General features: G+C 41.0%; 7 protein-coding genes, 2 long non-coding RNA genes, 2 other non-coding genes and 4 pseudogenes across 24 annotated transcripts in view; 8 read left to right on the top strand and 7 right to left on the bottom strand.

Annotated features, from left to right (window-relative positions):
* Nucleotides 1-26,302, top strand: part of PDK1 (pyruvate dehydrogenase kinase 1) — an 84,019-nt gene extending 57,717 nt beyond the window's left edge. The window contains exons 12-13 of one of the 2 annotated variants that reach the window (XR_004441702.1): nt 10,171-10,276; nt 25,880-26,302. The gene's annotated coding sequence lies outside the window, so the exon portion shown is untranslated. Of the gene's footprint in view, nt 1-10,170; nt 10,319-25,879 lie in introns of those variants that run through there. The other variant, XR_004441701.1, reaches the window with a different exon arrangement.
* LOC117094854 lies at nt 3,066-14,122 on the bottom strand (annotated as a pseudogene). Its single transcript, XR_004441704.1, has 19 exons — nt 14,053-14,122; nt 12,220-12,339; nt 11,580-11,639; nt 11,318-11,398; nt 10,427-10,465; nt 10,117-10,164; nt 9,944-10,028; nt 9,742-9,848; nt 8,610-8,696; nt 8,397-8,504; nt 8,104-8,201; nt 7,438-7,714; nt 7,102-7,170; nt 5,384-5,459; nt 4,862-4,953; nt 4,189-4,289; nt 4,011-4,106; nt 3,769-3,921; nt 3,066-3,682 (listed from the first exon to the last, which is right to left on the bottom strand). The product of XR_004441704.1 is annotated as a golgin subfamily A member 8S-like (transcript).
* Nucleotides 26,303-117,968: 91,666 nt separating the features above from the next.
* Nucleotides 117,969-118,072, top strand: LOC117095530. Its single transcript, XR_004442059.1, has one exon. It is a non-coding gene; the product is annotated as a small nucleolar RNA U13 (small nucleolar RNA).
* Nucleotides 118,073-133,026: 14,954 nt separating this feature from the next.
* LOC117095385 lies at nt 133,027-137,125 on the bottom strand. The gene is made up of 2 exons (XR_004441948.1): nt 136,923-137,125; nt 133,027-133,268 (listed from the first exon to the last, which is right to left on the bottom strand). It is a non-coding gene; the product is annotated as an uncharacterized LOC117095385 (long non-coding RNA).
* A 23,049-nt stretch (nt 137,126-160,174) lies between these two features.
* On the top strand, nt 160,175-477,553 carry RAPGEF4 (Rap guanine nucleotide exchange factor 4). 6 transcript variants are annotated; one of them, XM_033231107.1, is made up of 31 exons: nt 160,182-160,500; nt 214,473-214,615; nt 217,978-218,066; nt 235,458-235,604; nt 341,286-341,358; nt 346,136-346,155; nt 384,911-384,964; nt 385,274-385,380; nt 389,679-389,800; nt 391,362-391,545; nt 408,014-408,098; nt 409,961-410,021; nt 412,979-413,055; nt 413,475-413,621; nt 415,622-415,737; nt 421,281-421,369; nt 426,137-426,215; nt 439,621-439,771; nt 441,498-441,586; nt 442,324-442,354; nt 442,576-442,654; nt 443,805-443,951; nt 445,776-445,873; nt 451,531-451,656; nt 452,041-452,219; nt 455,107-455,197; nt 458,824-458,874; nt 461,029-461,116; nt 461,533-461,597; nt 473,251-473,305; nt 476,298-477,549. In XM_033231107.1, the coding sequence occupies exons 1-31, from the start codon at nt 160,436-160,438 to the stop codon at nt 476,423-476,425; spliced, it is 3,036 nt and encodes a 1,011-aa protein (XP_033086998.1). In that variant the 5' UTR covers nt 160,182-160,435; the 3' UTR covers nt 476,426-477,549. The 6 variants fall into 6 exon arrangements, 5 of the variants coding, with proteins under 5 accessions (XP_033087003.1, XP_033086998.1, XP_033086999.1 ...); XM_033231108.1 differs by lacking the exon at nt 384,911-384,964 and having other exon boundaries at nt 160,303-160,500; nt 476,298-477,543; XM_033231110.1 differs by lacking the exons at nt 160,182-160,500; nt 214,473-214,615; nt 217,978-218,066; nt 235,458-235,604 and adding an exon at nt 242,711-243,107 and having other exon boundaries at nt 476,298-477,553.
* Nucleotides 477,554-482,424: 4,871 nt separating this feature from the next.
* Nucleotides 482,425-504,337, bottom strand: LOC117094850 (translation initiation factor IF-2-like). Of its 3 annotated transcripts, XR_004441699.1 has the most exons (4): nt 504,065-504,336; nt 503,712-503,798; nt 499,907-500,046; nt 482,425-482,668 (listed from the first exon to the last, which is right to left on the bottom strand). XR_004441699.1 is itself a non-coding variant. In XM_033231105.1 (3 exons), the coding sequence occupies exon 3, from the start codon at nt 503,423-503,425 to the stop codon at nt 502,319-502,321; it is 1,107 nt and encodes a 368-aa protein (XP_033086996.1). In that variant the 5' UTR covers nt 503,426-503,493; nt 503,712-503,798; nt 504,065-504,337; the 3' UTR covers nt 501,586-502,318. The 3 variants fall into 3 exon arrangements, 2 of the variants coding, with proteins under 2 accessions (XP_033086996.1, XP_033086997.1); XM_033231105.1 differs by lacking the exons at nt 482,425-482,668; nt 499,907-500,046 and adding an exon at nt 501,586-503,493 and having other exon boundaries at nt 504,065-504,337; XM_033231106.1 differs by lacking the exons at nt 482,425-482,668; nt 499,907-500,046 and adding an exon at nt 501,586-503,440 and having other exon boundaries at nt 504,065-504,337.
* Nucleotides 502,605-698,471, top strand: MAP3K20 (mitogen-activated protein kinase kinase kinase 20). 4 transcript variants are annotated; one of them, XM_033231103.1, is made up of 20 exons: nt 502,605-502,886; nt 518,673-518,865; nt 603,496-603,583; nt 612,760-612,861; nt 617,509-617,574; nt 620,637-620,665; nt 620,781-620,918; nt 628,083-628,169; nt 633,854-633,928; nt 639,884-639,990; nt 647,019-647,154; nt 659,711-659,755; nt 662,240-662,270; nt 662,368-662,507; nt 668,635-668,697; nt 669,664-669,756; nt 688,861-688,977; nt 691,274-691,348; nt 693,899-694,049; nt 696,486-698,471. In XM_033231103.1, the coding sequence occupies exons 2-20, from the start codon at nt 518,707-518,709 to the stop codon at nt 697,184-697,186; spliced, it is 2,403 nt and encodes an 800-aa protein (XP_033086994.1). In that variant the 5' UTR covers nt 502,605-502,886; nt 518,673-518,706; the 3' UTR covers nt 697,187-698,471. The 4 variants fall into 4 exon arrangements, with proteins under 4 accessions (XP_033086994.1, XP_033086995.1, XP_033086993.1 ...); XM_033231101.1 differs by lacking the exon at nt 502,605-502,886 and adding an exon at nt 518,196-518,500 and having other exon boundaries at nt 696,486-697,220; XM_033231102.1 differs by lacking the exons at nt 662,240-662,270; nt 662,368-662,507 and having other exon boundaries at nt 502,746-502,886.
* On the top strand, nt 589,769-589,875 carry LOC117095569. Its single transcript, XR_004442086.1, has one exon. It is a non-coding gene; the product is annotated as a U6 spliceosomal RNA (small nuclear RNA).
* Nucleotides 698,472-707,908: 9,437 nt separating the features above from the next.
* Nucleotides 707,909-721,217, top strand: LOC117095384. Its single transcript, XR_004441947.1, has 2 exons — nt 707,909-707,992; nt 721,162-721,217. It is a non-coding gene; the product is annotated as an uncharacterized LOC117095384 (long non-coding RNA).
* Nucleotides 721,218-726,812: 5,595 nt separating this feature from the next.
* LOC117094199 (40S ribosomal protein S2-like) lies at nt 726,813-727,693 on the top strand. Its single transcript, XM_033229406.1, has one exon. The coding sequence runs from the start codon at nt 726,845-726,847 to the stop codon at nt 727,691-727,693; it is 849 nt and encodes a 282-aa protein (XP_033085297.1). The 5' UTR covers nt 726,813-726,844.
* A 38,472-nt stretch (nt 727,694-766,165) lies between these two features.
* On the bottom strand, nt 766,166-766,489 carry LOC117095383 (annotated as a pseudogene).
* A 16,930-nt stretch (nt 766,490-783,419) lies between these two features.
* Nucleotides 783,420-797,481, top strand: CDCA7 (cell division cycle associated 7). 2 transcript variants are annotated; one of them, XM_033231098.1, is made up of 10 exons: nt 783,426-783,579; nt 787,307-787,432; nt 787,851-788,087; nt 791,784-792,020; nt 792,378-792,455; nt 793,392-793,586; nt 794,051-794,191; nt 794,886-795,035; nt 795,732-795,868; nt 796,215-797,481. In XM_033231098.1, the coding sequence occupies exons 1-10, from the start codon at nt 783,559-783,561 to the stop codon at nt 796,243-796,245; spliced, it is 1,353 nt and encodes a 450-aa protein (XP_033086989.1). In that variant the 5' UTR covers nt 783,426-783,558; the 3' UTR covers nt 796,246-797,481. The 2 variants fall into 2 exon arrangements, with proteins under 2 accessions (XP_033086990.1, XP_033086989.1); XM_033231099.1 differs by lacking the exon at nt 787,851-788,087 and having other exon boundaries at nt 783,420-783,579; nt 796,215-797,477.
* A 62,384-nt stretch (nt 797,482-859,865) lies between these two features.
* LOC117095382 lies at nt 859,866-860,328 on the bottom strand (annotated as a pseudogene).
* Nucleotides 860,329-915,844: 55,516 nt separating this feature from the next.
* Nucleotides 915,845-917,420, bottom strand: LOC117095381 (peptidyl-prolyl cis-trans isomerase A-like). Its single transcript, XM_033232120.1, has one exon. The coding sequence runs from the start codon at nt 917,418-917,420 to the stop codon at nt 916,926-916,928; it is 495 nt and encodes a 164-aa protein (XP_033088011.1). The 3' UTR covers nt 915,845-916,925.
* A 94,004-nt stretch (nt 917,421-1,011,424) lies between these two features.
* Nucleotides 1,011,425-1,012,447, bottom strand: LOC117094198 (annotated as a pseudogene).
* Between the last annotated feature and the right edge of the window lie 122,339 nt (nt 1,012,448-1,134,786).

The following is a 1,134,786-nucleotide window of genomic DNA, read 5'->3' as shown; positions in this document are numbered from 1 at the left end:
TTTCTTGATCCACCCTTAGGATCTGCCGGCCTGTCTCAGCCTCCCATTTCTGGGATTCAGGCTTGGCGCCACAGCGCCCAGGCCTCATTTTTAATTTTATCCCTTGACTTTTTAAAAATCCTGTAACTTCTTTTTCATAACTTTTTTTGGTAATTTTTCATAAAACTTTTTTCTACTTTTTTGCCAGAAGTCTTTTTGTCACAACATTTTTACATTTTTAATCCCATAACTTTCACCCCATAATTTATTTAATCCTGTAACTTTCTTATTTTGTTCTTTTAGTAAACACTTGCATAGTTATATTGCAATTTTGTAAAAATGAAACCGATTATCTCATGTCAAGCAGCCCAGCATTTGCACACTGTCAATCCTTCAATACTACAGTTTTCAAGACACACAAAAGAATTTTAGGCAAACACAGCACTTGGCAACAATTTAAGAATTTATTACATTACAGTAGCATCACCCAGCAGTCCATAATGCCACGTTAGGCAAAAGTCTTTCAGTATTTCCATTATACATTCTGTTTACAAGAATTCATAAATTGGTAAAATTCATTCTAAGAAAATTTGGCAAATAAAGCTTTGGACTGGAATTGGCATTTCTTTCTCTACTTTTCCATCCCACGTTTCTTTTAAGCTACAATATTCATATTTTAAAATGTTTTAACTTATTTCAGAACATTAAGATAGCAGTTGTATTTTTTAATAGTTATTTTTAAATGACTAAGATAAAGTTCTAGAGAAATTATATTATAGATAGGGCTGGTTTATGTTTTCAAATTTTCTAAAAATCAGCTTTGGTTTTAGAGCTGATTTTTTTTTCATTTCTGGAAAACCTATCAGGTTTAATCAAATACTTTAAAATGATTATATATTGCAATATTTAAATAGGTGTTTTGATTCTTCCTACAGAAATTCAGATTTTTCAGTTGAACTCACATTTTAAAACTCTATGTTTCTGATGAACTCTAACCTTCCAGTGTTGCCTTCTAAGCAAATTGAAAGCTGCCTTACACTGAATGAGGAAGAGCACAAATACTTGGCTGAATGAAGTATCGCAAAAGACTGTGTGCACTTTGAAGAAAGACTTAGGTTGTTATCATGGTGATTGCCATTCTTTTTACTTTTTCTCAATATATGACAAATACCTACACGAGGTGGAATTTCAGTTAATACAGTAAATTTATTTCCAGACGGACATTCAGCTGAATACGCCAGAGTTGTGATTTAAGCCATCGGCACCTGATGAACCAGTATTGTCAGATTGGTGACAGATGCTAAACACTGTCTGAAGGTCATTTCCAGTCACTGATGTTTATCAGACAAGGGAAGTGATTTCAACGACAAAAGTACCTTTGAAATAATTATCAATGTATAGGTAAACCCAGTTTCAGATGATAAAGAAAAAATTACACAAATAATGTGGCTAATTCACAGTGGTCCAATTTCTAGCCTGGGGTTTAGAATGGACTTAAAGTAACTGTCTTTAACTGAAACTCAAAGATGCCAAAAGCGGGAAGTTCAGAAAATAAAAGGCAAGAACAGGACTTTAAGTGCATTTTTTTTTCTTTATTATGCTGGAACTGGGCTTATCTAATACATTGATACATTCATACAATTCGGAAGAGTCAGTTGAAGTCACAAGGACCCCATATTTGCGCTCTTTCAATGAATGCAGGCAAATCTGTTATTTCATCGGTAAAATCGTATTTTGGTCTCCTGTTAATGTCATATTTATAAAAGTGTCATGACGATGCCAAATGCTGAAAATGGAGATGGTCTAGTAACTAGAAATCCCCACCCCAGGGAGCACACGTACATATCTCCCTATATCCTAATACTGTGATGTGTTTTGGAACACAGACATTAGAACCTCATGAGGTTTTAACTGTTGAGTCTTTCCCAAGCATCATCAAGTTATTTAGGCAATGTGTGACTGAAATGCTTCATTCATCGTGCATAGGCACAATCACATAAATATTGCACAAAATACGTCCCTAACTGAAACCAAGAGGTACAAAAACATATTTCACTCTTCGTAAAGAGGTTTGTGAGGAAATACAACTCTGTGATTGTACAGACATGTTTCCTGATAATACATTGACATTCACAAACAGTAGATTGCACTGCAGTTTCTAAACATTTTAAGTTTCATAAACTTCTCCTTGATTTTCAAAGATACTATAATACTGTCTACTAAAACCCCTTTTTGTTTCAACTAAGTACTCCCGCATATATTAGTTTATGATAATGTTTGTTATTATTTTTCAAAGTGTTTTCCATTCAACGAGAAGAAGTAAATTCCTATGTCAAGTAACTAAGGTGGGTTGAAGAATAGGTTAGCCAGCCAGAGGGTCTAGATGGTAAAATCAGTCTTCAAGCCTCAAAGAAGCTCCGTGAACAGAAAGGAAAGCCAGGTGTCACACAGCTTTCTTCACTCTATTCATTCTTGACTAGAGCCTGTATGCCTGTTCCAGGGACATTAAACTCTTAAGGATTTCTTATGATCTGTACTATACATTAAGAAATGCCAGCCAGCACCCTTTGTGTACTGGGCGCTATAGTCATGTGATTAAAACAGGTAACATGAACTCTAACTTTAAAATGTATTCCAGCCAGTGCTCTAAGCTAGGAAGGTTTTCACATCCACAGTCAACGTGCGAACCTTTCATTCCTCAGAAATAATCCCTTTTAGGTCATGGAAAAAGAGTACAACTGCTGTAGCTCGTGATGCAATAGCTTCATGAGCCAGCGTGCACACAATCCTGAGGGAACTACCATATCCAAGCTCATTCTTGGCAGCGGAACCAAGGAAACCCCTCTGTCCCGCACACAGCTGCCGGAGCAGGCCACTGTCCTCTTCTGCGAGATTTAAAAAGCTCCCCCAAAACGTGATTATTCCCATCACCAGTACACAGAAAATGGAGAAAGGCTGTTTCCAGTTCTACTCGGCCTTTAAACAACTCTAAATATCAGTACTCACAGTGGCTATATTACAAAGTAATCACAGTGCACACTTGAGGGCAGACCAGCATATTGAGCTAATGAAGAGCTCACGTGATTAAGATTGGATCAAACAGTAGCAGACATAAGCAATTTTATCTGAATTCTGTAATGAATATACATGCTGCAAGAACATTAGAAAGCAAGGCAGCCTATTCCAAACCAACGAGAATAGTTTTGTGCAAACAGTGGGTCTTTGTGTGTTTGAACTCCCACCACGTAACGGCAAACTCAATATACATGCTAATGACCTACAATTATGAAATTAAAAAAGAAAATGCTAAAGGATGCCAGAGTGAACCTCAGTGAAAGCCACAGAGACCCAATCTCTTTTAACTTTTAACAAATAAACTTAAACTACAAATTAGAAACACAAATAATCAAGAGTGGCTCTAACATTCAAATGAAGTAAATGGATTGTGTAGGAGATTAACCCCATAACTTTGTTTCTTTTTTAAAAATTTCTTGACCAGCTCTTTGATGATGGTGATGTTTATCTCCTTCTTCTCGGCAGCCAAGCCCAGCAAAGAATGGCGCACAGCGGTTGCTGCCCAAGCCTGGGTGCTCCTGGTGGTCCTGCGCGATGGGCTGTGCAGTAGGGTTGTCCTGGGGAGACCCCTCCCTGGCCTCTCCTTGCGCAGGCTGGGTGCTGTCGGTGAGACTCACTTCACAAAGATCTTTGGAGAGAGGGAGGCAGGGATCTGAGTGCAGTGCCAGCGCCCCCTGCTCCTGCCTGCCCGCCCCACCTGAGGGCTCTACTCACCACCATGCTGGTCGGCAGCCACAAGCTCCTTGGGGGCTGGGGCTCCTGGACCGGGCTCATTAGCAGGATTCTGGGCAGTGGCCAGGAATTTGCTGTGTTTGTTGTACTCCCTAAAAGCCGTAACAGCATCTCCTGCAGCGCCAGCAGATTCACCTGGAGGGAGGGGTGCTCAGCTGTCACGCTGCTGCCAGTGCCCAATCTCACGCCCACCCCCACCCCCGCAGAGATGTTGCACACCCTACCTTCATCTCCACCCTGTGCTGGACCAGCCTGATGATGTCTCCATTGCCGCATCTTTGGCACTGCCCCCTGCCTCTATTATAAGCTGACGAACATTCCTGCGGAAGGACAGGGCTCAGACCCTGGGGCCCCTCCGAAGGCCCTGCAGCTCCCCCTGCGGTGCCCTGGCCTCCCACTCACTGATGGCATCTCTCCCGCCCATACTGGATGAATCGCAGTTCCTGTTTCTTCACCAGCTCACTCAGGTCCGCCTTCTCCTCCAGGATATCCATAAGGCCACTCTGGAGCCAAAATAATGGGGTCACATCTCGGCAGCAACTTGCCCTCAGGTGGCATTTTCAAGTAAGTCATGGAGAAGCTGGAAGTGAGTCCTGGCATGGGCCAGCTTCTCCATGACTTCCTGCAGGGCCCGGTGGGTCTCCCCACTCACAGACTCGCCCCCAGTCCCTGGGGCTGGGACCGCTGCCTCTGGCTCCTTCTGGGCCGAGGCCACCAGGTGAGCCAGGCGCTGGCAGCACACCCTCTGCTTTTTCACCCGCTCTCGTAACCGTGCCTGCTCCTCCTGGGCACTGGCTCCAGCGGACTTGAAAAATGCCACCTGAGGGCAAGAGGTGAGCATTCTTGTAGGGACATACACAGAACAAATGGGGCAGAAAGGTGGAGCGCAGCCCCTTCCCTTGGGGCCTCAGAGAGTGCACCTGTTGGTCACAGGGGAGATGGTGTCTGACCACTGGCTCTCGGAAGGGGTGAGGGTGCAGAGAAATCAGAAGGCAGGGAAACTAAGAGCATAAAGGGGTCTTGGAGGGACCACAGAGCAAGGTGGCAAAATGGTTGTAGGGGGAGTCAGGCTCACCATGGCCTCCCAGCTCTCCAGGTCCTCTGGGACGCTCGGCAAGGGCTGAGGTGCCTCCTCCTCCTCACTGTCCAGATGTCCTCCTCCATCTCCTGTGGGGGGTGGCCAGAGGGGTCCTCATACAACCCAACAAGGGAGGTACTGTGGGCCCACCTCTGCCCCCACCCTCACTGGGTAACCCTGAGCCAGCCCTCCCCAGAGAGGAATGAGCTGCTGTTCTTTATTTTTCCTTTTAAGAACCAAGATCTGGCTATACCGCCCAGGCACAGTCCCACTACCGGTCGGTGCAGGAGTTCTGACCTGCTCCCTTTCTGACCTGGGCCAGTTCAGCCATCCTTAGGCAACTTGGTGGCCCCGCACTCCCAGGAAGTCACCATATTGATGCCGAACTTAGTGCAGGCACCCTGTCGGCATAATGACCAGCTGTTCTAAAGGTCTCTTCCAACTCCTCAATCCTGTGCTGCTCACAGTCCCCCCTTCCTCCTGGGGCTCTCTCCTCTTCCTCTGAGTGGTGTCCCGTACCTTCACCAGGGAGAGCCATGAGGCGCAGCTGGGCCGTTAGCTGCTGATTCTGCTGGCTGGCAGCCTCCAGGTGTTCCTAAGGGGCCAGGAAGGAGTGAAAAGGCACGGAGTTTGCCAGGTCGTCCCCCTCACGGCCCTGTCCTCAGCAGCTCCCTCCCCTGGGTCTCCTGCAACTTTTGGCGGGTCATCTCCGCCACTGCTTTGCCCCAAGTTTCCTGCTGCTGCAGCTGGTTCATTAGCTGGGTCTGCTGCAGTAACTCCCTGTGCAGCACCTCCTCAGAGGTCAGCTGCTGATAGGCGGCCACCTGCTGCTGATAGGTGGCCATGTACTGCTGCAGGTGACCCAGGTAACGAACGGCCTGGCTGCTGCTGCAGACTCTGAGCCTCTTGGCTCTTCAGCTCCACCTGTAGGAAGACCCTGGGTGTGAGGGCACATGGTGGCTGGCTTCCAGATTCTGGGCTCATTAATAGGGTAGCGAGGGCACTGTGGGGCTCTGTCGCCTGCCCAGGCCCCTGGCCCCTTACTCCAGGCCTAACTGACTGTCTCCCTTTCCTAGAACCCCATGCCTCCTTCCCCAGCCTCAAATCTCATACCCTCTTCTCACCATTTAAACTGTAGGCCACAGACTGCTGGAAAAGCAGTGGGAGCCAACCACTATGTGCTAAGTGTGCTACATGCCTAATGCTTTCCATGTATTATCTCATTTAATCCTCAGCACCTCTGTAAGGAAAATGCTAACTTCCTTTTGAAGTTAAAGAGACGGCCGGGCGCGGTGGCTCATGCCTGTAATCCCAGGACTTTGGGAGGCCGAGGCGGGCAGATCATGAGGTCAGGAGATCAAGACCATCCTGGCTAACACAGTGACACCCAGTCTCTACTAAAAAATACAAAAACTTAGCCGGGCATGGTGGCAGGTGCCTGTAGTCCCAGTTACTCAGGAGGCTGAGGCAGGAGAATGATGTGAACCAGGAGGTGGAGCTTGCAGTGAGCTGAGATTGCACCACTGCACTCCAGCCTGGACAACAGACTGAGACTCCATCTCAAAAAGAAACAGAGACTTAGAGATGCAAAGTACTTGAATGGTGACCAGTGGAACCGAGGTTTGGAATCCAGTTTTAATCTAAGGAGGCCTTTTTGTTTTGTTTTGAGACAGAGTGTCAGTCTGTGGCCCAGGCTGGAGTGCAGTGGTGCAATCTCAGCTCATTGCAACCTCCACCTCCTGGGCTCAGGCGATTCCCATGCCTCAGCCTCCTGAGTAGGTGGGATTACAGGCATGCTCCACCATGTCCAGCTATTTTTTTTTTTTTTTTGTAATTTTAGTAGAGATGAGATTTTACCATGTTGGCCAGGCTGATCTCAAACTCCCGACCTCAAGAGATTCTCCTGCCTCAGCCTCCCAAAGTGGTGGGATTATAGGCCTGAGCCACCGTGCCTGGCATAAGGAGACTCTTATACCACTGTGTCTTCCCCTATGATTGGGGGGCTCCATGCCTCTAGCTGGGATGATGATTTCCAGACCTCGGAGGAGCCCAGGGCTACCCACCTCTAAAAGTCAGAAGGCAGGAAGGAAGAAACAGTCACAAGACTGCCCTGGAGGGTGCTGGGGTCACCTGCCCCCAGGCTGCAGCTGCCTCTGGCCTGGCACCTCCCCTCCCCAGAGGCTGGTGCCCGCCTCCCAGCCCTTCTTGGATGGGGTGGGGGTTACAATCTACTTCACCTTGCCCAGCTTCTCCTGTAGCTCCTCCACTTGCTGCTCCAACTGCAGTGCACTCTTGTTCTCATTGTTCTAGACAGACAGAAGCAATCAGCAGCCACCCACTGCGGCTGGAGACCCCAGAACTTGGTGTTTGCCTCCCATGGCACCGGGAAGGGTGGAGGCAGGTTAGAAAAATCATCCCCTCTCTCCCACAGCCACCAGAGTAGGGCTCTGGCTCACAGGTGCCTTTAGAAGTAACATTTCACGTGAGGGCTACACTGCCCCATTTTACAAGTTGGGAAACAAAGGCCTGGAGGACTAGGGAGGAGGGCAGGCTGCCCAGGTGGGGCAACGCACCAGCTCCTCGACGCCACTCTGTGGCTTGGCCAGCTGCTGAAGTCTCTCCTCCTGCTCACGAAGTCTCTCCTCCTGCTTCCGAAGCTTCTCCTCCTGCTCCTGAAGCCTCTCCTCCTGCTCCTGAAGCCTCTCCTTTTGTGCCTGGTTCAGGAGACTTACGTGCTGATGGTTTTCCACCTGGGCCTGGAGCTCTGCTGACACTCTCTCTAGTTCCTTCCTCAGGTGCTGCAGCTCCTCCTCAGGGGGCACTGCTGGGGGCTCCCGGGGCAGGGTTCAGCTGAGAAAGGAAGCAGACAATAAGGGCCTCTGGATTCTCAAAAACAAAAACAAAACAAAACAAAAACAACAACAAAAAAACCCCTCCTCTTGGTGCACAGCTCCTCTCAGCCTCCCCAAACTTGGCCTCACTGCGAATGATTCCTCGCACCCGGATGGTAGCCAATCTTCCAAACCACTTTCAGATGGAGAGCACTGTGGGTGACTGACAATGGGCCCCATTTGCTGATGGGGACACTGAGGCTCACGGAGATGACAAGACTTGCTGTCTCCCGGCACAGACCTCTTTCCCTCTGCCTCAAAGCCCTTCCATCCACCCACCTCCCTGGGGCATTCTAAGCCCCCCCCCATAGCCCTCTGATGCCAGGCCTGCTCCCAGGTCATGCCAGCCCCATCTTACCTGTCTGGTTTTTGAGTTTGGACAAACTCCTCTCCAGCTTCTCTACCCAATGCGTAACATCCTTCTTCTCTTTCTTCAAGGTGCAAACCTGCCCAAAGCACAGGGGAAAAGGGCCCTGGAGAGAGGGGCTGGTGGCTGGACAGGCTGCCATCTCCCTCTCTGCCCCCACCTCCACAAAGCCCAGACCCATGACCACCTCTGGCTGTACTATTCCCATGTTACAGACACTTAGAAAGATCCAGTGACCTATCTAAGATGGGAGAGCTGAACGGTCAGACCTCACCTCCTGCAACATTTTTCTCATCCTCTCCTGCCACCGGGCCCTCTCTCCTTTTAGATGTTGAGCATATTCATCTCTCTCTAGCTGGACTTGTTTAAGTGAATACTTCATCTGCAAGAATGGGCACAGAAGTTAGGAAGGGCTGTCACTGGTCCTCACCTGCTCCTGGCCACCTGGGGTCATCTTCCTTCCCTCCCTCCCTCTGCAAAACCTCACCTGTGTCAGCTGTGCTTTCAGCAGTGCCTGCTCCCGTATGGACCACTCTAACTTCCACTCCATATGTGCTTTCCTGTGGCTCGAGGACTGGATGGTGAAGAGTGAGAAGTTTCTATATAGGGAACCTGGGCCATTCCATACAGTGCCCCTTAAACAAGCTAGGGCTAGGCTGAATATACAACTCGGTCAGTAAAGATTGAGGCATTTCCAAGTCTGTGGTCTGGTTTTTAAAAGAACTCAGTAAAGTTGGAAGGGACAGGGAAAGAGATTGAATTTACAGCTGGCTAACAGAGGCCCAGAGAGATCAGATAATATTGCTATTGTTACTACTGTTATTACTACCACTGTTTGAACCTTTATGGAGTGCTTCACCAGGTATCATGCTAGCAATCCCCTTTAATTCTCGCAACCACCATAGGAGACAGTTACTATGATTCCTTCTGTTGTGTAGATGAAAAATCATGGAGTATTTGAGGTTAAGCGCTTGCCTAACATCACTTAGGCAGAGCTGGGATTTGAACACCCAGGTCTATCCAATTCTCTAAGCCCATTTTTTCTTGCTGGGGATGGGGGCACAGATAGGAAGGGGAAAATTAATCTTTTGTTTACTTTCTGAAAGGATGATACATTCGCATAGTTCAAAACTCAGAAGGTACAGCAGGGAAGTATCTCCCAGCCACCCTGTTGCTCTCTCCTGAGTTTTCTATGAACCTTACAGACATGTTTTCTGTATATTATCATAGTATGTACACACACACACACACACACACACACAGAGGTTTCCTTTCTCTACAGAAATGGTAACATACTAAAGGTACTCTCCTGTACCTTCACAAGTAAAGTACCCAATATACCACCTAGGACTTGGCCAAGACCCCAGTCAGGTAAGGGCAGGGGAGGCACTTGGCCTCCAAGTTCTGTGTCCAGTGCTCGCTCCCCACCGCACCCCCCAACCCACCCAGAGCAGCTGACTCAGCCCCAGGCTGCCTCTAACAACCAGACACAAAAGCAGCGAGAAATGGTCATGCTGCCTTCTGGGCAGGACACTCCATCCTGTAGAAGGGACCTTTAGGCTCACTCCTCCATCTGCGAAGCTGGGCTCCCAGGGGATGGGGCAGGTGGTCAGACTCACTCTGTCGTCCTTCTTCTGTGTGGTGGTGATAGCAGAGAGAGCCCGCTTTAACTCTCCTTTATGCTGCAATGAATGTTGCAGGCGGCCGGCCAGATCCTTGGACTCCTCTGTAATGAGAGAGTTGAGATGGGGCCCAAAGGACTCCCCCTAAAGACCTATCAAAGTGCCAGGTTGAAGAATGACAGGGTGCCCAGATTCCCACCTTCTAAGTATCTGAGAGAGCGTTTCTGGTGGTACAGGTGCGTACTTAGTTTCCCCTTCTGTATATTCAATCTCTGGACTTGAACCTTTGGGAGAAAAGCCAAGCAAGTGCTGAAAGAGAAGGAAAGAAACATTCTCTGGAGGACAGGAGAAAACTTCACACCCTCCACTCACCTCTAGCTTCCTTTCAGCTTTCTGTTTCTCACTGTTTGCCTTCTTTTCCTATAGGAAGAGGAAGACAGAGCTCTTACCAGGGGGAGGCAGAGATGGCACAGCAAGAGACATGCCCCAGAATGTCATCAATGCCCCAGGACAGGCCCACCCATGGCATCAGGTTATCAGGGACCCTGTGGAGGTGGGGTGGAATGTGAGGGGTGAGCCTTTTTCCACAGGCTGGGAGTGGTGAGACGAGACTGGGGCCTCTACATCTGAGTGCCCCCAAACCCAGCGGTCATGTCGCGAGGAAACAAAGAAATCACGTTACTTCTTCCAGCTGATGTTCCACTTGTTTCTTCTCTTGTTTCTGTGGGGAGAGTCAAATGAAGGTGAGGGAGGGCGGCCCCCTCAACTCTATTCCCCAGGCCAGGAAGCAGTAGGCAGGGGCCAGGAATGGATTTTAAAGGCAAAGTTCTCAGACATAATGGGAACACGAATTGGTAAACTCTCCTCAAGCTCCCAAGGACAGAGGATTTGGGTCTTTGTTGGTTTTCACTCACAGCCACAGAACTCAAAGTCTGAATGTGGAATCTCTTGAGAGGACAGTAACATAAACCTCTAGAGATGGAGTTTGAGAAAGGCCCCCCCTTCTGCCCGCTTGTGATTTAGAAAAGTGCGTTCATTCAGTAAACATTTACTGAGCACGAATGGGCCAGGTACGGTTCTTCACAGCAGATATAGGACAGAAAATGACAGACAGGAGCCCTTGGCCCTGAGGTTTCCATTCTAGGGGCCCTTTAAATCTCGGACTCTAAGAGCTAACAGACACCTTTGATACTCACTACCTCCTCTGGAAATGCGAGCCCAAAAAGCAGAGGCGGCTTGTCCAGAATCAAAGAGCAAATTAGGGACTGAGTCACGGCAGAAATACGGGGCCCCTGACAACCAGTCAGGCTCGCATTCCCCCGAGAGGCAACAACCCCAGGGCGTGTGTAGCAGGACTAGAGCAGGGGTGTGTGGAGAGGAGAGAGTCGGCAAAGAGGGCAGCAAAAGAACAGCCATGCTGCATGCTCTGGGGTCCTTCCAGGTGAGGTCTGGGTGCCCCAGCTCCCTGTTTGCCCTTGGCACCAGGGGCCCCCAGTCCCTTTCTTCAGGGCCCCAAGGGGAAACTGGAGCCCAGGATTGTCAGTGGAATCAGGGGACCTCACTGGACTCTTACCAAAGATTTGATGGTGTTCTTCAGTAGACTGATTTTGACCGGCCTTGAGTCCAGGACTGCTGCTAGTTCTTGGGACCGGCTCTGAGGCGCATATAGAGAAGAGGAGGTGGAGGAGGAGTGGGGGAGAGGTAGAGAGAACAATCATTAGGGCTGGGGTGTGGTGGGCTGTCTCAGCTTACAGAGGGGCACCCAGTCCCCGCTGTCGGAGGAGGTTGGAGGGCTGGCCTGCGGGGTCACTGCACCTCCGCCCAGAGCCTCTTACCTCCAGATCCTTGAGGGGTGCAGATGACGTAGGGCCCTCTCTGTGGATACCTGTTGCTGACTACAAGAGATGAGAGTGCACATGGAGATGTTCTGTCCCTCTGTGTCTAAGCCCTCTGACTTCCTTTCTTCCCCATCAGCTGGCACAATTTTCTTTTCTGCCTATCTTGGACCCTTTGTCCCATAACTCCTTTGTGCCAACTTCTCTCATGGTTCTTATCTCCCCACCATCCCACCCTGGCGCCCTTTCAGTGACTCCTGATGGCAAATGGCTGTTCTCATTGTCCTGGCTTCCCCTTGAGACTGGGGATGAGGAAAATCAAACAGCAATGACCATATCCTGGTGTCCTGGGTGTTTACAGCAGGCCATGTACTAGGGATTAACATAAAACAATAACAAATCTCATTTAAACCTCACAAATGGAAGTCAAACAATAATACCACCTATATATACAGATGTGCAAAGAGAGGCCCCAAGAGCTCAAGCAACTTGACCTAAATTATATCCCTGGCAGATGGAGAGGCAGGATTCAAACCCAGAATTCTTAACCAGTACCCAACAGTCCATTCACAATCTTAACAATTACCCTCTACTGCCCCTTGGGCCCCCTGTCCCAGGAGCCTGGTCAGCCAAGACTCACATCACCAGTTGAGTGGCAACCACCAGAAGTGGCTGTCTCAGGGCTACTGCCATTTGTTTTCCTGTTCTTATTCACTCCTGCTGGAGCACCAGGGCTGTTTCTCTGCCAATGTTCTTTTAACTGTGGGAAAGAAGAGCAGTAATCCTCATGAGAACTATCAGCCCCTACAGCCACATGCTCCTTTACAGTTTCTACAAAATACTCTTGTATATCATCTGATTTAATGACACCAATATCTGTACAAGGTGTTGTCACAATCATTTAGTGACTGAGAGGGATTGATATAATGGCTAGAAGAAAAAAAAAAAAGAAAAAAGAAAAGGTGATACTGGAACTTTGAAACTCAGTCTTCTGACTCCAAGCTCTGGGGTTTTGCCAAAAGTCAGCAGATGCCAGGGACCAAAACCAGAGGCAGAGGTAGAAAAGTAAACATTAGGTAGGCAGGAACTGCATGGTTTAGAGTCATACATCCTCACACATCTGTTAGTATCAAGAAGTGCACCAGTACCTCTCAAACTTCTATATCAATGTGTCCTCCTGTCAGAAGGCAGCCTTTCTGTTAAATCTGGGAATTCATCAGAAAGAGGACAACCCAAGCCTCATTTCAGAGAGAAGTCCGGTAGTATATGTGACACTCTCAGAAGCCTATGTGACTGTCATCCTTAAGTACATTAATGTTTTTTCTCCTTATCTCAAGAGAATCAAGGGAAACTGATGCTTCAGAAAGATGTCCCACATTTATCCCGTGGCACTCAAAGTTCTGCAGGTCGAGATAATATGAGGAAGATTCAAGCTGTCAAGTTCAGTTTCCCAAGATCTGTTCCACAGAAGATGAGCAAATCTCACTTCAGAGACCACTGACTGAAGGGTAGTCTGGTCCCAGAACCATGGAGAAATAGAATATGAGGTGGAGAACTCAGAAAAAAAATGTTAAAATCTCTCTGGAAAGTAGAAGCCTTGGAGAAAACCAAACCAAACCCATTCTCTCATTGTCACCCAGAGATACTGTCAATGTTTTGAGCTCACAGGGGAAGTGTAGGCTTTTCCCCCATCAATGTCTATGTTAAAGGAGTGAGGCAGCCTGGAACCCCTTGCTCCTAGGTCCCATGGTCTCCATTCCCCTTCCAGCTGCAAATTTGCGCTATGACCAGAAGAACAAGAAATGGGGTGACAACACTTAGGGCACTGGGTCATAAGATCAAAGGCCGGTCTTCCAGTAATGACAGTTCCTAGGCAGATTGTGACATCACTACATTCCACTCCTCCTGGTTGGGCCGGGGGGGGGGGGGGGGGGCACATCAGCAAAATGTCCGAGTCCCACTCCACTATGGGGGAGGGAAACACAGGATTGGGACCCAGGTCCTTGGAGACACCAGCACAAAGAGCCCAGGGAGTTTGACTTTGAGGCAGCAGGAGGGGAGGACAGAGTCTGCAGTAGGGAGCCCCAGGAATCACCAGCCCAAAGTCACCCAGGGACAACTGGCGAGGGTGGGGCCTAGGGCTGGGGGACCCAGGTGCTTGGAAACGTGAGCCCAAAGAACCCAGGGAGGTCAAGTTTGGGTAGGCAGGAGGTGAGGGCCCAGTAATAGAGCGGGAAGTCCCAGGAGTCACACACCCAAAGTCACCCTGGGGTGACTGGTGAGGGTAGGGACTGGGCTGCTTACTGGAGGGGCAGGGCTGATTGACAAGACTTTGGTGGTGGGAGCCCAGAGGTGCCAGGGTTGGGGGTCCCAGTTTGGTGTGCCTCAGGAGTGATATTGACTCTGGCAGTGGTCTTGTCATCAAAGGGGATCTGTGGCTAGGTTGGGGGGCCATGACCTGGTGCATATTTACCTTTTTCTTGGCTAAGGCCAATTTACTCTGTCGAGTTTCTTCTGCCATCGCAGGGTGGGGAGGGAAGCGGGATTGGAGCCACGTCAGCAAAATCCCACCGAGCACTGATCAACGCCTCCAGTCACCTACCAGGCAGCTGAGCAACTGAACCAGAGGAGGCGTAACCAGGGCTCCAGTAGAATGCAGAAAAGGGGCGTGGCTTTAATGCTCCAAGCCCATTGGTCAATGAGAAAGATGAAAGGGAATTGGGGCGTGGCCAGGCAGCAGTGTGTCCAGAGGGACCTGTGGCTCACAAGGAAAGCTGTCCATGCAACCACTGTCCCAACCACTCTGAGAGAGGGAGGGGCTGCCCAATCTCATAGAGGGAAGGGGCCGGCTTTTGTTTTAAAGCTTTAAAACTTTTTTAAAAAGTGTGTATACTTTATATATGTGTGTGTCTGTGTGTGTATATGTGTTCCTCCAGAGCTGTCTTCATTATCCAGCTTCTATGCAAGGTCTTTGATTTTGATCTGTATTTTTCATCTTCAAATACAGTACAAAAATTACCAGTATGCCTTAACTGAGATACAGAGCCTATAAAAATGGAAAATCTATAGCATGCTGATGGTTAATGAAGCAGACTATATTATCCAACATTCCAATAAGATAAGATAATCACAATGATTTCTCTTTTTTGGAAAAACATTTATTCTCTTATGTTATTGTTATGATTTTTTTTGCTTAAACAAGAAACAAGTCTAATATCTGTAAAAACACAAAGCTTTTGTGCTGGGTGCGGTGCTTCACACCTGTAATCCCAGCACTTTGGGAGCCCGATGTGGGTGGATCACGAGGTCAGGAAATCGAGACCATTCTGGCTAACATGGTGAAATCCTGTCTCTATTAAAAATACAAAAAATTGGCCAGTCGTGGTGGTGGGCACCTGTAGTCCCAGCTACTTGGGAGGCAGAGGCAGGAGAATGGCGTGAACCCGGGAGGCGGAGCTTGCAGTGAGCCAAGATCGCACCACTGCACAGCAGCCTGGGCTACAGAGAGAGACTCTGTCTCAAAAAAACAAAAACAAAAGAAGAACTTCTATTTCTCTCACTTTCTAATATAATTTTAATATCGCCTCCTGGGATTCCACTAAGATTTATTTTAGACCTTATTCTGATCTCCCTCTCCCCCTCAACCCCACCAACTTCTGCTCTATCATCTATCCTCATGTCTCTCTGTGTAACATACTGACTTACTTTTGGAGAGAATTATCTAACCAATTAATTCTTTCTTCTGGTGTCTAATCCATCCACTGAATTTCTTATTTCAACAATTACATTTTTATTCCTTATTTCATTTTATTCTGGGACAGAGTCTCACTCTGTCACCCAGGCTGGACTGCAGTGGTACGAACCTGCAGCCACAGACTCCTGAACTCAAGTGATCCTCCCACCTCAGCCTCCTGAGTAGCTGGGACTATAGGCAGGTGCCCCACACCAGCTAATTTTTTTTTTTTTTTTTTTGGTGGTGGTGAGGTATTTTTTTGTAGAAACAAGTTCTCACCATGTTGCCCAGGCTTGTCTCCAACTCCTGGGCTCATGCCGTGCTCCCACCTCAGCCTCCCAAAAAGTGCTGGGATTACAGGTGTGAGCCACCCTACCCAACTATATATTTATTTCTGTAAGTTCTATTTCTTCCATTTTCCTTTCAGGTCTTCCTCATCATTCCTGGTGGTCTTACTGCTTCCTCAATTTTATGAGTGATTTTTTTTTACATATATTAGACTTCATGTGTAACTATTTTCTCATAATTCTAATATTTGAAATCTGTGTTTGAAAGAACACAAACACATCACAGCCTTGAGCACATCACATCCCCCCATATGCCTCCACTTCCTGAGCCCGACACAAACACATCACAGCCTTGAGCAATGCCTCCACTTCCTGAGCCCGACACAAACACATTCCTCCATATATTTCAAGGAAAAACAACACCTGGAGAACCTCCGATAAGGTTGCAACCTTTTGTAAAAGCGCAGGAACCAATAAGAAAGCTGCTAAAAGCATAATTTAAAATGTAAACCAATTGTAATGCCTTGTTCCTCTGTAACCTGACAAGTCCTGTTTACCTCAAGCTATAAAAAGCAAGCGTGGGCATTGTTCCGGGCCCTCTTGTATGTTGTAGAACGGAGGGACCAAGTTCGAACTTGCATTAAAGATCCTTGCCACTTGGCTTTGACTCTGGACTCTGGTGGTCTTCTTCGGGGAATAAACGGTCTGGGCATAACATTTGGGGGCTCGTCCGGGATTCCCCCAAGCCCACCAGACCCCCGGTCAACGGATCTACTAGGATCGATCTGCTGATAGGTGAGCCGACTTGTCTCTGTTTGTCTGTCTGTGTCCGTTCTGAATCTGCAACTCTCTGAGTCTGCGGCTTGTCTCTGTTGTCTGTCTGTGTCCGTTCTGAATCTGCAACTCTCTGAGTCTGCGGCTTGTCTCTGTTTGTCTGTCTGTGTCTGTTCTAAACCTGTATCTGTAACTCGCGAGGTCTGAAACTGAAGCTGACGCAGTCCTGACGGACACGCTATAGGACGGCAGCGGAGACGGTGGGAGACGTCCCCTGGCTCTCGTCTGATCTGACTCTGACCCAGGTTTCTGATGCGCGCTGGCGGCTGTGTGCGCTGGTGGCTCTCGTCTGATCTGACTCTGACCCAGGTTTCTGGTGCGCGCTGGCGGCTTCCCTCTGATCTGACTCTGACCCAGGTTTCTGGTGCGTGCTGGCGGCTGTGTGCGCTGGCGGCTCCCCTCTGATCTGACTCTGACCCAGGTTTCTGGTGCGCGCTGGCGGCTGTGTGCGCTGGCGGCTCCCCTCTGATCTGACTCTGACCCAGGTTCTGGTGCGCGCTGGCAGCTCCCCTCTGATCTGACTCTGACCCAGATTTCTGGTGCGCGCTGGCAGCTCCCCTCTGATCTGATTCTGACCCAGATTTCTGGTGCGCGCTGGCGGCTCCCCTCTGATCTGATTCTGACCCAGATTTCTGGTGCACGCCTGTGGCCGACATAATTTGTTCCCTTGCAGGACCTGTTCCAGACGCCTCTCCGGGCGCTACCGTTTAAAATGGGTAATACCCAGAGCACTCCCCTATCTCTCCTTACAAGTAATTTCAAGGATGTTAGAGCAAGGGGCCATGATCTTAGTATGGAAATCAGGAAGGGAAGGCTAATTACTCTATGCCGCTCCGAATGGCCTGCCTTTGATGTAGGGTGGCCACCCGGAGGGACATTCTGCCTTCCCGTCATCACTAGAGTCAAGTCCAAGGTTTTCCTATCAGGGCGTGCCGGCCACCCGGATCATATCCCATACATTCTTATATGGCAGGACCTAATTAAGAACCCGCCCCCTTGGCTGTCCCCCTTCCTATTAGCCCCGGAACCCTGCAAGGCACTGGTTGCTCGGCCGCTAAAATCCAAGCAACCGACGGCCCCCCCATCCTGTTTTACCTGAGAGCGAGGACCCACTGTCCACAGAACCCCCTCCGTACCCCTCCGGACCCCAGGCCCCAGCCCCCCGGGCTGAGCCACGGGAGGCGGCCGGAGCTTCCGGATCTGCTGAAAGTGAAAGTAACTCTGAAGGGCCGGCTGGGCGGATGCGGGGGCGCACTTTGCGAGCTGGCCCCCCCCAGCCGCCTGACTCCACAGTGGCTTTACCCCTCCGGGAAATAGGACCCCCAGATGACACGGGAATCTCCAGGCTTCAGTACTGGCCATTCTCCACTAGTGATCTGTATAACTGGAAGACTCAGAGTGCCCGGTTTTCAGACAACCCCAAAGATTTAATGGCTTTACTAGATAGTGTCATGTTCACCCACCAGCCCACTTGGGATGATTGTCAGCAGCTCCTCCGGATCTTGTTCACAACAGAGGAGCGAGAGAGAATACAGGTAGAAGCTAGAAAGCTGGTCCGGGGGACGACGGTCAACCAACTGCCAACCCTGACCTCATAAATGCGACTTTTCCTCTGACCAGACCGGCGTGGGATTACAACACAGCAGAAGGTAGGGGACGGCTACACCTTTATCGCCAGACTCTAATGGCGGGTCTCCGGGCGGCTGCTCGCAAGCCCACTAATTTGGCTAAAGTATACTCTGTTTTGCAAGGAAAGACAGAAAGCCCAGCCAGCTACTTAGAAAGATTAATGGAAGCCTTTAGACAGTATACCCCCATAGACCCAGAGGCCCCAGGAAGTCAGGCAGCTATTGTAATGTCTTTTGTAAATCAGGCAGCCCCAGATATTAAAAAGAAACTCCAGAAATTAGAAAACTTAGAGGGAAAACAGATACAGGACCTCCTCCAGATAGCCCAGCGAGTTTACAATAATAGAGATACTCCAGAAGAAAGGCAATTTAAGGCCACTGAAAAAATGACTAAGGTCCTGGCAGCAGTAGTACAGAAAGAGCATCTACAGCCAGAGAACACTCAACCTAGGCAGTGCCCCAGACATGATAATCTGAACAAAGACCAATGCGCCTACTGTAAGGAAGTTGGCCACTGGGTAAGAGACTGCCCTAAGAAGAAACAACGAGGACAGGGACCCCCTAGGCCTACACCCGTACTAGTCACTCAAGACGAAGACTAGGGAAGACGGGGTTTGGACCCCCTCCCCGAACCTAGGGTAACTTTGCAAGTGGAGGGGTCCCCAGTCCAATTCTTGGTCGATACAGGAGCACAGCATTCGGTCCTAGTTACAACTAATGGAAAATTATCCACCAAGTCCTCATGGGTACAAGGGGCCACAGGAATTAAGAAGTACCCCTGGACGACACAAAGGACAGTAAACCTCGGAGTCAGGAATGTAACCCATTCTTTCCTGGTCATCCCTGAGAGCCCCTGCCCCTTATTAGGGAGAGACCTGCTGACTAAAATGGGAGCACAGATCCATTTCCTCCCTAAGGGGCCCATCGTGACCAATTCCCAAAATCAGCCCGTGCCCATCCTGACTATAACCCTAGAAGATGAGTACCGGCTCCACCAAGAGCAAGTGACCCCTGACCAGGACATAGCAACCTGGCTCCAGCAATATCCAGGAGCTTGGGCAGAGACAGGGGGCTTAGGATTAGCGAAACACCGTCCTGCCTTGTTTGTCGAACTCAAGCCTGGGACAGATCCTGTTCGGGTACGGCAGTACCCAATGCCCCTAAAAGCCAAAGTAGGAATTACGCCCCACATCCATCGGCTCCTCGACCAAGGGGTCCTTCGGCCCTGTCACTCACCCTGGAACACTCCATTGCTGCCGGTACGTAAACCTAATAACGGAGAGTACAGACCTGTACAAGACTTAAGAGAAGTCAATAAGAGGGTTATGGACATACATCCAACTGTGCCCAACCCATACACCCTCCTGAGTACTCTAAACCCCAAACACCAATGGTATACTGTTTTAGATCTGAAAGATGCCTTCTTCAGTTTGCCTTTAGCCCCTCAGAGTCAAAAGCTCTTCGCCTTCGAGTGGACTGACCCTGAGAGGGGCATAAGTGGCCAACTGACATGGACCAGACTGCCGCAGGGATTCAAAAACTCTCCCACCCTGTTCGATGAGGCCCTCCATGAAGACCTGGGTGAGTACCGACGCAAACACCCTGAAATAACTTTACTACAGTATGTTGATGACCTCCTGATTGCAGCCGAGACCCAAGAAGCTTGCCTCCAAGGGACCAAGGGTCTCTTACAAGCTTTAGGAAATCTAGGATACCGGGCCTCGGCAAAGAAAGCACAAATTTGTAAACCAGAAGTAACATATCTGGGGTACCTGCTAAAAGGAGGGCGGCGCTGGTTAACAGACACCCGGAAGCAGACTGTTCTGCAGATCCCCAGGCCACAGTCCACCCGACAAGTAAGGGAATTCCTGGGGTCAGCAGGATTTTGTAGACTATGGATACCTGGGTTCGTGGAGCTGGCTAAACCCTTATATCAGGCAACCCGGGGACAGCAGCCATTTAGTTGGACAGAAGAAGCCGAGACGGCTTTCCAGCAGATCAAAACCGCCTTACTCTCTGCGCCTGCACTGGGACTACCTGACGTCACTAAGCCCTTCCACTTATACGTGGACGAGAGCAAGGGTGTCGCCAAGGCGGTGCTAACTCAGAACTTAGGCCCCTGGCGGAGGCCATTTGCTTACCTGTCAAAGAAATTAGACCCAGTGGCTACCGGGTGGCCCCCTTGCCTCCGAATGATTGCAGCCACGGCCCTGATGGTACAAGATGCTGATAAACTTGTCATGGGTCAAGAATTACGGGTCGGTACCCCACATGCCATCGAGGGTGTACTCAAACAGCCACCTAATTGGTGGATAAGTAATGCCCGCCTCACCCACTACCAAGGACTACTACTAAACCCTCTCAGGATAACTTTCCTGCCCCCAACAACCTTAAACCCTGCCTCGCTGCTGCCTAACCCGGACCTGGACGCCCCGCTCCATGATTGCACTAAGATACTAGCTCAGGTGCACGGAGTTCGAGAGGACCTACAGGACTGCCCACTTCCTGACGCAGACCTCGTCTGGTTCACTGATGGAAGCAGCTTCATTCACCAAGGCCAGAGGTACGCTGGAGCAGCAGTGAGTTCAGAGACTGAGGTAATCTGGGCGGAACCCTTGCCCCTGGGGACATCGGCCCAGAAGGCCGAACTGATAGCCCTCACCCAAGCTCTTACCCTAGGGGCAGGGAAGAAACTGACAGTATACACAGACAGCCGATATGCTTTTGCTACGACACACATACATGGGGCCATTTACAGGGAGCGAGGGTTACTAACGACTGAAGGAAAAGAGATAAAAAATAAGCAGGAGATCCTAGCCCTGTTAACAGCCCTATGGGAACCAGAAAAATTGGCTATTGTACATTGCCCAGGGCATCAGAAACCAACCACTCCAATTGCTCAAGGCAACTTTCTGGCAGACCAAACTGCAAGGAGTGTGGCAAAGGCTCCCAGTCAACTCCTTGCACTCCAGCTCCCTGATCCGGGCCCCCGGGACCTGCCATATCTCCCTGATTATTCAGAACAAGATCTCCAGTGGATCAACAAACTTCCCCTGAAACAGATCCAGAATGGGTGGTGGACTGATACTAATGACCAAACCATCCTACCAGAAAAATTAGGACAATAAGTGTTAGAACCTGGGGTGCCCGGCGGATGATAGATCTGATCAGACGCTCCAAGCTCAAAATCAGACATATAGTCGAGACGGCAAGCAGCATCGTGACCAATTGCAAAGTCTGCCAGCTTAACAACGCCTACCCTCAATCCCAGGCTGCAACGGGAACAAGGCTCAGGGGAACCAGGCCCGTTATCTACTGGGAGGTAGATTTTACTGAGATAAAGCCAGGGAACTACGGGTATCGGTACTTACTTGTCTTTGTAGATACTTTTTTCAGGGTGGATTGAAGCATTCCCAACCAAGAGGGAGACTGCTCAGGTTGTAGCAAAGAAAATTCTAGAAGATATCCTTCCCAGGTATGGCTTCCCCGTCCAGATAGGGTCAGATAATGGACCAGCCTTCGTTGCTAAGGTAAGTCAGGATTTGGCTTCCATCATTGGGGCAAATTGGAAACTACATTGCGCTTACAGGCCCCAGAGTTCAGGACAGGTAGAGAGGATGAATCGGACCTTAAAGGAGACCTTAACTAAATTGACTATGGAGACTGGCGCTAATTGGGTGGTCCTTCTCCCCTACGCCCTGTTCCAGGCCCGTAACACCCCTTACAGACTGGGCCTTACCCCTTATGAAATCATGTATGGCAGACCCCCACCCCTGGTTCCCAGCCTAAAAGATGATCTACTCAAATCTGAAACAGAAAATGTCTCTGAACTCTTATTTTCCCTACAAGCCTTGCAGAAAATCATCAGGAAGTCTGGCCCAAGCTGAAGGAACTATATGAGACCGGTCCCCCACCGACACCCCATCCGTACCAGCCGGGAGACTGGGTCCTGGTTAAGCGACACCGACAGGAGACCTTGGAACCCAGGTGGAAGGGACCACTCCAGGTACTCCTGACCACACCCACCGCCCTGAGAGTGGAGGGCATCGCGTCGTGGATCCACTACACCCACGTCAAACCGGTGGACCCAACCTCCGACCTTCTTGCACCACTCACGGCAGCGACTGAAGCACCAACCACGTGGACTGTGGACAGAGCTAAGAACAACCCCTTAAAACTCACCCTGCGCCGGCAGCATAGCTCACTGCAAACATGCAGCTAAGCAGTCTAACCCTAGCGTTAGCTGCCCTAGTGGCCACTGGGGCAAACACGAAACCAGTTTCTAATCCCTTTGTCTGGAGATTCTGGCTTTATGAAAACCAAACCCACCCTGGGCAACCTCATAAACCCGGGAAATTATTAGCCAGTGCTGATTGCCCCCCCTCAGGGTGCAGTGACCCAATTTTGCTAAATTTTACTGGTTTTCAAATAGCCGAACCAAAGGTGCCAATAATATGTTTTGAGTTTGATCAGACTAAATACAATTGTAAACACTATTGGTGGCACCAAAACGCAGGCTGCCCCTACAATTACTGTAAAATGCATTCAGTCAGAGGGTGGCGCGAGCGATCCGGGGGAAACTTCTACCGACAGGGTAGAGGTGGCATCTATACTTGGGTAGTTAAAGACCCTTGGAACTCCCACTGGACCAAGCCTCAACATGGAGCTGTATACTACTCCCCTTCCTCCACGTGGCCTAGCAGTCACCTCTATCTGTGGCAGGGCCTAGTTCAAGTACTGCCCCTGGTCCATGGGAATATCCAACGACAGGAAGACAGACTAACACAAGAGTTACGTCCTTTCTCCTGGTTAGAATTATTACGAGAAGGAGTAGAACTTGCTAACCTTACAGGACTTCATAGCTTGTCCAGTTGCTTTCTATGTGCCACCCTAGGACGCCCACCGCTAACTGCTGTCCCTCTGCCATGGGGATCCTCTACCCAAATTAACAACCTTCAGAATCTCACAAACGCCCCCATTCTTGATGTGCCACTGTACCTGAACCCCAGTCAGGAGAAGTTTCCCTACTGTTTTTCAGGCACCAACTCCAGCCTCTACAACATCACTGTAACGCCCCCCAACACCAACCTGAGGGCCCCGCCGGGCATAGTCTTTTGGTGTAATGGAACATTATCTAAGAACCTATCTGGTCCCTCTGTAACTAACCAACTGTGTCTTCCCGTTACATTAGTTCCCCGGTTAACTCTCCTAACTGCCGGCAAGTTCCTGGGGTACACCGGTAACTGGACTAGTACTACTATTCACCCAGTCCCTAGACCGAGACCTACACGAGCCATATTTCTCCCCCTCATTGCAGGAATCTCCCTCACATCATCCCTCATTGCGGCCGGACTGGCAGGGGGAGCCCTAGGTCACACCCTCATAGAAAATAACAAGTTGTACCAACAATTTGCTGTTGCTATGGAGGAGTGGCTGAGTCCCTTGCCTCCCTCCAACGACGGCTTATATCCCTAGCTCAAGTAGCCTTGCAGAACCGGAGGGCCTTAGACTTGCTCACTGCTGAGAAAGGTGGTACATGTATGTTTCTAAAGGAAGATTGTTGTTTTTATATCAATGAATCAGGGCTTGTAGAGAACCGGGTCCAGCAGTTATGCAGGTTAAGCATAGAAATGAAAAAACAGCAGTTTGCCTCAGCTGCAAACCAATGGTGGAATTCCTCTATGTTTTCTCTGTTAGCCCCCTTCCTTGGACCCCTGTTAAGTCTGCTGTTTCTGCTTACCGTAGGACCTTGTGTTATAAACAGAATTTTGCGGTTTGTCAAGGAAAGGTTTGACACCATACAGCTCATGGTCCTCAGAGCTCAATACCAAACTGTGGACACTGAAATGGAGTCAGACCTATAGGACCCAAGATTGGCTCCAGAAGTACCTGAGAGAGGGGGAAATGAAAGAACACAAACACATCACAGCCTTGAGCAATGCCTCCACTTCCTGAGCCCGACACAAACACATTCCTCTGTATATTTCAAAGAAAAACAACACCTGGAGAACCTCCGATAAGGTTGCAACCTTTTGTAAAAGCGCAGGAACCAATAAGAAAGCTGCTAAAAGCATAATTTAAAATGTAAACCAATTGTAATGCCTTGTTCCTCTGTAACCTGACAAGTCCTGTTTACCTCAAGCTATAAAAAGCAAGCGCGGGCATTGTTCCGGGCCCTCTTGTATGTTGTAGAACGGAGGGACCAAGTTCGAACTTGCATTAAAGATCCTTGCCACTTGGCTTTGACTCTGGACTCTGGTGGTCTTCTTCGGGGAATAAACGGTCTGGACATAACATGTTCTGTATCTGGTAATTCCGAAACCTATAGTCTTTGGGAAACATATTATTCATTGTTTCTGATAATTCTCAAGTATGTTGGGTTGACTACTTGAATGCTATGATTTCACTGAATTCATAGTTGCCTGCTTTTAATCTTTGGGAATCCTACAGGCTTAAGTTAGAAATAATTTCCTACAAAAAGTATCTGTGTCTGCTTTTGATGAGAGCTGTGGAGACAACTAACATAAGCCCACTTTACCACCAAGCGTAATCCTGACATTCTCTTTAATTCTCTTGGAGAATCTCAGGATTACACAAGGTTCACAAATTTGGCTCCCCAACCTTGCTCATTTATACACAGAAGACTAGACTGCTTAGTATTGTTGGTGACTCCCTTCCTCCTACCCTGGAAAAAACAAAACAGATCTCTCATCTGAATGTGATCACAGACTAGGAAATTCTGAAGGTGAATAACTGGAGGCTGTGGGCAGCAGGGAAAGACGTGTCTTTCCTGACCACAGAAATAGGTCAGAACCTGCCCTAAAGGCTGTGTGCTCCAGGATTTCACTATTTAGCTCAACTACCAGTCCCTCCATAAGCGTGAATGGAAGCTTGTTAGAGCACTATGTGGCCTTTAAACCTCAAACTCTTGCTAAAACTCATGCTCATGGTAAAAAACCTATGGCTTTGGGAGGCTTTCTCGGTAATGTCCTGGAATTAAGGTTACAGCCTGCGTTTCATGTTAACTGAACTGAAAACCAGCCTGAACAACATCCTTCTGCCCCGTGGCTTGCTCTCAGCTCCTCTTGGTTGGGCCTTGGGCAGCCAGACTGTCTGGTTTTAATCCTTGCTCTGCCACCTGTGATCTTGGATAAGTTACCGACCTTGAGTTACCTCATCCACAAGATGCAGATATTAGTAATACCCTCTTTTTAAGTTCTTAAGAGGATTGAAAGAGTAAATAAAAAGTAAAAATTGGGCCGGGCGCGGTGGCTCAAGCCTGTAATCCCAGCACTTTGGGAGGCCGAGACGGGCGGATCACGAGGTCAGGAGATCGAGACCATCCTGGCTAACATGGTGAAACCCCGTCTCTACTAAAAATACAAAAACTAGCTGGGCGAGGTGGCGGGCGCCTGTAGTCCCAGCTACTCGGGAGGCTGAGGCAGGAGAATGGCGTAAACCCGGCAGGCGGAGCTTGCAGTGAGCTGAGATCCGGCCACTGCACTCCAGTCCGGGCGACAGAGCGAGACTCTGCCTCAAAAAATAAATAAATAAATAAATAAATAAATAAATAAAAAGACTACTGCCTAGCACGTAAAAGTTCATCAGGAATTAATTCTACAATATGAACTCAACTTGCAAAACTTCAAGTACATATAACTTTTAACTTACTAGGGTATACATACCAATAATAAATGTACAACTGGAGATATGTTTGTCTACAGTAAATATAACAAAGACTAAACAAGCAGATACTAAATCATTAAGCGATCATCAGTTAGTATCTTTAATTTTTTTGTACTTCTATATTTTCTATAGATCATCTTTGTAACAAGAAGAAAACAAACCAAATGAAAATGAAATGAATTCTCTCAAAAAGAATTAAGATAAGAAGAAGGCGCACAAAGTAATATAAAATATATCTTATGGTTTATATAAAATTCTTAATAAAAGTACCTTCTTTGCTCCAAGCTGCACTCTGGCTTTGCCTTTGGGTCAGGTGGCATTTCTTTGCACGATGACCGGTTCTATTGAGTAGGCACTGCTTCAGCCCTATAGGAAGAACAAAACATCTCTGGAACACAGTAGCATTCCTGATTCCCACTTGAGAAGGCCTAACAAGATGGCATATACCTCAACAGCAGCAGATCAGTGTTAAAACATCTGGAGACAAGGGGAAAAAGTAAAATTGGACCGTTTCCAGAATCTCACAAAAACCAACAAACTGACGTTTTAAGTGCCCAACCATGAGCAAATTAGAACCTTAATAAAGGTCACTCTTAATGCCGATCCTAGCATAGATTCAGCACCAAGTACAATCTCATTTTACTGGTTGACCTCTTTCATTCTTGAAAGTAGGGGCTATGAAAAAAAAAAAAACACTAAAATTTGTTTAAGAGAATCTAGCTTACATAATCAAAACACTCTATTGAGGGTGAAAATTGAGTATCATAAGAAAATCACCTGTTTCATGAGAAGTTCCATACATAATGCTCTTCTACCCAATATATACCTTAAAGAGAAAAAAGGAAACATACAAAATTATCTCGAGAATTATTCCTGCTTAAAACAACTTCTACATGCCATTACTAAGAAAGCAAGCACACAGTAAAGATGAGAAGAGAACACGCAAGCATGAACATACTTGTTAGTATATAGGGCTATGAGTAATTTAAAAATTCTAATGGTATTACTCTCATGTAATTGCTCTGAAATTCTAGTCAATTGTTTGAAATGGCTCTTAGAACAGGATACTTTGACATTTTTGTGATGTCAAAAACTAAGAACTTAACCCTAAGTATTTCAAAGAATAGGGGCAGAAGAACCCGTTTCCTTAAATGGCATTTGAGTATTCTTTACAACTGAAACTTTCTCTCCCATCCTGTGATGGCCAAGGGTTTTTCCTCTGACAACAGCACTGATCTTACCATATCCAAAATATAAACATCTGCATCGTTTCATGGTTGGAATTGTTTTTATCCATTCTGTTGTGAGAATCAAAGGGTTCAGACCATGCAGCTCCTCTCTGGGACTCCTCAAGTCCTTTCTAGATCTGAAGACTATTCTCTGAACCAAAGTCAACTTCTGGGGGTGTACCAAATCTCCCATTAGAAAATTATTTATATCAAGACGTTTTAACCTTTTAACTCTTTCTCAAACAAAATAATTTCATTTCTCCTTTACTGTTACTTTAAATTTAAAAATACACAGATAGCATGCCTACAATAAAATCAAGGGAATGACAGTTTTAGAACACAAACTGTGGTAATTTTGAAAACACAAAAGCTAAGACCACTAATTAGGTCTATGTGGACACCAAGTCCACCACAACCTGTTCTGTCCTCTGGGGCTCTGTCCATGCCTTTCCCTTGCCTGAGATTTCTTCTGCTTCCCACCCTTCCAAATGCTGTATTTCCCCCCAGAAGACTTGCCAAGACCACCCTCGCCCGCACATCTTCCATTCCAGCTAACCAAAGGCATCCTTGTGTTGACTAAACCAAATTATTTTGCAGAGAAGGCATCTAAAAACTTCTACTGTAGACCATTCACCTTAATAATGAAATAATTCTAACGGATGGGGTATAGGCACCGCAATTTCCCTTCATTGTTGAAGCCAACAAGTTCCATAACAGAACTCCAGAGGTAAAGAGCTGGGAAAATTGTTAGTTTTAAGGTCACACTGTTGCCCTGTGAATGACTAATCAGAGGAAGCCAAAAAACAGCCAACCAATTTCAGTTTATGTCTTTAATTGTGATGTAAGTGTGAAGTTTCTACATATGGGTAATCATGGTTGAGTTAGGTAGTTTGCAAACATGACTTTTGCTGTAGGAACTTTTAATCTCATCTGATTAATTTTTGGCCCCAACAATTAATTTTCTTACAGTCAAACCCAGTGCACTTGAAAAATAATATAATTAATACTGTGTGAAGGATTTTTTCCATGTTAAAAAAAGCAAATCACTAGTTTGCTTAGTTCTGGCATTCATAAAGTACTGCGCCTTCTGTTCTATTGACATGTTTGGAAAAAAGAATTGAACATATGTACCACCCCCTCTTTCTAAAGTCTCCACAGTTCTTTAGCAATTGCTAACCGTAGGTTTTTAATAGCAAAAGACAAGATTGTCAGTTTTTGGTGCAAAACTCTACTCTTTTTGGTTGACTTGGAAAAGCTGTTGTTTATATTGAGAATTGTGATAGCTATCTTTTACTTTGTTAAATTAGAGATTATTTAGCAAAAATATAGTTTCACCCCAGTAAAATAAACTTCCACGTGAGAGTTGTGTTCATTCAGGGTATTTTTTGAGAGTGGAAGTACACTTCCTGCATTTGTCACAGATAATATCAGAAATTTTGTTGTTTTGATTAAAATGTTGCCATCTACTTATAAGTTAAAAATGCTGAGAAGGTTTTTTTTGGAAACAGTTTATGAAGCCAGGACACTTTTCTTCTTTTTTTTTTTTTTTTTTTTGAGATGGAGTCTTGCTCATCACCCAGGCTGGAGTGCAGTGGCGCGATCTCGGCTCACTGCAAGCTCCGCCTCCCGGGTTCACGCCATTCTCCTGTCTCAGCCTCCCGAGTAGCGCGGACTACGGGCGCCTGCCAATGCGCCCGGCTAATTTAAGTTTGACTCAAATATAAAAAGCCCAGTATTCTTGCCATGGTTTTGTACTTAGATGTCTCTCATTATGGGATTCAGAATGTAACAGTTATAGTACTGTATGAAAACACTTAATACACAGTTCTACAGTTACAGTATTGCATGAAAATACAGTATGGTGTGAAATTATTTGTCCAAAACTGTACTCGACTCTCAGTATCTCCATAATGCCCAGTATGTAGTAGGCACCTGTAATTGTGAAGCAGCCTCGTCTGGGGTAAATACCAAGGTTCTTGGTCTCACGGCCAAGGAGATGGAGGTCGTAGACGCACAGTTTGGAGCAGTTTAATAGGCAAAAGGAAAGAACAGCTCTCTGTTACAGAGGGGGGTCCCGAGCAGGTTGCCAAGTTGTAGTAAAAATGTCAGGGTTTTTATAAATGGGCTAGCGAGGAGGGAGCTCATGAGGAGGGGATGTCTTATCCTCCTAGGGCCCGAGGACGCTTTAGTTGGGACCAGGTGTGCTCTCCGTGCAGAACAGAGCTTTTTATCAGCTCTTATCCCAGTCGACCACGTAGGCTCTTAGACTCTTAGTCTGTGTTTGTTTGTCCTGCTTATCTGGAAGGGAGAGTTTCTGTGTCTGTTCCCATACATCTTGCAGCTGCAGGCATCCCCCCAGTCTGCTTTTAGCTTCCTTATCTTAGTGCCCCTAAAGGGAAAGGAATGTGCTTATTAAGGGCCGCTGTTTTACTGGGGTTAACTGCGTGAGGTTAAAAAGGGAGCTATTTTTGAGCTGCTGTTTGTTAAAAGGAAAGTTTTCTGCCGGGGACTCGCTTTACCCTGTTTACCTAAATTATTTTTGCCTTCTATAACAATTGTGTGCTCAGTAAATACATAAGGAATAATGAACTTAATAACATTTTTTTCTCCATTCTCAAAATGATACTTAAAAATGACTCAGTACAACAAAGAAACTGTGAGTAGTAACCAGTGCAAAACTAGCAAAAGGATGAAATACACAAGAAAATGAGAGAATTTAAGAGGAGTAGCAAAACAGCACTGCTAAATTTACGGGTTTATTTTAAAGTTTAAAATAGAAGTAAACAAGCAAACACGCTGATAGTGTTTAGGCTTTCTGTTCCCACCGCACAAATCTCATCTTGAATTATAATCTCCACATGTGAAGGGAGAGACCAGATGAAAGTAATTGGATAATGGGGGTGGTTTCCCCCATGCTGTTCTTCTCCTGATAGTGAATTCTCATGAGATCTAATGGTTTTATAAGTATTTGGTAGTTCCTCCTGCATTCATTCTTCCGGCTGCCCTGTGAAGAAGTGCCTTCCGCCATGATTGTGAGTTTCTGGAGGCTTCCCCAGCCATGCGGAACTGTGAGTCAATCCTCTTTTTATTATAAATTACCCCGTCTCAGGCAGTTCTTTATAGCAGTGTGGGGACAGACTAATATCCACTGGGTTAGCTGGGGTGGGTAAACAGCAGCCAGCTGGTGGGTGTCCCTTGATGGAGGCTTTGCAGGCTGCAGCAGAAGGGACCCTTCGGATAAACCTCCAGTCAGGAAAGGAAAAGGCCCAAATAAACAGTATTTAGATTTTTTTTTTTAAAGGACATAACTACCAATAGAGATTTAAAATAATGATAAGAATACCATTAACTTTATGATAAAAATTTTGTAAGTGGAGAAGAAATGGATATATTTCTAGGAAAACAGTATAAGATCCATCTAAGATTTTGACAATTTAAATCAACCACTAAGGAAATGAAATCAGTAATCACAAGTCCACCTCGCCAAAAGGCAATTTTTGAAAGATGAATGTTACCAAAACATCAAGAAACTGATAATTCCTATCTTATAGAAACTTTGAAATGAGAGAAAGCTACCCAACCCATTTCAAAAAGTTAGTAAAATCTCAAAGCTACACTTGAGCAAAGACTAGGAAATATTAATAGACCAATCTTGTTTATGAAAATAGATGGAAAAATTGCCAATGAAATATTGGCACATTGAATGTAGCAGTGCATAAAAATATTGTATTGAGCAAAAGGAGAATCCCAGGAACAGGAGGATGTTTTAATGTCTAAAAATCTATGTAATTTACCTCTCTACAGATTAAAGGAGGAAAAACATGAACACATCAACAGACAGGAAATTCAGTTTTTTGGGGGGGATGGTTGTAATTAAAAGTGCTTAACTCACTTATAAGCCATTATTGGATGTTACAATAAACCTTGTATAGTGGCAGATGTAAGACAGGTATACTGGAATTATCTATGGGGTTGGATCCATGGGCCTGCCATGGAAAATCTGTTGAGTTATATGTCCAAGGGTCACCATTTGCAAGGTGTTAACAAAAAGTTACCTGCCTATGGATTCCCCTTTCTAACTCTGGCCTATTGTTTTGGAACATGGAGGAAACAAACATCTGATGTTTCTGTGTTTGGGTAAACATTATTAGGCTTATAAAAGGGCCTAGGGTTTTTTTGTTTGGTAAACCATTGCCTTTCCTGCTTTGGTATGGCAAATCTTCCTTTGGAGAAGATCCCTTTCATCTTAAAACCAACTCTCAGTGACAAACAAAAGCAACAAATGGAAACAACCACCAATTAAGAACCATCAGGTGATGCCGCATTTGCTGTGGTGCACAGCTGAACTTGATTGTTGCTCTTGGATCAGGGCTGGCTTAATAAGGACTCGCTTAACCAATGGAAAGTAAGGTGAAATCTTTGTAAGCAATGCTTCTGATGCGAATCACCTGGACATCTTGAGCAAATGCAGATTCTGGTTCAGCAGGCCTGGAGTGGGGCCTGAGATTCTGCATTTCTAACAAGTTTCCTGGTGATATTAATGCTGCTGGTCTGTGAGCCACACTTTGAGTAGCAAAGGACTAAAGGTTGTGAGATAAACTGCTTTTAGCAGCCCAAAGGGCCAACTGGAAAGTTGAGACCAGTTGCAGAGCAAATGGAGAGACAGATCTGCTAATCTGGTTCTTAGAGTACTTAAGAAGGATCTATTCCTGATGTCCAGGGTACTTGGTGGATATGTCCATGACCTCGAAATTGAAAACCCATTAATCTTTGTGAAATCTGAATTTTAAGGATCTTACCCAGTGAGCATATAACTAGTGGAAATCCTGAAAATTGGCTAATGCAAGGAAGTGATATCCATGTGTAATACTTATCTTTGTATCCATTCATGGGGAAAGTCATGGAAGACGACAGTAAACTTCAGTGGTTAATGAGAGCTTCACTAACATTGTCTGTTCCAGGCAATAAGTGAAGTCTCTGGCAGTGGGAAGCATGGACCCAAGACCAAAAGCTCTGGCACTTTACAGCAGTGGTAGCGGATAGATAGGACTTAGTGTGGCCCCTTAGAGCAAGGCTCAAGTGATTTTCTCTGGTGAATATCGATGTGGATCTAATCTCTAGGGTTAGATCCAGGCAGGTAACATCAAAGTCAGTTGGTAAGATCTCTTATGCCTGTGAATGGAAGGCCTTGATAAAACTTCATTATTAATGTTTTGCATTAATTTAGCAGATGACTATAGTCATTTAACATAATCTAATACATGAATGTCCTGTATGGGTGACTGCTGAGGATTTAGCGAAGGAGACTTCGCTTACAATTTGGCTGGTAAGGTGGATGCTCCTGACACTACTGATGGGCAAGGATGTTAACATTAATATCTAAAAAAGTTCTGAGATTTGGATTATGATGTGTTAAATTTCTAGACCAATTTGAGGAGAATTTAACAATAGTGAGCTTTTCAACTTATGAACATGGTATATATCTTTTTTTGCGGGGCTGGGGACAGAGTCTTCTTCTGTCGCCCAGGCTGGAGTTCAGTAGCGTGATCTCGGCTTACTGCAACCTCCGCCTCTGAGTTCGAGCAATTCTCCTGCCTCAGCCTCCCTAGTAGCTGGGATTACAGGTGAGCGCCATCACGTCTAATTTTTGTATTTTTAGTAGAGACAAGGTGTCGCCACCTCAAGTGATCCACCTGCCTTGGCCTCCCAAAGCGCTGGGATTTACAGGCGTGAGTCACAGTACCCAGCCAAACATAGTGTATATCTTCATTTACATAGGTTGCCTTTGATTTCTTTCGTTGATGTTTTGTAGTTTTCAGCTTACAGATCCCGTGCATATTTTGTTAGACTTAAGCCTAAATATTTCCTTTTTTTTTCTGATAACTTACAATTTTTTTAAAAAACGTGTTTCCTTTCCAGTGTTCATTGCTAATACATTTCACCATTTGAATCTCCAGTTCAGAAAAATCATGGCCTTTGGAGTTTTACTAAATAACATAGTTCCACCTTATTTGCTTGGTCTTTGATGTGATGTCCATAACTGAGGAAATGGCAGTATGTCCAATGCAACATCAGGCTGCCATTAACTTGACTTTGCTCTGTTGTCTAGCCCTTTCCATTTAGACTATTTGGAAGGGTCAGCAGTAAAATTTCACTGGCCCAGTCCAGGGCTGCTTGCGTGTTACTGTTTTGTGCCACAATATGATGTGGCCAGACTACTTTTCTACTTTTGAGATTATTTTGGAGATTTATATTGGGTATGTTCTTATCCAAGTATCATTAGGGGTATTGATCTCTGCCCTTTTCTTTCTTATTTTCCAAATGGCAGGCAGTAAATGGCTTATTAAGCGATTAAAAGGTTCAAGATCTCAGCCCCAAAGATATGTTTGTAGATGACAGGCTTAACATTCCTGAGGCTCTCAGAGAAAACTTCTCCCTCTATAGACTCTCCATTTTAAGAAGGAGGCACAGGGCTTCGTTGGCCCATTTAGTTAGTGACACACCTGTATTACTCTCCTTGGCATCTTACCCCAGCCCATCCATTGGGTTGTGTCAGTCTTTTATTTCTAAGTGAGAATCCAGTCAACAGGAGGCACAAGAGATAGACCAAATACCATAATGCCTCCTTCTATTCCACTGAACAGTCAAGGACACTGGAGGCCTCTGGGTAGGACACATATGCGTTCAGGAGCCTCTGAGCTTAAAGATGTGTGAGTGGAACTAACTAGACTGCCCAGGTTTGGTCTACACTGTAAATCTTTTTTATTTATTTTTATTTATTTATTTATTTATTTATTTTTTGAGGCAGAGTCTTGCTCCTCTGCTCCACAGTGTAGAGGTGTGATCTCAGCTCACTGCAACCTCCGCTTCCTGGGTTCAAGCAATTCTCTTGCCCCAGCCTCCAAGTAGCTGGGATTACAGGTGCCCGCCACCACGCCTGGCTAATTTTTGTATTTTTAGTAGAGACAGGGTTTCACCATGTTGGCCAGGCTGGTCTCGAACTCCTGAGTTCAAGTGATCCTCACGCTTTGGGCTCCCAAAGTGTTGGGACTGCAGGCATGAACCACCACGCTCAGCCTCTCTGTAAATCTTGAGTCGGTACGGAGCTCATGAAAGCTGTGCTGAATGGGTTTCTTTAGATTTTCATTTTCATGTTTGCCCCATTTATGCTAATATTAATTATTGGAAAATACATTCACCTGTTTTGCTTCTCTCTGACCAGCATAGGGGCAGGATCTGTGGAAAGACATTCACCACCTGTTTGGAAAGGTCAGCATGCTGATATTCACTAACTGCCACCCCCACAACTCCCCCTCCCCAAAACCTGATAGATATATAATTTCTGCAGTCCAATCACTATTCTTCCCAAACTCCATGAGCCAGATTTTATACATACTTTGTGTGACCGTAAAACTGTACTATTATAGATCTAAAACCATTTAATTTTGTAGATACCTCCAACGGTGGCATCACGGGGTCTTCTCTTGGATAGCATAGTCCTATGGCTAAATGGGTCATTGGTTGATCATGCTTCATGAGAATATGATCCCTGGGAGAAATATCCAGCTAATTTAATAACAAATGAGTGTCCTAATTCTGGAGACCTGGGAAGTATTGATAAGAATATAATGATCATAAGCAGACATTGGGTGCTTTAGCAAAGCCAATTTGCCTGCATCCTCTGGAAGGTAAAGTATGCCAAGATCTCCTGTCTCTCAGAACTTAATCAAACTCTTGGCAACCACATCTGCACTCAGCAACATGAAGCACAAGTTCTGTTCAGTTGCCCATATGCCGTCATGAGTTTTGCCATATGTATCATCTGGCTTTCAGAGGACCTTTCATGGTTGCCAGGTCAAGTTCCTGATACAGAAGTGGCATCGGTGCTGGTGTTAATGGCTGCAGTAAAGTCAAATTCCTTGATTATAGTGCTCTATGGTAGCAGTGAGAATGGTGGTAGTTTCTTTTTTCTTTCCTTTTTTTAAAAACCTTTTTCGTGTTGAAGTTCACATGACCATTTTAAAGTGTAATTCAGTGGCGTTCAGTACATCCACAATGTGCAATCATCACTTCTATCTAGTTCCAAAACATTTTTACCACCTTAAAAGGAAACCCTGCACCCTTAAACAGTGGTAGTTTCTCTATCATGCCACTTTTGTAGCATGCTTTGGGGTCTTATTCCTGGGATCTTTCTCTACAGTGGTATAATTATATAAGGGTGGAAATATAAAAGAGTAAGCCTTTAGAAACAGTTTGTGTCTAAATTAGCCCTCAGGCATATTGTCTTCAAAGGAATGTTTTAAACCAGCCAAAGACTAACATCAACATGCTTATATTTTGAGTCCCAAATTAAAATCCAAAATAGTGAGCCAGGCATGGTGGCTCGCGCCTATAAGCCCAACTACTCCAGAGACTGAGGTGAGAGAATTTCTTGAACCTAGGAGTTCCAGGCTGCAGTGGGCTATGATGGTGCCGCTGCACTCCAGCCTGGGTTACAGAGTGAGACTGCTTCTAAAACAAAAATTTGAAATAGTAAATGCATGGATTTTTTTTTTAATATATATAGAATCAAACAATTGTGAAAATGTAATTGGCTAAGTTTCATATACGGTTCTTTATAAAACTCCCGGTGTTCTCTAAGATGTAGTTTGAGCTAGCCAAGGATGATGGCTTCAACATGCCTCCAGTTGTCTTGTCACTCCAGGGCCTGCCTCAAACCACAAGACTTGCTGTTACCCTGAGACAAGCCAACTGTCATTGCCTTGGCAGCCACTACAACTACAGGTTGTTGCATCATGCCAAGCTCTGTTCTTTGTAACTACTAGAATGGAGTGGGATAGTAACGTGATGGTGAATCCGAAACAATGGTACTAGGAAGGAGGTTGGCCAAATTCAGAGTGGAGGCTGACCCTGTATCTGGTTGTAGCAGAGCCGGTCCTAGGGGAACAGGCTCAGCAACAGCAAGGATGAGGACCAGAAGGGAGTGGGGGTAGGGGAACTCTAGGAGCAGCATAGTGTTGATAACTGGCATCTGAAACCTACAATTTCCAGTTCAGAGCAGTACACCATATCTAGTATATACTTACACTTGAAGACATTTCTTGGGCGGTGATCTAGAAATGATTTTTTTTTTCTTTTCTTTTTTTTTTTTGAGACGGAGTCTTGCTCTGCCACCCAGGCTGGAGTGCAGTGGCCGGATCTCAGCTCACTGCAAGCTCCGCCTCCCGGGTTTACGCCATTCTCCTGCCTCAGCCTCCCGAGTAGCTGGGACTACAGGCACCCGCCTCGTCGCCCGGCTAGTTTTTTGTATTTTTAAGTAGAGACAGGGTTTCACCGTATTAGCCAGGATGGTCTCGATCTCCTGACCTCGTGATCCGCCCGTCTCGGCCTCCCAAAGTGCTGGGATTACAGGCTTGAGCCACCGCGCCCGGCCGTTTTTCTTTTTTTTTTTTGAAACGAAGTCTCGCTGTCTCCCAGGCTGGAGTGCAGTGGCGCGATCTTGGCTCACTGCAAGCTCCGCCTCCCAGGTTCACGCCATTCTCCTGCCTCAGCTTCCTGAGTAGCTGGGACTACAGGCACCCGCGGGCATGCCCGGCTGATTTTTTGTATTTTTAGTAGAGACGGGGTTTCACTGTGTTAGCCAGGATGGTCTCGATCTCCTGACCTCGTGATCCACCCGCCTCGGCTTCCCAAAGTGCTGGGATTACAGGTGTGAGCCACCGCACCTGGCCTTAGAAATGATATTTTTTTTTTTTTTTTTTTTTTTTTGAGACGGAGTCTCGCTCTGTCGCCCAGGCTGGAGTGCAGTGGCCGGACCTCAGCTCACTGCAAGCTCCGCCTCCTGGGTTTACACCATTCTCCTGCCTCAGCCTCCCGAGTGGCTGGGACTACAGGCGCCTGCCACCTCGCCCGGCTAGTTTTTTTTTTTGTATTTTTTTTAGTAGAGACGGGGTTTCACCATGTTAGCCAGGATGGTCTCGATCTCCTGACTTCGTGATCCGCCCGTCTCGGCCTCCCAAAGTGCTGGGATTACAGGCTTGAGCCACCGCGCCCGGCCAGAAATGATATTTTTAAAAGGAGCTGTGTTTCAGTGTTAGACTGTAGTTATCCAAGCAATATCAGATAGTGTGCAGTTTTTGTAGTATAAGGTAAAAATCTGAATAATAAAGATTTTTTAATAACAGTTTTAGTTAATACTTGACTTAACTGACATTGAGACTCTTGATGCAAAAAGGTAAGTAGAAGAGAAAGCTGAAAACTCAAGACCATCATACCCCATGGGGAATTTACAATCTATAACAAACATATAGCCTGAGATAGGAGAAAAGAAACGGAATGGTAATGATATTGCTGGAACTAAAGTCTATTTAGGAAATGGAAATACATAGCAAGAGGAGTCAGCTACTTCTTGGGCATTGATCAAAGAAAAATACACAAACATACAGAAGGAAAGAAAGGTCGTTTTATTTTATAACATTTTCCTTCTGATTCTGGGTGATTATATAGCTAATCTACTCTTCCACCCGCAAGATTCTGGGGTATTTTGGCTAATGTTATTTGCAATGTCCATAAACTCAGAAGAAGTTAGTATTAATGGGAATATGAAAGAACCTCCAGTTATTGTGCAAGAAATTTTACATTTCCATCATGTTAAATTGTACAACTGTTTGTCATTCATTGTGCTGTAAGTCTATGTGAAACCAAATCTGTGGATTTACTGATGGCCATTTTACCACATCCAGACTATCTTTTATTTTTTTGAATTGTATCTCTTCTTACTCCATTTTCTTCTGATTAAAATCTTTCATGTTCTCCTGCATCATATGTCACTCATTTTTGTGTGAGCCACCTAGATCCTCTGAGAAAAAATTCAAAGCTACCCACTGTATGATTGTTCGTTCACTGAACATGTATTTTTTGAGTGCCTACTGCGTGCTAAGCATTATGAAAAGCACTGAAATGGAAGAGACTAAGACATCCACCATCCGCAGATGGGCTTTTGTAGGTCCTGGAATTGAATTTGTCTTGTCTTTCCCCTATCATTTAACAGCCACTCAGGATGTTGGTAATTGGATATTTTCATAAACCACATTAAATTGTATAATTCTGAATTTTTGTAATGGAAAATCATTATGAAGTCCCAAATCAGTGAAGATACCACTATGCAAAACTAAAAATATGCTTGACTTAGAAGCTTTATTTTCTAAGGAGATAGTTAATAATGGACACTTTTGAAATAGCACCCTAAATGTGCTTTTAGTTTCCAATCAGCAGATAGCAGCACTTGATTCCAATTCAAAGAGAAAGTTAGGATGGTGTTCTGTGTGAATGCTGTCTATGACAAGGACACTCAACTTCCAGAAAATGATTCTTAAGTGGAAATTGGGCACATTCTAATTGGAGATTGTCTGGTCTGTCTTTGCAAGGGGAGCACTGCTGTACATTGGTCAGGTATACTTAAGGTAAAAGACAGCTTTTCCTCCTCATCAGTGTAAACAACTGGACTTCTTTCTGTTAAGTATGATATTAAACACAATCTGAAATTTTACTTACTATAAAGAGAATAAGATTTTATGCTTTTTTGATTAACTTTTCTCAGGTGCATTCTAAGTGAAGTGAATTTGATTTATTTCAATTGGAGTATTACTGCTGTAGGCACAGAGGTATCCACTGCACTCAATAAAATAAAGACCACACAGAAGAAATTATATTAGAGTCCAAACAACCCAAAGAAATCGAAGGAAATGCTCTAAGGAAGGAAATGCAGACACTAAGTTTCTAAAACGGACATGCGTGTATCCTTAGGTGCACATCATCATTGGAACGCGTGATTATCCTGCTGTTTGTACTTGCAATAGTGTCCTAAAAGTAAACTGAATTATCCATCTGGCAGATGCAATAGATGGGCCCTATGCTGGAGTACAGTGGTGTGATCTCAGCTCACTGCAACCTCCGCCTCCTAGGTTCAAATGATTCTCATGCCTCAGCCTCCCAAGTTGCTGGGACTACAAGTGCCCACCACCACACCTGGCTAATTTTTGTATTTTTAGTAGAGACAGGGTTTCACCATGTTGGTCTGCTGGTCTCAAACTCCTGACCTCAAGTGATCTGCCTGCCTCAGCCTCCCAAGGTGCTGGGGTTACAGGTGTGAGCCACTGCACCCAGCCAGTATCACTTTTAGTCTGTAATATTCTAGCTTGTTCATCTAGTATATCCTTCGCTGTTAATTCTATAATACAGGATTTCAGGTTTATGTTCACTCAACAGTGGCTCTTCTTAGTTTATCTTCTCCAAAATGTATCTACTGCTTGAATCGTCCCTCTTGTTCTGCAGTCACTATTTGAAAAATAGGTATCCAGTATGTTTAGGCATTGCCTGCCCCTATGATGCCTCTCAGAGCTGTGAGCATGGGCTCTGAGCTTGCAGGGCCAGAACAAGCCAGCATGATGGGGGGCTCCTCCCTGCACCTAGGTTTTTGAAACACATCTTTTCTTTTGTTCTCCAGCTCTGGGTTGGACTGAAAAATTATTTTCCTGTGGTTATTCATCTTTGGGTTACCTCATAATCACCTTTTGGTTTCTCAGTTTTGTATTATCTGTATATTCAATTTCCTACATCAAATTATCTCTATTTCATTTTTGTCTTTTTTCTTTGAGATGGAGTCTCACTCTGTTGCCCAGGGTGGAGTGCAGTGGTGCAGTCTCGGCTCACTGCAACCTCTGCCTCTCGGGTTCAAGCGATTCTCCTGCCTCAGCTTCCCAAGTAGCTGGGATTACAGGCGCCCGTCACCACGCCTGGCTACTTTTTGTATTTTCAGTACAGATGGGGTTTCACCATGTTGGCCAGGCTGGTCTCAAACTCCTGACCTCAGGTAATCCGCCCTCCCTGGCCTCCCATAGTGCTGGGATTACAGGCATGAGCCACTGCACTCAGCCTCTAAAATTCTTAATTTCTGTTTTCCTTATTTGATTAATACAGCTGTAAAAATAGCAAACATGTATCTAAAGTTTTACTTCAGTGGCAAAGGAGGGTTTTTATTTTGTAGAATTTATGTGTGATTTTAAGTGAAATATTTGTTTGGATCTTGGGGTTTTGGTAGCATATAAAATCAATAAAATCAGAGACTTAGGGTTATAGAAGGGGAAAAAATCCTCAGCATCACATTCAGCAATGGTTTCGATTCATGAACAAGTTGATAGTCAAATCCTGAGTATAAAATACTTTGCATTCTATCAACTTCTTCTCAAATTACTAGTAAGAACTTCATATTTTATGTGATTCTCTCATTGACTATTTTCATCTTTTCCTTAAATAAACCAGGTGCAAAAACCTCAAAAGTACCAAAAATCAATCAGGATGAAATAATGTGCATAGTCCTTTAACCACTAAATATTATGAATTTGTAATTTTAAAACTTCAAAAAGGGAATCTCCAGACCCACATGGTTTCACTGAAGAATTCTATCAAACATTTAAAAAAAAAGTTATCAGTTTCATACATTCAGTATATAAAAAAAAATTGTTAGTTTTGTACAGTCTTTTCCAGGAAATAGAACAGGAGGGAAACACTTCGCAACTCATTTTTAAGACTAGTTTTACCATGATGCCAAAACCAAACACGATATAAAAAAGAAAACTACAGATTAATATTTCTCGTGAACTCAGAGGCAAAGCTCCCCCCAAAATATTAAATCCATTAATGTGTAACAAGAAGTACATGTCATGACCAAATGTGATTTATCCCTTCTAAGCAAGGATGGTTCAAGATTCAAAAATCAATTAGTGTAATCATAGAAACAGGCTGAAGAAGAGAAATCATATGATAACATCAACTGACATAGAAGCATTTGACAAAATTCACATACATTCAAAATAGCCAGTGGTCCCCATATTGGGATCTGATAGTGCTGACTCCCCTCAGGCACCTTCTCCCATCTTTGATACTCCCTGATGTAAGAATAATGCTTTTTCATATCTCATCTTGTAAATCAGTGAGTCAGAATTTGTAAGAAATACATGGCTAGAAATGGAATAAATCAAACACATATTTAGCATATCATAATTATCCAAGCCACAATTTTAAAAGGTGTTTTCTCACAGAGAAGGGCATTTCTCTAAATATGTAATGTAGTTGGAAAATTCATAATTATTCCTATGGTACACACTTTTTTGGCCTAAGCTAGTAAAGACCATTTCTCTTCCCAAGATCCACCATTATACATTAACATTTGAATATTTTCATTATACAGCCAAGATAGCAATTCCCAGATCCAACGCTAATGCACTTCCTGGCTAAAGCTGAAACTCTTACGAGCAATTAACTAATTCATGAGTTAATATTGTTTAGACATAAGCCTCTAGAACTAAGTGAGCCTAATGTATGTACAACACTTAGCACATTTCCTGTGTATAATACTCAATATATGATAGTAATTAGTATCACTGCCATAAACTAACAATGTCAAGAGGTTTTCTACATTGATTAGAAGGATTTTTGTTTTTTAAAAAAAAGCATTTTCAAGCTAAGCATAAATTTCTCAAACCCATGGACGTAGGTGATAGGAACACTGTGTTCTCCTAAGTCCAGTCACCACTCTATCCAAAATTCAATTTTAAAATGTGCTAATAGTTTTTCTGTGTATTTAGCCAAATACATGCTACACATGCATGTCAGTAAAAGAAAATGCTACTGATAGTGTTTTTTTTTTTTTTGGAGACAGTGTTTCACTCTTATTGTTCAGGCTGGAGTGCAATGGTGTGATCTCAGACCACTGCAACCTCTGCCTCCCGGGTTCGAGCAGTTCTCCTTCCTCAGCCCTCTAGTAGCTGGGATTACAGGGGTGTGCCACCACACCTGGCTAATTTTTCTATTTGTAGTAGAGACGGGGGTTTCACCATGTTGGCCAGGCTGGTCTTGAACTCATGACCTCAGGTGATCTGCCTGCCTCGGGCTCCCAAAATGCTGGGATTACAGGCATGAGCCACGGTGCCCGGCACAGCTAGTGTTTTAATTAAAGCCTTTGCTACAGAAAATTTGTGTCATTTGGGTACTCTGGGAAGCAGATGCTGAGACAGGAATGTAAAAGGTTTATTGGAGAGTAACGAAACAATTTAGAAGTGAATTGTGGAGGAAGCAATATTGGGCATAGAGAACTTCAGACCATGATGCAGAGCTGAGTCTTGACTAACATGAGGAGCTCAGGAGCAAAGATTGCCCGTGAGGACACCCACTCGGCAGAAATGGCGGAGGGTACTCTGACCCTGCTCAGTCTTTGGTAGGGACTTCCCTGGAGGGATGTGGCCTTGAGTTGAAAGCTGAAGCACAGCCTGAAGGAACTGACAGATGGAGCTTATCAGCTAATTTGCATTCTTTACAGCTAAACTGGACATTCATTCTTGAGGGGAAATCTGAGCAGTACACCTCCATGACTTCAGAAGAAATGCTGGAGAAGACAAATAGTAGTAAAATCCTTATCCTTATTTGACCTTTTTTGCTGCTAATTCCTTTTTTTTTAAGAGGTGGCGTCTCACTGTCACCCAGGCTGGAGTGCAGTGGCACAATGATGGCTCACTGCAGCCTCAAACACCAGAGCTCAAATAATCCTTCCACCTCGGCATCCTAAGTATCTGAGCTTACGGGTTTACCACTATGCCCACCTTGGACTTTTTTCCTTATTCCCTATCAGATAGTCTCCTATCTGGACTAGCTGAAGGATGGTTTTAAAAGTCATATTTCTGTGGAATACCTACCCACTTAAAAATGTGTAATAATGATGCCAATGGCTGCTGCCATCATGCTGGTTGCAGCAGGGAAGTGTGGCTGGGGCTGCGTCCGCCATGGAGCCAGGGGAACCCCTCCTCCTCCTGAGTTGGGACAGGAATTCCCGGTGCTGCTGTGGCCGCCCAAACCGCAGCTGTAGACCCAGGCCTCCTGCTCTACGGAGCAGGCAGGAGCCCTGCCCTCCTGGGCTTCCCAAACTACAGCCGTGGATCCAGGCCTCCCTGTGTTCTTGAGGGAGCTGGAAACAGGCAGGATCTGCCCTCCTGGGTGCAGCTGCAGCTGCCGCACCCACAGCTTCAGACCTGGGTCTCCTGCTCCAGGAAGCAGGCAGGAGCTGTGGATAAGCAGGAGCCCTGCCCCTTCCAAGTTGATGGGGTGGGAGCTCCCGGGTGCAGCTGTGACCGCCCTCCCAAGTGTAGAACCCGGGAATCTCTGCAGCCTGCACCCTCAGGGATCCCAGGAAGGCCCCCCCACCCCCACCAACCCCTAGCCCTGCAGGTTCAGGGGTGTCTGTTCAGAGTCCTGAATGGAAGGGGTGGGTCCCCAGTAAGTCCCCACCTTCTGGCCAGGGAGGGCCTGAAGACTGGGGGCCAGGCTGCCAGTGGCTGCCAGTCCCTCCAACAGGAGTGGGGACTCATGCTCTTCTGTGCTACTCATGGCCACCTATGGACCAATCAGCACCTACTTCCTCCCCTCTGAGGTCCATAAAAGCCCTGGGCTCAGCCAGAGCAGGGCAGAGGATGACGGGATGACCAGCTGCAGAGAGGAAGTACTCTACTCATAGCTGGAGATGATGGGCGACCAGCTGCAGAGGGAAACTGCTGGCAGGGAGGAGCTACCCTCTTCTGAAAGCTTGAGAGACCTGCAGACATCTGAATGACTTGCTTGCAGAGAGGAGCCACCCTTTCCAGGGCCACCTCTCGGCTGAGAGCTGAACACCCAATGGAATAATCTGTCTACAGAGAGGAGCCACCCACTCCTCTGAGCTATTCTAACACAATAAAACTCTTCTTCACTCTTCACTTGTCTGCATACCTCATTCTTCCTGGATGGAAGACAAGAATTCAGGCACCATGGCCATAGAGGTCTCTGGCCAGAAAAAATTGACACCCCGGAGATCCTGTAACAATAATCTATTTCTAATTCAGAAACACTTACAAAAAGATTTCATAAAAATTAAGGTAACATAACATTTTTCTGAATTTTAAGTTGTATTAATTTTTCATAAATTTGATGCCTCATGACGTATCTGTTAAGTATTAGTACATAAAAGTGATGAACATTCAGGAATAGCTGTTTACACTTTTTCTTGGACATAACTTTGCCTGGTCTGGCTACAGACCCTGCAGAGAGTTTGCTCCTGTGTGGGTGGAGTGGCCGCCTGGATCCCACACTTGCTCACTCATGTGCTCCCTCCCACAAGGGGCTGAGCACAGTAGGCCAAGCAGACGGGGTGCCCCTGCTAGGAGTCTGGCAAAAGGGCTGAGAGAAATCTTGCATCACTGCCAACTTTGGGTTCAATATTTCATGTTTTTCTGAAAAAAATGCTTAGTGTTCTGAAAACGGCACTGAGTTATTCAGTGACTAGAACAAAATTTAGAACTTCTCTACTGCCATTAAAATTAAATAACAGAGGCTGGGGGTAGTGGCTTGTGCCTGTAATCCCAGCACTCTGGGAGGCCAAGGCGGATGGATCACCTGAGGTCGGGAGTTCAAGACCAGCCTGACCAACATGGAGAAACCCAGTCCCTACTAAAAAATACAAAATTAACCGGGTGTGGTGGCACACACCTGTAATTCCAACTACTTGGGAGGTTGAGGCAGGAGAATTGTTTGAACCTGAGAGGCAGAGGTTGCAGTGAGCTGAGATCGCACCATTGCACTCCAGCCTGGGCAATAAGAGTGAAACTCCATCTCAAAAAAAAAAATAGAAGCAAAATACTGCTTCACCAAGGATAACTAATATCTTATGCAAAATCATCTTTACAATAACGTGAACACTTTTTGAAACCAATTATGCAAGAGAATCAGTTATCAGTTACACTAAATTGGCTATGTAATGAGACTTACTAAATTATAAGGTTAGGGAAGTAGAGCTTGTGGTACCTTGTAAAAAAGAACATCTTTACATCTTAAATTAGCAAGTCCATATCCTAAGTCTTACTTTGCTACATGAAAATTTACTCATTTAGTCAACAAACATTTACGGAGTGCCTACAATGGAAGAGGCACTGTGGGGATGCAGCTACGAATAGGCACTTTATAGAAGAAAACCAGAAAATGAAATCTCATATAAGTGCTGAACCTGCTTAGTAATCAAGGAATACAAATTAAGACCACATTGAGGTACTATTTTATATCCCTTAGAGTAAAGGTGTAAGAAAGCCTAATGTGAGAATATGAATCAATGTAAACTCTCATACATTATAATGCATGTGTAAATTTATAAAATAACTTTCAAAACCAATTTAGCAGTTTATTGTAAAATTACACATTGACAACTTGTGACCTAAAACTCTACTCCTAGACATACATTCTAGGAAAAGTTGCACATATTTGGAATGCTAATAACAAAAGCAACTGGGAATACTCTTAAAACCCAATGACATGGAATAAGTAAGTTTTGGTATATTTATCCAGCGAAATAATTTACAGCAGTTAAAGAACTATAGCTCCACACATGGATATGAATCTTAGGAACATAATTTCGATTAGAAAAGAACTCCTGAGAGACTGATACTGTATGATATCTCCATAAACTAAAAAAAACCAAACAAAACAATGCCCAGGCCTATGAAAACCTACATTTTTTTGAAAGGTGAGGGGATGATAAATGCAAAACTCAGGCTAATGGTTGCATGAATGGGATAGGGAAAAGCACATAGGTGAATGAATGGTATTGTTCAAGTTGAAGGTTTTGTGAGAAATAAGTTCAGAGGTTCATCATCTTATGCTACATAATTTACTTATATGTGATAGGTTATTTTTTAATTTAGGAATATTTTTAAATTAGGTTAATTTAAAAAGCAATAAAATAATGCTCCCTCTTCAATAGCATACTTCTGCATCTAAATTGGCTAGTGGTAGGACTGACAGTGGAATGCATGCTTTCTTTCAGGGTAGTGTCTTCGAAAGTCAACTTCAAAACAATAGAAAAACAGAACTTGGCATACAGTATGCTTTCCCAATAAGATGTTCTTTTTCTGTCTTTGTAATTTATAAAAATGATTGGTTTGTTTGTTTATTTAGGGACAGAGTCTCACTCTTGTCACCCAGGCTGGAGTGCAGTGGTGTGATCTCAGCTCACTGCAACCTCTGCCTCTTGGGTTCAAGCGATTGTCCTGCCTCAGCGTCGTGAGTGGCTAGGATTACAGGCATCTGCCACCACGCATGGCTAATTTTTTTGTATTTTTAGTGGGGATGGGTTTTCACCATGTTGACCAGGCTGGTTTCAAACTCCTGACCTCAAGTGATCTGCCCACCTTGGCCTCCCAAAGTGCTAAGATTACAGACATGAGCCACTGCGCCTGGCCAATTATTTTAAAATTCAATACTTAAGAAAACTGAATAGGCACGGTGGCTCAAGCCTGTAATCCCAGCACTTTGGGAGGCCGAGACAGGCGGATCACGAGGTCAGGAGATAGAGACCATCCTGGCTAACACTGTGAAACCCCGTCTCTACTAAAAAATACAAAAAAAAAAAACTAGCTGGGCGAGGTGGCCGGCACCTGTAGTCCCAGCTACTCGGGAGGCTGAGGCAGGAGAATGGTGTAAACCCGGGAGGCGGAGGTTGCAGTGAGCTGAGATCCGGCCACTGCACTCCAGCCCTGGGCAACAGAGCGAGACTCCGTCTCAAAAAAAAAAAGAAAGAAAATTGAATAGATAAAAATTATTAAATAATGTTTTATTAAAGATAAAAATACATTCTTATTAAATGAAATAATTTGTATTAAAAAGTATTCTTAGTCCATTTTGTGCTGCTATAACAGGATTTCACTGGGTAATCTATAAAGAATGAAAATTTATTCTCTCACAGTTCTGGAGGATGAGAAGTCCAAGAACAAGCCACTGGCAGGTTAGGACCTGGTCTCTCTGCTTCCAAGATTTCTTGGCACCTAGAATACTGTGTCATCTGGAGGGGAGGACCCATCATATCCTCACATGGCAGAAGACCAAGAGAGAGCAGATCAACTCCTGCAGGCCATTTTTCTAATGGCATTAACCTATTCATGAGGGCGATCCCTCATTACCTAAACACCTCCCATTAAGCCCTATGGCCCAGTGCTGTTGCATTGGGGATTAAGCTTTCAACACATGAGTTAAGAGGGGAACAAACATTCAAACCATAGCATCCTCTGAACCTCTCAACTTCTACAGTTCCATGCCCCAGATATAATGACTCTGAATATTTTTGTGCATTATTACTAACATTTTCTCTATATATGCAAACATGTATATTTATACACATTAAACACATAACTTTATTAAAAAACTTTGCTGAAAACTATTTGGCAATAACCTGTTCCTTTACTTACAAAGCATATTTCATGTTAGAACCGATAAATCACCCTCAACACTTTTAGGGGTTATGTAGTTTTCTGTTATAATAGATATGTCATGATTTAAACACTCATTTGATCACAGTTATTTAGGCTATTGCAATGTAACAGGACAGTAAATGAGACTCTGTCAATTTTAGTGGAGGCTTCCAAGTCAGTAAAAGCATCCAACTACCCTTACATTCTATAGTGAGATGATAGACTATGTAGGTAGGACTTATTATACAAAGGAGGCCTTTATAAACTGGCTTAGGACCCTGAAGTCATCATTCATCTTAGGATATACAACTATTGAAGTGTATAAGATTGAAAAAGAAAAATTAAAATTTTAGAAGGAGATATTTTGAAAAATGCTAAAGACAAAAACAAGGGGTCTTTTTTAGTTTACCCAAAAGTAGATGGCAAGGATACATTGGTCCAATGTTTGGACAGTGATGGCAACAAGCAATAAAGATTAAAACATTCCGTTCCTACTTTGCTTCACTTTCATAATCATCTGGTAGGAAAGAGTAGAAGTAAAATTGATGTGTGAGAACTGAAGCCAAAGATGAATGAAGAAGAAAAGAATAATAGTGCAAACCACGATTCTCTAAAATAATTTATCTCTGCACCTGGAAAAGTTTGGAGCAGAATTATGCAGTCTTCAAGCTATCGGCTCAAGTGAGCAGATACATTAGATGAATTCCCTGGCAACAAAATTAAGCAGAGAGCTGAGAAAATTTGTTTGGGAGAGTTCTTAGAAAATAATCTGGAAGAAGTTGGGGCAGGCAGGACTGACCAAGAAGCTTTCCTACAGTGTGGCTGCAACTGAGGTCCCAGCTGATCCTTCTGGGAGTTCCAGAGTTGGGATGGCTTTTCAGAGTTGTCCCACACTGAGGCTAGAGAAGTGGGCCGTTTTATTCCTGCATCAGTGAGCACTGGGAGGGGTGTGACTTTGGGTAAAGAAATTATGATCTGCAGCTAATATCCCCAGCAGCTTGGAGTTAGGTACATCGACCGTACAAAGCAACTCTGGATGAAGTGCTGCAGTATCCACTATAAGAAGTAATGCAGGTTTTTCTTCCTGGTACTCATACATTTCTGTTTTAAGCCTTTATCTTTGCATGACTTTCACCACTTGTATGCTACTCTCAGGCTTACTGGAAATCATTCTGCCACCCCCTGCCCCCAACTGCACTAGGGAGAGCAGGGCCTTGTGAGGTTTTCTTGGGCTGCTGGGATATATCATGTGGACATTTGCACTCATTCTGCTGCTGGGCAGGAGAAGACCCTCAAGCCTTGCCTTATTCACCAGGGGTGCCCACATTCTCTCCTGTTCTTGGATTTCCAACTGTCTTGATTTCTCTCTCTTCCCATAGTCTGAACAAATTTCCATAGCTCAGTGGACCAGGGGTGGAGCTGAAGAGAAGCAGAGGACCAGGAAAAGCAGACACTCTGCTGATAACTCATTTTCTCCCATTTAATTTTGATGACGTGAATTATCTCTAGGCCTAGCTTTTTTTTCTTTTTTCTTTTTTTTAAACATCTAAAAGCATAAGCTTCAGAAATTTTAGCAGCCTTTGGTTTTCTGCTGTAACAGCCTTTGTCTGAGGCAATGAATGCATTGACTAAATGAATAAAAGGCAAAGAGTAAAAAATTTAGAGAGGGATTTCTCAGGTAATACCTCAAAATATTATCCCGCCACAATTACACCCAAGGATATTGACAGGATCTGTGATGAGATCCATGAAAGCTTATAATAGCCTTTGATGGCTCATGAAAAAGGGGAAAGGATCAGATGATCAAAGTCAGGGAAAAGTCTCAATTTCATTTAAAGAAGGAAGAAAGAGAATGCTGCAAATTGTAGATAGGCAACCTTAATATTCTACATGAAGAACATTCCAGACAAAACTGATCTCAGGCCAGGCACGGTGGCTCACACCTGTAATCCCAGCACTTCAGGAGGCCCAGATGGGTGGATCATTTGAGGTCAGGAGTTCGAGACCAGTCTGGCCAACATGGCAAAACCCCGTCTTTACTAAAAATACAAAAATTAGCCGGGTGGTAGTGATGTGCACCTGTAATCCTAGCTACTCAGGAGGCTGAGGCAGGAGAATCACTTGAGCCTGGTAGGCAGAGGTTGTGGTGAGCCGAGATCACATCACTGCACTTCAGTCTGGATGACAGAGTGAGACCCTGTCTCAAACAAGCAAAACAAAACTCATTTTTTTTTTTTTTTGATAGTTTGTCTTGGTCAGACAAAGGCTGTTGAAATAGGTATCTGGACTTCAGCAAATAATTGGACAGTCTTTGAAATATCAAGAATAAGATGTAAGAATGGGAACCAGAAGACAGAAGGGCAGGTAGATTTATAATACAGTGAACAACTGTGCCCAAAGAGGACTGGAACATGGCCACAGTAAAATGGTCAAAATAGATGTGACTGTGGAAATGATGGCATTTGAGGAAAGTTGGACAGAACTGAGGATATGAAGTCTAGAGAAGAAAAGCCTCAGGGAACCTAGGGTAATCTGAAAATGAGACCTGTCATCCTATGCAGGCTCATTCTGTGGGACTCGGATATGGTTTAGCTCTGTCTCCCCACTCGAATCTCATGTTGAATTATAATCCCCAGTATTGGAAGTGGGACCTGGTGGGAGGTGACTGGATCAGGAGCTGGATTTATTATGAATAGTGTAACACCATCTCCTTGGTGCTGTCTTCATGACAGTGGGTGAGTTCTCACAAGATCTGGTCATTTAAAAGTGTGTGGCACTCCCCACCTCAAACTCTTGTTCTTGCTTTCACCATGTGAAGTGCCTGCGCTCCCTTTGCCTTCCACCATAAGTAAAAGTTTCCTGAGGCCTCCCCAGAAGCAGATGCCACAGTGCTTCCTGTACAGCCTGCAGAACCATGAGCCAATTACATCTCTTTTATTTATAAACTACCCAGTCTAGGTACTTCTTTGTGGTAATGCAAGAATGGCCTAATACAGGCTCAAAGGAAAAAAAACTAGAGCAAATTTCTGATGATTAGAACGTGTCGGCTGGGCACGGTGGCTCACTCCTATAATCCCAGCACTTTGGGAAGCCAAGGCAGGCAGATCACTTGAAACCAGGAGTTCAAGACCAGCCTGGCCAACATGGCAAAACCCCATCTCTACTAAAAATACAAAAATTCGCTGGGCATGTGTGATGCTTAATATTGAGTGTCAACTTGATTGGATTGAAGGATGCAAAGTATTGATCCTGGGTGTGTCTGTGAGGGTGTTGCCAAAGGAGATTCACATTTGAGTCAGTGGGCTGGGAAAGGCGGACCCACCCTTAATGTGGATGGGCACCATCTAATCAGCTGTCAGTGTGGCTAGAATATAAAGCAGGCAGAAAAATGTGAAAAGACTAGATTGGCTTAGCCTCTCAGCCCACATCTTTCTCCTGTGCTGGATGCTTCCTGCCCTCCAGCATTGGACTCCAAATTCTTCAGTTTTGGGACTCAGACTGGCTTTCCTTGCCCCTCAGCTTGCAGATGGCCTGTTGTGGGACCTTGTGATCATGTGAGTTAATACTTAATAAACTGCCCTTCATATAAATATATTTATATATATATATTATATAAATATATATTTATATAAATATATATTATATACAAACTATATAATTATTTATATATTATATATAATATATAATATGTTATATAATATATATTACATATAATATATATAATATATATTACATATAAACATAATAGGAGATACTTATATATATTACATATAAATATATATAATAGATATTTATTATGTATTATATATTATATATAAATATATATTTTTATATGAACATATATATATCCCCTATTAGTTCTGTCCCTCTAGAGAACCCTGGCTAGCACAGCATGATGGTACACGCCTGTAATCCCAGCTACTTGGGAGGCTGAGGCAGGAGAATTGCTTGAACCCAGGAGGTGGAGGTTGCAGTGAGCCGAAATCATGCCACTGCACTCCAGCCTGGGTGACAGAGTGAGACTGTTTAAAAAAAAAAAATTGTCTCAAAAACAAAATAAAACAATCACATGAAAACCTGGGCTGTTGTGAGGTAATAAGCTTAACAGCAGTGTGATGCCACAGTGGAGACATTCATTCCACTAAGTGTACAGAGTGCCTACCCTCCACTCACAGAGAAATAGAGAATGAGGTGAGATGACTTCTGAGAGCTCCCACAGTTCTGAGCAGCCATGATTCCACTCCTAGAAAATGCAAGTGCTAAGCCAAAACCAAGTGAATTGCCACTTTTTGTTTTTTACCAAGATGTTTTATGTTTTACAGAAAAACCAGTGATTCAGAAAGAGGTTTATAAAAGCTTGTGGATGCACTCAGAGTCAATTTTATGGCTCGTGACTGGCAAAGGAGTTAGCTTCTATTAATAGAAGCACTAACAAAAGGTATGATATATAGTAATAAAACACCTAAGCATGCACTCATAAATCATATTCCCACAGGATTTGCTTGATCAGGTGTTTTTCCCTTGTGATTGAAGACAGAACAAATTCTACACTAAACTTAGCTTTTCCCCAGGAGACCCATAAACCTCAATACAGGCTAAAGACTGAAGTAAAAACCATGTTGTTTCAAAGATAAAACACCAATGAACGTATAGATATGAAAAAAATGTGACATTCTAGACTTACACAATGGAAATGTTTAGTCATCATACTTCATAGCATAATAGCACAGCGGGTTGCTCATTGGGCACTCCTAAATTAAAATTGCATAGGTTGATTTTCTATCCTTCAGTTCTGCTAAGATCCTACACCAAAATTTGATGGGAAATTAAAGCTTATATATATAGCTTTGGTGATGGCTGTTGTTTTTGCAGCTACTTACCCCTGCCTTCTGGTATTAGAGTCTTTCTTTCTATGTTCCTCTCAGGAACTCCTCCTCCCACATCTGATGGAGCTACCAATCATCAGGTCTCCTCTGCCTCTGGGGTGTGACTCAGGCTGGCCAATCAAAGTTCTTCATCCACTTGGACTGTGACTGGCCCTGGGTGGTTATCTGACCCAAGGAAGTCCAGAATCCTTTTGCAGGGATTATTAGAGACGCTAAGAGAATGGTTGGGGAAAGCTTATCTCCTGAGATGACACACTACAGCAGGAGTTCCCCAGCCCCCGGGGCCACATACGGGTACCACTCTAGGGCCTGTAAGGAACCTGGCTGCACAGCAGGAGGTGAGCAGCAGGCAAGTGAGCATTACTGCCTAAGCTCTGCCTCCTGTCAGCTCAGTAGTGGCGTTAGCTTCTCATAGAAGGGTGAACCCCATTGTGAACTGTGCATGCGAGGGATCTAGGTTGTGTGTTCCTTATGAAAATCTAATGCCTAATGAACTGAGGTGGAACAGTTTCATCCCAAAACCATCCCCCAAACACCATCCATGGAAAAATTGTCTTCCATGAAACCAGTCCCTAGTGCCAAAAAGATTAGGAACTGCTGCACTAGAGATCATTTGAGTGGACATGCTGGGGTCCCATCCTTGCCACCATAAGGAGAGGGGTAAACCAATGGAGAGGAAGGCAGAGCTGAGAATTAAAAGGAAAGGGCAGGGCCAGGTGCGGTAGGTAGCTCATGCCCGTAATCCTAGCACTTTGGGAGGCCGAGATGGGCAGGTCACCTGAGGTCAGGAGTTCAAGGCCAGCCTGACCAACATGGAGAAATCTTGTCTCTACTAAAAATACAAAATTAGCTGGGCATGGTGTTGTGCACCTGTAATCCCAGCTACTCGGGAGGCTGAGGCAGGAGAATCGCTTGAACCCAGGAGGCAGAGGTTGCAGTGAGCCGAGATCGTGCCCTTGCACTCCAGCTTGGGCAACAAGAGTGAAACTCTGTCTCAAATAAATAAATAAATAAATAAATAATAAAAGGGGGGAGGGACAGAAGCCTGATAATGTCTTTTGAATGCTTGAATCCAGGGAAAAAACATGGAGATATGAATGACTGTGGAGCAGAACCCACCTTCTCCCGGCTCAGCTTTGGACTGTGAGGTGACAGAGAAATAAACATAAATGTTTGTTGTGCTAAGCCACTGAGATTTTGAGTCATAACAGCTGTTAGCATCAACGAATCTAACTAATACAGTAGCCCACCATGTAACTGCTCACTAGTGTGTCTGAAATTCAAGGGTTGTGATCAGCCACTCTCCCCCATCCCCACTCTGACAGTTAATTGACCTGTGAATTTGCCTTTTGTGTAAATTCTCTTTCTATCCTTACTGCATTATTGTATTTCAGCCTTTGTTTCGTTTCCTGACAGATGTAATTGTCCTGTGTGTCCTTTCTCCAGGCAGAGTGATGTTCCTGGAATGTTCATCTAATCATATCATGCTTCTGTTTGTAACTTTCTCCCTTCAACCTTATCTCCTGCTAGTCCCTGCTCTACCTCTCTACGATTGGAACATATTTTTCTTATGCCCTTGTTTTCCAAGGACTGAATCTGACTCATCTTTTGGGGCTCTGTGTAAATATTCCTTTATCCAGTAAGCCTGCCTTGAACATTTAGTCTGGTCTAATCCTAATCTGGTGCCTCTGCTATGAACTCCCATACTACTTTCTATTTGTCTTAGTGGAGCACTTATGACACCTTATTTACATTTCTTAATTGTCTGTTTCCCCTCTCTGGATTTAAGGTATAAAGGCTCTTAGGCGTTGTATTCCCAGAGCCTCGAACAGTGCCTGGCACATAGCAAAAAATATATAGATATATTTTATGTATATGTATCTATATATGTCATATATATCATATATACATATATGTGCTTAATGACATGAATCAGTGACAAAAAAAGAGAAAACCAATATAAACATCACAAAGATCCTCTTCCCATAAAAACATCACAAAGATCCTCCTCCCATGCAAGTGTAGTAACTGATATCTGAAGGTAGTGAGTCTGCAGCAGGTAAAAACATTTCCTAGAAATCTTTCAAAATCTTTGAAAACGCAGTCATGTATTGGATTCTTCCTAACATTGTTTTCTTTCCTTGGCTTGGGAGATTATAATATCTCTGGAAGATAAAAATATATTTGGCTTGGGTCAAAAAAATTTATAGTTAAGAAACTAAGTTTACTTATTTTTTTGGATTCTGAGTTTGATTAGTTGCTGAGGCTCATTTATTATCTGAAATGTAAGTAGTTAAAAGTTTTCAATAGCCTAAGTCGGATATGTGCTACTTTTCAATTTGATTTTTCTTTTGAAGGTAGAGGGACATTAGTAATAATGGAGGCAATAAATAAAAAGGAATTTATATACTTAAAATTTCTGTTGACATATTGGTATTGCCAGCATTCAACAGACATAGTTATTTTGGAGAAGAGGGAAGCTTTATAAGTAATGAAACGAAATAACTGTTCTTCTCTCTGTAGTTTGGCAATCCATATAGACACTAATATCCATTATTTTAAAGATATAGGTTTGAAATAGTGTTGCAGGGTGCAGTGGCTCACACCTGTAATCCCAACACTTTAGGAGGCCGAGGCAGGAGGATCACTTGAGCCCAGGAGTTTGAGGCCAGCCTGGGCAACATGGTGAGACCCTGTCTCTACTAAAAATAAAAAAATTAGCCCAGTGTGATTGTGCATTCCTGTAGTCCCAGCTTCTCAGTAGGCTGAGGTGGGAGGATTGCTTGAACCCTGGAGGTTGAGGCTGCAGGGAGCTATGATCATGCCACAGCACAAAAAAAAAAAAAAAAAAAAAAAAAGGAAATTACTGTCACACCTTCTTTTGGGGTAGGTCATTAATTTATTTAAGAAATAAATAAAAAACAAGGAGATAAACTAATTTAGAGATTGCTGAAATGTCTTATAGAAGGCACAGTAAAATACAACAGTATCCAAACCCTTTCTTTCTCAGCTCTGAACACTTATGAAAGACATACAACATGAATTTCTACAGAAAAGAAAACCCCACACAAATCCATTCTATTCCTGCAGAATTCTAAAAGAGAGAGAAAAAAAGAGGGGAGAGAATGAGAATCTGAAAAAGCAACACTGCCATAGGAATTTCGTCCCAGGCCCAGCAACATGGTTATGCAAATCATTTCAGATGTAGAGGATTGAGTGATGCACAGGGCTGAGAACATTGTCTGAAAGAATAGTATCTAAACCTGCACCCAGGGCCACCTGTGGATTGTCACAAGCTCTGATCTTGGCCCATTCACTCTTCAGTTCTCATGGTTTCAATTCAACATTCAGGCATTTTCTGCAATACAGGTTTCACAGAGCATTATATTCGTCAGGGAAATACTTCAGGGGAACATAAAGTACTCTGTTGTGCCAAAGCAACAGCAGCTGGTGGAGTTTATAGAAATGAGCAGAGCCCAATATGATGAATTATAAACATGCTTATGTTTAAAGCAAGCACTGACATAAAAGAGGCAACAGAACACAGAACATGCTTCTATTTAGCTCAAAAAATATGCACAGTATCAAGAAAGCCATACATAGTCATTAAAAGATTTAGGAAATTCACATACTAGACCATATTTTGTTCTCTCTTCCCTTGGACATCAGATGTGAGATGGAGTAAGGACCTCCTTAGAGGCCTATAGGCCCCCCCAAGCATGGGAATTAAGGAAAATCTTGAGTTCCTTCAAGTTCCAGGCACCTAGTAAGCCCTGAGAAGTAAATAAGCAACTTGATGAGCAAGAAAGTAATAGCCTAAAGCAAGAGCCAAGGAAACTAGAATCAAGGGACATTTGGTTCCCCTATACAAACCAAATATAACATTGTACCATATGTCTCTGAGTTGTTTTTCAGAAACCGAACCCTCACCAAACAGATCTGCCTGCACATCTACCTGCATGTAGGCCTCAGATAAGGGAGATCTGGGGCTTGAACTCTAACCACGATCTTTTGGTCTCAATTTCTTCCTCCAGGGGGTGAAGAAAGTCACACCTGTGAGCTGGACCTAACATTCTTTTCTGCTGACCCCAAATTCTTAAAGCTTCTCAAACCAATTGCAAATCAGAAAGTCTTTGAATCTATCTATGACCTGTAAGCCCCTGCTTCAAGATATCCTGCACTTTAAGGTCAAAACCAATGTGTAACCTTGATTTATAGTTTTGATTTATGGTTATGGCCATAAATCATTTATTTGTTATTTTGCCTATGGCTTCTGCTTTCCTGAAATTTACCCCTGCTTTACAAACTCTTGCCTGCTAGTCATAGGTCAAAGTTTAAGCATTAGCTTAGCTACCTGAGCCTCCTTGCTTGGCACCCTGCCAGTAAAATACCTTCCTTTCTCCTGCTGCAAACCTCCGTGTGGATATCTGGTCTCATGGTGCCAGGCTAGTAGAACCCATTTCAGTTGTATAACAGGTTTAAGGGTTAAGATAATTATTTCCTTTCCTTTATGGCATATTATCATCACTCCTGTTTGCAGTAGCCTTTTCTCTTCTTCCCCCTGATCCCTGCCCCTTACTTCGCTTTCACCCTCTACTTCGTGGTGCAAAATTGTCAGCAGGTACCAAGCAAGAGTAATGTGTTTGATATATGGCCTTGGTTATCCAAACATCTTTGAAGAATATATTACTATTTCTGGGTGAATTGATGTTGAAAACCCGTGTTGATAGGATCATACTCTCACATCTCACTCTGTTTCTTACCTTTCTCACCTAACTACATTTCCCAGCCCTCTTCATGTTGTTGTATGTAGCTCTGGTTCATTGTTTCTGACTGTAACAGAGTATTCCATAGTATGTACCTCCATCAGATTTAACGTCTCCATTCCCACCCACGATAAACTTACATCGCCTCTAAATCTCTGCTGTCTTAATGTTGTGGGCCATGGTGACTCATGCCTGTAATCCCAGCACTTTGGGAGGCTGATGTGGGAGGACTTCTTCAGCCCAGGACTTCAAGACCATCCTGGGCAACATAGGGAGACCCAATCCCTACAAAAAATAAATTAGCCAGGTGTGGTGGTACATGCCTCTGGTCCCAGCTACTCAGGAGTCTAAGGTGGAAATATTGCTGGAGACTTGAGGAGGTTGAGGCTGCAGTGAGCCTTCATCATGCCACTGCACTCTAGCCTGGGCAACAGAGCAAGACCCTGGCTCAAAAAAAAATATGTGATGGGCACCTTTCACCTTTGTACATATGATATGGACAGGAGGCAGGGAACTACTGGGTAGAAGAGGGTGGTCCCCAGTGAGGGCCACACCCTCAAGCCTGGACCCATGGCCCAAAGTGAGAATATGCATTCCTGTTTTCCTGCCTGAATGTTGCCTTTTCCAAAACCACCCTGGCCCTTCCCCTGCTCCCATCCTGTATCCATAAAAAACCCACAGGCCTCACTGGTGGAGTGGCAGAGCAGCAGAAAAAGGAAGAAGAGAAGAAGCAGGTAGACGTCAGAGAGAAGCAGCGTGACTTCAGAGGGATGGCTTGACAGTGAGATCTCAGAGAGGAGTTCAGCTGGGGATGGCCGAACTCCAGGGGAATACCATCTTCCCAATCCATCCCCTTTCCAGCTCCTTATCCTGCTGAAAACCACTGCCACCACTCAATAAAATCCTCCACATTCACCATCCTTCAATTTATTCTTGTGACCTGATTCTTCCTGGGCACCAAACAAGAGCTTGGGATACAGAGGGCTGTCACACTGAGCTATGAAACAGCCATCTGCAGATGGCAAAGCTAAGAGAACACACTGTAACACTCCCTCTGGGGCGTCAGGGGTCACAGGGAACCCCTAGATGCTGCTGCAGGCCTGCATGGAGTTCTGCTCCTGCTGGTTGGCCAGAAGTGCTCATCCCAGCCTCTGCACCCTTTTACCTGTGAGCTTCCCCTTCCATGAAGGTTTGAAAGCTGTGGGCTGAGTAAACAAGCCAACCCCTTGGCTGGTCCTGTGACGGGGTGAAGGGAAATATTCTGTTTCACATTCACCTCCTCAACAATCTGTGTGTGAGTTGTTCTAGGGAAGGTGAGAAGGATTGATTGGTTATCTGATATAAGCATACTTAATTCCAAAATGGCTGCACAAATCTACTCCCCAACCTTCATTAGTAAGTGAGGGTTGCTCTTCCCGACATCCTAACTAACACTTGGGATCATATGACTTTCCAATTTTAGCAGTACTATCTTATGGTTTTAATTTGTATTTTGCTATTTACTTGTGATTTTGGATCTTTTCCTAAAAACTATGTACTTGGGCTTCCCTTCTGTCAACCTATTTATATTCTTGACCTATTTTTATATTGGACAATCTTGTGTTTCTTCTTATTGATCTGCTAGAGTGCTTCAAATACCCTAGTTCTGCACTGCTCCATATGGTAACCACTAGCCACAGATGGCTATTTAAATTCAAATGAATTAAAACTAAAACTTCAGTTGTTCAGTTGCACTATCCCCATTTCAAGTGCTCAGTAACCCAGTGTGGATAGTGACTACCATATTGGAGAATACAGACAGAAAACATTTCATCATCACAGAAAGCTCTATCTTCTCCCAAATGGTCATCCAACTGTAAGGCTTATCTACCATGTCCTTCATTGAATAATGATCCTTGATATTCATATGGTCATATCCACCTATTTTTTACCCTCTCATGGAATTTTGTTTTTGTTTTTTTTTTTTTTTGAGGCAGGGCCTCAGTCTGTCTTTCAGCCTGGAGTACAGTGGCACGATCTCGGTTCACTGCAACCTCCACCTCCCAGGTTCAAGAAATTCTCGTGCCTCAGCCTCCTGAGTAGCTGGGAATACAGGTGCATGCCACCATACCTGGCTAATTTTTGTGTTTTTTGAGAGAGATGGGGTTTTGTCATGTTGGCTAGGCTGATTTTGAACTCCTGACCTCAAGTGATCCTCCCACCTTGGCTTTCCAAAGTGCTGGGATTGTAGGCATGGGCCACTGCGCTCAGCCACCCTCTCGTGGAACTTTAAGAAGTCCTTCTCCATCCCCAAGTACTCAAAAAATATTCTCTGACATATTCTGTATTCTGTATTCATATTCTGACATATTCTGTATTCACTTTACCTTTCACATTTAGGTCTTTGATCCATGTGGGAGTCATCTTTATATACAGGGTGACAAAATTTCAGCTTTATTTTTCTATATACAATAGGCCAATTTTCCAAATGCCATCTATTAATGTATCCCTTTCTTGCTGTTTTGTGGAGCTACCTCTATCCAATAACAAATTACCATATAAGCGTGTCTATTTAATTCCATTCCATCCCATCGTATGTCATTCTATTCCACAGTTAGTTTGTTTGGCTTGTGCCAGATGTGTACTGATTGTTGTATTGTTTACTAGAAGACACAGTCCTCTCTTATAGCCGACTCTCCTAATTATGATTCAGTGTTCATTCCCTTTCTTTTTCACTAACAGAACTTTCCTTCTCTGCTTGTGCATGTGCACTTGACATCCACCATTGTGGACTGGTCTCCCAGTTTTGTTTGGGACAGCAATATACTTAGCCAAAATATTCCTCTTCTCAGACTCTAGCAGCAGAAGTTAGCCATGTGGTAAGGTTATAAATAATGAGATGGAGACAAAATTCCCTAGGGGTTATTTTTGTTTCCTGAGTAAAAAGGCCCCAGAGAAAGTCATTCTCTCCTCCCTTTCCTTCTTTGCTTGCCTAGAATGTAGACAATATTCTAAAGTAACACACATGGGGACAAAGGTGTACATCCTAAAGATGTAAGGACAGGAAAACTCAAAGAACCTCTATGACTGGTAGCATTGTTTAGCTGTCAATATCAAGCCAGCTGTCTCTTGGCTTGTAGCATGAGTTAAATCATCCTTTGTCTATGTAACTCCTATGGTAGGACTTTCTGATATTTGTATATGAATACACTTCTGACACAGCCTACCTTTCCCCTTCTTTTCTGAAATTGCTTTATTTAGACTTTAATTTAATTTAATTTTAATAGATGGTTTTGGCTGGTCACAGTGGCTGATGCCTGTAATCCCAGCACTTTGGGAGGCTGAGGCGGGCAGATCACGAGGTTAGGAGATCGAGACCATCCTGGCCAACATGGTGAAACCCCGTCTATACTAATAATACAAAAATTAGCCGGGTGTGGTGGCATGCGCCTGTAGTCCCAGCTACTCAGCTACTCGGGACGCTGAGGCAGGAGAATTGCTTGAACCCGGGAGGAAGGAGATTGCAGTGAGCTGCGATTGCACCACTGCACTCCAGCCTGGGTGATGGAGCGAGACTCCATCTCAAAAAAAAAAAAAAAAAAAGATGGTTTGATTCAAAGAAATATAGTATACATTTTTATTTAATATTTTTTCTTTTTCTTTTTCTTTTTTTTTTAGAGACAAAGTCTCACCCTGTTGCCCAAGCTGGAGTGCAGTGGAGCAATCATAGCTCACTCCAGCCTCACACTCCTGGGCTCAAGCGATCCTCCTGTCTCAGCCTCCCGAGTAGCTGGGACTATAGGCATGCACCACCATGCTTGACTAATTAAAACAATTTTTTTTTTTAGAGATAGGGTCTCACTATGTTGCCCAGGCTGGTCTTAAACTCCTGGTCCCAAGTGATCCTTCCCCCATGGCCTTCCAAAGCACTGGGATTACAAGTGTAAACCAATGAGCCTGGCCCTATTTAATATTTGTATTTGTTGATTTTCTTTCTTTTGGTTTTTTTTTTTTTTTTTGGTCCATTTTCTTGACACTTCCAATTGATCAAAATCAAAACTGATCATTTTCTAGAAATGCTCATTAACTTTCCAAATTATTGTATGCACTGCTGATTCTGATAATTTATAATGCTAAGAGCATTTCTCCATTTTTTGTAGCTAAAGCCAATCTGTTTTTATGTTTTGCTTGTAGTTTTTTTAATTAAAATTTTTTGAAAAGCACAATATATTAACAAACTCCCATAAGCCAGCCTGGCAGATGAACAAATATTGACATTTTATATTTACTTCAATTCAATTTTCTCTTCTTTTTAATAATAAAATATAATAAAGTTTTCATTTTATGTATTAGCTTAATTTATTTAATAATAAAATTATTATGACAAATGAAATTTCCCTACTTGTCTTTCCTTTCTCATATTTCACCCTCCCAATATTGTTTTATGGATTTTAAAATTTTGCCTGTATGACATCTTTAGTCTATGATTTTTTTTTTTTTTTTTTTTTTAAGATGGAGCCTTGCTCTGTGGTCCAGGCTGGAGTGCAGTGGCACGATCTCAGCTCACTGCAACCTCTGCCTCCCGGGTTCAAGCAACTCTCCTGCTTCAGTCTCCCAAGTAGCTGGGATTATAGGCACACTTCAACAGCCCTGGCTAATTTTTGTATTTTTAGTAGAGATGGGGTTTCACTATGTTGGCCAGACTGGTCTCGAACTCCTGAGACCTCAGGTGATCTGCCCGCCTCAGCCTCCCAAAGTGCTGGGATTATAGACATGAGCCAACATGCCTGGCCAAGTCTATGATATTTCTGCACTTTCATTCAACATTATGTTTTTTAGTTCTTGCTATGTTAGAAGATACAGATGTAGTTCTATTTATTTTATTATTACTATTTTTTTTTGGAGGCTGAGTCTCGCTCTGTCGCCCAGGCTGGAGTGCAATGGCGCAATCTCGGCTCACTGCAAATTCTGCCTCCCGGGTTCAAGAGATTCCCCTGCCTCAGCCTACTGAGCAGCTGGGATTACAGGCGTGCACCATCATGCCCAGCTAATTTTTGTATTTTTAGTAAAGACAAGTTTTCACCATGTTGACTAGGCTGGTCTCAAACTCCTGACCTCAAGTGATCTGCCTGCCTTGGCCTCCCAGAGTGCTGGGATGACAGGCATGAGCCACCATGCCCAGCCGTAATCTATTTATTTTAACGTCTGGAGAGTATTTTACAAATTCCTTTACTGAGAGACTTTTGGATTGTTTCCACTCGTTTGTTAATACAATCATTGCTGGCCCGGCGCGGTGGCTCAAGCCTGTAATCCCAGCACTTTGGGAGGCCGAGACGGGCGGATCACGAGGTCAGGAGATCGAGACCATCCTGGCTAACACGGTGAAACCCCGTCTCTACTAAAAATACAAAAAAAAAACTAGCCGGGTGAGGTGGCGGGCGCCTGTAGTCCCAGCTACTCGGGAGGCTGAGGCAGGAGAATGGCGTAAACCGGGAGGCGGAGCTTGCAGTGAGCTGAGATCCGGCCACTGCACTCCAGTCCGGGCGACAGAGCGAGACTCCGCCTCAAAAAAAAAAAAAAAATACAATCATTGCTGCAGTGAACTTTGAACATGTTTCGTTTTTCATGTGCAGGTACAAAGAATTCCTCAATCCTACCTTCTAGTCTCTTGATTCAGGCAATCTATTCTTAAAATGAAAAAAAATAAATAAGTTTTTTTATTCTTTTCAAAAAGAAAATATATAGTTTATAAAAACGCTAAGGAAACTTTACACCCTTTGTATGAAGTAACTGCAGTGTATTGGTGCGTTGTAATGAATAGTCATTGTAATTGCATTTCATGAAGGAGCTCTTATCAGAATATCAACATTCTTTATTCCATTGGAATAAAATTTCTATTGAAAACTAATTTTTTAAAATACTCCTTGCTTTTCCCCCCAAATCAAGCACAACCTAAAACGTATACTTGCATAACTCTGGTCCATTAGAAATAGTGAAATCTCACTATATGTGTTTAAGTCTACAATATCACTGCATTGTTCAATATATACATCTAGTATTTATCTGAACACTTATACTATCTATATGTTTCTATATACTATAGAAACAGTGGGATTTACATAACTGCATATTTATTTCACAGTAAAATTTAATTATATAGAAATGCATTTCATTCCTATACTCTTATTCTTACCGTACTTTCTTAGAGTCTGTATTTGTCTATTTGGCATCTGTTTATCACATGGCCAATTGTATTAACTTTTTTGGCCGTGGGGTGGGGGTGAGACAGAGTCTTGCTCTGTTGCCCAGGCTGGAGCGCAGTGGCGTGATCTTGGCTCAGTGGAACCTCCCCTTCCCGGGTTCAAGTGATTCTCCTGCCTCCACCTCCTGAGTAGCTGGGATTACAGGTGCACACCACCACACCTGGCTAATTTCTGTAGAGATGAAGTTTTATCATGTTAGCCAGGCTAGTCTCGAACTCCTGGTCTCAAGTGATTTACCTGCCTTGGCCTCCCAAAGTGCCGGGATTACAGGTGTGAGCCACTGCACCTGGCCTATATTAACTATTTTTCTATTTTTGTATTCTTGATGCTCTGGCATTTGGTGGCCTTGCAGACCCTGGGAGAGACTGTCCCTCCCAGGGCTAATTCCTAAACATAGTGAACAAATGACTTGGGAGTATGCCTTTCATATGCAAGCCAACCGCTCTCTTTAACCTCACACACCAACCCAGTATTTCCTCTTCCCCACATCATTCCAGGGGCAGTCACTGGTCAACCTGGCACCACCCCAATAGCTCAAAGCCCACCAGAATTATTCACACTAGCCAATCCTAAACTGTTTCCCCTGCCTTGCCTTGGCTTTCCTGTGGAAACCCAGTAAAAGCTGTGACCTAGGCTCTCCCCTGGCTCCTTTCTGCCTCCTAACCAAAACTGATGTTTCCCTTGTGGCCCCACATGGCGTGGTTTGGCCTCTTCCCTTAGGAGATGTAAGGACTAAATTCTTCTTTCAGTGGCATTGGCCTCTCCATGTCAGCACACAGTCACTTCCACAAATTAGAATCCTGTGAACACAAATGAGACATATCTACAGAAGGTCTGTGTCATCATCTGTTTTGCTTTGCTATAAAGGAATGCCTGGGGCTGGGCAGTTTATAAAGAAAGGGGATTTATTTGGCTCATGGTTCTGCAGGCTATACAGGAAGCATGGCACTAGTATCTGCTTCTGGTGAGGCCTCAGCCTGCTTTCACTCCCGGAGGAAGGCAAAGGGAACCCACATTACATGACAAGAGAGGGCGGCAGAGAGAGGGGAGGAAGGTGCCAGGCTCTTTTAAACAGTCATATTCTCGAGGTGACTTAAAGAGCAAGAACTCAGCAGGGCGCGGTGGCTCATGACTGTAATTCCAGCACTTTGGGAGCCTGAGGTGGGTGGATCACCTGAGGTCAGGAGTTCAAGACTAGCCTGGTCAACATGGTGAAACCCCCATCTCTACTAAAAATACAAAAAGTAGCTGGGCCTGGTGGTGGGCACCTGCAATCCCAGCTACTCAGGAGGTTGAGACAGGAGAATCGCTTGAACCTGGGAGGCGGAGGTTGCAGTGAGCTGAGATCGTGCCACTGCACTCCAGCCTGGGTGACAGAGCAAGACTCCGTCTCAAAAAAAAAAAAAAAAAAAAAAAGCAAGAACTCATTCATTACCATAAGGATGGCACAAAGACATTAATGAGGGATCTACCCCATGGTCCATACATCTGCCACCAGGCCCTACCTCTGTCACTGGGGATCAAATTTTAACATGAGGTTTGGAAGGGACAAACATCCAGACGATGTCAATCTGTTACCCTCCACCCTCCAATGCAAACAAAATAGCACATAGAAAAAAACCCAAACTGTACCAACAGGTAAACAGTAAGTCTCCTTCCCACTCCAGACCTTAAGTTTCCCAGAATCCCTAGCTCAGTTTATAATACATAAGCTGTTTATATAACAGTTTATGTTATTGCAGGATTTCAATAACACTTATGAGAAAGAAGAGTCTAGAATGGGTTAATGAATCTGCATTAGAACTGACTCAAGTGATTTCTGTGTAAGGCAGCTTTGTAGATAACTTTTTAAAAATGGTTCATGTTTCCAAGTATTCCTTAGTTCCCACTTTGACCTGTTCCGGAGCAGATTCCTGATGCTAGCAGTTTGGTGCTGTGTTCTGGAACACACGATCTGATGGAGGACCCTTCAGTGCTCAGTTAGAACATTTCACATGCTCCCTGCTGAACATCCACAGAGGTCACTTATTCTCCCTATTTCCCTTCACTGAATATTTCTTTAATGCCTACCAAACAGCCTCAGTCGGCCCCGTACCTGATATACCTTATCCCATTTAAAATTATTCTTTTATCAAGAATCAATAAATGTTGGGACTCTTGGGTCTACAGGATTCTTTATCATCCTTAGGATATTTAGAAATAGTATAATCAATAATTAATAATTTTTTGTTTTCTCCCATTTTAATCCATTTTTCTGTAGATTTACATTTAAGTCAACACTGTTCAGTTGATTTGATTAAGTAAATACATAACTTAGGGCTTTCATTCTGATCTGCTCTCTTTTCTACTTCTACATCAATAGGCTGCATTTATTTTTTTATTTATTTATTTTTTATTGAGATGGAATCTCTCTCTGTTGTCCAGGCTAGAGTGCAGTGGCACGATGTTGGCTCACTGCAACCTCCACCACCCAGGTTCAAGCAATTCTCGTGCCTCAGCCTCCCAAGTAGCTGGGACTACAGGCACGCACCACCACGCCTGGCTAATTTTCTTGTATTTTTAGTAGAGATGGCGTTTCACCATGTTGGCCAGGCTGGTCTCAAACTCCTGACCTCAGGTGATCCACCCACCTCAGCCTCCCAAAGTTCTGGGATTACAGGCGTGAGCCACTGTGCCCCACCTGCATTTATTTTTTTTAAATGGAGTAGGGAGAAAGCTGATAAAAATAAATATTAAGCTAAAGAAATAAATTCCTTCATGTTTGGTTGATTTTCATAATTGCTACTTGAATAGAAACAGTCATGCAAGCAACTGGTGGTCAACCAGCCTTCCCAAGTATGGGCCCAAGAAAGAAATACCATGGACTGCTGCCGTGGTCAGAGATGGAACTTTTATTTAAAAAAGTAACTCATGAAGAAAATGGCATTTTATTATCATGAGTAAGTTGTCTTAGGTGATGCCACTCATTACTACGAAGCCAAAAACAAAATAAACAAGTGAAGAAAACAAATTAAAATGAAACTTTAACTGCCATTTTATCTTCTTGCTGACATACGTTTCCAAAGACAAAATCCTCCTTCCTATGAAGTCAGTGGGGGGAAAAAAACTGTTTTTGAAAATTATTAACTGAATTTCAGCTGAAATATTAACATGTAGAAAATATTATTCTTTGGTGGAATTAATCATACAGGTAAAATCTATAAAATGGTTTTATCCGTAAAAGAGCTCATATTCAGTATAATATGTAGCATAAAACTAGCAAATATCTATATTAAATCTTATTAATACAACTTCTTTAGCTATAATATGCCAAAAAAACTGTATTTTTATTACCATTGACGCTTTTAGTTAGTTTCTACAGTCATTCATTTGTAAACAAAAACCCGTTTTTTATGGATGGATGAAATCATTTAAAGTTCCTGAATTCTACTAATGTGCTTTTAATTCTCTCCTCTTCCTCTTCCCAACCCATTCTTGCCCCTCTCCCATCCCAGGGATGGCCTAGCATGAAAGTCTCCACACAGAGAAGGACCATCTGTGTCTCTGTCAGTAGGTTAGGTGGAAATGGGGAGAGACTTGGTCAGTCAGTATCAGAAGAAGTTAGCAGAAATACAGAGAAAAGGGCCATGAAAGATCATGAATGATTTGAAATTAGGACTATGTGAAAACACACACCAAATATGATCATTCCACAACATTACGAGTCCATTTAATATCACTGATATATACACTTAAAAATGGTTATGATTGTAAATTTTATGTAATATATATTTTACCACAATAAAAATTTGAAAAAAATACATACCAAATAGAGAGCAAGGAAGTCAGTGGTAGCAGTAAGATCAGTACAAGCAGAACATCCAGGCCACATTAATGATAAATATGAATCACCATGTTCTCCACTGAGGGGCCAGGACCAGCTTCCTGAACACCGGACCACAAACACAACCCAGCACTGGATTTAATCCTCTGCTGTCACTGTCTTGAAATGTTTATTAATTTAATCTCTAAGACAGGCACAATAGGCATGTCTGCTATGTCTTGCCACCCTTTTGCACACAAAATTCACAGTGCCCATGAGCACAGAATACCAGGGGACCCATGGAGGGGCAGTGAGACTCAGACTGAATGTAAGGTGAAGGAGTTATATCTACAGTGGAGTAAGTAGGGCATTCACTACCCCAAGAAGCCATACTTTGCATCGAAACCAGAACTTGCTGTGAAAGCAGAAAGAATACAGTGCATTTTAAGGAACACAAATGACCAAGGAATCTTTCTTATTCATGTCACTTCCCTGGATTAGTCAATCACTTACACTGAAAATGACATTGAAGGAAAGGGGAAAAGATGGGGCAACTCCTAGTCCTTTCCCTTTCAGTCCTTCCTTACTTAGCAGTAAGCCAAAGGTGGAGAGTCTTGGCGGAATACATGTACATATATCAAGAAGCGAAATACAGATAGTTGAGTTGGTTTTGTGCAGTATTTCTACTGTTCTGGTAAGAGTGAAATATATATGCAGAGAGGAATAGGGAAATGCAAATTGCATACTTTATTTATTTATTTATTTTTTGTTTTTGTTTTTGTTTTGAGACAGAGTCTCACTCTGTCACCCAGGCTGGAGTGCAGTGGTGCGATCGCGGCTCACTGCAAGCTCCGCCTCCCAGGTTCACGCCATTCTCCTGCCTCAGCCTCCCGAGTAGCTGGGACTACAAGCAACCGCCACCACGCCTGGCTAATTTTTTGTATTTTTAGTAGAGATGGGGTTTCACTGTGGTAGCCAGGATGGTCTCGATCTCCTGACCTCGTGATCCACCCACCTCAGCCTCCCAAAGTGCTGGGATTACAGGCGTGAGCCACCGCACCCGGCCACAAATTGCATAATTTAAATGATTCTACATATAAATTAAACGCTCTTATATTTGCATTTAAAACTGGCATCACATCATATAAAGATGAAGGTAAAAATGCTGATAATCTATCATTTTAAGTTGGAATGGCATCAAATAGCACATAAAAACTTCATGACAAGGTGAGAGAGAAACTACACAAGAAAAGAAAAAACATTATATTTTAATACCTTTTTTTAAAATTTTCATTTTTTAATTTTTTAAAAATAGGGACGGCGTCTCACTATGTTGCACAGACTGGTCTCAAACTCCTGAGCTCAAGTGATCCTCTCACTTCGGTCTCCCAAAATGTGAGGCCTTTTGCTCCAAAAGCAGGATTATAGGCATGAGCCACCATGCCTAGCCAAGTATATTTAATGGCAAATGTTTCCGCTTTTGGAGCAAAAGGCCTCACATTTTCATTTTGCACTGGCCTTAAACACTATGTAGGCAGCCATGGAGGGAGCTCCACAGTCACATGAATTCAGGAGCCACCTGTATCCTGAATGACCTGTGTGCTCACTCTCCAAAGTTTCTGGCGAATGAAGTCTCTGTTCTTCCTTGTGAAGTTTGGGCATTTGATTTTTCTAGGTCCCCATGTGTCTTAGCCACGTGTCTGAGATCCCCGTTTCCTTATTACTACAAGGTGATTTATAATAGACTTCCCTAATTGGAGACAACTGGAGTTCTCTAGTCTTTGCAATTAAAAGCACCTAACATAAAACCACAAAATATGCTATGATTTTTGTTCAGTAAATGATGTAGAATTATTTTCATTCCCAAAATAAGTGATGCTAACTTAAATATGCTATATGCTATGGTTTGAATATGGTTGCCCCCACCAAAACTCATTTTGAGGCTTGGTCTCCAGTGCAACAGTGTTGAGAGATGGTGATATTTTTAAGGGACATTAGGTCATGAGGGATCCACTTTCAGGAAGGGATTAACATCATCTTTTGGGCAAGAGTTCTTGCTCTCCAAAAAAAACCAAAACCAAACAAACAAAAACACCTCAGCAAAACGGATGAGGGATCTAATACTGTCATCACACTTTTGCCCTAAGGGACTCCAACCTTTATTTGGGCTTTAGGGGAGACGTGTCAGGAATGACCACAATCACTGTGGTTTTAGTCTACATAGACAGGACATAGCAATCAACACTGGCTGAGTCAGCAGTGACATTTGCCTCAGCAACAGATCACTAGGTGGCAGGTGAGACGAATGTGAGGACAAAGGAGGTAGGACTGGATTATGGAAATCGGTGGACAAACCAGAAAGCCGAAGTAATATTCCAAATGGACAATGTGATAGAGGCCATGGGCTACTGCCAGGAAATATTTTTTGTCTTTAAACTTCATCCTGTTTGATTTTCCCCTTGACAACGGATAGAAGGGTACTTACTGGAGAATGTAAACATTTTAGTATAGTTAAGTTATGGGCAGTATCTACCTAGTACACTGTGAACGGAAATTAAGACTCACTGGAAAAGATGTCTTATATTTATTCATAAGTATATATTTAGGTTTAATATGAGTTTAGACACTATGTCTAACTTTGGGCCCTCCTTCCTGGTCCTGAAAAGCGATACCCCAGCCAAAACTGCCTGAGAACTCAGCCTACTCATTGGCAGATGAGGTCAGTAAAGGCAAATGGCTACACAGAAGCCTCAGACAAAGACTGAGAGAAAAAAAAAATATATATATATTTATATATATAAATATGCATATATATATATATATGGTTTGATTGATTGATAGTATGTTTACAGACCCAAACAATTGGCCCTCTAAAGGTTTGCTGAAAATCACTGACATGAGGCTGATTGATTAATAGGAGAAAGGGCATGCAAATTTATTTCACATGGATACACAGGAGCCCTGAGAATGAAGATCCAAATATACAGGGGAAGCTCTCCCTCCCTTCTTTCCTTCCTTCCTTCCCTCCCTCCCTTATTTTCTTTCTCTCTCTCTCTTTCCTTCCTTCCTTCCTTCCTTCCTTCTTTCTTTCTTCTTTCTTTCTCTCTCTCTTTTCTTTTTCTTTTCTCCTTCCTTCCTTCCTTCTCTCTCTCCCTTCCTTCCTCTCCTCTCCTCTCCTCTCCTCTCCTCTCCTCTCTCTTTCTCCCTCTTTCTTTCTCTCTTTCTCTTTCTTCTTTCTTCATTTGAGACAGAGTCTTGCTCTGTTTCCCAGGCTAGAGTGTAGTGGCATCATAACTCACTGTAGCCTCAACTTCCTGGGCTCAAGCAATCCTCTCACCTTAGCCTCCCAAGTTGCTGGTACTATAGGCACGAATCGCCACCACACCTGGCTAATTATTTTTTCCTTTTCGTGGAGACAGGATTTTTCTATGTTGCCCAGGCTTAATCCCAAACTCCTGACCTCAAGTGTTCTTCCCACTTCGGCCTCCCAAAGTGCTGGGATTACAGGTGTAAGGTGCTGCATCTGGTAAATTGTCCTTTTTTTTTTTTTTTTTTTTGGAGATAGAGTCCTGCTCTGTCGCCCAGGCTGGAGTGCAGTGGCATGATCTTGGCTCACTGCAAGCTCCACCTCCCGGGTTCACGCCATTCTCCCGCCTCAGCCTCCCAAGTAGCTGGGACTACAGGTACCTGCCACCACGCCCAGCTAATGTTTTTGTATTTTTAGTAGAGACGGGGTTTCACCGTGTTAGCCAGGATGGTCTCCATCTCCCGACCTCGTGATCTGCACGCCTCGGCCTCCCAAAGTGCTGGGATTGCAGGCGTGAGCCACCACGCCTGGCCAACTTGTCCATTTTTATGTTTAAGTATGGACAGACAGCTGTGTAGAAATGTGATCTGATGAAAAGGGTATGATTTAATGTTTGTAGGCTGAGTGGGAAAACCCAGCAAGACATGTTGGCCTAGATTCTTCTTGATCTCTCTGAGCAGCACTCCTTCTTTCTGTGTGTGGGGCAGAACCCTCTCTGGAATGGGTGGTCTTATGACCTATATTCAGACAAGGTAGGTCAGATCATTTTTTCTTTTGAGATGGAGTTTCACTCTAGTCACCCAGGCTGGAGTATAATGGTGCAGTCTCGGCTCACTGCAACCTCTGCCTCCCAGGTTCAAGCAATTCTCTTGTCTCAGCCTCCCGAGTAGCTGGGATTACAGGTGCCCGACACTACACCTGACTAATTTTTGTATTTTTAGTAGAGACGGGGTTTCACCATGTTGGTCAGGCTGTTCTCAATCTCCTGACCTCAGGTGATCCGCCTGCCTCGGCCTTCCAAAGTGTTGGGATTACAGGCGTGAGCCACCTCGCCCTGTCCCAGATCATTTCTTTTTTTTTTTTTTTGAGACGGAGTCTTGCTCGGTTGCCCAGGCTGGGGTGCAGTGGCCGGATCTCAGCTCACTGCAAGCTCTGCCTCCCGGGTTCACGCCGTTCTCCTGCCTCAGCCTCCCGAGTAGCTGGGACTACAGGCGCCCGCCACCACACCCGGATAGATTTTTGTATTTTTTAGCAGAGACGGTGTTTCACCGTGTTAGCCAGGATGGTCTCGATCTCCTGACCTCATGATCCGCCCGTCTCGGCCTCCCAAAATGCTGGGATTACAGGCTTGAGCTGCCGCGCCCGGCCCAGATCATTTCTTTGTGGCCGGTTTTTATACAAAAAAGGCAGAGGAAAAATTAGAGTAATATTTTTAGGTTTTATGGCTGGCTTTTGGGAAAAGGTATTCTGGTTTCTACGACCTGCCTTGGGGAAGAAGAATTCTCGTTTCTATGGCTGGCCTTGGGAGAGAATGGGACTGAGAGATAGGCAGCGGGTCGGGCAGAAGATCAGAGAAAACCTTTGCTTCTGAGACTGCTGGTGAACCCTTCATTTGGGGTATTATTTTCTAAGCCCCAACAATAACATCATAAGTAACAAATCCAAAAGAAAGTTAGAGATGTTTGAGTGGTTTAGGCCAATTATGAAAGTCAGTAGTTTTGGAGATTAGATTTCCACAAAACATCTCTGTTTTGGTGTTTTGGTGTCTGCTATTGGGGAAGAAGACAGAGTTGAATGGAGTGTCTGTGGTGTTATTTGTCTGATTGTAGGGAAAAAAAGGATATGTTATTAATGTTAAGACTTTTGGAGTTTACCAATACCTTGGGAAACTGCATGTGCTTTTTCTTTTTTGTTGTGCAAATGGCTTACACTGTTGAGTTTAATCTCTTATGTGGGTACTTGGTGTGAAGATGGAATATCAATTATGTAATTAGGAAGGGGGTAGGGGGTGCAGTTACAGAGGAAGCTGAGCTGTGAGTATGGTGTAGGAGTGGCTGTGAAAACCCTAAGGCAGTGGTTCTCAAAGTGGTGTCCCTGGACTAGCAGCATCGGCATCTCCTGGGAACTTGCTAAACTGCAGGATCTCCGACCCCACCCCAGACCTACTGAATCAGAAACTCTTGGCACGGGACCCAATGCTCTGTTGCTTTTTAACAAGCCCTGGCCGGGCGCGGTGGCTCAAGCCTGTAATCCCAGCACTTTGGGAGGCCGAGACGGGCGGATCACGAGGTCAGGAGATCGAGACCATCCTGGCTAACACTGTGAAACCCCGTCTCTACTAAAAAAAATACAAAAAACTAGCCGGGCGAGGTGGCGGGCGCCTGTAGTCCCAGCTACTCGGGAGGCTGAGGCAGGAGAATGGCGTGAACCCGGGAGGCGGAGCTTGCAGTGAGCTGAGATCCGGCCACTGCACTCCAGCCCGGGCAACAGAGTGAGACTCCGTCTCAACAACAACAACAACAAAAAAACAAGCCCTCCAGGTGAGTCTGATGTGCTGGGAAGTTTGAGAGCTTCTGAGCCAGTGAGAGAATGAGCTGGGCCTAGTGTGTTCATAGAGACCTCCTGACAGGGTGGCCCGTCTCATCCTCAAGTGTGCCCCATGATCTTGGGCTCCCTCCCTCAGGCACTTTGTGCCAAGGTACTGGCTTTCTTCTTCTCCTCTTTCTCCTCCTCCTCTTCCTTCTCCTCCTCCCACTTCTCCCACTCCTCCCACTCCTCCTCTTTCTCCTCCTCCTCCCAGTCCTCCTCCTTCTCTTCCTTCTTTTTCTCCTCCTTCTTCTTCTCTGCTGAGATTTAGGAAATTTAAGTGTCAAATCTTTTCTCTTAGGACATCAACCATTTTCATACTCAGTGAACTAATATAAGATTATCCCCAAATCTGCCTATTCAAGAGGAGCTTTGGATGGAGGTAGCACTCAGTAACTCAGATTGTATATAAGAAAGTGCTGGGAGTCTTCCCTTCAATTAAACCGCAGTTCTTTTTGGAATGTCATGTTTGTTATAAGCCATTAGCCAAATGGTGATGTTGCATTAGCTCTCACATCGGTGTTATGGACATTGGGGCTGAAAAGGTGACTGTTAGCCATTGCCATGTAGCTGTCACCTCATAGTGGTGGCAGTTTTATAGATATTAGATTACTACTTCACCTCCTTTCATCCATTTGTCAAATACTTGAGTCATTCAAACCTAATGCCCACAGGTTCAAAGTTGTACTCCAGGAACAGCATACTCACCATCAGTCCCAAGCCTAGATCTATAGGAGTGGGGTGTGGACTTGAGCCTCGGCTGTGCTGAGTCCTCTTTCAGCCTCAGGGCATCCCTTCCAGCCCCCGGGCCCTGGAATCTCCTTCCCAAATACCCGGAGTGCACATCCAAGCCTAAGCAGACCTCCTCCTTAGCTCCATCTTCCTGGGGACAGGCCACATCTCCAGTGTTTGCACCCCTAGACTCAAGGGGTGGCCAAGGGGCAGCTGCTTGCTGGGGAGGGGGACCTAGCTTGGATGTATGGCTGGAATGTCCACATTCATGTGTGCAAGGACAGAGCTGAGGGTGGGGAGAAAATGGGACAGGCCTTTGGTTAAGGGCCAGTTCTCCCTGACCCACCATGAGAAACTGAGGAGTTCAGTAATTCTGAATTCCAGCCTGGCTCCCTGAAGCATTATGAAGAACAGAGTAGCTTTGGTTTAACAGTTTAATAGCTTGATTTATAATTCTAAATATTTAGACAAATGGTATGTGGGCCTCCATTAGCATTGTTGCCCCCAGGCCCCACAAATGTCAGGGGTGGGCTGGCCACCCACAGTGACTCATGTGTTGCCCCATTATATGAAACTTGAAGCTTCAGTTCCCATTACTGAGTTCTATGAGTGCCATCTTCCGAGAATGGTTAACATCAAAGGGCGTGACAGGTTTACAGCAAAGCAGACTTGGAGATGCTGCAAGGGCATGAGGAGGCATCCAGCTCTTCTGGTCACAGCAAACACCTGCTGTAGGTAAGAAAGGAGAGGTGACCAGGGACAGGACAGGAAGAGAGACTTTAAAAATATACCAGAAAAGAACTTCAAGGAATATAACAAGGAGTTGGGCTGCTGGGACATAAAATCAGCCAGCACCTCTGTCTGTAGTGTTTCAGGACTGACTGGGATAACATAATAGTTAAAGAGTTCAGGCTCTACAAACATATGCCTGGGGCTTAAATCCTGGCTCTGATGGTCATTAGTTGTGTGGCTTGGGCCTTTTTTCTTTTTTTTTTTTTAACCTCCTCTGTGCCTTAGTTTCCTGTGTGTAACATGGGAATGGTAATAGTGCCTACTTTACAGGGTGGTTGTGAGGATTAAACAAAATGAAACACACAGAGTATAGAGTGCCTAGCACATTTCAAGTACTCAGTAAATGAGAGTTGTGATTACTATTCGTCCTCATGGAGAATGTTTGCCTATATGGATAATAAGAACAGTTTAAAGTGAAAAGCAAACTCTTCAATGAATGGGTTAGTGCTGAGCCACAGGATAAATACAACTTGAACTTGAGAAGGAAAAGTTCTCACAGCCAAAGGAGCAATGGCTTCCTTTTCCAATGTGAAGGACTGCTTTTGAATCATCTGGAAAATGCAAATGAGAAGTTTAATAACTTTTCATCTTATTCCATACTTATTACACATAAGGAGTATAATGTCAGTCAGTATTACTAATACTAGCTTTAGCCTCACAGTGCCCAGGTTTACATCCTTACTTTACCGTTTGCTGTATGACCCTAAACAAATTACTTAACTTCTTTGTGCCCTTGGTTTTCTTATCTGTAAAACACAGATAACATTGCTATGACAGTAGTAATACTAACACCCAGTACATAGGCTTGTTGTGAGGATTACATTCGGTGGTGCGCTGGAGCTAGCTCATACCATGGGCAGACTCAATGGTTAAATTTTCAGGATTTTATAAGCCAGTTTGTAAACACTGGGTATCTTGAAATTAGCCGCGATGAGAGTATTTACCCTACAGAAATCAGCAAAAACTGTATATCAGGCCCTTTCCCCCAGAAATCCATTTACCAGCACTGCACTGATAACATTGGATAAACACTTAAAAGGCTTAGCAGGCCAGGCGCGATGGCTCAAGCCTGTAATCCCAGCACTTTGGGAGGCCGAGATGGGCGGATCACGAGGTCAGGAGATCGAGACCATCCTAGCTAACCTGGTGAAACCCCGTCTCTACTAAAAAATACAAAAAAACTAGCTGGGCGAGGTGGCGGGCGCCTGTAGTCCCAGCTACTGGGTGAGGCTGAGGCAGGAGAATGGCGTAAACCTGGGAGGCGGAGCTTGCAGTAAGCCAAGATCCGGCCACTGCACTCCAGCCTGGGCGATAGAGTGAGACTCTGTCTGAAAAAAAAAAAAAAAAAAGGCAGGTTAGCAAAGTACACAGCACAAAATAGGCAAATTTTTTTTTTTTTTTAGATGGAGTCTCATTCTGTTGCCCAGGCTAGAGTAGAGTGGCACAATCTCGGCTCACTGAAAACCTCTGCCTCCTGGTGTCAAGCAGTTCTCCTGGAGTAGTTGGAACTACAGGCGCCCACCACCACACCCGGCTAATTTCTGTATTTTTAGTAGAGATGGGGTTTCACCATGTTGGCCAGGCTGGTCTCGAACTCCTGACCTCAAGTGATCCACCTGCCTTGGCCTCCTAAAGTGCTGGGATTACAGGCATGAGCCACTGTGCCTGGCCTAAAACTATTGCTTTATTGAGCTCTTAATACATATTTACATCTATATGAGGCACTGTATAACTCCACTACTGAAAGAGAATGGTTGTGCCCATGGTGCTCCAAGAGAGAACAACTTAGACTGTGTCTAGAGGACAGGGCAAGTAACGTGTTGTCATCATAGCCATAGTGGTCACTGCAACCTTCTCCATCTCTGTTAGACTCTTTTATTCATCTTTATTTCCCCTAGATTCAGCACAGTACCTGGCAGAATGGGTGTTTGTTGGATACATGATTGAAAAAATCAGTTTGATCATGCAGTAATAAAATAATGTATATGATTGGTCACATATCACACGAAAAACCTGATTTTTAAAGCATTTCACTGACTGGTTGATTGAGTCAGGCTACTGTGGGTAAACTTAGCCAACATACTCATTTCTGTCTTTTCTTTTCTTTATAAACATGAACCTTTAAAAATGAAGCAAATAACACCTTTTACAATACTAAATAAGATAGCATAATTGCACAGTGTGCATTGCCCCAACTGGATTATTATAATTTACTGCAGGGTTTGCTGTGGATAGATAGTAGTATGCAAAATAGATAAAGACACAACAGAAAAAAAGACTTCTTATATATGTCTGTTGAAGAGTGATTCTCATACAAAAGGAGTTTAAATTAGATGACAACTTAATTAACATATTTGCTATTTTTGTTTTGTTTCAATTTTTTGGCATTGTTTCATCTGTGAGAAGGACACTAGAAATGAAAAGAAAAAGGAAATGGTGCTCTGTGGTGGAATATTTATATTACTCTTTGCAAACAAAAATCCACTTTTTTTCCTTGTAATTTGACATCCTTATAGAGGAACCAAGTAATCTGTTTGGAACTGTTTGGATGATACCCAAGAAAAGGAGAATGTTGAATTATGGGAATCTTTAGGTAAACACATCCAAGGCAAAAAAAAGCAGTCAACTTGATGTAGTTGCTTCAGGTAGAGTTTAGACTGGAGGGATGAATTTTGTTAGCCTGCCTGTGGTTTTTACTAATTACAATATAGCACGTTTCAGTGCTCCTCACACTAGCATACATAAGAATTCCCTAAAGAGCTCATAAAAATGTTGATTCTTAGGCTCTGTCCCCAGAGATTTTGCTTCAAGTCAGAGAGACCCAAACCTTGTGTTTCCTTTTTTTTTTTTGAGACGAAGTTTCACTCATGTTACCCAGGCTGGAGTGCAATGGCACAATCTCGGTTCACTGTAACCTCCACCTTCCAGGTTCAAGCAATTCTTCTGCCTCAGCCTCCCAAGTAGCTGGGATTACAGGCATGCGTCACCACATCTGGCTAATTTTGTATTTTTAGTAGAGGTGGGGTTTCACCATGTTGGTCAGGCTGGTCTCAAACTCCTGACCTCAGGTGACTTACCCGCCTCGACCTCCCAAAGTGTTGGGATTACAGGAGTGAGCCACTGTGCCCAGCCTAACGTGTTCCCAGGTGATGCTGATGCTGCTGGTCCATGGATCACACTTTGAGTAGCACGTTAGAGGCCAATAAGGTTCATACGCCCATAGCCCATGAAGGAGGACAGTGATTTCCAAACACGGATGAGCTTTAGAATCAGCACCTAATGAGTTTTTTGTGTGTTTGTTTACAGAATGTAGATATAAGCCCACATCAGACTCGCTAAATCAGAGTCTCAGGAGGTGGGCCCAGGGAATATGATGGATCTGATACACTGTGAAGTCGAGGGACCCTTTGTGGTGATCACTCTTGGTAAGCCAGCTTCTTGGTCAGGACAGATGGGACTTCGGGGCCACCACACTGAGGAGCATATGCTGAAAAGAGGCAAACTGTAAAATTCAAGCAAGAAACTGCTCAAAAAATAATGGAGGCATGTCAAAAGGACACAGGAGGCAACCAATGGCCAAAGCAGTGCTAATTCAAGGACTAAAATAAACGATGATAGTATTTCATTGTAGCCCTCAGAAAAAAGTTAAATATCCATGAGTCCATACTGACATAAATAAATAATTGAATGAGTAAAATATAAATAAAGGGAGACAATTCATCCTTAAGAAAGAATTCCAATTAATAAATGTACAAGGAACGCAGAAACTGGAAACTCACCATGAAGCGAGCTCTACCGTAATAATTGTTGCAGGCAAGATCCGTTGATGGATGCTAAAATTAGTGGGTGAAAATTTGATGAGAAACAGAATAGTTGCAGAGCTTCAAAGTCTTTACCACACGATATTTCTTAGTTTCTAAGGGAAATACCGTAACTTCACAACAAAGAAACGCAGCAGACACTACCTTTACCAAGAATCAAGGTGAATATCACCAATAAGAAGACATATTCTCACATACCCACTGATGTGATGCACCAAGAAGGAAGGTCACACCACTTTGTAATATTCGTGCCAGAAATGTTTTAGTTTGATCTAATCATGAGAAAATGCTAGGCAAACCTAAATTGAGGTACTGAACAGTAACCTTCAAAAGTGTCAAAGTCATGAATGACAAAGAAAAATTTAGAAACTGTCACGGATTGAAGACTAAGAAGAAATGAAAACCACATGCAGCATGGGATGCTGACTTGGATTCTGGACCAGAAAAAGGATATTAGTAGGAAACCCAATAAAATTTTAAAAAGGTCCACAGTATAGTTAACAGTATTGTAACAATGTTAATTTCCAGGTTTTGCTAATTGTCCTGTGGTTAGACGGTAAGACGTTAACCTTAAGGAAAGTCAGTGAAAGATATATATTGGTAACTGTTTCTTAATTTTGCATCTTTTCTGTAAGTTTAAGATTATCTCAAAACAGAAAAATTTTAAATGTCAATGCGCTCTGCCTTGTGGAAAACCCAGTTGCCTAAGCAACTCTACGGCCTCCCTACCTGGCTATGGATAAGCTGCAAGGACGGTTTCACCCGGGAGGTTACCCTAATAGCGGGCATAGAAGGCAATACAAGTGCCAAAGTCTGTGAGCTGCAGGGGATTGGGATTTTGTCAGCTATACTCAGTACTGCCTTGTCATCCCCTTTCCCCAAACCACTACCCCATAGATGGACAAAAACAAGCTTGGGAGTCCTCAAAGACTCCACAGTCAGAATATCCTGGATTTTGGATAATAAGGGGAACTTCTGTAGCTCCTGAGCCACCTTTTGGAGCTCCCCCGCTATCCGGCCTGCAGCCCTGCCCACCTGGTGGCTGGAGTCGGCAGGCTTCTGCAACCTGGCAAAGCCCCTCTCTCATTTTGTGGTCTGGATGAGGCCCATGGGCTCTGCTTTAAGGTGATCATCTGTCCCAAGGACCGACTTCAAAACTATTTCCTTAGAGAGCATTTTATTGAATACAAACTCCTTAGGCAGCAGTGTTCACATTTCCCAGTGTTGAACAAATGATTCACACATTCATCATTCCAGGTCTCACTGATTCACTTCCAGTGGCCCCTTTTAGGAACCTTTTACTAATCCCACTAATAGAAAGAGCTCATTCCACACATTTGGTTATTTCCCATTCACATGGTCAGGCTTACATTTTATTTAACTTTCTTTCCATGTAAGAAGGTGAAAAAGTGCTAATCCATATTTTCTAAGCTCTTGGATCATTTCTTGGTCATTCTGGAAGCAGCATGGTGGTGAAATAGGAGAGTTCCCCAAACCCCTTCGCCTGATGTTTGACAGGGGTGTGGCTCATGTGTTTGGTCACCATCACTGCTCAAACCCCTTACGGGATGGGGAGCAGGCAGCTGGACAAGTGCAGGAACCCAAGTGGGCGTGTGTTACAGTGTGTCCTTTTAGCCTTTCTGTCCACGGATAGCTTGAGTGTTAACCAGCTCAGTGGACCCTCTGCCTTTCTGTAAGGACAGAGGGCCAGTGTGACAGCTTTCTGTATCCCAAACTCTTGTCTAGTATCCTGGAAGAATCAGATCGCACATGGACTTGAAGGATGAATGCAGGGGTTTTATTGTGGTAAAGGTGGCTCTCAGCGGGATGGATGTGGAACCAGAAGTGGGGATGGAGTGGGAAGATAATCTTACCATGGAGTTTGGCCATCCAGGAGCCAAACTCCTCTCTGACCACCCCCAGCTGAACTCCTCTCAGCGTTCAGGTGCTCCTCTTCTCTCTTTCTGTGCCACGTTGTTCTGCTGTTTATCTGCTTGTCTTCTCATTTGCTTATCTGCTCCTGGAGCTTGGAGTTCGGGGTTTATATGCGTATAGGATGGGGGCTGTGGTGGCAGACCAAAAGGCCACTTTTTGGGCAGGAAAACAGAAATGCCTGTTCCCATTTAGGGCTGCAGGTCTCCAGGCTTAAGGGTGGGGCTTTTGCCAGAGAACCGCCCTCTTCTGCCCAGTGTTTCCCTGTCTTGTCCATATTAGTGGGAACTAGCAGAAACTGCAGAGAGAGGTTACGTTGCGTTTGGTTTCTGGTTGTGACGTTTATTAATAATCTGACCTTGCACAAGTCTTTTTACGCTTGTGAGTCTCGATGTCCCTGACTACAAAAAGACATGAATAATACATATAATCTTGGATTACATGAAATAATGTCTCTGTAGAATTAGAAAATAAATTTCCCATTTATCAGATATAATAAAAATGATCCAAAACTCGCCCAGCCTTAGTGAAGAAGGGAATGTACAAGTAAAAAGAGTCTTGTACAGAATGGAAGCTGCCTGTGGACCCACACATATTTTATTTGGCCAGGATTGGTCTTTCTTTGGACTGAAAAGGAAAGGAACTAAACCAAGAGCCAGGTCTCATTAAGATTAAATTTAATTATGTCCTGTTTAGATATCAAATGATAAACTTCCTTCTGTTGCTAACTTGTTTTTACTAAGATTGTCTTTACATTTCTGTTGGGTAACCTTTAACCTTAGCTGACTAGAAGTCATTAATGACATTTTTGGTAAGAAATGCAGTGGAGCACATAAAGTTTATGTTTGAATAGTTCTTAGTTGTAAATTATATCACCCATGTTGTAGGGGTGGTAGGTTTTTGTTTGCATATTTTTATTTATTTTTCCGTCCTCTTTATATACATTGAAAAGCTCCAGGTGAAGAAAAAAACATTGAATCCCTTTTCCTCCCAGCAGCTGTTGATTTTTAGTGTAAAGAAGTGACTTTGGCTTGTTTTTGACTCAAATCTAGCATGAAGCTTGGTTTCTTTGAAGACCCACTTTAAACTTGATAGATATTCAATAAAGATGAGTCATCTTTCCCTGGATCTTTATAGTTTGTCCTCCGTAAACATCACCTTATTTGTATTTGAAGCTTTATTATCTGCCCTAAATTCACTACAGATTGTTTCCATTTTTCTCTCTTTAAGACCTGACATTATCCTCGGGTGCAATTAGGTAGCTTTATTTTAGAACAGTGGTTTCAGAATCTCTAAGTATTTTTTACACTGAAATGATTTACTGGACCTCCATATGATAGTGGCAGAATCCCACATTATGAAAATACCTAGCAATAAGCTACTATACATTCAACATTGTTTTTAGCTCTTGATTATCTTATAGGAGCCTGATTGATGTGGTAGTGAGGTGTGGGGTGGGGCACACATTCTACAGTCCTTTGATTAAGTCTCAGCTTGTGGTGAGCCTGTGCCCCTGGGCTGTGACCTTTACAAGTGCTTCTCAGCTCTCCCCCATGCTCCTCCCTTAGAGGAGCCTAGAAGATTGGAGTTGAGTATTTTTCTTCCCCAGGTTGATTAGGCTCTGGTAAAACCCAATTAGGCTAGGCCCTGGTAAAATAGTTTCCCTTGAAGGCAAGCTTTTGTTAAAGAGAACAAAGCCTCTAGTATATTGCAAAATAGTTCCCCCATGCGGTTGTATGTGATGGCTCATGCCTGTAATCCCAGCACTTTGGGAGACTGAGGCAGGAGGATCCCTTCTTGAGGCCAGAGTTCAAGACCAGCCTTATTGGGCAACATGGCAAAATCCTGTCTTTACCAAAAATACAAAAATAGTCTCATAACCTGGCCTCAAAATAAATAAATAAATAAAAATTAAAAGATAACATTTTAAAAAAGTAGTTCCCCCACCCACACATGAGGGGAAGTTTTTCTCTGACCTTCACCTGAGAGTTTGATGAGACTCTTGGAGGTAAGACTCAAGAAAAGTGTGGGAACCCTCCTACGACTGGGTCCCCCAGAGTTTTTAACTCCCAAGCTCATTCACATTGAGGCTCCAGCAATTTGTCAATTACCATTTGTGTTCCTACTGGTATTGCCTCCAGTGCTGGCCTTTTATTCCTGGGCTTCTGTTCTTGGTAAGTTGTGATTCTCTACATCCTCCTGTCTTGCAAATTTTCTGGGAGATGATTTGCCCTGTGACCTCAATTCTCTGAGGGATCTAAGAAGAATTGTTTTGTTTTGTTATTTATTATTATTATTTATTTATTTATTTATTTATTTATTTTTGAGACGGAGTCTCGCTCTGTCACCCAAGCTGGAGTGCACTGGCCAGATCTCAGCTCACTGCAAGCTCTGCCTCCCGGGTTCACGCCATTCTCCTGCCTCAGCCTCCCGAGTAGCTGGGACTACAGGCGCCCGCCACCTCGCCCGGCTAGTTTTTTGTATTTTTTAGTAGAGACAGGGTTTCACGGTGTTAGCCAGGATGGTCTCGATCTCCCAACCTTGTGATCCGCCCGCCTCGGCCTCCCAAAGTGCTGGGATTACAGGCTTGAGCCACCGCGCCCGGCCTATTTTTATTATTTATTATTATTGTTAAATGGAGATGGGGGTCTCACTGTGTTGCCTAGGGTGATCTTAAACTCCTGGGCTTAAGTGACCTCCACACCTTAGCCTCCCAAAGTGTTGGAATTACAGGCATGAGCCACCGTGCCTGGTCAGAAGAATTGTTGATTTTTTGGTTTGTTCAGCTTGTTTCTTGTTGTGAGGATGAGAATGATGACTTCCAAGCTCTTTTCATATTGAACTAGAAACCAGAAGTGTCTCAATACTGCTTTTAAATGAATTTGGATGGTAGTACTTATAAGAGCATCTGCTTATATTTTCTAACTTGTGGTTTTATGTGCAGGTTGTATTATTTAATATTAATTTACAGATAAAATCCAATACACCTATGGACTCATAGATTTCTTACAATTACCAAAGAGTTAAAAGCATGACACCCCAAAATATCTTGCTCTGGCATATTGATTATTTTGAGTTAAAGGCACTTGAACAATAGCAGGTGCAAGAAGATCACTCTGACCTTTCTTCAGTTTCTTAAAAGCAGGAGACGAAATTCCCATGTGAAAGACGTCCTCCCTATGCCAGAAGGGAAGCATTATTCTTATCTTCAAGGATAAGAAGTTGAGGCTGAAGGAAATCTGTACAGTGTTAGCCCATTCTGAGCTGCTATAAAGGAATGCCTGAAGCTGGGTAATTTATAAAGAAAGAGGTTTATTTGGCCCTTGATTCTGCAGACTGTAGAAGAAACATGATGCCAGCATCTTCTTCTGGTGAGGCCCTCAGGCTGCTTCCACTCGTGCTGGAAGGTGAAGGGGAACTGGCATGTGCAGATATCACATGGTGAGAGAGGAAGCAAGAGAGAAGGGGAAAGTGCCTGGCTCCTTCTAACAGCCAGCTCTTGTGGATATTAATCGAGTGAGAACTAACTTGTACCCCCCTAACCACCTTTCAGGGAGGGCATCTATTTACAAGAGACCCACCCCTGTGACCAAAACACCTCCCATCAGGCTCCACCTCCAACACTGGGGACCAAATTTCAACATGAGATTTGGTGAAAACAAACCATATCCAAACTATAGCACAAATCTAATTTCACTAACCCTTATCTTCCTGGCCATTTCACCCAAGTAACTACCCTAGCCCAAGCCCCTTTGCTTTCTCGCATTTTCATAATTTACTACTCTTTGTTCCATTCAGTATGTAAGTGTTCAACCCTAACTGCATCTTTGGGCCTTCATTTTCTTATGAGGGCTCCTGTGCCACATAAAACATGGATTAAATAAATTTGTATGCTTTTCTCCTGTTGATCTGTCTTATGTCAATTTAATTCTCAGTACCCCACAACCGAAAAAATCTCTAAGAGGGTAGAGGTAAAATTTTGCCTAACTCCCCTAAGTTACCCCACACGCTAGGGGAACCACTGTTTTAAAGTACACTAAAAGCTCATAATTTTGAATCAATTGTGAGGAAAGCATCCAATCAGTAAATTCTGAAAAGAGATGACCTCAATGTGAATACAAGTCTATGTCTTTGGTCTCCAAAGACATCCATCCTTTTTGGCTCTAACTTACCACAACCCCACATGGCAATCTGCACAATTGTGTGGGCTAAATTACATCCCCTGAAAAATTCATATGTTCAAGTCCTGTCAAAATGTGACTGTATTTGGAAAAGGAATCTTCCAAGGGCAATTAAGTTAAAATGAAGAGGCCATTAGGATGGCCAGTATGATTGGCATCCTTATTAAGAAGAAGAGATAAGGACATAGACACAGAGGAACGACCATGTGAAGACAGAGGGAGAAACTGGTCATCTACAAGTCCAGGACAGAAGAAACCTGAAACCTGGAAGAAACCAGCCTATTGACACCTTGACTACAGCCTTTAGAACTGTGAGGAAATAAATTTCTGCTGTTGAAACCGCCTGGTCTGTGATACTGTGTTATGTTAGCCCTGGCAAACTAATATACCAACCCTCCCTCTTTCCTTCTTTTTTTTTTTTTTTTTTTTTTTTTGAGGCGGAGTCTCGCCCTGTCGCCCGGGCTGGAGTGCAGTAGCTGGATCTCAGCTCACTGCAAGCTCCGCCTCCCGGGTTTACGCCATTCTCCTGCCTCAGCCTCCCGAGTAGCTGGGACTACAGGCGCCCGCCACCTCGCCCGGCTAGTTTTTGTATTTTTAGTAGAGACGGGGTTTCACTGTGTTAGCCAGGATGGTCTCCATCTCCTGACCTCGTGATCCGCCCGTCTCGGCCTCCCAAAGTGCTGGGATTACAGGCTTGAGCCACCGCGCCCGGCCCCTCTTTCCTTCTTACATTCAGCAAATATGCATTAAATATGTCCCCACATCAGGCACTGGGCCACAGGTTGAAGCTAGAGGGATGAATTTGCAGACACAGTCCTTGCCCACATGGAGCTTCCAGTTTATCAGGGAAGGTCTTTTAAAGACTTAGTATAGGACTGGGATGGCATTCCCTAAAGAAAGAAAAGGAGAAAAGGGGGAAAAGGCCTAGTCATGTGTGTACCATTTTTCTGGAAATTTCTCCTAAGGAAAACAAAGGATGCATTATTTAGCTGCAAAGAAGTGCTTTGTAGGGTTGTCTTTTGTATTTGTCACTTGTTTGTTTCATTTATTTATTTTCCTAAGGTTGTAGTTTTAATTGCCACAAATTGGGAACGAACCAAATGTTCAATCACTGAGGACTGGTGAAATAAGTTATAATCAGTACAACAGCCTTCTATGGAATAATTACAAATGAGATTTTAGAAGAAAACTGAATAACATGGAAAGATGCTCTCCAAATGCTTTTACACACACGTGCACGCGCGCGAACGCACACACACACACACGATTTTAAAAAGTCTTCCCTTTATAGCTATAATTCGATATTTGTTTTAAAAAAGCATATGTGTCATGTTATCTCTTGGTAGAGAAATTACAGGGGCTTTTTACTTTATTTTTGCTTATCAATACATTTTTAAGATTTTGTACAATAAACAAAAGCTTCCTCCCTTCCACAGAGGGCAGTGCTGGCTAATCAGAACTGCATTTTGAGAGTGAATTGTGGCCTCCTGACAGCTGTATGCTGGTAAATATCTTGTAACTGTATCTTTGAGTGTAGTTCCACCATGAGCATTGGTTGATGTTTTCATTTACTTTAATGAGTAAGGCAAAATAAAGATAATGAAAACATGTGTTGGAGCTTCACTCATTCACCAGTGATGTGAGTGACTTCCTTGTACTAAATCAAATAATAGTTTTTGAAAACTAGAATATTCTCTTGGTGTTTGTATTATTCACACTGTAACAACTGTAGACACATGTTTAATCTGCATTAACATTTTTCTTCAACACCTTTGTAAAAAATAATTTCAACTTTTATTTTAGATTCAGAAGGTACACACGCAGGTTTGTTACATGGGCATGTTGCCTGATGCTTAGGTTTGGGATACGAATGATCCTGTTACACAGATGGTGAACATAATGCCCTATAGGTAGTTTTTCAGCCCTTGCCCCTCTCCCTCTCTCTCCCTTCTCATAGTCCCCATTGTTTATTGTTCCCATCTTTATGTCCATGTGTAACTCATGTCTAGCTCCCAATTACAAGTTACATGTAGTATTGGTTTTCTGTTCTTGCATTAATTTGCCTAGGATAATGGACGCCAGCTGCATCCATGTTGCTGCAAAGGACATAATTTCATTCTTTTTATGACTACATAGCATTACATGGTTCAACAATTTCTTAAGTCTACACAATAAAAAAAATAATAAATTAAGCCCTGACTTTCAATATTTGTAATTCCATGGTGTAAAAACTCCAATCACAGCTGATTTCATGGCTGACGTCACTGAATGTGGAGTTGGGAGAGACGTGCAGCAGTACATGATTATGTGATATTTCCCCCAGACAGGCACAAAATAACCTCAAGAACAGCAGCAAAGTGTAGTAAGACAATTAGGAATTGATGGCTTTTGAGTATTTATTACCTTTGTTTTCAATATATAATTTTTACATAATTTATACAATAATGGCATATAATTTAAGCTTGAATAATGGCTGTGTTTGACCACCAGATTGCAAAATTCCTGAACTGTAACAGTCAGCTCTCACAAGATAGTTCCTGCACCCCTCTACCTGGAGGTCTACTGGGAGAGGGTAGAGCCTACTGAAAGCACAGCTACATTAAACTGAAAACCATAAGCCCCAACCCTAGCTGCTGATCAGAATGCAGGAACATTCTTGATGAAATGTCAAACTTCACTTCCTTACCCTGTAGTTCCCTCATCTTGTAGGGTCACATCATCATCACACCCTTACCAACCCCCCGACGTCAGTATGAATCTCATTTTTGTCTTTTTTTTGTATACAATTATCAAGCTTATTTATATCACTACCATCTACAGAGCTCATAAAAGCAGAGAATATTTATTCTTATCTTTCCTCCCTTGCCAGACAGGTGAGTCCAGAGCTGGAACTCTGGCTTGGGCTTATTTAGAGCAACAGGGCAGAGACCTGCACCTGCAGGGAATGGAACAAAGGCGAACTGAAGAAAGTGCCTGGACAAGGAGAGGCTGGAGCAGGAATCCAGAGGAAACTCAAAGCATCTGCAGATTTGAAGCTGAGCACTTGCTTCAACCAGGGCTGCCCACAACAAGCAGAAGGGTCCTTGACACTATCACATATGAGCAGTGTAAATAAAATTTCAAGGGAGACATTAGCCTATTAAAAGAACAATATGATTAAGGAGGTCACAATTACCATTCAGAGACAAGCAATATAAGGGAAAGCAATTTGACGGGGTGTTACAGGAAGTCAGGGCCCCGAACAGAGGGACTGGCTGGAGCTGAGGAAGAAGAACATAAATTGTGAAGATTTCATGGACATTTATCACTTCCCTAATAATACTCTTATAATTTCTTATGCCTATCTTTACTTTAATCCCTTAATCCTTTTATCTTCATAAGCTGAAAATGTATGTCACCTCAGGACCACTATTGTATAAATTGATTGTAGAACATGTGTGTTTGAACAATATGAAATCTGATTGTAAAACATGTGTGTTTGAACAATATGAAATCAGTGCACCCTGATAAAGAACAGAATAACAGCAATTTTCAGGGAACAAGGGAAGATAACCATAAGGCCTGACTGCCTGTGTGGTCGGGCAGAATAGAGCCATATTTTTCTTCTTGCATAAAGCCTATAGATGGATGTGCAAGTAGGAGAAATATCACTGAATTCTTTTCCCAGCAAGGAGTAACCTTGGGGAAGGAATGTATTCCTGGGGGTAGGTCTATAGACAGCCGCTCTAGGAGTGTCTGTCTTATGTGGTTGACATAAGGACTGAAATGCACCTTGGTCTCCTGCAGTACCCTCAGGCTTACTAGGATTGGGAAATTCCAGCCTGGTAAATTCTACTCAGACCACTTCTCTGCTCTTGAAGCCTGTTTCCTGTTAAGATGTTTATCAAGGCAATGTGTGCACAGTGGGACATAGACCCTCATCAGTAATTCTAATTTTGCCTTGCCTTGTGATCTTTATTGCCCTTTGAAGCATGTGATCTTTGTGACTTACTCCCTGTTCGTACACCCCCTCCCCTTTTAAAAACCCTAATAAAAACTTGCTGGTTTTGCGGCTCAGGGTTGTCATCACAGTCCTACCAGCTACTCGGGAGGCTGAGGCAGGAGAATTGCTTGTACCCAGGAGGCAGAGGATGCAAAGAGCCGAGATCGTGCCATTGCACTCCAACCTGGGCAATGAGAGCAAAACTCTGTCTCAAAAAAAAAAAAAAAAAAAGCATTGCCTTGCTTTATATGTTGGTTTTGAAATGTCCGATGCTAGTCTAATTCTTACAACTTATATATATATTTGTTATAACTTATGACAAATAACTTTGTAAGTTATTTGATATTTTTTCCTGGAGGCTTGAGAGTTTCTTTCTTTCTTTCTTTCTTTCCTTCTTTTTTTTTTTTTTTCCTGAAATCTAATAGTTTTACTGGGCTTTGCCTTGGAGTATGGTCCTTCTGGGTAAATTTTTCCTGGTACTCAGTGATCTCTCAGAATGTGTAGACATAGGTCTTTTCCCACCGTATAAAGTTATCTTGAATTATAGTTTTAGATATTGGCTCTGTCTCATTATTCTGTTTTTTCTTCTTCAGGAACTCTGATAACACAAACATTATTATTATTATTATTATTTTATTATTATTATTATTGGCCTGTCTTCCATGTCTGTTACTCTTCTTCTGGCCCTTTTTTCTTCTTCACATATGCCTTTCTTATTCTCCTCATAGTTTGCCTATTTTTCTTCAATGCCTCTTATTAACTTTTAATTTGAGTCTATTCTATTGACTTTTAATTTGAGCCTATTCTCATTTTATCAGAGGAGAATTTTTCTCAGTTGATATAATCGAAATTCCATTTCCTGGCTTTTGTTATAGCTGCATATGGACTTCACTTTCCATTTGTTAATTTTTATGGTATGAAGATGTTTTCAAACTGGCATCATCTTACATTGGTATTGCTAAGGGAGGAGACCACCCCTCATATTGTCTTATGCCCAATTTCTGCCTCCAAAGAAAGAAGAAGTGAAAACTAAAAGGCAGAAATGAAATCCACAGGCAGATAGCACAGCACCATACCCTGGGCCTGGTAGTTAAAGATCAACCCCTGACCTAATCGGTTATGTTATCTATACATTACAGACATTGTATGGAAAAGCACTGTAAAGATCCCTGTCCTGTTCTGTTCCATTCTAATTACCAGTGCATGCAGCCCCCAGTCACATACCCACTGCTTGCTCAAATCGATCGTGACCCTCTCACACGGACCCCCTTAGAGTTGTGAACCCTTAAAAGGGACAGGAATTGCTCACTTGAGGAGCTCGGCTCTTGAGACAGGAGTCTTGCTGATGCTCCCGGCTGAATAAACCCCTTTCTTCTTTAACTCAGTGTCTGAGGGGTTTTGTCTGTGGCTCTTCCTGCTATATTGCAAAGTCTGGGTCTTTGGCAGGATATTTTGGTTTGATTTGCTGGGATAGAGAGAGTTGTGAATCCTCTGCTTTTATGTTTCCCTTTTATCTTGCAGGAACCTGAAATTTCCATCTTTTCTTTTTTAACTCTTCCCACCTAATGCCAAAGAGTGTGTGTGTGTGGTTTTTTTTTTTTTTTTTTTTTTGTTTCTTTTTTTTCTTTCTCAGAACTTTTGGGTTTCAATGATTGTCCCCTTTAAATTGCCCAGACTTCCAAGTTCCTTCCTGGAGTCCATGCTCTGATCTCAGACTAGGGTGGACCCAGACTTTCTGGTGTTAAATCAAACTCAGGACCCTTCACAAGCTTCCCTATTTTGCCTTCCCTGCAGTTCTCTTGGGTTGCTTTTGTTTGCCCCAAGGGCTAGGGTGTGGTGAGGGAATGAGAATTTGTGTTCTGAGATCTGATTGTTCTCTATTCATAATTATTTTGAAATTTGGACATTCTGTCTTTAGGTTATGCTGAAAGTGCAGCTTGCATATAAATTCACTTTTTGTCCTTTGTTTTGATCCATGAAGAGGCTGGTGGCTATGCTGCTGCTGTTGCCTGAGCCTACCCTGAAGCCCCTTAACCTCACTTTTGTTAAAAATTGTAGCAGAAGTGCAGTTTGCCTACCAGATTCCATTTTTCTCTTATTCTTCCTTGATAACAAAACCCCAGTTTGCACAGGAGGAATCAGATATGCAGCTTTGGTATTTTAAAATCTAATTTATAGGCTCCTGTGATCCAGTAGCACAGTTTGGTCAAACAGACATAAGCAGAAATCGATGGGGTGGGGTTTGTGGAAAAGTCTGAGTGTCTATGGAAATGGTCAGACTCAGCTAGCAAAGCCCTTTGCCCTTTTCCTTCCCTCGTTTTTCTTCCTGGATCACACAGACATAACACCTGGAGAGGCAGCAGTTATTTTGTGGCCATAAGGATGAAAGCCAAAAGCTAAGGATGATGGAACAGAAAAATAGTAGGAACCTGAATATTGAGGAGCTGGGTCAGCTCTGGACTTCCTCTTCCCAGATTTCTGGTAATGTAAGAAATGTAAACCTCTTTCTTAATTAAGGCCTGATGTTTTAGGTCTCTGTTCAGGACTGTATATACAATCAATACTTTGATTTACTGAGGCATTTTCTCCTTTGCATTGACAAGATTATTTCCACAGCTCGACTTGTCTAGGGCCCCACTAACCTACTACACATGCTATTCCTTATGTCTGTTATATGTTAAAAGGCTCAAGATTTACATCAATAGAAGGGTACAGAGAAGACATTCCTGTAGGTTTCTTTCTCCGGTAGTCTATACAGATGTTGGAAATAAATTTTCGGTGCCACACAAGAAATAGCACTCAAACATAAATTTAATTTTCTCAGCAAGGCAATTTTACTTCTATAGAAGGGTGTGTCTTGCGGATGGAGCAATGGTGAGAGCACACCTGAACAAGGGAAGAGAAGGGATTCTTATCCCCAACGCAGGTACCCCCTACTGCCACGTTGTTCCCCTATTGGCTAGGATTGGACCACATAGTCTAAGCTAATTCCGACCGGCTGTTTTAAAAAGAGCAGGGGCACAAGCCAGAGTGGCAGGGTGAGTAGTGTGGCGGGAAGGACAGTTACAGAACAGGTGACTCAGGGTGACTAAGAACAGCAGGTGACCAAGGATGACTAAGGTCAGAGCAGGTAACCAGGGTAACTAAGGTCACAGCAGGTGACAGAGGCTAGGAGGGAGTTGTTTACTGAAACCAGGGGCAAGCAGACATAAAGAACGAGGAAGTTAAACTTTAAAATGAAGAACAAAGAACAAGAGAGCTGAACATACTGATACATTAGTTCTTTGGAGAGGATCTCAGAACTCATTGTACTTAACAATTTACTGGCTATTCCTTTGAAGAGGAATTTATGATATCCTACACAGACACAGAAAGTTTTGTTGTGAAGAAAGAAATTTTAAGTTTAATTTTTCAGTTGTATAAATGTAAGGGGTGTAGTTTTGTTACATGGATATATTATGTAATAGTGAAGTCTGGGCTTTTCATGTAACCATCATTCAAATAATGTTCTCTCATCTCTCACCCACTCTCACCCTCTCACCTTTCCAAGGGAACTAGAAAAAGCAAGACATTTTTAATACTCACATATTCCTAGAAAACAGAAGCAAGGCCTCTAGGGAAGCAGCACCGGGGTGGTCAGAAAGCAGAGGGAATGAGAGGGAAATGTGGGAAAGGGCCTTTATTGTGGTTGTCTCCAGAAGGAACAGGCAAGACAGAGTGAGCAGGTTTAGAATTAACTATTTTGAATAATTTCAGCAAGGTCTGGGGCAATGCGGCTGTCCCTAGTTGCCTGGTACCTGGCCCAGGGGTGATTAGGAAAGGGATTCAGTGTCACAGAGTATAAGAACCAAAGAAAGAAGGTTGTTGGTAATGCAGGCTCTGAATTGGTTGGTTTGCATATGAAAGGTGCAAACATTTTCTATCTCTGGAAATTAGCGAACCCTGGGAAGGACAAATCCTCCAGGTCAGCAAGTCCCTGGATGTGAAAGTTTCACATTCAGAAACTAGAAAAACAGAGTTTTCACAAATATTACTGCAATGACCTCAGTTTCCTGTAAAGACCATCTGATAAAATATTCTTGTCAGATATAAACTAATTCATAACGTAATTCTGTATTCTGTAGTGCTCTCTACTAAGTACACATACTACAATTTACATCACCAACAGATACTAACACAGCTTCTGGTTTTGGGCTCTCTGCCATGTGGGTCCTCAATAAATAAAGCTTAATGAATGCTCTAGAGCCTTTCAGTAAGAAACTAAATGCCACCAATGGCAGCACAGTTAATCAGTGGCAAAACCGGGAATTGATCTTAGGCTTCTTGCTTCCAAATGCATTGTTATCCAGTAAGATTATGCTTTGCCAGAGCAAAAGTCTATGCAACTACTCTTGAGAAAGTGTCAATAATAAACGTCAGGTAATAATTGTCTCACTTCTGGTCTAAAATCAGGAGCCTATTTAAAGGACTGACTCTGGGAAATTTGAAAGAAGCTCCAGAAGAGTTTTCTCCACTTCTATTTTCTGGACTTGCAATGTCTTATTGAATTCCTTCCCAAAGATGAATCATAGCAAGCCTGATTGAATCTAGAAATTTGGTAGTCTTGGAGGCATCAGTAATAACTGCAAACCAATAACAATTAGGAAATTCCCAACACCCTGAGCTGATGGTTTCTCTCTCTCTCTCTCTCTCTCTCTCTCTCTCTCTATATATATATATATATTTTTTTTTTTTTTTTTTTTTTGGCAATGAAACAAAGTTTAAGACACCCAAAGAAACCTTCAAGGTCATATCTTTATTCGTTCCCAGATGAGCCACTTACATCTCTACTTCCTAGAATAAAGAAACCCCCAGTAATGATCTGTGAACCATAAATCTTGTGATTCAGTTCTATGATTATCATTTTTCTCCAACTAAACCATATATATACCCTTTATGATTTAATTTTGAACTCAAGTGGCCTACTCTTGCTGCTTAGCTACGGATAGGAGTTTGGGTATGTGTCTAAAATATTACTTTAATGATTGTTTGAATCTCTCATCTACTCTCACCTCATAGGAAATTACGGCCTCTTTGGATGGGTGCTCTGCAGCTGCCACCAGTTGTCAACCAGCCATGATGAAGACTGTTTTATTGCTTGGCCACCAGTCAGGCTAATGTCATTTGCATTTCCAGCAGAAGGAAGAAATGTCATTTTATTTTATATATGCATACATACATACATACATGTGTGTGTATATATATGTATGTACACATACATATATATTATATATATATATAGAGAGAGAGAGAGAGAGAGAGAGATGGACTAAGCTCATTCAATATTTGTCTCCCTGTGCCTGGCTTACTTCACTTAACATAATGTCCCCTAGCTTCATCCATGCTGCTTCAAATGACAGAATTTCCTGAGTTTTAAAAGCTGAGTAGTATTCCATCATGTATATACAACACATTTAGAAAATCTGTACGTTCATTGTTGGATGCTCAGGTTGTTTCTATGTCTTAGCTATTGTAAAACATGCTGCAAAAAACATGGGAGTGCAGACATCTCTTCAGCATACTGATTTCAATTCCTTTGAGTATATACCCACTAGTGGGCTTGCTGGATTATATGGTGGTTTTATTTTTAGTTTTTTGAGGAACCTGCATATTGTTGTCCAAAATGGCTATACTAATTTACAATACCAGCGTATCAGAGTTTCTTTCTCTCCACATCCTCACCAACACTTGTTTTGGTAATAGCAAATTTAACAGGTGTCAAATGATATCTCATTGTGTGTTAATTTGCATTTCTCTGATGATTAGAGATGTTAAGCATTTTTAAATTTATCTGTTGGCCATTTGCACGTCTTCTTTCGAGAGACATCTGTTTGAGTCTCTTGCCCATTTTAAAATCGGAGTCTGTTTTCTTGTTTTTGAGTAGTTTGAGTTCCTTGTATATTTTGGATATTAACACCTTATCTGATGTATAATTTGCAAATATTTTCTCCATCTGTGGGTTGCCTCTTTGCTCTATTGTTTCTTTTGTTGTGAAAAAGCTTTTTAGTTTTATGCAATCCCATTTGTTGAGTTGTTTGATTTCATTGCCAAGGCTTAGATTTAAAAAAAATTATTTAGAGACAGGTCTTGCTCTCACCCAGGCTAGAGTGCAGTGGCACAATCAGAGCTCACTGCAGCCTTCAACTTCTGGGCTCAAGTGATTCTCCCACATTAGCCTTCTGGGCAGCTGGAACTAAAGGCTCATGCCACTGTGCACAGCTAAAAATTGCTTAAATTTGTGTACACAGATTTTAAAGAAAAATAACCATGACCTAAAATTTTCATATTCTAGGATCTCCAGTGTTGCTCAAAAGGAACATTTCCATAATTTGAACTACCTGCAAAAATATTGACAATTATAATGTAATTTATGAAATCTAACATATTATACTTGAACTTTCAACTCAGTGAAAAAATGTTGTTTACTATCGATATTTACACATGGAAATTTAGTTTGCTAAATTTATGAAGTTTTAATTAATGTTATCTTAGTAATGTGTGAATATTTGGAGATGTAAATTGCCTGAAGGTTTATAAATTTGATTTTAGACAAAGTACAAATAGTGAACATTCTTTTCCTCACACAGAAGTTCCCTTGGGCATTAAATAAATATTCAAGTACAGAAATAGGCATTAAAAAAATTAAGGTTTTCTTAAATGTCTTAAACACTAAAAAATAAAGAAATGAAACCAATATTGCAATGATTGCAAAACTGATCGGTTCACTTGTTTATAAAAGTATTTGTATGGTGTATTTATTTTTAAATTTTATTTATTTATATTTCTATTCTTTTTCAGGCTAACCTCTCAAGCTCTTGAAGGTTATAAGAGGGGTTGACAGTCCATGATTCAGGGCTTGAGATAAAAGGCATGAACGTCTTTTATGAGTTATTTGAGTCTGTCATCCAATTGGATGAAGTTTGTTAATAGTTATACTTCTCACATTGCCTCAGGAGCTACAAAATGCTAACATTGTTGACTTTGATCCATAGAGATGTTTTGATTTTTTGTGATGTAGATGTTCCTGCAAAATGACTTATCTTCATAGGAAGGATGATAAAAAATCTAATTCCCTGCCATGTTTTGGGTGTCTTTTTTTTTTTTTTTTTTAAAGCACAGCTTAATAGCTTTTCTTTACAACTGTTGTTCTGAGTATCTTTTCTTTATCATATATTGTAGGATAAGTTTATTTTGCAACTACTTGTTTTGCATCATCCTAGTCTTTGTGAAATCTAAAGACCTTGAACAAATTTGGTTTTCTTTCTCATCAACCACTGAATCCCTTAAGATTTTGTCACCTTTATGTATCACTACTATAAATAATTATGATTATGAATAATTGATATCTGATAATTATATGAATAAATATATACATCATTCAAAGATAAAATTTTTATTCTTTAGGAATTTTCAAGCTAAAATAACCAAAATAGATTGGAATGTATCTATAAATTAATGCTTTTTTTTTTTTTTTTAGCTCTTAACATATTTAGACCTCAGTTGCTTCCTCAGAGGATTATAATACTTCTTCCATCTATTGGTTTTTTTTTTTTTTGGTTGTTTTAAAAATAACTTGAACTATAGGTTTTGAAGGTTATTTGTAAACTACTGTCTATATGATTGTTTTTGATGTAATGACTATTCTTGATATAGCACACACTGATAATGTAATAAACCAATAAATCTAAGCACGCGAGTCATAAGGGGTAATTACATCTCTTTTTATCTGTGTGTCTATGGTGAAACATGAATGCAGAAGAGAAAGAGAAGAGGCAATGTTTCTGTCTTAGAATAATAGTTTATCATTATCCTTAGGATATCCCTAGCAAGTTGCAATGAAAGTGAAGACAGGTAACACAGTAAAAACTTAAACACATTTCAGAGAAGGGAAAGCAAGATACAAATTTGGAGAAATATGAATTCTTAATAAATACTTATTTCATGAGTGAAGAAATTAATTGGATAGGAGAGTAGAAAGTCAGCCGCTGTTTTTCTCTTACTATTTATATGGGAAACCTCAGGAAAGATAAGCACTATGAGTCGGTAGAAGTGGGTGTCTTAGTAAGGAGAGCATACCTGACTTTGAAAGAGACAAAAAGTATTCTTGCAATGTTAGCAGGTGTGCAGAGAGGAAGACAAATGTAGATCCTTCTCAAAGCTATTGATTTTATATTCTTTATCTCTGAATCAGTTGAGCCTCTCATTTTAGTCATTCTCCTCCCTTTTCAAGCTGTTTAAAGTTTGAAATTAGCATCATACATCGGAACAAACTCCCTTGCTAAGTCATAGCTCTCCTTTATGTGTTCAATGATTGTATTTTTATCCATGAATCACCAGTTCTTTATATGACATACCTTCCTTCCTCCACTCCTTGCTAAGTAAATTTATTTATTTCACCATTTGTTCTCTTCAGTCTAAATGTCAAGCACATTCCCATAATTATTGAGGATTTGTGATTTTTAAATAATGACCCCAAAAGGCTGCTGAGATCTCCCTATCCAAGCACACCTCGTTTAATCATACTTTGCTTTATTACCCTTCACAGATATTGCATGTTTTACAAGTGGAAGATTTGTGGCAACCCTTCATTGAGCAAGTCCATCAGTACCATTTTTCTTTCCTTTTTTAAAAAAGAAGGTTCTTTTCTTTGTATTTTTGCAATATCATTCAATACAAAAGCAGTAGAAACATAACAATCTTAATAAGTTTACAGCGGAATATTTGAACAAAAAATCTGTACACATAATTTGCAGCAATTTTATGTAGTAAATCCACTGATTGTTAAAAAATGTTCTTTACAAATTGCTCTGCTGCATTAACTCTTGGAGTATTATAGATAAAGAATGCACCTAGCTCTATTTACAAATGTTAGCAGCAGAACATACCCAAGTCATACAGCATCAAAGCATGTTAGCAGCGGCAAATCCATATGGGTCTTCAGCTGCCTTAATTCTTGCTTCCTCAGAAGAAATAGTTCGACTGAGGGCCATGAGGCAGAAGGACAGACTGAGGCAAGTTTTAGAGTGGGAGTGAAATTTATTAAAAAGCTTTAGCACAGGAATAAAAGGAAGTAAAGTACACTTGGAAGAAGGCCAAGTGGGCAACTGGAGAGATCAAGTATGCTGTTAGAACTTTGACTTGGGATTTTCTATGTTGGCATACTTCCTGGGTCTTGCGTCTCTTCATCCTTGGGGTGTGCTGTCCACATGCACAGTGGCCTGCCAGCACTTGGGAGGTGAGCATGTGCATTGTGTTTATTGGAGCTGTACACATGTTCACTTGAGGCATTCTTCCCTTACTAGTTGAATGTCCTTTGGAGGTCATATGCCAGTTAAATTCCACCTTTTTTTTTTTTTTTTTTTTTTGAGACAGAGTCTTGCTCTGTCGCCCGGGCTAGAGTGCAGTGGCTGGATCTCAGCTCACTGCAAGCTCCGCCTCCCGGGTTTACGCCATTCTCCTGCCTCAGCCTCCCGAGTAGCTGGGACTACAGGCGCCCGCCACCTCGCCCGGCTAGTTTTTTGTATTTTTAGTAGAGACGGGGTTTCACTGTGTTAGCCAGGATGGTCTCTATCTCCTGACCTCGTGATCCGCCCGTTTCGGCCTCCCAAAGTGCTGGGATTACAGGCTTGAGCCACCGCACCCGGCCATTTTGTCTCTTAATAAACGTGCTCGAGCCCAATCGCCAACTCCTGAGATCTTATCAGGAAGCTGCTGATCACTAGGCTCAGGTTTTTCTATCTATTGGGAAACTGCCTTTCCCTGGCCCTGGCTGTGACTCATTATTATTTAGAGAGACAGTTAACAACCTCCTGAGCATCACGTGATGGTCGCCTGACATTCCTGGTGTGTGTGCCGGGGGAGGGCCCTCTCTTGTCCTGCTCATGCCTGACTAGCTACCTACTGTAACACAGGTACCAAATGAAGAAGGTAAACACTTTCATAAAACCCATCAGTTTAATAGCTCAACTTAACATGTTTGTTTAGAGCCCTGTCTGACATACTGATAAAAGGCCAAAAATTAAGTTTCCATAAAGATAGTAAAGGTGTCTGACTCTGACACTGCTTTGCCAGACACCGGTAAAGAAAGATTACTCTCAGTTGGTCCCATGAATGACATGGTTAAATCCAAAACAACCCATCTGACAAGTGGCAACTTAAAATACTTGTGGAAAATCCATTTCAGTATACTTGTCAGTTTGCCTTGGAGCATGGTAGGGGATTAAGCAGTTTGCCACAAGCCTGCTTTAAGTTTGAGCTTCCTTGGATTTAGCCCCATTTACAATTTAAAACATGCAAAATACACTCACTATACATAAAATTAATATTCCTTAAGAAAATAAGGCTAGACTAACAGTTTATTGTGAGATGATGAAAGAAGCCCCCAGGGGCAAGTGCGCACACGTGCTAGGCACCTGATCAGCCTTCCATCAGACCCGGGAGGAGCTGTTTCGCTTGGTGGCCACAGGTGGCGCAGTTAGCTCATGACCCAGAAGTCTCTCAAGGGTTCAGTGAAACTTCAAATCGAACTCGTCCTGCACTCTGCAGTCTACGCGTGTAACTTTGGTGGGTGCCAGGGCGCGTTTCAAAGGCGTCCTGCACGCTTGGCTGGGGCTTGGGGCTGCTCTCTGCGGATTCGAGGTCTGCAGGGTGGGTATCTTGACAAATCACATCCTCCTTCAGCTGGAGGATTCCAGAAATGCAAAGCCACTTCCAGAGTCTGATTTTCTGGTTCACGACTGTGCTTCTTAAATGTACTGGGGGTCTGGATTGAATGCCAGGTGGCCACATGTGTCTTGAGACCTCTTTAATGTGGCACCACAGGCAATCGTGTCCGCTTCCTCCTCGGGACGCTCCCCTCTGCAGAAGTCGTCGGCACTGTGGATCAGAACTTCCCGATGAAGATTTTCTCTCTTCCGAAGACCTGTGTGAGTTTTCTTTTATTTTGCCATTTCTTTGTCAAATTCTGGTTCTTATTATATCTTCCACCGCTCTCGTCCCGTCTGAACAACTAGAACGGGGCTCAGGGCCTTCGGGAGCCGCGAAGCCCTAGGGCTGCGGGCCGCCAGGCCGGGCCTCGCCTTCCTGGGCCCCGGGCTTCCTGCGCCTCTCGCGGGCTGTGCGCCGGCATCCAAGGCGCCACTTTGCGGGGACAGCGGGCAGGGACTTCGCGGGCCTGGTGCCATTTTTCCAACAGCATGTGCTCACTTTGTCACATTTTGGTAATTCTCGCAATATTTCACATTTCCCACCATTATTTTATCTGTGTGATGATGATCTATGAGCAGTGGTCTTTCACGTTACTATAGTAATTGGGGGAACCACGAACCACGCCCATAACAGATGGCAAACTTGATTGATAAATGTGTGTGTTCAGACAGCTCCACTCACGGGCTGCTTCTCCTCTCCTCTCGTCTCTTCTCTCTTCCCGTCTCTTCTGCTCTCTTATCTTCTCTTGTCTCTTCTCCCCTCCCCTCCCCTCCCCTCCCCTCCCCCCCCCCCCCCTCCCCCCCTCCCCCCCCTCCCCTCCCCTCCCCTCCCCCCCTCCCCTCCCCTCCCCTCCCCTCCCCTCCCCTGTCCTGCCCTCCCCTCCCCTCCACTGTCCTGCCCTCCCCTCTCCTCTCTCTTTCTTCTTGCCTCCCCATTCCCTGAGACAGAACAATATTGAAATTGGGCCAAGTAATAACCCTATAGTAGCCTCTAAGTGTTCAAGTGAAAGGAAGATCTCACCTCTCTCACTTTAATCAAAAGCTAGAAATGATTAAGCTTGGTGAGGAGGGCGTGTTGGAAGCCAAGTTAGGCCAAAAGCTAGGCCCATTTGCACCAAACAGCCAAGTTGTGAATGCAGAAGAAAAGTTCCTGAAGGAAACTAAAAATGCTACTCTAGTGAGTACCAGAATGATGAAAGTGAAGCAGCCTTATTGCTGATATGGAGAAGGTTTGAGTGTTCTAGGGAGACTATTAAACCAGCCGTAACATTCCCTTCAGCCAAAGTCTAATCCAGAGCAAGGCCCTAACTCTCTTCAATTCTATGAAGGCTGAGAGATGTGAGGAAGCTGCAGAAGAAAAGTTTGAAGCTACTAGAGGTGGGTCCATGAGAGTTAAGGAAAGAAGCCATCTCCATAACATAAAAGTGCAAGGTGAAGCAGCAGTGCTGAGGGAGAAGCTGCAACAAGCTATCCAGAAGATCTAGTTAAGATCATTGATGAAGGTGGCTACCCTAAACAACAAATTTTCAATTTAGAAAAAACAGCCTTCTGTTGGAAGAAGATGCCATATAAAACCTTCAGAGTTAGAGAGGAGAAGCCAATGGCTTCAAGGCTCCAAAGGACAGGCTGACTCTCTCGTGAAGAGCTAACACAGCTGGTTACTTTAAGTTGAAGCCAAGGCTCACATATTATTCTGAAAATCCTAGGGCCCTTAAAAATTACACTAAATCTACTCTGCTTGTGCTTTATAAATAGAACAGCAATGCTCGGATGATAGCACATCTGTTTATATCATGGTTAACTGAATATTTTAAGCCCACTATTGAGATCTACTGGTCAGAAAAAAATAGTTCTTTCAAAATATTACTGCTGATTGACAGTGCACCTAGTCTCTCAAGAGCTCTAAGGGAGATGTACAAGGAGATTAATGTGATTTTCATGCCTGCTAACACAACATCCATTCTGCAGTCCATGGATTCAGGAGTAACTTTGACTCTCCAGTCTTATTTGAGAAATACGTGTTATAAGGCTGTAGCTGCTATAGATAGTGATTCCTGTCATGTATCTGGGCAAAGTAAATAGAAAACCTTCTGGGAGGGATTCACTATTCTAGATGCTGTTAAGAACATTTGTGATTCATGGGAGGAGGTCAAAATATCAACTTGAACAGGAGTTTGGGTGTTGATTCCAACCTTCATGGATGACTTTGAGGGATTTAAGACTTCAATAAAGGAGATAACTGTAGATGTGATAGAAATAGAAAGGGAACTAGAATTAGAAATGAAGCCTGGAGATGTGACTGAATTGCTACAATCTCATGATAAAACTTGAACAGATGGGGAGTTACTTCTTAAGGATAAGCAAAGAAAGTGGTTTCTTGAGATGGACTTTACTCCTGATGAAGATGCTGTGAACACTGTAGAAATGATTTAAAAAAAAAAAAAAGATTTAGAATGTTACATAAACTTAGCTGATAAAGCAGCAGCAGGTTTTGAGAGGATTGGCTCCAATTTTGAAAGAAGTTATATTGTGGGCCAAATGTTATCAAACAGCATCTCATCATACAGAGAAATCTTTTGTGAAAGGAAGATTGAATCCATGTGGCAAACCTCATTGTTGTCTTGTTTTAAGAATTTGCCATAGCCACCCCATTCTTCAGCAACCACCATCCTGATCAGTCAGCAGCCACCGATATTGAGGAAGACCATCCACCAGCAAAAAGATTACAACTCACTGAAGGCTCAGACGGTTGTCAGCATTTTTAGCAATAAAGTATTTTAAAATTAAGATGTGTACATTGTTTTTTAAAGACAGTGCTATTGCACACTAATAGACTACAGTATAAATATAACTTTTATATGCATTGCAAAACAAAAAAATTGTGTGACTTTCTTTATTGCAATATTTGTTTTATTGAAGTAGTCTAGACTCAAACTCACATATCCCCAATGTATGCCTGTACATTGCTTTTGTTGCAGTGTGATAAATGGTGTCGTTTTTGCAGCAAGTAGAATTTTGCTTCCTCAGGCAGGACCAAAAGGTTCAGAGATTTTTTATTAGTTAAGGTAACAGTGTGCCACGCTTCTTTCTTTCTTCATATAATTCCTTTATTTGCTGAAGCCTATCTTCCAGTAGCTTTCTAGAGTATTTGCAAGATACATTTATTGAGGTTTTGAATGTGTCTCTTTTGCCCTTACACTTGATTATTTGATTGGGTTTAGAATTCTGAGAAAAAGTAAATTTTTCCTTAGAATTTGAAGAGAAGTCTCAGGACAACAGCTTTTCAGCAAATCCAGACAGCAACTTGCTCTGGATGGCAGCCAGAGGACAGAGGGCTCTAGGAACAGTGCTCTTAAGGGAAAATAACAATTGGAAGTGTTTGAGCATTTGGGAAAATTATTGTCTAGACATTTCACAGCTCTGTTAAAGCATTTTGGGAAAAATAAAGGTACACAAATAATTAAACATCTTAAAAAGAGGCAATTGTTAACTTCAGAGAAAACATAAGATTATACAAGAATGAAAACATCACAGTGAAGTATTTGGCTTAGCAGTGAATAATACTTAGTCAAAATAAGGTAAATATTGATTATGGATTTAACCCAAAACTATATAGTTACGTTGGGAGGATGAATTAAAGGGAAATTAGGCCAGGTGTGGTGGTTCACGCCTGTAATCCCAGCACTTTGGGAGGCCAAGGCAGGCGGGTCACCTGAGGTCAGGAGTTCAAGACCAGCCTGACCAACATCGTGAAATCCTGGCTCTACTAAAAATACAAAAATTAGCTGGGCATGGTGGTGGGCACCTGTAAATCCCAGCTACTTGAGAGGCTGAGTCAGGAGAATCACTTGAACCCGGGAGGCAGAGGTTGCAGTGAGGCAAGATTGCGCCACTGCACTCTAGCCTGGGTGACAAAGCAAGACGCCATCTCGAGACGCCGTCTTAAAGAAAAAAGGAAAGTAGAAGGAGTCAGAGGGCTCAGCCACAGAAGAGAAGTCTATAGGTCCTGTGTTACAGCAGCACATCAGGATGATTCCTTGGAAGTATGGAAGTCATGTCATAAATCACATAGAGATTATTCTGAGAGGGAAGGGACCACTGGCAATCATTATTCTGAGACAACAGGTACAAACTGGAATTGATGGACAAACTAGATGTATGGTCACCCAAATTATAGGCATATTATTTTAAACGCAGAGGTAAATGCCAGACGAGACGGGTAATTCAGTTGGAAGTGCCTGTCTCTAGGGAGTGGGATTGGTGTTAGGAGAGAGAGTAAGATAGGAGACTGTTGTTTTTTTAACATGAGTCTATTAGTACTATTTGATTTAAAATAATGCTTATGCATTATATTAAAATAAACTACAGATTAGATTAACATTGCCTAATGCTTTTTGATATAAACCAAAATGTTCCTCTTATGGCAAGAGGCCATATAGAAGGACTCCTGGAATACTTACTTCCTATATTATTTATTTGATTCTTTCCCTAATTTAGGAAAGGTGCCACTGGAGGGAGAATAAGTACTAGGTCCTCTTCATCTCTGAAATAGGGCCTTGGCACAAAGTAGATGCTTATTTGTTATTGTTAATGAATAAAAGCAACATTCAGTAGCATTTTCAAAGGCAGAAAAGCCTTTGAGAAACCAGGTTTATCAGATGATATTTCCAAGTACAGGTGTAGTGGCTTACCAGGCTTACCCTGAGTGGAGTTCATTAGAAGGGGGTCCTGCAGGCAAAGTGAAGCAGGGACACCTTTTTTTGTTTTTACAAAATATAGCTCTAGAGCTTACAGTGTACAATGTTGACTCTCTTGCAGAGATTTCTTTCTTTCTTTCTTTCTTTTTTGAGATGGAGTTTCGCTTTTGTTGCCCAGGCTGGAGTGCAATGGAGCGATCTTGGCTCACTGCAACCTCCACCTCCCGGAATTCAGACGATTCTCCTGCCTCAGCCTTCCTGAGTAGCTGGGATTATAGGCATGTGCCACCACACCTGGCTCATTTTGTATTTTTAGTAGAGATGGGGTTTCTCCATCTTGGTCAGGCTGGTCTTGAACTTTAGACCTCAGATGATCCTCCCGCCTCGGCCTCCCAAAGTGCTGGGATTACAGACATGAGCCACCACGCCCGGCCCGAGATTTCTTTAAGACAGTGGTACCTAAAGCAATAATAACTGAACATTCAGAAATCATAGCCTGTAATGTGTGCCTTTATGGATAATGGTATGTTTTTTACTGCTGACTTGATGCTCATTAGTTTGTAACTTCCCTAAATTTTTATTCTCAAAGAAAATTTTAAGCCAACCATGATGACTCATGCCTATAAATCCAATGACTTGGGAACTTGAGATGGGAGGATTGCTTGAAGCCAGGAGTTCAAGACTAGCCTGGGCAACATAGACCCTGTCTCTGAAATTTTTTTTGAAAGATTAGTCAAGTGTGGTGACATGCACTTGTAGTCCCAGCTGCTTGGGAAACTGTGGCAGGAGGAGCACTTGAGCCCAGGGGTTTGAGGCTACAGTGAGCTATGATGCCACTATTGTACTTCAGCCTGGGCAATAGGGCAAGACTCTGTTTCTTAACAAAAAAAAAATTTTGTTGTTATTTGAGCAACAAGATGAAGTCATGAAGTCTTGAAGAAAGAAAGAACTGGAAGCATTTTCTTTTGGAAAACATTTTTATAACCTAATGTCCTATCGTTTTGAGGAGGGCTTGGATCAGTGATGACCACCACAGGGTGAACAACTTGTTCAGAGTATTTGCAGTGAAATAGGACCAATAGACTGTGAAATTGCAGCTTATTGTATATTAACATGTGTCCTCTAAATTGAAGTTATAATGGAAAAAAATGGGGAGAGAAAGAAAAAAAAAGAATGGAAGCAAAACAGAAACAAGAAAGAAAAGAAGGCAATAACTCAGCAGATCTAGCTATTGGAAACCCAGTTGAACATAGGTTAAATCTCTAACCTTAGGGTTTTGGGGTTTTCTTAGCCTCTTCATTTAGAGCACCCCTAAACTTAGGTTTCTTTTTTTATTTTTTATTTAAGTAGAATTATCTGCCAAAACAGACACAAGAAATACCAAAACCAGTCTTCTTAATTTGAAACCATTTTCCCTTCAATGCTTAAGAGAAAACTTAAATCAACTTCATTTTTCTTAGTAGAGTTATTTTGCAAAACTTTTCTTGACCCCCAAGTTCAACCCCTAATATACCAAATTCCAGCCAGGTGCTTCTTCCATGCACCCTCTGTCACAGTCTTTATCACAATTACATATTAGCAATTGTTTACTTGCCAGAATTTTTCCTGAATAGCAAGCTCTGGGAAGGAGCCATTCTATTTTGTTCATCATTGAATGCCCTAGGCTCAGTATTTGGGCATAGTGATGCTCAATCAATATTTACTGAATAAATGAATTGTACTTTTCTTTCTTTTTATTTTATTTTATTTTTATTTATTTATTTATTTATTTTTTGAGGCTGAGTCTTGCTCTGTCGCCCAGGCTGGAGTGCAGTGGCCAGATCTCAGCTCACGGCAAGCTCCGCCTCCCGGGTTCCCGCCATTCTCCTGCCTCAGCCTCCCGAGTAGCTGGGACTACAGGTGCCCGCCACCTCGCCCGGCTAGTTTTTTGTATTTTTAGTAGAGACGGGGTTTCACTGTGTTCGCCAGGATGGTCTCGATCTCCTGACCTTGTGATCCGCCCGTCTCGGCCTCCCAAAGTGCTGGGATTACAGGCTTGAGCCACCGCGCCCGGCCTATTTTATTTTATTTTACTTTTTAAATAGAGACAAGGTCTCACTCTGCTGCCTAGGCTGGAGTACAGTAGCATGATCATAGCTCACTGCAGCCTTGACACTCCTGGGCTCAAGTGATGCTCCCACTTCAGCCTTTGGAATAGCGGTGAGTACAGGCATGCACCACCATGCCCACTAATTTGTTTGGTTTTTTTTGGTAGAGACAGGGTCTAGCTATGTTGACCAGGCTGGTCTTGAACTCCAGGCCTCAAGCACTTCTCTCCCTTAGCCTCCCAAAGTGCTGGGATTACAGATGTGTGCTACCATGCTTGGCCCTATTCTTTTTTACTTTATATCGACAGGAACCTGTCTGGAAACAATGTGCACTCATTGAAAACTTGACTCCAACAGTAAATTCTGAATTTAGAAACTGGTCAAAGCTCTCTAGCCCAAAGGGAATAAGACAACGGGCCTTGTGATAGCTTACAGGCAACAGAGACCTTACGGCAGGTCTCAAGAGCAGCTACAGAGGGCCTGGGGCCAATTAGACAAAGGAAAAACCTGGGATTCCCATCAGGCTTTGACACTTCTCTCTCTTTTTAGTGACTGTTAGCTCATTCCCTAGCCTGTGAAGCAACGCAGGGGAAGTATAAATTATGGCAAGAAACCATACTCCATCTTTCACCTGGCAACAGGCTTAGTACATCTGGCTTATTTCTGAGCTGTTTTGTGCTGCCTGCATATTGTGATCTCTCTTGTTTTGAACTGTAATAACTCTGAGAGCTTTTCTTTCTCTTTGGAAACAGTATGGTAGCATGTAAACTAGGCACCGTATTTAATTTACTGGGAATGAAAGTTGTGCCCACAGAGGAAAGGAGTGAAAAGAAGTTAAGCGATGCTCTGGACCAGGGACAAAGTCCTTATTATTCCATAATGCCACCCAGTCCCAGTGAAGCTGATAATTCTCACCACTAATAGTGGACATGAACATTATAGAGCTATATTTTATTATTTATTTTGAATTTTGTTTTTGCAGTGGGGATAGACTTGTACCAGTTAAATAGTGTTCTCTTTTCGAATTCCCTTGTGATACTTGGCATGCATCTGAGAGGCAGTCGTTCCCAACCATGGGATAGAAAATGAGTTATCAGCACCTACATGCATTGAGTACCCCTCTCAGCTTCTGTCATTCATTCATTCATTCAACAAATATTCATTGAGCACCTATTATGGGGCCAGGCATTATTCTAAGTGCTAGGGAAACAACAGTATGTAAAGTAGACATGATGTTCTGGTTGCAGAAGATAGACAAAACACATAATAAATAAGTAAATTATACATGTTCACAGGTGATTAGTGGTATACAAAAGGAAAATCAGGGTAATGGGCATGAAGAGTGTCAGTGGGCAAGGTGGGGAATTGCAGTTTTACTTATTAGTTATTATTTTTTGATGGTGTCTTGGTCTGTTGCCCAGGCTGGAGTGCAGTGGTACGATCTCTGCTCACTGCAACCTCCACCTCCCAGGTTCAAGCGATTCTCATGCCTCAAACTCCTGATAGCTGGGACTATAGGCGCTCGCCACCACACCCGGCTAATTTTTGTATTTTTAGTAGAGATCGGATTTCACCATGTTGGCCAGGCTGCTCTTGAACCCCTGACCTCCAGTGATCTGTTCGCTTCGGCCTTCCAAAGTGCTGAGGATTAAAGGCGTGAGCCACTACGCCCAGCCAGGAATTACAATTTTAAACGAGCAAGCCGATGTAGGCCTTACTGAAAGCTGACATTTGAGCAAAGGCTTGAAAGTGATAAGGAAGTCAATTCTGCCGGTATCTGGAAGAAGAGATTCCAGCCAGATAGTGACCCCAAGGTGGAACCAGGGCCAACATGTCTGAGGAACAACAAGGAGGCTGTGTGGCTCGAGTAGAGAGAGCAAGGGGAGAATAGGAGAGGACATCAGCAAAGTGATGAAGGCTCAGATGGTACTGAGGCATGGAAGCCCTTCTCAGGGCTTTTTCTGAAGGTGAAATGGAGAGCCCTGGAAGTCTGTGGGCAGAGGAGTGACCTGATCTGATGTATGTTTCAAAGTCTGGCCACTGCAGTGAGAATGATCCCTAAGGCGTATGGCAGAGATGTCCAGCAGACTGCCAAAATCCACCCCCCTTCCTCCACAGTGGGGAGTTGTCAGTGGAAGCAGCTGGCCAACCAGGAACCACATTTCCTGTCCTCTGCATGCAGGTGTGGTCATGTGACTAGAAGACAGTAGAGTGGCCATTGGCTGAGAAAGGAATGAGTATGTGGTGGAGATCTGGTTTGCAGACCTGAACCCAGCCCAGACTGTTACATAAGAAAGGAATAAACTTCTTGTTCCTGAAACTACTGAGATTTGGAGGTACTTTCGTTGTAGAAATCTAGCCTACCCTAACTAAGACAAAGGCCAAGAGTGAAATTTAGAAGATCAATGGGGAGGCTGTTGCAATAGCCTAGATAAGAAATGGTGGTGGCTAGAAAAAGGCATTAGCAGTGGAGTTAGCACAAAATAAAGAGGTTGGACCATGAATATAGTTTGAAGGTAGAGCCCACACACTTTCAAGACAAAAAAAGGAGAGCTGTTTGATTTCATGGTTTTTGTGCTGATACCTTATAAGGTTGAGGAAGTCAGGTGATGGAACAGGCTTGAAGGGGTCTACTTGGAGTAAGGTTTGGATTGTGTGCTTTTAAAAAATCTTATAAAGAGGCTGGGCACGGTGGCTCACACCTGTAATCCCAGCACTTTGGGAGGCCAAGGCAGGCAGATCACAAGGTCAGGAGATCGAGATCATCCTGGCTATTACGGTGAAACCTCGTCTCTACTAAAAATACAAAAAAATTAGCCAGGCACGGTGGCAGGCACCTGTAGTCCCAGCTACTCAGGAGGCTGAGGCAGGAGAATGACATCAACCCAGGAGGCGGAGCTTGCAGTGAGCCGAGATCACACCACTGCACTCCAGCCTGGGCAACAGAGCAAAACTCCATCTCAAAAAAACAAAACAAAACAAAAAACTTATAAAGAAATGAGTTTTAATTGGCTAACATTTCTGCAGGCTGTACAAGAAGCATGGCACTGGCATCTGCTCAGCTTCTGGGGAGGCCTCAGGAAGCTTCTAGTCATGGCAGAAGGTGAAGGGGGAGTGGGTGTCTCACATGAGCAGAACAGGAGCAAGAGTGGGATGTGTTAAATTTGAGATGTTAATTCATCTCCAAGTGAAGATGTTGAATAGATACATGGATATATACATTTGAACTTTAGGAAGATGTCTTCCCAGGGATGCTAATTTGGAGTCAGTAATGCAAGAATTATATTTAAAATCATGGAATTAGATTGGGACTACTGTAGGGATGAGTAAAGTTACAAAATAGGTCAAAAGATCGAGGCCTAGATGACTTCATCTGTAAGAGGTTGGGGGCCTGGCGCGGTGGCTCACACCTGTAATCCCAGCACTTTGGGGAGGCCGAGGTGGGCAGATCACAAGGTCAGGAGATCGAGACCATCCTGGCTAACACAGTGAAACCCTGTCTCTACTAAAAATACAAAAAACTAGCTGGGCGTGGTAGCAGGCACCTGTAGTCCCAGTTACTTGGGAGGCTGAGGCAGGAGAATTGTGTGAACCCGGGAGGTGGAGCTTGCAGTGAGCTGAGACCACACCACTGTACTCCAGCCTAGGCGACAGAGTGAGATTCCGTTTCAAAAAACAAAAAAAAAGAGGTTGGGAAAATAGGGAGAAACCAGAAAAAGAGACTGAATGGGAGCAACCAGTCAGAAAGAATGAAAACCAAGAGAGTAGTGTTCTGGGAAACACTGACCTGTTATACTTAGATCTTCAGACCTCCATGCTGCATACCAGGGCCGACAGCCCAGAGGAAGACTGGAATGGTTCTTTGCCTTTTAGAAGCAGGAGAAATACATATAAACTAGAGACATTATGATGAGAGCAACCCTGGATACATAGCAGAGGCCCAGGAAAGAGATTTTATAGCTGAGAATACCCTGGCAGCAGCAGTGGTAAGTTGGGAAATATTTGGATTCCATTTTTTGATAGGGAGGAGAGAGATATATTTTTTGAGCAATGGTGATAATCATTTCTATTTTAGAGAAGGAACTGGGCTGGGTGCAGTGGCTTATGCCTATAATCCCAGCACTTTGGGAGGCTCAGGCAGGCAGACTGCTTGAGCTCAGGAGTTTGAGACCAGCCTGAGTAACATGGCAAAACCCCGTCTCTACAAAAAAATTAGCCAGGTGTGGTGGTGCATGCCTATGGTCCCAACTACTTGGTGGACTGAGTTGGAAGGATTGCTTGAGCCTGGGAGGTGGAGATTGCAGTGAGCTGAGATTGTGCCACTGCACTCCAGCCTGGGTGACAGAGTAAGACCCCATCTCAAAATAAAATAAAGAATAGAGAAGGAACTGGTGACAGGAAGGGGGTTAGATTTGGGGGAGAACATAAAAACTTTGTAGGTATTTACAAGACCAGTAAACCAAGCTGGAGATGAGTCAGTCCTCTTAAGTGGCCTTGGGATCAGTGCCTCAGTGACTTTAATCAAGCTGGGCTCAAGGGGCTGACTCTGAGTACAAACTTTCCCTTCAAACCTGGTCCTTTACTTGTGTCTTCAGTCTCAGCAAGGACATCATTATCTACTCAGTTGCTCATGCCAGAATCTGCTAGTTGTTTTTAACACCTTCCTCCCCTTCACCCCATGTTCAGTCATTCACCAATTGCTGATGATTTTGGCCTCCTAAATATCTCTCAAATTTGTCTACTCCCCTCCACAGCTGATATGGTTTGGCTCCATGTCCCTACCCAAATCTCATCTTGAATTGTAATCCCCACATGTTGAGGGAGGGACTTGTAATCCCACACGTCAAGAGAGGGAGGTGATGGGGCAATTTCCCTCATGCTGTTCTTGTGATAGTGAATGAGTTCTCATGAGATCTGATGGTTTTATAAGTGTTTGGAAGTTCCTCCCTTACTTCTCTCTTTCCTGCCATATTGTAAAGAAGGTGCTTGCTTCCCCTTTGCTTTCTGCCATGATTGTAAGTTTCCCAAGGCCTCCCCTGCCATGTGGAACTATGAGTCATTTAAACCCCTTTCCTGCATAAATTACCCAATCTCAGGTATTTCTTTTTTTTTTTTTTTTTTTTTTTCTGAGACGGAGTCTTGCTCTGTCGCCCAGGCTGGAGTGCAGTGGCCAGATCTCAGCTCACTGCAAGCTCTGCCTCCCGGGTTCACGCCATTCTCCTGCCTCAGCCTCCCGAGTAGCTGGGACTACAGGCGCCCGCCACCTCGCCCAGCTAGTTTTTTTGTATTTTTTAGTAGAGACGGGGTTTCACTGTGTTAGCCAGGATGGTCTCGATCTCCTGACCTCGTGATCCACCCGTCTCGGCCTCCCAAAGTGCTGGGATTACAGGCTTGAGCCACCGCGCCCGGCCTCAGGTATTTCTTTATAGCACTGTGAAAACGGACGAATACAACTGCTCTACTCACCTAAGCCACTCCAATAGGTTCCTGACTGGCCTCTTCAAAATGGTCCCTGAAGGTCTCCTCTATTCATAGACCACAATGGAGGCAGGGGGAGCTTTTAAAATAGAAACCTTATCGCCTCATTTCCATATTTTCCCTTTCTCCTGGATTAAAATGCTGAGGCTGACCTTCAAGGCTCTGCACGTTCTGATTTCTACATACTTCCCCAAGCTGTGCACAAAGAAACATCATTTGCTGAATGAATGAATAAACCAGTAGACTAAGACACAGCCTCACTTTGGGTAAGTCACATAAATATTCTAAGCCTCATTTTCCTCATTTGTAAAATGAAAATTATTATTTTCCTCACTGAGATTTGCTAAGTTAAACAGTAAGCTACCACATTAATAAAATATGAGTGTTTAGCATTGCATACTATAATTGATCATTGCAAATATGCCAAATCAGCACTTAGCACGTAACCTGATAAATGCACCCAATACATGTTGTATTGTTCATGATAAATCAGCACTTTGGGGTTCTAATGATCTTAGGTGACTTTTTGTTTCTATCAAATTACCTCCAAAATTCCATACCACCTCATTCGATGCTGAACAGACAGCTGCACATGGTTATTTTCAGCATTGTATTGCTGTTCAAAAAATCTTTGTCTCCAATGCTTATGAAATCCAGTTTAAATTCCTGTTTTGCATTCACATTTCCAATTTTGTTCAACATACATCCTATGATCCTGAGAAAATCAATCTCAAACAAAATTTACAGGGTTTCTACAAAATTCCAGGAGCTGTGTTAACTGCTGGATATTTAAATTTAACCACTGAAGCCTTGTATGATGTAGTTTCACCACTGAAGTGCTATTTCATTTAAAGAAACAGAGTCTAAGTAGGCCAAAATATCATAAAAAAGGAATTTCACTCTTTACTAAAGTCTCTCAAAGGATATCAACAGGAATCGTGGCCCTAGAAACACAGCCCAGCACCTGTGGCAGCCATGGAGATGCACTGCTAAGATCTCCCTTTGAGAGGTGAAGTCGGCTGGACTTCCTGGGTCGAGTGGGGACTTGGAGAACTTTTCTTACAAGAGGTTTGTAAAATGCACCAATCGGCACTCTGTAACTAGCTAGAGTTTTGTAAAATGCACCAATCAGTGCTCTGTAAAAACACACCAATCAGCGCTCTGTAGCTAGCTAGAGGTTTGTAAAATGGACCAATCAGCACTCTGTAAAATGGACCAATTAGCAGGACATGGGCGGGGACAAATAAGGGAATAAAAGCTGGCTACCCTAGCCTGCAGCAGCAACCTGCTCAGGTCCCCTTCCATGCTGCGGAAGTTTGTTCTTTTGCTCTTCACAATAAATCTTGCTGCTGCTCACTCTAGGTCCGTGCCACCTTTAAGAGCTGTAACGCTCACTGTGAAGGTCCATGGCTTCATTCTTGAAGTCAGCAAAACCAGGAACCCACTGGAAGGAACCAACTCCAGACACATCTTGATCTAAATCCATCTATCCATCTATGTTTGTATGTATGTATGTATCTATCTATCTATCTATCTTGATCCAAATAAGATTGCTATTGTAAAACAACTAAAATGAACTTAATAACCACATACCATCTGTCTTTGATATCATCTTTAAAAATCACACTTAACTTTTTAGGAAGAGAATAATATATGCACTACTGTTTTATGTAACAATTTTTAGGAATATAAGCACTTTTTCTATGGTTGAACTCATTCATAAGAAGTATTTAAGCTTGTTTTGAAATAAGAATACCTGGCCAGGCGCGGTGGCTCAAGCCTGTAATCCCAGCACTTTGGGAGGCCGAGACGGGCGGATCACGAGGTCAGGAGATCGAGACCATCCTGGCTAACATGGTGAAACCTCGTCTTTACTGAAAAATACAAAAACTAGCCGGGCGAGGTGGCGGGCGCCTGTAGTCCCAGCTACTTGGGAGGCTGAGGCAGGAGAATGGCGTAAATCCGGGAGGCGGAGCTTGCAGTGAGCTGAGATCCGGCCACTGCACTCCAGTCCGGGCGACAGAGCGAGACTCCGCCTCAAAAAAAAAAAAAAAAAAGAAATAATAATACACATGTAAACTAACAATATATTATATAGTAATATAATATATAGAAGTTGTAAAGAGAAAAATACAAATTAATGAACTCTATTTCCTGCCTCCTTCCCAAATATATTTTAGTTGATTTTAGTTGGAATCAGCCCAATTACTAATGAGGTTGAACATCTTTTTATATGTTTATTGTCTATATTGTTTCTTCTCTATAAAATACTAATTCCTGTCTTTCCCTATTTTCCTATGAGGTTATCATTTCTTATTGACTTAAGTTTTTGTGTGTCTGTCTGTGTGTGTGTTTTAAACGTATTCTGGGTTATACTGCTTTGTTGTTAAATACATCACAAATACTTCTCTGATATGTGTCCTGTCTTTTTACATTTTTAGGGCATCCTCCAAGTTTTCCTGGGGATATTAGAAGAGGGAAGTTAGAAGGATGAACTATATAGCTCCTGTTCCTGTAGTTGGTCTCAGGGTCACACTTCATACTCATCCTCTTTTTCCCCATTATCCATTCTAAATCCCCACCCCTCAACTTCAGCTATCACCTCATCAAGGCATGGTGGATTACATGGTGGTGTTTCCCAAACCTTCATTGCAAAGGGTCTGAGCGCTTGGTTTATCGTATCTTTCTCAGGCTGGGGTTGCTATAAATGTCCACAGTTACAACTGGGCAAGGGAATAGCAGGAGGTGTCCAAGTGGATTATTTGTGTTCATCACATACTCCTCTCTGCCTGCATTGTGTAAAATCAGCCTGACCTTCTCTTGCTACTGGGAGTCAATTGACCCTGACTAGGTGGGGACTCCTTTTCTTGCCTGCTGCCCACTGAACACAAATACTTCCAAGTGAGCTGGCAGCAGCCATAGCTTGCATTTCAGTGGGAGCCTTACCAAGTCCCCCTGCACAGGGATCCCCTTTTGGGAGCAAGGACTTCCAACCCTGCAAAGCCCAGAATTGTGGGCACAGGAAGCACATAATCCCACAGTGGGTCAATTAAGATTGATGGTAATTGGGACTACTTTTGCTTTCACCCTTGGTTCCCAGACACATGTATTTTTCCTTGAGAGGACACACTGCCATGGAGTTCTCTATTTAAAACATGCAGGACAGGATAGCATCTATCCCTGCAGAGTATGACCTCTGAGCATTCCAGCTGATCCTTCTGTAGGCTGTTGCAGTCTTTCATGAAGCAGCTCCTTCTGGATTGTGCCAGAAGTATGTGATGTATATGGATGGATGTGTGTGATCCCACTCCCATACCTCCTGTACTGTGTAGTAAGAGCCCTGGTCAGATGCTCTTTGTGTGGGATCCCAGAGCACCAATGTTGAAATCCTTAGCAATTAGGTTAACCACCTTGTGCCAAGGATTATTGTGCCTGATGTTTCCCTCATGACTGGGTCCTCCTTGCCAGCTGGGTGGTGTATGAACCAGTCCCAAGCACCATCTTACCGACTGTTGTCTTGGACCATTCTCGGTACCACTTGTGTTAGTTTGCATCCTCTAAGGAGCAGACACCAAGGTGGGATTTGATATGCAACAGACATTCAAAATGCCTATGAAGGATAAAGGAGGAGAGAGCAGTAAGAGGCAGAAGAGCCTTCAGACCATTTGCAGGTCTAATATCTGGGAAAGGAGAGAAGGAAGGAAGATAGAGAGAGCCTTAGCCTCAGTGCACTCCTCTGGCACCCCTACTTAGGCCATTCACTGGCTGAGTGCAACCCAGAGTAAGCTTGGCCTCAGTGTGAACACTGTGTTGAATCCCACATGGCAGCCAGAGGCTGTCAGTCAACTCTGTTCCCCACAGCAGCTTCTGCTGAAGGTGTGTCCAGAGTTGGTTCCTTCCAGTGGGCTCGTGATCTCGCTGACTTCAAGAGTGAAGCCACAGACCTTCATAGGGAGTGTTACAGCTCTTAAAGGTGGCACGGACCCAAAGAGTGAGCAGCAGCAAGACTTACTATGAAGAGTGAAAGAACAAAGCTTCCACAAAGTGGAAAGGGACTCGAATGTGTTGCCACTGCTGGCTAGGGTGGCCAGTTTTTATTCCCTTGTTTGTCCCCGCCCATGTCTTGCTGATTGGTCCATTCTACAGAGTGCTGATTGGTCCATTTTACAGAGCACTGATTGGTCCATTTTACAGTGTGCTGATTGGTCCATTTTACAAACCTCTAGCTAGCTACAGAGCACTGATTGGTGCATTTACAGAGCACTGATTGGAGCATTTTACAAACCTCTTGTAAGAAAAATTCTCCAAGTCCCCTCTTCAAGGAGAACTAAAACCACTGCTCAAGGAAATAAAAGAGAACACAAACAAATGGAAGAATATTCCATGCTCACGAATAGGAAGAATCAATATCATGAAAATGGCCGTACTGACCAAAGTAATTTATAGATTCAATGCCATCCCCATCAAGCTACCAATGACGTTCTTCACAGAATTGGGAAAAACTACTTTAAAGTTCATATGGAACCAAAAAAGAGCCCACATTGCCAAGACAATCCTAAGCAAAAAGAACAAAGCTGGAGGCATCATGCTACCTGATTTCAAACTATACTACAAGGCTACAGTAACTAAAACAGCGTGGTACTGGTACCAAAACAGATATATAGACCAATGGAACAGAACAGAGGCCTCAGAAAAAAGACCACAACCTACAACTGTCTTATCTTTGACAAACCTGACAAAAACAAGAAATGGGGAAAGGATTCCCTATTTAATAAATGATGCTGAGAAAACTGGCTAGCCATATGTAGAAAGCTGAAACTGGATTCCTTCCTTACAACTTATACAAATATTAATTCAAGATGGATTAAAGACTTAAATGTTAGACCTAAAACCATAAAAACCCTAGAAGAAAACCTAGACAAAACCATTCAGGACATAGGCATGGGCAAGGACTTCATGACTAAAACACCAAAAGCAATGGCAACAAAAGCCAAAATAGACAAATGGGATCTAATTAAACTAAAGAGCTTCTGCACAGCAAAAGAAACTACCATCAGAGTGAACAGGCAACCTACAGAATGGGAGAAAATTTTTGCAATCTACCCATCTGACAAAGGGCTAATATCCAGAATCTACAAAGAACTCCAACAAATTTACAAGAAAAAAAAACCCCATCAAAAAGTGGACAAAGGATATGAACAGACACTTCTCAAAAGAAGACATCTATGCGGTCAACAGACACATGGAAAAATGCTCATCATCACTGGTCATCAGAGAAATGCAAATCAAAACCACAATGAGATATCATCTCACACCAGTTAGAATGGCAATCATCAAAAAGTCAGGAAACAACAGATGCAGGAGAGGATGTGGAGAAATAGGAACGCTTTTACACTGTTGGTGGGAGTGTAAATTAGTTCAACCATTGTGGAAGACAGTGTGGCAATTCCTCAAGGATCTAGAACTAGAATTACCATTTGACCCAGCAATCCCATTACTTGGTATATACCCAAAGGATTATAAATCATGCTACTATAAAGACACATGCACACGTATGTTTACTGTGGCACTATTCACAATAGCAAAGACTTGGAACCAACCCAAATGTCCATCAATGATAGACTGGATTAAGAAAACGTGGCACATATACACCATGGAATATTATGCAGCCATAAAAAAGGATGAGTTCATGTCCTTTGCAGGGACATGGATTAAGCTGGAAACCATCATTCTCAGCAAATTATCACAAGGACAGAAAACCAAACACCGCATGTTCTCACTTACAGGTGGGAATTAAACAATGAGATCACTTGGACACAGGGCGGGGAACATCACATACCAGGGCCTGTTGTGGGGAAGGGGGCTGGGGGAGGGATAGCATTAGGAGAAATACCTAATGTAAATGATGAGTCAATGGGTGCAGCAAACCAACATGGCACATGTATACCTATGCATCAAACCTGCACGTTGTGCACATGTACCCTAGAACTTAAAGTATAATAATAAAAATAAATAAATACATAAATAAGTCCCCACTCAACCCAGGAAGTCCAGCTGACTTCACCTCTCAAAAGGACACTGGTGAAGTTACCCTTGGTTTTCCTGTTTATTTTTATTTTTTTATTTTTATTTTTTTAAATTTTTTTTTTTGAGAGGGAGTCTTGCTCTGTTGCCCAGGCTGGAGTGCAGTGGCCGGATCTCAGCTCACTGCAAGCTCCGCCTCCCGGATTTACACCATTTTCCTGCCTCAGCCTCCCGAGTAGCTGGCACTACAGGCGCCGGCCACCTCGCCCGGCTAGTTTTTTGTATTTTTTTAGTAGAGATGGGGTTTCACCGTGTTAGCCAGGATGGTCTCGATCTCCTGACCTCGTGATCCGCCCTTCTCGTCCTCCCAAAGTGCTGGGATTACAGGCTTGAGCCACTGCGTCCACCCTTTCCTGTTTGTTTTTAAAAGCAGACTATTTTTTAGAGCATTTTTAGGCTCTCAGAAATATTGAGCAAGAGGTAAATAGACTTCCAATATGCATTCCTGCCCACATATATGCATAGCCTTCCCAACTGTCAACATCCCATAGCACAGGGGTACATTTATTACAATTGGTGAACCTACATTGACACATCAATATCGTCCTGAAGCCATCCTTTTGTAGTTAATAAGCATGATGATTCAGTGTTCACGTGCATGTGTGGGATGTGCCGCCCCCAAACCTTGTTAAGACATTGGCACATTACCCGTCTGACATGAAGAAATATACATAGCACTCAAAATCCATAATTAACATTAGAGTTCCCCTTGGTTTTGTACATTCTAAGGGCTTGGACAAATGTATAATGACATGTATTCACCGTTATAGAATCATTACAGAGTAGATTCACTACCCTAAAAATCCTCTGCTCTGCCTATTCATCCCTCCCTCTCTCCTAACCCCTGGCAACCACTGATCTTTTTGCTATCTTCATAGTTTTGCCTTTTCCAGAATGTCATATAGTTGGAATCATACAATATTTAGTCTTTTCAGACTGGTTTCTTTCACTTAGTGAGAGGCATTTGAAGTTCCTCCATGTCCTCTCATGGCTTGATGGCTCGTTTTTCTTTAGCACTGAATAATATTCCATTGTCCGGATGTACCACAGTTTATGTATTCATTCATCTACTGAAGGACATCTTGGTTATTTCTAAGTTTTGGCAATTATGAACAAAGCTGCTATAAACATCCATGTGTGGTTTTTGTGTGGACATAATTTTTCAACTCCTTTGGGTAAATACCAAAGAGTTGGATAGTATAGTCAGAGTATGTTTAGCCTTGTAAGAACCTTGGCATATTTTTTAAACAGACAGCTGGATTTCTCCCCTTTGGCCAAGAATCCTACATTGGAGCACTTGAAAAGGCATCAGTGACACTTCATAATCAGCCCGCCCATGCTTGATGGCAACCATTATAGGCATTCAGAATTATGTAACCTTTGGTGCAGTGAAGAGGGATGCATCCAAGGATAAGTACACAGACTTCCTGGCACTGGAAATATTCTGTATCTTTTTTTTTTTTTTTTTTTTTTTTGAGACGGAGTCTCGCTCTGTCGCCCAGGCTGGAGTGCAGTGGCCGGATCTCAGCTCACTGCAAGCTCCGCCTCCCGGGTTCCCGCCATTCTCCTGCCTCAGCCTCCAAGTAGCTGGGACTACAGGCGCCCGCCACCTCGCCCGGCTAGTTTTTTTGTATTTTTTTTAGTAGAGACGGGGTTTCACCGTGTTAGCCAGGATGGTCTCGATCTCCTGACCTCGTGATCCGCCCGTCTCGGCCTCCCAAAGTGCTGGGATTACAGGCTTGAGCCACCGCGCCTGGCCAATATTCTGTATCTTAACCTGCATGAAGGGAACATGAAAATTGGTTTTATTATTCTTTATACCATATATAAATTATGTATTTTGGTATCGATGAGGAAATATATCATAAAAATAAAAAATGTTAAAGGCTCAAATACCAGGTACTGGTGGCTCTGGGATTATACAATAGTAGTTTACAACCTTTGTATGTTTTACCCATATTTTCAAAGCTTAGAACTTTTTGCTGTTCACTTAAACAAGACACTAAATACATCTGCAAGAATCACACTCCTTAAGTGTAATAGGCTGTTACTGAACCAAACTGGGTCAATTTGCCCGTGTGCCATGGAAGGCCAAACACTGAAGCACCAGGCTTTTGTAGAGAGAAGAGTTTATTACAAGCTGCTGAGCAAGGAGACAGGAATCTGCCTCAAATCTGTCTCCCCACGTTGGGGGCTAGGGCAGGTCTTATAGGGAGAGGGTAATGAGGCATGTAGTGATTGGATCTTGCAATGAGGTGATGCTGGGAGCTGTGATCTGACTGGACCTTGCCATGATGTGATGCCAGGGCGTTATCTGATTGGATCCTGCCATGTGGTATCTGCATTTAATTTGGTCTGGGTGTGATCTGATTGGATCATGCCATGTGGTATCTGCATTTAATTTGGTCCCCATATTCCTTGGTCCGAGCGCTTAGTTTCCACCTGTGGTTGCACACGTGGTTCACCTGGGGATAATCAGGTTATATAACTTGCACCCATGGCAACTGAAAACCAACTCACCATTTTATTACACAAAGTTCAACCAGATTGGGTTGGTTCTGCCGTTACAGCTTCACAGAATCTGCAAAAGCATCCACAGTAATCACTCTGTTTTCCAAGTCACCCTTTAGCACCCACTGGGTAGTGTTTGACAGAGGTGTCTACCTGACCAGATTTATGCTTCGGTCAAATCTGGATCCTCCTGGAGGACCAGCTCACCCCGCAGTGAACCTCTTCCTCTGCACCAAGTTCTGCTCTCACCTCCTGTGCCCGTGGCTTCTCAGCCCCATCTGACACATCACTGTGGTGATAGGAAAAATACATTTTACACGTGAGTCAGAATGTCCATATGCCCTGGGAAGTGTTGATGGCACACTGGCTGGAAGCCACTGGCTCATAAACTCATGAGTCACTGCAACAGCTCTGTGCAGAAAAGTCCGCAGCGTGGGAATGGTGAGGAGAATCTGCTTGAGTGGTATTGCTTAAGCTGGAATTCTGGCTTTGCCATTTACTGAGTGGGTGACCTTGGGCAAGATACTTGACTATGCTTTCGTTTTCTTTTCTATAGAGTGGTAATAATGTTAGCATACCTACTTCATTGGGTTGTTATGAAAATTAAATGATTTGGTATATGTAAAATGCTTAGAAGGTACCTGGTACCTGATGCTATATGAGTGTTCAATTTTTTGTTTGTTTGTTTGTTTGTTTCTATGGCATTAGAGTAGCTCCATTTAAGTCCAAATGGCAAATGGGATGGGGTCAGAGTTGGGGAGAGGGCAAATCTGCTTTTTGCTTTTCTAAGCCTTGAAGCTGTAATAAAGAACCAGACTCTATTTTGACTGCTGACAGCTCTGGAGCTGCCCCTCTTCCTCTTCCCCTTTTGCTCCACATCTGAGCAAGCTGATAAGAAAGCCCACATTCCCCTCTCTTGGTTCCCATAGGAAGCTCAACCCACACAGGCCTCTTCTCTTATGCAGGAACCTCTAACCCAGCCCACTCCTTAACTACAATAAAGGCCAAGACTGCTCTCCCCTCCTGGCTTTCCCTCAAGATCCATTTTCAGACCTTCTTGGGAGCCAACTGTGCTCTCCCCAGCAAGCCTTATTATGTAAGAAGTAAACCTCCTCATACCCTTTTGCTTCCTGCATAGTCAGGATATCCAAAAAAATGTTTGGTGTGTGTGTGGGGTGTACCACCTCCGTGTGGTGACCACAGCAGAGAGGCATGGGGCCGGGAGACGGCGGGGGGAGGGGGGGGCGGGGGCGGGTACAGAAAGCTACTCTTTCTCTTTCCTCACTCCTCACCGTAGGAAATGAATTCCCAGTCTCCAGAGTAAAGATGTCACGATCCATAGCATTGAGGGAAGAGAACTGCATTTCATACTTCCTTTAAGTAAGGTTCTTGCACTGCCATAATGCAATGTCCATGTGGTTACACAAGAGACTACCCAAGAATTTAAGAGTGTAGCGTTTCTTTTGTTTTTATAGAAGCCATTAGGATCTTACTTCTTCATGGAGCTAAAAGGGAATGGAAAATAGAAAATAAAAGAAATATAGCAGATCCTCAAATAATATTCAACATCGTTTCATTATAACATTGATGAGAAAAAAGAAATCAATTCTTGCCAGAACCACTGTCTGTGTGGAGTTTGCACGGACTCTCCCTGTCTGTGTGGGTGTTCTCCAGGCATTACAGTTTCTTCCTACATCTCAAAGATGTGCTAGTTTGGTGAATTGGTGTGTCTAAGTCATCCCAGTCTGAGTGAGTGTGGCTATGAGTGCATCCTATGATGGAATGTCATCTTGTCCAGGGTTGGTTTCCACCTTGTACCATGAACTGCAGGGATAGACTCTGGCCACCCTTGGTCCTGAACTAGAATGATTGGGTAAATAATTATCTTACTTGTTTTTATTAATCTTCCTTAAATGTATACATAGCTCTCATTTATTTTAATGTTTAATATTAGAAGTGTTTTAGTCTTTATGTAAAAGTTTGGTAGGCTAGGCATGGTGGCTTACACCTGTAATTCCAGCACTTTGGGAGACCAAGGTGGGTGGATCACTTGAGGTCAGGAGTTTGAGACCAGCCTGGCTAACATGGTGAAACCCTATCCCTACTAAAAAATATAAAAATTAGCTGGGCATTGTGGTGTGCACCTGTAGTCCCAGCTCCTTGGGAGACTGAGGTGGCAGAATCACTTGAACTCCTTGAGACTGAGGTGGCAGAATCAGTCTCCTTGGGAGACTGAGGTGGCAGAATCACTTGCAGCTCAGGCAGCGGCTGCAATGAGCCTAGATCACGCCACTGCACTCCAGTCTGGGTGACAGAGTGAGACCCTGTCTCAAACAAAACAAAACAAAACAGTTTAGTGATGTTTTTGTGACCAGAAATATGCCGTAGGAACTTAACTCTTGTTTATATCAACTAGCCTATGGTGCAATTGGTTTTGTTATATGTTGTTTTGCTTAAAGTCACAGTTTCTAAGAACCTATGGATGCCATACTGTGCTCCAACACACTGTAAGGGAAAAGGAGGGAAGAGAGCGAGACAGAGGACTTAACTCATATATTGAGGACCTACTGCTTGCCTGGCTCTGTGTTCTGCCCTCTTGTCATGCAAACAACATAGACAACAGTCTATGGGGTAGAGATTACAATTCCCACTTAACAGATGGGGAAAATGAAACTCAGGCAGGCTAAATAAATTACCTGTGGTAGACAGACTCTAAACTCCCCTGCACCTCCCCTATCCTGCTTTCCAGTGTTCAAATCTTTATGTAAGCCCCTCTCCTTGAGCCTGGATGGGATCTGGGACTTGTTCCCAATCAATAATATATGGCAAAGGTGATAGATGCCACTTCTGGAATTATGTTGTATTATATAAAACTCCATCTTACTAGGAGACTGCTCTAGAGACTCTCCTTGCTGGCTTGATGAAGTGCTTATGTTGGGAAAAGCCAGGTGGCAAGGAACTGCAGGTGGCCTCTAGGAATGACAGGGGACTTATAGGAACTGCAGGCAGCCTGGTTGCTGAGGATGTCCTCCAGGCAGCAAAAAGCTAGGGTCCTCAGTCCTACAGCTACAAGGAAATGACTTCTGCCAATAACCTGAGTAAGCTTAGAAGAGGCCGGGCACAGTGGCTCATGCCTGTAATCCCAGCACTTTGGGAGGCTGAGACGGGCGGATCACCTGAGGTCAGGAATTTGAGACCAGGCTGGCCGACATGGTGAAACCCTGTCTCTACTAAAAATACAAAAATTAGCTGGGCATGGTGGCCACCTGTAATCCTCGCTACTCAGAGGGCTGAGGCAGGAGAATTGCTTGAATGCAGGAGGCGGAGGTTGCAGTGAGCTGAGATCTCACCACTGTACTCCAGCCTGGGCAACAAGAGCGAAACTCTGTCTCAAAAAAAAAAAAAAAACGCTTGGAAGAGCATTCTTCCCCAGTTGAGCCTCCAGATGAGAGCACAGCTTGGCTGCCACCTTGATTGCTGACTTGTGAGACCCTAAGCAGAGAACCCAGCTAAGCTGTGCCTGAACTCCTCACTCAAAAAAGCAATGAGGTAATAAATTATTTTGTTGTAGGCCAGTAACTCTGTGGCAATAGATAGCTAATGCATTACCCAACTCCTGTTTTTAGCATCTCCTAATTTTAATTTTTTAGTGATGTAGAATCCTATATAACAACCTATAAAGTGTTGATGAAAGGCTATAGAACATCTTTGACTGTGGGCCATTTTGGTTTAGCTGCTCTCATAATCTGTCATCTCACTGGAAAACTAGAAACCCTAGAAAATGATCCAAATGTCAGCATTTGTTTATTCTGAAGTACAGTCCAACAATGAGATGGCCACCCATCTTCCTGAAGGAAATTCCAGTCTACTGTGTAATTTTTATCGCAGAGATAAAAGTCATCAGCATCATCCTAGAGGGCAAGATGAAATACTTCCTAAAACCAATTTAGTTTTGTGTTCTGTTTTTGTGTATCTACATGGAGGTATGCATGAATCATCCCCCACTTTGTTCTACCAAATATTTAGAGTTTCTAATTTTCATGCTCACTAGACTTCTGAGCATTTTCCTGCCCCTTCCTTTCTCTCCACCAAGAATCTCCCTCTTCTCATGCAAGAAAATATAACATAAGTTTGGGCTGGTTTGTAAGTGTGACTCACTTCACCATGGTATGACTCATCCTGGGTAAGCTGATCATAAAAGAAAAGCACCTTCCTCAGCAACGTCTGGTCTTCCACCCAAACTACTACAGAGCCTCCTACCTCCCAGGAAGAAAGTCCACCTACCTACATTCCCTGTCATGTGTTAACTGCATTCTCCTGAAAATTCCTGTTATATTCTTTTAAGCCTAACGGTTGGAACTTGAGCGTGCACCAGAACTATCTGGAGGGATTGTTAAAATAGAGGTGACTGGGCTCTGCCCCCAGAACTTCTGATTCTGGAGGGCTGTGGGAAGCCTCAGCATTCGTATGGGTAACAAATTCCCAGGTGATGCTGAAGCTGCTGGTCTAGGAACCACACTGAGAACTACTGTTTTAGGCAATGGTCCTCAACTCTGACTGCACATTAGAACCACATGAGGAGATATTAAACAACATGCATGCCCAGGGCCTCCCAAGACCAAGTAAATGAGAATCTCTTGCAGGAGAGTCTCAGGTACTGGTCTTTTTTGTTTCTTAGAAGCTCCTGAGTTGATTTTTATGTGCTGCTAGGATGAGAACCATTACAATAAGAGGAGCTGATGCCAGAGATGCAAAGGAGGGTGAGATTTAAGGAGAGTGCCTTGACTCAAAATCTCCTCTATAAGTTTTGTATTTTATGTGAAGAATGCATATTTTAATATTTAAGCATCATTTAACATATTTCACAAGCACATTAATATATGTCTCATGTCCCCAGAATCTATTGTTAGTCAAATATTAATGAATTATGATAGCCATAATAATAGGAAACTTTCATTTCTAGTTATTTCAACTGGGTGGCTAGAAATTTAATTACACTATTTTTTATGGTAAGATGAATGTGCTATTTTCTATGAGAGAATAAAAATTTGCAGCATTTGAGCACAGCAAAAACGTAATAAATGGCATGGAAAACATATTCCTTATCAAGAGAATAATTATCAGGAAACCTCAGCTGAGTAAAACTAGAGTTTCTCAGCAAACCTGAGCTGTAAGTTTGTGCTTGGAAACAAACTCTTCAGTTCCTGCAAGTAGGAACTGAAGTAGGAACTGAATTACCCCAAGTAGGAATGATTCAACGGAATCGTCCATATTTTTCTTAAGACACCTGATTTTGAATACAGACTTTGTCTGATTTTATTTTATTTATTTTTATTTTTATTTTTTACTGTTCGGATTGTAAAAATTAAAAGTAGTGCACTGGGTTCTTATTCCGTGAGAACACTCAGTCTCTGTGGAACTCAAGTAATTGTGACCGATTTTCGGGCTAGACTTCAGTCTTTTCAGGTTTCTTTTCCTGCTGTCTAGCACAGCACTTGGCACAGAATAGATGCTCCACAAATATTTACCAATTTAACTGAAAATTGTTGCTCTATTTCAGAAGAACTGAATGTGCTTTTTTTCTTTTTCTTAATTTAATTTTTATTTGTACAAAGTAACAGATGCATATAGTATTAGAAGTCATGGCTTATGACAACAACAAAAAAATCGGCCACTTGTTCCATCTTCCTCACCCTCCAAATTCTGCTTCCCAGACACAAGCACTTTCTGCTGTGTTAGTGTTGTTTCTTCTGATATTTCTATCCACATTTGTGTGTCAAAGTCATCACAAAAGGTTGTCTTGATAAAAACAGATACTATGTTTTGATTAAAAACAACAATAAGCTGAGCTTAATGAAAACTTCTCAGACAATGGGCAACTGTCCAAATGAATCAGTCAAATGAATTCTCTGAGTTGCCTGAGTATTTGGGTTTTATGAAGTTTGTTGCAGTGGAGTTAGTCATGGGGTGGTTGATGCAGGAGTCAGAGTTAGAATCTGGGCAAGAACTGGTGAAGATTTGTAAGCCCAGGTACCCAGGATAACTTGTTTGGTACATAGGTAAGGCTACTTGTTGGAGCAGTCTGTGGTTTTCTCTTTCCAGAGTCTGTGAGTCCAAAAGAGCTGCTAACTAGTTTATCCTGTTTTATTTTTATTTTTTTGGAACATGAGGGTTCTATTTCTACTTCTAGTTCTGTTAATTTTGCTGTACATATTTTGAGTCTATCATTAGATACATGAACATTTAGAAAAGTTCTATGTTCTTGGTGAATTGAGCTCTTTATTATTATGAGATGTTCCTTTTTACCTCTAGAAATGCTTATTATTTTAAGAGACAGTTTATTTAGATGTACTTACATATGTCTGTTTTAGCTGAATACACTTTGCCTGAAGGATTCCCTTTAGTATTCTGTTTAGCATATATCTTCTGGTGACAATATTCTTAGTGTTGGTTTGTTGACAATGTTACTATTTCTTCTTAATTTTGAAAAGATTTTCACTGGGTATGTTATCTTCCTCCAAAAAGGATTACATGTACTTAGGGCCAAGGACTAGGTTAGGGGCGCTGGTAATACAAGTGAATTTGATTTAAGTGAAGGTCTGGGATGACTCAAAGATGACTGGCTTGTTTTAATTCACCTCTCTTCCTAGGGTGCATTGCAACCTAAAGACAGAGGGATGGCCGGGTGCAGTGGCTTATGCCTGTAAGCCCAGCACTTTGGGAAGTTGAGGCGGGCGGATTACCTGAGGTCAGGAATTCAAGACCAGCCTGGCCAACACGGTGAAAATCATTCTCTACAAAAATACAAAAAATTAGCAGTGCATGATGGCGGATGCCTGTAATCCCAGCTACTCAGGAGGCTGGGGCGGAAGAATTGCTTGAAACCGGGAGGTGGAGGTTGCAGTGAGCCGAGATCGTGCCATTGCACTCCAGCCTGGGCAACAGAGCAAGACTCCGTTAAAAAAAGAAAAAGACAGAAGGATTTGCCAGGGCCCCTTTCATTGTTAGACCCTGAACTACAATTGTTGTCTCGCTTACCCCATTAATCTACCAAAAGCTCTGCTCAGCTTCTCTGCCTCCTAACTGCCTTTTTTTTTTGAAATTGGCAGGTGCTTCCAAGAGAAAAGCAGCCAAAAATGCTGGGCTCATCTCTCTAGGTTTCTTCCTTCTTTTGGATTTTGGCCCTATAATCTTTCACTGATTTGAATGCAAGCAGATTTTTTAAAAAATTGTATTCAGCTTTCCTAGCTGCTCTCAGTAGGATGGATAGTTGGAATTATCTTGATCACCATGACTGAGGGCAAAACCGTTGGTACCCTACCCGTATTCTCTTGGCAATACTTTTTCTGTGTATGCTGATCTTATTATGGTTTATTCCATCTCATTGTAGACTGTAGTGAGATGAAAAGTGTGTCCACCCAAAATATCAGTTCCTAATCCCTGGAAACTTTAAATGTTACCTGATAAGGAAAAAAATATATATATATATATTTGCACATGTGATTAAATCAAGGAGCCTGAGATGGGGAAGACTATGCCAGATTACTTGGGTGTGACCTGAATGCCATCCCAAGCATCCTTACAAGAGAGAAACACAGGGAGATTTTGTATACACATGCAGAGGAGAAGGCAATGTGAAGACAGAGGCAAAGGTGAGAGTGATGCGGCCACAAGGCAAGGGAATCTGTCAACCACTGGGTGTTGAGTTGAAACAGTCAAGCAACAGACTCTCCTCTAAATCCTTTGAAGGAGTACAGTCCAGTTGACACCTTGATTTCAGCCCAGTGATACTCTGGCCCCCAGGACTGTGAAAGAAGATATTTTTGTGGTTTTAAGCCACCCAGTTTCTAGTAATTTGTTACTGCAGCCACAGAAAACATACCTAGATTGTTTCCATCAAAGCCATTTTTATATTGTTTTCTTATTTCATTTAATTAAATACCATAAATCACCTGGCAGGTTCAGAGCCTTGAGTCCCTGTCCTTCAGAAACTCACAATCTGCTATCATAAATAATTCTGACCCAACCCAACGATAATAAGCAGTTGCTAAAATTAAAATGAAAAATCAAAGACAATATGGGAGAGGGAGAAGTTAATTTTAACTGAGGGAACCCAGGAAGTCATCTTAGATAGGATGGTATTTAAAGATCTTTTACTGCCTTCTAACTCCTCATACTTCGTGTTTTTATGTAAATTTTCTTCACTCTTTCTCTTTTTCTTTTTTTCTTTTGAGATGGATCTGGCTCTGTCGCCCAGGCTGGCATGCAGTTGTGCGACCTCGGCTCACCACAACCTCTGCCTCGCAAGTTCAAGTGATTCTCCTGCCTCATCCTCCCAAGTAGCTGGGATTACAGGTGTGCGCCACCACACCTGGCTAATTTTATATTTTTAGTAGAGACGGGGTTTCACCATGTTAGCTAGGCTGGTCTGGAATTCCTGACCTCAAGTGATCCACCCACCTCGGCCTCCCAACGTGCTGGGATTACAGGTGTGAGCCATCGTGCCAGGCCTACTTTTTCTCTTGTAATTGTTCATTTAACAAAGGAATGTTGTAAAATAGGGTTTAAGAGCATGTTCTCACGGTTCCATTTCCCCTCCGTTTATTCTTACTATGCTTGACATGGCTTTAGAAAAGCGGACACTCCAAGGGCTCCTGGTAAGACAGCAATGGTGAGACTTCCCTCAGGGAAGTGGTGTCTCCTTCCCACAGGGCTCCCAGGGACTCTGTTGTCTAGCGAAAGAAGGGCAGCTGACAGTATGAAAGGGGCTCTTTTCAGTCGGGGTTTTGTGACAGTTGGGGTCCATGTGTCAGAATGACTGAATTGGGGTGAAAGGGATTACTTTCTCATTTCTTCTCAGAATGCCAAGGTTTACAATCTCTGTAAGGGGAAATAGTATTTTCAAGAGAGCCCACAAGAGGGCAGTATTAAGGAAGGATCAATTTCTATAGGTTCTGGAGAGTGTGAGAGCCAGGGTGTACTCTTGAGCCCATATCCAAAGCACCACAGTCTTCAAAAATGCCATGCTCAGCCTCACAAAAACCCAGATGCTTATGTGCTTTATTTTAGCACGTACCCACCTGATAAGGTAGGGGAAACAACCAAAAGCCATATATGTGTATAAAATTACAACCCTGTGTAGACAGACGCCCTCCCTCATCTGTCTCCCACTTTGGGAGGCTGAGTGAAGAAATGGTCACATAGAACTGCAGCCAGGATTGAACAGGGAGGTTCTAGAAACTTTTCCCTGTACTCTGAGGTAAAAAGTTATGGAGTCCCAATATCAACCAAATACAAAGAATTGGAAATCACATCAGTTCTATAAGCTCAAAGAAGAACACAAATGCCAGAATCTCCTTCTAACAAACAGAGAAAACAAAGGCCAGCAAAAAAGGTGGAAAATTTTATAGGACTCAGTAATCAGAAAAGAAAGATTAAAATGTGAAGATTTAAATAGGCAGTGGGGAAACTGACCATCTCATATATACTGTTGTGAGTTAATGGTTGATACACTTTGGGCCGATTTATCCATATCTATTAAATTTTGTATAAAATGTACAAAAATATGTACAAAATTTAATGCAAGTCTAATTGTAGGGATGTATCCTTCAAAAATACCCACAAAAGTATCCAAAGTCCAAGGATTTGCCTTGAAAATTTTGCTAAAAGATTTAAGGTCCAATAGTCCTTTTCTTCCTATAGAGTAATCTTCCTACAGAATGATTCCTACAGGAATTTCTGAATGTTCAGCCTTTTGCTTCATTAATTCTTGACATTTTAAGTCTGCACAAATCTCTGGTGTTTGCCCAACCCTGGGAATCCTTGAGTGAAACTCTCTCTATTCTGCCCTATCTTACTACTGTCACCTAAATACAGGTCTTGCCACTGTATGTTTTGCTTTATCATAATCCAGGCTTTCTGAAAGATCCATTACTCAGTTTGACTCAGGCTTGTACTCAGTCGTGATGTGGAGTAAAATTGTCGTAAGCCTCTAATACTTAGAGTTAATCTTCACTCAATTTAAATGATGGTTGTATCAGACTGTCAGTTTTAATCATGCTTAATAAGAAATATCGAATGAAAAAAACTATTTATATAAGTAACTTTGCAAAAGTTAAGGATGAGATTAACCATTACCCTCTGTTTGAAAAGGAAGAATAAAGAATATTTACAAAACAATTGCTCTATAGTTTAAGTTAAATATACTTATTCTGTATTTTGCCTTTGTAAAATTGAGTTTCTAAATCTGTTTACAGTAAAGGGCATAGAACTTACCTGTAGTATTGAGAATTGTGAGGTTTTCAAATAAATGTTTTACTTGGGGAGAAAGAAGGCTGTAGATTCTCGTGCAGTTGTAAGAAATAATACAGAGAGACCCCACTGGCCCTTTACACAGTTTCCCCCAGTGGTAAAATCTTGCAAAACTATAGTGTCAGTTATTACAACCAGGATATTAAGGTTGACATAGTCAAGATAAAGAACATTTCTGTCACCACAAAGATCTCTCACGTGGCTTGGTAATATCTACACCCATGTCCCTCCTTACTACTTAACCTTTTGCAACCGTCAATCTGTCCTCCATTTCTACAATTTTGTTATTTCAAGATGTCCTTTCAATGGAATTGATATAAGGCTACAGTGTAAAACCTTTTAGGATTGCCTTTTTTTTTTTCACTCAGAGGAATTATTTGGTGATTCATTTGTTTCTAGTGTGTTTGTAATTGCTTATTGTAACATTTTTATGATGGTTACTTAAAAATATTTGTCAGACAATTCCAACATCTCTGTCATCCTGATCTTGGTGTTGGTGTCTGTCAATTGTCTTTTTTTTTTCTTTGAGAGAGGGCCTAGCTCTGTTGCCCAGGCCGGAGTGCAGTGGCACAATCTTGGCTCACTGCAGTCTTGGCCTTGCCAGGCTCAGGTGATCCTCCCACTTCAGTATGCAGAGTAGCTGGGACTGTGGGCATGTGCCACCATGCCTGGCTAATTGGTGTTTGTGTTTTTATAAGGACAGGGTCTCACTATGTTGCCCCGGCTGGTCTCAAACTTCTGGGCTCAAGTGATCTGCCCGCCTCAGCCTCCCAAAGCGCTGGGATTACAGGTGTGAGCCCCAACTCCGGGCTTCAGTTGTCTTTTCTCATCCTTTTTGGGTATTCTGTTTGTGCCTCTGGCCCTTATTTGAGCTTTCTGTCTTAGCAGTCTTTTGGCACCTCTTTGACAGGGCATGTGGCGAGGGAAGCCCCTCCATTACTGGCCAGTGGGGATAAAACTCCAGGCTTCCCTCTCAGCTTTCATCCACATCCTCCAGGGGCAGGGGCTCCTTGTTGCTGCCGGGTGAGGTGGGAATTCCAGCTGCCCACTCTGCCTCCACTGACACCACCAGCTGGGAGGGAGTTACTGCTTCCTATGTGGCCTCCACTGACACCATGGGGGTGGGAGGTGGCCTTGTTTCCACTGGGCACGGGCAGAAGTTCTGACTGTCTGGTAGGCCTCCTCTGATACCTACCCCCAGCAGGGAAGGGTAGGGAGGCTTTGTTTTTCTGGATGTGAGTCCAAGTCTGGGTTCCCTACTGGTCTCCACTGCCACCACAGGGTGCAGGGACTTCCTTATCACCTGTCAGGGATGAAAGCCCTGATCCCTCTTTGGTCTCCTCAGATTCCACCCTGGGAGCGGGAGGAAGGCTGGGGGCACTTTGTCATTATAGCCTGGTGTGGTTGGAAGTCTAGGCTCCCCAGCAGACTTGTGCTGGCATGGGCGGGAGTAGGACCGCAGTTTGTCTAGGATGTTTGACTAGGCTAGAGTGGATATCGTCTGAAAGTTTTCTGATTTGCCAGGGTACCCCTTTCCTAGTCCTCTGGCTACAGAGCAGAGGTTTGTTGGGCATTTGTTGTCTACACAGGACTCCTTGGTGCTTCCAGGCTGCCAGCTTCGACAGCTCCAGACTAAAGCAAAACCCGGGAACTCACAGCTGTGTCATTCCCTGGGTCCTAAGGTCCCTGGCCGGTCTGGCTTCTTCACTCCACCTTTCAGAATCTTATGTTCGTTTTATATATAATGTTCAAGGTTTTGGGTTATACATAGCGGGAGGAATAGGGAAAAGTATGTCTACTCCATTCTCCCAGAAACAAAAGTCTTGAGAATTATGTGTTAATAGTTATTTTCTGAAAACCATTGTCTTACAACTATGGACCGCACATTTGTTGTGGGAATCTTTATTTGTTAGAAAATAGAAATCTGTTTGCTTAAAGTTCTAAAGTTTCCACAGAAAAATGGAATTTACTCATCCACATTATACTAACTATGATAATTCTCCAACCAGTATATAAGAACTGTGGAGGAGCAAAGCAGAGTGCATAGGGAGTGGGGAATACATGGAGGATAAAACCATTTAGAAAAATGGCCAGCCAGGTGTGGTGGCTCACACCTGTATCTCAGCACTTTTAGAGGTCAAAGTGAGCAGATTGCTTGAGTCCAGGAGTTCAAAACCAGCCTGGGAAACATGGTGAAACCCTGTGTCTACAAAAAATTAGCTGGGCATAGTGCACCTGTAGTCCCAGCTATTTGGGAGGCTCAGGTGAGAGGATCACCTGAGCCTGGGTGATAGAGGCTGCTATGAGAAATAATTGTGCCACTGCAGTCCAGCCTGGACCACAGAGTGAAAAAAAAAAAAAGAAAAATTGCCAACAGGATTTAGTGATGGATAATTAAATTAAAACTATGGTTGTTAGTAACTCTAAGGAAAACAAAAATTTGTTTTTGTTGATATTTAAATTGTTATAATAATATAATTGCTTTAAATGTAGGGGGAGGACAGTAGTAAGAGAAGTGAGTACATATGTGGCTTGGTTTAAGAGAGTTAAATCATCGACTATTTTAATAGTTTCTCACTAATGACAAAAAGATAAATTAAGAAATAGCAGTATACATATATCATTGGGAAATATGGAAATAAATCCTGGGAAAAACAGCCAAAATAATTGATACAGGTTGAGTATTCCTTATCTGAAAGGCTTGGGATCAGAAGTGTTTTGGACTTCAGATTTTTTTGATTTTGAAGTATTTGTACATATATATAATATGAAAAATCTTAGGGATGGGGCCCAAGTCTAAACACAAAATTTATTTGTGTTTCATATTCACCTCATACATATAGGCTGAAGGTAATTTCATTTTTCCCTTGGGAATGTTGAATATACTAGTGTTGTCCACCTGTGTTTTGACTGGGACCCATCGCACGAGGTCAGGTAGGAAACTTTCCATCTGTGGCGTCATGTTGGTGTTCAGCAAGTTTCAGATTCTGGAACATTTTGCACTTTGGATGTTCAGGCTAGTGATGCTCCACCTGTAATTGATATCTGCAGTCAGAGATGGGACAAAAAGACAGCTGAGAAAGAGATTTGTTGTTTCTCTCTCTTTGTTTTGTAGTCATTTAGCACTATGTTTTTAAACCTTTGCATGTATAATGATGTCATCAAATAAAAATTAATTGGAAAATAGTTAAGGATATTTACAAAACAGTGGATGGATAAAACAATACATCTACTACTGCCACCACCCTAAGTCATCTTTTCTCCTGGGGTCCCAGCCTCTCGTTGACTTCTGGGACCATCTCTCCTCACAACTTGCTTTCAGCTATTTCAGCTCCTCTCAGTTTCTCAGCCCCTCACTATTTCAGAAACTCAAACATCTGATTTTTCTTATTCAGAGAACTATAGATTCTTGTATTTCATCAAAGTCATCCCTGAGTGCTAAGTGAGTCCACCTACCAAATGACCCATCAACGTGTTTTGTTGAAAAAAGAAATACAGTTAGTTCTGTTAGGGACAAGGAAAGGCAACGCTCATCCCAAATAAATTTGCTGTCAGTTTTGAAGCTAATTCTTGCTTAATTTCAGCAAACTTTTCATACATTCTTTGTGAGGGTGGATGCGGAAAATACAGGTAGTCCTTGCTCACCTGGTTACATTGTGTACCAATTTCCGTTACCACTGTTCAGTTAAATAACAGCAGTTACCCAACAGCACAATTCAAATTTCAGTTACCATGGCATATTAACTGTGAGAAATTGCATAAAGTCCCAACTTTGCTGCTAGCTCTTAGTTCATAAGTCACTATGTAAATAACAGACATGCATCAACTATCAGCAACTGATCACATCACTTCTTCCAATCTGTTCCTGATGGGTACGGTGCATGTTACTCAATTCAGTGATGGACAGCAATGGTAGTATGGTCTTCTTATCGCTCAGTGATAAACCCACATGACATTTTACAAAAATGGATAACTGAAAAAGACAGTTTGCCAACAAAGACGAAATTGCAGCAAAGAAAAAAAAAGTGATAATACTGCAAATGAAATTTGAAGGGAAGATAATGAAGTTATAGAGGAAATCACTGACCCTGGGAATGTTGACCTGCTACCACTGGAGAGATTCTGGATATGCAGCCAGGGGAACTTAGTGCGGGTGAACTCATGACATAAGTGAGGAAAGTGGTTGTGAGGAAATGGATGAAGGTGTGCCAGAGGAAGCGATGCTGGAAAAAACTTCACGGTAAAGGCACTCTTGGAGATACTTCACCACATCCAAAATGCAAATGTTAGAAGCTGATCCAAATTCAGAAAGAAGTGTGACAATCAGCTGAGACATATGAAAGATGCTTGTTTCCTACCATGAGTTCTTCAACAAGAAGGCTGCAGGCATTACTCGAAGTACTCTTAATATATTTTTTACAAAGAAATAAAAGTTTCATTCTCAATGTTTCTTATATTTTAAATTACAATGTACTAAATAACATGCTAGTTTTAGTATTGTTTCATTTCCTCATACATGTATAATGGACAGAGCTTTAATGTTTTGACAACAATTATTAAAGGTCAGGAAAGTTATGAAGATTGCTTTGCATGGTTTAGGTATGCACGGTCCTTTTTATGGCCCTGCACTACTGGGCAAAACAAGGACCGACTCTAAAGGAAATTAAGACATTCATGTTTTCCTTCTTTTCTCTATACTGGCCTGCCCTCTGCTGGAGGTACCAGACATCAGTGAAATTGTCAGACTGTCAAGCTACAGATAGGTAGTTCTCAACCTTTTATTCTTTTCAGCTCTACCCCTTCGCTGCCACCCTAGAGGAAGCAAAGCATTCCCATGCAAAAGCAGGGATGCTCTAATTCTCAGTGGAGTGAGTCATTATATCCACATTGTGGAGAAGGCTGTCATGCCACTAAGCAATTACATCATGTGCACAGACACTTCTGGCCACAAGGAAAGTTATCATGCCCATTTTATATTTGGAGAAAAGATGACAGATGAAGTAATGGAAATAAATGCCTCATTTTACAGTAGATCTGGGAACAAAACACTGGTATCACTAATTTATTTCACGTCATTAGAGTAGTATTTTTTTTGTTAGCATACTCCTTAAAATAGTTTTGAAAAACAGTGTGCCTTCTCACACATTTTTATGTTAACATCTGAAATTTTTCTCATAAATTTAAATAGTAACAAAAGATATAAATGTTGACACTTTTTAACAAAAACCTACGACATCACTCTTTTCAATGTATACAATATAATCTAAATACCGGAACAGTTTTATACGCTCTATCTTAAATTTAAAAATATGTGAACAACTTCTCTTCCAACATGAGGAAAATTTACAGTGTTCCTGTTTCCCCTTGAGCTCGTATTTCCATTTTACTTTACCCATAAATTTTTTTCTTTATATTTGAAAGTTTTTTTAGAATTAATTATATTACTATACTTTTCTGTATCAAAAATATATCTATGTCGAAATTTAAAATGTATGTTTTCTTTATTGATAAAGCTGAGTGGTAAAATTTTCTTCTAGATTTTGTTATCACAGTTATTAATATACAATTAAATATAATAAAATAAATGTATTATTAAATTTGATAATAGAGATAACAAGTAAAATGTTACTGGAACTATATATCTTAATGAGACGAATGGAGCTTTTTTCCTTTTTAAATTAGGTTATGTGTCAATAGATATGTATTACTTATTGCTAGAATGTGACTGGATACTGTGGAAATTGACAGCGAAAAGAAATTATTTGCTATTTTTACATGTATGGCTTATAAAAGTTGTATCAATGACTATTTATAGTAGAATCCACAATTCAGTTTTGTTCAGCTACTATACCTCTAAATAAGTACACTGTAGGATAGAATAAACTGGTAAAAACTGACCAATAAGAGTAAACAGAAAATGCACCCAAATGAAAAATAAATATAAATTTTCTATAACTATCTTTATGGAATAGTTATTTACGAAATTTCCCTATGAGTCTGAATAAATATACAAGAAAATATACAACACTAACTCACTTCTAATATATGTTCTGGATACTGGAAAATGTAATGTTGACCAGGAGGAATAACTGGGGGAATTTGTATCCCTTTTTTCTTGAAATCACTCAGCTGAGACACAAACCAGTGATCAAGGCAGCTTCCCTGTAGGCACTGACACCCCAGGGCAAGACCCCATAGCAGGATTCCTGATGGGTGAGAGGTTTGCCTTTACTTTTTTTTTTTTTTTTGGAACGGAGTCTCGCTCTATCGCCCAGGCTGGAGTGCACTGGCCAGATCTCAGCTCACTGCAAGCTCCGCCTCCCGGGTTTACGCCATTCTCCTGCCTCAGCCTCCCGAGTAGCTGGGACTACAGACGCCCGCCACCTCGCACGGCTAGTTTTTTGTATTTTTTAGTAGAGACGGGGTTTCACGGTGTTAGCCAGGATGGTCTCGATCTCCTGACCTCGTGATCCACCCGTCTCGGCCTCCCAAAGTGCTGGGATTACAGGCTTGAGCCACCGCGCCCCGCCATACTTCAAGAAGTTGGGTCAAGGTGATTGGGAATGAGGAACTGGGAAGAGACAGAGCACTATGCCTTGCCCAAGTTCTCAGACAGCTCAGATTTAAGCCTGTGGAAGTTGAGGCTCTGCAAAGTGAGTCCCTTAAAACCATCCAAGATTACATACCCTTTAGAAGGCTCCTACACAAATCCCAGATTGAAGACCATGGTGGAGACTTCTGAGGCCCACCACTATATATTTCAAGTTTACTTAAATTTTTTAGAAAGCCCAGCAACACAAAGCCTGCCTAACAGGTTCATCAGGCTGTTCTGTGAGAGATCTTCACAGAAGCTTGAGTCATTATGTGACAGCTGCCCTCCTCATGGGAATGCAGCCTCACAGAATGGACAGTGAACAGCCGGGTAAGACACAGGCAAAGAACACATGATAGGAGACCAGTGCTTTTAATACCTTTCCACCTTTGAGTGAAAGTTTACGTCCACAAGGAAAAACATGAAAATTGTTACGTGTGAACTGCCTCCCCAGAAAGTAGTATAATAAGAATCAAAATGTAATGGAAACATTCAAACAAGGTCATAGTCATCTTAATGTTAAATTTTGTTTTAAGATACTTTGAAGGGCTAGAGTTCAAATAAGCATTCTTTTTAGTGATCTAGAAATGAAGTAAATAAAACTATCATGCTGTTTTCCTAAGGTATTTAATAAACAGGTCACAATCTGGAGTATCATAATTGTGATTAATAATTCTTAGGGAACCAGAGAACATTTCATTAGATTATAATGATTTTTATCCTCCTTTGAAAAATTGCCACAAATTTATAAAGATTTATATGTTTTTCAGAAACTTCAATCCATTAGCAAAAATGAGCAAAGTTGATATCCTGCCTTTGAGATTTTGAAAATGTTATCAAGATGGATATGTAGAAGGCATACTCATTAATAGTATGATGGCAAAACTATGTCAGAAATAGGGTTTTGATTTTTTTAAGTGTTTACTTGGACTACACATTCACCTTCATATTTCTCAGACTACACCATTTCTATATACTTGGCTAAAATACTTGTGACTAAAATACCTGAGTAATTTGGCCTAATTTTCTTTTTTTCTTTTTTTGAGACAGAGTCTTGCTCTGTTTCCCAGACTGGAGTGCAGTGGTATAATCTTGGCTCACTGCCTCCTGGGTTCAAGTGATTCTCCTGCCTCACCTCCCGAATAGCTGGGATTACAGGCACATGCCACCACGCCTGGCTAATTTTTGTATTTTTCGTAGAGATGGGGTTTCACCATGTTGGCCAGGTTGGTCTCAAACTCCTGACCTCAGGTGATCCGCCTGCCTCAGCCTCCCAAACTGCTGAGATTACAGGAGTGAGCCACTGCGCCAGGCCTAAGTTGGCCCAATTTTCTGGCTTAATAAATAATTTATTTTCTTATTGCTAGAATTAATATATGTGTATTTGTTCAAATATTGTTTTTCAGATTTACTTCTACCAGTGCTATTGCTAAATGGAATTTTATTCACATTCAGCAGTTAAATAAATCTAAAATACAGAGGTAAAAATAGACATTGAAAAACTGTGATTCTGAGCCTCAGATCACTAAAATGATATTTTCATGTTGCTAAGAAACAGTTTATATCTAATTGGAACAAAACTTCATCAATGTTTTCTGTTTCTCTCAGTTCTGTGAAATAATCCCTTACAATCCAATAAAATTAAAACCTGAATGTGGATTGGAGTACTTGTATTTATTTAAAAATGTAGAGATTCCTACTTGGGGTAAACAGCCTCCAAGATGGCACCCAGTGATCCCCACTTCCTGATATTAACAGCCTGTGGAGTCCCTCCTACATCGTACCAGGGTTGGCCAATGGAATATGGCAGAAATGATGGTATCTCACATCCAAGACTACATTATCAAAGAACTGCTTATGGCTTTTCACTTGTTGCTCACTCTAGGGGAAACCATGTTGTGAGAGGCCCATGTTATGGATGAACTAAACCTGTGCGCATGTGAGTGAAACAGAGCCTCAAGCTCCAGATGGATCTTGAGATGGCTGCAGCCTGGCTTGACTGCAACCTCATGGATGACCTTGAGCCCGGAACAACTGGGCTAAACTGCTCCCAGATTCCTGACCCTCAGAAACAGTGAAACAATAAATGCTTGTTGTTCTAAACTGCTAACTGTTGGGGTAATTGATTGTGTAGCAACAGATAACTGATAAACCACCTTTAGTTAGTATGCTTCCTATTAAACCTGTTACTTAAACTATATACTTGGCTAAAATACTTGTTACTAAAATACCTGATTAAGTTGGCCTAATTTTCTTTTTTTCTTCTTTTGAGACAGAGTCTTGCTCTGTTGCCCAGGCTGGAGTGCAGTGGTGTAATGTTGGCTCACTGCCTCCTGGGTTCAAGCGATTGTCCTGCCTCACCTCCCAAATAAATTTTTCTTTAGTCTAAGCATATTAGTATTTTGAAGTAGAACATTGCTTTGCCATTAAGGAAATATGCCCTAAATTGGTAGTTCTTGATGGTAGTGGTTCCACTCTCCTCCTACCCAAGGACAACCCAGAGCTCTGTGAGGGAATTTTTTTGGTTGTCACAATGATTGATGGAGCTCACTGGTCTCTAGTAGGTGGGGGCTAAGGGTGTTAGACATCCTGTAATGTGTAAGACACTTTATTTTAAGATAGCAAAGGAAAACATTACAAAACATTTGTTTTATAAAAAGGGTGTTATTCCAATAGAGCCGTAAGCTACCAGATTAAAGAGAGGAATGTCCTGCTTTTCCTGGGGAAGGGTAAATGAAATCTGCTGATCTTTTTCTGAGATGGTCCATAATGGAAAAGTAAAAGAAACCAGGAATTTGTCACATAGAATGTAATTTGATAAAAAATTTGAATATAAGAATGTAAAATTTGTAATCATAAAAATTCCATTTGAAATGGTATTTTCAAAAAAGAGAAATCAGCCTTTAGTTTTAGTTAACAGGTTAGTTTGAGACAGGTAGAATTCCAGACTCATGGAAGGAAATAATGAAGTGAGTGAAATGAAGAGATGTTCTCACTGCCCTTTAGCATCCTAAACTGGGCAAATCCAAAACTGTGAAAGGAAGGCAAAGTAAAAACTTCCATTAAAAAATGAAACCTTATTTCGGTACAATTTTCATTCTCATATGGATGTAAAAATATGCATGTTATTGAAATGATCAGAGATTGATTTGATGTGGCTCACAAAAATTGTGATCTGTAAGATAATATTTTAGAAAACATTAGGTCTTTTAATATAGCATTCAGAGTAATTTTTCTTTGATGTTATATACATTTTAAATCAAATGTAGTATATTCTAGGCTTATAGGATTTGTTTTAGCAAACAGAATACGTTGAGTGAGTTTGTGTTTTCTGGAGTGATTCCATTTAGGTTGATAAGGCAAGGACTCATGGGGAAGGCCCTAGGAAAGGATAGAGGATATTCTGGGCCAAAATACAAATAGATGATAAGCATCATCTTCTTGTAAGGCAATATAATAGAGGATTGAAAAAGTCAGGAAGCCAGAGTCTCTGTCTTTATTTATTATATCTTTTTGTGTGTTTGTTTATTATTTTTGTGAAGTATATGTTTATATATTTTAAAAATCACCTTTCTAAATGTACAGTTCTATGAGTTTGGACAAAAACATAAAGCTGTACAGCTACCACTACATTCAAGATATAGAACACTTCCATCAGCCCCAAAATTCATTTTTTTTAGTCAAAACCTCTCCCTCAGTTCTTAGCAAGCTCTGATCTATTTTCTATCTTTATAGTCTAGCCTTTTGGAGAAGGTCTTAAAAATTAGATCATTATATAGCTCTTCTAGTCTTTTTCCTCTCATTTAGCATAATACATTAGAGATTTATCCAAGTTGCTACATGTCCAGCAGTTCATGCTTTTACTGCTGAGTAGTACTCCATTGCATAGATGTACTACACTTTATCCATTCACCAGCTGAAAGACAATTGGGTTGTTTCTAGCATTTGGAGGTTATGAATAGTCACTATAAATAGTCACGTACAGGTTTTTGGTTGAAAACGGGTTCTTATTTCTCTTTGGTAAACGGTTAAGAGAGGATGGCTAGATCATATTGCATGTTTAGCTTTACGAAAAAAACTTACCAACTATATTCTAAAGTGGCTATATTATTTCATATTTTCATTTGCAATATATAATGGTTCCAGTGCTCCACATCCTGGTCATCATGTGGTTCAGCTGGTCTTTTTAAGTTTAAACATTCTGTTAGGTATGTAGTGATGTCTCAGTGGGTTTTTATTTGGTGTCATATGTAAGAAATCTTTGTTTATCTTTGTTCCCATCTTGCTTTATTTCCAGTGTTTCCAATATATGTTTTCTTACAGTTTTCATCTCTCTGCTGAAATTCCATATTGGTTTGTGCACATTGTCTGCCTTCTCCATTTAGAGCCTTTAACATATTACTAATGGTTATTTCAAATGGCTTGTCTGATAGTTCCAACATCTGAATTATCTCTGAGTTTGGTTCTCTTGATCGTTTTATCTCATGACAGTGGGTTGCTTTTCCTTATCTTATTGTCTTACGATTTTTGACCAAATACCAGACATTGTTTGTAGGACAACAGACGCTGAAATAAACAGTATATATGATTGGCAATGAGCATATCTCTTCTGCTAGGCTATTTGTATAGGGGTTGAGTTTATCTAGTTAGCAGTTGAGCAGGTTTTGTTGCTGCTTGAGTGTCAAAAAGCTTTTCTCTCTCTCTCTTTTTTTTTTTTTTTTGAGACAGAGTCTTGCTCTGTCGCCCAGGCTGGTGTGCAGTGGTACAATCTCAGCTCACTGCAACCTCTGCCTCCCGGGTTCAAGTGATTCTCATGCCTCAGCCTCCCAAATAGCTGGGATTACAGGCATGCGCCACCACCCTGGGCTAATTTTTGTAATTTTAATAGAGGTGAGGTTTCATCATGTTGGCCAGGCTAGTCTTGAATTCCCGACTTCAAGTAATCCGCCGCCTCAGCCTCCCAAAGTTCTGGGTTTACAGGCATGAGCCACTGCTCCTGGCTGAGATTTTCTCAATGTTGCTGCTCTTCCCCCAGCTTTCAGCCTTTCCTGTGTTGCAGCACCACAAAAGGGGATCTATCTTCCCAAGGAGTGGACTGCTATTGCTTGTTACCCTGTATTGCAAGCTTAGTCGTTTTGTTCCTACACGATCCTACTTCTCCATTTCATGGCAGCCAAACTGCCTTGCATCTTTGGCAAATCTTCTATGGGACTTCCCTGCACCTGCCCAGTGGGTAGGAGACTTCTAATAGTAATGATGTAGGATCCTGAGCCCAGGACTCTTCCTTGCTCCTCCAATAATGACAAGGTTTTGTTTTCCCTTTCTCTAGCTGTAATGAGTTTTCATCTAGTCTTGGAGATGTACAGAGTTTCTGCTTCTTCCCCCAAGGCTAGAGGCTTTTGTTCCTTGAGAGAGCATCTAAGGAGGGCTTTGTGATTTCCCTCAGCAACTGCACTCCCCTCCTCCAGGCCTGCACCACCAAGGAAGACTCCCTCTGGTTCCCCACCCTCCCCCAGTCTTTCTCATGAGCACCAAATGGAAATCTGTGAAGAAGATCTTGTAAGTGTGAACTGCTTTTCTGTCTGTGGCTCCCAGACAAACCTGTACTGTCACACTGGTTCACAGTCAGACTTCTGCAATTTGTTAGAAATTTTAGCAAGTCCTTCCTATTTTTTCGATGCCAACCAGCACCTCTTCTTCCTGTGTTCTGCCAAAGGTGAGCCAGAGCTCGCACCCTGTATTCTTAGAGAGACCTTGGATTTCAAGCTACCTAGTTGCCCTGTGGCCTTAACTATCTGATGGGTTCAAGAAAAATTATGAGTTTATATTTTATCTGTGTTTTTCTTATTTCTAGAGTGGAAAAGGTGTTCTTGTCTGCTTTCTACATCTTAGGTAGAAGTAGAACTCCCATTGTATCTTTTTGTTGTTGTTGTTTTGAGACACAGTCTCACTCTGTCAGCCAGGCTGGAGTGCAGTGGCATGATCTTGGCTCACTGCCACCTCCATCTCTCAGACGCAAGCAGTTCTGCCTCAGCCTCCCAAGTAGCTGGGATTACAGGCATGTGCCACCATGCCCAGCCAGTTTTTATATTTTTAGCAGAGACGGGGTTTCACCATGTTGGCCAGGCTGGTCTTGAACTCCTGACCTCAGGTAATCTGCCCGTCTCAGCCTCCCAAAGTACTAGGATTACAGGCGTGAGCCACCGTGCCCAGCCCCCATTGTATCTTTAAAGATATTCTAGAGATTAACATTTCACAGATTTTTCCCAGTAATGTACAGAAGAGTTAATAATTTTCACTATCCAAATTTTCATCTTCACATTTGGCTGAGTCATAGAACAGTTAGGAAAAGGCCAGGCAATATTGTGTCTGGCATATTGCTATGTGCACGCAAGTGCTATCATTATTTTCTTGTCCTACAAGAAGACTTGGAGTTTCCCAGAACAGCCCCTCTTTGTGGGCAGAGGTGGCTGGCTGGCCACCAAACATGCTCCCTTCTGTAGTACAGTGCCATTGGGAAGAGTTGGCCCTTCCATGAACTACACTTTACAGCTTGCCTTACCGTTAGCTACTGCCATATAGCTGTGTTCTAGCAAATATAAAATTGCAGAATTGATGTGAGCCACTTTCAGGCCTCCCCTGTAAAAGCCACTCATTTGGCACTCCTCCATGCTCCTTCCCTTACCAACAGGTGGATGCAAATGCCCACAGTGATGTGGGAAGTCAGGTGTTTAAGAAGGCAGAACCTCTATTGGTCTGAATACCTAATGACTGTGTAGAATGGAACTCGTATACTCCCATCCCCCAAGACTGGAGTCAACTTGGATTATTTCATGAGCAAGACATCAACTTTGTGTTCCAGCTCTTAGAGATATTGAGGTCAATTGTCTGGGCAAATGGCCAACCCTAACTAATCTTATCCTTTCCTTCCCTTGTCAAATCACCTGGTCAACCTGCTCTGATATGAGATTTTTACCAGGCTTGCCAGTTGTCTGTAGGTCATTCACAAGAAACAAACTCTTAGACCCTCAGCATTCGTGTGTAGATGAAGTCGAGAAGCTAAAAACTAGATGAGATTTAGAAAAATATATTTTCCAAGGGTGACAAAAGATTGCATCTGATGTATTGACTCCAAATTATTATTAGTGGCTGCTTGTAGTGCTGTGTTGGGAAATTGTCTGAGGCAGTGTCCAGGCTAATAGAAAAGAACACTGTGATTAATTGGCAATAACTATCATGGCAGGTGAGGTAGGAGTGATGGCATGGGTTCAAAGAACTTCGTCATCCCTGGGACTTAAGCCAAGCTCTTGGATGCATTCAGTAGGCTGTTCCTAGAAATAGTACCCATATTTGTAAATCTCAAGTAGGAGGCACTTACCATTAAGGCAATATCCTTACCATGGCTGTTACTTATATAAGTTGGTGTGATTTATTGGCAGCCTTAATCAGCTAAGTTATAAATGAAATTTACACATCCCTCTGCCTAGATTCTGCTTGTTTAGTTTAGAAATCAGGTATTTTCAGGACTCAAAATTTCTAGTAAAACAATTTTGAAGGCACATATACTGCTTCTATCGGAGCAGTGGCAAAGCAGATGATTTTAATCTTTGGGATTGTGATCTAGTGTCTTGAACTCTATTCTGATGAAACGATGAACTCCTTACTGGCTTATAGACTGATCTGGCAAATAGAAGGAAACAAAGAATAGGAAACAGTCCCTGTTGATATAGGCAACTGTTTGGTGGTTAAAAAGCGGATAGACCCCTTCTTTCTGCTGTGGGAATTAGAGTTTACTTACAGTGGCTCTCAAGTGCCTGGATTTCTTAAGCTACATGTTCTTAGTTATTATACTATTTTCTTTATGACAAAGGATGAAATTCAGATACACACACCTATGTCCAAAACACACTGCATCCAAACAAAATCTTAGTTTAATCTTTTTCACAAACACATTAGAGATTTTTTATTTTCACAGGACATGGGAAAGAGTAATATATTTTGAACACAAAATAAAATGGAGAATTTAGCCAAAAAGTTCATGTAATTTCTAATCTTGAGGAAACAGACACATCCAACTTGAAGGATATTCTGTAAAATAACTGCTCCAGAGTCTTTTAAAAATGTCAGTCATTAAAGAATTTTTTTAAATGGTTGAGGGATTGTTTTAGATCAAAGAAGACTAAAGAGGCACAACAACTAAATGCAGTGCTCAATTATCCATTGAGTCCTGGATAAAACAAGCCAAAAAGATAGTTTTAAATCTTTTGGAATAACTAAGATCAGAGCAGAACTGAAGGAGATAGAGTCACAAAAAACCCTCCAAAAAATCAATGAATCCAGGAGTTGGTTTTTTGAAAAGATCAACAAAATTGACAGACCGCTAGCAAGACTAATAAAGAAGAAAAGAGAGAGGAATCAAATAGACGCAATAAAAAATGATAAAGGGGATATCACCACCGACCCCACAGAAATACAAACAACCATCAGAGAATACTATAAATGCCTCTACGCAAATCGACTAGAAAATCTAGAAGAAATGGATAATTTCCTGGACACTTACACTCTCCCAAGACTGAACCAGGAAGAAGTTGAATCCCTGAATAGACCAATAACAGGCTCTGAAATTGAGGCAACAATTAATAGCCTACCCACGAAAAAAAGTCCAGGACCAGATGGATTCACAGCTGAATTCTACCAGAGGTACAAGGAGGAGCTGGTACCATTCCTTCTGAAACTATTCCAATCAATAGAAAAAGAGGGAATCCTCCCTAACTCATTTTATGAGGCCAACATCATCCTGATACCAAAGCCTGGCAGAGACACAACAAAAAAAGAGAATTTTAGACCAATATCCCTGATGAACATCGATGCAAAAATTCTCAATAAAATACTGGCAAACCGGATTCAGCAGCACATCAAAAAGCTTATCCACCATGATCAAGTGGGCTTCATCCTGGGATGCAAGGCTGGTTCAACATTCGCAAATCAATAAACATAATCCAGCATATAAACAGAACCAAAGACAAGAACCACATGATTATCTCAATAGATGCAGAAAAGGCTTTTGACAAAATTCAACAGCCCTTATGCTAAAAACGCTCAATAAATTCGGTATTGATGGAACGTACCTCAAAATAATAAGAGCTATTTACGACAAACCCACAGCTAATATCATACTGAATGGGCAAAAACTGGAAAAATTCCCTTTGAAAACTGGCACAAGACAGGGATGCCCTCTCTCACCACTCCTATTCAACATAGTGTTGGAAGTTCTGGCTAGGGCAATCAGGCAAGAGAAAGAAATCAAGGGTATCCAGTTAGGAAAAGAAGAAGTCAAATTGTCCCTGTTTGCAGATGACATGATTGTATATTTAGAAAAACCCATCGTCTCAGCCCAAAATCTCCTTAAGCTGATAAGCAACTTCAGCAAAGTCTCAGGATACAAAATTAATGTGCAAAAATCACAAGCATTCTTATACACCAGTAACAGACAAGCAGAGAGCCAAGTCAGGAATGAACTTCCATTCACAATTGCTTCAAAGAGAATAAAATACCTAGGAATCCAGCTTACAAGGGATGTAAAGGACCTCTTCAAGGAGAACTACAAACCACTGCTCAGTGAAATCAAAGAGGACACAAACAAATGGAAGAACATACCATGCTCATGGATAGGAAGAATCAATATCGTGAAAATGGCCATACTGCCCAAGGTTATTTATAGATTCAATGCCATCCCCATCAAGCTACCAATGAGTTTCTTCACAGAATTGGAAAAAACTGCTTTAAAGTTCATATGGAACCAAAAAAGAGCCCGCATTGCCAAGACAATCCTAGGTCAAAAGGACAAAGCTGGAGGCGTCACGCTACCTGACTTCAAACTATACTACAAGGCTACAGTAACCAAAACAGCATGGTACTGGTACCACAACAGAGAAATAGACCAGTGGAACAGAACAGAGTCCTCAGAAATAATACCACACATCTACAGCCATCTGATCTTTGACAAACCTGACAAAAACAAGAAATGGGGAAAGGATTCCCTATTTAATAAATGGTGCTGGGAAAATTGGCTAGCCACAAGTAGAAAGCTGAAACTGGATCCTTTCCTTACCCCTTATACGAAAATTAATTCAAGATGGATTAGAGACTTAAATGTTAGACCTAATACCATAAAAACCCTAGAAGAAAATCTAGGTAGTACCATTCAGGACATAGGCATGGGCAAGGACTTCATGTCTAAAACACCAAAAGCAACGGCAGCAAAAGCCAAAATTGACAAATGGGATCTCATTAAACTAAAGAGCTTTTGCACAGCAAAAGAAACTACCATCAGAGTGAACAGGCAACCTACAGAATGGGAGAAAATTTTTGCAACCTACTCATCTGACAAAGGGCTAATATCCAGAATCTACAAAGAACTCAAACAAATATACAAGAAAAAAACAAACAACCCCATCAAAAAGTGGGGAAGGATATGAACAGACATTTCTCAAAAGAAGACATCCATACAGCCAACAGACACATGAAAAAATGCTCGTCATCACTCGCCATCAGAGAAATGCAAATCAAAACCACAATGAGATACCATCTCACACCAGTTAGAATGGCAATCATTAAGAAGTCAGGAAACAATAGATGTTGGAGAGGATGTGGAGAAATAGGAACACTTTTACACTGTTGGTGGGATTGTAAACTAGTTCAACCATTATGGAAAACAGTATGGCGATTCCTCAAGGATCTAGAACTAGATGTACCATATGACCCAGCCATCCCACTACTGGGTATATACCCAAAGGATTATAAATTACTCTACTACAAAGACACATGCACACGTATGTTTATTGCGGCACTATTCACAATAGCAAAGACTTGGAATCAACCCAAATGTCCATCTGTGACAGACTGGATTAAGAAAATGTGGCACATATACACCATGGAATACTATGCAGCCATCAAAAAGGATGAGTTTGCGTCCTTTGTAGGGACATGGATGCAGCTGGAAACCATCATTCTTAGCAAACTATCACAAGAAGAGAAAACCAAACACCGCATGTTCTCACTCATAGGTGGGAACTGAACAATGAGATCACTTGGACTCGGGAAGGGGAACATCACACACTGGGGCCTATCATGGGGAGGGGGGAGGAGGGAGGGATTGCATTGGGGAGTTATACATGATATAAACGTTATGCACATGTACCCTAGAACTTAAAGTATAATAAAAAATAAAAAAAGAAAAAAAAAAAAAAAAGAAAAATTCTAAAATAAAAAACAATAAAACCAAAAAAAAAAAATCTTTTGGAGAAATTTGAATATAAACTTTATATCAAAGTTAAATGTCTTGAGGGTGAAAACTGTACAAGAGTTTCCTTTGATAATTTTAGATAAGTGTTGTAGTACTTAGACCATGGTGCCAAAATGTCTGCACTTACTCTCAAAGGGTGTCCATTACACTTAAAGAAATGTGGCAACTGTGGTCACTGTTGGAGAATCTAGATGAAGGCTATACAAGCATTTATTGTTCTGGTCTTACAACTTTTCTGTAAGTTTAAAAATTTTCACATTGAAAAGCTGGGAAGAAAAGTTTTTCTACTTAATGGTATATCCTAAGAATTTCCTGTAATATTATATCCTAACCACTCATAATGACTACTTTTAATAACACCATGGTATTCTTTTGAGGGAATATGTATTCTCTTTAATGATTCCACAATTTAGATTCATAATAAATAATACTTTAATGTGCATCTCTGTATGTGTCTTGTAGATTCTAATCTTGGCATAAATTTCCACAGGTAGGTTGCTGGATCAAATGGCCATTTATGGAGAATTTGAAACATTCTGCTATGATCTATTTTTTTTTAAGCTGCTAAGTGAGATGGCAGGATCTTAATAAAAGTGAGTCATTTCAAACAGTTATATTTCTGTGAGCCTGAATATTTTTAGATTGCTGACACCCCTTTTTCTTCACTCATCTGCCAACCTCCCTGATAGCTGTGGGACCTTGGTTCTGTCTTTGCTGCCATTTATTCCTATAGATGAGATTTTTCAGACTGAGATACTGGGCACCAAGAGGCCAATAAGAGTAGGAGGAAGTTGTTAAGCTTTTCAATATTTCGTCAAACAAAATTCATACATTTCTCACGCTGAAGCTCACATAAGTGAGTTCAGACATAGAGTCTGGCTCTGGTTCAGCTTTGATAGGTAGGGCTGCAACCTCAGACAGCAGCTCAAATGCAACCTGAGACCCTGAGCCAGAACCACCCCATGAAGCTGCACCCAGGTTCCTGACCCGCAGAGATTGTATGAGAGAATGAATGTTTGTTGTTTTTAGCTGTCAAGCTTTAGAGTACTTTTTTAATGCTGCGATAGATAACCAATACAGATTCTGGAAGTGAGATGTGGCCATAACAAAAACATAAAATGTGAACAAAACACTTGAACACGTATTTCATAAAAGGAGATATGTGAATAATAGGCATATAAAAAGGAGTGCATTGGTCAGCAGGAAAATGCATATTAAAAGCACAATTCAATACCACTACACACCTACCAGAAAGGCTCCAAGTGTAGGTGAGGATGCAGAATATCTGGAACTCATATATTGCTGGCAGGAGTATGAAATGGTATAAACGAACACAGTTAACCTAAACCTAAGTCAGTTGACCCAGAAAGTACACTGCTAGGTTTATACCAAGAGAAATGATTGCCTACAACCAAAATAAGAGGAAAACATAAATGTTCCTGGAAACTTCATTTATTACAGGCCTAAACTGCAAATAACTCAAATATTCATCAGCAGAAGAATGGATAAATAATTTGTGATATATCCAGGCAATGGAATACTACTCAGCAATAAAAATAATTGAAGTATACACACAGCAACCTGGATGAGCCTCACAAACACTATTTTGAGCAAAAGCATGCTATGTTGTTTCGTTTCTATGCCATTAAGGAACAGGTTAAAACAAATTTATGGTGATAAAAGAGAGAGTAGTGGTTGCCTCAGGATTGGTAAGTTGTACCAACTGGAAGGTAACAGGAGTGAACTCTCTGGGGTGATGGAAATGTTCAACATTTGATCTGGATGGTGATCACATGGTTTTATATATCTAAAAAAATCACAAAATAGTCACCCATTTTCTTCATTTTACTACTATATAAATTACATGTCAAGAAGATAATGTTGAAAAGATCCAAATGCCTTTCTGGCCCTAGAGAACCTATCTTTGGCCCCTTCTCTGACTTCTTCTCTGAACACTCTTCCCCTTATTCACTCCCCAAACACCCTGGCCGCCCTCCTGCTCCTCCAACACACCAAGCATACTGCCACCTCAGGGCCTTTGCACTAGCTCCTCCCTCGTCAGCACTCCCTGTCCTCAAATATCCCTGTAGATATCATCCTTTGCTTTATTCAGGTCTACCTATCATTGTCACAGTTCTCTGGAAACAGAGGCCTGGGCAAAGGTTAAGGCTTAGAGGGTTACTTGGGAGGTACAATCTCACACAGCTGGCTGCTCGATATGTTAGTTTCCAGAGCAGCTGTAGTAACGCACCACACATTGTTGTCACTCAGAACAACAGAAATGTATTGTGTCACAGTTCTGGATGCTAGAAGTCTGAAATTCAAGTATGGCGAGGCCATGCTCCCTCTGAAACCTGTAGGGGAGGCTCCTTCCCTGCCTCTTGTAGCCTTGGTGTTTGAGGCTCTCTGTGGTGTCGCCTAACATTTAGATACATTAATCCAATCTCTGCCTCCAATGTCACCTCACCATCTTCTCCTGATGTGTCTCTGTCTTTCTCCTTCTAAGGACAAGAGATTGGATTAGGCCCCCACTCCCTTAATGACTTCATCTTAACTTGATTCCATCAGCAAAGACCCTATTTCCAAATACTATAAAGCCACATTCACAGTTCCTGGGGGTTAGGACTTCGACATATCTCTTTGGGGAACATAGGTGAACCCATAACACTCAGTCGGTGCACAGGCTTGGCCACACAGCAGGCTGTGTGGAGAAATTGTGCACCAGACGGAGGGGGAAAGGGAGAGGCAGTTCAGCTGCCCACTATCCTCCAATATCCTGTTTCCTGTCTCCCACTGGTCAAAGTCCATTCAGGGGGAATTAAATCCTCTTCCTTTCCGTGTTGCATCATTCAGCCCCATTGGCAGTTGCTCAGGAAACAAGGCCCTGCAGTTTGGCATTTCTGCCGAGTTTGGACATGGGGAGAGAAGCCAGATATTCTAGGCCTGTGGCTGGTGAGCCTCAGGCAGGAAAACCACAGGGGCCTGTGGTGGCTGCAGGGAGCAAGTGGCTGAGGAAGGGACAGGTGGTGCTGAGACAGGCCCCAGGTTCTGCCCAAATGTCATCTGACCAGAGAGGCCTTCTCTGACTACTTCATATCAGATAGATGCTCCTTCCCTGTCTCTGCATTTCTTGGTTTTGCTTAATCATTCTTCACATCAATTATCACCATTGGACATATTATATATTTATGTGTTTATTTGCTATGTCTCATTTTACTCACTACCACAGCGTTCCCTGCAAGTGGGAAAGGTATCTGCTCGTCCTTTGCCCTTTTTTCAGTGCCTATCACAGTGACTGGCACATTGTAGGTGCTCAGTAAATATTTATTGAGTTTCAATGACTCGAGGAATCAATGGATATAAAGAAATGAAAAAGACTTTGTGTCTGTAGTCTGTTAGGGAGTAGCTGAGTGGGTGGCAGTGGGGTTCTCTTATGTCCAGACAGGCCTGTCTTAAGCAGGTCAGGACCTAGGTGCAGCTGAAAGCAGAGCTCCATTTCCAGGGCTTGAATTCTGCAGCTCCCTGAGGAGGCCAGGGGCTGCCAGGATCACAGCTACAAAACCTCTGGGTCATAAGGCAGAGGAAAGAGCAGACAGAGGGAACTCTTCTCATCTGGACTTGGAGGGTCGACCTTGCCCAGAGGGGAGGTTAGTGCTTCCTGCAGAGTCACAGTGGGGAGAAAGAATCCTGTCTTCCCAGGTTGACCTCTTCTAAGCTTCCTGAGTTATTTTCTATCTCTGGAACCAAACTAGTACTTTTAGTCCTAAAATGCCAATAAATATATCTTCTTTACTAGCTATGGCACTATCATATTTTTAAGGTGAAAATTAGTGTCACCTAAGCAAAAGAGCTCAGCTCCTTATTACTTATTGCCCAGTCAAGATTTAATGTGTCTCACTTTAAATGACAATTGTCCATTTTGCTTCCTTCAAGTCACACATGCTCTTGGTTCAATATAATCACTATGATTTTTAGTCACATTCTCTCTTTCCTGTGCTATTTTCTCTGTGCAATCCACTATATAAAGTCATCCATTTTTTGAAATATGTAGGAGACCATATTGGATTACTGATGAAAAGGAAATTGTAACAAACACTGGGTGACCATAGTTCATTCAAAATTAGTTTGTGGTAATTTTCTCGATTAGTGTGAAAAATGTGCATAACACAGGTAGAGATTTTGTGAGTTGAATAATGTACTCTGTGTCTTTTGTACAATAATAAAAAGCTATGGCAGCTTGTTATTTCACCAAAATAAATATACTCCACCACTAGAAAATAGGCCTAAGACTAAAGCTGTGACATGGTGACATTGTCCTCACTGCAGATTATGTACCAAAGTTCATTACTGCAACTTTACCGACTGAGCTTGAGAAAGTGGCATATGTAACCCTCTCCTTTTGTTTAGGTGAGGAAGTGCAGGCTTCGTTTTGGTGAGGGAGACTTTGGCATAGGTGGAGTGCTGAACCCAGTTTGGACCTGAGTGATTTGTGGATTGCTGACTTTCACCATTCGCGGTTTGTGAGGAATTGTTCCTTCTGGGAAGGGGGCAAGGCAGAGCATTCAAGCTCTTTCCTAGCCTATTGCCTCCCAGGATGCAGGGAGTTTGTATGTTACAGGAATTAACACTAATAACTACCATTTTCTTTATAGAGGTCAGTATGCTTCTCAAGCAGACACAGTTACTTCCAGGACAAAAGATTTTTCTTTTCTCTTAAGACTTGCTTCCATTAATAACTAAGTCACAAATTTTAACTCTGAATTTCTTTTTAATTAAGAGAGTTCATTTTAACTTTGCCTCCTGACTGTTTGATTTACCTTTCTGTAAAACTAGGAACTATAACTGCACTTACCTATGAAGTTACCTGAAGAGCACAGGGAGTAAAAAACAGAACTTTACCTTAGTCTTCTACGAAGCTGGAGATTGGAAGGCAGTCACTAGACAAATTCAAACCAATTTTTTTTTCTTGTGCTCATATTTAGTTGTCTGCCTTAATTCTAGTGCCCCGAAGTTGGATATATCTAAAGTACAGTTAAAACTAAATGGCTAATTCCTTTCTAATTTAATTTACTTTTACATGCCATAATGATAGAAATACAAAACCAAACCAAAACAAAAACTCTGCTTCTAAAAGACACAAAGAAATGTAATAATACTGTCGATCTAAAAGAAAGGAACTGAGGCAGAGTTAATATAAGTAGGAGTTTATTTGGGCCGAGTTTGAAGATTGCAACCCAGGAGCACAGATGCACGTTGCCCTGAATAGACACTCTGATTAGTGGCAGTTACAGGTGGACTTTTATTTATCCTTTTTTTTCTTTTCCTTTGTTCCCTTTTTAAACAGGGTCTTACTTTGTCACCCAGGCTGGAGTGCAGTGGTGCAATCTCAGCTTACTGCAGCCTCAACCTCCCAGGTTCAAGTGATCCTCCCACCTTAGCCCCCCAAGTAGCTGGGACTATAGGTGAGTGCCACCATGCCTGGCTGATTTTTGTATTTTTTGTAGAGACGGGGTTTCGCCATGTTGCCCAGGCTGGTCTTGAACTCCTGGCCTCAAGCGACCGACCTGCCTTGGTGTCCCAAAGTGCTGGGATTACACGAGTGAGCCACTGTGCAGGGCCTACAGGGTGAGTTTTAAAGGTAAGAAAGGAAGACAGCGAGTGGGCTGATACAAAGTTATTTGTCAGGAATTCTCATTGGTTTACAGAATTAACACTGATTAGTGATTGGCTATACATTGTTAAGCTATAGGGTGTGGGTTATAGTGTCTGGTGTGTTAATTAACCTAATAAATTAGGTTAATTTATAGCTACTGTGGCAATAGCTAACCAGTTTCAGGAGATAAATACATAGCTCAGAGTGGGGAATAAGGCACAACTGTGATCTCATTTTAATGCTTCTCTGGGCCTAACAATTCGAAAGGGCTCACAATCCTCAGATGAAAGTTCTTTTCTTTCCTCAATACCTAATTTAGTACTGAAAATATTGAGGTCCTAGATGTGGGTCATTTGTGACTTTTGCTTTAGCAGTAAAGTCTAAAAAATTTTGTTATCGTAAATAAAATTTTAGTCACTTTCCTGTCGCGCCTTATTATTGCTTTAAGATTTTAATCCAAATATATTCCCCTAAATGGACAAATCACAGTTTTAAAACAAACCACAACCATTTTATTATAACCCACAAATTGGGACTCTCCTGATCAGATATTTTTAATTACGCATTTCTTTTTTAGAAAGCTCAAGAGACTGTAAGAGCTGTACTTCCCTAATGAGTATGGTATTCCTCACAACTCCCAAGCGAATCACTTTGCGGAGAAAAGGCAATTGTCTTGGTTGAGTAGGAATTAATGTTGAAGGTGTGGAAGGAAGTTGACTTGATTCAGTTTTCACTAGCCTAAGTCACAGATGTTAAATTGCAAGTTTCACACGAGGCACCAAAGTAGAATAGATACATAATTCCAAACTGAGATGCCAAGATGCAAACTTTCAATCAAAATACTAAAGACCAGTTTCACGGGTCCAAAACTTCCCACCCCAAGGGGGAAATAACAGTACCTATGAAGGAGAAATTAAAGGAAGATTTTGTGAGGAGTTGTAATGGTTAATTTTATGTGTCACCCTGAGTAGACCAAGGGGTCCCCAGATTAAACATTGTTTCTTTGTATTTTTTATGAGGGTTTTTCTGGATGAGATCAGCGTTTCAATCAGTGGAGTCAGTAGATGGCCCTCCTCGAGGAGGCAGCATCCCATTAGTTGGGGACCTGAACAGAACAAAAAGAGAAATTTGCCCCTTTTTTCCTGCCTTACTGCTAGCACTGGGACATCTCATCTTCTGCTCTTGGATTGGGATTTTTAGCAGCTTCCTTCGTTTTCAGGCTTTTGGATTCAGACTGAATTACACTGCTTTCCTGGGTTTCCATCTTGCAGATGGCATATGGTAGGAATTCTCAGCTTCCATAATTGTGGGAGCCAATTCCTCATAATAAATCTCCTTTTATAGATACAGATATAGACATAGTTATAGATATATAACCCATTGGTTCTATTTCTCTGGAGAATCATGACTAAAACAGGAGTATTTTCTTGTTTTAGTCATGGAAAGTCTTGAAAAATAGTATTTCTCATATTATTTTTTCCTCTCCATGTGGGTCACTCAGAGAACCTATAAGTTGGGAGCATAGGGGATTGTTGTCTGACTCCAGCCCTGGAAACCTGCAGATCAATAGAGACGGACAGGTGAGCCTCTTTGGCGAGTGAAGAGGCTGTGCTGTTTGTAGGATTGGTCTGCACTGAGTTTATTAGAGCAAAATAGGCATTGAGTGTCCCTATGGACCAAATGTGGGACACACAGAAGAGAATGATCCTGGAGCCCCTTTAAATCCTGCTCAGGAGGACAGCTGGGGTGTGGGTGGAGGATAAATTGGGAGTCCTATAGAGGGAGGAAATTTGGAGGGGACTCAGGAAATCCAGTGGCACTTGCCTATGTGGGGGGCCCAGCAGGAGGGGCACCTAAGAAAACATGAAGGCACCCACAAGAGAAAGAGCAGGCTTGACATTTGCCAGGTTTGGAAAAGACAATGCCATCTTACAACTGTTCCAGTAAAGTAAGAACTTACCTGCCCCTTCTTTTCTCTCTTTCCTTCCCTACTCTGATCCTGGAAGGGTCAAAACCAGCAGCTTTCATAGTGGTCTGGGATAAGGAAGGAAAGGAGAAGCTGACCACGTCTTCTCTCCTAAAGGCTGAGACTTGCCTATGACCAGCTGTAGGTTGAGGAGGAGGAGAGAATTCTTTTCTTTGAAATAAAGATTGAAATATGTAGTGATATATTGGTTTGGGCACTCTAACAGAAAGAATCTGGTACTTTCTATTACCTATAAGTGACCAAAAAAGCTATATCCAGTGGCAGAGGTAGAATTGCCTTCACTGAGCAAGTTTAAAAGGACAGTGAGAGAAAATATTAAAATTGCTTTTATGATTTCACCCCAGGAGTACTGTGTCTTCATTGAATTGGTTATATCACCAGCAGGAGTGATAGATGTATTTTTATAGCCTACCTTCCAATCAGGTACCTAAAACATGGTGAATCAGATTTTTTTCCCCATATACAGATATGAGTGAATGCTTGATCTACAATAGAATTTCCTGGAGAATTTCTATAGGTTTCTCAGGAGACCCATCCCTTGTATCCTTCATAGCCAAAACTTGCAATTTATAGATGTCAAAGCCCTTTAGTATAAGTGATCTCGATGGCTTATCACCACCAGGTCCCTGCGAAATGCAGAGAGCACCTAGTATTATCTGTACTATATGGAGAATAGTAGCTAAGAGTTATTGAACACTCACTATGTGCTTGGCACTTGTGCTAAATATCCTCCAAATACCAAATTCATGTATAATACTATTAATTTGTCCACTCTACAGATGATGACACAGAGTCTTAGGCTAAGTAATTTAAGGCCAAACATTTAGTAGAGGATATGGCTGCAATTTGAACTTGGCTGCCTGCCTTCAGATTCCTAACTTTGAACCTCTGCTCAGATGAACAAAATGGAAATCAGACATTTAGCAACTCGTTCGAGGATCTACATAGCATTAACAGATATTGGTCTTGTCTCATCTTTGTCTCATGGAGATCTTCAGTAGAGATCTTAGTTCTCTAGTAGAGAAAGAGTTCACTAAACTACAGGAAGATCTGAGATTAAGCAGATAATACCTTTTCCCAGTGAAAAAACAAGTCTCAAAAGATAGTGTAAGTAAATTATAGCTATACACTAGAATATTTGGTGACCAGGAAAAAATGTTTAAGGATTTTTTAAGGAAAGTAAAGCATTTTTCCATTCCAATAGAAAAAGTAGCCTATAAACTATTAATGCTTTCAAGTCTGTTTGAATATATGTATCTATACACATACATGATAGGCACATATATACATATATATGTATATGTTTGTGGGTACATGTATGATCATATCACTTCTAATTTTTATTTTAAAAAATTTTTTGTAGAAATGGGGTCTCACTATGTTGCCCTGGCTGGTCTTGAACTCCTGATCTCAGGCAATTCTCCTGCCTTGGCCTCCCAAAGTGCTGGGACTACAGATGTGAGCCACTGTGCTTGGCCTTGATTGTATCTTTTCATAATAGAAAAGTTTAGAATTAAATGCACTAAAATATTAACAGTATTACCCCTAGGTGATGGAATTATGGGTAATTTTTACTTTTTCTCCTATACTTTTCTGTATTTCCCCCAAAAGATCAATCATATTTTTCCTCTCCATATGGGTTCATTAATATTTTATTTACTTAACATTTTTATTGAGATAATTTGCATACTATAAAATTCACTCATTTTAACTATACCATTTGATGATTGTTATTAAATTTATAGAGTTGTGTATCCATCACCACAGTCCAATTTTAGATCATTTCTAGAAGATTTTTCAGGTCCATCTGCAGTCATCCCTTATTCCCACCTCCCAGACTTAGGCAATTCCTAATCTACTTTCCATCTCTATAGATTCGCTTTTTCTGGAAGTTTCACATAAATAGGATCATACAACATGTGCTCTTTTGGGACTGACATACATTATGTTCTTTTAAAGAGAGGGAAATGAATAAATATTCTTTAGTTCTTTGCCTTTCCCATCCAATCCAAGCAAAAGCCTATTTTCTTCCTCTTAATACTATAATAACTAATTATCAACAGAGTTTCCTTTATTCCTGTAGTTCTTGACCAGCAATCAAATCCCTTTCAGATCACAAGATAATCTATAGGACAGTAAACTATTCCTGACGTTTTAAGGATCTCTATTTTTTAATTCCTCACACATTTCTCTATTTTTACATTAAAAAACTGATTTATAACTATTTTGTTCTTACCCTCTGGACAGTCATTGTAGACATGCCATTCTACTGGCAGAAACAGGGATACCATCACCGATGTGCAAGGGTTTGGAATCAGACAGACCCAAATTCAGCTCTGGGGCCCGATCTCCTGTAGCTGGGTTAGACCCTTCCTGAGTTCAATGTCTTAGTGAGTATCTTGGAGTTACTCGTACCTTCCTCTAGGGCTGGATGGAGACATGCGCATGCTCTGGATGAGCTAGTGATTTTTGGTGCTCCTTCGAAAGGATGTTCTTTAAATAAGTCTTCAACTTCTCTTTAGAGAAAAGGCAGGGCCCCCCCCCCGCCACAGCAAAACAAACGCCTTGCAATTCATCAGGGCTACACTCCTTAAAATGCACTGTAAACTCCTCAAGGGTCTCACTCTCACTCCCAGCAGCTCATCAGTGTCTTCCTTCCAATCCAATTAACACTATCCCTGAAAGTACTGATACATATCATTTTCAATATTTCATTACATTTTCAAGGATTTATTGCTCTTTGTGGAGTAGTGTCCTTCTGGCTCTGCCTCACAGAGTGTTCTGAAGATTAAACGGGATCACACATCTAAGGAGTGCTGCACAGGGTCTAACACTCAGTGGATGTTCAATAAATGGCAACTATTATTAGTATCATAACCAAAGCTATGGCAACTCCAAGCTTGTGTGATAATACATGATGTGCAGCTCCTTTCTCCTCTAGCTCCTTACTTGGAAACCTTCTTTGCAGAAAGCCATTTTCAGAAAGCTTTTGGTGACCTTGAAACATTCTTAGGTACTCTCTGATTAGTTTTAATAAATGAAACTTAATATATACAGGAGATACAGTTCCTCCTTCATACCTGGATAGTAAAAGAAGCTGCAACATAAATACCTTTGGTTAACCTTTATATAGTATATTATTTTAAATATTACCATAAACATGATAGAAATTAACAGAATGAAGGTTAACTGGGGGAAAAGCCCTGAGCAGGGAGGGAAGAGTTGCTGCGGGAACACTGTGGCAGGTCTGAAACCAGATCCTGGCTATCGAGCAGAGGGAAATGGCACATCTTTGGAGGCTTTTATATAATGATCATAATTGTTTTATTAGAATCAAAGCATCCCAGAGAGCACTTGCTCTTTCCTTTTCTCCAGTCCCCTTGACTCTCCCCTTAGCAGGGTTGGATGGGAGGTGGGCGGGGGTGGGGGGTGTGGGGGGAGGGGGGGAATGGAGAACAGTACAAGAAAGCAGTAAGCAATGCTATGTCCCTTTCTCCCATTGTCTGGCCCCCAAATGCAGTGCCATAAATATCAAAACAGTGCTTGGTAATAGTCCAAAAGATTTAACTTGTCCCCAAATTCCTAAACGACCATTGGCATGTAATTTGGTTCTTGGCAGAGTGTAACTGAACAACTTGTAGACATGACATTTGTATGAACATCTACAAGAGACAGGCCGTTATCACCACCCATTCAACACTCCAGCCAGAGGAAGAACAGCAAGTGGGGCCAGCCATCCAAGTTCACCTGAGCGCTCCGGGGTCTCGGCCCGCATCTTAAAACCTCAGTTCTGCTGTGGCCCGGATACTCCCCATTCTCATCTGTGTTTTCTTCACCATGCAGGTGATGGAAGCCCAGGCAGGCCCAGGGTTCAAGGCCAGTGACTTCAGCATGTCACCCCCTCAGTCCGCATTGGGCCCACCAGCCCCCTCCCTCCCTGCCCGCACTGCCCCCATTGCGCCCAGCCCTTCCTCACCCCGCAGGAGAAGCTGGCCTCTCATTCCTCACTGAGAGACTCGACGGGCGTCCCCACGCCAAGCCTTCCTCGCCCTCCCCTCCAGCCCTTTCTGAAGGGGAGACAGCAAAGGTGAGCAAGCAACCGCCACAAGTTTCGGCAGCTGCTGAGGAAGACTCATCGGTTTCTAAGGAAACAGAGAAGCAGCAGCCATTTTAGTGGCATTTGCTGTATGAAAAATATATAGACACTGGCATCCCCCTCCCCACTCGCGCCGCGGCGCCTGCCCTCCCGCCCCGCCTCAGAGGCCCCGGGATGAGGGTGGGCCCCCAGTCTCTGAGGGACGCAGCGGCCACCTGTCGCAGGTGGCCGGCCACCGAGGTCGCCATCCCCAGTGCCCCCCAGCGGGCGGGACTGCGGGGTCCCCACCCCGGGGCGGAATCCCCACCCCTGGGCGCCGCAGTGCAGCGGCGGGCGGGCGGCTTGGCCCTCCCCGCGCCCGCGTCCCGCCCCCCAGGTCCCCTCCCTCGCCCCCCCGCCCCAGGCCGCGGGAGCCCGCGGGGAGGGCGGGCCCGTCGCAGCCACGCTGGTCGCCAGGCGGCCGGGAGGAGTGGGGTCCGCGCGGCGGGCGAGGCGGGGGCGGAGGCGCAGGCAGCTCGAGCGCGGGAGGTCGCAGCAGCCGGGGACACCGCGGGCCGCCGCTCAACATGGTCGCTGCGCACGCTGCCCATTCTTCCTCCTCCGCCGAGTGGATCGCCTGCCTGGATAAAAGGTAGCTCGGCCGGGGGCCGCAGCCGGGGGCCGAGCTCTGCAGCGCTGCCCGGGCCCAGAGACCGCCGCAGCCCCACACCTGGGCGCAGCGCGGCCGGGCTGCGGGTGGCCGGGGTCCCCGAGCGGGGGAAGGGGTTGAGGTCCTCGTCCGGGAGACAGGAGGACAAGGACCCCCGCCTCTCGTGGGGTGCCAGCGGCATGAGATTATTACACGTGGTGGAGAAAATGCAGCGCAGTAAGGGGAGAGAGCACCCACCTTTCCAACCCACCGCCCCGCCGCGACTCCAGGCTCCGCTCCTGGGTGGGGGTTTATTTTCTCTTGGCATCACGGGACGGAAGAATCGATGCATACCCTCTCCGGCTATTCAGACCTTGCGGGGTATTAAGTTTTAAGGAGGGGTGGGGGCACCGGCAGGTACAGAGTAACATTCTTTTTTTTGTTCTCGAAAGCAAAGTGTGAGGGACCCAGTGGAGCTGTCTAGTCCCTTGCTGAAATTCACAGCTTTCTGCCCCCGCAGTCGCTCGCTCAAGGTCTGTGTTAGGGAAGGTCATTTGGGAGGCTGCTTTCGTCTTAATACCTGCTTCTCGGGAAAAGACTTTTACGCTAAAAAAAAAAAAAAAAAAAAAAAAAAAAATTAAAAGCATACATAAAGCATATAACTCCCGATGACAGCTCTCTCTAAGGAGGATGTGTGTGTTAACAGTGGAGTGCAGTTGTTTCCAGGCTCTGACAGCATAATATTCTGTTTGTCCAGATTGCAGGTTTAGCAGTAAACATTACACAGTATGTTAGCAATTATAGCTTATTACCCTGATTAAAAGGTGATGCATCTGAACTTTTAAGAACTGAGCAAGAAATCTTGCAGAGTGAACTGCCTCTGAATTTAGGAGTTTAATGCAGAAGGGCAATGATTCACGTCTTGCAGCTATCTGCATGACATCTCTATTTGCATTTGTGTGAAATATTTTGTGTTCTGCCATATTGAAAAATTTTCAATTAACAGATTCGTAACACGATCAAACTTGAAAATCTTAAGTGTGACATGCTTTGCATACTCTATTATAGGCCTTTGTTGAAAAATATTAAGTAATTTGAGAAAAGCTAAATGTAGCTCATTTGAATAACTTAATATATCTGAGAAATAGTCTTGACTTTCAATTACCACGCAGTAGCAAGATTTTTTGGCAGGCAGTGCCCTATTTATGTCTAAAATGATATGTACTAATATTAGAAATAGTTGCATGCAATAAATAGTAAGAGAATTAAAGTAATGGTTAAATCATACAGGATTATGTAGAACTAAGAGCATTTAAAGTATAGAGGTTGTTAATGTGTCAAGTATCTAAATTTAATAGTTCAGGAAAAAGGAATTATATGGGATTCAAGATCTTGCACTTAACCTATAAATAGTGGTGCTTCCTTATGAATGGAATGTTTAGATAATAGATAACATATTTCTATGTGTAGAAATGCATGGCATGGCATTTTTTGAACAGTCGTTAATTCACTGGAAACCCATTAGTCAATAAGAAGTACTTATGGCAAAATCATAGAGCAATACTAATACAAGTGGGACATAGTTGACTCTCTCTTTTCATAATGTGTATCTGCCCAAATGATTTTGCTTGAAATGGATTTTTTAGAGCATGGTGCCCTCACTTAATGCCACCATTCATAATGGGAAAAAAAATCTAGGAAAAAAAAAACCCCCTTCACAGATACTGAGTCTAGCATCAGAAGAGTCAGATGAGTGGACAGATCAATAAGTTAAGGGTTTTAGGCACAGAGCTGTTACCAGTTCTGATATTGGACATATCACTTTTACTTCCTTGAGTGTCTGAAAAATGAGGATAGGACTATCAGGGATAAGTGGACAAATGGAAGAAGAAAAAAAGGTGAAATACTTTGAAAACTGTGAGGTGCCATGTAGGCTTTTTATTTTGTGGTATTAAGAGAACTTTGCATGTTCTGCAGTGTTCATGCCAGAATTGATACCTGTGAGGAACAGTTTAGGGCAGCAATCTCATTGTATGAAGGCTGTGGGGGCCTTGTTTTGAAGGTGTGTTTTTCTCTTAGATTGTTTATTTATTTATTTATTTTTTAGGAAAGGAGAAAGATTGAGAGTGTTTATGGAAGCTGTCTAGGGAAGCCCCCTGAAAGCCCTGTTTAGTGGAGACAGTGCCCTCAACGTTTCTGAGAAATGCTATCTTGATACTCTTTTCCAGGCACTGTGCTGAGCACTGGGGATGCAACAAAATATGAGAGTTGCTTATAGGCTTGGAGGGTAGGGGAGATTGGTGGTGGGACGGCTATATAAACAGCTAACCACAATGCAGTGGTAAGTGCTTTAATGGAGATGTATAAAGTGCTTGGGGAATGCAGATGAGTGAGTTATCGAGATGCTTCCATAGGTGTCCTGCATAGACCTCAGAGGCTGAGAGAAATTTTACCAGGCAGAGAATAGGGAGGGCATGCCAGGCAGTGGTGTGGCATATGAATATGCTAATTTCTTCCCAACTACAAATTCCTGTTGTGACCAAATCTAGAATATAGGAATGTATGCTCTATATTTATAAAAACCTTTTTATTATGGACCTTGTCAACCCTGCACAAAAAAGAAAGAATAGTACAATGAACCCCTGTGGGTTCACTTGGGAATGTGATACTGGGACCTTTTAACTGGGAAAACGTAGCTCAAATATATGCCTCATTCAAGTGACAACTGTTGTGGATGGTGAAAAAAAGAGAAACCCTGGGACTGGAAATAAAAAGGAGAGTTAAAAGAGGAAGTCTGCAGGAGTAAAGAAGTATGCAATGAATGTTGAAGTGAAACAAACAAAACACAAGGAAAATCGAGCCTTAAAGTGTTTGTTAGGAATGCCTAGAAAGGTATCATAGATAGGACAATACTTGCCAGTGGGGAAGGGGATTACAAGTGTGTAGATATGTAGATTAGGTTAAAGAAAGAAAATCTAAAGCTTTTTATATATCAAGCATCCACTGTCTTGGACTATAGTGCGACTGAGGAGATGAGGGTCTACAAATACTAATCTTAAAGCCAGAAAGACAAGACATTGAACATTTGGATGGATAAATCAACACTGACAAAAATCTCACATGTTAGAGTAAAACAAGCTCACCACTATCTCAGGGATCTTATGATTTTTTTTTTCTGAGGGGATGGTAATTAGGAACAAATTACATAGTCCCACTATTTGGGACTTAAGATGGGTAAAATGTCTTTTTTTTTTTTTTTTTTTGAGATGGAGTCTCACTCTGTCACCCAGGCTGGAGTGCAATAGCGTGATCTTGACTCACTTCAACCTCCCCCTTCTGGTTTCAAGGGATTCTCATGCCTCAGCCTCCCAAGTAGCTGGGATTACAGGCACCCACCACCATGCCTGGCTAATTTTTGTATTTTTATAGAGACAGGGTTTCACCATGTTGGACAGACTGGTCTTGAACTCCTGACCTCAGCTGATCCACTTGCCGAGGCCTCCCAAAGTGCTGGGATTACAGGTGTGGGCCACCATACCTGGCCCATTGTTTAATTTTAATGAAAATATTTTTCCCGTAAGGTTTTAAATTTGCCAACTGTGAACTTAAGATCCACTTATGAATCCTAGATCTCAGGGTTGGTAAAGGAGTATTATGAAGGGACAGGGACCATACACATGCATGTAGTATAGTGACTCATTGCTGGCATTCATCATGATGGAGCAGGGATTGGCAAACTATGGCCTGTGGGCCAGATCTGACAGCTTGCCTGTTTGTCTTATGGGCTAAGAATGGTTTTCACAGGCCGGGTGTGGTGGCTCATGCTTGTAATCCCAGCACTTTGGGAGGCTAAGGCATGGGGGATCATGAGGTCAGGAGATCGAGACCATCCTGGCTATCATGGTGAAACCCCGTCTCTACTAAAAATACAAAAAAATTAGCCGGGCGTGGTGTCGGGTGCCTGTAGTCCCAGCTACTCGGGAGGCTGAGGCAGGAGAATGGCATGAACCTGGGAGGTGGAGCTTGCAGTAAGCTGAGATTGCACCACTGCACTCCAGCCTGGGTGACAGAGCAAGACTCCATCTCAAAAAAAAATAAATAAATAAAAAATAAAAAAGAATGGTTTTCACATTCCTGAATGGTTGGGAATAAAAGAAAAGTAGCATTTTGTGACCCATGAAATTTAGATGAAATTCAAATTTCAGTGTCTATAAACAAAGTTTCATTGGATCATAGCCGTGCTCATTTGGTTACATATTGTCTACAACTGCTTTCCCGCTGCAGTGGCAGAGCTGAGTAGCTGCAATGGAGACTGTGGACCCACAGAGCTTGAAATATTTACTATGTGGGCCTTACAGAAAAAGTTTGCCATCTTTTGTTGTAGATGAAAGAACCTATCTAAGTGATTGACAGTGAAACCACTGGAGATGAAAGAAATTGTCTTCATTTGGAAAGGAGTTCACAGTGTTTGGTTTCTTGTTTAATTAGAAGTATAAGTTGGAGAAAGGTCCTCTGTTGATTGGCTTATTTGAGGAACATTGGCTATCACAGCCAAAGCAGACGATGAAGTTAGCATGGTTATTCAAAAGGTTGTGATCTTTCAAAGTCAGCAGATGAATTTTTTTAAGTATTCATATTTCAGTTTAAAAATGCTCCATGGACAGTTTCCATCTGACTTGCCCCCAAATAGATATCATGTTAGTTATTTTGATTAGGTTGAGAGTGAAAGAAATCAAGGGACAAATTTGTTAAGAACCAAAATGCTTTGTAGCACACATGGTGAGAGAAGATGACTCAGATATCAAAGACGCATCAGACATGGGTCCACCCTTGAGAAATACTGAAGATCAAAGAAGCACACAGAGCAGAAGGGGGTCTCTGGAGGAGGCTGGTATCTACTAGCCAGGTCCCAAGGGATGACATTACCCCGGTACATCCTCCAGGGCTCAGGCTGGTCTTGCAATCTCAGAATCCTGACTTGTTAGCACATCAAAAATTAATACATCTTTCAGCGACAGATACACAGGTACCAGACTCTCAGAGACTGTAAAAGCCAGAAAGACGGTTTATTAATTTGACAATAAGATCTGTCACATCAGAGAAGTGGACACTCATGTCCTTTGGCTAATGTATTCTTCTTCTAAGTAAGCCATATGGGAAATCCAATTGTTCTCAGAAGTCCGTTTTCTGCATTTACAATGAGAAGCCAAGCTGCCAGGAGGTCAGGATGCTTACCTCTTCTGACCTGTACAAGAGTACATCCTCTTCCTGGAGCAACAGAGCCTGGAAACTGGATGATAATGAGAAGGTAGTTCTGGGAATCGTAGAGGACAGTGTGGCTGCCACCTTTTCCAGTCAGATCACCATTGCCTGTGCTCCCACAGTGCACTTTGGTCTCACTCTGTCATGACATAACACAAGTCCAACTCCATTGTAATGGCCTGCTTACTTCTCTTTTCACATCACTTGACTTTAGTCCCTATATTTTATTCATCATTTTATCTTCAGCTTCAGTGCAGTACCCTGACTAGAGAACGTGCTAATAGGCCCAGGGCGAGATGGCCACAGGGGTCCTTCTCCTCAGGGATGATGGCCTCTGCAACCCTGTAGGAAGGCCCTGGCACTGGACCCTGTGCTGGGGAAGGAACATCTGCCTCTGTTGCTTCTTCTATGTTTTTTGGCTAATGTGAATACTTTTTTTTTTTTTTTTTTTTTGAGACGGAGTCTTGCTCTGCCGCCCAGGCTGGAGTGCTGTGGCCAGATCTCAGCTCACTGCAAGCTCCGCCTCCCGGGTTCACGCCATTCTCCTGCCTCAGCCTCCCGAGTAGCTGGGACTACAGGCGCCTGCCACCTCGCCCGGCTAATTTTTTTGTATTTTTTTTTAGTAGAGACGGGGTTTCACCGTGTTAGCCAGGATGGTCTCGATCTCCTGACCTCGTGATCCGCCCGTCTCGGCCTCCCAAAGTATGTGAATACTTTTTTAAAGTGACTCTGCATAGCTCTAATCTAATCTGTTTTTCCTCCTGAAATCCTCCCGCCACTTTTTTTTTTTTTTTAAAAAGAACGTCTTTTTAGTATGGAAAAAAAATCAAAATATACAAAAAAAAAAAAAAAGAAAGAAATAGCAGTATGATTCTTAATTCTTTTTGTTTGTGTGTGCATGTGTTTTTAGACAGGGTCACTCTGTCACCCAGGCTGGAAGGCAGTGGTTTGATCATGGCTCATTGCACGCTTGACCTCCTGGGTTCAAGCGATCCTCCTGCCTCGGCTTCCTGAGTAGCTGGGAATGCAGACGTGTGTCTCCATGCCTGGCTAATTTAAAAAAATTTTTTATAGAGATGGAGTCTCCGTATGTTACCCAGGCTGGTCTCAAACTGCTGGGCTGAAGTGATCTTCCTGCCTTGGCCTCCCAAAGTGCTGGGACTATAGGCTTAAGCCACTGTGTCCAGCCAGTATGGTTTGTACCACCCCTTCCCCTACTCCAACATCATCAACTTTCAGCCAACCTTGTTTTGTTTATACCCCCATGCAGTCCCCACTCCCCACAGGATTATTTTCAAGCAAATTCCACATATTTCATCTGTAAACATCTTAGTATATGTCTCTAAAAGGTAGTGACTTTTTATTAAGAGAACAATATCACACACATTAAACAACTTGACATTAGTTCTCTAATATAATCAATTTTTCAGTCAGTGTTCAAATGTCCCCATTGACCTCATAACTTTCTTTTTTGCAGTGTGTTTGTATCAAGAGCTAAATAAGTTGCATTTAGTTGATATGTCTGTAGGTCTGGGTTCTCTCTTTCTCTCTTTTTCTTCCTTGTAATACATTTCTTAAAGAAACTGGGTTGTTGTTTTTTTCAGTCTGAATTCTCATTGTACCTCCATGCAGATTTTTCAAACATGTTCCTTTGTCCCCTGTATTTCCTGTAAATTGGTATTTGGGTCTAGAGTTTGACTTTTTGTTCAGAATGCATCACAGAAGTGTTATATATTTCCATAATGAGGTATATAATATCAAGTGTTCTCTTTTCATAATGTTAACAATATATTGTTTTTAAAGTTTAATGCTTGGCAACTATCTATTTGCAGTTTATCGGGGAACATTTCACTGTGGCCCCAAATACATGGGAGCACATGACGTATATATTTGGAGTAATTCGAGAACAATACAACCTCATATGTAATTAGGGTTAAATTCTTGGTGCTGATTTTACTTGCTTTAGTCTATTAGGAAAGGAAAGTTTAGCCAGACCTGGACTCCCTCAGACTGGGGATACATGTAGGATTGGTGTGCTCAGTCCACACCCTTGGCCTTGCTGCCTGGTCTCCTGCACACAGCCTGGGAGCTGGAAAGAGTCTTCAGAGGAAAAGTGGTGCTTAGCAAAGCAAATCCAGCCTCTTTGTCTTAATTGGAGCTCTCTCAAATGGATTTCTGGCCCCTCCTGTGAGGGTGGGACTGGCAGACACATTTTGTTGGAATTTCCCATGAGCTTAGAAGATTTTTATGGCCCTCTCATGGTAGCTGCTTATTGTCCTACACCACCTCCTCACCCCCCATGCAACTAGTTTTTCTTCAGTCAGAATAAAACCATCTTTGTGCATCCTCAACAGTGGTCAATGAGAGTGGGTTTTTCCTCCAGTACTTTCACGTCACAGATGAGGGAGAGACTGCCCTAGGAGTACTGAGAGACTGAGGGAAGAGAAAGACGATGGAAAGAACTGGGTGGGGAGGGAGACAGTGAGATCCAGCTGAACATCTGACAGAAAACAATCTGGCTGATGAGCAGAGGCGGACAGTCCTGGCGTGTTGACTCAGCTGCATCCGTGTGCACCCGCTTGCTTCCGTAGCCCCAAAAGAAAAACAAAGTGCTGCCACTATTCTCTTTTCTCTCCGTGCCAGCTCTTTCTTGGAGGGCTCATCTGTTTCCTTTGCTGTAACTGTGCAGATTTCTTAAACTCCGTATCTGTGGCTTATCTTCTAGACCAGATGTATTTTTGTCTGTCCGTTGGATATTCCCACATGAATATCCCATTAATCTTTTGTGGGTCAGACATTGTTTTCCTTCACCTACCTCTGCTATAGAGGCTGGAAAAACAACATACTTATTTTCCCAATCTCTCTTCAGGTGAGGTTTCCATGTGACACTGTCTGGCCAATAAGACATAGCAGAAGTCTACAGGAGGTTTCCAGGGAAGCTCTTGCTTTACCCATGTATTTGATTCCCCCTTCCTCTCTTCTTTCTGCCTGGAGTTACTACCCGAGGCCTGGGCCTGTGGCAGCCATCTTGTAATCCCAGGGGTAAGTGCCCAGAGAAACACAGAGCCCTCAGTTCTGACTTTGTCCACCTGTTGAAGCCAGATCAGTAGTTACCCACCTTCAGATTTTTGTTTTGTGAAGAAAAAAAGCCCCATTTCTCTAAAGCATTCTTTGGTGTTCTATCATTCACCATCAAAATGATCTCTAACCTAACAGATTGATACTTGTCTAAAGTTGACCTTATCTTTTTTAGCCCTGCTCCCCATTAGTTTCTCCTTCTTGCTTTACTATTTTATGTATGATGTCGTGACTTCCTCATTCTCAGAACTTTGAAGTTATCTGCATTTTCCCTTTCCTATGTCCTTTTCCACATCTAACCAGTCAATAATTGTCTTGTCTTTTATATTCCACTTTTATTTCAGGGCCTTAGCATCTGGATCTCCCCGTTTTCTGTTCCCAGTCTGGAAAACATGATATCGTCAAATCAACTTTGTCTTAGGATCAGCCAGACCTGGATTCAAATTCTGTCACCTCTACCCTCTAGCTATGTGATCTTGACCAAGTTATTAATCTTTCTGAATCTCTGTTTTCACATCTTCAAATGAGATTCCTAATGCCTACAGTAATGACTATGTCGAGGTGTGTGAGCTAATGCAAACGTTGCATGGTCATCTTGAGAGAGAAAATGTAGAAGTTAAAAATTTAGGAGTCAGATTATATAGGCTCAAACCCCAGTTTAAATTTTATTGATGGTGTAATTTTGGGCAAGTTATTTGGTTCTAGTGGCTACTTTATAGATTCATTGGGATTTTCCCTGTAGACAATCTTGAATGTGAACACTGGCAATTTTACTTATTTTTTCTGATTTTTATGTCTTCTACTATTTATTTTTCTTCCCTTATTGCATTTGCCAGGAATGCTAGGACAAAATTGAATAGAAGGGGTGAGAATGGATGCTCTTGTTTTGGTTATGATCTTATAAAAAATAGTTTGCTATTTTGCCACGTTAGTTGTCTTTCATGTAGTTGTTTTTTTTTAAGCAAATTCTCTTTTCTGAAATTATTGAGATGATTATATTATTTACATTGATTGTAATAATTATATTATTACATTATATAGAATTTACATTGACTGAATTTCAAATGTTAAGCCAACCTTGCCCTCCTAGAATATATACTACTTTGTCAACATGCGTTATATTTTTTATATATTACTTTATTCAACTTACTAATATTTTATTAATGTTACTTTCATGTCACTTCATGAGGGATATTAGCCTATAACTTTCTTTTCTTATTTTAGCATCAGGATTATTCTGGCCTCATCAAATGAATCAAGAAACATTTCCTTTTTTTTCCTATTTTTTCTCTCTATTTTTAAATGAACTTATTTTCTATGCTATTTATTTTACAATGCTATTATCAATGCTATTTATTTTACAAATGTCTTATAGATATCTGGGCCAGGAATTTTCTATATGAAAAACTTTTTAATGACAAATTCAAACTCTGTAATAGAGGTCTATTCATATTTTCTGTTTCTTTTCATGTCAGTTTTGATAAGTTATTTCAAGGAGTTTGTGCATTTCATTTAAGTTATCAAATTTATTGACATAGAGTTGTTCACAGTATTCCTTATAATCCTTTTAATGCCATTAGGATATGTAGTGTTGTTCTGTCCTTTGTATCCCATATTGGTAATTTGTGTCTCTTTTTTTTTTAATTCATTCTTACTAGGAGCTTCCCAATTTTGTTAATATTTTAAAAGGACAAACTTTTAGTTGATTTACTCTGTTCTTTGAGAAATGTATTGATTTTTGCTCATTTTTTTTTCCTTTTCCCTCCTTACTTTGGGTTTAATTTATTCTTTTTCTGGCTTCTTAAAGTGGAAACTTAGTTGGTTAATTTTAACTTTTCTTCTTTACTAATATAAGCATTTCAGCTGCAATTTCTCATTTTCAACACAAAGAAGGAAGCACAGGTATTCTTTTGTTCAGTATTTATAAACTTAAACTATTTCTGCTGGAGAAGAACAATTAATCAAGCTGATGCTGGGACCTCTTGACTCCCTTAGCCTCAAGAAGATACTTTGCAATGTGTTGAACAGTATCCTCAACAACATTCCAACAGTGATTCAGCAGTGAGTTTCATAGGCTCTTTCAATACAGCGTAATTCTAAAGAAACATTAAGAAAGGGTAATTCTGCAAGGGGGCCAATATATAGTTTTCTGGTGATCTGATTTAATCCAAGAAAATATTCTGGTATATTTTAGAAATAGATGGATTGTTTTTCTTACTGGAAATCGGCTATAAATATTGTTTTTTTCACATTTGAGCCATTAATAATGATTATGATTGGGTTGCAATGAATTTGAAGTAATATTTTTCGATAAATACCTGGAATCATTCTATTCTGTGTTGTTGGCTGTGAATAGTAATAAGACTTTGGTGTCAGCCAAACTGGGGGAAAATTACATTCCTGTTTGGCTATCATTTGACCTTTATATTCCATTGCTTTATTTCATTTCATGTATCATTTTGTAGCCAAACAAGAATGTATGCCTTAATGGTGGTCCATCTCCTCTGTGAGGATGTAGGGGCAAGGGTGTATTCTCAAGGAGGAATATTGGTGCCACTCTCACAAATAGACAAATAGTGGTCAAGAGCCCACAAGTAATGCTACAGAACATAGCCCCTCTAATTACAACTGTGGAAACCAAGGGACATATGTTAATTGCACTGGAGTAATCTTAAAATGCTTATCTGTGAGTGAAATAATTTTCTAAAAACACTTTTATGGAATAAAATTGCTTGTACCATGTAAGCATATCAAATAGGATGACTTGCTGTATAGAAATATTACTTTTTTTTTTTTTTGAGACAGAGTCTTACTCTGTTGCCCAGTCTAGAGTGCAGTGGCATGATCTTGGCTCACTGCAACCTCCGCCTCCTGCGTTCAAGCGATTCTTCTGCCCCAGCCTCCCTGGTAGCTGGGATTACAGGCGCCTGCCACCGCGCCTGGCTAATTTTTGTATTTTTAGTAGAGACAGGGTTTCACCATGTTGGCCAGGCTGGTCTTGAACTCCTGACCTCAGGTGATCCGCCCACCTCGGCCTCCCAAAGTGCTGGGATTACAGGCTTGAGCCACTGCACCTGGTCAGAAATATGACTTATAAATTGGTGAAAAGTTCAAGAACCGCCCCCTTAATTAAACGGAAAAATAATTTTTGTAGGCCCTTAGAAAAGACTTAATAATTGAGATATTGAAAACAAATAGAAAAGATCTTTGATGGGAAGGAGATATTACTCACAACTTAGTAATTTGATTCTTGCTATTATATGAAATTTCAATTCTGTTTAAACCCCAAACGAAGGTATTGTTTCCCCTTGTATTTGGGGCAGCCTTAGAACAGCCTTATTCTTCTAGTTATTAATTTTTCATCTTCATTGAGGCACAATTGATAAGTAAAAATTGTGTATCTTTAAGATGTATGACTTGTTGCTTTGATATATGTATACATCATGAAATTATTGCCACAATCAAGCTAATTAACATATTCATCACCTCATATAGTTACCTAGTATGTGTGTGTGGTGAGAACACTTAAGATCTACTGTCTTAGCAAATTTTAAGTTTGAAATACATTATTGTTAACTATGTTCACATTGTTGTACATTAGATCTCCTGACTGCATTCATCTTTTAATTTTATTTTTTGAGGTAGGGTCTCACTCTGTCACCCAGGCTGGAGTGCAGTGATACAATCATAGCTAACTGTAGCTTTGAATTCCTGTACTCAAGCGATCCTTCTGCCTTGGCTTCCTGAGTAGCTGGGACTACAGGCACCTACCACCATGCCGGCAAATTTTTTATTTTTAGTAGAGACGTGGTCTCATTGTGTTGCTCAGGCTGCTCAAACCCCTGGGCTTAAGCAATCCTCCCACCTTGGCCTCCCAAAGTGCTGGGATTATAGGCAGGAGCCACTGTGTCGAGCCCAGAATTTATTTATCTCCCATAACTGAAACTTTGTACCCCTTGACCAATATCTCCCCATTTCCTCCTCGCTTCAGCTCTTGGCAACCATCTTCTATTCTCTGCTTCTAGGAGTTTGAATATTTTAGACTCTATATGTAAATAAGATCATGCAGTATTAGTGTTTCTGTACCTGGCTTGTTTCACTTAGTGTACTGTCCTTTAGGTTCATCCATGTTGTTGCAAATACTAAGATTTCCCTTATTTTTAAGACTGAATGATATAATAATATTCATTGAGTATATATACACCACGTTTTCTTTTTCCATTAATCTGTCAACAAACATTTAGGTTGTTTCCTTATCTTTGTTATTGTGAATAATGCTGCAATAAACAGAGAAACCCAGATACCTCTTCAAGATACTCATTTCATTTCCTTTGGATATGTACCCAGACATGGGCTTGCTGCATCGTAAAGTAGTTCTAATCTTAATTTTGAGGAACCTCCATAAGGTTTTCAATAATGTACTAATTTGCATTCTATATTAATCTGTTTTCATGCTGCTGAGAAAGACATACCCGAGATGGGGTAATTTATGAGGAAAAAGAGATTTAATGGACTCATAGTTCCATGTATCTGGGGAGGCCTTATAATCATGGCAGAAGGTGAAAGGCATGTCTTACATTGGTGGCAGGCAAGGGACAGAATGAGAACCAAGTGAAAGAGGTTTCCCTTTATAATACCATCAGATCTCAGACTTATCCACTACCACAAGAACAGTATTGGGGAAGCGGCCCTCATGATTCGATTATCTCACACCTGGTCCCCTTGGACAACACAAGGGAATTATGGGAGCTGCAATTCAAGAAGATTTGGGTGGGGGCACAGCCAAACCATGTCATTCTGCCCTGTCCCCTCCCAAATCTCATGTCCTCATATTTCAAAATCAATCATGCCTTCCCAACAGTCCCCCAGTCTTTTTTTTTTTTTTTTTTTTTTGAGACGGAGTCTCGCTCTGTCGCCCAGGCTTGAGTGCAGTGGCCGGATCTCAGCTCACTGCAAGCTCCGCCTCCTGGGTTTACGCCATTCTCCTGCCTCAACCTCCCGAGTAGCTGGGACTACAGGCGCCCGCCACCTCGCCCGGCTAGTTTTTTGTATTTTTTAGTAGAGACGGGGTTTCACCGTGTTAGCCAGGATGGCCTCGATCTCCTGACCTCGTGATCTGCCCGTCTCGGCCTCCCAAAGTGCTGGGATTACAGGCTTGAGCCACCGTGCCCGGCCCAGTCCCCCAGTCTTAACTCATTTCAGCATTAACTGAAAGGTCCACAGTTCAAAGTCTCATCTGAGACAAGACAAGTCCCTTCTGCCTATGAGGCTGTGAAATCAAAAGCAGGTTAGTTACTTCCTAGATACAATGGGGTTATAGGCATTGGATAAATACAGCCATTCTGAATGGGAGAATTTGGCCAAAACAAAGGAGGCACAGACTGCATATAAGTCCAGAATCCAGTGGGGCAGTCAAATCTTAAGACTCCACAATGATCTCCTTTGACTCCACATCTCACATCCAGGTCACGCTGATGCAAGAGGTGGGTTCCCATGATCTTGGGCAGCCTGGCCCCTTTGGCTTTGCAGGGTACAGCCTCCCTCCCAGCTGCTTTCAGGGGCTGGTGTTGAGTGTCTGTGGCTTTTCCAGGCACATAGTGCAAGCTGTTGGTGGATCTACCGTTCTGGGGTTTGGAGGACAGTGGCCCTCTTCTCACAGCTCTGCTAGGCAATGACCCAATATTGACTCTGTGTGGGGGCTTCAATCCCACATTTCCCTTCTTCACTGCCCTAGCAGGAGTTCTCCATGAGAGCCCTGCCCCTGCAGCAAGCTTCTGCCTGGACATCCAGGCATTTCCATACATCCTGCAAAATCTAGGAGGAAGTTTCCAAACCTCAGTTCTTGACTTCTGCACACCTGCAGGCTCAACACCATGTGGAAGCTGCCAAGGCTGGGGGCTTGCACCCTCTGAAGATTTGGCCTAAGCCGTACCTTGACCCCTTTTAATCATGGATAGAGTGGTTGGTATGGCTGGGACGAAGGGCACCAAGTCTGTCGGCTGCACACAGCAGGGGGCTCTGGGCCCAGCCCAGGAAACAATTTTTTCCTCCTAGGCCTCTGGGCCTGTGATGGGAGAGGCTGCTGCAAAGTTCTCTGACATGCCCTGGAGACTTTTTCTCCATTGTCTTGCTAATTAATATTTGGTTCCTCATTACTTATGCAAATTTCTGCAGCCAGCTTGAATTTCTCCTCAGAAAATGGGCTTTTCTTTTCTATTGCAGGCTGCGAATTTCCCAAACTTTTATGCTCTGTTTCCTTTTTAAAACTGAATGCTTTTAACACCACCCGAGTCACCTCTTGAATGCTTTTCCACTTTGAAATTTCTTCTGCCAGATACCTTAAATCATCTCCCTCAAATTCAAAGTTCCACAAATCTCTAGGGCAGGGGCAAAATGCCACCAGTTCCTTTGCTAAAACATAGCAAGAGTCACCTTTACTCCAGTTCCCAACAAGTTCCTCATCTCCTTCTGAGACCACGTCAGCCTTAATTTCATTGTCCATATCATTATCAACATTTTGGTCAAAGCCATTCAACAAGTATCTAGGGAGTTCCAAACTTTCCACATTTTCCTCTCTTCTTCTGAGCCTTCCAATCTGTTGCAACTTCTGCCTGTTATCCAGTTCCAAAGTTGCTTCCACATTTTCGGGTATCTTTTCAGCAGCACCCCACTCTCCTGGTACCAATTTACTGTATCAGTCTGTTTTTATGCTGCTAATAAAGACATACCCAAGACTGGTTAATTTACAAAGAAGAAAAGGTTTAATGGACTCACAGTTCCATGTGGCTGGGAAGGCCTCCCGATCATGGCAGAAGGTGAAAGGCACATCTTATATTGGTGGCAGGCAAGAGAGAAAATTGGAACCAAGCAAAAGGGTTTTTTTTTCCCCTTATAAAACCATCAGATCTTGTGAGACTTATCCACTACCACGAGAACAGTATGGGGGAAACTGCTCCCATGATTCAGTTATCTCCCACCAGGTCCCCTCCCGCAACATATGGGGATTATGGGTGCTACAATTCAAGATGAGATTTGGGTGAGGACACAGTCAAACCATATCACATTCCCACCAACAGTACACAGGGGTTCCCTTTTCTCCACATCCTCAATGATACTTGTTATTTTATGTCTTTCTGGTAATAGCCATTCTAACAGGTGTGACATTGTTTTTCATTGCAGTTTCGATTTGCATTTCTCTGATGATTAGTAATGTTAAGCACCTTTTCATACACCTGTTGGTCATTTGTTTGTCTTCTTTGGAAAAATGTCTATTCAGGTGTTTTGCCCATTAAAAAAGTCAGACTACTTGTTTTTTTATTATCAAATTGTAGGAGTTCCTTGTGTATTTTGAATATTAACCCTTTATCAGATAATATCTTTTGCAAATATTTTCTCCCATTTTATAGGTTGACTTTTTTATTGTATTGACTGTTTGCTTTGCTGTGCAGTCATTAGTTGTTCATTGGCCTTGTCACAGCAAAAGATGGGTGCTTGAATTTTACATGTTTTCTTTACCAGCTCTTTAAAGAAACTTGGAATATAGAAAAGTTCCATATTCAGTGTCCCTTGCTTTCCTTTTGTCACTCTTCTACCTGCCTCATACTGTCTTCCACCTTCCCCCACCCAAATGTGTTGTAGAGAAAGGATCTAATTGTAGTAATTTACTTTCCTACTGTCATTCACTCATTCGTTTAGAGATTTTACTATCTGCTTACCATGTGCCAGTCACTCTTGCTGGGTATACTTTAGTTAGAAAAACTGTCAAAGGCCCTGACTTCACGAATTGAAATACTAGGTGGGAAGACATTCATTCATTCATTCAGTCTTCAAAAAACGATTTATTGAGTACCTAGTATGTGCTAGATGCTGTTCTAGCTGGTAAGGAATACAGTGGCGACAGAATAGGAGAAGTTAGATGGTAATAAATGCTGTGAAGCCAAAGGTAAGAGAATATGGAGATAAGGAACAGACAGTAAACAAATACAGACATAACTGTACTACTGTGTCAGGCAGTGATAAGAGCAGTGGAGGAAAATCAAGCAGAGAAAAGAGGAAGAGACTGGGGGGTAGTGTTATCTTAGAGAGGGTGGTCAGAGAGGTCTTTCTGTAGAAGCGACATTTGACCAAAGACCTTGAATGAACTGAGAGGTCACCTAGTTTGAATTTAGATCAGTGTAACCCAGACTTTACTAAATAGGTGGATGAGGTATTTTAGAGAACAGAGGCTAGTTAGTGCCTGTGCTGCAAACACAGGCTGAATCAATGCAGCACTGGCCTTTTGTTTGGTAACAAGGCCTTTTTTTTTGGGAAAGTACCCATAGACTACTACTAATTGCTTTTGTTGATGTAGACAAGTAACTTCACAAAACAATGAAAGGGATAAATGAAGTCCTTTTGGAATTTTGGTTTACCCTTTAAATGTTATTATGATTTAAAGGTGTGAAAATTACGTTTCACTTTAGTTTTTTCTGATAATAATTTTCAGGAAAAAGAAAGAAATGATGAGTACCATTCAGACCAGGAAAGGTACTATCATTTAAGTGGGATTGTAAAGATACTGTTTGCATGCTTTTGATCATGGTTGCTGATGATTACAGCATGGTGGTATCCTCATTCCCATCCTACCCATGGAATTTTGGTTTTTGTATTTAACCAGTTTAGTTTCACCAGTGATGAATGTGTCTGGTACCTCTGTTGGATCAGTGTCTTAGCCAGGCCTCCGAGGCAAATATGCTTGAGCAAGAAAGTGGTCCTGAATACCTAGAAATTCCAACAGTTTCTCATTTGAAGGATTTCTTTGCTGTTATTCTACCATCTGCCTTTTGATCATGCTTTTGTATTGAATTCTTATCATATTTTATTCATAGATGAATTCAGTGATATAGCAGTATGTTTTAAACCTTTTTCATGTCAAAAACTGAAGGTAACTTGAGAATAGTAAGTCTCTGTTGTGATGTTAGGGCACCATATGTGCATCAGACTTATAAATATTCCCTGATGATATTTGAAGGTCTAGGTTGTAGAGTTAGAACTATCTAGTTAGTAGCCAGGTTTTACATTCTATTTACCAAAAATAATTTAAAAACCTAGATTAGGCGTCCTTGTTTAATTATGTAAATCATCAGAGCATAAATAAGGGAGCCTTCTATTGACAAAAAGTGTGCAGCTACAGAACATACCAAGGGGACCATAAGGAGGCAGCTTCATCTATAAGGCATAGCCACATCTGGATGTCCAACTGGTTGAATGTGAGTAGAATATAATTTCATTATGCTCTTTTATCTCCTTGTGCTGTAGCTGTACATTATCAGCTTGTGAATGAACCTTATCTGTTCCTCAATTGAATTTTACATTATCTCTGCTGCTTTGCTTCTTACCTTTTCAGCACTTCACTGGATATTTATCTTAACTTTAGAGGTTCATTTTAGAATTCAACATTTAACAGGTCATGGATGTCAAAGCAATTCTAATTTTTAAGACCCCTTTGTGTTCAGATGATTAATATATTTTTGTCTCTGTGATTCGAAGTCATAGGAGACATAATCTACAGGAGAAATGAGCAATGAAACTGCTTCTCGGAGGAACTTACAGGAATCAAAAGTGGACATTACTTAACCCTAGTATTGTTTTATCTGAAATATAATCATAAAGCGATCAATTTGCAAAACTGAAATAATTTTAAAATGTATATATGATTAATCACCTTTAGGGAAATAATGTAGGTATTGGTGAGAAGGGAGAGTGAACAATAATAAAATAAAAACAACAAAATGGAATGCTGTTTTAAAAACTGGAAAATTATTTAAAAGAGAGCTGTTCTTCTTTTCATTTTAGTTGAACTAACCTTGATTTTCTTTTTTTTATTTACCTATAATTGATTTTTATCTGCCTATAAAGAGTTTTGTGATCAAATTCTGCCTCATAAGAATACCTCTACAAATAGAATATATTTGAATATATTTCTTTTGAATTGGGAAAAGCAACACAGGTATACAATTGATTTTATGTACTGAATTCTACTTATTTATATGATTATATAGGAAAGAAACCTCATTGATGGGGCTTTGATTTCATAGGATTGATATTGTAGTGATTGAAAAGATTTAGAAATAAAAATTAGTAATAAGGGAAATTGTAGGGGAAAAAGAAAACTTTTTTTTTTAAAGCTTACTAATCTTTAGATGCTAAACCAGGTATCTGAGACAGCACTGTGACTCTTTAAAATAAGTGACGTGTGACATAGTTGCTACCAGCACATCCCTTCCTCTTTCGGTTTATGAGGGTTGCTGCTAGATTGCATCTGAGACATGACAGTGTGTGTGTACACACACATACCTCCCCTGCATACACACCACACACATACACACACCGGCTTCTTTCTGAGAGTGTTACCAATTAACATGTGTTGACATATCTTTCTCCTTCCCAGGAGGAAAGTGGCAGGAGTTTGAGAAAAGTTACAGACTCTGATTTAAACTATGTTGTAATTGGACCAAATAAAATAATTTCTGGCTTATAATTATTAATTTATTTTTATAAACTCTATCACCAGGAATAACAGGTCTTAACATTTTTAGTGTATTTTCCTGCAGCATTTTTTTGTGTGAGTGTTTTTTAACATGTTTGAGCTTGAACTTTATGACTTTATACCTTTTAAAATTAACTTTATAGGATGATCATTTCCCAGGTTATTAACAGTTCTTTATAAATATGATTTGTGTTGGCTGAAATCATACAGATCATGTGGCTTAAGTTTTTCCTTATTATTGGACAACTAAGACATTTGAAAATGATTGTTGCTGTTATAAATAATGGAATAATCTTTTACATTAAAAATTTCTTGTGTTTTAGATACTTAGGATGAAGAGATATCTATGGAACTAAAATTAGTTAATGTGTGTGAAGAGATTTAAGGTTTTTGATACATATTTTAAAATTACTTTTCATAAAGCCAGTAAGAAGCTGCTATTATTGATATTTTAGAAATAAGGAATTTGAGATCTGGAAAAGTTAAATTACTCATCCAGGGTCACATAGCTACTAAGTACTAGGGACCACTGGGGAATTGGAACCCCAGTCCTTTTCCACTGTAAGTGTTTTAAGTGTGTTCCTTGGAATATTAGTAGATAGGGCAAGGAAAAAAGGGCTTAAATGAGAAAAAATTAGAAAATGTCAAGTTAAATCTTTTGAAAAAAAATCCTCAGATCTCTGGACATCACCATAAAGACAAGATGATATGTGGCTGTAGAACACTGAGGAATACTCTGGGATATGCTTGCTGACACTGGGCTACATTATGGTGATGAAAGCAGACTTTTGACAAGAAGTTGAGGTTCATATTCTACTGGCCCCATACAGAAACTCTTTAACTCAGGACCTATAAACATCTAACATTGGTCCCTTTAGGTAAGATTAAATGACCAAAGAGGAACGGTTTAGTGACATAATTAAAATCTTACTAAATTCAGCCCCTTGAGATTTTAGATAGAAAAGTAGCACAAATTGAGCTAATAACAATAATTTAAAAATTGTCTTTTAACAACGGTTTATTTATTTATTTATTTGAGACGAAGTTTCACTCTTGTCACCCAGGCTGGAGTGCAGTGGCACAATCTCGGCTCACTGTAACCTTCGCCTCTCAGTTCAAGCGATTTTCCTGCCTCAGCCTCCCAAGTAGCTGGGATTACTGGTGTGCACCACCATGCCCAGCTACTATTTTTTATTTTTAGTAAAGATGGGATTTCACCGTGTTGGCCAGGCTTGTCTTGAACTCCTGACCTCAGGTGATCTGCCCACCTCGGCCTCCCAAAGTGCTGGGATTACAGGTGTCAGCCATTGCACCTGGCCTAAAAACTATTTATTTTTAAATGCTTACGGATTCACAGGAAGTTGCAAAAACATGTACAGGGAGGTCCCATGTAATCTTCACCCCCAAGAGTAACTCTTACATAACCATTCTACAGTACAATGTCAAAACTAGGAAATCGGCGTCAGTAAAGTCCACAGAATTTATTCAGGCTTTACCAATTCTATGTGCATTCAGGTGCACACGTGTGTGTGTAGTTCTATGTAATTTAATCACTGGGTAGACTCATGTAACTACCACCATACCCAAGATGCAGAACTGCTCAATCTCTCTAAGACTCCCTCTTGCCAGCCTTTTGTAGCCATGCCTACCCCTCTCCTGTCAATAAAAACTAGTTTTTTCAAAAATGAGCAGTGTATATCTTAGGATATGATAGTTCCAACCCTACTTCATATCATTCACCTATTTCTACAGGACTCTGCTGATAACTAATTAAGGCTCAAATATTGTTTTGTAGATAGTATTTACTAGGACAGTAAAGTTAGCCAGTCCAGTTTAGAAAGAATTTTAACACCAAAGAAGGGTGGCCTTAATTCTGAGTTGAGGAGGGACCTCAAGCAAAATGTAAAGGTGCCCTGGGTGCTCTACTGCCCTTTCCCATGGCCCTCTGCTGCCTTTCTGCACTGCCTAGCCTTTGCACACCCGCTTTGGAGACCTCAAATGCCCTGGGGTTGATAGGATGACAGTCAGCTCCCACTCTTAGCTTTCACACGGCCCTCACTACGGTGGGTGAGCCTCCAGGAGCCATTGTCAACCCACTTAATCTTCCATACCTATTCTGCCATACCTGTCATATCCCTAGCTGATTGTGTCTAGTCTCCTTTTTGTGTCTAGACTCCTTGGACAGGAGTCCTCTTGACTTCTTCCTCAGTCCTGTCTTGTACTTCTCTTGTAGGCTAATGTCTTAAATAGAAGAAGTAGGACAGACACCTTGCTTCCCACACCTGGAGGTGGTCACAGGATGGTAGGGCACTGCACCTTGCATCTATTTGTTCAGGACCTTGCAGTCCCAAATTTTCTAACCTTTAATAAAGTAATCTGAGCTAATGTGTTAAATAATTTAATGTGCTATCCCTTGCAGAAATGACTGTAGTTCAAATAAAGAATTCCTAGTGAAGTAAAAGCCTTAACTCAAAGGAAATCAGAGTGAAACTCACAGAGTTGTGTATCTGCCTGGTGACTCTTTGAAGTCGTATTGTCCAGATGTGTGCCTTCTAACCTAACCCTAATCCTAACGCACTTACCTGGGATGGACCATTTCCCAAGCATTTTGGCCAATTGAGAATTTTCTATACATAGTTTTGAAATTATAAGAACCTCAATTTACCCAGAGTTCGGAAACCTGCTGAGATTTCAGAGTTGATTGGAATGTGCTCTGTTTTGGAACACAAGATTAGTTTGTGGATTTGCAGCAATAAACAAATGGCTGAAAGCCAAATAGTGTAGCTATTTTCAGTGAGTCTTCAGTAATCCAGCATCATAGAGAAATTAATTTCATACAAGTTTATCCCAATTAATCCTCTAAACTTGCCATTATTTAGTAATTCTGTCAGAATATTTAATATGACTGCTTTTCTAAAGCATACTGAGTATAATTTTTCTTTTATTTGATGATTAAGGCTCAGTATATTGAACATAAATTAGCATCCTGTACCTCTGTGATTTATGATTTTGAAGTATGTGGATTACCTGTTTTAATACCAGATGTCCCCAGTGCTGTTTTTAAAGTTCTGCCTGCTTTTGTTTTATTTATCTGTCTCTTCCGTACTACCGAGAAGCTGTCACTCCTTGCCTGCCCTTTAGGTTTCCATCCTATCTTCTTCCCTTGCACAAACATAATATATTGCTTCTAATCCTTTGAATTTCAAATCCAGGTAACTAAATTTATTGGAGCTGTATGTATAATACAAGTGCATGTATTTGCCCTCTGGGTAGTTCTCCTCTGAGTTATGTGTATGAATGTTAGAGTTTTTGGTATTTGGGGCCTTGATTTTGGTTTCACAAATCCTTTGTAAACTTACTTGCTACATGATCTCACTCCAGTGATTGTTTCAATAGCTGAGATTTCCAGACAAATATCCTCTGAATAGTTGAGGCATTACTGTAATGAGATTAATTCCTGCATTTAACAAATATTTATTGAGTGCCAAAGAAACACATTCTAGGTGCTTAGAATTTATAATTGAACAAACCAAAAGACTCTTGCTCTCATGGAGCTTACATTCTAACAAAGGAAATAGATAATAAATCATAAACATAATAAATAAATTGTATCTTATGTTTGAAGGCAATATATATTTTGGAAAAAGAAGAAACCCCAAAAATAAATAAAGTCCAGTAAAAAATCAGGAGTACCAGTGGGTAGAGACTGTAATATTAAATAGGGTAAGCAGAATAGGGTTCACTGGGAAAGTGATTTGAGCAAAGAGGCGGAGGAGTTTAACCAAGCATATGTTTAGGATAAGAATTCCTGGCAATGGGCACAACCAGTGCAAAGGCCCTGATGTGGGTGCGTTTGAGGGATGGTAAGGAGGCCACTGTGGCCAGGGTGAAGTGAACAAGGGAAAGGGTAGGAGAGGAAGTGAGACAGAGAATGAGGGCAGATCACGTAGGGACTTGACAGCTGTTGTAAAGATCTTGGGTTTTACTCTGAGTGAAATAGGCAGCCATGAAGGTTTTTGAACAGAGGAATGATATAATCTGGCTTACGTTTTCAAAAGATCACTATGACTGCAACGTTGAGAAGATGCTGGGGGAAGCGGGACAATGGTGGAAGAAGGGAGAGCTATGAGGAAGCTATTTCAATAATCTAGGTGAAAGCTGATGGTGGCTTGGATCAGGGGAACAGCAGTGAAGATAATGAGAAGCAGTAGGGTACTTTCTAGAGGTAGAACCTATAGGATGTGCTTATAAATTGAATGTGGAAGTGTATGGGAAAGAAGAGTCAAGGATAATTCTAAGGGTTTTGGGCTGGGTCGTTAGGAGGATTGTGGGTCATCTGTTATGATGGGGAAGGCTGTAGATAAGAGGGAGAGTTCAATTTTGGACATGTTGGGTTTGAGATACCTATTAGACATTCAATTGGAGATGTTAAGTATGAAATTGGATATATGCCTCTGGAGTTTGGGAGAGAGGTCTGAGCTAAAGATACACATTTCGGGATCATTAATAGATAGATGACATTTAAAGCCATGAGATGGGAGAATACCAAAAAAGTGAGCATTGAAAGAGAGGAGTTCAGAAGGAAAGGGAGTAACTAGCAAAAGAAGCTGCATGGGAATGACCAGTGAAGTAGGAAGAAGATAAAGGGAATGTCGACCGTGTTTTGAAAGGCAAGTGAAGATGTTTTCAAATATTGAAACAGATTGTGTCATGTTGACAAAACATCAGGAAGAAGAAAGACCACAATCTGGGGTTGCATTTGAAGTTTTATTTCTTACAGGTGATATGGCTAGTAGGTCTATTTTTCCAGTGTGCTTGGCAGTTGGGCTGATTGCAGACTCTGTGCCAGGTCTTCAAATGGTGTTGTGAAGAAGCTGGAAGTACTAAAAACAAAAATAAAAGATCTTGCATACAAGGTGCAGGGCAAATGCATAGCCTGTGACCTAGGTTAGAGTGAGATCATTTAATGGGAATGCAGCTAAGTGGGAAAGTCCAGGTAAGGGAAGATGAAAAATCAAGGTATGGAGATGCAGAGGGCATGGGGGTGGATGACATGGACGCAATTACGAAATTAGGATGTTATTCCTCCATAACAGATGGGAAAAGAACAGAGAGTCAACATCACTATGATAAATACTGAACAGCAAGGAAGCAAACGATCACAGCTGAGGCATGCGAGCTGCTGTGAAACTCAGAAGTGATATTATCAATAAAGCCAGAGTTGTCAAGTGATTACCAAATAAACAACATATGGCTCATTGGTTGCCATGTCCCTGGAAACATATCCTCTTAGGAGATAGTATGCCTCTGTAAATGAGTTTCTGGTTTGTGCATACTTGCTTTTGGTACATACGGCAGTTGTGACATTGTAAGTACCCAGTTTACCTAAGCAAAACTGCTGCCAAAAAGACAACTATAGATTTCTCATTCTGGACAAGATGGAGTGGACTCAGTTCTCCCTGTTCTTCCTACTAAGTACAGTTCTAAACCCTGGACGTTATATGTAAACAAACAAACAAACAAAAAAGACTCTAAAAGGCAGAGAGAAAAGGCAGACTGGCTTGGGGCCTCTCTATCTGAAGGACACAGTGGTGAGTTCCTTGAGTTTTCTTTTTGCCTCATATATCCCAGGCTGGGTGTTGACAGCTACCCAGAAACACCAATGGGCACAGGCAAAAAAAATGCCCCAAGAAAAGCCTATTCTTTGTAGCCATAAAACAAGGAAAATAGAAGCCTAGAGAAATAGAAAACTTTCAGATGACTGCTGTACTATGCAAACACGACAGAAGAAACCACAGGCTTACCTCCACCCCCATCAGCAAAGACCAAATGAGAAGCCTAATCATCCATCCTTGCTTGGTTGTGATGAAGCAGCTCTTTACTCCTAGATTTTAAAGGCATCATCATAAAAATACTCCACCGAGCAATTATGAACACACTTAGAGCGTATGAAAAAACAGAATGTTTAAGCAAAGAATAGAAAGCCTTAACAAAAAAATACAAGAAATAAAGACGAAAGAAATGGAAATTTTAGAACTGAAAAATACAGTAACTGAAATTTAAAAGTGAATGGAGGCCAGGCGCGGTGGCTCATGACTGTAATCCCAGCACTTTGGGAGGCCAAGGTGGGCGGATCACGAAGTCAGGAGATGGAGACCATCTTGGCTAACATGGTGAAATCCCGTCTCTACTAAAAATACAAAAAATTAGCTGGGCATGTTGGTGGACACCTGTAGTCCCAGCTACTCGGGAGGCTGAGGCAGGAGAATTACTTGAACCCAAGAGGCAGAGGTTGCAGTGAGCTGAGATCATGCGATGGCACTCCAGCCTGGGCAATAGAGTGAGACTCTGTTTCAAACAAACAACCAACCAAACAAAAAACAAACATGCTACTTTCTACTATGCACCGGAATTCCATCTTTTTAAAAGCCCCTCAATAATATTCTTAAATTACCTACTTGGTATACAAGAACGATGTTAGTTGGTGAGCAGGTACAGCTCCTTCTGCTTCCTGACTCCTATCCAGCAATCCTCCCTCTCCAGTAATCCAGCTACCCCACATGCAAGATCCCTTCCTGAGATATAGACTGCCCCACCCTGGCCTCCACTGTTTCTTTTGCCAGACTGAGAAGAGAATCACATATTTATCTCTGAGATCTATGCTTCTTATGGAGTCCCAAAAGTGGTTGGAAAAAAATTTCTTTGATCAAGGGCATCACTTCTACTCAGTCCTTATTCTCACTCTGCCTCTTCATCTGGTAATTATTAATTTTTTGGAACCCCAAAGGCTGAGCTTGTCTATACGAGGCCTTCTCTCTGGGATTGGGGCTGCATTTGTCCCCAGTTACAGACAGAACACAGAGGAAGAGGCCAACAGTGGACACACCTGGCTGTTGAGCAACAACTTTATCTCCCTGGCTTCAGCCTTCCTATATTCCAGCCTTGTATTTGGACCATGTCACTGCCTAACACAAGGTCACAGATAGGAATCACATGGTATAACCTGGGGAGTGAACATCTTTGCATTTACATGGACCTGCTATCTTAGCTGATATACACATAGGGAAGTGGGGAGTGGGGCCAATGGTAAAACACTGACTGTGGACCTGCAAGGCCTCTGCTCTGAGTGACTGTGGGATACACAATGAGATAATGATAAACCTGTGTGACCGTGAAGGCCAGTATGCTGTTATGAGAATTGAGTGGTGGATGTCAGTGATGCCTTCCAGTTATTAAAGAAGGAAAGGCTTATTTAACTTATTTTTTGAAACTAAGATCTCCAAGATGAGAGCCTGGTATGATTGTGTGGATGGCACAGTAAATCTTTTTCTGACTAGATGAGCTAGTCTGTTGAAGAAATTCGGCAGAACATGAAGCTCTCCAATCTCAGAACCTACTTTCCTCTGATGCCTTCCTCAATCTAAGTACACCCTCTTCCTCACCATCATTTTATCATATAGTCTCTTTCCTTGTCTTGACTCACACAGGAATAAGGAGATAACATTCAAAAGAATTTTTATAAAGCCTTTGTGTATTGCCTGTTAGTCATATATTGAACAATGTGCTACATATGACCCTGATGCTGGGGCTCAGTCCTTAGAAGGGAACAGTCCATGCCATTATAGAAATTACCTGGGACATGGACACTGAACAGAGGAGTATTTAATGTAATTTTCATATGTGCTATGAGAAGTCAGATGAGGCTATGAGAACATACACAGGGGAGATCAGACCAGATTTCCCCAGAGGAGGTGGCATGAAAACAATAAACAGGAATAGGTGAGAGAACATCAGAGGGTCTTATGTACAGAGTACCTTTTTATTATCATCTCATCCAGATGATTTATTTCCTAGTTTCAAGAAGCCCCCATGTAGCCAGGAACGTGTACATGAATTGTGAATTAATCATTTTGACTTAGTGATATATGGATTAGGAAAAAATGACCTGCAGATTTCTCTGGCTAGATACTACAGGCAAAATTTTGAAGGAATTTTTTATAAATAAATGTTGACTTTTCCAGTTTAATGCAATGAAAATATTATCTAGTTTGTCCATTTTTGAAATATTTGTATGTTGGTATATGTTACAAAATTGTAAATGTATACATATTCATATTTCCTTTTTTTGGTATTTTCTGATTATGCTAAGAAAGGGACTCTGTATACAAATGAAAGGAAATACTACTTAACCTATAAAAAGTAATACTATCAGTCAGACACCATGGCTCACACCTGTAATCACACCACTTTGGGAGACCGAGATGGGAGAATCACTTGAACCCAGGAGTTTGGAACCAACTTGGGCAAACACAGGGAGACCCTTGTCTCTACAAAAAATAAAAAAAAATTAGCCAGGTATGGTGGTGCATGCCTGTGGTCCCAGCTACTCGGGAGACTGAAGTGGCAGGATCGCTTGAGCTCAGGAGATTGAGGTTGCATTGAGCCATGATCACGCGCTGCACTCCAGCCTGGGTGACAAAACGAGACCCTGTCTCAAAAAAAAAAAAAAGAAAGTAGTACTATCATTTCATGATTCAAGTCTTTCTTGTTCACATTAAACATGCCATATCTCCTTACATGTTTCCTACACAAAGTATGTGCAAGTTAAAATTGCATTTGCTGTTGGAATTAACATGGAACTTGCAGAGGTACCATCCCTAAATCCTAGAGTCCTACCATAGGTGGGTGCATTTCCTGCTTTTATTTTGTTTGACTTTTCGATGGAAATGTAGTCTAAGGAGTGTAGGTGAGATGGGCTTGGCAGGATGTAGGTGGAAGATGTGATCTCACTTGTCCCAATAAAAGGGTAGCAGTGAGTCCAGATCCTCTGAGATACAGCTGGGACTCTTCAGTTTGGATGCCTGTGGAGAGGATCTTAATTAAAGAGCATCCATGCCTGACCTCTGGAAGGCAATGACTTGCCCCTTTTGTGGGAACTACTTTGATAGCCATACCCTTATGACGTGTCTACACAGTGTCTAAGGTACCTGCCTTCTTGGTGATGGAGACTGACAAAAGACTTTTTGTCTGTCCAGAGTGCTTTTCAGTTTTGTGGGAGAAGCACTGGGCAATTTGGTCAGCCTTATCAGAGCTGGAGCCAGCACTGAACATGGGTCTGAGAATTTTCCCTGGGAAGGTGAATTTCTATGGGACCGTGTATTAGTTTCCTACAGCTGCCAAAACAAGGTACCACAAACTGGGTGGCTTAAAGAACAGGAATGTATTGTGGAACAGTTCTGGAAGCTAGAAGTCTGAAATGAAGGTGTTGTGTGTGTGGACCGTGTTTCTTCTGGAGACTCTAGAGAAGAAGCCTTTCTTGCCTCTTCCTAGCCTCTGACAGTTGCTTGGCATTCCTTGGCTTGTAGATGCATCACTCCAATTGCTGCCTCCATCATAACATGGTTGTCTTGCCTCTGTGTCTGTTTCTGTATGTCCTCGCCTTTTCTCAGTAGGACACCGGTCATATCGGATTTAGGGACAATCCTAGTTCCATATGACCTCTTCTTAATGAATTACATCTGCAAAGACCCTCTTTCCAAATAAGGTTACATTCTGAGTTCCAGGTGGCATGACTTTGGAGGATGGGGGTGACACTGTTCAACCCAGTACAGACAGTAACAGGAAAACTCAGAAAAGAATCAACCTGTTTCATTTTCCTAAACTATTTTGAAGGACTCTGTCTAATATTCTATGAACCCAACTTCTGCTTCATCTATCCCAAGAGAGAAAGAGCTAGGGTAGACTTTTTACTTGTCCCTAGTGTCTTGCCATCTCTCAGGCACAGAGAATCCAGTTCAACATGGTCCTGGGGAGGCTGGTGTCTGAGATCATGACTATGCCTGTGCTGAGTGTGTACTGTGGGAGGCTGAAGATTTATGTGTATGTGAGCCTGGATCCAGCCATAGCCAATGATTTCCTCATATTTTCCTGTGACCTGAGGAGCATCAGATATGGGTACATCCAGCAAAACTAACCAGAGAACATGGAGATATTCATCCCTGCTGCTGGTGCTGGGTTCCCCTCTCATCCGTTCTGGTGGCCACTGTTGGAAGGTGGAAGTGGGAGGCCCAGCTGAATGGGCTCTGGGTGTGTGCAGAGAATCTGCATATTGCAAAGGAACTTTTCCTATGTCTTTAGACTTTAGGTTCTGGATTGTGGGCTCAGGGGAGGACATGAAGTAGCTATCACTTCTGAACCCTGGGCTGTTCTCTGTGTGAAGCCCGATTTGCAGAAGGTGGGGTTTTTCCTGGACTGTGGTGTTGAAAGCCATTTTGTGTTTCAGTGTCACATGTGAATTAGAGTTCTTGTCCCTTAATAATGGGCTTATCATACCTAATTAAACAAGATATCTTACAAATTTATGATATCCTATTATATTTTTTAAGTTCAGTTGAGGCACTGAATTCTTTTATTTATGTATTTATCGAAAATAGCTTTATTGAGGTAGACCATGATACAATAAAGTATACATATCTAGATTATACAATTTTACATTTTAAATTATACAATTTGGGGCTGGGCATGGTGGCTCACACCTGTAATGCCAGCATTTTGGGAGGCCAAGATGGGCAGATCCCTTGAGGCCGGGAGTTCGAGACCAGCCTAGCCAACGTTGCGAAACCCTATCTCTACTAAAAATACAAAAATTAGCCAGGCATGGTGGCACGTGCCCATAGTCCCAGCTACTCAGGAGGCTGAGGCATGAGAATTGCTTGAACTCGGGACGTGGAGGTTGCAGTGAGCCATTGTACTCCAGCCTGGGTGACGGAATGAGACTCTGTCTCAAAAAAAAAAAAAATATACAATTTGGCACATTTTGACTTATGTGTACATTTGTGAAGCCATCACCACAATCGAGATAGCACCCTTACCCATCACCCCTAAGTCCCCTGGGGCCTCGTTATGTTCCCTGCCTCCAGCCCCTCCCCATTGCCTTTCTTCATCAAAACCAACAGTGGATGTGCTTTTTTTGCTATAGATTAGCTTGCATTTTCTAGAGTTTAATATAAATGGAATCATTCAATAGATACTCTTCTGTAATTGTTTTGAGATCTATTGATGTTGTCGAATGTATCAGCAGCTCATACCTTTTCATTTCTAAGTAGTATTCCACTGCGTGGATATACACAATTCATTTATCCAAGACGATTCTGAAACTGTGTGCAAGGAGAGCTACAAGCAATTGCAGCATTTTCTTGTTTGGTTTTGTTTTTAATTGTCTCGCTTCTAGTCAAGTTGGCTGCCTTCAGCTCAACAAATTCTGAGAAGTTTCTTTTAAAATGTGCCTAATTGGCTTTTTGATGTGTTGTAAAAGTCATAGTTTTTTACATATGGTCATAGGTCATCCAAGATATAATAAGGTTTGGGTTGTGAAGATAAACTCTCTGTTTTAAATAAACATATAAACAAAGATAAAACACTCTATTTTTTTTTTTTTTTTTGAGACAGAGTTTTGCTCTTGTTGCCCAGGCTGGAGTGCAATGGCATGATCTCAGCTCATCACAACCTCTGCCTCCTGGGTTCAGGCGATTCTTCCGCCTCAGCCTCCCAAGTAGCTGCTATGACAGGCGTGCACCACCATGCCCAGCTAATTTTTGTAGTTTTAGTATAGACAGGACTTCTCCATATTGGTCAGACTGGTCTCAAACTCTCAACCTCAAATGATCCGCCTGCCTTGGCCTCCCAAAGTGCTGGGATTACAGGCGTGAGGCACCGCGCCTGACCTAAACACTCTGTTTTAAAGAAACATATAAACATATGCATGGACAGTTGAATCTATGAGGAAGATGAGATTGTGCTGAGATTGAACACAGCCCACTAAAGAAAAATAAGCTGAAGATGGAAGCCTAGGAAATACTTTTTTCTTTCTGCTTTCTTGGAAAACAAAGACACCAAGTGGTTATGTTTCTTTTTTTTTTTTAAACTTTAGAAATAAGGATCCATATGCTTTTTAGAGCTACCTTTGTGTGTACCTCCGAATAACTGTCTGGGAAATGGCCTTGCCAGCATCTTCTCTTGAGTTTATTGTGGAAAGCTTAAAAGATGACACTAGGTTCCAGAGTCTATAGTGATTCATGGTTTTTTTTGTTTGTTTGTTTCTGTTTTTTTGAGACACAGTCTCCCCATGTTGCCCAGGCTGGAGTGCAGTGGCACAATCTTGGCTCACTGCAACCTCAGCCTCCTGAGTAACTGGGATTATAGGCGCCTTGCCACCGTGCCCAGCTAATTTTTTTTATTTTCAGTAGAGATGGGGTTTTGCTATGTTGGCCAGGCTGGTCTCGAACTCCTGACCTCGAGTGATCTGCCTGCCTCAGCCTCCCAAAGTGCTGGGATTACAGGCATGAACCACTATGCCCTGTCTGATTCATGTTTTGATGCGTGACTTTTTATTGACTGGGACAAAATGTATGCACTGCTTGTGCAGACAGTTCCCCATCTCTACCAGTTGAAATCTTGAGAGTTATTAAAGTCAGGGTGGGAGCTCAAGGCCATTGAAAGGAGGTACGGACCAGCAGACAGTCATTCATGTGAGAAACGTATTGCTGTTTTAAAATGTGAAGAGGAAAAATATATCTACCATTAAAAAAACCCTTAATTTTGCTTGGTTTTATGTTATAGGGACATTCTGTAAAACAGAAAATGAAGCTATTTATAGTCCTGTGTTTGTAAACAAACATTTGATTTATCACGTTTTTGAACAATTCCAGTAGGAAGCTGCACTAGTTTATGGGAGCCAGTAGAATTTTTGCAGCCAAAAGTAACAAGAACAAGAACAACAACAACAACAAAAGAAAGAAAGAAAAGAAAGAAAGAAGAAAGAAAGAAAGAAAGAAAGAAAGAAAGAAAGAAAGAAAAGAAAAAAAAAAAAGCTGTGGATTCATCAAGAAATCACACTTCCTGGCGTGAATACTCAGGCGGAAGAGTGCCAGTTGTAGGTGCCAGTGACATCATTAGCATAATCAGTTCTGCCAAAGACATTGCTCACTGTTTCTGCACTGTGGTGCTGATTCTGGGGATTCCCATATAACTCCAAAGTACCAAAGATGACAGTCCCTTATTGCGCATTAAAATATCTGTGGCCTACTGGATTCCATGAAAAGCTCGACATTGGCCAAGATGGAAAACCAAAAGACTGCTGCATATTGACGTGACAAATTCTTTTAAAAACTCAAGAATGCAAAATTTTTCATCTCAAACTATTTCAGTAAAATTGTTGCTTCAGGTAGATGTTTCCTCTGCATTGCACAGCTCTCCTTGTACTTTCACAGAGAACTGAATACCATCATGAGATGACGAGCATGCCACCCACAGAAGCACCAACATGGTAGTGAGGAGCACGGGTGTGGGATCACCATTTCCCTTTCCTTATGTGTGAATGTGGAACAAATCATGATATGGTGGAACGGGGAGAACTAGGCCTAGGTAAACCTGTGACTTCAGGGCAGTTGTCTTGGGGCATCAGTCTTAAAGAGGTTCTAAATCATTGTCAGGGTAAAAGGAATTTTCCTTTCTTGAAGGTTTGATCTCTGGAATAAACTTGACAGTAGACAGCATAAAAGGCATGCACATTTATTACGTGTGTATGCATGGGAGTCACGAAAAGTATGAAACTCAAAGAAGGGCCAGATGGTTGAAGCTTAGACACCCTCTTTATAGGGGTGAGGCAAGTGGGGGATGTAGACAATTTTGGAGAAAGATTAAAAGATTCTTGGGGAAATGAATGGGCCTGAAGAACAGACAGTAGCCTGAGACAAAGCCTGCCTGAGCTCTGGGTGTGATATCCACCCCTGTCTTCCTTCCTGGGGTATGCATCATTTTCCCCTGGTTGACAAGATATCTGGGGAAGAGATTCACACAGTTGAATATCTTCTGGAGGATCTGGCCTTTAAGTAGATAGGGGGAGTTCAGGGAAAGCCCTTCCCTGCATTTGCTGCTCCCCAGGTGCTCTCAGTTTGAAGTTCAAAGCAGCACATTTTGGGGTATTGTTTTCTGAACCCCAACAACACCAACAGAAATAAGATATGGAGAAAATTGAGCTTATCTAGGTTCCTAGATAAAATATAAGATGTACAACTGAGTTTGAATTTTGGGTAAATGACAAGTAATTTTAAAATATAAGCATGTTCCAATTATTACAATGGGACATACTTATATTTTAAAAAACTACTCATCATTTTTCTGAAATTCAAATATAAGTGGGTGTCCAATATTTGTATTTGCAAAATCTGGCAACCCTAGGCTTACCAGAACTCTTCACACAAAAATACTGTTTCCGGATGGAGTATCCCTTGAAGGGATCCAAGGTTGGATAATAAGGTGATCATGATGAACCACATATAGTCTAATACCTTTCTAAAGAGGGTGAGACTAATTAAATGCAGGATTAGGTTTTGCTGATGTATTTGGTGCTGTATGCGTGCATACCCACTTTTGTTTGTTGCCAGAATATGCTAAACTGCTTGAGGAAGTACAAGAATACCTGAGAGCTGCCACTGGCTGGTCCTCCTCCTCTGCTCAGCTACTCAGCTAAATAAATATTGAGCCAACAGTCAGAGAATGTTTGAAGTAGACCCCGATTATCTGCCTGCCTGGGGCAGTCACACATCTGTGGGTGGCCCTGACCAACAATGTGGTTAAGAGGGCAGTCAAATGCTCTGAGTTCCAGGCTGGGCTGCCCCACTGCCTGTGAGATTTAGGGGAAGTTCCCAACACCCCATGCTCAGTTTCTCCATCAGCAGGGTGATAATATAATACCTACCTTTTAAGGCTATTGTGAGGATTAAATGAGTTCACATGTGTAAAGTGAGTACATTGATGAGCCCTAATGAAAACACAATACATGCCATCTGCTATTTTACTTTTATTTCCCAAAACATAGTGCTTGCTAGGTTGTGATCTAGTTGTTTAGCTAATATCTTTCTTATTCGAATGTACATACCTTGAGGAGAGGGAGTAAATCCTGTTCACATTGCACCCACAGCATGTATTATGGTGGCATGCAATAGTCACTAGATGAGTGTTTGTTAAATGAAAAGAATTGACATCTGTTGTCCCCATGGATTAGGAAATAATCTTCCCTGGTTGGTTCCTGAACAGACACACTTACAGAATTGGTTCTCTAGGCCAGAACTTCCTAACTAATATGCAGTATTGGTATACCTAAGGGACTGATTCTGCAGCCTTTAGATGGCCTGAGCTTCAAAAGGTGGCTTGGGGACATGGATCAGTTTACCCTGGTATGCCATGCAAATGTAATTTTCTGTGAATCCATCATGACTTAAAAAAAGGATGGGAGGCACTGTTCTAGGCTGTAATGTAATACTTTCAGGTGTTACAGAATATAGCTTGGTACCTGTCTTAGTCTGTTCAGGTTGTTATAACAAAGTACATAGGCTGGTCATTTATAAAGAAAATAAATTTATTGCCCACAGTTCTGGAGGCTGGGAAGTCCAAGCTCAAGGTGCCAGCAGAATTGGTCAGGGCCTGGTCTCTGATTCATAGGTAGTGTTCTCTTGCTGTGGAAGGGGAGAACAAGCCCCCTTGGGCTTCTTTTGTAAGAACAGTAGTCCCATTCATGAGGACTCCTCCCAAAGCCCCACCTCCTAATACCATCACCTTGGGGGTTAGGATTTCAACATATGAATTTGGGGGCAGGGATACAAACACTTGGACCAAAGCAGTACTGTTTTTTTTTTGTTTTAGATTTTTAGTTAGCTAGCTTGCTAGAAAAGGATTGAAAAAATATATAGCATATTGAAGTTATTTGAGAGATTGTAATTGTGATTTTCCCCTAATATTTTCCCCCAAATGCATTTCTGTAATTAGGAAAAGACAAACCCTCATAAGTGTGATTTTTAAAACATTAAAAACATTTAAAAATTCTTTTTATTTTTATTTTTTTGGTATGAGAAAAAGGTCTCACTATATTGCCCAGGCTTGTCACAAACTCCTGGGCGCAAGCAGTCCTAAGTAGCTGGTATTACAGATGTACACCACCGTGCCTGGCTTTAACATTATTTTAAATATTGTATTAGAAATGTTTATGTGCATCTACAAGTAAGTAAACTCTAAACAATGATATGAAGTGGTTATATTGTGAACAATAAACCAGCCTTCAATGGGGCTAAAAAAAAGCCCACATTTGCTCTATAAAGAAAAACGTCTGTTGCTCAAGGAAAAATAAAAAGTTTTCCATCCAGTAGAAAGTAATAACTGTTGGCTGGGCCCGGTGGCAACATGCCTGTAATCCCAACACTTTGGGAGGCTGAGGCAGGATGATCACTTGAGCCCAAATAATTTGTGACTAGCTTGGGAAACATGGTGAAACCCCATCTCTACAAAAAGTACGAAAATTAGCTGGGTGTGGTGGCATACGCCTGTAGTCTTAGCTACTCGGGAGGCTGAGGTGGGAGAATCACTTGAGCCCAGGAGGTGGACGCTGCAGTGAGCCATGATCTGGCCACTGTACTCCAGCCTAGCAACTAAGTAAGACTCTGTCTCAAAGATAATTTTTGAACTCAGAGAATAAAATGAATGTAGTTAAAACAGAATAAAATGTTATTTTATATTTTTTTATATTATTTTATTTTTGAGATGGAGTCTCGCTCTGTTATCCAGGCTGGAGTGCAGTGGCGCAATCTTGGCTCACTGCAGCCTCTGCCTCCCTGGTTCAAGCAATTCTCCTGGCTCAGCCTCCCGAATAGCTGGGATTACAGGCTCCTGCCATCATGCCTGGCTAATTTTTGTATTTTCAGTAGAAACGGGGCTTCATCATGTTGGCCAGGCTGGTCTCAAACTCCTGGCCTCAAGTGATCCTCTTGCCTCAGCCTCCCAAAGTGCTGGAATTATAGGCATGAGCCACTGTGCCTGGCTAAAACATTATTTTTAAATGAAATGAGTTTGTTTGAGGACCGATGATTCATTAAATACTCAGTATGTTTGTTGAACGAATATGTGAATAACAAAGCATGTGGTTTGGTGCCAGGTGCTGTGCGTCAGATGTGGTTGCTGTGCTAAGGCTGCTCACAGTTTGGGGGAAGACAGAAGTTTATTTCCTCATCAAACTTTTGTGCTCTTTATTTACTTGTACTAGTTATGTCCTAAACCCAGGTTACTAATAGTGAATCACAAGCATGTGCTTTCTGAATCTACTTAGCGCACAGGTCTTCCAGGAGATGTCAGTCATCACTCTTTGATCCCTTTCTTTGATTAAAACTCATTAGGTCGACTTCCATGTGAATGACTGGATTATTCTCTTTCATTAACTAATCTTGGCCCACCCAGAAATGCAGTGCCACTTTTTGTACATTGACATTGGCTTTTAAAGATTATTCCTGTTGACTGGGCATTTTCCTTCTTATATAAGTTCATAAGTATCTGAAAAATCCAGATCTTTTACTGGATAATATGATTTATTTATTAATAATAGAAGGAGTTAGTGTTGTAAACAAATAATCATGCCACATGAGTAACAAACTATAATTATGAACACATATAAAGAGTTTACTATTACAATCAAATATAGCCACAATAAAAATGATCTGGCATCTTTTATGATTTATATATTTGTTCTTGGACAGCATTGTAATTAGGGACAAATGGTTCATATGATGTTCAAATAAATGACTATAATTAGTGCTACTTTCAGTTAGTCAAGTCACATTTTTCATTTTGCTGCTAACACGTACCCTTTCATCATCATCTTCACACACCCACTGGTATTTGCAGATGGGAAAAGACAAAGGTCTGGAATCTTACTCATTCATGGCTGTCTGGAGAAACCTTGTCCTCCTCCCTCTTCTCAGACTTGAGAGCCTCTATCTCCTATTCCAGACTTCCATCCCTGCCCCTCACAGCACCCCCCACCACCATCCTACCCACAACCTAAACCTTTTCAATCAGAATTTCATCCTGCTCTGACCCACTGACTTGGAGCTAGAGAAAAAAGGCAACAGAAGCTCTAAAGCCTAAAAAAAAGTGATCACCTGATATCCTGGGGAGGGAGAGAAACTGATCACATAATCGTCATATAGTGAATGAGGGGAGGGGGCTGCAAATGGTGTGAACTGGCTCTGAATCCCTGATATCTAGGAGAGGATCCGCAGAGAAGTGGAAGGAGAAGGATTATTTCTTTTTTTTTTTTTTTTTTTTTGAGACGGAGTCTCGCTGTGTCGCCCAAACTGGAGTGCAGTGGCCGGATCTCAGCTCACTGCAAGCTCCGCCTTTCGGGTTCACGCCATTCTCCTGCCTCAGCCTCCCGAGTAGCTGGGACTATAGGTGCCCGCCACCTCGCCCGGCTAGTTTTTTGTATTTAGTACAGACGGGGTTTCACCGGGTTAGCCAGGATGGTCTCGATCTCCTGACCTCGTGATCCGCCCGCCTCGGCCTCCCAAAGTGCTGGGATTACAGGCTTGAGACACCGCGCCGGGCCAAGAAGGATTATTTCTAAGTAAGGTGCATACATAATTTATTATCCAAACCTGAATATTTTTGAGAGTGAATGGGGGCACTATTAATAATTTCACTGGGACTACAGGTTTAAATCATGACCATCTCCAGAAAAAAAGACTTACTTTTGCACTACTTCTAAGTAGACATTGGAGAGAGAAGAGAGTAATGATATTGTCACACCTAAATGAGCATGTGGATTCTCCATGTTATTGTGAAAAGCATGGCATATGGAGCCCTAAAAACTCTGTCCTAATTACCCTCCATACTTTCGCCCCTTTCTTCTCCAGTTCATTCCCTGCTAGAACACTAATTTTTGAAAATGATGGCTCTGATTTTTTCTGATTTTCTGATTTTTAAATATCTCTGCTGGCCTTCCCATGGTTAGCAGAATGAAGTCTGTGCCTGACTGGCTGGCATTCAAATGCTGCTGCAATTGGGTCCCAATCTTGTTTCTCAGAACCAATAGAACTCCAAATCATTGGAACTACTGGCTGTTCCTGGCCTGTCATTTCCTACCTCCATGCCTTTACTCAAGCTTTATTATTTTGCTGTCTGGAAACATTTTAACCTCTGTTTGTACTTTTGCAATTTCTGTCCATTCTCCATGACCTAGTTAAAATATCAGTTAAAATGCTGTGGAAAGCTGAGCATTGGAAGAAAGGGGCTCTCTGTGAACCTTCTCTACTCACTCTTATCTCATATAGCTCTGAACTTCTAGGAGTTTTTCTACAAACCTCTGTGTACCTTTTACAGACCCATATGACTGCTTTTATCCTTGCATTGCCGTCATTTAGATATATATCTTAGATCCCCTAATAGATCAGAAACTGTTTTAGGGCAGATTCAAGGTCTGGTTCTCCCTTGTAATTCTCAAATAACTTTTCATTGTGCTTGTACATGTAGACATGTACCAGTCTTGTTGAATGAAAGAAATTAGAGACTGCAATTCAAAATTCTGATGCTGTGAATGAAAGAAATTAGAGACTGCAATTCAAAATTCTGTTGCTGTTTATCTCTGCTTTGGTGAAGAAAAGCTGGGGGATGAAGATGCTTCCTGTTTTGCTTGCTCAGAGACTTGGGACTGGGATAAGTATGGGCATTCGATTCTTATTGGTTCTGAGGAATGGCTTCCTTTCCTTCATAGGAGGGATAGAAAAGATGGACCAGCTTTTGGTGTTTCGGAAGCCTGTTGTAATCTCCCAGGCCAGAACTATATCTTTGGCGTGGGTGGATAGTTATAGTATCCTATTGCTAAATGGACCATACATGACTATAACAAGACTCCTTTCTGCCATTTGCTGGCCCTTTGGGAGCCCTGTCTCCAGGTTTCTTATTGCCTAGGTAGTCACAATTACTGGCAGTTATAATTAAATGCGATCATTCAAACCTTTCCTGAAATTATATGTATGGATGGCTTTCTTTTTATTAAATCAGCATTCTATACACTAGCCTACCTGGACTGAACTGTTAATTCTGATCTCTGTGAAAACTGAAATGACTAACACTAAAAAGAAAGACTGTCAAATTGAATCTTCATCCCTAACTAATCATAATCCCTGCCATATGTCCTTGGCACAAATCATGCTGCCTGGGGCTTTCATTCTATGCAGTGAGGCATACGGGAAATTTGTGATGGTGAGGACTGCTCTTGCCATTTTACACACCGAAGGGTGTACCGGAAGCTGTTTCCAAAAAGAATGAAATTCAAGGCATCTTTTTTTTTTTTTTTTAATTGGCATTTGTAGTTTTAGAACTATGAAAATGAGGCATATTAGACTCAGTGGGTATGACAAAAGGTTTTTTTCTAACAAAAGTTTATAAGCAATTACAGATAATTTTTCTACTAGCTACCTCAGATTTATTTAAGTCTATTCACTCTTAAAGACTGAGGGTTGTTGAGGGGAAAGCCTAAGCACTGCGAAAGGAAAGGGATTTGACTATATCCTAATGTGCCTTAGATCATCTTTAGTTTACTAATACTCTTTAGCTATAGGACCCTATTACTACTGTATCGTCTTTAGTTTATAAGTCAGAGCCATAAAGAGTACATTATTCTAGCCAGAATCCTAAGTATATTTTGACTTAGCAATAGATCTAGAAGGTTCAAGTACATTTTGACTAAGATATTCATATTCTTAGCAGCCAAGTACTTACAGATTTACACTTTGACATGTCATCCTGATTTATTTTTATTTATTGGTTTGATATGTATCTCCTCTTAGAATATAGATTTTTCTAAATCTGGACAGAATGTCAGAAAATTTAGTCCCACATCACTCTATTGGATATGAGAAAGTCAAGACTCAGGAAAGTTAAGCAACTTGTTCAGGGTAGTAGGCTTGATAGTGATAGTGCTAAACACAAGACACATAGTATCACTTCCATCACTTTCTGTTGGTCACAGAGCCAGCCTAGATTAACAAGGAGGGGAAATAAATCCCACCTCTTAATGGAGATGATGACAAAGCATTTGTGGCCATCTTTAATCTGCCATACTTTTAAAGCTTAAATTTTACTTTATAATATTTTAGACTTTTGGGGGTGTTTACTAGCTTTTTAACTGGAAAATTTTCATCCATTATTTAAATTTTTTTCCCTCCATTTTGTCTCTCTTCTTCTTCTTGGACTTTCATCATATGTCGATTAAACTCTCAGTATTGTCTCTGAGGCTATTGAGTCTCTAATTATTATTACTATTTTTAATCCTTTTCTCTGTGCTTTAGTTCAGATGATTTCTATTACCTGCCTTGAGGTTCAGTTTTCCTTCTTTTCTGCAGTGCCCAATCTACTATAATCCATATATTTTGTATTTTTAAGTTTTAGAATTTCCATTTGCTTTTTAAAAATATGTTTATTTTGCTACTGATATTCCCTATCTGTTCATGCATTATGATAATCTTTTCAATCTTTAAACATATTTATTATAGTTGTTTTAAAGTTCTGGTTTGCTATTTCAGCATCTCTGTAATTTCTGAATCTGTTTTTACTGATTATTTTTCTGGTTATGTGTCACATCTTTCTATTTTTTTGCATCTATAGTAATTTATATTTGTATGCTAGATACTGTGGATGCTATGCTATTGAGAGTCTGGATTGTGTTTCTTTTTTTAGAAAAGATCAGCTTCCATTTTCCTAGGCAGTTAATGTCCTGGCCAATCAACTTGATTCTGTTTGGCTTGTTTTTAAGCTTTATTATAGTAGGTCTAGCTCTTGGTCTACAGTAGCATTTTTGGAGACTCAGCTGAATGTCCAGGGTGATCCAGGCAGCCTCCCTCTCTGCCTCCGTTCCAGAAAGTGTTTCCAGGCAAAACAACAAATAAAAAAGGTATAAAAAGTATATTTATTGTTTCAACAATGTTTATTGGGTATCTACTATAATCCAGACATTGTTCTCGGTACTGGAGATACAATAGTTATTAAAAAAAAATCCCTGCTTTTATGGAGCTTATGTTCTAGTGGAGACAATAAGCAATATAAATCAGCCTGTGTACTCTGACTGGTCAGAAGTGCTGTATCTCTCAGCACTGTGTAACCTCTGGAATGTCCACTCAGCTCACACTGTCTAGGACCTATTGTCTGCCACATCTCTCCATGAGTATTGATCTACACATGTGCAGCTAATGACTTAAGAAGACCCCCTATGCTAAACTTTGTATCTCTTTCTATGGACAACTTCTTTCTCTCTGGCTCACTTCACTGCACATTCCAGCTACTTCAGCATCCCTGAATTCTGATTGCTGCCTCCCCAACCCTGTGAGTCTGCTGTGCTCTGTTTGAGTTCTCCGTTTCTGTCTGTGTTCCAGAATGTGTTTCCAGGCAAAATATCAAGGCTATTGTGTAGATAGATCTTTTTTGTGTGTTTCCCTTCTTCCTGGGATCAAACTACTGTGTATTTGTTGTCCAGTGTCTGAAAGCAGTCACTTCCTCTATTTTGTTCAAGTTTATAATTGTTTAACATGGAACTTGCAGAGGTACCATCCCTAAATCCTAGAGTCCTACCATAGGTGGGTGCATTTCCTGCTTTTATTTTGTTTGACTTTTCGATGGAAATGTAGTCTAAGGAGTGTAGGTGAGATGGGCTTGGCAGGATGTGGGTGGAAGATGTGATCTCACTTGTCCCAATAAAAGGGTAGCAGTGAGTCCAGATCCTCTGAGATACAGCTGGGACTCTTCAGTTTGGATGCCTGTGGAGAGGATCTTAATTAAAGAGCATCCATGCCTGACCTCTGGAAGGCAATGACTTGCCCCTTTTGTGGGAACTACTTTGGGAGCCATACCCTTATGACGTGTCTACACAGTGTCTAAGGTGCCTGCCTTCTTGGTGATGGAGACTGACAAAAGACTTTTTGTCTGTCCAGAGTGCTTTTCAGTTTTATGGGAGAAGCACTGGGCAATTTGGTCAGCCTTATCAGAGCTGGAGCCAGCGCTGAACATGGGCCTGAGAATTTTACCTGGGAAGGTGAATTTCTATGGGACCATGTATTATTAGTTTCCTACAGCTGCCAAAACAAGGTGCCACAAACTGGGTGGCTTAAAGAACAGGAATGTATTGTGGAACAGTTCTGGAGGCTAGAAGTCTGAAATGAAGGTGTTGTGTGTGTGGACCGTGTTTCTTCTGGAGACTCTAGAGAAAAAGCCTTTCTTGCCTCTTCCTAGCCTCTGATGGTTGCTTGGCATTCCTTGACTTGTAGATGCATCACTCCAATTGCTGCCTCCATCATAACGTGGTTGTGTTGCCTCTGTGTCTGTTTCTGTGTGTCCTCTCCTTTTCTCAGAAGGACACCGGTCATATTGGATTGAGGGACAACCCTAGTTCCATATGACCTCTTCTGAACGAATTACATTTGCAAAGACCCTCTTTCCAAATAAGGTTACATTCTGAGTTCTTTGTCTCCTCCTCTCCCCCCATGCTCAGTATGCTTCGTTTTTTCCATGTTCTTTCTCTTCCAAGGGTCTCCCTCTAGTTACCCAGGAATAGAGAGAGCTAAGAGAAGGCTGTCAGAAGGACCTGACTCAAGAGAGTCCCCTTCTCTACCTCTTTCAACCCAAGGCCCTCCGTGGGCTCTCCTACTTACTATTTAGGGGCAACAGTGGCAATTTTTTTAACAGAGTCATCTCAAATTTGAGTGTAGCACTAAGTACTGTGAAATGATTTTTGAGAGCCTTTGCTTACTATGGTGAAAATTACATAAAGAAAAGCCATCAGTTGAAACCCATCCGGAAAGCATTTTAAAGAAGACTTGGTTATCTGAGTCATCCCAGAAGTTGTTCTAAATTTTAAGGAGCCACACAAAATTATTTTTTAACTTAATGCTAGTACAGCAAGTGTATTTCAGAGGGACAATTATGGTAGAGTCCTATTTTAAGTGCTGTTTGGGATTCAATAAGCATCTCTGTTTGGCTGGGGTCTGGTGACCTAAGGCTGAGGGTGTGTGGTGGAGAGCCTTTGCCAAGCCTGATGATCCTCTACTGAGGTTAGATGTTCAGCAACAGTCAGAGGTTTTTGAAAAGGGTCTGTTAAAATTGAACAAGGCTGTACTTTGATTTCACATTGCATTTTAATTGTAACAAGACAATTTGCAGCACTCTAGACCTGTTCCAAAAGTTTTCCTCTCTCTCTTCACTTACAAATGCAGGGCTAAACATTCTTTAGACATTAGCAGGCCTGGTCCGGCCCTCTGCCTAATGATGGGGTTTTTCAACTCTCAGAATAGCCCTGAGCCTCAGATCTAGCATCTTATTCATCCATGGGTGGAGGACAGAGTGGTCGAGGACAGAGTGGTGGGGGAGGTGGAGGTATTTGGACCTTTTTATTGCTTTGCTTAAGGGCAAAATTGTGGTCTGCAGTGAGTGTCAATCACAGCTCTCTTATCTCATTTGGGATCTTGAGAGAGCAGTTTCCTCTTCATTCTTTCATGGAGACATAAAAGCAAGAGGGTATGACTGCTAAGCAAGGAGGTATGCCAGGAATTCACTGACTTCACGTGCTCTGCTCCCTAGTGGTGGCTGTGCAGGCCATGTTTCCGAAGGGTCACAGGAGTCTTGGTGTGCCCTGTCTGACTGATGATCAATCTCAGCTGTGAGTGAAAAACTGCAGGGGCCCCTGGGATCTCAGACTCCTTCAAAGGGATTTTTTTCTGAGAGTCACCCTGAATACTGGCAGAGTCAAGAGCCTCAGCCGAGAGAGAACTTGGGCGGTTGATTGCCTTGAGGAGGTGCTTGCTTTTGTGTCTGTATATATCTCTGTAGGAGTGTTTATGTGGGTATGTATATGGGTATCTGTGTGTGTGTGTGTGTGTGTGTGTGGTCGGAGTGGCTGTGTGGATAGGAAACTCACAGGGAGAGGAGTTAGGAGAGCAGATCTCTAGGGAGAGTTGCCACAGTGATGCACCAAAGTTTTCGGATGAAATGACCAAACAATGTTGGTGCTGTAGTCATAAAAAAAGAAATGAGAAGAAACAGTTTAAGGAGATTTTACAGTAATGCCTTCATGAAGTCTTTTTAGATATTTCATCCATAATTGAAGTCTCTTTCTCTCCTGGATTCCCATTCTCTTCTTTCCCATTTCCATTGTGCTACTTACTACATTTCACCTTGATACTTGCTGTAGATGTACGTATCTCCCTTACCCATTTTTAACTTTCCGTGTGCAGGAACCATGATCTTTGTATCACCTGAGTACTTTATTCACCTGTCATACAGATGATACTCAGTAACGAACTATAGAAATGATCCCTGAGCCAGGCGTGGTGGCTCACGCCTGTAGTCCCAACACTTTGGGAGGCTGAGGTGGGCAGATCACGAGGTCAGGAGATCGAGACCATCTTGGCTAATGTGGTGAAACCCCGTCTCTACTAAAAATACAAAAAAATCAGCTGGGTGTGGTGGCGAACGCCTGTAGTCCCAGCTACTCGGGAGGCTGAGGCAGGAGAATGGCGTGAACTGGGGAGGCAGAGCTTGCAGTGAGCTGAGATTGTGCCACTGCATTCCAGCCTGGGTGACAGAGCGAGACTCTGTCTCAAAAAAAAAAAAAAAAAAAAGATTCCTGAAAGTATAGTCTTCATACTCATTAAATACTTGCAGATTGAGTGTATTTTCAACACCTTTCTGAATTTTGTTGACATTGTTGGAAAAACTTGTAATTAGGAAAGAGTAAACATTTCAGTATTCTAAGTGGTTAATAAACATATAATTAAAATAATAACATAAGTGGTAAACATCTTGAGTTTCAAAGACTTTTGCTGTATCCATGTCATCACTGACATTATAAATACACACAATTTTAGCATACTAATAGTCATCTAACTTCTGTGTCTAAATGTGTGTAAAATGGTATTTTTTTGTGTGTGTGTGATGGAGTTTTGCTCTTGCTGCCCAGACTGGAGGAAAATGGCGCAACCTCAGCTCACCACAACCTCCACCTCCTGGGTTCAAGCGATTCTCCTACCTCAGCCTCCCGAGTAGCTGGGATTACAGGCATGTGCCACCATGCCTAATTTTGTATTTTTAGTAGAGCTGGGGTTTTGCCATGTTGATCAGGCTGGTCTTGAACTCTTGACCTCAGATGATCTGCCCGCCTTGGCCTCCCAAAGTGCTGGGATTACAGGCGTGAGCCACCGTGCCCGGCCAAAATGGAATTCTTAATACCTGTTTTATCTAACAGGGCTATGATAATCAAATTTTTCAGTAAGTGTCAAGGCCCTTTGAAAAGCTAATAGTGTTATAAAAAGATTGAAATTGTAGAGTACATAGTATTTTTTTTTTTTTTTTTTTTTTTTTTTTGAGACGGAGTCTCACTCTGTCGCCAGGCTGGAGTGCAGTGGCCAGATCTCAGCTCACTGCAAGCTCCGCCTCCTGGGTTCATGCCATTCTCCTGCCTCAGCCTCCCGAGTAGCTGGGACTACAGGCGCCCGCCACCTCGCCCGGCTAGTTTTTTGTATTTTTTAGTAGAGACGGGGTTTCACCGTGTTAGCCAGGATGGTCTCGATCTCCTGATCTCGTGATCCGCCCGTCTCGGCCTCCCAAAGTGCTGGGATTACAGGCTTGAGCCACCGCGCCCGGCCGAGTACATAGTATTTAAGATCTTAACTATTGTTATAGAAAAAAAGCACAGTGCACACCTATCCATTAAATCTCTAAAAGGCATGGAAGAATTCTAGTATATGTTTTTAAGCACTTTATTTATTGCTTTCCTGAGATACTTTTAAAAAAAGGTCTTGGTGGCTAATAATGATGATGATGATGGTGGTACTAGAAATAGCTTCTGTAGCCTTTTATAATTGATAAAGCTCACATGCATTATCTCAGATTTGACAGTTCTTCACTGGAGAAGATGAGTAGCTCTTTACAATGCTAAATTACTGTTAAAAAGAGTCAAACTGAACTGCAAAGTCATTCTAATGCCTATATATTAAGTGAACATTACACTCAATGTTTTGAAATACATTTACTGATTTTCTAAAGACATCTGAAAATTAAAAAACATATCGAGGTAGTTGAGCATTATATATATTCCCATAAGAGGACAGTGTCACCATAGTCTGCTAATGTGCTCCGTTTCTTGGCCAAGCTTTTTGTTTATGATCATGGGAAGGCACTGGGCAGACAGCAGTTCTGCCTCCCTCACCCTTTCTCTTCACTTCTTCTTCCTGCACCCCTCAGGTCTGACTGTTGGGTGTTGGAATCTACCGTCCCAAGAGGTCCCCAGGAGCTGTGGCAGGAGTCGCCACTAAGGGGTCTACTCAGCTGATCGATGAGGGGAGTGGACACTCTCCACGGTAAAGGGTTTGCAAATATTGACTGTCAGCCAAGCAACGGAAGTCATCGAGGGGACAATGTTTCTTACTGATTTATGGTTATTGTGTGTTCTTTCCCACAAATGCCTTTGTGTTTTTATTTTGTGCTGCAGCGAACTTAGGAACTGGCTAATTAGTCCCTAGATAATCCAGAGTTGACTGAATTAAAATTTAAGAGCACAGTAGATTTCCACATTGCATCATGCATGTGGGCAGCACCCAGCATCCAGAACCTTTGCTTTCCCTCGAATGCCTGACTTTGATAGTTTCCATATTCAACTACCTTCTGTAGTAAAACAAGATCCGGCCCTGAACATTGTTGGTACTCGTAATACAGTCCTTATTATACTATGTTCTAATTTTGGTTGACTCCGTTTGCCACTAGATTGTGAGCTCCTCGTGTAGAGTGTTGGCATTTTGCTCATCTTTGTACTTCAGATTAAGGTGCCTAATGTACAGTAGTAAAGCAGTATAGTTTACTGAGTGAATAAATAAAATGAATGAGCATTCATGAAAGGATGTGTTTGGTGAATGGAGTCATTTAAAATTTCTAGATTTCATAAATTTCTCTCGTGTCTATGTCTCCTGAAAGAAAAAAAGAATGGTTTTAACACTTAATTATAGTCCAGGTGGTAATTCAGAATTGACTCATCATGCCTGTAATACCTGAGGTTTGGGAGGCCAAGGTGGGAAGACTGCTTGAGGCCAGAAGTTCCAGACCAGTCTGGGACATATAGAGAGACCTTATCTCTACAAAAAATTTTCAAAATTAGCTGGATGTGGTAGCATGTACATGTAGTTTCAGCTTCGTGAGAGTCTGATGCAGGAGGATTGCTTGAGGTCAGGAGTTTGAGGCTTTGGTTCACTATAATCATGCCTGTGTATGGCCACTGTCCTGTAGCTCGGACAACATAGCATCTCTAAAAAAATAAAATAAACTTAACTTTAAACCCCTATTCCTGGCTGGGCACAGTGGCCCATGTCTGTAATCCCAGCACTTTGGGAGACCAAGGCGGGTGGATCACCGGTGAGGTCAGGAGTTCAAGACCAGCCTGGCCAACATGGTGAAACCCCATCTCTACTAAAAATACAAAAAATTAGCCAGGTGTGGTGGCGGGCGCCTGTAATCCCAGCTACTTGGGAGGCTGAGGCAGGAGAATTGCTTGAACCTGGGAGGTAGAGGTTGCAGTGAGCCAAGATTGTGTTATTGCGCTGCAGCCTGGGGGACAGAGTGAGACTCCGTCTCAAAAAATTAAAAAAAAAACAAAACCCTATTTCTTTTAAGATTATCAAAGCATTCTAATAAAATGGTCTTTTTTTGATACTGCTAATAGGCATTATTACCATTATGATTTATATAGAACTTAAAATAATTTTATGTCATCAGATATTTTTAGTTTTAGCCTTTCGCTAATTTAGATGGATTGTCCTCTGTCTAACTTGCTGTCAGAAAGTTTTTTATGACTGTGAAATTCATCTTGGAAGAGCTGAGGAACCATGAGAAGAAGAAAACAAAACAAAACAAAACAGGAATGCATAGTGATTTCAGGGTTAATAAGAAATAAGACCCAACTAGCATTTATTGGATGAATGAATAGATAAATGAAGGTGACTGTTTGGGCTGCTAAAACAAAGTACTTTATTTATTTATTTATTTATTTATTGAGACACGGCTTCACTCTATCACCCAGGTTGGAGTGCAGTGGCGTGATCATGCTCATTGCAGCCTCAACCTCCTGGACTCAAGGAATTCTCCTGTCTCAGCCTCCTGAGTAGCTGAGACCACAGGCGTGCACCAATATGCTTGGCTCATTTTTACATTTTTTGTAGAAATATAGTTTTGTCTTATTGCCCAGGGTGGTCTTGAACTCTTGGACTCAAGCAATCCTCCCACCTTGGTCTCCCAAAATGCTAGAATTACAGGTGTGAGCCACCATGCCCTGCCTGACAAAGTACTTTAGATTAGGTGGCTTATAGCAACAGGAATTTATTTCTCATAGTTCTAGAGGCTAGGAAGTCCAAGATCAAGGTGCTGGTAGATTTGGTGTCTGGTGAGGGCTGCTCTCTGACTCACAAACAGCACCTTTTTCTGTGTCTTCACATGACAGAATGGAGAGCTAGTCTTATAGTGACACTAATCCCATTCATGAGGGCTCTGCCATTACAATCGAATCACCTCCCAAAGGCTCCACCCCCTAATACCATCACTTTAAGGGTTAGGATTTTAACATATAAATTTGGGAGACGTAGGACACAAACATTTAGACCATAGCAGAAGGTCTCTCCAAGAAAAAATTTATATGCATGAAACATGAAATAATAAATAATGGGGTTAGATGTCAAAAAGAAATGTTATCAATTGGATTTCAGAGAGGAGAAAACGTTGTAAGGAAAATATCCAAGAAGGGAGTGAAATCTAAGCTGGGACATAAGGAAATTAGTCAGTGTGAGAAAATAACTTTGTGTTAGTTTTCTGTTGCTGTGTAACAAATTATGATAAACTTAGCTGCTTAAAAAAATATACATGTATTGTCTGTCTGTTTTCACGTGGCAGGAGTCTAGGCACAGCTTGTCTGGATCCTCTATTCAGAGTCTTAAAGGCTGAAATCAAGGTGCTCCTGGCCAAGTGTGGTGGCTCACCTGTAATTGCAGCACTTCGGGAGACCGAGGCAGGAGGATTGGTTGAGCCTAGGAGTTCAAGACTACCCTGGACAACATGGCGAGACCCTGTCTCTACAAAAAAAAAAAAAAAAAAAAAAAAATTAGAATAGTGTGGCGATGCACACTTGTAGTCCCAGCTACTTGGGATGCTGAGGTGGAACGATCACTTGAACCCAGGGGGTTGAGGCTTCAGTGAGCCATAATCACGCCGCTGCAACCCAGCCTGGGTGACAGAGTGAGACCCTGTCTAAAAAAGAAAATAAATAAACAAACAAACAAACCAATAAATAAATAAATAAGAGGTGCTTCTTTCTGGAGCTCAGTTGACCTCTTTGCAGCTCACATCATTTTTGGCAGAATTTAGTTCTCGCAGTGGTAAGCCTGAGGTCCTTGTTTTCTTGCTGGCTGTCAGTCAGTAACTGCCCACATTTCTTGCCACGTGGCCCTCTCGGGCAACCAGGGCAGCTATCTTCTTCAGTGCCAGCAAAAGAGCCTCTCACTCCTTCCATCCTAGTTTAAAGGTCTCACTTGATCAGGTCAGGCCCAACCAGGAAAACCGCACTTTCGATTAACAAAGTCAACTAATTCTGGGCCCTAATTACATCTGCAAAATCTCTTCACCTTTGCCATACAGCATAACATAATCATGGGAGTGATCTCTCTTCACTTTGCTGTATTCTATTGGCTAAAAGCAAATTGCAGCTCCCACCCAGCCTCAAAAGGATTATACAAGGCGTGGGTCGTAGGAGGCCACTTTATAATCCTACCTTCTACAGTGTCTTTGTTTACAAATAATTCTTTTTAAAATTTTTATTTTAGTGTGTTAAGAACACTTACTATGAGATCTACCCTCTGAACCAATTTTTAAGTGTATGATATATTTTGTTGGGTGTAAGCACAGTGTTGTACAGCAGATCTCTAGAGCTTATTCATCTTTCTTGACTGAAACTCTAGGTCAGCTGATTAATAACTCATTTCCCTTTCACTCTAGTCCCTGGTAGCCACCATTCCTCTCTTTTATTCTATGAATTTGACAATTTTAGAAACCTCATATAAGTGGAAATATGCAGTATTCGTCTAAGACTGGTTTATTGCGCTTAGCAGAATGTCTTCAAGGTTCATGCATGTTGTCACAGATTGCAGAATGTCCTTCATTTTCAAGGGTAAATAATACTCCATTGTGTGTATATATGTATTATTTTCTTTATCCGTTTATCTCTTGATAGGCATTTAGGTTGTTTCCATATCTTGGCTACTGTGAATAATGCTGAAATGAACATGGAAGTGTGAATATCTCTTCAAGATCCTGATTTCAGTTCTTTCAGATAAACACCCAGAAGTGGGATATCTGGATGAATGGTAGTTCTATTTTTAATTTTTTGAGGAACCTCTAAACTGTTTTTCATAGCAGCCACACCATTTTAGATACTGACCAACAGTGTGCAAAGGTTCCAGTTTCCTCACATCCTCACCAACATTTTTTTTTTTTTTGATAATAGCCATCTTGACAGATGTAAGGTAATATCTCATTATGGCTTTGATTTGCATTTCCCTGATTATTAGTGACAATGAGCACCTTTTCATACCTGTTGACCATTTGTGTGTCTTCTTTGGAGAAATGTCTGTTCAAGTCTTTAGCCTATTTCTTAATTAGGATGTTAATTTTTTAAAATACCAAGTTGTAGGGGCTGTAAATGATTCTTTTGTTGTTTGAACATGTTTTAAAAGTGAAAGTTTTTAAAAAGTCATTTTTTAAAAAGGCCCTAGATATTAGATGCCAGGCTAAGGAAAATCAATTCTCTGTACTTGGAGCTTTTGCTTAGGGACCAGCTGTTCATCGTTATGAAGGGAGAAGAAAGGAGCCTAGAGTGAGCTATAATTAGAGAAACCACATCATCATTTTGATATACTGCAAGAACTTCCTAATTTCCTCTTGGCTGTTGATCTTGACTGTCTCCCATCTGCCTGTAGTCACAGTCAAGGTGATCTTTCCAAAATGGTTATCCAATCATGCCACTACCCTGCTTAAAATGCTTCTGCTGATTATTAGACAGAACCCTCCTAGGATAGGACTGCCATGCTGTTCAGATTCATGTCTCAACATGTGCTTTGTGCTTCACATGTTCTTTATCCACACTCAATGAGAGAGTGGCATAAGGATTAATGGAGGGATGAATTTGAGAGACATTCGCAGGTAAAATTACTGGGATGCGGTGAGGGAGAGTGTCTTGGTCTGTTTTGTGCTGCTATCACAGAATACTGGTGACTGGGTAATTCAAAAAGAACAGAAATTTATTTCTCACAGTTCTGGAGGCTGGGAAGTCCAGTATCAAGGTGCCAGCATCTGGTCATAGTCTTCTTGCTGTGTCCTTACATGGTGGAAGGTAGAAAGGGCTGAGCCCACTCCTGCAAGCCTTTTTTATAGCAGCATTAATCCACTCATTAATCCACAAATACTGCATGAAAGCAGAGCACTCATGACCTAAGCACTTTTCATTAAACTCCACCTCCCGACGTTGTTGCACTGGTGATTAAATTTCCGACCCACGAATTTTGAGGGACCAAATAGCAGAGGAGTAGGCTCACCTCTATGCTATTTAGACCATAGCAGAGGGTGAGTCTACTCCATGCATGGAAGTAAGGAGGGCAGGTGCAGTAGCAGATGTAGGAGAGAAGAGAAGTTCAGTTTAAGGTCGCTGTAGGACATTACACTCAAGGGGTTTTGTATGGTTGGCCCTGTTTCGGGCACTGTAGGATCTATAAAGGAGGTCCCAGACATGACCCTTAGAGAGGTGAGAATATGCATTGCATTAGGAAATTAGAGATTCAGGCCGGGCGCGGTGGCTCACACCTGTAATCCCAGCACTTTGGGAGGCCGAGGCGGGCAGATCACGAGGTCAGGAGATCAAGACCATCCTGGCTAACACGGTGAAACCCCGTCTTTACTAAAAATACAAAAAAAAAAACTAGCCGGGCGAGGTGGCGGGCGCCTGTAGTCCCAGCTACTCGGGAAGCTGAGGCGGGAGAATGGCGTAAACCCGGGAGGCGGAGCTTGCAGTGAGCCGAGATCGCGTCACTGCACTCCAGCCTGGGCCACAGAGCGAGACTCCGTCTCAAAAAAAAAAAAAAAAAGGAAATTAGAGATTCACAAAAGGATTATCACTGGTGGTAGATTCCAGCTGAAGGCTGGAAGTCCAGAATCAAGGTGTGGGAGGCCCGTGTCTTCTCTGAAGGCTCTAGGGAACAATCCTTCTTGTCCCTTTCTAGCTTTTGAAAGTTGCCAGCAATCTTTAGCGTTCCTTGCTGGTAGATGCATCACTCCAATCTCTGTCACCACCTCCACGTGGCTATTTTCCCTGTGTCTGTCTGTCCAATTTCCCTTCTTTTTCTAATGGTGCTAGTTATTAGATTAGGGCCAACCATAATCCAGTGTGACCTCATCTTAATTTGATTGCATCTACAAGACCCTATTTCCAAAGAAGATTACATGCACAGGTGCTCAGTACCAGGTCCCTGATGTATCTTTTGAGGAGACACAGTTCAACCCATAACACCCTTCAAAGTTGTTCCTGAAGAAGAGAGGCAGAAGAGAGGCCCCCAGCTCTTACCAGTTTCACCTCAGAAGAGATATATGCTAGTTTTGTTCACAGTCCAGCCCCAACGTAACTACAAGGGAGGCTAGTACATTCAGGGGAGCACATGGCTATTTGGTGAACATTACCTGTCTCTGTCACATCCTCATCCAGTTTGTTTCCTCTGATCCCAGAATGCTCTGGGGGCACACATGATAGTTTCTATGTAATGTGAAATATCTATCAAGAATAGCAGTGGGTTCCTGCAAAGCACATGGAAGGAACAGACTTGGAAAATTGCTCAAAGAAAAGAAAAAAATAGTTTCTATAGTTTGTAAAACTATCTTATTTTTGTTTGGTTCTTTGATTTATCTTAATCCAGAGGTTATGAAATGGCAGTCAACAGGTTGGATCTATTCCATAGATTTTTTTTTGTGTGTGTGGCCCACACAGTGTTCAAGAAATATGAACAGACTGGGCGTGGTGGCTCATGCCTGTAATCCTAGCACTTTGGGAGGCTGAGGTGGGAGGATTGCTTGAGCCCAGGAGTTTGAGACCAGCCTGGGCAATATGACGAAACCCTGCCAGTACAAAAATATAGCTGAACGTGGTGGAGTGCACCTGTAATCCCAGCTACTTGGGAGGCTGAAGTGGCAGGATCACTTAAGCCCTGGAGGTCGAGACTGCAGTGAGCCAAGATTGTGTCATTGCACTCAGCCTGGGCAACAAAGTGAGCCTATAATCCCAGTACTTTGGGAGGCCGAGGTGGGTGGATCGCCTGAGGTCAGGAGTTCAAGAGCAGCCTGGCCAGCATAGTGAAACCCCATCTCTACTAAAAATACAAAAAATTAGTTGGGTGTGGTAGCGGGTGCCTGTATTCGCTTGAACTCAGGAGGCGGAGGTTGCGGTGAGCCAAGATCGTGCCATTGCACTCTAGCCTGGGCAACAAAAGCGAAACTCTGTCTCAAAAAAAAAAAAAAAGCAAACATGTCTACACAACTAGATTTACCTTGAACAATGGGAAGATTTGACAACATCTGAGCTCACATTTACACAGAAAACTAAGAAGAAGGAATACAGCCAAATAAGAGCTGCTCTCTGTGGACAGTCCCATGTTTGCAGTTCACCCTCATGCCCACCATTCCCTGGAGAATCACCAGCACTGAGGCTGTCACTTCTTATTTGTCTTTGTGATTTCACTGTTGTTTTCTTAGAGGAGATTTTTTCCCCTTATATCTTGCTCTTTCTACTCAATTCCTTTACCTCATTGGCCCCTGCAGGCATTTGTGTTTGAGACTTCAATTTTTAGTAAAATCTGCATTTTCATGTATCTTGCGCTTCTAAGGGATTAAGCATTATACCATAGTATCACCTTGAACTTAGCACTCTGAGGTTGACTCCTGCTGTAGCATCTGCAATAGTAATGATTTAAGGTGAATAGTTGGTAAAGCTCCAGAAATGTCTATATCAGCCTAGAAATACCTGTAAGGGGGTGGATAAATGTTTGCAATGAAATATTCACAATTGGGATATTTGGGTAAATTTGAATATAATAAAAATGAGGCCTATTGACTCACTTTGAGGTAAATCTTTACTGATATAGCTTTTGTGCCTTTTCTCCCTATACAGACCATTGGAGCGATCCAGCGAAGATGTGGATATAATCTTCACTCGACTGAAAGAAGTTAAAGCTTTTGAGAAATTTCACCCAAATCTCCTTCATCAGATTTGCTTATGTGGTTATTATGAGAATCTGGAAAAGGGAATAACATGTAAGAAATGCAACTCGAGTAGTATATTTCCATGTATGGTTTATGCTCATTTGTGGTTATTTTGTGGAGATAAATAGCAAATGGAGTATTTATGTGCTAAATATTTGAGCTTCAACCAAAGGTATTAAGTTGACATTTCCCTCTAGTCTGTTCATTCAGTTCCATGTAGAAGTGTTTCCCTAACTCCTTTGTTCACAGAACGTAAATGGTTCTTTCCAGGGCAACTGACTTTCTAGATGGAGCTGGAGGGATGCAATGATTCACACATTTAGCTATATCTTTAGAAATTCAAATAATTGTTTTCTCTAATCAAGAAATGTGTGGCCAATAGTATATTAAGGTAAAAATTCTCTTAACTAGTGCTGATAGTAATGTTTTGAATGAATGCCAGTTATATCATCTATTCCAGGTGTGAATAAGGGGCAGGGAGATAGAGTAACAGTTGGATTTTTTTTAAAAGTATTTTTTCATTAAAGAAGTAATAGTTCTTCTGTTGGAATACTTTATGCTGCACTCACAGAAAACTCCCTTTCAACTGATTTGAATATTCAATGACTTACACAACAAGAAAAAAAATCAATTACTCATATAGAAGAAATCTTGAGGTAGAATGACTTCAGGGTTGGTTAGTGAAGTGACTCAGTGAAATTATTCAGGCTTCAGGTCCTTCCTGTATTTTTTGTTTTTGTATGCATTCTGAGGTGTTGGGTTTTGTCCTCAGACTTGTCCCAAATTATTCTGACAGCTACAGCTGTTGGATGCATTATGTATTGATACAAAAATGTCCTGCTGAAGGACTATTTCTTTTTGGGTCTCTGTTTTAGAAGTCCCCCAGCAGACTTCTTCTATTGACTCATTGGCCGGAAATGCATCACATGCCTAAGTCTAAACCAATCACTTGCAAAAATAATGGGATCACCAGGACTGATTTATACCAATCATGATTGCCCTAGTGGAGCTAACACCTCGCCCTATAGATGAGGGTGGAAACTTGTCTAAAACTTGGGTTCAGTTAGACAACAGGGCATGAGTGGTTCTGGGTGGGAAAGCAACAGGGTGAGTCACAACATTATTGTAGAAAATTTAGAAAGTCAACAAAATAAAAATCACCTACAATTTCTACCATTAACATTTTGTGGGCCAGGCGCAGTGTGGCTCACGCTTGTAATCCTGGCATTCTGGGAGGCCAAGTTGAGCAGATCATGAGGTCAGGAGATTGAGACCATCCTGGCTAACACGGTGAAACCCCATCTCTACTAAAAATACAAACAATTAGCCGGCCGTGGTGGCGGGCACCTGTAATCCCAGCTAGTCAGGAGTCTGAGGCAGGAGAACTGCTTGAACCCAGGAGGTGGAGGTTGCAGTGAGCTGAGGTTGTGCCATTGCATTCTGCACTCCAGCCTGGGTGACAGAACAAGACTCCATCTCAAAAAAAAAAAAAAAAAAAAAAAATTGGGGTATATTCTTCAAAATGTTCTCCTATGTGTACACATAGAAGCATAGTTACATTTCTTTTTCTTTTCTTTTTCTTTTTTTTTTTTTTTGAGATGAGTTCTTGCTCTGTCATCTAGGCTGGAGTGCAGTAGTGCAATCATGGCTCACTACAACCTTGAACTCCTAGGCTCAAGCCATCTGCCCACCTCAGCCTCCTGAGTAGCTAGGACTACAGGCATATGCCACCATGCCCAGCTACTTTCTTTTATTTTGGTAAAGACCAGGTCAGCTATGTTGCCCAGGCTGGTCTTGAACTCCTGGTCTCAAGCAATCCTCCTGCCATGGCTTCCCAAAGTGTTGGGATTATAGGCGTGAGCCCCCGCACCCAACTCATAGTTACATTTCTGTTAAGAAAAAAATCATCCATACATATCATTCTCTTTTTTTTTTTTTTTTTTTTTGAGATGGAGTCTTGCGCTGTCACCCAGGTTGGAGTGCTGTGGCCAGATCTCAGCTCACTGCAAGCTCCGCCTCCCGGGTTCACGCCATTCTCCTTCCTCAGCCTCCCGAGTAGCTGGGACTACAGGCGCCACCACCTCGCCCGGCTAGTTTTTTGTAGTTTTTAGTAGAGACGGGGTTTCACAGTGTTAGCCAGGATGGTCTCGATCTCCTGACCTCGTGATCCGCCCATCTCGGCCTCCCAAAGTGCTAGGATTACAGGCTTGAGCCACCGCGCCCGGCCATACATATCATTTTCAACCAGCCTTTTAAAACTGATATCAGAAACTTTATTCTTTTGGCAATAAAACTATTTTATGTTTCTAAAAGCCATTTTCAAAATGAATCTCCTAACATGTGTAACATGAATTTGATTGACAAATAATAACGTCTTTTGGGGCCAAGAATTTCATAAAAGACAAAACCCTAACTCTAAAATGAGTCGCAAAGATTTGGAATAACAGAGTTACTGGAGAGACCAGCTATAAACTCATCAACCCCATCTTAAGCTTGTCATTGCACTTGGTAGGATGTCATTGTTGTTCTTTGCCTTTCCACAGCATGTCCTAGTCAGGAAGTGCAGAGCAGCTTGTCATCATTAATTGTGGTTCCCAGAAGCTTGCTCGTCTCCAGTGAGCACTAGCCTTGCCAGGACTCAGTTGTCCCACAAGCTGTCATGTGATTTTTCATTGAGTTACTTGACCTCTGACTTTAACTGTGAAGAGGATTTTAAAATATCAGATCACTCCATCTAGTTATTTAGTTAGGATATTTAAAAGAACAGTTGGTTTGCATGAAATTTTTGAACCAGTGTTTTGGAATTACTTTCCCACACCTAGTCTTAATATGATATGGGAACTATGGTTCTATCTAAATACCTAAATATTTTCTCTGTGAGAGGACAAACTTGGAGCAAGATCAGGTTCAAAAATTTCTGATGAGGGTCATTCAAATGCTTAAAAGCAGTGAATTTATAAAAAGAATAAGAAAACGGACAATGATAATATAGTAGTTAAAATTTTTAAACAAAGCAGATTTTGGTTTTTTAAATCAATCATTGGTCACCTTAAAAGGAGAGGTGCTAGTCTAGAAAACACATTGCTTTTAATATAGTCTTGGGAAATAGCCAATTCTTCTTAAATTCAAAGGATCTTATAACATTTAAAGCTATCATCTTTATTACAGCTCTGTAAGTATGATAGAGTTCTCTTTAACAAGGTTCCACTTCACAGAATATTAAATAAATAGAATATAGCTTTGTTGACAGATGAGGTAAAGAAAAACATGTCATGTTCCTGTGGGTAAGAGTTAGGGGAAGGGTGGTAAGCTCAGTTAGGTCCAAGACATGCTTGGACCAGTGAAAAACTATCAGATCCTACAGTAAAATCAAGTTGTATCTGTTATATTTATATCACTGTTTTTTTCCCCAGTATTTCGCCAGGGTGATATTGGAACAAACTGGTATGCTGTCTTGGCAGGGTCTTTGGATGTTAAAGTGTCTGAGACCAGCAGTCACCAGGTAATATGCTCTATTTTTTTGAAAGTAGGATTTATTTTTTTAAAAGACATATTATCCCTATGTCTTTTATGCCATTACAATTACATTTTCAAGTCCATTTCTTCTTTCCTACAATAAGGGGTTTGGCCGTGTTTGTTTGATTCCTTTATTAAGTTACTCAACAAACACCTATTGAATGTCTTCTCTGATTGGAGTGTGATGCCAGGTGTCAAAACATGAAATGCAAGAACACATTGGATGCTTTCTAGGAGCTTGTAGTCTATTTGGAAATGCAAGGAATTGCAATGTGACACAAATTGCTATATAGGGTGAAATATGAGTGAAGAGGAAGGAGAAGAAGTCTTCCTATGTTTCCTCTTGGATCCTTTCTCCATCATTGTATCTTGAATTTTCTTTAGCCTAGAAATAATCCCCTCATCGGCCTTGTAGGAGCTCTGGTGATGCAAGGGAAATATGGTTGATGCAGTCCCCCTAAAATCTCTATTTCTCTGCCTTGTCTTTGCAAATGTGGAAGGCTAATAATATTATTTTCCTTCTAAAGTACAGCACTGGCTTTATTTTCATTAGTCACCTCTGAGGAGTTTGGCATCCTAGTAGATGAAGCTCATTCTTTTTTCTGTTCATAAAATGTATGAATATTAAAAAAACAAAAACAAAATTATAAAAGAAAGAAAAATATTAAAAAAAGAAAAAATATATGAATATTTAAAGTCAAACCCAGGGCCTTCTTTCACATTTGCAGTGACTCTTGCTCTGTCATTAAGACATGTGGCCAAAATGTACACAACCTCACTGTTTAGAGCCAAGAATCTCGAGTCTGAAAAGTATGACCCATAAAAGGCCACCATCAGGTGTCACTATGAAAATGTTCCAAGTGTTATTTCCACATATTCAGGATTCAGAAAAAACTGAAGTAAAAGAATTAGTTCATTGTAAAATCTGAAAGAATTACTGAAAAAAATTAAAGAATTAGTTAAAGGGACAAGTAACTTTCTGCCAAGTATCATATTTAAGGCAGTGTTTTGGAGCCTTTTTCATAGGTAGCACACTTCAAATGTGAGAAAAATTCATGACACACCAAATTTGAGGTTTACATTTTTTAGGAACTTGTATGCGTATTGAAGTTGTGAGTAGTCACCATCTTAAAAATGGAGTGGTGTCCCAAAAGATTGCTGGTAAGGTGGGCATTTGGAATTTGCAGTGTAGTTTCCTGGGTGATACCCATTGTAATGGATGGTTACATTCTCAGGCCAGTGTCCAAATCCTGTGTAATCCATAGTATACTCTTTCTGTGCATCAGTGCATGAAAATTCCATTAGACACAGCGTGGAACCTGTGCTGCCCAACTTTGATGGTACTTTTCCTCTTCCTGTCTCTCACGGGGTTGGCTTTCTCTTGGATTTCAGAGACAGTCAAGGTGAGAGGTGGGTTTTGATTCTTGTAAGCTGCCTTGGTTTCAAATGGGAAGGAGAACAGCTAGCATTTCTTGGATATTTGCCATATCCAGTATAACCAAGATATTTATCCATATATAATTTATCCAATCCTTCTTGGATGTTTACTTGGCAGTGTTCCAAGCACTTAACAGGTATTTATTTACTTCTTTAATCCTCAAGTCAACCATGAGGTAGGTTGTACTACTGTTCTCATTTTGCAGATGAGAAAATGAAGTCTCCGAGTGGTTAAATAACTTACCTCAAGTATTATATCTAGAAATTAGAGAAACCAAGATTAAAACCCAGGCAGTCAGGTACCTGAGCAGATGCTCTTCGCCACTGCTCTCCGCCATTTGACTCTTAAGAAGCATGATGCAACATGCAACTTCCCTCTCTCCCTGCCTTTTGTCATCCTTTCAGATTGCCCCATGTCCTTCCTCTCTGCATATCTCCTACCTTGTGGATGCTGTTCTGGTGGGGACTCTCTGGGCCTTTTTGCTCAGAGCCGCTCCTGGTACTTCCCTTCCCCAGGTTTCACCTGCATAGATGTGCCCTGGGGACAGGGCCTGCAGCAGGATCTTTCTGCTCAGTTCCTCCTGCAGCTAGAGTGGGTCCTGAATGAGTGATAATGGAGAGAGTGAAGCTAAAAAGAGAAATGTGACAAAACAGAAGAAAGAGAAGTAAGATGAGAATTAAGGAGGAGAAAAGAAAGAATAGGAAATCTCAGGAAGGAGAGAGAAGGCAAATCAGAAAAGGAAGAGCAGATGTGCCTAAGGGGATGATAAATAACACCAGCTCTTATGTGCTGACACACCAGATGTGAAAGCTGGCTGAGATTTTGATGGTATTAAAATAGTATCTGGCCGGGGGTTTCAGGAATTTTGCCTTTGACCAGTTATCTCTCACCATGGCATCCTAGCAGGGTTATTAGCTACAGATTTAACAATTTTAACAAAACTTTTAATTTTAGATTTACCTGTAATTTTGACCTCAAAACCAATGCAGAGAACTTCCTAAGCTGGGCTCGGTCTTCTTTTAGTTGTTAGGAATTATTAATTTAATACCAAAGCCAGCTTACTACTTCCTTTATGTATTTCATCCCACAATGTTCAACCAGAGTTTTCTGGATGGATTTGTATCACTAAAATAAAAGGAAGAGAAAGCTTATTGACCCCTACACCCTCTAGCCCTCTAGAGTACATCCTGAGATAAACAGGGCCCAGCCTTGCAGCCAGTTCTGAGGGCCAGACATGGTCTAGCCACATGGGAGAAAGGAGCTAAGGAGAATGACCAAGATGGCAGAGCCCCCTTCCATGCCAAGATGCTTGCAAGGGAGAAACAAAACTGCCATATCTACCCATGCTGGCCTTGTGATGGCTCTGGGTGTCTGCCCACTAGCAATGTGGTAAATCTGGGGGATTATTTAACATGGCCGAGTAGTGCCCCATACAAGTCAGGGTTCTTTGAAGAAACAGAAGCACTAAGAGATAGAGATGGAGAGAGAGAGACAGGTTTATTTTTAGGAACTGGCTCACGTGATTTCGGGGGCTGGCAGGTCTGAAGTCTAGAGCTGGCAGGCTGGAGATTCAGGTAAGAGTTATTGGCAGAAGCAGAATTCCTTCTTTGGGAAACCTCAGGGAAAACCTGTTTGCTCTTAGGCCTTCAGGTGAGTAGATGAGGCACACGCACATCATGGAGGGTGATCTACTTTAAGGTCTACTGATTGTAAACGTTAATCACATCTAAATAATATCTTTACAGCAACATCTAGGTTAGTATTTAACCAAACTACTGGCCATTATTGTCTAGCTAAGTTGACACATACAATTAACCATAATAGACCCCAATGAGGGGGGAAATGGGGTTGGGTGAAGGCCATGGGTGAGGAGCAAGGAGAGACCTGGAATTCCTACCCCTAGAGACCAGAAACAATCATTGCTGAGTGCCTTCCTTGTGTGGCTCGTGCGAGGGGTTCCATGGACATTAACTGAACTAATCTTTAGGCATTTGTGTCCTGTTTTACCAAAGGCTTGAAAACAAGGCTCAGTGACTTAGGTGCAGCTTTCCCAGGGCCACACACGTGTACGTGGGCAAACTGAGATTTGAATTCAGGTCTGACGTCCTCCAAATTGCATGTTCTTCTGCTGGGCGCACATGTGAACAGAGGTGTGAGGAGGATGATAAAAGTGAAGGAAGAAAAGTTACGAGAGTCTAAGAGAAAACTGAGGAAAGAGAAAAGAAGTGATGGCACAGAGTCAAGTCTTTCAGGGAGGACAGGGCAGAGTTTCTTGCCAGCCTGCCCCTTGCTGCCCTGTACGTTTGCCTTCTCACCTGAGAGCCAGAGGGATGTAGTGACAAATTCCCAAACTTCGCACTGGGTTTTAGCCCCTCAGTGGGATGTGAGCCAGGAGGGTGGAAGAAGAGCGGGAGTGGCTGCTGGCAATGGGGCACCTACGACAGGAAGCTCTGTACCCAGTGTGTCACAAGCGTTATCCCACCGGCACTCACCACACTGCCCTCTCCTTAGTGCTGTGGTTTGTCTCATTTCAGAGGCCAGATATTCAACAGCCTGCCCAAGGTCACAAAGCTGCTGGATGTCTGGGCCAGTTCTTTGTGATTCTGGGGCTCAATGCTTGCCCATCATGGTTGTATAGGTGCCACCCAGAAGGATCAGAAGAGGAAGGAAGAGAGGTGGGGGCCGAGCCAGCCATTAAGGAATAAGGAATGCAGGGAGGAGCTTTTGCCTTGCAGCTTCTCCAACTCGCACCTGGGTGTCTGATGCAGCTCTCAGCCCCACAGCCCTTCCCTCTAAGCCCACCACCCAGATGCTGTTGGGGGCATTCCTCCTCCCACCCTCTCTTTGATCTGGTGATGCACATTGAAAGGGGTGAGGCCCTCCCTCCAAAGGGCATCCGGATTAGAGGGTAGGGTAGATAAGTGTAGGTGATAGGGAGGGAAAATGAGGTACATGGTGCACAAGATGGAGGCAAAATGTTAGAACTGACGGTGATGGAATGTGGAGGTGTAGAGAGAAAGGGAGGCTCCTGACTTGGGTGAAGAGGTGGACAGTGATGCTACTAATGGAAATGGGAATACATGAGGGAGACCATCTTTCCCAGATTCTGCAATAGTATTTTGTGCTATACGTTTATTAGGTATGTATATTAGTCCGTTTTCATGCTGCTGAGAAAGACATACCTGAGACTGTATATTTACAAAAGAAATAAGTTTATTAGACTTATAGTTCCACATGGCTGGAGAGACCTCACAATCATGGCAGAAGGCAAGGATGAGCAAGTCACATCTTACATGGATGGCAGCAGGCAAAGAGAGCTTGTGCAGGGAAACTCCCATTTTTAAAACCATCGGATCTTGTGAGATTCATGCACTGTCAGAGAACAGCGCAGGAAAGACCCACACCCATAATTCAATTACCTTCCACCTGGTTCCTCCCGCAACACATGGGAACTGTGGGAGTTATAATTCAAGATGAGATTTAGGTGAGGACACAGCCAAACCATATCATTCCATCCCTGACCACTGCCAAATCTCTTGTCCTCACATTTCAAAACCAATCATGACTTCTCAACAGTCCCCCAAAGTCTTAATTCATTTCAGCATCAACTCAGAAGTCCACAGTCCAATGTCTTATCTGAGACAAGGCAAGTCCTTTCCGCCTATGAGCGTGTAAAATTAAAAGCAACTTAGTTACTTCCTAAATACAATGGGGATACAGGCATTGGTTAAATACAGCCATTCCAAATGGGAGAAATTGGCCAAAACAAAGGCTACAGGCCCCAGTCCGAAATCCAGCAGGGCAGTCAAATCTTAAAGCTCCAAAATGATGTCGTTGGACTCCATGTCTCACATTCAGGTCATGCTGATGCAAGAGGTGGGAGGCAGGTTCCCATCGTCTTGGGCAGCTCGGTCCCTGTGACTTTGCAGAGTGTAGCCTCCCTTCTGGTTGCTTTCATGGGCTGGCATTGAGTGTATGTGGCTTTTCCAGGTGCACGGTGCAAGCTCTTAGTGGATCTACCATTCTGGGGTCTGGAGGATGATGGCCCTTTTTTCACAGCTCCACTAGGTGATGCCCCAGTAGGGACTCTGTGTGGGGGCTCCAACCCCACATTTCCCTTCTGCACTGCCCTAGCAGAGGTTCTCCATGAAAGCCTCGCCCCTGCAGCAAACTTCTGCCTGGACTTCCAGGTATTTCCATACATTCTCTGAAATCTAGGCAGAGGTTCCCAAACCTCAACTCGTGACTTCTGTACACCTGCAGGTTCAACACCACATGGAAGCTGCCAAGGCCTGGGGCTTGCACCCTCTGAAGCCATGGCCCGAACTGTACCTTGGCCCCTTTTAGTCATAGCTGGAGTGGCTAGGCTGCAGGGCACCAAGTTCCTAGGCTGCACATAGCACCAGTACCCTGGGCTTGGCCCATGAAACTATTTTTTCCTCCTAGGCCTCTGAGCCTGTGATGGGAGGAGCTGCCATGAAGACCTCTGACATGCCCTAGAGACATTTTCCCCATTGTCTTGGGGAGTAACATTTGGCTCCTTGTTGCTTATGCAAATTTCTGTACCTGGCTTGAATTTCTTCTCAGAAAGTGGGATTTTATTTTCTATCACATTGTCAGACTGCAAATTTTCCAAACTTTTATGCTCTGCTTCCCTTATAAAACTGAATGCCTTTAACAGCACCCAAGTCAACTCTTGAATGCTTTGCTGTGTATAAATTTCTTCTGCCAGAGCTTAAGCCTGTAATCCCAGCACTTTGGGAGGCTGAGACGGGCGGATCACGAGGTCAGGAGATCGAGACCATCCTGGCTAACACGGTGAAACCCCGTCTCTACTAAAAAATACAAAAAAACTAGCCAGGTGAGGTGGCGGGCACCTGTAGTCCCAGCTACTCGGGAGGCTAAGGCAGGAGAATGGTGTTAACCCGGGAGGCGGAGCTTGCAGTGAGCTGAGATCCAGCCACTGCACTCCAGCCTGGGCAACAGAGCGAGACTCCATCTCAAAAAAAAAAAAAAAAAAAGAAATTTCTTCTGCCCGATACTCTAAATCATCTCTCTCACATTCAAAGTTCCACAAATCTCTAGTGTAGGGGCAAGATGCCACCAATGTCTTTGCTAAAACATAATAAGAGCCACCTTTGCTCTAGTTCCCAACAAGTTCCTCATCTCCATGTGAGACCACCTCAGCCTGGATTTGTCCATATCGTTAATCAGCATTTTGGTCAAAGCCATTCAACAAGTCTCTAGGGAGTTCCAAACTTTCCCACATTTTCCTGTCTTTTTCTGAGCCCTCCAAACTGTTCCATCCTCTGCCTGTTACCTAGTTCCAAAGTCACTTCCACGTTTTCAGGTATCTTTTCAGCAGCACCCCACTGCAGTGGTACCAATGTACTCTATTAGTTCATTTTCATGTTGCTGATAAAGACATACCTGAGACTGGGCAATTTACAAAAGGAAGAGGTTTACTGGACTTACAGTTCCATGTGGCTGGGGAGACCTCACAATCATGGTGGAAGGCAAGGAGGAGCAAGTCACATCTTATGTGGATGGCAGCAGACAAAGAGCTTGTGCAGGGAAACTCCCATTTTTAAAACCATCACATCTCATGAGACTCCTTCACTATCATGAGAACAATGCAGAAAAGACCCACCCCCATAATTCAATTTCTTCCACTGGTTCCTCCCATGACATGTGGGAATTGTGGGAGTTACAATTCAAAGTGAGATTTGGGTGGGGACTCAGCCAAACTGTATCAGTATGAATGATTTGATGGAATTTTTTCTGAAAAAAAAAATCAACCTCTTTGTTTTATATGGTGGTAGAAAGATATATCTGTATATAAATTTCAAGAATACATAGGGTGTAACTATTCTATTTGACTCAAATTCATATTGCCTTCCTGTTTCAAGTTAATATTACTTATTCTCCCTTCTTGTCATTCCCTTATATTTTTTGCTGACTAGGTTAAAAAACACACAGCTTCTTCTATGTGATTGGTTTAGCAGATTCTTCCTGAATTTTTTGAATGCTGGGTTGAGGGTCCTACTTATTTTTCATCAGCGATATCCCCAGAGCATGTAGTAGAAACTGTTCATTTACAGAGCATTTCAGGAACTTTCTTTGGTTTGAGCCCACCCTGTTTAGGAAATAGCTGTGCTGTTTCTTGCTCAGTTCCTGATGCCCAAGTGTCTGCTCAGGACACTGCAGCGGTGAGCCTGGGAACGGGGAGTACCTGTGGCCTCCTGAACCCATCCAGCATTCCACCTCTGCTCTCCTGTGCTTTAGGCAGTGTGTGCAGTCATTTCCTGGGGAATCTGCAAAGCCTGCAAGGCATCTGCTCCCAAGGGCACCTGCTCTCAAGCTCCTCCAGTGTCTGTGGCGGGGTGGAGAGGGATAACGGGGATCCTCTTCTGCCCCCAGATTGCTGAAGCCTAAAATTATTTTTTAAAAAGTCATGATTCTATATATGAGAGAAGTATAACTACAGACTTTTCGATGAGTGCTGATGTACACTTCAGGCCCTCTCTTATGAAGGGAGGATGGAGAAAAAAGCTATCCGGCTGTAGGACTGAAATGACTCACCTTCCAGTGTCACCCCTGGTCAGCCCACCCACCAGAATGGCCAGAAGTTGGCCATTGCAGGAGGCGTGAGCTGCAGGCTGACTGGGCCTTACCCTGTGGGTCTTCTCTGGGCTCAGGAAGCATCAGATAGTGGCATGGATTCCTACTGAGCAGGGGAACCCACTCCTTTCCCCTCTCATAGTCAGCCCTTTCCAGGCAGGCCAGAGCCACATGCTGCTTCTCCTTTCTGTTTTCCTCTCAGCCAAGTTTCCCTAATTTAAGGTTTCAAGAGACTGGAGGGGAGACAATAGTGCCTGGACGGGAGGATTTAAGGTTTCAAGAGACTGGAGGGGAGACAATAGTGCCTGGACGGGAGGAACGGTGGGCTCTGCCTTCTGGGGACCTGGGGCTGCGTTGCTTTCATTTCTTTTGTTACTGCCTTGAAAACATATTTGTCCTAAGAATTCTAGGAAATGCATAGATTATTCTGTCCCTATTACTTTCAGAAACTTTTAGAGGCTGACAAATCCTTGTAAGTATCTTTCTATAAATTATATTTATTCCACTACTCTATATCAAATGAAACCTACTGCAACATTCTTACCACTGTGTGTAATTGTCAGAGGCATCTCTCCCAGCTGCTCAGACACCCTTCCTGCCTTGGCCATTCTTCATCTTAACCCAAGAAAAAGAGCACCCAGAAGGGGACTGCCCACAGACCACTTCATCCTTCTAAGGTGTCCCAACCTGGCTGACACGTTCACATAGATTTCCACTGGGAGCATCCACTTGGCTTCCATCAGGGATTAATCCTTCCATTTCGCCAATAATATCTGTCCGCACCTACAATCTCTGACTGGAGCCTAACCAGGACCCATCCACCTCCAGATCCCCACTGCTGCACTCACCTGCACAAGATCCTCTCCTGTCTTGGTGCCTATGTAACTTGAAAGTTACATAGGGCTAAAAGTCAGATATTTTACATTCCCACTAGAATGAATAATACTATGGGTGTATTTTTTCTCAGTAATATTTTAATCGATTTAGGGTTAGAGATGAACATTGGGACAAGTTATAAGCAATAAATAAGCTTAAAAACAATAAATAGGGTTATAAATCTCACTGTATCAGATATTATCCAGCTCTGTGTGTGTGTGTGTGTGTGTGTGTGTACTTTAGAGACAGAAAGAAAGGGAGAGAGAAGGTCCTGTTTTTCTCTGCAGATTTTGTAAGTGAGGAGCTTTTTTGGCATAGTAAGTATCAAAATCCTAGATATATATATAAGATTTTAAATTAATCTTTACATCCCAAAAAGTAAAAAGCCTTTTCCAGTCATAGGAAAGAAGAATTTCTGATGACTGCTGACAGAATAAAGTTTATATTGCAAGATAGAAAATGGATGGTTTATTAATTCTTTAAAACTTTTACATTTCTATCACAGATGCTTATTTAAAGCTTTAGTATTTACCTAATGCAACCCACGGTGGTTAAATTCAGAACTCCTTTGAAATTCTATTGCCACTTAATTGGCTGTGGGTATTCACAGTTAGATTACCTGTAAATTGGGGATAATAGCTGTTATCTGAAATGAGCCGATGTATGCAAAGCACTTAGTACAAAGCCTGGGATAGAGCCAGAGAGTCTGTGCTTTTTGAAATTACCATTTCAGGAAAAGTTGGTTACAATGACTGCAATGCTGTTGTTTTATCACAAGAGGGCAGTGCCAGAATAGAAAACGCAGGAAATGTACTTGGGATTTGAAACAGTAGAAGTTTAACAATATTGTTCAGCCATTTCATGGATCAGAGAATCCGGGCTGCACTTGGCCTTGGTCATCACTTAATTTCATCCCTTCATCTGTCACTGTGAAATTATCTGGCACATTTTAGGTCAATTTCAGAAAAAAATCTCATACTAGTTTTCTCCCTAAAGTAAAATAATATGCTTTTATTTGCCTTCTCTTTTTTTCCTTCTACAGTAACAAATATGTTTTTAAGCATTGCATTTTTGTTTACAAAATTTGAAGAACACGTGTGTTTCACTGTAATGTGGATCTCTCTACCTTTGTCTGTCTTTCTCTCTTTGCCTCTCTGATTCTTCTATTCGCTCATTTCACTCCATTATTTTCAAACAGAGAACACTGCCATCATTGGAAACATTTTTTCTGAGCACATTTATTGAGCCCATAAAACATGAAAGGTGCCAAGTCCACAGCAGTTGTTTGTAATCTCTTCCTACTTGTCTATGCTCAGGTCAGGCTATTTGTTAGGAGCTGATTGGGAGTTTATTGAGCATCCTGCATCCTGTATTTAGTTTTGTTGCCATGTAATTCTTTGTTTGGGTGGTTGGATGCAAAACTGCGTCACAATGCTGGACAGACTGGCTCTCCACTGAAATGAGGCTGGCCTCCCTGATTCAGTTACCAGAATGCTAATGCTAGTCCATTCTCATCAAACCTTCCTGCGGCGGGCTTGCCTGATCTTGTTAAGCTTTGTTGAACGTACTAATTCCAGGGAAGTGTTCTAAAAGCAACAACTCTTGTCTTTGCTGTTTGTTAGAAAACACATTTGCCTGAGAAGTATTTTGCCCTCTTGCTTTGGCAGGAAATGCTTCTGACAGCACATACAATCTAACATCTTGAAAAATTAAGAGATTGGGTTCCATTTAATTTTATTACTTAAGATGACTTGGAGCACTCAGTAAATTCCAGCACTAAATTCAAGTTCGTGAAATAATCCCAGGTGCTGTGAAACTTAATGGCAAGTGTTGCCTATAGGCCTAAAATAAAACTTATAAAAACATTTGCCTTGTAAGAATTTATGTTCACACCTGTGAATAACCACTGCAGTCCAGTCTGGGCAACACAAGACCTCGTCTCTAAGAAAGAAAAAAATATGTTTCTGTCTCCACACATTTAAAGGACCAATTATTTTTCCCTTGGTGTTAACTCAATATATGTCCAAAACAATAAATTTGCCATGAGACAATGAACTCTTCTTGATCCATGAATATGGAAGTGAGTTAAATGTGCATAATAAGATGATCTGATAGCCCTTGAAGTTACAGTACAATTTTTAGAAAATCTTGATGTACTTACCACAGAGAATTCTATGTCTGTTTAATTGATTGATAGCTATTTTAAATTCCATCAGAATACCTATAACTTGTGTAAGTTGGATTTAAGCTGATGCTTATAGACATTATTTACTTGCAAGGCACAAGTGCCTTAGTTTGGATACCAGTCTTAGTTATCAGTAACACATAACCATTGGCTTTCTTAACACCATTCCCATTTCCATACTGTTTACTATATTTCATAATGAAACAAGTAAAATGCCTCATATGAGAATGCCTGCTTTAAGAAAACCCAGTGTACCATAACTCAGACGCACAAAGCAGATAAATTAAGGAGTGATTAGTTGCAGTACAAAAGGATTCTTTGATTTACAGCAGGGTTTGTCAGAAGGGCTCCTTTGAATACGAGCTCCCCCAGAGAGCTGAAGTGTTTTGCAGATCATTCAATCCACTTGACATCCAGACTAGGGGACAGAGAAACTTGGCATTTAAGTGTTGAAAGCCATCATTAGTTGAAGATTAACGAAATGAATATAGAGATTCTCTATTATTTAAATGATAGAAAAAAACTGCTTTGCTTTTTAGAAATATGGAAAACCCATACATGTATGTGACTAAGTTAGAAATAATAATTTCCGTTGTTTATGGAGCACCTATTATGTGCCAGAAACTAAACAGCACTATATGGATTCTGTGTACTACTTTATTTCTATTTAATACTGCTAATGATCTTACAAGAAAACTTGTGCCCATTTTACAAATGAGGATACTGAGGCTCTGGGGAACATTTTCCAAAGTCCACAGGTCGGTCATTGGCAGAGATAAGTTTTGAATTAAGTCTACCAAGGCCCCTGGCTGTTCTACTGTGCTGCTTCTGGGGGATTTTCCCTGCTGAGCATTGTGTGTTCTGACCTTGGTTAGCCTCCACGTGGGAGTCCTTTGCCTGATGCCCTGCCTTCCAGCACGGGTGGCTTCATCGCCATCTTTATTAACTTACCTAATGCCAGCTTTTATGAGTGAAGTTAACTGGACCCTGCATATCCCACTGAAAACATTGTGCCAAGACAGTGCTTATGACTTACTTCAGCTGGTACCCAGCTGGGTAAAGGAGGAGAACCTGAAATCTGGGGGGCATCCATGAAGGAGGTGAGAAATGTCTCCAAGGCATATTCAGGCAGTGCTGGGCAGGAGGGGCAGAGGAAGCAGGAAGGTGGTGTAACACAGCCCCCAGGTTAGTGTGGGGAGGGCTGAGGCTGGTCTAACCAGGGGTAGCATGATAAGGCTTGGCCTGCTGATAGGCGGCAGTCAAAAGCAGGCCCAGCGGTGGAGATGGGCAGCGGGCAGGCTGCCTAAGAGGTCTGGCCACAGAAGGACTGCCAGAGAGGAACTGGGACCCAGGAAGGGCTGTCAGGACAGGATACTGTGACTTTGAGAAGAATTAGGGTACCTGGCAGGTTAGCAAGGCAGAGACTCTGAAAGACAGAAACTCAGTTTCTCCAACCAGGGTCAGAACTCAGTTATTAGAACTGGGACACAGGATCAGAGTGGGAAAAGCAGAAATGCTGATTTTATTTTATTTTTTTAGAGACAGAGTCTTGCTGTGACTCCCAGGCTGGAATGCAATGGTGGGATCATAGCCCATTGTAACTTTGAGCTCCTGGAATTAAGGGATCCTCCTGCCTCACCCTCATGAGTAGCTGGGACCATAGGCAAACACCACCAGGCCTGGCTAATTGTTTATTTTTTTTAGAGATGGGGGTCTCACTATGTTGCCCAGGCTGGTCTTAAATTCCTGGCTTCAAGCAAGTCTCTCACCTCCCCTCCAGCAAGTGCTGGGATAACAGGCATGAGTGATTCAATTCAATTCTTAATTACCCGTTTGTGATTGTTTAAATTTCCCCTAATGAATAAGAGGATTGCCTGGGATCAAGTGGACCTCAATATTGGAATTGGAGGATTAGAGGAGGAGCAATGCCAAATGTTATATATTTTCCTAATGATTCGGACTTATTTGGTATTCAATAAATATACAGATTGGCTGACTGAAGTAAGAATCAGTATGAATTAAATTGGTACCTTAACTGATTTTCCAACTGAACCTTGGCCAAGAGGTACTTATACTTCCTGGGACCATCTAAGAAGAATTTGGGTAGATCATTAGACTGACTAATTTCTAGTCTCAGCTCTTCTACTTACTAGCCATCGTCTTGGGCAAGTCACTGAATATCCTTGAGCCTGATTTGCTTAACTTATAAAATAGCAATAGTACTACTGATATTGTTGGATTGTGTTAGTATGAGTGTCCACAATTTATTAAGCATGTGTTTTGAGTCAGGCACTACGCAAAGCAGTTTAAATACATTATCTCATTCACCTGTTGTGAGGAACAAATGAGGCATCGTCATTGAGACACTTGGCCAGTGTGTGGCCCAGTCCTCGCTCACACACATACAGATCAGTATGCACGCTGCTGCACAGTGGGTCTAAGGGTGGGTGGATGATTAAGTAAGGATGTCTGTGTTTTAGAAAGAGGAAAAGGAGTGATCCAGTGGACTGAGAGATGAGATAGCTGGATCAGATTGGAGGAAAAAGCCAGATGGCATGTCAGTGATATACCAGAGGCAATTTTGTGTGTGTGTTCCCATCAGCCCTTGTTATCTAGTAGAATTGATCTCAGGTAACCCAGTATGTTTTCGTAACAGAATGAAGTCTTCCCATATGTCACCCAAAATGTACTGCACTTAACGATGTGTCTGATGCAAGTGGTAAGTGACGCTTTGGCCTCTGTCCTTATTACAGAAGTCTCTTTGGGAATGCTGGTTTGGTCCGGTACCTCCCCAGAGGTCTCAGTGCAATTTAGGACCCACAGCCATCTTGGCTTACCCACCCCCGTGTTTTGGGTTTCCCCAGAAGCAGACCTGGAGAAAAGGATTTGGCTACAAGTGGTTTTTTGGAGATGATCTTGGGAAGTATCATAACAGAGTGGGAAAGTGAGACAAAGAAGAAAGGAAAGCCAATCAAAGTGTTCTAATAAGAGCGTTTCCACTCTAGGCAACTGGGCTCAGTCCTTCAGGAGGCCTGCTAAGAAACCGTGAAGGGCAAGGAAGCTGGGGTGTTTATCTTCCCACTCTCATGTCCTACCACTCTCATGGCAATGATTGCCCCTTAAAGGCATTAACTGCCTAGCACTCTGCCCTCAGGCAGAGCGAGGGTGCAGATGCTTGAAGTGGCACACTGCACAGAGCCATCCAGAAAGCTACAGATGACCTCAGGGGTGAGTGGGGAATCTGGCAGGGCTCCAGCAGCATCTGCTAAACCACCATCGCATATTGAAGTCAGGTTTTTAAATCTTCACTTCCCCTTTGAAAGTTCTCAAAACAAATTGCCATCTTACCACAAAATAGGACATTCCTTCACTGTTATCATTTCATGTTCCCTGCATAGGTGCTGATTGCTTTCTTCAGTCTCTGTGTTACTGTAAACATCTTCTTTCAGATGGCATCACTGAATATTAATCTGCAAATGAGCAGAAAATTAATAAAAGTGTTCTTTTGAATAGTCCCTATTAAATAAGTATTGAGACATGAGCAGTATGTGTAAGCATAAAAGAAATGGTTATGTTACATCCAGAAATAGACACTTTCAGCAGCAGGCAAAGGCAGGCATTAAGCCCATCTATAGGGTTTCAGACTTGGAATCCTGACCCATGGAGATCTGATCACATGTTAGTGTGGACATCTAAGAGTGCTGCTTCTTCTACACCCACTCACATTCATTCTGTCCACTTTTACCCTGCCTTTCACCATACATGCTGAGCAACATATATTGGTTCTGCTAAGTGAGAGAACATTTGGATGTCAATTTCTTTATTTGAAAATTACTGTCTCAGCACATTGCAAGGCCCTGCCCGTGATTTAAATGTAAATAAGGGCTAGCACCCATAGACTGTAAAGATAGTGAATAGTCTTTAGGGTGAAAATGTTCTTCTTGGCACCTTCTATTTTTCTGTGCCCAATTATCCCAGTGCCCAACCATATCTCCCAAATTCATTCAGATTTCTAAGTAAATTTGTCCTAAAAAATACTCCAAATCTGCTGAAAGTAAAGTTTGAACTTGTAAACTATACTCCTTTCAGGTGAGGTTTTCCAGTCCTAATTTTAAGATCATATCTTATAATTTGTGACTCCTTGTCCTTAAATTTGAGTGCACCCAGTGTGAAAGAGAAGATCTAGAAAGGACTGATCCCACACTTAATTCTGGTAGAAGAATTGATTCCTGAAACCAGCCCAGAGTGCTTGAGCCAATGACTACAGCTGGGTACTCACTGGCATGGTTTTCCGCTTACAGAGGCGGTCCTGACACAGAAATACACTGAGGAGCACAGTTGGCAGCACTGCCGTGATGAAATTTTGTTGTATGTGATAAGGCATGAGTCAGGTCGAAATCTCCTGGGAAAATCCAAGAACAATTGCAATCTTATGTCTTTATTACAAGAGTTGATTATTGGCAAAAGACAGGCTCACGTGTGTCTCCCAGCCTCAGTATTTCTTTGTGTACTGTTTGGTGACAAACTACTTGTGTTGGGGATGGGAGGTGAGAAAGAAGACTGATTAATCCATAAACTATACAACTAGCTCAGGAATAACTGAGAGATTCCTAGTTCTTTTGCATTATACTTCGCAAATAACCATATATATGTAAAATATGTGAATGATGTGAGTGGTATTACTTAGGGTCCATTTCAGGTTTTTAAGACATGCTGGAAAGTACAAACTAGGCAAAAGAATTCTTTCCGAAGGGTTCAGGTGATAGAAAAATGAAATAGACTAGTGGGAACTTCAGGGAACCTGCTATTCCAGAGAATTGTGAAAGTCTGTGATTTATCATAATCTATCTTGTGTTTTTACTAGCATTTAAAAATTGCTCAGAAAAACCTAACTCATTGACTACTGATATTTCATTTCTGGGGATATTTTCCTGAGTGAATTTGTTTGCAGTTGCCTTTCTGGAAAATGTATTAGCAGGCTTTTCTTAACTTCTTCCCTGATCTTTTGTTCTTTTCTGAGATATTATTGATTTTATTTTCCCAAACGTAATTTTATATGGTAATATCTGTTCAGAAGCAGTTTGCTATGGTTGAAGGAACTGAATTCTTATGGGCATTTGTCTTAGTAATGTGGTTACAGAGTTACTAACTTGATCTTAATAACATTTGCCTATTATCGTATATTAGATGCATGAAAGGAAAGCTGGGCTTTCTAACTCAGAGGATTACCCTTGTGTGTCTCCCTTAGTTTACAATGCCTTACAAAATTAATGTCCAGGTGATTTTAGTGGCTATTTGCATTATTTGAAACTAGATAGGATTAAATCCAAACATTATCACCAGTGTTGCATGCAGAGAGGAAATTACTTTTTTTGGTACACCTTAAAAAACTTTTTAATCATCGATTCATGACATTTTATAAACTAGTCACACTGTACTTCATCGGATGCTGTTTTTACTCTGCTGTGGCTGCAGGAGGCAGCATGATACAAAAATCTTGTAATCTTATCGTCAGATTTGGTTAGAATCCGGCCACTGCTTATCAACTGTGTGAACTGGGGCTGTGTAGATCCAGCACTGTGACCCTCAGCTTCCTCATCTTGTCAAGACAGACAGTGCCAGTTTCATATTGAAATATTGTAACTGCACTCTCTAACTTAAAAAAAAAACAACAACCGAGCTCAGCTTCAATAGATTTCTCCTCTTTTCTGAAAACAGATAGTAGTTGTATAAAAGGGTAAGATTCCTGCTGGCAGTTTTATTCGTAATATCCTCAACGTAGAAACAACCCAAATGTCCACCAGTAGGAGGATGATAAGCAAATTGAAGCACACCTACGTTATGGGAAACTACTCATGAATAAAAGGAAGAACTTATGGATCCATGCACCAACATGGATGAATCTTACAGACATTATGTTGAGCGAAAAGGAAACCAGGCACAAACAGGAGAATATCGTCTGACTTCTTTTCCATGAAGTTCTAAAACAGGAAAAATTTTTTCATGGCAGAAATCAGAACAAGTGGTCTGAGGGTCTTGCCTGGAAAGGGGCACGAGGGGACTTTTGGGGTTGATAGAAATATTCTGTCTCGATCTGTGTGGTAATTACACCGGTATATATATTTGTCAAGACTTGTTGGACCGTACAATTAAATTGGATGTTTTACTTTGTACAAATTATACTTCAGTTAAAGGAAAGAAAACACCTATCCATTACATGTTTAATTTTCTAATGACTAGTTTTTTGGGATCCTTAGGATGCCGTGACCATCTGTACCCTGGGAATTGGGACGGCCTTTGGAGAGTCCATTCTGGACAACACACCCCGCCATGCAACCATCGTTACCAGGGAAAGCAGTGAACTGCTCCGCATCGAGCAGAAGGACTTCAAGGCACTATGGGAGGTGAGCCCTAAGGCTTCTTTGTCAATTAATGCAGTTTCAGAAAAGAAAGGGAGCTGCCACATGGATAATGGCATTACAGTCAAGCCTTAATGTGTTCTGTTCTGAGCTGGTAGATGGAATTTAATTTTCAAAACTTGTTTTTGAAATGAGTGAGTGAAAAAGCCATTTTGACACAAGACATCCTTTTTTTTTGTTTAATTTAGTGCTTGCTCAATTTTCTGTAGTTTGACATACCTTATAATTATTTCTTGAATGACCATAGAGTGTTTTATGTATTTTCTCCCTCCTTTTCCGCAGATGTATTCTTAACCAGGGAACAAAATACTTTGACATTTTCTTTTGCATTTTAAAAATCATCATTGACATGTTCCCTGGGAAAGTGGAATGAATGGGGTTAACATCTGCTTCATTTAAATGCTTTTAAAAATGATGTGCCCTATAATAAGATATGAAAAATGGAGGTACATAAAGATGTCTGGTTACTTGCCAACTTCAAAATGCATAGGTGGCACAGCAGTGGATGGATGCAACTGGTCCTAGTAGCTTTTGCATTTACCGTTGCTTACCAGAGCCCCTTAAAGTATTGCACTCATTTACAAGAAGTATGAGGAATAAATCATCTTATATGCAGTCATGGCAAATAGAGCACTTATAAAGGCCCAGCTAAGCCTTGCATCTTTTAGACTCGTTCTTTTCAGTTCTTTAAGCTTCTGATTTTAACCTGCTCCTTGTCTTTGTCCTTAGCTCAGTATGTCCAAGTGTTAACCCATCAAGCTGCAGGCTTCACCACTGGTCCCAGTATGGCTAAGACTTTAAACCTGATCTAAAAAGAATTTTGTGTAATCAAATAGTTTCCTCCAGAGCCAAACAAATGGCAGATGCATTAAGGGAGCCAACCTGCAGGTGAATGAGTGATGCTTTGCCTTAAAAGTCATGCAAAGCCTTGGAAGGCCTTGGTGGTGAAACCTGTTACTTTTATTCTTGGCAGTAGTGAATAAATTGTGAGGTTACTTGTTTGAAATATTTCTCTTAGAAAATATTAAAGAGCTCCAACCGTTCTGTAAAGTTCAGAGACAAAAGCTAGTTTTAGGAAGGAAAATCGAAAGTAGGTTTGCATGAGGTGTATGTGGAGAGATTTTCTGTCAATTAAAAGAGAACAAGCTTAAGGCAAATAAGCCACTTTTTGGATCTTTCATTTTAAAAGGTAAACTGAAAAGTCTTTTTCAAAAGGGGAGTTTGGAAAACTGGTTTTCAGAACAAAAATGATTTCTAACTGTGATGTGTGTCATTATAACCACTTTTGTCTGTGATGACTTACTCAAATTGCTGAGAGAGGATGTTTTGCGGAAATATTTTAAAAATTTATTTTAATTAGGAGCCCTTAGTGCTGAGAAGGAAGCTTCTAAGAGGTTGCTACCCATGAACATTAAAACAAACTTATTATTAAAAAAAATTTCAAACAGACAGAAAATCAAAAAGAATAGTACAATGAACACCCATTCACCCCCACCGAATTCAGCAGTTGTTAATGCAGAGCCATATTGGCTTCGGCTTTGCTTGTTGCTGTTGTTGTTGTTGTTTTTTTGGTAAATTACTTTATTGTAAATGATAGACATATAATATTTCTCCCTAAATATTCAGCATATATCTCAAAAAACTTAGAATATCCTGTTACATACCCTAAGGCCATTATCTCACCTATAAAACTAATAATATCCTAATATTATCTAATACCCAGTCTGTATTTCAAATGTCCTTAATTGTCTCATAAATATCTTTTATAGCTTTGTTTCAAACCAGTCTCCGATAAAGAGCCATGTCTTACATTTGATTGTTATATCTAAGTCTCTCTCTCTCTCTCCCCCCACCCCCACCTCTCCTTTTCTCTCTTACTTTCCCCCTGCCCCATCATGGCATTGACTTGTTAAAAAGGCCAGGTCAGTTTCTCCCAAATTCAAGATTTGTCTGATTGTTTTTCTCATGGTATCTTTTTTTGCACTTCTATCCCAGGGTTTCCTATAAATGGAAATTAGGCTAAAGGTTTGATTAGATCAAGTCAAACGTTTTTGGCAAGAAAATGTGAAAAGTGGGCCGGGCATGGTGGCTCAAGCCTGTAATCCCAGCACTTCGGGAGGCCGAGACGGGCGGATCACGAGGTCAGGAGATCGAGACCATCCTGGCTAACACGGTGAAACCCCGTCTCTACTAAAAATACAAAAAATTAGCCGGGCGAGGTGGCGGGTGCCTGTAGTCCCAGCTACTCGGGAGGCTGAGGCAGGAGAATGGTGCGAACCTGGGAGGCGGAGCTTGCAGTGAGCTGAGATCCGGCCACTGCACTCCAGCCTGGGCGACAGAGCGAGACTCCGTCTCAGAAAAAAAAAAAAAAAAGAAAATGTGAAAAGTGATGCTAAGGACACCAACAGGATTGTAATGTCTGGTTGCTCTGTTGATGCTAAGTTTGATCCCTTGGTTAGGTTGTATCAGAGTACATTTTAGGACTGTTTTCCACAGATCTTTCCCTTAGAGGAAAAATATTTAATAGGGACATTGATATGGAGGGCTGTCCTTGCTATCTAAAACCTTGCCACCTGTTTTGCAGTTCAGTGGGTCCACCTCTTCACCTGTAACCTCAGAGCATGATTTGTGATCTCCCTTGCCATTGGCTTAAGTGTACTGGGAACGACATTCAGAGAGCTATTTGGAGTTGATAAGAGTGGATAGTTTTTAGTCTAACCTCTTTTACAGGGTAGGGACTGAAATCGCATAGTGAGTAAGAGATTAGTCAGATGTTTCATTTTATTTGCCTGTTCATGCAACTAAGTGTAGAGTGTGAATTAGATGCTCAATCAACGTTTTAATTGTCTAAACTGAAAATGCAATAAACCCCATTATCTAGCAATCTGTTCATCAGGACTTCATTAACGGGCACACTTGTGCACATACAGTACATGATAATCCTAAAAAATTATACAACTCTAAAGTACCTTCTGAATAAAAAAGATTGAATTCTGTTTATTGTCTATTCATTTATTCATAATATACAGAGTATCTCCCATGTGTTAGGTATATGTATATGTATGTATGTGGGTGTACTCAGATGTTTGTGTGTTTATACATATATACAAATCTGTATGCTTCTGCTCTCAGGGTAGGGGCTTCTGTTCCACTCAGAGGAGACAGAAAATAAAAATCATAGAATCTCAGAGCATAATATATCATTAAATAACTTTAGGTGTGTGATTGGAATATTGGTGATCTATACATGGCATATATAGCACTAATCTGCTTGCAAAATATTTGATAACCACAATGCCTGTTCTTTGATATGTCAGATAATAGGGTTAGTAAAATTATTCCGTCCTTGTTCTGGTAAAATCCATCCTGTGCTGGTATCTGTTAGCAAAATTTGAACCCAAGCTCATGCTGTCAGCAGAAGCCTAAGTCATGTAGATCACCCAAATATCAAAAGGGAAGAACCATACAGGGAAGAATTACATATTCAGGATTCAGGCCGACTCCTGAGTCATCACTGAAATGTAAGAGCACAGACAGAAGGCATCAGATGGTGGGAAGTAAACTAGTACAACCACTATGGAAAACAGTGTGGAGATTCCTTAACGAACAAAAATAGAACTACCATTTGATCCAGCAATCCCAACTCTGGGTATCTACCCAGAGAAAAAGAAGTCATTATACAGAAAAGATACTTGCACATGCATGTTTGTAGCAGCATAATTCACAATTGCAAAAATATGGAACCAGCTCAAATGCCCATCAGTCAATGAGTGGATAAAGAAATTGTGAGATATATATATATATAATGGAATGCTACTCAGCCATAAAAAGGAACAAAATCATAGCATTCATAGCAATCTGGGTGGAAATGGAGACCATTATTCTAAGTGAAGTAACTCAGGAATAGGATACCAAACATCGTACGTTCTCACTCATACATGGGAGCTAAGCTATGAGGTTGCAAAGGCATAAGAATGACACAGTGGACTTTGGGGACTTGGGGGAAAGGGGAGAGAGGGGTGAGGGATAAAAGACTACCACTGGATACAGAGTACACTGCTCAGGTGATGGATGCACGAAAATCTCAGAAGTCACCACTAAAAAACTTATTCGTGTAACCAAATGCCACTCATTCCCCAAAAGCCTATTGAAATTTTTTTAAAAAGAGAGAGAGAGAAAAAAAAAACCACTACAATGTATATCATGCAAACATAAAAAGAAAGCAGCGGCAAGGTCAACTGGATAAGGCCTCCACAATCAGGGAGGTAAGGTGCTCAGAGTTCACTGTTCGGTGACAGGTTCCAAATAGTAAAAATTAGAGAACCTGAATCAGAGACCCTGTGTCTAAATTTGCATGTTCATCTCAGTTGAGTGTTTACTTTTGAGGAATGTCCTGGTGGGCTTATTTCATGGCAGGCACTCTTATGTTGGGCTTTGTTTCCTTGTAGGTACTCTTACTGTCACTTATAGAGGCTGCAGGCTAGAACACTTCCATCAGGATTCTGAGTTGCTTCTAACTGAAAATTATGGTCCCTAATCACTAACAGGTAGCACAGTCAAAAAGTAGTCCTTTAATAGACTGAGCAAATACTGTACTTTATATCTTGCACTTGGGACTTTAATGGTAGCACAAAGCTAGGGAATTCCTTTTCTTTTCCAGGTCAAGGGCAAGTTTCCTAGGCTTCCTCAGGTATGCCCTCAGAGAACCACACGTAAGGTTTTGAAGTCCTGTTTAATTCCATCCCCAATACCTCTTGCTTTATATTGTCTATTCTGCTGTAAGTCAAATAGGCAACACTCAGAGTATTTTTAAAAAATCATCATCATAAATGTGATCAGAAGCATTTCCTCAATGGTCTCTATAAATCTATCAAATAAAATAAATATTCCCTAAGATATAACTGAGGTAGCAGCTTGGCACTTTTTTTTCTTTTGTACCCTACATCTTTCCTAATGAAAATGACCTGGTTTCCTTCTCCCTTTCCCTGTTTCAATTGCCAGTTTTGGTCAGATCTGAGGGTGCTGGGTTGTTCTATCTTAAAGTCAGGTCATATTTTCTTAGCTTGAATGAATTATGTTAAGTTTATTCAGATTTGGTAAATAATGCCTCTCTCCATTTACGCCCCTTTAATATTAGAACTTAATGAAAAATATTAACCAGGGTATAAAACATCTCATTTTCCAGTAACATTTCAGGAAGGAGGCAGAGATGGGGAGAGATAAATATTGGAGACAGTATGTTTCTGAATTACATACAGAAGAAAATGGATTTAAAAGTCTTAGAATACCATTTTTAGTTCTTAAGACAATTATAATTTACATTTAAACTCTGACACTAGTGGCATTTTCTACCCTCAGTAAGGAAGTTAAATGACAAAGCAGTTAACTGTAAGTTTGGGAGTTTAAAGCAGTTATTATATTGATAGTTGATCTAAGATTATAGGTATTTTATGATTGATAGTAGCTCTTGGAATAAATACAAAACCGATCTATTTTCCAAGTCCATGAATTTCTGTTCAGCACAGAGAGTATAAGAGGGTTTCCAATGGCTAGAACAAAACAGTGAGGGTTTTGTTGGGTTTTCTTCTTGGCTTTCTGTCTGATGTTGTGTTTGTATGAGGATGATTTCAGGTTTGTGGCATGTTTTGATATTTTTACATGGAATATTTCAAATACATGAAATTGAATGAGGTGATGAGTCCACTGTGTTCAGGAAAGTAGATTAGAGAGGTGCTCTTGGTTAAATCCATAAAGAATGCTTCTGAGAGGCCCTTGAACTTGTGTTTACCACCTGTTTACCTGTAGTTCAATTGCATGAACACCATTCTGGAAAAACTTCCCTGTTACTGTGAGCCATGTTTGAGCATATTCAAAATAATAACACATATTTCTGAGTACGTTCTTAAAAATTAAAGACAATAATAAAATTACAGAGCCATTAAAAATAAAAGCAATGTTTTAAATTTGTAGTCTGACCTGTGTCGCAATAAAAGTGATTTCTTAGCTGTGATTGTTGTCTGGAAGCCTCTTGACCTACTATTGTGATTTTATTCCAACCAGGGCAAAATGTGTCATGGAGAGCTATTGCTTGGATATAATGATTGGCACATTAAATTTACGCCTCAAATGTGTCTGTGGCCTCAGTAAACGTTGTTAACTGACTGAAAATGTATTTCATGCTTTATGAGATACAAAACTGAGTGGTAAAAATAAGAAAGTTAACGTTTCTGTCTTAAGAAAAGCCATTAGTAAATAGGGATATTAATCAGAATAATGAATGTTGTTGAAGAAATATGTTTATGACTGTCTCTATTCCCTAATTTTCAGAATGTTTATTTTTCTGTAAGATTCTATCAGATATGTTGACAGTTGTGGAACCAAAAAGCTTTTTAGTTACTTCTATTTACTGACTTTTTTTAGAGTAAATTGGGGAAAATCCCTTTTCCATTAATAATCTTTCAAGCCACAGTGAGAATAAGGATTGTTTGAAGCAACAGCAGCTTAGTCTTTGCTAAGGTGCTTTAAAAACGCTGTTAGAATAATGTACCTTCCAGAGGCACCTGCTCTTGTTCCAGTAGGCTTGATGTTTCTATCTGTCTGTAGCTGTCAGAAAAATGAAAGCCAAATACTTAAAAATTAATATCTCAGAACACAGATATCCCAGAAGTTCTCAGGTAAATTGTATGGCTTTATCCACCATACTAACAATTTCAGGTTGTTTCACTTTTGCATTAATGGTAGGCTTTCCAGATTTATATTTAATGGACTTGGGTATTGAGTTAGGACTGCCTGGCCCACCTGCAGACAAGGCAGCCCCTTGCCTGCCTGATAATGCACAGGGACCGAGACCCACACCCTCATCGGGAGTAACCAGAGCCTCAAAGCCAAGGGGCCTGTATTCTCCCAAGTCAGGAGCCCGAGCTTACTTTTGGCAACTTTGGAGCTTGTACTGTAGGGTTACTTCTCAGGCCAGAAATTTGCATCAAAGGACTAAGAAAAATATATCCAAAAATAAACATGAAAGCCAAGACTTCATGCCAGGAACTCCAGCCACACACATCCTGTTGGCTGGTTCTCTAGTCTTTCTCCTCACAGTTCTGATTCTTTTAAACCAAGCGGAAGCCTGCTCCGATGACTTGGACTTATGTCTGCACCAGGGTCTTATTCCTGTATCTTCAAGCTTTTCCATGGAGTGGCAAAATGATTCAAATCCAGAAAGGAAGGGAGTGAAGTTATTAGGAGCTAACTAAAGTTAAAAAAAAAAAAAAAAAAAGGAAGTGTTTTCTTATCGCCTTAGACTGCCTGAGCTTTCCTGGAGAACCATCAGCACCGGTTTCCTCTCTGTGGACTGAGATCCACTCAGTGGTAGACACGAACAGGGAATGATCGGCAATGAAGGTACATTTTGCTGATCAAATAAAGGATAGATATTCCCTGGATGTCTGAGAACTTTGAGACACGGAAAAAGAAGGACGTATGCTCTACAAGGTCAGAATGGATCTTTTTATTTTTTTAGTGAAGGGTGGGAGAGTGGGGAAATACTACATGTTACTGTTTGCATTTTGGAATTGTGCTCAAAAACATCTCTGGCTTTTCTAATTATGTTCCACCAGACCCAAATATGTACCATGGCAGGGACATAATTTGATTTCATCTTTGTTTGTGGTGTGTGTGGGGCCAGGGGGTGAGTGGTGGCTCATCTTTCTGTTAGTGAAGCATGTTTATTTAGCCTGATGATCTTAAATATGTTTCTAGAAGATAAATAAAGGTAGTTGTTCATAACTAGGCAGAGTAACATTTATCACAGCAAAATTACATACATGTATTTGTCTAGTGACATATTTGAATGGCACATATTAAAAATGAATTTTGTTCAAGGAAACAGATTGTGGGTGATGGTGTTTCACCTTCCAGGCCCCTGGAAGGTGTTTTGCCTGTAGCTCTTAGACTCAATGAAGTCCTTGGTGTTTATGAGCATTCTGTTACATTATTGATAACTGAGAGTTCTACCTGCTCCCCAAGCAATGATTTCACTATTTCTCAGAAGATGATCGGGGGGTCTGAGTAGATCGAGGCTTGGCTGGCAAATGCTAGGAATGCCCATATGCTGTACAGTGGGCCTGCCGGCAAAGTGCTATAACCAGTAGCTGCTTTCTCTGAGCTGGCGCTACTTTGGGTGTTCATTTCAGGAGTGTAGAGTGAATATTCACATCTTTGAGGAGCTGCTGTTAAAACAGTTTCGGAAATGCTTCCCTTGGCCGTGCACTAGCCAGGACTCTGTTGACACCTCACCCCCACTCTCTCCCCTGCACTGTTCTCTTACACTGGGCCCCCTCACTCACTCAGCTAAGCTACTGAGCAGCCTGCCCTTCTCAATAGCCGCTCACCTCAACAGTAATTGATGCCACATTAAACATTTAATCTCTAAGAAGCTTCTGTCATATTCAGCAAACATACTTGTTTCCACCAGGTGGAGGTGCAAAATGCACTATGTTTGCCTTTCTGTGGTTTACAATCTAGTGGAGAAGACAATCATAGACACAAATATGAGACAAACTGAAAAATGCTCTAAGAAAGATCCAGCGTGCTAAAGGACAGGGGCAGAGCAAGACGAGATCCATTTCCACCAAGGGCCTCATTTCATCCAAGGACAAAGAGATCTGCTTCTGAATTCTTATGTGGGTAGCAAGGCTGTTTTTCAGCATCCCTAAAGGATTGGGGACAGTTAACCAAATGGTAGCATTTGAGGCAGGCTTGTCCCGAGGGACTGAGCCCACAGAAAAGGGGCTGGGCTTCTTCACTCTGTGGTTATGTTGTGTGGCACTCTGGGTTCTTCTCCTTTGCTAGGCCCCTGGGCAGGCGTGGTGAGAACTCAGCCTGTCATGTGTTGTGTTTCCAAATGTCTGGGTTTGTTTTTTGTTGTTCAGCCATCATCTGGAGAAATCCGCTCTGGGGTTTAACGGGTTCCCCCAGGCAAAGGCAGTTCTAGCTGGGAAAGCTTTAAGAACTTGAGACTTTCAGAAGGAACTCGTGGTGTGGACTGGGAGATACTGTTAAGCTCTTTATGTGTAGAAAACCCTGTGGTCATGGGACTTTCCTGCTCTCATGGGGCCAAATTCCACTCCTGAGTCGTTTCTGGGCTGCTGTGAGAGGTTAGGGCACAGTCACTGGGGCAGAGGGTCTGACACAGAGGATGAAGCAGCAGGAAATCCTGTCACTAAGTTGGCTTCTCCGAATTCCTACAGTCTTGCCCCTGTTTGATCTCACTGACCTCAATGTTTTGAGCTGTCTAGCCCAAACCAATAAATGCAAGACAAACCATCCAAAGGTTGTTGATGTGGTTGAATGGTCTGGCCTGAGATTCTGGTCTATTCTTGGTTTAACCCAACTTTGCTGGATGACATTTTGCAAAGCTCTCCAGCTTCCTAGGCCACTTATTGTAAAATAGAGATACCTTTACCTAAATCCTGCCTTGCTGACAGAAGTGGTCAAAGTTCATGTTGATTGATTCTTACGTGCCTTATGAGTTAAAAAATCTAGTGTCCCCCTCCTCCCTTTTTGGTTTGCAAATTAAAGAAGGGTGAGCCACAAATTCTGTGAATGGAAAGAATAAAATATAGGGCAGTAGTTCATATTGTATCAAAATATATTATTTGGAAGGGGAGAAGAACTTTTTGGTATCTTTCATAATTTATAGTTGTAGTTCTTAAAACTGGTTTCACATTAGAAGTATCTGGGAAGCTTTTTAAAAGATTTCCATGCCAGGGCTTTTGATAGACTGTTGAAGCCAAAATCTCTAGAAGAGAGAGCCTCATCAGTAGCTTCTGAAAGCTCCTCAGATGAGTCTCTGGACAGCTAGAGCTGAGAACCCCTTCAGCAGTGGGTTTTGATAATTCACCATTCCCCTTTGTGCTTACTTCTGCATACACCTGGCTGGCGTCCTTGCCCTGTGCTGAGACGCTATGATTGAATAATATGTTTGTTCCTTACAAGTCTGTGTTGAATTTCCTAGTGTAATTTGTCCTTCTCTCCTACAGACATTCTACTTCCAAATTAGAGTTTCTGGTAGATTTATGTAATAATGGAAGTCAATACTTTAGAGTCAGAAGCTGTGGGGTTTGTTCAAGGCTTTATTAATTAGAGGCTGCCTATGTGGAATGGTTATTGAAAGAGTGAGAATAAGGTGCAAGATCATCCCCAAATTCCATATTCTCTTGACAGTCTGAGCAATGGTGTCTTTCACAATTGGTAGCTCCTGGGAAATTTCACTGTATGCCTATGAGAGAATGAGAGTAAAGAAGACAGGTAATAATTTTACTGTTACTATGAATGAAGTTCTGAATTCATGGATCCCCTAGGAATCGTGGGAGTTCTCAACTATCCCCAGACTATACTGTAAGAACTACTTACCTACAATAAATTCCTGGGAGAAGAATCACTAGTTTGAAGAACATAAAAGCTTTTATGACTCTTGATAAATATGATCACATTATTTTCAGTAGCTTTTATTCTGCCCCCAACAGTATTTGAGCATGCTTATTGCTTCTGGCCTTGGCCAGTGTGACCATTATATATACAGATGCTCCTCAACTTATAATGGGGATGCATTGAGATAAACCCATTGTAAGTTGAAAATATCATGTCAGTAATGCATTTAATACACGTAACCTACTGAATACCATAATTTAGCTTATCCCATCTTGAATGTGCTTAGAACACTTACATGAGCCTACACTTGGCCAAATTGTCTAACACAAAGCTTATTTTATAATAAAGTGTTGAACATCTCATATAATTCATTGAATATTGTAGTAACTGTGAAAACCAGAATGGTTGTATGGCTACTTGAAGTATAGTTTCTACTGAATACTTACTGCTTTCACACCATTGTCAATTTGAGCAATTCTAAGTTGACCCATCATAGGTTAGTGACTGGCTCTGTGTGTGTCCAGTGTAATAATAGGCATTGCTACTGTAAGTGTGCTTCTTTGATGACCGGGATGCTTGAGGTTTTCTTATCTATTTTTTTTTTTACCGATTATAAATACCCAGTGTAACATGTCCTCTTTTGGGACATGTTATTCATATGAATTAAATACATTGGCATTTATTGACCAATTTACATGAATGCTTTATATGATTGAGACATTAGCCCTCTGTTAGAATTTCTGCACATATTTAATCTTGGTCTGTTTACTTTTCATGTTTCATAATATTTAATGTACATACATTTTAAATTCATTAAATCCACCATCAACCTGGCTATTTCATGATTTAAAAAATTAAAATTCGTTTTATAAAGGTATTACCTTCATTTATAGTGGATTTGGGAAATAACATGATGTAAGTAATAATGTGTTTTACCCAATGGTGTTGGGTGCATGAATTGATGGGCGTTTTAAAAATTTTTTGTTGCTTCTCTCATTTGCTTCAGAAATTTATTAAATATTCTTACAGATCCATATCTTGCCTCTAATTGTTTCCTATAACCTCTATGTAAACCTTATTTTATGATCTATAACAAAATTTTGTGAAGATTTCTTTTGTGGATATTTGCACCATGATCTATGGTCAATCTTCCACTCCTCTAGCTGTTGGGTGTCTGTGAAGATCCCAGCGATTTGATTGTGGAAGGCTCTGGTCCTTTGCTTTCCTTTGCCTCTATGCCATGCCCTCCCGCAAACATGCTTTAAGCTTTGGTCTGAGTGAAACCATCCAGTAGAATTGTGATCTTTTCTGAAGTTAGAGAAGCGAGTTCTCTTTTTTGTGTATGCATCCATAACTGCCTTCTCTTTTCCACTGTCCAATACTGTGTCTACCTCTTTAATAGTTGTGGAGAAAGTACTGAAGCTCTTACCACTAAGTTTTAATGAAACGGGTTTTCATTTTTAGGCCTTCGCTATTTGTTGTGGGTTTTAGTTTATCTGTTTGGAAGGTGTTTTTGCCTATGCTTAGCTTTGTTTAAAGTTTATAGAATTGCCAAATGCAAATATTCTAAAAAAGGAAGAAAAGCTCTATAATAACTTTCACTATATACAATTCCCATTAAAAGCACACAGAACTTAAAAATGGGATAATGTAGTAAAATGATCAGATATTGGATTTAGTAAGAGATACACCTGTTCTCAGGGACATACACTACTTTGTGAACAACACCTTGAAAGGCGTTCGCTTATTTAAAAAGGTATAAAGCCGGGCTTGGTGACTCATTCCTGTAATCCCAGCACCTTGGGAGGGCAATGCGAGCAGATTTCTTGAGCCTAGGAGTTTGAGATCAGCCTGGACAACATGGTGAAACCCCGTCTCTACAAGAAACACACACAAAAGTTTAGCCCAGCATGGTAGCATGTGCCTGTAGCCGTGGGAGGCTGAGGTGGGAGGATCACGTAAGCCCTGGGAGGTCGAGGCTGCAGTGAGCCATGATCATGCCACTGCACTCCAGCCTGGGTGACAGAGCAAAACCCTTTCTCAAAAAAAAAAAAAAAAGTATAAAGTTTTAAGATAGTGTTTTAAAGTTAGTGTTTTCTCTGAAAACTGTACTGCTAGTCACACTCTCTCCCTCAACATTTTCTTTCCTTCCTTACCAAAAAGTTTCATAATACATAACAAATTGTACCTTATTAATAAAGTGATAATTACTAAATGGAAATTAATAAATTAAAAGCCTTCGGTGAATTCCTGATAATAACAGTTGCAAGCATGTGTAGAATCCTCTAAACAGCTGAGTCCTGGCTCTGTTAATCAAGACATTAATATATTTTAGCACAGTTGGGAATCCATCTCCCCTGAATTCTCTTTCTTGTTTTCTGCTTGCTACTTTGTATTTCCTTCTCCCTTATCCAAGCCCCTCCTCCAGACCTCACCTAGATCTGAAACATCAGACTTTACCCTTCAGCATTTCAGCCTGGCTTTCTCTCTGCCTCTCCTTGTCCTAGTTGGCCTCCCGTTATAATCAGTCGTATATTTACATTTACCTCTTCCTTTTCAATTCCATCCCACCATTCGCAGTGACCTCCTTTCTCTGTCCTCAAGCCTCACCAGCGTAAGTGAGACAGTGCAGAGCTTAAAGACCATGGACTGGAATTGACCAGGACATAGTGACAGTCCTGGTCTTGCTTCTTGCCAGCTCTGCGTCCTCAGGCAAGGTACATAATATCCCTAAATCTCTTCCCTCATTTGTCAAACGGGGGTCAAAATAACCCTACCATAATTAATCCCCTCGTTCCAAGAACACACCCAGTAGATGTGGGTGGTGGTGATGGATGGATGCAGACAGAGCAGGGGTTCAAATCCCTCACTCCAGGTGTCAGACATCTAACTCAGCTCTTGCTACTGCTCAAGGGGTAAAGTTCAAACTAGCTGCCCTGGCATGCTCAGCTTTCTAAATCTGCCCTACATCCTTTTCTAGTTGTAGTGCCTCTATTAATTGACACATACATTTTTTTTTTTAAATCAACCTCAGTCATATCTGCAGGAATTAGTCAAGCATTCACTAAATGCCAGTTACAATGCTAGGCACTGGGGATGCAGAAATGAACAACTTGTGGCCCTCAAGGATCTTGCAATTTAATGAAGATAAATATAATAAAATAAATATTAAAGTGAGACAAAAGGTACAACAGAGGTGCATACAGGAGCTAGAGGTGGAAGGAATAGAGAAAGTAATCGCCAAGGAGAGTGAGAAGTCCCTCACTCCATGGGTGTTGCATTTGTAGGGTCGACAGAAATGTGACAGACAGGAAGATACCACCAGACCCAGGCAAAGGATACAAGTCTTTCTGATGTGACATATCTTCACACAGAGGAGAGGTCATAGCAGCCCCCCAGCGTGAGGGAAAATCTTCTCTTATCCTCAGGCTCTCCTTGTGGAAGAAGAAGCCCTTTGGAGCCTCCTGGCCTTTCTTGAGGACAGAACAGGGTTTTGACATCCTTCGGCTCCTCCCTGACCCATCCCACAGCTCCTAGCTATGTGCTTGCTTGCTCTCTTGGTGCAGAAACACATAAAACACCCAGACATGTTCACCACGAGAACTGAAGGTCAAACTCGGTGAAACATCCCTAGCAGACTCCAACTTCAGGCCCACTAACTACTGCTGCTCCCTGGCTCTTCCTGGTCTCTTTGCTGTAGCGGCCCTTTGCCTACAGTCACCTTCCTTCTCTACCTACCCCAAGACCCAGCTCAAATGCTGTCTCCTCCCGCATCTTCAAGACGACGCCTCCCAGTTCAGGCAAATCACATCAAGAGGGAATCATGGCAGCCTGTTCACACATGTGTTACCTCTCAGCAGTTTATTTTTAAAATCAGATCTTTCTGTGAGGGAAAGGCTGCAAGGAGGCTGAGTTTCCTCCTGAGGAGATGACGATCCAGATGATCAAAGAGAAAGTGACTCTAGGAAAGACAGGCTGGTATTGAACCTGAGACCAGCTCAGGGAACAGGGATCAGGAGCACAACATCTCCGATTGCTGATTCAGGGAAAGTGGAGGCCAGAGTGCTGCGGCCCCTCCAAGAGACTGGGCTGAGAGGCCCAGGAGCAAGAGGCCGTGTGTTGCTTCAAAATGGATCTGGAGGGAACTATACACACTCAGGAGATCCATTTAGTTTCTCCTGGACTAGAGGCCTGCAGATCTTTCTCAGTCAGTGCCTCCCACTTTCAGCAGGAGTTCTGCTGATACTGGCGTGGCAAGAGCTCACCTAGGCTGTCAGGCCCGGGTCCTTGAGTGGCAGAAAGCATAAACACTCCACATCACTCTTTTTCATGTATGTGTTACCCTGGCACTTGGGGAAGTCTTCTCTGACCTCATGTAGAAGGAAGGTGAGCCCCTGAGCTCATCCATGTGAGGCATCCCAGTATGTACTGGCTGAAGGCCAAATCTGATTCGAAAACATTGTGGTCATTTGGATTTTACATTTGCAAGGTGGGTCTCTGTATGTGAATAATACGTAAGTAATGATAATAGGTGAATTTTAGTGACCACCAACAAAGTGCCAGAAACTATTCTTATCTTTTTATGTAGATTGACTCTTTAGTGGTAAATTATTACCAGCTTAGTCTGAAGAAGATAATGTAAGTATCAAGAATTCAGTGATGGGCACTTTTGGAATGAAAAGAGCTCTTTGTTTAGGAAAAATGTAGGATTAGGCTGAATGTGAGCCTTTTGCCTGTTAGTAATGTAATAACTCATTTAGTCCGCTGGCAGGTAGGTCTGCGTGTGGAGCCTCAGCAAAGAGGGATGATTCACAACAGGTGCTTTTCACCTGGGATTCTTGAGCCCTGAGGAGTTCAAGGACCAGCTTTGACATTTTTGAAATTTTTATATGTGTGTGCACTTTTATATTCCATATATTATCCATATATATTCCATATATAATCCATGTATTAATGGATGCATACATATAAATTATGATTAATATATTGTTAGCCTTCATTCTAATTGGATAGGGGTCTGTTATCTACCAAAAGATGAAGAATCATTTTCTGTGGAATTAAAAGAATATAGACCAGATTATGTAGCTTATTTCTTCTTTATGTGGGAGAACATTTATTCCCAGTGTAACATATCTTTGTAGAATTTGTGCTGGTGAGAGTGGAAATAGAAAAGTACTGGTCATCAAGCTTTAAGGCTTTAACTCTTTTTGTAGTGAAGAAGAAATTATTAGGGAAAAATGCTAAGTTCCAGAGATGAAAACAGAAATGCTTTGCCGAAAGAGGTTCTACCAAAGCCCATTTCAAAATAAATGTTTCTAATTTGTTGATTCATTGCCCTTTTAAATAGCTGACATCATTTGGACATTTTGTACCTAGTTCCAAACTGAGTGAGCTACTGCAGGAGTTTTTCACAGATGTGTGGTTTTGTATCCTCAGTTGCATTTCTCCCCAAAACTGTCCACATTTAAAAAGGCCTATAAAGCTAACTGGACAACTTCAGACAGTGATACTTTTTTTTTTTTTGAGATGGAGTCTCACTCTGTCGCCGGGGCTGGAGTGCAGTGGCCGGATCTCAGCTCACTGCAAGCTCCGCCTTCCGGGTTCACGCCATTCTCCTGCCTCAGCCTCCCGAGTAGCTGGGACTACAGGCGCCCGCCACCTCACCTGGCTAGTTTTTTTTTTTTTTGTATTTTTTAGTAGAGACGGGGTTTCACCGTGTTAGCCAGATGGTCTCGATCTCCTGACCTCGTGATCCGCCCGTCTCGGCCTCCCAAAGTGCTGGAATTACAGGCTTGAGCCACCGCGCCCGGCCGTGACAGTGATACTTTTAAAAATTAGTCATAGTGCAACCCTATCACGCAAAACAAGAATTCTGTTTGCTTGTTTATTTATTTATTTATTTGAGACAGAGTCTCTCTCTGTCACCCAGGCTGGAGTGCAGTGGTGCAATCATGCCTCGCTGTAGCCTGGACCTCCTGGGTTCAAAACATCCTCCCACCTTAGCCTCCTATGTAGCCAGGACTATAGGCATGTGCCACCACACCTGGCTAATTTGTTGTTGTTATTATTTTTATTTTAAAGAAATTATTTAATTTATTGAAACTAGGTAATACATACATGTGGTACAAAATTCCAAAAGTACAACAGGGTATATATCGAAAAGCATGCTTCTCACCCTCCTCTGCCCCAACCACCAGATCTCTTCTCCAGAAGCAGCCACCGTTATGGGCTTCTCTGTAGAATGCTTTATGCAGAATATTCTCTTTAACAGGTTGTTGGGCAAGACTTCCAAAATGTACATTTGACTGTTCTTCTCAACCCCTTATAAAAGAAAAATCAATTTTTAAAATTACTGAAACTGTCAAGGCATTTTGAGTCAAAATTTTCATACAAATTGACTCTAACATACCTACCAGAGTTTTCATTTACTTGTTCCATTTACTTGATTATTTCACTAAACTCCAACACCTTGAACCCTTATTAGCACCGTCCAGTGTTTTAAATCTGAGAATATTTTCACAAAATGTGACTCTGTTTCAGATAGAAAACTTTTTTTTTTTTCAAGATGGAGTTTCGCTCTTGTCGTCCAGTCTGAAGTGCAGTGGTACGATCTTGGCTCACTGCAACCTTCGCCTCCCAGGTTCAAGCAATTCTCCCGCCTCAGCCTCGTGAGTAGCTGGGATTACAGGTGCCTGCCACCATGCCTGGCTAATTTTTGTATTTTTAGTAGACATGGGGTTTCACCATGTTGGCCAGGCTGGTCTCGAACCCCTGATCTCAGGTGATCCACCCACCTCAGCCTCAAAAAGTGTTGGAATTACAGGTGTGAGCCACTGCGCCCAGCCCAATAGAAAACTTTAAGTATGTAAGAGTCATTGCAGTATAATCATATTGAATTTTTAGTTACTAAGAACTAATACATTTGTTGGAAATTCAAAGTAATACATATGGTTAGTAATATTAAAAGCAAATAAGTAAATATAAAATGTTACCTCCTTCAGTTTTAATAGAGATGTTAGTCTCTATTAAGACTATGGGATATCAAATTGGTACCATGGTAGTGAATGCCACAAGAGAAATTCTTTTTCTACTAACTTATGAAGACGTTATCCCTGTAAATAACCTCTACGGATCCACATTTCCTGAGTTGATGTGTATGCACTCATCAAGGCAAGCATCCCTTATGGGGTAGATGACCTTGCATCTATGGCCTTTGAGAGAATAAATATCTATGTTGACAGTGCAGCTGCCACATATCGAGTTCATAAAATTGGGTTTGGGTTTTTTAATCTGGCATATTATTCTTGCTTAATTTCATTTTGCTGACTGTGGTTCCAGAGCTATAAATCAGGGACAGTGTTTACCCACAGAAGGAAAGGAGAGCAGGAATAATAGCATGAAATACTGCCTTTGTTTATTAAAATTGTTTCTTCATTTGGGCACCTGTTGTCTTTTGGTTGCCAGTTCCCTCTGGATCTTACCAGTTTTTGAATTGTTTTTTGAAATTAATAAATGGACCTGTGATCATTTGAAGTAAGAGGTAGCATAAAGTTCATAAAGTAAAGGAGTGAGTGGGGCAGGCAAAAAGAAACCTATTTTTTAATATACAAAAATAGGGCATATATATACAAAGTTTGAACAGTACAGACAAGGCTAACTACATAATTTATGGGACCCACTGCAAAATAAAAATATGATATCTCTTGTTCTCCTCAGAGGAAAAAATATTAACTTTTTCTGTTTTCTCTATCTCAACTCCACATTTTGTTCTTTGCCATTTAATGTTCTAAGTAAAGAAACACTCAAATTTTTAAATTATTAGCATAAAATTGTTTATCTGTGGTGTAATACCAATTTGAAATGCAAATATAACACCATTTAACTTACATGCAGAATCACCCAAATTACATAATTTGAACTTCCTAGCTCAGACATATGTATATATTTCATTCTTACTAGGGCAATGGGAACTTTGCACAAAAGTGATTCAACTGTTTTTATTTTGCTTCTTGATGCACACACATTCTAACCAACACTCACTATTTTCAGCTTACTGACAGTAAGGAAGGACTAAAAGGAAAAAGAACTATAGGTTGCCCTATCTTTACTTTTATGTCATTATTTTCAGACTAAATGGTTGACTAATAGAATTGGCTCTTGGTATCCATGGGTTACACATCCATGGATTCAACTAACCCCAGATTTCAAAAAAATATGCCAGTTGGGCACAGTGGCTCATGCCTGTGATCCCAGCCAAGGTGGGCAGATCACCTGAGGTCAGGAGTTCGAGACCAGCCTGGCCAATGTGGTGAAACCCTGTCTCTACTAAAAACATAAAAATTAGCTTGGCGTGGTGGCACATGCCTGTAATCCCAGCTACTCAGAAGGCTGAGGCAGGAGAATCACTTGAACCTGAGAGGCAGAGGTTGCAGTGAGCTGAGATCACGCCACTGCACTTCAGCCTGGGAGACTGAGTGACACTCCGTTTCAAAAAAAAAAAAAAAAAAAAAAAAAAAAAAAAAAAAATCCAAAAAAGGTATGGCACTGAACATGTACAGAGGTTTGGGTTTTTTTTTTTTTTTTTTCCTGTCATTATTCCCTAAACAGTACGATATGGTAACTATTTACATAGTATCTGTTTGGGGAAGCCAAGGAGAAGAATACATTATATGGATGTTGTGCAAAATTTAAAATTTGATAAATATTTTCTAGTTGCACTCTAGAAAGTCTGAAGCAATTTTCACTCTCCACAACAGTGTAGGAGTATACTTGTTTTTTCAGTTCTTTAACCTGAGTAATTTCAAACTTTGAAAATTTTTATTATTTTGCTTTGTATTTCCCTAATCATGAGTGAGGTTAAGCATCTTTTAAAATATTTCTTGGCAGTTGTGCTGTTTTTGGTCTGTGAATGGCTGGTTCGTATCTTTTGTTCAGTACTCTATTGGGTTGCATCTACAGTTTATAAGATTATAAGAACACTTTGTAAATTAAAGAAACATGCCCCTTTTGCCATATGCATTAAAGTATCTTTTCCAGGGTTTTGTTCAAGATATATTTTGTGACCAGGAACTTAGGACCAGAGAAATATTTCCTTTATGAGTTTTTTCCTCAAGACATTTCATTCATTAATTTTTTTCCCTGTAATCTCTTCCTGTGAACTATGTCCCAGTTACACATCCCTAAGGACATACGGTACTGCTATTGAAGTAAAACTTTTAAAAAATCATTTTATTGTCTACTGCTTCTCCTGGAAATTGTTTTAATTTATCTATTTAATGTTTTTATCCTTTTTCTACTGGAGAGATGCTACTTCAGGAAGCTAATTCCAAATTAGTTAGTTCTTGGATCTGTTGGCTCCAAGACACAATTCCCAGCAATTATTCATTCTTATCTATTTGGAGGAAACTCAGAGGAAGAAGGCATTTTGAAATTCTATCACATGCTGTTTTTCTTGGCTAGATCAATGGCTTGGCTGTTGGGTGTGTGGTCTCTCTTTCTCTTTACAGATCAGATACTTTTAATGGGAGTTACTAGTAGAGTTGAAGCTAAGGAACCTGAATGCAAAGATGAAGTAATTCCACTTTTGTGCCTCAATCTTATCATCCCAGGTGCTCAATGTATTGTCCTTCAGTGGCTCTAGTAAAATGGGATATAATCATGTGTGGAAAATAGCAGAGGCAGCTTCAAAAAACTCAGGGAAGAGAGATTGAAAGGAGTGTCCAAGATGGGGAGCACATTGTAAAGGCAGAGGAAGAGAATGACTCTTCATAAAACTTGATTTGGAGATAACGCTACAATGGTGGTGACTGGTGCTGGTAAACAGGAAAATAAAGCTACTTTTCTGCATGCTCTGAAACCTCTCACAACAAGAAATAATCCCATTGAAAATAATTTATTTGTTTAAAAAATCCCGAGCAACTGCTTTTTTTTTTTTTTTTCTAATTGGAACATTTGGGATTTCAGGTTTTCAGATTAGGGGTAAACATTCTGCAAATATTCCAAAGTCTGAAAAAATCAGAAATCTGAACCAAACAAATGACTTTTAACCACTTTGAAAAATGAGAACCTCTACAAAAGATTGGTTTTCAATAAAGGGAAATCTCTTCTCTACACATATTCTTTCTCCTTTAAACATTGAAATAGTCTCAAAAGAATTTTTTAATAAATTCTGTTCTCTTTCTTTGATTTTTTTCTTAGGTGAAATATTACATTTTGTTTTCCTGTGGCATAATGGCGATGCCATCCTTAGCAGCTTATGCTCCTATTCCATGCTTCAGTTGACTGGCACCCTCTGAGGCTTCTGAGCTATGTAGGAGTTTTTGCCCCCCACTAGCTGACACCAGTATGTTACAGAATTGCTCTAAGTTGCCAGCCCTCCCTTCTCACTGAGATCAAACTACTCTCTTTCCTCTACTCCTGGTGCCTTTTGTCTGCTAAAGGTTGGGAAATGACATGCCTCTAAGCAAGAGTAAATAGACCATGAAGAGGTGAGCCGTGCATGCTTATAGCGGTGTCCCCTACCAGCTTTGATATGCGAAACAGATGCCACATTCATTTTGGTGTCTTGGAGGGCTTATATGCAGGTACTAATTGTGTTCAGATCAATTAGAGGATGTGTATAAGTGGCCATTGGATTACTCATGTACTGCTAGTGATTTAAATCTTTATAAAGCCTTATTTCTAAACTGTTGACCAAGCTGCAAACATATTCAACAATATGCATGCTCATTAATAAATAGAAGAGACAGTTTCTACAGTGGAAAGCACGTGGGCCTGGTGTCAAAATGAGATGTTACTGCTTTTTGGCAGTGTGATACTGGACCAGAAGTTTGTACCTCAGTTTTCTCACCTGTAAAGTGAGATAATAAAATATAGCTTGTGTGGTGGTGGCATGCCTAGCACATGAATAAATGCTGAGTGAAAGAATTTCATTAAATGATAACAATTTTAGAAATATATAACCTAATATTAACTTAAGTATGTTTTATGAATATAAATCATTAGAACACATTCTCGATATTTATGATAATAAAATTATCCTTATTGATACATACCTTAAATATATAATTATGACTTGCTAAAAATTACACAATTTTCAAATAACAACAATCTCTTAACCACTGTACCTTTCCAGTTCAGAAGTCAAATTCTCAGCGGCAAGGGAAGATTGAGATCCAGAAAGAACTAAGGCTAGCAAGTATTCCATTCCTCTAAGGCTTCTAAATTAGAATGTGGGTCTAGGGCTGGAAAGAGGGTGCGATTGAGTGTCATTCTTCCAATCTCTTTCTGGCTTTTTGTTCCTAACTTTGAGTGAGGGTGATAGTTGTGATTACTCCAGACTTTCTAAATAGAAGTGAAAAGTAAGGTAACTCTAACTTGTTGAAATGGAAATATACCTTCCACTCCATAAAAAAATGTCACATCTTGGTATAATCTCAGGCTTATTTTTTTAGATGCAAATTAGTGAAAAAACAATAGTTAACAATTTTGGCAGCCAAAATCTTCAGAGTAGCTTCCCTTGAATACCAAAAATCTCTCATGTATGGACACATATGCCTACATAAGTACATGCAGAACACACCCTCTTCTGCCTCCACATGTCTATGGCAATTTTCCAGGAGAAATGCCAGAAGAAGCAAATGCCTCAAAGACTCTGTGCTTTGAGGTTAAAGGTGTGATGCCTTTGGCACCACCCGAACTCAATTGGGTGTAGGGGTTGGTGGAACAGGCTCTTGGTTGTAGCTCTGTGGTGTGTGACATCTCAGTTGTGATATCCTAGAGCAACCTCATAGCCCTGATCTTCCATTCTGTCCGTGTGATTAAACACGCTGTTTGGGTGTTGCCTGGCAGAATAATAACACTGCTTAGGTAAGAAGGGTATTGTCCTGAGGCGTGGCGTCCTTTTGACTTCCTCCCCCAAATGGAGCACTTCCTGCTTTCCAGCTGAATGATGAGTCATGAGAAGAGACTTGAGGATGTGACACAGGAGACCAGTCAGGCCATAATTATTTGTATGGCATGTGTAACAAATCTGCTTTCAGCACACATCCCATCCAGGTAAAGCCAGGAAATACAACGAGCGCTGGAAATAGCTCGTGGCTAGCGTGCTCAACACTAGTCATTTAGTGCTTTCAACAACCCAAAGTGCCATATCAAAGTAGTCTTGTTTACCAGAATTTTCATTGCAGATCTGAATTCTGATGATTATTTCTATTTTTTTGATTTCTGGCAATTGAGAAACATTGTTAGAGTGTATTCAGAGTGAGGAATTTGTGAAGTGTTTGATGTATGCCTGAGATAGACCTAGGTATGTGCTATAATCGTACATAGAAATGTGGCCAGGAGTACAGTCATGTGAGAAAGCTCCCTGGGGAATGTAAGGAGAATGGCTCATATTGCGTATTAAATTGTGTTCTTAGAGAACATGAGCATTACCATTTATTACTGTATATGTCACGAACCATGTTGGGTGTGTGTGTGTATAAATTTTGCTGAATCCTAACTATGGCCTTATGAGGCAATTATAAACATAAAAATAGCTATATGACTAATGCTTGCTATGGGCTTGTCATTATGCTAAGTAGCCATCTTATATACATTGTCTTATTTAATCCTCCTAACAACATTGGCCAGTGGGGGTGATTGTTCCATTTTATAAGTAAGAAAAATGGAGACTTGGAGAGATTAAGGAGCTTGCCCAGGGTTGTATGGCTAGTAAAGTAGAGGAGTTAGGATTTAAACTCGCCCTGTCTGACTTCAAAACTTGTGATTTGTACTATATCCTTTTTCTGTCTTACCATTCTATGATCAAGCATTATCAGTGATGAACCAGCCAACCAACAAACCAAACAAACAAATAAACAAGTGAATAAACAAACAAAAAAACCCAGTTTCAGCCTTCTTTAATGGAGTATATGTTATAATAGAAAAATACTTTTTTTCTATTATCTCACTCTGTTGCCCAGGCTGGAGTGCAGTGGTGCAATCATAGCTCACTGTGGTCTTGAACTCCTGGGTTCAATCCCACCTCAGTCTCCTGATTAGCTGGGACTACAGGTGTGCACCACCTTGCCTGGCTAAATTTATTTTAGTAGTAATGGGGTCTTACTATGTTGCTCAGGCTGGTCTCAAACTCCTATCCTCAAGTGATCCTTCCACCTCAGCCTCCCAAAGTGCTGAGATCACAGGTGTGAGCCACTCAGCCCAGGCAAGAAAAATGCTTATATTCACTTGGAGAACAATAGCTCAAATATGGTGTAGTATTCCGTTCTCACCAACACTTAGGAAAAAATGGAAATCTATAACATTAAGTTAAATCCAACAAATATGAAGTGCCTACTGTGTTGGTCATGCTTCTTATGAGACCCTGAGGTGAACAATCAAGAGATACTTTAGAAAAGAACACCCTCTTAGAATACCAGAAGAATACTAGAAGGCTAAGGCAAAAGAGTACCAGAAGGCTAAGGCTACTGTTCTCATTTTAGTCTCTCACATTGTTACATATCATTTCCTACAAGAAGTGACCTGTTGGGGGGTCTTCCCTTTGATATCCTCAGAAATGAAACATGTTTATTTCTCTGTGGATATCATGATATAAGAGAATATCCTCCTCAAAAATATCTTCCCCAGTTCAACTTCAGCACACGTCATAGAAAGATGAAAGTCATGGTAATGGACCATTATACCACAATGATCACACAAACCAGAACACACTGGGAAACCCCCCTTTGTTATCCCTGCAATTTGTTTTAGTTCTAAAGTGATTAACTTAGAGAAAATGAAGTAAGATAATATTATATAAGCCAGCTTTTGGATATTTGATTTATGACCAAAAGGAAATAATCCAGAAGCAGCTTTGAGGAAATCTCATGCATGGTAGAAAGTGAGTATCTCAAATAAATTTAAAGGCTTTCTAAGCATGCAGGTGATTAGTTCAATTTTGATCTCTTCTACCACTTAGACATGGGTTGTAAAAACTATTGTAGGATCTCTTGGTATGGAGGAGAAAATTTTGTATATACGTTTTTGGTAAAATTTAAAGATATTATGTACCCCAAATATTTTCTCTTCTCTAGGAATTTAGTTGACACATATGCAAATTTATCTAAAGCATGATCTTACATATACATGGTATACCAAACATGGTCATAGGGAAGGATGGGAGGAAAACTTGCATGAAACATGTATTAGAGAAAACCAAAACCTATTTATTTGAACCATATGTTGTTTTTTACTGCACTTATGTTTTTCTTAAGAAGCACAAATTAATTTAGCTACAGTTTCTAAGTGTGGGCAATAAGTAAGATCTTCTTCCCACGCGTCCCTTGATCCCCATCACCAAACAGGGAACAGCTTTCTTCGGTGTAGATCTCCATGCCCCCTCCCCTAAAAGATCAGCAACACACTGAGGACCTCCATTTACATTTTTACTTTTAATAAAATCGATACATAGTGGATATTAATTATGGTGAGTTAGAAGAAAATATTCAGCTTCCTTATAAAGACAAGTCATTGGCTTTGTTACAGGAAAGGGGTCCTGTAGGAAAGGGGGTCCAAGAACCCCAAGAGAGTGTTCTTGGATCTTACACAAGAAAGAATTCAGGACGAGTCTGCAGTGCAAAGTGAAAACAAGGTTATTAAGAAAGTAAAGGAATAAAAGAATGGCTACTCCATAGACAGCCCCCTGAGGGCTGCTGTTTACCCATTTTTATGGTTATTTCTTGATGATATGCTAAACAAGGGGTTGATTATTCATGTCTTCCCTTTTTAGGCCATATAGGGTAACTTCCTGACGTTGCTATGGCGTTTGTAAACTGTCATGGCTCTGGTGGGAGTGTAACAGTGAGGACGCCCAGAGGTCACTCTCGTCACTATTTTGGTTTTGGTGGGTTTGGCCAGCTCCTTAACTGCAACCTGTTTTATCAACAAGGTCTTTATGACCTGTATTTTGTGCTGACCTCCTATCTCATCCTATGAGTTAGAATGCCTTAACCGTCTGGGAATGCAGCCCAGTAGGTTTCAGCCTCCTTTTACCCAGCTCCTATTCTAGATGGAGTTGCTCTGGTTTATCAGCTTTATCGTCATCTTAAGTTTTAGGAAGAAGCTACCTTTATTCATTCATAGTATATTTGCTGAGTATTTAGTAGTGGCACATCATTACACAAAGGAGATACAAAAAAAAATACTGGGCATTGGGTGTACGGAGATGACTAATTCAAGAGGTAAGTCATATGCATATGGCTTATACTATAGTATACTCCACATAGGCGGAGTATCAATATAAAAGTTACTAACTTTAATGCTAACATTAAGAGGAACATGTATGGATCAAGAAATGAAATGATCAATATCATATTTTCTGTTCTCTTAAGTGCTAAAAGCCTCTTTTCTCTTTAGTACTTTGTCTTGTGTTTCATCTCTAATTCAAAGCTTTTATAAAATCTTACTTCCTCCATTGAAACCTTTGAGCATGTGAAGAATTATGCTTAGAGCATCCCCGGGTCCAAATTATTCATTATATGGCTTCTCTTCCATTAAGGATCTGTGTTCGCTTGCTTTTTATTTGTTTATGGCTCTCTATTCCTGTCAGAGCTGGTTTAGAGGTTCTGAGCCAGAGTGCAGCTACTTCCAAATCTTTAAAGAAACATTTTCCTCTAGGAAGGAAAACTATTCTCTTAACTGATCACACAATTCTGGAAGGCAAAGGAGAAGTGGGCCTTGACCCAACAGGACAGATTAGCCAGATGAAACTGGTTATCATAGCAGAGTACTATGTTTCCACTTCAACATCTGTACAATGCCTATTCTACTCATTTGGTGATCAACCACTTGTTCTTCGGTCCTCTGTGCCATTCTCTTAGTCGTTGATACTTTTACTGTCTACTTTACCTGCTAGAGTTATGTGCAGTGTGGGGGTGAGCTACTCAGTAAAGGTCAAGTCTTAGAGGACCACATGAAAAGTTAATCATTGCTGACTGTCACATTGTGAGCACCCAGTTAATATTTATTAAAGTAGTAATTGTTAGCAGTTAGATATAGATTTATTTAAGATGAATATTATACTTCTTTTATAGGAAAGGATCCAGTGGGAAAGCATCAAGTGAAGCTGCCCTCTTCTTCCTCAGCAGGTCCTTTTTCAGGGAAATTGTCTTGGGATGTCTTGTTAGCTCTAGGGAGTCTCAGAGATCACTCATTGCCTATGAACTGAAGAGCAGAAACAGGTCCAGAGAGCTTTCAGCTGTTTCACCAAGGCCACCATCCTGGGCATTGGCAGAGCCAGGACCAGCCTTGGTTTTCCTCTTACTGGCCCAGGGCTAATGCCATAGCACTATGTCTGAATAGGGCTTAAAAACTAATGTGATAAGGGAAAGCCTTGAATTTGCAGTGTCCAAAACTATTTTAAGATCCTGATGAAAGTGATAGACCCTCTCCCCAGAAAAATGCATGCTATGGTTTGGATATAGTTTGTTGGGGTCCACAGAATCTCATGTTGAAATTTGATCTCACTGTTCGAGGTGGGGCCTGTGGAAGGTGTTTGGCTGGTGGGGGCAGATCCCTCATGAATGACTTTGTGCCACTCCAGTAAGTGAGTGAGTTTTCACTCTTTCTTCCCTCAAGAACTGGTTCTTGAAAAGAGCCTAGCACCTCCTCTTTCCCCCTTTCTTCCTTTCTTGCCGAGTAATCTCTACACATTTTGGCTCCCCTTTATCTTCTGCCATGAGTGAAGGCAGCCCCCTCGCTGGAAGCACATGTTGGTACCATGCTTCTTGTACAGCCAACATATCCATGAGCCAAACAAACCTCTTTCTTTGTAAACTACCCAGCCTCAGGTATTCCTTTATGGCAATGCAAACAGATTGAGACAATGCACACGCACACTTACAATTTTGTATATAATTTGGGGCGTGAACTTCATGAAGTTTATCCAGTGACAGCTGTCTAGGGTACATGACCCCCATTTTATGAAGTACTGATACAGACGGAATTTACAAGAAACACACTGCCTATTTCTAAATACTCCTGTATTCTAATTACACTTGAGTAATTACAAGATTATAGAATGTGGATGGTTACTGCCACTTCTCAAAATGGCCATTTAGGATTCAATTATTAGTGAGGGAACAATTCCCCGAACAGACATCTAAATCTGCATGTTGGCTGAATAACACACACACACACACACACACACACACACACACACACGAACATAAACTTAATTTTAAACGCAGTTAAAAGGCAGTTAAAAGACTTGAAAAGTGTGAACTTCCCACAACTACCTTATTTTGCATTGAAAAATTATTTTTATTGTCCCTTATTCTCCTATTATATTTTCTTTTCTAGTAAACACCTGCCATAGTGTGTATCCTTTATTTGGGACCTACTGTGCATTTTACTCTGGAGGCTAGAAAATTAGTCATCCAGCAAGTATATATAGACCATCTGTTATGCGTAAGATATTCTGAGAGATGTGGGAAAAGGGTTCTCAAAAAGACACAGCATGGTCTTTTTTCTCAAGGAGATTTTGGTTCAATTTGGAGGACACAATGATATTAATATGCATTCAATGGCTGGTCTTTATTGAGCGCTATTCAAGCTTCAAGCTAGAGAGAGAGACAAAAATTACTTTGAGGTGAGCTTCATGAAGAAGGTGAAGTCTATACAGACTGGACAAGGTGGATTGGATTGGAGAAGGCCAAAAAGAAGGGGAAGGTATTTTAGTCTATTCCAGTTATCTATTGTTATATAACAGACAATCCCAAATGTAGTGCCTTGAAACAACAATACGCTTTAATTTTCTCCTGAATCTGCCATTTGGATCGGGTTGGGGGATGAGAGGGAGAACAGCTTGCTTATGTTCCACTGGGCATCACCTGGGGCAACACACAGGAGGCTGGCATCACCCAAAGGCTTGCTTCTGTCAGTATTGGTTGATGCTGACAGAAGCTGTGGCTGTTGACCAGAGCACCTACATGTGGCTGTTCCATGTGACTGCCTGGCTTCCTCCCAGTAAGAGGCTTGGTGACAAGAGCCAGTGTCCCAAGACAACCAGGCAGAAGCTTCTTCAATTTTGTGACCCGCCTTGGAAGTCATTCACAGCCACTTTCGTCGTAGTCACAAGTGCACCCAGATGCAAGGGGAGGGAACATAGATGAAGATGAATAGGCTTTGCTTTTAACATCTTCAAGTCACACTGTAGGATGAGTATGTGGGATAGGAGATATTGTTGTGGCCATTGGGGAAAACACAGTCTGCCCCACAGCCCGTGGAATGATAGGAATGAGATTGCAGAGATGGTGCAGTTACAGGTGTCTGGAGAATTATGTTGGGTGGAGCTGGGAAAATGGGAGGGAGTCTAAGCTAAGGAATCTGGATTTAGTCCTGCTGACACTGGTGATGCTTTCAAGTTTTTGATGTAATCACAGCGATCATGAACTAGAATGATCTAGTTGGAGTGTGCAGGATCATTGGAGATGGTGTCATTAACTGGAAGTTTATTGCAGTAGTCTAGATATGCCAAGATAAGGCCTTGCATAGAGTACAAATAGAGACTGGAAAAAAGTGACAGGAGAGAGACACATTACCAGGAATAATACGATGTTCAAAATACTTGGATAAGAGGAATAAGGGGAAAAATAAGACAGTGATAATGTCACTGTTGTGAGCTAAGTAAAAACATAGGCTCTATCCTTAAAGAGACGGGCAGTAGTTTTCCAACAGAATTTGCCAGGGGCAAGTCAAAGCATGCACACTTGGATAATTAGTGTTTCCTGAGCTCCCACAGTGAGTTCTGAACAGATAAAGGACATAATTGATTTAAGTGCATTTACAAAATTAAGATTTTCTTCAAAGTGTGATTATATAGTTGTTTTATTTTACCTTTAGAGTAGTCCTTTGGGATATTGCCACAAGCCTCACAGTCCCTTAACTACCACTTTGAAACCTAAACTGTTTCGAAAGACGAAAAGTTCTTGTGAGCTCTTTTGTCAGCAAAACCTGACCTGAACAGGTATTGAATAGACATAAGGCTGTTTATAGTCTCTATTCATCCCACTTAGTGTGAATATTCATGTATTTCACTGCATACATATTATGTATTTGATTTTGAGATTCTAGACCTGAATCATAATTTTGTGGATGATAATAGTGTTACTCGGAAAATTAAGGAGTTTACCCAAGGCATAAACTAGGATCTGTTATCTGTAAAGACCAATCTGTAAAGGCCTTCTCTGTGAGCACCAACTCCATCTGGAAAGCTGTACGTATGAATTGTTCACAGAGGTAGATCTTTTTCTGACACCAGATCTTTTTCTGGTTGGCTATCTTATCTCTGACAGGTGCTGGTATTTTTGCCGTTAAATTGCAAATTCTTTGCAGGCAGAGACAGTGTTATTTGCTTTACATAGAAGCACTTTACATAAAGAAGAAGCTGAATCTTTATTCAGCATTTGCAATTGACATGTAAGTACTCCACATTAGGCTGTAATTTACGGGTTGATCAGTATACACTGCCAGGTAAGTCTGTGTGCTCTGTCCATGTCCAGACTTGGGGACTCGGAACAGGCACAATCTCCCAAGGGCAGAATGGCCATGGCCTCACCCTGCCCTCTCTTGGAAAGCTCATCTCGATGTGCTGAACTGGACCTGTGAGACTTGGGGCAGAGGCAGAGTTAAGCCTCTTCAGCCTCTGGTGGCTTTCAGGTGCCACTTGGGAGAATGGGCCCTGGAAGGTGAGGCACTCGGGAAATAAAGATGCACTTCCATCTTGGGCTTTTCTCCTGTGCAGGCAGGCTCTGCTTTTCAGGAAAGAAAATGACTTCTGGACCTCTCACATCCTCTCATTTGCCTCCTTCCTCTCCTTGCAGTGAATGGGCTGTATACTCTCAAGCATGAGATTCAATTACTTTTATTGTTAGACTTGGCTGTGATTGTCTTTAATGGTCAGAAAATTATCCAGCAACTAAAAAAATGTAATTAAAAAAGTCAGTCACAGTGTGTCCCTGTGATTTTTGGCTGGCAGTAAAGAAGAATTTCCTCAGAGGCGTTCTTTGAGATATTTGACACTTCGTACTTGTCCTCCAAATTTTATTTCACAAATGGAAACCTAAGGGTTGTGTTTTTGTTTTTGTTTTTAGTTCATTCAATAGCAGATGTATTGTAAGCCACTCAAAAGTGATAGTTTCAGTTTAATGTCATCTATGAGGTAGAAAATATTTTATAGCGGATAATCCTTACTTTCTACATACAACATCAAGCAAATATGTATATGAATGCAAAGCATGTTCCAGCTGGAATGCAAAGCATGTTCCAACCAGACCCTGGTTCCAGCCCCTAAATAAATTGGCATCCTTGGGCAGCTTACTATATTCTAATGGATCTATCTTCTTATTGGAACGAAGGAAAGAGAATTTTAGCCCACATTACAGATTTTCTGATGGGAATAGTAATACAGATGGTATTGATGAAAAGAAGTACTCCAGGAAGTGTCACTGACTATAGTGACCTAGGGCATCTGCAATAGGGATCATGTGGAAGTGATTTCAGGCCAAGCTGGAGCTTCTTTGAGTTATGTGGGGACAGGGTGTCCTTGGTCTTCATGGACCTATATAGTATTTCTGCCTGAGCAGCAAGTGTTTCATAATATGCCATGGCTAACCACATTACAGGAGAAGTCATCGCCTCTTATGCTTTCAGGGAGCCAGGAGGCAACGCCTAATGAGATGCCTGACAGTTCAGGGAACGGCCCTGCATGTGTTGTTTTGAATGATGCCAGCCAGTTTCAAGTGGGCAGGATTAAAATGCAAACCAAACCCAGATTTTTTTTTTTTGTATTTAATTAATGTCTGATGTTTGCCAACCAAGGGGAAGGTGATAGAGGGCAGCAAACAAATTGCTTAAAGCTGTGCTGTCACCTGGACTGAGACATCCTGACATGATATAGCTGGGACAGCAGCTGGCCCCTCTGTGGTACTGGGGAATGGAATTGGCAGATGGAAAGGAAATGTGAAAATGTTCCTGAAGCATGGCCTATTTACAAGTAGACTTTTAATAAAAAATTGTGGTTGAGGTACACCTAACATGACATTTACCATTTTAACCATTTTAGATATACAATTCAGTGGCCTTAAGTACATTCACTGTGTGGTGCAACCATCACTGCTGTCTAGTTTCAGAACTTTTTCCTCACCCCGTTAAGGAAACCTTACATTCATTAGCAGTTACGCCCTTTTTCTCACTTCTCCAGCCCCTGCCAGCCATTCATCTGGTTCCTGTCTATAAGCAGGCTTTTCAGGATGGCACAGTAGCTCAGGGGAATGGAAGACACTGGGATTGGGAATTAGGAGATGGAGGGTCTTTTCAAATCTAGGTTCCTGTCTTCGGTTTTTTCAACAACATAGCAGACCCTCCTCACTGCAGCAGGAGGGCAAACCTGTAACTTATGACTCCCTTTGCAAATCTTTTTAAACTACCTTATTGAGGTATACTTTATATACCATAAACTTCATGCATTTCAAATGTAATTCAGTGATTTTTAGTATCTTTACCAGATGGTGCAACCACTGTCATAATCTAGTTTTAGAGCAGTTTCATCCTTCCAATCAGATCTTTCATGCCTATTTATAGTTAATCCTGTTCTACCCTTAGTCCCAAGCAAACAGTGGCCTACTTTCAGTCTCTATCAATTAGCCTTTTCTGGACATTTCATAGAAATGAAATCATATGACATGTGGCCTCTGCATCTGGCTCCTTTCCCTGAGCATAAGGTTTTGGGGATTCATTCATGATGAAGCATGTGCCAGGAGTTCTTTTTAAAAATTGCTGAATAGTATTTCATTGACTGGATATACCACGTTTTATCTATTCACCTGCAAACATTTTTAAAGAAGTTTCTAGTCTGTGAAGTCTAGAGGGTTGAGTTAATTAAATGACTTCTAAGATCCTCCCTCTCCCAGATTCTGGCCAAAAAAAAAAGTCCCAGTGGCAGATCTGAGTTCTTAGATCATACATTTACTCAACAGATGTTTGTTGAATAGCCCTCATGGTGAACCACGCTCTGTGCTAGACACTGGGAATATGGTCCTGCATTCTTGAGATTTCTGCTCTACTGTAGGAGACAGGACCCTTCTCACACCAGGCCTAGCCTAGCCCCTGTGCTGGTGGGTCACAGGAGCAGACACATTCTGATGGGACTGATGTTTGGTCACAGGCAGCTTTTTCAGTCTGCTCCCCTGACTATGCCACTCCACAGATGCTCTGTGCTCCTCCCAGACACTGCCATGCCATCATGAGTTTCCAGCACATGTTTTTGCAATTGTCTGTTTGCATGTCTCCTTCCTGTGGAATGTGAGCAACTTGAGGATGGACTGGAGCTTAGTACAGTGCCTGGCATGTAGAAGCTGCCCAGTGGTTGTTTGATGAATTAATGGATGATTGAATCCCATTCTGGCAAGAATCAGGAGCAAATATAAGAATGGGGACATATGGGCCTCTTCTGGTCTCTTAGTTTCTAGAGGCAGTGTTCTTCCTTCTCTAGTTCCGGAGTTAGCGGTTGCAGGGTTGCCTCTTTAGACTGCAGGCACAGGTACAGAAGAGAAAATACAGCAATCTGAAGTTCTCACTGCTTCCTGGAACACAAGCTTGACACAGACTTCTTAACACCGTCACAAATATCTTAATAGTGCTCCTAGGGTCACCCTGAGAGCATACTATTTAGGGAAACAATATGAAAATGGTCTCGCATGGCAGGGTGACTATATCCAGATGCCAGAGGTGGTGACTTAGCATGGCTTCCCCAGCCTGTGCTCAGGCCCCTCCCGTTCCACCCTGCCACCGCCTGGCTCATGCTCTTAGCCTCCTCCTTGGCTCCTGCCCTGGGCCATCTCGCCTGACCAGAAAGCCAGGACTGAAGGAGCAGGACACATCGTGTGTGTTCCTGTGGGACGCTGGGCTGAAGGTGGAAGTGGGAAGACCCTGGAGGCTGAAGCAGGCAAGGTGCTTCATGTGGAGAAGAAAGCAGGTGGTTCTTTGAGGGCTTTATTGGTGGCCAGTACTGGTGGCTGGGGTCTAATCAGAGTCCCATTACCTTACTGGGACAAAACATTTAAAAGCACAGGGACATGGTGTAGTTTCAGAGATTGTGTGAAACTTTTAAGAGACTATAATTATTTTTAAAATTCTGTTATTCTGGAGGTGTAATCTACTTTAATAGGACCATGTGTAGCCTTGTCCATCTTGGGACGACTCTGGTGGTCTTTCTCATTCTGTGGCATGTTTATTTTCATGGTTATTGATTGGCGCCCATTGATGTGGTCCATCATACACAATTATCTCATGAGTGGTGGTCATCATACTCTGTTGACATTCTACTAGGGATCTCCACATCCCCCAACCCCTTACAGAAGGACTCTTAATCTCTGGGGTGGGCAGTAGCTTGCTGGGTTCCTTTGCATAATGGAAGACAAAGATTGAGAGTCTAGTTGGAAAGAAACGACCTTGGGTTTTAGTTGATTGTGTTATTGATTAGCATTTTTACCATTTAAAATATCCTCATGCTTGAGACACCCCAAATGTGTTCTATAAATTCTAAACTCATGCACAGGGCACTTCTCCCTGAGCCAGTGTCCAGTGACAGTGCAGTGACACCTAGTTCTAATGTTGTGAATCAAAAGTCAGGGTATACATTCTTCCCCTGCCAGCCCCTTCTTGATGCTTTGCCTGTTAATTCACACTAGATCCTTTCTGTTGAGCTGGTAGTTTCATTTTTAGTACAGAAATCAAGTTTAATTAAAACTTACTTGCCATTTAAAATGATAATTTGTTTGGTTTAGCATTCTTAATTACCTTGAGTAAATTGCCTATAGAGGCTCACATAATTCGTTTGTTTGTTCAAAGTACTACTGTGTCATCTGCATATTTTGAAAGATACCACTTTAATGAAACACTGGGGTGGAGCCAAGGTAAATGCTAAGGGGATGGTCTTTGCTAAGGGGATGGTCTTTCCGCCCTAGTCTGTTTGTTCAGCTGGAGGATTTTTATCATCTTACAGAGTTTTCACAAAAGATCAAAGTTTTGCAAAGCTTTAGTGCTGGAAAATCATTAGCAAGGAAGTGTCTCGGGGAGGGGTGGGAATATAGCATGTGTGAGCAGCCTTCGAGTCTAGCAAGGGGCCTGCCTCCTCAGCACCCGCTTCAGCTTCTTATAAGGAATGCAGGTATCAAGATATCTTTCTGCAAACTCAAGGGTGTATGTAATTGAATCATATTTCTAATGCATCAGAGGAGCTTACAATAAGTTAGAAGGCTGAATTAGTGAAAAAAGGTGATGTTGACTAAAGGTGACCATTTTATAATTCTGAGTACATTATAACCACTAATCAGTGTTAATAAATAGCCATCTATAGCAGAGGGCTTTAGAAAACTTATATTGATAAATAGGTAAGAATAATGGCTGGTCTCTGGGAGCTTTTCTTTTTTTTTAGCAGAGAGGTATGAGGGATTTCTTTATGGTCTGGGCAAGTTTGCCGAACAACTTGATTCAGTCAGTCTCTGATTTATTGATTTTATGTAATTGCAGAGCCTAATCATTGGTTTACCGCCTAAACCTTAGAAACTGATTTATAGTTCTCACTCTAAAAAACAGTATGACAGAACATAATAGAACACATTGCATTAGTTTAAATATCTCCAGCTTTCCTATTGCCTATAAACAAAATGCGGAAAACATTCTAATAAGAGCCCTTTATTAGCGTTAGTCACATACTAAAAACATCTCTGAATGATGTGGCCAGAAGGCATATCTCAAATAGGGAAAATTCTCTCTTTTATACTCAGGGATTGTTTGTAGAGAAAGTGTATATCATATGGAATATCGGTAATGAAAGTAAAAGAATCACAGAGCCAGTTTTTGATGTTTGCACTGCAATTTGGGGCAGTGTGATAAAGTCAGGAAGATTGCTCTCTTCAGTGCCTCGTTGAGCCTGCATCCTAATGTACTATCTTTGTACATGAAAGCACAACCACTGGTCCAACATTAATAGGACATGCCCTTTTCTGTCCTTTCTTGGTCATAATGGAAAAGATACTATCTTGATGCTCAGGAGACCTGCTTAGACCACTAAGATCTCTTAGTGACTATGTGCCCTTGGGCAAGTTGCTTCATTTTTCTGGACCCCAGTTTCCTTACCTGAAAATTGCTTGTCTGTAGATGAATTAGACATTATCTAAGGTTATTCTTACTAAAACGCTGTGCTTTCAGTGGTGATGGATTGTCCTTGGTCCATGTGCCTCTGTACTGGTCTCCATGGATCCAGAGATAGGAGTTGGGGAAACCAGTTCCTGGAGTCATGGTGCAGTCAGAAGGCAAGAATTAGAGGTAAGCAGACAGGCTCACAGGGGAATCAAGACCTTTGCCCTCTTCGTGCTCTCAGTTTTGATGAGCCTGTGTAGCTAAGGATAGACTGACCCTTTTGTTTTACCTGACCCGTGTTTTATTCTATTTCCTACTTGGAGAGGAGGGCGTTGGGGATGCTGAGAAGAATCTTAAAGGTAAAAGCATCTGGAATATGATCTTGATGTCTAAAATAAAAATTTACCTTTGTTTAAAGGAAACAAAGGAAGAGTTCTTTTCATCTTATTTGACTTAGAAAAAAATCGTGACTTTTAAATGTCCATTTTTTTTTGCTTTAGTTAGGTTTTTAAAATTTTTAAATTAAAAAGTAAAAATATTAACAAATATTATTTAAAATTCGAACAATATGCAAAAGATACAAAGTAAAGAAAAATTTTCTTCATTGCCACTAGCCAGAATTATCTACTATTAACACTTTTATTTGTGTACTTCCAGACATTTTTCTATGGACACATCAATGTAATTATTATATATGTACCTCTTTTTTTGTTTTAAAAATTGAATTATTTGGATCTTCTCTCTTTTTTCCTTATTAGTCTAACTAGCAGTCTATCTATCTTATTAATTCTTTCAAAGAACCAAGTTCTGGTTTCAATGATCTTTTGTATGGTTTTTTTGCATCTCATGTTCATTCAGTTCAGCTCTGATTTTGGTTATTTCTTGTCTTCTGCTAGCTTTGGGGTTGGTTCACTCTTGCTTTTCTAGTTCTTTAAGGTGTGGTGTTAGGTTGTTAATTTGAGATCTTTCTAACATTTTGTTATGAGTATTTAGCACTATAAACTTTCCTCTTAACACAGCTTTAGCTGTGTCTTAGAGATTCTGGTATGTTGTATCTTTGTTTTCGATAGTGTCAAAGAATTTCTTGATTTCTGCTTTAATTTCATTGTTTACTCAAAACTCATTCAGAAGCAGGTTCATTTCCATGTAATTGTATGGTTCTGAGTGATCTTCTTGGTATTGATTTCTGTTGTTATTGCACTGTGGTCTAAGAGTGTGGTTGGTATGATTTGTTTTTTTGAGTTTGCTGAGAATTGTTTTATGACCGATTGTGTGGTCTATTTAGACTATATGCCATGTGCAGATGAGAAGAATGTGTGTTCTGTTGTTTTGGGGTGGAGAGTTCTGTAGCTGTCTGTTAGGCCTATTTGGTCAAGTATCGAGTGACTATAAAGACACGTGGACATATATGTTCATCACAGCACTATTCACAATAGCAAAGACATGGAATCAACTTAAATGCCCATCAATGATAGACTGGAAAAAGAAAATGTGGTACATATACACCATGGAATACTACACAGCCATAAAAAAGAATGAGAAAGTGTTCTTTGCAGCAACATGGTTGGAACTGGAGGTCATTATCCTAAGTGAACTAACACAGGAACAGAAAACTAAACACTGCCATGTTCTCATTTATAAGTGGGAGCTAAACCATGAGAACACATGGACACAAAGAAGGGAACAGTAGACACCAGGGCCTACTTAAAGGTGGAGGGTAGAGAGTGGCAAGAGGGTGAAGATTAAAAAAGTACCTGTCGGGTACCATGTTTATTACCTGAGTGATGAAATAATATATACATCAAACTCCCGAGACTTGCAATTTGTCTATAGAACAAACTTGTACATGTACCCCTGAAACTAAAAAGTTTTTAAAAATTGAATTATGCTGTAAATATGATTATGCAAACTGATTTTTTACTTCAGTGTCTTTCATGGATATTTTTCCATGAATATTTATAGATCACAGCAAAGTAAATGTTCATTAAAAATAATGCCTGGCACTATTCACAATAGCAAAGACTTGGAATCAACCCAAATGTCCATCTGTGACAGACTGGATTAAGAAAATGTGGCACATATACACCATGGAATACTATGCAGCCATAAAAAAGGATGAGTTTGCGTCCTTTGTAGGGACATGGATGCAGCTGGAATCCATCATTCTTAGCAAACTATCACAAGAAGAGAAAACCAAACACCGCATGTTCTCACTCATAGGTGGGAACTGACCAATGAGATCACTTGGACTCGGGAAGGGGAACATCACACACTGGGGCCTATCATGGGGAGGGGGGAGGAGGGAGGGATTGCATTGGGGAGTTATACATGATATAAACGTCATGCACATGTACCCTAGAACTTAAAGTATAATAAATATAAATAAATAAATAAATAAATAAATAAATAATAATAATGCCTGGATTTGTTTGTATAACTGTATAGACATATTAGATCATATATGAAAGCAGTAACTCTGTAGACAGTGTCACCACATTGTAGCACATTTCATCTTTCTATTTTAGGAATGTCAGTGAGGACTAGTCATATTCTAGGCATCCCAGTGTTACTTTCCCTGAACATTTTCATAACATGAGCCCCAGAATGAAGATAAGCTTCCTTATTCTTTAAGGTTTTCTTCCTTAAGGCTTCTTTTAGCTATTTTGATGAATTGTCAATAAGTTGATACGATATGTAACCCTTCTCAGATTTTATATTTGGATTTGTTTAACTTTACTTAACACTTATATAGTGCTTAGTTGTATCAGGTCGAGTTTTAAACATACCAAATTTAAACTCATTTAATCCTTCTAACAACTATATGAGATAGGTATTACTAGTGTTATCCTGTTTCAACTTCCTTGTGATTCTTCTATATAAACAATCATGTTATCTGCAAATAATGGGAATCTTACTTCTTTCTTTTAATCTTTAAGCCTTTTACTTATTTTTCCTGCCTTATCGCACAGGCAAGGACCACCAGCACAGGGGTGAATAGAAGTGGTGGTAATGGACATCCTTTCCCTGTCATTGTTCTTAGGGGAAAATCATTCAATATTTCATCATTAAATGTTATTTTTAACTGTATATTAAAGAAATATCTTTTTAGTTTTAATTTGATGAGAGTTTTAAAAAAAATCACAAATTGATATTAAATGTTGTCAAATGCTGTTTCTGAACATATTAGTAAGAGCTACATATTTGTTCTCTTTTATTCTAGTGATATGATGCATTACATGGGTTGATTTTTAAATATTAAAACAGTGTTACATTCCTGAAATAAACTCTATTATGTAAAAAGAATGATTGTCCTTTTTATTGATATATATTGCTAGCTTTGATTTGCTGATATTTGCTGATAATTGTTAAGGATGTTTGTGTCTATGTTCATAGAAATTTTTTTCTTATAGTGTTTTCATCAGATTTTGGTATCAGGATTATGCTGGCTTCATAAAATGAGTTGGGGATTGTCCCATCTTCCTTCATTTTCTGAAGAAGTCATGTAGGATTGATATTATTTTTTCCATAAATATTTGATAGAATACCATGAAACCATTTGTACTGGAGTTTTCTTTATGAGGATTTTGATAACACATTCAATTGCTTTAATAGATATGGCACTATTAAAGATTTTTAATTTCATCTTGTGTCAATTTTGGTAAATTGTATTCTTGAAGGAACTTCTCTGTTTAATCCAAGTGTTCAAATGTATTGACATAGAGTTGTTTATTATAGTTATTATCTTTTCAGTGTATCAGAATTTGCAGAGATATCTCCTTCTCAAAGAACCAACTTTTTTTTTTTTTTTTAATTTTTCTGTTGGCTTTCTGTGTTCTATTTCATTGATTCCTGACTTAAAATATTCCTTCCTTCCTTCTCTTTACTTTGGGTTTAATTTGTTCTTTTTTTCTAGCTTCTAAAGATGGAAACTTGGGTCATTGCTTTTATACCTTTCTTCTTTTCTGTTATAAACATTTAAAGCTATAAATTTCCTCTAAACGTTGCTTTGTTTTCTACAGATTTTGATATGTTGCATTTTCATTATCATTCCGTTCAAAATACTGTGTATTTCCCCTATGATTTCTTCGTTGGCCCATGGGTTCTTTAGAACTCTGTTGTCAGTTTCCAGATATTTTTGAGTTTCCTACATATCTTGTTGGTATTGATTTTTGGTTTTATTAAATTGTCAGAAAACATATTTTTTAGGATTTCAGTCTTTTGAAATTTGTTTAGACTTATTTATAGCACACTAGGATTTTCACTCAGTACCTTTTAAAAACTTATATTTCTCTGTTGAGATTTCTTTATATTTACCAAGGTATTCCTATCTTGGTAAATCTATCATGCACACTTGAAAAGAATGTGCATTCTGCAGCTGTTGGGTGTAGTATTTTTTAAATGTCAATTAGGTCAATGTAGTTAGTTGGTAGTGATGTTCAGGTTTTATATGTCCCCACTGATTTTTTTGTCTTATTCTAACAATTATTGAGAGAACAGTATTAGAATCTCCAAGTATGATTGTAGATTTGTCTTTTTCTTCAATAACTTTTTAATTTTTTGCTTTATAACATTTTGTTATTAGGCATGTATGCATTTTTTATTTTTGTTTCTTTTAGATGAATTACTCTTTATCATTATAAAATTCACCTTTTTTGTCTGGTGATACTCTATTGCCTTCAAATCTAATTCATAGGATATTAATATAGCTACTGTGGCTTTCTTATGCTTTCTCTTTTCATGGTATATATTTTTCCAAGCTTTTATTTTCTATCTGTTTCTTTGTATATAAAAGGTATAGAGAACATATAGATGAATTTTGCTTTTTTTTATCCATTCTGACAATTTCTGTTTTTAATTGGACTGTTTAGTCCATTTATATTTAATGCAATTATTTATATGATTGGATTTAGGTTTACCGTTTTGCTATTTTTGATATTGTTGTTCCATCTGCTTTTTTATTCCTCTCTCTTCCTTTCTTGCCTTATTTTGGATTAATTAGATTTTTAAAATAGAATTCTACTTTAGTTTGATTCCCTAGGAAGCAGATACCAAGACTGAGTTATAAGTACAAGAGCTTTATTTGGTGCAATGCCAACAAGAATAAAGAGGAGAAAGAGAGAGAGTTTGTTACCCATGAAAGGGGCAGAAGGAAGGAGGATGAAAGAGAAAGAGCCTCAGACTGCAGCACAGTTTTGAGAATGTCTCTGCAAGCCCAATGGAGAGTATTGATGCAAAAATTGCTTGTAAACAAGTTTTGCGTTGGGCAGAAATGATGGGCCTCCCAAGCATGCTTATCATTGACTAACTTTAAAGAACATAGCTTTGATTCACTCACAATAGATCTAAAAATCACCGCAGTTGGATGCTGTCAGCTAGCTGCACTCTTCACAGCTGATTGGCAAGTTTCTTCTAGAAGGGAGAACCTTCTAGAAGTAGATCTTTTACTTCTAAAAGTAGGCACCTTCGTGGCTGCCACAAATTCCACTTTAATTTTTCCATTGCCTTTTCAATTGTATCTCTTTGCATTTTTAATGGTTGCTCTGGGGATTACCACATCTATTAACTTTTCACATTTCACTTAGAATTCATATTATACTGCTTCATGTCAAATACTGAACTTGGAAATGGTATAATTCCATTTATTGCCCCCCCATCCTTTATGTTATTGTTGATGATATTACATCTTAGTCTATGTTATAAACTCCAAAATACAGTGTTAGAATTTTTATGTCAATGGTTGCCTGTAATACAAGTAATATTTTTGAAGTGTGTGTGTCTGTTTTTCATATTTCCCCACATATTGACATTTCCAGTGATCTTCTTTCCTTCCTATAGAGCTGGCTAACCATCTGGTGTCTTTTACCTTCGTCCTGGAGAGCTTTCTTCAATGTTTCAAGTAATGCAGGTCTGCTGCAGATTAAGTGTTTTAGGTTTTGTTTTTCTGAAAATGTCTTCATTGGCCTCCAGTGTTGAAGATTATTTTTGTTGGATATAGAATTCTATCTCGACAAATAGAATTCTAGCTTGATAAGTGTTGTTTTCCTATTGGTATTTTAACGATGTCATTCCATTATCTTCTATTCTTTGTGAATTTTGATGGAAAGTTACTACTAATATAGTTTTCTCCTATATGTAGTATGCCATTTTCCCCCTGGTTGCTTTTAAGTTTCTCACTTTATCTTTGAATTTTAATAGTTTGAATATGATATGCCTTGGCATGGGTTTTTGTTTTGTTTTTTATTTATCTGGTTTGGGGTTTGCTGAGAATCTTGATTTTTTAAGTTTATGTCTGCTTTTTAAGCAAATTTTGGAAAATTTGAGTTATTTCTTTAAATATTTTTTTCTGTCTATTCTCTCTCTTCTTGTCCTTCTGGAATTCCAGTTATACATATGCTGTTATATCCCATTGATCCTTAAGGCCTTCTTCATTAAAAAGAATTTTCTCTGTTCTTCATATTGGTTAATTTCTATTGTTCTATCCTTAAGTTCACTGACACGTTTTATTATTATTTTTCCAATCTGTTGTTGGGTCGATTCAGTGAATTTTTTTCAGATACTGTGTTTTTTAGTTCTAGAATTTTCACTTGGTACTTTTTAATAACTTGTACTTCTCTGCTGAGATTTCTTTTAGGCCCTTGAGCACTTAGTTATAATAGCTGCTTTAAAGCCCTTGTCTGTTAATTCTAATATCTGAATTATCTCAGAGTTGGTCTCTTTTGGTTGGTTTCTTTTGAGGATGGGTTATATATTTTTGTGTCTTTGCATGTGTAGTAATTTTGGAATGTACTCTGGACATTGTGAGTGATACATTACAGAGATTCTGAATACTGTCATATATACCTTTAAAGAGTATTGATTTTCTGTTTTTGCAGGCAGTTAACTTGGCCAAACTCAAATTCCAATTTTGTTTTCCCTGAGATAGCAGCAGACATCTCTGTTCAGTTCTTTCTCCTTAACTGAGTGACTTGGAGTCTGCTTCACATATATATAGTATTGGAATCAGTCAGAGATTTGGTCAGATCTCATATAGTGAATCTGGGGCTTTCCCTCTGTGGCCGTCTTCTCCTGGGATTTCCTCCTTTATTTTCCAGCTGCTGTAATCTCCCTGAACTCTGTCCTCTGGTTCCTCAACCAGGACAACTACAGACTTCTATCTGACTCTGGCCATGCTGTGGACTGACTGGGCCTTGGCCTTAGATGAACAGTTATAAAAATTGGGTAATTTATCAAGTGCCGTTCTTCTAAGTGTCAGCCCCCCACCACCTTTATATCTGCCTGTTCTCAGTCATTCTCCACTGCCTTCAGATAATTTTGTTATTGTTTTTAAATATTTTCTCCAGGACTTATAATTGTTATCTGTGGGAGGACTGGCCTGGTATAAATTACTTTCATGACTAGAAGCAGAACTCTATTATCCTACTTTACAGGTGAATTTAAAATACACACGCACACACCCACACACCCACATACACAGAGTGAGTCTTAGTACTTTACCCAAGGTTATACAGCTGGTAAGTGGCAGAGCCATGATTTGAAGACAGGCAAATCCAAGTCTTAGGATTTCTTCCAATGGGAGCTTTTAATGGTGTGAATTTTCAGGGCAATGGAAGGAAGTCTATGAAATGTTCTGGAACTTATGGGGCCTTATGGTGTCAATTCCATATGCACCGGACTCATCCCAAGATCTCATTACTCAGTGGAAGCTTCATGTGTCTTTGGGTGTATACATTATTTGAGACACAAGTTTATATACAAGTTGCATTCAAGGATCATGAGCTCTTGGTTAACTACAAAGTAGATCTTTAGTTATGAAAATCCCTTATTTTCTGAGGCTTGGGCCATCTTACATAGAAACTGGTGAAATAGGCCAGGCGCCTTGGTTCATGCTCATAATCCCAGCCCTTTGGGAGGCTGAGGTGGGAGGATCACTTGAGCCCAGGAGTTTGAGACCAGCCTGGGAAATATGGCAAAGCCCCATGTGTACAAAAAGTACAAAAATTAGCCGGGTGTGGTGACATGCCTGCAGTCCCAGATACCTGGGAGGCTGAGGTGGGAGATCACTTGAACCCTGGAGAGTCTGAGGCTGCAGCGAGCCATGACCTACATGAACTACGGCTGTGCTCCAGCCTGGGTGACAGAGCACGACCCTGTCTCAAAAAAAAAAAAAAGAAGGAAACTGCTGAAGTTTATTATGTGATTCTTTTAGTGACTAAAATAAAAAGAACTTTTAGAGGAAGATAATATGTACCGTCATGTAATGAACATATATGAGTTATTTGTTGAAAACACTCAGAACCACAGTTATGGATAAATGGTAAACTTTTAAAAATGTAATTTAGCTGATGTGAGTCATGACTTTCACAGCCTAATAACAGGATCAGGCTTGAGCAATTCTTGTTTTTGAGTTTATGCTCCTTCTTGACTGTTTCCCTTTTACCCCTTTAGCCTAAGTCAGTTTGAATTAACATTCATCAAATGATTAATTTCATCTTATTCCTCTTACCCCTTGATTTTATCTTTATGATGTATTTTCAAAGTCTGGCTTGCTCTTATTGATTTTGTCATAGTTCATAAGCTGATTTGTAGAGTAGTGAAATCTTGTTCATGTATGTTACTTTCAAATTGAAGGAGAAGCCCTGTGTATGTGCTCCTGGAATTCTCTAGGCATCCCAAACCAGTGCTCGGATACCATACTCCAGTGACCGGCCCATAAAGAGCAGGGGCTCAATACTTGATTGATTGATGGTTCTGAATGCCAGCCAGTCAGCTCTGGGAAGGTGGGCTTATCTTCCTAGTGAAATAAAACTGAGTCATTGAAGGCCATGATAAAGATTTTGGCTTTCATCCTAAGAGTAATGGGAAGCTATGCAGAGTTTTAAGCAGCCAAGTGACAAGCCCAGATTTAAATTTTTAAAATAATTTCTCTAGATGTTTGTGGAGCAGTTCAGTATAACCAAGTTTTAGAGCGTAGAACTCAATATATGTTTTTAAAGTTTACCCAAGGGATATAATCTAAGAACTAATACCCTACATGGTCTCTAACCAGCCTCTTAAGTTATTTCTCCTGACTGAAATTTTGAAAAACGCTGAGAAGCATAAAGTTTGAGATTACCTTTTTCTATTTTTGGGGGGTGGGTTTGGGAAAAACCTGAAATGTGAGTATTTTGCATTTCTGATGAGACATTTTATTTTATAATGAAAAATTGAAGAAATGCAAATGTCAAGGATTAGGGAAATGAATATATAAAGCTATTAAAAATGACAAGTCTGTATATTATGCCTACATGAAAATGGGTATGTTAAATTTGTTAATTTTAAAAAGCAAAATTTAAAATGCAATAACATGTTTAAAATTATGAAAACGATCATGTATTCCCTTAACAGAATACACAAAAATAGAGATGAAACTTGGTATGCTTTATTATCCACCAAATTCTGTTGCTTAACAGTTGTTTAAAAGTCTTGCTGAATAAAATGAGAAAATAAACCTAATATTACTTCAGTAATCATCATAAATCTGAGTTTAAAAAGCATTGAGATGCTGTTAAGGCAGCAACATTTTCAAGAGATTAAAAACTTTCATATGAAAATGTACTCTGATATATTTCTTCTTCTCAAACATTTGTGGAAGTTGAGAAAATTTTAAACATATTTTAAAGAAAGGAATTGACAGCTCATGAATTAAATACAGCCTTTAGCTCCTGCTTCAAGCTGCTGTTTGTTGATAGCAGGTTGCAACAAGGTTAATAATGATTTGTTTGATGGATTTCCCCAAATTTTTACAGCATTTTATGCTTCTTGTATGCAACTTGCTAAGTCATAGCACTCATAAACCTCATTAAAATAAACATTTAATCATGTGTATATAAAACAAATATTGGTGGAAAAAGGAAGAGATTTCTCAGAAAGAGTCCCCTGAAGGTAAAGTGCACCCTGGGCAATAAGTGAAGTATCAAGTTGCTCTGTTTTTATAAATAGTGTCGATTCTGAATTCTGGGCTGAAAAACTGGTAAATGACAGCTCTCTCTATATTTCCTGAGGCCATCTACTGTTTTCGAGCATAAATCATAAATGTACCTTTGAACTAAGACAGTCTCGCTGGACCTATCCTTTTGCGACTCTGACTTCCAGTCTCAATGGAATATTGAAGAGGAGGCTCGGTAGAATAAACAGTGGAATCCTTGTCCGGGAGTGACTGCCTGGCAATTGTTTCATGGAAAACAGGGAGGGGTGGGGGACAACAACCCTGCTCTGTTCACTGGCTCTTTAATTTAGATTACCAATGATAAAGCTGGGGCTACGGCTAAAGAAAGGTAGGATGCATACGCAGAAACATTAGTGCTAATATGCTGCAGAAAAGCCAAGATAAATCAGTCCAGCTCTCATACATCACTAAGGGAGAAGCTGATTGCAACTTGACCATGTGCCTGAGTAGTCCCATCAGTGAGAAGAGGAGAACATGGATTTAAAAAAACTAGAATGTACCCCTAGGGCTCCTGCCGTGGTGGACCTGGGAGAAGTGTCTGGTGTAAGTTTCAGCTTGTTTTATCCATGTATTTAGCAGTGTGTTCACATATACAGGGAGCTTGTTTCTCTTCGCTGTGTTTTCATGGAAGCCTCAAGCATGTTTATTTACAGTAGTAGACTTCATTTTGTATAAATGTAGTATCAACCTAATAAAGTTCTTAACAGAGAACAGTTTAACCCAGTGTTTATCCAGAAGAGAAATGTAAAAAAAGTAATGGTTGTCATAACTGTCTGCAGGAAGCCTGTGGGTGAGTTTTGTTTATTTGGGTTTTTTTTTTTTTTTTTTTTTTTGGTTTTGTTTTACGCGGAAGTGAAGGGTTAGAAGAGTAGATCTGAAATGAAAAACTCAGTTATTTGGCAATGTTTTGTTTTTTAAATGTATTTGTCACCCAGCATTTCACTCCTCCTGTGGTCTTTTGTTTTGAAAAACTATGTTTAAATATGTAAAGCCAGCCTGCTAGAAATGGATTATATTTTATGACTGGGATGTTTGTATTGTTTCATATCTGTTATTAGACAAAATAATCATAAAGGGTGTTTTCTATGGACCTTTTTATGTTCCAAAATTAAGTACAGATGGTAATTTTCAGCAGTTTTAAAAATTTGTCAATTATTTAATTTAGCATCACTTAAGCATCTGCACAAGGAGAAAGCTGAGATGGTACAGAAACTGAATGAGCATTGATTGCTAGTCTGAATTGCATCTTTAAAGTTTTTGCCTCAAATCTCTGATTTCACAGTTTATTTTTACCAAATTAGATTATCATATTTCATTATCGAGACTATGAATGGGTGGAACTCTCTGAGATATCCTACATTTCCCGTTAGAACAGGGCTTAAAGCGCCTGCTGATTGTTGCTCTGAGGGAAATTCTCATGCCGGCTCACCGAGAAGATTGCTTAAATAATGCATGGGCAAGAGTGAGGCAAGATGGAATTTATGGCCCAGACAGTGTGATCAGGCTTTTGTTCAGAGGAGACACTACTTAAGTGTGAGCATACAGCATACACTGAGGCTCAGGGGAAGGGTGTAACTGAATGAAATTAGTGACCACATGATGCTGTCCACATGCTATTTCAAAACGAGCCTTAAAACAGTCCATTGATCCTATAGTGTGGTTGCAGGGAGGGAAAAGGGGGGATCTTGAAGTGCCAGTCACAAATAGAATCCCCTGACCGAAAATTCCATGGGGCAGGCACAGGAAGTGAATGCTATACCAGGAAGATGGTGTCCCTGGAGAGCCTCAGTGTTTGACTGATGAAATGTGGTATGGCAGTCTTGTTAGGAAAGAATAAACCTTGACCAAACTACAGCGTTCTATATGCTATGTCTTCCATCTTGTCCTAATTAGAGGAATATGTCTGCTGAATCTTAATCTGTTTAATTGTTGATAGAGCAGGCATGTGATTTGCTATAAATACACATGAGCATTCATTTCTGAAATAATGGCTGTTGCCAAATATATTAGACCGACAGGAGTGCTGGACTGGGGAAGCTGTGCTGAATAGTTGAGTTTTGGAGGTAATGGACCAGTTGAGAATCACTGCACAGCTGGGCCAGCAGCTGCACCCAGTGCTCTGTCAAGTTTGGCCTCTAATTTCCTTGAACTTGTCCTTGTTTGCCAAAATGATGCACGTAGCAAGAACTTGCTTTAAATGAGCCCACTGCCAGCAAAAAAGACCCTTTTCAAAGAGTCTTTGTCGAAGTGTGTTGTCAGTAGCAGCAATGGCCAAATGAGGTATTGATTAGGCAATGGGAAGTTTGAATAATCACAAAAATAAAAACCAAAGACAAAGTGATAGAATGAGGTAAGCTGGCAGGAGATCAGAGTACATTAAAAGGCAGCATTGGGTCATCACTGTCCTAACTAAAGGACATATGGAAAAATCCCATAATAATATCCAGCAATAATTATCTTGTAGTTAGGAAAAAATAAATCGGCCCCTGCAGCTTGGAAGGCAGCCCAGTAATCTCAATGTCTTTTTTCTTAACAGTGTATTGTTCTGATATTCTTTGGGACTGGGTCAGAAGGAAGTGTCAGAGAGAGCATTTTATATTAAGAAGCATCCTATGACTAAACAGTATAATTAGTGGCAAACCAAGCAGAGATAGCAGCAAGGGCTCACCTTCCATTCTCTGGTCCCAACTTCAGCAAGTGTTTATTTAGCATTTGCTGTGTATCTAGCATGTTCTAGTTACATGCTCTAACCAACTAGATTAAAAACTCTTTGAGAGCAGACACTTGAATTTATACGTTTCTCTTATAAATCCCATCTCTTGAAAACTATTGCCCTTGATATGATAAGGGCAAGTCTGTCTAGTTCCTTAACTTTAAAGGTATTAAATATTAAACCCTTGTTATGCAGATGCTAATTTTTCTGTTGCAACACAGATCACCCTCCCTTTTCAGATTTGAGGGCTAGTGACTTGAACACTTGCAAGTTAGGTGGTTTGGGACAAAATACCTAACCTCTTGGGAGAGGCAGTTTCCTCCTTTGTGAAATGAAGAAAGTAACATTCATCATACAAGAATTAAGAGAAGAGACGTACCTGGGTGTTAGGAGGTGCTCTCCTGCCCTCACATGAATTAGCAGTATCATCTGCCCCATGGACTGAGTGTGCAGTGGAGCACAGGGGAGGTGGGGGACTGAGTAGGATGGCAGTAAAGCTGGCTAGAAGGGTGGAACAGTACCTTTGTTAAGAATATGACCTGAGACAAGATGGTGCCCGTGGGAATGAGGGGGAAAGGATGAATCTGAAATATGTTTCAAAGGGGAACATGATAGAATATGGCAGCGGATTGTATTAAAATGGGGTGACAAAGAAGAAAGAATCATAGTGAGGAGTGAAAAAATGATGGGTTTATGATTATGGCAAAGTCTGATGTGTGTGTGTGTTCTGTAAAAATCAAAAAGCTAAAACAATACAATCTTTCAGGGACTTATAAACTAAGAAAAGTAAGAGAGAAGAGGAAATTGGAGTGCTCTAGTTAACTTATGTAAAGGGAAAGGGAAAAATCAATAATAAACCAATAATACAGGGCTATTGCTGACAATAGAATGAGAATTCAAAGGAATTGCTTAAAATGGCAAATCTATGTTTGGAGTTCTTCCCAGACAAGACTCACAGTCATCAAATAATAAGGCTCTTCTGCAATCTTGGAACTTATTTAAGTTTTCCTGAGTTAAAAAATGCCACTGAGGGGATACAAATAGTGTCAGGGTTGGGAAGCAAAAAGAGCATGAGGAATGGAAATTCTCAAAATAGCTCGGTTTTAAAGAGGAAATGGGAGCCAAAAGATGGCTAGTCAACCTTTCAGAACGTAACCATTCATTATGATTTGTCAGAAAGTTTGGCAACTGTTATTCCCTAAATAACTTATTGTGATTTTTAAGGAAATTCAAGCAAGAATCAAAATTATACCAAACTCCCAACTGGCAAAAAGGTTGTCTTCCACAAGTTCACTTACAGGCCCTTTATAGAAGCGATGTTATAAACATATTTAGGCTACTTTTCTTTTTTTTTTTTTGAGACGGAGTCTCGCTCTGTCACCCAAGCTGGAGTGCAGTGGCCAGATCTCAGCTCACTGCAAGCTCCGCCTCCCGGGTTCACGCCATTCTTCTGCCTCAGCCTCCCGAGTAGCTGGGAGTACAGGCGCCCGCCACCTCGCCCGGCTAGTTTTTTGTATTTTTTAGTAGAGACGGGGTTTCACTGTGTTAGCCAGGATGGTCTCGATCTCCTGACCTTGTGATCCGCCCGCCTCGGCCTCCCAAAGTGCTGGGATTACAGGCTTGAGCCACCGCGCCCGGCCTGGGCTACTTTTCAGTCGTCTGCCCAACCCACCCTAGGGTCAAAGTCACATACAATTGCAATAAAAAATTAATAGCAAAACCACTTTTCTTAATAATTAAAGCATATATAAGCAATACTAAGCAATAACTATATAAGCAGTAAGCAATAATTAAAACATACTAGAAGCTATAATTGCCAGGATAGAAAATATTTTGAATGCTAGTGCTCAGGCTTAACTACAAGATGATATGGGCTGTGACTATTTTAAAATTTGTGTCCACCTTCACTGACTTTGAGACATTGACTTCTTTAATTATGAAAAGTAGGATTTCCTTGTCCTTATTTCAGGCGTATCATGGGTTCTACCTTTACCCATATCTGCCATGATTTGGGTTGTTTTCACAAACTGAAAAAGGAAAGAGAACGAGGATAACATAAAAAGGCGGGTAGTGAGAGAGATACCTGAGGTAGCTAGGGCAAAAGTTAAAAGAGAGGAGAAACAGCAGGTTTAAAGTATGAGTGAGAAGGAGGTCGAAGGGCAATGAAGAGAGCGCTGGACATTGAACGAGGAACACAAAAAGGTGTGCGTGTTGCTCTTGAGGGGAAAGAACACTGGGCTTCATGGCTCCCTGGATCAGCCACCAGGGGGTGCTTCAGCCTCAGAGAAGTTATCTCTTGAGTCTGGGATCCAGCACTTGACTGGGTAGACCTGAGGAACCTCCAGTGTACGTCCCCCGATTTAGGTCCCCCTTGTCTTCACTTCCTTCCCTGTTCAGTTTGGATTCCCTGGCCTATCATTTCAATCACCCTCTTGTCCATATTATCGGTTCTCCCAATCATTCATTCAACAAAGAGTTATTGGCCCGGCACATCGGCTCACGCCTGTAATCCCTGCACTTTGGGAGGCCGAGGTGGGTGGATCACTTGAGGCTATTAGGAGTTCGAGATTAGCCTGGCCAGCATGGCAAAACCCCATCTCTACAAAAAAATGCCAAAAATTAGCCAGGCATGGTGGCACGTGACTGTAGTCCCAGCTACTCAGGAAGCTGAGGCAGGAGAATTGCTTGAACCTGGGAGGCAGAGGTTTCAGTGAGCCGAGATCGTGCCACTGTACGCCAGACTGGGCAATGGAGCAGGACTCTGTCTCAAAAACAAACAAAACAAAAACAAAATCCGAAAGATTTATGGAGTGACTCCTGTGCATCGGACATTGTCGTATTGGATTCTTGGAAATGAATGAAGCAGATCTGTGCCTGCCCTTGTCACCTACCAGGTCCAATACCAACCCTTCCTCAGTCCAGTTGTAGGCTTTCTCTTGCCTCCAGCCAGGCTGCTGAGCACTGCCAGAGAAAACCACACCACTGTCCAGATGGCTTCTGTGGCACATCCATCACCGCCAACCTCACTGGACCCCTCGACACAACTGTGCCATCCTTACATATTCTCCTAATGCATTTCTACCATTCTCCCCAACATGTATTTGAAGATTTCTACTCTCCTCAAATCCTTGACCAAACCACCTCCTTGGTCACTTTTTGCAAACAGCCTCACCTCTCACCATGCAAGATTTCAGCTTCCTGCCAACAAATCTGCATAACCCGAATAAAACCAACTGCCCTGTGGACAGTTCAACACAGTGAAATCAAGTCCAACTCCAGGAAGCCTTGGAAGGCGAAGGAGGTTTTTACTGAAAGTTTCTTGAGGAGTCAGCCAAGACCAAAAAGGGCACTAATCTTAAAATGTATAGCTAGATTTCCTAAAAATTGTTTTTACATGTCTTTCTCCCCAAAGTCTGGCTCCTCCTCATGTCCGTTCGTTTCTTCTTGCCCTCTGCCCTTTTCCTCTGTTTCTTCACCAGCTGCCACACTCATCCACCTTGCCTTCTTACTCTGGCCTGCCTTCTCTTATTCCTGCATAGGTAGAGCGCACTAGTGTGTCTTGGTGTTGGCCATTCCCCCCACCATCCATTCCTCTTACCTCCATCAGGACAAGTCATAGATGGTTGACTAAGCAGATTATTCTCCTTTTGAGTGAAGGAGGGAGGCATTGCAAATACTGGCAATTATATATACATATATATATATATATGTAATATATATAATATATGTCAATTTGTACGAATCCATTTCTAGTCCCTCAGGTTAAGATAGAAGACGTTTTTCCTCCCGTGACCCTTTCACCTGTGTCCTGGACCCCATTCACTCTCATCCTCTTAGGATGCTTACTTTATGCATAATTTCCTCCATTTCTTGTATCTTTCACCTTTTCATCCCTAGTGGATCCTTCTCATCTGAATGTACATGGGCTCCAAGCATTCCAATTTAAAAGAGAACAAGGCAAAACAAAACCTTCATCTTCCCCTTGTACCCCTTTATCTACTCTATCTCCCCTTTTATAGCCAACCTTCGTAATGGAATTGTCTGTTTGTTGTATCCATTTCTTCCCTTCCCAGACACTCCTCAATCCACTGTGATTAAAATTCTACCCCAGCCACTCCACAGAAACATCGCTAGCTGAAGTCATCCCCTGCCTGCTTGTTCTGAATGTGAAAGAGAGCCTCAGTCCTTAATTTTTCTATAGCATTCGACATTGTAAATTCCTGTCCCTTCTTGAAATATCATTTTCTTGCACCTTTTTAGTGCTTTCCTATTCCTTAGTCTCTGTAGGCTTATCTTTCTTTATACACTATTAAAATATAAGTGGTATTCAGGGGCACTCTTCTGACTTTGGGAGAAATGGGGAGATGCCATTCATTGCTGTGGCTTCTATTAATACATACATACTATTGACTCCCATACTTAGATCACCCCGGGCCTCACTTTGGGAGGCAGGATACAGATCCCTTCTGTGTGGAGAGCAGAACTCCAAACTCAATTTGGATTTTAACCCCAGAATGGTGCAGTCTGAGGGTGGGCCTGTTTTTCTGGTCCACACCAATAATTTGCTGAATTACCCTTCTGTTACAAAAAACCTCTCTCAAAACATGTTCCATCACTACCACCACCAATTTTGTTGTATTGATCTCCTTTGGGGCTGAAATACAGACTTTCTTCTTACATTCTTCCATAGTCTACTGTTTATAGTGTAAACTTCATAGAATTTGTCCCTCTAATTAAGCCAAAATTTTGGAATGCAAAAGTCTTTTCTATTCTATCTCAAAACTGCTTTTTTTTTTAGACAGAGTGTTGCTTTGTCACCCAGGCTTCCAGGTTGCCAGGCTGGAGTGCAGTGGCACGATCTTGGCTCACTGCAACCTCTGCTTTGCTTCCTGGGTTCGAGTGATTCTTGTGTCTCAGTCTCCCTAGTAGCTGGGATTACAGGCACCCGCCACCACACCCAGCCAATCCTTTTTATTTTTAGTGGAGATGGGGTTTTACCATGTTGGCCAGGCTGATCTTGAACTCCTGACCTCAGGTGATCCACCCACCTTGGCCTCCCAAAGTGCTGGGATTACAGGTGTGAGCCATCGTGCCCAGCTGAAAACTGCTTATTAAAAATAAAAAAACCTTTGACTGTCTATATTTTGGATAAATAAATCTATTTAGACATGCAATTGGCTTCTTTGTTTCCTTCAGTTCTTTTACTGTCCTTGGGGTAACTGAATGATCTCAATTCATCAGGGGCAATGAGATATAAACTTTTAAATATTTTAACCTACAAAGGAATGGAAAAGGGAATTGAGTTGGTGAGAGGAATCATTCAAGAGAAGAGGCTCTTGACCCTTGAACATGAAGGTCCAAGAGAATACCCCTTTGCTTGTCTGAGCAGATTCCTTATCATCTGAAGTGTACCTATCTCACTTTGAAACTGGAAATGATTGGAAGATTCCATCTCATTTTTCAACACTTCATGAGTAAATGGATTTATGATTGGGGATATGTCTGTTTGTTGGACATTCATAATTAAAATGTGGTGAAAGAAAGAACTAAATCCATTGGCCTTGTCCAATTTCATCCTGATTAAATAGGCACAAACTAATGTCCATCCAGGTCAACCTATATAGGTAAAGGAAGTAATGTTTAAGAAACTATTTTGAACCTTTGAGCCCTAACTACATTTTGGAAAAGTTTCATGTGACAGGGAAGTCTGATGATTTGGGTCAGGAAAATAAGTTTTTATATTACCTATTTAACTTCTTTAAAGCCACTTTTTGTAGAAGAACATGGAATATATTTGCATTTCCCAGAGAGGAAGAAAGTAAAACATTTCATAAATTCAAATCATGTCATAGTTAAATTAATCCAAAATTTAACTGTTAATCAATGACAGAGAAATGGAAGAAGATGTGACATGCTTCAGTTGCTGGACTCTTACCATCCAGGCATGCAATTGCATTTTGAACAGATTGGAATCACATGAAGAGATTATTGGACCACCTAACAAAACAGGCACCCCAGTAATCAATCTCAGAAATAATAAAAGCATGAATTAAATGTTTTTGATCAATATTCACCCAACTCATATCCTTAATGATAATACTTAACTGAAAGAAAGACCTTTGCTTCAAGGTTCATTTGAAATTCACAGAGAACTCTAAATTTGTTTTGACATCCTAATGCTTCTGCAAAGTATAAGTCCTGTATTTCATTTTGTAGAATTAGAGCAGACTGCATAACATGCTCTTACATAGCACAGACAGTCTCTACTTTTTCATTCCATGTTTTAATAAGAGAAAATGTAATGGGGAAGGGAGACAGAGGGGAAGGAATCTTTGGATTGGGGAGTGGGAGGAAAGAGCCATGTGTACAGTTCTCTCCTGTGAATTGTGCCTGTGCCCTCTTTAAAGGTATGCCTCTTGCAGGTAAATTCAAACAATGGAAGTAGCTATCTGTCTGAACCTGACAGTGCTTGTTAATTCAGAGGACAGAATCATAGTTCTAGCTTCATCTTAATTAAGTGGGTTTCTACGGTTTTTATTCTTCTAAAAGGGGAACATATGTGTTAGTCCATTTGCATTGCTGTGAAAGAATACCTGAGACTGGGTAATTTGTAAAGTTATGAGGTTTATTTGGGCTCACAGTTCTACAGCCTGCACAGGAAGCATGGTGCTGGCATCTGCTCCTGGTGAGGGCCTCAGGAAGCTTCCAATCATGGTGGAAGATGAAGGGGGAGCAGGCATGTCACATGATGAGAGTTGCAGCAAGTGGGAGAAGGCTGGTCTCAAATTCCTGGGCTCAAGTCATCCTCCCGCCTTGGCCTCCCAAAGTGGGCCTGGCTTCTGGTAGGTTCTCAATAAGTGTTTGTAGTTTTCATATCTGGAGCCAATTAGAATTTGATCTGAAAACAAAGTTCATATTAAAGTACAAAACTGAATTTTTCCCCATTCTAAGTGAATCTCTAGAATGATTCATTTCCATATCTGTAAATGTGAAGACTAACCCTTACTTTATGGAGTTATTAGGGGACCTCAATGAGATAACACAGGAAAATCCTTCATAAACAATCCAGCTCTATTAAATAGAAAGTTTATCATGAAAAAAACCAAACCAGAGCCCTTGATAAATTCTTAGTTATTGTGTTATTATTTAATAGCAGACATTTGAGTTTTTTAAAAAAATTAATATGTGCTTTTTAAGGAATAATTTTGAACATCTGAAGTTAAAATATTGAAAAATCTCTTTGCTGAAAGTCCTTTCCCTGTGGGTAATTTTATGCCTCATTATATTAGAAAGCACAGGAAGTCCAACATCTTGCATAGAGTTGATGGTAAATTTTGTGTCTTGGGAACCGTAGATAGAAAATTGGTTTCTGATATTTAGATGTTTCACCCATGTAGCTGTGTATGGGATATGGGCTGGGGGTGTTTGTCAGCTCAGCCTCTGAGCCATCCACCCCCTCACTGCATTTTGATGATTTTTATTATGCACAACTGTACAGAATTGCTGATATTTCACCCTACTTTTGACCTACAAAAATGGTAATTTCATATGTTCAGCCTTAATATATTTCTGTTATTGAATGTGTGTTTGTTTATCTGCTCTGTCTGATATAGACATTTGGAGGTCAGGGAATTGTATATAATATCTAAAAGGAAGTCCAGAAATCTGAGCTCAGACAATGTAAAATATAAAATGTAGAAGTAAAGTGTCTTTTCATGTGGGCTGCAGACACTATTATTGACATCCTTCATGGAGACAAATGCACTGGAAATCATAGGTGCTTAATAGCTGGTAACATCCTCTGGGTGAACTCCACTCCCGGGAAGTGTGCAGTTCAAACTAGGAGCAATCTGGTAACCTGGGTGTGCGGCAGCACCCCTGAGTCATCTCCTTATTCCTGAGTCCTGCTGCCTTCCTATTAACTCACTTTCCTCTGCTGTTACCACTCTGTGAGTACTGCTGCTTTCACCTGCAGCTTACCCAATTAGGGGGATATAGGGTGTCCCTGTTGCACTACTTTTTAAGCCTCTTTTATTGTAACCCATAGTAGGAATACATTTCACATCATGACCCAGTACACTATACTGTATTACATATATATGCATATGATCAATCAATTACTCAATCAATCTAATTCTGTTCTGTTCTCTTCCATTCTATCTATGATATATATCTTGGTAGGCCACTTCCCAGTTCTGAGAAGCTGTCCATCATGTCTTTTTTGAATAAGGACCCAACTAAACTTGTGGAGACCTTTATGCTTCATGAGAGAGGGGAAAAATGCCAGCTCAATCTTTAAGCTTTTTATCCCTCTTAAGTAGCTGTGGCCTGTGTCAATTTATATCAGGATTTGTTTTCCTATTCCTGGTTTTGAGAAGCCGCAGCCTTGCAGATAAGCCCCAGACTGGGGCTATGGCTTCAGTAACAAAGTTCTGGAACCCATGGAATTAATTATAGATGGTCATGGCTTCAGTCACGGTGGGATGTTTCAGTTTGACCATGACTATCACCAGAAATACGCTGCTGTGTGCATGGATATAGCCAGGTGAGATTATTTATCTTTATGCTGTTTCCTGCTTCAAATATGACTTTATAATTTTTCCTACCTATAAATTGAGATTTAAATTTATTAAAATTCCTATGCAGAGCCATATAACTAAATACAGACTATGGATTTTGCTAGGAGAAGCAGTAGCTTGGGAATACTTTGGTTTTGATTACAACTTTTGAAATGTTGTGAAAAGAGGTATAGCACCTTTAATTCAATTCTAAATTTTTGTATAAAACTTGTATATTTATTTCTATTACAATTAAGAAAAATAAACACCACTTGCCTCCCTTAAGTCTCAGATAGTCTGTTTAAATGTGGCTTTTCCAATGACCCACTGCTTTTAATTCAGAGACCTATATTTTCTAAGGGAGAAAAAAGGGCAGTTTCTTCTCCCCATAGGATTGTTCCATCATTATCAAAGTAGACTGTGTCATATCTGAAATCCTGCTAATCAGACAGGAACTAGAAGCACGACGCTTTCTTGTTCGGGTGAATTCAGAATGGATTTAGTGTGTTGCTCAAAGGGAAAACTTTTGAATTAACTTGCCTTAGACTTGCACTGATTTTTGAGGTGTGGAGGCCCTCGGCAGTGTTTTGGTTGGTATCGGCATGCTTTCTGCAGTGAGAAAACTGACTCAAGGGATATGTGGCAATCATCGGAGATTTCCTTTCAAGAACTCACAGAAATGCCTCACAGAGCCCAGGGTTAGAGGGAAGGTAGTGGAGGGCAAGGCACAAAATCTGGATGATTTATCTCAGCCTCTGACACATTTTATGTCCTTGAGTAAATCACTTAACCTCTCTTTGACAGGGCCTTCAGTTGTACAATGGAAATAAGGTTCCCATTTCATAGACCTCACTAAAAGGGATATTATCTATTTTGACCAAAAAAAGCAGACTTTTTTTTTTTGCACTGAAAGTAATTCTAAAAGAGTTACAACAGTATTTTGAGATGACAGCATTATCAAAATAAACAAATGACTAGCCAAAGGAAGCATACATTAAATTAGGGTCAATCCTTCAGATTAAAAAAAAATGCATTGGAAGCTGCTATTTTCAAGACACTTTCCAATTCACTTTTAATCCTCCCAGTAGTTCTGGGTGGCAGTTAGTTATTTTCCTATTTCTAACTTTATGAATAAGAAAACTGAGGCTCAGAGAAGTTAACCAACTTGCTTGGAGTCACACAGCAAGGAAGTAGCTGTGCCCAGCTTCTAGTCTGATGCTAGTTCCAGCATCCTTTCCATGATGCATCATCTGCCTTTGATGTGGGATTAAGAGATAATAGTATATCTCAAAACAAACCCACTTTCTGAGAAAACTGAATAATTGAAATACCTATATTTAGTTTCTAAATCATACTTCAGTTTCCAAATTTGCTTTATTCTCTGGAGCTATTTTTCTTTAAGGTGTATATTGTATTGTTTCAACATTGTTGTTTCTATCAAATGCATTTGTTAGTTGTTAATGGTTCTTTACTAGTTCTTTTAGCACTGGTTAGCAAAACTCTTCAGAGGCTTATCTGTGACATACTATTATTCCTTTTTAAAATATATGACTGACTCTTGGTGAATAATCTTTGCAGCATTGTTATGCCTATTTTCATAATTTACAACTTTTAGGATAAGGCATTCCTCAGTCCAACTGGGTAGTCTGCTAGTTGCCAAGCCCAGGCTAGTTAGATGTTGTGTTTTTGAAATCTCATCTGAGAGGTTGAAAAGTTAAATAGTGACATGGTTTGGCCCTGTGTCCCCACCCAAATCTCATGTTGAATTGTAATCCCTACTTGTTGGGGAAGGGCCTGGTGGGAGGTGATTGGATCATGGGGGCGGATTTCTCCCTTGCTGTTCTTATGATGACAAGTGAGTTCTCATGAGATCTGATGGTTTAAAAGTGTGTGGCACTTCCCCCCTCGCTCCCTCTCTCTCTTTCCTGCTCCACCATGGGAAGACGTGCCTGCTTCCCCTTCACCTTTCTCCTTGATTGTAAGTTTCCCAAGGCCTCCTAGGCATGTTTCCTGTACAGCCTATGGAACTGTAAGTCGATTAAACTTATTTTCTTCATAAATTACCCAGTCTCAGATAGTTCTTTGTAGCAGTGAGAGAATGGACTAATACCAACAGATTCCTGGTTTTCCTTCCAGCTTCACAAGCAGTAGTGGTGTTACAAATCCCCTCTCACTTCAGGCTTTCTATGTCTATGAACAGTTCAGACTGACTGGAACTATTTATTGACTACCTGTTACTTGGGTGCATTAGTCAAATGTGATTGATTGCTATAACATACCACCAGCTTAGGAGAAGGAATCAGACTCCTTAATTGAAGATGCAACTTTGGAGGACAGAGTGTAAATCATTGAATACAAAGTCCAATAATGTTCTCACAGTGAATACAATGTGTCTATGATTGCATTCTCAATACAGCCAGACAAAGCAGAGATGGCTGATATTCAAGACTAGGCATTGGGAGACTCCTAAGAACCTTTCTCAAGATTCATCCAGTTTTACATCTTGTCTGGAAATGTTCTCGTGTTTTTCAGGGAACCTTGTTCAAAGGGATGCTACTATGTATATGTATACATGTACAATTAAGATTACAATAAAATGAAAGTTAATTTATTACAGAATGTTTTGAAAGCCAACACATTTTAACTGTTATCCATATTACAACATTGGCATAGTCTTTAGACTGTGTATCTTACAAAGGATACAAGAGCAACTCCAGGTCTTTCCTCCTTGGTCCTTCAGCTGCTACTCTCTTTCCTAGTTCAACAATAGCTCATAATCATTTAGCACAAACTACAGATATGTGCAAATGCAATGATTGAGATAAAGAGTTCCTTGTTATTGCCGTTGACTTTAAAGAAATGAGTTTATCAGGATATAGGCATGGACAAAAACTTCATGACTAAAACACCAAAAGCAATGGCAACAAAAGCCAGAACTGACAAATGGGATCTAATTAAACTAAAGAGCTTCTGCACAGCAAAAGAAACATCATCAGAGTGAACAGCCAACCTACAGAACAGGAGAACATTTTTGCAGTCTATCCATCTGATAAAGGGCTAATATCAAGAATCTACAAAGACCTTAAACAAATTTACAAGAAGAAAACAAACAACCTCATCAAAAAGTGGGCAAAGGATATGAACAGACTCTTCTCAAAAGAAGACACTTATGTGGCCAACAAACATATGAAAAAAAGCTCATCACCACTGGTCATTAGAGAAATGCAAATCAAAACCACAATGAGATACCATCTCACGCCACTTAGAATGGTGATCCTTAAAAAGTCAGGAAACAACAGGTGCTGGAGAGGTTGTGGAGAAATAGGAACACTTTTACACTGTTGGTGGGAGTGTAAATTAGTTCAACCATTGTGGAAGACAGTGTGGTGATTCCTCAAGGATTTAGAATGAGAAATACCATTTGACCTAGCAATCCCATTACTGGGTATATACCCAAAGGATTATAAATCATTCTACTATAAAGACATCTGCACATGTATGTTTATTGCAGCACTGTTCACAATAGCAAAGACTTGGAACCAACCCAAATGCCCATCAATGATAGACTGGATAAAGAAAAGGTGGCATATATACACCATGGAATACTATGCAGCCATAAAAAAGGATGAGTTCGTGTCCTTTGCAGGGACATGGTTGAAGCTGGAAACCATCATTCTTAGCAAACTAACACAGGAACAGAAAACCAAACACCACATGTTCTCACTCATAAGTGGGAGTTGAACAGTGAGAACACATGGACACAGGGATGGGAACGTCACACACTAGGGCCTGTCAGAGGGTGAGGAGCTAGGGGAGGGATGGCATTAGGAGAAATAGCTAATGTAGATGATGGGTTGATGGGTGCAGCAAACCACGATGCATACAAACCACCAAGGCACATGTATACTTGTGTAGCAAACTATAAGTTCTGCACATGTATCTCAGAACTTAAAGTAGATAAAAAGAAAAGAAAAGAAAAGAAATGAGTTTAAAGTCCATTTCAAAACCTGAATGATGAGCTGTTCCCTGCTGGAACTAAACCTTGCTTTTCTCACCTTGCTGGGCTGCGGCACCAGCCGGAACCCAAATCCTTCACACACCCTAGACCAGCCTCTCAGATGAAAGACCTCTTCCTTCTGCCCTTGCTGCCTGTATTCTGGAAAGCACCCAGCCAAGTGCTGGCCTGAAGGTCTTTCTTCATTGCTACCCTAAGGCCCCTGGAGAGCATTATGGATGAGGGACCTTCTGTCTTCTCCATGGCTTCAGAAAGCAGTGAATCTCCTAACTATTGGAAAGATGCTGCTGTATAATTTCAAACATACTGGAGGTCTACAATATGAATAGATGCTCAGTATGTTTTGTTCTTTCACCCTAAGATGATTGCTAAGAATAGAGGCAAATAAACTCTAAGAAACTTTGTCTGTGACCCCTCCGTGACTCAGCCAGCATTACTAATTTGCTGTGGGAGTCAGGCTTTGAATCTGTTAGAACAAATTACTTAAGTTGTGCTCTTTGCATTAGAATCTGCACTTCAAGTGAATTAATTCTACACCCACCTGGTGTGAAAAACAGCGTAAGGTTAGAGAGGTGGTAAAGCGGAACTAGGGATGGGGGAAGTGATGCTGTGGTTATGCTTCCTCCATCATTTCTGTCTAGGTCCTTCTGACCACGTTTTCTATTGAGAAGATTACCTCCCCTAATCATTCTCTTCTCTCTTTTTCCCACTCACCCAATTGTTGATGGACCCATTCACATTCTAACCTTGCACCTTACCTCAAAATATTCTGATGTCCATGTGAGGTTGTATCCAGAAGGATTCTCTGTGAGAGTCTTATTTCTAGGAGTCTGTTCATTTCTAGGAAGGACTATAACTACAGCTTGGGGCAGATGGCAGCTGTCCAGATTGCAGTGTGTGATTATTTCTGTAGTTATTCCTGTTAAAAAAAAAAATCCAAGTTTGTTAATTGTGGGGAAGAAAGCTAAGGAAAGTGACAGCATGTTTCACCGAGAGCCATCAGAACATTATTCTTCTAGAGAATGAAGGCAGGTAAAGTAGACAGATGGATTTAGAAACAACACCTGGATGAGAAGTCTTATATATTACATTCCCTGCTAAAGTAAAGAACTCAAAATATTTTATCAATCGACAAGGAAAGTCCACTAGCTAGAAAAAAATGGGCAACAATATGTATAGGCGATTCACAAAGAAAGAAATATATTTCTTCTTTTGGTCAATAATTATGTAAATATCACTAGTAGTCATAAAGACGTAAATGGAGACAACAATTAGATGTGCCTTTTCACTCACCAGATTGGCAGTGATGGAAGTAATAAATAAATATGCAGTAGTGGGAAAGCTGTGGGGAAACAAGTACTCTCATACTCTGCAGGTGGGGCTGCAAATATTAATTCCATTTTGCCATTGACAAACAGTATTTATCAAAATTTTAAATGCGTACACCATTTGGCCAAATACTGCCAAGTCTGGATAGCTTTCCTTTGGAAATGCTTGCACATGTTCCTAAAGATGTTATATAAGGGCCTGTTTTTTGTAGTATTGTTTGCTATAGCAAACTACTGGAAAAACTCTGAATGTCCATCACTAAAGGACTAGTTAAGTAAATCATAATTCATGCTTAACTTGAAATACTATAAGCTGTTTAAAAAACCGAGAGAGATCTGTATATACTGTTATGGCAATATCTCCAAGGCATACTGCTAACGCCCAAGCAGGAAGCTGCAGGGACAATATATATGACTATGGTTCCACTTATTTTAAAAATAAACCTAAAGCCATAGCTTTGTATATATACTTAGATATGTACATAAATGCACAGAGAAAGTCATGTAATACTATATACCGAACTGTTTACAGTGGAGCAAAGAGAGGAACTGGGGTGAAGTGACGAAGTGGTACTTTTAATTTTTTACTTTACATACTTCTGACCTTTGATATTTTATTACATTTCTATTACAATAAGAATGAATTACTTTGCGAGGCCGAGACAAGTGGATCACTTGAGTCCAGTAGTTTGATATCAGCTTGGGCAACGTGGCAAAACCCCATCTCTACAAAAAAAAACACAAAAAATTAGCCAGGTATGGTGGTATGCACCTGTAGTCCAAGCTACTCAGAGGCTGAGGTGGGAGAATCACTTGAACCTGGAAGGTCAAGGCTGCAGTGAGCCGTGATCATACCACTGTACTCCAGCCTGGGTGACAGAGTGTGACCCTGTCTCCAAAAAATGGTTTACTTGTATAATTTGTTAAGCATATATAAAAATAGGAAAGTTGCAACTTAGCTTTCTGGGAAAAGTACTCTGAATTGCCTCCCAAAGAGACTGTTCAGGAAACCAAAGGTAGGTGGTACAACAAAAGCTTTTCTTTTTTATTTTGATAGTGGTTGGTCCATTTATTTATTTATTTATTTATTTATTTATTTATTTATTTATTTTTTTTGAGACGGAGTCTCGCTCTGCCGCCCAGGCTGGAGTGCAGTGGCCGGATCTCAGCTCACGGCAAGCTCCGCCTCCCGGGTTTACACCATTCTCCTGCCTCAGCCTCCCAAGTAGCTGGGACTACAGGCGCCAGCCACCTCGCCCGGCTAGCTTTTTTTTGTATTTTTTAGTAGAGACGGGGTTTCACCGTGTTAGCCAGGATGGTCTCGAACTCCTGACCTCGTGATCCGCCCGTCTCGGCCTCCCAAAGTGCTGGGATTACAGGCTTGAGCCACCGCGCCCGGCCTATGGTCCATTTATATAATGGAGCATGACAGGCTTTTTTCCGTACACTTTTCGGGAAGCATACCTGCCTAGCCTGCAAATGAGGTGGCCAGCGCACACAGCTGGCTGAGACAGTGACTTACCTGCAGACTGAAGGGATGGGGGGAATCACATGCCCACTTGCTGACTGGAACCAAAAAGCCCATCATTAAACATAAAATGTTGCTGAGGTCCCACTGTCTACCTCGCTTCCCTGATGCCCCAGAGCTTTGGTGGACTCAGAGCTCAGCGCTCAGGGGAGTTCAGGAGGCCTAGGGCTCAGAGGTATCATTAGATTCAATAGAGCTCGCTCTCTATAAAACGTGCTTCTCTAGGCTTCTAACCAGCAGACATAGCATTGCATCTCCCTGACACCTTCCTGAACTTCTGTAGGTGCACGTTGCATAGTAATTCGTTGTTTACATGTCAGTCTTCCTCTTTATTCTGTCTTTGTTCATTTCTGTATTCCCAGCATTCAATACAGTGCCTGACATACAGGCAATGCTCAAGAAATGACTGTCGAATAAAGGATAAAAAGTCTAGATTTCAAAGAACTGTCTTGTAAGTGAACTTTTGAAAACCTGGGCTTTCCTGTGGTCGGATATAAGGGAAATGTATAGAAGCACAATGATTAAAAACTGACACAATTAAAACTTAGCTATATGGCTAGTTGGTTCAATGTTTAGGCTTTGGAGTTAACAGCTTATGTTTAAATCCTGGCATTTCCACTTACTAGCCAGCGACTCAGCAAGTTCTTTAACCTCCTTGTGCCTCAGTTTCCTCCTCTGTAAAATGGAGATACCAAAATGAATCTACCTCACAGACTGGTTGCTAGGATTCAAGAGATAGTGAATGCAAAGCTTTAACAGCGGGAATGGCACATAGATAAATTCATTTGTTGTTCACTCTTAGTGATTGTTGTCTAGAACCTTCAAGACATGTCATTCTAGTTGGTCAAGTTTTTTGAATACCCCTTTAAACACTGAGTTTTTCTTATTTAACCAACTTTGTGTATTATCTTTTAAAAATGGATTCTATTTCCTGAAACAATATAATGAGCATCTCCATTTTAACTCAGGAACATTGTCATAGGCAGTAATTATTGTCCTGTGTGCAACAGAGAAACACTGCCCACGCCTGTGGAGGCGTGTGCTGGTGTCACACTTCCCAACTACTCTGATTTTTGAGTTCTTCTGTCTTACATTTATTAATGGTCAACTTTCAATTCTTACTAAGCTCCATGGCCAGCTTTTAGTACTTTCTTTTTCTTTTTTCTAATATGCTGTGCTCTTGGGAATCAAACAACCAAGTATGTTATAAGTTGTGTAGAAATAAGAGTGGCTTGATGAGGCTGTTACTGAGCTCTCTAATGAATAAGGCGAATGCTTTTTGCGATTTCCACATTGGTTGAACTCTTTCCTATTTAATGCCAATATTTGATGTATTTAAGACAGACAAGGTTTTAGCATATGCAAAAAAGTTTTAGTCTCTTTTCTATTCTGCAGTTTTAATTTGAATTCAACATAATGCCATGGATTGGGCTAGAAGTTTTAGCACTTCCTAGGATAGAAGGAAGCAGCCTGCGCTGTGGGGAAGGACATTAGGTTCAGGTCTTAGATCTGCTAGTTAGTTGCGGTGTGAGCTCAGTTTCTTCTTCTCTAACAAGGAAAATAAGATGGGCACTCAGTTGTCAGCAGGGCTTAAATAAGATAGTCTGTTAATATCAGTGAAAGTGCTAACATTTTGTTATTAGAAATGGTATTACTCCAACATGTTTGTAGTTTTTTAAATTGTACTTCTAAGGATCTGTATTGAGAGACTACTTGATATGCCTTATCAGAGAATTCGTCAGTGGCCTTTAAATGAGTCTTTTCATTTTAAACATTTTCTAAAACTGTTATGAAGCTACTGTCTGAGGGATGATGGAGTAAGGTAGGGGGACGGGCTCTTAAAAATGCCACCCTATGGGGTTTAGTGAACTGGGAGTTGGAATATCTTTTTCCAATAGATTTAACAATAAGCTCTTTTAGACATACAGACGGGAAAGCATTAAAATATATATGTGGCGTGTTCATGTTAACAGGTGACTGTTGATAGTTAAGTCCAATATTTTTCTTCTAAACTTGTATTAAATTTTTCAAATTAAATTATTTTTGTACTAACCATCTGTCCTTGTGTTCCCAGTATGAAATGCCTTGTGATTAGTTAGTAAACTTTTACTCAATTTGAAATGTATCTGATACCTTTTTCCCCCTTCCATATTTACTTCCTCCTCTCTTTAGACCTCAGTGGGTATCTGCCTGAAATGAATTCCTCTTTGCAGTCCTGTGTCCTCTGGGGCCAGCTGACCATGTGGAGACCTTGAGTTTGGATCCAATTTTGTCTTCATTATACACTTAATGGGCCCCACTCAGGGCCTGTTTAACTCTGTTGTTTAATGGAGTACAGGAACGTTAGAGCCACCCAGGACTAAAATGCAAGAATCTAAAAGACATGGAAGCTGAATTTAAACCACAGAGAAGTTCAAAATGCGCTATGAGAAGTTATCATAGGAGGAAGAGGAGGCTGTGTGTTATGAGGGAAGCATATGGAATTCAGAAACTCAGGGTCTGTTTATATCTGGACTTTTACCCGTGTGCGTCGCTTAGCATTGTCACTTCATCATTAGCAGGTCATTTCATCTCTGAGACTCAGTGTCTTCCTTGGTGAAAGTGAGGATAGTATCATTCTAGCTGTAGTGTAAAGTTGAATAAAGCTCAAATGAGGTAACATGTGAAAGTGCTTTACAGATCATAAGGTGCTAGCAAACATTATCATCATCATCAGCACCATTATCACCATCCTAACTGCTGTTAGGAAGACATGCTAGATCTGAGAATTCCGAAGTCCTGGCTACTTGAAACATCAGACTGTTTTCCTGCTTTCAGTTGCTTCAAGTCCAATTGTTGCGTTTACTCATGTTTTGTCATTAAATTTTAAATTTGTTGATTTCCAATTATCGACTGATTTGGAAGCATGGAGTCAGAGTAGGGGAGCAGATGAGCAGGAATGTGGTCAGAAGACAGGACTAGGCCAGTTTAAAGCAACATGTTTAATATGTGTTAAAAAAAAAAAAAAAGGAGCGAATTTAACCTTGGGGATAGACCTTGTCTTAGTCTGTTTTGTGCTGCTATAACAGAATATATGAGACTGGGTAATTTATAAAGAACAGAGATTTCTCTCTTACAGTTCTAGAGGCTGAGAAGTCCAAGGTAGAAGGGCTTATAGCTATCAAGGGCCTTCTTGCTGTATCATCTCATGGCAAAAGGCAGAAGAGCAATAGAACATGCTTGCAAAAGAGGGCAAGAGATCCAACTCACAGCCTCAAGCTCGTTTTACAATCAGGATTAATCCATTCATGAAGTGGAGCCCTCATGACCTAAACACCTCCCGTTAGGCCCCACCTCCCAACACTGTTCAATTGGGGATTAAGCCTCCAACTCCAATTGAACTTTGGACATTCAAACCATAGCATATTTCTGACAAGTGGTCAAAAGCATTCATATTGGAGTTTGATGAAGACTCTTGAAGAAAAGACCAATTCATGGTCAAACGTTAATAGAGGAAGGAAAATAGGACCTGATATTTAAAAAAAATTCTGCTCGGTAAATACCTGGTGAAGTTTTACCCAGAAGATGTTTTACTCTCCTAGAAGATGTTTTCTGGAAAGGTGGGTTCGGTTGGAAGCCCGCTTCAGTTGGCAGTGTCTGGGAGAGGACTTAAGCCACAGAATCAACTTGTGTGGTCCTTGGGACCACAGAAAGCCCAACCCAAATCTGACTTAAAGCAGTGTGAAGATAAGATGCAAAATATGGTTTGGAAGAAGTCAAGGGCATTGAGTCCTTCCTTATCTTGCATTTAGGTTAGTGAAAAGAACAAATCATATATAAAAGTTATTTTGGAGGACGGAAGGGGAGAAATGATATCTATGGTCAGTGAAATAATTGGCCTCATGGAGGTGGGACAGCAGCTATGGTATCAGACCAATTTTTGTCTTCATTGATTAGGCTTCCAGTAACTACACTGTTGCCACAGCAATTTTGCTACAACAGTGACCTCTGATGACAGTGTTTAAATTCTACTATCCCCCTGTACCTCCACCCCAGGACCAGGGAGCCAACAGTGAGCTGTTAAAATGTATGAGGTAGTTCCTCTCTGGGAGGCTACTCCTACAGCAGTGTTTTCAAGTTGGAAGCCATGAAAATGGTCTGAAGTATTTTACCTTCAGATACAAGTCCTTAATCTCACGTTGACCTTCGAATGTAATTTGGATAACCAGCACTTTTATTCCCCATTTACAGCAGGGAGGTAGATTGGTTAGGAAACCTGCGTTTGCAGTCAGTAGTGTTCCTACACTGGAGCCTATCCCTGTTTGAAATAACGTTTGCAACATCAGTGCTGAATTTGCCAGAAGATTCAGTTTTGCTTGAAGAAACTTATCTGAGATCACCTCGAGGCTTCTCATACTACTTCTCAGCATAGTGTGTGCTTGAACCAGCTGGAGACTCCAAAGCATTCTCTCATATATGGGAATTCTGTGCTTGTATTAATGCCACACCTGTTCCATCCCTACCATACCCTCTGAGCATTTTGAGAAGAATGATAGGGCCGTTATTCAGCTGGTCCACACTTATGTGCCCCAAAAGAGTTTTTAAGTTCTGTTCTGAATGATGTGTGCCCATGCTGTTTAAATTGTGAGATATTTTGAACATGGTCCCTGTGATATGGTATTATTTTTTCTGAAAAAATACATATGCAACATACTTCAGTTTAGCAGACTTTTGTCATTGATCATAAAGGGGAGAAATTTAGGAAGTTCTGACAGTGCTTGAAAATCATTTGCATTTGCCACTCCACTGTCAACATTAGACAGATCAACGAGACAGAAAGTTAACAAGGATATCCAGGAATTGAACTCATCTCTGCACCAAGCGGACCTAATAGACATCTATAGAACTCTCCACCCCAAATCAACAGAATATACATTCTTCTCAGCACCACATCGCACTTATTCCAAAATTGACCACATAATTGGAAGTAAAGCACTCCTCAGCAAATGTCAAAGAACAGAAATTATAACAAACTGTCTCTCAGACCACAGTGCAATCAAACTAGAACTCAGGACTAAGAAACTCAATCAAAACCGCTCAACTACATGGAAACTGAATAACCTGCTCCTAAATGACTACTGGGTACATAATGAAATGAAGGCAGAAATAAAGATGTTCTTTGAAACCAACGAGAACAAAGATACAACATACCAGAATCTCTGGGACACATTTAAAGCAGTGTGTAGAGGGAAATTTATAGCACTAAATGCCCACAAGAGAAAGCAGGAAAGATCTAAAATTGACACTCTAATATCACAATTAAAAGAACTAGAGAGGCAAGAGCAAACACATTCAAAAGCTAGCAGAAGGCAAGAAATAACTAAGATCAGAGCAGAACTGAAGGAGATAGAGACACAAAAAACCCTCCAAAAAATCAGTGAATCCAGGAGTTGGTTTTTTGAAAAGATCAACAAAATTGACAGACTGCTAGCAAGACTAATAAAGAAGAAAAGAGAGAGGAATCAAATAGATGCAATAAAAAATGATAAAGGGGATATCACCACCAACCCCACAGAAATACAAACTACCATCAGAGAATACTATAAACACCTCTATGCAAATCAACTAGAAAATCTAGAAGAAATGGATAATTTCCTGGACACTTACACTCTCCCAAGACTAAACCGGGAAGAAGTTGAATCCCTGAATAGACCAATAGCAGGCTCTGAAATTGAGGCAACAATTAATAGCCTACCCACCAAAAAAAGTCCAGGACCAGATGGATTCACAGCTGAATTCTACCAGAGGTACAAGGAGGAGCTGGTACCATTCCTTCTGAAACTATTCCAATCAATAGAAAAAGAGGGAATCCTCCCTAACTCATTTTATGAGGCCAACATCATCCTGATACCAAAGCCTGGCAGAGACACAACAAAAAAAGAGAATTTTAGACCAATATCCCTGATGAACATCGATGCAAAAATCCTCAATAAAATACTGGCAAACCGGATTCAGCAGCACATCAAAAAGCTTATCCACCATGATCAAGTGGGCTTCATCCCTGGGATGCAAGGCTGGTTCAACATTCGCAAATCAATAAACATAATCCAGCATATAAACAGAACCAAAGTCAAGAACCACATGATTATCTCAATAGATGCAGAAAAGGCTTTTGACAAAATTCAACAGCCCTTCATGCTAAAAACGCTCAATAAATTCGGTATTGATGGAACGTACCTCAAAATAATAAGAGCTATTTATGACAAACCCACAGCTAATATCATACTGAATGGGCAAAAACTGGAAAAATTCCCTTTGAAAACTGGCACAAGACAGGGATGCCCTCTCTCACCACTCTTATTCAACATAGTGTTGGAAGTTCTGGCTAGGGCAATCAGGCAAGAGAAAGAAATCAAGGGTATCCAGTTAGGAAAAGAAGAAGTCAAATTGTCCCTGTTTGCAGATGACATGATTGTATATTTAGAAAACCCCATTGTCTCAGCCCAAAAGCTCCTTAAGCTGATTAGCAACTTCAGCAAAGTCTCAGGATACAAAATTAATGTGCAAAAATCACAAGCATTCTTATACACCAGTAACAGACAAGCAGAGAGCCAAATCAGGAATGAACTTCCATTCACAATTGCTTCAAAGAGAATAAAATACCTAGGAATCCAACTTACAAGGGATGTAAAGGACCTCTTCAAGGAGAACTACAAACCACTGCTCAGTGAAATCAAAGAGGACACAAACAAATGGAAGAACATACCATGCTCATGGATAGGAAGAATCAATATCGTGAAAATGGCCATACTGCCCAAGGTTATTTATAGATTCAATGCCATCCCCATCAAGCTACCAATGAGTTTCTTCACAGAATTGGAAAAAACTGCTTTAAACTTCATATGGAACCAAAAAAGAGCCCGCATTGCCAAGACAATCCTAAGTCAAAAGGACAAAGCTGGAGGCGTCACGCTACCTGACTTCAAACTATACTACAAGGCTACAGTAACCAAAACAGCATGGTACTGGTACCAAAACAGAGCTATAGACCAATGGAACAGAACAGAGTCCTCAGAAATAATATCACACATCTACAGCCATCTGATCTTTGACAAACCTGAGAGAAACAAGAAATGGGGAAAGGATTCCCTATTTAATAAATGGTGCTGGGAAAATTGGCTAGCCATAAGTAGAAAGCTGAAACTGGATCCTTTCCTTACTCCTTATACGAAGATTAATTCAAGATGGATTAGAGACTTAAATGTTAGACCTAATACCATAAAAACCCTAGAAGAAAATCTAGGTAGTACCATTCAGGACATAGGCATGGGCAAGGACTTCATGTCTAAAACACCAAAAGCAATGGCAGCAAAAGGCAAAATTAACAAATGGGATCTAATTAAACTAAAGAGCTTCTGCACAGCAAAAGAAACTACCATCAGAGTGAACAGGCAACCTACAGAATGGGAGAAAAGTTTTGCAATCTACTCATCTGACAAAGGGCTAATATCCAGAATCTACAAAGAACTCAAACAAATATACAAGAAAAAAACAAACAACCCCATCAAAAAGTGGGGAAAGGATATGAACAGACATTTCTCAAAAGAAGACATTCATACAGCCAACAGACACATGAAAAAATGCTCATCATCACTGGCCATCAGAGAAATGCAAATCAAAACCACAATGAGATACCATCTCACACCAGTTAGAATGGCAATCATTAAAAAATCAGGAAACAACACAGTTGTTGGAGAGGATGTGGAGAAATAGGAACACTTTTACACTGTTGGTGGGATTGTAAACTAGTTCAACCATTATGGAAAACAGTATGGCAATTCCTCAAGGATCTAGAACTAGATATACCATATGACCCAGCCATCCCAATACTGGGCATATACCCAAAGGATTATAAATTATTCTACTACAAAGACACATGCACACGTATGTTTATTGCAGCACTATTCACAATAGCAAAGACTTGGAATCAACCCAAATGTCCATCAGTGACAGACTGGATTAAGAAAATGTGGCACATATACACCATGGAATACTATGCAGCCATCAAAAAGGATGAGTTTGCGTCCTTTGTAGGGACATGGATGCAGCTGGAAACCATCATTCTTAGCAAACTATCACAGGAAGAGAAAACCAAACACCGCATGTTCTCACTCATAGGTGGGAACTGAACAATGAGATCACTTGGACTCGGGAAGGGGAACATCACACACTGGAGCCTATCATGGGGAGGGGGGAGGGGGGAGAGGTTGCAGTGGGGAGTTATACATGATATAAATGACGAATTGATGGGTGCTGACGAGTTGATGGGTGCAGCACACCAACATGGCACAAATATACATATGTAACAAACCTGCACGTTATGCACATGTACCCTAGAACTTAAAGTATAATAAAAAAGAAAAAAAAAAAAGAAAATCATTTGCATTTGCCTTGATTTGTTTACTTTCTGATGAAACAGAAAGATTGCTTGTAGCAAACACTATTGTTGCCCCTCTCCGTATACCCGTGGCCCATGCCTGGGTTTGTCAGCAGCTACAGTGGACTGCCCCCTGTCCCCTGGAGGCCTCCCATTTCAAGCATCAGTATCTCTCCACTTCGTCTGAGGGTTTTCTTCAATGCTGGGGGATCGTCACAGCCCAACAAGCCAACACAGACACTTCAGGGATTTGATGCTTCCCAGTGCGTTTGACTGTGAGGGCTAAATGCCCCTGCCTCTGCATCCCTCTATGGGTCAGTGTTGCAGTGTGTTCCACGTAGTTCCTCAGTGTGTCCCCAGCAGGACAAAGCCCCAGTTACCCATGGTGGTATTGGTTTTTCTTTCTACCTGCCTCACTTTCCTCCTCCCTTACCTATGCCTCCTGAGATTGCCTCCCAAGACCTGGTCTCTGGGTCTGTCAGGGGAACTTAAGCTAAGACAGAATTGTTTCCTGAACTACTGGTTTAGGTTCCCAGCTGCTCACCCTGTATATTAGTCCATTTCATCCTGCCGATAAAGACATACCTGAGACTGGGCAATTTACAAAAGAAGTGGTTTAGTGGACTTAAAGTTCCACGTGGCTGGGAAGGCCTCATAATCATGGCAGAAGGCTAAAGGCACTTCTTACATGGTGGTGGCAAAAGAGAAAATGAGAGCCAAGTGAAAGGGGTTCCCTTTACAAAAGTATCAGCTCTTGTGAGACTTATTCACTACCAAGAGAACAGTATGGGAGAAACCGCCCCCATGATTCAATTATCTCTCACTGGGTCCCTTCCACAACACATGGGAATTATGGGAGTACAATTCAAGATGAGATCTAGGTGGGGACACACAGTGAAACCATATCACCCTGCATGGCATCTTGCCACCAACACCCCTGAATCTGTTAGAAATGCAAATTGACCAAGTCCTAGAACCTTTCATGGTTTCCTCTTGCCTAGGAATGGAGTCCCAGATCCCTAATGCATCTCGGTGCCCTGAGTGCCATGGCTGCTGCTGCACTTCAGTATATCTGAGACCAATGCAGCCATCGGGCCTTCTCTCCCTTCCTTTCCCTGCAAAGCCGCCTTCACGCCTGGCTCCTCTGCACCGCCTTTCCTCTGTGGGACTTGTTTTTTCCCACTCTTTTATTTACCAGCTCCCAAGATCTTTCAGGCTTAGTCCAGCCCATTAATCTGGAGTCGCCTGTGCTTTTCCTTCCTAGAGCTTGGCATATTTGCAATGATGTAACTCATTTTCCATTACATGTTTAACATCTCTTTCTCTAGACCAGGGATCTGCCAACAACTACAGTTTTATTAGAACACAGGCACATCCATTTATTTATATATTACGTATGGCTGCTTTCATGATATAACCACAGAGTTTAGTATCTACAAGAGACCACATGGCTCACGAAGTCTGAAATATTTACCATGTAGACCTTTACAAAAAAGCTTGCAGACTCCTGCCCTAGACTATGAACTCTGAAAGAAGAGTCTCCTGTTCACTGTTGGAACCTAGCACTCAGCACAGTCCCTGACACAATGTAAACATAATATTAATATGTCTGACTTGAAGCAAAGTTTCCATGAATGCCTTTCTTCCCTCCTGATTTGTCCCTTGTCTTGAGAATTGTATGGGTGCTTGGGGCAGTACTGTTCACAGTAAGGAAACGTTTCCAGACCTAGAGTGTGTGTTACCCCCTTCTTTTAGTTCTTTATCACACAGAAATGAGATTCCCACCCCTACTGTCATGTTCAGTAGGCAATGCCTTTTTTTTTTAATAGGTGATGCTTTTTCTAGAGAGAGAGAGATTTTACGATTCTTTTTTTTTCTTTTTCTTGCCCATTTGTTTCAGACCAAGTGGGACATGATGCCCTATGCAAAGTGTTTTCCAGATTCTTGCTTGGATGAAAAGAATCTCACTTCCACTTTTACATGGGAAAGCAAAGCATGCCCTAGCTAGATTTAATTTGAAAAATTGGTTGGGCGCGGTGGCTCATGCCTGTAATCCCAGCACTTTGGGAGGCTGAGGTGGGTGGATCACCTGAAGTCAGGAGTTCAACAGCAGCCTGGCCAACATGGTGAAACCTTGTCTCTGCTAAAAATACAAAATTAGCCAGGCGTGGTGGCACACGGCTGTAATTCCAGCTACTCGGGAGGCTGGGGCAGGAGAACCACTTGAACCTGGGAGGCAGAGGTTGCAGTGAGCCAAGATCACGCCACTACACTCCAGCCTGGGCAACAAAGTAAGACTCAATCTCAAAAAGGAAAAGAAAAAGAAAAAAGAATAAGAAGAATCAGGGTATAGTGAAGTAAAGAAAGATAATAACTTTAAATTAATGGAACAGGATATGAAAATGTCCATATTCTATGCTGCTGTTACCATTTTTAGCATACACTTTTATCATCTCACTCATTTACTTAAAAAAAATTTAACAGTTTTCCAAGCATCTCTGTAATGCTTATAGGAACTTCTCCAATCTGATTTCCAAGGTGTCCTTATAATCTTATCTCCTGTTATGCTCTAGGGCAGGGGTTGTGAAACTATGGCCTGTGGGCCAAATCCAGACTACTGCCTGGGTTTGTAAATAAACTTTTATTGGAACACAGCCACACTCATTTATTCATATATCATTTATGCTTGCTTTAGTGTTATAATGGCAGAGGTGAGTAGCTGCAACCGATACCATATGGGCTACAAAGCCCAAGAGTTACTCACTGGTCCTTTACGAAAAGCTTTGCTGATCGCTGCTGCAGGGAGCCTTTTATGTCTGACCACTCCTGTCTCTTCTCACAGTTCCTCCGCTTGCTAAACCTTTTCATGCATCTGAGCCTTTGCCTATACTGTTCCCTCCGCCTAAAGGCCACTCTCCCCTTTCCTACTTAGAAACTTCTGCTACAAGCTAGTGAGGCCCTGGTTGGTTTTTTTCATCTTCTTTGTGAGACTTCTGAATTCCTCAAAATGTATTTTTTCCTCTTCTAGGCTCCCACAGCACTTTGTCCAGATATATATTAAAACCCGTATCATTTTTATTAGTATCATAATTCACATTCTTGTGTTTATCTCTTACTACAGTGTGAGCTGTAGAGGATGAGTTCCATATCTTTATTTAATTCTGCATCTTCTGTGCATCCATCCAGGAGCCTGGAACCAAGTAGATGCTCAAGAAGTCACTGATTAATAACTGGTGGGGCGGGGGAGGGGGTAGTTGAATATTATTAACCAGTGCACAGAAAAGAGTGTGGGGGTAATGAGAAACACACGCAGCAGTTGGAGGAATTATAGAAGTTTAACTGTAAAGTATCTAGGAATTATTTTTGTTCTACATTTTCCCTGTTCTGTCACCTCCCAGATGGGGAAAAAAGCCAAGGCTGAACGGGAGGCTTGACCAAGAAGACGGGGGAACATAATGCCCAGCTCTCCTGTGTCTCAGTCTGTTGCTCTTTCCATGTGCAGCACCATCAACAGAGGCTTTTCAGTGGGGATGGACTAGACACAGCGTGTTAATTGGAGAGTTATTAGTAAAATTGTTAATACTTCTTTCCACAGTGGAAGAAATGGAGTATTTGTTGGTGGACCAACTTCTAATAGTAAGTAGGAAGCAGATTAGAAAAGTTTAGCATTAGCTCTGTCTTTCATTTGTGGACCAGTAAGTTGATTTTCTCTCTCCCTCAAGTTTTCCCTTTGAAAAGTAAGGATCATTCTCAGCCCCAAATACTGTCTTTACCTTCTCTGAAAATATGAATCCTTTTAAAAAGCTGCTTTGAATCCATTATGGCCTTTGCAATATCAGCTTGGTGATGTGGCTTGTTATGATCGAATTAATATTTGTCTCCTTTTTCATGAAAGATTGAATTCAATAGGGAAAGCAGCCTTTTTCAAGAGTGTCTCATATTTATCTGAGGGATGGTGGTTTCATGTTGCTAGAGCCAGTTAACTGCTGGATGCTTCATGCTCTCCAGTTGCCTAGTGGGGAGAATTTGACCTGGCAAAGAGCCCAGTTGTCCGTCTTCCTGGGGCTGGTAACCACTTATGGGGTAACAAAGGTGAACTTTAATTGACTTCCTAGACACCTCTTCACCGAGGTAAACATGCAGAGAAGAGGAAAGACAACCGTGAGTGCTGACGAGCAACTTCTGAGATTGATAGGCAGTTTAGATCTAATTTTAAATACTAGGAGAATCGTATTTATCATCTCAAAGATCATATTTGAATGAGAACTTATAAACTAGAACCTCTCTTTTAATACTTATGAAGTTACGTTTTAAGAGTGTGGCACTCATTTTTTTTTTCCTTACTAAAGAGCTGGAAGAGATCCCATGACACTGTCTCCTTTCAAGTTAATGGACTTTTAACATCCTTTTGGCATGTTTTATAAAAAAAGAAAACCACTTTTACTGGATTTTCATTTTTCAAGATTTGACAATAATACTTATACATAGTAGTAATGTCAACGAAGAGTCTTATTTGCTTACAAACAGATTTCAATTGTTGAGAGACCAATTTACGTATGGTTGCTAGAAACATGGGCAGCATTTGGTATCCATTCATAGAACTACTTTGCAATTAGGATGGCGTCCAAATAACAAATGCCTCTTCTCCCGCAGAGGTCATTTCTTCTAGTAATTCCCACTCATAGAACGAGGTTTTACAAGGGAACATATTTATATGCAAGGACAGGCTTTAATCATGTGTGTATGTATATATATATATACACACACACACACACACACACACACACATATATGCACCATTCATTCTTTCTCATTCCCTGTGAGAATACACATACACAGACACACACCCACACCCACACACACACACACACACACGCAGGCTACCCACTGCATCACTCATCTGATTTGTTACTTTCAAATGTCAATTAGCAAGGAAAATTTTAAAAATATAGATAGACATTTTGTAAGATTTGAGTCAATGTCAGTATTTAAACTCCTGGACCATATGTGGCTTCCCTTAGCAGATTTTGCACAGGAAACTTACTCCAGTATGCAAGACTGTGAGTTGCTCTCTATTCCTGGGGTTTTATCTACCAGTGTCTGGGAATGTTTCGTGGTGTGCTGGGTTTATTTCTGTAGCTGTAGAAGACAGAAAGATGCATGCTTCAATATTTTACAGTTGTCAAGCTCAAACTCCACTTGGGCTGATGCCTGCAGACTGAAGGCAAGACTTGACCAGGCATCTTAATAGTAAACAGTGCATTTAGAACATGTGAGGATGGAAGGTCCAATGTGAACTGAAAATAATTTAGAGGGTTTTTATTTTGGCAGCTGAGGTTCTGACGCCAGATGCCTGATTTTGTCTGAGGAAGACTGATGGTAACATTTGTAGTGGCTCTATTTAAGGAGAGGAAGTTGATGACTGATAAGAGCTGGGGCTTAGAGTCAGGACTTTGATGACTGGCGACAGCCATTTCCACAGTTGTCCTTGGGGACTATTGGGTGACCTTTTGTTGCCTCTTCTGCCCTTTTTTTCAAGAGAGTAGATTTCTAATTGGGCTACATTACAGGAGACTCTTAAAGAGTTTTCTTCGCAAGGAAGTTAGGCTTTCTATAAGTGAACCTTCTTTTGAAGAGTCATCATTGGTTATTTTGGGGGGTATTATTTCTCCACTTCTGCAAATAAATAAGCCAGTGAATGGGGGCTTAGAATCTCATCCATTTAGAACTTCATCCATTAAAACTTCCTCCTCTTGGTGCTAAACAGCCAGGTTACGTTTCTCTCCTCTGTCCAATGTGTCTGTAGGCTGTAGTTCCTAGTATCTTCAAACCCAGACAGACAGCTTCACATGAATCTGCACGAAGCAGGGAGGGAAACATTGAGAATACCCCTGCAAACCATTTCTTGCTATTTTCTAGACTGTGAGGAAAAGATCTTGTCAAATCATTTCTATTCTTTCAGTGGATACATAATATGTGGGAATTCAGTGCAAAATGAAAACATGGGGCCTTTCGTTAAAAAATTATTAAGAGACCAGTTGTGGTGGCTCACACCTGTAATCCTAGCACTTTGGGAGGCCTAAGTGGGCAGATCACTTGAGGCCAGGAGTTCGAGACCAGCCTGGCCAACATAGTGAAACCCCGTCTCTACTAAAAATACAAAAAATTAGCCAGGTGTGGTGGCATGCACCTATAGTCCCAACTACGCTGGAGGCTGAGGCATGAGAATCGCTTGAACCTGGGGGGTGGAGGTTGCAGTGAGCTGAGATCATGCCACTCCACTCCAGCTCCAGTCTGGGCGAGAGAGTGAGACTTTGTCTTTTTTTTTTTTTTTTTTTTTTTTGAGATGGAGTCTTGCTCTGTCGCCCGGGCTGGAGTGCAGTGGCCGGATCTCAGCTCACTGCAAGCTCCGCCTCCCGAGCTTCTCCGCCATTCTCCTGCCTCAGCCTCCCGAGTAGCTGGGACTACAGGCGCCCGCCACCTCGCCCGGCTAGTTTTTTGTATTTTTTAGTAGAGACGGGGTTTCACCGTGTTCGCCAGGATGGTCTCGATCTCCTGACCTCGTGATTCGCCCGTCTCGGCCTCCCACAGTGCTGGGATTACAGGCTTGAGCCACCGCGCCCGGCCTTTTTTTTTTTTTTTAAAAAAGAGTTTCAAAATGGTAACAGCACAGTATTAAACCAGGCACTGACCCTTCTGAACATGCGGTTCTATGTGACTACACAAATCTCACACCCATGAAGCCAGCCCTGATTTTATCTTTCTTCCCTTCATGAGTTTCATGGGTGATTCTTACGTGATCTTAACAAACATTACTCTGTGATATCTGTCAGATATTAAGTTTCAGGTATGTGTCCCTGATGTCTCCTGGTTTAACTCAATCTCTCAATGTATATTTTGTCTCCTTTTCCTTCTCCTTTTAAAAAGACATTTTCTATAGAAGCCAGCTTTAATTTCTGCTTTTATGGCCCTTTCCCTCTGTCATGACATCTGTTTATCTCAAAATTCTGGGCTGGTATTAAGTTAAAAGGTTCATGTTGGAAAAGTGTGACTGATTCCAAGAAACAAAGAGTCAAATTCATTGACAATGGTTCTGCGTGGTGGGATCAGAGGCAGATGGAAGGGGACGTGGATGGGTGCACGTGCAGCATGGAAGGATGGGCGGGTGCCTGACGTCCTTTTCAAATAAACAGTGGAGTACAGAGGGTCAGGTGTAAAAACAGTGACAGAATGGGACTTGATCTGCCTTTTTTTCAATTGACAAAGAAAATTCTGATGACATAAATACAAGAAGTTTTCGAGTATAAATACAAATATACTTGAAAGCTGCACGTTTGCTGTCATTGGTAGTAAGTTCCTCCAACATGGTAGATGGGAATTCTTTTCCATTATCAGAGCCCAAGAGAGGGGAAGAAGAGCTGTCTTCGAATGATTGAACATGCTCAGGTCAGCAAGTCCCCCTCCTTTTCTCTTTACTGCTTCCTTCACCCATTTTTTATAAAATGACCATGAATACCAACGGTGGAAGGAAGTCACAGTGAATGAAAATGGATGAAGAGCAGTTCCCAGCCCTTTGCCCTGTGAATGGTGGGGTGGCAGTAAGGGGAGAGGGTGGGAGCAGGGCGGATGTGAGGGGTGGAGCAGTCTTGGATATTCCTGAGCATCCATTGGCAGATGCTTGCCCATTCCCCTGAGAGCTCTGTCCCTGAGGTCTGGCTAGGACATCCTCATGCTCCCCATCAGTCACTTTCTTTTCATCGATTAATGGATTGTGTTTTGGAATCAGGTTTTTACCTAGCTGCATAAATATGATGCAAAACCTTACCTATTGACTCTGCTGCCCTTTCCTTATCAATAGTTGAATATGTGCCCTGGTCAACCTTTCATTTCAGCTGCTGCTAAGACGGACAGTCCCTGAGCACATCAATGCCCCTCCCTAGTTATTCCCAGTCTCTCAGCCTTTCTGACTCAGAACTGTTTCCTAACCCACAAGAGCTTGCACAGCCTAAACTCCAGATCATTGAGAAGTTTTGTGGGGGACAGAGGGAGTTAGTGCTTCTGAAGGTTCACCGCAGATAGCAGGGGATTGCAGTCTACAGATATGTGCCCCAGGTTCCTGTCCTTTGGAGGCACAATTCTGAAATGCATTCATCAAGAGTCCTCAATGGGACAACTGGCTCCTTAACACAGCCTGCTTTCTTTCTTTCCTTCCTTGTCTCACTTGTCCTGACTTTCACTCCTGCTTCCTCGGATGGATCATCTCCCAAATGAGCTGCATCTAGGCTCTGCTTTCATGTTCTGCTTTCAGAAAAGTTCAGACTAAGAGATGCCCCTAAAGTGAATAGGATTCAGTTTTGGCCAGGCTAGCATGCGTATATGGCAGACTTCTGCATGCCTTGGCCCAACTGTGGCATCCTTGGGGCAAAGGTCTTTAAACTGGTAAGTAAAAGAGAAAATAAAAAAATTAGAGATATCATTTACATGGAAAAGTTTCCCTTCTATTTATGGCATCTCATTATGTATTGATCTATGCAGTAAACATTTCCAAAAGCCCCCTTCTGTCAGGCACCATGCTACAGGCTGGTGCTAGAATGAAAGCAGATAGTCTATTAAAGAGAGACGATGCTAGAAATCTCCCCAGAGTACGACGAAGATCCCGTGGAAATGGTCAGCTGTGGGTCCACAGCGAGGAGTTGTACAAGATGAATGGATAAGAGCCAGTGGGACAGAGAGAGGAAGCACATTAGATGGGAGGATGCCCGGGCAAAGGCAGGGAGGCATAGACAGCCCCGTCCTGGGAGAGAACTGCAAGCAGCTGGGGCCCAGATGGAGGTTAACTTAGAATCAGGAGATGAAGGTGTCGACCACATGTCCCGTGTGAAAGTCAGTGAGGGGAAGAGGAGCATTTCTGAAACATCAGGGGCACAGTAACAACCCCATTCCGTAAAGTTTACACTTTATAAAGCAGACCCCCAGATGGCTACCCTGAATCACGGGAGTTGAGCACAAGACTTTTGATTCAGGATTCATTCTAGGCTTTCAAAAACTCTACTATACTAACTTATTTCCATGTTTTACGAATTCAATTTTTTGTTTTAGTTAGAGCCTCAGGTGTTTAAGGTATTAGTCACTATCAAATTTTATATGAAGCATTTATTCAGAGCAAATCTTAACTTTGTCTTCTTTAGAAGAAAGGGCTCCAGGAATGCCTGCAAGTCTTGAAGTAATATCAATCGAAAGCACCTTCCCTGAAGCTCAGTTCATTGAGCCAGAGAAAGGTCCAGACTGCAGTTGATCTCCCGTCCTGCCTTGGGCATCACTGTCTGATCTCTTGCCACTACCAGTGTGCATCTGTTTCCAAATGCACTTCCAGTCTTGGCCACTTTCATTGCATTGTCGATGTTTACAATGCCACAGTCTGATCGGTTAGGTCCAAGCTAGCAGAAAATTCTGCCCAAATCTTTGCTAAAGATGCTACTGGAAAGGCCCTGTTTTAATTCATTGTTCTATAACAAGACTTCTTCATTCTTGAATTTAAAGATGTAAAGAATCAGAGCAGATGTCTCTGTGTGTGCAGTGCACACATCATGGGCAAGACTGGTCACAGTGTTGAGTTCTGCATAATCCACAGCCTTGTCCCTACAGACCACTGCACCACCTTCTTCTTTTGCTCCAAGGAGCATGCTCACTGCCTGTTTGGCATGGAGTGGCCGGTAGAGAACCTTAGAGTCTAGTGGTTTCCCTATTCAGATCTGTGCTTAGGACTTTTTCAGTTCATTTACACCTTCATCATGGACGCTCTCCTGTAGAAACAGTTGTGTACCCTCAATAGTATACCACTGGCCGGAGATTCCCTTTGTGCTGTGCAAGATTGCTTTCCTGTGATGGCTTCCAAATTTTAAACTCCCTTTCATTTCTCAAATCAGGACTAAGCTTTATAAAAATTCTAACTCTCACTGTTACACTTTTCTTTCTGATTTCCTTCTCTTTTTATTAGTAGGAAAAGGATTTAGTGGGAGAGAGTAGAATTATTTTGTGAAAAATGAAGATTTATTTTGGAAATGAGCATAAGTGACTCTGACCAGAGAAGTAGGAAAAGAATGGAACATTCGTTTCAGTCTGAATAGGAAATTTAGACTGACTGCATGAATGAGGACTTAATGAGAATAGAAAGCTGATCTGTGACTTGGTGAAAAGTGGGTGCCAAAGTCTGGCTTTGCTCTGAGGGTGCATTTCAGAGAAACTCAAAGGAATGGTATCAGTGTCTTGCCATCTGTTTTCTTGTTCCAGTTTGTACCAAGCTTCTAAAACCACTCATATTTACACATGCACATGCATACTCTATTTTGGCCTTTAACTTGGGTAGTGAACATTGCATAGTCATTATTGCAGAACTGGACTTGAACTGTCTTGAACTTTCTGCATGTTTGTTGCCCAATTGATGTTATGTGCATCAAGCCTTTTCAAAGAATGCCAAGCAGAAGAACTGATTTTTGAATTTTCTTCAGAGAGCTCTCCATAGCTTCTGGTGTGTGAGTGAAGGTGGGGAGCGATTTGTTGTTACTTTTTGGGTCTGTTTTAAATGCTCCCTTGGCAGCAGCCCAGCAACCACTTCGCTTTCATGTTTTTCATTTATCTTTGTTTTTAATCTTTTAGAGACAGCAGCTGGATTCTGCTTTTAGTACTTATCCTTGATTCCCTGTCCTGTTCTGAGCCATTTGGGTGGGTTTGGATTTTTTGAAAGGCATGTGGCATCTTACTTGTCCATAGCATTTAATTAAAAGTTTGGCTTTTTGGCACTTGTCATTGGTCACTGCTGGAAAATGGAGCCAGTGAGTATCTCCAAAGAGTCGTAGACCTTTTTCTACCCTTGCAGCCTTCTCACCTGAGGGCTGAATGCTTTTCCCTCAACTCTCTGCTTTGGGGAAAGATCACAGACACACACTTTCCCTGAGATAAACTGCATTTGTTGATTTGTCGTTTACATGAACATGCCCCCAAAAGGCTTATTTCCTGAGTTATTGGTCAAGATTTTCTTTGAATTTAGTTATTGCCAAAATGATTTAATTTTATATACAATATTTTACATAGAAGTAATCTACTTCTAACGTGGTTCTCTGAGAATGCCAAACCCAAATTTTATGCTGATATAATTTGCCCCAAAAGTATGTGCTCAGGTCACCAAGGGCACTCAGAGATGAATATCTCATTTTTGTATATGGCGAAAAGGGAGTTGGGAGAGGAGGGGTAAAAAGAAGACTTTCTCTTATCTTTTTTTTTTTTTTTTTTTTTTTTTTTTTTTGAGGCGGAGTCTCGCTCTGTCACCCAGGTTGGAGTGCAGTGGCCGGATCTCAGCTCACTGCAAGCTCCGCCTCCCCGGTTTACGCCATTCTCCTGCCTCAGCCTCCCGAGTAGCTGGGACTACAGGCGCCAGCCACCTCGCCCGGCTAGCTTTTTGTATTTTTTAGTAGAGACGGGGTTTCACCGTGTTAGCCACGATGATCTCGAACTCCTGACCTCGTGATCCGCCCGTCTCGGCCTCCCAAAGTGCTGGGATTACAGGCTTGAGCCACCGCGCCCGGCCGAAAAGAAGACTTTCTCAAAACAAACAAACAAACAAACACACAAACCAGAATTTGCCCCCAAACCATGCAGAATGATTGGCTTACCTAGATTATGAATTGATAGGATGAGCCATATTATTATAACGATTTAGAAATTAACCCACTTTTGATCTGATTCTTTACATTCCCGTTGCCCTGGCATCCTCTTCCATAACAGCTTTATTTAGGAAAATCATAGTGAAAAATGGAGGCTTTTCTGTGAAATAAACGAGCAGTGAGAAAGAGAGATCATAAAGACGTTCATTGAGAAGTCAACATTTTAAACATTTCTTTACAATCTTCCATTCTTATGCCAGATTACATGAACTGCCGAACTTCACACACATTGGAGGAATTTAACATAGAATAGGAAAATGGAGGCTACTGAAACCGTCAGGATTTATTAACCTTCCTTTTCGGGTCTTTGATTTGAAATGTCCTTACTGAGATAGGACAGAATAAAATTACCCAGTGAATGAAGCATTTTAGAATTTACAAGAAGATTTATTTTAATCGACTTTTTATCCTTTGTTGAGGTAAGATAATTTTCAGGAGACATCATTATGGCACACTGATTTATAATCTACAGGTTAGAATATAACTGCAAGTTGTGTTTAATTCTCTTGCTCATGTTTTGTATTAAGCATATTCCTTTGTATACAGAGTTTTTTATAAATAGCTACTTAAAGCTATTTATATAATCAAAATAATATTTATAGATATTTAGAAAATGATTAATCTTAGGACTGTGACAAAGCAGAAAACCTTACTGTGTGGGTTTGCCACCAACACTCTCCCACCCCCCCCCCCCAAAAAAATCTGGTTTTGGTTAAGTTCCCTGAATGAGTATCGTGAAAATTAGTTTCCTTTGGAATGATCATACAATTGAAAGACTGATTTAAATTAGAAGGGCACATTGGGCTTGGCAGAGGGCATTGTGAAAAAGCAAAGCATAATTTTCCTCCAAACAAAGACAAGCTTGTTGGAGAGCATGCTTTATTGCCTGGAAATTCTATATATATGCAAAGTTGTTCATCAATTCACTGTTGGGTTTTGTGTGCTTGGTTTCTCTTTTTGTTTGGAAAAATCAAATGCTGAGAAAAGTAAGCATAACTCTGCATGCTATAGGTACTGAGAAATCGACACATGCCAGTTCTCTTGGCATGCAGTGTTCCTGTGTGGTGCCTAGGGAGGGATGGTCAGATTTGGGCTCCGTGTGGGTAAAATCAGCGTATGTGCTTCACCAGAACCTGCCCAGAATTTCTGGAAAATGACTTTCCTGCATCTTTTTCTGATCCCTCCCTCTGACAACCAGGAGAATATATGGGGCAAGTTAGGCCCACATCCTGAAGTCCACTCAGTGTTTTCTCTTTTTTTAACAGCTTCATTGAGGTGTAATTCACATTGCATACAATTCACCCACTTATACTGTGTAATTCTGCAGCTTTTTCAGTATGTGCACAGCCACCACCACAACCAGTTTTAGACCATTTTTATTATTCCAAAAAGACACCCCGCAGACTCAGGTTCAGGTGAATTAATTCAGTGAAATGAAGGTGATCATTCTCTAGGATGCTGGGTTTCTTTGGTTTGTTTGTTTGTTTGTTTTTATATGTCTAGAGAGACAGGGTCTTGCTCTGTCGCCTGGACCGGAGTGCAGTGATGTGATCATGGCTTACGGCAGCCTTGACCTCCCAGACTGAAGCAGTCATCCTGCCTCATCCTCCCAAGTAGCTAGGACTACAGGCACATGACACCATACCTAACTAATTAAAAAAATTTTTTTGTAGAGACAGAGTCTTGCTTTGTTGCCCAGGCTATTCTGGAACTCCTGGCCTCAAAGGATCCCCTCGCCTCAGCCTCCCACAGTGCTGGGATTACAGGCATGAGCCACCACGCCCAGACTCTAGGATGCTTTTGAATGGGAGTTGTCATCTATTTTATTTTATTTTATTTTTGTTTTATTTTATTTTATAGAGCAAACATCAGCCAGAGAGTTCTCATCTTTGGAATTGCCTTTTTCACTTCATGTCTTAGCTTCACGGCACAGCAACTATGTTTAATACTGATCACATGTACTGTACTTTATAGTTTGCAAAGCACTTTTGCACAAGCTCCAGATGAGAGGCCTGGCTGGCAGTGGAACAAGGTTGGGGGTAAGAAGTTCCCTGGTGACTGGGCTGGAGGAGGAGGGACTGTATTATTTGGCAACATCACTGGGGTTGGCTGCAGGCTGCAGGCTGCAGGCTGCAGGCTGAGCACAGCTGTGTAGGGACTCCAGGGTGGCAACAGCAGGAGAGCCAGTAACCAAAGTGGATCCAAGTTAAAAAGAGGGATGTGGAACCAGGTGGATTTCTGTACGGAGGCTGGGGGATTTAGAAGTCAAACATCCAGATGGAAGATCCTCAAAGCAGAAGCTAAAGATCTGAAAGGGAGGTGGAGATCATGGTAGACATCCACACTATATGAGCTGCAGGCTGGAGGAAGGAGAGACTGGAGTGGGGACAGAAGAGTCGAGAAGGTGGCTGCTGAATCCTGTACCCTGTGAAAGAATCCCGCCTGCTCGCAGGGCACCCCACCTCCCACTCAGCATTGCCAGATTGTCTTCTGTTTACTCTGAGTAGCTCAGGTGCTTGCTTTTTTGTCCCCCACCATTTTTCCCTAATACCTTTCCTCTGACCCACCTCACTCTGTGGACCCACTGGGACAAGCTCCTCTGGGCAGCATCCTCCCTCAGATGCAAATCCCTGACACCCATGGACAAGGTGAAGAGGCATTGGGCAGGCGTCCAGCTCCTTGGGATGTGGGCTGGCCGGACCTGCTCACTTGCACCTGTAGGAGGGTATAGAGGACAAACAAGAATGCCCTGGAGAGACAGGTGGGTAGGGAGGTTCAGGAGAGATTCCCCTGGGTCCTGGGTCCAGGTTCAGAGTCCCTCACCTGATTGCCCTCCCTATGGGCCACCACACATCTGTCCTGAAAGATGTCATTTTCAGCTTCTGACACTGTCGTGGAAGGGAGGAGAGTCCTTTTTTGTCCAGATTAGCTGTGTGCCATGTGTTTAGGTGAGAAAGTGGCTGGCAATGATGTCTGTCCCTGCAGAACTTCTAAGGAAGTTTTAGTGAGGCACTCCTCCACTCCCTCAGGTTTTCTTTCCTACAGATTATCTTTGTTTTTTCCCCCAATTTAAATATACCTCACTGTATTCAATATACGCTGCTTAAAAGCTGTGTATATATTGATGTGGGCAAAATGCAGTATCATTTTTAAAACACCAAGCATTTTATTTAAATCTGCAATAAAATCAAGAATATCTGTATGTTACAAATGCTGAAAAACACACATTCATGTTTTATACTTTGGGTTTTCATAAGCATGGCACACCTGTATCATATTGTTTAGATTTTGTGTTGGCTGGTAAAAAGGTAGGTTGGTAGAAAGATCGTTTTTCTTCTTCTAGTACTATATAAATAATTTATAGGAAAGCCCAATGTAGCTATTTTCTGATGGGGAAATTGGCGTTTGAAGTTGGGTTTCTAGATTGCAGCAGAAATCTGTTTTAGTGCATGAACAAAGATTAATCCACACAGGAAAGTGTTTGCAGCAGAAATCTGTTTTAGTGTGTGATCAAAGATTAATCTGCATAGGAAAGTGAGACTCTTGGCTTGTGTTAACATTAGAGGTTGGATATATGGTGTCCTTAGGCCTCAGGGAAGTCCAGTGTGGAGAATACAAGGAAGCCAGAATATGCTTCCCAGAAAACCTAGTTATAGAAGCTGTACGGCTGACCCCTGAGGGCAGTGGCCAATGATCAAAATAACAGTGCCAAAGGAGGCCAGGAAATTCAGACTTGACTCATGGTGGCATTGAGGCCGGGAGGGTCTGTTTTTCTGCAGAAGAGATTTAGCGACAGCGAAAGAACAAAAAATCAGACAGCTGATAGCATCAAGGCTCTGGGTCAGCTGTGATGGGTGGGTGGTATTTCAGGCTAGAACTAGAGGTATGCAGGAGAAGAGACATCCTGTATGTAGACATGGCAAGGAGGAGGCAGGCTGTGGACTGCATGTAGGGCCGAACTCCATCCCAGCAAGGGAACACAGACATGCTCATCAAGGAAAAAAGCCAAGCACGTGAGGTGGATTAGGGAACGCTGTGACTTTGTTGCCCTGAGGTACAGCCCTTCCTTCTACCCTTGGACTCCTCCCCTCATGCCGGATAACTGGACACATGGGCACCCAGGGGAAGCTCTACGCCTTCCCTGATGGTGGGGGCGGAGTTCCCTACTCTTTAAAGGTCTCACTCGAGAGGCAGAGGCAGAATGGGGGACAGCAGAGCCTGGAATTGAGTTGAGGAAGACAGGTGGACAGAATAAATGCAGTAAGAGCAATCATTTAAAGCTGCAACTCTGACTCCTTTCCATTTTTGGATAATTTTTAGGTTTCCGTCGCTGTTACTGTTGTTTAGAGACAAGCTCTTGCTCTGTCACCCAGTGTGGAGTACAGTGGCATGATCATAGCTTACCCTAACTTCCACCTCCTGGGTTCAAGGGATGTTCCCACCTCAGCTGCTCGAGTAGCCAGGACTATAGGCATGTGCTACCATACCTGGCTAATTTTTTAATTTTTTGTAGAGGTGGGTCTTGCCATGTTGTCGAGGTGGGTCTCGAACTCCTGGCCTCAAGCAATCCCCCCCACGTCAGCCTCCTGAAGTGTTGAGATTACAGGCATGAGCCACTGTGCCTGGCCAATTTTTAGTTTTGATATAATTTTAAATATATCTAGCACAGTTGCAGGAATAACACAAAGGACTTACCTAGAATTTTTCCCAAATTCTGCCAATTGTTTACATTTTGCCCCATTAGCACCAACCTCCCTTTCTCTCCTATATTTTTCTGAATGATTTGAGACATTGTACTCTTTTGCCCCTAAATACTTGAGGGCATGTTTCCTTAGAGCAAGGGCATTTTCTTATATAACCATAAGACTGTTGTCAAAATCAGCAAAGCTGGTTCCTTTTATCACTAATAATAATACTTAAACACCATCCATAATGTTTTATGATTTCTGTTCTATTATTTTTAAACTGTCAATGTTTGAAGTTTTCATTTAAAATGTAATTAAGGTTCTTTTTTTCTTCCCACAGTGTTGAAAGAGAAAACACATACATTATTTTTTTTTTCAAATATATTACATGGGAGCTTTTGCCAAGTTTACAGAAATACAATTGAACGTGGAGTTACAACATAATGACACCAATTAGATAAAGTCATCAGAGAGATGAAAGGAATTTTCTGAGTGACATGCTTTATATCTGTTTACCTTGGAATTAAGTATTTACAGTGCTATCTCATTTTTGAGAATAAAACTGAAATCATAAATGGGCCACACATGGGTTTCTTAAAACTGAATTTTCACCAATGAGTATATTTTGGCATTAATTCCGAGAGCACAGACTAGGCACCCTATTCCTCTGTACTTCCTTTTAAAATACAAAATTGATTAGTATCCCTAGATTCTGATGAATTAAATTTAGGTTTTGTTTTTATTGGCATCAAGTGATCGTCATGCTTCTCCTGTCCCTTCTCTTAAAGCAAGAAGCTTATTCATAAAGAACATCACAGAGAGATTTGACCATGTACATCCTATGATTTAAAATGGCTTCTTTCATCCTATCTCCAAATCACTAACATTATGTTTGTAGGTCTTCATGCATTAGGCTAATTTTTCTTTCAAGCATTAGTTTTTTGAATGAAAATGTGCCCTTTGGCAGAATCAATCTGAGAAGCAGTGATGAAGTAGAGGAAATGAGAACTAATATTTATTGCATGCCTGGGTTGTGAGGAGCTTTACTTGAGTTATCTCATTCAGTCCTTCCATCAACCATGAGGGGTGCCATGGTAATATTTCTGCTTTATTACTGAGGAATCAGAACCTCAGAGTGGTTGAAACATTCAATCAGTGGTTCTTTCACTCAACAACTATTCCCTGAGAGCTTCTTCCTATGTCCCAGGCAAGTGTTCTAGGGGCTGGGTATGCACTGAGAGAAAGGTTAACAGAGGAGAAAAGCACTGAGTCACTCCACACTCAGATGCAGAGCATAATGACACGTTACCTGGGCATGCCAACGACAGAGACGTGATGATGAGGGAGAGAATAACTGGGGGACTCATGTGGACTGGGGGTTGGGGAAGGCCACACTGAGGAGGTTATATGTAAGCTCGGGTGGGGAGAAAATGGCAAGGGCAAGTGGCAGAAGTACATTCTAGGCAGCAGGAGGCTTCAGGAGGAAAGCTTCGTGTGTTGAAGGATCTGAAAGAGGGCAGAGTGGCCGGAAAGGAATGAATAGGGGAGGTGAGTCAGGGCTGAGGCTGGAGGGAAGGCAGAGGCCAGTTTGTGTAAGGGCTCACAAGTCTTGTTAACACCAGTGGAGATTTGTAGAGCTGGGATTGGAGCCCATGTCTGCCTGGATCTTCATTTTATTTTTTATTTATTTCTTTGAGACAGGGTCTCACTCTCTTGCCCAGGCTGGAGTGCAGCAGCATGACCTCAGCTCACTGCAGCCTCGACCTCTTGGGCTCAAGTGATCCTCCCACCTCAGCCTCCCGAGTAGCTGGGACTATAGGCATGCACCACCACAGTCACTTAACTTTTGTATTTTTTGTAGAGATAGGCTTGCACCATGTTGCCGAGGCTGGTCTCGATGCCTGGATCTTTAAGCTTATATTTTCCCAACTCTCTCGGCCCTGCCCTCTCTCATGCCCCACCCCCTCAAACATGTGGCACCCTAATATTCTCTTCCACACAATTTTGCAGAATAGCTAAAGCACCACTTTCATTATTGACACCTCCTAGCCTTCATGCTGGGAGAAGTAGGGCCTACTCTGTTATTTGATGATACGAGAAAGTATGGGCCTGGGTGAGACCCGTAAGAACATACCCTGCAGAGAAAACAGAGTTGAGAATATCTGGAGTGGAGAGATGTCAGAAACCAGGATCGACTCAAGTGACTCAAGGGGTGCAAAATTCCACCATAAACAGAGGCTTCCAAAACCACACAGAGCTGTATTACGGTGATTCCTGCTACATATATGCAGTAAGTATATATTGGCTTAGATTGACAAGGATGTTTTCAGATTGTTCATGGGAACTTGGAGTAGCAATAATAGAAAAAATGATAATGGAGGGGAATGAAGAAAGTCATTGCAAACGTGTGGGCAGAAAAGCTGGTGGAGTTTAGAAGGAATTGAAGTAGAAAGTCTCGGCCGGGTGCAGCGGCTCAAGCCTGTAATCCCAGCACTTTGGAGGCCGAGGTGAGTGGATCACCTGAGGTCAGGAAATCGAGATCAGCCTGACCAACATGGTGAAACCCCATCTCTACTGAAAATACAAAAATTAGCCGGGCGTGGTGGCAGGCACCTGTAGTCACAGCTACTCGGGAGGCTAAGGCAGGAGAACGGTGTGAACCTGGGGGGCAGAGGCTGCAGTGAGTGGACATTGCGCCACTGCACTCCAGCCCCTGGGGCACAGAGCAAGACTCTGTCTCAAAAAAAAAAAAAAGGCTGGGCGTGGTAGTAGCAGGCACCTGTAGTCCCAGCTACTCAGGAGGCTGAGGCAGGATAATTGCTTGAACCTGGGGGGTGGAGGGTGCAGTGAGCTGAGATTGTGCCACTGCATTCCAGCTTGGGTGACAAGAGTGAAACTCCATCTCAAAAAAAAGAAAGAAGAAAAAAGAAAATCTCTGAAGATGAATGCCTGAAGCTAAGAAGTAGCATGCTGTGGGCCAGTAAGTGTAGAAAACAGACAGAAAAGTCACTGTTCTTCTGTAGTTTACATTTTAGTGACCAATGTGCATGGATATGGCAAAGCGAAGAGACCCTGTGGATAGTGTATGCCCCTGGGGGTTACTGGGTAGGATCAGACTGAAGACAGGTGAGTTATATATGAATGCTTCCTGAGAAAATTGGTCAGAAAATAAACTGAGAAATGCATAGTGCCTCTGCCCCAGTGACTTCACATGTTGAGGGACAAAGCCAGAAGGGATGCCTCTGCCGTGGGACGCCTAGGTGTCTCTCTGAGCCGGCAGTCTTCCTGGCCCCTAAACCTCCACTCAGTCCCCTCTACCCGGCCTGCCACACTTGGAGCAGTGCACTGCAGAGCGAGAAAGCAAAAACAGGATTATGGCAGTTTGCTCAAAAGGGTCGACAGTCATGGGCTATTATTTGCTGTGAAATGATCCTTTATTTTAGGTTTTTAAATGATCAGTGCATCCTAATTCTGTCTGACTAATATGTAGGCAATTTTTTCTAATTTCCATGTTTCCATGATTTCTGTTACTGACATTATTGTTAATTTTATAAGAGCTGGGCTTCATGTGAGTTTTAATTCAGAATAATTATACCTAATATTCATCACCCTTTGAAGACTAATATGGTTGAATAAAATGTTGTCAGTCAACTGTTTCTCTGTGAACAAGGAGGCAATGGCTACGTTTTTCACTGTTCTTAGTCCCATTTATATGTTCCCTGGACTGTAGTAGATTCAGCCTTAGTGTGATGAGAGGTAAGGATTTACTATGCAATAACATTGCTAGAGCAAATTGTTTTATGACTTTCAATTAAGTAGCATTGACCTACTGTGTGTGTCTTGCTCTCAACTTGAGCTTCCGTAAGAGAAGCTTAAGGTTGATTAATTACTCAAATATACTTAGTTAGTGTGCACTAACTAAAATTACACTCATGCCAGTGAGCCCCTGAAATCTTTCAACCTTTTAGTCATATGAAAGGCACAGATGGGTTCAGTGTGCTTCAACGAGAAATCAGGGGCTTAATATTGTTAGCAATAAATAGTTGCAGATCCATTTCAGATTCTGCTTTTAGGAATGAAGTGTCTTTAATTTTCTCTACCTGATACACCACTTCCCTCCCTCTTTCCTCCCTGTTTTCCCCATTTCCAGCCCCCTTGAGGCGCCACATCTAAGCCTGCCCTCCCCTTCAGCACCTAATACCTTTCTTGTTTTCCCATCAAAACCATCCTCCAAGCAGCAGGCAGGGCAATCTTTAAAAACACCCATCAGTTCCTGCCACTTCTCTACTTAGAATGCTTCCTGTAACATGAGGACGATGGTTAAAATTCTTACCATCAAGGCCTGCAAGGCCTTCCCTGTCCTGGCCTCTGTGTGCTGAGGCCTCACTACTCTCCTGTCTTCCCCAATTCCCCTTGCCCTTATTCTCCACCCTACTGGCCTTCTTTGTCCCTTAACACTCGATCTGCTCCCTTTCTCCTTCCTCGCTGCCCCTATCCCCCAAGCCTCCTCAGCCTCGGATTCAGTATCATTTCCCTGACTCCCAAATCTGAACTTGCCCTCCCCTCCCCACCTGACCACATTTTCAATGCACCCTATACTTTTTTTCCTTTCCAGCACTTAGCGTCATTGTGGGAATCCAGGTATTTGTACTGTCATGTGTGGGTAGCTGTCCTCACGAGCCTGCAAGGCCTGGGAGGGGTCCACCATGCCTCCTCTGTCACCCTCCATCAGGCATGCAGTCAATATTTGTTGACTGACTAAATGAGTGTGGATTTATTCTGCTGTTGCTGCAGGATTAATCTGACTGCCCTCTGTGACTGAGACTTGGCTAAACTATTATTCTTCACAGGTGGTAATTCTGCTTTCACTTGAGAGTACTTGAGGCTCCCTACACATAGGGGTCAGAATCTTAAATCGTCACAGGCCAGGAGGAGAGAGCATCTCTAACAGGTGGCTTTGTCCGCAACTTTATCTGCTTGCTTGTAGCGTCATCCCAGTTGGGCTTTAGTCAGGGGCTCTTAAGTGATTCAGGTTTGGAAAGCATCTTCTATTAGAGCTAAACTTGTGATTCTTGCACTCCAGACCACTGCTCTCAGCAGGTGGGCCATGAATTAAAAATGGTCATAAATTGACAAGCAGAATTTTGCTTCCACTTAGAAATGTCTATAATAGGGCCAAAGATGTAATTAGGTATCACTGAAAGGGCTTCGAAGTTCTTCGTGCCTTATTATGCGGATGCTCTAGAAATCCAGCAACAAGGAAACAGAATAACTTGCCTTAAGAAGTCAACTCAGTCCAGCCGGTGATCTCTTGTGGGAAAGGCAGTGCATGTGGCTTTAAACAGGTAAACAGAAAGCTTCTGCTTGCAGGCTTCCATTTGTAACTGCTTTGCTTTTTGCCTTCTTATCTACCATTCATGGGTTTAAGAATTCTGTAGTACTCTGGGATTTTGGAGCCAAGTGTTATGTCCATTTTCATGTCATCTAGAGGTTGTGAAAGAACTCTGGGCAAGAAATAGAAAACAAGAGTCTAAACATTATGTCACTCTTCTAAGCTATTTTACTGTCTAATCATGAGGCTTTCAGAGAAAGTACAGATGACCTGTCCTTTGTCATGACATTTTATGATCTCAGCTTTAGTATGTTGGGAGAACCTAGTGCAACATAATGAATGGGACCTTATGATGAGACACATCCCCACATCCCCAGAACAGTCCTGTGTTATTCTTTCCCAATCCTGGACATTGCCTCTCCTTATTCTGTCCCTATTCTGAGCACTCCCCACCCCAGGTGTTTGCAGCAACGCCTGTCAATTATCCCTGTGGCTTCCTGTTTTTAATGCTTTTCTGGTGCTGATTATCCCAGCCAAGGGGTTTCAGACATATCCCCAGGGAGCTTCTGATGCTTTCGCTATAGCCTGATGATTGCCCAGGAGGAGGGGGAAAGCAAGGGGACAGTTGTGGGAAGGGGTGTGCCCAAAGCTCAGGCAGCATCCGGTTGGGAATGTGGTAGCTGCTGGGTGCTAGTAGTCGTGTGCCACTCTGGCCTCCCTGATGGAGGCTCCTCCTTGGTAGTGGGCAGCAGCTTGGAGAACACCCAGAAAAGGCCTCACGGAGTGCCAGGAAGGCCCTGACCTCCACGGTAGGGAGTCCTGCCTGCCAGGACCCTGTCTTCTCTTGTCAGATGGCTCAGCTTGGTTCAAGCTGCCAGCCTTCCTTTCTTCTCTGCGTCTTGCTTTGTAAACTGAGTCTCAGAAAGTGACATGTCTCTATGATGTCTCCTCCTTCAGGAGATGCCACCCAACTTTTGTATGCCAGCTCCTGGGCTACCTCTAGGCCATATGGAGACTTTGTGCACATTATAAAAAGGGGTCCCCTGCCCCAGGCAGGAGCAGCCCCAGGCCAGGGCTCAAGGCGTGTGCAGCAGAGCTGGGTTTACCCCCACCACCCTTTCCCCAGTCTGGTGGTTGCTCTGCCAGCCTTCCAGCCAGAATTCCTCAGTGGCCTTGATGGAGACAATTAATTGGCTGTGAGATGGACCAGGTTTCAACCTTTCTAAGACTGTCATCTTTTGTTTCATTTTAGAAAATATTAATATAGTCTGTATACTAATACTGTATTAGTCAGTATTCTAATATATTTGCAACTCAATCTGGGGACAGGCATCTGGCCTCACTGGCCTGAGGACTTCTCTCCCTTCCCATCCCTTCTTACTGCCTTCCCTCTTCCTTCTATTCTGAGCCACAGGCACTTACTTTGCTCTAAAAACTGGCCAATTGTAATTGGCAGGTTAATTTTTTTAAAGGATTCTCTTAGTAACAAACAGCTCAGAGGGCAGAAAGGCTTTGCTTATGTTTGTTAGGTTATTTCTGGGCTTTCTCTCTTGTGCTTTTCCTTTCTCCATCACTTTGGAGCTCGTTGCTTTCTCCTTGGACTATTTTACCATGTGGGTGAAAAATAGGTGGTACATTATAAAATTATTTAAGAAAGTCAATTGTTTAAATTCTTGTTTTCCCACAGCTCCATTTAGCAGACGATCAGTAGGTGTGTTGTGGGTCATTGTGTGCATATCAACAGCCTCAGTGATGTGAAGCTGTAATGTAGAAAATGTTCTTTCTCGAAGCTGGAGACTATCTTGTTGGAAAATTTCATCAAATATGCTGGGGTTCACTTAACCCTTGGTTTATTGTTACAACTGCCATTATTATTATTACTATCCAGAACCATTTACTAAGTGTCTGGTATGTGCGGGGAACTGTTACAGATTTTATTTCTTATCCTCACAATGGTCGTGAAAGATGGTGCTGTTATCCCAGTTTCCTTACCCAGGAGACTGAGGTATGTAACTGACCCATGTTCACACAGGTAGCATGTGGTGGAATCAGAATTAAGACCCTAGTCTTGTGTGATTTAAATGTCTACACACTTTCCGTAACATCAGAGGTTCTTGGCTTTTTCACTGAAGCTCCCAAATGCAGAGGAAATCAATACCTAATGCCTGGGGTCTATACCCTTTGTAGCTAGAAGTAGCCAGCAGCCAGATCAGAATTTCTTTGAAGTCTCATGCTTTAATCTTTAAAATTTATGCAAATTTAGCTTTCTACTCCATAATATAAAAGTATAAAAATAATCCTTTAAACTACTTGACATAGAATAAAATTTGAGCTCCCGGAAGAGCTCCTGTTTATTCTTCTCACATCCCTTTCTGCTCTGCTGGGTCCCACACCGGGTGTCGGCACACCTCGGTTGCGAAGGTCAGCACTGCACTCTGATGCATCACAGTTAAATTCTTAGTACCAGTTTTGTTGATAAACCTTTCTGTTAAGGTGCAAACTGTCACTTGGCCAACCCTCAACCATAGAAGTCATCATAACAGAGGGGAGAGTCCCTAACACTTCATAGACAAATCCTAAATTGGTCTTTGTTGATTCTTCATGGAGATCTTTGAGTGACATCTGTCTGGCTGGAAGTTTAGAGATGATTTAATCTTGTGGTTTGTAAACTTTTATTTTTTAGGAGCCAAAGTTATTTTTCAAATGAAACTATTCTTGGAATTTTAATTTATGAAACAAAAAGTAAAGACACTCTAGTGGCCACTGAGGCTGAAGGCCATGTTTGTGTGGTGTGCCCTGGGCTGAGGGTACTCCAGGGACCCCAGATTCTGCAGAATGGATCTAATTCAAAGCACTCATTTTACTGATGGGGATACTGAAGCCAGAGAGCTTGAGGGACTTGTCTGTAATGACCCAACTGATTAGCAGTAAGGAGCCAAGCCAGCCAAGTGCTTCTAAGATCCTTGAAAGTCCTTGAGGTTTTCTTGTCATTTGAAGAACTAATTTCCTAACTGCCCTCAGAGGTCCTGGAGGGGTCCTGGAGGGTTGGGAAAGAGAGTGTGCATGAGTCTGTCTGATAGGGGCCTCCCACATGTATTAGCACCATGGCAGGTGGCCTTAGTGTCAGGAGTGAGACTGGTGCCCTGGGCCTCAGAGACAGAACTCAATCCAGACTGGTGAGCTGCTGCACAAGCTGCCCCGTTTCTCAAAAGGGCCTTGTAGAAGCTTCTCTGGACATGAGCAGGATGCTCTGTAACAAAAGCCTGAGCCCTCCCAAGTGTTGCTTGAGGCATGCATTCTCAAGGTCACCGTGCAAGAGTTTCGGAGTAACACGAGAGCTCACCATTCCCTTCTCCACCTCAAAGCACTGATTCAGTGTTCTACTCTGTTCTTCTCCTGATTATTGATTTATCTCTGCTAACTCTCTATCATTGTAGGACTTGAGCCAAAGACATAGCTCTTTCCCAAGTGCGTATGGCAATTTGAAAAATGACTGAGTGAGGTCATTGATGTTGTTAAGGTGTTAGAGTGTGTTGGGATCCAGGGAAAGGGTTTACAGGGGGAAGTGCACCAGGGCCCCAGAGAGGACATTGTTCAAGAGCTCAGCCAGGCCACCACACACCTCCACAGCCAGAGTGTGGAGGGCATGTGGGGGCCACAAAGACCTGCTGGGTCACCTCTGAACCACTGCTGGCCCCAGGTTTAAGCTGACCTGTGCTGACTTATATGTGCAGGCCTTATTAAGCACAGCCTTGGCAATCCCCTTAAGTTTCATTTTGATTTTCAGAGAACTTGAAGTGACTATTAAACTTCTATAAAGATATGAACTGCTCCACAATCTAGTGTTACTGATATGGTCATCTCGCTTTTATTTTTTTTCAATTCATCAGCTAAACACCAATAAAGCCTACTAGAAGACTGCCCAGTATCCAACTCCCCAAATCCCTCTACCTCAGGAGGATTTTACAGCAGAAGGGAATTACCCCACCTCTGCATGGGGTAATCTAAGAGAGAGGACTGTCTGCTCATGCCACTGTGGGATGACCTTTGCTGCCAGGTGCCAGGCATGCTCTGTGATTTGGCTGCAGACCAGCCCCATCAGTCCGTCCCCTGGCCAGACAGACACAGTGGGTGATCCCACGGCCTCAGTGTTTGCTCAGCCAAGAGTGCTTCAGGCTAGGGCTCCCAAAATTGTACCATTGGCCCTCATCTATTTCAGGCCACATAGACATGGTGCCATCTGGTTTAGCAGTTGTCACCTTGAAAACCTAGAATCCTTATGCCCCAATCCTCAAATAGTGTCTGCACACCACTTAGAGGGCCATAAACTCTACAGCTTCCCTGTTGAATGTGCCTCACTAATTTCCAAGGTGACCTTCCAGCCCTGATTATTCATTGTAGAAGCCAGATCTTCCAATTGCCTATGTTTAATCTCTACTATTCCTTTTACCTATTGTTGTCTAACCAAACACACCAAATGTAGTGTCATGAAGTAACCACCATTCTATTACATGTATGGATTCCCTGAGGAATCTGAAAAGGGCATAAAGGGATGGCTTGTCCCTGCCCCACACTGTCTTGGCCTCAGCTGGAAAGACATGAATGGCTGGAGTTGATCTGAGCACCTGGAAGCTGGAATCATTTGGAGGCTTCAGAGGCTGGCCTCAGTGGGACTGTGGAACAGAGCACTTCTGTGTGGTCTCTTCATGCAGCTTAGCTTCTCACAGCATGGCAGATGGCTTCTAAGAGGCAGCACCCCGGTAGAGAATTTCTAGACCAAGTGTTCCTGGAGACCAAGGAGAAGCTGCAAGGTTTCTTCTGACCTAGCCTGGGAAGTCACACAGCATCACATCCGCTGCATCCTATTGGTTACAACAGAATCACACAGGTCAGCCCAAGTTCAAAAGGAGGGAAACTAGATGGTCCCTACTGATGCAGGAAAGAGAGCATCACCTTTCAGGAAAGCGTGTGGGATGAGAGATCGTGTTATATTCATCTTTAGAAAAGGTAGACTGCCTCAGTCCACTGTCTGGCCATGACAGTTCACAACCCCTGCCACATCCAAAATGCACTCTGTCCTTTCTTGAGACTCCCAGAGTTTTTCCTGTTATGGCATCAACTCAAAGTCCAGGATCCCGTCAGCTAAATTAGATCTAGATGTGGATGAGGCACCTTGAATGCCGTTTCTTAGGTACAGTTCCCTGATGATACTTCTTCTCGATCTGAGACCTATGAATGAAAGGGACAAGTTATGTGTCCCCCACACCCAGCAAACAATGGGTATAGGAGATAGGGAAACTGCAGCAGACGTTCTCACTTAACAAGGGGGGAAGGTTGGAATGTGTGGCGTGTAAGTCACCAGTCCGTAGCAATTCTGAAGTCCAGCGGGGCAAATGACGGGTCCTTGATTAAGGTCCAATTCACTTTCTAGGAGTTGTTTTCTGTGGCTCCTGGCTTTTCTGCCTTTTTTGGTTTTTTTTGGAGATAGAGTCTCACTCTGTCACCTAGTCTGGAGTACAGTGGTGCAATCTCAGCTCACTGCAACCTCCACCTCCCGGGTTCAAGGGATTCTCCTGCCTCAGCCTCCTGAGTAGCTGGAATTATAGGCGTGCACCACCATACCCGGCTAATTTCCGTATTTTTAGTAGAGACAAAGTTTCACCATGTTGGCCAGGCGGGTCTCAAACTCCTGACCTCAAGTGATCTGCCTGCCTTGGCCTCCAAAATGTTGGGATTACAGACATGAACCACTGTGCTCAGCCTATTTTTTTTTTTTTTTTTTTTTTAAGAGACAGCATTTTGCTCTGTCACTCAAGCTGGAGTGCAGTGATCACTGCTCATTGTAGCCTGGAACTCCTGGACCCATGTGATCCTCCCACCTCAGCCTCCCCAGTAGCCAGGATTACAGGTACACGCCACCAGGCCTGGCTAATATTTTAATTTGTTGTAGAGATAAGGTCTGATTATGTTGCCCAGGCTGGTCTCGAACTCCTGGCCTCAAGCAGTCCTCCCACCTCTGCCTCCCAAAGTGCTAGGAATACAGGTGTGGGCCACCACACTCAGTCTGGTTCTGCCTTCCGGGTTTTTAGTTCTACCTTCTGAGTCATGTTCTCTTTTCATAAAATGTAATCTGTGTTGTAGCTGAGTATTTCTCAGTCTGCTTCCTGCTCATAGAACTTGAAGGGTCCAAAGGATTCTTTTTATTAGTTACTGTCTCTGTTTATTACAGTCCAGGATAGTGTAATTTGTTGAAAATCTTAATGGGTTTCTTATGTATCAATTTATCATCCATTTCATTAGACAAAACCATACCCATGTGCATCTTTGCATAAGCATTTTTCTACTTTGAACCTTTTCGTGGTTACTGTGATATAGCATCCTTAAGATTCTTTTAAAAGTCTTTTGCATATCTAAAACAATCTGTGAAGCACCACCTTAAATCTTTCTGAAGTCTTAAAGCAGGGTTTTACAGTTGCACCGTTGGCCTCCTTACTCTGAGGCTTTATTTTCCTACCAATGCCCTATATTTGATCTTTGTCATGAGGCCCTTTCTAACTTTGAAAATCTTTTATTGAGAGAGGTTAGACATAGCTTTATTTTTGAACTCTACAAGTCCTAGACCCTAATTTATATTTACTCTAAATTCTGATTGCAAACTAAGTGACTCCTTTGTTAGCTCATCTGTGTATGCACCTTAAAATATACAGCCAAGAGAAAGCAGCTGCCATGGGTGTTTTGCCTAGAAGCCTCTTTGGCTAGATCCATCAGTTCCTCCGGGACACTTTTCATTTTCTACATTACTGTAGGCATCAGTTTTGCTGAACTTTCCACCACTGCAAAACAAGGGTGAGTGTCTTCTATCTTCCATTAATATCTCCCTCACTCTATTTTTTTTTTTTTTTGAGACGGAGTTTCTGTCTGTTGCCCAGGATGGAGTGCAGTGGCACTATCTCGGCTCACTTCTACCTCCGCCTCCCAGGTTCAAGCAACTCTCCTGCCTCAGCCTCTCAAGTAGCTGGAATTACAGGCGCTCACCACCACGCCTTGCTCTTTTTTGTATTGTTAATAGAGATGGGGTTTCACCATGTTGGCCAGGCTGGTCTCGAACTCCTGACCTCAGGTGATCCACCTGCCTCAGCCTCCCAAAGTGCTGGGATTACAGGCATGAGCCACTGCGCCTGGCCCTCACTCTTCTTTCAACTGTCATCAAATCTCCACCAACCCCATCAGGCTTCCTTAAAAAATTCATGCCACACATCTTAGGTTTTGTTGTACCACCACCTCACTTTCAGGTATCAAATTCTGCTGCATTTATCTATTGCTGTGTAACAAACCATGCCAAACTTAACAGTATGTGCCAACCATCACCTTATTATGCTCACAGATTTCTATGGGTCAGGAATTTGAACAGATGCTGTGGGGAATAACTTGTCTTTGCTCCATTATACCTGGAGCCTCGTATGGGAATACTTGAAAGACAAAAGTGACTTGAGTGGCTGGAGGTGACTTGGCTGGCTGGGAGCTAGAATTATCTGGATGCTTCTTCAGTCATATGTTGGCTCCTGGGTTGGAATGACTCCAAGGCTGGAGTCAGCTGGGAGAGTTGACAAGAGCACTCATATGTAAGTTCTTATTTTCTCTAACTCCTTCCTTAAATTTTTTTTTTTTGTTTTGATTGTTTGTATGGTTTTTGTTTGTTTGCTTGATGTCTTACTGGTAGAATCATTTCTTCCATTTCTTTTGAAATTTATTTGAGAGTTTAATAATACATGTAAAATAGAGAAGAACATTAACCATTGTGGAGTCCCATGGAATAAAAGTCAATAGTTCTAGAGAATGAATAGTGAAAACTAAGTCTCTCTCCTTCTTGACCCTCAGCCACCCAGATCTCTTTTCCAGAGACAATCCTTGCTACTACTTTCTTGTAGATAGTCTACACATTTACAGATCTTTATGTATATTCACACACAAACATCTTTTATTCCCACAAAATGGTATATACACCATGCTGTAGTTTGCTTTTTAAATTTAAAAGCAGTAGATCATTCCATATCTGTATATAAGTAGTACTGCTTCATTCTTTGTCATGGCTGCATACTATTCCAACAGCATCTGTTTATCAAGAAATAACCCATCATCATCTCAGAAAGTAACCCAGTGTCCTCTACCAATGGACATTTGGGCAATTTCCTGTTTTGTTGTTGTTTGGTTTACTATTACATACAAGCACATGTGGTTGCGCATGTAATACTTGAGGTATTTCAGGAGACTCTACATCTGCCCTCTGAGGGAGGTTCCTAGCTCAGTCAAAGGAAATATGCATTTTTTGGGTGGGGGGACAGTTTCACTCAGTTGCCCAGGCTGGCGTGCAGTGGCACGATCTCGGCTCACTGCAACTTCCGCCTCCTGGGTTCAAGTGATTCTCCCACCTCAGCCTCCCAAGTCACTGGGATTACAGGCCTAAGCCACCATGCCCTGCCAGAAATATGCATTTTAAAATTTGATAGATACAGTCACTGGCCACTGAAAATGGAAGAAGAGAGGAAAGGAGAGAGAAAGAAAAGAGAAGGAAAGAGAGAGAGAAAGAAGAAAGAAAAAGGAAAGAAAGAAAAGAAAAGAAAAAGAATTACATAGATATTTCCAAATTGCCTGCCACTGAGGTTGTATCATTTTACACTCCCATAAGCAATATATGAGGTAAGCTGTTTGCTTCATTCTCATCAATAGTGTATTAGCAAACTTTTTGGAACTTTGCCAGTTCTGACAGGTAAAAAATTATATTGCACTGTAGTTTTTATGTGTCATTCTGTTATGAGTGAGGTTCTGCATCTTTTCATATGGTATTTTCTCTTATGAACTGCTTTTTAAATTTGTGCTTGGAAGATGAAATGGTGCCCAAAGATCAAGCAATATGCAAATTATTTAGAAATCACCTTTCTGATACAGGTTTTATTCTAGTTAGCTGTTTTTATCCTAATTACTATAGGGCATTCTGCAGGCTACTACGTAAGAGTCAATCTCCCAACTTTAGTGAATGTTTATTAAAGAGTGCCCCATCAATTTTAAGGAATGACTTTTAATTTACAAGTATAGATATTTCCACCCTGATTTGATAATCTTCACTCTACCAAAAGCTGTTATGCTGGAACGCATGTTGTCTTATTGAATGAATTTTTAAAAATTAAATTCAGCAGTGACATGAATGAAACAATTAGAGTCTGGCCATCAGCTGGATATTATGGATATATTACATTTTTTTAGCCGTGATAATGGTATTGTGGTCTTATTTGGGGGAAAAAGGAGTCTTTATCTTTTAGAAATTCCTGCTGAAATAATTATGAATTAAATGATATGATATCTGGCTGGGCATGGTGGCTCAAGCCTGTAATCCCAGCACTTTGGGAGGCTGAGGCGGGTGGATCGCTTTGAACTCGGAAGTTCGACACCAGCCTAGACAACATGATGAAACCCTGTTTATCAAAAAAAAAAAAAAAAATTAGCCAGGTGTGGTGGTATGTGCCTGTGGTCCAGTCCCAGCTACTCTGGAGGCTGAGGCTGGAGAACTGCTTGAACCAGGGAGGCAGAGGTTGCAGTGAGCCGAGATTGCTCAACTGCACTCCAGCCTGGGCAACAGAGTGAGACCCTGTCTCAAAAAAAAAAAAAAAAAAGATATCTGAGATTTGCTTCAAAATAATTCTAGAAGGGGTAAGTGGATAAATGTGTAGATGAAATAGTATTGGTCATGAGTTAATAATTATTGAAGTTGAATGTGGAACATATGGTATTCTATTTCTGTATCTGTTGAAATTTTCTAGAAAAATGTAGAGATTTAACAGATAAGTACTAAGTTTGTATTATGTGCAAGATATAGTTCCCTGTGTTGAAGAAAATAGACATTTCACAAGTACACAAGACCTTGTTTACTTGTTCTGTGCTGTAAGCCCATCCTGAGACTTGTTCTGTGCTGTAAGCCCATCCTGAGACACTGTACACAATAGACGCTCAATATGCACAAGTCCTGAAATCCAGCCCACACGCTCCTGCCCACAGGGCTGCTCTAGTTTCTGTTCCCACTAGCAGTGACCCTGATGATGTGCTCCACAAGACAGCAACAGACCAGGTGCTATGGGGCTTGAAGGAAGGTGAAGTCTCATTCATTCAGGAATTAGGAAGGTGCTTCCAGGGAGCTCATGGAGACTGACATTAAGGTGCCTGAGACAAAGAACCCCCATCACATCCAAGACAATGCTTCTAAGCAAAGTGAAATGGCCCCTTCAATTTAACAGGAAGTATTCCTTTTAGGAGCCTGTTAGGGAGTTACTAATGGTAATCAGGGGTCACAAAACCTTACAACATAACCAGTCCTTATCTGCTTTCTCTGGGCCTGTTTTATTTACAGTCCAGAATAATATGATGCCCAGAAATGTGCTGCTTAATGAATGCTCTCTCATGAAGAAGAAGAGTAGATGGTGTCATAAGAAAGAAGAGAATGAGAATTAGGAAATTATCAAAGGAAGTATCAGGAGTGCAGGGTGATATGTTGGTCCTGTGGGTATGTCTGAGTGATCACTTAGCTCAGAGGCTGAGGAAATCACAGTTTTAATGGTTGCATGCAGGTGTTGGTATAGTTGCCTCAGAATGAGAAGAAAAAAAGAATTTTTAAAAAGCTAGTTACATCTTGACTAGAAGAAGGCTCTTTTGAGAAAGCATCAATGTCACATTACAAACGCCATTCAAATCTACCAAATGGGCCAGATGGTTGCCCCAATACTGCGTGCTGCCAGCTGCCCATTGCTACAGATGAAGTCTTTTCTGCTGACGTTCATGCAACCCACAAGCACACTATGGAGTGTTGATTCTTTTGATGCTCTTTAACATGTATGTGTCATCGCAATTATAAACCATAAATATACATGACACCATGCAATAAATAAAATTGCCCAGCTTCCATCCTGAAAGGGGAGGAGACTGTATTTATGACCTGAGAAGAGAGGGCGGCTAATATTCATTTTCCATTCTTTATAAATGTCCCACTTCTCTCTAGTTGGATGCTCTAGATGGCTTTATTCTCAGCAAGCCTTATTCCTCCCAAACAGCACAGACTCCTGGGGCTAATACCTTATGCTAAGTGCCAGGTTTTAGAGCAAGCCTGGACCAAAAGTCAGGTAGATACAATTCAGGGGAATCCAAATAGTTCTAAATTAAGCTAAACTATTTTATTTGACACATACCAAAAGTTCTTTGCAGGTCACATAAACAGGCAGGTGTACGATGTAAAAGGAAGTAGGTAAATGGAAGCGCATCAGCTTCTTTCAAAAAAGACATTTTCCTCAAGATGCATTTCTTTTTGCTTTGAAAGAAGCTGATTCAGTGCCATTCACCTATTAAGTAGGCAGCACATTTATTTGTATATGCATCTATAAAGCTCAAGTGCCTTTTCCCTCTACAAAAAGCTGAGCTTGTGTTTATGGGGCTGGGGAGGGGTGCAGGGGGTGCTAAATATCCCACACAATTCAGGCAGCCACGAATATATAAATGAACTGGCGGAGATAGAACCCCTGCCCCCAGGCACATTCAGTCTTATTCAGGAAGACCTGTTTAGAACACAACATCTTTATTTCAGACCAGAGACCCCGGAGAACACGTTTCATGGCTCTATAAATACAAGGCTCAGATGCTTCCTGACACCCAGCATTTCTGCTTTTTAACATGTAAATAAATGAATGCTCAAAGCAAGTAAATATCTATGTGTTGAGTTTACAATCTTGTCTTTCAGAAATATCGACAGTATATGGCAGGACTTCTGGCTCCTCCTTATGGTGTTATGGAAACGGGCTCTAACAATGACAGTAAGTGGAAAATGTGAACATTTTGTATCTAAAAATTTGTCGTGTGGTGTGTGTTTTCATGTGACAAAAATATGTCCTACACCAGCTTGTCAGAGTAAGTCTCCAGACTCTTTTGTGGATAAACAAACCTGCCAGCTCACACTGGAGATATTTTTAAAGAATGGTTAATATAGTATTATTCTGTGGTCTTAGCTGATAGAGAGCGGTATGCTCTGGTGCCAGCTGGAACTTCAGCATGCATAGAATACTTTCATCTTATAGTGAATCTTCATCTTATAGTGAAATCCAGTGTTGTTTCTGTGCCCTTTTAAAGAAGGGATGCACGAACTGTATTTGTCTCAGTCCCTTCTGGATACCTGAGAGCCTCACCTCTTGCTTTTTTTTTTTTTTTTCACTCTATTGATGAAGAGAAGTGGGGTGAGTCATTTATTTAATCTTCTAAGTCATAGCCACTTCCAATCCCAGGACTTTGTGAACTTTAGATGCCCTTACCACATACACACACACACACACACACACACACACACACACAAAGTCACTATGGAAGGTGACAGGTTAATTTGCCTAACTGTAGTAATCATTTCACTATGTATATGTATATCAAAACAGTGTGTTGTACATATTAAATATTTTTAATTTAAAATATCCAGACCTTTTATTAGAGACCAGTCTCTGGCTGGTCAGCAAAAAAAAAGAAGTTTTTCTCTGTGGTTTTCTTCTCTTGTGGGTCCCCACTAGACTCACAGAAACCCGTATGTCCCTGGAGTCTTTTGATCTGTTCATGCGTGTCGGAAACGTGGTTAGCGTTTGTTACCATTGCATCTATGAGTCTCCTTATGAAGCTCTTGTGTGTATACATATAACAAGATTCCAGGTCCTGGAGTCTTTGGAGCTATAGTGCTTCAGCCAGCAGACCCAGTGATGTAGCAGGTAGGCCCTGCATCTTCAGAGCCACAGCCAGTCACCTTTCGGTTCCTCTTCCTGTATCCTAGAATTCCCACCCTCCCTCACTGACTCGTCACTCACTGCAAGAGATCTTTCTCTGTGCTTGACCATGATCCTGAGTGAGCATCTTCCTTCTCCTCCCCTCATTTCACTATTTCTATGCAGCCTCTGCTCTGTCTCCCCGTTTGCCTTCTGCTTTCCTGCAGAGGAGGAGGGTGGGAAGGAAAGGCTTGTCCTTCCTTTCCTCTCTTGTTCGTGCTTTCTTTCTCTCCTGACTGAGCCAGGGATGGCTGGCTAATTAAAGGACCTGAGTTGCAATCCTAGCAGTGCTGTCTCCTAGCTGATGTCTGGCAAGGCACTCAGTCTCTCTGTGCCTCAGTTTCCTCAGAGGATTGTTGTGAAGATCAAGTGAATCAAAATATGTTAAGTGTTTCAAAGGGTGCCAGGCATGTAAAAAGCTCCCAAATGGCATTGGCTATTATTTCCTCACCTCCAGTCACTCTTCAACCCCTCAAAGTCTGGCTTTTGCCCCATACTTCTTGAATAAACCACTCTAAAGTTACCAGTGACCAACCAATAACCAGACCCGATGGTTCCTGTTGCCCACGTCCAGACTCCATTCCGCCTTGGCTCCCAGGGCGCCGCTGTGTTATCCTGGCTTCCTCCTCCCTCTCTGGCCACTCACATTTTGGTCTCCTCCGTAGGTACTTCTTCCCTTCCCCTTACTGAAGAGTTGAGCCATGGCTTCCTTTCTCTTTCCTTCTGCATACTCTATTTCCCGTCTTCCATGGCATCCTTTCCTGCAACTGATACAAACACTTCCCAAACCAACACCTCGGTTTGATCCTTCCAGGGGCAGCCTAACTTTCCAGGTGACCTCAGGTTCTCTTTCTACCTGGATGTCCTGCTGGCCCCTCAAGCTCAAAGTGTTGATAAGGGAACAGATTCTGATTCCCAAAAAACCAGTCCCTCCTCTGGAGAGGCCGGTTTCTGACAACTCCATTGTTCCCCTCTTGTGCTGGGCTCCAAACTTCAGCCATTTTGGACTCCTCTTTTCTCTCGCCATCACCCTCTGAGGCCAGAGGCTTGCCCGGGCCTGGCCCCTTCCTTTGTGTGTTCACAGTCTTCCTTTCAGTTCCCTCTGCAGCCACTTGGCTCGGGCCTCATCTCTTTGGATTTTAGGGCAGAGGTGACTCAACTGGCTCTGAACCTTCACTGTCTTACCCTTGGTCTAGCCTAGGCCTGATTTCCCCAAGCCATTTTTTACTTTTTATTATGAAGAATTTCAAACATACAGAAAGTGGAGAGAATGGTACAGTTAGCACCCTTATTTTCATCACTTCGTTTAACTGATGTCAATATTTTAGTACTTCAATGTATTTCTTTTGTTTGTTTGTTTGTTTGTTTTTTGAGATGGAGTCTTGCTCTGTCGCCGGGGCTGGAGTGCAGTGGCGGGATCTCAGCTCACTGCAAGCTCCGCCTCCCGGATTTACGCCCTTCTCCTGCCTCAGCCTCCCGAGTAGCTGGGACTACAGGCGCCCGCTACCTCGCCTGGCTAGTTTTTTGTATTTTTAGTAGAGACGGGGTTTCACCATGTTAGCCAGGATGGTCTCGATCTCCTGACCTCGTGATCCGCCCGTCTCGGCCTCCCAAAGTGCTGGGATTACAGGCTTGAGCCACCGCGCCTGGCCCAATGTATTTCTTAGTAGTAAATTAATATGCATTTTAATATTATTTTTGCCATATTCTCCTAATCACAATCACATATACATGTCACTCCAAATTCATCACCAGGCATTTTTGAAAATAAGGACTTTTTCATGTATAACCAGAGCACCACAATTACACCTAAGAACTGGCATGATTTTCCACCACCCAATCCATATTCAAATGTTCCCAGCCGAATGTCTTTATTGCTGATTGCTCAAACTGGACTTCAGTCAAGGACCATGCCATCTGGTGTTTATGTCTTAAACGTCTTTTAATGTTGGACAGTCTCCTTCCCTCCTTTCTCCTGATCATATCACTCTGCTGCTTGAAACCTTTCAGTGATCGTCCATTGCCTGCCATGGAAGATGAAATTCCAAGACTATTAATGTCTTAACCCAACTGTCAAGTTCCTGCATGGCCTCAAATCACCTTTTCAGTGTCATTTCTCTACAGATACTCTAATTTCCAGTTATTCATATATGGTGATTTGTGCAACTGTGTATTTATCTTATTGAACCTGCTAGAAAGTAAGCTTCTGTTATATCCCATAACCTCATACAATCAACCCTAGTTCTTTCAGATGGATGATGGACGGGTGGATGGATGAATGGACGATTCGGGATGAGTTTCAGAGTGCCGACCTGAGGCCATCCTTCCTCTTTCTGACAGAGTTGGGAAGTGATAGCGAGCCTATTAATACTCTCTATTTCAGAGAATAGTTCTTCTTTGCCTCTTTCCTGACTGCATTTTTATGTCTTGTGCAGTCCCAGGTGTGGATCAAAGTTTCAATTAGAGAATGTTTCCAAAGTCTCTTTCATCCTCACCCCTCCTGCATTGCATTCTGTACTACTGCCTACTAGGATGAGCGCTCAGGTTTTTTTGTTTTATCGTTTTTGTCTTTGTTTTGTTTTTTTGAGTCAGGGTCTCACTCTGTCACCCAGGCTGGAGTTCAGTGGCATGATCTTTGCTCACTATAGCCTTAATCTCCCTTGTTCAGGCGGTCCTCCCACCTTAGAACTCCCAAGTAGCTACAGGCATGCACCACCATGCCTAGCTCATTTTTTGTAGAGACGGGTTTCACCATGTTGGTCAGGCTGCTCTCGAGCTTCTGGGCTCAAGAGATCCACCTGCTTCAGCCTCCCAAAGTGCTGGGACTACAGGTGTGAGCCACTGCATCCAGCTGGCACTCAGTTCTTTTAGTGCTGACACTGTAAATCCTGTGTAGCCCCTTGTGTAAAAACAAAATGTCCTGTTTACTCAGAATTTGGATTTACTGTATTTTTTTTGTTGCAAACCACCTCATACTGCTCTACTAGTTTGAAGATAGGTGCAAGCCACATGTAAAAATGACCTATGCTTCTGTCTCCTCTATATAAGGTCACTTGTGCCTGCTGTACTAAAGGCATTAAGCTCTGCTACGGCAGTGAACCTCTCAGTGTGGCCACCCCTACCATGTCAGTCAGGGGAGAAGCCTGAAGGAGGTGAAAAGGAATAGACTGCCTGTAGTAGATACTCATGAAATGTTTGTAAATCAATGACAAATAAGCAAATGGATGAGTCATTAGCCTTCTAGCTAAGACCACTGAGATACCCCTGGAAACAGCCTCTGCCGTGCTCAGACTTGGAGATGGCAGGAGTTTGCTTTGCTCACAATGGAAGTTGTTTTCCAATGTCTTTCTTGTGCTACTTGCCCCAGCTTCAAATCACTAGAGCTGAGTAGGGTGGTTTGCAAAGTAAAATCACAGCATGTGAAACTTAGGAGTTGATGTGCCTATCCAAAATTCCAAGTGTTCTGGTGCCGAAATCAGTGGAATTTGCTGCTTTCATGGTGAGAATGAATCTGTGATGGGTGTTTACCTCTGTGAAAGTAAAGCATATGGTAGAAGCAAAATAAGCCTGGGTTTTGGTGTCTGGGCACATGGCCCTGCTCCTGATTCACTGATTTATTTAAGCAGCATTATGTAAGTTTTTATATTTCTAAGCAGCATTATATAAGTTTTCATGGAAATGAAAATTGAAAACACTGAAATTTTACTTGGTTTGGTTCAGCAAAATTTCAATTCCACTTTACTGGTTGATTATACAATTCATGGCCTCTCTCTGTCTCTTTTTCCTCCTTTAGGGATTCCTGACAAGGAGAACGTGAGTAGCTACTCTCTGTGCCTATCTTCTAAAAATTGTTAAAAGGTAAAAAATAATCATGGTAACCCTACCAGCAAAGAGAGCTCTTGACCCACATTCAACAGAGCAATAAATATTTTTCTAATCTCATTCTGGCATCTTTGGCAAGTCACTTTGAAATAGAAAGGGCAGAAGGTTGATTGCTCTGACATGGTCGTCACATGTCCCTGATTTTAACCAGTCTGAAGAAAGGTTATTCTAGGGGGCAAATGCTACAGTTACTAAGTGTTTTCTTTTTCCCATGATGCATACATGGCAGTCAAACAAATCATTAGCCTAATAGCTTATAGAAAACTAGTTGTTTTTCCTTAGCAGGAATACAAACGATGAAATTCAGGGTCAGTTGATGAATTTGTCTAATTATATCCAAGTGCACTAGTGTTAACATTTCTTTTTGGAAACTGAAAATAATTAATTGCTATAATTGTTTCTGTAAAACTGTATTCTTTCTGTAAAAGAGTAGAAAGTTTAGGACAAAGATTTCACCAAGAAATAGCAGGCATTCCAAGAGTGGTCATGGTTTAGTGGCATACCTTTGCATGCAAATAATAATAATATTCATTCTATTAACTAACATCTAAATTTAGACAACAACATGGAAGGGTTAATGATAGGAGTATGCAGTGATTGATTGGAAGCAGTGCTTGGTTGGCTTTCAGATGTATCACCTTATAATTGTATCCTTTGCTGTACCCAAGTGGCAATGTTACAGGATTGTCACCCTTGCCTTTCTCTGCGTTCAGTCCTGTGTCTGTGGGAAGATACACTCTCTGAATTCAATTTAGATTATTTCCATATCCCTTCTCAGATATCAGGCTCTGGCTTTCTTTAGCTCTTCCTCCTTTTCATAGTGTTGGTTTTAAAAGGACTGGTTGGGAATTCTAGCCCACTGCTATAGCACTACAAACTTGGGGGGCGGGGGTTGTTTTTTGCTTTTTGTTTTTTTGTGATGGAGTCTCGCTCTGCCGCCCAGGCTGGAGTGAGGTGGTGCAATCTCAGTTCACCGCAACATCTGCCTCCCGGATTCAAGTGATTCTCCCGCTTCAACCTCCCGAATAGCTGGGATTACAGGCATGCGCCACCACACCCAGCCAATTTTGTATTTTTAGTAGAGATGGGGTTTCACCATGTTGGCCAGGCTGGTCTTGAACTCCCGACCTCAAGTGATCCATCAGCCTGGGCCTCCCAAAGTGCTGGGATTACAGGCATGAGCCACCACACCTGGCCAAACTTGGGTTTAAGACCTAGCAGTGTCACTTCAAATGTCACACCAAAATTTACTTCGTTTGGTCCAGCGAAGGATTTCAGCTCCTAGCTGTGTGGTCTTGCCCAAGCTACTTGGTTTGTCTCAACATCCTCATCTCCTCTTTAAAATGTGGATGTTACCTTAAAAGGAAATTGTGAATATTGATTGAGATAATCTGTGGAGAAGGCACAGACAAGTAGAGTAGGTAGGCTCAGTAAACGTTGGGACTATTTATTGTGGTTAGTATTTTCTCAAGTCTTGTATCATTTTCTAGCTACTCTTCACCTCTGAAAAATGTCCTACCCTTTAATAAAGTAACTGTCCTTTTGCCTTTTATGGCTGCCCCTTCTTCAGTGAACCTTGCCATTGATATTTAGTCATAAAAAATATTTTTGTATGTTGAGTCAAGCTCTAGATAATCAGGCTCATAAAGGTTCTAAAGCAACAAACTGATCTTGCCAGCATTTTGGACATGGATGTCCCAAATTATCCATCCTACAACAAATAATACACAAATCATTTGCCAAATAAAGAAGGCAGAAAGGCCTTGTACTTCCTCCTCAAGAGAGTATCAGTGATGTGGGGCGCTCACACAGAACGTCCCAGCCCTGGGAGGGCTGAAATGTTCTAGGCTTCAAAAGGAAGCGCCGTTGCTCTTGGGCACCCAGTGACCTTTAGGCAGGCTCTCCCTGCAGTGGGACAACAGGTGCAGGGCTCTAAGCAGAGGGCCTAACAGCTGTCATCATGTAGCTCACTTTGTGACAAAATAGGAATTTTTTTTTTTTTTTTTGAGACGGAGTCTCGCTCTGCCGCCCAGGCTGGAGTGCAATGGCCGGATCTCAGCTCACTGCAAGCCCCGCCTCCTGGGTTCACGCCATTCTCCTGCCTCAGCCTCCCAAGTAGCTGGGACTACAGGCGCCCGCCACGTCGCCTGGCTAGTTTTTTTGTATTTTTTAGTAAAGACGGGGTTTCCCCGTGTTAGCCAGGATGGTGTCCATCTCCTGACCTCGTGATCCGCCCGTCTCGGCCTCCCAAAGTGCTGGGATTACAGGCTTGAGCCACCGCGCCCGGCCCAAAATAGGAATTTAAAGTTTGCAGAACAATGAGCTTGTCAGACACAATGAACGGTTAGCATGTTACTCTGAAAGATTTGGGGAACTGGCCAGGCCATCTCCCTAATACTAGTGTAGTATACGCTTATTTGTATTTGCCTAGGCTATTGTAGGTCACATTCTCTAGCAAGCAGAGAAGCACACTTTAATTCTCTATTAGCAAGTAGAGTAGATGGATCATCACCATGTGTTATTAGGAAAGCTCTCCAATGCCATCAGTCAAAGTACAGCAAATGAAATGAAAGACATTCAGGAGCAGAGCTGAAGCGCTAGAAAGATAAAAGAAGCCTGAGAGTCTTAAAGTGGTGTTAATTGAAAATGTTTCTTTTGGAGGAGACAAGTTGTGTTATGATGATTTATTTTATCCTTTAGCTTCTTTAACTACATTTTGGGCAATATTATATTCCCCTTATATTTCAAAACAACAATAATATGCCTGTGGACAGAAATAAAAGCATTTAGACTATTGTTTCAGTGTCCAAACAGATTATTTGTAGAAAAATATTTCTCCTTTCCAGCTTCTCCTCATCATTTTGTTAATCACCATGTTTAACTGTTTTTTGTTTTGTTTTGTTTTGAGACAGAGTCTCTCTCTGTTGCCCAGGCTGGAGTACAGTGGCACGATCTCGGCTCACTGCAAGCTCTGCCTCTCGGGTTCACGCCATTCTCCTGTCTCAGCCTCCCGACTAGCTGGAACCACAGGCGCCCGCCACCATGCCCGGCTAATTTTTTGTATTTTTAGTAGAGACGGAGTTTCACCATGTTAGCCAGGATGGTCTTGATCTCCTGACCTCGTGATCCGCCCACCTTGGCCTCCCAAAGTACTGGGATTACAGGCGTGAGCCACCGCGCCCAGCCACTGTGTTTAACTTTTAATCAAATATGCACACATCAACAAGTGCTGTTTGTGGCTGCCTTGCCAGCTACATTTTCTTCTCAGACTCAGGCTTACCTTGCACAAAAATAAATCCTTTTCATATATTGCACCTTTGTAGAAACAAATGGATGGGCAGCTACTTGCTGGATTGTTTTGTCTACTATTCATTATAATTGATAGGGACATTTAATGTTAGATGACACAGGACCCTGGAACCTATACAATATCAAGAAAAATGTTAGAAAAACAACTACGCAGCCAGGACACATAGTGAGACTCTATCTGCACACACACACACACACGCTGAATGTGGTGGTGCACACCTGTAGTCCTAGGAGGATCAGTTGAGCCTGGGAAGTTGAGGCTACACTGAGCCATAAATGTATCACTACACTCCATCCTGGGCAACAGAGTGAGAAGAAAGAAACAGAGAGAAAGAGGGAAGGAAGGAAGGAAGGAAGGAAGGAAGGAAGGAAGGAAGGAGGAAGGGGAAGGGAGAGAAAGGAGGGAGGGAGGGAAAGAAGGAAGGAGGGGGAGGGGTGGGGAGACGGAGGGAAGGGAGGAAGGAAGGAAGGGAAAGAAAGGAGGGAGGGAGGGAGGGAAGGAGGGAAAGCAGGCAGGCAGGAAAGAAGGAAGGAGGAAAGAAGGAAGGAAGGAAAACCATGGAGCCAAAAAAACCAGTTGATTATTTTGATAGGGTTGTGATTGTTAAAGGAATTCTCTTTGATCTACTAAAGTTGTATTTGTTTCTCTCTTTTATATGTGCTATACTTGACTGATCATGTTTAACACTGAAGTTAAAAATCACAATTATAAGAAAGCTTGAATGCTGAATGCTGAATATTACGGTTGCCCTTTGAAATAATGACCCTGTCTTTAATTTTTGTCTACTTATGCAGATTTTGTTGCTTATTGTGCTCCATACTTCTGAAAGGGCAACCGCTATGGGGTTTCCTAGTTTTAGAAGGTAATACTTTACTTCAGTGTGGAAGGAGCCAGAGAAGTAGACTCACGGAGATATTACAACATAATCTCATTTCCTGATTGATAAACATCTTGTTTCCCAGAGGATCATCTGGGGTCCTCATTTTGTATGTGTGTGTATGTGTGTTTTTGTTTTGTTTTGTTTTTTGAGACAGTCTCAATCTATCGCCAGGCTGGAGTGCAATGGTGTGATCTTGGCTCACTGCAACCTCTGCCTCCTGGGTTCAAGTGACTCTCTTGCCTCAGCCTCCTGAGTAGCTGGGACTACAGGTGCATGCCACCATACCCAGCTAATTTTTGTATTTTTAGTAGAGACAGGGTTTCACCATGTTGGCCAGGATGGTCATCATCTCTTGACCTTGTGATCTGCCGACTCAGACTCTCAAAGTGCTGGGATTACAGGTGTGAGCTACCGCGCCAAGCCCGAGGTCCTCATTTTTTAGGCAGTTATAGTATTGGTAGTATGGTTAATAAACTTTTTGCTAAATACTGAGGAATGCTTTCTCACTATAAATCACTATCAACGTGGAGCTCAAAGTTGTTCCCCAAATGCTAGAAGAATTCATGCTAGTAATTAGTAATGACCCAGTCTGGAGATCATCTCAAACCACTTGGCAAGTCTCATCTTAAGAAGATTACTTAAAGCAGGAGTTTCTCAAACTTTAAAAACTATGGGTCATTTATATGAAGAGTAAGTTTTAGAAATTATTATAAAGATGTAAGGTTTCAAATGGCAACTAGTAAGGAAATAACTTTCAGAGTTTGTGGAAATTCTCATTAAGGGAAGAGCAGTAGAATAATAAGAACCTTTTGACTGCGAGAGTCAAAAGGTTAGGAATTTGAGGAATTTTTAGGGAATATAATAACATTTATTTCTCTTTATTGTTGCTCTTTTTTAAGGTTAGAGAGAACAAATTAGAATATTTTCCATCTATTATATGACAACATTTTATCACTACAGACTGACTATGACAATGAAATTCTGGGCCAGATAAAGAAATAAGAAATTGTGTATCCTCATACAAACTTAAAATATTAAAAATTCAGATAATTGATGGCTCACACCAGTAATCCTAGCTTGAGAGGCTGAGGCAAAAGGATAACTTAAGCCCAGGAGTTGAGGCTGCAGTGAGCTAGAATTGCACCACTGCACTCCAGCCTGGGTGACAGAGTGAGACCTTGTCTCTAAAAACAAAAAGAAAAGAAAAGAAAAAAACCCAACAATCAGAGATAATCCCATAAGGCTGTATAAACCCTTTCAACTCCACCTTTCAAAGACCAATGGAATTCAAACTGTTTTCCATGGAACACAGTTTTTAAAACCCTGCTTTACAACATGATTGATCCAGGCCGAGCCTATGAAGACACCTTGGCCAGGGTCACCGGTGTACCCCTGGCAGCTGTGTCCCTCTGCTCTAGGGTACCGGTGGCCTCACTAGTGCCATTACCATTCTGAAACTCATGTGTAACTGGCCAGGGTACAACACTCTAATAGGAGAGCGAAACCACAAAATGCTGAAGCTTTGAAAATCTTGAGCCAGCTTGTCCTGATTTTGAAGGACACATTGCTTATCACACAAATGAAGATTAGATTAGCAGTGCTGCTGGCCCAATCCTGTGAGCTGTGTAGTGTGTAAATACTCCTTTCGGTAGCTGGCCTATTAGAAAGCATAGCCCCCGAGAGGACTTATTTTGCCCCACCTCCTAGAAAACACCGTGACTTCATGTCGAAAGTGCCAAGGACAACTTCAGTTCTCCAGTCTCTGAGGAAATGTTTGTTTTTGTACTTGTGAGTTATGCATTTTATGGGGCAGACTGTCCTTGCTGAATTTCTTTCTGCTTTTTATTCCATCTGTTCCTCAACTCTTACAAAAGCTAGCCATACCATCTCTCTCTCTAGCTTCTGCAGTGGTAAGCCGATTGCATTTTTAGGATGACATGTAGTTGTCATCCATCTAAATGGTAAATAGGAAATGTAGGTAATACTCTAGAACGCTGATCCTTTTATTATCAGTTAGGCTGTGTGTTAATTGCATTTGAATGCCCTCGACATTGTTCCTAGGACCTGCTTGCTGTGAGTTTGTTGGTGAAAGGAGATGTATTGGGGTGTATTGGGGTCATGGTTCATTGCTATATTTTATAATTATTTTTGTAATACTATGAATTACATTTGGTGATTGTTTTAATATTCTATGTTTGGTTTCTTTGCAATTTTTAAAATCTCTCTTATGAAATAGAACCTTTTAATGCTGCTGTCATGCTGACGATTTTCTAGAGTTGCAACTGAGATATACTGCACGGCCCTGTTTTGAATATGTTCCCTCCATCTTTTCAGTCATCAGAATTTGATTTGGCACGCTATCCCAGATAACCTGTGTAATGTTTGATAGTTTAATAATAGTAATAATATTAAAAGAAATGAGTTTCTCTTTGGCCAACAGCTGCTTCTTGCTCTCACTTAAAACATTGCATGGCCTTGAGATGCAGCTCGGAATTGTTCCACTGTCGGCGGGGAGGGAGGAGTGTGATGTCATGTTATTAGTAATGTACACAGCTGCTGCTTCCAAGCTGTGGGAGAGTATATTGCTGTCTTCAGTAATATTTTCTCCTATACTGAAGGCAGTTATCATCATCACCAGTTACTTTGGGTTGCTAGCATGTTATCTCAATTAACCGTGAGAATAAAATAGATAGTATCACTTATGTTTGATGTGTTTGAATTTTTATTGTTCTCGTTTTGAGAAACTGAGAACAAATTATTTGCAAAATATGTCTTATTGTTAGGAGAGAAAATTGAGTGTTCTCAGATTGGATAAACTAATCTAGTGTTGACATGTCATTTAGGGTTTAGATTCTGTTCTATCAACAATTCTGTGTCAGGCAGCCTCCCTGAGTCCACAGATATTAAATATTCTGTAGTCACCGTCTTTACCTTTAGATGACAATACATTGAAGATAGATGACAGATAAATGCACATATATATACACATCCACATAATATATATAGATACATACATATGTATTTGTACGTGTATAAATGTGGATATAACAATTTCAGTTCTTTAAAATTTTCAGAAAAGAAAATGATCAAATCACCTTTACTAATATGGTCCAGAATTGTTCAGAATTCCTATTACCCGTTTTTATAAATGTCTAAATCCTTTTTAGTTTAATTTAGTTTTCTATTTCCCTTCAGCCAAAGAATGACATAGAAACGCCCATGGAATATACCACTGCTTGCTTGAAAACCTTTAATTTAATGAACACTTATTGATCAATCTCCGGCCTTCATATAGGACTATGAAAATATGGCGCTGCAGCCTAGATAGAAGCGCATGTGAACAAATAAGAACAGTGAAGTATTGTGGGTGCACATGTCGTCAGGGTAGCGTGGCCTCAGGACGGGGATTTAGGAGCTCCTAGGGTTTCAGTTAAACTCCCAGCTCTGCCAATTTCTAACATGTGAACATGAACAAGTTACTTAACTGCCTTACTCATTTGTTTCCTCATCTACAGAAGGAGAATAATAGTAGTGTCTTGCCCAAGGAGGTGTTCAAGAGTATTAATGAGATAGGTAACGTATGCCAAGGACTTAGCCAGTGCTGGCCTCTAGTATCTGCTTTGCGGAGACACATAGTGGGACTGTGAAGTTCTTGTTAAGAAGAAGGGAAGGGGTTCAAAGTACCCCACGGAGGAGGCAGTGTCTGGGTGGTTGCTACCCAGGGAGAAGGAAAACGATATGCCAGGCTGAGAGCACTGCATGAACAAAGGAAGAGTACCCGAATCTTCTCTTTTGAATTATTTTAGGCACTCTTCTTTCTAAGGATCCCTTTCAAAGTTATAAAAACCTGGCTTCCAAGCCACGGGCATTCCAGTGTCCCAACAAAACACCTTCCTCACCCCTCCTCAAAGAGCTTGATCTATTTTGAGTCTGGAGGGGGAATTAGCTTGAATTTCCCCCATTTGTACTTCTCCAAATCATGCCTTCTTTTTTAAAATGACAGAACTAGATTGATTTTGGAGGCTATTGTTCACTCTGACCTCCAGCTCCTTTTCCGTTATAATTACCCAGTCAATACTCCTTCATTTCTGTTGTTCTCTTTGTTTGCCCCCTCTTTTGAATGAATTACTTTGCAAAGCTTTCTATTGAATTTTGCCCTCTTTTTCCTTTTCTGTTTGTCAAGGTCATTTTAAATTTCAAACTAGCTCTCCTAACTGCCAGCCACCCCCACTCAATTGGGTATCATTGTTAAATTTGATAAGAATGTTTTTGATTTGATTCCATATTCAAGGCATTAATAAGCATGTTAAATTTAGCAGCATTCAGCCCAGTACCTAAGCCTGTGGAATTCAATTTGTTTGTGCTAATTTATTTGCATACATGATTTATGATCACCCCATCCAGACATAAAAGAAACTTGGGAAAGCATACCATGAAAATTCTGGGTAAAACAAGGGCTAAGTCATTGAATTCACTTCTGTCATGCTTTTCACTCAGTTGTAGTTTGAGGGAAAAGGAAGACAATAATTTTCTTTCTGTCTCCAAAGACATTAGTATGACGGGGTTCAATACTCATTCACTGTTACAATCCATGTCCCCAGAAGCGCACGTTTGTGAGTTTCCATCCCTGACACTTAATAGCCAGTGACACGGAACAAGTCACTCATTTCCAGGAGCTTCAGTTCCCTCACTGGTATAATGGTGATCTGACTTACCACAATAAAAGGATTAGTAAGATCAAGCCAGGCTGGGGCGGGGATGGACAGGTGGGAGGGGATTCCAAAACTTGACACTGATCTCAAATAGAAAACGGAGTTTACATGTAGCGTAATTCTAGACAAGATCACATGCTGTTTCTATAGCCTCAGTCCCAGGATATTTTTCTAGTTTGGAGGACTCTCTGAGGCAGGCCTGTAGGTTCTGGTGTAAGTGGAGATTGGGCCTGGAAAGCCTTAGAGAGGTCCTCTTGCATCCTGTTAGCACTTGGTTCATTTCTCAGTTCTGGGAAGACTTCAGGACAACAAATGGAAAGTCATTCATCTTATCGTCCTTATAACTTGGCTCAGACAGGAGAATCAGAAATTCCCAAGTCACACCAAGTGCTCCTCTGGTGTTGTAATTTGATAGCCCAATCCCAAACAAAGTGAGGAAGCCACACCCAAACCTTCCTCCAAAGTTAACCACAAAGATGAACCGGAATAGAGAGTGAGAGCAGGAACACAAAGATAAGCTGGAGAAGGCAGCTGGCTTGTTTGGGGCACAGCGGAGAGTCATGGATGTTATCACAGCAGCCCACCCAGGACCTGCTAGTTTTAGGGTATGTGAGATTTTTTAAATCTTACATTTAACCAGTTCTCCTTTTATAAGTGTCAAAGCATTGCGGTGTACAGCTGCCTAGTAAAAGGATTTGTAACATAGATGCATAAATGGTTCTGTCATTCAATAATATAGTCTCTTAAATAACAGGTAATGCTTCCCTGTCCCCTTCCCACCCCTCCTCACCTCCCCCGGCCCCCACTCCCCACCTCCACCCCCATGCGCCCACCCCCAGCTTTCTATTTTGTGTGTGTTTTCTTCCTTTTTCTCAATTTGGTGTCTGGCATATTCAGAAAAACACGTGGGCTCCCTCTGGTGGTCATTCCAGTGTTTATGCATGTCTAACCTTCAAGTTACATGGCACAAGATGTTTGGATGAAAAGTGGAAATATTAGTAGTAAATGTTATTTTTGTTTGTAAGATTCCTAGTACTTGGAAACCACCAAAGTAACCAGCTCATTCACTCATTCATCTATTCAAATGTGCACATATATAGTGTTCCATTCTCACATATTGTAGATATTTGACTTTGCTAAATGCAGCATAGTCTGGTCTGCAAGTCAGTACAGAATAATTGAGTTCCAGTCCTGTAAGTTAAACAAATTGTCCCAAGGAATGGGTCTATTAATCAGCAAGTTTTTATGGAATGCTAACGGTATATTAGACCAGGCGTTGTGAAAAATAATGTGTTGCTCACCATTTAAAAAAATATATGAACAAGCTTTTGAATAGTTACAATGTTATATTACTTCCTTTTGTTGTTTAAATCATATTCCCATTTTATTTCCTCCACAGAATTTTATTCTCTGGTAACATATTGTTTTCCAGGCCAGATGACTTTATCATCTGGGTTCAGCTACGATAACAAAGACTCAAACACAACAACATCTTAAATAGATTATTTTTCACTCATGTTAACTGTCCAAATATGAGCTGCCCAGGGTTAATATGGCAGCTTCATGTTGTAACGTATGTTTGTGTTTGAAAGTCTCTTATGGATCACCCTCATACTGAACATTTATCAAAAATATGTACTTACATTTAAATATTTGTGTTTTGAAATCTCTCGTGACCATGGGTCTTTGTTACAGTTTTTCTTCTAGATTGAGTTATGACAATAAGTAATTATATATGATCATCAAAACAAAATAAATATTTTATAAATTTCTGTACAAAATTATTAAACATTAAAGTAAATTACTATCAGAAATGCATCACTGGGTGACTTGGCAAGTGTTTTAACAAATGAATTATTTTAAAAAGTCAATTTATGTACCTTTAGGAAATAGCAGTTTCATTCTTCTTCTCGGTTTTTATGTATGTAAGCACTGGGAAAACTCATTCACAAAAATAGGAAGCTGGGGATGGAAGTAGTTTTAAATAACAGTGTTGCTAAATTCTTTGAGTCCTAGGAAACGCCTGTGTACTTCATGGAAAGCTAGAGATGATGGTGAAGTTGCAGTGGAGGGGTGGAAAGTGTTGCATTCTAGATGGATTTTTGGAAATAGAGTCCATAGGATTTTCTGATGAATTAAATACGAGGTAAGAGAGAAGGGACTCAAGGGTGACTTCAAGGTTTTTGGCCTGAACACGTGGAAGGATGCAATTACCATCAACTGAGGAAGGGAAGGATGAGGGTAGAGTCAGTTTGGAAACCTGGTTTGAAGGTCCCTGTACTGGGCAGTATCCAAGAATGAAGTGTAATTAGACTTTTGCACTGTACCTGGGTCCAGTCAATAGCTAATAATGATAAACATTAGATTAGAGAGTGATAATGAGATAGATGGTAGGGATTTGCACTGAGTAGGACATGCCTGGGGCATGAATGAAATTAAAATGTGTCTGAAAAAAATGAAATAATGAGACATAAATCAGCAAGAATTTTATCAGGTTTGTTTTGGCCCTCTATTATATGTTACAGATTTAAGATCATTTATGTTTATAAGTTAACTCTGTATATGATTTCAGGTGTCACCTTTTACATTAATAAAAAGTTGATTTATGTAATATTTCAAGTAAAAACAGCTAAGTGAACCAGGCTAACAAAGCATTATTTAATAGACATCCTCAGGGACCTAATTTAATGAATAGGTAGAGGGATGTTATTTGTAACTTAGCTCACAAATTATTTCTATATGAATAGGTGACTTTGAATGGCTATGGTCTGCTTGAAACAATTTATTCTCTTAATTAGTTTAATCATTCTTTTTACAGTTTCTTACACTACTAGATGGGTTAATAATCCCCTTTTTCCTTGAGTAAATTAATTTTTCTAGCCTAGTCACAAATTTCTAATTAATAAAGTTTGAAGGAGTAAGGTAATTTTGTAATAGTAGAAAGAATAACTATATTTTATTTAATCCTTTTTGTTTTGTTTTGCCTTGTTTCGCTTTTTTGAGACAGAGTCTTGTTCTGTTGCCCAGGCTGGAGTGCAATGGTGCAATCTCGGCTCACTGCAACCTCCACCTCCTGGATTCAAGCAATTCCCCTGCCTCAACCTCCCGAGTCGCTTGGATTATAGACACCCACCACCATGCCCAGCTAATTTTTGTATTTTTTAGTAGAGGCTGGGTTTCACCACGTTGGTCAGACTGGTCTCGAACTCCTGACCTCAGGCGATCCATCTGCCTCGGCCTCCCAAAGTGCTGGGATTACAGGTGTGAGCCACCGTGCCCAGCCCTATTTAATCCTTTTTATATTAACTAACATTTTTTAAGTTTCTACTATGTGCCATGTAGACTCTGGATATACAAAGTCCAGAAAGTCCAATGCAATGAATTATTGACTTCAAAGAGCAAACCACCTAATGGGGGAGAGAGATAGGTAAACAGATCATTATTTCAGAATGTGGTACTGAGAGAGATTGGAGTTAAGTACCAAAACACCAAAATACACACTCTAAGAGCCTTGTCACCCGAACCGGAAGGATTTCTGAGACAACAGTGTTTCATTTCATCTGTTATGGCTGCAGTAAAAAAAAAAGAAAAAAAAAAAGTTTCATTATTCACTCCCCACCCCAACATTCTCCCTCTTCACTAGGCTACAGAATTATTAGGTTACTATATAACTCCAGACTTCTAAGTTACAGGTGGCAGAAACCTGGATCAAGCCACCTTGAAAGCAAACAAGAGACCAGGGGCGGTAGCTCACACCTGTAATCCTAGCACTTTGGGAGGCTGAGGTGGGAGGGTCACTTGAGCCCGGGAGCTCGAGACCATCCTGGGCAACATGGTGAGACCCTGTCACTACAAAAAATACAAAAATTAACCAGGCGTGGTGGCATGCACCTGTAGTCCAAGCTACTCAGGAGACTGTGGTGGTAGGATGTCAAGCTTGAGCTTGAGGGGCAAAGGCTGCAGTGAGCCAAGTTGGTACCATCACGCTCCAGCCTGGGTGACAGAGCCAGACCCTGTCTCAAAAAAACCAAACAAGAGAGGAAACTGGGGGCTCACAGTGGAGCCGGGCTTGGGCTGATGGGAGCTGAGGGCTCTACCTCTTATTGCTTCTTCCCTAGCCTAGAAACATGGCAACCAACAGCTCCTGGTTCCTCCCCAGCAGCCACAATGAGAGAGCATAGGGGAAGGACTCTGGCTGGCCTATGGTGGGCCACGTGACCCCTCCATCCCCACTCTGAGCCAGTGTAGGTGGGATACATAGCTCTGTTGATGGGAGGGTCTGTGTCCAGAAGGAGGAGGAACGATGGGAAGTGGGAACTGTTCATTGCTCCTCCCCAGTGATGTGCATTCCGCTGACTGCCAAAAAAGCCCCGCCCCCTTCGATTGATGTACTCAAATAACATCATAATACAATCAATATCTCATTTTGGGCTAGTCTTCATGCCTTGTTTATGAACAAGTTGGACAGATGCACTTATGAGAATAGTGTTAACATCACATTTTGCAGTAGCTGTGATTGCAATGAGCATTGTGCTTTAGAATGTCCATGCATTCCATTCAATCAGAATCAAATTTTCTTTTGCACCGTCTTCTTAACATATATGATGTGGAGATTAACAAGGTTTGATCTTAAGTCTTTTGAGCTACTTAGATGTGGGTGCTCCAACAGTACACGACTTAAGCAATCTCATTTTTCCTAGAATATTACAGGAATTGTTCCTTTTTAATCTACATTTTAAGTCTTTAAAGTCTGTGAGCCAAATTTGCATTCAGATAAGTCACTGATGTTTATATTTTGTGCCTGAAAGGAAGTGTTTCTGCCGAGAGTCTAAAATGAAGTCTAGCATGACAGTGGATTTTTAAAAATAATGGTTATCTCTTTCTGATCATAAATATAATACTTATATTGAATATTCGGAAAAATCAGTGTTTTTAAAAATCTTCCTCATGCCTGTAATCCTAGCACTTTGGGAGGCCGAGGTGGGCGGGTTGCCTGAGCTCAGGAGTTCAAGATCAGCCTGGACAACATGGTGAAACCTGTCTCTACTAAAGTACAAAAAATTAGCCGGGCATGGCGGTGTGTGCCTGTAGTCCCAGCTACTCGGGAGGCTGAGGCAGAAGTATAACTTGAACCCGGGAGGCAGAGGTTGTAGTGAGCTGAGATTGCGCCACTGCACTCCAGCCTGGGCAACAAGTGAGACTCCATCACCCCCAGAAAAAACTTCTGAAAATGCTGCCTCCCAGAGCTCTGTGTGTTTGTATAGTTAACATACAGAAAAATGTATACAAATAGAAACAAAATTTAGTTTGCACTATATATATAGTTTCATATTCTTCCTTTTTCAATTAAATTTTTAAAGGATTTTTAAAATTAGTTAACATTGTCTCAACCATAATATAGAACGAATTTCCTCTGCAATAATTTATTTTTTATTTTTGGCAATAATTTTTTTTTTTTTTTTTTTTGGAGACGGAGTTTCGCTGTGTCGCCCAGGCTGGAGTGCAGTGGCCGGATCTCGGCTCACTGCAAGCTCCGCCTCCCGGGTTCCCGCCATTCTCCCGCCTCAGCCTCCGAGTAGCTGGGACTACAGGCGCCCGCCACCTCGCCCGGCTAGTTTTTTTTTGTATTTTTTTAGTAGAGACGGGGTTTCACCGTCTTAGCCAGGATGGTCTCGATCTCCTGACCTCGTGATCCACCCGTCTCGGCCTCCCAAAGTGCTGGGATTACAGGCTTGAGCCACCGCGCCCGGCCGGCAATAATTTTTTAAATAGCTGTATGTATCATGTCAAAGTTACTTTTCACACCATCCCAGTCCCATTTCTGGAATTATTTTTGTTGCAATGCTGTTGCTCTTCCTTCATTCTTGACGTTCTTAGTTCTCTCCTCTGGTATCATTTCTCTTCTCTCTGAAGAACTTTTAAAGAAATTCTTTTAAGGCAGTTGTGACAGCTATGAATTCTAAATTTTTTCTCATCTGAGAGAATCTTTAATTTGTCTTTATTTATAAGGATATTTTCTTAATGAACAAATATTGATTCATTATCACCAACTAAAGTCCATAGTTTAAGGCTGGATGTGGTAGCTCACACCTGTAATCCCAGCACTTTGGGAGGCCAAGGTAGGAGGATCACTTGAGACCAAGGGTTCAAGACCAGACTGGACAACACAGTGAGACTCCTCTCTCTGCAAAAAAAAAAAAAAAACTTTTTAAATCAGCCAGGCATGGTGGTACCTGCTTGTAGTCCTACCTACTTGGGAGACTAAGGTAGGAGGATCACTCGAGCCCAGGAATTTGAGGCTGCTGTGAATTGTGATTATGCCACGGTACTCCGGCCTGGGCAGCAGAGCAAGACCCTGTCACTTAAAGAAAAAAAGTCCATAGTCTATTTAGATTTCCCTCATTTTTACCTAATATCCTTTTTCTATTCTAAAATGCTATCCAGGACGCCACTTCACATTCAGTTGCCAGGTCTCCTTAGGCTCCTTTTGGCTATCTGTTTCTCAGTCTTTCCTTGTTTTGGATGACTGACAGTTTTAAGGGATATAGGTCGGGTATTTGGTAGAATGTCCCTCTACTGGGATTTGTCTAATGTTTTTCTCAATATTAGACTGGGTCTAGGGGTTTGGGGAAGACCATATTTTCATCACACCATATCAAGAATATATACTATTAGTATGACATATCACTGTTGATGTTGATCTTGATCATCTGGCTGAGGTAGTGTCTGCAAGTTTCTCCACTGTAAAGTCACTCTCCCACAACTCCTGCCCTGCTTTCCATACTGAACTCTTTGGAAGGAAGTCATTGTGCACACAGCCCACACTTAAGGAGCAAGGAGCTAGGCTCCAGCTTCTTGATAGCAGAATAGCTACATTGTTTGGAATTCCTCTGTGTGGGGGATTTGTCTCCTTTCCCATGTTGATTGGTTTATGCTGTCATTTTGTATATCACTGTGCACTCATGGATATTTATTTTATAGTTTGGGTTATAATCCAATACTACCATATTAATTGTATTGCTCAAATTGTTCCAGCTTTGGCCACTGGGAGCTCTTTCCTCTAGCTCCTGTATTCCTTTGACATACTCCCATCACTCTGCTTTGTTTTATTTTGTTTTGTCGAGCACTGCCTTACCTGTGGCACAACGAGTTGCATGTATATTCTCTGCTCTAGTCTGAGGCAGCCATTTTGCCAAGGATTCTTGGTTCCTTTGATGAAAGAATGGTGTTAACAAGAGCTTGGTGCTAGGCATGCTGTTGCTACTAGGATATCTTAAGCCATGTCATCTGACATAGCAAGGAAATATATGTGTGCAGCCTAACCTGTGTATGTACACATATCTGTAAGTACACACACACACACACACACACACACCACACAGACAACCATCTGTATCTATGTTTGGCTAAGCATGACTTCATACTGATTTCTCCAACTCTAATCCATTACCACATGGATCATTCTATTCCTTTCTCCTTGCCTCTTTGTAACCTCCCACTCTCAACGGTGAGAAATTTGGCTTGTACCATCTGCCATCTATTTATTTAACTGTCTAACTCCCATATACATTTACAGTGGTTTAAACTGTTTGCCTGGGCCCCCATGGGAAACAAATGTTATCAAGTAGAATAGAGCACTGTGTGCAGTGTCCTTGCCTTCTGTCTGTCACGCTCTACTCATTTCTTAAGTCAGCACCTTCCCCACCTGCCTCTGCTCTGCGACTCCCTTCATTGAAGTTATTTCATACATTTATTATAAAATTATTTTGTCACAGTATGCATTCCATCCTGGGATATCCTAACCTTCTAAATGATTTTTAAAATTTGCACATATTAGGTTTTACTCCTTGTGCTGTAAAGTTATATGAGTTTTGACAGATGTGTAGTGTCATGTATCTACCATTACAGTATCATACAGAATAGTTTTACTGCCCTAAACAATTCCCTGTGCTTTACCTATTTAATCCTCCGTGTCTGAAGCCATAGAAACCACAATTTGTTTGCTCTTGATAAAGTTTTGCCTTTTCCAACCTGTCATATAAATGACATCATGCGGCATGTAGCCTTTCACTTAGCAATATGCACTTAAGATTCAATGTCCTTGCATTGCTTGATAGTTTATTTCCTTTAACACTGAATAGTGTTGCATTATATAAATGTACTACAGTTTATTTATGTATTCTTCTGTTGAAGGACGTCTTGGCTGCTTTCATTTTTTGGCAATTATGAGTAAAACTGCTATGAATATTTGTGGGCAGATTTTGTGTGGACATAAGTTTTCGAATCAGTTGGGTAATTCTTACAAGCACAATTGCTAGATTGTGTGGTAACACTATATTTAGCTTTGTAAGAAACTGCCAAACTGTCTTCCAAAGTGGTTGTACCATTTTGTTTTCCCACTAGCAGTGAATGAGAGTTACTTTGTTCTGTGTCCTTGCCAGCTTGGTATTGTCAGTTTTTTAAAGCCGTTCTAATAGATGTGTAGTGGTATCTCAGTCTTGCTTTAATTTCCATTTCCCTAATGACAGATGATATTGAGTATCTTTTCGTATGCTGTTTGCCATCTGTCTTCTTTGTCGAGGTATCTTTTGCCCATTTAAAAAATTTGCTTCTTTTCTTATTGTTTGAAGAATTCTTTGTATATTTTGGATACAAGTCCTTTATCAGATATGAGTTTTGCAGTCCAGTCTGTGGTTTCACTTTTCGTCTTAACAGTGTCCTTAGCAGAGAAGAAGTTTTTAATTTCAGTCAAGTCCAACATCCATTTTTTTTTCTTTCGTGGATTATGCTTTTGTTGTTGTATCTAACTTATCACCAAACTAAATGTCATTTAGATTTTCCCCTATATTTTCTTCTAGAAATTTTATAGTTTTGTGTTTTACATTTAGGCTTATAATCATTTCTGAGGTACAGATGTGCATATAAGGCATAAGGTCTGTGTGTAGATTCACTTTTTTAGCATATGGGCATCCAGTTTTTCCAGCTCCATTCATTGAAAAGACTGTCTTCTCTCCATTGAATTGTCTTTGTTCGTTTTTAAAAGATCAGTTGACTGTGTCTATTTTTGGACTCATATTCTGTTCCATTCATCTACATGTCTGTTCATTCTCCAATATTTCACTGTCTTAATTGCTAGCTTTATTATAATTCTCAGACTTTCCTTGTTTTTGATAACCATGACAGTTTTAAGAGATACTGGTCAGGCATTTTGTAGAATGTCCCTCACTTGGAATTTGTCTAATGTTTTTCTCAAGATTAGACTAGGATTATGGATTTTGGGGAGAAGACCATCAAGTTCTACTGTTTTCATTACATCATATCAAGAATTCCTACTATGAGAATATATATTATTATTGAAATTAGGTAGCATGAGTCCTCCACCTTTTTCTTCTGTGTTGTGTTGACTATTTGATACAGTTTGGATGTTTGTCCTTGCCCATATCTCATGTTGAATTGTAATCCCCAATGCTGGAGGTGAGGTCTGGTAGGAGGTGATTGGATCATGGGGGCAGATTCTTCATGGCTTGGTGCTGTCTTGGTCATAGTGAGTTCTCATGAGATCAGGTTGTTTAAAGGTGTGGCACCTCCCCGCAACTCTCTGTCCCTTGTTCCTACTTTTTCCATGTGAAGTGCCTGCTCCCACTTCACCTTCCACCATGAGTAAAAGCTCCCTGAGGACTCCGCATAAGCAGATGCTGCTGTGTTTCCTGTGCAGCCTACAGAACCATGAGCCAGTTCAACCTCTTTTCTCGTAAATTACCCAGTATCAGGTATTTCTTTATAGCAATGCCAGAACAGCATAATGCAGTATTCTGTCTAGGGCCTCTACCTTTCCAGTAATTGCAGATATTCATATATCTATGAAATAGATTCCTGGGATTTCAGTTGGGATTCATTGGGTCTATAGACCAAGCTGAGAAGAACTGACATCTTAACAGTATTGAGTCTGGTAATTTATGAACATGGCATATGTCTCCATTTAGATGTTCATTGATTTTCTTCGTCAGTGTTTCATAGTTACCTGTATATATGCCTTGTACATGTTTTGTTAGATTAATACAAAGTACTTTATTTTGGAGGGATGATGTTCTAAGAGGTATTTTATTATTTCAAATTCCAATTGTTCATTGCTGATATAGGGAAAAACAATTGGTATTTTGTATATGACCTTGTATCCTCTGACCTTATACTTGCTTATTAGTTCCGGGAGTTCTTCGGAATTTTCTACATAGACAATCATGACATCTGCAAGTAAAGACAGATTGATTTCTTCCTGCTCAATCTGTGTGCTTTTTCTTTATTTCTCTCATCTTGTTGCACAAGGTGGGACTTTCCAGTATGATATTCAATAGGAATGGGGAGAAAGAATACTCTTGCTATTAGGTTTTTAATGTAATAATTTTTATCATATTTCTTAAATCTTCCATGAAGCATTATTTGTAATGGTGGCAAAATATTCCTTAATTCTGGTGCAGTATCATTTATTTTAACCATTTGTATACTGTTGTATACTTTGGTTGTTTCTAATTTCACTATTCTTTAGTTTTATTATTTTCTCAATAAAGATGAAAAATATTCACTTCATGAAGTTACTGTGAAAAATAAATAACATAATCCATGGAAAGTTCTTATTGCCATGTCTGACAAAAAGTAAGCACTTGATAAAATGCTTTTTTGATTATCATTTTTAAGGCTTTTGAAAAATCAATGATTAGGAGAGTTAGGGTAGAACCTGTGTTTATGGGCAGAGATTTCTCTTTACACTTTCTGAGGAAGCCGTATTATGGCAGTACATTCATAGCAGTAAACCAGCAAGGAGACTACAAGCTGACTGCTTGAGCTCAATGCTGGCCCTGCCACTTCTGAGCTATGTGGCCTTGAGCAAGTTACTTAAACTAAGACTCAGATTCATCATCTGAAAAATGGGTTGGTAATAATAGAATCTACTTCCTCACTTCGTCCTGAGGATTAAATAAGAACACACATATAAAGTTCACACAGCACAGTACGTGAGACTTCGTATGCTCTCAACAAGTATTTTTTTTATTATAAACAAGATAAAATTGATTCATCTCATTTATATATCTGGTCATATATTCTTTTAATGGTGCTTTGCAGTTTTCAGAGAGTTTAATTGACAAATAATAATTACAGATATTTATGGAGTATGATGTGATATTTTGATATATGTATACAATGTGGAATGATTAAATCAAGCTAATTAACATATCTCTTTTTTTGATGAGACATTTGAAATTTACTCTCTTAGCAATCTTAAAATACACAATAGGTTGGTGCAAAAGTAATTGCAGTTTTTGTCATTAAAAGTAATAACAAAAACTGTAATTACTTTTGCACCACAATTACCTAATATTAACTGGAGTCACCATGTTCTGCTGTCTCAAAAACTTCTGGTAATATATTTTTAAATTATCTTAGCTCAAATTGAGAACCACCATCTGCTTTCTTCCTCTCTAAGATGAAAGGGCCACGTTAATATTTTGCTAAAGGAGACAGCATTTTGCTGCTCTCCTTTTCCTAACGGATGTCTGCCTTTAATGAGCCTTTATTGTTTCAACAACTCCATTTAGCCATGCTATACGCCAAGTGCCTCAACACTGGAGTACCAGTGGAATAAGACAAACATGGTCCTCCTGCTTAGATCTTAGAGTCTGGTAAAAAAAAAAAAAAAAAAAGTCAGTAACCAAGTAATTACAACTGTAATGTGTGTTACCAAAGGGAAGTGCAGAATGCTCTGTCACAGCATGGTCCAGCAAAAATAGGATGCAAGATACATGTGTAATTTAAAATTTTCTAATTGCTACATTTTAAAAAAGTAAGCAGAGGTAAAATTAATTTTAATAATGTATTTTTATTTAACCTAACACATCCAAAATATTCTCATTTCAACATATAACCAATATATGAATAAAACATGTTACTGATATATTTTGCATGCTTCTTCTTGTTCTCCATTGTCATACTTGGGCACGTGTTTGCATGCTTACATCTCACTTCAGACTCGCTGTGTTTCAAGGGAGCAGAGGTCACATCTGGCTGGTGGCCACTGCACTGGACACTGCAGCTTCAGAAGTGTGTATTAGAGGGCTTGGGAAGAACTGTCTGAGGAAGGTACACTTTGGTGTGGCTTGAAGGATGAAGAAGTCAGAAAAAGGGAGGGGAACACACGTTTTAGGCAGGGGGAACAGATTGGGCAAAACCTCCAAAACAAAAGCATTTGGCATATTTGAGAAGCTAAAAACCATTCTGGACAATAGGAACAAGGGAGCCACTGAGGCTGGAGAGGCAGGCAGAGGTGACGTTCTGAAGAGACTTTAAAGCAGTGGTAAGGAGTTTGGATTTGTTCCGAGAAGAATGGGGAGGCACTGTGTTTAACTAGAAAAATGACATGATCAGATTGGCTCTTTTTAGAGAATCACCTTTACTTTAGGGGAAGGTAAGCAAGGACACTTTCCTCAGAGGGCAGCAGACAGTAGTGCACGTGGTTAACCAGAGAGTTCCTATCCCAGAGCTGCCAGTTTCCTCATCTGTGAAATGGGAATAATGAGAGCTCATCAAAGGGTTGTTATTAGTATTCAATAGATAACTGATGTGATGCACTCAGCACACAGCATTTGATAAATATTTGTTCTTATCCTTGCCTGGGCCTGGAATAGTCTCTAATAGGAGAAATCCACAAACCTTCCTTTGTCCTCAGAACATACTTCAAATCTTTGGCTTCCCTGCCTCTGGATTCCTGTGCTGAAGCACGCTAAACAAATGAGATGAGAATGGAATGGTTTCCCCTACCTCACAACCCAAAATCAGACAAGAAAACCCTTTCACTGTCTTGCCTCTCACCCGCTGTTTTTGCTTGCATATGCGTTTGCTTCCGTAACCTGAGAACGGTTGTTGCATGAACCATATCCTCTCAGAGTTCTCTCTGTTCTATATCTTCATAAAGGTTCCCAACTTATTCTTTAAAAATATAGTAAGATCACAAGGTTAACCTCCTAATGATAATTAGAGAGAAATAGTTCTCCAAATGGCTACTGGAGTAAGAAAATGCAATGATATTACCAGCTAATAATAGATCAATTATTTATGGTATTTGCAATCACCTGAGGCATTTTACTTATGAAATTTTAAAATAAAAACACTTAATACATAGATTAAATTGCATGGAACAGGTTTTCCTCATTTCTAGCCACAAACATGGGAACATCTCAGGCTGCCCGCTGCTCCTTCCTTCCGTCTGTTCTTGGTAAATGCACCCTTGGTAAATGCAGGCTGCCAGTCTGCATCCTGGGAGGAGCTGCGCTGTAGAAAAAAAGAAGGAAATTGACAGGTCTCAATAATCCTTTTAGGTTTATGTGATAAGACAGTAATGTATTGAAAGTTCTGCCTTTGTTTGGAAGAGATTTGCTTGAAAATACAGCCCACCATTTTTAAAGTTCTGAGGGGCACAAAGCAGAGATTTGTAGTGTTTCCATGCTAGGTAGAGAGAGAGGCAAGAAAACAGGTAAGCAGTGGAGTCCTCTTGTTATCTTGGGCAAGTGCGCAGGGTGGGCCTGTGTCCCAGCACAGCGAGTCATGACTGACTACCTTCCCACACTTCAGCTGTTTCTGTTTCATGGCTGCAAAACCCAACCCTTCCAGAATCTGGAGTCTCATGTAAGGGAAGCAGACAGGATCGAGATACTTGGAGCTTTCTCTCAAAACAGGCTACTCTTACAGTGATTAACCCCAGTCTGCCTGAAAGCTTTAGTCAAGGGGCTGTTGTAGCTGTGTCATCTGCAGCCAAACATTTCCCCTTTCTCGAAGAGATACTGTGAAACTCTGTCCTGAGGGTGAGCTACAATCCTCGTCGCACTTCCAAAAAAAATTATGTCCACAGTTTAAGTTCCTAGTCAATAAAAGAACACAATAACATTTGATTCCTTCTCATTGTACTTGCAGTTAAATATGTCTAAAGCCTTTCAAATTACTTTGAATAAAAAAACTGTGACCTCCAGGTAGAAATGCCAGGTTTCGAAAGCATGCGCGAGCCTCCATCAGCTCTTTATTGTGGGGTTTTTGGTTTTTTTTCTTCTTATACACGTTCTTGAAAATTAGAAAAATAAAGGGGAAGGGAGGAAAATATGAGTGAAATCAAATTTTAGAGCTTAATATATCATGCTACTTATTTCTTTGGCCTTTTAGAATACTGTTGGCATATCTAATTGAAACCATCATCTGTACTAGGGCAACTTGGTGATAAAAGAAGACAAAACTATGTTTAGGGAACCTGGTTTATGAACCTGATCTGAAATGAACTTCATGTTTTATGTAGTATGCTACTTTTCTGATTTGCTTCCATATTTTATATGGTATGCTTTTAGGACTTTGATCATATTTGTTTTGATGAGCTTTGCAAAGGCTTAAAAGGTTTCTTGAAAACATCAATAGGTTTTTGTTATTCCAGGAATTTTGCCGAACCTAGATCAAATATACTACTGCTCTCAGGTTTCTGAGTCCTTAAAGGTTATCAGAATTATTTGTTTGTGTATTCTTGTCCTGTATTTGTACTAAAGTTATGTTTATTGTAGCTTTTGCCTACTAGATTGCTTGAGGTAGAAAAAAATCTTTAAAAATTTTCAATCAATACGGATAAATACACTTACATGCAGAGGACTATACAAAAGTCAATTGAGTGCATTATTTTTAATTCAAAGTGTAGGACAAAGACCTCTTTTTTTCACAGTAATTATTTTACCTTTCCCAACTGGGAGTTACTATGCTATTAAAATAATGGCCTAAGGCAGTTTACATAGCATGCATTTAAATATTAAGAGAATGTATTTGTGTTTTTCTGTTGGACATTTTTGTCTTAATTGATCTATTACTTCCACATTAATATGTATTAGTCTTAATAAAGACACTGGCTATGTTCAAGCGGCCAAAGATAGACCACTTTTCTAAGAGTTTATTCAGAAGAAATATCTCATCCAAAGTTACCTTCAATGCAAGATTCACAATTTGTCAATATGCATTTGGAACCATAATCCATGGCCTGGATTTTCTACTTCAGGGAATTGATTCTGAGAAGATAAGTCCAAATATGAGTGGGTAAGGGGAATTTTGGCCTAAGTTCATAGCATATTAATACTACTAGCAAATCATTAAAGACTTAAAGGCACATTGACAAAAAAAATTGTTAAATTATGCTGTATACATTTAAAGGAATTTTGATGGTTACAAAGAGTTTATAGCAACATGTAAAATTGCTTATGGTTTAGCATTATGTAAAAAGGAAAGATACAAAATTTTATGTGGAGTATGATTACACTTCAGTTAAAAATAAAACAAAACCCACACTTAGAAACAGAGGCTGAATATTAATATTCCAAAATATTAACACAATTATCTTTGAGTGGTTGGTTTTGGAAGATTAAACTTTTTTATAATTTCCAGTGAGCATGCATTATTTTGTAATGGAAAAATAGGAAAAGGTAAAAACCTATACCTGAGTATATGCCTTGACTACAATTGATAATCTGATTCTCTGTATCTATTCTTAACAATGGTGAATTTTTATCATCACATATACTGTCTTCCTACACTATCTCTCACCTCTTCCCAACTCCAGCTGTAAGCTACAACCAGATTAGGGGACTTGGAATACCTAAACTCCTGCCTGTGTGACTTTGGCTCCAGCCTGCAATTCCACTCTGCTCCCTCACTATCAAACCCTGTTCATCCTAAAGACCCTGTTCAAATCCCGCCTCCTCTGGGAAGATTACTTGAACCACCCTGAACAACTGTTGCCCCTCCCTTCATCTTCCCCCAACACAGACCTTCTGGCTCTATAAAATACTTGTGTATATGTAAAAGGGTTCTACTGGATGTGTCTTTCATCAGTCTGGGCCAGCCAACAGAGGAGACATGAGCATCCCTCTGACCTTGGGAAGCCCCACCTGCCGATTTATCAGTGCTGACACTGACAGGTGACAAGTGGGTAATGACTGCCTATAAAACTGTATGCACTTTCTGACTGTTCATTAACTTAAGAAGTTAACTGTAGAGATTCTGCAACATATGTCATTAAATGTGCTTCACTTATTTCGAATTGAATGCTTTGCCTAAAAGTGTTTGTGAGAATTTCTGAGACTTGACAATTCAGCTTGTACCTCCAGAAGCCTATGGTTGGCTGTTGACAACTGTCTGTTGTTAAGACTCAAATCATTGGGCTTCCTAAGTGTTAAGTCTAGGAAGAATGTGATTGTGTTATATTTACAATGAAATATGTGAATAAATAGGATGCATTAATATTTTATTCCATGATCTGCTAGGAAAGTATATGCTTTGGCAGGTATAGCTAGTATTTAAATAAAATAGCTATAAAACATTTAATAACATATGAACTTCAATACTTTTCTTGTTTTGATTTTTCTTGTATTTACATACTTTTGAGGGTGTTGGTGGTATTTTAAGTAGTAGATAGTTGACATTTGCAATCAGTTTTCTTAGACATTTCCAGAATCGCTGAAGGAATGAATATTACTAAAAATGCTGCGTGCTCTGCTAGGCTCACTGTTTAGCCAGGTGACCTCCTCCTGAAGACTCCCCTCTGTGGAGGTTGGTGGTGGTAACATTTTTTTTCTGGGTGTCTTTCATGCATACAAGCATATACACATTCTCTTTTCTCCTTAGAGTCATTCCCAAAGGAAGGTTGCTGCGTGTTGGGCTGTAGATCAGGATTACATATGAGGAAGTGCTACTCCAGTGTTTTTATAAACTTCAAAATTCCAAGGTTTCCTTTACTTTTTTGTATGCCTCAACTGTATAATGGAGGGTTGGTAAGTACTTTCTTAAATTTTTTTAATGAGAAGTTCTAAATCAGACTTTTTCTTCTGAGTTTTCATTAAAGCATAGAATATACATGTAAAAAAGTGCACATATCATTTAGGTCAGTACATTTTCACAAATTCAGTCATATAAACAGCATTTAGATCAAGAAACAGAATGTCACCGCCACCCCAGAAGCCTACCTCATGTTTCCTTCTAGCCATTCTCCACTATCCTGCCTTCTAAGAGTATAGTAATCTGATTTTTTGCTTTATATCAGTGAAATCATCTGGTGTATACCTTTTGTATCCAGCTTCTCTCATTCAGCATTCGGTTTATGAGATGTGCCCACATTGTTGCATGCAGGTGTGAATTGTTTTCTCTCATTCCATTATGGGACTACACGATGTATTGTTCATTCTGTTGGTGGTGGGCTATGGTGAATAGCACTACTCTGAACATTTTATTATATGTCTTTTAGTGAATGTATGTACAACATTTTTGTTGGGCTTTTATGTGGCAGTAGATTTCTGAGGTGTTAGGAATGAACTTGTTCAGATTTAGGTTCTATATATGGACTTCCAGAAGTCCATTAACCTCTGAAATTATAAGCACAATTTTAGATATATGTATGTGCATACCATAACTTTTAGGTAATTCTTAGAACTGCCCTAAAAATAGTCAGAAATACTTATCAAAACAACGAAGACTCAAAACTGGTTTTGTGTCTATCAAGGTAAAAATAACAGGAAGTCAAGATGGTGGAAAAGAATGTTTTCAGGCTCCAGGACAATCTGTTTTCTAGAACTTCGTTGATCTAAAGGAAATATAAAGGTGTCCACTTGAAATTAATGTGTTTTCCCAAGGAATACTATGCAGCCATAAAAAAGAATGAGATCCTGTCCTTTGCAGGAACATGGATGGAGCTGGAGGCCATCATCCTTAGCAAACTAATGCAGAGCCAGAAAACCAAATACCGCATGCTCTCACTTGTAAGTGGAAGCTAAACGATGAGAACACATGTACCCATAGAGAGGAATAACACACACTGGGGCCTATTGTAGGGTAGAGGGTAGGAGGACGGAGAGGATCAGGAACAGTAACTCATGGGTACTAGACTTAATACCTGGGTGATGAAATACTCTGTACAACAAAGTCCCATGACACAAGTTTACCTATATAACAAACCTGCACATGTACCCCTGCACTTAAAATAAAGGTTTTTAAAAAGAAAGAAATTAATATATCTTCTGTCCAACCTAAAATACCTTAGTACAGATTTGAACTGAAGGGAAATGTTATTCCTAGGAAGGAAAAAAGCAAAAGTAAAATAGTTCACAAATTAATTTCCAACATCCAATAAACTTAGCCTTTTCATATCTAACCATGAAGAGCAAAACTGGAATTTCAGAAATGAAAAGAGGAAAAATTCTTTTCATGCCACTTCTAGCTAAAAACTCCTCAGAGATTTCTCTACATATTAATCAAGTAAATATTTAATGAACAATCTGTATGCACAAAGCACCACAGGGATTCTGAGGTAACAAAGACACAATTATTTATTTTAAGGACTTCATGTAGTACTTGGAGAAACAAATATGTCAATAACTGTGGTGTAAGCAGTGAAATATGTACTGTAACAGAGATTCAGGAAATGCAGAGAGGTCCTGAGGGTGCACTCAGGATATGACTGGTGTCTGGCGGAAATATATCCCATAGATCCCTCAAAATCGAGAAAATCAAGAATACCCTAAGCCGATCACTAATCTCCCTTTCAGTTGTTTCATCAGATGCATTGATTATGAATCTTCAAAGCACCATGGATGAGAAAAGTCACCTGTAGTGTGCTATATTTTTTAAAGCAGTTTCTATAGCTTCTCAGATTGTTTCAGTAGGTGTGTCTCTAATTGAGCCAATCTCATTTTTAAACATCTTGTAACCCAAACCTAGGATTATAATTAACTTAGCATCATTTACCAAAATAGTATCCTTTGAACTCTAATAAATTAGCTGAGCACAACAGATGATATTCTAAAATGTCCATGAAATAAACTAACGTTTGCACATGTATTTTTATTCAAACTAGAATTACATAACATGGTAAATCATTATATGTTATTATTTATAGGATGTTATTGTAAGTTTGTTACTGTGACATACTTTAAAGGATGTATCTACTGTATGCCCAATGGTCTTGAGAAAATACTTTCAAAGTTTTAAGAAACAGAAACTTGCCTTTCCATCAGGGTATCTAAGATAGCTGTAATCTTGTTAGATGTTATCAATTGTAAATATGCATGCTTGTAATATTTATAATTTTGTTCTCTATACTTAGGTTTTAACATCCCAGGTTAGTAGCCATCTCTTCTGGTAGGGAGAGAATGCTAACTTTGATTGGAATTTTTCAAACTTTAGAAATCTGGCTTTGCTGAACACAATTAAAACCCAAGCTTGTGACCCATGCTCTGCCATCCTTTACAGGATCCAATTCCTTGATGAGGGCAGTAGGGGAGGGGCTGGGTTTCTGGGGTCCAATGTGTGCACTTTGGGAGTCTCAGTGGTACCAAGTGGCAGGGGCCGTGGCTTGGCCAAGGTGACCCTCTTCTGCCTCAACTAGTTAGAATAAGGATAAAGATTGATCCATTCAGCAAATACTGAAATCATGCTATTGAGATTTAAATTCACATGTAAACATTTTCCTTCATTTTCAAATACTAATTTCATAAATTATTATTAAAGTTCATAAATATGGAGTGTGATTTTTTTTCCTGATTCTCTTAGGAGGGTAATGTAAGGATTATGTTGTGTTTTTATGTATTCTTGGAAACCTTATGAAATATTTATATAATGAATTTGGTTGAGATAGTTTATTTGTAATTTAGAAAGTTTGAAGTGTGTTATTTGTGAATATTAAGTATATTATTCAAATACTCCTAAAGGCCAAATGCATTTTCTTTAATAAATTGTAAGTATTTGACTTTCCTGTAAGGTACTTGAGTATTCCAAAAATAAAGACAAATGTGATTGCACAATAATTCCTTTAACTGGAAAACATGTTGACTTATTTAGATAACATAAATGTTGTTAGAGTGATGACCTTATGATTATAATGACTAGATCCAATCTTTAGAAATGCTCACGTTAGTAAGGATTATGAAGTTATGGATCCATAGGGTTCTACTGATACCCATCCAATTCTTTGATGCTCAAAGTGTGGTTCCCACACCAGCAGCATCAACATCACTTGGCAGAAATGAAGAATCTTAGGTAACATCTCAGACCAACATAACCAAAATCTGCATTTTAATGAGATCCCCATGGGCTTTATGCAGTCATTAAAATTTGCAAAGCACTGATTTTGTGCATCATTTTATCAGACACAAAACCCAGTCCATTTTAAAAAACAAAGGACTGGGAAGAGGGGAATTACTTAGTATTCCTCTCTGTCAGTACATTTTTACTCAATTGCAATTCATTGAACCCGATTCTTCACACCACAGTGCAGTGGAAACACCCAGTCAGTTTGTTCCCAACATCCCTTCATATACCTAAACACATAATTACTCTCAGTTTTCTCTTTGGTCACCTACCATGAAGTCAGCTAGAATGAATGAATCAATGAAGAAATTCTTCCATTCATTCAATAAATCCTTGAGTAGTTCTGTATGCCAAGAACTGGGGTAGAACAGTGAGGAAAACAAGGTTCTTGTCATGCATGAATGCAGCTAACGTTTCCGTACAGAAAACAGGTAAGAAACGAGCATAGAATGTCAAGTATGATAAATCCTATAGCAAGAGGGGTAAAGAGTGCCAGATTTGGGGCAGGGATACGATATCCTATAGAATGGACAGAGCAGGCCTCTCCAAGAAGGTGTGTTTGAACAGAGACCTGAAAGAAGTGAGGGTGTGAGCCATGGGGCTGTCTGGGAAGAGAGCATCCAGGCAAAAGGAAGAGAGGGTGTGGCCTAAGCAGAGGGCTAGAGAGCAGAAGTAAGATCAGAGATTGCAAGGAGCCAGACAGTTACACTGTAGACTATAGAGTTTGGCTTTCACTGGGAGTGGGAAGAGAAGCCATTGGAGGGTTTGGGGCAACATGATCTGATCTATGTTTTTATAGGATCATCTGGCTATGGGGTTGATGATGTGGGGCAGGGATGGCAGGGGATGGAAGCATACGCACCTCCTAGGACGGGATCATGATCTCTAGACAAGGGATAACCAAGGCTTGGATATAAGGCACAAGTGGCTATGGAGCACTTGAAATGTAGCTAATGAAATTTAGGAACAGAATTTAAAAATTTTAATTTAAATGAAAATTCCAGCCAGGCATGGTAGTTTACACAATCATGGCTCCCTGCAACCTCAAACTTCTGGGCTCAGGTGATCCTCCTGCTTCAGTCTCTCGAGTAGCTAGGACTGCAGGCATGTGCCACCACACCAGACTATTTTTTTTTAATTTGAGATTATAAAGGGAAATGTCATAGTGTTCCAGTCCTTTTGCTAATAAGTGCCAATCCATGAAAGTTGCAAGAATTGAACCATGTCTTCAAAATCTTAACATTCATCTTATTGCCAAAAAGCGTTCAACACATTATTCCCAGATTTGGACTTTGTTGTCAGAACTTCTCGTATTGGAAACAAGGGTGAATGATGAGGCCAAGGCTTAGATTTGCAAAAGGAGGAGGAAACAGGGGTTGGGGACTCCTTTTCAGAGTTTATGTTTCCATCGAAATCACACTTGTAAGGGGAGACACACCATAATGGGCAGTGGCCTCTGTGGAGTATTATGGTTGGCTTGTGTACATCTGTTAGCTTCTACTATTCAAATGCAGTTTTCATAGTAATATGCTGGTATTGCCATTATAAGAAAATTGAGGCTCGATCAAGCCAATTTGTAAGGAAAAAATGAACTACTTTGTAAGATGTCAAAGGGAACCATTCTTACTGGTAAGAACAGAGACCTCTTTAAAGTTACCATTTTATTTTTTGCCTCTAAATATCTGGCTTATGAGTGTCTAACAGATATAGTATACCTCCTAGAAAGCAAACACTCAGAAGATCCTGTATGTTAAAAGAAAGATTACCATCTAATTGAAGCTGCCTCTCTCCACTAGAAGAAATCAGAAATAATCTTACACTATAAGTTAGGGTTTGACAGTTTCTAAAAACATGCCATCTTGCAGCACTGTGTTAGGGTATGTTGCAGAGAAACTTGAACCATTTGCTAGCACCTGCTAAGAACAGTGCTCCCAGACCAGTTGACAGGGGCATCCAGGCAGCCTTTTTCCTGGAAGTGCTTCCTTCGTCCAGTTTTACAGACTCACCATGCAGTCTTCTGTATTCTTCTGTCACTTCTTATAGTCAGACTGCAGCCTGAGACACACTGTAGGCTTCAGCACCCCTGATTTATGAGCCACTTAAAAAATATATATAATAGCTATCTATTGTAGATATTTTACATTTATATAGTATACAATCTATTTTATATCTATTATATATTATATATAATATCTATTATTTTATATGTAATAATTCTCTGTATAATTCTATATATATCATGATCTCTGTATATAGAGAAATATATATGTTATATAATACATGTAACAAATGACTGTTAAATATTTGTATATGTAATATATAATCTCAGTTGTTATAATATATTTAAAACCAACCAAATAACTCTCTAGAGAGAGACAGAGAGAGAGTATATTTCAACTCAGTGAAATATACACATGAAATAATCCCCTTCCCCCACTGACCACTATTAACTGTGTTGAGTCTAATGCTTTCTTTCTCTCTGGTACTTAGCAACCATAAAAACACCTCAGCCTTAATCCATGAATGTTTTGTCACTTTGGGTCCTTAAAATGTTATTTCAGCTATTAAAGATTAGTATATGTTTTAAATGTTCAACTCTTGTTGGAGTTGAATCCCTGAGGATGGACTGGTGGTCCCAGCATTTGGTGGGGTGGGGGTGTGAGGGTGAGATCTGCGTCTCCCATCCCACCTGTCTCTACTTGCGCTTCTCTGCTTCTAGTGTATGAAGGAGAGAGAAAGAAGATGTTTATTCTTTTGACCGGTCAAGACAAATTTTTCCCTTGAGGAGACGGCTGGTGGGCTAGAGTGGCTACAGTCAGAGAACCTTGTCCCATGAGATAAGACACTCCTAAAGTCGTTTCCCTGGAGAGTCTGCCTTTATTATGGTGAATGCTCTGGGTGTATTTCACAATGATGATGCTTTCCCTCTCCTTGCCAGAGCCACAAGGAGACCCTTTTTGTGGCTCTTCATGAGGAGCTGAAGTAAGTAAAACTGGTAGGGTTGAAGTAGGTAAAATTCACGTAGTGTGGGGGCGCAGCTAAAAATGCCCATCCCCAGGAGTTTCTCACTCTCAAGCTAATCCACATGCAGCCTCCAGCAATTCATCAGGACTACCATTTAAGTATTCTTACCAGTTTGTGGTTTCCAGGTGAGCGAATCTCTCAATCGGGACTCCGGATTCTCCTGTCTCTCCAGATTTCTGAGTGGCAGTTTGCTTTGCAAACTCAATTCTTTGAGGAGCCCAAGAGCAATCATTATTTTCACGGCCATTAAGTGACAACTTTCAAGGTCTTTACAAGAGAAAGCTGAAACTGGAAATCTCTAAGCCAATTTTGAACTTAGGGGAAAAGACTTGGGGAGGAAAAAGAAGCCGTCAAGTGGAAGGCAAAGAAGTCTCTAGATGATTTTTCCATTATTTCACAAATGGAAAAACTTACAGAGTTAATTCAGAGTAGTGAAATCTGCCTATGAGTCTGACTTAGTCCTTATTTTAATTTCATCTGGGCGGCCCCAAAGAGTGATGACATTGATGATAATTATTACAAGAATGAGACATACATTTCAAAGATCTTAGTTATATTATTCAAAAATGCCAAAACAAGGGAATATAGCTCCTAAAAGTATATCAGTTTCACTAAAACACTAAATACTGCTCTCTACCTCCTAGATGTTCTCAGCTGAAATAAGAAAAGGGGGATTTGAAATCCAAAATGTTGCAGCATTTATTAGACTCATATTGTCTTGTAATTGTTTAACCTATAGAAGTTTGGCTTTTTCAACAAGACCAAGAGCCCATTTCGGCCAGTTACCTTATCAGAGTCTCCTTCTTTAGCTTCACGCACTGCTCTGCACACAACAGACCTTCATTAAATCCTTGAATCAGATTCGATACGGACTTGCTTGACGTTTTACCGCACTGGGTTGGCAGGAGTGGTGTCCCAATCTTGCTTGTCATTCTTGTCTCTTGGTTTAAAATGCTGTGCCTTGCGAAAGGCTTCTGTGAGCAAGTACTTAAGGAAAAAGAATTACCCCCTTTCAAAAGGGTCTGAATATGGTCTTTCGTGAGGCCTATTACAGTGCCTTATACCTCATTATAATCTACCGGGGAGTTATTGTGCATCTTGTAATGGAGGCTAAATTCATATGTTTCATTCACCTGATTAGTATTTCTGTATTGGCTGTGGTGCCAAAAGGAGTATTTTCCCTTTCCGTTTCTCTTTTTCAGTAGTAATATAAACACAATACAAGGCAGTAGAAAGAGCATCCCCTTTCCAGAAACAAACAAAAACCAATTACAGTCAGTCCTGAGGGAAGTCTTTCATGGAGAAAGCCAAGAAAAGCAGAAAGAAAGCTGAATGCCTCTGCCTTTATCTGTCCTCCCTGCCTCGCTGTTTTAGGATCACATTGTCACAGCCCCATTTGGATTCTTTCATGCTCGGGTAGGGAGGAAGAATTTTTATCAACGCATGATTGATGTGTCAAAGTCTAGAAAATTTCACTGGAGAGGGGTCCATGCCTTTCGGGGCTCATTTGTTATACGTATGTTGGCTATAGGGCCAAACAGGGGGCCCTAGGAAGCAAACTCAGCAGGCCAAATGCAGCCCCTACCCTGTGCCGTCCCGCTGTCCTCCTGCCTTGCCTAGAGCTCAGCAGGAAGAGTGCCCGGGAGGATATGGTGTGGGGAGCAAGTGAGAGGGCTGGGTGGCAGCTGTGGCAGTCCTGCCCAGCCCTGAGGCCACTGCAACTACTCTTCTGTACTGGTCCTGGGGCCGCTGCTCTCAGATCAACTCTTTGCCCTTTGATTCTGCCATTGGGCTGGTTTTCTTTCTTTGACTCTCACGGATACTGCAGTGCTGCTTCTTTCCTTCTTCCATTTAACCTAATCATTTATAAAATGAAATTCTTTTCCATATTTATCCGACTTCTGGCTGGAGGGAGATCGGATGCGAGGGAGGCTCTTGCCTCCGTCTCAGCAGTGGTCCCGCGGCATCTCTGGCAGTGGCAGTACCTCTAGGGTTCTGGGACACCCTCCAGGGTTCCAGCTCCCACCAGGACACCTGGCTCAGGCCCTGGCCATGCTTCCTTCTCCCTCTGTCCCTTTGCTCAAGGACCTCCTGCTTTGCCAATATTGGCACTACCTTTCACAGTGGTCTATTTGGCTTCTGAAATTTTCCTCCCCTGGTGCAACACTTCCCTCATTATATTCCCTCTGTGGAAAATACACTGAGTGGTTTCCATCTCCTGATTGCACTGGACTGCTACTCCTCTCCCTGGTATATTTGTCTTAGCCCTGATGGGACAGTCCCTCTATGCTAAATGTTGTTTTATTGTTACAAAGTTGCTTTTCTTTTTTGAGACGGAATCTCTCTCTGTCGCCCAGGCTGCAGTGCAGTAGCACATTCTCGGCTCACTGCAAGCTCTGCCTCCCAGGCTCACACCATTCTCCTGCCTCAGCCTCCCGAGTAGCTGGGACTACAGGCGCCCCCACCACGCCCGGCTAATTTTTTTGTATTTTTAGTAGAGACAGGGTTTCACCGTGTTAGCCAGGATGGTCTTGATCTTCTGACCTCGTAATCTGCTCGTCTCGGCCTCCCAAAGTGCTGGGATTACAGGTGTGAGCTACTGCGGCCAGCCCACAAGGTTGCTTTTTAAAAAGTTAATTGAAACCAAGCATGATGCAGGTGCTAATATGTAATCTCAGTAGGTCACCGTGAATATTTATTGCTGGAAATTCATCAGATCACGTCTGATACCTGATGACCTAGAACAACTTAGATGCAATTTTCTCAATAACTTGCATCAAACAGAACACAGACTCTTCCAAACGGTGGGCCAAGATGTCTCTAGCAGAAAACCGCAGGTGGATGGGGTCATTGTATCTGCAGTGGAGACACTGGAGTGAAATAGACCTGGAGTCTACTCTCAGCAATTCCAGTTATTGGCTGTGTGAGCACAGGCAAGTCCCTCGGTGTCTCTGGCCTTAGCTGTCTCCCTAAACAATGGGAGTCAGAATATAGCAAGGAGGTACATGAAAAGGAGCATGTGTGCACAGCTTGTGTAAACCTGCCTCTAGGGCTGGCTTGCTTTCTTTGTTTCTCACAAATATCACCATGTTTTTGTCTTTCCTTCTCCTGTTTAACCTAAGAATTCATAAAATGACATTCTTTCCCTTATTTTTCTACAGTGCAGCTAAGGTGGAATTCTCAAAAGAAACTTTACTTGAAAACCAAGGGAAACCAAAAAGGAAGTAAATAATCTGACACAAAGGCAATAAAGTTACACTTGTAATGCAGGGGTCCCTGAACAGGCATTGGCCAGTGACTATTTCCAGGGACGTAGCCTGCCTGTCAGGCTTGCCCTTTGTCTCAAAGCATTTGACTTCTATGTGCCAACATAGTTCTGAGGATGTGGTATATTGCCTAACTGAATACAGTGTCCCTTTCAAAGACAAATTCCTATTCCCTCAAAATAAAACCTTCCCTGCTTGCCCCTGCATGTGTTCCTTGGAGGTTTTATTTAAATAAAGGGACCATCCCCTCCTCAAGGCATCCTCCATTCATCATGTTGCCCCTAAACCTAAAATCTTTGAGCCAGAGAAGGATCTGAGAATTCTGCGTTTCAACAGATGAAATACCCTCTTGGTCCTGGAACTGGTACTATGATTATCTAGCTAAAAGACAACCTTGTGTACATTTACCTCTTTAGAAGTTGCAAATCAAAGAAAAAGTTCTGGTTGAAGCTTGATACTTCCTTTAGTATCAAGCTTTAGTAACCCTTTCTTTTCAGGGTTCCAAGGAACCAGAAAGGGAGCTGTCCAACAAAATAAAGTAGCCTAGGTACCACTTGTTAGCATTTTGTTAAAATATAGCCATTTCTTTAGAAACAAATTAAAACATGCAATCTTCAAATAATGTTTCATTGCACCTACCAAAGAATAAACACTTATCACCAGTCCGGAAGCATGGGCATCGTCTTGACTTTGGTTCTGGCAGCCTCTCAAAGATCACTGCAAAGGAAAGTAGGTTTTTCATCGGAAAGAAAAGGTGAACTCAGAAACGCATCCCATACCCATCTACTCTAGACCACACCTATCTGCACCTCTTTCCTCTAAGACAGGAAGAAACAGATTTCTACTATTATTTTCAAGAAACCAGAGGTCTTGACAATTTGATACAGTGAGGCTCAGTCCTAGACTGTAAACCAACCTGTGTAATGAAAAGAGGTGAGAGACTTAAGAACCTGGGAACTCACAACTTAGAAATATGTAGCGTGTTTTAACTGCATGTTTTCAAGGTCCTGGTGTATGATGGTCTGGCGTGTTTGAACGCTTCTCTGGGTGATATGCCATCAAAGATTTCTTGCTCTTTGAGGTATTAGGTGCAAGTACAGGGACTCTGTGAGCTCATAGTCTCTCTCCATCAGTAGGTCTGCCGTAATGGAGCATGGACTATTTCAGGGCAACATCAGTCCGTGTTTAAAGCAACTGTTGAATTGGACTAGAGTGATACTTCTTGATCTATGCTGGTTGTAAACAGTATGCTGCTAAAATACCATAATGTTGCTTGACATCTGTGCTACAGTGATTTCAAGAGGGGAAAAAAGTCTGCTAGATGCCAGCGAGGTGATGAAAATGTTTAAATAAGTTGGCTCAGTGAGATTTCAGCCATTCTAAATACATCTGTATCTTATCTATGCTGTTATTTTAAAGTTTAGTATTCTTTTCTCTTTTTCCTTAATTCTATTATAAATCAAAAGCATCAACCCACTTGAAACTTATTGTTGATAAAAAGGTATATATTTATGCATGTATATTTGTATTTAGCTATGTACAGTATTATATATTGGCCTTTATTTACCCCATTAATTTTTTATTAGGACTAGAGGGAAAACTTATCAATTTATTTTCACTGTAATGGCTTCTATTTGCAAACAGTAGGGTTTTTAGTACAAAGCATAATAATCTCTACATCAGTTTTCCATGACTGCTGTAACAAATTACCACAAATGTAGTGGTTTAAAAAACACCTTAATAACCGAACAGTGCTATTGTTTAGAAGTCTGAAATGGGGATCACTGGGCTCACAATAAGGCGTCAGCAGGGCTGCGTTCATCTGGAAGTTCTAGGGGAAATCTCTTTTGTTTGTTTTTCTCCTTTTCCATCTTCTGGAGGCTGCTCTCATTCTTTGGCCCTTGGCATCTTTCATCTTCAAAGCCGGTTCTGACTTCTCTGCTTCCCTCTACCATCTTTTAAGCCCCCTTATGTTTACCTTCGGCCCAGCTAGAAACACCAGGATGATCTCCTTGGTTTGATGCTTAACTTAATCTAAATACCCATGGAGTCCCTTTTGCCGTGTAGCCTGACATGTTTGAAGGTTCTAGGGATGAGGACATAAACTTTTGTTGTTGTTGGGGGGAGAATTATTCTGCCTACCACAATCTCATAAGAAATAAATCTGCCATCTTTTCTTACCTTCTGGAAGTGGCATAAATGGCCTTGTATTGGTGGTTCTGTCACTCCCCTTGACTGGATAAATTTTTCTCCACCATTTGGTATACCTTTACCAGATTATTTCAGAGCAAGAAAATGAAGGGGTCTCCGTAAGACTAGAGGGCTTAATGTGTAGCTGTGTGAAAGTAATTTTTCTGGGATTATATTCAATACCTCCATTTGAAGAATGTGGTTAATAGGCCAGGTGCTGTGGCTCCTGTCTATAATCCCAGCACTTTGGGAGGCCAAGGCAGGAGGGTCCCTTGAGGCCAGGAGTTCGAGACCAGCCTGGACAACATATCGAGACCCCCATCTCTACAGAAAAAAATTAACTGGGCATGGTGATGCAAGCCTGTAGTCCTAGGTACTGGGGAAGCTGAGGTGGGAGAATCTCTTGAGCCTGGGAGTTCAAGGCTTTGAAGCTGCAGTGAGCTAGGATCACACCACTATACTCCAGCCTGGGCAACAGAGCAAGACCCCATCTATCTAAAAAATAGAATGTAGATAATCATATATATTTTCTCTGGAGCCTAGAGCTGATCTGACAGTCACAGAATCCTGAACTCTGTACACTTTCTTCTACTTAGTAGAAGAAAGAGAAGAGTACTAACTGCCTCAGTGGGCTCTAGGAGCTTGAGTGCATAGAACCGCCAAGAAGTCACATTTAAAAATTAAAACTTTATTTCTAAAAATTCAGATTGCAGAAGAAGAATCTTAACTACACAAGAGAGAGATGAAATAGCTCATTTCCATCCCATATCAATACTTTCTTCCCACCCCCGGAGACAGGTCATTTTAATCTCCATTTATGTTTATCTTCTTTTGCTTTTTCCTCTGCTCTGATGTTTGTTAGGCTCTGAATAGATATTTATTTCCTCTTCTCATTAAGCCTACAAACATCTAATCATTCCTATCTATTTGGTTTTTCATTTTTAATAATTTATATTTAAATGTTGGCAAATTGAATGGTCTAATTTTGCCCTTTGAATGCCTATGCATTCAAATTCTTTAGGCAGAATTTATCTCTTGTTTTTTAAATTCTATTTTGAGTTTTATAAAAAATTGATGTTTCTTATTATCCCCCAACCCATAATTTTCTTCAGTGAACTTTTTGTTTAATTTTCTTTTGCTTTAACATTTTATTTTTCAGACACCTCTCATTGAACCTCACGTTCCTCTTCGTCCTGCTAACACCATTACCAAGGTAATGGGATGTAGGTGGGTTGATGAGCTATTAAGCTAGCTTCTTAAGTACCTCTGGAGGTGATCCATATGTCAGGGCATCACATCAGGAAGCCTCTGATACATTTTCTAGAGACAGGAAATATTCAGTGTCTCAGTTCTCAACATAAACCAGTGACATATCACACAAGTGAACAAAGTAAACATACTGAGTGAGTTACGTTTTCCAAGCCAGAGTCAGATTGGAAAGTGGTTTCAGGATTTGTTTGGTTTGTTTTCCTTCTATAAACACTTCTTTCTCCTCCCCTCCTTCCACCTGACTACAATCCAGGTCCCTTCAGAGAAGATCCTCAGGGCTGGAAAAATTTTACGAAATGCCATTCTCTCTCGAGCACCTCACATGATAAGAGATAGAAAATACCACCTGAAGACATACAGGTATGTGTGCTAATTCTAAAGGCTGTGGCCCGCTCACATTCATATTTAGTGAAAATCGAACAAAAATGCCTCTCCCTGTTTTCCATGTGGGTGCAGCCCATTTTGTAATGCCTTCAGGTTCTGGAAGGTTAGGCTTGTCTTAGATCTCAGATTAACTGCAGTTATTTAAGTATCCTTAATATTCCCAGCACCTCCTAAACTAAGTTGTTTGGATATTGGTTTAGTTGTGATGAACAAAGAGAAGAAAATTTTTGTAATTTCTGTTTGCTAGTGACTTTTAGGAAGCCTACTAGATTTAGATCACATTCAACAAACATTGACTGCACACTTATTTATACTCAAAGACCTGTACCAGGTCCCTTTTGGTATATTAGCTCATTTCATCCACATAACACTGCTAGACATGTATGACCATTTTTCAGATAACAAAACTGAGGCTTGGAGAAATTAGTTTTGCATGTCCAAATCACAAGTCTAGTGAGTGGCAGGGCCAGGATTTAAACCAAGGTTGGTTGATTTCTGGATTCAGTGATCATCTCATTCATTCAGTCATTCATTTATTCCACAAGTTTAGCACTTACTGGGTGCCAGGCACTATTGTGTTTAAAGCCCTAAGGATACAGCAGTGAACAAAACATGCTTTACAGAGCTTATTTTCTAAAGTAGGATTGCATCCTAGCATGCATATAGTAAGATATACAACTCTGTATCACATATATATTCATATAGAATATGGATTCCTAATTGTAGTTGTCACTGGAGTTAAGAAATGACAGAGATGAAGACTGAGGTTTCATGGTTAGCTGAACCTTCTGGGATGACTGTACCATGGTGGGCCAGTTAAGAACTCGAGTCTAATCCCTAACTTTTGATTTTATTAATTCAGCAAGTGTTGGGGGACTAGAATTGCCAATATGTGGCACACAAGCCTTCACTCTCTCTTCCCAGTCCCAGGGTTCAGACATGACAGCCCTGTTTCAGCAATCAGTGAGACTCTCTTTCCCATTTAGCCTAGACATGACCTCAGAACCCATCAGCACTGGCATGAGCCAAAACCCATTTGACTCACAGGAACCAAATTCATAAGACACACTGAAAAGCTAGAATACAAATTTCAAAGTTACCATGAAGGATGTATATCTTCTACCAACTATGATAGAACCTATAAAAGTTCTGGTACAGGAATTTGAGCATAAATAACTGCTCAGTAAATGTTAGTTGAATGTGATCTAGATCTAGTATCTACAGGGTTCACCTTAAAGCAAACCTACCAAGTATACGTGCCTCAAGATCCAGTTTCCCTCTCAAGGACAGAGATAGAAAAAATATATTGCACATTCTTCCTCTTCTGATTATTTTTTCTATACTCCATGCAAACTAATACTCTTCTGCTTGCATTTGGCATGAATATGTTACAAGACCAAAATTGACAGTGTGTTACATTTAGATTGCCCTCTTGTTGACAGAATTTTGGAAATGAGGTGGGACTTGAGAACGTGCCTTAGTCTTATCAGTAGCATATTCTACTTAAGACACATTCCGTCTCTTAGGACAGATTGATTACCTAGCCCTTTTTATGTTGATATTAACTAACTACCATTTTGGATGTTTACATTTGTAAGTCGTGTTCTCCAACACCGCAAGTTGATTCTTTTTCTAGTCTGTGGACCTGTATTAGTCTGTTTTCACACTGCTGTAAATAACTATCTGAGACTGGGTAATTTATGAAGAAAAATGGTTTAACTGACTCACAGTTCCACAGGCTTAACAGGAAACATGACTAGGGAGCCTCAGGAAACTTACAATCACGGCAGAAGGCAAAGGAGAAGCAGGCACGTCTTACCATGGCAGAGCAGGAGAGAGAGAGAAGGGGGAGGTGCCACATACTTTTAAATGATCAGATCTCATGAGAACTCATTCACTATCAAAAGAAAAGCAAGGGGAAAATTTGCCCCCATGATCCAATCACCTCCCACCAGGCCCTTCCCCTGAAGCATGGAAATTATAATTTGAGATGAGATTTGCAGGGCACACAAAGCCAAACCATATCAGGCCATATCAAACCATATCAAACCATGTGGCCAAAGTCACATAGCTACACACTGCTATAATTTTAAGAAAAGTAAAGGTTAAAATAAATAAATCAATGTGTCACATGTCTTCAGAGAGAGTTCAACCTTTTAAATTCATTCAGGGGATCTCAAAGACCTCATATGATTAAAGGAACTTTTTCTTTTCAAAATTATATTACTTTTTCCTTTAATTTAATATGTGATTGCGCTTTGCCAAGTATTGACTTGCATTAGGGAAAATTCATTAAAATATGTCAGGTTTGATGATAGATCATGGAAACTAGAAGTCAGAAACCATCATCTCTTTCATGCTCCATCGTATTAAGATTTTAAACCCCTGAAATATAGGTGTTATGTCTGTTCCATGCCCTGTGACACAAATTAATGATCTATTGGGAATAACCGTAGGACTCAACTGGAAGCCAGAAGCATGATTTCTTTTTTCTGCAGGACAGTCTGAGTTCCTTGTCCCAGATCTTATACTTTCCAGTTCCATTCTCTCTCTCCCTCCTGCTTCTCACTCCATTATATTATTGCTGCAGTATTAGGGGGCTGTAGTCTCTCCAGATGCAGCATAACCCCCCAAAATCACTATACTAGAGGTCTGCTGTCAATTCTAAATCATCTAGGGATCATTAATGGAAAGGATACCTGTGATTCCATCAGCTACAAGTGGCACAACTGTGTGTCGTTGTTCAGTATTTTGACTGCAAGATTCTTATACCCTTTGTAAGGACTCATCAGATGCTCTGGGATCATCTCAAGTCCATGTGCTCTTTTTAGTAAAGGTAATCATTGAATTAAAAGCCAAATGAAATTGATTTTATGTATTTTTACATGATTTTTACCACTAACCAATTCTCAAATTAGGAAAGAAATATTCTGGAAGGTCTTATGTTTGGTTCAGAATGATTTATAAGTAGGTGACTGTGCCCATTGAAGCTCTAATGTACGGTTATAGACTGTAATAAGGGCAGTCCTGGAAATATAATGACTTTCTCGGTATACCCTCCCTGTGAAATACTGTGAAGTCAGGGTCAACCCCAAATCAAGGAATCCCACGATTCCTCTGATAGATTTCAGAGGTCTAAGATTAAAATTATTAGAGCTGGAAAAGGCTTTAGAGGCCATCATTTGCTCCTCCTTTTTTTTTTTTTTTTTTTACAGGCAAGGAAAGTGAGAACCAGAGAGTTGAAACCATGTGGCCAAAGTCACATAGCTAAGTAGCAGATCTAGTTCTGTATCTCATGTCTCCCGCCACTTCAAGACTGTTCCTAAAGTGGCACAGAACCATAATAAGTCTCCTCCAGTTTCAACTAGAGAGGAGCTCCCTAGCCCGTGCCCCAGAGGTGGTGCTGTCGTTAGCATGAGAGGGGAGGCCACTAGTGATTCAGTCCCAGCTGCAGACAGCCAGCTGCTCTGTGACTCCCTGCCTTGTTCCATCATTCCTTGGGATTGAGCCATCACTAGGACTTCAAGATTCCATTTCCTCTCTTGAACCATGCATTTCCTAACTAATGTATACAGTTTGCTTATCCAGACCAACTCACCACAGAAGGGCATCTTGGGGATTGATGTGTGAATATACAGGAAGCTAGCAAGCATTTGGAGCTCTTCAGATGACAGGCTCTGGAGAAGTGCTAATGCTCATTACACAGAACTTTTTCAAGGAGATTTGCATCCCTAATTGCTTGTTTCTCCCAACACCCTTCTGAGGAAGATCAGTAGTATTACTTGAAAATATAAAGTGCTATATAATTTTGCACTTATACGGCACCTTTCATAGCACCTCTGAGTGCCTCATAAACATTAACTCATTTGGCACAAGACTCAGGTGGAGACAGTCAGTATGTATTTTGCTTTGCCTCCATCTTGCACTGAGATTTTCTGGGACTGGCTCACTAGGACAGAGTTTCTGTTCCTCTGATTAGCTTGCCAGACAATCTCCCCCTCTGGCAGCCTCCGGTCTCCCCTGGTGCTGCAAGTTGTAATGCTTTCATTTAATCAGACTTGCTTTAAAGGTCTGTCATGAGCTGAGTGGCTTTTTTGGCTTGTATTAGCATTTGAGAACCTGAAGCTACCGCGTGTGGTGCTTTGTTTGCCGTGAGACCTCTTCTAGTAGGAGACCGTTAAGCCCTTTGATAGGTTCTCCTCTCAGAAGCCATCTCCCATCCTCTATCCGAAAAGGGGTGACTTCCCCACCCTTTATGTCTCACCTCTCCTTAGACAATGCTGTGTGGGAACTGAGCTGGTGGACTGGATGATGCAGCAGACACCATGTGTTCACTCCCGTACTCAAGCTGTTGGCATGTGGCAAGTCCTGTTAGAAGACGGTGTTCTCAACCATGGTAAGATGAGCCCCTCTCAAGAAATGCTAAGTGCATTTCCCTGGGTAAGTAGTTGCTGAACTCCCAAATGGGCAAGAAAGAATTACAATCCCTTTAGGGACCTGCAGAGCTAGCATCTTCATTTAGCGATACAAATGCAGCAAGTAGATGCTATTGATTGCTATGTTCCACCATTGTACCTTCCTAACTTGGGAGAATGTATGAAAGGAAAATGAAATTGCAGCCCGAGTGCATCAGTTCCAATTATGTTTATTAGTTTGCATTCACGGTTCATTGATAGTGTGATTATACTCTGAGCAGTGCATAGCAATCCTGATACAGGGGCAGAATGAAGAGCAGTGAAGTGTGTGGCTGGGCTGATGACATGAAAGTAAGTAATGAATTCGGAAGCTGCCTTTTAACTGTGCCACTGTCTGGGAGAGCCAATTTGTATACCCACAGGATGACCATATTTAAAATCAAGAATGTGCTCTGCAATTGTGACTCTTGATAACTGCAGGGGCTATAATTGAACAGAGTAGCTCTTCAGGACTGGCATGTAACTGGCCAAACTCTCATGCCATTTGTTTAAGACACTTCCAAACAGACAAAATATTAAAACCATTTATTTCATTTTCCAACACCTGGGAATCTAGTAATGGTTTTGCCAGCATTTCTCGTACTTTAATGTGCATACATGTCACCTGGGACTCTTGTTAAAGTGCAGATTCTGATGTAGCTCATCTGGAATGGACTCAGAGTCTGTATTTCCAACAAGTTCCCAGATGCTGCTGCTGCTGCTCCTCCAGGAATCACCCTTTGAGCAGTAAGGGATCTACTGCTTGTCTTTACCTTTTGAGAGTATTGATGCTCCATCCTGAAAAGGGGCTCAAGGCTCGAAGACATGTACATGAGGGATTCTGAGCCACATTCATTGTCTTTGTTCTACCAAGATTTAAATCCTGTTTAAAGGAATAAGAGGAAAAAACTTTAAAAAATCACATTGGGAAGAAAATTACTACAAAATCCTTCTAGCAGTGTGTGATCTAGAAACCTGGTCTGGTCAGCTTTGTTCAAACAACTAATTTTATACTAACATTTTTTTCCAGAGTGCAGACAGTACAGTTGATAGACAGTACATATAGAAAGAATAACATAAATTCTGATCCTGATAAAGCAGATTGTTTTTAAAGCCTGTACTTTCAAAAGCCGTGACAGAACATGACCTGGCAGTTGGTTCCTTTCCTGTTGGGGACACAGGTCCCACATCCTAGAAAATATCAGGAAGGCGATTTCTGCAGGTCAAATTGTTCATCTCAGAAACGCTGGCAGGTCCTCAAAGGGAGTCCCACGGAGGCCCAGGAGATGGGTGGGTCTGAGAGGGCTGTGGTGTGCATGACTGCAGCCCCGAGGTCATGTCTTCCAGCTGCACAGCCTGGGCAGGGCAGAGTGAGAAGGGCGAGGAGGCTCCCGGCTTTGCTGCCATTTGGCCATCCTGCCCGACACCCTGCATTTGTTTCCAGTGGACAGAGCTGTGAGGCTGAGGTGCCGCAGCTGACACGTGCTTCCATGTTTCCCGTAGTGGACCAGGAGCACCATTTCCAAGACAAATATTTATTCTATCGATTTCTGGATGACGAGCACGAGGATGCCCCTTTGCCTACTGAGGAAGAGAAGAAGGAGTGTGATGAGGAGCTCCAGGACACCATGCTTCTGCTGTCACAGATGGGCCCTGACGCCCACATGAGGATGATCCTCCGCAAACCGTGAGTGAGAGCTCGTGGCTCACCCCTCCAGTTCCTGAGGCTGCCTAGTATGTAGACATACCACAGGGACAGACACAAGGCTGCTCTCAAAAGCCCTGGCTGTCCCCCATGGAACAAAAGGGAGCAGCTGAAGGGTGCCACAGCAGTGCTTGTCTCTGTTATTTTAATTTTTGTGTTTGATCCGGATGGCTCTATTTTCCATTTGCATGAGTTAAAGCTGTAGAGGTTGTCATTAGTTGGCTCGGGCTGTCAAAACTGAGTCCCCATATTAAATGACCTTTGGTCAATGACAAACAGAAACTGCTCTGTTTCTATGCCAGTCTGCAGTAGCACCTTTCTCTCTACTGCAACAGGACAGAGGTCATCAGGGCCATAGCCTTCACACCCAGGCCTACGTTCATTTGTTCCTTCACTCATTCAGCACATGCTCCTACCCTCCTCTGAGGCTTCTTAAATCTCATTCTTCTGAGCACACCACAACTACATTACCCCGTCAAGTCCCCCATTGAGCCACTGAGGCAGTCTCTCCCTTCTTTCTCAGCTGAACCCACCTTCAGGAGCAGGCCACCACCTGCAATTGAGGACTCTGAAATGTTTAATCACATCCACTCAGGAAGAATGTGTTATTAAGCCCCCATTTGATGCAGGGCACTCCACTAATTGCTATGGGGCATATAAAGCATACGCTGTGGTCCTGATCCTCAGGGAAACCTTTTCAGTAAGCGGTGACTTGGCACTTGCTTCCGAAACCACCACACAGGCTTGTATTTTTCGGCTGGAAATGAAGACGCCCTCTGCCCTGCAGCCAGCGTTGGCCAGCTGTGGATGTCAGCTCTGAGTCATGTTTGGCTGACCTTGGTGTATTAATCTCGAGAAGGGCATTACATGTTACATGTCCTGGGTGTCTGCTGGGTGCTTTCCAAGAGTGAGGTGTCGCTCAGGCCAGCCTTCCCAGAGGCTGCCCCTCAGACCAACTGGCAGTAGCCTCTCTGAAGGCACTTTAATTTCGTTTCCCCAGGATTCTTTCACTTGCCCTTACTCAGGGCTGTCCCCTTTGTCAAAACTCTCTCATGGGGTCTGACTCTGCCACACCATGTGTTTCAAAGGCCTCCCTCATCCCAGCAGATACCGTCATCCTTAACTCTAGAACCATGCTCTTCAGGTCTGTAAGCCTCAAAACCCTTTCTTCACACAAAAAGATGAACAGGAAAATCCAAAACATCAAACAAAGCTAGAGCTTCACCGACATAAGCAGGAGTGGGGTCCAAGAAACCTGCCCAGCCAGTGTATGGTTTCTCTGCCCTGAAGGACCGTAGGACAGCATGGCTGAGGGGGCCCGAGAGAATCCCTGGGGCCTGGGAAACTCAGATGAACACCACCATTTTAAGCCATGTTTTCTTTCTTGTCCCCTCTTGTCCCACTGTCCCTCCTGCATATTTCCCCATCATTTCCTGGGTCCATCCCCTTTTTGCTGTCCTCCTTGCTGCCACCTGCATCCAAACCAGCATATGCAGTGGTTCTGAATCGAGGTGGGACAGCCCCCTAAGGGCTGTTGTCAAGGCGCAGGAGAGGGCCAACTGCTAGCACTCACTGGGCAGTGGCTAGGACCAAGGGCTGCCAAACACACCGCAGTACCTAGGAACCCAGCACAATAAGGAGCTGTCCTGAGAACAGTGCCCCTGTGGAGAAATATTGCAGCCAACTATGAGTTTCTCAAAGGCAAAGACAGATCTCATTTTACTGCATTTGTTCATTTATTGAGCACCTACATTCTTCTAGACACTATATTAGGTGCTAAGGCATTAAGGTAAGCATTGAACAAGAAGCCTTCTCCTCCTTGGAGTTTTCTGTCTAGTGCAGAGGATACACCTTAAACAACTACTTATGCAAGCAATCATTTAATCACAGCTGCATCACATGCTACAGAGGAAGATGTAGTATGTGTTAGCACAGCCTAATGTAGAGGAGGGTTTAACCTGGTGTGGAAGTTAGTAAGGCCATATCCCTACCTCTGTGCATTACACCACGTAAGCCATCAGTAAACCTTTGCTGAGTGAGTGAATGAATGAATGGAAGTGTGAATACACAGTCCCAGCTAATGTTCCCTCAGCTCTTACTTGCTCCGAGGGAGGGCAGAAATGCCATCTGATTCACAAATGTTTTTGAGCATCTACCAAAGAGATCAAAAGAAAAAAGTAATAAAATGGCTCTTGCCTTTGGGGAGTTTATAATTCCATGGGAGAGGAATTCCCAAATTAGATTAAGATCCAACAATCATCAATTGAGTGCCTGCTGTATGCTAGGAACATTCATGCTAATTGTTTGATTTACCCTTCTTCACAAGAGGCTTGAGAGCTTGTTTTCATGAGTCACCTTGGGAGAAATGGGAGTCACTGCTTGTGCTTCCTTTTATTTTCCATACACCATTGAATTGCATGATCCCTGGCAGCCCAGATTCTTCATAGAATATTACATTCCAAAGCTGACACTCTTCCATTCTATTGCTAGTTGTTGAAGTACAGGTTTTACAAATATTCTGAGATACATGATTTTGGGTGGCCCTGGGATTTTCCCATCTTCTTAGGTTTGTCTAAACTTTGCAAACATTGGAATTGGGCTGGCACTTCAGGAACTCTTCAGTTTTCTTTCTGCCAGAATAACAGCTCCCGAGAGATGGGAAAGTGAAAAATAAGGAATCTAATTTTAGGAGACAGATATTCCAACTCTATGTGTACATACACACACACACTTTTTTTTTTTTTTTGATCTGCTAATAATCTTTGGAGCTACTACTTTATTTAAGTGGAAAGAAAACAAGCGTAGTTGATCAAGAATTGCCAGTATCACTACTGTCCTTGAAGGGACCAAACGAGCACTTCACTCCTGGAAACTGAGGGCATGTTCAGAGCTCCTGGAAACTAAGGGCATGTTCAGAGGTCCTGGAAATGTTGACTTTTTACTGCCGAAAATGCTAAGTCATTAAGAAATGTGGAGGCATGAGATGCATTGGCTTCATACTGACCAAGGCAGGACCTCCCGACTTTTAAACTTAGCACAGCTGCATTTTATAATAGTCACCACTGCCAGAGAGGTTGCAGAACTCTGATAATTACTGGGAAAGAAATAACACAATATTCTTTGATGAGAAGATTACTTTGAGAATTTGATTGTATAATGAAGATGTTGCTTTGAAAGGTACTTCCTATTGTTCTGAATCGGAGACTTGCTAGCAAAAAAAAAAGTGTCACTTGTTTTGACAGGCTACTTAGAAAAATTCTCTGTTTATTACATTAACTGCAGCATTTTAACTGTCAAACTATGAAAGAATGTTCTGTAGTTTAAAAAACAGAATAGAGCTTCAGGGGAAATTTTTTGGCACACTCTTGTTGCTATTGGTATTGAAAAAAAAAAAAACACATACATTCTGCATGTGAAATTAGCTTTTTATGTGGTGGCAGACAGAGTGACTCACAATGCCCGTCCTGGTTTCACAGGTGCAGACCTGGATGGCATTTGGGGGCAAGCACTACAGAAGATGACAGTTTGACGGTGCTGTTGTTGTAGTTCCCAGACAGGGCCATCAAACACAGAATGAGCTCTCAGAGCTTACTGTTTTGATTTTGCTTTGTTTATAAATCTAAAAACAAGAGGTTGCCCTATAGCAAGTAGATACAATGGGGACTCTTACCAGTAGAAATGTGCATTTTGGCTTTCCTTGAGCAGGTACTTTGGTTAGAGAAACATGCGTAAAAGGATCTGGAGTGACTAGGTAAGCAGAGTATTGTAAACTTGAGGCCGGCTGTAGGTAAAAAAGAGGCTTCAAGGAGACAGGATGCTCTGCTGTAGAAGTCTTCAAACCACTCCTTCCAACTAAAGTGAGATATAGGCTTGATGTTCAGGATGGTCTATCAGAGACCAGCCTAAAGATGGGAGGGCGATTAAGTAGATACTATTTCCCAAATCAAAATTTAGATCTGCAGTTCTGAAAAAGCATAACAGCCTAGAAGCCTAAGTAAGTTGAGAAACAGATAAGTCATTTGGGCCCGAGCAGAGAGAAATATATGTGTGTGTGTGTGCATATATATATATATTATATATATATATATATATATATATAACATTAAGAGAATTGTTGGAAGTTGGGGAATCTTCCAACTGGGTCAGAAACACAGAAACTCGAGTTTGTTTATTTTATGTGATAAATTAATATTTCAGGTGCCCTTGGGATTTTTCCCATCTCCCCAGGTTTTTTGAAACTTTGTAAACATTGGAATTGGGCTGGCAGTTTCTTCTTTTGACTCTTTCTGCTGGAATAAGAGCTCCCAGAGATGGGAAAGTAAAAAGCAAGGAATCTAATTTTAGGAGACAGACATTCCAGCTCTACATGCATGTACACACATACCCCCGCTTCTTCTTTTTTTTTTTTTTTGATCTGCTAATAATCTTTGGAGCTACTACTTAATTTTACTTTAACAGAGAGAAAACAGGCTTAGTTAGTCAAGAACTGCCAGTATCGTTGTTGTCCTGAAGAGACCATCTGAGCACCTTGCTCCTGAAAACTGAGAGCATGTTCGAAGGTCCTGGAAATGGATTTTTTTTGTTTGTTTGTTTGTTTACTGCCCATACTCTGCTAAGGCGTTAAGAAATATGGAAACGTGAGATACATTGGCTTCATATCAAACATATGCTATAGGGCGTAAAGTTGAAAGGCAACAATTTAAGGTGGATTAAATGACATAAAGGCAAAACACTGTAGGGGAGAGGAGAGGATATTGTCTATCCCTTAATTGGCTGCCTGCCCTAATGCAAGGCTGTCCTGCAGAGGCTGGGTGGAGACTACCCCGCTGCTATTCCATTCCACACACTTGCTCTAGAGGGCGCGTGAGAGCCTGTGTATTGTGTCTTAATTAGCAGTGCCTGTTTAGTAGGATCTTTATTTGTCTAAACTCTTTTCCAGGGTGTGGAATTTAAAATCCTGGTAATTATAGAAGGATTTGTTTCTTCAGGGGATTCCAGATTGGCAAGCCTAAAATTGGTGGTGGTTAGGGTTTTGATTTCTGCTCGGATGTGTCAAGAGAATGTCCACAGTTACGAAGTACATCTCAAATGCTAATCAGATGAGAAGAAAAGCACGACCGAAAGAACCTAGGCTTCTGAAGTAAGACAGTCACTGTGAATCCTTCCTTCACTGCATGGCGACTTTCGCCTTGGTCATTGCTTGAAAGATTTCAGCGTCACCAGTGAAAGCTTGTAGAATTTACCTGAATAAATGATTGCATTAAGTGGGTCATTTCTCTGCCTCTCCCCGTAAAAGCCATTTATTCTTATTCCTCATATCCACACGGCCAGAAACCAACCATTGGATTGCTACCTTTCTGATTCAGATTCAGGAGAGGGGAGGATGAACTCAGTGGCTCATCTACAGTTTAGGGTTTATTATAAGATTGCCTCAAGGTTTTAATGACTTTTTATTGTTAAAGTCGATCTCTTTATTGGAGAAAATTTGGAAACCACTGACAAGAGTTAAAAAAGAAGAAATAACACCAGCAATCACGTCTCAGTTCATTACTGGTAACATTTCAGTGCCTATCCCACTGGTTATTTTTTAATTCCTAACTTTTTACACTTAATAACATATCATAGCATTCTCTCTTAAAGTTAAATATCCTTTAAGGATGGAGCTTTTAAATAGTATATTCTGTGAATGGTTCTTTAGTGCATTCAGTTTGTGATTGTTGGATGTTTAGGTTGTTTCTCAAGCCTTTTCTATTTTTCTTTTTCTTTTTCTTTTTTTTTTGAGACAGGTCTCACTCTGTCACCCAGGCTGGAGTGCAGTGGGGTGATCTCAGTTCACTGCAGTCTCCACCTCCTGAGCTCAAGTGGTCCTCCCATCTCAGCCTCCTAAGTAGCTGGGACTATAGGCGCATGCCACAATGCCTGGCTAATTTTTTAGTTTTTTGTAGAGACAAGGTTTCACTATATTGCCTAGGCTGGTCTTGAACTCCCAGATTCAAGCAATCCTCCCACCTTAGCCTCCCAAAGTGCTGGGATTATAGGCATGAGCCACTGGTCTCAGCACCTTTCTTCTTAAGAGCAGCAAAAAAATAATATTTTAATACTGTTCTTCCCAGAACAAAGGAAGAGCTCCTAGCCGGACAGGGGCACAGGCAGAAAGATGCTGGGAAAGTTTGTGCAGGGGACTGTAAATTGTTTCACACTGAGGGAGTGACCGGACAGGAGCACTAGGAGATACGGCTGGAGAGTTAGGCTGAGGTCAGTGGGGGCATCTGCCATGCCCTCTGTGTATGTTGGATATTTTATAGTCATTTGGGGCACCACTGAAGAGTTTTAGAGGGAGTTGTGGTGTGATCAGATTTGTAGTAGGTTGATTTCTCTGCTATCTCCAGAGAGTAGACTGGAGGGGCCAACTAAAGACAGAAAGCCAGATACTGAGTTTTATGAGATTATATTTGTTGTAGTTTGAAATGATAGCCTTTGAGATACATGCATTTGACCCAACAGTCTTGTAAATAAAGTGAAAATGCTACTGAGCACAAGAGCTCTGGGTTCTATTCTTACCAGTTTACCATTATATCATCTAACATCTTCAGATTACAAGTCTCTTAAGGTATAAAAGGAGTTCAATAATACCTGCTTGCCCTCTCCCTACTTCACAGTAGATTGGAAATGAAAACAAAAGTGCCAACTGAATTTAATTATAGCCACCATTTATTGGGCGTATGTGTGCTAGACACTGTGCTAAACAATTACTTAATTCCTTCAATAAAACTCTGAGGTAGTTACTTAATATTACTCCCATTTTATGGACAAGGAAACAGAGGCTTAGGCTGAGTCACTTGCCTTTGGTTATCCACAAAGCACTAGACTCAGGCTTCGACTCAGGTCTGCCTGACTCTTGAGCCTGTGCTCTTTACTGTGCCCTACCACCTGCCATGGTTCAAAGGGGCTTCGGAATGGACTCATGGGTTTATGCTTTGAGCATTGGAAAGGAAAGGTGTCATGGAAATTCAATTTAAAATAATTCTTACAAGGCTGGGTGTGACTTGTAAGAATTGTGACTCACACCTATAATACTAACACTTTGGGAGGCTGAGGCACCCAGATCGCTTGAACCCAGGAGTTCAAGACCAGCCTGGGCAACATGGTGAAACCCCATCTCTACAAAAAATACAAAAATCAGCCAGGCGTAATGGTGCATTCCTGTAATCACAGCTCTCAGGAGGCTGAGGTAGGAGAATCACCTGAGCCTGGAAAGTGGAGGCTACAGTGAGCCGTGATCATGTCACTGCTCTCCAGCCTCGGAAACAGAGCGAGACTCTGTCTCAAAAAAAAATAATGATTACAGACTAATCTAATTTCATTAAATTATTACCATATAGACCAGAATGGAGTGCACCATCTACTGTTGAAAAAAGCCCTCTAGCATGGCAGATTCCCAGGCGTGCTATTAATCCATAATGGGTTAAGATGATGATGAAGATTATTCTTTCCTGAGAGAGTTACATGCTGCTAGAACCTATAATTCTTTTATTTTTATCTTATGTCCTGAGTTTTATTGTGTATTGTCAGGAGCAGAATCCAATGGGCCATATGGGTCTAAAGTTTTAAAATCCATTGTCAAACTGATTGCACAGAAATGAAGTGCTTTATAGCTTTAATTGCCATATGATTAGGGTTGCCAGGTTAAATACAGGATGCCCGGTTAAATTGGAATTTCAGTGAATAACAATGTTCTGATATAAGTATATTTCATGCAATGTTTTTATTTGCCAAATCCGGCACCCAACTTATAATTAATCTGCCTCTCTTCACAGCTCCTTTGAAGAGTTGCTGGAAAATTTAGTCTAAAGATCACATAAAAAACACTGAAAACCCACAGCTCTGGAAAGAGTCAACTCACTCCACAGTAACCCTTTAGCCAGAACCACAAACAAAACTTAATCACTAATATTTGAATACTACTATATAGTTTATATAGTGATCTCACATCCCTCCCCTCTTTGAATCACTAAAAAGCTCCGTGAATTAAGTATGGCTCATGATAATCCACTATGTCCTGACAAAGAAATTGAGCTTAGTCAATACCAAGTGCCTTTCTTAACATCATGCAGCAGTATATGTGGCTGAACTAGGAACTGATCCAAATCTTACTCCAAGTCCAATTTTATTTCTTCCTTTTTTCTTTCATTAACAATATTATTTCCTCTCTACTAGGTTGCCTCAAGTGTGTCCTCACTAGTGAATTTACTGAACAAGCAGTGAAATAGCTACAAAATGTGGATAATCTATGTCCCTGATTAGTTAAGAATCGACATTTTGCAAGGAAAAAGTAACAATGCATTCATATAACAGCTTCTCAAAAAACATTTGCATTTTCCATCTCACATGTATATTTCATCCTCAAAGGCAAGCGATTATACTATCTGACTCCATCCAAATTTATTTGTTCTTCTCAACTTGCTGCTTAGGTGTTTTAAATGAAAATATTTGTACTTGTACCTTTTAAAAGGTTTAATGTTAAACTCCTTGAGTGTCCTTGTGGTAAACACTTTTGCTGGAAGAATGTTGGGCATATTCAGTTTCTAAACATGATCAAACCACATTGTCCTAAAAACACTTAGCCCTCAGAAGCCATGAATTATGGAACCCTTACCCCATGCCCTGACAGTGATGACTTCATTTCTCACAAATATTCATGAAGCTTTTGCTCGTTATTGTAGTTGTAGACTGTATTCATTTCTAACTTCACAAAGCAGGAAAGGATCCCTGTGTACACAAGCTCTGCTATTAGGACTAGAAAAGGAACTTAAAATGTCCTTTTTGGGGTTAAAGATAAGGTGTGAGGGTGGTGGCATGGCAGGGAGCTGAGCAATCGGAGCTGGGTAGGACACTTTAAATGTGCAGTCACCAGGTTCCTGGAATGTCTCATTGACACTTAAGAAGCAGGGGTGCTGAGAGGTGAGGCAAAGAAAAAACATGCTTTGCTGGTTTTGCTAGACAAAGGAAGTGCAAAACTGCACTAAACTTTCCTTTAAGGGAGGTGGAAGAAGTCAGACCTTAAGAAGATCTTAGCAGTGTTGGAAAATGGTCCAAGCTTGAGAAAGGACTTAAAAGTCAGAGAATCAGGTGGATTGAGATGAAGCGTTGCATCAAAAATAAAGCACCCCGGCCGGGTGCGGTGGCTCAAGCCTGTAATCCCAGCACTTTGGGAGGCCGAAACGGGCGGATCACGAGGTCAGGAGATCGAGACCATCCTGGCTAACATGGTGAAACCCCGTCTCTACTAAAAAATACAAAAAACTAGCCGGGCGAGGTGGCGGCGCCTGTAGTCCCAGCTACTCCGGAGGCTGAGGCAGGAGAATGGCGTAAACCTGGGAGGCGGAGCTTGCAGTGAGCAGAGATCCGGCCACTGCACTCCAGCCTGGGTGACAGAGCGAGACTCCGTCTCAAAAAAAATAAAAAAATAAAAAAATAAAGCACCCCCACCCCACACACACACAAAAGAGCATTTTTTAAAAAACCTTGAGGCTTGACCATGGTTTATGTAGATACTTATAACATTGATTTCTCCAGGTGTTTTTCCCCTTGTACCAAGGTCTGCTAGGCAACAGGTCTAGAGGACTGGGTTATTTGCTTTCTTACCTGCATGTTTTACCAGGGGCCATGCCAATGTGCTGCTTGGTGGCTGGATGAATCCCTCATTTTATCCACGTTCCAATAACTGAGGAGCTCTGTCTCTGACCTTGATAAATTCCTTGATAAGACTGTATTTACCAGCAGCTTCCAATATCACCTGAGCCCTCCCATCCTTTAATGTATAAACTGCTTCCCTATCCATCCCCATTTATTATCTTGTCTGTAACTAGACATTGCTGCCAGAATGCATCCCCTGCAGAAACTAGGCCTTTCCACAGCGGGATCCGACAAATCCACATCAATGTGGCACCACGCAGATTTGTAAAGAAGCAGGGATGCCTAATATCTCTCCCTGTGACATCTGGAGAAGGACAAGTAAAGACCAGGTACATTCACCGGCTGCCACTCAGAGCAGCCAGAGAGTCAATTCACTTCCCCAGCCTTGTAGGTTACTCTTATGAAGGTGCATGGGAGTTCTCTCCTCCTGCTCGGGCAGTGTTCCCTTTACTCTTGAAAGCCAAATTGCCTTCAGTCCTTGGGACCCTTTCATTACTGTTTGAACAGTCTGGGGGCTGATTTGCAGGATCTCTTCTCCATTTTTTTCCCCTGTCACCCCCGTAAAGACCAAAGCAGGAAAGGTGCTTAATGCCAGTTTGCCAAGAGAAACCCGCTTTTAAAATGCGACTTTGTTCCGTGATTGTGGTGGGGAGTGCTCAGTTTTAGATGTGATCGGGTGCTCTTTGAGGGGTAGGGTGGATCGGGGGAGAACCTTTGTCTGATGTGAGAGTAGAGAGGTGAGCCTTTTCTGAGACACTAGATGGCACAGCAGCTCCGAGCTGGCGGCCTCCGAGAGGCTGGGCTGGTTTCTGTTACTGCCGCCAGGAATACTGAGACTCCCCTAGGGTGGGAGGGGGCTCCATTTTGATGCACTTTGGTGGGCACAGGTTGACCAGACTGACTTTTGCTCCACCTGGCCTCCTCCCTGGGACTCACCTCAACTTTCAATCTTAATGACATGTTGAGGCCCCTGAGGGACAGTGTTCTGGCTCACAGCAAATCTCTCATGAGTGCTTTTGTTGCTTTGCTAGCTGTGAATGTACTCATTTTTTAAAGTAAGTCTCTTCACACCTGGCAGTCCTGACTCCTCTCACCTCATTAAAACATTGGTTGTAAACAGGACCAAAAAGTTCTTCGCTGCCTGGGTGGATTGCCAAATGATAGTCGCTTGCCCTGTGATTATTGTGACCACCTCAGACCACAGGGTTGGGGTTTTGTTCTTGTCGTGTTTCTCTTTTTTTCTTTGCAGCTTGAATGTTGTTTAGGATTCAAAAACTAAACTGTTTTTAGGCTTAGTTCCCGCTAGTCTCGAACAGCTGCCGTGGACCTCTCTGAGGCATCCAGGGAGTCCCCATGGAAGCCTCTCTTTCTCTGCGTGGGTTATTGATGAATGAAAGACCAGGAGGTAAAGCAGGCTGCCCATGTGGGCTTCTGTGCAGATGAGGTGGTCACACCCCCACAGAGCTTCCCCTGGAAGTGCTAGAGGCTGACCTTGCAAGGAGGCAGGTTTCCTGGCAGGCTTCACTTTGGGAGAGGTACCTGGGGAGCAGGCAGGCTCACACCATCCCCTTCCCTCTCACTAGCTGCCAAAATAGCAAGGATTTCCTGGGAACAGAGCCCTTCCCTGCTCTTCCTGGGAGAGCTGCCTCCTTTTCCTACTGTGTTACCTGGAAGAGCCTGGGGTTTTCACACCCTCTCTTCTGCTTCTTCCAGGCTCCAGTGCTCACCCTCAGTCCTCCTGGGTCATTTGTTTTATAGAGCAGGTCTCAAGGTCTTGCCTGGCAGTAAATCTGCTCCTGTCCACTACTGAGTGTGATGGGCGTGGGAAGGTAGGGGCCTGACCAAGCTGTGGGGCCCTTTGATCAACTCCTGTGACACCACCCTCTCCTGCCCTCTGGGCTGATTGACGCACAGCTGTCTCATCAGTGATGCTGTGTTACTCCTGTGATGGTTTTCTTCCATGAGGGTTGAGCTGCGGCTGCTTCCAGTCTTGTTTCTCAGACATTCTTTTCTCATTTGCTCTCTATTATCCAGGGATTCCTCAAACTTTCTGGTCTGCTGATAGTTCATCCTTTGTGGTGGTAGTGTTGCTCATGTGTTTTCCAATGTCATTTGGCATGTTAAAATATCTTTTCTGCCAAACCTTTAGCACAGCAGACAAAAATCTGGCTAAAATGAAGAGATTAGCAAGGTGCTGCTTTTTGGTCTTGAGTGGTACTTCCGTTTAAAGCCCCGCGGATCTCAACGTAGGTACTGAGTACCTTTAGCTGGTCTAAGATGGGAATTTGTTTTTCACAAACAGATGAGTAAATCTATAATCCTAAGAAAAAATAGACCTTTTTTATTATTTCACAGAATTTGGAGTAAGAGGTGAGGTCCATCATTTTCACATCTCCTCCCTCTATTAATAATTATAGTTAATTAATAATTAACTATTTGCCATGAAATAAATGTGCCCTGTATCAAAAGCGAGTTGTGCCATGGATGCCTTGCCTTACTTAACCTCAGCGGGAAGGACAACAAAGCATAAGGACACATCTCCCTCAGGCCACAAAAGAACTGCTCCATAGCACCACTGCCATCTCCCTTGAGCAGACCCTAAATTCAGCATGAATCGTGAGAACTCATGTATTCACTCATCCGATGAGCCATATTAAACACCCACCCTGATAACAAGACCACCCTACATTTGTACTATATTTTCAGTATATACAAAGCTTCATGTCTATTATTACCTCATTTGACCTTTATGACAATCCCGTGTATTAGTCCTATTTTACAGATGCAGAAACAAGTCATCAGATCAGTTGGGCAACTAGGAAGTTCATGATTTAGATCTCAAATTCAGTTTCTGCTTCCAATCTAGTGCCTTTGCACTACCAGATACTGCTTCTCTTGAGAACAGTCTAGAGTATGGATATTTAAGCAAATAACATTCATGACAGTATGTTGTAATTACCATAGCAGTAAGACCATGTGCCACGGAGGAATAAATGTTAGAGAGTGGCCTAGCATGGTGGCTGATGCCTGTAATCCCAGCACTTTGGGAAGCTAAGGTGGGTGGATCACCTGAGGTCAGAAGTTGAGAGACCAGCCTGGCCAACATGGTGAAACCCCGTCTCTACCAAAAAATACAAAAATTAGCCAGATGTGGTGGCATGTGCCTGTACTCCCAGCTACTCAGGAGGCTGAGGCAGGAGAATCCTTAAACCCGGGAGGCAGAGCTTGCAGTGAGCCAAGATCATGCCACTGCACTCCAGCCTGGGCAACAAAGGTTAGGGAGCCAGTTTCACTTAGGAAAGATGACACTGAGCTGGGCTTGAGGCAGAACAAAAGTATTTTAAGCAAAGAGAGGAGCATGCAAATAGTCCTGCAGGCATGAGTAAGTTTAGTGTGTTCGAGAAATGGAGAGATGCCTGGGATAGCTGGAGAGAGAGTGTAGCTATCAGGGAAGATTTGAAGAGAGGGGAGATAGATGAGTCTGGAGAAGGAAGTTAAGATCTGATTTCCAGGAGCCTTGTGTGATGAAGAGGGAGCACTTCTAGATAGATTAAGCTGGTGGTCTTTGTGAGTTATCTAGGAAGAGATGGCCAGGAAGCCCTCGGAACTCAGGAAAGAGGGCTGTTTGGAGACCAAGATTTAGGTCTTGTCGTTATCTAGATGGAAATTGAGGGTTTTTCCTAGGGAGAGAAGGTAGAACAAAGCCTTGGGGGCTGAACACAATACATGGGATATACAAAAGAACAACAAACCAAAAAGACATTGAGAAGAAATGTTCAGTAAAGCACGAAGGGATCCAAGCGGGAGGAGTGTGGGGAGAGGAGAGAGCTTCAGGCATGCTCAGTGGTGGAGGGCAGCGGTTAAAGTGAGCATGGTTCATCTTTACCTTTCTTTTTCTACAGTTTGTGCAGGTCCTAAGACTAGCTATCATGGCTAAAAGGTCAGCCTTGAACCATGATGTAAAATTTTTATTGAGAGTCTGACAGTTCTTCATCCTGTTTCAAATCTCAGATGCAGTATTATTAATATGTTGAGATTTGTAGATCCAACAGGCATCATTATGTATGTGTGTGTAGGGGTGGGGTCTCACTCTGTTGCCCAGGCTGGTCTCAAACTGACCTAAAGTGATCCTCCTGCCTCGGTCCCCCAAAGTGCTGGGACTACAGGTGTGTTCCAGCACACCTAGGCAGGACAGCATTTTTAAAAAAGAAATCCATAAAAGTTAAGTAATACAGATCTCATGTTTATATTATATAAACACTTTTCCTAACCTCATAGAGATCTGCTCCCAAAATTACAACTTTGAGTATGTCCAGATTTTAGGGCAGAATTCTAAGCCTTTCTTTTCCCAGCTGATCTTTTCTCCTCTCACCGTAACAGCCCACCCCATGGAGGTGCGAATGAGACTTGGTGACTGCTTTCTCTTTTAGCCAAGCTTCTAGGAGGGTTCCATGTTATTTGCCACTGATGTCAAGTAGCAAGAACAGCAGGGCTGCTCCTTGTGCTGAAGATCCATAATCCTATTATGCCTACCTTGAGACTTTCGCATTAGCTGCCTCTATAGTAGTAGATGGATGAAGGTGACTCGATTGACTTTTAAATCCCCAAGGTTCCCAGTTTCAAAATCCCCATGTCCAACTCAAGTAGTAGATGAGGCCTCTGGCAGAGAAGGCCTGGCTCCTTTGGAGCCCCTGTGGCCACAGCTTTTCTTCAGTGTCTTTATGAGTCCCATACTTTCTGGTTTCCACCACGAGCACGAGATTGATGTGCAGTTGTGTCCCTCAGTGGTGACCCTTAGCAGGAGGTGAACCTGGCTAGCATCTCCCAGGTCATGGATTTAGTATCTGTCTTTATACAGTCAGGATTAGGAAGATAGTCCCTGTTGATTCTGGAAGAGAACGTGACAATATTATTTTGTTCATGTTAAGGCTGTCCTTGGGAAGGTATCATGCAAAGTATGCAGAATTTTCTTCCTCCAATTAGACTCCACTAAATCTGTTATCTTCCCTATGTTAGAATATGGTTGCAAAATTATTTAATCCAATTACCTATTTTAGAATATTCATAATTCAGTTTTGATTACTAAGAGTACTTATCTAATAATCGACTAAGTTTCAGATGTACTCTAGTAGACGAAATGTCATACTTTATTTGTAAGTTTGTTTAACTGCTTCTACAAAGGTCTGAGTTTTGAATATCACTTTGCTGGGTTTTTTTTCACTTACACAAATAAATATGTAGACACTTTTATGGTTGCTGCTTCTGTTAGCTCTCACATCTCTCTCAGAAAGATATTGTCCCCAGTTTTCATATGAGGCTAAGACTTTGATGTCACATGGCTCGTGAGTGGTTGCACTGATTTTATACTTGATTTTCAGACCCTAGATCCAGTGCTGTGTTCAGTACACCAATACTCCTCAAATTTATTTGACCACCTTACAAATGATAATGTCATGATGGTACATCATCAGTAGCTCATCAAGGGTTTAATGTTTAATTAGTAGTAATTACAGTAATATTGAGTAATATCATAAATTGTTAAAATGTTAGGATAAAATGCACAAAATAGACTGATGATTATGTACTAGATAACATTCATAACTGCAGCAATTAGCTGAGAGTAAACACTGCCTATCCATCAATATATAGATTGTCTCTCAGTTGACTCCCTAGAACTCTCAGAATTAATAACCCGTTAGTTTGTTTTCAAGTTTCAGAAACATATTAGTTAGGATTCTTTATTTTGCAGAAAGCAACAAAGAATTCAAGTTACTGACCAGTTGTATCTCCTACCCATTAATATAACTAAACGCTATGAATGATTTCAAAACAATTATAGATACAAAAAATGACTAGGAATCTATTCCTAATCTTCCAGTGCTAGTCTTCCAATGCCAAAAATGTCTACAACACCCCCATACCCCACACATGTCCTACATTCTAATAATTCAAGAAGAAGGAAGTGGTTTCAACTTTCACAGATTATATACTGAGGTCCTTAAATGCATGTTATTGGATACTAGTTTTATAATAAATTTTAGAATAAAAATGCTTTACATAACTGATTAATGTCTCATGGACAGTGGTGGTTTTGTAACAGAGTTTGGGAATGTGGACATATACCTCCCTTCTTGCCTTCTCTTACTAATCCCAGATGCTACCATTTGCCTTCTCTTCATCTCATGCCCTTATCTCCTCAGGGCTAGAAAAGAAAACATTGAGTCTGCATACATCCTATGTTTGAGTCCTTCGGAAAAAACACATTATATAACCCCAAATAATAGTGACAGCAGCATTAATATTCTGCTAAGCTCAGATAGCACACAGGATCTCAAGGAATTTAGATCAGTTGTCAAGTTGATTACACCAATTGTTTCTAGTGGTGGTAAAAGACAAGTTTTGCCATTACTGATTAAGGTGGTATGTAAAGCAGTTTTTTAGCTCAATCATCTACAAAGTGAGAGGTGAGTTAGCTGACTACCATGTGAGTGGAGGTGCTCTTTCCTCTGAGATCAGAAGAGAAGGGATCCTGTGGACTTTGGCTTTCTCCCATATCCTTTCATCAAGGAACACATTTATTTCAAAAATCCCTTTAGGGGTTATACTGGTGCAGCCTCTCCCTCCGCCAATATCTTTTATGCAGAAGAAATCCCTGAGCATGTTACTGATGCCTGAATCCGTTTCCATATTTGAAGCCCTAGTGATGCCCTTTTTCCGTATTTCCTTTTTTTTTTTTTTTTTTTAATCTTTGTAGACCTGGCCAGAGGACTGTGGATGACCTGGAGATTATCTATGAGGAGCTTCTTCATATTAAAGCCTTATCCCATCTTTCTACCACAGTAAGTTGTCTCTTAGTTTAGCATGGTTGGAGCATTTTGCAATAAATGCACTGTTAGGACAGAGGAGAGTATTACGGTGTTGTAGGGGGAAAGAATGTCTGATTTTCACCTCATAAATCACCTCTACTCTCTTATGAGATTCTGAGGAAGTTACACCCAAGAACAATCACTGAAAAGGAATCAAGTGTTGTCTCACTATTGGTAGTTGCCCATATGCCCTAAACCCCAGAGCAGCCTGGTGTGAGTAGGGTTGGAACATGTGCTTCCTCCCTGTGAATGTGAATTTTGGAACCTGCACACTCAGATAAAAGAGCCAGGCCTGGGAGGGACTCTGCATCCTGCCATGATATGCAGCCAGAGGGCGGAAAGAGGGAAATCTAGATGACCTGTCTTGGCTTATGGGGCCAACTCCACCAGGGTTTGCTGCCTTCTTGAGAATGGAAGCAGAAAGTTCAAGAGAGCATCAGCTCAGATATATTAGTCAAAATAACACTACCCACTAATAAAAAATGACCCCGTGGCTGTATCTGATTCTGAACTTTTACCTGATTAGAGTATTTAGGAGACAGAAATTTTTGCCACTGAATAGGGATAGAAACACCTCCTCCCATAAGAATATGATTTGTAGGAAACATACATGTCCTACACGCTAGTAAGTCAAGAAGAATGAAGTGGTTTCAACTTTCACAGAGTATGTACTGAGGTCCCTAAGAGATATCTAGATGCCTAGTTTATTTTCATTCCTAGCTCACTAAAAGTGATGTTCTGCTACCTCACAGTAGCAGTACCTGCTGGTCCCTGCTGTTGGGGATAAGTTCAGATCTCTGTTGAGAGCAGTGAGGCATTTGCCATAGCTCTAAGCAAGAGGGCTTCAAGTCCCCTCTCCCCTTCAACTAGACAAACCTCCTTCACATGCCTCCCACCCCCAGCACCACTGAGGGTCTGGAGACTTGCTCACCTATGTGGACTACCCAGGGGAGTGGTCTGGCCCAGCCCTCCTCCTACCTACCACTGCCCTTGCCATCCTTACTCTCTCCACAGGGCATAGATGTAGTGCCTGGGAGCCTCACCTGGGAAGCCCTCAAATACACAGTGCAGACAGCTGAGGCTCCATGAGCTCGTGATGTAGAGGGAAGTAAGGAAGGACCCCTTTCCCTACCTGTGCTCCAGGGACCCAGCATGCCCCTCATCCAACTTCCCTGGTCTCAGTGGAATTGAGAGAATTGTGGGTAGTCTTGTCTTCTACCTCAAACCCCAGATACCCAGGCATAGAAAAATCTCAAGTTACTGGGTTCTTAGAAAGATAGAGCCATGATTTGGGAATGTAATTTGGATTTTTTTTTTTAATGTGAATTTTAGCTAGCTAGGAATAATTTGGAATTTTAACTAAGAATATAAATGTGTTCATTCATTTAGGCTTCATTATTCAACTTCAAGACAGAATTTTCCAACATGTTTGACATGATGCATTATATGTAATGCAAACAAGAGTCACTAGTAGCAACAGAATCATATGATGTTGTACATGGTCTCCCCTTCTCCCCCACAGCCAAAGACAGGCAGGCAAGTCGGCTAGTTAATGCAGGTGGGACCATGTTTGAAACAGTCTCTAAGGAGGTTGCCTGGTATGAACTAGCTATAAGCTATTCTATAAAAAGAGCTACAAGCTTTAAAAACCTACCTAGCAGCAAATTGAATGGAAGTGATTTTTGATGAGAGCAGCAGCAGCAGCAAGTGAGGTGAGAGATGACTGCATGGGAAGCCCTGGGACAGTTTGCATTGTGCCCCTAGAAAGAGCACAACCCTTTTCCACCCAGACCTGGAAATGTGGCCTTTGCATGTTTCTTCTCTTTTTCTTCTAGGTGAAACGAGAGTTAGCAGGTGTTCTCATTTTTGAGTCTCATGCCAAAGGAGGGACCGTGTGTAAGTGAAAACTGTACTGGAACCTTGCGTCTGGCCAGCACCCTTCGAGTACATGCCACGGGAAGCCAGGCTGCTAACGCTTCACTTCTTGACCCCGGGTCTGACTTGGTGACTTGGCAGGGTGTCCTGTGGCACTTTTGTTTTTCTGGACCTGTGATTATTTCCAGCACATGCCGATTATTCTGAAGTATTGTGGTTTTCTAGTACCAGCAAGTGTTGTGGGTGCCAGCCTGAGTCTCACTGGCTCACTACCCTCCTGACTCACCAGTGTTTAGAGGGTGGGATGAAGTCACTGCCCTTCAGGAAGGGCCTGAGGCAGTACCTTTCCCAGTGACCTCATTCCATTCATAGCTTTAGAAGAACTAATAGATCTCTTGAGGTTGCTAGTTAGAATGATGTTTAAACCCATCCTACTTTCTTTTTCTTCTCTCACTTCTACTTTAGGCTCCAAGCTGGAGAGAATTTCTTTGCTTCAAATATGTATACAGTGTTAATATATAGTATCTCACCAAAATCCAAGTTATAGTTTAGTTCTGTGATCATATTTGGAAGCAAGAAAAGGAAATTTGATGTGAATAGATGTGAACAATATTATATAAGCTGGCATTCCTTACTATTCCTACAGAAATCTGGCTCAAAAAATAAGGGGGTTAGTGATCTACTAAGGTCAGGAAATACCTCTCCAATCTCTCTTGCAGAGTCACAGGATACAGTAGCATGCTAATGTGTTCTCAGAAGTTCTGCAATAAGGAGATATTATCACCATGTTTAAACCGATACTTCCTGAGCCTAATGACATGTAGAACACTTTTTGCATGGACACCTGTTAACTCATTAGAGACATAGTTTGGAAAATCTTGCTCTTTCTTCAGGCTACGTTATATGAGTCAAATAAGCAGGAAACATGAATTGTAAATGTGTTTTTTTTTACTTTCAGTCATCAAAAGTGGTATTTCTGACATTGATATCTATTTCAGTAAGAATGTAACTTCTTCAAATGTTAAAGGCTTACTTTAATATTTTTATCTTAATGGTTGCTATTGACTTACTATTCTTTTTTATTTTCTTTTATTCATTTCATTCAAACTTGCTAATTGCTTTCATTTTATTATGAAATAGTTATTTTAAACAAAAAATAGAGAATATTACAAATACCTTCTTAATCTTTGTCAGATACTAACATTATGCCATTTTTTTTTTCATATTTTCTTTTCTTTTCTTTTTTTTTGAGAGGGAGTCTTGCTCTGTCACCCAGGCTGGAGTGCAGTGGCGCAACCTTGGCTCACTGCAACCTCCACCTCCCCTCACTGCAACCTCCACCTCCCAGGTTCAAGCAATTCTCCTGCCTCAGCCTCCCAAGTAGCTGGGATTACAGGCGTGTGCCACCATGCCCAGCTAATTTTTTTTTTTTTTTTTTGTATTTTTAGTAGAGGTGGGGTTTTACCTCGTTGGCCAGGCTGGTCTCAAGTGATCCGCCCGCTGTGGCCTCCCAAAGTGCTGGATTACAGGCATAAGCCACTGCACCCGGCCTTTTTTCATATTTTCTAAAGAATTAAACATACACGCTGGGTGCAGTGGCTCATGCCTGTAATCCCAACACTTTGGGAGGCCGAGGCAGGTGGATTGCTTGAGCCCAGGAGTTCAAGACCAGCCTGGGCAACATGGCAAAACCCTATCTGTAAAAATTAGCCAGGTGGATTGGTGCACCCCTACAGTCCCAGCTACTCAGGAGGCTGAGGTGGAAGGATCTTGTAAGCCCAGGAGGTCAAGGCTGCAGTGAGCCATGATCACGCCACTGCACTCCAGCCTGGGTGACAAAGCAAGACCCTGTCTCAAAAAATAAAAAATAAAAAATAATTGTACAACAGGTCAGGAGATCGAGACCATCCTGGCTAACCCGGTGAAACCCTGTCTCTACTAAAAAATATAAAAAACTAGCCGGGCGAGGTGGCGGGCGCTTGTAGTCCCAGGTACTCGGGAGGCTGAGGCAGGAGAATGGCGTGAACCCAGTGAGCTGAGATCCGACCATTGCACTCCAGCCTGGGCGACAGAGCGAGACTCCGTCTCAAAAAAAAAAATAATAATAATAATTGTACAACTACACTTGAAGACCCTTTGTACGCTCATTTATCCCATTCTCATCTTTCCTGCCCGAAGGTAACTCCTACCCTGAATGTAGTGATGATCATTCCAACCATTTTTTAAAAAATACAGGCAGTCCTTTACATCTGTGTGTTCCACATTTATGAATTCAACCCACTGAAGATCAAAAATATTCCAAAAAAAGAAAGTGGATGGTTGTGTCTCTACTGAACATGTACAGACATTTTTCTTGTTTTCATTCCCTAAATAATACAGTATAACAACTATTTACATAGCATTTACATAGTATTAAGTATTATAAGTAATCTAGAAATGACTTAAAGTATACAAGAGGCTGTGTGTAGATTATATGCAAATGCACCACTTTATATCAGGGACTTGAGCATCTGTGGATTTTGATATCCTTGGGAGGTCCTGGCACCAATTCCCCATGGATACCAAGGGACAAGTGTGTGTAGGTATGTATCTGTAACCAATATGTAGTGCTGATTTGCACGTTTTTAAGTGTCACATTACTTGTCAGATTACTTTTTAGAGCCATTTTTCTATGGGGTAAGTTTTAATGAATTGTGGGAGAAGTATGTATGGCTTTAAGCAACGGATTGCTGATAAATTGGTATCTACTAAAAACCTATCTTTTGGAGCATAGCAAGGAATGCAGTGTTTCTCTTTCTTTTATATTCTGTAGAAAAGGAGATAATACGCCACCTGAACAAGTTAGTATTTGCCAGTGATGTTTCTTGTTTTTTACGTATGCGTTATTCTGGGGACTTAAAGTGATGATTTGATAAGCTGTAATTTATATTGATGTGCTTCTATTCTTATCATAAGTCTTTTCATCTTTTTGTGTCTAGTGTTTAACCAGGGGGAAGAAGGTACCTCCTGGTACATTATTCTAAAAGGATCAGTGAATGTAGTCATTTATGGCAAGGTATATATATCTTTTTCTTTTTGAAACTTTATTACGCTCCATTTACTAGTGTGGCTCTAAGTATTAGCAATGTAGTGCCACAATTAAATTTGCAACAACATTGTTCCTAGATGTAGAAAAGACATTATTGCATCTTTAATCATAAATTATCTCAGTTATTATACTTAAAGTAGTATTGTACTTTCTAGGGTTTGTCTCCTAATGGATTATAGTGTGTACATTTAAGCCACAGACCATATTACTCAGTGAAAGAAAAGTGAACATCATAATTTAATTATGTAATCCCCTTTGGCATTCCTAGGTACAGCCCATTTATCTACAGTGTTTTAGGGGCCGGGGTCTTGTGGCAGGAGGCGGTGGGTGTTTGTGTTTGCTCTGTTTCAGGGATCCTCTTCATCTGTGTGCTCTACTCTCTCCAGGGTGTGGTCTGCACCCTGCATGAAGGAGATGACTTCGGCAAGTTAGCACTAGTGAATGATGCCCCACGAGCTGCCTCTATCGTCTTACGAGAAGATAATTGCCATTTCTTGAGAGTAGACAAGGAGGATTTCAACCGGATCCTGAGGGTGAGTCCAAAGCAAAGTGTGGCTGAGAGACATCCCATTTTTTCTTTAACTAAATAAGCAAAGCTTTGAGCATAGTCTTAATTGAGTAGTCCTGTGATGAATGAGTGCTCTAGGCACAAAAGGCCTTTGTTACAAACCTAGTTATATTTAATGTGTTGGTATGCATTCTGGGATCCAGAGGTTATATTCCAGTAAAACTGCAAATGCAGGATGCTATGCTGGACCCAGTCCCTCTATGCATCCCTGCACTGGTCCATGAGAATTGACAATAAATAGGAATTGCCTTGGCAAAATGTCAGTCTGAGAAGTTTCTCTCTGACATCTTGGGCATCCTTCTTTGCATCCTTCCCATCCCACTCTCCAACACAGTGGCAGCTCCCTCTGCTCCTTGTTTTTCTCTTTCCTAGACCTTCCTAGTTTCCACCTCTTTCTTCTCCCAAATCTGAGCCTGTCTCATATCATCATACGTTCTCTTGATTTACTGAGTGATTCCATTTTACTGGGAATTAACATCCATCACGGTTACTCCAACCGAGCATTTTCATTTTCAGGGGCTCTATCTTGGTTGTTACAAACTAAAGGAATTACTAACATTGGCAGGCAGGTGAATAACAGGGGTGGTACAGGGAACTGTGCAATTGCACTTAAAAGTTGACTCTGCAGATGAGCCCACTCTAAGCTTATGAAGGAATTTGTGAATGTGGATGATGTTTAGAAGAATAGTCTCTGGTCTCTCCCCAGCATGAGGTCCCTTGCCCATGAGAGGGATGACCCAGCTTCGGCTGGTAGAGGCCTGATCATGGAATTTTAGGGATGGTGACGATGTCCCACTACCCCTGGCTTCTCAGGTGGCCTGTGATCCTTCCCACCGTAGCTTGAGTTCACTTGGGAGGCTGTTCTTTCTCGGGTCACACTGCCCTCTTTCTTTCACTGCTGAACCACAGAGCAGAGTCCCTTCTATCCCTCTTGCAGCCTTAGCATCTCTAGCCCCTCCTCAAGTCCTAAATGTAGCTTTTGTGCTTTGGGGTGTATTCCCATTACTTAATGATGATTTATAATGTCATGCTCCTGTCCTTGTGTCTGGACGTCGATCCCTACATGGTCTTAAGCATTTGCCTTTGGTGGCAAAATTTCTAACAACTAAGTTTCTTTTAGGAATGCACAGTCTTAATGCAAAAACAAACAAACAAACAAACAAACAAAAAAAGGCTAAAATGTATACCCTTGAATGATATATTAAAAATATACCAGATGGAATTTGAGTTGGTTCTTATCTGATCTCTTTTTAAATGGGGGCCAAATGTTGAGGAAAAGCATGTTAAAATTTTTAAACTAACTATTTACAATGATATTGAAATTTAAAGGTAAGCTGTACTAACTCCTTCAAGTTTACACACAAGGAGTTTACATTCAGCCAAAACATTCTTCGAAAGAATCAGATTAGGACCATTATCATTGATGTAATTTAATCAATGGTAAATCACTTAAAATAACCAAAAAGAGTTTTTTAACACATTTCAAATGGATTTTTCTTAAAAAAAAAAAAAAAAGAAAGAAAGAAAAAGAAAAGAAAACAAAATAGTCTTTTGATTAGAGAGAAGAGGTGCCCCACTCCCAAGGAAACTAAACACGCTTAGAAGAAAAAGAACTTTGCTGAAGCTGCTTGCTATTTACCACATATTTTTATAACTAATAAATGCCTTTGCTCCCCACCTGCCTGCTCTACTTCCTTCTCCCAAAGGGTTCTCAGAGCATAACCACACTATGCTTTATTCTGCTGTTTTTCTGAAGCTGGGGTAAAAGCAGTCTTAAACACACATGCCTCAAATCTCATCTGGTCCTCTCTCTGACCGTTCCAGCCCTTGACTTTGAAAATGACTTAATTTGTAGACGCAACAATTAGCATGACAAGCACCAAATGAGTTTCTGAAGCATTTGAAATTTTTTTCATTGTCTGAATAAGCGGCAGCATCTGTATGTGGTGTAATTTGTATTTGCAGGACGTGGAGGCGAATACAGTCAGACTTAAAGAACATGACCAAGATGTCTTGGTGCTGGAGAAGGTCCCAGCAGGGAACAGAGCTTCTAATCAAGGAAACTCACAGCCTCAGCAAAAGTATGTTTGCATCCAACACTGTAATTGCCAGACTATGATTAACCTTTTCACATGGTATCATCATTTCTACAATAGCATGTTCTCCTTTTTTGTGGAAGATGGCAGTGTATGTGACTTTTTTCCTCTCTATTGACTAATCACACATCTTGTGGAGTATAATGTATCCATTTCTGGCACAGCATTGAGCCGGGTGCTGCCTACAGTAATTCGGGAGAGAATATTCCTTTACTCTAAAAACCACTCTTTGTATATAGTGTTCAACTGTAATAGCTGTGGAACAGAAGGCGTGTGAGAGAACAATGGAAATAGCAATGCCAGGCAGCTCAAAGGATACGAAGGCCCCTGGGTGATGAGAACTTTTGGTATTTGAATTTCGTATGCAGGAATGCAGGATTTCGCATGAAGTGTTTTCCTCTTGTTATCAGAATGAGCGTCTTTGATGGAAACCCAGACTTCAAAGATAAAACAGTCTATTGATTGCAGCCCAGAAGCATCCATTTGGCCTCATTCATACTTATTCCTGCTAATGTCAAAAGGCCATTAGCTTCACATTTCTCAGATGTCCTGTTTAACTTGAGTCTTTTTCAGTATATCGATGTTCAGTTCCAGCTTTTGCTGCAACTTACTACATAAGACTGCATCAAATGTACCAACATTTGAGTGGTAAGACAGAGAATAGAAAATGTGGCTCTAAGAAATTACAGAATCTAGTTTTTAAAATGGAGATTAATTTTCAATCTTAGTGTAATAAAAACACCAATTCTGTAGCTAAAGAAATGTTACCCAATAATATGTTGAAGGAGAATGCATCTCAAGTAATTTTCCTTTGTTTGCCAAATAAGTGAGGTGTTTCCCTTATCAAGACATTCACCATAAATGATTAATTTTTATTGTTTAGACTAAAAGTCTAAGGCCCAGACATTTTCATATGATTGAATCAACATATTTGCAAAGAGGGCAGGAAAAAAGATAATATTATTAAATAGCCATAGTATATTTTGCAGATTTTATAGAATTCTTATATTACAACACCTTTTAAAAGATGGAGAAATTTAGGCTCAGAGCCACAAGTTACTTGCCCAAGGTTTCAAAGCTTATAATGGCAGAGCTTGAATTCAAGTCCAGCTTGACCAGTTTTCACACGCCTATCCCCCTTCCACCTGCCAGCTTACTATAGCAAAATATAGTAGATAAGACTACATACTCAACACTGCTTAGTAAATATTGCAAACCACTCCATATCGAAATCGAAGGAACTGACCTCAAAAGGACTATGTAAAAAACTTACCTTTCACTTACAAAACTAAAAATTACCATAGAAATTTCGTTATTACTTATTGTTTACTACTATCTGTTCTTGAAATTGTTCTTGCCCAAATGTTTTTAACAGTTGTCTTTCCAGTCCACTAAGGAGGATGAGAATGAAAACATTTTTTTTTTATGTGAAGGTTGGGACTGCTTCTAGTGATTTCCTTTGGTCCCCTTAAATAACTAGTGTTTTATCTGCATTTTAAACTAATGCTTCAGATGTCCCAGGAAAATTATGCTGACTGAAAAGGCAAGCCTTGAGAATTCTTCTTAACCTAGAAACATCTGATCAAGAGGTTCCCTGGGGGTCCCCTTGCTTCACTTCTTCACGTCATTGGGGAATGATCAAAAGCATTTGCTTGTTACAATGTCTTTCATTCAGGGTGTTCTCCAAATATAGGTTTCTTATGAAACCAAACTAAAAGGGATGGAAAAGGAGAGACCATGTGTTTTATTATTTTAGGCCTGATCTGATTTTCTGTTATACCTCCTTATTTGTGTCCTGTATTCCAATCCAAATTTCTTCCACAATTCAAAAACTTATGCATGTTCGCAATGAGCCATTTAAGAAATATCAATGAGTACAAATTAATGCACCACACAAAACTTCCCTGAAGAATGAAAAGCTGCTCTCTCAAGGGGTCATTTTCCATGTCGAGTTTTCCCAAATGAGACCAGAATTGAAGGGGAAAGGGCATGTACATAAATTTGGGGCTGATATTCTGGACTTCAAAAATGTGGCATCAACAATGTCTATGGATGGACTTAAAATTTAGGAAGCTGTAGGGCCTCTCTTCAGAAGTTATCCTTTTTGAGCTCAAAAAGGGTCACCGTGTTAGTGCTGCTAATAATGTTATTTTTCTGGTTCATTTTTCCCTGAGAAATCCAGAATAGTTTATGTGTACATTTTTAACTTTCAAAACCTCCTGATTCTACCTGAGCATCTCAACTCTGAGTGTGATATTTAAAATGTCAACAATAAGACAGTGTTTCCCATGAAGGATAAATTCCACGGAGCCCTCAGTCGTTTACTGTTTCGGATGTCTTTCTGCTCTGTGGTTATGCAGGTTTAGTAAAAAAGAATTTGAAATGCATATTCCTGTTTTAGTTACTGTGTTGCTTTTATCTTAGACTGTTTTCTCATTGCGCAGCTCCATCCTGTGTGCAGGAAGACAGTCTCTTTCAGGTCCCCTTCTCCACACCCTTCTCTATTCTAGGAACAGATTGTAGTGTCCTCATTTGCAGAAAAATATTTTATGTCAGAGGTTTAAAACCTCATAGCTTATATAATGTAACCAATTGGAGTTTGCTTTTAACTTGAACTAGAGTCGCTCTTTCATGAAATAAACTGAAAAGAGTCATGCTGTGTGGTCTTTAAGTGGTCCTGACCTCATTTTAAACAGAGGCCAAGCAGTAGGTGCCTGGCAGTGGACAGTGGGAAACAAAGCCGTCACGTGATGTTTCAGCCAAACCCAGAACCCCAAGAGCCCAGAGGGCTGTGTCTGGCCAGAAGCTCCTGGCCCCTCCGTCTTGGAGTCCCCCATCCTAAGGGAATGTCAGCATCTAATAGCCTTCTGTGGAGCTCTGAAGAGAAGCTGGGGTAAGGTGGCCATGGCAACTGTACCACGAGAGGAAGTCTCTGGTAGCAAAAGAAAGATCCTGGGGGTCTGCGATTGGCCAGGTGGGCAGAGCTTAGAGAGGCCACTTTCTCTAGAGAGGGGTGATCAGGCATCTGACTTGCCTCTCAGATCTCTATTACTTTTGACCAGCCATAATGCCCTAGCTAAAGGATGTCCAAACAAAGAATACCAGAATGTGAAGCCAACTTTCTAGTGAATTAGTTTTGACAAGGGGACACATTTTACAAACTGATGTATGAGTCACACAGCTAGCTATAGAGCTTGCAACTTTCCAGCAGCCGCTGCCTGGTGCCACGCGAAGTAACAGACTGGTTTTCCCCTCATTTGGTTTTCACGTTTTGGAATGTATATATACTCCTATTGGAATACAACTTGTTTTCAGAAACAAACTGAACAAGCCCTCTTTAGAGGAAGGTTGTTAATTACATGGAGAATTTTCCGTTCTGAAAAAGCTCCAGGTAGCTAGACCTGGTCTCCATCTGGAGCATCTTGATGTAGAAGCAGAAAAGTGCCACGAAGCTCGTGCTTGTTCTCTGAAGCCAGACACACCTGGCTCATGTCAGAGGTCTCCCATTTACTAACTCTGTGACCTGAGGCTTCATGCCTCTCCCTCCTGAGCCGTCTCTCTATCTGCAGAATGAAGATAATATTTAACTAGCAGGAGTAAACAGGACGCCCTTATTCCGTGCACACCTAGCTGTCTAGGGTATAGTAAACATTCGACAGCTGTTGCTCTCTCCAACCCAGTTTCCTGATTAATGTGTCCACTGCTACTCTTTTTCCAGCTCATGTGGTGAGTGCTATCAAAGAATCATATATTTCAGGAATTAGTGGGTGAATTGAGCAATATTCTCTATTTCAATATTGAAAGTCATTTATAAATATGCCCTCTTCTTTCCTCAAATATTCATTGCCCACAAGAGGAAAAGCCATTGTCTTCTACCTTATCTATTTTGAGAAAGGGGTCAGACTTTTGAGATGAAAGTAGACTATCTTTTTTTCTCTCTATTCCCCTTCTCTCCTCCTCTAGGCTCCAAAGCCAAGTTTCCTCAAAGATTTAATTGTTGAGCTTCCTTTTGGTCTTGTGCACGCACTCACAACAGTTTTAGCTAACAGCTGCCTTCCAGATAGACTGCACTGGCCACCTCATTCAATACCAGGGGTGCTTCCCTCACCGTTTTCACATGCACATATGTTAAAATGTCTGCTCATCACTCCCTCAGGCCGTGGGTTAAGATCCTGAGATTTAATAATATGTTAGAGTTACTCCTGGGATCTCAACATACCTCAAAGGTCTCAAACAGGCAAGGAAACCAGAGCTGAATTCTGTCACTGCTTTCTGAACAGTAGACAATTTTATTTTCATTGTTGTTTTTACTTGCCTGTTTTGTGTGTGTGTGTGTGTGTGTGTGTGTGTGTGTGTGTTTTGAGACGGAGTCTCACTCTGTCGCCCAGGCTGGAGTGCAGTGGCGCGATCTCCGCTCACTGCAACCTCCACCGCCCTGGTTCAAGCAGTTCTCCTGCCTCAGCCTCCGAACTAGCTGGGACTATGGGTGCGTGCCACCATGCCTGGCTAATTTACTGTATTTTAGTAGAGACAGGGTTTCACCGTGTTGCCCAGGCTGGTCGCGAACTTCTGAGCTCAGGCAATCCACCTGCTTTGGCCTCCCAAAGTGCTGGGATGACAGGCGTGAGCCACTGCGCCCAGCCCCTACTTGCCTGTTATTTTTAAGTGAAATTCCAAGCAGAAAAGCAAAGCCTGAGTTTTGGAAGACAAGCACCCAGATCATCTGAATGTATTTTGTCTACAGCTCCCACTTAGTAGTGTTTTGTCACTGTCTTGAGTATGATTTTGAAACAGTTCACATGCAACTTAAAAAATAAATCCTCCTGTGTTAATTGAAGAACACCATGGAAAGATCTTCTGAAATAATGTCTTATAACCCCCAGTAATTTATATCTGGCATTGAAATAAATTATAAGGATTTTCTACTGCTGATTTATTTCCCATTCATGATGCTACTGGGGTTTGTTTGTTTGCTCATCGGTGTTATGGAGTTTTGTTTGCTTTCTCTCATTTTATTATTAGCTGAATTTCCAAAGCACATACCAGTGTACAGTTGGGAAAGACAGAGCATTCCAGAAATAGGCAGGGGAATCCAGTGTGGGACAGAAGTTTTGCTACGAGTAACCCATATATGGATAACCTAGCTTACTCTCACTTCCCCTCACCAGCTCCCCCTGCCTGACCTGAACTGCCCTGGGTTTTACATGTTCCTTTTTATTCTCCTTTGGAAAAAGACTGAAGTTTCTCAGTTCCCAGCCTACTAAAGCTGCTCTTCAAGAAGTTTACCTTATTTCCATGTAGGGAAAAAACAACACTGTTTGTAGTAACGACTTCACTTTGTGGATTTGTTTGTTTGTTTGTTTTGTCTTCTTGTATGACTTTGACAAGGTGCATGGTCTCTCTTACCATGAAAAGTATATGGTTCCCTGGGATCTCAAATTAAAAAAAAAAAAATTAGATAAGTAAAAAGTTTTTTTAATGATTTGCTCACTTATGAAAAACTAATGGCATTTTTGTTTCTTATCCAGGTATACTGTGATGTCAGGAACACCTGAAAAAATTTTAGAGCATTTTCTAGAAACGATACGCCTTGAGGCAACTTTAAATGAAGCAACAGGTATACACATAGAACAGTTTGCATGTCCATTTTATCCATGCATAGCATTGTTTAAAAGTCCTGAATTCATTTGCAGTGTGTATAGCAAAAGCAGTTTTGGAAGGGGATTCTGTGTATTGATATTTGAAAAGCACCTCTGTGTGACCTGACAGGGAACAGTCCTTCTGACTGTCCTCTTCCCTCCCCAATCCTGACTGTTTTCTAGAAATGACTCAGCCTCATTTCTACATACCATGCCTCGTCTTCTCTAGGCTTCTCTCTCTTAAGTTATTCAAATCCAACCTTTATAGGCATCTATTGGGTTTATCATTTATATCCTACCTATTCCCATGAAGGATTTGAAGCTGCCTACATAAAAGGCACAGCCTTGTTCCAGTTGGGAGTACGATGCTTCTCTCTGCAGTTGCTCTAGAATGTTACTAAATGCCACCATTTGTTTGCTATGGCTTTGCTAACAAATTACCACCAACTGGGTAGCTCAAGCAACAAAATTGTATTGTCTTACAGCTCTGGAGGCTAGAAGTCCTAGCTGAAGGTGATAGTCGAGTTGGTTCCTTTTGAAGGCTGTGAAGGAGAATCTGTTCCATGCCTCTCTCTTAGCCTCCCATGGTTTGCAGGCTATCTTTGACATCTGTTGGCTTGTAGATGCATCATCCAGATCTCTGTCCTCATGTTCACACAGCATTCTCCCCGTGACTCTTCACGTAGCCTTCCCTCTGTGCATGTCTGTCTCTGCGTCCAAGGTTACCCCTTTTTATAAGGATACCAGTCATATTGGATTAAGGCCCACATTAAGGACCTCACATTAACTTGACCACACCTGCAAAGACACTGTTTCCAAAGACGATTATATTCTGAGATACTGGAGGTTAGTTCTTCAGCATATCTTTTTGGGGGGATACAATTCTACGCATAACATCTACTTACAGTGAGTCAGTCTTGTTACCTAAGACACAGATATTCTAGGGTGAATAAAGCAAATCTCACCAGTGAACTAAGTGTTCAGAGTTATAAAATTGTGTTCCACTTTGGTTACCATCTTGTATATGACTTTGAAACAGCCGACACGCAATGTGTTTTTTTTTAATCCTATGCTACTGCCTCTCAGAATAATGTCATGGGTTAGTATTTTAAGCACATTGAGCTCCATAGAAGAGCATTTCTCACTAAAAGAAGTTCAGCGATTTATCTCAAAAACTTAGTTCAAAATCCATTTCCATAGTTGACCTTTGCTATGTACTAAAGTTGAAGATATCATGATTATTATTATTATTATATACCTCCTAAAGGTATTTTAGCACTGAATTCTTATTGTATCTTCTCATTCCAGTTTCTCATTTTATGCATAGATTACCTGAGGTTTTTTACGTAGCAAATTAATTAGGGTATAGTAGATATAATCATCAGGATCACTGGCTCCAGGCCAATTATTCTCAGCTCAGTATTTGTTGAGTATCTCGTTGGGTAGACACTAAGCTAGATGCTTTGGACTAGGCAATGTGAATAAGGAATCATCCTCCTGCCTTCAGGAAGCTTATAATCTGTTAGAAGACATAAAGGAATTTGCACATAACTTGAATATAAGGCAGAATGTGGTTAGTGCTTCAGGGACACTGACTGGATGAGGGATCTAGAAAAGTATCATGGAAAATATAGAGTGGCCCTGAAGGAGGCTAGTAACCAGTAACTAGAGATGGGGACAGAGCCATCCATACTAAGGGACAATATTAGCACTGACCTAGAAATGGACAAGGAAGAGTGAGTGGTCTGATTTTTGCTGGAATATTGTATACATAAGTTGAAAAAGGAAGGAAAGGTTTAAGAATCGGGGTATAGATCTTAGAGAGTCTTAAATGTAAAGCCGGCTGGGTGCAGTGGCTCGCACCTGTAATCCCAGCACTTTGGGGGCCAAGGTGGGAGGATCACTGGAGCCCAGGAGTTTGAGGCTACAGTGAGCTATGCTCATGCCACTGTACTCTAGCTTGGGCAACAACAACAGAAAGGTAGAGCCAAGCATTGGGAAGTGGTTGAAGATGTCTGAGCAAGAAGAATGTGGTAAGAGCTTTACTGGAGAAAGGTTACTCCATAGTTAGTATAGAGAAACGGTTGAAGAACCAATTACATGAGGATAGCTTCCAAGAGCCATGTGTAACCTCAAATAAACCAAATTTCTAGGACCATGGGTCAGGAAAAAATGCAGCTGATTTTTTCCCTCTGATTAACTGTTTGCCCAGTATGTGTGATTGCATAATGCAAGAATCAGCATCTTACCTAAAGTAAGTATTGACTCAAAAAAAAAAAAAAAAAGATTCTGGTACATTAGAGACTATGGCATCTAAGGAACGAGCCATAAGATCTTTACCACCCATGAAGGGCAAGTATAGCCTCCCTTTCAAGTCACCTCTAAAAGAGATGGAGACTGGATTATTGCTGCTGCTGCTGCTTCTTTTGTTTAGTTTTGTTGTTTTTAATTACTGTTCCTTGCAGAGCAGGGCTAACCCATGGGCAGTATGCCCAGAGTAGCCTGATTATTCCTTCTTCATCAAAAAAATTAAAGCCTGGAAATCAGTGTATTCTAAGGCTGACGTGTGGGATGTGATTCTTGACCCTTCCATTTTTGATGGTAGAGACTAGACTAGCATCATAATTTAATATTGAACTTCATTTCCTGCAGTTTTTCCTGATTTTTTTTCTTACAAGTAATGTTTATGCCTTGGAGATAAAGAACAAATCAGTATCTTTCTCATAAATCAAAAATACAAATCCCCCCCCCGCCACTGTTCTGGACACTAAACAATCCTAGGGTAGGTCGACGACATTTGTCCATATACTGGAGTGGGAGACCTTTGGCATTTATGGATTTACAGTACAGTGAGAAAGGTCAGAGTTACCATGAAACTTGTTTACATCATAAAAATGCACACTGCTGAATTTGACATTACACTCTTTTAATTTACCAAAAATCTATTTTCTACCTGAGACCTATTAGTTCTTATATTTTTACTTGTAAAACCAGCATTAGTCATGGAGTGACTTGGTAAATCGTCTTCTAGTAGGAAATCATATTTTAAATTAGTTCTTAAGGAAATTTTAACTCTATAAATTAGATTTCCAGTGTTACTGTTTTTGATGAACTTACACTGGCAAAGTTTGAATCAGTGACTAGATGTTTAACCATTATTCTCATTTAAATATAAGTGATGAGTGTAATCCCAAGCTGTCATCTACTCAGTGTCACCAGTCACCTTCAGTCTCATTATACTGAGAAGCAGAGAAGGTGCCAGACAGAAGAGTTGCTACATATGAGGAGAGAACCGGAAAGCCACACTGAAATGTGAGCTGAGTAGTTGGCCATGTTAACTGATTCCCTCCCCAACCTTGGAGCACCCAAGTCAAGTCTCTGCTTTAGCAAACTTTAAACTACCAGATAGTACAGCCTCCTGGGTGCATATAAGTGAGTATTACCTCATCCATTCTCAGGAATATATCGAACATATCAAGATGGTGCTAGATGTTAAGCTCAGGCAAGCCAAAGTCCTTTGGTACATTCAAAAAAATAGTTTCATGCAGCTTCTGTCTCCTCTGGCACCTTCTCTGCTTCTTCTCTGGCTCAGTATAATGGGACTGAAAACGTGGTGACATTGAGTTGTGACACTTGGTATTACACTCATCAGTTATATTTAAATGAGTATGTATAATGGTAAAACCTTTAGTCACTGACTCAGACTTCACCAATAAAAGTTCATTAAAAACATGGATGACATTTGGCATTCTAATTTATAGCATTAAAATGTACGTATTTCTCACCATTTTCCATTTAAGATGAGCGTCACAATCTCAGGCAGTGTATTTCATGTTTTCCCTGGAAATGTCATGGCATCTTGGGTTCCAAGTTCTGATGGGCGTAGTCCTGAGGTTTTTAGATTTGCCTTCATGAACTTTCCCATCTGGCTAGCCAGGGCGTGTTGTCTGCAATGAAGAACCAGCGTCAAATTCAATGACGAAGGAAATGAAGCTTATTTTGGGGACTTGCCTTACTTCCCTTGCCAACCCCCTGCTTCCTTACTTACAAAATAGTTTCACATATAGGACAGTCACCATTTGAATCCACCAGCTTCTGTTTTGTTAGCCTTTGTTTTGCTCTAGTTGCTGCTCACAGCCTTAATCTTGTTTTCTTTTCTTTTCTTTCTTTCCTTCTTTCTTTCCTTCCTTCCTTCCTTCCTTCCTTCCTTCCTTCCTTCCTTCCTCTCATCCTTTCTTTCTTTCTTTTCTGCTTCTTTATCCCTCACCAATCATCTGCTGTTACTACCTCCTGATTCTATAATTCTATTGCCCTCCCACCCTTCATTGCTCCTTTTGGAAATAGGAGGTGAAAAAGAGATAAAGGAGAAAGGATTTTGAAAAAACAAATATGGTATAGACAAAGAAACGACCATGTCTTCGTTCCGCGTGTATGGTACTGCCCACATGTGACCCTTTAAATATACAGATTTTAAAATGTTTGGTGGCTAAGGTACCTAGTGCCATTTGTACAAAGCTGTCTCTTTTTAAAATATTATACTTTTTGCCCATTGTCATGAGAAACTGATTTTGATCTCAATCTCTGTTAACACCATTATTTATATGATGTGTTTCGATGTAAAGTCAAGTCATATCCTAAACCAATGTATTGGAACCAGTGGCCAAGAACAAGTGAGTAGATACTCTTGCTTTCCTAAAGATTTCCACAAGAACCTAATTTCCTTTTTTGTTTTTTCCCCCTTCCAGATTCTGTTTTAAATGACTTTATTATGATGCACTGTGTTTTTATGCCAAATACCCAGCTTTGCCCAGCCCTGGTGGCCCAATATCCTTTTATTGTGATTGTAAGTTCCTAGTCCCTCAAAGACAACCCCACCTGTCGAAGGCCATTCTCTCATCTCATCTTCTGAAGGTAAGTCACGGCCCAGGCAGAGTTGTACATTCCACCCTCGTCACACTGAAATGTGTTTTCCCACATTTCCCACGGTTTTCCCCTGTACAGACTCTAGCTCTGCCCGGCAGAGGTCTGCTGTGCCATGTTTAAGGATTTCCTCCCTGTTACCTGTATTGGGCCATTCTTTCATTGCTATAACGAAATACCTGAGGCTGGGTAATTTATAAGAAAAGAGGTTTAATTGACTGGCAGTTCTGCAGGTTACCTAGGAAGCATCGTGCCAGCCTCTGTTTCTGGGGAGGCCTTGGGAAACTTATAATTGTGGCCAAAGGTCAAGGGGGAGCAGGAGTCAGGTGGGGGAGGTGGCAAACACTTTTAAATGACCAGATCTCATGAGAATTCACTATCTCAAGGACAGCACCAAGACATGAGGGATCCACCCCTATAACCCAAACACCTCCCACCAGGCCCACCTCCAACATTGAGGATTACATTTCAACATGAGATGAGATTTGGACGGGGACAAACATCCAAACTGTATCATTACCTGTGCAGAGAAGTGTGAACCAGCTTACCACAGGAAGGTGATGCTGGCAAAAAAAATATCCATGCCTGGGAGGCAGGCTAGAGAGGGTTATGGAGAAGAACCTGGGAGTATTAGCAGGAACGGTTCGCTAACATCAGAGACAGACTGTTCCCTGGCATGATGGACAGTGGTCGGCTTGTGTTCCTCCTCTGAGCTATGGTATTAAATTGTTAACATGCTGAGATAAATACAAGTTATCACTGTAGGATAACTTTCTTTTCCCATTCATCCTAGTCCATCCTCTCCTCTAGATACCAAAATTTCTTTCTTTGTTACTACTTTTTATTATCATCTTATTGACTTAAAGACCCAAAATTTGAAATCCAGTGACAATTCCTCTCTATAGCTTGAAGGCCAAGTTTGTTTGGGACAGCTTTTCAACAGTGTTTGGAATGGCCCAGTTGATGCTGGTATGTAGCACAGAGCAAACATTCTCAGAAAATGGGAGTGGAATAAAAGAAGTGGGTATTATTAATGAGCTTCACACTCAATTTTGGGAGCATGTGAAAGTATATTCTAAGATTTTGTTTTATTTTTAGAACAACAAAAATTTAAACCCCAATCACTTTGGCCGTTTTGATCAGTTAAATATATTGAAGGAGAATGGCTCTTTTATTCTTTTTTTTTTTTTTTTTTAGCAATTCAATGAATGTTGGCATGTTTTCCTCATTCAAGATTATAATTACCCTACCTGATTCTCATTTTCTTGTTCACTCATAATTCTCTTTGAAGTAAACAATGTATGAGGACAGGAGATTTGAGTTGAAGGTGCAACTCAGAGGGAGCTGCAAGAGGGAGATTTGTGTGTTTATTTGCCTGGAAACTGTCTTACCGAGTAATGATGGCTTAATGAGACTTACTTATATTATATATTTTTTCTGGCACATACTCAATTTTTCTCAAGTAAAATGAACACAGGATCTCTGTGCTCTTTTAACTCCATACGCACTAATCATTATAGACCTTTGAGATTTGCTGGAAGGAAAAATAAAATCCACCATTGAGTTTAGACTTGCTTTTTTTTTTTAACAGTTAGAAGGTCGATAAGCCTAAGGCAAACAAAACTCAAGGACAAGTTAGGGAGTTCAGTGGGCCAAGGCGCAGCATCTTTACAACTCTAAGCCCCAAACACTGCGCTTGTCTTTTTTTTCAGATTCTAACTTCTTCATTTATTAGCTTGTTCCCCTTCAAGAGTTGATTGAGAGCATTCAAATCACTAACTTCTCTTTTTAAAATAGTGCTCTGGAGAGAAGGTCTGTTCCTGCCCAGGTGGGGAGGAGTGGGGAAAAATGATACCGGCAGGGAGGGAGAGGGGAAGGCAAGAAAGCAAACAGGCGTGGAAGAGTTGTGACATCAAATCCGACTTCTTTCTTCTGTAGATGGGGGAATCCAGGATGACTGGGTGTAATCTCTATTATCTAGGTCCCTTAGACCACCTCCCTCATATCTGGCCCTGTGGGAACTTAGATTCTCTTCACTGTTCTATTTTGAATCAGCTCTGTTTGTGTCAGGTGCATGCTAAGAACATTGACCAATATTATACCACTTTATCCTGACAGGATTTTATTGGGTTAGTATTAGCTTTGTGTTACAAATGAGGGTCCTGAAGTTACCCCCAGCCCCCATAAAAAACAAAAAAAGGAGTGGCTTGCCCAGGGCAAGTAGCTGAGTCCTCCAGATGATTCCAAACCTGGAGTTTGCCTTTTTTTTCTCTCTGTCTTCACAACTTATTTATTTCAAAGCTTGTTTAAATTTTAATGATTCTGTAACCTTTAATTAGAGTTTAAGAACATTTCAAGACAATATATTGCATCATAAACTGCTTAACAGCACACCTGCAAGCAACAGGGATGTATAATGCAAACTTGAACAAGTGGTTTAACCCCTATGTTTTTAACGTGGGACATCAGGGATAGTAAAATACTTAACAATGTTTCATTAGTCAGTTGCTTTAGTGGAGTATTTTTGAAGTGCTTAACATCTGGAACTTTTCATAGCAGCCCTATGAAGGAGTCAGTATTTTTACTGCTATTTTTCTAAATCAATAAACTAGAATAATGAAAAATTATGAATTGCTCAGAGAAAGGTAATTACTAGCACAGAAAAGATTTGAGCCCTGAGCTACTGACACATATTTCTGTTCTTAATCCACATTGTGTGTCTCTTCCAATTTTGCTTTTACCATAGAGAAGGATAGTAGAACTCTGCTGAACATTAATATATCGGGCCTTTTATGTGCTAATGAGAGAGACTCTCTATTCATTGGACACAGTTTGGACATGATTTGACCCGATGAATACAAGTGCTTTATAATGAGTTTGAAAATCATATTTGTTCAATTTCTATACTTTTCATCTCCAGGTTCTTTAATCTTTTTTTAAATCTGCATTTAAAATTGAGTTCAATTTTCCTTTAGTCTTCAAAAGAAAATTAAAACCACCTGTATATAACCCTATAACCTCTCAAGTGTAGTACTGCTAACCATTTTGTGTATATCCTTCTAGTCTTTTTTCTATACATATAGATATATGTTTTTAAATGTAAGAATGGGATCATACTGTAAATAATTTTGTATACCTTTTAGTTAAGCAATGTTTTGTGAATATCTTTCTATGCCATTATTTTTCTATGCCATTTTTCTAAATATAGATAGTTGTCATCCTTAAAAATAAAACATTCTCATTCCAAAAAATTTTAATTACCACAAAAGGAGAAGAGAGCAAAGTTCACCTGGTATCTCACCACCATTAATAAATTTGTTTTTAAAATTTTGGAATTTATGTATACATTTTTATGTACAAAAGATTTTATATAAATTAAATAATGTTACATGTGCTTTTTGGTAATATGCTATTTTTCACTTAGTGGTATATTGTGAATATCTTTCCAAACTAATATATATAGAGATAAAACTATATCATCTTTTTTTCTTCTAGATAATTCCATAAACATTTATTGACCACTGGAAATGTGTCACATAAAGTACTGGGCAACAAGGGGGCAAAGATGTGAGAAGGACACATTATCATTTTTAATGACTATAGTATCAATAGATATGTCATCATTATTTTCTCAGCCTCTACCTATTGGATATTTAGATTATTTCCACATTTTTTTTGCTATAACAAACACAATGGAGTGAATTGGCATCCTTCCAGCTAAATCTTTGCCCAAGTATATGAAAATGTACTCACTTGAAATTCCTAAAAATAGGCAAAGAATATGTAGTATGTTAATGCTTCTGACATGTATTCCCAGATTGCTCTCCTGTTGTCTCAATTTTATGCTTTATGATTAAACTCTGCCATATTCTTGTTTGTGCAACTCCAGGCTGGCCTTCAGTTTAGTAAGTGATCACATGAAGTCAATACTATTTTGAATTTTAATAACTCTCTTTGATTCCGAGTATTTTCAGATTATTTACTTTATCTTTCCAACACCAGTTCTCCAAATGTAAAGCAAAAAGTCTGGTATATTATTTTTGTTGTTGTTGTTGTTTTGTGTTTTTTTTGTTTTGTTTTGTTTTGTTTTTTTGAGACAGAGTCTTGCTCTGTCACCAGGCTGGAGTGTAGTGTCACGATCTCGGCTCACTGCAACCTCTGCCTCCTGGGTTCAAGCGATTCTCCTGCCTCAGCCTCCCAAGTAGCTGGAACTACAGGCATGCACCACCACACCCAACTAATTTTTTTATTTTTAGTAGAAATAGAGTTTCACCATATTGGCCAGGATGGCCTCGATCTCTTGACCTCATGATCCGCCTGCCTTGGCCTCCCAACGTGCTGGGATTATAGGCGTGAGCCACCATGCCTGGTATTTATTTCATTTCACATATAGGAGAAATCAAGGTACAGGAAGGTCTAATAACTACCTGAGATCCTGCATATACTGGTAGACATTTGGAGGAAGTCCGTGTAGCACTGATGTAATAGTGGTTTGCAGTGGACGTTGTGGTTGATTTGCCAACCTACAGGCCTTATTACTTGGTCATTCTAGCCACTCGTAGTAATTAGCCTCCCTTGCCAAAGACTGGTTCTCCAGTGCCAGACCCAAGCTAGACTGGGCCAATGGAATTCAAAGAGAGGCTTCCTGGGCTTTTGGTGAAAACCTTTTTAACACTTAGGAGAAAAAAACAGGAAGCCTGTAACCCCAATTGCCAGCAGCAGCTATCTTATAACCATGATGGGAATAAACCCCAAGATAAAGCTGGAATGAGGACACAGTCAGGAAAAACGGGGGTCTGTGATAACATCATTAGCATTTGACTGGTCCTGAAGCTTACTCTGCCAATGGATTGTCTTTTTATGTCAATGAATATAGGTGTTTGTTGTTTAGGACAGATTCTTGCTGCAGCTAAAAGAATCTTAAGGATGAATGGCTGATATTTAAACTTATAGAAATTTTAAAACAGCAATAATTTTGGACAGATTTTTTTGTTAATATACGAGTTTTCTTTAGCTTAGTATTCATCACAAATTTTGTGCTTTTGGCATGGAAATAATGAGTTTAGTTTCTTGAATTAAGAAGAAAAAAGACCGGGCATGGTGGCTCAAGCCTATAATCCCAGCACTTTGGGAGGCTGAGATGGGCGGATCACGAGGTCTGGAGATCGAGACCATCCTGGCTAACACGGTGAAACCCCATCTCTACTAAAAAATACAAAAAACTAGCCGGGCGTGGTGGCGGGCGCCTGTAGTCCCAGCTACTCGGGAGGCTGAGGCAGGAGAATGGCGTGAACCTGGGAGGCGGAGCTTGCAGTGAGCTGAAATCCGGCCACTGCACTCCAGCCTGGGTGACAGAGCGAGACTCCGTCTCAAAAAAAAAAAGGAAGAAAAAAAATAGAACATGGATTTGCCAATAAGTTTTAACTAAATCCACCTTTTCTGTGTTTCATCCCCGTACAAAAGCAAACACAACAGCTTCCCTCACTGAAAAATTAGGGTCCCTGTCATAAAAATCTTTGTGAAATTGATCTGGAGATGTTCTCTTTATCAGTTGACTTGGGTTTTATAAGTGGAACGTTTATCAAAATCTGCTTTTCTTTTTGATGAAAGATTCACATAATAGCAGCAGGTTCATATTCTTTCAATGAAGCCAAGTTTTTAGGAACATTTTTTAGATTTCCTAGAAAAACTTTCAGCTTAAATTTTGTTGTAACCAGATTTTGTCATCATAGTCCCCATTTGATTCTGAAAAGTGTTTGATCCATATGTCACCATCAGAGCAAGTTGCTTCTGCAGATATGCAATTTGAGAGTTTGTTTCCAATAAAGAAGACTTTGTTTGATGATGTTATGAACATGATATGCTCCTTGGGAAAAAAAAATGACTGTCTTATCAGATATGCTAAAAAATATTTCGTATACATGTTCTCAGCCTCCTATCAACACTATGTACTCTTTTAATCTTGTTTTTTACAATAGGGAGAGTGAGTTCAAGCAGCTAAATAATTTGCCCCAAGCTACATAGCTAGTAAATGTTAGAACAAGATATGAACCCAAGCAGTGTATTGCATCAGGGCACGTCCTAACTGCTGTGCTATGAGTACAAGCCCTTGGCTTGAGACTTAAAAGGAGAATAGCCAAGAATTAGAGACTTGTGAAAACACGGAGAGTTCTGAAAATGAGTGGGAAAAATATTCTGAGCAAGAAAATGGAAGATAATTAAAGAAATTGATGGTACAGAAGGCGCTCCTGTGAGTTCAAAGTTAATAGGTACACACAAACAAAGGAGCAGCTTGTGCAGACAGGAGTAACATCACAGACTGAAACCCAGAAATGCCAGGTCTTATGAAAAATTCCACAACTGTCCATTGAAAATATTTTAAATGACTTCCAGAGGAGAATCAGTAATAACACTGGTGGCTAAGATTTACTGAATACTTAATATGTTTCAGATACATGTTTTACCTGTATTATCTCATTTCATCCTTAACAGCAATCTTCTGAAGTTTACTGATGAGGAAACCAAGGCTCTAAATTGTCAGTTAACTTACCAAAGGTCGTACAGTTTTTATATAGGTGGGGAAGCCAGGATAGGACCTAAGTAGTATAATTTCAGAACTTGCATTTTATGAACACGCCATATGAAGGAAGAAATAGACCCAGTGGTCAGGATGTCGGGCTGCTCCACAAAGACAAGAAGCCCAGATTATAGTAAAAAAAAGCAAAAGCTCTGAAGTAAAAAGACCTGTGTTTAAGACCTGTGTCCTATAAGTTATATTATTCAGCAATTATGCATAACCTCTCCAAGTCCCTTCTGTAAAATAGTGGTAATTATATGATATGGTCCAGCCTCTATGTCCCCACCCAAACCTCATCTCGAATTGTAATCTGAATTTTAATCCCCATGTGTTGGGGGCAGAACCTTGTGGGAGGTGATTAGATCAGGGGGGTTGTTCCCCCCATGCTGTTCTCATGATAGTGAGTGAGTTCTCATGAGATCTGATGGAAGGGGCATTTCCCACCTTCATTTGGCACTTCTCCTTCTTGGCACCATGTGAAGGACATGATGCTTCCGCTTCCACCATGATTGTAAGTTTCCTGAGGCCTCCCCAGCCCTGCGGAACTCTTTCCTTTATAAATTATCCAGTGTCTTGAGCAGTTCTTTATAGCAGCGTGAGAATGGACTGACACATTATACTTGCCCTACCCACTTCACCCGGTTGTTGTGAAAATCAAATGAGGTTATGTGTGTGAACATACATTATAAACCTTAAAACCCCATATAAATGTTGCTATTATTATACCATCAGGAGAGAAATATGGTATATTATAAAGAAGATACAAAAGCTTTGTCTTGTCAGTGGGCAGATGACCCCCAAAGTTTGTTTTCAGCTGCAAGCAGAGATCTTGTATGCAAAGCAGGGTTTTAAAAAACAACAACATTGAAGAGCATCAGTTTGAATGTTGTTAAGTGTTTTATAAATAGCTGCATAATTAGCATGTACTTACTGCAAAAAGTATACATAATATTTTATTCCCTGTTGTAGGCTGTAATGAATCTGCTGCCTCTACATCCTGGGAGGTTTTCACTTACTTTCCCCATGATAATTTTAATACATGGAACCATTATTAGCTGAATTAAGAATAAGTAAATGAGCAGTTAAAAAAAAAGTACAGAAAAATTACAGGTGCCTGTGGTGAGTAAGATAATAACTAGGTAAAAATATATGAAATAATTACAGTGTTTGAACGGCAGAGCCGGCATGAGGAAAATGACTCAATGGAATATTAAGCCTGCTGTTGGCAGGGTAGAAAAACTGTAGCCTACACTGTGGCCTTCACCTCTTCTGATTCTCAGCCCTAAAACCTCACTGCAAACAGATTCAATTTGCTCTCAGTCACATGTACACAATGCTGAAGGAGGTAGTTCAGTTCAGTGAAGATTTAGTCACTCTGAAAGTTTGTCATCCTGTAAATTAAATACCCAATAGCTGAAAGATTCTATTTAAAAGATGTACCAGATGTTTTGCAATTAAATTCTTTATGAACTTATTTAGAATGTACCTCTGATCTGTATTTGACATCTTGACAAAATGGGATTCCGGGTAACTTAGATAAAGGCTCTTAAATAGCTGTGATATTTTTAAAGGTTTTTTTTTTGTTTGTTTTTAGAAAAGTGCATTAGTTATAGCATTCCAAACTGTGCAATTAAATTGTTTGTAATCAGTTGATCAAAAAACATTGAAGGTTTTTGTGTGCCCAGTCCTTAGCTAGAAAATGCAGAAATTAACAGTGAGTTTATGACTTCGTTCCTTCTGTTAAGGATTCTGATTTAATGCTTCCAGATGGTGAGAAATACTTTATTACAGGTTAAGTATTCCTTATCTGAAAATTCAAAATCCAAAATGCTCCAAAATTTGAAATTTTTTGAGCTCTCATACCAGTAGGTTTAATGCAAACATTCCAAAATCCAAAAAAAAAAAAAATCTGAAATCCAAAAACACTTCTGGGCCCAAGTCTTTGGGAAAAGACATACTCAACTGTGTAAGCAAATCTTGAAGTTGGAATTTGAATGACCAGATTTAACAATGTCTGCTCAGTCGCAGTGAGCCACTGCTTTCCTAATTGACTGGTATTAAACTATAGCAGAGGGGATCTCGTTCAGGTATTAACAATTTCTGTGCCTCTCTATCAGATTATGAAGGCTGCAATAGTTAACTCTTGATTTTCTGCATGTGCTTTGTTATGAAGATTTGGAGGATCAATTTCTACATCTCAGGTGGATTTTCCTATTTCCCAACAAACTTTGAAGTCATGTGACTCTGCTGTATAATCTATGTTTGTGTAAAGAAAGTAATGTTAATATCAGACAAAACACAACAACATAGACAGGTAAAAAGAGTACTGGGGAAGAAAATAAGAAAACTGAGTTCTAGTTCCAAGAATTCCTTTGATAAATTTGGAAAAATCACCTAAACTCATTCTGCCTCGGTTTGCTTACCTCTAAGGTGATAGAGTTGAAGGAAATGTAATCAAAGGGCTCTTAAAACAGAGATGCTGTGATTCCATGACTTATCTGAAATCAACTCAAATGTGTCAGTGATAAGTTTGGCCACTCAAACTATATGGCCTTTTCGTAATGGTGTTTAAAATACTAATTCAGTAAGTAATTTTATATTGCCTTATAGACTTTACAAAAACTAGAACTTTATGAGATATAGGAACCATGCTGTCTTTCTGCACCTCTTTCCCCATGAGTTCAGGCAGCCATATTTCTTCTTTCCTGGACCCAACTGTCATGATATCATGAGTCATGGCCTTATTCAATAAAAGCACTTCTTGATCATGCATTATTCCAGTTTTAGCCAGAGAAGGCTTCTTCAACCTTCCTGATGTGTCTGAATTATGAACATGCTATATTTGAAATGTTACTCTTTTTAGATTGTACTTTTGACATCATATTGAGACAAGGGAACTAGTAGGATATTCTTTATTCTTTGGCTGCTACCTGAAGGGAATATAGTTTTTCCCCCTTCCTACCTTTTTTGTAGGAGTTAAATAAAATCTAAAAATTACAAACTTTCTAAAAGCCTGGGGAGATTGTTATGGGAATGAATAGAAACCTCAGCGTCTGATCTGTAACCATTTCAGGTATAATCCATTGTATACAAAGTTCTCTTTGTGTTTCTTAAGAACCTGATTTAACAGACATTTCAGAAAGGGAACCCTATGTGTCGCCTCTGGAGGAGCAGAATCCTTGAGCAATGCCTGGATTCAGCTATAAAAGTAGTATCACCCCCACCCTCACTTTAGTAAATAAACATCCATAAGGGGACAAATGAGACTTTGTGAAATAAGTCAGTGCTTCCTTTTATTTTCCCAGAGGTAAAAATACTGAACTTTCATGAGAAAAGGGAGAAAGCCTTTCTCAGTCCCTCCGGATTTGGTCAATTCTGTCTCCCTAGAGACTGTGGGGTTCTTCATCAAAGACAAGGGGTGCTCAGCCCTGGTTACTAAACATGCAGAATCAGCTGCGGGAACCTTGAAACTTCAGTGCACACACACTCACACAAAAGGAATTTCTTTCCCATTAAGATGTTTGCTTTCTGGATGCGTTTATTCTTAATAATTTCATGAACCCAAGCACTAAGGTCTAGTTGCTATAGCCGCTGGTTAGGATAGTGGGGGTGGGAATAGTGGAAAGAGCCCCATCTGAATTTGCAAGCCCTGCCATTTATTCACTCAACAACCTTGGCCAGATCTCTTCTCGCTGAGTCTCCATTTCCTCACTGGTAAATATTTCTTCCTCAGGTTTGTAGAAAGCATCATTTGATAACATAAGAATATTGAGCTTATTTTATGAATTATAAAGTTCTATACACATGTTATCATAACAAGTAGGAAAGACTCCTTCCTCTCTCTCTCTCTTATCTTTCTCTCTCTCTCCCCACACCTCCTTTCTCTCTTACACATGTGAATACCTCCTTTTCAACATGTTGTCCAATGTAATAGTTCAGACGAATAGGACTGTGCCCATTGTATCACCAGAACCTAGCATGGTGCTTTACTCAAAGTAGTCTGTTAATTAATAATTGGTGAATCAATTGGATCAATTTGAATAGTTTCTTTGCCTAAGTACTTGTTAAGCACTTTGATGTATTTTCTCTGAAAAGCATATTCATTCATTTGAAAATATATTTACCTCTTAAAAACCACATTAACGCCTTAATTGTCCTATGTTGGGGTTATATTTCTAAATTTAGGCTAAGCGTTCACCACTCTATTACTACGAGCTCAATCAAAGTTTCCCTTTCCTCTCTATGCTGTTTCCATCTTTGAGTGATTTAAAATGTACTCACGTTGCATGTGTAGTGAAATAAGATCGTAGTTTATAGAGTAACTTAGGGCACAGTGTGACATTCTTTTAAATTGGCATGATCTGAGAGAGAATTAAATTTGCTCATTTTTCACAGCACAAGGCCATCAGAAAGGTCGTCTTTCACAGGCACTATCACTTAGACCTAGAAGAGGAGCTAGAGGGAGGAAGCTTAGCCTCAGGTGCCCGGTGAGGAATATACATGGTCCATAGTGGCATCAGGATATTTGGGACAGCAGTCTAGGGAGCGAGCCCAGCCTACTGGGAGCTTTGACACATACTGTACTTAGAATTCAGAATCGCCACCGACTCTTAACATTTATAGGGGTTGGCCTTCCTCAGTCCACACCCCTGCTCCGCACCTCGGCCATTCTTCCTGTCTCCGTTTGGCTCCTGTGCCATGGAAATGAAAAAGATAGCACCTGCCAAAGCCTGATGTCATCCAAGTTTCTACACAAACACAAGTTACCATAAAACTAAACCAAAGACAGCACAATGGCAAGGCAGCATTGTGTTTCCTTTATGTTAGTTTGTGGTACCTACCTGATTCTGCTTTGGTCCACCTTGCCTTAGCGTTATTAAATGTAGTAGCTGAAAGGGAATTTGGAAATGATTTCTTCTCACCTCCTCATTTCATGGGTGAGTAAATGGAAGTATGCAGCGGCTAAGTATGCAGCGGCTAAGAGTAAATGGAAGATCGCATAGGTAAGTGCTGGCAGCTAGAGGACTTGAACCCATATCCTCCCACTCTTGGGTGAACCAGTACATATTTTTCAATCAGTCAAGACTTTCTTATTTGGTACCTACCATGTGTCTGACTATGCTCCTACATGCCATTAAAAAATGGTCATAAAATATAATGTCCAGCATTGCAACTCTTTGGAAAGAAAAACTTAGTTATAAATGCATGCAAGCAAGAGACCGAAGAGTTAATCAGAAAAGAAATAATTTTCACATAAAGTGATCTTTCTTCCTTTCTTTATTGTAAGCTGAGAGAGAATTGTAGCAATACAGGTTGAGCAATTTTCTTTTTTATGAATCTTGTGCTCAATTTATGAAAGCCATTTTGCAACCCATTTACATGCAGTAAACCTTTGCTTTAAGGTTCTGTCATTTACCTTGATCATGATTATTTATAGTCCTTTTAGAAAAGGCCCTTTACTGGTTTAGCTCTCAAGCACAGCACTGCCATAAGCCAGTTTTCTACAACGTCTTTCAAGGCAGGGCAGGAAGCTAAGACAGAGCCAGTCTTGTAGCTCGCTGTGAGGAATGGGGGTGTTGGGTAATGGGAAGAACACTAGACATCAGGAGTCTTACATTCGAAACCTCTGCACTCTCACTATGTAATCCTGGCCATTTATGCTTCTTTAGTTTCAGTTTGTTCACTTGTAGAAACGGAGTGACACTTTCCTCACAAGGCTATAAGAGTTGAACTGAAGTACTTTGTGTGCAAGTTATATTGTAAATTGTGAAGAGTAAGTTATTTTATGAACTGATTATCTATAATATGAACTATAAATCATTGAAAAAGGAATGGTATGTCTAACCTAAAATATTTCTTGATTACCTCTGATGTCCTTGTGTAGTACATACAAGAATGGACCAGGGACCTTTACTCTTGGCACATAGGAGACCCTCAATCAGTACTTGTTGCATTAATGAATAAATAAAGTTTCTGGGTGAAAGTCAGTATGCTAGGAATGGTGTAGACTACAGGACAAATGACCATCAACCCAAGCCTCAAGGTGCTTGCAATTAAGATGGTAGCCGTAAATGTGCAAAGAGCCAATAAGGTAAGTTATGGTTCTACACAAGAGAAGAAGGTACGGTGTAAAAAATGTGTCTGAGGCCCTCACCAGAGAATTGGTACAGCAGGAGCCTTTCCTCTTCCTACCTCTGGGTGGGTTTATCTACCTCCAGCCTCACTTGCCCACCCATGCACTCTTTGTATCAGCCATGGTCCCAGCAGGACTAGATGCCCACTTGGAAGGGTTTCACTGAAATGCATATAACAAAGGGGATTACAGAGATTCGGGCAGAATTTTGGAAACCAACAACAGGTGGAAACGCACCCAGAGAGAAGCAACGGCAGGAAACATTACCATCCAGAGCGGCAAAGGGCAAGGCAGATCCTGGCAGAGAATGACAGCTAGAGCTAGACACAAGAATCCTTGTCCACACCAAATCCAGGAGGAATCTGTGAAAGTCTAATCCCTTGGGCAACTATCAGGCCAGAGTCAGCAGGAATTAACAAGGAATTGCATGCATTTGGCATATACACTTTCTGTGGGGTTTTTCATGAGGGCCTAGGGGAGGAATTCTGTCTGTCTAAAAGCCTGGCTTTCTGAAGTTGCGATCTGTCACTCTTTACCTTTGAAAGTAGCACGTGAAATGAGTGTGAAATGGCTCGATTTCTTCCTTGACTCCTCGGCACTTACCACGCACAGCCTTCACAAGGTACAGAACAGGAGAAAATGGATTATGCCCTCAACAATAAGAGGCGAGTCATCCGCCTGGTTCTACAGTGGGCTGCCATGTATGGAGACCTCCTACAAGAGGATGACGTGTCTATGGCCTTTCTGGAGGTAGGCAGGGGTCATCCCTTCCAAGAATACACCATTGTCCTATAATACAGGGACCTACCTGTGGGCTCAGCAGCTTCCCTGGAGAGACTGTCATTGCAAATGCAAGACTTTGTGAACACATTCATTCATCAGAAAGGAACTACAGTCTGACTCCATAATGGGTAGCATTTTCATGTATTTTCATCTAGTCTCCTTTTCTTCATATGTTTTATCTTGTAGTCACATAGCACCCATCATTCTGCAGGCTGCCTTTTCCATTTAGTTTGATATAAGGATTTTTCTGTCAGTACAGTCCTTATAATACAAATTTCTTTACATCTCCTGAAGTAATCAAAAAAATTTCTAATGACCATTGAGTAGCCGTGTCACAAATATATTTATGTGTTCCCTTATTGTTGGGTGTTCACATCATTTCCAGTTTTCACCTTCCTAGAATAGTAGTACGGTAAAAAGTCTTGTGCAAGTGAGTGTGTCCTTGATTACCTCCCTAGAAGTGGGATTACTAGATCAAATGGTAGATATTTTTGAGTGGAGTGGAGCAGATCGTTTATTTAGGAATTGCCAGAACCGGAAATGATAGGCTGTGAAAGCGGTTCATGAACACTGCTGTAAGCTGCACTTCCCCATTCCTTCCCGTAACTCTAGCCCCAAATTACAGCACTGATCCTGACATTTAAGCCCAGTTGGTCACTCTCCCCTCCAAAATTTGGATGAAGACCTTACTTCTGTGCAGGCAAAAGGCAATGTTACTTCCGTTTCAAACTTTTTCAGTCTGTGTGTTCTAAAATTATAAATTATCCAAAAGAAACATACACCCTCTCTCCTTTCTATTCATATCATTTCACAGCGAGAGGGGCGAGGCCGGGAGGGAAAATGGACCGTGAGCATCCCTCCAAGCTGAGGAATGAAGTATTTTGAAAATGTGAAGAATGGCGGTAGCTTGGGGTCACACATTGACTCATGGCCTCTACTCATTGAGTACAGGACCATTTTGCAGATGAACTAAAGTGATGGTGAAGCTGGCACTGCCATGGTTCTCACCTTCTGCTACAGAGCCTCACCTTCTGCTGCAGAGCGGAGCAGACACACCTGCAGCTGCAGGGTCAGGACAGTTCCCAGAAGGGCAGCAGAGAGTCCTGAGTTGGTGGCACAGACTCAGCATAAATTCGCTACAGTGCTGAAGACCATGCTGCATCTTACCACCAACTATGACCCCGAATGGGTGGCACCTAGTAAATAAACAATACATGCCAAAATAATGTGAAAATGAACACTGAAGTTCCCCTGAAAAAAAAAAAAAGTAAAAAAAGTGCTCTTTTGTGGACTCCAAAATGACCCATTTCAAAACACTGGCTTTCATATAAATACCATATAAACAATTCACCTGCAATTTATTTTGAATTGAATTTTTATTGTTGTAAAATAGATATATAAATGTTCCCATTGTAACCATTTTTAAGGGTATAGTTCAGTGGCGTTCATTTCATTTCTGATGTCCGTGCAGTCATTGATTGCCACTATCTATTTCCAAGACTTTTTCTCATGGCCAATTTTGAACTTAGACATAGTGTAACATTTTCTTCTTTGTTCTTCCTCCAGTCCATGAAGCCATGGTCTGGAGATGCTGGTGAAGCAGATGACATAGGGATACACCTTTATTGCTCTTGACAGAATCATGTGCCTTTTGCAGTTCTTGTTAAAAGCCTGTGACTTTTGCCAATTACAGGAGTTTTATGTATCTGTATCAGATGATGCCCGGATGATTGCTGCCCTCAAGGAGCAACTGCCGGAGTTGGAGAAGATTGTCAAGCAAATGTAAGGAGGGGCTTGGCTTTGGGGGTGTGCTTTCATCAAGTAAGTCCCAAAACATCCTTTGCCCACAGGAAAGGTTAAAACTAGTCTTTCCATAGCCATGCCCTGCTTGATTTTATTTAAGCAGACTGGACCAAGGGCATAGGCAGTGCAGTAAGGCCAGAGGAACAGAAGGACTGAGATTCTGTTCATTCTGTGCTAGAAGGCTGCCAAAAGAAAGCCTGGGAAAGAAAAGATCCTCCTGTGTGGAGTCCAACTCAATAAATGTGGGTCCCTTAGGTTCAAGGCGCTGAATCTGGCAATAACATGGCCAGCGGCATTTAAAGAAAGTTTGAGGGCAATTATTTATATGGAAAATTCACTGTTTGCTGCCAAGGCGGTTGATAGTGAATATTTGTGTCCTCTCAATGAGCCACAAGGTCTTCACATGCTATTACTTGAGCTATAGATTAAATGCAGTATCAGAGAGTGAGTGTGCTGCTAGATAAGACTTTGAAAGCTAGAAATCCTGGCTTTGAACATCGGTTCTGCCAGGAATCTGCCTCTGACAAGAGCTGATACCTTTGCTGTCTACCCTTCTGCTTTGATTTATTACTATTAAAATGAGGAAGTTCATATTGCCTCCTGAAAGGATTCTGTGATTGTGATTTCATTTTCTAACATAAGATTAGTTATATGCAAATAAGGCAATTTAATAGTAGCAATGGTATTAAATAATGTGCTTTCTCTACTTCTCGTAGCTCAGAAGATGCAAAGGCACCACAAAAGAAGGTAAATGGCATGAACTTGAACTCTCTGTCTGTGCCCTGTAGAATTACAATTCCCCAGAAATATTATATTGCAGTATACGTAAAAGTGATTTCTTTTTTATAGACACGAAATATATTGTCTTAATTTCTTGACTCTGCTTGCTTCTCAGATGTGTCTCCTCTGAGTTGCTAGTGTGCATTGGTCACTCTCCCTTATGGCACTTGCTGTGATTGTTTTTACAGCACAAGGTTCTTTTGCAACAGTTCAATACAGGTGATGAGAGAGCCCAGAAGCGCCAGCCTATCCGTGGCTCTGATGAAGGTGAGAACCCTCTTTCAACTAACTCATAGTTGTATAGATTATTTCGAGTCAGGATAATGGTAAGCATCACCTTGGACCCACAGAATAGCTTCTTCTGGAGGTGCCCTGTTGCCCTCCAGATGGTTTGCTTGGAGGTGCCTTTTGGTGGCCTGATTACTGATGTCCTTAAACTCTTGTGCCTGGAGCTGAGGTGCCCGTCTACCCTTCCCTGATTCGGCCTCTCCCTGCTTAACCCCTTTCCTTGGAGGAAATGAAGATGATCTCAGGGTCTGGTTGTCAGGATTGCCCACCCCTGGGAAAAGCTAGTGGGAAGGTAGCTGGCGCCTAGTGGGTGCCTAGGAGACAGTGAATCACCAGCATCCTGCCCAGGGACAATGCTCTGGCCCTGAGCACAGCCCTGAGCAGGGAGGCTTTACATCAGGAAGATCAAGATGCTGGCTTTTGTTTGGTTGTTTAAGATTCTCCAAAGAAACACAACCAAAAATAGTTACAATAATAATGATAAAAATTTAATTTAAAGCTATAAATGAATCTTGTCATTTAGGACTGCCTCTAAACCCAGGAATTACAATACCATAATGAGAATTGCTCCCAGGATTTTTGTGTTCAGAGCTGAGCCTCGGGGTGCCATATCCAGATCTGCTGATCTAAGTCTGCTGAGCTAAATAGCATCTGAGCTTACGTGGCCTGGCCCCAAAGCACACAGGCCACTGAAGCAAGTGAGCAGGAGTGCCAGCACGTGCTGATGGCCCAGGCCGAAGCCCTCCTGTGTGCAGAGGTGTGAATGGTGGCTCCCCACCGCCACACAGGGTAGCAGTGATCTGTAAATTGCCTACAGTGTAGTACTTCAGACCCTGAACGTCAGCTTGAAGACACTCTCCATTTTTTCCCATGACCTATTTGTGGGGTTTCACCAATATCTCTTGTTCTTTTATTTGGACTTGGCAACCATATGTGCACCTATTCTTAGACCAATGCTAAGGTAAGCAGTTTAGAAGGGGCAGCATGGGGTAAATGAGTGTGAATAAATGCAGTAATAAAAATGGCAAAATGATGCAAATTGGAGAGGATGCCTAAACATTTTTCATAACTACAGTTTTATTGAGAACTCTTAAGACTGATTTACTACCTTGTTATTGCCTTTGCATAGTTCTGTTTAAGGTCTATTGCATGGACCACACCTACACAACCATTCGGGTGCCAGTGGCCGCCTCGGTGAAGGAAGTCATCAGTGCCGTTGCTGACAAGCTGGGCTCTGGGGAGGGCCTGATCATAGTCAAGATGAGTTCCGGAGGAGGTATCAGCCTTAATTCGCATTTTGGGCTCTGCAAAATGGAACTTTCCATCCAAGCAGAAACTATGTAAGGAGTTAGCGTGGTCATGTGAGGCTCACCCGGAGGATGAACTGGTGCTGATGTATGCTTCCACTAATAACAGAAACAGTATGGGTAGAGGCGGGCTGGGTTTCTAATGTGCCCTATCTTGTAGGTACCCACTCTAAACCAGAAAGGTGACTGGAACTGAGGACTCTCGTGTAGATGCTGGCCTGGAGTTCTTTCAGTTTAAACTCTATTCAAAAAAGTTTTAGGCCTTGGAGTCCGGAGAAATATGGACCCCAAGAGGAAATCTAGCTAGACAAGCTCAAGGCCATGGGTTTCTACAAGTCCAAAGTTGGAAGTGGTCAGAAGCTAGTTCTTTGAAGCTGATGATGGTTTTTCTCCTTACTCAGTAGAGAGGCTAGGAGCCTGGCTCAAATGAAATGAGGAATATTTTTCCCCCATGGGATTACGGTTCCTTTCACTGTCCTTGATTACATGGTGCGTTTCTGAAATGTCATTTATTCATTCATCGCATATGTACTGGCCACAGTGTGGCTATGAAGGAAAGAATGAGTTAGACACAGCTCACGTCCCCAAGTTGTTCCCAGGCCAGGGAGGAGGTAGACGGTGAGTTAAAACAATTACAGTTCATGCTGGCAAGTGTTTTAGGAATGACCACATATTGTAGTGAGAGACTAGAGGAAGCAGCAGTGAGGTGCATTTCTCCAGTCATGATTTGACAGCCATTTGGGGGAATCCTTCAGGAACAGGTGAACCATTTCTGTCATGTTTTAAGGTGAATGATTCCATTGATGGAGGATTTTTAAATGCATGTTGGATTTTAAGATCTCCCTTCCATTTCTGCTCCAGTTGCACAAGGCCCAGGACATCTGCCCTCACTGACCCCTTGTCACCTTCCCATAGATATCCCCGGTCCCACCCTCACTTTCTTTAGGTCTTTACCCAAATGTCAGTGTCTCACTGAAGCTCCCTCCTTCGTTTGCTTCATTCCCTTTCTAAACTGTTAACTTCCTCCCCTTACACATACTTCCTAGACCCCATTCCTGCGAGACTTATTTCTCCTTGTCTTCTCACTTTCTAATCTATTTCTTTTCTTTATTGTTGGCGTGTCCCACTATGATGTAACGCTTTTTGGAGTGGGGTTTTTTTTTCTCTATTATTCCCTTCTGTCTCCCCAGTGCCTGGAGCAGTTTCTGGCATGCAGTAAATACAAAATAAATATTTATTAAATGAACTAATTTTTAAAATTGTTTTATTTTTTGACATGTTCTCATCTGAAGAACTAATTTTTTTAATGTGGGAGGAGGCTTAATCTAGTTAATGCTATCGCCCTCCAAATTAGGGAATAAGTGAAAAAACAATAGTAAATTTTGCATCTAAAATCACGTGAGGTCTCAGAAACCTCCGAAGTTTTTAAAAAGTGATCTTTCTGTGTCCAAAGTCCTGGGTGAGATTACCATCTAGAAACATAACTTGTGAGATAAATAGCAAGTGCAGGTTTTACATACTCAGTAATTATGGTTGCAGCACAAAACTGGGTGAATTCACCGTCTGGCATCTCTGTTCCTGTTTTGTGGCCATCTCTGATGGCATCCTGAGTGGCGCAGGGCTGCATGAATGCTGTCTGTTTTATTCTGTGGATCCCTTCAGTACTCTATTTTATGCAGTCGCTCTGCGTGTCCCAGTAATTCACCAAGCTGGCAATTTGTTGGTGTGATTAGGGCAGTGCAGCAAATCTCAGATGTATTTAATAGGCAATCTCATGCTTTTTATGTTCACAGAAAAGGTGGTGCTCAAACCTAATGATGTTTCAGTATTTACGACGCTCACCATTAATGGACGCCTGTTTGCTTGCCCGCGAGAGCAATTCGATTCACTGGTAGGTGTGGATGGCCTGCTCAGAGGAGCATTGCAATCAGAAAAACTTGTCTGGAGCCTAATTTTGCAGTCACACTGAACCCAGTGGCTAAAAAATCTTGAATGGTACTTAGCTTTTTCTTTTTCTGCAGTCTATTAGGTAGGCCTCAGGTGTTCATCTGAGATGCTCGGGGCTTTTGATTTTCTTTTGTGGAAATTAGCCAAGTAGCACCACTATTAGGGCATAATTCAGCTTTCAGAACTGTTTGTTGTAATTCGCCTCATTGGTATGTCCCCAGTTTAAATACTAATGTTAAGAATCTGAATACTTATACCAGGATGGAAATAATTTTTCTAAAGCAAGATATCACTATTTATCAGGCTCCTTTGCATTATGGCAAAGCTACCATCTGGTGTAAGAGAAATGCTGTTCCCCGAAAGCACTTTGTCTACCTTGTGCAGAAAATGCCAGAGGCCAGACCCTTCCCTAAGTCTCCAGAAACACTTGTTACCCAGCATACAGACAGCTCTTCCTGTGAAGAAAGGACTAATAGGCCCATACTAATAATGGAGTAGCCTGCTCTCTTTTAAGCAGGTGGTATTGTCTATTTCTATTTATCCTACCAAAATTTGGTATGGAGGTGAGTAGCTAGTAACATATCTTAGAAAGCCTGGAGGGCCAATTCAGAGGGTGGAGAAACTAGTTTCTTCAGTCTTTGGATACACGGGGTTTCTCCTTTAAGAAAGGCACAAGATAGGCCGGGCGCGGTGGCTCACGCCTGTAATCCCAGCACTTTGGGAGGCCGAGGCGGGCGAATCACAAGGTCAGGAGATCGAGACCACGGTGAAACCCCGTCTCTATTAAAAATACAAAAAATTAGCCGGGCGCGGCGGCGGGCGCCTGTAGTCCCAGCTACGCAGGAGGCTGAGGCAGGAGAATGGCGTGAACCCGGGAGGCGGAGCTTGCAGTGAGCCGAGATTGCGTCACTGCACTCCAGCCCGGGCGGCAGAGCGAGACTCCGCCTCAAAAAAAAAAAAAAAAAAAAAAAGAAAGGCACAAGACAAGAGCTAGAGGTCAACCACATCCCAGTTTAGGGAGAGAGTTTACAGAAGGGATGCATGAGTAGGTTTCAAGATGAATCAGATCAGCTCTTATAGGTATCAAGATTCTCTTCCTTGGACTTTTTAGAGGTTGTTTCGGGCTCATCATAATCCTGATTTTTTGTACCATTTTGTACACTCCAGTGAGGATAGGTGGATTTTTACCATATTTTGAATTCACTTGGAGAGGAACTTAACAAATGTGACATTAGTTTTCCTGCTAATCCCTCATCCATCACAGCCCGTAAGCACACTCACCTTTCCTCAACCACCAGCCTTATAAGATCTGAGTCTGTCCCCAGCCTTTTCCGTGTACTTTTTCAGTCATCTACACTCATAGCTTTCTAAATAAATATTTCTCAATACTGAGGGATTGAAAAAAGTGTCATAAATGAGTCGTGCTGCCCTCTCCTGGAAAGGAAAGCCCTAAAAAGCCAGACCAGCTGCAGCCCCTTCAAAGGTGCTATGTGACATGTTACTGCACGGGTGCTGGGGACTCTTGCCAGTAGGTTCTTGGCCGCAGTACCAAATGACGTGGCGCAGAGACAGGGAGTGTGGACTGTCTTCAGCTCCCTGTGGTGTCTGATACTAACTTTCTAAACCTCTGTTTGTTGGCACACAGTCCCGCAGCCTTCCAAGTTCTTAATCCTTGCTTGTCCTCTGTTTTAAGGCCTCTGTCATTGGAAGGAATGTTCTCTGCATTGAGTACCCTGGGCATAAACTTCTTCCCTATCAGCGCTCTGCCATTCATTGTGCTGTGAGTGGCCAAACCTTACCTGCCTCACATAACTGTGGACAGGGAGCTCCTTCTCTGGCTTTCTAAAGATTCCCTTTGAGGACAGTCCATTGAGGAGGAGTCTCGCAGAGGATACGGTAGAGAATGTTGGCCACACTCTCTGATCTACCCACATATGCTTCTGCAGGGTCTGCTCTGTGCCTGGGGCTGTGCTGGCTTCTGTGAGACACTAAATTCAGAGCCTCTGTCCTTACCGCAGTTACGCCCAAGCCAGAGAGATGAGACTAACACAAGCAGCCTGGAATAGAACAAGTCTTAGTGTTCGATCTTAGTCTTACATTGCGTGGTCTACAATAGAATTAGTAGAATGCAGGCAAGTCAGCCTCGTGGTTAAGGGTTCAGATTCTGAAACTTTACTCTCTTCACATTTTATTTAAGTATAAATGTCAGTACAGAGCAAATTCCTATAAATCTCCATTGTACTATAATGTGATTCTACTTTTATCCATTTGCTGGTTCCTCAGACTTTTACTTAGTACCTACCACATCATCGCAGGTGTTGTAGATGGTTCTGGCTCTGAAATGGTCTTGAAGACAAATCCATGGTGGTCCGTGGACCTCAGTGAACAAACAGTGTAGTGAGGGACCCCAGCATGTGATCAGTGAGGATGCAGTGTAACAAGTGCCACAGCAGAGCTAGACACAGAGGGTGTGGGAGCACGAGGAAAGGGAGATGCTCCAGGTGGCTCACCTTAGCCATCTCTTTGTCACTGACAATCCGCACATCGCTTTTATGTCTTAGTTTCCTCATCTGGAAAATGGGAGGATAACAATGCTGTTCTCCCAATTACCCCTCTCCAGCCTTAGCAAAGAAATCATGGCTCAAAAACCATGGGGAGAAAATGCATGAGAGTTCTGTGTCTGTATGTAGGCAGCTTTCAGATCTGTCTGGGCAATGCAGGCCCCACATAAGCTCTGCTGTGCCTTATCTGTAGGACATTTCCACAGAGCTATGTACGAGAAAATGGCCCAAGGAGACACTTCCCTGGGGTCCAGGGTGAGCATTTAAATTCCCCACTTCTAAGAGAGAAGCACCTTTTGCTGCTCAGATTGCCTCTTCCTTGGCTCATGGAAGGGGTCAACTTGCCCTTTGCTGGGAGGGAGACTTGGTGAGCCCTGCCCACTGAAAGAAAAGTTGAGGCTCAACAGAGCTTTCTGTTGCTCTCAAAAGGGATGCAGGAGTGATAGACCAGCATCCACGACTAAAAGAACTTTGCATATTTCTTAATATTAGACTCTTCCCTGTGTTGTTAGGTAAACGTATCCACCTTACGTAAAGTTATTAAAGCCTCAAGGAGAAGAAAGAGCGAGGTGGACTGGGAATCTCCAATCCTGAGGAGAGAGTGAACAGCAGGAATAACGTTCATTCCTGCTGGGAGGAGGGGCAGCTCCACAGAGCAGCAGAGGGGCTGTGTTCACAGCAGCTGCAAGAGGGAAGGAAGAACATGCAGGGCCAGTTTGATCCTCTGAGAGGTAGTCCTAACTCCTAAAATGTATAAGCTTCCCCAGCCTTTTTTACCTGGGACCTACCCTGGTTGAAATCAGTCTCCTCATTTGCTTCCATATGCTTCTTGCCCATCAGCTTTGGTTTGTTCCCTAAGATTTAAAACTTTGGAATCACTTTTCTTCCCTGCCCCCTGTCCCCTGCATAGAGTAAATTGGGAGCAACAGTATTTAGCTCCTACATCCAGGTATTGTACTGATCACACTTTTCTGTGCATTTGCATTGCTGCAGCACTTCTAGAAAGTGAACTGATTTGGGGGAGAGGACCTCCTTTGTGCCAGGCACTGTATTTACATGGTTCACTGAAATCATCCCTATCCAGTTCTCTTAACAAGCCTAGGGATAGGTATCATGACCCCAGTTTACCAGAGCTGGAAACAGACACTCAAGAGATTAGGGAATCAATCCAAGTCTATGCAGTTAGAGTAGGGTTTATATTCACAGTCACTTGCTCTCTAAAGCTGACACTCATCTGGTCTATTATTATTACAAAACACAACGTCCTAATCTGGTACACGAAGACGCGCTACTAACTGTTCACGCTGTCCATGGGGATCCCCTGTGCTCTCTGCTCCTGCCAAGCAAGTTTCATGACAGCTTCCCCACCTTTATGCCCTTGTCGCTGTCCTTCCACCCCAAGGGACCATCCTGGATGCTCAGGGAAAACCTTGCTATTCTGACCTGCCCGAGCTTGTCTCCTTCATCTTTTAAAGCCCAGCTTCTTCAAGATCCTGTTCAGACCACACATTCATTCCAAATACCCAATAACTTCCAAAAAATCCATTCATGTTCCCCTCCTGTTTATCTCTATACCTGGGTGTCACCTGTGTTGTTGCTTCTGTCCCTTTATACATGCAGATAAGGACCAGCAGCAGATGCTGTCTGTGTGGAGTGCTGTATGGGCCAGATAGAGTTGATTCCCTTCAACTGTAAGCTTGCTTGGTCCTCTCCTAGACTGTAGACTTCCAAATGCAAGGACCGTCTACCTGCAGAACATGTAATTTCTCTAGTGCCCAGAATGCAGTAGGCATTTGTAGAATACAGTGATGATGAAAATGATGATGGATCTTGTATAATATTAGGACTTCTGACATGGATAGTATCTAAATATAGTTAGCATCATTTTGTTTTTATTTTTTATTTTATTTTATTTATTTTTTATTTTTTGGAGATGGAGTCTTACTCTGTAGTCCAGACTGGAGTGCAGTAGCACTATCTAGGCTCACTGCAACCTCACCTCCTGGGTTTAAGCAATTCTTCTACCTCAGCCTCCCGAGTAACTGGCACTACAGGTACATGCCACCACGCCCAGCTAATTTTTGTATTTTTAGTAGAGACAGGGTTTCACCATGTTGGCCAGGCTGGTCTTGAACTACTGACCTCAGGTGATCCACCCGCCTTGGCCTCCCAAAGTGCTGGGATTACAGGCGTGAGCCACTGCGCTAGCCACTTTTGTGACTTTTGGAACTTTGTAATGTATATGTTGCCTATTTAGATATAAATCTATTGCATTATACATGCACTTCCCATATATGCGTCTCATTCATCTTCCTAAGTAAAAACACTTTAGATCATTTCTCATAAAATAAAACTGAGATAAGCAAGTCAGATGGAAACTTTTAGTGAGGGGTCTTCCAGAAAGTAGCAGAGTTTGGTTTTCTAATGTCTAGCCCCAAACACCATGACCATGCGAATAACATCCTCAGCTCAACATCTGCCCAAGAGTACAGGAATCAGACATCATTTGTAACCTCAGTTCACAGAGCTTTCCATCCCCTCATGACCCCAGGCAGTGTGTCCCAAGAGATGGAGAGGCAGCAGTGTTACCATGGCCACTGGCAGTAGGAAGTAGCACTGTGGATGAACGTCCCAAACTGCCATGCCATTACCTGCTTTACAGCAGCTTCAGTGGGAAATAGGAGAAAAAAGTCTCCCAGGACTTCTTCCATTTTTACCAGGGAAAAGAAGAGTTTCCAGGGACCTCCCAGGCCCGAGTGGAAAAGAAGAGAACCTCCACAGGTCACTCTTCACTAAATCTTATTTGCCGCGGTTCACATTTTTCGGTCAGTGGAATTGATGATAGTGATGATTGGTGACTATACAGACGACACTGAAGCAACTAGCATTGTGAGCAAAGGCATCTCGCATCAGAGTTTCCAGATATTCCTGAAAGCATCCATCTCCAGAATCCTTTCCCCTCAGAAACTCCTGAAAGCTTTCAGTGCTAAATACTTGTCTGTGTTGAGTTTCTGATATATTTTTGCATTATTATTCATAGACTCCCTTACCAGAACAGGAAGGCCCAACTATTGGAACAGTGGGAACTTTTGAACTGATGAGCTCCAAAGATTTAGCATACCAGATGACAATTTATGATTGGGAACTCTTCAACTGCGTGCATGAGGTAAGATGCAGGATCAGATGGGTTAGGAGCTCAGATAGCAAGGATAAAGTCTGCTGGTATTGCTTAGTTTGTAAGTGCTAATATGTGCTACAATATGGAAACCACATGACAATTCTTTTGCATACTGAGTTTATAAATAAAGCCTGCTATAAAGCCTTTGAGTATTAAAGAAAAATCTTTACAGTATGCCATGTCTTCCTGTGTATATTAAGCCAGTAAAACCTAGTTTATATTTATATATTTAACAAGCCTCATGGAAGCCTTTCAAATCTGATTGAATTCACATTTGCTGACCAGTAAAACACTGTCTTGACAAATAGAGAAACCTAGCTGGTGTTTTGATTTAAAAACAAATAAGCGAAATTGTTTTCCTTTCTTTTCTAGCTGGAGCTAATCTATCACACATTTGGAAGGCATAATTTTAAAAAGACCACAGCAAACTTGGATTTGTTCCTGAGGAGATTTAATGAAATTCAGTTTTGGGTCGTCACTGAGATCTGCCTTTGTTCTCAGCTCAGCAAGCGTGTTCAGCTATTAAAAAAATTTATTAAGATAGCAGCCCAGTAAGTATATTTAGCTTAGAAACAGAAAAAAAATGTTGAGCTCTGTTTTCATTTTGTCTTCTTAGACTACACCTTAAAAAGAAAAGCAGGATCTAGGAATTGCTAGAGGGCCAAACACAGGGTCTTAGGAATAATCAAACTCTCGTAATGGATCTCTTCTAGATTTTGTAGCATTTAAACATCAATAGATGAATTAACTTCTTACAGCACTGATGCTGGAATCGAAGTTGTGACCTCTCTTTACTCTTTGCTTTCTTCTCAGACGGTTTTGCTTCCTTTAGTTTAAAGATTCCTTCCTTAAACAAAGTTCCCTTATACTTCGAAAGTTCAGTTGAAAAGGATCTTGAAGTCAGTGTCCAGCATGACACATTCTCATCAGTAGAGGGCAGTGCAGCATGCATGAACAGCAGCACATCCAGCCCAGCCAGAATTAAATCGGTAAAATGCATGCAAGCTAACCTGGTACATGAAAATCATCACTATAAACATCAGAAAAAGAAGCTTCCATCTTATAAATATTCTATTAAACAGCACTTCATGGGAAACAGTTTTTTTTACTGCAGGGGCCAGTTAGAGTTCTCCCTGACATGAATTTAATCTTCTCCTGCTACTTAGATATGCCTGACAACCTCCTGTTTACTTCCATGTTTTTGGTATCACCACAGTGCTAAAAATAAAATGCTAAATGTGGCCTGTGGCTGTGAGACTTCTTTCCTTTCTAAATGCAGGGAGCTCTAGCACACAGGAAGGCTGAGAGCACAAGTGATCCCAGCTAGACAATTTTCTTGACCCAAAATCAAACATGGAGTTTGATTTCCTGGGCTAAACAAAGAAGTAAAGGCTGCTTGACATTTTATAGATATCAGTTTGCCAGACACCTGAAATTATTTGCCAACAACTTGAGGGTTCAATAGAATACTAAATCCCTTGGATTCAAAAGCTGCTGTTAATATGGCAAAGCTGGCTATTTTAAGAAAGGTTTGGTAAAATGGTGCCTATGAATTTCTGGTTCAGAATATAGCCACTTTCCCTGGTAGCCTGAACAGCCTTATGGCAATGGACAAATGCCTTGACGTATTTGGAATGAGCTGATTATGGAAACTATGACAAGATGTGCTTTCCTGTTAGAAGAAGCACATTCTCTCTCTTCACCTTAGCCTGGCAGTGCCCAGTGCAACAAGAAGAGAGAGGCAATCTGCACACAAACGTGGGAAGCCAGAAAACCTTTTGGGGCCTGATCCTGTTATTTTACAGAGACAACATGGGAGAGCCTTTCAGAACACCCAGGACTTTTTTTTTTTTTTTTTTAAGTTTTTGCTTTTCTTATCCCTCTCCCTTCTGTTTATGTGAACGAGTAGGTGGACTTGGCCTTCAGTATACATTAGTTTATGTTATTTAACCATTATTAAGCCCCGTGCTGAGTTTGCTGTCCTATAGGAGAAGCTGTTTACACAGCCCAGCTGAAGAAGACTGCAGACTTTTTAAATCCGAGATCTACAAGAATGAGGTTGAAACCTCGTGACAGTAGCATCTGTTTTACTTGATATTTTTAGAGAACTTCAACATATTTGGTTGAAGCTCTTTGCCTACCCAGAGCTGTGTGAAGTTGGTGGAAGCAGATGTTATAATTCCTCTGTTTACATTGGCGGAGACTGAGACATAGAGACATTTCATGACTTACATAGGGTGATAAAGTTAGCTGATAACAAGGCAGTGACTAGAAAGGCAGGTCTACAGCCCTGCATTTATTCTTTCAAGATCATCTAATGAGACAAAGGCAAACACATAGAGGCCATCGTACACCTGCCTTTAGCCCCAGGTGTCTTCTAAATAACCTTCAGCCCCTGAACTCAGGCCCATTGTCCCAGCACACCAGTGGGAGCATACACACTAGCTTCTCTGAAATATGTTCTCCCTCTCCACACAGACAATTTAAGAATTACTCTTTGCTACCTTTGTAATGCGTAGCAAATGCAACAATTTAGTCTGTTTCAAAAATGTTAATCCAAACAGGATTTCATTATGATATAGTCAATTTCGATAACCATATTGATTCAGGGTGAAGGATTTATGCTTATTGCAAAATGAATTCCTTCCCTTTTCAGGGACCTGGTATGAAGAAATTTGGGGTTCCTTTTTCTAAAAAATTAAACCAAGTACCTGTGTTAAACATCATCATTCTAATAAGAATTTCTGTTTTTTTCCACATGTCTCATTCCCAAACATATATTCATAAAAGCTAATAATGGCATAAGTACAGATTCAAAATGATCAGCTTCATTGATGTCAGTAAAACACAGAAAAGGTTATTTATTGGTCGGTTGTTTAGGTTACTTCTCAGCTTTAAAATTCCTTGAGATTAAGTGCCCAGCCTATAGAGACCAGGCCTTATAAGTTGATATTTTTCAACAAACTAGAAGCATGTGCATGGCAGGTAGAAGCCATGGTGGCTGCAGCCGTGAGACTCCCTTAGTGCCCTCTCAAGCTGCCAGAGGAGGGTATCCACCTTCAGGCTGAAGGTCTAGAAATCTCCAAGGACATCTCACCTTTTTTCTTTCCCCATGAGATATTTCCCTCTAGGTCCAACAAGGCTTTTAGCAAGTTTGGGATTATAATAACAACCCCTAGGGTAGGTCTTTAAATTCCTTCTCAAATCCCAAACCTCAATGGCCAACGTCTTCCAGCTTTCTAAAACCACAGTGAGAAATCAAACAGCAGAACGTGGTCACCCAAGTGGAACTTTTACAGTGCATTAAATCTATCATTGCCTGTTCTCGTAAATGAGTCCTGACAAATATTAATGACTATCAGAAAAATAGAACTCTAATTTTTTTTTATCTCACTCAGAAGTAACATTTTACTCAAACACACATCTCTTGTGTTTCAGCTGTAAGGAGTATAAAAATCTGAATTCCTTTTTTGCCATCGTCATGGGACTAAGTAACGTTGCTGTGAGCCGCTTGGCACTAACGTGGGAGGTAAGCTTCAGCTGGGATCCAGCTGTGACTTTTGCCTTAGGAATAAAAACACAGGCTCACCAGTGAGCTTTTTAATAGAAATATCACTCACACTAGTATAACAATGGGAAAGGTGGTATACTTGGAGGGAGGTGACCTGTCTCCTTTTTCCAGTTGTCTCAGAGGGAGAATTTTTAAAAGATATTGTCCTTTTGTGTATGGAGAGTAGGGGAGATGAGGAGATGTCTACTTCTTGATATACACAATGTAAATAAAAATAAGTCCAGTTCCTAAGTGTAACATGAAGGACCCACATTGCTTGGAATGACTTCATAAGTTTTGCTCATAGATTCTATTGTTCTCTGAAATGTCTGCTTGTTGCTTTTGCCATAAATCTTATCTTTAATTGATCCATTTTTATCCAAGTACTCATTTTGCTTCTGGAAGGAAGAGCCAGGAAGCCAACTGTTTGCAGCAGTTGAGTACTAAGTGTCTCCTCACCACCTAGCAGACTTCTCTCCGCAGAAAGGAGCAACAGTTGGCTAATACTCAGTTTGGGGCAAAAGTGAGGCAGGTGTTTTGTGAGTTTCTGTAGCAAATATAATGAGTGGTTTGTCGAGAGTTGGGTATTCAAGCTAGAAAACATCTTCATTTATTATTAGCTTTGTACTCAAAATGTGCTTGACCTCTTACACATGGCATATAGTTGAAGAAATACTAACCTCTAATAGAACATACATACAGAAATAGACTCATGCTAAAAATAAAAAAGTGTGTGTAAGTGGGACACAGAAAGAGGGCAAGGAGTATATATTAGAGACCCAACTTGCAATGGTGCTTAAAGGCAGCTGTTTGCATCTCTGAATGCTTTTCTGAAATTATTTTCTTCCCCATGTCCCTCTTGCAACGATTTTCTTTTCCCGTCCCTCCTAAATGTTTCCATTGTTTGTAGGGCAGGTCCTCACAAGTCCTTCTGTCTTGGGTTTCTCTTAAAATTCCAGGCAGATGCAGCACACAGCAGCTCATCCCCTGAATATAGGAATGAGGGAATTGGTGAGGCCTGCGTGCCACGCAGCTATATCATCTTCCAGTTAGTAAAAGGACGGAGCTTGTGCTGCCAAGAGATCTAAGCACAAAGCCATACTGCAGCTCCCTCGTTTTATAGCGCAAGGTTCTTGGGATCGCTGGAGACCTAGGGTCCTCCTGCAAAGAGTCTGCCTTCCCCAGAGCTTCCAGCCTCTAATCCCCCTGCCACAGAGTCCAAATGAGTTGGTTGGGAACATTTTTAAAAACCGTAAAGCCTCAAAGGGTCCAAGGAGGCCAGGTGTGGGTACCACAGATCAGCAGCCAGACAATAAGAACAGAGCATGCGAGAAACACTCTCTGAACCCCCTTTCCCAGTCTAAAGAAAAAAATAGGAGGCTGCTGAAGAGGGTGCAGGCAGCAAAAGGAGATAGCTAACTGGCCAGTCCTTCAGTTTCACTAGAGATGGGAGTTTTGTGAGTCTATGAGCTTCTGTTTTCAGCACTGAATATTGCTGCAAAGAGGAAATTATCCTTCCATCATTTATAAGCGTTTATTGTTTCAGGTGAAGTATAATTCTATAATTCTGTAGGGGAGATTTCATTCCTAAGCACCTTTGATTCTAGTTTATATACCTGCACTTGCTGAGAAAACCTCCCAAAAGTCTCCCATGCAACTCCATTGAGTACCACAGTGACCACACAGGCAGTGCGAGAAATGGCGCCTGGCCTCACGGAACTAGGGGATACGTGTGGAACAGCCAAGGAACAAAATAGAAAAGAAAGCCAGAGCACACAATAAAGGGAAGGGTTCAAAACTGAGCAGGAAGACCAAGCTGAGATGAAGCAAATGGTCTCAGCCTCGGCCCTGGTGACATCTGGAGCAGGACAGTTTTTGGTCGTGGAGACGTCTTCTGTGTTGTAGGACAATTAGCAGCATCCCTGGCCTCTCCCCACCAGATGCCGGAAGCAGCTCTTACCACGCACCACCCCGGCTGTGAAAACAAAAAAAAGTGCCTGTACACATTACCAAATGCCTCCTGCACTGGCAGGATGGCCCTACTGAAAACTCGGCTCTAGAAGCATGGGGAGTGAATACATAGTAGTATTGAAAATGAAAGAAACATTTTTTTATTACCCTGTGCCCTACTGTCTTTGAACTAAAAGAAAGCTAAGTAAAGAAAGAGAACAGATGACAGAGGTCTAGCCAAAAACATAATCCAGTCTTAATTTTTAAATGGACTATATTCAGTAAGTCCATGTTTTTGCATAACGTGGAGATCTGGATGCTCTGTGTGGGGTGAGATCCTGGCATCCTCTGATGCCCATCCCAGCTTTCAGCCATTTGAATAGTCCCCTCTAAGTGAGGACATCAGGTTTTCCTGAACCATAACTTGAAATGCCAGAAAAATGAGTTTGGAGGATATACAGGAGACTAGTTTTTAGAAACAAAAATCAGAGTTTTACAGACGTTTAAATGGAAAATGACAAACTGAGAGAGGAAAGAGAAAGAGCCAAGAAGAGCCGTTCTGTGGACTGCAGAGGCCCAACTGGTGAATCAGCTGTTGAAGGTAGGCTTTACTGTTCAAAGCCTCCTCCCAGATGACCCAGGAGTCTCTGAGGCCCAGGGGTTGGTTGATGAGTTCCTAGTCCTGGGATGGGAAACATATCACACAGCTCTGTCTTGACTTGGCCTTGTCGGAAGAGAGAAGTGAAAGGTTCGGCTTTACTGAAAACTCAGGAACTAAGCAAAGTAGGAACCAATAAATTGCAAGATGATTCAGTATTCATCTATTGGTGTAGATATATGGGTGCAGTAAGTGGTGTTGAATCATTTGCCAAAATAAAAACATGAGAAATCAGTAAATTGATAGAGCTGTCCAATTTTGTACTATAGGAAGGCATGTGGGAGAAATAAATGCTCATGTAGAAAAGCATGGCACATGTGAGAGACGAGACAGCAGAAAAGGAGGCAGGGGATGTGAATTACAGGCTCTAATGAGAAGCAGCTGTGTGACTCTGGGCCAGTCATTGAAACTGTGAGACTTAATTTTTTCCATCTGTAAAACACAGGCTTAATCTATTCAAATGAATATTTAGGGAGTACTATGTACCCAGTACTTTTTTGGGCACTGAGAAAAATGTCAGTAAACAAAACGAATAAAAATTCTTATTCTCATGTTGTTTACCTTGTAAGGGAGGAGGAGAGTTGCAAGAGATAATTTCATAAGCTCTTTTATTGCTAATATTCTGAAATCTAAATTCCTGATTGTGGGAATCAGAGAGTTTTAAAAAGTGTCGGGGGAGGTATATTCAGACCTCTTATAGTCTGGGGAATGCAGTCCTCTTTATAAATCATCCAGTTCAGAAAACATTATAAAAGCAGTAACTCCAAAGCATTCACAGTTACTTTTGGTTCAATTAGGTTAAAGACGTTTAAAAGGCAAGTTCTCTATATTCTGGAAGATTATTCTCAAATGACAGGACAGATTACAGTCTGGCCTGTCTCAGAGATGTTTGATTAAGAGCCAATAGAAATATATTTCCCCTAGAAATGGTAACCCATGATACATATCTAGATATTGAATCTGACATATGCGTGTGGCATTTTCATTTCATTAACAGAAACTGCCAAGCAAGTTCAAGAAGTTCTATGCGGAGTTTGAAAGTTTAATGGTAAGTGACAGTGGCTTCTTTATTCTGTTCACTGTCTACATTAATCCAATTTCTGATTAGCTGAATTGAAGTTCTCATTTCGGAAATTTTATCTGTCCTTGTATGACTTTAAGAAGTTTATGATCCCTTTTAGTGCTGCTAAAACAAGCATGTCTGACTAATGAATGGCACCCTCAGGAACTAACTTAAAGAGGACTTATGTCCCGCATAAGGTCAATTTGTATAACTAAGAAAAGCAGTGTAATAGGGTCCTGTCCATCCAGCTCAGGTTGGCTATGGGTTGGAAGCTGCATTTTCCTTGGCTTGCCAAAATTATTTTTCCCCATTGACTGGGAGGTGTTAGACAGAAAAGGAGTGAGCTGGGCTTGCTGGGAGTGATGGGCAGGTTTCAGAGGGCAAATCGGAACAGGGATCGGCCGTGCAGGGCAGAGAGTGAGTGAGCCAGACACCCAGGAAGAAGGTGGGCCTTCAGGAAAAGGGGGATCTTACAGTAGAGGTTTCATTTTTGCTCTCAAAGGAAATCTCTCACCTTGGCTCCTGTAGGTGAATCTCCTTTTCAAACAAGAAAGGGAAAACAAAAAAATTTTTTCATGCTATAAGTGAAGTTATTTTAAAACACAAATCAGGCTGGGCCCAGTGGTTCATACCTGTAATCCCAGCACTTTGGGAGGCCAGGAAGGGTGGATCACTTAAGGTCAGGAATTCGAGACCAGCCTGGCCAACATGACGAAACCCCGTCTCTACAAAAAATACAAAAATTAGCCAGATGTGGTGGCCTGCACCTGTGGTCCCAGCTACTCAGGAAGCAGAGATGGGAAGATCGCTTGAGCCAGGAGGTGGGGGCTACAGTGAGTAGTGATTGGGCCACTGCACTCTAGCCTGGGTGACAGAGTGAGACCCCATCTCAACACACACACACACACACACACACACACACACACACACAAATCAATTTGTGTAAGTCTACCTTTCTTTTGTAGCTATATTTGATTCAGAAATACAGTTGAGCCTTGAACAACGCAGGGGTTAGTGGCACTGACACTTCCTCCACCCCCATGCAGTAGAAATATTGAGTATAACTTTTTATTATTATTATTATTTTGAGTCTGGGTCTCACTCTGACACCAAGACTGGAGTGCAGTGGTGCGATCATGGCTCATTGCAGCCTCAACTTCTTGGGCTCAAGCAATCCCCCCACCTCAGCCTTCCAAGTAGCCTCCCAAATTATTTTTTATTTTTTTTTTAAATACAGGTCTCGGCCGGGCACAGTGGCTCACGCCTATTATCCTAGCACTTTGGGAGGCCGAGTTGGGCAGATCATGAGGTCAGGAGATTGAGACCATCCTGGCTAACACGGTGAAACCCCGTCTCTACTAAAAAAAAACAAAAATAATTACCATGGTGTGGTGGTGGGCACCTGTAGTCCCAGCTACTTGGGAGGCTGAGGCAGGAGAATGGTGTGAACCTGGGAGGTGGAGGTTGCAGTGAGCCCAGATCACGCCACTGCATTCCTGCCTGGGGGACAGAGTGAGACTCCGTCTCAAAAAAAAAAAAAAAAATAGGGGTCTCACTTAGGGTCTCACTATTTTGCCCAAGCTGGTTATGAACGTCTAGGCTCAAGGGATCCTCCTGCCTTGGCTTCCAAAAGTGCTGGGATTATAGGCATGAGCCAGCATGCCCGGCCCAAGCATAACTTATGACTTTCCCCAAATTTAACCACTAATAGCCTACTGTCGACTAGAGGCCTTACTGATAACATACAGTCAATTAACACATACTTTGTATGTTATATATATTATTATGTACTATATTCTTACAATAAAGTAAGTTAGAGAAAAAATGATATGATAATCATAAGGAAGAGAAAATGTACTGACTGTTCATTAAAGGAAAGTGGATCATCATAAAGGTCTTCATCTTTGTCCTCTTCTTGTTGAGTAGGCTGAGGAGGAGAAGGGGTTGTTGGTCTTACAGTGTCAGGGATGGCAGAGGCAGAAGAAAAGCCATGAATAAGTGACCCACACAGTTCAAACCTGTGTTGTTCAAAGGTCAGCTGTACCTGACTGTGGGGCGACAAGGCAGGTGTATTAGGAAGTAACGAAGGGTGGTGTATGTGTCACCAGTCATTATCATCATCTCTTTTTCTCTCCTAAGGACCCTTCAAGGAACCACAGGGCCTACAGGCTGACGGTTGCTAAGCTGGAACCTCCTCTCATCCCCTTCATGCCTTTGCTCATTAAAGGTAATCCTAATAAGATGCACAGGCCAAGCGGGTGATGAGTATTTGGGGGAGGGAAATGAACAATACCTTGATAAGATTGATTACTTAGGGAAAAATGATCAATCCCCTCCTTCTGCCGTCTTTATCATCTCCTCTCAGCCCTGACTTTTCGGAAAGGGTCGGAAAGATGACTGGAGGAGCAGGGATCCACGATTTGGAAAACTTGTTAGTGAAACAGAAGATTAGTTTAAAAATTTTACTAATCTCAGGTGAAGTGATTTAGAAAGTTAAACACCTAGCATTAAAGGAACTATTATCAGCTTTTTTCAGCTGTAGTGTTATGCAAATCTGCCAGCATAATCTAATGGTGCTATTGTGCTTTCTTAGTATGACATATTTCCATTAGTGATTAGAATGTGGCTTTTATTTCTTTACAGATATGACATTTACTCATGAGGGGAACAAGACGTTCATTGACAATCTAGTAAACTTTGAAAAAATGGTATGTGCGGTATTATAACCTTAACCACAATGTGTTTTTAAAATAAAATTTGCATTTGTTCTAATAAAGGAAATAATTTCCATATATGCTGCCCTGTTAAAAAGGTAGTTACACATAAAGGAGTTTTGAAATATTTGGTTCAAATTGGCTACCTGTTCTATTCTGTCAGTTCTCTTTTGTGAAACTGAATAGTATTTGCGTTGTGGTTCAAAGCAGCAGCTGGCTTTTGTGCCGTGTGTTTCTTCCTTGGCAGCCTGTTGCTGAAATGCACAAATGTTCCTGAGTGACTTCCATGTTGTTGTTTTGCTATAAGGTTTGCGGAGCTAGACTGCCCCAGGATGCCTTTGAAAGGTTTATCTGCCAAGCCTGACTTTAGTGCCTGTAGGTAAAAGGCAACTCTACGCCTTTATTGTGGAGGATTAATCTCAATGTGTATTGCTTATCCCAATAAAGTTCGCTCAAGTTCAGAGAAGGAACATGATAATCTTCATAATAAAAAAAAATTTTAATTTTATTTTTAATACTTTTATATATTTATTTATTGTTGGAGACAGGGTCTCTCATTGTCACCCTGGCTAAAGTGCAGTGTTGTGATCATAGCTCACTATAGCCTCAAACTCCTGGGTTCAAGCGCTCTTCCTGCCTCAGCCTCCCTAAGTGCTGGGATTACAGACATCAGCTACTGCGCCTGGCCTAGAAAATTTTTTTCACAACAGATGTGGAACTGGCACATATTCAGTATTTTCTAGCCTCCCTCCTCCTAGTCCTTACTTCTAACAGGGTGGGGTGGGGGGTGGGGGAAAGCAGGGTTACCTGGCTTAAGTTACTTTGCAGTTTCTTTTCTTATTTTCTGTGAAGCAACAAAGCAGATCATGCCAAAACCTTTCTTTAGCTGCATAGTGCATGCTAATGGAATGATCATTGTCTTCTGAATCCTTTGGCTGCAACCTGGTGGCTGGAGTGTTGGAGTGCTTTATCTCTCTCTGGGTGAGCATTTGCCCGGTCATGAACTGCAGTGTGAATGTGGCGCTGTGGGAAAAGCCAAGGACCTGGAGTCTGGGAGACATGAGGTTCAGTACACAGTTTCATCACTTTATAGCTGTCCCTTAACTTCTCTGTGAGTCAGTGTCCCCAACAGAAAATGGGAATCATGCCCGGCCCATCTAGCTCTGGATTATGTAAGCCATAAAGTGCTATAGACTTCTTATCAGAAAACTGTTATGCTAGTTGTGTCTTGAAATCAAGCTGGCACGTGTGACTCCAGGAGAATCTGAAACACCCTGCAGTCATCCTGCAAGGATCTGCAGCATTCAGCCTGGGGAATGCACTTGTTGCAAAGCTCAGTCTGGCCAAATGCAGCTATTGCTGGGCACTGTGTCTTAAGCTTCTTATGAAATAACAGATGAGTGCACACTCCTCAAAGACAGTTTACACTAGACAGCAAATATTTCCTCAGCAGTCTTCCTTCCCACCCCTCACACCAAAGGCAGGGTATGAACATCTTATTCCTGTGTCAATGTAATAATTGTTTGATCAAAGTAAACACTATTTTTTGCTTACTTATTAGTATGGATGATTAAACAATTCCTCTGACTTCCCAGAAAGGAAGTCTGTTTTCCAGAAATGGAAGACTTGGCAAATGGGTAAAGAAACTTCTGGATTACTTATGCAGAAATGCAAACTGAGGAATGGCTAAGCCAACAATTTAACTATAAAATATACACCTGCACAGAGATGTAGAAGTCAGAGTTTCCTAAAGAGTTGACTGAGCTTTAGAAGTTTTGATGGCCATCATTCTCAGCAAACTAACAGAGGAACAGAAAACCAAACACTGCATGTTCTCACTCATAAATGGGAGTTGAACAGTGAGAACACATGGACACGAGGAGGGGAACAACATATACCAGGGCCTGTTGGGGGTTGGGGAGCAAGAGGAGGGAGAGCATTAGGGCAAATACCTAGTACATGCAGGGCTTAAAACCTAGACTGGTTGATGGCTGCAGCAAACCACAATGACACACGTATACCTACGTAACAAACCTGCACGTTCTGCACATGTATCCTGGAATGTAAAATAAAATTTTTTAAAAAAATTTTTGAAGAAGTTTTGATGGCTAAAGTTAACTAACCTGAACAAATAAGAACAGGAAGGTATGCAAAGCCAGCTATCTGTCGGGGTAGATAAAAGTTGTTTCATCTAGGTTTTGAGATCTTGGTGTCCCATCCATAACCTGCAAGGAAAAGTCAAGGTCACATTCAGTAGACACTAGAAGAGCATCATTCCTCTCCCTGTTTCTGCACTTCATACCCAGAGCAGTGGGTTCCTCCATGCCTAGCACTAAGGAAAGAGATCTTTCCCATCTTACTCTCACAGAGTCCACTCTTGCTGAAGAGCAATGAATAGCTAAGGTAGCAAGCAGTTCAGCTGTATTAATGGAAACCTAAATTAATGATGGCATAAGCAAGATCACTTATTTCTTTCTCACTTAAAAGTTCAAGCGGGTATGGTAGCCCTGCTACAGGATGCAATCGAGGTTCCAGCCTTCTCTCTTGCCAGTTTTACATCCACTTGGTTCAAGATGGCGACCTGAACCTCCACATTCCAACCACAGGGAAAGGGAAAGGAGAAGGTGAAAGCATGTTTCATCCCTTTTAAAGATAGGGAAGAAGTTACACTCACCACTTGACTCATGTTTTATTTCCCAGAAACCTAGTCCCATGAAAGGAAGGCTAAAACATGAAGCCCTTATTGGAAGTATTCATGTATCCCACTGAAAGTTAAGGGGTTTTATTCATATGAAAGAGAAGGGAAGAAAGGATATCAAAAGAGTACTGTTAGTTCTGTGTTCTAGCAATGTGAGACATTTTATCTCATTTGAGAAATTCTACCATAAGAAAGTTTGGTTTTAGAATTGGCCTTCCAACTGGGTGTGGTGACTTATGCCTGTAATCCCAGCACTTTGGGAGGCTGAGGTGGGCAGATCGCCTGAGGTCAGGAGTTCAAGACCAGCCTGGCCAACATGGTGAAACCCCATCTCTCTAAAAATACAAAAATTAGCCAGTTGTGATGATGGGCACCTGTAATCACAGCTACTTGGGAGGCTGAGGTAGGAGAGTCACTTGAACCTGGGAGGCAGAGATTGCAGTGAGCCAAGATCCCGCCACTGCACTCCAGCCTGAATGAGAAGAGTGAGACTCCATCTCAAAAAAAAAAAAAAAAAAAAGAATTGTCTTTCCATAAATTAGATGTTACTGGAAAATGAAATGAAATTTCAGAATGATTTGATTATGTTTTCTAAGCAAGGTGCATGTTGGCAGGTTTCCAAAATTTTCTCCCCGTAAACGAACCCACCCCTACCCCCATATCACCACCACTACCATCAGTGGCTACTGTTACTACTGTGGGTCTTGGGAAAGGCTACATCTTCCTTTTCAGGTTGATGTCAGTGCCACTTCCCACTCATCCATCATCAAGGCCCAGGTGCTGAGCAGAGCTGGCAGCCTCTGTGGGGCTGGTGGGCTGGGTCCCCAGAGGGAGCCCCTGCCAGGGGCAGAGGTCACCAGGGTAGCTGGGAACACAGATACCTTTTCTTGGTGGCAGCATTGTACAGTCACAGCAAACCACCATGCCAACTCTAAGTGTTTTTATTTTGTACATCTTCGTTCAAAACATTTCTCTGAAATAGAACCAATCTCCTACATCTTCCCCCTTGAGGTATGAAATAAGGATTAGAGAATTTGTTGCTTATTGGTTTTCAGGATTTATGGGTATGAACAAAAGAGAATTCACACCCTGATCCTTATCCCAAAAAAAAACAAACAGACATTCTTTTATTTGGGGGGAACATAAAGGAATATTCAAAAAAATGTTTGAATAAAGCCCTTCCTAGCTTTCTATGGCATACATGAATATTTATAACATTTAGGAGATAGACTAGCAATGGATTAGAGGATAATATGCTGGCCGCCTGCCACTATCCCAGGCTGCATAAAGCATGCTGATAGGAGATTGGTTCTATTTCAGACATACCCATATTTAGGTATATTTATTTATATATATGATTTTTAAGGTAGTCATTTTATTTGGAATGAGAAGCATGGGGCAAACTTCTATACTTCTGTAAACATTACAGAAGCTAATTCTTTAAGGAAGAGAAATGTTTTGAATCCTTTTATTTTTGTATCACTAAACACATCATTACATAATTAGCAACAATATGTTTTCTGTCATCAATAATATTATTATAAGATTCATGGAGAGAGCACTTCACTTGTTACCTCAATCTAGGGAAAAAAAGAATCTCTAAATAAAAACCTATGTGTTCAAATCCACCCTATTCCCAGACCTCTCCAACACAAAATAAATCTATGGGAGTACTTTGAGAGTTTACGTCTTTGTATAGATTTCACAGGCCAGGTTAAATGCAGATTTCCAAAGGGTATGCTTCAAAGCAACGTAACATATATGGAGTGTCCAGGCAAAAGAATTTACTAAGAAATATAAACATCTAGAAAGTAACCCTGGGCCTTTAGGAGATTACCTGCAGTTGGGAAGAGAAAACATAAACACATGAAATATTAAAAATCCACAAAAGATATAAAAACTAGGTCACAACAGTAATGAAAGCTGTCAGAAAGCAAAAAGCAGGAAAGAAAACTTCATGTAGTTTTATCAATGGAAAATAAAACCACATTATATGCAGTGACTTAATATCAGAAGATCTAGACTAGCCCTAAGCACCTGTCCAGCCTCATCTCGCACTTTGTCTTTTCCGTGTCCAGTCCACGTTAGTGACACCGGCCTGCTGCCTTCTCCTGTTGGCCTCAGGGTTTTTGCACTGGCTGTTACCTTTGCCTGAAATTGTCTTCCCCCAGTCGTCTGCTGTCTGGCTTCTCATCAGTCAGGCCTCAGCTCACAGGTCCCTTCCTCCATATAGCCTTCCCTGACCACCCTTGTAGGAAGGGAAGAAGATCACACGTCTTCCCTGATCTCCCCTCCTCCCTGTGCTGCTGTGTCTGTCCTTGTAACACCGTTCCGCCACACCCAGCACTCTCCAACACAGCCTTGCCTTAATAGGGGTTTCATAGCCTGAGATGATCTTCCTGCCTCTTCAGTGTCTTCCCCACCAGAATGCAAGTGCCCTGGCCCAGGTATCTGTTTTGTCCACTGATATTTCTCCAGCACCATAAAAATATCTGGCACATTATTTCCCCAGCACCCATAAAAATGTCTGGCACATCATAAGTATGCAAGAAGTACTTGTTGAGTAAAAGAATAAAATGTTAATGTTTCAGTGTTGGGCTTAGTGCACGAAAGCATTTTTCAAAGATTTTATGTAATAAATCCAAAAGTGTTTTCTATTTTATTAGAAAATTGGATTAACCGGCCGGGCGCAGTGGCTCACGCCTGTAATCCCAGCACTTTGGGAGGCCGAGGCGGGTGGATCTTGAGGTCAGGAGTTCAAGACCAGCCTGGCCAAGATGGTAAAACCCCATCTCTACTAAAAATACAAAAATTAGCCAAGAGTGGTGGTGGGCGCCTGTAATCCCAGCTATTCAGGAGGCTGAGGCAGGAGAATTGCTTGAACCCAGGCAACAGAGGTTGCAGTGAGCCAAGATTGTGCCACTGCACTCCAACCTGGGCAACAGAGTGAGACTCCATCTCAAAAAGAAAAAGAAAAAGAAAATTAGATTAACCAAAATGTCCCAAAGCGTTTTGCATAACTGAGACATTGTAAACGATGACTTTGCCTTAGCCTTTGTTCCTAACCAGACATTTTTCTGTCCCCCTTCCTCCCTGTGGTGCTGTGTCTATCCTCCAGTGTCCCTCCCTGAGTACATAGAGGTACATATGCTCTACATGTGCCTGGACAGGCACCTGAACTGCCTTCTTCCATGGTCATCATATGTACCACATACCATGAGCATCATGCATGTGTTACACATGTGTATCTGCATGTCACACACCTCTTGGATATTAAAGCTTTATCTGTAGGGAGACAGGACTCAGAGCTCCTCCTCAATGATGCAGACAGTGAAGGCTGGTTCAGCTTCAGTTCCCTTTTATCTCTGGTCCTCACTGTGCCCTTCCATTTGGTTGCTATCACAGGCACAATCTCTGTTAGGTGAGACACTGTGTATTTCTGAATCTTGTGAAAAAAATTCTTGTCCCAAATATGTGGAGGTCGGAGTGAAATAATCAAATGGTGTAAATGTGGTTTTACACATGCTAAGCAAAGAGATCCTATATTTGATAGGCATAGGACTGGAGACAGAATCAAATCGGTAGAGGCAGAAATGTAAGACAAAGCAATCTGGCAAACATTAAGAGCAAGGATGGTAAAGATCTTAAGGGGCAACAGAAGGAAAGATTAAAACTGTTGAACGCAGGCATTTAGAAGAGGCCTTTCGGTGAGGAGCCGCTTCTTGAGGGATCTGAGCAGAGGCAGAATAATAGGCCAAGAGGGAGGCTATTGTGGCTGCTGTCTGGGAGCGGGAGGTCCTAGAGTGGCACCAGTGAGGTGGCGTGGCCCGGAGGGCCTGCTGGTCCGAACTTGAAGAATAAAGTCTTCTCCTCTTCCACAATGGGAGAGCAAAGGGGGAACTTGGACTAGGGCACAAGAGTCAGTGCAGAACTGGCCAGGAAGGTAGAGGCAGCCACAAAGTCCTAGTAGGCTATGTCATGTCTTTACAGGAGTGAAAGTGGAACTTAGCTGGCCTGCTTCTCAGGGGAGGATGCCATCGAAGGGTGACGCCTGCTGAGAGCCAGGCCGCAAAGGCCCAGTCTGAGAACGTGGTACCTCTGACGCCTCAGCGGACTCAAGGGAAATTCCCTGCATCCGAGCTTGAGAGAAATTTGTGTTTGGGATGCTGGCGTCAGAGCCTCTGGCTTATGCCAGGCCGGAGTGCACACAGTGGTCACACCTTCCTTTGGATGGTGTCTTTGTACTGGTCACTCTGATGCAGGCTGACCCCTAAATTGGGGTTCAACTGGGGAGAGTTCTTGGCTTTCCTAAGGAAGGAATTTAAGAGTGAGCTGACAATGAAAGACAGCAAGTTCATGAGAGGAACAGTGTACAGTCAAACAGCTGCTCCATAGACCGAGCAGTGCTGTCTCATAGGCAGGGTAGCACAGAATAGCACTCACAGAGTGCTGGCGGGCTCTATTTATACCTACTCTACTTATATGCTAACTAAGGAGCAGGTTTTTCACAAACTTTCTGGAAAAGGGGCCAGAAGTTCCTGGAACCATCTAAGGTAGCTTCCCAGTCATTGCGGTGGCATTTGTAAACTGTCATGGCACCAGGGGGTGGGGGGCGGCGGGGGCGGGGTGGGGTGTTGTCTTATGCAAATACATTATAATTCCTAGTCCTAGCTGGTTTGGGCTGGTTTCTTTGCTACATCAGCAAGGTGGTGACCAAGGCTGGGAAAAAAAATCCTGCTGATGTTCTACCTCCACTCTGCAACACAGGCCCCAGGAAGGACATCTGCTTCTGTGCCCCTCTGTTCTCAGCTCTAAAGAAACATAGACGCGTGACATAGTCACGGAATTCTTCACTTGCCACCTCATTTCTCCTTTCTGCATTTCCCTCCTCAAATGCATGTCCTCAGGGGAGTTCATCGCTTTCAGCTGGACCCATCTCTAAGCCCTGTAGGCCATGAACTGTAGGAACATATTCATTTTTGCACATAAGCTCCGAAGACCTGTACTTAAGATTAGTCCCAAGAAACATCAGTTTCAGTGTGGCGACCGGGGGTTCAATGTGTCCACCTGCACGGATCCGGAGCGCCTTCTAAACGAGGTGCTCTAACGTGGGGCATGTTTGCGCCACTTTCACTCCCAAATTACCAGTTGCTGTCTTCATGAGCTATTTGTTCATGGGAATGTATTGTAAACCTCAGGCTGGCTACCAGGGAAAAAAAGATGAGAATCTGCGCTTTGGAGTAATCAGACATTCCCGCCCCCCACCCCCCAGCCTGGCATTATAGAAAGTTGCCTGGCCAGCTCCAGGCAGGCCAACCTGCTCTGGCGGACGGTGAAGCACAGGGTGTGATGTTCTGTTTCGCCCCCGCTGCAGCAGTTGGATCATGTAGCCTGTATCTCTTTAACCTTCGTTTCTGCCAGGCTGGACGGCGAGCACCAGGGAATAAACAGCTGTCTGCCATCAAAAATAACATGGGCTGTTGTGTGTGGAAAGATAGACTCTAACTAGATGGTTTTAGTTTTTAAAATCCTCCACTCTGGTCCAGGAAATCAACTGTACATCACAGAGCAGAAAGCTACATCCACACAGCAGCTCAGTGAAGGAGGCTGAGGTTTAAGTCACAATTACTTCAACAGATGTCAGTGGCATGACTTTTTTTTTTTTTTTTTTACCGTAGGCCCAGTATAGCATCATCTAGATCAAGGAAAGAAGGAAGATCATAATTTCTCTGCACTTTACAATTTGTTTAGTCTAGGGCACCGTACCAGAGACTGTTCGGAAGAGAACCAAAACTGTCTTATGAAGAATTGTTGAAGAAATTGAGAATATTTAGGCTGAACAAGAAAAGATCTGGGGGTGCAAGGATATCCATAACAGTTATATTCAAGTATTTGAAGACTTGTCCTGTTAAAAAGACATTAAACGTGTTTGTTGTTAGGTCATTGCCATGGCATTTTTAAACTGTCATAGTGCCGGTGGGAGTCTTACGCAAATGCATTATGAGCTCCAAGGATAAATGAGTGAAAAGTAAAAGGAGAAAGACCTTAACTCACAGTGACAAGTTTTAATCATCAGAGATGTCTAACAATGAAAGAAGCTAGTTTTGGAGGTAATGCATTACTCATTGCTGGGATGCATTCAAACAGCGGGAGAGCCACTGTTTATAGGCAGGCTGTGGAAAAAGCACTGTGCACTCTGGAGATGGTTCAAGGAGGTAACTCCTGAAGTCTCTTTCAGCAACCCAGGAGAATGCCTTGTAGTTGGATGTAGTTGTCAGTAACTGCTTAATATTACATGTGTTAATGGGTGCAAAAGAAGGTGAAGTTAAAATATTAAGTTAACCCTTCTTTGGCCTTGTGAAAGCATTTGTTACTATGCATTGACCAGCAATGCTAGTTGGATTCACACATCATAACTGTGGGTTCACACCATTAAACATTATTATCTCGACCTCACAAAGGAAAAGAATGGACCTCGTTGTAAAGCCAGATTTGGATTTCAAAGTTAAACTGAAGTTATCTTTGAGAACAATTAAAAAGGATACGTCAAAATTAAAACCATTGTTAAAATTAATCAAAGATTTAGAAAGGTAGAATGAACTTCAGGGCTGGAAATTACTAATTTAAACAATTGTTCTCACATTTTAAACTACATAATGAGCTAAAAATTATGAAGTCTCAGAGTATAGCTGTAAAGAGTAGCATAAAACCAAAGTCAGAATGAAATGTTTTAGCTTTCAAAACTAAAAAGCAGCACAATGACTCCCTACACAATGGTATAGGAAGAGGTTTCTGACCCCTGCTAATTGTTTTATTATTCTTCAGAGGGGCATACTGGCTGCATTTCCCAGGGTTTTCGGTAATTACACTCCATTCAATATCTGAAGAATTACAATAATTCTACATGGAATATACTTGTGCCCGTCAGATGCAAAGCCTTTAGAGAAGTGAAAAAACAACTTAAAAGTAAATTAGCAGGGAAGTTATCATAGTTACTATTTATTTCAAGGCTCCATATATCAAGGGCTAATTATACATTGTACGTTACATTTTCTGGGAGGGATTTGTGATACGTTTCTCATGCTGATCAACAGATGGACGTGTCAGTTTTTAGGATCCTTGATGAAGTGAAGTTCTAACTTTTCCAGTTGCCTCTTTGTGTGCGAAATTATCCAAGGCAGGCACATGTCACTTCAGGCTTGCTGGAGTCCTCAAAGCAGTAGTATTCAGTGAGGTATTATGATGCTCGCAGATAATGTATTTGTAAGGCCTTGACTCATCTGTGATTTTTTTTAACGCTACGTAAGCTTTCTCAAAGTCATTTTCTTATACTTTGGCAAGTCAAGGGTCCATGAGAGAAGAAAGGGATGACTGGAATTACCTAGCTGCTCAGAGATCCGGGAGTCTCTTTCCCTGGATGGAGCCTTATCAGTTTTCTGCTATTGTTGTAATTAATCTGTTATCTCTACGGGACCCCCCTTTAGAGCTTGAGCAGGAAGGTGTCCTGAAACATACATAATGACAGGAGTGCCAGCTACTGTTCAAATACCATGACATTCTGGCTAAGAAATGGAGCGTCGGCCTCATCAGTGTTTTTCCCCAGGGGACGGGAGTCTCTGTTTCTGTCCATTTTCTTTTCTCTTTTCTTTTGTTTTTAATTGAGCTCAGCACAAAAGATTCCCTTTTAAGTCTTTATTGCAACCAAAACTTTACAAAGAAATTAAGATGATCACTTAGTGACATTTTAAAAGGTCAAATAAATTACAGTCTGTCCACTTGGTTGAATACATGCTTTTAAAAAAATGTTTTAAAATGCAAATGGCATGGAAAATAGTCACAATGCAATGTGAAAAATTTCAAATCAAAATGAAATATATATGTACTCTAGGAATTCAAATTTTTTGAAAAATATGTTTTTTTATATTTTTAAATATAAGAAGGCTATGTAATGAAATATTAACAAGATTACTCTGAAGTAATATTCTAAGTGATTTTTACTTTGCTCTTTAACATTTTCTGTATTTTCTGAATTTCTAAGATGCTTATATGTTAGTGTTATAATCAGAAAGGAAGAAAGAAGGGAATCAAATCATTAGGATTAACATTAAAATACAAACTTTGGCTGGAAGATTAGAGAGGTCAGTAATACAGAATGTGTAGCAAAAGTGTAAAGGTAGAATATTTTGACTTGCTGTTCAGTCAATATAATCTCATACCTCATTAGTGAATCTTATTTACTGTGAGGAACTTGACAAGCTAACCTTTCTCCAAATCTAGGATAGTTACAGATTCTCTTACAAATTCATGGCAACCACAAGAAAGGATGGTGAAAAAGCATTAATGTACAGTCTCAGGCATGATAGATGCTTTTTTTTTTTTTTTTGAGATGGAGTCTCGCTGTTTCGCCCAGGCCAGAGTGCAGTGGCTGGATCTTGGCTCACTGCAAGCTCCACGTCCCAGGTTCACGCCATTCTCCTGCCTCAGCCTCCCGAGTAGCTGGGACTACAGGCGTCCGCCACCACACCTGGCTAATTTTGTTTTTGTATTTTTAGTAGAGACGGAGTTTCACTGTGTTAGCCAGGATGGTCTTGATCTCCTGACCTCGTGATCCACCCGCCTCGGCCTCCCAAAGTGCTGGGATTACAGGCGTGAGCCATCACGCCCGGCCAATAGATGCTTTTTACATCATGGGGAACATGCCAACAATTATGAGAGTTACGCCATTAATATTCCTTACCTGAAAATGCCTTGTATGTAAGCGGGTACCCCTTTGAAATAATTAAACAAGTTATACATCAATTAGTTGCCTTCAAATAGTCAACATCTCAGAACATGTCATTTCTCATGGTATCAAGTATTGCAGAAATCAATAATGGTTTATTTTCCTTTTTGGATTGTACTCTACGCTTACTTGAATTTCTATCTTTCTTTTTTCTATATTCCTTTTAGCGCATGATTGCAAATACGGCCAGAACAGTGAGATACTACAGGAGCCAACCCTTCAGTAAGTTAAGTGCTGCCACCTCTGTAGATGTTGGTGATTAAGGTCTTCTTAATGAGGCCATTGAGACACCCTCGGAGCCTGGGAACTATCTGACTGTGTCAGAGACACTTTGGACCATGAATTCCATGAGATAGGGGCCTTGAGTGTAAAGATGCTTTTTGCTGTTTTAAACTAGAACATATTTACATTGTTGTGAAGCTAGAAAATAACCATAGGAATATTATTTTGTGAATGAATTTAAAGAGAATTAATTTGCTCTATCCAGTGTGACTGGAGACAACTCAAGCACGACTGCCAACAAATCCTGCCTCAAACCAACTCTCTTTGTGACTCATTGCTCCATGTTGAGAAACTCACATCAGCCCTTGCTAACTCAGTTCAGTCATTTATAAACTAGGAAAGATAATATTTATTGTCTTTCAGGGTGTTGCAAGAATGCATTAATGTTTATAGCACATTCGTAAAAGGTCCTATAACAGGATTTCATATTATATTTCTAGTATTCCCACATGAATTTGAGGTGCTCTTTTAAAACCTGAACATGTATCACAAGAACTAGTATAATACTTTAATATAAAAAGATTACTAATGATAAATAACAATTTTAGTCTGTTGGGAGTTAAATTGCATCGTAGCACTGGATGGTCATACTAGACCAGTGCTACTGTTTCTTCTGGGCTGGGACTTTGGTGGGGGGGATGGAGCTTTGGCTCCCTCAGTCTGGTGTGGAAATGACAAGGTGAACACTAACCGTTTTTGCTAAGTTCATTGTGTGAGTCACTTGAGGAAATTTGTCTCATTAACTCAGGATGACACTATGACATAGACATGAATCTGAGGCCGCCAGTACCATCTCCTCCAATAAACCCAGGCTGAGAGACTACGATGCTCTTGTTTTATTAGTCAGAGTTGTTTGCTCTTCCTAGTGCAGAACTGGCTCCTGGCCAGGTTTGCTAACATGGGACACCAGGACTACTAAGTGTTCATTTTTTAATGAATAGGGAGGAAAAATCTAAGAAAAATCATCTTGATTTGGGGAGCAACTGATTCAAATGATTGTGCCTTCTCTGACTTCCAAAATGTGAATAGTCTTGCACATCATCAACTATTCTTATGTGGATTCAGCCAGAAATAAAGTGTCTCGTATGTTTTCATCATTAATTTACTTCGTGTTTAAAGATATGATCATAAAGCAGTTGTACAAGTGAAAACGAGAATAGATAAGTGACACCATTGACAACCGGAGTTTATGATCCCAGATCCATGGACTTTCCATAGCAGGGATCAAGGGGGCCCTGAAATTATATGCCAAATCTTGTGTGCCCGGGGGGGTTTCTAGCCGTAAGAAGGTTTTCAGTGAGGTTCAAGAACCACAAAATAATGTATTTCGTTCTATGAGCCTCTTTGCAAGTAAATCTTGCATTCTCCTATGTTTCCTCCTAGAGAAGCCAAGGGGAACATTTACTTAAAAAGAAAAACTCCACTGCATTTGTTGAAGTTATCAGTAACGTCTGGTAAACAACAGCTGCTCAGCTCTGAAGTCAACAATCTATAGATAAAGCTATAGGAATAGATTCACAAACACTGTGGGAATGTGTACAATGTAATTACAGTATATTGTACATGTAGAGTACACTGCCAGTGAGAAGTGGAGGAAATTAAACACAATGTGCTCTGCAGTTCGCTGTGGTATTATTCCTATGTGATAATTATACTGATGAGTTTCTTCTCACAGGGGGCAGGGGCATGTATGTCTTCTTTCTGCTTTTCTGCGTTCAGACCTGCGACACTCCCCTTCACCCCTTGTGCAGATGGCATTCTAACTGTCTTTGGGAGTGCTGTGTGGATCTAGCAGGAGCAACTAGACTACAGAAGGCAGTGTACTGTGGTGAAAAGAACCCTGGTCAAGAGCCAGGGTCTGGCTCTGCCACTCCGGTGTCCCCTTAGACCAGAGGTCCTACCCAGTGAGGCATGAAATGAAGGTGGCCCACAGAGGTGTTGGGTCTAAAGAGAGCATTTTTTTCCCCTTTTCTTTTGAAATAATGTCACCATTTTAAAATCGGGAGAATTCACAAAGAAGAAATCCATATTTCCCATTTCTTAACAAAAAAAAAAAAAAGGAAGATCTGGCAACTCTAGACACAGATTCCCCCGTGGCAGCAACATGCAAAAGCCAGGTCATCACTTCCGGAGGGACCTGTGTTTCCAGTTCACCACCTTCCAGTCTGGCTTTCCTCATTCATGTACGTTCCCTGCGAGGGCTAAGTGCTTTGGCTCATCATTCAGCCCTGATCTTCGTGAAATCAGTTAACCTCAGTTGCTCACATGCTTGAGATGTGCATCAGAATGGAATGGTAGTTAAGTTTTCAGAGCAAATAGCATCAAAGAATCAAAGGTCTAGCAGAAGTCATAACTTCAGCCTGTGAGTTGGGTTTTTTCCTGAATATGGACAGCCTCTAAGAACATACAATCTGTGTAGTAATGCTGTGTACTGTGTGCAAGTAAAGAGGGGAGTCAGGACTCTGTAGTCTCACTGGTTTGCTTCAGTTTGGCCCAGATGTTAAGCACTTTTGTGAGAGGCTAATGAAAACTGTGTCTTTTGACGTTAGTCTTCATCTGGATCAAAGGAAGCAGAGACACAAAGTGTGAGACACAGAGACCTCTGGAAAGGGAAACAATTTTAATCTATACCCAGGGGCTATCAGACAGATGCTTCCCTTTTAATTTGGTGCCTTTTTTTTTTTTTTTTTTAACAACGTGCAATTCAAAGGAGAATGATCAAAAGAGGTGATTTCAGGGAAGAAAAGAAAATTGGAGGGTAGGAAGGAGATGGAACAACCAAGCGGAAACGTTTCAATGATTGTGGTGTGTTGAAAGGTCTTGAGGGAACCCAGGAACCTATGATAAATGTAATAAATAATTGGAGAAGTAAGACTGTATCTTATATACATATATTACACAATGCCAATTCTGCTCTTTCCTCTTTCAACAGATCCTGATGCAGCTCAAGCTAATAAGAACCATCAGGATGTCCGGAGTTATGTACGGCAATTAAATGTGATTGACAACCAGAGAACTTTATCACAGATGTCACACAGATTAGAGCCTCGTCGACCATAGACATTTCAAATGCCCAGAGCAACAGTCTGTCTCCAGTCCACAATCTTTCAAAAATGCCATTTATGCTACTACTGACTGTATTGCCACTAGAGAATTCCACAAAACAAGCAAAAACACATCCTGAGACACCTCAGGGCGCATTCAGCTTACCAGCTACCTGGCAAGAGAAGGAATTATTTGACTTGCCTAAAGCTTACACACTCTAGCTTAGGAATCCCCAGTTTGTGGTTACCCTGTTTCATTTCCACTTCTGCCATCTTCTCTGCTGCAGTGTTGAATAAGGCCCACGTGAAGAGTTTGGTAGAAATACCCTTGTCAAGAGAACTAGCAAGCCCCTGACATTTGTTTCTAAGAGTGTTTATGGGATGAGATGTGCTACAAATGGGATAGATTTGGATAAAATTTTAACTCAACATCTTGATTTGGAGCATGGGGTTTGGGGAAGGTGTTGAGGAATCTATAGAAGTCCAAATTATAGATTGTATTCTTCCATCTTCATCATCTTACCTCTGAAGGAATAGAGCCTGACCACATTATTATGGAACATTATGGCTGTTTATGTAATTTAGGGAGGACTGGTCTGTAATTTCTGAATGATATATAGAATAATATTTATGTTTACAATATAACTTTTCAAAATTTACAAATCAGGATTATATACATAAGAATTCCACTAAGAAATGTCAAGGTTCTTAAATTTGCCAGCGTTAAAGTAGAAAATAATATTTCAGAAGAGCACAATATGCACAAAACGTTTTTCAAAATTGAAATATTTTCCTGGGCATTAAAAACCTTTACTATTGGCTACAAATTTATTGTACCTGATGAAAAAATATTTTCTGGACTTAAATGTTATTACAAATATCTTAATTTTCAGCAATTGTTTTGCACTTTCAAAGATTGTAAATAGTTCATTCAATCAATGATATAGAGTTATTTATTTGCTACATAATAGATATTGTGCCAAATAATTACTTTTTATTTATTTTATTTAGTATGTAATTTTGAAGTACATTTTTTTTCGTGTTTTCACAATTAGACTACATTTAATGTGTAGGAATTGTATGTATGTATATCTTCTGTAAATAACATCTAGTATCTTCACTAAATATAATTGTTGACAAGAAATGATTGTGTTTGTCTCAATTCCTATAATATGAAAGGGATAACCATTTGGTATGGTGGGGGTATTGGATCTTTTAATGACACAAAATTCACACACTATAAAATTCATTCTTTTAAAGTGTAGAATCCTGTGATTTTTAGTATATTTACAAAGTTGTATAGATAACCATCATCAGTATCTAACTTCAGAGCATTCTCCTCATCCCTAAAAGAAACTCTGAACTCATTAGCAGTCACTTCTCATTCTTCTCTCCCTCCAACCTCTGGCAACCACGAATCTGCTTTCTTTGTCTTTAGATTTACTCTGGCTGTTTCATATGAGTGGAATCACACAGTATGAGGCCTTTTGTGTCTGGTTCCTTTCACTTAGCATAATGTTTTCAAGGTTGACCATATTATAGCTTGTACCAGTACTTCATTTATTTTTATGGTCACATAATATTCCATTCCATAAATATACCACATTTTGTTTATCCATTTGTCAGTTGACAGACATTTGTCTGTTGTGTTCACTTTTCAGCAATTAGGAGCATTGTTGGTCTGAAGGGGCACTGGATTTTAGAGCTTCCTGGTGTGGGGCCTCATGCCATTTCTCAGTGATTTAAGTACTTAGCAAATATTTGATGAAGAGATATCCAAAATTCTTTAAATTCCAGACATGCCTCTATTTTTTTAATAAGTCAGCATTTTCCAAAGCATGTTCCAGCCTTATACTAGTCTCACAAGTTCACATACTGTCCCTCCAAAAACAAACACACACATGCGAAGCCAAAAACAAAACCAAGATTCTATCTTCAAATAAAGTTGGGGAACACTGCATAATATACCCCATTCATAGAAATGATTCCCAGTATTCACTAAGACGTTAAAGGTTCTGAGAAGTCCTATTGAAATCCCTTTTAACACCCCACAATTAAAGTCCACTTTGAGAAATGCTACAGCAGGCAAATGCCTCTCTGTGTTCGTTCATATACAATTTCAAGGTCCCCAGAACCAGAGGTGGTGTTTTATGCAGTATTACACCTGCCACTGGAGGCAAGTGCAGTGCCTGGGATTTACTAGACAATAAAAGAAGGTCACTCAATAAATTTTCTTGAAATCATTATCGTTCAGTATTTCACTATCTGATAGACTCAATGTCAGCTGCAAAGGTTTCACTTTTATATATTTTCCTTTATATATCATTTATAGTTTCTTTTCTAGATAATTTACAACGATGATGAATGAAGCTGGGAGCCCATTCCTGGGGCATCCTTGTTCTTGTTTTGCTCGTCTTTATTCCTACTTAACTGAAAGCTAGCATCCTATATACAGCAGCACTTTTCCCCAATTCCATGGTGACTGCCAACTTATGATCTTATTTTAATGCAGTTTCAACATTATTTAAAATTGATACATATTCCCCTATGTATGTTCCCCTTGTTCTTCCACGTGAGAATAACTTATTGCACTTAATAAAGATAAGAAATTTTTATTATTTCTAGCTTCTTCAAAAATGCATTAAACTGCATTATTGAAGGTAGCAGTGGTAAAATAATAGAATTCACACTCTAAAAATGTAGAGTAGTGGCCAAGCAACCCTTCCTGAGGCAGGAGATGCAGTTAATATTTTAAAAGTTGCAAACAAGCCAAAAGAAAATGAGATGCCTACAGGGTCACAAGAAGGATAATGAGGTGTGCTGGAAGATGTGAAAAAGAAGAATGTTTTTACCAAAAGCGCCTGTAGAAAATTATACATTTGAGTATTTAACATACCTACTTAGCAAGGTCATTGGCATAGTGTATGGGAGCTAAGCTTTTCCAGCAATTTTTGAATGCCACGCAGGTTAAATATACTCCTCCTGAACACAGAAGGAAGAAAATACCATTTCCTCTGAAGATATGAATGCAGATCAATGACTATCAGTATGAGAAAATTAGGCAGAGTGTCATTTTAGTTTCGAATTGTGCTCCAAATAACAAAAAAAATCAGCCTGGAATATGCAGTGTGGTAAAATGAACCCCTACCTCGAATAGCTTTCCTTTTACTGTCAATCTAGAATGCCTTACATCTCGTGCTTTAGAGTAATCTTAATCTGTCCTACCTTGAAAATTGTGGTATTAGATGAACAGTTACCTTATCCCTTACTTCTAAACTAGAAAAAAGCTGTTGATTTAGGTATTGTCAGTCACTTTTCTATTCATTCATCCATTCATTCATTTTCATTCATAGAAAATAATGATTGAGCTGCTTACTGAGTGCCAGGCCCTCTGTGGACACAGAACTCAATGGTGAGGACAACTAGGGAAGGTCCCTGTTCTCCTGGGGCTTATCATTCAGTGGAGGAGACAGAGGTTAATCAACTAATGATTTGAACAAATAAATATAAAAATGCTTCCGCTGGGCGCAGTGCCTCATGCCTGTAATCCAAGCACATTGGGAGGCCGAGGCGCGTGGATCACAAGGTCACGATATCAAGACTATTCTGGCCAACATGGTGAAAACCCATCTCTACCAGAAATACAAAACTTAGTTGGGCATGGTGGTGCACGCCTGTAGTCCCAGCTACTTGGGAGGCTGAGGAAGGAGAATCACTTGGACCTGGGAGCCGAGATCACACCATTGCACTCCAGCCTGGCAACAGAGCAAGACTCTATCTCAAAAAAAAAAAAAAAAAAGAATGCTTCCAAGGAAAGATATGGTGTTGCAAGGGCATGTAATAAGGGGATTTAATCTGATCAGAGGCAAGGAAATGTTCCCTGTTAAAGTGACAGTTGAGCTGAGCTCTGAAAGATGTGAGTGCTGGCTAAGCAGAGAGAGCAGGAGAATGTGTTCTAAGCAGGAAGTAACATTGGCAGTAAGGGACAGCAAGCTCACTGTGGCCAACAGAGATCGAAGGAGACAGCATTTCCAGATGTGCTGGAGAGCTAAGAAGGGTCCAGAGCATGTAAGGCCTATGCAGACCTTTGAGTGGGAAGTCATTGAAGAACTTGAGACAGGGCGTTGCATTTCCAATGGTGAGCCCTTGAACGGCAGGGCCACTGCTTTCTGTGTACCACTCTGCCCAGGACACTTGGTAAGGGCCATCTCTAATTCCTTAATTACTTTATTATGAAGGCTTAAAGGTAGAGCAGAGTAAGCTGTGGAGAATGCAAGCATTCAAGAGCAGTAGTGGACCTAGACACCCATACAGACCAACATCATCCCTTCTCCTAAGTCCACACTGGGCCACTTTTTAATTTTTTATTGTGATAAAAGATATACAACATACAATTTACCACTTAAAGCCTTTTTGAGAAAATAATTCAGTGGCATTTAGTACATTCACCTTGTTGTACAGCCATTGCTGCTATCCATCTCTAAAACTTTTTCAACACTCCAGACAAATTCTGTGCCCATCAAACATTAGCTCCCCATTTTTCCTTCCCTCCAGCCCTTGGTAACCACTATTCTTTTATCTCTATGAATTTGCCTATTTTCGGGACTTCACATAGGTGGAATCAAACAATATTTGTCCTTTTGTGTCTGGGTTGGTGCACTCAGCTTAATGTTTTCAAGGTTCATCCAAATTGTAGCGTGTACCAGAATTTCCTTCCTCTTTAAGACTGAATAGAATTCCATTTTATGTCGATTCTACATTTTGTTTGTCAATTCATCTGTTCAAGTCCCAACTTTTCAATTATTTGGGGTATATACTAAGAAGTAGGATTGCTGAATCATATAGCAATTCTGTTTAATATTTTAGGGAACTGCCATACTGTCTTCCACAGTGGCTGTACCATTTGATGGGCTACATTGGACATAGCTCATAATTACCTGCATCATTTCCAAAGTTGCCAATGTATGGTACAGCAGTTGAGAGAAGGAGTGGCCAGGGGACCCAGGGCTCAGTATGTGGGTATCCAAGCAAGTAGCAGGGAGCAGGGAGCAGGGAGGCTTCATTTACCAGTGTCCTGTCTGTCAAGCCAGGACCACTTACAAGACAATCACAGCCCCAGAACCTTTGTCCGTCCTTGCTGCCCTGTGGGGTGATGCACCACACTCCTGCTGCCTGTGGTCTGACACTGCAGGATAGGAAGACTGAAGGGAATGTTTCCAACCCCCAGAGAATAAGGGCGTGGGAATGGGAAATGTGGCCACTTTGCTTGGGCTCCTTTGCATGTGCTTGTCAGGCAGCTAGGGAAGGTCAAGGATGTTGCTACAGGAAGCCAGGATCTTTGTTCCTGGGACAATTCAAACTTAGAAAGATTGTGGCCAAAGCCCTGCTCTAAAGGGAAGTGAGCACAAGGCACTATGGGCTATGGGCTCTGACATTTGCCTCCAGATTTGAGGAAGAAAGAGAGCCTAGACCCAGGGCATGTGAGAGCTGCCTGATTCCATCCCAGTCTCCTTCCTGTATCTTCCTTTGGGAGGGTTCTGACTCTTCCTAGCCAGAGAAAACTCAGAAAGAGTGGAATTCTGTAATAGGAGGACCAGTACAAGAGAAACATGAGAGCAAAAGTTGGTGTAAACCTCTTCAGAACAGGTTTTTGCAGCACCTGAGACAAAAAGAGGACTGGAAAAGCTGCATCAGGTCTCCATCTATTTCCTTAGCCAGAGACAGGTGGCAAAAGTCTCCAGGTGATAACATCAAGGACCTGGCAGGAATGGAGGAGAATCGATGATTTCAGTCAGGAGTCCTGATATTTTAGGACAGAGGGACAGATTGATGATTCAGTCTCCCCAGGAGGGAGAAGGGCTTGAGGTAAGGAGACACAGAAGCTCTTGGGGAACATGTTCTGCACTAGCCAAGGTGTGGTAACTTTAGAATAATAAAGAGGTTGTTCAGGGTTATCAGTGAGTTTATCAGTTGCTGTGTGTATTAGGGTTATCCAGAGAAATAGAACCAACAGAATGAGCTTTAAGGGAGATTTATTATAGGGGATTGGCTTACATGGTTATGCAGACTGGCAAGTCCAAAATGCACTGTGTGGACTGACAGCCTGGAGACCCAGCAAAGCTGATGGTGCAGTTCTAGTCTGAAGGCCGGCAAGTGGAGACCCAGGAAGGCTGGTGGGGCAGATGAAGTCCAAAGGCAGAGTCTTCTGGAGCATTTCCTCTTGCTGAAGGAGGCCAGTCATTTTGTTCTATTCAGGTGCCTTTAATGGATTAGATGAGACCAATCTACGTTATGGAGAGCAGTCTGCTTTACCCACAGCTCACCAATTTAAATGTTAATCTCATTGAAAAACACCCTCCACCTTGACAAAATTAACCATCACACTGTATAATAAACCACTCTAAATTGTAGTGACTTAAAACCACAAGCTTTAAATCAACAACCATGAACCATGAGTTGATGGGTTAACTGGACAGTTCTGCCATCTGAGCCAGACTTAGCAGATCAGGGCTGGACTCAGGCATGTATCTGTGGTCAGCTGGTCTAGGGTGGCCTCAGAAGGAATGGCTTGTTTCTGTTCCATATAGTCTCTCACTCTCCAACCAGCTATCCTGGATTTCATCACTTGCTGGCTGGGAAGGGTTCCCAGGAAGCAAGAGGATAAACAAGAGCTCTGGAGGCCCAGGTTCAGAACTGGTGCTCCAAGAGGACACTATGACTTCTGCAGCACTTTGCTGACCAAAGTGGTCAAGAGGATAGCCAAGAGTCAAAGAGTAGAGAAAGAATTCTGTATCTTGATGTCTGGCACTACGAAGTCATATCATCAAAGTTGTGAATATAAGGAGGGGAAAACTGTTGCCATTTTCACAAACCATCTACTAGAGTGAGGGCAGCACATAATGGGAGTGGCTGGAAGGTCCACTGCTCTTGTTTGAGGAGAGTTTTTCAGGCGTGGTGCAGCCAGCTGTTGAAAGTGCCTCTCCAGGGTGACTCTATTAGCTCTTGGGGAAGCAGCAGGACTAGCAGAAGGACAACCAGCTTGAAGATCAGGCAGACCTGGGTTTGACTCAATCAGGGCCACCTCCAGTATAGTCAGCAACTTTGTGTGTATTAGGCAAGAGTCAACCCTTGTCTCCATTGGCACTGCCTCACAGAGAGCTCCTCCTCAACCAGGCTTCGTGTTGTGTGTGTTGTGGCCTACACTGTTGTAATGTGATAGCCCTCAGCTGTGAACTTTGCTATTTTACCTCTTTGAGCTTCATTATCTACATCTGCCAATGGGAATGACAACACCTGCCTCACAAAAGCTGGGGGAGTCCTAAATGAGTGAAGGTGTAGAAAGTGTCTGGCATACTGAGTGCTTGGTGCTCAAGAAATATTAGTGCCTTTCCTGCCTCTCAGCTATAATGAGAGGCCACAGAAAGAGGTGCTTTAGAACATTCAAGGATGCCTGAGAGTCTTCAGCCAAACCAAATATGAAAGGATGGAAAAGGAGAGAAAGTGATGTGGTGGCTTTAAGTCATTGAAATTGACTTGGGCTAGAGAGGCAGTTTAGGAGTTCTATCAGATGTCTGTCCTTTGTGTTTCAAACTTGGGTTACACCAGTTTTGCAAAGTTTTTGCTGCAATAATTGTACCAAGATACCATATTTTTGTATAGGCACAACTAAAAAGTTATTTGCAGCAGAATAGAAAACATTTCAAATTACTGAATAAAAGAAAGAAGTGAAAATAGAATAAAAGACTCATGCTCCTTAACAATAGATAAAATATTCATATATGAAAGAGTAGACCAGAAACGAAGCCAAAATCTAACACAACTCATATAGACATAGATCATGCCAGAAATTAGATTTTAGCCTAAACTGGGTGTTCATTTACATGCTCAGTCTATCTTGCCTAGAAACAATTATGCCTTGTTACGAGATGCCTCCTAAGAAAGTAGCTCTTCATTAGCAGTCCTAATCTTCCCCCACCTAGTACTCAGAAGCCATTGTAAAAATCCATTTATATTTCTGGCTTCAGAAATTAAATTGTAGGTATAAGCCAAAGTGTACATTAAATTAGGGATTATTGTTTGTGGCACTCTATGTGAGCCAGGTGATGCTGGGCCATTTTAATTAAGAATTCGTTTTCAATAACAACACAAGCAAATGAATAACATTAAGTCAATATTGAAACAGTCGCGGGTGGAGGGGATTATGGGAATAACTGTGATACTCAGTTGTATTATAGGCTTATTGTGTAGAGTTTGTTTATGCATTAGAAAAAATCATCTTTGCAGCAACTGAAGAAAGTCTGTAGCACGGGGCAGGGAAATCTTTTGAGCACGATGAGATGGTTGCTAGGGGAAAAATAGAGGAAGTCCTGTACTTGTTTTTTAAATTAGAAGAAAAGCAAGGTCACTAAGGAACACAGAGTTTTAAGTACAAAGTTTTCTGAATGTTGACCTTGGAAGAGAATTTTCTGGGCTATTTACTGGTTCAGTAATCAGTGCTTTTTGTCTGCCAGTTCTTCTGCCATTTATTGAGCACCCACTATGTGCCAGTTACATACACAAAGCATTTTATTCTAAATACCTAAGAAACGAAAAGTTTCACTATTTACTGATGAAGAAACACTGAGAGAAATGAAATGTCTTGCCCGAGGTCACATACTTGGATTATGAAAGAGGTTGGGATCTCAAACAAAGCACATCTGATTCCAAGGCATATGTTGTTGACTATGAGGCTCACTGTCTGCCTAGCTTCTCGTCCCCAAGAGGACTGATTATTCAGGCTTTTGATGCCGCAAAATAAAAATAACAGATAGGAGTTCAAGAACCAAAGCATGAGATTAATTTTGCCAAAATATAGTAAGTGAGGTTTTAGGAAAGTGATTTGGAGTATTTGTTTCTAAAGTTTTATCTTTAAAATAAAAGTGTTTATGTATGTATATGAATCCCTTCATAAATATCCCACAAATCATATATATGCCATGTATCAGTTACGGAAAGATTTTACTCAGGAAATCACAGTTATTTGTATTCACCATAAGGGATTCACTCACATCCAAGAAGGAGCTTCAGTTGTATTTGAAATGGTTTATCTCTTAAAATCCACATGATTGGCCCATATATGTTTTCATATTATTCTCTGTACTTTATTTCATTAGAAATTGACTCCACTGAAATCAAAGCATTCTTGAACTCTGTGTATTTACTGAATATTTTGAAGAAAACATAGGCAAGGGCGTTTCATTATAGAACTCAAGAGTATTTCATTTTAACAGGTCCTCATTGGATATATCTTGTCTGGAACTCCTTCTCCTCTGCTGCCAGTCATATGGTCTCCTTTTTCTATTCCCAATTCTCTCCACCCTCTGTAGTTTGCAGATCATTCTTGGGGACCCTAGGTCATGTTTTCTTTTTTATGCAGACCACTTTAATCTTCTCACAGCTTCTGACTCCAAACTTGAAAATCTCTACTCGGGCTGAGGATGAAGGTATTGTCTGCACTGAGCAAACAGAAGACTCTCCTATGACCAAGGTCCCTTATCTTTAGAGTGGTGCTATCAAACTAAAAAATAGGAACCACAAAAACTGTTATGATAAAAAATAGATGAAATAATCTTATTTAAAACCAAAACTGGGCCTGGCGCAGTGGCTGGTGCCTGTAATCCCAGCACTTTGGGAGGATGAGGAGGAAGGATTGCTTAAGACCAGGACTTTGAGACCAGCCTGGGCAACATAGGGAGACCCTATCTCTACAAAAAATTAAAAAATTAGCTGGACCTGATGGCAAGCACCTACAGTCCTAGCTACTTGGGAGGTTGAGGTGGGAAGATTGCTTGAGCCCAGGAGTTTGAAGTTACAGCGAGCTATGACCTTGCCACTGCACTCCAGCCTGGGTGACAGAGTGACACCCTGCCTCAGAAAAACAAACAAAATAAAAATAAATATATATAAAAATCAAACCAAACTGGTGAAAGCTCCTTCTGCCTCCTCAGGATGAATGTCATAATTTACATCAGGAGCAGCAAATATGTTTCCTGTTTAGGTTGGTACAAAAGTAATTGTGGGTTTTGCCATTGCACCAACCTAATTCATTTCAAAGCCTGGTAGGAGAGAAAAAGAAAGGAAGACCAAAACTTCCAAGCCTTCTCTAGCTCTGCTGTATCCAAGCACACTTTCAGCAGAGGATCCATTCATGGAAATAGGAGCCTAATAAGTGATCGCCATTCCATCTGGAGACAAATTCACAGCATACATGTTAATGTTACTCTTCCTTTCTCTTCAAATCCTCTAAGTTGTAATAAACTTAGGGGATAGTTTTTCTTCCCAGCTACTTAAAAAATATACACACACACACACACACACACACATATATATATACAACCTCTAAGGATATACACACACACACACATATATATATAATTTTTAAATCTTATTTTATTTTTTATTTTTTGAGACGGAGTTTTGCTCTTGTTGCCCAGTCTGGAGTGCAATGACATGATCTCGGCTCACCACAGTCTCCGCCTCCCAGGTTCCAGTGATTCTCCTGCCTCAGCCTCCCTAGTAGCTGGGATTACAGGTGCATGCCACCAGGCCCAGCTAATTTATATATATATAAATTATATATTTTATATAAATTATATAATATATAAATTATATATTTAACATATGTAAATTATATGTTTAATATATGTAAAACACATATATTTAATATACATAAATTATATATTAAGTATATATAAATTATATATAATTTTTATATATTAAGTATATATAATTTATATATATTAAGTATATATAAATATACTTAATATATAATATACTTATATATATTAAGTATATATAAGTATATTATATATACTTAATATATAAATTATATATATTTAATATATAAAAATTACATATACCTTAATATATAAAGTATATATTACATATAAATTATGTATACATATGTGTAAATTATATGTATAAATTATATAATTTCAATATATAAAATTTAATATATATATATATAATTTTTATATATTTTTAGTAGGAACGGGGTTTCACCATGTTTCCCAGGCTGGTTTCGAACTCCTGACCTCAAGTGATCCACCTATCTCGGCTTCCCAAAATGCTGGGGTTACAGGCATGAGACACCATGCTTGGCCTGATTTTTACCTTCTTGATAACTGATCATTTCTTTAAGACCTCTCAAGCATTGGCAAAAAAAAATTTTTTTTTAATGCTTTAAGTTCTAGGGTACATGTGCAAAACGTGCAGGTTTGTTACATATGTATACATGTGCCATGTTGGTGTGCTGTGCCCATTAACTTTTCATTTACATTAGGTATATCTCCTATTCCAACCCCCACCCCCCCACACCACAACAGGCCCCGGTGTGTGATGTTCCCCTTCCTGTGTCCAAGTGATCTCATTGTTCAATTCCACCTATGAGTGAGAACATGCAGTGTTTGGTTTTCTGTCCTTGTGATAGTTTGCTGAGAATGATAGTTTCCAGCTTCATCCATGTCCCTACAAAGGACATGAACTCATCCTTTTTTATGGCTGCATAGTATTCCATGGTGCATATGTGCCACACTTTCTTAATCCAGTCTATCATTGTTGGACATTTGGGTTGGTTCCAAGTCTTTGCTATTATGAATAGTGCCGCAATAAACATATGTGTGTGCATGTCTTTACAGCAGCACGATTTATAATCCTTTGGGTATATACCCAGTAATGGGATTGCTGGGTCAAATGGTATTTCTAGTTGTAGATCCCTGAGGAATCGCCACACTGTCTTCCACAATGGTTGAACTAGTTTACAGTCCCACCAACAGTGTAAAAGTGTTCCTATTTCTCCACATCCTCTCCAACACCTGTTGTTTTCTGACTTTTTAATGATCACCATTCTAACTGGTGTGAGATGGTATCTCATTGTGGTTTTGATTTGCATTTCTCTGATGGTCAGTGATGATGAGCATTTTTTCATGTGTCTGTTGGCTGCACAAATGTCTTCTTTTGAGAAGTGTCTGTTCATATCCTTCGCCCACTTGTTGATGAGGTTGTTTTTTTCTTGTAAATTTGTTTGAGATCTTTGTAGATTCTATTAGCCCTTTGTCAGATGAGTAGATTGCAAAAATTTTCTCCCATTCTGTAGGTTGCCTGTTCACTCTGATGGTAGTTTCTTTTGCTGTGCAGAAGCTCTTTAGTTTAATTAGATCCCATTTGTCAATTTTGGCTTTTGTTACCATTGCTTCTGGTGTTTTAGACATGAAGTCCTTGCCCATGCCTATGTCCTGAATGATATTGCCTAGGTTTTCTTCTAGGGTTTTCATGGTTTTAGGTCTAACATTTAAGTCTTTAATCCATCTTGAATTAATTTTTGTTTAACGAGTGAGGAAGTTTCAGCTTTCTGCATATGGCCAGCCAGTTTTCCCAGCACCATTTGTTAAAAAGGGAATCCTTCCCCCATTTCTTGTTTTTGTCAGGTTTGTCAAAGATCAGATAGTTGTAGATGTGTGGTATTATTTCTGAGGGCTCTGTTCTGTTCCATTGGTCTATATCTCTGTTTTGGTGAAAAGATCAACAAAATTGATAGACCACTAGCAAGACTAATAAAGAAGAAAAGAGAGAAGAATCAAATAGACACAATAAAAAATAATAAAGGGGATATCACCACTGATCCCACAGAAATACAAACTACCATGAGAGAATACTATAAACACCTCTATGCAAATAAACTAGAAAATCTAGAAGAAGTAGATAAATTCCTCAACACAGACACCCTCCCAAGACTAATCCAGGAAGAAGCTGAATCTCTGGATAGACCAATAACAGGTTCTGAAATTCAGGTAATAATTAATAGCCTACCAACCAAAAAAAGTCCAGGACCAGACGGATTCACAGCCGAATTCTACCAGAGGTACAAGGAGGAGCTGGTACCATTGCTTCTGAAGCTATTCGAATCAATAGAAAAAGAGGGAATCTTCCCTAACTCATTTTATGAAGCCAGCATCATCCTGATACCAAAGGCTGGCAGAGACACAACAAAAAAAAAGAGAATTTTAGACCAGGGATATCCTGATGAACATCAGTGCAAAAATCCTCAATAAAATACTAGCAAACCGAATCCAGCAACACATCAAAAAGCTTATCCACCATGATCAAGTGGGCTTCATCCCTGGGATGCAAGGCTGGCTCAACGTATGCAAATCAATAAACGTCATCCAGCATACAAACAGAACCAATGACAAAAACCACATGATTATCTCAATAGATGCAGAAAAGGCCTTTGACAAAATTCAACAGCCCTTCATGCTAAAAACTCTCAATAAATTAGATATTGATGGGATGTATCTCAAAATAATAAGAGCTATTTATGACAAACCCACAGCCAATATCACACCGAATGGGCAAAAACTGGAAGCCTTCCCTTTGAAAACTGGCACAAGACAGGGATGCCCTCTCTCACCACTCCTATTCAACATAGTGTTGGAAGTTCTGGCCAGGGTAATCAGGCAGGAGAAAGAAATAAAGGGTATTCAATTAGGAAAAGAGGAAGTCAAATTGTCCCTATTTGCAGATAACATGGTTGTTTATCTAGAAAACCCCATTGTCTCAGCCCAAAATCTCCTTAAGGTGATAAGCAACTTCAACAATGTCTCAGGATACAAAAATTGATGTGCAAAAATCACAAACATTCTTATACATCAATAACAGACAGAAAGCCAAATCATGAGTGAACTCCCATTCACAATTACTTCAAAGAGAATAAAATACCTAGCAATCCAACTTATAAGGGATGTGAAGGACCTCTTCAAGGAGAACTATAAACCACTGCTCAATGAAATAAAAGGATACAAACAAATGGAAGAACATTCCATTCTCATGGATAGGAAGAATCAATATCATGAAAATGGCCATACTGCCCAAGGTAATTGATAGATTCAATGCCATCCCCATCAAGCTACCAATGACTTTCTTCACAGAATTGGAAAAATCTACTTTAAAGTTTGTATGGAACCAAAAAAGAGCCTGCATTGCCAAGTCAATCTTAAGCCAAAAGCTGGAGGCAAAAATTTTCATTTAAATACTGAGCAATATACTCTTCCTGCCACTTTAAAAAATCACCTCCAATATCATCTCTCACATTTTTCATTAGCCATATGGGTTATAACTTCATGAAATAAGACAGAAAAAGTTCAAGGCATGCTGGCACTGACTCAACCACACGGGCTGAGCCAATTATGAATATATTACCCTACAGTAAGCCTGCTGGCCAACTTGTACTAAAGATTCTCATTGAGTTTTCCTATTCAGAAAGCATCCTATGGCTAAAAAATCTACTTTACCATACTGGAGATAATCCATGCCAGCTAACTAAAATAACCAACATAATTCTTCATTCTTACGTGTAGACAATAACAAACAATCACCAGAGATGTCTGAGAAAACGAGTACCATAAAAATAAAAAAAAAAGATGGTGTCCCTATGCTACACCATTTTCAGAGTCCTAATCTTTGAGTTTTAGACACTTCAAAGTCCTAATTAGCATTTATCCCAAGGGATTCATCAAGCTATCAAGTTCTCTTGTACTAAGACTACTCAAGGTCCACCCTGATTTGTCTATGAATCTGGGGAAGGGTGACAGCTCGAATTTGGTCTCCATCTTTATACACATTTACAGATAAGGTGAGTGAACAGTTGAAGGGCCCAGGGCTTTAAAAATACCTATGAACTTTGTTCTATAACAAGATGTCAACCCTGAAACTTGTAGTGTCCAGGTCCATCAGGATCTGAATCATCTAAAGATATGTCTAAGACAACTTCCTCCAGAGACTGGAGATGTTGCTCATAGCTATTAAGCTGTGTGATCTGACACATTGAAACTTCTTAGAGGGGTTTATGTAACTAATTTGCATGGTAAAATAATCCAGATAAACTGGTTGTCAAGACAGATGGAAGCTGGCTAAGCGAGGCTGAATTTTGATTACTCAACTGAAATGATTCAGTACAATTTTGTATATCTGACTTATAATTATTTTGAAATGTTTACCACAGTGGGGTGGGAAGGTTTGCTCTATATTAACAAAGTGAAAACTTAGGCAATTATCCAGTTATTTCAACACTTTTATTTTTTCCCTGCCATCTGCTAGTAAAAAGAATTTTGATTAAAATACTTAAATAGTTGAGGCAAAAATGTGCTTGTATGCGTGTGTGTGTGTGTGTGTGTGTGAACGGTTTACAGTTACATGAACATACAGATAAGTAAATAGCCCTGCTCTCCACTTCTTTCTGATAGAACTTTCTTTCCATTAAAGTACTCCTGTGTTAGTCAGCTTGGGCTGCCATAACCAAATACTACCTATCTACCTACTACTTCCTACCATGTACCTACCTGTGTTCAATTTTCTCTCTCCACTAGGAAAATAACAACAGCAACAACTTTATCATTATCATAGACTAAGGCCATTTCTAAAGAAAAAGTTGAAAGTGGGGAGAATTATCATAAAACATGATTGGTAATGAAAAGAGTGTTATGTGTCAGGAGGATGAATTAGTGAGAACAGACTCCAGTCAAGTGTCTTTCTCGAGAATCAACTCTCACGGAACCTCCAAAATATATATAAGATGAATTACCCTGGATGGAAAATTAAACTAATACATAACCCAATTAATGTTTTCAACAAAAGTTCCACTCTTTAAGACTTCAAAAACAATTTTAAAAAGTGAAAAAATGACTAGGCGCGGTGGCCTGTAATCCCAGCACTTTGGAAGGCTGAGGCGGGTGGATCACTTGAGGCCAGGAGTTTGAGACCTACATGGCCAACGTGGCAAAACCCTGTGTCTGCTAAAAATACAAAAATTAGCCGAGTGTAGTGACGCATGCCTGTAATCCCAGCTACTCAAGAGGCTAAGGAACGAGAATCACTTGAACCCAGGAGGCCGAGGTTGCAGTGAGCTGAGATGGTGCCACTGCACTCCAGCCTGTATGAGTGCAGTCTGAGACTCAGACCCTGTCTCAAACAAACAAACAAACAACAACAATAACAACAACAAAAAGTCAAAAAGAGTTTTCCATAGGAATACAAATTTTATTTAGTTGTATTATGTCTCATCTTTTCTTAAAATTCTACTGTGGAATTATTTAACAATCTTAGATGTAATATTGTATGCTGTATAGTTAGGAACATTCTAAACTACAGATATTTTGTTACTCAATTCCTTGATTCAGAACTCAATTGCATTGACAGCAAAAAAAAAAGAGACATTTACCAAAAGTTCAACATGGAAAATCATCTGGAAATCCAGCTTTTACTTCTCAGTGCAAACAATATATATGTTTGCCTTTACTATGTTTCAACAAAAATAATGCCATTTATATGCTTTTAAAACTTATGAAATACTTTTACATAAATTTCCTCATCTGAACTTGGCAACAACACTGTGATATGGATAGGAAAGCTGTGAGGGACAATTCACAACAGGGGAAGCTGAGTTTGAGAGGTTAGATTCATTTCTCAAGGTGGAAAAGAAAAGATTACCATGGGGCCATATCCAGAGAACACTGTAGACTAAAAGGAACTAAGATTGAAAGAAAAGAAAATATTTCCTGGAAATATTACATAGAAACCTGAAGACTAATCTCACATAATTATTTAAAACTGTAATACATGAACGAAAGAATTGCAACAAGTGGCTTGTGGGAAAGCTATCCTACTGAGAACATAAACTGGCACTACACAAGTTTTGATAAGGAGGAAGGAGGCAAAAAAAAAAAGGCTCAAGAAACCTCATTCTCTGATTTGAAGGTGACATGTCTAATTCTATTGTAAAAGCAATGTCACCCTAGAGTCTGTAGAAGTCAAGGAGTAAGTGAGCAGATATATTTAAATATGTAGACCCAATCCAGGTGCAATGGCTCATGCCTATAATCCCATCACTTTGGGAGGCTGAGGCAGGAACATTGCTTGAACCCAGGAGTTCGAGACCAGCCTGGGCAACATGGCAAGACCCCATCCCTACAAATAATTTAAGAATTAGCCGGGTGTGGTGGTGCATGCCTGTGGCCCTAGCTATTCAGATGGCTGCAGCAGGAGAATCACTTGAACCCAGGTGGTCGAGGCTACAGTGAGTGGTGTTTGTGCCTGTGCCACTGCACTCCAGCCTAAGCAACAGAGCAAGTCCCTGACTCAAAAAATAATTTTTTATATATATATATAAAATGCATGCACACATATCCCTATTTTATATATGTAAATATATAAAATATCAAATATATTTTATATAAGTATATAAAACATTTATATCAATTGTATATATTACCTTTACTTATTTATAAAAAAGATCTAGAATCTATTTCTTTTTAGAACATTGATACTATGCATAAAAAGTTATGGTTATAAAATAAATTTTTTAATATACAGCATTTCTTAAATCAGTGGAAGAATATCCACTGAGGAAAAAAGTCTTAATTTCCTTTTATATATAGCTGTGGATTACAGCACTGCAACAATAGTTCTAACTCTGCTATTGCTGTGCATTTGAAGCCAAGATGATGACTGTATTGAAAGAGAGGGAAGAAAAAATCAATAGATTATGGCTTCAATGGAGCTCACAACAGTGCTGATTAGAGAACACAAATGGATTGCATAATAGTAAAATAACCATAAACTGGGTATGGATTTAAGCCTATGTTAAGGCCATTCTTAACTGCATTGTGTCTTTAGAAAACATGCATTGAAATTATAACAGCAAATTAAATCTATTCGACCGCAAAATTTAATACATAAGAAATAGCATTTATTAATGATCTGGAAGAAGGAGTAAATAGCATGTTAATGAAATTTGCAGATGTTGCTAAATCGGAAGGTGTGACAAACAACAATGCAGATGGGGGCCTAATACAAATGGACCTTGAAAAGTTAAGGAAGAGCCAACAGTGACAAAAAAGAAAAGAAAAGAAAAAAGAAAGGTCGAACCTATATAAATATCAGTTAGAAAAATTTCAACATGAGAAATAATAATACAAAAGAAGTGTGGCCAGAAAAGTGACTTTGAAATCTGACCAGGATTTTCTGATTATAAGAAGTTGTTAAATCCACATCTGGGAGGTCCTAACCCAGATCCTGGGAAGTAGTAGTCATTCCCTTACTTCCCACTCTTCCTCCAGGCAGTCCAGAGGAAGTATGTTACTTAGTTGTAGACTTTTGGTAGCAAGAGAAATGAAGAAAACACAGATCAGGCACATCAGTTAAAAATGCATATGAAAGGGATTACTATGGGAGACAGATGATTATGTATTAGTATCATCTAATCAGGTATATAATGAAAAAGACCATGAGAAATCTACAGATATCTGAAAATTTTATATAAAAGACACTTATGTCACTTGATTATTTATGAGTGATTGTTAAATGGATCTAATAGCTACCTTATAAAATATAATTCTTGCTTTTCCAGAAATCAACAGATAGAAGAGTTCTCCTGCTCTATTGCACATCCCTAAATTAAAGAAATTGGTGGTACAGCTGAATGACACATGGGGTTATACTGTTGGGTTTCTTAGAATGTCTGGAAGTTGGGGTCTGAGAATTTGGTTTATCCAGGAAAACAGCAAGATATGTCTAGGGGAAGCTCTGAGGACTGTAAAAAAGTAACAGTGTATCTGTAATGTTTACCAGCTCACCTAAGATATAGCCACCTGGGGATGAAAGTTCATCCCTGCTTACTGGATCTTTTAAAGTAGAAGCCTCAATTTCAGAAACTTGACTAGGTTTATAACACTTTATTTTTATGTAGTTATATTATGTATGCTTTTCTTTAGATTTCACTAATGTTTTTTTGAACACAGGCTGCCACCCCGGCACTTGGGATGGAAGCAGGGTATTCTTGGTTATCAGGTGTGATAAGGAGCATAAGAACTGATGTAGGCAGGTTCCAACATGTAGTGGAAGATGTTGGGAGGGGGCAATGGTGGAAAAATTAAAGCTGGGCCCATGCACAGACTTTTTCCACCTGGGTATTCTCCTTCTTGAACATTTCTGTAGTGTTTGAGGATTTGTGTATAGGAAGATATTCTTTATAGTAGTCTGAGACTATTCTTGAACGATTAATTACAATAAAGTAGTGAGAAATCATGCCTTTAAAACCTTAAAACTCTTGTATCATCTTATCTAAACAGGTACCAGCCCTTTGCTGCTACGTTATTTAGTTAGTAAATTTTGTTTTAATAAATTAGACCGAAAACTTTAAAATCTTTCAGAAAAACACTACTCGACGGCATGTACTAAGATATGGAATACACGGAATTGCCTCTGATTTGTGCAAAGGTCTTGTGGTACATATTATAAAATATGCCACTTTTTTTCCAATTTTTAGCAATGGCTGCCCCCTTTGAGAAAGAATTATAGAGACTGACCAGGTGCTTCTTATAGACCATTTCTTTATCAAAAACATCTAAAAGTATATTGATTCACAGTACAATAAAAACAATATGGGCTATAGACTCAGATAGATCAAGGCTTATCTATATCCTGACTTTGCCACATATTAGCTATGTGATATTCAGGAAATTACTTAGCATCTGAGTCTTCAGTTCTTCTTTTACAGATTAAATAAATTAAATAAGTAACGTATTTGCATAACTTCTGATAAAATGCTTAACACAGAATCAGTGTTCATGTAGTATTAGTTTCCATACTTCTCTGCAAATGAACTCTCTGAGACAGTTAAATGTAGTTCCTTGAATCATAATTCAATCAGGAATTCACTTTCTTTTATTCATTTCTTCATTAAATAAATATTCACTGAGTGATTGCAAGCAATGTTTATGTCAGTTGAGGTGGGTTTGCACAGATATAATAATATAGGTGGATCTTCCCTTTAAAGATCATGAAGAGAGGGAACAACAGCTTGTAAATAATCATAATATGGGGCAAAACCCAAAAGGTAAACAAAAGTATTCTAAGATTCCAAGGGGTGAAAGATTACTCCTTCTTTTTTTGAGGCAGGGTCTTGCTTTGTTACTCAGGCGGGAGTGCAGTGACTTGATCATGGCTCATTGTAGACTCAACCACCTGGGTTCCAGCGATCCTCCCACCTCAGCCACCCAAGTAGTTGGTACTACAGGTACATGCCACCATGCCTGGCTAATTTTTAAATATTTTGTGGAGGCGAGGTCTCAGAATGCCGCCCAGGCTTCTGAGCTCAAGTGCTCCTCCTGCCTTGGCCTCCCAAGATTACTTCTTAACAGAGGATTGGAAAAGGCTTTTGAGAAAGGGAGCATTTTAGCTGGGCCTTGAAGACAGCAGGGGTGCTAGAAGAAAGTAATTAAAAGGAAAGCATGGAAATTGGAAAATGAATGATTCTATTTGTCATGAGGCCTGTGATGACGTGAGATAATGTTTGGGTTAGAAAAAGGAGGATTTGGGGTTATAAGTTTGGGTTAGATAATGGAGGATTTTGAATGCATCCTAAAGAGCTGGGACTGACATATTAGGCAGTAAGGCATCAATAAAGGTTGTAAGCAAAAGTTTTTTAGTTTTGATAGGATTCTTCTACCTAATTTATTAGCTATTCCTTCTAAATTCATGCTAGTCCCTAATTAGATATGCATGCTTCCTAGGTCTTCATCCAAGTTGTTGAAATGTTCAACAGGGCAGGATAAAGAATTGAGCCCAGTAACGTACCATTTAAACCCTTCTCCACCAGGGCACTGATCCACTCATCAGCATTTGTGGCTCAGTTTTCAATCTAATAGAAATTCACTGTATTGTGTTGTCATCAGTTAAAATTTCCTTCTGATTTCTAAAGCCATCCTGAGAAACACTGTCAAATGTTTCACTGAAATCAGATCCACACTGACCTCCTGTGATACCAGTAGCAAAAACTAGAAACATCTTGATTTCAGTGAACCCATGATGGGATTCAGTGAATCCCAGTGTTCATATCCAAAGTCATTACCAGCCCTTCACTTAACAATACCACTTAATAATAAATAACTCCAGGATCTGCCAGAAAATTATATCAGTTGTTATGTCTTTGGGAAGAGGTATATGAATTTCTTGCAATAAAGTAGAGTTAAGGTTGAGTAGAAAGAACAGCAAGGTTCAGCCAGGCATGGTGGTGCGCGCCTGTAATCCCAGCACTTTAGGAGGCCGAGGCAGGCAGATCACGAGGTCAGGAGTTTGAGACCAGACTGACCAACATGGTGAAGCCCTGTATCTACTAAAAATACAAAAATTAGCCCAGCATGGTGGCATACACCTGTAATCCCAACTACTCAGAAGGCCGAGGCAGGATAATCACTTGAACATGGGAGGCAGAGGTTGCAGTGAGCCAAGATCATGCCACAGAACTTCAGCCTGGGCGACTCAGTCTCAAAAAAAAAAAAGAAAAGAAAAGAAAAGAAAGCAAGGCTCAGTGCTGAATGGATGTGACAAACTCAAGTTATGATTCAGTCAAAGTTTAGATCTAGTATTTTAAAGAAAAGTAGCATGGCAAACAACAGTAAAGAGTGAGCAGTAACTAGGACTCAAGACTCAGATATGTAGGACTTTATTATCCCACATGACTCTCAGGCAGTATGGTCCCAAGGAAGGGACAGTCGTTTAAGGACTGGGCTGGCACCACATCCCAGATTTTCTAACATTTAGCAAAGCGCTCTCTTCCCTGCTTGATGCAGCTGCCCTCTTATGCTGCATCTTGAAGCAGAGAACAAGGCAACCAACTCCCTTCAGACTCTAAAATAACAGTTCTCAAAACGCAGCCTGGGGACCCTTTGGGGGATTTGCGAGGTCAGAACTCTTGATAAAAATATTGACACTCTCTCATGAGTATACAGTGGAATTTCCCAGAGGATACACGTAGTATGATATTGGAATAAATTCAGAAGCAGATATGGGAATCCAACTGTTGTCTACTAAGCCAAACATTAAAGAGATTTGCAAAAATGTAAAACAATGGTATTCTTTTAGTTTTTTAAAATTTGGGGCAATGGTCATTTTTCACTAAAATGTTATTTATGTTAACATAGGTAGGCTTATTGGCTTATTATTTTTAAGTCAATTATTTTTAACTTTTCTTTTTTTGAGACAGAGTCTCGCTCTGTAGACAGGCTGGAGTGCAGTGGCGCCATCTGGGCTCACTGCAACCTCTGCCTCCCGGGTCCCGCTTCAAGCAATTCTCCTGCCTCAGACTTCAGAGTAGCTGGGATTACAGGCGCGTGCCACCAGGCCCAGCTAATTTTTGTATTTTTAGTAGAGACGGGGTTTCACCATGTTGGCCAGGCTGGTCTCGAACTCCTGACCTTGTGATCCACCTGCCTCAGCCTCCCAAAGTGCTGGGATTACAACTGTGAGCCACCGCGCCCAGCTTTAATTTCTAATAGAATAAATATTGATAGATATGACTCACTTAAAAGCTATTTGGTATCCTCAGTGACTTTTTTAGAGTGTAATGGAGTCCTGAGACCAAAAAGTTTGAGAACTGCTTGATCTGAAAAAACAAGCCTAAAGTCCACCTTTTGCTCCCTGAGGGAAGGCAAGTTGCCCAACCTTTCCAAGACTTTTTCTGGCTCCATAGCATGGAATGATGACTTAAACTACCTGCTAGGGTTATTGTGAAGACTAAATGGGGAGAGTCTGTGTAAAACTCTTAATTCAGTGCATAGCGTATGACTATTCAGTAAATATTAACCATCTGTTATTATTATTGCTTCTGCTATTACTGTTACTACTACTATGAGGGCTATTACTCCCTGCTGGTGATGTCTTTATTCAGATACATAAAGAACTTATTCTTTGAACTTGATAATGCTTTCAGGCCATTGCACTTATTCCCTTTGCCTGGAATATCTTTTCCTCCTTTTTGTCCAGCAAATCCTCGTCATTTCTTCTTGTATCAACTTTGAGCTTCTTTGACTTGGAAGCCTTCATTGACCTCTCAAAACTATGCTAGGTACCCTGCTGGAAGCCTCAATCTTTGCCCCTTTAAGAGCATACCACAGTGTAATTGCTTGTGTCTTTGCTGGCTCTTCCATCGCACTCTGAAAACTCTGTGAGAGAAGGGACCATGCTTGTTCACTGCTATAATCATAAAGCTCAGCACATTGCCTGGCAGTCAGTAAATGCTTGTTGAATACATTTTGTAAAAGTCTTCAACATGTCTTCTTGCCACACTGCTCCTTTCATGTCCCAGGGTGCCTAAATAAACTCGATATCCTGAATATTCTTGTAAATCTCTTTGATCCTCAAGTTAGATGTAAAAACTAAACTCAAACAATGATCTAGGCTTCATTTATAATTTTAAGGTAATGGTTAAATGACTTACAGGATGTTTGATTACACACCTTATTTCCCAGGGATTTAGAGTTGTACAGGAGGTAAAGTCTTGGTCTTTGCATAAAAGTTGGGTAATTCTTAGCTGTGATCTGGGCATAGACTATAAACAATTTAAGATGGAGAACTAAGACGGCTAGAGAAAATGCCCCTGGGTGCCAGCTTGCACCATAACTCTTACCACCATAAGAGGAGCGGAGGATAAAGACTGCTTTCTTCCTTTTAGTTGCCATTCCTTCTGCCATTCATAGAATTTGTGTCTGCACTTTTCTCATCCACTGATAGCTGGTGGCAGTTTCAGAATATCTATTGGAAGAGGGGCTTAGAGGAAACAGTCGCATTGAATGGGGGGTAGGAAAGTTTTTCCTTAAGCTCTATTTATATTTTTCAACTTAGATTGCATGTTTCTTTTGGAGAATGTTCTTGGATATAAGAGGGTGCTAAGGACTTCCAAGCCACCCCACTGCTAAGAGTACATCTATTTTTAGTGTGGAAACATTTGAGGTAAACGAATAGACAGGTTTGATAAGAGAGGTTTGACTAGATCTCTTTTATTATTGCTTTTCACACAGGTAAACCTCAACTCTGCCTGGTGAGCATTAACCAATTCAAAAAAGATTTGCAAGTTCAAAAAAGCAGTCAGTGTTGAGAACACATACTAGACTATATTTATTAGGTCTGGGGCCCTAAAAGATCAGCATAATCAATAGGAAATAGGCAGCTTGACAAAAGAAAAACCAAACTTGGGGCAATCAGTTTATCATGCAATCATTATATATTTATTTCAGCTATGGACAATACAATGCTGATACCACATAATAGAAGATGTGACCTCAAAGGGCTTGCAACCTATTTGGGAAGACAAGTCAATGTCTACTAGATTATCATTTAAGCATGCTTCTGAGACTAATCTTTAGTGTTCCTTGTTCCTGCTGGTTATTTTCTTGGCCTAATTATGTGAGGAAAACAGAATGAAGGAAAAGGGATGGGAAGCAAGGGCGATGTGGCTAAAAATATTAATGCTCTGAAGCCATGGGCTCCAAATTTAAAGCAATACATTCATGGTTTTAAAGCTGGAACCTGTAACTAACTTCTAATTAGTCCCTCTTATTTTGTAGAGGAGGAAACTGTGGCCTATCCTGCAAAGCACTATAGCTGATAATCGGTGGCTCTGAGATCAGAAGTCAGGTTCTCTGACTCTCAGTCTAGTGTCCTTTCCATCACAAACAAGTGCTTCTGAAGGTAAGGTAAAACGACTGCAGTCTTCCCATGCCTGGGGCCTATGCTAAAGAGCCTTAGCTTTTCCTTGAATGGATAGGATGGAATTATTTGAATTATTTTATTAGACTTGCATTACAAATTTGTTTAGCATGGCAATTTTCATCAATTCTAATTTCTAAGTTACCAAAATACAATTTATTAATGCTAAAATCTCCAGTCCTTATCAAAGGGCAAATTAATTTGAATATCAGACTAATAAATTGTTTTTTAACCTCTATTCACCCTTCCCTCCACTTTCATATCTTTAACCTATTGAATGACTTACAAATTTTCTATTTCACTCTTGACCTCTTTTCTGAATTTCAGTTTCATATTTCAGTTGCTGCATCTCTACCTGTTTTTACTCCTATGACCTCAAACTCAACATGAAGCCAGCTTCCCTTTCACGTATTCCTATTTCTGTCAATGACACCATCATTCTTCCAGTCATCCAGGTCTGAAATCTTGGCATCATCTCTCCTCTTCTTCTCTTCTAAATCTTGCTTCTTCTCTTCTAAATCTTGTGGGTTACCAATTTCTGTGCCCTCTTGCTGAAATATTTAATATTTCTCTCAATTCCATTTCTTCTTCTTTTTCTTCTTTTTTTTTTTTTAAAGACAGAGTCTCACTCTCATCCAGGCTGGAGTGCAGTGATGCGATTGTGTTTCACTTCAGACTCGACTTCCCCAGCTCAAGTGATCCTCCCACCTCAGCCTCCCGAGTAGCTGGGACTATAGATGCGTGCCACCACACCGGGCTAAGTTTTTGATTTTTTTAGAGATGAGGTCTCACTATGTTATCCAGCCAGGTCTCAAGTAATCCTTTCAGCTTCAGCTTGATCTCCCAAAGTGCTGGGATTACAGGCACCACACCCAGCCCATTTCTTTTTTTTAATTCCATTTCCTACACCCTAACTCTGGTCCTCATGATCCCACAACCGGGTGGTGACAATATCTACCACTCATCCTGGTCCCATCCTAGCAACCCAACCTACAACTACTGTGGACTACTCTCTCAAAATTACAGTTTAAACAAAAACACAAACACCCATTTCACCCCTCTGATTCTAATTTTTCACTGCTCCCCGGTGTCCATGGATAATAAAATTCAAATTCAAACTCCTGGATAATGTTGCCCATGCCCTTGCCACCTCCTCACACTTTTCCTTCACAAAACCATCCTCCCCAATCAGAAATTTCTTTTCTTCCCAACGCCCACCTCTACCTTTGGCTTAGGCCTGTAATGGACTCTGGTTCCTCATCTGAATTCTGCTCTGTTAAAGTGACCAACTAGAGCAGCGGACCACGGCCCCTCCTCAAAATTCCAGAGGTACCTATGATCTTTCTAGGGAGGCAGGCTTCAGACCTGTGTTCCCAGAAATCTCTACGTTTGTCCCTTTCCCAACTAGAGAATTAACTCTTGCAGGGCACAAAACAGCCTCTATTTCTTTGCGTCCCCCGCGCCTGTTTGTTGAAGACTGAGTTGAAGGAGTAGCAGGTGGTGTTAACTCGTCAAAAATATGGTGGCCAGGGGGAACACCCCCACAGCTCTCCCCCGACAGCAGGGCAGGTGTGTCTGGGGGCTTCGGCGGGTGCCGGGGCGCGGGGCGGATGGTGCCCCCCGGGCGCAGGCCAGGTTGGCCCAAGCGCCTTCCCCACGCCCCGCTTGCCCGCGCGTGTGAGGGGAGGGCGGCCCGGCCGTTCCGCGCTGGGAGATAGGTGGTGCTGTTGCCGTGACTGTCTTCCTCATTGGCGCCGCGCAGAGAGGCGGAATGTTCAACTCCTGACTCCGGCGGAAGCGTGGGAGCCGCGCGGGCCGCTGTCGTCCCAACCCCCGCCGCCCTCGTCGCGCGCGGGGCCTCCGCGCCCCCGGCTGCTGCTCGCGCCCGGCCTGGGAGCCAGGTAGGATCCAGGCTGGAGCCCGCGGAGGGCGGGGAGGGAGGGGGCGAGGCCCGCCGCGCTCGCGAGTCGTCCCCGCGTCTCGGGGCCGAGGCTCCGCTGGGGCCCGGGAGTCCAGGCGGCCTCGGGAGGCTACTCGGGGCTCCCCTCCCCGACCCAGGACCCGCGCGGCGGTGGCTTCGGTCGGAGCGAGTATTTGCCGCGCCGGAGGAGTCCTTGCTGGACTTCGGCCGCGGCGCCGCCAAGTGCGGTTCGGGAGAGTTCGGGCCGGTCCCACGGAGAAGTTGGTGCCTGGAGGCGCGGGGCGCAGGCCCGAGCGGCTCGGGATTCCACGGCCCTGGGCGTGCGGCACGAGCAGGGGCTCTGCAAGCAGCAGAGCCTGCCAAGCAGCGGGTGGTTGGGGCACTGTCGGGAGGGCAACTGCGAGGCCCCCAAATCAGGGCAGGATGCAGGCCACTTCCCAGCACTCGCTGTGCGTGCGAGGAGGGACGACGAACTTCTGCTTTTCTAAGAACTCGGCCGCTAGCGGTGTTGCTTCCCATCCATTTTCTTTCATTCTGTTTTCCTCACGTAATTAGGCCATGCGAATAACCAGCAGGAACAATGAACACTAAAGATTAGTTTTACAAACATGCGTAAATGTATCCAGAGCCACCCAGAGCCGCCGCTCCCCACCCTTCCTTCCCCGGGCTTGGGCAGCGTGGAGCGCCCGCCCTCTCGGGCTTCCCCGTTTCCTCCCACCGGAGCCCGGGTTGTCCCCTTTGGCGACCCTCAGGCAGCCGTCTTTTTGTGGGCTCCCAGACCTGCACCAGGCCCAGAAGTACTTACCCAGGCCGCCGCCTCGCCTGGCCTCGCTTGCCCCTGACAGCTTTCAGAAAACTTTATTTCAGGACTGGCTAGATGACATCCGATTGCCTAAAAAATTTTTTTAAAAGGTTATCTCTGTTAGATAGCCAAAAATGCTGTGTTTCTGATGCGCTTTGAGATCGCGCATAAGCACTGTTTATGGGGAACTTAATTACTATTTTTGTTAGTTTCTGTAATAATGAAAGCAACACAATTTAGGGGCCCATTCCAAGTATAGTACAGTAAGCAGCTCTCATTAATAATGGTGTGTGCGAATCGTCTTACAGAGTGAATTTGAGGATATTTGAATTAAGATTGTTGAAAACGGTACCTACTTTAACCCCAAAGCTGTTTTAGGAGAGATTTCTTGTTTCCCTGACCTTCCTTGAAATTAACAGCTAGGATTTAGTGGATCCAAACCTCCAAACACGTTTAAAGACAAAAATAAACAAGTGATTCAAGGCTAGTTAATGTCCTCCTTGTAGTAGGCCTATCTCCACAGTGAAATTTCACTCGTTTTTCAATTATCAAAAAAAAAAAGTGATGGCTGCATTTTCATTATGATTATGGTCATTTGTAGAGTCTTTGTTTTAAATTCCTGCTACTATAGTGAGAGATTTAGGAGATTGTAAATGAATACGAATTTAGTTTGGGAATAGAGAGTTAAGATAAAAATGGTCTTTTGGACCCCTGCACTGTTTGTTTTAGTATTTCACAATTTAATTCCTGTAACTTTTTGAGTTTATTTGGAGAGTTTTTTAACTGCAAAATATTGTTGTTTAAATAAAAACATTTAGTGATAATAATTCCAGAGTAAATGACCATGATGCAATTGCAAGGACTTTCTTTCTTGTCTAAAAAAGCAAATAAATGATTGATCTGTTTATCTTATTCTTTTAGGGAATATATAAAGACACAGTAAAGAGAGGGAGAGAGAGAAAAATATCCAAATATTAAACACGCGGACTTGGATCTAAAAATGGATGGTCAAAGATCTTGGGAACTAAGGGGCCTTCTTGCCAAATAAGGAAACTTGGCAAGTTGCACTGTGTATTTTAACTTAGCACAAGAGTGAGTGTTATTGGCAATATATTGGCTCAGAGCCTATCTGGAAGGAGCAGTGAAACTGACTTCGATAGGGCTACAAAATTATAAATAGGAGATATGAGGAGTGTGGAGTGAATAATCGAATCATCAGAGAAAACACTGAAGAAATTACAATGATGTTTCATGAAAAGAAGTCAGATGTAAGGTGAAGCTATTGGGGGGAAGTGAAAGAGCAAAATGGACAGTTTATTTTAGAAATTGGTAGATTCAGAAGAGATGAATCAATGTTTTTTTGTTTGTTTGTTTTCTTAAACTGCAAAAAGGTGTTGTAGGGATATAGTACTTCTTGGAATAAGATAGCCCTATATCTGTATCCTGAGATGTTGGAAATAAAAATGAAGTTAGATCACTTGTTTTCCATTTTATTCTACCCAGGACAGATTGACAGGGTGAGTGTCTTGTCTATCTAAATGTAATAGGAACAGTTAAGGCACCTTTTGGTCTTACTGCAAGCAAGATTTAGGCTAGTCTTTTGGCAGCTATTAACTTTGCCCCAGTAGACACAAATAAGCAGAGTTCCAGCGGTGACCAGAAAATTGTACCTGGTAAGGGAAGAGGACTGTGAATGCTAGAGCTTAGCTCGATTTGACAGATACATGGGTGCTTTTATGTCAGACCCTCCTACGAAAAGCTGAAGCATCGATTACACCCTAATAACTGTTAAGTAATCCCAGCACAGTAGAATCTGTGAGAACAAAGCAGCCACACATTTGACACCTTAACCCCAGTGTCTTCAATTGTAATAGTAAATTAAAGCCTCAAATTGAACTTTAGGTGGATGGTAAGCAATCCAGTAATTACTGTAATAAGAAAAGAGTTAGTTTAAATAGGGAAAACAAAAGGCAAATTAGAAGGAGGAGGCAGAATGTTATTAACAAAAAGTCACGATATGGTAGAAAACAATGATAGGACTTTGGAGTCAGGCCTGAATTTGACACAAGTGGTGTCACCTGTAAGGTAGTTGGCTTGAGCTACTTTCATTCTCTTGATCCTCAGTTTTCTCACTCATATAAGTTAGGGACAGTAGTACCTGCTTCTAAGGATAAGTATCGTCATGTGTCCATTAATGATGGGTATACGTTCTGAGAGAACTGCGTTGTTAGGTGATGTTGTAGTTGTGTAAACACTGCAGAGTACACTTACACAAACCTAGATGCTATAGCCTACTACACACCTAGGCTGTGTGAGATAGCCTATTGCTGGTAGGCTACAGACCTATGCAGCATGCTACTGTACTGAATAGGCAATTGTAACACAATAATAAGTATTTCTATCGAAAAATAGAAAAGTCACAGTAAAAATACAGTATAAAATATATGGTATCAAAGATAAAAAGTGGTACACCTGTATAGGGCACTTACCATGAATGGAGTTTGCAGGACTGGAAGTTGTTCTGGGCAAGTCAGTGAGTGAGTGGTGAGGGAATGTGACGGCCCAGGACATCACTGTACACTACTGTAGACTTTATAAACACTATACACTTAGGCTCTACTAGATTTATTTAAACATTTTTCTTCAATAATAAATTAACCTTAGCTTGCTGTAACTTTTTTGCTTTATAAACTTTAAACTTTTTTTTTAAAACTTTTTGAATCTTTTGAAATAACACTTAGCTTAAAACACAAACACATTGTACAGCTATACAAAAATTCTTTGTGTCCTTAGTCTGTCAGATTTTTTTCCTATTTTTAAATTTAAAAAATTGTTTTGCTCCTTAAACTTTGTTAAAAACCGAGAAACACACACATCAGCCTAGCCCCACACAGGGTTAGGATCATCAATATCACTGCTTTCTACCTCCACATCTTGTCTCACTGGAAGGTCTTTAGGGGCAGTAATATGTATGGAACTGCCATCTCCTATGATAACAATGCCTTCTTCTGGACACCTCCTGAAGGACCTGCCTCACTTAACTTTTTTTTTTTTAAGTTTAAAAGTACACTCTAAAATGAGGATTAAAAAGTATAGTAAATACATACATGAGTAATATTTATTATCCTTATCAAGCATTGTGCACTGTGCATAATTGTATGTACCATACCTTTATACAGCTGGCAGTGTAATAAGTTTGTTTACACCAGTGTCACCACAAACACATGAGTAATGCATTGTGCTATGATGTTAGGAAACTGTGCCATCACTCAGCAATAGGAATTTTTCAGCTTTATTATAATCTTATGGGATCACTGTTATATATGCAGTCCATTGTTGACTGAAACATAGTTATGTGGTGCATGACTTTATGAGAAAGCACATAGAAATGCTCGTGACAGTGCATGAAAATTCAGCCACTGTATCAGTGTGATAAAGAAGGATGTTTTGCCACATCTTTCAAGTTATACACAGAGCTGCTTGCCCACTCTCCTAGTCTGTTTTCTGCTGCCAGAGCAGTCTATCACAGCCTGGGTAATTTACAAGGAACAAGGGTAATTTATTTGGCTTATGGTTCTGGAGCCTGGAAAGTCCAGGAACATGGCTCTGGCATCTGGCGAGAATCACCCATTGTGGAAGGGTGGAAGGCGAAAGCAAGCCATGAAAGACAAAGAGAAAAAGTGAACTCCTGAGATAATTAACCTACTCCCAGGCTAACAGCGAGAATCCATTTATGACCTAATCACCTCTTAAAGGTTCTGCTTCCTAGTACTGTTACATTAGCAACGAAGTAATTAAATTTCAACATGAATTTTGGTGGGAGCATTCCTACCATAACACAGCTTTTCCAGCTAAGGCTTGCCTTTGGTACCCTGTCCTGTTCCCAAGTCATGCTTATGTAGTGGGTAGGTAGCTTTTGATAACTACTCTCCTGCTTAGGGTTTCTAAAGTGTGCTTTAGAACCACTTGGAACCATTCTTATAGCTGATTTTGAGCAAGGCCCAACACACTTCTTTCTGGATTCATCTCTGGGCTTCCATTTAAGAAAACCAAAAAGAAAAGGAAAGAACTGCTGTCTGCACATCAAGTAGTAAATCTTTACTTATTAAACTTTTCTACCAAAGTACTCTGTTGTGGGGAAAAATGAATGTTTTCCTTCAAGAATTTGTCCATATAGCCACAGATAACCCAATGCAAGCAAGTACTTGCTTTAAAATTTTGTATTTAATCTTAAAAAATTTATGTGGATTTTGCATTCTCTTCTGTGGTTCTCTGTTTTACTTAAATTGAACAAATTGATACAAACAGATACATATTTATTCCTCCAGATCTTTTTTTCTTTAGAAACAGAGTCTTGCTATGTTGTCTAGGCTGGCCTTGAGCTCCTATGCTCTAGCAATCCTCCCACCTGAACTTTCCCAGTAGCTGGGGTTAAGGGTATGTGCCACCTTGCCTGGCTTATTCCCCATAGTGTTAAAGTGAAATTGATGCTGTAGGACAGCTGTTTATTCATATCACCTTCTGCACAATACTGTGTAATACCACATATGGGAATAAGCACACAAGGAACATGGGATTGGTCCTAATAAAGAGTCCTGCACCATTAAGCTGTGCAGCCCAATACTGCATGGGGTGGTGCAATTCCATTTTGCTGATACAGTAATAGGGGTAGATCCTCATCCAAAGAGTTTTGATGTTAGGTGGTTATACTCTGACTTTCAAGACAAAGAGACCTCTTTGCTTTGGGAATGCGGGAGAAGGAAGAGGAAAGTTTAGCATAGAAACCTGGAATGTGGCTCTTAGCTTCCCATCCAGTTTGGGAGGAGAAATTGAAGAAGATGGCCAAATCATTTCCATTATTTCCATCACTGATGTGGTTCACTGTGCTTCTCCACGATGTTTGGTGTTGGGTTCGTAACTGCCTCCCTCAGAAAAGGAAGGAGACCGTCTGTACTTTATAGTAGATTAGTCATCAACTCACAGGGTTGGAGTGGGTCTTAAAGTGGATTCATTTGCTTTCCTAGCTGATGCGAGTCTCCCACTCCCACTCCACACCCCACGTCCCATTGAACTCTTTTGGTGGTGGGTCACTCGCTACCAAAGAGGGTGGCAGATTTTCTTGTTGGCCAACTCTAAACCAGGAATCCTTTTTTGTTTTTTTGAGACAGGGTCTCACTTTGTGCAGTGGCACCATCATAGCTTATGCAACCTTGAACTCCTGGGCCCAAACTATCCTCCCGCCTCAGTCTCTCGAGTAGCAGGGACTACAGGCATGAACCACCGCACCTGGCTAATGTTTATTTACTTACTTTTTGTAGAGATGGAATCTCACTATGCTGCCCAAGTTGGTCTTAAATGCCTGACCTCAAGCGATACTCCCACTTTGGCCTCCCAAAGAACAAGGAATTCTTTCTGTAACTTTCATCCACAGATAGCCTGGCCTCTTGATCATCAAAAACATAATATAAGGTCTTAATCTTCCCTAGTTTTACCATCCCCATTCCTTTCACCCTCCGTCTTACATTGGGGTTACCATGTTTTAACCCTTGCATCACCCTTCTCAGGGAGTATTCATTCCAGGCACTCAGTCCAGAGTTGTACCTGTCTGTCAGCAGCCAGGATGGTCTGATATACTTTCTATTTGACAGAAAACGGTTTGGGATACAAACAAGAGCTGAGTAGCAGCAAGACCTAGGGTGGGAGCAGGATAGGTGGTAGGTGGCGAGCGGAAGTGAGCCTTGTGTACTCATGGGCTATGGCTTTCTCCCCATCCCCAGTCCTAACACCTGTGAATTCCTCTTCTAGCCAAGCTCTAGAAATCCCCGCTGTCCGTGCACCCTCACTTTATACAACTCTGGCCCCATTCTCTTCCTCATGCCACAAGAAGCTCCCAGTTACTCAACACAACAAGCCCACGCAGCGGCCCATGCCGTGGCCGTAGGTTGTATCCAATTCATGTTTCCTAGTTTGGGCTTCTGTTTGAGCACAGACATGTTTCCACGCAGCATTTCTGTGGCATAAGTGCTCCAACCAACTACATTCCTGTGCCTCCCATCTTTTACTTCTGGTGACAATATTTTTGGTAAGGAAGTGTGTTGTGGAAGTTGATTTTTATTAATTGAAATATTAAATTACTTTATTTCAATAAGAATGTTTAGCTTAGTTTTATTCTTACCATTGCTCTAACTAGAGAGTTACATTATGGTAAAGATAGAGGAGGGGGAAAACATGAAACAATGGCTATTCTGTTTTTTAGATTCTTATTTAAAGTTGAGTTCTCTCAGATATCCATACCTAAAGTCCTATTTACTTAACCCAACCTACTCTGTATAAAATACACTATTTTTTGAACTAGAAATTCCATTTGACCCAGCCATCCCATTACTGGGTATATACCCAAAGGATTATACATCATGCTGCTGTAAAGAGACATGCACACATATGTTTATTGCTGCACTGTTCACAATAGCAAAGACTTGAAATCAACCCAAATGTCCATCAATGATAGACTGGATTAAGAAAATGTGGCACATACACACCATGGAATACTATGCAGCCATAAAAAAGGATGAGTTCATGTCCTTTGTAGGGACATGGATGAAGCTAGAAACCATCATTCTGAGCAAACTATCATGAGGACAGAAAACCAAACACCACATGTTCTCACTCATAGGTGGGAATTGAATAATGAGAAGACTTGGACACAGGATGGGGAACATCACACACTGGGGTCTGTCGTGGGTTGGTGGGAGGGGGAAGGAATAGCATTAGGAGATAGACCTAATGTAAATGACGAGTTAATGGGTGCAGCACACCAACACGGCACATGTATACATATGTAACAAGCCTGCACGTTGTGCATATGTAACCCTAGAACTTAAAGTATAATTTTTTTTTTTTTTTTAAAGATAAACTATTTTTCTAGGAGCAGTCTTGGAGGAAGAAGGGAAATGTCTATGGTAGACACAGTACTGGTTGGTTCTATTCATATACCTAGTCTTCAACTTTTCTTTTTTTCTTTTTCTTTTTATTTTTTTTGAGACAAGAGTCTCACGGTCACCCAGGCTGGAGTCATAGCTCACTGCAGCCTCGACCCCCTGGGCTCAAGCGATCCTCCTGTCTCAGCCTTCCAGAGTGCTGGGATTACAAGTGTGAGCCACTGTACCCAGTCAGCTTTTATCTTTTTCAGTTATTAAAAAAAAATAGTAGAACAGCAGTCCTGTTGAGGAATAGAATCTTTGAATCTTTGACCTTGGTGTTACAGATAAATACACTGAACCAGAGCTTTCCTCAGTTTTTTGAAGATAAAACTCATAGGGGAACAAAAATTGCAGAACAGTGATTCCAAGTGGTGTTCTTTTAATACACACGATGATAAAGCACATTTTATTAATTTATTCACTGATCTATGTTAAAGAGGCTGAAATAATACTAGCATAAATATCAAGGCAGCAAGTTTGGCAAAATAATTTGCTGAATATTGAAAGCTCTTTTCAAAGAGTATCTTTTTTGTCATATCCAGGTCATGATAAAACAAGTTAAGTTTTTCTTCCAATATTGTATAAAAAGTAAACTGGCAACCTTACTTTTTGAAGAAGGGGGAAGGGAAGTATGAATTAGGGACAGGAAAAAGAGGATCTACATTCAGAAATATAGGCCCATATAAAACCACAAGATAGAAACATCCAGAGAAAGTTCAAAGACCTTTTTTCTAGTAAAGTTAATCCTTTCATAAAGTAGATTTTTATTTTTATTTTTACTTTTAGAAATGAGATCTCCCTGTGTTGCCTGGCTGGGCTCAAGTGATCCTCCAGCCTCGGCCTCCCAAAATGCTGGGATTGCTGGTGTGAGCCACTGTGCCCGGCCAAAGTAGATTTAATTTTTTAAAAAAATCGTCACTTGCAGGTATTAGATAAGCAGGTTATAGTTTTCCTGGGTTAGATGTCCATTGACTATGCAGCCGATAAGGTCTGAAAGAAGACAGTGGTCACCGGGGAAGGAGGGGATGCTCCAGCACCCTACCAAAGTGAGTGCTATCATTGAATAAATAGATCTTAGCAATGCTAATATCCAAAAAGTGCAAAAAAGAAAATATTGTGTTTTAGCAATTTAAATATTCACATTATGAAAAAAGTTTAAAATAAATTATAATTACTTAACTAATAAGATCTTTCAGAAATGACCAAAAACAAAGACGGCAGTTAAACAGAGGAGTGAGAAAGAATTGGAACATACGCAGAGAGGAAAAGGATTTTGGGATCAATAGCACATTTGTTTATTAATAGTTGCTTTGCAAAACTAAGAGCTATAATATAAAACAATTCTGAAGATGGGGAGAGGAAAGCTATTGAGGAGAGCATACCTGACCATAAAAGCTGAAAGAATAGATGGCTAAATATGACATCAAGGGTTATTAAAATAATGAGAAAACCATAATGTCCATTAATTGCATGTATACCATATGCTGGGCACTGTGCTCATGTGTGCACTTTCACGGCACTGGTATTATTGCCAGTGAGAAGAGTGAGGTCAGAGAGGCATGGTGCCTTGCCCAAGTAGCTAATAACAGATCTGCTGGTAGATCTCTCTAGTAGGGGTCTTTCCCCTGAATCATGCTACTTCCCTGTTGAAATATCTCTTATTTGGAAGTGAGATGTATCAATGAAGTCAAATACTGTGCAAACTTGCTAACTTTGGGGCTGTCAGTTTTGTGACGTTGAATGGAAAAGATCTGAAATGTTTTATTTATGCATCTGGAAAAGCCACAGTCTGAGAAATAGTGATTTGTTAAAGTTACCTTACTGAGAGGTGGAGGGAGAGTTCAAACTCATGTCAATCTAATTCTAAAACCTTGCTTTTTGACGTTAGAACTATAGTAGGGTCATTTTTGTTTTTAACTGGGTAAAAGAACAGTGAAAAGATAAATGACTTATTTGAAGTCAATATGGATCTAAGAAATCAAGAAGCAAAATACATCTGTGAATAGAGAAACTTAAGTCTACTTTTTTGGACTAGAAGATTGAAAACTTTAAAAAGTAAAATAACTCTTTAAGATTTCCTATTTTCATATGGTTCTACTTTTGATAATTAGCTGATGCTGCTATATATGTTTTCAGCCATTTAATAGTTAAATTTTTTTGAAATTTAAGGAAAGTTTTAAATTAAAAATTTTTTTGACATTCTACTCAAATAGTGAAATGATTGGATTCAACCACCAAATGATTGATTTTCAACATTTACAGAGTTGTGATGCCTTATTTTACTTTGATTTTTGTGATACTTCTGCTCTAACCCTTCAGTGTTGTGTGGTAGATACTTAACATTTAAAATAGCTTTGAAAGTTTATAAAACAACAGTTAGAATACTACAAAATTGCCTTTTTTGTAAAAGCAATTCTGCTTTTTTTTTTTTTTTTTTTGGAGACAGAGCCTTGCTCTGTTGTCCAGGCTGGAGTGCAGTGGCGCGATCTTAGCTCACTGTAACCTCTGCCTCCCAGGTTCAAGTGATTCTCCTGCCTCAGTCTCCTGAGTAGCTGGGATTACAGGCACATACCACCATGCCTGGCTAATTTTTGCATTTTTAGTAGAGACAGGGTTTCACCATGTTGGCCAGGCTGGTCTCGAACTCCTGACCTCAAGTGATCCACCTCTCTCGGCCTCCCGAAGTGCTGGGATTACAGGCGTGAGCCACTGTGCCCGGCGAAAACAATTATTTTAATACAGTGAGATGAAAATGTTGGATTTGACTTGATATACCTTGTAAATAAATTTATATAGATGAGTTTTTATTAAATTCTGGTATATTCATTCAGTGCAGAATACATTTGAAAAATTAGAACATAATTTTATCAAGTAGCAGTCTTCCCCAACATGCTCTAAGTATAAATAACTAGCCACTCAGATTTTTCATTCTTCTGGTCATAAATTGATCCCCTTGGAAAAATGATTCTTAAAGGAGAGAAAACTCAAGGGGAAAAATAAGTATATATGGTCTAACTTTCATGTATATGGGAGTGGAAATCTCAACCAAGTTTTTCAGCTACATCCATGATGCTTTGCCAAGCTCACTGGAGTTAAACCTGTACTCATACACCCTAGATTACTAGTTTCTTTGGTATTCAGTTGGAACTTAATTTTTTATGGTTTCAGTAAAACATTCAAGTAATTGGATAGTTCCATTTACAAATAGCCAGTTCCCACATGGCACGGTGTATCACAGAGTAGCAGTGATTCTGTGAAGAATGTGGCTAGTTGCCTCCTGTGAAGTGGTGACATCCTGGAGAAGTGTGCTTCTCAGAGGTCAGCCTTTTTCTGGCACCCTTAGGTCAGTGTCAGTTGTGACTGATCTTACCTCAGTTCATCCGTATTCCCTGGGCTTGTTCCGCAGTGTAAGGCTTAGATGGATTCATATTGATCTTATCCTGCTTCAGACCTCTACCTTTGTTTTGGAAAGAATTTCTCTCCTCCTCCTTCTTCCCTGACCCTGGGATTCAGAGGAACCCAGTACTGGAGGTCCCAAATACACTCCCCTCAGTCTTCCAAGAAACCTAGGCAGCATTTCCAAATCAGGATTTGCTTCAGAACCCTCTGGGGTACTTGTAAAAATTACACACCTTACGTCTTACATGACTTGGTTGAAATCTTTCCAGCTACAAAAGGTATAATGGAATAACCAGAAACTATTTACTCACTTATTCAACAAATGCATTTTTAATGGAGAAGCTGCATAACTATGTACCTGGCTGTGTAGTAGGTGTTAGAGTCCAGATGTAAACAGAACTGAGTTTTGACTTTAGGGAATTTATAGTCTGGTGGGAATTAAGTGGGAAAGATCAATAGGTGAAGAAAGGTGCTGTGGCACAGAAGAGGGAGCATTTAACTGTGCTCGGGAAACTCAAAGAGGTGATCAGGGATAGAAGCTCACTGGGCAGAGAAGAGTGTTTGAAGCAGAGACACTAGTCTGTGTAGAAGTGTGGAGATGTGAGAGGTCAATGTATATTGGGAAATGCAGGCAGTTCCTCGTGTGTATGGGAAATGAGATGACATCAAGTCAAAGTGGCTATAAGTGGTAAATGAATAACACAAGAAACTTTCCTGGAATTAGAACACTTGAGTTACAGATTGAAAGAGTTCACTGAGTGTCCTATCAGTGAATGAAAAAGACGCATTCCTAAACGTATCCTATTAAAATTCAGGATTCCTGGGATCAATAGAGGATCCTAAAAGCTTTCAGAGAGGAAAAAATAATATAAAAATGGTTAATAATCAGTAACATCCGACTGCTCAGTAGCCACATTAGAAACTAGGAGAAAATGAAGTAATACTTTCAAAATTATATGGAAAATTTTTTCCTACCTAGAATTGTATGCCCAACCAGGCTACCAGTCAAGACATTTTAAGATATACAGATTCTCACAAAATTCTATTCTGTGTGCTCTATTCAGGTAGCTAATGGGAGATATGTGTTGTCAAAACAAGGGAACAAAACAAGAAAGGGAAGACAGGAAATCCAAAGACAAAGTTCTCACAGACGAAAAAAGGTGAAGGAAATTCTTAGGATGGTAGCCAACAGGAGTCCCAGTCCAAGTCAGGCCTAGAGAGCAACCATTCCAGCCAGACTGAATGAGGATGAAGGGTCAAGAAGGAGTGTCTCTAAAAAAAAAAAAAAAAAAAAGAACCAAAGAGTAAAAAAAAGAGAGAAATTACTTGCCTTAATTTTACTGAGAGAAGTTTTGCAGCTTCTGGGAGAGATTAATGAGGTGGATGTGTTAGGAGTGTAAAAAGCTAAGCAAACAACAAAAAAAAGCAAAAACAGGGCAACTAATAATTCTAAGAGAATCAAAAAGTTATACAAGAAAGGAAATGTAATTATTGAATCCTCCATGGCACTGCTGGGAATAATGTTTACTTTGTTGAATTACTGTAAATACTGACTATTAACTTAACCAAATGTTACAGTATGGTTGGAAGCTGGGAGGTTTGGTCAAGTGTGCCATGTTTATATGCATGGAGGTAGAGGGTGATATATGAGAACTAAATTCTTGTCTTCCACAGGAGAGGTTAATAGATAATATCTAAAATGGAAAATCAAGAAATAGTAATATAAGCACATTCTTTAGAAATACAGAGTTCAGGCCGGGCGCGGTGGCTCAAGCCTGTAATCCCAGCACTTTGGGAGGCCGAGACGGGCGGATCACGAGGTCAGGAGATCGAGACCATCCTGGCGAACACAGTGAAACCCCGTCTCTACTAAAAATACAAAAAACTAGCCGGGCGAGGTGGCGGGCGCCTGTAGTCCCAGCTACTCGGGAGGCTGAGGCAGGAGAATGGCGTAAACCCGGGAGGCGGAGCTTGCAGTGAGCTGAGATCCGGCCACTGCACTCCAGCCTGGGCGACAGAGCAAGACTCCGTCTCAACAAAAAAAAAAAAAAAAAAAAGAAATACAGAGTTCAGTGCCAGAAGAAAATGCTAAGGGAGTTGAAATTAGTTGTGTCTAGAGAGTGGGAATTGGGTATGGGGAAGCAAGAAGCTTCTATTTTTTATGATAAGTTTTGTAGTTCAATTTCATTGTAATGCTTTTATAAAAATAATTAACAAAAATGTAAACCTAGTGTCTGTAATGCTGAGGGAACCTTGCAAATGGTGTTTGACATTTGGTTGAACAAACTTTTTAGCTTGCATACTGTATATACCTACCCTTGGCAACATCCCCAAATTTTATCCACATTTTGTTCTTTTCCATGTTTAACTAAATAGGAATTACAAAATGTTGGTAATGTAAACTATTGATTCACATATGTTTATAGACTATATTTGGATACTATGATCTTTCCCTCACTCATATTTTTATGTGGAGTGTATCTTCTAAACTTTAGAGGATGAACAAATAACCCTTCCTCTTTCTCGCCTTCTCCCCAAAGTAGAGTAGCGTTTGACTTCGTGTGAGAAATGAGCATTCTTCAGTGACCTGATTTTCCTGAAATGGGATGGCTAGCCAGCTGCGTGCTAAGATCTTTGAGCTGCCTGTGCACTTTACTCAGCAGAGTCTCAGGCTTTTTATGGAGAAATGTTGCCAGTTTATATGAATACAAACCAACCCCTTCTACCTTTTTATTTAAAAAAAAAAAAAAAAAAAAAAAAAACTCAACAGAAGAATGGAAAGAGTAGTAAAATGCCCAGATACTTGTCACCTAGATGGGCCAGTTCTTAACATTTTGGCACACTTGCTTTCTCTCTCCCTCCCTCTATTCCCATGTACTTTTTTGGGTGTGTGTGTCGGGGAACAGGGATGAGGACTGAACCATTTTAAAGTAAATTATACACATCATACTTTAAAATGTCTACATGCATTTCCCAAGCAATACATCCAAGGACATCCATCTATAAAACAAAAATACCATTATTTACCATGGATGAATTAATATAGTCTAATGTATAGTTAATATTTAGATTTCCCTAATATCCTAATAATATTTTCTATAGTTTTTTAAATCCAGAATCCAGTGATCATAAATTATATTTAGTCATTGTGTTTCTTTTTTTTTTTTTTTTTTTTTTGAGATGGAGTTTTGCTCTTTGCCTAGGCTGGAGTGCAGTGGCACTATCTCAGCTCACTGCAACCTCCGCCTCCTGGGTTCAGGCAATTCTTGTGTCTCAGCCTCCCAAGTAGCTGGAATTACAGGTGCCTGCTACCACACCCGGCTAAGAGACAGGGATTTGCCATGTTGGCCAGGCTGGTCTCGAACTCCTGACCTCAAGTGATCCACCTGCCTCGGCCTCCCAAAGTTTGTAATCCCAAACTGGGATTACAGACATGAGCCACCACACCCAGCCTAGTCATTGTGTTTCTTTAAGTTTTCCTTATGCTAGAAGTTTCTCTGCAAAAAAAAACAAAAACAAAAAAAAACAGAAAACAAAAAAAACCTTTCATGACGTTCACAATTATGAGAAGCTAGACCAGATGTTTTGTAGGATGTCCTAGAAATATAAATTTGTCTTTTTGCTCCCTTGTAAGGTTCTGGTGTTTGCTTTTTGCAAGACTATGTGCACCACCTTTTTTATCCACCATTTTAAAAGTTTTTATGTAGGCTCAAAATTTTAGCCCAATTTTAGTTCAGTTTTTGTGTTTGTAAGTCTCACTAATCTATGGTTTGGCATAGGGTGTTAAGAATGGCCACTTACCTGGAGAATAGTAAAACTCTTTAGACCATAGGAAAGATCACTAGAATAATCTCTGGGAGGGGGTAATACGTTTCTCTGGAAACAAGCATAATATTTTTTAACGTCCTTGGCAGTATTCTTTGGATGACTTAATATATTGTAATCAAGGGCAAATTTTTCTACTCTTTAAGTTTTGTTACAATATAGAGTCCAGGGAGCCACTTCTGGCAAACACTTGACCAGCTTTTCTGTTATCCCTAAGTTGAAAGTTTGTTTTTGGAGTCTAAACATTGATTGTGTGTTCGGTTTGCAGCCCTTTGGCTGTCCGTGTACAAGGATGCTCAGCGGCTTAGGCTGTGTATATTTTGTGTGAAGTGAGCGCAGCGTGGAGAGGTGGCATGCCTCAGATGCCAGGGGAGCTATGCAAGCTTGCTGTGGAAAGCATGCTTCCCGCCTGTCAGGGCTTCCTGGTAGGAGACCTGGTGACACAGTAGCCTTTCGGCAGAGCTCCTCGGGATGGGTAGGAAGTGCTGCTGCAGGTTTTGTCAGGGGGAAATCTGAGCCATTTCTCTGTGGACAGCTGTGATTCAAAGTCTGGGCAGGTTGTTGTTGAATTTTGCGTGGGCTGCCAGGGTGAGTGTTTTCATTTCGATTTGTTTATAATCTTGCTTTTCTTCTTCCTAAGTAACCATGACTTTCTGGAAGTTTCACAGGACTCGTTCGTGATATATTATCTAAAGTAGGATTCAGAGGATTTAGCCTAATATATTTATAATTCAGCTTTTCTTTTTCTTTCTTTCTGCAGATTTTGTGGAAGTATAATACTTTGTCATTATGAGATGTCGTCTCTCGGTGCCTCCTTTGTGCAAATTAAATTTGATGACTTGCAGTTTTTTGAAAACTGCGGTGGAGGAAGTTTCGGGAGTGTTTATCGAGCCAAATGGATATCACAGGACAAGGAGGTGGCTGTAAAGAAGCTCCTCAAAATAGAGAAAGAGGTAAGGTCTTTTCCAGCTGACAGAAACAGTCACGATACCACTTATGTAAACTTTTTCAACCTCGAGTTAGAGGGTCACAGAGTTGCAAGGGACCTAGCAAGGCCTTTGGGGCTGATCCACGAGGCCGTTCCCAATTTCCATTCTGGGAGCCCCATAAATAGAAATTATTGCAGCGTGTGCTTTAGGGTTGAGTTCTACTAGGGGTCAGCTGAAGTAAGAGGATTTCTTTCCAGGGCATGAAAGACCGAATGTTCTCTGAGCTCTCCTGGAGGCAGAGGTGAGATTTCAGACCTTCCCAGGGTTCAAACGTTTCTCTTCCCTAGGGCAGCCAAGAGGGGTCGGTAAAGAGTAATGTGTAAAGTTTTTATACCCTTTCCATTTTCTCTGCTTGAACTTCTGGTCATCAGCAATTGTCTTTTAAAAGATAAAAGGCACATTTTTTTTAACTGAAATATGCAGTACCTGTTTCCTGGATTTCACCTCTACTTAAGGCTAACAGTGATGGGCTTTGTATTATATAGAAGTAATAGGTGCCAGAGAGCTGCCCTCCTAGTAAAATCAGAAAAGGGTCTTGGCTTTCGGAGCCTGGGATTTATGCTGGTCCTAGATGAGTTCAGAGCTCTTAGAACTTTCATCCTTATCAGGAATGAGATATAACATGGTTGTCACATTCAGTTTGGTACCATGAGAATAAAACTAATTGCAGAGCTGACCTGCAGGGACTCAGCAGCATTGATAACTTCAGTAGTGACCCTCTGGAGCTGGTTTTGGTCATTTCTATTTACGTCCTGTTTTGGCTAATTATTGTTCAATATCTTTTTAAAGTGAACTTTCCCATAAATATCCTTTAATCTCCCTGAATGATTTCATTTTTTTCATTAACTGCTGCCAGTGAACCATAGCAATTGATTAGAGAAGGAAACCCAAATGGTAGCACTTTGTGGGTTTCCTCCCAGCAGTGCTATGTAATTGTGTGATCACCAGCTGTGTTTCCAATTGTTGAAGTCAGGTTAGAAGGACTGAAATATCTCTACCTTGGTGTATCTATAGGTTTTTGGAAGGTGTTAAGAAATGAGGGCTTTTAAAGCCCATCCGTACACAAAACAGAAGGGTACTGGGTATAAGAAAGTCACTTTCCCTTGCCCCCATTTCTCAATCAACAAAAATTTTTTATAGTAGCCAAGTACTAAATCCATGTCTTACCTTGGACTGAATCTAGCCCTTTTAGCTGATCAATTCATTAAGTCCTTTATAGGAAGCATTATTGTCCCTGTTTTATAGATTGGGAAATAGAGCTTTATAGATTGCGTTTTATAGATCGTGAAATGTATTAAGCTGCCCCAGGAGGGGCAAATGAAATCCAGGAGGCTAGAACCCCTGTTCTTTAGTTTTTAACTTTGAAACCTCTAATTGACCAGGTACGAAGAGAAAACTAAACCTGCTCCATCCATTTATAGTCAGTTATTTATATATATGCTAATATTTTAAGCTTTAGATTATACAACTTTAGTAAAAGGAACATGTTCTTATATGATTGTTCGGTGTTAGAAAGATTTTATGAGACATGAAACAGATTTTGATAGGAAAATATTATTGTAACCCATTTACTCCACTCCCCCCTACCCAAGTATACCTACATAATACCTTTTCTTCTATTCTTGGGAGAGCCAGGAAAATGACATAGCAAAGTACAGGAGTGAAAGCAGGAATTGGACACTGCCAAATTCTGCTTTTGTGCAGGTATTTAACATGAATGTAGATAATTCAGAAATTGAATTGATTCCAGTAAACTGTAAGAGCATAACTCATAAACTTTTAAGTAGGAAAAACAAAACCTCCACTTTTGCTTTGGGGCTTAGTCAGTGATTATGAGTGATAAAGAGGCACAGTAAATTATGGCAAAGGATCCCCATTTGTACTAAAACAACATGAGTTTAAGACGTAAAAAGTTATGGCGAGGAGTTGACAGTTACTAACAAGGAAATATACATTTCTTATGTAAATAATTGTTATGCTTTATGAAATGTGTGTTGGCTTCTGGCTAGGTGTTTTCTAAGTGATAAGATAAAGGTAATAAGCCCTGGATTTTTTCCAAATTTATAGATCCAGTTCCATGTCACTTGGTTGTTTTTTGCCAATGAGTTTTAGAGGCAATGGAACACTTAATAAAATGTTTGCTGCTCATTTCATGTGACTCTTTAAGAATTACTTAATATTAGACTAAATATATGTTCTATAAACTTAGCAAAATGTGGAGAAAATATATACCAAATTCTAACTTTGTTTATGTGAGTGGAGAAAGGAAGACTATTTACTTTCACTTTATTTGCAGACCTCTAGTGTGGTGAGTATGTACTACTTTTCTGTTTTAGTGGTTATAATATTACTTTATTTAAAAACAAAAAAGAAAGACTGTATTTACTTAAAATCTCTGTAGCTCTTTAAAACTTTATTTAAAAAAAAATTTTAAACATAGAGAACAATGAAAAGAATACTACCATGAACTCTAGTACATTATATTCTTCCCCTAGACTCACCATTTAGTAATGTTTTACATTTGCTTTTTCTCTATGTGTTATTGATTTATATATATTCATATATATTGTATGATTTTTGCTGAACCATGAGAGTACATTACAGATGCCATGTACCTTTATCCCTAAATACTTCAGCATCTCCCAAAACACAACCACAGTACAATTAACAAATTCAAAAAATTTAACAATGATAACAGTAATGCTATTTGTTATACAGTCTATATTCACATTTGCCAACTTTTGCAATGCGAGCTTTTGATGGCAATTTTTCCAACCCAGGATCCAATCCAGGATCATATATTGCATGTCATCAACATGTCTGTTTAGCCTGGCTGAATCCGGAACCGTTTCTCTGCTTTTCTCTGTCTTTTAAGATGTAGACATTTTGGAAGAGTATAGGACAATTGTTTTGTAGAATGTCTCTCATTTGGGGGGGTGATTTCCTCCTCCAGCCCCCAGCCTAGTCAGAGTTCATGTAGTTTTGGGAGGAAAACTACATAGGTCATGTGTCCTTGGTGTGTCTTAATGGGTGTCTTGTGATGTTGGTTAGTCTCATTATTGGTGTTGTTAGTTTTGAATCCTTAGTTAAGAGGGGTTTACCCAATTTCTCCACAGTAAAAGAAAATACCTATTTTTCCTTTGTAATTAATAATTAAGCTATTGGTAGATACTTTGAAGCTAAGTAAACATCTTTCCTCAGCAAACATTTACTAATGTTTTTAGCATCCATTGATGATTCTTATTTGGATCAAATAGTATTATGATGGTTTACTGTGCAGAAAGTAAAAAGTTCTAGCACAAGTGAGTTTGCCCTTCTTTTTTCCTTTCTTCCTTTATTCATCCATCCATTCATGTAGTTATTGTTTTATTGTGTACTTAAAGACATTTTGGAATTCAGAATGTTATAATCCATTAGTGTTATTCATTTTCATGCTTAACTTATCCCAAATTTCTCAAATAAGAGCTCTTTCCAGCTGACTCTTGTGTCCTTTTGATATGTCACCAACATTTTTTGATGATTTTCTTACTTCAGGCACAAAAAGATGTACTAGGCTCATTTAGTTCCTGTCTCATTCCTGGAGTCAGCCATGTTTTCAAGAAGCCCTGAGTCAGTAGACCTGATTTTGGAGTATATTATTTAGGAGCCAAGATTTGGGTACTAGGATTGTTTACTTTAGACTTTTTAAAAAAGAACATTGTCTTTTTGGCAGAAATTATAGAGAAATTTTATTTATGAAAGCATTTAATTTGAAATGTAAACTCATGGCTCTGGTTAGCTAGCATCTGTGATACACTGCTATTAGGAATGTAAATTGGTAAACCTTTCTGGAGAAGAATTTAGCAAAATGTATCAAGAACCTTAAAATGTTTACTTCTTTGGGCCAGGAGTCTTACTCTGGGACTTTATCCTAAGGAAATAATCAGGGATGTGCAGAAAGATGGATATAGTTATAGGATTCTTCTCAGATGTATAACAAGGAAGAATTGGAAGTTGCAAACTATGTTGCAGCTATGTAATTGATTTCTCTTCCATTTGGAAGAACATTTAGAAAGCAAGGAAAATGTTCATTATATAGTGCTAAGTGGTGAAAGGAAGTTACAAAAACATTATATACAATATGATCCCAGATGTAGGTTTTATGTCTGTATGGTGCTTTTATTTTTCCTATACTGTACCTTATTTTTCATATTTTCCTATGATGATTTTACATTTCTTTTCCCCGCAGCATTTTATCGTGAAAAATTTCAAACATAAAGGTGAAAAGGTTTTGTAAATATTTGCATACCTACCATCTAGTGCCTATCATTAATTTAAATACTTGCTTTATAAGATGTGTATGCAGCTGTCTAACTTTCCATTTATTAATTCATTTTTGATATATTTCAAATAAGTTGCAGGCATCAGTGTGCTTCTCCTTAAACACTTCATTGTGTATATTTTTACTAGAGTTCAATATGTGTTTGCAGTTTTGTTTTCTTCTGGGGTAAAATTTACCTCAAGTTTTGAGAAATGTAAATACCACATGATCTACTTATTTACTTTTATAATCAGAAAAATTCAATTTAAAGACGTATAACTGTGACAATCTATATCACTTTCTTTCTTTCTTTCTTTTTTTTTTTTTGACACGGAGTCTTGCTCTGTTGCCCAGGCTGGAGTACAGTGGTGCCATCTCTGCTCACTGCAGCCTTTGCCTCCCGGATTCAAGCGATTCTCCTGCCTCAGCCTCCCAAGTAGCTGGGACTACAGGCACTTGCCACCAGGCCTGGGTAATTTTTTGTAGTTTTAGTAGAAACGGGATTTCACCGTGTTAGCCCCGATGGTCTCGATCTTCTGACCTCGTGATCCGCCCACCTCAGCCTCCCAAAGTGCTGGGATTACAGGCGTGAGCCACCACGCCTGGTCAATCTAGTGAATTGAATTTTGTAAACCTCCTTAGCATATCACACAACACTGTTTTCCACTCTCAATATGTGGCTGTAAAGTGTTTAATGTTTACTTTCATATCACTTTTCCATAGCAGTGCAAGACCTCAGTTTAGCTTGTTTACATTATTTGCAGATTTACTTATAGTGTACTATTTATTTCTGTTTTAAAAAGTGTTTGCAGTAGGAGAAAATCATATGATCTTCAGCATATACATCAAAGGTAAGAAAGGAAGCCACTGTTGTATCTTTTTGATGAATTCCAGATGAGCTGGGATCAAATTGAACTGCTTAGGCAGAAATTTGAGGGATGAGTAGAAGTGGCACAGAAAGACATTGTGACCGCAATGTCCTATTTACATCTACTGCCCAGAGGAGAACACTCCCAACATGACAGAGTTCATCAGCTTAAATGTTAACTTTTGAAAACAATTAATTGGCCTGGCGCAGTGGCTCATGCCTATAATCCCAACAATTTGGGAGGCCGAGGCGGGCAGATCACGAGGTCAAGAGATCGAAACCCCGTCTCTACTGAAAATACAAAAATTAGCCAGGCGTGGTGGTGGGCGCCTGTAGTCCCAGCTACTCGGGAGGCTGAGGCAGGAGAATTGCTTAAACCTAGGAAGTGGAGGTTGTAGTGAGCTGAGATGGCGCCGGTGCACTCCAGCCTGGGTGACAGAGCGAGACTCCATCTCAAAAACAAAACAAAAACAAAACATAATTAATCACAGCAACTTAATTGTGCTCTTGTGGTATATTTGATAATACATTGAACAAGATATGTCTATACATAGTATTTGTTCTCTGTCTGGAAAAGATGGGAACCTGACAGCCTTTATGTTAACTTGCAATCTGTTGATACTCAATTGATATTAGGAAACCATATTTAAGTATGAGATACGAAAGAAACACAATTCCTTTTTATTTTCTCAAAAGAATCAAAAGGAAATAGAATCCTTAAGAGGTAGTATACAAGGCCTTTTCTTCATCTGTCTTGGCTTTTGTAAGACACCATTACCCTTATTTTAAAAGTAAAAGCATCCTACCAAATTTCACTGCTTTAGAAATGTTGGAAGCCAGATAAATTCAAGTTTCAAATGTATTCCACATTATAAATATTTATAGATAAGGAGAGAAGATCAGTGTGTCAAACGGGTTATAATAACAGGAACTATCAATAATTTTTATATAAAGGGGAAAATATCTGTTTGAAATAGGAAATTTAATGTTGAAATTGACAGAGAACCAAGAGCAAAAAATAAAAAGCTTTTATTATACTCAGTTAATATGGTATTGTTTATTGATTTATGGAAGGCTAGTTCAATGTTATCATTTTATTAGCTCATGGGAGAGAGATGCTTCTTTTCTATGCAGTTCTATTGCTTTTTATTAATAAATTCTTTATATTTGTTTTAATTGTAAGTGCTATTTTAAATATTTCCCCCTGCCCCAAACCCAATAACAAGAATAATGCCACATTTACTTTCCTTGTAAATCCTCTCAATATTTAAGTGTATTGATGGGACCAATACAAATAACAATTAAGTATCTTAGATATTTGACAACTGCTATTGAGTTCTGGCATAGTTTCTGTAATAACTTGTCCAAAGTGGTGCTCAAGAGTGGCCACTGGTATTTTTAAGCATGGAGAGAGCTTTCTTAACTATACCAGAGCTAATGTTTTAAGTTGGTACAAGTTGAGCATCCCTAATCTGAAAATATGAAATTCAAAAGGCTCCAAAATCTCAAACTTTTTGAGAGTGGATGTGACACCACAAGTGGAAAATTTCACACCTGACCTCACGTGACAGGTCGCAGTCAAAACTTTGTTTCATGCCCAGCATTATTTAAAGTATTGTATAAAATTACCTCCAGGCATCAGACATAGATGAAACATAAATGATTTCATGTTTAGTCTTGGGTCCCATCCCCAAGATATCTCACTGTATATATGCAAATATTCCAAAATCTGATAAAATCCAAATACTTCTGGTCCCAGGCATTTTGGGAAAGAGATACTCAACCTGTACTTTCAAATGTACCCATTTATGGCTGAAGAATATTTGTTATAGCATCTCCACATGCCTAGTCTCTTCCCCTTCACTCAGAAGTCCCTTTGTGAGTTATTAAAATAAATAATCTCATATGAAATTTTTCTCTCCACAGTTAGAATTTACTCATTCTGGATTTTATCCTTTTAGGTGAGTGGTTCTCAAAATGTGGTCCCTGAACCAGCAGCATTAAGCATCACCTGGAAATTTGTTAGAAATACAAATTCTTGGGCCTCACCTCACGCCAAATGAGTCAGAAACTGGGAGGTAGCACTCAGCAATCTGTGTTTTAACCAGTTTTCTGGTTGTTTCTGATGTCCACTAGAGTTTGAGAACCTCTACTTATATTGTACCTAGTCGATCATATGCTAAATGTAGACAGTATAACTTCAGTTTGGAATTTTGGGTACCTTGTCAAAAGGTGGCGGAGAGGTTTTTGCTCTTAGAGGCCTTTGGGCTCTTAACTTCACCCATGTAGATGACCACCTATGCACATAATGAACCAAAGGCTGACTTAGGAATGGCAAATGTACATGAAACCTCAGGCAAATACTTTCAGATTCCAGCCCCTTCTCACACTGGTGCTAATCTGACTTTCCAGACTTTTTTTCCTTCCCTCCCTCCCTCCTTCCTTCCTTCCTTCTGTGGTTTTTTTGTTTGTTTGTTTGTTTTTGTTTTTTGTGTTTTTTGTTTTTTTTGAGGCAGGGTCTCCCTCTGTCCCCCAGGCTGGAGTATAGTGAGCTCACTCTAGCCTCGAACGCCTGGGCTCAAGCCATCCTCCCGGCTCAGTCTCCCAAGTGGCTGAGATTGCAGGTGCAAGCCCTCTCACTCAGCTATTTTATTTTGTCTTTGTTTATTTTCTGACACAATCTCTCCACTCCTGTCCAACTGTTCTTCTGTATTACTTTTTAAATTTCTGTAGCCTTGTTCACATTCTTTCCTTCACTTGTAATACCTTTGTCTTCCCTGTCTGGGCAGATCCTACCCATTCTTCAGCTATAATTATTTCCTTCTCTATGAAGCATTCTCAGTCATACAAGCATATTTTCTCTTTCTCTTCTGAATTTATACCACGTAATACCCATAGCACTAATTTGACCGATGGTTAAAACTGCCTGTGACTCTGTATTCCAGTGAGAAATTGTCACTGAATTTTTCATGTGAACATGCTATGTCTTCTCATCTGAAAAGCAGGGCTAATGATAGTACCCACATCATAGGCTTGTCGAGAGGACTGAGTGAGATCATGCATGTGAAATGTATGTAGAAGAGTGCTTGACTCATAGGAAGACTTGGATAACTGTTAACTATCACTCGCATCTTCACAACTGTACCCCACAGTCAAAACAGCAGCTAGATGTCATCTTTTGTGAAAATGTTAATTAGTTGCTATCTAGGCCTCATGCTGAGAAGGGATCAGATGCCACAAATACAGTGAGCAGCAAAGACAACCTGACAAGGCTCAGTGTGAATACCACGGGCAAGTGCATGTGTGGTACGTTTGATGTCCTGTCGTGAGCTCTCTGAGGGCAGGACTGTCTTTGTAGCTGATGCTGTCACCAAACAGGTCATGATCACTCTACCGCGTATGGCTACCGCTGTGAGCCTGAATTTGGTGAAGGGCTTTATACCTTGCCTTCTTCTTCTTCACAGTCACTTTATAAGATTATGATCTGCATTCAATGGAAACTAAGGCTCAGGGAAATTAAGCAGCCTGCCTAATATAAACAGCATCGTTCACGTGGGTCTTCCTTGCCAGCCGCACAACACCTGCCATTGCGCTTTGCTCCTAGTGAACATTGAAGTATTTGTTCCTTGTTACCTGGTATTGTGTGTCACGGTGGACATCCCTCTCATTCTTGTTCATCTAGGAAAGGTATCTCGTATTGACATGCCTACATTTTCTTCATTTACTCTGCTTTGAGCTGTGAAGAAGGTAGAACTGGTATGTCTTTACCGTGTCACTGGAAGTACAGTAACATACTTGCATTCACCTACATAGTAACAAACTCTTAGGTATTGCCCTTGCTCTAGGGTTCCTGATGTCTGGTTTTTATAAGTGCCCTTGCTTTTGTGCCTTTTAGACAGGCATGCCATTTCTGCTTAAGGAATTTTAAACATGTCACTGTGCAGTGCTTTAACATTGCGCCATATATATAAATCATCATTTTGAATTAGAGAGTAAGCAATTTAAAATAATGGATCATTTTATTTGATAATTAACATAGTCATCATCCAGAAGTGTATATTGAACAGCCATCCATCACTCTGCTCTTTTCTACCAGACATTTCTGTTACTGGGAGCTTGTAATCTAAGACACTCCAAGGTGAACTGCTGTAAAGGCAGTAGAGGAAATTGGACACATGTTGAGCAAATAAATGTATTAAATGAGTAGCATGTTTTACTGATATGTCTGAAGATAACTCAAACCTTAGGAGGAGAGTGGCTCTAAGAGCCACCAGAAAGTCTTCTCCTGGGACCAAGAGGAGTTTAGAAAATTACCTGAATTATAAATAATGTTCTTACCATGTTATGTGAAATGTAGTTACATTAAGAAAACACCACTGATTTTTTTTTAGATAATTAGTGTGACCATAAAAATGTTTTATTTGCAAGCCAAAGCACCTAATCCTTCTCATTTTTGCTTCTTAGTCTTTTCAAATTTAAAAAATCCTTTCAAAGCTTTGTTAGATTACATATTTACCTGTATGTGGAGGTTATTTTCGGTTTGCCTTATGAGAAACATTGCAACTGTTATTTCACCTTTTCATTAAAGTCTTATTGATCTTAGCATATTGAGCAATAAACATTTCAGTTAGTTAATATTTGTTCTATAGCCATGCTCAAAATATTATGCTGAAGTAAAACCAATTAATGTATTTCAGTAAAAATGTTATAGCCTGAGTAGCAGATGTTATACAAAGCTCAGCTCTTGCTGTTAGAAGAAAAATAATATATAGCATGAATTCAATTCCTGAGAAACTCAAAGCCTAATGTAGAGAATTGAGAAATTGAAAAATTGGAGGAGAGAAAAAGCAGCCCATAAGTATTTCAGATAGTTTCAAAATTGGTATGACTGGCTCTTAGTCTTCAAAAATAGAATTATCCATCAAGCTACCAATGAGTTTCTTCACAGAATTGGAAAAAACTGCTTTAAAGTTCATATGGAACCAAAAAAGAGCCCGCATTGCCAAGACAATCCTAAGTCAAAAGGACAAAGCTGGAGGCGTCACGCTACCTGACTTCAAACTATACTACAAGGCTACAGTAACCAAAACAGCATGGTACTGGTACCACAACAGAGATATAGACCAATGGAACAGAACAGAGTCCTCAGAATAATACCACACATCTACAGCCATCTGATCTTTGACAAACCTGAGAGAAACAAGAAATGGGGAAAGGATTCCCTATTTAATAATGGTGCTGGGAAAATTGGCTAGCCATAAGTAGAAAGCTGAAACTGGATCCTTTCCTTACCCCTTATACGAAAATTAATTCAAGATGGATTAGAGACTTAAATGTTAGACCTAATACCATAAAAACCCTAGAAGAAAATCTAGGTAGTACCATTCAGGACATAGGCATGGGCAAGGACTTCATGTCTAAAACACCAAAAGCAACGGCAGCAAAAGCAAAAATTGACACATGGGATCTCATTAAACTAAAGAGCTTTTGCACAGCTAAAGAAACTACCATCAGAGTGAACAGGCAACCTACAGAATGGGAAAAAATTTTTGCAACCTACTCATCTGACAAAGGCTAATATCCAGAATCTACAAAGAACTCAAACAAATATACAAGAAAAAACAAACAACCCCATCAAAAAGTGGGGAAAGGATATGAACAGACATTCTCAAAAGAGACATCCATACAGCCAACAGACACATGAAAAAATGCTCGTCATCACTCGCCATCAGAGAAATGCAAATCAAAACTACAATGAGATACCATCTCACACCAGTTAGAATGGCAATCATTAAGAAGTCAGGAAACAACAGGTGTTGGAGAGGATGTGGAGAAATAGGAACACTTTTACACTGTTGGTGGGATTGTAAACTAGTTCAACCATTATGGAAAACAGTATGGCGTTCCTCAAGGATCTAGAACTAGATGTACCATATGACCCAGCCATCCCACTACTGGGTATATACCCAAAGGATTATAAATTACTCTACTACAAAGACACATGCACACGTATGTTTATTGCGGCACTATTCACAATAGCAAAGACTTGGAATCAACCCAAATGTCCATCTGTGACAGACTGGATTAAGAAAATGTGGCACATATACACCATGGAATACTATGCAGCCATCAAAAGGATGAGTTTGCATCCTTTGTAGGGACATGGATGCAGCTGGAAACCATCATTCTTAGCAAACTATCACAAGAAGAGAAAACCAAACACCGCATGTTCTCACTCATAGGTGGGAACTGAACAATGAGATCACTTGGACTCGGGAAGGGGAACATCACACACTGGGGCCTATCATGGGGAGGGGGGAGGAGGAGGGATTGCATGGGGAGTTATACATGATATAAACGTCATGCACATGTACCCTAGAACTTAATGTATAATAAAAAAAAAAAAAATAGAATTATCTCACTTGAATATTTTAAAAGTACCTAGAATTTTCTTCTCTGTTCTGTAGTGGAGACAGGAAGTCACTGACATGAAATTACCCAAAAATAGAGGCCATGTTATCAGTTTTTTTTCCACTGACGCTTGACTCGTACTCCCGGTTAGGACATCCAGTTTCTGTTTGAACACTGCCATTGATGACATATGAGATACAGGCTGCTCTAGTTTGGAACAGTTTCTTAGAAAGTCCTTTATAATGTAACTTTCAGCCGTTGATCCTGGTCCCTGCCTCCGGGACTGTATACAACAAATCTTACGTTCTTCCATGTATCACCTTCTAGAGGATGGCATCTGTACCTTATTGATCTTTGCACTTTCTGGACTCTACACAGTACCTGGTCCACAATAAGCAATCAATAATGGATAGGATGGATATAAGTGAACAGAATAATAAACATAATGATCACATCTCAACTTTCTCTTCTTTGTAAGATTTACAGAAAGGTTTCACTACTGCTGAATCTTCAGAAAACAATAAAGCTTGCCATTCCTAGCCTACTTTATAGCCTTTTCTTCTCCGTGTTTGGCTGATTTTTTGAGTTCTTAATAAATTACTTTGTCTTTGAATGAAGGGTTCTGTTCTATAGCAGCTAGAAAGGATATTTTCCTGGCCATGGTTCTTATCTGGTTTGTTTTTGAACATATTTCCCAAAAGGAATCCAAGATGTTTTTTCTTAGCCCTGCTAATATCAGATGTTCACTGATTCATGACCTGAGAAAAATTAAGATGTCCTAAATGAAATGAGACTGCCAGAATTTTAATGACTTGAAAATATTACTCTTATCCCTGATACTGTTCTTCAGGAAAATAATGCTTGGGAGAATTCATTGCATTAGAGAAGCAGCACTGGTAAGTATGAAAATGTTTGTTAAAGAGGGAGGAGACTGTATGGCAGCTCTGCTTTCCAGAGATTGTATTCAGCAAGTAATATACAAAATGAGCTGATCTCACGACATTTTAAAAACATGCTGAGCAGTGCTCCCTTTAGTGGGAAACTGAATTGCTTCCATTATTGGAACATAGAATCTACCTTAAGAAACATATACTCATAGGTGGGCAGATCACCTGAGGTCAGGAGTTCGAGACCAGCCTGGCCAACATGATGAAATCCCATCTCTACTAAAAATACAAAAATTAGCTGGTGCCTGTAATCCCAGACACTCGGGAGGCTGAGGGAGGAGAATCGCTTGAACCCGGGAATTAGAGGTTGCAGTGAGCCGAGATCGCACCGTTGCAATCTAGCCTGGGCAGCAAGAGCAAAACTCCATCTCAAAAAAAGAAAAGGAAAGAAAAAGAAATATATACTCATTTTTATTTCAATCACTTGGTGGGTATTTTAAAATATAATGTAAAGTTTAGTGAGCATCCGCTGCTGAACAAATCTTTAAAAATTGTGAAAGTGAGGGAATTTTTCTCCCTAAGACCTCAGGATGTCTTCTTAACTACGCAGTAAAGCCTAGGCCTCTAAGTGTGGCTTGCATTCTTCCATGGGAAAAACCTTCTGTACAAAGAAGCCTGGGGTTTGTAGTAAGGCCAGGACACCTCTCTCAGACCAGTGAGGCTCTGTGGGAAATCCTGATTCTGGATATACTGACCTTAAGTGTTGACCAGACCAAGAGCAGATTTTAAGAAGAGATCAAATTAATTAATATTAAATGGACTTGGGAGTATAGAGTGTTAAAAAGTTATACTCTGGACTTGTTTCAGAAAGGATTTAAGTTTATTAGCAGATAAAATATGCATGTTTTGAAGTTCCAGGAAGGCCCTCTGTATCTCCAAAATTGCTCTCACCTAAATGTAAGGTGAGGAAATAGAAGAAAATTAATGTTTCTTTAGTTCCTGTTATTTACAGCTACTATTCTAAGCACTTTACATAGATTCTCTATTCAAGCCTACTGCTAACACCTCAAATCTTATCTTGTAACTTTATTCTTAAGGCTGTTTCCCAATAAAACTGCAGATACCACTGAAAGAGGTAACTCTACATGTGGATAATACCTTGAAGTACAAAACCTGATTTGTTTCCTGAGCACATATTTTTCTAGGTGGGGAGGTGCATACTTGACCCTAGGAAACTGTGACCTGAACAGATTCTGAGGTAACTTCCTTTTCTGTAATTCAGCCATCCAACAAATATTGAGTATTTATTACTTGCTAGGTACTACTCTAGATACTGGAACTACATTGGTAAATAAAAGATACAAGGATTCATGTTTTTTAGAGTTTACCTTGAAATGTGGGGAATAAGAAAATAAATGGTATGTCAACACATAAGAAAATATAAGACCTGCCGGGCGCGGTGGCTCAAGCCTGTAATCCCAGCACTTTGGGAGGCCGAGACGGGCGGATCACGAGGTCAGGAGATCAAGACCATCCTGGCTAACACGATGAAACCCCGTCTCTACTAAAAATACAAAAAATTAGCGGGCGAGATGGCGGGCGCCTGTAGTCCCAGCTACTCGGGAGGCTGAGGCGAGAGAATGGCGTAAACCCGGGAGGCGGAGCTTGCAGTGAGCTGAGATCGGCCACTGCACTCCAGCCTGGGCGACAGAGCGAGACTCCGTCTCAAAAAAAAAAAAAAAAAAAAAAAAAAAAAAAAAAAAAAAAAGAAAATATAAGACCTATACCTGCCAGGGCTAGGGCTGAATTAGTGATTCATTCCAAAGATTCAAGTATAGAACAGGAATAGTTAGTAACTTTACAGTAGGCTAACCTGACAGACGCCTCCTTAACCAAGTGATGAGGGCTAACACCACTAGTGATTAGTCAGGTTGATAATGTGTATCCCACATATGATATGGTGAGAAAAGCATTTTACCCTGGAGGTTTTCTTCACCTAAACTCATAACCCCAGTCTAGTCATGAGGAAAATATCAGGCAAACCAAAGCTGATGGACAGTCTACAAACTACCTGGCCCCAGTGCTTCTCAAGTCTTTGAGGTTTTGGGAAACAAGGAAAGGCTGAGAAACTGTCATAGACTGTGAGAGATAAGGAGATGTGGTATCCCGAATTGGATTCTAGAACAGAAAAAAAAGATGTTGGTGGAAAAAATAGTGAAATGTCAATAAAGCCTGGAGTTGAGTTCATAGTCATGTATCAGTGTTGGCTTCTTAGCTTTGATAAATATACCCTAGTGATGCAGCATGTTAACATGAGGGGAAACAAGGCAAGAGGAACTATCTGTACCATCTTTGCAACCTTTCTGTGAACCTAGAATTATTCCAGAATTAAAAGTTTATTTTAATTAATATAAGGGGAAAATAGGGCAGAGTAAGGGAGATCCGGAGTGCCAGAGGGGCTAGGGTTCAAATTTCAATGAGTTGGTCAGGGTAGGCCTCACTGAGAAGGTGACATTGACTAAAAACTTGAAGGAATTAAGGAGGGAACCATGCATGTGGGATAAAACATTCCAGAGACAGGCCCATGGCAGGTGGGAGCTTGCGTGATGTGTTGGAGAAATAGTAAGGGGACCATCATAGCTGGAGTGGAGTGCGTGAGGGAGGAGAAACAGGAGGTTAGGCCAGAGAGGCAATGAGGCCAAATGGTCTTGGACCACGTAGGCAATTATAAGAGCTTCTGACCTAAATTGGAAGGAAATGGTGAGCAGTTGAATGCTTTTGAGTAATGATATGAAATGGTTTGATTTACATTTTCACATGGCCACTCTGGAAACTCTGTTGAAAGAGATTACATGGGACAGAGACAGGGGACCAGTTATGGCTCTATTGCAGTAATCTCAGTGAAAGATGCTTGTGTCCCGGGCCAGGAAGGTTGCAGTGGAGGCAGTGAGAAGTGGTTGAATTTGGGGTAGAGTTAACCAGATTTGCTCACTGATTGGACATGGGCTGTGAAAATAATCAAGGACGTCTCAGAGGTTTTGCACTGAGGAGATAGAAGGGTGTGCGTGGGGTAAGGGAAATCAAGAGAGGAGCAGGTTTGTGAGCAGGTCGAGTTCTTTTTTGATACAAACAGCGAATAATTAGAATCTGCCATCTAAATACCATTTACAATGCAATAAAAATATGAAATACTTGGAAGCAACCTAAATGTTCGTCAACAGATGAACAGATAAACAATATTTATTATTCAGCCTTAAGATGGAATGCAGTTCTGATCTATGCTACAACATTGATGAATCTTGAAAACCTTTGCTAAGTAAAAATAGGCCTAATACAAAAGGACCAATATTGTACAATACCACTTATATGAGGTACCTAGAATAGGCAATATTCAGAGACAAAAAATAGAATAGAGATTACCAGGGGCTGGGAGAGAGAGAGTGGGGAATTATTGTTTGATAGGTATAGAATTTTTATTTGGGATGATGGAAACATTCTGGTAATAAGTAATGATGAGAGTTGTACAACATTGTGAATGTGATTAACGCCCCTGAATTATGCACTTAAAATGGTTTCATTGGTAAGTTTTATGTTATGTACTATAATTTTTAAAATAGAGTTCTCTTTCTAGAGAAAAGAAATGCTGAAGGATGAATTTAACAAAAGTCTGTGTAAGATCTTTACACTGAAACCTATAAGACATTGACATTGCTGTGAGAAATTCGTGAATACATTTAAAAAGGAAATATATCCTATATTTATGGGTCGGAATATTTTTATTCAGATGTCAGTTCCCCCAAAATTGATTTGAAGATTCAACATAATCCCAAATCATAACACAGCCAGTTTTAAAATTTTTTTGTAGAAATTGATAAGCAGATTGTAAACATATGGCAGTGAAGAGGACCTGGAGTAATGAAAAATGAAAACGAAGAGTAATGATGGAGAACTTGTACTACAAACTTATTTAATTGCTTACCATAAAGCTACAGTAGTCGAGATAGTGTGGTATTTGTGTATAGACAGACTAGAGGAACAGAACAGAGAGTCCAGAATTAGGCTCACGCATGTTTGGTCAATAGATTTTTGACGAGGGTGCCAAGTCAATTCAGTGAGGAAAAGGGTAACCTTTTCTGGAACTGGTACTGGAACGATTAATGTCTGTATTAAAAGAATTGAGAACCACTGAACTAGGGAAATGTAGTATGGTTGCTGAGAAGCAATCAGATTGTGTGTTTTCTTCAGCCATATTCAGCTCAACAGTTGCAAGAGTGGAGTAAACAGAGAATTGGATTTCTTCAGGGTTGTGGTTTTCCTGAGTACAGTGAAGTAGAAGTAGAACCATGATGCTGAGGATGGTTTCAGGGAAAGGATTCTGTGATTTGGCCTGGCATGTAGTGAGGAGGGAAGACTTCAGGGAAGGGTGTGACACTGATAAAATATAGGAACAGGTAATGATAGGTCAAGGGATTACTGGAGTTCAGGTGCTGGAGGCAGGAAGCTGGAAATACAGGAAGTGGTGGTCAGCAAGTGGGGATCTGGATTTTGGATTGTAGAGAGGTGCAGTTATGGGTAAATCAGGATCTAAGTCATGACCAAAGGAATATGTGACTGTGGCAGGGTGAAGGACTAGACTGTTGCAGGGGAAGAGTTCAAAGACTTGAAAGAACGGGTGTCTGAGGATCTTGTAAGTGCATGAAAACTCCCACAGCAAGACAGGAATAGTAATCAGTCAAAGTGACAGTGAGCTGGGGCTTAAATCATTAAGAAACAGGGGAGTGAACTGGGGATTGGTACACGATAGCAGCAATGAAGGTTCATGAATGATGCAATCTCATGACAGAAGATTCAGCTTTTGGGAGGTGGTAGGAAAGAGTACTGTCTGGAGGTGCTAAAGAGGGGCTCCCCACCAGGCTCTGCAGAGCAAGGGCCAAGAGACAGAACAGCAGCTATTGCAAGGGCTGCCGGGGAGCGCCAGGCTCCGGACAGAGGAAGCAAGGGAAAGTTTAGAGAAGAGGTTCAGGATAGAGGGGCTTGGTGCAAGGGTTTCAGGAGTTAAGGAGAGATGGGAGGAGGGTCCAGCTAGAATACATGCAGTCCTGTAGGAACTGGCATGAGAGGTGAGGGGGCAGCAGGAGCCGGTTTTCCTGTGCTGACCTGTGCAGGGATAAGGGCACCCAGAGCCTAGTCCTGGAGTATTCAGGGCAGGTGGTCATGACCTGGCTGCCAGGGGAGGAAGGGTAGCCTTAGGCCTCCTCTGGCCTCAGGAGTTGGACCTGGAGAGGAGCATATTTTCCTGTGAAAATCTGTTTAATGACAGAAGGGATTTTCCACAGACTCACCTTACTTCTGGTAGGGCGATTTGTGTAATCTGGAATTAGTCGGTGAGTCTGTGCAGATAAGTGTCTGAGGACAAGATAATTCTTGAGAAACTGGGAAACCTAAAACCAGTAAAAACTTCGTGCCAGCATGTCCTTAATGGGAAATCAATCTATTGACAAAGATGGCAGTGAAAATATTCATGAAAACTGTAGAATAGGTTTTCATGTATATGTTTTTTGTTTGTTTGGTTGGTTTTTTTGTTTGTGTTTGCTTTTGTTTTTGTTTGAGACAGGGTCTGGCTCTATCACCCAGGCTGGAATACAGTGGAGTGATCTTGGTACACTGCAGCCTCTGCCTCCCAGGCTTAAACCATCCTCGTACTTCAGCCTCCTGAGTAGCTGCAACTACAGGCGAGGACCACCAAGGCTGGCTAATTTTTGTATTTTTGTAGAGACAGGGTTTCCCTATGTCGAGCAGGTTGGTCTTGAACTGACCTCAGGTGAAATGCCCGCCTTGGGCTCCCAATGTGCTGGTATTACAGGTGTGAGCCACCATGCCTGGCCTATTTACATGTTTTAAATAACATCTTCTGACTTGGGCTACAAATGGAGGCATAAATTCCTAGGAAGCAATATGGCTTCGTGTTTAAGAGCCTGGGCTTTAGCGTGAGACAAGTGTAGATTCAGATGCTGTCTCCACTGCTTATTAGATTTATGGGAAAGTGACTGCACCAAGCCTTCGTTTCCTCTTTTATAAAATGCAGATAATAATAGAGTTCACTTCATAAGGCTATTGTGAGGACCATGTGAGGTAATCTGGGTAAGTACACCCAGCACAGCGCCTGGCTGCTACTCAGCTCTCAGTGCGTGTACCTGTGGCGGTTAGTGCTATGATTTCAGCAGCAGACAGTCAGAACATATTTGAGATTTCTACTCTCCCCTGTGACTTGTTAGCACTATTTCAACATAACTTGCTTTTCAAGACTCATAGATAACGAGCTATTTACATCATCCTAGAGTGTAATATTTCCCAAACGTTTAAAATGTTTGTTCTCTATGGTGGTTTCTCATCCTTTTAAAAAAATTTTTCTCACCAGACAACAATGTTTTGTCATTTACTTACTTTATTTTGTGTTATAAACTGGAATTTTTAAAAATCTCTTTTTAACTACACATGTTCTGTCCCCTTTCTTGTCCTCTGGAAATTGAGATCTCTCACTTAGGAATCATGGTTATATCAGATCATTGTGATTGCATCATAGAATAATTTGGAGGTAGTTTTCCATGTATAAGAATGGTAGAAATGAGAAGGACTGAAACACTTATAGCTGGTGAGGGAATGGGATGATGGGCATAACACTTTCTTGGTGGAAGTCTAAAATGGTAAGCCTTCCAAAAGACAGTTTGAAAGATTGACAAGTTTTAAAATGAAATGCCTTTGACCTATCATCCTCACTTTTAGGAATTTGTTGTAAACAAATAATTGGAAAAGTATATGTGCATATGTATTAAGAGTTGCGTATGGCAATGCAAATCAGCAACAGTGAGCACATTCTATACTTATAATCAGAACAAAACAACAAAACTAACCAAAGGCATGGAATCTTACTTGTGGGACAGAGACAGTAAAAACATCTTTATAATTGGTCTGTTTTGTACAGGTTGGCAATTCACCCCTCTGTTGAGTTTTCAATCATGCAAAGTACGTTGAAAGTACACTCATATGCTTTTGATATTTTCTGCTTCAACTCTCCTAAAATGTCATTGATGGCCCAGAATTTTAATCTCCTTACTTACCTTTTTCTTTCTCCCAATTTATTTGCTGTCGTGAAGCTCAGCAGATATGTGGTATAAGTAAACATGAATTCTACTTCAGAGTTTCTCCAGGTCGTAATTGGTAGCTGAAGAAATACTGCAGACATTTTAAGTTAAATGTAACTTGAATTTATCTGGGCACTAGGCACCTTCCTTTAGTATTATTTAAGAATACAAATAAAACTTTTGGTTACTAAGCAATAATGCTTTAAGGTATTGCCTTTGTTTATAGCTCTCTCCACATTTGGTAATTATAAAGGGGAGAAAACTGTATTTGCTCTGTAGGTGAAAACCAGTACTTGTCACCAGTACATGAAACCAATACTTGGGTGGTATTTGAAATATGTCTTTCCTTTTATTATGGTAGGTTTTTTTTTTCTGTTTGTTTTAGTAAACCCATAAGGGCTCTGGAATGTCTACCCATAGACATTTGTCAAGTTGAGTAAGAAGAAATTTTCCTTTTTAAGAACTGTGTATAAAGAGAGAAGTATTTCACACCTGTTTATCTTAGCAGGGTCTGCAGAGAGAGGGAGATAGGTTCCCCATTAACTCTTTCATTCAGAGAGTTTAGAAAACAGGGTGTATGGTGACCTTCTCTGCTCTGTGGAAGGGCACTGGAGCCAAGTAGAAGGGCCCGCTATTTGTGTCTACGAACAAAAACTTTTCCTAAATTTCTCACTTTTCTTGTTGAGCCCATTTGTACAATTCTTTCAATTCACATAGCTGAATTGTCTACAGTCATAAAATGCTAATATGATATATTTCCAGAAACGTACTTTAGGGCTTGTAATTTTTTTAAAAATGAAAACCTTCTTTCAGTGTGGGTTCCCATTTGATACAGTAAATGTCTTTTTCATCCTTCCTAGATTAGGCAACCTAGTTGGGGGATGGGACGTGATGTATTTGTCTCCCCCAAAGGAATATTTAATGATCTTCCTTTTAAGATATTATTAAGTCAAGTTAGTAATAAGTAGGAAATAAGTAAAATTATATTTTTAACTTTAAAAAGAAAGAGTTATTTTAATACAACTTTATATATATACATAATAGATAAAATATATATAATACATGTTATACATATATGTGTGTATATATATATATATATATTTTTTTTTTTTTTTTGAGACAGGGTCTCGCTTTGTCACCCAGGCTGGAGTGCAGTGGTGCGATCATGGCTCACTGCAGCCCCAACCTCCTGGGCTCAGATGTTCCTTCCACCTTAGCTTCCTGAGCAGCTGGGACTACAGGCACGTGCCACCACGGCCAGCTAAATTTTTTTTTTTTTTTTTGAGACGGAGTCTGGCTCTGTCGCCTGGGCTGGAGTGCAGTGGCCGGATCTCAGCTCACTGCAAGCTCTGCCTCCCGGGTTTACGCCATTCTCCTGCCTCAGCCTCCCGAGTAGCTGGGACTACAGGCGCCCGCCACCTCGCCCGGCTAGTTTTTCGTATTTTTTAGTAGAGACGGGGTTTCACAGTGTTAGCCAGGATGGTCTCGATCTCCTGACCTCGTGATCCGCCCGTCTCGGCCTCCCAAAGTGCTGGGATTACAGGCTTGAGCCACCGCGCCCGGCCGCCAGCTAAATTTTTTAAAAATTTTATTTTTTATATGTTTATTTTTATTTTTTCCATAAGTTATTGGGGTACAGATGGTATTTGGTTATAAGAGCAAGTTCTTTAGTGGTGATTTGTGAGATTTTGGTGCAGCTGTCACCAGAACAGTATAGACTGCATCGTATTTGTAGTCTTCTATCCCTTGCCTCCTCCCACTCTTCCCCCAAGTCCCCAAAGTCCATTGTATTATTCTTATGCCTTTGCATCCTCATAACTTAGCTCCCACATATCAGTGAGAATATATGATGTTTGGTTTTCTATTCCTGAGTTACTTCACTTAGAATAATAGTCTCCATTCTCATCCAGGTCACTGCAAATACTGTTAATTCATTCCTTTTTATGGCTGTGTAGTATTCCATCATATATATACACCATGGTTTCTTTATCCACTCATTGATTGATGGGCATTTGGGTTGGTTCCATGATTTTGCAATTGTTTTTGACCCAATGCTGCTATAAACATGCGTGTGTAGCTATCTTTTTCAAGTAATGACTTATTTTCCTTTGGGTAGATACCCAGTAATTGGATTGATGGATCAAATGGTAGTTCTACTTTTAGTTCTTTAAGGAGTCTCCACACTGTTTTCCATAGTGGCTGTACTAGTTTACATTCCTATCAGCTGTGTAGAAGTGTTCCCTGATCACTGCATCCACGCCAACATCTACTGTTTTTTTATTTTTTGATTATGGCCATTCTTGCAGGAGTGAAGCGATATCACACGGTGGTTTTGATTTGCATTTCCCTGATCATTAGTGATGTTGAGCATTTTTTCATATGTTTGTTGGCCATTTGTATATCTTCTTTTGAGAATTGTCTATTCATGTCCTTAGCCCACTTTTTGATGGGATTGTTTTTTTCTTATTGATTTGAGTTTGTTGTAGACTCTGGATATTAGTCCTTTGTCAGATGTATAGATTGTGAAGATTTTCTCCCATTCTGTGGGTTGTCTGTTTACTCTGCTGACTGTTCCTTTTGCCGTACAAAAGTTCTTTAGTTTAATTAAGTCCCAACTATTTATCTTTGTTTTTATTGCATTTGCTTTTGGGTTCTTGGTCATGAAATCCTTGCCTAAGCCAGTGTCTAGAAGCATTTTTCCAGTGTTACTGTCTAGAATTTTTATAGTTTCAGGTCTTAGGTTTAAGTCCTTAATCCGTCTTGAGTTGATTTTTGTATAAGGTGAAAGATGAGGATCCAGTTTCATTCTCCTACGTGTGGCTAGCCAATTATCCCATCTCCATTTGTTGAAAAAGGTGTCCTTTCCCCACTTTATGTTTTTGTTTGCTTTGTCAAAGATCAGTTGGCTGTAAGTATTTGGATTTATTTCTGGGTCCTCTATTCTGTTCCATTGGTCTATGTGCCTATTTTTGGACCAGTATCATGCTGTTTTGGTGACTATAGCTTTATAGTATAGTTTGAAATCAGGTAATGTGATGTCTCCAGATTTATTCTTTCTGCTTAGTCTTGCTTTGGCTATGCATGCTCTTTTTTGGTTTCATGTGAATTTTAGAATTGTTTTTTCTAATTCTGTGAAGAATAATGGTTGTATTTTGATGGGGATTGCATTGAATTTGTAGATTGCTTTTGGCATTATGGTCATTTTCACAATATTGATTCTACCCATCCGTGAGCATGAGATACGTGTTTCCATTTGTTTGTGTCATCTATGATTTCTTTCGGCACTGTTTTGTAGTTTTCCTTGTAGAGGTTTTTTGACTTCTTCGTTAGGTATATTCCTAAGTATTTGATTTTATTTGCAGCTATTGTAAAAGAGGTTGAGTTCTTGATTTGATTCTCTGCTTGGTCGCTGTTGGTGTATAGAAGAGCTACTGATTTGTGTATATTAATCTTGTATCCGGAAACTTTGCTAAATCTTTTGTCAGTTCTAGGAGCTTTCTGGAGGAGTCCTTAGGGTTTTCAAGGTAGTAAACAGTCATATAGTCAGCAGTGACAGTTTGACTTCCTCTTCACCGATTTGGATGCCCTTTATTTCTTTCTCTTGTCTGATTGATCTGGCTGGGACTTCCAGTACTATTTTGAAGAGGAGTGGTAAGAGTGGGTATTCTTGTCTTGTTCCAGTTCTCAGAGGGAATGCTTTCAACTTTTCCCCATTCAGTATTATGTTGGCTGTTGTTTTGTCATAGATGGCTTTTATTACATTAAGGTATGTCCCTTGTATGCTGATTTTGCTGAGAGTTTTAATCATAAAGGGATGCTGAATTTTGTTGAATGCTTTTTCTGCATCTATTGAAATGATCATGTGACTTTTTTCTTTAATTTTGTTTATATGGTGTATCACATTTATTGACTTGTGTATGTTAAACCATTCCTCCATTCCTGTTGTGAAACTCACTTGATCATGGTGGATTATCTTTTTGATATGTTGTTGGATTTGGTTAGCAATTATTTAGTTAAGGATTTTAGTTAAGTGTTCATCAAGGATATCAGTCTGTAGTTTTCTTATTTGGTTATATTCTTTCCTGGTTTTGGTATTAGGGTGATGCTGGCTTCATAGAATGAATTAAGGAGGGTTCCTTCTTTCTCTGTCTTGTGGAATAGTGGTCAAAAGGATTGGTACCAGTTCTTCTTTGAATGTCTGGTACAATTCTGCTGTGAATCCATCTGGTCCTGGATGTTTTTTTGTTGGTAATTTTTAAATTACCATTTCAGTCTCTCTGCTAGTTATTGGTCTGTTCAGGGTATCTAATTCTTCCTGATTTAAGCTAGGAGGGTTGTATTTTTCCAGGAATGTATCCATCTCTTTCTAGTTTATGTGCATAAAGGTGCCTTGAATGATCTTTTGTATTTCAGTGGTGTCAGTTGTAGTATCTCCTGTTTTGTTTCTTAGTGGGGTTATTTGGATTTTTTTCTCTTCTTTGCTTGGTTAATCTTGCCAGTGGTCTATCAATTTTATTTACCTTTTTGAAGGACCAGCTTTTTGTTTCATTTATCTTTTGTATTTGTTTTTGTTTCAATTTCATTTAGTTCTGCTGTGATCATGGTTATTTCCTTTCTTCTGCTAGGTTTGGGTTTGGTCTGTTCTTGCTTCTCTAGTTCCTTGAGGTGTGACCTTAGAATGTCAGTTTGTGCTCTTTCAGTCTTTTTGATGTAGGCATTTAGGGCTATGAACTTTCCTCTTAGCACCGCCTTTGCTGTATCCCAAAGGTTTTGGTAGGTTGTGTCATTATTGTCATTCAGTTTGAAAAATTTTTTAATTTCTATCTTGATTTCATTTTTGACCCAGTGCTCATTCAGGAGCAGCTTATTTAATTTCCATGTATTTGCATGGTTTTGAAGGTCCTTTTTGGAATTGATTTCTAGTTTTATTCCGCTGTGGTCTGAGAGAGTGCTTGATATAATTTCAATTTTCTTAAATTTATTGAGGTTGGTTTTATGACCTATCATATGGTCTATTTTGGAGAAAGTTCCATGCACTGTTGAATAGAATGTGTATTTTGGAGGGCTGTTGGATGAAATATTCTGTATATATCTGTTAATTCCATTTATTCTGCGGTATAGTGTAAATCCATTGTTTCTTTGTTGACTTTCTGTCTTGACGACCTCTCTAGTGCTGTCAGTGGAGTATTGAAGTCCCCCGTTATTACTGTGTTTCTATCTGTCTCATTTCTTAGGTCTATTAGTATTTGTTTTATAAATTTGGGTGCTCTACTGTTAGGTGCATACATGTTTAGAATTGTGATATTTTCTTGTTGGACAAGGCCTTTTACCATTTTCTAATGTTCCTCTTTCTCTCTTTTAACTGCTGTTGCTTTAAAGTTTGTTCTGTCTGATACAAGAATAGCTACCCCTGCTTGCTTTTGGTGTCCATTTACATGAAATGCCTTTTTCCACACCTTTACTTTCTGTGAGTCCTTATGGGCTAGGTGAGTCTTCTAAAGACAGCAGATGGTTGGTTGGTGAGTTCTTAGCCATTCTGCGTTCTTTATCTTTTAAGTGGAGCATTTAGGCCATTTACATTCATTCAATGTTAGTATTGAAGTGTGAAGTACTATTGCATTCATCATGCCCTTTGTTGCCTGTGTACTTTGGTTTATTTGTTTTTGCTTTTTAATTTGTATTTTTGTTTTATAGGTCCTGTGTGATTTATGCTTTAAAGAGGTTCTGTCTTGATGTGTTTCTAGGATTTGTTTCAAGATTTAGAGCTCCTTTTAGCAGTTCTTGTAGTGGTGGTTTGGTAATGGTGAATTCTCTTAGAATTTGTTTGTCTGAAAAAGATTGTATCTTTCCTTCATATATGATGCTTAGCTTCACTGGATACAAAATTCTTGGCTGGTAATTGTTTTGTTTGAGGAGGCTGAAGATAGGGGGCCCCAGTCTCTTATTCTAGGTTGTAGGGTTTCTGCTGAGAAATCTTCTGTTAATCTGATAGGTGTGCCTTTATAGATTACGTAGTGCTTCTGTCTCACAGTTCTTAAGATTCTTTCCTTCGTCTTAACTTTGGATAACCTGATGATAGTGTGCCTAGGCAAGGATCTTCTTGCAGTGAGTTTCCCAGATATTCTTTGTGCTTCTTGTATTTGGATGTCTAGGTCTCTAGCAAGGCGAAGGAAGTTTTCCTTGATTATTCTCCCAAATATGTTTTCCAAGCTTTTAGAATTATCTTCTTCCTCAGGAACACCGATTATTCTAAGGTTTGGTCATTCAACATAATCCCAGACTTCTTGGAGGATTTGTTCATATTTTCTTACCCTTTTTTCTTTGCCTTTGTTGGATTGGGTTAATTGGAAGACCTTGTCTTCGAGCTCTGAATTTCTATCTTCTACTTGTTTGATTCTATTGCTGAGACTTTCCAGAGCATATGACATTTCTAAAAGTGTGTCCAAAATTTCCTGAATTTTTAATTATTTTTTTCTTTAAGTTATCTATTTCCTTAAATATTTATCCCTTCACTTCTTGTATCATATTTTGGATTTCCTTGCATGGGCATTGCCTTTCTCTGGTTCCTCCCTGATTAGCTTAATAACTAATGTCCTTAATTCTTTTTCAGGTAAATAACGGATTTCTTTTTGGTTTGGGTGTATTGCTGGTGAACTAGTGTGATTTTTTGAGGGGCTATTGAAGAGCCTTGTTTTGTCATATTACCAGATTTGGGTTTCTGGTTCCTTGTCACTTGGGTACGCTGTTGTTCAGATTATTTTGTCCCATGGGGTGTTCTCTTGATCTAGTACTCTCCCCCTTTTCCTATGGATGTGGCTTCCTGGGAGCCGAACTGCAGTGATTGTTGTGTCTCTTCTGGGTCTAGCCACCCAGCATGTCTACTAGGCTCCAGGACACACAGAGTCCTGTGATGTGAACTGCCTGTAGGTCTCTCAGCTGTGGATACCAGCGCCTGCTCTGGTGGAGGTCGTGGGGGGGTGCAGTGGACTCTGTGAGGATTCTTAGCTTTGGTCTGTGCGTTGCTTTTTATTAGTATTAATTTTGGCCCAGTTCCGCAGGCTTAACCTGGGAAGCATGGCTGGGAGGCTTCAGGAAACTTGCAGTCATGGCAGAAGGTGAAGGGGAAGCAAGCATGTCTCACCAGGGCAGAGCAGGAGAGAGAGTCTAATTTAAAAAAAAATTTTGTAGGGAAAGGGTTTTGCCATGTTTCCCAGGCCAGTCTCAAACTCCTGAGCTCAAGCAATCCTCCCATCTCAGCGTCCCAAAGAGCTGGAATTACAGGTGTGAGCCACTGTGCCTGGCCTATTATATATTTTGAATTGACAAGTAAAATGGTATACATTCATTCATGCTGTACAAGATGATGTTTGGAATGACTAAATCAAGCTATTTAACATATGCATTATCTGACATATTTATGATAGATCTGTTGGTGAGAACACTTACAATGTACTCTGTTAGCAATTTTCAAGTATATAATATATTGTTACAAACTGTATCACCATGACATACAATAGATCTCTTGAACTTACTCCTCCTAACCAAAATCTTGTGTCCTTTGGCCAGCATCTCCCTGTGCTCCCTAAAGCTGAGTTTATACAACTTCAAAATCAAAATGAGTATGTCATCTTTGACTGAATCAGTTCATTAGCCACAGAAACATTAGTTTCATTTTTTCATTTGCTGCCACCCCTCATCACTATCTTTGTTTTTCCACAGGACTACTTAACTTGCTTTGGCTGCAGGCTCATTTCTTCATCTGGCAAACAATCCCACCTTGCCTGTCTTTATCACCTGCCTTGGTTACCGTCTGCATCCTGTCTCTGACCATCATCAAGTGAATTTGCTATCCACCCTAATAACCTTTAAGCCAACTGCAGACTTCTTTCAACCATTACCTCCTTGATGACCTTCAGCTGCACTTCCCTTCAGTTACTTATTGCTAGAAGCTTAGAACCTTCAAAATGGCATGCCTGCACTTCCCTTCTTTGCCTATAATCTATCTTACCCAGTAAATATTGTGAATTCATTTGAGCATTTAAAAATCATATGATTTTACTTAAAAAATCCAGATTTCTAGCTCCCTTGAAAAAGAAGCAAACTGGATCATTGTTCTTGAATAGTGGCAGCAGTAGGGATTTCATTGATGGGGACTTCACTGGTGAAGGCAAGGCTTATCTGGAGGTATCAGTTCTAAAATAGTAAAGATCCGTTCTATTATTTTATGATTTTATGTCATGTAGTATATAATTTTAATTAGCATTTAACAATGCAATCAATAAAATAAATAAAAGAATTGGTATTCTTAAATTTTATCCGTGAAGCAAATCTGAAAGAATGAGGAGTGTTTAAGGTGAGTCTCTTAAGAATGCCAGAAGTGGCCGGGCGCGGTGGCTCAAGCCTGTATCCCAGCACTTTGGGAGGCCGAGACGGGTGGATCACGAGGTCAGGAGATCGAGACCATCCTGGTCTACACGGTGAAACCCCGTCTCTACTAAAAAAAAATACAAAAAACTAGCCGGGCGAGATGGCGGGCGCCTGTAGTCCCAGCTACTGGGGAGGCTGAGGCAGGAGAATGGCGTAAACCCGGGAGGTAGAGCTTGCAGTGAGCCGAGATCGCGCCACTGCACTCCAGCCTGGGCGACAGAGCGAGACTCCGTCTCAAAAAAAAAAAAAAAAGAATGCCAGAAGTTTCTTTTTTGAAGCGGGGATATGTAGTTTTAAACTTCCTCATTTATTTATTATTATTTTTGAGACACCATCTCACTCCGTTGCCTAGGCTGGAGTGCAGTGGCACAGTCACAGCTCAATGCAGCCTCAACCTTCTGGGTTCATGAGATCTTGCTACCTTAGCCTCCTGAATAGCTGGGACCACAAATGTGCACCATCACACCTGGCTAATTTTATTTATTTTTTATTTGTAGAGATGGAGTCCTCCGTATGTTGCCCAGGCTGGTCTCGAACTCCTGGGCTCAAGTGATCTTCCTGCCTTGACCTCCGAAATTGTTGGAATTACAGGCATGAGCCACCACGCCTGGCCTATTTTTTTTCTAATAAAATTATACTGCGTTTTATTTTTAATTGCACAAAAAGAATTGATTAGAAATTTTCAAGATCACACAGTATAGAATAGAACAAATGTGAGGATACTCTGAAGGAGCACCAATCTAGAAAATACATCTGAATAAGGCAAGCATAAAAATCACTTTTGGCTACAGAAATTTTTGTTAAACACTTCTGGCACTTAGCACAGAGACACTCTCCTTTTTCTTCCTAAGTTATATATAGGCCTTCCCTGTGTCAGATGATGTCATTCACTCGTGATGAATTCATGATGTCATTCTTTCCTGCCTATCATTCATCAAAGTTAGGAAGATGGGAAGGGGTGATAGATGCTTGAGGGGGACGGCAAATGGAAAGATGTGAGTACAGTGTCTAAATCTCTGATATGGCAGGAGATTTACCCCCAAGGGGTTTTCTGTTCTTTATACAGTTGTATTAGAAAATTCTGGACCTAAAAGCATACTACCTAAGCCAGCTGTTATTGCTCCCATCATTTTACAAAAAGAGAAATTCAGTCATTTGGTAGACCTTAAGGTTAATTGCGTTTCATCTCTTTTCTCTTTGTAATTCCATTTTCCTCCAGTCAAGTCAGGTTATTTTCTTAGTTTGTTGTATTGTTTATATTTAAGAAGATAAAAGTCCTACTGTAAGTAGATGTGTCAGAAAGAATGAGATGTGAATTTAGTCACTAACATTAATGGATCTAGTTCAGGGAGCAAGACCTAACCTACGGAGTTTATGGACCTGTTAATTTTTTGAAATTGTTTCTAGATTTTTGTCTTTGTGTTGTAAGTTTGTGGTAGAGGAACAATTTAGAAAGGCAACAGGTAAAAACTGTAACATATAAATATTTTACGTTTTGGTTTCTTGGGGTGACTGTGCATCTAATTTTGATGCCTGAGAACATGAGCACTTGGAGCCACAAGCCTGTGTGTAGATACACAAGCACACCCATACATTCTCCTTTGGTGTTCACAAGGCCTTGTTCTGAGTACCATGATCTTACAGCATAAAGTAAACCATGGATTAGAGAATGTATTTGGGAAGGAGATTTCCTGAATTCTTTGAAGGTGAGAGATTCCTTAATGGCCAGGGTTAACTTGGAAGTTAGTAATAGTCATGATAGTTAACCATCATTTTTTGTATTTACATCATCTTGTATGTTGAACTTGATTTATGACTGTCTTCTTTCATTCAAGGAATTACAACTTTATCTTGTCATTTTCTTAAAATGTTATCAAATTAATGGGTCTAGAAGTAGCTATAATTAAGTTTAGAAGTATACAGTTTGTCAGTTGTATATTCTGTCAAATGGATAATACCATGATATTATAGATGCTTCAGTATGAAAACAGTAGATTGTATCAATCAGAGTCAGAAACCACACCAGTAATTTGAATAGGGAAAATTCAATATTAAAATTATTAACTAGTAAAAGATAGTTAACGTTTAAAAGACTCTAAAGAATATAGGACTAGCAAACGTAGGGAACAGCTGCTACCTCTAGCACTGAGGGAGATCACTTGAGGGAGGAACAGACTTGGAGGAGGGCCCCACTCAGGCTAGAAGTTAGCCCTTATTGGAGAAGGTGTGTTTGCAGCTGACTGGGTGGTGTCACAGGCTGGAACTGGTTTACAAGAAGCCATCTGCTGGGGGTCCAGTGACGATCTCGGGTGTGCCATAGGGCAGAGCTGGCGTGCAGGAAGCCACCTGCTGGGGTGCTGGGAGGCTGAAGCTGGCCCACAAGAGTCTTCTGGCTGGGCCAGTGAAACCCACTTGAGGGTCAGTACCACTGCGCTTTCACATGCTGCTGGCCACCATGGCCACTGGAGGAAGGAAAAGCACATAGGAAACAGGTCTCTTCCTCCATTGTGCCTTGCAGCGGTCCCTCCAGTGCCCTGTATTGACACAGGTTAACACTGTGCCAGCTGGCAGAGGAAAAGTATTTACAGGGCATAGCTCCAGAATCACGAGGCAGCGCAAAACACGATGGATTTGGTGCTGAGAGGCAATAAATTGTTAACTGGCACAGTTCATCTCTTTGGCTACTCAGCTTCTATATACACCATTTACACACACTTGAACTTCCATGTAATAATGAAACAGTTCTCTTTTTTCACCTATGATGAAGGTCAGCTGCCCTTTGTACAAGTGAAGAAGTTCTCACCCTTTCCCCAAAATGAGATGCAGTCCCAACAGTCACTGTGTCCATTGCCTGCTTTATTAATTTCTCCTCAGATTTCATTACAGTATACTGAATATTCTGTTACCTAAAGACTAAATCATAAAGTTAGCCTCTAACAATTTGTATATAAAATAACAAGGGGAATAAGGAGAGATCAGAGAGAAATAATTAATATACACAAGTGTCAGTTCTGGATATTAGCCCTTTGTCAGATGAGTAGATTGCAAAAATTTTCTCCCATTCTGTAGGTTGCCTGTTCACTCTAACAGTAGTTTCTTTTGCTGTGCAGAAGCTCTTTAGTTTAATTAGATCCCATTTGTCAATTTTGGCTTTTGTTGCCATTGCTTTTGGTGTTTTAGACATGAAGTCCTTGCCCATGCCTATGTCCTGAATGGTATTGCCTAGGTTTTCTTCTAGGGTTTTTATGGTTTTAGGTCTAACATTTAAGTCTTTAATCCATCTTGAATTAATTTTTGTATAAGGAGTAAGGAAGGGATCCAGTTTCAGCTTTCTACTTATGGCTAGCCAGTTTTCCCAGAGCTATTTATTAAATAGGGAATCCTTTCCCCATTTCTTGTTTTTGTCAGGTTTGTCAAAGATCAGGTGGTTGTAGATGTGTGGTATTATTTCTGAGGGCTCTATTCTGTTCCATTGGTCTATATCTCTGTTTTGGTACCAGTACCATGCTGTTTTGGTTACTGTAGCCTTGTAGTATAGTTTGAAGTCAGGTAGTGTGATGCTTCCAGCTTTGTTCTTTTGACTTACAAGAAAAAAACAACCCCATCAAAAAGTGGGCAAGGGAAATGAACAGACACTTCTCAAAAAAAGACATTTATACAGCCAACGGACACATGAAAAAATGCTCATCATCACTAGCCATCAGAGAAATGCAAATCAAAACCACAATGAGATACCATCTCACACCAGTTAGAATGGCAATCATTAAAAAGTCAGGAAACAACAAGTGCTGGAGAGGATGTGGAGAAATACGAACCCTTTTACACTGTTGGTGGGACTGTAAACTAGTTCAACCATTGTGGAAGACAGTGTGGCAATTCCTCAAGGATCTAGAACTAGAAATACCTTTTGACCCAGCCATCCCATTACTGGGTGTATACCTAAAGGATTATAAATCATGCTGCTATAAAGACCCATGCACACATATGTTTATTGCGGCATTATTCACAATAGCAAAGACTTGGAATCAACCCAAATGTCCATCAGTGACAGACTGGATTAAGAAAATGTGGCACATATACACCATGGAATACTATGCAGCCATAAAAAAGGATGAGTTCATGTCCTTTGTAGGGACATGGATGAAGCTAGAAACCATCATTCTGAGCAAACTATCGCAAGAACAGAAAACCAAACACCGCATGTTCTCACTCATAGGTGAGAATTGAACAATGAGATCACTTGGACACAGGGTGGGGAACATCACATACCGGGGCCTGTTGTGGGGTGGGGGAGGGGGGAGGGATAGCATTAGGAGATATACCTAATGTAAATGACGAGTTAATGGGTGCAGCATACCAACATGGCACATGTATACATATGTAACCTGCACGTTGTTGCACATGTACCCTAGAACATAAAGTATAATAAAAATAAATAAATAAAAAAGAGAGAGACAATCAAGGGGGAGAAAAACTTAACTCTCTGAATATTTGATGGTATGAAGAAAATATATTTTAAAATATATTATATAGTTTCAAATAGCTGGAAGGGGATACTGAATGTTCCCAACACAAGAAAACGATAAATGAGATGATGGATATGCTAATACCTGGTCCGATTACTTTACACTACGTGTATTGAAATGTCAATAGGTACCCCATAAATAAGTACAATTATTATCTGTCAATTTTTTTTTTTTTTTTTGAGACGGAGTCTCGCTCTGTCGCCCAGGCTGGAGTGCTGTGGCCGGATCTCAGCTCACTGCAAGCTCCGCCTCCCGGGTTTTTAGGCCATTCTCCTGCCTCAGCCTCCCGAGTAGCTGGGACTACAGGCGCCCGCCACCTCACCCGGCTAATTTTTTGTATTTTTAGTAGAGACGGGGTTTCACCGTGTTAGCCAGGATGGTCTCGATCTCCTGACCTCGTGATCCGCCCGTCTCGGCCTCCCAAAGTGCTGGGATTACAGGCTTGTATCTGTCAATTTTTTAAAATAAAACTTAAAAGTACAAAAAAGGAAAATATATTTTAAATATCAAAAATATATACACACAAGTGTCTACACATATACAGAAAGAACAAGCAAAGCCCCCTCACTCCCTGCCTTCCTGCCTTCTCTCCTCTTCCTTTCTTTTTTGAAAGAAAGTGGTTTCAATGTAATTATCTTTTAAAAAAAGAACAAAGGGAAAATCCCCAAAGCTGCTATAGTCCACATTTCTGTAACTAGTCATGCTCTCTGACTTCCTTTTCCACCTGTCATTCTATATTTTTTTCACTTAGCCAAAACCTTAGCTGGCTGGGCAGCTTTACCTGATGGGGTGACCTGAACTTTCATTCCTGACGGTTCTGAGTCCTCAGCAGTCCTGCCTTTTATTGATTGTCATATTGTTTCATGAACCTCTATTCTTGGGCGTAGAAGTACTAGGAGTCACCCCATGAACCCCCTGGGTTTCAGACATAGACTTCCTTGCCCCCATTATTTAGCAACAACCCAGTATTCCCTTGGTAATTGGGATTAATCACTTCAGTCAGTGGAGTATCCTCTTTTTCTGCCTGTTGGTTCAGAACCTAAAATAGCCAGTGGCAGTCTCGTATCCCAATTAAATGGAATAATTATTATGTCCCCGCATGCAATAAGGTGAAAGCATTCCATCCTTGGGGACTAAGATCTCCAAACTAGCAGAGCGCAGGGGTACTGGGATGGGGATCATTACTTCTGTGAGTTATTAGATATAACAGTGATAGGAGTCACTCTCACTTTTTTTTTTTTTTTTTTTTTTGAGATGGAGTCTTGCTCTGTTGCCTAGGCTGGAGTGCAGTGGCATGATCTCGGCCACTACAACCTCTGCCTCCCGGGTTCAAGCAATTCCCCTGCCTCAGCCTCCTGAGTAGCTGGGATTACAGGTGCGTGCCACCATGGCCGACTAATTTTTTTTATATTTTACTAGAGACAGGTTTCACCGTGTTGGCCAGGATGGTCTCGATCTCCTGACCTCGTGATCCGCCCGCCTCGGCCTCCCAAAGTGCTGGGATTACAGACATGAGCCACTGCACCCAGCCAGGAGTCACTCTCACTTCTATTCTTTGATTACCAAATCCGTGTATTCTGTTACAGGGTTGCCAGTGGTCCCTGATTGAAATCATGTACTTACTTCATCCTGTAAATCAGAAATGCTTTCAGGGTATTGTCTCTCATTTGATGCTATAACTGAATCTTCCAGAGAGTCATTACACATTTCTTTTAGGTGAGCTGCTTCTGATTGGAGGAATATGGGGTGAGACTACTTAATTCCATGAGTATGAGTCCATTGCTTTACTCCCTTGCTGTGAAGTGGTTTCCTTTGTCAGAAGCAATGCAGTATGGAAAACTATAATGGTGAATAAGGCATTCTGTGAGGCAACTAATGAAGATATTGTCAGAAACATTACAGGCAGGGAAAGCAAATTTTTTTTTTTTTTTTTTGAGACGGAGTCTTGCTCTGTCACCCGGGCTGGAGTGCAGCAGGCAATCTCGGCTCACTGTAAACTCCACCTCCCGGGTTCACGCCATTCTTCTGCCTCAGCCTCCCAAGTAGCTGCGACTACAGGCGCCCGCCACCATGCCTGGCTAATTTTTTTGTATTTTTCAGTAGAGACGGGGTTTCACCGTGTTAGCCAGGATGATCTCGATCTCCTGACCTCATGATCCGCCCGCCCTGGCCTCCCAAAGTGCTAGGATTACAGGCGTGAGCCAGCACGCCCGGCCAGAGAGCAAATTCTTATCTAGGGTACATGTCTATTCCAGCGAGGATGGATGCTTCCACCCATCATCTCCTGGGAATGGGGGACTGTCAGGGGCTCAGTGTCTATCTCTGTGTTGGCAGATTCGATACTCAGCAGTGGCAACAGACAGTTCAGCCTTGATAAGGGGAAGTCCATGTTACTAAGCCCACATTTAGTCTCCATCCTTGCCCTCATGGCCACTTTGTTCATGGCCCCATTGGGTAAGCCTTGGGGTGGTTGGGAAGGAGGCTGAATGACATCCACAGAGCATATAATTGTATTCATTTGATTATTGAGGTCTGTGCCCAATGTGAGAGGTCCATCACATCCTCTTCCTTCAAATTCTTTGTCACCAATCTTATAATCTTCTATTCAAGTCCCTCATCATACAGATAAACTATAAGCAATCACCCATGTAGACTCATATAGTAGTGTAGACTCTTATTTCTGGCCATTTCTGATTACAGACAAAGTGAATCACCAAATGTACTGTCAAAGTTCTTCCCTCTGAGAGGATTTTCCTTAAAAGCTGTTCTTTGGGGGTCACCCTTAACTGGGAATGTAAGCTGTGGACATAGACTTTCATTCAACCTGTACCAATGCAGAACCATTTATAAATTGAGTTCGTGTTTTTTCTTTCTTAGTCAACTTGTGGGGAAACTTGGTGTTGGTGCAGAGCTAGTGTTTAGTAATCCCTGAAATATCTGAGTATGTCCTTTTCCCCTGTGCACTGCCCATCTAGTAATGGTAGCAGGCCTCTTTGGTGAAGGCTTGGAGAGGGATTTATGGCATATGCCTGTGGCAGCACTGCAGGGTTATTTTTGAAGGAAACCGGGCCTTCCCTTCAATCAAAGAGTTATGGGTCAATAAACTGTTTTAGGCCTAGAACTGGGCGTGATTCTGTGACTCTCCATTGTGGTGATGTAACGGCCACCGGACCTACAGTTTTGTTGTTGTTGTTGTTGTTATATAGATTATACAGTATTGTAGTAAGCTGCACACTGATTTCATTCCTAGGGACTGCAGGATAAATTAGCTACCACCAGAGATTCCTGTGGGCCAAAGCATTTTAATTAATATGTCCCTGATCCCTTTAATAGTAAATGCACCGATCTTGTCTTTGGCACTCAGTGCTGCTACTTTTTCTGCTCCTCCTGTATTCCACCATCTCCAAAGAAACCAGGAAGCTCATCTCAGTCATGACATCTCCTATGGTCTTACTGGTCTGCAAAGGAAAATAATCACAGCGTTTTATCAGAGATGCAGCGCTCCCCTCACTTATGTAGTTTTCAATGTCTTAGTGCAAGGAGTGTCTCTGGTTCTTTTCAGGAGATGTAGTTGAGGGGGTTGGGTATGTAGTTCACACATGATAAATCCACTACATTCCTATCCCCTTAAGCCTTTGGATTCCATCCTCCATATCATGCCAGGGAAGTTCTGGCATTTCAACTTCATTGCAGGTTTCAGTCAACCAACCAAGTAAGCTGTCAGAGACTTCTAGCTTCATGAGCTAACCCATTGACACTCAGTCCAGAAACTCTAGTAGGTGCATCTATATCCATGAAAGCAGCCAGATGTGCTGTATATTTCCTAGCGTTCTTTAGCTCACATCATGGGTACCTACCTGCACACATATTCCCAGGGTTCTGCCACTAGATATTAGCAAAGGTCTTGCAGGTTTCCGAGTCTATAAGCCGTTTCCTTCTGGGTGATGCTGTGTACCGTGAAGCATGTTGAGATTTAGGAACTGAGTGGTTATGAGAGATCTTGAGGAGAATGAGCATCCCCTTATTAAAGACATCTTCTCCAGGTGAGGCTACTCAGCAAAAGTTTTCCAGGAAAAGAAAGCTAGACTCTTTTTTTTTTGAGATGGAGTCTCGCTCTGTACCAGGCTGGAGTGCAGTGGCCGGATCTCAGCTCACTGCAAGCTCCGCCTCCCGGGTTTACGCCATTCTCCTGCCTCAGCCTCCAGAGTATAGGCGCCCGCCACCACACCCGGCTAGGTGGGGACTATAGGCGCCCGCCACCACACTCGGCTAGTTTTTTTGTATTTTTTAGTAGAGACGGGGTTTCACCATGTTAGCCAGGATGGTCTCAATCTCCTGACCTCGTGATCTGCCCATCTCAGCCTCCCAAAGTGCTGGGATTACAGGCTTGAGCCACCGCGCCCGGCCGAAAGCTAGACTCTTGAGACATAAGAGGGCAAGCAACTTCCATGGTCGAGGGAACCTCAAAGTTTCTTTGGGGTTTGAAGTTGTTTGTTTCATCTTGAATTCAATCAGATGTTCCCCTTTCCAGGTTTCGGGTCCCATTCTTTCTTTCTTTTTTTTTTTTTTGAGACGGAGTCTTGCTCTGCCGCCCAGGCTGGAGTGCAGTGGCCGGATCTCAGCTCACTGCAAGCTCCGCCTCCCGGGTTCACGCCATTCTCCTGTCTCAGCCTCCCGAGTAGCTGGGACTACAGGTGCCCGCCTCGTCGCCCGGCTAGTTTTTTGTATTTTTTTAGTAGAGACGGGGTTTCACTGTATTAGCCAGGACGGTCTCGATCTCCTGACCTCGTGATCCGCCCGTCTCGGCCTCCCAAAGTGCTGGGATTACAGGCTTGAGCCACCGCGCCCGGCCCCCATTCTTTCTTGATCAGTACACTAACTTTCATGTGAGAAACTGTGGTGGTAAATGCAACTGATGTTGTAATTCAGCAACACACCAATGCATTTTTTTTTTTTTTTAATTTCTGGAAATAGTAGCTCTGTGGCTACAGGAAATAAAAGATTTTTTTAGAGCTAGTGTGGAAGCTCTCTGGTTCTTAAACTTGGGCTGGGGGTTAAAAACACCTAAACTTATTTTCTTTTGGTAGATGCCTAATTGCACTCAAAAGAATTCATTGTACCCTACAATCTTTGTATTCATCATTACTGCCATAGCAGTCAAGGACAGCAGCCTTTTTGACTCCCAGACCTTGTTTCCATTGGCACTTCATTGCAGTTAATCACAGGTGTTAGCTTAAGTTTGATGTGACTTTATCCCATGGATTACCAGCATCCCATATCCCATTGACAAGGATTGGTATTGTCTTCCAGTCAGAGGCCATGACCATACTAATCCCAAAGTTCTATTAATATTTTTGAGGGTCTGTAACCAGGAACCACACTTGGTGCCAACTCTGTATTAGAGTTCAGTTAGGAAAATTAGTATAGAGAACTGTTGCCTAGTAAAAGGTGGTTGACTACTGAACAGGGTAAAAGAGACTCTAAAGAATATGGGGATAGCAAAGGCAGAGAACAGCTACAAGCTCCAGGCCTGATGAAGTGCATCCAAGGAAGGAGCAGGTTGGAAGAAGGCCCCCTCCCCAGGCTGTGACTGACACCTCATTGAAAGGCTGCAGCTGCGAATGGATGATGGGGCAGTGGGGGTTGGTTGGGGTTCCATGGGTGGGAGCTGGTTCACAAGAAGCCACCTGCTAGGGTGCTGGTGAGGCTTGACGTAGTGCCGCAGGTTGGAATTGTTCCACGAGAAGTTCTGGGTTGCCTGTGGCCAGAGCTGGTGAGCAGGAAACTGCCCATTAGGGTGTGACATGCCAGAACTTGTTTAAGGGAATCCAGCTGCTGGAGTGTCCAGGAAACTTGCTGAAGGGTGAGCTCAACTGAATCTCCTGCACACTGCTGGCAGCCAGACTGTCAAGGGGAAGAAAAAGCAGCAACAAACATGAAAGATGCTCCTTTCTCTGCTGCAACCCTCCCGTGCCTCTATTAAAAAAGCTTAAAGTTGCAACAACTGGTTGGGCATGGTGGCTCAAACTTGTAATCCCAGCACTTTGGGAGTCTGAGGCAGGAGGATCACTTGAGCCCAGCAGTTCCAGGCTATAGTGAGCTATGATTGCACCACTGCACTCCAGCCTGGGGGACAGTGAGACCCTGTCTCTAAAGAAAATAAAGAAAAGGAAAAGAAAAATTTTACCAACTGACAAAAGAGAGATGTTTTTATAGGGTCCAGCTGAAGTACCACATAGGAGGGTAAGGTGTGGATGTGGAACTGAGAGGCAATTAATCCACAACTTGCACATTTTATAAAGTACTAGTTATTCTGAGAAGGTGTACCATTTTGTCTCCCATATTTTAAGGAAGTCAGGTATGTTGAATCCACCATTAAATATATCCCTTATAGAATCTCTTATCTTCTAAAAGAAAGCACTTTATCCATGTAATATGTTCTTGTGTACGTGTTTCGGTCTTCAGAGCATTACTGTATATCAGTGAATCCTGGACTACACCTAAAGAATGTCTATTGTTTTACACCTTTTTAGCTTGGTGAGCACTCTCATCACAGCAAAATAAGGATCTCAGATTATCCTTAGAGCAACCTCACTTACTTGTGTTTTTCTGCTTAGCAGTCTCTACCTCACAGTTTGAAAATTGGAAGTGAAGTTAAATTTTAGATGTGTTTTTTAAAAATAAATCTTGATTGAATGTACTAGCATTTCTTGTCAAACACTAAAAATGTCAGTACCCTGGGGACTGAATGAGAAGATAAATTTTATTCCTGAGAGGAGTTTTCCCAGTAGGCTTTCTTTTCTTTATTTCCTTTTAAATTTTTTTTTTTTTTTTGAGACGGAGTCTTGCTCTGTCGCCCAGGCTGGAGTGCAGTGGCGCGATCTCGGCTCACTGCAAGTTCTGCCTCCCGGGTTCACACCATTCTCCTGCCTCAGCCTCCCAAGTAGCTGGGACTGCAGGCGCCCACCACCACGCCCGGCTAATTTTTTATATTTTTAGTAAAGATGGGGTTTCACTGTGTTAGCCAGGATGGTCTCAATCTCCTGACCTCATAATTCGCCTGCCTTGGCCTCCCAAAGTGCTGGGATTATGGTGTGAGCCACCGCGCCTGGCGTCCTTTTACTTTTTTAATTGAAGGATATATACTCTTGAATTCTGTTTTGCAGTAATCTGTACATTATAAGTGAGCAGAAAAATTATACTACTAGAATGATTCAAAACAAATGCTTTCGAGCAATGTAATTATATTTCTTTATGGGACTATAACATGTTTAATCCAAAGGATGAGGCATTGTCTCTAAATGTATATATTTTAAAAATACTTTGTGTAATGTTTTTGCCTGTGGCACTTACATAGGATTTATATAAAGTAGAGAGAGTAGAGAATTTTAGAGTTTCATATAGTTGCGGTGGAAAAAAGAATGACATTGGGCAAGAAAGAGATGATTCTATGGTATTCTAGTGGTGATATTGGGGTAAGGGTGGTGTCAAGGTAACAAAGTAATGATGAATGTTTCTTTTTTGTTTTCTTTTCTTTTCTTTTTTTTTTTTTTTTTTTTTTGAGGCAGAGTCTCACTCTGTCACCCAGGCTTGAATGCAGTGGCATGATCTTGGCTCACTGCAACCTCCGCCTCCCAGGTTCAAGCGATTCTCGTGCCTCAGCCTTCCAAGTAGCTGGGACTACAGGGGTACACCATCACACCTGGCTAATTTTTGTATTTTTAGTAGAGATGGGGTTTCACCATGTTGACCAGGCTGGTCTCAAACTCCTGACCTCAGATGATCCACCCACCTCAGCCTCCCAAAGTGCTGGGATTACAGGCGTGAGCCACCGTGCCTGACCAATGAATGTTTCTTTACAAAGAGAATATGCATTTCTTATTTTTATTATCAGTCTAGAGGGAAGGGGAGTGAGAACTGCTTGGATTGCAGCATGCTCTTACAGACTATTCTAGGCAATAAAGCTTGCTTCGAAAAGCAAGCCAAACATTCTGTAAGCAGCATCCACACATTTAACTCTGACACTGGTTTCTGCAACATCAAGAAGGTATGTGTTCCCTGGATTTTGGAAACTGAAATAGAGCCTGTGAATGTTGTTAACTTCTGTGCTGGCCATGTGGTTTTAGAATGGACATTTAAGTTTCCCACCAAACCACAATCCTATCTGAGTTGGTATTGTGGTTTTCTTCAAACATATAACAGGAAGTAGGGACTAGCATTATGACCACTCAATAAACATTAGGATTCTGGTCACAAAATAAATAAAACAAGGAACAAGAAAGCAAATTTCCATTGAAGGAGACCACCCAGTGACCATTGCTAATTACGGCAAATCTAAGAAGGAATAAAAAGATGGATGTGTAGATACTGACTGCAAAGTCTGAGGAGGTTGGGTTCCCATTGGCCCGCTCCATTTCCTCTTTATTTAAGAATTCTGTGAATATTTAAATAATGTAATTAAGGATTTACCACTCTCTCCTCTTAAGATTTGCTCTGCTATTCATAATGAGGGAAAGATTGAAAATAACTTGATAAATAATTTATTCAGAAACAGAAATTTTATTTTTTTGAGGATTCTGTTTAAAAGGTGATCTTTAGAATCAGCAGCATCTTTCAAATATAGGATCCCAGCTTACAACAAGCACGTTTTCATTTTGAAGAGTTTCTGGCAGAAAATAAAGATATGGGAAACAACTGGTGTAAGATATGAGAAAAAGTTAAAATGTATTACATTTACAGTAAACAAACCCAACCTTTCTTCTTTCTTGGAGAAGTCTTTTGAAAAATTGCCTAATTCTCAAGTGAGATGGGTGTGGGAATTAGAAAGAAGGTACTCCAAAAATGCATATATTGGTTGGGAATACATCAGTAAAATTTATCCTACGTTAGGACAAAAAAAAAAAAAAAAAGTAAGACATAAAGGCTGAAGCCCCGTAATTCACGCATTCCAATATTAAGAATACCTGCAATCCCTTATTGAACTTTGCCCATTTGTCAGGCATTGGACTGAGTGCCCTGTGTACATAGGTAACACCCCAGTGGGGTAGGAATTATTGCCAGGACGTAGGTGAAGAGGTAGAGAAAAGTGAACATACATATCCAAAGTCATATAGTTAGTGAGTGGTAGAATCTAGACCTTAACTCCCATGCACACACACATTCTTTCAACTGTCCGTCTGTCAAATGAAGCATACCTATTTTTTTCTCCTATCTCATACCATTTGAAGCCTTCCCTCATTGAGTACAATTTCATGTTGATGCAAAAGATTATGAAAATTCTTGAAATGATTTCAGTAATTTATTTTCCTCTGACACAAGGTTCATCTCACACTCTTCCTTCATGCCTTCTCCAGTATTTCCAATGATAGTTTTCTAATTGCAGTTTCCAAGAAATGACATTGATTTGAGTTTATGCATCTGTAAAAGATCCAATCACAGCAGCATATGGGAAAACATTATAGTTAAGTTGACTTATTTATTTATTTACGTATTTGAGATAGAGTCCACTCTGTTGCTCAGGCTGGAATTCAGTGGCATGATCTCAGCTCACTACAACCTCTGCCTGCTGGGTTCAAGTGATTCTCATGCCTCAGCCTAATTTTTGTATTTTTAGTAGAGAGGAGGTTTCATCATGTTGGCCAGGTGGTCTCAAACTCCTGACCTCAAGTAATCCACTTATCTCAGCCTCCCAAAGTGCTGGGATTACAGGTTTGAGCCACTGAGTCCAGCCTAAATTGACTTGAATGAAAAGTTTCCATGCTGTTCTTTGCATTAATTCTCCATTAGCTGTTTGGAGACTTTGCTTAATCTCATGGTTTTAGTACATTGTTGAGCTGATTGTTTCCTGAAAGTGCAAAATAATAGATCACTTCCTGTTCAAACTAGATTCCCTTTAAATTACATTAAATAAGAACCTATTTTTGCTGTGGTAATTTTAAAAATAAAAAATTTCAACTATTTTATATGAAATATGCTCCTTCAAGGAACCAAAAAGATTTCTCAGATCAATTTTAGAAATCTTTTTTTTTTTTTGAGGCAGAGTTTTACTCTTGTTGCCCAGGCTGGAGTGCAATGGCGCAATCTTGGCTCACTGCAGCCACCGCCTCCTGAGTTCAAGCAATTCTCCTGCCTCAGCCTCCGGAGTAGCTGAGATTACAGGCGCCTGCCACCATGCCTAGCTAATTTATTTTTGTATTTTTAGTAGAGACAGGGTTTCACCATGTTGGCCAGGATGGTCTCAGTCTCCTGACCTCATGATCCGCCCTCCTCGGCCTCCCAAAGTGCTGGGATTACAGGCATGAGCCACCATACCTAGCCAATTTTAGAAATCTTAAACATTTAAATCAAAGTTGTAGAAATATGTAACACTGTGTGAATACTTACTAACAGTTTTTTTGGAGTATTTACTATGCTAAGCTCTTGCATGCATTATTTCATTTCATTCTTACCACAATCCTGTGAGGTAAGCACTGTCGTATCTCATCAAATCTAAGATGCCTTTGGTTTAAAATATTATGCACCACTAAGAAGAAATGCTGCCAATGGAAACTATAAGATGCCACCAATTGTAATACAACCTCAGTGTCAATGATACCAAAAGAAACATGCATCTTACATGCAGCATTTTTTCTTAGTGGTGCATAATATTTTAAACCAAAGGCATCTTAGATCTGATGAGATACGATAGTGCTTACCTCACAGGATTGTGGTAAGAATGAAATGAAATAATGCATGCAAGAGCTTAGCATAGTAAATAATACAACAGCATTATCACTATTTTACATCTGAAGAAACTGAGACAGAGAGAATTCAATAACTTGCCAAAGATCATGCAGCAAACAGGAGCAGAGCTGGGATCTGAGTCCTGGTCTGACTAGATAAGTCTTGTGTTTGTAACTGTTGCATTTGTGCTTTCATAAGTGCTTTCATTAAGGGATATGGTATTTAGAAATGAAACTCTACTGGATGTTTTATCTATACTTGACCTATTAAAATCAAGTTGGAATTGCCTTTTCTAAAATTACACATAATCAGAAATTATAATTGAAGCTCACTTAACTAAAGTGGAGTCAAGAACTTAGGGCCAAACATACTATTATAAAAATAGAAAAAGGACATGAAGAGATATTTCACAAAAGGGTAGACTATTTACTGTTGATAAAGATAAAAATGAATGCAGATACTCACTATTAGTGAGGGCTTGGGAAACTGACACTCTCTAAATTTGTTTAAGGAACCTCTAAAATTGAGGCAGCATAAGTTGATATACTTCCAAAGTGCGGAATTGCACTATGTGTCAAAATGTGCTTACTTTTGACCTCAGCATTTCACAACTCAGAATATATCCTAAGGTTATGATCAAACAAGTGCATCTGATGAATGTGCAGAGATGTTCACTTAAATGTTTTTATTGTCATGAAACATTTGAAACAACCTAAATTTTCAACAATAAAAAAGTGGATAAATAAATGTTGGTATTCTCATTCAATGAAAATTAAGCTAGTATGGAAAACAATTGTCTAGACCCATATTTACGGACATGGACAAATGTCCATTTTTTAAATAAAGCAGCGTATAGACAATATAGATTTGCTTAATGAAGAACTGCCCTGAGATAATATCCATTAATGTTTGTTATTCTCAAAAACCAGAAACAAAAAGGGTAATAAGAATATGTCAGTATTTTTATGCTGTCAAGGAGACAGGGATACTCACATTTTTATCCTAGACTCTGGAATTGGTTGCTTCCCTCTCTGATGTCTTCATCTGTAAAATGAGAGAGTTAAAAAATAGAAAGATTAAAATATTTCCAACTTTAGATTTTAAATGCACGTTCACTAAAGTGCAGAATTAAATATGATACGAGAATGTGTTGGATCCCGTCCGAAGTGTGCTGGTTAACAGAGAACCAACATGTTAGGGTGTGAGTAGTCTGGGACGGTGCTGAGCACCGAGCTCTGAAAGTGTTCTGTATGGAACAGACTTTGCGATTCTGTTCTCGGGACGTTGTCTGGTAGATAAAATGAGACCAGCAGTGAGATAGTGGGAAATTCTTGCTGATGATTGTTCTATACCGTGTAAGTGCAAAACAAAAACTTTAACTGCACCAGGATTCAGAATGTAACAAGGTTTTAGGATCTACCAAAATTCTACTGAAACATGTGACTATGACTAAAACAAATAAGATGCTTCTAAAAACAGACTGTGACTTGTTTATCAGCCCCTATGAAAACAATGTGCATGCGATTTATTAGGGATTGTAAGTACCTCATGGAGTAATGGCATTTGCACAGTTTTTGTCTGCCTGGATAAAAACCCTTGACTGTGTCTTCTAACTTGGTGAAAAATCACTGCAACAGAGGCAGTCCAAGGATCTTAAATCATCCTGTGCATACTCTCATTTTGTTTTTCTGCTGTGGCTTTTACCCACTAGAGGGGATAATGCATTGTCTCCAGGGAATTAGAGACTGTCATATATGCCTTATAGAATACAAAGGAGATTAAGTAATATAGACACATATAAAGTTATATTTACAGTAATTGACATTAGGTTCTCCATTAAACAATGAAATGCCACAGTATACCAGTTCCTCAGGACATGTTGCCATGGATACCCAGTGTGATGGAGATGGGGAAAGAGTTGCTTAGGAATTCAGCGATTTCATTTTTGAGGTGGAGGGAAAAATCAACTGCCCAGAGATAGGAACCATGAAATCAGTCATATATACAAGTAGTTGTTTTCAAAATTGTCAAATAAAAGGAAAACATTTGAAAATGAATACCAATTAATAACAGTTATTTTATATTGTCTGTTTCATAAGCCAAAGGGCTGGGCAGGGTTCTTTATTTCAGCTAGGAAATTATGTGGTAAATTAGATATTTGTAGAAGAAAGTATTTTAATCAAAGCTGAATAAAATTCAGAAAATCATGTGTAGAAATATAGAAAGATGGCAGTGGAATGGTAGGAGGCAAGTTCTCTAAGGGTCTACTCAGGTGCACTCAGTATTGTGAACTTTAGGCTGCCTTGGGGTTGATGACAAAGCAAAGATTTCGGAAGGGAGCACGTTTTAAGAACAAATGTGATGTGATAGAAGCAGAGGCAAGGTTGGCAGCTAACTAGTTTGATGTGATTTCGTGGTTTGCAACCAGGACTAAATGTCTGATTCTTTGATTTTCTAGAGACACTCCTGATTTCATCCCTAACTCTCCCCAGAGAAATTCTCATCTCTAAACCAAAAACAAGGTCCCTGGAATGGAAGGTCAGGGAACTCCCTGAGGAAATGAGTGTTTATCTAGCTGTATTCTCAGCCTTGAAGGTTTTGTTGATCATAGATGTTTTTGAATTGATGCTTTCTTGTCCCCATCTCTCCTTCCCTTAATTCAAGTCGTACTTATCACTCCTTTCAGCCTCTGGTTATTCCCCCTTTCTGATTCATCTGTCATGTGGACCTCAAATTAAAAAAGAAGAAAAAACAGATCAGATCATGTCATTTCTGCACTAGAAACTTTTGCTGGTTCTCCATTACCTATAGAAAAATTCTAATCCTTAATGTGGCATTTAGGCCCTTTACAAAAGTCACCCCCAACAAAGCTTTCGTCTTCTCCTCCGGCTGCCTCCCCACCCCTTGCAACCCATGCAGGCTGCATATCAGCTTCAAGAGAGGGCAGAATCCTCTCCGAATGAGCAGTGTGCTTTTCGGACTCCAGCTGAAATGCACTTCTACCCTTTCCCTGCCCCTCAGACACTTACTGTCATTAAAACACCCCTCCTTCAAAGCCATAGCCCCTCCTTGCCTCCACCCAGGACAGTTAAAATTTTTCTCTGTTTTCCACCTCTGCCAAGCATTTGTCTTTGGTTGCTTTTTGTAAGTGTCTCCCCTCCCCTGTCAGATATGTAGTGTGGTGTTAAAGGGACAGGTTCAGTATAGTGTAGTAACTAGGAGTGCATGCTCAGAAGTGGTTGTTGAATTTGAATCCATCTCAGCTGTACCACTTGTTAGCTTTGTGACCCAGGGCCCGTTACATAACCACTTTCTTTCTTCATCTGCAAAATGAAGTTAACCTTGGTAGCTTGTTAAGGGATTAAAAGAGAACACACAAGAAGTTTTAGCACAGCGCCTAGTACATAGGATTAACTAAATGTTAGAAATATATACTGAGCGTTTCTTTTTCTCTCTTCCACTTCCATGCCCTCAACAGTACTTTACATACAGTAGGTACTCAAAGATATTTATTGATTTAAAAATGTGGCTCACTCCTACACAGTCCTTCAATGATTCTCTACTTAAGTTGGTGATAGATATAAAATTTAGGGAATAATCTTCCTAAATAGTTTCCTAAATTTTACATATTTTAAAATGGGAAGTATGCTGAAGAATGTGTATTTTTATTTAATTCCAAAATTTTAGAAGATAGTTTAGTAGCAAAGCAGTGTAAACATCTGAGTCCTTTACCTAAAGAAGCTTGTATCAGTGTTTTTATCCATGGTGATAAAAAGTGTATAAGATCTGAAAGCAGATTGGGTGACATGTAGAGATGATGCACAGTTTGGAAACTACAGTTTCCAAATTAACACTAAGTTCTTGGAAGAAGCTTTCTCACAATAACTGTAACTGAAAGGACACAGTGAAATGAGAGTAGATGCCAGAGTTTGATTTAGAGAGTGAGAGTCATTCAGGGACTGTGGCATCTGTCATACATTAGAACTTTAAATACAATGATAAATTAAGAGATAGTTGAGAGCATACCTTCAGAGAGTTACAGAGCTTACCTTCAGAGAGGTATGAAGGTATGCTGTATAACTCTATAGTATGTTTAAGTTGAACAGGAACTCACAAGACCAACCTTTCTAATTTTGGCTATGCTTCAAAATGACCTGGTGGGCTTGTTGAAACACACATAGCCCACTACAAGCACTCTGATTCAGTAGTTCCAGGCTAGAGCCTAGGCTCCTGTGTGTGTGTGTGTGCATTTTAAATTTTTTCTTTTAAACATTCAGTGGGTGGATCATGAGGTCAGGAGATTGAGACCATCCTGGCTAACACGGTGAAACCCCATCTCTACTAAAAAAATACAAAAAATTAGCCAGGCGTGGTGGCAGACGCCTATAGTCCCAGCTACTCGGGAGGCTGAGGCAGAAGAATGGCGTGAACCTGGGAGGCGCAGCTTGCAGTGAGCCCAGATGGCGCCACTGCACTCCAGCCTGGGCGACAGAGGGAGACTCCATCTCAAACAAACAAACAAACAAAACATTCATGCCTGATGTAGCAGGTCAGTGGACTGGGATTTGAGAACCACTGATTTACCCTAACCAGAGATTCTCAGTATGGGATTATTTTCTACATCATCTGGTAATCTGCATATTTTAAATACCTCTGGTGGTAGGAATCTTGTATTAAGACACTCTTCTTGTTTTCAATAGCTGTCTTTTGTTTTGTTTTGTTTTGTTTGTTTGTTTGTTTTGAGACAGAATCTCTCTCTGTCCTCCAGACTGGAGTGAAGTGGCGTGATCTTGGCTCACTGCAACCTCCACCTCCCAAGTTCAAGCAGTTCTCCAGCTTAGCCTCTCTAGTAGTTAGAACCACAGGCGCATGCCACCACTCCTGGCTAAACTGTGTGTGTGTGTGTGTGTGTGTGTGTGTATATATATATATATTTTTTTTTTTTTTTTTTTTTTTTTTTGCAGAGACGGGGTTTCGCCATGTTGGCCAGCCTGGTCTTGAACTCCTGACCTCAAGTGATCCACCCGTCTCCTCCTCCCAAAGTGCTGGGATTACAGGCGTGAGCCACTGCCGCCAGCCCATTACTGCTGACTTAGTTGGTCTTAGTTAGAAGTTGCTTTACTTTAATGCTGCCCATTGGTTTTAGTACTATCCTCTGCAGCTGCATACATTGGAACTGATACTTCCTCTATGTGGCAGCCTTCAGATATTTGCAGGCAGCTGTGATGCTCTTTTTACTTTTATTTAGGCTACAGAGCCCTTTCCATCCTGATTGTACTGTAGTTTCAACTTAATGCTAATATATTAAGTACTTAATATATGCCAGAACTGTGCTGGAAGTTGGAGACCCACAGGGATCTTATAGTCAAACTGGGAGAAAGAAACCTGTAAATATCTTCAGAACAGAGGCAGTGGTTTAAAGTGTGGGTTTTGGCGTCAGACCCATGTTGAAATCCCTAGCACTGCCATGTGACTAGCTTAGTCCTCAGGCAAGTTCTTTAACATCTTTGTGCCTTGGTCTCCTCATTTCTAAAGTGAGGATAACAGGACCTGCCTCAGGACAATGCTTGGCATATAGTAAGTGTTCAATACATTTTGGCTAAAAAATATACTAGGGGTGATCATTCTGATAGAAGCAAAGAGGATGTATTACTATTTGGATGGCAAAGTTTATCTGGTCCTGAAATAAAAATATTGAAGTAAAATTTCCATATACAAATTAGGTGATTTGTAAACACTTTTACAGGTACATAAACAGCATTTAATTCTTGTAGCGTTAAATTAAATAATTTTATTCAATGTCCTATTCAACACTTCCATTAATAATTTAGGTAGCATCTGATTGACTCTGAGTTCCTATGACAGTCGGAAGAGTAATTGACATGTTAAAAGGTGCAATAAGAATAAGAACCTGAAAAGATTTCAACAGATTAGAGCAGTGCGTTAACAGATGGAAATGAAAGTCCTGCATGGAGACTCTGGAAAGCTAAGGATTGATAGAGGATGAGGAAGATGTGGCTTAACAGAAGGACATTTTATATTTGGGGCTTATTGTGAGTTAAAATGTGATATATTTGCCAGAAAAGTTAATGTGATTTTCAAACTGTGATGGGAAGATTTTAGAATCCTGAATGAAGGAGATCATACTCTATTCGTCTCTGTTTAAAGTTTTAGATCTTTTCCTCCTTTGCTGTTTGGGAAATCAGCCAGCCTCTTTGGGACTGGGTTTCTCAAAATGGGTATAATTTCTGTCCAGTTATATTTCTCTGAATTGTAAATGTCAAATATAATGAATGCAGGAGATATCATTATCACTCTAGACAATTTTATCACATCTTTTCATATGCTTCAAAACCCTTTTCCTTGATATGAGTGACAACTTAGTATCGCCAGTTTTTATTAACCATCTATAATTTTAATTAACTGAATTTAAATTAACTAAAATCTTAGAGATTGTAGCATATAGATTATTATTAGACTTGCTTTAAACACTCAGTAGAAATGTGAACATCAAAGTGGTTGGGAAATAGTGAATTATTTTTCACCGCTTTTTAGTTTAGATATTCATTGACAAACCTGTGTGCTACATTGACCAAGGTGTTATAGAATAAGTTGTACTGAATACCTTAACAACATCAGTGCTAAAATTAGCTGTAACAAAAGCAGCATGGGCCACCTTGTTGAATAGCCTGTGTTCCACTTTTAGGGAAAAAGGATACCCCAGGAATATAGGGAAAGAACAGAGTGATTTTTGGGGTGTTCCTGTTCGTTCATGTTTCTTTGTCTCTTTCTGACTTATTCACTGTCATAACAACAGAAAATGCGTAATATGGAGATCAAGAGCCTACAGATAACAGCTCTAATTATGTTTTAAACCCAAACATGAAAATTAGAATTCTTTTGTACACAATCTGACAGTTTTCCATCAGCTTTAAATTGGCATTTTGGATTGTGTTCTCTGTAGTGCCTGAAGAGCCTCGATAGAGAAGGAAAGAAGCAGAGGGTGAGAATGAAAGGAAGATTCTAAATGACAGTCTTTTGAATACTGCAGGTTCAATCCCTAAAACAAAAAGCAAGATCTTTTTTTCCCTAAATAATGTGCTCTCGGCTTCACCTCTCATCCTGAGGAACATGAAAGAGAAAGTAAAAGAGGTGACCCAAATCACAGAGTGCCTTTGATAGGAGAAATTCAGCTGTTTTGAACACTTAACAATCAAAGGAAGTGGTTTCCCTAATTACATGAACTATGTGAAATCTCTCAGAATAGCTCTTCCACCCCAGGATTCCTTGCACTTTAGAAGTTTGCATAAAAGCTCACATAGAGAATCAGATGCAAAGTGTTTGATTCAGATTTTATTAGGCAGAAGAGTGCCCACATCCATCCTGCAGTTTGCCAGCTGCTTAGGTTAGGACCACTATACCTGGTTTTGATGTGGTTGTCTTTCAAACCTGCAACATTAAGATCTTTGTTCTATCCTTTTCTTGCAAGAAGCACCACTTTTTAAGGGGAGTAGCAATGAAAATTTCTGGAACATTGGTCTTCTCAATTTCTCTCCCGACCTAAAAAGGATCGATGGCTGTGTTTGTGAACTTTACGAGGGAAAACATGCTTTCCTGTGTTTGTAGCTGGCGAGTGTTAAAGCGTTAGATTCAATTAAGCTCTTTAATCTGTTTAAAAATTGTTAAATGTCACAATGACTTACCTTAAAATTTGTATATGTAAAATTCCCCATTTACTGTCAGGATCTAGACTAGGAATCTGCCAAAACACCTCAACTAAAGAATAATAGTGATTATGGCTTATTAGATCTTTTTTTACCTTGGTAGTCACCTTGTTATTGAGAGATACGGTATAGTGTAGATGTGTACAGAAGAGAATTATAAATATCCTATGCTCTCTGTTTGGGAAGGCAAGCATAAATATGAATGCAGAAGACAAAAGCATCTCAAGCTGACATTATAGATTTTTTTTTTCTGGTCGAGTAATTTTATGAGTAAGAGAAATTGTCTAGTATGTAATCATATATGAGTAAAAAGTGTACATGTTTTATTTTGTCTCTTCCCTCTCTCTCTTTTTCCTTTTTTCTGTGAATAGATATGTTGCTCTTAATGTATTTTATAAAATGTTCTTTTGAGAATCTGTGCGTCCGAAAAAAGAAATGGGAATCTGTGAGCAGAAATGGAAGGAAATTTTATTTTACAGTTTTTAAAGTACTGGCTTTAATTGTAACTCACGTAAAATTTCTTGATGCTAGTGCTGTTGACACGTGGGTAGCAAGATTTTAAGTAACAGAAAGTAAAAGTGTTCTTCAACTAACCAAGCTACAAAAATCTGTTTGAACAATTACCTAGCAATTTCTATTTCAACCGTCCTCATTTATTCCAGGTAAGTAGCTTATTTGAAAAGATACATAGATTAATAAGTGTTTATGATTTTTTTTTTCTTTTTTGAGACAGAATCTCACTGTGTCACCCAGGCTGGAGTGTGCCGTGGTGCGATCTCGGCTCACTGCAACCTCCGCCTCCCAGGTTCAAGCAATTCTACTGCCTCAGCCTCCCAAGTAGCTGGGACTACAGGCATCTGCCACCACGCCCAGCTATTTTTTTTTTTTTTGTATTTTTAGTAGAGACGGAGTTTCATTATGTTAGCCAAGGTGATCTTGAATTCCTGACCTCATGTTTCGCCTGCCTTGGCCTCCCAAAGTGCTGGGATTACAGGCATGAGCTACCATCCTGGCAAATATTTGTGATTTTAAAAGGATATTTAAAATCTGAAAGCGTCCATGATTATGAAATATGCACTTTTTCTATTTTGTGTGTTTTGAACTCCTAATTATGGATGTGTCAAGGTTTGGATGTTTTGTACACAGTCATGGCATTATAATATGGGAAAGATTTGAAAGATGATGAAGGATCAACAGTGTGGTGCAGGTTTTTTGCTTAACAGGTAGGTTTTCACATAAAACTACTGTTCTCTTAGAAATTGAATACAGTACACAAACTGAAATTTTAATAGCTATTTTAGTCCAACAGCTCCAAGCCCTCATTTTAACAATCAGTAATTCGAAGTTCAGAAAGGTGACACTGGGTAGCAATAGATTCAGCTCCAGGACCCAGGTCTTTGGTTTGCTGGTTTGGAGCTCTTACACCCTGTTAGGGCCCTCTGTGTCTGTTGCTTTTTAAATTATACTCGACTGCCTAGTGGATGCTTGTGACAAGAGAGAAAGTTTGATATTCCTGAATGAGAGCCATTTATTTGATAACACTTTAACATTAGCACCAAAAGGTAATTTTGTTTGCCTTCTTCATCTAGTGCTTCTATCAACTAGGGCCATAGTACCACATGAATCGCTGTTCTAGATCAAGATTGTAGCTAAGTCATTTCAGACACTGCAAATTCTATATCTCTTGTTAAAAGTCCACAGGCTATCTGGAAGTGGGCTGAATTATCCTCACCATTCAGAAGTTCTGCTTAATGGCTGGCTTAAGAAACTTTTGTTAAGGTTTAAACTCGGTATCCTCAAATGATAGTAAATAATGTTACTCGGTGCTTTGCCATTTATAAAGCACTGTTACTTACATTATTTCCTTGCAAATGATGAAGCAAGTGTATATGATTCCCAGAAGCACACTGGAGAACTACAGCGCTTAATCTTAGGTTTTTCTGGCTTTGGACCCAGTGTGTGTTCTATCCATAATAGAATCTCAGCTTTGGAAAGGATCTTAATTGACCACATTTCTGATGCCTTAATGTCCTCTGAAACATTACTGCCACAAATGGGCATTTACCTCTTGTTTGAATTCTGATTGCTTATAAAGGAGAACTCAATAGCCTCCTGGGCCAGTCCCTTTTACCTTTGGGAAACTGACTATTAGAAAGTTCTTCTCTGAGTTATTCTGAATCTATACCATATGCTGTCTAACAGTGCTTGTTTGGACCAAGGATAAAAGGATCAATGTAATGCTGTAATATGATTTAAAAACAACATTAAAATTATGCTCTTCAGAAAACTCTTACAAAATGACATTTATTAAGTGTCTATTTTCCCCCTAATTCTTAACTTACTTATAAGTAAAATAACTTCATTTATTTTAGCTTTTAAGTTTTCTGTGAATTTTTAAGTTCTTTTTCTTGCTTGGTGGAATCTCTTCCAAAAAATAAAAACTGACCAGTGCTTACGTAAGTAAAGGAACCAATGTGGATATAGTTAGTAAACTAATAAAAGAAAAGTAGATTCCTAAATATTTTATTTTACACACTCAGTGTCATGTTTCTTTTTAAAGTTTCTATTCTTAGCCATTTGTTTACTGTGGCCCTACTATACTTATACCCACATATTTCCATGTTATATTTACTTCCCAGATTTTAAATTTTTATGTTAAAAAGGTAATACATGTTCAGTGTAAAACAAGAAATTTCAGCAGTATAGAAAGTAAAAAAGCAGTTTTCCTTCCCTGCAATCCTATACTTTATTTATATATTTATTTATTTATTTATTTATTAGATGGAGTTTCACTCTTGTTGCCCAGGCAGGAGTGCAGTGGTGCAAACTCAGCTCACTGCAACCTCCGCCTCCTGGGTTCAAGCGATTTCCCTGCTTCAGCCTCCCGAGTAGCTGAGATTACAGGCTCATACCACCACGCCCAGCGAATTTTTGTATTTTTAGTAGAGATGGGATTTTGCCATGTTGGCCAGGCTGGTCTCGAACTCCTGACCTTGTGATCCACCCACCTCAGCCTCCCAAAGTGCTGGGATTGCAGGTATGAGCCACCACACCTGACCACAATCCTGTAATTTAAAATCATTAGTTTAGTTTGTGAGTAACTTTCCAGATTTTTTTTTTTTTTTTTTTGAGACGGAATTTCACTCTTTTTGCCCAGGCTGGTATGCAGGGGCACAATCTCGGCTCACCGCAGCCTCTCTGCTTCCTGGGTTCAAGCGATTCTCCTGCCTCAGCCTCCCAAGTAGCTGGGATTACAGGCATGCGCCACCACACCCGGCTCATTTTGTATTTTTAGCAGAGACGGGATTTATTCATTTTGGTCTGGCTGTTCTCGAACTCCCGACCTCAGGTGATCCACCCACCTCAGCCTCCCAAAGTGCTGGGATTACAGGTGTGAGCCACTGCATCCAGCCCAGATGTATTTTTTTCTCTGTATTTATAACTATTGCTAATACTATTCCTCCCATAAAAATGGATAATATAAAGAGGGTGGCATGAGGGAACCTTGTGATGGAATTGTCCTGTATCTTGACTATGGTAGGAATCACTTGAATGTACGTGTATGATAAAATTATGTAGAACTAAACACACACACACTCAAACACACACGAGTGCATATAACACTGGTGAAATCTGAATAAAGTTGGTGGATTCTGTAAATGTCTATTTCTACTGGGGGAAACTGGTTGAAAAATATATAGGTTCTCTCTGTATTATTTCTTATAATTGCATGTGTATGATTATCTCAAAGTAAAAACTTTAAAAGACTAGATTATGATATTTTATATATATGTATCATAAAAATGTGTCTCAATGTATAAGTTGTAAATCACCTCACAACTTTAGTATACTGAGGCACTTTTTTATGTGAATACATGTAGAGCTACCACTTTCCTTTTAATAACTTTTGTATTTTGTATTTAAATAATATTTGTTTACTTCACGTTTACTTTTATACTAAATTATATTCTTGTGTAGTATTATTAGAAAAACTAGACGTGAAGTAAAAACTTATTAGACATGTGAAGTTGTAATTAGCAGACAAAAGACTACAAAGCAGCTTTTATAAACATGTTCAAGAACTTAAAGGAAACCATGGTTAGAATGAGAGAGCAGAGGCCAGGCGTGGTGGCTCAAGCCTGTAATCCCAGCACTTTGGGAGGCCGAGACGGGCGGATCACGAGGTCAGGAGATCGAGACCATCCTGGCTAACACGGTGAAACCCCGTCTCTACTAAAAAATACAAAAAACTAGCCAGGCAAGGTGGTGGGCGCCTGTAGTCCCAGCTACTCGGGAGGCTGAGGCAGGAGAATGGCGTGAACCTGGGAGGCGGAGCTTGCAGTGAGCTGAGATCCGGCCACTGCACTCCAGCCTGCGCGACAGAGCGAGACTCCGTCTCAAAAAAAAAAAAAAAAAATGAGAGAGCAGAATCAGTAATTCAGCAGGAAGATGGAAACTGAAAATTCTAGAACTGTAAAACTACAGTCTCTTTAAATGTAAATTGTACTACATGGGGCTTAACAGCAGATTGAGAAAGGCAAAAGAAAAGGTCAGTATATGTGAAGACAGATTAATATAACTTACCAAATCTGAAGACCACACAAAAAAATTTTTTAATTGAACACTCAGTTACACATGAGGCAATATCAATCTAATATACATTAAATGAAGCACAGAAAGAAAGGAGAGAGTAGGGGGATGGATAGAAAAATATGTGAAGAAATGATGACTTCAAGTTCCCCAACTTTGATGAAAACCATACACTTATAGTTCCAACAAGCTCAGAAAATCCCAAGCAGGATAAATTAAAAATGAAAACCAAAAACACCACACTCAGTCACATCATAGTTAAACTGCTAAAAATCAGTGATGAAAAGAGAAATGTCAAAAAGAGCCAGAAAAAAAAAAAAAGGCATATTACGTAAAGGAAGCAATACCAGTTACTTCTCACCAGAAACAAGGGAGGCCAAATGGCAGTGGAATAACACCTGTAAAATGCCAAAAGAAAAAAGATAACTGCCAATTTAGAGATCAATACCCGCTTAAAATACTCTTCAAAACTGAAGATGAAATAGAGACATTTTTAGGTAAATGAAAGCTGAGATAATTTACTGCCAGCAGATTTTCACTACAAGAAATGATAAAGTTATGTTAATATGAGGGTAAATACAAATGATCATTTAAAAAATTCTGTTCATTTCTTCAAACAACAACCAACAGCTAAAACGAAAGTTGCAGTGTTATATTATGGGTTGTATAATGTATGTACATTAAAATATATAACACAATGACACAAAGGATGGGGAAGTGAGCAAACATCTTACTTTTTATGTGTAGCACAGCATTAAATCTAAGTAGACTGACAAAGAGGTATGTTGAATTCTTAGAGCAACCACTAACTACCCCCACAGAAAAACAAAACAAAACAAAAGAGGTGTAGCTACAAAGTCAATGAATGAATGAAAATGATATACTAAGAAAAAAATTATTAAAATAAAGACAGGAAAGGAGAAACAGAGGAACAAAAAACAAAGGGAATGAATTTTTAAAAATCAAGATAGTAAACTTAAGCCCAATAATATACATAACTACATTAAATATAAATGAATTAAGCACTCCAATTAAATGGCAGAGATTGCTAGGCTGGATGAAAAAGCAAGATCCAGCCAGGCACATTGGCTCATACCTATAATCCCAGCAATTTGGGAGCAGGGCAGGAGGATCACTTGAGCCCAGGAGTTCGAGGCGGCAGTGAGCTGTGATCACACCATTGCACTCCAGCCTGGACAACAGAGCCAGAACCTGTCTCAAAAACAAACAAAAAACAAAAAAATAAAACAAGACCCAACTATATACTATATACAAGAGGTGTATTTTAAATATAAGACACAGATCTGTAGAAAGTGAAAACATGAAATGGAAAAAGAGGTATGCAAATAGCATAATAAAGGTGTAATGGCTCTCTTAATATCAGACAAAGTATGGACTTCATGAACCAAAAGTATTACCAAAGATAAAGAAAATGATTTAATAATGATGATTTTTAAAAAGTCAATTTCTTAAAAGATATAACAATCATAAATGAATATTTATCCTAATAACAGAGCTTCAAAATACATGAAGCAAAACTGATAGAACTAGAAAAAGAAACAGACAAATTCACAATTAAACATTTGTAAATTTTAAATATCCCCCCTAAGCAACTGAGACATTATACTTAATAACTACAAAATATACGTTATCTTCAGGTGCACATGGCGTGTTCTCCAAGATAGATCATAAAATAAGTTTTTATAATTGTCAGCCTTTTAAAGGGATCTGCCAAAAAGCCTACACCTAACATTTTAACTCAACGGTGAAATATTGAATGCTTTTCTCGCTAAGATTAGGAGTAAGACAAGGATATCTGCTCTCATGATTTCTGTTCACTGTTTTGTAGAGATCCTGGTCAGTGCAGCAAGACAAGAGAAAGGAACAAAAGGCGTTAAGATTGGAGAGGAAGAAGTAAAACTGTCTTTATTTGCAGATTAAATGATTGTTTACATTAAAAATCCTTAAAAATCTGCAAAACAAATACTAGGACTGATCAATTTATTTAACAAAGTTACAGGAAATAAGTTTATTATATTTCTATATACTAGCAGCAAAAGTTTTAAAGTCAAAATGTAAAAAACAATTTTATTTACATTAGCATTAAGCACAAAAAATACATTGAAATAAATTCAACAAAAGACATACAAAACCTCTATGCTGAAAACTACAAGACATTTCTGAGAGAAACTTTGAAAGACCTAAATGATAGGCATGTATAATCATGCTTATAATCCCACCATTTTGGGAGGCCAAGGCAGGCACATCACACGAGCTCAGGTATTCAAGACCAGCCTGTGCAACATGCTGAAACCCTGTCTCTACAAAAAGAAAAAAAAAAAAAAAAGGAATGAAAAAGAAAAGAAAGAAAAGAAATACAAACATTAGCTGGGAGTGGGGGCATGTACCTGTGATCACAGCTACTGGGGAGGCTGAGGTGGGAGGATTCATTGGGCCTGGGAGTTCAAAGCTACAGTGAGCCCTGATCTTGCCACTGCACTCTGGCCTGGGTGACAGAGCAAGACCCTATCTCAAACAAAAAAGACCTAAATAAATGGAGAGACATGCGTTTTCCATAAGTCCAATTGTAAGACTCAGTATTAAAATGTTACTCTCCTCCAAAAATTGATTTGCAGAAAAACCAAGTTGGAGGATTCACATTACCTGATTTCAAGACTTAATCCAAAGCTCTAGCAATCAAAACAGTATAGTATTGATATAAAGACAAAAATATAGATGCAACAGAATTTCAGGTTTGCCCCAGACATATTATAATCCATTGAGTTTTAACAAACATGCCAATGTAATTAAATGCAGAAAAGAAAAATCTTATTAATAAATAGTTCTGGAGCAGTAGGATATGCATATGAAAAAAAGTGAAACTTGACTTCTTTATATGAGGTGCAAAAATTAATTCAAGATCCAGGGTAAACCTAAATGTAAAAGCTAAAACTATAGTGCTTCTATGAGAAAGCAAAGATAATCTCTTATAACCTTTGTTTGCCAGATATTCCTTAGACAAACCATAACAGGTGCTAAAAATAAAACTCCAGCCTGGGTAACAGAGCAAGACTCCGTCTCAAAAAAAAGAAACCAAAAAATGGTGACCAGAGCTTTATCAAATGCAAATTTTGTGCTTATGCAAAGAAATTGTTTGAAAAATAAAGATGCAATCCACTGACTGTGAGAATATATTTATAATGAGATTTATCTGTCAAAGCACTTGCTTCCAGAATATTTAAAGGACTCCTGCAAGTCAATATTACAAATATGAAAATTTTCAAAAATAGGTAGAGGATTGGAATAGTCATCTCACAAAACGTTATGTGAATAATCAATAAGCATGTGTGAAAGTGTTCAATGACAGTGGTTAAGGATATCAAATGAAAACCACAGTGAGACCCATTACACCCAGACTAGAATGGCTAAAATTTTAAAAATCCAAAACACCCAGTGTTGCTGAGAATGTGAGTCAGCACATTCTCATATGTCTTTGGGAGGAGTGTGAAATGGTATCACCTCTTTGGGATGCTCTTTGCTGTTTCTTCAAAAATTAAACACCTACCCTGTGAGTCAGCAATTCAACTTATAGTGAGTCAGCAATTCAACTTATGGTTTACCCAAGTGGAATGAAAACATATATCCAAAAAAGACTAGTGTAAGAATATTTGTAGCAACTGTTTATAATAGCCAGCAATTGAGAACAACTCAAATATTAACAGGAAAATAGATAAAGACGATTGATGAAATGGAATACTAATTAGCAGTAAAAATAATGAACTACTGATATATATAACCTCAGAGATGAATCTCAAAAACAAAATGTTGAACACAAAAGGCAAAAAAGACTACATCATGATTCCACTTATGTGAAGTTCAATAAAAGGCAAAATTATCTATGATGGTGAAAGCAGAACAGAGACCATGAGGATTGGGTACTGAAGGGTAGACACATGGAAAGAAGGAAATAATTCTGTATCTTGATCAAGGTCATACATAGGTGCATACGTTTTCAAGACTCTACCTTATTCACTTAAGGTCTGTGTATTTTATTATACATAAATTTTACCTCAGTTAGAAGAAACAAAGTTTCAGGTTTGTTGTCATTGTTGTTGTTTTTATTTATTTTGAGACGGAGTCTCGCTCTGTCGCCCAGGCTGGAGTGCAGTAGCCGGATCTCAGCTCACTGCAAGCTCCGCTTCCCGGGTTTACGCCATTCTCCTGCCTCAGCCTCCCGAGTAGCTGGGACTATGGGTTTATGCCATTCTCCTTCCTCAGCCTCCCGAGTAGCTGGGACTATACATAGCGCCCGCACCTCGCCTGGCTAGTTTTTTGTATTTTTTTAGTAGAAACGGGGTTTCACCGCGTTAGCCAGGATGGTCTCGATCTCCTGACCTTGTGATCCGCCCGTCTCGACCTCCCAAAGTGCTGGGAATACAGGCTTGAGCCACCGCGCCCAGCCTTTGTTATTGTTTTTTAAGGCAAAGGAACAAGCCAGTCTAGTCTGTTGCCTTTTAGAGGGATTCTCTGGAAGCACCAATCAATAACCAAATATGTGTGTTTGTATACATGCATACATGCACATATACAGTGTACATATAAGCTATTTTATTCATATATGTAATACTGAATGTGAATTGAAGTATAATTCACTTACCATATAATTCATGTAACATGTACAGTTAAGTGTTTTGTAGTATATTCACGGTTATGAAATCATCACCACAATCACTTTTAGAATATTTTTATCACCTCCAAAAGAAACCCATATTTTAATCATTAAGCATCATTTCCCAGTTCCCCTCAAGTCCCCAACCCAAGACACCCACTAGTCTACTTTCTGTCTTCAGAGATTTGCCCATTCTGGGCATTTCATATAAATAGAATTTAAAACCATGCGGCCTTTGTATACAAGTTTTTTTGCGGACGTGTATGCTCAATTCGCTTGAGTATATATACCTAAGAGTAGAATTGATGAGTCACATGGTAACTCTTTAATTCTTTGAGTAACTGTCAGAGGGTTTTCCAAGCTGTTTCATTTTACATTCCCTCCAGAAGGGTATGTGGGTTCTAACTTCTCTACACCCTTGCCAACACTTGTTATTCTCTATCTTTTTAATTATAACCATCCTAGTGGGTGTGAAATGGTTTCTAGTTCTGGTTTTGATTTGCATTTCCCTAATGAATAATGATGGTCAGCATCTTTTCTTATACTTATTAGCCATTTGTATATATCTTCTTTGGATACCTTTTTGGATTCTTGGCCTGTTTTTAATTCAGTTATTTATCTTTTTATTATTGAGTTGTAAGAATTTGTGTATATTCCACATACCAGTCCCTTATCAGGTATATGATTTATGAATATTTATTGCCCTATTCTGTGGGCTGTCTTTTCACTTTCTTGATATCTGTTGAAGTACAAATGTTCGTCATTTTGGTGACATTCAGTTTAACTTTTGTTGCTTGTGCTTTTGTTGTCATATCCAAGAAGGCTTTGCCTAAGGTCATGAAGATTTACTTCTAAATTTCTTTGAAGAGTTTTATAGTTTTAGCTCATACATTCATGTGTGTGATTCATTTTAATTTTTGTCTGTTTCGAGGAAGGGATCTAACTTTATTTTTTTTTATGTAGATAATAACTTCTTACATCTTATTAGCCAGGATATGTCATATGGCCACATTTAGCTTCAAATGGAGTTGGGAAATGACATTTTGGGGGCGCATATTGCTATTCTAAACAAAATGGAATGCAACCAGCAGCATCTGCCACAGTGTATACTGTTTTTAATTTTGACTCAAAATAGTGTACCAACAAACTCCAGCCTTTTTTTTTTTTTGAGATGGAATTTCACTCTTTTGCCAGGCTGGAGTGCAGCGGCACAATCTCAGCTCGCTGCAACCTCTGCCTCCTGGGTTCAAGTGATTCTCCTGCCTTAGCCTCCCGAGTAGCTGGGACTACAGGCGTGTGCCACCACACCCAGCTAATTTTTCTATTTTTAGTAGAGACGGCGTTTCACCATGTTGGCCAAGATAGTCTCGATCTCCTGACCTCGTGATCCACCCACCTCAGCCTCCCAAAGTGCTAGGATTACAGGCGTGAGCCACCACGCCTAGCCACTCCAGCCTTTTTAAAATATGAATTTGGCCAAGAAGCGTTGTCAAAAAGTTATCTGATTTTATTTGTTAATATGCTTGTATCCTGACCTCTCTGAAAATCTGACTTTGACCAAGAAGCATTATCCATAAATGGCCTCACAAAAAGACTCAAAAATAAATTTTCTTGATTTTTGTTAGTATGGTTTTTGTGAAGCTAATCCTGCAAGCTGGAAGGGATTCACTGTTTCTTATGCCTCTACCCAGCTCTCTGCCCCCTTATCCTCCCCTGTTCCCCCTCACACAGGTTCTTGTCTGTCTTTGTTGGCTAACATTACATAATTTTAACGGGTTTAACAAACATACCCTTAAGTGGACATGTTTTTGGCCTCTCTACTGAAATCTCAGCATTCTCCCTTGCTCTTGGGTTAGAAAACCTTGTTCTTACCACTTTCTGGTAAAATTTTGTGCTATGAGACGTAGGCTGTTTCATGGCTTTCAGTCTAGGTTAAGTGCCAGAACATGTTCTTTATTTTACTATTCTAAAGGGACTTGGAATTTATTCCACTATCTCCTGATATCCTTAGGATGAGTGGTGTGAGTAGAGTGGGTCCTGGTCACGCTTTGTAGAATTGGCCCTTGAGCAGACCTTCATAAACACCTTGCTCAGTCTAGGACAGCAGGAAAGACCAGAAGGGGCAGAGTTAACCAGCTGGTCCACTGCGGGATAAAGAAAAGCATCCCTTCCCTGCCTCCTTCCACCCCAGGTCGTTTCCAGCCTCCTGACAGTGCCTGGAAGTGGTGTGCAGATTGTTTAACAGGAAACGTCTGGGTATTTGTTACTTTGCTGATCTCTGTGGAATGTCCCTTCTTGAATTTCGCGGTTTGCCAAATTTGGCAGAGTTCTTCTCTTCTTTGACTGTGTGAGATTGATGTTCGATGATGAAGGGAAACCTAAGTGGGTCCTGAGGTTCTGTTAATACCTCTGCCTTCACTCTGCCTCTTCTTCTGTTTCCTGCTCTCCCAGACTGAGCCAGGTGTTTACGAAAATCTGGTCAAGGGCTAATTCTGTAAAGCTGACTTCTTACACTGAAAGTAAAATCTGTGGTCATAAAAGGAATTTTGACCCCCAGACATCTGTTGTAGACATATAGAATTGATCACAGTGTAGGATAGGTAGAAATATTTATAATGATAGTGCTGAAATCAATATTTGGAGCTTAATATGTGACAGGCTGTTTTCCTGGTGCTTTACATGAATGTACTCATTTAATGCATAAGAATAGTAAAATGTATTCTCATGGTACTTTTCACTGTACAAAGTGTTCTTATATTTATTTGATTCTTATAAAAACTCTGTGAATATGAGATCAGAGGAGACTAAAGAAACATGACAACTAAATGCAGTGTGGCACCTTGGATTGGATCCTGAAATGCAGAGAGGGCATTAGTGGAGAAACTGGTGAAGTCCAAAGTCTGGAGCTTAGTTAATAGTAATGTACTATATATGGTAACATAATATGTTAACAATGGGTGAGAGGTATATGGGAACACTACCATATTTTTCTCTGAATCTAAAATTGCTCCAAAATAAAAAAGTTTATTTTAAAAAAACCCTTATGATCTAGCCAATGCAAGTCTCTTTATCCTCATTCCCCGATTGGTACTGTTTAGAAAGGCTAAGAACCTTGCTCAATAGCACAGTGCATGGGAGGTGGTAAAAGACCAGGACCTAAACTCGAGTCCTTGCATTCCTACCTGAGTGCTGAGCACTGAGGAATACTGCCTTAGGAATAATCCACTGCTTTCTGTGTACATCATCTCCGCGCATCCTCCCAACAGCCTTTTGAGGGTTGAGAGATGATACTTTCATTTTACAGTTCAGAGATCACTGCCATCCATGTTCACTACTGGAAAAATAACTCAAAAATATGCTTCCTGTTGACTTCAAGTGACTATTGACTTCCCTATTTGAATGGAGAATACAGTACATATTTTGGGGCCCATTTGATTAAACCAGTACAACAGAAATCTCATTTAGGCAGTATATAGAGAAGATATGACGAATGATGGCTAACGCCCACAGGCAGTAGTTTTGAAAAAGAAGAGTAGTGTAGTGGTGTCTTCTGTGATCTCTGACACAGAAATCTGTGAATGGACAGAAAATAGAAACACAAGAATTGCCCCCATCAAATTCAGATTTGTTCTGCAAATGCGGTAATTGTGAATCTAAAGATGGTATGCCAGATTCCATATCCTGTAAGTGGAAAAGAGAAGTGATGTTCAATTTCTGTCAACATGGCAATTTATTTTTAAAAATAGCAGGGTGACTTAAGAGATTTATTTGGAAGCTTGCAGAACAAGGCTTACTAACAACTTGTGGTCATCTCAGTGTATTTTGGTCTTTGAATTTAGATTCTTCCACCAGTTGTGGCCTGACGTGACTATGCAGGATGACATGTGTTCTAACACTTTTCCAATGCTCTATTCTCTAGATTCTCTTTGGTTTGTGGTCAGTGTCCTACACAGAGTCGTTTTGGCCTCTCATAAAATAGAGAGTGCTATTGCTGTCAGTCTGTGGATCTGTTTTCCAGCAATTGAGTGTTCTGACTGATGTTCTGTGTATCCGAGTTCAGGTCTGCATACCCTTAAGAAAATTTTTTTTTTCTTTGAGACAAAATCTTGCTCTGTTACCCAGGCTGGAGTGCAATGGGTGATCTTGGCTCACTGCAACCTCTGCCTCCTGGCAAGTAATTCTCCTGCTTCAGCCTCCTGGGTAGCTGGGATTACAGGCACATACCACCGCACCTGGCTAATTTTCGTATTTTTAGCAGAGACGGGATTTCACCATGTTGGTCAGGCTTGTCTTGAGCTCCTGACCTTGTGATCCGCCCGCCTTGGCCTCCCAAAGTGCTGGGATTACAGGCGTGAGCCACCACACCTAGCCAAAAATATTGTTTTAATATAGGTACAATTTCTAGCAGCTAACATTTATTGAGGAAAACCATGTGCCTAGCATGTAGTTTACATGGGAGTTTGGTCCTTGTTAACTGTGTTAAGTGGATACCGGTTTTGTTTTACACATAAAGAACACACTTAGTTGAGAGACTTGGAGGACCACACAGCTCATACATGATAGAGCTGAAATTTAGCTCCAGGGTTTTCAGACTCCAAGGCAACTAGACTACAGTTTCACTTGCCACAGAACTACTCTCTAGGCTGTAGGCCTAAATCCTGGCTACATATTAGACTCACCTTGGAAGCTGGAAAGCTTCTAAGAAGCACCCATGCCTGAGCCCCACCCTATACCAGTTAAATTAGATTTAAGTCAGAATGTTAGACTTGAAAAGACTAGATCATTCCATCTGTCCCTTTTACTTCCACATTTTGACATTTTATCAGTAGATAAGCTGACGCCTCAAGTCACACAGCCATTCCGTATCAGAAGCAAGCCTAGGATATAGGTGTCTTGATTATGATCTTAGAGTTGCTTCCATACTCAGATCAACTATTACTAAATATGTTAGAACATTTACTGTATACAAAGGCCTAGAAATATGACTAGTAATAGGTGAACTTGTCTATTTATGTGTAATATTATAGAAATGTGCAGGCATGTACATCTATGTGATTCTGAGAATTTATATTCATATGTCATGATTGAATTCATAGGCTTTGCAGCCAGATTGCCTAGTTTGAATTTTGGCTTCACTGCTTCTCAGCTATCTGACCAAGTTACTTAACCTCTCTATTCCTTACTTTCTTAGTGACGAACTGGAATAATAGTGGTATACCTCCTATGGACTAAATGAGTTAATGTATGTAAAGTGATGAGCCAGTGTTGATACACAGGAAGTGCTCCATAGGTGTTAGCTATTGTAATGTATGAGTCAGAGTGTACTCACAACTTCTGAAACTCCATAGTTATTGCATTCATTCATTGCAAAAGAATTATAATAAACTATGTGGTCTGCCTCATCTGTTTCAGATTTTATATACCTTTCTATAGGCTCTTAACAAGGTCTATACTCTCATGCTTCATAGCCCATGATTTTTTATCTCCTGGAAAACATGTTGATGTTCTAATTTATTTTCTTCATCTCTGGGCTCACTTTTGGACCATGACATCTCAGCTTAATTCAGCAGTGGCCCTTCTGTGTATTTTGTTAATAAATGTCTCAGGCTGCCAGAATGTTGCTCTGATGTAGATTGGTATATTGCATCAGTCATCACTAGGTTTATATTTGTTTACATGCAGAGCGATTCTTGTCTCTTGAAGGTCATGTGTAGTTGGTAAGCAGTATTATGCAGAAAATCTTGAGTTATTTTGTCTGGGACTTTTAGTGATGATTACAGGCTGTTACATGGGAAGAGTTCTACCTAGAGAACTCAAAATACAGATTGAAGCCTGTTGTCTCCGATCTCCCTTAGGTCCTAAGCTTTGTTGCATGAAATAAATGGTATCTGTTACACAAACACTGCTTCATTCAACAAGCATGGAAGAATGGACCAGTTACAGCGTTGTTAAGTACCACTTATCAAATGCTCTTAAAGGGGTCCTTTGAACAAAATCTTTCTGCTCAAAGATAGTAAGGTGTTAAGTAGAGTGACAGTCAGATTAAGGACACCCCGCTGAATCTTCACGCAAAGAGAAAAATCAGAATTTGGGGTGAGATGCTGTTTAGAAATCAGAAGATAAAAATCGGAGCTGAAACAGATACAGCAAGCAAGATCAAGACTCACACCAGAAGTTCCATAGGTCAACTCTAGTAATTTGACATCGTAGAAGTAGAATAGGCTATCTTGAAAAATAGTTTTCTACTGTAGGAGACCTGAGGCTCCCAAGAATATAGTGAAGGCACACTCTAGGGAATGCTGGTAGCTGCCCAAATAGGTCCCTGTTGAAGTGGCTTCTGATTTATGCGTTTGGAAATTTAATCTTAAGAGTTCAGAGTTGAATGGACTCTCAAGGATGCTAAATCACACATAATTTGATTGAGACTAATTAAACCATCTTGCTAATCTCTAAATTTTCTATTTTTAGGTAAGGTGTATGGGAAACAAACTTATAAAAGATTGCTTTATGAATGTGAATTCAGAGCAAGCGCATTGGTAATAGGATTTGAATATGTTCTGATACCACACTCAGCTGATAATCGATTTACCTACCCTTCAACAGGAGGCCCGCCTTACTGGAGAAGTTGTTACACCGCCCATTTTCACCCCTCCCCCGTTAGGGCTTATCATCTCTTTAACTTTTCTCTAAATCTTTGTAACTGACCGTCTGTGACTACCTCTGAATACTCATACAATTTTATTAAATACATTAAAACTTTCTATCAAGTTATTCTTCATCCTCCTGGCCTGGAAGGGTCTTTCAGTTTAGGATGACTTGACATATCTCTGCTGACACCGCTTTAGGTTGATCATTTCCAAATTTCCAACAATGCATCACTGTTTCCCTGGTGTTCATCTGTCTCTGGAAGTGTTCAGTCAGTAGGATGCCTGTTTCTTAGAATATTACTAAGAGGGTTACTTCATTAGACAATTGGAGCAGATGACCTTTAAGTTCTAACTTATGGGAAAGTAGTGATTCTTTTACCTCTGTAGGCCTTGCTGATCCTGGAAGATTTCTTTGAAGTAAATCTGAGAATTAGTCATTTCACGGTATCTGCAGAAGATTTGTCCTGGGACTTCGTATAGATACCAAAATCTGTGGATGCCTAAGTCCTTTGTATAAAATTATGTACTATTTGCACATAACCTACATTTATCCTCCTGTATAAATCATCTCTAGATTACTCATAATACCTATTACAATGTAAATGCTCTGTAAATAATTCTTACCACATATTTTTACTTGTATTATTTTTTGTTGTTGTATTGTTATTTTTAAATTTTTTCTAATATTTTAGATCTGTGATCGGTTGAATCCACAGATATGGAACCCACAGATACAGAGAGTCGACTGTTTTCTTGCTTTTTAGGAGTCACTCTCACTGAAATTTGACATAAAGATCAGCTTGGCATAAGTTAGCAGTCACCCTGCTATGTATTAGCAATTCCATTACCTGCCTGTTACCCTATCGCTACACAACATTCCAGCCAAACTAAAGTGCTGCTGCTTCTCAGGCATGCAGCCTGTCCCAGCTGTGAACCTAAATAGAATCCATTCTCTTTTTTTTGAGACGGAGTCTTTTTCTATTGCCCAGGCTGAAGTGCAGTGGTGTGATCTCCGCTCACTGCAACCTCTGCCTCTCAGATTCAAGCAATTCTCCTGCCTCAGCCTCCCGAGTAGCGTGGACTATAGGCGTGCACCACCATGCCTGGCTAATTTTTGTATTTTTAGTAGAGAGAGGGTTTCACCATGTTGGCCATGGCTGGTCTCTAACTCCTGACCTCAGGTGATCCGTCTGCCTCGGCCTCCAAAAGTGCTGGGATTACAGGTGTGAGCCACAGCACCCAGCCTAATCCATTCTTCATGGTCTAATTGATACTGTCCATTATCTCCCAACTTCCCTAATTTTTGTACAGATCCTTCACATGTTTTGTGTTTCTGATGGTTACGTGGCATCTTGTTAATATGTACTTTTATTTTTCCCATGATGGTGGGCCAGCCCTTGAGAGTAGGAGTTTATTTCTTTTTATTTGACTTCCAGCACTCTGGATGTACTCTGCCATCCTTGTTTTAATTCATATCAGTATATAAAATAATGTAGTTACTAAGGACAATATGAGAATGTTAAAGAGAGGCATGGTTACATTTAATTTTAAAACTCAAACTATAACCTATATAGGATATTTGAAAGAAAAGATCAGAATTCCAAGTTACTTAGGGAAACTTTAGCAATAATATAAAAATCCAACCAAGTATAATAGGATTAGGGTGCCAATAGAAAGTAAAGAAATGGAACTTGGTGTAAAGTATTATTTCAAGAAGTTTTGGTGTTCAGGAAAGTAGTTTGAAAAGCAGGGGTCAATAAAAGTTGTTTTTTGGGGAGATGAAAAGCATTTTCTTAGGCCTAGAGGATGGAACTAGAAAGAGATGGGAGATTTCAGAAAGAATGTTGATGGAGAGCGATGTCCTGAGAGAAGACGGGGAGGTATGAAGAAGACCTGTCAGAGTAAAATCTGGGGAAGAGAAGGGGTACATTTTTCTCTGAGACAGAGAGAAAGGCGTAGGTGTAAGGTAGGAGTGCTGAGGGACGTTCTACCTGTTTCCCTAATGTGAGAGTATTCATAGTAATCTATTGAGGATGAAAACAAGAGTACTAGAAGACATGAGAAGAGGTCAGGTGTGATGTAGCTTACTCATGAAAATTATCTTGTGTATTTCTTGACATCATTATTGTCTGTCTTCTCCACTAGATAGTAGGCTCCATGAGGACAGAGGTGTTGCTATCTCGTTCACCACTGTCCTTAGTGCCAAAAAATAGTGCCTGGCTGGCACATCATATATACTTGAGAAATATTTGTTGGGTGAATGTTGAATGGAGAATGAAAGAGGAAACTAACTGGAGAGACTCAAAATTATTGCTTTCATCCTTTAGCTTTCAGTACATGTACAGATTATAACTACACCATGTTAATTATCTCAGTACAGATCTGTCAGAAAAGCTTACCTGAAAGTACTGAAGGGCATAGAAAAGTAATTATTGGATTTTTTTCCATGCTTAGAGATTGGTAGGATGGGGACTGGAGCATTTTGGCAAGAATGTTTTGGGAATATTTGACCAAGGAGTGCAAAATGTTTTGTGTTACCCTAATGACTCTTCCATTAAATGGAACCTTGATCTCTGATAGCTTGATAGATATGGCATTAATTATTAGCTGCCTACCCAATAATATTCTCCTGGTCTTCCTTAGGATTCCTGTATTGTTAGATGTGCCACTATACCCAGCTTAAAACTACATTTCCCAGCCCTTCCTGAAAATATAACTCATTTATGAGATATAGGCAGAACTTTCTGGATGAGATTGCTGAGAAAGCTCTCTAAAAGAAGCTGACCTAAGAGGACACCCTGTTGTACTTTCCTCCTTGCTGCCTGGAATGTAAATTTAACGGTTTGGAACTTCAGGGGTTACACTGGGCCCACCACACAACCTCGAGGATGTACGCCAGTGCTAAGGATGGTGGAATAATAAATTGTTGAGCTGCCGTATTGGGATTCTTGCAGCCTTTGTATTTTGAGACATTTTGTTATTTCAAGACTGATTTGTTGTAAAACTATCTTGTTTAAAGTACTGTTATTTTGGATCTCTGTTTCTTTTAGTAGAACCCCATTTATTAGAAAGGAATTGAGGGACTAGAAGCCTCAACCCAGTCAACTGAAGAGCTGGTTTCGTGGGAGTAAGCATAAGAGATCGAGGTCAGAGAAGGGTTTCTAAATGAGGTGGCTGGGTAATGAAAGGATCTAAGACAGCAGTCCTCAACCTTTTTGGCATCAGGGACTGGTTTTGTGGAAGACAATTTTTCCACAGATGGGGCAGGTGGTGGGGGATGGTTTCAGGATAAAACTGTTTCACCTCAGATCATCAGGCATTAGTTTCTCATAAAGACTGTGCAACCTAGATCGCTTGCATGTGCAGTTTACAGTAGGGTTTGTGCTCCTCTGAGAATCTCATGCTGCCTCTGATCCGACAGGAGGTGGAGCTCAGGCGGCAATGCTCGCTTGCCAGCTGCTCACCTCCTGCTGTGCGACCTGGTTCCTAACAGGCCACTGTTGGTACCAATACCTAAGAGATGGTCATAAGGAGCTAAAGTAGAATGCTGGTGAAAGTTCCTGGAGTAGACAAAGTCAAGGAAATAGTATTTGTATGTACAGATGGGAAACCAAGAGGTAACCTTTCGATTAGGCCAGTGTTTCTTTGAGTTTTTATTTCATGGACCATCAAGGATCTATGAATCTGTGAACCCCTGGAATCTTCTTTTAAAGACTGCAATTTGAGATATACTATAAAAATACAGTCAACCCTTGAACAATGCAGGGGTTAGGGGCACCAACCCCTGTGCAGTTGAAAATTTGGGTGTCCCTTTTGACTCCTTTGTTAGTGAAAGGAAAGATGATGGCTGGAGTGATGGTTATTAAGTATGAGATAATTCATTCAAATGGAGGCGATCTGTTCATCAAGCCATTAGGGGAGAAGTGATCTTTTGCCTTTAAGAGTGGAGCTGCCGTGCTCGCTTCGGCAGCACATATACTAAAATTGGAACGATACAGAGAAGATTAGCATGGCCCCTGCGCAAGGATGACACGCAAATTCGTGAAGCGTTCCATATTTTTGTCCTCAGAAATAATACCACACATCTACAGCCATCTGATCTTTGACAAACCTGAGAAAAACAAGAAATGGGGAAAGGATTCCCTATTCAATAAATGGTGCTGGGAAAATTGGCTAGCCATAAGTAGAAAGCTGAAACTGGATCCTTTCCTTACCCCTTATAAGAAAATTAATTCAAGATGGATTAGAGACTTAAATGTTAGACCTAATACCATAAAAACCCTAGAAGAAAATCTAGGTAGTACCATTCAGGACATAGGCATGGGCAAGGACTTCATGTCTAAAACACCAAAAGCAACGGCAGCAAAAGCAAAAATTGACACATGGGATCTCATTAAACTAAAGAGCTTTTGCACAGCAAAAGAAACTACCATCAGAGTGAACAGGCAACCTACAGAATGGGAGAACATTTTTGCAACCTACTCATCTGACAAAGGGCTAATATCCAGAATCTACAAAGAACTCAAACAAATATACAAGAAAAAAACAAACAACCCCATCAAAAAGTGGGGAAAGGATATGAACAGACATTTCTCAAAAGAAGACATCCATACCGCCAACAGACACATGAAAAAATGCTCATCATCACTGGCCATCAGAGAAATGCAAATCAAAACCACAATGAGATACCATCTCACACCAGTTAGAATGGCAATCATTAAGAAGTCAGGAAACAACAGGTGTTGGAGAGGATGTGGAGAAATAGGAACACTTTTACACTGTTGGTGGGATTGTAAACTAGTTCAACCATTATGGAAAACAGTATGGCGATTCCTCAAGGATCTAGAACTAGATGTACCATATGACCCAGCCATCCCACTACTGGGTATATACCCAAAGGATTATAAATTACTCTACTACAAAGACACATGCACACGTATGTTTATTGCGGCACTATTCACAATAGCAAAGACTTGGAATCAACCCAAATGTCCATCTGTGACAGACTGGATTAAGAAAATGTGGCACATATACACCATGGAATACTATGCAGCCATCAAAAAGGATGAGTTTGCGTCCTTTGTAGGGACATGGATGCAGCTGGAAACCATCATTCTTAGCAAACTATCACAAGAAGAGAAAACCAAACACCGCATGTTCTCACTCATAGGTGGGAACTGAACAATGAGATCACTTGGACTCGGGAAGGGGAACATCACACACTGGGGCCTATCATGGGGAGGGGGGAGGAGGGAGGGATTGCATTGGGGAGTTATACATGATATAAACGTCATGCACATGTACCCTAGAACTTAAAGTATAATAAAAAAAAAAAAAAGAAAAAAAAAAAGAAAAAGAGTGGAGCTGCCTTAAAGTAGGATTGTAGTTAGGACTAGAAAGGAAAAGACTGGAAGACTTCAAATCCCTTCCATTCTTAATATTCTATCATTCCAGATTATCTTTACTATGTATTAGTTAGGGTTTGGTACCTTTTTCTTTTTCTTTTTTTTTTTTTTGCAATTAATAAAACTAAAAATGTCTGCCAGCTATCACACATATGCCTTTAGTTATTGTTCATGCTGACAGAACCCCAAAATAGTAAAATCATTAATGTAGCTGAAGAATCCAAGTGTTCAAGACACGATCTAATTGGAGTCTAAAAGATGTTAAAGGACTTTCAGACTATTTTAAAATTAAATTTGCTAAATTCTTTTAAATGATTTTGTAGAGTTCCATAATAAATGTGGCAAACATTTCTCTTATGGGATGTAAATAATCAAACTCTGTGTCACTGGAGAGTATAAAGCACTTATCTAATCAGATTGTGAGAGTCGCTCAAAATTTCTAACCGTGTAATTTTTGCATGGAGAGAGAGAGTGCCTCCTGCTGTGCAATTAGCTGGTTTTATTAGCTATAAATTTGGTTGATGCTGGTTCTTGACCTGATCCTGCACAGCTGAGTGTCAGGAAGGCTTGGAAATCTTATAGTGGGGACAGCAGCTGAGGCCCTAAGAGAAGCTGATGCGTTGTTTCTCATGCTTCTGTAAGTAAAGAGAGCTTTGGAATTTTCTAGACCCGTTAATTTTGCCTTGTTCATTTTATTCTGTATCCAAATTGGGTTTGTGAAGTGGAGTGGTATGGTTTACTGATTATAAGCAGAGCTTTGAGATCATACTACCTGTATTAAAAACCTGGCTTTGCCATTTCTTGTACCCTTGGGCAAGTTTTAAAGTTTCTCCTTACTTAGGTTTCTTCCCCTGTGAAAGGGTGATTAATAGTAAGCCCTAACTCATGGTTTGCTGTGAGAATTTAAGGGTTCAATCTACATGAAGTTTTTGGTCTAGCTCATAGTAGGTACTCAGTACACGTTAGCTAGTATTATAGAGGGGTCTTCAAGTTGAAATCTCTTTGAGCAGGGGAAAGTTTTAATAAAAAATGTTTAGAAGGACCTATGATTTTACTGGACTTTTTTTGAAGGGAGAAAGGGGGAAGAAAATATACAAAAAGAGACAGAGTTAGGCGACCTGGCATCAGACTTTATTACTGACATTTACTAGGCAAGTAAGCTTGAGAAAATCAAATCAAAGACCCAATTTTCTCAACACTTAAATACAATATAATATCTCATTTGTGAGAGTCAGGTAAGATAAATACTTTGGAAATGTCAAAGTGCTGTATATTTTACCTAAAATATATGTTTTTAGGTAAAAACATAAGTAAACAAGGACAGTTGAATATAATAAATACATGAAGCTAATTAAAACAAGCAAAATATGTAAATGGAATCCATTGACAGAAGACATAGGAAATTTATGTATAAGCTTGACTTGCCTTTGAATGATCATTGATTATAAAGGAAGGGGAAAGATGTCAGAGAAAGGACTTAGCATTGGTGGAGCAACCTGGCATTTGCTGGGCACTGGAGTAGGATTACTGTCTGCCTTTCACAGATGAGAAAACTGAGTCTCAGGTTAAATTACTTTCTCAAAGTCACCTCACTGATAAGTGGCAGAGCTGACATTATAACGAAGCCTGCGTGACTCCAGAGGATGTCCTAATACAACATGGTTAATTACCTCCAATCTATTTGTCACATATTTATTGAGCACCTACTCTGTGTGGTGTTAATAGTACATTGATTTTTTCACAAAGATGGATAGAAATGGAAAGCATGAAGGGATCTGAATGATAATTTTGTGCAACCAAGTCATTTTGTAGGAAGGAAAAAAGGCCCAGAGTGACCAGGTCGCTTTAGGGCCATCCATTTTGGAACAGAATTAAATTTTTACTCACCTAGTCCAATATTTGATTAAGTTATATTGCTGTTCAATTCCTTAGATGCCTAATCCTTCGTTAGTTCCAATCTGAAGCCTCATTTGGGGATTTTCTTTCTGGATAATTTCCGTGTAATTGCTTTGACCAAGTTACATAAGTTGTTTGATGGAAAGCCGACTGAATTCTTGTTTGTGCTTTTGTCACCCAAACTGAGTACAAGTTGTTTCAATATATTTTACTCTTTCTTTCTTCCTTTCTTTCTTTCTTTCTTTCTCTCTCTCTTTCTCTCTCTCTCTCTTTCTCTCTCTCTCTCTCTCTCTCTCTTCTTTCTTTCTTTCTTTTTTTATTTTAATTGAGACTGGACCTTTGTTGCCCAGGCTGCAGTGCAGTGGCACGGTCTCAGCTCACTGCAGCCTTGACCTCCTAGGTGCAAGTGATCCTCCCACCTCAGTCTCCTGAGTAGCTGGGACTACAGGCGCATGCCACTACGCTTGGCTAATTTCTGCATTTTTTGTAGAGATAGGGTCTCACTATGTTGCCCAGACTGGTCTCAAACTCTTGAGCTCACGTTATCTGCCTGTCTTGGCCTCCCAAAGTGCTGGGACTAGAGGGGTGAGCTACCACACCTGACCTTACTTTTTCATGTTATCAGTGACATTCTGGTGTGAGCACAAAGAATGTGAAATCTCTTTGCCTTTTTGTGATTTGGAAATAGCTCTTGAATCCCTGTTCTTAAATCTTCACTCTGTTTCATTCAGTTTTTGCCACCCTCCTATCCTGCCAGGTGAGTCTGCCCTTAGTTGGGTATGTACTTAACTAGAGAGCAGCTCTAGATCCCTGGAGGGAAGCCCAGGCTCCTCCCAAGTGACTGCACACAGTGAGTCGGCTGCATCACACCAGGAAAACCATTGAGCAATAGGAGACTTCCCAGCACTGGTGATGTTTGTAATAAATATCCCCCATGACTCCATCTCAGTTGTTTAAGAAGAGTGGGGAAATGACTGGTGTATTTTTTTTTTTCATAGCATTCTTAACTGTTTCTCTTCCAAAGAAAAGTCTTCATGATGTCAAACATCATTCAGAATATAGGTATTCTATTATGGATCTGAATTCAGTCCATTTATCCTTCTTTATTGCCCTGAATACCTAAAGAGCATCATTTGAAAAAGAACCTGTGGAATTGTGAAGTTTGCTGTTTTTTATGTGACTGTGACTGAATGGGTCTTGTTAAGCCCAAACTGACTCGAAGGGCATGACCTGTGTATGACTCTCTGATGATTATATACAGGATTGAAAATCCTCCAAGCTTACTTTTAAAGTTGTTCTTGTAGCACAGCAGTTTTGGATGTAGAAAGGCTGGTTTTCCATCTTGTCATACATGTAAGAATGAAGTTTTTTCTTTTTATTAAAAAAAAGCCCCTGGTTATGATACTCTTGGGGTAAACATGCACTGAATTAAGCAGCATTTTGTTTTGTTTTGTTTTTGACTCCGTCAAGATCCTGGGATCCTGAAACTTTTATACTTTTGATAACTGAGATTGAAAACTTTCCTTTGTTTTCTTTATAATCGGAACCTGAAACTATTAGCAGGCAAGAGAGGTTCTCCCTACATCTTTCCTGAAATAGCTAGCTGTTTTGACTTTATAGATTTGTAAATACTGTTTTAGGAGTTTCTAAATCAGTAATTTCTCCTTGCGTTCACCTTCTGCTGCATAGTTCTGTACTCTGTAGTGATAAAGATAAGAGGTATGCTTCACTGAGGGGACCCTGGTTCATTTGTTGTGGATATTTATGATATTGGTCCTGGCCTAGGAATGGAGCTTGTGTGCAATACGGCCTCACTACTGAGAACCAGGGGTCCATCTGTCAGCACACAGCAAAGGAGCGCCTACCATAGCTTTCAGGCTGAATAATGGGTATGGAATGTGGACTTGGCAAAAGGCTGGCTCATCTGTAGAGGTGATTTTGGAAATACGTGGCAAAATGTATTGGGTAGAAAATTGGAAATAGAGGGTTTCATGTTAAGCAAGCTTTTCATCCTTGCTTAATCTTAAATCCTACATTTAAGTACAAGGCAAAGAAAAAATACAATGCAAAGGCAAGGGCATGCTTGAAGAATGCAAAGCAGCAAAGGATTCTCAAGAAATCGAGCTCATGTAATTGTCTTGGACAACAGAGCCTACAAAGAAGCAAAGTGCAGCTGTCCAAATCCTCATTCTTGAAGTTTAAATCCACAGTGAACTAGTGAACATAACTCTCAACTGTGCTTCCTACTGCAATTATATAATTGATTGACTATCATTCTTATGAAATGTACCCTAAGTAACCCTTAAACATGTAAAAGAACAGAATGAATACTGAAGCAAATTCATACCTTCCGGCATTTTACTCTTCTTACTGTACGGTTCAGGGTTAACATTTGCTGACATAGGCTCTCCATAATTATTTAAACACACTGAATATCAGTATCATCAAATACTGTTCATTCAGCCTTTAAATGTTACTGAGTGCTTCCTGTATATAAGGTATCTGACTTTTCTCACTCATGTGGTATTATACTAGACATTTTACAAGAGGAGCAAAGTAGCAAAGACTCTTCTAAAGGGTAGCAGACCATAGGACCAGACATGAGAAGGGAGAGGAGCATTATGTAATAAAATGCTGAACCACATGCATACCAAGTAGGTTGAAGTCCATCTAGAGCCCACGCGATTTCCAGTATCCGCGTCTTTGGTCTCATCTATGGCCTTCTGTAAGAGTAACCCGAGTGAACCCTAGTTTGTTCCAGAGCCGTATCAGGAGAAAATCACAGGTCAGTGGTTAACTAAACAAGTTTTTATATGCCTACCATAGTCCTGGGAAGGTAAGGAAAGAGCTTCACTTCTTCCTGACCCAATCTTAGGGAGAATCTTTCCATGCAAATCAATATTTTAAATTTCATATTCATATGTTCTTATATGTATTACATATAACATGCCTGTACTGCTTTTTCTCATTATAAAAATTACATAGACTTACTGTAAAGAATTTGGGAAATAGAAAAAAAATTATGATCCCTATTCTTTCTGCCACTTAGAAATAGATGACCACAATAATGTTTTCTTTCTTCCTTGCCTTTTTTCTATACACATAATTTTTATTTTTAAAAAATGTAGGATCATCTCCTATATTCTTGAACTTTGGGGAAATATAATGACTCTGGATCATATTGGTATTTTGGAGATACAGTTTTTGGAGAGAGCCTTGGACCTTGGATGTAGAGTGCAGTGAGGAGATGGCTTCAGCTGAGTGATTAAATGAACTACTTTTCTTTCTCTTACTACCACACTCTGATAAAATGATAGACTCTTACAGTTGGTGAGGACCGGCCAGGCATGGTGGCTCACACCTGTAATCCCAGCGCTTTGAGAGGCCGAGGCAGGCAGCTCACCTGAGGTCAGGAGTTTGAGACCAGCCTGACCAACATGGCAAAACACCGTCTCCACTAAAAATACAAAAATTAGCCAGGCATGGTGGTGGGCACCTGTAATCCTAGCTACTCAGGAGGCTGAGGTGGGAGAATTGCTTGAACCCAGGAGGCGGAGGTTGCAGTGAGCCGAGATCGTGCCATTGCACTCCAGCCTGGGCAACAAGAATGAAACTCCATCTCCAAAAAAAAAAAAAAAATGATGAGGACCTGGAGATCAGGGTCTGTGCAGTTATGTGCTTAAATACCACACACCCACTAGAGGGCTTGAATGAGTAGTTGACATTCGTGGGCAAAAGAAGTGTATACCTTGTGTCAGTGCCACATCACACGCAGAAGCATGGACTCCACTGGCACACAATCCTGCTGCTAGATGGAGGGAAGTAGCTGTTGACAATCAGAGAGAAAGGCCTGTTCTGAGTATAAGATGTAAATAGAGCCTGCCAGCCTTATGATGTGGGGCTTCATAAACCATTGCTTTCATTCTATACCCATCAACAAGTTGTTGTTGGTATCTTTGCTTTCTTTCACAAAAAGTGAACTGAGTTTTATTTTTACAATATTTATCAAATAAATACATATAGAGTGTATTAATGAAATACAAAAGGTATAAAACAAGTTTTTTAACTTTTAGGTTTAGGGTTACACATGCAGGTGTGTTACATGGGTAAACTGTCTGTCACGGGTGGACTGGTGTACAGATTATTTTATCACCCAGGTAATAAGCTTAGTAGCCTATACGTAGTTTTTCAATCCTCACCCTCCTCCCACCCTCCACCTTCAAGTAGACCCCTGTGTCTATTGTTTCCTACTTTGTGTCCATGTGTACTCAGTGTTTAGCTCCTACTCTTAAGTGAGAACATGTTGTATTTATTTGGTTTTCTGTTTCCTGCCTTTGCTTACTTAGGATAATGGCCTCCAGCTCCATCCATGTTTCTGCAAAGGACATGATCTTGTTCTTTTTTATGACTGCGTAGTATTCCTAGCTCCATCCATGTCACTGCAAAGGACACAATCTTGTTCTTTTTTATGGCTGCGTAGTATTCCTAGCTCTATCCATGTTTCTGCAAAGGACATGATATTGTTCTTTTTTTATGGCTGCATAGTATTCCATGGTATATATGTACCACATTTTCTTTATCCAGTCTTCCTTTCATGGGCATTTAGGTTGATTCCATGTCTTTGCTATTGTGAATAGTGCTGTGACAAACATGTGTCTTTATGGTAGAATGATTTATATTCCCTTGGCTTTCCCCCATTGTATTCCATTACCCAGTAATGGAATGTAAGTAATGGAATTGCTAGCTTGAATGGTAGTTCTGTTTTAAGTTCTTTGAGAAATCGCCAAACTGCCTTTCATAATTGCTAAACTAATTTGCATTCCCACCAGCAGTGTATGAGCACTCCCTTTTCTGTACAGCTTTACCAGCACCTGTTATTTCTTGACTTTTTTTTTTTTTTTTTTTTTTCTGAGGCAGAGTCTAGCTCTGTCGCAAAGCTGGAGTGCAGTGGCGCAATCTCGGCTCATTGCAACCTCCGCCTCCCGGGTTTAAACGATTCTCCTGCCTCAGCCTCTGGAGTAGCTGGGATTACAGGTGCCCACCACCATGTCCAGCTAATTTGTGTGTTTTTAGTAGAGACAGGCTTTTACCATGTTGTCCAGGCTGGTCTCGAACTCCTGCCCTCATGATCTGCCCACCTCGGCCTCCCAAAGTGCTGGAATTTTTTAGTCATAGCCATTCTAACTGGTGTGAGATGATATCTCATTGTGGTTTTGATTTGCATTTCTCTAATGATTAGAGATGTTGGGCATTTTTCCATATGCTTGTTGGCTGCATGTATGTCTTCTTTTGAAAAGTGTGCATGTCCTTTGCCTACTTTTTAACGGGGTGGTTTTTTGCTTGTAAACTTTAAGTTCCTTATAGATCCTGGACATTAGACCTGTGTGATTGTGAGATGCATAGTTTGCAAATATTTTCTCCCATTCTGTAGACTGTCTGTTTACTCTGTTGATAGTTTCTTTTGCTGTGCACAAGCTCTTCAGTTTAATTAGTCCCATTTGTCGATGTTTGCAAAACAAGCTTTAAAGACACAGAATCTTTAAGGAGTCTATGGCAGCTCTCCAAAATTAAATAAACAAAATAAAATTTGGGATTAGGTTGAAAAAAAGTTTTGAATCGAAGGAAAAGAGTCCTTCTGAAGATGGAGATATTTTTAAACTGTTGGAAATACTTTAAAGAAGATAATTAAAACTATGATATTTAACTTCTTTTAATATCTCTGAATCAGTCGTTTGGAACCTGTGTGTTAGTCGATGTCTAGAAACGTGGCAAACTGAGCTAATGGCTCGTTTTCCCTTGTAAACTTATAGAAATGCTGATAAAACTAACAACAAAATACTCACGACCTCCCAGGTTAATTAACAAACGAAAACTTCTGTAATTTTTCCAATAAAGGAAAGAGGAAGGGAGAAAGGACCTGGCCCCAGCTGGAAACAGTAAGAGCAGGCAAACAATAATCTGTAGAGACATTCTGGTACCCTAATAAGGACATGACTATTAGACATTTTTATGAATAGACCTTGATTCCTCCGGTTATGTGTCAGATTGGGGCCCTTTATTTTATAGAGAATCTTAGAGCCTCAGTTAAAATTGGCACTTTGGGAGGCCGAGGCAGGTGGATCATTTGAGGTCAGGAGTTTGAGACCAGCCTGGCCAACGTGGTGAAACCCTGTGTTTACTAAAAAAAAAAAAGTACAAAAATTAGCTGGGCATGGTGGTATGTGCCTGTAATTCCAGGTACTCCGGAGGCTGAGGCAGGAGAATCGCTTGAACCTGGGATGCAGATGTTGCAGTCAGCAGAGATTGTGCCACTGCACTCCAGCTTGGGCGACAGAGTGAGACTGTGTCTAAATATAAATATATATTGTTGCAGTCTGTCCCAGTCTTTTCTTAGATCCTCCAAGTCCTAGTTTGGAAAATTACGTATTTATCTTAAGAATATTTAGACCATAGTTTGTATAACTTTAAGGTGATTATTGAATATGTAGACTCTGATCATTCATTTCTGCAAAAGTTTAGAATACCATTTTTAAAACTTTTTTATTGTGGTAAAATATGCATAGCATAAAATTTGCAGTTTCAACCTATTTAAGTGTATAATTCAGTGGCATTTATTTGTTTATTTAGACAGGGTCTTGCTCTGTTGCCCAGGCTGGATTGCAGTGGCACAGTCACAGCTCACTGCAGCTTTGATCTCCTGGGCTCAAGCCATCCTACTGCCTCAGCCTCCTGAGTAGCTGGGACCACAGGCATGTGCCACCACACCCGGCTAATTTTTTATTTTTAGTAGAGACAAGGTCTCACTATATTGCCCAAACTGATCTCAAACTCCTGAGTTCAAGTGCTTCTCTTCTCCTGCCTCAGCCTCCCAAAATGCTGGGATTGCAGGCATGAGCCCCTGTGCCTGGCCAGTGGCATTTATTGTAGTCACAGTGTTGTGCACCATCACCACTGTTTACAAAAATTTTCATCACCCCAAACAGAAATGCTATACCCATTAAGCAATAACCCCTCATTCTCTCCTCCCATCAGCCCCTGGTTACAACCTCTAATCTGCTTTCTTTATTGCTGAATGTGTCCATTCAAGATAGTTCGTATAAGTAGAATCATACAGTATCTGCCCTTTTGTGCCTGGTGTATTTTACTTAGCACGATATTTTCAAGGCCCATTCATTTTGCAGCGCATATCCAAACTTAATTTGTGTTTACAGCTGAAATAGTGTTTCATTGTGTTTATATACAACCTCACATTTTATTTATCAGTTGATAAACACTTTGGTTGTTTTTACCTTTTGTTTATTGTGAATAATGCTGCTTTGGACATTGGGTCCGAGTATCTGTTTGACTCCTTAGAATAGCATTTTGCACACTGAGAAATGTGTAGTTCTGTTATATAGAACATTTTAGTCTTCCAGATTTCACATGTTGACTGAAATTATTTCTGTGTAACTTAAATAAACATAAACATAAAACTAAGAATTAATAACTCCTTATAACTCTCATATACAGGTAAATTCAAAATCAATTTTTCAATTAAACAAAAATAAAATCAATACAGCTTAAATTAACAATTGTTATCCAATTATATTTACTGAAAATAAATGGCTTATGTTGGTTTTAATAGTGTAAAAAGATATACTTTTGTATGATGGGCCATTATTTTAGCTTTCTTCATTATCATGTTTTCTTTTTAACAGTGAATGCATTTTTAAACCACTAATCTATTATTTTGATGGGCAGCTCATTTGCTAGATTATCGCAGAATATAAATCTGGAAAACAAAGGAAAAACAGCAGTTCAGTGAGAAATTATTTACTACACATTTATTGCAACAGTTTTTTTTCATGAACTCTTGCGAGCAGGTGCCTATAAAGGCAAAATCCAGAGAGTATATCTGCTTGCTGTCAGAGGGTGATTGCAACAACACAGGTTTTAATAATTTGGTTAACCTCACACTTGTTTTTATTGGAGCTTGTTTGAATTGCTAGCATCATGATGTCATTTGACCTTCATTTATTACAAACATGTCACTTACTCAGTCTGCCTCTGTTTACTGTTGGCCCATTTCCATTAAATCAGTACAGCACTCTAAAGGAACATGTTTTTATGATGTTAAATCAGATTCTTAGTTTATTATATAAGAACCTAAAATCTGATTTCATGAAAATATTATTTACTTGGAAATTATACTGCAAATTTTTTTGCAAAAAATATGAGCACAACAAGGGGATATAGGATAATGATTGTTATTTTAACATTAGCATTTGCCAGCCTAACAGCTGTTAGACATGCTTACTGGAACCTGAAATGATCAGTCCTATCTCTTCAAGATATCGCTTGGCAATATCTTAGATATAAACATGGAAACTAGCTGGAACACTGAAAATCCCATCATGCTGCATTGTGAAGTGGTCATCCAAGGATTCAGAATATTCTTGTATTTATTCTTTATTGATACAAAAATGTTTAATGATGACAAAATTCAGGTGCCCCAAAGAATATTCCGAAGGATAACACTGCCTCAGTTTGACAAAGACTGGTTCAAACATTAACTCTATTATTGCTTTACTCACATTGAACTCTAATGCTTTATTCACAAACAGTTGGTTTACCACTTAAAGATGGGGCCTTGTGATTTCCAAACTGCACATACATTCTATTTTTACAATAAACCTTATTTATTATTTCTTCATAAGAAGTAGAGTTGCCATGTGGATGAATAGTTGTGTTGCACAAATAATATATCTTCTTCCTGCTTGAGAAACTAAACTATGAGAAGAAGGTTGCTTGATGAACACAGACCCCTCTATACACACTAGCCGCTCAATAAGTGTTAAGGAATTGTTTGATTAAGCAGTGATAGCCCCCTTCCACACACGTATTACTAAAACACTGTCAAATCAAGCTTGATAAGTGTCTCTCACAATCAGTGATATTCTTTATCTCAATTTAATATTGACTCTATGCCAACCCTCAAACTTCTGTTTTCCACCTAGTTACACCATCTTCAAAACCAGTTTCACGGCTGTTTTTAATGAAACCCCAACTCTTATCCTACGAAAAAAAATCACAGCAAATAACACTACTCATAGTGTACACATTCCCAAAGGGGAGTCCCTTTCTGACCAAAGTGTCTCCATTTTCATTAACTGCTGACATTCTTCTTGATGATGCTCTTTCTGGGGTGCGGGCTTACAAATCTCCTGTCTATTTATTGCCAATGATATGCCTTTCATTGAAAAATACTAAATCTTTTCTATATTTAACTTACGTGATTTTATACCTCATTATATTTATAATTCTTGATTAGCCATATTTTATCTCCACAAAAGTCATAAAATGTTGATGAATATATCATTTATGTAGTGATCATCTTTCTATTGACATTAGCGGATATACACTATAGTATCTGGTTTTTTTGTTTTAAAAATTAAGTTTAATAAATACAACTTATTTTTACCACGTCATTCTTCAGTACCACTTTGTAGTATTTAACATGTTTCAAAATGTATAAATATGGCCTCCTATCAAATCACCACTGAAGGTCAAGAATCTACCTTTATATGTTTATAGTACCTTGCATACAGAAGGAGAACAATAATATATTTTGAATAAATGATTAGATAAATAAGTGGGTATTACCTGAATCGATTCTATTAACATTTAAAAATCCCTACCTTAATTTTGACTCATCTAACCAACAGAAGTTCAGTCTGGCTGTAGCCTCTCAGAGCAGACATTTTGCAAAATATATATATTTGACTATTAGGAAGAGGACCTTCACTGTAAAAAAATGGGGTATCTCTTCAGTCATTCTCCGCCATTATCAGTCAGGTGGGCTTGGAGTAAACACCTCTTTTATCGCTTCTTCAACCCCATTTCCTTTTTAAATTTTCAGAAAGCTTCAGTAGAAATGTTTAAACTTTCAAGAAAGACAACTTTAGCAGAATCACATACTGGTTGGGCACATATATATCTTTGTAAATGTACGTAAAAGAAAACTAAGACCGGGCGTGGTAGCTCACACCTGTAATCCCAGCACTTTGGCAGGCCAAGGTGGGAGGATTGCTTGAGCCCAAGAGTTCAAGATCAGCCTGGACAACATAGACCCCATCTCTAAAAAAAAATAATAAATTTAATTAGCTGAATGTAGTGGTATGTGCCTGTAGTCCCAGCTACTTGGGAGACTGAGGCAGGAGAATTACTTGAGCCCAGGAGGCCAAGGCTGCAGTGAGCCAAGATCACACCACTGCACTCTAGCCTGGGCAACAGAGCAAGACCCTAGCTCAAAAAAAATAAATAAATAAATAGGAAGCCTGTTTTATTCTACTATTATAAATGTGAAATTTTATGCAACTTTGCATTTTATTTTTCATACAGGCAGAAATACTCAGTGTCCTCAGTCACAGAAACATCATCCAGTTTTATGGAGTAATTCTTGAACCTCCCAACTATGGCATTGTCACAGGTAAGAACTCAGCATTTCACTTCTTTCTTTTTCCAATTGCCTAGCTTTAGATTCCTTAATATGCTAAAATGCTTAATATTAGGTTCAATCATGAATTGTGTGTTACTGTCAGATGTCACTTTTGTTGCTATAAAGCATTAATAAAACTGATTATATCAATATAATTAAGAATAGTGTTTCCACTTCTACCCATGTTTAATTGTGCTAATTATATCTGCGTAAATGCTACTTAAATGCACTTGCAGCTGCAATACCAATATTTCAAGGTGCCGTTTAACTAAAATTTCATTTAATTAGCTGAAATGAGAGATGTTTTTTGTAACTCTGTGACCTTTTATAAATTAAGATTTCTTGAGCTATTCATGTTGTAATTCTTTGCAAGGCATTTTAATCCCATTAGAGCATTCTTTCTTCAAGGTCTCTGACATGAGAACAATATTTTTCAGGTTTGGTCAACTAAGTTGGTAATGACCTTGATCTAAATTATCATATAATTTGGAGCAGCAGTTTATAACTGACAGACATACCCTTTCTAAAAAGGAGCACATAGAAAGTTTTGCCACATGAAAATACAGAAAGACACATATCTTTAATACTTTATGCTCATATTTGTATAATCCACTGAATAGCTTGTAGGTCTACAATAACTCGGTTTTACAACAAATAACTTGATCTTTATCTTGGCAATTCTTTGATTAAAACAAAGTCAAACAAGACAACCTTAAAATATTAGCCATATCTTCTCCCACGATAGAGGTGAGAACCTGGATTGTCTTTATAGAAAATAACAACAAAACACCCCTCAACAAAAAGGATTGTATTAAGTACTTTCTATAAATTATCTCATCTAATACTTACAGTAATCCTACGACATAGATAAAATAATTCCTATTTTACTAGTAAGAAACTACATCTCTAACTTAAGGAACTTTCCCATGGTCACCTAGCTAGTGGTAGAACCAAAGCGCTATAAATTCCTCAAGCTGATTCTCAGCAGAAGCTCCTCCTCTATGCAAGCTAGGTTCTGGAAAGCTGTGAGCTGACTGGTTCTTAAACTCAGAGAGACATGGTTGCTGTTATTCCATCTTCTGGCAGGAGGTAGTTTAACATGCTTTTACTCTTAGTAGCATTTTAACCAAAATTCTTAAGTCGAGGGACTTTTATCCCCAATTCACTGCCTTTAGATCTGTGACTGAAATGGGGCATGCAGCAATTTTTATCTTGAGTCTATATTTCCTACAAATGTGAATACCCAAGAATGGAGTATATTGTTGGTTAGGGGGGAGGTAACCATACCTCATGTTTTAAGTCAGATTTCTGATTTAAAGTTAAACCTTTTTTTGTCAACCCGTATACCATGTGGCTCCTTTTTTCCGTGTCCATTGTATCTACTTTTTTTTAAACTAGTTATATTTACTTTTTAAATCTGAATCCAGTGTTCTGATCCTTGTTTGTGGCTGATATTATTCCTCCCTAAGAAAGTGTGATACTCCCAAGAGATGAGAAATTCTGTTTCTTGTTATATACTCTTGATGTTTAATGCTTTTTGAAAATATTTTTGGCCAACTAATGAGCTATTCATGAAGTGTTCTAGTTTCTTGAGGTGAGGGTGAAGGGAAGAAAAGGGGACCTGAGTGGTAATATGAAATTATTTTTCCAAGAGTTTACTGTCAGTAGGAAGATATGAAACATTCTTAGCCGGCATATTTCCCCTAGGTCACCTCATCTGAAAGAGGGAGAAATAATCCAAGAAGTTTGCTTTCATTCAGTATTTGTGTCACACTAACCAGTCCTTTATTTCATTCGTCCCTTTAGCATTCTCTACTCATACTTGCAACTACCAAATTATTTAGTTAAATTGATTTTTTTTTATGGATCCATATCTCTTTCTCTGTAGAGCCAGTAAGTAAGCAACTGTTAACATTAAACATAAGAATTAAAACAACAGAAGTTTTAGATTATGAGGCAGTAGTAGATTGTGAATTTATAGCTCTTATTGACCTGTGAGATTGATTATTAAAGAGACCTGTTAGATGAATTTTAGTGTTTTGAATGTATTGATTTGATATGATTATCTTTGTTCCTAGAGATGTTAGTTTTAATTAACTAAGTGCTTATTTATGTGAGCCTTTCCACCTACCTTCTACAGCTATGCTCTGTGCGTGGGTAGTAGAAAATATGACAACTGAGCCCAGTTTGGGAGTGAAGAGATCACATGGATTAGTGATGATGACACTTACTCTGCCACTGGAAATGAGCACAAATAAGTCTTAGTATGAGGCGGTTAAGAGAGAAACAAAGATAGGCAGGAAAACTCATCTTGATCACCCAGCCCCAGCCAGATACCCCTCTGTGAACCTCATCGTATTTATCAAATGGTGGAGGCTCTGAAGGAGGAAGCTTGGATGGCTTGAATCCATTCAATTTGAGGTAGTTTTTTTTTTTTTTTTTTTTTTTTTTTAATAGAAAAGGTTGTTGCAGCAGGCAGCTGTTGTCATTCATGCTGAGGGCTTGAAAGAATTATTTATCAGAGTGGTGGAATGGAATGAGCAATGGAATGGGAATTGTGAGATGTGAGATCTTGTCTTGATTCTGCCAGAGCTTCATAGTTGGGTCACTGATGATCTCTCTCTGTCTCAGTTTTCTCATGTGAATGAAGGGACTAGAATACATGATCTCTGGGTGAGAGTATGTATGTATGTGTATAGTTGTGCATGTGTGTTCGCTGAAACTTTTTATCACAGACATATAAAACCTGCTAATCAGGGGACCTGGGGAAGAGACTAAGAGGCAGCTTTCAATTTATTTCCCATCGAAGGGAGATGAACATCTTTCTCCCAGATCTACAAAGAAATGGGGTGACAAGAAACTCAGACTCCAAAGCCAAAAGAAACAATAATGGATCATCTTTTCTTTTTTTCTTTTTCTTTCTTTCTTTTTTTTTTTTTTTTTGAGACGGAGTCTTGCTGTGTTGCCAGGCAGCGGTGGTACGACCTGGGCTCACTGCAACCTCCACCTCCTGGGTTCAAGCAATTCTCCTGCCTCAGCCTCCTGAGTAGTTGGGACTACAGGTGTGCGCCATCACGCCCAGCTAATTTTTGTGTTTTTAGCAGAGACGGGCTTCACCATGTTGGCCAGGATGGTCTCGATCTCTTGACCTCATGATCTGCCTACCTCAGCCTCCCAAAGTGCTGGGATTACAGGTGTGAGCCACCACGCCCGGCCTGGATCATCTTTTCTTTTATCTTTGGAAACCTCTTCATTCTGTACTACTAATCCCATTATTTTATTTCTCTGTGTGTGTGTGTGTGTGTGTGTGTGTGTGTGTGTGTGTAAAATATAAATACATGAGGGCAGGGGGAGTTCCTGGGAGATGAAGGAAGGAGTTGTTAGGTACCAGACCATGTAGCTCTTTTGTAGCAAGCCAGATTGGAGAGGATCTGGTAATCTAAGACTAAAAAAAGGGTGGCAGACTGGGTCCCAGGGTTCCAGAGAGAAGTGATTTAGGATCCCAGGAAATTGCTCTTTGTTCTCAGGGGCTGATCTCACCTCTTAAGTTACCTGTTCTGCGTTAGCCTCTATTACTCCTCTAAGAGAGGAGACTAGTTCTGCATCATTTCTCAGCAGGCCCAAATTCTCATTAAACCCAGCCAAGGAAAACATACTAATTTTTAAGTGCCCAATCTCATTTCCCTTAACTTGATATTGATTTATTTTAAGCACAGATACATCTAATTTGCATGTTTTGATATTGTGCTGGTCTTTTTTTATTAGTCAATTAGAGACAAGTGTCACATTTTGTTATAACACATTTCAGACATTTGCGTAAATTTATTTATTCTATTAGTTGTAATCTAAATTAAGCTTGGTCTTGGTGACATTACAAAGAGATTTCATGGTAATGGTTTTGTTCCAACAAAACTGATATTATGTTTACCTTTTTTGACGCCAGCTATTGTCACCGTAAAACTCAAAGGGAAGAATCATCTTATAAATGAAAAGGAAATGTTTGCTTAATGTGGTTCTTAATGACTTTTAAAAAAATGAAACAAATGCTTTATACTAAAATCCAGTAAACTACTTTCTTCGGAGAAGTGGTTTGAAAAGCATGTAACCATATGTGTATATAGTGAGTCCACAATTTCTAATGGGAAAACCAAAAGGATGAAAGAATTGAATGCTTATTTAAAATAGTTAAAATGTTAGTTTAGCTATCCACAAACCTAAAGATGATTTTTTATATGAAATAAAGGTAATAATATTGCCTTTCTTGCAGCTTCAGTCATGAAACCATTTTATTTAATCATGTATCTTTTTTATTATACTTTAAATTCTGGGATACATGTGCAGAACATGCAGGTTTGTTACATAGGTATACACGTGCCATGGTGGTTTGCTGCACCCATCAACCCATTATCTACATTAGGTATTTGTCCTAATGCTGTCCCTCCCCTAGCATTAAATAAAACCCCCCCACAAGCCCCGGGGTGTGATATTCCCCTCCCTGTGTCCATGTGTTCTCATTGTTCAACTCCCACTTATGAGTGAGAACATGTGGTGTTTGGTTTTCTGTTCCTGTGTTAGTTTGCTGAGAATGATGGTTTCCAGTTTCATCCATGTCCCTGCAAAGGACATTAACTCATCCTTTTTGTGGTTGCATAGTATTCCATGGTGTGTATGTGCCACATTTTCTTTATCCAGTCTGTCATTGATGGGCATTTGGGTTGATTCCAAGTCATTGTTATTGTGAATAGTGCTGCAATAAACATACGTGTGTGTATGTCTTTATAGTAGAATGATTTATAATCCTTTGGGTATATACCCAGTAATGGGATAGCTGGGTCAAATGGTATTCTATGTCTTTATCATCATTAGAATGACTTTTTAAAGTTAACATGGTTTTTGGAGTAGTGTCTTAACTATAGTATAAGATGTTTGAAATATCATGGTTTGGGGAATCTCTGTATAATACTATCTCTGGATATTTATCTCAAGCTACAAGTACCCAATGGCATAGCATTAGGATTGTTAAGTATTTTAGTCCCATATGGTGTATTTGTAATCATAACTGACTGCTTTTCAAAGTGATCTTTAGAAGACTTGTTTTCAGTGACATCCCGCAGTTGGGATTGCAAGCTCATGGTTCCAGGAATAAATGCTCTGTGTTAAATTTTGTTACCCTTCCCTGCTTCCCTCCTTCCCATTTGTCTTATTCTTATAGGTGACCTTTATAAGCTTTGAAAAACTGGCTTTGATTGAGGTCATCTCAGACTTATATATTTTTCCCCAAACAGTGTTTTGTTGTTCAAATAAAGTAATGGAGAGAGCATCTTAAAATATGAGGGATTTTAGAAGTTCCTGAATATAAGTTGACTCATTCTTTTCTTAGGTATAATTTTACAGGACTACAGTTGCCATCTTTGTAATATCCACATGACTGTTCCAAGTGTAAACATATTTGTCTTAAGAACTGTGTCGTGCCTAAGAGCCATTCGTAGGGTGCCGCTTGTCTGTAAACTGGCCTACTTGTCCTTATGAATAATGAGGGCTGACTAAACTTGATTGAAACGTGAGGAACTTTGTGTTTGTAAAATTTAGCAGTGTTTCTTATTTCAGGGGTTTTATGGCATTCTCTTGCTTATTCTATTAAACCTTTTATTCTTTAAACCTTACAGTGGGCCATATGTATGAAGTTTATAAAGTATTAACGATCTTCTTAACCAAAACAAGAAAAAAAATTCCAAACGGTTCCCACTTCTGTACTGTTTTATCATCTCAAAAGTTTAAATAAGATGTTCTGCTGCCATTGTTGTTTTTACTGTTCACTATATTAGCACTTTCTCTGATGTGCTTTGGAGGCTGATCGATGAATTTCTTAGACATTTTGCTGGAATCAGTTTAAGGGTGTCTGACTAGATGGTGAACAGTAGACTGAGAGAATCTTCAAGTGACCACGTCATTGTTTTCTTGCTGTCTTTACTTGGTGATTAAGATACAATTCTTTTTAAAACCAAATGGCACTGGTTATCATATTTCCCAAATCAGAAATCTATTTTGGTTAATATTTTAAAGAAATACAAAGCCACAGCAAAAACCAATGTTATTTTTACTACAGAGTGTTAATGGATGTAAAGAGGTTAGCGAGACATAGTGTTTAATTAATGATGTTTATTTTCAGTATATTTAATGAGTAATATTTTTATCTCCTTTAAAGAAAAATAATGTTTATTGGTTAAAGGTAAGAAATGGTAGTTAAGACACCAACTTAATTTCAACATCTTTGACTATATTATAGACATTTACATATTTATGGTTTAGAAGATTCAATGTTGTCAAGAGGGCACTTCTCCCCAAAATGATCTATAAATTCCATGCAATTCCTATCCAAATCCCAGCAGACTGTTTTTTAGAAATTAACAAGCCAATCCTAAAATGTATGTGGTAATGCAAAAGACCTAGAAATAGTCAAACCAATATTGAGAAAGAACTAACTTTGAGGACTTAGATTGCCTCATTTCAAAACTTACAAATCTGTAGTAATCGACATAATACAATATTGGCACAATATCTACAGGGATATAGACCAAAGGAACAGAGTTAAAAGTCTAGAGAAAAAGCCTTACATTGATTGGCAATTGATTTTCATCAAAGATGCCAAGACAATTAGGTAAAAGACAGTCTTTGATTGCTGAGACAATTAGAAATTCGTATGCCAGGGCCAGGTGCGGTGGCTTACGCCTGTAATTCCAGCACTGTGGAAGGCTGAGGCGAGAGGGTCACTAGAGCCCAGGAGTTCAAGACCAGCCTGAGCAACATGGCAAAATCCCGTCTGTACAAAAAATACAAAAAAAATTAGCCAGCATGGTGATGTGCACGTGTAGTCCCAGCTACTAGAGAGGCTGAGGTGGGAGGATTGCTTGAGCCCAGGAGGTTGAGGCTTGCAGTGAGCCAAGAGTGTGCCACTGCATTCAAGCCTGGGCAACAGAGTGAGACCTTGTCTCAAAAATAAATTCATATGCCAAAAAAAAATTAGAGTCAAACCTCGGACCATACCTCAAAATGAACACAAAATGGATCATAAGCCTAAGTATAAGGGTTAAACTATAAACTCCTAAAAGAAAAATAGGAGAAAATCTTCATGCTTTGGGGTTAGGCAGAAGAGTTCTTACAAATGATACCAAAAGCACAGCCATAAAAGAAAAGTTGATAAATTGGAATTTATAAAAACTAACAATTTCTGCTCTTTGAAAGATGATCTTAAGAGAATGAAAAGACAAATGACAAACTGGGAAAAAATATTTGCAAATCATATATATGACAGAGGACTTGTATCTAAAACTAAAAAAAAAAAAATTAGAACTCAATAAAACAACCCGGTGTAAAAATGGACAAAAGATTTTAATAGACATTTTGCTTAAAAATATATAAAAGGGACTAATAGGCACATAAAATACGCCCAACTTCGTCAGTCACTAGGGAAATGCAAATTAAAAGCACCGTGAGATACCACTAGTGTTATACCCACTACAATGGCCATAATCAAAACAACAGACAGTACTGCTGGGCACAGTCACATGCACCTGTAATCCCAGCTACTTGTGAGGCAGAGGGTGGCAGGGAAGGACTGCTTGACAACAGGAGTTTGAAGTTTGAGGCTAGCCTGGGCACCATAGCAAGACCCCTTTCTCAAAAAAAAAAAAAAAAGACAATATCAAATATTGGTGAGGATGTGGAGAAACTGAAACCCTCATACATTGCTGGCAGGAATATAAAATAGTACAGCCTCTTTGGAAAACAGATTGATAGTTTCTTTAAAAGTTAGACATAAACTTACCATATGGCCCTGCAATATCAGTCCTGAAATCTACCCAAGAAAAATTAACATATTTACACACATGGACATGTACACAAATGTTCATAGGAGCATTATTTGTAATAGCCAAAAACTGGGAACAATCCAAATATCTATCAACTGGGGACTGAATAAATCAAATGTAGTATATCTGTACAACAGAATAGTATTCAGCAATAAAACGGAATGAAGTCTTCTTGTACGCTTACCACTTGAGTGAACTTTGAAAACATTATGCGGCCAGGCGCAGTGGCTTAAGCCTGTGATCCCAGCACTTTGGGAGGCTGAGACAGGTAGGATTGCTTGAGCTCAGGAGTTTGAGATTAGCCTAGACTACATAGCAAGACCTCATCTCTACTGGAAAAAAAAAAAAATCAGCCTCAGCATGGTGGTGTGTGCCTGTAGTCCCAGCTACTTGGGAGGCTGAGGTGGGAGGATTGCTTGAGCCTGGGAGGTGGAGGCCACAGTGAGCCGAGATCAAGGCTGCAATAAGCTGTGATCACACCACTGCAGTCCAACCTGGGCAACAGAAGGAGACCCTGACTGCAAAAAAAATAGAAAGAAAAAAGACATTATGCTGAGGGAATGATGTCAGACACAAGGAACAATTTGTATGATTCTGTTTATATGAACTACCCAGAAAAGACACATTGGGAGAGAGAAGAAGCAGATTGTAGGGCTGGGGTGAGAGTGATGATTAACTGCAAACCGGCACAAGAGAACTGTTTGTAATGATGGAAAGGTTCTAAGACTGGATTGTGGTGGTGGTTGCCCAACTTTATGAACTTGCTAAAAATCATCCAATAATATACTTATTGCAGGTGAGTTTATGGTATGTAATTTATACTTCATTTTTAAAGGATTTTTCTCACTTTTTTGACCTTTTGTGCTTAAATTTTGAGAACTCTTCCAAGTCCTTATGCGGCAATGATTGATTTGTTTGCATTGTCGTATAAGCTGTCTGATTTATGCATTTAATATCTATCTCATAAGAATAACAATTTTTAAAGAAATATCTATTTGCATACATACCTTTGTTTCAAATTTATTCTTCCAACACCTCTTCGTGTTTCTCAGTTCCAGCTAAATGGCTTTTGATTCTCAACTGAAGTTTACTATTCATTGTATGTTACTGGTCTTGTGTTTGACAGATATTTTTCAGGATGACATTAACTTTTAGAAACCACAACATGGAATAACTTTTTATATACTTTTGATGTCTTTTGTTAAATTCTTTAACATATTTTCTCAATGAAAATATAAAGTCTTATTTCTGAAATGTACCTTGATTTTAATTATATGCTTATCTTTCCTTTTAAAATAGAATATGCTTCTTTGGGATCACTCTATGATTACATTAACAGTAATAGAAGTGAGGAGATGGATATGGATCACATTATGACCTGGGCCACTGATGTAGCCAAAGGTAATAATATTTGGTATATTCTTACAGAATTGGTAGGATGCATTTTCCCCTCCTGAAATGGGGACTTACCATCAGAAAATGTTTTATTCTGTCTTTAGATGTTCTTTTTTCAGAGCAAAAGTAGTAAGAATTCCAAAGCTGATTGTACAGATAACATTTTAGGTCATTGTCTTTCCACTCCTGAATTCCTTTTCACTTTCTCTTTTCTCTACTTTATTTCTATCCATGAAATCTAGTTGTAGCTTCAGGGCAGACATGTTTGTCATGTTTTGTGATATTATAATTGACTAGCTTGCTTGACACATTAAATGGAAAAATCATAATTCTGTTGTTCTGAAAGTCTCTACTTAGACTCAGTATCCAGAAAACATGATTTATTGTAGAATTAGTTCTACTCATTTTGTATATATAATATGCTAAAAATAGAAACCACTTGCAAAAAATAATTTTTATTTGTCCTGCCACGTAAAAGCAATTCAGATTTTATTTTACATTTAATGTAAACTTACTTAGGCATCGCTGTTGGAAATTAAATATTTTTAATGCACCAAACCCCTAAACAAGGTCTTTTTTCTCATACATTCCTGCATAGATGAATGCTTTCTAAAGCAATTCAAACTTCATTTATTTTTATCTTTTTTTTTTTCCATTTTCCTAACTGAACATTTCTGGGCTTTATTTATAACTGTCAGAGTTGCTTTGGAAACAACTTCATCTAAATAATGAACACTGATAGTTATATTTGTATTCTAGCAACCCCTACAAATTGTGTCTGAATTTTCCTGGGGCAATTAACTCCTTTACATTTTACGACTCCATTCTCTACAAGCATCTCTTTACAAAGCAAATATAATGTGATTTAGCACTCAGTAAGGGAAGCAACTCATGCGTTGATTTCACTGTGTGACTTCCAAAAGTAGTAGTGTTTCCTTTGGGGAATTGTCTATTTTAAGTTTCATCAACACCTACCAAATTCTTCAAATAGGAAAAGTGAAAAAAAATTTTTTTTGAGTTTCATGCTAGATGCTGCTGCTGAATGATGCCTCATTACATTATAAAAATAATAAGCTCTGTGTTTAGGGTAGTGTGCCTGAGACTTTAGCTATGTTAATTTGCTTAACTGTGTATTGATGCATCGGGCATCTCAAATCATACTGAAACTTCATATTCTTAAAGATATTTTCATATAACGTCATAGAGACTTCTCTTCTTGTCAGTAGAACACAAGGACCAGCTCTGTGTAAGCAAGGTGATGTGCCTTGATTAGGAGCTGCCTGCAACATTGTGGAAATACCCTTCAATAATGTAAATGCATATATAGGTAGTCCGTAACTTAACAGCATATCGCCTTACACACATTTGCATTTAGGGTGCTCAGCCAGTTACAACCGTGTCATTACTTATTGGCACTTAGAATAGATAGACAGCAAACAAATCAGCTAATGTCAGTCACTCTGCTTCCTGCTGTGCTCTACTTAAGCATACCTGGTTCCCAGTCTAGGAACCTCTTCTCCCTGCACCCCCTTAAGCACGTGCCACATCATCCCGAGTGAGGGGTAAGTCTCTTGGCTCCACATCAGCTGAGTCATTCTTGGTGTTTTCTGGAGAGTGCTAGTGCTCTGCATCAGAAGGGCAAGGAAGAGAAGGAATAGAATTAATTAGGTAGCAAACTGGACCTGGTGCAGTGGCTCACGCCTATAATCTCAGCACTTTGGGAGGCCGAGGTGGGTGGGTCGCTTGAGAAGGCCAGGAGTTTGAGGTCAGCCTGGCCAACAAGGCGAAACTCTGTCTCTACTAAAAATACGAAAAATTAGCTGGGCGTAGTGGTGCACTACTCGCCTGTAGTCAACTACTTGGGAGGCTGAGGCACGAGAATCTCTCAAGCCCCAGAGGTTTGCAGTGAGCCAACATCAAGCCACTGCACTCCAGCCAGAGTGAGACTCAGTCTAGGAAAAAAAAAAAAAAAGAATTAGATAGCAAACTGGCACCAGAGTTAAAAATAAGGAAGGAGAGGCCAGGCGCAGTGGCTCACGCCTGTAATCCCAGCACTTTGGGAAGCCAAGGAAGGCGGATCACCTGAGGTCAGGAGTTTGAGACCAGCCTGACTATCATGGAGAAACCCCATTTCTACTAAAAATACAAAATTAGCCGGGCATGGTGGTGGCGCATGCCTGTAATCTCAGCTACTCGGGAGGCTAAGGCAGAACAATCACTTGAACCCGGGAGGCAGAGGTTGTGGTGAGCCAAGATTGGTCCATTGCACTCCAGCCTGGGTGACAGAGCGAGACTCTGTCTCAAAAAAAAATAGGGAAGGAGAGAATGGGTTTGGGCCCCTGATGGTGTCCAAAACTGCAGATTAATAAAATCCCTTTTGCCTGTCTAGCTAATGTGTTTCACCTCCGGTGAGAAGAGTGAGGCAGAGAAGAGGCTTGTATGTTTATGGACACAAGTAATACTTAACATTTAAAAAATCTTTTAAAGATGGCCCATAAAAAAACAAATCAGGGCTTTAGGAATGACTTCAGCTTTCTCTGATAAAGCTGTGTGTAGAACTTAAGAATTTAAGAGATTAAGTAGGAAGGCTTGATTTTTGTTGATTCTGTTTCAAATTCAGCTATGTACCTTTTGGGTTGACCTATGGTTGAATCCACTGGAGCAATGATATGTTGAGAAATCAAAAAATGAATAGTTTATTTTAAGTAAAGGTTGATTCATGCATTTTGAAATAGGTATTGCTCAGCATCATTGCTGTTGAGACAATATCTCCTCAAAGCAAAAAGGGTCTCTTCTTTCTGGATGTGAGGATAAATGGAGGGTGGACCAGCAAGTATATCTGAAATTGCTGCAAGTCAATCAGCAATGCTTAAAAGGAACAATTAAAGCAGATAAACTCCAATCCAGTCTCAAAATGGTCACCACTCATTCCAATTCTCCCCAAAAGTCTCCTCAGTTATACCTGTCAACTCTTTTTTTAGGAAACCCTGAATGTACACCTGATGAAAGTATTAGCCTTCTTAATTGTTTGCAATAAAAATAAGGCAGAATTATAGATGGATCTACAAAAACATTAAATAGAATTTTATGTGAGTGTGATGACTATTGTTTATATGAAATATTATTTAAATGTGTACTATGCACTGTACACAAATACTTTATGGTACTTTTTGCTTATGATAATCTGCCATGAGGAAGAAAAGTGCCTATATTTAAAGCTTTGGTATATGAGTCTTGTTTTTTGAAATCCTTACGTGTCAGCAAGTGTAGAAACTATCTCTACCAGTAATAGTAATTATACAGTTCCTACCTGAAAAATTATTAAGGAATTTGATAGATTATTAAATGCTACCCAAGTTGTAGCTATTGAATTTTTGCAGTTTGAGGGATGTGGAACTTCATATCAGAAGAGAAATTTCCTTTATCCCAGTTACATCTTATCTAAGATCACATAATTACTAATACTTGTGTTAACTTGACTGTTTTCAGTAATATCATTCAGTGATATCGTTAAAAGGCAAGAGTTTAAATTTTTTTATTTTCTTTGTCCTTTCACGATTCTTCAATATACAATAATTAAAATAGTAGAAGAAGAAGGGATTTTAAAATTAACCTCTATAAAATTAAAATGTGCTATACACTTTAAAAAGCCAAAGCCTCTTATTAAATCATTTTCAATGTATTGTTCATTTTAAAAAGAAACCTGTTTGATTTGGAGGTGAGGGGGAGGCTATTTCTGCCATTATTTAGAAAAGACAACTTGAGAAATAAAGAAGATATATTTTAGTGGAAAATCATCCTTTTTTTATTCTAAAGGGGTAGACAGTACATAAATACAGAAAGGGTCAAAAACTACTAAGGTGGTAACCATAAAATATGTCTTTAAAGTATAATTTTTGACTCAATAAAACTCTGAAAAGTTTATATATACCCAATATACTGAAGTAATTTGATTTACATCCTAAATATGATGGAAAGAATTTTGGAGTATGTTGAAATACAGATTATCTCAAAGATTTATCCTTGTGAAAGGAATGAAATATTTTGTAACTACTATATACTTTTTTTATCTGAAGATCATAAAATTGTTCACTAACCATAACTAATCCTCCCAGTTCTCCCCACTGCTACTCCACATCCACTCCCAGGTCTTGTTGGAATGGGTACTGAGAAAATAAGCCAAGCTGCAGCTGGGTAACCATAGACATCCAGAACTTTGGTAACTGGACATCAGAATCTGCAGCTGGGTAACCGCAGACAACCAGATGAAAACCGCAAATTTTGCTCAGAACTTTGGCAGATTTAGAAGATCGTTGGTAGTGGAATACCTTAGTCGTGGAGCACGCCTTTCAGTGGTTACTGTACTATTTTCATGCAGACTGCAGAAAATTAAGGTGTCCTTATTAGGTATTTTGAGTAGTTAGCTTTACCCACAGTCAAATTCCTAATCTCTAAGAGATTAAAGCTTATAAATTTGACTTCACATATACATGTTACTAATGTAGACATATTCTGTTCTCATTTTATCAGTCATGGAAGAATAAGACATGTGAATTAGTTTCTGCTCTTGAGTTCTTTGAAAAAATATGAAAGGTAATACTGTTGTAATGTTGAAAAATATTAATAGGCCTTTCTTTCTTCTTGTGTGAAAAGGAATGCACTATTTACATATGGAGGCTCCTGTCAAGGTGATTCACAGAGACCTCAAGTCAAGAAATGGTAATGTAGTTATGTTTTTATTTTACCTATTTTATTACAAATTGTATACACTTGCATGTAGAAATAAGCATCATGCTTTTACATATCTTTTGTAACCTACTATTGGACTCACTGCTGATACCATGGAAGCCTTTCTACTGTCAGTAAATAACAAAATCCTTGATATTATTTGAGGAAGCTGCACAGTATTTCACTGTATAAATATAGCCCAGAATGTGGACATTTGAATTATTTACATTTTTTCTCTGATAAGAAATGTTGGGCTTACTATTTCAGCCAAATTTTTCAAGACATCCCTAATTATTTCCCTAGAATCATTTTCTAAAAGAGATACTGCTGTGTCAAAGTGTGCAGTCATATATTTTTAGTCTTCTATTTTTAGGTGGCTTTGTGCACTATCAATTTTGAATTTTGTTCTCGTTGCATCTGAATTGCATGGTGTGAATTGTTTGTGCCAGTCCTGCCTGTATTACCTGGAGTAGGTCGCGAAATGAGCCACATGATTGGAAGTTCGGAAAGTAAAGGCTCTCTTTTTCTTCTTTCTTTTCTTCTGTACTTTCTAAAGTTTATTTATGGCCCTGTATTTTATAATGTGGAGGGTGAGCATTTTAAAATAACTTGCAGGATTAGACATTACCTTCAAGTAGGAGTGGTAACAGATGCTTCTTCTGTTATGTCACTTCAGAGTTATCTGAAAAGGCAGTAGGGTTATAGAACTAGCTAAAGCAAACACCAGAGTTTGCTACTGTTTTGAATACCCTCGTATCAGTTAATTATTTACATGCTTTCTAAATGCTCCTTCTCAGCAAGGAGGAAGAGAACCCTCTATTTTTAGGAGATCTTTAATTAAAATGAGTTTATGCTAATAGTGTGATCCTTAGAACAGGTAGTGATGACAAGTAGTGGAAGAGGACCAGGGAATGAATCGATCAGGTACCCTTGCACATGCCCCAGGACTGTGAGGTTTGTGTGTGTGAGTGTGTGTGTGTTTAGCAGGGAGTGAAGAGATGGGGGCGGGGAGGGAAGTTATTGGCACCTGCCACTCATCAGTAGTCCAGGTTGGCCCACCAATTTAACCCTGTCTGATTGTCCTTTCCTCTTCTAGGCTATCACACGTTCTTTGGTTCTTCTTAGACATAAGCTTCCTGGAACTAAGCACTTTTGATATATGGTCAGCTAACAGGAAGTCATTAGGAAATAATCTAGACTGTAGTAGAAAATGTCAGTTTTATGAATTTGTAAATTTTCAGTTCATGCTCAGAATTTCAATTTAACTATATTGTTGGACTTCAGTATATCTTAAATCTTCTACAAAAGAGGAATGACTAAATTATGGATTTATCCATGCTTTCATTATGAAGACTATATAACAATGGAGAATGTCCCCGTTTTAAAAAGTTACAGTTATATGTGTTATAGTTACTAAATAGAAAAACACATACACTCATATTGAAAGAATACAGAACTAACTTATAGCAATTCTTTTTCCCTTGGAAAGGTAACCAGTGTTTCACTTTCTGTGTTATGTATTTTTATAGTGGCAGTTTTTCTAATGAGCACTTGTTAATCTTATAATGAGAAAGCTGAATATAAAATTAATAATATTTACATTTCTATTTATAAAAGTTTATAGCTTAATACTTAAAGTATCAGGTTTACCCTGAGGCAATTGTCAAATGTTATATCATACAAAGCTCATTTTCTCTCCTTGGCAAAATCATCGGTAACTCATAAGTATTGATCATCTATCATGTTCAAGGCACTGCACGGTTTACAAAAGAAACATCTGAAACAATTCTTCAGAACTTTATCCTTGGACTCATCTCCTGTTATGCTCTGATCCCTGCACTTCCATAAAAGCCGTATTTACATGTTAACACTCGAAAACAGACCTCAACTTCAAAACTATATATCTGCTGATTAGACACATCCACATAGATATTTGTTAAGACCCTAAAATATATTATGTCCCAATTAATCTTTTCATTTTCTCGCTACCCCCGAAAAATCATCCCTGCATTTCCTTTACCAAGTGGCAGTACTGTTTGCCCAGGCCAGAAATGAGATAAATAGTAGTTACCATTTAAATCCAGAGCTCCTATTCTAACCATTAATCTGTATTGCTTCTTTATCTGATTTTATCCTTGAGTTCTCTTCCTTCTCCCACAATAACCAGCCATTCATCAAGCCTAGGTGATCCTACATCCTAAATATTTTTTGACTCGGTCAACTTTTCTCCTGTCCTTTGCCACTACCTTAGTACAGGCGTCCTCATCTGTCTCCTGGACCACAAAACCTTGAGTGCAAAGTGATCCCCTTGCCTCCAGGTCTATTCTTCTCTGACATAGTCTCCCCTCTGCGCCTTTACTCATTTCATTCCTCCACATAAAATTGTTCATTGGCTTTCTCTTTCTCACAAGGGCTTTTCTTGACCTGGCCCCTACCTTCCAAAATTGCCATGCCTTTTTTGTCTACTCCTGAGTTTTTGCATAGACTCTCTCTTCTGCCTAGGAAACTGCTTTCCTCCCTCAGCTCTCCTCTTTCTGGTTAACTCCTGTGTTTTTCAGGTTTTAGCGTAAGCATCATTTCTTACAGGAAGCTTCATCTGACCTCCCTTGACATAGATATCATTGTTCTTTGGCTCTATAGTTTGTTTGTTTCTCTCATCATGGAATCTATCACTCAGTTGGGAGGAAACCCTATATATAATATGAAGTAGTAAAGCTAATGACTACCTCAGTGTTACATTGGCAGTATGCGGGCAGAACCCAGGTAAAAATTTGGTTCTCCTAACTACTACTAATTTGTGCCTTTTTTACTGGACAGTACTGCATTTAGATAAAATAAATGTCTCAGAAGCCTTTTTAATCAGTACCTGATGGAATTAAGTTTTTGTTTTAATGTCAGCCCCCTTTTGCAAAATCCTCAATGCTGTAAATACATTGATTTCACCTTTTGTAATCCCATATTGAAGACAGAAATAGAAGTTTATGGTTTTTTCAGTAGAAGACAGCTCAAACCGATTAGATGATTGTCATAATTTATCCTTTTTTCTTTTTTAGTTGTTATAGCTGCTGATGGAGTATTGAAGGTAGGACTATTTCTTTTACTTTAAAAATTGTTAATTTCAGATGTAGATTTTTATAACTAATAATTCCTTAATTAGCCAATAAGTAGAAGGTTGATACTGATCTCTTTTTTCTCAGATCTGTGACTTTGGTGCCTCTCGGTTCCATAACCATACAACACACATGTCGTTGGTTGGAACTTTCCCATGGATGGCTCCAGAAGTTATCCAAAGTCTCCCTGTGTCAGAAACTTGTGACACATATTCCTATGGTGTGGTGAGTTCATTTCTCATTTCTTGTTTACTAAAGGAAATACAAAAAGCAAACACTCTAGAGAAGAGGAGAGATACAGTTTCACATGGTTTTATTTTTATTTGAGACTGTACTGCTGGTGGAATGCCTGAAGCAGCACCACTGGAGAACTCTTCCTAGTTGTCAAAATGTTTAATCATTTTTAATCATTGGAGTTATTTTGTCCTGTGTTGAGAAGAAACCAACACCACTTACAAGCAACAAATTAAATGGAACCCGAGATAGTGTTGGACTCCACTTTGCCTGAGAATTATTTTTTGCAGGGTGGTAATGTGACTGTAGACTATCTCTGTAATTTCAATGGAAATGTGGATCATTTGGAACAGGACTTCATTGTAATGGATTACTTAAACAGTATAAAATCACCAATAGATCTGCCAAGCGAGTTAATTACCAGGAAACTTTTGAGTCTCAACTATTAAACTGATTCATCAATTTCTAAAAGTCCAAAAGAAAATGTACTTAGCACTTGCCAGATGACCTTGTCCATGTCTGCTGCCAGTCTCAGAGTAGCAGTGACAATCTGAAGCATGACTCTAAGGCATTACATAAGAATCACAGCAGAGCCACATAGAGAATAGACTAATGTGGGGGTGGAGTGCTCAAGGAATGGAGACCACAGGAATGAATCAGTTAAGGAGCAGAAGCTCCTGGAGGAGGAATTTGGAGATGGGCCATTTCCTGAGGAACAGGTTATACCTGCATTATCAGAGAGAAGGAAGTGAGGAGTGGGAGAGTTCTTTGCTGGAGGAAGGAATTCATTTGTTGCCTTTTGTTGAGAATAAACTTTTCCCTAAAATGTTATGTATTCTTTAAAAAGTCCAAAATAGGCCGGGCGCAGTGGCTCACGCCTGTAATCCCAGCATTTTGGGAGGCCGAGGCAGGTGCATCACCTGAGGTCAGGAGTTCGAGGCCAGCCTGACCAACATGGAGAAACCCCATCTCTACTAAAAATACAAAATTAGCCGGGCGTGGTGGCACATGCCTATAATCCCAGCTACTACGGAGGCTGAGGCAGGAGAATTGCTTGAACCTGGGAGGCAGAGGTTGCGGTGAGCCGAGATCGTGCCGTTGCACTCCAGCCTGGGCAACAAGAGTGAAACTGTCTCAAAAAAAAAAAAAAAAAGTCCAAAATAGTTTTGGAATTCCCTATCTTTACATCTCATACTGCCCTGCTATTTATACTATTACTTCCTAAAAGGGCATTTTCATAGTAATGGGTAAAGAAGCAGTCTGTTTCTGCTTCAAATCAGCATGCCTCTTCGTCCTGAACTTTGTGTTTTCTTACTGCAGGTGGTAGCCAATGACACAAGAGGAGATTCACGTTGTCAGACCTATTTTTTTTTTCTTTATTCAGTCTCTAGGTATTTAGTGCTGGCTTCACAGGTTTTGGACTTGTTTCAGTGACTAGCTCTTTCTAAATCATAACACATCCTATGTATACCAAGTTAATAAAGATTAATTTTGTTAGCTATTGACAAAAATCACTTCAAGAATGAAATATATGTTTTTGGCTGAAGGCTAGAATTTTAAAGGTCAGAAGACAACAGTAACATCAGGCTTAATACCTGATATCCAAAAACAGAAAAAGAATCAATACCTGATATCCCTTGATTCTGGATGTTTCTTAAGAATGAAGACTATAAGCTGTTACAGACAGTGATCAAATATTTCTCATTGAAAAAAAGAAAAAACAAAATATAAGTTTCAGAAGAGACTAGCTTCTAAAACTAGTCTCCTATGTCAAATGTTACTACATTTCTAACCACCAGGCATTCATCTGTGGGATATTCTGAAAATGGGGTATTTGTAGCAATTGAAGACTCTGTAAGATTGTTTTCTCTTGTGAAAGTACATTCATTCCTTCATTTATAACCAAACATTTATTTGAGTCACACACCATCTGAGGGTAATTTAAGTTTTTCTTATCCTACTTGTTGGGAATGGCGTCTCATTTTGTCCTGTAGAAATAGGAACGAGCAAACTTTTTCTAGAAAGGACCGGATAATATATTTTTTTGGCTTTGCGGGCCACTTACAGACTCTGTTGCATAGTCTTCATAGATGCCATAGTTGGTTTTTTATTTCTTACAACCCATCAAACATGAAAAAGCCACTCTATATTCTGCAGCAGGCCATCGTTGCAGGCACCTCTATGGAGCAAGACGGCTTGGGAAGATGAGCAGCATGGCTTAAGAACATGGCTTATTTAGTCAGTGTTCCAGCTGACCTTTCAGAGTGGCTTAGTAGGAGCCCAGCACTCCCACTCCTTTTGTGTGCATGTGTGTATAAATGTATATAAACATGTATGTTGGTGTTATATATATAGGTATGTTGGTTATAGTTACTGTAGATGGTTATAGTTTTTAAATTGTTTGGCACATTTATATGAACTAGAAGACTTTTGAGCTTCATTTTTGCACTTATGAGTCCACACACATACAGTGCTTTTACTTTTAAAATTCTCCCCCAAGTCTTTGAATTTCCTTATCTCAAAAATTTTTGACCTTAAGACACAACTATACATAGAGTGAACTTTTGGTCTCAATATTATTTCATGTATGAAAACAAACTTTATGCTGCCTTCTTTCAAAGCCTTACGGTTGCCAGGGCTTTGGTGTGAAATGCACCCCTCTGCTTTTCCTGAGATGAAGTACAATCTTAGTACCAGTAGCCAAGCACAAATTCCTTTTCACACACAAACTGAAAAGATGTTAAGAGGTGACTTCTGTTTGCAGAGCTTAGGATTTTTTTCCTGTATCATTTTAAAATCTCTTCATACATTCCACATTGACCCCATTTCTTAAACATAGTTTGAGTCAACCTTTCTGGAGCTGCACATTTTCAGTGTTTTTTATTAAAAATCTTTTCACTTAAGAAACTATGTACCACATTTCAGTAGAAGGGCTTGAACACATCTCTTTGCGGATTAGCTTTTCTCTCTGCTTGTGTGCTGACTCTACCTTTGCTTGGTTTGGTTTTGGAGGGATTTAACAAATGCTTAACAAACCATCCTATCGAGTAATTTCACTTACTGAAATAAACTCGACCACCAGCCGCTGAGCATTTCCAGTGTTGCTCTGTATTTACACACTGGATGTTGCTCTGCAGAACCTGTCCGCCCCATCATGTGATGTGGAATATCAGTTCTGCATTCATGCTACAGCCTTCCCTTACCTGGTGGAAACAGAAATGCTACTTCAGCGAGTCTGTTTTAAAACAGTTTCTGCTGTGTGACTATCTTGAAGAGAAAGGTTTGCTTGGAATGTTGGTTTGCCTCTCAGATAGTTGTGTCAGTAAAGTTCCATTCAGAAAAGTATACAGATGCTAATTTAATTATAAACAAGAACTCAGGACTGTATATGTTGGTGCAAAAGCAATTGAAGTTTTGCCATTTAAAAGTAATGGCAAAAACTGCAATTACTTTTGCACCAACCTAGTATTTAATTCTGACCTCTTCTCATTCTGTTTGTTTTAAATAAACACCATTAGTGAAAGAAAAAATACAAGGTATGCTTTCCAGCAACTTTTTATTTAAACAATCACAGATTTTTTTTTTTTTAATGAAGAAAGCATTATATGTTCAAAGTAGATGTTATAGAAAAGAGCAGGTGAGGATAGTTGTTAAGGTTGGGACCATTTTAGTTTTAGAAGTTTGTGGTCCATAAACTTGGAAAATGATACCTATTTTAATTCAAAATGTGGTTATTTTGAATTTTTTATGTCTTTTCAAAAATAGGTGAGTAGCCAAGACTCCTTTGTCAGTAGGAGCATTTGTTTGCATTAAATATCCCATTGTTCACTGGGAGTCTGTTCTGTTCATTGAAACCCCCTCTACACACAGCAGTCACACACAGATGAATAAGACCATTTAAAAAAAAGTTGTTTTTTTGAAATCCACCCAAAAAACTGCAATACATTTTTACCTTTTGTTTTTCTAATTTTTTAGACTGCTGTAAGAATTTAGCCCCTACTACTTCCAAAACTACCAGCCCTCCCCAGTTTGATAAACCTTTGTTGCTTCTTAACAAATCGCAAGACTCACTAACCTTGTACTGTCTTAAAATAAATGTGCTGTGAATGCCAGAAGTGGATTTTATGAGCCTTGCTCTTACGCTGGTAAACTTTGCTAGGCAGGCAATTGTTTCCCTCCATTTTATAAGAAATGAGATTTTTCTGCCCTCTTATGAGAACTTCTCTTGGAGGACTGAACCAGGAAGAGTGTTTAGTATGTTATCCACAAAAAAAGAAAAGCAAAAAATCACTGAAAGAATAAGCCTTCTGAGAACATAAGGCCTAGCTTCTCTTAAAAAAAAAAAAAAAAAAAAAAAAAACTATTCTAATGACAATGCAGAAAGGATTACCTTCTCAGAAGCTTCTCAGCCAAAACCAGCCTTGAAAACAGAGTGGCTTAAGAGACAGCATGGCTGCCTGGGTTGTCTGTGAACACTGTTCCAGAACAAGCTGGGCTCAGGTAATGGCTTTCTATTGTTTGGAAAAGAAAGGGCAGAAAAAGTACATAGTCTTTTCCAAGTTTCTATTCTGTAAACTGAAAATAGAAATTTTCCTTGTGAGCATAGTTTAAATGTGAGGACGTCTCAATATAAAATGAGTCGGAAAATATTTTTAAGGTGAAAGATCACAATAATATTTGGCCTGAATCCTCATAACTGGTATTTTTAGGCATCATTTAATATATTTTTAAACCTTCAAGTGACTTCCTCAATAAAGTTACTTTTGTATGCCAAATGTCATTTTGTTTAGTGTAAAAAAAAAAGCTGGTGTCTTATCTTATACCACCTACTTTTTGATACATTCCCGAATCCAGGGAATTAATAAAAGGAAATCATGAGATGTGCTGATACTGGAATAAAACTAAAGACCTCATTTGGGCTTCAGGACATAGCGGCTAATGACGCCACCTCAGACACTTACTAACTCCCTCAGCTGAAGAGACACAGAGGGAGTCAAATGAAACTGGCTTATTTTTTTCTTTATTTTTCACAGTTAGAACTCTCAGAGAAATATAACTTAAATTTTATTAGGTTTTGGACATTCTCCAGCAGAATATTTTGGAATCAAGAATGACGTAAATGTTTTTCTGGTGTTATCCCCCAAAACTCTTGGTTTTGCAATTCACTTCACAAAATTCAGTCTGTGCATGTGTGCACATGTGTACACACGTGCATCATACCTGCAGGCCAAACTCAGAAGGAAAGAAGCACCGCTCATCTTCGCGTTTGGGGGTCTGGAGCGTTTGATTTATTGGAGGCTGACTCCCTGTTCCCATTCTCCTTAGGAATGCCACATTCATTAATTTACTTGCCCTTCATATCCTTTCCCCTCCCCAACACTAGCCCCCTGTGGAGTTGTAATTGCAGCCAATTGAGGGGCTCCATTTCCTGCTCAGCCCTCTTGCTGCCCGGCCTCCCTCCCTGTGTAGGTCAGGGTGATTGCATACCTGTTCTGGCTCTCACCCTTCCTTTACGTGTGGTGTTCACTAGAATTGTCCCCTTGTGGGATGCCCCTTACCTTTTCCTAATCACTTATGTGACTCAAATAGAATTATTCAGTAGCTCCTCTAAAGGAGTACCTTACACACTTGATTAAAAGCCCAAAGAGGCTTCAGTGAATTTTTTTTCTCCTGCTTGAGCAGCATCTGCCAATTTCCCTGATTTTCCTGCTAATTATCTTCGTATTAGCCAGAATTCATTTACTATGTTATGGTTCGAATGAGACTGAGCCCTGGCTGAGGAAATAGTGGATATGGAGTGAAAGGTTTCTATGATTTGCTTGACTAGAGTATGTGTGCTCCATCTACGTTCCTATTAGAAATGAGCTTTTGTTTTTAGAACAAGGGAAATATGAGTCGAAGCCACTGGTTCTCTTCCTGTTTCTGCCAGGGCGCCATACGTAAGACAGGGCCTGTCGCATTCTCTCTAGTACTGCCACTTGCCTTTCACTCAAATGAAAAGGGGTCAAGAGCCTGACCTTCAGGGCGAGCCAGCAGGTTCATATTCTGGCTCTGTCACTGGATAACTGAGTGTCTTTGGGTAAGGTTTTATTTTAACTTTTTAAATAGTTTCCTCACCTATAAAATGAAGGTAATATGTATCCAGTAGGATTGCTATTAATCATGGTAATATGTGAAAAGGGCATCTGGAATATAATAAGTACTCAATAACTTATAGTGGTTTTTATTATTAGGACTATTACTGATAAAATTAGAATTGTTTTTGCACTTTACAGAGTATTGGTAGACTCACATTTTTGAACTCCATTTGTATAAATAGGGAAAAGTAATGTAGTATACAAATCTCCATTACTCAGTGTTTCAAGATAACCCAATTCAGCAGTATTCCTAGCATCAGTTTGCTTTCCTTGGGCATTCCACTCAGATTTAATAATCATACTGATCTCAAGAACTGCACAAAGATGAACACACACATCAGCTCACATTCACAGTCAGCTTATATGTATAGAAAGTGTTTATTACATCTTAGAGTATGGTATAATAGATTATATTGTAGGTAGATGAAAATAGATCCCTTAGACCAACTCATTTTGAGGGAGATTTCTCCAAAATCTAAAAGGTAACATGTAAAATCTACATATGACAATTTTGCAAGTGTCTACCAATGTGGGGTAGGTAGGTTAGCCAGTGATTTGGATTTGGGGCTCAGTTATTTTTGATGAGACCATTATTGAACCTTTTAAAATATTGTTGAATTCCCAGTTATTATTTCCTAGACAAATGTATCAGAAATTGAAGGTAGAAAGAGTTTTAACTAACAAAATACAAAATCTAATTTGTGAGAACATAAAAATTCTAATAATTTATGAGATGACATTAAATCAGTCAGGCCCATTGGTTTCATAAAATTTTAAGTCTGGCTCTAGATGTCCTAATTTCTAAACCAGGTTTTTTCTTTATAAAAAAGAACATAAAAAGTATTTAATATATGGAAGAAGTTGTGTGCATGAGCATAATTGTTTTGCCCAAGTTTCTACAGATGGGGTTGGTTGTGTCTGGTAATTAGATACAATTACATGTTAGATAAAGTTTCAGTAATATGTACCAAAAAATATAAAGTACAAGAATAAAAATTCCATTTTCTTTTTGTTCCAGGTTCTCTGGGAGATGCTAACAAGGGAGGTCCCCTTTAAAGGTTTGGAAGGATTACAAGTAGCTTGGCTTGTAGTGGAAAAAAACGAGGTAAGACTACGTTTCTCCATTCAGGTACATAGATCAGAAAACAGTATTGGGGTTTTGCAAAAGACTTTTTCATCTTCTTCAAATTGAAAGTAAGTTCACGCTTATGGAAAGATTAGCAGTAGGAGCTAACACAAAGGGTCAAAGTGATGTTATTCCTCATGAATGGACCCTTTACATCTAATTGTTGCAGCTTCACGTCGTGATGCTGTAGATCAAAAATTGTACAAGTACTGTACTAGTTTCTCAGTCTCAATTGTAAAACCTAGGGGTTTGTTCTTAGTGATGAAAGAAGCCATTGCGTCCAAGGTAGGGGAACAGTTTAACTCCATCTCCTGCGTTTAGGACATCTTTTTTACTGGCCGGGAGTTGATATATCTGTAAGAGACCTTCAGCTACTTCAACTTACCTCTCCCAGCAGGAGTCACTATAGTACAAGAAACTGTCGCTTAGATGAGAATTTCAAAAATAAAAGAAGAAAAAATAGTTTCAAAAAAGGGAAAAATTACAGTTTTGCCACCTACGTTGAACACTACATTGAAGATGAGCTCCTCACTGGAATTGGCGAGGCAGTGGCATAACTGCTCGCTTCTTCATGCAGAGCCTTTCCATTTCAAAAGAACTTCAGTGGCGTAAACACCGTTTGTGCTGTGTCCCCAGCCTCGCTTCTCTTCTTCCCACAAATTGAGGCTTTCAGTTAGTTGGACCTATGAGCCTACATCAGAGAACATGGTACATTCATATCAAAGAGAGCAACTACATTTTGAAAGGTTTAAAATTGTGACTGAAACGCACAGCCATGGAAATTCTCAGCATAAGGATGAAGCTTCCAATATCAAGGTATTATGAGAACTTAGATCATGTAATGGAAGCAAGCAATTGTCTTTGCAATTCAAAACTACTTTATTTCACAAAACTTCTTCATTTCCAAATCTTATCTGTGCTCTCCACAAAGGGTAAGACTGCAACCTTAAAATAAAATAATTTGCAAAAAGGTGAATATATAAAAATATTCCCTTTTTAATGCTCTAAAAGAGTTAGATTGATCTGCTTCTCAGGTGAGTGCAGGAACAAACTAGATTAATCAAAAAGCTGCTATTGACTAGGAGAAACCAAGTTTCCACCTTTTAGATCACATAATCCAAAGTTACCATATAATTTTTCCTCCTGATTCATCGGGAGTGGATGAAATGTTGATGATAGCTGAAACTGATGGGAAAGAGCTGCCAATTTAAGAAATGAAAAGGAGTTATATGCAAGAATGTGCCTTACTCATTGTTTCACAGGAGCTGTTCTGTTTTAATTAAAAGTGATAGTAATTACTCATGTGCTATTAAATAAGATCTTACACACAGGTAACTGATATTGTCATGATATGAAGACACACTTGTTTCTGTTCTGTTTCTTTTGCCAGTGAGATGATTAGAAATCTGGTTCTGGGTTTACAAATGAAAGCAAAGCAAATTACTGACCTTGTGTAGACTCTGGAACCAAAACATCCAGTGTAATCTTTTTCCCTCTGCACTATTCCAAGATAAACTAGGAGAAAGGTTTTTTTTTTTTATTTTTGTTTTTTTTTTAAAGCTAACTGGACCCTCCAAATATGTATAAGACAGAATCATTATTTTTAAATAATAATTTATCTAAAGTGTGGCAGAATAGATATAAATTTTAAAGCACTCTTTAAAACATTGGAGTATCTGTGAAGGATTTTTAAAGCTGAAGAAAAAAATGAATTTAGAAGCTGCCTGGATAGTTGACTTGAGGATTGGAATCACCCATGAATAACCTTCAGAACCTCTTCAACACTGTACATGCAGAAGCAATCTTTTTTCTCCCCGGAGATCCCAGAAAGTAGACTTTACTATTTTATTCATGGTATGTTCTGATGATCAGCTAATAACTGATGAAGACTACTCAAATACTTCCCACACTGTATTCATTAAATATTATGGTAATTTGAAAAAAGCCTACATGGTGAAATACATTTTCTCAACTTTTTAATGAATTTCAGTAAAGTTGGGTATTACAAGGATATTTATCTACTATTCTCATTCTGTACAATATTGATCTGTCAAAAATATGGAAATTAAGTTTCAATGTAATTTTCAATATCACCATTCAAGAAGGTATCTTCATTTCACCTCACAAATGGAGGTAGCCATTTCCAAAATAAATTCTGTTGACATAGCATTAAGATCATTCACAAGGGTTTATTTCATTTCATAACAAAATTGAGGCTTTGACTTAAAGAAATATAATGTACAAAATCCCTTCAACTTCTAATTCTTTGACTTTATTTTTACTATTGAATATTTTGGGTTATGGGTTGAAAAGAGAAAGTTGTATTTTTAACAGCCCTCATTTAAATAAAGAATGACATGTTCAAGTGTTCAGGAAGACATTTTAAGTGTTATCTAGTCATCTATAATACCTATATCCAAGTATTAGAGTTGTCTTCTTTTAACTTTTTATTTTGAAATAATTATAGATTCACACGAGTTTGCAAAAATATTACAAAGAATCAAAAAATTAGCTGGGTGTGGTTGTGCATACCTGTACTCCCACCTACTGGGGAGACTGAGGTAGTAGGGTCCCTTGAGTCCAGGAGGTCAAGGCTGCCACCATTATCACACCACTGCACTCCAGCCTGAGTGACAGAGTGACACCCTGACTCAAAAAAGTTTTTTTTATTTTTAGTAGAAACAGGGTTTCACCATATTGGCCAGGCTGGTCTTGAACTCGTGACCTCAAGTGATCCACCTGCCTCGGCCTCCCAAGGTGCTGGGATTTATAGGCCTGAGCCACCGCGCCCAGCCAAAAAAGTTTTTTAAATTAACAAAAACTAAAGAAATTTGTGTACTCTTCACCCAGCTTCTCTCACTGGTGAAATCTTACATGTCTGTAGTATACTGTCAAGACCAGGGAATTGAGATTGGTGCATTACTCTTACCCAGACAATAGACCTTACTCATTTTCACCATTTAAGATTACTTTTTGCATCTATAGAAAAATCAATACTTTCTAAAAATTATATCTGAAGATCTTTGCTTCTAATCCCTTAATAATAAAATGAGATGTTGAAGCATTTTTCTAATATTAAATCCTATTAAAACTAGATTCATAAAGCACTGCTAAACTTTACAGAGTAAACAATGAACCTTTATAGAAGGCATGAAATTAAGAGGGCATTACTCATACATTTTTTAAATTGAACAGATAGGTATATTTGCTTTTGTCATTTCCATGGAACTCAATCAGTGATCATTCAGAATGTTCTGGTAGCATAATTTCTATTTTTATAAATACTTAAATTCTTACATGTAAGGTGTTCTAACTAACAAAACTATTTGACTAACATAGAAATCTTAATAAAAATCCACTGTTCTTGACTATACTTTAGAAAAAGATAAAAACTTGACTTAAAAAAAATTTTACATCTTATGTAGAAAATGGTGCACAAATGAATTTGGTCCTTAAAAAATGTCATGCCTAGTTTAGTGATTGGGAAATATTTTAATTTGAAACTTTTATTTAAAAATATTGAAGTTTTAAGTAGTATTGCAAACCTGGTGCTAAGATCTGGTTATTTCAGAATGTTTTCATGTATTAGGAATGCCCACAGTTATGTAATCAGGACTTAAATACTTTGAATTCTATTTTGAAGTACTTTTTAATGCACCAAAATAATCCATTGCATAAAGTGTCTGAGTCTAGATTTAACTGATATTTGACCATGTCAGATTATTTAAAATAATTGTGTCTCCTTGTGTAATGACTTCGATGTGGTATCTACACAGTTTTTCAGTAAGAAAAGATCACAGAAATGATCATCCTCCGTATTCAGCCAGCTCACATTCAGTTCTCAGGAAAATGCTGAGACAAAGTTGTATTGAAAAATGTTACCATTGACGAAAACTCATTATTTTTAGTTACAGAGTACCTTCAAGTGCATAATTGGAATTATAGTCTATTTTTATTAGTTCCCACCTCCCAACCATTTTATATTTTAAAAAGTAAACACCTGAATTTTTTTGTTACCTTCATCAAAAGGTCTGCAGTTTACATTACAGTAAAATAATAGTACAGTTTAATACATCTTGTTCTATTCTGTGAAATCACAAGACTAGAAGTTTAAAAGTGCTTAGCACGGCCTTTAGTTTGGAGAGAGTTGTTTTGTTTTTCAACTTTGCTTTGCTTTGATTTTAGGATTATCTGTAACTCAAAATACAGTTTGTCAGTTTTCTTGTCAAGGCAACTATGTTTCTAGTTTCTCATAGCCTCCCCCAAATCCAGCTAAATTCAGTTTCAAGTTTTTTATTTGCAAAACTTCTTTGGCAAGAATAAGTCTTAACACTTTTAGTACAGCAGTTCTCAACTCCATCACACCCAATGCTCATTTTGTACTATGTTAACAATCCCTTACACTCCCTTGAGGTGAAATTCAAAGGTAACACAGCTACCTACACACATCGTATTGTAAGTTAACATAATGCTCTAACTGTAATATAAAAGAGAAATAAATGAAAGATGTTTTCCAGTGTACAAATGCTCAAGCATGACCACACCAGAGGAGATGATGGAAGGTTTTAGGGGATAAATAGAACTCAGCAGCTACAAATGCATCCGGATGGAGTTGGGTTGTATTAACGACTCCAGTGCTGGGAGTAGCACTGTTGTTGATATTTGTCAGAAATCTTGATAAAGTTATGAATCATGCAAGAATCAATAAGCCTTTGATTTATTTCATTTGGTAGATGCATTCTGCAAAGTTCAGTGTATCTTAAAACTGTTCAAAAAAATACTTTCTGTTTATTTGTAAGTTAGAGTTAGATTCCAGGCCCAGAAAATTATAAACCTCATTGTTTGCTTGTTTTACTTACATGAATGTAAATGGGGCATTTGAAATTTTGAAATTTTGTGGGATACAAGGGAGTTCTTGGTCATGCAGGATTTTATGGTATATTGAATTGTCTAGCATTCCTGACCTGTTATACTTAGAAGTCGGTTGCAACCCACCAGTCTCTAAAACAAACACAAATGCTTCTGTGGAATAGAGGCACCACGAGTTTTGTGAGAAGCACCACTGTAGGATGTTAGAACAGGACCATCCTCACGTTATAATTTTTGTCGTATCAGGTCCTTAAAGTATATGGGTTTGACCAAAACAAAGCCATAATCAGTCACACATTCAGAATGTCTTATTTACCACTGAGAAATGAACAGTTTTTAAAATTATCTCTGTGATCTGTGCTCAGATGTTTTCAGAGTTGTATACCTGCTGCCAAAGCTAAACTGGTTTCTAGTTACCTGGCCTATTTACATATATCGTAAGTTGCCTATAAAAGCACAGTGATGTGTGGTTTTATATTTAGTATTTCAGTTCCGACTTGCCCCCTCCTACTGTAGTTCTGTTTAGATATTTTATGTTTTGTTGCATTAGTTGTACTGAACCTGACTTCTCCGTTCACTACAGTTCCCTTTCAAGAAAAAGTATGAGTCTTTAGAGATTACAAATCTAAACATAAATTGTCACCTGTCACATATTACTCAATGGAAGCTTTAAACTTCATGCCTTGATTATGTTCTTAAATTAACTGTATTATGACCCTTCAAATAGTGTTTGCTGACATGAATGAATAAATCCCTGTGCTTTATTTTGTTTTCTTTCCCTGTCTCTATTGTAGAGATTAACCATTCCAAGCAGTTGCCCCAGAAGTTTTGCTGAACTGTTACATCAGTGTTGGGAAGCTGATGCCAAGGTATACATATGTATTTTTGTTATTGTTTAGAATTCTGAAATTTCTCTTGCTTGGCTTTCAGTTTTTAAAACTTAGGGTAATAAAATTCATTACAAAGCAAAGCTGGATTGATGCCCCTGTGAGCCCCAGATTGACTGTTAAGGTTTTCTGTTGACATCTGCTTAATCTTGATCTCTAGAGACTCCTTATTAACTCATTCTTATAGCACGCTTTGACATTCTGGATTCAGTAAAAATAATTTTATTATTTTGTTTTTAATTTTTAGTAATAACTATTGTACCTGTATGCTATTGAGATGGCTAAGACACAGTATTTATAATATGCCAGGCATAGTTTCAAACACTTTATGTATGTTAACTCATTTATTCCTCAGAATGTCTCTATGAAATAGATGCCTCAATTATCCTCATTTAACAGATGAAGAACCAAGACATACAGAGGTTACATCATGAGCTCAAGGCCACACAGCTAGTAGGTAGTAGAGCTGGACATGAACCCAGGTAGTAGGGCTGGACATGAACTAGGTCTGGCACAGTCCCTGCTCTTAACCAGTGCACTGTTTTGCTTTTCTAGCCAAAGAGCAGACAAAAGTAGCCCTTCTGGAGTATCTTGATATGTACTCCCTGTCCAGCATCAGTGATGTGTTTGAGCTCCACAGTAGAGTTGGAGAAATTCCAAGGCTTAGGCTTTCATGTGCGTATCACATTTGAGCATGAATGGCCCATATCCTTTCCCTGCAAAGATCATTTTAAAAGACTCTTACATACATATGGAAATATTTACAGATGAAATGATAGGCTAGTCTTGGATTTGCTTCAAAATAAAGGGAAGGGAAATGGATGATGGTATAGATTAAACAGGATTGGCCATGATAATTTTTGAAGCTGAGTGATAATATATAGAGGTTCATGATATTGTTATCTCTACTTTTGTGTATTTTGGAATTTTCCATAATGAGTTAAAAATAAAAAAATATTCTCACAGGTGAAACATTAGAATAAGAAAGCAGTTACACTCAAAGGAACAAAAATTTTATGGTTTAAATTTGTCCAGTTTTTTTGTGGAAATAGAAGTATTACTACTGATCTTTTAAACAGAGACTAAAAAGAAAGACTAAAGAATCACATTTCTTACTGAATTTAAACCCTGTTCCAATCTGACCCCCAAGAAGAATGGCCATAAAATATTGTCTGTTCTTCTACAATATGTTTCTTTAGTGGGAATAACTCAGAAGCAGTTGGTGACAGTGGAGACTGGGGACTATGTTAGTATAACACAGAATTCATGTTGATTGTTCATAATGTTTCCCAACACATTGTTCCGCACTGAGCACAAAGTGTAATAATGCAGCCAACAAGGCAGCAAGACACCAGTGCTATGAAACCTATTCACTCCACATGGTCCTTCTTGGCTTGGCTTAGCTTAACTTGGAAGAATTTGTTCCTAGTTCTCCCAGCAACAAACTGTGCTGTGTACATGTTGCAAAATCTTTGCTTTCAGTCCTATTCTTTAGACTTCCCTTACCCTTTTTTTAAGTGGAGTCCTAGATATTCCTAGTATTATTTTTACTAAAGAATCGTGTTTTTAAACTGTGTTAGTATTTTATTTAGGATTGTTGTTCTTTTTGTTAGTATTTGATGACACAGTTGCATGGTTTTTAAATGGTCTGCCCTACTCCCATTTAGGCCCTATAATTTTTAGTACATGATTTTGCAGAATAGGGATTTTTAAGCATTAAGAGAAATGCCTATACTTTGCAACTAATTCAGTAGAAACTATAAGCAGGTATTTTCAAGCTTGCTTTAAAACATTTATTTTATACTGTTAAAATGGTATCATACTACCCCTTCCCTGTCCTTCTTACTAGTTATATCCCCGTTGTGATGTGTAAGTCATTTTGGACATATGTTTCTCTGTGATACATAAATAGAAATTTGCCTGAAATTATTTGCATTGAATTTGATTATTGCTACTAGACCTCTATAATTGTGATTATATTTCAGTATGCAAAGCAAGTTTTGAATTTCTTAATTGGGCGCTCAATACCACATTAATTAAAATTCTAAGAATGTACATTTATGGTACCATAAGCACCTTACACAACAAGAACATTAGGCCCAGTGTTGAAACCATGCAGGTATGTCTTTAACATGTAGTAAGCTAACCCTTCTTTAGGACAAAAGAAATCTTGCATTCCAGCCACATGAAGTATAAAGGAAGTTTAAGATTGATTTTTATTTTCTAAATCCGTGATATTTTCTTCTGATTAAACAATGACATGTCCCCTGTATTTGATTTGGTTAAATACCTGGCCACAGCCCACATTTCCAACTCTCTCACTGCTGATCTCCTCTAGACACACTTACATACTTTCATTCCCAAACCTGTTCTCTTTGTTCTTTTCTTTCTCCTCTGAATATTTCATCATCAAGTCTTCCTTGATTATTCTATTTATCCCACCTCAGGCTTAGCACTTCTTTTCCTAAACCACAGTCTGGGCCTTACCTGGTACAGCTGTATTTTTGAAGACATAGTTTCTTACTAGATGTACTGAAGCTTTATAAGGGTGTAGAGGTAAATTGTTACATGTGTTTCCCTATTGCACATTACATCAGTTTGGAAAGTAGATGCCCAATTTGTTGTTGCCTGAAGTAGCCAGACCACAGTACATTTCCTGAGAGGTACATGCATTTTCTGGCTAGAAATATGTAGCAGTTCAACCAGAAGTTAGTGCCAGTCCTATGCACTTACGTAGAGCAATAGTTAATTAAAGTACTTTCTTTTTTTTTAAGTCCTTAGATTTTTAGAGTATTGACATCTAGATTAAAATATTCAGGCCACCTATAGAAATGGTGTTCTTTTGCAATGAGGGTCGGGGCAGAGGTGGTGATGTATGCAAGAGGAAGCTGATATTACATAAATGTCAAGTCCTTCTAGTGGCTTACAACAGGTGCTCAAAATATTTTATTGAAGAGAAGGAGAACAGGTGCTCAAAATATTTTATTGAAGAGAAGGAGAAAGAAAGGAAAGGTGGGTATTGGTTTAGGTCCTAAAATGACATTTCTAAATAGGGAAAAAAATAAGTTAGCCTGGTGCGGTGGCTCACGTCTGTAATTCTAGCACTTTGGGAGGCCGAGGCAGGTGGATTGCCAGAGCTCAGGGGTTCGACACCAGCCGGGCAACACAGTGAAATCCGTCTCTACTAAAATACAAAAAATTACCTGGGCGTGGTGGCACGCATCTGTAATCCCAGCTACTTGGGAGGCTGAGGCAGGAGAATCACTTGAATCCAGGAGCCGGAGGTTGCACTGAGCCAAGATCGCGCCACTGCACTCCTGCCTGGGTGCCAGAGCAAGACTCCATCTCCAAAAATAATAATAATAATAAGTTGAAGTCATAAATTCAATAGGAAGTAGTATCTTACCCTTACGTGATAAAAGATGTTGAAGAGTTTAGGAACAGAGCCCTTGGTTCTGTAACTTCCTGTGTGATGCTGGGCACTTCCTACTCTTCTGAGACTTGTTCTTACCTATAAAATGAAGGTAACAAATAGAGAAATAATGTATGTAGATGCTTCATAAATGGTCCCAGTTTTTATTTTAATTTTTTTGAATAAGCAAAATAATGACTAAAAGGAACGTAATCCCCCTCAGAGGAATTTATATGAGATCCTAGACCAAATATGTATTCTGTAACCAGAATATTCATAGAACAGTATTACCACAAAAAATCTATATTGTTATCACCTCTTAAATGTTCACTTTGATAACCTCTATCCAAGAGTAGGTTCTGACTATAAAATTTTTTCTAGGGATGCTGGTCATCCAATTACAGAAGAGTTTCACCTTATTTAAAAAAAAAAAAAAAAGAATGATTAAATGTAGGGAAATTATTCTTTAAAAATTCATAAGCTCCTCCTGCTGCTTTTCCTTGCAAAATGAAAGTCCTTTATTATATAATTAGCTCTTATGCAAATGATTAAAACATTTTTCTGGCCAGGCACAATGGCTCATGCCTGTAATCCCATCACTTTAGGAGGCTGAGGCAGGAAGATCACTTGGGACAAGGAGTTTGAGACCAGCTTGGGCAAGATGGCGAGACCCCTCTGAACAAAAAACTAAAAAATTAGCCAGCCATGGTGGCAAACACCTTTAGTCTCTGCTACTTGGGAGGCTGAGGCAGGAGGATTGGTTGAGCCCTGGTGGTTGAGGCTGCAGTGACCTATGATCACGCCACTGCATTCCATCCAGCCTGGGCAACAGAGCAAGACTGTCTTTAAAAAAAAAAAAAAAGGCCGGGTGTGGTGGCTCACGCCTGTAATCCCAGCACTTTGGGAGGCCGAGGTGGGCAGATCACGAGGTCAGGAGATCGAGACCATCCTGGCTAACACGGTGAAACCCCGTCTCTACTAAAAATACAAAAAAAAAAAAAAAATTAGCTGGGCATGGTGATTGGTGGTCGCCTGTAGTCCCAGCTACTCGGGAGGCTGAGGCAGGAGAATTGCTTGAACCCAGGAGGCAGGGCTTGCAGTGAGCCAAGATCACGCCACTGCACTCCAGCCTGGGCCACAGAGTGAGACTCTGTCTCAAAAAAACAAACAAACAAACAAAAAAATCATTTTAAAACCTGATACGTGCTGGGAGAAATTAAGAGGAGGACAAAGTTAAAGAAGATAAATAGAACACTTTTCAAGCTTCCTACTTAAGGCGTTTTCCTCTTTGCTTATTAGAAGGCTTAATATATATCAGTAACATTTATCTATGTATGCCCTTTTCAAGGAAAGACACAGACACACACATGCACACAAGTGCCCTTGAAAGAGAATAATAACGGCAGAACTCAATATATATCCTAGGTTTTTATATTTCTGAGAAATGGAAAAATTGCTTTTCTTAGTAATGTAGGAAGCGCTTAAATCCTGAGAGCAAGCCACCTCAACATTGTTTCTTCTTGTGTTTGTGCTCTTAAATTAAAATGCATGTTTTAATTGCTGCAACTATAATTTGTTCAGTAATGGTGTAATTATGAGGCATGATGAAGTGAGAATGTGCATCATCCTTTTTATTATCTTTCTCTATTTTTGTTTTAACCTTTTGTCTCAACCTTGGCTACAGTCTAAAGAGATAGACTAGAATAGTTATAGTTACTGCTAGCTGAAGAAACACACTTAATTCTCATTTCTACTGAACAGTACCTTATAGTGTCTTAGCACTAAAGCCAATTATAACAGAAAATAAATATTGAGAACAGTGAAGTTATGATGGCTTTAAAATTGGGTTTTTTTTTTTTCTTTTTTTTTTTTAACTTTACTTTTAGGGTCAGGGGCACATGGCCAGGTTTGTTATGCAGGTAAATTGTGTGTCACGGAGGTTTGGTGTACAGATGATTTCCTCACCCAGGTGATCAGCATAGTACCTGAATTTTTTTTTCTGACAAACCAATTTGGAAAATTTTATTAGTTCCAGTAGATTGATAGATAGATTTCCCCCCAACACTTTATCATAAAAATTTTCAAACAAAGAAAAGTGGAAAGAATTTTACAGTGAACACTAACATACCCACCACACACAGTCTACCATTAACTTTTTACCAGCTTTGTCACGTAGGTTTTTAAAGGACTTCACTGTTCCCTTTTAGGAGTTCTTAATCATAACTAAAAGAGAATTAGTGTTCTCTCTTCCTGGAAAAAAACATGAATTATCCCAACCTTAGGCCACATGATAGAAAAACAACATCTGAATCTCTCCATGTGAATAGTTCACTGAGAATAAAGAATACGGTTCCCTAAACCTGAGTGATCTGATGAGTGTAAAATAACTACATCAGGACATTGCATCATGTTTTATTTTGTTACGGTGGGTTGAGTTTATTACTATGCTTGTAGTATCTATGTTTTCTCTTAAATATCTCCTTTCTTAAGTCCCAACGAATGATTACTTATTTTCTCTTCTTCAGAAACGGCCATCGTTCAAGCAAATCATTTCAATCCTGGAGTCCATGTCAAATGACACAAGCCTTCCTGACAAGTGTAACTCATTCCTGCACAACAAGGCGGAGTGGAGGTGGGTAGCCCCGACACCAGGCCACAGCGTCTGGCTTTGAAAGACCATCACTCGTCTCAATGAAGACGAGAACCAGAGATCTGAATGACAGTCCTGATTTCTGAGCATAGCTTAGGAGAAAAATTAAAAAGATTTTTTTATGATGTTGGAAATCTTATAAGTCCTGAATTTCATAAGTAAGCAAGAAATAGTGTTTCTCCAAGTTTGTTGCCTTCTGTAAGTATTTGAAAAGAATATTGAGGCCTGGCACAGTGGCTCACGCCTGTAATCCCAGCTCTTTGGGAGGCCGAGGTGGGTGGATCTCCTGAGGTCAGGAGTTCGAGACCACCCTGACCAACATGGGGAAACCCCGTCTCTACTAAAAATACAAAAAATTAGCCGGGTGTGGTGGCACATGCCTATAATCCCAGCTACTCGGGAGGCCGAGGCAGGAGAATCACTCAAACCTGGAGGCAGAGGTTGCAATGAGCTGAGATCTCACCATTGCGCTCCACCCTGAGCAACAAGAGTGAAACTCCATCTCAAAAAAAAAAAAAAAATTGAAATCATATCTTCTGAGACAAAAGATGGTTACCAGACATTTCTCTGTGTTTATGCTTTGTTAGGAAGCTTTGTTCTCTGTTCCGTAAGAAACAGGAATACTGTTTACCTTGAAATTTGCAGAGCACTGTGGCTGCTAGTGGAGGGGGACAGGGAGACTATAAAAAATACTCTTAAAAGAAAACTTTGGATGTCATAAATCCTTTTAAAGCTTGTTGAATAAACTTAGTAATGAGAAAATTGTATTGTATGAGTGGAAGAGTAAACCCAGGATGAAATATTTGAGCCAGGTCACATGATGCATGAATATAAATAGCATGTTTGGAAGCTGACATTATTCCCCCCCTGACTCAGCAGAGATTTAGGTAACTTCATCTCTGCTCCTGATAGCCGTGGGCAGTAACATGACGCCTTACGCCATCTGCTGATGCCAAATGAATACTGCATGCACTTTGAAAATTACTGCGTTTACTCCTGTTGCTAGATACTTCTTTGGGCTTTCTGTTTGTTGTTTTACAATAACCTTATTTGTTTTTATTCCTTTGAAATATCTATCTAGGGCCAGTGAGGTAAATGAATTTTTATTTAGGGATACAAAAATTACACAGTGAGCTCAAGTCTGGGTATAACAGACTTTTTTTCTGGGCTGAGATAATTAACAAAACAAAACATATAAGTAATATTTGTTTTTTGCAGTAAGAGATGAGTATACATGTCATCAGATCACTCTCCTCTCCTTTAAAATCCATATATGAGTTCCCATTGCTCTTAAGACAAAGACCAGAATATTTGGCACAGTGGCTCACGCCTGTAATCCCAGCACTTTGGGAGGCCAAGGCGGGTGGATCACTTGAGCCCAGAAGTTCAAGACCAGCCTGGGTGACAGAGCAAGACTCGGTCTCAAAAAAAAAAAAAAGGACCAGAATACTTACCAAGACTCACAAGACCCTCAGTACTCTGGCCTCACCAGCGTCAGCTTAAGAAGATCATTCTCCCCTTAATTTCTGGCTTTCAGTCCCTCAACAGATGCATATTTCTCCCCATTCAGGGTCTTTACAAGCACAGTTTCCTCTCTTTAAAACTTATCCCATTTCAGCTGTGAACAACGCCTGCCGTCACACCCCACCTTAACTCCTGTTCATCATTCACATAGCAGTTGAATAATAAATCTGCAGGGAAAGGCTTCCTGACCCCAGGCCAGATCAGGTTCCACTTTATGTGCTCTGACAGCATCTCCTTCATAGGCTTTACCGCTATTGGAATTAAGAAGTAATTTGGCAGTTAGTTGTTTAATGTGTGTCTCACGGGCTGAAATGTGAGAGAGGCAGACAATCACGTTTGCTCATCACTCACAACATCAAAATGTGCCTTGAACACAGCATTTGCTTAGTAAATATTTGGGGAAGCAAGAGAGAAAATTACCATGGTGGTAATAATATAAAAAGAGATTTTGATATTATACAAGAGAATATAAATATGTAAGTCAATTTGTTTGCCATGACAAAAGTACTTCTTATATTCATTCATTCATTCATTCATTATCCGTTCATTGAACTTCTGCTGGTGTGAGAACAACTGGTACCATTCTGGTACTGGGCTGTAGCAATGAGCACAAGAGTCCCAGGGCACATGGAGCTCTCCAGCCCAAGTGTCCAATGTTAAACTATTAAATACATTCAAAACGATCTCATTTCTATTTTGACAAGTATCATGACAGAGAAATATACTAGAGAGCAGATAACCATGAAATCTGATCTAGTCCAAGGACATGGTAAAAGGATTCTGGAGAAAATGCTATTTGATCTATTATCGAAGGGGTTAGTAAGATTTTAATACCAAGATAGGGAGTCTTTTAAAGTATGTCAACAAGGCCAGGCGTGGTGGCTCACACCTGTAATCCCAACACTTTGAGAGGCCGAGGTGAAAGATTGCTTGAGCCCAGAAGTTCGAGACTAGCCTGGGCAACATAGAGAAACCTCATCTCTACTCACAATAAAAAAAATTAGCTGGGCATTGTTACTCTAACCTGTGGTCCCAGCTACTCAGAAGGCTGAGGTGACAGGATCACTTGAGCTGGGGAGGTCGAGTCTGCATTGAGCTGAGATCAGGCCACTACACTCCAGCCTGGGCTACAGAGTGAGATCCTATTCAAAAAGAAAAAAGAAAAGAAAAGAAATGAGAAAGCTGTGCAAAAATGTAGGGACACTTATTCAGCAAAGCATCATTGAGAAGGGTAAACCAGAAATGGTATAAAGTACAATAAACAGAGAATAAAAATAAATTAAAAATGATTATATCTCCATACACAGAATAATAAGGTCATTCCTAAAATCACAGGTCTGATAAATGATTTCAAAGTAGAGCCTACAGTCTAGTTTGTTTAGAATGATTATATTTTTTATAAAATATATTATTGTGTATATGTACACAGAGAAAAGTATCAAAAAATCAGTGTTGTCAGTGGGTGATGGAATTATAGAGAGTGTTTTTTATTTGTATATCTTTATTTCCTACTTCTTCCACATTAAACATGGACTAGTTGCATGATAAATTCAATTTTTAAAATGCTTGAAGGTGAAAGTGAGGGAAATGAAACTGATGATTGACAATGGGGGAAAAAGGAAGTAAAATACAGTGATGTATTTTAGTAAAAGGAATACAGTTGCCTAGGGGGCCTCCTCATCTTTCAGGAACTGTTAATCCTGTTCTGAGAGCTGGAGAGAGAATATATATCCTGACCTGAACCAGTAAACCACAGTTTGAGAAGCAGCAGAGCTGTTTTCACTGAAGTAGGCAATTGGTTAAAAACAGAGAGGACTATAATAGTAATTTTAATAATAATAAACATAGTTGTCACTTATTAGGTTTTTACCAGATGCTTGCACTTCATTTAGATTTTCTTTTTTAATCCCCATAGCAACCCTAAATTATATCACAGATGCAAAGGTAAATTGAGTAACTTGCTCAAAATCATATAGTACTGAGAACAGAACCCAGTACAGAATACAGTAACAGAACCTGGGTGGTCTGGTAACACAGCCTGCCCTTGCACCCATGCTATACAGTGCGGTTACTAGACTTGTGGCCATTGTCATGCTGTCTTCTCATTAGTATGCAATATTCACTTGAATGAATTCCTTTTTAGCTAAGAGAAATATTACAGGGCATGATCATTTTAGGTTATTAAGATGTCTAACTCAATATGTAAATTCCTGAAAAGAATTATGTGTTTTTATCAGATAATCTCAACATTTCAAAAGACAACACATTCGAACTACTCCCTCTTTCCCCCCAACTTTTATCTAGTGTCTGAAACCACATGACTAGTGTCCAAAGAGTGTTTTAGTAAATTAGAGTCACAGTGATCACAGTGAAGCCTGATTCCAATCCTGCTGTGGTGTTTCTGGCAAATGATTATTTTCTGGTAGAGCTTCCGCTACACATAGACCAGATGCAACTTGTATTTTTAGAAAACTGAATGGTTATTCTGAAAACTCTTTTTAAAACTACATTATTAAAAACCACATAAACTGTGTTCTTTCCTTTGACCTAATAAATGATAGGAACAAAATCTAGTGTCAGACTTTTCCTTATTCATCAGACCTTCAGCTTGTTTCTCCTCTCATTGACTTACTAGCAATAATGGCAATAAGCATTAAGAACAGAAAATGTGTCATCCTGTTGGTCCTGTTTTGGATTTTCATTAACCATGTAATTGTCTGTAGATCTGTGGCAACCTGCACGGAACGAGGCACGCAGTATTGTGATGAGCGTTCAGATCTGTGTCTCTTGGCAAAACACTTGGTTGGTTGTGTTTCCCGTGGTGACCAAAGTACTCTCACCATGACATGCCTTCTTAAAAACAAAGCCCAGAGATCAAAACAATTTGTGCAATGTTAGCACAAATCATGTAATATATAACACTACATTTAATAAACAGATTATACATTTACCATGTAATATATACGCTATATCACTCTTTTTACAAATTGACCTTTTATTTCAAAGTAAGTTTCTGTCTGATGAAAGAGGATAATTACAGTTCATTGCCTGTTTTTGGCATATGGAAAATTGATACTACTTGACATTGACCTTGATTGGATTTGGCTTACGAGAAGACCATAATTTTCATCAACTAAGACATTTAAACTATATTTTTAGAACAAGAAGGTTATATAAATCTATCAACAAATGCATTTGATGCAAAACAATGCACCAGAAAAACCAAGGGAGCAGCTGTTTTTATGTCGTCCCCGGGTTGGGGTCACGTCTCTAATGGCATATAACCTCCCACACGATATCAGACTCGGCAGTGTCGGGAGTGCTGTTGGAAAGCTGGGCCTGAGGAGACAGATTGAGGACAGAGATTTACTCGGTGTTAGTTTCTGTGTCACAGCCTCCCGTACGTTTAACTCTTGATCCGTTTTCCAGAAGTGCTCACAATCGCAGTAGGCTCCCAGAACTGGAACTTGAGATGCATCTTTGGCTTAAATTACAAGTGAAATAGAATGTAGTGGCCATTTACCCTGGTCTAAAAGAACAGCAGTGAGATTAGTCTCACTGGCAGGGGCGTGGGGACTGGGTTGGCAGAAGCGCCGTGTAGACCCTGGCCCAGGCCTCTGCCATCACACACTGAGCCCAACCAGCTCCCACCACCCCCTTGCCGCCTACTGACCGCTTCACTGACTGAAGATGGCTGAGTCTTTTCTTTTTTTGTGACAAAAATTTACCCTAAGGTTTTTCACACTGATTTTTTCCCCTCAGTCTTCCATTGAAAAATAAAAACTTTGTTTACGTGCATAGTCATAATATTTTTATCCGAAATATCAGGGATAAAATTTGGATTTTATGGTACAGTCATAATTCTGAAAGATGGCTGATTCACTGCCTTCTTTAGGGACTGTAATATGACTTACAGCCTTTTATGATTTTTCAAATGGCACCAGTAAAAGGGATGGGTGTTGATATTTGTGGGCGGCGCAGCAGAGGCTTTTTACACCTGATTGCTGCCTCCCTTGCTCTGAGGTGCATTTCAGACAAGTAGGGAAGTAAAGTGTTGAGCCAAATCCAGACCCACCTCCATACCTGTTCAGAGTTGGATTTTGCCAGTGAATGTCCAGAACTTTTTGTTTTCATTCATTTGGTTAGTATCTGTAAGAGCATTGGAATGTTCCAATAAGAGTAAGCTGTTTACTTACTGTTATTCTCCCTAGAAAGAAAAAGGCAGACTTTAGTTACATATATTCATTAACTTAGATGTGGGGGCTTCTACCTTCCATAGTCAACATCTCAATCATGATTATGCCGTCGCAACACAGGACTGCCTCAGCGGCACCTGGAAGCAGCAGCTGGCAGCATCCAGCAGCTATTCTGCAATAGTCACCCAGTTCCCATCTTCTTCTGCATCCTTCTCTCCAGTGCCTTCTCTAGCCTTGACTTCCCTCTCCCTCTCCCTCATTCTCTCAGTATTGTTGCTTACTTACAGGCTTTTCAGAAACTCAAGGGAAAGAACTTTCAGTTCTGAAAACATAAATTTAGACTTAAACATTGCGACAGCCCTAAAGGAGAAAACCGTTTGTGCTGAGCCATGGTACCAGTTCCACTTTCTGTGAAGGACAAATTTCTGTAACATGGCATATGGTTCCAAGTGGTGAGGTTGGTTGGCCTATAGACACTAAGGGAGATAACTTCCTTTAAAAATTATTAGAATTAAAAGGAACCTTAGAGTTCATCTGGCCCAGGGTTTTCTACACTTGCCTGATTGTAAAAATTACTCGGGTCTTTTCCAAAATAATGAAAATTCCAGGGTCCCACCCAGGCCTACTGACTCATGAGCTCTAAGGAAGGGTCCTAGAAATCCATGTTTTATTGGGTTCTGGTGTGTGATTTTTTTGAAAAACAAGTTGCCTATGTAAGTCTAAGGATCAGGCAGGTAGGGGAACCCTAATGTTCTATAACCACCACCCCTTACAACCGAGGAAACTGAGTCAGGTTAGTCAATTGATTGCTTGGGTTACTCAGCCAATGAGTAGCCCAAAGTGTCATCTCAACCACTTACTGATGGCGTGTTGTTTAACACCTAACCTGAATATCATTTTCCCACCTATATTGTGAGATTAATACCTGTTTCTTGGGACTGTTATGGGAATAAGATGAGATCATGGATAACAGCACTTACAAACTGTAAAGAGCTAGATAAAAGTAAGCATTTACTAAATGGTTGTACCAGGACATCAGCTCCATAGCTTATGCTGCACCCCAGTGGCTCTTCAACGCTTTGTTGAAATATTTTGAGCTTATTTTTCCAAGCTAGAAACTACCTCTTAATATTTAAGGACATGAAAGATTCCTTCTCCTCCGGCAGCTTCCTGGTTGATTTTTAAAGCACCGGCATTTGTCTTTTATTTTGATTAGCATTCTGATGGACCCACTAAGCGCTTGATGTCTCTTAAGTAAAGTTGAGACTTACACCAGCTATCCCTGTGCAGGTGCGAAATTGAGGCAACTCTTGAAAGGCTAAAGAAACTAGAGCGTGATCTCAGCTTTAAGGAGCAGGAGCTTAAAGAACGAGAAAGACGTTTAAAGATGTGGGAGCAAAAGCTGACAGAGCAGTCCAACACCCCGGTGAGTACCCTCCCCCTTCGCCGTCTTTCCACATGCTGCTTGTAGTCTGCGCGGCTGAGCATGGCAGCATGGCACCTCTTCCCCTGCCTCCCGCTGCCCCTCCTCATTTCCTGCCTCACGCCTGTGTATCAAAGGGCCAGCGTGTGGACTCAAGCGGCGTTCATACCTAATTTCAATTAATAAAATGCCAGAGATTTAAAAGAAAAGCTTATCCTATTTCTGGCTCCTTCCTTAAGAACTGTTATTCTGTCAGTGTGTTTGTATATTAGAATTACAATAATAAAATCCGATGTATTTTCACACCATCTGCTCAATCTCAGAACATGCACCTCGGTGCTGATTAACTCCTTCTAGCCGCTCAGTCATTAATAACTGTAACTCCAGCAGCTCACTGACTAACAGAGTCTTTGATGTGTCAGAACTTAACCATGTTTTCCTTCTAAAATGAAGCTAACCATGATGACATGCAAATGAGAAGCATTAATATTTCATACTCAATTTAGTGTTATGATCAGGGGCAGCAAAATATTGGAAAAAGATTCTCTCTGGACAAGCTTTCAGTATTTATTACACCTAGGCAGTATCTTGTTTTCTCCCAAGTCTTGTATTTAGAGGAATATAAAAATTCTTTTTAAGCATTTCACTGGTTATACAGTAACCTTGAGCTTACATGCTGATATGATATTATTAAAGTCTAATCAAATTTCAGCATTCTTTCCTATTTTAAATGGCATAACATTTTCAGGAATTAAGTATACATTTATAATTGTTTTTTCCCAGGGTTTTTGATGGGCAATATTTGTTCACTTAAAATTACCCAGGTAATAGTAGATTAAAAGTAAACATATATTTTAAATTCATTTTTGATAGTTGCTATGGTGATTATGCCAAAAATACTGAAATGCCATTCATTTTGTGGTCTTCAAAAAGCTTTCCTATCTTTAAAAGTCTTAATCTTCATTAAGCGGCCAATGCCCAATTGGAAAGTATTTTCCAGTGTCTAAAGAATAAAATAGTTTGTCTCCTTCCCAACTTGCGTGGAGAAGCAACGTGATATCCAAACAAGGAAAATACAATGAAGCTAAATGTTTACTATCAGATTCATTGTGGAAAAAAAGGACTTTGGTTCTCCAGGGAATTCCAGAATGAACTAAATTGCTATCCATAACACTACCATGGAACATTTTAAAAGTGCCACTTTTATCTGTGAATTTAACTTAGCTGGTGAGAAAAACGATGAGGGAAGTTTCCTGTTCTGGCTGACGTGGTGTCAGCAGGCAGCCTCTGAGAGCCTCACTCTAGGGATCTGCACGGGAGCAGTGCTTCTCCCAGAGCTCATGAGGGACAGGAGCAAAAATGTGACCTTGTCCCTAGAGCACAGCTTCTGAAGTCTGCAAAGTTTTGTTTTGTTTTAAAATGCATTGAAATCTAAAGCCGTAAAAGCATTGCATGGCCTGACTCTTTCTGAATGTAGTATTGTAAGAAAAAACTTTAGCCATTCACATATGCTTCAGAACCTTTCTTTAGTTTATTGGCATCGGTTTTGCTAAGAAACGGGCTGCCTTGCACATAATTATTGCTCTTAGTAACATAGTTTCATAATAAATAATAAAACGCTCTGCAGTAAAGCTCTGTGTGCTCGGTAGGTTGCCTGCTTGAGTTTTTAACCCCACGAAACTTTCTGTGAAGGAACTGCTCTGGGGGCCACCACTAACAATGGACAGCCTGTAGCACAATCTCAATGAGATTTTCTTCTTTTTTTCCTTATGGGAGATAAGTTTTCTTTCTTTACAGTACTTGCTTTTAATGTCTCTTCTGCTTAGAGCTGGTATTTCTGAAGGAAAGAAAGTTTATGTTCAGATATTTTGTAAGTAGGTATTTTCTTTTGTCCTCACATCAGTTTCTGTTTAGCTTTAACTGAGATTTCTTAGAGAAAGATGAAATAAACCTTTTAAAAAGGAAGTGGCTGGAGGTTAAGACTTCCTGTATGTGGCCTTGTCTTAATTATGTAAGTTTAACATTTATATAACTTCATAAAAAATTGAATCATTCGATTAATTTCAAGGGCACTATTTTCTTTCCTAAAACTAAAACATTAGTTAATGATATTTGGGGAGATTAATCCTTTATGCATAAATATGGATAATGTTTATTTTCTAATTATAGTTGAAGCTTGATGTGAACATTTTATTTATTTTAAGAATACAGGCTTATCTGAGAAACATTTATAGAGATCTTTAGAGTCAAACCTAATGTGAGGAATGACGCTCAAAATAATACAATGAGCCACAAAGAGTTCCTGAGAATATCTTACAATTGAAAACAAATTTCAGAAGCTGAGATGTTTGACTGCCAGGGAAATAACATCCTGTTTCCAGTGTTTAAGGATCTAAATCAATTGTTTTCTTCCATATAATGGATACTTTTCAGTTGAATGATATGAAATTAAAGTTATTGAACTAACAACTCCAGGAGGGTTTTTCCCAAAAGAGCGAGCTACTTTTTAAAAACTCAGCTCCAACTTCAGTTTAAAAATTAGGAAATTGCCGGGCGCGGTGGCTCAAGCCTGTAATCCCAGCACTTTGGGAGGCCGAGATGGGCGGATCACGAGGTCAGGAGATCGAGACCATCCTGGCTAACCCGGTGAAACCCCGTCTCTACTAAAAAATAAAAAAAATTAGCCGGGCGAGGTGGCGGGCGCCTGTAGTCCCAGCTACTCGGGAGGCTGAGGCGGGAGAATCGTGTAAACCTGGGAGGCGGAGCTTGCAGTGAGCTGAGATCCGGCCACTGCACTCCAGCCTGGGCGACAGAGCGAGACTCCGTCTCAAAAAAAAAAAAAAAAATTAGGAAATTGAGGCCGGGCACGGTGGCTCATGCCTGTAATTCCAGCACTTTGGGAGGCTGAGGCGAGTGGATCACGAGGTCACACGTTCGAGACCAACCTGGACAACATAGTGAAACCCTATCTCCACTAAAAATACAAAAAATTAGCTGGGTGTGGTGGCGGGTGCCTATAATCCCAGCAACTCGGGAGGCTGAGGCAGGAGAATTGCTTGAACCTGGAAGGCGGAGCTTGCAGTGAGCCGGGATAGCACCACTGCACTCCAGCCCGGGAAACAGTGTGAGACTCCATCTCAAAAAAAAAAAAAAATTAGGAAATTGATCCTGAATACTAGGTACAAGAATATAGAGGTCATCCCAGTATATATTATTTGTACATTATTTATCATAAATGTATCCATATTGAAACTATGCCAAAAACATAAGCCTTGATTTGCTTATTTCTCAAAAGAAGAGGCAGTAACGTTTTTCATATCCTAACAGTTTTACCCCTAAAATGGATATGCCCAAACATTTATGGGAATAAGTTGGCTGTTCAAAATAATTACATAAAGTAGAAGATAAATGTCTGTGACCACTGTGAGCAGTGACATCTTAAGAAAAACGTTCTGTTGAAAGAGGAAAACTTGAATATTAGAGCATATTAGAACAATCTAAATGAACACTGTTTTCCTCCTTTCTTCCCAGTTTTCATGTGTTTACATACTTAGGTCTAACTTAAATGTGAGAGACAGCATCTAGAATTTGTTCACAAGTGAATTATTTAATAATTTGAATAAATAGTATTACATCAGTTCTGGCTACAATAAATAAATAAGTGGAAGCAAGTGAATTCTAGACTACATTTTAGTGTATATTCAGAGCACTAATCCAGATAAAAAGGTAGTCAACAACCCACATTTCCCTAGAACTGTATTGACTGCTGAACTGTTTTTTGTGCTTCCTCTAAGCTTATCTTTTGGGCATAAAGTTTCTTAATTTTTCATTTGAGAATGAATCTCTGCTTAATTTCTTTTTTAAAAAATATAATGGTTAACTAAATGTTTCCTTGTGAAAGTGAAATTGGGAAAAGTTAAGATAAATCCTAAAAACTATTTGGTTTTAAGCAAAATGAGGGCTTAAAACTTGCAACTTCTTTTCCATTTGAAATTTGGCTTGCTGTGGTGCTTTGCAAACTTTTGGTTGTGATTTATCCTGTCAGTCATAAATTATGGCAAATATGCTGGAGCCAAATCTGCCATTAAATACATTCTCACATAATTCCCTACATTCATTTATTTCACTAATCATTTACCTCCTGTGTAGTGCCAACTAATTTTGTGGTATCTATTTTCCTGATTTAAATTGGTCCTAATTTCTCTTTTTACTTCTGTCCTTTCTTCCCTTTTGATAGCTTCTCTTGCCTCTTGCTGCAAGAATGTCTGAGGAGTCTTACTTTGAATCTAAAACAGAGGAGTCAAACAGTGCAGAGATGTCATGTCAGATCACAGCAACAAGTAACGGGGAGGGCCATGGCATGAACCCAAGTCTGCAGGCCATGATGCTGATGGGCTTTGGGGATATCTTCTCAATGAACAAAGCAGGAGCTGTGATGCATTCTGGGATGCAGATAAACATGCAAGCCAAGCAGAATTCTTCCAAAACCACATCTAAGAGAAGGGGGAAGAAAGTCAACATGGCTCTGGGGTTCAGTGATTTTGACTTGTCAGAAGGTGACGATGATGATGATGATGACGGTGAGGAGGAGGATAATGACATGGATAATAGTGAATGAAAGCAGAAAGCAAAGTAATAAAATCAAAAACGTTTGGAAAACACAAAAGTAATTTGTTTATCTCAGTCTGTACAAAAACAAGTAAGGAGGCAGAAAACCAAGCACTGCATTTTAGGCCAATCACATTTACATGACTGTAATTTCTTATCAATTCTACTTTTGATTTATTTTTGCTTACAGAAAAATGGGGGGAGAATTAAGCCAAAGAAGTATATTTATGAATCAGCAAATGTGGTGCCTGATTATAGAAATTTGTGATTCTATATACAATATAGGACTTTTAAAGTAATGACATTCTGGCTTTTTCTTTTTTAATGAGTACCTTTTAGTTTGTATTTTACTTTATTTCCTTTATTCAAATCGTTTTTTAAAACGTACATTTTGAACAAGCACTCTTAACTCCTAATTGTTCTTTGACACATAGTATTCTGTGACTTACTTTTTTTTCTTATAGCAGTACACTATAATATCAGAAATGGTTGGCCTGAGCAACATAGTAAGATCTCGTCTCTACTAATAATTTAAAAAGTAGCTGGCATGGTAGCACACACCTGTAGTCCCAGATACTTGGGAGGACAAGGCAGGAGGATTGCTTGAGACCTAGCCATCAGTCAGGGCTGCGGTGAGTCATGATGGCACCTAGCCTGGGCAAGAGAACAAGACCCTGTCTCAAAAACCAAAAGAAAGAAAGAAAGAAAGAATTGATAGTACAAAATCCAACAACAAAAATACTGAGATGAAAGAAGGTTATAACAAAATGCTCTTCAGAAATACCTAAATGCTGAGAATTTTTAGTACTAAATAGCACAGCTGCTCAAAGTAAAGCCTGAGCAGTGTTCTCAGTAGTGTATTTGAAGGAAAAATACTCTGATTTGAAACCAACAGCAGATGTTGCAAACTTTCATACCACTGCTGGCCATGGAAGCTTCTTAACAACACACTGTCATTTAAGGCTGTGCTTGTGCTTTATACAAAGAGAAAGACGTGGTCTTAAGGGGATGCTTCCAGGGGGTTAATTCATGCCTCTCCTGGATTTTCCAGCAAGTGGTGTATGCGTGGGCGTTTGTTTTTTAGAGGGGCATGATAATCCTGGATTCTAAACATATGCTCAGCTATTTTAAAGAAGAAATTAAATATTACAAAAGAAATAGTAAAGATAAGTTATCCTCAGGCAGAAACACAGGTCCTTTCCATATCAAGTTTAGCCTACCAGAGTTGTTTTTTGTTTTAACCCTGCTTCATAATGTTGGTGTTTTAGAAGTAGATACAGGCAGTGCTCTGAAAACCTGGCTAGCCAGGGATATTCTCAGAATTTTATCACCTATTTGTCAAAGCTTGTTTAAATTATAAAACACTTTTATTTATATATATTAAGAGGCAAAAGAACTAAGACTTGTTTCAATCTAAATTAGAAAGGAGTGTCATTATTTGACTATTAAACCAAAACATTTTTGGTCGTTCTTTTTATGGAAGTTTTAAGAAACAACATCATCATAGATATGATCTAATAGTATTTCTAACTACATTTGATCATTAAAAGCCTCTTAGAATTTGAAGCGTGACATGTTTCTAATGCCCCTTGAGAGCTGAAAAATACCACATAATGATCAGTATGCTGTGCCAGCTTCATTTGGGGAGAAATAACTAATAGAATGTTCTGGGTGTGAGGTGTACAGCAGCCTAGGTGGCATACTGATGAAGAAAGGGATCAGAGTCTGACTGTCACTCAGAATCCTGGGCCCAGTTGCTCAACAACCTTGGGCAAATTATTTAATCTCTGTGTGTCTGTTTGCTGATCTTCCACATGGGAATAGTAATAGTACCTACTTGAAAGGATCATTGTGCGGATGAAAAGAAATAATATATGTAAAGCACCGAACACAGCACCAGGCCCATGGAAAGTGGCTAGTTAATGTTAGCTGCTATGAATGGTGCCAGTGAAGACCCTGAAAAATAAGTGATTTCAGTAACCTTCCGGAAAACTATCACTTTCAAATAATATTTCCTCTGTGGTATGGGATGAAATTAAAAGTGGATAGCTTTCAGGAAAGATAAAGAGAACATTCTTAGAATGTAAGCTAAATAGATTTCTTCTGTTGCTCTTTGAAAACTATGAGCCCTGGCCAGGTTAACCTGGTCTGAGGTGAGACTAAATGCAGAAAGAGCAGACAAACCTTTCCCTAAAAGATGGATTCCCCCACATACCCATGCTACTAGTTTCTCTGTCTATTCACACGCATATACAAATACAGGAACACAGCCTGTCTGTGCTCAGACATAGAGAAGTACTATCTGACTTGAGTCAATGCACCCAAGCAGAAAAGCTTGGAGTAGAGTAGCAGGGAGGGCTTGGGACTCCTGTCTTTCCAGCATGCCCTGGGGTGCAGTGGTCAGCCACCTGAGGAGACAGCCAATAGCATGGGGTTTACAAGGCAAAGATATAGTCATTCATTCAGCACATATTCATTGAGCTTCTTCTCTGTGCCAGACACTGTTCTGGAAGATAGCTAGATGAAAATCTTTGCACTCACAGAGCTTACATGGCAGTGAGTGAAGATTGATGATAAATAAAGCAAATGCATCATATGTTCACATTTGATAAGTATACGCCAAAAAATGAAGCCGGGAAGGAAGATAAGGCCCATGGGTGAATGTTGAGGTTTTTAAAGTATGATCAGGAAAGGCGCCACTGATAATGTAACATTTGAGCAAGGCTGAAAAAGGCAAGGGGATCTCTGGGGCTAACTTCGGGATCTCTGCACTTTATGTAAGAATGTAAACCTTGCTTCTCATTTAAGAATGAGCAGCAATACATTTAGAACATATGAACTGAATGAAATGGACATTTTTTTCTTAATAAATCCATATGATTATACATAAAGTTCTGTTGCATTAATAAAAGCAGCCAAATAGGGCCAAAGAGAAAAATAACAGGACTCTATACTGGACCTAACTGTATCATTAATTAGGTAATATTTTCCTCATTTCTTTACTGCTGCTATTTTCCTCACCAGTATTCCAGAGATGGTTACAGCTCAATACTCTGCCACCAAGAGCCTGCAAGGATTTCAAATACAGCAGAACTGGCCTCGGTGAAGAGCTTAAAATTGTTCTCCTCGTAGAACCGGACTATTGATCACTACCATGTGACATTGGCTCTGTTACTTTCTGTTCCAAATCAGTGTCCTTCTAGTGGTTTGAACATGTTAAAACATCCCTGAAATCTCAATCATATAATCAGAATTTTATAGTGTTCTCATTCTATCTGTAAAGATCATTTGGAAGACTTTAGACTCTAGTAATTTTAAAAAGGAATGTTTATTAGCCATATGCAAAATTTCTAATGATGATATTAATTATACAGCTTCTAATTCACTTTTCAGACCAGTTTTTGAAATGGCCATTATCAGTGTTGGATTTAGTTCTAATTACTTGATTTACAAAAATGTACATTTAGAAAGAGAAGGGTTAAAAGAAACAGAAATGTAAAAATTCAAAATGAGAATTAAATCTCTCAATTGTTGTAGTAATGATCAGGGACATGCAACTGAAAATGTCTCACCTTTCATCTTTTTTTCTTAATTCATAAAGTTATCTTGTAGAATTTGATGAGACCCTCCTAGTCATTCTCAACTGGGGTGCTGCTGTCACCTACTGGTGTTTGAGAGTGTTGGGGCTAGGGCACATTTTTGGTTGTCACAGCAACTGGGATGGCATTTGGTGCCCAGTGCCTGGAATAGTAACATTATGAATGCCAGGGACAGTTTGCTCCGTAAAGTCTTCCATCCAAAAGGGACTGGGCGCGGTGGCTCACACCTATAATCCCAGCACTTTGGGAGGCCGAGGTGGGCAGATCACCTGAGGTCAGGGGTTCGAGACAAGCCTGGCCAACATGGTAAAACCCTGTTACGACTAAAAATACAAAAGTGTCTAATTATTTTTCTCCTGAACAAAATTACCCAAGTCAAAAAAAAAAATGTATTTTTAGAATTACAGCAACATACAACCTGAATTTTGTGGGTTTCATGGCTTTATCTTAAAGCACCATTTCCCTACGGGGAAATGGTTTCTTTCTCCTTAGGAATGCTGGTGGCAACTTGAAACAGCCAAATCCACTGGGGCAGGTCACTCTCCCATTACACTGATTCCACAATAAATAGAAAAAAAAAAAAAAAATCTCATTGAGGTAGCTGCAATTCTATAGGTTAACTTAAAGCCTCTTTTTCTACCCATCATTTTTGAAAGCAAAATTACATTTTACTATTTTACATAACCAGTGAAAAGAAGTTGAAAGCATATAGCTCACTGTTTTTGATGCTCTGGAAATGTTGAGGGTGGGTTTTTAACCAGTGATTTTTAACATGCAGTGAATTTGTTAGACTTTTAAACACTAGCTAAGGTAGTCAAACTTGATCCCCATTAAAAATCAAGGAATTGGGGATAGGGGAGTGTTTAGGAGTGATCCAGAATGACTTCTCCCAGAATTACTGTGCATATAACTTTATTTTTCAGAGTTTTCATTTGAATGGTAAGAGTTTTATGAAAGACAGTTTTAAAACTTATTCTGAGTTAAATATTAATACTTAATTAATACTTAAAAAATTGTACTAGACTTATTGCAGCCTTTTGAAAGTAGCAGAGTTTCATCATATCACATATATATAATAGAGCATAAATTTTCTATAATCAGGCACCTTTTGCTGCTTTTGAGTAAGACTGTTTTCCTGTTTAGATGTTAAGCATTGCCAGACATAAAAATCTATTCTCTTCTCTCGATTGTAGCATAGCCTGACAGCTCTAGATACAGCATTTCTATGATGAAAAATGAGTGTCCATCAGGACATCTAGAAGACTAGCCATGTTTTCTCTGACTCCACCTTTGTTTGCACTCTGTCGCCTGTGAGGAGCTTCCTGGCATGTGATTATTTACTTCAAACTAGAGTTCCAAGCACCTACATTAATTATTTTATATTGTGTGCAGAATAGTATATCTATTAATGTCAGAAATGATACACTGCACATACTGCTTTTGCACTCTTAAAATTTTTGTACTAAATAATAGAAAATATTTATATTCTTTGAGTGTGAGCTTTGAATAGATGGCATTATCACTTTATTGTTTTTTTAACAAAAACTTTTTCTCAATTATTCTATTGCAATGTTATTCTGAGCAAGTCCTATGCCAAATATCTTGTATAATGTTTGTATGGAAGATTAAATTTTACTCTTGTGTGGTAAGACTATTCAGTTACTGATTTTATAGTTGGAATTTGATATTCCAGCACAAAGTCCACAGTGTATTCAGAAATCCAAGTTGGTGTCATACATTTCATTTTGATGTGAACTTTTCTTTGCTTTCCTTTGTTCTAAGACTCCATTTTGCAATAAACGTTTTGACAGTAAATCCCTTTGTTATGTGTTGCTGTGTATATAAGATCCCCGTTAGATTGGACTCCCAACGTCCTTTGAAGGACTCGTTGTCACACGCATGGACACAAGTGTTAGCTTTTCTCTCCTAAAGTCAGTGGGAGTGTAAATAATAAATTTGTAAAGTGATGAGACAGTCATGGGGTGGATTTTTTTTATTCCCCAAAGAAAGAAAGGCTTAGAACTCATCTTACAGCAGATACACTGATATGTTAACAAGGTACAGAAAACATAAAGGAAATGGTAAGCCACTCTGTGGCTGGAGATCATTAACTCTTATCCCCTGTCTTGCCAAATTCAAACCGTCATGAAGCAATGCCTGGCTCCAGCCTTCCTCTCACTGATCTTTGCAAGCATTGTGCAAAGAATCCTGCTGGAGTGAGCATCCAGCTGAATGAAGCCAGCGCCTTTCCCTAGGCATCGTATTGGAGAACCATCCTCAGTGTGCAACCAACCCCCTCTCCTTTTGACATTAAAACCAAAGATTCTGGTTGTGATTAGTTATTTCATTTACGACTTCTATTCTATTCAAAAAATACTTATTTCTCAATTTTGTTTAGCACAACATTTGGGAATTTTATAAAAATAACACTACACATCCCCTCCCCCCATCCCAGTTTCTATAAAAGTGAGCCATGATGCAGGAAAATATTTCTGTAACTCAGACTGTTGTTTCTTGAAAGAACCAAAAAAGTTCCATATTTCACGTTTGCTTCTGTGATGGGAGAAGGGAATGGCATGATTCTGCAGCTGTGTCCAGCTGCCCTGTGAAGAGACAAAATTGTCATGTATTTTCTTTGATCCAGTTCGGCTTTAGATTCTATTCCTCAAGTCTTTCTCCTTTCCCCATTATTAAAGCAGGTGACTGTGTGTGATGATTCCTACCCACCTCAGGTGTTTCCGAGGAGGCAAAGGCAACCCTGGAGGGAAGGGAAGCACATGCAGGTAGCAGAGTACACTCAGAACAGGATCGATTTCAGTGTATACTTTATGTCCTGGCAACTTGTCTATAAATACCGCAACCCTGCACATTCATGTCCATTTCAGTAGTGGGTTTTTCCGCTTGCCTCCCCACTCTGTCTGCCTCATTTCCCTTTTTTCCTCCAACGTGAACTCGTTGCCTTCCATTCCCATCCTTCCCTCCTGTACCTCCCTCTCCCGCCATGCCAGGTTTTGCCTTGTTGCTTCTCTTTACCCAGAATCACCTCTCTTCTTGTGTTGCAGGACCCAGCTCAAGCCGTGCTGCCCTCCATTCTCCCATCTCATTTTACGAACCCCTTTGTGAATACATCTCTCTATGGTATACCCATAGATATTGAACTCTATACTAGAGAACTTAGCATTCCAGTAAATGCACCCTTTAATTTTATTCATTGTTTAAAATGACTCAACAAAAATTCACCAGATATCGTATGCCAGACCCTATGTTAGGCATTAAGTAAACCAAGATTCACATGGCCTTGGAGTCCCCCAGGTATAATTTATACCTGTATTAGCCCCAGTTAAATTAAAAGCTCCTTGAAGGCAGGGGCTGTGCCTTTTCTAGCAGAATTTTGAGCACGTGGGTACAAAATACCTGTAAGTTAGAAAGGTTAACTCACCTACCCTCTGATTTTTATACTAACAGTAAAAGCAACCAAACTCAACTTCTTTTTTTGAAACTCACAAGAAAATATTATTTGTAACAGAAGATGAGTGACGCTTTGCCATATTATCTCATGAGCAATTCATTTTGGGGGGTCAAGTTAGGCTAGTTAAAGCTAATAGCTGTACCAAACTCGAATTCGACCTATAGGACACACAGACTTCTAAAAATTATATAAGCATTTATTATTTAGATGGCCATGGGGCATATATTGAAGAGAGTAGCTCTTTGGCTCTGAAAATGGTGCAGGCTGAAGTCCTCTGGAGACATCTTCGTTTGCACTTGTGAACCTCATAGGGAGGCATTTTAATCTGTTTTAGTTAGAGCAACTCTACAGCCTGGGTTTCTTAGGACCGTACCAATTTCCCATGTCCTTCTTCATCCGTGGGTGCTAACATCTGGTTTTTAAAATATTGTGCAAATGAGATCTTTAAACACTTAGAAATTTCTCTAGAGAATAGGCATAATACATCATCTGGTTACTAAGTGGTTGCTTTGGAATTTTCATTGTTAATCCAATAGTCCTCATGTTGGCTGAGAACTCTGAGGAAGACTCTGGGTCTCTGAGAAAAGGTCAGAAATGTCTTGACGGCTGAGGCCTTATTGTGGGATGTAAAAACCATGTACCAACAGAGGAATATGAAACAGCTTCCAAAGTATATGAATTGTTACTGAGAGATTGGTGAACATTACTGGAGCACTGAGAACTGCCTCTTAAGGTCAGGAAAACTGTTTTCCATTCAACCCAACCTGCAGGAGGAACCAAGCCAGAGCAGCAACTGAGAGCTAAAAGAGTGAGACAAGAGGATGAACCAAAAAGACAATGATAATATTACTTTTTTTTCGTTTCATGCATATTTCCCATGCAGCTGCTGCCTTCCTTTGAAATTGGTGCATGGACAGAAGACGATGTGGTAAGCTCTTTGTATTCATGCCTTATTTGACTTGGGCAGGTATTTCATAAATTTGTCCCTAAGTTTTTAGGTAAACAGATTGGGCCTTAGGAAAGTCTAATAGGAGAAGTTGACAAATTTTTTTTTTTTTTTTTTTTTTGAGACAGAGTCTCGCTCTGTCGCCCAGGCTGGAGTGCAGTGGTGCGATCTCAGCTCACTGCAACCTCCACCTCCTGAGATTCAAGCAATTCTCCTGCCTCAGCCTCCTGAGTAGCTAAGACTATAGGTGCCCACCAGCACGCCTGGCTAATTTTTGTATTTTTAGTAGAGACGGGGTTTCACCATGTTGGTCAGGCTGGTCTCAAACTCCTGACCTCAAGTGATCTGCCCACCTCGCCTCCCAAAGTGCTGGGATTACAGGTGTGAGCCACTGCACCTGGCCTGTTTTCTGTTTTTAATGCAATAATGATTGAAAATAAGGCCTCAAGAGTAAAGCAAGTATCTGCAACTCTTCTAAGTGGGTTCTACCTTCCTATTTGCTCTGAAAGTATTCCAGAATACAATAACAAATACCAATGAGGAAATTAAAGTGGCAGCTCGGGAAAACAAAAGAACATACTTGAGAAAAAAGTGATCTTAAATCTTTTTAAAAAAACAGGGATGGCCTTGAGCCGTGGTAGAGGAGGATCTGGTCAAGGCAGTGCTGGACTGAACAGAACTGGGACACCACTGAACTGGCTTTCCTTCTACCTCAGGCCTGTTTGAAAGCGAGGCATCCTATTTCCCAGCCTTACTGTGGCCTCCCAAGCGGGAATAGGCACAAGCACGCCCAGACATTCCCGATAGCTTTAACCAGATAAGCTCCATGTTTTTGAGAGGCTGCACTCAGACTATTGAAATCCAAAGGAAGTCCTGCACTCTGCATTCTTGATAGAAACCCTGAGAAACAATCCAACTTAGTCAGTTACATCACCATATCTATTTTCTTAGGGGCAAAACAGGTAAGAAAATTCCTGATGAGAAAACTCGGGGACTAGGCTGGGCGAGGTAGCCTGTAATCCCAGCACTTTGGGAGGCCGAGGCAGGAGGACCACTTGAGGTCAGGAGTTCGAGACCCGCCTGGCCAACATGGTGAAACCCCATCTCTTCTAAAAATACAAAAATGAGCCAGATGTGGTGGCAGATGCCTATAATCCCAGCTACTCGGGAAGCTGAGGCAAGACAATCACTTGAACATGGAAGGTGGAGGTTGCAGTGAGCCAAGATCACACCATTGCACTCCAGCCTGGGCAACAGAGCAAGGCTCCATCTCAAAAAAAAAAAAAAAAAAAAATTGTTTTAAGTTCTATAAAACTCAGGGACTTATGCCTATCCAGGTCTATTTAACAAGCTCAGGGTATCGCTAAATTAAAATGAAAAAAACAAAAGATGTAATGTGAGCCTTAGTGGATTTGGGCTCCAACCCAGGGAACAGACCAGGTGCCACGAAGTGCAGACTAGCTACTGGAAACTCCTCAAAAGATCTGTTTACCTAGCTCAACCCGGTTTGGGGCCCAGGCATTTCCCTCTCTGCCCTTTGTATTCTTTTGAAGTGCACCTGCTTTCAACATTAGCTAACCTCTTTGGCTTCCATAGGGTAAGGAAACTTGGCACCAGTTGCCACTATTTCTTCCCATTCACTGAGCCCCAGTGAGTCTCACTTTCCTGCCAGCCTTGCTTAACAAGGAAAGAGGACTCAGGGTCTCCTTTATTCACAAGCCTGGATGTAATCTCTTTATCCCTCACTGCAAAGTTTCCCTCTCATTTGAAAAGAAATTTTTTAAAAAGCACTGAGTTCTAACAGCTATTTTTAGTCTTTGCTCTGAGGTTGAGTGGTTTCCAGGCCACTTAAATAAAATTCCAGAGTTGAGGGCTCCCCCAGAGAATCAGAGGGACTGAGTCTGCCCTCGCATCCTTCTCCCCTCACCAAGGTACTGTGAGAGGCCACCAGTAAACCCAGGCCCTGTGATATACAGGGACTAAGGGTCACTGGGTCCAGTCTCCTCATTCTACATAGGAAGCTCCGTACTTTGACTTGGCCGGGGCCACGTGGCTACTTCACAACCTGGCCTAGAACAGAAGATTCCTTCCGTCCACTGCTGTGTGGTCCCTAGAACTCATACAATTCCTGAGTAAACTGGTGCCCCTCAGCAATCCAGGGGGCCACTGGCACATAAATGGAAAAATCACTATAAGTAAGAACCCTCTTGAAAGGATTTAAAAATATCTCCCAAAGAAGGAGGAAAACCAATGGTCTTTTAACTGTCCAAGACCCCCGAAGAGAGGGATATCTCCCATTTGAAAGCTTGAGGTTTTAAAACTACAAAGAGAAAGTCTTCTATTTTACCTCTGTGGTTGAGCCAGGAATTAAAGCTATTTTGATCTATTGAAAACTATGTTTACTGTGAAGACCGGCCACTGACCATGTGTGAATCTTCAAAACCATATGTGTCCTCTCTTTCACAGTATTGTTGGGTTCAGCAGCTCGTCAGAAAAGGCAAGTGGAATAAGTTACCTTCTTAATTCATGGAGTTAACTTTGTTTTGGATGTGATTTCGTCTAATTTTTTACTGCTTTCTAATCACTTCCTTCAGGTGACTCTTCAGCAGAGATGAGTGTATATGCAAGCTTATTTAAAGAAAACAACATTACAGGGAAGCGGCTACTGCTGCTGGAGGAAGAAGACCTGAAAGACATGGGCATTGTCTCCAAGGGGCATATCATTCACTTCAAGGTACCTCAGAAAGGGAGAACATTCCATCAGCAAATCTTTTTTTTTTTTTTTTTTTTGAGACAGAGTCTTGCTCTGTTGCCCAGGCTAGAGTTCATAGGCGTGATCTCGGCTCACTGCACCCTTCACCTCCTGAGTTCAAGCGATTCTCCTGCCTCAGCCTCCCAAGTGGCTGGGATTACAGAAGTGCGCCACCACACCCAGCTAATTTTTGTATTTTTAGTAGAGATGGGGTTTCACCATGTTTTCCAGGCTGGTCTCGAGCTCCTGACTTCAAATGATCCATCCACCTCGGCCTCCCAAAGTGCTGGGATTACAGGCATGAGCCACCACGCCTGACCTCCATCAACAAATCTTTACTGAGCTCCTACTATGCAGCAGATCAAACGTTAGGGGCTGCAGATGGAAACGGTGCTATGCTGGTCATTACTGTGCTGAAATGCTTACACCAGTTGATAATCAGTGGCCGCCCCCAAGCACCCCTATTCCTTCCTCATAATCCAACAGCAAAAAGATGCATACGTGGTATAGTAGGAGTCACAGGGAGATACCTGAATATCACCCCCCATCCTCAGGAAGTCTCTAATCTGGTGGAGAAAACAAATACTGCTTATGAGATAATGGTAAATGACAGCTGTAAAAAATACCACAAAGGCAGTGTGGTGCCTGGAAAACAGCCATCCACCTGGAATAGCAGGAGGTGACTCAGTTTAATTCTAGACAGACAAAAGTCCATCAGGAATCCCTAAGGACCCCGGAATTTCTGCATGGCCAGAGGGAAACGTAAGCCAATGCAGTAACCTAAAGGCATTTGTAATTTTTGTCATTATGACCTGGAACAGATGCCACCTTCTATGTGTTTTAATCCCCACTTACTCAGGAAATTCTACCATTTCCCCCAAAACTTAAGTGTTGAGTAGTTTCAAAGCTAAACCTCTGTGTTCACTGTGGTGGTTGTGGTCATGGTTTTTTGTTTGTTTTTGTTTTTTCAACTTAGCAACTTAAACTGAGTAACAATTGCTGGCATTGTGTGGTCATTGTTATTAATCTTATTTCAAGAGACATCTTAGAATAAAATCAAGTTTGCTCCCCAAACCCGCACCCCCATTCCAGTGTGGGTAGATGGACGAGCATGTATAGGTTAGAAAGAAGACACAGAATAAAGGAGAAAATTTAGAAAAAGCAGCCTCCATGGCCGGGCGCGGTGGCTCAAGCCTGTAATCCCAGCACTTTGGGAGGCCGAGACGGGTGGATCACGAGGTCAGGAGATCGAGACCATCCTGGCTAACACGGTGAAACCCCGTCTCTACTAAAAAAATACAAAAAACTAGCCGGGCGAGGTGGCGGGCGCCTGTAGTGTCCCAGCTGCTCGGGAGGCTGAGGCAGGAGAACGGCGTGAACCCGGGAGGCGGAGCTTGCAGTGAGCCGAGATCCGGCCACTGCACTCCAGCCTGGGCGACAGAGCGAGACTCCATCTCAAAAAAAAAAAAAAAAAGAAAAGAAAAAGCAGCCTCCTGTCCAAATCCACACCTTCACAAAGGCTCTACCAGCATGCCAACTAATCCCTATCTCAGAGCTACCCATACTGACCTTTCTAGAGAAATCCCCATTAAGACCCAAAGAGAGCCCATTCATTTCATTCTGCGGACCCTAGGTCCAGGAAGAAACATCCTCACAGACTCTCAGCACCTTTTGCATAACAGCTTAGCACTCACCCACCAGAGAACATCTCCACAACAGAAAGAGGACCTTGCTGTCTTCTCTCTCCTAGAAGAAGGGCAGGAAAACCCATGCATAGCGTATTTCTCAAAGGCTGGCAAAGAATGTAATCCCAGCCTCGGGGTGTGGGCAAGTCCATCCTAAAAGCTATGCTGGCTTAGGTGGGCCACAGTAGGAAAAAGTATTTTCTGCAGTACAGAGATGTTTCAGAGCTCCAAAAAAGAAATTTTGTAAATCTTGTCCTATTTGGCAGATACCATATAAGATGCTCCCACCTCCCTTCCCACCTGCCATCTTTGAAAAGGACCAGTATTCCTTAAGGATCAGTTCGGAAGACGGGGTGGTGAGCTGGGATACCTCACCAGATGCCCTCAGTGATTTACATCTTTCCAAGGGTGGCCCTGGATAACCTAAGTACCCCTTTCATGCTGAGAGGTATCATTTAGGCAAGCAAAGTCCAGACTTATTGTTTATTGTTCAACAAATTCAGTGAATGGCTACTAATTGTGAGACTGGACCTATGAAGATTCAAAGAAACCTGTGGTTAAGGAATGCATACGGCATCTCCTTGGCAATTGGGAGGAAAGGACCGATTCATTACCCAGACTTGGGAGAGGCCATGGTGGGAGATGGAAAGGGAAAACTTCACAGAGTGGGTAGCCCTTGAGCCGGACCTTGGAGGAATGACAGATTTTGGAATGTAGACCAGGAAAGGAAAGAACATTAATCTAGACAGAACAAAGAGTTAAGAGAAATGGAAGAGAATGTGGAGAAACAGAAAAGATGAGTCCCGATCTGAGTAGCTTAAACAGCTGTCTACAGAACACGAGTGATGAGTAGAATGCATGGAACCTGAAGTGGAAAGAAGGTGGGGCCAGATCCTGGACAGCTTACAACTTCAGGCTGGGGGAAAAGCTGGAATATGACCAGCTGTCTGGAGTATTGAGAATTGACATGTTTGCACTTTGCTTCTGGAAGTTTTAAAATGGATTAAAAAGGCAAGGCTGGGGTTTGAAAAAACAGGAGGGTATAAATGTAGACAATAGTAAGCACTGCAGTGTAACAAAAATGCGCATGGAGAGAAGAGGAAGATGCTACAGGTAAAAGGGCTGTTCTCAGGCTCAAGAAGGAAAGCACAATGAAGTATTGATTGATGTGGGCAGACTGGCTGGGGCCGCTGTCGCAGGCAGTAAAAGAATTTACCAAGACAGTCATAGGTAAAGAAAGGCAGATTTATTACAGAAAGTATGAAGATGTGTTGCAAGGGTGCAGTGGGCAGCACAGCAGAGAAGGGGCTGTCTGCCAAGAGGCAGGGGCTTGAGGGAAGTTTTATGAGATCACACTGGAGGGCTACGTGCAGATAGGGTGTGCAGACAAGGTCATGCTGCTGGGGTTACTTACAGAAGGAGGTATTTGGGAACAGGTTGTTGTGATTGCCTGTGATTAGCCGTCTCTCAGAACAATTGTTATCCCCCACCTGGGACCCCCTCCTTGTTGTAGCTTACTTAACTTCTTAGGACTCCACACTGATATGTGCCGCAGCATAGATGAGCCTTGAACATGATGCTAAATGAAAGAAGCCAGACACAAAAGTCACATATTGTATGAGACATCCTGAATAGGTGAATCCATAGACAGAAAGCGATCAGTGATTGCCAGCTGCTGGGGGGAGGAGGCAATGGTTATTGACTGCCTAATGGGAGTAGAGTCCCCTTTGGGGGTGATGAAAATGTTTTGGAACTAGATAGAGGTACTGGTTAATTTTATGGCATGTGAATTTCACCTCATTAAAAAGTAATAATAAAACAAAGGAAAGCACAGCCACCTCTACACCCTGCTCAAGAGAAGTCTTCTTCCAGCTAGGAAGCTTTCTGTCTTTGGCAGAAAGGATGTGTTTGGCCAGGAAGGCGAAGAGGAAGGCAGGAATGTGTGTCCACAAAGTAGGAAATGAGGAGATAATGTTGTTACAAAAGCCAAAGGTTGGAAAAGTTTTAAGATAGAATCAGTGGTCAAAAGGGTCTAAGGGCCAGGCACTGTGGCTCATGCCTGTAATCCCAGCACTTTGGGGGATCAAGGTGGGCAACTCACTTGAGCCCAGAAGTTCAAGACCAGACTGGGCAACATGGCAAAACCTTGCCTCTGCAAAAAATGCAAAAATTAGCCAGGCATGTGGTGCACGCCTGTGGTGGTCCCAGTTACTTGGGAGGTTGAGGTGGGAGGATTGCTTGAGTCCAAGAGGTTGAAGCTGCCATGAACCATGATTGCACCACTGCACTACAGCCTGGGCAATAGAGTGAGACCCTGTCTCAAAAAAAAAAGGTAGGGACAGGGGTCTAAGCCTGCAGAGAAGCCAAGGAACATGCAGAGATAAAAAGCCCTGTTGGAAGCAGCCACTTAAGAGTAAAAACAAAAACTATTTGACCCACTAAGAGTGGGGCAGTGTGATGTCCTCTTTTTATGACCTCTGCAGAGGGTCTGCCCAGAGCTCCAAATGAAGGAGTAGCCTGCATCTGTTGGGGGACCTAACACTGCCCTCAAACTCCTGAGTGCGTCTGCATGAGCTTCTAAAGACAGTCTCAGAGGGGCAGTCTCCAAAGTGTAGAATGCAGACCCTCTGGCTTACTGCCAAGGCTGGAGCTGTATGTAAGAATGGCTACCCAGTAGGGGCTCAGCCAACAGGTGACCACTAAACTCAGCCAGAGCGAGGGGATTTCCAACAAGTTTATATGAGAGGGAAAGATAAAGGGAAAGGGTTATGTGCACTTACTTTAGGAGGGCCCTGCATAGACTCTCGGGGCGATCAAGATAAGTAATGCTCCAAGGTGGGCCTTTGGGGATGAGTATATCCACACTGGAGGAGTCCTCCTGGTCCTTGTCTCAAGTGTTTCTCACACACAGCCTGATGGTAAGAATGTATCCTTTATTCTTTGCGCTTTCACTGAAAAGCACAATTGTTGTGTACTTTCTCCAAGAGTCTCTCAGTCCTTAAATGGAATGGTAGGTGATCAAACTGGACAGTGGAGCAGTATATCCATCCTTTTTTTTTTTTTTTTTTTTTTTTTGAGCTGGAGTCTTACTCTGCTGCGCAGGCTGAAGTGCAGTGGTGCAATCTTGGCTCACTGCAACCTCCGCCTCCCGGTTTCAAGCGATTCTCCTGCCTCAGCCTCCTGAGTAGCTGGAATTACAGGCGCGGGCTACCACACCTGGCTAATTTTTGTATTTTTAGTAGAGATAGGGCTTCACCATGTTGGTCAGGCTGGTCTCGAACCTCTGACCTCATGATTCGCCCACCTCAGCGTCCCAAAGTGCTGGGATTACAGATGTGAGCCACCACACCCAGCCCCGACCCATTCTTTTGCTGTGTGTTTGTCACTCCCTTTAAGCCTGACCATGGCTCCCTTCTCTGAGCCTGCAAGTCCTCGTGTGGAGGAGCTGAGTGTAAGAAGTAGGATTGAACACCCAATAAGTGTTCATTACATTGTCAGCTGTCAACAGTGTTTATTTTGCTTTAAAATAAAATGCATCTAATTTTCTCAGGTTGGTACTTTTTTACTCTCTCCGCAATCAGTTCTTAGAAAATCTGAACTGTGCCTGCTGAGTATCCAAAACATCATCATAAATTGTCTTCCTTTCCTTTCAGATTTCTTTGTGTTTCATTGGCAGAGGGGATGTTAGACACATAGCCATAGAAATGTTCTTATAATGCAATCAACCTTTTAGTGAGATTCTAGCCTTCCTGAACGTCTGGTGTTATACTCATGTGCTATGTTGCTTTTCTCACCGTTACTCAGAGTGGCACCTGTATTCTGTACCCTAAAACATCCACTTCTCAGTACTATACTCTGCCAGTGTTTGAAAAATGGTTTTATTTATTGCTTAGTCTGAGGTTCAACATCTTTAAAATGTCTTCCTTTTCTTGGCCTCATCCCTGTAATCCCAGTGCTTTGAGAGGTCAAGGCAGGAGGCCAGGATTTCAAGACCAGCCTGGGCAACAGAGCAAGACCCCATCTCTACAAAAAATAAAATAAAATAAATTAGCTGGTGTGGTGGTGTGTGCCTGAGTCCCAGCCACTTGGGAGGCTGAGATGGAAGAATCTCTTGAGCTCAGGAATTCAAGGCTGTGGTGAGTTATGATAGTGTTACTGTACTCCAGCCTGCACGGTAGAATGAGACCCGGTCTCCAAAAGAAAAAATAATTTTTAAAAATTTCTGGTCCTTTAAATAATTGCAAACCACCTATGCTGCTTTGGACAATGAGATTTATTCTCAATAGACGTTGAATATTAATGCCCTCAAGATATTTTATGAACTAGGTAAATAAGGAATGTTTTTGTTTGTACCCAATGATTTTAATCTTCTCTTGGTATTGTTGGATCATTAATAAAGTCGTATGTTTTTTTTTTTTTTACAGTCAGCCATTGAGAAATTAACCCATGATTACATAAACTTGTTTCACTTCCCACCGCTAATTAAGGTAAGTAAGGTTTTTCTTACGGACACTAGTGCTACCTTTATTGACACATGCACCTGCTGCATCCACACCTAAATTTGCTAATGTCGGAAATGGTTGTTTGAAGTGAAATTTCATCATATCTGTCTAACAAAAGGCCCTTTGAAGCAAGGGATGTGTATAAATTGAATACCCTTGTTCCCCACAAGTTGAAATATTAACAATTCGTTCATGATAAGAACAACACACCTCACTTTAGTGGCTAGGAGTTCTAAGTGCCAACATTGTAGGCGAGGTCCTGTGGCCTCCCACCTGGGCCTGGATACTTTTCAACGTGTAAGTCACTGAGAATTCATACCCTGGAGCGCTCAGTCATCATTTTCACAGGGGATGGGAGGTTCACTGTTTGAATAACATATTAGTATACTTAACATTTTGAATCTACTCTAAAGGAATATGGCATAATTTGTTTAAAATCAGTAAATACTTGCAATTCATATACAGAACTTTACTTATTCACTAACAGCTATAGTTTTTCATCTCTAAGCCCTCAAAGATTCATTTTGTTCCTCTGCTTCATCCTCCATCCACATTTGTGTCCTCCATCCACTGCGTCATTCCTCTTCGGGAATAGCTTGTAAATGCCCTACGTGTTGCGAACCTCTCAAGTTGAAATCTCACAATGCATCTCAAGGTGCTAAGTGCATTTCTAGGGTAAAATTGTACAATGCAAGATGCATTGTGATAAATGTAAGACAGTGACATTCAATTTGAACTGCGTGAAATAAATCATTTGGCAAAGTTCTAAAAGGCATAATATGTCATTTCTCTTGCTTGATGTAATTATCATTTGTAGCTTAATCCAAAATAACCAAAAGTTAATGGATTAGAATAGAAAAAAAAAAAAAAACTAGTGCTAAGATATCATCTTCTTTACATGAGAAGTAAAAACAACATCTAGGATAATTGGTGCTTGGTTTCTTGTTTTAGGACTCAGGAGGTGAACCTGAAGAAAATGAGGAAAAAATAGTGAACCTGGAACTGGTTTTCGGTTTTCACTTGAAACCAGGAACTGGCCCACAGGTAAATCACATTTTAAATCCTTTGGATAAATCTCAATCGAATTACTCTTTTTTCTCTTCTATAACTCCATGGTTTTATACACCCCCTACCAGCTGGTAACTGGATTCTGAGTAAATTTATAGACTTTATAAAATAGAATTGAGCTGAAAGGCTGCCAGCTGCCTCTGTAATCCAGTCTAGGAATCTTACTTTCTCAGTCAGCTGAAGACGCCCATGTGAGGCCACCCAAACATCAGGATAATTCACAGTAAAGCATGGACAGGGAAGGGGGCCGTGGATACCAGACTGTGTGTACCGCTCATGCCGCAGCTTCCTGATTCCTGTTTCGTAAGAGAAAGCAGCCTTTTAATACTGAGAATAAAAACTAAGAATGGAACTGTAGGCCATGTGGAGACACAAATTATCTGCTCTAAATAGGGTGGCAGGGCATTTGAGCAACACTTCCTCAATCAGCCTTTCGGTTTATGTCATTTTGAAAGTCTGGAAAAAGTATTTGGCCTAGGTAGCCTATGAATTAGAATTACAGTAGGTTTGTGTTACTTTCGATGATCATAAATAGCTAATGATAATAATGATAACTTCTGTTAGCTGACCACTTATTGTGTACCAGGCATACAGTACTGAAGTGTGAAAACTACTTTCCCCCATTTTGCAAATGAGGAAACTGAGGCTGGGACAGGTTAAATAACTTACATGGCTAGCAAATAGCAGAATAAAGATTTGAATGCAGGTTGCTCTGGTCCCAGAACCCAAGCTCTAAACTACTGCATAATACGGAAGCCTTCCCTTCAGGGAAGCCAAGGGACCTTATAAATACACCTCACAAGCTGTGTGAGCCTACCGATTGCTCTGCTGGCTCAGCTGGCCCTGGCCTTTCCTCAGTGAAACCGTGCTTGCTCCAGGCCATTCCTGGGAACCAGTGCCTGGGAATGATTGGAAATTGTTGTGAGGGGTTGAGTTTTTCCTGGGCCTTCAAAAGATGCTGTTTCTAATAATCCAGTTAAAAATGGGCAAAAGATCTTCATAGGGATTTCTCAAAAGAAGACATACAAATGGCCAACAGGTATATGGAAAATGGCTCAACGTCAGTAATTATCAGGGAAATGCAAATCAAAACCACAGTGAGATGTCATCTCACCCCACTTAGAATGGCTTATATCCAAAACACAGGCAATAATGAATGCTGATGAGGATGTGGAGAAAGGAGAACCTTTGTACAAGGTGGGAATGTAAATGATCCAGCAATCCCACTGCTAGGTATATAACCAAAAGAACGGAAATCAATATATTGAAGAGATATCTGTACTCCTGTTTGTTGCAGCACTGTGCACAATATCCAGCATTTGGAAGCAAACCTAAGTGCTTATCAACAGATGAATAGATCAAGAAAATAAGGTACATATACACAATGGCATACTGTTCAGCCATAAAATAGAACGAAATCTTATCATTTGCAACAACATGGGTGGAACCAGAGGATATTATGTTAAGTGAAATAAGCCAGTCACAGAAAGACGGGAGCTAAAAATTAAAACACTTGAACTCATGGAGATAGTAGAATGATGATTACTAGAGGCTTGGAAGCATCGCAGGGGAGGGCAGGAGGATGCTGGGATGGTTAATGGGTGAAAACATAGACAGAATGAATAAGATCTATTATTTGATAGAACAACAGGGTGACTACAGTAAGAAATAATTTAATACGTATTTTAAAATAACTAAAAGAGTATAATTGGGATGTCCCTAACACAAAGAAATGAGGTCAAGGATGCCCTCAGTTATCCTGATATGATTGTGACTATCGTATGCTTGTATCAAAGCATCACATGAACTGGGCGCAGTGGATCACACCTATAGTCCCAGCACTTTGGGAGGCTGAGGCTGGTGGATCGCTTGAGCCTAGGAGTTCAAGACCAGCCTGGGCAAGATGGTGGAACCCCATCTCTATAAAAAATACAAAAAGTAGCTGTGTGTAGTAGTGTATGCCTGTAGTCCTAGCTATTTGGAAGGGCTAAAGTGGGAAGGATCACTTGAGCTCAGGAGGTCAAGGCAGCAGTAAGCCAAAATTGTGCCACTCACTGCACTCTAGCCTGGGCAACAGAGTGAGACATCATCTCAAGAAAAAAAACCACATGTACCCCAAAAATATATACATCTAGTATATACACATAAACATTAATTGTTTTTTAAAGATGCCCTTTCTAGACACCTAGGCAAGAGTGTGTCTTGCCTGCATCACTGCAGGTGTTTCTTTACCTGCTGAATGAAAATCTTTACCTCGCTTGCTTTGGCCACAGAATTTGGTTGAGTGAGAGCTGCTCTGGATCCAGGTTTCTTATATATGAATACTTTTCCCTCTGTGAATGGATCATTGTCAATTCATTCCTGTTGTTAGAAGGAGCCATAGAAAGGGGACAGGAAAGTAAGTCCTTCTGTCTCCAACAACATCAGAAGTCCTTCTAACCCTGAGATTCTGCAGCTGTGGGCACCCCTAAGTTCATCTGATGGTAAACAAATTGCACATTTCAATTTGCCTGTTCTGGTTTTCTTGATTCTGTGACAATGAATTTATGAGTTATCTTTAAGCTTTGTTATGGCTTGTAGGTGGTAAATGAGAAAAATTTTCCTTGGAAAAGACTTGTGAAGAGAGATCTCAACCAAGAAAAAAAAATTTTTTTTTTTTTTGAGACAGAGTTTTGCTCTTGTTGCCCAGGCTGGAGTACAATCATGCGATCTTGGCTCACCACAGCTTCCGACTCCCTTTTTCAAGTGATTCTCCTGCCTTATCCTCCCGAGTAGCTTGGATTACAGGCATGCACTACCACACCCAGCTAATTTTGTATTTTTAGTAGAGAAGGGGTTTCTCATGTTGGCCAGGCTGGTCTCAAACTCCCGACCTCAGGTGATCCACTCACCTCGGCCTCCTGAAGTGCTGGGATTACAGGTGTAAGCAACTGTGCATGGCCAAGAAAATATTTTCAATTAAAAAAGAAATAATTTATTAATATGGAAAACTGAAAAATCTATGTTTTAGTAAAAATAAGGAGCTTTGGATAATATTTGAGACTCAATACAATGGTCTGTTTTTGGCCATAATGATGTAGACTTCTTGAGTCATAGATTATCTACAAGCCCTAAAGTTGCTGCAGCTTTTGATCCTCTGCTGTTCCTTGGTCACCCATCCAGAGTAATCCTTTTTTTTTAGACAGAGCCTCACTCTGTTGCCTAGACTGGAGTGCAGTGGTACAATCTTGGCTCACTGCAACCTCCGCCTTCCAGGTTCAAGCAATTCTCCTGCCTCAGCCTCCTGAGTAGCTGGGATTATAGGGGCATGCCACCACACATGGCTAATTTTTGTATTTTCAGTAGAGAGACGGTTTCACCATGTTGGTCAGGCTGGTCTTGAGCTCCTGACCTCGTGATCTGCCCAAAGTGCCTCCCAAAGGGCTAGGATTACAGTTGGGAGCCACCGCGTCTGGCCCAGAGTAATAATTTTATCTATTCATTTGGCAGGCATTTACTGAGGACCTGCTTTGTGCCTGGCTCTAAGGTAGATGCTAGATTTTGATATAAAATCAAAAAGTACAATCCCAGCCTTTACAGAATCTACAGCTTATCATGAGCAGTAGACAAAATTCATGAATGGCTATGGTACAGAATGATGAGTTTTTACAAAGCCATTTACATGGTTCTGTGGGAGTTCACTGGATGAGGATCTACAACAGATGGGAAAGGGGTGAGGGAGGGTCCTTGAAGTCTTCTTGGTAGACGTGTTGCTTAAGCTAAATGTTAAAGCCATTAAGAATGACTAGGTAAGGAGAGGACACTGAAGGCAGAAGAAACTATGTGTGCAAAAGCTCAAAAGCACAAAGCCAGGAAAACAAAGGGAGCTCTTCTTGGAATAATTTTGATGGGACTTCATGACTCAACTCAAGCATCCTCCCTCTTGAAAGACTTACCATGGAACAGGGGGATGCCAAAGGGAGTGCCCAGAAAGGGAGCTAGCAACCAGAAAAAGCACTGTCTTATGTGCTAAGCCAAGGAGTTTAAAGGATTTTAAGAAAAGAGCAGATAGGATCAGATTTATGTTTTTAACAGATCTTTCAGAAGCACAGAGAAGGATGAATTGGAAAGGGGCCAGGCTAGAGTGACAAAGGTCTGTGAGTGGACAGTGGAGACAACCAGGTGAAAAACGTCAAAGCGCTGAGCCTGTGACAGTGCTGTGGGTCCCAGGACACACTGAAACAGATTAGATTGTGTCACTAGCTGGAGACACAGCAAGTGGGAGGGAGGGGCCAGGAGGGTGCTGAGGTTTCTAGTGTGGGCAACTAGAGAGATGATGTTATAAAGTGGTGGATCAAAAGTGAAATATACAATGTGAATATGATGCTAAGGTGCTAAAAGTATAAAGACGTGACTGGAATGGGTGAGGTTCAACAGGAAAAGCTATTTTGGAAGGATGAGTATTTTATTGGGGCTTGAAGAGGTTGGTGGGCAGTTGCTGAATAATTTCCAGAATATAATGCTTAAGGCTTTTGCTTAGAGAATACATTCTAAAGAGCGCAGGTATTCTATAAATGTCATCTCCTTTATCCCGTTGGCATTTGGGTGGGATGCATAACTCATAGTATCATCATTGCTGATTCAGACAGAGATAACAAGAGGAAGTGTATGACTTGTCTGGGGTGAGGCAAAGACAGAGCTAAGACCAAAAATTACATCTTTATTATTGTCTTTGTAGTAAATATGTGCTAGATCTCACACCTGAGCCACAACATTGAAGCCATCTGTAAACCTATATAAAGCAATCCTAGAATAAATTACTGTCCTGTTCTAAAGTATATCAGCTATGCCAGCCTATGTCCTAGCATTATGAAATATTTTCTGATTAATGTGCTTTGAACTGAAATTTCAGTTCCCCACACGAAAACCTTGTTGCCTTGGGCCTTAAAGATAGAACCCCAAAAAAAAGGCTTCCTTCAAGTCCCAATTAATCAAGTTCTCATAAAACCATCTTCACGGGAAAGGTGAAAACTTTAAGTCCACCCCCACCTCCATGACCAGAATAAGCTTTCCAAGAGAAAACTGGAGTTTTGCAAATTCTCTCCAAATCTAAGAGTTTGCATAGCAGAGGCATTTGCTAAATTTCACCTTTTCTTTTACAAGCAAAATGAAAAATGTGTTGTAATGGCAGCCATTGAGAATAAGGTATGACAGTGACTTTATCATGAAAATAGTAGCTACATTTTCCCTTTGCATTTGAGAAGGACCACCCACTGACTACCCCTTAAAACTATGTCATTTCCACAACTTTAAGCCTACTAAAAGCAAGCCAGGAAAATATTACCTTATACACAAATAGGTAAAGGAAAAACCCTGTCCACCTTTGTCCTAAGAATTCAGATTAAGTTATTTTTCTTAGCTTCATTTTACAACCAGATGGATGATGGCACAAAATGAGGTTGATTTGCAGAACCCGGAAAGGTGATCGCGTTTGAGTGCCTGTGCCTGCTATCGTAGTCAGGAGTGGCTGCAGGGTCATCTTGCCCATGTGCTTAGTCTTCACAACCACATCCCTCCAAAGAGCCCGGACCTGACCAGGCTCCAGCCCCATTGACGCTCACAAGAATTCTCCCACAAGTGAAATGTGCTTTTTCTGAAACAACCTAGCAGGGAAAACATCATGATGAGACCAAAGGCTTCACTGGCAATTTAAATTAATAAGCGAAACAAGTTTTATCCCCATTTACTTGACCTGCTCCTAAAGAGTAAAGTTAATTATTAATTTAAATGACATAGACCAGGCACAGTGGCTCACGCCTGTAATCCCAGCACTTTGGGAGGCCAAGGCGAGCAGATCACTTGAGGTTAGGAGATCGAGACCAGCCTGGCCAACATGGTGAAACCCCGTCTCTACTAAAAGTATAAAAATTAGCTGGGCGTGGTGGCCTGCGCCTGTAGTCCCAGCTACTAGGGAGGCCGGGGCAGGAGAATCACTTAAACCCAGGAGGCAGAGGTTGCAGTGAGCCAGGATCACACCACTGCACTCCAGCCTAGCTGGGCAACAGAGAAAGACTCATCTCAAATAATAATAATAATAATAACAATTTAGATGACGTCATATGTGGAGACAACCTGGAAGTTATGACAATCAAACTGGCAGAAATTGTGTCTTTCTCTGCTTGAATGTTTCCCATGCTAAGGATAATTATTATCACTTCATACTTCTGGTAAGCACTTTGTAAAGGGCATTTTTGTGTAATTGTTACAACTCAACATGGCAGGGAACATTATCTCCATATCATCCTCTTCATGAGGAAACTGAGGCACATAGGTGAAGCTCCTCACCAGAGACTCCAACCTAGTAAGGCGCAGATTCAGTCTGAGGGTCTAACTACTGTGTCACACTGCCTCATTTTCGAAGATACCATTGTCCCCCAAAATAAGTATACTGGTAATGAAAAGGCATTTGGGGTCAGTTAATTCTACATTACCACTATTTTTGTTTTTGCAATCAAAGTGCCCCGTGTTTTACAATCTAAGGCCTTTGACTTGGCACAAAAGGAAAGTGACTTCCAGAATCTCGGGCGACTTCATGCACTCCCCAGGGTAGCAACCACCCCTTTTTATTAAAATATTCAGCTGCCTAGATTTTATTATTATATCTCTTACCAGCTCACCACTCAGGAATATTGATTCTCAAATTGCCAAGAGATAAACTATCAAATCACCCAGCAGTTTTCTCACCAAGATCTTTTTGAGACTTCGTGTGTCATAAAAATTTAAAAGCAGAGTTAGGAAGCAACTCTTTGGGGAGTCGTCCATTCCTTACGAATGCTCAACCGCTCAACCGTCACAGACTTTGTTCCTTGCGTCCTTATTTCCTCCCCTCCCCAATGAGGCAAAGGAAACCTGATTGACGCTCGGTTCCTGTGGGTCTAAACTGATTACCTGACATAGATAGGAGACTGAGGTTAGGGGAAAAGTAACGGAAACAACACGCTGCCCCTCCCTACTCTCCGAACACACCGGCTACCTACTCCTTAAATAAAGACCAGGCTTCCGGACTGTAGCCACTCCTTCCCAGATGACCATCGCTTTCAATTTCCTATTTCAAAGAGGTAAGAAAAGTAGGAAGAGAAATGAGAGGAACCTTTGGAAGAGGTAGAAGCAGAATTGCTGATACCCACAAAGTGGAAGGTTATCAATAGAGGACTTTCCTGCCCAGCTGACTCCCTCTGCCACCTTCCACGCTTGCCATTGTTAACACCTGGCCTCTTCCGCCACTCCCCAGCGGAAGAAATTCGATGAATCGTTCTGCTTTTCCAGCCATGTCATCTGTAGGTTAAAAATTCTGCCTTTTACAAATGCTTCCCACTTGTATTGTGCTTTTAAGTCCTTATTACATTGCTTATAAAATGTTGCATTTAATAAAAATTGAATCTCCAGGCCCTTTCTCAGAGCACTATAAATATCAAAAACTGTCAAATAGGGCTTATTTTTCCCTATTGTGCAATTTTTTAAATGGACAGATAAACATGAATAAAATAACAGGGCACAAAGAAAAGGATTTTCTAAGTACAGCCAACACTTTTCGGAAATTTCAGGACAGCTAAAAGCAGTGCTTTACTTTGATATATCTTGCATTTATTAAAAATTAAGTATAGGGAAGTTTATTTCCATGATCATCTGTTTGTTGAGAGAAAAAAATACATGTATGCACACATGTATTTGTGTGCCTAAGTATCTAAGATGAATAAGTTCTAGAGATCTACTGTACAGCATAGTATCTATAATTAACAGCAGGTTGTTATATACTTAAAATTTGCAAATTTGATCTCATGTTAAGCATTCTTATAAAAATAATAAGTAATAAATAAGAGGGCAGGAGGAAACTTTTGGAGGTGATAGATAAATGTTTATGGCATAGGTTGTGGTGATGGTCTCATAGGTGCATACATTACCTACCTGTTCTTGAGTTCTCATGCAACAGAAATTAACATGAGGGTGAGAAAGTTTCCCAGACAGGGCTTTATTGGGGCCTATACTGGAGCCCAAGGAGACAGCATGGGAGCAAGAGTTCTCCGACTGGCTCTCTGAGGGCAAGTCTTGCAGTGTTTTAAGAAGGGTGACATGAATAAGCATGAGGTATATGAACGTCATTACATGTGCAGGACAGAGCATGGGGTGTGCAGGCAAAGTGAGAAATCATGTTAATACATGCATCGCATGATCAAAAAATGGCAGACAAGCTCCTGGGGCAGGGATTTGAGTAATATAATGAGGCAAGGGGTTAGGATGGGTCATTTTCTTGGTTTTGTGTGCATGCGGGTGATAGGGTTAACTCCCTTGAGTGAGATTGACGGTGGAATGCTGCTTCTCAGTTTCTTCACAGTTTACAAGGTCTCACAGTCAGTGAGGATGTATGGGAAAAAATACACTGGTGGAGGTGGGGTGGGGCTGAGACCCGTCCCTACTCTGTCTTGTATACGTATCTCGAAACTCATCAGGTTATATACATTAAATAGGTAGAGCTTTTCATATGTCAATCATATCTCAATAAAGTGTTTTTTTTTTTAATGAGAAAGAAACACAAGTTTTAATTGAGCAAAGAAGCAAATGCAGTTCAGAATTTTACAACTGCATAACTCACTGCTGGTTTCTAATTACAGAGTGGCAATGTACTCTGTCAAACGGGTTGGACAGGCACCTAGAGAGCTAGAGAGCTAGAGCAGAACTGGGTGAAGTGCTCAGTGCATACCTGCTGAATGGATTGACAGTCCTGCATACACGCTAGCATGCCAGGACGTGTCTAACAATGGGAGGAAGCCCTGGTTTGGAGCATGTGTAGATCTCCATGGTGTGAAGATGGCCGATTTCAAGTTACCAATCTGGCATCGCTGGCTTTGAAACTGGGAATGGCTGTAAGCAATCAGCTCATGAGAGCTGGCTCCAGCACACCGTTGGGTCCCTCTTAGTCTTCTTAATCAAGACTAGAAATTCCTTTTAAAATAGCGATGTACATGATAAAACACAGGTTTGAATAAATTACAAGCACGTTATTGCTGGTTACTAACCATCATAAGAAGTGTCGTTAACTCAGAGAGAGCTCCAGTCTCCTAATGAATCCGTTGTTAGTTGGCTTAGGTCTCTGGGTCACCATTGTTTAATTTTGTCATATTGTCTCATACTGACCATCATGCATGAATCAAAAATTGGGATTCAATTTTGTAAAAAGTAAGAATATAGTCTGGAAACAGAAAAAATGTAAATTTGTGACTGTCTTTAAAAAACGTGGAAACAGTCGTAGTTGTGACTCCATGATGACAGGCACAGTTGTCTGTAGGAGAGAGATCTTTGCTTTTAGAAGCAAGTTTTCAAAAGCTTCTGAGGATCACTGTAAGTTCTGCAGCAAGAGACCTCAGTACTCACAGTGGCTTCTGTTTTCTAAACTAAAAATTAGGTGTTGAGAATAATCAACTATAAAAGGGACAGACTATTTGAAGTAAAATGAAGAAGCACTGTGTGGGAGAATCAAGGATGTAGGACAACCATATCAATCCTGGACATTAGGATTTGCATTGGTAATAGCTTAACTGGTAAACAATGCCTACTGACTAGGTTAGTGTTGCTTTGAAAATCATATTTCTTCCAGTCACCCCTAAAGTCATGGGGTGGCAGGAGAAGAACTTATCAGGTAGAACAGATGTTTTTATATTTTGAGTATCCTGGATAAAAGCTTATTTGCATAGATTTCCCAGCATTTAAAAATGTTAAAGCAGTGCTTAGATGAGTGACATCAACTTCTATATTCGTTAAGAAACCCAGTCTGACATGGAATAGATTCTTAATTATTCAAAAATCAATAGCAAGACTTAGTATTCTTTTTTTCCATCATGAAGACCTAGTACTTTCCAATTTCAAATACAGTTAAGGAAAAAAAGCCCTTTCCAAACATGTCAACTAACATCTGAACCATTTTAGATCGTCAAGTGTGTAATGCATCATATGAAAGTATGTCTCACTTGATTTGTTTCACTTTATTTTAACATCATCCTTAAAGCCCCCTTTTCATACATAACTCAGATAACAACTCCCAGAAAGGCAATATAACAACCTTATCTCCACTGGTGTCTACTTGGCACCAATCTGCCCTGACCTTAGACACAAGCCATTGTTAAGGGTATAACGCATTTACATATTTTGCAATAAAACATCAGTTATTTGCATTACTGTGTCAAGTTTTATTTGATTCTTTCACCTAAAAATGACTCATTTTCCTTTCTTGTATTTTAAAAACCAACTACTCTAAGCTTGTTTGAGAATAATCAAAAATTGCCCATTTAGCTAGAAGTCATTTTCTTTTCAAAAGGCAAATGTTATTTAATCTTTCAGCTGTTCATTGTGCCATCATAAATACTTTCTTTTCAGCACAGTTGTGGGGACTGAAATGAGCCCACTAATTGCCTCCCATTTCGACTGACATGTGGTGGTTTAGTGGAAAGAGAACACAGCAGGGAGAAGGAAATAGGAGGCTGAGAAAATGAGAGCTAATTATTTTCACTGCCTCATGTCAGGCTCTGTGTCAGCCTTGTTTTTACAAACTGGAAGGTTTAGCACTAAATAAAACAAACTGGCGTCATGTTTTTATATACTGGCAGTGTCATGGAAGCAGCTGCACATCTCAAAGACAATATAATGCCTGCGTTCGCATGGACACCATCTGACAGACACTGTGAGCCACGGCTAATGAGGATATCACAGTGGTGCCAAGTGAAAGGTGCTGAATTATGTATGATTCTTCATCAGTACAGCAATAGTCCTGTACATCATTATGAGACATTGTTTTGCTGAAGAGATTAAAACATTCTTAGTTCCAGACCCTGCAACCTATACGCGCTGAAAGAGGTTATTAATGGAATTTTTAGGGAGAGTTTCTTGTGGATTTCTTTTTGGTTAAAAAAACAAATCTCATGGGACAAAGCCATGATGGGTCATGACACTGTACAGATAAAGAAGAGAAGCAAATTAACCATACTTGTATTATCTTTTTTAAAGGCAGCATAATAAAATATAGTGTAGCAGGGTTATACTTAATGATAAATAACCCAGGTGCTATCACGGGATGTTCCACTCTCTTGCCTTTAAAACTGCAGGTTTCAGCAGCTGAGCTAGATAATAGCAACTCATATAAAGGAGCCTTCAGAGACCTAAAGCGTCAACATCTTACTACTTTTAATACCAGCATGAACAAAATTTTTATCGTATTCTTATTTCATCTTGCATTACTTCTTAGATTTCACAACAGTCAGTTGCCTGCTATGAGACTAGCTCTTCCAGTCTTCCCTTGAATCTTAAAAAGTTTATTCTGACCTCTGTATTTTATATTTTAAATTGCTTCCTCAAGACAGGCCTTTTTAGCTGAAACCTTGAGCATTCTTGGTTGATTTTACTTTTTCTCCATTCATGGTTTTAGGGGGTGGGGGTGGATTTTGAAAATTAACCTCTCAGCTTAGACTTGGCATGTCTGGACTGGAATTCCCATCCTACAAAGCCAAATGACCTGGCTACAAATCTCTCCATTTTCTGAGCCTCAGTCTCCTCATCTGTAAAATGGGGGCAGTGCTCTCTATGACAGGGTAAGGCTGTGAGGATTAATTAACATAGACAAATCTCAAAAACATTATGCCAGACATATACAAGTACCTGCTGTAAAATTCTAATTTTGTGATATTCCAGAACAGTCAACTTTAATCTATGGTGATAGAAGCAGGAACAGTGGCCCAGTTATGTAGGCAGCTTGTCTGGGAATAGGCATGAGGGAAGGTTCTGGAGTCCCAGAAATAACTTGCTTATTCTGGTGGTTACACAGATATATACATTTGTCAAAATGTATTGAACTGTACACTTAAAAATCTGTGCATTTTATTATATGCAAATTATACCTCAATAAGGAAATGTATTTAAAATTTTTTAAATGTCTGTAACATCAGGTAAAGGTGATCTATAAAAGCCTGAAAGGCAAATTTTGGGAGTCTGTTTCTTTCTGAAATATCCTGAATGATCTTGGTCTTGATTGTTTAACAGTTTTATCTATAATGTTGATGAATGCAATTACATTTTGATAGGGAAAAATAGAGAGAGAGAGATTGAGATTATTGTCTCTGAATTGCCCAGAACTTTAAACTCTAGTTTTTTGTGCTACCTTTTAATCTCTTTTCCTATTTGGAAAATTTACCTCTATCTTATTTCTTTTTATTCCCTCACCTCTTCCCCCCTTTTCTTCATTCCTTCATTCCCTTTTTTCTTCCTTGCAGGAGATGACTTGTCTGTGATGTTTGGCATGACTTGTACTAGCTTGGAACTCTAAAAAATTGTAAAGAGCTTGCAGAGAGTGGAATAGTGATTTCTCACAAAGAGATACTTAATTTAGCATTAACCGAGTGTTTAGGATTTTATCTTCACAGTGTAAGAGTTTCTGTTTTAGTTGGCCAGTAGTCTTAATTCAGAAAATTTTTTCACATAATTGGCGATCCTGAAGCAGTTCAGATGGAATGCTTTCTCATCCTCCATTAGCCACACACTTGCTCCTAAAATTACCCAGGTATTTCAGCAGATAAACATGCGTATTCTGGGCACCCACTAGAATTGTTGTATTTTTCATTCATGTCAAATGCAAACATTCCCTTCTCCCCAACAAAATTCCATTTGTTTCTTGTAGATTTGCATTTAGAGGCAGATTTTCTAGCTAGTGCAAAGTTCCGGGTAACTACTTTTTGCTACTGGAAGCCCTAGCAAAAGCACTTCCCAGTGCCCAGCTCTGCTCCTGGGCTAGTCCCCTTTTCCTGCTGAAGAGTAATTAGCACTCCCTGCAAATGCGCATCAAACACTTGTGCCTCACCACTTGCTACCTGTGTGACCTCAGTCAAATTACCTCATCTCTCTGTGCTTTGGTTTCCTCATCCAAGATAAGGCTCTCTGGCTGCCAGTCATACGTAATGCCTCCAGACATCTGGTGCTGCTTCTTAGTAGTGCTGAATCAGAATATGTGGAAGCAAGAAGGTCAGAATTGGTGTTATATGATCCATCTATGTAAGAAGATATGAATTTATTCCTTCTTTGATTCATTTCACGAAACTGGCCATTGTTAAGTTGCCGCTTGGGCTGCATCTTCTCTTTTTCATCTCTGATCACTCCCTGGTATCCGAGTGATTCCCAGCCCCCTGCATGCCCAGACTCCTGCCCAAGTGAGATGCGCTGACCCAGCCTGCCCACTCCAGCAGGGTCCCTCTCCTAGCCCACTCTTTACACCTTCCGCCCATCAAAGCTACCTTGTTCTCTGTCCCATTCCCTTTTATGGCTGCTAGATGACAAACCAGCTAATCTAGTAAACTAATTGGAGCTGTGTTGGTGACCATATTGGTAATAATGATAATTATTCCTTTTTGAGCTTCTAATTCGGTTCTGGCACAATGCTGGGAACTGCATTTACATTATCTTATTTAATCTTCACACGACACAACAATCCACTTCTGAGTAAAGAACGCTGAGGTTCAGAAAGGTTACATAAGTTGGCTATGGTTGGGGGTAAAAGGGACAAAACCGGGATTCAGGCCCAGGTAGTCAAACTTTAAATTTGTGATCTTGCCCCACCTTGCCCCATAATGTTCCACTCGTAATGACTTAATGTATGGCTTTTTCCCATACCGTTTCCATTTTAATAGGAATCATCAACATCTTAGTAAGAGGAGTGAATACCAGGAGCATCTCAGACTACCAGGGTGAGATGGTTTTGAAAAAAGAGTACTTTGTAGTTCCCATAGGACCTCAGGATAGAGGGCTGTTTGCTTTTGAGAGTTGTTCACAGACATTCAAAGTGACCCTTGAATATTTCTAATTCAAAAATCAGTACCCACATTTCTAACACTCACCTTAAGCCAAAATCAATAGTTTACCTGGGCCAGGTGCAGCTGCTCCTGCCTGTAATCCCAGCAATTTGTGAGGCTGAGGCAGGAGGACCACTTGAGCCCAGGAGTTCCAGACCAGCCTGGACAACATAGTGAGACTTCATCTCTACAGAGAATGAAGGCAAAATTAGCCAGGCATGGAGACACATGCCTGTGGTCCCAGCTACTTGGCAGGCTGATGTGGGAAGATCGCTTGAGCCCAGGAGATTGATGCTGCAGTGAGCTGAGATTGCACCACTGCCCTCCAGCCTGGGTGACAGAGTAAGAACCTGTCTCCAAAAAAAAAAAAAAAAAAATGGTGAATGGTTTTAAAATCAGAGTCCACTGGGCCAGGCACGGTGGCTCACGCCTGTGATCCCAGCACTTTGGGAGGCCAAGGCGGGTGGATCACGAGGTCGGGAGATAGAGACCATCCTAGCTAACATGGTGAAACCCTCTCTCTACTAAAAATACAAAAAATTAGCTGGGCATGGTGGCGGGCGCCTGTAGTCCCAGCTACTCGGGAGGCTGAGGCAGGAGAATGGTATGAACCCAGGAGGTGGAGCTTGCAGTGAGCCGAGATTGCACCACTGCACTCCAGCCTGGGCAACAGAGTGAGACACCATCTCAAAAATAAAAAAATAAAAAAATCATCAGGGTCTACTGTGCCCAATACCTGGTCCCTGTCACAGCCAAGGTACTGAAAAGGTTGCAAATATCTAAGTAAAACCCTATATTAGGCTCATAAACTTGTGGAATTGTTATTTTTAGTGATGCTATTGATGACTTAATTCATTTTATTTGTAATGATAGCCTTTTCCGTGGTTGATCAGTTAAGAACTGGTTACATGGCATCTCAATGTCTGCAGCGTGTCTAGTCCAATTCAATAACCATTTGAATCCCAGAGTTGTGGACGATCCTCATTGACAATTTATGACTAACAAAATGACAAAAACGTTAAGGATACCTTAGGCTAATTTGAAACTGAGCAGAATATAAGGAATTCCATTACTTTATTTGTGGATTACTTTTGTTAACTAGGCAACGATGATATCATAGATGCCCTGAAGATGCCTGGAGTTAGGTCAGGCCACTGTCAAATTGATTTTATGATTTACATGGGCCCTGCATGTTGGAGCATATTCTCTTTCTCTCTTACCCAGCTTTGTAACAAGCAGAACCTACTTTTTAGTGAAATGCATGATGGCCTCCTTGTCTTATGACTTCCTTGAGTATAGTTTTGTTCCTTCTGTAGCTACCTTCTTTTATGGTTCAGGGTTCAGGTAAAGGTCTTTCTTTAGTAGAAGAGAAAAAGGGAATTTAAAAATAAAAGGTCTCTAACCCTATTATTTGGATCAGTGTTTCTCCAAGTTGGACTTTGGGGAGCAGGGAAGCAGTTGCTGCAAGGAGAATAATGGCCACTAGCTTTCTGGGTTGTATCAGCGAAATCTTCTCTGGTCCTTCTTCTGCCTGTCTGTTGTCCATGGCTGGACCCATTTATGGAGCGGGACAAAACCATCCAGCAGGTTCACCTGCTACCTCTCCTGCTTGTCTGTCCGCATTAGTATCTCCTCCAGCTTTGGAGTAATTCAGCCTTGTGCTGATGTCAACCACATATTGGTCATGAAACCCTAGGAAAGTTATTTAATCTGTCTGAACCTCATTTTTCTCATTCATCTAAAGGGAAAATAGTCCTGACTTTCAGGGTTCTGATGGATATCCAATAAAATAGCATGGTATAAGTGCCCAGAGACATGCCTAGAGCATAGTAAGCGCTCCACAGATGTGAGTTCCCCTCCTGTCAGCCGCTTCTTCACACAGAGCTGTTTTGACAGTGTGCAGAGGAGGGTCTGATTTACAGCTTGAAGTCATGGGGGAGCTCTCTGGTTAGGAGATGAGAGTGAAGCAGGGGAAGTTCAGGCATTTTCATGCCGTTCAAGGTCTTTTGACTGTGCTTTTGACTAACTTAATTCCCAAACTTGACAGGCAAAAGAAACTGAACTATATAAACTCATCTCTTCTAAGGCTTTTTATCCCAGCTGCTGCCTTGAGAAGGTTCTTGCTATTTCAGAGAAGAGCAATCATGACACCAAACAGTCATTATCCTGCCCAGTTATCTCAGAACCCACGTTGCCTGGGTAGCAGTGGCTCCAAAACAAAGAAATACTGAGAGATTTGTCAATTCTGAGAAACTAATTTGACTTACGTTAGCCAAGAGCCAGGTTTTCATTTTATTGAATAGACCTTTTCCTTCACTAATTGGCTCTCCATTTTGTGAATGTGGCTGGGCAAAGAGGGTCAGACATGGGCCCTGCTTGGTTTGCAATTCATCTTGAGGCTTTCCTAAAACATCAGGCACCCCAGCTTCCTGTTGAAGCCAACAGGCTTTCAACAGCCTCTTTGTTGATGCCTTTCCATAAGAATGATGTCTGAGCTTGCTCTAGGAAACATTCCAGGTCCACTCTGATTTATGAGGGCATTTTCCAGTTTCAGCATGTAAGGTGCTTGGTACATTAGCCTTAATCCTCAGGATTCTTCATTCTTCAATAAACACAGAGCCAGGAGCAATGGCTCATGCCTCTATCCCAGCTACTTGGGAGGCTGAGGTGGGAGGATTGCTTGAGACCAAGTGTTCAAGACCATCTTGGGCAACACAGCAACATACTATCTCTAAAAAGGAAATTTAAAAAATAGGTAGATAGACAGACAGACAGACAGAATGTGCATTTATGGTCCAGGGGTCAAATTTGGTACAAAGACATGAGTTTTATTTTCCTTTGTTTATCCCCATTTTTATTATTAAATTATTTATACAGCAAAGTTGAAATAATTTTACAGTGAACTCTCATAGCCCCCATTCAACCATTAACATTTTACTATACTTGGCTTATCACATATACTTGGTTTATCCATCTACCCCTCTCTCTAGCCACCCATCAATCTTTATTTTTTGATACATTTCAAATTAATTTGCAGACATCAGTATACTTCCTCCTAAATATTTCAGTGTGCTAGAATAAGAAATGCAGTTCAGGTGCAGTGGCTTATACCTGTAATCCCAGCACTTTGGGAGGCTGAAGTGGGAGGATCACTTGAGCCCAGGAATTTGAGACGAGCTTGAGCAACAACATAGTGAAACCCCAGCTCTACAAAAAATTAAAAACAAGAAAATGTTAGCTGAGCATGATGGCACATACTTGTGGTCCCAGCTGCTTAGGAGACTGAAGTGGGAAAATCGCTTGAGCTTGGGAGGTCAAGACTGCAGTGAGTGGAGATCATGCTACCCATACTCCAGCCTGGGTAACAGAGCAAGACCCCTTCTCAAAAAAATTGTTTTAACAATCACTATAAAATTAATTAAAAAGAGAAATACACAGATTTAAAATGTACATTCACTGAGTTTTGACCAATCCATGCACCTGTGTAACCCAAACCTCTATCAGTAGAGCACTGCTACCCCCAGAAAGTTTCCTCATACCCCTTGTAAGTCCCCATCTGCAGAAGTAAGCACCCTTCTGAATTTTTCTACCATTAATTAGTTTTGTCTGTTCTAGAATATCATATAAATGGAATCATTAGGTTGTTCTTTTTTTCTATATACTTCTTTTTTTTTTTTTTTCCTGAGACGGAGTCTTGCTCTGTCACCCAGGCTGGAGTGCAGTGGCCGGATCTCGGCTCACTGCAAGCTCCACCTCCCAGGTTTACGCCATTCTCCTGCCTCAGCCTCCCGAGTAGCTGGGACTACAGGCGTCCGTCACCTCGCCCGGCTAGTTTTTTGCACTTTTTAGTAGAGACAGGGTTTCACCGTGTTAGCCAGAATGGTCTCGATCTCCTGACCTCTTGATCCGCCCGTCTCGGCCTCCCAAAGTGCTGGGATTACAGGCTTGAGCCACCGCACCCGGCCTTTTTCTATATACTTCTTTCACTCACCATAATGTTTTTGAGATTTATCCAAGTTGTTGCATGCATCAGTAATGTCTTCCTTTGTATTGCTAAGTAATATTCCATTCTATGAATATATCACAGTTGATCCATTCTCATTTTGATGGATGCTTGGCTTGTTTCAAGTTTCCTAGTTAACATGATAAAGCTGCTAAGAACATACCTAGGCAAGTCTTTTTTCATTTCTCTTGGGTAAATACCTAGGAGTAGAATTTCTGGGTCATAGAATAGGCATATATTTGGTTTTATAATAAATTATCAAAATTTTTCTGAAGCAGTTGTACCATTTCCCATCAACAATGTATTAATATTAATATGAGAGTTCCAGTAACTCTAAATCTTAGCCAACATTTGATGTTATCAGTCAGCTATTCTAATGGGTGTATAGTGGTACCTCATTGTGGTTTTAATTTGCATTTTCCTGTTAATGAATGATGTAAAGCACTTTTCCATTATACGGTGATTTTATTAAAAATTTAATTAACATACCATTGTTTAAAAATCAAGAGTTTTACATAAGGATCCTAATTCTCAGCTGTTCGTGAAATATTAAAGGACCTAGCAAAACTGGGCTCATATTTCCACATGGGAACAATCAACAGAAGTCACGAAGTAGCTGTGCCTTTAAGGGAACTGTTCTTTGGTTTCCCAGAGTCCCTCACCCACCCCATAACTCCCTAGTTGTCATTTATCAACACATTTGCACTGTTGTTTTCCTTCTTGTTAAGAGGAAAGTGAGAGTTTCTTGAACCCACATCATTATCAATCTAGGAAGATTAAAGGTGGATCAAGAGGACCTTATATTTCAAGAAAAGTAGAAAACCACATTTCTTTGTGGTAATGAAAAAATGTTCCTACAATGTTTAATATGTAAATTAAATGAGTCTATTTTAAAAGGTTGCCACTTAAAGCTTTATAAGGAAACTGCCTAGCTTTACTCCTTTTTATTATCTGCCTGGTCCCTTCAGGATTTTGAGTTTGTAACTCCTATAATAGAACACTTAAAACTGACACATTATGTCTCAAGGCTGCACTAACTGGGGCTTATTTAGATATACATAGGAATCTAATTTCATGTCCTTTTACTGAAAAAGGAAAAAAAAAAAGCCACTCCAATAATACTTCATTTAGAATATTTTATGTGTTATGAAACATTGAGACTAAAAAAAAATTGTTTCACTTTCTCAAATTATATAATTTTGTTTTTAATTCCAGGATTGTAAGTGGAAAATGTATATGGAGATGGATGGGGATGAAATTGCAATAACCTACATAAAAGATGTGACATTCAACACTAACCTACCTGATGCGGAGATTTTAAAGATGACAAAGGTAGGGTTCTATTTACGGCTTAAAAGCTCTTTTGAATTCACAGATATCAAACAAAGACATTAAAATACCCCAGCAGTGTGCTTTTGTGCTTGTCCATGCTCACATCAGCTCAGCCTCGAGCTGGCTGTTGAAAGGCACATTTTATTTAGCAGATTGAGATCATAATAGGTTTTTGTTAAAATTCCACTTATGCTGTGTGAACTAAAAAGCACTGCAAAAAGGTATCATTTAATTGTTTAAAAATTTTTTTCTTCTATATTTCTTTATGCTTACTCTGTCATTTATTAAAGGAAGGAAAATGTGAACAATGAAAATATTTACTTCAAATTTTGAGTACTTTTAAACTTTGGAAAACTTATACTTTCTTGGTTGAGAAAGACTTTCTTGGTTGAGGTCAATTCCCTGAAGGACTGAGATGAGGTTAATTATGAGGCACACATTGAAGTCTTAATGGCTTCCTTAAGTCCACACTATGAATTCCTGGAGTGACTAGAAAGCATGCTACTACTCCAGGGCCAGTGGGAAGCATGCTGAGGAAAACACTGAAGAAAGACTTGCGGAAATGCTTAGCTCGCTCCTCAAAATTGAAAAAAAATTCAATTCTGTCCCAATCATACTGGAAAAATACATATGAGACTTCAATTGTAGAAGGTCAACAACTTCAGGTGAATAACCATGAAGTCAACAGGACAGTCACCCTGGCCTCACATAATCCGCTAACTGTGATACACTATTAACCAGGTCTTTGGTTTCAGTGAAGAAAGTGGGGCTTGTAGCAAAGAACCCAGGTACAAACATAAGTAGGGAACTAAAATGGTTCTTCAAAGACATGCATTAGAGAGAACACATTGCATTAGAAAGAAGACATTGTAAATGTGTTCTCTTCATAGGCATTAGAATGCTAAACAACCAAGTCATTTTAATTTACAAGTGGACATCAAGCAGATTGATTTGATATTCATTGTTGGATTCCACTGTCTATCTAGGAGTTATTTCCATGGCATTATTTATCTGTAAGGGTTATGACTTGGTTTTACCTTTTTCTTATTTTGTTGGGACATAATATGTTGTCTTGAAGGCTGGAAAGATATTTTCTTTCTTCCCCACCCATGTCGTGGAGTTGTAAAACTGAATATAAGTGTTTCTGCTATCATGCCATACATACGAAATCACACAGCAACATTAACAGGCTTATAAGGAAAACTAGAACTGGGACAGACCAATCAAAAGTTATAGAATTTTTAAACATCAACAGAAACAATAACAATCCTAATTTAAAACAAATAAACAACAACAACAACAACAAAAAACTAGCCCAGGTTGGGTGCAGTGGCTCATACCTGTAATCCCTGCACTTTGGGAGGCTGAGGTGAGCAGATCACTTGAGACCAGGAGTTGGAGACCAGCCTGGACAACATAGTGAAACCCCGTGTCTACTAAAAATACAAAAAATGAGCCAGGTGTGGTGGCATGCTCCTGTAATCCCAGCTACTTGAGAGGCCAAGGCTTGAGAATCACTTGAACCTGGGAGGAAGAGTTTGTGATGAGCCAAGATTGCGCCACTACACTCCAGCCTGGGCAACAGAGTGAGACTCAGTCTCAAAGAAAACCTAGCCCAGCTAAATCTCTATCACATTTTCTTTGAACCCAGCTCACGGTCAGTCATTCCTTTGCAGCCTTAAATGTGAAGTGAAAGGGGGATGGGAAGAGAGTGCAGCTTATTTCTGAAGCTGTTTTCATCATAATTAAAATAGGATCAAAGGCACAGGCTTCCTCACTAATCCTTTGTTTTAATACAGTGGGAAAACATAACCATGGTTTCTTCATGTGTATGTGCAGCTTTGCTGGATAGTGTGATGTTATGGAAAGCAGAGTGATTGTTGAAGCCACTAAACCAGCCACGGCTTTACTCAAGGAAAGCACTTCTGGGTCTTCTCATATTGCTATGGATTTCTCTTAACTGTGGGAAAGTTTTCCAAGTGATGCTTCAAACTTTAGCATGAATTAATGACATAATGATAGGACTGAGTGATAGCAAATGTTATATCGGAAAAGAAGATTGTGGGAGGCCGTGACTAGCTATTTACAAATACACAAAAGGATGTCTTATGAAAAGCAAAACTCCAAACCTTAGCATGTTGTGAGTGATCACATGAGAACCGACAAGGCTTTCATGATAATCTGATGTTATGTCCCTGTTTGCTAATTGTGTATGGCACAACTGGCCTCAAAGAAACATACTATAGTAGAGCAGACTGTGTTATGGTACTACACCATCCTAACTTTTGTTTTTCAGCCACCATTTGTAATGGAGAAGTGGATTGTAGGAATAGCAAAAAATCAGACTGTGGAGTGCACTGTCACATATGAGGTAAGCTCTAGGGGCAAGAGGCTGGTGGCCCCACCAACAGTGAATGAATATAAATTTATCTGTTACCTCAGAGCATATAATTTATTGGAATGTATTGGGAGATAAACCAACCATCATGACCATGGGAAGATCAATATAATTTATCTAACAACATGTTGGGAAGAAAAGAGAAAAGGATAAACTTACCCAGATAGAGACTGAGGTAGTGCTTCATTCATTCATTAGTTACAGACTGAACACCTTCTGTATACCATGTCAGATGTTTGGTATTGGGGATACTAATACTTAATACTAATTTTTTTTTAAGTCAACAAGATCTTTGTGGCTGGTGGGACATACACCTTACAAGGTACATAAACCTGGTGGGAGTGGGTGGAAGGCAACAGTTATAGTACAGTCTTGGCACTCCTGGAGGTATTAGTGTGCACCCACCACCAAAGGGACATGCATTTCATTCATTCATCCAATTCGTTCGTTCAAGAAACATTTATTAAGGATCTACTATGAACCAGGCACTGTTACAGGTGCTTATACCAGTTTGATCACACTAACTTCATGTAAATCAATACTGAAAAATATCAGCCAGGCGCAGTGGCTCACACCTGTAATCTCAGCACTTTGGGAGGCTGAGGTGGGCAGATCACTTGAGCCCAAGAGTTTGAGACCAGCCTGGGCAACATTATGAAACCCTATCTCTACAAAAAATACAAAAAACAGCCGGGTGTGGTGGCACATGTCTGTGGCCCCAGCTACTCGGGAGGTTGAGGTGGGGGGATTGCTTGAGCCCAGGAGGTTGAGGCTGCAGTGAGCCAAGATCACATCACTGCACTCCAGCCTGGATGGCACAGTCAGACCCCTGTCTCCAGGAAAAAAAAAAAAAAAATACTGAAAGATATTATTATCCTCATTTTGCAGATAGGAAAAACAGGCTCAGAGAGATGAAAGGAAGGCCTGAGGTATGAGGTACTCACTGACAGAATTGTTGAAGTTACTTCCATGTTTTCTAACTATAAAAAAATACTTTCTGCTCTTCCCTGGCTACCCTGTTAGCTCCCAGTGGCTGCAGTAAGATGAAGTCCACTTCAAAGAGGACTTTGTGAATGTGGCATTTTGATAGTTTCCTGGGCTGCCAGGATTTGGCTTTTCAGTATTAGAAATACAAACTCTGGGCCAGGCATGGTGGCTCATGCCTATAATCCCAGCACTTTGGGAGACTGAGGCAGGTGGATCACCTGAGGTCAGGAGTTCGAGACTAGCCTGGTCAACATGGTAAAACCTCATCTCTACTAATAATACAAAAATTGGCTGGGCATGGTGGTGCATGCCTATAATCCCAGCTACTCAGGAGACTGAGGCAGGAGAATCGCTTGAACCCAGGAGGCGGAGGTTGCGGTGAGTCAAGATTGCGCCATTGCATTCCAGCCTGGGAGACAAGAGCAAAACTCTGTGTCAAAAAAAAAAAAAAAAAAAAAAAAAAAAAAACTCTGGCCAGGCTGGAAGCCAAAAAGGTTTACAGCAGTTATTTATCCTCACCTGCTGGGGTGCACAGGTTGTCAGGCATCTGAGAAGAAGTTACATTATTTGTCAAAGCATTGCTTGCAAGGTGCAAAACCCAAACAAAAGAGGCTGGTTGGTCTTGAGGAACTTGGAATCTAGACTAGACTATTCTAAAGTCTGTTACCTGGTCCTCACTACTCAGGAAAAGCCCTCTTGTTAGTAATCGGACAATTAGAACAACCAGATTCTATCTCTGCCTGCCTTAGATAGTTTTGGAGATAGCACACCCAGTTCTCTTTTTCTTCTTCTCTCTCCCTCCTCCTTCTTTTTTAGACCTCATGATGATATGCCACTTTTGTCTGGGTTTTTCACTTCAGAGTTTTTAAAAACAGATTTCCCTAACCATATTGAATCCTGGAGACTCTTTAATTGACATTGATTGGTGACAGTTAGTGAGGAGGGAGATTTCAGGACAAGATGTGTCTTGACCTAGTGTCCTCTTCCTGGTCCCCATTTCTTACTTCTTGATCCTGTCTCACTTTTGCATCTGAGACCACTCCCCCTCCATGTAGGTGATTTGCCCCACCACATTCATTCAGTTCCCTTGATGATCTGAATTCACTCTTAGGCAAACATGGTGCTCACATTTTCATTTATTCAACAAAATATCTGTCTTCAAGTACTATAAACATAAGAGGGAAATTTTTATTTCTTATTAAACAAAGAGGTAAGTTGAGATTTGTCAAATATAAATTCTGGGAGAAGACAACCATATTTTTAGCTATTATAGTTTACTAAGAAATATATGTTATAATCCATTAGGGAATAAGTGCTATAACCCACTAAGAAATAAAGTGGTTAAACATTTTCTTTTCATCAAATGAGCGTATTTGGGCCAACTGTTCAGAATATTTTCCTAGTGCATTATGATAGTGTTCTAAGAAGTGAAATTGAAGTGATATAATAACCTGGATGTCTTTCTTTCCTATTTTATATGTGTTTGTCTATTTGGTTATATGTTTCTTTTTTTTTTTTTTTTTTTTTTTTTACCAGAGTGATGTTAGAACTCCAAAAAGCACTAAACATGTCCATTCGATTCAGTGGAGTAGAACAAAACCTCAGGATGAAGTGAAAGCAGTCCAACTTGCCATTCAGACATTATTCACCAATTCAGATGGCAACCCCGGAAGTAGGTCTGACTCAAGTAAGTTAGTGTTCCCGTATTAGATGTGTGCTAGATTCCAGAAACTTAACTATGACATTTTCAGATGATCTGAAGACTCAGAGGATACCATCTCAATCAGTTACGATCTATCTTTGAGCTTCGAGTAGCCGAAAACCCAGTTTCAACTGCCTTACTCCAGTAGTTTCCCAAGTGTGGCCCCAGGACCAGCAGCATCGGGATCACCTGTGAACTTACTAGAAATCCAGATCCTCAGGCCCAAACCCAGACTTACTGAATCAGAACTCTGGGGGTAGAACCTGCAATCTGCATTTTAAGGAGCCTTCCCGGTGATTAAGAAGAGCTCTAAAGTCCTTAAACCACTGATTTAAACTGTAATAAAATTTATTATCTTCCATAACAAGAAATTCAGAGGTAGGGCAGGCTCCAGGTGCAGTAAGATAAGCCGGCTCAACCATATTCAGATAGTGGAATGAACCTTCCCTTCTTTCCGCCCTGCCATGCTCAATAGGCTGCCTTTGCCCTCGGCTCCTCTCCTGTTTACAGTCATCACACAAAGATATGGCAATGTCCAGAGGAAATCCCTACCTGTTCTTATATATAGGAGTAAGGAAAACTTTTCTAGAAACCCCCAAAAGACTACCCCTCACCAATTCTGCTTTGGCCAGAATAGAGCAACTTGTCCGTCCCTAAACATAGCATGAGCACATCTGACTTAAACTAATTAAAGTCGATCCCTGGAGCCAGAATGCGGTCAACTCTCCGGATCACATGGCTACGTGGAGGGGTTTGGAGACTGAGCAAAATCAGGGTTCTATTGGAAGCCAAAATTCCAGAGAAGTCAACGGGAGGGAAAGAAGGCATTGTGATTCTGTAGGATACTGCTCATGTGAAGTATCTACAGTAGTCAAAGTCATAGAAACAGGAAGTAGAAGATAGTTAACAAGTGGGAGTCGGGGGGCAGGGGAGAAGGGAAGGCAAAAGGGCAAAGAGGAACTTAGAGATTAGTGGGTCTACAGTTTCAGTGTTGCAAGATGAAATAATTATAGAGATCTGTTGCACAACAATGGGAATATACTAACAGTACTGAACTATAAGCTTAAAAATGGCTAGGATGGGCCGGATGGTGGCTCACGCCTGTAATCCTAGCACTTCGGGAGGCCGAGGCGGGCGGATCAGAAGGTCAGGAAATCGAGACCATCCTGGCTAACACAGTGAAACCCCGTCTCTACTAAAAATACAAAAAATTAGCCGGGCAAGGTGACGGGCGCTTGTAGTCCCAGCTACTCGGGAGGCTGAGGCGGGAGAATGGCGTGAACCCGGGAGGCGGAGCTTGCCGTGAGCTGAGATCCGGCCACTGCACTCCAGCCTGGGTGACAGAGCGAGACTGTCTCAAAAAAAAAAAAAAGGCTAGGATGGAAAAATGTGGTGGTTACCACAATAAAATACACACATACACACAATAACAACAACAAAAGAAGGCGTTGTGATGCACTGAAGCCTGGGAGGAGTCTCTGGAATTGTCTGGACAAGTCACTCACCGCAGAGGTATGGGTCACCTGTGCTCAGGCAGTGAGGGAGACAGAGACATGCATGCTCTGATACCCTCCACACGCGTCATCTGTGTGAGCAGAGGGTGGAGTAGCTGAGGAAGCTGAGGCTGGGAGGACCACCCAGGAACTCCAGGAACATTGTTCAGGCTTGGGGGAAAACAGAAAAGATCTCAGGTGTGAGGAACTTGCTTATTCACTGAAATATAACTTACTAAATGCTCCTTGTCAATTCACCGTTTTCTTTTATCTTAACTTCTTCCTACTTGCCAGCGCAGCTTCATTTTTTTATGCTGAAAATACTTCTTATTCCCAAGCCTCAGTATCTCTCCTCTGGACACATGAACGGTCTTTCTTTCAAACAATCTCTAGCTGTCTCAACCTTCAGAGCCTCATTTATTTTATCTGCATTTAGGGTCCTTGAGGTTTTAAAAGTGCAGGTTGCAAAAAAAACCTTTTGTTTACTAAACTTGCCCCTGCTACCTGAACATACTTTCTAGAAGTGAGAACACAACTATGTAGGAAGAAGATGGGATTTAGATGCAGGACTTGGTATTATTGACTGAGTGATCTTGGGCAAGTTATTTGACCTCCCAAGCTTCCTCATTTATAGAATAAGACTATTAGTGTTTACCTAAGAAGATTATTGAGAGGATTAAATCAGATAGTGGAAGGAAAGCCCATGGAACAATGCCAAGCACATAGCATAGATTGACTAAGTGTAAATGTCCTTATTTTGTAAAGTATTTGTAATAAAGGAAATGTCCTTATATGTAGCCTAGAATTTCTATGAATGGTAAAGCTTAGAGCATCCCAAACAGCCTTGAATTATCCTAAAACAGGCGTATGAATTAGGCATGCAGCTTTACTGTGGCTTCAAAGATGCTCATTTCCATTTCTCCCGCAGGTGCTGATTGCCAGTGGTTAGATACTCTGAGGATGCGGCAGATTGCATCCAACACTTCTTTACAGCGTTCCCAGAGCAATCCTATTCTGGGGTCACCATTCTTCTCATACCTTGATGGCCAGGATTCCTATGCTGCTGCTGTGAGACGGACCCAGGTGCCCATTAAGTATCAACAGATTACACCTGTGAACCAGTCCAGAAGCTCCTCTCCTACTCAGTATGGACTGACCAAAAACTTCTCTTCCCTGCATCTCAGCTCTAGGGACAGTGGCTTTTCCAGTGGCAATACTGACACCTCTTCAGAGAGGGGTCGATACTCAGATAGAAGCAGGAACAAATATGGACGTGGTAGTATATCACTCAATTCTTCTCCTAAAGGAAGATACAGTGGAAAAAGTCAGCATCCCACTCCTTCAAGAGGAAGATATCCCGGAAAGTTCTACAGGGTTTCTCAGTCAGCACTCAATCCTCACCAGTCGCCTGACTTCAAGAGAAGCCCTAGAGACCTCCACCAACCCAACACCATACCAGGGATGCCTTTGCACCCTGAGACTGACTCAAGAGCCAGTGAAGAGGAGAGCAAAGTCAGCGAAGGGGGCTGGACAAAAGTGGAATACCGGAAAAAGCCCCACAGGCCCTCTCCCGCCAAAACCAATAAAGAGAGAGCCAGAGGGGACCACCGTGGATGGAGAAACTTTTGATGAATTGAACTACATGAGTTTTTCTAAGCAGGTTTAAAAAAAAAAAAAAAGAAAGAAATGTAATGGTTTTTGATAATATGATCCCTTCATATTGAATTAACAAAAAGACAACACTTCCATTTTTGGGATTGGGAAATACCTTTTAATTGAGACTATAGCCAAACCAGGGTCAAAATTATGGATATTGGTTACCCAGTGATCATAACTAGGCTTGAAAATCACTACATGTATTTTCTCCCTTGAGTGAACATTTTTAGAGGAAAGGTTATGCCATTTTTTTTACCCGAACCACTGATATTCTGGTTAGCAGGGCCAGGATGAGGGTAAGGCAAATAAGGTCAACCAAAAAAAAACCAAATGTTTAGGTAATGACAGAATGAGTGTTACTGATTTTTCCTTTTGACTGAGGATGCAATATGGCCTGGCAAGGCACTGTTACTGATCTTGTCTTTAACATTTATATTTTGTTCATCATAATTTTTTTTCATTTGTTTTATTTTTTAAAATATTGCATTAAAATATCATTTAGCTTGATTATTGAGTTTTTTGGTTTGGGGTTTTTTGTTGTTTCTTTTTTGTTTTCTTTCTTTCTTCCCCCCCCCTCTTTTTTTTTTGATGTCTCCTTAAATTTTGTGCCCAAGACAGGTACCTCACTCATCTCACCCTTTGGCTCAGCCCTGCTGGTTAGCATTTAGTATTTATTTTAGTAAGATACTTGTGTTTTTATGATGGTCAGAGTTGAACTGATCTGGCTTGTCATTTTTCAGTAATAAAAAAAGTTACTGAATTTAATGTTGATTATGATGCATATCTCATTCATATACGATTTATCAGAAACCAAAGATTTAAATTGCCTGGATTTGTGGTTCTTTCTCTCCCTAAGTTCCCAGGGACTGCTTTCAAATATTATTTTCTAAATTTCTACAAAGAAGGAGCAAAGAGGATAAAACAACATTCCATAAAGGCCTCTTGGGATGTCAGAAATCTAAAATCTAAAAGAAAACAGATACAGAGCAAGATAATAACGTCACAAGCTAAAAGCCAGAAAAATTTAAAATTACCAACATCCTTGTTGGAGTCAGACAGTAAATATCAGCCTTGCAGCAAGACAGCTCTGAGCAGCTGTGGGCAAAGAGGTAAACCGGTGGGGGTGCAAGGAGACTGTCTGCAGCTTAGGGCAGAAATGGTGGGATCCAACTTGTGAAATGCTTCATGTTTTACAAACCAAAAAGTCAGGTAGCAACAAACTTATTATATGTCAAATCAATAAATGTTACTTTCAATATTCTGAGATTCTGTGCAACATTCACTAACCCTTTTTAGCATTCACTAAACCCTACATAGGATTCTCAGTGTTCTGTAGAAATCCAAAGGACACTCTTCTAATTCTGTGGATTTGAATTCTTTTTTAAAAGAAGCTGGTGGTGGCGGGCGCCTGTAGTCCCAGCTACTCAGGAGGCTGAGGCAGGAGAATGGCGTAAACCCGGGAGGCGGAGCTTGCAGTGAGCTGAGATCCGGCCACTGCACTCCAGCCTGGGCGACAGAGCGAGACTCCGTCTCAAAAAAAAATAAAAAAAAAAATAAAAGAAGCTGGTCATCAGAGTACGTGCATATGTTCTCAGGGTAGCTGCCCTGCTGTGTGTGATACATTACTTGAGGCCTGGTGGGGAAAACTGTATTTCGGTAGCATTAAAGTCAAAGTAGGCGGGGCATGGTGGCGCACACCTGTAATCCCAACACTTTGGGAGACTGAGGCAGGAGGATTCCTTGAGCCCAGGAGTTCAAGGTCAGCCTGGGTCACCAGCCTATCTGGGTCAGATAGGGAGACACCATCTCTACAAAAAAATACAAAAATTAGTTGAGCATGGTGGCATATGCTTGTAGTCCCAGCCACTGAGGAGACTGAGGCAGGAAGATCACTTGAGCCTGGCAGGTCAAGGCTGTAGTAAGACGTGACTGCACTGCAGGCTGGGCAACAGACCAAGACTCTGTCTCGATCAATCAATACTAAAGTCAAAGTTATAGGAAGTGACCTTTATTTACAAGGGAAGTTGTCATCACCTAAACATTGATTCAACAACTTGATTTTCTAAAAGTTTTATTGTGTGCCAAATGCATTTACAAGCAAAGCAATGGGAATGGTGTAATCAGTTCGTGAGGGCCTCTTTTCCATCATGTGTAATCAGCTTCTAAGGTTTTCAGCTCCACCATGATCCTTTCTCATGAAGCTATCAAGCACAGCCTGTTTTCAATTATTTTTCCATTTTGTCCTTCATTTAAATTTAAAGAAAAGTAGACTAATGCAAAACATGCTATCTTAGTATCATGCTGTTTCTAAATAAGCAATAAAATATTTTCTGTGAGTAGAATTTTTGGATAGATGAACAGTCTTGACTGAGTCACTCTGAAAGGAGTGGAAAGTATGGCCTTAATTGTGAAACAAAATTTGCATTCTGGGGAATTATTGAAGAGTCTAGTTTAAAAGGCACTATAGGCCGGGCGCGGTGGCTCAAGCCTGTAATCCCAGCACTTTGGGAGGCCGAGACGGGCGGATCACGAGGTCAGGAGATCGAAACCATCCTGGCTAACACGGTGAAACCCCGTCTCTACTAAAAATACAAAAAACTAGCCGGGCGAGGTGGCGGCGCCTGTAGTCCCAGCTACTCGGGAGGCTGAGGCAGGAGAATGGCGTGAACCCGGGAGGCGGAGCTTGCAGTGAGCTGAGATCTGGCCACTGCACTCCAGCCTGGTGACAGAGCGAGACTCCGTCTCAAAAAAAAAAAAAAAAAAAGGCACTATAAAAATCATTGCTAGTTTCATGCTACTTTCTTCCATCTTGCTTTCTTCGGTTATGGGGTAGGGAATCCAAGCTGGTAATAAAGTAACTCAATGATCTCAGCCCTATTTAGTGCAGTCAATGACTGCAAAGAGGTTATTCCACCAGCCCACAAAACTGACCACTTCGTAATATCTCACGGAAAAATACTTGTCAGCTTCAATGCTCCCAGTCAAAATCAAAGTAAGAACATCTGCAGTCTGCTTCTCGACTGTAAAGAAATAATAAGTTGGGCCGGGCGCGGTGGCTCAAGCCTGTAGTCCCAGCACTTTGGGAGGCCGAGGCGGGCGGATCATGAGGTCAGGAGATCGAGACCATCCTGGCTAATACGGTGAAACCCCGTCTCTACTAGAAAAATACAAAAAACTAGCCGGGCGAGGTGGTGGGCGCCTGTAGTCCCAGCTACTCAGGAGGCTGAGGCAGGAGAATGGCGTGAACCCAGGAGGTGGAGCTTGCAGTGAGCTGAGATCTGGCCACTGCACTCCAGCCTGGGCGGCAGAGTGAGACTCCGTCTCAAAAAAAAAAAAAAAAGAAAGAATAAGTTGGATGTTCTCTTTTTTTTTTTTTCCTAATGATGTTTATTCACCAAAAGTCACTTGCCAGGTTGAAAGATGAACGTAAGTCAACAGCAAAGCAGGGATTAATGGGATTTTTTTCCCCCATAAAAATAAATCAGTAGCCAACAATGAGAAACTGTATTAGTTGCAAGGGGTGAGGTTAAGACCAAAAAAAAAAGAAGAAGAAGAAAAGAAAAAGGAAAGAAAGGGATATTAGGATTAGGAGGAAAAAATTACAGTAGAAACAAATCGAAAGAGTATATCTTGGACGGGGCACCTCTAAATGTGGCAATTTTCCCTCAATAGGCTTCAGAGGTAGTTTGGAAGTACCAAGTCTATATTGGTTGCTACCATAGAGGTGGTCTTTATTCCAGGCAAAGCCCAGACAAAGCAGGATGGTTAGATCTTTGCACAGTCACCGCATTAGCAATACAGTGGACCTAGGCTGAATAATTTGATAATTCCAAAACTGTATAGGAGAACTGGGGATTTTTTTTTTAATCAAGGACTACTTTAGAAAGAAATATAATTATCAATTGTTTTCAGCCAATTTATAGTGAACATAGCTCATAAAAATAATAAAAATTAAAATGTAATACTTAAAGCTATTTACAGTAAAATTCAGAACAGTAAAATCTGACCTGGGAAAATGAAGTTCTTACCTGATTTATAGTAACTATAAAGGAAAACTCACAGTGGCGGAAGCTATAATTGGTAACATGCAGTATGAATAACAACAAAAAATTGATATGCAACATCTTCATTATAAAATTTAAATCGAAAAGAATTGATTCCATGGGAAAAAATCAGTACAATAAAAAATGTGGCCAGCGGGCACGGTGGCTCAAGCCTGTAATCCCAGCACTTTGGGAGGCCAAGACGGGAGGATCACGAGGTCAGGAGATCAAGACCATCCTGGCTAACACGGTGAAACCCCGTCTCCACTAAAAAATACAAAAAGCTAGCCCGGCGAGGTGGCGGACGCCTGTAGTCCCAGCTACTCGGGAGGCTGAGGCAGGAGAATGGCGTAAACCCGGGAGGCGGAGCTTGCAGTGAGCTGAGATCTGGCCACTGCACTCCAGCCTGGGTGACAGAGCGAGACTCCGTCTCAAAAAAAAAAAAGAAAATGTGGCCAGGTGTAGTGGCTCACACCTGTTATCCCAGCACATTGGGAGGCTGAGGCAGGAGGATCCCATAAGCCCAGGAGTTTGAAACATGGGCAACATAATGAGACCCGGTGTCTACAAAATGTACAAAAACTAGTGCGATGTGGTGGCACATGTTTGTAGTCCCAGCTACTGGGGAGGCTGAGGTGGGAGGATCCCTTAAGCCCAGGAGTCTGAGGCTGCAGTGAGCCAAGATCATGCCACTGCACTCCAGCCTGGGTGACAGAGTGGGACCTTGTCTCAAAAAAATAATAATATACAAATGGGAAACAGCATTATGTTGGATAGGAAACCAATCAGGAAATTAAATAGACATAATGACATTCATTCCATGAAATGCTTTCTTGACAAAAACATTTCTCAATATTTATATAATTCAGATCAAAATGTTTTATGTATAGGTAGAGTCAAAATGTCTCCAGGATCAAAACAGTAGGGTCAGAATCTCCAATAGTTCAAAATGGCAGGGTCAAAACATCCTGGATACACCTCAAGGCATTCTGACTTAACTGCAACTTTTCCAATTCAGTTGTACCAAAATATTTTATATTTCATAAGCTTTTTAAGTACCTTCTCTACAATTTATCTTTACACTTCAACAAGTTCGTACAGATGTGGTATGTTTCTACTCTGGTTCTCAGAAACTACTCAGTTTTAAGATGTCATGATGTAGCTGTGCCACCTTGTTCAGGATGTAACCTCCCTGAAATTTTAAATTAATAGAAACTGCACTTAGGAGGCATATCAACTCTCTTGCCATCATTGGATCTGAGAAACTACAATGAAGCTGGGGTGCCCTGGGGAAATCAGAGCGAAAGACCTGGACTCAGCTTCTCACTATCTGCTGTTACTGGAACTGGTTTATGAGATGCTAAAGTGGAAAAAGTGCCAAATGTATGGTCAAAACTGTCAAGGCTTTAGTGTACCAGCTGACCAAATATTGCATGACCGAACCCACAGACTTATATGAAGAATGAAGACTTATAACCTCATAGTTCATTCCACACTAAAATGAGGATTAAGTTCCTATAACCTATGTCCCATTACTCAAGTCTACCAGAGAAACTCCTTGCGTACCACCCTGACGAAACTTACTCAGCTTTCAGGGTCCTGCTGAAGTCCTGCCTCCCTGGAGACCTCCCCCGACAGCTCCAGCCACTTCTCCATTCTGCTCCTCTCCAAGGCCCTTTATCACACACTCTCTGGCACTGTTACTTCACCCTGACAAACCCACTCCCTTGCAGGTGCTCTGTGAGTACAGTGCGGCGCTGCCCAAGACCTTGACAATAAGGGAAGTAAGACTAAGCTCTGAGAGTGAATTGATGAAATGGCTACAATACCTCCCAGGCATGAAAACATGCTGCAGGTACGAAGCAATCCAAAGAGATCATGAGTCTTTTACAGGCTGTGGTGAGTCGGAACAGCCAGAGCTGGTCAACAGTGGAAGCCTAGAAGAAGGCGACCCATAAAGGAAAAGGTTAGGCACGCTGGGCAAGCGAGACCTTCATGCAGGGCACGACCTGCCCAGTCTCAGGTGGTGGCCCTGTAAACTAGATAATATTATCCAGCATAATCCCTCCCAAAGTGATGAGAGAATCCATTCAGCCTGAGAAATATGTACCTGGTGTTGAGATGGTCCTATAACCCCGCTCCTGTGAACCTCTTTTGCATCACCGCAACAGTGAAGCAATCACACATCACACTGCAGCCACGCTGAATTAGCTGCCAAACCCTCCTTTGTCTTCAAAACTTTGTACTCCTTCTCTCCCCCGACCCCCGAACCAGCTGCCCCTGTATTGTCTGCTTAAGTCACCTTTCAGCTCTCTGCTGAGACATTACCACCTCCAGGAAACCTTTCCAGATCCCCATGTCTGAGTCAGGCCCACCCTTGTAGCTCACACAGAAACTTTCAGTTACTCATCATATTTATCCCCCTCTATTGTAACAAATCTCCCAAGATTTGCTCATCTGTATGCCTCACTGGACTATTGGCTTCATGAAAGCAGGATTGTGCCTATCTTGATCCCCTGTGTATCTCCAATACATAGTTGATAATCTGTCTCCAATACATAGTTGATAATTATTTGCTGAATGGATTAATTGATTACCTTATTAATCAGGCTAACACACATCAAATCATCTAAATTCTTGTTCTAATTTCATGTTAATTAAGTGACCTTAACAGAAGTCTGCAATCCAGCTAGGAGTTAGGTCTAATGTTGAAATAATTACCATTCTAATTTTATACATCAGTCTCCTGTGAGCTTTGCTAATGTGAGTTGGCCTCTAAGTACAACTCTGAGACGCTGATTAAGTTTTGGGGTGGGCCGGGTGCGGTGGCTCAAGCCTGTAATCCCAGCACTTTGGGAGGCCGAGATGGGCGGATCACGAGGTCAGGAGATCAAGACCATCCTGGCTAACACGGTGAAACCCCGTCTCTACTAAAAATACAAAAAAAACTAGCTGGGCGAGGTGGCGGGCGCCTGTAGTCCCAGCTACTCGGGAGGCTGAGGCAGGAGAATGGCGTAAACCGGGAGGCGGAGCTTGCAGTGAGCTGAGATCTGGCCACTGCACTCCAGTCCGGGCGACAGAGCGAGACTCCGCCTCAAAAAAAAAAAAAAAAAAAAAAAAAAAAAAAAAGTTTTGGGGTGTATTACTGAGAGCAGATTCTGGGTATGCCAAGGACCCCAAGGGAAAGGCCAGTCTATTTTTCCTAAGAAGCCCCTTGTATCATAATAAACTGTGCTCATTTTCCATTTTGAATTTTGACACCTAGCATAGCACTATAAATGCAAGTTCTCATTAAACAACTGTCACACGAATAAAAAGGAATAGAAATACTATGTATGTTCACACAGTCGTGTGTGACTCTACTGATAGATAAAATATTTTGATCCAAATTATACAAATATCAAGAGATGTTTTTGTCAAGAAAGCATTTCATGGAATGAATGTCATTATGTCAATTTAATTTCCCGATTAGTGTGAAATTCGCACACAGATATGTGTGAAATTCACACATAGTCATGTGAATGTCCTTTTGGACATTCATAGAATCTCACCATTTGGCTTTCCTTTTCAGAGGCCCAAAGTTCTGTCTCTTTAATGAATATAAATTGTTCCTGATCCGAGTGCCCTCTACGGTCCTGCTGTGTCTACTTCTAAAAGTACACAAAGCTTTACTGAAAGTCTGACCTGGCAGTTTTCCTTTCTTTTCTCTTACCCAAAGACACCAGCACCCTCATTAGTTGCCAGATGATGCCTCTTCTGACTGAGACTGGGGGAGGCTTTGTGTTGGTGCGGGGACAATTCAAGATTTGTCAGCTGGTAGTGGCTGATTATCAAGATGTCCAAACTGGCTCCTTTGCTATGTGTGAGCAATTTAATTTTGTGCCTAATTTTAATCTGCAGTGTACTGTATGTCTGCATCTGCTGTGTTAAAGCATTTATTAGCATTTAAAGGGGGAGCTGATGGTATTGATCACTCTTATTAAAACTAAAAACAATCATGTGGCAGTAACTGATGAGCATCTCTTCAGCCACTGAAGTCCCAGCCAAAGTTTATGTACTCAAAACATTGGCAGAAACAGAAAAAGCAATGTTAAAGCAAGAATACAAGTGGCATCTGTTACAGGTATTTATAGTTGACTACCTCCCACCCAACCCCCAGCTTCCCAGATTATAAGCTTCTTGAAGGTAGGAAACTTTATTACTGAATTTCTATAACCTGGCTCAGAGTAAGTCCTCAATAAATTTTCGAATGAATGACTAAATTGAAGAAGGAAAGTGAGGCCGGGCGTGGTGGCTCACACTTGTAATCCCAGCACTTTGGGAGGCTGAGGCAGGTGGATCACCTGAGGTCAGGAGTTCGAGACCAGCCTGGCCAACATGGTAAAACCCCATCTCTACTAAAAATACAAAAATTAGTCATGGTGGCGGGCACCTGTTATCCCAGCTATTCAGGAGGCTGAGGCAGGAAAATCACTTGAACCCGGGAGGCAGAGGTTGCAGTGAGCCAAGATCACACCATTGCTCTTCAGCCTGGGCAATAAGAGCAAAACTCCATCTCAAAAAAAATAAAATAATAAATAAAAATAAAAAAACAAGGAAGGTGAAATACCCAATGCATGTTATATAAACACTCAACAAGAACAACTGTATTTTTCTTACAAATATCATAATAGCTATGTAATTCTATGTAACAAATCACCCCAGAACTTAGTGGTTTAAAATAAGAACAAGCATTTACTATCTCACAGAGTTCCTGTAGGTCAGGAATTCAGGAGTGGCTTAGCTGGCTGGTTCTGGCTTGGGATTCTAATGAAGTGTCAATCAAGACATTGACTGGAGCCTCATTCATCTGAAGGCTTGACTGGGGCTGGAGAATCTGCTTCCAAGATGGTCCTCTCAGAGGATGCTGGTGTTTCTAGGAGGCCTCAGCTCCTCACTATGTGGACCTTTCTACATCTTTAAGGATCCTCATGACATGATGGCTGGATTTCCACAGAAAGAGTGATCAGGAAGATAAGGTGAAAGCCACAATATTTATCATGACCTAGCCTCAGAAGTCACACTCAGTCATTTCCATAAGATCCTAGTGTATAGACAGGTATACACAGGTCAACCTACTCAATGTGGGAGGACTGCACAAGGGTACAAACATCAGGAAGTGAGAATTATTGAGGGCAGGGGCTATCATCTCACAGGCTTTCAACCACAGGCACCAGTTAAGTATCTGGCCTCCCCATCATAATTTGGTGTCTTCTTTTCTAAGCTTTGCTGTTTCTGCTTGTTTCACATTTTCCCAATCTAAAATCTGGACGTGAGCATAGTTCAACTGAGTGTTAAAGCAGGAAGGCATCTTGAAGACCATTTACAGAAGTTCAATGTGCTCATTTTGCAGATAAAGAAACCAAAACCTGTGGTGTTCTGAAGCACCTGCCCTCTCACTCAGCCAGTTATGGGCAAAGGCAGAGCTCAAGGCCACCCAGCTCTGGCTCTTCTCTTCTCTGTTCTCATTGAAGCTTATGCTTTGTGAAATGTTGAATCTCCAGTAAAAATAGTGTTCATGAGGTCTATCAGCTGTAAGTTAACGCTTTTGTTATGGTACAGTTGAATCTTCTTGGGTTTCCATAAACTGTGGAAGAGTCTTCATGAATTAGGAGATGAGTAAATGCTTCTAAAAGCAAGACATTAAGGCAATTACATTTCTTCTTTGCTTCACCAGGCCTGTGTTGGTTTCCTCCGGATTTCATGGTGCTATAGAGAGATTATGTGTTTTATGGAATAAATATTTCTAATAAAGTTGTCTTTAAAATAAGTTTTAATGTTCAATTCAGTCAAGCAAACATTAGCTGACACCCACTGGGTGTTAGGTATCGGCCCTGCATTCTCTCTGGTTTCCATTGCTAATTCAGAAACAAGTCTCAGAGGTAAGGAGAATTCTTTCCCTATCGACCAAATTGGAAACTTGGAAAGAAAGAGATTGAAACATAAAATGGCAAAAGAAAAGTCATTTATTTTGTGGGACAGGAATCATTCGTCCCCCACTCCTTTGCCGTTCTTTGGTTCTTTCTGCATTCCTCTCTGCTTTCCACTCCCCCTTCCCGTTTGCACTTCATCCTTGCCTGAGGGACCTGAGGCTCTGAACTTGAAGATCTCGGGACTTAGCCTACTCTATTATTCTTTGTCTTTGTCTTAAAAATGTCTAACAATCACTAGCTCCTGCATTTAATATAACATACTCAATGATGATCTTTCCTTAAATTTGAGCCATTATGCAAATCACTTATCTTATTTTATCAAAGGCTCAAAATAAGTTTACCAAAAATAAGAGCTCTATTAATCCAATGCTGGATGGTTGTTACAAACTGGATGTTTGTCTTCCAGTAAATTCATATGTTAAAACCCTAATCTCCAATGTGACAACATTTGAAGATGGGGCCTATATTAGTCCATTCTCACACTGCTATAGAGCACTACCTGAGACTGGGTAATTATAAAGCAAAAGAGGTTTAATTGGCTCAGAGTTCTGCAGGCTTAACAGGAAGCATGGCTAAGAGGTCTCAGGAAACTTATAATCATGGCGGAAGGCAATGCGGAAGCAGGCACCTTCTTCACAAAGCAGCAGGAGGGAATGTAAGCAAGAACGAGGAAGTGCCACACTTTAAAACCATCAGCGGCCGGGCGCGGTGGCTCAAGCCTGTAATCCCAGCACTTTGGGAGGCCGAGACGGGCGGATCACGAGGTCAGGAGATCGAGACCATCCTGGCTAACACGGTGAAACCCCGTCTCCACTAAAAAATACAAAAAAACTAGCCGGGCGAGGTGGCGGGTGCCTGTAGTCCCAGCTACTCCAGAGGCTGAGGCAGGAGAATGTCGTAAAACCGGGAGGCGGAGCTTGCAGTGAGCTGAGATCCGGCCACTGCACTCCAGCCTGGGCGACAGAGCGAGACTCCGTCTCAAAAAAAAAAACCATCAGCTCTGGTGAGAACTCACTCACTATCATGAGAACAGCATGGGAGAACCGTCCCCATGATCCAATCACCTCCCACCCAGTCCCTCCCCTGACATGTGGGGATAACAAACCCAGATGAGATTTGGGTGGGAACACAGAGCCAAACCACATCAGGGGCTTTTGGAGTAATTAGCTTATGAGGGTGGAGCCCTCATGATGGAATTAGTACCCCATAAGGAGAGTCATGAGAGATGAGAGAGCTTGGTTCCTCTCCCCTCCCCTCCCCTCCCCTCCTCTCTACTCTTCTATATGAAGATACAGCAAGAAGATGGCAGCCTGCCGCCCAGAAGAGGGCCCTAACCAGAACCCAACCATGTCTAATCTGACTTCCCAGCCTCCAGAACTGTGAGAAACAAATTTGCTTTAAGACAAGTCACCCAGTCTATGGTAATTTGTTAAAACAGCTCAAATTGACTAAGACATTAGGCAATTTTCAGAAGTCCCATTTTTTTTTACCAATATAGATGAAGTTCCAAGGAAACGCAAAAGGAAATCAACAACATCTGCTTGGTTATGTTGGTTTTTTGAGACAGGGTCTCACTCTGTCACCCAGGCTGAGCGCAGTGGCACAATCAGAATTGACTACAGCCTTGACCTCCCAGATTCAAGCAATCCCCCCTCCTCAGCCTCCTGTGGAGCTGAGACTACAGGTACACACCACTACACCTGGATATTTTATTTTTAATCTTTTGTAGAGATGAGATGTTGCCTAGGCTGGGGTCTCAAATTCCTGGACGCAAGTGATCCTTCCACCTTGGCCTCCCAAAGTGCTGGAATTACAGGCGTGAGCTGCCATGCCCAGTTTCTCCTGCCTGTTTTACTGAAGTTTTTCTGTAAGAAAGAGTCTCATTCTATCTAGTTCAAACACAACGGAATTTTCTGTAGCGTAATATAAAACATATCATGGAAGTAATGATTATGATTAGAGTTAACATGTATTGAGTGAGTATTCATTATGTATGTGCCAAGCCTGGTTCTAAACCCTTTCCTTATTTAATCTTCACACCAACCCTATGAGGTAGAGTCTATTATCATCTCCATTTTACAGTTGAGGAAACTGAGACATAGAGAAGTTAGCTATTTGCCCAAGGCAGTCCAAGAAATGGAACTGTAATAGGGTAGAATCCCATAAGGACTGGAGCTGGAGATGGTTCAGAATGTGAGGTGGCTCTAGGGGCAAATCCTTGCCCTTGTGCTCTGCCATTAATGTGACTCCACTACCCCCACAGAGCTGCTGCTTTCCAGCCACCACCGTCTGATCTTCACTGCTTTCCCTCCTTCAGCTTACAGCCACAGGCTTCCCATCCTAGCTGCTACTTCCTGAACTTTTACTGCAGCTCCCACCTTTAACCAATAAAACCTTCAAGCCTTCCATATTTCTTGTTTCAAAGTGCCAAGAGAGTCTGTTTGGCCCAGCTCATATTTTTTAAACAGACTGCAGAGGTTGTGGGTTGCTCAGCAGACCCTATGTTGGGTAGGCGTCCATTCCTGGTCTTGTCAGCTGTGGCCCATAAAGAGAAGAGTACGAGAATAGCAAATGATATAAAGCATGGCTATTTAGGCTGCAAGGGCCTGCAGGTGCAATAATTCTCTTAGAACAGAGTAAAGGCATAACCTTTCCAGCACATTGTTATTCTCTAGTGATTAATCTACACTGTTTGCTACAAGGGCATATTTCAACAAATTTGCTGAATTTAATAAGTCTATTTTTATGTGGCACTTATAAGAACTGTACCAGGAAAATTATGCAGATAAAAATCTCTGCTTTTTAAGAAAGATTGGATCAGATAATTTTATATACCAAAGTGTAATCAATTTAAACCAGTATTAAACTGAGTACCTACTATGTGTAAGTTATCATCAAGGACAGACTTTTTCCTTTTTTTTTCCCACACAGGATCTCACTCTGTCACCCAGGCTAAAGTGCAGTGGCACCATAATGGCTCACTGCAGCCTCCACCTCCCAGACTCAAGTGATCCTCCCACCTCAGTCTCCCCAGTAGCTAGGACTATGAGCACTCACCACCAAACCTGGCTAATTTTTGTGTTTTTTGTAGAGATGGGGTTTCGCCATTGTCCAGGCTGGTCTTGAACTCCTGGGCTGAAGTAATCCACCTGCTTTGGCCCCCCAAAGTGCTGGGATTACAGGCATGAGCTACCATGCCCGGCCAACAGACTTTTTTTTTTTTTTTAATTTGAGATGGAGTCTTGTTCTGTCATCCAGGCTGGAGTGCTGCAGCACAATCTTGACTCACTGCAACCTCCACCTCCTGGGTTTCAGCAATTCTCCTGCTTCAGCCTCCTGAGTAGCTGGGATTACAGATGTGTGCTACCACGCCTGGCTAAGACTTTTTAAGAGTAAGAATTAGGCCAAGGATGGTAGCTCATGTCTGTAATCCCAGCACTTTGGCAGGCCAAGGTGGGTGGATTGCTTGAGGCAAGAATTCGAGACCAGCCTGGCCAGCGTGGCAAAACTATATCTCTACTAAAAATACAAAATTAGCCATGCATGGTGGCACATGCCTGAAACACCAGCTTCTTGGGAGGCTGACATATGAGAATTGCTTGAACCCAGGAGGCAGAGATTGCAGTGAGTCAAGATCACGCCTCTACACTGCAGCCTGGATAACAAAGCAAGACTCTGTCTCAAAGGAAAAAAAAAAAAAAAGAGAGTAAGAAATAGAGTTTGTAGAATTTTAAGGATCACTTGGTTCAGTGTTCCTCAGATGTGTTTTAGAGGTCACACATTCTTTAAGAAATGTTTTAAGTTTTGTGTTCATATATCCAGAACAATCTAAAAAATTAGTATGAATGTGTTCTGGAGCATCCGTGTGGCCACCTCAAAACTATACACTGCCATGCAAGTTGAGTCTGGGTTTTTCTTAATGCCAAATAGTACTAATATTAATCTTGGTGGGCTAAAAATACAAGGGGAAATTTTAAATACACATGAAATGCATTTATGCCAAAGTTCACTGCATGTAGTAGTTTGGTTTCCCAGTAATTGGAACAGAGAAAAATGATGACAGAATTGTGTAGGTGAAGGCACTGTATTCATGATGGGAACAATACTTTTGCTCTAAAAATCATCATACTTCATATCCAATTAATGCTATTAAGTTTGATTTTGTTTATATTCAGTTTGTAAATTTGTGAGAGATGTATACTTGAATGACAACTCTCAGGTAAGGGGTTTCTGCTTTTTGGAGTGGCGGTTTTCTTGTAAGTAACATCACAACCGAAGTCATTGAGTAATACTAGGAGCATCTCATAATTCTTTTCCTTTAAAAGGATGCCATGCATTACTCAAGTCTGAGAAATGCTGATTTAGGTCAGCCCTACTGATTTTTAGACAGTACCCACAGGGCCTAAAATAAGCTACAATTAAATCATAGTTACAATTATTACTGCTACTGAAAATGGGAGAAAAGAAAAAAACAGGAAAAAGACATCAGAAAGTGACCAGTAAGATGATCAAGATAGGCACAGTAAACAACCCTGTGAACTAATACTTAAGACAGGGACTGTAACTAATTCACCCCAAGTGCCCAGAGTGTTAGATCCTCTGTTAAGTGGTAGTAAACTCAAGTGTCCAAGACCATGCAAAAGAGAGACAGAGCCAGGACTGGAGTTTTAGACCTATATTCTCTCCTCAACTCCACTCCCAGAGCCTTTAAACAGCTGCCTGCCCGGATTACCTAACTGTCATCACTTTCTGACATCTTTTTCCTGCCTTTTTTCTTTCCTCAGTTTTCAGTAGTAGTAATACATTTAACTATAGTTTATAGCTATCTCTGTGCCAAGTGCTTTAAAAACATGATCTTGTGTGATGTTTAATTAGACTCCCCAAATCCTTGATTGTCTTTATTTTTGTTTTATTTGCCATTTTGTTTTTCCCATGTCTTCATCTTAAAGTTTCTTGAGCTAGGCAGCTTTTCAAGCTGAATGGCTGCCCGTGATCCTGAACCGTGTGCACTTTCGACCTGAATTAGGCCATTGTGCCTATTATTGGGATCACGAATTAATGATACTTGTCAGTCATTATCTTGAGAGCTTTTTGTTGTCCTTAAAGACAGTTCATTTTGCTTGCTATTGTGACTGTGGCAATTTGGTTCTCAGTAAAAGACAGTTTACATGCGAGTGGAAACCTTTGTGTTTTATAGTGTTCTGCCATGAGTTATGTTTTCCTCAGCCAAGTTCCCCGAAAGAAAACACCCTTCCTGTTCTCCCCTCAATCCATTATTTCTACCCTGACAGATTTCTCAAGCAAACAGGAAAACCATCAACCTTTTCTTTACTTAGCGCTTCACAGCCAGGCACAGAGGCTGGCCCCCATAACAGGCAACATTACCACCTTAGTTAAACACCGTTAATCTCTGTTCTACAGAGGTGAAAAGATTTTCCTGGTGGTATTAGAAAAATCTAGAGTGCTGTCCAAATTTTAATGCAGAAGAACCAAAGTTGAGTCTTCTATCCAGATCACTGTGGTCCCATTTACATCATCCTTGCAAGACTGATTCCATTTATAGCTACAGAAAGATAACAATGAGCATCCTATTCAACCTGTGGGGCCATAATCAGGCTGTGCTAGGTCCTGCTGCTACAAAAAGACAGCACTTGGTTTCCCTGAGCAGGAAATTAGCACGAACTCCATTAGTTTGTGTTTTATAAAGACCGGAACATTTCCCCTTTTGATTTTATACATATCTTAAAAGAGAATTTCTCAAAAGATAGCTATTTCTGCCAGCCCTGCTACCAATCACTCTGTTATAGCGGGATGGATATCTCGTTTTATTAACAAGTTATTTTATTGAATAAAGCTTAGGTAAAAGATAAACTTGTTCTGAGCTCCCTAAAGTTGATGTCATATCAAGGTTGGAAAGAGGGACTGACTAAACACTGATTCTAGTTTTTTGTTTTGTTTTGAGACCGAGTCTCGCTCTGTCACCCAGGCTGGAGTACAGTGGCATGATCTCAGCTCACTGCAACCTCCACCTTCCTGGTTCAAGCGATTCTCATCTCTCAGCCTTCCGAGTAGCTGGGACTACAGGCGCCTGCCACCATGCCTGGCTAATTTTTGTATTTTTAGTAGAATCGGGGTTTTGCCATGTTGGCCAGGCTGGTCTGGAACTCCTGACCTCAAATGATCCGCCCACCTTGGCCTGCCAACGTGCTGGGATTACAGGTGTGAACCACTGTGCCCAACCTGATTCTAGTTTAAAAACAAATGATTAAGAACAAAAACAACAAAGAAAAGCAATCATGACTGGCACACACTCTCTTCTTAAAATTGCCATTCCTGAGTTTGCTGCAGAATGGAAACCAACACATTACCATGAATAAACAAGGAAAGGAAAAGAATCCCAATCCTTTCTGCACTTCCAGAGTTTGACGTTTAACAGAGTCAGAGCTGGGTTGAAGGTAAGGAGAAGCCAACATTAGCTCAGCTGGTTGGCAGACCCACCACTGAAGGTACTGGCTCCTTTACCATAGTGAACAGTTTCTCTGACAAAATGGGGGTCTTTGGCAGGGGTGGGGGCATTTTTTTTTATTTTTATGTATTTATTTATTTATTTTTGAGACAGGGTTTCACTCTGTCACCCAGGCTGGAGTGCAGGGGTGCCTTCACAGCTCACTGCAGCCTCAGCCTCCTGGGCTCAAGCCTCAACCTCCTGGGCTCAAGCAATCCTCTTACCTCAGCCTCCCAAGTAGCTGGGGCTACAGATGGGCACCACTACGCTCAGCTAATTTTTATATATATATATATTTTTTGAGACGGAGTCTTGCTCTGTCGCCGGGGCTGGAGTGCAGTGGCCAGATCTCAGCTCACTGCAAGCTCCGCCTCCCGGGTTCACACCATTCTCCTGCCTCAGCCTCCCGAGTAGCTGGGACTACAGACGCCCGCCACCTCGCCCGGCTAGTTTTTTGTATTTTTTAGTAGAGACGGGGTTTCACAGTGTTCGCCAGGATGGTCTCGATCTCCTGACCTCGTGATCCGCCCGCCTCGGCCTCCCAAAGTGCTGGGATTACAGGCTTGAGCCACCGCGCCCGGCCCTAATTTTTATATTTTTTATAGAGACACGGTTTCACCATGTTGCCCAGGCTTGTCGCAAATTCCTGAGCTCAAGCAATTTGCCCGCTTTGGCCTGCCAAAGTGCTGGGATTACAGGCATGAGCCACCATGCCAAGCTTTTTTTTTTTTCTTTAAGTTTGTTCTGATGATATTTTATCGTCTTACCTGAGAAAGAAGAATGCTCAGTAATTATTTCACTATGCTTAGTAATTATTTCACTAATAATTCACTTAGTAATTATTTTGGATTTGCTCCAAAATAAAAGATAAGTATCTTTAAAATAATAAAGTGTATGTATGTAAAGTGCTTCATTCACCTGGCTCCTGTCATAATAATGTAGCTGTTTTTATGGTATTTACTGTTGTTGTTACTAGTATATTATTATATCTTAAAATTAAAAATAAAATGGTCAGGCCTGAGACAGAAATAGTAAGGCTCTAAACCAGCTTTGACTAGCAAAATAAGCATTTTTGCTTTACTCTTTTTGTTAAACTTTTTTGTTTAAACCATTCTCCCCAACCCTTTTCTTTGTTTGGTTTTTAAATTGCCTTATGCAGAGGTTGCAGTGAGCCAAGATCATGCCACTGCACTCCAGCCTGGGCGACAGAGCTGGACCCCTTCTCAAAAAGAAAAAAAAATTGCCTTATGGGTAGTAACTGCATTTGTAGTGGATCAATATTTAAATTCCTTAAAATATTATAATCTAGTAAGCTTACTCCCAAAATAAATATACCTATTGTCTTCAGGCTTTGGCTACTGTAAAAGGATTATATATCAAGGACTTTGTTGTGCAAGTTTACATGTTCCTAAACATTAAACACTATGGTGGCTTGGTAAATTGAATAAAAATCTATAAATTTTTAATGGATCCTCAAGATTCCAATCTGGTATTATTACATTATTAATTTTTAGTCAAGTTAAAAAAAAAAAAAAACCTGTGTGTGTGTGAGAGAGAGAGAGAGAACAAAAGTCTGGAAGGATACACAATAAAATATTAATTTTGTTTATCTCTGGGTAGTGAGAGAGCAGCTGTGATTTTTTCTTGTTTTGCCTATTTGTCTAATATGTCAAAAATGAGCATGAATCGCTTGTCTTTTTTTAGTTAAATAATATATTTCTGGCTGAATGTTGTGGCTCACACCTGTAATCCCAACACTTTGGGAGGCTGAGACAGGAGGATTGCTTTAGGCCAAGAGTTCCAGACCAGCCTAGGCAACAAAATGAGACCCCATCTCTACAAAAAAAAAAGAAAAAAAAACTGTATTTCTCTTAATATTATAATCTAATATCTTTAGATAAACCTACGAAAGAGAGCTTTCTACCTCCTTGGCCCAGTGGATTCTTTTGGTATCTCCCTACCCTCTGATAGGAGTTTTTGTCCTATCAGACGGGAGCTGACAATTTCATCTTTGGGATTAAGGCAACCCTACATTTTAACACATCACTTAGGAGCTGTGTGGAATAGGACACACTTTCCCAATCTGTGAAATGGGGACAAGGATATTTACTTCACAGGAGAGTTGTGAGTGTTAGGGACAATGAGTGTAAAACTCTGAACAAAGTGTCTCACCAGTGTGAGCTTTCAACCCACAGAAGCCACTCTAATAATTCTTCTCTGCGGGTCAAACAACAAGAGATTCTTGCCCATTCTCCCACCTGAGAACGTTAAGTGTTAACCTCTCAAAAAAAGGGCCAGGTATGGTGGCTTATGCCTGTAATCCCAACACTTTGGGAGGTTGAGGTGGAAGGATTGCTTGAGCCCAGGAGTTTGAGACCAGCCTGGGCAACATAGTGAGACCTTGTCCCAATAAAAAAGAAAAGAAAAAAAAAAAAAAAAAAAACTCAGGGAGGCAGACTTTCCTTTCACACAGCCTTGCCAGAGAAAAGGAACAGCCTGCACTCATTTGCTTTTGAAATGATTAAGATGTCTGTATTGGCCAGGCATGGTGGCTCATGCCTGTAATCCCAGCACTTCAGGAGACCAAGGCAGTTCAGGAGACTGAGGCAGGAGAATCTCTTGAACCTGGGAAGCGGAGGTTGCAGTGAGCCAAGATCTCACCATTGCACTCCAACCTGGGCAACAAGACAAAAATCCATTTCAAAAACAAAAAGCAAAAAACAAAAAACGATGTGTATATCTCTTAAGACAATACCCTTTCAATTTTAAATCACTAAAACCTGTATTTAGTTCAGCTGCTTTTAGTCATTTAGAAGCTGATTAAACGACTACCAAATCACAAATATTACTGCTAATTCCTGAATAATTTAGCTTTTGTCCTGCTTACACTTCTAATTTATAAACCACCCATATTCTTAAAGACCTTTTCCCTTAGTTAAGTCAATAAAATACTTCTTGGGCAGTGTTCATTTTGAGACTCTTCAAGACATCTGTCTTTCTTTTTCTTTTTCTTTCTCTCTCTTTTTTTTTCTAACGATTGTCTTCTAAGTCCATATCTAAAACTCTTTGGGCTAGAGCCCAGGGTCTCTCAAATCAGCCTGATCCAACTCACCACTTTAACCCTGCTGTGTTTCAGTTTCCTCAACAGTATAAGATAATAATAGTACCTATCCTATCTCATGACATACATTTCTTAGACCAGTGAAAGCTCATCATATAGTGAGTAGCTATTATTATTGTTATAAAAGTGAAATATACTCCACTTAACATTTGCAACTCCATCAGTCCATCAGAATGGCAAACTGCCTACATGCATGATTCCATTTCATGATACCCACTGTTAGAAAATCACTAAGTTTGCATGCCAGTGTCATAGGCAAGAGAACAGGCCATACATAGACAATCTCCACGGTGATTTCTGCATGACGGTCATTACCGGAAGTTGAGTGGCAGAACATTATTCTGTCTCATAGAGAAACTTGGTTTGGGGGTTTCCCATAAAGTAGAGTAATAACTAGTTGATTGCATACCCAATCGAGTTTCGGTCCTCTCAGATGTGTTTGAATGCAGAGTCTCTTATTGTTTTTTAATCTTGGGTTTCTTCTTCTTTATTCCAGCCTCCCCCAGTAGATGTCCCCACGTATACGGAAGTACTTGAGGAAGATCAACAGAAGCCAACTCCACAGGGGACACATCAAAATGATTCCCTGTCCATTAGCTAGAAACTTGCTGAGCTGATTGAACCTGGCAAAGTTTTCAGCTCATTGCTCCTCCCCTTCCTCCTGTGCGCAGTCACTCAAAACAAGGACCTCTGTGTGCACCGGCATTCAGTGACAGTTTCGTTATCAGGTTCAAGTAGCACTGCTGAGGATCAAACCTTTACCTTAATTTAAGCTCATGTTTTCCACAAACCCAACTCCAAAGTATCCTGGTAACATGCTTCAAAGATACTCCTTCGAATTTTTACTTCCACAGCGATATGCCTTATGACCTAATTACCATTATTATTCTGAGCCGAAATAAGACAAATTGCTTTATTTGGGAATAGAGAGGGGAAAAAAATCTGAGCTAGAAAGACCTCCTGACATGTCATAGCAATAAATTGAAAGAAAATATCCATGCTCCCCTGAAGAAGATAGAGATCAGCAGAAATCTTTTGTATTGGGCAACATATGATGTGGAAAAATTCTCTTTAATTTTTTTTCCATTTTGTTTGTTTGTTTTGGAGACAGTCTCTTGTTCTGTTGCCCAGGCTGGAGTGCAGTGGTGCAATCTCAGCTCACTGCAACCTCAAACTTCTAGGCTCAAGTGATCCTCTCCACTCAGCATCCCGAGTAGCTGGGACTACAGGCATATATCACCATGCCCAGCTAATTTTAAAATTTTTTGTAGAGATGGGGTCTCCTTATGTTGCCCAAGCTGGTCTCAGGCTCCCAGCCTCAATCAAGCAATGCCCCCACCTCAGTCTCCCAAAGTGCTAGGATTACAGGTGTGAGCTCTAATTTTTTATTATAATAAACTTCCAGAGCTCCAAGAATCACACCCTTGCTTGTGACAGGTTGGAGGTTATGTAGGAGGCGTTTTATATGTCTAGGTTAATAACAGTCTGCAGAGATTATATTTAACCATGTGTAAACATCTTGTGCAGAAAAACAGAACAGGCCTGATGTTAGACCCAGCTGGAAAGGACCAGAATGTTCTAACTGAAAACTGCAGGGGCAGCCAAATGTCCATCTGCCTCTTCTTTAGTTTACCGGTGTAGGCAACACCACCCAAATGACTTTCTGGGCTTTTCTGAGTATCCAGGCTCACAGAGAGTTTGATTTTTTTTTCTCAAAACTTCTGTAAAACTCATGGTCCAACGTTTATATCCTAACATTTTATTTTAATACATAATACGTAATCAAGTGTTACAATAGTCCGCTTCTGTAGATTGGTGTTTTCTTACTACACAGTAGCTCTCTCTTCAGCAGAGTCATTGATAATATAATTTGAATATCCAGTAACTCCACAAAAATCATAGGTACTAACAGACTCAATGTTTGTGGCACCCCCAAAACTCATATGTTGAAATCCTAACCTCCAATGTGATGGTATTAGGAGGTGGGGCCTTTGGGAACTAATTAGGTCATGAGGGTGGCTACCTTATGAATGGGATTGGTGCCAGGCCTGTAATCCCAGCACTTAGCACAAGTGGATTGCCTGAGCTCGGGAGTTCGAGACCAGCCTGGGCAACATGGTGAAATCCCGTCTCTACTAAAATATAAAAAATTAGCTCAATATGGTGGTGTGCACCTGCAATCCTAGCTACTCAGGAAGCTGAGGCAGGAGAATTGTTTGAATCCGGGAGGCGGAGGTTGCAGTGAGCCGAGATCATACCACTGCACACTGCTCTGCAGCCTGGGCAACAGAACGAGACTCCATCTCAGAAAAAAAAAAAAAAGGAACCCCAGAGGGCTCTCTTGCCCTGTTACTTCCTTGAGAGGATATAATACTGAAGAGGGTACTACCAGAACCCAACCATGCTGGCACCTAACCTTGGACTTCCAGCCTACCAGATTCCAAGAAACAAGTTTCTGTTGTTTATAGGTCACTGACTAAGACAGGCACAGAGCCCCTGACACTATTGACATGACTGAAGTGATGATGATTCAGGATAAAACCATGAATGCCACACTCAGTTCAGCCCACTCTTTTCTCACTACCACATATCAAAATGCAAACAAAACATGTGCTTAATAATGTAAAATACATTTAAATATTTTGATACATTGATTGCATTATTCTAGGGTGTTAGAGACATTTCTTAGCCAGGTGACCTGGGTTCCATTCCTAGCTCTGCAAATTGTCTATGTGACCTTGAGCAAATAACTTACCCTCTCTGTGTTACGGTTATTAGTCTATCTAGTCATTTAACAAATCTTTCATTATGGTTTCATTTGTACAGAGTGTGGTGCTAGAAATGGATACCAGAGTGATCAAGATTTCCCTACATCTGTCTTCCAGCTCTTCTATTGCAGTTTTCATTTCCACAATTCTATTTTTTATTTTGAAAAGCTTTTCTTTTGTTGTTTTCTGAATATTCCTTCTTTAATATTCTTGTTTAATATCATCTTATCTCTCTGAGCATATGGCTGCAGTCTTTAAAAAAAAAAAAATAGAGATGGGGTCTCGCCATGTGGTCCAGGCTGGTCTCGAGCTCCTGGGCTCAAGCAATCCTCCTGCCTCAGTCTCCTATAAGTACTGGAATTACAGGCATACGCCACCACGTCCAGCTGCAGTCTCTTTTCTTTTTTGAATTTTTTTTGAGATGGAGTTTTGCTCTTGTCGCCCAGGCTGGAGTGCAATGGTGCCATCTCAGCTCACTGCAACCTCCGCCTCCTCGGTTCAAGCGATTCTCCTGCCTCAGCCTCCTGAGTAGCTGGGATTACAGGTGCCCACCACCACGCCCAGCTAAGTTTTGTATTTTTAGTACAGACTGGGTTTCACCATGTTGGCCAGGCTGGTCTCAAACTCCTGACATGAGGTGATCCACCCCCCTCAGCCTCCCAAAGTCCTGGCATTACAGGTGTGAACCATTGAGCCCTGCCTTTTTTTATGTTTATTTTTTTCCCCTCTGGAGTCTCTGTTTTCTCCATTTTTTAGTGGGGTTTTTTTTTTTTCTGTTTCTGTTTTTTATATTCCATGCAATCCTCCAATGTCATATTTTAGACTGAGGAAGAGAAGCTGATGGAAGCTCTCAACACATGAGTATGGCTTATCAATTTTTATCTCACCACAGAGCAGTGGCTTTCAAAATGTTTTGATCAAGTCAACAGTAAGAAATGTATTTTACACGATAACCCTCTGTATGTGAATGTGTGTGCGTGCATCTTAGAAAAGCTTCACCACACTTTTCACAATAGTTCACCAATACTTCCCTTTATTATTGTGATACAATCTGATACATTTTTTTTCTATTGTATGGACACAATATACCAAATTTATTTCATGACCCAGTAATGTGTGGTCACCTCTAGAGAGAGGGCCTATTTTCCTGAGGAATCCCAGATCAGATCTCTTTCTTGGAATTATCAGAGAAGTACCCAAAAGATACTTTTCCTTTTTTCCTGCCTGGAAAATACTTGTCTGGTGACTAGAAGTCTGGAAGCCAAACTGGGTAGAAGCTGGAGCTTTGATATTTGAAAAGTGAACTGTCATTAATCACCTCTTTTCAAGTGTGGAGTGCCTTACTCCAGAGACCCTTTATCTTATCTTGTAAAGATGACAGACCTCTAGTCTTGTGAATGAGGGGCAGCCAATCAGCAGCAGCAGAGTAGGAGGGACTTGAGGCTCCATTTTCTCCTTAAAACTAATTCCAGGGCCAGGCGCGGTCACTCACGCCTATAATCCCAGCACTTTGGGAGAGGGAGGCGGGCGGATCACGAGGTCAGGAGATCGAGACCATCCTGGCTAACATGGTGAAACCCTGTCTCTACTAAAAATACAAAAAATTAGCCAGGTGTGGTGGCTGGCGCCTGTAGTCCCAGCTGGGAGGCTGAGGCAGGAGAATGGTGTGAACTCAGGAGACAGAGCTTGCAGTGAGCCAAGATCATGCCACTGTACGCTGGCCTGGGTGACAGAGTGAGACTCCATCTCAGAAAAAAAAAAAAAGAAAAAACTAATTTCAGGCCAAACATGGTGGTTCACACCTGTAATCCTAGCACATTAGAAGGCCAAGGCAGGTAGATCACTTGAGAGCAGGAGTTCAAGACAAGTTTTACAGTTTTACCAATGCACCACAACGTAGTAGTCTCTTGATGTGAGGTATCACTCAGAGTTTTTTCTCTCATGACCAAGAAATTTAAGAAGCGTGGTCACAAAGGATGAGGTTGGAGTGAACGTTTAATAAGCGAAAAAAGAAAGCTCTCTGTCATGGAGAGGGGGTCCATAAGAGGGTAGCCATTTTAACAGTTGAATGCAAAGGCTTTTATAAGAAACTGATGAGGGCTTGCCATCTCATTGGCATAAGGCACAAACTTCTGCTAGCTCCACCCTGTCCTCCTAGTGTGCATGTAGGTCCTTAGCTTGAGTCACTCCATATTGCTTTGTTCCCCTCACTGCGCATGTGTCAGGGGACAGAATTTTCCATATCAGGAATGTCCGGGCAAGTCACCTGTGTAGGCTTTCTTATCTGTATGACTGTGGGCATATCTTAGGCAAACCCTCCTATGCAAGTTCCCTTATCTGTGCTTGCAGGCTGTTCTATTGTTTGAAATAATTCAACTGAGGACCCCCATCTAACTGCCTGCCTAATTGGTTTCTTTCTTTCTACTCTTTCATTTCCCCCTCAGGAGTGGAGACCCTAAGTGCTGTTAGGGAGATGGGGCGACAATCCTTCTGGCTACTTCCTGCTGCAGAGAATTTTGTGTGGGGAACAGCAGCTACGATTCCTCCTAGGGCTGGTCTGAGAGTCCTTGGAAGAAAGGCGTGTCCATGTGGGATTTCATTTGCATTACCATTTGGAGCTTGATAGCCTTTAGGTAAGAAGAAACAATTTGGGTTATTAGAGGACATGTATTAAAATGAAACAAGGTGTGGGCGAGGTAAGAACCGCTTAAAAATCCCAAAGCTGCCAACACGCCCAGATAAGTAGTGGCTATAGTTATGCTTGCTAAGATTTAGGTGCATGGGGCTTGGCTTTGGTTAATTTTGTTAGTTTTATTTTCCCAAACAAAGAAACCTCGGAGTAAGGGACACCCTATTTACTCCCATCACCTTGCAGGATTTGCAGGATAATTACCCAGAACTAAAATACTGATCCAGATTTTTTTTTTTTTTTTTTTTTTTTTGGTTGAGATGGAGTCTCGCTCTGTCTCCCAGGTTGGAGTGCACTGGCCAGATCTCAGCTCACTGCAAGCTCCGCCTCCTGGGTTCACGCCATTCTCCTGCCTCAGCCTCCTGAGGAGCTGGGACTACAGGCGCCCGCCACCATGTCTGGCTAATTTTTTGTATTTTCAGTAGAGACACGGTTTCACCGTGTTAGCCAGGATGGCCTCAATCTCCTGACCTCGTGATCCCAGCCTTGGCCTCCCAAAGTGCTGGGATTAAAGGCATGCGCTACTGCGCCTGGCCCACATCGATCCAGATTTTTACATTAACCATCCCTTTTTGTTTCTTCTGAGATGCTGGTTGGTTTACATGAATAAGCAAGGTTAGTCTAAAACGTAGGCAAGAACGTTAAAGCAACTAATGAAATTAGAATTTAATGACAAACTTATAAGAAGTTTTAAAACATAATTTTTCTCTTTCCAGTCCTAATTTTTGTTAAAAACAAATCATGATAGAAACTTTAGTTTTATGCTTGGTTTGATTATTTACATAAAGTGCAATGAGAATAATTATTTTTGGCCGGGCGCAGTGGCTCAAGCCTGTAATCCCAGCACTTTGGGAGGCCGAGACGGGCGGATCACGAGGTCAGGAGATCGAGACCATCCTGGCTAACATGGTGAAACCCCGTCTCTACTAAAAAATACAAAAAACTAGCCGGGTGAGGTGGCGGGCGCCTGTAGTCCCAGCTACTCTGGAGGCTGAGGCAGGAGAATGGCGTAAACCCAGGAGGCGGAGCTTGCAGTGAGCTGAGATCCGGCCACTGCACTCCAGCCCGGGCGACAGACGGAGACTCTGTCTCAAAAAGAAAAAGAATAATTATTTTTACATAGGTTTTTAAAATTGGCTTTGATGGGACTTGTGGAATTTCAGATAGGAGTTTTTAACACCAAGCCCAACCATGGGTTTGTACCCTCAAATACCTGAGGTGGGTGAATTCGTCCCTTCTTAAGGTCCCAAGAATATGGGATTCCTGGGCCTGTTAGAAAGTAACACTCTTTACTCACCACAGGTTAGGAACCCTGTACAGGGGCTGTATAGACAAGGTATGAGGCCAGTTTCCCCAAGGGGCTTTTATTGGCCCTGTAAGTCAAGCTTCATTCCTTAAAGGGAAGAATACCCTTCCAGTCAAAGCCTTGGTGAAACAACTAGTTTCTGCAATTGTGTCCTGTTGTAAAAGAAAATGGATTCTTATTGCACTGATGCAAACAACTTTATTGCCATAAGTTAAGAATACTCACAGTTTCCAAATTCTGGAGAAGTCAGGCAGAAAGAAGCAAGCATGCTCCAAATTTTGTTTACAGGAGTATGCTTTATGTAATTATGAAAGACTATAAATAGCTTAAGATAAGTTTCCTTGACTCTGAAAAACAAAACAAGGATCAGCAACATTTTGAGCAAAAACTTTAAAAAGTCCTTTTTTAACTATTATTTTGCTTGATGTTTATGAACATTTCAGTTCTTCATGAGTCCTGAGCACTTTTCCTTTATTCCAGTGTCATAATCTACAAACTGATTAGAAACTTGCATTTGAGAGCACCTGTCAAAGTCCTATAGCTGATTATGAACCAATCTTTGAAAAGGATTAAAGCAAGATAACAATTACCTATGAATGATGAAATGTCCAGGGTAGGTACAGTCAAGAACATTAATAAATGTGCTCTCAAATGCAAGTTTCTAATCTATTCCAATGTCATAATCTTTTACTAAAAACACATTTTACTGTTTTTATACACCTTGCATATAAATCTATTTTCAGCAGTCTCAATTACATATTATAATAGTAACTCAGCAATTTTAAATTTTAATGTGAAACCTGGTAAATTGTTTTAATGATGTACTAGGCACAGATAAAATCTGAACCTAATATCTGACCTGCATAACTTAGACCATCTATTTACATTTTGAACACATTTGTATTTTACCAATAATCCTTAAGACTGTTTTTGTTTCTCAAAGATTAAAGTTACGTGAACGAAGAAGCATTATAGCTTTTACTTTTTCTTTAAAAAAAATTTGATCTAAGCACTTATTTTTCTTTAAGCCAATTAATTATGGCTATTTTTGTAGACATCACATGCAACACATATATAACTACACCAAGAAACAGAAGCAGATCTAGTAGTTATAAGATATTCCTTCACCAATTTTTAAATTAGATTATTGGCCTCCAGGTGGGCCCCTGTAAGAGCAGGGCTAGGAAACTTGCAGTTTTTAGGACCTAATAAACAGGCATAGCTGGAGGACAGAAACAGATTTTGCCTCTAATTCCTGGGGCTCCAGGAGGAAAACAGAGGTTTCTCCCAAAATGGAATCTATGGGACCTTTTCTGTTTTTCTGTTTTTCCCACGGAGTCCCAGGACACTAGAAGTTATCTTGGGGCCTCTCGTGTGTGCATTAAGAGTGGCAAGAAGCTGGTTGCAGTGGCTCATGCCTGTAATAGCAGCACCTTGGGAGGCCAAGATGGGCAGATCACCTGAGGTCAGGAGTTCAAGACCAGCCTGGCCAACATGATAAAACCTCATCTCTACTAAAACTACAAAAATCAGCTGGGTGTGGTGGTGGGTACCTGTAATCCCAGCTACTCGGGAAGCCGAGGCAGGAGAATTGCTTGAACCAAAGAAGTGGAGGTTGCAGTGAGCTGAGATCATGCTATTGCACTGCAGCCTAGGTGACAGAGTGAGACTCTATCTCAAAAAAAATAAAATAAAATAAAATAAGGGTGGCAGACAAAATGGAGAAAAAAAATTCAGGTGACTGAAGAAAACCCTTTTCCAGAAAAACAAGATCCAAGAAGAGAAAAACAAAGGCCTTTTAAATATACCTATAACTTAGATATCCACTTTTAATTCAGTTGAGTGTTCTTTAAGAAAATCCTTTTAAATCCCTTGTTACCCAACTTTAGCCACACCAAGTGGTTAATATTTCTGCCTTTTGAGTTTTACCAAAAGTAACCTCACAGGTGAAAACAACAAGCCTCAATTAAGATTATGATTTAACCACAAGTGTATGAGGTATTTTCAAAGTGGGATAAGCAGTTCTTACAAACTATAGAAACTTTAAAGTTAACTGAGGGAAAGGAAGATTTAAGGAAAAAGGTATATGTTGTTCACAGAGGAGAAGAGAATCAGGAAATGGCAAAAGTCACACAGATATTAACCCAAAAGTGCTCATTCCTCAAGCCAGGATTGAACTCAAGCCACCATTGTAAAATGGCACAGACTAAAACAAAGTACTGCCACATGGTTACAGGTCACAGTCCAAAGGACATAAAACAAGATGGAGGCCTGCAGCGAAATTTGTTACTGACCAGCTTACCAGGCTGGCTGGAACAACAGACTTATGGAGTCCCAGGCCTGCATTCCATTCCAAGGTATCCCTCTCTCTGCCTTTTTCTTGTGTTTCCTCTCCTTTTCCTGGGCCTCCTCCTGGTCCCTATTATAAAAGACCAAGGCAGGTACCCTTGGGACGTTTTCTATGGTGCCATGTGATCCAATAGCCTGTTTCTGCACTTTCCTTCTGATATCTGGGGCCACCTGAGTAAATCTGTCTTTCAAGATTTGCTGTCCCTCAATTGAATTAGAAGATAGTTGTGTTTTACCAAGGCTTCTCTCAGCCTTTCTAAAAAGGCGGAGGGATTTTCATCTAGTTTTTGATTTATCATGGATAGCTTAGAGTAGTTAAGAGTAAGCCTTAACTACTTACTGGTCCTCTGTAAGCCCTCTAATATACACATCTGAAAGTGTTTTCTTTTCCACTCATCTATGGGATCACTAGCGTTCCAATTAGAGGTTTCAAGGGGCACTGCCTCTTTTCCTACTGAGAATGGGGATTTTGCCTCTTTCTCACTCTCTTTCCCCTTTTGACTGGCTTTCGTTTTTGAATGACTAGAGGAAATATGCTATTCATCTCCAAATTTCTCTGCTACCTGTAGGGCTGCCTGTTTCTCAGAAGCAGTGTAGGGTTTAAGAGTAACATAACATCCTTCCAGGAGAGTTTAAATAGTTGGGTTAAATAGTTGGAAGATCTCTATATATGAGTGAAGTTGGGGCTTGCCCAAAGCGAACTTCAGGATCTGAGGTTACACTGGATTACATCCAGGCTACACTCAAGGTGAGTGCAGGCTTGAAGATGGGTTGTTGCCCATCTTGGAAAGAGGGGAGGAACTTCTCCAAGAAAACACCAAACGGCAGATGATGCCGGCGCAAGAAGGGTGGAGGCTGGAGACCCCAGGGGCCCTGGGATGGGGAATCATGGTGGCTTCCGCAGAGGCTTTGGCAGTGGCATCCGGGGCCAGGGTTGTGGCCATGGATGGGCCCAGGCCCAAGGCCATGGAGCTTGTGGAGGCAAGGCCAAGTATAAGGAGTGGATGACCGTCACCAAGCTGGACCACCTAGTCAAGGACATGAAGATCAAGTCCTTGGAGGAGATCTATCTCTTCTCCCTGCCCATCAAGGAATCTGAGATCATTGACTTTTTCCCGGGGGCCACTCTCAAGGACAAGGTTTTGAAAATTAGGCTGGTGCAGAAGAAGACCCATGCCAGCCAGCGCACCAGGTTCATGGCATTTGTTGCCACTGGGGACTACAATGGCCACGTCAGTCTCAGTGTTAAGTGCTCCAAGGAGGTGGTCACTGCCATCCATGGGGCTATCATCCTGACCAAGCTCTCCATTGTCCCTGGATGCAGAGGCTACTGGGGGAACAAGATCAGCAAGCCCCACACCCTCCCTTGCAAGGTGACAGGCTGCTGTGGCTCTGTGCTGGTGTTCCTCATCCCTGTGCCCAGGGGCACTGGCATTGTCTTGGCCCCTGTGCCCAAGAAGCTACTCATGATGACTGGTATCGATGACTACTACATCTCAGCCAGGGGCTGCACTGCCACCCTGGGCAATTTTGCCAAGGCCACCTTTGATGCCATCTCTAAGACCTACAGCTACCTGAGCCCCAACCCCTGGAAGGAGACTATATTCACCAAGTCTCCCTATCAGGCATACACTGACCACTTTGTCAAGACCCACACCAGAGTCTCCGTGCAGAGGACCCAGGCTCCAGCTATGGTACAACATAGGGTTTTTATACAAGAAAAATAAAGTGAATTGAGTTGGAAAGAAAAAAAAAAAGAAAAGAGGAGAGGAGGAGTCCTTTAGTCTTCCTCCTCCTTTCAGAGTGACCCAGAGTTGAGAGAAAGATAGAAAAGATCCCCCACTTCTCCTCTTTCATCCCATCTCCTCAGGGTCCCAGCAACCATATAGATACCACCCATGGATGCAAGCATGACCTTCACCCATGGATCTAGAGGAGCTAGTTGGCAAGAGTAGTCATGTTTACCTGTATGAGGCCCTAGCTGTCCACCCTGCTGGTTTCCCAGACCCACATGGCCCATAAGGCTCCCAGGATACCCCAGGGACCCAGGAGAGATTGCACAGTAGATGAATTTGGGCAAGATCCTTTAATGGAGGGAGTGTCTTAACTCTATCCATACATCCTCTTACTACTGCCCAGGCAAAGTTATGAATTCCTAGAGAATGGGACCAATTGACTTCTAAACATAAGATCCATTTCTCACTTAGATGCCAGTGTAGCTGGATGCAGAACAGATGTCTCAAAAGAATGTAAGAATTGAATGGCTGTCCTCCCTCTTATAGGGATAGCACTGAGGCTAAAATCTATTTTGCCAAGATGGCTGCCTCCCAGCTGCTGAAAGGGGAGATTTTCTGCTTACAAATAGGGCATGGGGTCTGATCACTGACAGAGGGATGTAAGAGGGAAAGGAATCAGGGAACTAGAGGTTCTGGGCAAAGGGCTGACAAGGCTCCCTGTGGAGAAGAATCCCACCCCAGTAGGTGGCACTGGAGTGCTTAAAATGTGAGAAAAAAAACTGACTCCAAATTCTTTCCAAGCAGATGTTAGAAAGAAAAGTTTGGGGCTTAACAGGATGTCCCCACAACATGCCTACTAGCAGGAAAAAATTAACTTGTCCTATAGAGGAACTGCTTAAATTCACTGGAAAGTGCTGAGCTCTTTCATGGGGGAAAAAAAATAGAACAGAGGATATTCACTTGGGGTGAAATATCCTCACATACAGTGCCAGGAATGCCTATCACTGGGGGAAAAAAAGGCCCTTACTAGGTGAAAGTTTAGACTGAAATCTTGAAATCCCCCCATCTCAAGGAAATCACAGAAGCAGCAATTTTTTAAAATTTACATTACTGGTTACTAAGGCACTTACTAACTTTACCCAACAAGATTATCTCCCCAGGCTGTAAAAATCCCTCAACGTAGCATATAAAGAAGGGATAGGAGATATGATAGCTGTGAAAAGAAAATAAAGAAATTCAACAGAGAAGTCTGGAAGTACTGGTGCTGACACCCTGATGGGCTGTCGGGGGCCAGAGGTTGTCCAGGGGCCTATAGCCTTGGCCAGATGCCTTCAGTTGTCCAACCACCTCCTTCCAAAGGAAACTGGATTGGAACAGAGCCAACAGTCCCACCATGTGAAGGCGATAGGGGACTGAGAAAGTCCTCTCCAGCAAGCCTGTCCCCTGAGTCTTGTAAGGATGGCAGCCACTCTAAAAGCTTTTAACTGGCTGAGGGGCCCAGTGTTCTGTTTAATTAAAAAAACTGAGGGCAAGAAGCCCCCAAACAAAAGTAAAGATTTGGAGGTCTATTCTACTCACCCTTTCAATGTTTCCTTTCCCTGCCAATACACTAAAATGTTACTGTTTTGCCAATGCACCTCAATGTAGCAGTTTCTCATTGCCAGGTATCACCTGCATTTCTTTGTTTCACAACTAAGAAAAGGAAGGAGCCTGGACACAAAGGGTGAAGTTGGAGTGAAAGTTTAATAAGTGAAAGAAGAAAGCTCTCTGCCTGGAGAGGGGGCCTGGAAGAGGGTTGCTGTTTTTACAGTTAAATGCAAAGGCTTTTATAAGAAACTGAAGAGGACTAGATGTCTCATTTGCATAAGATGCAAATTTCTGCTAGCTCCACCCCATCCTCCTAGTGTGCATGTGGGCTCTTCGCTTGAGCTATTCCATATTGCTTTGTTCCCCTTACTGTGCATGTGTCAGGGGATGGAATTTTCCATTGCAAGGCATGACTGGGAAAGTAAACTGTGTAGCCTTTCTTATCTGTTCAGCTGTGGGCATGTCTTAGGCAAGCCCCTCTTTGCAAGTTCCCTTATCTGTACCTGCAGGCTGTTCTTTTGTTTCAAGAATTCAACCAAGGACCCACCCTAACTACCTGACCAGTTTCTTCCTTTCTACTCTCTCACTAGTCTGAACAATGTGGTGAAATTCCCTCTCTATAAAATATACAATAAATGGGCCAGGCATGATGGCACGCATCTCAGGAGGCTGAGATGGGAGGATCGCTTGAGCCCAGGAGGCAGAGGCTGCAGTGAGCCAAGATCGCACCACTGCACTCCAGCCTGGGCCACAGAGCAAGACCCTGTCTCAAAAAAAAATACCTAATTTCAATCATTCCTTCTGTTTGTAACTCACCTATGCCACTACTCAGAAAGGTACACAATGTTGCAAATTCCTGCGGCCGGGTGGGGGGGGCGGTGGATTCTGCTCTGTAAGCCAGTGTTTCCTCACTGCTGGCTAGGGAATTCATCTCAAGGTGTTTGCCATTCCACCATTTTCCAGCTTCTAAAATGCTGGTGTTATTGTGTCCGGAATTTAATGTTGGTGGGTTCTTGGTCTCACTGACTTCAAGAACGAAGCTGCAGACCTTCACAGTGAGTTTTACAGCTTTTAAAGATGTTGTGTCTGGAGTTTCTTCCTTCTAGTAGGTTCGTGGTCTCACTGACTTAAGGAGTGAAACCACAGACCTTCGCAGTGTTACAGCTCTTAAAGTTGGTGCATCTGGAGTTGTTTTTCCTGGTGGGTTTGTGATCTCGCTGATTTCAGGAATGAAGCCACGGACCCTCGTGGTGAATGTTACAGTTCATAAAGGCAGTCTGGACTCAGAGTGAGCAGCAGCAAGATTTATTGTGAAGAGCAAAAGAACAAAGCTTCCACAGAGTGGAAGGGGATTCAAGCGGGTTGCCGCTGCTGACTCTGGTGGCCAGCTTTTATTCCCTTATTTGGCCCCGCCTACATCCTGCCGATTGGTCCGTTTTACAGAGTGCTGATTGGTCCATTTTACAGAGTGCTGATTGGTGTGTTTACAATCTTTTAGCTAGATACAGAGTGCTGAGTGGTGCATTTACAATCCTTTAGCTAGACAGAAAAGTTCTCCAAGTCCCCACTCATCCCAGGAAGTCCAGCTGGCTTCACGTCTCATAATTGTCTCCTCTCCTGTCCTCATTGCTCTTGTGATTTTCTACTTTAGAAACAAATGGGCTGGATGCAGTGGTTCCTGCCTGGAATCCCAGTACTTTGGGAGGCCCAGGCTGGAGGATCACTTGAGGCCTGGAGTTTGATACCAGCCTGTAAAACATAGCAACACACCCATGGCTACCAAAAATTAAAAAATAACAAAGGAAACCCCTGTTATTGTGGTTTTAGAGGGGTTTGAGATGGAACATAGCTAACTGCTGGTATTAAAACCAACATTTTAAACCACCCTCTTTTTTTGAGATGGAGTCTTGCTGTGTCACCAGGCTGAAGTGCAGTGGTGCAATCTCGGCTCATTGCAACCTCCACCTCCCAGGTTCAAGTGATTCTCCTGCCTCAGCCTCCCAAGTAACTGGGACTACAGGCATGCGCCACCACACCCAGCTAATTTTTGTATTTTAGCAGAGACGAGGTTTCACCATGTCGGCCAGGATAGTCTCGATCTCTTGACCTTGTGATCTGTCTGCCTTGGCCTCCCAAAGTGCTGGGATTACAAGTGTGAGCCACTGTGCCCAGCCTTAAACCAGCCTTTATGTACAATTTTATATTTCGTTTAAAATTTTTTTATTTAGTATAGTAGTATAATCATTTCCCTGTGTGATTAAATATGTAATGTTGACCAAAAGAGTCAAACTCTGTAAAATATTTGAAGAGATTTATTCTGAGTCAAATATGAGTGACCATGGCCTCAGGAGGGTCTGAGAACATGTGCCCAAGGTCAGGGTACAGCTTGGTTTTATACATTTTAGGGAGGCATGAGACATCAATTAAATACATTCAAGAAATACATTGGTTTGGTTCAGAAAGGTGGGACAATTTAAAGCAGGGTGGAAAGCTTCCAGGCTATTGGTAAATTTAAACATTTTCTGGTTGACAATTGATTGAGTTTGTCTAAAGACCTGGAATCAATAGAAAGGAATGTCTGGGTTGTGATAAGATGTGGAGGCTGGGCACGGTGGCTCATGCCTATAATCCCAGCATTTTGGGAGGCTGAGGCGGGCAGATCACCTGAGGTCAGGAGTTTGAGACCAGGCTGGCCAACATGGTGAAACCCTGTCTCTACTAAAAGTATAAAAATTAGCCAGGCATGGTGGATGCATGACTGTAATCCCAACTACTCGGGTGGCTGAGACAGGAGAATTGCTTGAGCCCGGGAGGCAGAGGTTGCAGTGAGCCGAGATCGCACCACTGCACTCCAGCCTGGGCGACAGAGTGAAACTCTGTCTCAAAAAAAAAAAAAAAAAAAAAAAAAAAGTTGTGGAGACCAAAGTTTTATCATGCAGATGAAGCTTTTAGCTAGCAAGCTTCAGAGAATAGGTTGCAAAGTGTTTCTTTTCAGACTTAAAGTCTGTGTTGAGTTAATGCTGGAGAGGTATAATGAGGCATGTTGGATCCCCCACTTCACATCATAGCCTGAAACAGTCTCTGAGGTTACATTTCAAGAGCCCTGGTTGAGGAGGAAGTCCATTCAGATGGTTGGGGGGCCTTTGAATTTTATTTTTGGTTTACACTAATAAACATTATTTCAGTTGCTACTTATAGTCCATTGTCCTTTTTTTCTTTTGAGGGGCACAGTGTCTGACTTGTTGCCCAGGCAGAGTACAGTGGTGTGATCATAGCTCACTGCATCCTTAAATTCCTGAGCTCAAGCCATCCTCCCACCCTGGCCTCCCAAGTAGCTGGGACTACAGGTGCATGCCCAGCCTTCATTGTCCTTTCTTAATAATTTCATGGACATTGGGCTTCTTTCTAGTTTTTCCCAGTTATAAATAATACTGTAATAAACATCTATGTGTAAATATAAAACTATCCTCATTTTAGGTTATGTGAACCCTGAATATCTGAGACAGGTCTCAGTTAATTTAGAAAGTTTATTTTGCCAAGGTTGAGGAGGTGCACCTGTGACACAGCCTCAGGAGGACCTGATGACATGTGCCCAATGTGCTCAGGCCACAGCTTGGTTTTATACATTTTAGGGAGACATGAGACATCAATCAATATATGTAAGATGTACATTGGTTCTGTCCAGAAATGCAGGACAAATTGAAGCAAGGAGGGAGGCTTCCAGGTCACAGGTAGGTGAGAGAAAAATGGTTGCATTCTTTTGAGTTTCTGATTAGCCTTTCCAAAGAAGGCAATCAGATATGCATCTATCTCAATGAGCCGAGGGATGACTATGAATAGAATGGGAGGCAGGTTTGCCCTAAGCAGTTCCCACCTTGACTTTTTACCGTTACCTTAGTGATTCTGGGGCCCCAAGATTTATTTTCCTTTCAGTTATTTCTTTAGGATAAATTTTCCAGAAGGGGAAATATTATGTGAAACAAGAGAGAAAATGAAGACAGATGAAAAAGAACAAGGAAGTCCTCAGAGGAGGAGGTCTACACCAGTCTCAAACAGCTGCCCCAGCACCATCTGGAGGGCCTCTTAGAACAGTCTGCAGGTCCATCCCCAGAGCAAGTCTAGGGTGAGTCCAATGATAATTTATATTATTGACAAATACCAAGACCTTTGCTGAAGCTATAGTTCCCAGAACCAGGCATGGGAACAAGTTGGAGTTAAGAATACATGAAATTGCAGAGGTGTGTGTAGGTGGAACTTAGGTGAGAAATTGTACCTTTATTTCCTGTCAAAGTAGAAGGTGGGATCCTTGGCCAAAAGAGAAGCAGCAGGAGGGGGCAAATGGTTTCAAATGATGAAAGGAGTGAATGGTTTGGATAAGCCTCAGCAGGATTTAAGGAAGAAACTGGCACACAAAAATTAGGAGAACCCATTGTTTTGGACTAGGTTCCTGCACTAGGCCTCAACAGACCAGACCATATCAAAATGGAGTCACTCATGCTAAATGTCACATAATCAAACTGAAACCAAGGTAGCAGGTAGATTCAAAAACAGATTTTTCTCTGGAAGTAGGACATTCCAGCCTATCTGAATCAGCATATTCAGGAGTTTCCCTTTGGCTTAATCTTTACAAAAAAGTAACCTGAAGTTAACCAATCAAATTTTTAAAAAAATTATTCTGTTTCCTTCCTTGTTCCCACCTTACAAAACTGACTGTTCTGCCATTGCCCAGTGGGAGCTCTCATTCTGTTGTTTTTTTTTTTTTTTTTTTTTTTGAGGCGGAGTCTCGCTCTGTCGCCCGACTGGAGTGCAGTGGCCGGATCTCAGCTCACTGCAAGCTCCGCCTCCCGGGTTCCCGCCATTCTCCTGCCTCAGTCTCCCGAGTAGCTGGGACTACAGGCGCCCGCCACCTCGCCCAGCTAGTTTTTTTTTTTTTTTTTTTTTTTTTTTGAGACGGAGTCTCGCTCTGTCGCCCAGGCTGGAGTGCAGTGGCCGGATCTCAGCTCACTGCAAGCTCCGCCTCCCGGGTTCACGCCATTCTCCTGCCTCAGCCTCCGGAGTAGCTGGGACTACAGGCGCCCGCCACCGCGCCCGGCTAGTTTTTGTATTTTTTTAGTAGAGACGGGGTTTCACCGTGTTAGCCAGGATGGTCTCGATCTCCTGACCTCGTGATCCGCCCGTCTCGGCCTCCCAAAGTGCTGGGATTACAGGCTTGAGCCACCGCGCCCGGCCGCTAGTTTTTGTATTTTTAGTAGAGACGGGTTTCATCGTGTTAGCCAGGATGGTCTCGATCTCCTGACCTCGTGATCCGCCCGTCTCGGCCTCCGAAAGTGCTGGGATTACAGGCTTGAGCCACCGCGCCCGGCCTCATTCTGTTTTATAGAGTGGAACCTGCCTTGATTCATGAATCACAAACAAAAGCCAATTAGATCTTCAATTAAACCTGTTGTAATTTTGTCTTTGGACAGAACTGACCTGAAATCCTATAAAGCACTGAACAGAAGTATTGAGAATCCAGCCTAAATTAGACGTCATATATTGAGTGTAATATTAGCCTCCATTGTCATGTAATTTTTTTCCAAGAGCTCTCAGCTGCCAGAGAAGGCTTGGGTAGAGGTTGTGGGGGAATGGCACAGCAGCACAGAGAGTAAAGGGCTAGTGGTTGGAGAGAGATTGAAGCCTTGTAGCCCAAGGTTCAGACCAGAGATGAGAGTTTAAAGCTCTATGGACTCTCCTGTACTTACTGGGAAACTGAAAGAGACCAAATGAAATCTACAGGCAGGCAGCCCGGGCGGCGCCTTGAGCCTAGTTAGAAGTTGACCCTACAGGCAGGCAGCCCGGGCGGCGCCTTGAGCCTAGTTAGAAGTTGACCCTACAGGCAGACAGCCCGGGCGGCGCCTTGAGCCTAGTTAAAAGTTGATGCCGGACCTAACCGATAATGTTATCTATAGATTTCAGATGTTGTATAGACAAGCAATGTGAAAGTCCCTGTCTTGTTCTTTTTCTGTTCTAATTACTAGTGCTTGCCATATATCTCTCAACTTCCTGAGCCCAGTATAAACATATCCCACCATATGTCTCCCCTCCATATATCCCTCAACTTCCTGGGCTCATCCCACCATATGTCTCCCTACCATATATCTTTCAATTCAAAGACTACCATATATCTCAACTTTAGAAGGACACCACCTGGAAAATCCCCGATAAGAACACAGCCGTTTGTGAGAGCACGGGAACCAATAAAAAAACTGCTAAATGTATAAACTTAAAATGTTAACCAATTGTAATGCTGTAACCTAGAGAATTCCCTCGTTCCTCTGCAACTTTACAAGTCCTGTTTACATTAGGCCTTTTATAAGGCAAGCGCACGCATTGTTCTGGGCCCTCCTGTATGTTGTGGAACGGAGGGACCAAGTTCGAACTTGCATTAAAGATCCTTGCCGCTTGGCTTTGACTCTGGACTCTGGTGGTCTTTTTCGGGGAACAAACGGTCTGGGCACAACAAAACAAGACACAGAGGTCAAAGGACAGTAGGTTTTCTTTAACTATAAAGCAGCCCTAGAGGAAGTGAAGCGGAGGGCCAGGAGACTGAGGTTGAGTGGTGTCATTAGAGTTGACCATTCTGCAAATGGAGCTGTTCTCAGGTGTGATAGGAATTTGGCCATCTTTAGAATCTTTAGAACCACATTAAGGAAGTCTGAAGGCAAGCTGTTGGATGGGTCATTTGCATGGGATCTAAAATTCTTGAGGATAATTACAAATCCCTGGTAACCTGCTGTTTGATGAATGAGATCAATGCAAAGGGATGTGGAATTGAAGGCAGAGGCAGTGGGAGCTTCAGAAGGCGTTTGCCTGAAAGTGGGAGACTGGTGAACTGAACTCAGCCATAAAGCACTAGGAGAATTCATCTGTCTTCTCATTCATGGTGGGGAGTTGATGGGTGTCATCTAGAAACCCTGGAGTTCCCCAGGCCCATCTCGATTAGGGGCTGGGCCTCACAGAGGTACAGGTGCTGAAAGCTGCAGTGAAGACCATTTTGCTAGAGGGGGATAACAAGAGTTCTTGCAGGAAAGCCTAAAGTCTACAGAGTTGTTCCGGTACACAAGAAACCTAAATGGTTCTCGGTGAGGATGAAGGCTCACCAGGACAAGGCAAATGCACATTTGTGACCATAAGTAATTCTTATCAAGCAGAAGCTGCTAGGTGGCTGCTGTGCTCTTCCATCTTCCAGGATCACAGCCATTCTCAGTGCCCCATGCAGGCACCTCAGGTCAGAGTTTGTGCTCAGAATCAACACTCCATTCCCATTCTTGTGCTAGGCATCGGAATACTTGGTCCCTGTTTTCAAGAGTCTTAGTGTCTGGAGTCAGAACAGTCTAGGAGACAAAACACTCTTTAAGGGAGCTCAGGAAAGGATCCCCTAAGTCTAAAAAGAGTGATTAAAAAAATGCCTGCTCAGGCTTTTGAGTGCTCTCACCACAAAGAAATGTGAATGCATGAGGCAACAGATAAGGTAAATATCCTGATTTGATCATTAGACAACAGATATATGTGTCAAAACCTCAAATGCTACCCCATGAATAAGTACAATTACAATTTTTTTTTTTTTTTGAGACAAGATCTGGCTCTGTTGCCCAGGCTGGAGTGCAGTGGCACGATCTTGGCTCACTGCAACCGCCACCTCCCAGGTTCAAGCAATTCTCATGCCTTAGCCTCCCGAGAGCTGGGACTATAGGCCTGCGCCACCACGCCTGGCTAATTTTATTTTTAGTAGAGATGCGGCTTCGCTATGTGGGCCAGGCTGCAATTTGTCAATTAAAAAAAATAAGACTTCTCAGAGGACGTTTCTCTTTTGAAGCAAAAGCTTTTTGAGATAGGCATTTCCTTGGAAGGAAGTTATCAAAATGCAATCACCCACTCAAGACAAAAAGTACCTATTGTTTCTCTTTGGCTGCTGTTTCTAGCCTACTTTGTGTGAAGTTAGCCAGGGGCTAAGTGTGTGGCAGCCAAGCAAATAAGCCACACCCCTGTCACAAGTCCTGTGAGGGGAGACTGATTTGGGTAATAATAAAACTATGATCTTCCACACAGCCAGCTGTGCATGAATTACTCTTTCTCTATTGCAATTTCCATGTCTTGAGAAATTGTCTCTGTCTAGGCAGCAGGAAGGTGGACCCACTGGGTGGTTACAGAAATACCAAGACAAAGAAAAAGGACTGGAAGTTTCCAGGGGTGACACATTGTGAGAAGGAAAATACATGGGGGAAACTGATGGGGCAAAGTTTGTTTGTGCAGATCCATTTTAACATCAACTCTCTGTGGTCTTCATGGCCATAAAACTGAATAATATTAAACAAGACAACAATTGTCTGTGAGTGACACAATGTCTTAAAACCTCCCTGGGAGAGGGGATTTATGGAAATCCTCACTTTTCAGAAGTGTCTGCTTTTGCTCGTATAAGTAAAGTTCCAAAAGGCTTCTTTCAGCCTCTGTAACTGATATGGGCGGGAGGCAGGGAAGTACTGGTAGAAGAGGGTGGTTCCCCAACAAAGGCCCCACCCTCAAGCCTGGAAACCTACAGCCCTAAATGGGAACAGACATTCCTGTTTTCAGTTCAAATGTTGCCTTTTCCAAGAGCACTCTGGCTCACCATGCCCCTATCCTATGCCTATATAAATCCCAAGTTCCATCAGCAGGTACAGAAGACCAGAAGAGTGATAGAGCAATGTGACAGAGAAGGGGAGAAGAGAAAGAGCATCTGAATGTCAAGAGGAGTTTGACTGGGGACAGTTGGAGAGGATATTGGTGGGGAGACAGCTGAACTCCAGGGGAAGATCATCTTCCCACTCCCCCCTTTCCAGATCCCCATCCACCCCACTGAGAGCCACCTCCATCACTCAATAAAATCCTTGCATTCACCAACCTTCAAGTCTGAGTGACCTGATTTTTCCTGGACACTGGACAAGGCCCCAGCTACCAAGATGGCAGGATGTAAAAGGCTGTCACTCTGACTCTCCATTGAGCTAGTTTAACAGTCATCTGTGGGTAGCAACTGCTAAAAAAGCATTAACTGTAACAAAGCTCTAGATGCTACCATGGGGCCGGAGCCCAAAAGTGCTTGCCCCAGCTCCTGCACCTGCCTGTCTGCATGCTCGCCATCCCGTAAGGGATTTGAGTGTGTGGCAGCCAAGCAAAGAAGCCACACCCCTGTCACAAGTCCTGTGAGGGGATCAGGGAACTCTCCCATTTCATAACCGCCCAGTGGGTTCGCCTTGCCTGCTGCCTAGACAGTGCTGATTTCTCAAGACGGGGGAATTGCAATAGAGAAAGAGTAATTTATGCAGAGTTGGCTGTTCAGGAGACCTGAGTTTTATTATTACTCAAATCAGACCCCCCAGCATTTGGGGATCAGAGGTGTTTGTTTGTTTGTTTGTTTTGAGACAGAGTTGCTCTGTCACCCAGGCTAGAGTACAGTGGCACAATCTTGGCTCACTGCAACTTTCACCTCCTGGTTTCAAGCAATTCTCCTGCCTCAGCCTCCTGAGTAGCTGGGATTACAGGCATGCACCACCACACCCAGCTGATTTTTTTGTATTTTTAGTAGAGATGGAGTTTCACCATGTTGGCCAGGCTGGTCTCCAACTCCTGACTTCAAGTGATCTACTTGCCTCAGCCTCCCAAAGTGTTAGGATTATAGGCATGAGCCACTGTGCCCAGCTGGGGATCAGAGTTTTTAAGGACAATTTGGTGGGTGGGGGTTGGGGGGAGACAGTGAGCCAGGAGTGCTGATTGGTTAGATAGGTAGGAGATAAAATCGTAGGGAATTGAAGCTGTTCTCTTGTGCTGAGTCAGTTCCTGGGTGGGGAACACAAGATCAGATGAGCCAGTTAATTGATCTGGGTGGTGCCAGCTGACCCATCAAGTGCAGGGTCTGCAAAATATCTCAAGGACTGATCTTAGGAGCACTTTAGGGAGGATTGGAATCTTGTAGCCTTCATCTGCATGACTCCTAAACCATAATTTCTAATCTTGCAGCTAATTTGTTAGTCCTACAAAGGCAGTCTAGTCCCCAGGCAAGAAAGAGATTTGTTTTGGGAAAGGGCTTTTATCGTCTTTGTTTTAAACCATAGACTAATTTATTCTCAAAGTTAGTTCAGCTTATACCCAGGAATGAACAAGGACAGCTTGGAGGTTAGAAGCCAAATGAGTTGGTTAGGTCAGATCTCTTTCATTGCCTCAGCTACAACTTTGCAATGGCAGTTTCACATCTGTTGATTCTCATTTGTTTCCAGCTCAAAATAATCTTTATGTCAAAGTGACACATTTTGGGGTAGCATTTTTCAATCCTCTACATCTACCCTACATGGGTTGTTAGGGAAATGTGACCCATTCCATAGCCAGCCTTGGGAAAGGAAAAAAAGAAATTGAAGCAATGGAGGATTATGGATGGTGGAATTTTAAGAAGAAAAGAAAAGCAGGCTGAGTCACTGGCAAGAACAAAGAACTAAAGATTAATAAATGGCCTGGGCTGAAATTCTTGAGTTTGTATTCAATATTTGATGAAAAGTCATTGAGGAATTGCAAACAGGGGAACTATACAGTCACATGTGTGTAATCAAGGCCAGGGAAAGTCGGGGTTGGGTAGGTGGGTTGTGGTGGTGGGAGTGAGACAAGAGGCAGGGAGATGATTCAGCTTCTTAGTCCATCTCCTTTGTTCTTTGTCCATCTTTGTTTCTCTGTCTGTCTCAGAGTCTTGAGAGGCCTAGTACAGAAGTTTATTTTTCCTCCCAGATTGTGTGAGATTGTGTGGATTAATTTCTCCTTTTTATAGCTGTCAAAAATGAGAGTAACAAACCCAGCATTTTTTTTAACTAAAACAAAAGAACAGTTAGTAGGTTTTAACAAAAAGAAGACTGTTACAAATAGTACAACCAGGAAACTCTCAGTTGGCTGTCTTGGCATCCCCTGGTATTCCCTAACTGAATTCATTCAATATTCAGGATACACAGGCCACCACACCAATATGAAAGCTATGAATTAGATAGGGTCTTTGCTTTCCTGGAGTTTACATTCTAGGTAGGGGTGTGTGTGTGTGTGTGTGTGTGTGTTGGGTACTGTAGGTGAGATGTTATAAACACATAACTATAAAAATTTCAGATTCTAAGAGGAACTGTGGTGAAAATAAATAAAATGCCGAGTGTCTCAGTCTATTATGGTTTTGTTTGGATTTTTTCAGAGACAGGATCTCACTATGTTGCGCAGGCTGGTCTTGAACTCCTGGGCTCAAGCGATCCTCTCAACTTGGCCTCCCAAAGGGCTGGAATTAAAGGCATGAGCCACCACACCTGGCCCACTTTGTTTTGTTTTTTTTTTTTTTTGAGTCGGAGTCTCGCTCTGTCGCCCAGACTGGAGTGCAGTGGCCAGATCTCAGCTCACTGCAAGCTCCGCCTCCCAGGTTTACGCCATTCTCCTGCCTCAGCCTCCTGAGTAGCTGGGACTACAGGCGCCCGCCACCTCGCCCGGCTCATTTTTGTATTTTTAGTAGAGATGGGGTTTCACCGTGTTAGCCAGGATGGTCTCGATCTCCTGACCTCGTGATCCGCCCATCTCGGCCTCCCAAAGTGCTGGGATTACAGGCTTGAGCCACCGCGCCCGGCCCCACTTTGTTTTGTTATAACAGAATACCTGAGACTGAGTAATTTATAATGAACATAAATTTATTTGGCTCACAGTCCTGGAGGCTGGGAAGTCCAAGATCAAGGGGCCATATCTGGTGGGAGCCTTCTTGTTGCATAACATGGTAAAAGGCATCACAGAGTAAGAGAGAGTCAGAGAGAGCAAGAGATAAAAGGAGACCAAACTCATCCTTTTATCAAGAGCCCACTCCCACAGTAATTAACCCACTCCTGCAACATCACCGTTAATCCATGTGTGAGGGCAGAGCTCTCAGGACCTAATCACTTCTGAAAGCTCCCACCTCTCAACACTGCTGCATTGGGGATTAAGTTTCCAACACGTGAACTTTGGAGAACACATTCGATCCACAGCACTGATATAGAATATAATACGATTTAGGGGAGACCACTCTGAAAATAATATAGGACCTAAGGGAGGTAACATTTAAACTTAGAAAGACTTAAGGCTGAGAAAGAATCAGAGCACAAAGATCATTTCACACAGACAGAATAGCATGCACAAAGGCCTCAAGGTGGTTTTGAGATGTTCCTGTGCTGATCACATTAATCAGGTGGGGCATTGGTATGAGATGGGGGAGGTGGGCAGAGGCCAGATCACATAGTACCTGGGGCACTGGAAACCTGATAAAGGACTTTTTGAACAGGAACGCAACACAAACCAAGTTACTTTTCTAAAAATCTGCTCTGGCTTATGAAGTCACTGGAGCACTCAGAGTGATAATGGTTTACACTAGAACAGTAGTGGCAGAGAAAAGATGTAGATGGATTTGCCATATTCATAGTCCTTCCTCATCCTCAGGGGATACATTTCAAGTTCCTCAGTGGATACCTGCAAGTGCAGATGGTATCAAACTCTATATATGCTTTTTTTAAGACATGCCTATAATAAAGTTTAATTATAAATTAGGCATAGTAAGTGATTAACAATAATAACAAATAATAAAATAGAACTATTATAGTAATATGCCAGCACCAGTACTCTTGCACTTTGGAGCTATTTTTAAGTAAATAAGGGTTACTTGAACACAAGCACTACAATACGTCCAGTTGACCTGATGATTGATCTAATAACTGAGATGGCTACTAAGTGGCTCAGGGGTGGGTAGCATACATAGTGTGGATATATATGCACCAAAGGATGATTCATGTGCTAGGTGGGATGGAATAAGACAGCACAAGATTTCCTCATGCTACTCAGAATGGCACACAATTTAGACTGATTCTCACTCACTGTCCCTGCAGGCCAGGGGTACAGAGCCCAGGAGCCATGATCTGGTATCTCCTGCCTACCCTAGTCCCAGGTAAATGTGAATGGAGACAGGGATGAGAGCCTGTCCTCCTTTTTGATTCCCCCCAGCCCCACCCTAGGCCTCACAACGGTGCTACCTAAAAAAGCCTTCCTCCCTACCCCCTACTAGCCTAGTCAGTGGTCAGTGAATTGGAAGAGGATCTGATGGGAGTGTAAATGTGAGATACAGTGTCTTGATTGGACCTGTTTGTAGTTTAGCTTTGTATTTAAACAAACAAACAAGCAAGGAAATAAACTTGAAAATTATTTGTCATCATAAAAATGAAACAAAAATTAAAATATTTATTGCTGGCCGGGCGCGGTGGCTCACGCCTATAATCCCAGCACTTTGGGTGGCTGAGGTGGGTGGATCATGAGGTCAGGAGATAGAGAGCATCCTGGCTAACATGGTGAAACCGCGTCTGTACTGAAAATACAAAAAAATTACCCCGGCGTGGTGGCGGGCGCCTGTAGTCCCAGCTACTCGGGAGGCTGAGGCAGGAGAATGGCGTGAACCCGGGAGGCGGAGCTTGCAGTGAGCCGAGATTGCACCATTGCACTCCAGTCTGGGTGACAGAGCGAGACTCTGTCTCAAAAAAAAAAAAAATTTATTGCCAGGCCCCCAAAAATGTATAAATTATTTCTTTCTGGAATTTTCTTTCTTTCTTTCTTTCTTTTTTTTTTTTTTGAGACGGAGTCTCGCTCTGTCACCCAGGCTGGAGTGCAGTGGCCGGATCTCAGCTCACTGCAAGCTCCGCCTCCCGGGTTTACGCCATTTTCCTGCCTCAGCCTCCCGAGTAGCTGGGACTACAGGCACCCGCCACCTCGCCCGGCTAGTTTTTTGTATTTTTTTAGTAGAGACGGGGTTTCACCATATTAGCCAGAATGGTCTCGATCTCCTGACCTCGTGATCCGCCCGTCTCGGCCTCCCAAAGTGCTGGGATTACAGGCTTGAGCCACCGCGCCCGGCCTCTTTCTGGAATTTTCTATTTAATATTTTCAAATTGAGGTTAACTGTGAGTCACTAAGACTGTGGAAAACAAATCTGAGGATAAAGAGGAACTACTGTACCTTAGAAGCAGAATCAACAGTATTTGGTGACAGATTAGATGTGAAGCATAAGAAACAGAGAGAAATTGGCCGGGCACGATGGCTCACGCCTGTAACCCCAGCACTTTGGGAGGCCGAGGCAGGTGGATCGCGAGGTCAAGAAATCAAGACCATCCTGGTTAACACAGTGAAACCCCATCTCTACTAAAAACACAAAAAATTAGCCAGGGGTGGTGGCGGGCACCTGTAGTCCCACCTACTCAGGAGGTTGAGGCAGGAGAATGGTGTGAACCCAGGAGGTGGAGCTTGCAGTGAGCCGAGATTGCGCCACTGCACTCCAGCCTGGGCGACAGAGGGAGACTCTGCTTAGGTCTTTGGTTTAAGCAACTGGGTAAATGATAATGCCATTTATTGCAGTGGAAAAGATTTGGAGACAAGTAGATGTAAGGAAGGAATCAAGAGTCCCATTATTGATACGTTACATTCAAAGTGACATCAAGTTGCTTATTAAACATACGAATTTGGCATTCAGAGGAAAACTCTTGGCTGGAGACATAAGAATGGCAGTAATAGGCTGGGCACGGTGGCTCACGCCTGTAATCCCAGCACTTTGGGAGGCCGAGGTGGGCAGATCACCTGAGGTCAGGAGTTCGAGACCAGCCTGGCCAGCATGGTGAAACACTGTCTCTATTAAAAATACAAAAATTAGCCGGGTGCAGTGGCTCAAGCCTGTAATCCCAGCACTTTGGGAGGCCGAGACGGGCGGATCACGAGGTCAGGAGTTCGAGACCATCCTGGCTAACACGGTGAAACCCCGTCTCTACTAAAAAATACAAAAAGCTAGCCGGGCGAGGTGGCTGGTGCCTGTAGTCCCAGCTACTCGGGAGGCTGAGGCAGGAGAATGGCGTAAACCCCGGAGGCGGAGCTTGCAGTGAGCTGAGATCCGGCCACTGCACTCCAGCCTGGGCGACAGAGCAAGACTCCGTCTCAAAAAAAAAAAAAAAAAAAAACAAAAATTAGCCAGGTGTGGTGGCAGGCGCCTGTAATCCCAGCTACTCGGGAGGCTGAGGCAGGAGAATAGCTTGAACCCGGGAGGCGGAGGTTGCAGTGAGCCGAGATCGCACCTTTTGCCATTGCATTCCAGCCTGGGAGACAAGAGCGACACTTCGTCTCAAAAAATAGTACTACTACTACTAGTAATAATGGCACTAATATCATACAGTGGCATCATTGCCTATTGGTTCAGACAATCTGTCCTCAAAAACAAAGTCACACCTTTGCTAATTCAAGAACGTCATCCCTTGTGCCATCTTTCACTTAATCCACATATTCCGTAGGCAATCACTGCTCTGATTTTTATCACCATAGTTTCATTTTGCCTTTTCTAATGTACTGTTTTTCTTTTTCTTTCTCTCTTTTTTTTTTTTTGAGACAGAGTCTCTCAGTCTGTCGCCCAGGCTGGAGTGCAATGGCACAATCTCGGCTCACTGCAACCTCCACCTCCCCAGTTCAAGTGATTCTCCTTGAATTACAGGCACCCGCCACCACACCTGGCTAAATTTTGTATTTTTAGTAGAGATGGGGTTTTGCCACGTTGGCCAGGCTGGTGTCGAACTCCTGACCTCAGGTGATCCTCCCACCTCAGCCTCCCAAAATGCTGGGATTACAGGTGTGAGCCACCGCACTAGGCCCTCTAATGTACTTTTATCATCATTCAGAAAATATTTTTTCCCTTATAATTTATGACTCATGGATTATTTAATTGTGTGCTGTTTGATTTCCAAATATTTGAGCCTTTTCTAAATATCTTAATGGTATTGATTTTTAATTTAATTCCCTGTGGTTAAGAAACATAGGCTGGGCGCGGTGGCTCAAGCCTGTAATCCCAGCACTTTGGGAGGCCGAGATGGGCGGATCACGAGGTCAGGAGATCGAGACCATCCTGGCTAACACGGTGAAACCCCATCTCTACTAAAAATACAAAAACGAGCCGGGCGAGGTGGCGGGCGCCTGTAGTCCCAGCTACTCAGGAGGCTGAGGCAGGAGAATGGCGTAAACCTGGGAGGCGGAGCTTGCAGTGAGCTGAGATCTGGCCACTGCACTCCAGTCTGGGCGACAGAGCGAGACTCCGCCTCAAAAAAAAAAAAAAAAAAAATGGCCGGGCGCGGTGGCTCAAGCCTGTAATCCAGCACTTTGGGAGGCCGAGACGGGCGGATCACGAGGTCAGGAGATCAAGACCACCCTGGCTAACACGGTGAAACCCCGTCTCTACTAAAAAAAATACAGAAACTAGCCGGGCGAGGTGGCGGGCGCCTGTAGTCCCAGCTACTCGGGAGGCTGAGGCAGGAGAATGGCGTAAACCCGGGAGGCGGAGCTTGCAGTGAGCTGAGATCCGGCCACTGCACTCCAGCCTGGGCGACAGAGCGAAACTCCGTCTCAACAAAAAAAAAAAAAAAAAAAAAAAAAAAAAAAAAAAAAAAAGAAATATAGTATGCACAATTAGAATTTCTTTTGAAATTTATTAAGATTTATTTCTGACCTAATACATGGTATGGTATATCTAGATGAATGTTCCTTTTGCACTTGAAAATAATGTATATTTTGCTATTCTATAGTTATTGGGTGAAATGTGTTATAAATATCAATTGAGTAATTAAAGTTTCTTGATTGTGATTTTCAAATTCTTCAAATTCTGTTGGTTTGTTTATTTTTTTTGAGACAGGGTCTCACTCTCTTGCCCAGGCTGGAGTGCAGTGGCATGATCATAGCTCAGTGCAGCCTTGAATTCTGGGTTCATATAATCCTCCTACCTCAGCCTCCCAAGCAGCTGCAACTATAGGTGTGCACCACTATACTTGGCTAATTTTAAAGTTTTTTGTAGAGACAGGGCTTCTATATGTTGCCATTTAGGACTCATAGATCCTCCTGGTGACTTAACCCTTTTATCATTATAAAATGTGTCTGTTTGTTTCTGATAATACTTTCTGGTTTTGAAGCCTAATTTGTCTGGCATTAACATAGCCTCTCTTACTTTTTTATACTTACTCTCTACCTGGTATATCTTTCCTTTTCCTCTTATTTTCACCTATGCCTTTCCATTTAAAGTGAGCCTTTTTTAGGCAGCACACAGTGGGTCTTCCTTTTTTTCTGAGATGGAGTCTCACTCTGTCACCCAGGCTGGAGTGCAGTGGTGCAATCTCAGCTCACTGTGACATCCACCTTCCGGGTTCAAGCGATTCTCCTGACTCATCCTCCTGAGTAGCTGGGGCTACAGGCACACACCACCACGCCCGGCTAATTTTTGTATTTTTAGTAGAAACGGGGTTTTACCATGTTGACCAGGCTAGTCTCAAACTTCTGACCTCAGGTGATCCACCCCCCTTGGCCTCTGAAAGTGCTGGGATTACAGGCATGAGCCACTGTGCCTGGCCTGGGTCTTCCTTTTTCATTCAGTCTATAGTCACAGCCTTTTAACTGAAGTGTTTAATACATTTACATCTGATATAATTATCAGTATGTTGAATTAAATTCTACTGTTTTGTAGAAGTTCCAATTGTCTCAAATATTTTTTGTTCCTTTGTTTCTCCTTCCCATCCTTATTTTTGGTAAATCACATATTTTTGGTACTCAATCTTAGCTGCTCTACTGGCTTTTTAACTATATCTCTTGTATTATTTTCATACTTGCTTTAGGGATTACAATATGGATTCTTAATTTATTAGTACATTCTGAGTTAATATTGCACCACTTCACATAAAATTGAGAACCTGGTAATAGTATAATTTTGTTTACTTTCCTCATTATTTTGTTGCTGTTGTCATATATACTTTTTATATATGTTAAAATCCCATAATACAATATTATTTGCTTTCAGCAATCAGTTGCTTTCTAAAAGAAATTAAGAAAGAGGCCGGGCGCGGTGGCTCAAGCCTGTAATCCCAGCACTTTGGGAGGCCGAGACGGGAGGATCACGAGGTCAGGAGATCGAGACCATCCTGGCTAACACGGTGAAACCCCGTCTCTACTAAAAAAATACAAAAAATTAGCTGGGCGAGATGGCGGGCGCCTGTAGTCCTAGCTACTCGGGAGGCTGAGGCGAGAGAATGGCGTAAACCCAGGAGGCAGAGCTTGCAGTGAGCTGAGATCCGGCCACTGCACTACAGCCTGGGCGACAGAGCTAGACTCCGTCTCAAAAAAAAAAAAAAAAAAAAAGAAATTAAGAAAGAAAAAAGTCAGGGTATGGTGGCTCATGCCTATAATCCCAGCACTTTGGTAGGCTGAGAAAAGAGGATCACTTGAGGCCAGTAGTTTGGGACCAGCCTGGGCAACATAGCCAGATCCTGTCTCTACAAAATAAAAAAAAATTAGCCAGGCCTGGTGGTGTGTGCCAGTAGTCCCAGCTATTTGGGAGGCAGAGGCAGGAGAATCACTTGATCTAAGAAGTTCAAGGCTGCATTGAGCTATAATGGCACCACTGTATTCCAGCCTGGGTGACTGAGTGAGACTTTGTCTCTAAAGAAAGAAAGGATGAAAGAAAAGAGTTAGCCTTTTCTATTTATTTGCACATTTATCATTTCTTATGCTCTTTCTTCTGCTCAGTAGATCCAAATTTCATATAATGTCTTTTCTTTCAGCCAGACAAACCCTTTTTTTTTGTACTATATGTCTACTGTTGATGAGTTTTATCACCCTGATATTTCAAAACGTCTTACCTTATGCCCCATTTTTGATGATACCTTCACTCCATATTGCGTTTTTGGCAGAAATTTTATTCCCCTAGCGTTTTAAAGATGTTGTTTCATCACCTTCTGGCCTCCACTGCTTCAGGTGAGAAGCTGGCAGTCCTTCTTAACATCATTCCCCTGTATGTAATGTGTTTTTCTTTTCCTCTGGCTGCTTTCAAGAAATTCTTTTTCTCAGCCAGGTGCAGTGGCTCACACCTATGATCCCAGCACTTTGGGAGGCCGAGGTGGGCAGATCACCTAAGATTGGGAGTTTGAGACTAGCCTGGCCAATGTGGTGAAATCGCGTCTCTACGAAAAATACAAAAATTAGCTGGGTGTGGTGGTGTGAACCTGTAATCCCAGCTACTTGGGAGGCTGAGGCAGGACAATTGCTTGACTCTGGGAGGTGGAGGTTGCAGTGAGCTGAGATCAAGTCACTGCACTCCAGCCTGAGCGACAGAGCGAGGCTCCGTCTCAAAAACAAAAACAGAAACAAAAAACAACAAAAAAAAGAAAGAAATTATTTTTCTCTTTGATTTCAGTAGTTTGACTATACTGTGATTAAGTGTGGTTTTCTTTGTGTTTATTCTGCTTGGGTTTGCTGAGCTTTGTATATCTGTAAAGTGATATGTCTCACTAAATCTGGCAAAATTTCAGCCATTACCATTGTCCCTTCTCCTCTGCAGTTCCACTTTCCACAGTTTCAGCTACCTGTAGTCAACTAAGATTGGAAATATTAAATGGGAAATTTCAGAAATAAACAATGTAAGTTTTAAATTGCATGCCATTCTCAAAGGCATGATGAAATTTTGCACCATCTCACTCCATTCTGCCTGGGAAATGAATCATCCTTTTGTCCAGCATATCCACACTATATATACTACCTACTACTAGCGGTCTTGGTTATCAGATCTATTGTCATGGTACTGCAGTGCTTATATTCAAGTAGTCCTTATTTTACTTAATAATGAGCCTAAAGCACAAGAGTAATGTATTTAATTTATAAATTCAACTTTATCACAGGTATTTCTATATAGGAAAAAGAGTGTATATATAACATTAAGTATTGTCTTAGTTCATTTTCTGCTGCTATCATAGAATACCACAGACTGGGTAATTTATAAGGAACAACAGTTTATTTGGCTCTTGGTTCTGGAGGCTGGAATGTCCAAGAGCATGGCACTGGCATCTGACAAGAGTCATTCCAAGGTGGAAGGCATCACATGGTGAGCAAGCAAGTGAGACAGAAAATCAGGCCAAACTTACTCTTTCTATCAGGATCCCACTCCCATTCCTGCACTATTTATTCACGAGAGCAGAGCTCTTACAACCTAATTACTTCCTTAATGACCCACCTCTCAAGACTGCTGCACAGGGGATTAAGGTTCTAACATATGAACTTTGGGTAACATATTCAAACCATAGCAGGTACTATTCATGGTTTTAGGTACTACTGTGGGTCTGGGAACATATCCTTCAAGGATAAGGAGGGGGACTATTTTATTTATTCAAATTCCTTTCTGACTCATTTGTTCTCTTTTTTTCTCCTTGGATGTCAATTACATGTATTTTAGTCTGTTTGATATTGTCTCATATGTCACTGAGTATTTGTTTTCTTTTTAAAATTGATTTTTCTCTTTTCCTCAGATTGGATAATTTATACTCATCTGTCTTAAGGTTCACTGGCTCCTTCTTTGTGTCAACAAAAAGGGTCAAACTCTGTAAAATATTTGAAGAGATTTATTCTCAGCCAAACACGAGTGACCATGGCCTGTGACAACGCCCTCAGGAGGTCCTGAGAACATGTGCCCAAAGTGGTCGGGGTGCAGCTTGGTTTTATACATTTTAGGCAGATATGAGACATCAATCAAATACATTTAAGAAATACATTGGTTTGGTCCAGAAAGGTGGGACAACTCAAGTCAGGGGGTCTTCTAGGCTACAGGTGAATTTAAACATTTTCTGGTTGACAATTGGTTGTGTTTGTCTAAAGACCTGGGATTTATAGAAAGGGAATGTTCAGGTTAAGATAAAGATTGTAAAGATGAAAGTCCTTTTAAAGTCTTATAGTGGCTGCCTTTAGGGACAATACATGACAAATGTTTCCTATTCAGATCTTAGTTAATCTCTTTAGGATTGGGAGGGCCTGAAAGAAAAAAATCTAACTATGTTAATAGAGATGCATTACAGATGCACATTTTCCCGCATGAAGAACAGTTTTGCAGGGCCATTTCAAAATATGGCAAAGAAACATGTTTTGGGGTAAAATATTTGGATTTTATTCCTTGTCTCATATATTTTTTTTTTGAGATGGAGTCTTACTCTGCTGCCTAGGCTGGAGTGCAGTGGTGCGATCTTGGCTCCCTGTGCAACATCTGCCTCCTGGGTTCAAATGATTCTCCTGCCTCAGCCTCTGGAGTAGCTGGGACGACAGGCATGCACCACCAGGCCCGGCTAATTTTAGTATTTTTAGTAGAGACGGGGTTTCGCCATGTTGGCCAGGCTGGTCTCAAACTCCAGACCTCAGGTGATCCACCCGCCTGGGCCTCCCAAAGTGCTGGGATTACAGGCATGAGCCACTGCACCCGGCCTCCTTGTCTCGTAATGTTATGCCAGAGTCAGGTTGGAAAATAAATCATGATATATAGTGTTAAATAAAACCCGTCTGATGAGAATGTATGGTTTGTAGGGCATGACTCTCCTGACCCCTTAGATAGGAATTTGGGCAAGATAAAAATCAGAGTGTAGCCCTCATTTGACTATATGCAATCTCTTTGTCAGCTCACCCTGTACCTTGTTTATTACAGCAATTGTACCTTTTGTTTTAGAATTTCTAATTTACTTTTTCTTATAGTTTTCATTTCTTTGTTGATACTCCCCATCTGTCTACTTACTATGACTATCTTTTAAGTTCTTGAAACTACATATAATAGGTGCTTTAAAATCCTTGTCTACTAATTACATCTTAGTCATCTTAGGGTATATTTTTATGTCACAATTTTTTTTTCTTGAGTCTGGGTCAAATTTTCCTGTTTTTCCACATGTCTAGTAATTTCATATTTATAATGGACATCTTGGATGATATTTTGTAGACTCTGATTTCTGTTAGATTTCTCTGAAGAGTGTTGATATTTGTTCTGCAGACAATTGAGTTACTGGCAGATCACCTTAACCCTGTGAAGTCTTGATTTTATGATTTTTCAGTGTGAGCCTATTCAAAGACCAAGGTGTTTACTGAGTCTCTTAACTATGCAGCACTCAAACTCCTTCTCTCCTGCAGTAGATAGTAGCTGGCGTATCTACTCAGTTCTCTCATCCTTTCAACTATTGCTTTCTAGTGGGCCCCTTGAAATGATCTCTGTACATGCACAGGCTGGGGGTCAGCCAGCTAGTTGACAGGAGTTTATATGCAGATTTGGGGACTCCCTCTTTCATGGCTTTTTTCTCAGATTTCACTTTAGATTTCTAGCCACTCTTGCAGCTCTGAAATTGCAGTCTTTAACACTTCCAGCAAATAAGACTGCATACTTCTGCTTGAGTTCTAACTGCCCCAGGCTGCAAAGACATAGAAAAATACAGATAAATGTAGATCCCATCAAATTAGTATGGTTCCCCTCATCTAACTTTGAAATCCCTTTTATATGTGGACATCCCTCTCCAGTGTCTTCAAATAGTTGGTCACATTTTGTCCAGAATTTATCATTGTTTTCTGTGGGAGAGTTATCATAGTACTAGCTACTCTGACATTATCAACACCAGAACCCTCAGTTTGCTCTCTCTCTCTTTTTATAATGAGATAATAACAGTATATTTTATTTGGGATTCATATTAAAATAGCATTATACTAGAACAATACAATAATAATGTCAGATTTTAAAACAATTACAATTCTCCATTTCACCCTATATGCCACAGTAAACTTTTGGAAATAACTTGTTTTATGTTCTCTCTCTCTCTTTCTCTCTCTCTCTCTCTCTCTCTCTTTCTCCCCCTCCCTCCCTCCCTCCCTCCCTCTCCCTCTCCCTCCCTCCCTCTTCCTCTCCCTCCCTCCCTCTCCCTCTCCCTCCCTCTCAGTAGATTGTATTTAACAAAATAAAATCTTAGGCTGGGTGCGGTGGCTCATGACTGTAATCCCAGCACTTTGGGAGGCTGAGGCGGGTGGACCACGAGGCCAGAAGGTCAAGACCATCCTGGGTAACACGGTGAAACCCTGTCTCTACTAAAAATACAATAAAGTAGCCAGGCGTGGTGGGGGGCGCCTGTGGTCCCAGCTATTCACATGGCTGAGGCAGGAGAATGGTGTGAACCCGGGAGGCAGAGCTTGCAGTGAGCCCAGATCACGCCATTGCAGTCCAGCATGGGCGACACAGTGAGACTCCATCTCAAAAAAAGAGAAAGAAAAATAAAAATAAAATAAAATAAAATAAAATCTTGATAGATTTCGTTTAATTCTCTTGTTGAATAACCTTTATAAAATGACTTTTAAATTATTATTATTATTATTATTATTTTTTTTTTTTTTGAGGCGGAGTCTCGCTCTGTCGCCCAGACTGGAGTGCAGTGGCGCAATCTCGGCTCACTGCAAGCTCCGCCTCCCGGGTTCACGCCATTCTTCTGCCTCAGCCTCCCGAGTAGCTGGGACTACAGGCGCCCGCCACCTCGCCCGGCTAGTTTTTTGTATTTTTAGTAGAGACGGGGTTTCACCATGCTAGCCAGGATGGTCTCGATCTCCTGACCTCGTGATCCGCCCGTCTCGGCCTCCGAAAGTGCTGGGATTACAGGCTTGAGCCACCGCGCCCGGCCAACTTTTAAATTATTTATATAGAATAAAGATCAATCTGAAGTCAATTGATTGTTTAAATTTTGCCAGCAGTTGTTAGTTTAACCTTATTAAGTCTGCAATGGTTATATACCTTATTCAAAATGTAAAAGGAAGTATTAAATTTATCTGAAAGCACAGTAAATATAGTTAATTCCACTTTGAGAAAATTAGATTCTGTACATTGTCAGACAAACAAAAAAATCAAACTTATCCAGAAGAATTTCTACCAAATATAAGCACCTTTTATTGCATTTTGCAGAATTGTATAAGTGCCACTGTTTTGATTATTTTAATTTACTTCCTATCATTGCAAATATGATATTCTCTATTCAAAGGATAATCAAAGGGAACATGGAGGTGAAGACAGAGCATGACTCAAGGAATATATATATATATATTAATTGTTCAATTCTAGTCATGCCTCCATTCTCTTTAATACTACATTAGAATTTTTTTTCTGTTGGCCGGGCGCGGTGGCTCAAGCCTGTAATCCCAGCACTTTGGGAGGCCGAGACGGGTGGATCATGAGGTCAGGAGATCGAGACCATCCTGGTCTACACGGTGAAACCCCATCTCTACTAAAAAATACAAAAAACTAGCCGGGCGAGATGGTGGGCGCCTGTAGTCCCAGCTACTCGGGAGGCTGAGGCAGGAGAATGGCGTAAACCCGGGAGGCGGAGCTTGCAGTGAGCCGAGATCGCGCCACTGCACTCCAGCCTGGGTGACAGAGCTAGACTCCGTCTCAAAAAAAAAAAAAAAAAAAAAAAAAAAAAAGAATTTTTTTTCTGTTGATACTTGAGTGCAACTTTGCACCATGCTCATTTTTCTCTTCTCCCTCTCTTCTTTTTTACGTTTTCAGTTTTCATTTAATCCTGTAAAAATATTTCTAACTGTATCAAGCAGAAAGGCTTAGTCTGACATTAATGTTATTTAACATCGGATACTTTTTGTTTTATCTAAGACAGAACAGGTGTCAGACTTTGGAAGACAACAACATCTAATTAGAACATAATAATTATGTTTTATATTATATTTATTTCTCTATAATTTTATTGATGGCTAATTGCACTGCTTTTCTCATTGCAGCTACTGTTTTCAATTACATACAAGTAAAAAACGTGAGTCAACTTAAAGAAAACTAATAAATAATAGTACAAGGATTGTACACTTATGGCAAAACATGAGACAACAGTGCTGGAATGACTGAAGTTAGGAAAATACTGTTCAGTAACATACTTCCTCTGACCATGAGACAGTGGTGAATGTCAATCTAGAGTCACGAAGAAAAGACAGAATAAGAAATACAGATTTGAGAATTCAAAAGCTTAACACCTTCAGTCCAGTGCCATTGTTAGAATCAGGTTTTACAACTTTAATATGAAAGGTTGTTGAGAATACAGCCATTCTAAGAGGTTCTATCTTGCTCCCTGAGATGTTTTTATCCTTATAGGTTGTTAAATTTGTAAGATTCACTATAACATGCTCAATTCCACTTCTGATTTATGTTTTATATTTGATTTTTTGCTTTCTATTTCTAACCATTGTGAAGATAGCTTTAAAATAGCTCTATAAGTTCATTTGTTTGAATGTCTCTGATGAAAACTTCAATTTCAGAAATCTCTATTGTTACCTTTCTTTTTGTTTTTTAATCATTGATCTTGATCCTGAAGAGACTTATAAAATTTTCTTTTAAGTCATCTGACTCTAGTCCTGGATCAGGTCAATATTACCTGAAAACTAACACTTCTGTTATCCAAAGAATATAAAGAAAATAAGCCCGCAGGGAGACAGCACTGGCTAAAGATTAGAAGAAGGGGATGCCAGGATGATAATCCAGTTTAATCAGCCATCTTTTTTCTAAACTCTCTGCTACCAATCCTTTCTACCCTGGCTTTTCAAGAGCTGATATGACAACCTGGTGCTAATACTTATTTATATACTGAAGGCACAGTTCTATTTTCTTAAGCAACTAGGTTTTTGTCAGTCTACTGTGAAATAATTTGCTCTTTGATCTATTTTGAAGGATGTGACCAAATAATAAATTCCAAATAATTATGTCAAGGGCTTGGCATCATGGACGCATGTCCAACTGTTTTTTGTTTGTTTGGTTTTTTTTTTTATGGCTGGTGGTATGCTAAAATTGAATTACACCTAAGACACTGACTTTGAAACACTTAAAAAACAAATACTTTTGATGAGAAGTCAGTGGTCATTTGTATTGTAATCCCCTGTTTATAATGTATTGATTTTTAAAAATTGTTTTTAAGATTTTTCTCTCATCCTTGCTTTTTAGAAAATTTACAAAGACACTATAAATGTGATTTACTTTGTATTTGTTCTGCTTGGGGTTCACTGAGCTGCTTGAATCTACAAACTTGAAAGTTTTTCAACTGTTATTTCCACAAATATTTTTTCTATTCCATTCTTTCCTCCCAGGACTGTAATTACTTATATGTTCGAAATGTTTATATTGTCCCATAGGTCACTAAGCCCCAATTCCATTGTCTTTCTTTTCTCACTCCCCAATCTTTTTTCTCTCTGTTCCTGAAATTTCATAATTTCTAATGATCTGTCTTCATGTTCACTGATTCTTATATCCTCTCTAGTCTTCTATTAAGACCATCCATTACATATTTTGTTTTGGTTTTTTATTTTTTAGCTCTAGAATTTCTTTTCTTTCTTTCTTTCTCCCTCCCCTCCCCTCCCCTCCCCTCCCCTCTCTTCTCTTCTTTTAAATAGAGACAGGGTCTTACTCTAATGCCCAGACTGGTCTTGAACTCCTAGGCTCAAGTGATCTTTCCTCCTTCACCTCCCAAAGTGCTGGGATTATAGGCAAGAGCCACCATGCCCAGCCTCAGCTCTAGAATTTCTGTTTGATTTTTTTGAAATACTTGTGATCTCTGTGTTTATATGTCTTATTTTTTTTTAATTAATTATAAGATATTTTCCTTTATGCTCTTGAACATAGTTTCAACAGCTGTTTTAAAAATCTTTGCTAACTCAGTATGTGGGAAATCTTCTAGTCAGTCTGTAATGATTGCTTATGAACTACAATTTCTTTTTCTTCCTATGTCTAGTAATTTTGGATTTTATTAATGGCATTGTAAATGATACATTGTAGAGATTTCAGATTCTGTTCTATTCTATCAAATAGTCTTGATTGTCTTAACAGGAAGTTAATTAGTCCTGCCTCAGACTCTAAACTCAAACTTCCTTGCAGTTGGCAGCAGCTGAAATCTTTGTTTAGCTCTTTTATCCATGGCTGAACTCTTTGGATATGTTCTGCATATGTGGTTTAGAGATCAGTCAGAGATTTGAGCAGAGTTTATATGCAGAATTCTTTTCCTTTTTCTTTTTTTTTCCCCAAATGTATCCACTTTTTAATGGGTGCCTGTATGCCCAGCACCTTGGCTGTAAGCCAGAACTGCTAGGGCTCTGTCCACCCTCACAAAGCTGTGATCTGTGATTCTGGCTCCAACAAACCCTAAACCCAGACCCAGATCTTTACTGTCTTGAGGCCACACATGCAACTAGAGACACCAGACCCATCAGAAGAGACTGGCTGCCTAAAACACAGCAAACAGCAAAAGTATGCTTTCAAAGGCGAAGTCATTGCAAAAAAAAAAAAAGCCTTAAGAGAAAAACATTATGAGGCCGGGCGCGGTGGCTCAAGCCTGTAATCCCAGCACTTTGGGAGGCCGAGACGGGCGGATCACGAGGTCAGGAGATCGAGACCATCCTGGCTAATACGGTGAAACCCTGTCTCTACTTAAAAATACAAAAAACTAGCCGGGCGACGAGGCGGGCGCCTGTAGTCCCAGCTACTCGGGAGGCTGAGGCAGGAGAATGGCATAAACCCGGGAGGCGGAGCTTGCAGTGAGCTGAGATCCGGCCACTGCACTCCAGCCTGGGTGGCAGAGCAAGACTCCGTCTCAAAAAAAAAAAAAAAAAAAAAAAAAGAAAAACATTATGAAGGGAGGAATAAAACCAAAGTGTCATAGCATCATATATGCTTAAAGTATTAAGTAAAAATATTGCATTTTTGAAAACTTTAGAAAATTTAGAGTAAAAATCATCAAGATTCTTTGACATCATAAGCCATGACGTCTTCCTGCTTGGCCTGTAACGCTGTAACTGTGGCAGAGGGGTGAGCATCCACTGTGCCCACCCACCTTGCTGCCCAGCTGAAATGTAAAAGGTGGCACCCTGTGCCTCTGGGGCTTTTCACTGTCTCCAGGGGAGCCACTGATATGTGCAGAATTCTTTTATGCAGGGTTTTTTGCAGAATTCTTACATGCGGAGTTTTTTGCAGAATTGGAGGCCCCTCCTCTGTCTCCTTTCTGAGGTTTTCCCCTCAGTTTCCAGTTGCTGTGGCCACTTTGAACTCTGTCATCTGTTTCGTCAAGCCAGTAAGACTGAAGACTGCAAACTTCTTTTCTTTTCTTTTCTTTTTTTTTTTTTTGAGACGAAGTCTTGCTCTTGTCCCCCAGGCTGCAGTGCAATGGTGAGATCTTAGCTCACTGCAACCTCTGCCTCCAAAGTTCAAGCAATCCTTCTGCCTCAGCCTCCTGAGTAGCTGGGATTACAGGATTACAGGAATCTGCCACCACGCCCAGCTAATTTTTTGTATTTTTTTTTTTGTTTTTTTGTTTTTGAGACGAAGTTTCGCTCTTGTTGCCCAGGCTGTAGCGCAATGGCGCGATCTCGGCTCACTGCAACCTCCGCCTCCTGGGTTCAAGCGATTCTCCTGCCTCAACCTCCCGAGTAGCTGGGATTACAGGTGCACACCACTATGCCTGGCTAATTTTTTGTATTTTTAGTGCAGACGGGGTTTCACCATGGCCAGGCTGGTCTCGAACTCCTGACCTCAGGTGATCCGCCCGCCTCAGCCTCCCAAAATGCTGGGATTACGGGCATGAGCCACTGCACCTGGCCAAGACTGTAAATTTCTACTGAAGTTTTAGCCAATCTGTCTGGTATGGACTAAGGACTGCCTTCAAGTGAAAAGCCATTCCTTTCTTCCAACTACAACCTTCTCTGCAGTTTCCGCCTACTTTTAGTCAAGTGCCTTCAGGTAATTGTTTTTTAGATCTTGTCCAGGAGTGTGGCCCCACAGAAGTTTCTACATCATTTCTGAAGCAGAATCTCACAAGTTTTTTTTTCTTCTTACGACGTTGATTTAATTTGTCTTTGCAAAAATAAAATTGGGCTGCTTTATGGACAGAATCTTTACTTTAGGCTTTAATAGACAACTGTTCAGTGTTTTTATGCTTAGCCTCATTTTTAAATTAAACTTTTTATGTTGAGGAAATTATAGATTTATGTGTAATTGTAAAAAGTAATAGAGGTCCCATGTACCCTTTACCCAGTTTTCCCCAGTGGTAACATTTTGCAAAACTATTCATGACCAGGATATTGACATTGACATAGTGAAGACACAGAATATTTCCATCACCACAAGGATCTGTCATGTTGCCTTTTTATAACCACATCCACTTTCCTCCTGCCTCTATGCCTTCCTTAACTCCTGGCAATCATTAGTCTCATCTCAATTTCTATAACATTTCCATTTCGAGAATATTATAGGGCCAGACATGGCGGCCTAACCAGTAATCTGAGCACTTTGGGAGTCTGAGGTGGGAGGATTGTTGACACCAGAAGTTTAAGACCAGCCTAGGCAACATAGTGAGACCTTATACAAATAAGGTGTGAAAAATGGGTTGAGGTTCATTTTTTTTGCCTATGGATGCACAGTTGTCCAGCACTGCTTGTTGAAAAGGCTGTCTTTCCTTTATTGAATTGCTTTTGCAGCTTTGTCAAATATCAATTAGGTATATTTGTGGTTGTCTATTTCTGGGTTCTCAACAGAAATTCCATTGATGTATATGTCTATCCCTTCATCATACCACACTCTGATTCTGATTACTATAGCTATATGGTAAGTTTAAAATTGGATAGACCAATTTCTCTCCATTTATTCTTTTTGTTTGTTTTTGAGACAGAGTCTTGCTGTTTCTCTCAGGCTGGAGTGCAGTGGCCATGATCTCAGTTTACTGTAACCTCTACCTCCCGGGTTCCAGCGATTCACCCGACTTAGCCTCCAAACAAGCTGAGATTACAGATGCGCCACTGCACACCGGCTAATTTTTTGTATTTTTAGTAGAGGTGGGGTTTCATCATTTTGGCCGGGCTGGTCTCAAACTCCTGTCCTCAAGTGATCCACCTGCCTCAGCTTCCCAAAGTGCTGGGCTTATAGGCTTGAGCCACCAGGCCCAGCCCCATTTATTCTTTTTAAAAATTGTTTTAGCTATTCTACTTTCCTTCCTTCCTTCCTCCCTTCCCCCTTCCCTCCCTCCCTCCTTCCCTCCCTCCCTCCTTCCTTCCTTCCTTTTTTTTTTTTTTTTTTGGATACAGAGTCTCCCTCTGTCACCCAGGCTGGATTGCAGTGGTGTGATCTTGGCTTACTGCAACTTCTGCCTCCCGGGTTCAAGCGATTCTCCTGCCTCAGTCTCCTGAGTAGCTGGGACTACAGGCCCATACCACCATGCTGGGCTAATTTTGTATTTTTAATAGAGGCAGGATTTCACTATGCTGCCCAGGCTGGTCTTGGCACCTGACCTCATGTGATCTACCTGCCTCGGCCTCCCAAAGTGCTGGGATTACTGGCTTGAGTGACCGCACCTAGCCTGCTTTTTATTTTCTATACCTACAAATCTTTGCTGGTATTTGGCTAGGAATTGTATTAAACTGTATATCAATTTGAAAACTGATATCTTTAGTATCTTGGATCTCTAACCCAATAACACAGTATTTCTTTTCATTTGTTTATATATTTTTAAATTTCTCTCAACAACGTTGTGTAGTTTTCAACATGTAAGTCCTGTACACGTTTTGTTAGATTTACACCTATTTCTTTTTTATTGGTACTATTGTAAATGATAATGTATTTTTATTTATTATTTATTTATTTATTTTTAGGAGTCAGGGTCTCATTCTTTCGCCCAAGCTGGAGAGTGATGGTGTGATTATAGCTCACTGCAGCCTTGAACTCAGGTGATCCTGCCACCTCAGCCTTCCAATGTGCTGGGATTACAGGTATGAGCCACCACACCTGGCCAGTAATGTATTTTTAATTTCAATGTCCATGTATTCATTGTTAATATATAGAAATACAATTGATTTTTTATATTAACTTGTTTCCTGCAATCTTGCTGTAAATATCCATTCTAGAAAGGTTTTGGGGTTTTTTTTGTAGATTTCTTGAGACTTTATACATAAATAATCATGTCATCTGCAAATAGAAACAATTTTATTTCTTCCTTTTTGAACTGTATGGCTTTTATTTCTTTTTCTTGCCTTGTTGCACTGGCTAGACTTCTAGTACTATATTAAATAGAAGTAATTAATATGAAGAATGGACAACCTTGCCTTTTCCCAATTGTACAGAGTAGGATTCAGTCTTACCATTAGGTGAAATGCTAGCTCTGGGTTTTCTGTAGATGGTCTTTATCAAGTTAGAAAGTTTCCCTCTTTGAATACTGATCTGTAGTTTGCTGGGTTTTGTACTGTCTTTTTCTGCTTTTGGCATTATAGTAACACTGGCCTTCTCAAATAAGTTGGGAGGTGTCCCTTCCTTTTCTATTTTCTGGAAGTGATTGTATAGAATTGGTGTTAATTCTTCTTTAATTTTTTGGTAGAATTTCTCTAAACTATCCAGGCCTGGTTATGACTTTTGGGGAAAATTTTAAAATTACATCTTCAATTTTATTAATAGTTATATAACTCTTCAAACTATTGATTTCATATTTGGTGAGCTGTGGCAATTTGTGTTTTTTTTTGAAACATTGGTCCACTTTATCTAAGTTGCCAAATTTTTGTGTGTCAGGTTGTTAATAGTATTTCCTTATTTTCCTTGTGTAGTCTGCAGAGTCTGTAGTAATATCCCCTGCTTCACTCATGATATTGGCGATTGTGTATTCTCTTTTTTCTTTGTCAGTTTAAAAAGAGATTTGTCAATTTTATTGATCTTTTCGAAGACCCAGATCTTCCTTTCATTGATTTCCTTTATTGGTTTCCTGTTTTAAATTTCACTGATTTATACTTGAATCATTATTATTCCTTTCTTCTGGATATGTTTGGTTTTGTTTGCACTTATTTCTCAGATTTCTTGAGTTGGGAGCTTTAATTACTAATTTGACACTGATCTTCTTTCCTAATATATGCATTTAGGTTATGAATTTCCGTACCAACAGGGAGTGTCTGACACATTTTAATATGTTGTATTTTTATTTTCATTAAGTATTGTATATTTTCTAATTTCCCTTGGTACTTCCTTTTTAAGGATTATTTAGAAGTGTGTTGTTCAGTTTCCAAGTGTTGGAAGATTTTCCTCTTAGTTTTATGTTATTCATTTTTAGTTTGATTTCATCACAGTAAGAGAACACATTCTGTGTGATGTACATTCTTTTAACTTTCTTAGGGATTGTTGCTCTGACCTATGATATGATGTATCTGCTTATGTTTGCTGAGCACTTGAGAGGAGAGTGTATAATGCTGTTATTCAGCGAGGTATTCTATAAAAGTTACTTAGCTCTTATTGGCTGATGATGTTGAGTTCTTCCATATCTTTGTTTTCTGTCTACTTGTTTTATTACTTGTTGAGAGGAGTGTTGAAGTCTCCAACTATAATTATGGATGCATTTATTTCTCTTTTAAGTTCTATCAGTTTTTGTTTCTCACATTTTGCAGCTCTATTCTTAGCCATATACATATTTAAGATTACTATATTTTGCCGGGCATGGTGGTTCACATGGGTAATCTCAGCAATTTGGAGGCCAAAGTAGGTGAATCACTTGAGCTCAGGAGTTCAAGACCAGCCTGGGCAATATGGCAAAACTCCATTTCTACACAAAATACAAAAATTAGGTCCCTCCCACAACATGTGGGAATTCAAGATGCTATGGTTCAGCTGTGTCCCCACCCAAACCATATCAACAGTTTTCTTTTTTAGCACTGAAAAAATATTGTGCCACTTCCTTCTGGCCTCCATGCTTTCTGATAAGAAGTACACTATCATTTTAATTGTTTCCCTTATTGATAAGGTATTTTTTACTTTGGCTGCTTTCAAGATTTTTCTTTGTCTTTAGTTTAATTATTATATATCTCGGTATGGTTTGTTTGTTTGTTTGTTTTCTACAGACAGAGTCTCTTTATGTTGCCCAGGCTGGTCTCAAACTCCTGGGATCGAGTGATTTTCTTGCCTTAGCCTCCGAAAGTGCTGGGATTATGAGCATGAGCCACCATGCCTGATCCTTGGTATGGTTTTTTGAGTTTATCCTTTTTGGGGTTTGTTAAGCTTTTTAAAAACTATATTTAATTTTTTAAGTTTAATTTTGTCTTACCTTATTTTATTTTTTTTGGAGACAGTTTCTCATGTTTTGCCCAGGTTAGAGTGTGATGTTGCAATCATAGTTCACTGTAGCCTCAAACTCCTGGGCTTAAGTGATCCTTCTGCCTCAGTTTCCCAAGTAACTGGGACTACAGGCATGTGCCATAATGCCGTTTTTGATTTTTTGAGAATGGGCCTCACTATGCTGCCCAGGCTGGTCTTGAACTCCTGGCCTCAAGTGCTTCTCCTGCCTTGGCCTCCCAAAGCACTGGAATTACACATATGGGCCAAGATGCCCAGCCATGCCCAGCTTCTTAAATCTATGAATTTATGCCCCTTGACAAATTTGGAAAGCTTTTAGCCATTATTTTGTTGAGTACTTTCGCAATCATTTTTTGCTTCTGCTTATAGGATTCTAATGATACTAACATTAGATACTTTATTATAATCCACAGGTCCCTGTTTGATTTTCTTTCTTCCTTTTTTTTAGGCTATGTTCTCTCTGTTATTCATATTAATTTCTATTGCGTTATCTTCCAGTTCACTCCTTTCTGCTGTTAATTTCAGTACCTTTTAATTTCAGTTACTGTATTTTTAAATTTTAAATTTTAATATTTCAGTTGGGTCATTGTCCTCCTCCTCCTCCTTCTCCTTCTTCTTCTTCCTCTTCTTCGAGATGAGGTCTTTCTCTGTTGTCTAGGATGGATTGCAGCGGCATCATAGCTCACCACAGCCTCAAATGCCCCGGCTGAAGCAATCCTCCCACCTCAGCCTCCCCAGTAGCTGTGACCATAGGCATGCACTACTATACTCAGCTAATTTTTTAACTGTTTATAGAGACAAGGTCTTTCTGTGTTGCCTAAACTAGTCTTGAACTGCTGGGCTCAAGCAATCCTCCCACCTTGGCCTCCTCCAGTGCTGGGATTACAGGCATGAGCCACTGCACCTGGCCAACTGTTTTGTTTTTTGAGAGGGGGTCTCACTATGTTGCCCAGGCTGGTCTTGAACTCTTGGGCTCAAGCAGTTCTACCTCAGCCTTCCAAGTAGTTGGGACTTCAGGTGCATGCCACCATGCCTGGCTGAAACATCTTTTTTATCATGGCTGCTTTAAAATTTTGTGAAATAATGCTAATGTCTCTCTCATTTTGGTGCTGGCATATATTGATTGCCTTTTTTCACTGGTTTGAGATTGCTATGGACCAAACTGTGTTCCCAACAAATTTATATGTTGAAGTCCTAAGCCCCAGTGTGATAATGCTTGGGACATGGGGACTTTGAGGGGTCATAAATGTGGAATTCTTATTATGGGACTGGCACTCTTAAAAGAAGAGACATTAGACAGCTTGCTTCCTCTTTCCCTCTCTCCACCCTTGTGCACCAAAGAAAGGCCATGTGAGGACACAGGAATCCAAGGAGAGGACCCTCACTAGACCCTGCTGGCACCCTGATCTTGGACTTCCAGTCTCCAGAATTGTGAGAAATAAATTCCTGTTATTTAACCTACCCAGTCTATGGTATTTTGTTATGGCAGCCTAAGCTAAGACAGAGATCTTTCTAGTTTTTGGCATGATGAGTAATTTTCCATCGGAACCTAGACATTTTGTATTATGTTCTGAGACTCTCGATTTTATCTAAACTTTTTGTTTTAGATGGCTTTTTCTGACACTACTCTCGTAAGGGAGATATGTGTGTTGATGATGCCTCTTTACGACAGGTAGAGGTACACGTCTATGTTCTCTACTTGGCCACCATTGAGACCTGAGGGGAGCAGGCTCCTTCTGCCTGAGTTCCCCATGTGGTCTCCACTGACACCTTGGTGGGAGTGACCTAATTACTGCTAGACAGTGGTCAAAGTTCTGACTCTTCACTAGACCCTCTGATACCACCCTGGCAGGAGTGGCAAAGGATGCCTCATTAGTGCTGGGAAGGGGCTGGAAGTCCAGGCTCCCCACATGGTCTCCACTGACACCATGGAGAGGGGAAGGTCCCTCTTACTGGCCAGCAGAGATGAAACTCTCAGCTATCTGCTTGTCCCTCTCTGACACCAACCCTTTGGGGTTGGGTGTTGGGATACCTTGTTATGGTATCTCTTGAGTGGAAGTTTAGGCTTCTTGACTTTTGCTGATGGGGGTAGGGATGGTGCCACAATTGTTCTCTATGGTATTTGGATGGAGTAGAGTGAGTATCATCTAAAATTCTTGTCTTATTTGGCTACATCTTTCTTGGTCTTTTGGCTGGAGAGACTAGACTTTTGTTGGGGCTCTTTTGGTCTGGAATCACTGACAATATGGGTTGCTGGCTTCCTCCACTTCAAGTCTGGGATCATGAGGCAAAAAGGAAATCAAGGAAGTCCCCTGTGTGTGGGTTCTCAGGTTCCAGTGGACCTTGTTGGTTTGCTTTCTTCTTTCTATCTTCTGGAGTCTCCTTATGTTTGTATCCTGGTATATACAGTATCCAGGGTTTTTAGTTATAATTAGTAGGAAAAATAGGGGAAAAAATACGTCTGTTCTGTCTTCTCAGAAGTGGAAGTCCCCACAAATACATTTTTTGTACAAGTACTTTTTTAAAAAAATAAATAACTGCCTGATTTTTCAAGACTTAGCTCAAATTTTACCTTTGATAGTTTCTTCCTAATCAAAATGTCAGACAAACATAAATTTTAGTTTAGATCTTTCAGTTCCAAGGGTAATGTGGGGTCCCACCAAAGTCTGAGTTGACATTTGGTTACCCTAGGCTGTAGGATTAGGTGACTGAATTGGTTCAGACTCAATTATAAGCAACAGAAATCCACTCAAGCTGGCTTCAACAGAAAAGGGGAATTCATTACAAGATAGAAGCCAGGGGCAGGAAGGTAGAAATAAGTTTAAAGACTGGAGGGACTCTGTCAGAAGACAGATTATAAGGAGGGAAAAACATGGTGCCAAGAAAAATAATCAACACTTATGAAAATGGCATCAGACCACAAGGTCTAGAATAAAGAAGAGTTCAGACAAAAGTCCCAGGTGACCCTGTGTGTATGTTTACAAGGTACTGCAGGTAAAACTTGGTAGAGCTGAATTCTCTGGTTTTGATTTCCTAGCTTTGAGATGGATGAGTAAATAGTCATAGAAATCATCTCTGGATCCATGGAAGCTATTGAAGATGAAACAATAGATTTTTTAATCTCTAGACAAAATTTAATATTCTGGTCTTAGTAGCTGATCAATGCCACATGGCTCTAGATTTGCTGACTATCCAATAAGGATGCTTAAAGATTATTTTTGATCAAAAGGGGGAATGTTTAGGAGAATTATGCAAAACTTAGAAATAAAGCAATGATATGATTCTATGAAATTTTTTGATTGTGTGAATTTTTAGTGTCACGCCAAAGCTTTGACTTAAGCATCACCTAACTCTCTAGGGAAATGGACTTTGTTTACAGAATTGATTAGATACTAGACATTCTATAATTGTGTAAAATGGATAAGATGTGATTCTTTTCTGTCAATAGGGAAGATAATTCTGAAGAAGATGGCTTCATGTCCTTGTGGGACATTAACCAGTTGTGTACAAAACAGCAAACTGTAAGAATTATGTTTCTAACTTTCTGAAAATTATATTTGACATCAGGAGACAGAAACACACAGTGGTGTACAGGCCAGTCATGTTATGGGTGGAGAAGCTGGTGAAGATCCACGAACTCCTGGAGCTGCTACAAATCCAAACCCCACTCCCCACATGGCCCAGACCTGTTATGGCCTAATATTTGATACTGGGTTTGCACGAGTCTCTTTGTTGTTCCCCATGTATCTTTTACTTGAGTTATCTTGGGTAGATCTCTGTTTTATCTGTAACCTGAACTGTCTCCTAGACAACACCAGTTTGTGATCCTAGGTAAGATTTTTTTTTTGAAGAGTTCACTATTTCTTCAGTAATGTCATGTTTTAATGGGTACACAGTACTTTCACTTGGCATCAATTATGAGTTGTTTTCTGAACAATTCAGTATTATACCAGCTGGGCTGCCTACTGATCTCTCCATTCCTTTGGGGTGACTCTGCCAACAGGGGACATGTTCCATTCTATTCCAATTTGTGTTGCTATACATATCCGCACAGCAATACAGAAAGTAGCTTCACTAGCTCATACAGCATTACTGTGTTTGTCATGAAAATCAGGTGTATGCTTTTGGTGGCTCTGCCTTGCCGTTGTTCAGACTTGGAGATTACTTAGTGCTTTTTTGAGCAAGGGAAACATTGTGAAGGTGAAGCTAGAACTGTGGAAATGCAGCTGCTGCTTTGGTGCAAATTTGCATCGGGTCCCTCAGGAAGGTTTCTAAGTCCACTGGATCAGTAGCTTTCACTGGTCAAATGGCAGGATTTCAGTTTTTTTCATATTATTTTATCTTTCTGGGAGTCCCCAAAATTAACCCTGGGAAGAGTTAATTGAATTGTTTGTAAAGGCTTTCCCCATGCTTCAGACATAAAACATGCAGAATATTGTGGGCGGATACTTTCTCTAGCAATCCTTCTAGAATTTCATGGGCCCCAACCCATAGAGTTCATTAAACAAAAGAAACACTGACAGAAACCTGAAAGTGTATTACTCTCCTTTGTCTTTCCTTAGGCTTTTAGAAAAACAATGGCACCACACCACATTCAGGACCCGGAATAGGTGGAATAGCAGCCCCTGAAAATATATATGTCCATGTCTTAATGCCAAGCTGCTGTGAATGTGGCCTTATTTGGAGAATGAGTTTTTACAGATTAATTAAATTAAGGACCCTGAGATGAGATCATCCTGTATTACTAAGGTGGGCCCCAAATCCAATGACATATGTCCTTATAAGAGACACAGGAGGAGAAGACACAGACACAGAGGAGAAGGCTCTGTGAATACAGAGGCGGAAACTGGAGTAAGCAGCCACCAGTCAAGGCATGTGATCAGCCATAGAAGCTGGAAAAGGAACGGGGTGGAATCTCTCCTAGAGCCCGTGGAGGGAGCACAGCCCTGCCAACACCCTGACTTCAGATTTCTGGTTTCCAGAACTCTGAGGGAATAAATTGCTATTGTTTAAGCCACTAAGTTGACAGGAATTTGCTATGGCAGCCCTAGGATACTCATATAACACCATAGCCAGGCTTCCAGTCTCTCACCTAAAAAAGAGAAGTTCAAACAGAAACAACGTGACAGGGAATGCTAGAGGTGCCCTCGTAACACTGGTGACAAACTAGACGAGATCTTTCAAACCCTCACTCTGAAAGACAATAACTAGAATAGCTAGGCCTTACCAATTTCCAACTAGGATTCATGACTGATGGAAACAGTTTTTACAGCTCCTAATTTTTCCAAGTTTTGAGTAGTTCTTAATGCTGTCCTAAGCAGCCCAGCCTCCTCACTGGCCATTGAGTCTTTTCTGCTTCCTCATAAGTTGGCTCACAGCAGGCTTTGGTCTGCCATAAAACCAGCGCATGGTTTTACCTTTAATCTTACCATTGACCAGCATTATCTCTTGGTATTAGAAGAGATTAATGAAGCCAAGAGAAGGAAAATGACTGGCTTATGTGTATGTTTCTGAATCAGCAGTCCCTGTGTCATCAGGCGTCCAATCTTTGGTGACTGGAAGTAGGGGAGCAGTACCACATGGTGTCAAATGCAGTGCTTAAGCTGCCAGGGATGGGTATTCAGATGCTGTCCCGCTCAGTACAATGGTAAAGAATGTAGACTCCACCTGAGCTAGAAAAGTAGCTCTGCCACTTACCACATGTTTTATGAACTTGGACAAATTAATCTCTCTGTGTCTCAGTGTACTTATTCCTAAGTAATAGTCCAAGGCTACCTCACAAATTGGCATTGGGATAAAATGAGTACATCTCTGGCATGAATGCAGTGCTCAATATATTTTAGCTATTATTATCATCAAGTCTGATAAACACATGTTTTCTCATTCTATAGTTCCAAAGTAGCCCTAGGCCAATATAATTCAAATATACTTTTCTAATTATAAGCTCACGCTCCTGTTCCAAAAGAAAAAAGGCTCCTAGGCTGGGTGTGGTCACTCATGCTTGTAATCCCAGCACTCTGGGAGGCCGAGGTGGGCAGATCACTTGAGGTTAGGAGTTCGAGACCAGCCTGGGCAACATGGCAAAACTTAGTCTCTAGTAAAAATACAAAAATTAACTGGGCATGGTGGCACATGCCTGCAGTCCCAGCTACTCGGGAGGCTGAGGCAGGAGAATTGCTTGAACCTGGGAGGCAGTGAGCCGAGATTATGCCACTGCACTCCAGCCTGGGCAACAGAGTGAAACTGTGTCTCAAAAAAAAAAAAAAAAAAAAGTAAGAGAAAAAAGTCTCCTAAAATCAAAGCCAGGTACTGTATCGAGAGATGATATAGGCCGGGCGCGGTGGCTCAAGCCTGTAATCCCAGCACTTTGGGAGGCCGAGACGGGCGGATCACGAGGTCAGGAGATCGAGACCATCCTGGCTAACACGGTGAAACCCCGTCTCTACTAAAAATACAAAAACTAGCTGGGCGAGATGGCGGGCGCCTGTAGTCTCAGCTACTGGGGAGGCTGAGGCAGGAGAATGGCATAAACCCGGGAGGCGGAGCTTGCAGTGAGCTGAGATCTGGCCACTGCACTCCAGCCTGGGCGACAGAGCAAGACTCCGCCTCAAAAAAAAAAAAAAAAAAAAAGAGAGATGATATAATAGGGCAATAATAAAGTATGCTTTTCAGTCTCAGAATACATAACCTCTTGACGACATCCACATTCTGCTCCAATTCCTTCTTGCCATACAACCTATGGACTAAATGGTACTTATGTCAACACTGCTGACATATTATTTAAGTATTTATTATTTAAATATGTATTGAAGTATATTAATTAAAGAGTAAAGCAGTCGGGCGTGGTGGCTCGCGCCTGTAATCCCAGCACTTTGGGGGGCCAAGGTGGGTGGATCACCTGAGGTCAGGAGTTCGAGACCAGCCTGACCAACATGGTAAAACCCAGTCTCTGCTAAAAATACAAAAATTAGCTGGGCGTGGTGGTGGATGCCTGTAATCCCAGCTACTCGGGAGGCTGAGGCAGGAGAATCGCTTGAACCCAGGAGATGGAGGTTGCAGTGAGCCGAGATTGTGCCATTGTACTCCAGCCTGGGAGACAGACTGAGACTCCATCTTAAAAAAAAAAAAAAACAAAAAAGGGTAAAGTATATCAAGTACCTATTAAATGAATGAGGAAATTAAAAAATAAATTACTAGGCCAAGCGCTGTGGCTCACGCCTATAATCCCAGCACTTTGGGAGGCCAAGGCAGGCGGATCATCTGAGGTCAGGAGTTCGAGACCAGCCTGGCCAACATGGAGAAACCCTGTCTCTACTAAAAATACAAAAAAATTAGCTGGGCATGGTGATGCATGCCTGTAATCCCAGCTGCTTGGGAGGCTGAGGCAGGAGAATCACTTGAACCTGGGAAGCCAAGGTTGTGGTGAGTCGAGATCATGCCACTGCACTCCAGCCTGAGCAACAAGAGCGAAACTCTATCTCAAAAAATAAATAAATAAATAAATAAAAATAAATAACTTTCTAAGAATTAAAGTACTGTAGGGATGAGCTCAGCTCACTATGAGTCTTGCCCCTAGAAAACTAGATCCTGTTTTCTCCTGCCTTAAGTGAATTTATGTTAGCAAAGCACTGGGCGTGGAGCGAATAGTACAGACAGAGTAAATCCATTAACATGGGGTCTTCCTTACACTTGATCACCCTAGTAATTATATCATTCCAATTGAAGACCAATGTTGTCCTTTTACTTCTAACTTTGATTCGATTATTGGAATCATATACATAGTTTTCAGTTTTTCACACATTTAAAAAAATGTATCTCCAAACTCATGTGGCATTAGGAATGTAGTTCATTGGCTTGTTTCCCGAGGACATGAGTGAGATTCTTTTTCTTTTATGACACCACTCTAAATCTCTGTTAATTGTGCCATTTTGTACTCTTCTCCTACTGGTTATATTCTCATTCCCTCTGATTTTCTTTTCTTTTTTTTTTTTTTTTTTTTTGAGACAGAGTCTCGCTCTGTCACCCAAGCTGGAGTGCACTGGCCAGATCTCAGCTCACTGCAAGCTCCGCCTCCCGGGTTCACGCCATTCTCCTGCCTCAGCCTCTCGAGTAGCTGGGACTACAGGCGCCTGCCACCTCGCCCGGCTAGTTTTTTGTATTTTTTAGTAGAGACGGGGTTTCACCGTGTTAGCCAGGATGGTCTCGATCTCCTGACCTTGTGATCCGCCCGCCTCGGCCTCCCAAAGTGCTGGGATTACAGGCTTGAGCCACCGCGCCTGGCCCCCTCTGACTTTCTTAATATCTCTTATGTCCAGTTTCATGCTCTGCTGCCCCTTTAATCCCATCCAAAGAAGGTTAATTTAGGCCCTCATCATTTCTTGTCTAGATTGCTGGAATCACTTTCTGTTTTCCCAGCCTCCAGCCTTGCCCTCTTACAGGACAGTCTTCTCTGGCTGCCAAAGTTATTTTTCTAAAATGCAAATTGTATTATATTGTTTCTTTGCTCATAACCCTATTGCCTTCAGGATGAAACCCAAAGTCCTTAAGCCTTTCAAATTCTAGCTCAAGAGATGCCTGTGAACTCCTTGCTTGCCATTAGATTGTCCCTGTGAAACCTGTTAGTGCCTCTTTTCTGCTCCACTGCCTGGTGGTCGTCATGGGCAAAGTGCCTTGCTGTTATTACTCATGTCACCTCATCACGCCCTCAGTCATCAATGAGGGTCTGTTTGATGACACTTGTAATTGTAGTTTCTAGTCTTGCTGAGACAGAAAAAGCCTTCCCCCCATTTTTACAATTCTTTCATTTAATCCCCAAGGGAGCAGCCCATTCTTAGTTACAAACCTAGGAGGGATAAGTTCCACCCAGCCCATTGGGAGACTATTTGAGTAGATGATTGTGTGCCACTTCAAAACCTTTCTGGCCAGGCGCGGTGGCCCATGCCTGTAATCCCAGCACTTTAGGAGGCCGAGGCCGGTGGATCACCTGAGGTCAGGAGTTTGAGACCAGTCTGGCCAACCTGGTGAAGCCCTGTATCTACTAAAAATACAAAAAATCAGCTGGATGTGGTGGTGGGCACCTGTAATCACATCTACTCGGGAGGATGAGGCAGGAGAATCACTTGAACCCAGGAGGCAGAGGTTACAGTGAGCCAAGATCATGTCACTGTAATCCCAGCTACTTGGAAGGTTGAGGCAGGAGAATTGCTTGAACCCGGGAAGCGGAGTTTGGAGTGAGCTGAGATCTTGCCACTGCCCTCCAGCCTGGGCGAAAGAACGGGACTCTGTCTGAAACAAACAAACAAACAAACCGTCTTTCCCTGGGCCAGATATTCCTAGGTGTTCCAGGAGGAACCTAACTCAGCCTGAGTATCCTATAGCTTATTTCCCTCATGCTAGGTGACACCCACCAAGGGACAGGGATGCTAGTTCTCCCAGGGTTGGATCTCTGTGCATGTGGGCCAGTTGACAATTCTGAATGTTTTCATCACATTTCTCCCCGATGGCCCAAAAAGTGAATACATCTTTATGGGTATAGAGATTATGTGTCATAATAGTGAAACATTTTTATCGCTATTTTAAAAAACTGCAATGTTGGCCAGGTGCAGTGGTTCACACCTGTAATCCCAGCACTTTGGGTGGCCAACCTTGTGCGGATCACAAGGTCAAGCGATCGGGACCATCCTGGCTAACACGGTGAAACCCCGTCTCTACTAAAAACACAAAAAATTAGCTGGGTGTGGTGGCACATGCCTGTAGTCCCAGCTACCCAGGAGGCTGAGGCAGGAGAATAACTTAAACCCAAGAGGTGGAGGTTGCAGTGAGCCAAGATCGCACCACTGCACTCCAGCCTGGGTGACAAAGCAAGACTCTGTCTCAAAAAAAAAAAAAAAAAAAAAATTGCAATCTTTACACACTATTACAGCAAAAAGGAGCTGTGAACTATGATTTCTTTATAAGTTGTTAATAATTCTATCACATTTCCAACAGTAATCTCTTCTCCTCTCTGGATAGCTGGGAGTGGCTGGCATGAGAATGTGATTCTCCTCTTTGTTCTCAACACCTTTAACCTGACCCCATGAAACCTCATGGAATCTGCAAGGTGTAGTGGCTCATGCCTGGGATGACAGGCGTGAGCCACCACTTGGGAGGCCGAGGTAGGTGGAGTGCTTGAGCCTAGGAATTGGAGACCAGCCTGGGCAACATGGTGAAATCCCATCTCTACCAAAAAGACGAACATAAGCCAGGTGTGGTGGCACATGCTTGTAGTCCTTGCTACTCAGGAGGCGTAGGCAGGAGAATCACTTGAACCTGGGAGGTGGAGGTTGCAGTAAGCCGAGATTGCACCAGTGCACTCTAGCCTGGGTGACAGAACCAGAACCTGTCTCGGAAAAAAAAAAAAAGAAGGGGCATGGTGGCTCACACCTGTAATCCCAGCACTTTGGGACGCTGAGGCGGATGAATCGCCTGAGTTCAGGAGTTCAAGTCAAGCCTGGTCAACATGATGAAACCCCGTCTCTAATAAAAATACAAAAAATTAGCCGGGCGTGTTGGCAGGCGCCTATAATCCCAGCTACTCAGGAGGCTGAGGCAGGATAATCACTTGAACCTGGGAGGCGGAGGTTGCAGTGAGCCGAGATTGTGCCACTGCACTTCAGCCTGGGCAGCAAGAACGAAACTCCATGTCAAAAAAAAAAAAAAAAAGAAAAGAAAAGAAAAAGGAAAGAAAAAAAAAAGAAACCTCATGGAATCAAGACTTCTGGTAGGTTTTTATTTTAAAAAAAAATGTGATAAAACATACAAAACAGAACAGACTGGGCACGGCGGCTCATGCCTGTAATCCCAGCACTTTGGGAGGCTGAGGTGGGTGGATCACTTGAGGTCAGGAGTTTGAGACAAGCCTGGTCAACATGGTGAAACCCCATCTCTACTGAAAAAGCAAAAAATAGCAGGGTGTGGTGGTGGGAGCCTGTAATCCCAGCTACTTGGGAGGTTAAGGTAGGAGAATTGCTTGAACCCAGGAGGCAGAGGTTGCAGTGAGCCGAGATCCCACCACTGCACGCCAGCCTGGGCAACAGAGTGAGACTCTGTCTCAAAAAACAAAAAACAAAAACAAAAAATACTTCACAGAACATATAACTTACCATTTTAACCATTCTTATTAAACACTTTTTTTACTTTTTAATTTTTTAATTTTTATGGGCACATAGTAGATGTTAACCATTCTAAAGTATACAATTCAGGCCAGGCATGCTGGCTCATGCCTATAATCCCAGCACTTTGGGAGGCCGAGGTGGGTGGATCAGGTCAGGAGTTCGAGACCAGCCTGACCAACATGGTGAAACCCTGTCTCTACTAAAAATACAAAAATTAGTCAGGTGTGGTGGCACGCACCTGTAATCCCAGCTACTTGAGAGGCTAAAGCAGGAGAATTGCTTGAACCTGGGAGATGGAGGTTGTAGTGAGCTGAGATTGTGCTACTGCACTCCAGCCTGGGTGAGAGAGCAAGACTCTGTCTTGAGAAAAAAAAAATTAAAGTGTACAATTCAGTGACATTAAGTACATTCACAGAGTTGTGCAACCATACCACCATCTATTTCCAGAACTTTTTCATCATCTCAAACAGAAACTTTGTATGCATTAAGCAATTTCATATTCCACCCAGTTCCAGGTAACAGGTATTCTACTTTCTATGATTTTTTTTTTTTTTTTTTTGAGACAGTCTTGCTCTGTCGCCTGGGCTGGAGTGCAGTGGTGTGATCTCGGCTCACTACAACCTCCACCTCCTGGGTTCAAGCAGTTCTCATGCCTCAGTCTCTGGAGTAGCTGGAACTATAGGCGTGCACCACCATGCCCAGCTAATTTTTTTGTATTTTTAGTAGAGACAGAGTTTCACCATGTTGGCCAGGCTGGTCTCAAACTCCTGATGTTAGATACAGCTACGTTCCTCTTCAAACAGTTTGCCAAATTCTCCCATTCTTTATTCTCTAAATTCCAAGTACCACCCCCCCCCCCACCACCCCTGCTTTTGCTGGGCATTGACCTGTCTAAATATGCCTAGATATGATAAGCCCCAGTCCACATTCCTTTCCTTATGTGGGAATAGTTTAGCTTTTTAGTCCCCTGGAGGTGACCCCTTCCTCCTCTCCCTTTCTCCTCTATCACGCGCCTCCCTTATCTAAGAAAGTTTGAATATTTAGCCAATCAGGACTAGTTTAGACTGTGCAGTCCAACCCCAGTCAGTGGGGGAAAGACACAGAGCTAGAATCTGCATTAGGAATAAAAACCCCTACTCTTCTTTGTTCTGTGTGCTCCTGCGATCATGACTGATGCAGGCAGCACCCTTTTGCCAAAGTAAATTTGCCTTGCTGAGCAATCCTTTGTCTCAGTGCTGGTTCTTCTTTGCAGCACCTGACTTCAAGTAATCCACCCACCTCAGCCTCCCAAAGTGCCAGGATTACAGGTGTGAGTCACCCTGCCTGGCCTGTTTCTATGAATTTGCCTATTCCAAGTACATCATATGAGTGAAATAATGCAATATTTATCCTTTTGTGCTTGGCTTATTTCACTCAGTGTAATATTTTTAAGTTTTATCTATGTTCAAAGGATCAATATTTTATTCATTTTTTTTTTTTTTATACAGGGTCTCACTCTGTCTCCAAGTTGGAGTGTAGTGGTGCTATCTCAGCTCACTGCAACCTCTGTCTCCTGGGTTCAAGTGGTTCTCCTGCCTCAGCCTCCTGAGTAGCTGGGATTACAGGTGCGTGCCACCACGCCCAGCTAATTTTTTGTATTTTTAGTAGAGATGGGGTTTCACCATGTTGGCCAGGCTGGTCTCAAACTCTTGACCTCAGGTGATCCACCCACCTAGCCTACCAAAGTGTTGGGATTACAGGCATGAGCCACTTGGCCTGGCCCTATGTTTAACTTTTTTTTTTTTTTTTTTTGAGACGGAGTCTTGCTCTGTCGCCCAGGCTGGAGTGCAGTGGCCGGATCTCAGCTCACTGCAAGCTCCGCCTCCTGGGTTTACGCCATTCTCCTGCCTCAGCCTTCCCGAGTAGCTGGGACTACAGGCGCCCGCCACCTCGCCCGGCTAGTTTTTTGTATTTTTTAGTAGAGACGGGGTTTCACCATGTTAGCCAGGATGGTCTCGATCTCCTGACCTCGTGATCCGCCCGTCTCGGCCTCCCAAAGTGCTGGGATTACAGGCTTGAGCCACCGCGCCCGTCCTATGTTTAACTTTTGAGGCCTGCTGGGGGACTAGTTTTGAATTCTAGGTTGATAGGACAATGTACAGATTAGTTTCTTCCCTGGGACCCCCTACCAATATCTTGCATTGGTTTACTTCAGAAATTAAACAACCTACAAATGAGCCCTAAGTCTCCTTTTAGTTAATGAAGTTCTTCTCTCTGCAGCAATTCTCTTTCCAAAGAGTTGCTTAAAAGGAACAGATCTGAAGAAGAAATAAATGATTTATATAATTCACAACTAGGACAATTTAGAATAAGTTGCCTACGCAATGAACAGAGACTTTTAACACCTTTTTTGGGTGTTTCCAGAGAGAAAAATGATCAAACTAAAAACAAATGAAAAATTATTGCATAAAAACAGACAAAAACTTTGCCAAATGGAAAAAAGAAATTATGGAAAGGTGAACAAGTGACAGGGAAATTGTGTAAGAAGTAAGCCAAATTAGGTTTTGGCTGTAATTCAGTTTCCATAGCATTGGAACTGACTGATTCAGTAATCAAAGCTTGACTTTCCCTTGTGCAAAGTGTTTAATGATGTTTTAACACTAGCAGTTAATATATTTCACAATAGACAATGTTCATCCACGGAAAAACAAGTATTTCTTCTTGCCAAAAATGGTCAGATTTGCATTCATTTTTCCATATTCCTTTTTCTAATCAGGTGTCAGATGTCAGCAAACTGATCTACTTAAAACAATGTTGACGTACAATGAAAAACAAACATATCAATATGGCTTGGAGAGCCAGCATTTGTGAACCAAACAGCCAGGGTGATAATGGGCTGGGCCCTCCAACAGAGCGGCTTTTGTCAATTGAAGCCTAACTTTAGGCCTTTTAGCTATATTGCCTTTATGCATCCTGAAAGCAGGCACTGGAGAGGTAAATCTGTAATTAGGGGTTATTTAAAACAGAGATTTGTGACCTGACAGACTGCAACCTGTCTATATCCACAAACACAGTGAAATTGCTCCAGCCCTTTGTCTCCGGGGGTATCCGGTCTATTGAAGGTCTCTGGTTTACAGGGGTGCTTGGGTTCAAGTTATACCGCCTGAGAGATGGGTGTGTGGGACTGAGAGCAGCACATGAAACATTAGCATTGTTTTGAAATCTCATCTAAAAATGATACATGCTATTAGCGGTTGCATTCTTTGTCTGAAAACCAATCATTCTGAGTTAAAGTTTGACTTTAGCTTACCTCATTATACAAGTGCTCTGAACCTCACGATCAAGTTTCAAACTTAATAATAGGAAACGGAATTCTTTGTCTAAGGGGAATAAAAGGTATAGGGAAACATAGAATTCTTAAAGTTTGTAGTAGCCCAGGGAATTCAAAGCTCTTTAACAGGAGATTGATATTTTAGAATATTTTGAAGATTTAAAATTCCAGGGCTGGGGATGGTGGCTCATGCTTGAAATCCCAGCACTTTGAGGGGCCAGGGCAGGCAGATTGTTTGAGCCCAGGAGTTTGAGACCAGTTCTGAGCAACATGACGAAACCATCTCTACAAAAAATAGAAAAATCAATCAGATGTGGTGGCCTACATCTGTAGTCCCAGCTACTTGGGAGGCTGATGTAGGTGGACTGCCTGAGCCCAGGAAGTTGAGGCTGCAGTGAGCCATGATCATGCTACTGCACTCCAGCCTGAGTGAAAGCGAGACCCTGTCTCAAAAAAGAAAAAATGTAAAAATAAAATTCCACCTACAACCACTTTAGTTGGAAAAATAGCTAAGGCATGCTGTGCTTAATGCTTAGGTGATGGGTTGTGAGTTGCAGCAAACCACCCATGGCACAGATTTTCCTGTGTAACAAACCTGCACATTACATCCTGCATATTTACCCTGGAACTTAAAAAATAATTAAATTAACTTATACAAATAATACTTATAAATATAATAAGTATTTACTAAGTACCTGTTGTATTAACAACCCTCATATCAAATACTGTCTGTATAAGTATATGTTTATAAAATGTCATTTCCTTTTACCTTTTGTTGTGGCCTGTGCCATCATCATCTTTCCCTGAACACTGATATTCCATGCTTATTCATTTTGTGTCTTTCATTTAAAATGAAAATATTTACCAGTGTGTGATTAATAGAATGACTTAAAACCTTTATGAGGCACCTAAAATTGCAAGACAAACTTGCATTCCTATTTATAGGAACTGCATATTTAATACAACAAATATATTGATATTGATTGGCAGAACAAACTCTCCAAAACTTAAACATTTTTAAATTATTAAATGTTTCAGATACAAAAAAGAAAGAAAAAAAAAGCACAGGAAGTAAACATGTAAAAGACACCCATGTACTAATCACTGGTATTTGCCACATTTAACAATTTGCCATATTTGCTTCTCATGATTTTTATTTTTCAAGAAAGCACTGTTAAAGCACTGACCTTAGACAAATTAAATTTAGCAGTTTAATGGAGCAAAGAATTGCAAATCGGGGATCCCCTCAACCAGAGTAGGTTCAGAGAGGCTCTAGAGCAGCTTCATAGTGGAAAAAGATTTATGGACAGAAAAAGAAAAGTGAGGTACAGAAAACAGAAGTGAATTACACAAACAGCTGGACTGGTTACAGCTCAGGGTTTGCCTTACTTGAATACAGCTTGAACAGTTGGTCACCCTTGATTGGCCAAAACTTGGTGGTTGGTACAAGAGTAGGTTAGTCTGTTTATACATCCAGTTGGGTTACAGTTCATTATGTATGGAGAAGCCTTTAGGCTGAACTTAAAATATGTAAGGAGGCGGCTTTAGGCGAAACTTAATTTAACAGCATTAGTGATAGCTGGGTGGTGGTGCACAACCCATAGTCCCAGCTATGTGGGAGGCTGAAGTGAGAAGATCACTTGAGGTCAGGAGTTGGAGGCGGTAATGTGCTATGATCACACCACGCACTCCAGCCTGGGCAACATAGGAAGACCCAGCCTTTAAAAAAAAAGAAAAAGAAAAGAAGCTTTAATAATAGAATCAAAGGCCTCACCCTTGCCTCTTTCCTCCTTTTCCACCTTAAGTTAACTTCTGTCCTATTCTGCTTGTCTAGGTTTTTATACTCTCACAACTTAGGTATGTTTTGTGTTTCTAAAATTTGCATAAAGGGTACACTTTACAGATACTTTTGCTATTTGCTTTTTCATTGAACACTGTTAAGATTTCTCAACAATGATGCCAGTAAGCTATGCCATTCATTTGAACTACTGTTCAGATTCCATTGTACAAATACACCACTGTTCATGTACCCATTTCCCTTCTGAGGGGCATGTTGACTGCAGTATTTTACTATGGTACATAATGCTAATATGAATGAACCATCCATCCCTCAAGTCCAGTTAGCTCTAACTTTTATAATAATAATATATCTTAAATCTGACTTCATCTGACCCCACAGTTATCCCAGTCCAAGCCATCATTTTCTTCTACAGGAGCCCATAGGTATCCCAGCTTTCACTCTTGGCTCTCCTTCAGTTTACGACCCACACAGTCCATGGGGTCGGATTGGGTCTTTCTTTTTCTCAGAATCCTTCAATGACTTCCCATCATATCTGGAATAAATTCAAAGTTCTTCCCATAGCCAAGAAGGTCCCACGTGATCTGGGCTCTCTCCCTCTTTGCCTGGCTTTCTATAGTGTGCCTTGCTGTGCACTGCCTTACAGCCTTTGGGCCAGCTGTGCACTGTGCCTGAAACCAGCACTTTCCTCTTCTTCCTGTAGCTTCCTTCCTGACTTTGTTCATGTTCCTCATCAGGTGTCACCTTCTCAGAGAAGCCTTTCCTGTTTCTCTTATTTAAATTTGTACCTCTTTCATTTTCTATCCCCTTCTCCTGTCTTTAGCTTTCACCTTGCTTTTTTCTTTGCAGAAGTTAGCACACCTGAAACTATTTTTTTGTTGTTGTTGTTTACCTCTGCTCTCCTACTAGAATGTAAACTTCTTGAATCACAAGTTTCTTAACAGTATCTAGAATGATGAATCCTTTTCAGAAGGTTTTCAATGGACTCTGTTCAGATCCATCAGAGGAATCACTATCTACGGCAGCTATAGACTTACAAAATGTATTTATTTTTTTTTTTTTTGAGACTCTGTCGCCCAGGCTGGAGTGCAGTGGCGCGATCTTGCCTCACTGCAAGCTCTGCCTCCCGGGTTCACGCCATTCTCCTGCCTCAGCCTCCCGAGTAGCTGGGACTACAGGTGCCCACCACCACACCCGGCTAATTTTTTGTATTTTTAGTGGAGACAGGTTTCACAGTGTTAGCCAGGATGCCCGTGTCCTCAGGCATTATTTACTTGCTCAGTCTCCTGACCTCGTGAGCCTCCTGTCTTGTCCTCCTGAAGTGCTGGGATTACAGGTGTGAGCCACTGCACCCGGCCATGAAATGTATTTCTTAAATAATAAGACTTCAAAGTTAAAATTACTGCCTGATCCACGAACTGCAGAGTGGATGCTGTGTTACCAGGCAAGAAAACATTCATCAATCTCCGTTAGAGCTCTTGGGTGAACAGGGGCACTGTCAATGAGCAGTAATATTTTGAAAAGAATCTTTTCTTCTGAGTAGGTCTCAATAGTGGGCTTAAAATATTCAGCAAACTACACTGTAAACAGATGTGCTGTCATTCAGGCTTTGTTGTTCTGTTTATAGAACACAGGCAGAGTAGATGTCACATAATTGTTAAGGAATTAAGAATTTGGAATGGTAAATGATCAATGGCTTCAATTTAAGGTTACCAGCTGCATTCATTCCTAACAAGAGGGTCTGCCTGTCCTTTGAAGCTTTAAAGCCAGACATTGACTTCTCTCTAGCTATGACTTCTCTCTCTTCTTCCAACAGAAAGCTGTTTTGTCTACTTTGAATATCTTTTGTTTAGTGTAGCCACCTTCATCAATTATCTTAGCTAGGTCTTCTGAATAATTTGCTACTTCACCTTGTACTTTTATGTTATAGAGATGGCTTTCTCCCTTAAACTTTGTGAATCGACCTCTGCTAGCTTTCAACTTTTCTTCTGCAGTTTCCTCACCTCTCTCAGTCTTCACAGAGTTTGAAGAGAGTTAGGGCTTTACTGTGGATTAGGTTTTAGCTTAAGGGAATGTTGTGGCTGGTTTGATCTTCTCTCCAGACCACTTAAATGTTCTCCTTACCGGCAATAAGGCTGTTTTGCTTTCTTATCGTTGGTGTGTTCACTGGAGTAGCACTTTTAATTTCCTTCAGGAACTTCTCTTTTGCATTCACAACTTGGTTGTTTGGCACAAGAGGTCTAGCTTTCTTCTTATCTCTGCTTTCAACATGCCTTCCTCACTAAGCTTAATCATTTCTAGCTTTTGATTAAAGTGAGAGATATGTGACTCATTTCATTTCAATACTTAGAGACCATTGTAGAGCTATTAACTGGCCTAATGTCAATATTGTTCTATCTCAGTGACTGGGGGGGCATAAGGAGAGATAGACAGACAGGATGGTTGGTCAGTGGAGCAGTCAGAACACATACAACATTTATTGATGTCATCTTATATGGGTACAATTTGTGACTTCTCAAAATTATTACAACAGTAATAGCAAAGATCACTGATTATAGATCACCATTATGGATATAAAAATAATGAAAAAGGTGAAATATTGCAAGAATTACCAAATGACACTAAATGAGCATGTGCTTTTGGAAACATGGCACTGATAGGCTTGCTATACGTAGGGTTGCCACAGACCTTTAATTTTAAGCATAGTGCAATAAAATGAGGTATGCCTCTATTCCCAAATTGCTCTGAAAAGTTAAACATTTACACTACTAACATCATTGTGGGAGTTTCTCATATTCTTAACAATATCTGGTCTTATCAGGCACTTTAAGTTTTGCCAGTTTGAGTGAAATTGTATCTCCTGTGTTAGAGGCATTTGAACCACAGCAACTCCATCTTGAATAGGAGCTGGGTAAAATAAGCCTTGAGACCTGCTGGGCTGCATTCCCAGGAGGTTAAGGCATTCTATGTTATCTATGTTACAGGATGAGGTAGGAGGTCAGCAGACAGGTCATAAAGACCTTGCTGATAAAACAGGCTGCAGTCAAGAAGCCAGCCAAAACCAAGATGGTGAGGAGAGTGACCTCTGGTTGTCTTCACTGCTACACTCCCACCAGCATCATGTCAGTTTACAAATGCCATGGCAACATCAGGAAGCTACCCTATATGGTCTAAAAAGGGGAGGCATGAATCCACCCCTTGTTTAGCATATCATCAAGAAATAACCACAAAAATGGGCAACCAGCAGCCCTCAGGCGGCTCTGCCTATGGTGTAGCTATTCTTTTATTCCTTTACTTTCTTAATAAACTTGCTTTTTCACTTTACGGACTTGTCCTGAATTCTTTCTTGTGCAAGATCCAAGAACCCTCTCTTGGGGTCTAGATCAAGACCCCTTTCCAGTAACACTTGTTTTAATTTGCATTTTCCTGATTACTAAAAAGACCAGACCAGAGATCTTATCCTTAAAAAACACACACACCAAATTCTTTTCTTGTGCCCCCAGGAAGACAAAAATTTCCCTATCAGAGCCTTTCACAGGCAAAGTGACTTAATCTTCCCCTGCTTCATGGGTCTAGTAATTCCAGATTCTCATAGATTTAGTTTTAGTGGCACAAAATTACATTCCCAAATGTTTATTCATTCAACAAATACTGAGGGCCCTGTAATTCTGTGATTTCACCACCCACCAATAGCCTCTCCTCCTGGCACTCACCTTCTAGACCTTGAGCTATTTGTCCCTTGCACAGTGGCAGAGTGATCCCTGGGTAGCTGTATTTAAGAAAGGCAGGAAGACTCCTTCCAATCCATTGTCCTCGGGCATTATTTACTTGCTCAGTTTTTGTATTCAGTATACCCAGAAAGGAACATAGTATGTCCATGCACACTCTTACTGCCAAGGAATTAATTATTCCCCAGAGAAAAGTTTTGAGATGAGGTGGGAAATGCGAATGTTTTCATTTCAAGCGCTTGTTTTAAATGTTAAGAGTATAATTAGTGTCTTCTAAAGAAACTAAATTTACTTTTTCTTCTAGAAGCAAGTTTTTTGCTCTTCACACAGACAAAAAGCCTCACTTTATTTCATTATTTCGTTGTAATGCCAAGTTTGGTTAAAAGGGCAATGAAAATTGTTTCCCGTTCGCACTGACTCAGGGTAGTTCTCAATTCTGAAGACAGAAAAGATCATCAAGCCACAATTGTTCAATCTTTAGTTTCTATCCCCAACAGATAATCGTTAAAGGTTAACTATATTATAGATGTCTTCATCAAGCGGCTGCGGCTTTTCTTCTACTTTGAAAACCACAAGTCTAATGTAAAACAAGTCGGCTTCCTGTGCTTTTTGGAAAGAAAGATCAGGATTTAACTCATTTTATTGCTTCAGATAATGGTGTGGTTCCCAGATAAGAGGTTACATCCGGGGCGGTGAATTGGATTATGAAGAGTGGAGTTCGTGCTGGATTCTATGAGTTTTTAAATCTTGTAAACCGCACGCAGCAATGAAAGTGCTAAATGCCATGGTGCGTGATCCGCGCCACCCTCGCACTGCTCTCCTTTACCCCCGAGACTCCACTTTTCCTCCGCCACCACGAGAATTCATGCAAATCAGCCAGAAAACCCCGGGGCAATACGAACCATTTTCGCGCCACTCGCTCAGGACCATGCAGCTGCATGAGGAGTGTGGTCTTTGTATCCCCTAAAGCGCCCCTTTCTCAAAGGGATTTTAGGAGTGGCCAAGGCTATCCCTTTAGGTCAGAATATATAGGGAGGTCGTGTTTTTTCCAGGGGACCACCTAGCCTTGCGCCGGGTCTGGCCGTTACCACAGCTTGCAGGACCTGTGTCCCAACGCGGGAAAGAGAGCCCGAGCCCCGCCCCTCCGGGCCCGGGGTCGGCGCGCCCCGCCTGCCGGCCGCGCTGCTGCTGCTCCTCCTGCTGTGGGACCGCTGACCGCGTTGCTGCTCCGCTCTCCCAGCTCCAAGCGCCGACCTGGGCACCCGCCACCAGCATGGACGCTCGCCGCGTGCCGGTGAGGGCTGGGCGGGCTAACCCGAGGGGCGGGCGCGGTGGGGGCTGGACGCAGGCGGGCGCGGGCCGACCCTCTCCAACTCCGCAGCCTAGCGCTGCCTTTCAACTGGTGGCCTGCCTAGGCGTTGCCCGCTTGGGCAAGCCCCTGATTTAGTGCACCTAGAATAACTGAGGGCCATGGGGACGTTCCTGCGCGGCGTGCGCATCCGAAGTGCGGGCGGCGTGGAGACTTGAGTCGTTTGCAGGACGGCTGGCAGCGCTGGAAAGCCCTAGGCACGTGCGCCCGCCAAAGGCCGGACACCGTCCGGGAGGGCTGGCCGGTCCCGATTGTGCCTGCCAGGCAGAGCCGGCCTGCCTGTCCCCTAGGAGTTTGTCCTGCGGCGGCCCATCCTTTTCCCGCACACAACTCGGAGCCAGTGCGTGGCTCGCCGCTTCTATACCCACGCTAAGTGGGTGGCCCTTGGGCGCGCACCCCTCCCGGGAAAAGCGTCCGTTTCTAACCGCTGAGGGCCAGTGTGTTGGATCGTTAAGGTCTTTCGAACCGGTCTCCTAGAACTTGGGTTGCGCACGCAGTGGGAAGTGACCGTAGTACCGGGCGATGGTTAAGTGCATTTAAAGGGCTTGGTGGGCCAAACCGTTCGCCGACCATTTGCTCGTTTCCCACTTCCTCCACCCCCACCCCCAACCCCCACCCCCAACCCCCCAGCCTTACTCTTAGCTGCAGGACGTTACTCTGAATGGAACGTTACTTTTTGCTCTAACGGAAGCCAGAACGTAGGGTCGGGCTCCTAGAGAGGGTAGAAGAGTGGGGGTTGGGTGAAACGGAAGACAATAACACGTTTAAAATAAGTATCAGGGGTTTGGGACCCACGCGGGGGAGGACAGGTTCGCGGGGGTGGGTGCGATGAGGCGTGGTTTCAGAGCTGAGTCGCCGCCCTGGTGGAGCTGGGCATTGGCTTTCTGGATGAAGAAAACCATGTGTAGTGTAGCTGGTCTTGGAACCTGACATGCTTGGGTTCAAATTTGAGCCGCCATGGAACTTCAGTAATCCATTTCGCCTTCCTGAGCCTCAGTTTCCTCATTGGCTAAGTGAAAATAACGATAGCACCTTTGTTGCAAAGAATTAAACCTGACCTGAAAGCGTACTTAACATAGTGCCTGGCACGGAAAACTACTATAAATGGTATTAGTTATTACTTACCTGCCAAAGAAGTTCATCTCCGTCTTGACTGTTTGCCTTGCTGCTTTTTTGTGGCTTTTCCTCCAAAGATACGTTTGCCTGGTAAATAACTCTTGGCTTGTGCTGACTTGTTAAAACTCATGTATTTCTCGGACAGCATGAATGCCGCCTTTGAGCTTTCTGGGGCCTCTGACTGCTTGCAGGTAGATTGATGAATAAAAGGTGGTAATTCCTGCAGTAATGCGAGGAGTACTGCTGTTAAGAAGATGGCAGACTTGGGTTCTCCTTCCTGCCCCTGTGATCTTGCAGTCTATTACACCTTCCTGGGGCCTTCAGTTTCCTCAACTGGAAAATGGGATCTGAGATCCCTTTCAGCTCCCAAGATTCATTTGTGTCCCAGGCTGGAGTGCAATGGCACAATCACGGCTCACTGCAGCCCACCGGCCTCAAGCAGTCTTCCCACCTCAGCCTCCCAAGTAACTGGGACTATATGTGCGCACCGCCACACCCGGCTGATTTTTGTATTTTTAGTAGAGACGGAGATTCACCATGTTCCCCAGGCTGGTCTCAAACTCGTGGGCTCAAGTGATCCTCCCACCTTGGCTTCCCAAAGCGCTGGGATTACAGGTGTGAGCCACCCTCCTACACACACACCTAACCTTTATATTTAGTAGCTCTACCTTTTACACATTGTCCTGCCTTGTTAAAAAGGCAAAAGACAAAAACTTCCTAAGATGATTGAACGGAGTTTACTTAGGGTTATAGCGATGTTGGGGGTGCCCTCATGTATTTTCAAGAGACTGAAATGCGTAATGTTAGGCAAAGAAGGAGGGCAACAGCATTCTGGTCACCTGACATCTTAGATCTTAGCATATTTCGTAGAATCTGAAGCAGAGCTTGCCCTTTCAAAGTTTTCAGTATAAGGAATCACTTCTGCTATTCCATGGCCCTATTTAAGAGAATAAAAATACAGGACCTAAAGCAACACTTAAGAAATCTCGTTAAATGTTAAGAAATGACAAACCGCTATCCTTTTTTTACACAAGATAGATGCCAATTGCATTTTCTGAGAGCAGTGCCAGGCTGTTCAGTATTTATGAATGAATGAAGCATTTCTATATAAGTAATTTGCACTTTATAAAAGGACTTTTAAAAACTTAAGTCTTGTATAGCAAAGGGACAGCAGAAAGAGCTGAATGACAGCCTCAAGTAATAGAGTGCTAAAATGGAATCAGGTATCCCACCTGCATTTGGAGTGCTGTTTGACCTTTAACTTGGCTCCTTGTACCATCTGTTGAAGGGTTTGATGTATTTGCTTTGTGAAGACTTGTGTGGAAATCAGGATAGCCCTCTTGATTGGAATGGGGCCTGCTTGGAAGCCTGCCATCTTGAAGTAGAGGTCCTGCCCAGTTTTTGTAGTTTGTGAAATTAGCATCACAGTACATAGCCCAAAGCTTACAAAAAATACCTCATTAGCTTGATTTTGGCTGAGGGAGAAAATCTTTCTGCCATTTTGTACTTTTGAAATTTCCTTTTAGAAGTACGGTTTAATTAAAAAAAAAAAAAAACAGGTTGGATTTTAGGAGTTTAGCATTAAAAACTCCTGTGGAGCCCAGTATAATGCTAAGAGCTAAAGATTAGGGGCTCATAAAGGTGGGTTGAGAGGTAGCTCTACAGATGTTTGAAAAAATTGATAAATGTCTTTATAATTTTCCTGCCAAGGGATCCCTTCTTAGAATTTGACCTGGTTTTGGCCAGGCGCGGTAGCTCACACTGGTAATCCCAGCACTTTGGGAGTCTGAGGCGGGCGGATCTCTAGGTCAGGAGATCGAGACCATCCTGGCTAACACGGTGAAACTCCGTTTCTACTAAAAATACAAAAAACAAAAAATTAGCTGGGCGTGGTGACGGACGCCTGTAGTCCCAGCTACTCGGAGGGCTGAGGCAGGGGAATGGCATGAATCCGGGAGGCGGAGCTTGCAGTGAGCCGAGATCGCGCCACTGCACCCCAGCCTGGGCAACAGAGCAAGCCTCTGTCTCAAAAAAAAAAAAAAAAAGAATTTGACCTGGTTTTAAAGATTTTTGGGTCCAGGTACAGTGGCTAATGCCTGTAATCCAAGCACTTTGGGAGGCTCAGATGAGAGGATCGCTTGAGCCCAGGACTTTGAGACCAACCTGGGCAACATAGCAAGACCCTATCTCTAAAAAAATAAAATAAATTATCTGGGCATGGTGGCACATGCCTGTAGTCCTGTCTACTCAGGAGGCTGAGACAGGAGGCTTGCTTGAGCTCAGGAGTTCCAGGTTGCAGTAAGCTATGATCTCACCACTGCGCTTTAGCCTGGACGACAGAGCGAGATCCTGCTTCTTACAAAAAGAAGACAGAAAAAGTTTTTTGTAGCAGTTGACAAACTTCCTTTTCTATGTAGGGTATGATAAATGGACATAACTACTCTGTGCTGTTTGAACCTACTAAACTAAAAAAATGATGTCTTTAGTTAAATAAAGTAAGCATCATGCTTAATAGGGGTGCTATTTCCATTTGCAGCAGAAAGATCTCAGAGTAAAGAAGAACTTAAAGAAATTCAGATATGTGAAGTTGATTTCCATGGAAACCTCGTCATCCTCTGATGACAGTTGTGACAGCTTTGCTTCTGATAATTTTGCAAACACGGTAAGTGCTGCCTGAGAATAAACAGAATTGAGTCTGCAGTGCTCAAAATGCCCCAGATGCTTTGTGCGTGATTAAAACTGCTTGCTTTTTGCCTACATTTCTATACAGCCGTTATGAAAATACAGTATGCACTATAATTTCATTTCACTTTTTGCTGTGGTTCTAGGTAGTAATTGTTGGAGGTAGATTAGCTACTTATTCTATCCTTTTGAAATGTCGCCTAACCTAACATGCATGATGATTTGCCATAACAACTCAGAAATCATTTGTAAACCTCTGAACCATTTTTCTTTGTAACAAAAGCTGTTCTCTTGTAGTGCACTTGTAAATGTGATTTGCTCTCTGCACGGTTTATGGAAAATTGGTTCTTGAAAAAGAAAAAAAAATGCACAACCACATTTATTTATTTATTTTACAGAAACCTAAATTCAGGTCAGATATCAGTGAAGAACTGGCAAATGTTTTTTATGAGGACTCTGATAATGAATCTTTCTGCGGCTTTTCAGAAAGTGAGGTGCAAGATGTATTAGACCATTGTGGATTTTTACAGAAACCAAGGCCAGATGTCACTAACGAACTGGCCAGTATTTTTCATGCCGACTCTGACGATGAATCATTTTGCGGTTTCTCAGAGAGTGAGATACAAGATGGAATGGTGAGTTTGAGAATTTCACCAGTTTCAAGAAGTAAGATATATTTAGAGGCATGACATATTTTTAAAAAATTTTTTCTTACGATTTTGATTTTAGTCATGCCAACAGACTTTGTTGACCTTTTTAAAATTTTGAGTATTTTCTTCGTGTCTTAGAGCAGTGTTTACTTACTAATGTAGTTGGACTTACAAATCATGAACATTTTGTAGGCTCTGAAAATTTGGAAATTGGTAAGATAAAATTGGCCAATCTCCAGATTTTCATTACCACAAAAATCCAGCCTAATCAGGAAGCACACTAGTCCTAAATATTATCTACATTTGCATTTAAGTTCAAGTGTCCAGCCTAGTGCCTGTCATAGAGCAGACCTTTGATAAATGTTGGTCTCATCATGGTAGATCTGTGGCTGCATCTTGAAAACCTGTGATAACTTATGTGCAGGAGCGCCATTGCAGATAATGACATTGAGGGCCCTTCCTGCTGCTACTTTTGCTCCTTGGTTGGCTTTTCCTATGCATGCTACCTTCCTTTGACTGCTGCTGCCACTGCTGTGCTGTGCCTTGGTCCCACTCTTTCTGAGCGTACTGTTTAATTCTGCACACATTCTCTCATTCCAAAGACTTTCTCGACAGAGGAAGCAGTGCATTCACTGATAATCAGGTGCATGCTCTTCAACTCACTGGTCTGACATGGATCCACTGCCTGAGGATCACGGTTTGAGTAGCATTGATACAAGTGGCAGTCCACCTGGCCAAGGAGTGTTTTGGTCCAAATCAGTGCTTACTGGAGTTTGTTGCAGAGGGGCCAGACTGCAGATCTGCATGTGACACAAACATTGTCAATAGCCTGAATAATTTCTGGGCAGTGTTTCAGTTCTTTGAAGATACTGTCATGATTAATAAAATGCCAATTCATTATAATTGGTAGGAACTCATGAAAGGTTTTTGTTGTTTTGTACTCTCTAAATCCGTGGACACTAAAAGTACAAAAAGCTGTTTGTGGGCATGTAAGACTTTTTTGAGACAGGGTCTTGCACTGTCAATCAGGTTGGAGTACGTGGTGCGATCACGGCTCACTGCAACCTCCACCTCCTGGGCTTAAGTGATTCTCCCTCCTCAGCCTACCCAGTAGCTGAGACTACAGGCATGTGCCACCCTGCCTGGGAACTTTTAAAAATTTTTTGTAGAGATGTGGGCTCACTTTGTTGCTCAGGCTGTTCTCGAACTCTTGGGCCCAAGCAATCCTCCCATCTTGGCCTACAAAAGTGCTGGGATTACAGCCATGAGCCACTTTATAAATATTTTAGTGTTAAAACTGGGTCTTTATAGGTGAAATTCAGGGACTTTATGGGTGATATTTTTTCTTCTCTCTTTTTTTTTTACCTGCAACCATTACCAAAGTCAATTTTGGAATACCTTTATGACCCCGAAAAATGACTCTGTACCCATTAACAGTCACTCCTTATTCTTTCCCAACACCCCCAGCTCCTGGCAACCATCAGTCTGCTTTCTGCTGTCATAGATTAGCCTGTTGTGGATATTTCATATAAATTGAATCATGATATGTGGTCTTTTGCGACTGGCTTCTTTCGCTTAGGAGAATGATTTCAAGGTTTATTTATGTTGTGGCATGTGTTAGTTCTTCATTTTATTGCAGAATATTCTGTTGTGTAAATCAACCACATTTGATTTACCCATTCATCAGTTGATGGATAAGTGGGTTGTTTGCACTTTTTTGGCTGTTATGATATGAATAATGCTACTGTGAACATTCGTGTACAAGTTTTTGTGTAGACGTATACTCTTAGGTATGTACACAGGAGTGGAATTGTGGTTCATGTAGTAACTGTTTAACCTTTTGAGAAATAGACAAAGAGGCTATACCAGTTTGTATGCCTACCAGCAGTGTGTGAGGGTTACGGTTTCTCCAAATTTTTGCTAGTAGTTTTTTTTTATTTTCCTTTTGCTTTTTTTTTTTTGAGACAGAGTCTCACTCTTGTCACCCAGGCTGGAGTACACTGGCACAATTTTGGCTCACCACAATCTCTGCCTCCTGGATTGAAGCGATTCTTGTGTCTCAGTCTCCGAGTAGCTGGGACTACAGGCACGTGCCACCACACCTGACTAATTTTTTATATTTTTAGTAGAGATGGGGTTTTGCCATCTTGGCCAGGCTGATCTCGAACTCTTGACCTCAGGTGATCTGCCCATCTGAGCCTCCCAAAGCGCTGGGATTACAGATGTGAGCCACCATACCCGGCCTTCTTTTGCTCTTTAGCTCTACTATGAAGTGGTTGGTGTCTCGTTATGTTTTGTGTGTGTGTGTGGGGGGGGGTTTGTTGTTTTGTTTTTGTTTTTGTTTTTTTTTGGAGACGGAGTCTTGCTCTGTAGCCCAGACTGGAGTGGAGTGGCATGATCTCAGCTCACTGCAACCTCCGCCTCCTGGGTTCAAACGATTCTCTTGCCTCAGCCTCCCAAGTAACTGGGATTACAGGCATGTGTCACTGTGCCTGGATAATTTTTGTATTTTTAGTAGAGATGGGATTTCACCATGTTGGCCAGGCTGGTGTCCAACTCCTGACGTCAGGTGATCTGCCTGCCCCGGCCTCCCAAAGAACTGGGATTACAGGCGTGAGCCACCACACCCGGCCTCTCATTGTGATTTTGATTTATATTACCCTATGGCTAATTTGGATAAATTTTTAATGACGAAAACCTATATTATTTTTGGAATCTGGAAATATTTTTATTTTGAGCTTCTAAAAGTAGATTAGAGAAGTACCTAGAGAAGTCAAATTTATAGACAGAAAATAGGATAATGGTTGCCAGGGGCGGAGGGAAAGAGGGAATGGGGAATTACTGTTTAATGGGTATGAGAGAGTTTCAATGTGCATGTATTTAATGCCATTGACCTGTGCACTTAGAAATGGTTAACATGATAAATCTTATGTATATTTTATTATATATTTTTGTAAAGTAGAGAATTGAGATGTGTTAATATAATTTAATATTGCCATCAACATTGAGGCCATATTTATAGGGGAACGAACACATTTTTTTCCCTTTTTTTTTTTCTCAAGACAGGGTCTGGCTCTGTCGTACAGTAGCACGAACACGGCTCACTGAGCCTCTGCCACCTGGGTTCAAGCCATTCTCCCACCTCAGCCTTCCAAGGAGCTGGGACCACAGGCGTGCGCCACCATGCCCAGCTAATTTTTGTATTTTTTTGGCAGAGACGGGGTTCACCATGTTGCCCAGGCTGGTCTCCAACTCCTGGGCTCAAGTGTTTCACCCGCCTTGGCCTCCCCAAGTGCTGGGATTACAGACGTGAGCCACTGCATCCAGCCAGGAGAACACATTTGTTCTTGTCAGAATTCTTTTAAAATACGTAAAGATCTGTTTTTAAAGAAATGAAAAGTAGGTGGTAGGAATTTTAACATTTAAAAAAAAGGCTCAGAACCACAGGCCTAGGGACTGTGAAAATAGCTTATAACAGTATGGTCCAGATAGGCTACATGGAATTAAACTGCACTCTGTTGATTGTTGTACTCTTTGTAGTTCCTGATTTTGCTACCCAGAGGTGTCAATGTTCAGTTAAAATTCATTTCATACAAGTGTCTCGTTCAGAAGGGACTTTGTAGTCATACTGATGAAGCTTGTCTGCTGATCAAGTCCTAATGACTCCATTGTTGTGATTAGAGGCTGCAGTCAGTTCGGGAAGGCTGTAGGACCCGCAGCCAGTGCAGGCACTCTGGACCTCTCAGGGTGGCAATGAAGTTTCCAGCGCGAAGTACTAGGGGAGCAACCAACAAAAAAGCAAAGTCCCCCCAGCCTTCAGAGAATTCTGTGACTGATTCCAACTCCGATTCGGAAGATGAAAGTGGCATGAATTTTTTGGAGAAAAGGGCTTTAAATATAAAGCAAAACAAAGCAATGGTAGGTATCTGACTTTGTGTTAGAATTAATTTTTCCTCTCTAAGCGACTCATTGCTTAAATCTTCCATCACACAAAAAAGTTATTTTTTTCTGTTACATGAATAAAAAGTTACTTTTGTTTACCTGTGAAGTCTTCAATGTGTGCCTCAAAATGTGTTTCCTTCCCTGAACTCCTTTTTTTTTTTAATCTGTTAAGGCCTGGTTAAGAGTATAGGGGAAATCAGAAACTTGGAATGTGTCAACTTACTTTCACATTTCAAACCAGGAGATGTACTTGAGTATTTTCAAGAAGTTAGTTGCTCATTTTCGGCAGTTATTCTAAGCCAATGATCTCAGTTTAATTTCCTCCCTTTTTAGCTTGCAAAACTCATGTCTGAATTAGAAAGCTTCCCTGGCTCGTTCCCTGGAAGACATCCCCTCCCAGGCTCCGACTCAGTAAGTACCAGTCCTTCTTTATATACAGTAGTGTTTTGGGCACACGTAAGGTAGATCTGTGTTGTATTTAAAAATCTAATTTCTTTATTTGTGTGGCCTTCTAGACAAACGAAGGGGAGCTAGAGGAAACCCCCTGACAGATCTCTGGATGATCCTCCTTGAATCCTGGGTAGCTTGGTCTCTCCTTGCTGTGCCTCTGTGGCACTGAACCCCTTTTGATTGGTTATTTCTTTTCTTCCCAACTAGACTAAGTCCATCACTACGTAATTAGTCAACTAGACTAATTACCTGCCCTCATGGGCAGGTAATGAACATCAAAAACTTTTTTCTCTTCTCCAGTGTGAGCACATTCCTCTTACATGGTAGATGTGCAATAGATGTTTTTAAAATTGGAGAATGAAAATAGAATAAGAAAATCACAATTTCTTATCAAGTCATAGCTTGGTATCATATACAATTGCTTTCTGAGGAATTAAGCTGGTACAACTCAGGGAGATTTGGTGTGTCTGCTGTGATAGAAAAGATTTTTTTTTCCTGCCTTCCCCTGAGGAAAGGAAAGATGGAAAGAGGGAAACCATACAGATATGCCTCTATTGTGCAATGTAGAAACTGAATGTGTTTCTACAGCATCAAGAGACATCAGAGAAAAAATTTTTTTTAGAACAGAAGATCATTTCTTACATCTTCATTAAGTAAAAGAATAAATAGCTCATCTCTCAAGTTGAAAGAAACTGGGCTTGGTATTACAAAAGCAAAATAAAGATAGCCATATAGATTTTAGGCTCATTTTGCCGTGCATTATGTAAATGACAAAGAAAATGAAAAAATAGAGCTCTCTTTACTTAAAACATCCTTAAGGAGAAGGTATGAATTCCCCAAAGTACTACTTCTCTTTATTATGGAATAAATGGATTCCCTTATGCGTGCTTTGTTTAGCAATCAAGGAGACCGCGAAGGCGTACGTTCCCGGGTGTTGCTTCCAGGAGAAACCCTGAACGGAGAGCTCGTCCTCTTACCAGGTCAAGGTCCCGGATCCTCGGGTCCCTTGACGCTCTTCCCATGGAGGAGGAGGAGGAAGAGGATAAGTACATGTTGGTGAGAAAGAGGAAGACCATGGACGGCTACATGAACGTGAGTTCTTGGCATTGGTACTTGCTCTTCTGATTCTCATCTTCCATAGGCCTGGCATTAGACACAGCGCAGGTACACACACATCCTCAACACCAGGCGATCCATAGTAAATGTTTTTCTCTAACCATTCACAATTGTAAACGTCACATAAGCTTACTTGGTAGTTTTATTAGCAGGTGAGAATTGGGTTTTCTTCATCTCTTCTTAATTGCAGGCATCGTTTCCAAAATGTCCAGTTATGGCTACGGTAAGCATATGGCCGGTTTTTCTACCATAAGCTCTAGGAGAGATTTCCAGGTTGAAGTTTGTGAGAAGAAATTACAAGTCAAGTATCTGAGATTCAGAGCTGGGGAAAGCCAGTTTTGAATCTGTTTCATATTTGCATCTCTAGTTTTCAGTTTTGAATCTCTTTCAATCAGTTTTTCAGTTTTTAAGCTCTGTGTTTTGTATTCCTTGTAATGCAGGAAGATGACCTGCCCAGAAGTCGTCGCTCCAGATCATCCATGACCCTTCCGCATATAATTCGCCCAGTGGAAGAAATTACAGAGGAAGAGTTGGAGAACATCTGCAGCAACTCTCGAGAGAAGATATATAACCGTTCACTGGTGAGAGCTTCTCAGTTACACCTGAGAATGTAAACATCTGTGAGAGGAAGAGAGCTTCTGTCCCTAAGTGTTGCCCAGGGTCTAAAGGGCTTAGCATGTGAAATGTGTGCCTATATGTTTTTTTCACATAAGGAAGGAAAAGTTTTAAGTATCCCTGGGATTTAGCCCTCTTTCACAGTAGAATTATCTGCTTAGTAAGTCTGTAGTGTGGTAAATCTTTTCTCCTAATTTAGAAATCAATTCATTCAACATATATTTATTGCATATCTATTATGTGTGTATACATAGCTAGGTGCTGGGGTGTGGTGGTGCACCGAAGATAAAAATGGATTTGGGTAGGTTATTTTTTAATAAGACCTTTTCTTAAAGGAAAGTGGTTTTACCACACCAGGCCAAGTCTTATATTTTTAGTGGAGATGGGGGTTTGCCATGTTGCCCAGGCTGGTCTCGAACTCCTTGGCTCAAGCGATCCACTCTCCTCAGCCTCCCAGAATGCTGGGATTACAGGTGTGAGCCACTGCACCTGGTTGAGTTATTTTTCATACCCGGCATGTACATGTGTATACAGAGATTCACAGACAAAATAAAATGTAAGACTATACTACGAACAGGGACATTCTGTAAATATGCCATTTTCTCTGTTAAAAAGCAGTGGCTTTTTGTTTTTTGCTTTTTCTTACTTGCTTATTTGTAGGGCTCTACTTGTCATCAATGCCGTCAGAAGACTATTGATACCAAAACAAACTGCAGAAACCCAGACTGCTGGGGCGTTCGAGGCCAGTTCTGCGGCCCCTGCCTTCGAAACCGTTATGGTGAAGAGGTCAGGGATGCTCTGCTGGATCCGGTAGGTGCCTGCCAGGGGTTGGTCCTGTGGGCTTGAAGGTTAGTCGCAAACTGTGATGAGGCCAGAAAAAGGCATTGGTGAAGGGGTGGAGCCCTTTCTGTTACGGGGTGCTCTTTTTTTTTTTTTTTTTTAAGATGGAGTCGCATTCTGTTGCCAGGCTGGAGTGCAGTGTCATGATCTCAGCTCACTGCAACCTCTGCCTCCTGGGTTCAAGCGATTATCCTGCCTCAACCTCCCAAGTAGCTGGGACTATAGGTGCACGCCACCACACCCAGCTAATTTTTGTATTTTTAGTAGAGAGGAGGTTTCACCACGTTGGCCAGGATGGTCTTGATGTCTTGACCTCGTGATCCACCCGCCTCAGCCTCCTAAAGTGCCGGGAGTACAGGTTTGAGCCACCACACCCATCCCAGGGTGCTCTTAATTCAGAACACAAATGAATTCAGAGTGATGGTGCTGCATAGGTGTGAGCCGCTTCCACCATACTCTGGTCTGAACTGTCCCTGGGAAGTTGCTGCTCCATTTATTCCTGGTAGCTGCTTGTAACTTCCACTCCTGGAAGGAAGCATCAGGCATGACTAATGCGTATTAATCATACAAATTTTTAATCGTGAAGAAGGGGTTAAATGTAATGTAGATAAGTTGGTGGGGAGGTAAGGTTTAACTTAATTGTGCTGTTTGACAATCCTCCTTCAGAACTGGCGTTGCCCGCCTTGTCGAGGAATCTGCAACTGCAGTTTCTGCCGGCAGCGAGATGGACGGTGTGCGACTGGGGTCCTTGTGTATTTAGCCAAATATCATGGCTTTGGGAATGTGCATGCCTACTTGAAAAGGTAGTGGGTGTTTTTTTTCTCTTCCACATCTGAATCTTATATTCATTTATGTCTTAATGAAAAGATGACAGATGTCAGAAGAGTGTTTATGTCTGGCAGGGTGGAGACTGACTGGAAAGGGGCACACAGGAACGGATGAGAACATTTTCTGTCTTCACTTAGGTGGTGGTAACCTGGGTGGGTGGGTGTGTATGAAAAAGTCAGATTATATACTTGAAGATGCATACACTTGACCATAGTGATGTTATAACACAATAAAAATGTTTTTAAAAATGAATTAGGCTTTCAAAAGAGAATTCTTTGGTTGAAAACTATGTCCTGACAAGTTTCCTTTTGTCTTTCACAGCCTGAAACAGGAATTTGAAATGCAAGCATAATATCTGGAAAATTTGCTGCCTGCCTTCTACTTCTCAAATCTTTCTTATAAAAGTTTCCAATTTTTTCACTGAAACCTGAGTTAAGAATCTTGATGATCAGCCCGTTTCATAAGAAACTCCAGTCAAGTTAATCTTAGTAGACATGTGTTTCTGGAGCATCACGGAAGGTATACTGCTAGTTACACTTTGCCCTCCTGCAGTTTCTTCTCTGCTCCCAACCCCCATCTCATAGCATCCCCCTCTATTTCCAATGCCCCTCTCCAACTGCTTAGTTTTTGAATTTCTTTTACATTACAGTTTTATGAAAGCATATTTTATTTACTTGGAGTTGAAATAGCCTTCATAAAACCTAAGCACTTGGAAACACAATAAAAGTACTAACTAACTAGATCTATTGAATTTCAGAGAAGAACCTTCTAACTTGTTTACACAAAAACAAGTATGATTTAGCATTCATACTAGTTGAAATTTTTAATATAATCAAGGCACAAAAGTCTTACAACCATGTGGAAAAATTAGGTAATTATTGCAGATTGATGCCTCTCAATCCCATGTATTGCGCTTATGTTACAAGTTGTTGTCACAGTTGAGACTTAATTTCTCCTAATTTCTTCTGCCTGAAGGGTAAGTGGTGCGTCCAGCTGACACAATCATGATTCAAAGGTTGGTGGGCAATGTAATACATTAAAAGTATGATGGAAGGGCTATCTGGAAATTAAGAGTAGGCTGAATTTTTGGTATAAAACTTGAGTGTAATTGTAGTTTGCAAAGTTTATTTCAGTTCACATGTAAGGTATTGCAAATAAATTCTTGGACAATTTTGCATGGAAACTTGATATTAAAAACTAGTCAGTGGTTCTTTGCAGTTTCTTGAAAATTTATAAACCAGGCACAAGGTTCAATTTAGATTTTAAGCACTTTTATAACAATGAGAAGTGCCTTTTTGGAGATGTACCTTTCCGCAGTTTGTTAACCTGACATCTCTGCCAGTCGAGTTTCTGGGCAGATTTCCTGTGTCAGTGTTCCCACTCCTCGTTGCATTAATCAAGTTACTTGGTAAAGGCGGAATCTAAGTGTTTGTATGTCCCAGTTTACTTGCATGTGTAAACCATTGCTGTGCCATTCAATGTTTGATGTATAATTGGACCTTGAATCGATAAGTGTACATACAGCTTTTGATTTGTAATGCTTTTATACAAAAGTTTATTTTAATAATAAAATGTTTGTTCTAACTTGTCTGCTTTTTTAAAAATAATCTTACTGTACTTCTAATTTTTTTTCATATTTAAATAAAAGGCCATTTCCACCTTTTCTAAAAAAGTCTGCCTTTTGACTGAAGTTTCTGAAGTTCTAAGGTCAGGTCATTTGGAAGGACCTCACTAGGTGACAGGACTGATACCTATGATCAGAAAATGGGCTGAGATCACCACAGTGCCTGATAGAAAACAATACGTGCCCATAAAGTTTTATAGTGTTTTCCTTTGTGTTGTGCTTTGCAATAAATACCTGGCTTACTTTTATCAACCATTCAAACATACATTAAATGCATGCTGTACGTTGAGGCTTGTTCCAGGACTGTGAGAATCAGAACAAAAAAGGCATGGTCTAAAAGCTCTCACAGCCCAGTGCTTTTTTCATTATTTTTTGTAGAGACAGGTCTTGCTGTGTTGCTCAGGCTGGTTTCAAACTCCTGGACTCAAGTGATCCTGCTGTCTCGGCCTCCCAAAGTGCCAAGATTACAGGCAAGAGCCACCACCACACTGGCTGTCCAATTCTTTAGACCAGGGGTTGGCAAACTACAGCCTGTGGGCTACATGCTGCTGCAGCCTTTATTCATATGGCATATGAACTAAGTATTTTTTTTTTTTTCATTTGTAAAGGGTTGTTAAATAAGCAGAGAGAGTATGGTTCACAAAACCTAAGATATTTACAACCTGGCACTTTACAGAAAAAGTTTACTGTGTCTGCTCTGGAGTTATCTGAGAAGCCATGTTTACCTCATACTCATCTGGGGAGAAGAGCAAGCTAAATGAAGTTGTACAACTGGTGTTCTATGTAGATCTAAAAGAAATCAGTAACTTTGTTTTTGTAAACTTTTTGGGTCTTAACCCAAATTATAATCCAACCTTATTGGATATGTAATTGGGAAGCTTAAATGTTTTGAGTTTATGTAAATTGACGCTTATTTGGAAAAGTTTAGGTGTTTAATAGAAAGTAGAGCTAATGTGGTTTTCATTAAAAATTAACTGTAACAGTTGATTTGGATGCCTTATCCTTAAAGGATTTACAATCTAATGGAACTAAGACGAAAACCCAAAAATAATGTTCTCAGCAGGAATGAAGGGAAAATAACTAATTGGCATTTTCCCATCACCAGACATTTTAAAACATGGGTGAGCTCCTGGGTTTTGTGATGATCCCATTTTATAATAAGGAGCCTTAGGTCAGTTGCCCAGCCTCAGCCTTGACTGTGGGAGCCCATGGGGCCCACACTGCAGAGCTCCACAGGCCATCCTGAGTGGAGAGAACTCCAGTGTTCACAGCTAGCTGGGAAAAGTGGTGTTAGGGTGGCTGTGCTGCAGGAACTGCTTTCATACTTGTTTCTTCAACCTGAGGTAGAGTTTTCTGAGGTAGAGATGGTATCTACATTTTGATTCTTACTTAAGAGTGAAGAAATGAGATACGAACTAAAAAGGCTTTCACAATGAAGGGCAAAGGCGGCAGTTAGAGAGTTCTGCTGGAGGCTTTTGTTTTTGTTTTGTTTTGCTTTTAGAAGAAAGTGAGAGGGGACTTCCTATTGCCCCAGCAAGGAAATGGGGTCACTGGGAGAATGGAATAGAGGTCTCAGTGCTTTAGGAGGAGATGGGAGTATGGGGACAGTGTTAGGTCCTCAGTCCTGAGGGAAATAGGAGGTTTTATGTTAATGCTAACCTCACAGGTGTCTGAAAGGATGGGGAAGTAAATCCAGGTAAGTTGAGAAAAATGCCCAGTAACACAGAACTCCAAAGACGCAAAGCTAGGCCAAACACCAGGGAGAGGACTTTATTCTTTTTTTCCCCTCTTTAAGCTGACTTTGCCTTAGGAGTCAAAGAAGGAGAAGAGCGGGTTGATCAGGTTCTGGCAAGGAGAACAAGGACATCTTGCGTGCTAGGTCCAGCCTGGCTGATGTGGCTTACTGTAGAAGCCCTGCTGAACGAGGAGGCTGGCAGGGCTGGAAGGGGTCTGGGCGCTTGTGTGGATCAGGGGGTTGCACTGGAGGTGAAGATGGGTGGAGAGCAGGTTCAAAAGGAATGAGGCAGTGGGACAGTAGGAAACCGGGGCCTTGGATGATCCTGCATGGATAGAAACCCCTGAGGTTTTAACTGAAGGGCATGGGAATCCTGTGGGTGGAGAGGACTCCTTAGATAACTACAAGGTTGGGGAAGGAGGAGGAAAAGCAGAGGGCAAGAAAACTTCCTAGTAGGGAGCTGTTGCTGTGAGACAACGAAGAGGAACTAGAGCTTGGGGTGGCAGTAAAGAGCCAGGAATCTGACTGGTACTGTAAGGGATGGACTCCTGATTGCAGAGGAGCTGGCACATTCCAGAGAAAGTCCTTTATCCATTATAACATCCAGGTGATGAAAGCATTTGAGGGAAGGAGCATGCAGAAGTGATACCACTCAAAGCTGAAAGCCATGAACATTTTGTTTTTTTCCAATCTGTGTTTTCTTTTATATGGTAGCACTTACACTACATGTGCAACTATTAGCATTAAAATTTGGCCCCAGTGTGGTCTTTGGTAGCTTTTTGTTTTCTGGTAAGATCCAATGTTACAGGCTCACTCTTGCACATCTCTACCCTAAGCCTGGAGTCAGCCATTTCTCCCAAGTGCTTTGTTTTCAAAACACATTTCTTTTATATCTATCTATTAATTTTTAGTATATTTGTGTATATATACATATATACACATGCATACATATGCTTATACATACTGGTATTTATATGTAAAATTAATAGTAATGTGGCTATGTACATGGCTTCAGAATATATATGTATATAGTATAATACCAAATATAAAATTACATATTAAATTATATAATATAAAATTATAAAATATATACAATATAAAATTATGTAACAAAATTATAATTATATAGTAATACAGAATTACAGTACATACAATATGGCTTCAGTATTATTAGGCTGGGCATGGTTGGCTCATACCTGTAATCTCAGCACTTTGGGAGGCTGAGGCAGGAGGATTGCTTGAACCCAGGAGTTCAAAACCATCCTGGTCAACATAGTGAGACCCTGTCTCTACAAGAAATAAAAAATTAGGCCCTGATTTTAAAAATGTAAACATCATATATATAATTTTTACCCTCCTATTGGCTTTCAGATAAATGGTAGCATATTACTGCATACTTATTTTTACCCTGCCCTTTTCACTTAACTATATATATGGGAGATAAACACAATTTTATTATACAAAGAATTCCAGCCGGGAGCAGTGGCTCACGCTTGTAATCCCAGCACTTTGAGAGGCCAAGGGGGTGTGGATCACCTGAGGTCAGGAGTTTGAGACCAGCCTGGCCAACATGGTGAAACCCCATCTCTACTAAAAATACAAAAATTAGCCGGGCCTGGTGGTGCACCTGTAATCCCAGCTACTTGGCAGGCGAGGCACAAGGATTGCTTGAACCTAGGAGGTGGAGGCTGCAGTGAGCCAAGATCATGCCACTGCACTCCATCCTCAGCAAGAGAGTGAGACTCTGACTCAAAAGAAAAAAAAAAGAATTCTGAAGTTATAATCAGTACTCACAAGTATGAACACGGAATTAAGCTTTAGAGTTTCAGAGGAAAAAAAAGTATTGTAGATAATTGTTTTCTGTTTTACTCAAGTGCCCAAGGACAGACTGTGTTATGTGGGCTTATGCTAAGAAAGTCAAATTTCAGCCGGGTGCAGTGGCTCACACCTATAATCCCAGCACTTTGGGAGGCCAAGTTGGGCGAATCACTTGAGGTCAGGAGTTTGAGACCAGCCTGGCCAAAATGGAGAAACCCAACCCAGTCTCTACTAAAAATACAAAAATTAGACAGTTGTGGTGGTGTGTACCTGTAATCCCAGCTACTCGGGAGGCTGAGGCAGGAGAAGCAGGAGAATCGTTTGAACCTGGGAGGTGGAAGTTGCCATGAGCAGAGATTGTGCCACTGCTCTCCAGCCTGGACGACAGCCAGACTCAGTCTTGGAAAAGAAAAAAAGTAAAATGTCCTCTCCTCACAGACTTAGTAGGTAAGCCTTATCAACAGGAACCGGTATTTCAGTTTTTATTTTATTTTTATTTGGTTTTCCATACTTTAGACTAATCCTTAAGTTTGTCTTCTAAATTGAATAGCTATAAATGTTTTTCACTGCTTAATGACCATCCACTGTGTTTTTTTGAGACGGAGTCTCGCTTTGTCCCAGGCTGGAGTGCAGTGGCACAATCTCGGCTCACTGCAACCTCCGCCTCCAGGGTTCAAGTGATTCTCCTGCCTCAGCCTCCTGAGTAGCTGGTATTACAGGTGCCCGCCACCACGCCCGGCTAATTTTTGTGTTTTTAGTAGAGACGGGGTTTCACCATGTTGGCCAGGCTGGTCCTGAACTCCTGACCTCAGGTGATCCACCTGCCCTCAGCCTCCCGAAGTGCTGGGATTACAGCTGTGAGTCACCATGGCCTGTTTTTTTCTTTTGTTGTTGTTGTTTTAAGTAATACTCACCATTGATGCTTGCCTGAATTTCCAAGATGTGACCATTTTGAGTACCCTAGTGCTTAAGGAAGAAAAATATGTAAATAAAATTCCTTTATGCAAATGCTTTCTGCAACTCTCATTGCCAGCCAAATTCTTGTAAATCATGATAAACAGATGCTACTGAACTAAATGAGTAAGGAAAATTATGGAGATAGATTCTATTTATCTTATTTTTCAGCGTTGGGGAGGGAGAAAAGGATATGAACTAAATTTTATCTGTGCATGATGATTAGGGCAGACACCAAGAACTCTATTAATTGATTTCAGCAAGGCAGGATTTGGGACTCAACTAGAGAGCTGACCTTGGGAAGGGAAAAGTTCTACTGCAACTTTGCTTGACCAGACAACTGGGTTTGGAAACAATTCTATATCAAGCTTGCTAGGTCTCTGCCCATTGTTCAGCTTTTTGTTGCTTTTTCTCCCTCAACTTTTAAAAAAGATGTAGTAAAATTCACATAACACAAAATTTACCGCTTTAACCATTTCAAAGTAAACAATTAGGTGGCTTCCAGTACATTCACAGTGTTGTGCAACCGTCATCACTATGTAACGCTAAAACATTTTCATCACTCCCAAAAGAAACCTCGTACCCATTAAAAAATCACCCCCCTTTTTTTCCTCTCTCCAACCCATGAGAACCTATTGCTTTCTGTCTCTATGGATTTGCCTATATTCTGGACATTTGGAAACATACAGTATGTTGCTTTTTGTATCTGGCTTTTTTGTTTTTCTAAACAGACACAGGGTCTTATTGTGTCACTCAGGCTGGAGTGCAGTGGTGTGTGATCATAGCTCACTGCATCCTGGACTCAAGCAATTATGTCACCTCAGCCTCCCAAGTAGCTGGGAATTACAGAAATGAGCCACCACACCCAGCAGGGGTCTTTCACTTACTAATTCATTCATGTTAGGCCGGGTGCGGTGGCTTACGCCTGTAATCCCAGCACTTGGGGAGGCTGAGGCAGATGGATCTCTTGAGGTCAGGAGTTTGAGACCAACCTGGTCAACATGGTGAAACCCCGTCTCTACCAAAAATATAAAAATTTGGTGGATCACCTGAGGTTGGGAGTTCAAGACCAGCCTGACCAACATGGAGAAACCCTGTCTCTACTAAAAATACAAAATTAGCCGGGGTGGTGGTGCATGCCTGTAATCCCAGCTACTCGGGAGGCTGAGGCAGGAGAAGAGCTTGAACCCATGAGGTGGAGGTAGTGGTGAGCCAAGATCACGCCATTGCACTCCAGCCTGGGCAAAAAGAGAGAAACTCCATCTCAAAAAATATATAAATATAAATATAAAAATTACCCGAGCGTGGTGGCAGGTGCCTGTAATCCCAGCTACTTGGGAGGCAGAGGCACGAGAATCGCTGAAACTTGGGAGGCGGAGGTTGCAGTGAGCCTAGACTGCACCATTGCACTCCGGCCTGGGCAACAAGAGTGAGACTCCGTGTTAAAAAAAAAAATAAGATTCATCTATGTTGTATGTATCATTATTTTATTTCTCTTCATGCCCAAATATTCCATTGTATGGATATACCACAATTTATCCATATATCAGTTGGTGGACGTTTTGGTTGTTTTCACCTTTTGGCTAGTGTGAATAGTGCTGCTATGAACATTTCACTTACACATTTAGTTTGAACACCTAATTTCAGTTCTCTTTGGTATATACCTAGGAGTGGAATCACTGGATCATAGGGTAATTGTGTGTTTAACTTTCTGAGGAGCTACCAAACTTTTTCTCAGTGGCTGCACCATTTTACATTTCCATTAGTGATGTGTGAGGGCTCCAGTTTCTCCACATCCTTGCCAACACTTGTTATTTTCTGGTTTGTATGTTTGTTTTATAGACATCCTAGTAGGCATGAAATGGTATCTCATTGTGATTTTGGCTTCCATTCCTTAAAGACAGATGATGTAGAGCATACTTTTATATACTTGTTGGCCGTTATATTATCTTTGGAAAAACGTCTACTGCAGTCTTTTGCCCATTTTTATTTTTATTTATTTATTTAAGAGACAGGGTCTTGCTTTGTTACCCAGGCTGGAGTACAGTGGCATGAGCATAGCTGACTGCAGCCTCAACCTCTTGGGCTCAAGCGATCCTCCCACTTGGCCTCCCAAAGCACTTTGCTTACAGGTGTGAGCTACTGTGTTCAGACCCTTTGCCCATTTTAAATTGGTTTCTTTTCTTTTTGCTTTGAGTTTTAAGAGTTCTTTATATATTCTGGATATTAGATCCTTAGCAGATATGTGATTTGCAATTATTTTCTCCCATTTCTGTGGGTTTTCCACTTTTATTTTTAACAGCTTTATGGAGATATAATTCACATACCATGCAAACATTTGAAATGCTCTGTTAAAGAATACAACCCATGGTTTTAAGCATAGCAACAGATATGTACAGCCATCACTACTGTCAACTTTAGAACATTTTCAGCACCTCAGGAAGAGACCCTGTATCCTTTAGCTATTATCCCTACCTCTCATCTCTGCTTCGCCTAGGTCTAAGCAACCACCAACCTGTTAATACTTTCTGTCTGTATAGCTTCCCCTATTTTGGACTTTCATATGAATAGAATCATAAAGTATGTGGACTTTTGTGGCTGACCTCTTTCATGTGGCGCATAGTGTTTTCAATGTTATCCATGTTATAGCATGTACGAGTACTTCATTTCTTTTTATGGCCAAATAATATTCCATTGTGTGGGAATATCACATTGTCATTTGCCCACTGATGAGCATTCTACTTTTTGGGGATTATGAATAATGCTGATAAAAACTTGTCCAAGTTTCTGTATGCACATATGTTTTCATTTCGCTTAAGTATGTATCTAGGAGTAGAATTGCTGGGTCATATAGTAACTGTTTTTAATTGTTTGAGGAACTGCCAGACTGTCTTTTCACTGGCTTGTGTTCTCTGAAGCACAAACATTTTAATGAAGTCCAATTTATTGTTTTTTTTTCTGCTTGTTCTTTTGGTATTATATCTAAGAATCCACTGCCAAATCCAATGTCATGAAGATTTACCCCTATGTTTTCTTCTAAGAGCTTTACAGTTTTAAACTCTTACATTTAGGTCTACAATCCATTTCGAGTTAACTTTTGTATACAGTGTGAGCTAGGGATCTACCTTCATTCTTTTGCATATGAATATTGAATATCCCTGCACCATTTGTTGAAAAGATTATTCTTTCCCCATTGAATGATCTTGGCACCCTTGTTGAAAATCAATTGACCACCAATATATGAGTGTATCACTGGACTCCCAATTCCACTGATCTTTATGTCCTTATGCCAGTCCCATACTGTGTTGATTACAAAACTGCAGTGTTTTTGTTTGTTTGTTTTTTGAGGTGGTGTCTTGCTCAGTTGCCAGGCTGGAGTGAAGTGGCCGATCTCAGCTCACTGCAACCTCTGCCTCCTGGATTCACGCCATTCTCCTGCCTCAGCCTCCCGAGTAGCTGGGACTACAGGTGCGTGCCGCCACGCCCAGCTAATTTTTGTATTTTTAGTAGAGATGGGGTTTCACCATGTTGGCCAGGATGGTCTTGATCTCTTGACCTCATTATCTGCCTGCCTCTGCTTCCCAAAGTGCTGGGATTACAGGTGTTAGCCAACACGCCTGGCCACAAAACTGTAATTTTTAGGTAAGTTGTGAAGTTGGGAAATGTGATCCCTCTAACTTTGTTCTTTTTCAATATTGTTTGGCTGTATGGGGTCCTTTGTAACTTGATGTGAATTATAGTATCAGCTTGTCCATTTCTGCAAAAATGGAAGTTGGAATTTTGATTGGGATTACACTGAATCTACAGTGCAACTTGGGGGAATATTGCCATTTTAACAATATTAAATTTTCCAATCTGTGAACATGAGATGTCTTTCCATTTATTTAGGACTTCTTTAATTTCTTTCAACAATGCTTTAGTTTCCTTTGTATAAGTCTTGCATATCCCTGGTTAAATTTATTCCTAAGTATTTCATTACTTTTAATACTATTATAGCTGAAATTATGTTCTTTTTTCTTTTAAAATTCTATTTAGAAATACATTTTGTGTAAAGGCAGGGTCTCGCTATGTTTCCCAGGCTGCTCTCGAATTCTTGGTCTCCAGCAAGCCACCCATTTTGGCCTCCCAAAGTGCTGGGATTAAAGGCATGAACCACTGCACACCCAGCCTGGAATTTTTTTTTTTTTTTTTTTGAGAAAGGAGTGTCACTCTGTGGCCCAGGCTGGAGTGCAGCAGTGTGATCTCGGCTCACTGCAACCTCAGCCTCCTGGGTTCAAGCAATTCTCCTGCCTCAGCCTCCCGAGTAGCTGGGACTACAGGCACGTACCACCATGCCCAACTAATTTTTTTGTATTTTTGGTAGAGAGGGGCTTTCACCACGTTGGCCAGGCTGGTCTGGGACTCCTGACCTCAGGCCATCCACCTGCCTTGGCCTCCCAAAGTGCTGGGATTACAGGCGTGAGCCACTGCGTCCAGCCGAATTGTTATCTTAATTTCATTTTCAGATCATTCATTGCTTGTAAATAGAAACACAACTCATTTTTGTATATCGATGTTACTGTTATTTTTATAATATGCTTTCCCATCGGTGCATTCTTGAGAGTTTTTGCTAATTCTCTGAGTTTATCAGTCGTTCTCTGATCCTCACTCAGTCTTTCTAAATGCTGAAGGGTATTACAACCCTACTTAGTCCCACCCCATCTTGATATGAGGATTCAACACTACCTTATTAACAAAAAGTTCCCACTTTTTTTTTTTTTTTTTTGAGACGGAGTCTCACTCAGTTGCCCAGGCTGGAGTGCAGTGGCACGATCTCGACTTACTGCAAGCTCCGCCTCCCAGATTCACGCCATTCTCCTGCCTCAGCCTCCCGAGTAGTTGGGACTACAGGCGCCCGCCACCATACCCGGCTAATTTTTTGTATTTTTAGTAGAGATGGGGTTTCACCATGTTAGCCAGCGTAGTCTCAATCTCCTGACCTCGTGATCCGCCTGCCTCAGCCTCCCAAAGTGCCAGGATTACAGGATTACAGGTGTGAGCCACGGTGCCCAGCCAGTTCCCACTTTTAAATTAACCAATGATAGCACTTCATTTGAAAATGTTAAAATGTCAGGACAGACATAAAGAGGGATATGGGAAATAAGCCTATGTTTATTATATTTTAAATTATTAATATTATTTTTTTGCTCAGTATCTTTTGATGGTTATAAAATTATATTTTGCACTTTGGGAGGCTGAGGCAAGAGGATTGCTTGAGACTAGGAGGTCAGGAGCAGCCTGGACAACATAGCAAGACCCCATCTCTACAAAAAATTTAAAAACTAGCCAGTTGTGATGGTGCATGCCTTATAATTCCAGCTACTCGAGAGGCTGAGGCAGCATCCCTTGAGCCAAGAAATTTGAGGTTACAGTGAGCTGATGGCACCACTGCAGTCCAGCCTGGTGGCAGAGTGAGACTCTGTCTCAAAAATAAAAATTATCTTTTAATTACTTACTATAGAAAATTGGAATGTCATAATTAAAATCACCCGTAATCCTTCCCCTTAACTGCAGTTAAGAATTGGGTTATTTGTGGGTACTGAACCTGAGTATTATCAACATTATTAAGATTATATGGCCGGGCACAGTGGCCCACACTTCTAATCCCAGCACTTTGGGAGGCTGAGGCAGGTGGATCACTTGAAGTCAGGAGTTCAAGACCAGCCTGGCCAACACGGCAAAACCCTGTCTCTACTAAATATACAAAAATTAGCCAGGCTTGCTGGGGCACGCTTGTAATCCCAGCTACTTGGAGGCTGAGGCATGAGAATTGCTTGAACCCGGGAGGCGGAGGCTGCAGTGAGTCGAAATCGCACCACTGCACTCCAGCCTGGGCAACAGAGCAAGACTGTCTCAAAGAAAAAAAAAAAAGATCATATGCTACATATAACTTTTATCCCTCTACCCTTTGTTTCACATCTAAATTATGTGATAATGACTTACTTTTAGGAAACATCAATTTAAATGCACTATTAGAAGTAATAGTAATTCCTTTATATTTATTTGGACAGCTACTTGTGGCATGTCTTTCATGGATTATTTTTCTTTTTTAAAATTAAAGTAATAACATGGACTTGCTATCTTAGTCCGTTGTCTGTTGCTTACAGTACCTGAAACTGGGTAACTTATAAAGAAAAGGAATTTATTTCTTATAGTTATGGAGGCTGAGAAGTCCAAGGTCCAAGGCCTATATCTGGTGATGATCTTCTTGCTGCGAGCACTCTGTGCAGAGTCCCAAGGTGGCACAGAGTATCACGTGGAGAGGAGACTGAGCTTGCTAGCTCAGGTCTCTCTTCCTCCCCTTGTAAAGCCACTGACCCACTCCCATGAGAAACCATTAACCCGTTACTTCATTAACACATTAATCAATGAATAGATTAATCCATTCTTGAGGGCAGAACCCTCATAACCTCATCACTTCTTAAAGATCCCAACTCTCAAAACTGCCACATTGGGGATTAAGTTTCAACATGAGTTTTGGAGGGACAAACATTCAAATCAAAACATTTGGCTAAAGCAATCAAATAGCTCTGAAGAATTTACAATAAAAAGCAACAGCTCCTTTCTCCACCTCTCCAGAACCCCAGCCCTATTTTCCAGGGAGCAACCACTTTTAACTTCAGTTTTTATAACTTTTGAGGAATAACCTCCATATCTCCACTAATAATTCTTTCCTCATATTTCTTGATGTATAACTTCGATTTACTCATTAACTTCCTGACCTCTCTTCCTAACTTCTGCTACTAACTCTGGCAACTCTCGTTTTATTTTTGCATAATCAAGGCTGATACTATTTACCTTTTGATCTAAAAATGTCTTCTGAGCCTTGTCTATAGGATCCTTCAAAAGGTTGAGAACAAATAAACAATGTACATTAAGATGATATAGCATCCTTTACTACTGTTGTGAGTGACATGTTTGGGTTTTTCTTCTTTTTTGAGACAGGGTCTCACTCTGTCACCCGGGCTGAAGTGCAGTGGTGTGATCTTGGCTCACACTGAGGCACTGCAACTCAACTGCCTCCTGGGTTCAAGCGATTTTCTCACCTCTGCCTCTCAAGTAGCTGGGACTACAGGTGCATGCCACCACATCTGACTATTTTTTTTTTTTTTTTTTTTGAGACAGAGTCTCGCTCTATCGCCTAGGCTGGAGTGCAGTGGTGCAATCTCGGCTCACTGCAAGCTCCGCCTCCCGGGTTCACGCCATTCTCCTGCCTCGGCCTCCCAAGTAGCTGGGACTACAGGCACCCACCACCATGCCTGGCTAGTTTTTTTGTATTTTCAGAAGAGACGGAGTTTCACCGTGTTAGCCAGGATAGTCTTGATCTCCTGACCTCGTGATCCACCCGCTTCGGCCTCCCAAAGTGCTGGGATTACAGACGTGAGCCACCGCGCCTGGCCGACATCTGACTAATTTTTTGTATTTTTTGTTAGAAATGAGGTTTCGCCATGTTGACCAGGCTTGTCTCAAACGTCTGACCTCAAGTTATCCTCCTGCCTTGGCCTCCCAAAGTGCTGGAATTACAGGACTGAGGCACCGTGCCTGGTGTGATACGTGATGATTACGTTGCCTTCCTTTCAGTTCTTGATGACAACCTGTGGCCAGCCTCTCAAAGGAGAATATTCTCAGTGCCACCATCAGTTGGATTATCTGTTCTTATACTCCAGTGATTATTTAAAATTATCCCACATTTTATTCTCTTAACTTTTTTATAGACATATCAAAATTTCTCCTAGGGTTTTAGATTGCCTTTATTCTTGAAAGGAAAATGAAAAACATACTTTATCATATATTTAATCTTTCTTCTTTTTTATTCTACTTATTGCTTGGAACCCTCTTCATTCTTCTCTTGAAGCCACTAAATCACTCCCCTATTTTGCTACACAACTGTCTTCCTAAGAAGAGTAAATTCCATAATTTCTTGTAACCCACATTTTTCCTTCCCTTAGTTCCCACTCTAATTGTGCTAGGGTACATCCTGAGGCAATTAAATCGGCCAGGTGAAGAGTTAAGTCATTGCACACATTGAAAATTATTGTGCTCAAACTTAGTTATTAGTTTGATTGGAAAGAGAATACAAAGTCAAATTTCTCTTCGGATTTTTGTAGTTTTGTTCCCTCACCCTTCAGAGGTCTTTGCTGGTGATAATCTTGTTTTTTTTTTTTCATTTTTGTTTTTGTTTTTTGTTTTTTTACAAGTGACCTGTATTTTTCTCAAAGTCTTCTGGGGATCCCTCTATTTATTTTTATTTTTAGAGACAGTTTTACTCCATCACCCAGGCTGGAGTGCAGTGATGTGATCTCAGCTCACTGCAACTTCTGCCTTCCAGGTTTAAGCAATTCTTGTGCCTCAGCCTCCTGAGTGGCTGGGATTACAGATTACAGTTGCATGCCACCACCCCAGCTAATTTTTGTATTTTTAGGAGAGATGGGGTTTCGCCATGTTGGCCAGGCTGGTCTCCAACTCCTGACCTCAGGTGATCTACCTCACAAAGTGCTGGGATTACAGGTGTGACCTACCATGCCTGGGCAGGATCTCTCCATTCTTTTGTATTTTTATTTTTTTAAAAAACTACTTTTTTTTTCTGATTACAAAGTTAATCTGTGTTTATTGTAAAAATGTGGGAAATGCTTGAAAGCATAAAGAAGAAAATAAAGGTAACTCTAATCTTATCACCTGAGATAATAAACATTTTTAACATTTTAACATACTCTGTTTTCTGTGTCTGGGTATATATACATTTTTTTACTTAACAAAAATGGGCCAGGTGTGGTGGCTCACACCTGTAATCCCAGCACTTTGGGAGGCTGACGAGGGCTAAGGCAAGATGATCACTTGAGGCCAGGAGTTTGAGACCAACTGAGCAGCATAGCAAGACCCTGTCTCTACAAAAATAAAAGATACTAGCCAGGTGTGGTGGCACACACCTATAGTCCTAGCTACTTGGGAGGCTGAGGCGAGAGGATTGCCTGAGCCCAGTAGTTTAAGGTTGCAGTGACCTGTTTGCCACTGCACTCCAACCTGGATGACAGAGCAAGACCTTGTCAAAAAAAAAAAAAAGGTAAGGGAAGGGCACATATTGGAGATACTGTTTTGCAACTTCCTTTTTTCAAATTAGTTTTTTGCCCTAAACATTATCTTCTTTTCTTCTTTTTTATACAAGAAGATACTCCTGAGAATGCTGAAGCATCGAACGACTGAATTAGTTAATGGTGACTGGGGAGTACCAGGTTCTTATTCTTGGGTGACTGGTGGGAAGGCATTGAGGCAAAGGAAGTCCTGGGGAGGTGGTTAAGGTAAGTTTTAAGCCAGGGGGTACTGTACTGGGTCTGTCTGGAGAGGGTGCATATGAGAGGGGAAGGGGACGGAAGTGGATGCTATGATTCTAGGCAGGTGGGAACAGCTTCAGGTTACTCTGAGGCTTGTGATCATCCCTCAAGGTCTGACCAGAATAAGCATGCTCGTGCCAGATATGAAGAGTAACTAGAATTTTCTGAGCACTTACTAGGTGCCAGGCACTGTGCTCTAGATATGCCATTTTAATCCTTTCAACAACCGAGTTTACATTGTTCCATTTTCAGGATGAAAATATGCAAGTTGAAAGAGGTTAAGAAAAATGTCCACTTAGGGCCAGGTGTGATGGCTCAGGCCTGTAATCCCAGCACTTTGGGAGGCTGAGGTGAACCGATCACCTGAGGTCAGGAGTTCAAGACCGGCCTAGCCAACATGGTGAAACCCCGTCTCTACTAAAAATATAAAAAGATAGCTGGGCGTAGTGGCAAGCGCCTATAATCCCAGCTACTCTGGAGGCCGAGGCAGGAGAATCACTTGAACCCAGGAGGTGGAGGTTGCAGTGAGCCAAGATTGTACCACTGCACTGCAGTCTGGGTGACAGAGAGAGACTCCATCTCAAAAAAAAAAAAAAAGAAATGAAAAATGTTTGAGTAAGGCAGATCGCATTTTCCCAAAAATGGCCACAACAATATCTCTGGTCCCACCTGCTTTCCCCCTTGCCATGGGCCTGCTTCTCTGAAAGCCATCATTCCCCTTGCTATGGCATCCATTTCCTCTCATTCAACCTGGGCAAGGCTTTGTGACTTCCTTGAAGAATAGAATATGGTGGAAATGTCACCACGTGGCTTGCAAGGCTGGGTTTAAAAAGGCCGAACATCTTACTGCCTTTCTGTGAAGAACCCGACCGCCATGTTGTGAGGAAGCCCAGGCTCTGAGCAAAGGCCATATGCAGGTATTCTGACTAATAGCCCCAGTTAGGGCCCCAAGTCGGCCCCTGGCATCAGTCATCAGACATGTGAGAAAATATGCCATCAGAAGATTTTAGACTCAACTGTTGAGGCACCTTCATCCTTCCAGTCTTCCAGCTGAAGCCTCAGATGTTATAGAACGGAGGCAGATTGCCCCATTACATCCTGTCCAAATTCCTGACCTACAGAATCCACGAGAATGAAAAAGGGTTGCTTTATGCCACTAAGTTTTGAGGTAATTTGATACACAGCAACAGGTAACCAGTATAACAGGTGCACACAGACCCGGTATGTGAAGCTCCACCTCCAGCATCTCTGCTGTAGCCACCGGGTTCTACCCTCCTGTCTGTGAAGACCACAGTGTTAGTTTGCCAGGGCTGCTATAACAAAGTGCCACAGATGAGGTGGCAGAAACAACTGGAATTCATTTTCTCACAGTCTGCTGGTTACAAGTTTGAGATCAGGATGTTGGTTGGGTGGGTTTCTTCTGAGGCCTTCCTTCTTGGCTTGTTGATGGTGTCTTGTGTCTTCATGTCATCCCTCAGTACCTGTGTCCTAATCTCCTTTTGTGTAAGGACATCCATCCTGTTGGATTAGATCCCACCCATATGGTCTCATTTTACCTTAATTGCATCTCTGAAGGCCCTGTCTCCAAATACATTCTGACGTACAAGGGATTAGAAGTCAATGTATGAGTTTGGGGAGGACACAACTGAATCCATAGCACCTATGCCCAGGGCATTTTGGAGGTCTGAGGGGACTGGAGGTCTGGCCCCTCCTATCCCATCTAGCTAGCCTCTGGCTTCATCCATCACCTTCTAGAGCAGGGGTTTTAGACCTTGGCTCCACGTTAGAATCATCTGGTGAGCTCCACAAAGAGCAGTTAAAACCTAGCCCAGTCCCAGATTAATTAAATCAGAATCTCTGAGGCAGGGCCTGGGTATCAGCAGGTTTTAAAATTTCCTTCATGATTCTAATACGCAGCCAGGGTGGAGGCCCATAGCTCCAGGGGTGAAAGAGGTGACAAGAGCTATGACGGTGCCGCGTGGTAGCAAGCACATTGCTGCTGTGGCTAGAGGGAGAGAAACCAAAATCAGGAGCATCCCGACACGTTTCACATGACCCTTCACAGTATGAAGAGGATGGGGCATTATGAAGAACAAAAGACAGGCCGGGCATGGTGGCTCATGCCTGTAATCCCAGCACTCTGGGAAGCCGAGGAGGGCAGATCACCTGAGGTCAGGAGTTTGAGAACAGCTTGACCAACATGGTGAAACCCCTCCCTACTAAAAATACAAAAATAGCCAGATGTGGTAGCACATGCCTGTAATCCTAGCTATTTGAGAGGCTGAGGCAGGAGAATCACTTGAACTTGGGAGGCAGAGGTTGCAGTGAGCCAAGATTGTGCCACTGCACTCCAGCCTGGGTGACAGAGCGAGACTCCATCTAAAAAAAAAAAAAAAAAGAAGAAGAATAAAAACAGAAGAGGTAGGGAAATATCCATCCCATCAGTTAAAATAAGAAATTCTATTACATGAAATTAGAAACAAAACCAAAAAAAGGAAAAGCAGGAAAGCACAAGATACCTAGTGGAAGGGAAGAAACAGATGCATAAGTAGGGGTGATAGGAGTCTCCTCTGTGATAACCTGGTTTTTGTGTTTTACTTTAGAAATTTCCAACTGAGGTTATGGACTCGATTTTATAAAATGCAAAAATCAACTGTCAGCTTTATTGTTCAGCCTGGGAACTCACCACCCAGCAGTCAGAAATCACAGGCTTAGGATGGGAAGCCCGGGCAGCACCGGCCCGTCCTTACCCAGCCTCATCCTCGGCCACACGCACTCAGCAGACCCTGATTCTGCTCAGATCTTTCTTTCCTTTCCACTCCCAACCCTCCCCATGGGCTGTTTCTGGGGCTAGATGCTGCTTGTGAATTGCCACAGGGGATGTTGCCTATTCCTGAAGTCATTTATATTGGTATTACTACAGTAAATTCTTTATGAAATAAAAATCAATAGTCACCGACATCCTGAGTAGTGAGGAAAATAATTGTTTATGGCACTCAGCTTAAGCTGTTCTGGTAATCACGTTGAAAAATACAATATTTATTCATTAGATCAAATTTAATGAGGCCTCCTGGCAGTAATTATAAAAATTACTGTAGCAGTAAATTACTAATGAGTTGTGATGTGCTTCCTACCTGTGAAGAAGGACTGGGGGTTGAAAAAGCCTGCTACCCAGATGAGGAGGCGAGGGAGGGGAGCCCTGCGGCCCACGCCGCTCTCTCACCCAGGCAGGGAAGGAGCAGTGCACCCAGACCACAAAAGCAAACAAGAAAAAAAGACTGAGGACACACAACCAGGGGGATTCCTGCAGACGTTGGAGCAGGATCAAGATTAGAGCATTTTTTTCCCCAAAGGTGAGCATCGTCTCAGCGACTTGGTGTTGCTGGCGTGTTGGGGTCACAGAGGAGCACTCATCTGATACCTGGGAAGGACAGGGCTTCTTATTAAGGCTGGGAAATGATTCCAGGCACACACCGCCCTTCAAGTCTGAGGCCTTGACACCTTGACTCTGACCGCCGAGGTGCAGGTTCTGCTCAGCTCTTTCAAAACCAGCCTCAGAGCATGGCGCCTGCTCTAATGCAACGCACAGCTGATGGTTTTTACAAGCTCCTGGGGGTTTCTTCCTGCTCCGCAGGATCAGAACTGGCTAGAATTTTGCTTTTTTATTTATAGCAGGGAGCTAAGTTCTTTTTTATTTTTGGATGCAAGTAATTAATTTTGATTGAGGAGCTATATATAAAAAAGCCAGAAAATCTGATCTGAGGGCAGGCACAGTTTTTAAAAAGTACGTTAGAGTTAAATGGAAGCATTAAATCTCAGGGAAGTATGGTTGGATACGGCATTGTTGTGTAGTTTTCTGGATTAATATGGACGGTAAATAGCAGCCTTACCACATAGCCGGGCTATGTCAATTCATCCCCGGTAGCCTTTGTTCCCTAGACATAGAGCCATGGCCTGCTGATGAGGGACTAGCCAAGCCAGGTTACAGCCTCCCACCCCACGGGCAGCTGGAATCTGGGAAGCAGCCAGCCGAAACACCCTCCGAAGCCTCAGCATAGCCCTCCCCTGAAAAGCGTCTCTGAATAGCGGGCAGGCTGTCGTCTGGAGTGACAGCTATCTATTCAGGTAGTGGCTGCTATTGTCTTCACACTTGTAACACCAAGAGGATTTTTGTTTAACTTTAAGAATTCTGACAGCATCTCAGAATGTCGTACTCCAAGTGGGTCCAACCCCTCCTCTCATGGGGAGGGCACAATGACATTAGAGTGTACATTTTTTTCTTTAAATTGCAGATGCCTTAAAATGAGATTGTCAGGTTTGTTGGCTTGTCAGACTAAAGTATCAAGATTGTCACAGTGTATTATATCACTATAATATGATCATTGTACACGAAACTAATGAATAATATTGTATTTAGTGGTGGGATGGAGTCACATTAACATTAAAAACGGTGAGCAGCCTTGCATTTTACCCAGGAGAATCTGGGAGGGATGACTCTACACTGTGGGGTGTCAGGCCAGAATTTCATCACCCACGGGAGGTCAGGAAGCCCTCTTTGGACAGAGAGGTTAGGAGGTGGCAGCTGAGGGCTGTGTTGGGAACAGCAGAGCAGAAGAGAGGCTGGGGACTCCTCAGAGAGGCTGATTGAAGTGTTTGCACCCTAATAGGCACTCAGAAAATGGTTTTTAAAGGAAGGAGTAAATGCCAATTGTGAGTTTTCTTCACAATTGGAATCACTTGCAGCTAAATTAGAAGCAGTTTGATGAGGATGCAGTAGAAGCTGCGGTGTCTGCCTTGCTTACGCCCTCACTGACCATTTATTAATTAATTCACGCATGCATTTATCGGATGGCATTAAGCCCTACTATGTGCCAGGCACTGTGCCAGGCCCTATGTCCATGTAGCAGGCCCAGCCTTGCCTTCGTAAGGCTGAAAAGGCAGCATTGCAGACACTGAACAAGGACATGTTCAAAACAATACCCTGAGTCCCCAGGGCATAAGTGCTCTGAAGGAAAGCAGAAAAGGGGAGGCTAACTTCTTTTGAGGGAGTGATGCTGAAGTGAGATCTCAAAGGGTGAGAAGGAGTTAGGGTGGGAAAGAGCATTTGAAGCAATGGAAGCAGAGGCTTCGAGCCGCTGTGAACTGAAGGAGGGTCAGAGGGTCTGGAAGGAAGCAGGAGCACAACAGTCACTATGTGGGGAATGTGGCCGCTGGGGTCAGACAAATCTGAGCTTGAGCTTGGGCCAGTTTACCTCTCTGAGTTGTCAGGGACTAAATAATACCATCGATCGTGCCCTCATCACAGGCCCTGGCCCATAGTAGAAATCCCACACATGAAAACAATCATCATGGTTATGGGGAGGCAGGCTGGGGAGCTTATTGCACGTGGCAGGTTGAAGACACTCAAGTGCTTGTTCTATGGTAGGTGGGCTTTGGGGAGATAGAGCAGATGAAGGCACAGGTATGTCAAGGCATGGCACTGCCATGTTACCTGAGTTAGGATGCAGAAGAAAACAGGAGAGTGAGTACTTACATTGACTCAGGATAACAATATCCCACTGTAAACATTCATTTACTTTGTCAGCATCAGGCAATGTGTCTACATACTGCAGATTAGATTGCACGTGACAGTTTGAGAAGTGCCTCCAGGGTTTGTTCCGTTCACAAACTGTACAACCATACTCAGGAGCCCCGAATTCAATACACATTCTTTTTTGAGTGCCTCCAAGGTGGTAAATTTGAAGTCTGTATTTTTTCCAAGGCAGACTGCTCTTGTGCCTACTATTACAGAAAGTCTATTTCCTAAAATGGATAGGATTTACAGGGTTTGTCTTTTCCAAAAGATGCAAGTACATTCCTCTCACTAATGTTATTGCAAATTGCACTCATATTTGAAGGAAGAAAGTCTCCTGCAAGAAATGCAAATTAAACATTTGTACTCAGAGCCCTCGCAGAAATCAAATACTTCGGTGTTTACAGTCTGTGGAGTCAGCTCTGTGCGACCCGTGACCTCTATTTGTCCACACTCAAGGGCAGCATGGTAAGATGCAGTTTAGGAGTTTCCTCATCTCTTCTACCTCAGCTGCATAGCATAGGCTAGTTGAGATTCATTTTTTGGGGGTGGGTTGTGAACATATTGATAAAGGATTAACCTGGTCCTGGTATTCCAGGAAAATGATTTAGTGAAAACACATATTTTATTCCACTTGTCTTCATCTATCTCTTCCCCTAGTTATTCTTGATATCAGTCATTGTCATTGGGAGTGGAGTGTACATCATTGGTATTCCTGCTAGGTATGACACAGCTTTTTCCCACCTATACTTCCAGAAGATCACAAGCTCTTATTTTCTGAGAATTTTCATCTGGAGGCAAAGCATTCACCAGTGGGTTGACTGAGCTTTGTAACCAAAATGGCTGAACAAATGATATGTGGGAATTCTAAACTGGCTTATCACTTCAAAATGCAAAAGCCAGGGAGTGCTGGGGAGGGGAGAAGAGGGAAGAAGCGGGAAGAGAGCAGGCACAGGGTGGAGACTCACCAGTCCTGCCAGGTGAGGCTTTGTCTGGTCCAGACTGTCTCTGGTACGAGAGGGCACACGCACATTCTCACGCAGCTCCACTCTCCCTGGCCTTCAAGCTTGCTGCCCCCGAGCTCCTTTTACAGTGCCAGGTCTGAGTGTGGCTGAAAGAGCCATCTGCAGAGCCTGCTCCATGCACATGGTCAGCTCTTTGTGGAAGCTGCTTACTGGGGGGACTTTAGAACTCAGCCTCTTTGTCCCACGGACCGCATACTTCTGTGGGTTTTTTCCCCCTAAATTGAACCACTCCTGTCCCTAATTGTGTCACTCCTGCTGTCACCTCTAGCCATCAGAGCCAGTGGCATGGTTCTGATTGTGTTGCAATGCGTCCTTGAAGCATTCTTTTTGTTTGTGTTCAATGGCTCTCCTTCAGCTCACAACACAGTGGTGGCAATGGTTTCCTAGGGTCACCCATTCTCCTCTGAGGACCAGCCCAGAAAAGCTCAGTCATAATGAACGGGGCTTCAGACGGATGGACACACACACGGGCTTGAGAGCCCTCCTGGCTTTGGCCACTCTAACAAGATTTTGTCATTTGTGGCTTTTGCACATTGGAAAAACTTTCATCTCTGAGTTTCTATGGGCTATAAATACTTGGTAGGTTAAAAAGGAATCATTCAGAACATGAAATAAACATAACCTGGCACGTACACAGCAACACACCTCAACGGAGCCCTTCAACTTCTAGGCCAGAGCTGCAGGAATCGGAGACGGGGCTTCCTTCATCCCGTCTCGCATTCACTTCCCTCCCGGGCTGGGCACTGCTCTGGTTTCTGACCTCTTTTGGTTGGATATTTTCCTAATGAGGCAGGAGGATGAGGTCTCCATGTTCCTTGCGCCTTTTAACCACAGAGTGAAAACTGTTGATTTTGTTGGCATTGGGGAGAATGTTTAGAATGTATGGAAAACATGTTATGGGTATTGTGTATCTACCATAAACCAAGAAAAGAGATTGGCAGAGGGAAATTCTATCTTGATTCTGAAAAGTCACCACGATCCTGGTCTTTATGGCTTATTTGTTTTCTAAACAATTGCTTTATTCTTTTTTTCAGAATATAAAAGAAAGACTAAGAAAATGAAAAACCAATCATGTCTTCCAAAGATAGCATTCTTAACATCTTAGTCCTGTGCGTTTTTTTTTTTTTTTTTAAATTGAGGTAAAGGTACACGAAGAAAGATGCATAAATCATAAGTGAACATCTCAACATTTAAAAAATCCTAAAAATTATGTATACCCATGTCACCACCACCCAGATCAAAACATTTCGTGTACTCTAGCAAACTCTGTTGTGTCCTCTCTTAGAAATATCCACTCAGAAGTCTCTCCCCCACGGCCGGCCATGGTGGCTCATGCCTATAATCCCAGCACTTTGGGAGGCTGAGGTGAGAGGATCACTTGAGCTCAGGAGTTTGCGACCAGCCTGGGAAATGTGGTAAAATGTTGTTTCTACCAAAAATACAAAAATTAGCCAGATGTGGTGGCATGTGCCTGTCATCCCAGCTACTTAGGAGGCTGAGATGTGGGGATGGCTGGTGCCTGGGAGGTCGAGGCTGCAGTGAGCTGAAATGGTGTACTGCACTCCAGCCTGGGCAACAGAGCGAGACCCTGTTTCAAACCAACCAACCAACAAACAAATAAAAAAGCAAAAACAACAAGAACAACAAAACAAATCTCTCCCCTAGAGGGAATCACCTTCTGATTTCAGGCTTATCCTTTTGTCACCAGTCGAGGCTGTCCAGGTTCTTGGCGTCTTGAACAAATAATTGAACAAAACACACAAGCAAGGAAGGAATGAAGAGATTTATTGAAAATGGAAGTACACTCCACAGTGTGGGAGTGGACCCAAGCATAGGGGCTCAAGGGCCCTGTTACAGAATTTTGGGGAGTTTAAATACCCTCTAGAGGATTCCATTGGCTACTTGGGGCATGCCCTATGTAAACGAGGAGGATGAAGTAAAGTTACAAAGTTGTTTATTATGGAGAAGATATTTGGTGTCATAGCTGAAGAGTGAATCAGCCTCATGTTCCCTGCCTCCAGACCCTGTTTTCCTGCCTCACTTTTACATATATATACACACACACGCACACACACATATATATACACACACACACATATATTTTGTTATATATATAATATTTGCATATATCATTCTTGCTATATTTAACTTTTATACTTTATTTTATGTATATCACACATTTTAACAAAAATGGATCAAACTACTCATACAGTATTACAATCTGATCCTCTCACTTTAAATAAATTTTTATTATATAATATGAAATAAAATTTTATACAGTATTACTATATAATAAAATATCACATTTATGTGATGTATAAATACATAAATTATATAATTATCACTCTATATATTATCTTTCTGTCAATAAATATAAAACAAAACCATCACTTTTAATGATTGCATCCCATTGTTGGGTATAGCATAATTTGTAAACTACTTTCCTGCTAATGAACATTTTAGCATTGTTCCTTTGTGATTATATTTTTAAATTGCCATTAGGGTGACATCTATGAATGGATTTATTCCAAAGGCTTTGTAATCCTATTTTACTGTTATTAACTATGAGTATTGATTCTTCTATATTTTATATTGTCCATCTCTTTTTGTTCCATTTCTTTCCCTAGCATGTATTCATCTTGTGGCTCATGCTAAAGGACAGTGTGTGAATGTGTGTGTGCCTGTGCACACATGTGCACGCATGTATGCCTGTGTAAGTGCATTCTATGTTGTTATTGTTATTCTAGTGGTCCCAATCCAGCCCAGCCTAGGAGCAGGAGATGTAAAGTATGTTTGCATCTACACAGCATGTCATATAGTTTTAAAAGTCATTAAAGAAATTCTCACCAGATTTCATTTCTATTTGTTGGAGAATTTCTTCCACAGACCATTCAATTCTATCAGTTTATAGGAGGAAAAAATGTCTCTGGCTCCAGCCTTCTGAGTGAAGTTGTTGTAATGTCACCCCTTCCACTTGAGTGGAAAGCATGCCCATGAATGCACACATGAATTTCCGTCCACTCTAATCCATGAATATCACTGCTCTTGTTTCCCAGCCGCAGCCCCCAGGGTTTTTGTGTGATACTCCACACTTTCTACCAGGAGTTAGATTCTCTGTCACAAAACTCCAGTGCTGTGGGTTGGCACGTTTGCTGAGTTTTCAAATCAGGGGTTTATTTTCCTGGTCAGTTATTTAATTTATTTTTTAAAGACATCTTTTATTTTCAGTCAAAAAGACAAGTAAAAATAATTCTCAGAGATATGTGTTTAAAGTAAAAGGGGTTTTTATTAGAATGTTTGTTTACATCGACTCTGCAGAATTCTTTTTAATCTAGAAGCCATAGGGATTATTATTTCTTTGTCATGGAATCCCTAGATCTTTGTGGGAGGCCTAGAAGCACACGTTTCTCTTCCATTTAAACAAATTCTATTCAATTCACTTGCATTGGCAGAGCACACCAAAATCTTAATTTTCTCAGCCATGGAGAGTGAAGTCAGCTTGGGAGCTTTTTAAACATGGATTTTGTTTTTTTAAAAAAAATCCTAACACATGCCCAGAGAAAGAAAATACACCCTCTTCTCTAAGGCAATGAAAGTACATAAAGTTTCTCTCCTAAAACCCTTCCTGGCCAGGAGATTATGTGTGAGTAAACATGAGTATATCTTTCCTATTGGCTTAAAAGAAAAAGCCAAGCAAATAAACACTTGTTTTTAAAAATTCAAATCTAAAAAGTAAAAATAAATTTTCTCTCTCACAGTCTCATTACCTCAGGGATAGTGATTAATAATTGGCATTTGTATCGTGCTTTTGAAATAAAAGGTGGGATGCATTGTCCACAGTGTAATGCAAAAGGCTGTTTTCACTCCCGGTGAGACACTTCTCTGTGGCAGAACACAGAGATCCACCTCATTCTTGAGTAGCAGCCAAGGATTCCATAGTTTGGCTCTCTAATTTATTAATCGTTTTCTATCGATGGATATCTGTGCTTTCTACAGATTGTTCTATTAAAAACCTAGATATTGAATCTAATTTCGTCTGAGATCCAGTTATAATTCTAGCCAGAGATCTTACTTAGAGAGATCTTGGAGATCACAATTGGTGGTTGATGATGGCTTTTACCCATTTCTATTCCCAGAAAAGAAGGAAGGCGGCAATCCACAGCCAGTGCATGGCCTGCCTAACAGAACACAAACGTCCATATAAAACCTCTTTCCTTTTTCCACCCCAGCCTCTTCCAACCTCTTTCCCTACAGGATCTCCTTCTTCTTTCAAATGGAAAGGAAAAGGTTCCAAGAACGATTTGGGGGCCCGGACTTGGCTGATTTACCCAAACTTGTTTGGAGAAATGACTTCATTGTATGTTTCTGGCTCTATATTCCTGGTTTTCTCTTACAGGTTCTCTGGCTTGCTCTGCATCTGGAAAGTGAGGACTGTTGTCTATGGGAAGATTTCCAGTGGCTGAAAGCTTATGGCTGATGATGTAACTCAGCACCAAGTTCACACCAAACCCAGCATTCCTAATTCTAACAAGGTGCTCTTGATCCAAACTTAGGGCATTTGAGGCTCTAAGTTCTTTCTCCCCTTCCTTTGTCAGCAAAATTAAGAGTACGCCAGTAAACTGAAAACTGCGCAGAGAGGACAGCTTTCAGACTTGCTTAGTCAAAGAGCAGAGCTCTGTGTGTTGTGTTTGTACTGTCAGCCCACAAAAAAACAGAAGATTTAGGAAGAAAGGAAGGCTATTTACTAGAACAAAACACACGATAGTTCACATTACATATTTTCTTGATGGACACAAAGTGACATCCATACTGATTGACTGTCGGCATGTGCCTCTCCACGGAGCCAGGTTCTGTGTGATGGATAAGCCAGTCTCTGGCAAGTGTCAGGAAGATTATCAAAAGAAAGAGCTGTCTGTAGTTGTTCCCTTTCTGAGGAGATTGACAACTCACCCTAACAAAAGGAAACATTAGTGTGCTATTTGCGTCTCCCAAAGAGACTGATAAGATGACGTGATAAATGGTGGGGTGAGGGTGGGAGGGAGGTTGCCATAAAAACACATAAGGTAGCTAAATCGTGAAGTGCAAAGAAAACCTCCGCTCCCACAATTGATGAGGCTTGTTTATTTTAAAAAGGTGAGCTCTTCTGAACAACAGAATTGCCTGCAGCATAAGCACTGGTTGGAGAATAGCAGAAGTTCTCCAACCAGTGTTGCTAACAGTTTCAAGGGAAATCTTGAATACTCCATGTCCTACCCTTTTCTCTAGTTGCTTTAATACGACCACCCAGAGCATGCGAAAGAAGACACGCCATAATGTGCAGCAAACCTTAGGTACGTCTTTCTCCTCCATGAACTCCAGAGTGGGCTCTGGATCTGGCATGGCCCCAAGAGCAGGAGTTTGTATATGAAATTCACAGAGGGCGTTTATTATGATTCAGAAACAAACAGGGTGAACTTGAGTGTATCCAAATAGGAAATTGTCCCCCAGAGAGGCTTTACCCACAACTGCAGCAAATGTCACCCCTCATTAATTGCAGGGACGGCACCAATTTCAAGTGTGTTCAGGTCATCTTGGCAGGTTTGCTTCGCAAGCTAATACTTGTGGAAGTCGACGTGCTGTGAACAGGTTGGACTTGGAGATGAAAAGTACTCTGACGGATTGCTCAAGTCCACTGGCGTCTTCAAGAATGTTTTTTTTTTTTTTTTTTTTTTTTTTGAGACGGAGTCTCGCTCTGTCGCCCAGGCTGGAGTGCAGTGGCCGGATCTCAGCTCACTGCAAGCTCCGCCTCCCGGTTTACGCCATTCTCCTGCCTCAGCCTCCCGAGTAGCTGGGACTACAGGCGCCCGCCACCTCGCCCGCTAGTTTTTGTATTTTTAGTAGAGACGGGGTTTCACCGTGTTAGCCAGGAGGGTCTCGATCTCCTGACCTCATGATCCGCCCGTCTCGGCCTCCCAAAGTGCTGGGATTACAGGCTTGAGCCACCGCGCCCGGCCGCAAGAATGTTAAAAGAAAAACTTAGGCCGAATTACGCTAAAAGGAGTTTAATTGAGCAACGAACGATTTGTGAATCAGGCAGCCCCCAGAATCACAGGAGATTCAGAGAGACTCCAGGGATGCTTCGTGGTCAGAAAAAAATTATAGGCAAACAACGGGAAGTGACTTACAGAAATAGGAGGTGAGGTAAAGAGACAGCGGGACTGGTTACGGGCTGGCGTTTGCCTTATTTGCACACAGTTTGAACACAGCGGTGTGTGACTGGGTATGTCTGCTGGGATTGGCTAAGACTTAGGGATTGTTACAGGCGTAGACTGCTACATTAGGTTTTCAATCTCATCTACCTATTAAGTTAGGTTGCAGTTCATCCACAAGGGCTCAAATGTAGAAGTACGGAGTCCTTCTCAGGCCACATTTAGTTTGCTTTAAGAGGGAGCACCTACTCTTTTCCTGCCTGACCCTGCATTTTCACCTCTTAACCAGCCCCCACAGTGCTATCGGGAGGTCTCTGGCTCCTGGCAAACCAGACCCTGCCTAGCAGGCAGGGACCACGCCTTTGGCCTGAGTTGCACTGAAAAGCCAGGCATTGGCAGGGATGCAAAAGAAAGACTCTTCTGAGCTTTGTGCGCTGTCAGCCATAAGAGCATTGACTAGGTGGCGGATACCACATTCTGTCCACACGTTAGTGTCGGTAGAAAACATGGTCAATATAAAAAACCAGTAATAACACCGGGAAGACTTTCTAATTTCTCAGTGTTTCTTCCTACTCTGTGGATACTGGCCTCTACTATTACACGCTTTTCATGACCTACTTTTCTGTATTTTTTCAGTGTCATTCTTTCTCCTGAGACTTAAAGCAGTTTGAATCTTGGGGTGGTTATCCTTTAATCCCTGCGTGGTTTGCATTTGTTTTTTTCTTTTTCTTTCTTTCTTTCTTTTTTTTTTTTTTTTGAGACAGAGTTTCGCTCTTGTTGCCCAGTCTGGAGTGCAATGGAGTAATCTCGGCTCACGGCAACCTCCGCCTACCAGATTCAAGCGATTCTCCTGCCTCAGCCTCCTGAGCAGCTGGGATTATAAGCATACACCACCATGTCTGGCTAATTTTGTATTTTTAGTTGAGATGGGTTTCGCCATGTTGGCCAGGCTGGTCTTGAACTCCTGACCTCAGGAGATCCTCCCACCTCAACCTCTGAAAGTGCTGGGATTACAGGCATGAGCCATCGCGCCTGGCCTGTTTGCATTTCATTTGTGTTCCCTTAAGGATGACTGGATGGGAGGCTGAGGTGACTCTTCCACTCACTCCCAATTGGTGACAAATTCCACAGAGTGTCTTTGCTGATCAGTGGGAATGACATGATCAGGTTATGCCAGTTACCAACTTGGTGCTTTCCAAGACATTGGGAAGCCTTCACATGGCCTATGGAGGAGGCCAGATACAGGGGTGTGCCCCTCCACATTTAGGTGACCTCCAGGAGAGAAACTGGCTCCTTCTCCCTGGAGCCAATATTTATCTTCTGAAGGCTTCCTGGATCCGTGGATTCCCTAGAGAACCTACCTCACGCTGTTTCTGATCTTTCAATTAATGCCTATAGACAACCACAATTTTTGGATAAAATCCAACTCTTTTTTTTACCCTAGACAGTGTCCGGATTCCATTACAGGTTATGGGGCCCTCTAACCCCTAGGAGTATTGAGGTAAACCAAAAAATGTTTAAGAAAGCCTAGCTCTAAAGTGGCCCGTATTTATTGTTTATTATTTTCAGACTTGGTAAACAGAAAGTAAGATCTAAAGTGATTTAGAAACAAGTAGTTGAGGGGAATGGCAAAGTGAGGAGCCAAAGAAGAAAACTTTTGCAAGGAGTGGGGAGAACATGAGAGGCAGGCAATCAAGCTAGATAGAGGAATCAGGGACACTGGAAGGAAAAGAGAGGTAGAATGTGTGTGTGTGGTGTGTGTGTGTGTGTGTGTGTGTGTGTGTGTGTTGGGGGCAAGGGTGGGGGTGGGGAGGGTGAGAACAAACAATAAGAAGGTCAAGGACAGAAATCAGATTACTTGAGCAAAAACCCAAAACAATAGCCTCAAAACAAACAAAATCCACAGAACAGAGTCCTTCCCAAATTTTCCAAGGTTAGCAGCATCCACCAGGTGATCTGACAGTGACACCAGGTGGCTGATGACACCATGTAGAGGCCTTATCTTAAATCACTTTACCCTAAAAAGCCAAGCTTTGTTTTATAAACTCATCCTTAATGGAAACAGAATGGAAAGAAACTTGGAGATTATGTATTCCAACTCCTTTACTCTACATTTGAGGACACCAGGTCCTCAGGTTATCAAAACTGACTGACCAACTGAACAAACAAAAAATATGATCTGAGAATGCAGACACAGCACTTTATTTTAACCAGCTCTGTGACTCTAGCTTTTGTTGCTTTTAATCTTTAAAAACAAAATATATCTTATTTTATTAGTTGCCCATTATTGACCAGAAGGCAACTAATATTAAAACATAATTTGTGACCATTGTATTTGATCGATTCAGATGCACAAGGAGATTATGATAGAAACTTAATTATGGAGAAAAGAATCACAAACATGTGTAGTACCTTTGGACTTAAACTGATTATTGAAGAGAAAGCATAATCTGACTAGTATTGCCTTTCTTTCATATTTTTAAATGGTTAACAAAATTTACAGCAAACTATTTGCCATTTTAGGAGTAATATCAGATACAGAACATACGTTTTTTTTTGTCAGTTTTTAAAGAATATCATGCAGTCAGAGACAGCAGAGGAATTCTAAATGTTTTTGGTGTTTTTTATGGTAAAGTAGAATGCAGGGGTCTATTTTCCCTGGTTCAGTCTTAACATGGTTTCATCTAAATTATACACCAAAGGAAGCATTGGGATTATATATATTAAAAAAATCCACACTCAGTATAAGAATGTGAATCAGCTAGGCACAGTGGCTCATGCCTGTAATCCCAGCACTTTGGGAGGCCAAGGCAGGTAGATCACCTGAGGTCAGGAGTTCGAGACCAGCGTGGCCAACGTGGTGAAACCCCATCTCGACTAAAAATTCAAAAATTAGCCGGGCATGGTGGCATGCACCTGTAATCCCAGCTACTCGGGAGGCTGAGGCAGGAGAATCGCTTGAACCCGGGAGGCAGAGGTTCCAGTGAGCTGAGATCAGGCCCCTGAACTCCAGCCTGGGTGACAGAGCAAGGCTGTGTCTCAAAAACAAAAATAAAATAAAATAAATAAATAAAATAAAATAAAAATAAATAAATTTAAAAAAGAATGTGAATCAGCAAATATTAGGTGTGAGGAACATTACACTGGATCTTTATAAAGCAATTTGGTTTTTGGAAAGTAACAACATACATTCTTATAGGAAAGAAAATGAAGAAATAAAAATATTTGGGGATAGTTACAGCTTATAATGATATATTGAGAACTGGTTCTCTACCTTAAACAAAATTTCTTATACGGCTAAGTCTTATAAATTATCAAAAATGAAGGAAAAAATCTTTACAATTTCCAGGAGTGGTTTATGTATTTTGACTTGTTTTCTTGGCTAATTTTATTTTTATTTTAAAGCTCTAAAGCCATTTTCTGCTTCGCTTTGGTCAAATTAAAGGGAAAAGAAAAATCAAACAAGAAAACAGAGATGTTAAATGAAGCTGGTTACCATACAGAATAACATATGTGCTTTGTCACTTGTGAACAATTTGCCATCTCTGCACACTTACGAACCCTCTGAGCACCTCCGTGTATTTACTGACTGCTGGCCATGTGGTGATGTCTCCTCGCCAGTGATATAGAACAAGCTGCCCAGGGTAGAGAACAAGCTGCCCCTTGTCCTTGGCAGGAATTCAGTCTGTTCCTTAGGGTACAGGGCACGTGCGGCCAGGCCCTCCTGAGGCAATATTTCATCCCTGCCCTGAGGTCAGCTCTGGAAATCTGGGATAGGGAACACCACAAAACAGAGTGGGGAGGAGAAGAACCAGTAGCCTGTCCAGCTCTCCTAACAAAACCCTAGTTATTTTAATCATTGCTCCTAGTAGGTGCCCCGATCAGATGCACAAATCAATGATTATGTTGGTAAAGACGCAACATTTCTAACGTGTCCGTGCCTGCTTAGATTCATTTAGATGAATCCATATTATTAAACCAACTTGCACAGAACATGATCACAGATCCCTCGTTGACAAACAAGCGAACTGGGCTGCTGATGAGTCTCTGAACTGTCTTTTAGCTGAATTGTTATTAAATACAAACATGGTCCTTTTTTTTTTTTTTTTCCTAAAGGGGCGCATGTTAAACAATTTAATATTTTAGAAAAATACTTTCCCTTATTTAAATGAAAATAAGTAATGTAGTTTGCAAAGTAAAAGGCAGGGTTTCATCTTTTAGACAAAAAAAATTAAAAGAGAGAGAAAGACATGTATTGTCTATTTAACAATCAAAACACTACAATAAAATAAAATAAAATCGTGGTATCATAATAATGAGTTCTCTTTCAAATGGTTTGCTCTGAACTAAATTGTGCTCTTTATGTAATAGAATGACAAATTGTTTAATTCAGTATCAAATATTCATGAGCTGTAAATGTGCTGCATCACCAAAACGGGTGCAAAATCAGAAACAAATACTGTAGCATGCACAGAAATGGAAGCTAACAGAAGTGGACGTCTGCATAGGTTTTCAAGGTTGTTGTGGCTTTGCATCTATGAGAGACGGGAGAGAAAGAGAACACCTCCTTCTCCAGCCATCTCCAAATGCTGCCGTGGGAGAGTAAAAGGGTGAGAAAGGAACCTGGATGTGGATTCGCACAGCTCCATTTCTCCTGCAGATCAGAAGGCTAAAAGCAAATCAGAGATTAGACCACAATATGACGGAACTTCCTAGACATTTCAAAATGGTGCAGGGCAGTATTGATTTATTAGAAAAGAGTATGTATGTGAACTCTCTTTTTTTGTTTTAAAGGTTAGAATGGCTAATTATTCTGAGTTTGAATTTTAAAATGAAGTGTTTTTGACCATTCAGGGAGAAATAAATGAGAGACCCTCATCGGCATCATCTACATGGTTATTTGTTTGCCCTTTACATGGCAGGGCTTCAGAGGAAAATCCAGCTCCAGGCTGCAGGCTCTGAGAGTCTTCTTAGACCTCTCCGGAACAAATGTATTCATTTAGAAGTAGATTTCTTCTTTTAGCCTGAGCCAAACGCCCTCAAAGCCACATAGGTTTCCCTCTCTTCCCTTTCACCTTCCTCTCCCCTCCTCTTTTTTCCTCTCTTCAGTATTTATTCTCATAGCAGTTGAAGGACTGCCCTTTACAAGGAGAGAGAAACATGTCAGTCCTTCAAGAATGATGTACAGGTTCCCTTTGCCCTACAGGGGGCAGACCCTATCATTTCCCTGTTGACACATTCGGCCTCATGGGCTCTCTTCTGGAACCCATGAGTTCAGAAAAGATTGAACACCACCCATTTCCTGCAGCAGTCCCTTCCAGGAGCCCTGTTCCCATGCCTGTAAGCAGTCATCTGGAGTTGCCTAAGAAATTTTCAAGAACCTCTCTATATTGAAATCACCTCTTTGAAATGGTGAAGAGTTTTTTGGTTATTAACTCTACCATCTCCCGTTAGCTAAGCTCATTTGTTTTCCCTTGAGAGAAGAGCTCTTCTAGCATCTAATCATACCTAATCTTTCTGCAAAGTTGTTTTCCTAAAAAATTGTATAAATCAAGTTTTTGTAAATCTAGTCATATGTTTTATGCATCAGGGGAACTTGGAATGTAAAGGAATCTCATGGTGCGTGCATCCTTCTGTAAAATGAAGATGTGCTCCCTTATTTATTCATTTTTGTAAATCTGAATAATTATTCACTGGGTTGAAGGAGGTATGCCTTTATTGAGGCTTTTGCATTTGGTATCTTTCCATTTTTTATTTTCAAGGTGCCACAAAATGGCCACATATTCCACCTTTAGTGGAGGAAAACACAGCCAACATGCTCCCTAATTCTAAGTCATAAAGAGCCTCAAAATTCTGTGCCAGTAGCTCATAAGGAGTCCTCGTCTGATCTAGAAAACCAGCAGAAAACCTTGCCGCTGTCCCACAGGAGCGATACATAATTTCAGACTGACTGGGTTCTACTCCTTCCTTCTTTCCCTTCTGCTTTAGCAAATGAAAAGATGCACAGTACTTGGGATTTCAAATAGAATAGTGCCTATTAAAGCTTTACCTAGGGGGGATTCCCAAATCAAGGGACATAAAATTACTCAGCCACAGGAAACCTGGAGAATCTGGTCTCTGAAGATGAAGCTAGAAATGCGCAAAGGTTTACTGTTCGTTGTTTTCCTCGGCAGAGAGCGCAGGGTCCTTATGGCAAGGAAAGGCTGAGCTGTTGGAGCAGAGTGAAACCAGATTCCCAACATCTGTGCTCTAGACCCCACTCCGAACGGGGACTTTCTGGAGGTATTTTTCTACCCTCCGTCCCCTGGATCCCAATTAAGGGAAACATTTTTTTTTTAGGCATGTCATTATCCCATGATAGGAAAGCAGGACTCACTGTCCCCTCCTTCCCTCTCTCCCTCCCTCCCTCCCTCCCTCCTTTCTTCGTTTCCCCCATGTAGATGAGCAATGCAAAAGGTCTAATATTTGAGAAATGTAATTATATTAGCGATAAACTTCATGGTTTAATTTGGGAAATCTCCCAAACCTAAATTCCCAGCCCGGAGGAGTCCAATTAGATCTGGGCTGGGAAAACTAGAATATCTTTCAGTGAAGGGGAAATAACCAAGGGGAAGCAAGAACCACAAATGGCCAAACACTGATGTCGGCTCAAGTCTTCCTCGGAAAATGCCTCTGTATGAGGATACAGTGGCTGACGGAAAGTTCACTCAATCAGGGCTGCAGGGTCTTGTGGAATAAAATACATCCAGACAGGGCTACGACTTGCTTTGGTTTCCAGCAGGGGGAGCTCTGACTCTGGAAACTGGTCAGTGGCCACCAAACGCTGTTTCAGTGGGTCTAGACCTTTGGAGATCAGCGTTCTCTGGTCGCCAAGGTTGGTAACAAGGTCTATGGGTAATGTCGCTGAACCAGAAACAGAGGTCTCCCTTCGCACAGTCCCCGGTGAGGAAAGCAGTTAACACCTCTTTAGAAACACAGCTGAAGAGGCATTTTAGGAGCAAGTGACAAAAGTCTTACAAAGGCAGCAGGGAAAAAGTCAGGGATGGAAATTAAAGCCCCCTTTTCCTCCTCTTTCTCCCTTCCATACCCCTAGGCATAACTGTTTCTCGCTCGGGGGCTTTGCTCTGATATGACATCCTGTGAGGATACCTTTAGCAGGGGGAGCCACATGCCCCGTTTTAAAAACTGCCTGTTGTTGGGATGAACTAGATTTCCTGATGATTTTCAGTCAGCTCTGGGCACTGCTGGGTCCCTGCTGCTCTCACTTTGGGTTCCTAGGAAGGAGAAACACAAGACTTCTATGCTGTGCCAAGAGACCCCACTTCACATGTCTTCTGGGCTTGGCTCAGAAGCATCTGCAGAGAGACAAGGAAGCCCCACAAAATGTGGACAAATACCACTCTAGCCCATGAAATAGCCGAGAAAGAGCGGCGCTCGGCACAGCATTTTCTAAGCTGCGTTGTGTGAAAGGTTGCTGGACCCTAAGGGGCTCCCAAGTATTTCGTGGGGTAAAAAGTGTTCTGATGTCAGAGTCTGAGAAAGGCTGTAGGCACTATCCGTGCATTCCCCACTCCCCCAACTTTTGTGGAAAGAAACCTTGCTACAAGACCTAGAAGTTCTACAGGCCAAATAAACAAAGGAAAAAGCCCACTTAAATTTGTCTGATCCAGCACTTCCAAAACTTATCTGACCATGACATTTTTTCTTTTCCTTTCCACAAAGCACCTGTGTTCCAGGCACTTGTGTTGTGTGGAACACGCTCTGAGAAATACTGAGTATGCATAAAAGAGCAAAGTTCTAGGGGTGAAGAAACTTCTGCATTCCTGTAGATTGGTTCTGATCCTAATTGATGCTATGATTTTTTTTTTTTTAATGGAATTTCGCTCTTGTTGCCCAGGCTAGAGTGCAGTGGTGCAATCTTGGCTCACTGCAGCATCTACTTCCCAGGTTCAAGCGATTCTCCTGCCTCAGCCTCCTGAGTAGCTGGGATTACAAGAACCCACCACCACACCTGGCTAATTTTTGTATTTTTAGTAGAGATGGGGTTTCACCATGTTGGCCAGGCTGGTCTCGAACTCCTGACCTCAGGAGATCCGCCCCCCTCAGTCTCCCAAAGTGCTGGGATTACAAGCATGAGCCACTGTGCCAACCCGCAGCTGTGATTTTTGACATCGCATAGCCTCTCTGAACCTCAGTTTCCTCTTCTGTAAAATGGTGACTCCTCCATTCCTACACATCTGGATGGCTCCTGGCTGAAAGGGGAAGGACAAATGTCTGAATATACTTAAAATTTGTGCTCCTGGAGACAGAAATGGATCACACATTTATGTTGAAAGTAGGTTGTAGACTTTTGTCTACAAATGGACAAAATGAACAAAATCTTATGACCAGAGGAGGCACTATTCCCCTCTCTTCCTATTTGGCTTATAAATCACAATTCACACCAGTCCTGTGGCTACTTGTATATCTTTACCTGTCTGCTTTGCTTAATCTATGGACTAGCTGCATGCAGCATTCTCTTTGCTTTTTATATGCAAGACTGCGAGTTTAAAAAAATTCATGTAATGAATGAATTTTAATTGTTGAGGATATTTATTCAGAGCTTTAATGGGGATTCTACAGATTGCAAGGATTTACAATCTTTTCTGAGGAATAGCAGGAGCCAGAGTACATGACGGTGGTATTGTAGTTGGGACTGAAATTAATGGAATGGTTGTTCCATTTCCAGGTTGTAAAGTGTACACCTGATGGTTTATTTCTAAATTGCTATAGAAGACAGTGGCGAGGGTGATCAGGTCCTCTGTTCTAAAAAGGCATTTCTTCTTTTCCCCCAGATCTCTACCTCTCCCTCACTTGGAAGTAGAAATGGCAAAAGGAAACAGTCACCTTAACTGCCTTTCCTTGGGGATGTTGATCAGATGCATCAGAAGGAAGATAAGGCAGTGTGGCTTTGCAGTATGGTGTGACCAGCCATCCATCCGCCTTGCTCATGCCTAGCTGCACGCACTTTCTCAGCAATGTTTATCCAACAAACATTGATTGAGCACCTACTATGTGCCAGGTATTTATTCCCATCAAGTGGAAAGTCCTCTTTTCTAAGCTGCAGCTAAGTTCTGGCTCCTCTCTGGAGGCTTCCCTGATATTTCCAGGCTTCACTAATATCTGCCAAATTCTAAATTGTTACAGTTGGGGTTACACAATTGAGTAGTCATTATATACTGCTTGGTTGCTGTGGTTTCAAATGAATGTCTAACTAAGATGTAAGCTTCAAGAGAGCAGGGGCTGCGTCCTAACAATCTTTTACTTGCTGTTGGTGCTTCTATAAACACAATTCACCAAATCAGATCAACGGACAACAGACTCTGGAGAATCCTTCAGACTACAGGTCTCTGCACCTTGAGGTAATACAATGTGTTTTCCAGCCAGTAGTGTATGCTATGCTGTAGGTGCCCTGGCAACTATCCCTAATGTCTGCTCTCTTTGTTCTAGTTGGTTTCTGTTTGTTTCAGAATTAGAGGGTCAGATTTGGTGTTTACTTCTCACTATTTCTTATTGATAATGTTGTGAATTAAAATTTGGTAAACTCAACGGAATTGAGTGCCTTTCTGGGTGGTCTGAATTCATCTCCAAAGGCAACTTCCACTGATGTGGTCTTTTTTCCTGGCTTTCTGTTTTACTAGTTTGTGGCTAATTACGAGGGCTTCAGTCAGTTGATGTAGCCACAGATGACACTAACACCCTAGGTGGCCCAGGGGAGGATTTGTGGGGCTGTGGTGTCTGGGCTTTTTTAGAGAGGCCTGCAGGGAAATTACCGATGTGGGTGTGGGCTTTGTATCTGTCCTTCCTGTGCCTCTCCTGCTGGCATCCTCCCCCATCTAAGGCTCTGCCTCCACCTGTGCTGGAGTCTGATCTAGGTATTCCCTGCGACAAGCGTTTTGCCTAAGTAACTTGGGGCTGGTAAGTGTTTACAGTGGGCCCCCTCCTGAGAGCATACTTACACGAAAAATTCATCTGGAATACCCACAAGTGTTTCATAAAGCCTAACTTGGCTGGTTTTCCCCAACAAATTGTAACCTTTGCACACATTTTCACAGTCTACAAAATGCTTTCATGCACAGTGTCAGTCGAGTTGTAAAACAACCATGTGAAGTCGGGGGAGTGGTGGAGAGGCAGGGATCAGATGACTTGCACAGAGAGTGCAGAAGAGGTGGCAGGGCTGGAACCCACTAGTTCTTCTGACTTCTCCCTGCCCTGTTTTGCCTTGAATTGTGATTACTGGAGTAGACATCCTTTGTTCTAGTACTGTAATATGATATAGTGGAAAAGTAGTCAGTCTGAACACTTGAAACTAAAGCCAGGTCTGCTCCTCATAAGCAAGTGGATACTACTACTACTACTAATAGTTTTAATAAATCACAGCTCCAGTGTATGCATCACTTACTATGTATGAGGAATTGTACTCATATTATCTCATTTAATACTCAAAGAGCCCCCTGCAACGGAGCTTAGAGCAAGGTTTCACTATCACTAACTGATGTTCGGATTGAAGCCAAGTTTTGTCTGTTTCAAGCCCATGATTATTCAGTTTCTGCCTTGGTTGTTGAGAGGTTTAAGCAAGATAACCATGTGTCTCGCATGGTGCCAGATTGATGCAAGTTAAGCTTACAATAAACAGTAGGTCTTTCTCTCCTTTTCCTTGAGTCTAGGGATGTAATCACCACTCCACCCCACCCCTTGGTATTCCTCGTAGCATAGTGTTTTGCATGTCAGTCCTAGGTGAATGTTCATTGAGTTAAATGGAAATTAAAGCTGAGAATGAGGAAATTAGTCTGCTCTCCTCAGCAGGTAGGGGAAATAATGAAGACCAAGCAGTTCCATTGCAAGAGCTGTTGGCATCTAGGTTGGTGCATAATGAGACCAGGGTTGTGGCTTTGGTCCCTAACCACGACCTCCTAGTTCTTCACCCAACACTCTGGCTGCCCCTCTTACAAAGGAAATATCCTTTGCAAGCATCTTTCTCTCTTTCCCATTCATGTTACTGTATCTATGAGTTCTGTCTACACTGAAGTCTTGCAAATGCCATTCGCAGCACCAACTCCCTTGCTATAGGTGCATGTATATCCCAACACCTACTCAGCCTGGAGTCCCATACCTCGTACTTAGCACATCTTGTACTGAATTCATTATTCCCTCATCCCACTTAGCTGCTTTTCATGTTAAGCTCATTTGAATCACTTCAAATAATGTTGGTTTTATTGTAAGGGCACATAGGTGGGAGAACCTAGTTAAAGCTGAAAAAGCAAAAACTAAAACCAGGCCCCAGGGGAAGAGAAACTGTAATGGGTCAGGAAAAGTGAGAGCCCAGAGCAACTCTTGGATGTTAACACAGGAATCAGGGTGCCTTTTGCATGTGTCCCTAACCTAACTCAGCTATCCCACTTGACACTTGCTTCTGAGTGGCTGGTCCATGCCTGGGGTGTGCATTGTTTCTTTACCTGACAACTCTGCTAACTTGTTTCCTCGCTCTAATCTTGCTCATAGTTTCCACTTCTGTATAACCCCTACTTGCCTTGATGCCTCACAAGCCGACTCTAGCTCGTGGAATCTCCATGCCAGTTTTAGATCCTACTGAATACTGCCTCATTCTCTCAGTATGTTTGTGGTTCAACAGACTGAGTTTGCGGTTGCAGAGAATATGATTTTCTGGCGTATACTTTCATGCCATACCACCTCATGGGTTCTTGACCAGCCTGTGGGCTGGCTACCCTCAAGGGCCCACTGATCCAATCTGTCACTGTGGCCAAGGGTAGGACACTTGGCTGCCTTTTCAAGAATGTTTTAATCACCCAACTGTCCTATGCTAAGTGAAACAAGCCAGTCGTAAAAGACCACATACTGTGTGATTCCATTGATATGAACTGCCCAGAACTATATATAAAGGCACATCTATATATAAAGTAGATTAGTGATTGCTTAGGGCTGTGGGTGGGGGAGGGGGATTGGAGCATGACAGCTAAGGGGTATGGAATTTCCTTTTGGGGTGATGAAAATGTTTTAAAATTGATTGTGATGAAGGTTGTACAACTCTATGCTAAAACTCTATTCTAAAAGCCATTGACTTGTACACCAACATAGATGCAATGTGTGGTAAGTGAATTATATCTCAATAAAGCTGTTTAGAAAACAGAGTTTTGTAGAAGCAAATTTCTTAGGAAGGACTGAGGAGATGGCAGATACCACATCCTCCCTAATTGTTTATCTTTATAAATGCCACCACTTTTTAATCCATTTTGCCAAACCAAAACTCTGAAATTTATCTGACACCTCCTGCTTCCTTTTCCAGTTCAGTGGTTAACTCCTTCCTTGATTCCAGCTATTAGTTTTTTTATTATTTTATTTTATTTTTGTTTTTATTTTTTAAAACGTAGAGAGAGAGGCTTGCTATGTTGCCCAGGGCTTGAACTCCTGAGCTCAAGTGAGCCTCCTTCCTTGGCCTCCCAAAGTGCTGGGATTACAAGCATGAGCCACAGCTCCCGGCCCTTGATTATATTAGTGAAGTAGTTGGGTCAGATGCCCTCTTTTGTGCTCCAAAAGCATCTGATACACGAGCCTGGAACCATTTATTATTCTCTATTATAATTGGTGCCTTGCTGACAAGTCTCTGCTACTGGACTCCAAACTGCTTGGAAGCCCTTCGTCTCCCTATTCTAGCATGCTGCCTGACACCACAGGTACCTAACAAGATTTCTGCCATGGCTGACTGGCTGGGTGGGATGGGATGAAAGGATGGATGGAAGGAAAGTTTGGTTATCAACGCTGCCCATGACTGCTACCTGCTCTTAGAAATTCTGCCAATTCCATAAAACGTGTGTGTGCCAATGGGAGAATGAATGAGGAATGGGTGGCTTAGTGCAGTTCCACACTTGTTATCTACAGAAGAATCTAAAGCACAAGTGATACTGATGGAGTGTGGCCCACTGCTGTGGGAGCAGTTTATCTGTGGCAGCTGGCAACCTTCCAAGGACTCAGTTTCCACTCACTGTAATTTGACTTGAGTTTCCAATGGGCCCTGGGTCACGGTATGTTTCTTAGAGTAAGGGCAGACCTAGTGCTCAGCCACATGGAATAGGCCTGGTGTTTCTAGTCATTTCTCTTCTGGGCCAAGCCCCTGGACTGAAAGATTTGGGGCAGTGGGAGTGCAAGAGGGTGGGAGAAGGAGAAGTGGGGAGAGGAATAGCCTTCTCAGAACGACGATTGATGTGGAATGTGAAACATCTTATTGATAAAAGCAAAGCCCAGACGGAAGGAAGCAGTTTGATATGTGCACTATTTGAAAAAAATCATGTGCATCTGTTTAGCACAATATACAACATAATGACAGCAATCTTCCTTGTTTGTATCTATTCATCTGATTATACAGAGTAACAATTCTTTTAGTTACACATTTATTTACCCAGGGATTTTTTAATGGATAATAAGTTAGTAAATCAGATAGCATGTGTTCTGGATAATACTTTAGTAAACTGTCTACCACACAAGACAGTTGCAATTCACATTTTATATAATATCCAATGTTCCACTAATACAATAACACAATGTGAAGCTATGAGCAGCTCTTCAGGAAGGACAAAGCAGATTTTAATGATTATTTAATACTGTTTGATCTAGACACATATTATGTTGAAAAGCTACAGATTTCAGTCCTGCAATGCACCACAGATGTAACGAAAAAATGTGGACTTATTTGAAGTATAATCCAGTGGATTTCTTTTGATGCAGTTGCCATGGCTGTTTGTGCTAAAGTTTCTTGTCTTTGACCCAAGGATAGATATATTGTATGCTTTTACTGACTTTTTCCAAACTGAAACCCCAAAGCATATATATCATTTCATGACAAAATAATGAACTTGAAGGAAGAAAGAGAGAATAGTACTACATTTAGCTTAAGCCTTTGAAATATGATAATAAAAGTAAAAATAGTTCTTTCTTTCTTCCTGGAGGGAAGATAGAAGTCAACACAATTTCTGGTTCTTTCCAGAATACTGAATGGGCCAGGAAGTCTTATGGCTTAAGACTGGAATTGAAGATGGCAGAAGAGCACATCTAAAGAAGGGCTCCGTCCTTAACTCCCCACACTACTGGGCCAGGCTAGCAGGAAAGGGCATAGGCTGCTGTTGCAAGGCCAGCAACAACCACCTCTGATTAATCCAGCAATACCACCTTGCAAAATGTTCACTTCTTCTGCGTCTCCTGATGAAGCTCATGGGGTTTCTCAACATCATTAAGATGAGATCTGTTGTGGTCTTGCGATCACATTATATATCTTATTTCAAAGAAAATTCCTGTATCAGATTCCCATTACACGCCACTTTGTAGGGTACTGTTGCAAATGGAAATCAGCATCCTTATTATTTAGTGAGTCATGAATGAGGAACATTTGCAGGCATGCTCTGGCTGCATCGAGGGTGGAATCTAAACGTTAAATCTGATCAGATACAGACAACAGCAAGACCTTTCTATTCCTTTCACGGTGTGGCATGTGACAGTATTATTGAAGATGGATGCATTGCTCCCTAAAGCGATGCTCAGACTTTGCTTGTTCTTCACAATGCTACCTGTCAGCTGCCTAGCCGGCAATCCCAGTTTTCGAAAGGTCAATTTCTTGGGGCAGAATGAAAAGACATTGAGTATCTGAGCGACTTTCTTGAAATAATTTAGCAAAATTAGATTTGTTTTAGAGCATGAAAGATATAAAGATAAAAAGGGGAGGACCTGGCATGAACGAGTGGCCACTATTTCCCAAGCATTCTCCATACATTTTTTTCGTTTAATAGTTACAATTGTGAAGTAGGTATTACCATCTCCCATTTCCAGATGAGGAAACAAAACTCAAATTTGCACAATTAATCAGGGACAGGGCCACTATCTGAACCCAGCCCCAGCTGACTCGGAAACTTGTGCTGTTCGTTTGTACCGGTGCATCTCAAACTACACAATAGTATCATCTGGAGTTAAAAATACATCATTGCCTCAGCACCACAGCCAGAGACATAGAAGTCATTGTTCTGGGCTGGGGACAGGGCATTAGTATTTTTTTAGAAACTCACCCAGGGATTCTAACAGACAGCCAGATTAAGAACCATTGGATTATATCATACCACCTGCAAAGTTACAAACCCATTGTAAGTCACATACATTTACTTGAACCACGTAAGTCCTAACTAATGAATACCCTGCCATCTATACTGTGGGGCATACAATAAAATGTGGGTGTCCTTGAACACAACTCATTATCAATCCTTTCTAAGAAGTCTTCATGCATTCACCATTCCACAGTGGATTGTACTGGCCACTTTTTTTTCCTCACTGCAATTCAGTATCTTAAGATGTTTTAAACAAGTTCATTGAGCTGTATTCTGGTAGTGGTTATATCATACCAAGCCCATTAGATGAACTCAGGAAAGGAAATAATCAAATTAAGCTGTATCTCTACAGGGTCAAAAATTGAGTTAAAAGCTTAAAACTTAGACATTTCCAATGGTTAATTTCTTTCTTTCTTTTCTTATTTATTTATTTTTAGAGAGTCTCACTCCTTAAGAGATCCTCTCACCTCAGCCTCCTGAGTAATTGGGTAGTACACCACCACACCTGGCTAATTTTTTGTATTTTTAGTAGATACAGGGTTTCACTATGTTGCCCAGACTGGTCTCGAACTCCTGGGCTCAAGCTGTCTGTCTGCCTCTGCCTCCTAAAGTGCTGGAGTTACAGGCGTCAGCCACCATGCCTGGCCAATGGTTAATTTCTTTTGTTCATTATCATGACCTCAATCATGATCTCAAAACTAATTTGATTGGATTTTTGGTTTGTTTCTAACTCGAATCTAGCTATTTGCCTGACAAGTTCTTCTGGTGCTCCAGAAGCGCATTCTGTGGATGAGAAATGGTAAAACCTAAACCTGAGATATTAAAGGTGAACTTATACTTAAATCAGAACGAATATCATTAAGGAAGTTTTCACTGTTTTGGTGCTGTGGGTACTTTCTTTTTACATATTAATGCCATCACTTTCTCCCAAGCCTATGAGGGCTATTTATAAGGCACAAAAATCCTCAGAACCAAACCTCCAAAAAACAAACACTCATAGCCTAAGAGTTAAATTATGTAAGCAATACTGTTGTGGTTGTGGTTAGAAATAGTAACACTTTTTGGAAGAAATGCTTCAAAATGCTAACAATGGCTATCCCTGTTGATTAGAGGTATATGTAGAAAATATACATATACCTCTAACTAAACCCAAAAACTTGTTTGAGATTCCTAAATCTGCTTACATCAGTGGTCCTCCTTATCATTCTTTTTTTTTGAGACGGAGTCTTGCTCTGCTGCCAGGCTGGAGTACAGTGGTGTGATCTTGGCTCACTGCAACCTCCGCCTCCTGGGTTCAAAAGCTTCTCCTGCCTCAGCCTCCAGAGTAGCTGGGATGACAGGCACTACAGACGCCTGCCACCACACCCAGCTAATTTTTGTATTTTTAATAGAGACTGGGTTTCACCATGTTGGACAGGATGGTCTCGAACCCTTGACCTTGTGATCTGCCTGCCTCCACCTCCCAAAGTGCTGGGATTACAGGCATGAGCCACCATGCCTGACCCCTACTTATTTTTATTTATTTATTTATTTATTTATTTATTTATTTTTGAGATGGAGTCTCGCTTTGTCACCCAGGCTGGAGTGCAGTGGCCGGATCTCGGCTCACTGCAAGCTCCGCCTCCCGGGTTCACGCCATTCTCCTGCCTCAGCCTCCCGAGTGGCTGGGACTACAGGCGCCCGCCACCTCGCCCGGCTAGTTTTTTTTTTTGTATTTTTTTTAGTAGAGACGGGGTTTCACCGTGTTAGCCAGGATGGTCTCGATCTGCTGACCTCGTGATCCACCCATCTCGGCCTCCCAAAGTGCTGGGATTACAGGCTTGAGCCACCGCGCCCGGCTGACCCCTACTTATTATTCTTTCCAAGGCAATGGCTCTGGGTCGTTTTCACTTTTTTTTTTTTTTTTTAAACTGTGTGCATCTTAGTGCAAGGACTTGCTCTAATAAAAGTCTTTTATTTTAAACATATGGCAGAAGAGATTAAAAACACTTACATTTTTGCCGAAAATCCTTTAACATGAACAAATGTTTCCAAAGCTTTCTCAGACTTGAATTTCTTTGAACTACTCTGTTTCTCTCTATAATGTGTTTTTTTTTTTTACCTGATTCTGATTCCAGATTTTATTGAAGAAATGAAAGCAGAAGTATTGTGTGTGGTTTAACAAGGAAGAAGATAAACTAAAATAAGGAGGCTTAATTCCAGCCAAAGCTTTCAACATCACACAGTGTACAGATTGAGATGGCAGATGCTGGAAGCAGAGGCCTGTGGGGGTGGTCCTGGTCACGTGACCTGGGCACCTCACTTAACCTCATTTTCCTCAATTTCATCTGCAAAATGGGGACTAATATTGAGCAGCTTCCTGATAGAGTTGCTGTGAGGATTAAATGCATAACTGTATGTGAACACTTAGAACACTACCTGGAAGTGCTCAATAGGTGACAGGTGCTATTGCTGTTGTTAGATCTGTAGGTCAGTGGCAGAGCTAGTAAAACTGTGCAAAGTCCAACGTGGGTAGCTTGTATTTTTAAAAAGCATCCTATTTCCTTTTATTGAGCTGTTCTTTGCAAGGAGGCGCCTCGTGAGAGGCAGGGATTGGAGAGTGGAGGGTATCAGAGTGACTATTTGGTATCCTTGCTTCGGTGCCATACAAAAACTTAGTCATTTGTTTTTAACCCCGGATGCTGCTCCAGGAACTTCAACAGATACAAAAGACAGGTGCAGAATTACGTCCTGGTGACTAGCAGTTTACTCTCTTGGCCAGAACCACAGGCTAAAATTTTAGCAAGAGACCATCCTCTGAGCCTGGACTTAGGAAATAAAAAGACTTTTTTTTTTTTTAACATGGGGATACCTAAGTGTTGCAGCACATAGCCGTCCTTCCTTCATTTTTCTTTCTCATTCTTTTTCTTTCCTTTATGACCAATTCTTTTAAAAACAATCACTTATAAAAACTTGTTTGCCAACTGATCAATAAAAGGCATTGACTAAAAATAGAATAAGTTAACTAAAATGCAATGAAAAAGTTAATTATGTTGCTAATGTAGTTAACAGCACACATGACTTGCCCATTGTTGGTGTTTTGCTGCAGTATCCTAGTACCTGGGCCTTCCCGGGAGATGTAAACCCCTCTCTCACTCCCATCCCCTGAACATGCTCATACACAGAGCTCATTCCCTGAGTCTCCTTTTCTCTTCCTCCTTCCACCTCAGGAACTCTCCTACAGCCTGCTCTGGGGACCAATTTTATGCTGAGGGCAGGAGCTGCTGGCTCTGACACAGCTGGGGTGCGTTGACCCAGGGCTTTTGCCTGAGATTTGTCACCCCATCTCTGCTGTGAGGGCTCCTTGGAGCCCATGGGCTTGGAAGAAATGCATTTCATTATTTCGACCAGCTTTTACTTAGCTATTGCATTAGATTACAAGACTTTCCAGCAAAATTAAATATTAGAATAAAAATTATTTGCGAAAGTGCTCCTCATGTCTTCTCTTGTAACTTGGACCACATTTTGAGTGCATGTAGTTAACTACAAGGCATTCTTTCTTTGGCTATGAGTTCAGATGTCTTGTCTTTATTAGAAAACAGCACTGTGCAAGCCCCAAATTGCTCATATTTCACTTTTATATCTTTTGATTCCCTTACTATATTATTCTCAAATCACTTTTTCCAATTCTTAACTAAGTTGTCTTTAATTTTTGCCTTTGCACCTTGGTATCCCCTCAACCCTAAAGCAAATACGCTTATTTGCCTTAAAGAGATGGAGTAGGCTGGGCGAGGTGGCTCACACCTGTAATCCCAGCACTTTGGGAGGCCGAGGTGGGTGGAGCACCAGGTCAGCAGTTTGAAACCAGCCTGGCCAATGTGGTGAAACACTGTCTCTACTAAAAATACAAAAATTCACCAGGTGTGGTGGCACACGCCTATAATCCCAGCTACTGGGGAGACTGAGGCAGAAGAATTGCTTGAACCCAGGAGGTGGAGGTTGCAGTGAGTTGAGATCACGCCACTGCACTCCAGTCTGGGCAACAGAATGAGACTCCGTCTAAAAAAAAAAAAAGATGCAGTAAACCTAAACAATTGTCTTTCTGCATATACTCCCCTCCTTCATACCCCTTAAAGATTGTGCTTTCAGTAACTTCTAGTCATGGGCTTTCCCCTACCATGGGATAAAGAAACTTACATGCCATTGTCCATGTTTGCTTAGAGGACTGGTAAATTTGATTAGTCATCAGACCGGGAACCAAGAAAAAAAACTTAAGTCTTGGATAAAGCCCTCTTTCATTAGAATACAGATTTGTTGGATCTGGATGGATCTCAGAAAGAAATTAGATTTGTCTCAACACTTTCTAGATGAAGAAACCAAAGACCCAGAGGTTACTTTTTTGGTCAGGTGCCACATGACTAATGGCAAATGGCAAAGTTAGAACAAAAGTCTAAGCTTTCTTACATCATCTGTAGAGTACCAACATTCATTCATTCATTCATGGCTTTCTTTGTTTTTCCTTTCTTCCTCCCTTCTTCCCTCCTTGTCTCTTTCCCTTCCTTCCTTCCTTCCTTCCTTCCCTCCTTCCTTCCTTCCTTTTTTTCTTTCTTTCCCAACATTTATTCATGCCCACTATGCACTTGTTTCATCATAAATAAGTCATTTGTTTTCAGAATTGGAAACCTGGGTGACATATGGTCTGATGAGTAGGAGTGCACTAATAGACCTACAGAAGCAGAATGTTTGAAATGGGAACTACCCGGGAAAATCTGATTTATGTGGTTATTGTCATCATAGCTTGCCACTTTCGCTGTAACGTGTACCACACCACTTTTACTGTAGTGCCATAGAATCCCGATTCAAAACAAGGCAAGAAGGACCGAAGAATAATAAGAGAGTACGTGTACACGTCCAAACCCGTGCATAGAGATAGAGCTGCCTCGGATGTAATTCAGCAGACAATTAGCACACTGACATTTTGGCAAAATTTCCAGACATTTCCATAAATCCTTTTTAGATTCTTCTTCCCTCCAGCTCAGCAAGACAGTCACATTTTTTTCCGGGCCTCAGACAAACAATAGCATCCAAATGATATTTAAGAACAACCCCCCAGCATGACAACTGAGGCTCAACCCATCTCGGAGAAAGGAAGGTCACCATATGCCCCGCACTCTTTGTGCGCGGCCTCGCTGCCATTTTACAGGGGCCTTGGCCTCTTTATTTTACTTTGGGAGACAAGAGCTCTACTAAAATGCACAAAGGGGATTTGGGATTAAGCATCGTCTTCTATCTCTCTAACCTACAGCATCTTTCATCTTAACAAAGGTGGGAGGAGCTGAAGAGAAAGATGGGGCTAACAGGAGGGGGCTGCGGAGGAAGCCAGGCAGCCGAGGGGGAAGGGGAAGAAAGCGAGCTTTTTAAAACTTGCTGTCCCCCGGCCCTCCTGTTTTCTTCGTCTTACAGAAGCACCATCTGTTCCCAGACTTGATGTGCTTGCATTTGTTTTCCATTCAGCAACAGCTTATGTAGGAAGCAGATTATGAAGTGAGCAAATATGTCACCGACTGGATCAGCAACTGTATTTTGTTCGCCCCCTTAAAACTTTACCGAAACCCTGCGGCCCGTGCACGCGGGGCCGGACCAGTCCCCAGCGCCAGCGCGCGCGTCTTGATTAGGGCCACCTGACTTCGATTATCCCTTGTGCTCCAGCCTCTCAGTGTTTATGCACTTCATTTATACTGTATTTTAAAGTACCCTTAAATTATGTTTTCAAAATTTTTTCTAGTGTGCAAGCCTAACGAGAGCATAAACAATTCAAGAACAGGGAATTTACTATTTCTTGCCATATTCTCTTTTCTCTAGTCAGCCATACAGACAACTTTATAATATATTGACATTTTGGCAAAATTTCCAGGCATTCTCTTAACTATGTAGACTTATTTGATCATACTTCCAAAACTAACAAGGTGGGGATGAATCATAGGAGATCTGTTGTAAACATCAAAATGTCACCTTTTGCTATCTCAAAAAAGAAAATCCCATCTTCAGCTTTTAAAAATATTCTGGGCCGGGAGTGGGAGTCATGCCTGTAATCCTATCACTTTGGGAGGCCGAGGCGGGTGGGCTGCCTGAGCTCAGGAGATCAAGACCAGCCTGGGCAACACGGTATATTTTGTACTAAAATACAAAAAATTAGCCGGGCGTGGTGGCGGGCGCCTGTAATGCCAGCTACTCAGGAGGCTGAGGCAGGAGAATCGCTTGACCCTGGGAGGCGGAGGTTGCAGTGAGTTGAGATTGCGCCACTGCACTCCAGCCTGGCCACAGAACTAGACTCCGTCTCAAAAAAAAAAAAAAAAAAAAAAAATTCCAGGCAGGGCGAGTGGCTCTCACCTGTAATCCCAGCACTTTGGGAAGCAGAGGCGGTGGATCACCTGAGGTCAGGAGTTCGAGACCAGCCTGGGCAACGTGGTGAAACCCCGTCTCTACTAAAAATACAAAAATTAGCTGGGCATGTTGGCGTATGCCTGTAATCCCAACTACTCAGGAGACTGAGGCAGGAGAATTGCTTGACCCTGGAAGGCGGAGGTTGCAGTGAGCCAATATTGTGACATTGCACTCCAGCCTGGGTGACAACAGTGAAACTTTATCCTGAAAAAAAAAAGAAAAGAAAAAAAACAATTTCTGGAAGATGTGATCCGGACACTGTGATCTTCACACTAGGCTGTGGTGCCTTCCAGTGATGAGACTCTGAAATGCAGAAAGGGTCACATATTATTGTGTGGAGCTGATATACTTTACATTCTCATTCTGCTATTGTTGGACATTTTAGTTACTATAACATTCCAATGATAAATAATGCTGAGGTCAACATCTTTAAGCATGAAGCTTTTTCTGTTTTTATAATTATTGTCTTAGATTACATTGTGAAAAGTGGAGTTACAAAATAAAGTTAGTGACATTTTGAATTTCATCTTCAAACCACCATTTAAGAAAAGTTTACTGTTTTGAGTAGGTATACAAAAGTTGGGAGTACTAATTCATCATTGCATGTACATGTTTTCACCCAAACTTTATTGGAGAGCCTTGGCACGTCGCTTAACTACAGTCTTCACCTATCGGACAGCAAATTTAATATTTATTTACCTGAAATACCCTTAATATCTTGGAATATAAGTTGCTGTTAAACTTATTCGTTATTTTCTCTAAGGGCTCATTGAACATTTAAACACCTTAGTAGAGAATATGAATGACTAAATTAGTACAACTTGGTTGTACTATTCCATTATAATACATTCTATGCATACTATAAATTGCTGAGGCATCAAATTACAGAAGTACAGTAAAGAAATGTCAGATTTTAAACTTCAAATGTCATGGATTGATGCTAGACAATGGTTTTTTAAAAGAGCTAAATTTAAATCCGATATAATTATTTTATCCCATTTCATATTTTCCTTGGAAATTTTTACTATGTGATTAAAATTGAATTAAATTAGTGGAGGGAAAAATTTCTGAATGTCTATTTTATTTTATTTATTTTATGTTTTACTGAAACAGGATCTTGCTCTGTCATCCAGACTGGAGTGCAGTGGTATGATCACAGCTCACTGCATGGTTGGCCTTCTGGATTTAAGCTATCCTCCCACCTCAGCCTTCCAACTAGCTGGGACTGCAGGTGGGCACCACCACGCCTGGCTAATTTTTTTATTTTTTTCTATAGATAGTCTCACTATGTTGCCCTGGTTGGTCTTGAATCCCTGTACTTAAGCAATCCTCTTGCCTTGACCTCCCCAGTGCTAAGATTGTAGGCATGAGCCACCATACATGGCATCAGAATGTTTGTTTTAAATTGAAATGGCTGTGTAGACTTTAAGAAATATTAGAAGTTGAACTATTTGTCATACTCAAACTTTTTCTTTGATTAATGCACCAAGTTGCCTTGTTTTGATAGTGTATACCTCTTGATTAATCATTTCTCTTACACTCTTGAGCATAAACATTCTTTTGTTGAATGGAGTTTTTTTTTTTTTCACCCAAAATTATCTGCATATGAAAAATGTGTACAGAATCACTTTAGTGGAAAATTACAATAGCCTGGCCTGATGCAAACACATGGCTGAACCCCTGGACCTGCATTCCTCAGTGTGCTGCTATCCCAACACACAGAATAACACAACACAAAAAAATCCCAATACAAACTTTTTTGTTGTTGTTGTTGGATATCCCAACACAAAAAATCTATAAGCGTAAAACTCCTATAACTTCCCACAAAATGCCTTTGGCCTCGCCAGTGTAAAGCTTACACTCACTAATGGAATAGCCTTCATATATTAAACTAAAGATGGTCCCTGGGAAAGGTTGTGAATTTTCACTAAACCCTGCATTTTCCACATATTGACTTTTTCTAGATCTGCTTTGAGTTCTTTTGAATTCTGAGTCCATGCTAGTGTGCATGACTGAGATAGAGTTATATAGAGCGAGGTAGGCTGTGGGGCAAAAAACCTTGGAGTATTGTCCATTTTGGGTAAAGAAGTGTCGATAGTCTTCAACTGTTCCTGGTAACAGGTTACAGCGCTTAAACACAGACAGGGATCAGATGTTTCTCTTTAAAGTATTAATACTTTATCTCATGCTCTACGGAGACAACAGGAGATGAGCAGTCATCTCTTTTTCCTCTGATCCGTGGGCATGCACATTATTTAGAGCAGAACACTATTCTCTCATTTTTCTTCCCTTGCAAAAGTTAAGGCCAAAACCAATTCCTCAGATAATTGCAAGTGATCCTAAACCAATTCATCTTTATATTGCCTGCTTTTATTCCTCATCTGTGTGTATTCCAGGCGTCATAATGATAAACAGAAGGGGAAAAGATAGTAAAACCAGAACTCCTCTGACAGTGAAACAGGAACTCCTTGCTCTTAAAAATGAAGGAGGCACGTGCTTTGGCTCTGGGTGTCTTTTTTGGGAAATATGGCCTCTGCAGAGGAAACCTGTAGCTATTATCTTATGCAGCAGTCTCTTTCATTGTACACAACCTCTGAATCATCACTTCTCCTATCCTACCTGTATGAAATCTGGCTGTTATTCAATGGTGTGTTGGTAATTTATCAACCTCCTCTTCAGAAAAAAGAAGCTCTGATATGTAGCATTTGTCGATTCCCATAGTGTAAATATTCCCACCATTTCTGATTTTAAGCTACCAGTGTGATTTCACCGACATGAAGTTGGGAAGAAATGTGCAAAATTGACTCCTGTGAGCTGATGTGAGCTGGTTCCAGTACAGTTTTAACTTCCACAGGACCATGAATCCTCTCCTTTCATCCACCTCATGAATCTTCTCCTGGTCATCTCAGATTCTCTATCCAATCTTGACTTCGTGGTCAGCTCATCTCACCATCTTAGCCTCTTCTCCATATCAGACATTTATTGCATAATTACTAGATTGCAGACACAGCACAGCACATTGTGGCTACCAGGTCAATTAAGACAAGGTTCCTTCCTCCAGGAGTTTATCATGTAGTGGGGACACAGATTAGTTATCAGGCTAGCCAGGGATACCAATTTAGAGTATAAGTGAGAGGTACAGTCGGGCTAAGGGTGCTTTAGGAGCCTAGGGCCACCTCTTGGGGTGATTCACATATCCCCAGACTTCTTTTCCTTTTCTGGAAGTTTAGAAAAGCAGATCCCATCACTCACTCCACCCAAGTTGGCCTGAGGAGCATTGCTAGTGAGGGGAGCTCCTGTCGTTCATCTTCAGAGGGGCAATGTCTGTGTTACTCTTGCTGTATCTCACAGAAGGTATTCCTGACTTTGGTAGCTGCCTGCTGCCCCAGTCGCTGACATCCCAGGGGACTATTTCACTTCTTGTATTAGTCCATTTTCACACTGCTGATAAAGACATAACTGAGACTGGGTAATTTACAAAGAAAAAGAGGATTAATGGACTCACAGTTCCACATGGCTAGGGAGGCCTCACAATCATGGTGGAAGGCGAAAGGCACATCTTACATGGTCGCAGCAAGAAAGAATGAGAGTCAAGTGGAAGAGGTTTCCCCTTATCAAACCATCAGATCTTGTGAGACTTATTCACTACCATGAGAACAGTATGGGGGAAACCACCCCCATGATTCATGTATCTCCCACCAGATCCCTCCCACACCATGTGGGAATTATGAGAGCTACAATTCAAGATAAGATTTGGGTGGAGACACAGCCAAACCCTATCACCTCCTCCTTTAACAATTAGATTGAGGCCAACCAGAATAAGTTTCCACCTTTACCCTGTCCTCTGTCGGGGGTGTTCTTTCCCTCTGATTAGCCCTCATTTTTGTCCAGTCTCAGACGAAGAGCTGCCCATTTGTGTCATCAGGGCAAACCAATCTATTTCCTCCCACCTCATAGCCTCCCTCCACCTCTCGGAGGCCCTTTCCTTCTCAACTAATGCGTCTTCCCCTTGGCCTTTTCCCTCTTTTTCTCTTACCTGGCTTCCTTCCCTTGACTTCAAATCCTTAGCAGGCATTCCGCTGCCTGTGTCCACTCTCCTCGTCCTCGTGGTTCCCAGCTCTGCCACAACAGACAGTGGAGGAGAGCCTCCTGCTCATTCAGCTCTCTGAATCCCAGTTTCCTTGTCTGTAAAATGCAGATGTCCACAGCACTATAGTGAAGAGATACGGAAATACTAATTAAATGAGATCATTAGATAATGTGTTATTTACCTATCTTTTATTCTTGAAGTCCTAGAATGTTCTCGTAGTGGCCAACGGTAAATGGCTTCTTTTTTGTTGTTTTTTTTTTCCTCTGACATCTGCAGCGTTTGACATCTTGCTGACACAAGTTCTTCCTGAGACTCTTTTCTATCCTGGATTTAGGCACTGCATGGTCTGGAGTCTCTTCCTGCAGCCTTGAGTGCTGCTTTCCTCAGCTGGTTTCCTGGTTGTGGGAGTTTCCCAAGGGACAATTTCCACCCTTCTTCCTACCCATCTTGGAAGAATCAATGTGCTCCCTGGCTGACGCTCTAGTTTCTGTGCAAATGATTTACAATCTACATTCTCACTTGCCTAGGATGACCAACTGTCCCAATTTTTTCCTGGGACTGAGGCATTTCCCAGTGCAGGGCTTTCAGGACTCAAACCCACAGCCCCTAGCAAACCAGAACATTGGTCAGCCTAGTCCTCAGCTTCTACCTGTTTTGTGAGGTCTCTAACTCTCTATAGTACATGGCCATTTGGATCACCTGTCATTGCATTAAGCCAAAGAGTCGAAGATCAAACCCATGGTCTCTTTTTCCCTTCTCTCTGAACTGGATCCATCCTTCTCACTTTCGGTATTTGTTAGGTTTGTGACCCTGGGAAAGTAACCCATTCCTTTGTGCCTTGGTTTCTTCATCTAGAAAATGGAAGTAATGAAAGTTCTCATGTATGGGTTTGGGAATTTTAAATAAGTGATTAATGTAAGCAGTCAGAATGGTGCTGACAATAGTAAGACCTCAGCAACTGTTAATGATCAATAATATTATCAGCAATTCTTCCCATTCATGGGAATGCCATTATCTGAATTCCCAGTTTCAAAGCATGTGAATTATCATTGATTCTTTCACCATTTCTGGGCATTTGCTGAATTGTATGGGTTGTTAGTTGCAACTCTCGCGTGCACCCGCTCTTTCCTTTCCTTCCCCAGAGTTGCTTCCGGGCTGTTGTCACTTCCTATCTGTTTAACTGTCAGACTGTCAGAGGGTTCCCACCACTTTTCCTCCTTCCTGTCTCCACGTTTGGTTCCATCCTTGGCATGACAACCATATTAATCTCCCTACAAAACGCCTTTTTTTTTTTTTTTAGACGGAGTCTCATTCTGTTGCCCAGGGTGGAGTGCAATGGCTCTATCTTGGCTCACTGCAATATCCACCTCCAGCATTCAAGCGTTTCTCATGCCTCAGCCTCCTGAGTAGATGGGACTACAAGAGCGCACCACCACACCTGGCTAATTTTTGTATTTTTAGTAGAGATGGGTTTTATCATGTTGGCCATGTTGGCCAGGCTGGTCTTGAACTCCTGACCTCAGGAGATCCGCCCTCCTTGGCCTCCTAAAGTGCTGGGATTATGGGTGTCAGCCATTACACAAGGGAGACAGGAAGGAGGGAGCCTAGGTACAAAGCTCGAATCCCTCAGTTCTCTCCTTTCTGGTTGGCCCATTGTTGTGATAATGTGAGATAGCACAGGAGATGAAAGCTGTGGAGCCTCATGTCCTTGTCCAGTATTGTTGGTAGCTGTCAAAGGTTGTATTCCATCTTCTCTGATCTGCATGCCAAGCCATCCAGGCTCTAACTCCAATCACCTCGCCTCATTTCCTCCAACTGTCTCCCGCAAATCATCCTTGGCTCCGGCCACGCTGATGCCCTTCTGTGCCATGAGCAGATCTTTTGCCTCATGTATCCTCTTCCTCTCTAGGCCCTCAGGCCTAGATAAACTTTCAGTTCCAACAGAAAACTTCTCTCCCCATCCCATGAGCTCACAGTGCTGTTAAACCCTCTTCTAAACGCCAGCAGAGCTACCCATTTTATTTCTGCAACTGGACTTGATCAGACAGTGCCTTAGAACAGGGTGTCCCAAAGTATTGCTCCTGGGAATGCTAGTGCCACTGGATGCAAGACAGCTCTTTCTCCGAGGCTTTAATAGGTGGTGAACATCATGAATCTTCAAGAGGGGGCTGTAAAAAGAGGCATTTCCCAAATCACATTTGTCCATAGAAGCATTTTTTAAAACATAGAGCATTCACAAAGTCTTTTGTTCTATCAGCTACTCTGGGAAATACTATCTTAGAGTGTTACTTGAGTTAATGATTCGTTTGGTTACCTGTGATCATAAATTCTTTGACGTTAAGATCATAATCTTTGTTTTTACTACAATAATTATATGGCCATTTGTTCAAAATCTAAGAAGAGATGGATATTGAACTTAAAGACATTGAATTCCAGTTCTTCTGTTTTTATTTTATTTATTTTTGAGACAGTCTTACTCTGTCACCAGGCTGGAGTGCAGTGGTCCGATCTTGGTTCACTGCAAAACCTGACTCACTGGTTCAAGTGATTATTTTGCCTCAGCCTCTCGAGTAGCTGGGATTACAGGCACACACCACCACGCCCGGCTAATTTTTGTATTTTTAGTAGAGATGGGGTTTCTTCATGTTGGCCAGGGTGGTCTCTATCTCCTGACCTCAGGTGATCCACCTGCCTCTGCCTCCCAAAGTGCTGGGATTACAGTTGTGAACCACTGCGCCTGGTCAGTTCTTCTTTTTTTAATAGGGGGATTATGAACGAATTATTTAGTTTCTAATATAGGCTTCATCTTTCTTATGGGGATAATAATACCTACCTAAGCTGGATTATTGTAAGGATTAAATAAGATAAAATATAAAGTATCAAGCATAAAGTCAGAAAATATGTAAGTTCAATTAATTTCACTTTTTTTCTTTCTTTTCCCAGATAGTTCGTTTTGATAGGTTTACTCTGGCTTAGTTTTTTTTTGTTTTGTTTTGTTTTGTAAATACACTTCTAAGAGAACCCTCTAAATCTTCCAAATGTCTTTTTAAAAATTTAATATTGTAAATCTGGTTATTTTACATCAATAGCCTTTACTATCAGAAAAAAAAAATAGAGCCACAATAAAGCTGGCTCACGGTTTGCTTATACTAATATCTTTACATAGTTAAATCACAAGAAATCATCAAATTAATATATTGTTGATGTTGCCTGTAATGTTTTACATATCCACATTTTTCATTTTCTTCTTGTGCACCCATTACCTTTGATTTTGACAACTTAAGCCAGAAAGGTACAAAGATGATATGAAGCTGTGAGTAAGAGAGTCATAGAGTCGCCAGGCACAGTGGCTCATGCCTGTAATCCCAGCACTTTGGGGGGCCGAGGCGGGCAGATCACCTGACATCAGGAGTTCAAGACCAATCTGGCCAACATGGTGAAATCCTGTCTTTACTAAAAATACGAAAACCAGCAGAGCATGATGGCACATGCCTGTAGCCCCAGTTACTCAGGAGGCTGAGGCAGGAGAATCACTTGAACCTGGGAAGCAGAGGTTGCAGTGAGCTGAGACTGTGCCACTGCACTCCAGCCTGGGCAACAGAGTGAGATTCTATCTGAAAAAACAAAGAGATTCATAGAGTCACATTCCGGGCAAGAATGAGAGAGCCAAACAAAAACTGAGGTGTCTCTCTCTCATACACATCCCATATATTCACTGAGGCCATAGATTGTGCCCTAGGCATGCACACACCAGAAAAGCCACAAGGATGCAAATATATAACAGGCTCACTGCATTTTGTGCCAGAGAGTGGCAAGGCAGCCAGCCAGTATATAGTTGTCTCTAAGTGACCTGTCTACAGGGTCTCATTTTGATGGGGGTGAAATTATTTCCTTCTTTTGAAAGCCTGCAAGGAAAGCAAAGAAACTTCTGGTCTGATGGTGACTGCCAAGTACTTTGTGGGTAAGAAAGAAAGAGAGACCCATGCATCCTCACCACTGGGAAGTCATTTTTGGCAGGATGCAGTTAATTTACTGCTTGAAGAAGTGATCAATAAAAATGGCAGAACTTGAGCCGCTCCTTCTTGGAGGCAGGTAGTGTGTTAAAGCCCATTGGGCAGGTCAGGCAACTGGGGCTCCATTGAGCTTGCTTGAGGTTATAGAGTTTCTGAAGGTGGGTGGTGGGGCCTGGCTCCAATGTGCTGCTCTTCCAAATGTACCATGATATATAGCAGCTTTCTCCCTAGGCATGAGTTCATGGTCTTTGAGCACATTAGGTCTGGAAAATAGCATCTTAGATTGGCACAGAGAGGGGAAAATCAGAATGAAAAGTATTACTCTTTTTTTTTTTTTTTTTTTTTTTAGATGGAGTCTCACTCTGTTGTCAGGCTGGAGTGCAGTGGCATAATCTCGGCTCACTGCAACCTCTGACTCTCTGGTTCAAGCAGTTCTCCTGCCTCAGCCTCCCGAGTAGCTGGGACTACAGGCACCCGCCACCACGTCCAGCTAATTTTGTATTTTTAATACAGAAGGGGTTTCACCATGTTGTCCAAGATGGTCTTGATCTCTTGACCTCGTGATCTGCCAGCCTCAGCCTCCCAAAGTGCTGCGATTACAGGAGTGAGCCACCGTGCCCAGCTGAAGAGTATTAATTACTCTTATGACATGCATCGGAGAAAATAAGCCTTTGTAGTTGATGTTATGTGTGAAGACAGCCAAATCTTCCCTGGGGCAAGGAATGCCCACTAGCCAGTTAATCCTTCTCCACTTTTCTTCAAAGATAGGGAGGGGGAATCTAGAAACCGATTCAAGGGATTGGCACCAACTGAGCCAGGTTAGAAAGAAGGGACATTCCTCTTGCCTAACTCGAATTCCAGTGCACATGATTTCACTTGGGTGGTGTCTTTGCTGTCACTTCTCCCTTTACAGGCCTCACCTCAAAACATTCCTTTACCAACCCCTCTCCCCTAGGCAAAATACACAGGCAAAAGGTTTTTGTTGTTATTATACAGGCACATTATTATTATACAGGTGATTTCACAGGCAAAAGCGCTTTGTTGCTGTTATATCCAGCATCATATAATGGAAGGATGGTGTGTGAATTCACTCTGAGGTGACCTCACAGATGCCCCTTCAGGACCTGGAAGGGGCATCACCCTTGGTCAAGGCCACACTCCTCTCTAGAGGCGGCTCCTGTCAATGGCTGGTCCTGGAAGGAAGAAGGATAAAAGGCAGCCCCAGGCCATTCAGAACTCCCTGTATAATTGGCTGAGGCTGCATCTACATCATAGTTCAACGCCTCCTCCCTGCCTGTCTGTCCTGCCCCAGTTCTCTCACAGGTGCCTGATTCTGAAAAGATCCTCCTAACCACTCCCCGCAAAAACCTTCCACATGCAAATCTCATCATCTTAGTGTCTGTTTCCTAGGGAAGCTGACCTGCAGCAGGAGGTAATTTGGGTAGTGCCATATGCTACTTTGTAACAAGCTCAGTTTTACTAATTATGGCATGAGTAGGTGGTGCTTGAACTCAGCAGGGACCGATAAATAGTCTTGATTCAGGCTGAGCGCGGTGGCTCACACCTGTAATCCCAGCACTTTGGGAGGCCAAGGCGGGTGGATCACTTGAGGTTAGGAGTTTGACACCAGCTTGGACAACATGGTGAAACCATGTCACTATAAAAAATACAAAAGTTAGCTGGACGTGGTGGCATATGCCTGTAGTCCCAGCTACTAGGGAGGCTGAGGTGGGAGGATCACTTGAACCTGGGAGGCAGAGGTTGGAGTGAGCCAAGATTGTACCACTATACTCCAGTTAGGCAAGTGTAGAATTGAAATATCACCTTTGCTAGTGAGCCAGCTGATCCTGGGAATAGGACCTATATCTGCAGGAATTTGATGGAAGCACCTCTGCCCCCCGCCATGGCAATGCCGGACCATAGCCCTCGGCATGGAGAGCATGGAAGGCAGAAGCGGAGCGGAGGTGGCTTCCTGCGGGCAGCTTGTGCCTGAGCATGACCGAAGAAGGCCCGATTCTTTGTCCTAAACACATCATTGTGTACATTGCTGCACCTTCCCGTGGTGGGGTGGGGGTGGGGAAATGAAGTGGAGAGGAGCCCAGGAGTGTTCTGCTGGCAGCTTCCTACATGTGGAAGACGGCATAAAGAGTGGGGGGACATTCTGTCCCTGACGCATAGCAGTTCTCTTTGGAGATTGTATCTCTTTCTTGGGAATTCAGTCCTCAGCAAATTAACTTCACAGATATTATTAAGTGCCTATTCAATGACAGACATTATTTTGGGGGATTCAGAAATGAACAAAACAGGCAAAATCCCTGCTCTCATGGAGGCTACAATCTAGTGGGGAACACAGAGAGTAAATGAGAAAAATAAGCAAAATATGTTGGGGGATGGATAGCTATCAGTGATCTATAACAACCCCGAGGTGGGGAAGAGGAAATGAGGAATTATGAGGAATGGCGTCAAAAAGGGACACAATAAAAGCCTCCATCTGTTTGTGTAGAATAGGGAATAGGGAGTTAATATTTGCCACTCAAACTGTGCTTCAATTTCAGTTGTCATTTCTGCTGACACTTCTAACACTCTTCTCTCTCACAGCTCCTCTACATCTAATCCCGCAAGACCCTTACTGCTTTTGTGAACGAGAGCTCTCTGCAACCCTCTAGCCCGTCCTCTGCAGGCTTAATGACCTTGACTGCAGCCTTGAAGATATGGGCATTCCAGGTGCTCCACCCTGGCAGGGGTTCAGCATTGCTTTCTGTCCACAGTTTTGCTCTTTGGCCTACTTCAGTGCTGGTCCACTTGGCTGTGACTCCCCACCAGACGTGAAGGGACTTGCACCACCTGAATCTGGTTGGAAGCTGGCTCACATAGCCAGGCTTGTAGTTTCAGCTTTGCTACTGTCATATGAACCCTGGGCCAGAAGATTCTGTTGACACCTGGAAACTAGGAATGGTTTGGCGGTGTCCTGACATGGTGGATATTTATTGTTTTGTGTTTCTGGTGCTTTCTGAGAATAATACTCCCTTTATTTGGGGGAGCTGTTCTTGCTACCCAATGTGAACCAAATGGGTAATTCATATTTTACATCACTCCACTTGTCCGTACAAAGTGTTTGGTCCAAAGGTAGGTCCCTGGCCAAGCTGAGCTAATCATGGGAGCCACTGTTCTGGCCACAGTGACATGTGTCTAATGCATGACTCAGAACACACCAATCACTCCCCTGGGATTTTAAAAACTAAACCTGTGGGGAGAAAACTTTTTTCTCTTGAGGAAAAGCTGGCGGATGTGAGCCTGTAGCCGTAGCAGCCATGTCTGACTTCTGTAAGAAAACCAAGCTGTGGTTAGGGGAGAAGAAAGGCGATCCACAGAGAGAGACAGAGACGAGAGTTGGAGAGAGTCTGAGTCCCTGACTCCAGGTGTCTGCAGTCACACTCCTGCTCTTCAGGGACTTAGGTCAGTAAGTTCCCATTTTTTTCTTACCTAGGTCAAGTGGTCAGGTTAGGTTCCAGTCGTGACTATTAGACACTGAGTCATGGCTATGATATTTGGGAACCCAGAGGGTTCAAGTGAGCATCCCCGTGTCTTCTACCTGCCCATCTTTGCCATCTTTGGAAGATTACTTCTTCCATGAAGCATTTTCTTTTTTTTTTTTTTTTTTTCTTGTTTGATACAGGGTCTGTCTGTGTCACCCGTGCTGGAATGCAGTGGCACAGTCTCGGCTCATTGCAACCTCCTGTTCCTGGGTTCAAGTGATTCTCATGCCTCAGTCTACCGAGTAGCTGTGGTTACACGCGCCCACCACCATGCCCGGCTAATTTTTGTATTTTAGTAGAGACAGGGTTTCACCATGTTGGCCAGGCTGGTCTCAAACTCAGGAACTCAAGTGAGCTGCCTTTCTTGGCTTCCCAAAGTGCTGGGATTATAGGCATGAGCCACCAACCTGACTCCTCCTCCTTCCTTCCTTCGTTCCCACATGGCACTTCAGTTCTGCTTCTCTCATGGTAATAGCAATCCTTAGTGTACTTGCTGGTTTAACCATTTGTCCTCACCAAGAAGGTAGAAATTGGTTCTTATTCTTATTCGCATTCTCTAAGTTGGGCATGTAGATGCTTAGTATGTGTTTGCCGGATGAAAGGATAAATGGATAGATGGATGGATAAGTATCATTACCATTAAGTGGGTACCTGTGTATGCCAATCCTTTAATAAAGATGTCAAAAGTCCAGAGACTCTCTGGGGACTGAATTAATTCTGGGGCTTTGGAGGGGTTCTGAAAAGGCCTGGGGAAAGTGAATTCCCATGGAACTACTCTGGAGTCACCACAGGGTGATGCAGAGTGTGTTCAAGTTTGCACAGGACGCTTGGTGACTATCAGCTTCCTCTGATTTGTTCAGGATGCATGAGAGTAGTGTTTCAGCCCAGTGCGGTGCCTCAGGCCTGTAAACCCAGCACTTTTGGAGGCTGAGACGGGCGGATCACCTGAGGCCAGGAGTTCATGACCAGCCTGGCCAACATGGTGAAACCCCATTTCTACTAAAAAATACAAAAATTAGCCAGGCGTGGTGGTGTGTGCCTATAATCTCAGCTATTCAGAAGGCTGAGGCAGGAGGATCTCTTGAGTTGGGAGGTAGAGGTTGCAGTGAGCTGAGATTGAGCCACTGCACACTCCAGCCTGGGTGACAGAGTGAGACTCCATCCCCCCGCCCCGCCCCGCCCCCCCGGCAAAAAAGAGTAGTGTTTCCTCTGAGGCTTAGGATGCCAGCTTGGGGAACTCCAAACTTGGGCATTATGTGGTGGCAAAGCACCTCACTCCACAGAGATACCAAACCTTGCCATGGCAAGTTAGACATAGCAGGGAAGACTGGGGTCTCCCTGATTTGCTCTTGAGTTCTCACTTTTCCCTCCAAACTTCCTAGAAGGGACTGGGGCTCCATTCCCTGGGGTCATTCATAGCCACATTGCCTCTCCTTAGCCATTTTCTCTCAGCAGAGTCATTCTTATTGGTATAAGTGTTTCCCCAAACGGCTTCCTTGATCTTAATCTCTCTGTCTCTGTCTCTCTATGTCTCTCTCTCTGACACACACACACACACACACACCCCATTTATGGCATTAGCTACTTTCTACCTGGCATTTTAGTCATTCTTTTCCTTGGAGACTATGTGCTTTTTTGAGGACAATTTTCTTCATCTTTGCAGCCCCTAGGGCGCTCAGCACAGTGCCCGAAAGAAGCGGAGTTGGATGTTTCTGAATACACTCTCTGTTCTCACATTTAGGTTTCTCTAATTGCTTTAATTCAGATTATCTACATAGGTTTCTACATAGGAATTCTCTTAAGAATATATTGTGAACAGCTCTCTTTTGCTGATATGGACATTTCTCCGAATTTATTTTTCATGCTGGCAGATTGTTTTCTGGTCTGAACGTCCTTCCATTTATTTTCCCAGTTCCCTAGTGTTGGAGCTTCTGGGTGCGTCCAACATTCATAATGATTAACCGTGCTGCTGCAAGCCTCCTTGCTAGACCTTTGCGTAATCCATCATTGCTTTCTTAGGATAAATTCTTAGAATGGAATCTACATTTTAAAATCTTTTGACACGTCCTGACAAACATCCTTCCCCATAGCCTTCAGTCTGAGCTGCTTTTATAGCTTTCCTCATAGCCATTATTCCATCAATAGGTAACATCCACAGACTTCAGGGAATGGAATCCTCCAGCCCTTTACCCTGATCCTTCCTCTGAGTTACATATTGTGTGGTTTCAAGGCCACCTTGAAATCATTGAGAAACAAAGACACAGGAAAAGTTTTTTAAAGTGAGGAAAAGTAGAAAAACCTTTAGAGGTCTTCACAGGGATACCATAGAAACCATGTAGTGGGCATTTTGCCTCTTTATTTTTTAAAAGTCCTTCTTTTTTGATGAAATAATCCAAAAGATGTACAGTCAGGCTCAAGTTGTGCAGTTCACAAGCATGGAGGAAACAAACAAAACAACGAAGTTCAGGATGGTCAGAGCAGAGTTAACCCAGGACAAGGCTGGACTTGCTACCGGGGGATTTCCTCTGGATGGCGCTGAGGCCGGGACCACTGGGCTCAGCACAGGTGCGGCTGGCGCAAGCTTCTCTTCCCTCTGCCCCAGGCTGCCTTGCAGGTCTGTGTCCACATTTTCATGAATGTCATCTTCTCCCTTCAGATCTAAGAATCTGCAGAGTTCGATTCAGAAGAGTTCCTGCCCTGCAGTCCAGATGACTCCAAGTCTTCCCCGCCACCTCTAGACTTGGCACCTGCCAACGTGGCCCAAGAAGGTGGATTTTCTTCAGATGTCCCAAAGATATTAGAGATCATTTTGTTCTTTCTCACAGTTTGTTCTGTTGGTTCATCAAAACCCAGTGAAAAATTGGATCCACCACCTGGCAGCTGCAAAACCTGGGAGCTATTCCTGCTGTTGGGGTCGACACCCTTGAAGGTGGTGGTGGTGGTCATGGCACATGGAAGCAGAATGCTGACAGGGTTGGACCGAGGGGCACTGGGAGGCTCCATACCCCACAGAGTGGCCCCCGCCAGGGGAGTCTCCTGCCCACATGTTAGCTTTTCAAATGCTATTTGGAGTATGTTGTTATGTCTCTTTAAATGCTCTTTTGAAATGATACTTATTACTACCTAAGATGTAAATAACTCATCCTAGGTTAAAAACGGCATGGTTAGTGGGCTTCGAACATAATCCCTTCTGTACGGCTTTTGAAATAGGGACACCGTGGCTATTCAGTTAGGTCCCTTGCTGGTGAGTCAGGCAGCCAATACCATCAGAAGCTGACCACATACGTGCCCCCCATGGAAACTTCTGTAGCACAACCATGTGGGGCAAGCCTTTGACACGAAGTCCCTGTGCCCAGTTGACTCACAGCTCCACTTATCCCTGTGTGAGATCAAAATACAAATGCCAACATTTCACTTCCCCAATTTTCTGTTTTTGCTAATTGCCTCCACCTTGTTCTTTTTCTTTATATCCTATGCACGTTTGACATTTTAAAAAGGTGTTTTTAGCTCTGAATTTAGGCAAATTGGCCCACAGATCTCCCCAGTGAGTAGCAGACTCTGAGCTAATATTCACGGTGTTCTAAGTGTTAACACCACTTGGTTTTGCCTTGCTGCCTTTGCCTTGGCCGTAGCTAGTTTTAAATTGTGTTTATACAATTTTGCAGAGTTACTTGCATTTTTTTCTTCAACGAGTCACAATATCTAGTATCAAGTTCAGTTTGGTCGGCTATTTCACTACTATTCTGTACATAGCACAGTTAAATTATAATGTTAATTTAAAAGACAGTGAATCTGTAGTAGGTTTATGTTTGAACAGGAGAACACTTTTCTGCCAGACCTGAGGACCTTCTAGGCTTTACCCTCTAGAATATCTTCTTTTGTAAAGAAGATAAAATAAATCTCTGGAATTATTGGGGAACACCTTTCATTTTGGTTTTTAAAAATGTTTGCTTCTTTAGTCCCCTGTGATTGAGAAGGCATAGAGGAAGTGGAGGGGGCCGATCACAAGGTGTACAGCATGCTTACTTTCAAACGGCTCTGAAAAACAAGGCAACGATTCCTTATCAACACTAACATCATAAAGGCAGTTAGCTCCAAGTATACGTGGGGGTAAAGGACTGTCCTTTGTACATTCATCATTGCCATTTGTATTGTCATTCTTGGCCATGAAGAATATTCATAGACATTTCTATCAAGATTATATTTTCATTAGAGCCGTTTCTGTTTTCTTATTCAACAGAAAAATAGACGAGGGGCTGGGCATGATGGCTCATGCCTAGAATCTCAGCACTTTGGGAGGCCAAGGCAGGTGGATCACCTGAGGTCAGGAGTTTGAGACCAGTCTGGCCAACATGGAGAAAGCCCGTCTCTACTAAAAATACAAAAATTAGCCAGGTGTAGGGGTGGGTGCCTGTAATCCTAGCTACTCTGGAGGCTGAGGCAGGAGAATCGCTTGAACCTGGGAGGCAGAGGCTGCAGTGAGCCAAGGTCGTACCATTGCACTCCAGCCTGGGCAACAAGAGGAAAATTCCATCTCAAAAAAAAAAAAAAAAAAAAAAGGAAAGAAAAATAGATGAGCAATGTTGGTATATCCCAAAGGTTCCCGATTCGTCACTCTGGTGTTCCTATCACACTCATCTGAGGTCCCATGTTGTTCACCAGCCTTGTAATTTCCACATCTGTCTCCTGCTTGTTTGTTGCCTGATCCAGTTGTCCAGCCCTGGACCACCACCCTGCTCTTCCCCCCTGTCGCAACCCATGTCCGGCTCTGTCACTCTCTGTCCTGCTTCCTCCTGAGTGTGGTGGACACAGACACTTCCCACAGTCCCCCTGTGGAAGTTGAGAACAGGCTGTAACTTTTGAGGGTTTGGGAGTAGCAGAAGTGGGTTAAACCCCAGGGACCGGAACTGCAGGCAGGACTGCTCTCAGCATCTGTCTCCCCATCATTACAGGGATACTCCCCTGAGTACCCTTCTTTCTAGACTGTCAGCAGCCATTCTTCCCCTCACACATAGCACAGTTATGTTTCCCGCCCTGGGGTGCAAACCCCATCTCTTACAGATCAAGAGAAATAAAAAGATTCTTTTTTTTGTTATTTATACTTTAAGTTCTAGGGTACATGTGCACAATGTGCAGATTTGTTACATATGTATACATGTGCCATGTTGGTGTGCTGCACCCTGTAACTCATCACTTATATTAGTATATCTCCTAATGCTATCCCTCCCCCCTCCCCTCTTCCCACAATAGGCCCCGGTGTGTCATGTTCTCCTTCCTGTGTCCAAGTGATCTCATTGTTCAATTCCCACCTATGAGTGAGAACATGCGGTGTTTGGTTTTCTGTTCTTGTGATAGTTTGCTGAGAATGATGGTTTCCAGCTGCATCCATGTCCCTACAAAGGGCACGAACTCATCCTTTTTTATGGCTGCATAGTATTCCATGGTGTATATGTGCCACATTTTCTTAATCCAGTCTGTCACTGATGGACATTTGGGTAATAAAAAGATTCTTCAACCAGATTTGCCTCCTCATTCCCTGCATAATAATTGCTCTCTTCCCAAGATTACAGTTACTTGAGTACATTCATTTCTTTTAGCGGAGCCCCATCCCTGGAACCTTCCTCTTTATCATCTAAAAGATGCTAGAATTCAATGGTCTGATATCATATATTTCCCAAAATTTGGGTTAGTTGCGCAGGTTGGGACTTTTCTGTTAAGCGTCGAGGTTGGGATTTGGCAGACCCAGTCTTCCAGCATGAGGGCACTTCCAGAGAGGACAACAGCGCCTGTCTGGAGTCTGTGTTGTCTAAATCCAGATTTAGTAAGGGAACATTTTTCTTAAGGAAAACCTAATTTGCAGAAGCACAGGTCCCATTAAAAGCCATACCCAACTGACATTGCTGAAAAAGACACTTAACTTCCGAGTCAGAGTCATTTGCATTCTGATCTTTCCCAAGAAAGAGGAGAACATACTATACATTTTCACATCTCTGAGTGATGGATCTGGAAGTAGATACCAACAGGGCTAGACGAGACGCTTATCTCCCACTACACTATAGCAATGGTTTCCCAAATGCAAGCCAAAAAAGGTGCTGTGACTCAAATCAATATGAACACTACTGGGATAACAAGATGTTTTTCAACTCAGATAGGTCTAAAGGCCTTTATTTTGCTCTGTACGTTATATGTCTCTGAGAAGGGGATGATATTATGGGTTTCTCAAACTTTCTGACCATTTAACTCTCTCTCTCCTCCACAAAGAGTTACTCTTCTAAAATTCTAGTCAAGATTGGATGGATAAAGACCCATTTGCCTTCCTTGGTTAAGGACACTTAGTTTACAACCCAAAGATAAAAATCATTACTATGACTATGCTTAGAATTATATTTCTAGCCTGCCCAAGGGGATAGAGAGGAAGCCCAGAAATCCTGGGACCTGGCAGCATTTGTAGCCTGGAACAATGTGTTCTCTTCCAGATGGTTTCGCCCTGTGAGCCCATGCGGCGTGGCCCACTGGATCCTCTATGGTCTCTGCTTTCCTTCCTTGTTCTTTTGTTCACTCCATTCTTTCTCAGCTTGAGAGGTTCAGACACGATCCCTTAATTTCTGTGCATGTCTGTTGAGGAGATTTTCCTTCTCTTACCTATTACTTCAGATGCTGAGAGCAGTCCTGCCTGCAGTTCCAGTCCCTGGGGTTTAATCCACTTCTGCTACTTCCAAGCCCTCAAAAGTTACAACCTGTTCTCTACTTCCACAGGGGGACTGTGGGAAGTGTTCTGCATTTACTGCATTCAAAAATAGATTTTCCAGAAGCTTTTTGAGGGACAACTCTGTCACTCTTCAGACTTGAGAAGATTTGAGTTGTTTTGGTGAGGCAACAATAGTGTGATGTCTGGTTTCTGGGATTAATCACACAGAATAATTTATTAGTAGTCAATGATTCATTTATGCAAAATATAAAAATACAGACATTGTCATGTTACAAATGTTAATATTTAATACCTGCTTCAGTATTTCTGCAATCATCCATCATTCTTAGTTGATGAATCTTCCATTTTTTCCATAAACTTTCTTTCTTGGTGAAAGGTATTTGTTTTGCCATATAGCTCAAGTTAATTCTATATCAAGAAGGCAGGCCAAGCACCGTGGCTCACGCCTGTAATCCCAGCACTTTGGGAGAATGAGGCAGGTGGATCACGAGGTCAGGAGATTTAGACCATCCTGGCTAACATGGTGAAATCCCATCTCTACTAAAAATACAAAAAAATTGACCGGGCATGGTAGCAGGTGCCTGTAGTCCCAGCTACTCGGGAGGCTGAGGCAGGAGAATGGTGTGAATCCGGGAGGCGGAGCTTGCAGTGAGCCGAGATCGCGCCACTGCACTCCAGCCTGGGCGACAGAGGGAGACTCCGTCTCAAAAAGAAAAAAAAGAAAAAAAAGGCATATGCTACCCAAAGTGCTGTTTCTAACCACACAGATGCCTTTCCTTAACCTTTTGGAGACGTGTACAATGACTTATCTTCAAGAAATGTGAATGCAAAAGTCATGTGAGAGAACCTAACTGAAAAGTTGGGGTGTAGTGTCCCAGTTTAATACATGTCCTCCCAAAATGTACACACATACATACACAAGTGTTTTATTTTAAGATGTGGGAAAACAAGACAGCTACCAGAAAAGCTGGATGAGCTATATTTGTCTCAGGAGACCACAATCGACAAAACTGAGAGTCAAATTGATAACTCATCAATCAGATTATTGACCTTATCTGTCAACGATGTTGACGAGTTCCATCTACAGCCTTGTTTGGGGTGGGATTAAGGAAGAAGAACTGTTGTGGGGAAGAAAGAGACAGAAAGATTGTGGGACAGTCAGTGAATAGATTTCCCCTAGAGTAAATTCATTGTTCACACAAACATTTTTATCTACTCTTATATAGTCAACTTGAAGAAGAATTAATATTTTTTTTGTCTTGAATGTACAAAACTAATCCATGAGGAAAGAGAACAACAAAGACTTTATTGTAGTTACTTGTCATTTCCTTAGTGGTTTTATTTCCAAAACTTGCCAGTGACAGAGACCTAGTGAGAACAAAGGAGTTTACATTCCATTGCCAGAAGGAAACAGGAGGTGGCGGAAGATTAGAGGGTGGGAATTTCCCAGTTGTTGAAAAGAGAGAATGCAACACACTTCAGATTGCTCAGTATTGGTAGTAGTTATTTTGTATGTGTGTGCTCCTGGAGCACCTTATTAAAATCTCTAATATAACACGTAACACATTTCATTATAGTTTTTTACTTGCATTCCTCAGTTACATTTATTTATTTGTTTTTGAGATGGAGTTTTGCTCTTCTTGCCCAGACTGGAGTGCAATGGCACAATCTTGGCTCACTGCAACTTCTGATTCCTGGGTTCAAGCGATTCTCCTGTCTCAGCCTCCCAAGTAGCTGGGATTACAAGTGCACGCTACTATGCCTGGCTAATTTTTATATTTTTAGTAGAGATGGAGTTTCACCATGTTGGCCAGGCTGGTCTCGAACTCCTGACCTCAGGTGATCTGCCCATCTCGGCCTCCCGAAGTGCTGGGATTATAGGCGTGAGCCGTCGCACCCAGCCTCAGATACATTTGTGAACAATCAGGTCACACCAAAAGACTTAATGCAGAAATTTATAGGCCTAGAAAATCTCAAGTTTTCTTCCCTATGGGACTGTGAACTCTTATAGTACTATGAAGATATACCCATAGGAGAGGTGTGACTGAACACAGTAGGGAGTAAGGAGGCAATAATGAAAAGAATATGACCCCTATAATGGTGATTTAAATCCATAGGTGTTTGCTTTTCATATATAACAAGAAGTCTGGAGATAGACAGGTTCTGGATGTTGGTTCAGCAGTCCCATATATATCTAGGCGTCTCAGCGTTTCCTTCATGGTGGAAAGATGGCTCCTGCAACACTAGCCATCACATCGACATTCAAGGTAGTGCCAGGGCTTTACCTGCAGTTATCCCTGGTACTTATTCATTCATTTGTTCTTTCATCAAATATTTTCTGAGCATCTGCTATGTGCCAGATAATAAACTAGGCCCTGAGAATAGAAAGATGTTCCAGCCAAGAAGTAGAAAAGGGGACATCTTAAGTTTTTGTTCCTATGAGGAAAGCAAAAGCCTTCTTTGGAACCATCCAGAGGCTTCCTTTATGTTTCATAGACAAGAAATACATACCTGCCTCTTTCTAATTCAATCACAGGTAAAGGGTAATTGGAAAATTGAAGCCTTAGAACAATCATAACTCATTTTCTGAGGCTGGGGGAGGGGCTACCCTTCCCTAAACACATACAACAGTCATAATCCTGGACTTTACCTGCAGTTGCAACCTCTACTGCCCATTCATTTATTTATCTATTCAACAAATGTTTATTGAACACCTGCTGTCTGCCAGGTACAAGTTAGGCACTGAGAATAGGAAGATGCATATGACCAGGAGTTCCCAGACTGCTGGAGAATGAAAGCAATGCAAACAAATCATTGTAAAGCAATGTGATAAGATGTAGTAAGGTGATATTGGGAGTGGAGAAAAGCCCAGAAGTACTTATGAATTTCTCAACCAGAGAATATGGGGTAGATTGAGATAAAAGAAGCCTGCATAGAAGAGAGGGTATTACAGCAGGCCCTTGGAGAGAAATGGGATTTCACAGAGCACAGATGGGTTGAAGGTAGAAGGGAGGCAGTGAGGGACTCAGGAGGCTCTGATCTAGTTACAGTTTATCATGGGGTGCTGGGAGTATTTATTTCCCCACGGAATTCAGTGATTTGCTCTTGTCTGTATGTTGACCTCTCATGTCACCGACTCAAGGGCTGTGAAGCAGAGTAGAGGGGAAGGCTGATTCTACGTTGGACACTGCTCTCTGGGCAAAAATGTCTTCCATTAAAATTATAATCTCTTTATCCTTTCCCTAATCTTGCCAAACTAAGAGACACGAGAGCTGACGTTGTCCATTTGGCTCAGAAAGATCAAACCTTTCAAAGCATCAGAGGGGAAGGGGCACGATTCCCCTCATTGTTCATGATATGTTTCTAACATGTCACCCTCACTTTAGCAACTTTATTGGCATGACAAGGCATACAAGAGTGCCGTCTGGTCATGCAAAGAGCTTTCCAGCTGTAAGCTCCATTGCTCCCAATTGGGAAAGCCTGAGGTTCCCCATCACATTCATGAGGGGGCTTCAGAGGAGGAGGGGCCCAGGGTCTGTCTACATTTTAGAGAAGTCCAAACATGCCAGACAAGGAAGACTTCCATGGTCCCCAAGCTACTAATCCACAAAAGACTGGGTTGGTCTTCTTTGTAAACCTAATCCTTCTGTCCACAGTGATTAGGGATCTGAGGACACTCTGCTTCAGAAGCACCGGGTTCTTTCTGAATCAGTCAATGAGTCAATACCCAGCAATCCCTTTAGAAAGCAGGGGGTTATGACATCTGACCTTAGAGAAACCAGATGACATAATCCAACCCTATATAACTCTATTTTGGGTCTGACTAATCACAATCCCTATTGAGGGAGGGATCTACTATCTTAGGATGTGTCTAGGGAGATAGGAAGAGATGATCTCCGGAGGCTTTATTTTGACATAAAAATATTGTGGCTTAAAAAATATTATTGATCCCTTTAAAAAGTAAATTAACTGTGGTTTGGGGAGGTGTGTCTTAAATTGGATCAAATACTTAATGTTGTAGCCTGCCAGGATAATGCTGAAACTAAGGCTCCACACATGCTCTGTCTGATCTAAAAGAAGAGATGCCAAGTGCACCAGTAATGTCTTCAGCAGCAGAGGTTCCAGATGCCTGGCAACCTGCTGGGCTGAGAATTCAGAGGCACCAACTCTTCCCTCTACTACATGAATTACATCTGCAAACAGGATACATAAAGATGAACAAGGGCCGGGCGCGGTGGCTCAAGCCTGTAATCCCAGCACTTTGGGAGGCCGAGACGGGTGGATCACGAGGTCAGGAGATCGAGACTATCCTGGTCTACACGGTGAAACCCCGTCTCTACTAAAAAATACAAAAAACTAGCCGGGCGAGATGGCGGGCGCCTGTAGTCCCAGCTACTCGGGAGGCTGAGGCAGGAGAATGGCGGAAACCCGGGAGGCGGAGCTTGCAGTGAGCCGAGATCGCGCCACTGCACTCCAGCCTGGGCTACAGAGCGAGATTCCGTCTCAAAAAAAAAAAAAAAAAAAAAAAAAACAAAGATGAACAAAATCCTATATCATTCTGAGTTCAACAGATTTATTTGTCCAAATTTTAAACAGGAAAATGGAAAATAATAATGAATGAATATTTCTAGAAATCCAGATTGATAAATTACAGACCACGAAGAACATCTTCTACTAGAATCATCTTGTTGGCTGGGCATAGTGTCTCATGCCTGTAATCCCAGTGCTTTGGAAGGCTGAGGTGGGAGGATCCCAAGGGGAGATGATCACTTGAGCCCAGGAGTTTGAGATCAGCTTGGGCAACATAGTGAGACCTTGACTCTGCAAATAATTAAAACAATTAGCTGGTTGTGGTGGTGCATGCCTGTGCCAGCTACTCAGGAGGCTGAGGCAGGAGAAGCATCTGAGCCCAAGGGGTCGAGGCTGCAGTGAGCCGAAATAGCGCACTCCAGCCTGGGTGATGAAGCAAGACCCTGTCTCAAAACAGCAACAGCAACAACAACAGCAACAACAACACAACTTTGATTTTGTGTAAGTTGTAACTTGTGTAAGATATTTCATGCCCTAAATATTTCTTTCCATTTTACATTTTACTGTTTAATTATGTACATTTGACATATCAGGAAAAGTTTTAAATTTTAGAATAGTTTTAGATTTGCAAAATAGTTGCAAAAATAATACAGAGTTCTCTTATATCTCTCACCACTTTCCTCTACTGACAACTTCTTACATTAGTATGGTACATTAATTACAATGAATGAACCAACGCAGATACGTTATTGTTATTATGATTTCTTTTTAAGCAGAGTTTCACTCTGTCACCCTAACTGGAGTGGAGTGGTGCAGTCATAACTCATTGCAACCTCAACCTCCTGGGCTCAAGCTATCCTCCCACCTCAGCCTCCTGAGTAGCTGGGACCACAGGTGCACACCACCATGTGCAGCTAATTATTTTATTTTATTTTATTTTAGAGACAGGATCTCCCTGTGTTGCCCAGGCTGATCACAAATTCCTGGGCTCAAGTGACCCTCCTGCCTTGGCCTCCCAAAGAGCTGAGATTATATACATGAGCCATCATGTCTGGCCCAGGTACATTATTATTAACTAAAGTCCATACTTTCTTCAGATTTCCTTAGTTTTTACTTAATGCCCTTTTTCTGTTCTAGGATTTCATCCAGGATACCACATTACCTCTAATCACCATATCTCCTTAGGCTCCTCTAGATGATGACGGTTTCTCATATGTTCTTTGTTTCTTGATAACCTGAACAATTATAAGGAGCACTGGTGAGGTATTTTGCAGAATGCTCCTCAAAAAAATAAAAACTTCCTCATGATTAGACTGGGATTGTGGGTTTTGGTGGGGGAGTGGGACACTGCAGAGGTGATGTGCATTCTCATCGCATCATTTCTAGGGCACGTCCTATCAACAGAATCCGTCACTGTTAATGCTGACCTTGGCCATATGGCTGAGGAAGTGTTTGGTCAGATTTCTACACTGTGAAGTGACTCTCTGGCCCCCTACCCCCTACCCTTCGCATACTGCACTCTGTGAGAAGGAGGGTCCCACAAATATTTGATATTTATTCTCCTAGGTTTTGTCTTATTCTTGTCACATTATATCCTGTCTCCTTTCCTCTCAGTATTTAGCAGTCTAGCTGAAGTAGGAACCTGACATTCAGTGCAAGAATAAGGGAAATGTCTGCCTTCTACGGTCTTCAACTTAGAAATTATAAAAAAGAGAAAGATTATCTAAAAGGTAATTGAAACAATTTGTACCTTCTAAAAGAAGCATTTAATAAGTCTTTTCTGCACATGTAAGAAGATACATGGAATTTACTATACGACTAATAATTGGATCATCATGAGGGTAGGTATTAATGGGAATGGCAATGAACAGAGGCTAAGGGGGTGATGAAGTTATTACCTCTCCCTACAAAGCTGCACCTTGAAGACAGTGTTGGAGTGATATTTTGTTACACATTTTCACTATTTGACCACCTCTGTAAACCCACCCTTGGTACCCACTTTGCCAAGAACCAACCATAAGACCTCGGGTCAAATCATTTCACCTTTTGAAGGTGAAATGATTTGACCCGAGGTCTTACAGTTGTCATATAGGGATGTTATCGCCTGCTTTTTACTAATTTTAGTGCATCACTAACAGATACTCATGAAATTTGTGTGTGATGCTGCATTGAAAAGGGTAGAACAGATGTACAACCTCTACAACCTCTTAGCCATTATTCTGAAACAAAAAAAATTCTAAAAACTGAAAGCTATTGCATAACTCCCTTGGCAGCCAAACAAGGCATGACCTAATATGAGGCCGCTGATCATTTTTCTTTATCCCGTTTAAAATGAACATTTATATATTTAGCTGCAGAAATGTGAATGTTTGATTGTGGATTGCTGCCCAGACTCCAATGGGGACATTATGTAATATATGACATACGTACTGGGTTATGATTCTAAAATCCTGACATTTCTGAATTCTGAAACCCATCTGGTGCAAAGGAATTCAGATAAGAGGCTGTGGGCCTTTATTTCTAGATATCACTATTATTTCCCTGCCATGAAGTAGGACTTCTCTCAAATCTTTCTAAAACCACAGCCACTAACATTTTTCCTTCCTTTTCAGAGAGTCACAGCAAATTTCTTATTCATGTTTTCACTTATAGAATAGTCTCAAAATTCTTCAATGTGAAAGCTAAAGGATGTATGGGAACCATTGTTCCAGTTGATCAGATGGGTGAATTAGGGCCCGAAGCACGTACTGAGGAGGCCATCCCATGGCAGAGAGGTGTCCAGATAATGCGAAAAGCCACCTGAGTCCCATACCATGTTCCACCTTCCAGAGTGTGCAGCCTCCGTTTCTACTTGGTAATCTCTTCCCTGCAATTAAATTCATTTGATGGTGTATCTTAAATCAACTTTAATTGGGCACTTGCTGTGCTTTAAAAATATTACTCTTCCTTTTCTATGTACATTTCTTTCCAAGCTATCTCTTTTTTTTTTTTTTTTTAAGCAGAAGAATTTGTATGTGTAGTATGTGTGTGTGTGTGTTAGAGTAAAAACAGTCTGTGAAATTTTGGCTGGTCCATTATTATGTGGAGGCAAGAGTTCTTTTTCCAGTTACTTGGTTAACTTTACCTGTTGATAGCCTGGGAAACATTTGTAAATATTTTTAAACCCCATGTAAAGAACTATCTTAATTAAGTGCAATGCATCCTTTAGAACTTCAATGAGCTGTAAAATCAGCTCTTCACCTTCAAATGCCTGATAGCTAATTTCACACAATATGCTAGCAACAGGCAGCCGTAAGGTAGAAACCAGAACAGAGTGCTAGGAATAGAGAGAAAAGTTTTATGTTGCTTTAAAACAAAACAAAACAAAACAAAAAACAACTTTCCCTCTTTACTCTCAATTTTATATGGCAAACTGGTATCATTTGACCACTGACTTTTATTCCTCTTATTTTGTATTCCAGATGCTTCTGGGTACAAATAACAGAAGTACAAAAGAGGCTACTCTGATTAATAATTTGTGCCTACTAAAGAATGTATGCATCAAAATGTGGGTGGAAATTTAAAGGCCACAGTAGACCTATTAGCACTGTATGTTCACAGGAGGAGGATTGATTGGAGCTAACTGCATGAGTTATGTGTAGAACATTATCCTTGAGTGGAGCTATATGTATGTCCTGAATACTATGCTTTGTTACAGTTTATTGGCCTTGATTCTACTTGTGAGGCCAGAGTATATTTTGCTCAGTTTTAGGGGAGCATTAACTATTTCAATCTGCCCTGATGAATCATACAGCAAGGAAATACACAGCACTGTATTTTTCTGGATTTTTACATACACATTAGGACCCACTGCTTGAGTCTCTAGGGGCCTTTATGTATTCAGAAATCCCCAGATGACAAGGTGAAATCACGCCGAGGTGGCAGTAGCCAATAGGTTCCAGACAAATCTTCCATCAACCACATCCAGCTGGAAACAAAACTCCTTCCCGATCAAATATTCCCAGCCAAGGTTTGAGTCAAGAAGAGAATCTTGCATTCAAACTAGGATGCCCCCTCACTCACATTTTGCAAAGGTACTTCCATTTTCCACAGATCTTTTTTTTTTTTTTTTTTTAAACAGACTCAGGTATTCAGCTGGGATGGTTTTGAAAGCATAACGTGCTGTCTGTTTTCTAGAGAGTTTGTGCCCCACTGCCAGAAGGGCATGCTCTTTGAATTGCTTTTGCTGCAACGGGAAAAGGAGTTTCTTTAATTCATCCACACATTCTCTTCTATTGTCTCTAGGCCTGTGGAGGCCCCTAGTGAAGACTGGGGAACACAAAATAAGGCTGCAACTCCTTGGAGAGGTTCCTGGGACAGAGATTTGGGTGGCTCTCGAGAAATAGCAGAATGTTCAAGGAAGAAAAATCCAGAGAAACTGGGATGGGTAAGAACTTGCACAATCATGTTTATATGTTTTTGGTTTTGTTTTTGTATTTTAGAAACAGTGTCTTGTTCTGTCTCTCAGGCAGGAATGCAGTGGTGCAATATCAACTCACTGCAGCCTTGACTTCTGGGCTCAGGTAATCCTTCCTCCTCAGTCTCCCAGCAGCTGGGACTACAAGCATGCACCAGCACACCTGGCTAACTTTTTGATTTTTTGTAGAGACAGGGTCTCACTTTGTTTCCCAGGCTGGTCTTGAACTTCTGGGCTCAAGTGATCCTCCTACCTCGGCCTCTCAAAGTGTTAGGATTACAGGCATGAGCCACTGTGCCCAGCCCACAATCATGTTGAAATTTTTTTCTTTCCTTATGGCAAGTATTAGAGATTATCATAAATCTTAAACATATACTACTTTATTAGGAATTTTATCTTTGGTTCCTATGAAGAGTCCATTTTGCATTTTACTAAAGGTACTCTGATTTTACTTCATATATTTGTTACTCCTTCATACTGGAAACTGGAGGATGAGGTGAAATGAACTCAGGGAGGACAAGAGTCAGAGAAACCTGAAATCTCAACATAAGCACAAGACCTCTTCCATCTCTGCTCCACCCACTCTTTCCTTTGGGAGTCTGAAGTATGGAGAATGTTCCATGAAAAACCAAGAGCAGAATAACATCAGAAGCTAATTTGTTTCCATGTTTAAATCTGATGTTAATTGTGAAGAGGCAAGCTATACTTCCATCTATATCTCCCAAGGAGCATACTTCCCTCTAAAATACAGAACCTGTGTCTTAAAATGTAAAGATGGGATCCCTGCAGTTACAAGGGGCATCACTTTCATATACTTTGTACATATTTGCATAAAACTGCATGCTAAGATGAAGTGACTTTAATTCCATGTTTACAGAATAAAATTAAGCAAATTAATACTGCAGCCAACTACAATACCCACCAGCTTCAATATCAGGAAAAATATATATAAAGTACAGAGTAGACTTTTTTTTTTTTGAGACAGAGTCTAGCTCTGTCACCATGGCTGGAGTGCAGTGGCATGATCTCAGCTCACTGCAACCTCTGCCTCCAGGGTTCAAGAGATTCTCCTGCCTCAGCCTTCCGAGTAGCTGGGACTACAGGCACCCACCACCATGCCCGGCTAATTTTTGTACTTTTGGTAGAGATGGGGTTTCAGCATGCTAGCCAGGCTGGTCTCAAACTCCTGACCTCAGGTGATCTGCCCACCTTGGCCTTCCAAAATGCTGGGATTACAGGTATAAGCCACTGCGCCTGGCTCACAGCAGACTTTTAAATGAGTTAATTTGATTATATCACCACAAAGACCTTTGAGCAGAAAGAAAAAGGAAATCTGGCTAATTTCATGGTAGTGACTCAAAATGGTGGGTTGCTAAAAATAACAGATTCCTCCAAAATGCAGGAGAGAAGCTATATTTAGGTAACTGTGAGAAATGTATGGTGTGGAAAGTAGTGTTAAGGTGTTTGCTCTTTTATACTGTATGTTGGAGAAGAGTGAAATCCTCACTTTTCAGTGGGCAGTTTCATCATTTAAAAAGATGTGCACAAAATACGCTTATAGGAACTAACAATCTCGCCCAGACAAATTCTGTTATGGCCTCTTTGCGTCCCTGTCCATGTTCAGCAGAACAGAACATTAGATCATAATTGTCGGGGGCAGCAGCTTTTTGGTTTGGCTACCATGGTGAAATGGGGGTGGGAAGGCACCTCGTTTCTGGACTTTGCAGAGTCAATTCAGGCAGCACCACGCAGACATCTCTGGTTTGCTCCTGGGTCAAAAGGCCTTGTGCAGCCCTGCTCATTGCCCCTGCTTCAAACCCCCTGTCATTTTCACAATGGGTCTAAGGGTCATGGGTACGCAGTGCTTGCTAAGAGCACTCAGTTAAGAGCAAGGAAGGGAGAATCATAACCATATCCGCTTCCAAGGAAACAAGATGCCATAACAAAGTGCCACCAACTGGGTGGCTTAGATCAGCAGAAGTCTGGATTCAAGGTGTGGGCAGAGCCTTGCTTCCTGTGCAGGTCCTGAGAAGGATCGTTTGGGCCTCTGTCCTAGCTTCTGGTAGCCCCTTGTCTTGGCAGCATGACTTCAATCTTCACACGGCCTTCTCTCTGTGTGTCTGTCTCTGTGCCCAAAATTGCCCTTTTTCTAAGCACACCTTACTGGTCATATTGGATTAGGGGCCCACCTTCCTTCAACGTGAGCTCATCTTAACTCATTCCATCAGTAATGACCTTAGATCCAAATATGACCTCATTCTCAATACGGGTAGTTCCCTCAATGTGCGCCTTTTTGGGAACACAGTTCAACCCATAGCACTCATCAAGTAGATGTGCTGTGGGCTTAACCTTCATTCCGACTTGTATGACTGCACCAGGCTGTTTCCAGTTTCTCCAATGGGAAAGTGTTCCCAAGGAAATTACCATGCGCAGAGGAAAGGCAGGTGAAGAACACATCACCTAGCTGAATTTTCAACTCGATTTTCAAATCATTTTCCTTCTTGGTGAGTGCAGATTGAAACGGCAATAAAGACTTTTCAAACATATAATGTCAGGCTTGTCAACAGAGAAAGCATGCATCACTGCCCTTCCAACTTGATCATCTCACAGAGTTTCACTGATTTCACGGCTTCTCTAGTTCAATTCCCAGTCAGCTATCTAAAGGGAAATAAAGTGTTATTTTGCCTTATTGTTGACATGGCTATAGGAAATGAGAGAAATAACTGTTTGCAGAGTTATTCAGAATTAGTGGACCAGGATTAATACCTATCAGGAAACTGGCATAAAAACAACTGGCTCAGAGAGTAGAGAAAGCCTGGCTGGTGGGTGGAAGGTCCCATGGCAACTCCAGTCCCAGAGAAGCAATTTTGCTTTTTACTTTGGTGACATCGTCTAAATTCAAAGTGACAAACTTATCTTAAGGATTTTCCAAATTCATTACCCTCTATTAAGAGCTTAGCTCTCGGCTGGGCGCGGTGGCTCAAGCCTGTAATCCCAGCACTTTGGGAGGCCGAGACGGGCGGATCACGAGGTCAGGAGATCAAGACCATCCTGGCTAACACGGTGAAACCCCGTCTCTACTAAAAAATACAAAAAAATTAGCCGGGCAAGGTGGTGGGCGCCTGTAGTCCCAGCTACTGGGGAGGCTGAGGCAGGAGAATGGTGTGAACCCGGGAGGCGGAGCTTGCAGTGAGCTGAGATCCGGCCACTGCACTCCAGTCCGGGCGGCAGAGCGAGACTCCGCCTCAAAAAAAAAAAAAGAGCTTAGCTCTCCTCTCATTACTCATAGAAATCATTTAAAGTGATCTCAAACCAGATTTCAAACTGTTATTGAGGACTTGAAAGCTGATAAGAAAAATCACTTCAAGTTTCCAATAACACATATATATCTCTTATTTCCTTATGCCCTTGCACAACTGACCAAAAATAAAAAAGAAAGTGGAAAAAATGACTACACACATCAAAAAATAATGATAATAAAGGCAAAAAGCAACCAAATTAGAGAGATTATATCAGGAAGATAAGGGCAAAAAGGACTACGAGAAAGGTGGAAGTGGGAGGTGAGCAGGAAATAGGAGTAAAAGAGTGTTAGAAAACAGAAACCTATTACTGAATAAGAGATGATTCCATTTCAAAACAAGAACCAAAACGTAAGAAGTAGTATTCATTTCCCAAGTCTTTGCTCACCATGAAGTCATATCCTCAAGGGATACAAAGAAAGAAAAGCAATCTAAGATGGCCAACCACTAATCCAGACTCTGTAACCCAGAATATTAATCCCTAATCCGGAACACTGTGTGTGTTGGTAGTGGGGAAAGGTTATTCAACAAGGACAACCACATGGATGAATGGGAATTAAGGGTCATAATTCCAAGGAATATGTTGTACCTTCAAGGGGCTTATAGTCTGTGTCATTGAACCCTGAAAAATAAATGGCATCCAGCTAGATCCAATCTGTTTGCTTTCTAGTTACTGTATTCTAATCTGGAGGCCTGGGCTTCCAGTCTCTTTCAGATTGTTGGCAGAATTCTGTTCCTTGTGGCTGCAGGACTGAGGTCTCTATTCCCTTTCTAGCTGTCAGCTTGGGGCTGCTTTCACCTCCTGGAGACTGCCCACATTCCCCACCACTTGGCTTCCTGCATCTTCAAAATTCACATGTGGTGATGTTGGATCCCCCTTGTGCTCTCAATCTGACTCGATCCTCTTTTGCAACTAGTCAGAGAAAATCCTCTACTTTAAAAGGGTTCATATAATTATGTCAGGCCCGCTGGGATAATCTTCCTATCTTAAGGTCAACTGACTTGGGACCTTAATTACATTTGCAAAATCCTTTCATGGCACTGTTTGATTTAATAACTGGGAGAAGTGTGTACTGCAGGCTGAGTATCTAGAAGGCTATCTTAGAATTCTGCCTACCATGGATCTTCCTTCTTATATTAGTGGTACTTCTGCTGAAACAGCAACAAGCCAATTTGCTATTTGTATAGAAACATCTCTCTAAAAAGCCGAAGACTGCAATAACATTGCATAATGCATTTTTCAAGATGAATATAGTACTCTTAAAAATCATTGGTCTGGGTATTGTGGCTAACACCTGTAATCCTAGGACTTTGAGAGGCCAAGGCAGGTGGATCACTTGAGCCCAAGAGTTTGAGATCAGCCTGGGCAACATGGCAGAACTCCATCTCCACACACACACACACACACACACACACACACAAATGAGCTGGGCGTGGTGGTGTGTGGCTGTAGTCCCAGCTACTAGGAAGGCTGAGGTGGGAGGATCACCTGAGCCTGGGAAGTTGAGGCTGCTGTGAGCTGTGATCATGCCACTGCACTCTAGCCTGGGTGACAGAGTGAGACACTGTTTCAAAAATAAAAAAAAAATTAAAAAATTGTCGTACTATTTACAAAAACAGTGCTAAATACTTTTTGCATTAAAAGGGTGACTTTAGTGCTCACTTTGGCAGCACATATACTAAAATTGGAGTAATACAGAGATCAGCAATTTCAGTTAAATAAGAAGAATTTTTTTTTTTTTTTTAAAAAGGCTGACTTTAAAACCAGAGTTCAGACATTGAAACCCAAGGTTCAGGGAGCTGAGAGTGGGTGATCCCTGTAAAGAGGCCAGTTCTTAGTAGGAATTACATGGTTCTGTGTGGTCCCACTGTTGGACAAGCTTCACCCAATTTGCTTACTGAAAAGACACACTAACACGATCACTTTGGTTTTGAATCTGAATTTTGTGGCAACAACATATACTATCAAGACTCAACTTTTGCTAGCACAATAATCCTGTTTTATTTTACTTTAAGTTCCGAGACACATGTGTAGAACATGCAGGCTTGTTACACAGGTAAAGATGTAGCACAATAGTCTCAGAAATAGAAATTCAAATAAATAAATGAAATAAAAGCTCTTTACAAAATATTTTGGAAAATATTGCAAATCACAAAGACCAGAATAAAAACAACCTCTAATTATATTACCCAGAGTTAACCACTGTTAATGTTTTGGCTTTTGGTTTCAGTCTTTTTTTCTCTCTCTTCCTCTACATAAACATGTTTATTAGTCACAGGCCAATCAGGAGACAGAAACCACACAGTAATTTGAACAGGAAAAATTTATTATAAAGAACTGTTAACTATAACGTAGGCGTAACTAGGAAGGTGAAAACAATGCCCTAAACAATATCCTAGGACTGAGGATGAAAATCAGGGGAGCAACCACTTTGAAGGAGGTCCTTTTACCCAAGACGGATTCAGACAGTGAGGGAAAAGAGATTTTCAGCTCCATTGAATGGTGGAGTTCTCCGGGCTGCCTGAGACAGAGCTGGTCCATGGTTGCGGGGCAAGGGGGGAGCATATGTCTGCAGGGCAGGTGCTCAGAGACAGCTGGGGCACAGAGAGTCAGCTTGTTGGCAGGACAGATAGAGGCCCGGGGTGACTGGTGTCCCTGTTGGGGGTCACTGGCTGGGGATCTCTGAGAACTTGCAGAGAAACTGCATGCTCTGGGTGTGTGGAAGGGGCAGAGGCTTCTGGCAGTGCTGCGCGAGGAGCAAGTAGAAAAACAGAATGGAAGTCCGGGAACCCTGGTCGGGGATAGTGGGGTAGCTTCTTCCTCCTGCAATGTCTCTCCTGCGCCCTCTACCGATAAGCTAAACCTCATTCTCGCTGCAAAGAAAAAATGCTTGAAGGGTCCAGCCTACGAAGGCAGAACAACAGGTCATGAAAGTAGATTTGGAGGTGAGAAGCAACGTACTACTAAACCGAAATCACAACATGTATCTTATTTTGTAACCTGCTTTGTTTACCTCAAAATATACTAAAAACATTTTCTCATATGATGAAAAATATTCTTCTACTGTGTAGTAGAATATTTATTACAGCACTGTTTATAATAGCTATAAAGTCGAAATAACCTCAATGTCCCAAAACTGAATACTGAAGAAAAAAGTTAGGGTCATCCATTATAGAAATTATCGTATACCTGTTAAAAATTATATTGTAGGCCGGGCGCAGTGGCTCACGCCTGTAATCCCAGCACTTTGGGAGGCTGAGGCAGGCGGATCACGAGGTCAGGAGATCGAGACCATCCTGGCTAACACAGTGAAACTCCGTCTCTACTAAAAACACAAATAATTAGCCAGGCCTGGTGGCGGGCGCCTGTAGTCCCAGCTACTGGGGAGGCTGAGGCAGGAGAATGACGTGAACTCGGGAGGCGGAGCTTGCAGTAAACCGAGATCGTGCCACTGCACTCCAGCCTGGGCCACAGAGCGAGACTCCGTCTCAAAAAAAAAAAAAAAAAAAGAAAAAGAAAAAGAAAAAATCTGTACTAATTTTATAAACATACTAACGAGATGAATTTCATGATGGTAATAAAATAGTCTTGGAGAAAACAATTCTTATAACAACATTTAATAATGAGTTATACCAAAGAATTATTTAAAATGATAATGAAGTGTCTATTAGTACAATACCAAAGAGAGAGAAATGAACAGAACTTACAAATGCAGACCCTGATTATTCCAAAATAGATTTTAAACTGTAAACACAGAACTTATCGTAACAGACCATTTTTTTACAGAGACAAAAATTTAATAGTTTGCTTCAAAATAGTTATCTTTTAAAAAAAATCAGTAGTAATTAGATTTACTCTTAACTCAAAAAAACGCAGTAGAAAAAATACTAGAAAGAAAAATGGAATGAAAAGAGAAAGGAAAAGAGGGAAGGAAGGAAGGACAAGAAGGCAGGAAGATTTTTCCAAAAGAAGCAGGAAGGAGAGCATATTGAAGAAAAGGAGAAAAACTGGAAGGAAATAAAATATGAAAGAGTATATGAATAGAACAGAAGCAAAAAAAAAAAAAAAAAGGGAAAAGAAACATTTTAAAGCAAATCCCACCTCCAGAATGGTAATATTTAATGGGCTATCAAAACATTTTTAAGTACTAAGAACACACAACTTAAGAAAGAAAGACATACTTGTAGGAAATAAGCCCTAATTGTCCAATTTGCCAGAGAAGCAGAGATGGCAGTGTTTTTGTGACGCTTATGTGGCTGGCTTCTGTCATCATGGAAGGAAGTACAGAAGCACATTCATTTCCACATGGCTACAGTGTCCCCAGCGCTTTGGTTTGCTATAGGATGCCTCCAAATAAATGTCACCAGTATTTCCACAAAGAAGGTTTGGAGTAGGCACACTGAGCGTTTCCACCATGGAGAGGTAGAATTTACTCAATGGGTTAGTTATGGCAATGTGGTTTCTCAACAGGCTGCATGGGGTCTGACTTGCAAAGGAGCTCGCATATGTGAAAGCTGATCAGGAGAGCCAGGTCTCCCCACAGGCGCTCTGTATCACAGTACTCGTAGAATGTTCTCTGGAGGCCAAAGATTCATTATGTTGGAAAAGATAGAGCAACAGACAGAAAATGCTGGCGGAGGTCCAGCCCTCTCTGGGCTTCGAGTGTGATATTGCCTAGAGCTTGTTCCTATAGGTATTTTTGCATAAGGACCTCTGTCTGAGGAAGTGTCTAAGACAGCAGAGCTCAGGCATGGACGATCTTTTAGAGTATTGGGTGCCCACGACTCTTTTGAAAGAAGTCCATTGATACTCCTCTACTATTTCCCCTGATCTATTTGAGAGCTGGCAAACCGATTTGATAAAACAGTGATAGATTTGTCAGATTAAGATAGTAATTTACTTCTATTAATTTGAGCGACATCAGTGTCTCACAGTGAGAAGAAATATGGCCACCCTGGTGGGATACATTTAAATTCATTAAATTTTCCGGCTTTCATCTGAGACACTGAGACTTTTTCTTCTCAGCCGATAAATCCTTTCAGTTTTTACTTCAAATGGCACCAAACAAGCACTCATCAATTTATATTTTAAATTCTCCTGACAATATCCAGTTGGATAAATCTGTTTAATTAGCAGTGGGTTGATGCTTTCTTGGCCCACTCTACGTCCAGTTACCAAAATAAAAGAAAGGCATGGAAAGCTGCTGGTTGCAAAAAACATGCCTCCTACAATGGCAGGGAACAAGAAGAGACATTCTCCCAACACATGTTAACCCAGGGAAAAAATTTGAATATATACAAAAGATGAAATTAACAATAGATGAATGGCAAATGAGAAAGCTGCCAGTGACCAGACTTTCTCAGGAGCCAACCTTTAACAATATGGATTATTTCGGATAATTCATGGTTTGCCACTCTTTATCCTTTGTCTCCTCTGTAATATCCAGGGCACATCTTAGACAGATAATTAGGGCATTATCATATTCCTTAACTAAGTCGGGCAAATTGCATTGCGCTTCGTGGAAAACCAACCTAGGGCTCTGTCATTAGCATTGTCTAATTGTTCCAAATAAAGTCTTTGCTTTTTTTTTTATTGCATCAACTTTATTTGTCAATACTCAGGAAAGAGCGGCTGTTCCCTTTCCTGTAGGGTTTTGTGAATATGCTAGTCACTAGGTAATCTTACAGTTAATACAGTCCACAGCATGGTAAAATGTAAGAAAATGTAAAGGTCAAAAACATGTTTCTATTATGAAAAAAATGAATGATAATGACATAATTTTTTCAGCTCATCAGGCTCTTTGCTAAGTGCTGCTGTTATTGCCAGATCAGTAGTGTATAACAAAGAAGTGCTTTCTGCAGCCTGCTTCATTAGTCTGCCCTGTAGGACCTCACCTCCAGACCTTTCACTAATCTGTTGGCGTGCTCAATAGTCTTGTTAGTTCTATTCACTTCTTCCTGACAGCGGATTTTCTCAGCTGTAGCCCTCCCAGAGACCGTGGTTAAAGCAGCCAGGTTTGTGTCTAGTTCCTTTAAATAAAAACAGTGAGAGACAACTTTGGACATTGTCAGAACAAGTAAAAATATCGCAGCGGACTTATTTTATGTTGCAGAAACTTAAATTATACAGTATGCCCAGAAGTAAACACAATTGCGTTCAGGAGACTGTGCCAATTCACACAATGAGAAGGTGCAGTAGGGAAAATGGAAGAAAAGGATATTCGACAGTTTATGTAATTTTTGTTGTTTGTTCAAAACAGCACCGAGGTGGGAAAAAGAACATACAGACAAATTCAAAATCCTAGGGGGAAATGGAGAATGTCATTTTCCCAGACAAATTACCTGAAGTCATGAAGACTTAATACAATTGATTCGTGTGTACCGTTAGTGCCAATAACACACTTAATACAAAATGTCCCAAAACATTTTGCATTGAGAGCTGCAGCCAAGATGAAATGTAGGGGAAGCTTTTAAGGTGAGATTTGAAGAGCTGCGGTGTATTGGTGTATCGGCTCCTCAGAGGGAGGGAGCCAGGGCTGGGGAGCTGGGGCAGCGAGTGGCGGCAGAACTTCCTGCTGGGGGTGTGATGGGGAAAGTGGGCCAAGGAGATGGGGCTCTAATGGAGCCAGTTGCAATGGCGGTGGAACTCACTGGGGATAAGTGGAAAGAATGGGTAGGAAAATGAAGGTTGTGAGTGTACATGTGTTCACGAGAATTGGCTGTTTCTTTGGTAGAGGGGGATGGTGAGAAGAGGGAGATTTGGAAAAGAAAAGCCGTGTTTAAGAAGAATCATTGTTCAAATAGCAAAAGAACAATTTTTTTTTTTTTTTGGCTGGGCACGGTGGCTCATGCCTGTAATCCCAGCTCTTTGGGAGGCCAAGGTTGGAGAATTGCTTGAGACCAGGAGTTCAAGACAAGCCTGGGCAACAAAGGGAGACCCTGTCTCTACAAAAAATAAAAAAATTAGCTGGGCATGGTGGCGGGCACCTGAGGTCTTAGCTAGGCGGGAGGATAGCTTGAGCCCAGGAGTCTCAGGTTGCAGTGAGCTGTGATCACACCACTGCACTCTAGCCTGGGTGATAGCGCTAAACCCTGACAAAAAAAAAAAAAATTAAAAAAAGAGCTGGGCGCGGTGGCTCAAGCCTGTAATCCCAGCACTTTGGGAGGCCGAGACGGGCGGATCACGAGGTCAGGAGATGGAGACCATCCTAGCTAACACGGTGAAACCTCGTCTCTACTAAAAATACAAAAAAGCTAGCCAGTCGAGGTGGCGGGCGCCTGTAGTCCCAGCTACTCGGGAGGCTGAGGCAGGAGAATGGCGTAAACTCGGGAGGCGGAGCTTGCAGTGAGCTGAGATCCGGCCACTGCACTCCAGCCTGGACGACAGGGAGAGACTCCGTCTCAAAAAAAAAAAAAAAAAAAAAAGATTTATTTTTCTGCGTGTGCTTGTTTCTAACTTGCTGCTCTCTTTCAACAAATCATCTGCTCATTTAACATTTATAAAGAACTTCCATGAAGAAAGGAAGCTGTTTATGCTCACACAGCATATTGGGAAGGCATTTGTAGACATAGCATTATGTATAATTTTGCTCATGATATTTTAATGAAAAACATTTAACACTGGAAATAATAGTAAAAATGATGATAACTCTCCCCAGATATGCAACTTAATATGAGCACCTCAAAGTCCCTTTGGGGACTACTGAATTGTCATAATAGATAAAACAGATTGTTTTTTATCATTTATTTATTATTTTTTGAGATGGGGTCTCACTGTGTCACCCAGGCTGGAGTACAATGGCACAATCTCAGCTTACCACAGCCTCAACCTCCCAGGCTCAAGTGATCCTCCCACCTCAGCCTCCAGAGTAGCTGAGACTACAGGCACATGCCACCACGCCTGGCTAATTTTTTTTTATTTCTTGTAGAGATGAATCCTTCCTATGTTACCCAGGCTAGTCTCAAACTCCTGGGCTCAAGCGATCCTCTTGCCTTGGCCTCCCAAAGTGCTGGGATTACAGGTGTGAGTGGCCACACCTGGGCCCCATCAGCCTGTTTTATATCTAGGGAAACTGAGGCCAAGTACCTGACAGGAAATGGGAAATAATTGTTTATGGAACTGAGGAAAGAAATTAAGTCAGTATTCCTTGGGCGTGTAGAATTATTTTTCAGGCTGGCCCTCATCTAGCCATCACTTAAAATTCCTCAAGCAGTTAACCAGGCCCCCTTCAACCCTCCGCAGTTTCTACACCCCTCCCTTCTCTCCAGACAGCTGGTTCTTAGTTATGCCCCCGCAGAGCTGACCTAGACCATTAAACCAAATTAGGATGAAGGACCAGATACTGCAAAGTCTATCTAATATGTCTTCAAACTGCATTGATGGCAGCATGTCTGGCAAGGTGGGCAATCTTTCACCAAGAAGAACATCCTTCTCCTTCTAGAACCTTCTATAGGCTGCTGTATTCCTCTGCAAGGCTGCATAACAAAGTACCACAAACTGGGCAGCTTCAACAGCAGAGACCTAATTGTCTCACGGTTCTGGAAGGTTACAAGTCCAAGATCAGGGTGTTGGCAGGGCTGGTTCCTTTTGAGGCCCGTGAGGGAGAATCTGCTCAGGGCCTCTCCTGAGCTGCTGGGGGTTTGCTGACAAGCACTGCTGTTCCTTAACTTGTAGAAGCATCACCCTGACCTCTGCCTTCATCTTCAGGAGGCGTTCTCCCTAGAGCGACAGTGCGCGTCTGTCTCAAAATTCTCCCTTTTCATAAGGACACGAGTCATATTGGATCAGGGTTCATCCTAAGGACCTCATTTTAACTTCTGCTAAAATGTAAAGGTCTATATAAACCCGGCCTACAAATACTGTTATATTTTGAGGTACTGGGAGTTAGGACTTCAACACAGAATTTTGAGGGAACACAATTCAACTCCTAACAGCTACCAAGAGCTGGACACAGTGCTATAAACCTGAAGGGGAGGGTGGTAAAAAGATGGATAAGATGGCCCCTGATCTCACACCCTCACAATTCAGTGAAGAGGTGGGTTGATGTGTACATGAGGGCAAAGAATATCAGTATCACAGGACTCATGGCTCACTGGGGCTGTACTGAGCCTGAGGGACCGAGAAGCCTAGATAATTTGTTCCTAGGAAGAGGGGAGGAGAGTGTAGTGAGCCAGGCCTTTATTTCAATCCTTCCTGGCATAATGGACCTGAAGCGACAGTGGTCCCCATTCCTCCTGGAAGTTGTTTCTGTGGGTGCCCTGCCAGAGAACGGGGCTTCGATTCTTAATGCCTCACTGTCAGCCAGTGGGGGTGTGTATTCGTCTGTTCTTGCATTGCTGTAAAGAAATACCTGAGACTGGGTAATTTATAAAGAAAAGAGGTTTAGGTGGCTCACAGTTCCACAGGCTGTACAGGAGGCATGATGCCTTCTGGGGAGGCCATGGGAAACTTTCAATCATGGCAGAAGGCAAAGGAGAAGCAGGCACATCTTACGTGGCCAGAGGAAGAGGTGAGGGGAGAGAGGTGCCATATACTTTTACATAACCGGATCTCATGAGAACTCACTCACTAGACAGTAGTACCAAGAGGGGATGGTGCTTAACCATTATGAAGGATCCATCCCGTGATCCAATCACCTCCCATCAGGCCTCACCTCCAACACTGGGAATTACAATTGAACATGAGATTTGGGTGGGGACCCAGATCCAAATCTTACCAGAGTGACACCTGATTTGGCAACTAAGGTGGGCCGGTGTACAGGGCACCTGATATTTGGGGTCAGAAGGAAGGGAGGGCACCAAGGGCAAGCACTATGTGGATGAGGGTCCTGGATTCAGCCCAGGTGCCCTGGGAGCCCATGGGGAACCCATGCTGGGGACAGGGGACAGGGGTCTCCTCAGCAGTCTCCATGGCTCTGTAGCCCTTGGGGAAGACTGGGCCCAGACGTTTCTTCCTTCCTTCCTTCCTTCTTTCCTTCCTTCCTTCCTTCCTTCCTTCCTTCCTTCCTCCCTCCCTCCCTCCTCCCTCCCTCCCTCCCTCCCTCTTTCCTTCCTTCCTTCCTTCCTTCCTTCCTTCCTTCTTTCTTCCTTCCTTCCTTCCTTCCTTCCTTCCTTCCTCCCTCCTCCCTCCCTCCCTCCCTCCTCCCTCCCTCCCTCTTTCCTTCCTTCCTTCCTTCTTCCTTCCTTCCTTCCTTCCTTCTTTCTTTCTTTCTTTCTTTCTTTCTTTCTTTCTTTCTTTTCTTTCTGATGGAGTCTTTGCACTGTTGCCCAGGCTGGAGTGTAGTGGTGTGATCTAACCTCACTGCAACCTCCACCTCCTAGATTCAAGTGAGCCTCCTGAGTAGCTGAGACTACAGACTACAGGTGTCGGCCACCACGCCCAGCTAATTTTTTGTATTTTTAGTAGAGATGGGGTTTCACCATGTTGCCCAGGATGGTCTTGATCTCTTGACCTCGTGATCCACTTGCCTCAGCCTCCCAAAGTGCTGGGATTACAGGCGTGAGCCACAGCACCCGGCCTGGCCCAGATGTTTCTTCAACTGTCTTCCTACTCTCTAACCAAAGTCCTTCCTGCTAGGCCATTCCCTCCTACCCTCTCCCCGGTGCAAATGGAGAAGAGCAGGGAACTCACTGGAACTGCAGGATGCTCTGGAGACTTGAACCTCTTTACCGACTGTTACCAAATTTCAAAGATTTTTGTTCAAAAATTCTTTGGAAGATTATTTGAGTTTATTTCGGCGGGAAAGGGAAAAGGTGGGAATGGAAAAGATAAAGGAAAGAAAGAACACAGGAATTCAGGAATGCAAGGGGGTGGGATGGCCACAGAAGAGAGGGGAGGTGGAGGGGGAGCTTGTGCAAGAGCCTCTGAAATCTGAAATCCCTTTCTAGACTTTCGCTATTCTTTTCTCATTCAAATCCGTTCCTCACACCAGTGATTGGGATTACACTTCCAAAACACAGGCCGATCCTCCAGCCAGTCCTCTTCCACCCTCCCCGGCCTCTCTGGGAGAGCACTCAGATGTCTTGGCTGGCCACCCTGGAACCTCTGCAGGCTGGCTCCTGTCTATCCCTCCAGCTTTGCTCCCCGTCTTCCCCACCCTGCCTCTACCCCTGCTTCGCAGAATTACTTTCCATACTAAACCTAAGTCATGCTAGTTCACACCCGAGAATCTTGCAAATGCCATTTTCTCTATGTAACTTTCCAGGCTTCCAAAGTAGCTCCTCATTTGAGCATGCCACCTCCTTCGCAAATGCTTCTCAGAACCCCAGGCAGAAGTCGTCACATCCCTACCCTCCACTGAGCGGCACAGCCTTGTTGCTCATCAATCAGTACAGTACAAACAGCATTATGCTGTCATGACATACTTCTCCCCTGTCTCCCCCGTGGGACTCCTGTGGGAGGGAAGCTGTCTTAGGCATCTTGGAGGCCCCTGTGCCCAGCACCAGGCCTGGCCACATAGCAGATGCAGAGTAAACCAATGCTGAGTGAATGAATATTTGCAAGGCTTAGAAGAGAGAGGGAAAGAAAGAAAAAACTGAGAGAGAAGGCAGAAAGACTAGGTGAGGGGAAGGGAAAGACAGGTGAGGAAGAGCAGGAGCTTCTAATTCTCCACTTTGAGTGTCTGCCCTCCCCCCACCCCCACTCACTGAATATCTGTGGCCCTCTTAGCCATGAGGCACCCCTCTGGGAAGGGGGGATATGGACACATAGGATGTAGTGTCCGTGGTAAAGGGGCCCCCAGTCTGGGTGGTATTGCAGGGGTGGCGTGAGGAGGAGATGATGAGTAAAAGGGCAACCAATGAGCAAATCAGGCACATGGGGAGAGAAGCAGAGGGTGCAAACACCAAGCCTGCAGGAGTGGAGATATTTTGATAATTGAACAGGTTTGTTGACCAAGGATAAGGAGTAGAAAGCAAAGAAACAACAGTATGGCTGGGCGCAGTGGCTCACGCCTGTAATCCCAGCACTTTGGGGGGCCGAGGCGGGTGGATCACGAGGTCAGGAGATCAAGACCATCCTGGCTAACACGGTGAAACTTCGTCTCTACGAAAAATGCAAAAAATCAGTCTGGTGTGGTGGCGGGCGCCTGTAGTCCCAGCTACTTGGGAGGACGAGGCAGGAGAATGGTATGAACCCAGGAGGTGGAGCTTGCAGTGAGCCGAGATTGCACCAATGCACTCCAGCCTGGGTGACAGAGCGAGACTCTGTCTCAAAAAAAAAAAAAAAAAAAAAAAAAAAAAAAAAAGAAACAACAGTAGGCCACGCGCGGTGGCTCATACCTCAGCCCCTGAAGTGAAATCTCAGCACTTCAGGGGCTGAGGCGAGGCAATGTGTAGAGACCCCCACCTCCACAAAAAAATAAAACAAAATTAAAAAAAGAAGAAACAATAGTAACTGTTAATTTTTTAAAATTTTAATTCAGAGTGCTAGAATTCTAGTAGCTATTCATGTTTGATTTGTAAAGTCTTAAAATAAGTATTTTAGCAATTTTTCTCTATATCTGAAACTAACAGAACTTGCAGAGTGTTTCTTGAGACATAAATTTTCTGATTCTTTCTAGAATATTTATAAAGATAGTTGAGGTATTTGAGATTGGCCAAGAAATATAGGAATTAGGCCCATGAGCAATTTCCTAAGGTTGGATAGTGTTCATTTTATCGGTTATAAACCTTTTACAGAAAAGGTTTATAATTTTATTTTGGAAACTCACTTTCTTTTGTTTTTCATCCTCCTCAATTAATTTGGGTTTTTGTAAGTGAAGCAAAGGAAGAGAGAGAAATATAATCATTTTGAATCCCATCTTCTACCCTCACACGCAGGGTCTGTGTCCCCTGGGGGACAGCTGAAGTCTAGGGGCAGAGATACCCACTCTCCCAGTAAAGGCAGCGGCAGCAGCTTTCCCAGCATAAGGAATAGCGCTGCGAGCCCACATCACACTGCAGTTTCTTTAGAAGGATTGGAGGTTTCAAGCTGGCATGATTTGCTTTTAGGCTCTCTTTCTGGAGTCTGTTTCGTGTGACTATAGTCTTTTTTGACACTCTGAAAAAAGCTGTGCTAAACAGATAAAAGATAATGCCATTATTCCCCATTTTTCCATGTGGCTGATAACAAGACATACCCCTTCCCTTACAGGATGTGCATATCAATGTGATTAATATGAAAAAAAAATTAAGAGTCTAAGCCCCTTTCTTTTCCAGCTCCCTTCTCTTTTTTTTTTCCTTCCTTCTTTCTTTCCTTTCCTTTTTTTTTTTTTTTTTTTTTAAAGCATTGCCCTTTTCAAAACAAGGGGAGATTCAGTATCGTTCCCGTGCCACAGTGATCCAGTGGTGTCACATCACTATGGCAATTGCTGCCCAGGGCAGGAATGCAGAGCAGCTGTAATTGTGCAACGCCTTATTGCTGGTGCATGTCAATCAGAACCTATGAATTGAGAAAAATTTGCTCTGTTCATTCTGTTAAATGATGTATCCAATTAAACCTGTTAGAATTCATGATCTTCAGTCAAGGTTAAATGAAAGTAGTTACTCCTGTCAGCTAGGTGATTAAATGCTGCCTACATCAGGCACATTTATGTGCAAAATTAAAATTTTGGTATAAAGCATGAATCTTTATGCATGCCAGTTAATTATCTTGCGGTTCCTCCACTTATTAAATGCCCACTGCATTTCTTCTTAATCATCAGCTTCCTTTCAAAACTTATTTCATACTTCACATTACACCAGATTTCAATGTTTAAATGAAATGCCTTACCAATGAAAACTTCCTCTTTTTGAAGGCTTGGCTGTACTATGCTACTGAAAATATTCACGACGAACATTTTCTCATTATTATATACAAGTATTTCTAGAAGCCAGGTTGACTAAGGCCAAGGCATTCTGAAAGTGATTCTGTTCAGTCTGGACCAAGGCTTGGTTTTGACCTGGGATTCAGCTTCCTGCATGCCCCTTTACTTTACCACTGCAGGTGGCCACTGCACAGTGACTCATGCTGATTGTAAGGCATTGCTTCTTTTTCCTTTCTCACATACTTTGAGTACATATGAAATGAATTCATATGTAATAACAAAATGATTTACATCCAAAATACATTAGGGCTGGGTGCAGTGGCTCAAGCCTGTCATCCCAGAACTTTGAGAGGCTGAGGTGGGAGGATTGCTTGAGGCCTGGAGTCTAAACAGCTTGGACAATATAGTGAGACCCCGCTGTCTCTACAAAACATTTTTTAAAAATTGGTCAGGCGTGGTGATGTGCACCTATAGTCTCAGCTACTTGGGAGGCCGAGGCAGGAGCCCAGGAGGTCAAGTCTGTAGTGAACCAAGATAGCACCACTGCATTCCCGCCTGAGTGACAGAGCAAGATATTGTCTCTAAAACAAGTAAACAAAATACATTAGAAATAGATAGGGAAAACATACTGCTTTTCTAAAAAATGAGACAAAGACTTGACTGTGTCAAGTCTCAGGCATACATAAATGTTGCTTCTTCCGTTGGGTATAAAAATGAATGAAAACTACAAAGTAGAAATGACACAATTCCATAGTACCCATGGTTCCCAAATGCTGCATTATCAGAGCAGTTACGATGTCATGAACCACTCCATCAAATACTTCTCTTAGAAGCATTGCACACTATGGAATCTACCTTTTATTTATTTTCACTAAGAAAAACTCAGTGATAGTTGTATAGAATTAAAAATTTTGCAACACGCTTTCCCCTACTGATGTTATTATTCCAGACATTTATTTCTTTCTGTATGAGGCAGATGATAAGCTTACACGTTTTCAAATGTAAAAATAAATTCCTACTATTTAATTGATTTATAATAAATAATACCAATGGAGCCAATGGGGCTGAAATTAATTTCTTTTTTGTTTAATTCTCTGTGCCATGTTTAATAGTTTCACAATCTTTTATACACACAAAGCATTCACAAACCACAAGGAAAATATCTTTAAAGATGAAAGGTTTAAGTCCTCCATTTAGTTGTTGCAAATATTTAAATAAAAATACTTCCCACACTATAAAGTTATGAAATATTCCTCTTAAAGGGACTTGAAAGGGACTGATTTCCATGAAAATGAAAATAAATTTATTAACAAATGAAATGGAAGAAATGTTTTTTGCTAAATAATACTAATGAATTAGCCAGTGGTTGGTGACGCTGAGCAACTGCCTATAAGAAAATGTGTTGGAAATTAATTTTCACTGCAAATATGCCCTCAGACACACCCTGTGTCAATAAGGATGTCCTATTATCCTTCCTGATTTTATAGCTCTCGATAATACATACTAATACTCAAATGTCGACATTTAAAAAAGATGGAACTCAAACCAAAGCGTTCAAGAAATGATGAAACTTGAGCTCAAGTGAATATACATCCTTTCATTTGTTGCAAAGACCAGACTTACATGGATGGGTGGGTGACTCTCATCCTGGGGAGGGAGTGGGGCTGTCTGTGTGGCAGAGGTGATTCAGGGAGTCTTAGGGAGCAAGACTACCTCAGAGCCCTCCAGTGACTGTCACCCTTATCCCAGCCTCAAGAGAGGTACAGGGTTTAGGTGGGTGCTCACCTTGTTAATGCTCTTTGCTTCTGATACTAGTGCCCTCTCCTCACTTGCTCCTCAATTGTTACTGCTTGGATCCCTCAGTTCTTCCCCATGGAATCAACCCCTGGGTCAGATCTCAGATCCATTCAGAGCTGAGGTAGGATAGAACATTAGAATTGGAATGAGGGTTGAACTGGGCAGGTGGTACTGGAGACATCCACTTTTAAGGACTTTTAAACAGAGTAGACACGGAAGGGATGGAGAAAATTGTATTTAGGATGCATTTCAGGGAGAATAATGTGTCCTGTTGGAATGAATCTGTTGATATATCCTTTAGGGTAGGGGAAAGGTTTAGAGAACTCTCTGGTGCGAGGAGCATACTTGAGTTAACCACAAGTGGTGAACAAAGTGCCCCCGAGAAGGGGAGGGCCAGCAAAGTTCAGGGCTTTGGTATTATGCAAAGGACTGTCACGGTGTCCTCTTATGCTCTTCTCCTATGCAGCACTCTCTTTTTTTCACTATATGAATGCTGAGTGATTTTTTAAAGGACATTGACTTAAAGTGGTATCAAATCATGACCCAGGAAACCCACATGTCTCATTCTGGCTCTGCGGAGGTGGGTTGGGGGGGTTCTGGCAAGCAGAGGTGTAAGCTGGAGCTCCCCTGAGTTCTGTCTGGAGGGCTGAGAGGCCAGGGCAGCGAACGCAATACAACTGTTGGACAAAAACAGTGTGTGGGGTGATGTCAGTGGCCAGTGAAGAGCAGAGTGAGCAGATACCTCTTTAAGTTAATCTTATAAACTGGCCTTTTTTGTGTGTGTCACCATATGTGTATATTATTGATTAGATGTCAGAAAAGCAATATATTTCCTGAGAGACTCTTTCTTTTCTTTCTTTCTCTCTCTCTCTATTTCTTTCTTTCTTTTTTTTTTCTTTCTTTCTTTCTTTCTTTTCGTTTCTTTCTTTCTAAATCATTTAGAAACAGGAACAATTTTCTGTTCAAATGGTTGCTGTCCCTAAGTGGCTTAAAAACTCCCAGTGGGAAGGACAACAGCCTCTCAGAGGCAGAGTGGCCTCTGTCTGTGAGAAATATTCACCTACGGGTATGCTTTTCTGGCTTGCTTTATCGCTGGCTTTGCAACTTGGAGATGTAACGTAGCTTGAAATCAACCGTGTGTTTAGCCCTGCTTTGGTCAGCCCACCTAGGGACAGATTGGGCTGTTTTGTAGCCCTGCTGTTTTCCCGGGTCACACAATGCCATGGCAAGTAGAAGGACTGGGTCCGATTTAATCAAAGGCTTTTGATTGTACAAAGCTTAGAGCCTGGTTCCAACAGGGAAGCCTCTTCTGGGACAGGGGAAGAAAGGGCTCGGTGTGTAGCACATACATGCTGGCTTAAAGCTCCATGCAGAGAGATTGATTCACCTAAATCTGCCTGGCAGCAACATCAGCAGACCATCACCGCTGCACGCGGGTCACCCTGGGAATGGCAGGAAGCCAGAGGAAGGGCCACCACTTCCTTTCAGGGAGCAGCTGTCCGGACAGCGTGGTCTGCAGCTCTCACGATCTCACACTGCCGCCGTCAGGCTAGTTAACCTCCAGATGTGGGTGAATTAAACAAGAACAGGTAGTGTCACACCTCGGAGCTGATACGCAGGTTGGCATACACTGGCTGGCGCACCCTTTTGCACTGCATGTCAGAAGGGGAACAACTTCAAAGGTACATACTGGTAGCAGGGAGATCTGTGTTTCTAGCCTGACAGCCTCTTGACCTGAGGTCAGAAAGGAGAGTCAACCAAAAGATGCCTGCCCCCGCCACCCAACTTTTTGTTTTTGCTTAAAATAGAGATAAAAATAATTTCCACTTTCCAGTCCCTTGGGGTGTACGTCGGATGGCTTATGTAATGCCTGCAAAATAAAAACACTAAGACTCTCATTGCCTTTATTGATGTGCTGTGAATAATTTTCCAGTGAATGAGACATTTACGTTGAACGTTAAGTAAAGAAGAAAAAAGCAAAGTCCACACATAACAAAGCAGACACTGTAAAATGGACAGCTAGCAACTTTCTCTGGTGGTCTTTGATTCACCTCATGAACTCACGGTAACCTGCGATGATACGTGTGTGGGGTTATATGGCTTTATAGGCAGATAATCAGTTATTTTAAGACAAGAGGTGCTCAATCTTTATGAGTGAGTGAGACAATTCTTTTTTTTTTTTGAGGCGGAGTCTCGCTCTGTTGCTCAGGCTGGAGTGCAGTGGCCGGATCTCAGCTCACTGCAAGCTCCGCCTCCCGGGTTTATGCCATTCTCCTGCCTCAGCCTCCCGAGTAGCTGGGACTACAGGCGCCCGCCACCTCGCCCAGCTAGTTTTTTTGTATTTTTTAGTAGAGACGGGGTTTCACCGTCTTAGCCAGGATGGTCTCGATCTGCTGACCTCGTGATCCGCCCGTCTCGGCCTCCCAAAGTGCTGGGATTACAGGCTTGAGCCACCGCGCCCGGCCGAGTGAGACAATTCTTAGTGCTCTTGAGTTCGCAGTACTCAAGGGTGCTAGAGAAAGAGAACAGAAAACAGTTAAATGTGGGTGTGGTTTGAAATAATTTATGTTTTGCCGTAAAGATATTTACTAAAATACCTTTTTCATTTAAAATGTGTACAGAATGGCAGTGGGTACATCCAAATTGCATTTACTCATTTATTTTTTGATACATTTACTTATTTATTTATTTATTATAGAGTCTTGCTCTGTCATCCAGGCTGGAATGCAGTGGTAGGATCTCAGCTCTCTGCAGCCTCCGCCTCCTGGTTTCAAGAGATTCTCCTGCCTCAGCCTCCTGAGTAGCTGGGATTACAGGCGCCTGCCACCAGGCCAGGCTAATTTTTGTATTTTTAGTAGAGACAGCGTTTCACCGTGTTGGCCAGGCTAGTCTCCAACTCCTGACCTCAGGTGATCTGCTCACCTCAGCCTCCCAAAGTGCTGGGATTATAGGCAGCGGCCACCGCGCCCAGCCCCCAAATTGCATTTAAACTCAAGAACATGACAGTAGATCGCTATAGTTTCTTGATGTATTTCTAAAAGGTTTTCTATCACTTCCACCAGGCATGACCTGGTGTAGGGTAGTTCGTACTGTTTCTGTAGGTTTGAAGAAATATCAGCATTGGGAAACTGGAAAACAAATTGAATACAGAAGAAAAGGTAGAAAACGGTTTTAAAGAAAGAGAAGAAGCCAGTGCACTGTGACGACTAATACACAGTAGAAAGGACAAAGAATCCACCTCCTGGCTGTTTGCTAGACTAGAAGAGCTCGGCGACACACTCAAGTAAAGATCTGGTTGCTGCCTTCCCTGTGACAGGGATAACAGAACAGCGTTTTCCCCTCCAGTTTTCTCACACCCATTTATGCCATTAGGCAGGAGGCGGTTTTTTGGCCCTAGGAGGTGATGGGGTGGGGATGAAGGTTTCATGAAGATCTAAGCTGGGGTTCATGTATGAGACAGGAAGTATTTGGTAGAATACACGATATGGTAGAAGCAGCCTGTCTGCTACCACCTGTATTCCCCCAAAAGAGTTAAGATCAAAATAGTTAGAAGTTAGTGACCGTCTCTCCCACAGGGGTTCTACGCTGTCCCTATGTCCCATACACGCAGGTGACAGACCCTCAGGTAAGTTAGCAGCTCTGCTTGCCTGGCCTGCAAGGCAGTGCAGAGTTGCGGGTGTAGCCAGAGTGGCCTCTTACTCCTGTGCAGCGTGCGGGCAGCTGGGGCTGAGACCGCCTCCCAGAGCATTTTCAGGTCCTGAGAGGACACAGAGGCCTGAAACCCTTTCCTGCATGGCCCGCAGCAGTTTAGACCTGTGTCAAGAGCTGGCAGAACTGGGGTGTCCTACAACTGGTGTGGGGGAAGGCAGCCACAGGTGCAGGGTAAGGGGCATGGCTGAAGGCCAGATGAGAACATCACCATGTTGGTGGGAACCAGCATGAAGAGATGAGAAAAGCAAAGAACCCGGCAGGATCCCTACGTTTCTGAAGATGCCCAGTGGACAGATGGAGGCTGAGGACCCGAGGCTTCCCCCAAGGGGAGGAAGCACAGTTGATATATCTCCTCTGGGTGAAGGGGAGACTCTACGTTGACCAAATTTACCATGAATCCATTAGACAAGCTCTGATCTGACTATGTTTCTATGAATTGGAAAACATTTTCCTTTAGAGGACAGAAGGGAGACTCAAGTTTCTATCGAGACAGATACTCAGTTTAGTTGCAGAAAAGTAAAGAGAACTACAGTTTCAGAAAACCTGAGTGTGGAGTAAGAAATATTAAGAAATATCATATCCATTTTAATACCCACTCAATACTGAATTTTAAACAGGTATTTGGAGTAGAAGAGACACAGCCAAATGCTTGAACTTCATATGAAAACCTTTGAGATACATGATTAGCATAGCCTCACAATTGTAATCTGTGTGAGGCCGAATTTATCTCATTTTCCTTTAAACCCCAAATTTTAAAAATTTATTTATTGGTTGAAATGTCTATTAATGGTTGCTGTCCCTAAGTGGTTTGAAAACTCCTAGTGGTAAGGACAGCAGCCCTCTTAGAGGCAGAGTGGCCTCTGTCTGTGAGAAATATCCACCTGCGTGTATACTTTTCTGTCTTGCTTTATCACTGGCTTTGCAACTTGGAGATGTAACGTAGCTTGAAATCTACTGTATGTGTATTGTATTTACATACATGTATAGATACAGGGAGCATAAAGTCACATAAAATGTCTTCTTTGACCTCAAAGAGCTTAAAGTTTATTGTTTTGCAAATAGTGTATAGATGTTTCACTCAACATATTTATGCCACTAGAGTAAAATGAAAGCAAAATGATAAAAAAATCATTGAATGTAAGTAAAATCAGAATCCTAGCTTAGACTTCATGCATATTTAATGTACTACCATTAAATGAAGAAGTTCATTAGGAGTTATAAATACGAGAGGCAGCATGGCAGAATTAAGTCCACGAGCTCTGGAGTCAGGCTGCCTGGGCCTGGATCCACATACTCACTAGCTATGTGTTTTGGGCAAGATACTTAACTTCTCTGTCTTTCTGTTACCTCAGTTGTAAAATGGAAATAATAGGACTATGACCTCATAGGGATTATTATGAGATTGAATGAGTTATCATATATAAAGCACTTTTTACAGATAGAAAGAACACTAGATATATGTATGTATTTATGCATCTGTATAATACATAGCAATGCATGTATTTCTTTTAACATGCTCTTTCTTTGCTGTAACCTAAAAAACTATTCTATTCAGCTGATGCTGTACTGCAGAATATAAATACATCTTTGGAAAGTCTTTTTATTTAATTTAGCAAATGAATTATATTAATCCCATACATTAAAAGAAAGGTGAACCAAATCATCCCCTTAATATTGTTTTTGCAGTTATGCATCCAATATGAAGTCCCACTATTTGGAAACTGCCACAAACATTAAGACACATACATAGTAAAATACTTTTAAAATGAAGCACCAGATTTAGTTAAATGTCTTTTTGAATTAGCTGTGTGATAAGAAGGAATGGTTGATAAAGGACAAGAGAAATGCTAAATATGCATCATGACAAACAGTGAAAAATTAAGGATTGTAACTAACATTAATTACGTTCCAGTAAGATGAATAGGCTGCTCATCATTAATGAGAACATACACCTTTGTCTAAGTTTCACATCCACCTGTGATGAATGTGGTAATGGGGATAAAATACATCATAGTAACATTTGAATTAACAGCACACTAATAGATTGACATATGAGTATGAATAAAGCATTTAATCATATAAACTATACCACACCCAAGAGCAAATTTTTCTATCTTGCCTACATCACATCCAAGTGAGTGTAGAAAACATTAGAGACTTATTTTAAATTATATATTTAAGACACCATCCACATTGTGTAATATTACAGAAAAAAGAATTTACTTATTGCATTCCAATGAACTTTACTAAGGTGAGTAAAAAGATTCAGCCTAACTCTGATCAGATAAACGGATGTCAAATCCTGTGTTATGCAAGCTATAGCATTGTGTCTTGTGTATGTGCTGCCGATGAAATATTATCAGTTTAATACCAAACATAAAGTGTACTGAGCTAAGGTCAGGCTTCTGTTTTGGGGCGAGTTCTATGACAAGTCAAATCTATCCTTTTTGTTGCTATCTGATATCATTTCTATAGCAGTAGACTAGTACCTCATAAATAAGGCAGTGCCACATTATTTTGATGGATGTTGGATTTCTAATATATTAAGTGATATTATTTAAAGCTGCACCCACTGTGATTAAATATTCTTGGAGGAGAGCAATTATGCATATATCACAACAATGGGGATAACAAGCATATGTGTAGAATCTAAATCCATTTGTGGTGAAGAAAATAAGTATGCTATATGATATTTTCAAGCAATCCCAAGATCATGTATAAATCACTCCAGTTTTTATTCTTATTTAAAAGTTATGAGTTAAAACCATTTGATTGCATAACAGTAATAGCTAGAAGCCCTTTGAAAAGTATTATAAGCCATCAATCATTTATTCAGCCACTGAGCTCCTATTAGGTCGTGTACAATGACAGTGCTCAGATAGGTATGTGGACACTGAAGACAAGGTTTTGCCCCTCGAGGAGCAAATATACTCATTGTGGAGGACAGAAGTACCAGCAAGTGTGCGAAAGATCTCAATCACAGACCTAAGCTGTGTGAATCCTAGCATGGAGGGAGGGCATTGCTTGGAGGTAGGGTAATCACTTACAAGAGGATAGAAGGATCCCCTGGGGGAAAAAGGATAATTAAAAAATTTTTAACTGACAAAAATTTTATAGATGTATGTACAACATGATGTTTTAAAATATGTATACATTGTGAAATGGTTAACTCAAGCTATTAACATGTGTTACCTCACATACTTACCATTTTTTTGTGGTGAGAACACTTAAAATCCACTCTCTGCATTTTCAAGAATATAATACATTGTTATGAACTACAGTTACCGTGTTGCACAATAGATCTCTTGAACATATTCCTCCTATCTAACTGAAATGTTGCATCCTCTGACCAACATCTCTCCAACCATCTTCTGCTCCCAGACTCTGGTAATCACCATCTGTTCTCTACTTCTGTGAGTTTGACCTTTTTTTTTTTGAGATGGAGTCTCGCTCTGTCACCCAGGCTGGAGTACAGTGGTGAAACCTCGGCTCACTGAAACCTCCGCCTCCCGGGTTCAAGCAATTCTCCTGTCTCAGCCTCCCGAGAAGCTGGGATTACAGGTGCATGCCTCCAAGCCAGGCTAATTTTTGTATTTTTAGTAGAGATGGGGTTTCACCATGTTGGTCAGACTGGTCTCGAATTCCTGACCTTGTGATCTGCCCCCTTTGGCCTCTCAAAGTGCTGGGATTACAGGCGTGAGCCACTGTGCCTGGCCTGAGTTTGACTTTTTTAGATTCCACGTATAAGTGAGATCATGCAGTATTGGCCTTTCTGCTCATGGCATATTTCACCTAACAAAATGTCCTCACAGTTCATCTGTGCTGATGCAACTGTCAGGCCTTCCTTATTTTATTTTATTATTTATTTTTTTAACTACTCCCTTGAAACAGCATGAATCTTCCTTATTTTTTTTTTTAAGGTTGAATAGTATTTCACTGTACATAAATACTACATTTTCTTTATCTATTCATCCACTGTTGAACATTTAGGTTAATTTGATATCTTGGCTATTGTGAATAATGCTGCAATAAATATGAGGGTGCAGGTATCTCTTGGAGATACTGATTTCATATCCTGTGAATACATTCCCAGTAGTGTGATCACTGGATCACATGGTAGTTGTACTTTGAATTTTTTGAGGAACCTCCATACTATTCTCCATAATGGCTGCACTAACTTACATTCCTATCAACAGTGTGTGAGGGTTCTCTTTGCTTCACATCCTTGCCAAATCTTTCATCTTTTTGATAATAGCCATCCTAACAGGTGTGAGGTGGTATGTTATTGTGGCTTTAATTTGCATTTCTTTGATGACTAATTATGTCAAACATTTTTTCCTATACATTCATCAATTTATGAGTCTTTTGAGAATTGTCTATTCTCCTTTACCCATTTTTTAATTGAGTTATTCAGTTTCTTGCTATTGACTTGTTTGAGTTCCTTATATATTTTGGATATTAAGCTTTTGTAATAGTCCATTTTCATGCTGCTGATAAAGACATACCTGAGACTGGGAAATTTATCAAAGAAAGAGGTTTACTGGACTTACAGTTCCACATGGCTGGGGAGACCTCACACTCATGGTAGAAGGCAAGGAGGAGCAAGTTACATCTTACATGGATGGCAGCAGGCAAAGAGAGAGTGTGTGCAGAGAAACTTCCATTTTTAAAACCATCAGATCTTGTGAGACCCATTCATTATCACAAGAACAGCCTGGGAAACACCCGCCCCCATGATTCAATCATCTCCCACTCGGTCCCTGCCACAACATGTGGGAATTATGGGAGCTACAAGATGAGATTTGGGTGGGGACACAGAGACAAACCATATCAGTTTTTATCAGATGTATAGTTTGAAAATATTTCTCCCATTCTATAGGTTGTCTTTTCACTCTGTTGACTGTTTTCTTGATTGTGCAGAAGAATTTTAGTTTGATACAATCCCATTTATCTATTTTCACTTTTTTTACCCATGCTTTTGAAGTCATATAAAAAAAAAATAGGCTGGGTGCGGTGGCTCATGCTTGTAATCCCAGCGCTTTGAGAGGCTGAGGCAGGTGGATCACTTGAAGCCAAGAGTTCGAGACCTGCCTGGCCAACATGGTGAAACCCCATCTCTACTAAAAATGCAAAAATTAGCTGGGCATGGTGGTGCATGCCTGTAATCCCAGCTATTCGGTGACTGAGGCATGAGAATCACTTGAAGTTGGGAAGCAGAGGTTGCAGTGAGCCGAGATCACACACTGCACTCCAACCCAGGCAACAGAGTGAGGCTCTATTTTAAAAAACAAAACAAAACAAAAAACCAAAACATCATTGCCCAGACCAATGTCATTGAGCTTTTCTGTTTTTCTTTTTCTGTTTTTGAGACAGGGTCTCACTCTGTGAAGCCAGCCCAGGCTGGAGTGCAGTGGTATGATTTTGGTTCACTGCTGCCTCAGCTTCCTAGGCTCAAGTAATTCTCCTGCTTCAGACTCCTGAGCAGCTGGAATTACAGGTGTGCACCACCATGCCATACTAATTTTTGTAGAGACAGGGTTTCACCATGTTGCCCAGGCTGGTCTTGAATTTTTGGGCTCAAATGATCTGCCTGCCTTGGCCTCCCAAAGTGCTGGAATTAGAGACATGAGCCACCGCACCTGGCTGGAGCTTTTCTAAAAGGGAAAATTGGAGTTCATCATGCAGCTTTTCCTTTTTGCCTCCTTCCTGAGACTTATGCTCAAGGGACTAAACAAAGACCAACATTAAAAGTAGTCTCCTAAAATGTCTTGACCTAGAGGAGCTCAACAGTGTAGCCTAAAAACAGAGTGCATCTGAAGTCCTTCATCCACTAGGGGTGACAGATGGAGTCCATGGGAGTGTGGAATAGACAGAGTGGGAAATTGGATATAAAAATCAAATATACACAAATAATTGCAATGAATATATTACAGTAACACAGGTAAATACAACATGCTATAGGCAGACAGAAGATAACAAAGAATCCTGTTCTTAACATTTGTAGACATTTTCACAAAGGAGGTAATATAATTTGCATCTTGAAAAAAGGATAGGAATTCTTCAGATAGAGGAAAGAGGAGAATTCCTAGTAATGGAAGAGAAGGCACAAGGCCAAGGCCATGGATATGTAGAAGAGGACTAAGAGTTTGATATGATTGGCATATAGGCTGCATGAAGCTGGAAGTGAAAGAGATAGGACTGGCTATAAATGTAGAGTATATTATTAAAAAATATATATTCTTGTTTTTGAGAGAAAATAATATTCATCTCCATATCTATAGGAAGACATTTGAGGAAAAACAAAGCAGACTAATTTATTTACCTATTGCATAATGCCTTCATTTTTTTTCCAACAAATATATGGAATATTTTCAGCAAATGTGTCAGATTTGAGCTAGTTGCTGAGAATTATCATAGGAAGCAAGGAACAATAGGGACAATGTCTATCCTCCAGAAGCCTGCAGTCTACTGTGGATCAGAAGAAAATAAACAAGGAGAGTCAGTCAAAGGAAAAACTTGCCGAAGCTATGATGTGGTAGGCCTAGGTGTTATAAGCCACAGTAGGAGAACTTAAGAAGTCTGAAAGTGAATGACATATGAGGTAAACTTTCTAGAGGAGGAAACATTTAAGTTGACATAAGAAGGATGGTGAAATTGGATAGGTAAAAGTATAGAATTAGGTTGGGCGTGGTGGCTCACCCCTGTAATCCCAGCACTTTGGAAGGCTGAGGTGGGCGGATTACGAGGTCAGGAGACAGAGACCTTCCTGGCCAACATGGTGAAATCCCTTCTCACCAAAAATACAAAAAAAAAAAAAAAAAATTAGCTGGGCATGGTGGCATGGGCCTATCCCAGCTACTCAGGAGGCTAAGGCAGGAGAATCACTTGAATGAATCCAGGAGGCGGAGGTTGCAGTGAGCCGAGATTGTGCCACTGCACTTCAGCCCGATGGCAGAATGAGACTCCGTCTCAAAAAAAAAAAAAAAAAAAAAAAAAAAAAAAAGAAGAGAAAAAAACTATGGAATTAAAACAATACATCTTTGAGGTCTTAATTATCTTTCTACTCTCCACCTCATTGATCCCAGTGCCTTACACACAGTGGGCACATGCCTACTAGTCACAGCTGCTATTGTTGCATGAATGAACCCCTCCAAAACCTAGCCATTTTATTTATGGATTCTGTGATTAGATATTTGACACAGCAGGAACAACTTGTTTCCATTCCCTGATATCTGGGGCCTCCATGATATTTGAGAAGAAGCCAGGTGTGACCAGATGTCTAGGGGCTGCAGTCATCTAACGGTGTCTTCACTCACACAACTGGGTGATGCTGGCTGTTGGCTGAGGCTTTAGCTGGACAGTCAGCCAGAATATTCACACATTAACTAGCTATTGGAATACCCAGAGGTGCCCACTGGGTGGCACCCACCCATGTGTTTATTGATTGGTGTTGGCTATTGGTCAGAGCCTCAGTTGGACTGTCAGCCAAGATAGCTACATGTGATCCTCCCACATGATCTCTCCACATGGGCTAGCTGGGCTTGCTCATCACATGGCAGCTGGGCTCCAAGAGCAAGCTTCTCAAGATAGCAAGACAAAGTGCTTGGCATTTTAATGATCTAGCTTCAGAAGTCACACAACAGTCGTTTCACAGTACTTTCTTGTTCAGGAAGTCACACTCACTCTGATTCTCAGAAAAGGGACATAGACCCCTCCGCTTGACGGAGGAGTGTCAAGGTCACACTGGACACAGGCTGTGTGGGATGGGAGGTATTGCTCTGGCTACCTTCGGAAAACATGATCTGTTCTAGCACTCAACAAGTATCTGTTGAATGAATGAATAACTTGTAAAAATTGTGTTTGAAACTAATGGCAGATCATGAAAGACTAATAGACCTTTTAAAAAGGAAATTTCTGAGACCATAGCCATCACTTTTTAAGGAGTTGTCTCACCGTGATTTAGACATGTCCATCATGTTAACTACTTAGATCAGCGTTTCCCAGAATCTGTTAGGTGGAATAATCTTACAGAGAAAAATTTCATAATCAAATAAAATGCACAGAATACTGCATCTATTTGCCCCTGTATCAGTTGTCTATTTGCTGTGTGACAAACTATCCCCCAAATTACTGGCTCAAAGTAGCAACCATTTTACAGTTCATGCTTCTGTCGTCTGGAATTTGGGCAGGACTCAACAGAGACAGTTCATCCCTGCTCCTTGGGCTACTAGGTGGGGTGGCTTCACGGGGCTAGGCATCTCAGATGGTCTCACACTCAGATTTAAAAATTTTTACTTTATCTTTTCTTCCTGCCCCCTCCCCCAGCCCAGAGTTCCTTTATAGCCTTATTTAAAATCAGTGCTCCAGAGACTACAGAAATGGCATGTATTTAAATTCTACTCCAGTTGTATTTGTCTGGGCATCAGAGGCAACAAATCACCCATGGCAGAGTTAGCTGTGTAATATCAGTCAGTGTTGAGACAATTGTCTCAACTTGAGTTTAAAGCTGAAGTCTGCAAAAATGGTGTACAGGGTACTCTGTGGGGTGTGCAGTGCTGGTCATGCCTTTGCGTATGCGTGTGGGTGTGCGTGCACCCCTCTTTCCCCCCATACTCATGTGGCTTTCTTAGAATGATGTGATCTCCCCAATCCTTTTGTTTTCTTCCTGTGTAGGGAACTCAGAGAATGTAACTTGTGGCCTCTCTGTGCCCTTTTACCAGCTCTGCCCTAGAGAGGTGGGATGGCTTATTTGATTGGTCAATTTGAGAAGAAAGCTGGCCTTGCTTGGTTCCTTCTTTCTTTTTGGGCATATTGCTCTGCTCCCTCTTTGATGTAAGCCCCTCTGGCAGGACCCCTCCATACTGCTTTCCAGGACTGAAAGCACAGGACTGCCAGATCTGGGGTTTAATGTTAATGTCCATTTTTCCTGAAAGGCCTAATACTCAATGTCTTCCAACTTGGCCTCCATCAATTATAAAGATAACACTTCCATCCCCATTATTGTTCTTTTGTTTTATTTCTCAAATTGTTCAGAGCTGGGCTGAAAAGAGGGTGAATATTGAGGGGACCCCTTTATAGACTGATCATGGTTTCTGGGTTCAAAGTCTAGTCCCTTTTCTTGCTAGAATGATGACTTTGAGCAAGTAACTTAACTTCTCTGGGGCTCACTTTCCTCCTTTACAAAATGGGAATAATAATAGTGCTTATCAGGTTATTTTGAAGATTAAATAAAAAGTACTGATAATACTGTAAAACAGTCAATACATTTAGCTATTATGTATTCATGTATTCCTCCACTGATCAAATTATATTTGAGGTGGATTTTTCTGCATGCTATGGATAATAAGACAGAGAGGGTGGCTACATTTGTATCATTTAGAGTTTAGTAGGGAGAGAGGCAGTGAACAAGTACATAACCACATACACAAGAAAATTTCAGAGAGTGATAGATGTTATGGAGCAAAATGCTGGGGGATTGGGTGGGGTGTGGAAAAGGAGTGCTCTAGCTGGGTAGTCAGGGAAGGTCTTTCTGTGATTCTCATGCAGTAGCTGTGAGTGAAGGCCTCAGAAGAGAATGGATGGTTAGTAGCGAAAAGCACAACTACCCCTGCAAAGGCAATCTGCAAAGCCTGTAACAGAACATTCTTTTGCTTTCCTCATGAAATTAAATGCTGCCACTTATCTCAAAACAGCTGTGGGTGGTTTTGTGCAAAAATTTTGGGTTAGTCTCTGGGTTCCTCAGATGGTTTCCTTTGCCTAAGACTGAATTTAGGGGTGTGGGGATTAGCTCCTTATCAAGATTAATAAGGCATCAAGGGCTATCATATAGCCAGAAAAGGAAGTGCAGAGGGTTTAGTGAACCTTTCAGAGCTCTTCCAAGGACCACAGATAGTAACCTAGTACCACGGGTCAGAGCCTTGGGAGAGTGGCATCATACTCATGTAGGTCAGCACAGAGGTTAACAAAGACTTAAAGCTAAAATCTCCACAAGAGGAAGCCGGAGAGGAACACCTTGCTCACCAACCTGTTCACCTCCCCACTCAATGGAGGGTAACTCCTGGCTGGCTGAGGTTTAATTTGTCCTGCTGTTGTTCACAGTAGAAATTTCTTGCTCGGCATATGAGCATATGGGTCTGCTTACTTAGACTCTGGCTACTGGTTTGCTGGGGATACATACCAGTTCTTTGATATGATAATGCCCCCTACTCTACCTATTGCCTTGTTTCGCCAATTTACAAAGCACACTGGCAGATTCTTCTTTAAAGAACATATTAGCAGCATGTGGATAAGTGAAAATCTAAATGACCAATACAAATTCTTGAACAAGAGGGCTGATAAAAGACATCTACCTCCAAAATATCCAGGTAATATCCAAATAAGAAAAATGACAAGTGACTCAAGAATATGTACTAGAAAGATCTGTACAGATCTTTATATCTAGAAATATGTACAGATCTGGGTATTAACGCCTTGGTTCTAGCTCTGCCACCTGTTAGCGGAGCAAGTAAATTGGGAAGAAAAAAGATTTATTGAGCACCTGCTATATGACAGATTTTGTGCTAGTAACTTTATATAAAATATTACATTTAATCTTTACAACACCTTATAAAATAAGTATTAATCCTCGCATTTTGTAGATGAGGAAACTGAGGCATGGTGGAATTAAGTGTTCACACAATCAGGAATGGGAGGCCAAGTTTGAAGCTTGGGGCTGTCACATCTACAAGTGGGCTCTTCCTAGGATACTATGTTTTCATTAGACTCAATACTGCCTTTGGTCACTTTTACATTTTCCCATGGGGCCATAATGTACACTCTCTAATGCTTTCTTCTAGTTCTAAAGTTTACTCATGGCTGGCTGAGGTTTTAGTTGAACCTAGAACTACTAGTTCTAAAAATACTCAGAGTATTTTAAAAGTATTTATAATCTGTTGGTTTAAAACATATTCACAAGTTCTTTGACATTCCCTTAAAAGATAGAGCCTTAATTCCCTTCCCTGAATGCAGCTGGGCTTAGCAACTTGCTTCTAATGAATGGAACAAGGTAGAAGTGGCAGCATGTGATCTTTAAAACTAGGTCATAAAAGGCAATACTATAAATTCTTCCTTGCTTTTTCTTAGATTTCTTGCTCTAGGAAAGCAGGCCATGCTGTAAGGACACTCAAGCTGCCTAATGAGAGGTGCCCTTGGTGGGAAACCCAGGCCTCTTGTCAACAGCTATGTAAAGGAACCCTAATTAGGCCCTCACATGAGACTGCATCCTTGGCCAGTGTCTTAACCGTGACCTCATGAATTTCTGACCGACAGACAGTGTGACCTAATAAGTAATTGTTTTCTTAATCCACTAAGTTTGGGGTATTTTGTTACACAGCAACAAATAACTAATACAATAATAAAGGGGCCAGGTATAAAGTCAAACCTGGCCTTTAAAAAGTGTTATATACTCATTGAAGATATATTAAGGAAATCTGAACGGATAAGTCAAAAAATACAAGAAAAATGAGAAGGAGAAGTTTATAAGGTCATGTCATACTTTTAACAGCACCAGTCCCTTAAGTGTAGTTTTGGCCCAACAATATTCACGCCTTTTTTGCTGAAAGGCATCAGTATGGTAAGAGGAGATTTGGTATAAGTACTTGGGTGAATTCTATCTATTTGTGATTGTCTTTAGTGCTCTGCTCATAAAATACAAATCTCTGGATAAGATGGGAGGAGAGAAAACTTGACAGTGTTGACTTTCTACCCCACTGCCTTCATAAAATTTAGCTAGATTGTGTCTACAATATAGAATATCAGTGTTGGAAGCAACCTTAAGAACGATTTAACATTTTCATTTAAGATTTAGGAATGGGAGCACTAAAGCGTAGTGGTTGCCCATAGTCACACGGCAGGTAGGTGTTCTCCCTGAGATTCCAGGTGACTGAATTCCAGAGCAGTGCCTGTGCTTCTACTGGAGGCTGCTTAGGGTCCATTTGCTGAAGTGATTTCTGTAGGTATATTTATTTGAGCAGAGGTGACAATGTGGCTCCCAGTGCTTCTACAGATTCTCCAGACTTCTTTTCTCACACACCTTGCCATGTGTCTTGGGTAGTAGGATTTGCATTTTGTTGGGAAGCCTCTCCCTTGATCACAGGGAAGCCTGGAAGATCACTGATGTAAGCTAAAATGAATTCAGATGGGCATTGATGAAAGCAATTCAAATTTTGGAGAAACATAGCATTGCTCAACAAAATGCTCCAGAGTCACTGATTTTAATGATTATTTCCTTAGAGCGGGTGGCCTTCTTACTACTGGAGGACTGATTAGTGACTTTCCTAAGAAAGACATTTCTAGAGAAATTCTGAAACTGACTCAAAGAAACATGAGACTTCATTTTCATGGACTTAAAAATAATATTAATATCAATCATTTAATGAAAAAGAAGTAGTGTGAACAAGAAGTAGCACAAAATACAGTGTTGCAGTGGAAGGTTGGTGTGTGCTGCTGGGAATCGAAAGCTGAGGAGGCTGTGGATGTGGGGAACAAGTACTCTGCAAGGACGGGGAGAGAGTGGTCAGAGGGGCGGAGAACCAACAGAGCCACCCATCCAAGCAGCCCAAATACGGGCTCTTTTGAACTGGCGTCGCACCCCAAACACTAAACGGGCTGAGATGATGAGCTCCAGCTGCTTCTCCCAATGGTGTCTGTCCAACATGGTGATTCTGGGACATGGACATTTGCATGCTTACATGTGTGGAGGGCACCCCAAGGCTTATCACCACCCCCAGACCTCCCTGAGGTTTTCTTTACAGGCTGGCATCCCTAGCAGTGCATCTGGAGTGCTTTCCTAGTTACTGCCCTGGCCTGGAGGCCTGGTTTCCTCCATTAAATTTCACCATCTTATTGCCAACCCAAGGGTATCAGTGCCTATTGGTCCCATTATATGATGCTGTCTCCAGGACCTAATTCACTAGTGTGGCTAAAAAGTAAAAATAAACAACCCCTCCCCCCGCAAAAAAAAAAAAAAAAAAAAAACCCCAAAACAAAACAAATAAAAAAAATTTGCTTAGCCACATCCTACTCCCTTGATTGGTGGCTTTCTCCCTGTTCTCCCAATGAATGTCTTTGGGGTCTTCCTTTTCTCCTCTGGCAGACACTCTTCCATTCATCCAATTCCTTCTCCATTAAAAGGGATCGAGCAGTGGTCTCTGAAAACATGTCTAGTAGGATGTCCACTTTCAGCTGCAAGAGACTGTTCTCTTCCTCCAGTTGCTGGTTCTGCCTGTGAAGGCACTGGGCCTCCCTCCGGTCAACACCTCCACTAATCCCTAATTCCTGTCTCTGCTATCCACTGGTCATTTTCAAACTTCAGGCTTTGTGTTTGTTTTTGTTTTATGAACCTTTTCCAGGTTCATAGTGGGAATTCCATAGTCCAGGCCCAGCTCCATCTCCTGGGTTGACTGATCCAAAGAATCAGGTTGGAGAGAGAAGCAGAATTCCAAGGAGGCATCTTCTTGGGACTAAACATATTCCCAAAGAGGGGCATCTTTGGCTTGATGATGGAAAAGCCAATGCTCCCTTCTCCTGACATGTTCCAGAAGCCAGGGATACCTCAAGACTTCCTGCAAGGACCCTGTCCACGTCCCCATCACCCACTGTGACCATAGTCTGCCAGCCTTCCTCATGGATTATTCTAATTATTAATTGGGAATAAGCAAAGTGAAGACAAAAGGTCTCCAGAAATGCTGGAGACATTGTTGTTGACTCTTCTCTTACTCTCACACCCACTTTTGGTCTCTCAGCAACTCTTACTAGCTCTAACTGAAGATTATGTTTATGTAAGTGTGTGTGTGTATGTGTATATATATAAAAAATAGTGATAAGAGCTATTATATATACAAGAACTAATACATATATATCCAAAATTCTGGCACTTTTCTCTACACCTTACCTCACTGCCACCTTCTTGGTCAAAGTCACATTTCTCACCTGGATTACTGTAGAATACATTATAATAATACTGCAATTACTAGATTACTTTCTGTAACAGATTATTTTCAACTGACCGCCCACTTGCACTTTTGCTGTCTGTAATCTATTCTCAACACCACAGCAGAATGATCCTGTTGAAAGGAAGCCATTTCTCTGTTCAAAACTTTTCAAAGGCTCCCCACCTCACTCAAAGTGAAAGCCCAAGTCCCTTCCGTGACCCACCAGGCTCTGTCTGTCCTGGCCACTGGGCTGCCCCACACCCCTGCCATTCATGACCATTCTGAGCTCATCTCCTGCCTCTCCCACCCTTTAACTGCACCAGTCACACGTGTCTTCTACTGGTGCTTGAATGAGCAGGCATATTCCCATCTTAAAGCCTGAGACCCCCATAGCTGCGCTGGTTCAAATGTCAACCCCTTCAATCCAACACTTTCTATTCTGACTCCTTGCTTTACTTTTTCTCCTTAGCTCTTATCACGATGAAACATGCTATATATCTAACTTATTTTTCTTGTTTGTTGCTCTTCTTGTGGTTCAAGGGAGAGAAGACAATAGTGTAGATTGAAGAGATTGCAGTGGAGATGACAAGAAGAGTCTGGATTCAGGATAAATTTTGAAGATCATGCTGACAGGACTTGCTGTGGGGTTGAATGTGGAGTTGAGAGAAAGAAATCCAAGGAGGTGACTCTGGTTTTGACCTGAGAAATTGAGTGTATGGTGGTACTAGGGTAGGAAAATAATTTAGGATGATTTTTTTTTTTGATAGGGAAGATCAATAGCTCAGTTTCAGCCATGTTAATTAAATGTACAGAGATGTAATAAAGATGTATTTATCATGCAAATCTAAACCTCAGGAAAGAGGTCTGGACTAGTAAAATGAACTTGGGTATCATCAACATTTCCATGATATTTGAAGATATGGGGGCTTTTGTAATCACTAAAGAAAAAAGTGTAGCCAGAGAAGAGACTTACAAAAAATTGCTGGAGGAGCTAGTGCTTAAAGATTTAGTTTAGGAAGGAATAGATGACACAGAAAAGAAGAAACTGTTTCAGGAGCCCAGCTCATGAGACTGAGAGCAAGCTGGGAAACAGGGCCCAAGTTTACCAGAGCATGTGACTACAGATATAAATAAGTTTGTGGAATGAAGGTGGGAAGTTGAAATGGTTTTCACATGATTGCATCTATATTTCTGCATGAAATGTATGACAAGGTCTTCGGCTGAAGTTGGGTGGGAGGAGATGTTGGAGATTTGAGGATTGAGGAGAAAGTGTGTAATAGTCATCTTGGGAGTAGGTTAATGAATTTACTAGGGAAGTTTAGTTGTCAGATAGTGTTGAGTGCTCACTGAAGATTTTTGGTCCTAAATTTGAAATGGGTCCTGATAGCCTTGGTTGTGTGATTTTTCTCCAGCAACATTTGGCTGCTTGGGTACGGGGGTACGCTAAGCGACTAGTTGAGTTGAAGAAGGGTTGGAGTGGGGAGAGGGAGAAATGGAGAGCTGCTATTTAATGGGTGTAGCTGCCATTACACAAGGTGATCAAGATTGAGAGATCTGCTGTACAACATTGTGCCTGTGGTTAGCATTATTACACTGTATACTTAAAATTTGTTAATAGCGTAGATTTCATGTTAAGTGTTCTTACCACAGTAAAAAAATATAAAAAGACACGTTCCATATAATATCAAATAACATTAGATTTGGTTGCAGAGCTCAGAGAAAATTTCTAACTCTGGGTATGCATATTAAAAAATAAAAGTAAAAAGCTAAAGAGTAAAAAAAATAAATAAACCTTCAAATAAAGGTTCAGAAAAATAAAGTTTTGGAAAGCAGATTTGGATAAATGAACTTTATAAATTAGGAAATAGAATAAAATGTACAACAGATAACTAGGTACCATGGCTCACACCTGTAATCACAGCACTTTGGAAGGCAGAGGTAGGCGGACTGCCTGAGCTCAGGAGTTTGAGACCAGCCTGGGCAACACCATTAAACCCCATCTCTACTAAATACAAAAAAAAATTAGCCAGGTGTGGCAGAGTGCACCTGTAACCCCAGCTACTCGGGAGGCTGATGCAGGAGAATTGCTTGAATCCGGGATGTGGAGGTTGCAGTGAGCTGAGATTGTTCCACTGCACTCCAGCCTGGTCTGAGTATTTGAGCAAAGGTTGGAAGGAAGGGACTGGAACTGACACACAGATATCTCAGGAAGTGCAGTCCAGGCAGAATGACAACAGATGCAAGGTAAGCCTGTGGCTAAAGCGAGGTGCCCTGGGTATCTTGGAGGGCTCATACTCTGCAAGGGAAGAGTAGTAGGAAAGGAGGTCAGAGACATGATGGGGGGAAGGGATCAGATTGCATGTAACATGTGCCAGCTTGAGGAGGGCTTTGCAGGCCATTGCAAAGATTTGGCTTTTACCTTGTGTAAGATGGGAAGCCACTGGAGGGTTTGGAACAGAGATGAGACATACACTTAGAAGGACCACTATGCCTGCTGTGTTGAGAGGAGACAGAAGAGGGACAAGACCGAGGGAGGGAGGCCAGCTGGGAAGCTCTTACAATAATCCAGGTGAAAGCAGATAGCGACCTACACCTGGCTAGTAGCGCTGGCGATGGAGAAGAGAATCTGGCCAGAGTTTGGATGCGTTGTGAAGGAAGAAGAAAAAGGGTTTGCCAATGGGCTGGAAGTGGGACATGAGGCAGAAAGGAGACAAAGGAGAGTCTAAGAACTTTGTCCTGAGCAACTGGAAGGTTGGAATAAATATTTACTCAGATGGGGAAAACTGAGGGGGAGTTAGATTTGGTTTCAAATCAGGTTTTGGTTTTGTTCATGTCAGGGTTGAGATTCCTTTTAGACTTGAAAGCAGAGGTGTGGAATAAGCAGTTGGCTATATAAGACTAGAATTCAGGGTTTTGAGTTCTAGCTCAGTTCTATTTTATACTGAAGATAAAAATTTGAAACTCATCTTAAGCCATGAGACTGTATGAGATCTTTACAGGAATGTGTATGGATAGAGTAGAGAAAAGGCCGAGAGTACAAGAGGCATACCAATGTTCAGAGGTCAGGAGATGAGAAGGAACCAGCAAAGGTTGATGAGTGGAAAACAAGGAGAACGTGGTGTCTGGGAGCCAAAGGCTGCAGTTATTGGCAATGGCAGGGTCTAGGTTTCACATGGTCTATGTCTAGTGAAATAGTGGAACACTATTTTGAAGATGATATTTCACTAGACCTAGACCAACGACCATGTGAGTGGATGGCTAAGGTCATTGGAGCAAAGGAGGACAAGGAGTTGAGTCTCAGGACGTTGGCTGATTCCAAAGTCAATGATGGGGTTTATGGTAAGAGAAAGGCGGTGAGTAATAAGCTGACATCACCCATGACTCCATGAACCAGGAGGCAGCCAGCACACAGCAATGAGAGGCTTGTGAGGCTGCATAGTTTGGTGATTGGCTTCAAAAAAGCTGGGGTTTTTGAAGGAGAAGGTCAGACATTTGAGAAGTTACGAGGGGGCACCAGATGAGCATTTACCCCTCTCCCAGCTTTCAGGTGCTTGGGGAAGAGGAGAGGCAGTCTTTAGCTGAGAGGGCTGCTGGAAGTAGAATCCTCAGAGGACAGCCTGTCTTCCCTGGGCTGGAAGATACATTTATTTTTAAATTTATTTTTATTTTAAATTTTTTATTTTAAAATTTTATGGGTACTTAGTAGGTGCATATATTTATGGGGTACATGAGATATTTTGATATAGGCATGTAATGCATGATAATCACATCAGACTAAATGGGGCTTCCATCCCTCAAGCATTTATCATTTCTTTGTGTTATAAACAATCCAATTATATTCTTTTAGCTATTTTAAAATGTACAATAAATTATTGTTGACTGTAGTTATCAAATCCTAGACCTTATTCATTCTATCTAACTACATTTTTGTACTCATTAACCATCCCCACTCCCCTGCTCCACTATACTTCCCAGCCTCTGTAACCATCATTCTGTCTCCCTGTGTTCAATTGTTTTAAGTTTTAGCTCCCATGAATGAGTGAGGACATGTGAAGTTTGTCTTTCTGTTCCTGGCTTATTTTGCTTAACATAATGTCCTCCAGTTCCATCATGTTGTAAATGACAGGCTCTCATAGGAAGACACATTTAGAAGTGGAAAAAGGTGTAGGAGAGTTTGCTGATCAGTGAGTTCCTAAGGGTACAGTGGAAAAGCTTGGGAAGAGAGGAGGATTTGTATTAGATTAGATAATACCTGTCTGCTGAGGGATGATCTGCTGGTGACCCAGGTTAAAGTGTGTGTTGAGAGGGTAGGTGGCGGGAAGGAGCCACAAATGGCTGGTATTGGTATGAAGCATTTGGGATTAGTCCAGAGCAGCGAGGGGCAAGATCTCCAGGCAGCTGGTCTAGCCTGAGGCTGGAGACGTCATGGCAGGAGGAAGACAAGATGATTGAAGACCCTCCTGAGGCTGATCACACCCCATGTGTAGGGTGGTGGAGAGTAGAGTAAATCTCTCTATGATAGCTAATTATAATATTGCTATAGTCATCATGATTGAGGGAAATTTATCAGCAACTAGGCCATAGACTGAGAGAAGTTTATCTGCAATTAGGCCAAAGACAGATGAATTGCCCTTTGTCCCCACCCACTGACTATCCTAATAAGTGTTGACAAACATGAACCAAACTTTTGCTGATAAAAAGAAGAGATATTCAAGGAAACCTGGAGAAAGAAAGAGGTGAGCCTTTTACAAACTTCAGGAAATGGCCAAACCACTCTTTTTTTTTTTTTTTTTTTTTTTTTTTGAGACGAAGTCTTGCTGTGTCGCCCAGGCTGGGGTGCAGTGGCCAGATCTCAGCTCACTGCAAGCTCTGCCTCCCGGGTTCACGCCATTCTCCTGCCTCAGCCTCCCTAGTAGCTGGGACTACAGGCGCCCACCACCTCGCCCAGCTAGTTTTTTGTATTTTTAGTAGAGACGGGGTTTCACCGTGTTAGCCAGGATGGTCTCGATCTCCTGACCTCGTGATCCGCCCGTCTCGGCCTCCCAAAGTGCTGAGATTACAGGTTTGAGCCACCGCGCCCAGCCAAACCACTCTTACCTTTAGTTTTCATGGTAACTGTTGGCCAGTAAAGTAGAGCTGCCCTGGGCTTCTGCGTCTGTCTTATCCCCATCAAGGGTCTACTGAGCAGGGAGATTCTAAAGGCTCATTTGACAACAAAAGGTTGGGATGGCCAAGAGTTGCTTCTTTTCCATTTATTTCCATTTGCTTTCATTTTCAAGCCTCGTTCATCGTGGCTGTGGGACTCTATTGCTCATGAAGGGCAAACGGGTCCTTCTCTGTATTCATCATGTGGGTTCTCAGAAGGGCCCCCGGTCTGGCAATTAGGAGATAGGACCCAGTTCTGACTCTTTTCCTTACCTCCCTTGTGACCTGAGCCAGGTAACTCATCCTTTCTAGACCTCAGTCTTTTCACCTGAGGTCCTTTTCACCTCTCATATCCTATGTCTTAAAGTTACTTGAGTCAGCAGGAAGTGAAAGTAGAATCTGCAATGTCTTGGTACAAACTAAGGAGAGAGCCCAGGATTTTGATTCAGAATAAGAAACTCATTATTCACTCTAGGGTTAATCACCTTATAGCAGCTTGACTAAGGGACATCACCTCTCTGAATCCATTTAAAAATTGTATTAAACAGGTTGATATTTGCACGTTTCTTGGCTTCTTAAGAGAGATTTTGATACTATAAATAAGATTATTGGTAGGGACGAATATGGAGATGATAAAGATGCTTCCAAAATTCTTACAGGTACCATTAACTGGCATAATATCATGGATTGTTGATTGAATTGGCAACCAGTCAATCAGTAGTAAGCATCTATTTTTTCCATCGAAGTGTATTTATTGAGGGGCAGGATCATGCTGGGGGAATATGGATAAAGTAGAATCACATAGTAGTACCTCACAGCTGGGGTCACCGACATGAGATAACTTCTTTAAGGTCATACACTACTAAGAAGTAAGTTAGGATTTGAACCTTGATTTGTCCGCCCCAAAGTTGATAATCTTTCTAGTCAACCCCCAGCCCCTTCTCATATTTATATGTTAAGTAAGTGGCAGGCACTGTGCTAGGAATTAGTGTTGCCCTGGCAGCATTTGGCACTGGAAATGGGATCTTATTTCAGCCAATCATTAGTTGTCCCATTAATTAAAACAGGCTGTATTATTTTGATTCTTGGTTTAGTCTTAGAGTCTTATGATAATAATTAGAAGCTGACATGACCAATTACAAGGGTTCTTCAGTGAACATTTATTTTCTGCAACAAAATGAGCATCTCAGGTGGTCTTTTCTCAGTGGGTGAGTGATATTCCACATGTTCCTCTCACTGATAGCCTATGGGAGAATGGAAGTTAGAGCGTGAAGTAAAAAATCAGGACAGCTAGAGAAAGCCTTGTCTGACCCAAATCTACCCTTATATGGGATATGTGGATATAAATATTATATTTTGCTTTTTAAGAGAACCACAATCACTGTGATTCATATTGAAACATAGACACACATGTATCCACACACAAACCCACACTATCATCTGGCTAAATTACCAACTGCCCAACCTTCATCTGACAGTTGTGGAAAGAGAAATGCAAAGAGTTTACTGCCTTGTAGAGAGTTCCCAACTGAAAGAGTCAATTGGTATAAACATGGGCGTTATGACCTCAAATTCCTGGGATTTATTTCAGGTGGAATTGTCTCTTTTTTATCATTCAAGAAAGTAGAGAACAGTACAGTGTATCTGTTTAGATTCTGGCGTTTGAGGTCTTTGTGGACTTGAATGCTGATAGGGCGATAATGCATCTAAACATTTAACTCAAGGGCTGCCAGAGAGTAAAACTGTAATTAGTTTATTAATTTAATAACTTCTTGCATCTTCAAGTAGAATAAATGGCTTAATGACTTGGAATAAACCAACTGAAGAAATTAGTGTATTCTACTAACTATGTAGTTTTGGGGACAAGGATTCATCTTTCTATCTTCAGTGCCTAGAGTAGTGCCTGGAAGTGAATGTTATTTTTTTTGTTGTTGTTGTTATTTAGTTTTCATTTCATAATCATAAACTTAACTCTACAATCCAGCTAGGCATGGAAGGGAACAAGGAAAACATGGAACCCAAAGGGAACTGCAGTGAGAGCACAAAGAATCTAGGATACTGCAAGCAGATGGGGTGGAGGGTGCTCTCCTGAGCTGCAGAAGGAAAGGTCCGGTGGTTAAGATAAAACACAAGTCAAACCTTTTAGAGCTGTCCACAGTCAGCAATGGTGATCTTCTTGCTGGTCTTGCCATTCCTGGACCCAAAGTGCTCCATGGCCTCCACAATATTCATGCCTTCTTTCATCTTGCCAAAGACCACATGCTTGCCATCCGACCATTTATTCTTGGCAGTGCAGATGAAGAACTGGGAACCATTTGTGTTGGGTCCAGCATTTGCCATGGACAAGATGCCAGGACCTGTATGCTTTGGAATGAAGTTCTCATCATCAAATTTCTCCCCGTAGATTGACTTGCTGCCAGTGCCATTATGGTGTGTGTAGTCACCACCCTGACACATAAACCCTGGAATAATTCTGTGAAAGCAGGAACCCTTGTAACCAAAGCTTTTGTCTCCAGTGCTCAGAGCACAAAAGTTTTCTGCTGTCTTTGGAAACTTGTCTGCAAACAGCTCAAAATAGACATGGCCCAAGGACTCACCGTTGACAGAGATGTGGAAGAACATAGTGGGGTAATACATGGCTGGTAATACAGAGCTCCCGATGGCTGCATCTGCAAAGCACTCAATGACTGTTTATGGAATAAGGTGGAGTCCTGTTCCCTCAACCTTGCTACTACTATTTCCCACATTCACTTTCCAGATAAATTCCCAGGCAAGTTAGGGAGGAATCTTATGGAGAAACATATATTTTTCCAAATCCATTGGTAGTAGAAAATAACCTTGGACATATGTCTTCAATGAATTGGTATGTAATTATTCAGCATCTGAGTCGAAATGCAAACAGTAGCTCCAGTCTACACAGAGTTATCTGAATTAAATATGGTCATATTTGTTTTGCTGACATCCATGTTGTTGAGAACATGCATATATATGATGCAGCTCAAATAGCATAGGGAGAACAATGGTTAAACACGAAGGCTCTTGGCTGCCCTAATGAGATGGGGAATGGGGAGTCTGGGCATGGAGGTGCTCATTATGTGAAAGATAATATTTCTATTCAGCATCCCATAGAGCATTCATTTCAGCTGAGATCTCACTCTGGGAGCTCCTTTTCCATGCAAAATGTAGAACATACACATTCAGAGAGAATGCTTAGAGAGAGAGGGGAAAGCTCTAAGCCTGTAACGGTGGGAAAAAAGGTCTTTCCTAGCTATAAGTAACTGGCAGCAATGTCCAGTAGAGAGCATTAGAGCAAATCTTATGTTATAAATACAATTCTTAAGTAGACTGTCCTTTACTTGGACTTGAAGCTATGCCAGTCAGAGACTGAGAATTTCCTTTAAATCCTAATGAGGGCCATGGTGCAAGGAAGCTTTGAGGGCTGAGAGCAGTAAAGGGTGCATAAGAGCACTTCACGTGAGCCTAAACGACAGATACAATAGAGGCCTTGGGTGGGAATCAGACAAGAGTATTTCACAGATGCTTAGGATTTCCATTTGTAGGAAACTGGGAACAATGAGCAGAATCCCACCATTCAGCCTTGCTGTATATACTTAGGCTCAAAACTTGGTGATTTAAAGTCCTTATTTATTGTATCAGTAATTCCCCAACAATCCTATTCTTTAATTTTGTTTTCTTAAATTTTCATTGAAGAGCAATCAGATCATGTATTCGTATGCTTAAGAGATAAATGCTGAAGTATTTAGAGGCAAAGTGTCAGATGTTTGTAGATTACTATCAAGTTGTACACACACAGAGACAAAGCAAATATGATTGCTATCTTTTGAACTGTAATTCTTCTTCTAACTTTTTATATGTTAAAAAAATCTCATACTAAAAAGTAGAAAGAGAAAGCCGTATCTGATATTGGTACAGACAGATATCTAGACTAAGTGCAGCCTACTTGTCTATTTTCATCAAGATTTGACTGCCCACAGTGATCAATCCAAATGGCAACAACTTTTATAGAACATTCCTCTACAAAGGCTTATTTCTGTCAGTTCCATTCATTAATTCATTCATGTATTGTTGAATGTCTACCGTATACTGGGCACAATTCTAAGTCCTGGCTATATAGCAGGGAGCTTAATCCTGTGCACTTACATTAACTATTATTTAACAAAAATACCCTTTCGAGAAAGTAAGTCTTTTGGAAGGTATATAGGTTTATTTTTAATAATGTCTTCCTTTTAAAATACCAGTTCCTTTAAATGTCCTTACTAAACCTATGTATTACAAGAAAAATGACTTGAGTTTCGCTGGAAAAGCACTTGTAAAATGTACTTTATTTCTCTCTTTATCGTTTTCTGGCTGCTATAACTTAAAATATTGCCCTGGGGAGACAGGAAGACCAAAAATTCCAATCCTGTAAGAATCAGAGGCAGGAAACTAAGAAAAGTTGTTAGTTTAGTCAAGTTTAAATGAGAAGGAACACAAAGGTTAGGCTGGTAATTATTTTAACCAGAATAATGGGATAATCTGAGAGTAAAAATGAGCCTGTTTACATTTCATATCAAACTTATAAAAAAAACCCGATGTACTCAGGAGGCTGAATTGGGAGAATCACTTGAACCTGAGAGGTGGAGATTGCAGTGAGATCCTGCCACTGCACCCCAGCATGGGTGACAGAGTGAGGCTCTGTCTCAAAACAAACAAACAAACAAACCCCATGCACAGAGGTGCATAGTGTTTCTAGGCACATTTGTGGTATCCAGGGCAAGCTCTTCAGGGCAAGGGCGTTTTTAGATACTTGTGACTGTTTTATCACTTACTCCTGAAGATCAACAATTCATAAAACTTAATACATGCCGATTTCAGCCTGCTGTAATGTCACCACCCTAGGGCATACAATACCATTTCAAATGATGTCTTTGGTTTGCCAGGTTTCATATGCCAAAGAACCTTCAAATGGTGCATCCTACCCTCCACACTGCCTTTCACGCCTTATTCCTATAGTGGACCAGCAGGAGATCTACTCCTTACCATGAGCAGGAGCATTTTAATAGCAGAATATGGGAAATAATGATTGCTATTTTGGGTTTATATGTTTTGTTTGCAAAATAATGGGTTTTAGGTTAAATTGAGGCAGGTGTGCAAATGTTCTGGTGAAGTCCATGCAACCTCCTTCCAAAACAGCAAACTATAAAAAGACTGTCATAATAGTGGTCACCAGCATCAATAATTGTAACAAGGGGCTGGAATATCAATCACAGGAAAGACAAGCATTTTGATAGCATTAATCAGAGCTGGTTTTCTCCTGCAAATCATGCCAAAGCTCTTGGATTGCTGCCTGTTCCCATTGTTTTCTGTCTGCTGGTTTGTACACAGATTCCTCTCCCCTTCCCCAGTGTGGCCATAATGAAATTGGGGAATTAACTCAGAGCAGAGTTGTTCTAGTTTGGATGTGAAGGTAAACACAAATGGAGAAAGTTCAAATTTTTGAGAAGAACAAACAGCCCTTGTTACTAAACATTAGCTGGCAAATGCAACAGACATGTACAATGGGCAGATATCATGGATGATTTCTCATACTGGCCAAGAGGAAAGATGGTCACAGGCTGTAAGGCCTATGTGTAGTATCTGCAGAAAGAGTTTTTTTAGGTATTTTCATTTTCAGCAGCCAAGGCAATATATTTAGTCTTCTGATTTTGAGTAACACTCTGCCATCACTAACAAAAAGAGATGAGGGGAAACTCACGTGCTTGAATCTCTTCTATTATCATCCTGCACTTAGTTCTATGCAATGCTTAGAGATTCCATGGGGACTGATCCAATCTTTTTGCTTCCCCTTATTGCTCATTAGACCCTCCTCCGGATATGAAATCTGTACAGGTCTATTTACTTATTTTGGGTCCCAGTCGGACCAGTTACAAATGACAACCAAGAGCATGACTTGGAAATTTAAGCACTGCAAGACTGGAATTTCCCCAAATCATAAACAGCTTAAATATTGCTTGAACAGAGGTAATGATTAATTTTATGATAAAAGGAGAATATGGCATAAGAGGGAGGACTTTTCAAAGAAATACACATCAGTGAAAGAAGATGAGTTAAAATAGAAAAATCTACCCATTCCGTTGGAGCCTTCATTCCAAGTCTGTCTGTCAAAGTGATACTTCCTTTGGATTCATTCAAAGGGGGTATTTTATTTTATTTTTTGAGACAGAGTTTCACTCTGTTGCCCAGGCTGGAGTGCAGTGGCATGATCTGGACTCACTGCAACCTCCGCCTTGCAGGTTCAAGTGATTCTCTTGCCTCAGCCTCCCAAGTAGCTGGAATTACAGGCACCTGCCACCGTGCCTGGCTAATTTTTGTATTTTTAGTAGAGACGGGGTTTCACCATGTTGGCCAGCCTGATATTGAACTCCTGACCTCAGGTGATCTGCTCACCTTGGCCTCCTAAAGTGCTGGGATTACAGGCATGAGCCACTGAGCCTGGCCCAAAGGAGGTATTTTTAAAAGTCCTTGAAGACAAGAAGCAAGAGCAAGGCCTTTTACCCGCACATATATCAAGTATACTGTGTATAAATAATAGCAGAATTACATATCTTTCTATAGGATTAAAGCCATTGAAATGGGAAAAAAATCCATGTATCATAAGCACAAATGTATGTACATTTCTATGTCTACACAAAACCAAAATAATTGTTAAAAATGAGATTCAATAACTCAAACAATCATTTTGATTAATATTTTTTTCACTGAATTGACTGACATTTCGTAGTGACTAGAATGAATTGTGATGTACAGACATTTCATATATGGAACTTGTACTTGAAAAATTAATTGGTCAGGTTTTGTTATAATGGATAACAACCTATGTTAGAGATACCGCACATGAACAAATTATTATTCTTTACAGCATACATTGACTAATCAATTTTCCAGGGAGCTACAAAAGTCCTAGATAATATTATTAACTAGTGGTAAATGAAAATGTGTTTGTTTCCAGCTACTAGGGAGGCTGAGGCAGGAAGATTGATTGGGCCCAGGAGGTCAGGGCTGCAGTGAACTGTGATTGCATCACTGCATTCCAGCCAGGGCAACAGAGTGAGATGTTGTTTCAAAAAAAAAAAAAAGAAAGAAAGAAAGAAAGAAAAGAAAATGTGTTCAAATGTCAAATGTTCGAGTTTCTTGTGCCTTTTATTTCATAATAAGGAGTCCATTTTTTCTAAGTGCCAATAAATTACTGTCTTTAAAAACGGAGTATACATTGGACGCTAGCTCCTGACTTTGTTCACTGTTCTTTTTCACATTAACATAAGCTGATCTTTAGATATGAAGCACGCACACACATACACACACACGTACACACACACATTCTAGATAGATTTTCGAAAGAGTAATTAAATTGCTATGAAAAGAATGTTGCCCTGAAATCATACTGACCTTAATTGGAAAAAGACAAGGAAAATATGGAAAATGAAAGAGGGAGAAATGGTTAATTTGGTTTATAATCTACAATGATAATAATATGTAATCTTGTGCTTCCAAGAAATTAAGATTAAAATAATTAACACGGCTCATATATTAATATTAATGTTTTTTCTCAGAGGGCCTCTTTGTCTCAGTGCCTAACATGGCTCCATCCTGACAGAATTTTTTCTGTTGTCCTATTCGGGCAATCAGTGCCTCAGTGTCTTTGTTTGTCTGATGAGGTTCTGTTTTCTGAATGGCAAGTTTAGACTTTATATCTTCCACCTGAATTATTACAAGAGAGATTTGGTAATTAAGTTCTAACAAGATTTAAATGATATTAGAAACAGTCAGTTAAAAGGAAACACAGCCTTGGGCTTTGTTGTAAATTTGTATAATTATTTTTAGTCCTCTAGAGGATGCATAATTATGTTTCTGTATTTATAAAAATACTGCCTTGGAGGCACCAAAATGAATTTTACTCTATGCTAATTTACATATTAATGTTACTCTTTGTATGTCAAAATTTCTTTGGGTGGATAAAAAGAGATTTTCTAAGGAAATTTGCAAAGTAATCGTGAAGAGTGTAAAGTCTTTTGATTGGTAAGTCTGGAAAAACCACTGTTCAGGGAGAAAGTCTGACAGTCCAGGAAAAAAAGAAACTTAAGAAGGCAGACATATAACCTTAAACTTCAAGTTTAATTTGATCTTAACTTGGAATGGGGCATGGTGGCACAGTCAGGAATAATACCCAGTGACTCACCAGGTGCTAAGTGAGACCTGGTCACTTCACCTGATTCATGCAAGGATCATAGAGGTAGGTACTAGTACTTATTTTTTCCATTTCAAACATGGGAAGACTGAGGTACAGAGAGATCAAGTTAATGGCTCCAGATCACACAGCTAGCATTTTAACCTAGGCAGTTTGATGCCAGTGCCTCAACCTCATGATTAATTAATAGTTGACTAATTTTCTGTGTTGTTTTCCGAACAGAATCATAAGGAAGCACCAAGGGCCTCTTTGTGCTGTGATGGAGAAACTGTTTTCCCATGAAACCCACACGAGATGGCCACTAGGTCCGAGTGCAGTACTGGAAACACCAAACGATCCCAGGGCGTGAGGTCAGCTTTTCCTGCATGGACTCTCTTCACTATTTTACAGGCAAGTGAGCTCTCTGCACCAGATTTTAAGCTCCTCCAGAGCTGGAACTGTTCTTTGCTTCCTTCTATACTTCTCCCTTAGGGTTCAGAGTTGGCCTGGCTGTTCATTGAAATGGAATTTGGGAGTGAGTCTCAGGAAACACCTGTGGTCTTTCTATGATAGTTTAATTTTTTTGTTGTTTTTGGTGGTAAAATATACATAACATAAAATTTATCATTTTAACCATATTTAAGTGTGCAGTTCAATGGCATTAAATACATTCACATTACCATGTAATGGTAGTGGCCATCACTACCATCCCCCTCCAGAATGTTTTGTGATTCTCCTGCCTCAGCCTCCCAAGTAGCTGAGACTACAGGCATGCACCACCACGCCTGGCTAATTTCTTGTATTTTTAGTAGAGATGGGGTTTCACTGTGTTAGCCAGGATGATCTCGATCTCCTGACCTCATGATCCGCCTGCCTTGGCCTCCCAAAGTGCTGGGATTACAGGCGTTAGCCACCGCGCCTGGCCTGTTTTTTCCCAAAGTAAAATTTGGTACCCATTATATATAACAACTCCCCATTCTCCTCTCCCCACAGTCCCTGGCAACCACCATCCTACTTTCTGTTTCTAGGAATTTGACAACTCCAGTGGAATGGTTAGTATTAAATTGAAGGTAATTTTTACATTTGATGGGATCTCCAGTATTTTTATGCAGGAGACAAGTTCTTCTGTTGGCTTGAACTGTGTTCTAACTGTGGAAAAGAAATTGGTGGAGCTAGGAAAGATCAGAAGGCGTGGCTGAGGGTCAATTTCCCTTCCCCTGTTGTTAGAGTTGAAGGATCAGAAGGATTGGTGACAGCCATTGACCATGACAGCACAGTGATGGGCAACTGGGACATCATTGTGGAGGCCAGAGAGGGAAGCCAAGGTGAAGGGTCATCCGGGGCTTGCTTCTGCATCCAGGTGAGGCTGCCTACAGGGTGTTGGAAATAACTGGGAAGTCCTATGTGAGGGGCAGTTCCCAGTGAAACAGCTGCACAGCCTCGTGCCATTGTCACTTGGGTTATGCATGTGCTTCTTCATTTAATGCTCCCAACACAGCTACCAGTTGGTTGGTTCATTGCTATTTTGTAGGTGAATGTAATGTGATTTTAAAAAAGAGGTCAGGAAACTTGCCCAAAATTACAGCTTCAAATGGTAGAGCAAGGATCTCAACCCAGATCTGACTCCAAACCCCACGTTCTTTCCACTCTGGCACTCTGCTGCTTCTGGGATTAATAAGGAGGCTGCAAATCCTGTGTGTATCCTGCCAACTTTTAAGGTCAAGGTGAGAACTAGAATATTGGCCTCTGAGAAAGTGCTCTGAGAAACCTACCACATTGCTCTAGAAGTCTACAGCTTTAGACTGGAAGGGAATGCTCAGAACCATTGTTTGGCCCAACTCCCTCAGGTTGTGGTTGAGGAACCCAGGCTGCCAAGGCCACTCAGAGGCTGGATCACTGAGGTTGGTGCAAAAGTAATTGCAGTGTCTGCCATTGAAAGTAATGGCAAAAACCGCAATTCCTTTTGCACCAACCTAATATAACCAGAACTCTATTGCAAGATCCTAGTCTGTGCCTTTGATTATACAACAAAAGAAGAGCATTCAGTATTGGATTCATCTATCTTTGAGGCCCTCTGCTTGCATTTCAACACTCCATCCACAGGAGGCTACTCTGCAGCATCCTACTTTCAGCTGGTTGTCATTTAACATCTATAAGATTAGCCAACAAGAAAAATGTTACCTTATAATACTTTCAACCCCTTCAAATTCCCTATAAGGAAAAAGTTTCCTGCAAGGAACTTTTGCCTTTTAACTGAAGCCCATTAACATATTCCGGATGAAAGAAAACACATTTTATGAGGAGAGAATTACAGGCAGTCGAGTAGTCTATTTTGGGCAGGACTCTTTCTGTAATTGTACTATGTCTGTCTACTTCTTTTTTGTTAGTTTGTTGTTTTTGTTTTAAGACAGGGTCTCTGTCTGTTGCCCAGGCTGGAGTGCAGTGGCTCGATCATAGCTCACTGTAGCCTCAACACCCCCGGGCTCAAGTGATACTCCTGTCTCAGCCTCCTGAGTAGCTGGGACTACAGGGGTGTGCCACCGTGCCTGGCTAGTTTTTAATTTTTTGCAGAGATGGGGTCTGCCAATGTTGCCCAGGTTGGTCTCAAACTCCTGGTCTCAAGCGATCCTCCTGCCTCAGCTCTCAAACTGTTGAGATTACAGATGTGAGTGACTGGGCCTGGCTTCTGTCTACTTCCAAAGCTGTGCTAAGGAGTAGGAAGGCCTTTGCTGAAATCTCTAATTCACCACTCACTCATTACTTATGTGACCTTAGGCTTCTTTGAGTCTCAGTAATCTGCTTTATAAAACATATTATTAATAGCACTTACTTTGGGGGTGGTAAGAATTATATGAATGTGATAGGTAAAGTGACTAAAATAGCTGCTTAATAAATGTTACATCCCTTTCTTTTCTCTCTTGGATCTATGTGAAGGCCCTTTGTGAAGAGGTGCACCTATTACAAACCCATTGCTTAACCTAGTTCCCATTGTATCTTTCACCACATTGCATTTTATTTCTATTTGCACAGGAGGAAATAGAAGTCTAGGGCTTAGACAGAATGGCCTGGTTTTTGGCTTAGTTACACTGCCCCCAAGTGTGAGTTCCTAAGGATCTACTGCTAGGGTGACCGAACGTCCTAGTTTGCCCAGGACCGAGGGATTTCCAGGACAAGAGAATGCAGGCCTAAAACTAGGAAACTCTCAAGCAAAGTGGGACAAATTGGTCACCCTCCCTACTATATCCATATCTAGATAAAGCCTTCATTGCTTTCCTAAAGAAAAATGCCTCTGAAATCCCGTGCTCATTTCATGATGGAGAAGTAAGAACAGTGATCATTCTGTGCCTGCATAAAAAGGGAGACCTTAATTCAACTGGCAGGGACAGGGAGAATGAATCTAATAAGAAATTGCTGATAACCATATTAATTCCATTGAAGTGCCAACAATATTATTTGGGGATGTTTTATTTATGGAAATATTAATCAAGATTATTTTTTGGCTGTGTAGAGTGTAGCGAAGAATGAAGGATTCCTGAATCAAACTTTTCTGTACTATTTGGCTAACTCTCCTATTTATGCAAAATTAAAATTTTGTTGCTAAGATATACAGGATTGTTATGTCATCAAAAAGATCTGATTGCCTGTGCTGCCTCACCACCCCTGCAATTCTAGGAAGTCCTATCTTTTTGTTCACTACAGTGGTCAATAATTTCTCATGTTGCTGATGGGAGATTTAGGTACAAAAGTGTAAGTACTGGTAAGGCTGGATAAATGGGAGTACCTAAATGAGGAATAGTTATACTTTCCTGTGTATTTTATGTCAGTGCTTTAGGTGACTTCATTTATGCTCTTGTGTGCCAAGGCAATGTAGACACTAGTGAAAGTCTTCACTTGTGCAACAAAAAACAATCTGGAAGTACATGATTTCAGAATATTCTCAGCAGTCAATATTTAAACAGTTCTTATTTACACATACTGGGGGCCCTGATGATGGACTAGTGGCCTACATCATTTGCTGACTTGAAAGATTTGTGTAAAGACAATTCTCATCATCAACAGTAAAGATTAAGATACATAAAATGCTGCTGGGGATGGATTTGATTTTTCGGAAATACATTAGTAAGAAATTGATGTCCTGAGTTTGATCAATAACAGCAATACATGTGTATGCCTGTGTACCCCCTTACTAAACCTGGTGAACTGGGTCTGGAAAACCAATATCTATTTCAAACCACTCAGTGTTAGAAAAGTCTTTCTCAGCCCTGAGTAGGTCTCTGTTAAGCCTGCACAAAGCTCCATATGCCCCAGGATTATCTTTATTCTGGACAGAGCCATCTTGGGGTAATAGATCGTTGGAGCCCTAGGCTTGGTTGATGCATTACTCCAATGTGTCAGAACAACATCTGGCTCAGTTTCTCTATCCTGGAAGCCCAGCAACAGCTAACTGCTATGATGGATTACATGTGTGGTACAGCCTATCGTGGTAATACATCAAGATATGGCACTCATTTGAAGGTGAATTAGTCAAAAGATGGAGTTCTTGCAAGCTCCAAACCCAACAAAAGGAATACTGTTTAATTACAGAATGAAAGACAAAGTAACTGGCATGAGGGCTACAACTGCCAAATGTGGGGCAGTTTCTAAGATACGATCCACATTAAGTGTGCATCATTACCAGATGAGGTTTTATTGTTGCTCTGTTTGGGCATACTTTTTTCATGTGTCTTTGTAAGGACTTTCTAAATCCATCCCTACTATAAATAACCAGATTCCCTCTGTCCTAAGTTCAAGTGCTCTTTCAGTTTCTTTTTCTTCCCTTATACCCCTTTGCTCCAAATCCCTATAGAATAAAATGAAACTATAAAATGAAGAAGCCTGTGCCCTTCTGTCTCTCATGATGTGGTTGAGCTCTTCGGCATCAATTCGTTCAGTTATTCATTTAATAGGACTGATTGTGCATTGAACTTGTGAAGATGTTTCAGTTTCATGTAATAAAAAATTGATTGGTTAAAAAGTAAGGATACTTATTATTTCACATGATAAGATGTACAGAAAAAGCAGTTCCAGGGTTCAGTGGCTCAGCGAAATCATCAAAGATTCAGGTTCTTTCTGTCTTTATGTTCTGTGGTTTTTGTCTTTAGGCATATTACTTCATGGTTGCAGGATGGCTGCTGCAGTTCCAGCCATCACATGTAGACATAACAACACTGATCAAAGGAAGACACAGAAGAAGGAACATTCTCTTATATTCTTAAGAGTGAGAAAAGCATTCTTAGAAACTCATAGCAGACTTCCCCTCAAGTCTCACTGGCCAGAATTGTGTCCTTTTACCATGTCCAAATCACCACTATAAGGAGAATGAGACCACCAAGAATGGCAGGCTAAAGCCTGCCCTCTCTACTCCCTGAAGTACATGGCTGCTTGGCAAAGGGTGGATAAAATGGAGATTTTGGAAATAAGGAAGAAGAAGAGTGGTCATTTGCTGTTCAAAAATTAATGATGTCTGGTTGTTCTGCCTATGGAGTAGCCATTCTTTATTCCTTTACTTTCTTAATAAACTTGCTTTCACTTTACTGTATGAATTCGCCTGGAATTCTTTCTTGTGAGAGATTCAAGAACCCTGTCTTGGGGTCTGGATTGGGACTCCTTTCCGGTAACATCTTTCTGGCGACCACGGAAGGGACAACACCGAGGAAACCCCTGAGCCAAAAGCTAACTTTGGGTAAGTGGTGGGGTCCGGTAACATCTTTCTGGGGAACCCCAAAGGGACAATACTGAGGAGACCCTCAATCCAAAGGAAAAACATCTGGGTGCACCAATTGCCTGACTTTGGGTAAGTGGGGTGCATTTACCCACGTAAAGGATGGGATTGGGTTAGAGGCCCAACTTAAGGAGGTTTGAGCTAGTCCTAAGGCAGAGTGGGTTAAAGTCCCCACTTAATAAAAGGCAAGGACGCTTGACCAAACTTGGGTTTGAGGCTTAACTTAGGAAGGTTAGAGTCCTTCCTAAGACTTAGGGGGTTAGACGCCCCTCTCAGTAAAGTCTCTCTCGACTAAGAACTAGTTTGGCAGTACAGGATGTAAACTGCTATTCTCTTTGGATTAATCTGCCCTGCACTCTTTGCTTATAGCTACGGGTGACAGGATTAGGCATGTACAGGATCATAGGACATGGAGAGCTTTTTCTCCCCAAAGGAAAACTTGAGAGCCGATGTGGCTACTGGAAAAGACTCCTTTGTGACTGACAAGTAGCTGCCTGAGCTTTTCAGTGTCACTGGGATGGTTGGCCCTTTCTCCAGTCTCCGTGAGCTGCTTGCCTTCCCCATCCTGCTGAAGGCAATGCTTTTCTCTATCTCTTTTCTACCTTTTCTGTTAATTAGGGCGACCATCTTGCCCAGAGACCATAAGTTGAAACTCCTGGTCAGAGATTGGATTAACAAAGACAGGGCCCAACCGGGGGCAAGTTTGAGCTTTACCAGTTTGATATTGGGTCCTAAGCAATTGGGTCCTAAGCAGAGTCGCTAACGTCTGTGTTTTGTCACATGTATTTTGCTCCGGCCAGCATGGAAAGGAATAATTTTCCTTTGTGTTGTAGCTTGGCCCTGAGAGCTGTGGTGCAGCCAGCTGGGTCACTAAGGCTGTTCAGGTAAAGGGAACCCAGAAACCTGGCATGCTGGCGAAAGGGTAAGAATTTCTTTCTTTCTTTCTTTCTTTTTTTTTTTGAGATGGAGTCTTGCTCTGTCACCCAGGCTGGAGTGCAGTGGCACAACCTCGGCTCACTTGTAACTTCCGCCTCTGGGTTCAAGTGATTCTCCTGCCTCAGCCTCCCAAGTAGCTGGGATTACAGGTACATGTCACCATGCCCAGCTAATTGTATTATTATTATTATTATTATTATTTTTTAATAGAGACAGGGTTTCACCATGTTGGCCAAGATGGTCTCGATCTCTTGACCTTGTGATCTGCCCACCTCGGCCTCCCAAAGTGCTGAGATTACAGGCATAAGCCATAGCACCTGGCCAAGGGTAAGAATTTCTTACCAGTAAGACTTCTGGTTTCTCTCTGTCTCTCTCTCTCATGTCTATGTGCAAACTAGTTGAATGAATGGTAAAAATCGCTATCTCCTCTGTAAAGTTTTGATTAATGGAAAAAGGATTTGTGAGGCTAGTCATAAACTGCAGTGAATTTGGTGTGCTTTGTGTGTCTTTCTGTCATAAAGAGGAGTACATGGGCTTAGGACCCACGTACTAAGACAGAACATAGGCTTAGCACTCCATAAGCCCACCATTCAAGACAGCCCAGCAAATTGGTTGTCATGTCCTTGGGAGCTTGACCATGTAACCATGTGGCAGTACTTTCTCCTGGTCTCTGCCATGACAGTGGTGGCCTGGGTTCAGGGTTCAATTCCTGGCTTAGGGAATGAGTCCTTTATCTTCTGTCTCTCTGTGTATTTTTGTGTGTTGTGTATATGATATAAAAAAAGCTTTAATTGGTTTTAAATTAATAAATGCTTAAAGCAAATATTTCGTCAGGAAAATAAAAAGTGTAATTCCTTTTAGTTCATGTGACTTAAGTAATCTTTGGGAAATAAAAACAGTTCTACATGCAAGCTGTATAAGGATAGTGAAATATGTTTTTGGTAAAAGATTGTAAGAAGTCATGGGAATGTGGATTTCTTGCCTAAGTTTAGAGGGTTAAAGGATTGTTTTAGGTTAGGAAAAAGCTAAATGTTTGAGTAAGTTGAAAACGGCTTTTGAAGGGTTAATCTTGTAAAAAAAATTATATGTGAACATGTTGGCTAAAAGTAAATGGGTATTATTCAGTTTTTCTGTAAACTGAACATTAAAAGCACAACAGGTTTGGCTGGGCATGGTGGCTCACGCCTGTAATCCTAGCATTTTGGGAGGCCGAGGTGGGTGGATCATGAGGTTAGGAGATTGAGACCATCCTGGCTAACATGGTGAAACTCTGTCTCTACTAAAAATACAAAAAATTAGCCTGGTGTGGTGGCAGGTGCCTGTAGTCCCAGCTACTCAGGAGGCTGAGGCAGGAGAATGGCATGAACCCAGAAGGCAGAGCTTGCAGTGAGCCAAGATCACACCACTGCCCTCTAGCCTGGGTGACAGAGTGAGACTCCATCTCAAAAAAAAAAAGAAAAAAAAAAAAAGCACATCAGGTTTTTCTGAGAACACTGCTTTGCTCTTTAATAAAAATTGTAAAAGTATAAAAGGTTTGTGAAAATCTTACCTTATGGTCATACTGATTGTATTGAACAGATTTGTCTATAAGATTTTATTAAAAATTAGATTTAACATTAGTAGTATACTAATGTAAAGGTGAAATTTGGCTTATTTGATATTAAAATCATACAGGAAGCATTGTCAAATGTGAAATGGTGTTTGGCTTTCTTTGGGCTATATTTGTATGAATATGTTATTGGTATGTGTTCTAAAATTATGGAAAACTCTTATAATCCTGATATGACATAGTGTATGTTATTAATAACTATAATTTTTATGCAAAATTTTGTATGCCACAGAAGTAACCAAATTTTGTTATCAATTGTGGTTTTAATGGTGACTGTCCTAAGATTTTTTATCATCTACAGACAATTATTGTCTTGTTTTAGTCCTCTTCAAAACGTGGTTTATAATCAGCTATAAGACTTTGACAGATGTTCTTAAATGCAGGTTTCTGGTGACTTTGAAGATTGCGACATTAGAGTAGGGACAAAACTTTCAGAACTCTCATGGAGAGCTGGAATGTTTATGAATATCAAACAGGGCAGGAGTAAACTGCATGGACTGAACTAATAGAAGGCTAAAGTAATCTCTTTAACGTTGCTTAAAATGTTGCTGATCCTTTGCTTTGTTTTTTCAGAATCAAGAAAACTTTTCTTTTGAGCTATTTACAGCTTTTAATAATTGAGTAAATTAGACTCCTGTGGACAAAATTTAGAGCATATTTGTTTCTTTCTATCCGATTTCTCCAGAATTTGGAAACTGTATTTTTAACTTATGGCAACATAGTTATTTGCATAAGTGTAATAAGAATCAGTTTTCTTTTGCGCAATTGGAGAAACTGATTATTTTACCAAGGCTTTGACTGGAATGATATGCTTTCCTTTAAAGGATCAAATTTGACTTCTAAAGCCAATAAAAGCCCCTTTGGAAAACTGGCCTCATACCTTGTCTACACAGTCTCTGTACAGGGTTCCTGACCTATGGTAAGTAAGGAATGTCACTTTCTGGCAGGCCCAGAAGCTCCAAGTTGTCTTGGGACCTCAAGAGGAGAGGAATTTACCAAACTCATAGGTATTTGAGGGTACAAACCCATAGCAGGGCTCAGCTTTAAAAAGTCTTATCTGAGATTCCTTCTAAGGAACAGAATTCCATCAAAGCCAATTTGAAAACAGTTTATGTGAAAAATAATTATTCTTGCTGCACTTTATACAAATAATCAAGCCAAGTGTAAGACTAAGGCTTCCTTTTGCAAACAAATCAGTCTTACCACGACTTTTCTTTAGTAAAAATGGGAAACTGGAGAGAGAAAAAAATGTTTCAAAAACTATGGTACACTTGTTATTAAATTTTAGTCTCATCAGTTGTTTTTAAGGTTTTTTTCTACAATTTAGACTGACTGCTTATTCATGTAAACCAATCAGTGGTCTCTGACTGCAGCTCAGAAGAAACAAGAGGGATGGACAATGTAAAAATCTGATTCAATATTCTAATTCCAGGCACATATTGGCATTGGCTAGCAACCCCATATCAGCTTGGTTTCTAACAATTACCCAGTTCACAGAAAGCCTTCTTACTACTTGGAATAATTCTATTTATTTTTGCTTTACTATTGTGGAATATATTGCTATTGTACTCTGTGTAGCAATGCAGGATGATCTCACCTCAGTGATCTCTCAAATTGAACACTTATTAATCTTCCAGATACCATCTTCTTTTGGAACTCAAGAACTGTGAATGGCACTCACCATACTGATGCTTTCTGACTGAGCTCCTCTCTACCCTAATTACAGGAGACCCTAATAGTTAGGCGGGAATATCGTCACTCCTATTCATTATGAAAAAATTACGGAAGATGGATCTTCATTCCTCTGCAACCCTTAGGATTAAGGGTTCTCTTATAAAAGGTAGGTGGGGAAATGTCAGAGGCGTTTAAACCAGAGTGCCTCCACCTTGAATAGGGGTTAGGTAAAATGAGGCTGAGACCTGCTGGGCTGCATTCCCAGACGGTTAGGCCTTCTAAGTTACAGGACAAGATAGGAGGTCGGCACAAGACAGAGTTCATGAATACCTTGCAGATAAAACAGCTTGCGGCCGGGCGCGGTGGCTCAAGCCTGTAATCCCAGCACTTTGGGAGGCCGAGACGGGCGGATCACGAGGTCAGGAGATCGAGACCATCCTGGCTAACACTGTGAAACCCCGTCTCTACTAAAAAAATACAAAAAAATTAGCCGGGCGAGGTGGCGGGCGCCTGTAGTCCCAGCTGCTCGGGAGGCTGAGACAGGAGAATGGCGTAAACCCGGGAGACGGAGCTTGCAGTGAGCTGAGATCCGGCCACAGCACTCCAGCCTGGGCGGCAGAGCGAGACTCCGTCTCAAAAAAAAAAAAAAAACAGCTTGCAGTAAAGAAGCCACCAAAGCCCACCAAAACCAAGATGGTGACAAGACTGACCTCTGGTCGTCCTCAGTGCTATACTCCCACCAGCACTATGGCAGTTTACAAATGCCATGTCAATGTCAGGAAGTAACCCTATATGGTCCAAAAAGGGGAGGCATGAATAATCCACCCCTTGTTTTAGCATACAATCAAGAAATACCATAAAAATGGGCAACCAGCAGCCCTTGAGGCTGCTCTGCCTATGGAGTAGCCATTCTTTATTCCTTTACTTTCTTAATAAACTTGCTTTCACTTAAAAAAAATTGATAATATCTGTTATAGGTTTCTAGCCCTGAAGTCCAGGTAAAGTCTTTCTTTAGATCCTTGGGAGTGCCTGGAGGGCAGTTTGCTGTAGGCAAAGTTGTGTACTACCCAGATCCCTCCTTTAGGAATAAAGAACTTGTTCTACCAGCTACTGGGCAGCACCAACTGTCAGTCCTCTGCAGAAGAAGGCTGCCTTGCCCAAGGTCATGCCCTTTGCACGGTCAGCCTGCATTCAACGACTGATCAACACAAAGACAGAAAGATCTGGTCCCCTGGCTACACTTGGAACAATTCTAAAGGGCCATTTGTCTTCAGGGCTCCTGGTCACTAAGGACTTCCTTATACCTGCGTCATAGCTCAGTGTCTCCTTCTACCCAATCCCACTTCTTCCCCTCCCACCACAGGTGTTGGTCCCAAGAGCACTCTGTATTAAAAATCAATGTTTGCTGATCTCCATGTCAGAGACTGTTTTCTGGGAAATCTGCAACACAGGGTTTCTGACCTAAACTTAATGTTTCTGACCTGAGTCCCTTCAGACTTTTAACACCAAACTACCCAGAGAGATGGCCAGTTTTTCATGCCATACATGCAGCAATTTGGAGTATTTCAAACAAGTGGAGCATTCCTGAAACAACTGAAAAGTCTAATCTGCTAAGAAGATTCTCCCCACACCCTAATAATAATAATAATATTAATAATTTATTACTCACTTCAGCTTCCTAAGGAGGAGTAAAATGTGAGAACTCATTTAAGCTTAGAGATTGGCCAGAAGCATATCTGTGTTTCTGCTGTTGCCCTGAGAAGTAGATCAACAAATAGGTCATTGCCTATGTGGTATGTCATGATAGCACTCTGGTCCTTGCTACTCAAAGCAGGGTCCGTGAACCTGTAGCATGGACATCACCTGAGAGTTTGTTAGAAATGCAGAATCCAGGCCACATCCTTAGACCCACTGAATGAAAATCTGCTTTTGAACAAGTGATTCACATGTGCTATTTTCCTACCTTCCCTCCTCCAGCTGAGCCAAAAAGATTCCCTGTACTTAGCTACCACAGGCCCTGAATTTTCAGTATTACTGTTATTACTCTTGGGTTTGGATACTTTAAAAAGATTACACATGTTTTCAAGGCTAACATATGCATTCACTAACACTTTATTTGAATTAGTTTATCCAAGTAACCCAGGTTTCTTGAGTATTAACTCTGTGCAAGGCTCTATGCTTTGTCAGACTTTTCTCCTCTTCAGGAGCATCAAAAGGCAGTTGACCACCTAATGGAGAAGGAAGGCTAGACAAGAGGCCCCAGGGTGGAAAGGTGCTATGGGAGGCTCCAAAGTCAAACTTCACAACTTCCCTCAAGGACAAAAAAGTGTTTGATGCTTCTCATTGGTGAAATCTGCAGGCGTGAACTCCTAACCACAAGCACCTTTTGGCTCATGGAAGCATTCAGCTTTCTGCTTGTTTGATCATTAAGTTGAAAAAGGCAGATCACGGGCCAAGTTCTCACTGACACCTCATTTCAGGGAGGGCATGAATGGTATCTGGTGTGGGAAACAGGCAAAATGACTTCAGTTTAACTATGGAAGGTATAGTGAACATTCAGTACAGAAGCAGGCAGAACAGTTCTGCTGCCGCCAACTGTTTATCGGGAATGGTGGCCACTGGCCTGATGCTACTGCCCTCCCTGACAGCAGTGACTCAGAGGCATGTGATGCACTGAGGCCAGGACGATGGCATTGAGCACTTGCTACAGGAAGGCAGGTGATGGAGGGTTCTGGGGGGCCATCTCTAGGACCCTCAGCAGTGGTCAGTGAGAAAATAGCCAGGCCCAGTGTTACAGGAAAGGGTCCTGATCCAGACCCCAAGAGAGGGTTCTTGGATGTCATGCAAGAAAGAATTCAGGATGAGTATGCACCGCAAAGCAAAAGCAAGTTTATTAAGAAAGTAAGGAAAAAAAAGATTGTTACTCCATAGACAGAGCAGACTCGAGGGCTGCTTGTTGCCGATTTGTATGGTTATTTCTCGATTATATGCTAAACAAGGGGTGGATTATGCATGTCTCCTCTTTTTAGACCATATAGGGTAACTTTCTGATGTTGCCATGGCATTTGTAAACTGTCATGGCGCTGATGGGAGATAGCAGTGAGTAGAGCAGTTGAGTGCCCTCAACCAGAGGTCACTCTCGTGGCCATTTTTGGTTTCTGTGGGTTTTAGCTGGCTTTTTTATTACAAGCTGTTTTATCAGTAAGGTCTTTATGACCTGTATCTTGTGCTGCCCTCCTGTCTCATCCTGTGACTTAGAATGCCTTAACCATCTGGCAATGCAGCCCAGGAGGTGTCAGCTTCATTTTGCCCAGCTCCTATTCAAGATGGAGTTGCTCTGGTTCACACGCCTCTGACACCGGGTCCCAGAAATCTCCTGCCAACTGAAGGGTCTTTAGGACATATGCCACTCTGAAAAAACATTGCATTTATGGGGTCCCTTACTACTTGAGATCCTATGTTTTAAGGGTCTTGCTACTTGGATCCTGAGGGTGTTGCCCCCTGGATCCTTCTCCCTCCCAAATTCATGGCAATACCAACTCTGAGAGTAATTCACTTTGTCTTAGTTTCCTTATCCATAAAATGGGCATAACTAACTTCACCCTGATGTAAGGTTCTCAAAACGTAAAATATTAGAAAGAAATTTAAAAATTTCGATGTAAGGTCTTATTTTTCCATTAGTAGCCAGGAAGTTAGTAGGAAGGGCAGCTAGGAATGAGGGTGATTGTTGGTAAGCTAGGAAGTGTAACCCTGATCCCTAATAGAGAGATCCCAAGCACTATGGCACCTGAAGAGTACTAGAGATAAGTCAGGGGCCCAGGCACCTTCTATTAATGTATTACTGTTCCACCTTTCATAGTGTGTTACCCTTATGGGCATGTCCTAAGATGGTGTCTACCACATGTAGCCAATGGGAGGTAGAAGGGAAGGACATGTTCCTTATTTTTAAGGGCACAGTCTATAAATTGTGTTAATTGATTCCACTCACATCCTACAGGCCAGAACTTACACACATGTACATCTTTACCTATAAGAGAGGATGGGAAATGTAGTCTTTTTTTTCTAGGAGGCCATGACCTCATCAAAAACCAGAAGTTCTACATCTTTGAGAGAGAAAGGTAAAAGTGATTTTGGAGGACAGCTAGCAGCCACTGCCATAGCCAGTCCAATTCAAAATAATGAGACCATGTGAGAAACAACCAAAGAGAGAACAAAAACACATCTTTTTCTCATTCCTCTCTTTCAACAGCTCCTAACGAGTATGTAAGCCTGGATGACAGGACTCTTTCAGAGTCCAAATACATTTCTTTGCATAATTCATTCCATTCTGTATTTAGAATGACAGAAAAAGTTTTCTCCTCTAGCATAATCTTAACATCAAAGTAAGATTATTTCTAAATGGTAAGAGTCAAAAATTCCCTGGGTGACAGGACAAGATGCTCTTGGAACTGAATTGGTAAAAGAGAGTGTAAATGAGGGTGTTTGAGAATTGGAAAGTAACTGCTCTGTCTTCCTCTTTTAATTGTTCTCAGAAGGAGAAAAATGGAAGCTAGTGTTCCTCCAAGATCATACTTAAGCCAACAGACACCATTATTGAGTCACAAAACTCTAAAGTTTAAGTATGGTTTGTGCTCCATAGAAAAGTTAGCAGTGGTGGTAAGACATTCTAGGGAGTGGCAATTTGGGGAATATGACATTTGCCCACCAGCAAAGGCGGCGGGATTAACACAGAGGTTCTAAAGAAGATATTGACAGTTAGCTTTGAGACAGATGTCACTTACATTGCTGTGCACAACAGGGAGAATGATAGAAAACAACATGATTAATAACCAGTGGGGTCCGAATCACTAGGGGCCCTTACACACACTTTACAAAGATGAACAAAAGCTTCCGCTGTAAGTAATGCAGCTTTAGCTGTGAACGTTGCTTGGCATGTCCTTAGCTGTGGCAGCACATTGCTTTATTGTTGTTGGAGATTTTGCTGGGGAGATGAAGCAGGGGGAGAAACAAAAGAGACACAGAATGAGGCAGATGAATATTAGAGTTTTCATGTTGGGCTCATAAAGACACAGTGCATATGGGTCAATCATGGAAGTATGCAAAGCAAGGATAAAGCCGCTGGGTTATTGGCAGGGAGGGAGAGAAGATGGCAATTATTGAAGCTATTTCGTCCTTTCTGGCTATCTTTTAGGGCACCATTATGAATACTAAATGAATTTCTATAAGACACCCATAGTTTATTCCTCTTCTCATCTGCTTGTGTTTTATAAGTCAGGGAACTCACCAAGAATAAATATTATACCAAGGTAAAAGACGATTATTGTGGAAACAATAAAGAACCACCATAGGTCATTTGATGAATTTCCAGAGAAAGGATATACATGGTTGAGCATTTAATCATACCTGGTATTGTATTTTTCACCACTGAGCAACACGTTGCCCTAAGAGTCAGTCTTGCTTATGTGACTATTTTGGATTTAGTCTTAGCCCTTTCTATTGTTTTAAGGCACATAGAGATTTAATGTAAATAGAAAGACTCTTGGAAGATGGAGGGTGGGGTGCTGTCACTGTAGCTTCCCAGGGAGGAGACAAGCTGATCAAATACATGTGAACTTTTCCAAGGGCCCCCCATCTCTCTCTACCCCTTCGCTCCTCCCATATTTAAAGGGCACTGACATGTGTCACACCTTGGGGAGACAGTGTTGAATAAACTGTTGTCCACGTCCTCAGCATATTCAGTCAAATGGAGAAGAGAGACCTAGAAACAAGCATTACAATACACTGAACAATGGGCAGAAGGAACCATGTACAGAATGTTCTCAAAGCACAAAGGATGGAAAGGATGGCTGAACTACCTGTCTTCGGGAGTGACATTTGGGCAGAATTTTAAAGCACAAGTGAGAATTTTCTGGGTGGGAACTGAGAGTTCTCTTCTGGGAAAAAGGAAGAGCAAGTAAAAAGGTTTAGAGGCTTGAAACAGTAAGATGTATTAGGGGAACGTCACCCAGGCCATTGCAAATCGAAGCAGGACATGGATGGAAGTTGAAAATGAGGCTGGCAAGCGACCTTGATTCTCTGCTAAGCAGTCTGGGTTATTTGTTTTTAGATTTATGGGTGTTAGGATTGTGGTGGAGGGTGGCGGTCGGGCTGACTGAGTCCCTGAGCAGTGGCAGGTGGGCACTGCTGCTCACTTCCCAGCTCAATCCACTGGGATCCTAGCAAGCCAACAACGGAGGCCACTGACGACAAAACAGGAGTTCTAGAAAAGAATTCCAAGCCGATTACTGGTAGGTGGCCACTGGTCTGGTGACGCAGAAAACAGTTGCTGTGCACATCAATCAGGGGCCCATAGGAGGTTGAATCTGCGCCAGATAGTCAAGGCAAGGAGACTTATATGAAAGACTCCCTCAGAGCTGTGAACAGGCAAGGGATATGGAGCTCTCAGAAATTGGCCGCAGCAGGAAATATTCCGTGGGCTGAAGAGGCGAGGGAAGGACATCATTAGCAGAGTGAAGTGAGGAGCTGCCTAGAGGAGCTGTAGTCGTGGAGTGACAGAATTAATGCCACAGACATGACCCAAAGCAGGAAGGAAGTTGGGGAGAAAAACCCCGTCTCTTTCTTCCCCAGGCCTTTGATCCCCTGCTGGTGCCTCCATTGGTCAAACCCAACCAGAGCCAGCTGATAAGAAATTCCAGGTGATACAGTTCATGGGCCCTCAGTCCAGGGCCTAGAGAAGGGCAAGGAAGGATGAAGAATGAAGCTGAGTTGGGAGCGGAGGCAAACAGAGGATAGGTGATTCACTGCTTATCTGCTTTCTTCCCCCAAAGACCCTCAGGGATGGGAGATTGACTCCAGTGGTCATCTTGGTCCTTTTATTTTTTTCGTCAATTGATCCCATACAATATCTGTTTTAAATCTTTTTGTTTGCATGCCCCTGTGAGAATCTGATGAAAACAATGGGCCTTTTCCAGGCTTTTGACAAAATTCAACAGCCCTTTATGCTAAAAACGCTCAATAAATTCGGTATTGATGGAATGTACCTCAAAATAATAAGAGCTATTTATGACAAACCCACAGCCAATATCATACTGAATGGGCAAAAACTGGAAAAATTCCCTTTGAAAACTGGCACAAGACAGGGATGCCCTCTCTCACCACTCCTATTCAACATAGTCTTGGAAGTTCTGGCTAGGGCAATCAGGCAAGAGAAAGAAATCAAGGGTATCCAGTTAGGAAAAGAAGAAGTCAAATTGTCCCTGTTTGCAGATGACACGATTGTATATTTAGAAAACCCCATTGTCTCAGCCCAAAATCTCCTTAAGCTGATAAGCAACTTCAGCAAAGTCTCAGGATACAAAATTAATGTGCAAAAATCACAAGCATTCTTATACACCAGTAACAGACAAACAGAGAGCCAAATCAGGAATGAACTTCCATTCACAATTGCTTCAAAGAGAATCAAATACCTAGGAATCCAGCTTACAAGGGATGTAAAGGACCTCTTCAAGGAGAACTACAAACCACTGCTCAGTGAAATCAAAGAGGACACAAACAAATGGAAGAACATACCATGCTCATGGATAGGAAGAATCAATATCGTGAAAATGGCCATACTGCCCAAGGTTATTTATAGATTCAATGCCATCCCCATCAAGCTACCAATGACTTTCTTTACAGAATTGGAAAAAACGGCTTTAAAGTTCATATGGAACCAAAAAAGAGCCCGCATTGCCAAGACAATCCTAAGTCAAAAGGACAAAGCTGGAGGCGTCACGCTACCTGACTTCAAACTATACTACAAGGCTACAGTAACCAAAACAGCATGGTACTGGTACCACAACAGAGATATAGACCAATGGAACAGAACAGAGTCCTCAGAAATAATACCACACATCTACAGCCATCTGATCTTTGACAAACCTGAGAGAAACAAGAAATGGGGAAAGGATTCCCTATTTAATAAATGGTGCTGGGAAAATTGGCTAGCCATAAGTAGAAAGCTGAAACTGGATCCTTTCCTTACCCCTTATACGAAAATTAATTCAAGATGGATTAGAGACTTAAATGTTAGACCTAATACCATAAAAACCCTAGAAGAAAATCTAGGTAGTACCATTCAGGACATAGGCATGGGCAAGGACTTCATGTCTAAAACACCAAAAGCAACGGCAGCAAAAGCAAAAATTGACACATGGGATCTCATTAAACTAAAGAGCTTTTGCACAGCTAAAGAAACTACCATCAGAGTGAACAGGCAACCTACAGAATGGGAGAACATTTTTGCAACCTACTCATCTGACAAAGGGCTAATATCCAGAATCTACAAAGAACTCAAACAAATATACAAGAAAAAAACAAACAACCCCATCAAAAAGTGGGGAAAGGATATGAACAGACATTTCTCAAAAGAAGACATCCATACAGCCAACAGACACATGAAAAAATGCTCATCATCACTGGCCATCAGAGAAATGCAAATCAAAACCACAATGAGATACCATCTCACACCAGTTAGAATGGCAATCATTAAGAAGTCAGGAAACAACAGGTGTTGGAGAGGATGTGGAGAAATAGGAACACTTTTACACTGTTGGTGGGATTGTAAACTAGTTCAACCATTATGGAAAACAGTATGGCGATTCCTCAAGGATCTAGAACTAGATGTACCATATGACCCAGCCATCCCACTACTGGGTATATACCCAAAGGATTATAAATTACTCTACTACAAAGACACATGCACACGTATGTTTATTGCGGCACTATTCACAATAGCAAAGACTTGGAATCAACCCAAATGTCCATCTGTGACAGACTGGATTAAGAAAATGTGGCACATATACACCATGGAATACTATGCAGCCATCAAAAAGGATGAGTTTGCGTACTTTGTAGGGACATGGATGCAGCTGGAAACCATCATTCTTAGCAAACTATCACAAGAAGAGAAAACCAAACACCGCATGTTCTCACTCATAGGTGGGAAGTGAACAATGAGATCACTTGGACTCGGGAAGGAGAACATCACACACTGGGGCCTATCATGGGGAGGGGGGAGGAGGGAGGGATTGCATTGGGGAGTTATACATGATATAAACGTCATGCACATGTACCCTAGAACTTAAAGTATAATAATAAAAAAAAAATACAAAAAAAAAAAAAAAGAAAACAATGGGCCTTTTCCTACACACACACACACACACACACACACACACACACAAATAAATAAATAAAACACATATGGATGAAATTTGCATTCAATTTTTATATTCTCTAGAATCTTGTGACTCAGAGTGGTCCATGGGCCAGCAGAATCAGCCTCACCAGGGATTTTAGAAATGCAGGCTCTCAGGCCCCACCCAAGTTCTACTGGATAAGAATCTGCATTTTCATAAACTCCCAGGTAATTTTTATGCCCTTGAAAGTTTGAGAAGCACTGCTCTAGGAGTCATTGGAACCCAGCTTGATCATGGCTGGTTGAATGAATGTAGTTACGTCAGTTTAGGATGTAGGTTTAGCCACAAATAGAAGAAAATCCAGCCAAACAAAATAGAGGTTTTGTTTTTCTTACGTAACAAGAAATCCAAACAGAAATCCAGTTCAGGGCTGGTGTCCTGATTGCCCCACTCCCTAACTGAATTTCCACTCAGCCATTTTTAATCTGTGGCTTTTGTCTTCAGGGTTGCCAGATGGGCTCTAGAACTCCAGGCAGCATCTTTGCATCCTAGGCAAAGGGCAAAGGATGAAAAGAAAAAACCACTGAGCCCATGTAAATATCCTTCCCAGAGCTGCCTCCTAGAAACTCCCGCTGGCCATGATTTCAGATAGCTGCCTCTGGCTGCAAGCAAAGTTACAAGATGGAGTTTTTTGTTTTTTTTGTTGTTGTTTTATTGCTTTGTTGTTGTTTGTTTGTTTGTTTTAACTACTAAAGAAAATAGAATTTATGTGGGAAAGAAAAAAGGGGGAAATTGATATTGAAGAGGCAGTTATCTGAATCTATTATCATGTAACATAATGAAAATTATTAGTTCTGAAAATCTCATTCCATCTTGCGTTGCTGATGAAAACCTATTATGTGCATTCTGTACTTTGGAATCTCCTTTAGTAAAATAAGGGGAATTCAAAACTTCTTAATGGGGACAACATAGAATATAGAAATAGAGAAGTGGGAGATAAAATTAAAAACCGATCAATTTGGGCTTCAGTTGTTCATAATTGGTAAGAATTTCTCTGGTTTTAGAACTGAAATAAACTTTTTTCCTATAAAGAATAACTGCCTAAGTAAAATAGAAATATACCTAAGAAGACAATTAAAGGATACTTTATATTTTTTAAAGAAATTGTGCCCAAGTTTCATTTGTGTGGGCTTATATGTCTTTTTCTGGAAAGAAGGTCTATCGCTTTCAACCTACCCCCATTAGTTAAAAACTGCTACTTTAGAATTATTGTTTACAAGCAAATGACATGCTAATTCCATATCTGCATTACTTGTTTTTTTGAAGATTTTAATTTAATTTAATTTTTGTTTTTTTGAGACAGAGTTTCGGTCTTGTTAACCAAGCTGGAGTGCAATGGCATGATCTTGGCTCACCCCAACCTCTGCCTCCTGGGTTCAAGTGATTCTCCTGCCTCAGCATCCCGAGTAGCTGGGATTACAGGCATGTGCCACTATGCCTGGCTAATTTTGTATTTTTAGTAGAGACAGGGTTTCTCCACTTTGGTCAGGCTGGTCTCGAACTCCCAACCTCAGGTGATCCACCCACCCCAGCCTCCCAAAGTTCTGGGATTACAGGCATGAGCCACTGCGCCTTGCCAATTTAATTTTTAATTGACAAATAATAATTGTACCTATTCTTAGGGTATATTGTGATGTTTTGATACTTATCATGTATAGTGAACAGATCAAAGTAATTAGCATATCCATCATCTCAGACATTTATCATTTCTTTGTGTTGGGAGTGTTCAATATCCTCCTACAAGCTATTTGAAACTGTGTAGTATATTATCATTAACTCTATTCCTCCTACAGTGGTATAGAACACTAAAGCTTGTTTCTCCTATCTAGCCATAATTTTGTATCCTTTAACAAATCTCTCCCTTTTCCCCTTTCCCCTACCCTTCCGAGCCTCTATTTTACTTCTATGAAATAAACTTTTTCTAGCTTCCACATATAAGTGAGAACATGCAGTCATAATACCCTCTAGTTTCATCCATGTTGCTGTGAATGTCACGATTTCATTCTTTTTTGTGGCTGAATGGTACTCCATTGTGTATATAAACCACATTTTCTTTATCCAGTCATCTGCTGTCACACTTGGCCTTTACTGGGTTCTTATTGCAGGTACTTTCAGAGTTCTTGTAGCCCATTCAGAGTAGTATATACTATCTAAAAGATATAAAACTCTGACTTTTAAAAATATTCTGCATTTCATAATTTTTTACTAATTCAGACAGAATCTCTCCAATTAATCTAAATTAGTAATTTTTACTAGATTCAAGTAGCCAACTTCTCCATGATCTTTGAACTGGTATGGTTCATTAGACTTGGATTAATGTTCTGGATTCTGAAAAAAAATTGCCCTTAAAATACTTTCAATGTTTTATGAGTCTCCATGCAAGGACATTTGAAAATGGTTAGGATCTTGTTTGGGACGTTTTTCTTCTCTGAGGAGTAAAGGTCCCAGCTAGACCCTAAAGGAATCTTGAGCATGAGAGTCAGGCTCAGCTGACAAAAGCTTTCGGAAAAAGACTCTGCATCCAGGACTCAAAAACAGGCTTCTGATCATCAGCTTTTGGAGCTAAAAGGACTCACCACTACAATATCATGAGACTTTGGGCAACAGGTGTGTTCCAAGATATGTGTGTATTTTTGTCGTTCTGTGGTTTATTTTGCCATCTTCTCAGACTAAGAATATAGAGAAGCACTTAATAGGGTGACTCCACTATGGTTAGTAGTTTCATTCATTCAGCCAGTGTTCATTCAACACTAGCTATATCGATGTCTCTCTGCTTGAGCCTGGTAGGAGGAAGAGAAGATGCGCAGACAGCTAAGAGGCATGCATAGTCCCTGCCTTCAAGTGATATACATGTACAGAACTGGTCATGCATAACTGATATACACTAAACATTAAATGTTTTGCAGATGTGTAAAGTTTTTCCATTCTCCCTAGAAACCCTGTCTAATGCTGAATACACAAAATAAAAACTTATGAGATTTTGATTCAGCTTTCTAGTTTATAGATATGTTGGAAAAAGGAGATAGAGGAGATAGCCAATATTGAACCCCTATTAGTAAATATTAGTAACTGCTGGTTTTAAAGAATCTATACTAAACACAGTCATCCCTCAGTATCTGTGAGGGATTGGTTCCAGAACCTCCTTTGTATATCAAAATTCAAGGACATTCAAGTTCCTCATATAAAATGGCATAGTATTTACATACAACCTATGCATATTGTCTGTATATAGTCACACATCACATAATGACATTTCAGTCAATGACCAATTGCATATACAATGGTGATCCCATAAAATCATAATACTATATTTTTATTGTACTTTTTCTATGTTTAGGTATGTTTAAATACACAAATACTTACCATTGTGTTAGAGTTGCCTTCAGTATTCAGTACAATAATATGCTGTACAGGTTTATAGCCTAGGAGCAATAGGCTGTGTGGTACAGCCGAGGTGGGTAGTAGGCTATACTATCTAGGTTTGTGTAAATACACTCTATGATGTTCGCACAGTGAGGAAATTGCCTAAGGACTCATTTCTTAGAGCACATCCCTTTCAGTAAGCAATGCATAATTGTATTTTAAATCATCTCTAGATTACTTAAAATACAAGTAGTACTACTATGTAAATAGTATTTACATATTGCTATGTAAATAGTTGTAATACTGTATTCTTTAGGAAATAATAACAAGAAAAAAATCTGTAAGTGTTCAGTACAGACACAATTTTTCAACTTCTTTCAATCATTGTTGGTTGAATCCGTGGATGTGAAACCCACAGATATGGAGGGCTGACTGTATTTACCAGGATATCTTTTCAAATCTAAATAAATTCATCACGTTCGTGCAATCCAAGTAAGTCGACAATATTAACGGTCAGTTCAGCTGTTTTTTTTTTTTTTTTTTTTTTTGAGACGGAGTCTCGCTCTGTCGCCCAGGCTGGAGTGCAGTGGCCGGATCTCAGCTCACTGCAAGCTCCGCCTCCGGGTTTATGCCATTCTCCTGCCTCAGCCTCCCAAGTAGCTGGGACTACAGGCGCCCGCCAACTCGCCCGGCTAGTTTTTTGTATTTTTTAGTAGAGACGGGGTTTCGCCGTGTTAGCTAGGTTGGTCTCGATCTCCTGACCTCGTGATCCACCCGTCTCGGCCTCCCAAAGTGCTGGGATTACAGGCTTGAGCCACCGCGCCCGGCCTTTATTTCAGCTGTTTTTGGACAGCTGGATTACAACTTTTTTTTTTTTTTTTTGAGGCGGAGTCTCGCTCTGTCGCCCGGACTGGAGTGCAGTGGCCGGATCTCAGCTCACTGCAAGCTCCGCCTCCCGGGTTTATGCCATTCTCCTGCCTCAGCCTCCCAAGTAGCTGGGACTACAGGCGCCCGCCACCTCGCCCGGCTAGTTTTTTGTATTTTTTAGTAGAGACGGGGTTTCGCCGTGTTAGCTAGGTTGGTCTCGATCTCCTGACCTCGTGATCCACCCGTCTCGGCCTCCCAAAGTGCTGGGATTACAGGCTTGAGCCACCGCGCCCGGCCTTTATTTCAGCTGTTTTTGGACAGCTGGATTACAACTTTTTTTTTTTTTTTTGAGGCGGAGTCTCGCTCTGTCGCCCGGACTGGAGTGCAGTGGCCGGATCTCAGCTCACTGCAAGCTCCGTCTCCCAGGTTTACGCCATTCTCCTGCCTCAGCCTCCCGAGTAGCTGGGACTACAGGCGCCCGCCACCTCGCCGGCTAGTTTTTTGTATTTTTTAGTAGAGACGGGGTTTCACCGTGTTCGCCAGGATGGTCTCGATCTCCTGACCTCGTGATCCGCCCGTCTCGGCCTCCCAAAGTGCTGGGATTACAGGCTTGAGCCACCGCGCCTGGCCGGATTGCAACTTTTGAGAACTATACTACTCATTCTTATCGTACCCAACTAAAACAGAGTTGCAAGTCCAGGAAGAAAAGCACTCACGACAAATACCATTGCTTCAACAATGTACTTCTCTGCAAGTCTGACTGCTGAAACTGCTTGCTGTAACCTGAAACCAGTTTTACCTCAGGGCTACTGAAACTACTTGCTGCAATCTAAGACTAGTTTTGCCGACCACTAAAGTTCACCAATCAGAGCTTGCCAGCTCCCTGAACTCTTACTAGTGTCAATGAACTTTTCTGAAGAGCAATACATACTATTTCTCCTTTTTATTAAACCTCTAACCTTCTCTTTGTTCTTTGGACATATCAAAGACTGCCTGGTCTGCGTGTATGCTCCAAATTGCAATTCTTTCTTCCCAAGTAAAACATGTTAATTTCAGAGATTTGTTTCTATACATTATTTGACTTGAGCAATACTGAGGTGATGTTACATTCCTCACCACACTTTTGAAAAGCAGCACTTCTAACCTACCAGGGTTGCCATGTTATATGCTGTTCAGACATTTGGGCATGATCCATCCTGTTTCCAAGGCTTCCGTGGTGTTATTGGCATGTTAATTATTACAGCAAATGATAAAATGTGCAAAATGGTACCCCCTTCTTAATGACATAAATAAATGAAGCAATTAATTTTACACAATAAAAACAAGCAATACAATAACTTACAAATTTGGAGTTTCTTCATTATTACATCAAATTGCAAAATGGAAACATGTAATTTCAAAAGGCTCATAAGTAAAAATGGAAACACAGCTGATGCTGCGTCAGCTTGTGGGCTGCAAAATAATGTGGGGCTTGCACAGTGTGGAACAGTCAACATCTTTTAGATACACCAGGCCAGATATGATTCAGAAACTATAAATCTTCCTAGAGCTGAGCCATCCCGATAAGCTAAGCCATTTATGTGCTGTAATGAAAAACAAAACAACTTTTCTTATTTCCCTTGTATATTAGTTTGGAATTCCAGAAGTTACTTTGCTTAGGATCCTCATCTCCACGTATCTGCAATTACAGAAGCTGGAAGCCTATGATTGATCTTGTAACTTCAATATCTAGAGAAAGATAAGTAGGAAAGCAAATTTGCTGGGAAAACTGACAACAGTTTTTAAAATGAAATGTGTATACACCAAGCCTGACATACTATATTGCCCACCATGTTTGAAACCGTCAGTTTCAGGGCTGACATTTGGTTCTGTGTGTTTGTTTTGGTGAGTGAGAAAGTAACACATATTTTCTTTGACATCTTGTGCAATTTTACAAGTATTCAGGGCACATTCCCTGCTTTGCATGGAAAATGTATTTGCACAGTTGTCAGAATGATGGACAGGGGAGCGAATGATAGGACAGAGCGCTGATCTTTGCTTGTTATTACATACAATAGCTTGGTAGGAATCGTGATGTGTTGGTGAGACAAACTGTGTTCCATTCTGGAACATATTAAGTTTGTCTCCAGGACACACATGACTTCGCTAGGGTGTCGAACCTCATTCATAATAGATGCTAATCTTTTCAGGGCTGACTGATGACAGCACTTCCTGCCCTTCACGGAATTAGAGCTGGGTTTTATCAAAGGACTCAAACTGCCTGCTAATTAGACTAATTCCCTTCATCATGAATTATTTATTTCCATTGGTAACTGATCACTGTGACATTAATGGGTTCTGCTCAACTTAGTTTCACACTAATACACACTAGGAGTTAAATGTTTAAAAATTCCTGATACTTCACTCCAGGTCAAGTGTATCTTTGTCTAATATTTGACAGATTCAATGAAGTTTCGATAATTATGTTTTAGGTACAAATAAAATGGGACAAAATTCCAGATTTTGTTGATAAGGAAACAAATCCATTTCTTTCTCTGCTCAGGTGTCTCCTGTCTTAGCTAGAACAAGTCGTCTTATTCTGGGACATGTTGTCTGTGCTACATAGTATTTTATCAAGGTCAAACCATCACGTAAATGTGCTGGTGATCCTCTTCAGTATCTCAGAGTTGAACTAGACATAGTGTCGGCTAGCTAAATTGAAATGATGCTTTATTCAGTTATTGATATTTGTTGACAAAATCAGTGTAATATCTTGTTTACTTATTTGTAAAATGCAGAGTACACTTTTAAAAAATGGAATTTACAGATTATATAGCCTAAAGGTACACTTACTTATTATCTTCTGAGGTTGTATAGATCAGTGTTTCTCATGTAATCAAGGCATCACCTGTATCCTGAAAGTGTTATTAAAATTCAGATTTCTGGGCTACATATACAGCCTGTTAGAATCTCTGGGAATAGGATCCCAACATTTGCATTATTACAAGTTCTGTGATTCTTGAGCAGTGGTAGAATCATTGACATTGGTTATCCAAAACAACCCTATAAGTGATCAATATTTTATCAGAAATACTAAATCAGTTCATCCAACAGGTGGAGGAAGTCGTCCTATAAGCTTAGTAGTGCCATCTGGAATTGGTGTCTGCTGTAGTTTCATCAACATATATAAAGCACACAACATTTATACTGACTGATCATCAGGTCAGATCATCAGCGAGGTCTGTGAATGGTGGGCATCACACCTTTGCTCAGAGGACACATGGGAAGAAGGTGTCCAGGGAGAGGCATACACAGTCACGATTCAGCAAGGCAACTGGTATCAGATGGGAAGGCTTTCTGTATGCACCCCACTGAGGTACATGATTGTGGTCGGTAGTTCTGCTATTAAATATTGAATTGTGGAAAATGGTAAAAGAAAAAGTAAAAAGTTAGCAGTATAATAAACGGAAGCTGGAGATTAGATGACAAACACTGAACAAAGGCATTATGCAGCCCACGATACAATGAGGCAAAACCACAAATAATAGGTTCTATTAAAAGTGGCTACAGTTCTAAACCAAAGATTGGTTTTCACATGCGTCCCACATGTCAAAGATTACTGGTCTCAGATCACATACACCTGGGTGGGTAAAAAGCAATGCTTTTGTCAGAATTAAGGTTGAATATAAGAAGCAATAGGTTATACACGCTGATTAACCCCTGGTAAATTTTATCATACTTTTATTTTGAAGCGTAGGTGATCTATTCTTTCAGATTTTCTAAGGAAAGTGGTAATATTGCATAATAGGAGTTTTTAATAGTCAAAGACACCCGAGACCTATGTAACCAATAAAGTGTGCTTTGATTTATAGTTACACAGTACACTGTATTATTATCGTCAGCGCATCCATTGATATATTCAACAGATATTAATGAAATACTTATTAGGCTCTAGGCACCTACCTCTGGTAAAAATAGGCTTATAAAAATATACATGGAGAGATGATGGATTCATGAAGAGTTTATAGATGTTTTTGGAACTATTTATGTGTGCCAGTGTCTCATTCTACCTGAAACTGCAGATGTTTTTCAAGTTTAGAAAAAATTGGGAAACGTAAGATTATTAGTTAAATGGGGAAGTGTTTTTATTTTGTTTAGTTTTCTTTTTTTCTCGTGGAAATACTCAGATGATGTTAGCTCTGTATTTTCACACACACACGTACTTACTCACATATATTTAAGTCTATCTTGAATCTGATTTCACTGTCTTACACCCCTCCTGAAGTCACTGTTTTTTGATTCATTTCATTGATCTAACCTTGTTCATCAAATTGTTTTCCTCTGTCCTCTGCTTCCCTTTTCATCCCTTCTATAAGTCAATCACAGCTAGAGTAATTTTAGCTTGAGAAGTTAATTAATATGTTGATATTTGGTATTTTGAATGGATCTAACCCTCAAAACTTCTATAAGGCATAGTATCAATTAATACATCTCAGATATAAAAATTTTTCTAAAAAAGATATCAAGGGCTTCTGGCTAGGGATTTTAAAAGTATCCCATGTGATGCTGGCCTGATTGCATTCTGCTGGTTCTCACATAATTGGAGGAGATCAGCTATCAAGAAAACTTCCCCAAAATACCTTATATTGTACATGCTACATACTAAACATGTATTAAATTGACCAAAGTTTTCCAATGGCTTTAGCAAATCATGTCCCAGCCTCTCCTTGTCTGTACCCTGAGATTCTGCCTGACCTCAAAAGAATTCTTTCTTTGTTTTTGAATTGTATTTTTCTTACTTAAAAAATGTCATTAATGCAATGTTGAAAATGTGACCAAGGGAAGGCAGTGGGGTAAGATCTGAGGTCTGAAAAGGAAATTAGCCTGTAGCCCAGTACTGAGCTCTGGGTGTCATGGAGCCTTCAGACACCTGAAGCTAGAGGTAGTAACTGTGATTGCAGATAACACCATGTTTCACATTCCTCCCAGGGAAAAATAATGTGACCTACCAACTGGTGAGGTCTGGAACCATTTGGTCACCCATGCAAACATCCCTGATTATTCTTTAACATAATCATGGAGGTGACCTAAAAATTACAAAATTCCTGCTAGTCAATTAAATGGAGGCTTAGAGTATTGAATGGAAAACCTGCTAATTATATTAATTTGGTGCCTAAATATTGGGAGAAATTTTGCAGCGTTGTTTCCCCTTATAACTAAATTTACAATCAATATGAGATACTTAACTATAAGTAGAAACTAAGCATAAATCAACAATTCAAATTATACATCTAAAGAATAAACTAAACTAAACTTATTTGCAAGATGAGTCATTTGGAGAAAAACAACTATATTAGAAATGTACTAAACCCATATAACTGTTCTCTGTTCTCTCTAACAGCTTACATATTCCTCGATCTACTTTTTTTTTTTTTTTTTTTTTTTTTTTTTGAGACAGAGTCTCGCTCTGTCGCCCAGGCTGGAGTGCAGTGGCCGGATCTCAGCTCACTGCAAGCTCCGCCTCCCGGGTTCCCGCCATTCTCCTGCCTCAGCCTCCCGAGTAGCTGGGACTACAGGCGCCCGCCACCTTGCCCACCTAATTTTTTTGTATTTTTAGTAGAGACGGGGTTTCACCGTGTTAGCCAGGATGGTTTCGATCTCCTGACCTCGTGATTCGCCCGTCTCGGCCTCCCAAAGTGCTGGGATTACAGGCTTGAGCCACCGCGCCCGGCCTCCTCGATCTACTTTTAAGATCATGCTCCTAAAGCAAAGTTTTCTAAGATGTATTTCAAGGAATAATAATTCCTAAAGATATTAATAGGTATTCTGTCAGAAGTGTTTCACGGCCAAATGTATTTGGGAAATGCTGAGATAACTTTCAAATAAAAAATATTGGCCGGGCGCGGTGGCTCAAAGGCCGGGCGCGGTGGCTCAAGCCTGTAATCCCAGCACTTTGGGAGGCCGAGACGGGCGGATCACGAGGTCAGGAGATCGAGACCATCCTGGCGAACACTGTGAAACCCCGTCTCTACTAAAAATACAAAAACTAGCCGGGCGAGGTGGCCGGCGCCTGTAGTCCCAGCTACTCGGGAGGCTGAGGCAGGAGAATGGCGTAAACCCGGGAGGCGGAGCTTGCAGTGAGCTGAGATCCGGCCACTGCACTCCAGCCTGGGCGACAGAGCGAGACTCCGCCTCAAAAAAAAAAAAATATTCCTTGCTGGCTTCTGTTTCCTTCCAGAATGGTGACATAGGGATCGGATTTACTTTTCTACCATAAACAACTAGCAAACTGGCAAAGTCTATGAAACAACTATTTCCAGACATTAGACAGAGGCAGCTCAGGGCTGTGATTCCTGACAGAAGGGAGACAAATAAGGTAAGTCCCATTGTCACCTTGGTATCTGTTTGGAGGCAATTTCCAGACAACTGTGCAGGAAAGAGAATCCCTAGCAGAGTGTAATGGCCTTGCTGAATTAAGGGGAAGGATATCAGGGAGATTGAGGAGACTGAAAGTTTCTAGACATCCACAACATTCATAATGTTCAGAATATAATGTTAAAAAGTCACTAGACTGCCATGAAGTAGGAAGATGTAACCCACAACCAGGAGAAAAATCAGTCAATAGATACAGGCTTGTTCAATAGGTAGAACTACCAGGAAAGGATATTAAAACAGCATTTATAAATATGTCCATATCATTAAAAAAAGGCATGAGCATAATGAGAAAAATGGAAGATAAAAAGAACCAAATGGAATTTCTAGAGATTATAAATACAATATGTGAAAAGAAAAATTTACTGGATGAAATTAACAAATGATCAGGCACTGAAGAAGAAAAGATCATTGGACTTGAAGACATAAAAACAGAATTTATACAAAATAAAGTACAGGGAGAAAAATCACTGAAAAAACCCAAAGCAGAACAACAGTGACTTGTGAGATAATAAGTGATTTATCATACATGTAATTTGAATCTGAAAACAAAAGGAGAGAAAAGAAGGATACAGTAGTATATTGGAAGAAATACTAACTGAAAATTCCAAGTTTGGTGAAAATCATGAACTTTTAAATAAAAGAAACTCAATGAACTTCAAGCAGGAGAAACATGTACACACACACACCACAAACCATATCATAATAAAATTCTTTAAAACGAGTGATTAAGAGAAAATCTTAAAAGCAGACAGATAAAGGATGTTACATAAAATGAACAGAAACTAAGACTACCCAAGGACTTCTTTCCGGAAAATATATAAGCCAGAAGAAGATAGAATGGCATCTCCAAAGTGCTGGGAAAAACAAGAGCAACAACAACTATAAACTTAGAATTTTATATCCAGCGAAAATATCCTTCAAAATTTAATGCAAAATAAAACTCTTCCACACAAGAACTGAGGGAATTTATTGCTAATGGACATTTACTATAAGGAATGTTGAAGGACATTCTTCAGGCAGAAGGAAAACTGTATCAGATGGAAACTTGGATTACGTAAAGGGATGAAGAGTACTAGAAGTGGTAAATATATGAATAAACATAAAGGACACTTTTCTATTTTTTGTGTTTCCTTCAGGATATTAATAATTAAATGATTTGAGCACTCCACTTAAAGACCAGAGATTGTCAGACTGAATTTTAAAAGTAACAATATGGTTTCTATAAGAAAACCACTTTGACCATAAAGATATGTTAAAAGGTAAATGAGAGAAAAAGGCATAATTTTAAAAAGTTAAACACAAAAATGGCAGATGGCTATTTTAACATTAGACAAAGTAGATTTCAGGACAAATAATATTTCTAGAGATAAAGAAGGGTACTTTACGGTGATTAAGGAAACAGTCTATCAAGAAAACATAAACTTCTATAAGCATGTGTCCCCAGTAACAGTTTCCAAATACGTGAAGCAAAAAGAGACGGAACAAAAAAGAAAAAAGACAATCACAGTTACAGTTGAACATTTCAACAGTTCCTTCTCAGTAATTGACAGAAAGGTAGACAGAAAATCAGTAATGATACAGACCACTAGAATAATGCTATTAAGCAATTTGATCAAATGGACATATAGAGCATTCTATCCAACAGTAGCAGACTATACACTCTTTTCAAATGGACATGGAAAATTCACCAAGATATATAATGTATTGGGACCATAAAACCAGCATCAATCCATTTAAAAGAACTGAAGTCATAAAATGTGTGTTCTCTTACCACAAGGGAATTAAATTAGGAATGTGGCCGGGTGAGATGGCTCATGCCTGTAATCCCAGCACTTTGGGAGGCCGAGGTGGGTGGATCACCTGAGGTCAGGAGTTTGAGACCATCCTGGCTGACGTGGTGAAACCCTGTCTGTACTAAAAATACAAAAAAAAAAAAAAAAGAAAAAAAAAGAAAGAAAAGAAAAAGAAAAAAAATTAGCTGGGTGTGATGGCACACGCCTGTAATCCCAGCTACTTGGGAGGCTGAGGCAGGAGAATCTCTTGAACCTGGGAGGTGGAGGTTGCAGTGAGCCGAGATCATATTGCACTCCAGCCTGGGCAACAAGAGCGAAACTCTGTCTCAAAAAAATAAATAAATAAAAATAAATGAATTAGGAATGAATGGCAGATATCTAGAAGATATGGCTAATGTTTTACTCCCCTGGACAAACATTTTATTGGCTTTAGAGGTCCTACTTATTTCCTAGACAAATACATTGTGTATTATCCATACTTCTTTCAAATAGCTTCTTCAAAAGTATTTCAAAAATACTTCTTCAAAAAGTTGCTAGCTTATGCCTACCAAGTTCAATTTCCCCGCCCCTGCGGAGTTTCCAGCATCTCATCTCTCTAAGGGAGTGTCATGAGGCACATTGCTCCTGCTGACCATAGAGCAGATCTCAGGCATAAATGAAAGCCTGGAAGTCTGATGTGTAAACTTGATGTGCGGTGGTCCTCAGGCTCAGCCCTTGCTGCCAGCACTCCTCTCACTCTTTCTTGCAGGTAGTTCTTAGAAACAGCAAAGTCCTGTGGTCTTTTTTCCACAGTAGTAGCCCAGAGCCCAGGCCTGAAACTAAACACATCCTCAGGAGTGACAGGACTCAGTGAATCAGGACAGACCTACTGAAAATCAGACAGTGGGCAGGCGAGTGGTCTCAAAGCACCTGTCATTTGCTTCACAGAGTAACATGCAATTTAGCTCAGTCACTGGAGCATAATTGCCTTATTTTTACAATGCTAGTATTCATATAATCTGCCATTCTTCTTGTCCTTTTCATTAAATTTTCATGGACTTTTGTTTTACCTTTTTCAGAGGACTCAGGACATCTCCTGAAAGCAGTTGTTATATATTAGTCCATTTCCATAGGCATCAGGAGATAAAAAGTGAGAGGACTTTGAAGATTCAGGGGTTGAGGACATGAGTAATGTAGGCAGCAGAAAGTTTAGTTATTTAGGAGGCGGCCACGGTGTGGTAGTGTGGCCTCAGAAGGAGCCAGGCCCAGCTCTGTCTTTTACTTGTTATGAGATATTTGGCAAGTTTCTTATACCCTGAGCATTGGTATCCTAATTTATAAAACAGTGCAAAAATATATGCCTTGTGAATATGTCCTAAGCAAAATAGGCCACACACATACACACGTATAATTTCATATTATTTGCTTAAGGAAGTAATATTTTTAAATTACCTATTATTCCTAGGACATAGAAGGTTCACAATAAACAGGAGCTGCCATCACTGTTTCCAAAGCTACTGTAATGGTTTAAAATAATAAAAATTCCTGTGCCCCCCTGAATCTAAAATAAAAGTAGAAATTGTAAAACAACAAAAAATAAATGAGAGCATAGAATACCTTCATAGAAGGAGTTCTAAGAGAGTCTCAAGAGAGGCTCTTCAAAAACTTTTGCTTAAGGTAGAGGTAGAAAGGAGAGAGAATTTAAAATTAACGAGCTCTCAAGAAAAACGGAAAACAATTCCACATTATTTTCAGAGGCAACCAGATCACACCTGGATCTTCTGGGAGGCATAAGTAACTTCTTTAAAGTGTTCTTACAGTTCCATGGTTCTAATAGAAAGTCCATTTTCTCTTAAAGCAGATACTTCTCTGTTCCTATGCAATGGTGTCCCCTGAAGATAAATGCACCATTTAGAGCTCTCTATACGTTCTGTAGCCTGCACACGCTTTCTAAATATAGTAGCCAGATGATTACTTAATTTAGCTAGAAACGGCAGATTGTTGACAAAGAATCCCTGCTGAGTTCCAATGCCTTGAAATGCAGCTTTTATAAAGCAAATCATATCTGAAGAAATGACTAACAATGCCATTTGCTTCATATAGTGACACAATATTTAGCTCTGTCACTGGAGTATAATTGCCTTATTTTTACAATGTTAGTACTCTATTGATAAATATAGATTACCTGGAACAAGTCAGTCCTGCTGTGGGGGGTATAGCAGTTACAAAGAGCAGAGATTTTAGACAAGGAAACTATCTCATATTCAGACATATCATCTGTTCTCCATCACTTGGTTACTCAAATGATGTCTATTTAGTTCGTATGCAGGATCAACTCATAGAGGATTATTTAATTGACATGGAACTTAATAAATGTTAGATAAAGAAACATAAACAGTTTCACAGGACAGCCAGAGATGGGAAGAGACCTACAAATATAAACACTGTTGCCATTTTGCTAGTTGGTCATAATATGTGCTGGAGGCTGTGGGCATTACAGTCAACACTGCCCCTACCCTCTCATACATCCAGATATGTGCTCTCCTATGTCTCCTTCCTCCTAGAGTTAACGATTGTTTGATAATAGTGTGTCACCCCTCAGGAGTATGGGAATGTACGAGGGTGGAGAGAATCCATAGAACCAACTGAATTGTCCAGGTGTTCAGATAATCAGATCCATCTGTGTGTGTCTCTATCTCTCAAGTTTGCTTTCCTCATAGGTGGTCCATGAATACAAGATGCCCTTGGATAGATAGCATGCTTACAGCTTGCAGTCCCAGTAGAAGAATAAATGTAGGAATTTAGGAAGCCCTCTGATTGGTCTGGCTCAGGAGACAGGATAAAGTGCTCAGTTTGGCCAGGCCAGCTTTACCTGACCACTCCACTCCTGGGGTGCATTGCTGGGTGGGGAGGCACTTAGCCCTTCCAAAGCCACAGGGACTGAATAGGTCGCTGTGGACTGTGGGAGCGTAATGCCCTGAAGGAAGAGCTGATGGACAGGTGAAGGAGATGGTACTAACTGTGTCTCCGCAGGATAAAGGGAGAGTAGGGAGAGCCAGAGTGCTGTGAGGCTTCCTGAAGGAAAGGTTATCTTGGATGCAGGAATGTTCTATGGAGGAGGGAGTCTCTGAGATGGGGCTTGAAGATGGATAGGATTTACCTGGTTGAAAAAAATTGTCTTTATATACTTTTCTGTTAGTCTGTACAACACGAGACCTCTAGAATTATTTAATGAATATGGAATTGTCTCTCTAAACTGCGAAGTCAAGAGTCGTGCCTAATACTTCTCTGTATAGAACCCAAAGCAGGCACTCTATAAGTACAGCTGTACTTGTTAGAACTGGAGCTCTTCTGGCAAACCTACTGCTCATGTTTGTGCTTTATTTATGTCAGTGAGGCCTTGATTGGCCCTGCGTTTATGTGTTAGGGCAGAGATTCTCTGGTCTTTTCAGAGCAGACACTGGATAGTGTCTGTTAGGCATTAGTCTTCTTCTTCTTCTTTTTTTTTTTTAAATTTTACGAGATGATGTCATCTCTTTGCCTTGCTCTAATTGTTAATGCATATGACTTTGCCCTTGATCAGACATAGTGAATATCTACACCTCAGATTATTGCTGGAGAATAAAATCTCAAATTACTCTGTTCTATTAGAAGCCCAGTGGTACAAACTATATCACCAGAAGATTCCCTGAAGTTACATCTAAACTTCTAAACATCTATTTACGGTCCCCACATCTAAATAGACATTGTAAATTGCCTGGTTGGACCAAGGCAGATAATTAAAGAGCTCGGAGAGTTTTGATTCCTCCCCTGGAGCTGCTTTTGCTGAGAAGTGTTCTGAGGTGATACTATCAGCTGCATTGACATGGTTCCCAAAATTTGCTCTTGGGAACGCTCTGTTTCCCCTTCATAAATCACTACAGGAAAAAGTTTTCTCAAGAAAACTGTTCTTTCCAAGCAACCACTTGTGTTTGTTTCTTTACTTTCCTACTTTTTTTTTTTTTTTTGAGTCTCACTCTGTCGCCCAGGCTGGAGTGCAGTGGTGCAATCTCAGCTCACTGCGAGCTCCACCTCCCGGGTTCACACCATTCTCCTGCCTCAGCCTCCCGAGTAGCTGGGACTACAGGCACCTGCCACTACACCCAGCTAATTTTTTTGTATTTTTAGTAGAGATGGGGTTTCACTGTGTTAACCAGGATGGTCTTAATCTCCCCTTTTTTGTTTTTTTTAAGTCCACTGAACTTTGTGAATCTTTTAGAGACATGTTTCTCACTTTACCTAATTTAGAAGGTCAGAGACAAATTTGTTGTCCACCTATGGCAACTGTATAGGATATTATAAAATCATTTTATATACTCACTTTACCCTATATTTATTTTATTTTCCTGCCTTTACTCTTATTTTTGTTTGATTCCATCTATTTACTTAATCCCATTTATCCTAAGTATTTTAAAGCACCTCAAATCATTTTTGGAGGTGAGTTATAAACGGATTATTAAGGCAATATGCCCAATATCTGTTTAATTTTTTTTAAATTTAAAAATATGTCATGTTCATTTTCTTGGATCCCTCTGTGGCTCTTTTCACCGAAGCCTTAGTGGTCAAACTCAGGAGCTTTTATTGTGAGTGGTTCTAACCGGCAGATTTGCAAATGCTCACTCAGCACTTCTAGGAAGCAGAAGTTCAAACATGAGGAGGCAAGCAACTGTGTGGGAAGATGTCCTGATTCTGGTCACACCCTGATGTGACCAAGACCTCTTATTGGCAATGGCCAGAATTCATCCTTAGGTCCAACGATGGTAGAGAAGTGGGGTGTTCTTTTTTTTTCTTTTTTTTTTTTTTTATTATACTTTAAGTTCTAGGGTACATGTGCATAACGTGCAGGTTTGTTACATATGTATACTTATGCCATGTTGGTGTGCTGCACCCATCAACTCGTCAGCACCCATCAATTCATCATTTATATCATGTATAACTCCCCAATGCAATCCCTCCCTCCTCCCCCCTCCCCATGATAGGCCCCAGTGTGTGATGTTCCCCTTCCCGAGTCCAAGTGATCTCATTGTTCACTTCCCACCTATGAGTGAGAACATGCGGTGTTTGGTTTTCTCTTCTTGTGATAGTTTGCTAAGAATGATGGTTTCCAGCTGCATCCATGTCCCTACAAAGGACGCAAACTCATCCTTTTTGATGGCTGCATAGTGTTCCATGGTGTATATATGCCACATTTTCTTAATCCAGTCTGTCACAGATGGACATTTGGGTTGATTCCAAGTCTTTGCTATTGTGAATAGTGCCGCAATAAACATACGTGTGCATGTGTCTTTGTAGTAGAGTAATTTATAATCCTTTGGGTATATACCCAGTAGTGGGATGGCTGGGTCATATGGTACATCTAGTTCTAGATCCTTGAGGAATCGCCATACTGTTTTCCATAATGGTTGAACTAGTTTACAATCCCACCAACAGTGTAAAAGTGTTCCTATTTCTCCACATCCTCTCCAACACCTGTTGTTTCCTGACTTCTTAATGATTGTCATTCTAACTGGTGTGAGATGGTATCTCATTGTGGTTTTGATTTGCATTTCTCTGATGGCCAGTGATGATGAGCATTTTTTCATGTGTCTGTTGGCTGTATGGATGTCTTCTTTTGAGAAATGTCTGTTCATATCCTTTCCCCACTTTTTGATGGGGTTGTTTGTTTTTTTCTTGTATATTTGTTTGAGTTCTTTGTAGATTCTGCATATTAGCCCTTTGTCAGATGAGTAGGTTGCAAAAATGTTCTCCCATTCTGTAGGTTGCCTGTTCACTCTGATGGTAGTTTCTTTAGCTGTGCAAAAGCTCTTTAGTTTAATGAGATCCCATTTGTCAATTTTTGCTTTTGCTGCCGTTGCTTTTGGTGTTTTAGACATGAAGTCCTTGCCCGTGCCTATGTCCTGAATGGTACTACCTAGGTTTTCTTCTAGGGTTTTTATGGTATTAGGTCTAACATTTAAGTCTCTAATCCATCTTGAATTAATGTTCGTATAAGGAGTAAGGAGAGGATCCAGTTTCAGCTTTCTACTTATGGCTAGCCAATTTTCCCAGCACCATTTATTAAATAGGGAATCCTTTCCCCATTTCTTGTTTCTCTCAGGTTTGTCAAAGATCAGATGGCTGTAGATGTGTGGTATTATTTCTGAGGACTCTGTTCTGTTCCATTGGTCTATATCTCTGTTGTGGTACCAGTACCATGCTGTTTTGGTTACTGTAGCCTTGTAGTATAGTTTGAAGTCAGGTAGCGTGACGCCTCCAGCTTTGTGGAAGAACATACCATGCTCATGGATAGGAAGAATCAATATCGTGAAAATGGCCATACTGCCCAAGGTTATTTATAGATTCAATGCCATCCCCATCAAGCTACCAATGACTTTCTTCACAGAATTGGAAAAAACTGCTTTAAAGTTCATATGGAACCAAAAAAGAGCCTGCATTGCCAAGACAATCCTAAGTGGGGTGTTCTTGAGTGATTCCTTTCCTCTAGATGGTTGGGATATTGTTCAGTGAATACCAAGGAATCTTGGAGATTGCAGATTCATGTAGAACTCAGATCTCAACCTAAAATTCTTGTGGATAGGTTCCTGGAAGTGTTTTAAGGACTCTAATGATTAGGGCCATTTAAGGGGTGGTGACAACATTCCAGGCTTACTGTTGGAAACGAAATCTAGGAATTTGCATAGAAAGTAGCTAGACATCTATGGGCTGACAATTAGTTTTGTGTTGTTGGTCACTGTATCAGTTAGGATGCTTTTGGTCATATATAAGAGAAACCTACCGCAAATGGGCTTAAACAATTAAAGGGAATTTACTGACAGAAAAATCCAGAATTAGAAAAGCTGTATGCAAGAATTGATCCAGAATTGAGAATCGAGCTCAACAAGGCCACCAGTGTCTTTCAGTCTGTGTCTTCTCTTTACTGAACCTCACACTGTGGCAACTTCTTCTCAAGAATGGTTCTCCTTATTGCAGAATAGTTGTCAGCAACAACTGGAGTTGTTAATTCTCATCTCCTGGGAGAAAGCACCAGCGATTTCTCCACATCAGAGCTTTCTTCTGCTCAGATTGATTTGTGTCACATGCTTACCTCTGAGCCAATCAGAGGAGACATAACTAAGGACAATCAGGTCCCACCAGGGTAGGGCCAAGGACATCTATACCACATAGCTAGAAATGTGGAGTCCTGATAGGAAGATGGGAAGAAAGGAAAAGAAGAATCCTTGAGGAGTGTGTGGCTGGGAATGGGGGAAGAAACAGACAAAAAAGCTCACTATTGCCATTAGAGTCTTAGGGGAACAATGCAGTTTATCAATCCACGAAAACCCTCTAGTATCTGCCTATAGAATGTTGCAATGGCTTCTATGAGTAGAATTGACTGCCTCATTGCTAGTTTTGAACTTCCTGCATGATGTTATGCAGTAAGAAAATCTATAATTAGAATACGGACAATGTATTTTAGGGAAGTTCTAAGGAAAAAGGATCTGTCTCACTCATACTAAGTACATTCATCTTCTCAGCAAATGACCACTGCTGGACTGAGAGAATCTGGTAACCAGCTAAGAACCAGGCGATGATTGTGAAATGGAAGAGAGGAGTTGCCTTTGTATTTAGTGCAGACTAGTGAAGGAGATGCATAAAACACCCTGAAAACCCAGGAATGAACATGCTGCCTGGCAGAACCTACTGAATTGCCCCTCTTTGAGCAATAGAACTCAAGGACCCTCCAACAGAGTATGGTTGACAGGGTCTGGGATGGCTTGTTAGACTTGGGTTTGAGTTGGGGGTATCCCAGTTAACTGTGTTGTTTGCACCAACAGAACCTTTTGGGGTGGCCCACATCTTAAAATAAGCCCTCCCTCCTCCCATTTCTGCCTGATCACAAAGATTGTGATGGTTTCACCTTTTCACTGGGTATGGAAAACAACACAAATCTCTCTCTCTTTGTTATGTATATACACACACATATATATGTGTATATATATGTATATATACACATACACATACATACACATATACATGGCCTGGCTTTTTAATCTAAGGATTAAGCATTCTTCAAATTGATTTTACAAAATTATTTCTACTGACTTCCTTTCCTTGGGGTCTTTCTGGCTCATAGATGGTTTCCCAAAGTGTGTAACAGCCTCTATCTTTGACTAAGAGTTTGCATGAATAATAAAATCTTCCAGGAGTAAACAAGCTCATATTTTTACCATTTGTAAACTTTATTGCTATCATAAAATCAATGTTTTGCAACCAGAACTCCGGGCAGATCTTATTGATGGTGATGGGGACTGTCAACAAGGCATATGGACTTTCTCTCCTTTTTCAGTGTGAATTTCTTTTCATATAAAACATTAGTGTAGTTTTATATATGTGATAATCGCTCTTCATCATAAATATCTCAGGATGCCACTTAGTGAGGCAAGCAGTGGTGTACATAATGATATGCAAAACAGCATCTACACTCATGGATGTGTGGCCCTCCCAACACAGATCATAGACCACAGACATTTACACACCTCAGGAGGGATAAAGGCTTTCATTGTAATGAAGATTAGAAACCAGCAAACTCTGGTGGAGGCTCTTCCCAGACACTTGACCTTCTTCCCTGACCCTCAAACTTGTCTAGATTGAAAACACCCAGAACTGCCTTATCTGTTTCCCATTTTTGTCTTTGCCTTCTCTTGGGAAGCCTTCAGCTGTCCTCTAGGGCAGGTATTTCCAAACATGTCTGTTAATGAGAATTACCTGATGTTCCCTTTTTTTCTTAGTGATTTATAAAATAATTATAATAAAATAATTCATGCACATGGAAATAGCATTTCAAACAATACAGATGAGAAGGAAATGAAAAGATCACTTTCTTTCCCTGCCTGGCCTCATCTTCTAATCATTTTAAAACCATTTCTGTGTTAAGTTGTTCTTCTGATGTTTACCTCCATAATATTCAACAATATGTTTATACTTTTATTCAGGCTATTCTTCAAAATATTTAGCAGCTGGTAAGGCATATCCACCAACCAATCAGAACTGCTGTCTGTCCATGGTGCTGGAACAATTTCCCAGAAGAAGGATTCAACTCAGAATCTCTAAGGGAAATGGGAGGAGGTGGTAGAGATGGAAATGTGTCTTGAAAAAGTGTGTTTACTACTGAGGTTGCTTAATTCATTTTATTAATAACATTAAAATTATTTGCTTATTTCAAAAGCCATTAGGGGAAGATTTATTTTCCTAGTTTTCCAAAGAAGGCTATCTCAGAAGACATTTTTCAAAGAGTGACCATACTCAGTAGCCCCCAGGCCTCCAAAGATATGGTTTTCCCTGCAGGGAGGTGGGCAGTCTCCAGCTGCCTTTACATTTCTTTATTTATTCAGTCTCTATCATTGCTTTTCCTTCAAACACAACTTCTTAAATATACAAAATGGCAGAAAGTGAGAGCAACATGAAGTAAGGTTAGGCTCTGTGTAGCTGGTGTACTTAGCTGGGGTTTGTTGGTTTGCCATGTGGTGTGGGGCAGCTGCCCAGCCACAGCTCCTTCAGGGCTGTGGGAACTCCTCAGGAAGCTTCCCTGGCTCATGAGCAGATGAGTGGGCAGCTCTCCCTGGTGACGTGTGCCAGCTCTTCACAGGCTACCCTGTTGTTGGAGGTGGAGGCTTGAAGACTCTGAGAGACTTAAGAGGGTTCCAGTGAGAAACAGGTGTAGGTCCCAGCTCATCTTCCCAGGTTCCTGTTTGTCCTCGGTCTCCCACTTCCTGTCCACTTCCCATTCTGATAGCTGGTACTGCTGACTTCAGGTTGCTGTCAGACACAGGGACGGCAGACTTACATAAACTGCTCAACCGGCTCCAACGATTGGTGAAGGTCTAATCCCAAAAAACACCTGTTATGTGACTCATAGTTGTTCTACTCCTCTGACCAACCTACTGACACAGAAAGTGGATGTTTTTATTATTCTGTTTTTGCTGTTTTGAAGGGAATTCATTTTGAGCACTTAACTTCTCTACCAGATTTTTTTTTAAATTAAAAAATATTGATACATAATATTTGTACATAGTGATGGGGTACATGTGATATTTGTTACATGCATAGAATGTGTAGTGATCAAGTCAGAGTATTTAGGATATCCATCACCTCAGCATTTATCATTTCTACTTGTTGAGAACATTTCAAGTCCTCACTTCTATACTTTGAAATATGTAATACATTGTCGTTAACTATAGCCACCCCATTCTACTATCAACCATGGGAACTTATTTCTTCTAACTATCTATTTTTTTTATCCATTAACCAATCTCTCATCACCATCTCCCCCACCCCCCATCCATACCCACATCCTTTTCAGCCTCTAGTATCGATTATTCTACTCTCTACCTCCATGAGATCAACTTTGTTTTTGCTCCTAGATGTGAGGGAGTACATGTGATATTTATCTTTTTTGTCTGACTTATTTCACTTAACATAATGACCTCAAGTTCCACCCATATTGCTGCAAATGACATGATTTCATAATTTTTATGGCCAAATATTATTTCATTTTATAAATATACCACATTTTATCCATTAATCTGTTGATGGACACTTAAGTTGATTCCATGTCTTTGCTATTGTGAATACTGCTGCAATAAACATGGGATTTCATGTATCCCTTTGATATACTAACGTCCTCTCCTTTGGATAAATACTCAGTAGTGGAATTATTGGATTGTACAGTAGCCCTATTTTTAGTTTTTTGAGAAATCTCCATACTGTTTTCCATAATGACTGTACTAATTTACATTCCCACCCATAGCGTATGGGAGTTCCCTTTTATCTGCCTCCCCATCAGTGTCTGTTGTTTTTTGTCTTTTTGACAATTGCCATTGCAAATTGTGTAGGATGGTATCTTCTTGTGGTTTTGATTTGCATTTTCCAGACAATTAGTGATGTTGAGCAGTTTTCCATAAACTTGGCCCTTTGTATGTCCACTTTTGAGAAATGTCTATTCAGATCTTTTACCCACTCTTCAATGGGATTGTTTGCTTTGCTGTTGGGTTGTTTGAGCTCCTTGTATATTCTGAATATTAGTACTTTGTCAGATTAATATTTTGCAAACATTTTCTCCCACTCAACAGGTTGTCTCTTCACTTTGTTGATTGCTTCCTTTGCTGTGCAGAAGATTTTTAGTTTAATATCATCCCATTATCTTCCCATTTGTCTACTTTCATTTTTGTTGCCTGTGCTTTTGGGGTCTTAGCCATATATTTTTTTCTTAGATCAATGCCCTGGAGTGTTTCTCCTGTTTCCTTCTAGTAGTTTTATAGTTTTGGGTCTTTAAGTTTTTAAGCCATTTTGAGTTTATTTTTGTATATGGTGAGAGATAGAGTATAGTTCCATTCTGCAGCAGGTGGATATCCAATTTTTCCAGCACTATTTGTTGAAGAGAAGATCCTTTCCCTAATGTTATGTTCTTGGTGCCTTTATTGAAAATCAGTTGGCTACAAATATGTGAACTTATTTCTGAATTATCTATTCTGTTCCTTTGGTTTATGTGTCTGTTTTTATACCAACACCATGCTGTTTTGGTGACTATAGCCTTGTAATATATTTTGAAATCAGGTAGTGTGATGCCTCCAGCCTTCTTATTTTTGCTCAAGATTGCTTTGGCTTTTTGGGCTCTATTTTGGTTCTATAAAAATTTTAGCGTTTTTTTCTATTTCTATGAAAAATGTCCTTGGTATTTTGACAGGGTTTCATTGAATCTGTATATTACTTTGAGTAGTATAGTCATTTTAACCATACTAGTTCTTGCAATACATGAGCATGGGATGTCTTTCCACATGTTTGTGTTCCCTTCAATTTCTTTCATCAGTGCTTTGTAGTTTTCCTTGCAAAGGCATTTCACCTCCTTGGTTAAATTGATTACTAGGTATTTTATATTTTTTGTAGCTATTGTAAATGAGATCATTTTCTTGATTTGTTTTTCAGTGAGTTTATTATTGGTATATGAAAATGCTACTGATTTTTGTGTGTTAATATTGTATCCTGCAATTTTACTGAACTTGTTTATCAAATCTAAGAGTTTTTTGGTAGATTCTTAAGGTTTTTCTAGACATAGGATCACGTCATCTGCAAAGAAGGAAAATTTGACTGCCTCTTTTCCAATTTGGATGCCTTTTATTTCTTTTCCTTGCCTGATTGCCCTGGCTAGTACTATGTTAAATAGGACTGGTAAGAGTGGATATCCTTTTCTAGTTGCATTTCTTAAAGGTAAGGCTATCAGCTTTTCCTAATTCAGTAGCTGTGGGTGTATTGTGTATGGACTTTATTAGGTTGAGGCATGTTCCTTCTATCCCTAGTTTGTTGGGCATTTCTGTCATAAAGGGATGTTGAATTTTACTAAATGCTTTGTCTGTGTCTATTAAGATAATAATATGATTTTTGTTCTTTGTTCTGTTAATGTGATGTAGTACATTTATTGATTTGCATATGGTAACCATCCTTGCATCCCTGAGATAAATCATACTTGATCACAATGTATTATCTTTTTGATATGCTTTTAGATTTGATTTGCTAGTATTTTGTTGAGAATGTTTGCATCTATGTTCATGAGTAATGTCAGCCTGAAGGTTTTTGTTGTTGTTATTCCTTATTTGGTTTTGGTATTGAAGTAATGCTGGTTTCATAGGAAGAGTTAGTAAGAATTCCTTCCTCTTCTATATTTTAGAATAGCTTGAGGAGAATTGGCATTAGTTCTTTTTTTATCTGTAAATTTCATAGAATTCAGCAGTGAAGCCATCAGGTTCTGGGCTTTTCTTTGCTGGGAGACTGTTTATTACTGTTCTAATCTCATTACTTTTTATAAGTCTGTTTCTATTTCTTCCCGATTGAATTTTGGTAGGTTGTAGGTATCCAGGAATTTACTCATTTTCTCTAAGTTTTCCAGTTTGTTAGTGTGTAGTTCTACTCATAGTAGTCTCTAATGATGATTTGTATTTTTGTGGTATCAGTTGTAATGTTTCCTTTTTCATTTCTGATTTTGTTTGGGTCCTCTTTCTTTTTTCCTTGGTTAGTCTAGCTAATTGCTTATCAATTTTAAAAAACCACTTTTCATTTCATTGATCCTTTGTAATTTTTTTGTCTCTGTTTTGTTAAGTTCTGCTCTGATCTTTATTATTTCTTTCTTTCTACTATACTAATTTTGGATTTGGTTTATTCTTGCTTTTCTAGTTCCTTGAAGTGCATTGTTAGGTTGTTTATTTGAAGTCTTTCTACTTTCTGATCTCTACTATATTTTCAACAGGAACCAGAGTTGGGTAGGGAAAAATAGATTATTAATTTGTTTTTCAAGGGTGGGCCTGTCACATATTCTGAGTACTTTAGTGTCATCATGACTTCACCAGCCGTATCTTTCTTGATTCTTCATGTTCATCTTGTCCTCCAGACCTTTAACTTAAGAAAAAAAATTGGGAGGGGCGGAGCAAGATGGCCGAATAGGAAGAGCTCCAGTCTCCAACTCCCGGCGCGAGCGACACAGAAGACCGGTGATTTCTGCATTTTCAACTGAGGTACTGGGGTCATCTCACTGGGGAGTGCCGGACAATCGGTGCTGGTCAGCTGCTGCAGCCTGACGAGCGAGAGCTGAAGCAGGGCGAGGCATTGCCTCACCTGGGAAGCACAAGGGGGAAGGGAATCCCTTTTCCTAGCCAGGGGAACTGAGACACACAACACCTGGAAAATTGGGTAATTCCCACCCCAATACTGTGCTTTAAGCAAACGGGCACACCAGGAGATTATACCCACACCTGGCCAGGAGGATCCCACGGCCATGGAGCCTCCCTCATTGCTAGCACAGCAGTCTGCGATCTAACCGCAAGGCAGCAGCAAGGCTTCGGGAGGGGCGCCCACCATTGTTGAGGCTTAAGTAGGTAAACAAAGCCGCTGGAAAGCTCGAACTGGGTGGAGCTCACAGCAGCTCAAGGAAACCTGCCTGTCTCTGTAGACTCCACCTCTGGGGACAGGGCACAGCTAAACAACAACCGGGGAAGTAGCAGAGGCCTGTGCAGACGCGAATGACTCTGTCTGACAGCTTTGAAGAGAGCAGTGGATCTCCCAACATGGAGGTTGAGATCTGAGAATGGACAGACTGCCTGCTCAAGTGGGTCCCTGACCCCTGAGTAGCCTAACTTGGAGACATCCCCCACTAGGGGCAGACCGACACCCCACACCTCACAGGGTGGAGTACACCCCTGAGAGGAAGCTTCCAAAGTAAGAATCAGAGAGGTACACTCGCTGTTCAGCAATATTCTATCTTCTGCAACCTCTGCTGCTGATATCCAGGCAAACAGAGTCTGGAGTGGACCTCAAGCAATCTCCAACAGACCTACAGCTGAGCGTCCTGACTATTAGAAGGAAAACTATCAAACAGGAAAGACACCTATACCAAAACCCCATCAGTACATCACCATCATCAAAGACCAGAGGCAGATAAAACCACAAAGATGGGGAAGAAGCAGGGCAGAAAAGCTGGAAATTCAAAAAATAAGAGGGCATCTCCCCCTGCAAAGGAGCGCAGCTCATCGCCAGCAACGGATCAAAGCTGGTCAGAGAATGACTTTGGCGAGATGAGAGAAGAAGGCTTCAGTCCATCAAACTTCTCAGAGCTAAAGGAGGAACTACGTACCCAGCTCAAAGAAACTACAAATCTTGAAAAAAGAGTGGAAGAATTGATAGCTAGAATAATTAATGCAGAGAAGGTCATAAATGAAATGACAGAGATGAAAACCATGACACGAGAAATACGTGACACATCCACAAGCTTCAGTAACCGGCTCGATCAACTGGAAGAAAGAGTATCAGCAACTGAGGATCAAATGAATGAAATGAAGCGAGAAGAGAAACCAAAAGAAAAAAGAAGAAAAAGAAATGAACAAAGCCTGCAAGAAGTATGGGATTATGTAAAAAGACCAAATCTACGTCTGATTGGGGTGCCTGAAAGTGAGGGGGAAAATGGAACCAAGTTGGAAAACACTCTTCAGGATATCATCCAGGAGAACTTCCCCAACCTAGTAAGGCAGGCCAACATTCAAATTCAGGAAACACAGAGAACACCACAAAGATACTCCTCGAGAAGAGCAACTCCAAGACACATAATTGCCAGATTCACCAAAGTTGAAATGAAGGAAAAAATCTTAAGGGCAGCCAGACAGAAAAGTCGGGTTACCCACAAAGGGAAGGCCATCAGACTAACAGCACATCTCTTGGCAGAAACTCTACAAGCCAGAAGAGAGTGGGGGCCAATATTCAACATTCTTAAAGAAAAGAATTTTCAACCCAGAATTTCATATCCAGCCAAACTAAGTTTCATAAGTGAAGGAGAAATAAAATCCTTTACAGATAAGCAAATGCTTAGAGATTTTGTCACCACCAGACCTGCCTTACAAGAGACCCTGAAGGAAGCCCTAAACATGGAAAGGAACAACCGGTACCAGCCATTGCAAAAACATGCCAAAATGTAAAGACCATCGAGGCTAGGAAGAAACTGCATCAACTAACGAGCAAAATAACCAGTTAATATCATAATGGCAGGATCAAGTTCACACATAACCATATTAACCTTAATGTTAATGGACTAAATGCTCCAATTAAAAGACACAGACTGGCAAACTGGATAAAGAGTCAAGACCCATCAGTCTGCTGTATTCAGGAGACCCATCTCACATGCAGAGACATACATAGGCTCAAAATAAAGGGATGGAGGAAGATCTACCAAGCAAATGGAGAACAAAAAAAAGCAGGGGTTGCAATCCTAGTCTCTGATAAAACAGACTTTAAACCATCAAAGATCAAAAGAGACAAAGAAGGCCATTACATAATGGTAAAGGGATCAATTCAACAGGAAGAGCTAACTCTCCTAAATATATATGCACCCAATACAGGAGCACCCAAATTCATAAAGCAAGTCCTTAGAGACTTACAAAGAGACTTAGACTCCCATACAATAATAATGGGAGACTTCAACACTCCACTGTCAACATTAGACAGATCAACGAGACAGAAAGTTAACAAGGATATCCAGGAATTGAACTCATCTCTGCACCAAGCGGACCTAATAGACATCTATAGAGCTCGCCACCCCAAATCAACAGAATATACATTCTTCTCAGCACCACATCACACTTATTCCAAAACTGACCACATAATTGGAAGTAAAGCACTCCTCTGCAAATGTAAAAGAACAGAAATTATAACAAACTGTCTCTCAGACCACAGTGCAATCAAACTAGAACTCAGGACTAAGAAACTCAATCAAAACCGCTCAACTACATGGAAACTGAACAACCTGCTCCTGAATGACTACTGGGTACATAACGAAATGAAGGCAGAAATCAAGATGTTCTTTGAAACCAATGAGAACAAAGATACAACATACCAGAATCTCTGGGACACATTTAAAGCAGTGTGTAGAGGAAAATTTATAGCACTAAATGCCCACAAGAGAAAGCTGGAAAGATCTAAAATTGACACTCTAACATCACAATTAAAAGAACTGGAGAAGCAAGAGCAAACACATTCAAAAAGCTAGCAGAAGGCAAGAAATAACTAAGATTAGAGCAGAACTGAAGGAGATAGAGACACAAAAACCCTCCAAAAAATCAATGAATCCAGGAGTTGGTTTTTTGAAAAAATCAACAAAATTGACAGACTGCTAGCAAGACTAATAAAGAAGAAAAGAGAGAAGAATCAAATAGATGCAATAAAAAATGATAAAGGGGATATCACCACGGACCCCACAGAAATACAAACGACCATCAGAGAATACTATAAACACCTCTATGCAAATCAACTAGAAAATCTAGAAGAAATGGATAATTTCCTGGACACTTACACTCTTCCAAGACTAAACCAGGAAGAAGTTGAATCCCTGAATAGACCAATAGCAGGCTCTGAAATTGAGGCAATAATTAATAGCCTACCAACCAAAAAAAGTCCAGGACCAGATGGATTCACAGCTGAATTCTACCAGAGCTACAAGGAGGAACTGGTACCATTCCTTCTGAAACTATTCCAATCAATTGAAAAAGAGGGAATCCTCCCTAACTCATTTTATGAGGCCAACATCATCCTGATACCAAAGCCTGGCAGAGACACAACAAAAAAAGAAAAATTTTAGACCAATATCCCTGATGAACGTTGATGCAAAAATCCTCAATAAAATACTGGCAAACCAGATTCAGCAGCACATCAAAAAGCTTATCCACCATGATCAAGTGGGCTTCATCCCTGGGATGCAAGGCTGGTTCAACATTCACAAATCAATAAACGTAATCCAGCATATAAACAGAACCAAAGACAAGAACCACATGATTATCTCAATAGATGCAGAAAAGGCTTTTGACAAAATTCAACAGCCCTTCATGCTAAAAACGCTCAATAAATTCGGTATTGATGGAACGTACCTCAAAATAATAAGAGCTATTTATGACAAACCCACAGCCAATATCATACTGAATGGGCAAAAACTGGAAAAATTCCCTTTGAAAACTGGCACAAGACAGGGATGCCCTCTCTCACCACTCCTATTCAACATAGTGTTGGAAGTTCTGGCTAGGGCAATCAGGCAAGAGAAAGAAATAATGGGCATCCAGTTAGGAAAAGAAGAAGTCAAATTGTCCCTGTTTGCAGATGACATGATTGTATATTTAGAAAACCCCATTGTCTCAGCCCAAAATCTCCTTAAGCTGATAAGCAACTTCAGCAAAGTCTCAGGATACAAAATTAATGTGCAAAAATCACAAGCATTCTTATACACCAGTAACAGACAAACAGAGAGCCAAATCAGGAATGAACTTCCATTCACAATTGCTTCAAAGAGAATCAAATACCTAGGAATCCAACTTACAAGGGATGTAAAGGACCTCTTCAAGGAGAACTACAAACCACTGCTCAGTGAAATCAAAGAAGACACAAACAAATGGAAGAACATACCATGCTCATGGATAGGAAGAATCAATATTGTGAAAATGGCCATACTGCCCAAGGTTATTTATAGATTCAATGCCATCCCCATGAAGCTACCAATGAGTTTCTTCACAGAATTGGAAAAAACGGCTTTAAAGTTCATATGGAACCAAAAAAGAGCCCGCATTGCCAAGTCAATCCTAAGTCAAAAGAACAAAGCTGAAGGCATCATGCTACCTGACTTCAAACTATACTACAAGGCTGCAGTAACCAAAACAGCATGGTACTGGTACCAAAACAGAGATATAGACCAATGGAACAGAACAGAGTCCTCAGAAATAATACCACACATCTACAGCCATCTGATCTTTTTTTTTTTTTTATTTTTAATTTTTATTTTTTATTTTTTTGTTTTTGAGACGGAGTCTCGCTCTGTCGCCCGGGCTGGAGTGCAGTGGCCGGATCTCAGCTCACTGCAAGCTCCGCCTCCCGGGTTTATGCCATTCTCCTGCCTCAGTCTCCCGAGTAGCTGGGACTACAGGCGCCCACCACCTCGCCCGGCTCGTTTTTTTGTATTTTTTAGTAGAGACGGGGTTTCACTCTTAGCCAGGAAGGTCTCGATCTCCTGACCTCGTGATCCACCCGTCTCGGCCTCCCAAAGTGCTGGGATTACAGGCTTGAGCCACCGCGCCCGGCCCAGCCATCTGATCTTTGACAAACCTGAGAGAAACAAGAAATGGGGAAAGGATTCCCTATTTAATAAATGGTGCTGGGAAAATTGGCTAGCCATAAGTAGAAAGCTGAAACTGGATCCTTTCCTTACTCCTTACATGAAAATTAATTCAAGATGGATTAGAGATTTAAATGTTAGACCTAATACCATAAAAACCCTAGAAGAAAACCTAGGAAGTACCATTCAGGACATGGGCATGGGCAAGGACTTCATGTCTAAAACACCAAAAGCAACGGCAGCAAAAGCCAAAATTGACAAATGGGATCTAATTAAACTAAAGAGCTTCTGCACAGCAAAAGAAACTACCATCAGAGTGAACAGGCAACCTACAGAATGGGAGAACATTTTTGCAATCTACTCATCTGACAAAGGGCTAATATCCAGAATCTACAAAGAACTCAAACAAATTTACAAGAAAAAAACAAACAACCTCATCAAAAAGTGGGCAAAGGGTATGAACAGACATTTCTCAAAAGAAGACATTCATACAGCCAACAGACACATGAAAAAATGCTCATCATCACTGGCCATCAGAGAAATGCAAATCAAAACCACAATGAGATACCATCTCACACCAATTAGAACGGCAATCATTAAGAAGTCAGGAAACAACAGGTGTTGGAGAGGATGTGGAGAAATAGGAACACTTTTACACTGTTGGTGGGATTGTAAACTAGTTCAACCATTATGGAAAACAGTATGGCGATTCCTCAAGGATCTAGAACTAGATGTACCATATGACCCAGCCATCCCACTACTGGGTATATACCCAAAGGATTATAAATTACTCTACTACAAAGACACATGCACACGTATGTTTATTGCGGCACTATTCACAATAGCAAAGACTTGGAATCAACCCAAATGTCCATCTGTGACAGACTGGATTAAGAAAATGTGGCACATATACACCATGGAATATTATGCAGCCATAAAAAAGGATGAGTTTGCATCCTTTGTAGGGACATGGATGCAGCTGGAAACCATCATTCTTAGGAAACTATCACAAGAACAGAAAACCAAACACTGCATGTTCTCACTCATAGGTGGGAACTGAACAATGACATCACTTGGACTCGGGAAGGGGAACATCACACATCGGGGCCTATCATGGGGAGGGGGGGAGGGGGGAGGGATTGCATTGGGAGTTATACCTGATATAAATGACGAATTGATGGGTGCTGACGAGTTGATGGGTGCAGCACACCAACATGGCACAAGTATACATATGTAACAAACCTGCACGTTATGCACATGTACCCTAGAACTTTAAGTATAATTACAAAAAAAAAGAAAGAAAGAAAGAAAAAAAAAAGTGAAAAAAAATTATTTGGAAAATAAATATGTAAGTATTGTACACGTATTTTATTGAACTTCTTATTAAAGAAACATGCATAGTGAATTAATAAATGAAGATGGTTCCCTAAAAAAAAAAAAAAAAAAAAAAATTGTGTGTCCATTTCTGGCTCCACCTCACTCTTCAGGCAAATCCCCAGCTCTTGGCATCCCTCACCGTTCACTTTCTCTGCTCCCGCTTTCTTCCCTGCTGAACTTCTTGACAGTGCAACTTGCACTGGCTGTCTCAGTTTCCTGTTTTCTGACATGTCTTTAATCCATGACCACTTCTCTTACATTCTGGAAGGTCACAGAGACTTCCAAAGCCTAAAACCCAATAGATCTTTACATCAGAGTTTATTCTGCCTCACTTATTGACACAATGTACCGTAGTTCCCCACTCTGCTCAACAAGTTTGTATCCCTTCTCTTTCATGATACTATATGACCTCTTCCTATGTCTCTAACTGTTCCTGCTCTGAATTGTTCACAGCATTTTGTTTTGTTTTGTTTTGTTTTGGAGTGGGGGAAGCAGAGTTCACTCCCAGGCTCTTGAATCTGGCATCCCCAGGGAAAGGAGACTTATATGGTAGCATGGTGATATGGTTTGGCTCTGTGTCCCCACTCAAACCTCATCTCAAATTGTAATCCCCACTTGTTGAGGGAGGGAGGTGACTGGATCATGGGGCGGTTTTCCCCATGCTGTTCTCATGATACTGAGTCAGCTGTTGTGAAATCTGATGGTTTCATAAGCCTCTGGCATTTCCCCTGCCTGCACTTATCTCTCCTGCTGCCATGTGAAGAAGGTCCTTGCTTCCCCTTTACCTTCCACCATGATTGTTAGTTTCCTGAGGCTTCCCCAGCCATGAGGAACTGTGAGTCAATGTAACCTCTTTCCTTTATGATTTACCCAGTCTCGGGTATTTCTTTATAGCAGTGTGAAAACAAACTAATACATATGGTCATTTGTGGGCTTCCCATGCTAGGTTGCATATATCTTGAAACAGAGATTTTTGCCTTACTTAATGTTGTATCTGTCACAGTTATTGAATAATTTTTTTATTTTTATTTTTAAAATTATTTGGTTTTCTTCATCCTAACCCTGGAAGTGCATTTCTAATCTGAATACATAAGTCACTGAGGGAAAAATAGCATTCAATGCAGTATGTAGAAATTTGCTTTATAGTTAGATTTTTAGGATTTTACCTATTATTTAACAGCACTACAAAAATAAAACAATATATAAATCAGTTTAAATCAGAGAGTGATGCCTAGTTCTTCTGAGTTAGAATGCTGTATCTTATTTTCTAAACCAACAAATTGTCCTCTCAACTTTGTATCTGTGCTTGATATCTCACCCATTCTTCTGGTTCTGCTCAAATGAAGTCTCACACTGTATTATGGATTCTTTTCTAACTACCCCTTAGTTGAAAACTTTTGCCTCCTTCAAATTTTATATGGTCATTATTTTCTCTCTGATGACACAATCATGTTATAATTATTTTCATACTTGCCGTCTTCTACTTTCCAAATTCCATGATATCAAGATCAATAGTTCACCTTTTCTGGGGGGTTTGGGAGCTTCTCTAGCTTCCTCTAGCTGGCTTTATACATTGCATGTCTTAGGTCTCTGATAATTGTTTTAAAATTTAGATTAAATGGACAGATTTTGAAAGACAAGCTTGGGATTGAATCATAATTTGGGAAGAGGGAACAACTAATTAAGTGCAACACCAAAACCAGCTGCAGAAGATGGGGTGGAAAAGACCATTTTTAGGTGGTATCTCTTCTCTCCTTGGGGCTAAAAGCTCAAACAAAAAGCTCATGAAAACCCCTAAGAATGAGCCACCTGGAAAACAGTCTTCCGGCTTGGGGATCTCCTTTGAGCATCTAAATGAAATCTTAGCTGTTTCTTGAAATCTCAGTATTTCTTGGGCCTGAGAGAAAGGGCAGAAAATAATTTGGTGAGAACTTTTCAAAGACATTTAGAAGTTCTGCTTATAGCCGTAATTTAAGACCCAGGACACTGTAATGCTGCTTCAAACTTCCCTTCCCCCAAACCAGGTCCTTACCTTGTTTAGAGCATAAACATAATTAAAGGAAAGAAAAACAATCTATTAACACCTCTCCAAGGACTCCTTGAAACAAAAAAGAACCAAATTCCCTCTTTGCTCTCAGTCTGATCAAAAGATTTTCCTTCTTATTTGAAACAGAGAGGATCATCCATCTTTCCTTAAAATATGGACATTTTTTAAGATTCTTAGGCTGAAGGTCAGTTTGGAATATCAGATAGATACAGCAAACCAGTTCAGATAAGAGTTTCCGAAGCTATCCATCACTTGAATAAAAGCCAAGCAAGCAAGTATCGATCCTAATCCCGAGCACAGGTTAAAAGAAGCAGGTACGGTCACAACAAAGTGGTTACTCAGGCATCTGAAAGAGATGAGACTGTGATGAAGCGGAGACATGCGGGAAACAGAAATCATTATGTCACGGATAGAAAAGACATTCATCAGACAAGTCAAGTATGATCTGAAAAGCTGTGTTATAACATCCAAACCAGGGAAAAGCCATTATATCGCCCAAACCAGGGAAATCAAAATGGAATTCAGTAGGCTTGGATTTGTAGGCAGAGAAGATCCTTAACTAGGGTAAGTCAGGGAAGAGGATTCTACTCCAAGACTATGAAAGTGATATCATGTTGATGGCAGCCACAGCCAGATTGCAGGCCTCCTGTTCGTGTTCAGGTCTTTGTTCTCCAGGCTATACTCTGTCCTGGTTCTCCCCTTATCTTTTGAGATGGCTCTATAAAGATATACTACGTTTTAAAGTTCCCACTTGCCCCCATACCCTGCTCACTTTACATGTTTTCCTGGTCTTATAAAGTCTGGGAGTGTGTAGTAAGGGCAAATCTCAGTATACAAACTCACATGTGAAAAAAGAAGGGTAGCTTTCTTGATTTTTCTGTAACTTAATTTCTGTTTTGCAACACCATTCTACTGAAGTGGCAAAAAATTTGATCTCAGTCATTTATTTTTCAGCCTAGGGTTTCTCCTTCCCAGACGAAAATGTCTGTAAAACTGTCTAAGAGCCTGCCCACTCTACACTTATCATGCAACACCTCTTTGTGACTGCTGCAGAGCTCTCCTCTCTAGCGCCAACCAGCATCTATATTTCCAACACTTCCCTTCCCTCTAACTGTGGTCTCTCAATATAGCCAGGACACATTATTTCTGGTCTCCAAATTGTTTGAGGTAGGAGATGGAGAAGAGTGAGCACGTTCTTTAAACTCTCAAATATGATTACTAAAACCTTAATTTTTTTGTATTCCTTTCAGTACATAAGCTATTGAAACACAACACCCCAGAAGACTATCCGAGGATGGCAGCTTTCTGTCCTGTCTGAGGGATGAGCCCAGGGCAAGGCTCAAATGGGGCAAGTGCCGAAGGCCAAGGAAGTGGTTGGGCGGTGCACGATGTGGGTGTGGAGGCGTACGTTGGCCAGTAGTCCCCAAATGATATCCTATAGCAACAGCTGCAGAAGCCAACAGTGTTTGAACCCAGCCCATGGATCTGTTTGTGACTCCTGTCATACTGTAGTTCACATCTGGTGTTATTATTAAGGAAAACTAGACTCCTTTTACCTTTCCCCTTTTTGACTTCCCTGAGAGAAGCCACCCATTGCCAGTCCCCTGCCCTGTCAAGCTCTGCTCTTCCTCTCTTTCCCTCCACAAACTCTTGCAGTGACTGTATTCATCTTTATGCTGATCATATGTTTGCTCTAGAGTAATAGAGGGTGTCATTGTTGATGGCTACAATACATTTCTAATCCATAAATCCCACATCTCATGTATCATTTCTACCAGACAGTGTGACATTCCACATAAGGCATTATTCTGGAAACCGGAAGTTTGCCTGCTTTAAGTTGTACATCTTTAACAAAGTTATAGTTTTTTGTGCTTATAAGGCACATTTTTATTGTGGTAAAACATACATAATATAAAATTACCATTTTAACTATTTTAAGTATACAATTCAATTGCATTAAGTATAGTCACATTGTTGTACAACCGTTACCACTGTCAATCTCTAGAATTTTTTATCTGCCCAAACAGAAATTCTGTATCCGTTAAACAATAACTCACCATTCCTCCCTCAAGGTCCTGATAACCACTATTCTACTTTATGTCTCTGAATTTGACTACCCTAGGAACCTCATATAAGTGGAATCATATAATATTTGTCCTTTTGTATCTGGCTTATTTCACTTAGCATAATTTTCAGCGTTCATCCATGTAGCATTTGTCATAATTTCCTTCCTTTTTAAAAGGAATAATATTTAATTGTATATATAAATTACCTTTTGTTTGTCTATTCATTCCTTGATAGACATTTGAGTTGTTTCCACCTTTTGGCTATTGTGAGTAATGCTGCTATGATCATGAGTGTACACATATCTGTTCAAGTCCTGCTTTCAAGTCCTTTGGGTATATACCTGGAAGTGGAATTGCTGGATCATGTGGTAATTTTATATTTAATTTTCTGAGGAACTGCCATACTATTTTCTATAGAAGCTGCATCATTCTACATTTCCATCAGTAATGCACAAGGGTTATGATTTTTCTACATCTTCACCAATATTTGTTATTTTCTATTTTGTTTTGTTTTATGATAGCCATCCTAATGGATGTGAAATGGTATCCCACTGTGGCTTTGATTTGTATTTCCCTAATGAATAAGCATCTTTTCATGTGCTTCTTGATCATTTGTATATCTTTTTTGGAGAAATGTCTATTCAAGTCTTTGCCCACTTTTAAATTGGGTTGTTTTTGTTGTTGTTGTTGAGTTGGAATTTTTAATACACTCTAGATAGCAATTTCTTATCAAATATATAATTTGCAAATATTTTCTCCCATTTTATCGGTTGCTGTTTGACTGATTTATAATAACTATCACAGTCTCTCTCTCTCCAGGTTCTTCCTCCAGCCTCAAGCCATTAGCCCAAAAATTTTATCTTGTTGAGCAATAGGACAGACAACTCATAGAAATAAAAGGGATTAGAAGAGAACACTATGGGCAGGATGCAGTGGCTCACATCTGTAATCCCAGCACTTTGGGAGTCCAAGGCAGGAGGATCACTTGAAGCCAGGAATTTGAGACCAGCCTGGGCAACAAAGCATGCCACCATCTCTCCTCCCCGCAAAACTTTAGAAAGCCTATTGTTGTTTTTAATATAATTCTTTTTTTTTTGGGACAGAGTTTCACTCTTTTTGCCCACACTGGAGTGCAATGGCATGATCCTGGCTCATTGCAACCTTCACCTCCTATGTTCAAGCAATTCTCTTGCCTTAGCCTCCTAAATAACTGGGATTACAGGTGCGTGCCACCACACCCGGTTAAATTTTTGTGTTTTTAGTAGACACAGGGATTCAGCATGTTGGCCAGGCTAGTCTTGAAATCCTGATCTCAGGTGATCCACCAGTCTCGGCCTGTCAAACTGCTGGGATTACAGGCATGAGCCACCGTGCCCAGCCTTTAATATAATTCTTTTGATCATACGTTTATGCAGTTTATTTTTAACAAATGCCATGTTTAACAACCAGCTCACCAAATTCCTGAAAAGTTAACAATTTACTCTTGCAAGCAAGGATTAGCCATCTCTAGCACACCTCTGTCATGATCAACTACTTTGCAATGAGGGCAATAAAGTCATAAAATTTACTATTCCTAAGAATTTGTACAGACAAAATATAAATAGAGTTTTTGAAGTTTCATGTTAATTAACAGATGACATGCGTGATCAGTTACTAATGGAAACAGGAATATTTAGATGGTATTCTGCAGAATACTAGATAACTACAATTTTCTGAGTGCTTACTTTGTGCCAGGCACTAAGATAAGTTCTTTATTGTCATTATCTTGTTGAATCCTGGTAAGAACCTATGGGTAGGTATTGTTCTTATTTGCAGTCTATAGATGAGAAAACTGAGATTGAGGGAAGTTTATGTGTTTAAAGACTTGTTAGGTTTTGATCCCATATCTGTGTGATATCATGCTTTCAAGAATTCTTTATTGGAAGTCTACTGTTTGCTAGATAAGCAGTAAGGGGGACACAGAAGGGGATAACATGGCTGGGTGGAGACTGAAAAGGACCATGGTACAAAGTAAAGCTAGAGAAACATGGATGGCCAGACCATGCAAAACTTTCTAGGCCATGTTAAAGAGTTTGTTCTGACTCAGGAGCAGAGAAAGCCACTGAAAGGTTTTAACTGTGGGGCATGAAATATCTTCAACTCTGCCTTTTGAAGGAACTTTCTGTGGAGTGTACATAGGAAACCAGTTAAAAGGCCACCTCCGTGATCATGCAGAGGATGAGGCTAACTTGGGCTGGGGTGACGTTAGTTTGTGATTTCTGCAGCTGGATGAATGGTGCTGTCCTTCATGGAGACAGGAAATTGCAAGAGAAGCAGCTTAGAGGGGAAATCAAGAGTTGAATTTTGGAAATGTGAACTTTGAGCTTTCTCTAAGAATTCCCAGAAGTTAAGTAAGAAATTGGAGACTCATGCCATTACATTCTAGAATATTTTCGTGTATCTTATCTTTGATAATTTTGTCATCTTCGTTTTCTCTGTTCTCTGTTGCTGGGAATTTTGTGGATAATGTGTAAGAGCTTCGAGTTTGATCTTCTAATTTTATTTTTAAAAATTATTTTTTGGCTATCTTCCATATCTGTATTTTTATTTGAGTTTCTAGAAGAATTCAATGAAATAGAGTAGAACTTCTGCCAAATTTTATTAATTTCACGTACTGTATTTTTAATTGCCAAAAAGTCTTTCTCTTCCTGTGACTACTCTTTTCTTCCTTATATCTTGGATTTGTTTTGTGAATGCCTTACCTTAATCAGAAGTTGGCTTTTTTTCCCCCTAAGGTTCCTTTTGCTTTTCTGCTCCCTATATTGCCTCTGTTTCTTTTTCCTATTTGCTTATTTTGGTCTCTATCCTATGTGCTGAAGATTTTTCTCAAGTGTCTGCTGTCTTTCATTTCTGTTAAAGATTGAGACACTAAACAACGGTTTGGCAAATCTGGAGTGGGGGTGGTGGGGGTGGGTGTCACTGTGGGGTGGTCTGGCTTTAAGGTCTTTTTCTGCTGCTAGATTCCTTAGTGTCAGGTTCCGAGGTCTTTTCTTGGAGGCTGTCCAGCTTTCCTTAGGCGTCCTCTGCTTTTCCATGAGGGACCTGGTTGCTGGCATTCAGGAACAGGACAAGGCCAGGAGCTGAGTCTCCCTGTATTCCAAACACAGGTTTTTATGTAATTCTCGGTTTGAACTCGAACCTCATGCCTGATCTGAAGCTTCTTTTGTTCAGTTTCTCCAAATAAACCCCAACTCTCCCATGGGATTGATGGTGGGGGATAGGGATAGGCAGAGGGAGAGAGATTGGTTCATTGCTCGTGGATATATCTCTGAAGCATTTTGACTTGTTACTTCCTCCACTCTGCTAAGTCCATTACCAGCTTTCCAATCTAGTTTTCATCTTCAGAATACTTGTGGAAATCTCTCTTCTGCTTTTGTTTCCTCTGTTATCCTTTCTCTCCTTGTATGTTAATACCTTTTCATTCTTTTGTTGTCATTTTAGAGAAGTTTGGGGAAGAAAAGGAAACAAATGCATGTTATAATTCCGCCATATTTAACTTGAAGTATTTCTCCCTTGTTTGTTCTATTTTAAGATGTGAAATCTATATAACTCTTTTAAAATATTATAACCTATTTACTAATTATTGATTATTGGAATGGGATAACTTCACATTCATATGAATCACAGTTACCAAAATGAACAAACAAAGAAGAAATATGGAATTTTTTCTCTCTCCCCTCCAAATATGCCACCAGAAAACATGTCCTAGTAATTGATCAGACACTGTTATCACTGTGTATTTGTAGATAAAAGTGTCAGCAGGAAATAGACTCTAAGAAACAAATCCACCTTTAAAATTTTTTTAAAACTCTCCTAACATGAGCTTTTGAGTGTCTGATGCAGCAAATTTCCATCATCATTTTCAGTAATTGTGAGTTTATCTGAGACAAGTAAAGTCATTTTGATCAATGTGATGTGTTCTAATCATACACATTTCCTTTGATTGATGAATGTCAGTGTGCTTTCCATCTAGTGGGAGTGTTAAGCAGCATCTTTGTTGGCATTCGAAGTGAGGTGCTCTGGGGACCCCTGAAAACGATAAAGCAGTCGGGCTTGCAGTTAAAAAGCACAGGTGCCCATGGTGCAGTTCTGGATAAAAGCAAGAAATTAGTGATTGCCCACACAGACGGAGCCGAATACCTCAGAGGAGCACTCCATTGTTCTGATTGAAGTGGAAGAGAAGAAGGTAAAAGAGCTTCTACTTGGCATCTGAGTACCAGGAAAGTAAAAGAGAAAGGAAAAAGCTTTCAGTCTCAAGAGCAGTTAACAAACCCTGAAAGGGAAAGAGAAGTGGGCAAAACTGCACTGCCTGAAAGTTTTATCGAGAGAAAAGAGAAAAGAAATGGCACTCCTGGTGGTTAGAAAAGATGATAATGTCAGTTATAGGTAAGAGCTGGTGGAAATAGTACCACTCACAAATTTTCATAGAAATTTGCATGTAGCATTCAATACGTAATGAACTACAATGGATTTTTTAAAAGAGATGGTAATTTTAAAATGCAGCTTTTGGGTTGGGGAGATACTGATCAAAGGACACAAAATCTCAGATAGGAGGAATAAGAAAAAGAGAAAAAACATAGCCAATATAGAAAAAAATTTCATTATAACATTTGTAAGAAAATATTCTAATCTTGAGGAGGAATATCAGGCATATTTCGTGATGAGAGAGTGGACAACCTAACTTTGTATAATAGGGACTTGGGCAAGGCAATTTCAGAAAGAACTACTGACAGGTTTTTATTGACAAAATTTGCCAGGAGGCAAAGATGAGGAGAAAGATGTCAAGGTTGAAAAGTTTAGTTCTTTTTTCCCAGTAGATGACTAAATCCTCCATGAATGAATCCTCTTCATAACAGTATTTGTAGTAAGTTATTTTTGTTAGTAAAGAAGAAAAATCTATCTATTGATTTTTTTAAAAATGGGCAATACCTACCTATCAGAGGCTTCAAAAACTCATTTGTTTAATCCAGAGATACTGTGAATAAGGAGAGTAAATTAGAGAATGAGGAAATGTAATGAGTAGTTTAATGATATTTTTATCATACAGTTGGTATGAAAGGAAAATAAAAATATTATTATAGGAAGTTTTAAGGACTACAGGAAAAGCAGATTTATTCCCTAATCTAACACCTCTCTCCAAACTCTCAATTAATTGATACATCTTTATATCTGAAGAACAATGCAAATTGTGTTTTGTAAGAAAGACCTTGAGATGGAGTGAGCTCCCAAGGCATTCCCAAAAGGGCTGAATTCTGTATAGTCTCAGAATTAGAAATATTCTATTGTTGACAGTCATTGCATTCATGTTCCTGAAAAATGGTACTGCTAGCTGAAACAACGTAAGTCACCTCTGACTTAACAGTATAGCGTAACCCTCTTGTTCAAAGACCCTCTTGCAGAAATAACCTCAATCACCATATTTCGTGACCTATAAATGATATGCCTGGGCACCAGAAAGCATTCTAAAGTGCACTTGGTCACTCAACAAGACTGCACAGTAACCAATCACCTGATAACATTCTAGGACAAAAGCCCGCGACTAAATGTCTACCTTCATAATTCCTGCTAATTTGTCCAATAACAAAGCAGATGCAGGAGCTCCCTCAGGGCAATTAACATGCAAGGGCTGCTTTAAGGGGAGAGTCTCGGTTTTCTTTAAAGGGATTTGGTGGAAGGTGGGGGGACTTTTTGGAGTCCTTTTCGTAAAACAGATGTAGATGTTTGTTACACTCTCATCTTTTATTTCTTTCTGTCCTTCCTTCCTTCTCTCTCTCCTTTCCTCCCTTTCTTCTTCACTCCCATCTTTCTGTCTCTCTCTGTTTCTCTTGCTTTCTTATTTTTTTTTTAAAGAATTGTCCTTAATGAGTGTGTTCCAGTTATCTAATGCTGTGTAACAAACCACCCCACAACCTAGTGACTTAAAATAACAATAGAAAAGCAATAGAGATAAGTTAGGTAGAGCACTAGACAGGAAGCCTGAGGTCCTGGGTTCAAGTGGTGGCCGTGGATAATTTTAACAAATTAATGCCATCAACACGCCTATTTACCTCTCTGAAGATTTGCCTTTCCAAATCAGGGTCCTCTCCAGTTGCCTCCCCACCCGTGCCAAGACTTCTGTCAATCAAGTTTTCGAGCACTCTGCTTCTTCAAAACAAGAGTGTCTCCCTCCACCTTGAGTGCAGTCCCATCAAGCAATTAGAGATATATCTGACTTAAAAATACATGACCAAATCCTGATGCGCACTTTAATCCTTTGGTCTATTATCACATTTATACAAAGGCAAAATGGCCAAACAATGGCCACACACAGAACCATAGACTCTTACAGCTGGAAGGGCATAGAAAGTTCCATAATGTTGAGTTTTATCCCAAATCCACAAAATTAAAAGTTATATATTCTATACTCTCTTAAGATAGAAGATTGCAAAAATCCCTTAGGCATTGGTTGATTTTCTTTTTCCTTTGTCAGCTTTATTTTAGGATTGAATAAAATGTATGAGTACAAAATTTTCTACAAATCTTGCTTCACTTCTAATGAAAGTTATCCTTGAAAGGAGTCTCTTTGAGAGATTAAACACTTATTCAGATTATGTTTTGCTTAGTAATTTTACAAGACTACTTTTTGAATTGCTTTCAAAACTTTTTACCAAATTATCTCTTTTTACTTGATCATCCATTTGTTATTTTCACTTTCCTTCTCTTTGGACATCACCTGGTTAGCCCTCTTATCACCTGCCCTACCACTTTGATTCTGCCACTGGAGCCTACAGCTTTGTTGTGTTAGCAAAGACAAGAGAGACTCCAGAGATGACTCAGAGGGCCTTGGAGGATGTGGATCTTGTCTAAGAATGGGAATTGAGGAGCAATTCATTAAGCAAATAAAAAGCCATATGGTCTAAAAAACATTCGTTTCAAAATGTTGATGTCTATTTTAAGTATTGTAAATACTTTGATGCAACTGACTTCCAGAAATGGGAAACATTTAATAATAAAGTGTTTATTCACTCAGCATCATTCTAGGTGCTAAGTATACGTCACAGGCTAAGTATACCAAGCCAGTATAGGTATAGAGGAGGTCCTTGCTTTTGTTGGAAGAAGAAAAACAAGAAATAAGCAAAAATAAAGTCTCAAATAGAGTTAAATGGTAAATAGAATGAAAAATGAGATGAAATTGGGGGCGACTGAGTGGTAACTTTGGTTGGGGGTGAGGGACAGCTTCACCAAGGATGGGGAGTGCAAGCTGAGAGCTAAAGGAGAACACATGGCCCATGTGGCTATTTGAGGGAAGAGTACCCCAGAGGATAAGGCAGCTGGTGCAAAGGCCCCAAGGCAAGAACAGAAAGAAGAACAAAATGAAAGGATCACAGTGGGAGGGACCTGAGATGGTCAAATAGGGGCCAGATGATTACAGTGTTGAAAGGCAGAATAAGGAATGCTTGGGTATAATGATGGGGTGGCATGTTATGACTTCTATGTCAGAAAGTCACTGAAACTTGGAAGCAAGGAAGATGTCCTTCAGCAGGTGATTAGATAAACAAGATGTTGCTAGATCCATACCATGCAAATTCATTGATAAAAATGAATGAGCTATCAAGCCAAGAAAAGACAATGGAAAAACCTGAAATGCATATTGCTAAGTGAAAGAAGCCAATTTGAAAAGGCTACACATTGTATGACTCCAACTATATGACACTCAGGAAAAGGAAAATTATGGAGACAGTGAAAAGATTAGCAGTTGCTAGGGATTTGAGGGGAATGAAGGAGGGATGGACAGGTGGAACACAGAGGTTTTCTTTTTTTTTTTGAGATTCAGTCTCGCTCTGTCGCCCAGGCTGGAGTGCAGTGGCACGATCTCAGCTCACTGCACGCTCCACCTCCCGGATTCATGCCATTCTCCTGCCTCAGCCTCCTGAGTAGCTGGTACTACAGGCACTCACCACCAGGCCCAGCTAATTTTTTGTATTTTTGGTAGAGATGGGGTTTCACTGTGTTAGCTAGGATGGTCTCGATCTCCTGACCTTGTGATCTACCTGCCTCAGCCTCCCAAAGTGCTGGGATTACAAGCGTGAGCCACCATGCCTGGCCTAGAACACAGAAGTTTTCTAGGACAGTGAAAGTATTCTGTATAATACTGTAATTGTGGATACATGTCATTATACATTTGTCAAAACCCACAGACAGTACAGTATGAGTGAACCTTAATGTAAACTATGGACTTTAATTAATTGTAATCTATTAATACTGGTTCATCAATTGTTGCAAATGTACCTGTCTCAATCCACTTTCTGTTTCTGTAACTGAATACTACAGATGGGACAATTTATAAAGAATAGAGGTTTATTTAACTCATGGTTCTAGAGACTGGGGAGTCCAAGAGCATGGCACTGACATTTGGTGAGGACCTTCCTGCTGTGTCATGACACATTACATGGCAAGAGAGCAAGAATGTGCACATCAGTTCAAGTGTCTCTTCTTTGTAAAAAGCACTAGTCCCATCATTATGGCCCCACCCTGATGACCTTTTCTTATTCTAATTACCTCCCAAGGTCCCCACCTCTAGTCAGCATATGAATTCGGGGATTAAGTTTCCAACACATGAAATCTGGAGGAGACATTCAAACCATAGCAGTGCTACACTAATACAAAATTGTTAATAATAGGGGAAGCTGGGGGAGAATGGGATGGGGAGAAGGTATATGGGAACTCTTTACTTTTCACTCAATTTTTCTATAGACCTAAAACTTCTCCAGAAAAAATTAATTCATTTTTTTTTAAGTCACTAGAGCTGATATTTAACAACCAGATTATAGAGTGAAGAGTGGTTGTAGGAAGACCGTTTGGGAGGCAGTTGCTGTGGTCTGGGGAAGGAGTACATGGTCTGGACTCTAGAATGGAGGGGAATCGGGAGGGAGGAGATGGGAAAATGGACAGATCTAGAGCATGTTTTAGAAACTAGGTCAACAGGACCCAATCCTGATGGCTTGAATATGAGGGCAAAAGAAAGACAGGGTGTGGGGCTTAAGCAACTGAGTAAATGGTGAGAAGTTCCTATTAGACACACCCATTTAGACATCAAGCAGTTGGTTGGATATACAAATTTGAAATTCTGGGACCAGGTTAGGACTGAAAATAGAGATCTGAAATTGATCAGAATATGAATGATGTTTAAACCCACAGGACTGGATAAAATCAGCAGGAAAGGGAGTGTAGATAGAAGAAGGAAGTGGACCCAGCATTGGCCGCTCAGCATTTCAACACAGGGAAGTAGGGCAGCCAGGAACGGGTGAGGGAGGCTGAGAAGGAGCAGCCAGGAAGCAGGAGAAATCTAGGAGAGTGTGGTGTCCAAAAGCCAAGAGAACTGTTCCACCCTGAAGAATTGTATCTAGGCTCAACTCTGAGCTGGAGTTATTCACAAACACCCAACCAGATGAAGCAGACTCCTTCAGACAGCAGGCTCTCCACATCTTCCCAGGTCAATTCGGCTTTCATCAACGAAGGGACTACGGTGCATCTCCTTTGAACTGAGGCTTTGCCCTTGGGTCTCACATTAAGTCTTCCTTTTCAGGGAGCCACACAATCTTATTGGTTTGGAGCAGGGCCTGGCAACATACAGCCCAAGGACCAAATTGGCCTGCCTCCTGTTTTTATACAGCCCACAAGCTTAGGATGGTTTTTGCATTTTTAGTGTTTTTATAAAAAGAACATTTTGTGACACATGAACATTGTAAGAAATTTGAATTTCAGTGTCCACAAATAAAATTTTATTAAAACCTAGGCATGCTCATTTGATTGGTGTTTTCTATGGCTCCTTTTACATCACAACAGCAGAAGTGAGTAGTTGTGACAGAGTTGTATAGCCTGCAAAACTTAAGATATTTATTACTTGTTCCTTTGCAAAAAAACACCAAAAACAAAAAAACCTTTCTGATCCCTGGTTTACAGCACAAAATCTAAATTACGACGTGTGAGAAATATCAGGACTCTAGCTTATCTATGCTCATTATGGGTCCTATTGAACACAGTTTAACTCGATGTCTTCTTAAAAAATAATGTCACCGTATTTCATAAACCCTTATACTACTCATAGGAGCATTTCCTCAAACAGTGACATCCAGATTTCTGCTTCCAGTCATGACCTCTCCCCTGAGTTTCTCGTTGCATATCCACCTGTCTGCTAGATGCATCCACTTGGGGAATCCTTAAACTCAACGTGTTCAAAATGGAACTAGTTACCTTCCCCTGAAAGTCTGTTTCGCTTTATTATTTCTTAGTGTGGTATAATCGAACTTGTATGTTTGGCTTTTGCCCCCAGTTTCTGGCACAGAGCTTCATAAACTCTTGGAATTTTTTGAGTCATAGGAGTGTCGTCTGTCTTTTGCCCTTTCAACCACACCCAAGTTTATGCTAATGAGGTGACTCCCAGTGGGCCCTTGGATAGTTTCAAGAGAGGGGCTGGCTATGCCAGAAAGACTAAGCTTGTGATTAGAGGGCTAGAGTTTTCAGCCCCATTCCTGACCTCTAAGGAAGGGAGGTTGAGTTTAGTCATGTGGCCAATGCTCTAACCAATCATGCCTACCCAAAGAAACCCCAGAAATCCAGAACTCTGAAATGAGGAGGCTGAGGGCCTTCCCAGTTGGTGAACATCTTGTTTAGGGAAGATGGTGAAACCTGAGTCCATGAAAACAGAGGGCCCTATGTTCAGGACTCTCCCAGACTTGCTCTAGGTACCTCTTCATCTGCCTGTTAATTTGTATCCTTTTAAATAAAACAGTAATCCTAGGTTGGCATAGTGGCTTCATACCTGTAACCCTAGCACTTCGGGAGGCTGTGGAAGGAAGATTCCTTGAGACTAGCCTGGGTAACATAGGGAGACCCCATGTCTACAAAAAATAAACAAAAATTAGCTGGGAGTGTTGTTGAGAATACTTCAGGAGTCTAATAGAAAAACCACAGCAAAAAGCTATCAGGTCTTTCAGGTGGGTCCTAGCACAGCTGTGGTCCCAGCTACTTAGGAAGCTGAGGTGGGAAGACTGCTTGAAGCTGGGAGGTTGAGGATGGAGTGAACCGAGATCACACTATTACACTCTAGCCTGAACATCAGAGCAAGACCCTGTCTCAAAAATAAATACATAAATAAATAAAACCCAGTAATTCTTAAGTGTAATGCTTTCAGTGAGTTCTGTGAATCATTTTAAGCAAATTATTAAACCGGAAGTGAGTTGTAAGAACCCTCAAATTTTAAACAGAACTCTGGGGGACTTCTGTTGCATGGGGACTCTACTTGTGGTTAGTGTCTGAAGTGGAGGTAGTCATGTGGGACTGCGCCTCTTAGCCTGTGAGGTCTGTGCTAACTTTACATAGTTAGTGTCAGAATTGAACTGAGTTATAAGGTGACCAGTGGATATTGGAGAACCAGGGTTAGAAGGTAGTTAGTTAAAAGCTGTACCATCCAAGCTGTCATCCAAGGTAGAAACCTGATAGTTATTTCAGACTCGTTTCATCCACCTTCCACATTCAATCGCTAAGTAATGCTGATTTTGCCTCCTAAATATGTATTGACTCAGCCTCCCTGTCTCTGACCCCACATCTCCTTCTCTGACTTCCACTGCCCTGGTTCAGACATTTAGTGACTCTCACATGAGCAGTTAGAGTACCATCCCTAGGACCCTCCCCGGCAGCAGTCTTGCCCCATTTCAAATTTTTCCACTATGTTTTAACTAGTGATCCATTGAAAAATGCAGATCTGATCAGGTCTTAACACCATTCAAACACTGCCTCCCACCAACAGCAATGGTTCTCAAGCCTGGTGTAAGACACAATCCCTCATGAAGTATTTGAAAAATGCAGATGTGTAGGCCACATCTCTGTTAATGCTGAGATGGAGCTAGGACCCACCTGAAGGACCTGATAGCTTTTTGCTGTGGTTTTTCTGTTAGACTTCTCAAGTATTTGTTCTCAAGTATTTAGAATTTATGCTGGTGAAGAATTATGGAATTTTTGAGTTATTTCTGTGACAAGAAAAAGAGAAAAATCTTCCATCCCACTACTTAAATAACACTTCATGGAATTTCATCATTCAGAAACATTTAAAATACAAGTATTTGGCAAACCTTCTATACCCAGTCTTTTTTTGATTCAGACTGCAATCTAATGACTGATCAAAGCTTGCAAAATGTGAATTCAGGTTTCCAAATCTGGCTGCATCTTACCTGAGGTAAACCCTATTCTGAGACAGCTTTTTTAAACTGTCAGAAGAATGCATGTCTTCAGTAATGGGAGGGTCTCCTTCAACCAAAGAGAGAACTCAGGCAGGAGAATGCATTTGCAAGGTTCTACATTAGAATTCTGCAGATGTGGTGGGATTCAGTGCCATTCTTTATCAGGGATGTTGCTGTGTTAGACGGGGATAATTCTGTAATAGCTCACCCACATGGATTATCTATTCCTCTAACATCTTAGGTAATTTAAGCACTACTTCTATTTTAAAAGAAATCATTCACTTTATCAGCAACACACAGGTGACTTGACCTTAAACTTAGGTAATTATAATAATGAAAGAGCTAATACCACATTCACAAGCATGTGCAGACCCTCTCTCATTGCCTATTGTCTAGAAACCATTATGCTGTGTGTAGCTCTCTTTCTGTTCCCCGTTTCCTTGGCTCCCTTCCAAGATTCAGTCTGTTATTATTGAAACTCTCTTTGAATGTTGGTATGTTGGTATTTTTGTGCTCTGCCTTGTATGACTTATGGATTTTTTTTCCTTCTTGGTAAGATATTTTCCATATCCATTCACAGCCATTATTCATTCCACATGCTGCAAATATAATGCCCACCTAATCAATCATCACTTCTGCATTTGAAAATAAAACCATCCTTTCTTTATTATATTAGGCAAATTAGTCAAATGAGTGTTTTCTAAAACTTGCTGCCTTTTTAGGGCCCTTGGCTCTCAGCCTGCCTTTCTCTACTACCTCCTCCCCCTTTCTCCTCCTCCTGTTTGCAAACAGTATCAATTCCCATTTGCTGGTGTTCAGGGTGGATTCTGATCCTCCCGACTTTGTCATTGGCTTTGAAGATCAGACGTCCTTCCTTCAGAGGATCCCTGAGTGGGTGGTGTAACTGTCAGAGAGAGAGGCTCATCTCCTTCTCCCCCTGTGATGCAGCAGTGAAGTCCCTTGAATGAAAAAAGAAACTGTCTCCTGTCTGTCTGGTTTTACTTTCAGAAAACACAGCAACCATATAATCAATATTAATCACTGAAAATGACAAAATGCCATTGTTGATGGTTTGTTTGAAATCTAATAAAGAAAAGAAAAAACTCCAAAGAATGAAGCAGCTTATGAACTTAATTCTTTCCTTACCAGTTCTCCCCAAGTTCACATTTTCCTTAGTTTTTCCATTTTAGCTTAAATTTAAGAGGGATTTCTTTGTTTTAAGAAACGAGGGTCCTTTTGTGCCAATCCTAACATTTTTGTCAATTAAGCCTCTTTAAGGGAGAGAGAGAGCACAGTGAAGCATCTGTTACCACAAGAAGTCTTTTGGCCAAAGCTTGTTACAGGAAACTCTGTCTAACTATTGTCCTGGCAAAGCAAATGGCTCTTAGAATCATGGTTCTTTCTAATGTATGTGTTTATGAGCAATTAAACTCCAGTTTTAGGGAAGACTTGCTAACAGCATACATTATTTTAATAGACATACAGTACTACTTTAAACCGTCTTCGCCATCTGCTCATCATGATTATAAATGCAAAAAGAACATATTTTACATTAGCATCAGAAACTAGTGCGATATTAGGGATTGAAATGCCCATATATGCTCTTTGTACAATACCGAATGCATCTGTGCTATTTTCCTTTTCTTTCCACAATGCAAATTAGAGAAAGAAGATGCTTGTTCCTTGTGGACTATTTCCTGACATGGAAGATAATTTCCAGGATGGAAATTCATTAGGAGGGGATTTTGACTTACTATTCAACAAAATATGCCTTTAAAACTATATGAGCTGATGTGTCTGGCTCTTGCTGGGCCTATTTGGCTATCTTAGCTCCTAGGCAATGAGGGAGAAAAAACAGTACATCAAGGGCAGTGAATCTACTGTAATCTTCTTTAATGTCCATCAGGGATACAATGTATAATGTATAATGGGGCAAGTGTTTCCTCTCTATAAATAAAATTTAAAATACATGGGATGCACATGCATTGGTGGAACACTTAATAGAGAGTTGGAAAAGCATCTGGATAGGCATACGCTGTCTTTTTCATCCACGTCTTTATGGCTGGATGGTCTTTCTAAATGGAGAATAATACCATCATAATGTTGGAGGAAGCAGGGATGAAACACTCAGTTCTGTTTTCTTAGCTGGTCTAGTCAAAGCAACCATAAAAACATATTCATGTCAAAAGAAATGGTAGAGATGAATACATTAGGCTCCCCACCAAGTAGGGTTTTTAGCCAGAGTCTGGAAATGTAGGCCGAAGGAAAGGATGCTTAGAACGAGTTAAAAGACGTTTAGTAGTAGAGTCCACTTGAAATAATTTGTCCCCTCCTTCAGGAGCAAACTTGATTTATTATTTGCTTGAAGAGCTCAGTTCACACTGCATTTCCAGTTCAACAGAGTTAAGATCAAAGGAGAATAACCATTCCCTCTGGGCTTATTATTAATTGTATTTCTGGGTTTTTGTTTTGCATTTTGGTCATGTTGGTTGGCACTGAATGATAAGGGCACGGATTGTAGGATGAGAAATGTTACGTACAAGGAAAGATGAGCTGTATGTGTTCACTGACAACCAGTGATTATAGCTGTGATCAACTCTATGCAACCAGGTAAACATCACCTCAGATGACTGCCCCCAGGTGACAGAACCAAGACCTGCACTGGTCACAGATAGAGTTCCCAGAGGCAGAAAGCCATCACTGTTCTCTCTCCTCAATTCTAGGTTAGAAAATATAATGCTTAAAATACGAGATGCTACAAGAAAATATTTGGTTTCCCTTGGAGTAGCCCAATCTTGTAATTCTGTGGAAGACTGCCTCCTGGCCTTGGCTGATGTTTTTTAGTGTAAGGGCTCAATTTTCGAGACTCTGTCTCCTAAGTGTGTATAATGAACTAACCCAGTGTCAATACCAGCTTCTCTCAAGTACCACATTCTCCACATTACTCTGATCAGAAGTACTCAGGGGTATCCACAGCTCATGTTTGAGGTCCCTGCTGAGGTCTCTGTTCACAAGACCCACCATCTTTTCATTTTAATCCCAAGACTTGTCTGATCTATTCCATCTCTCAGCCCTCCCATGCTTCCCATGGGATCATAAGAGGTCTTCTGGATCTCCACATGCAGTCTGTGAGGATGTGAGGGACTCTGTCTCAGACCTCTGGGGGTTACCAGTAAGGTTACATGCCACACTGCCGTATTCTCCTGCAGCAATGCTTGTTGGTTTAGGGACCTGCAAGGTGATCTCTTCCCTTAATTTCAATGGAAAGCAAGACCCAAGCCCTCATTAGTGTATCTTGGGTTTCTGTCATCTTGCATGCTCTCTAGCCCAGGGCCAAGACTGAGACACCCAGGTCTTTCTTATAGGTGTAATTAGTGCTCTAACCCCAGGGTTGTCTCCTCCCTCTCTTCTGCCCTCCCCCTCCTTGTCATTTTTGAAAGGACTTTTCTTCTTCCATGGTTTTAAGAATTTTCCTTACACCGTACCCTGCATGCCATCCTCCTACTGTGGCAAATTGTAAAAACTCTGCTCCTCTCACTTGGGATCCTTGAAATCCACCAATCCTTTCTTCCTTCAGCAAAGGTTGGCTCTCACAAATGAAAGCCTGGGCTTTCACAACTTTTAGACCTGAAACAGGAAGGAGGAAATAGCATCCTACCCAAATTCAGGGCTGTATTATTCCCTTCCCTAAAAGAAGGATGATTTCAGCTTCAATGGATGGAGAATTGCAAAGTAGAATTTGGGTGAATAAAAATTACTTAAAATAACACTTTAAAGTAGTATTTTCCTACCAAATTAGCCAGGTGTGATGGCACATGCCTGCAATCCCAGCTAGTGGGGAGGCTGAGGCAGGAGAATTGCTTGAACCCAGGAGGTGGAGGTTGCAGTGAGCTAAGATTGCACCATTGCACTCCAGCATGGGTAACAAGAATGAAACCCCATCTCAAAAAATAAATGAATAGGGGTGGCTGGCAAGATGGCCAAATAGGAACAGCTCTGATCTGCAGCTCCCAGTGAGATCAGTGAAGAAGGCAGGTGATTTCTGCATTTTCAACTGAGGTACCTGGCTCATCTCACTGGGACTGGTTAGACAGTGGGTGCAGCCCACGGAGGGCGAGCAGACGCAGGGTGGGGCGTTGCCTCACCTGGGAAGCACAAGGGATTGGGGAACTCCCTCCCCCTAGCCAAGGAAAGCTGTGAGGGACTGTGCCATGAGGGATTTTGCATTCTGGCCCAGATACTATACTTTTCTCACGGTCTCTGCAACCCACAGACCAGGAGATTCCCTTAGGTGCCTATACCACCAGGGCCCTGGGTTTCAGGCACAAAACTGGGTGGCCATTTGGGCAGACACTGAGCTAGCTGCAGGAGTTTTTTTTTTTTTGTACCCTAGAGGTGCCTGGAAAGCCAGCAAGATAAAACCATGCACTCCCCTGGAAAGGGGGGTCAAAGCCAGGGAGCCGAGTGGTCTAGCTCAGCGGATTCTGTCCCCACAGTCCCAACAAGCTAAGATCCACTGGCTTGAGATACTCGCTGCCAGCACAGCAGTCTGAAGTTGACCTGGGATGCTCAAGCTTTGTGGGGAAAGGGGCATCTGCCATTACTGAGGCTTGAGTAGGCGGTTTTCCCTCACATTGTAAGCAAAGCTGCCAGGAAGTTTGAACTGGGTGGAGCCCACAACAGCTTGGCAAAGCTTCTGTAGCCAGACAGCCTCTCTAGATTCCTCCTCTCTGGGCAGGGCATCTCTGAAAGAAAGACTGCAGCCCCAGTCAGGGGCTTATAGATAAAATTCCCATCTCCCTGGGACAGAGCATCTGGGGGAAGGGGCGGCTGTGGGCATGGCTTCAGCAGACTTAAATGTTCCTGCCTGCTGGCTCTGAAGAGAGCAACGGATCTCCCAGCACAGCGCTCGAGCTCTGCTAGGGGACAGACTGCCTCCTCAAGTGGGTCCCTGACCCCTGTGCCTCCTGATGGGGAGACACCTCCCAGCAGGAGTCAACAGACACCTCATACAGGAGAGCTCTGCCTGGCATCTGGTGAGTGTCCCTCTGGGACGAAGCTTCCAGAGGAAGGAGCAGGCAGCAATCTTTGCTGTGCCACAGCCTCCCCTGGTGATGTCCAGGCAAACAGAGTCTAGAGGGAACCTCTAGCAAACTACAGCAGTCCTGCAGAAGAGGGGCCTAACCATTAGAAGGAAAACTAACAAATAGAAAGCAATAGCATCAACATCAACAAAAAAGATGTCCATGTAAAAATCCCATTCAAAAGTCACCATCATCAAAGACCAAAGGTAGATAAATCCATGAAGATGAGGAAAAGCCAGTGCAAAATGACTGAAAATTCTAAAACCCAGAATGCTGCTTCTCCTCCAAAGGATCACAACTCCTCGCCAGCAAGGGAACAAAACTGGATGGAGAATGAATTTGATGAATTGACAGAAGTAGGCTTCAGAAGGTGGGTAATAACAAACTCCTCTGAGCTAAAGGAGCATGTTCTAACCCAATGCAAGGAAGCTAAGAACCTTGATAAAAGGTTGCAGGAACTGCTAAATAGAATAACTAGCTTAGAGAAGCACATAAATGACCTGATGGAGCTGAAAAACACAGCACGAGAACTTCATGAAGCATACACAAGTATCAATAGCCGAATCGATCAAGCGGAAGAAAGGATATCAGATATTGAAGAATAACTTAATTTAATAAAGAGTGAGACAAGATTAGAGAAAAAAGAATAAAAATGAACGAACAAAGCCTCCAAGAAATATGGGGCTATGTGAAAAGACCAAACCTATTTTTGATTGGTGTACCTGAAAGTGATGGGGAGAATGGAACCAAGTTGGAAAACACTCTTCAGGATATCATCCTGGAGAACTCTCCCAACCTAGCAAGGCAGGCCAACATTCAAATTCAGAAATACAGAGAACACCACAAAGATACTCCCTGAGAAGAGCAACCCCAAGACACATACTTGTCAGATTCACGAAGGTTGAAAAGAAGGAAAAAATGTTAAGGGCAGCCAGAGAGAAAGGTCGGGTTACACACAAAGGGAAGCCCATCAGACTAACAGCAGATCTCTCTGCAGAAACCCTACAAGCCAGAAGAGAGTGGGGGCCAATGTTCAACATTCTTAAAGGAAAGAATTTTTAACCCAGAATTTCATACCCAGCCAAACTAAGCTTCATAAGTGAAGGAGAAATAAAATCCTTTACAGACAAGCAAATGGTGAGAGATTCTGTCACCAACAGGCCTGCCTTACAAGAGCTCCTGAAGGAAGCACTATACATGGAAAGAAACAACTAGTACCAGCCACTGCAAAAACATGCCAAATTGTAAAGACCATCAACACTATGAAAAAACTACATCGACTAATGGGCAAAATAACCAGCTAACATCATAATGACAGGATCAAATTCACACAAAACAATATTAACCTTAAATGTAAATGGGCTAAATGCCCCAATTAAAAGACATAGACTGGCAAATCGGATGAAGAGTCAAGATCCATCGGTATGCTGTATTCAGGAGACCCATCTCATGTGCAAAAATACATATAGGCTCAAAATAAAGGGATGGAGGAATATTTACCAAGCAAATGGAAAGCAAAAAGAAGCAGGGGTTTCAATCCCAGTCTCTGATAGAACAGAGTTTAAAACAACAAAGATCAAAGAGGAAAAGAAAGCCGTTACATAATGGTAAAGGAATCAATGCAACAAGAACAACTAACTATTCTAAATATATATGCACCCAATACAGGAGCACACAGATTTATAAAGCATGTTCTTAGAGACCTACTAGGAGACTTAGACTCCCACACAATAATAGTGGGAGACTTTAACACTCCACTGTCAATAGCAGACAGATCAACAAGACAGAAAATTAACAAGGATATTCAGGACTTGAACTCAGCTCTGGACCAAGTGGACCTAATAGACATCTGCAGAACTCTCCACCCCAAATCAACAGAATATACATTCTTCTCAGCACCACATCACACTTATTCAAAAATTGACTACATAATTGGAAGTAAAACACTCCTCAGCAAATGCGAAAGAATGGAAATCATAACAAACTGTCTCTCAGGCCACAGTGCAGTCAAATTAGAACTCACGATTAAGAAAAACTGCACAACTACATGGAAACAAAACAACCTGCTCCTGAATGACTACCAGGTAAATAATGAACTTAAGGCAGAAATAAAGAAGTTATTTGAAATCAATGAGAATGAAGACACAACATACCAGAATCTCTGGGACACATTTAAAGCAGTGTGTAGAGGGAAATTTATAGCACTGAGTGCCCACAAGAGAAAGCAGGAAAGATCTAAAATTGACATCCTAACATCACAATGAAAAGAACTAGAGAAGCAAGAGCAAACAAATTCAAAAGTTAGCAGAAGACAAGAAATAACTAAGATCAGAGCAGAACTGAAGGAGATAGAGACATGAAAAACCCTTCAAAAAATCAATGTAGCCAGGAGCTGGCTTTTTGAGAAGATCAACAAAATAGATAGACTGCTAGCAAGACTAATAAAGAAGAAAAGAGAGAAGAATCAAATAAACTCAATAAAAAATGATAAAGGGATGTCACCACTGATCCCACAGAAATACAAACTACCATCAGAGAATACTATAAACACCTCTATGCAAACAAACTGGAAAATCTAGAGGAAATGAATAAATTCCTGGACACTACACTCTCCCAAGACTAAACCAAGAAGAAATCGAATCCCTGAATAGACAAATAACAAGTTCTGAAGTTAAGGCAGTGATTAATAGCCAAATTAATAGCCAAAACCAACCATAAAAAGTCCAGGACTGAATGGATTCACAGCCAAATTCTACCAGAGGTACAAGAGGAGTTGGTACCATTCCTTCTGAAACTATTCCAAACAGTAGAAAAAGAGGTACTCCTCCCTAACTCATTTTATGGGGCCAGCATCATCCTAATACCAAAACGTGGCAGAGACACAACAAAAAAAAGAAAATTTCAGGCCAATATCCCTGATAAACATCGATGCAAAAATCCTCAATAAAATACTGGCAAACCAAATCCAGCAGCACATCAAAAAGCTTATCCACCATGATCCAATCGGCTTAGTCCCTGGGATGCGAGGCTGTTTCACCATATGCAAATCAATAAACGTAATCCATCACATAAACAGAACCAATGACAAAAACCACATAATTATCTCAATAGATGCAGAAAAGGCCTTTGATAAAATTCAGCACCCCTTCATGCTAAAAACGCTCAATAAACTAGGTATTGATGGAATGTATCTCAAAATAATAAGAGCTGTTTATGACAAACTCACAGCCAATAACATATTGAATGGGCAAAAACTGAAGTATTCCCTTTGAAAACTGGCACAAGACAAAGATGCCCTCTCTCACCACTCCTGTTCAACATAGTATTGGAAGTTCTAGCCAGGGCAATCAGGCAAGAGAAAGAAATAAAGAGTATTCAAAAAGAAAGAGAGGAAGTCAAATTGTCTCTGTTTGCAGATGATATGATTGTATATTTAGAAAATCCTGTCTTCTCAGCCCAAAAACTCCTTAAGCTGATAAGCAACTTCAGCAAAGTCTCAGGATGCAAAATCAATGTGCAAAAATCACAAGCATTCCTGTACACCAATAATAGAGAAACAGAGAGCCAAGTCATGAGTGAACTCCCATTCACAATTGCTACAATGAGAATAAAACACCTAGGAATCCAACTTACAAAGATTCCTTGGTGGGAATCCTTGATGGGAAGGACCTCATCAAGGAGAACTACAAACCACTGCTCAAGGAAATAAGAGAGGACACAAACAAATGGAAAAATATTCCATGCTCATGGATAGGAAGAATCAATAACGTCAAAATGGCCATACTGTCCAAAAGTAATTTTTAGAGTCAATGCTATCCCCATCAAGACACCATTAACTTTCTTCACAGAATTAGAAAAAACGACTTTAAATTTCATATGGAACCAAAAAAGAACTCACATAGCCAAGACAATCCTAAGCAAAAAGAACAAAGCTGGAGCATCATGCTACCTGGCTTCAAACTATACTACAAGGCTACAGTACCCAAAACAGCATGGTACTTGTACCAAAACAGATATATAGACCAATGGAACAGAACAGAGGCCTCAGAAATAACACCACATATCTACAACCATCTGATCTTTGACAAACCTGACAAAAACAAGCAATGGGGAAAGGATTCCCTATTTAATAATGGTGCTGGGAAAACTGGCTAGCCATATGCAGAAAACTGAAACTGGACCCCTTCATTACAACTTATACAAAAATTCACTCATGATGGATTAAAGACTTAAACCTAAGATCTAAAACCATAAAAACCCTAGAAGAAAACCTAGGCTATGCCATTCAGGACATAGGCATGAGCAAAGACTTCGTTACTAAAATACCAAAAGCAATGGCAACAAAAGCCAAAACTGACAAATAGGATCTAATTAAACTAAAGAGCTTCTGCACAGCAAAATAAACTATCATCAGAGTGAACAGGCAACCTACAGAATGGGAGAACATTTTTGCAAGCTATCCATCTGACAAAGGACTAATATCTAGAATCTACAAGAAACTTAAACAAATTTACAAGAAAAACACAAACAATGCCATCGAAAAGTGGGTGAAGGATATGAACAGACACTTCTCAAAAGAAAACATTTGTATGGTCAACAAACATATGAAAAAAAGCTCATCATCACTGATCATTAGAGAAATGCAAGTCAAAACCACAATGAGATACCATCACATGCCAGTTAGAATGGCGATCATTAAAAAGTCAGGAAACATCAGATGCTGGAGAGGATTTGGAGAAACAGGAATGCTTTTACACTGTTGGTGGGAATGTAAATTAGTCCAACCATTGCAGAAGACAGTGTGGTGATTCCTCAAGGATCTAGAACCAGAAAACCATTTGACCCAGGAATGGAATTGCTGGGTATATACTCAAAGGGTTACAAATCATTCTACTATAAAGACACATGCACACATATATTTATTGCAGCACTATTCACAATGGCGAAGACTTGGAACCAACCCAAATGCCCATCAATGATAGACTGGATAAAGAAAATGTGGCACATATACACCATGGAATACTATGCAGCCATAAAAAAGGATGAGTTCATGTCCTTTGCGGGAACATGAATGAAGCTGGAAACCATCATTCTCAGTAAACTAACACAGGGACAGAAAACAAAATACTGCATGTTCTCAGTTATAAGTGGGAGTTGAACAATGAGAACACATGGACACAGAGAGGGGAACATCTCATACCAGTGCCTGCTGGGAGTGGGGGGCTACGGGAGGGATAACATTAGGAGAAATACCTAATGTAGATGATGGGTTGGTGGGTGCAGCAAACACCATAACACATGTATACCTATGTGAGAAACCTGCATGTTCTGCACATGTATCCCAGAACTTAAAGCATAATAAAAGTAAATAAATAAAATAAAGTAATATTTTCCTTCACATAGATTAAGATTGACCCCAAATTCTATCTTTTCTCATCAAACAGATTAGAAGCAATTTCTACTACCTTCTACTCTTACAGCATGTAGCCATTTCTCTCTTATCTCTCTGAAGAGACTGTAATCCTATTATTCTCCACCCTCCTGATGCTAGTAGTTTTTTATATCTGTTTAATTAGAGAATGGGTGACTGGTACTTTATATACAAGCAGAAAGGAGCTACACAGCAGTAAACATAGTCTCAATAAATATTGTCTCCTTGCTCCCTATAGACAGTCTCCTGGTGTCTTCCCAGCGGCAATCTCTGTTTGTCATGAAGTGAGTGGCAGGGGATGCGGATACAGCAACGAGAAACACTGGGGGTGCGTCTGTGACTGGTCCACGCTTTGCCTTTCCCACTTCGCCTGGTCTTTGGACTCTTAGGTGCCTTGATGTCTAGTGGCACATCAGTGCCTCACTGCCAGCCAGCCTGTGAACTTGATATTTGGACACTGAGTGGAATTACTCAAAGGAAAAGATTTGACATCAAGAGAATGGACCCTTAATGAATGCAGTCTTCCAGTGTCTCCAAATTTGAAATTCGAAAGAAGGATGAAATGAATGAATACAGTTCACTAATCACAACATAAAAGTAGGCAATCTTTTCTCTAAGAGATTTTATAGTGTTTAATATAGACATTACAAGTAAAATATTGTTTAAAACACTTTAAACTATTATTTTAATTTGAAAAATAATTCCTGCACCTGGCCATTCAAAACTGAGCAATACAAAGATGAGATGCAAAAGGCAAATCTCTCTCTCCTTCTGAAGTCCTTTCTAGCTCCTCCCCCAGAGACAGTTACTCTTAACAGCTTCTTGTTCATCATTCCAGAAAATTTCTATGCATATATAAGGTGCATACATATAGGTGAATATGTATATGTATATGATTGTCTTTTTTCACTCACAAGTGAACCTTCTCTCTGTGCTGTTCTGAATCTTGCTTTATCCACCCAAAATGAATCTTGTCCACATACCTACGACAATATGCACAATTCTTTGCTTATTCTTATGAGTAATTACTATTGCATTGTCTGAATGTTCCATCATTTATTTGACTAATTCTCTACTGAAGAATATTTAGGTCAGTTATATAAACAAGAATTTCTTTCCAAAATTCCTAAGCAAATCTGATTCTGAGAAACCAGGTCTCAGGTTATGCTCAATTTCAGTGGGCTCAAACCACCACACTCTTCACCTCCATAGGACCCTTGTGAGGGAGGAGTCACTCGCCCTTCCCTTCTCTGTGGAGGAGGAAACCATGGTGGAGGGGCAGCTCTTCCCTGGCTAATGAGGAACATAGAAGCACTCAAGGCTTCTATGTAGCCTTATTCTGTCTATGCTCCCTGTCTAGAGCTTGCTTAATTGGGTTCTAGCACTGGTTCTCTGACGCAGCCCTCCACTTGCCTGGGCCTGTTGCATCAGTGTGATCTGCCAACTCTGTCCTCAGACCATCTGATGCTGCTCGGCTCCCTGCTCAAGCCTGTCTTCTTAATCCACTTCTTGTGCCTCACATTTTTACATCCAGAAGGCTTATTTGGCCTCTGGGAGCTGGCCACTCCCTGCTTTTGGGGACAGCTTCTTCCCTAAGAGTCTGAGACTTTCCTCTCCGGTGTTTGGTCTCTATCTCTCTAACCAGCTCCTTTGCTCCTCTTCTTCTTCCCAGCCACATTGTATTGGAAGGCCCCAAGGCACTGAAATCAGCAATAGCCGCTACTCCAGCCACACTCCCTCCGGCGGTGACTATACCAATGCCACTCTCTAACATGGTTGAACAAGGAAAACCTCAGGAACCACCCTGACTCCTCTCTTTTTCTTATATCAGAGTTCATTAGGTCTCACCGGCTCTCCTATTTACTTCAGGAGTGGAAACTACACTTGTCTCTTGTCTGAGCCTTTTCATGAGCTGTGTTAGCCTGAATACAAGGAAAATCAAGGAAACAACCAGCCCAAGGAATAAAAATGAGGTTGGCACTGATAACATGAAATCTGGAGTGTTTCACATGCTTTCAAGTTCTAATTTGCACAAAATCCCATTGTACCACTGGCCTTTTTGCTCCAGCTAGGGAAGAAAGGGCAAATAAGTGGAGAAGTGACCGCTCATGGCACATCCAGCCATTGTCTGTTGCTGCCCCCTGTAGTCCACCGTCAGAGGTATCAATCACAAGAAGCTACTGGCCAAGAAAGCAATGAGATGGGCCTCGAACCTAGAACTGTGCTGCTAGTATTGGTAGCTAGTAATCATGCATGGTTGCTGAGCACATGGAATGCAGTTTCTCCAAATGGAGATGGGCTATAAGCATAAAATGCACACAAAATTTCAAAGACTTAGGACAACAGCAAAAAAGAATGTAAAAACATCAATAATTTTTTTTTTTTTTTTTTTTGAGACGGAGTCTCGCTCTGTCGCCCGGACTGGAGTGCAGTGGCCGGATCTCAGCTCACTGCAAGCTCCGCCTCCCGGGTTTACGCCATTCTCCTGCCTCAGCCTCCCGAGTAGCTGGGACTACAGGCGCCGCCACCTCGCCCGGCTAGTTTTTGTATTTTTAGTAGAGATGGGGTTTCACTGTGTTAGCCAGGATGGTCTTGATCTCCTGACCTCGTGATCCGCCCATCTCGGCCTCCCAAAGTGCTGGGATTACAGGCTTGAGCCACCGCACCCGGCCATCAATAATTTTTTAAGTTGACTATATGTTGAAAAAAAGTTTTCGCATATATGGGTTAAGTTAAAGTTGTTAGCATTTTATCAAAGTTAATTTCACCTGTTTCATCTTTTTAAATGTGGCTACTAGAAAATTTAAAATTACACAAGCAACTTGCGGTGTATTTCTATTACAGAGCACTGATCTAGAAAGTCTGATAACTGAAGTTTTAAGAAATCTGACAAAGTTTTAAAATTTCAGTGACATGTTGTCCCGTGAACACTAATTCCTGAGAAGTTTCCATTGTTCAAGAAATGTTCAAGGAATGAAAACCCTACATTTGAATAGTCTTCCAAGTCCAGAGACCTCATAGGGGAACATCTTTGTCCTCTAAGAGTGAATTTAATTTCCTAAACTCTTTGCTCATTTATTCAACAAACATCAATTGAGCACTTACTATGTGTCTGATGCAGCTAGATGGTGATGCATGTAGAGGGGAAAATGAAAATCTCATCTCAAGAAGTTTATTACACTGGCGAAATAGATAGAGAAATAAATATCCAAAAAAGTATCCAAATAGGAGGGTATACAAAGAATGAGGACTGTCCATTCATTTGGAGTCGGACTTGATGAATTAAATAGATGACTGACGAATGAAACAGATGATTGATGAATGAAATAGACGGTTGAGTTAACGTTCAAAGGAAGGTATGAGTAACTCTACAGGAATCACACTGATTGTCTTTTACAACTTCTAAACAAGATGGATCCAAATTGTGAGAAATGGCAGCTCCAGTGTTCGAATAAGTGTGTCCTTTAGCCAGCCAAGGTGCCCACTTGGAAAGGGACAACGCTTATTTTAGCTTTTAAGTATTCCCATATTTGTACAAATAAAACCCTCCAGCTTTGTTCTGCTCCAGTGCCTCATGCTCAGCCCAGTGTTCCCATGAACCAGCTAGGCTGACTCTGGGTGAGTGGGAGGGATGACCAGGGATGGAACCTTAGGAGACAGTTGTCAGGGATTAGGACATCTTGTACAAGATCCTTAGTGGGCTGGAAGGGGAACCAGCAACGTCTGCCTCTGTACTTTCTTATTCTCCTTAGAGAAGTGTGGGAATAATATCCAAGGGTCCTCTAATCTAGGCCATGGCAACCTGTCCTATTGGACAGTTAGGGAATTTCTCTTATCCCAATACTCAGTGTATGAAATTCATTCTACATAGACTCCTATTGTGTGCCTCATAATCAGTTCTATTTAAATTAAAATGTTTTGAAAGAGGAATTACTTTGGTGATGAGGACAGACTAGGGAATGCCTCTGCTAATTTTTTTTTTTTTTTTTTTTGAGACAGAGTCTCGCTCTGTCGCCCAGGCTGGAGTGCAGTGGCCGGATCTCAGCTCACTGCAAGCTCCGCCTCCCGGGTTTATGCCATTCTCCTGCCTCAGCCTCCCTAGTAGCTGGGACTACAGGCGCCCGCCACCACGCCCGGCTAGTTTTTTGTATTTTTTTAGTAGAGACGGAGTTTCACCGTGTTAGCCAGGATGGTCTCGATCTCCTGACCTCGTGATCCGCCCGTCTCGGCCTCCCAAAGTGCTGGGATTACAGGCTTGAGCCACCGCGCCCGGCCTGCTAATTTTTATTCCAGTATGAGACATACCTATAACTGAGAGCACTGACTGAATGGGTAAGAGAAAGCAGAACCAAGCTTCATGGCCTGGAATTACAGACTTGTCTGGCTGATGTTCAGTCACACAAACATTTTCTCACACCGGTAAATGTCGACATCTCCCAGAGGGTGCCTGGTCAACTCCAGTGCAAACCATTAACCACATTAGAGAAAATAGCCCTGGAGAGGTATCCCTCAATGGTTTTAACTTCAAAAGATGTCACGAGAAGAGCCACAAATTATTATTGCTGACAATTTGTACAATTTGTCCCTGGTGAAATGTGTGTGTCCCTACACTGCACCATTTTACATAACAATATGAAATATTAAAAGGGAAAAACGTTTTGTAATAAACAGCAGTTTTGCTGATTGCGGCTGATTATGTTAAGCAGCTTGTACTGTGGGTGTCAGAGGAGACTTAATAGCTCCTATAACTAATTTCCACGACTGACCTCTCCCCTCCGCTGATGAAGCCTATTCAAAAACCTGCTGCCCTTTGCTCATTTTCAGATCTTATATTTCTGAACTGTTTGGATCGTGCATATATTTGCTAAAGTTGTTGTGTACAGGATTTGTGTGTGTGTTTGTGTGTTTAAAAAAATATACAATCCATGAAGAAAGTTTCCTGCCAGGGCTGTCTTATGTATTATTTAAAAAAGGAACAAACTACACAAACAGTAAGAACAATGCATATTTACAACATTCATATCAGACGCCATGTTATTAATTACAGCTTAAGACTGTTCCTGTATTGAGAGAAAGTGTGTGAAGAAATATAGGGCCAACATTTTTTACCCCGACTTTAAAATAAAGGGTAAAGGATGTCTTTCTGGGGAAGAGCATCATCTGGGCCGTTTCATCAGCCTCGATGGTGGGTACTTAGAAGCAAAGTGCTGTTCAATCATGAAGCAATTTCATTTTTCTGATAAAAGTTTTTGATTTAAATGGAATTTCATAGAGAACATTTCAGAGTATAGAGAAATCCTCCATCAGTAAGTGCAGAAAAACATGTAAATGCATATGTGTAAGTGTCTATAATTCACAGTTTGCTTTTCCTCTGTTCCCCAAATCCAAAGATGTTTACAAAGCCACAAGGGAAATGTGGAGGTTGGTAAAAGCAGTGCTTTAAAGAGCAGAGACGTCAATCCTCCCCACACTATTCAAATGCAGCCATCCTGGGGAAATAAAACCAAATAAAGACAAAAGAGGGAGGAAAAAAATCAACAATTCAAAAAGTGTTTTTATGCTACTAGTGTTTTATGCTCTTTGATACAGTGACTAATGAATGTTTCAATCAAATTTTCCTGGTTTTCAATGCTGTCTGGTCTATAATTACTAGACTAATTCATCCCTATCTCCCATTCTCCCCTCTTCTTTTAAACACTTATTTTAGGTTTGGGGTATATGTGCAGGCTTGTTATATAGGTAAGTTGTGTGTCACAGGGGATTGGTGTATAGATTATTTTATCATCCAGGTAATAAGCATAGTGTCTGATAGGTAATTTTTCAATTCAGTGTATGAATCTGACTTGCTAGAGAAAGGGGTGGACTCACTACAACAAGGTCACAAAAAGGTTCAGCCTTTGATGAGACAAATACTGGCTGAAGCCGGCTGACAAATATTTCCTGTAGGATTTGAAGGAGGTTGCCACCAGCAAAACAAAAATCCCTAGGGGGCAGTACATAATTAACAATTTGAAGATGTGACCGTGTCGTTGTCTCAAAAGGAGCCAGGGAATCCTGCTCCCAAAAGCACAAAACCCGAGTTCCCATATTAATCTTACTATTTCCCTATAAAAACAACATCCGTGTTTCCCCAGAGGCTCAGAAGATGCCTTTGCTCTGGGCTGCCAAATGTCTCCTGACTCATAGTGTCATTTTCCTGTGATTTTATATCAGCACCACCAAACCTGTTCCTCTAGTCTGAGCAAAATCACACAGCATGTTTAGGAAAGCAAACAAGTATTTTTTTCTATTAACAGAGACATGAATAAAATCGGGACTGAGAGAAGGAAGCTGTTTAGACAGGGTGCGTGAACGTGTGTTTAAAAACTTTTAGAACAGTGACTCTCTGAAAACAACTGACCTTCAATTAAATTGCATCCACACACCAGAACAAAAACTCGGGAAAGATTAACAGAAGTCATAAAGAAGTTTTGTCATGGTTTAAAAATTTCTTCGGTTTATTTCAAGACAGGTCGGAGTTTGGAGGGAGGAAGAGGTCAATTGCTAAAGGGAAAGGATAGAACAAAGAAATACTGAACTTAATCTTGGGGTGGTTCTGGCACTCACTTAAGAGAAGTCAGCAATATTTCCCAAGGGTAGAGCCAGGACAATGCCAATTTTGAGTTTGTTCTGCTGCTGAACCTTGGAAGCAGTGTGGACTACTGCTCAGAGCAACGAATTTGGAAAAAGGAGACCTGGGCCACATTCCCACTTATGACTGAAAGTGGGTGCTTCCTGGGAAGTTTCTCAGATTCTCTGTCTTGGTTCCTTCAATTGGTGACTGAGTTCAGATCACTTGCCACCTGCCTACCTAATCAGAATATTGTGAGTGTTAATGAGATTGCACTTGCAAAGTGATTGCCTCATCATATAACTCCAAAGTATTATTATTCATCATAAAGACACAGCTGCAATATTGTATATTGTTACGTACCAGACGCCATGCTTCCATTTTTAGCAACCTAGAAATGAGAGTGTCTTAGAATTATACAGTGGGAGGGGCCTGGCAATGTTACCTGCCCCAAGCTCTGTTCTAGGTCAGGTGGGTGTCTAACCAAAGATGGCTGCTGGCTGTTTAGTCTCACTGTATGTCTAAAGGAGGAAACTTTTCAGCTCACCTTTCAGAGAAAATTCCAATGTTCTCATTCTGATGATCAAGAGTTATTGCTTAAGTCTGCATTCTCCCTGTTTCAATTAAAATAACCTTTTTCCTGTATTAATATGTATGTGGGTCTCCTTCAGGTAGTGATCTTGAGGGGCAGAAACCATGTCCTATGCATTTTTATATTCTTTAAGTCACCTCCCAGTAAGGCAGTACATAGTAAACATTCAAGAAATGCATCTTGGATTGAATTCAGTTGTTTGTAACTATGTGGGCAGAAAGAAAAACATTGATAGTACATTTCTTACTAAGAGCATGGGTCCTGCTGTCCTAATCCCCTGGAGGCTCGGGCTGGAGGATGACATAAATACAGTTCTGGGCTAACAAGCGGTTTGGCTATGGTGTGTGTGCCCACATTTGGAAAGGAAGTTGCACTTCAACTTTCTTTTCCCTAGGACTTTCAGAAAGCCCTGTGGTTTTGCTATGACCTGAGTGTTTGTGTCACCTCAAAATTGATATGTTAGAATGCTAACCCCCAAGGTGATGGTAGTAGCAGGTGGGGCCTTTGGGAAGTAATTAGGTCATGACGTTGGAGCCTCCATGAATGGAATTAGTGCCCTTATAAGAAGACATGATAGAGCTTGCTTCCACTCTTTCTCTGCTTTCTGCCCATATGAGGATGGCACGAGAAGACAGCCATCTGCAAACCAGGAGGCAGGCCCTCACCAAACACCAGATCTGCTGGAGCCTTGATTTTGGACTTCCCAGTCTCCAGACTGTGAGAAATAAGTTTCTACTGTTTATAAGCCGTCTGGTTGATGGTGTTTCGTTACAGTAGTCCAAACAGACTAAGACAGTTTACCTACTAGTGTTTTATGCTCTTTGATACAGTGACTAATGAATGTTTCAATCAAATTTTCCTGGTTTTCAATGCTGTCTGGTCTATAATTACTAGACTAATTCATCCCTATCTCCCATTCTCCCCTCTTCTTTTAAACACTTATTTTAGGTTTGGGGTATATGTGCAGGCTTGTTATATAGGTAAGTTGTGTGTCACAGGGGATTGGTGTATAGATTATTTTATCATCCAGGTAATAAGCATAGTGTCTGATAGGTAATTTTTCAATCTTCACCCTCCTCCCACCCTTCCACCCTCAAGTAGCCCCAGTGTCTGTTATCCTCTTCTTTGTGTACATGTGTACTCAATGTTTAGCTACCACTTATTAATGAGAACATGTGGTATTTGGTTTTCTGTTCCTGTATTAGTTTGCTTAGAATAATGGCCTCCAGTTCCATCCATGTTGCTGCAAAGGACATGACTTTGTTATTTTTTATGGCTGTGTAGTTTTCAATGTTGTATATGTACCACATTTTCTTTATCCTGTCTACCATTGATAGGCATTCAGGTTGATTCCATGTCTTTGTTATTGTGAATAGGGATGCAATAAACATACATATGCTGTGTCTTTATGGTAGAATGATTTATATTCCTTTGGGTATATACCAACTAACGGGATTGCTGGGTAGAATGGTAGTTGTGTTTTAAGTTCTTTGAGAAATCTCCCAAATGCTTTCCATAATGCCTGTGCCCATTTTTTTTTTAAAGATGAGTATAACATTTGCTCACTTTTCAACTGAAAGGAACTTCTGTCCTTCACAGTTTAAAAGAAAAATTCCAAAGCTCGAGTTCTACCTGCATGCCATTAGGGCTGGCTCCCTTACATGCAACTGGCTTTCACAGATTCTCTGTAGGCTTTTGGCCCCTGCTCTAGTCTGGCTTTAACTTTTCCTATACAACTGGATCTTGATTGTTTTACAGTTCACATCTGATATTTTTCTGGAGAGACTCGTAGACACATGATGACCTCACTTTTACTGTCCTCTGGAGCATTCCTTCCTGTGGTGGACATTGACTTGGGCCTCACCCTCCACCAGTGCTGGGTCCCGGCCTTGCTCTGCTGCTGCTGAAACAGCTTCTGTAACACTTGGACCCCAAGAGGCAAGAGGCCCAAGGAGGTGGGCAAAGGCATCGGGGCTCAGAATATTAAGGTCTGGGTTTGAAGGATGTTTTTGTTTGTTTTGATACCTTCTGCATTCCTTGCCAGTTCCATCCTCCTTTCAGCAGTAGTACTCTTCATTTCCATCATACACTCTGCTATTTCTTTATAAACATCTTGAGTACCCTGGCTTAATTTCCTCCATTTTAAAATTTCCATTTGCCCTTCGGCTCTCAGTGAAGCCTTAAGATGACTCAGCTTGTTTCCTGACTATTTGGCTTCCACCCTGCTAGAGTTTTTTTATTAACTTGCAAAACGACCCTTTTGAATGGCAGTGCTGGATTACTTGGTGTGATGGCAAACTTTATGTGTCAACCTAGCTAGGTCATGGTACCCATACATTAGACTGGCCAAACACTAGTCTACATGTTGGCATGAAGACATTTTGTAGATGTGATTAACATTTAAATCAGTAGACTAGATTTTTACAGACTGCCTCATGGAATTTCTTGTAGTTCTCCTTGTCTTCTGCCAGCTCAGAGAATAGTTCAAGGCACTTATTAACAATGTTTTTTCAAATGACTTTTAAGATTTTGCTCTGCTTAAGCATTTCTCAAGAGATGTTGAGGGGGCAGATACTGAGAGTCAACCAAACCGTGAATAAAGTTAAGAAACTCTTGTATCAACTCATCACAGCTGTCCATGATGAACACACGATGAACAGTTTGATGTTGTTCTTTTTCTTCTTCTCAAAGAGGTCAAAGGGAGCCCATTGAGGGATGAGTAGCAATGTTCTGAATTCCAACTGACCGTCTACAGAGAAATGCTTGACTGCCAAGTGGTCTTCCCAGTTATTGATGAGACTCTTGTAAAATTCTCCACATTCCTCCTGGGTGACATCATGAGGGTTTCTGGTCCAAATGAACTTGGTCTTGTTTACCTCTTCCTGATCAATGTATTTCTCTTTAATTTTCTGGTCTTCTTTTTCTTACTCTTACTGCTGTTATCTGAGCCGACATTTTCAATCTTGAGCCTTTCCTCAGCATCTTTATTTTTCTCTTCTTTCTCACCTTTCTCTTCTTTTGCCTCATCATCACGGGTTTCCTTCTCATTCCTTCCCCCAGATAAGGAGTGATGGGATAGCTTATGAACCATGAGTACTTCTTCACTACTTCTTTGACTTGTCTCTCTTCTAAGTACTCTATCTGGTCTCCTTAAGGTGGAGGATCATTTTGGTACCCCTGACGGTGGGCTCACTGGGGTCAGCACATACAGTGGAGGAAGACTATCAGGCATACTGTTCATCAGCATTGTGATGTGTGATCACAGTCACTTTCTCTGCCACCAGGTAGGCAGACTAAAAACCAAACTGCTCAATCTTGGAGACTTGGCAATGGTTCCCAAATTATTTATGACATCATCCTTGGTCAAGGCAATGCCTGTGTCCACCAAAGTTAGGGTGCATTCCTGAGAGTTGAAGATGATGTCAATTTTCATCTCTTTACTGCTGTTCAACTCAAGAAAGTCTGTCAGGCTCTCAGCAAATTTTGTTTAATGCATTAAATCCATTAGAGATTGACTCCTGAAGAAAAATTTTCTGGTTGGCATAGAAGGTATTGATGTTGAGATACATGAATTGGGCAACTTATGCCTGAAAAGCAAACTTCTCCACCTTTTCCTTTCCATGGTACACTTCCTCAGGCATCTTGAAAGGAAAGGGCCACAAGTACTAGAGAGCAGAGTGGGCCAGGACTGTCCAACTTGCACGTGGCATCAAGCCTGAGCAGGGATAATTGTTAATTCCCAAGCCATAAGGTTCCAGATCTTCAACTGACCTCATGATGGATCAGCCTCTTATACCTTACAATTTGAGCTATGGGATCTTACAGCAGAGTCCACCAGTGCCCACCCCTTCCCTGGGGCTAAGTCTTCAACGTGCCTGAGTTTTGCTTGCAAACTTGAGGCTGATGAATACTACCAGGCCGACCATCCCTGATGTTCTTAGTCACTATCTGGAAGCCTCCCTAAGATGGGAGAGAAGGGAGGAGGTGCTTGAAGGGGCACTCTGCGTGCTCGGCTGAGAAGTCTGAGCTCTATCCTAGGAGATGTTCAGGTATCATTGAGGGTTTTCATCACAGTATCATCATCTCTGGTTTTTATAACTGCTGTGACCCAAGTGAAGGTCTACAAATACCTTGTTCATACATTCCTTCCATTTTCATGGCAATATTTCAATAAGGAATAATGTCATTAGCTATTTTTCTTTTTTACAAACAGTCACTATCTAACAAGAATTTAACTTAGAATGACCAAATCTCAGTCAGAGGCTGCTTAAGTTACTTCCTTATTTCTCGGAGCTGAGTCCTGTGAACATGTCCTCAGCCTACTGGAAGGGGCATGGCCAGAGGGGTGGGCATGGAGGGAGACACACATCCCGGTGCTGGTTGACAAGGGCTTAGAAAAGCTTGTCTCTGGAAGTTCCAGGTCTGCAAGTGGGAAAAAAGAATGCCTACAAGAAATACAATTGCCTTCACTCATAAACCTTCGTTCTTGGGAAACCCGTCAGAGTTCTGAAAACAACTTCATCCTGGTTCAGTAAAACTCATTTTCTCAACAGCAGAGAAAGAGTAAACAAATCTGCTCATCACCTCTCCCTTCTTTTCCATTCTAAGGTAGCCTGGGTAGGAAAGCTTTTCTTCCATGGCCTGAAGATGCTGATGCCACAGCACTAGAGGAGCCACAAGTTCCTAAATTCCAGACTCCCTTGCCAAAGCTTCTCCATCCGCTTGTGGCATCAGTGCCAAAGAGGTATGTGACACGCGGAGATCCATCTAAAATTGGTCTATTTTAATAATATTAATATTGTGTAATATGAATAACAACAAGAATAATAGTAACTACTTATAGAGTGCTTTCTCAGAACCAGGCACGGTGCCGGCACTAAGCTTTTGACTTGCATTATTCCATCAGGGATATATTATTATTTCAATTTTCCAGATGAAAAAACTGAAGCTCAGAAAGGTTAACAACTGTTCAAGGATCCACACCTAGTAGTACATGGTTGGAGAAATGGTTCTTAAGTCTATTGAAAAGCACTGTGGTCTCCAGCAGGAGCTATGGCTGCTAAAGGATGAAAGTCACTGGGGTGAACCCAGAGGATAAAGCAGTTGGCTCCTATGCACCAGGTCTAGATAGGTGTCTTCCAGAAGAGCAGTGGCTCTAGACACTCAGTATCTCCAAGGTCACCCCAGTGTAGGCCTAAACTTCCTGAGCCTTGAGGTATCCTTGACCTCATCTCAGAGTTTCCTAGGCCATAGGCTGCTTCTGAAACTCAGTCCTTGCAACTGCTACCCCAGTTCACCTTAGTGATGCTCATTAGGCATAGCGTTCCCAACACATCTCCTCACTCTGGCAATGTAAGTCTAGGGCTGTTTAGGAATGGTAAGCATGGGAGGGGTGGTAAGGAACTGATTCTTAATCCTCTTGTCCTTCATTTTTTATCTTTCTCCACATCTTTCACTGTGATCCAATGAGATGTCTAGATAGCCTGGTGTCCACAACCCTAGACCTCTAGGGGAAAATGGTTTGCTCTGAATGGCTAGGACAGGAACCATTCACAATTGCAGGTCAAATCAATGCATGGCCAGTGAAGGCACACTTTTCTGGCACATTCCTGTGCAATGTGTATTTTTGTGAAAAGAAGAGGTGGGAAGATGTACTGTTAGGTGAAGTTTGCTCCCACACCCTTTTAGTACTACTGTTTCAGTGACACCAGTGGGGAGAATGTGACAACAATTTCAGAACAAAAGCAGACAGTGCCATCTTGCCCTGGCAAGACATAGACATAGAGTCCCTGCCTGGAGTTACTGGCAAAAAGAAACGGTAGGATCTGAGATCCATGGCCGTGGAGATCCAAGGAAAACCAGAGGTTTACCCAGGAACCAAATGATTCATCGCAGGAACATTGTCCATTTGCTCAGCTTCCTGCTTCCATCCCTTATCCCTAAACAGCCCTAGACTTACTTTGCCAGAGTGAAGAGGATGGGTTGGGAATGCTATGTCTGATGAGCATCCCTAAGGTGAACTGGGGTAGCAGTTGCAAGGACTGAGTTTCAGAAGCAGTCTATGGCCTAGGAAACCTGAGAGGAGGTCAAGGATACCATGGGGCTTAGCAAGTTTGGGCCCACTCTGGGGAGTGCTGCAGGTGCTAATGGAGGTTATCGGGGCATGGATCAAAAGGGAGATGCCATGAAAAGGAAACACACGCAGGGCATCTGAGGACAGAGTGCGCTTCTCTGTTCTTTGGCTCTTTGCATTCCTTTGCAGCCTTTCAGAGCTCTGTAGCCTGGCAGGTATGCTAGGCCTCCTGTCTAGGCCATGAGGTTGCTGAATTCATGCTTCATTTTCCTTTTGCAGGTAAGATTATTGTGAGAGAGGGTCTTTTTGTCTTTTTGGTCATTAGGTTTAAAATCCAAATGAATCACAATGTTTGTTAGGTCTTTAGATTATGTTGGTTTTGGGAAAGACCCATTTCAGTGTGGGTATTTGAGTGGAATTATCGTTTCTGCCTATGTGCTATGAAAATTTTCTACTTTCAGAACCTGTGTTTAGAACTCAGTGTGAAAAACCAGCCAACACACACACCACACAGTGCTCAGTGAGTTTTCCGACAGAACAATAAATGGCCCAGAGCTAAGTTGAAAGCAGTGTGGTGCTATGAAACAAGGGAAATTAGAAATCACCATTTGATTCAAAGTTTGAAGTCACAGTATGATTTGGTTACAGGTGGCACCAGCTATTGTGATGTTAGCATGGTTCAGAAATTACCATAGCATTCCTACCCAATTTCATGAATAATGCAACCTCTCTTTTGGGCCACTTGGAAGACTTCCAGCAAAAATGTAGCCCTTGTCAGTTCCTAGGAGCATGATTGTGCTCATAAAGAGATTAAAATTCAGCCAATAAAACATCTAGAGAAAATAAATCAAGTAAAATCTTTCTTTTTTATTCATTTGTAAATGTTTGATTCGAAGTCAGGGTTTTCGGAAATGTGGTTTGCAGACCTCCTGCATCAGAATCACCCTGTGAATCTTCTGGGCTTCACTACAGCTGGGAATCTGAATCCCCATTGAGAGTCTGGAGAGTGATAGGTAATAGATTGCTCAGGTGATCTGGGGACATCTTCAAGTTTGAGAACAGCCCCTAGAGTAGTTGATCACTGCACAGCCCAAACATCTGTGCCTCACAAAACTTGCCAGTGGACTCAAGCTTTCTTCCTGGCCTGAAATTTATAGAATTAGAGCCATTAATCTCAGTTAATTCAATTCATCAAGCGTTTATTGAGGAATATCTGTGTGCTGTCAAGGATACAAGCATAGGTAGGGCCTAGTTCTTGTCCTCACTAATCTTATAATCTAAGAAGAAGAATCAGACAAATGCAGAAATAAACACAGTTCCAGGCACAAAATGATGCGCTCTTTCAGAAGAGAGATCTCTACCAAGTACCAGAAGTTCAGAGAAAGGGGCCCCACTCTGCAGAGAAGACTAGGAAAGTTGTAGATTTTGAGACAGGCCTTCAATGATGGGTAGAATTTCACAAGCGGAGATGCAGGGTACATTGGGATTACGTGAAGAAAGAATGATGAGAGAACAGGTATGGAACCACAGATTAGTAGATTTGAGCTAGTTCAGGGCTATCTCATGACTGCCTGGAATACTGGGTAGAGTCTTTTTTTTAATCGAGATATAATTCATTTATAAAACTCATCTTTTTTAAGTGTACAATTCAGTAATTTTAGTGTATTCACAGACTGTGCAACTATCAACACTAATTCAGAACATTTTTATGATCCCTAAAACAAATCCAGCCCTACTGGCAATCACTCCCTATTCTCCCCTCCCCCAGGCCCTGGCAATCGCTAATCTACTTTCTCACTACATGGATTGGGCAGATGATTTGCACATAATTAAATAGGGAGTAGAGAACTATTAATGATTTTAATTGAGGTAAAATTTGCGTACAGTTAAATGCACAGATTTTAAGGGTACAATTCAATGAGTTTTGACAACGTATACACTCATCTTACCGATTCTCCAAAATAAAGAACATTTTTTTCACCCTAGAAAGTTCCCTTGTGGGCCCCTTTAGCTAATTCATGCTCCACAGGCAATCATTATCCTGATTTTTGTCATCACAAATTAGTTTTGTTTTTTCTCAAACTTTATATAAATGGAAGCACACAGTATGTACTCTTTTGTGTCTGGCTTCTGTTTCTCAGAATATTATTTGGAGATTCATTCATGTCGTGTGTGTCAATGGTTCATTCTTTTTTGTTGCTAAACAGTATGAGTGTGCCACATTTTACCTCTGTTTCTGTTGATGGACATTTGAATTGTTTCCAGTTTATGAACACTTGTGAACCAAGCAGCTGTAAACTTTCTCATGCATGTCTCTTTGTGGACATACACTTTCCTTTGGGGGTAAATACCTAGGAATGGAATTGTTGATCTGCAAGCTACTGCTTTTGTCTTGTTTTTTGGCAAGAATGTAATCCACCTGACTGAACTTTGAGAAAATGAATGCAGCAGCAGTATACAGTGAAAATTAGGATTGGAAGTTAGGAAAATCAGGAGGAATGATGTCCTTTGTGATTGGGAGTCAGCTTATATGGAACTTGGAAAATGAGTGGATATGAGCAGGCAGTGGAAACAGAAGTTTCAACAACAGCTATTTATTTGGTCTCTACTCTCCAAGGGATTCTTAGGTTCCAGGCAGTCTGGCGGGTGGCATGATGGACTCATTTTTATTGGTGAGAAAGATAAGTATTCTGGTTTTGGACAAGAAGATGGATCACTGTCCCCAAAAGTCCATTTCTCAGCACTTCCCCAAGTGCCTGGCACAGAGTGTTAGTGGAATGAATGAACTACTAACAGTCATTTGATACTTAGGAAGAACGAAAGGGCATCGGGGAGAGTGGGTGGGCTGAGGCAGCAGCTCATACACCAGAAATTAGCCCACTTACGGGACTGGTTGATTAGATTAGTTACTTGTGTAATGAGGTGGAGAATTTTATTCATCAGAAATTCTCCTCTAGAATTGCTCCCAAGAAAATCAGTTGGAGTGTGCCTCGTGGTTCTCCCTCCCTCTCCCAGCCCTTCCCCAGGGAATCTTTTGGAGCTCTTGAGACATGTTTATTTTAAAAGTATATTTAGGGACACCACAGAGCACAAGAAGGGTGTTGAATTCAAATATAAGAAATGTGGAGTGGGTTTTCTTCATTACTATGCTGACTGTGAACAATTTTAATAATCTATTTCTCAGTTTTCTTATCTGTAGAGTGGGAATAATCATAATAAAATCTGTTTCTTTTCTCATAAATAAGTAGATTTGAAATCAGAAGAAATTTTAAATGCTAAAATGTTTTGAAAAAGGTAGGCTCCCCATCACTTTCCAAATAATGAAATAACCTACAACATTTTCAGCTTGTCTTTCAAGGTTTTCTTTGTCCAGTGGTCCCAACTAGTTTATTCTCTCACTATTCTCTCCACTGAGAACTGGCTGGACATTAGCTGTGGCCAGACATGTCCTGGTGCTCACCCACAGAGACATGCTCCATTGTAGGCTCTGCTCCATCGTAGCCTCTGCCTGGACCCATGAAATCCTTCCCAAGCTCCGTCATTCACATTAACTCTTTCGTGGAGTCTCCTTAGAATACCGTCCTCTTCTGCTTTAGCACCCAGATTATAGCAGAAGTCACCTGTCCCTGAGGTTGAAATAAAATTGACTCAACCCAATCCCACAAGAATTACAACACATCCTCTCTCCATTTCATCACGTTCTGGGGAACTGCAGACTCATGGGCACTCAGGCTCCAAGTCACTGCTCTCTCTAAAACTGTAAACTCTCTGTGTCTCACCTTCTGTGGCCCTTTCTTCTCTCAGCAGATATGGGAGTCACCCCACCTCCCTTTTTTGTAATTCCCACCACACAAACCACTCAGAGGAGGAGACATTTGTGTGTAAAGTTTACCAACAAGTTGGCGCAGTGAAGGGAGGTGTACAGTACTACACTACAACATGGATGCATAATATTAAATCTTATACATCCTTCATCTTAAAAGTTCTTTGGCTTCCCTGCTACAAGACTATCTCATGGCTATTCTTCCCCATGGCCAGAGCCTCTGTCCTGTCCCCACTCCCCATCTTTCTTCCCCCTTCCCTCTCTTCTTTGCTTTCTGTTTCTTAACCCCAAATCCTCTAGCTCGTTCTTTGTTTCATTGTCTCCTTCCAGATGTCAGTTTTAGGGTCTCGCCTTCACTCCTGGAAGGGTTTGTCAAGGCTTTTGGTATTTTTTTTTCCTAAAGAAAAATGGTTGTCTCTTTAAAACGTATTTGCTAGATTTTAAAATATTTTTTCCAGTTTTATTGAATGATGCTATTTATGATTATGTCTTACAGCTCCTTCTGGTTGTATGCTCCCCTCAGGGCAGATTTATCTGTGATTCGTCTCAGAGTTTAAACCCAATGCCTTGTATGTAGTACAGCCTCAGTGTTAAATGAATGAATAAAAAGATGGTATTTTCTATATAACCCCAGAAAAGGCAAAGTGGAAGAAACAGAAGCACCAGGTTTCCATGTTAGGATACTAATACGATTCAATCACCACTGGAAGAGATCAATACAGGGGCCAGAGGGCTGCTCCTGAACTCACCCTGACCCTAACGAGCAGGTGAATGCTGGGGCCAAGGTTGATGCAGGCTTTGTGCTGTGCCTGTTCCCCGGGAAATGAGTTTGCAGCGCTGATTCTTTTCAGGGAGGCTGCTGACCTTCAGTTGAATGGTAACAATTTATGACCATTATCAATGAGAACTAGAACTGTTCCTGTGACCTGTGGCATTTGTCCTCCCCATGCCATATGTAACCCTTCAGATCAGATTACCTTCAGTGAAATCAGAATTGTCACCAAGAGGACAAATTCAAGGCAGAATTACAAAAACCAGCTGATTGGAAGTATGAAACATAAATTTTATTATGAATGCTCTGCCATTCATCGGACTAAAATGTGGGAAAGAGAAGACTATGGCTTGGGCATCGATGAAAGAGGCTATCCAACAAGCAAAATGCTCTTGAAATTGTCATTGAACATAGCAGTTCTTTAGATCCTGAAATTAAACATAGCATTAATATTTGTAGGGCTTTATAGTTCACTAGAGAATTCAAAAGATGCATGATCTCACTAAATCCTCACAATAAGCTCGTAAAGATCATTACCACTCCCATTCCACAGATAAAGGAACCAAGACCCACAGTGGCCAATTTTCCCAATGTTTAGGAACATACCTAGGAAATGGCAGAGCTAAAATTGGAAGCTTGTCTTCTGATTTCAATTTTTATTTATTTTTCCATCACATCATGCTACCTTGCCTGCAACATAACTGCAGAATCTTGTCCATATATTGCATGCTTATAGTTCTGGGACATAAGACTCTATAATGTATAAAATCATTTGCTTAAATCAGTGATGCAATGGGCTTAGTTACCAGTAATAAAGTTGTATGCTTAAAAGTAATGGTTTGAGTCAATAAATAATTTTGTTATTCTGTACATCAGTTTTGACTCATTAGTTGGAGTGAGCAAACCTGGAGTGTATAACATCTGATTCAAGATATGCACACAGGGTTTTAGAAAGCTGGAATAGAAAAAAGTGGGATGTACTTTCTCTTCCAGCTCCAGGCACTTCTTCCCTACTTCATCAGGCTGCAATGGTCAGCATGGCATGACGGGTAAGGTCCTATGTTTTTGAGTCTAACTGGTGTGGGTGTCCTGCCTCTTCCATCCACTTTGCACAAGTTGCTTATCCTCTCTAAGTTTCAGTTTCCTTTTCCTCATCTGAAGAATGGAATCTGTTAGGATTCTTTGATTGCAAGCAACAGAAACAGATTCGCTTTTGCCAAAAAGAGTAATGTATTAGGATGATCTTAGTTCTCTCCCAGAAACAAAGGAAAAGGCCTTGCAAAGAATGGAAACTAGGCAACTCCATGGATCAAGACGACAGAAGACATATATTCTCCTCAACATTCTGACACCAGAATGACTCCACCCTAACCATTTGTCATTCTGGGTTCTCACAGGGTAAGCTTGATTGGCCTACCTTGAGTCATGTGTTCCCACTTTGGTAGGAAGGAGGGGTAGGGGATTTTGCCTGACAGGCTCCAGAACCACAGGGACTGGGGCAGAGGCAACTACTTAAAGAAAAATTGGAGTGCTGCTTTGAAAAAAGAGGAAGACAAAAGCAAAAAACAAACAAAAAATATCCCAGAGATTTAAATGGGAATTTTTAAAAATAATATTTCATAGGACTATTTTTAGGATTAAAGATGTAATAAATTTAAAGTGCTTAGCACAATGTCTGACACACGGTGGGTGCTTGATAAATATTTAGCAATGAATAGTTGTTCAACTGGAACAGAGGTGAGCTGAGAAGGAATATGAATAATGAAGGAGAAAATAAATAAAGAAAAGGATTCAACAGGTGTCTTGGCAGGGCAAAGAACAGACCTCCTCCTTCCCCTGATACCATGACCACCCCTAAAATACCATGAAATCTGTAGTGAATGCTTTTAATTATTTGAACATTCTGCTTTGTATAAAGAATGCCAAGAATGCTAACTGCACAGACACTAGTAAATGGTCACAACCAGAGGCTGTTTCACCCACTAAACTGAATAACAGATACATAGGTACATCTGTATAGAAACAAATGGCAATAAAGATGAAGTATGAATGATTCATTTTCAGAAAATTCAGTTTTAACCATCTGAGGAGTGGAAATAATATTTTATAATTATTATGATGAAATCATTTAAAAATTACAGTAAAATAGTTTTCACTTATTCCTGTGCAACATGAGTGAAATGTATTGGCAATAAACAATTATACTGTGATATTTCTGCATACCACACTAACTGCAATGAACGTTAATATTTATATGTTACCGATATTCTCACTGACCAGGCCAGATTTGGTCCCTTGATCCTCATTTCTCAATTCCTAGAGACATAAATGGGAGTTGCAAGTGAGTATCTGAAGACACATTTTCAACTGCTGTAGTTTGTCATTCTTATAGTTTATATCCCGAAAGCTTCATAACCATGGCAAATCAGCTCTCACTCTGGGAATGGTCTTAAACAAGTTGGAAGCCATAAACCTATAGACAGTGCCAAATGTATCTGAACAATCACTCACCTTAATGGTGAAAACGTGGCTCTATTATTTCTAAAATCGCGAAGTATTTAAATTATTATTTGAACAAAACAACGATACCTATGTATATATCAAATCAAACGGACACAGCTTCAGACGTTTACATTGGGACTACTTTGTTTGATACTAGGGAATACAAGTCTCTTTTGGTTCTTATGTGTGTATGTAAATCTTGACATTTCTTTAGAATCTTAAAACAGAATAGACTTAAGACATCTCAGTTATAAGCCTTTTCCCTCAAAGTGTCCCATCCTCTACTAAGAGAACCTGCCTTTGGGGATTAGGTAATGCCTACAAAATTTTAAACTACTTAGACTTCAGAAATGTATTCTTCATCCATGCTCACTTCATTTACAGGAATAACAGGCTAGGAACTTTACAAATCTGTTTTTTTTTTTTTTTTTTAACAGTCCTTGAATGTTCTCAATGAGTGGAGGACTTCTATTTTTAATTTTAACAGGCCAGATGCTGTGGCTTATGCCTGTAATCTCAGCACTTTGGGAGGCCAAGGTGGGCGGACCTCTTGAGGTCAGGAGTTCGAGACCACCCTGGCCAACATGTTGAAACCCCATCTCCACTAAAAATACAAAAATCATCCGGGCATGGTGGCAGGAACCTGTAATCCCAGCTACTCGGGAGGCTGAGGCAGGAGAATTGCTTGAACCTGAGAAGCAGAGGTTGCAGTGAGCCGAGATTGCGCCACTGCACTCCAGCCTGGGTGACAGAGAGAGGCTCTGACACAAAAAAAGAAAGAAAGAAAGAAAAAGAATACATGTTGTTAACTTGAAGTACTTTTTATAATTGATATTACATGGTATCTCTCTAACTTAGTAAATTGCATTATTTTATTTAGGGAAAGGCAGGACCACACTATGTGGTTTTAGAGAACTAAAAACAGGAAAATATGTTTACTTGTTATTGAAGTTTGAACGTGTGTCTTGGTGCTAATATTATATTTCTAAAGTGGTGAGGATTTAAAAAACTCATTCCTGTTGACTGATTTTTAATGAATTTGCAATTGAGTATTTTTGTTGGGGTCCACAACATACTTGCTGTATGGGACACTTACATGTGCCACCTAGCATCCTCAGAGAGAATAAAGTTCCCAAAATATTGAGCCCATTGCACTGCTCCAGCCCAGCTCTTAAAATTCTGGTCAGCATCTCCCAGTCAGATACAGAAAAGTATCAAGGCATCTTGGCAAAGTGACAGCAAATTAGTGGCTTATAGATAAATACATGCTTGTCATTACCTGCAAGTAATAACGTACAGGGTAAACAAACAGTACATCAAACCCTTTAAATCATTATTTGAGATTTTGCATGTCCAATATTGTCTTTTGAAATCAACCTTTTTTTCTCTTGTCTATGGAGAATAAACATATAGAATATCTAAAAATAAATAGATATATAAAATTGTATCTTTTTTTTTTACTATAAGTTCTGGGATACATGCGCAGAATGTGCAGGTTTGTTACATAGGTATACATGTGCTATGGTAGTTTGCTGCACCCACCAACCCGTCATCTAGGTTTTAAGCCCCGCGTGCAATAGGTATTTGCCCTAATGCTGTCCCTCCCCTTGTCCCCCACCCCTCGACAGGCTCTGGTATGTGATGTTCCCCTCCCTGTGTCCATGTGTTCTCATTGTTCAACTCCCACTTATGAGTGAGAACAAATTTTATCTCTTTTTTAAAAAAGAAAGTATCTGAGGAGCTAAAATATCTCCTCTGAAGAATCACGGTCATATTCTTAATGGAGCTTGCCTCCTTATATTTTTCCACATTTGACATTTTCGATGACCAATGTCACAGTACCAAATGGCCCAATTGATAGGAAGTAAATATGCTCCCTTTATCTTATATAGTATTATCATTTGATGTCATATTTAGCAAAAGGTAGCACTGAGTATGCACTCCATTGCCTATTCTAAGAAAAGTTTATAGTAGAACAACATAAAGTAGAAGCAGAGTGAGAGAGGAGAACTAAAAATTTCAAACCATTGTTTCCGAGACTTGAGTCATGCTTGGACGCATATGAAATAATTTTTAGAAACGATCATCAAAATGAAAACATACAATTTTAAAATTCTTCTACAATGTCCAGATCCCATAGACTTTACTTTGATAACTACATATTTAAACTATTCCAAGTGGATTAATTGAGCCCTATCATTATCTTTATTTTTCAACCTAGAAAGAAACATTACAAGAATACCTAGGTAACCCATTCGAAAGTTAAAGTATTCTTACAATTTGAAATTGTTTCCTAATTCTCGTATTGCAATTTCCCTCCTTTTGATATGTCTTTGGTGGCTATCTATGGTTTTCACTTTCTAGTTAGTAAACTATTTATATATTCTAGGATAATAATTAGGTTTCTTCAGGCTTGCCTATTCCTGGTAATAGTATCAGGCTTCTATTCTTCTAAAATACCATCTCCCTTCCTTTCATTGAAACTCTCTTCCTAGTTTCCACTTCCCACCTTCCAGGTTGAAGAGTCCTAAACTAGAAGCAAGGTCTGCGGAGTAGGCAACCATCCAGGCTACTGTAATGCAGCCCTAGTGTTCTTTGCGTGATCTTTATTGTGATTCTTTTAATGGCAGAAAAGTGATCCCACAAAATATTTGTGTGAAGAATCAATAAAGCTACATGAAAACAATCACTTTCTTTGTACGTGTAAGGTTGTCCACATAGCTGTGGGATGGTTCCTGGAGCTGTGGGTAAACCAGGTAAGTAGGGCGCTCTAGGGCCGGGCACCCACAGCCCTGTCTTGTGCATTCTGTGCGATCCCATTTTTATTTTTCATTGTGTAACTGACCTTTCCTGAGCAGCTTACTGCCATGGTCTGGTTATAAGAAGATGTGCCACAGAAGTTAAAGATTGCTTGATTCCTAAAAACCTGCGTGTTTTGCCTTCTTTTCTGGTATAGCTAATGACTGACAGAACAGAAAATTTTATATAATGAGGCAGCATTACTGCCTAGGAAACATCCATCTCTTTCTGACTCATTGTGTAAAGTTTTCCTCACATTTAAAAATGTCATTTCCTGTGCTCCCTATCTTCTTCAGCTGTGCGTCAGCCCACCCTGCCTGTCCTCATCATGTCTACTAATGGGTCCATGCGCTTCTGCTCCACGGGCCGCATCGCTGCTCCACATCAAGCATACATTTTTACACACTGTGAGGCCTGTCGATTATGCTCTTCAATCTCATGGGTCTCTCTGCAATCTTTTAGCAGTCTGGACCAGCCACTGGCTTTTGCCCCACCTCTCGCTGTAAGGTGAGCACTCTGGACAGAGGACATATTCCTGGCTCAGCTACCTAGCAGAACTTTTAACCCTTCAAACCAGCATGACTTCAACTTTGTGGCATTCTGCACTTTCAGAACTGGTTTCAGATCCGTGCCAGTGTCAAAATAAGCATTTCATTTCTGACCTTCCGATGTTATTCTCCTCCAATGTATAGTCATTAGCGTGGCTTGGTTGTGCTCCATGTTCAAAGCACTGTGTGTGTGTGATCAAAACAAGTTTCCACACACATAACATAGTATGGTCTCTGTACTTAAGTGTCAATCCGAAGTTTCCTTGGAAAAATACCCAACTTTGAATAGTTAACTTTGCTGTTAGGGTATCTGAGTTCAGATTGTGGCTCCACCACTGACTAACTCAGTGGCTTTTGCCAAATTTCTTAGGTGCCATCTCTGCCAGCCAGGTGCAATGAGTACCTGCCCTCAGGCTATCAGGAGGATTACATGAGCTAATCATGCAAAGCTCTTAGAGTAACATTTGTCACTGAGAAAGCACTCAGTGATGCGCGTGGTTACCAGACAGTATTTTTCTATCTGCCTCATGAAATGTGGATTTCTGCATCAGAGGAGTGGCCTATACAGGTTTACGTAGAAAAAAATATTTTTTCATCAGGGAGACAGTCTTGAAAAATGCACATTGCCTGCCGGTTTCATTGGAGAGCCTGTTGCTTGCTTGGAGCTGTCCTGTAGTCACGGCCCTGAAGGCTGACTTCCAGCTCACCCTGCATCTGAATGAACAGGACAGCTGTCCAGAAGTAAAGTCTGTATCAGATTCCCCTGCCAATATAGTTTTTCAAAACATAGGACAGTGGGTTTTAAAATACACGGCAAGTTTGGCTTCTCACTCTGGGTGGGGTTTCTTCTTTAAACTGAGCATTTCTCTATCAACAGCATGCTTTGCAGCTGCCATTTCTGACTCCCTATGGATCCACATCCCATCCAGGCATAAAACCAGTGGGCCAATTTCTGGCCTGGGAGGGCTGTTCTAGTAGGTGAGGGAACTGTTCTTTTAAGGGCGGCTGCCACTTGAGAGTGCAAGTTCATTGTTGGCAGCCCCAGCTGTCCTTCATTAGGGTAATGACTGCAGACTGAGGGGAAGGCTCCCTGCCAAAGGTGACTCAGTGGAGAGTCAGATGCTGCCCGCTCTCAGAGAATGCAGCTTCACAAAGGGCTGCTTAACCTGGACCTTGGCTTTCACAAGCCCAGGAGGGGAATTTTACTTTCAAGTACTGTGATTGTTTTCACAGGCCCATAAAAGGGATCTTTGTCAGAGCCTAATCATTATCATAACATTTGAGTGGCCACATAATTTCATTCCATTCTACAAATAACCAATGGTGTCAATTATGTACAGGACACGGAGCTGGGTCTTCAGGGAATTCAGAGAAACAAGACACGGTTCAAGCCCTCTAGTAGCTTACAATTTAGTAAGGAAGCTAAGACAAGTATAATCACCAATTATCCAAACAAGTGTTCATTGGTTTTCTCTTACGTGCCTGGAAACAGGCCAGACAAGAAAAAGCAGATGCATAAAGCCAAGTCTCTGCCCTGCAAGAATGAAAGTAAAATAGGTGCCATGGTGATTTCTTTTATCGTTTAAGACTTTTTATTTTGAAATAATTTTAAACTTAGAGAAAAAGTAGAAGAGTACTCTTTGTTTACCTTTTACACAGATTTCCAGTTGTTAAGATTTTACCACAGTTGCTTTATCATTATTTTCCTGTAAACTACACATGTATATTTTTTTCTTTCCCATCTGAATCAGCTGAGAGTAAGCTGAAAACTTCTAAACATTTCACTGTATATTTCCTAAAAGACAAGGACACTTTCCCACCTAATCACAGAACAGCCATCAGAATCAGTAAATTAACATAATAAATATTACTCTGTAATCCCAGGACCCCACTTAAATTTTACTAACTATTCCAATAATGTCTTTAAAGTGGGAAAAATTCCCTTTTAACTCATTATCCAATCCAGGATAACATATTACATTTTGTTGTCATCTTTTTGGACACTTCTTCAGTCTTTTCTTATCTTTTGTGACCTTGATATTATTGAAGCATATTCAAGAGTTATTTTGTAGAGTGCCCCTCAATTGAGTCTGTCTGATGCTTTCTCAGGATTAGATTCAGGTTGTGTGTGTTTGACAGGAATACGTAAGGTAGTGTTGTATCCTTCTCCATCTATCAGAGTAGAAAGGACACGGTATCAGTAAGTCCCATCCCTGGTTATGTTAACTCTGATCACTTGGGGAAGGTGGTGTGTGCCAGCATTCTCCACTGTGGAGTTATTATTTTTTTCTTTTGTAATTCATCTGTATTTTGTGAGGAGCTACCTTGCAATCATGTAGATATCTCATTCCATAAAACCTCTCAACTTGTTTTATCATCCTTGGATGATTCTTGCCTGAATAAAATACTACCATGATAGCTGCCAATTTTGATTTTTCTAATTTCATCATTACTTCGATATTCACTAGTTGGCATCCTACTGAGAGGAATTGCTTTCTCTTTTCCCTCACGTATATTTATTCATTTTTATCAACAAGATGCATGGATTTTCATTGTATTCAGTGGGTTATAATTCATGACACCATTATTTATTCTGATTCTCAAATTGTTCCACATTTAGCTAGTGGTAGCCCCTTAAAGCTGCAAACAACCATCACCAGAAAAGAAAAGAAGTTTAACTGGCTCATGGTTCTGTGAGCTATATAGGCTTCTACTTCTGAGGAGGACTCAGGAATCTCACAATTATGGTGGAAGGGTAGCAAACACATCTTCACATGGTAGCAGAAGAGAGAGCAAAGGCAGAGGTGCTGCACACTTCCCCACAGCTAGATCTTGTGAAAACTCTATCACGAAAACAGCAAGGAGAAAGTCTGCTCCTGTGATTCTGTCACCTCCCAGCAGGCCCCCGCTTCAATGCTCGGGATTACAATTTGACATGAGATTTGGGTGGGGACACAGAGGCAAACCATATCATTCTACCCCTGGTCCCTCCCAAACCTCATGTCCTTGTCACATTTCAAAACACACTCATACCTTCCCAACAGATCCCCAAAGTCTTAACTCATTCCATCATTAACTCTAAAGTCCAAGTCCAAAGTCTCATCTAAGACAAGGAAGTCCCTTCTGCCTATGAGCCTGTAAAATAAAAAACAAGCTACTTAGTTACTTTTAAGATATAACGGGGGTACAGGCATTGGGTAAATGCTCCCCTTCCAAAAGGGAGAAATTGGCAAAAACAGAAGGGCTACAGGCCCCATGCAAGTCTGAAATCCAGCAGGGCAGTCATTAACTCTCAAAACTCCAAAATAATCTCCTTTGACTCCATGTCTGACATCCAGGCCACACTGATGCAAGGGGTGGGCACCCAAGGCCTTGGGTGGCTCTGCCCCTGTGGCTACTTTCATGGACTGGCATTGAGTACCTACAGCTTTTGCAGGTGCATAGTGAAAGCTGTAGGTGGATATACCATTTTGGGGTCTGGAGGTTAGTGGCTGTCTTCTCACAGCTCCCTTGTGGGGACTCTGTGTGGGGGCTCCAACCCCACATTTCCAGTCTGCATTGCCTAGAGGTTCTCCATGAGAGCTCTGTCAGTGCAGCAGACTTTTGCCTGGACATTCAATCAGGATATTTTTTCCATACATCCTCTGAAATCTAGGCAGAGAGGCTTGCAAGCCTCAACTCTCACCTTCTGTGTACCTGCAGTCTTAACACCACATGGAAGCTGCCAAGGTTTGAGGCTTGTACCCTCTGAAGCAACAGCCTGAGCTATACCTTGGCCCATTTTAGCCATGGCTGGAGCTGGAGCAGCCAGGATGCAGGTGCCATGCCCCCAAACTGCAAAGAACAGTGGGGCCCTGGGCCTGGCATATGAAGTCATTTTTCCATCCTAGACCTCCAGGCCTGTGATGGGAGGGGCCACCATGAAGGTCCCTGAAATGCCTTGGAGGCATTTTCCCATTGTCTTGGCTATTAGCATTTGGCTCCTATTTGCTTATGCAAATTTAAGCAGCAGGCTTGAATTCCTCCCCTGGAAAGCGTATTTCTACCAAATAGGCTGAAAATTTTCATAACTTTTATGCTCTGTTTCCCTTCTAAATATAAGTTCCAGTTTCAGATAATCTCTCTGTGCATACGTATGAGTGTATGCTGTTAGAAACAGCCAGACCACAACTTGAACACTTTGTTGCTGAGAAATTTCTTCTGCCAGATGCTCTAAATCATCTCTCTCAAGTTCAAAGTTCCACAAATCCCTAGAGCAGGGACACAATGCCACCAGTCTCTTTGCTAAAGCATAGCAAGAGTGACCTTTACTCCAGTTCCCAGTAAGTTCCCCATCTCCATCTGAGACCTCTTCAGCCTGGACTTCATTATCCATATCACTATCAGCATTTCGGTCACAACCATTCAACAAGTCTCTAGGAAGTTCCAAATTTTCCTTCATCTTCCTGTTTTCTTCTGAACCCTCCAAACTGTTTCAACCTCTGTCCACTACCCAGTTCCAAAGCTGCTTCCACATTTACTGGTGTCTTTATGGTAATGCCTCACTTCTCTGCTACCAATTTTCTATATTAGTCTATTCACACGCTGCTGTAAAGACATATCTGAGCCTGGGTAATTTATAAAGAAAAAAGTTTAATTGGCTCACAGTTCTGTACAGGCTTCTGCTTCTGAAGAGTATGTAGGTAACTTACAATCATGGTAGAAGATGAAGGGGAGGCAGGCACGGTCTTCACGTGGTGGCAGGAGAGAGAGAGCAAAGGGGTAGGTGCCACACACTTTGAAACAACCAGATATTGTGAGAACTCTATCATGAGAACAGTAAGGGGGAGGTCCATCCCCATGACTCAGTCACCTCCCACCAAGCCCCTCCTCCAACACTGGGGATTACAATTCGTCATGAGATTTGGGTGGGGATGCAGAGCCAAATCATATCAGTGTCTTTACCCATGAACATGAAATAATAAGATTGATGTGACAGGATTACTGTGAAGCTTAAATGAGGTGATGCACGTAGGTGCCCAGAACTGCCTGACACTCTCGAGGACCTCACTAAATGCAAATTCTTTATAGTCCTTCCTCACAGTCAGCATCTGGCCTGGTGGTGCACGCACTAACAGGTGTTCAGTGATTACTTTCCAGTTCTAGTACTGTCTCAGTATTGCCAGAAACAACCTGCTCAAGCTAGTTTGAATGAAAGGGGGGTTTCTTATGAGGACACAGGACAATCTCATGAATTGACTTCATGCATGTGGCTACTGATTTGTTCTTCCCCATAATGAAGGCCCGTCCGTGACTTCATCTTGCCATGGTGCTCATTCCAGCTCTGATGTTACATGCTTTTGCACCTCAGCTCTCCAAAGTTAGCCTGGTCATTTTCACAGAAATAAGAAAATCCTAAAATTTGTGTAAAACCACAAAGCTCCCTGAATAGGCAAAGAAATCTTTGATAAAAAGAGCAAAGCTGAAGGCATCACACTACCTAACTCCAAAATGTATTACAAAGCTATAGAAACCAAAACAGCAAAACACTGGCATAAAAACAGACAAAAACCAATGAAACAGGATAGAGAGCCCAGAAACAAACTCACATGTTTATGGTCAATTGATTTTCAACAAGTCTACCAAGAACACAAGAATAGAGAAAGGACAATCTCTTTAGTAAATGATGTTGGGAACACTGGATATGCATGTAGAAGAATGAAATTGAACCCTTACCTCACATGATACAGAGAAATTAACTCAAAATGAATGAAAGACTTAAATGTGACACTTGAAACTGTGAAATTACTAGAAGAAAATGTAAAAGCAATGCTCCACAATATTGTTCTGGGGCAAACATTTCTTGGATGTGACCCCAAAGCACAGGCAACAAAAGCAAAAAATAAACAAAAAGTATGTCATCAAACTGAAAAGCTTCTGCATGGCACAAGAAACAATAGAATGAAGAGACAGCCCATGGGTTGGGAGAAAATATTTGCAAGCCACATATCTGAGAAGGGGCTAATATCCAAAATATATAAGAAACTCAAACAACTCAATAGCAAGAAAATAAAGAACTCAATTTAAAAAGTGGGCAAAAGACCTAAATAGACATTTCTTTTAAAAAAAAAAAAAAAGACATGTAAATGGTCAACAGATATATGAAAAATCATCATCATCACTAATTATCAGGGAAACACAAATTAAAACCACAATGAGCTATCACCTCATACCTGTTAGAATGGTTATTTTAGTAAAAAGATGAAAGACAACTTTTATTGGCAAGGATGTGGAGAAAAGGGAACCCTTGTGCACTGTTGGTGGGAATGTAAATTAGTACAGCTATTATGGAAAACAGTATGGAAGTTCCTCAGAAAACTAAAAATAGAATTACCACATGATCCAGCAAACCCATTTTGGGGTATGCATCCAAAAGAAAGGACGTCAGTATGTTAAGAGATACCTGCACTCCCATCATATTCATTGCAATGTTACTAGCAATAACAAAGATATTGAATCAACCTAAGCATCCACCATCAGATGAATGGATAAGGAAAATGTGGTATGTACACAATGGAAGATTTTTCACCCTTAAAAAGAAGGAAATCCTGGTATTTGCTGGAATGTGAATGAACCTGGAGGACATTATGCTAAGTGAAAAAAGCCTGGCACAGAAAGGCAAAGAATGTGTGATCTCACTTACTTGTTGAATTTAAAAACGTTGACCCCCATAGAAATAGGGAGTAGAATGGTGATTACCAGAGGCTGGGTGTTGGGGGTGGAGGGAGTAATGAGGAGATGTTTGTCAAAGGACACAAAATTTCAGTTAGACAGGAGGAATATCTTTAGTGATCTATTGCACTGAAAGGTGGCTATAATAAATAATAACATTGCATATTTTTTAAAAAGCACTAAAGTTAGCTCAGCCAATGTTTCAGTTCTCCCATTTGAAATTTCTTGGTGGGAGAATATTTTTGTCCAGATTTAGTCAGGATTTTGTCTCTGGTCTAATCAGCTTTGGTCAGAGTTGTAAACATGAGCGAGAGTAAATTGCCCTAGTCAAGGATGTGGCTGACTAGGACAGAACTCTCCAGTGCAAGCACTGTGATTCAAAAGGATTCTTTCCAGTTTCTGTAACTAAAGAGGTCTCTCAGTGGATGAGTCTCTAGAGTAGCTAATGTTGGCCCTAAAAAAATGCCACATATACATTCTTATAATCAATTAAGTATTTTGAAAAACTATGTATCATTGACTATGTGCCCACACTGTCCCAAAAGTTTTATAAATATTTACTCATTCAGAACTTACAGTCAGCTAAAGAAAGGTACAATGAGTGTCTTCTGCATTTTACAAATTAAGAAATTAAGGCACAGAGAGGCAGGATGATTTGCCCAAGGACAAACAGCCAGTCAGCAGCACTGCCAGGATTTGAATTCAGGCAGTTTGGCTTGCAGAGTTCATGCTCCAGACCACTCCATTACGCTGCAACTCGGAGTGAGACCCACATAACTACTACACTAGGCTGCCTCTCAGACCAGAGATGCCAGCCTATTTATTTATGACCTAATGACATGAGGATGTTACAACGTGCAATGGCTCTCTTCAGTGCTTTCAGAGATAACCCACAAGCAGCTGATGCTCACCTCCCCACTTTCTTCTATCCTTGTCCAGGTTGATGGGTGGTGGTAGAAGGTCTACTGCAGGATTTATATTACCTTGAAAGGGTTACATGTGCTAATGGTTTGGTTTTGAATTCATGTTTTTAAAGTCTTTTCACCTCAGTAACATTTTCCATTTTCTAACAACACTTTAAATTCCATTTCTATTACTTGAACATCAGGCACAATTATGCCATTTTGAGTTTCTTCTTTGCAATTAATGCAATCATATGACACATCACTAATGCCAACCAGGAATCTTATCACAAAATAGTATAAATTATCATATTTCTATATACATTTGCAAATGTCTTATCAACATTCCAATCCTGTATACATTTTTATTAAAAAACACTCCGTTGGATTTCCAGAACTGTTACTATCAGCTGAACTAAATCAGTTTACATGACTGCCTGTCTCACAAAGGAAAATTCTGATTGAAATTGGCAACTTAAATCAAGCCACCCAGGATTTCTTATCCAATCAAAGAAGCAATTTCAGCTGCCAAAATTGTTCTTAGGACCGCAAGACCATTTTATAATATAGACGTATGGATAAATGTAGATATAGGTTTTCTACATGGATATATAGAGATATATAGAGTGTAACATCTATAAGACATTTTCTCATAGAGATGGTATTATATACCAATACATAGATGTATATAATGAACAATTTTTATATATAAAATTCTGGTACAAAGTAATAAGAATATTGGGTTAATTCTTTAGATAATGATCTGGAAAAGGCATTGGTCAAAAGTTGCCCAAGTATGTCAGATAATTGGTTGTGCTGTGCTTTGATTTCTATAAAAATGGGTATATCATCATAAAGTTTGTTCCAGAGGATCAATGTGATTTTAACTTTGGTAAGTCACAAGTCCGCTGCTTCACATCTTCTGTCTGTTAAATAAGTATAAAAATATCTCCTTATACACAAGATGTTGAGAAACTGACACAAAAATAGAGGCTGTCCTGATTCTTACTGGAAAAGACAAGAAGACATTAGCATTGCTGGAGCTATCCATTGCTATGGTCAATATGGGAGAACTTGAAGGAATACCATATATAAAGTCATGTGCATATTTGAATTTAAGGTCTACCATTTACATATTAACTTAGAAGCAAAAACTATAGCTATCTTTTTAAAAAATCTGCTTTATAGTGGTACATTAATTTGTAATAAAATTAACCAGTATTGAGTATGAAATTCGGTGAGTTTCACCAAGTATATATAGAGAGTCATGTAACCACCACTGCAATCATAATATAGGTATTTTTTATCATCTCCACTATTTTCTTCCATTTTCTTTGTAATCAGTCCCCTTCTTTCCCCACTGGTTCCTGGAAACCATGGATCTGCTTTCTAACTTACAGCTTTGGCTTTTCTAGAATCTTTAAATAAATGAAATTATACAGTGTGCAGCATTTGGGTCTGCTTCTTTCACTAAAGATAATACTTTTGAGATTCATCAACAATGGTGGGTATATCAGTAGTCCGTGCTTTTTTATTACTGAGTACTATTCCATTGTATGGAAATACCATAATTTGTGCATTTACCAGTTGATAGACATCTGGGTTCTTTCCAGCTATTATGAGTAAAGATGGTATGAACATTTAAGTACAAATCTTACATGGCCACAAATCTTACTTGGCTATATGTTTTCATTTCTCTTGGATAAATATATAGGAGGGGAATTGCTGAGTCATTTAGTAAGTACATGTTTAACTTTCAAAGAAATTCCTAAACTATTCCAAAGTGGCTATACTGTATTAGATTGCCATCAGCAGCGGATGAGAGCTCCAGTCACTCCACATCCTTGTCAACACATAGTACTGTCAATTTTTTAAAAATGTCAGTCATTCCTGTGGGAGTCTAATGGAAACTTTACGTGGTTTTAGTTTGGATTTCCCTCATAACTAATGATAATAAGCATCTTTTCATGTGCATATTTGCCATTTGTTTACTTTCTTTGGTGAAGCATTTATTCACATCTTTTGCCCATTAGAAAAAAGTTTATCTTCATATTATTAAGTTGGAAGAGTTATTTACATATCCTGGATACTAGTCCTTTGTCAGATTTATGTTTTACAAACATTTTCTCCCAGCCTGAGGCTTATCTTTTTATTTTCTTAACAGAATTTTTTAAGTGCAGAAAGTCCAATTAATCTTTTTGTATTTTGTAGTTTGTGTTCTACTTGAAGCACATCTTTGTCAATCCCAAGACTGTTAATATTTTCTTCTATATTTTCATCAGAAAATTTGTATCTCTAGCCCTCAAATTTAGGTCCATGATACACTTCAATGAATTATTTTATATGTTATGAGGCAATGGCTCAGGGTCTTTTTATGCAGAGATACACAATTTTTAAAGCACCATTTGTTGGAAATATTATCCTCTTCCCCATTGAATTACCTTGGGACCTTTGTTGAAATGCAGTTGACCACATATATGTGGGTTTATTTCTAGATTCTCTGCTATGTCTCATTTATTTGTCAACAAGGTAATTGCCAATTCCAGATTCTAATTTACTCACAAAAGTTTGACCCAGATGGATAGCCATGGAACATTAGAAGCTTTGGCTAAGAAAACATGGGAGAATTTCCAGATTCACCTAAAGGTAGTGGTTGTGGTGGGTTAGGGTAAGGTGAAAAGTATTCAAGACCTTAAGAAGAAAAAAAAAAACATGTTTTTCCCCTGGATGAAGCTGTACAATCGCTATAAAAGAAGAGCCTGCTTGGCACCTGAGGAAGGGTCTTCAACATCCACTATCTGGATGCCCGCCTAATCCTGCTTGCTTCCTTAGTTGCAAACTTATCCTCACTTAGGACATTACCTTTTTATTCCCTTTCTGGCCCACATTTTACATTTCAAATCAGACAGCTCCAACTTTACACTGTAGAAAAATAAGCTGTAGCTTACAGAATTCCACTTCCCTGGGGCAAAACCCCAAACTTTCTGTGTATGAGAAGAGGGCTTAAGACATATTGCACTTAGTTTCCTATTCAGCTCTGTCTCAGTATCCTCTCTTGATTTTGGAGTCCACTTTCCCTGTGAGGAAACACTCCTTCTTTAACTCTGATCCTACCTGTATCTGGGTGATCTGGCAAACATTTTAAGAACGGGGTGACCTGCCAAACACTTAATTTGTGATTTATTATTTGACATTTTGCAAGAAGATACCAGTCAGCAACTCCTGCTTAGCCTTTGGGGAGGAATGGTAGGTACTTCCAAAAATTCCAACTATCTTCCCCTGCTCTCCCTCAGCAATGGAGAGTGAACAGGACTTTTGGTTTCTAAGGTCTAGACCCTTCCTCTAGGCCACTGAGGCTCTTGGAAATGGACCAGTCTTCTTAGAGGACTTATAATTTAGCCCCTTCTATTAAGCCCTGCATATGGGAAGAGGGCTATTCTTTTTTTAAAAAATTATTTATTTTTATTATACTTTAACTTCTGAGATACATGTGCAGAATGTGCAGGTTTGTTATATAGGTATACACATGTCATGGTGGTTTGCTGCACCCATCAACCCATCATCTAGGTTTAAAGCCCCACATGCATTAAGTATTTGTCCTAACGCTCTCCCTCCCCTTGTCCCCCACCCTCTGACAGGCCCTGGTGTGTGATGTTCCCCCCTGCTGTGTCCATGTGATCTCATTGTTCAACTCCCACTTATGAGTGAGAACATACGGTGTTTGGTTTTCTGTTCCTGTGTTAGTTTGCTGAGAATGATGGTTTCCAGCTTCATCCATGCAAAGGACATGAGTTCATGTTCTTTTTTTTATGGCTGCATAGTATTCCATAGTGTATATGTGCCATGTTTTCTTTATCCAGTCTATCATTGATGGGTATTTGGGTTGGTTCCAAGTCTTTGCTATTGCAAATAGTGCTGCAATAAACATACATGTGCATGTGTTGTTATAGTAGAATGATTTATAATCCTTTGGGTATATACCCAGTAATGGGATTGCTGGGTCAAATGGTATTTCTGGTTCTAGATCCTTGAGGAATCACCACACTGTCTTCCACAATGGTTGAACTAATATACACTCCCACCAACAATGTAAAAGCGTTCCTATTTCTCCACATTGGAAGAGGGCTATTCTATTCTATTCTTGTAAAAAGAGGCAGCAGAATGTGAGTGTAGTTCAGAAAATAAAAAGGAGGGAAAGGAGAAGTATAAGAGAGGAGCTTTGTGTCCACTGACTTTCTAAGTCATATTGGAATCATTTCTAGAGTTGTTACATGGTCTGGGATGTGCTAGAACTCGAAGATTGCTGAGACAGCATTGGACAAGTGTCCCAGAGCACTGGTCAGATCAGTGGATCCATCCCAGCACTGAAGCCCAGGAATACTCACCAGGAATTCTGTCCCATTCTGTCAGTAGGATTCTTGCTGTCCCTGTACTGTGGGATCTTTGTTTACTACCTTCTAGTCACAGCAGTGTAGGTTCCTACATTTCGAAATACCACCAGGTAATGTCCTAGTTGCACAAGGGCATGCAGCCAGGCAGGGCCAATGTTATGGGTGTACTACCTGGGCAGCTGCACAGTATTCCCACTCAGAAGGGTCCCATGCTTGGTTTAATGCTCTGCTGTTTGCCGTCTTTGAATCCTTCATGTCTTTACCATTGAACTTGTGTTTTGTATTGAAGTCCAGTGGAGCATATGTGTGAGCAGAGGCAATATTGCAATATACATGTGCACTGTTTCTTGGTGCCCCATTTTCATATAGCATTCACCATGTTCAAGAGCATACAATTCCTACAGACCCATGATGTTAGGGAGTTCATCAAGACCCAAAAGAGAGTACCTGGTAAGCCCATTACATCTACTACTGATTAAGTGGGGGTACTGGAACCCTTGAGAGGTCACACTTCGTTTGTTTCTTTCTTTTTTCTTTTTTTTTTTTTTTGTTGAAATGGAGTCTTGCTCTGTCATACAGGCTGGAGTACAGTGGTATGATCTCAGCTCACGGCAACCTCTGCTTCCTGGGTTCAAGTGATTCTCTTGCCTCAGCCTCCTGAGTAGTTGGGACTACAGGCACCTGCCACCACACCCAGCTAATTTTTGTATTTTCGGTAGAGATGTGGTTTTCTCCATTTGGGTTAGGTTGGTCTCAAACTCCTGACCTCAGGTGATCTGCCCACCTCGGGCTCCCAAAGTGCTGGGATTATAGGTATGAGTAACCCCGCCCGGCCACACTTTCTATTTGAACCAGAGCTTGTATCTAACACAGAATGAAGGAAATAGTGTTCTAAGAAACATGAATGGCCAAGGGACACTGTTATATTCTAACCTACTCACATCACTTTCCTATATTAGCCAATCACTTATGATAAAAAGATGACATCAAAGGAAAGAGAAAGATAGAGTAACCCATAATTCTTTTTCCTTTCAATTCTTTCTTACTCATCAGTAAGCTGAAGATAGAAAATGTTGGTAGAATGCATGTGTTTCAAACAAGATGCAAAATAAAAAGAGTTGAGGTAGTTTTGTGTATGTGCATATAGCATTTCCACTGTTCTGGTAAGAACAAAATACATATGCATGTATAAACTACAAAATACAAATTGTATAATTTCAGTGATTCTGCATACAAGTTAAATGTTCTTATATTTGCATTTAAAAGTGGCATTGCACAATATAAAGTTGAACAGCAAAATTTATGCCAATAATTTGAAATGTAAATTTTGTTTTTGAGAATGACATTAGATACATTTTTTAAAAAAACACAGACTATAATAAGTTGAGAGAGAGAGAGAAAGAGAGAGAGACCATGGAAGAAGGGAAAAAAACTGCACTGTAGTATATTTAACAGTATTTGCATTTTGAACGGGGCCCCACAAATTGTGGACAAGCAGCCCCACATTTTCATTTTGTACTTGGACCTGCAAATTATGTCAGCATCCTTGAGTCCGGAGTCTCTCCAGAGCACCCAAGTGGGTTGAGAGGCCTGTGAGTACTGGCTTTTTGGGGACAGGCTGGCATGCCAGGGTACTCCAAGCTCGGATCAAAGGGAAGTAGACACAGACCTCAGTCAACAGGTCCAGGCTTCCTGTCCAAGAGAAAGGATTTGAACAAGAGGGTGAACTGGATGCGGCAAATAGGGTAGAGATTCAGTGATCTTTACCCAATGCCAAACATGACCATGCTGAGATGTTTGTGCTCTGAGAGACTCGTGAATGATCTGCCTAGGCTGTAAGGTTAAGGCTTTGATGGTCAAGCTGCTATGCCTTTGCAACTCTGAACTGAATGTAAGCATGTGAGGCCTAGGAAAATCAGGGCATTTGAAAGCTGGGAGGGACCTCCCTAAGGATTGATTCCCTAGCTCAGCTCTTTAATTTTATATGTGAGGAAACTAAGGCTCTCAGTTTAATGTGAGAGGAAACCTAAGCTCCAACCTAATCCCAGCTTTCTTCCTGAGGAGTTGTGAATCTTAGAAAAGCCACACACATTTTGCAAGCCTCCATTACCTTAAATTTAAATTAAGAGGCTAAAGTATAAATCCTCTAAGGAGACTGGTTCATTTTCAAAGGCCTAATATTTGAACATCTCACACTGACCTCAGGAATTTATATTCATTTGTCATACTCTAAATGGCATATTATGCCATTGAAATTAGACATCAACATCTATGCTGCTGCATTAACAAAATCTTGTTTAAGATAAAAGCATCATTGACAGGATGTGTGCTGTAAATTCTGAAACTGTGCTCTATTTCAGGGAGAAGTCAGGAATAATCCAAGTTCACTTGCTGGGATTTTGTCTATAATTTGGGCAGTTCTCTAGGACCAAATAATGAAAAACTAACTGTTAATGTGGCCTTGTAAATATGAACATATAAGATTAGATCAATGTTTCATGCAGATAGTATTTATATTATTTCTATGCTTCCTTACCTCTTGCAAGAATAGGAAACCATTAACCCTAATTTCCACAGGAAGTAAGGTGATTACGGTGATTTTGGTCAAATACTAGAGCATTGTCAGGGATCTTGTTGGTTTATGTGAGAAATAATGATGTTTATAGACCAATTCACCTGATATGCTATGGTGAAGGTGAAGGGGCAGATCTGGAATTGATAACTAATTTGTGTAACTGGCCAATTAATAAATATCACTTTTAAGGTCAAAAAAAAGGAGAGAAGGAAATAGGCTGGAGGTGTGAAAGAACTTTGTCAGAGAGTTGCTATTGCCAAAGCTCCCAAGTTTGTTCCAAGAAGACAAGTGTTTTCACGCTGCTAATAAAGACATACTCAAAAACTGGGTAATTTATAAAGAAAAAGAGGTTTAATGAACTCACACTTCTACGTGGCTAGGGAGATCTCACAATCACAGTGGAAGGTGAAAGGCATGTCTTACATGGCGGCAGGCAAGGAGAAAATGAGAATCAAGTGAAAGGGGGTTCACCTTATAAAACCATCAGATCTCATAAGACTTATCCACCACCATGAGAACTGTATGGGGGAAACTGCCTCCATGATTCAATTATCTCCCATTCGATCCCTTCCCACAACACGTGGAAATTATGGGAGCTACAATCAAGATGAGATTTGGGTGGGGACACAGCCAAAGCTATCCTCATTGATACGGTTTGGCAAAACCGTATCAACAAGGAAAGCTTTGGCAGTAAATCCTGCCACCAAATCTCACTCTGGGAAATAACCATTTGTCTCAGTTCTTGGATTTGGCTTTGTCCTAAGGTCATGGCTTTCTGAACTGGGGGCTCTTGGCACTTTATTTGGATGCTGTGTTGACTTCTCTCTTGCACAGGTATGACCATGCCTTTATCCAACTGTGGGTTCCATCACAGTTGAGCTGATGTCATCCAGAGCAGAGAGAATGATCATCTTTAGAGTTCTTGCCAACCCTAGACACATAAGTTTATAAAAATGGAGCTCTCAAATTTTATTATCCCTCTCTAATGATTCTCATGGAAAAAATAAATTGGCAGAAGTTTTAATTTGTTTTTTTTTGAAGCTTTTTCACATTCTTAAACATTTATTTTTGTTTTCTTTTCTTGAAATAGGGTCTGGGCCATCTACCAGGTTCAGCAGATTAAGCCTCATGAATGGAAGGGGACACTAGAAAAATAAAGAGCTTGAGGTCTCTGGAAGAGGTCCCACTCTAGGTACCAAAGTCTACATGGGTTGATGGAGAATCATGGCTTCTTTACCTTCATTTCCTGACCTAGACTCACTGTCAACTCTTGTGTCCTTTATCCTTGGACTTGTTTGCAAATTCGGTTTCTTGCATTAATCCCTGTTCCTTCCATCTTAACTTCTCCTGCTGCTGAGCTGACCTGATGTTTTGCCTTGACTGTTTCTAACTCCACTTTTTACTTGACACACTGAATTTTAGCATCAACCACTCATCCAGCCTGCAAGACTGGCCCATCACTAGTTTGGATTTTCATCACTTCCTGCTTGTCATGTGATATTCTAGTCACTAGAAATGGAGAAAGTCTCCATTTTTCCTCTATTGACAGCCTTTTCTCCCCAAATCATGGATGGTGGTTGTAGTGGTAGCACGGTATATTGCAGGCAAAACACCGTGTTTTGGTTTCCTGGTCTCATTTTCCCTGGAACAAACTTCTTAGATGAGCTTTAGTTGCTAGGAGAATTGCCTATTTCCCCCATGAAGATCTTGTAAGTGTGTTCTATTTAGGTTTAATTAACAAATGCATTTTCGTTGGCTCTTTCTACATGAAATGAGTGAAGATTAGAGGCACATCAAGTCAAATAGTTCTAAAGAAATAAATTAATAAACCAATGAAAAAGCACTTTATTTTAAGCACAGAAATGTTAAACTATCAAAGCTACAGTTAAACATATAAATAATACTGGCTATTGTGTCAAATCTTATAAATCACAAACATAATTGAATCTAATGAGAATTAGCAGGAAATTCTCCCTTTTTTTGCAAATGAATTGCTGTTTGTATAGGTAGGAAAAGAGACCAGTATCTCCCAGTGTGGAAAATGTATATTTATAATCCACTATAGTGGTTAACAGCATGATGTTAGGAATTGAAATTCCTGGGTCCTGAACCTGGCTCTGCCACTTATTAGCTGTGGACCTCGGGCAAACATCCTTATCTGGAAAATGGAAATAACAGCAGTACTGACCTCATGGGGCTGTTGAGAATTTTAAATGAATTAATATGTGTAAAGTGCTTGGTTCCATGCCCTGCACATAGTAATTACTTAATAAATATCAACTATCATCATCATTATTACTATGTGCAGGATGAAAAAGAAACTAGAGTAGAAACTCAGGAACTCTGAAAAATACTTTAAAAAGTAATAAGAAGGCTTTGAGGTAGATTAACAAGAGGAAAACAACAAAGTAAGATGGAAGAAATAAATGTACTTTTATTTGCTTTTTAAACATTAATAAATAATTTAAGAGACTGACATTATTTTAAGTGCTTTTCCTTGGCCAAGCATAGAGCACTGTCACATTCACTGTCTTACTCCATAAAAATTGTAATTACTATCAAGCTGGTATGAAACCGATCAAATGAGCCTGACCCAACAGCCATGCATGGCTCTTCAATGTCAAGTTCTTAAAAAAAAAAGAAAAAGAAATCCCTTTAATTGATGGTAATCTAATATGTGCATAGTGCTTCAAATGTTCTAGTAAACCAATGTAGTCAAAACTCTAAAATTTTAAGCACTCTGAGACATAAGTTGCATCAGCCAGCCTAGGGCAGTGGCTTGCAAGGTGGAGGAGGGCCGGAATGAAAAAGAAGAGAATGCTTTATAATAGTGGGCCATTATTTCCTTTGTCATATTTTGGTTTCTTTAAAATTGTTCACTTGCATTTAAGTCCCCAAGAACCACGAAAATTATGCTGAACAATAGCAGGGATTTGTGAAAAGATTCCTTAGATAACATTTGAAAAACACAAGCAGCCCTTGAACCTTTTTGCATCCAGTAACATCTGACAGGCTTTGTGAGCTGCAGCCACCTGCAAGAGTTCTAAAATAGATGCTTTCACACAACAGAGAATTCTCAGAATTGATGTGTTAATATCATTCTCTTAATTACTTGACATCTGACCTAAGTAGTGGTAACAAGATGATTTCGGCCGAAGTGAAAGGGAGAGTTGAGGCTGTCATTCACATATTTTTGGCCACAAAATAAAGAAAGAAAAAGGACAGTTACTGAGAAAAAACTTTATGTTATAAAAAAACATTTTGTGGTATCAGTTAGACAGATTGTCTACCCAGCTGAAGTTCACTAAATAATTACTTCATCTACCACTTCATTTTTTTCTGTGTGTATCAGCTTAGCTTTTCAACAGCATGAAGAGTTTACTTACTATTTGGGGGTGGTGAGAAGAGAGTAGTTGGGGTAGAGGGTATGGAATCTTCAATGGAAAATGTATATTATAGTGATTTTGTTTATGGAGATTTCTCAAAGCATGGAATAAAATATATAGAAATAAATACTGGTTTTAAAAAATACTTAGAAGCCCGAGGGGAAAGAAAAACTCCAAATAATGGAAAATTCATTAAAAGATAAAAATTACAGGTCTGAAATTCAAGTTAAATCAATAACTTCTACTAATCAAAGCAAGCCTCCCTGGGTGGGTCACATCCCAGCTGCTTATTTCCCAGCCCAAGACAAGGTTTTATTTCCTATTTGTCTTCCTCTTTTTTCAAACTGTCAACACTGCAAAGCCAATACAGCTGTGGGTAAAGCAGCTGTGTGATATTCCGCCTCACACGTCGCCAACCAAATTGCCTGCTCAGTTTTCCTTTATTACTGGTACTGGAGGGATCCCATGGCAGGGCTGGGGACTGGCTGATGTCAATTACCTCTGCATCTATCAGGGATCTCTCTCTTTAGGAGCTCTCTTTCTACTCATCTTTCCCTCCCCTGTATTATTTTAGCCTTTTATTGTTAGTTATAGAAAGATCATGCTCACAAGACAGTTCCAACTCCCTGACACCTGATTATTTCCTTAACATTTGGCCTTAAGCACAACCATGTACTTAAAAACTCCCTTTTTTGATGGCTGTATAGTACTCCCATGTGGAAGAATCACAGTTCATTTAACCATTTTCATACTTAAGCATGAACAATCACATAATGAATATCTATATATAAATGTCTACGTTCACTTTCTATTATTTTCATCAGGACGCCTACAAGTGAAAAAAAGAAAGAAAGAAAAGGAAAAGTGCATTGCTTGATAAAAGCCTATGCACTTTTAAGAGGTTTTTGATGCCTAGTGCCAAATTGCTTTCCTTTCTGGATCTATGAGTGTATGAGAATCTAAGCTGTTATTAATACCTCCCACATGGGAGATAAATGTGTTTCTTTCTCTCCTTGGTATAAGGCAGGGGCCATGTCACATCTCAGAGTTGTGGTTCCTAACTGGACCTGACATCACCATCACCTCAGGTGCTGGCTACAAATCGGATTCCTGGTGCCCTCACCTAGAGATTCTGATGCAGTGGCTGTAGATGGGGTCTCAGAACTTAGTAAGGGAGTAGGCTCCCCAGGGATTCTTATGGCAGAGAAATAGGAGGTAGGAGAGATGCCCCTTGAGGATTGGGCTGAGTGATGTGGGGAGAGAAATAACAAATTGTGTAAGGTGCTAGGGCTTGTGCCTCCAAGGTACAAACTTTGAATGAAATCTTATGGTAGTGTCTGTTTCAGGGATCTATAAAGCTGGACCCCAAAGACACCCTGGGAGGAAGAAGAGGTATGGTGAGGTGAGAGATGATATTGAAAGTAGACATTAAGAAGGGCAAGGTCAATGGCAGTGTAATAGTTAGAAAAGGCTTCCTGGAGGAGTTGAGCTGAGCTTTCTGACCGTGACAGCTGTTGAGTGTTCACACGTTTGACATTTCTCCAATTACAACACAAATTCCTATTTTGGGCAAAGCTGTTGTGCGTGTGTTTGCACATACATATATACACACAGATAAATATGTAGGCTTTGCCCTTAAATCTCATATGTATAAATTGTATTATTTCATTTGATAAGAAATACATGAATGGATTTCTTCCTCTACCACATTAAAGTATCACAGGTGAGTCTAAAATTATCTTTCACCGTCATCGCCCAGCATATACCTTGCACTTCCTGAAGTAATCAACACTGTCAAGTTGGTATGTATACTTTCATAGCTTTTTCTGTGTACGCACATCCATGTATATGCCTGTATATGCAAATGTGTGGAATAGTGGCAAGTGTGAGCACATTTTAAATAAATAATACCAGACTGTATGCATTACTTTGCAACTTGCTAGGATGGGATGCACAATTGGGCCTATTCTAAATTTTTTTTTAATGCAGATACATCTAAAATCCACCTGTCCACTGTCTGAATACTAGTCCACTCCTCTTTCCAGAAGCAAGCCCTGTCATCATTTTGGAGGGCATCCTAGGCAATGGCTATATTTTGTACCTCATCCGTCTCTCCATTAATTCTTTGACATCTATCTGCAGTCACAGAATCTTAGAACCAAAAGGATTTTTATAGATCATCTGCTCTAGCCCCCTTATTGTATAGATGCAGAAATAGATCAAACGCCTGATCTCGGGTCACACTTAGTACGTTGGCCTTGGTTTTTGTGACCCTTAGCTAGGTGTGTTCTTCCCTTTCCCAATCTGTGTTACTCCTAGCAACTTCCACTCAAATGGTTTAAATTGAAAGCATCCTTAGTAACAACTTCATTCACAAAGAGTCTGTGAAATTCTCTCTTTTACCAAGATGTAGGCTTTGGGGAGGAAAGAATTAGACAACTAATGTCAAGCGTGAGCTGTGTCAGGAGCCGTACTTCCTGTGACTTTAAGCAACTGAGAGCACCAGGAAGAGTGTGGTCCTTTGGTTTGACCTCCTGATACTGCAGGTGAGAGGAGAGCTTGGCTCCAACTCTCTGAATCCCTCAGTGGGGTAAGATTTTCATTTTGAGGCCAATCGTTTGAAGGCCAGCTTCCACCTTTTGACTTTATAACGATGTCAGAGGCAGAAAGAGCACAGCTTGACTCTTGAATTTCAGGTTCAGTCCATTTCAGGGATAAGCAGAAAGAAAAAAAGAAAGAAAGAAAGAAAAGGAAAAAAAAACCCTTTGGCTTACAAAGTAAGAATCTTTGAAATGAAAGTTGTGCCGAGAGTAAATATGGAGCCTCACAATACCTTCTCTGGAGCCGCGTTTCAGAACACAAGGGCACTTCCTCTCTGTACCAGAAAGCTAAGAGATGTCATGTTCCTTAATTAAAACGTATCTCAAGAGTCAGTGGGAGGCACCTGCACAGCCCCTACCTGAAGATGCCGATTTACAGAAAAACTTCCAGCAGTGGGATTCATACAAGGGACACGCAATTGTGAGATTCTTTTAAAATCAGCTTCCGTCTGTCATACCTATGTAGTTACAAAATCAAAGAGGATAATAAAGTTCAATTGTATATTCACAGTTTGATATTTCTATTGACAGGTCTCACACAAAAAACGCCATTTCAGGAAACTCTGATTCTGTGTCCCTCTATGAAAGGCACTAAAAGGCTCTCCTGGGTTGCAACTCCCCACCCAACAATCCCTGTAAATCTGAATCTATAAAGTGGCCCCATCAAGGTTCAAAGATGTCAAATTGGGCCTCCTCTCCCCAGGTTCTGTTTGTGATTTTAAAATATCCTTCTGATGGTGAGGGAAAAAGGAAACCACCCAGACCAACCACAACTGGGTTAAAATCCCAGATCCTAAGTAGAGAAGAGCAGTTAACCCAACCATTACCATATCCCAGAGGGGAGATTAGAACCACTTCCAGGCACTGAGGTCTGTGTAGACCACAAATGACCTTTCTCTCCATCCAGCTGCCTCTCTTCTTCCGCAGAGAGTCTGTATCAACTCTCAATGTCCTCGTGTTTTAAAAATGTCAATATGTTTTGCTACTGTGGGTATATTCTTCAGGGCCACTAGAAAACCAATATGCAGGTGCCTCTAATTTTTAGAGAAGATTTTTTTCTTGAAAAATTGGGGTGTGTGTTCGGCTGGATTCAAAACCAGCAAGTCTGTTCTTGTAATAGTGCATGGGAGTAGGCTTATGCAAGCGCAGAGCACATCTGAATGCAAAAATTAAATGGAGGAATTGGGGAGGGGGGAGAACAGGTGCTCTTTTATAAAGGCTAAATTCCATATTTACCAAACTGATTTGCATGAGGCATGTTTTCAATGAAAATATTGCTACTCATTTTGCTGCATTTGTGCAACAGAAACATAAGGATGGAGCAGAAGAAAGATGCGGTTCTCAAGCTGTCTTCTTGTACCTACCCTTCAGCCAGCACTTACGTGGCACATTTGGGAGATTAGTTCATAAAACTCTGGCTTCCTACTACCAAAACAGCAGTACTCTGGGTTTTTTTCTGACCCCACGATGCAGCCTCTGGGTCAAGGTCATTTGTTCTATTGACTATCACCGAGTTAAAACACCTAAATTATCTCAAGAGAAGAATTATATTCCAAGTTAATTCCATGCCTTCTCTTAGTAATCTAAGCCAATGTTAATTCTTACTACCAAGAATGCCTTCCTCGTGTTTTAAATCTTTTACTTATGCTTTAATTCCTCTTGTGTAAATCCAAAGTGAAGAAAATGCTGTCGACTATATACATTCTCTCATTTATATTCTTAAATCAACCCTATGATGTAGGTACTATTACATCTCCATTTTACCGATTAAAAAAGAGGCAGAGAGAGATTAAGAAAATGCATCTGGGTCACCCAACTGATACACGGGACAGCTTTAAACTCGATCATCTGACTCCAGAGTCTATATTCACTTCACCACAAGAAGCTGCCTGGCAGTCTCAGATATGATCAGCTATAAATAGAGTTACTGACATCCACCAGGGAAGCTCCAGAGAAATGGAACCCATACCAGAAACAAGAGGCAGAAAGTACAATAAGGTTGGGTGAGCAAGTAGCTGACGGAAGGTGCTGGAGCAATGGCTGGTGGATTGCCATGCAAATATACACATACTCACTTGCAGGAGGGAAGGTGCCGAAGCCGGTATCCTAGATATTTATAACTTATGTATCCCCAGACTCCAGGAAGGGCTCTGACAGGGCAAATCGAGTGGCCCTATGTCTTTAGGCAACTCCCCAAGAAATTGAAAAGTTCCAGGTCACCATGGAGTTTCTGATGACCTCTGAGAATTTGCTCTGAAAAGGTCTTTGAGAAGTGAAGCTCCAGAATGCTTCATTCTTTCTTCGTTGGAGTCAGACACACTCAGAACCAGTTCAGGCCTCAGGGGTTTTCCCTCTCCTTAAAGACTTAGAGGCTCCGGACAGAGCTTTCGTTTTCAGGATAAGGGTTGGGGCCACACACTGTGGTGTCCAATATTTTGGGACTGCAACTGATATAATGCCCCTTCTTGGCTTGCAGCTTAAGTAGAAAACACACCGGAGAGCTGTACACACAGCACACCCTTGAGGAGGCTGATAGCGTCAGTGTTTATGTCTGAGGCTGGTGAAAACTGGCACTCCTTCACAACCCACAGGTTTCAAACAACCAGCTCTTCTTTTCCAATGATTGTTGACTCATCTGGTTTGCCCCACCATTTTCTTTGTGTAGCTGTGGAAACTCCGTACCGGCTTGCGTTTGCTTTGGTCAATGGCTCTTTAATCTTACATCTCTCTCTCTCTCTAGTATTTCTGTTTATACAAGTACCAAAAGTTAAAATGGTTACAATGGACATTGGACAAAATCAGAGCTTCCAAAATCACACCAAATTGGCCTCTAACATTTCCCATAAATGTCCATGGACCTTCACTACATTGCCCTCTGGGATTTCCACCCAGAACCTCAGATCCACCTGGGGAAGACTATTAGGACTATGTTCTATGCTTGGAAAGAAACAGTTTCAGGGAAGACTTAATTCCTCACTGGGGAAAAACCAAGCAGATAAAATCAGGGTCCTCTAGCTGTCCACAATCTGTGACAAGTACAATTTTAATTCTCTGCATAAAATGTTTTATTTTTGAAGAAGCAGGACTTCATGTGTGGAGATGTGGAATTCCTCAATCCCTGCAGCCCACCTTAGAGACACCCGTTTCTGTGACCTACACAGCACAGGTTGTGACCTGTGAATGTTGCTATCTGTATGCTTCTTAGTGGGAACTGGTAGATGGAGGAATATTATATATGACCAAGTAAAAAATTTGAAGAGTGAAACATAATTAAAGTATTTCCTTCTCACTACCTGACCTGCGGACATGAATTCATCATCCTAAAGGCGACCCCAGTGATTGCCTTCACATTTGTCTTTCAGGAAATTGCTGAGTCTATTTCACTTATACAGGATTCTCTGAATGTATAAGTTTGTGATGCATGTGCATATGTTGAGATAAGTGAGGAGGTTTTTTTTTTTTTCACTAATAGCAGCATACTATATACATTTCAGTGGTTAAAGCACAAGCTTTGGACTCTGGAGTTTGGGTTGGAATCCTGGTTCTGCTGTATAGTAGCTGTGTGACCTTGGGCAAGTTACTTAACCTCTCTGGGCCTTAGTGTACTCATCACAAAAACTGAGATGTGCCATTAGTATGGTACTACTTCATATGACTTGATGATTAAATTAATTAAAAAGTGTAAAGGATTTAGAACAGTGCCTGCAACATAAATGGTAGCTTTTTTTGTACACTATAGATCTTGGAATTTTTTCTATACTCATTTGTTGAGAGGTAGCTCTTTGTGTTTAGTGGCTGAATACTGCTCTATCATATGGAAATACCAAAGTGTATTTAACCAGTAGCCCATTGATGGACATCTAGATTGTTTCAGACATTTACTATTATAAACAATGCTAGTGCTACTGTGCATACATTCTAAAAGAATAAAGAATTCATAGAAGTGAAATTGCTGAGTCTATTTCACTACACTTAAATTTTTGATAGATATTGTCAACCTTCCTTCCAAAACCGGTCTTTTAATTTATATTCTCAGCAACGACGTACAGGACTCTTGCCCATCACAATTTCTTGATCTTTATCAATCTGACAGGTAAAAGTAGTTTCTTGAAGTTTGCATTTGTTTTATTATAAGTGAAGAGGAGCATTTTTTCCCAAGTGCTATACTCATTTTTCTATTGGGTTGTTGGTCTTTTTCTCATTGAGCAGTTTGTTTCTTAAACCAGAGAGCCCTGAGTTACATATGAAGGCTTATGTGAGTGATTGGATCTGCCTCCTGGTTGATCTCACTTAAAGTCTCATTAGCCTGTGCAAAAAGGTTTTCATTATGGTAATTTTATTTGAAATGTTCAACAGTACAAATTTGATCACTGCAAGGATCCCTTAGCACTCATGCAACCTTATCTGCCATGCTGAGGAATGAGAGTTTATTGCATCATAAAAATGTTACCCTCTGCTTGTGTTAGGGAAGTATCGAAATTTTTATGAGCTCTTCTTAACTAAAGTTATCAATAAATAACACACAATTCTTGACAGGGCTAATCTTAGATTGATGTGACTTATTTGATAAATCAACACCATAAAGAAACTCTTGGCTCAGTGGTCTGATTGTTCAAGGAGGAAAGAAAGATTCTAACTCTGAGTTACTAAGTCAGACTCCAACAGTGAAAAATAGACTAGCATTTCAACCTTCTGAGAATTGATCCCCGTTGGCCAAGGAATTGCTAGAATCGGGTTCCCTCTGCATCCAGGTTGTTATGGCGTTATGGCACAATGCCTCTTTGTAACCGCGTTATGTATTTAATCTGCCCCCAGAGGAGGCCAAGTTTGCAAGGTCTTTTCCAGTGGTTCTCACACATGAATGTTTATCAGGATTGTCTAGGAAGCTACACTTTTTTTTTTTTTTTTTTGAGATGGAGTCTTGCTCTGTTGCCCAGGCTAGAGTGCAGTGGCAAGATCTCAGCTCACTGCAACCTCCACCTCCCAGGTTCAAGCAATTCTCCTGACTCAGTCTCCCCAGTAGCTGGGCGTGCACCACCACACCTGGCTAATTTTTGTACTTGTAGTAGAGATGAGGTTTCACCATGTTGGCCAGGCTGGTCTCAAACTCCTGACATCAAGTGATCTGCCTGCCTCAGCCTCTCCAAGTGCTGGGATTACAGGCGTAAGCCACTGCACCTGGCCAGGAAGCTACCCTTTTAAACAAAGCCACAGCCGATTCTGAAGCAGGTAGTCCAAAGGCACACTGGGACACTCAGTGTGCAAAAGCCATGCTAACTGAGTTTCAAGGGATACAACCTAGGAATTTCAAAATTTCAAGGGATACAACCCAGGAGTCTTCATTGTACAGGCATGCCTGCTGACTCGCATGCACCCTGAAGTCAGAGAACCTCTGTGCTAGGGAGGCATGCGATTGTCACAGTTGTGAGGAGGCTGACGGAGTTGGAAGGATTTTTTGGAATGTACCTTCCAATAAATTTAGAATCCTTAATTGTGATTAAATTAAAGTTTTCCTCATCCCTGCAGCTACTCTTCGGGCTTTCAGCATCTATTTTACCTTGCTCCCCTACCCCCACCACCCCATGAAATCATAAGATGAATGAGTGACAAGAGATCTGTCCACAAGGGGAACTGGCCATCACGGGACACGGAGAGTGGTGATGGGTTTCTCCCTGACATGTTCCTCTTTGATGTCTTGCCCTTAATTGGGAAAATACAGCCTGAAACTTCATCTGAGTAGAAGATCCCTGGCACTCTCCATTTCCTCATGGAGAGTTCCTGTTTTGGAATAAGTAGCTCCACACCTAAAAAGGAGACCCTCTTATGAGAATCATCCAGTAAGGAGAATAACAGCTAACATTGAATTGTGCCAGTCACAGAGCTCAGTGCTTTTACATACATTATTACAATCATCCTAAGAAGTGATATTGTTATGGTTCTAATCCCATTTTATAGACCAGACACTGAGACTTGGGTAGGTTAAACAACTTGGCACAAGTCACACAGTAGGTAAGTGGTAAAAGTATTTGAACCTGGTCGTCTGACTCCAGAGTCCCTACTCTACTACTCAAGGGAGTGTTGCCCAGTAGTAGTTTCTGATCCTGATTAATTGTATTTTAGAACTACTACTCAAAATACAACTGGAACAGGCAGCATGATTTTGTAGAACAAAAGGAGCTCAAAAATCAAAAATGCTTCTGATTTTGATATCCTATGGAAATCAGTTTCTTTTACTATCTCTTTCTGACCATATGTAAGAAGTGATGATGGTTTATTAGGATACTTGTAAAACGATTTGGCCTATGTAACTGTATGTGCATGTGCAAACATAATGCAACTTAATAATTTAAAATGGATCTGGCAGAAGGATCAACCCAAAAGGTGGTGGAGATCCCTTTAAACCAGCTGTGTGTGCACAAGGGAACTAGAATAAGCATGGGGGTAGGATGCAGAAGACTTGCTTCTCATCTCACCTCTGCCAATAACGTGTGTGATTCAGACAATTAGGTCACATTTCTGAAACTCATTTTGTCAATTGTAAAATAAGAAGAATCGAATAGATCAATAGTTTAAAATTTTCAACACAATAATATCCAATATATTCTCATTATTTGAAAGACCCAAACAACATGGCTGACAAGAAGGTCCTCATTGATTCCCACCCAATTCCTCTGATCCCGTGAGTGATAACTACTCTAAACAACATGTTGCAGTGCATAGTTCCAGTTATTTTTATCACACATGTACATTCCTTTATGAATATATAAACATTTCCTCATTGTTATTTTATATCAATGACATCAGATTAGTAGCTCCTATTCACTTTTTGAATTTCAAGAACCCAGTGAAAGCTAAGGATCTTCTCTCCCCTACAGTGTACATGTATACAGCATTTTGTGTAGAAAAATCTTTAAGGATATTCATGGATCCCTTAAAGCTCATCCGTGGATTTCCTATCCATGCATTCTAGACTAAGAAACATGGACTAGGCTTATCTTAGTCCATTTTTTGCTGCTATAACAGAACACCACAGACCAGGTAATTTATACAGAACGGAATTTTATTCAGCTAATGGTTCTGGAGGCTGGGAAGTCCAAGACATGGTACTGACATCTGGAGAGAGTCTCATGGCAGAAGGGCAGAAGGTAGAAGTGTGTGAGACAGAGAGAGAAAACAGGGCTGAACTTGCCCTTTTTATCAGGAACCCACTCCTGAGATAACTGACCCCCTCCCTCAATAACAGTATTAGTCCATTTATGAGGGCAAAGACCTCCTAAAGGCCCCACCTCTTACTACTGTCATATTGGCAATTACATTTCAACATGAGTTTTGGAGGGAATATTTAAACCATAGCAAGGGCTATCTAGTTCAAAAATTATGTTCTGTAATTGTAAGTACAGAGCCATTCCATGTTTTTATGCTATGCTGACCTCCCCTTCCCCGTTCCTTTTCACACAAGAACATATGCTTTATGGATGAAGACAAGGATGATCTGTTACAGTTGAACTCCCCAATAATACAATAAGTAGCTCTTTTCTTTGCCTGCTGCTTTACTGGCCTGAGAAGCCCAAAGTAACTGGTGGCAGTACAACTTCAAGTTTCCAGGAGCCCTTACTGCACTACCTGGCACCAGGATGACTGAGAACAGAGCTGGCTGATATCCACATGAAGAGTCATACTGTCCACCTGGATGTTGAAAGCCTCCTTTGTGAGGAGTGCTTTTTAACAAGCACAAAGATCCCACAGATTCAGCCATGGAGCTCTTCTGCAACACTCCCTCTCTCCAATGTTGCAGTCTTATTCCTTATGGACTATAGGCTACCCAGTCCAGTCATTGCCGTTGACCAGGAGTTCCTTCATAAACTTCCCTCATTTGAAGTGAACAACCATGTGTACTGCTCGAATCTCTGCAGGCTAAGAGAATATCCCTTCACTGCTGTCCTTCAGAACCCCCTTGGAGTGAGCCTGCAATACAGCAGAAGTCCACTCTCAGCCAGCACAAACATATAATGCCAACATGTCAGCAAATTTGGCCTAAGTTCTTTCCTTTTCCTTCATTTGGACAAAGGAGGTTCCCAAGAGCACTTAGGTGTAGGCTGAGGGTAAGGGTTTCGTGCAACAAGGTATGCAATGTGGGAGTCTGGGCTACCTTTCCCTGTAATTTACTTGTGCTTTCCAGACCTGCCTGAGCTAGATCCTGAATATATCATATCTGTTTCACAATGGATTGCTGCTGTGCTCCATTTTCCATGTCATCTTTCATTAACTCTCCCAATTATCAGTTTTATTAAAAGCATAACATGGGGCAAATACTCTTGTAGGAAATTTATGCAAGAAGTTTATGCCAGAGAAAACACCTAGACTGAACACTGCATGTGAGAACTGCACTGTAGGATCTGGCAAATTCTGGGCAATTTCAGCCTGCAAAGTTCATTCATTTATCCCACAACCACTGACACTTTTCCCCTTTTCCTAAATGAATGTGAAACCTTGGGGTGCATGGGCCTCTGTGTTTGTCTTCAGCCTGGGACTTCATTCATATCTGGAAGGTAAAGTTGCTCCAGAATTTGTCCTTTGGTTATATCAAACCATAGTTTCTTGTCCTTTCAGATCTGTGAAAGCCACTGCCTTGGCCTGGCTTTTGCTGGTCACCCAATCTCCCCCAAAGGCAGGAAGTTGGTCCTAAAATCCCAGGACACCTCCCCAGTGTCAAACTTGAGCTTTCAGTGGCAGCCCCAGGCTGGTTTCTGTTTTGCCCTATCACTAATTCCTCTTGACTAGGGAGGCACTTTCCTTCCCCAGATGGATTCTCCACTGAGTCTTTCCTGAAAAGGAAAAGACTTCTCTATAGCATGTCTTGCTAGTATAATCATATTAGAAGTACTGTAAGCATTTGCCCTGTTGATCATGCTATTAAAAGAAGTTGCCATCTAATTCTGTGTGTGTGTGTGTGTGTGTGTGTGTGTGTGTGACGGAGTTTCACTCGTTACCCAGGCTGGAGTGCAATGGTGCGATCTCAGCTCACCTCAATCTCCGCCTCCCGGGTTCAAGTGATTCTCCTGCCTCAGCCTTCCGAGTAGCTGAGATTACAGGCAGGCAATACCACCCCTGGCTAATTCTGTATTTTTAGTAGAGACAGGGTTTCTCCATGATGGTCAGGCTGGTCTTGAGCTCCCGACCTCAGGTCATCTGCCCACCTCGGCCTCCCAATGTGCTGGGATAACAGGCGTGAATCACCACGCCTGGCCATTGCCATCTAATTCTTAAAAAGCAGAAAGCCAGCATGTAAGATTCTTCTGATACTTCCTGCTCTTAATGTTTCTCTTCTCCTGCTCTGACTTGAGACACTGAGTGGTGATTATAATTACTTTATAACACAATAGAATGGATTGTTATAGCAGAATAAAATGTTCCAAAGGAGTACTTAATTCCATCAAAGCATCCCTTATCCAAGTTTGCTAACTTCAATGAAGAATTGTTAACAACGTATTCCCTTTCATTTGTCAAATGTCCTTCTTGACCTTTCATTGTTTCACATTTTGAAAGGAAATTATGGTAAAATTGTCTGAGCTACCCTCCTCTGGATCCAGTGTCTTACTTAGTTCTGTATTTTGGGCTTACTGTGGAAGAGAACTATCTACACAACCCAGCTCCTCTTTCACGTAGGACCTGCCAGAGCACATGCAGGGGCAGCAGATGTGTGTAAGGGCCCCCATGAATCTCTTCATTTTCTCATTGACTCTGTGACGAACTCGAGGGGGCTTGCTCTGCTGTGTGGTCCCCTGGGCGCCTGACACTGTGTGCCTCTCCTGCCGTGCTCACAGACTCTTTGTTAGACTTTTCAAATATAAAAAGTCACAAACTGGTAAGTATAAGAAAAGAACAAACTAGAGTGGGAGAAATGGGTTCTGTAGAAAAGCATCTACAGAATTTTAGGGTCTATCTTCAGGAAAGGGTAAAACTCCAAGCGACGGTGTAGTTCCAAGGATCTGCCTTTTCTCTGGCATGAGGTGGTCAGAGACGCTTCCCTGCAAAGGCAGGGCTTAGAAGGGTCTCTAAATGACGGAAGGGAATCAGAAGCAGAGGCAAACTAAGCTTTCTAGATCAGGAAAATGGGAGCAAGTGCACAGGGGCTGGAATATTATAGTTTTGTTTTGTTTTTCGAGATGGAGTCTTGCTCTGTCACCCAGGCTAGACTATAGTGGTGCCATCTCGGCTCACTGCAACCTCCACCTTCTGGGTTCAAGCGATTCTCCTGCCTCAGTCTCCTGAGTAGCTGGGATTACAGGTGCCCACCACCGCACCTGGCTAATTTTCGTATTTTTAGTGGAGACAGGGTTTCACCATCTTGGCCAGGCTGGTCTCAAACTCCTGACCTCATGATCCATCCTCCTAAGCCTCCTAAATTTCTGGGATTACAGGCGTGAGCCACTATGCCCAGCAAAATTAGAGTTTTGTGAGAGTGAAGTAGATCATTGGGGCTCTAGGACAGGAGTAGGAGGGGAGGTGGGGCAGATTTGAGCAGTGCATGGAGGTCCTAGAATGTCACACGAGGTGGGTGGGATTGTATCCTGGAGAGGTGGGGGCTCGGGGGTTCTCAGACGAGTTCTAGAAGAGTAGCAGCATGACAAAGCGAAGTTCTGAGGAGTTGAACCCGCTGATGAGATATGGCGTGAACCTAGAGTTAGGGGAGACCCGAGGTAGAAAAGCCTGCCTAGGCATCAAGGCCATAGTGACTGGAACAGAAGGGAAGAAGTGAGTCTGAGGGCCGGTGTTGAAGGCATATTCTTTGCACAGCACCCTCACTTCCTGCATGGATGCTTCAGTCCCCATTTCAATGGCCTCAGGGATTGGCTCCAGGGTGATGGCATTGGATACAAACAGAACCAATTGAATTTTGAGTCTAGAACAGGAGGAAGCCTGGCATTTAGGTCACAGAGGTGGAAGATATGGGCCATCTTCAGTGCCGGGGAGGTCAGATGGGAATGAAGCCACCCCACAGGAAGGAGCAGAGCCAAGAGCCCAGGGGACAGGGAGAAGGTTGACAACCTATCAACCTCATGTGGGGTGCTGGGTTCAGTGGTGCCACCTAGTTATCCAAGTTAAGCAAGCCAATACATTCCGACACTCGCAGTTTAAGACTCCAAATTAATACAGACTTTTTTTTTCCTTTTTTCTTTTTTTTTCAGGATTGGGAGTGCTGGGAGGGAACCTCTGTGTTTATTTGAAGCAGCAGGAGGGCTTATTTCAGTGGGTTGGAAGAGGTGGGGTGGACAGGCTGGATTTGGGGGTGGGGGCCTAGACCTGGAATCAGTGAAACCCTGTTCCCCAGAGGCTGACCATAAACTGAGTGCAGCGTGGGTGCAGCAGCACCCAGGAAAGGGCCTCTGGTGGCCTCAGGGCTGTCCAGGCTGCTGGCACTCCTCCTTCCTGACACACAGCATGGGATCTGGCCTCACACACCGGCACAGCCCACCCACCCACACAGCTGAGGGTGCCCACCCCTCCAGACCATTCCCCTAACACACTCATAGGCACAACCCCTCCCGCACTGGGCGCTGCTGCAGGCTTAGGTGCCCCTCTCAGTGTGTCCATGGGACTCAGTCCTGATGCTGGACCCTAAGACTCTGGGGGATCCTCATCCTTTCCCCAGTCCCCCAAGGAAGGTCACATCATTGACCCCAGAAGTGAGGGCAGCTGGCTCCACTTGAGGCAGGATCTGGGACAGGTGTGAGTGCAGGGGGTGAGCCTGACCTGGGGCCCTGGGGTCGAGGACCTGCTCAAGCACATGAGGAGTTTGGGGGATGTTCCATATGCTCAGGGGTTCTGGGTGGGGCTGGGCTTTCCTTCCTGAGCTGGGGGCTGAGGGTCAGGGTCTGAGTGGTCGGGGCCAGCCGTAAGCCTAGCAGCAGCCTGAGGCCCACAGGGTGGCCCTGAGCCGCTGGCCAGCCACGCTCAGGTTGCGTGGGAAGCTCCGGACCGTCGTGGGAGCAGCCCTGGTTCAGGGTGTGGCCAATGTCCACGACACTCCCAATGCCTGCAGGGGACATGTTCACACAGGGGCGGTCCTCGTGGGAGCAGATAGTCGACTTCAGGCGGCACAGATTGCTGTTCTGGTTTGTGCAGCAGCAGTGCAGCAGCAAGCAGGCCAACCTACACCCAAAAAGGCAGCCAGCAGAGCTGGCAAGAAGACCTTCATTCTGGAGGGGACAGCCAAGGCCAAAGATCCCGTCCAGCTCATTGGGCAGACATGGGCGCCAGTGGCCTCACCTAGCCCCCCATGCCTCGCGCTCCAGACCATGGCAGCCTTGCCCTACATTAGATTTTAAAGCCTCAGTAGGATTTTTAGGGTAAGGAGAAAATCAGGAATGAGACAACTGCAACAATTTTATCCTAGGCATCAGGTGTGTTGAGCACAGTGACTAGCACACAGATGCATCTATATTTTTGATAAATGGATGGATGGATGGATGGATGGATGGATGATGCAGGACAGAGGGGGAAGTGTCAGAGGATTGATATTAGTTGTTTTCAAATACAACATGTTGGCCAGACATGATGGCTCATGCCTGTAATCCCAGCACTTTGGGAGGCTGAGGAGGAAGGATAACTTGAGTGAGTGAGTTTCATAGCAACCTGATCAACATAGTGAGACCCCTACTCTACAAAAAAATTTAAAAAATTACCTAGGTGGCCCTGGCCTGTAATCCTAGCTACTCGGGAGGCTGAAGTGAGAGAATCACTTGAGCCTCGGCGGTCAATGCTGCAGTGAGCTATAATCGTGTCCCTGCACTCCAGCCTGGGCAATAGAGCGAGATCCTGTCTCTAAAGATAAAAAACAAAAATATGCACACAAATATAACATATTTGATTTTTACATACTTTATGAGTAAATTTCTGTCTAATCCTACCACACAATTACATCTATTCACTGCTGTGAAATTTTTACCAATATTCATACACGAAATAACTGAAAATACATTTCAGCCCCATTAAAAGATGGCACTGCACTGTGTCATCTGTGATCACTTATATTAGCACAGCATTACAGTCTTTTACCAAAGATTGTCACCTGCTTGAGGGCCTCTTCTTTAGAAGTTTGTTTTCTTTTTTTTGTTTGGATGTGTACAAAACTTCAGTTGGGCTAGAGCAGCAGAAGCAAAACTTGCAGCTTTGTGAAAACACAGCCTCCAGAGGGCTGCATGGGTGGAGGAAGAGTGTGATCATGGCACCAAAGCATACAGTCCATGTCCTCTCTTGCCCTGTGTCACTGACACTTTCCCATGCAGAACTGTGGTTCACACCCCTCCCATTAAACATAGGTCGGCTTTGACTTAGTTGCAACCAAGAGAATGAGGTGAAAGTGACTTTGTGAGATTTCTGAGGCCAGGTTGGAAAAGGCAGGCAGCTTCTGCCTCATTCCTGCAACACTGACACATGAACCTCCTGCTGCCATAAAAGCCGTCTAACTGTCCCAAGATCACCATGCTGTGAGGAAGCCCAATCTAGTCCACAGCGGGAGAGCACATGAAGAAGCCTAGGGCCACAAGACAAGAAGGAGAGAAATGTCTGCCCAGCCCCTGGCTGTTCCAGATCCCTCACTGGGAGTGGGTGGTTCTGGCCACTGTCTCACTGTACCTGTAGAGAGAACTGCCTGATCAAGCCCTTCCTGAATTCCTGACCCACAGAAATCATGAGGTAATTTATTACTCAGAGGTAATGACCAGAACGTTCATATAGTCATTGGAAGGGGGTTTTAGTCACTGTAGGATTTTCTGATATTCTGGAAAATTTGCCAGACCACAGATCTATTTTACCAACTCTGGAATGGACCCTTCCTCAGCAATATCGACTTCATCTGTGCCAAGGAGCTAATGCGTAGGATATCTCATATAGACAGTTTAAGCTGCCTGGAGTATGGTCCTCTGCCTCCAAAAAGAGATATGAGAACATATATTAAACCTCCATTGAAAGATATGCTTCTGTGCAATTAGGAGGACTCAAATACTAATGTAAGTTGCCTAGATTTGTTTTTCATCATTACTCTAACAAAGACAGAAAAAAATGAATTATTTATTATGTTAGCTTTAACTACTAGAAATGTAAAACAGTTACATATATACCAATGTGAGGCTCGTTATAGTCTTAATTTTCCAATAACAATGAAAAATTTTTGACAGTGAACAGATTAGGCACAGAATAAATGTTCCAGTAAGATTACATTATGTAGCTTTTGTAACTCAATGTGGTGGAATATTGCACTTTCCTGCCACTGAAAATAGACTGAAATGCGGTTATTAGAATTATTGCAATATCTATATGCACATTTTCAAATATAAATGGCATACTATAAACATAAATCATTCAACTCCACTGTGATTATGTTGAAATAATACAACATGGACATAAATGAAGAGAAATGATGTTGAACTGCCTTTACAGCTGCAAGATTTAAACTTCTACCATGAAGATCAGAATTATAATTGGAAAACTGAGTAAATACTGTGGCGGCAGTTTTAACATGAGAAAAGCACCAATTTCTATGAAACCAAAATTGTAGATATACATTCCTATTTATCTCACCAGGCACTTCCTTTACACTCAGAAAATAGTCTTATCACTGGCAGAAATGAGGTAGGATGTTAGCTTAAGTGGAAGATAAAATTTAAATCTGGCAAGGTGGGTAAAAACTAAAAAGAAGGAATGGTTTTGTTTGAAAGGCTCCAAATAAAAAGCAAAATACAGGGGTCCCTTAATGCACCATTATCTATATCAGCCCATAGGAAATCAGGAGGCAGTGGTACTTACATGTCAAATATATAGATTTTCTACATTTTTCAAAATGAGTGAACTTTGTATCCTCAGCTGCACTCCAGCTGTCTGACCCCACATGGCCACCACAACACAAGAGGGTGGAATAAAGACTAGGAAAGTGTGAAAATTGCTTCTTGTCATGAAGAGACCGAGGCAGGAAACCAGCAAGGCCTGCTGATTGATTCCAACAAGGCCATTTACAGAGTCGCCAAGGCTCTTGTCCCATTTCGCAACAGTGGGCAGCAATGAACATTCGGGGTGGGGAGGGATGACAAGAGGAGAGGCAGGAAGCCCAAGAAAAAGGGTAAAAGCCATTCTGTGACCCTCTTGGCCTCACTGATAAGGCAAATCATTTACAGCCATAAAGAGCCCTGCTGAGCCTTCTAGAGCTTCTAGGCCAGCGGCTCTCAGCCCTGTCAAGCCAGCGCCAATGCCTGTTCGTAGGATGGATCTCTTATAATGCGCCTTTTACTATCTTAACATGAAATTCAACCTACCTAGACAAAGAATATTTTAAAGCCCATAAAATGGATGAACCATAATATGAAGGCATATAAAAGGCAGTAATGAATAATAACATGAGATGTATTTCGATAGACAGATGCTCAGGCCTGGAGACTCCTATCAACTACATGTAGAATCAACCTGAATGTGAGAGCTACAAACAGACTTAGAGTGCTGGATTGTATTGGTGCATTCAATACTGTCAGCTGTGTTGGAATTGGTGGTGCGATTTTCTAACTGGGAACGACTTCTGGTCAAGTTCCAAATGAAACAAAATGCAGCCTCCCTTGGTTTACACAATATCTCTAAAAAAAAAAAAAAAAGAGCATTTCTAAATCTATACAAAATACTTCATGCTTATGCATAAAAGGGTATATGTATTTTTTTAAAGGTTGTCCATCATAGTTTCAGGTGATCATAGATGGTTTTTTACCAGTGTGAATGTCCAGTGGGGAATATTTGAAAGTTGAACAGAAGGTGAGGCAATTTTTCATTGCACAGGGCTAAAACATCCAGCTCACCACTCTCACTAAACGCCAGTAGCACACATATACCTCATTCCTGTGGTCATTTTAGGGATGAATTTATCCCCACAATTTTCTAAAACATCATTGTTTTGGATGAATCAAAGCTCTGGCTTTTATTTCAATGGGTCACACTTTCCCAACCAATGAGAGTCCATCTTTGTTGGTTTTGGAGAAAGAAGAATTGGCATGGAAGAGGTGGCCTGGAAACCAAGCCAGAACAGGAACCCAGACACCACAGACTCTGAAGCTGGAGTAGAGGCGCTGCGGGCCCCAGCAGAGTGTCCTGCCAGAGTTTGCTGGGATGGAATGCCCATCCCAACAAAGCTGTGCGATGGGAAGGCAGAGTCGAAAGTCTCAGGCCTGCCTGAGCCGCTCTCCTTAGCTCTGCAGAGTTAAGAATGTTCATAAAAAGCTATTCAAAACTGTTGTTCTTGAACCTCCACATTACTTTGGAACCGTGTGGCCATGGTAAACCCAGAGAAGGGAAAGAAAGATACTGTTTATAAGAATCTGATAATGTCCATGTCTTCCACCTGCAGTGTATATTCTGTCTCTGACTCTCCTATGAGGTATAGTGAGGAAGAAAACAGGATTCCAGGCCCTCGGCAGTCTTGTCCTCAGAGTACTCTGCCCCCCTCAGCAATGAGAAAAGTTTGTCATTGAGCTGATTTTTTCAGAGGCTCAGGATGGCTCTGGCATTGTTCTCATTTTTTCACCCTTTCTAGGGATGTTGTTGTTTTTTCATGAACTGTGTTAGATTCTCAGCATGGATGCTGTTTGCCAAGAAAAATGTCTCTTTTCCACCCACACAAAAACAAAAGGTTGGGGTTTCTGTGTCATAGGGTCCAAAGGTATTTCCACCAGCATTCCTCCCTGAGCATTCACTTCTGAAGCTGGGTAGGGCCCTGGCCAGAGAGGCGGGCATGCCTGGGTATCCGGAAACAAGCTCAGTCTCCTCCCACTGAAGACAACGGTGATGGGGACTGTCAGGCTGGTGATCCCACATGAGTAGCAAACGTGTGGGCATAGTCACTGACCAAGTTCCTCAGCAGGTGATGGCGGGAGGCGTGGCCTGCTGGGCCACTCTTCCCCACAGCAAAGCAGCTCACAGCAACTCTGAACCTTGGGCTCATTCTGGGTTACTCTGTGAGAAGAGGTGTTGTTTCGTTCTACTTTGCCGTCTCCTCCTTCCCCTTCCGAGTTAACCTTTCTAACAGTAGGAAGACCGTGGTCCTCCATGTCCCTCAAGCAGCCCAAGTCTTTGCAGGGGCATCCAATCTTTATGTCTTGGGTAAGACATAAAATATAGTAACACTAACAATAGCTGATGATCTTAAAAAAAATTGCAAAAGAATCTCATAATGTTTTAAGAAAGTTTACCAATTTGTGTTGGACCACATTCAAAGCCATCCTGGGCTGCGGGTTAGACAAGCTTGCTCTAGAACATAATTTTTCTCCTAATAAACCCAGGAATCCCTGCCTTACTCCAATTCAGCTTCCTTTCTCCATTTAATGCCAACTTCCTGTGCCTCTCTGCAAAGATCTTTCCAATCTTACTACACGTACAATGTTATTTGGCTGTATCCAAGGGATCATAGTCAGATATTGGACTCATTAGTGAGAATCTGTTTTAGTCTTGTTAAGCCTTTGGCCATCGATTCCGAGGGGCTTGAGACCAGGCTGCCGGTAACACTAGGTTCCACTGGCTCTGGCACCCTCTATCGCTCTTCCTCCTTCAGGCAGCCTCTCCTGCAAAGTTTCCATGGCACAGTCCAGCCTCAATTTCAAATGTCCTCCCAGGTCCTGTCCACTGTTTCCTGAAAGAACACCCATTTCTGGGAGCTTGTGGCCTCCATCAGTAAAATTAACACTTGACTGATTGCTGGTACTCCGAACGAGCTTAGCCATTTACAGATACTGTTTGAGCAGATGGAATGGAGGTGCAAATCGCTGATTAGACCATGCAAATTTGCCAACACTGTCTGTTGCCCTCTCAGGAAATACCTCAGCATTTAAATAAATAGCCTATTGATGTTGGCTTACCCGCCAACCTCCAGGGACCTTTTTGCTTGGTTTTCTGTATGGATTTCTATCAGGAATCTTCAGTCTCAAACCTCCTGCTGCCCTCAATCACAGTGAAGCTGATTTCAAAGACATTTCCACAACTTTATTCTCACTCTAGATGCTATTCCAGGGTCCATCACAGCCTGTGCTGCGTCTATTTGTGTCCCTTGTATCACGGATCTACAATTTGGCACTCACTGGGAGCATGCACCCCTGGCTCAGTTGTAAGGGAGGGGTTGACACTGAGATGTGCCTGTGGACTGCCTCCAGTTCAGACTCTCCTGGACAGATAGCGGCTCAGTATCAGCTGAAGTCACACTGCTCCTTATGGTAAAGCTTAGTCCAAACACTATGTGGAAAGTGCAAGTGCCTTTTGAAATTTCTGCAAATCCCGGAGGGCTTAAATTCTCATACTCACTTCTGTCTGAGCTTCTGCTACCACTAAATTAGTTCAATTTATGGCTTGCTTTGTCTTTTCATGGGTACTATCCCTCCTGGGTGTGAAACTCAGCTCCTTTTCTTGACACACAAGTACTGTGCAAGTTCCTTCAATGATCCATTCATTCACAAATCATGCATGCTCTCATGGAGCTTACATTTTACTGAAGGAAGATGTGCAATAAAGCAATAAGACAATAAATAAGTAAATACATGGTCTGCCTGATAGTATTGGCATTACAGAGACTGAGAACATTTCATGAAAATGTCAGCTCCATAAGGGTGGGGAATTTGTTTGTTTTGTTTTTTTGTTCATTAACCTATTTGCAACACCTAGAATAGGACCTGGCACATGGTGATGGATATTTATTAGGTGAATAAAAGGGGAAAGGAAATAATGATAAATGTTTGACTACAGGCTCTTTGGGTAAAAGTGTGTGCATGTATATGTGTACATTATAAATTGTACATTTTATTTAAATATGTATTATATAATATATCATGATTATATATATTTATTATGAATTTTACTATATAAAAATTTGTAGCACACTGTTTACAAATTAATAACAAAATATATGATGCTCTTCATTCTAAATTCCATATAGTTTACTGATTCTCTGATTTTTGCCAAACTCTTACCTCCATACCTATTCTCTGGTTGAAATGGACAAATGAATGTCATTCCAACATGAATATTAATCGATAATTTTACTTATTTTAAAAGAAAACAAAAATGAAATAATAAAGATATATGTAAAAACTACTCCTATTCAGCAACGACATGAATGACTTCATTTGCTGAATTGGAAAATAGTATTTAAATATCAACAGGATATTTTCTAATGTTTTGTACTTTCCCTAATGTAATTGCTATAGATATAACACATTTGCATCATTAATGCTAAATATAGGCAATAAACAAAAGAATAAAATTAAGCCCTGCTTTGCACTTGTAGATTTCCATGATGTAAATACTCTTACCATGACTGATTTCAAACCGTCAACTTGATGCTACACACCAAGAACTGGGAGAGACACAGTAGCGCATCATTGTACAGTATTTCAGCCATATGGATTAGTGGTGCTCAGCAGGAGGCAATTTTGTCCCTCAGGGGAAATTGGTAATGTCTAGAGACTTTTTTGGTTGTCACTAGACATTGTGTTGGGCAGGATGCTATTTGCGTCCCGTGGGTGGAGGCCAAAGATGCTGCTAAACATCCTACAATGCAGAGGAGACCCCCAGACAAGGAATTATTTGGCCCAAAATAACAATTGTGCCAAGCACATCAAAAGCTTAGGTAATAGTAAAATGTAACAAAATAGGAAGTAATTTTTGAGAATTTACTATCTTTGCTTTTAGTATAATTTAGTTAATTGTGGATTTATATAATTCAATTTTTTTAAATGCCATGTTTAATAACCAGCTTTCAAAATTCCTAAAAATTCAGACTTGAGCCACTGTGCCTGGCTTAGAAAGTGACTTTTGAACTTAAATCTGAAACAAGTGAGGGGTGAGCTCTGTGGCCATCCAAGTAGGTGGAATGACAGCTTCAAATGCCTGCAAACCTGAAGTTTGCTTGCCATAATTCAGGAACAGACAGGAGGTCAGTGTGGCTGGATATGAGTGGGAGAAAATGGGCTCAGATGGGTTTAAGCAGAGAAGAGTCATGGACCAATGAATAGGACAGAAATTCCCTGAAGGTGTTAGGTGATGGGGGAGTCATACGACAGCTTGACATAGAATATTAGGTACCTCTGTTCTTAAAAGACCTTTTGGCCACTCTGCCAAGTAGATTTATCACAGGCTGCACCATTGCGCAGAGTGTAGAGGCAGGCACCTTTGTGTTGACTGTTCTTCCCCTCTTTCCTTCCACTTCTTTCACCACCATTGCCTTTTTCCCAGGGACTCTTCTCCCTTTATCACCCAGAGGACTTCAGCTCTAATTCTACCAGCAAACTCAACTCTAGATCCATTGCAAAGTTCAGTGAAACAAAAGTGCCTTCTCCAGAGAGGCCTGCAGAGCCCATTAAGAGCCATAATGAGCATCCACCTTCCAGGATGCTCATGGTGGAGATTTCACACAGTGGAGATTTACATCACTTCTCCCCACTCTTATATTAATATACAAGTCACTTACCAATAATTCCACTGGCAGTCCTCAAAGAGTCAAATTATATTCCCACTACTAAAAAGAGGCATAATACCAATGCATTCATTTTGCCACTTTACTTATGAGAGGTAGCACTTTATTGAGTGCTTGCTCTGTGCTAAGTGATAATTGCCCACACGCAAGGGTGACCATCATCTTGGGCACATGATATCATCAACGGCGTCTTCAACCTGCCAAAAGGAACACTGCCTGTTTCTGTTCATTATAGACACCCTGTATTATCTCTCTTATTCTTCACAAAACCTTCTGATAAGAATATCATCCACTGTTACAGATATGGAACTGAGACTTAAACAGTGAAATGACTAGTGCAAGGTCACACCACTCTAAGGACAGAGCTGGAATTCAGATCCATGTCTGTCTGATTCCAAAGACAACTCTCACCTGTTCTCAACTCCCAGGCCACTCCAAGCTACAACCCCACTAGATCCTATACCAACTGTTTCAGAACCTCCCACCCTCAAAAGGTGCACATGCCTTGCAGTTAAGAATAAGGAAAATACAACTGGATTTGGTGGCTCATACCTGTAATCCCAACACTTTGGGAGGCCAAGGTGGGCGGATCACTAGGCCAGGAGACTGGGACTATCCAGGCTGACACAGTGAAACCCCATCTACTAAAAACACAAAAAATTAGCCGGGCGTGGTGGCACACGCCCGTAGTCCTAGCTACTTGGGAGGCTGAGGCAGAAGAATTGCTTGAACTCAGGAGGCGGAGGTTGCAGTGAGCCGAGATCACACCACTGCACTCCAGCCTGGGCAAGAAGAGAGAGACTCCGTCTCAAAAAAAAAAAAAAAAAAAAAAAAAAAAAAGAATAAGGGAAACACATCAGATAGTTCTTCATCAAATGTCATAGAGATAAATAAAAACCTATTTTCTTTTTATTATAATCACTAAAGCAGCTTCTTTTTTTGTTTGTTTTTTTCAGACGGAGTGTTGCTCTGTCATTCAGGCCGGAGTGCAGTGGCACAATCTCAGCTCACTGCAACCTCTGCCTCCTGGGTTCAAACGATTCTCCTGCCTCAGCCTCCCGAGTAGCTGGGACTACAGGCGTGTACCACAATGCCCAGCTACAGCAGTTTCAAATCTTAAAAAGTATCTCCCATAAGTATAGGATAGTTTTGTAATTTTTAAAAAGAAGGCAGCAATTAGTCTGTGTTGTCATATTATCATTTGCTTGGAGACTTAAAAATTCTCTTTTAAGAGGAGTTGCCTGTGAGGCCCATCATCAATCTTTCATTTCAGGATTTTTCCACATGTTTTTTTTCCCGTTAGTGACTCTTGATCTCCTCTTTTTGTAACAGCTGCCAAGAATTGTCTTTCCCCCAGTGGGAAGGAGGCATGAGCGTCTTGGAGGTTTTTCTGTCTCATCCAGAGAGTTATAATATGAAATTTAGATGCAGCACATTTCGGAGACAGGAAAGAGTCACAGAAAAAAAAAAAAAAAAATCCCTCCAAGTGAGTCTTCTGATGCACCAAACACTGTCCCTGTCTTGCTCCGGTGTCTTGCTCACTCTAGAAATATCAGCCATCTTGCTGTTTTCCTAGAGTGGTGACATTTTTCTTTAGCTGAGCCATAAAGCCTGAACTTGGAAAGGAGATTCGTGGGAGAGTAGACACCACTGAGCAAACACCAGCTGGGGACAGCAGGATCCTGAAGCGAGCTTGCTGCAATTCCTGAGGTCATGAAAGCAGGCTGAATAATGTCACATTTTCAATCGACATGACTTTCCTTTCCTTTTCTGGGAAAATATAAATTGTAGGATTTTGTAAGAACATGTGGTAGGCAATAAAAAATCAAGGGAAAGAGGAAAAAAATAGATACATTAACAAATTAGAGAGGAAATAAGTAAAACAAACCAAAAATACATAAACTTTCCAGAGAGAATTTTGATAAAACACACAAAATTCCTCAAAGATCTGTATAAATTTGACCCAGGATATCAATTTCTAGGAATTCCTTTTAAGGAAGTAATTAGGGAAGTTTATAAATATTTAGCTTCAGGAATGTTTAACCTAACATTATTTTTAATGGTAGGGAAAAAAGGAATTAATATAAATATAGAATAATAAGAAATTGTCTTAGAAAGTTCTGGTCTGTTCAAATGGTAGGATACTATACAGCCATTTAAAATAGTACTGTGAAAGTCATTTTTTGTGTCAAAATAAATTCCTTAAATATTTTAAAGTAAAACAATGAAATTAAAACATTTAATGGATGAAATTCTGCTTCTGGCCAATATGGAGTAACAGCAAACAGATTTATCCTCCTGTCAGAAACAACCAAAAAATGGACGAAATGTATAAAAATTAATTTTCAGGCCAGACGCAGTGGTTCATGCCTGTAATCCTCAGCTACTCAGGAGGCTGAGGCAGGAGAATCACTTGAACCTGGGAGGCAGAAGTTGCAGTGAGCTGAGATCGCGCCATTGCACTCCAGCCTAGGTGACAGAGTGAGATTCCATCTCATAATAATAATAATAGAGAGGAGACTGAGTCAGGTAGTAGAAATGGACGAGAGAGTGCCATACTGAATTAAGGAATGAAACAGTTTTTTGTAAGGGCTGGGCGCAGTGGCTCAGGCCTGTAATCCCAGCACTTTGGGAGGCCAAGGCAGGTGGATCACTTGAGGTAAGGAGTTCAAGACCAGCCTGGGAAACTTTAGTTTTGGAGCAAGATGGCCGAATAGGAGCAGCTCCAGTCTCCAACTCCCAGCGCGAGCAACACAGAAGACCGGTGATTTCTGCGTTTTCAACTGAGGTACTGGGGTCATCTCGCTAGGGAGTGCCGGACAATCGGTGCTGGTCAGCTGCTGCAGCCTGACCAGCGTGAGCTGAAGCAGGGCGAGGCATCGCCTCACCTGGAAGCGCAAGGGGGAAAGGAATCCCTTTTTCCTAGCCAGGGGAACTGAGACACACAACACCTGGAAAATCGGGTAACTCCCACCCCAATACTGCGCTTTAAGGAAACAGGCACACCAGGAGAATATATCCCACACCTGGCCGGGAGGGTCCCACGCCCACGGAGCCTCCCTCACTGCTAACACAGCCGTCTGCGGCGATCTATCCGCAAGGCAGCAGCGAGGCTGGGGGAGGGGCGCCCGCCATTGCTGAGGCTTAAGTAGGTAAACAAAGCCGCTTGGAAGCTCGAACTGGGTGGAGCTCACAGCAGCTCAAGGAAGCCTGCCTGTCTCTGTAGACTCTACCTCTGCCGACAGCGCACAGCTGCAGTCCATTAGGGGAAAGAGCGGGGGCGGTGCAGACGGGAACGACTCTGTCTGACAGCTTTGGGGAGAGCCGTGGATCTCCTAACGCGGAGGTTGAGATCCGAGAAAGGACAGACTGCCTGCTCAGGTGGGTCCCTGACCCCTGAGTAGCCTAGCTGGGAGACATCCCCCACTAGGGGCAGTCTGACACCCCACACCTCACAGGGTGGAGTCACCCTGAGAGGAAACTTCCAAAGAAAGAATCAGACAGGTACACTCGCTGTTCAGCAATATTCTATCTTCGACAAACTCTGCTGCTGATACCCAGGCAAACAGGGTCTGGAGTGGACCTCAAGCAATCTCCAACAGACCAACAGACAGTCCTTCTGACTGTCAGACGGAAAACTATCAAACAGGAAGGACACCTATACCAAAACCCCATCCATACGTCACCATCATCAAAGTCCAGAGACAGATAAAACCACAAAGATGGGGAAGAAGCAGGGCAGAAAAGCTGGAAATTCAAAAAATAAGAGCGCATCTCCCCCTGCAAAGGAGTGCAGCCCATCGCCAGCAACGGATCAAAGCTGGTCAGAGAATGACTTTGACGAGATGAGAGAAGAAGGCTTCAGTCCATCAAACCTCTCAGAGCTAAAGGAGGAATTACGTACCCAGCGCAAAGAAACTAAAAATCTTGAAAAAAAAGTGGAAGAATTGACAGCTAGATTAATTAATGCAGAGAAGATCATAAACGAAATGACAGAGATGAAAACCATGACACGAGAAATACGTGACAAATGCACAAGCTTCAGTAACCGACTCGATCAACTGGAAGAAAGAGTATCAGCGATTGAGGATCAAATGAATGAAATGAAGCGAGAAGAGAAAACCAAAAGAAAAAAGAAGAAAAAGAAATGAACAAAGCCTGCAAGAAGTATGGGATTATGTAAAAAGACCAAATCTACGTCTGATTGGGGTGCCGGAAAGTGAGGGGGAAAATGGAACCAAGTTGGAAAACACTCTTCAGGATATCATCCAGGAGAACTTCCCCAACCTAGTAGGGCAGGCCAACATTCAAATTCAGGAAATACAGAGAACGCCACAAAGATACTCCTCCAGAAGAGCAACTCCAAGACACATAATTGCCAGATTCACCAAAGTTGAAATGAAGGAAAAAATCTTAAGGGCAGCCAGAGAGAAAGGTCGGGTTACCCACAAAGGGAAGCCCATCAGAATAACAGCAGACCTCTCGGCAGAAACTCTACAAGCCAGAAGAGAGTGGGGGCCAATATTCAACGTTCTTAAAGAAAAGAATTTTCAACCCAGAATTTCATATCCAGCCAAACTAAGCTTCATCAGTGAAGGAGAAATAAAATCCTTTACAGATAAGCAAATGCTTAGAGATTTTGTCACCACCAGGCCTGCCTTACAAGAGACCCTGAAGGAAGCCCTAAACATGGAAAGGAACAAGCGGTACCAGCCATTGCAAAAACATGCCAAAATGTAAAGACCATCGAGGCTAGGAAGAAACTGCATCAACTAACGAGCAAAATAACCAGTTAATATCATAATGACAGGATCAAGTTCACACATAACAATATTAACCTTAAATGTAAATGGACTAAATGCTCCAATTAAAAGACACAGACTGGCAAACTGGATCAAGAGTCAAGACCCATCAGTCTGCTGTATTCAGGAGACCCATCTCACATGCAGAGACATACATAGGCTCGAAATAAAGGGATGGAGGAAGATCTACCAAGCAAATGGAGAACAAAAAAAGCAGGGGTTGCAATCCTAGTCTCTGATAAAACAGACTTTAAACCATCAAAGATCAAAAGAGACAAAGAAGGCCATTACATAATGGTAAAGGGATCAATTCAACAGGAAGAGCTAACTCTCCTAAATATATATGCACCCAATACAGGAGCACCCAGATTCATAAAGCAAGTCCTTAGAGACCTACAAAGAGACTTAGACTCCCATACAATAATAATGGGAGACTTCAACACTCCACTGTCAACATTAGACAGATCAACGAGACAGAAAGTTAGCAAGGATATCCAGGAATTGAACTCATCTCTGCACCAAGCGGACCTAATAGACATCTATAGAACTCTCCACCCCAAATCAACAGAATATACATTCTTCTCAGCACCACATCGCACTTATTCCAAAATTGACCACATAATTGGAAGTAAAGCACTCCTCAGCAAATGTACAAGAACAGAAATTATAACAAACTGTCTCTCAGACCACAGTGCAATCAAACTAGAACTCAGGACTAAGAAACTCAATCAAAACCGCTCAACTACATGGAAACTGAACAACCTGCTCCTGAATGACTACTGGGTACATAACGAAATGAAAGCAGAAATAAAGATGTTCTTTGAAACCAATGAGAACAAAGATACAACATACCAGAATCTCTGGGACACATTTAAAGCAGTGTGTAGAGGGAAATTTATAGCACTAAATGCCCACAAGAGAAAGCAGGAGAGATCTAAAATTGACACTTAACATCACAATTAAAAGAACTAGAGAGGCAAGAGCAAACACATTCAAAAGCTAGCAGAAGGCAAGAAATAACTAAGATCAGAGCAGAACTGAAGGAGATAGAGACACAAAAAACCCTCCAAAAAATCAATGAATCCAGGAGTTGGTTTTTTGAAAAGATAAACAAAATTGACAGACCGCTAGCTAGACTAATAAAGAAGAAAAGAGAGAGGAATCAAATAGACGCAATAAAAAATGATAAAGGGGATATCACCACCGACCCCACAGAAATACAAACAACCATCAGAGAATACTATAAATGCCTCTACGCAAATCAACTAGAAAATCTAGAAGAAATGGATAATTTCCTGGACACTTACACTCTCCCAAGACTAAACCAGGAAGAAGTTGAATCCCTGAATAGACCAATAGCAGGCTCTGAAATTGAGGCAACAATTAATAGCCTACCCACCAAAAAAAGTCCAGGACCAGATGGATTCACAGCTGAATTCTACCAGAGGTACAAGGAGGAGCTGGTACCATTCCTTCTGAAACTATTTCAATCAATAGAAAAAGAGGGAATCCTCCCTAACTCTTTTTATGAGGCCAACATCATCCTGATACCAAAGCCTGGCAGAGACACAACAAAAAGAGAGAATTTTAGACCAATATCCCTGATGAACATCGATGCAAAAATCCTCAATAAAATACTGGCAAACCGGATTCAGCAGCACATCAAAAAGCTTATCCACCATGATCAAGTGGGCTTCATCCCTGGGATGCAAGGCTGGTTCAACATTCGCAAATCAATAAACGTAATCCAGCATATAAACAGAACCAAAGACAAGAACCACATGATTATCTCAATAGATGCAGAAAAGGCTTTTGACAAAATTCAACAGCCCTTTATGCTAAAAACGCTCAATAAATTTGGTATTGATGGAACGTACCTCAAAATAATAAGAGCTATTTATGACAAACCCACAGCTAATATCATACTGAATGGGCAAAAACTGGAAAAATTCCCTTTGAAAACTGGCACAAGACAGGGATGCCCTCTCTCACCACTCCTATTCAACATAGTCTTGGAAGTTCTGGCTAGGGCAATCAGGCAAGAGAAAGAAATCAAGGGTATCCAGTTAGGAAAAGAAGAAGTCAAATTGTCCCTGTTTGCAGATGACATGATTGTATATTTAGAAAACCCCATTGTCTCAGCCCAAAATCTCCTTAAGCTGATAAGCAACTTCAGCAAAGTCTCAGGATACAAAATTAATGTGCAAAAATCACAAGCATTCTTATACACCAGTAACAGACAAGCAGAGAGCCAAATCATGAATGAACTTCCATTCACAATTGCTTCAAAGAGAATCAAATACCTAGGAATCCAGCTTACAAGGGATGTAAAGGACCTCTTCAAGGAGAACTACAAACCACTGCTCAGTGAAATCAAAGAGGACACAAACAAATGGAAGAACATACCATGCTCATGGATAGGAAGAATCAATATCGTGAAAATGGCCATACTGCCCAAGGTTATTTATAGATTCAATGCCATCCCCATCAAGCTACCAATGACTTTCTTCACAGAATTGGAAAAAATGGCTTTAAAGTTCATATGGAACCAAAAAAGAGCCCGCATTGCCAAGACAATCCTAAGTCAAAAGGACAAAGCTGGAGGCGTCACGCTACCTGACTTCAAACTATACTACAAGGCTACAGTAACCAAAACAGCATGGTACTGGTACCACAACAGAGATATAGACCAATGGAACAGAACAGAGTCCTCAGAAATAATACCACACATCTACAGCCATCTGATCTTTGACAAACCTGAGAGAAACAAGAAATGGGGAAAGGATTCCCTATTTAATAAATGGTGCTGGGAAAATTGGCTAGCCATAAGTAGAAAGCTGAAACTGGATCCTTTCCTTACCCCTTATACGAAGATTAATTCAAGATGGATTAGAGACTTAAATGTTAGACCTAATACCATAAAAACCCTAGAAGAAAATCTAGGTAGTACCATTCAGGACATAGGCATGGGCAAGGACTTCATGTCTAAAACACCAAAAGCAACGGCAGCAAAAGCAAAAATTGACACATGGATCTAATTAAACTAAAGAGCTTTTGCACAGCTAAAGAAACTACCATCAGAGTGAACAGGCAACCTACAGAATGGGAAAAAATTTTTGCAACCTACTCATCTGACAAAGGGCTAATATCCAGAATCTACCAAGAACTCAAACAAATATACAAGAAAAAAAAACAAACAACCCCATCAAAAAGTGGGGAAAGGATATGAACAGACATTTCTCAAAAGAAGACATCCATACAGCCAACAGACACATGAAAAAATGCTCATCATCACTGGCCATCAGAGAAATGCAAATCAAAACCACAATGAGATACCATCTCACACCAGTTAGAATGGCAATCATTAAGAAGTCAGGAAACAACAGGTGTTGGAGAGGATGTGGAGAAATAGGAACACTTTTACACTGTTGGTGGGATTGTAAACTAGTTCAACCATTATGGAAAACAGTATGGCGATTCCTCAAGGATCTAGAACTAGATGTACCATATGACCCAGCCATCCCACTACTGGGTATATACCCAAAGGATTATAAATTACTCTACTACAAAGATACATGCACACGTATGTTTATTGCGGCACTATTCACAATAGCAAAGACCTGGAATCAACCCAAATGTCCATCTGTGACAGACTGGATTAAGAAAATGTGGCACATATACACCATGGAATACTATGCAGCCATCAAAAAGGATGAGTTTGCGTCCTTTGTAGGGACATGGATGCAGCTGGAAACCATCATTCTTAGCAAACTATCACAAGAAGAGAAAACCAAACACCGCATGTTCTCACTCATAGGTGGGAACTGAACAATGAGATCACTTGGACTCGGGAAGGGGAACATCACACACTGGGGCCTATCATGGGGAGGGGGGAGGAGGGAGGGATTGCATTGGGGAGTTATACATGATATAAACGTCATGCACATGTACCCTAGAACTTAAAGTATAATAAAAAAAAAAAATAAAAAAAAAAAATAATAATAATGTTCAAGATGCTATGTGTACACCTGTCAACAAAGGACAGTGATCTCCCAGAAATGGAAAATAAATGAGATGAGCCCTGCTACCTTCCTAGCTTACTGCTTTGAGAGTTTCTGGACTGCAGTGCAAGGAGGAGAAACCCAAGCAGAAAGTACTTTCTCTTCCACCTCTGCAACTCATAGAATCAACTGGTCTCTGCCTGGGTTTGCAGGACAGAGCATCTGAAAAGAGAGAGCTGTACAGAGAGGAAACTGGAGATACCCAGAGGGTCATTTTTGAGTATCATATGAGAAACTAACTGAGGCCACTCGCAAGAATGAGAGAACACTGCCTGACACACAAATAGGGCCAGGCATCGTGCCAGTTCCCCTCTCCTCTACCCAGATAGACTGGAAAATCTCAGGATACATCGGGCCTTGGGTAGGGTATACACAGAGTTTTGCCTCAGTAATGGAGATTAGCAACAGATTGAGCACTGCTTGAATCCTGCCTGATAAACCTTAAAAGTTTAAAAGGGTTTAAAAAGATTAAACTCTTTCAAAGTAACTTAACTATGTCAAAAACAAAGCTCAATAATGTTTAGAGAAATACAAAAATGCCCAGCACACAGCAAGTAATGTTCAGAATGACTGGTATCTAATCGCAATTACCAGACATGCAAAGAAGAGGTGAAATGCAATCCATAATGAGGAGAAAAAACATGACACAGATGTTAGAATTGGCAGACAAGGATGCTAAAGGAGTTGTTGTGATTGTGATTTAAATTTTTAAAAGTTAAGTAAAGACATGGAAATATTTTTTAAGAAGGCCCCAGTCAAACTTTAGGGGATTAAATATACAATATCTAAGATTAAAAAAATTACACTGAATGGGATTGATGATAGATTTCACATGAAGAATAAAGGATTAGTAAATTTGAAGACATAGCAATAAAAACTGTCAAAAATAAAACAAGGAGTAAAAAGATAATTTTAAAAATATGAAGAGAGATTTGGTGCACTGTGGGACAACTTTAAGAAGCCTAGTATACATGTGAAGAGTTCCTAAAAGAGAAGAGACAAAGATGAGTAAAGAAAAAAATATTTGAATAAACAATGGCCAAAAAGGTTTCAAATTTGATGAAAACTACAATCACATAGATTCAAGAAACTCAACAAACCCAAACACTCAAAGAAACAAGAAGGAATCTACACCAAGGCACATTATAGTCAATTTATTCAAAACCAGTGATAGAAAGGAAATCTCAAAGGAAGCCAGAAAAAAAAAAATAAGCAGACATGCTACAGAAGAACAGATAAGGATGACAGCAGGCTCCCTGCAGAAGGAATGCAAGCAAGAAGACAGGGGAGTAGCATCTTTAAGTACTGAAAGAAAAACATTGTCAATTTAGATTCTATGTGCAGCAATGATATCTTTCAAAATGAAGACAAACTAAGATATTTTCAAACACACAAAATCTTAAAGAATTTATTACTAGCAGATTTGTACTACAAAACTATGTTTAAGTCTTTCAGGCAAAGGGAAAATGATTATACATGGAAATATGAATCTATACAAAGCAATGAAAAGCATCAAAAATGGTAAGTAGAATACACAAGCTATTTTTTCTTATTATTTAAATCTCTGTAAAACAACTTTAAAAGTTACTTGGCTGTTTATTTTTAAAAAACAAACCAAAGAGTTTTACCTAATAAACTAACAAATGTGATAAAATGTAGTCATGAAAAATCAACCAATCCATAAGAGGACAGAAAAAGAGAAAAAGGATAACAAAGAACACATGGAGCAATGCAGAAAATAGACAAATAGAGAAGAAATAGCAAGGTGATAGATTTAAAATGAAACATATCAGCAATCAAATTAAACACAGTGGTCTCAATTCCACAATTAAAAGGAATAGGCTATCTGGATATATTTTTTAAAAGCAAGACTCAACTATATGCTGTCTACAGAAAATGCGCTTAAAATATTAAAACACTAAAAGCTAAAGAATGTATTAAAAGCTAAAGAATGAGAAAAGATATACCATGTTAATACCATTCAAATGAAAGCTGAAGTGGCTATATTAAATATCAGACAATATAGATTTTGGAGCAAAGAGTATTACCAGAGATTTAAAAAGGTATTTTATCATGATAAAGGGTTTGCTTAAAAGACGTAAGAATTCTAAATGTTTATGCCCATAATCACATATCTGTAAAATACATGGGAGTAAAAATGGAAAGAACTTCAAGGAGAAATGGAAAAACCTGAATTTATAATCAGAGATTTCAACTGCCTTCTCTCAACAATTGATAAGTGGACAAGAAAGTAAGGATATAGAATGTTCGAACAACACTATCAACCAATGAGACCTGGTTGGCATTAGAGAACACTCCACCCAACAGCAGCAGAATATGCACTCTTTTCGAGTACATACAGAACAATTTTAAAGATAGACTGTCTTAGCTCACTCAGGCTGCCATAAGAAAATGTTGTAAACTCGGTGGTTTATGAACAACATAAATTTATTTCTCACAATTCTGGAAGCTGGGAAGTCCAAGATCAAGATGCTGATATACTCAGTGTCTGGTGACAGCCCACTTCTTGGTACATAGACAACACTTTTCCACTGTGTTCTCACATAGTGGAAGATGCAAGGGCTTCTCTGGGATCTCTTTTATAAAAAAGGGTATTAATCCCATTCATAAGGGCTCTGCCATCATGACCTGATCACCTCCCAAAGGCCTTGTCTTGTAGTATCATCCTGGGGTAAGAATTTCACTGTAACAATTTGAGGAGGACATAAATATTTAGACTATAGCATACACCATATTCTGGGCCATAAGACAAGTCTTAATAAAGTTAAAGGGATACAAGTTATACATGTTTTGTTTTCTAACTACAGTGGAATTAAATTCAATAACAAAAATATTTCTGGAAAATCTCCAAATATTTGGAAATTAATAGCACACTTCTAAATAATCTATGGGGCAAATAACCATCAAAAATGAAATTATAAAATGTTTTGGACCAAATCAAAATGAAAACACAACGTCATAGAATCTGTAGGATGCTGCTGAGGCAGTACTTGGAGGGAACTTGTAGAAATGTCTGTTTTACGAAAGATAAAAGATCTCAAATCAGTGTCTTCAGCTTCCAGCTTAAGAAACTATAAAAAGAAAACCAAATTTATAAGAAGAAGAAAGAAAATAATAAAGATTAGAGCAGGAAAGAAAAGACATAGAAAACAAAACACAAAAGGAAAAAGCAATAAAACCAAAAGCTGGCTCTTTAAAAAAAATCAGTGAAATTTAGAACCTCTAGTCAGACTGATCAGGAAAAAGAAAGTGATGATACAAATTACCAAAATCAGAAATGAGAGTAGTGAATTCATGACATATCCTGTTACAAGGACAATAAGGGAATATTGTCAACAACTTCATGCCAAAAAAATTCAACAACTGAGAAGAAATGGGCAAATTCCTTGGAAGATATGAACAACCAAAGTTAACTCAAAAAGAAATATATAATTTTTTTTTTTGAGATGGAGTCTCGCTTTGTCACACAGGCTGGAGTGCAGTGGTGCAATCTCAGCTCACTGCAACCTCCTGCCTCAGCCTCCCAAGTAGCTGGAATTACAGGCATGCGCCACCACGCTCAGCTAATTTTTGTATTTTTAGTTAGAAACCAGATTTCACCATGTTGGCCAGGCTGGTCTCGAACTCCTAACCTCAGGTGATCCACCCACCTCGGCCTCCCAAAGTGCTGGGAAATACATAATTTTAGTACCCTTATATCTATTTAAGATACGGAATTTGGAATTAAAAATCTTCCAAAAAAGAAAACTCTAAGTCCAGATTGCTTTACTAGAATCCTACCAAATATTTAAGGAAAAAATAATGCCAATTCTATACAAACTTTCTAATAATTGAAAAGAAGACAAGATTTCCAAAAACGTCGTATTAAACCAGAATTACCCTGATATCAAAATCCGACAAAGACATTGCAAGAAAACTATAGACAAATAGACCTCAAGAATACAGATGCAAAACGTATAAACAAAGCAAGTCAAATTCAATAATATATAAATGTGCTAAGATAGCATGACTCAGGCATAAAAATCAGTCAAAATAATTCATAATATAAACAAACTATAAAAAGAAAATTCCTAAGATTACCTGAAAAATGCAGACAACGCATTGAATGAAATCTAATATTCATTCCTGAAAAAAAAAAAACTCTTAACAAACTAGGAATAAAATTGAACTTCCAACAGATGAATGGATAAAGAAAATGTAGTATATATACACAATGAAATACTACTCAGTCATAAAAAGTAATGAATTCCTGCCATTGACAGCAACACTGATGAAACTGTAGGACATTATGTTAAGTGAAATAAGCCAGGAACAGAAAATTAAACACTGCATATTCTCACTCATATGTGGAACTTTTAAAAAAAAAGTTAGTCTCATTCATGTGAGTAAAAAGTAGAACAGAAAATAGTAGAGGCTTGGAAGAGTAGGAGAAAGGAAGAGATTGGGAGAGATTTGTTACAGGACAAAAAAGTACGGCTAGATAGGAGGGATACATTCTAGTGTTCTATATCACTGGAGGATGACTATAGTTAATAATAATATATAGTTTCCAATAGATAGGAGGAGGATATTGAAAGTTCCCAATACAAAAAAAGGATAAATGTTGAGATGATAGATATGATTACCCCGATCTGATAACTCTACATTATATATATCAAAATGTCACTATGTATCCCATGAATATGTACAATTATTATTTGTCAATTTAAAAGACTTTTTAAAGTAAACTTCTGCAACTTGATAAAGCACATCTGTATAGAACCTACAACTAACAATAAGAGACAGAATGCTTTCCCCCTGATATCAGAAACAAGACAAGGATATCCACCCTCAATGTTGGTATTTAACAGTGCACTGGAGATTCTAGGGAGTAAGCCAAGAAAAAGAAACAAAAGATATCCAAATCAGAAAGATAGAAGTGAAGTTGTCTTAATTTGCAGACAACGTGACTCTCTATATGGACTACAATTAAATCTACAAGAAAGCTGCTAGAAGTAATAATGGTTGCAGGATATAAGATCGATATACAAAAATCAGTACTTCTATATACCAACAAAGAACAATTGAAAATTGAAAATTTTAAGCATACCATTTAGAATAATGTAAAAGTAAATCTGACAAAAATACCAAAGACCTACGCACTAAAAACTGCAAAATACTGCTGATGGAAATTAAAGAAGACCTAAACAAATGGAGATAAATACCACATTCATGGGTCAGAAGACTCAATATTGTTAAGATGTTGATTCCTTTCAAATTTATACAAAGAATCAAAATTACCCCAGTCAAAATCCCAGCAGCGTTTTTAATAGAAATTGACAAGCTGATTTAAAAAATTTATGTGTAATGGAAATGCGAAAAACCTGAATAACCAAAATAACTCCGAAAAAGAACTAAGTTGGCATATTGCCTGATTTCAAAATGTATTTTAAAGATAGTGTGGTATTCGTGTAAAGACAGACAAATAGATCAATATAACAGAATGGATTCCAATAATAGACTTAAATATAAGGACAACTGATTTTTGACAAAAATGTAGAGAAGGGATAATATTTTCAACAAATGATGCTGGAACAATTGAGTATTCATAATGAAGAAGAAGGAGAAGAAGAACAAGAGGAAGAAAAAGAAGAAGAAGGAGGAAGAGGAGGAGGAGGAGGAGGAAAACATTGTTGCATACCTCACACAATATAAAAATTGATTCAAACCAGATCATAAACCTAATAGAATATTCAACTATAAAATTTCTAGAAGAAAGCATAGGAGAAAACCTTTATGATCTTCAGTTAGGCAAAGATTTCTTATATATGACACTAAAAGTATTAAAAATAAAGACTGTATCAGAATGAAAAACTTCTGCTGTATGAAAGACACTGTCAAGCTACAGACTTGGAGACATATTTGCAAATAATATGTTTAATAAAGCATTTGCATCCAGAATATAACAAGAAGTCTCAAAACTCAATAACAAAAAATAAATAACCCAATTTTTAAAAGTAGGTGAAGAGGATATATGTTGGCACATACACCCGTGAAAAAGATGCTCAGTGTCATTAGTCTTTGGGAAATGCACATTAAAACTACAATGAGGTATCATTATGCATCTATTATAATATCCAAAATCTTAAAAACTAACCACATCAAGAGTTGGCAAAAACATAGAGGAATTGAAATTCTCATGTACTGCTGGTGGAAATGAAAAGTGGTACAAACACTTGGAAACAATTTCATAAAAGTTAAACACACTACTGTGTTATTCAGTCATTCCACTCCTAGGTATCTAACCAAGAGAAATAAAGCTTATATCTATACAAAAAGTTGTATACAAATGTCCATAGAAGCTTGATTTATAATAGCCAAAAGAAGAAACAAACCAAATCTCCTTAACAGGTGAAAGGATAAACAAACTGGAATATCCACAAAATGGAATTCTATTCAGCAGTGAAAAGAGGTGAACAATTAATCATCATGCTACAACACGGATGAATCTCAAGATAATTTATGCTGGGTGAAAAAGTCAGATAAAAAATAGTACATAATGTATGATACCATGTATACAAAATTCTAGAAAATTTAACCTATAGTGACAAAAAGCAGATCTATAGTTGCCTAACAATGAACAGTAAGGGGAAGGGCAGAAAGAGAGAGGCAGGATGGAGGGATTGTAAGTGGCAATTGCATTCCCATCACTCTGAGGGGGATGGATGTGTCCACTCTCTTAATTGTGGTCATGGTTTCACAGGTACGTACACACATGAAAACATTAAATTGTACACTGCAATTTATTATATGTGCAATTAATTTAACTTAATTCTATTACATTTAATGTATTACATTTGCAATTTATTATATGTCAACTATTCATCAATATAGACATTTTAATAAAAATATGTGTACATATTTATATGGTTGGGAGAGGGCATAAGCACCAAAAGATAGAAACAGCTTATTTTTCTCCTCTCCTTTTTTCCTCCTTTCTTCCTCCTCATCTTCTCTTCTTTTGCTTATTTACAATTTCTGATTTTCCAAAAATGACATGTATTATATGGGTAACAAAGTTAAAAGAGGAGAATAATGTGGAACAAAGGAACCAGAGAGATAAAGAGGAAAGCTAGTGATTTTGTTAACAATGGGAGCAGGAGACACAGTTTGGAGGAATTATAAAGAACATCTCTTATTCCAGAACAAAGATTTTTACAGAAGTTCATCAGGAACAAAGAATTTACGGACAAAATTGATAGACTTTCATGCAAACCAAGATGTCAGAAATTTCCAAGGCAGTTTCACAGATTTATGCACATAAATAAGTAATTATGGTTGGTTAATTTCCAAGCAGCAACTTCAGTGAAATATGCAGAAGCAAAAAACTGGCCCAGTTGGTGGCTGAGGGTTTGGAAAGAACAAAATTACTTTCTACATAATGATAAATTTCCAGTTAAGAGAGGATGGATGGTCTAGGTCAGATTTATTGCCAGTGGCAATTCTAATATACGGTTTTCTGTTTTTAAAAGAATTAGCTGCTACATTATTACAGCTGACTTACTTAGTGACCTAACTAATTTTCAGGAATCAAGAGTTTTGCAAATGATAGTTGTGTATTAGAGCTGATAGCTGGTGAAACCATGACGAGGAGGTTCTGGAAGATCAAACGTTAAACTATGTCCCAAAGATAGAGTAGCACGCCAAGGCAGGGTACTTCAACTGTCTGCTGTTTCATCCAGTACACAATCAAAGGCATTTCTGATGGGTTGGAGAAATGAGGAGTCGGCATAGCTCAGTGGTCATGTCCCCAGTCTCAGGAGACTGATCAAACAAGTTGAGATCCCAGCTCCACCACTTTCTAGGCGTCCTTGGTTACCTCATTTTTCTCATTAGCCTAATAAGAATTCCAAAAGTTTGCTGTGGGTTCTTATGAGGATGAAATAATACATGAGAAGCGCTTATGTTAAAAATGTCATACTTTCTAATAATGTCCTTGATGAAACTTAGAAAGTTTTGGTTTGTTCATAAATGAAAATAATAAATTAAAAAATAGAATGTTAGAGTTGAAGAGGATATAAAGAGACCATGGTCCAATTCCCCAAACTGAGGCCTAGGGAATTCAAACTGGAACAGCTAGCGATAGCCCTCTGTGTTTAAAGTTTGTCCTGTATGTCATGCAGAACATCAGTTGCTTGATATTCCTCATCTGGATTCATGGTCAGTTCTTCATCAGCTCATAAGCTTCTACTGAGCAATGATGAGGATGTTTTAAGTAAGTGCAAAATGGTCAGCAAAGCTGAGCTCACCAGGGTGCTCAGTAAGTATTACCTGGTGATGGTAATTACATGACAATGAGAGACAAAGCAAGAGACTAGCTCCAGAAGCTCCCTAGTGTGAAAATGAATCCTATTCTCTTTCGCTCTTCTCTCTCTCTCTGACACACACACACACACACACAGTCTTGTCTTGTCTTTTTTGCCTGGTTCGATATGCATTTACGCAGTAAAACCAACTCATTCTAAAACCAGCATGTTGAGAAATATGATTTATACTTAGCTTCCATGTGAGGTTGTTCGACTGTTCATCTGTAATACCATCAAATAAGCGAAAGGGTGTTAAGTGTGGTATGGAGGGGGTGTCAGATTCTATCCTTTTCTTCCAGAACACCAGAAGGGAATATTAGAAAACTAAATATAACTAAATATTTATATGGATGAAATGCCTGGCAAGGACTATGACTTGGCATGCCTTCTACATTTCCCTTAGTGAGTTCCAAAAAGCCTTTACCTGTTTTCCAAAAGGCTTAATCACAGTATTCCTACTCTTCAGCAAATCTGCCACTGTTTTTGGATTTTAGTACATTCAGCCATCAAATGATGATGTGACGGGGAGACCTTGTTCAACCTAGAGAATATCTGCATTCAGCTCTGTCTGTGCTAGGGAACTTATGCCAGGACACATTATTTCAGATTTACAGACTGTTTCTATCTATTCTAAAATACTTGTGCCGCTTATTGTTTATAAGACAGAAGAGAAATCAAGTCCTTAACTACCCCCAACCCTCTTTCATGGCAGCTTGGTTCAAACTCCTATTCGGCTTGGATCTGCAATTCAGTAGATTCAATCCCAGCGTGCAATAGAATATAGGGAGGAGCAGAGCCAAGTGGAGTGAAAAAGGGGGAATAGAGATTCTTCCAGCTTCTCCTCAGTCATTTCTATACACGTGGTTTCATTATTGTTTTTAAAACAAATCCCACTTAATTGAAAAGCATGCACCAAAATGTGTTCCAAATGTAAATAAACATACATTATTTTCAGACTTTCAGCTATTTAGGGCCATTCACCCACCTGCTCCTCTCTCCACTACTTAGAAATTATCTAAACTTGACTCTGTCATTCTACAAAATTCTCCTTTGTTTGTCCCAAATTTTGCATCTTGTCTCTGCTGTATTTTCACAGGATAATGGAAAACAGTGACAGGGTACCAAAGAGAGTCTGGCTCTAAATGTGAAACTAATCGAATCTTCCCAAGGCAGTTGCCAACAGCATCCCGACCCTTGCTGGGAGTGTTCAATATCGCGATGAAAAGGCAAATTGTAGCTCAAATATGTCTTCGCTCTAAGTGCATTGGGTCATTTACCTTAACAATGTGAACGTGCACTCATTATCATGTTCAACTTGATTAGTGTATGGTCTAACATTTAAAAGTGCACTTCAGATAAAAGAATGTATAAATGCATGATTGGTTCCTAATAAATTGAGCAACCCCTTAATGAACTGTGAGCGATCTAGAGAGGAACTATTACATACCGGTCATAGAAATGGCAAACCAGACAAAAATAGATTGTGTGTGTGTGTGCGTGCGTGCGTGCGTGCGTGCGTGTGTATGGGGAGAGATCTTTCTCCATTTTCCATGATACACTGATTGCTACCTTTATTGAAAAAAATAATGAAGAGAATTCAAGGCAACCAGGGAAATCAGTTCATTTAGGAACCAAACATAAATGAGAGCCATCTTTTGGCAAATATTCAGTATGGCTTTCCTGACACATCCAAATAGAAAAGTTTAGAGGGACATGTTGTGCAAACTCTTAAATGAGCTTTCTTGCTGATTTTTCAAGAAAATATAGATAGAGTTGGTGTAGGATATAAGATCTCCTTAATCATTTAAGACAAATTCTGCTCTACTCTCTCTCTATTCTCATTTGTCTCTTTTCCCCTATGCTTTCCCTTTGGCTTTTACTTGCTAAACATCTATTTTATAGTGTTTTAATAGGCAAAAGCACTGACCAGGGAAGTAGAAGTTTTGTTCTTATTTTAAAAATTTAATACCATGCATTTTCTTAAATTTCTGTGTGAAAGGTATCTTATATTTACTTCTGATCGGAATCTAAAAATGTTCAGATGAATGAGGTGGCATGCCTCTCTACTTTATTTTTTATTCATGTTAGGTGAATTTTAAATGTGAACTAGAAGAGTTTAGATATTTATTTGGCATCAGGCTCCACATGCGTATGTCCATAAGAAACTTGAGAAAAAAATATACATGTTAAGGATCCATAACGCTTCTGAAAATCTGAAATCCAAAATGCTCCAAAATCTGCAACTTTTTGAGCATCAGCTTGACACCACAAGAGGACAATTCTGCACCTGACTTCATGTGACAGGTCTTAGTCAAAACACTGTGCACAACACACAGTTTATGTGTGTGAAGGGAAAAAGACCTTCCAAGTCCTCTTTGGCGATGATATCTTTTCCATTAATACCTATATTTCCCCATGCAAGCACACCCACAAAGCGTAATGAAATGACATGTGAGCGGTCTGGATGTGCCAACAGCAGGTTCCCCATGATGTCCCACATGGGATCGAGACAGTGATACCTTTGCTTTCTGATGGTTCAAGGTACACAAATATTATTTCATGCACAAAATTATTTAAAATATTGTATAAAATTACTTTCAGGCTATGTGTATAAGGCATATATCAAAATACATATAGTCACTATATTCTTTTGCTTATTCTCTGCTCTGTGATGCAAAGATATTATTAAAAATATCAAAAAGACCTGAAGATTCCTTTATGGGTAACAGTGACAAGAAAAAGAGGAAACATTTATGTTTATTTATAGCATGGAAAGTGAAGCTGTTGGAGAAACTAGACAGCAGTGTCTAAGTGTGAAACATCTTACGGAAGAGTATGGTGTTGGAATGACCACAACATATGACCTGAGAAAACAGAAGGATAAACTGTTAAAGTTCTGTGCTGAAAGTGATGGATGGAAGTTAATTTTAAAAACAGAAAAACACTGCATAAAGCTAAAAATGAAGATCTTGATTGTGTATTGAAATGTGGATTCATAGGAGTCACTAGCCACTTAATGGTATGATGATCACAAAACAAGCAAAGATATACCATCATGAACTGAAAATTGAAAGGAACTGTGAATATTCACAGAAACGACATACCATTAAAGATTTGTGGTGACAAAGCATCTGTTGATCACAAAGAAGCAGACACATTTATTAACAAGTTTGCCAGGGTCATGGCTAATGAAAATCTGATGCCAGAACAAGTCTATAACGCTGAAGAAACATCACTGTCTTGGTGTTATTGCCATGGAAAGACGTTGACTACACTGATGAGACGGTGCCTAAGTAAATAAGGATGCTAAAGACAGAATAACTGTGTTTAGATGTGCTAATGCAGCAGGCACACTAAATGTAAACTTACCATGATAAGCAAAAACTTGCATCCTTGGTATTTTCAAGGAATGAATTTCTTACCAGTCTAATATTATGCTAACAAAAAGGCATGGATCACCAGGGACATCATTTCTGACTGGTTTCATAAACATTTTGTACCAGTGACTCATGCTGACTGCAGGGAAACCGGACTAGATGACAACTGCAAGATTTTATTATTCTTTGACAACCATTCTGCTCATCCTCCAGCTAAAATTCTCATAAAAATAATGTTTATGCCATGTATTTTCTCCCAGTGTGACTTCTTTAACTCAGTCATGTAACCAGGGTATCCTGGGATCATTGAAGAATAAATACAAAAATACACTTTCTTGAACAGCGTGCTAGCAGTAGTGAACAGAGGCATGAGTGTGGAAGCTTTTTAAAAGAATTTAGCATGAAAGATGCCGTATCTACTCTTACCAAGGTCTGGGACACAGTGACTAAAGACACAGTTGTGCACGTCTGGCACAACTTCTATCCGTGCAATCATGTTGAGTGATATAATGATGGACAAGGTGGTAACTGTGAAGGATTCTGTATATCTAATGAGAAAAAAAAGATGCCTGGCCTCCTTACTTATGCAAGATATATATCTCAGAGTCCGTCAGCAAACTGGAATAAGCGGATATCAAAGAAGTTTTTAACATCAATAATGAGGCTCCAGTTGTTCATTCACTGACCAATGGTTAAACAGGCAAAATGGTCCTGAATCAAGGTGATCATGATAATAGTGATGATGAAGATGACCTTGTTAACTCTGCAGAATTGCCTATAGAACACATGGTGAAAATGTGTGGTGGGCTTATGGAAGGACTACAGCAGCATGCATTCATTGCAGAACAAAAAACCATATCAGTTTATAAAATCAAGGAGAAACTCCTAAGATCAAAACTGTTGTTAATGAGGCAGATGATTCTGGAGGAAACATCTAAAAAGCCATCCAGCGGAATGCCTCCCTATGCCTAAAGGACGCACTTCCTGGTCCCGCAACTCCTTCTGATGTTTCTTCTCACCAGAAAAGAAAATACAATGTATCTTTTATTCAAAGTCCAGGATTATAGATGGAGACTGAAAGTTTGCCATTGTTGGTTGTTGTTGTTGTCTAACAGCTGACACGGGTATTCTGGTGATACTACCATGCTGCTGAGTTACCCTGAACACATCATCTTTTCACTGTATGAATGGTATGTCATATTTTTTACTGTTAAGTACTTACATGTAAATAAATGTAAGAAAATGATTGCTTATCAGGAGCATATAAATCCAGAGTCAGGAATGATGATGATGCCAAACCACCACAGATTGTCCCCATGGGTGGCTGAGATAGTGACACCTTTGCTTTCTGATGGTTCAAGGTACACAAACTTTATTTCATGCACAAAATTATTTAAAATATTGTATAAAATTACCTTCAGGCTACATGTATGAGACATATATAAAACACAAATAATTTTGTGTTTAGCCTTGGGTCTCATCCCCAAGATATCTCATTGTGTATACACAAATATTCCAAAATCTGAAAAAAATCTGAAATCCAAAAAAATTTGGTCCCAACTTTCAGATAAGGGACACTCAACCTGTACCACGCAGATCAATATCAAGAAATGCTTACATGGTGTTGGGGAAGCACAGGAAGACTACAAAGAAGTAGGAGTCAGGCTCCTCATCATGAGCCAGGCAGTACTCGCTCAGTGCCACATTTGTGCAATCAGCAGCACACGCAGGAGCAGAGTTCATTTGAGATAGGATGGTGGGGATGGGCTCATGGATGAGATGAAACTTGAATGTGGCCTTAAAATATGTGACTGGACAAAGATAAACCCAAAGAGGGGCGGAGGACGTTGGGGCAGGAGGCCCCAACTGAGAAGGAGCACCACCATGTGTCTAGGGTCTGCTGGGGAGCCCTGGGGAGCCTGCAAGGAGAGTCCACTGGGGGGAACATAATGGTGTGAGAGGTAAGGGAAGCCCAGAGGCTGAGGACGCTGAAATCTGGCTAAGAATGGGAAGGTATCAGAGGCTTCAGAGGAAACCAGTGGCTCTGCAGAGAAAGATGTATATATAGCCTATATTTATAGGCTATATAGTCTAGGCTGTAAGGAGCAAGTGACTGCAGGCAGAGGGTCTAGGGAGAGGACATTCTGAATTGAGTAAGCATGGGTGGGGAACAAAAGAAGGACAGCAATGAGGATGAAGTAGTGTGAAGGCAGAGATTCTCTGGGTCAGAGGTCTACCCCAAGTGGCAGATTTTCCAAAGATAGAGGTATACACATATATGAAACTCCAATATGCTTTTCTTAAAATGAGGCAGTGACGTTCCTCTATCAAGAAGTGGGGTCTATATTGTCTCCTCTTGAACCTGGATGGAACTTTGTAACTACAGCAACCAACAGATTGCAACACAAGTGATGCTGTCTCTGTCTCCCAGTGGATTTATCTTTGTCCAGTCACATCTTTTAAGGCCACATTCAAGTTTCATCTCTTCCATGAGCCCTTCCCCACCATCCTGTCTCAAATGAACTCTGCTCCTATGTGTGCTGCTGATTGCACGAATGTGGCACTGAGAGAGACAGAGACAGAGAGAGAGAGACTAGAGAGAGAGATGCCTGAAGGGCCCTATCTTTTGAGCCCTGTTTGAGTCTTCCACACTATGAGGCAGAGACATCCTCACTGTGCCCCACCCTCCCTGAATAGGAGAATCCATGAACATAAAAAATGATTGTTTTATGCCATTTACTGAGTTTTGGGGTAATTTGTTCTGAAGCCATCATACCTGTAATATCTCATCTCTTGATTCTAAATCCATTAAGCACATCTTGCCCTTCGGCAGTCCCTATTCCAGTATTCGGCAAATTTTTTCTATAAAGGACCACAGAGTAAATATTTTAGGCTTTGCACCTGCTCTGCCATTGTAGTGTGGAAGCAGCTAGAGACAATACCTAAACTAATAAATCTGGTTGTGTTCCACTAAAACTTTATTTACAAAAACAGGCAGCGAACTGAGTTTGGCCTGGGAGCATAGTTTGATGACCCCCATCCTATACTTAGGGTCATCAGCAGTAAGCCTCATGATCATAGCTATACCAGGTTAGTCCCGCGGGCTGCATCAGAAAGACAGGGATGGAACCTAGGAGCCAAGTGCAGGACTGAGTCGCAGGCACCAGAGTGAATGAAAGGTCTGAGATGACATATTTCCCACCCTCCACCCACTGAGGAACCCCAACCGTTCCCTCCACCACAGTAGTTAGGTCTTCAGAGCCACCCTAAGAAAGAATCCTTCTTCCTTCTATTTTACTTCATTCCTAATTGCCCCATATTGACCGTGTTCAACACTGTAATCCTGAGGGCTTTCCTACAGACTCAAAGCATCACTGATTTGTAAAACCCAGTTCCCTGTCTCTAAGTGCTCAGAATTCATTTCAGAAACCAAAAAGGTACTCTTCACCCATGATACATGGAACTCAAGGATGGGTAAGAATGCATCCCATAGTCCAATTCCTATTCCTTGAAATGCCATCAACTGTGAGCCACAGAAAAGTGACAAGTAGACAGGAGAGTACAATGGGGCTGTGCTTTTGTTCCTCCCTCCTGAGAGCTGGGTAGCTGCTGTTGGGTCCTTGATATCTTTAAGTGCTGATTTTGCAATGCTGGTGAAGTATGCAGTACTGAGTTCACAAGTTCACATCACAGAATACGCAGACCAAGAGGCCTTAATGAGAGACAGAAGGACTATAAGCTAGCCAGAAAACTCGCCTCTCCTTCCTCCTGGTTTTACAGGATTCTCTAATAAGGGGATAACTTGGAGAAAAAGGAAAGAAACTCAACTAAGTGTTAACAGCAGGAGTCCTTCAGCAATCTTCTAAGCAGCTTCCTGAGAAGGCCTCCAGCCATTCAGCGGAGCCCAAAGGCTTAATGAGAGCAGCCTTATTGCAGGGCCTGTACACAGCAGCCTGGAGGCTGGTTTCCCATGGGTCTTTGCCCTCCACACATCAGCTGGCCACGCAGAGAAAGCAGGACAGGGAGGGATTCTCAGTGACTTTTCACAGCCCTGACCCAGCTGTTATTTTAGGAGATGTATAGATCCAGTTTGCATTATATAATGGGGTCACTGGAATGTAGCTGATACAGGGTGCTAAGAAAATGAACTTGCAATTTCATTTCTAAGATAAATGAGGAATAAGAATAGACTTACAAAGAAAGCTTCTATTTCATCAGTGTAGGAAAACATGGCAATCCCAAGCACAGATGGGTTAAAGGGAAGGGTCGTCACCCTTAGAAGGTAGACCAACGCCTATCAGACAGACCCAAAGCACTTTTTTGCATTGGGTGAGAAGTTTGGCAAGCTCAGACAGCAAAAGTAGAACCACTTTGGGAATCTTTGAATGAGGAAGACTCTTTCTTCCTCTCCTACCTGTCCCCTAAATTGTGACAACTTTGTGAGGGAGCAGGACAGCAATCGCAGTGAACTGTCACCTCAGGTCTCAGAGCGACCGATACATTCTTTCGGAAAGCACCTGATAAGATGGCTGTTTGTAGGAGAGCTGGCTTGAACCTTCTGGGAAAACTGTGTAAAAGAACCGCTTTGATTTATGAAAGGTAGCAGACTGGATTTCTGCTCTGCAGTCCCACAGACAGACTTTACACAGAATCAGACTGTAGTTTCCAGTGCAGAGGGCTGCATTTGTGCCAGTCAGGAAACACGAACTGGTGATCTGGAGAACCTCACCTGGGTCCTGGGGCAGCCATGGCCTGGCCGGGTCACGCAAGACAGGGGCAAGCCATTGACTATCCCTCAGTCTTCTCCTCTACAAAATGGGCTAATAAACCACTAGAGATCACGCAGCTGTTATGAGCTCCAAATGAGATCACATATGGGAAGGTACATTGTAAACTTGGGAGTGCTTTGTGAAGTTATTATTTTCATGACATTCCATATTACTATAAGCAAAATTCAAAGGGAGGAGAGAGAAAAATAAAATAGAGATGATCTGGTGATGAAGTGTTTTTATTATTAAAAATTTAAAGAGCACTTTATATTTTCAGAGAGCACAGCAGTCTTTTTTTCTTGAGTTCATTTGACAGGTTAACATCACAGTCACTGACCTTGGAATAATTACCAGCACCAAAATATGGCAGACAGGAAGGGGAAGGGGCTGGGCGCAGCCTGGGGGGTCTCTCCCTGGTTTCCACAGACAGATACTTGTCCAGGACTTAGGCAGACAGTGTGACAAAGAGGCTTGGTGTAGGAGAAGAGGGATCAGGACGAAGTCCCAGGTCCCGGGCGTGGCTCTCAGGGTCTCAGGCTCCGAGAGCCTTGTCTGCATTGGGGAGGCGCAGAGTTCGGGGATTCCCCACTCCCCTAGTTTCACTTCTTCTCCCAACCTGTGTCGGGTCCTTCCTCCAGGATATGTTTAGAAAGGCAGTGGTGTGGCTATTTCATTTCTGCATACCCATAAACATTAGCCATCAAGAAATTGCTTTGTTTTCCACGAGACATCTAAACTGAAGACAGCATAAAATGGAGCCCAGGACCAAATTTCAGCTGTAAACTATACTTATTTCTCTTCTCTTTACCGCAAAATCAGGCTAGAAACTTAAAATTCAATATTTACAAAACCTGTGAACCAAAGTCCTGATTTTCCTAAGTGGTGTAGAAAAAAAATAGATTCCTGAGATTTGTTCTGGAAAAGCCAGATAGGCCTTCTGAGGCCCAACCCTGTGCCCTAATCAGAGCTACATGCTTGAAGTGCGCTGGTCAAAGGGAGGTAGGTCAGCTCTGATCCCTTAAAGCAAACTGATGCTGAAATCTCTGATATCTTAAAACCAAACAAAGCTTTGGCTGCTCTTTTTATTATTAGAGGTGGAGACTTAAATGAAGGGCCAGGGTGCACATATTTTAAGGGAGTAAAACAAAAACAAAATAAAACATTTCAATGGGCGATGCAAACATCAAGCCAAAATTCTGTTCTGCGTTTGGGGCAAGGAGAATCGAAAGGACCTTGTGTTCAAAGTTTGGTTTTGGCTTGAGCTGAGTCGTGGCAAAACTGGTGCAGTTGTGCCTTTTCCTCCTCTCCTGGACTGGATTCAGAGGGCAAGGCAGAGGCCTGGTCCTTTTCTGGTAAGGACATGGACAAAGGCGCTCACAGTAGTGGCAGGCCAAGGTGCAGGGAGGAAGGGGACAGAGGGATGCCCAGAAGTAGCAGAACAGCCTCCCATTGGAGGGCACTGGCTGCCCACTCCAGAAAGGAGTTCTAGCTTATACCAAGTTTAAAGTTTTTCTTTTCTAATTGTAAATCTCATACGTAAACACCAGTCCATTTTATTATGTATCATTGCACGTTGGAGGATTGACAAATGTAGACTGGGAGCAGTGGCTCACACCTGTAATCCCAACACTTCAGGAGGCCGAGACCAGGGGTCACTTGAGGCCAGGAGTTTGAGACCAGCCTGGGCAACATAGTGAGATACCATCTCTACAGAAAAAAAAAAAAAAAGACAGTCATATTGGCTCACTCATGTAGACCCAGCTACTCAGAAGGCTGAGGCAGGAGGATCGCTTAAAACCAAGAGGTCGAGGCTGCAGTGAGCTAGGATCATGCCACTACACTCCAGTCTAGGTGATAAAGTGAGACCTTGTCTCAAAAAAAAAGAAGAAAAAAAAACTTATTTTAAAAAAAGAGAATTGTCAAATGTTAGCAGTGCTTTGGTAAGTCAAGGGAAAAAAGCCTTAGAGAAAAATAACGACATATCTTTGTGTAGCAGAGAAGGGCTTAGGATACAGAACAAGGGTAGAAAACATAAAAAGCACAAAGTTGAAAGAAACCCCAGGGAATATCTTATGGCTTCTCTCACCTTGCCCCCAATACAGATAGGAAAACAGGCCCAGAGAGGTTGGATCATCTGCTTCCCACAATTTGATGAAAAAATTCCCTTTGGTTATTTATATACTTGGGCTGGAATTTCCCTGCCAACACCTATTGCTCCCTTCTCCTCTAAAAATATTTTGGGAATTCTCATTTTATTATCCCCCCAGACTGCTAATATATATTGACTGGAAGCTAGGTCAGAGCCATAAGCATCCAAACCGGAACAATTTTCATTGGGATGACGTAGACTCTTATTAAAGATTGTGCTGAGGGTTTTTTTCTCCAAATTTCCTCAAACCCTCGCCATCCTAACAGGCTTTTACTTGTAAAGCTTTCAGTGGTGGCCCTTGACATTTTCTCATTTGCTGGGTCTGCCTACAGTCTTTAGAAAGATGGATTCATTGCCTCACACCATAAGCTAAATGAACATTTATTCAGTGCTTGCTGTAGGTACCAAGCATTGTTCTAGACACTGGTATGTGGGTAGGACAATCAGACATGAACCTACCCTCATGAGGCTTACACTAGAGGCTTGCTGCATCTCCAACTTCGAGGACTGTTCTAAATGGAATAACACAGTCTTCATTTTCCGCCAACCCCCCTTAATGTCTATTAGCCCCCAGAAATTTAGCCCACAGAGATAAATAATTCTATTTCATTCAAGCTCTATTCATTCTTCCTACCCTCTCCTTTCATTTTTAATCTGTCCTTCTTTGCATCCTCCAGCTCCTACACCACCGAACAGGTAGTACCCCTCAAGTGCACATAATATTGTAAACCTTCAAAAATTCCCTTTCTTGTTTAGCATCCAGACGCCAGCACAAAAGGAAATTCACTGAACTGAAGATTGCCAAATGCAGACAACTTGGGAGTATTTTGGAGTTTTTGTTTTGCTGTCTCTTTTAGGCTCAAGGGTACATGTGCTTGTTTGTTGCATGGCTATATTGCATACTAGTGGGGATTGGGCTTCTAGTGTACTCATTATTTACATAGTGAACACTGTATCTGATAGGTAATTTTTCAACTCTCGCCCTCTCTCACCCTCCCAGCTTTTGGAGTCTTCGGTGTCTATTATTTCCGTTCTTATGTCCATGTGTCCATTGTTCAGCTCTTGCTTATAAGTGAGAACATGCAGTATTTAGTTTTCTATTTCTGATTTACTTCACCTAAGACAATGGCCTACATCTCCACCCATGTTTTATATGGCAGCATAGTATTCGTGGCATATACGTACCACATTTTCTTTCTTTTTTTTCTTTTTTTTTTTAAATTATACTTTAAGTTCTGGGGTACATGTGCACAACGTGCAGGTTTGTTACATATGTATACTTGTGTCATGTTGGTGTGCTGCACCCATCAACTCGTCCGCACCCATCAACTCGTCATTTACATCAGGTGTAACTCCCAGTGCAATCCCTCCCCCTTCCCCCTCCCCATAAAAGGCCCCGGTGTGTGATATTCCCCTTCCCGAGTCCAAGTGATCTCATTGTTCAATTCCCACCTATGAGTGAGAACATGCGGTGTTTGGTTTTCTGTTCTTGCGATAGTTTGCTGAGAATGTTGGTTTCCAGCTGCATCCATGTCCCTACAAAGGACATGAGCTCATCCTTTTTTATGGCTGCATAGTATTCCATGGTATATATGTGCCACATTTTCTTAATCCAGTCTGTCACTGATAGACATTTGGGTTGATTCCAAGTCTTTGCTACTGTGAATAGTGCTGCAATAAACATACATGTGCATGTGTCTTTATAGCAGCATGATTTATAATCCTTTGGGTATATACCCAGTAATGGGATGGCTGGGTCATATGGTATTTCTAGTTCTAGATCCTTGAGGAATCACCATACTGTTTTCCACAATGGTTGAACCAGTTTACAATCCCACCAACAATGTAAAAGTGTTCCTATTTCTCCACATCCTCTCCAGCACCTGTTGTTTCCTGACTTTTTAATGATTGCCATTCTAATTGGTGTGAGATGGTATCTCATTGTGGTTTTGATTTGCATTTCTCTGATGCCCAGTGATGACGAGCATTGTTTCATGTGCCTGTTGGCTGTATGCATGTCTTCTTTTGAGAAATGTCTATTCATACCCCTTGCCCACTTTTTGATGGGGTTGTTTGTTTTTTTCTTGTAAATTTGTTTGAGTTCTTAGTAGGTTCTGGATATTAGCCCTTTGTCAGATGAGTAGATTGCAAAAATTTTCTCCCATTCTGTAGGTTGCCTGTTCACTCTGATGATAGTTTCTTTTGCTGTGCAGAAGCTCTTTAGTTTAATCAGATCCCATTTGTCAATTATGGCTTTTGTTGCCATTGCTTTTGGTGTTTTAGACATGACGTCCTTGCCCATGCCTATGTCCTGAATGGTATTACCTAGGTTTTCTTCTAGGGTTTTTATGATTTTAGGTCTAACATTTAAGTCTCTAATCCATCTTGAATTAATTTTCATATAAGGAATAAGGAAAGGATCCAGTTTCAGTTTTCTACTTATGGCTAGCCAATTTTCCCAGCACCATTTATTAAATAGGGAATCCTTTCCCCATTTCTTGTTTTTCTCAGATTTGTCAAAGATCAGATGGCTGTAGAGGTGTGGTATTATTTCTGAGGGCTCTGTTCTGTTCCATTGGTTTATATTTCTGTTTTGGTACCAGTATCATGCTGTTTTGGTTACTGCAGCCTTGTAGTACAGTTTGAAGTCAGGTAGCGTGATGCCTCCAGCTTCGTTATTTTGACTTAGGATTGTCTTGGCAATGTGGGGTCTTTTTTGGTTCCATATGAACTTTAAAGCAGTTTTTTCCAATTCTGTAAAGAAAGTCATTGATAGCTTAATGGGGATGGCATTGAATCTATAGATTTCCTTGGGCAGTATGGTCATTTTCACAATATTGATTCTTCCTATCCATGAACATGGAATGTTCTTCCATTTGTTTGTGTCCTCTTTTATTTCACCGAGCAGTGGTTTGTAGTTCTCCTTGAAGAGGTCCTTTACATCCCTTGTAAGTTGGATTCCTAGGTATTCTCTTTGAAGCAATTGTGAATGGAAGTTCATTCATGATTTGGCTCTCTGTTTGTTTGTTACTGGTGTATAAGAATGCTTGTGATTTTTGCACATTAATTTTGTATCCTGAGACTTTGCTGAAGTTTCTTATCAGCTTAAGGAGATTTTGGGCTGAGATGTTGGGGTTTTCTAAATATACAATCATGTCATCTGCAAACAGGGACAATTTGACTTCTTCTTTTCCTAACTGAATACCCTCTATTTCTCTTGCCTGATTGCCCTAGCCAGAACTTCCAAGACTATGTTGAATAGGAGTGGTGAGAGAGGGCATCCCTGTCTTGTGCCAATTTTCAAAGGGAATGCTTCCAGTTTTTGCCCATTCAGTATGATATTGGCTGTGGGTTTGTCATAAATAGCTCTTATTATTTTGAGATATGTTCCATCAGTACCGAATTTATTGAGAGTTTTTACCTTGAAGGGCTGTTGAATTTTGTCAAAGGCCTTTTCTGCATCTATTGAGATAATCATGTGGTTTTTGTCTTTGGTTCTGTTTGTATGCTGGATTACGTTTATTGATTTGCATATGTTCAACCAGCCTTGCATCCCAGGGATGAAGCCCACTTGATCATGGTGGATAAGCTTTTTGATGTGCTGCTGGATTTGGTTGGCCAGTATTTTATTGAGGATTTTTGCATCGATGTTCATCAGGGATATTGGTCTAAAATTCTCTTTTTTTGTTGTGTCTCTGCCAGGCTTTGGTATCAGGATGATGTTGGCCTCACAAAATGAGTTAGGGAGGATTCCCTCTTTTTCTATTGATTGGAATAGTTTCAGAAGGAATGGTATCAGCTCCTCCTTGTACCTCTGGTAGAATTCAGCTGTGAATCCGTCTGGTCCTGGACTTTTTTTGGTTGGTAGGCTATTAATTATTGCCTCAATTTCAGAGCCTGCTATTGGTCTATTGAGGGATTCAACTTCTTCCTGGTTTAGTCTTGGAAGAGTGTAAGTGTCCAGGAAATTATCCATTTCTTCTAGGTTTTCTAGTTTATTTCCGTAGAGGTGTTTATAGTATTCTCTGATGGTAGTTTGTATTTCTGTGGGGTTGGTGGTGATATCCCCTTTATCATTTTTTATTGCGTCTATTTGATTCTTCTCTCTTTTCTTCTTTATTAGTCTAGCTAGCGGTCTGTCAATTTTGTTTATCTTTTCAAAAAACCAACTCCTGGATTCATTGATTTTTTGGAGGGTTTTTTGTGTCTCTATCTCCTTCAGTTCTGCTCTGATCTTAGTTATTTCTTGCCTTCTGCTAGCTTTTGAATGTGTTTGCTCTTGCCTCTCTAGTTCTTTTAATTGTGATGTTAAAGTGTCAATTTTAGATCTTTCCTGCTTTCTCTTGTGGGCATTTAGTGCTATAAATTTCCCTCTACACACTGCTTTAAATGTGTCCCAGAGATTCTGGTATGTTGTATCTTTGTTCTCATTGGTTTCAAAGAACATCTTTATTTCTGCCTTCATTTTGTTATGTACCCAGTAGTCATTCAGGAGCAGGTTGTTCAGTTTCCATGTAGTTGAGCGGTTTTGATTGAGTTTCTTAGTCCTGAGTTCTAGTTTGATTGCACTGTGGTCTGACAGACAGTTTGTTATAATTTCTGTTCTTTTACATTTGCTGAGGAGTGCTTTACTTCCAATTATGTGGTCAATTTTGGAATAAGTGTGATGTGGTGCTGAGAAGAATGTATATTCTGTTGATTTGGGGTGGAGAGTTCTGTAGATGTCTATTAGGTCCGCTTGGTGCAGAGTTGAGTTCAATTCCTGGATATCCTTGTTAACTTTCTGTCTCATTGATCTGTCTAACGTTGACAGTAGGGTGTTGAAGTCTCCCATTGTTATTGTATGGGAGTCTAAGTCTCTTTGTACGTCTCTAAGGACTTGCTTTATGAATGTGGGTGCTCCTGTATTGGGTGCATACATATTTAGGATAGTTAGCTCTTCCTGTTGATTTGATCCCTTTACCATTATGTAATGGCCTTCTTTGTCTCTTTTGATCTTTGATGGTTTAAAGTCTGTTTTATTAGAGACTAGGATTGCAACCCCTGCTTTTTTTTGTTCTCCATTTGCTTGGTAGATCTTCCTCCATCCCTTTATTTTGAGCCTATGTGTATCTCTGCATGTGAGATGGGTCTCCTGAATACAGCAAACTGATGGGTCTTGACTCTATCTGATTTGCCAGTCTGTGTCTTTTAATTGGACCATTCAGTCCATTTACATTTAAGGTTAATATTGTTATGTGTGAACTTGATCCTGTCATTGTGATATTAGCAGGTTATTTTGCTTGTTAGTTGATGCAGTTTCTTCCTAGCCTCGATGGTCTTTACATTTTGGCATGTTTTTGCAATGGCTGGTACTGGTTGTTCCTTTCCATGTTTAGTGCTTCCTTCAGGATGTCTTGTAGGGCAGGCCTGGTGGTGACAAAATCTCTAAGCATTTGCTTGTCTGTAAAGGATTTTATTTCTCCTTCACTGATGAAACTTAGTTTGGCTGGATATGAAATTCTGGGTTGAAAATTCTTTTCTTTAAGAATGTTGAATATTGGGCCCCCACTCTCTTCTGGCTTGTAGAGTTTCTGCCGAGAGATATGCTGTTAGTCTGATGGGCTTCCCTTTGTGGGTAACCCGACCTTTCTCTCTGGCTGCCCTTAACACTTTTTCCTTCATTTCAACTTTGGTGAATCTGACAATTATGTGTCTCAGAGTTGCTCTTCTCCAGGAGTATCTTTGTGGCGTTATTTGTATTTCCTGAATTTGAATGTTGTCCTGCCTTACTAGGTTGGGGAAGTTCTCCTGAATGATATCCTGAAGAGTGTTTTCCAACTTGGTTCCATTTTCCCCCTCACTTTCAGGCACACCAATTAGACGTAGATTTGGTCTTTTCACATAATCCCACATCTCTTGGAGGCTTTGTTCATTTCTTTTTCCTTTTCTTTCTCTAGACTTCTCTTCTCACTTCATTTCATTCATTTGATCTTCAATCATTGATACTCTTTCTTCCAGTTGATCGAGTTGGTTACTGAAGCTTGTGCATTTGTCACGTATTTCTCGTGTCATGGTTTTTATCTCTGTCAGTTCGTTTATGGCCTTCTCTGCATTGATTATTCTAGTTATCCATTCTTCCATTCTTTTTTCAAGGTTTTTAGTTTCTTTGCACTGGGTACGTAGTTCCTCCTTTAGCTCTGAGAAGTTTGATCAACTAAAGACTTCTTCTCTCAACTCGTCTAAGTCATTCTCCGTCCAGCCTTGATCCATTGCTGGCGATGAGCTGCATTCCTTTGGAGGGGGAGATGCGCTCTGATTTTTTGAATTTTTTGAATTTCCAGCTTTTCTGCCCTGCTTTTTCCCCATCTTTGTGGTTTTATCTGCCTTTGGTCTTTGATGTTGGTGACGTACTGATGGGGTTTTGGTGTGGGTGTCCTTTCTGTTTATTAGTTTTCCTCCTAATAGTCAGGACCCTCAGCTGTAGGTCTGTTGAAGATTGCTTGAGGTCCACTCCAGACCCTGTTTGACTGGGTATCAGCAGCGGAGGCTGCCGAAGATAGACTATTGCTGTACAGCGAGTGCTGCTGTCTCATTCTTGCTCTGGAAGCTTCATCTAGGGGTGTATCCCGCCGTGTGAGGTGTCGGTCTGCACCTAGTGGGGGATGTCCCCCAGTTAGGCTACTCAGGGGTCAGGGATCCACTTGAGCACGCAGACTGTCCATTCTCAGATCTCAACCTCCGTGCTGGGAGATCCACTGCTCTCTTCAAAGCTGTCAGACAGGGTCATTAACATCTGCAGAGGTTTCTGCTGCCTTTTTTTTTTTTTTTTTGGCTATGCCCTGTCCCCAGAGGTAGAGTCTACAGAGACAGGCAGGCCTCCTTGAGCTGCGGTGGGCTCCACCAGTTCGAGCTTCCCGGAGGCTTTGCTTACCTACCTAAGTCTCAGCAATGGCGGGCACCCCTCCCCCAGCCTCGCTGCTGCCTTGCAGTTAGATCTCAGACTGCTGTGCTAGAAATGAGGGAGGCTCTGTGGGCGTGGGACCCTCCCGGCAGGTGCGGGATATAATCTCCTGGTGTGCTAAGACCCTTAGTAAAGTGCAGTATTAGGATGGGAGTTACCCGATTTTCCAGGTGTTGTGTGTCTCAGTTTCTAAAGGGATTCCCTTCCCCCTTGCGCTTCCCAGGTGAGGCGATGCCTCGCCCTGCTTCAGTTCTCGCTGGTCGGGCTGCACCAGCTGACCAGCACCGATTGTCTGGCACTGCCCAGTGAGATGAACCCGGTACCTCAGTTGAAAATGCAGAAATCACCTGTCTTCTGTGTCGCTCGTGCTGGGAGTTGGAGGCTGGAGCTGTTCCTATTCGGCCATCTTGCTTGCACTCCCCACATTTTCTTTACTGGAAGTATTTTTGCAAGTTAGGTCTCTACTACACCAAGATGCTTCATCATTCTACAAATACAGGATGAATTAAGGATCCATTAAGGGAAACAAGGAAAATCTGAGAAGCCAGTTAAATTGATACTTTAAAGTTGACAATTACCATGTATGGGTTGCCCCCTGCATTTCTCCCCACCCCTATCCTCCTGCAGAACTCCAAAGTTAAAAAAACGAACATCAATTTGGTATTAAAGGCAAAAAACCAGGAGGCTCACCCCAAGTCTGCTTCAGCCCTTTCAGGCCTTGACATGAGGGAAAACAAAAGCTGCCACCATACCAAACCTTTCCAGACTCATCCTAATGGAATCCGCTTGAGTCATGGAAACATATTACAAAGACTTGCCAACACCAGGGCCTGGTGTTAACCCACAATTGCAACTAGTATTGGGATGGGAGCACCCACAAGTCAGTTAGGACCATCTAAGTCCATAGATTAACCATGCCACTTGTTTGCAACTTTTTGCATCTAAAAAAAGAAGAAACGATTGCAGGAAATGAACCCAGCAAATGTATCCTCCGCAGACATGTACCTCTCTCCAGGACATGCTAAAAGTTTTCTTTGACAGTAATAAATGTCAGGAATTGTTATTGAAACAAAGGCAGCTGGTTTATAATTGTGATAAATAAGTTCCCAAATTGGCAAGAATCTCTACGCATGTGTAGAAACGCAACTTTTCCCAGCCCAAGTGACTCACCAAGGCCCTCCAGGCATTATCTAGACTTACTTTATTCTTTGCAAACAGACTGAGACTGCCTTACCCCTTCTGTGCTTGCTCATTTTTTTTTTTGAGTCATAGCATGAGCTGACAATAGAAGCATGTCAAACAAAACCTCCACATTAAAGCAACTTTGTCTGAAAGGTGTGCCTGTGCCCTCTTAGGCCCTGGCAATGGAGACGCATGTGTATTTACCCCACTTAAAAAATAAAAACTATCTGCTTTCATTGTTTTTTAGCAAATGTATGAATAGAAGGGTCATTTTCTGCCTTGATTTCTTTTAACTCCATGTGTTTAAGAAGGATAAAATGCACATTAGGAGGATGGCAAAGCACAGCCGCCACAATATCCCAGCTTTGCGGGTCCTATTCAGCTCTTTCTTTTCCCCTTCAGTGAGCTTTGCATAAAGCTTACCCAAACCCACATGGATTTCTATAATATCCAAAAAGAATGACAATGAGTGATGTGATGTAGGTGGAAACTGCCTGAAGAAACCTAAATTGTAACAGGAAAAAAAATTGACATTTTAGATTTTAAATGTTACACAGTTTTTATAAAGCTTCAGTCAATTTATTTTATTTATTCTAATGAAGAGCATTACAACTGCTTTACTGCACCGAAGCAAGCATCGATCACATCATTAATCACACCTTGTGAATAGCCACAAATCAAGTTCTAACAGCCGGCACTGAATCAGGAGCAATGAAGCATAAACTCCTTCACAATTTATGATCTCTCCAATTGCATCTTTTCAACCATTAAATTGCAAGATACCATAAATTTTTATCTTCTTCACTTCAGTCACATTATTGATTCTGCCGTGTGAAATATAGAAGCGCCATAAATCTCGGCTATTGAATTAAATTTAAAGTCTCGACTTCAGAAAAGAAACTCAACACACTGCCATGGCTGTTAATTTACACTGAGGAACAAATGATAGAAACATTAAAATTTAAATGGACAACAGGGATTTCTAAAAGCCATAGTACTGTCAATCCTAGTCCTTGTCAACCTTGAGGGCTTTCAAAGAAATTATTCATTCAAATTTTAAAATATAAAAAAAATTAAAAATTTTAAAAGTGGAAGGTAGGTAGACTATTCACAGGAAAAAGTAATAGGGAAATTATTCCATGGGAATGCCTGCCAAGACTAGATACTTTAAAGGCAGGAAAGTGACAGTGCCCCCACCTCACCCCCCATGCCATGGGACAGTTCCAAAGGAACCCATGTGTCTCACATTCCTCTCAGGACACCTCTGGATACAGTGGTGGTCCCACGGAGGCACTGACAGTCCCTAGACAGCTGTGCTCATTGCCCCACTTGCCATCTTGACTTCTCATCCATTTGCTGCTCTGCCCTCTCTCTCTTGCCACCAGGAAGCTGCCTTTGCAGGCTGCCTTGCTGAAGCCTCTTAATTCTCTGGTTTCCGGTTGGGTGTGGCCAATGGGAAGTACTAGAAGAATGGCGAATGGCAGCGTGGGAGAGGGCTGGGAATGTTCGTTCCCACTCCTTCCCTGCTTTCATGTCAGGGTTTGGCAGGGGTTGGATTCTTCTCTGACTACAGCTCCAAGTGTGGCGGTGGGGGAGGGTTACTCCATTTTGGCTCAAGTTCTCACCATCCTCCCGTAACACCACTCCCCTCCTTTGCCCTTCCAGGACTGGGGTTAGTAAAGGCTTCTCCCTGTTACTCTTCTACAGGTGCCTCAGCCTCCTTTAAGGTTCTCTTAACCTTGCCCGTAACTCTGCAAAATGTCCCTTCATTAAATACTCTTCAGTTGGATGTCTGAATGGCGTTCTGCTTCCTGCTAAGATGTTGACTGATGCAGAACATGTCAGGGCACAGAGAAGATCCTAAGAGCTCCAGAAAGAGCTGACAGCAGTCAGGCCCTGCAGTAAAAGCCAGAGATACCGCACCCCAAAAATGGTGAAAATCTAAGTAAACCCAGGCTGTATTCAGATCAAGAAATGCCCATTATGTTTCGGCAGATAGCTGTCCCTGGTATTATAAAGGACACGTATTGCACCCAGAAGTGAGACAAACGGGATCACAACAAGTGGTCTTTTTCATAAGCCACCAGGCAAGCTGAGATCTTTTAGCCACAGAGAATAAAGGAGAGGTTGCTGAGTAAAGGCTGAGTTACAGGAGGAAATAGGGGCTTGCCTCGGGCACATGCCCTTCTAACATAGACAGAGGCAATTGCTAACTCGCTGTGATGACCAGGGATGGTTGGAACTCAGCAGACATAAGCAGAACCCCAGCCTGTTCTTGCAGGATCTCAAATAACCCTGTGGTGTCTGAATTGTGATCTGAGGATGCCCAGACTGGCTTCTAGCCTTACCTGCTTCCAAGATGCATGAATTTTCTATATCCTCCAAGTTTCCTTCTGGGAGGTTAAGAGAGCTAAAAGGCAAGATAATGCTATAATATCAGTTTTGTGGTCCAACAAACACTCCAACTCCCCACACAGGACCGAAGGCTTCTGGAAATGAACATACCAATTTCTCCAACCTAATAACAATGTTAAGAGATAAAGAGATAGAGTCTGCCAGAGATCAGGATATCCTTGACAGCCAGCAAAGACTTTCTGGGACCAACTTCAGGTTCAACCTTCCCCTACAGGTTCCAGGCAGATCCAGGCTGAACAGGATTTCTGGAATCATTTTTAATTTGATGGAAATCCACATGAGAGGTGGAAGAGCAGAGATCTACAGTTGCATCACCTTCAGTATGAATGAAGAACACTCACCTTCTATGTGTGTTCTAGACCTGGAGATTCCTGCCCCAAAGTGATTGAACTCCCTTGGACTATCACAGTAATGTCACAAACTACTCAGATGACTTCTGACATCCAGAATAAATAACTAAGGGTCTCTGGTGGTTCACAGGCCCTTCCCAGAGCTTCTATTTGGTAAAATATTAATACATTCACCTGGCCTAAAATTCAAACACTATGAAAGAGGATAAGGTAAAAAGAAGTCTTCCTCCCATTTCATCACTCAACCATCCAGATTCCTTTCCCAGAGGCAACAAATACTAGTAGTTTATCTATGGATCTATCTATCTAGATAGGTATGTGTGTGGATATGCATACATATATACATATATAGTCCATTTATATATATTTTCCATCTACTCACCAAATATATGTGTATATGCATATATGCTTTCAGAAACTCTATCCATATACAAACAAATGCATACATGTGTGCATATATATACACATATGTTCTTCCCCTTCCTTTACACAAATGGCAGGATATTACACACACTAAGGTGCACCTAGCTTTTTTCATTTAACAATGTTGTGAAGCCTGTTTCATATTATTGTATAAAAAGCTTCTTTGCCACTCTTCCAGGCTGCAGAGTAGTTATGTAAGATGGACCACAATTTGCTGAAACATTCCACTGTTGATTGACATTTGGGTTGTTTCCAATCTCTTGCTATTACAAACAACTGTTTTGTAATGATCTTATATGTATGTCATTTCACAAATGCTACAGAGAGATTTTAAATTGATCCAACTTTTCAAAAAATCAGATTTCACATAAAAATGGACTTGAGGTTTTTCTCGAAAAAGGAAAGATCTAGCAGCAGTGAACTCCTGCTCTCACATGGCAACAGCTAGCTGTAGCTGAGCAGCAGATGTCCCTTTGGAAGACTTAGTGCTGTCCGGTTTGCCTCCATACACTTTTGCATAGTCTGCTGACCCCTATGGGCATTTGAAATCCTGCCTACCTCAGAGTGTGATAAGGACTGAATGACGTAATGAATGAATGAAGGTAAAACATCCACGTGGTACTTAGCACCTTCTGAGTGGTGGAGACACTCTCAGGGAAATGAGATGCTGCTTCAAGGATCATTCCCTCCCATTCTCCTACTTGTCAGTCTAAACATTTTTGTTTCTTCAACTTCTTTCTAATCTTACTAGAAAGTAAACGTCATGAAAATATAGACTTTATTTCATTCACCACCATGGCCCTAGCACCTAGAAAAGCAAAAGTCACATAAAATGAGTGGGTAAATGAATGAATACAATGAGATAAGAGCACATAAGAAATAGTATTTATTAGGCTCTACGTACCTGTTTCTTGATGTTTTTATGCTTTCATTCATTTCCTGCACTTTTCCATTTATTTGCCAAATCCAAGCTTTTTCATTTATAAATATTTTTCCAAGTTTGTTAGTATTTACCTTCTATTCCTTATCTTTGAATTATCTGCTAATTCTGTTGCCTTCAACTGTTTCAAGCTTACAGTTTCAAACCAGAAGGAATCTGATTATTTTTTGTATGTGTTCCTCAAATCCATAAATCTAATTTTAAATTCAAAAACAGCTCTACTGTCTTTGAAATGTATAAGCCTATAAAATATTCATATTAATCCAAATCATATGATTAATGTGGCATCTTTCCCATGAACACTTAAACAATTTAGATACATGACTTGAGACTGTTGCTATGTGACACAAGTTCCACCTTAGAGAATTGGATGAACAATGTTACCTGATAAATGAAATTTTAAAATAAAAACCAAAGAGGTTACCAGTTCACAGTTATTTCCCAGCATGGTTTGGTAAAGAATCAATGAATCATCATGGTAGCTGGGAGCTTCAAAGTTTACAGAGTGCTCCTCCCATGCCACCCTGGCTCATTTGCTCGTAGTTACAACTCATGAGGGAGTGGGTCAGTAGGCTGGAGATGGTTTGATTTACTGAAACTCATCCAATTTATCTTCAGTTAAAAAAGGGAGTTGCTGGGGGAGAGACACGGGGACCTCACAACTTGAGGATAGGAAGAACAGCTCCACTCCAGAAGGAACCAGAAGTAAGGCTGCAGAGTCATAGGAAATGGAGACATCGGCTCCATTAACCCCTCAGCTAGGCCACATCCTCTCATCTCAGCTTCTCTCTGTGCTTCTGTTTCCCACATCTTGACCTGCAGTAGAGCTTTCTTTGGTTCTCCCTACACACGGTAGAAAATGGCTGCCCTACAGCTCCTGGGTTTCCTCACCCTCCTTCAGGTAGTTACAAAGATGAACCAGAGCCTCTGGGCCCCAACTCCAAATGCTGATGAGAGACATACGGATAGGCCCATCTTGGGCCAGATGTCCATCTCAATCCAACAGACAACAGGGGAGAATAACGCTACTAAACACATCTTATTCTTTGACTTTCCAATTACATTAATGAAGGGCAGCTTGCTGGAGGTTTGATTGTGAGTTACAGAAACCAGTCAGAAAATGTTGAGCAAAAAGAGGGAATCACTGAGGGGAGGCCTGGTGTCTCAGCTCAAGGACAAGCAGTATGGGTCCACTGCACATTTGTTCTGAGTGACTCACCCACTTTGAAACAGCAGACTGCATGGCCATGCAGCCCTCCCTGGTTGGAAGGTGGATCTTTGAGAAGTGAGGCTATGGCTAGGCGAGCATCCCCAAAGGCATCTGTCCTAAGCAACTGATATTATTTTGCCCTTTTTATAAGTTTATTCTGACTAGGTGACTTTCCCAGGGCTACAAGGGTTGCAAGTAGACTTCTGACCTAGACCTGCTCCACCCAAACAGACACTTAATTTCACCTCATTCCCTCTTCTATTGCACACAATAGGCACTCGGTACACAGAATTTTCCAGAACAGAAAAAAGATACAATGCTTACAGATTGCTTGTTAAATTGTACATTCTCTAATATGATGTTCAGTCACTTAGAAAGCACTAAGTTTTGGTAGTAGCTGAATTACAAGGCTTTTAGTTCTTTCCAAACAAAAGCAGATCCTTACCATCACTGTACTTTTTATATAACTATTGTATTGTAATTTCTAGAATTCCCTGAGCTCCAGAGTGCCAAATTGACACTCACTTTCCAGGAATTATCAAATTTATAGGCATTGACTATTACTCTCCATTCCTCTTCCATCAAGGTATGTGAGTAATTCTCCAAAAATGTGCTCCCCCTTCCATTTTACTTTTAATAAATGTAATTGAATCAGTCCTGGACTGGAGCATCTGGCCTTGGTTGCCGTGGAGTTTTTTTTTTTTTTTTTTTTTTTGGTCCAGGGAGCACTTTTCTTGTTCTAGGGTCAATGAAATAATCAAAACCTAGTCCCTGGGGAGGAAATTTTATGGTTCTCATTTATTTGATCCACAATCTACTAAACTCCATGCCATAGTCAATCAGCTGTTAAATAAAGAAGGAACGCATAGCTAGTTTGCTCTAGAAAAAGCAAAAATCCACCGGATCCTGGGCTGGTTAAGTTAGAAACAGGTTGATTAAACCTAAGTTGGGGGCCGATAGGGCTTCAGTGAAAATGCCTGGTAGTTGGAAGCTCACTCATTTATTTTGCCCACAAACAGAAACCGCCTTTTGAAATGACAAGATGAATCCTAGTTAACTGGGTTTCCAACCCAGGCGATGGTCTAGATTGACAGGCTCAGATTGTCAGAAAAGAACAGCAGGGAGGTAATGAAGGGACAGCACTTTAGAAGCGACGGGCCGAGGCTCACAGAGAGCTAGCGTTTGTTCAGAGGCGCCCAGCACTGCCCTGTGGCCACCCAGGGCCATCTCCTCAGTGACCCACCCCTCTCAGCCCTCACATTGCTGGGCTGGCCCATCAATTGATCTCTAATGCCTGCCTTGGCTAATGTAATTGGAATGTCAAAGAATAAAATGTGGTTAGTTACGCGTTATTCTCTCTCTCATAAAACTCACCCTTGGACAGAGGGAATCAGCCTTTGATGAGGACTGTCGCAGGCTTCCAGAGAGCACTTACTTTCTACATGTTCTCCAGGAGACATGTAAAGCGCTGGAGACTCCTAGTTGAGTATGAATTTAAATGAGTGGTACAAGGGCCAGCAGGTTCTCAGACAATGGTGTGACTGGAGGCTCTAAGAATTTTCTGTCAGTCCATAGCAACAGTCACCACCCAAAGAACCCTACATCCTTTCCTTCCTGCCGGGCCTCACCACTTGCATGGTGATGGAAATCGGAAGGAGGGACCTTCTTTCCAGGGTTTGGCTGGACAACAGTCCACCTTCCCCGGCACTGCTGGTCACCAAGTGACTAACAAACCAGAGCCATAGGGTGCACTCCTATCAGCACTTTAATCTATAGATTCCAGAACGGCATAAATTATGTCCATTTTCTTACTGCTGCAGAGCCAGGGCCTAGCTCAGTGCCTGGCACACAGTAGGTGCTCATGTTTGTTGAGTCCTGAGTGGGTCCATAGCATTTCAAAGGAAAACACTCTGAAGAGTGATCTAAGATAGAGTGACAGTTGTGAAATGGGTGTTTATAGATACTACCTCTGAGCTGGGAAGATGGAAGAAACACACCTTAGTCTTGCTGGATTTTATTTTTTATTTATGATGCTATCATCACTGTGTTGGGCTGTGACACAGAACAGAGGGTGACACTGGGGAAACCTGGGGCTAAGCAGACAAGTCTGAGGTAGAGTGGAAAAATGAAAAGAAATGGCAAGATTTTAGAAACATCCAAATTATGGGCCAAGCAGCCATTGATTCTCCCTTAGCAGTGTGACCTCCCTCTAGCCTTCCAGCCAATTCCCATCTGGAGCACACCTCATGGAGTTGAGAGCTGTCGTTGGAAAGAGCCAAAGAGGGGACTCCAGAGCCACAGTTGCCCCTGGCGAGCCTTGGGCAGCAGGACACCAAGGTGCCTGCAGGTGTGAGACCTCAGGTTCAAGCAGAGCTAGACACTGAAAGTGTTTGTGTGGGAGCCCCTCCTCCGCCACTGAGAGGGGTGGACTCAAAACTCAAGAGCAGACGGCCTGTCCCACTTTGACTCAGCCACAGACTTCTTTTATGTGTATTGTTAGAGCTATTTGCCATTAGAAAACCCATTGAAATACTCTAAATTCATCTCTCTTCCAAAGTGGATATAGCCTCATGCAAAGGATAATTTGAGCATGAACTGGTTCTTCTGTTTAGCTGAAGCTGTTTCTGGAAATCACCAAAGTTGGAGTGGGCTACCAGCCTGTCAAAAGGAATCCTCCCACCCAGGCTGAACAAACAGCCCCAAAAAATACCCTGAGAGCCAGCAGCCACCTAGTAACATGTAATAGAGAGGGTCTTGGTCCAGTGGGAAGTGGACAGCAGCAGGAGAGACTGGAACTCCCAGCAGCAATGAAAGTTTGCAGAGTGAAAGCTGCCTTCAATGTATCATGAAACAGGCACACCACGAGGAACACTTTCAAAAGTCGGTAATAAATATCTCAAACGCACAAATTTTATTGCACCTTTAAAATGGATAGAAAAATGCATTTGATTCGTTTTAAATCCAATTATTTTAATTCTTTTTTAACGCCAGGATTAAGCCAATTCTACTCCATAAGGCTTTTGATACAAAAAAAAAAAAAAAAAAATGAAGTGTGTGGGAGATTTGACGAACAACTGAAAAAGATTTCCTGTTAACAGATTATATCCCCCAATTTTAAATTATCTTTAGATTCAGTCACTTACCTGATCCTGGAAGGCCCAGACACTTGCAGATGCAAAATAGATTTCATACAGTTCAGGAGGAAAGTCTGGGGGGAGTATTCTGGGCTGTCAGGAGACAATCCAGTAATGAGCAAAAAGTCTTCAATAAAGACAAACAGAATAAAAGGGCTGTGTTAAAATTACTGCAGCCTTGCATAATAGCTGAGCTGCAAAGATACTACAGAAATGGTAATGAGTACAACAATGCTCTGAACTTGGAGTGTTTTTATTTAAAAGATTTTAATTAACCAGAAAATGAGCATTAATCCCAGCAACTTGGAAAATAACAACACGCCATCCTATTGCTATGAGCAAAAAGGTAAGAAAAATAACAAGAAAATGTTATCTGGGGAAATAAGCCCTTTGAAAAATTCACAATTCAGAGAATTAGCTAAAATACAATAGTAGGTTCACTTCTAAATGGGTGACTTACCATGGTTTGTTATATTCTGAAATTTCCACCCTTAAATACCAGAGAATACAGTTATAGTCAATGCTCTGCTTTCGCAAACTAAATACATTTAATGAAATTTTCAGCCACATAGAATGTACATTCAGGAAAAAAAATTACTCCTCGTTTCAATTATTCTCAACACTTGGGAGTCCAGTGAGCCAACAAGCATCAGCTGCCTGCCTCCTTTCCTAAAAAAATCAAAGAAGTGGGTAAACTAGAAGACTCCAAAGGGGACTGACTCAAAAGTCTTAGCAAAGGACATGCTGCCACACCAACTTCCTTCTGCTGCTCTGAAGAAATCATTGCTATTTCTATCTACTACATGAGCTTTTTTTTTTCCCAATGGAAGTGGGCCTGGTTTTATTATATGAATAATAGAAGCAGACCTCAAAATATGAAATGATTGTCCTAAAGTTCCCCATTGGCAATCAAGCAACTACAAAATGCAGGCACTGGAAAGGCAAGTTTCTCTCAAAAAAATTCCCCTGCATACTCTCCACCACTTTTCCTGGATTTACATTTGGGATGCATTACATTTCAAACCTCTGTGGTTTAAATGTTTGTCATTATTCACAATCACATGATAAGCTAGAATTACAGTCATGGAGCCTTAACGCGAACATGCCTGATGCTTCACTTTACAACCGGTGCCTTGCCCTAAACTCCTGCCCTTGGTCAATGCACTACAATCCCCATGGCCTTCCAAGCCGGAAATCTCAGCATTCTCTCAAAGTCTCTGACACAAAAGCTTATCAATTCCACCCCAGAGCTCTGTCTTTTGAATCTGATCTTTCCCCTGCATGCCCAAATTTAGGCACCCTGCCTTTCTCTCATTTGCAAAAATTCCAGTAATTTAAAAAAGTTTTCCCACTTCCCTGATGCCAATTGTCCTATTTCTTTCTTTCTAAGTAATAATTAGTTACTTAGTTATACATTCTCATGCTTAAAATTTTCCATTGCCCACCAAACAGGCCGTATTCTCACCATGCCCTACATGACTCTGTCCCATTTTAATCTCCTGTCCCTTACTACAAATAACCCATGGCCTGATTTCATTGAATTTCTTAACATTGCTCACATCCACCAGGTTTCTTTCCCAACTTCAATAATTGAACATGGTTTTGGCAGAATCATTCTTGGGCCTGGGCAAGAGGGACCCCTGTCTAGGGTCCTGCACTTCAGGGGGTTCCTGCTGTGGTCCCCCTCTGATCACCCCTTCTCCACCAGGCAGGTAGCCCATAGGATCAAGGCTATGTGCCTGCCCAGAGGCTGCACGTTCGCTTCTAGACCATGCTCCCATACCCAGGATTCCAGAGTTACCTGCTGAATCACACAACTTTGCTTCTAGAGCCCATGCTGGCCCCTGCTCAACCACGCCCTCAGCTCTAGGCATGGTCATGCTGATCATGCTGGTCATGACCACTCCTAGAGCTGAGGGTGACCCCCACAAGTCTCTGCTTGCCACAGGGCTGGGGTAATGCCCAAGTGGCGCATGAGGCTCTTTGTGATACAGAATAGAGCTGGAGGCGGGAAAAGAAGGAAAGATGCTCCCAGGGAGGAGCCCCAGGGAACAGGGACCATCTTAACCTCTATTGTTACATTCCAGCATGTAACTACAAAAAGTGCTAGAATATGAAATGTGAACTTGGCCTTCCAGGACACTGTGAAAGTAACTTTGTCAAGATAGAGAAGTGGGTTATATTTTATGTAAAACTTTATTACCTTGATGTATGACTTTAAGTATTTAGATATATGGCATCTGGGCCTCTTTTTGTTCTCCTGCTTGGGCCCTGCAGTAAACATTAGGCTCAGACTTGCTTTCCTGTCCTACCATAATGTCCTTCCTCATTATGTCTGCCTGATGAACTCCTACTCAGCCTTCAAAACCCACTGCAAATATTACCTCTTCAGGGAAGCCTTTTCCAGCTCCTTCTAAGTCAGAGTTAATTACTTTCATTTAGTTGGGACTTTTGATTATAAATAGCAAGTAACATTATTTAGTAGTTACACACAGGAAAAAAAAAAAAAGAAAGAAAAGAAAAAGAAAAAGAAAAAGCAGATCTCCTTCTCCTCCACCTCTTCCTCCTCCTTCTCTTCTTCTTCAAGGCCCTCCTCCTCCTCCTTCTTCAATAAAGCTAGAGAACAGGAATGCAGTCGGCCCTAGATAGACCTGGAGCCAGAAGATGAGGTAGAGTCAGGCCCCCAGGCTGTGTGCCCAACCATCTGCCTCTGCCTCACTTTGCAAACCAGCTCTGTCTGCCACTCGTCTACATGGTGGAATGTGGCCATGCCACGCTTCAGAAAAGGGAATTTAGGTGGGCTAGATAACTCTTTCTGCCTTCAAAAATGCCATATTTAAATAAATGATTTAAGAGTTTTCTCTTTCTATAATTTTTAGTTCTCTTTCATTCAGCCCAATAGAGGCAAATTCTTTAATGCCAATTCCAAATTCCTAGAAGAATTCATATGCAATGGCAGGAACATCAAATACTGTGTCCTGCTAGGGTGGGGTAATGCCCTGAGATATTAGCCTCCTCTTGTACCCTTGTCCTTCCTTACTCAGTCAGAAGCATTCGTTGTCTTGGAAACTAGGGCTACGGAGAGAGAAGGCTGTTGAGTTTCAGGAGTGTGGTTTGCACATCATACAGCCTAGAAGCTGAGGAGACTCTGGACTTGGAAATGTGTGAGGATGAAGAGCAAGGCTTCACGCAGTCTGCACATATACCCCACCCCCAAACCACAGATACGACGGGGCCGAGGTAAAGCAAGAGAGTGTGATAAGGATGCTCCTTAGGCAGAAGAAACTCATGGAAAAGGCAGAAGCACAGAAATCATGCCAGCTTAGGGATGAATCTGGGGCAAGGACAACCTGAGCCCTATCCCAAAGTGGAGTCTTTAGCAGTGAAGAGGCTCACCCTCCACCCCCCACACACACCACAGGGTGTCACTGCATGGGAAAGGAAGAGCAGAAACAAGCAGGCAGTGTGTCTAAGCAGATGGGCCCCGAAAGAGCTGCAGGGAGCGTGTACGGTGCGTGCCGAGCATCATGGGAGCAGTGTGTGGGTCCTGTGTGCCACAGCACAGGGTCCCTGCAGAAGCTGATATCCCAGGGGAAGCATGAGAGGACAATCAGTCCCGCAGGCAAGGGAAGGAAAGAGTCAAGCACCACCTGCCTGTGGAAGAACCCAAGAACTTGCCATGGAAGAGAGGGAAGGAACGCTGACATGACTGCCACAAGGTCCAATGGAAATTTGAGAGATTCATGTTTTTAGCTTGATACCTTTAAAATGAAATGCATCTCTCTTGTTTACAATATATCCCCTCATCAAGCACTCCCAGCAAATAAGAGTGATGTATGCCTTAGAATTAGCATTTTCCCTATGTTCTCCAGGCAGGATTTTGAGCAGAGTGAGGACAAGCCTGTGCCCAAAGAAGTTGAAACTTTAAGCTCCCCGAGTAGCACATGGTCAGACGAGAACTAAGTGGGCACCTGGCAGGGAAGCCACCAAGTTCTGAGCTCTGATGTGTTAGTGTGGTAGTAAGGAGATCCAGACAGCAGATCCAGAGCTGGTCTGTGGAATTGGCAGCTCATCTTTAGCATCCTGATCAGAATGGGATAAACATACCTCACATGCATTGTGAGAACAAGACACCCCAGAACAGGAACATTAGTGGTATGATACCCTGTTTCTGTTTTTAAAAATTATACTTTTGGCCGGGCGCGGTGGCTCAAGCCTGTAATCCCAGCACTTTGGGAGGCCGAGACGGGCGGATCACAAGGTCAGGAGATCGAGACCATCCTGGCTAACACGGTGAAACCCCGTCTCTACTAAAAATACAAAAACTAGCCAGGCGAGGTGGCGGGCGCCTGTAGTCCCAGCTACTCGGGAGGCTGAGGCAGGAGAATGGCGTAAACCCGGGAGGCGGAGCTTGCAGTGAGCTGAGATCTGGCCACTGCACTCCAGTCCGGGCGACAGAGCGAGACTCTGCCTCAAAAAAAAAAAAAAAAAAAAAAAAATTATACTTTAAAAAAATGTGAGATTTTCCCTTTCTGACTGTTTTTTATTTGCAGCCGCTTCTGTATTTGAATAAGTGTTTTTGTTTTTGTTTTTAAAAAAAAACTAGGTGGATTACTGGCTATGGAAATCTCTCTGCTCATAAACTTTGTCATTGCCATACTTTTATCCAAGAACATCTGAAGTCACTATTTCATTAAACGAATTGTGTTATCTGAATAGACATCTAAGTCTCTCAAGACTTTCTAGGTAATTCCTTATTTGTCACGATTTCTGTGGATTGGGCTGGAAGTGGCAATCCCAGCCACCTCTGCTCTAAGCGATACCATAAAGATGCTTCTAGCTCTAGCAGAGCAGTATTTTCTTTCTTTTATTTTTTTTTTCAATTGAACAAGAACTTAATAATCTGTTTTTTTCTTTCCTTCGAGGACATTCAGAAAAGAAAGGGTCATTGCTCAACATGAGGGACAAATTGATACCATCATAAAAGAGGGCAGGATAGGAATTGTGCAGCTCTGGGCTGATCTGACAGATGGGGCCACGTGCATGAATGCACACTCGCCTCTTGTGTGCACCACTCTCTCTCCAGGCTTCCTGGAAGGGCAACCCACTGTCACTTAAAACAACAGCAGTGAGCATTGGCAGAACAATGGATTTTGATTAGAAAAACACTAATGCCATATCTATTTGTTAATTGTAGACTCTTAACAATTTCTGTCAAATGTAAGATTTTTTTTTTAAATTTTAGAGAAGTAATCACAGCCTTCTGAAATCCGGCGCAAGCCCTATCCGTTCAGGCGTTTGTTTGCATAAAGTGGGAAGGTTTGTGGGGGTGTGGGCCTCTGTGAGAGGGATGTAATACAGTCGTTCTCTTTCCAAGGGCCCTTGAGAAGGCAAGTGTTGAGCTTACAGTTTTAATCGTGAAGGACCAAAGATAACCAACTGAAAAGGTTTCGATCAAGATGTTTACATCTTCATTGTAAGCACTGGAACTGAGAGGGTAAATCACAAAATTCATGCAGAAGCCAGGCTTTTTTATTCTTTCACATGGTGTCTGAGACACTTAGTGTCTCAGAATTTTCACATATTTATTGCCTACTTGGCTAAAACAAAGAAAGGATAAGAAAACTATCCAAATAAAGGGAAATAAAAAAGAAAGAAAACCATGAGAGAAGAGAATTCTTTGGGATGGAGGAAGGTGTTTGTGCATTTTGTTCTGAGAAAACAACGAAATCCAACTAAATATCAATTAAAGACCTATCATAAAAGAAGAACATTTAACAGCCACTAAACAGAGTACAATCGAGTGCAGAGAAAACATTTGACTTTGCCGGTGCTTAAGGGTGAGGTTAGCTCAGCTTCAGCCTTCCTTAGGAACCTGCTGAGAGTCAAACATGTGTGAGTCAAACACGTCTAGGCATATTCAACAACTAGCCGGGGTTGGTCTGCATGAAATTTCTTTACATAAGGTGTCAGGGAGGCTTATGGGTAATAATTTGTCGTTAGAAAAGAAGGATCCAGCACATTGAGCCAGACCCAGTGACAGCAACATGAAAATAAACACAGTTCTGTTTTTTATTTGGATTTATCCCCTACTTTAGCCCCAGATTTGACTTGTGGCTGGGTCCTAACTGGGCATGGGACAGAAGGAAGTATGAGTTGTCTGTAAAGAACCTCTTGAGTAAAATTTATGTAAGTGCCTGTGGCATCAGCAACTCTGCCTGGGGACCCCTCCAACAGGTAAGACAGGAATAGGAGAGAGGCTGTCTTCTCATGTGAACCCCAAGCACCTTCAGTACTCTAGGGACCCCTGCTGTTGCCTCTGGGTGGACACTCATGACTTGGCAGCACCCAGTGAAGAGAAACCCCATCACTTGCCCAAACTTGCTTCCGGGCGCTTGTAAAAAACATGGCCTGGGGATGCTCAAAGGAGACTGAAGATCTGACCCAGCAAAGAGAAGCAAATGACAATGAAAGATTCATCACCTCCTCTTGGCTTCCTTTTTTGTTGATTATGATATTTAGATAACTTTCTCTCTTCTTCAGTTTTTATATCTTTACAAATTGGTGTAATCATTCTAATACCTTGCTAAATTTCAAAGTTTTCAGTGACTGAATGTTAGTTAAGTTCTATATGGATATAAATCCATACTGTAAACACTGCTTAATAATAGTATAAGACAGCATTTTAATTTTAGGCACGGAGCTTTCTTCCTCTACTATGTAATCTGATGTTTCTAACAATGAAAATATCTTGACAAATACAGCTCTTAATATACTTAAAAATGGTTTGGGAGGATTATTCTTTTTCATCCTATGTCAGTTATCTATGGTTGCATAATAAGTCACTATAGTGGCTCATACTACAAAAATATTAAAATGTCTAAAATTAAAAGACTGACTAGCTAAAGTTGGCAAGGATGTGGAGCTACTGGAATTCTCATGCACTGTTACTGAAAATGCATAATGTGCAACCGCTTTGGAAGCAGAGGAAAGGAGTTGGGAGTTTATTAAAATGTTAAACATACACCTAACATATTTATTCCAATCTTACATATTTACTGAAGAGAAATGGAAGCATACAACCACACAAAGAACTACGAATGTTGACGGCAGCCTTATTTATTGTAGACAAAAATTGGAAACAATTACAATGTACATCCATGGGTGAAAGGATAAACACATTATGGTGTATTGTTACAATGGACCACTATTCAAGTAATAAAAGGAAATGAACTACTGATCCACCCAATAACATGAATGAATCTCAAAATAATGACACTGAGTGAAAGAAGACAGATGAAAAACAACACATACTATATAAATCCATTTGTATAAAATTCTAGAAAATCTAAAGTAATCTATAATAGCAGGAAGCAATCAGTGGTTTCCTGGTTGGGAGGGGAGGGCAGAGGAAGCACAGTGAAACTTTTAGGGGTAGTAGATTTGCTCATTATCTTGATTGTGGTATTCATTTTACAGATACATACATATGTCAAAGCTTATCAAATTGGACTATACATAGATTATGTATAGTTGATGTCAATTATGTTTCAATTAAAAATTTTAGTAAAATTTTGAAAAGCAATGCTAAAGAAAAAGATCTTGTGGCTTTAAACAAATAAAACTAAAGTCATCTAATTTTCTCATGGATCTACAAATTTGGCAAGGCCTAATGGAGAAGGCTTTTCTTGATAGCTCCATGTGGCATCAGCTATGACAATTCAATTGAGGGCTGAAGGATCGAATCCCAAGATGGCTCACTCACATGGTGACAAGTTTGCCTGGGCTGTAAGCTGAGGGCTCAAACCAGACTGAGCACTGATGACCTCTGTTTCTCTCCACTTGAACCATTTCATGTGCCCTGAGTTTCCAGCTGAGTGACTAGGCACAAAAGGTAAGTGTCCTGCAAGACAGTCTAGCAGAATCTGCTTCACCTTTTATGACTTGGCTGTCCAGCTGAGTGACTAGGCACAAAAGATAAGTGTCCTGCAAGACAGTCTAGCAGAATCTGCTTCACCTTTTATGACTTGGCTGTGGAAATCACTTAGCAACACTTCAACCAAACCATTGTCATTGAGATAGTCACAAAAGTACACCCAGTTTCAACAGGAGAAGACATACACTCCGTCTCTTGCTGGGGAGTGGCAAGTTCTGGAAGAGCACATGGAATGTAAATATTACTAAAGACTTTTTGTTTTGAAAGCCACAATTTGACACAGTCCTCTGGCCACAGCAATTTTCATTCCTCCCACATGCAAAATATACTTCTTCCTAAAAGAAAACCAAAGTCGCTTTCCATGATGGTTTTTGGACTCAGGCTTGAGGTCTAGGATCTCATTATCTAAAGCAAATTCACTGGAAAACAGGTGGCAGTTTCTTAAAAAGTTACACACACACACACACACACACACACACACTATATGATTCAGCCATTCTACTCCTAGGTATTTACCTAAGAGAAATGAAAGCACTTAGCCATACAAAGAGATAAGGTTCCTGGATGAAGTTCCTACAATATGATCCCCAGGTGAGATTTTTCTTGTTCTGAAAACCTGTGAATGAAAGAGAAAGTTATCTACTCCATACACACCCAACATACAATGGTAGGACAGATATGTAAGAACTTACATAAACACTCGTGTTCAAAAACAGGGAAAATGAGGCACACAGAAGTCACTGCTCCATAGCAATTCTGAAATTCCATTGAGCACATTTGTCAGTCATGTGATTAGGGTTCAGCAATACTGCCTGTGTAAAATTTATTACAGCTTTTAACTTTACCCTCTGGGTTCATGATTCTACATTCTGAATTATCCTTACTGTTCAATAAAATATAACCTACATTTGCAGCTGAATAATTTTCTCAGTCTGCTTCCTGTCCATAGAAGTTCAGGAGTCCAAAAACCTACTTACACTTTGTACAGTTCCTATATTCATTAGCCCAAGTTGGTTTTGTTTGCAATAATATAATTCTCTTAAAAACTTGTAGGTTTCTTATGAATCTCCTTGGATTCCCATTAGCTAAATTGATACCCACAAACTCATCTAGATTAGCCCTTCTTTACCTTAAGCTACTGGTAAGGATGCTGAGGGACAATGACCTTCAGACTCTTATAAAGTCTATTTTTTAACAGGATCCACTATATTTCAATATTTAGAGAGCCTCTGATTGTTCTGAAAGGTACTATGAGGCACTGACACTGAGAGGCTGTGATCTTAACAAATTATCTTATAGTACTGATTTGGACTCGATTTTTGGCCCAAGGTCATTTCTTAATTTGAGAATTATGTGACATCTGGAGAGGCTAGGAAGGAAAAACAGTTTCATTTTTGAATATAGGAAGTCCTAGAACCTTTATATTTCCTTTAAATTTGCTTAAAAATCAAACAGTTCCCTTTTCTTTAGTTCATTTCTCCCTATCCTTATCTAAACATACATAGATCCAGCTGACACTTTCAAAATACTGTCTGAAAAATTTTCATATTCACCAGTTCATTATGTATAATGTTTCTATTTTTTATGTCACTGCAGGCAAAATCCTCTTTCCGCTCAATTCCAGTAATCTTTTCTCTTTCCTTTAAACCCTCACTCACAGTCCCGTAAAGGCCGTCAGACTGCAGCTAACAGTTTCTTCAAGGCCCTTCCAATATTTGCCCACTTTCCAGTTCCAAAGCCACTGTCACATGATTTAGGCTTCACTATGGCAGCACCCCAGATACCAATTCTAGATACCAAACTCTTCTCTAGTTATCTACTGGTGCATAATACACTGTGCCAAAACTTAGTGGCTTAAAATGACAAAAATTATTTATTTTTGTCCCAGAATCTTCTATTTAGGCAAGGCTCAGTGGGGAACGCTGATTTCTGCTCCAACTGGAATTAGCTAAAAAAGCTCGACTGTGAGCCAGAGGATCAGGCTCCAACAGGGCCCATTTGGCTGGCAATTTGGTCCTGACTATTGGCTGGAAGTTTAGCCTGGGTTGAGGCTTAATACAGCTACAACATCCCTCCAAAAGGGCGCCTTCATGTGGCTTGGACTTCATCATTATAGAGTGACTGGAGACCAAGAGTGAGCGCCCCAAGAGAGAAAGATAACCCTTTATGATCTAGCCTCAGTAGCCCCAGGGCATTAATTTACCTACATGCTATTAGTTGGGTGGTCACAAAAGCCTGACCAGATTCAGCTGGAAGGGACACAGACTTCACCTCTTGAAATGGGTATACTAAGATGTTGGAAGAGCACATGGAATGGAAAAAAAAAAAAGAAGACAATCTGCCACACTTTTTAAAATTTAATTATATATTTTTTGATATTTAAAAATTGATGGTTCAAAAGTCAACACTATATAAAAAGGTATCCTTCGAGAGGTTTCATTCCCTTTTCTAGCCCTATAGATAACATTTTCATTGGTTTTTGATTTATACTTATACTTTGGGTTTATGTTTTAAATTACATACACACACACACACACATTCTTATTGCCAATTCTTTCTTACACAAAAGAGATATTATATATTTTATATGATAGATGTTACATCTTGGCAATTGCTGTATAACCTTTTATCAAGGTCTTCCTCATTCTCTTTTTATGGCTGTATAGTACTCCATTGTAGGCATGTACCAGAGTTTATTTCATTTGTCTTTTATGGGTAGTCATTTGTTGTCAAGCTTTTGAATTTGTGCCAACATAAGTAAAAAGTAATACCTCAGTGTAGTTTTAATTTTAATAACTTTATAGTATATATCTTTTTTGAAGGGTCTCTTCACTTTTGCTGATTTTTTTCTATTGGGTTCTCTAAATTTTAATAATTTATATTAATTTTAACAATTCTTTATATACAAGAGAAATTCATCTCCTATCTCCTATTCTGCCCATTTTCCCTTTGTCTTTTGTCTTTGCTTATTGTGTTTTCTGCCTGACAAAATATTTTTTCTGTAATGTCATCAATTTTACTCATGCTTGCTTATTTTAAAGAGAAACAAATAATTTTAACTGTATATAAATTAGAAAACATGACCACATGGGGGAAAAAAAAACTGAGTTAAGCAATTTTTGAACCAAGTACTTTGGCTATGCATCCTTAGTAGGATATATTGTTGTTAGTGGTGTTAATGTGTTAATATGGAGATATATATTTTATATACAGTATATCATAGGACAGAGCAAATGAATTACTATATTTACATGATTGGGAAAAGGTAGAGACCTGTCATCCACATCCTCAGCCTCACTAATGTTTCAGCAACAGCTGTGTGAGTGGTTGTGGGCAAGCTTCAAACCAGTTCAAACTGACATCTCATTTCAAGTGTGCACTACTGGTCTCTCACTTCCTGCCCCAGAACTTCTTTGCTGTGTCATGGGATGCCTGTGGGAACCCATGTGATATTCCCACGTTGTGATTCAAGGGAGCAGGTGAATTAATGCCTCCTAAGTAACTCTCAACCAACTGGGGTAGGAGTTGAGAGAAATGCTTCTCTTTTGTCTCTTAGACAGACAACTCCAAGAACATTTTATACACTACTTAAAAGTGCTGGGAGATCAAGCAACAAGGCCCTATTGAGGTGACCACTTCAATAACAGATTTGTTTGGGGTTTCCCTCCTCCTGTTTCACTCTCCCTGGTTCCTCACCCTTGCTCCTTGGGATCAGTTCTCAAATAAACCACCTACACACTACCCTTTGTTTCAGGCTGTGTTTTGGGGGTACCTCAGGATAGAACATTGCCCATGGAAGGGCTGAATCACTGAACTTATACTGGGAGCTACTGATTGTCCATTTTTTTAACCATGTGAGACAAATAAACTTCAATTTTTTTTGCAGTTACTTGCAGCTGAAAGCATTCCTAACTAATACAGGCAATTTATGGGGAATGGCAGGAGCTGAAGCTGGAAGTATGGAAAAGGACCAAATAGCAAAGGGCTCCATATGGCAAGCTGAAGTGTTTGTACTTTATTTTCTGGAATGAATCCAACACTTCTTGCCTGGCTGGCTGGTTGGATAGTTTGAACATCCGCTAGTACAGAGGGAGGTACAGCTGGTAAGATAGGGGAACTCATTAGTTTGGATTGAGATGTGTTACATTTGCAATGCCGCTAAACACTGGCAGATATAAAGCTGGTAAGGCGCAAGGCAAAAGCTACAAATAAAGCACATTTAATTTTCCTGAAGTTACTCACTTCTGTCTTTTTGCCAAACCTAATTCAGGTTTTTTGTTCCTGTCATGTTCTCTCCTGCCTAGACTTCTTTTTGTAGTGGTGAAACACAATTTTATTATTAATCACTACCTATGAACAATCCACTTTTTAAATTGCTTTATGTTGCTTATAAAAAGCCATATGAATTACCACTACAGTTTAGTTTCCAAATTCCGAAAGATGTAATCAACTTTTGAATAGAATGCAAATCCATTTGAATTGGATTTTAATCAATTACTGACTCAATTCAGGATATTGCTGAATTCTCATTGGCTGAATTTGAATATGGTCCAATTGGCAAAAAACATTCATCAAAAGTATGCATTCACCAGAGTTTAAATTTTGGTAACCACTCAGAGTAATGTTGAATCACACACACACACAGAGACACATGTTCCGCAGTGGGCAGGTCTATGCAAACCTACCCCTAAGGTCTGAGGAAACTGAGAAGTCAAAGAAAAAGGCTGGCAAATCCACTTTCTCAGAAAGAAATATTTAATAGGGACTTACACACAGAAGCCATGTTTGTATCTTGGGCAATGGCTAGATAAGATGATGGATCCCTACGCCATTACTCCCCAGACCCAGGGCTTATATACCATAGGGAAAGGGTATACATGATCCAGAAGGGATGTGTAAAACGATAGTTTAAAGGCAGGACTTATGGCAAGCATAATAACATCAAGGTTGTATGACCTAAGGGCAGGATTTAAACTGGAAGTCTTAGAGGTTTTCCCAGAATTGGGGTTAATCAGAAGTCAACACGGACACTTAGAACTCAAGGTAGAGTTGCTTTGGCCTCCACAAAGCATACGTGCTGCACACACACACACACGCACACACAAACACACACCCCACAGCACATATTTTAATTTGCTCCACATAAAGTGTATAAAAATATCCAATTCAATTGGGTTTGTAAGTAAATGACCACAAACACATTCTCCCTCCAAATGGCTGAAAATAATTTATCCTTTATGATTTATGCAAACTTCTCTTACAGGACAGGAGTGAGAATACATTTCTGATTTGCTCTCTGCTCTTAGGGGGTTTATTGTGGTTCAGAGCAAGGTCAACCCGTTTTTTAAGACCCTTGACAGCACCTAACTTACCATTGTAGAGTCACCCGTGCCAGGAGAACAATTGTAGGGAACTAGACCTCAGGAGAGATTCATAGACTGGGGACACAGATGTAGGGGTCACTACTGAGAGCTGGAATTGGCTACATGTAGAGAGATGAGGAAAAGGACCCAAGTCAGAACTATGAGAGGAGATCTTAAAACCAAAGGAGCTAGAAGAAAACCTAAGCAATTCCATTCAGGACATAGGCACCAGCAAAGATTTCATGATGAGAACATCAAAAGCAATTACAACAGAAGCAAAAATGGACAAATGGAATCTAATTAAACTAACGAGCTTCTGCACAGCCAAAGAAACTATCATCAGAGCGAACAGACAACCTACAGAATGGGAGAAAATTTCTGCCATCTATCCATCTGACAAAGGTCTAATATCCAAAATCTACAAGGAACTTAAACAAATTTATCAGAAAAAAAACATCCCCATGAACAGACACTTGTCAAAAGAAGACATTCATGTGACCAACAAACATATGAAAAAAAGCTCAACTTCACTGATCATTAGAGAAATGCAAATCAAAACCACAATGAGATACCATCTCAGGCCAGTCAGAATGATGATATTAAAAACTCCAGAAGGTGCTGGCGAGGCTGTGGAGAAATAGAAATGCTTTTACACTGTGGCGGGAATGTGAATTAGTTCAACCATTATGGAAGACAGTGTAGTGATTCCTCAAAGACCTAGAACCAGAAACACCATTTGACCCAGCAATCCCATTACTGCATATATACCGAAAGGAATATAAATCATTCTATTATAAAGATACATGCATGTGTGTGTTCATTGCAGCACTATTCACAATGGTGAAGACATGGAATCAACCCAAATGCCCATCAATGATAGACTGGATAAAGAAAATATGGTACATATACATATGGAATATTATGCAGCCATAGAAAGGAACAAGATCATCTCATCTGCAGGGACGTGGATGGAGCTGGAAGCCATTATCCTCAGCAAACTAACACAGGAACAGAAAATCAAACACCACATGTTCTCACTTAGAACTGGGAGTTGATCAATGAGAACACATGGCCACAGTGAGGAGACAACACACACTGGGGCCTGGCAGGGGAGCAGTTGCGGGAGGAAGAGCATCAGGATAAATAGCTAATGGCTAATGCATATGGGGCTTAATACTTAGGTTGATAGGTGCAGCAAACTACCATGGCACACGTTTACCTGTGTAACAAAACTGCATGTCCTGCACATGTATCCCCAAACTTTAAATTTAATTAAATTTAAATTAAAAATAATAAATAAATAAATGAAACTGAAGGAACATGCAGAGAAATGCACTAATGAGACTCAGAAATAGTGTCAGAGATTGGAAGAGAATCAGGAGAGAATGTCATCAAAACCAAGGAAATAATTGACTTTGGGGGAGGAAGAGGCAAATCATGCCTCAGAAAAGTCAAGTGGCCATTACATTTTGCATTTGGCAATGCAGTTGCAGTGGAGCCCGTGGTGGAGTGGAAATTCAATGTCAGAGGGTCGAGGACTAAAGAGCAGGATGGGAAGTTGAGACAGTACTGACCACTCTCTCAAAAATATTGTCGGTAAAAGGAAGCAGAGAGGAAATGGTAACTAGATTCAAGTACAGAGTGGTCACAGACATTTTTAAGATGGGAGAAACCAACATTTAAAGGTGAAAGGAAATGAGTCATTAGAGGAAAAAGGGAGAGTTTGACAATATAGTGAAACAGGACAATTTCTCAATCGATAGCCTAGAAAAAATGAGGAAGGGTGGGATCCCGCCAAACTGAGGCATTAGCTGTCGCCCGGGGGAGGGACACCTTTCCTCTAAGCCCAAAAGGAAAGAGTGGAGGGTGGGTGTGAATCTACAGACATTTAGAGGAAGGATAGTGGCAAATTCAGTAGGTCCACTCTGTTTCCTCTACGACATAGGAGGCAGGTCACCATCAGACTCACGCTGCCACTTAGCTTCACTCTTGCCCAAGGGAGTGAGCTCAGCTCTTCCTGAAAAGCCCCACCTCCTCACAGAAATGAAGGAAGCAAAGGTGAGCGTGGGCTCTGCACCAGGCCCTGACTCTGTTCTCAAGATGGCTAGCTCAGGAGAAGATACGCAGACAAAAAGTAATGAAAATCCCAGGCAGGGGTAGTGCAGATAAAGATTTTGAGAAAAGGGGAGCAAATGAAGAAAGAAGAAATCCCACCTCCAGGGGCTAGGGGTAGGGTTAATGATATTTGGAAAGACTTCTGACAAGCACCTCAAAGGAATAGAAAAATTTTGCTGTGCACAGATGAACAGAAGGTGGAGATGGGCAGTGAAGGTCAAAGGTATTCAATCCAGTGGAATTACGATAAACCGTGCATACTGAGGTGGTTCTGACTGCAGTAAATTCCCTAAGCATAAGATTCTAAGGCTGAAAGCACATTAGTGTAATTGTAAGCCTTTGGAGTTAGGCTGTCTGGGGTCAGTTTTTAGCTCCATCACTTAATAACCAGTATAGCCAGTTATAAATGGAATTAGTAATGGTATTCTTCAACCTCACAGGAATCTTGTTATGACTATATTAGATAGTGCATTAAAGTAGTGCTTAGCAATAGTAATTTCTTAGTGAGTTTTTTAATCATTCACTCTAGATGGGCATTGTATGTAAGGTTTCAGAATCTGTACTTAATATACTTACGTAATGAGAATCTTTAAAGGTTTTTAGGTTTAAGAAATACATGTAGAGGGCTATGCCCTAAGAGGACTTTCCTGGCAGGGGTGTGCAAAATATGTTGGAGTGGAGCGAGAATAGGAGTGGTAGGTGAGTTAAATTGTCTTTTCAACAGACTAGGCAAGAATTAGTGAGACTTTTGCTTTCTGCCCACTGTTTATGCACAACTCGTATTTATGTTGAGCTTTCTTTGTTCATAAATGTTGGTTTATAAAGTTGAAATTAAAAGAGACACACGTTCACACTAGTCAAAGCCATCCTAGAAGAGTGAAAAACAAACCAGAATGACTATCAATGTGAACACAGAGGGAGGCTCCAATAAAGCAAGATTGAAAGAAAGAGGCAGAGAGAAAGAAGCAAGGGGGAGGGAGGAAAGAAGGAAGGGAGGGAAGGAGGAGGGAAGGAAGGAAGGAAAGGAGGGAGGGGCAGGGAGGGGGGAGGAAGGAGGGAAGGAAGGAATGAAGGGAGGGAAGGAGGAAGGGAGGAAGGAAAGAAGGAAGAGAGGGAGGGAGGAAGGAAGGAAGGGAGGGAGGAAGGAAGGAAGGAGAAAGGAGGAAAGGAAGGAAAGGAGTGAAGGAAGGGAGGAAGGAAGGAAGGAAGGGAAGAAGGAAGGAGGGAGGAAGGAAGGGATGAAGGAAGAAGGAAGGAAGGAAAGAAGGAAGGAAGAGAGGGAGGGAGGAAGGAAGGAAGGGAGGGAGGAAGGGAAGGAGGGGAGGGAGGGAGGAAGGAAGGAAGACTGCTTTTCCTAAGTCACTAGGTTTTCTGCTGCCAGCCCCTCCTACCTGAATTGAGAAGATCTGGTCATAATTCATAAAAAGCAAGAGGCATGCACCTCCATAGTGAATGCAGATTTAAGCAAATCCTGTCTCCACTTTCACTTTGAAAAGCTCTGATTGGAAATAAAATGAGGATTTCCAACAATAAGACAGCGCTAAAAGACTGCCTTATTTGTAACAGAGCATTTTATTGACTCCTCCTCTTTGCAAAAGGAGGAGTCAATAACATGAAAAAAAGGAAAAAGGAAAGACAGTTACCATTTTGAAAGTAGCTTTCATGTACTTACCTTACCCAACTTAATCTTCTTAACAACTCTGTAAGGAAAAGAAAAATTCATCCCATCATTTTCCAATGAAAAGCCAGAGACTAGAAAAGATAACGACTGAGCCCTGAATATACGTAGAGCACTATTCCGTTTGCTTTTCTGATAGTTCGTGTAACCCTCACACTAGTCCTAAGGAGCAGTACTATTGCCATGTCCATTTTCCATATGAGAAAACTAAGGTAGAAGATGTTAAGTGACTTGCTAAGGTTTCAAAGTTAAGTTAAGGAGCTAGAATTTGAGCCTCAGCAGTTTGGCTTTAGAGCCTAGACTTTTATCCTCTCCATTAAAGGGAGTCAACACAGAAGTCAATTTGAAGAAGTGCCCACTGGCAAAATCAGAAATAACTGAGCATCAAAGCAATTGCATCAAAGTAAATAATAGCAAAGGATTATAACCCATTGCATAAAACTGGGGTCCATGAGGTCATACAAATTAGAGAGAAAGACAGAAAGAGAAGCAAAGAAGAGACAGAGAGAGAGAGAGAGAGAGAAATAAGGAAAAGCTCTTCGTTACATTAGAAAGACAACCAACTATAAAAGGATGATGGTAAAGAAAAAACATGATTTGGTAACTACCATAGCAATAATCATTTTAGGCAAAAATGATAAACAGAAGCTCAAAGTAGTGGGTAAAATTTTGAGGAGTAGCAGGGTGTTTATATAGTCTCAAAGAATCCGACCATGATACTTCTTAATAAAAAGAGAAAAATGGTACCTTTACAATGGAGAAACCTGACAATTGGCACCTTAATTAAATGATCAAAATTAGCATCAGCAGTAATGGGACAAAGGAATATTGCACGTCTCCTGATTTGATTCACTGGAAAGAACACAATACCATTTCTGTTCTATTCCTGCCAAGAAATCATAACCTGAATCTCATCATGAGGAAACTTCAGACAAACCCAAACTGAGGGACAGTCTATAAAATAACTTGTCTGTACAAATATCAATGTCATGAAAGACTGAGGAACTGTGCTATGGTTTAAATGTGCCCCCCAAAGTTCACGTGTTGAAAACTTAATCCCCAATGCAACAATGTTGGGAGGGGGCCCTTTAAGAGGTGATTGGGTCTGCCCTCATGAATGGATTACTGTTGCTATTGTGAGAGTAGGTTTGTTATAAAAACAAATTCAGCCCCTTCTGGCCCTGCCTCCCTTCTCTTTCTCTCATATGTACATGCATTCTCTTGCCCTTCTACCTTCTGCCATGGGGTGACCAGCAAGAAGGCCCTCACCAGATTCAGCACCCTTAATCTCAAGACTTCCCAGTCTCCAGAACCATGAGCCGAATAGATTTCTTTCATTAATAAATTACCCAGTGTCTGGTGTTCTAAGATAGCAGCAAAAAACAAAGTAAGACAGACTGTTTCAGATTAAAATAGACTAAAGAGACATGACAGTGACAGTGCATACCGCAAAATTTTCTTTTGCAATAAAGGACATTACTAGGACAAATAATATAATCTAAATATAATCTAAACAAGGTTAATAGATGAAGTAACAGCATTGTATCAATATTAATGTCCTGACTTTGGTAATTACACTGAGGTTATGTAAGAGAATGTCCTTGTTTTCAGGAAACACTCTGAAGTATTTAGGTGTAAAGGGGTATCATGATTATAACTAATTCTCAATATATTCAGAAAAGATAATCCATGTACATAGGATGGGGGGTGAGGGAAGCAAGTGTGGTAAAACTGTTAACATTTGGGAAATCTGGATAAAGGGCATATGGGAATTTTTTGTATTATTCCTGTAACTTCTCTATAAATCTGAAATTAAGTCAAATTTAAAAACAAGAAACAAAGTAAAAAAGATACCAAAGCCAGGATCCAAATTCAGACTCACTATGACTAAGGACTCCTTCTGTGGCAAGTGACAGAAAGTCCAATTCAAATTGGCTCAAGCAAAATAAATAAACATAAATCTTACTGGTTTATGTAGTGATGTGGCTGACAAATCCCAAGGCAGGGATAGCCTCAGGCACAGCTGTGCGAAAACACAAACAATGTCATCAGGACTTGATTTCTTTACATCTTTCACCCCAGCCTTCTGCTATGTTTGCTTTATTCTCAGCCCATACCTGATAGCCCATTGCAGTTCCAGACTCATATCTTCCTGGGTTTAGATGCAGTTGGAAAGAAAGAAGCCTCTCTCACAAGCACCAGCAAAGCTTACTGTATCTCTTTGGCTCTGATCAGGTCACATGCCCAGTTCCAGAAACAACTGCAGTGGTCATTTCCTCTGACTTGGTCAAGGTGAATTGTCAGCTCATCCCTGGAGCCATGGATGGAGTCAACATTATTCAAAGTATCTGTACTGACAGTGGGAGTGGATTGGCTCCCCAAGGAAATTAGGTACCCTTACCAGAGGAAAACAGCAAGGATTCTGTCAGCACAAACACTAGATAAACACTAGACCCCCACAGATACTGTACTTCCTACAGCTGTGTAACAAGCCCCTCCAAAATCTACTGGCTTAAAACAACAGCAATCATTTATTTGTTTATGGTGGTGTGATTTGGGCAAGGCTCAGCAGGGACACGCTGTGAATGCTTTCAATTAGAAGGCTTGATTGGGACTGGAGGATCCATTTCCAAGATAGTTCCTTCACATGAATGGTAAGCTGGAGCTAGATGTCAGCTGGAGCCACAATTCTTCTCCATGCGGCCCTCCCCATGTCATTGCTTGAGCTTCCTCACAACGTGGTGTCTGGATTCCAAGTGAAAAACACAGAAGCTTTTTGTCATCTGAAAGGTTAGTATATTAGCCTGTTCTCATGCTGCTATGAAGAAATACCTGAGATGGTGTAATTTATAAAGAAGAGAGATTTAATTGACTCTCAGTTTCACATGGCTGGGAAGGCCTCAGGAAACTTACAATCATGGCAGAAGGCACCTCTTCACAGGGTAGCAGAATGAAAACCAAGCGAAGGGGGAAACCTTCTACAAAACCATCAGATCTCATGAGAACTTACTCACTATCATGAGAATAGCCTGAGGGAAACCACCTCCATGATTCAATTACCTCCCACAGGGTCACTCCCATGACACATGGGGATTATGGGAATGACAATTCTAGATGAGATTTGGGTGGGGACACAGTCAGACAATATCAGTTAGCGTTTCAACTCCCATATCCTATTGATTAAAGCGCTCATATGCCCAGCACAGATTCAAAGGGGTGGAGACATAGAATTCACCTCTCCTTGGGCAGACTGACAAAGAATTTGCAGCTGTCTTTAATCCATCACAGATATCCTGTCTTTGGTGCATATTTCATAATCCCACAACTGCCAGAGGGAAAACTAGAGATACAGTATCTTGAAGTTTTGCTCTCACAACTGCATGTCCTGCATTCCCACTAAACTCTGGGTAGTCTCTGCTAAGCATGGAAGAACAGCCTTATACTCTGGTCACTAAAGCAGAAGATGCAACTCAAATGCCTGCAGAGGTCAAGCAGGTAACCTCTGTAAGTGAAGTGGGCAGGGGCATTGGACTTTTGAATATGTAAGAATATTCTTTCATACCTCCCCTTCCCCCATCCATAAACACATTGCACGTTCTCTTATTTCTGGAAACACGCAACCGTATTTGTCTTTCTTGTTTTTCCAATTTCAAGAAAGATTCGGTACAGATATACTTTTCTTTACCCTGAGGAAAAAAGGCAGGTGCAAGCATACTGAAAAATGATGTTTGATGTGAGGAATTGATACAGAGTTGATGCCTTCTATGGGGACAGCTGGTACTCAGTTCTAGTCAAGCACAACCAAATGAAATTTAGGCCCTTTATGACCCAAATTCTGTTTTTTTTTAAACTTTTATTTTAGTTTTGGCGGTACATGTGTAGGTTTGTTACATAGGTAAACATGTATGACCCAAATTTTCTATTTTCCAAGAGAAGCTGAAAATTTGGAGTTTTACGTTAAATTCTCCTAAAGTGTTGGCTCATCCTTTTAAAAACGCTGAGGCCAAACCAAACACCCTTGAGGCAAGTTCAGCCAGTAGACCACGGTTTGTGAGTAAAGATATTAAAAAGAATTTAGCATTTGTTGTCAACTATTTACATACTTAAGAAACTCATAAAGTCATTTTAATTTTCTAAGCTAATGCTTCAGAGCAAGATTGAATAAGCCATTAAATATGAAATAGTATGGATTATTTTATATTTTAAAGTTATTTTCAGCATCATCTACAGTAGACTCAAGGCCTTAACACAACATTATAAACACCATAAAATGGTTGTGCTATGGTGCTAAATTCTGGAGTAATTTTTTACACAGCAGTAGGTAACTGGACCACTACCTTAATGTAGTTTCTTGAGAAAGTCACATTTCTCATGCCTATGAAAATTTTTTATTTGCTGTTAGCACTGTTTTCACTTCATTTTCTTTCTTACTGAGATTGTTAGAAAGTTCATGGATTAATTTTTAAAGAATATATTGTCTGAAATTTAGAGAGCTCTTTTTTTTTGCCCTGATTTCTTAGTTGTGATAGTGAAAACGTTACCACACCTATACGAAATCCGCGTAACATGTTCTCACTCATTTGTGGGATCTAAAAATCAAAACAATTGAACTCATGGACATAGAGAGTAGAAGGATGGTTCCCAGAGGCTGGGAAGGGAAGTGGTGGGGAGGCAGGGTGGAAGGATTGCGGTGGTGGTGGGGATGGTTAATAGGGACAAAAAAAATAGTTAGAAAGAATAAATAAGACCCAGCATTTGATAACACAACAGGGTGACTACTGTCAATAATAATTTAAGTGTACAGTTTAAAATAACTAAAAGAATATAATTGGATTGTTTGCAAAACAAAGGATAAATTCTAGAGGGGATGGATACCCCATTCTCCATGATGTGATTATGCATTGCATGCCTGTATCAAAGTATCTCATGTGCCCCAGGAATATATACACCTACTATGCACCTACAAAAATCACAAGGAAAATTTAAAAAAAAAAAAATAAATAGAAGGGACCTTGAAAAAGAAAAAAAAAAAAAGAAATCAGCATTAGAATTACCAAAAATGTTTATTCTCTTGTCTCTTTGTGGCAAATATCATTAATTTCTAAACAACATACTTGATGGAGGCTAAGCAGACTTTCAAGATAGAAAGAGATAAGTAAACATCTTCTAGAAGGATTTGGAGATTGCTAATCAAAAGTTCTCACAATAATAGGATAGCTAATTATCTCATTAGTAAGATTATGAACTAAAGATGCAATTTAAAAATAAAATAAATGAATTCTCCCAGTTAGGCATCATACGCATAGAAGAAAGAAGTTTCCTGTCTGCCTTGAGGGCAAGATAAAGGAGCCCAAGTTTTCACATACGATGTGAATTATTCTCTACAGCTGAGCTCACAGGAGCCAATCTTTCAGTGAGAATATCCAGCCACTGCATTCCTTTAAGAAGGCATGTTTTATTTTGATCAAGTTAAAGTAATTGTTGTGATAGCAGGGCAAGATTTTCTTTTAAAGGAGTATCCTTTTAAAATGAGAGTATTTATCACCTTTCTTAGGAATATGAGGGTCTGCTTATAAATGGGAAAAGGCCTGGGTCTAGTGATTTTTGACCTTGACTCTGCTGGGGAACACAACTGAAGAAGGTGCAGGGACCCCAGGAATCTCAGGCACTTCCCAGCCCTTAGCAATGGAGACCTGTAGGAAATGGTCTTGGTCACATCAGTCATCTCAGACTCCTACTTTGCAGAAGTAATGCTTGTCTTCTGCAACTACTCGTTTTGTACTAATTATATTGGCCACATTCACATCTTTTAGCCTTGTAGGGGTCACTGCAAAGCTAATGGCTCCTGACAGGGGGCAGGCAGAGACTCAGGCCCTGTCAGTCAAAGGAAAGGGGGGACAGAAGAAAAGGCTCAGATGCGAACAAAACTCAATATCCCTGGCCTCAGTCGTTCATTTTCAGCATCCTAACCTTGGCTTTGGAGGAAAACACCAAAAAACTCTTTCAAGTCTCACATTATGAGCAAGAGCACACACAAATCTTGTCCAGGAAGGAAGGGAATGCATTTTATTTTAGACACTGTATAGCACAGGCTGGGAAAAGACTTGGAAAATCTTTCACTTGCTGCATAGGCAGAAAGCTAGGCGAGATGACTGAATGTAGTGGTTTGAAAATTCATACTCCTTTTTCAAAGAGAGGGATTTCAGTGTTCTTCATTTATGTTAATCTGAGAACAGAAAATCATCTTAAAATAAGCTGACAGTGAGAATCACCTGGCGCTACGCTACTCCTATAAGTAATCCTCTTGATGAAAACTTCAAGAGGAGGCGTTGGATGAGCCCTGCCCAAATACATCCCATAATCACAACCAGCTGACCAATGAAAAGAGAGCAGATAGAGAATTAGCAAGAGTTCCCTGTAGGGTACAAATAAAAATGCATGGGAGTGACAGATGGTGACAGAGTCCACAGCCTTCCTGGGATATCATAGTCAAGGCAGGGGACCCAGGCTTGACTGTATCAAACCCAGCTCTGTGGGGATTGCTGGGCTGCTAATCCACAGGACCAGCACCACCCCCTAAGTGGGTTTTGTGTCCTCCTTGCTCTGTATTCTGTAGCATCCTCCCAGCTCACCATCTTCTGCGCCTTCCTTGAACATGTCAGATCCGGTAGGACAGTTCTACAGGGGTCTGGAACTGCTCCATAGGGGATGTTTTGAAATTTTGTGGCGGTGCTTTTGAGTGTCAAAAAAAGTAGAGGAAGGTGGTATTCCATACATTTCATGGGCAGAGCCATGGATGCTAGATGTCCTGCAAAGCATAGGCACTCCCAAACAACAAAGAACCATCCTTACTTTTGCATTTTTTGTGACTTTCAAATGTCCACTGCCCATTCATACAGATGAACACCATTTTATTTTTGAGCCTAGAATCTTCCTTCGTGTTACATACAAACACAAAAGATTCTTTTGTATATTACATAATTTTATTATGCACTGAATTTCCAGTTAACAGGGGAAAGATTATTCCTTGCATTGTTTGAGACTTTACCAAGAGTTGTCACTGTTTCAGAATGTCAGTTCATGACAGGGACACTGCTCTAGGTATTCGAGTCTTCAACACAGCACCTTGTGTCAGCCTGCCTCTGGAGCTGTCACCATCATGGTGACTATAGCTAGATTTTTATGCAGTTA

The sequence above is a fragment of the Trachypithecus francoisi genome, unplaced genomic scaffold (genome assembly GCF_009764315.1).
Source record: "Trachypithecus francoisi isolate TF-2019V2 unplaced genomic scaffold, Tfra_2.0 Lachesis_group13, whole genome shotgun sequence".
Lineage (NCBI taxonomy): Eukaryota > Metazoa > Chordata > Mammalia > Primates > Cercopithecidae > Trachypithecus > Trachypithecus francoisi.
The sequence above is the reverse complement of the archived record's forward strand: the minus strand, read 5'-3'. Positions and strand labels throughout refer to the sequence as shown.

Bases quoted from the DNA above. Each gene is read 5' to 3' on its own strand.
- RAPGEF4 (XM_033231107.1), top strand. From the start codon at position 160,436: ATGGTCGCTGCGCACGCTGCCCATTCTTCCTCCTCCGCCGAGTGGATC. The intron at 214,616-217,977 runs GTAAGAAATGCA...TTTTTTCCCCAG, and splicing joins TCTGGAAAAGGGAATAACAT to TATTTCGCCAGGGTGATATT. The intron at 389,801-391,361 runs GTAAGATGAGCC...TGTTTCCCGTAG, and splicing joins AGACGGTGTTCTCAACCATG to TGGACCAGGAGCACCATTTC.
- LOC117094850 (XM_033231105.1), bottom strand. From the start codon at position 503,425: ATGGGAAGCAACACCGCTAGCGGCCGAGTTCTTAGAAAAGCAGAAGTT.
- MAP3K20 (XM_033231103.1), top strand. From the start codon at position 518,707: ATGTCGTCTCTCGGTGCCTCCTTTGTGCAAATTAAATTTGATGACTTG. The intron at 669,757-688,860 runs GTAAATCACATT...TTTTAATTCCAG, and splicing joins AACCAGGAACTGGCCCACAG to GATTGTAAGTGGAAAATGTA. The intron at 691,349-693,898 runs GTAAGCTCTAGG...TTTTTTTACCAG, and splicing joins AGTGCACTGTCACATATGAG to AGTGATGTTAGAACTCCAAA.
- LOC117094199 (XM_033229406.1), top strand. From the start codon at position 726,845: ATGGGGAATCATGGTGGCTTCCGCAGAGGCTTTGGCAGTGGCATCCGG.
- CDCA7 (XM_033231098.1), top strand. From the start codon at position 783,559: ATGGACGCTCGCCGCGTGCCG. The intron at 792,021-792,377 runs GTAGGTATCTGA...CTCCCTTTTTAG, and splicing joins TAAAGCAAAACAAAGCAATG to CTTGCAAAACTCATGTCTGA. The intron at 795,869-796,214 runs GTAGTGGGTGTT...TGTCTTTCACAG, and splicing joins GTGCATGCCTACTTGAAAAG to CCTGAAACAGGAATTTGAAA.
- LOC117095381 (XM_033232120.1), bottom strand. From the start codon at position 917,420: ATGTATTACCCCACTATGTTCTTCCACATCTCTGTCAACGGTGAGTCC.